This window comes from Staurois parvus, unplaced genomic scaffold, assembly GCF_062004578.1.
Source record: "Staurois parvus isolate SC_StPar_1 unplaced genomic scaffold, SC_StPar_1.0 ptg000566l, whole genome shotgun sequence".
NCBI lineage: Eukaryota > Metazoa > Chordata > Amphibia > Anura > Ranidae > Staurois > Staurois parvus.
Window position 1 is genome coordinate 4,589,373 of NW_028318362.1, and position 1,073,128 is coordinate 5,662,500.

Here is a 1,073,128-nt window from a genome sequence, read left to right on the forward strand (position 1 = left end):
CTTTATTTTAAAAGCCCTGCACCTGCAATCCTCTACACCCACCTGGCCAGGGCTGGGGGAAAGAGTCCATTGTTCTTATCAACATGGGAACAAGGTGCTTTGCTAATTCCTTCCTAGCATGGTTCATGAGGGAGAGCCACACACTCAGCTCATCTTTCATATATTGCCAGGCTGCATGCTCAAATAAGGGTCAAGTATAGATTTTGAAGGAACCTCACGCTTTTTTCTTTTTGCTTTTTGTGCGGGTCCTCCTTGACCTCTATACCCTTGGCAAAAAAAACAGCATCCTCCAGGAATTTTGTTTATGAATGAACTTTTAAGGCTATCCTTCATGTTTTGTTTAAATTGTTTCTCCCTGCCAAATGGAATTTTTAAAAAATTAGCTTTTTGCTTTGGTTCATGGTCACAAGGGCAGTGCCCACCCCTCATGCCATTTATTTGACACTCCCTTGCCTATTAGCCTGTCTGTGTGGCAAACAAATTGCCAATGATCTCGGTATACAAGATAAAGAGACCAAAAGACAGAAGTCTAGCATAGAAATCATTTGCTGACCTATGTCAAGTCAGCAATAAAAATTGCTCAGATAACACTTCAGAATGAAATCTCTAGCTCAACATCACTCTATCTTCCTAGAGAGCTCCTGGACCCTGAATCTCCAGAGTTTGTGCTTCAATTAGTGAGCACATCTAGTTAGGGACCCAGTCCTTGTACACAGCCATTGCTATCCATTTCCATGACTTGTAATCATAGTTCAGTCCCAAAAGTATTGCCTCAAAGAGAAGTTCTGTACCTGCCCTGTATTTTTTTGTACATGTCTGTGCTGCTTAATGTTCACAGAGTTGTTTGTGTACAACACTTCTTGTCTCTATGGGGTTTATTTACTAAAGCTGGAGAGTCCAAAATCAGACTCCCTTCTGCATAGAAACCAATCAGCTTCTAACCTCAGCTTGTTCAATGAAGCTTTGGCAATGAAACCTGGAAGCTGATTGGTTTCTGTGCAGAAGGGAGTCTGATTTTGGACTCTCCAGCTTTAGTAAATAAACCCCTATGTGTCTAGGTTGAACCCCCCAGAGGAAGGAAGTAAATTGAGAGAGAGAAAGTCTAAGACCAAATATTCTGTTTATGGAAAAGCTGCTGCTATTCCCAAACCAGAAGGGATTAAAGTGGTAGTAAACTCTAGTAAAAAAAAAAAGTTTTCCCCTGCCAGACAAAGGCATAATGTGCTAGTATGCATCACCATTTCTGGTAGTTAGAGGTCTGGTTGCATGTCAGATTAGACATTACTAGGCACAAAGTAGATAGGTTGACTCTGAGTTCCAATGCCATACTTTGGTTTCTGCTGGTGAAAAGCTGTGTTCCTGGCTGGGGGGGGAGTTTCTTCATCACTGCAGATCTTGTCTTCAGGTCTCCAACACCAAGATGAATGTTGCATTGTGAACATCCTCAGGGGTCCTCATAACTGGACTTTGGTGCAACATTCATCTGGAGGTATCTCTGTTAATAACGATATATTCCCAGGTATATATGCACAATTCCACAGGGACTCTTGTTGAGCCTTTTGCTGATAATACCTGCTTCTACATTGGATGTATGTACTATTAGTAATCTTTTCTTATATAAAGCTTATATTATTTCCATACTGCTGTGCGTCAATATACTTATGGCTTACTGATAGTTGCAATAAGCCATCTGCTTCAAATTACGTTGATCAGATCACTTGTTAATTTAATTGTTAATTTCTCAGGAAGGTAATCCCCTATACTCACAGAGGCCCTGTCCTGGGGCAGTGGCAACTTTATTATCAACCCTTCTCTACCACTTAGTGAAGATTCTGGTTCTCTTATTTAGCTACAAGTTTATTGTAATCCTGTTTGGGGAGGACCATTTGTCATAACCCCCCAGATGAGGGCTACAATATATACTGTATATATATATATATATATATATATATATATATATATATATATATTATGCAGGTATAATTTATTAATTTTAGTACAGTACAGTGCTTCTGTCTGTTTTTTTTCCTGTATGGAGAGATTGACATTACTTTCTGTTCAGATGTGTAGTGTTTCCAGAATCATAAGTGAGGACAGAATTTCCCAAGTGTGATCATAGAAAATATAAAATTGAGGTTCTAACCATTGCCCACCCTGTCAAAAAGTTTACCAGAAGCCTATTTTCCTCTTTAACTAATAGTCAAAAAACAAAATTCTATTTTATTTTCACTAGACGAAGCTGTTCTTTATAAAAAAATATATATATTATTAATGCAGCATTTGCTGTTTATTTAAGCTATGAACACAAGCAACGTTCAGCCCTTCAGCACAATGCATATTACCATGTCCCGCAAGAATGAATAACATTTAGCTGATCTCCAAGAATAACCTTTCTGCTTTTGTTTACCATGATACTACAGGGAATGTTGTGAAATCCTGAACCCTAGAACTTTCTGCTCCTTTGCCGCTAAAAAGAAAAGCAGTGTTTATTACACACACTTTGAAATGTTAGAAAAGCAGCTCATCAAAGCATGTGATTTAAATAAGCAAGTAATAATGCATCAGCATCCCGCTTAGATCTTTCAGCTGTTCAAATGACATAAAATTAGGAGGATTTGGTTTCTATTTTGTGATTTGCCTTAAAGTTAATGCACATTGAAGTTGCCAGACCAGGGATTGGCACATACGATTTCTAGATAATAAATTAACAAAGAAATTATAGTATTGTAATGGTTGTGATTACTTGGCATGAATAGCTTGGTGTAGCTGCCATTTTGTTAACATCACAAGTCTCCCATGCCATTTTGCCATAAGGACTCCCCCCCCCTTCGGTTAATACACAAATGTTCAGTTGATGCCAGAATCTCCTTATCAGATCCTTGAGGGGAAAGAGACAGACCATCTCACACCTATTAGTCTACTAAGTCATAAACAGCTCTGATAGACTGGTTATCAGCCAAACTCTAAAACTTCAATATATTTCATAACTCATGAAATAATGACAGCACAGCCAGAATATAGACATTTTTACTTCCCTTGGTTATTTTCTGTAGCATTTTAACCCAAACACCACTACCCTAGGAGCACTGGGAGAAAAACCAGCCCAATTCCTTTCCTAGGCAAACTGGGCATCTTAAACCTGTCATGTTTATATTTATTTCAAAGCTAAATTCAGGCTGGGCAAAAATATGCATGTTAGCAGACTGTACCTGATAGAGATATAAATACCTATAGAAAACTGTATCTGAGACATAGTCATCAACATAGTGTCATCCCAGAAACCACTCCTCAGATGCTTAGTTGGTCAGATGGCCTCTGTCAACACCCCTTTGATACCACAGAAAATGCCAGGCCATTTTGACAGCTCTCATTTAACACCAAACAGGAACAACTGTCAAGTCATATGAGAACCAAAGTACAGTCTTGCCTGATTGATTGGACTATGATTGGCTAAAACCAGAACTTGTAGGTATTCTTCATTTGTTTACCTCTTTATCTTTCTGTTGCTTATTGCCTCTTTGTTTCTTGGTAACATTTTAATTGCACCATTTTACCCTTTTCATTAAACTATATTTTGAAAATGTGCTAAAGCTGTCTCTAGTTCTCTAATGCAAACTAAAAGAATCCCTGTTTCTTGAAGAGCGTCACTGTAGTATAAAACTCTGAATATACATGCCTGCGTTGACAGTGTGTGTACAGGTGTCTATTTTAAAATCCTAAGTGTTATTGCTAATCTTTTTTTTGTTTACAAACGATTTTATTGTACATAAGTAGACAGTAAAACAACAGCACAGTATGAAAGTGATATTGTCAACAAAAATATGGCACATTTGAAATGTACAATACAAAGTATATTAACATAAAAAAGAAGATAGAGGAAGAAAGAAAGTTATGAGTGCATGAGATACATAAATGATAAATAGATTGAGTGATACATCTATCAACAATATATGTCAGCCATTCTCTACCGGGGATGTTGTCAATCATGCAATAAATGTCTACAATCCTTCCATGACTCCCATTTTTTATCGTATAAGTGCATCTTATCCAGTAGTGTATAATGAATACGTTCCATAAGCATTACAGCGTCAATTCTGTGTAAAACGGAGTCCAAGGGTACAACATTAGACCGCCAATGCAGGGCAATGGACCATAAAGTGGCAATACATAATGTATGTAGCAATCTCAGAGTGGCATCAGGGACCCCTGGGATATGAACCCCCAATAAACAGGTCTGTATGGACAATTGCGTCGGGTTGCCCGATAGTGAGGTAGCCACCTCAGATATCTTACGCCAGATCAAAGATATGTTCGGGCAATCCCAAAACAGATGGACCAAAGTACCTGTACGGCCACAGCCCCGGAAACATAAAGGGGATGTTTGTGGAAACATTGTATGTAGTCTGGACGGAGTATAATACCATCTGGTTAAAACTTTAAGGGCCGTCTCACAAACCGAAAGAGATCTAGAGCTCTTGCATATATTATCCACCATGGAGTCCCAATCCTCATCCGAAAAAGTGATACCACAATCCTCCTCCCACCTCTGCCTGTACATAGGGGGAGCATGAAAAAGACAGATCAAAAATTGGTGATAAAGATCTGAAATAAGACCCTTACCTCTAGGAGAGTCACGGCTGACACGCTCAAAAAAAGAGATCGGAGAAGACGGGGTAAGGCCAAAGTGCGCATTAAAAAAGTGCCTAATCTGTCTATAACGGAGGTACTCACGAAGAGGAACATCAAATAACACGCGCAGCATATCGAAGGTAATATAAGATCCTCCTCTTTGGAAATCAGATAATCTGATAAAGGATCGATCATACCACCAACGAAACATGTGAGGGGAGGAAAAGGCTATAACAAAAGTAGGATCACCAAAAAATGAAACACCTGGGGGAATATGAGAGACTAAACTCAGCTTAGCCTTGTATTTGGACCAAAGTGTCAGCGAGTGGGTCACTATAGAGTTATGAAAAGTAAGCGATCGGGGGGAGATTTTAGACCATAAAATTCCCGGTAAATAAAAAGGACGTATCGACTGAGACTCAAACTTGATCCACAGGATTTGAGAGTTAATAGTAGCCCATTGTGATAATTGCGCAAAACGAGCCGAGAGGTAATATAGCCAAAAGTTAGGAAGACCAAGACCTCCCGTCCGTTGTGAACGATACAAAATGGATGAGGCAAAACGTGGATGCTTATTTCCCCAAATAAAATTGTTAATAATCCGCTGAAAATGATCCAAAAACGTTTTTGAAACCGGAATTGGAAGTGCTCTAAAAAGATAAAGCAGTTTGGGCAAGATATTCATTTTAACCGCCGTGACTCTACCCAGAAAGGAGATATGATAACCATGCCAAATCTTCAGTAGAGTAGAGAGACGTGACACACATGATGGATAATTAGCCGTAAACATATCCGAGTATCTGGGAGTAAGATTAATCCCCAAATAGGATATCCTGTCCTTGACCCAGCGAAATGGAAAAGAACTACGGAGAGATGCACTTAGGGAGTCAGGAACATTAACAGGCATAATTACCGATTTGGTAAAATTAACGGTGAGACCTGACACTTTAGCAAAATCATTCAATACTACACACAAATTAGGCAAAGAAGTCAACGGGTTAGTAATAAAAAGCATAACATCATCAGCATACATGCTCAGCTTAAAGTGTGAAACTAATAACGAATAGCCAGAAATATCCGAATGTGATTTGATCGCCAATGCCAAAGGTTCCAACACCAGCGCAAACAAAAGGGGCGAAAGAGGACAACCCTGACGGGTACCTCTACCCAATGTAAAAAAGTCAGAGTTACAGCCAGGAAGCCTTATTCTTGTTTTAGGAGAGTCGTATAGGGCATGTATGCCAGCCAAAAACCCATCACTGAAGCCCATTCTCTGTAGCAAAGAGAACAAGTAGGGCCAAAGAACACTGTCAAAGGCCTTGTTTATGTCTAAACTCATCAACAGAACCTCTTTGGAATGTAAATTGGCATCTTGAATAACGTTTAGAGTGAGACGGATGTTATCAGTAATAAATCTGTCGGGAATAAAACCCGACTGGTCTGGAGATACCAAAGAGGAGATAATAGGAGCCAACCTGTTTGCCAAAATTCGGCTAAATATCTTCAGATCGTTATTCATTACTGAGATTGGTCTATAGTTTTGCGGCAAACAGTGGTCTTTCTGTGGCTTGGGTATTAGAGACATGTTAGCTAACAACATCTCCTCGGGGAACTTACCCCCCTGTAAAACATCATTAAATAGTGTTATCAAGTATGGAGCCAATATAGAGGTAAAATGTTTATAATAGCCAGCAGTAAATCCATCAGGACCCGGTGCAGTAGAGCGTTTCAGCGTTCCTATTGCACATGTTATTTCCTCTAAAGTACATGGGGCATTAAGAGAGGCAATCTGAGAAGGTGTGAGAGCAGGAAGGGGTATAGAATCCAGCCATGAATCTGATAGAGAAACAGAATCCGACTGTGGAGAAGCCAGTAGTTTAGAATAAAAATTTTCAAAAATACCCAAAACTTCCTGAGGTAAAGATGAGATAGCACCTGAATTAGTACGCAATTTATACACATGTGGGGGGCGCAAAGAATGGTTCAATTTCCTTGCAAACATGGTAGATGCTGAGTTGCTATGTAATAGGAACGAGGCCTTCGACCAGCGGAGGGCCTTTTCAGTTTTTTGGGAAAGTAGGGCATTCAGTTCCAAGCGTTTTTGGGACAATAGCTGTTTATTGAGCAAAGATGGATCAGCTACATGGCTTCTATAGTGTGCTTCTAATTCTCGGGTTAAAAGTAGTATCTGCTGCCAACGTTTTTTATTTCTGGCCGAAGCCATAGAGATAAGTCGGCCCCGTAGGACCGCCTTGTGGGCTACCCAGAGTGTGGCTGGGGAAATATCAGGGGTTGAATTAGATTGAAAGTATTCCTTAAGAGATGTAACCACCTCCTGCCGAGAGTCAGTATCAGTTAACATAGAATCATTAAGTCTCCATGAAAAGGGAGTAGGTGCCAATCCCACAAACGTGATAGATAAGGCCATAATACTGTGATCCGACCAGGTGCTCAAATGAATACTAGCTATCCTAGAATTAGCTAGCAAAATAGGGGTACAAAAGATATAGTCTAGTCTAGCATAAGAGTCACGTGGGTGGGAATAAAATGTGTAATCCCTGGCTCCCGTGTTGTGCGCTCTCCAAGCATCCACCAACTGGAGGGCATCTAGTTTCTTAGTAAGGGATTTTGGGAAAGCTTGGGAAGTGTGCGAGGCGGAGCTACGGTCCAAAAGAGGATTTGCCACCAGATTAAAATCCCCACCCACCAATAGATGGGGGGACAAAAATTTATCCAGAGCACCAAAAAATTTAAAAAAAAAGGTAGCCTGTGCCGAATTTGGTGCATAGACATTAGCAATTGTAAGTTCTCGACCTGAAAGGGTGCCCTTAAGAATAATAAACCTACTGTCTGGATCACGATACACATGTTGAACCTCAAAGGGAAATGAGTTATGTAGAAAAATGGCCACTCCCCTACTCTTGGAGGAATGTAGGGTATAATACCCCTGTCTATAGGATCTATGAAAAAAGGTTGGGTGTTTTGCGGCTGCAAAATGCGTTTCCTGTAATAAGATGATTTTTGCTCCTAATCTTTTATATTGAAGAAAGGCTGTTTTGCGCTTATTTGGCGAATTGAAACCCTGGACATTATGCGAAATACATTGAATTGCCATAATAAACAGAGCTTGCCACTATCATCATAAAAGTACACATTACAAAGATATCCCCTAAAGTTATTTGACTAGACATAAAAACCCGCAGGTCCGTATCAGACAGACATACAGGTGGCAGATCCAGCCTTGGGGACCTCCAGACCCCAACATAGGGGTCGTGATGTCCACAGACCGACACAATACCATCCTCATACACTAAAGTTTTGAGAGAAGAGAAAACGGAAAACAATGGAGAAGAAGCTTTAATATCTTCTATATTTGAAAGGGTAACTGAAGAACATGGATCAGGCAGAAAAATCGTCATACCTGATAAAACAAAAAGTTCAAACATTAAGGGGCCACATGGGCCCAAACCCTGTCTCCTTAGAACATGGAAAACAGAGCTGCCACCCCGCAATCGGGCGGCGACACCTCCGGCCATGTCAGGAGGCAGGGTGGGGTAACGTGTCAAAGAGTAGTACAACCATGAATTAATGGGCGCAATTAGGAGGGTCCAATGACCCTTGTTATACCTTAACTCATCCAGTTATCAATGCAAGGCATACAAAATATTCAGTATTGCAAAAATATCACAGCAGCAACCACAGAAATATACAACCTGACAATGTAAGAAATAGAGAGCAAAATCCCTGTGTCCCAAATCTTAGTAAAGTCATAAAAAACAATAGATCAGACCAAAGACTATCAAGACAGTGAGTATTAGGCAAGTGAGAATGGGCCTGTCAACCCGGTTCTTGCCTGACTCTCCTTCTATCCCTCCGTGGGGAAGGGGTATGCCAAATGGGAGAGATACGAGGGGTGGGGGGTGGGCGTTGAGGTGATGGGGCATCCGCCAAGCCTAATTTGGCCAAGATTGCTCTACCTTCGGGAGGGGATGTAGCGATATATGTGCTCCCATTGTGTGGAACTATCAGCTTAAAAGGGAAGCCCCACTTGTAGCGGATACGAGCAGAGAACAGGGCAGTTGTAACTTCTTTCATTTTTCTACGCCTCTCCAACGTGGCCGGAGAAACATCAGGATAGATTTGTAAAACCGAGCCTTCAAAGGAGATCGTTGGAGTATTGCGAGCAGCTCTGAGTATTTCTTCCTTGGTCAGAAAATCCTTCATGCACAGGACAATATCCCTAGGCGGCTTGTCAGCAGGAGGTTTAGGGCGTAGGGCTCTGTGGATGCGGTCACAAGCAAAAGATCCAGGGTCACGATCTGGAAGGAGTGACTTGAATAACTTGATTATAATTAATGAAAGATCCGACATAGACTCCGGGATTCCCCTGATTCGCAGATTATTCCTGCGATTGCGATTATCAAGATCCTCAACCTGCGCCTGCAGTTGTGAAAAGGCCGTTTGTAAATGGTCATGCTCTCTGGAAAGTTCACCATAGGCCAGGCTAAGTTCATCGTGTTTGGTTTCCAAGCGGTCTGTCCTAGAGCCCAGCGTGGCTATTTCCTGAGAGAGAACATTAGTGCTTTTATGCAATTCTGATTGAAATTTGGCGGCTAGTTTGGCGTACATAGATTCCAAGCCGGACTCCAAGTCCCCTTTTGTGAGTTGTTGTGTATTTTCGCTGATCAAGGCCGATAAGGGAACGGTGGTGTCCCGTGCTGGATCGGACAGGGATGCTTGCTCTGTATTGACTGGAGACATGCCGCAAATCTCGTGAGCCTTAAGGAGGTATGTCGTGAGGGACTTCTGAGCTTGTCCCTTTTTTTTCTTGGTGGACGGCATACAAAGAATCTCCCGGGGGTGATCAACTGAAAATTGGAAAGTGAATGGAGATTATAACCCCAGGGGACCTATAGCGCCCAATATAGGTTCAGGGTTGTAGTTACATGGATGCTGTCAAACCCATCTGCGATAACATTATATTGTAAAAATATTCAGCAAGCCTTGAAAGGGTAGATAGAACATAAGTCACAGCAACCAGCAAAAATTTCACTCCGGGCAGGATGATAGCACCAGATCCCAACTCAGGACACGAGAGGGATGGGTGGGAAGCAGGAAGCAGAGGACCTCTGATTCTGAGCACAGGGCCCCGCAGGGAGACACCCCCTGGGGCAGTATCAAGGCCCCAGTAGGCCTCTGAGCCCAGCAAGGGCCACAGACAGAGAAGATGATGGGCTCTGGGGCTATTAATGTGAGGCCCACTCCCCAAATCACTGTGGGGAGATCATAATATCAGGATGCCACCTGTACCCCCCACTCACTGTGATCAGGCAAAAGGAGGCCTCTGGCAGATGGTGTAGGCCGTAATCGTCGCCGCCGCCGCGGGGAGCAGCAACACTCAGCGACGTCCTTCTCTCAGCCTCTGTTATGCAGAGGACGCTGCAGACATCCTCGGGTGATCCCCCACAGCCCGGATGGCAGCGGATGCGGATAGGAGGTGCCGGAGCCCCGGCCCATGCGGCCGCACCAGGCCGCGAACGTCCGCCGCCACGAAGGGCGGAAATATCGCCCGGATTCTACCTCCCAGGTATCCGGGATGATACCAGGGCCCTCCGCTGCTCCACTGTGGTCCGCTGCTGTACGGATGGCAGCGGATTCCGGAATATGGTGCCGGAGCTCCGGATTATGCGGCCGCTCCGGTCGCCATCTTGGACACGCCCCCGTGTTATTGCTAATCTTGTGGAAGTTTCCAGCTAGTAAAAGTCAATGGTGGAAGCTTAAAGTTAATTGTTTTGTTAACTAAACCCAGTAACAATCTCTCTCAGTCTGTTGATGCCTAGATGTTGGCCCTGCAAGCTAGAAAATCTTTGTACAGTGTGTGGGACTGAGAGTGCCATTGTTGTATAAGTGACAGTGTGGTGTGAGACTGACCAGTCTTTTGTCAGAAATCGGTGAAGAGGGTGGTGGTTGGACACCCACTTTCGTCACAAGTATGTCAAAAGCCATTTACAGAAAAAAATGCACCACACACACACATACACACACTGCAAGGTTAAAATGTTCAGTTAGAATAGAGACATATTACATAGTTAGTCTGGCTGAAAAAAGACAATAGTCCATCTAGTTCAACAGAGACAGAGAATTAAAGTGTAAATCAGAGTTTCTCAACCAGGGCTCCATGGAACACTAGGGTTCCTCCAGAGGTTGTTGGAGGTTCTTTGAGCAATAAGCAATTTCTGTCTCTCAGATAAGTTCTCACTGACGCTATTGATCTTTTTTAGCTATCTGTAAAGGAATAGTTCTTCCCAATGACCATAACTGTAGGGAACATTCTTACCACTAATCACACTGTTCAACAGGTAAAAAGTTTTGGGCATAAAATTAGCTAATCTTACATAATTTTGGGGTGCTGAAAACGAAAATGACCCTAAAAAATGTTGATTGGCTCTAGTTTCCATGATATATTCCCCCATCTAATGACGTAAGCCATTCAAAATTATGATGCAACTTCAGCTTCATATTGCGCAATTGATACTGGTGACCAATAGAAAATTGCATGTATACTGAGATGATGCAATATTAGCCTTTAATTGCATCACTTCACTGCATAAAAGCTGCAGTATCTGTAGCTGATTGTAGTTCGACAGCGTCTTTACATTTCGTTTTATGCTTATATAGGCTACTCAGTAATGCCTCGAACTTGTGTGAATAAAGCAGATAATTTCTGCTATATCTGCGGTGAAATAACTTTTATCTCACAAAAAAGGAGGATAACAGGAATGATTAAGAAAGCCTACAACTTGTATTTTGGCTGCAAGATAGGAGACCAGGACAAGAGCTGGGCACCACATATATGCTGCAATTCTTGTGGGACGGCACTGGAGCAATGGTTGAATGGAAAAAAGGCATCTATGCCTTTCGTTGTGCCAATGATTTGGAGAGAGCCAACAGATCATGTTAGTAATTGTTACTTTTGTATGGTGTCTCCAATTGTAAAAGGGCTAAATAAGAAGAAAAAGTTATCTGTGCACTATCCAAATATTCCATCGGCAATACGTCCAGTTCCTCATGGAGAGGGGCTACCAATTCCTAAAGCACCAGAATCCTTCGTGGTTGAGTCAAGTGAGGAAGAACCTGAAGCGTGTAGTCATCAACCGTCAACCTCACATGACCCAGACTTTCTTCCATCCACACCCACTGATGAGTTTCTTTCTCTGTTGCGTGGAAAGGAAAAGGCTGCCTGGACAGCATTTGTATCAGTGACATCAAATTTTCTTGGAAACAATAAAACACCAGACTACAAGAAAGTGGTAGAAAAACTCATCCAGACTTACAGAAATCTGGGTTGCAACATGTCTCTAAAAATTCATTTTCTACATTCGAATCTGGATTTTTTCCCACCAAACTGTGGAGCAGTGAGTGATGAACACGGAGTGCGCTTCCATCAAGACATTGCAGCTATGGAAAGAAGATATCAAGGTAAATGGAGCCCATCAATGCTTGCTGACTATTGCTGGACAGTTGTAAGAGATAGCCCTTTCCTCGAATACAAGAGAAAAGCCAAGAGAAGCAAAACCGACACAAACTGAAGACAAAACTAGTGAGAATCCTAAGTATTAAAATGATTCAACTTAGCTTATGGCTATAATTTTTCTTGGTAATCCTATGCAATATATTATGCCATTTAGGCTTTGTTATGTAGTCAATATCACTTGCTTTATATTTGTGGAAAGACATCTATCTATATAATTATTGTGCATTATGTAGTCATTACGCCTATAGTAGAAAACTTTCCGTTTACAGAAAAACTAGAGCCAATTGACAAATTTCATTGTTATATTTGAACTCAGAATGTGAAATTCATTAAGAAATGGATCCTTTTGTTTCCAAAACTGGCAAAAAATAAAAAATTTGTTGAACAGTGTCATTACTCTAATGTATGATGAGTAGTAGATATAGTAATCTTCAGCAGGGGGGTCCTTGAGACTGGAAAGTTAATTTAAGGGTTCCTCTGTGTTGAAAAAAAAGCCTGGTGTAAATACTAATAGTGTTTCATCTGCTCCCACACATTTGCTCCAACCATATATGGTCCAGCCTCTTCGGGGTTCATGACCCTGTATGATATATGGTGACATTAAGCCTCTGTCCACAGAATCGATCTTTGATTATAAGAGAGCCCTTGATCCGGCCTAGTGAGGAATCAGGTAAGAAGAAAAGACTGCTCTAAATATCCTAGACATAATGAGCAATTAACCCTCACAGCATGGGGGGGCGGTGCACTGAAAGCATGGCTTTTTAAAATTTTCAGGAGTTGGACTGTTATCAAGTATGTAATAGATTTATGAAAAGAAGGTAGCCATTCTAAAAATGTATGTGTGAGAGATACTACATTGTAAATACTGCTCTCCCAGCAGCCCTTTGTCATCGTGCTGGCGTTTGTATGGGTGGGGAACACCTGACAGTTCTTTTAGGTTGCTAGTGTTGTGTGCTACTACAGAGGTATACAGTCGTATTATATACAGTACTATTGTCAGTGCTGTATGCTGCTGCTGATGTATTGCATAGAATTTCCATTTGTGGGGCTAGGAATAGGGGAGTGTAAGCCCAACTGCATTCATTATAATTTGATAAGTCCCAACACTACTTTTTTCTTTTAGGTTCTTTATTTTCTTCAGGTTCTTTTACTATGTTGGTGCCATTCCCCCTCTTTTTGTTCTCTTTGGGTTTCATAGCTTTTATTTTTTTCTACTTTGTGTTGTCCTTTTTTCTTTTTAGGTTTATTTTAAAAAAAAAGGGGGGGGGGTATTTTTCTAGTTTGGTCCTTGAGCTCTTTAATTTGTGTTTTTATTTTGTATATGGGGTCAGCAGCAGCAGCAGGGTGAAGTTGTTAGTGACACTGCAAAAGCTGTACGTTATTCACAGAGGAGCACTGCATACTATTAGGGTGCAGTTTATTCTTCTAAAGAGCCACAGTGTCAAGCACAATCAAAACACATCTCCCACACAGCTCTTGCCATAGCTTTTAATAAAGCTAGGCAAAAACCCACATTAACATCATGTACTGTATGTGATGCCTATAGGGAGAGAGCAGGGATTCACATGCAGCTTTTCTATTTATGAGCCAAAGCAGTTTCAAGGTGCATGCCTTTCTTTTTGGGATGTGTATGTGCTATGCATCCAGAGCACATGGAAGAAGTGGTGAAGTGGCTAACCAAGTCTTCATTCTTCTTCATCCTCTCTCAGATGCAGAGTATCTTGAATTTATTGTCAACTGCAAAAGAACCCATCCACGGGTACTCTTGCCCCTCAAACTGGCACTGAGAATTCAGATGAATTATTTTAGTCCACCATCTGTCACATGCTGCCAGGGGATGCGCAGTAATAAACGGCATCTGAGGTTGCAAGGAGAGCAATGGTGCATAGAGAGAAGGAACAACGGGCAGAGGGAACTAGTTGTCATGTTCCTGCAGCCGCAGCTTACTGTTAAGATGGCTCTAGCAATGGGGGGTGATGATGAGGTGTCAGACCTTGTCTGAGTGCCAGATACTGTAAAAGAGGAAAGTAAGGGGGAGGCACAACACCAGCAAGGCAGGATGTCATCCAAGAGCAGCTCACAGAGTAGTGGAGGGAGAAGCTGCCCTATTCCACAAGAAAGCAGAGCTTAACAGCTACAGGGCACTGTTATTCTCAACCCACTTTCCAGAGTTCAGCTATGTGAGCCTTTTTTTTAAAATGCCCTGCAGACTACACAAAATTAATTTACAGCCTCTGTCAGCAGTTTCTCAAGTGTAGAAACACCATGTGGGTACCACATGTATAAAAAGACACATAAGCGTTCACCACATAGCTTGGTGGGAGCAGTACCTGACCACTAGTGGTAGGCAGCAGAAAGGCTGACATTTTTCTCCTCCTTCCAGCTTCTCCCGTCCCACCTCCCCACTATACAAGATTCCCCATCAGCAGTTTCAATCAACAGGGATAAAAGTGTTTTAAGGAGTTTAGTTCACGCCAACCAATGCTATATAGCAAACACTCCTCTATTAACCCATCAGTGTATGTTCAGTATTCCAGACTCTTACCAGATTTATTGACCCATATACATAAATGGGTCCAATAAAGCTTTTATTCTCCAAACTGTCCCAGTGTCTTCTCTAGTTGTTTCATTCATACATCCTCACACACATTCCCAAAAAAGAAAAAACTCCTTCAAATCACATAGAAAATATTCTTTCAAAATATGCTTTTATGTGTATGGGATAACATGTCATTTAGAACCTCGAACCTGCATGCATTCTCCATTCCCCTATTGGGTGTATCCTTACCAAAAACACAATTTCCAATCTCACGTCAATCCACAACAGTGTGGCACTCCAAAGACGCTCCTCTAAATCTTGCCAACCTCATCGAACAATTTTTTTTTAAAAACAAAACAACAATAGTGTACCGTATTTTCCGGTGTATAAGACAACTGGGCGTATAAGACAACCCCCTACTTTTCCTGATAAAATGTAGTGTTTGGGCTATACTCACCGTATAAGACTACCCCTCTAGCAATGCACACCAGTGGGAGGAATAGTGTCCCATCATTGGTATTAGTGGGAGGAATAGTGCCTCATCATTGGTATTAGTGGGAGGAATAGTGCCCCATCATTGGTGTCAGTGGGAGGAATAGTGTCCCATCATTGGTATTAGTGGGAGGAATAGTGCCTCATCATTGGTATCAGTGGGAGGAATAGTGCCTCATCATTGGTATTAGTGGAAGGAATAGCGCCTCATCATTGGTATTAGTGGGAGGAATAGTGCCCCATCATTGGTATTAGTGGGAGGAATAGTGCCCCATCATTGGTGTCAGAGCGACGCATTGTGCCTCATCATTGGTGTCAGTGGGAGGAATAGCACCCCATCATTGGTGTCAGTGGGAGGAATAGAACCCCATCATTGGTGTCAGTGAGAGGAATCATGCCCCATCATTGGTATCAGTGGCAGGAATAGTGCCCCATCATTAGTATTAGTGGAGGGAATAGTGCCCCATCATTAGTATCAGTGGGGGGAATAGTGCCCCATCATTAGTATCAGTGGGGGGAATAGTGCCCCATCATTGGTGTCAGTGGGAGGAATAGTGCCCCATCATTGGTGTCAGTGGGAGGAATAGTGCCCCATCATTAGTATCAGTGGGAGGAATAGTGCCCCATCTTTGGTATCAGTGGCAGGAATAGTGACCCATCATTGGTATCAGTGGCAGGAATAGTGCCCCATAATTAGTATCAGTGGGAGGAATAGTGCCCCATCATTGGTATCAGTGGGGGGAATAGTGCCCCATCATTGGTATCAGTGGGAGGAATAGTGTCCCAACATTGGTGTCAGTGGGAGGAATAGTGTCCCATCATTGGTGTCAGTGGGGGGTGAAATAGTGCCCCATCATTGGTGTCAGTGGGGGGGGGAGGAATAGTGCCCCATTGTTGGTGTCAGTGGGGGGGAGGAGTAGTGCCCCATCGTTGGTGTCAGTGGGAGGAATAGTGCTCCATCATTGGTATCAGTGACACCAATGATGGGGCACTATTCCTCCCACTGACACCAATTACACTTGCTGACCTCTGTTCTACTATGGTGCTGCTGCAGCCAGCATATGTGGTTGCAGCAGCACCTCTACACGGCACACTTACCGGCCGCTCCTTCACTCGATTTTCATGGGGCCGCTCGGCTCCGCCCCCTCGTCGGTGATTGGCCGCCTGTGTGCCTTTCCTGAGCTACAGTTCTGGCGGCCAATCACCGGTGAGGAGGCGGAGCCGAGCAACCGCGCGAACATCTAGTGGCCGAACTGAAGGAGCAGCCGCGCTTCCTGGATCGGATCATCATGGGACCGGAGCCAGGTAAGAAACAGCAGCCCTTGCCCACCCCTGTACTTAGTGTCCCTTCCATTGGAAGGGGGGGCGGCGGCGGCACCGCGCCACCCCCCTAAAAAGTGTCAGTATGCCGTATACTGGCGTATAAGACGACCCCCGACTTTTGAGAAGATTTTCAAGGGGTAAAAAGTCGTCTTATACGCTGGAAAATACGGTAATATGCTTACACATAAATTTCCTTATCTAATTTAGTGTGCCATACACTGGACTCAGATGTTTACCTTAAAGTGCTTCCAGCGAAAAAGAGGGTCAGCATGGAAAAATGCAGAGTAGGGGCAAGTGTAGCCATGCTCTGATTCTGCCAATTCCACCCTGCTATCTTCAACTTTAGAACCGAGCAGGGTGTTTTTTTTTGCCCCAGCTGCTGGAACTAAGGAAAAAGTACACCCCAGCCACCCCCATGTCCAGTGTTTCAATGCAATTACAGCTGGCAGAGTCTCCCCTTCCATGAATGTGTCCTATGCTGTACTGCAGTGCAGACTCCCAGCAACTATTTTGCACTCACAAGATCATCCCTGCACTTCTCATGGGGAAGGTAATGTTTTCATGTTGCTGGACCATGGGTTCTGTATAATGTTTAGATTTGGTGTCAGAAATATAACATTGTGATGTGTTTTCCTATGTATGATGTTCTGGGGATATAACGACTATTACCAGGTCATCAATTAGAAAAAAGTGTATATGTAATATAATTATTAGGACCATGTTAACCTGCTGATGGCACTGTGGTTCTCTAGGCTAATAGCTGCAGTCCAAGTGACCACCAGCGGGTGTCTCCCAGCAGCCAGCATGTTCCTGCAGTCAGTTCCACCTGGCCCCACCCAAAAGGGGCAATTCCGCTTTAAGGCTCTGTTCCCCAAATCCCATTAAGGATTGGCACCTTTGGGGAGCAGGGAAGGATTGACAGGTACCCGCTCCAACTTCCGGTGTGATCGCCTAAAGCGATTGGAAGCGGAAATTATCCTACCCCCTCCCTCCCCGTAGTCATCTGGGGCATGTGGCACATTTCAGAAAACTAGGGGACCATTCACAAAGCGCAGCGCTACTTGCACATGTAGATAGATCTGTGTCTGAAAAAATACAGTTTCACAAAATATTTCTAATTAAACTATGCCTATCCCCAGCCTAAAGATTTGCCCCAATAATGATGACATTCTCTTCAGCAAATCATTGTTATATTCTGTTTCTGCAAAACTACAGTTTAATATCTTGTTTACTGATGAAATCTTTCTGCTCTCTCCCTCGGGAAATAGCAGACTATCCAAATAGGTTTAATGCTATTAGCAAAATTAGTTTGTCTAAAATTAAAAAAAAAAACAAGAAAAAAAAAATTGCCCAGATGCAATCTGCCTGCTCAGTCCATCAGAATTTTCAGATTATCCAAAAAGCCTTAAAGCCTTAAGCCCGTGTGTTTGAAATCACTAACATTTTTCTATATTACATAATTATTACTGCATTTAAAATAAAAATATATATTTTTTATTTCCAGATGCCATTGGCTGAGAGTGCTGATTGGGAGCCTTACATAGCCGAATGTCAATAGAAACTGGCCTATTCCACCCAACATTCAGCTATGTACTAGGCTTTACACATATCAAACTTTTCACCTTGTATCTTGCTAGAAAGTCTGGAGCTTGAGTATTACTCAATTAATTGTTTCTGTATAATTTAGAATTTCAGAAATGTACTCTTTCTGACTTGTAAATTACTGAAAGACTAGATAGAAAATAAGCATTTTTCAATGATCTCTGCATCAGAACTGAAAGGATTAAATGGAATATAACTGAATCCATTTTGTATACTCTAATACAAGATGCTAGTTTAACATATATATGAAATTTGTACACACTAAACAAAACTGTCTATGCCAGCTTCATGTAGAAATAAGTGTTTTTGCAAACTTTACAAAAAAGCAGATAAGGTTTACTCTCATTTCTGAAAAGTTTTAACCACAACTTGGGCATTGGGTCAGATTACAGCCATGGTCTTGGGCATTGGGTCAGATTACAGCCATGGTCTTGGGCATTGAGTCAGATTACAGCCATGGTCTTGGGCATTGGGTCAGATTACAGCCATGGTCTGGGTGTTAGACCAGATATGGCGTGACAGATAAAGCAGAAGAGTGAAAATGCAAACCTCATACAAATAATTGTTGAGTTAAGGTAAAAAAATGTACATGTATTTGATTGGATGGTCTGAGGGTGTGTTTGCCCAAAGACTATAGTATAATAACTGATGTTATGCCAATAAAACTGAAGTGTTTGCAATCGCAACTGAGGTGACTTGAGTGCATTCACTTTCCGAGATCTCGTAGCCGTGTCCAGGTGTGACCGTTGGTATCTTGAGGGGGCCCCCAAGGAACAGGAAAAAGACCACCTACCTACTTTCAAGAACTGATAGCACCAATGATTTGTATGTACTAGTTGAAGAAAACTGGGTATGTAACTCCTGTCATATGAATCTTTCCTGCTTTCACTGAAGACATTATCTGGGATGAGAACCACATCTCTGATCCCTGTAGGAAAAATGCTTTATTTTTAGCCTAGGATCACACTACAGCGGTGCGGTAAATCCCATGTGATTCACACAGGAACTGCACCTCATTCCAGTACAAATCACATGCGATTTGTGTGTGGTGCGATTAGAACCATACATTTTGTATGCCTCTATTCTCACCACACCCGCACCAAAAACATGCAGGATCCTTTTTTGGTCCGCACTAGAATCAGATCGCATAGTTATTCACACCTATGTGATCCGATTCTGCACATTGCACCATGTATTGTGGACCGATGTCGGGGTGTTGTTAACTTATCATACACACCCGCATCAGTTCGTATGAACAGGGTGCGATTGTGATGTGGTGCGGAATTCGCACTGAAAACGCCGCAAAATCCGCACCTCATCAGTGTGCGCCAGGGCTTAAAGTAGTAAAACTCTTTATTATTGTTATTATTTGTTGAAACAGAAATGTACATTGTGCCACTTTTTTTTTTAATTGATGCAATTTTTGTTAAATCTATTTAATGAAAACAAACATGCTGGTTTTGTTCCTCAAAAAGATTATTATTTTGCTTAAATAAAAAAAGAATTAAAAATACAAAGCGGCATTTGAATCACAACTGACTGTTTTTTTGCATTCAAAATTCTTACATTTATTAAGAAGCATTGTTTAAAAGACAAATAAGATTATAGTGTCATTAGGAAGATATTATATTCATCTGTATTACATCTGACTGATGGGTTTAGTGGACCTGTTTTTCATTATTTTCAGCTGATACACATTTCACTAAGGCAGTGCTAGAATCTAATAAACAAAAACAATAGAAAGTATACATCTTAAAGAGTATTAGTGTCAGTATTTAGAGTGATTTGTTGACAGTCCTGGCAGTAGTTGGGGGCGCGGACCCCTATGACTAGAGATAAATTGGCCTGGAATGATACCGAAGGGGAGCATACAGTCTGTGGAATTTTTTCTGAGCTGTCAGAAAGTGCACCAAATGCACAATACACAATGTAAACAGAGCTAACCTGCTCCAAACACACGGTTAAGCTATGCTGCACCTGCTGTGTGGGAAAAGCGCACCACAGTAGTGTGAAAGCTGGCTTAACCTCCCTAGCGGTATGATTATGTCCATATTTCTGTGCTGAAAGCGGTACATTTTTTTGCATGGAATTATGTCGTTCTTTTAATTGTAGGCCTGCAATTTTTAGGAATAACTCACTGAAATCTGTCCTAACAAGAGTCTAGTAAACATTCCGGATATGATAAAATTTGAAACACGAAATCATAAATTATAATATAATAAATAATCATAAAAAATAATAATATAATAATAATACATTTAATTCAATAATATAATCAAACCAAAAACACTGAAATTTGAAATATAACGCAAAGTTTGCACATCACTGAGCTTAATCGCAAAATCGTTTTCAGTGTCTGATGACGAATTTCCCCACAAATCATTATCACTCAATTCTGCAAGTGGTTCTGATTTACTATCACTGTATTCTAGCTGGTCTAAAACCACTTTTGACCTAAAGGGACGCTTTTTGGACGCCATGGACTTTTCTAAGTTTCCAGGCAGAAAGAACAGTAAAAATGCAGGCAGGGCACAGGACAAAGCACTAGGGACAAAATGTATGTGAAATGCTTTGATACAGTAATGTTTTACTATGTGATTTTAGTGTATTAGTGAATGTCACTTTTTAAAATTTTGAAATTTCCCACCTGTTCAGGCCCCCGTACGTCCAGTCCCTGCGTACGTGCGCTCGCAGGGACTGGAACCCGGAAGACGGATGCTGGCATCGGCCGTAGGAGATGGCCGGAGATGCTGCAGGGGACACATTGCGGGAGCGCAGGACAAGGTAAGTGATCGAGGGAATCCCAGAGCAACGCTGCAGGGTAATCCCGAGTGTAGCTTGGGGTTACCACTTTTGGCACTGATAACCCTGAGCTACACTCGGGAATACCGCCAGGGAGGTTAATGTCAGTTCTGCCGTTGTAGGTTGTATACATTGTACAGATGCCGCACTTCTCAGGCACAGTTAAGGGCATCCCTCAAGCACAAATATTTAAATGAATTTAGCATTTTTATTGGCGCCCTTTAAGAATTATTAAAATTCACTCCATGCCAAATTAAATAGAATTTTTTAAAGAATCAGCTCCTATTGATTTAAATGGGGTTTAGATTTGTTATCCAAAAGGGAAGATTTGGGTTGCATTCACACTTGGTGATTTTAAATCGCTGGCAGAAGCGCTGAGATTCTGCCCATGATTCTAAATCACACTACAATTGTGGCAAAATCCACCACAGGTGTTTGGATGCCATTCATGCCTAATGGCACCTCAAACATGGTACAAGTTTTGGCACGATTGTTACATGACAAAAACATGTGGCAATCATGGCAAAATGTATTGCGCAAAGCCTGTCACACAAAAAGGAGCAGGAGCTTATTTTGGACAACAGCTTTCTGTGATGCTTTTTGTCACATGATTCTGTTGCACCCAAACGTGTGGTGTGCTTTGACACGATTGTAGTGATATTTGGTATTACGGGTAGAATTACGGCATTTCTGACATATTCAAAATTGCCAAGCACGAATGCAGCCTTACTAAAACTGGAGCACTCAGAATCTGGGGCAGCTGTGCATGGTAGTCAATCAGCTTCTAACTTCAGCTTGTTCAATTAAGCTTTGACAATAAAACCTGGAAGCTGATTGGTTTCTATGCAGAGCTACATGAGATTTTGCAAACTTCTGTTTCATTAAATTTTTTCAAAGTTTTCTTTAACCACTTGAGTACCAGCCTGCAATATCCATTCATTAAAAGGACTTGTATATAAGCTAAAATATATCAATATCAATTTATCAGTAATACATTGACAAATTAGTAAATTAATAAATTAGTAGCTTATATCACCACGCCAAAAAAATGTGAAATAATTATAATGAAATAACTATTAATCAAATGTGATTAGAGCTGCTGTTTTAAACTAATTAAAAAACATACAAATAAATGGAAATACCATAAACAGCGCTCTCAAATACACCCTTAAATAATGTATAAATAAGTATGAATAAATAAATATAAATACTCTAATTATTTATACTTGTTTATACATTATTTAAGGGGTTATTTGAGAGCGCTATTTATAGTATTTCCATTTATTAATATCCATTCATTACCAGGCCATTTTTTAGTTTTCAGTGCTGTGATAGTTTGACCAGCAACTACTCTGTCATGTAAGGCTGTAACAAATAAATGTTATATAATTTATTGAGAGAAAGTTTTCCTTTGGTGGTATTTAAGAACTGTAACTATAAGACTGAAAAAATGAGGCATTGGAGATCATATCCATCAAGATCATGTCAGATTCCAGTTCCTGGAAAGGATTCACTATCTTTATACCTTTACAGGCCACTTATGTAAAATACTCAGACTTTAAATTGTCTTCCTTCCCAAAGGTACACGACAGTGATGCCCATTATACCTCCTTTTATTTGCTAAAATTATAGATCCTCTTGCACAAACCATCCCTAAATCTCATGACATAACAGGTCTGCAGATCAGCTTTCATCATCAAAAATTTAGCTTATTTGTGAATTATTTTATTCTAATTATTCTGAACCTGCTTATTCCACTACCCAATTGACATGCCCTCCTAACACATTTAGGCACAATCTCTGGACTTAAGTCAACCCAGTAAAATCTATAGCCTTGAATTTTTTTCTAGCCTTACCACGCTACAAAATCTTCAACTATCCCTCCAGTATCAATACGAAACTTATAAACTGCCGTTTTTAGGTGTTTTCCTTACTAAGGACTATTTCTGCATGTATGATGCTAATTATCTGCTGCTCCTTTGCAAATTACATACCCTTCTGGACACTTGGACACCTACCATCTTTCCTGCATAGGTTGTATAGCGGCTATAAAAACAACATGTTTATCTAAACTGTCATATCTTTTCAGGGTATCACCAGTAAATTTTAGCACTGAACTATAAAAGTGCAAAAGTAGTCTTAGTTAACAGAGTTGTCATTGGTGAGATGGCACCCTAGACATAAACAATATAACAGGGTACAAGATAGCTGTCAGGAATGGACTTGCCAGTAATGGTGGGACTCACCTGCCTTGTGGGCTTCAGTACCAGGGCTGGCCAGCAGGTGCTCCCGGCAATCAGAGACTCAACCCTGCAGCCAGCCAAACACCTGAAGCTGATCATGCAGGTGTATTTAAGGGATGGCCAGACCTGCAGTCTCTGCCTTGGTGTGTGTTTTTCCTGGGCCCTGTATCTTGTTACCTGCATCCCTGTTCCTGTTCCTGTTCCTGTCTGACTGGTTCATTGCTGACCCTGCCTGATCCGGACCTCTGCTGACTTCTCCTGTTTCATCCCTGGCTTGTGACCCCAACCATTCTCTGCCTGATCCCCTGTACCTACCTGCCCGATTGCTATTGACCCGGCCTGCCTGACGATGCTTGCACTGTATGTATTGTTATCTGTGGGTGGTTTGGTTTGGTTCGTTTGCACTGTGTTATGTTTTAGTATTGCACTGCGTTTATGTTTGTATTGTTAGTCTTTAATAAATTATATTGTTTATAACTTATCTGAAGCCTGCGTTTCCCTGCGTCAGTCACATACCTCTGGTCACACCCCGGAGCCCTGACAATAGCCTTTAACTGATTCCATTACTTTCTTAAAATACTGTATGTCCATTGTCATAAAAAATCTACATTGTTTTTCAATGCCCTGTACCTGTTTCATGATACAGAAAGAACCAGTTAGAATTATCTATCAGGCCTACAAGAGCCTTAAATACAGAGGTTCCATTTTAAATCATTGGTAAGTGGAGAGATGTTCATATAAAATGATCATAAAAGTTATTTCTTTCTCTATAATAGAGTACCTACAGTATACTGAATCTATGTCAATACAACAATGTTGGACAATTCAAGGAAGCCATCATACATTTTTTTACATAGCTATTCATAGTAATGCTCCTGGCTGTTTTTTAGCACAATATTGACGTGTCTAAAAAAGCAGGACATCTTCAGCAACGCTACATTCTTTGGTATTTTTTTGGTTCATTAGTTTTACAGTTAAGCTTATTAGAAACAAAAATGATTGCATGCAATTAATATATTGTTTTTACAAATATATATATATATATATATCAAAACATGTTTTATTTTTGTAGTCCATTTTGCTTTTTTTTAAGCTAAATGTTCATGTATTACGAAAAGATAGTTCCACTCTGAGCATATTACTAGAAGTGATGGTTTGGAAACTAAAACAGACAGTCTATTATCTAGCACACCTGTATCTGCTCCTCTCTTCAGTAGAAGTGTGTACTTCTGAAAACGTACATATAGGTGTATTGGAAGTATCCTATACTCTCAGCCCCTCCTGCTGTTCACTGAGTTTATACTGAAGCAGCATGTGTGCATTCAATTACACACACCACATTAGCTCAGTAATGATGTAGGGTGAGATCTTCAATTCATTCAATGTGTTTACCCAACAAAGAACACATAGAGGTTTCTCTAGTATGGTGTACTGAATAGGGAATATAAAACAAAAATGAAGACAAATGTAAAATTATTTCAGAGTAAAACCACAACGATTTCCAGGTATTGTGAGTTTTTATTGCCTCACCCACCATGCTCTGGAGTAACAAATTTAAAAATTCCTGTTAGTGAAGTTGATTAAAACAATGTGCATTGAAAAAATGAAAGACTTGCTCGCTTACTTAATTTATTTGCTTATTTATTTCCATTATTAATTATACAACTTAATAGTATCAGTAACTTATACTTCAAAAAGACATTCTGATATACTGTAGTAGGTGGCCCAAAGGAGACAAAGGCATCCAACTAATAAATTCATATTTCACCACTTAAAAATCCAAAAAATAGAGAGATCAATCATTTGAAAATGTTGGAAAACCTAAAGGAGAAGTCATTAATCTCCATTAAAGAGTTCCCTCTGGGACTTTCTGTGATTGGTGGGCTTTCCAAAGTTACCAGAAAGCACACAAGTGTGCTTATCACATGGCAGTGTAATGATAACTAGAGAAGTAAGAGGTTGTGATTGACAATGATCTGCATCATTGTACTGCATGATTGAGGAAAGATTTACATCATAGGACTTTAAAAACAAATTGAATTAAAGCTTTTTTTTTTTTTTACTGTTTCCTTTTTTTGTGAAGGAGTAGCGATTTGATGTACCTAACAGCTCTCCTAACAGCTCAAGTTCCACACCTTTGTAAGAATACAGTACTTGTCTATTCCTAATCCTATCCTGTATTGTGAAAAATGTTGCCAAAGATAATGTATCTCTAAAGATATTTGTGAAAAACTAAAATATTCCTACTGCATATGACATATGTTCTACTAAGGGATTAGACCATTGTGATATGCATGTACATTGTATTATGTTTGGAGTGATTGTGAGGTTTATGCAGCAACTGATGTATATACTTGTATATACACATAAAAGTCTGAAAAACTGGTGAAATCACAAAAGAAAATAAATATATTTCACCACATGTAACATTTCTGTGTTGTTAACCATATTTTGGCTTCTTTGCATTACTGTTCAGGGACTACTGATTCAAAAAGGTAGAGACTACTCCAAATTGGCTATTATATTTTTACATTCTTTCAATATCGCATGCCTGGACCACTATGCATTTAACACAAGCATTTATTTATTTCCCTTAGTGAAATGAATTTAAAGCCGTTTATGCGGTATTTACCAAGCATTTTTGGAGTTTGAGGTACATACTACATAAAGGTATAGCGCATTGACATTGTCAGCATTGCATGCTATTTTTTGGAAAAATTTGTCAGATTACCTAAATTGGCATGCAATGTGCTTTATTGAATGGAGCCCTTTAAAAGAGAGAGCATTAGATTTGATCTTATTCCTTTGAGGGACAATAGAAGTGGATTGAGAGTCTTGGATGACAGTGGATTGGTGTTGTTTGTGCTGACCCGCATGGCTGGAAGTGTATGCCAATATCCTCATCAGTTTTACCATTGTGCTTGTTCAGACCTCTTATAACTTGGAGGTCAATACTAAGGTGAGCAGATGCAATTACACAAATGGTGTGGTAGTGTTGGAAGGAAGCCTTCAATGGTTCACCAGAAGAAGATTGCATTGGAAAAGAACTGGACAGCACTGGATTTTTGTTATTAACAGAGCTATTGATTCACATGGATTGAAGACACATGAACATTATTTTACTTTATTTAATCTTTATGCATTGATTTTTTAAGAGACCCACTTTTTTACTACACAATATAATTATTTGTGGCCACGATATAAAGCTTGATATATGCATTTATTATAAATAGCGCTGCACAAATTTTAACATCTATTCCTTTTTGTTTCACCTAAATACATTTATAATTAAATATGAGGAAACATAAAGCAAACTTTTACAACTTTTGAACTTGGGTTCTTAAATGTATTTGTAGAAACATAGATTCAAACACGTTTACAATTCAAAAATAGCAGCAAGTGGCTTTTAGAATATAACATAAAGGTTTAATACTGTACTAAGGAATAAACAGCACATAACAATATATAAAAGAAGCTTTAAGATGAGATGTTTACTGAATGTTTATGAAAATGCAACAGATGTTATAAAATTGCTGCCATCTGTGGTCCAGCTAATAATCTGACTTCAAGTAGTTTAAGAGCATGGTTTTCAAAAACAAAACTATAGATTCATTTGTTCTAATCCATTTACTAATCAATTTGCACTTTCAGAGTTGTCTTCACAAAATATGCAAATTTAAGCACTTTCACATTAAAGCTAAACTCTAAGCTAATGACCAAACACAAAGATTAAATACGCACATAAGCATTGTTTACATGCCATAGGATTTGTATTTGAATTCATTGCAGAGATTTAGGATAGGTGAATATAAGTACATTTTATAGATAAATTATTAATAGTAGTGATCGATTGCTACACATTTGAAAATGGAAACAAATAACTCTCTATGGAGTGAGGCATATGAGTAGCATGTAGTAGCAAATAATCATTAAAAAATAAGTTCACCCTTGGGAACCTGTTTTTAGGGTGGAACATATAACATGTTCCCACTCCTGCAGCCTCTCACCAGTTGCCCTCTCATTGCGACAGCAGCCAGGGATCTTCTCCCCATACCAGCTGTCAGAAATTTGAAAAGAACATAGCCATGAGGGGCTCCACCCACATAGCCATGTCATTCATTCATAAAGATATGTGAATGAATTAAATATAAGTACCAACATCCTTTGCAGCTAACAGCTTTTATTTCTGAATGAATCAGGGTGCTGTTCAGAGCTAGCTCTAGGTAGTTCATTGAGCCTTTCTGTCATTGTGTAACTACCTGCCCATATGAGCAGACAGATACACTGACAGTCTGCAGGACCCTGCATTGCACCCGTGATCTGTCTGCTTTCCAGGCTTAGTAAATGCACATTTTTTTAACAGCAAAAGAGTGCTTTTTTTTTTAAAGGTTAACTTATCCTTTAATGAGTGCATATAGCTTAAAATGTATACAATAATCACTACTGAAAGCTACTTTTGTGCTTTATGCCATTGGGAACCAATTGTACCAAATGTGCAGCAATTGATCACTACTACTAGTGATTGATCGTTAGTGATTTTAGTAGCCTACCTAAAATCACTTGCGTGCACCTACCCCTACACAGGGGGGAACCTGACTTTTCTCTACTGATGTTAAGTAATACAATTAGGTCTTGTCCCTGGCCCCAGCCTATGACTGGACAGTAATGAAGAAACAGCAGACTGATGAACTCATCTCTCTATCTGTCATTCTGTTCTCTCCTTCTGTCATCATGTTTCTTGTTATGAGTTGAGTGCTGCAGCACAACCAGGGGCGGACTGACAACTCATGGGGCCCCCGGGCAATAGGGGATCATGGGGCCCCTGTGTCCTTGCCCAAACTCAAAAAAGCCCATGAAAAAGGTACCAGGGGCATCTCATGGGGCCCCATACTGACCTCGGGCCGTCGGGCAGTGCCCGAGTTTCCAAATGGTGGTGTTCCACAGTTTAAATATTACAGGCTTAAGTTTAGCAAGGTATTGTTGAACTTGTATGTTAAAGGCAGGAATGTTGTGCATGGACATACTGGAAGCGAATTACATTTCCCAGGGGAGCTGGCAAAGGGCCAGGAGCCTATATACAGTAGCTAAAAGCCCGGGAACTTCCTGGAGGGAAGAAAGACACTGTGTGAGAAGGAGGACATGTGCTGAACACTAGTGCTAGGTTTGATGGGCCAAGATTGGGTTGCTTTGGAGAGCTGTATGGAAGGATAACAGATAGCTGGCATTGCTGAAAAGCAGGAGAGCTGACTCTGTAAGCCTACAGATCATGGAATTGTGCCCGGTATTGTTCCGTCCTCTGAGAGACCATGAGGACCAGGCCCCCCCCCCCCCCCAACCAAGAGACTGTTCTTCACTCCGCCCAGATTACAGACTTGGTGAGAGAGTTTCATGACCCAAACTGTGTTCAGTTACCAGATATACTGTTCTTTTCTCAGCGATATCAGTGCAGCACATTTTGCATCACAGTTTACCACCTGCAACATAGACTTCTTAGCCCAATTCAGTACTGAGGCCTACAGCTTCTGTGCTCCCTCCGATTACTCTGATCGCAGGACTCGTCCTGCAGCACTGTTAATACCTTGTCTCCAACATATTTTATCCATAAATAAGCTTGCTTCATCAAGTCAATTCCCCATTTATTGTAATACCAATTCTTCTGGAGTCCACTTCCATCCCTTCTTCATCTATACTGATCCTTGCCTTCACCCACTTCCACTAAGAGACCCTTTCTCATACTTTGCCACCATCAGTCAGGGAAGGCAAATTTTCCTACTACTGTGTTTTCCTTCGTCAATAAATCTTGCTCTCAAACCAAAAGTACCTCGACCTTAATGTGACTAACTAGGGCCCCAATAAGTGCTCAGAAAAGTTGTATTCTTTTTTTTTATTTTGGGGTGATATCTAAGGAGACATTAACATCTATATTATCATCTCCTAGTTAGACCCTGTTCCCAGACAACTGAGAATACAAAAGCGAGCTAGCCCACATTCTTGATAGCCTACTACAGCTAATTTTTGGGAAAGATATCTCAGTGTGGGTATTGGCATTTAAACTTGGGTCCGGCAGGACATTTTGCATTTGTTTCAAAGGGATACTGTGTTTGATCACTTGACTGAGCCTTGCAGAGTGTCTAGCAGCTATACACAATTGCTGTTATTTCTTTTGTGTTTGCACCATTTCTTTGATCTCGATGCAAACAAAATATTGGTTCACCTTAAACTATGTGATTAGATTGTGTTCCAGGGCCTGGGGATTCTCCTACTCAAGGTTTTACAGTGGTGTCAGCAGGGGTTGTGCTTCCAAATTGCCCTCAGAACAGACAGGGAATCCAAAAACACTCAAAGGATCTTAAGAGGGTAGCGTTATATCTATTATGTGTGGTTCTTATATTGTCAGCACCATCAAATGACCACAATATGTTTTTGTTTCCTGATTGGGGTATTTCTAGAAAAAAATTGCCATTATGTGGAGCTGGAGATAAAGAAACTACACATATTAGAGAAAATATGGCAACGTTAACTTTGTGGGTGCTGATGTTTGCAATATCCTCACAGTGAACATTTTATTCATAGACAACTTAATTGTTTTTTTTTTAATGGCCATATACCGGCAGGCAATGGTATTTTTTTAACATGTCTGGACATTTAAGTATCACTGAACAATTTTCTGAAAACATGAGCCAAGTCCTGTAAAAATTAGCAGTGAATGTATAAAACAGGTTAGGTGCACATAATTGGTCAAATTTCACTTTACTGAAGCCAGAAAAATATTAAATGTATTTTGTTTTGATGCTCTGTACTTTACTTCCTGAGATTTGCCGTTTGTATTGCTTCATTGCATAAGTCTACACTGAAGTAAAACATTCCCAGTATGATTTAAATCCATTCCAAGCAATTTACAGCAGTTCCCACTAATCTTGTAAGGGTTGGCAGAAGGAACCACAGAGCACAGTGTGGGAACCAGACTTCAACCATACCAAGAAGTCTGCTGGATGCTTAAGAATATTCACACAGCAGTATCCCTGAATACAAAGGAGAATAGTGGACCAGAAATCCAACAGAAAAGTATTTAAACTTTTTTTTTTCTTAGAGCATTTTTTCCATTTTGTATGACATGACTGTCACTGTCACTGGTGGAGATCAACCTGGATAAGGGCACATCTTGCACCTCTTGTCCAACACCCCTGGTAGTGATGACAGGAGGTGTTGAGAACGCAGAGTGGCATGAGGGTCAGTATAACAGGGTGTTTGCAGGAAACAGATGCCTGTAAATCACCAGGCAGGAACTGGAACACGGAGACACTATATCGTCAGACAGAAGCGTAGCCAGTACACGAATCAAAAGGTCATCAACAGCCAGGTCCATGAACATCTGGGAGAAGCATGATACAAGCCAGGATCAGTACGCGGCCAGGTACAGGAGTGCAAGAAATGAACAGAGTCAGAGTACAAGCTGAGGTCACAGCAGGCAGAAATCTAGAGACAGGTCAGGGGCAAGCCATGTCATTTGCAGGAAAGCAGTTATAGAAGGTCAAGTTGCAGGTAAGCAGGAGTTAGCTGAAGACCACTCAGCAATCTCTTCATGTCATAGTCCAGTTTAAATAGGCTATTTAGTACCAGTGCCAATACCAGATGTGCGTGTGTTTGTCCGTGTTGCCATGTGCATTTCATTTTGCACTCACGCTAATATGTTTGTGTGTACGTACCAATGCCTGTCTTGCAGTGAGACTTTGCTCAGAATTCTGAACATGCGCATAAAAATGAGCATGTACTAGCCTTCTAGTTCCAATTCGTACCGAGCTTCCCATTCAGTCATTACTGTGTCTCTCTAAGCTAAGCACTGAAGTGTGATCTCTATAACTTATCCAGCTGAGGTATGAGAAAGCTATAACTTATAGTCTTAGTAGAACTGGCAGACAGTGGATTCAAATGACATCTTGCAGATCATAGAAAGCTGTCAGGACCTGTGTCATTACTTGGGTCACCTTCTGGTTGTTCCCAAAGTCGAAGGCACAGCGGGTGTCTCCCAGCAGTTGGGCTTTCCAAGTGATTAGGCTGCACTTGACGTGGGCTGCTGGAAGATATATAATCTCACCCTTGACTGAAGTTCAGTGCTTCAGTGATCTTCCTGTAAGCTGTGTCCCTGCCTGAGCCTGATCTTTGTTCCTGTATCTGTACCTGACCCTGAGACCTGTTCCTGCTCCCTGTACCCTGTTCCCTGCATCCAGCTCTCCCAGTACCTTGCTCCCTGCTCCTCTTGTTTCCTCTCTTAGTCCTGACCTTGCCCTGTTTATGTGTACTCCCTCCATTTGTATATAGTTAGTTAGGTTATCATTTGGGTTTCTGCACTTTCACGTTTATTTTGTCACTTTTTCAATGTTCATGGTTTATTGGTGTTGGTGTTGTAGGAGTGATATTTATGTTAATAAACTTCATTTGACCGTACTCAGCCTGGTTCCTGATTTCTTAAGGTACAGGCCACTGATCTGGTCATCCTTGCTGGATACCTGCTTTTGGTATCCCTGACAAAAGCTTTAATTGAGAACTTGTGCAGATCCTCACAAATGAACATCAGATAGGTAAAAACAAACAGGGGTTGAATTACTTAAACTGAAGTGTGAAAAATCTGGTGCATCTCTGCATACAAACCAATCAGCTTCCAGTTTTTTTTGTCAAAGTTTAATTAAACAAGCTGAAGTTAGAAACTGATTGGCTACCATCCACAGCTGCGCCAGAGTTTGCACTCTCCAGTTTTAGCAAATAAACCCCATAGTATGTCTTTTTCCAGCACTTACATGTGCTCAGACCAGAAACTAAAGACACACTGAAAAGAGGCTAGCTATACAGAGCGTCTCCTAGCTACAGAGTGAGGAAGAGCCGAAATGATTGTAAAGGTAAACAAACAACAATACATATGTAGCATGATAGTTCCATTGAGAGATTTGCACTTTTGTTTGTTTTTTGTTTTGTTTTTTGGGGGGTTTTTTGTTTGTTTGAAAAACTTTTATAAAAAATTGATATTGCTCTACACCTGAACCCTAATCAACATAACTGTAATAATGTTGATTTGGGTTGAGGTGTAGAGCAATATCATTTTTTTATACAAGTTTTTTGAGCATATTACTTTTGTGGTGTGCCCACTTGGTATAGGAAGTACAAATATAGGACCTGGTAAGATCTGTACTTTTTATTTTTCCTTTTTTTTGTTTGTTTGGTTTTTTGTTTTCTTTTTTTCTTTTTTAACCACTTGCCTACCGGGCACTTATACCCCCTTCTTTACCAGGCCAATTTTCAGCTTTCAGCACTGTCACACTTTGATTGACAATTGCGCGGTCATGCAAGATTGTACTCATATGAAATTTTTATCATTTTTTTCTCACAAATAGAGCTTTCTTTTGGTGGTATTTAATCACTGCTGGGCACTTTACTTTTTGTGCTTTAAACAAAAAAATTGCAAACAATTTGAAAAAAAAAAGTTTCTTTGTTTCTATTATAACATTTTTCAAACAGGTAATATTTCTCCTTCACTGATGTGTGTTGATGAGTCAGCACTGATCGGCACTAATAGGCAGCACTGATAGGCGGCACTGATTGGCAGCACTAATGAGGTTGCACAGATAGGCGGCACTAATGAGGTGTCACGGATAGGCAGCACTGATAGACAGCACTGATAGGTGGCACTGACTGGCATCACTGCTGGGCACTGACTGGCGGCACTGCTAGGCATTGACTGGCGCAACTGCTGGGCACTGACTGGCACAACCGCTGGGAACTGACTGGCGCAACTGCTGGGCACTGACTGGCACAACCGCTGGGAACTGACCGGTGGCACTGACTGGCAGCACTGCTAGGCTGCACTGATGGGCACTGGTGGGTGGCACTGGTGGGCACAGGTGGGTGGCACTGGTGGACACAGGTGTTTGGCACTGCTGGGTGACACAGGTGGGTGCACTGCTGGACACAGGGGGGTGCACTGCTAGGCACAGGGGGCACACTGCTGGGCACAGGTGGGTGGCACTGCTGGGCACAGGTGGACTGAACTGGTGGGTGGCACTGCTGGGCACCGATCATCAGGGTACTAATCATCAGGGCACTGCAATGTATGCCATTTTTTTGCTATACAGCGCTGCACTAGTTTAACAGACAATTGCGCGGTCATGCAATTTGTTACATAAATGAAATTTACCTCCTTTTTTTCCCACAAATTGAGATTTCTTTCGGTGGTATTTGATCGCCTGTGCATTTTTTATTTTTTGCGCTATAAAAAAAAAGTCTGACAATTTTGAGGAAAAAAAACTATATTTTGGACTTTTTGCTATAAAACATGTCCAGTAAAAAAAAAATTAAAAATCAAATTTAGTCATAAATTTCTGCCAAAATGTATTCTGCAACATGTCTTTGCTAAAAAAAAAACCCCAATACATGTAAATTAAATGGTTTACATGAAAGTTATAGCGTTTACAAATGGCGGGAAAGATACTGGTATTTTTAATTTTTTTTTATACTAATAATGGCGGCAATCAGCGACTTATGGCGGCGATCAGTGACTTATGGCGGCGATCAGCGACTTATGGCGGGACTGCGGGACTATGGTGGACATTCTGACACTGGAGGGAACTGACTTGGGGTCACTGACATCCCCAGTGACACCAACACAGTGATCAGTGCAAAAAAAAACACTGACACTGTACTAATGGCACTAAGGAGGAAGGGGTTAACTTTATTATTCACTGAAAGGGCCCCCGTACCGACTCCTCATGCTGCTGCCAGGCCCGTAATCTGCCATGGGCCCCTGTACCACCTCCTCATGCTGCTGCCAGGTCCAGAGTGTGTCATGGGTCCCTGTACGGCCTCCCATTGCTGCTGTCTCCATCGCCACACTCTGCCATGTGCCACTTTCAGGTCTTCTCACACTGCTGGTGGGTTCCATTTTGTCATAGGGTGCTGTATGGCCTCCCATTGCTGCTGCCTCCACCGCCACACAGTGGCTCCACACTCTGGTTTTGGCCCCGTGACTGCCCAAATGAGTGAAGTGTGCGGTGATTCTAAGATCGACGGCACTCATCTGCATGTCATACTGACTGACAATATTATTTCTCTTCCCCAGCAGACTCCAAGGGCATTTAAATTAAAGGTACAGTGTTCTGCACTAATATAAAGGCTCTCTGAAGCCTAGAAACCCTTTTAATAAGTTAAATTCGCAGCGAATAAATTCGCATCGAATCGAATTTATTCCGCAAATTCGGCGAATCAGCCGAATCGAATTTTTGAATAATTCACTCATCTCTAGTCAGGAGCTGTCAGGGAACTGACAGAAAGCACAGCTACTGCAGCTGTGCTCTCTGTCAGTGATTGCCGCTAATCGCCGGGACATAGCCGGTAACGACCGGCTGTGACCCGGCGACTGACATCCGCGCCCGTGATCGGCGGGATAGGTAGGGCGGCGGCGCGCCTCACGCGTGCCCCCTACCTGTTTTGAAAACATAGTGTCATAACATTCATGTATATGCTATTAAAAAAATTTAAATATACAATTATTTATAAAGACGTGAGGAGAAAAAATGTCAAGAATATGTAACTGGTGCCCATAGTTCCAGTCTAATACGTGATTGGTCACTCTGAGCAACAACTTCACTTTTGTTCTTAAATTTTTTCAGATTTTTGATCCATTGCCTCTGTAAGATTAATTACACAAGAAGAACCCATTTGTAATTGTCTGAGAAAAAGACTTCTCTGTTCTTTCTGTGAACCTTTCTAAAGCAATAAAAGTCACCCACCTAAGATGCCCTACCGAACTATGAATTATGATACAGCTCATGTTTAGTACATAACCAGTGAATTAATTTAATGCTAATTAAAAATTATAGTGAAAGGCAAAGTGGAAGGAGAAGATACAGGTGAAAAGAAGGGAGGATGATAAGAAGAATATATAAGACAGGTGGAGAGCCAAAAGAAATATTTAATTCTAGATAATTCTACTTATTATAACATGTACATAACTCACAGTCTGTTATCACACATCATTATCACATTCAATGTTTTTTGTCTTGTGGGCTTTAAATCCAAATACAAAGTGCACATAGTGAAAGGCAATTTAAAGCAGAACTCTATTAGTCTGTGTCAATCTATTTTTTTTATACTTCCCACTGTCTGCTATGCAGCTTTCTTACCCTATTTAAACATTCATTTATATTGTTACTAAACCCATGTCCCTGTTTTCACTATATCTGGTCTCCCACATTACACAGAACATGAAAATTTAATTATTTTAGTAAACATAAACTGCTAAATACCTATTCTCATCAGCTGTATTTAGCATTCTTATGACTTCTGTCAGTGTCCAGCTGAGCACTGGTTAAACCTTGTAGGAGTAGTTTTCATTCTGCTCTGACTGTCCTATGAGGCTGCATAACCCCTGATCCTCTCTCTGGACAGTGCTGATTGGCCCTGTGCTAATCGCATGCATCCTCCCAAAGAAATAAAAACTCTCTAGCAATACACTCTAAACTGAGCATGCGCAGAGTGTCTCCTAGAGCTCTGTACTGTGAGCAGATGGATTGGGGACAGTAGAAGAATGCAGAGGATTAACCCCTTAGGTTCCACAGTGAGTATAACAAACATGCTTTACTGCATATACAGACTGATTTTACCGTTGTGGATTTAGTAACACTTTTATTTAAGGGTTTCTAAAAAGAGGTCACGTGATCATCCTTGTTCTCTTTGTCTTGCTCTACACTGGCCTATAGCAAACATAATGCCTATTTGAACCAATACATGCCGCTTTTCCTAAATGTGACCAGTAGAAGACAGTTAACCAGATGCTGTTTGTTGCATGTGTTTGCATTTCAGATCACAATGCACATCATACAACATTAGTTTGAGCTACCCTTCCATACTTCTTGCTGCTTCTATATAAATACATGCTAATACTGTATAGCAAACATTATCACCTAACACAGGAAGGAAAAAATCAAGTCCATTTTACTGACTGATACAAAAAACACTGTATTCACACCTAGAGAGGTAAGACTGGAGTTCTGCTTTTCACAAGAGTAATCATTATTTTGCATCTCAGGTCATCAAAGTATCATTTTGCATAACCCATTCCATGAAAGCTGTGAGGCTGGGAGCAATGGGCCTTGATGAATTTTAAGGTGTATTTCCAGTGATTTGTTTAAATATTAGTTTAAAATTTTAGAATGAGGTAGGATTAAACCTCTAAATAAACCATAAAAACCCAGCGCAACCAATACTGTGTTCAAAATTAACTCCTTGTGACATAGATGTTGTTACTGTTCCCACACTTTATGTGTTCCCACACAGTGCCACAGAGTAATTCATTAAAATTATTGCAATAAGATATTCAATAAACCAGGGCTTGAAAAAGCTGCTCGCCCGCTCGCCAAATGCGAGGAGAAATTCCTCTGTGGTGAGCGGCAAGCAGCGAGCACAGATGAAGCATGGAGCGACTGCACCTGTGCTCCAAGCCTCATTGTGAAGCCGATTTCTGGTTTACAACTTCCGGTTTCCGGCTTCTTCAGCTTCGCTGAGAGGAGACACCCTCTCCACCGCTGCAGGGGACTCGGAGGGTCTAGGAGTTAGTACTGTATACAACATGTCATATCACTATAATGGAGTACAGGGGAGCTGGGATATACATTACTGTATACATGTCATATCACTATAATGGAGTACAGGGGAGCTGGGATATACACACTGTATACATGTCATATCACTATAATGGAGTACAGGGGAGCTGGGATATACATTACTGTCTACATGTCATATAACTATAATGGAGTACAGGGGAGCTGGGATATACATTACTGTCTACATGTCATATAACTATAATGGAGTACAGGGGAGCTGGGATATACATTACTGTATACATGTCATATCACTATAATGGAGTACAGGGGAGCTGGGATATACATTACTGTATACATGCAATATCACTATAATGGAGTACAGGGGAGCTGGGATATACATTACTGTATACATGTCATATCACTATAATGGAGTACAGGGGAGCTGGGATATACATTACTGTATACATGTCATATCACTATAATGGAGTACAGGGGAGGGGGGATATACATTACTGTATACATGTCATATCACTATAATGGAGTACAGGGGAGCTGGGATATACATTACTGTATACATGTCATATCACTATAATGGAGTACAGGGGAGCTGGGATATACATTTTTGTCTACATATCATATCACTATAATGGAGTACAGGGGAGCTGGGATATACATTACTGTATACATGTCATATCACTGTAATTTACAGGGGAGCTGGGATATACATTACTGTATACATGTCATATCACTATAATGGAGTACAGGGGAGCTGGGATATACATTACTGTATACATGTCATATCACTATAATGGAGTACAGGGGAGATGGGATATACATTACTGTGTACATGTCATATCACTATAACGGAGTACAGGGGAGCTGGGATATACATTACTGTATACATGTTATATCACTATAATGGAGTACAGGGGAGGGGGGATATACATTACTGTATACATGTCATATCACTATAATGGAGTACAGGGGAGCTGGGATATACATTACCGTATACATGTCATATCACTATAATGGAGTACAGGGGAGCTGGGATATACATTACTGTGTTCATGTCATATCACTATAATGGAGTACAGGGGAGGGGGGATATACATTACTGTATACATGTCATATCACTATAATGGAGTACAGGGGAGCTGGGATATATATTACTGTATACATGTCATATCACTGTAATTTACAGGGGAGCTGGGATATACATTACTGTGTACAGTTTTATATTTTGGACTCTTTATTCTAAAGAAAAATGTAATTTCATAAGCTTTAAGGGGGCGTGGTTGGGGTGGGCCAGGGGTGGGCCAGGGGTGGGCTGGGGATGGAGTTGGGGGCGGACCTGGGCAAGGTTTGGTGGGGCAACTGGTGGAGAGTAAGTTTTGTAGTAGGTGTGGACTTGAAATTTTAACCCCTGCAAACAATACTGTCCCAAATTATGTTTTGGTGGTGTATTTATCACAGTACATTTTAAATGCACATGTGAAATTGAGAGTATAATGAACACTGTATTTTTTATATAATTTGGGACAGTATTGTTTATTGAATATATCATTGTGATAATTTTATTGAATTACTGTGTGGCACTGATTACTCTATTACTATACTTAGGATTAAACCTAATTTTGACTTTTTACTACTATCTGTAAATGTGTCCTCATTATCTCTCATGGTGACAATAGTGTCATCAAAAAGGAAGTGAAGGAAACTCGCAGCAATACAGTTGGAAACAAAAATATATTTTATTTAACCACTTGCCCTCCTGAAGATTTACCCCCCTTAATGACCAGGCCTCTTTTTGCTACTCGGCGGCACTAATTCAACTGATAATTGCACGGTCATGCAATGCTGCTTCCAAACAAAATTTACGTCCTTTTTTTCACACAAATAGAACTTTCTTTCGGTGGTATTTGATCACCTGTGCGCTTTTTATTTTTCACACTATAAACAAAAAAAGACCAAAAATTTTGAAGAAAAACAATATTTTTTATTTTCAGCTATAAAAAATATATAGTAAACTTAAAGTTAGTTATAAATTTAGGCCAAAATGTATTCTGCTACATGTTTTTGGTAAAAAAAATCCCAATAAGTGTATATTGATTGCTTTGTGTGAAAGTTATAGCATCTACAAACTATGGTATAGATACTGCAATTCACGCCATTTTTTTGCTATACAGCGCTGCATTAGTTTAATGGACAATTGCGCGGTCATGCAATACGGTACATAAATGAAATTTACATCCTTTTTTTCCCCACAAATTGAGCTTTGTTTCGGTAGTATTTGATCGCCTGTGCATTTTTTATTTCTTGCGCTATAAAAAAAAAGGCTGACAATTTTGAGGAAAAAAAACAATATTTTGGACTTTTTGCTATACAACATGTCCAGTAAAAAAAATTTAAAAATTAAATTTAGTCATAAATTTCTGCCAAAATGCATTCTGCGACATGTCTTTGCTACAAAAAACCCCAATACGTGTAAATTAATTTGTTTACGTGAAAGTTATAGCATTTACAAATGGCGGGAAAGATACTGGGATTTTTAATTTTTTTTTTATACTAATAATGGCGGCGATCAGCGACTTATGGCGGCGATCAGCGACTTATGGCGGGACTGCGGCGGACATTCTGACACTGGGGGGGAACTGACTTGGGGTCACTGACATCCCCAGTGACACCAATACAGTGATCAGTGCAAAAAAAAAACACTGACACTTAACTTTGTTATTCAGTGAAAGGGTTAACTGTGTGAGGGGAGTGTTTTACTAAGGGGCGTGGGTGTGTACTGTACAGAGAAACACTGATCCGGACAGATAAACTCTTCTGTCCCGATCAGCATGTCAGGAGCTGTCAGGGAACTGACAGAAAGCACAGCTACTGCAGCTGTGCTCTCTGTCACTGATTGCCGCTAATCGCCGGGACATAGCCGGTAACGACCGACTGTGACCCGGCGCCGTGATCGGCGGGACAGGTAGGGTGGTGGCGCGCCTCTTGCGCACCCCCTACCTGTTTTAAAAACACACGTTTTAAAATGTGGTTTTGCCCAGCCGTGCCGCCCTGCCGCCATATTTCTACAGTGGCTGGGTGGCATGTGGTTAATTACCATTACATGTTTTTATTGATGTGTCGTTCCATTTTATTGAAAAACACAATATGATAAAATTCACATTGTCTTTCAGATGACACATTTCTGTTATTCTGCCCAAAAAGTCTCAAGGGGGTTATTGTTCTAGTTTTTGTAATTGGAACGTTTGGATGTTGACAGGACACTATACAAAGATATATCACTCAATTTTTTTTATTGCCATATTTTATAAAAGTTATTTGAGCACACTCTGCCCACATAGAGAATTTTATACTTTGGTAGTTCTGAATATGTCTGACATAATACCAATGACAATGATGTACAATTAATATGTTTCTAAATAAGAAGAATAGATATTTAGATCCTAAATTAGAATCAGCTGGAACATAGAAGGAGTAGGAGTAAGATGAACAAAGCAATCAAAAATGCCTAGCAGACAAACATTGGGAGATTGTGGGGCCTGAAATCTGTTCCAGGAGGTACCCATACATGGACATGACCAAACATGTGTAACTTGTCAGCTGGAGAGTCACTACATCTAGAACTATTGGCAGGAGATGCAAAGCCTATTCACTGCAACTTATCTGGTGTACATTATAAATGATGAATAATCCTGAACTGTATGAGCTTATCCGCTTTACTGATCACATCCTTAAACCATGTATCTGTAACCTCCTCCTACCTTTAACCAGTTAAGCTCCACCCTATAGCAGATTTCCTGCTACAGGGCGGACTCCCTGAGTCTGCTGACCTGGCAGTGCTGTGATTTGGTGCAACACTGATCAATCAGCAGATTCAGGCCAGTGATATTCAGCCTAGATCTGCTGTGTGATCACTGCCCTATCACAGAATGTGCTCCAGGGAGAGAAGATTGCATCATTTCCTGTGCCTGTGCAATGTAAACACAGGCACAGGAAATGATGCAATCTCCTCTCCCTGGAGCACATTGCATTCCAGAGAGAGTAGAAAGCAGATCTACGTGAGTCAAAGCACTACACTTTTACAGTAAAAGCACTGATAGGTCACATTTAAGCCCCTGATTGCCCCCCAGTTAAACCCTTCACTGCCTTGTCACCAGTGTCATTAGTGCAGTGTACAGATTTTTTTTACTGATCACTTTATTAGTGTCACAGGTGACTTCAGATAGCATTAGCGTCAGTTAGCATCAGCTAGCGTCCCTCCCAGATAGCAACAGATTGCCTGCCACTACATCAGTCATCACATTTAACTCCTTTGATTGCCAGGAACATGCTCATGTACACAATAAACCTCCATTTTTAGTATGGTGTCTGAATGGATCAATATCTTTGATCAGGTTATCACTATACCAGTGTTCACAATAGTATAGTGTCCCCAAAAACACAGCATTAGTGGGATCAGTCACGTCACCTGACAGCACCTGCGTTTGGTCCCTACACTTAACCCCCCCTTCTACCCCAGCAAATGCAGTGTCAGTAGATCACTGTCACTTGAACACAAAACTGCAGCGTTAGCAAGATCAGGCCTGATCTCTGCTAGCACTAGCAGGTAAAGTTTTTGTAGCAGTTCAAGCAGTCCCTGACAGCCAGGTGCTATTTTTCCCATGTGTCACACTAGATACCTATTCATTTAGTGACCAAAATGTCCAACAAAAGGTACTGTAGTAAAGAGGACTACAGAATTCTGAGCATGTCAGCTGAAAGTGATGGTGAGGCCTCGCTGACAGAATCAGGCTCAGAATACAAACCTGTAGACAGCAGCAGCACAGATAGCTCTGATGAGTAGAGGTCCCTGCTAAGGTCAGGCATACCCAACCCTCTTCCCAGGTTGCTGAGGTGTTACAATTGCATGATGATTCTTATATGCAGCAGATTGCCAGTACTAGTGTCGCTCTTCCCTTTGGTGAACTGGCGAGCACCAGCGGCCTAGTACATCCTGGTCCAGGGGCGGACTGACCATTTGGAAACTCGGGCACTGCCTGAGGGCCCGGGGTCAGTAGGGGGCCCCATGAGATGCCTCTGGTACCTTTTTCATAGGCTTTTTTGAATTTGGGCAAGGACATAGGGGCCCCATGATCCGCTATTGCCTGGGGGCCCCATGAGTTGTCAGTCCGCCCCTGTCCTGGTCTTTTTCATATCAGCACTTCAGTACCACTTGGTGACGTGGAGAGTCCCATAAGTGCAGTACAAGCTGATGTGGTGGATAGCACAAGTAGTGTCACGCAGCCATTCGAGAATTCGAACACAGGCTCATAGAGATCATCGTGTCCTTCTGGATGTGCTTGCAAATCCTGATTGGCAGCCCACAAATTCTATAGCACCTGTACTTCCCCCATTCACTGCCCAACCCGGAATTCAGGTGGAAACAGCAAATTTAACTACTTCCCTTGATTTTTTGGAGCTGTTTTTCACTGAAGATCTGTAAGGATTGATTATGGATCAAAGCAATTTATACACACAACAATTTATCGCTACCAACCCAAAATTCAAACCTTGCCAGACCATTTGCATGAAAATCTATTACCGTTTCTGAATTTAAAGTTTTTTTGGGCCTAACCCTCAACATGGGTATTATTTAAAAACATTAATTACGGTTGTATTGGTCCACAGACCCGATTCATCATATGCCCGTATTCTCTGCTGTATGGCCAGGCATATATATGAGAATGTAATGCGATTTATGCATTTCAATGACAATACACTCGTGGTTGGGGTGACCCTGAATTTGACTGGCTCCACAAAATCCAGCCTCTCGTTAATCACCTTAACCAGAAACTTGCAGATGTGTATACTCCCCAGCAAAACTTCTGCGTTGATGAGTAAGTCCCTCATTAATTTTACTTGCATTCAAACAATTTTTCCTGAGAAAGTGTGCCAGATATGAGGTTAAAATGTTTACGACCTGTGAGAGGGCAACAGGCTATACATGCAATTTCCAGATTTTTGAGGGAAAGGATAGTCACATGAAGCCCTCTGGATGCCCAGACTACATGTAGCACCATGCGACCTAAACCAATGACTTGTAAATACCTGCCTTAGAAAGGGGGAGAAAACCTGCTTGAAAAATGAAAAATTGCTTGCTTTGAAGTAAAAGGACATGACCATACAAATTTCAATGGTAGCTGGTGTTGTTGAGAAGCCCCTCTGTGTCCACAACTATAACCTTAACATGGGAGGGGTGAATTTCAACGACCAGATGATGAAGCCATAGTTAATTTCCCGTAAAGTCAGCTTTTGTGCTTTACAAAGCAACTGGAAGAAGTGGATCCTTCCTAAAATTCCAGGAAGAGATCATCACGGCCCTTTTGTACCCAGAAGGTGCTGTGGCCCAAACCTCCAACCCAGATGCAGTGAGCTGGCTGCATGGGTGGCATTTTCCTAATGCCATTCCTGGTACCCCAACCCAGAAGTCACCCCAAAAAAGATGTCGTGTCTGTAGCAGACATGGAATTAAGCGTGACAATCGCTTTTTTTGTCCCTCCTGTCCTGGCCAACCTGGTCTCTGCCTCAAGTACTGCTTCCGCCACTACCATACACTAGTGAAGTTTAAGTATAGGGTACAGCACGACAAAGTCACGACACAGTTAAAAAAAGGAAAAAAACATACAAAATAAAAAGGAAAATGTGAAAAAAAAATAGTTGTTTTATTTAGTAACTGTTTTATTGTTAACCATTGCTGGTTGTTTTGGTGGGTGGATCGCCCCTATGCGTTGGCATGTATATTTCACAATATTTCTTGGCACAGATTTCAATAAAAAAGTTGTTTTATTCAGTTACTGTTATATTATTATTGTTTTATTGTTAACCATTGCTGATTTCTTTGCAGGAATATGTAAGTAAGTGTGTGCAACTGCAGGCATCAACGTGGTATGGTTTTTTTCAGTCGGCAATTGGCTTTCATGTAAAAGCAATCCTAGTGGCTAATTAACTGCAGGATTGCTTTTACAAGCAGGAGAAGATGACCCCCTCTGCCTTCCAGAACTGTCTCGGGCAGTCCCGTGCCATCAGGGAACCTGAGAATGCAGCCGGAATTTCAGCCAGCTGACCATAGAGTTTATTGGAGACCGGAATGGGGCCAATGATCCCTATAGTCTAAGAAACCAGAAGCTACGAGCATTTCATGACCTCGGTTTCGCCGGATATAAAAAGCGCCATTTTTAAATTGGGAAAGCATTTGATCACACCGATCTTGGTGAAATCACATTATTTAAGGGCAGAGGAGATATCTAGAGTCTAAGAGACCCCATATTTCTCAGAAAAGAATACCTGTCACTGCCTATTGTTATCACAGGAGATATTTACATTCCCTGTGATAACAATAAAAGTGATAAAAAAAATTAAAGGGACAGTGTAAAAATAATTTAAAAAATCAAAATAAAATTTAGGAAAAAAAGCACCCTCATCCCCTTGCGCATACGTGCAACGGTGTATGCAAGCGTAGGCCCCGTGTCGGTACATAAACAGTGGTTACACCATGTATGTGAGGTATCGTGGCAAACGTCAGATTGAGGGCAGTAATTCTACCACTAGATCTCCTGTGTAAATCTAAAATGGTTGCCTGTAAGGGCTTTTAAAGCATTGCCTATGGATATTAAAAATGTATGTAGTTTGTCGCCATTGCATGGGTTGTGCACAGTTTTAAAGCATGTCATGTTTGTTATATATTTACTCGACATACCATCATCTTTTATATTTTACCAAACAATTGGCAAACATATTGTGTTTTTGCGCATTAAAATTAAAAAAAGTGCATTTTTTCAAAACATTTGCATTTAAAAAAAACGCTGCGCAAGTACTATGTACACCCACCATTTTATTCTATATGGTATCTGATTTAAAAAAATATATAACATTTGTGGATTTGAAGTAATTTTCTAGCAAAAAATACAGATTTTGTCATGAGAACAAAAAGTGTCAGAAAAGGCTTGGTCTTCAAATGGTTAGAAGAGTGAGTGACGTGTGACATAATGCCAAGAGTGGCATAATCACCCCCTCCCCCAAATGACCCCTTTTTGAAAGGCAGACACCCCAAATTATTTGCTGAAAAGCATGTTGAGTCAATAGAAGAATTTATTTTTTACCACAAGTTTTTGGAAAATGACAAAAAAAAATTTTTTAGACAAAATTGTCACTTAAATGATTTATTACTCACACATGCCATGGGTATATATGGAATTACTCCCCAAAATACATTCTGCTACTTCACCCGTGTGTGGGGATACCCTATATGAGAGACTTTTTGGCAATATAGCCATGTACAAGACCTCAAAATCCAATAAGCACCTTCAGGCTTTTAAAGGGCTTTATTTCCTCATTACACTTCCTGACTACCTATCACAGTTTTGGAGGCCCTGAAATGCCAGAATAGTACAAAACCCCCCAAATAGCCCCTTCGTGGAAAGTAGACACCCCAAGGAATTTGAAAGAAGCATGGTGAGTATTTTGCAGATCTTGTTTGTTGCCACAAATTTTTGGAAAATGAAGAGAGAAAACAAAAACATCTTTTTTCTTCTGTTTTTTTCTTTTTCAAAACCTTGCGAGAAAAAAATAAATAAACAAAATGCTCACCATGCCTCTTATTAAATTCCTTGGCGTGTTTGCTTTCCAAAAAGGGGTTACTTGGGGGAAGGGGGTTGTGCTATTCTGGAATTTCAGGGCCTCCTAAACTGTGATTGGTAGTGAGGAAGTGAAATTAAATTACGCACCTTCAGGCTTTCAAACTGGCAAGTGTGTGGAGTGGAGGACATCTGTTCCAGAGCTGGAAAGGAGAGCAGAGTGGACTAGACTGAAATTGTTTGATTTGCCAGCTAAGAGAAGAACCCCTAATTCCTATATGCCCTGTAGTTTCATTCACTTATGGGGGTCCCAGAGTGGAGGAGATGAAGTGGAATGTGACACTTTCTGAGTGGAGTTTATACTGCTGATGGAGGAGATTTACAGTGGGACCAGTTGCTTCCATCTAGAGTCCATATATGAAAATACAACTAAGCACATGTGACCTGTATTTAATTATATAGGTCCTGGTGTCTAGGTGAGCGGCCATCCTTACATGGGGTGGTGGTGGTGTTTATCACACAATTGATTCCAGATCACTGGAGTATATTTGTCATGTGAAGCACAGAATTAACTATTTGGATCACTTACACATTATAGATATGAAATATTTGATGGACACATTGATTTTTTGATTGTTTTAGTAATATTCAGTTTATGCATGTATTTGAGATGTTTTATTGAGTAGTGAAACACTTTATTATTACATCATATTTGAGTTACTGTTGCCTTTCTATCATTTCAAATCAGTCTGACCATCCTTTTATGATCTCTGACATCAACAAGGCATTTTCGCCCACACAACTGCTGCTCACTGGATATTTTCTCTTTTTTGGCCTATTCTCTGTAAACCCTAGAGATGGTTGTGCATGAAAATCCCAGTAGATCAGCAGTTTTTGAAATACTCAGACCAGCCTGTCTTGCACCAACAACCATGCTATGTTCAATGTCACTTAAATACCCTTTCTTCCCCATTCTGATGCTCAATTTGAACTTCAGCAAGTCGTCTGCACCACGTCTACATTGCCTAAATGCATTCATTTGCTACCATGTGATTGGTTGATTAGCAATTTGTGTTACCAAGCAATTGAACAAGTGTACCTAATGAAGAGGCTGGTGAGTGTTTATATATATTGTTACATGACGAGACTCTATGGAGTATAGCTGTTGAGTGGAAAAAACTGTTTTTGCAGCTTTCTCCAGGTTTTGGTATTCCTGTGTCTTGGGTGGGATGGAATCTCCAACCAAAGGTCTGGGTTTTGTGGAGGAACAGCAGGGTGTGTGTCCAGGTGCACACAGGCCTTATAATGGAGGTTTAGGAATACCTCAGGGCTCCACCCAAGAGAGACAGGAGGTCTCCTACAGGAGTCAGAGAGGCTGCAGGTGGCAGTCGGAGTATGAAGGTCTGCAAGAGACAGTTATCGGCCTGAGGAGCTGTGTATGTCTGAGTTAATGGCCTGAGGACTTGGCCAGAGGAGTCGTGTGCAGCTCTAAGCTGTGTGCCCGAAAGAGCAGGTGATCAGAAGGACCAGTAACTATAGAAGCAATGCTGCTGAAGGGTAGCCAGGTGGGCTAGTATTTTCATTTGCATTGTGTATATTTTGCTGGAGAAGAACCCTTGCATGGGAAACATTGTGTTTTGGACTTTTTTTTCCTTTTAAGGAAAGTGGGCTACCAAGCCCTGAAAAATAGTTCCTGACTGATGTGGACTCACTTGCAAATGCATCTACCACTGAGCTAAACATCCCCAAATATTACTATATATATATATATATATATATATATATAATTTCTGCAAAGTTAATTAAATATCTCACTCAATGTGCCTACAGGGCATTTAGTCATTTTTTTCTTTGAAGTGGGAATTCAAAGTATCAGTTAAATTAATCCTACACATTGATTCTAATGAGATGGGGTAATTGAACAGACATTTAATGATGCTATCTACAGAGTAATACATAGGAGCAAAAATAATGTATCTCAATATTGCTCTTGTCAGCTGGTTTATCTTAATCACAGTTAGTTCTGGTCTTATCTTTGCAAACCTTCGGAATAGCTACTAATTATTTATTTAACAAAACACATTGATAATACAGTAATACCTCGGTTTAAGAATTTAATTCTTTCTGCAGGACTTTTCTTATAGCGAAAAATTCTTAAACCGAAATACCGTTTCCCATAGGAATGCATTGAAAACCAATTAATCTGTTTCGGAAATCAGTAAAAAGTAAACACTAATAAATACCGCATGAGTTATTTTATCAAGTCATGCGCACATTAGTAGTGACAACCATGTGTTAATATTTCAGCTGTCAGCGGGGTTCCCCACTGACAGGTGAATGTAAAAAAATTGCCGGCAATTAAAAAAATAATTTAAAAAACTGCGTGGAGTCCCCCTTCCCATCCATACCAAGCCCTTCGTGTCTGGTATGGATTTTGAGGGGAACTCCCACGCTAAAATTTAAAACAAAATGGAGTGGGGGTCCTCCCCAAAATCCATACCAGACCCTTTTCAGAGCATGCAGCCTGGCAGGTCAGGAAAGGGGGGGGCAAACAATGTTTCTTTTTAGTTTCTTAAAAGAAACAACATTTCAGTTAACTTTGTGGAAAGTGACAGCTAATTCTGTGAGGTATAGTGAATTTACAAATCAGCACTGACATACACTTTGTATTGCGAAAAAAATTCATACAAAATTTGTAAACAGAGGCATTATTTTCAGTGGATTTTCATTTGTAAACCGAAAATTACTTTAACCGAGGCATTCTTAAACCGAGGTATTACTGTATTGGTGTAGCATTTTTCCTAACTAGGGATGATTGAATCTGCCCAGGTTCAATTCACAGATGCCAAACCTGAACTTAGTTGTACGCCCTATTAAAGTCTATGAGGGGCGAATCTTGACTTGTCCAGAGAGTTGGACAATTCAAGAGGAGACATTCAGCAAAGCAAAAAAACTGTTGCTCAGTGGGGAGACAACCCTTCTAATACAAAGTTGAAGGCAATGTTAAAAAAAAGCAATTCTTTAAATGACATGCTTGGGACATGCCTTTAACCACTTCAACTTCATAGTCAGGTCATTTTTGTTATTCTGCACTGCTCTACTTTAACTGGTAATTGCTCGGTCATGCAACACTGTGCCCAAACAAAATATATATTGTTTATTTTCACACAAATAGAGCTTTCTTTTGGTGGTATTTGATCACCACTTGGCTTTTAATTTTTATTTTATAAATGAAAAAAATGTGAGAATTTTGAAAAACAAATATTTTTTACTTTCTGCTGTAAATCATATCCAATAAAAAAAAGTTAAAAATCTAATTTCTTCATAAATTTAGTTCAACATGTATTCTGCTACCTATTTGATAAAAAAAAGTCCAATAAGTGTATATTGACTGGTTTGTGTGAAAGTTGCAGCATCTACAAACTATGGTGTATATACTGGAATTTTAATTTATTTTTTTTCTTACTAGTTATGGCGGTGATCAGCGGATTATAGTGGGACTGTGATAGTGCAGGGGGCAATCTAACACTAACTGACATTGGGTGAAACCTGCCTAACTGCCAGTGACATCACCAGTGACATTAATACAGTGAGCAGTATTAATGTCACTGTACTAATGACACTAGCTGTGAAGGAGTTAACATTTCAGGTAATCAAGGGGTTATATGTGTGCATAAAACTGTGTAATGTGTGTATTATGTTCTGCTTTAAAGAGATCATTCCCTCTGTACAGAGCCCTATGTTGATCCTCAACACGGGGCTCTGGGCTATGATTGGACACAGCCAATCAGCAGGCCCTAGCCATGAATCATTGACCTGGACCTGCTGACTTACTTGCGCTGTGTGCAATCATGGAGGGAGTCATCAAGTGGGGGTGTGCACAGCCCTGTACCCGGAAGAGGCCAGCGAAGTACATATATCTGGTGTTATTGAGCAGTGCAATTTTCAAGAACACCATCATTGATACCATTTTTGATATTTTCACATTTACATTTAGCCTGACCTTAATACAGCAGCAGAACCTCAATCTGATTCATTTCAGCTTGGAAAATAGGCTTTTTAAGACAGATTCATTTTATTAGAAGTTTGCTGGTTCACAATATCAGCAAACGGGCAGGTTTGCCTTTCCATAACAATACCTCCTGCTGTCATGAAGTCCCCATGTGACAGCACAGTGGCTAATGGGATAGACAGAAGTGTATACTGTGCAAGCTCTGGTGTTGTTCACCTGGACATCCAGTAGTCCATGGAGTCCTCACTTATAAGACTGTCCAAATCAGCCCTTAACCCAATGTAACCAGCAATCATGTGATTCAGGTGTTGCCTATAAATGTTGCCTACAGCTCAATGATAGGAAGCATGTTGCTTATTAGAGGGGATCTTGCCATCATCAGAAAATGTGGCAAAGATATTCTTAAAAAGTACCTCCTCAAAGTTCTGCTTTTTGGGCTCTCCCTGGGATGGTAGCAGGAGATCCTGTAGCATGGATAAACATGAGATAAAAGAAAAGAAACAATAATACAAACAAAAAAGAGACTGAAATGGATAGCCCAGAAGCTAAACAGCAACTATGGTTGTTGCTGATTCCAAATGGGTAGTTCCTGTTGGGTCTCCGAACTGTAAACACAAGCAGGATACATATGGAGCCCACCACACTGCAATCTACATTGGACAACTAACTGAAAGTGTCACACAGACTTTCATTACAAGAAGAAAGACTTCACAGGAAGAAAACAGGAGAAGAAGGGATAAAGCCATCTACAGTCAGGTCCATAAATATTGGGACATCGACACAATTCTAACATTTTTGGTTCTATACACCACCACAATGGATTTGACATGAAACGAACAAGATGTGCTTTAACTGCAGACTGTCAGCTTTAATTTGAGGGTATTTACATCCAAACCAGGTGAACAGTGTAGGAATTACAACAGTTTGCATTTGTGCCTCCCACTTGTTAGGGGACCAAAAGTAATGGGACAGAATAATAATCATAAATCAAAACTTTCACTTTTTAATTCTTGGTTGCAAATCCTTTGCAGTCAATTACAGCCTGAAGTCTGGAACGCATAGACATCACCAGACGCTGGGTTTCATCCCTGGTGATGCTCTGCCAGGCCTCTACTGCAACTGTCTTCAGTTCCTGCTTGTTCTTGGGGTATTTTCCTTCAGTTTTGTCTTCAGCAAGTGAAATGCATGCTCAATCGGATTCAGGTCAGGTGATTGACTTGGCCATTGCATAACATTCCACTTCTTTCCCTTAAAAAACTCTTTGGTTGCTTTTGCAGTATGCTTTGGGTCATTGTCCATCTGCACTGTGAAGCGGCGTCCAATGAGTTCTGAAGCATTTGGCTGAATATGAGCAGATAATATTGCCCGAAACACTTCATAATTCATCCTGCTGCTTTTGTCAGCAGTCACATCATCAATAAATACAAGAGAACCAGTTCCATTGGCAGCCATACATGCCCACACCATCACACTACCACCACCATGCTTCACTGATGAGGTGGTATACTTAGGATCATGAGCAGTTCCTTTCCTTTTCCATACTCTTCTCTTCCCATCACTCTGGTACAAGTTGATCTTGGTCTCATCTGTCCATAGGATGTTGTTCCAGAACTGTGAAGGCTTTTTTAGATGTCGTTTGGCAAACTCTAATCTGGCCTTCCTGTTTTTGAGGCTCACCAATGGTGTACATCTTGTGGTGAACCCTCTGTATTCACTCTGGTGAAGTCTTCCCTTGATTGTTGACTTTGACACACATACACCTACCTCCTGGAGAGTGTTCTTGATCTGGCCAACTGTGGTGAAGGGTGTTTTCTTCACCAGGGAAAGAATTCTTCGGTCATCCACCACAGTTGTTTTCCGTGGTCTTCCGGGTCTTTTGGTGTTGCTGAGCTCACTGGTGCGTTCCTTCTTTTTAAGAATGTTCCAAACAGTTGTTTTGGCCACGCCTAATGTTTTTGCTATCTCTCTGATGGGTTTGTTTTGTTTTTTCAGCCTAATGATGGCTTGCTTCACTGATAGTGACAGCTCTTTGGATCTCATCTTGAGAGTTGACAGCAACAGATTCCAAATGCAAACAGCACACTTGAAATGAACTCTGGACCTTTTATGTGCTCATTGTAATTGGGATAATGAGGGAATAACACACACCTGGCCATGGAACAGCTGAGAAGCCAATTGTCCCATTACTTTTGGTCCCTTAACAAGTGGGAGGCACATATGCAAACTGTTGTAATTCCTACACCGTTCACCTGATTTGGATGTAAATACCCTCAAATTAAAGCTGACAGTCTGCAGTTAAAGCACATCTTGTTTGTTCAAATCCATTGTGATGGTGTATAGAGCCAAAAATGTTAGAAAAGTGTCAATGTCCCAATATTTATGGACCTGACTGTATATCACATGCCCACATATTCAGGTGAATGGAATGAGCATTTAATTTTTGTTTTTTCATGATAATGATTAGTTAGAGTCAAGACAGTGCCAGTGTCCTAGAAAAGGGCTTTAAGTTTGAGTCTTCACTAGTTTTTGGGAAAATGGGAAAGGCTTTTAACATTTTGTCTGTTTTTTAAATTGTTTATTGTGTTTCTGTTCCAGTGACATTGCAGCACTGGGAAGAAAAGATTACAAGAACTCCATAATGTAAAATGACCAGGTTAATTTATTACTAAAAGGAATATACTAACAGGATGATCATAATAATGGTAAGAACAGAATATGCCACTGGCAGGTCAGGCGGTAGGATGATGTCAACGTATGCTGTCACTTCTTCCTTGTGCCAAGCCATCTTTTCCTGCTGGTGAGCTCTGTGGTTCCTATTCATCCATCTGCACAGTGGATCAATTTTGAGTAGTGTGACTTGAGTGTGGTAGAATTAACTCTTGATGTACCAAATGCTCTTGAGACCTCTTATGCTTTGGAGTCTGAAATTTTGGTTAGAAGCTGAAACATCTTGTGAATGATGTTAGAACACACTGGGAGCATGTGAATCGTAGTTCTGTAATTGTGGATACTTCAGTGGTGGATTTTATGTATATATGGACTCACAATTTATTTTTATGTTTAATTTTATTTTTCGATGACACAATGAGAATGCAAACTTATTTAAAGTCACAGTTAGAGATGAGCGAATCGAAGTATCCGAAGTGGAATTCGAGTCGAATATCGGAAAAATTTCGATTCGTGCCGAATCCGAAAAATAGCCTAATTCGGACGCGCGAATCGAAATTTTTCAGAAAATGGCGGCTGACATGTGCGGCGACGGAGCGGGGATGTCTGGGAAGGCGCGCAGACAAGGCGTGCTGACCCATAATGCATTCCTCAACTACATGTGATCGCATCAGCCTATCAGCAGCCAGCCAGCCAGCACTGTGTAATGGTCGAGCTATAAATAGCGGCCATTTTGGAATTCTTCATTTGCCTGCAGTTATTGAACAGAGGCAGACCGCTCTGTACTAGGGACAGGGACAGAGTTAGGGCCACAGAAACGATAATTGGGGACAGAGAAAAGTTACTTAGGGACAGAGAACCATTACTCAGGGACACAGACTTGTTAATGAGGGCCACAGAATCGTTATTTAGGGACAAAGAAACGCTAGTTAGGGCCACAGAATTCATAATCAGGGACAGACAGAATTGTTACTCAGTGCCAGAGAATTGTTACTTAGGGCCACAGAAACGTTATTAGGGCCACAGAATTGTTACTCAGGGACAGACAGAATTGTTACTGAGTGCCAGAGAATTGTTACTCAGGGACAGACAGAATTGTTACTGAGTGCTAGAGAATTGTTACTTAGGGCCACAGAAACTTTAATTAGGGCCACAGAATTTTTACTCAGGGACAGACAGAATTGTTACTGAGTGCCAGAGAATTGTTACTCAGGGACAGACAGAATTGTTACTGAGTGCCAGAGAATTGTTACTTAGGGCCACAGAAACTTTACTTAGGGCCACAGAATTGTTACTCGCACAGACACAGAATTGTTACTCGCACAGACACAGAATTGTTACTGAAGGCCACAGAACTGTTACTTAGGGCCACAGAATTGTTACTCGCACAGACACAGAATTGTTACTCGCACAGACACAGAACTGTTACTGAGGGCCACAGAACTGTTACTTAGGGCCACAGAATTGTTACTCGCACAGACACAGAATTGTTACTCAGGGCCACAGAACTGTTACTTAGGGACAAAGAAACGCTAGTTAGGACCACAGAATTCATACTCAGGGACAGACAGAATTGTTACTGAGTGCCAGAGAATTGTTACTCAGGGACAGACAGAATTGTTACGGAGTGCCAGAGAATTGTTACTCAGGGCCACAGAAACTTTACTTAGGGCCACAGAATTTTTACTCAGGGACAGACAGAATTGTTACTGAGTGCCAGAGAATTGTTACTCAGGGACAGACAGAATTGTTACGGAGTGCCAGAGAATTGTTACTTAGGGCCACAGAAACTTTACTTAGGGCCACAGAATTGTTACTCGCACAGACACAGAATTGTTACTCGCACAGACACAGAACTGTTACTGAGGGCCACAGAAACTTTACTTAGGGACAAAGAAACGCTAGTTAGGGCCACGGAATTCATACTCAGGGACAGACAGAATTGTTACGGAGTGCCAGAGAATTGTTACTTAGGGCCACAGAAACTTTAATTAGGGCCACAGAATTTTTACTCAGGGACAGACAGAATTGTTACTCAGTGCCAGAGAATTGTTACTCAGGGACAGACAGAATTGTTACTGAGTGCCAGAGAATTGTTACTCAGGGCCCCAGAAACTTTACTTAGGGCCACAGAATTTTTACTCAGGGACAGACAGAATTGTTACTGAGTGCCAGAGAATTGTTACTCAGGGACAGACAGAATTGTTACTGAGTGCCAGAGAATTGTTACTTAGGGCCACAGAAACTTTACTTAGGGCCACAGAATTGTTACTCGCACAGACACAGAATTGTTACTCGCACAGACACAGAACTGTTACTGAGGGCCACAGAAACTTTACTTAGGGACAAAGAAACGCTAGTTAGGGCCACGGAATTCATACTCAGGGACAGACAGAATTGTTACGGAGTGCCAGAGAATTGTTACTCAGGGCCACAGAAACTTTACTTAGGGCCACAGAATTTTTACTCAGGGACAGACAGAATTGTTACGGAGTGCCAGAGAATTGTTACTCAGGGACAGACAGAATTGTTACTGAGTGCCAGAGAATTGTTACTTAGGGCCACAGAAACTTTAATTAGGGCCACAGAATTTTTACTCAGGGACAGACAGAATTGTTACTGAGTGCCAGAGAATTGTTACTCAGGGACAGACAGAATTGTTACCGAGTGCCAGAGAATTCATACTCAGGGACAGACAGAATTGTTACTGAGTGCCAGAGAATTGTTACTCAGGGACAGACAGAATTGTTACGGAGTGCCAGAGAATTGTTACTCAGGGCCACAGAAACTTTACTTAGGGCCACAGAATTTTTACTCAGGGACAGACAGAATTGTTACTGAGTGCCAGAGAATTGTTACTCAGGGACAGACAGAATTGTTACGGAGTGCCAGAGAATTGTTACTTAGGGCCACAGAAACTTTACTTAGGGCCACAGAATTGTTACTCGCACAGACACAGAATTGTTACTCGCACAGACACAGAACTGTTACTGAGGGCCACAGAAACTTTACTTAGGGACAAAGAAACGCTAGTTAGGGCCACGGAATTCATACTCAGGGACAGACAGAATTGTTACGGAGTGCCAGAGAATTGTTACTCAGGGCCACAGAAACTTTACTTAGGGCCACAGAATTTTTACTCAGGGACAGACAGAATTGTTACTGAGTGCCAGAGAATTGTTACTCAGGGACAGACAGAATTGTTACGGAGTGTCAGAGAATTGTTACTCAGGGACAGACAGAATTGTTACTGAGTGCCAGAGAATTGTTACTTAGGGCCACAGAAACTTTAATTAGGGCCACAGAATTTTTACTCAGGGACAGACAGAATTGTTACTGAGTGCCAGAGAATTGTTACTCAGGGACAGACAGAATTGTTACTGAGTGCCAGAGAATTGTTACTTAGGGCCACAGAAACTTTACTTAGGGCCACAGAATTTTTACTCAGGGACAGACAGAATTGTTACTCAGTGCCAGAGAATTGTTACTCAGGGACAGACAGAATTGTTACTGAGTGCCAGAGAATTGTTACTCAGGGCCCCAGAAACTTTACTTAGGGCCACAGAATTTTTACTCAGGGACAGACAGAATTGTTACTGAGTGCCAGAGAATTGTTACTCAAGGACAGACAGAATTGTTACTGAGTGCCAGAGAATTGTTACTTAGGGCCACAGAAACTTTACTTAGGGCCACAGAATTGTTACTCGCACAGACACAGAATTGTTACTCGCACAGACACAGAACTGTTACTGAGGGCCACAGAAACTTTACTTAGGGACAAAGAAACGCTAGTTAGGGCCACGGAATTCATACTCAGGGACAGACAGAATTGTTACGGAGTGCCAGAGAATTGTTACTCAGGGCCACAGAAACTTTACTTAGGGCCACAGAATTTTTACTCAGGGACAGACAGAATTGTTACTGAGTGCCAGAGAATTGTTACTCAGGGACAGACAGAATTGTTACTGAGTGCCAGATAATTGTTACTCAGGGCCCCAGAAACTTTACTTAGGGCCACAGAATTTTTACTCAGGGACAGACAGAATTGTTACTGAGTGCCAGAGAATTGTTACTCAGGGACAGACAGAATTGTTACTGAGTGCCAGAGAATTGTTACTTAGGGCCACAGAAACTTTACTTAGGGCCACAGAATTGTTACTCGCACAGACACAGAATTGTTACTGAGGGCCACAGAACTGTTACTTGGGGCCACAGAAACGTTAATCAGGGACACAGAATTGTTACTGAGGGCCACAGAACTGTTACTTAGGGCCACAGAATTGTTACTCGCACAGACACAGAATTGTTACTCAGGGACACAGAATTGTTACTCAGGGACACATAATCGTTTAATTAAAGAGTATGTCAGACAACATGCAGAGGAGTGGCAGAGGAGGCAATGTTTTAGGAGCGAGCAGACGTGGCAGCAGAGGAAGGGGTCGAGGCAGCACTATTCGCAGCCAGAGGCCAGTGCTCCCGGTGTCATCCAGCGGTCGTGTCTCCACCGACAACCCTGCCGTCGTCGATTGGTTGGCTCGGTCGTCTTCCTCTTCCCAGGTCACCTCTGACACCTACAGCCAACGGTCGGTGGGTACGTCAGACACAACCGTTAGTTGGCATGGCCCGGGACCTAGCCCACTGAAATCACGTGTCCTCTACCTGCCCCTGTCCTTTGGTGTTCCCTCACCAAGCGAAGTATCGCATGCTGTGGGCTCAGCCCCACTGTACAGTGAGGAAGAGCTAACAGAGGGCGGTCAGGAACGGGGGGAGACATCCGCCTTTTCAGCAGCTAGGCGAAGAAGTAGTGGCGAGGAGAGTGGCCTGGTAGCCGGTCTAGAGACAGGTCTGTCTCCTGACCCAGACGCAGCCGAGGGGGCTAGTAGTGAGGCGGAGACCCTACTTGATGATGAGGAGGTTGATCGCACTTGGCAGCCTCGTCGTCATCAGGCAATTTCTTCCGCATCATCAGGAGAAGAGGGTGGCAGCTTGGCAGTGAGCGAAACAGTCGGTGGGTTGCCCAGGAGACAGCAGGAGGGTCGCAGCAGTGTCAGTGGAAGCAGTGTCAGTGGAGCCAAACGGCCACGGAGTAGAGCACCAGCTCCACTGCAGCCTACCACCACGGCCAGTAGTGGTGCCGGTGTGCACGGAGGAAGCAGCAGTCAGCCAGTGAGGAGTATCGGGGGCAAAGTTTCCTACTCGGCGGTGTGGCAATTTTTCGTCAAGCCGCCCGAGGAAGTAAACGTAGCCGTATGTCGACTATGTGGCCAGAAAGTCAAGCGTGGCCAGGGGGCCCATGTTGGGACTATTTGGGCCATGTTGGGACAATGGGAGACCTCCCATTGCTGCTGTCTCCATCGCCACACTCTGCCATGTGCCACTTTCAGGTCTCCTCACACACTGCTGGTGTGTTCAGTTTTTTGACATAGGGTGCTGGCAGATTACGGGCCTCCCATAGCTGCTGCCAGGCCCCTAATCTGCCATAGGCCCCTATATACCGCCTCCTCATGCTGCTGCCAGGTCCAGAGTCTCTCATGGGTCCCTGTACGGCCTCCCATTGCTGCTGTCTCCATCGCCACACTCTGCCATGTGCCACTTTCAGGTCTCCTCACACTGCTGGTGTGTAGAATTTTTTGACATAGGGTGCTGGCAGATTAAGGGCCTCCCATAGCTGCTGCCAGGCCCCTAATCTGCCATAGGCCCCTATATACCGCCTCCTCATGCTGCTGCCAGGTCCAGAGTCTGTCATGGGTCCCTGTACGGCCTCCCATTGCTGCTGTCTCCATCGCCACACTCTGCCATGTGCCACTTTCAGGTCTCCTCACACACTGCTGGTGTGTAGAATTTTTTGACATAGGGTGCTGGCAGATTAAGGGCCTCCCATAGCTGCTGCCAGGCCCCTAATCTGCCATAGGCCCCTATATACCGCCTCCTCATGCTGCTGCCAGGTCCAGAGTCTCTCATGGGTCCCTGTACGGCCTCCCATTGCTGCTGTCTCCATCGCCACACTCTGCCATGTGCCACTTTCCGGTCTCCTCACACTGCTGGTGTGTAGAATTTTTTTGACATAGGGTGCTGGCAGATTACGGGCCTCCCATAGCTGCTGCCAGGCCCCTAATCTGCCATGGGCCCCTATACCGACTCCTCATGCTGTGACGTTGCAACAAGGTGGAATTCAACCCTACATATGTTAGACCGCCTTTACGAACAGCAAAAGGCCATCACAGATTTCCTGATGTTAAAAGCGGATAAAGGTATTCCCTGTGTAACTTAGATGTCAGCCATTGGCAGCTCATGCGTGACACCTGCGCTTGCTCAGGCCCTTTGAGGAGGCCACGCTATTCGTGAGTCGGCAGGACTATGGGATGAACGACGTCATTCCTCTGTTGCACGTCCTGGAACAAATGCTGTTAACAATGGCTGGTCAGGGTGCGGTAGACGTGGCGCACAGATCTCAACGCCACATGACCCCTGTGGGGGCAGGACAGGAAGAAGAGGAGGAGGTAGAGGAGGACATTGGTGCTCAGGAATTATTGAGTGAAATGGGTGGTTTTTCCACTCAGCGGACAGGAGTGGAGGAGCAGGAGCATCTGGTAGAGGAGGAGGAGGAGGAGGAGACAGAGGACCCAGACGCACCGTGGCAGTATGCTGTGGAGATGGAGGCAGGGAGTCCCTCGCATTCCTTGGCACAAATGGCCCATAGCATGCTCGCTTGCTTGCGTAGCGACAGCCGAATAATAACCATCAGACAGAGGGATGACTTTTGGCTGTCCACCTTGTTGGACCCTCGCTACCGTTCAAAAATGGTGGCCTTTTTCACACCTGCTGAGAGGGAGGCCAAAATAACGTACTATAAAAACCACCTATGTAGTCAGCTGGTCTCTGCCTGTCTGCGCCAACGTCCATCCTCAGACACTGTGGGCCCTGTGCGCTCGCGTTCCGCTGCCATGGCAGCAGGGGAGGGGTGGGGTGGTAGGAGCAGTGGCAGCTCCACCAGCAGCGGCTGCCTCAGTCTGCAGTCGATGATGAGTAGCTTTCTTCACCAGCGCAGTGAGGAAACTAATAACCAGCCGCAGCAGCAGCAGCAGCAGCAGCATCAGGTGGACCTGGAGCAGGACCTCAAACAACAGGCTTAGGCCTACTTGGACAGCACCCTGCCAACCGAGGTAGACAATCCCCTTGACTACAGGGCAACGAAACTTGACCTTTGGCCCCAACTAGCTGAATTTGCCCTTGAAAGGCTGTCATGCCCGGCCAGTAGCGTGGCATCGGAGCGCGTGTTTAGTGCGGCAGGAGGTATTGCAACTCCGCGGAGGACACGACTGTCCACCCAAAGTGTGGAGAGACTGACGTTTGTGAAAATGAATCAGGCGTGGATTAGTCTGGATTTCAAACCACCAGTTCCTGACACAACTGACTAAATCCGCCATGAATCATGCCCCAAACATGTGCCACTTTCAGGTCTCCTCACACTGCTGGTGTGTTCCATTTTTTGTCATAGGGTGCTGGCAGATTACGGGCCTCCCATAGCTGCTGCCAGGCCCCTAATCTGCCATGGGCCCCTATACCGCCTCCTCATGCTGCTGCCAAGTCCAGAGTCTCTCATGGGTCCCTGTACGGCCTCCCATTGCTGCTGTCTCCATCGCCACACTCTGCCATGTGCCACTTTCAGGTCTCACACACTGCTGGTGTGTAGAATTTTTTGACATAGGGTGCTGGCAGATTACGGGCCTCCCATAGCTGCTGCCAGGCCCCTAATCTGCCATAGGCCCCTATATACCGCCTCCTCATGCTGCTGCCAGGTCCAGAGTGTGTCATGGGTCCCTGTACGGCCTCCCATTGCTGCTGTCTCCATCGCCACACTCTGCCATGTGCCACTTTCAGGTCTCCTCACACTGCTGGTGGGTTCCATTTTTTGTCATAGGGTGCTGGCAGATTACGGGCCTCCCATAGCTGCTGCCAGGCCCCTAATCTGCCATGGGCCCCTGTTGTCGCTTGTTGGCATATTCCGCTCGTTCAGATGCTCCTTCTCCTGCTACTCCTCTTCACGGATTCCGTCAGCAGTCTTTCTTGGAATCCGTTTCCAAGAGACAACAGTTTGCGAGCACGCACCAGACGGTGCAGAAACTGAACGTCCTCCTGTCCAAGTTGCTGCTGCCAGGCTCGTAATCTGTCATGCGCCCCTGTACCGCCTCCTCATGCTGCTGCCAGGTCCAGAGTGTGTCATGGGCCCCCGTACCGACTCCAAATGCTGCTGCCAGGCCCGTAATCTGTCATGGGCCCCTGTACCGCCTCCCCATGCTGCTGCCACGTCCAGATTGTGTCATGGGTCCCTGTACGGCCTCCCATTGCTGCTGCCAGGCCTGTAATCTGCCATGGGCCCCCGTACCGACTCCTCATGCTGCTGCCAGGCCCGTAATCTGCCATGGGCCCCTGTACCGCCTCCTCATGCTGCTGCCAGGTCCAGAGTGTGTCATGGGTCCCTGTACGGCCTCCCATTGCTGCTGTCTCTATCGCCACACTCTGCCATGTGCCACTTTCAGGTCTCCTCACACTGCTGGTGGTTTCCATTTTTGTCATAGGGTGCTGTATGGCCTCCCATTGCTGCTGCCTCCACCGCCACACTGTGGCTCCACACTCTGGTTTTGGCCCCGTGACTGCCCAAATGAGTGAAGTGTGCGGTGATTCTAAGATCGACGGCACTCATCTGCATGTCATACTGCCTGACAGTATTATTTCTCTTCCCCAGCAGACTCCAAGGGCATTTAAATTAAAGGTACAGTGTTCAGCACTAATATTAAGTCTCTCTGAAGCCTAGAAACACCCTTTTTTAAGTTAAATTCACAGCGAATATATTCGACTCGAATCGAAATTTTTCTACGAATTCGCCGAATCAGTCGAATCAAATTTTTGAATACTTCGCTCATCTCTAGTCACAGTAGACTGAATTTTATTTATGATTTATTGTTTGTGCACTATATTTGTTCACATATTGATTGGTTTATACAGCTCAACATATACAGTTTACTGTAAGTATTCTGATACACATTTGTGTTTGGGTGTGTTTTTGAGTGCAGCTGTATAGGGTATTTATTGATTTTTGTTTCCTTTTTTGCACCAAGCACAGCTTTAGGGACAAATTCATGAGCAGTTTGCAGATATAGGCAAAATGGGCCTATAGAAGCTAGTAGCAACAGCCATAATCAGTGCATGCATCAAGAAAACCAATTATTGTGGTAAGTCCCCCAAACTTAATGTGTTTACAATGAAAGGTGCAGTCTTTGATAGGGCAGTAGAAGTCAACATTTTAGGCACTCAATTAGTCTTTTAATGTTGAGGTCAAGGAGGGGAAGGGGGAAGGTATTCCAGAATTTTATGTGAAAAACTTAGCTGTTCTTTAAAAGTAAGTATATAGATCAGCAGGCTTGTGAATTGTTATAACATATAACAACAGAATAACGATCCCAATGCCGTGAATCGTATATATATGGTGCAAAAATGTAGAATTGTCTTGAACTAATTCGTAGAAATTGTCTTTTATTACTGGAACCCAAACAGTACTATATACTATATATTCAACAGACAATAAATTAGAGAGAAATACTGGGGTGATTTAGGGGATTGAAGCAAATTCACAGGGTTGACAATGTATTCCTTTCATTAACTGGCACGCATGATTTGCACAGTGCCTGTGGTTTTTTTTTAAATACAGGTAAGGCACAGAGAGCTGCAAAATTAAAATATAAACTGTTAAAATACTGAAATATCCATACTAAAATAGAAATGTTTACATGGATTACTAGTACCATGGTACTGTTATAAGAAAATGATGAATGTATTGTACATAGAAACCAGAACTTAGAGTGAAGTGACACTTTTGTGTTTATGTTTAATCTGTTTTTATTAACATTTTTGCATATACAAACAGAACAGCATAAAGCATATCCAAGGAAAAAAAATTCTGCATGAGGTACATATTAACAAATATATAAGACAACTGAAGAAATCAAAAGACGAGGTATGCATATGTGGTATGCAACATCTCCATTTGACAATGCAATTATATTTTATATATTTTACCAGAGAAGTAGGAATATGGTAATACAGGTACATCCAATGAATAGAAACATTCTGTATATCAGGATCGGATAAAACCTGTCCCATAGTGCATAGCATCAGTTTTATGCTTAATCTCTTTTTATTAGAAAGTATGAAGGATTTGCACACAATAAAGAAGTACAATATCTTTGAAAACAAAACAGAAGAATAACTGTGCAAAAGTAAATCATCCTCATATACAAATTCCAATATAATGTACATTAAAACTATGGCAGAGGGGAGTAATGCACAAACCATAGGTCATCAAATATAACCAACTTCTTGATATTAATTTTGGTATTATTTCCAAAACTAGTGTGGAAAATAATTTTCAGAAAGTACATGAAGCATCAAAGCGTCCCGTAAATAAGTAGTGTCAGAGCACCAAGAAGCTACGGTTGGAAAGAACAAAAATGTAGAGAACAGAGAAAAAAGAAAGAGAAGAAAAGGAGAAAAAAAAGGGGGGGGGGGGACAAGGGAGAAAAGTCAATCAATAAAAGTAATGTAGACCTAAGCTGAAATAAAGGAGTCAAAACCCGCTGACAAACTGAATTGAGACCATACTGTCCACATGAGTTTGAAGGATTCGGATTTATTCTCGTCCCAAGCAAGCATCCATTCCATATACTCAACCCTTTCAACCTCACAAATCCATTCAGCCATAGAGGGAGCCTCAGTCTGACGCCAATGCCTTGCAATTACAGAACGAGCTAATAAAGTGTTGCACCAGACTTCTTTTAATTTGTCTATGCGAACCTGGAAACATAGACAATATAGTAATCCTAGGCTCATTCGGAATGTAGTCACCCACTAATATAGTAAACAAATGAAGAATCTTCTTCCAGAAAGGAAGAATTTCTGGGCAGGTGCCCCAAATATGGGTCATATTACCAGGTGCACCTAAGCATCTCCAGCATAATTCAGGGACAGAATGGTCAATTTTATGCAAAATGTTAGGGCCTCGATACCATCTAATTAGGATTTTGTAATTGAGTTCATGAGCATAAGAAGAAACAGATAATTTGTATGATAAAGCCAGCATCTTGTCCCAGTCCAACTCCTCCAAGGATAAATTTAATTCCTGCTCCCATTTAGAAAGAAATGGAGGAGGATTCAGGAAAAGTCTCTCACAGTAAAATTTGGTAAACCTGCGAAAGTGCATGTTCGGGTATTGAGACTGGGACAGAAGAGATTCAAAAGCTGAGGAAGAACGTGTCAGGAGATTCGCACAGTGCTGCTTACTCACATAATGTTTCCGTTGAGTGTATTCCAACCATGCTAATGACTTGCTATGACAAGAGGGAAGAATTTGGGAAAGAGGCATAAGGGTCCGACCACACAACTTGTGATGTAATAGAGGCCCATCCTGGAGCCTCCAACATAGGAACCTAGAATACCGTTCCATGGAAGGGAGTGAAGGTAATCCAAACAATAGGGTCAAAGGGCTCAGCCTAGAGGACACAAGGCTCTTGTGTATGTAAATATCTCAAATTTGTAAAGTTGTGTGAACCATAAGGGGTACTAACTCACCCTGAGGTCTTTGCCCAGGTTCCAACCACAGCAAAGATGTAAGGTCAGGTGTCAAAAAATAATTCTCCAACTGAGTCCATAGCTTAGTGGATTGGCCATGATACCAGTCAAGCACTCTAAGTAGGGAGGCCGCATGACAGTAAAGTTGTGTAAGTTGGGTAAGGCCACACCACCCCTACATTTTGGTATTGATAGAATAGCAAGATGCATTCTAGGTCTCTTCTAGCCCCACAGAATATCCGCGTATCGCCCTGTTCAAAGACCAAAAGAAGTCCGAAGTCTGTGGAAGCAGGACAGCCTGAAAAGTGTATAACAATTTCGGAAAGATGTCCATCTTGATAGCATTCACTTGACCAAACCAGGAGATATGTGGTTTATCATATGTTTGGAGACAGGTGCTGATCGTTTCGAGAAGAGGTGTATAATTAAGATCTACCATAGTGGGCAATACAGATGGAATATTAATGCCAAGATATTTAATAGCTGTCTGTTACCATTTGAAGCTGGGATGCCAAAGATGGGGGCAACGATATGTTTAAAGCTTCTGTTTTATCATAGTTCGCTTTAAAATTGCTTAATACCCTGAACTCTCCAAATGCCTGCATCAAAGAAGGAATGGATACAAAAGGGTTAGTAACATAGAGAAGGAGATCATCAGCATACAAAGAAAGCTTATAGTCACGGCAGCCAACAGAAATGCCATGGATATCCGGATGTTGACGTTTAGCCACAGCAAGATGTTCCATGGTAAGAATATATAGTAACAGGGATAGAGGGCAGCCCTGGTGAGTGCCATTGCGAATCCATATATGATCAGATAAGAGACCATTGGACATAATCCGTGCAGAAGGGCAGGTAAAAAGACATGATTTTAGTCAATAACGTAGGGCCAATGCCAATCTGTTGGAGTGTTTGGCAAAGGAAAGACCAGTGGACCCTATCGAATGCTTTTCAGCATCCACCAAGATAAGACACGCCAGAACATGGCATTTTTGAGCATATTCCATCAAGATAATTGTTTTAAGGGTATTGTCTCTAGCCTCTCTGTCCAGGGTGAAGCCGACCTTATTAAGATGTATCAACTCTAGCAGTAAGGGTGTGAGCCTGTTAGCAATAATTTTAGAGTACAGCCTAATATCCACATTCGTCAGTAAAATGGGATGGTGACTGCCACTTAAAGTAGGGTCTTTACCCGGTCTGGGCAATACTGCGATGTGACCCTCTGGGGCCTGGGTCTGGAAAGGAGAATCTACGGAAACCGAGTTAAATATTCCGGTTAGAAAGAGAGTCAACAGATCACTAAATGTTTTATAAAAGCGAATAGTGTCACCGTCTGAACCAGGGCTCTTGTTAGGTTTGAAAGAAGAGAGTGCACAAGCAAGTTCTTTTGCCTTAAAAGGTTGATCCAGATCTTGTATCACAGTTGGAGATAAAGTTGGAAGAGCAGTATTAGCAATATATTCCCCTATTTTGGAATCATGGGTTTCAGAGGAAGGCAAAAAATATAGTCCTTCATAGAAAGATCTGAGGATGTCATTAATTTATTTTGGAAGATGCGTAAGTCGACCATCAAGGTGCTTAAGCCTAGTAATAGAAGCAATGCTATTCTTGGCATGTAACGTCCTGGCGAGCATCCTTCCCGACTTGTTAGCCTCGACATAAAAAAGTTTGTGCATCCTGTCCCTGATAGCCATAGTCCCCTGGTCCAACAGCTCCAAAATCTGAAGTCTAGCAGCAGACAGCTCAGTCATAAGAACAGGGCACTTAGTCAGTTTATGAGATTTTTCAAGAGTGCAAACATGAGTCAATAGATCCGCTATTTGGGCCAAACGATCATTTTTAATTCTAGAGCCATGTTTAATGAAGACACCCTGAAATACGCATTTCAACGCCTCTCACTGTAGAGGAACAGGTGTATTATCATGCTGGTGGTCAGTAATAAAGTTAGCTTTGGTTTGACGAATGTCAGTGGAATATAGATCATCTTGTAAAAGCGAGTCATTCAGGCACCATGTCCATTCATGTTGCAACATTTCCGGTAAGGAAAGGAACAAGAATACTGTTGCATGGTCAGACCAAAGAATATTGCCAATACTACTCTGTGGGTGGAGGGTCAAGGCGAAATGACTCACTAAAAAAAAATCTATCCGTTAATAAGATTTGTGAGCCACCGAATAATACCAGTAATCTCTATCTGTTGGATGGGAAAGACTCCACACATCCATCAGGTTATGTTGTTGGAGAGGTTTGTTCAGTGTGTTAAGACATTATTATTTATTATTATTATTATACAGTATTTATAAAGCGCCAACAGTTCACTCAGCGCTGTACATTACAAAGGGAGACAGAACATGCGACAGTACAATAACAATACAATGTGATACACGAAGGGTTCGAGGGCCCTGCTCCTTCGAGCTTACAATCTAGGAGGGAGGGGATAGTGGTACAGGAGGAGATAGCTGTGGGGGATGGAGTGGTAGGAAGAGTGGAGGAGGTCGGCAATTAGCAGGGGGTGGGGTAGGCTTCCCTGAAGAGGTGGGTTTTCAGGGTGCGCCTAAAGGAGAGGAGAGTAGGTGATAGTCTGATGGGTTGGGGTAGGGAGTTCCAGAGGATGGGTGACACCCTGGAGAAATCCTGGAGGCGGGTATGGGAGGAGGAGACCAGGGAACTAGAGAGAAGGAGGTCTTGTGAGGAGCGGAGTGTGCGTTTTGGGTGGTACTTGGATATTAGGTCTGTGATGTAATTTGGGGCAGTATGGTGGGCAGCTTTGTAAGTCAGTGTTAGGATTTTGAATTTGATCCGTTGTGCAATTGAAAGCCAGTGGAGGGATTGGCAGAGGGGGGTGGCATAAACGGAGTGGTTGGTAAGGTGAATTAGTCTGGCTGCCGTATTCAGGATCAACTGAAGCGGGGATAGCCTGTGGCGAGGCAGGCCAGTGAGGAGGGAGTTGCAGTAATCGAGTCGTGATATGATGAGGGAGTGGATGAGCTGTTTAGTGGTTTCTGGGGTTAGGAAAGTGCGGATTTTGGCGATGTTGCGGAGGTGGAGTCTGCATGAGTTTGTTAGTGATTGGACTTGGGGCTGGAAGGATAGGTTGGAGTCCAGAATGGCACCAAGTACTCTGGCCTGCGGGGCGGGCCTGATAGTGGCATTGTTGGACGTGATGGAGAAGTCAATGGAGGGTGGTGTGCGAGCTGGGGGGAAGACTAGGAGCTTGGTTTTGGAGAGGTTCAGTTTAAGGAAGTGGAGCGACATCCAGTCTGATATGTCGTTTAGTAGTTTTGTAATTCGGGCGGAGACTGAGGGGGTGAGGCGAGGGGTTGAGAGATAGATTTGTGTGTTGTCGGCATAAAGGTGGTAGTTGAAGCCGTGAGAGTGTATGAGTTGGCCAAGGGAGGAGGTGTAGATGGAGAAGAGAAGGGGCCCGAGGACGGAGCCTTGAGGGACCCCAACAGAGAGGGGGAGTGAGGGGGAGGTGGTAGCGTTATAGGTAACGCTGAAAGAGCATTAGTATGGAATAGAACCTCAACCCCAGAGTGATCAGCTGAGGGATTCAGTACACAATTAAAATCTCCCACTAAAAGAATAACACCTTCAACGAATTCCAATAGTTTATGGAGATACCGGAGTATATGGGTGATTTGGTCCTGATTGGGGATATACATATTCTCCAAGGTAAACATCCTGCCAGATATGAGAAGTTTCACAAACAAGTATTTACCATCAGCATCCTTACAAACATTCGACAACGTGTATGGGATTGATTTATGACTGACAATCGCTACCCTCCAAAGATTTTGAATGAGCATAGGTACTATGAAACCAAGATGTGTAGTACTTATTGCATAAGGTAGGGACATGATCAGTGCAGAAATAGGTTTCCTGAAAAAAGGCCAATCCTACATTGGGTTTGTGAAAGTTATACAGGATCTGGGAACGTTTAGAGGGTTCACTCAAAGCACGAGCATTAAAAGAACAGAGCTTCAGAGAGGTTGCAGAGCGGAGACTCCCCATGACAAAAAAAAGGGGGGGAGAAAAGGGAGAAAGAGAAGAACAGAAGCCAACAGAGACCTGTCTGACCCCAAACACTCAGGTGACACACAGGGGTCATAAAACCTATATGGGGTTAGACCCACAGAACTTCTCAGGAATAAGATGATAAAGAAATAACTGAAGTGAGCAGATTCTAAATATAGATGAGAATTAATGTTGATCATCAATAAAAGGCATAAGCAGAATACAAGAAAAAACATCAGAGATATGCAGATTTACATACATATCAGTGTAGAAGATCTGAAATATAAACAGAACAGATGTCAAATAAAAAGTTCTGCCCTGATCACTTGTGATATCAAATACAAAAGGAAAACATTTTAGACATACATATAGCTACAGTAAGCTGTGCCCACTAAGGCCTCCTTACACCACCCGGTTTCTCCCCACCTTCACCATAATACCCAGATAGTGCTACCAAAAACCCATTAGAACACACAAGCTAGGGTATCTCAACATAAAAAACCTTATACATACCTAGTCCAAGTGTGTGGAGCTGCCACTGCACTGGAGTAGTCCGGGAGAGGACCATAGATAAATGATCAAATCCAGTCCGCCATTCTCAGGAAGGCCCATACATCCAGGTCATGATGAAGAACACATCCGGAGTGAAGAAGAGTAGATGCAGTCAATGATAATAAAAAATAAAAAAAATATAGATAAAAAAAAGGAGTGGACCACATGAAAGTTCGCTCAGCCTAGGATCCATGGGAGATGGCTCAGGCCTGATGCCGCCAGGAGGTGCCCGGCGCTTATGTTGTGGAAGTGGGGCTCCAGCAGGAACAAAGTCAGAGACAAGCCAGTCCAGGACTGCCACCGGAGCAGTGTTGAGAAATCGGAAAGCCTCAGGGAGTTGATCTGGGTCATTCAAGAAGAAGCTTTCATTGTGCAAACAGATAGTGATGCCGAACAAATAGCTCCAGACATATGTGCCAGCACAATCTCTGATGGCATCCTGTAGAGGGCACAATAGACAGCACATAAAGAGAGTTCTGTGAGAAAGGTCTTGGAGTATTTGAATAAGCATACCATCAAATTGCATTGGCCCCCTATTCCAGGCCTTTCTCATGATCTCTTCTTTGACAGTGAAAAAATGTACTCGGCAAAGTACATCTCTGGGCAGATTGCGCTCAGTTCCCCCAGGGGAGTTGAACCAGTAAATCCTGTTGATTTCTATGGGAGAAGCAGCAGGTTTGCCTAAGAGATCATTAAAAAATCCCAAGCACGGTGGCCCCAAGGTCCACCGGACTTGTCGCCTCAGGCAGCCCACGAATCTTAATGTTGTTTCTCCTATGGTGATTTTCCAGATCATCATGCTGCAAGTGAATACTGCTCATAGTAGAGGAATGCTGTCTAGTAAGTGATTCAAGGGCCTGTAACTGTTGTAAGATGGAGTCCCTGTCAGTCGACAAAGTATTCACAGTCTGTTCCAGATCTGACACACTTTGTTTCACATTGCTGAGGTCTTGTCTCAGGGAAGATTCAATCCTAACCGCAATATTATCTATATCCTGCTTTGTATGGAGAGAGAGCAGGATAGTGGACATCTCTGCTGTGGAGAGTACAGAGCATATGGCAGGCCACAGGGTTAGGCCATCCCCCATGCACGCATCCTGGTCCCCAGGGCTAAAGGAGCAGGCGGGCCAATCCGTGCTTAACAAGGCTGGGAAGCCTGACATGCTGGGGGGGGGGGGAGAACCAGCCCTGGAGGGAGCCTCAGAGAGGTGGATGGTGTGACCTACCCAAGGCTGAGAAGCTGAGGGAGTCACACTGTTCTTAAGAGTGGATGCCTGTGCCATGCTGTCCCCAGAGGTCGAGCGGGGAGGAAATGGTGGATATCACCTGCTGTCTGTATCTCTCCGCTGTTGTCTTCTAGGCATGGATTGGGTAAGGTAGTGTCCTGCAATCCTCTCACTTTACTAATTTGGGTCCAGAGCTCCTGTGTCCAGCATCCTCACACCACCATTGCTTGGCTATGCCCCCACTTTTGTGTTTATATGAACAGTGTCAGTTGCATTAGTAAAAGTATTCAGAAGACTTCATGGAAGGTGATTTCTAACATCAATGTTCCATTGACACTTTACCCTTTGCATTTACTGACACTTGATTAACTTAAACCTTCACCCAAGTTAGAAATCCACTACAGTAATGCAGCTGCTATACTGTAACAAGTTCTGTTATGTACAGTATAACTTCAGTGTGTTGTATAAAATTAGTCTGTACAGAAGTGGTATAGGAACAGACCTTAACAAGAGTTTTCAAAGCACTCATATCAGAAAAAAAACAGTATACTGAGTTGTCATATTTAAAAATACATCATTGAGTAAATAAAATATGTGTTTGAATTGAATGGTACCAATCTAATTTTTGCATTTAAAGTGGTTTTACACTTAAATGTAGGAAATGAAAAAGAAATAGATATACAGTTGTATTATTTTTACAAGATGTGAGTACTAATGTCTCAGACAGAATCAATATACCGTAATTAACATAAACTGAAACATCCTTGAGATCAGCTAATGCAAGGATGCCTTGTATGTCAAGTTTGTCTAGTTGTGTCATGTATAACCCTTGTACCTAGCTTTATTGTAAGGCTATATTCTGGCTGTAATCATAATGGCTTCTCTTGTGTGTTCCAAGACATACTGTAAATGACTCCTTGTCCTTGGATGTCTAACACATCAATAGCAAATATATTCTACATGAATAGAGATGAGAATGACAGGTCCATTTCAAACTCAGTTAAGATCTATGTTTTAAAACACCTAAGCTATAAATGTAGGCTTGCCTGAGCCAGTTAGGCTGGTATTAGAGAAGGTAGTAGGTGCATTGAAGCCAGTGTATATATACCTGAGGTGATTGTAGCCGTATACAAGTTTTGTCAGATATGGAGGATTTCTTCAGGAGACTAAGGCTCAAAGAATATTTCCACAATAATGAAAGGAATCCTAGGACAATGGAGTGCTACACAAAGAAAAAGAACAGCTGCTTCACACCTCCACAAGGACGCAACCCCAAACTGGACACCTATATTGATAGCTTCAGATTGCGAGCTACATCCCTGATATCCACCCAGCAAAAGAAAATTCTGTACAATCTTTCACCACTAGAGCGAAGGGCTATACACGATTTGCGCAACAATCAGGCCATCACCATCAAACCAGCGGACAAAGGGGGAGCAGTTGTTGTGATGGATACAAACAAATACATACAAGAAGGCCAGAGGCAGCTGGAAAATGCCATCTACTATAAAAAACTGGATTATGATCCAACCCAGGACTTTACAAAGCAATTAAAAGGTCTCATTAAAACACTTCCAGCCCACCTACATTCAGAACTTATAAATGCGATTCCGGATCATCCAGAAATCGGGGACTTCTACATGCTGCCCAAAGTCCACAAGCCAGGAAATCCAGGCAGACCCATCATAACAGGTATGAATACACTCACCGAACAAATCTCAGGCTTTGTAGAAAAAATTTTAAAACCGTTAGTCATGAATACTGCTAGTTTCCTGCAAGACACAACTGACTTTCTGAACAAGATCAACAACATCCAGCAATTACCATCTAATACACTTCTAGTGACTATGGATGTAGTATCCCTGTATAGTAATATCCCTCACAAGGATGGATTAGCTGCATGTCACAGATCCTTATCATCCTCACCAAACAACAAATACACTGCTGAGGATGTTACACAGCTCATTGAATTCATACTTACACACAACTACTTTGCTTTCAATAAGGACATCTATCTTCAATGTATGGGCACTGCGATGGGAAGTAAAATGGCACCCCAATATGCAAATTAATTTATGGCTGACATGGAGGAACAATTCCTGAACAGCATGGAACAAAAACCATACAGATACTTTCGCTATATTGATGATATTTTCATCATATGGACGGAAGGTGAAGAAAATCTAAAACAATTTTACTCATTGATGAACACTTTTCATCCATCAATCAAACTAAAAATGGAATACTCAAACACACAGGTCAACTTCCTAGACACCACAGTATACATCAGGGATGATACGCTTCACACCTCAATATACAGGAAACCCACCGACAGATGCAACTACCTCCACAGTTCCAGCTTCCACCCCCAACACACGAAACGTGCCATCATACACAGTCAGGCCATCAGATACCACCGAATATGTTCTGACCCAAGAGACAGAGATACACATCTCGGGACACTAGCAGACGCCTTCCATAAGAAAGGTTACAAGGACAAAACTATCAACACCAGCATAACCACAGCCTTGAGAACCCGAAGGGAAAATCTGCTTCAGTACAAAGAGAAAAAAACAAACAACCGTGTACCTCTAGTAACCACATACAACCCGGCACTAGAAGGGATAAGAAAAATAATCAAAGATTTACAACCCATCATAACAGAGGATGGAACTCTGAAAGAAATATTCCAGCAACCCCCAATACTGGCTTTCAGACAACCCCCCAACCTCAGAAATAAACTAATCAGTAGGAAACTTCCTTCTGATTATGATGCCACAAATAATGGAAGCAAACCCTGCAATAAGAAACGCTGCAAGCTGTGCAACCAAATCAATCCATCAAAAAGTGTCAGACACTCAAAAGGGATCTTCAATATCTCCGGATCATACAGCTGCACCTCCAGTAATGTTGTATACCTTATCCAGTGCAGAAAATGCAGCAAAGGATCTTATGTTGGTGAAACAGGACAGAGGTTGCAAACACGGATGAATTTACACAGACATACCATCAAGGAACATAAAGAAGATGACCTCTGCACACCTGTAGGACACCATTTCTCACAACCAGGCCACAATATGGAAGACCTCAATATTTTAGTTCTGAAAGGAAAATTTAAATCCATCCAGGAAAGAAAAACATTTGAACTAAGAATGATAATTCTATTTGACACTAAAGATAACGGTCTTAATTTGGACATGGGATTCCTCAACCACTATCCGACAGCTTTATGACTATCTATTAGCTAAAACTTGACCCCCTCTGTGTGAGTGTTGTATCCCCCCTCCCCCCCTCACTTTTGATGTATCTTATCTGTAGCCCTTTTTTTTTTTTTTTTTTTCTCTCAATCCATTCTAACATTCTGCTTAAACTTTGTGATTTTTAATAGTACTGCTTAGACCTTGAAGAAGGGGACATACCCCGAAAGCTTGTCCTCAAAATTGTATGTTAGTGCAAATAAAAAAAGTATCACGGACAGTACTCAATTATATATACCTGAAAACCTTAATAAGCAGATCCTGCAGCAGTCTGGCTTGGGTCATGTGACCTGAAATCTCCGTAGCTGTGCATTGGGGTGTAAAAGCCTACCTTGTGTAAACATCCAATAGCACTGAGCCTGCTGCTGGGCATCGCCAACTTGGCTGTGATGTCAGCAATCTCAGCAGTCTCAGAGCTGTCCTCAAGTGACGTTCTACAGTATTCACCATCACTACTTCCTGGGAGCTAAGTAAAAGTATATGTAGGGAAGGGAAAGGAAGTGAAGAAGAGCTGGACCAGCACAGAAAGTAATTAGACACTCCCAGAAGAGTAGAGGGCAAGGACATGAAAGGAGGGGGGAGGGGGGCTGTCCTAGGAAATTGTCTCTCCTGGCACAGTCCAAGTTCAAAGGCACATTGCAAAATAATTTATGAATAGGGAAAACACTACACGTAATCACTTAAAAGACTTGAGTTTAATGTACTATTTTAGGTTGGTGACAGGGTCTCTTTTTACAACTGGCCTAATTGCTATTTGCGTCTAAACTTTGCACATGACACAATTTATAGGTGAACCACACCTCTTAAGCTGTCCATAGATGGATCAAAATTCAGATGGTTCAGCAGAGACCTGCCAAATGTTGATCCATCTATGGCCATTCCACTTCATGAACAGACTTGTTGCAAAATTTCAATCAACCCTGCAGCATACCAGTCCCTGGTGGTTGCATTTAAGTTCTTTTTAAGGTTAAAATGTTTTCAGTAAGTGCAGAAAAAAACCTGTTGATCTTGCCTGGAATGAAATGACCTTTTCACTTACACTAAACTGAAAAGAAAGCATGAACATCTGTATCTTTATTATGTAAGCTACTAGTTCCATTAATCTACTATGTAATGGAGATGAAGATGGATGTTTGAAGACCAACCTGTGTAACCACCATAGCTCATCCATAGATACATTGTAAATTAGTGCATCCACTAAAAGATGGAAAGCGTGTATTTGCAGCATTGCAAGGTGAAAACTTAAGTGAAAAGGCCAAAAAAAGGAATATAATAAAGCTACAACATATAAGGACTAGTAAGTTGGAATATATTAGTATTGAAAGCTATTCATTTTTTTGTTTAGTTTTGGGCTTAAATACACAATATTTTAATGTTGATAGAATATGTTGTTCATGCTTTCTTAGATTCATTTTAGTAAAGTCAAGCTATTATGTATCTTAATAAGTTAAAGAGAATATAAAAACAAAATTGTCAAATTGGTTGTTGACATAAAGATATGAAAAAAATCCACATTGGCATACATGGGTTTTTTTTTCACATTACTGAGAGTAACCAACCATAAAACGTCACATGGTTATTGATGTGTTATCCATATGCCTGTCTGTAATATAAACAAATGAGACACTCATCTAAGACTTGCTATGCGTACATGACCATAAATGTATTAGAACATACTTGTCATTTGTAAAATAGCAGGCTTGAAGTTTGTTGACTGGGGGATAATTAAATTTCACTGTTTAGCTAGATGATCCCTTTTATTTGCTATAATAATTTCTGTCAAGAGATCTCATAATTTCCAATAACCCTGCTGTGACCAACCAACAGGAAATCAAAGGGATGAGTGGGCAAGTGCTGAGAAAATGTAGAGAGGAAGAGGAGCAGCTGAAGAAGGCTTCTAATGGTATTTCTTTGTGTGCGTCACTTAAAGCTGCTCTCAGCTATGTAATTTCACTGACATTGAAATGCCTGCAGTGATAGTAATTATTACTATGTCCCTTGTTGTGTTTCTAAATCAGTTATTATTCAGTCCTTGAAGAGGGGGTTTGAGCAAACTAGCACATCCACATGTTACTTTTGTAGACCATTAAATTGAAAATATAATCGTTTTTTGGTCTTTTTTTAGCTTTTGATAACTTTCAGACATTTGTACACTTTTGTTTCACATTTTTATGTATTATATATGCACATTTCTAGTTTTACAAATAAGTATTTAATTAATGAAAAGTGATTCCAAAAACACTATGGGTTAACTAAAGAGATATTGTAATTTACAACTGCACCCCATGTTAATCTCATTTAGCAGTTAATTATAGAAATGTTCTTAGTTTTTAGTTTCCTGCCGTTTACACAGTATGGGCTCAAGATCAACACCTTTTGCCACCAGGTTTACAAACAGGCTACACAATACCAAAATAAACATGCAAAACTTCACTATTTTGGCTTTTATATTATTATATTGCAATAACAATCTATTTCTTGTTCTTCAGTACTGGGATACTTTTGATTTCTCTGTTCTCTTACTCTGCCAATTGATTCTCCTGGTAAAACACCCATGTGACTCTTTGTTTGTCAGTCTATGCCAGCCTTTTTCAATCAGGGGTGCCTTTGCAAAATGTCTAAAAATTGGCCAAAACTTGTATGCAAGCCAGCGGGAGGAACACGCCTGCCTTTTAGTTACACAAAGCGTCCTGACAACCAATGACATCATCAGTTGATAAAGAGGATGTCAGTTGCCTGCGCAGCATCCTTGGTTGACCCTCCCCTGCCCTTCTCCATCAGTGCTGGGGTCACATTAGCTCAGTGCTGGAGAAAAACGGAGGGAGAAGAGAAACATTGGAATACTAGTCACTACCAGTGTGGAAAAGTGTGTTTGCTTTGGAAGAATAAATCACCTCTATTTCAGGGTGCCCTATGTGTGTGGATGTTGCTGCTTTTTTTAAAATTATTAGAATAGTTTTTTACATTTAGAATGATGTGGCTCAAGACTGTCCATAATTTTAGAGGGTGCCTCGTGACTGTTCATAATTTTAGAGGGTGCCTTGGGACTGTTCAAAATTTTAGAGGGTGCCTCGGGACTGTTCATAATTTTAGAGGGTACCTTGACATGGTCCATAATTTTAAAAGGTGCTTCGACTGAAAAAAGGTTGAGAAACACTGGTCTATGTAGTAAAGTTCATATTCCAAATAGATTAACTGGAGTCCAAATATAGGTATCCAAATGCATATTATATATTTTACGAATGTTCTTCAAAATGTTTCCACACCTTTTTTAACTCTATTTATCAAGAATTTCAAAAACAACATGACAACTCTTATGCTAAACTGCAAGGTCAGCTGGCTTGCCAGACAGACTAGCCACATGACACTCTCAGACACAACCAATTACTACTCCTCCTGCCCTCACTGTTTCCAGCGAAAATAGAAAAGTTCAGAAACTTTTTGAGGACCCCTTGTATTATAAAGCATAATACTGATGATCTTCCCAGTCACAAGGAATTGATTGAGTTAGGTGATATCAAGTGCTAAGGGTTATTATAATCTAGAGTTAGTAATGGCTCTATATATAGAGGAGTAGGAGGATCACCAATCCTATTCACAGAATGGTATCAAAGATCACCTTGGTGGGAAGCCCGGTATAGCCGAAAATCAAGTCCTAGCCAATGGATAACAACCAGTTGTGCTGCTATGTACACCATCATTAATCTGCAGTAAATAACCAAAACAGCTTGCATTTCTGATATACATGTCTACCAGAGACTGTATCTTTTGTTTTAGGAGTGCATGTAAAAAATGTTCATTACAGTTCAACCATTTGGATTAATAAATGCTCAAATGTTGTTTCATGCAAAAGACATACCGTTTGGAACCTAGTCTGTATGGACAACCTGGCAACATGCTGACTCAGCAAAAACCACCAGCACTGTCAACTCATGAAGAAAAGTCAGACGTTAAACCCAATGTAGTTTTTTCCAGCTCAGTGTTATGAAGGATGCATTTATTGTATCAGCATTAAAAATGATGAATTGACTCTGTAGGTGAAAAGACAGTGCAACCAAAAGCCTCCTGACTATGTAAAAGCCTCATACTCCGCACAGGTAAACCAATTGGAGAGCATGGGAAACTAGGATAAACAAACATGGAACAAGAGCATAGGTAGGGGAATATATCGCAATACTATAAATGAACTAAATAGATTGGCTGCTGTAGCAGTATAGTACTTATGACCCTGTCATTGGTATTGTTACAGTAGGTGTGACAACAAATCGCCTTATTTTCACAAGAAAATATAAATTAATATGTGATCTAGTGAGCCACAATAAATATTTTAAGCTCAAGAGTGAAATGAATATATATATGAGTTTTCTTGATTTTTCACCTTACTGTGTTTTACATCACACATTACTTCTCATATTCAGCCATAATAAGTCAGTGTTATCTCAATATTATTAATACACATAATGTTTTGTATTACCCGCATGCAATACATATTATATTTGCATTACTACAAAGTTTAAAATTCTATTGTCATTCTGCTACTTTCCTGTAACAGATTTTGAATGCCTAAGCTGGACACTGTACCGTCTAAACATTTTCCCTTTGATGAACAGTATAATATCCCAAACTGTTTTTCCTGCCTTCTGGCAACTCTGTGCATCAAGCTGTGATCTGACTTTTGCAGTTGCAAACAGGAAACTACAAACTAGTACAGCTATCTGGATGTACTACATATTACCTAGTTTGCTATTCATATATGTATATATTATAAATGACTAAGTTGATTCAACTTTGTTTTTGAATAATGTATGAATAATAGGAACCATTACATTTTAAGAGGGTTGCCTGATTTCATTGGATAAAGATTTGTATTAAAACATTTTACTTTATTGTTATTGAAAAAGTATATTGAAGAGATTTCTTCTTCCTATAATAGGTTTTGCTCCTGGGGTTGGAAATTGAGGTCATGGAGTAATAAAACTAAAATGCATTAAATCTTCAATGTGATTACACAGGAATGAACTCCATGGAACTGGTTTACAGTTTACACAGATATGAGTTAATTTAATAAACAGTGCAAAAAAGGAAGTGCAAGGAACAATATCCCATAGCAACCTTGCAGAATTACGTTTGCTGGTTGGGTGGTCAATCCAGATTGGTTTGCTGTTAATACTACATTTTTGTACTATAATTCTTGCTTTGTTTAATTAAATAAATCTCTTAATAGCTGCCAAACACCTGGGTATAGTTAATTGATTATAGAATATGGTTTACTTATATATAACAAGAAAGGGTCCCCAATGTTGCAACATGATAAATGTATACACTAAAGCAGTTTAAGAGTATCTAAACCCATATATGTAATATCATTTTCATATAGACTGTGCTTAGGTTGTGCAAACAATCAACTTAATGACAATATGAAAATAATGGTGATAACTAGAGATGAGCGAATCGAACATGACGAAATGGAATTCATTTCGAAGATTAGGAAATATTCGATTCGCGCCGAATCCGAAAATTAGCAAACTTAGGATGCACGAATCGAATTTTCCCAAAAATGGCGGCGACATGTGTGGCGACGGAGCGGGGATCTCTGGGAAGGCGCGCAGACAAGGCGCGCGGACCCATAATGCATTCATTCATGACATGTGATCGCATTAGCCAATCAGCAGCCAGCCAGCCAGCACTGTGTAATGGTGGAGCTATAAATCGCGGCCATCTTAGAATTCTCTATTAGCCTCCGGTCATTCAAGAGAGACAGACCTCTGTGTATTAGGGACAGAGTTAGGGCCAAAGAGACTTTAGGGCCACAGAATCGTTACTTAGGGACACAGAATCGTTACTTAGGGACACAGAATCGTTACTCAGGGACACAGAATTGTTACTCAGGGACACAGAATTGTTACTCAGAAACACAGAATCATTACTCAGGGACAGACACAGAATTGTTACTCAGGGACACAGAATTGTTACTGAGGGACACAGAATCGTTACTCAGGGACACAGAATTGTTACTCAGGGACACAGAATCGTTACTCGGGGACAAAGAATTGTTACTCAGGGACACAGAATTGTTACTCAGGGACACAGAATTGTTACTCAGGGACAGACACAGAATTGTTACTCAGGGACACAGAATTGTTACTGAGGGACACAGAATCGTTACTCAGGGACACAGAATTGTTACTCAGGGACACAGAATTGTTACTCAGGGACAGACACAGAATTGTTACTCAGGGACACAGAATTGTTACTGAGGGACACAGAATCGTTACTCAGGGACATAGAATTGTTACTCAGGGACACAGAATTGTTACTCAGGGACACAGAATTGTTACTCAGGGACACAGAATCGTTACTGAGGGACACAGAATCGTTACTCAGGGACACAGAATTGTTACTCAGGGACACAGAATCGTTACTCAGGGACACAGAATTGTTACTCAGGGACACAGAATTGTTACTCAAGTACACAGAATTGTTACTCAGGGACACAGAATTGTTACTGAGGGACACAGAATCGTTACTGAGGGACACAGAATTGTTACTCAGGGACACAGAATTGTTACTCAGGGACACAGAATTGTTACTCAGGGACAGACACAGAATTGTTACTCAGGGACACAGAATTGTTACTGAGGGACACAGAATCGTTACTGAGGAACACAGAATTGTTACTCAGGGACACAGAATTGTTACTCAGGGACCCAGAATTGTTACTCAGGGACACAGAATTGTTACTCAGGGACAGACACAGAATTGTTACTCAGGGACACAGAATTGTTACTCAGGGACACAGAATTGTTACTGAGGGACACAGAATCGTTACTCAGGGACACAGAATTGTTACTCAGGGACAGACACAGAATTGTTACTCAGGGACACAGAATTGTTACTCAGGGACACAGAATTGTTACTCAGGGACACAAAATTGTTACTCAGGGACACAGAATTGTTACTCAGGGACACAGAATCGTTACTGAGGGACACAGAATTGTTACTCAGGGACACAGAATTGTTACTCAGGGACACAGAATCGTTACTGAGGGACACAGAAACGTTAATGAGGGACACAGAATCGTTACTCAGGGACACAGAATTGTTACTCAGGGACACAGAATTGTTACTCAGGGACACAGAATTGTTACTCAGGGACAGACACAGAATTGTTACTCAGGGACACATAATTGTTACTCAGGGACACAGAATCGTTACTGAGGGACACAGAATCGTTACTCAGGGACACAGAATCGTTACTCAGGGACACAGAATTGTTACTCAGGGACACAGAATTGTTACTGAGGGACACAGAATCGTTACTCAGGGACACAGAATCGTTACTCAGGGACACAGAATTGTTACTGAGGGACACAGAATCGTTACTGAGGGACACAGAATCGTTACTCAGGGACACAGAATCGTTACTCAGGGACACAGAATCGTTACTCAGGACACAGAATTGTTACTCAGGGACACAGAATTGTTACTCAGGGACACAGAATTGTTACTCAGGGACACAGAATCATTACTGAGGGACACAGAATCGTTACTGAGGGACACAGAATCGTTACTCAGGGACACAGAATCGTTACTCAGGGACACAGAATTGTTACTCAGGGACACAGAATTGTTACTGAGGGACACTGAATCGTTACTGAGGGACACAGAATTGTTACTCAGGGACACAGAATTGTTACTCAGGGACACAGAATTGTTACTCAGGGACACAGAATCGTTACTCAGGGACACAGAATTGTTACTCAGGGACACAGAATCGTTACTCAGGGACACAGAATCGTTACTGAGGGACACAGAATCGTTACTCAGGGACACAGAATCGTTACTCAGGGACACAGAATTGTTACTCAGGGACACAGAATTGTTACTGAGGGACACAGAATCGTTACTCAGGGACACAGAATCGTTACTCAGGGACACAGAATTGTTACTGAGGGACACAGAATCGTTACTGAGGGACACAGAATCGTTACTCAGGGACACAGAATCGTTACTCAGGGACACAGAATCGTTACTCAGGACACAGAATTGTTACTCAGGGACACAGAATTGTTACTCAGGGACACAGAATTGTTACTCAGGGACACAGAATCATTACTGAGGGACACAGAATCGTTACTGAGGGACACAGAATCGTTACTCAGGGACACAGAATCGTTACTCAGGGACACAGAATTGTTACTCAGGGACACAGAATTGTTACTGAGGGACACTGAATCGTTACTGAGGGACACAGAATTGTTACTCAGGGACACAGAATTGTTACTCAGGGACACAGAATTGTTACTCAGGGACACAGAATCGTTACTCAGGGACACAGAATTGTTACTCAGGGACACAGAATCGTTACTCAGGGACACAGAATCGTTGAATTAAAGAGTATGTCAGACAACACGCAGAGGAGTGGCAGAGGAGGCAATGTTTCAGGAGCGAGCAGACGTGGCAGCAGAGGAAGGGGTCGAGGCAGCACTAGTCGCAGCCAGAGGCCAGTGCTCCCGGTGTCATCCAGCGGTCGTGTCTCCACCGACAACCCTGCCGTCATCGATTGGTTGGCTCGGTCGTCTTCCTCTTCCCAGGTCACCTCTGACACCTACAGCCAACGGTCGGTGGGTATGTCAGACACAACCGTTAGTTGGCATGGCCCGGGAGCAAGCCCACTGAAATCACGTGTCCTCTACCTGCCCCTGTCCTTTGGTGTTCCCTCACCAAGTGAAGTATCGCATGCTGTGGGCTCAGCCCCACTGTACAGTGAGGAAGAGCTAACAGAGGACGGTCAGGAACGGGGGGAGACATCCGCCTCTTCAGCAGCCAGGCGAAGAAGTACTGGCGAGGAGAGTGGCTCGGTAGCCGGTCTAGAGACTGGTCTGTCTCCTGACCCACACGCAGCCGAGGGGGCTAGTAGTGAGGCGGAGACCCTAATTGATGATGATGAGGCTGATCGCACTTGGCAGCCTCGTCGTCATCAGGCTTTTGCTTCCGCATCATCAGGAGAAGAGGGTGCCAGCTTGGCAGCGAGCAAAACAGTCGGTGGGTTGCCCAGGAGGCAGCAGGGTCGCAGCAGTGTCAGTGGAGGCAAACGGCCACGGAGCAGAGCACCAGCTCCACTGCAGCCTACCACCACGGCCAGTAGTGGTGCCGGTGTGCACGGAGGAAGTAGCAGTCAGCCAGTGAGGAGTAGCGGGGGCAAAGTTTCCTACTCGGCGGTGTGGCAATTTTTCGTCAAGCCGCCCGAGGAAGTAAACGTAGCCGTATGTCGACTATGTGGCCAGAAAGTCAAGCGTGGCCAGGGGGCCCATGTTGGGACTACAGCGTTGCGTCAGCATATGCAGCGTCGCCATTCGGTGGCCTGGGAAAACCGTGATAAAGATACGGCGGTTCTGCCTGCCCCAGCCCCCGCTCCATCACCCGCTCCGTTACTTGCTCCGTCACCCGACGTCAATCGCCCTCTATCAGCCAGTCAAGGCTCCAACACCTCTGCTGAGGGGAGTTGTCGCTCGTTGGCATCTTCCGCTCGTTCAGATGCTCCTTCTCCTGCTACTCCTCTTCACGGATTCCGTCAGCAGTCTTTCTTGGAATCCGTTTCCAAGAGACAACAGTTTGCGAGCACGCACCCGACGGTGCAGAAGCTGAACGTCCTCCTGTCCAAGTTGCTGGTGCTGCAGTCCCTCCCTTTCCAAGTGGTGGACTCAGCACCTTTCCGAGAAATGATGGCTTGTGCCGCGCCACGGTGGAGAGTGCCAAGCCGGCATTTCTTCGCCAAAAAGGCAGTGCCAGCCCTGCATTCACATGTAGAAGAGATGGTGGGCCAGTCTTTGAGCATGTCGGTCTCTGCTAAAGTGCACGGCAGCGCCGATGTGTGGAGCTGTAACTACGGTCAGGGACAGTACATGTCATTTACGGCCCACTGGATGAACGTGGTGCCGGCACAGCCGCACCAGCAACTTGGACAGGTCACGCCGCTTTTGCCTCCACGTTTGCACGTCCTTGGTCCAGCAAAGATGTCCGCCTCTACCACCTCTTCTTCCGCCGTGTACTCAGCCGCCACCCCCGTGCCAAGTCCCATTACCCGACCGGCATATCACATGTGCAGGGCGCAACGGTGTCACGCTGTGCTGCACCTGGTATGCCTTGGCGAACGTAGTCACACAAGGGAGGAACTTCTGAGTGTAATGAACAGAGAAATCGACAGATGGCTGTCTCCGCGCAAACTGAAAATCGGAACCATGTTGACCGACAACGGAAAGAACATGGTGTCTGCTCTGCGTCAAGGAAGGTTGTGCCATGCGCCATGCATGGCTCACGTGTTCAATCTGGTTGTCAAGCGGTTCCTAAAATCCACCATCCCACTGCAAGACATCCTTAAAATGTCACGTAAACTTTGCATGCATTTCAGCCATTCCTACACCGCAAAGCACACCCTCCTTGAGCTGCAGCGGCAGAATGGAATTCCACAGCATCGCCTGATCTGCGACGTTGCAACAAGGTGGAATTCAACCCTACATATGTTAGACCGCCTTTACGAACAGCGAAAGGCCATCACCGATTTCCTGATGTTACAAGCGGATAAAGGTACTCCCCTGTGTAACTTAGATGTCAGCCATTGGCAGCTCATGCGTGACACCTGCCGCTTGCTCAGGCCCTTTGAGGAGGCCACGCTATTCGTGAGTCGGCAGGACTATGGGATGAACGACGTCATTCCTCTGTTGCACGTCCTGGAACAAGTGCTGTTAACAATGGCTGGTCAGGGTGCGGTAGACGTGGCGCACAGATCTCAACGCCACATGACCCCTGTGGGGGCAGGACAGGAAGAAGAGGAGGAGGTAGAGGAGGACATTGGTGCTCAGGAATTATTGAGTGAAATGGGTGGTTTTTCCACTCAGCGGACAGGAGTAGAGGAGCAGGAGCATCTGGTAGAGGAGGAGGAGGAGACAGAGGACCCAGACGCACCGTGGCAGTATGCTGTGGAGATGGAGGCAGGGAGTCCCTCGCATTCCTTGGCACAAATGGCCCATAGCATGCTCGCTTGCTTGCGTAGCGACAGCCGAATAATAACCATCAGACAGAGGGATGACTTTTGGCTGTCCACCTTGTTGGACCCTCGCTACCGTTCAAAAATGGTGGCCTTTTTCACACCTGCTGAGAGGGAGGCCAAAATAACGTACTATAAAAACCACCTATGTAGTCAGTTGGTCTCTGCCTTTCTGCGCCAACGTCCATCCTCAGACACTGTGGGCCCTGTGCGCTCGTGTTCCGCTGCCATGGCAGCAGGGGAGGGGTGGGGTGGTAGGAGCAGTGGCAGCTCCACCAGCAGCAGCTGCCTCAGTCTGCAGTCGATGATGAGTAGCTTTCTTCACCAGCGCAGTGAGGAAACTACTAACCAGCCGCAGCAGCAGCAGCATCAGGTGGACCTGGAGCAGGACCTCAAACAACAGGCTTGGGCCTACTTGGACAGCACCCTGCCAACCGAGGTAGACAATCCCCTTGACTACTGGGCAACGAAACTTGACCTTTGGCCCCAACTAGCTGAATTTGCCCTTGAAAGGCTGTCATGCCCGGCCAGTAGCGTGGCATCGGAGCGCGTGTTTAGTGCGGCAGGAGGTATTGTAACTCCGCGGAGGACACGACTGTCCACCCAAAGTGTGGAGAGACTCACGTTTGTGAAAATGAATCAGGCGTGGATTAGTCTGGATTTCAAACCACCAGTTCCTGACACAACTGACTAAATCCGCCATGAATCATGCCCCAAACATGTTATTATTTTTAACATAGGCCTCTGTATGGCCTTCAATTTAAGCTGCTTACGCTTCGCCACTCTGCCATGGGCCCCTGTACCGCCTCCTCTTGCTGCTGCCAGGTCCAGAGTGTGTCATGGGTCCCTGTACGGCCTCCCATTGCTGCTGTCTCCATCGCCACACTCTGCCATGTGCCACTTTCAGGTCTCCTCACACTGCTGGTGGGTTCCATTTTGTCATAGGGTGCTGTATGGCCTCCCATTGCTGCTGCCAGGCCCGTAATCTGCCATGGGCCCCCGTACCGACTCCTCATGCTGCTGCCAGGCCCGTAATCTGTCATGGGCCCCTGTACCGCCTCCTCATGCTGCTGCCAGGTCCAGAGTGTGTCATGGGTCCCTGTACGGCCTCCCATTGCTGCTGTCTCCATCGCCACACTCTGCCATGTGCCACTTTCAGGTCTCCTCACACTGCTGGTGGGTTCCATTTTTTCATAGGGTGCTGTATGGCCTCCCATTGCTGCTGCCTCCACCGCCACACTGTGGCTCCACACTCTGGTTTTGGCCCCGTGACTGCCCAAATGAGTGAAGTGTGCGGTGATTCTAAGATCGACGGCACTCATCTGCATGTCATACTGACTGACAGTATTTTTTCTCTAGAAACACCCTTTTTATAAGTTAAATTCGCAGCGAATATATTCGACTCGAAACGAATTTATTCCGCGAATTCGCCGAATCAGCCAAATCGAATTTTTGAATAATTCGCTCATCTCTAGTGATAACAATAAACAAATGTGTCAGATATTGGTATTCAGTCCCATTATGTGAATATGGTGCAATGATGCTGTATCCTTAAAGGTCAACACCGTTATCACCATTATGTGCATATTGTCATTAAGTTGATTGTTTGCACAACCTAAGCGTGGTCTATTTGAAAATTATATAAGATTTTGTGTATATGAGTTCACAATTAGGACTGCTGCTATATAGATATTTTTTTTTTGTTTTTTTTCCTTAGCGCAACAGCATTCCCTCTTTTGTGTATGTAATAAATTGCAGCTTACCAGTCCTTAGATATTGTGGCCAAGTTAGACTTCTTTTTTAGGCTTTTTTCCAAGGATGACAACGTTTATTCTATGCACTGTATCTAGAGAAGCAATGCTGTCACCCTAGGACAGGAAGGGAGTTATTTATTAAGGCTGGAGAGTGCAAAATTTGGTTCACCTCTGCAAAGAAACCATTCAGCTTCCATGTTTTATTGCCAAAGCTTAATTGAACAAGCTGAAGGTAGAAGTTGGTGGGCTACCATGCACCGCTGCACCAGATTTTGAGTGCACCACTTTTAGTAAATCTACCTTACAGCATGTTAGGACTGCAGAAGAGCTCCTTCTCTCTTCATCTCTATAACATGGGAGAAGGGTTCTTTGGATCACAAAAGGTACCCTGTTCAGGAATATAAGACTGCTTGAGATAACACCGAATAGTGTAGATGACAGCAATGACTTTCTGGAAGACAGGATCAACAGCTTGTTTTACATTTTTTGAACAGATATATAAAATGTTTTTATGGTTACATTTAACAGACCAAAAGTAGAGCAGATAAGGGAAGTTTATAGTGAAGGTTTACATACACTTTAGCTTTCAACAGTTCTTAAAAAAAGAACATTTCAAGTCAATGTATATAAAGTTGCAAAGCAAAAGGACATGGTAAAAGGCCACAATATGTTTGTGGGTTACACAATTTTTTAAATTGCCAGTTGATGTGCATGTCTTGGAGAGCAAAATACAGATAAAACTTCTCCGCAAAGTGCTAAAAATGCTGATTCATATGCAAAACACATTAGTAATTTCATGAATAATTCATTTTATTAATAATTTTATTCAGTGTAATAAATCTTATGACACATTAGCTACTAAGAAACTAATGGTAATGAGTTAATCTAGGTAACATGTACCAGGTCAATGAGCTATAGAATTTATCTAATAAAAACTGAAAATGTGCAAAAGTTAAAAAGTCCACCATGTTTACCGTAAAGTAGAAAAGCAAGTTTTGCTAGATCACTTCAATCTTGCCCCTTTTGAAGGTATAGCTATGTAAAAATGTAAAATGCATGCCTATTCTGTTTATAATCCAGTAAAACATAGTCACCCTGCTCTGCACATGCTGAGTTGCTCTCTGTTTTTTTGGCATTGTGCCAAACATTTAGAGACCAATCTGCTGACAGCCTAAAGATTTACTGCTGCTTAGGGGCTCTGGACTTCAGCAAAATAGCAGTCTCCGGCAAGAAAGAATGGGAATAATGCTGGAGGCAATTTACAGCACGCAATACTTTGGTAGCATAATTATTACTGTGGAATATATGTTTCTTGCTAAAGAACACAATGTTATGGGTAAAGTTCCACTTTATTCTGGACTGAATATAAACTTAATGCAGGCAGACTTAAGTTTCTTGCATATGCAACCTTTCTAGTTTGAACTACAAGGAGTAGGATCAACATATTACCAACTAAAAACACATTTCCTTGCAATAAGGGCAATTCACATGCAAAATTGCCTGGTACATTTACCAATGTTGGAATGTGAAGAAATGCCCTGGTTACAGACTGTGATTGGTTTAAATGCCAATGCTTGATTCTGAGTTTTTATTGCAGTCAGATTTTGATTAATTAATATAGTAAGGTGCTTGAAAAGTGTGAAAATGTGAGTAGCCAATTTTGTAAGACTTCAGAACTCTGAACAACAATGCTGAGCAGACGTGAACATTGGCATGAGCCAATGATTTGATCCAAACTGCATTATGTGGATACCATAATTTATTAGTATTGGAGTGAATTTTCTAATTGCCTGTGTTCACTGCTATCTGCCAACTATTCTTCATATGTATAAATTGCAAAAGTAAGGCAGGCTATACATGAATCAAATCCTCCATCCACACCTTGGAAGTGGATGGGGGAATCTCTCCCACAGACTGATTGTACTCTGACAGTGGGGAGGCTTCCCCGCAGTCAGAATCCACTGATCATTGCTGACGGTTATAGTGGCACTGATCTAGGGAAAATATTTCAACAGGTTGGTTTCTCATCCTCTTTGCAATTTCCATTACTCCTTTTTTGGACAATCTCACACTGCAGACTGCAGACTTCTCTCACTAGTCCACATGCCTAAAACATCCCATGTATTGGCTCAGAAGTCATATTCACCTACAGCAGGCATCAGTTTGAGTCCTGGTTAGCCCAGTAATCTTTTTAAGGATATAAGTGCATCAGCAACACCCTAATATGCTTCATTAAAGCTCAAGAAAATAGTTTTCAGATAGTTTTGACTGCAATACCTGATTTTTTTATCCAATGGTAATGGGCCTAAATTGATTGATGGAAATAGGAGCCACAACAGATCTAAAAGCTATAGGAAAGTTTACTTTTATAAAGAGAAATTCCTGTCTCCATACTGCCAAACAGACCAATTTTATCACTCTCATTAATGCAGGCCATAGATGGGGAGAAAAACTGCAGATTTTTCTTTTAAAAAACGAAAAATCGGTTGTTCAAGTGGCCGACGTTACCATCAATGGTAAAAAAAATCGGCCGATTTTCTACCCGTCTAGAGCCGGCAAAAAGTGTCCCTGCAGAGAGCTCTGCTATTTCTTTGACAGTTCTCTGACAGTTCCTTGACATTTATAGAAGTTGCAACAATGTATCTATTTGTTTCCATTTAGGATACAGATGTTTTTATTCGGAAACAAATAGATACAATGTTTCAACCGCTGTAAATGTCAAGGAACTGTCAGAGAACTGTCAGAAATAGCGGAGCTCTCTGCAGAGACACTTTATGCTGGACTGGAATTCTTCTTATTTTCATCCTACTTCTTCTTCTTCTTCTTCTTCTTCATCCTCATCCTCATCCTCTTCTTCTTCTTCTTCTTCTTCTTCTTCTTCATCTTCATCCTCTTCTTCTTCTTCTTCATCCTCATCCTCTTCTTCTTCTTCTTCATCATCCTCATCCTCATCCTCTTCTTCTTCATCCTCATCCTCATCCTCTTCTTCTTCTTCTTCTTCATCCTCATCCTCACCCTCTTCTTCTTCTTTTTCTTCTTCTTCATCCTCATCCTCTTATTCTTCTTCTTCTTCTTCTTCTTCATCCTCATCCTCTTCTTCTTCTTCTGCATCCTCATCCTATTCTTCTTCTTCATCATCATCCTCATCCTCTTCTTCTTCTTCATCATCCTCATCCTCCTCTTCTTCTTCTTCTTCTTCTTCTTCTTCTTCATCCTCATCCTCTTCTTCATCCTCATCCTTTTCTTCTTCATCATCATCATCCTCATCCTCTTCTTCATCCTCATCCTCTTCTTCTTCTTCATCATCATCATCCTCATCCTCTTCTTCTTCTTCTTCTTCTTCTTCTTCCTCTTCTTCATCCTCATCCTCTTCTTCATCTTCTTCTTCTTCATCATCCTCATCCTCTTCTTCTTCCTCATCCTCATCCTCTTCTTCTTCATCATCCTCATCCTCTTCTTCATCATCATCCTCATCCTCTTCTTCTTCCTCATCCTCATCCTCCTCTTCTTCTTCTTCTTCATCCTCATCCTCTTCTTCATCCTCATCCTCTTCTTCTTCATCCTCTTCTTCTTCCTCTTCTTCTTCTTCATCCTCTTCTTCATCGTCTTCCTCTTCTTCTTTTTCTTCTTTTTGTCTTCCTCTTGCAGGTCACTGCTCATGGGCAGATTTTTTATCGGTAAAAAATCGGCCGATTTGCCCACTAATTGCCGCGAAAATCGGCCGATCGGCAAAATCGTCCGATTTTTTTCCAACTTTACCGAAAAACAAAAACGGCCAAAATACCGAAAAACGGCCAACCAAATCGCCCACTAACGATCCGAAAATCGGTCGATTTTATTTTCGGCCGAAAAATCGGCCGATTTTCGACCCGTCTATGGCCTGCATAACACCCTCTCACGCAATCCCCATCAACTCTTTTCTACCTTTAACTCTCTACTTCATGCTTCTTTATCTCCACCCACTTACTGCCCAGGAGATTGCTAATCACTTCAAAAATAAGATTAATACAATTCGTGATGAGATCTCCCTCATCCTACACTCCTTGTCCACCTGCACAATCTATACTTCCCTTGTTTAACCCAGCTACTATAGAGGAGGTCGATAAACTTTTTTCTAAAGCCCCACTAGCCACTTGTCCCCTGGACCCTGTTCCCTAACAAATGCTGCGGTCACCCTCTGGTTCTATCCTTCATTCTTTAACTCATATCATCAATCTCTCCCTTTCTACTGGCATCTTCCCCAACTCTCTAAAACATGCACTAGTCACCCACATACTTAAAAAGGCCTCACTGGACCCCACCATTCTTAGACCCATCTCCTTACTCCCTTTTGCCTCCAAACTCTTTGAATGTCTAGTCTTCAACCGGCTGAGTTGCCACCTTATTGAGAATAACCTTCTCAATCCCCTTCAGTCTGGATTTCGCCCACAACACTCCAAAAAAATGCTCTCCTAAAACTCACAAATTACATACTAACCACTAAAACCAATGGTTACTATTCTGTACTCTTAATCTTGAACCTCTCCGCTGCCTTTGACACAGTTGACCTCCCCCTCCTGCTAAAAAAACTCTGTTTACCTGGTCTCCGTGACTGTACTCTCCATTGGTTCAAATCTTACCTACTGTATCTCACCGCACCTTCAGTGTCACTTACAACTCAACTTCCTCCTCTCCTCCTCTTACTGTCGGGGTCCCCCAAGATTCTGTCCTTGGACCTCTCCTATTCTGGGCCTACATTTCTTCCTTGGGTCAGGAGATAGCTTCCCATGGTTTCCAATACCATTTCTATGCTGATGACACACAAATCTATCTCTCTACTCCTCAGCTCACCCCACTAGTTCCCTCACATATAACCAATTTACTAACAGACATATCAGACTGCATGTCACACCACTTCCTAAAACTCAATCTATCCAAAACTGAGCTCATAATTTTTCCTTCCCCATGTGCCTCTTCCCCGGATATCTCGGTCAGGATCAATAGCACCACTATCAACCCATCCTCGCATGCCAGGGTGCTAGGGGTAACACTGGATTCTGAACTATCCTTTCAGGCCCACATCCAATCCCTGTCCTAATCATGCCACCTCAACCTCCGCAACATCTCCAGATTACGCCCCTTTTTAACCATTGATACCACAAAGCTCCTAATTCACTTCATGGTTATCTCTCACCTTGACTACTGAAACTCCCTACTCATTGGTTTACCTTTACATAAGCTATCCATCAGGCTCCAGTCCATCATGAATACTGCTGTCAGGCTCATCCACCTTACCAACCATTCAGTGTCCGCTACCCCTCTCTGCCAATCCCTTTACTTGATTCCACTCACCCAACGAATAAAATTCATCACCAATCTGGTCTCAAAATAACAACCAAATTGCTCTCTTCAATCCTCCCAAGACCTCCTGCTATCTAGTTTCTGTGTCACCTCCTCCCATGCTTGCCTCCAGGACTTCTCCCGAGCTTCTCCCATCCTATGGAACTTTCTACTCCAATCTGTACGGTTATCTCCTAATCTATCCACCTTTAGACAATCCCTGAAAACCTTTCCCTTTAAATAAGCCTATCCTGCTTCTAACTAGTAAACTGCCTATTATTTCCTCCATCAGCTCATCCCCCATAGCTATTACCTTTTGTATCACTCAACCCTTCCTCCTAAATTGTAAGTTCTAAGGCGCAGGGCCCTCTGTTTCCTCTTATACCAAATTGTATTGTAACTGTAATGTCTACCTTCATTTTGTAAAGCACTTCACAAACTGTTGGCGCTATATAAATCCTGTATAATAATAATAATAATAATTTAAAAAAAAAAACCTTTGCACATGGTGTGAACAAGCGCAAAATATTATTCACAAGTTAAATCTGCAAATTTTTTTCACTTTTTATGCATGTATGGTGCAAACAAGACCTAAAACCACAACCCCACATTCCCTGAAACCCCTACGATCCCTGTATCCCAATAATTTTCAACATATTTGAAATATAGACTTCTTGTATGTGTATGGTAGAAATTGTCTAGTGTCAGGAAGGTAAGTGAACATGTGAATAGGCAAACTGAAAATAGGCAAATTGAAAGAGCTCGGCAGTGTGGACCTTTTGCAGTGTATCTGCTGTGGTAAGCGTATCAGCCATTTAGCTGTATAGGTGGAAACACATGATTCACAGAGCTCAATGAAACAAGCCAGCAGTCAAATGCTCACACTCCTCCTCCTTAAGATTGGAAAGCAGCTACTTTCTCTTCTCCTCAAGGGCACAAAGAAGCCATTTTTTTATTTGTCTAAGATAGAAAAACATATCTCCAAATCAACCCCATGCCCAACATCTTCATACCAGCTTTTGAAAAGCACAGCATTTGTGGTAGTTTGTGGCCTGAGATACAGTACACTACAGATTCAGGTATCCAGCTGGCATTATTTTGCCCAAAAGGTCATATGTCAGCTGTCATTACTTTGCACAGAAGGCCTCCTTGCCCTTCACCAACTTGTGGAATGCCAGGATGCAGCAGGAGGCAGAGGGACATGATTAGCTGGAGGGTTGGGGTGCTAGTGAAGAAGGAGAGTGTTGAAGTGCTGGTGGTGAGGAGGAGGGTTGGAGTACTGGTGGTGAGGAGGAAAAGGAAATTGGTGGGAGGCTTCAGAGGGACATTTTACGTCTCTCTGATACAAGGGGAAGATTTGGGGGATCCATCAGCACCATCACAGAATGGGCACATCATGCCCCACTTTGGGAGTGTGATCTACTACTACATTTTTGCATTTCCTGATGATGCAAGAATCCATTGCACTGGAGGCATAGATGCAAGTAAAAAAAATGATATAGGCAGCACACCTTTTTCTTTATTTAACCACTTACCAGGCAATTTCACCCCTTTCTTTCCCAGGCCAATTTTCAGCTTTCAGTGCTGTTGCAATTTGAATGACAATTGACTGGCCATGCAACACTGTGTCCAAACCAAGTTTTTATAAATTTTTTTTTAGACAAATAGAGTTTTCTTTTGGTGGTATTTAATCACCACTGGGGTTTTTAATTTTTTGCTAAACAAACTAAAAAAGACAACATTTTAAAAAAAAAAAGTTTTTCTTAGTTTCTGTTATAAAATGTTGTAAATAAGTAATTTTTATCCTTCGCTGATGTGTACTGATGAGGCTGCTCAGATGTGAAAAATGAAGACTTGGACTTCATCGGTTTCTGTGGATGAATATCAATCCTTAAAAGGATTTTTGGGTGTATAGATCCATGTACAAAGGCCAGACACATAAGAAAATGTAATCCCACTATTGAAAGACATCAAGCAGAGTTTGTCATAGCAGATGTAAACCCGCCCCCTAAAATGTCATTTACAACTTAACAGCCGGCGATTCTGATATAAAAGCCCATTTTTAGGCACTTTGTGTTATGATGGACAGCATTCTGCACCTCTAACCCACAGTCACCTGCCTTCAAATGATCTTCTGTTATGATGCACTTTGCCCAGGAATATTACACTATTTTTACAACCAAATGCCTTTATAACAAAAGTTTCAACCAGCAACAAATTGGAAATATACTCCCACATGCAGTTGAATAACAGTGTAGTGCATGTGATCTCACAAACAAGCTTTAAAAAAATAAGTTGTGGTCGAGGTAAAAAAATATATGTGTCAGGAGCATCTAGCGCTCCTTATCCATTACAGCTGCTGGTATCATTCCAGAATGCTGGTTTTGGCTATGAGGCATCTCTGTCTGTTTGTCCACCTGCAAGGTTATTGATGTGGCCAGTCTTTGGGTGGATACCAAACCTGATTTAAACCAGCCAAGCCTGTAGTCTCATGCTTGTGATATTGCAGGTTACATGTGCTCAAGCTCCCTGTTTGTCTGCCCTGCTCTACTAGTTTGAATTCCCTCGTTGACAAACTCAGATTGGATATCGACTACTCTCTGTTCTCTGCCTGACTTTGACTATGGTTCTGACTCTGACTATCTTATATAGCATTTTAGCATTGTGTATTAGTACTAGGATCAAATGAGTACCAGGGAAAGGGAAAGGGGCTGCTATAGGTGAATAAATCATAAGCTAGTTAAACTACATCCCCCAGAGGAAGCTACGAGTCCCTGTAGCGTAACGCATAGGGGAGGGCTGGTGACGTCATCACGCATCCACAGAGGAACGGCGAGTATACACACTGAAGGCAGACACACCTATAAGGCTGACCAAAATACAATTTGGATACATTTTATGTAAAGCGCTACTTTATATTTCACAATGTGAGTGAGAAATCAAAGCACATTAAACAACTGAAATCCCGGATAAGGCACTATGTTTCTTTTCCCTTCTTTTCATGTCTCACATATGGAGGATTAAATCAAGCAGCCAGCGGAGGAAGATTGACTGAGAAGGCTGAGCTGAGGAGAGAGAGGTTCACGCAGTGGACACAGATCCTTAATACAGCCCAGTCAGAATAATACCATCTCTATTCATTTAAAGGAGAACTATCATTCCCACTATATTTTTTTATTTTTTATTTATTAATTAATTTTTTGTTTTTGTTTTTTACATTTATAGAAATTTAATTTTATATTTACACAAATTATGGATTTAAGTATTATTGATTGATGAAATTGTTTGGTAATTGGTGGCAAACACAGGTATTCAATATATCACAAGAGGTAGAACCTATTAGAGCGCGGTACAATATTGGATTATATAGTTATAGTGTCTGACCACCTGCATTAGGTGTAAGAGTGAAAGTATGTCCTTTAAAAAACACACACATTTAGCTTGTTATAACTGTAGACAGTGCATGTGGAAAGGCTGTAAAGAGGCTGCAGGATACACATCAGCAGCATTAACATATAAAGAACTACTGTCAGAAATTCTAAAATATGTGAATTTTCCCTAATTAAGGAAAACAAGCCACTGTCCACCAGCTTGCTTTAAGAACCCATTTTCCATCTGGAAGTCATCTTATAGATCAAATTATTTCTTGCATTTTTGTGTGAAAAACAGTTAGTAATGAGCAAGAAATGTGTTTAATTATCTTCTGTAACATAAGCCAAATTCTAATGGTGTTTGATTACATAAAGCCACAAAAATGTCAACCACATTTCCATTTAGAGTGCTTGCTTAAAGAGCCATGCAAATGGGGAATATCCGGATATCAGAAGGCATCATGACAGTTTTCATCTTCCTTATGGTACGTGCTGGTTTCAATCCCCTATCTTCCTCTCACACTTCCTAATGTAACATAATCTAATGCATAACATCATTTTCCTAAATGGGTATGAGAACGCTGCAGATTGACTCGCAAGGACTATTAATAAAGTCAGTCTATTTCCCACAGTTCCTCTCATTTGGAAGGTGTTATCCTAGAGGGTGCATTAGCAATGAGAACATTGCTCCTCTCCATTCGCTGAGACAATTCCGTATTGTAGCTCTTTCCAAGCACATGAACGCCAAGCTTCAGAATAAATGATAGTACACTTCTTTCTAGAACAAAACATTATTTATTTCATGCTAAACGGCTGGTTAAGTTTAACATATTTTCTTCCAGTAGATTACACCTCTTATAATCTTGCCAAGCAGCTATGCTTTATGTTAATGCTACATAGCAACAGTCGTCTGTTTTGCTCTCCTTCAATTCAATTTCAGATGCATTGTTTTATGTTATGTGTTGGCACAGGACCAGGCGGATGAGTAGAAAACTCTTGGGTTTACAAATATGCTATAAAATTTATCACAAATATGAAAATTTAAACATATTTACCCTTTATTGTGTTGTGGGATATAATGCCAACGCCAAAGTAGAAGGTACAATAATAAAAATGTAAAGGAGAATTTTGGTATCAGCATTACTACTGAACTGCATAAACCATTTTAATAGTTCAGTTACAAGTTGAATGTTAACAGAGGAAACTGAACAGCAGCATGTATTCTTTGTTCATGGTACAGAGAACTTCAAAATGTTATAGAAAATTTAAAACAGACCTATAAGTATTTTACAAGTCATCATGAATAAATTCATAACAAGGTTTAAAACAATGGACTAATGTTCAAAAAAAGAAAAGGCTGTAGCTTTTGTCATTAAAAAGCACCATTCAAGTGACTGTTCCTATGCACAATCTGTCAAGGTCAGACTGAAAGGAAGATAGAGAATGCTACCTCAAAGTTTTGTCATGTGTCCACTGCAAACAGAGGGAAAATTGTTCTTAGCTCTTCCTCAATGATCACTGAAGTCTTTGGTAAGTCTCAGGGTAAGAGATGGTAGTAGAAGCATGCAACACAGCCAAGAACATAAAGGCTACTGCTTAGACATTGAGACTGGGCCATTTTCTGCAGTAAGTCAGTAAGTCAAGTCTTAGCCTGGATGATTCCTGAACAATGGTGGCACTGGCTTACAAATAAATCTTTACAATTCCGCACTATGGTATATGCAATTAGAAAAATATAACCCACACAAGCAGCCACCACAATATTGCAGGCAACAAAATAAACATAAAACTGGTAAAATAAGTGCGGCGCTTCAAATATTCATTAAATAAGCTTAAAAGTCTAATCCACAAGGATAGAAATATAGGGAATAAGCCCCTCTCCCCTGGATTCACAGAACTGCTATAGATGTCTCAAAACGGCCGGTAGGAGAAGATAGAAAAAGTCCTTCACCATCACCAAACACACTGCCTCTTACTGGATCATGTTGACCCCCAGTTACAGATGGGTCAAAATGCGCTGTATGAAACCCAAAAAGCAAGCCGTGGATCTGAGTACTCTTTGATTCCAAATCTTCACATCAAAATGAGCTCGAGGGTAAACCTACAAAAGAATTATCCTCATAGAAGACAACCCAATTCAAAATGTAGAAATAATCCTCATAGTGTAGTATTATAAATTAAATTTATTGCCTCAAACATAGTAAAAAATGTACATGAAGATAAAACAGCATGTCACCATGTAATTGAATGATAAATTTCAAACCAACAAGATGGCCGCCACGTTCCAGTGCACAATCATGTCACACACTCTGACTCCTCCGATTTTCCCTATTTTCCCAATTTTATTTTGCCACTGGTCTACAAATAACAAACATTTACTCTCTTAACATGAAAAAATATATCTGAAACTAGGTGCATGGCTCTTTTGTATTTTGTAGTGAAACCCATTGCTTTGTTAGACATGTGACGTATGGGTCATGATGTTCATTCAGTCATTTATTACATCCAGTTGATGGATGCTTGGAGGGTTAAACACCCAAAGGAAAGAGACTATAGCTTCTTCTCTGCAGCGCATAGGATGTATTCAAGATTGGATTATATATTGATTGAACATAAGCTCTTGGAGTCTCTGATGAAAACTAATATAGAAGTAGTGTCTATATCAAACCATGCCCTTTCACAATGAGACTACAATTTGGAAAGGAACAGAACAGAATAAATTTGTGGAGTTTAAATGAGTCCATATTACAAAATCTGGAAGCAGAAATAAGAGTAAAACAGGGAATAAATCAGTACCTTGAGCTAAACGAATCTGAGGAGGTTTCTATTGCCATGATATGGGAAGCACATAAAGCCTATATTAGGGGTATACTGATCGCAATAGGGGCGGAGATAAAAAAGAATGGGAAAAAAGAATTAGGACATTAACGGAAGAACTATACCAGCTCGAACAACTACATAAAAAGAAAATAAGTATAGAATTACAACAAGAGATAATATTAAAAAGAGAGGAGTTGACGGAATCTCTGGAACAAGAAACAAGGAAGATTTGTAATGGGGTTTCGTAGGAAAGATATCAGTGGGGAAATAAACCAGGGAAATATCTGATGAAGAAGTTGAAAGAAAAGAAATTAAGAAATTTTATAGATAAAATAAAAAATGAAAAAGGTGAAATGGTGTATTCAACCACTGATATTGCTTACACATTCCAGAGGTATAGCAGTTTATATGGAGTAGAAGGGAAGAACGAGAAAGACTTTGAGGAGGAGAGGAAGAAAAGGAGGCAGACTTATCTGAACAAAGCCAGTTTACCTAGATTAGATAAAACTAGACTAGTAGCATTGGATTACCCAATATTAACCACTTCAAGTCTGGACACTTTCACTCCCTTCCTGTCCAGGTCAATTTTCAGCTTTCAGTGCTATCACACTTTGAATGACAATTGCGCGGTCATGCAACACTGTATCCATATGAAATTTTTAGCATTTTTTGAGACAAATAAAACTTTATTTTGGTGGCATTTATTCACTACTGGGATTTTTATTTTTTTTGCTATAAACAGGTGAAACTCAAAAAATTAGAATACTGTGCAAAAGATCATTTATTTCAATAATGCAACTTAAAAGGTGAAACTAATATATGAGGTAGACTCATTACATCCAAACCAAGATAGTTCAAGTCGTGATTTGTCATAATTGTGATGATTATCGGTTACAGCTCATGAAAACCCCAAATCCGCAATCTTAGAAAATTAGAATATTACATGCAATCAATAAAACAAGGATTGTACATAGAACAATATCGGACCTCTGAAAAGAATAAGCATGCATTTGTTCTCAGTACTTGGTTTGGGCCCCTTTTGCAGCAATTACTGCCTCAATGCGGCGTGGCATGGAAGCTATCAGACTGTGGCACTGCTGAGGTGTTATGGAAGACCAGGATGCTTCAATAGCGGCCTTCAGCTCTTCTGCATTGTTCAGTCTCATGTCTCTCATCTTTCTCTTGGCAATGCCCCATAGATTCTCTATGGGGTTCAGGTCAGGTGAGTTTGCTAGAAAATCAAGCACAGTAATCCCACGGTCATTGAACCAGGTTTTGGTGCTTTTGGCAGTGTGAGCGGCTTGACAAGAGGACTATGACATTTGAAGTCCGTCTGTGTGTGGAGGCTCTTAATGCACTGACTCCAGCCTCAGTCCACTCTTTGTGAAAGTCCCCAACACTTTTGAATGGCCTTTTCCTGACAACCCTCTCCAGGCTGCGGTCATCCCTGCTGCTTGTGCACCTTTTTCTTCCACACTTTTCCCTTCCACATAACTTTCTATTAATGTGCTTTGATACAGCACTTTGGGAACATCCAACTTCTTTTGCAATTACCTTTTGAGGCTTTCCCTCCTTATGGAGGGTGTCAGTGATGGTTTTCTGCACAACTGGCAGACCAGCTGTCTTTTCCATGACTGTGATTCCTACTGAACCAGACCGAGAGAGCATTTAAAGGCTCAGGAACCCTTTGCAGGTGTTATGACTTAATTAGCTGATTAGAGTGGGACACTTTGAGACTAGAATATTGCACCTTTTCACAATATTCTAATTTTCTGAGATTTTGGATTTGGGGTTTTTATGAGCTGTAAGCCATAATCATCACAATTATGACAAATCACGGCTGGAACTATCTTGCTTTGCATGTAATGGGTCTATCTCATATATTAGTTTCACCTTTTAAGTTGCATTACTGAAATAAATGAACTTTTGCACAATATTCAAATTATTTCGAGTTTCACCTGTAGCTGAAAAAGTCCAAACATTTTGAAAAAAAGTGTTTTTCTTATAACATTTTGCAAATAAGTAATCTTTCTTCATAAATCTTGGCCAAAATGTATTAAGTTATCTTTTTAGTAAAAAAAATAACCCAAATTAGTTTATAACCAAAAATTATACATTTTCAAAAATGTTTTTCACATTTTTATTTGATTTTTTTAAAATTATTGTTCATGTTTTTTTTTTTTTTCTCTCTTATGCTCTGATATAGATATATATATATTTCTTTATATTTATTCCTTTTATTTTTATCTAATTTTAAATTTTATTATTTATTTTTTATTTATTTATTTTTTATTTTATTATATATTTACAATTATTTCCTTTTCCTTTTACTGTCTATGTATTTATGTATATTATATATACTCTTATTCATACATATTAATTTGCCCAAGTATTTATTTATTTTGCCCAACATTGTTTTTTTTAGTCCATCTCTTTCCTTTCTTTTCCTTCTATTCTTTTTATTTTTCACTTGTTCTACAGAAAGCAGCTGCTCACCTTTCATTTCTTATGTTTTCCACCACTGCTTGTTAAGCCTGTATGCATTATACATTTTTTCTAATTCACTACCCCGCCCCTCAGTTGCCCCACCCCTTCCTCCTCTCCTTATTTATTGGCTCATCCCACTAGCCAATCAGGTCTGATGAAAAGGCAGGTTGCCTAGAAACGCATCACCGCCCCCTTGGAGGATTCCCAGCAACGTCCTGACGTCATTTCCTGCCTGGCGGCCATCTTGGATGTACCTCAAGCTGGCTCCTATACCCATGATGTGAGAGATCAGCAGTGCCTGCCCTGGATCCCAGTTCTTATGTGCGCCGCGACTCCCGGTTACTGCGCCTGCCACCCTCGCTTCCACCTGTGGGACGTGCCTAGAGCGCCAGCCGTGCAACACCTTGGCATTGCAGCCATCCATTTGTGAGGTGCAGCACAGATGACATCCTCCTCCTTATATATTGTTGCCTGATATCTACCCACTTCTTGTGAGTTTTTATAATCTTGTGTGCAATAAACTGTTATATTCCTACTGCACTTAGTCTGGCGCTCTTCTCTTTTTTTTCTCTATTTACCACAGAGTCCGGTTTACTCTAGAAAGTGCAAGCCTCATGACGGTGTCTACATTGCAGCTTTGTATATATATGTATACATATATATATATACAGTATATATACCATCTATCTCAATCCAGTACTGTTTGCATTACAAGTCTTTTTTCCCCTCCTTTCCCTCCCCCCCTCCCTTTCCTCACCACTAAAGCTGCATCATTTACTTGTTGTCCTTTTATTACTAGCATATATAATTACTGTATATATCTTAATTTCTGTTTACTGGATTATTTTGTTTAAGATTTACTGAGTTAACGTTATATCTAATACAAATTCTCTTGCGCCAATTGCATTTTTATTTATGTTTTTTTTTACATACTATCACCCTAGCAGTACAGTGTCACCATACTGACACTGTACTACTTGTGGGGGGTGATGAAGATTTTTTTTTTTTACACTGGTTGCTTTTACACCCATAAAGGCTGTAAAAGCAATCGTTTCTCCTTCTCTCTGGCTGCATTCTTGCAGCCATTGCGAAATACTGTGAGAGTTGTGATTGGTCACAGTTTGTCACGTGGTACAAGGCTGTTGTGAATAGCCTTGTACCATGTGACCTCTGGAATCATTCACAGATTTCACTAGTAGTAAGCAATGATGTCAGAAGTGACATCTTGCTTACTCCTATTCATGTGATCACTGATTGGCCAATCAGTGATTACATGATCGGGACCTCACACAGAGGTCCCGTACAGCGATTGGTGTTCCACTGTGCCCAGAGCGGGCACAGAGTCATGGAGCTGCGCACTGCCAGGGAGTTTGTACAGGCAGGGAAGCAGGGAGGACATTCATAAATGGCCACCCACTCCTACACTGCTCCCATCTGGCCATTTATATACATAGGCTGGATGGGAAGTGGTTAATAGAAGAAGTTAACTTAGCATTAAAAAGTACAGAAAATTTAGCCCCTAAACTGTGTTCATATATGAACGCACTAGGTGAGGAGACAAAGATGAGGGAGGAATCGATACAGGCATACAGTGGGGCAAAAAAGTATTTAGTCAGCCACCAATTGTGCAAGTTCTCCCACTTAAAAAGATGAGAGAGGCCTGTAATTGGCATCATAGGTAGACCTCAACTATGAGAGACAAAATGAGAAAAATAATCCAGACAATCACATTGGCTGATTTGGAAAGAATTTATTTGCAAATTATGGTGGAAAATAAGTAGTTCGTCAATATCAAAAGTTCATCTCAATACTTTGTTATATATCCTTTGTTGGTAATGACAGAGGTCAAACGTTTCCTGTAAGTCTTCACAAGTTTTGCACACGCTGTTGCTGGTATGTTGGCCCATTCCTCCATGCAGATCTCCTCTAGAGCAGTGATGTTTTGGGGCTGTCGCTGGGCAACACGGACTTTCAACTCCCTCCAAAGGTTTTCTATGGGGTTGAGATCTGGAGACTGGCTGGGCCACTCCAGGACCTTGAAATGCTTCTTACGAAGCCACTCCTTCGTTGCCCGGGCGGTATGTTTGGGATCATTGTCATGTTGGAAGACCCAGCCACGTTTCATCTTCAATGCCCTTGCTGATGGAAGGAGGTTTGCACTCAAAATCTCACAATACATGGCCCCATTCATTCTGTCCTGTACATAGATCAGTCGTCCTGGTCCCTTTGCGGAGAAACAGCCCCAAAGCATGATGTTGCCACCCCCATGCTTCACAGTAGGTATGGTGCTCTTTGGATGCAACTCAGCATTCTCTCTCCTCCAAACATGACGAGTTGTGTTTCTACTAAACAGTTCTATTTTGGTTTCATCTGACCATATGACATTCTCCCAATCCTCTTCTGGATCATCCAAATGCTCTCTAGCAAACTTCAGATGGGCCCGGACATGTACTGGCTTAAGCAGGGAGACACGTCTGGCAGTGCAGGATCTGAGTCCCTGGCGGCGTAGTGTGTTACTGATGGTAGCCTTTGTTACGTTGGTCCCAGCTCTCTGCAGGTCATTCACTAGGTCCCCCCATGTGGTCCTGGGATTTTTGCTCACCGTTCTTGTGATCATTTAGACCCCACGGGGTGAGATCTTGCGTGGAGCCCCAGATCGAGGGAGATTATCAGTAGTCTTGTATGTCTTCCATTTTTTAATTATTGCTCCCACAGTTGATTTGTTCACACCAAGCTGCTTGCCTATTGCAGATTCAGTATTCCCAGCCTGGTGCAGGTCTACAATTTTGTTTCTGGTGTCCTTCGACAGCTCTTTAGTCTTCACCATAGTGGAGTTTGGAGTGTGACTGTTTGAGGTTGTGGACAGGTGTCTGTTATACTGATAACATGTTCAAACAGGTGCCATTGATACAGGTAATGAGTGCAGGACAGAGTAGCCTCTTAAAGAAGAAGGTACAGGTCTGTGAGAGCCAGAAATCTTGCTTGTTTGTAGGTGACCAAATACTTATTTTCCACCATAATTTGCAAATAAATTCTTTCCAAATCAGCCAATGTGATTGTCTGGATTTTTTTCTCATTTTGTCTCTCATAGTTGAGGTCTACCTATGATGCCAATTAAAGGCCTCTCTCATCTTTTTAAGTGGGAGAACTTGCACAATTGATGGCTGACTAAATACTTTTTTGCCCCACTGTATATCACAGTAATACCCAAGGAAGGGAAAGATTGGTCTTAGTGTCCCAGCTATAGACTCATATTTTTGCTGAACACTGATACAAATTGTATACAAAGGTACTAGCTACCAGGATGAAAGCGTTAATGTCTGACTGGATACACTTAGACCAAGTGGGATTTATCCCAGGCAGGGAGGAAAGGATAATGGTTTAGGATCATTGCTTATCCTACAAAAGAATGAAAGTGGAGAGGAACCGGGAATTTTTCTGGCAGTAGATGGTGAAAAAGCTTTTAATAGAGTTGACTGGGGATTTATGTTCAATACGCTGAGAGCACTAGGAATGGGAGCTAGAATGATACAGTGGATTAAAGAGTTATATGGAAACCCTTCACCTGCAGTGAAGGTAAATGATTCACTATCAAAAATTTTTAAGATGTATAACGGCACAAGACACAATTGCATATAAAAAATCTGTATCAGGCAAATTATATCCCACTAATAAATTAGATAAAAGATGAATTGAGGAAAATGTCTATGGGAAAGCTGTCTTGGATAGGTCAGATAAACATAGTTAAGATGATCATAGTACCAAAAGTTTTGTATAAATTTAATATGATTCCAATATACCTTCCGGGTCTTTCTTCAGGGTTCTCAAAAAAATGATACTTAGATATGTGTGGACTAGCAAAACACCAAGAGTCAAGTATGAAATTCCGTGTTGCAATAAAAAAAACGGGGATTAAATATGCCAGATTTTAGGAGGTATATAATATTATATTAATTCAAAGAAATCCCAGGTGTGAGTAAGTATTATTTAGCTCCACGTCCTACCCCCTGGATCCACATAAACAAGGGCAAAGCTTCTCTGACTGTTGAGACACCTTATTACCAGCTTCTGGGGGGGCCTGAGCTCAACAATATATGGGGTCATACAAAGGGGAAATGATAAGGGACATTTGAGACTTGAGACAAGTAAATACTACCTGTTCCTTGGTACTGCCTTTCCCCACCATCAACTACCCCGATGTAATGTCTGTCTCCACTATTGAATTCCCCCTCTGGACTGCCTATTCCTACCATCAAATGTTCCCTTTGTATAGGCTGTTCCTTCCACCAACTCCCCCCTTCTGTATTTATTTCCTCTCCTACCTTTGTACTGTTTGATTTTTTTATCTACCGCTGACACAGCAGTTTAGCAATCATATGCACAGAGATGGACACAGTTCAACCATTTTGGCTCCAACCTCCATCTTGGCAAAGGATCATCCATCTTGTACAAACATATCTCCCCTCATTCTCCCCCTCCCTCTCTGAGAGTCACAGTGACATTTGGTCGATGTGTGTGTTGGAAGTGTCACAGGCCGGCCAGGGCACAGCAGGAAGCTCTGAGCTATAAACCCTCTTTGAGCTAGGTGCCGGGCTGGCTGGGAAGCTGAGCAATCTGGCACCTCGTACAAAGATAACCCAAGCCTTCCCCTGAGTTCAAAGATATTCCAGTTGAGTAAGAAACTAGATAACACTTTTAAAATCCATTTTTCCCCTATGTCTTATATCTTGGAATATGAGAGACTTACATAAAAAAACAGGCATATCTTCAGACTGGCCACGAGAAGACAAACAGTTTGATATGTCACTCTCCTTGGCTGGAATACATAGGAAAGCAGAAAATTACATCTCTTGAACCACTCAAGTATGTATTTCATATCGCATATCTAACCGTTCCTCAGATGTGTCTGCATATTAATCTACCCATGGGTAGATTAATGAGCCAAAATATGAGCCAAAATATGAGCTCGGAGAGATTTTGGTTCTAGTTTGGGTCTCCGCCCAGACAATCCCTCCCCAAATGAGGCATTGGTCCTTGGCTTCAGAGACACCCCCTGCTGGGGGACTACAAAATAGGCTGTCAGGCCTAAGAGTGGAAGTTGAAGAATTCTCCCGTTTAACATCAGAACCAACTTGGGAGCCCTTTTGCTCTGAAACTTGATCTGCTTAACCCAAGGCTGATTGGCAAGTACTTTAACCCTTTAACCTCCTTTCTGTTACTTCTTTGCTGTGTTATTGTTCTCTGTATATTTATATATATATATTGGTTACATCTTTTTTCTGTAAATATTTTTATTTCACCCTTTTGACCTTTTAGTAATAAATCTTTCTTTCTGAAAGTGTTGAACTGTTTCTATAGCTCGTTAATGCAACTTACGAATTCCTGCCTCTAAAAGAGCGCTACTGTGTTTGTTTAACCCTCTGTATAACCTGTCTGCGGTGACAGTGCTACACAGACGATTATCTCAACCATCATAGTGTTATTGCTGATATTGCCGAGTTTCCTCTTTCTCTGTACAAAAAGGAGATGGTGGCAGTGTGAAGGGTTAATTGCGTAATTAACCTGACCCAGTAACAATCGCATTCAGGCTGCCGGTACATCGATTTGTGGTCCATTAGCTGGAAAATCATTGTGCAGGGTGCAGCTGGGCATGGCATTGTTACGCATGTGACATCGCGGCTTCAGACTGGCTAGTCCTTCGGTCACGAGTTTGGTGAGAAGGTCAGGGGTCTGACGTGCGATCGTCACAAGCAGCATTTTTTTCTCCCACTGACACTGACATTTTTTTTTCTCCCACTGACATTTCTTTGTTTTTTATATATATCACTGAAACAGCAGCATTTTTTCCTCCCACTAACAATGATGCAGCTGCATTTTTTTCTCCCAATGACACCAATGCAGTAGCAATTAATCCTTCCACGTACACAACTAAGTTTTTTTCCTTACACTAACACTGATGCAGTGGTATTTTTTTTTACAATCACTGACACCTATGCAGTGGCTATTTTTCCTTCCACTGACACCAGTGGAATTTTTTTCTTCCACATGAATAGCTGAACCCAAGTGCTGCAATTAAGAAGTGCTAAAAGCTAAGCCACTCTGCTGCCACACAGCATATCATTTATGTACTTAGAAAATATGGATTTAGATTGGGAGGCATAATTGTGTGGGCATGTTTAAAAGTGGGCATGGTCAGTAGGGTTTACTAGTCTAGGTGTGCGGGAGGAAACTGGAGAAAACCCATGCAAGCAAAGGGAGTCCATGCAAACCCTATGCAGTTATTGTCCTGGTTAGCATTCCTACTGAGAAACCAAGTGCTGCAAGTAAATGCTAAAAGCTAAGCCACTCTGTTGCCACACAGCATATCATTTATGTACTTAGAAAATATTGATTTAGACTGGGGGGCATAACTTTGTGGGCATGTTTAAAAGTGGGCATGGTCAGTAGGGTGTCCCCAGATTTCATTTTGAAAGTCTGGTCATCTTAGGTTAAAAGAAATATGTCTGGTTGCTGATTTATGCTTGGATATGTTGTTTTAACGTTAATTAGGAAGGTACAGTATATCTAAAGGGTTCCAAATTGCTAGCACATCTTTTTTTCTGATATCAACTTGCTCATTTGTTGCAAAAAAACCTCAGAGGCAACAATGTTCTTTATGATTTGTCTTCTTGAAAGTAATGTATACAAAGTCTAGTACATTTTCCAGCTGTAAATAGAAACTGAAGCCATGACCTTGTAAAGGTAGTGAGAGAGCTTGTAATGAGGGATGTTCGGTTAATGTTACTTGATCTAAGCTATCCAGGTCAAAGGTCAGACCTCCATGCACTGGGAATAGGTGCAACATTGGTGGTCACATCTATTTTTCATCACTTGAGTAGCAAGTAATATAACAGCTATAAGTTCTGGTCATGTGTCTATAATGCTAATTAGATTAAGATCTACAGAATGTCATTATCTAACTGACTTATTGATTGTAAAGTCATGAATGACATATCACCCTCTAATACGGGGCAGCACTACTGTGGAGAAAGTCAAGGAGACTGTCCCTGAAACACCCCCCTGTAAACCACCACGGTGCTGCTGGCTATCAATCACAATCCAATAACCACTGTAACATGCAGCTAATTAAAAACAATGATATATATGCAACATGTGTTTAGATTATACTATGCTATATATAGTATACACTGTAACAAAAAGTTTATATATATATATATATATATATATATATATATATGAAACAGGGTGAGTGAGCGCAAATCACAAAACAGCAGCTAGCACACAAGGCAATCCTCAACACCAAAAAAACAAAATATACAAATGTTATGCAGCGCTAAATAGTATACCAACCATCAATGTAAAGATGGATGAGACAGTAAATTAACAGTCAAAATATGAATAGTTCCATGTAGATGAAGATATAAATATATAAATGTTAAAATCCAATCCAACTTGTGGACAAATCCAGTAAATGATTGCGCTTACCACAAAAACATACAAACAGGGCGTTGTATGTATAAGATGGACATCAGGGCCTGGTCAGCAACTAGGACAGCATCCGGTCACCATATGAGACTTCCAGGAATGGTGGAAACCCCCCACGGTCATCTCCGGTTTTACCAGCAGGTCCAACGAAGTCCTCTCCACGCACTGCTCATCTGGATCGCTCCACCTTGATAGCGCTCATGAATAATGAGCCAGAGCAAAATGGGCAATGATAGTGAAGTTTGTTTTAATGGGTGAACAGTAGAATATAAAGTAAAGAACTCACAAAATCGGAAAAACACAGCCCAGGTCAAACGAAGAGGTTCCCTGGTGATCTGTGGTTCCCTGGTAATCTAATGGCGTCTGTTGGGTGGATCCCCTAACATGTTTCGAGCCACGCTCATTGTCAAAGGGGTAAATCCTATCCCAAGGATCGCGGTCGCGGTGTTTTTAAATGCTGGCGTCCTTGGGATAGGATTTACCCCTTTGACAACGAGCGTGGCTCGAAACATGTTAGGGGATCCACCCAACAGACGCCATTAGATTACCAGGGAACCACAGATCACCAGGGAACCTCTTCGTTTGACCTGGGCTGTGTTTTTCCGATTTTGTGAGTTCTTTACTTTATATTCTACTGTTCACCCATTAAAACAAACTTCACTATCATTGCCCATTTTGCTCTGGCTCATTATTCATGAGCGCTATCAAGGTGGAGCGATCCAGATGAGCAGTGCGTGGAGAGGACTTCGTTGGACCTGCTGGTAAAACCGGAGATGACCGTGGGGGGTTTCCACCATTCCTGGAAGTCTCATATGGTGACCGGATGCTGTCCTAGTTGCTGACCAGGCCCTGATGTCCATCTTATACATACAACGCCCTGTTTGTATGTTTTTGTGGTAAGCGCAATCATTTACTGGATTTGTCCACAAGTCGGATTGGATTTTAACATTTATATATTTATATCTTCATCTACATGGAACTATTCATATTTTGACTGTTAATTTACTGTCTCATCCATCTTTACATTGATGGTTGGTATACTATTTAGCGCTGCATACCATTTGTATATATATATATATGTGTATATATATATATATATATATATATATCATGAACTTATTTACTATGTAATTCCTGTATTTGCAATTGTGTAGGCTAAATATGTAAATATGTATATTTTTGTCTATCACACATGCACTCACATACGCTCCGGTTCTCATTTAGGCTAAACTAATTAATCTTCTGCAATGTATTTTAATTGTAGAAGGAAAGTGGAACACCTGGAATGGGAAAAACAAAAAAAACCACAGAAAAACAGTGTATGTAAAACCTGGAAGGTGTGGCAGCAGCCATATTTAAGAGCAACAATTATTCCCTGGTTATGTAGATACCCCTAGGTACACCCTAGGGAGCTGTTGGATAAATGGGTACTCTTGTCCACCCTGAACTGACCCAGAACTTTCCAACACACTGGTTGTGTAAAATGGGCTTTATTAAAATAAACAATAAACCCTGCTGAAAAAAGGTATATCAAGATAAATGGAAGGAATAGAGCATCAAAAGATACAATCTCAGGAATAAACATGGTGTTAAAAAAGCAGGAATAATGATTGCTTGCCCTGTCTATGAAACAAGAGGTCCTGCCTATGCTACTGGCTAGTGGGATTAACTGCTAAGTCCTGCCAGAATTGGGGCCCAGTAACTTTTTGGACTACTCTTTTCTCTCTCTTTTAACCATTTACCTACCAGGCACTTTTACCCCCTTCCTGCCCAGGTCAATTTTCAGCTTTCAGCACTGTTTTACCTTGAATGACAGTTGCACAGTCATGCAACACTGTACCCAAACTAAATTGGTATCTTTTTTTTTAAAGGGTTTTCTTAGTTTCTGTTATAACGTTTTGTAAATAAGTGATTTTTCTCATTCACTGATGTGTTCTGATGTGGCTGCATTACTGGGCACTGACCGACTGCACTGATGGGCACTGATGAGGAGGCATTGATGAGGCTGCACCAATATGCGGCATGGAAGGGCATGAATAAGTGACGCTAATGGGCATTGACAGGCAGAACATATGGGCACTGATAGGCAGCAATGATGGGTATTGATAGGTGGTACTGGTGGGCACTGATAGGGGGCACTGATGGGCACTGACAGCAAGCACTGAGGGACACTAATAGCCAGTACTCATGGGCACTGATAGCCAGCAATGGGGAGGCACTGATAGCCAGAACTGACGGCACTGATACTAAGAACTTATGGGCACTGATACTAAGCACTTATGGGCACTGATGGGGCTGCACTGATCATCAGTGTCCTGATGATCAGTGTAGATGTCCCCTCTGAGATATGCCACTTACTGGCTCTCCTCTCCACACGCGCTGTCAGCTTGAGGAGAGGACTGCCAATATCCAGCATTTTCTATTTACGCTGTGATCAGCTGTGATTGGACACCACTGATCACATGGTAAAAGGTGGCTCTGATTGGCCCCTTACCTGGACACGTGATCAGCTGGACACAATGATCACAGTGCATGCAAGGAGAGCACCCCAGGGGCCCAAAGGGCTATAGCTTGGTTGGGAAGTGGTTAAAGAGCTTTTATTATCCCAAAAGGAGAGAGGGAGAGATGCTCCAAAAGTCCTATGCCATCCCTGAGTGGCAACAAGTTTTCTAAAGGCAACTAAGTTTAAAAAAGCAGCAAAGTTAAAGTAGACCTTGATGGCCAAAAAGGCCTTCTACTACAGAAGAACATTCTGATCTGATCATCTGGAAGCCTGGTAAAGGCTCACCCCAGACATATAGTGGTCACCCACAAGCTGGAATAGATGGAAGTGAACCCTCTTCCTTCCCTGGAAACCTTCCTCTCCATAAAGCAGTCATCAGAAGCAGTTAGCTCCCACAGTCTTCTTAGTTTCTCCTTTCCTTGTAGCTCTGGGTACAGGAGTACCACTGCCTACAGCTCAGCCAGTGGCTCAGTTCTCAGCAATTCTTCATGGGGGGCACACAGCACACTGAAGCAGTCAGGCCACTACAGCTCTGTACCTCATGCAGCAGTGCAACACAGTTTCCAGGACTGTACCAGAGATCAATATCCACAGCAACACCTGTGCCCACTCTGCTCCATCTACCAGTGGATGGGGATATGGGTATGGCCAGCAGCCTATGGGAGTCCTTCTCTTTTCTTTACTGCTAGGGACAGTCTTTGAGTCAGGCTGCAGCTCCAGTCAACTATTGTTCTCCCTTGCTATTTTCCTCTCCCTGTGCTCTTAATCATAAAGGAGGGAGAAAAGAGCAGTGCGAAAAGGGAGAAATGTTCTGTGGGTTGGCTTAAAGGGATCATTGTCTGGTGCTACATAAACTTCTGTAAACCCTCGATCATGTCTGCAAGCTATAGGTATTGAGCTACAGCCACATGATTAACTGTGGGCTATTTGTGTTACAAGCAGGCATACCTAGTAGAGAGATCACTTGATAAACTTTAAATCTTTTTTTTTATATACAGTAGCTGTTTAACTGTTGTCTTGCTACCTGTATTTTATGTCATTAATAAATGAATGTGTGTTTAAAAAATATAGTATATCATAATCTTATCTCATTGTAAGCATAATTTATTTCATAAATAAAATGTAATGTTATTTATTTTTTTCTAGAGGAATAATTTATAGGGTAAAGTGAACAAATGTTCTCATGAAGTCTGCATTGTACAATAGTTTGTATTTGTCAAACATGCTGTGTATTCATTCTATTGTTATGCTGGGTTCACTGTTATCCTGATCTCTAGGGACAGGCTATTATTCTTCTACAAAAAGGATAAGGAAGATATTACAGCTAATTGTACTGAAACTACAGCAAAGGGAGAACATATGTTCAGTGCAACAATACTGTGTTTATGAATTGCAAACTATCCAAGAGACAACCTCTAAAGGAAGGGCACCTACTTGGAAAGAGAAAAACCCAGATCCAAATATGATGTGCTACTGGTATTTGTGCTAACAGTATGAAAGACCTACCTGTAACTAAAAACATTTTATTGTAAAGTTGTGCCTTAACAGACAATCAAAACAAATTGATTTGATTTCATGGCTACATTTAAAGTGTTCATAGTTCAGATATACTGCTGTGGAAATTTCTCTTGTAGTAGCTGTTGTATTAAAACAGAACTTCAAGCAGATATTGAAAGAAAGTTCTGCACCCCCTAAACCATTATTAACCGTGATTTAAATGCAAATAGCTTAAGTAACTGAATTCCTTTATACATTTAGAGTCTCCACTTCTAGATGGCACCAGTCTTCTGAGTTGAATGATGGCCAGCATCTTTCAGCCCAATTTCTGATAGTCTACTCTGTCAGTTACTGGCCTCCTGAGGGCTCATTATCATAACAGCCTGCTCTCATAGGAGAATGCCACAGAGAGCATCACCACATCAATAGAGTCACCATCGCAAATTGCCCCGCATCTTTAAAACTGTTCCTAGGAAGGATTCTCCATCAGCTGGCAGGTGGAATGTGAATAGGTTGTGTTTCTTTTTGGAGGTACAGGACTTTGTGTAAGTGCACAGCATGCCTCTATCTTCTGTAGTGTGCTTTTTGGATTTATTAAAGATCAAAGGATGATCTGATTGTACATATACGGTATATATTGGGTGGAGGCTTCACAACTGATGTAAGTTTATCAAGTATTATGCATACTGTAGTAAATACAGGAAATTTCAGGCAAAAGCATGTTACATTATCCATTTTCTGTACATGTAACATTGCTGTAACGTTTACATGCATACAGCCTACAGTATACAGCGTTAATGGAGTCAGCATTAATTAGTCATTCTTGCAAATGTTTCTGAATGACTGAAGGTTAGTGTTCATTCAGTGAACCTTTATGGGTGAGCAGATTAATTTGCTCCCATTTGTCTTCAACTAACTGGAGGTTACTTTCCCATTCCACTCATGCTTTCCTGGATTTGGGGTGAATGTAGTAAAGAACAGGGAGTATAGGTCAGAGAGTATAGGGAGTATAGGTCAGGGAGTATAGGTCAAATGTCATTGGGGAGCGGATCTGGTGCAAATTGCCTCAACAGGGGTCCGGTCTCTACCGAACACCTGTCTATGTTCTGGGCCTTTGAGGAAATGTAAAATTTGCATGTAAGTCCAAAAGGGAACATTCAACTGGGGAACTAGAATTTCCATGGACTCCCAATCAATAAACTTCCCTCTGTGGAAGAATTGCTAAGCCCATGGGAGAGCTTGTGGCCAATTAGACTGTAAAAAGGAGCTGCTCATACCAGGAGCAAATTCTTTGTTAAATCCAAGTCGAGTCAAAGGCCCAGGGACTGAGAAAAGCTGACATAAATTACATACAAGCCTAAAGTTCCTGAAAGTGACTGAAATCAACAGATGGAAGGTATCCTGTACCAGTTTCCAGTGTGTAGCAGGTAACCAAGGCATACATGCCAATGACTTGTCCATGAAAGCCTGTTCCAGCTGTATCAAATCTTTGTGGGCCCCGTGGTTGACCCTGTCCACTACCCTGCTCAGCTGTCCTGCCCAGTACTATTTTTGGAGATCGGGAAGCCTGATCCCTTCCTTGGTCTTTAAGTGAGAAAGGAAGGGCAAGCTAATTCTCAACGGCTTTTTGTGCCACAGAAACATTCAGAACATGTGGCAGACTGATTGAAAAAAGGTCTTAGACAGAAAAATTGGAACTGCCCACATCACATCAAGTTAGGACATTCATCTTTAAGGTCGCCGCATACCAAACCATGGGAGCAGTTTGAGATCCCAAGCTTTTAAATTTTCCTGAATGCAGCTAACTAGAGGGGTAAAATTCCTCTTCACCTCCACAGGAGAAAGGCCTAGGTTGAATATCAGTGACTTGCTATAGTTTATACAGAGATTTGACAGATAAAAATAAGCTCTCCAGTGCTTCTAAGAAGGTTGGGTAGCAAATGTGGTTCTGTTAGAAACAACAACATATATTCCTCATATGTGGCTAGTTTGTAATCCCTACCCATTATGCAAATCCTTTGATGTCTGGGTGTGCCTGTAAAATGCAGAGAAAATGTTCCAAAGTCAAGATATAGATCAGTGGTGACAGCCCTGTCTGGTACCATTATGTATCAACAGCTTCTCAGACAAGAACCCAATCACCTTGACCTGAGCCAACGGATTATAGTATAGGGCCATAACATATTTACAAAATCAACAAAATCGACCTACCAACTGTAACACTGCAGCTAGGTAGTCCCAGGCCACCCTGTCAAAGACCTTCTCTGCTTTGAGCAGCAGGAGAAGGCCTCTCATGCCAGAATGCTGTGCTCATAGTTGAATGTTGATTGCCTTTGTAGTGTTGTCTGTCACCTCTCGCCCCAGAACAAAGCCCACTTTTCTTGGCGAGATGAGAGCAAGAATCAGTGGCAACAGGCGATTTGCCAGCACTTTAGCATACAATTTAATGTCCACATTGAGAAGGGAAATGGGACAGTAATTTGAGACCTGACAGAGGTGGTTTTCCCTCTATTGGTATCACCGCTATATGCACAGATAAAAGGTGCATCAGGACCGGGTCTTTCACAAGAGAATTGAACACCTGTACGAGGTGAGAGGCTAGAATGGACTCAAAATGTTTATAATATTGCACAGTCAGGCCACCTGGACCCAGGCTTTTGCCTTTTTTCATTTGGTTTAAGGCCACATGTAATTCCTCTGTATTTAACGGAGCGTCTAGACATGCAGCATCAGCTTTAGCAATCAAAGGCGAAGTGTAGAGAGCCAGGAAGTCTTTAAGTTGCAGCTGCCTAGAGTCAGACAAGCCTTCTGATTGGACAGGGCCCAGGAAATTATACAGTTACCAATAATAAAGCTAAAATTGTTCAGCAATCACTTTGGTAGTGGCATATTGGTTGCCCTGACCATCTCTAAGCTGTTCCACATAAGGGCCGTTCTTGTTTGCATTAAGCATCCTGGCCAAAAGGTGACCACTTTTATTATTGAATTCGTAGAACTTTTGAATAAGCGCCAACCTCCTATGAGTTCACCTACCTAATTATTCCAGTAATTCCTGCCACAGATTACCCAGGTCAAGATAGGTATGTTAAGCTTGGGTCCTTTTGTGTGCCAGTTCAAGCTTTTCTATGGTGGCAAAAAAGATCTGCAATCTGTTGTCGGTGCTCACACTTCCTCTGGGTCGACAAGGCTAGAAACTGACCCCTGATCACACTTTTGTGTGCCTCCCATTGCATAATGGGTGACACATCTGCTGTGGTAAACAATAATGGAATTACCTGTGAGCCACTTGGAATTAGAATATGAGATTAGAGAATAAGTTTGCAGGCTCCTCACCACATCCTCAATATATGTACATTAGTGACAAACAAAGAAATAAAGAATGGTGCCGCACCCTTATATTGAACATCTGTTTGGATATAATGCAATAAGAGTGATTAATTACCTAATTTAATTTAATTTAATTAATTACATCACTGTGGTGTTATTTACAAAGTATTCTTTCAGCTTCCCCATAAGCTGTTGGGAATCCAAGGGGTCTTTAAGCAGCACCGAGTCCAAGTGCCAAATTCTGGTGCTTTCCATTGGGAGTGTGAGAGTCATTGTCATGGGGTGATGGTTGGAGAGGACCATTGGCTTGATGGTCACCTTGGACAAGAGGTGAAGATCCCGTTGAGATACAAAGAGAAAATTGATCCTTGGATATCTATTGAAGTGGGGAAAAAAAGCGAAGTCCTTCATGGAAGGATGCCGAAAGCGCTAGGTATCATGTAGATTTAGGTTCGTTAAACATTGTTTTCTTCCTTGAAGAGCTTGAAAAGGAAGAGTCAATATACTTGATGAAGTATCTAGAATGGGATTAAGGGGGGGGGCGTTAAAATCCCTGCCAACTACCAAAATACCATGAGAAAAGGAGAAAACTAACTCGTCAGAGGAAGGGCACATGCCCTGTATTTGGGCAATATATATTTGCCAGGTTCAAAGGTTTTCCATGCACAGTGCTTTTCAGGAACAAATACCGGCCATTGGCATCTACGCATTGATCAAGCTTCTGGAATGGGGCATGTTTTGAGAAATGGATAGCTACCCCTTTGGTTTTTCCATGAGCACACGATAGGTTTACGGAAATCTGTGGTTCGACAACTTTGGGATTTGGCCTGTATGAAAATGTGTTGTAAGAACACAACATTCGCCCTTTGCTTGTGTAGGTGTTGAAGGAGCAGGGGATGCTTTTCAGGTGTGTTGAGCCTCTTCATATTGACAGAGAGGAATTTCTACTCCAAGGAGTGCATTGACTTAAGGGGGTTCACCATGTGAGAAGCCCACAAATTACCACCCCACTAGGTTCACGACAACTGGACACTGGACACAGCACTTCAGTACTCCCTAGGAGAGAAGCACAGTAGTCCTAGATAGGTGACTGATCAATAGGCCCAGCCCCAGGAAGAAGAAGAAAGAGAGGGGTAAGGCCAAGGGAAGAAGGGGGGAGAGGGGAAAAAGTAAGCACACAAGCATGCAGCCAAGTGTGTGTCAGCAACCCTGTGTGTACCCCCAAAATAATATGAGTTTCACAAGGAGCGAGAATTATCTCCTCTCAAAAAAGGAAACAAAAATGAGAGGTCAGATTCTCATAGAGAGGAAGATCAGCTGGGAAGACATAATGAAAGTTAGTGTTATGCTGCGTATGTGTGACAGTCATACAAGTGCATTATTCAGTGCCAGCATTTTAACAGTGCAGTCACTGTTGATATCGCCAATGGCTACACATTGTTGATATTTAGATGTCAGCCATGTACTATGACAATGGCCAATAGGGTTCCTGTACACTGTACACCAAATTATGTGTGTAACAAGTGACATGTTCCTAAAGTTGAACTTATCTTTTAATTACTGTGTCATAAGCAAGAGTTTCACAGGCATTTATGAACCTCAACACACTACAATACATATATGCATTTCTGCACACAGCCTATTTTAAAGAAGAACTTCAATAATATGAAAAATAGTTCTTCGACAGGCTATGTACAGTGACTACTTAGCAACCAGCAACTGTTGAAATGATAAACACATTGGGCAGAAGCATGTTATGTATAATATAGAATAATGAATGCATCAGAATTGATCAGGATAATGTAATTTACAGCCCAGCATGCAGAATGCAGAGAACAAGAGTGTGAAATGTACAATATAGTGTATATAGCCCAGGGTTCAGGAGTGCATAACACACAGGATAAAGGATTCAGGGTTGGGTTTTGCACAGAGTGCCAAGCACATGAGTGCATAACACACAGATTGCTGGAGATTGTTAATCTCACAGAGTGCATGGTTCAGGAGGGATTAACACACAATGCGCATTGCACAAGAGTGCATAGAACAGAGAGTCCAGGGCTCAAAAGTGAGAATTACATGAAGTGAAGATCAGAAGTGTGTATCCCACAGAGTGTAGGGGTTCTGAATGAGTATCTCACAGAATGTAGGAGTTATGAATGAGTACAACACACAGTGCAAGGGTTGGGAATGCATTTTGCAAACCGTGCAAGGGTAAGAAGTGCATAACTCACAGAGCGCAGGGGCAAAAAGTGGTTAATGCACACAGCGCAGAGGTCTGAACTGCATATCACATAGACTCCAGGGATCAGAAATGATTACCACAAAGCCCAAGAGTTAGTAGTGGGCATCACACAAAGTACAGGGTCAGGCATGCATCTGACAAAATGTGCAGAGGTCAGGAGTATGTAAAGCAGAGAGTGCACCAGTCAGGAGTATGTAACACATTGAGTGGAGGACTCAGAAGTTTGTCACATACAGGCAAGTATACAGAGTGCTACCAAAGACTACCCCTCATACCAGTACAAATTGCCCCTAACCCCAAATATCCTTTCATTACAAATGACCCCCAGCCCTAAATATCCCCCAGCCTAGACCATCCCTCTTCCCAAGTACAGAAACCCCTTTGCTCAGCCCACCACCAAACATAAACCCCTAGTTTCAGTTCCCCCAGATAAATCAGTGAGGGGACATCTTCAGTTCAACTGTGCCATGTGGTCAAAGCTGAGTAGGAGTTAAAGGGAGCCTCCCATGGCTCTGAATTGCCACTGACAAGCAGGCAGAAGTAGCATTGTATTGTAAGTGCCACAGCCACTGCTATGCCACCCAAAGCAATAAAAATTGCCATGGCCATGGCCCAGAAATTCAGGGCACCCAATGAGAGATGTGTAATGTGCCTCAGGTGCCTGCACTGGTAATTGCACCCACACTGGAGGACAAGTCAGTGGACTACAAGTGCAGTTATCAGCACCTCCGCAGTCCATTGAAGCTACTAGTGACCTGTAAACAAACTGAGAGAGCTGCTCAAAGTTGAGGAAAAAATTAATCCCCAACACAGCCACTGCTTTTAAAAAATAATGTCATAGGGAGAGTGGCAGGAGCTAGAGCATGTAACATGTTCCAAAGTTAAACATATCTTTGAAATGTATTTGGTTTTACTGCAAGTCTCCTCTTTAAAAAAAAGTGAGAATTTCCTTTAGGGATGAACATTTGGAATTGTCACCTCTTTTGTGGGAGTGCTTAAAGTGGAGGATTCAGTTGTTACTGACCATCTGTACTTTAACAGTGTCCCATCCACCATATAAGGAAATGACGGGCGGGGCAGCGTCTCTCTCATTCTGGGAGGATGTCATATGATGTCCTCCCACCAAACTGATCGCATGTAAACAGCTGATCGCATGTAAACAGGAAGAGCCAGTAAGCGGCATTCCTCAAAATGGACATCTACAATGATCAACAGGGCACTGATGATCAGTGTAGCTCCACCTATCAGTGCCCATCAATGCCAAATACCAGTGCCCATCAGTGCACATCAATGCCAAATATCAGTGCTTACCAGTGCACATCAATGCCACATATTAGTGTCCATCAGAGCTGCCTTTCAGTGTCAACTATCAGTGTCAGTCAGTGCCACCTACTAGTGCCATCTATCAATGCCCATCAGTGCCGCCTATCAGTGCCCATCAGTGCCGCCTAACTGTTCCAATCAGTGCTGCCTAACAGTTCCAATCAGTGCCGCTTATCAGTGCCAGTCAGTGCCACCTATCAGTGCCCATCAGTGCCGCCTATCAGTGCCATATATGAGTGCTGCCTTTCAATGCCAATCAGTGATGCCTGTCAATGCCCACCAGTGCTGTCTGTCAATGTCCATCAGTTCCACCTATCAGTGCTGCCTATCAGTGCCCATCAGTGCAGCCTATCAGTGCCTATCACTGCAGCCTCATTAGCGCACATCAGTGAAAGAGAAAAATTACTTATTTACAAAGTTTATAACAGAAACTAAGAAAAAAACTTTTTTTTTCAAAATTTTTAGTCTTTTTTAGTTTGCTTAGCAAAAAATAAAAAAAACAGTGGTGCTTACATACCACCAAAAGAAAGCTCTATCTGTCTCAAAAAAATGATAACAATTTTGTTTGAGTGCAGTGTTACATGATCATGCAATTGTCATTCAAAGTGTGATAGCGCTGAAAGCTGAAAAGTAGCCTGGGCAGGAAGGGGGCAAAAGTACCCAGTAGGCTTGTGGTTAAACTGCCTTTTGTGTGCAGCACACCATTGCATCATGAAAGATTAAAACAAGTGCATGAACATCAGCCAAACCATCTTACAATATACTGTATCTGTAGCACAAACTCTGTAAATGGTATTTCACACAGTTAGCAGGCAGATAGAGTCTTTTTGTGTTTTTTATTGCTTGTAGAACTGGGATAGGGATTATGGCAAGCCTTGGGGAACCTAGAACTAAGACAAACTTGTAAACAAGTTTTTGTTTACATTCTGATGACAATGGGGAATCCCTCTAACAGTACATGAGTTATGGTTGTTAAGGATGTGGCGTTCGGCAGACTACCCGCTCCTTAACAATTAGAGATGAGCGAAGTATTCAAAAATTCGATTCGACTGATTCGGCGAATTCGTAGAAAAAATTCGATTCGAGTCGAATATATTCGCTGTGAATTTAACTTAAAAAAGGGTGTTTCTAGGCTTCAGAGAGACTTAATATTAGTGCAGAACACTGTACCTTTAATTTAAATGCCCTTGGAGTCTGCTGGGGAAGAGAAATAATACTGTCAGGCAGTATGACATGCAGATGAGTGCCGTCGATCTTAGAATCACCGCACACTTCACTCATTTGGCCAGTCACGGGGCCAAAACCAGAGTGTGGAGCCACAGTGTGGCGGTGGAGGCAGCAGCAATGGGAGGCCATGCAGCACCCTATGACAAAAATGGAAACCACCAGCAGTGTGAGGAGACCTGAAAGTGGCACATGGCAGAGTGTGGCGATAGAGACAGCAGCAATGGGAGGCCGTACAGGGACCCATGACACACTCTGGACCTGGCAGCAGCATGAGGAGGCGGTACAGGGGCCCATGGCAGATTACGGGCCTGGCAGCAGCATGAGGAGTCGGTAGGGGGGCCCATGGCAGATTACAGGCCTGGCAGCAGCAATGGGAGGCCGTACAGGGACCCATGACACAATCTGGACCTGGCAGCAGCATGGGGAGGTGGTACAGGGGCCCATGACAGATTACGGGCCTGGCAGCAGCATTTGGAGTCGGTACGGGGGCCCATGACACACTCTGGACCTGGCAGCAGCATGAGGAGGCGGTACAGGGGCGCATGACAGATTACAAGCCTGGCAGCAGCAACTTGGACAGGAGGACGTTCAGTTTCTGCACCGTCTGGTGCGTGCTCGCAAACTGTTGTCTCTTGGAAACGGATTCCAAGAAAGACTGCTGACGGAATCCGTGAAGAGGAGTAGCAGGAGAAGGAGCATCTGAACGAGCGGAATATGCCAACAAGTGACAACAGGGGCCCATGACAGATTACGGGCCTGGCAGCAGCATGAGGAGTCGGTACGGGGGCCCATGGCAGATTAGGGGCCTGGCAGCAGCTATGGGAGGCCCGTAATCTGCCAGCACCCTATGACAAAAAATGGAACCCACCAGCAGTGTGAGGAGACCTGAAAGTGGCACATGGCAGAGTGTGGCGATGGAGACAGCAGCAATGGGAGGCCGTACAGGGACCCATGAGAGACTCTGGACCTGGCAGCAGCATGAGGAGGCGGTATAGGGGCCCATGGCAGATTAGGGGCCTGGCAGCAGCTATGGGAGGCCCGTAATCTGCCAGCACCCTATGACAAAAAATGGAATACACCAGCAGTGTGAGGAGACCTGAAAGTGGCACATGGCAGAGTGTGGCGATGGAGACAGCAGCAATGGGAGGCCGTACAGGGACCCATGAGAGACTCTGGACTTGGCAGCAGCATGAGGAGGCGGTATAGGGGCCCATGGCAGATTAGGGGCCTGGCAGCAGCTATGGGAGGCCCGTAATCTGCCAGCACCCTATGACAAAAAATGGAACACACCAGCAGTGTGAGGAGACCTGAAAGTGGCACATGTTTGGGGCATGATTCATGGCGGATTTAGTCAGTTGTGTCAGGAACTGGTGGTTTGAAATCCAGACTAATCCACGCCTGATTCATTTTCACAAACGTCAGTCTCTCCACACTTTGGGTGGACAGTCGTGTCCTCCGCGGAGTTGCAATACCTCCTGCCGCACTAAACACGCGCTCCGATGCCACGCTACTGGCCGGGCATGACAGCCTTTCAAGGGCAAATTCAGCTAGTTGGGGCCAAAGGTCAAGTTTCGTTGCCCAGTAGTCAAGGGGATTGTCTACCTCGGTTGGCAGGGTGCTGTCCAAGTAGGCCTAAGCCTGTTGTTTGAGGTCCTGCTCCAGGTCCACCTGATGCTGCTGCTGCTGCTGCTGCTGCGGCTGGTTAGTAGTTTCCTCACTGCGCTGGTGAAGAAAGCTACTCATCATCGACTGCAGACTGAGGCAGCCGCTGCTGGTGGAGCTGCCACTGCTCCTACCACCCCACCCCTCCCCTGCTGCCATGGCAGCGGAACGCGAGCGCACAGGGCCCACAGTGTCTGAGGATGGACGTTGGCGCAGACAGGCAGAGACCAGCTGACTACATAGGTGGTTTTTATAGTACGTTATTTTGGCCTCCCTCTCAGCAGGTGTGAAAAAGGCCACCATTTTGGAACGGTAGCGAGGGTCCAACAAGGTGGACAGCCAAAAGTCATCCCTCTGTCTGATGGTTATTATTCGGCTGTCGCTACGCAAGCAAGCGAGCATGCTATGGGCCATTTGTGCCAAGGAATGCGAGGGACTCCCTGCCTCCATCTCCACAGCATACTGCCACGGTGCGTCTGGGTCCTCTGTCTCCTCCTCCTCCTCCTCTACCAGATGCTCCTGCTCCTCCACTCCTGTCCGCTGAGTGGAAAAACCACCCATTTCACTCAATAATTCCTGAGCACCAATGTCCTCCTCTACCTCCTCCTCTTCTTCCTGTCCTGCCCCCACAGGGGTCATGTGGCGTTGAGATCTGTGCGCCACGTCTACCGCACCCTGACCAGCCATTGTTAACAGCATTTGTTCCAGGACGTGCAACAGAGGAATGACGTCGTTCATCCCATAGTCCTGCCGACTCACGAATAGCGTGGCCTCCTCAAAGGGCCTGAGCAAGCGCAGGTGTCACGCATGAGCTGCCAATGGCTGACATCTAAGTTACACAGGGAATACCTTTATCCGCTTTTAACATCAGGAAATCTGTGATGGCCTTTTGCTGTTCGTAAAGGCGGTCTAACATATGTAGGGTTGAATTCCACCTTGTTGCAACGTCACAGCATGAGGAGTCGGTATAGGGGCCCATGGCAGATTAGGGGCCTGGCAGCAGCTATGGGAGGCCCGTAATCTGCCAGCACCCTATGTCAAAAAATTATACACACCAGCAGTGTGTGAGGAGACCTGAAAGTGGCACATGGCAGAGTGTGGCGATGGAGACAGCAGCAATGGGAGGCCGTACAGGGACCCATGACAGACTCTGGACCTGGCAGCAGCATGAGGAGGCGGTATATAGGGGCCTATGGCAGATTAGGGGCCTGGCAGCAGCTATAGGAGGCCCATAATCTGCCAGCACCCTATGTCAAAAAAATTCTACACACCAGCAGTGTGAGGAGACCTGAAAGTGGCACATGGCATGAGAGACTCTGGACCTGGCAGCAGCATGAGGAAGCGGTATATAGGGGCCTATGGCAGATTAGGGGCCTGGCAGCAGCAATGGGAGGCCCGTAATCTGCCAGCACCCTATGTCAAAAAATTCTACACACCAGCAGTGTGTGAGGAGACCTGAAAGTGGCACATGGCAGAGTGTGGCGATGGAGACAGCAGCAATGGCAGGCCGTACAGGGACCCATGAGAGACTCTGGACCTGGCAGCAGCATGAGGAGGCGGTATATAGGGGCCTATGGCAGATTAGGGGCCTGGCAGCAGCAATGGGAGGCCCATAATCTGCCAGCACCCTATGTCAAAAAATTCAACACACCAGCAGTGTGAGGAGACCTGAAAGTGGCACATGGCAGAGTGTGGCGATGGAGACAGCAGCAATGGCAGGCCGTACAGGGACCCATGAGAGACTCTGGACCTGGCAGCAGCATGAGGAGGCGGTATATAGGGGCCTATGGCAGATTAGGGGCCTGGCAGCAGCTATGGGAGGCCCTTAATCTGCCAGCACCCTATGTCAAAAAATTCAACACACCAGCAGTGTGAGGAGACCTGAAAGTGGCACATGGCAGAGTGTGGCGATGGAGACAGCAGCAATGGCAGGCCGTACAGGGACCCATGACAGACTCTGGACCTGGCAGCAGCATGAGGAGGCGGTATATAGGGGCCTATGGCAGATTAGGGGCCTGGCAGCAGCTATGGGAGGCCCTTAATCTGCCAGCACCCTATGTCAAAAAATTCAACACACCAGCAGTGTGAGGAGACCTGAAAGTGGCACATGGCAGAGTGTGGCGATGGAGACAGCAGCAATGGCAGGCCGTACAGGGACCCATGACAGACTCTGGACCTGGCAGCAGCATGAGGAGGCGGTATATAGGGGCCTATGGCAGATTAGGGGCCTGGCAGCAGCTAGGGGAGGCCCTTAATCTGCCAGCACCCTATGTCAAAAAATTCAACACACCAGCAGTGTGAGGAGACCTGAAAGTGGCACATGGCAGAGTGTGGCGATGGAGACAGCAGCAATGGCAGGCCGTACAGGGACCCATGAGAGACTCTGGACCTGGCAGCAGCATGAGGAGGCGGTATATAGGGGCCTATGGCAGATTAGGGGCCTGGCAGCAGCTATGGGAGGCCCGTAATCTGCCAGCACCCTATGACAAAAAATGGAACCCACCAGCAGTGTGAGGAGACCTGAAAGTGGCACATGGCAGAGTGTGGCGATGGAGACAGCAGCAATGGGAGGCCGTACAGGGACCCATGAGAGACTCTGGACCTGGCAGCAGCATGAGGAGGCGGTATAGGGGCCCATGGCAGATTAGGGGCCTGGCAGCAGCTATGGGAGGCCCGTAATCTGCCAGCACCCTATGACAAAAAATGGAATACACCAGCAGTGTGAGGAGACCTGAAAGTGGCACATGGCAGAGTGTGGCGATGGAGACAGCAGCAATGGGAGGCCGTACAGGGACCCATGAGAGACTCTGGACTTGGCAGCAGCATGAGGAGGCGGTATAGGGGCCCATGGCAGATTAGGGGCCTGGCAGCAGCTATGGGAGGCCCGTAATCTGCCAGCACCCTATGACAAAAAATGGAACACACCAGCAGTGTGAGGAGACCTGAAAGTGGCACATGTTTGGGGCATGATTCATGGCGGATTTAGTCAGTTGTGTCAGGAACTGGTGGTTTGAAATCCAGACTAATCCACGCCTGATTCATTTTCACAAACGTCAGTCTCTCCACACTTTGGGTGGACAGTCGTGTCCTCCGCGGAGTTGCAATACCTCCTGCCGCACTAAACACGCGCTCCGATGCCACGCTACTGGCCGGGCATGACAGCCTTTCAAGGGCAAATTCAGCTAGTTGGGGCCAAAGGTCAAGTTTCGTTGCCCAGTAGTCAAGGGGATTGTCTACCTCGGTTGGCAGGGTGCTGTCCAAGTAGGCCTAAGCCTGTTGTTTGAGGTCCTGCTCCAGGTCCACCTGATGCTGCTGCTGCTGCTGCTGCTGCTGCTGCTGCGGCTGGTTAGTAGTTTCCTCACTGCGCTGGTGAAGAAAGCTACTCATCATCGACTGCAGACTGAGGCAGCCGCTGCTGGTGGAGCTGCCACTGCTCCTACCACCCCACCCCTCCCCTGCTGCCATGGCAGCGGAACGCGAGCGCACAGGGCCCACAGTGTCTGAGGATGGACGTTGGCGCAGACAGGCAGAGACCAGCTGACTACATAGGTGGTTTTTATAGTACGTTATTTTGGCCTCCCTCTCAGCAGGTGTGAAAAAGGCCACCATTTTTGAACGGTAGCGAGGGTCCAACAAGGTGGACAGCCAAAAGTCATCCCTCTGTCTGATGGTTATTATTCGGCTGTCGCTACGCAAGCAACCGAGCATGCTATGGGCCATTTGTGCCAAGGAATGTGAGGGACTCCCTGCCTCCATCTCCACAGCATACTGCCACGGTGCGTCTGGGTCCTCTGTCTCCTCCTCCTCCTCCTCTACCAGATGCTCCTGCTCCTCCACTCCTGTCCGCTGAGTGGAAAAACCACCCATTTCACTCAATAATTCCTGAGCACCAATGTCCTCCTCTACCTCCTCCTCTTCTTCCTGTCCTGCCCCCACAGGGGTCATGTGGCGTTGAGATCTGTGCGCCACGTCTACCGCACCCTGACCAGCCATTGTTAACAGCATTTGTTCCAGGACGTGCAACAGAGGAATGACGTCGTTCATCCCATAGTCCTGCCGACTCACGAATAGCGTGGCCTCCTCAAAGGGCCTGAGCAAGCGCAGGTGTCACGCATGAGCTGCCAATGGCTGACATCTAAGTTACACAGGGAATACCTTTATCCGCTTTTAACAACAGGAAATCTGTGATGGCCTTTTGCTGTTCGTAAAGGCGGTCTAACATATGTAGGGTTGAATTCCACCTTGTTGCAACGTCACAGCATGAGGAGTCGGTATAGGGGCCCATGGCAGATTAGGGGCCTGGCAGCAGCTATGGGAGGCCCGTAATCTGCCAGCACCCTATGTCAAAAAATTATACACACCAGCAGTGTGTGAGGAGACCTGAAAGTGGCACATGGCAGAGTGTGGCGATGGAGACAGCAGCAATGGGAGGCCGTACAGGGACCCATGACAGACTCTGGACCTGGCAGCAGCATGAGGAGGCGGTATATAGGGGCCTATGGCAGATTAGGGGCCTGGCAGCAGCTATAGGAGGCCCATAATCTGCCAGCACCCTATGTCAAAAAAATTCTACACACCAGCAGTGTGAGGAGACCTGAAAGTGGCACATGGCATGAGAGACTCTGGACCTGGCAGCAGCATGAGGAAGCGGTATATAGGGGCCTATGGCAGATTAGGGGCCTGGCAGCAGCAATGGGAGGCCCGTAATCTGCCAGCACCCTATGTCAAAAAATTCTACACACCAGCAGTGTGTGAGGAGACCTGAAAGTGGCACATGGCAGAGTGTGGCGATGGAGACAGCAGGAATGGCAGGCCGTACAGGGACCCATGAGAGACTCTGGACCTGGCAGCAGCATGAGGAGGCGGTATATAGGGGCCTATGGCAGATTAGGGGCCTGGCAGCAGCAATGGGAGGCCCATAATCTGCCAGCACCCTATGTCAAAAAATTCAACACACCAGCAGTGTGAGGAGACCTGAAAGTGGCACATGGCAGAGTGTGGCGATGGAGACAGCAGCAATGGCAGGCCGTACAGGGACCCATGAGAGACTCTGGACCTGGCAGCAGCATGAGGAGGCGGTATATAGGGGCCTATGGCAGATTAGGGGCCTGGCAGCAGCTATGGGAGGCCCTTAATCTGCCAGCACCCTATGTCAAAAAATTCAACACACCAGCAGTGTGAGGAGACCTGAAAGTGGCACATGGCAGAGTGTGGCGATGGAGACAGCAGCAATGGCAGGCCGTACAGGGACCCATGAGAGACTCTGGACCTGGCAGCAGCATGAGGAGGCGGTATATAGGGGCCTATGGCAGATTAGGGGCCTGGCAGCAGCTATGGGAGGCCCTTAATCTGCCAGCACCCTATGTCAAAAAATTCAACACACCAGCAGTGTGAGGAGACCTGAAAGTGGCACATGGCAGAGTGTGGCGATGGAGACAGCAGCAATGGCAGGCCGTACAGGGACCCATGACAGACTCTGGACCTGGCAGCAGCATGAGGAGGCGGTATATAGGGGCCTATGGCAGATTAGGGGCCTGGCAGCAGCTAGGGGAGGCCCTTAATCTGCCAGCACCCTATGTCAAAAAATTCAACACACCAGCAGTGTGAGGAGACCTGAAAGTGGCACATGGCAGAGTGTGGCGATGGAGACAGCAGCAATGGCAGGCCGTACAGGGACCCATGAGAGACTCTGGACCTGGCAGCAGCATGAGGAGGCGGTATATAGGGGCCTATGGCAGATTAGGGGCCTGGCAGCAGCTATGGGAGGCCCTTAATCTGCCAGCACCCTATGTCAAAAAATTCAACACACCAGCAGTGTGAGGAGACCTGAAAGTGGCACATGGCAGAGTGTGGCGATGGAGACAGCAGCAATGGGAGGCCGTACAGGGACCCATGACAGACTCTGGACCTGGCAGCAGCATGAGGAGGCGGTATATAGGGGCCTATGGCAGATTAGGGGCCTGGCAGCAGCTATAGGAGGCCCATAATCTGCCAGCACCCTATGTCAAAAAAATTCTACACACCAGCAGTGTGAGGAGACCTGAAAGTGGCACATGGCATGAGAGACTCTGGACCTGGCAGCAGCATGAGGAAGCGGTATATAGGGGCCTATGGCAGATTAGGGGCCTGGCAGCAGCTATAGGAGGCCCATAATCTGCCAGCACCCTATGTCAAAAAATTCAACACACCAGCAGTGTGAGGAGACCTGAAAGTGGCACATGGCAGAGTGTGGCGATGGAGACAGCAGCAATGGGAGGCCGTACAGGGACCCATGACAGACTCTGGACCTGGCAGCAGCATGAGGAGGCGGTATATAGGGGCCTATGGCAGATTAGGGGCCTGGCAGCAGCTATGGGAGGCCCTTAATCTGCCAGCACCCTATGTCAAAAAATTCAACACACCAGCAGTGTGAGGAGACCTGAAAGTGGCACATGGCAGAGTGTGGCGATGGAGACAGCAGCAATGGGAGGCCGTACAGGGACCCATGACAGACTCTGGACCTGGCAGCAGCATGAGGAGGCGGTATATAGGGGCCTATGGCAGATTAGGGGCCTGGCAGCAGCAATGGGAGGCCCGTAATCTGCCAGCACCCTATGTCAAAAAATTCTACACACCAGCAGTGTGTGAGGAGACCTGAAAGTGGCACATGGCAGAGTGTGGCGATGGAGACAGCAGCAATGGGAGGCCGTACAGGGACCCATGACAGACTCTGGACCTGGCAGCAGCATGAGGAGGCGGTATATAGGGGCCTATGGCAGATTAGGGGCCTGGCAGCAGCTATGGGAGGCCCTTAATCTGCCAGCACCCTATGTCAAAAAATTCAACACACCAGCAGTGTGTGAGGAGACCTGAAAGTGGCACATGGCAGAGTGTGGCGATGGAGACAGCAGCAATGGCAGGCCGTACAGGGACCCATGACAGACTCTGGACCTGGCAGCAGCATGAGGAGGCGGTATATAGGGGCCTATGGCAGATTAGGGGCCTGGCAGCAGCTATGGGAGGCCCTTAATCTGCCAGCACCCTATGTCAAAAAAATTCTACACACCAGCAGTGTGAGGAGACCTGAAAGTGGCACATGGCATGAGAGACTCTGGACCTGGCAGCAGCATGAGGAAGCGGTATATAGGGGCCTATGGCAGATTAGGGGCCTGGCAGCAGCTATAGGAGGCCCATAATCTGCCAGCACCCTATGTCAAAAAATTCAACACACCAGCAGTGTGAGGAGACCTGAAAGTGGCACATGGCAGAGTGTGGCGATGGAGACAGCAGCAATGGGAGGCCGTACAGGGACCCATGACAGACTCTGGACCTGGCAGCAGCATGAGGAGGCGGTATATAGGGGCCTATGGCAGATTAGGGGCCTGGCAGCAGCTATGGGAGGCCCTTAATCTGCCAGCACCCTATGTCAAAAAATTCTACACACCAGCAGTGTGTGAGGAGACCTGAAAGTGGCACATGGCAGAGTGTGGCGATGGAGACAGCAGCAATGGGAGGCCGTACAGGGACCCATGACAGACTCTGGACCTGGCAGCAGCATGAGGAGGCGGTATATAGGGGCCTATGGCAGATTAGGGGCCTGGCAGCAGCTATAGGAGGCCCATAATCTGCCAGCACCCTATGTCAAAAAAATTCTACACACCAGCAGTGTGAGGAGACCTGAAAGTGGCACATGGCATGAGAGACTCTGGACCTGGCAGCAGCATGAGGAAGCGGTATATAGGGGCCTATGGCAGATTAGGGGCCTGGCAGCAGCAATGGGAGGCCCGTAATCTGCCAGCACCCTATGTCAAAAAATTCTACACACCAGCAGTGTGTGAGGAGACCTGAAAGTGGCACATGGCAGAGTGTGGCGATGGAGACAGCAGCAATGGGAGGCCGTACAGGGACCCATGACAGACTCTGGACCTGGCAGCAGCATGAGGAGGCGGTATATAGGGGCCTATGGCAGATTAGGGGCCTGGCAGCAGCTATGGGAGGCCCTTAATCTGCCAGCACCCTATGTCAAAAAATTCAACACACCAGCAGTGTGAGGAGACCTGAAAGTGGCACATGGCAGAGTGTGGCGATGGAGACAGCAGCAATGGGAGGCCGTACAGGGACCCATGACAGACTCTGGACCTGGCAGCAGCATGAGGAGGCGGTATATAGGGGCCTATGGCAGATTAGGGGCCTGGCAGCAGCTATGGGAGGCCCTTAATCTGCCAGCACCCTATGTCAAAAAATTCTACACACCAGCAGTGTGAGGAGACCTGAAAGTGGCACATGGCAGAGTGTGGCGATGGAGACAGCAGCAATGGGAGGCCGTACAGGGACCCATGACAGACTCTGGACCTGGCAGCAGCATGAGGAGGCGGTATATAGGGGCCTATGGCAGATTAGGGGCCTGGCAGCAGCTATGGGAGGCCCTTAATCTGCCAGCACCCTATGTCAAAAAATTCAACACACCAGCAGTGTGAGGAGACCTGAAAGTGGCACATGGCAGAGTGTGGCGATGGAGACAGCAGCAATGGGAGGCCGTACAGGGACCCATGACAGACTCTGGACCTGGCAGCAGCATGAGGAGGCGGTATATAGGGGCCTATGGCAGATTAGGGGCCTGGCAGCAGCTATGGGAGGCCCTTAATCTGCCAGCACCCTATGTCAAAAAATTCTACACACCAGCAGTGTGAGGAGACCTGAAAGTGGCACATGGCAGAGTGTGGCGATGGAGACAGCAGCAATGGGAGGCCGTACAGGGACCCATGACAGACTCTGGACCTGGCAGCAGCATGAGGAGGCGGTATATAGGGGCCTATGGCAGATTAGGGGCCTGGCAGCAGCTATGGGAGGCCCTTAATCTGCCAGCACCCTATGTCAAAAAATTCTACACACCAGCAGTGTGTGAGGAGACCTGAAAGTGGCACATGGCAGAGTGTGGCGATGGAGACAGCAGCAATGGGAGGCCGTACAGGGACCCATGACAGACTCTGGACCTGGCAGCAGCATGAGGAGGCGGTATATAGGGGCCTATGGCAGATTAGGGGCCTGGCAGCAGCTATAGGAGGCCCATAATCTGCCAGCACCCTATGTCAAAAAAATTCTACACACCAGCAGTGTGAGGAGACCTGAAAGTGGCACATGGCATGAGAGACTCTGGACCTGGCAGCAGCATGAGGAAGCGGTATATAGGGGCCTATGGCAGATTAGGGGCCTGGCAGCAGCTATAGGAGGCCCATAATCTGCCAGCACCCTATGTCAAAAAATTCAACACACCAGCAGTGTGAGGAGACCTGAAAGTGGCACATGGCAGAGTGTGGCGATGGAGACAGCAGCAATGGGAGGCCGTACAGGGACCCATGACAGACTCTGGACCTGGCAGCAGCATGAGGAGGCGGTATATAGGGGCCTATGGCAGATTAGGGGCCTGGCAGCAGCTATAGGAGGCCCATAATCTGCCAGCACCCTATGTCAAAAAAATTCTACACACCAGCAGTGTGAGGAGACCTGAAAGTGGCACATGGCATGAGAGACTCTGGACCTGGCAGCAGCATGAGGAAGCGGTATATAGGGGCCTATGGCAGATTAGGGGCCTGGCAGCAGCAATGGGAGGCCCATAATCTGCCAGCACCCTATGTCAAAAAATTCAACACACCAGCAGTGTGAGGAGACCTGAAAGTGGCACATGGCAGAGTGTGGCGATGGAGACAGCAGCAATGGGAGGCCGTACAGGGACCCATGACAGACTCTGGACCTGGCAGCAGCATGAGGAGGCGGTATATAGGGGCCTATGGCAGATTAGGGGCCTGGCAGCAGCTATGGGAGGCCCTTAATCTGCCAGCACCCTATGTCAAAAAATTCTACACACCAGCAGTGTGAGGAGACCTGAAAGTGGCACATGGCAGAGTTTGGCGATGGAGACAGCAGCAATGGGAGGCCGTACAGGGACCCATGACAGACTCTGGACCTGGCAGCAGCATGAGGAGGCGGTATATAGGGGCCTATGGCAGATTAGGGGCCTGGCAGCAGCTGTAGGAGGCCCATAATCTGCCAGCACCCTATGTCAAAAAAATCTACACACCAGCAGTGTGTGAGGAGACCTCAAAGTGGCACATGTTTGAGGCATGATTCATGGCGGATTTAGTCAGTTGTGTCAGGAACTGGTGGTTTGAAATCCAGACTAATCCACGCCTGATTCATTTTCACAAACGTGAGTCTCTCCACACTTTGGGTGGACAGTCGTGTCCTCCGCGGAGTTACAATACCTCCTGCCGCACTAAACACGCGCTCCGATGCCACGCTACTGGCTGGGCATGACAGCCTTTCAAGGGCAAATTCAGCTAGTTGGGGCCAAAGGTCAAGTTTCGTTGCCCAGTAGTCAAGGGGATTGTCTACCTCGGTTGGCAGGGTGCTGTCCAAGTAGGCCCAAGCCTGTTGTTTGAGGTCCTGCTCCAGGTCCACCTGATGCTGCTGCTGCTGCTGCGGCTGGTTAGTAGTTTCCTCACTGCGCTGGTGAAGAAAGCTACTCATCATCGACTGCAGACTGAGGCAGCTGCTGCTGGTGGAGCTGCCACTGCTCCTACCACCCCACCCCTCCCCTGCTGCCATGGCAGCGGAACGCGAGCGCACAGGGCCCACAGTGTCTGAGGATGGACGTTGGCGCACAAAGGCAGAGACCAACTGACTACATAGGTGGTTTTTATAGTACGTTATTTTGGCCTCCCTCTCAGCAGGTGTGAAAAAGGCCACCATTTTGGAACGGTAGCGAGGGTCCAACAAGGTGGACAGCCAAAAGTCATCCCTCTGTCTGATGGTTATTATTCGGCTGTCGCTACGCAAGCAAGCGAGCATGCTATGGGCCATTTGTGCCAAGGAATGCGAGGGACTCCCTGCCTCCATCTCCACAGCATACTGCCACGGTGCGTCTGGGTCCTCTGTCTCCTCCTCCTCCTCCTCCTCTACCAGATGCTCCTGCTCCTCCACTCCTGTCCGCTGAGTGGAAAAACCACCCATTTCACTCAATAATTCCTGAGCACAAATGTCCTCCTCTACCTCCTCCTCTTCTTCCTGTCCTGCCCCCACAGGGGTCATGTGGCGTTGAGATCTGTGCGCCACGTCTACCGCACCCTGACCAGCCATTGTTAACAGCATTTGTTCAAGGACGTGCAACAGAGGAATGACGTCGTTCATCCCATAGTCCTGCCGACTCACGAATAGCGTGGCCTCCTCAAAGGGCCTGAGCAAGCGGCAGGTGTCACGCATGAGCTGCCAATGGCTGACATCTAAGTTACACAGGGGAGTACCTTTATCCGCTTGTAACATCAGGAAATCGGTGATGGCCTTTCGCTGTTCGTAAAGGCGGTCTAACATGTGTAGTGTTGAATTCCACCTTGTTGCAACGTCGCAGATCAGGCGATGCTGTGGAATTCCGTTCTGCCGCTGCAGCTCAAGGAGGGTGTGCTTTGCGGTGTAGGAATGGCTGAAATGCATGCAAAGTTTACGTGACATTTTAAGGATGTCTTGCAGTGGGATGGTGGATTTTAAGAACCGCTTGACAACCAGATTGAACACGTGAGCCATGCATGGCGCATGGCACAACCTTCCTTGACGCAGAGCAGACACCATGTTCTTTCCGTTGTCGGTCAACATGGTTCCGATTTTGAGTTTGCGCGGAGACAGCCATCTGTCGATTTCTCTGTTCATTACACTCAGAAGTTCCTCCCCTGTGTGACTACGTTCGCCAAGGCATACCAGGTGCAGAACAGCGTGACACCGTTGCGCCCTGCACATGTGATATGCCGGTCGGGTAATGGGACTTGGCACGGGGGTGGCGGCTGAGGACACGGCGGAAGAAGAGGTGGTAGAGGCGGACATCTTTGCCGGACCAAGGACGTGCAAACGTGGAGGCAAAAGCGGCGTGACCTGTCCAAGTTGCTGGTGCGGCTGTGACGGCACCACGTTCACCCAGTGGGCCGTAAATGACATGTACTGTCCCTGACCGTAGTTACAGCTCCACACGTCGGCGCTGCCGTGCACTTTGGCAGAGACCGACATGCTCAAAGACTGGCCCACCATGTCTTCTACATGTGAATGCAGGGCTGGCACTGCCTTTTTGGCGAAGAAATGACGGCTTGGCACTCTCCACCGAGGCGCGGCACAAGCCATCATTTCTCTGAAAGGTGCTGAGTCCACCACTTGGAAAGGGAGGGACTGCAGCACCAGCAACTTGGACAGGAGGACGTTCAGCTTTTGCACCGTCGGGTGCGTGCTCGCAAACTGTTGTCTCTTGGAAACGGATTCCAAGAAAGACTGCTGACGGAATCCGTGAAGAGGAGTAGCAGGAGAAGGAGCATCTGAACGAGCGGAAGATGCCAACGAGCGACAACTCCCCTCAGCAGAGGTGTTGGAGCCTTGACTGGCTGATGGAGGGCGATTGACGTCGGGTGACGGAGCAAGTAACGGAGCGGGTAATGGAGCGGGGGCTGGGGCGGGCAGAACCGCCGTATCTTTATCACGGTTTTCCCAGGCCACCAAATGGCGACGCTGCATATGCTGCCGCAACGCTGTAGTCCCAACATGGGCCCCCTGGCCACGCTTGACTTTCTGGCCACATAGTCGACATACGGCTACGTTTACTTCCTCGGGCGGCTTGACGAAAAATTGCCACACCGCCGAGTAGGAAACTTTGCCCCCGATACTCCTCACTGGCTGACTGCTGCTTCCTCCGTGCACACCGGCACCACTACTGGCCGTGGTGGTAGGCTGCAGTGGAGCTGGTGCTCTACTCCGTGGCCGTTTGGCTCCACTGACACTGCTGCGACCCTGCTGCTGTCTCCTGGGCAACCCACCGACTGTTTTGCTCGCTGCCAAGCTGCCACCCTCTTCTCCTGATGATGCGGAAGAAATTGCCTGATGACGACGAGGCTGCCAAGTGCGATCAACCTCCTCATCATCAAGTAGGGTCTCCGCCTCACTACTAGCCCCCTCGGCTGCGTCTGGGTCAGGAGACAGACCTGTCTCTAGACCGGCTACCGAGCCACTCTCCTCGCCACTACTTCTTCGCCTGGCTGCTGAAAAGGCGGATGTCTCCCCCCGTTCCTCTGTTAGCTCTTCCTCACTGTACAGTGGGGCTGAGCCCACAGCATGCGATACCTCGCTTGGTGAGGGAACACCAAAGGACAGGGGCAGGTAGAGGACACGTGATTTCAGTGGGCTTGGTCCCGGGCCATGCCAACTAACGGTTGTGTCTGACGTACCCACCGACCGTTGGCTGTAGGTGTCAGAGGTGACCTGGGAAGAGGAAGATGACCGAGCCAACCAATCGACGACGGCAGGGTTGTCGGTGGAGACACGACCGCTGGATGACACCGGGAGCACTGGCCTCTGGCTGCGAATAGTGCTGCCTCGACCCCTTCCTCTGCTGCCACGTCTGCTCGCTCCTAAAACATTGCCTCCTCTGCCACTCCTCTGCATGTTGTCTGACATACTCTTTAATTAAACGATTATGTGTCCCTGAGTAACAATTCTGTGTCCCTGAGTAACAATTCTGTGTCTGTGCGAGTAACAATTCTGTGGCCCTAAGTAACAGTTCTGTGGCCCTCAGTAACAATTCTGTGTCCCTGATTAACGTTTCTGTGGCCCCAAGTAACAGTTCTGTGGCCCTCAGTAACAATTCTGTGTCTGTGCGAGTAACAATTCTGTGTCTGTGCGAGAAACAATTCTGTGGCCCTAAGTAAAGTTTCTGTGGCCCTAAGTAACAATTCTCTGGCACTCAGTAACAATTCTGTCTGTCCCTGAGTAACAATTCTCTGGCACTCAGTAACAATTCTGTCTGTCCCTGAGTAAAAATTCTGTGGCCCTAAGTAAAGTTTCTGGGGCCCTGAGTAACAATTATCTGGCACTCCGTAACAATTCTGTCTGTCCCTGAGTAACAATTCTCTGGCACTCAGTAACAATTCTGTCTGTCCCTGAGTAAAAATTCTCTGACCCTAAGTAAAGTTTCTGTGGCCCTGAGTAACAATTCTCTGGCACTCGGTAACAATTCTGTCTGTCCCTGAGTAACAATTCTCTGGCACTCAGTAACAATTCTGTCTGTCCCTGAGTAAAAATTCTGTGGCCCTAATTAAAGTTTCTGTGGCCCTAAGTAACAATTCTCTGGCACTCCGTAACAATTCTGTCTGTCCCTGAGTAACAATTCTCTGGCACTCAGTAACAATTCTGTCTGTCCCTGAGTAAAAATTCTCTGGCCCTAAGTAAAGTTTCTGTGGCCCTGAGTAACAATTCTCTGGCACTCCGTAACAATTCTGTCTGTCCCTGAGTAACAATTCTCTGGCACTCAGTAACAATTCTGTCTGTCCCTGAGTAAAAATTCTGTGGCCCTAATTAAAGTTTCTGTGGCCCTAAGTAACAATTCTCTGGCACTCAGTAACAATTCTGTCTGTCCCTGAGTAACAATTCTCTGGCACTCCGTAACAATTCTGTCTGTCCCTGAGTAACAATTCTCTGGCACTCAGTAACAATTCTGTCTGTCCCTGAGTAAAAATTCTGTGGCCCTAATTAAAGTTTCTGTGGCCCTAAGTAACAATTCTCTGGCACTCAGTAACAATTCTGTCTGTCCCTGAGTAACAATTCTCTGGCACTCCGTAACAATTCTGTCTGTCCCTGAGTAACAATTCTCTGGCACTCAGTAACAATTCTGTCTGTCCCTGAGTAAAAATTCTGTGGCCCTAATTAAAGTTTCTGTGGCCCTAAGTAACAATTATCTGGCACTCAGTAACAATTCTGTCTGTCCCTGAGTAACAATTCTCTGGCACTCCGTAACAATTCTGTCTGTCCCTGAGTAACAATTCTCTGGCACTCAGTAACAATTCTGTCTGTCCCTGAGTAAAAATTCTGTGGCCCTAAGTAAAGTTTCTGTGGCCCTGAGTAACAATTCTCTGGCACTCCGTAACAATTCTGTCTGTCCCTGAGTAACAATTCTCTGGCACTCCGTAACAATTCTGTCTGTCCCTGAGTAAAAATTCTGTGGCCCTAATTAAAGTTTCTGTGGCCCTAAGTAACAATTCTCTGGCACTCAGTAACAATTCTGTCTGTCCCTGAGTAACAATTCTCTGGCACTCCGTAACAATTCTGTCTGTCCCTGAGTAACAATTCTCTGGCACTCAGTAACAATTCTGTCTGTCCCTGAGTAAAAATTCTGTGGCCCTAATTCAAGTTTCTGTGGCCCTAAGTAACAATTCTCTGGCACTCAGTAACAATTCTGTCTGTCCCTGAGTAACAATTCTCTGGCACTCAGTAACAATTCTGTCTGTCCCTGAGTAAAAATTCTGTGGCCCTAAGTAAAGTTTCTGGGGCCCTGAGTAACAATTATCTGGCACTCAGTAACAATTCTGTCTGTCCCTGAGTAACAATTCTCTGGCACTCAGTAACAATTCTGTCTGTCCCTGAGTAAAAATTCTCTGGCCCTAAGTAAAGTTTCTGTGGCCCTGAGTAACAATTCTCTGGCACTCCGTAACAATTCTGTCTGTCCCTGAGTAACAATTCTCTGGCACTCAGTAACAATTCTGTCTGTCCCTGAGTAAAAATTCTGTGGCCCTAATTAAAGTTTCTGTGGCCCTAAGTAACAATTCTCTGGCACTCAGTAACAATTCTGTCTGTCCCTGAGTAACAATTCTCTGGCACTCTGTAACAATTCTGTCTGTCCCTGAGTAACAATTCTCTGGCACTCAGTAACAATTCTGTCTGTCCCTGAGTAAAAATTCTGTGGCCCTAATTAAAGTTTCTGTGGCCCTAAGTAACAATTATCTGGCACTCAGTAACAATTCTGTCTGTCCCTGAGTAACAATTCTCTGGCACTCCGTAACAATTCTGTCTGTCCCTGAGTAACAATTCTCTGGCACTCAGTAACAATTCTGTCTGTCCCTGAGTAAAAATTCTGTGGCCCTAAGTAAAGTTTCTGTGGCCCTGAGTAACAATTCTCTGGCACTCCGTAACAATTCTGTCTGTCCCTGAGTAACAATTCTCTGGCACTCCGTAACAATTCTGTCTGTCCCTGAGTAAAAATTCTGTGGCCCTAATTAAAGTTTCTGTGGCCCTAAGTAACAATTCTCTGGCACTCAGTAACAATTCTGTCTGTCCCTGAGTAACAATTCTCTGGCACTCGGTAACAATTCTGTCTGTCCCTGAGTAACAATTCTCTGGCACTCAGTAACAATTCTGTCTGTCCCTGAGTAAAAATTCTGTGGCCCTAATTCAAGTTTCTGTGGCCCTAAGTAACAATTCTCTGGCACTCAGTAACAATTCTCTCTGTCCCTGAGTAACAATTCTCTGGCACTCAGTAACAATTCTGTCTGTCCCTGAGTAAAAATTCTGTGGGCCTAATTAAAGTTTCTGTGGCCCTAAGTAACAATTCTCTGGCACTCAGTAACAATTCTCTCTGTCCCTGAGTAACAATTCTCTGGCACTCAGTAACAATTCTGTCTGTCCCTGAGTAAAAATTCTGTGGCCCTAATGAAAGTTTCTGTGGCCCTAAGTAACAATTCTCTGGCACTCAGTAACAATTCTGTCTGTCCCTGAGTAACAATTCTCTGGCACTCCGTAACAATTCTGTCTGTCCCTGAGTAACAATTCTCTGGCACTCAGTAACAATTCTGTCTGTCCCTGAGTAAAAATTCTGTGGCCCTAATTAAAGTTTCTGTGGCCCTAAGTAACAATTCTCTGGCACTCATTAACAATTCTGTCTGTCCCTGAGTAACAATTCTCTGGCACTCGGTAACAATTCTGTCTGTCCCTGAGTAACAATTCTCTGGCACTCAGTAACAATTCTGTCTGTCCCTGAGTAACAATTCTCTGGCACTGAGTAACAATTCTGTCTGTCCCTGAGTAAAAATTCTGTGGCCCTAATTAAAGTTTCTGTGGCCCTAAGTAACAATTCTCTGGCACTCAGTAACAATTCTGTCTGTCCCTGAGTAACAATTCTCTGGCACTCCGTAACAATTCTGTCTGTCCCTGAGTAACAATTCTCTGGCACTCAGTAACAATTCTGTCTGTCTCTGAGTAAAAATTCTGTGGCCCTAATGAAAGTTTCTGTGGCCCTAAGTAACAATTCTCTGGCACTCAGTAACAATTCTGTCTGTCCCTGAGTAACAATTCTCTGGCACTCCGTAACAATTCTGTCTGTCCCTGAGTAACAATTCTCTGGCACTCAGTAACAATTCTGTCTGTCCCTGAGTAAAAATTCTGTGGCCCTAATTAAAGTTTCTGTGGCCCTAAGTAACAATTCTCTGGCACTCATTAACAATTCTGTCTGTCCCTGAGTAACAATTCTCTGGCACTCGGTAACAATTCTGTCTGTCCCTGAGTAACAATTCTCTGGCACTCAGTAACAATTCTGTCTGTCCCTGAGTAAAAATTCTGTGGCCCTAATTAAAGTTTCTGTGGCCCTAAGTAACAATTCTCTGGCACTCAGTAACAATTCTGTCTGTCCCTGAGTAACAATTCTCTGGCACTCCGTAACAATTCTGTCTGTCCCTGAGTAACAATTCTCTGGCACTCCGTAACAATTCTGTCTGTCCCTGAGTATGAATTCTGTGGCCCTAACTAGCGTTTCTTTGTCCCTAAGTAACAGTTCTGTGGCCCTCAGTAACAGTTCTGTGTCTGTGCGAGTAACAATTCTGTGTCTGTGCGAGTAACAATTCTGTGGCCCTAAGTAAAGTTTCTGTGGCCCTAAGTAACAATTCTCTGGCACTCAGTAACAATTCTGTCTGTCCCTGAGTAACAATTCTCTGGCACTCAGTAACAATTCTGTCTGTCCCTGAGTAAAAATTCTGTGGCCCTAAGTAAAGTTTCTGTGGCCCTGAGTAACAATTCTCTGGCACTCAGTAACAATTCTGTCTGTCCCTGAGTAACAATTCTCTGGCACTGAGTAACAATTCTGTCTGTCCCTGAGTAAAAATTCTGTGGCCCTAATTAAAGTTTCTGTGGCCCTAAGTAACAATTCTCTGGCACTCAGTAACAATTCTGTCTGTCCCTGAGTAACAATTCTCTGGCACTCAGTAACAATTCTGTCTGTCCCTGAGTAACAATTCTGTGGCCCTAATAACGTTTCTGTGGCCCTAAGTAACAATTCTCTGGCACTGAGTAACAATTCTGTCTGTCCCTGATTATGAATTCTGTGGCCCTAACTAGCGTTTCTTTGTCCCTAAATAACGATTCTGTGGCCCTCATTAACAAGTCTGTGTCCCTGAGTAATGGTTCTCTGTCCCTAAGTAACTTTTCTCTGTCCCCAATTATCGTTTCTGTGGCCCTAACTCTGTCCCTGTCCCTAGTACAGAGCGGTCTGCCTCTGTTCAATAACTGCAGGCAAATGAAGAATTCCAAAATGGCCGCTATTTATAGCTCGACCATTACACAGTGCTGGCTGGCTGGCTGCTGATAGGCTGATGCGATCACATGTAGTTGAGGCATGCATTATGGGTCAGCGCGCCTTGTCTGCGCGCCTTCCCAGACATCCCCGCTCCGTCGCCGCACATGTCAGCCGCCATTTTCTGAAAAATTTCGATTCGCGCGTCCGAATTAGGCTATTTTTCGGATTCGGCACGAATCGAAATTTTTCAGATATTCGACTCGAATTCCACTTCGGATACTTCGATTCGCTCATCTCTATTAACAATGAATCAATGAATCACTTTGGATCATTCATTATTTCAGATGCTTCAGACATCCAAATGAAACAAATATTTTGTGATAACTTATTTTGGGTTTATTGAAATTCATTACTGTTGTTATTTGGAGATCGTATACATCCGAATCTCTGAACAACAGAAATTTTGTCAGAATTTAGATATATAATGAAATTAATGAGATATGTCTACTGTCAAACAACAATGGTATGGAGAGCTGAGCATTTCTGGCACAGACATGTATTAGTGCAAAAATAATTAAAAAAAAATATACCATTCAGTGAGGAGCACCTGTAAGGGACCGCCTGGCGGTACCACTAGCACTCCACTGAATAGGCGTCCCCAGCGCACGGAGTCTAAGTCACAGGGTGCTTGTTCACCAGGGCCCCTGATGGTGGGGATGGACTTGGAGCCCCCCGAGACCAGGTCGTGGCTACTGGGTGCGTCCGTCAGTGGTAGTGGTATGCGCCAAGGGCTCCCACGGGGAAGAGTCTGGTATGAGGAGGTCAGAAGACCCCACTGCAAGGGATGGATGGATGAGCAAGGTCAGACGGGCCGGGTCGGTAACAGAGAGGACGGCAAGGTACAAAGCAGCGGGCATAGGATGGTCGGGTCACACGCCAGGTCAGCAACAGCAGGTCAAATCCAATAGGGGGCATTCAGGAGAGAGGTCAGGCAAAGCAAGGGTCAGAATAGGAGAAAGCAGCAAGGTCAGGTACAATCCGGGTCAAAAACTTACAGGGTACAGGCTCACAGGATACAGGATGCAGGAAAGACCAGAAGGCACTGAATGACAGCTCAGGGCCATTTAAATATCCCGCCCTGCGCTGCCATTGGTGCCCAGCAGGCGGCCGCGGCTTCTACTGCGCATGTGCGAACTCGAACGCCGCGGCCAGCCTGGACCTAGTGCCCGTGTCCCTGCACTGCGCCTGCGCCGGGACCATCGTGGCGGGGATCGAGGAGATCCCTGACATTGCCCCCCCCCTACGGGCTACCTCCGGATGCCCACCCGATCTCTCCACCACGGGTGATCGCGAAAAAACCTCCGGACAAGTCTGGGTGCATGGACATTATGGGCTGGCTCCCAAGAATTGTCCTCAGGGCCATAGCCCTTCCATTTGATAAGGAATTCGGTCTGGCCTCCCCTCCTTCGGCACTTCAGGATTGTTTCTACCTCAAATTCTTCTTCTCCCTCGACCGTTATGGCTTCAGGGGGTCTAGATTCTCGGTCAGGGAAGGCATCTGGGATTACTGGCTTCAGCAGGGACACATGGAAGACTGGGTGGATCTTGAGCGTGTCAGGAAGGACGAGTTCGTAGGCCACTTCGTTAACCATCCGTTTAATGCAGAAGGGGCCTATAAATTTGGGTCCCAATTTCTTCGACGGGCAAAGCATCTTTAAATTGGACGTCGCTAGCCAAACCTTCTCCCCAGGCTGCAACACCAGATCTCCCCTCCGTTTCCTGTTGAATGCCTTCCTGTAGTCTTCCTGGGCCCGACTGATGGCCTCTTGAAGCTTCTTATTGTTCGCGGAGAAGAACGTTACCACATCTTGCGTTGCTGGTACTGGGCATTCCGAGACCAAATCCGGGAGGAAGACTGGGTGAAAACCATAGTTGGCAAAGAACGGGGACTGTCCCGTTGTTGAGTGGCGGGCGTTGTTGTACGCGAATTCCGCTAGGGGTAGAAGTGGCATCCAGTCATCTTGAGTAAACGAAGTGTAGCATCTTAAGTATTGCTCCAGGGTCTGATTGGTCCTTTCGGTTTGACCGTTAGTTTGAGGGTGGAACGCAGAGGAGAGGGACAATTTGATGTCCAGGGCTTTGCACAGTGCTCTCCAAAATCTTGACGTGAACTGGACCCCCCGGTCCGAGACAATGTCTTCGGGGACCCCATGCAGCCTTACTACCTCACGAATGAAGACTCGCGCAGTCTCGGCCGCCGAGGGGGTTTTCTTCAACGGGATGAAGTGGGCCATCTTGGACAAGCGATCCACGACCACCAGGATTGCCGTGTGGTCTAGTGATGGCGGAAGCTCGACTATAAAGTCTAACGAGATCTTTTGCCAAGGCCGTTCAGGAATCGGTAAGGGTCGCAGCAGACCCCAAACTTTGTTTCTTGATGGCTTGTTCTTCTGGCAGGTGATACAGGACCTTACATAGCCCTTACAATCTTTAGCCATGTCCGGCCACCAGAAAGAGCGTCGGAGAAGTTCCAGGGTCTTTTCTGGGCCAAAGTACCCCGCCATCGGGTGGTCATGGCAATGCCCCAAGACCAGGGTTCGGGCTTCCTCCAGCACCACAATTCGATCTTCCCTCCATAGGTGTCCCCCCTTGTTCTGGAGGGGCCCTCTGCCTGGGGTAGAGACGGTTGTGGATGCCTCCATTATCTTGGAACGAAGGTCCGACTGAAGGGCCAAGAAGTTACCTGAGGACAGGATGGTGTCGGGTACTGGGATCTCCTTGGCGTCCTCGTACTTACGTGATAACGCATCTGGCTTAGTGTTCTTTGATCCAGGCCGGTACGTAATGTGGAAGTTGAATCTTGAAAATAATAGTGCCCATCTTGCCTGTCGTGGGCGTAGACGCTTGGCGGTTCTCAGATATTCCAGGTTTTTGTGGTCAGTAAATATTAAGATGGAGTGCACCGCACCTTCCTGCAGGTACCTCCATTCCTCTAACGCCGTTTTGATCGCCAGTAGCTCTCGATCACCGATATCATAATTCTTCTCCGCTGGGGTAAGCTTCCGTGAGAAGAATGCTACAGGATGGAGCAATTCCTTGGTGCCTTTCCGCTGAGAGAGGATGGAACCTACCGCATTCTCCGATGCATCCACCTCCAAGATATAGGGCAGGGCGGCGTCTGGGTGACCCAAAATGGGTGCCGAGGTGAACAGCTTCTTCAAGGCTTCAAAAGCTTCCTGCGCCTCTGGTGTCCATCTGAATCGGGTTCCCAGCTTGGTTAGCTGAGTAATGGGGGAGACCAGACCCGAGAAGTTCTTGATGAACTTCCGGTAAAAATTAGCAAAACTGATAAATCGTTGGACGCCTTTCCTGTCCGTGGGTTCAGGCCAATCCAGTATTGCAGCGACTTTCTGAGGATCCATCGCGACCCCCGCGGTGGAGATAATCAGGCCCAAGAAAGTAATGCTGGATTGTTCGAAACAACATTTCTCTGCCTTGGCGTACAACCCATGCTGCCGCAATCGCCCCAATACCCTTGCTACATGTATTCTGTGTTCCCCCAAAGAAGGGGAGAAAATCAAAATGTCGTCTAAATAGACGATAACAAAGACATCCAGAAAGTCCCTAAAAATATCATTCACAAAGTGTTGAAAAGTGGCCGGAGCATTGCACAACCCGAACGGCATGACCAAATATTCAAAATGGCTGAAGCGGGTGCGGAAGGCCGTCTTCCACTCGTCCCCCTCCCTTATGCGAACCAAGTTGTACGCTCCCCTCAAATCCAGCTTTGTAAAAACCACTGCTGTCTTTAAACTTTGGAATAGCTCCGGTACTAACGGCAGTGGGTAACGGTTCTTTATCGTGACCCTGTTCAATTCCCGGTAATCGATACACGGCCTTAAGGTTTTGTCCTTCTTTTCAACAAAGAAAATTCCCGCCCCCGCCGGTGAAGTGGAGGGGCGGATGAACCCCTTCTGGAGGCTGTCCTCGATATATTCCTTCAGGGCCCCCAATTCGAGCTCTGAAAGGGGGAAGATTCGCCCAAAAGGAATTTCTGAACCGGGTAACAGGTCAACGGGACAGTCATAAGGGCGGTGGGGGGGTAGAGTATCAGCACCCCGTTTGCTGAACACATCTAGAAACTCATGGTAGGCTGCAGGGATTACTTGTTTTAATTCGGCTTCCCCCTCAGAGCACAGGAGGATTTGGGGGACCCCCGGGCCCGAAGTGCGGCAGTATACCCGACAGTATGGGGAAGAGAACGAGATTACTCCGGTCTCCCAGTCAATTTGGGGGTTATGGGCCCGTAACCATGGGAGCCCCAAAATGATTGGGAAGAGGGGTGTAGCTATAGAATCCAGGCGGAGGAGTTCCTGGTGCTGGCCGGCAATGACAGTGGCGATGGAGGGGGTTTCCTGGTTCACTACCCCGATTTTATTCGGGAACCTTCGGCCAAATAAATATTGAACCCCTTCTGTTTCAATTGGAGAGGAATACCCTGCTGGTGAGCAAAATTAATGTCCAAGAAGCAGCTGCATGCCCCCAAATCAACTATGGCCGATACTTCCACAGTCCTTTCTGGAAGCTGAAAGGAAAGGGGCACCACTAAGTATTGGGATGGACCAACATTGCCAATGGATAAGGAAGAAGAGGTGCACTTACTCAGTTTCTGCGGGCAGGATCGTACCATATGACCAGCTTCACCACAGTAGAGGCACAGGTTCTGGGATCGTCTGCGCTGGTGTTCCTCTGGAGATAGTTTAGGTAGTGCCAGGCCGAGTTGCATGGGTTCAGGGATATCTCCAGGTGGCCGGTTCTGGACGTTTGGCCTAGGTGCTTGACTGGGACCTTGAAATGACCCCCAGGGATTTCCATGACCCTGGCCGGACCTCTCAAACCTGCGTTCCCGCAGTCTACAGTCAATCTTAATGGTCAGCGCAATTAAGTCCTCTAAAGTCTCAGGCACCTCCACCCTGGCGAGCTCATCTTTCAGGCCTTCTGATAGGCCTATACGGAACTGATGCAGGAGTGCGAACTCGTTCCAGCGTGTGTCCCCCATCCAGCCCCTAAACTCAGACGCGTACTCCTCCACCGCCCGGCGGCCTTGCCGGAGCGTGTACAAAGTAGCTTCAGCAGAAGCTGCCCGCTGTGGCTCATCGTATAGGATGGCCATTGCGTCAAAAAAATTGTCAACCGAACTAAGGTGAGTGTCATATTTTCCCCGCAGTCGGTGGGCCCAGTCTTGGGGTTCACCCTGCAGGAGGGAGATGACGAACCCCACCTTCACGGATTCAGTCACGAAGGTCCGGGGTTGTAACTCAAAGTAGAGAAGACAGGACTCACGGAATGACCTGAAGCGTGTGCGGTCCCCGTGAAAACGTTCCGGTAAGGGTACTCGGGGTTCGGCCGCCGGGAGTGGTGCGGACGCCCCAGAAACCGGCACAGGGGCTGCTACAGCCGGGGGTGCGGGGACCGCGGCCTGTGGGGCAGGAACGGATATAGTGCAGGTCTGGAATTGATTTTCAATCTGCTGACATCTGTCCTGCAGGGCCAATACGGCCTGTGTCAAATTAGACAGGTGCCTGCAGATCTCCTCAAGCAGCGAGGGCCCTCCTCTAGACTCAGTTATGGCCTTCTGGTACTGTAAGGGACCGCCTGGCGGTACCACTAGCGCTCCACTGAATAGGCGTCCCCAGCGCACAGAGTCTAAGTCACAGGGTGCTTGTTCACCAGTGCCCCTGATGGTGGGGATGGACTTGGAGCCCCCCGAGACCAGGTCGTGGCTACTGGGTGCGTCCGTCAGTGGTAGTGGTATGCGCCAAGGGCTCCCACGGGGAAGAGTCTGGTATGAGGAGGTCAGAAGACCCCACTGCAAGGGATGGATGGATGGATGAGCAAGGTCAGACGGGCCGGGTCGGTAACAGAGAGGACGGCAAGGTACAAAGCAGCGGGCATAGGATGGTCGGGTCACACGCCAGGTCAGCAAAAGCAGGTCAAATCCAATAGGGGGCATTCAGGAGAGAGGTCAGGCAAAGCAAGGGTCAGAATAGGAGAAAGCAGCAAGGTCAGGTACAATCCGGGTCAAAAACTTACAGGGTACAGGCTCACAGGATACAGGATGCAGGAAAGACCAGAAGGCACTGAATAACACCTCAGTGCCATTTAAATATCCCGCCCTGCGCTGCCATTGGTGCCCAGCGGGCGGCCGCGGCTTCTACTGCGCATGCGCGAACTCGAACGCCGCGGCCGGCCCGGACCTAGTGCCCGTGGCCCTGCACAGGGCGGTGCACTGCGCCTGCGCGGGGACAATCGCGGTGGGGATCGAGGAGATCCCTGACAGCACCTCTTTCAATAAAGCTGAAAGGGTAGCATTAAAGCTAAAGCTAATGTGAAGCATTGCAAATGCACAATTTCTTTAAATATCATGCCTGGGGGATGTCTTTAACCTGCCTGTGAAATGTCAAACCCTTATCCTATATGAGGGTCTGGTAGAGATTTTAAGGGGGACACTACAAAAATAACAAACAAAAAACACCAACTGCATGCATCCTAGCAACATAAGATGCTGTGTAGACCAGATACATGCCAATTTCTGACATCATTGGATGTTAGAACACTTGCGGCCACATGGTTATTGGTTACTATGATGCACCATAACAATAATGGTTTTGAAAAAAAAAACAGCATCAGGTCCCCCCAAAATCAACACCAGACCCTTATCTTTGATAGTGATTTGGTATGGATATAAGGGGGATCCCACACGAAAATAAAACAAACAAAAAAAGTATGGGGTCCCCCTAAAATCTACATTAGACCCTTGTCTAAATATGTAGTCTGACTTGCCAGGAAACGTGGGCCCAGAGACCCTTGTATAAGCATGTAGCCTGGCTTGCCAGAAAATTTGGGCCCCCAGATCCACATATGGTCATGTCCAAATGTGACTAATGATGTTGTCCAGGATGCCCCACCTGTTTATTTACATTAGGCCCAGGAGCTGTTTTTCATAGTGAGTAGTTGTGAGGGGTGCTTCTAGATTCAGATAAGTCCACCTCCCACAGAACCTCATAACCAACAAGCTAGGGTTGTGTGGAAGAGACCCTTGTCCTCATCAAGCTTGTACAATGGACACTCCCCAAGTTGAGGGCATGTGGCCTGGTATGGTTCAAGAAGGTGTGGCACAGCCTTTTTCCTGGCCAGCCAAGCTTCATTCTCAGATAAAGGTCTAGTTTGAAATTTGAGGGGCACCATGTTTTTTTTTCACATAGTTCTCCCTTAAAATCCATACCAGACCCATGTTGAGGGCTTCCTGCACAGCCAGAGGTTTGCTGCTGCAAGTGGACTCAACTTCTAATTCCTTTTGTAAACTGACAACATACAGTATTTTGGGGGACTGAGTTGTATTAGCCCTGTCCAGTTGTCTTTTGCTAAACCACTCAAACCCTCCCACTTTTCCATCTCTACAACACAAGATCAAACAGATACAACAAAATGCTTTCATTATTATATTTAACAGACCAAAAGGTGGCAAATAAGATAAAGTCATGGTTTTGGTTTACACATACTTGATGTCAGTCCATTTATACTGCTTGCACACAAATCAGAGACCTCTACAAACCAAATAAACATGCAGCAGTGGTTCCAATAATAACTGAAAGATATAAAGAATATAGTGTAACACAGCGCACCTCCTGACAGTGTACACAGTGGCACCAGAAGCAAATGACCATAAAATAAACTACTTCCCAGTTTTAAGGAAATTCAGCAGTAAATTATCAAAATCTGCCAATGAACATGAAGCGTATAAATGCAACAGCAGAACATTGTGTAATGTATTGTAATGAAGATTTATTCACTGGCAAAGTCAGATCACATCTACATGGTGATTTCTTAGATTTCATTAGTTAAAGACATAAAACAGCCTGTCTATGAGAGGAGGAACAGTGGGAAGTCCACATAAATTACAATAGCTCAATTGGGTGCAGACAGTTTACGCAGTGTTTATTACCAGTAAAAAGGAAGGTTTTCTAATTAGATTAAAAGGTTTGGAAAACAACAGTGGCCCTGTAATTTAAGCCTATTGCGAGAATAATACACTGTAAGAAGCTGCATTGATTAAAAGTAAACTGATAAGTTATTTGTGCTAGTTCATTGTTTATTGACGGAACTCCCGCTGCCGAGCTGCAATTTACCGCATAAGATCAATGAGAGGATTTGGCTAATTTTCTCCATGGCCATGAGATTTATAACTATGCAAAGGGCAGTGGAGACTCTGCTGGAAATACCAGCCATGATCCATTTGGTGTAATAATCATCAAGGATGCAGAGATGTATAAATCAGCAAGAATGTACATTAAAGAGGGCATCCCTGTTGTAAAATGTGATATTAAAAGTGCCAATTCCCCAGAGAACATTCACAGTCTGTGACAATGTACTCTGTTACAGAATAAAAAAAAGGGAAGTCAATAGAAAAATAAAAGCTAGAGTGCTTTTATTCAAGGACAGCAGTCAATCAGTGTCTCCGGCAATTGATTTAAGGGTTCAAAGTCGGAGGCTGTGATACATATATTTTGGTTTCCTACGGTGATGAGTGCCATTTCCAACAGTGCTGAGCAAGCTGAATTTCAGGGTTGCTTTGCCAAGGGTTTTTGGGTGGCAGGTTATAAAAGGCAGGGGGTCGTTCCCCTTTGCCTGTAAATGATTGTTTTTCCTGTGTGTATTGGAAGAAACAGACGAGAGAGTAAATTAATGATATTTCAATCTGTTTTTGTCCTACTGTGCCCTTCAGACCACATGGAAGTGTACAGCTGCCTGTAATCCCTGGCTCCCTGTATTGTTTATCACTGTGTCTGGAGTCAGTTAGAAGTCCCAATAATATCCTTATACTCCTGTGTCTCTATTAAAAATTGCTGAAATATTAACCCATTCCACAGCTTCAGTAAATGTAAAAGCACCAGGCAGATATTAAACTCATTTATTCACACTAAATACATAACACATATGCATGCATTTATAACATTGTATTCATAGTCATAATGACAGTTGCTATAGTTGATAAAGAAAATATCCAGTAACTGGAATTTATTTTTCTGTATGGTGCATTGAAAAATATTCATACCCTTCCCCAGCTTCCAGGTTTTGTTTTAATTGGAGCTGCATTTAAGGAATATTTGCACACTACATGCTAGTAAATTGTATTGCAACACAATTGTACTCAATGGTCTTCTCTGTGTCTGATTGGTCCAAAACTTCAGTCTGATAAGAATTGTCTTGCTGCTGAAAGTGCAACCATTATGATTTTAAGTAAGAATGAGCTCAGGGTTCATTCCAAACACAGGTTTGGACATATCATTGGCTGCTCGGGCATTCATCCAAACGCTGGACTTTTACTGTGTTAAGCAGTGGCCAAATATCCTATATATTAGCGTTTTTTCTAACACTACTATATATGACAGCTTCCTTCCTGTCAATGGTTGCTAAGGAAATGGCAGATGCAGGCATGCTTACCAACTAGTGAAGTCACTTGGTCCCATTGATTTATAGGCCAGGGACCACCAGCCATAAAAACAAATGGTTAGCGATAGCGTGACATCACTGACAGATACAGCCATTGCCATATTTGAGCAAACATGACACTCATGAGACCCCGTCCCATTACTTACTTTTAACAATGGGGCCCTGAGAAATGTCATTCACGGCCAGACAGTAAAGGGGTTGGATGTGTTCATCATTTGGCAGGATTTATTTCCTTCAGCATTGGGCATCATTTATTGTAACTGATGTGTATCTGCATCACATGTACACAGTGTCGCAAACTTGCTCTCAGAGATGGACGCAGTGCAACCATTTTGTTAGGTACATCCATTTTGATAAGAGCATACATTTCTCCCTCAATCCTTTATTCTCCTTCCCCCTCCCTTCCTGAGAGGCACAGTGACAGATGTGTGTGTGTTAAAAGTTGCTGGCAGGCTAGAGCAGCAGGGGGCCCAGAGCTACAAAGGCCCCCCCAGAGATACAGAGCCTGGCTGTTCTCAATGTGTGTAAACTCTCACCTCGTAACCTAGATAAGGTAGTTTTTCCCTGGACTTGAAAGAGATTGTAACCTCATAAAACCTACCAGCTAGGTGACAGAATTAAATGAACGTCCACCCGACGATCCCTCCCTAAACAGAGTATTGGTCAGTTACTCAGAGCCACCCCCCTGCTGGCGGACCTTAAAAAACAGGCTAGCAGGCCTAAAGAGTGAGTTGAAGACATCTCCTATCTTTCTATCGTAACAGCGGGAGATCAAAGACCCTTTCGCTCTGCAACTTGGATCTGCTTACCTCAAAGGCTTCAATGGCAAGTAACTTAACCCTCTAACTTCTCCCTGTTATCTCCTTGCTGTGCTATGATTCTTTGTGTGTATATATATATATATATATATATATATCTTTGTTACATATTTTTTCTGTAAAAATTTTTATTGCACCTGTTTGACTCTTTTAGTAATAAACCTTTCCTTCTGAAAGTGTTAAACTGTTTCTAAGTGCTTACTTGCAATTTATGAATTCCTGCCTTTTGAAGAGACGCTGCTGTGTTTGTTTAATCCTCTGCCCAATCGGCCTGCGGTGACCGTATTGGACAGATGACTTTTCAACCATTACAGTGAATATTTGAAGAGAGTTTCCCCTTTCTCTGTACAAAAAGGGGTGGTGGCAGTGTAAGGGTTAGTGACATAATTAACCTGACCCAGTAACAAGCGCATCCAGGCTGCAGACACAGATCGAAATCCATTAGCTGGAAAATCAGTGTGTAGGGTGCAGCTGGGTGTGGCATTGTTACGCACGTCACATCGCAGTTTTAGATCGGCCGGTCCTTCGGTCACGAGTTTGGTGAGAAGTTCTGGGGTCTGACGCTGTGATCGTGACGTATTGGTGGTCGTGAGATTGTCGCAATCATGACACACAGTGTTCTTTTTTAAATAAACAACTTGTCAAAAACTGTATAAATGTCCTAATTTTACATATATACAAAAAGAAGCTCACCAGTAACTGCCTAAACACTTAGGCCATACACAATGGGCTGCATAAACAGAAAAATATTTTTTCCTTCCCTTACCACAACAGAAAAGGTGATTCTGCATTCTGCATTCATGAGCTTCCATTTGCTTGCCCTTCCTGTGATTGCTACAACATAAAAGTGTCCTATTGCTTTGGCATCCACATACAATCTCTTGAGATCAAGAGTTCCATTTGGTTTCAGTGGAATATCTTTGTTACCAAAATATTGCCATATCAAGACCATGCTATCAGTAAACACACCTGTAGCAGCAGAAAAGGGCAGTCCTGCCTTTAAGTCAAGATATTTGTTCACTTGACATCCTTGTCATGCCAGCCAGCTGTGTTTCAATAAATAGGACAGTGATGGCCTTACAAGAAAATAAAATATAATATAATAAAATTAAAAAGATTTTAAAAATTAAAAATGCTAATTTTCATATAGTATAAAAAATAAATTATTTAGAAAAAGTAATGGAGGGTGGAAAAATGGCTTGGTCTGTAGGAATGTCCTTGATGTTCAAGTTGAACATAAGTTTGACTCGAACATGGGGTGTTCGTGTGTTGTGCAAACACATGAACGGTTAAGGCCCCACAATGCACTGGCCACAGGTCGGGTGCAATTCTTTGGCCAATTATAGCACAATGCACTGTGGGAGCCATGATTGGCCAAAGTTTCTGGGCTAAGTCTATGCTGCTATAAAAATCTGCTTACACAGCAGCCTTGCGTAGTGTTTTGGTGTTAATAATGAAATTAGTAAGTGGTGTGTTAGGAATCAGTATAGTGTAGTCAGTGGCCATGTAGTGCAGTGTTGAGAAGAGTACTGGTGTCATTGAAATGTCAGTGTTTTTATAGTACTGTTCCCATTTTTTTTCTTTGTTCATTTCTTTCTTTTAATTTTTTTTTTTTGCTTTTTTCTGTTGCTACTTCATTACTGTTCCCCCTTTTGTATCGCAGGTGTTCCTCCTTCTGGATCAGTAGTGGTTTCCTGTTTTTTTTTTGCTTTTTTCCTTATTAAAAACAATAAATAAATAAAACGGTTTATAGTGCACCAAGCACAAAATTATGACACCCAAGCACCAAATTCCCATCCCACACTCCTAAATAAAAAGTTATACAAATTCCCCAAAAAAATCCCCATCATGTCAAAAGGCTAACAAGGAGAGGTAGACGCTCACAGGCAGTTAAAAGAGGGCAAGCATCTTTGTGTTCACAGTGAAAAGTGGTGGTAGTCGACATAGTGTATCCTCTGCAGGCAGGACACTCTTGTCTTGCTGGCCATGTTATTGAGCCACAATATGCAGAAGAGATAGTGGCGTGGATAGCTAAGCCATCCTCATCATCCTCTGTCACCCAGGCTCATACTAGTTCGCCTTCCACCACAGCTGCCAAAGCTGTCTGCTCCACAGGCTCCTTGTCCACAGCTACTCCTTCCGTAGCCCTGCCATCACGCATGGAGGAGTCACCTGAATTATTCAATCATAGTGTCAGTTACATGCTGCTGGAGGAGGCTCAGCAATCTGAATGCTTTCAGGTTGAGGAAGAGAGTGATGTGAGCCTAGAGAGAGGGGGTGCTGGACAAGAAATTGGCAGTCATGTTCCTCCAGCCACAGCATACTACCAAGCAGGGGCGGACTGACCAATTGAGCACTCGGGCATTGCCCGGGGTCAGTAGGGGGCCCCATGAAATGCCCCTGGTACCTTTTATAAGCTTTTTTGAGTGTGCTTTGAGCCTGGCAGGGACACAGGGGCCATGAAGGACACTTCTGATTCCCAGCTGACTTCCAAAAGTTTATTGGTGTGGACTTTTTACAACACATGTGCAGCAGTATTGCTGTTTGAAGTCTCTGTCTGAATTGGATCAAACATGGCCAAAACACCAGCCACTTGGGCACCACATGCTTGACAAGACATATGACGACCTGCCATGCAGCCCGTTGGCAACAGCACCTGAAAGACGCACATCCTAAAAAAGTGCAGACTTCTCCTTACTCCTCATCTGGGATCTCCTAAAATAATACCTCAAGTAGCGATGGGCTGAACACCCCCCTGTTCGTTTAGCAGTCAAACATTCGGACCTACCAAAAGTTTGACCGAGAACTTCAAACAGGAACAATTTACTGAGAGGTATCTGACCGCATCTGAGTATGCAGTAAGATACCGCTCAGTTACTAAAATACCGCATGACTTTTATTATTAAGTCATGCGGTATTTTAGAAGTGAAACATTCATTCATGTTTCAGCTGTCAGCGGATTTCCCCACTGACAGCTGAATGTCAAAAGAATTGTTGGCATTGCCAGACAATTAAAAAATGTAAACAAATGGTGTGGGGTTCCTCCCCTCATCCATACCAAGCCCTTTGGGTCTGGTGTGGATTTTGAGGAGAACCCCCACGACAACATTTTTTAAAAAAATGGCGAGGGGGTCCCTCCCAAAAATCCATACCAGGTCCTTTTCCAAGCATGCAGCCCAGCTGGTCAGAAAAGGGGGGGGGAATAGCAAGTGCCGCCCCCTCCTGAACCATACCAGGCACATGCCCTCCACATGGGGGTTGCTTTGGGGCAGACGAGGCTCCCCCCCAAAGCACCTTGTCCCCATGTTGATAGGGACAAGGGCCTCTTTGCCACAACCCTGGATGGTGGTTGTGGGTATCTGCGGGTGGGTTGCTTATTAGAATCTGCAAGCCCACTTTAACAAGGGGGCCCCCCGGGTCCCGTCCCCCCATGTGAATGAGTATACGGTACATGGTACTGCTACACATTTACAAAAAAAAGTGTTGTGTAAAAAAAGGCAGGAGACAGTCTTGACAAGTCCTTTATTAAAAATAAAAATAAAAAAAATGTCCACTGAAGTAGATCCAACGTCAATCACGATGCCCGCCACTACCGTCAACCTGAAAAAAAATCCGCTCTACTCTTGACCACTGGCTCCTGACGTCTGACAGCTGTGCCATGATGACAGTTCTTAAATAGGGTGATGATGTCACAAGGGGGTGGGATTCATTTGTTCAACAAACACATGAATGACCCTTGTTCGAGTCCAACTTACGTTCGACTCAAACATGCATCCCATCATTAACCTCAAGTATTCTCAACAGCCTCCACTGAGAGGGGTGATGTTATAGCAATGGGTGCCACAGGTCTTTGCACCCAGTCTGCTAGCAGCACACCACCTGTTGATTTCACCAGGTAAATTTCACTGTTCCACCCACCCACATGCTCAGTGTCTAATTGCTAGCTTGGCCAAATTGCTAGTGTTACAACTGCTGCCTATCCATCTGGTGGGCTCTGCCCCTTCCAAGAATTTGCGTAATGTGCTGTACCACAGTGGCAGGTTTTTCAAAGACATTTATTTTCATGTAAGGCCATTCCAGCTCTTTATCATTATGTAGAAGGAAATGTTTTGGCCTCGTCAGACAGGGCAGTCTGCAGCAAGATCCACATTACTGCTGACATGTGGTCCAGCAGGCATGGTCAAGGACGGCACATTTCCTTCACGGTGCACTGGGTAGCTCTGCTGGCAGCTGGGAAGGATGCAGGACAGGGTTCAGTGCTGGAGCTTGTTCAACCACCACGCTTCCAAAAAGGTGGTTCTGCCACATCTGTCTGCTCCACCCCCTTCTCTTCCTCTATGACCTATTCTGCTGAATTGTCCTCTGAACCAGCAGTGCTCCATAAGTGTTCAAGGGGCTACAAAAGCAGTCCAGCTAAAAGATGCCATGCAGTGCTTCAGCTGGTCTGTCTAGGGGACAGGAGCCCCACCGGGCCAGAGATTCTGTCAGCTCTGCAGGGGCTGGCTCAGAGGTGGTTGACTCCAAGGCAGCTTAAGCCAGGAATGGTTGTATGCGACAATGGCACCAACCTTCTCTCCACCCTCCGACAGGGACATTTGACACATGTTCCATGCTTAGCACACATCCTGAATTTTGTGGTGCAGCCTTTCTTGAACAGGTACCCAGGCTTACAAGATCTTCTGAGGCAGGCCAGAAAAGTTTGTAATTATTTCCGACAGTCATACAAGTTCAGTGTTTGGCTGTGTCAGAGGCTAAAGATCAAGAAAAAGATGGACACTGTCACCAATATCCAGCATGGCCACAGGTTGCGCGCCCGCCGGTGCTTGAATCGGTGGATGTACATGTGCGGTTGCACTCGCAGGACACCATAGTTTCTGGTGCCCATTCGCCTTTAATAGGACAGCAGCTCTGACCACTAGTTGCCGGATGATCATCAGCCCCTATGTTCCTGTGCCTTTGCCTTGTGATTATCTGATTTCCCGTTGCCGACCCAGATTGGCTTTGACCAGTCTAATCTTCTCTCCTGGCTCTGACCCCTGGCTTGTTCTACTGACTCTGCTGCCACCTGATCACCTGTGTATGACCTCAGGTTATTCTCCTGACCTCAATCCTGCATGATCTCTTCTGTTTGACCCTTGGCCTGCACCTGACCTTGCTTTTGCTTCTTGTTTCAGCTATTGATTGATCTCCTGTGCTTGACCTCTGGCCTGACTTTGACTCTGATTCCTGCCTGCTGCCAAGTTCTGCCTGTAGCAATCGTGCACACAGAGCCGGAGGCAGCCCTCCATTTTGTTAAGAATTCTCCATGTTGTCCCATCATCCCCCCTCCCTCTCTGTTCATCCACAGTGACATGTGGCCTGTGTGTTGGCCAAGGTCATAGGCAGCCAAAGCACAGCAGGGAGCTCCGAGCTATAAAACCCCCCAGGGAGCTGGGTGCCTGGCTGTCTAAGAAACTGTGCAATCTGGCATATCGTAAAAGTATAACCCAAGCCTTTCCCTGAGTTCAAAGACATTCCAGAGGAGTAATAAACTAGATACCACATTCAAAATCCAGAGACAAGAAATACTTTTTGGCTCATGAGACTTGAAGCTGCTGAACCCAAGGCTTTTTGGCAAGTACTTATTTACCTAAACTTCTTTCTGTTATCTTTTTGCTGTGTTATTGCTCTCTGTATATTTATATATATATTGGTTTCTGTAAATATTTTTATTGCACCCTTTTGACCTTTTAGTAATAAATCTTTCTTTCTGAAAGTGTTGAACTGTTTCTAAAGCTCTTTAATGCAACTTACGAATTCCTGCCGCTGAAGAGCGCTACTATGTGTGTTTAACCCTCTGCATAACCTGTCTACGGTGACAGTAGTATACAGACGATTATCCAATCTTCCTAGTGTTATTGCTGATATTGCCGAGTTTCCTCTTTCTCTGTACAAAAAAAAGGTGGTGGCAGTGTGAAAGGTTAATTGCATAATTAACCTGACCCAGTAACAATCGCGCTCAGGCTGCCGGTACATCAATTTGTGGTCCAGTGAGCTGGAAAATCTTTGTGCAGGGTTCAGCTGGGCGTAACATTGTTACGCACGTGACATCGTGGTTTTAGATTGGCTAGTCCTTCGGTCACGATTTTGGTGAGAAGGGCAGGGGTCTGACGCCATGATCGTCACACTGCCTGCCATGCCTGGGAAACATATGCCTGCTGCCAAGTTCTGCCTGTCACATCTGGGGAACATCAGCTCTGCAGCTCATCATCCCAGCTCTTCAGGCTCCAGACTGCTGGCAAGACGTGCTTCTCTGGGCTGAGCATCCCCTGTTCCTACCTTCAGGAGTGTTCTGCATAAAGCAGCAAGGGAAGCCCTCTCAGCACTCTGGCCTCTGATCAGTTACGTGACAGTATCATCCAGCCAGTATGTCTGAGGCTGACAGAGGTGCTTTCCTGATTGAGGCTCTGTGCCAACAAGTTGTTGCCCTTACCCAGGCAGTGAAGAGTCTTCAGGAAGGGTACTTCCAGCTGGAGGGTTGTCTGCAAAACCTAACTGTGTCCACTACTCCTTCAGGTCAAGGATGATATTGGTTGCTACTAGAGCAACCACTCCACCAGCCCAGGAATGTACAGCCTCTGCTCCCACTGTGGTGGTTCCACTTCCAGAACCATGGGTGCAAGTTCCTGAACATTTCTCCAGTAATCTAAGGAAATTCAGAGTTTTCAGGAATGCCTGCTTATTATAGCTTACCCTTCAACCAAGAACTTTTTCTGTAGATACTGTAAAAGTGGGGTTCATTATTTCACTATTATTACCTGATGAACCTTAGTCCTGGGCCCATCACTTGCTGGAACAAAAGAGCCCCATTCTTAACTCTGTGACTGCATTCTTTGAAGCCATGGCACTATTCTACAATGACCCACAACACATGGCTACCACAGAAGCCACTCTTCATACCTTGCAGCAGGGCAGGATAACATCAGAGGATAACATATGGCAGTCTTAAAGGAATGGGTTTCAGTCCCCAGAAACCCAGCCAGGAATAGTACGTGGCTGGGAGAAGGTGTTCAGGCACCGCCAACACCCAAGGCCCAATGTTTCTTCATCTGTTTTACAGGTGCATGTAATTTCAATTTTTTTATAATTTTTTCTAATTTTTAACAATTTTTAACAGCAGGGCTCATTCCTGCACCCATGAAAAGTAACTGTGAGGGGTTACAGTGTTCAGACACCACCAACACCCAAGGCCCAATTTTTCTTCACCTGTTTAACAGGTGCACGTAATTAACATTTTTTACAATCTTTTTTCTAATTTTTAACAATTTTTAACAGCAGGACCCATTCTTGCACCCAGCAAGAGTAATTATGAGGAGTTACAGTGTTCAGGCACTACCAACACCCAAGGCCCAATGTTTCTGCACCTGTGTGACAGGTGCATATCATTTCATTATTTTAGAGCAGTGCCAATTCCTGCACTCATCAAGAGTAACTGTAAGGGTTACAGTGCAGAGGCACCAACACCCAAGGCCCATTTTTTCAACACACTGCGTGACAGATGCATATAATTTAAAATTTTAAAGCAGGATCTGAAGCAGGGGCCAATCCTGCATTCATCAAGAATAACTCAAGAAGGTTTACGATGTGAAGGCCCCACCAACTGTTCACCCGGCAAACACCTAACAATGTACTGCGCTTTCACAATGCACAGTCCCCATTCCACACTATATAAGATAGAGGGTAGAATACTCTTCCCCCCCCAAAAAAAACATAAATAATAATAATAAAAAAAATATAAAAATAAATTTAAAAAACAGGGTGGAGTCCCCCCAAATCCTTACCAGGTCCTGTAATTCTGGTAGGAAGGCTAAGATGGACCCCACAGTAACACATTTAATAAAACGTGCATGGGGTTCCCCCTAAAAGGACTTTAGGACTTTTAAGGAAAAGTCCACCTTTGTAAAATGGGGGAAAATGAGTGAGGTTCCCTCTAAAAGCCATACTGGACCTTTTAGGCCTGGAAGGATTTTTAACGGGAACCCCACCTTCAAAACATGGGGGGGAAGCATGGGGTCCCCCCTAAATTCCTTTCAGATCCTTGATCCAAGCACAGGCCTTGCAGGCAGGAAAGCGGGGGGAACAAGCGCCCCCCCGACCCTTACCAGACCCCGTGCCCTGCACTGCAATGCAATGGCATGCCGATGGGGACAAAGGCCTCTTCCCCACAACCCTTGCATGGTGGTTGTGGGGGTCTGCGGGAAGGGGGGCTAAATAAGGTGGCACCCTGATGCTGCCTCCCGCTTGTGAATGAGTAAGGGGTACTTGTACCCCTACCCATGCACTAAAGGGGTAAATTGAATAAAAAATAAAGAGATAAGTCAGTTGAAAAAATCCTTTATTGAACAAAAACAAAACAGCAGTTTTCGACAAGTACTTTATTAAAAAACGAAAAAGCCCAAAAAAATGGTTCCATCAATCACAGCGTCCAGCATTGTCACAACTACGCTGACTCGCCAAAATAAAAAAAGGATGCCTGCCAACCTATCCGTACCTGTCAAGCAGTTGCCACAATCTGACATTTGCGGATCAGATGTAAACAATCGGATGCAGTTTGTGGTTACGGCACCGCTAGCTCCACCCAATTGCTTACGTCTGACCAGCAGCTGTTAGAACTGTCACTAACATATGGGCAGAGCTAGCAGTGACATCGGCGGTGATGTCACCGCTAGCTCCGCTAGCTAAAACCTGCTGTGTTTTTATTCACATTTTATAGTTTTTTGGTGAATGGGTAGTACTCATACTCATTCACAATGGGGGGGCGGGGATAAGTCACCCCCGCAGACTCCCACAACCACAGCCCAGGATTGTGGGAAAGAGGCCCTTGTCCCCATCAACATGGGAACAAGGTGCTTTGGGGGGGAGCCCCCCTACTCCAAAGCACCCCCCCATGTTAAGAGCATGTGGCTTGGTATGGTTTGGGAGGGGCTTGTTCACCCCCCTTTCCTGGCCTGCCAGGTCTGTGCTTAGATCAAGGGTCTGGTATGGAATTTAGGAGGGTTCCCATATTTTTTGAGGGTGGGTGCCTCTTAAAATTCCTACCAGGCCTAAAGGACAAGGTATGGTTTTTAGGGGGAACCCCATGCACTTCCCCATCCCCATGTTTGGGAGGTGGGGTTCCCCTTTAAAGTCCGACTAGGCCTAAAGGGCCTGGTATGGCTTTTAGGTGTACAAGGCCTATGTCAGTGCCAGTTCTACTGCAGCATGTTCTATACATTGTACAGATATGCAACTTTGCAGGTAGTTTAAGGGGACCCCCCCAGACATGATATTTAAAGGAATTTTTCAAATGACTGCCCCTTTAGAAATGGTACTTTTGAACATAATTTTCACTGATTCATGTTCCTCAGGGCAGTACCCAAGTCCCCATACCCTTTTTATGGGCAATAACATGAATATAAGCCTTCAAAATTGGCACTTTGGAATTTACAAGTTCGAGTCCCACAGACTTGCATTATGATCAAAGGTTGCGGTCAAACTTTTGTAAGGTTCGAATGTTCAACCGCGAACCGAACAGAGGGGTGTTTGGCCCATCACTGGTAAGGATTTATTTATTTTTCTTAGTTAATTTGTAACATTTCAAACCCAAACACCCCTGTGTCAGACCATAATGGGAACCAATGGAACCCCTTAGCCTCCTAGGTAAAGTAGACATCTGAAACCTGTCATATCTATATTCATTACAAAGCTAATTTCACACTGCACAAAAATATGCATGGTAACAGACTGTAATCTGTAGGTATTCAGAGATATTACTACTTATAGAAAACTGTATCTGGGACATGGTCATAAACATAGTGACGACCTATCCCGTGATCCAACAGCTCCTTAGACTGGATGATTGGTCAGATGGTCTCCTTCAACACCCACTTGATGTGAAGAAAAGTGGAATGCAACCACATTTTGGGATCACTCGCGTACCATCAAGCAAATGAAGACCTCTTAAGTTATTAAAGCTAATATAATACCTTGCTCATGCACTGAAATCTGCTGAAACAGAACTTGCAAATATTCTTCAGTTTTCACCCATTTGTCTTTCTATTGTTTGTCATCTCTTTGTTACTTCGTAATATCTTTGTGTTTTTTTTTCAAATATTTATTATTTGCACCATTTTTACCTTTTCATTATTAAACTATATTTTGAAAAATGTTAAAACTGTCTCTAAATGCACTAACACAAACTCAAAGAATTCTTGTCCCTTGGAGAGTGCTATTGTAGTAACACCCTCTGAATATAACTGTCTGTGATGACAGTGTGTGTACAGACATTTATTTTTCCTTGTTCAAATATTTTGTTGGAAAAAAGTGATAAAACTGACCCAATATAAGTCTACATATAGAATGTGAATAATAGCAAATGGGTGTCCCAAAGATAACAAGCAAGGAGTACAATCAGGATCCATTTAATGAGAAATATGCATACATTACAAGCAGAGATGCATTTAAATCTACACAATGAACCAAGTTAGAGGTTAAAATGGAGTGGAATGAGAGTTAGCAAGGGTCAGGTTAGAAGAGGCTGCTATCATTGTGGCAGCACTGGGCTTATTGTTTGGAGAGTAGGAGACAGACGTTTATTTTTCATAATTATTATTTCTAATATTGTGAAAGTTTCCAACTTTTCAATAAAAGTCAGTGGCAGTTTAAAGAGTTAATTGTTTAGTTAACTTAACGTGTTACTAAACCCACAACAGTAAAATCAGTCTGTATATGCAGTAAAGCATGCTTTTTATACTCAATGTGGAACCTAAGGGGTTAATCCTCTGCATTGTGTAAAAAGACTGTTTTATCCTTTCTTCTCTGTTCTTCCCCTTTTTCAAGCGACCACCTCTTATTTCCAGACTGAACCAAAGGTATGCACATGCTCAGTTTGGTGTGTATAGCTAGAGAGGTTTTTTATTTTCTTGGGTGAGTGCATGTGATTAGAACAGGGCCAATCAGCACTGTCCAGACAGAGGTCAGGGGATTTCCATCTTCCTAGTGCAAAAAGAAAACTACAAGCTCTAGTTAGTGATGGTCTGGACACTGATAGAAGTCACAAGACTGCTCTAACTGCTGTTGAGAAAAGGTATTTAGCAGTTTACATTTAGTGAAATAATTGCACTTCCATGTACTGTGTACTGTGGGAGATCAGATATAGTGGATGCAGGGTCCTGGGTTTAGTAACACTTTAACCCAGTGACAATCACTCTCAGGCCGCTGGCACCAACATCATGGTGCTACGAGCTGGAGACTCTTTGTGGAGGGTAAGGCACAATACATCCGCAGAAGGGATTCACCCATAAACACTGAAAGTGTCATGGTTGCAGAAAAGAAAATCTCATAATCTATGGCTTGCCTTACTCTCAACAACAGTCATGGTTCTGCCCTTTCTATCTTGTTTTAAGGACTGCCTTCCTCTCACTGCTTTCAATGACACCTAATCTGTGTCACTGATCTGCAAGAAAGCAGATATGCTACTTGAATTTGTTATTAGCTGGTGGTCTCTACTTCTTTTCTTAAGCATGCTTTCTTCCAGGATTGGGCAGTCTAGGTGTCATTGCTGCTTGGCTGCTGATTTATATAGTACCTACAAGATATGTCCCCACTCAGTCTGTTAATCAAGTTCACTGTTTAGCTTTGCTAAGACCAACACCTGTTGCCTAAGCACTAGGTTAATTTCCCAATCCCAGTCCATGTTATATCCTGAGTTCTTGATTCTTCTTTTCCTGACTTTTGCTTTTATCTGACATGTTCAATGCCCGCCCAGATTGTCTGCCTGTCCCTCTTTCTGGTATTGCCAGAAGTATATCTATCCCCTCGTTATATCACATGCACTATACCAGTTAGCTCTAGTCTGTGATACAAAGTGCATGTGTAGTAGTCACCTTACTGTATGTTAGTAGTTTATTATGTTTATTATGTTTATTGCAATAGAGTTTATATGCAGCTCCTGTAATTCTAGCTAACCCTGCCCCTTCTCTTCTGGGATTGTATAACTAGTATAACTAGTTTTAACTCTGGGCTCAATAACCAGCATAGACTAGAGCCAGATTAGGTATCCAACGGCTCACAGGTAGTTGGAAGTCTGGTTGCATGGCAGATTAGAAGCTACTAGGGACCAAGACGCATAATGGATAAGCTGACTTTAAGTTCCAGCTGCATTACTGGATGGTTGGACAATGGTTGGAGGATCTCCCTGTCATTGCTGATCTTGTCCCCAGGTCTTCAGAACCAAGATGGATGCCACATCATGATCATCTTCAGTGGCCCTGTAACTGGACTTTGCTGCAACATTCATGTGGAGGTGTCTTTTTACGACTAAACATACCATAACATACAACAATTCCACTAGGACTCTTTTTGGGCCTTTGCTAATGATATCTGTTTGTACATTGAATGTATGTACTATTAATAATCTTTTCTTATATAAAGCTTGTATTATTTCTATACTGGTGTACATCTATTGTAAATACTAATAGTTAATGTTATATGACTGTTGAATTAGTTCCTCTGCTCCCAATTACTTTGATTAATTTACTTGTTCATTTCTCAAGAAGAGAGTTCTCTCTGCTCTGCCCTATCCTGGGTCGTGGCACTGCCAACTTTATTTTCAAACCCACTTAGCAAAGGTTCTGACTCTTTTATTCACCTACAGTTTTAACATAATATTCTGTTTGGAGAGAGCAATTTCTAATAACCCCCCCTCAAAAGAGGGCTACACCTGTCAACTGTGTACCATGTTCTGGTTCCATTTCTTGTCAGCTGTACATCTGCACAGGTGTGTCTGAGGGCCACATGCTGGTACAGCCCAGGGGCGGACTGACCAATTGGAAACTCGGGCACATAACACAATAGAAGAACATCATTTTGCTTAATTAAATTCAAATCTTCGTTTCACAAGGGCAGAGGTATAAAAGAAAGTTTTCTTGTGGAAAAGCACTCTGCTGTGTATGGGCCCGTGGTCAGTAGGAGGCCCCATGAGATGCCCCTGATACCTTTTTCATAGGCTTTTTTGAGTTTGGGCAAGGACACAGGGGCCCCATGATCCCCTATTGCCCGGGGGCCCCATGAGTTGTCAGTCCGCCCCTGGTACAGCCATCAATAAAGTCTATCACTCCTCACGGCATGCTCTGGTGAGGATGTGGCATGTGCTATGGAGCACATGGAGCAAATGGCTTGCTATGGGGACACAAGAAGAAGAGGAGGATCCAAGATATAGGGATCCGAGAAGAGCAAAATCGGGGCTGCTCTGTGCAGTACCACTGCACAAAGCAGGTGCGTATAACATGTTTGTTATTATAAATACTTTTTTTCTTTTACTGTAGTAACACTTTAATATCACTGATCTGATGTGGAACCGAATGGGCTCTAAGTTTTTATATTTGAAAAAAGTAGTACAGATGTTTTGGAAAAAAAAATTACTATATACGTATGTATCCCTTTAACTGCACATCATTCTCATTATTTTTCAAAGTCAATCAGAATAGGTTATTAAGGCTGAAGGAAAGTTGGAGATGTGCTTTAAATGTGTAACAATGTTAAAAAAAGACATCTTAGCATAATTGTCTTATTCTATTCAATATAAGCCTAGCACTATATGGTATATACTGTATGTTCCAAGATGATCAAAACTGTAAAGTCCTCACAGTCACAAGCAAAAATGGAAAAAATCTGAAGATTTTGAATTATTATCAATTTGAGAAACATTGAGGGAAGCACATTTAAACTAATCATTTGTAAAAAAAGTATTATTTGAAAATGATTCCAATAACTTTGAGTATTAGTACTCATTAAAAATTATTAGTCATGACCATAGCATAATTCTCGCTTATTTTACAAATTCTCAATATATTGCTGTCTCAGTATCAAGTAGAATACCGGTAGTTTGGATGTAGTAAAATTTGGATGTAAATAAAGTAAACTATGTAGAACGTTAAATGTTCTACTGCTGGTTTTAGTGCATTAAAACTAATTCAGCCGAGTCAGAGTAAAAATGATCATGCTTTGTGGCTTGGTACCAAATTGTGACAGAAAGAACTTTTATTTTGATTTATGAATGCACAGAGGCCTTGCATAACACATTAGAAGAACATCATTTTGCTTAATTAAATTCAAATCTTCGTTTCACAAGGGCAGAGGTATAAAAGAAAGTTTTCTTGTGGAAAAGCACTCTGGTGTGTATGGTACATCACAGTCATTTTATATATGCTGCCTCAGTGTTTTTACTGACAGATAAAATGTATTAAGCAGTGCTTAAAATGAGCTTAAAAGATATTGGCACTAAATCTGATCTGAACAGCTGGATCACGTCTCAGTTTCCACTTAATGGTTTGTAAAAATGAATTTTTAGGCATACTGTATATATGTTTCCTATTGTTCAATTTGTAACTCACTTCTTAAATTCTTGCAAAAAACTTGTAACTTAAGTCACCTTAAGTTCTTGCAAAAAGTTTAAAATACACGCCATTAAATATACATAAATAAAGATACAGTATGATGAGTGAGTGTTGTCATTATAGGACAGGTAGTGGTTTAGTAGTAGAAACATCAACTGAAAACAAAGTAAAAAATTCTGAAAACAAGAACATAAATGTACTTGCCACATAAGGATTGGTAAGCTGCAGTTTATAATATTTTTGTTCTTGGGTTTTAAATGTTTAACCACTTCAGGTCCGGACACTAGTACCTCCTTCCTGTCCAGGCCAGTTTTCAGCTTTCAGTGCTATCACACTTTGAATGACAATTGCGAGGTCATGCAAAACTGTACCCATATGAATTTTTCAGCATTTTTTTTGAGGCAGATAAAACTTTAATTTGGTGGTATTTATTTACCAATGGGATTTTTATTTTTTTTGCTATATAAATGAAAAAGTCCAAAAATTTAGAAAAAAAATGTTTTTCTTGTAAAAGTTTGCAAATAAATGTTTCTTCACAAATCTTGGCCAAAATGTATTCAGTTATCTTTTTAGTAAAAAAAAAACCCAAATTAGTTTATAACCAAAAAATTCTATTTTTTTTTAAAAAAAATTATATTTATATATTTTTTTATATTATTATTTTTTGTTTTAACACGCTGTCACCCTAGTGACACTGTGGGGGGTGATGAAGATTTTTTTTTTTTTTTTTACACTAATTGCTTTTACACCCATAAAGGCTGTAAAAGAAATTGTTTCTCCTTCTCTCTGGTTGCATTCCTGCAGCCACTGAGAAATACTGTGAGAGCTGTGATTGGTGACAGCTTGTCACATGGTACAAGGCTGTTGTGAATAGCTTTGTACCATGTGACCTCTGTGATCATTCACAGATTTCACTAGTAGTCACAATGTGACATCTTACTTACTACTATTCATGTGATCCAATCACATAAATAGGCCAATCAGTGATCATATATTAGGGACCTCACACAGAGGTCCCGTACAGTGATCGGTCATCCGGACACAGCAGGCACCGAATCGTGGTGCCGCACACTCCCAGTGAGCGCGCACAGGCTGTAAATGCGGGTGCCATATATGAACGTAACCCGCTCCTGCACTGCTCCCGTCCAGCCCATCTACATAAACATGAACGTGGTTAAAATATTTTCCCTACCATAAACTATTTTAGAATTATTCAAGCAGTAATCAATTTCTATTACCATAAAGATACAATAATTCACCTAGCCATATAAGTATTAATCCAAATATGAGGGGTCTTCAAAACATTTCTGCACTTTTATATATATAATAGAGTTTAAAAAGTATGGAAACGTTTTGAAGAACCCTCATATATTTGATACATTTTTTGTGGGAAGTATTCTTAACCACTTCAATACTGGGCACTTTCACTCCCTTCCTGCCCTTCCTGCCCAGGCCAATTTTCAACTTTCAGCGCTGTCACACTTATTTCCACATAAATAGAGCTATCTTTTGGTGGTATTAATCACCACTGGGTTTTTAAAGTTTTTTTGCAAAAGAAATAAAAAAGACCATAAATCTTGAAAAAAATGCATTTTTCTGCATTTTCTGTTATAAATCAGTGTTTATTATTTAGTCTGTAGAAAAGTTATGGAGTCCACAAACTATGCTATATATATATAAAAACTGATTGTTCCAGATGTACTGACATCTCATTTCTTGAGGCCTGAAAATGCCAAGATAATACAAATAGTCCCAAAATGACCCCTTTTTGAAAAGTAGACAGTCGAAGGCTTTTAGTAAGAGATATGGTGAGTTTTTTGAAGTCGTAATTTTTTAGTCACAATTTTTTGGAAAATTAACCAGTGCAGTATAGCGTCATCAAATAACTGGTGTGACACTGATCAGGGACAGTGACTGGTGATAGCATGTAGAACAAAAATCTCAATTTTTTTTTGTTAATTTTTTTCTTTTTTTATGATTTTTTTTAACATACTGTGAGCATAGCAATACAGTGTTATCATAGTCATTACTCTGAGGAAGTGATCAGGATTTGTTTCACACACTATGCATGCTTATAGCAGTGAATTTCACTGTTAGAAGCAACCATTTTTACTGAATGAAATCGATTTATTCAATGTTTACTATTGTGGTTAGCTGTGATTGGCCACAGCTAATCACATGGTACAGATGGGTTGTGATTGGCCCTGTCTGTAGCATGTGATCACTGTGCCCAGTGAGAGATCAGCACAACAGTACACAGTGGATGTCATGAGAGAACACCAACCATTGTGTACAATTGTCATGTGATCTGCTGTGAGTGGTCACAGTGATCACATGGTGCCAGCAGCTGCCATTACACTGATCAGTCACCCGCTGTGTCCGGTGGACACAGCAGGTGACAGATTGTGCCACGCTGCGGACCATGGGGCATGCGCGAGGCATGTTTCTGGGAGAACGTCATTTGTCTATAGGTCAGGTGGGAATTGGTTAATAATACAAGAGGACTCAACCTTCAACTGGCTGACATATGGTAAGGGACAAAGATAAGAAAGGGTAGGACTGGCATGTAGACCTTGATGAACACAACCAACCAATGGACAGGTATTGACAGAGGGAAAGTGACTGCAATTACTCAAGATTTAAAAAAAAAGATTTATGTAAATGATATTCCTGTAATTATCTATAATTAGATTGCTATATACACATACCTGTGATAAAGGAATAGAAGCATTGCTAGATATTGCACTATGTTATCTCAGGAGAAACTAATAGATCTCCTGAGAAGGGTTTGGTTTCTGGAGAGGTTAGTGAGAGAGTATAGATGTGATCTCTTAGGGACCGTACTGTAGTAACATTGCAGTGCCATTGATTATTATGAATGGTACTGCATTGCATCTCCAAAACACATGTGCTCTGCACAACACAATGCATGGTGTCCTGTGCTTTTGGCTGCTACAAAAGTGCAACCTGCCAATTCCACATGCATTGCTGTGTGTTTCAGGATATTCACTTTAAATTAGCTGTTTACTGTACCTTAAGGCAACACATGACAACACATATGTTGCGGCACACAGCTTTGTTGTATGAGTGCCCTTAGTGAGCCAACTGTGTCCGGACAGATAAGGCCCAGGTTATCATTTCTCTGTTGCCATTTTTAGGCTCCATTGACATCTGAGCATAGCGTTTTTCAGCGTTTTTTGCATATTTTTTTGTGCATATTTTATGTGATTTTTGCACATTTTTGTGCATTTTCATGCAGCATTTTTGCACATTTTTGAGCTTTGCCATTTTTATTTATTAGCCAACAGAGAAATATACCATCTTTTGCATCATTTGTTGCTACATTTTTCTGCTTCAGCTTTTCCATCAGCTCTTATTTCTTATTATTATTATTAAGGTGAGCTTATCCATTAACAATGCATTACGTCACTTTAGACCTGCAGAGTTTTAAAAAAAAGAAAGCCTAGATTAGGCTGTTACATTCATTTCCTCTCAATTGCTCTTGTGTCTCTGGGATGGGAAGTGAAGGGAATTCTGTCTAAATTTCTCTCTTCACAGACAAAAAAAAAATCAGGAGTATACCTTCTCTACTCTCTACTACTAATACAGTAAATTGAATTCACTATGTATCCATGTACAGCAAATAAAATTGAAATGTATTACTTATCAAAACATGATGCTCCTATGTACTCATGTGCCACAGAGTAAACCTCCCACACCCGTAACCACCTGAAGCCGCATCCAGTTTCTCTTGAGAGACGCATTAGTGTGAACCAGAGACCCTGTGATTGACAGCCAAGGCCACCTCTTACCCAGAAATGCAAAATCACGTATATATACGTGATTTTGCACACCTTTGCCACCCTGTAGCAGTATTTCTGCTATAGGGAGGCGGGAAACCAGTTAAAGCAAAAAAAAAAAAAAAACATAAAAAAATACTTACTGAACTTTCTGTACCTGTGGCCATATCATGATCCTATCTACATTCTGAGCTTTTTTGGTGTTTTATGCTTTATAAATTGAGAACAGAACCTTTTAGTAACTCAGAACCCAGGAATGCTCCTGTTATGAAGAAAATGTTAAGTTTTATATGAAAAAGTCATTGATAGTATGCAAGAAGCTTTCCACCTAATCTCATAGCTCGCTTAATGCCCTTCTCTAGAATGGGATCCGAGGAAATTGCAGTAACACTAAACTGCCTTCCCATGCTTTGTTCATGGTGTCCATATTAGCAAAAGACATGATCATAATTGAGGTGCGCCTATAATGCAAGCTGCAATTTAAGTGCAGACCACATAAAGCCCAGTATCTACCAACATAGGAAGACACAGGATAAGAAAAGCCAATCAGAAGCCCCATCATATTAATGTCTATTCCTCATAGACCAAGGCCTTTAGGTACGCAATGTGTAAAACAAGACTACTTTTTCTTGTTTTTTTTTTTCACGGACATTTTATTTATGATTACTAGAAAAAATTTACATTTCCAAATTCCAACCATGTTATAAAATGCCTAAGCAGTGTTTGTGATGCTTGAAAACCCCTAGGCCACCATTTACATATTACTTTGCATGAACCAGCTTCTGGGATTATTAAAGTTTTTTTAAATGAAACATATCTTTTTTTTCTAATTCTTACATAAAATGTTCCAATAGAAAATTATATCTACCAACTGAAATATGACTTTACATAAATGGTGAAGTTCATATAATGGTTTTGAGCAATTAAACGGTCATTCAGATTAAATATCTGCTATTATCACAGCAATATCTATAAGTGTCTCCTCTAGCTTTACATAATCATTTATTATCAAAGGCTTACAGCTTGGCAGGCTTTTACAGGGTGACTAAGCAGGTGTGTGTCACTACCACCATCTGTTGCCAAGTAGCAGTTCTTCCAGTGCACAAGAAAAATACCTTGCTAAAATCTATGATCCAAAGTTTTAACCCTGTATGTAATATATATATGTATATTTAATCTAATTCACTTTGACAAATTTATTTACTTAATTCTGAACTATCAGTTAAGGTATTCTGTATAACACCTTCAAAAAGAATGACTGGAATTAGGACTAAAACAAATCAAAACATATTAACAACTTGTATTAAAACAAGTCTTGAACTTGACACCAATTGCAGCAAATGGGCACAAACGAACCAAATGCTAATAAAGGATGAGATATATCTGCTACCAAAACTGTGGCTTATTTTAATAAAAGGCTTCAAAAAGAGACAGAGTTGGACAGACAGAAAGGCGGATTTCTGTCTAGTTTGAACTCTACAACCTAGGCAGAGAAAGAGTTAATGGGCTTCCCAGCCACCACTTTACTTTGAAGGTTATTGAAAGCCTACATGTTTGGATAAAGGTGGGGGTGATTTTTTTCTTGTTGGCATTGTGCTTAATACAACCCCTTCAAGGTAAGGTATTATGTTATTTTTTTTTCAAAGAATAAATTGATAAACTTTTAATCTATAGTGGCCAGGAGGGAGCTTCATAGATTCGAGAAGGCATAATAAAACATCCTTTTTTACCCATGCCTGGTGCACATCCTAGCAGTGTAGCAGCTTGTCCTGTGGTCCCTGTATCAATCAGATCATAGAGAAGTAAACACATGCTTATTGCAGGTTTTTAGCTGTTTCCTCTTGCAGCGATCAGCTGGGAGAAGAAACTGACTACTCTGTATCAGTGCAGCCAGCCATTGTCTCTGATCACCACCACAGCAGTACAATGTCTTGAGACTAGTGCTGCTAGTCACAGTGTCCCCAATCATCACCACACCAGTCACAGTGTCACCATAAGGCCTTGTTCACATGTGCAGTGCTCTCTGAAGGGTGATCCATTTTTGGATCACTCTCTGAAGAGTATTTGCAGGCAGTAAGGAGGCACTGTATTGCCTTTTCACCATCGTGTTTTAACCCTTCAGGCCCCACACAAGCACACCCCATTCACTGGAATGGGTTACGTTCTGCAGAGGTCTTGAAGCCACTGCATCTGCAGCTAAAGGGGATAGTGGCTGGGGGCTTTAAAACTACTGCTCAACTGTGAAGTATTACCCACCCATCTCATTTGTGAACAAGCCCTTATAGTGCAGCCATACACAGTGTCTTCAATAACCACCACACCAGTCACAGTGTTGCTAGACTGGTGTAGCTAGTAACAGTTTTCCTGATCACCACCACACCAGCTCTAGTGTTACCACACCAGCGTATTCCAGCAACAGTTTTCCTTATCATGCCACGCCAGTCTCAATGTCACTAGACCAGTGTATACAAGCAACAGTTTTTCTTTTTCATGCCACGCCAGTCTCAATGTAACCGGACTAGTGTATGCCAGCAACAGTGTTCCTGATCACCGCCACACAAGTTCCAGTGTCAACAGACCAGTGTGGCAACAGTGTTCCTAATCACTGCCACACAAGTCCCAATGTCAACAGACCAGTGTGGCAACAGTGTTCCTAATCACTGCCACACCAGTCTCATCTGTGCCAGTGTTACCAAACCAGTGAAAACCAGCAACAGTGTCCCTGATCACCTCCACACCAGTCCCAGTGAAATAAGACCATTGTAAGCCAGCAACAGTGTTTCTCATTAGCATCACACCAGTCCCAGTTTCACCAGATCAGTGTTATCCAGCAACAGTGTTCCTCATTGCTGCCATACTAGTCCCCAGTGTTACAAAACCAGTGTAAGCCATCAACAGTGTTCCAGATTGCTGTCACTCCAGTCTCAGTGTCAACAGACCAGTGTAAGCCATCAATAGTGTTCTTGATCTCTGCCATACCAGTGACAATGTCACCAGACCAGCACAGTCAGCAACAATGTCATTGACTACCACCATATCAGTACAGTGTCACTAGAGTCAGTGCAGCCAGCAATAGTGTTCCTGATCAGTACCACGGCAGTGCAGTGTTGCCAATGCCTGTCGCCTGTACTGACTTAGGCTTGTTTTGGTTCAAAGAAAAACCCACAGGTAACCTCAAGAGAAATACAGGCTGCTCAGGAAAAAGATGGTGTGTTTTTTTAAGGAGGACAATACAATGAACCTTCAGTTGCTATTTTAACATGTGTGTGTCACCTTGTGTATCTGTATCAAGGCCAAACATTCCAGGGCATGTAAACTTTTGATCAGGGCTATTTGGATGATTTCTGTTATCATTATGATTTAAAAGGGAGCCAAACAACTATGTGATAATAAAGGGCTTCATATGATCACTATCCTTAAATAAAAGACAGCTTTTTGGCATGGTTTGTCAGATTATCAATATAAATGTCAAAATTTCACGATTTCTGCCATGATATTCAAACTTTTGAGCACAACTGTAGGCATAGGCAAAATCCAAGGTACACCTTCAGGCTATCTAGAAATTACATATCTAATATCCTGACTGTTTCCTGCTTCTCCTGTCCTGGTATTCAGGGGCTCAAGAAATGTTATAGGTAGTCAGGAAATAAGACCTGTAATATATGATGCTTAAAAGCCCAAAAGTGTTTCTTGGATTTTGATCCCCTTTATGCGTATAGCCTGTGAAAAAGTCTCACACGTGGTATTGCCATACTTGGGAGGAGTAGCAGAATGTGTTTTATGGTGTATTTATAAGTATGCTTATATTGTGTGTGAGAAACAACTTGTTATATTTCTTCAGTTTCCAAAAAACCGTGACAAAATTACAACTTCAAAAAACTTGCCATGCCTTTTACTAAAAACCTTGGATTGTCTACTTTCCAAAAAGGGGTCATTTTGAGGTTAGTTGTACTGTTCTGGCATTTTAGGGCCTCAAGAATTTAGATACATCAGGACAGATCAATTATCAAATTTACTGTGTATACCGTGATTGTAAACTCTTTCAAACAGACTAAATAATATACACCTATTTGTTTTTTGTCCACCAAGGAAATGTGGCAGAATAAATTTTAGCCTATATTTATGAAGAAAGTTTATTTGCAAAGTTTTTAACAAAAACTAAGAAATACTTTTTTTTAAATTTTCTGTGTTTTTTCCTTTATAGAGCAAAAACATAAAAACCTAGTGGTGATTAAATATCATCAAAAGAAAGCTCTGTCTCAAAAAATCATATACTGTATTGTGGGTTAGTGTTGCGTGACTGAGTAATTTTCATTCCACAGCACTGAAACTGAAAAATGGCTGGGGCAGGAAGGGGGTGAAACAGTCCAGTCTTCATATGTTTAAACGTAATATGATTGTGGATGTGCCTTTCCCCATGTAAACTGTGTTCCGGAAATGCGTCTGTGTGGACCCTGGCTATGTTTTCCTTTCCATTTGATGCTGATTTTTCACACTATACATTAATTAGGGATGTTCAGTATGTGAAGGACTTTGTACATTTCCCCTCAGAGCAGCTTAAGTCTAGTTGGCAATAAAGGACAACTGATAATTGACAATTCAGTTAAAAATAACACATAATTAAAAGTGATCTGCAGTCACACTAGTTGTCAGATGTATTTTTTTTTATGCCCACTTATGTTTTTAAATGAAATTATTATCTGTGAATTTCGATGTTATATATTTTAAATGACCTGCATGTTCGCAAATTGATACCCCTTTCGGGGCAACAGAGGGGCTTGTCCATCTCCCATCAATGGCAACATTACTGATCATACAGTTGAGGTTAATGACAGGGTGAAGCATGTTTTCTTGAAATGTTATCTTCTAACATTAAGTAAGCTTCATATGTATCCAAATGCATGCACGAAAACTGCATTTGTTAATAGTACATTATAACTAAAAAAAGCTAGGTTAATCAATATGTTGTAAAATTGTTGCATATGGACTGGCATTTTACTACATGTGAGGACATTTTAGTGTTCTAAAGCTGATTTTACTAACAAATTCATACTATCTCTGCACATTGCATATAATATATATGCTGTAATCCATTCTCTACCTCATTTAAAGTATAAGTTCAAATAAAAAAAAAAAAATTAATGCACTTCACTTTGCAGGTTAAAAAATGTGCATTTATTATTTTTGTCTGCAGAAGCCTGTAAACCATTGCATCAGTGTTCAGCAGATCGCTGGTGCCATGCAGGTCTCCTGCAGATCTGTCAGTTTATCTGCTTGCCCGTATGGGATGTACGAGCAAGCAGATATACTGACAGAAAGAATGATTGAACTAACACGGCTCTTCACAGTGCCGTGGTAGTTCATTGAGGACTACAAGCTTATAGCCGCTAAGGCTGTCGAGACTTGTAGTCTCTCATTCACAGACGACTGTGAATGAGTGACATGGCAGTGTGGGTGGAGCTCCGCGTGGCGTTTTTTTTTTTTCTAATTTGACAGCTAGCAAGGAAGGAGAAGATCAGGGGGGAGTGGGGGCCAGCCGGATCGTAACATGTTACACATTATGGGTATAACATGTAACATGTTAAGAAAGGTGAACTTATCTTTTTATACTTATAACTAAAGACAAAACTTTTTCCTTGTGCCTCCATGGCAGCACACCTATGGTGGTTGCTCTGCCCACAACCAACCCACAGAACCATGTTAACGCTCTAAAAGAAAGACCGGGGTCCCCCCACAACATTCTTCTTTCTGTCCTCAAGCCTGCAGAATCAGTTGTATCAGCCCTTTCCACACCATCTCGGTGCAGCCATTACAGGTTCATACTCTCCTGTACTGAGGCCCTGCTAATTCTTTACATTATGGCATTCATAAACACGTGGCATTGGTCCCCCAGCAGAGTGGCTCCTGGCCATACCATGTCTTGAAATCTGTGGTGAAGTGGACCCGCTGGCTGGGAGGGCACACGAGGTCCTGTGAACATGCCTCCCTCCTCCTAGGTCTGGCAGCACTTCGTGCTCCAGCTCGCCTTTTCCGGTGGTGGGGGGGGGGCTGGTCCAGGAAAGACATGATAATGTCATTACACATGCACGGTAATGCAAGGAGGCCTTCTGGTCCTAAGATGAAGGAACCCAGCCAAGGTGTTTTGTGCTTAGTGAACAGTGCTTGTCTTAGAGGGACCAAAAAAATGTTTCTCTATCAGATTATGTGTGCAGATTTGTTTTCTATTACTTGTCTTTCAGTATTGAAGGGAGTTTTTATGTTATACTGGCTCTTCGTCTTTACAATCCCTTTTGGTTCCCACAGCCGCCTCCTGCAGTTTATCACTACGCAGAAAGGATCCTCAACATGCCACTAGGTACGAGGCTGCATCGCATCAGGTAAGTTTAAAAGAAAGAGCACCAGGCGTGCCTGTCGGAGCATTGTTTCATTTCCTATTTTTTTGCAGCCTGCCCCATGATCTATCCCAGTGAAGATCGAGCAGTCGCAGCAGACCAAGACACGCACAAGAGCAGTTCTCCTCTTCTCACTCATTCCGCAGATCTCAGACATCATCTCACCATATTCCTAAACCCCCACAGTCTGCCACACAGTGCCTTTCCACCAGGTGATAAAGTTTGTTGGGTCTTTGGAAAGAAATCACTTTCAGATAAGTTGGTGTGTGAGTTGTGTCTCATAGAAGACACCAGGAATAAGGAAAAAGAAAAACAAGAATCCATAGACACCATGAAAAAACTGATCAAGGACTCAATTAGAGAATTAGCATTGTTTCAGGACATAGCGGGCTCCTCTTCAAGTGGAAAGCCCATTGATATGCCCACATACCAAGTAGACTCTGACACTAGCTCTGAGGGAGAGGGCAGCATCTCAGAAGACAGCCCAGCTTCCTTTGACTTCGCAGTGATTTAGCCTTTCATAGTTGCCATGAAGGAGGCAACCCAATGGGAGAAGACCTCGGAACCCCCTTCCAAGTCAAGAAGGTATTTATATAAAGAAGAAGTCTCCACCATTTCCTCTTATGGAAGAAATTGAAGACTGGATGAGTGGAAGAAAGTGGAGCAGAGACCAATTGCTCATAATCATTTTCACAAGCTATACCCCTTAATGGAGGCAGGTGCCCAGCTGTTTGATGCAATGCCACATTGGATGCTTTGGGCATGAGGTTGGCCCAAAACACAATCCTACCTTTAGAAGAAGCAGTCTCCTTCAGAGACGTTCTTGATGGCAGAATCGTTTGGGACCTAAAGAAAGTGTATCAGGTGAGGGGTGGAGCCTTCAAACCAGCCATGGCACTGACCAGGGCAACCAGAGCTTGGACTGATAACATAGAGCTGGCCCTCAGTCAGGGGTTATATCTGGATCAGATCATCAAGGCCTTGGATGAACTAAACCTAGTCTCAGATTTTGTCACAGAAACTACCATAGAAATTCTGAAGTGCTCTGCTAGATCAGCCTTTCTCAACCAGGGTGCCCAGGCATCCTGGGGTGCCTTGAGGTTTCTTCAGGGGTACCTTGGCAAAATGTCTAAAAATTGCTCAAAACTTGCATGCAAGCCAGCGGGTGGAACAAGCCACAGGTTTGTGCGCCAATACCGCCTTCTAGCCACTGGTGTCCTGACAACCAATGACATCATCAATTGATAAGGAGAATGTCAGCTGCCTGTACAGCACCCTAGTTTGACCCTCCCCTTCCCCTCTCCGTCAGTGCTGGGGTCACATTACTAGTCAGTACCAGTGTGCAAAAGTGTATTTGCTTTGGAAGAATAAATCACTTCTAATGTTGGGTATCCTATATGTGTGGATGTTGCTGCATTATATAAAGCTATTAGAATAGTTTCCACATTTTAGAATGGGTGCCCTTTTAAAATTATGGACAGTCTTGAGTCACCCCATTTTAGAATGTGGTGCTTCAAGACTGTTCATAATCTTAAAGGGTGCCTCGGGACTGTCCATAACTTTAAAGGGTACCTTGACTGAAAAAAGATTGAGAAACACTGTACTAGATCAATGTTATACTCTATTACAGTGAGAACTATAGCTCCAGCCTTGGACGGAAGACCCCTTATCCAAAAAAATATGACAGCAAAGCCCTGTTTGGAAAAAGGCTGAACACTGCAATCAATAGAGTCACTGGGAGGAAAAAGTGGACTTATACCCCAGGACAGAAATAGAAGGAGAAAGTTTGAGACAAGAACTACATTCCAGAAGTAGCCCTGATCTTGCTGTGGGCAGAGAAGAACCTGGCCAGTCTCAGGGTCTCCTATATTCCAGCTTTCCAGAATCAGCTAGTGGACTTGTTGCTGAGGAACTTTGCTGACAACAACAAATGGTCTCTAGACCAAGGAGCATTCCAGTGGATCTGTCAGAAGTGGGTTTCCCCTCAGGTAGATCTTTTTGAGTCCCTGCTGAATGCCAAGACACCCCTGTTTTTTATGAGGTATGCATCCCAGGAGTCCACAGGGGTGGATGCTCTAACCCAATCATAGAATTTCGAGAAGGGTATGCTTTCCTCAGTCCCTGTCAGGTTTTATTGTTGTCTGTTTCCTTGTTAGGGTGATTGACTCTATGGGGTTTATTTACTAAAGCTGGAGAGTCCAAAATCAGACTCCCTTCTGCATAGAAACCAATCAGCTTCTAACCTCAGCTTGTTCAATGAAGCTTTGCCAATGAAACCTGGAAGCTGATTGTTTTCTATGCAGAAGGGAGTCTGATTTTGGACTCTCCCGCTTTAGTAAATAAACCCCTATTTGTCCTGTTTAACTTTATCACCAAGAGTGAAAGTAAAAATTCCAAATTTTGGACTGTCACCAGAACACAAACAGAGGGGAACTTTTCCAATGGGGACACTAGTTCTGGTGACAGCCAGGGATTCCTTCACTTTGCAGAACTTTCATCTTACTTCATATTTTGGCTATGGGACAGAAGGTGAAGGGAAATCTGAAATAGCACAAATATGGCAAAAGAAAACTTGACAGGAGTTATAACCCTCCATTACACGTTCCAACAAGAAAAAACAATGTTTTGCCTTTAGTTCTACTTTAAATGTGCAGATTGCTTCAAAATTTGCAAAAATAATTCTGATATTACATAGATATAATAGCAGTCAGCAGCAGACATGAGAACAGAACTCCTCCTACAGATTCTGCACCTCTCTGTGCAGCCACCGCTTCCCCTTGTTCCTGCCTCCTGTGGTCTCATCATTCAGCAGACTCTGGCATCTGACTCCAGTCCTCATTCAGACCCTTCACGTTTTGCTTGATGTAAGGGAGGCTGGGGGGCTCTTGACATCTGATGTAAAGGTGGTGCTCTGGACATCTGCTTTTAATTATTATGAGAATAATACAATTTTATGCCAGTTGAAAAGGAGGGTCACACACCACATACACAATAAACTTTATTGGAAACTGCTTAGGCAGAACCACATGGCAGAACCATGTTCTGTCTGAGCAGTCTCCAATACATTTTCCTGAGGATGATACCAGCTGTGCGACTCTGCTTTTCAGACTTGCATCATTTGCTACATGAGTGTGAGTGGGATCCATGCTGCCTTGTGCCTGCCCTTTACAGCTTAAGTCTTAAAGTGATTCTAAAGGCCTACATTTTTTTAAAATCATAAACATGACATACTTACATGCTGTGTGCATTGGTTTTGCACAGAGAAGCCTGGATATCCTTTTTTCAGGTCCTTGCTAGCTCTCTTGGCCCCTCCCTCCTGTCAATACCCCCACAGCAAGCAGCTTGCAATGGGAGCACCCAGGCCTGGGCACTCCCCAGTCGCTTCTCCGTGTGTCCATTCACACATGGAGATGCGGCCCGGCTCCTCCCCCTATCTCTTCTCAGTAGCTCACTGGCTGTGATTGACAGCAGCGGGAGCCAATTTCTCAGCTAATAAGGAGAGGGAATCCCGGGATAGCTGAGACTCCAGTGCACATCGCTGGATTGAGAGGGGGGCTTAGGTGAGTATTAGGGGGGATGCTGCACAGAGAAGGTTTTTTTACCTTCATGCATAGAATGCAAGAAGGTAAATAACCTTGAGCCTTTACAACCACTTTAAATTATTGCAAATCAGTAATAATCAAATGTAGAGAATTATTTAATATGATAAAAAGTATATACATTTACTGTATATAGTCTTACAGATACAACCCATGTTTGACAGGCAACCATAATGCCAATCCATCCTGTGATGAGTTTGACACCCCTGCTGTGATGCTGTTCTTATGACACACTTTTAATGCACATAAACACAATTTAATCCCCATTTCCTGGTGCATCATGGCTGCATACACTGGGTTGTGTCTCTGCCCCACAACCTGAAAGGATTGGTTTACTATAAATTGCTATAAATTACTATAAATTTTCCTCTAGGCCCCAGCACAGAATTCTCTTTTTTTTCCTCACCTGATTGGGACTAGATAGACTGTGTACTACCCCTTACCACATTTACCACATTTGCCCCATCCAGGTTCAGCCTCTCCTGGGTGGAATTCCCTGTTCTGTACAGCTTCTAAGCAAACTCTATGAAGGGAACCCCAGTCTGGTTGTCTCAGTAGTGTGCTGACCAGCATTGCAAAGTGCTTTGAACAAGCCTGGTGCTCTGCAGCAGTTCTCCTTTACGTCTTTCCTTTATTTAAGTTTCTGCTGTTGTTCTCCTAAGCCCTTTAGACCTCCTGTGTTTCTCTGCCCTTTTCCAAGATGGTGGCTGTGCTTCAGGGCTCCTGAGTATGCCAGTAGGAAGTGACAACAGCGGGGCATCTCCTTTGCCAGTTTCCAAGCTGGCGCCGAAGTTTGTAGGTCGCGTCTTAGCATGCTCGGCAATGAAATTGCTCCACTTTTAAAAACAATTCCTGTCTTTATGACTTTGCTGCACTGTTTTGCGTCACATAGGCTGGGACCTTGTTTGACAGACCCAACTGGAACAAGGACTTTTGGAGGAGACTAGGGGCTAGCCTTCTACCCACTGATTATGGCCTATGGAGGAGACCAGGGATTTTGTCTGCTTCATCCAGTCATAGCATGGAAAAGAATTCCGTTCAGCCTCTGATCACATGTAGAGAGCAGATCAGTCTGTGATGTTGGATAATAATATGATGAATGCTGAGAGTGAGGGTTGGATTAATTCTCTGCATAAAGACAAATCTTCCCTTCTGGAGTGGATGGAAAGATGTAATGTGGTGGCCCTCATGCAGACTGGGTTGAAGAAGCCCCTCTATTTGGGATATAAATATTATCAACAATCTCCCTTAAGAAATCTATGAAGATAAATACATTTATTCCACTTTTCAGACTGTTGGAATATTGTATGAGTTTTGTCTGATGATGGACAGATTATACAAGTGAAAGCAAACACCTGAAAGACAGCATGTGTAATATACTTTGTGTATTCAGGGGTGGGTTTGTTGCTAGTCTGTTTGCGGTGGGCTCCCATATAAATCAAAGCATTGTTTAGGTGCTTGGCTGTTGATTAGCTTACTGTTAATTAGACCACTGTTAGTTGTTGGCTGTACTGTTTAACATTTGCACGGTTTAGGATACTGTGCTCGAGCTCTTACCTAATCAGTATGGGATATTTATCCCAATGTGTAATATGTGTTCTGTTGTTCATGTGGGGACACGTCCCTATTTCTGGAGTGTATAAAAACTGTATTTCTGTTTAATAAAGGAGTTCCTGTTTGGAATCTAAGCTAGTCTCTTCTAGTCTTGGGTGCAATACTCAGCTATAATACCTTGGTCCTATGTCCCATGGTGAGGAAATGGTTCTCTGATGGAGTCACTCAATCGAGGTGACAGGCGTTCCGTCATACCCTGCTTCTCTTCTGGTCTGTACCTTTGTATCATTCTTGCTGGCACATTGCATGTATGTGTTTGGGCTATGTTAGCCTGCCACTTTTCTGGGTTTTGCTTGTATTGTCTGTCTATTCATGAGCTATATTCTTTAGGCAGACCACTCTCAACTTACAAGTAAAGGGTTGGGTAAGTAGTGAATATAGATCAAAAGAGAGCCACATGACTGATGCTGTCTTATGTTGACAGCCCTCCCAGGTCATCTAGATCCTCCTCTTCAAAACATAGAGAACCCTCCGGGCATGCCTCCCTCTCAAAAAGCAGATGGCCCAGGTATTCCTCCCATCATCATTGCTTCTGGCAAGCAGTATCATCCTTCCCTTACTGCTGTCTGGCCTCTTGGGGTCACCACTCAAACCAAGAGGATAATGCATGCTAAGTTTGTGGGGCTTCGGCTCTATCAGATAAGCTGGCTTGCCACTCCTGCATGGAAGAGGCAACTAGATGTCAGAGAGGAATCTACTGTGATCATGGAATTGCTATATGCAGGTCATACATGCAGAATCAGAGAATCTGTCAGGGAGTCAATTTTGGAAGCATCTGCTCCTGACTTAGAGTACCATTGCTTCAGCTCCATGAGCTTCTCTGAAAATGAGGAAATTGAAGGGGTATCTGGATTTTATTATTCTCTGGTGGAACATTTTGACAGTTCAGTCAAGGAAGCTGGCAGGCAGGATGTGGAAGAAGCACTGCGCAAAGTCAGAAGAAATTTTCCCAACCTTAAAAGGATACCAGAAACCTTCCCCTTTATCATTGAACTCAATTAACTTATCTAGGACAAATGGCAAAAACCTGACAAAAAGACAGGTATCAAAGGGAGGCTCGCAAGATTATACTTAGTGAAAGAACCCAGGGTAAACCTTCTGATCACAGCTCCAATTGGTGAAAAAATGCCCTATGATGGTGTCAACCTATTCAGTCCTAAGCTGGACTAAGCCATTTCCAAAGTAACTAGCAGTAAGTCAGGTCTAATTCATCAGAGAGGAAACCCAAAACCCAGATGGGTCCCTCCTACAGATGCAATCTTCCGAATAAGTACATAGAGGCCAGATCCTACAGGCCAGGTAGGGAATTCAAGAGGAACTCAAAGAAGGGCCAATTTTCTCTATTAGACCTCCAGAAATCCAAGTCTTCTCGGGGGGCTGAGCAGCTAAAGACTTTTTAGGGCATGCCTGTGCAGCCTATTGTGGTAGGGGTCAGGCTCCGACACTACACACAGGTGTAGGTTGAACTTGTCTCAGATCCTTGGGTGGTGTCCTCTGTTTCATTTGACCATTGGTGGTTGTTCAAGGGGAAAGCCCCAAGCGATCATCTACAAACAACCAGGCTTCCCTCAGATCAGAGGAGAAGGAAGATAATGGTCAAATAAATCATGGACAATCTTCAGAAATCTTGAAAGTGACAATATCTCAGCAGGGCAAAGGATTTTACTCCCCTTTGTTCCTAGTAAGGAAAAAAACAGGGGCCTAAAAGGCCTCAGCTGGAACTTGCTCAACTCCTGCAAGATTGAGAGCCTTCAATCAATACTGCTGGCAATAAATCTCAGAGATTTGATGCTGTCTGCAGACTTATCTGAGGCATATCTCCATCATGCTGATTCATCCTGCCTTTCAGAGGTACTTGTGATTTCGCCATCAATCAGTGAGCCCAATGGCACATGAGAACCTTCCAGTGTTCCTTTCTTGCACAGTGGGATGGAGTCTCAATGCACCAATCAATCATCATTCCCTGCAGTATGAAACAATCTCTTCGGTGGTGGATTTGGGTCTTCAACCTTCTGAAACATTGCCCGATCATTCCCACACACACCTAGAGGTGCACATTACAACAAAAGGCAACCAGAGGCACTGGGTGTTCAACCCCCAAGGGATAGTTTCTAATACCCTGGAACTCAGCTATGCAACTCTGTAACTCAGCTCTGCAACCCTGGAAAGGCAGCTATACAAGCCCTGCTAACTTTTGGTCCTTTGGTCCTTTATTGGAGGGCAAAAGGGTACTTCTATGTCTGGAAAACAAGGTCATGGTAGCCTACATTTAGAGACAAGGGGGTATCAGGTGCCACACTTTACTGGTAGAAGTCTGCCCTATCCTGGACTAGACCCATACACACCTAATATATCTAATTTCAAGATATGTTACAGCAGTGGAAAACCTAAAAGCTGATTAATTGAGCCGAAATTTCCTGTCCAACAAGTGATCTTTGAGCCCCCAGGCCTTTTCCTTTCTAACCCAGGGATGGGGCGTCCCAAAAATAGACTTGGCAGCAACTCCAGAGAACACCAAATGCTTTTTGTCAACAGCTCCTTGTCCCTCGGCAGAGGGCATAGACTGCCTTCACCATCCTTGGATATTCAGCCTGGGTTACATATTCCCTCCAATTCCTCTAATTGTAAGGTTTTTGGCGAGGTTCAGGTGGTCCTCAAACACAGTCATAGTGCTGATTCCATTTTGCCCGAGTTGCCATGGTTGCGGACGCTGCTGTGACTCAGCTTGGAAGATTCAATACCATTTGTAGTAACCCCAGACCTTCTGTTCAAGGGGAAGTTGCTGCATCCAGGTCCACAGAGCCTGCACCTGATGGCCTGGAAAATGAGAGGCAAAGGTTCACAGAGTCCAGTTGCTCTAACCAAGTGGTAGCAGCCCTTCTTCAGGCCAGAAAACAAGCTCCATAAACATTACATATCAAAACTGTACAGCCACCTAATCGCTTTCATACAAAAGCCAAGAGGCAGCAACACAAAACAAAAGCAAGCTTACGGCGCCTACTGAAGCCATGAGCGTATTTTAACCCCTTGAGCTCTGGATGTACCAAACAGGTTCAAAAGGGCTCAGATTGGTCAATACATATATTTCACATAAAAGAGAAAAGTAGATGTTTTGTTAAAGTTGACATTCAAGCAACACATATACAAGTTAAACTTTATTATTCTCTGATGTTTAGGAACAGTAAAACCTTCCATTATATATCCCAAAAATAAGAGGATAAGTCCTCATTCCTAGACAGTGGGCGTAACCATGCAGTTCATTCCCTTACATCCCATTGGCCAGATGCACATCAAGAATATTATAGAGCCATGTATTCCAAAATGCACACAGCTGTTTCAGGCTATTTAGCTATCTCTCTGGCTTGGGTGCAATAACAATGTGCAGTATGACCATACTATGACTGTATATCAGAGAGACAGTATAAACATGGTTGTACTGTCTCTCTGATGTTTAAGAAATATTAATTGCCAAGAAAATACCTATTTTAATGGTTTTCTCTGTTGTTATGACTGCTACATCACTGTGCTGGTCCTTTCCTCTGATAGCAGTGGGCAGAGTTTTCAGAAACTGACATCAGGACTGGAAGTGAGGGAAAATGGAGGGTATGAGCTGCATGTCCCTGTCAGTGTTTCTCGGGCCGGGAGCAAGAATAAGAGAGGGGTGTAAGTCACCACTCTGACTTATTTAATTGTCTTATTAAATTAAAACTTGAAATATTGAGCTCTGTAAACACTATTTCTTCTTAAAACAGTGAACATGTGAAAAGGAGCCTAAAGCTGCACCTGCAGGATGGATATTTACCTGGCTAAATAAACAAATGTGCATATATGTACTATGGTATCTGGCATCAAGCTGTCGGTAGCAAATCCATTAAGTCCTGTAAGTTGTGATGTGGGACCATGAATCAGACTTGTCTTTCAAATACATCTCACAGATGCTCAATTGGATTGAAATCTTGAGAATTTGGAGGCCAAGTCAACACCTCAAACTTGTTCTGTTCCTTGAACCATTCTTGAAACATTTGTCCAGTGTGGCAGGGCGCAATAACCTGCTGAAAGAAGTCTCTGCCAGAAGGGAGTACTGTTTCCATGAAGGGGTGCACTTGATCAGCAACAATGTTTAGGTAGGTGGTAGATGTCAAGTTACATCCACAGGAACAGCAGGACCCAAGGTTTCCCAGTAGAACATTTCCAAAAGCACCACACTGCCTCTGCCGGCTTGCCTTCTTCCTATAATGCATAATTCTGGTGCCATCTCTTCTGCAGGTAAGTGAAGCACACTCACTTGTCCATCCACATGATGTAAAAGAATACATGGTACATCAGACTAGGCCACCTTTTTCAATTGCTCCATGGTCCAGTAATGATGCTCACATGACCATTGTTGGTGCTTTTGGTTGTAGACATGGGTCAGCACGGCCATCCTGACCAGGCAGCCCTATACACAACAAATTGCAATGAAAATTGGAAAGTTGTGTTGAAATATAACAGAGCTAAGCTGCTAGTACCAAAAAATAACTCCCCTTTAATAAATCCAGAAGCATATAATTAATCAGGAAGATTAACTTTTATTAAAATGATTTTTTTTGAATGTAAGAAATTTGATAAAATATAGTAATACAGTACATGCAAAATTAGACACCCATATGGAAATGTTAGCAATAATATTTCTTTTGTCATTTTTTTCAGTTTAAGCACAGTCCAGTGAATAATATGTAGGTATTTCATAAGAATGGTGAGGAATATATGTAGAGCTTCTGGTTTCAGCCTAGGGAGGCTTAGCTGTAGCAAAACAAATAAAATAATTATGAAAATGATATGCAATATTTTCATTAAGTTGGGTACAATTCTATGCATAATTGTAGAAACACATTTTACTTTTTACTATTGGTGTCACAGATCAGTGGTCACCTTCTAGTTAATTTACCTGGATGCTTGCCAATAATGCAAAGATGCAGGTGCCAGTCTATGGTACAGCTACTTACACAATCAGCATACAATACTTCTAAATGACCAAAAGGCAAAATACACCACATTCAGTCCCTACCTAAATACTCTATGCTGACACTACTTCTAGACAGCAAGACACCCAATACTTCTGACACTGGTAGTCAGTAAACTCTGCTCTACTGCAATAAATAATGTAACTAACCAAGAACAAAACTACAACAGCCAAACTAGCAAACACACTTCTTGGGCTTGTCAAAATGTTAGACTCTTGAACACTGACTACCAGGTCCAAAAGTATTGGTTTGGAGTCCCTGGCACTCGAATGATTAGAATAATAAGCTAAAAAGACAGCCTGTAAAACAAACTTTAAAAACAAAAAAAAATACACCTGTAGTTAGGATAATTCAAGAAACTGCTTCTCACTCCCCAGATAAAATTTTGTTTGTACAAAAGAACACAAAAGTTTAAAAAATGTGGTATATCCCCATAAAATTCCCTGTCCCTCTACACTTCCAGTAAACCAGCATATATACTATACTGTATATTGATGTACATTGTACAACTATTACCCTAATAAACTGATGTTTTTAAGTAAATAGGGTGGGTTTAAATGCTCCTGGCTACCTGTAGTGTTTTTCACATGATGGGTCACCCAGCTGCATTATATCTTTCCAAATTGTAGGAGCCACTTGCATTGCGACTTATATTGAAAACGCAGTCACTTGAGAGTCCAGGCTCCTGGTTGAAGTAGAAGATGAAAGAGCTACATAATTTAGACAATTTCACCAGCCATTGTAATGCAGGTGAAGAACTGCTGCAATCATGAGGATTTTCCTCATTTATACTGAGCTAGCTGCCTGCTCCATGCATCTCACAGGCACTCAGACAGAAAGTGATGGGGAATCCAAATTTTTAAAACCAGTATTCAACCACAAAAAAACTGAACAGCTGGGGGGGGGGGATATACTAAAGCTAGAGCATGCAAATGTGGTTGCAGCTCTGCATATAAACCAGTCAGCTTCCAAGTTATTGTCAAAGCTTAATTAAACAAGCTGATGTTAGAAGCTAATTAGCTGCCATGCACCAGATTCTGAGTGTTCCAGTTTTAGTAACTCTCCCCCTCTGAGGTAAGTCCAATTCGGTGCATGTCCCCTCTTGAACTTATCTCTATTACTTATATGTATGGAGGATACACTCCAGCTGTGAGAGGAGAGAAGCACACAGAGCAGCTATGTCCACCCCTCCCCACTGCTGCTCATTCACAGAAGCCTTTATATTTTGTGAATGAGTTCACATAATACAAAGACTTATGTGAATGGGCAGAAAGAGGGGTGGGGGCATAGCAGTTCTATTGACTCTGCTCTTGGAGAAACTGAAACCACAGTGAGCAGCGTCGGAGCTCTGGAAGTTATCTCCCTGGAGCACAATCAACTGGTCAGATGAGAATAATAAAAATAAGTCTAGGATAGACGTAGACTTAACTCATGGTATGTCTGCAGGTTTTACAAAGTAGCTGAATTCCTCAAATTCAGCTTTAAAAGTGTTGGTGGTCAGTTATCTTGATCTGTTTTGCATGTTGGTGGTAAGTTATCTTGATCTGTTTTGCAATCAAAAGCTGTTTAAGGTCATATGCTATATGTACCTGGCCATATGCCATAAAATTGGAGTGCATAACTGCTGCATATACCCAAATTCAGCTGTATCCTATCATTAAGTGAAAAGGCTCACACTCGTGCACTGCTACACCCTGAATAAAAATAAACAAAGGAAGATTGCAGCACACACTCACTAACTGTACTCTCACTTAAAATTTATGTAAACCAAGACATAATCCAGACATATAAATGAAATAAAAAAAAAATATCCTCCAGTAATCCCATGCAAGATAAATCCACACTCCAATACAAGTCCAACTCCCAAATTACAGAATGTCCAAATTAGTGCATTTAACAATTACTTTCTGGAAGACATTCTTGTACTCAAGATACTCTCCCTGCTCACCTTTAAGTTTGACCTACAAATTATAATAGGTCAAATGCATTTTTACAGAAGTGAATCCTTTCATGTCGCAATGAATCCAAAATTTCTTCACCCAATCACGACTCCGAATATGTGTATATAAAATACAAAAATATATATCGTAGTGCAACACTGTTTAAGTTAAAACTAATGGTTGAGTGCACAAAACCTATACGCTCACATTACAGCAAGACACACTGTGCTCCACAACAATGTTGTAAAGTGTTCACTTCATCCAACATATACAGAAGTGCTTCCCATCACCATTGAGTGTGCCATGCACTCACCTTCTTCCTTGACCCATATATCATATAGGCCATAAGCACTATAAACGTTGGTAAATCTTTTGCTTGTTCACCGCTATCCCTTAGTAGCTATTTCCTTGCTACTAGCCCTTTAAGAGACCGGATTTCAGCTTCCCAATGGGATGGTAAATGCTCAGTGGAAAAGAGGACAAATCATAGTGCAACCCCATAAAAAATATTTCCTATATTAAGCTATTAAAAGCCCCCCACAAAGTGAAAACAGTGAAGGCATGTAATTCCAATGACAAAAATGGTTCCTTTCACCACACTTCCTGGTTTGCACAATGCCAGAAGTGATATCACTAGGCTCCACCCACATGTTCCATCACTGGTCACGTGACTTCCTCAGGGACGTTCTGTGATTTGGGAGTTGGGCTTTTATTGGAGTGTGGATTTATCTAGCATGGGATTACTGGAGGATTTTTTTTTTTAATTTCATTTATATGTCTGGATGAGGAGTTAGCGCACTACACATTCTTGGTTTGTATGCTATCATTGATTTCTATGAGTGGCTCTACATGGGTATACATTGGTACTTGCATAACCACACACATGCGTATGGACATACAACTCTGGATACAGACTGTATATAAGGGTTGTATTTCCAAACACATGCATGTGGTTACACAGGTAACAGTGTATACCTGAATATAGCCACTGTAATTGATTTCTATGGGCAGTATGCAGCAACTGTTTCTTCTAGGCAGGGGAATACACAACATTTTACAACATATGCCCCAGACAGAATATGCATGAGGCCTAAAAGTGGATGAAACCTCTAAAAAGAGTGTCTACCATATGACCATTATTGAACTAACTGAAATTCCAATGTTCTGGCCTATGAGTGCTTTCAGACCAAGAATTAGCAAATTCATGTGTTTTTCAGATTATCAACTTTCTGTGTTCTTGGGAAACAAAGGGAATGCATACTTTTAAATGGCCATAGTTATCTGATTCAAGGTAGGAGGAGCATGTACACCAAAGTGCATTGTAGTATGTAGCCTATATGTCTTTTGGTTTTGCTAGATCTTACTACACAGTTTAGGGAGGAGGAGGAGGGGTTGTTTCATATTTTTATGGGGTAAGAGCATATAGACTTCCATGCAAGGTGACCCCTAAGCATGTTGTTTGTTAGGGTGCAGTGCAGTTGTCTGAGGTTACCTTCTCTAATAACAGGGAATGTTGACTAAAGCACAATTACCCAATTTACTTATAATGCTCATTTTATTTCTAAATCAAGAAAAAGTCAGTTAAAAAGTTAGTAAATTCAGTAAAATCATTTCTTATAGGGCAATTTCAAACAAAATAAACTTTTACAAGTGTGCTTTTGTTTAACCACTATATTGGATGTTTTAAATATCACAATGTGTATTACATGCATAAAAATGTCTACTTTGTGTGTTTGATGCAAAAACCTGCCATCTATTCCTCAACATCTGTGGTAAATTCCCCTGTCCATATTTTGAAATATACTAGAGAGCTTTCGTTGGATACAAACCAACAGTGCTGATATGGTTCTGTCAATTCCACAGATGTCCAGCAGTTACATTTTAAATCAGCATAAGAGTCGCAAAATAAAATGTTATGTTTCAGAAACGTATTTCCTTACAGGTGGTTTAATAAATGCTGCAGGCTTTCCAACTGTGGGGAAAACCTAAGTAGCAGATACTAATTTTATCTTTTTAACAATTCTTTTGTTATTGTGTGCAACAGATTTAAAAAATTACATACAATCTCTGGTAAAAGAATATAGAGCTCACAGAAGTCACAGAACATTTGCTAGAAATACTGTATAAACACAGTATAAATAAACAATGCATTTTAATGTGTGCCCGGGGGGTGTTGACAGAGGCCATCTGACTTATTACCTGGTTTAAGGGCTGGTGGCTGGGAGGTCACCACATGTATGACTGTATCGTGGACCTCCCTTATACACAGTTTTATTCTAATACCTTCCACTATGTACAGGTTGCATTCTGGAAACTGGTAAATTATTGTTCAGCATTATATTTTGTGACCAGAGATACCAAATACAGAGTATTTTGGATGGGGCTTTCACCCAGGAGGTAGGAGACTGCTATCTCCCCTTTTGTATGTGATGTGTATGACCTTGATTTGTTCAGTATGATATTCCGCATTCAAATATACTTTATACTTAATATTAATGTGTCTTGGTCCTGTTGAATTTAGGTGCAGAGATCCAATTACTAGATTCCCCAAGACATCTGTGAATCAAAACATAATCAACCCAGCGTTATGTCCTAATCAAAATAATTATTTTGGTGGACTGACCCATTATGGTTAGCAAAGTACGCATTTACTTTGCAAATAACATACATTGACATCTATTAATTATACACTCACCATGTATTTATATGCCATGGGTTTGCACTCCCCAATCATTTAACATGTATTTGTATGGAGGAAACAAAATAAAGCAACAAACAAGAGAGCCTTCACTGCTTCCAAACCAAATGCTCTGATATCATTATGTTGACTCTACTGATATCCAGCAGTTAAATTTTGAATCAGTAATTGAATTTAAAACTAAAATGTTGTGTTTCAAATGGTTTTTTTCTTACAAGTGGTTTAATAAAAACTGCATTTACATTACTGTGCATTTACCTTGCATTCACATTGACGTCAATAAAGGAATAGAAGCAAAGTACAAATTGATCTCAGGCTGACATTAAAGTATATATGATCCCTTACCATGCAAAACAACCCATTTTGATTAAAATAGAAATGAAAGGCAAACCGTTTGTATGTGTGTATATATATATATATATATATATATATATATATATATATATATATTTGTTTTCTTTTATTTATAACTGATCACATAATCTCTGTTGCAAATTTACAAAAAAAAACCACGCCTAAAGAAATAGATAATGCTAAGCAGTAGACACACACACATGAAGATATCCCTTCTCATATAAATGACAAAGTAATAATGTGTTGCACTCACAAATATGATAATAATGAAAAACAAACAATTTTAAAGTAACACAATGTATAAATCAATATATATCCGTGTGCAAAAAGCAGAAACATGAATTAATAATAAAATGAATTATAAATAAGTGTCCAAATAAAGTCCCATCAAGTGAAAGAATAAGTGCTTCAAATATTTTTCAGTAATGGTGTAAGACGATGTGCATGACATGCAACTTCACCCAGAGTAATAATCAGATGTCTGCTTACCAGCTAATATTTACCATTTTAAGATAAGAATGGTCAGACAGAGCTCTAGGATTGCCTCTTGGATGTCAATAAACTTGTACTACTTCTAAACGCAGCCAATTCCCTAATGTCAATATTCAACTGAAATACTCATGCAACATAAAGGCCTCACCATGGTGTAGTATCATCTTAAAAGCATTTATTCATAGATAGAAATACATTCACATTGCAATAAAATCAATCTAATTCATAATCACCAAGCCGGCTTGCTATAAGCAGTTCTGGGAGCACGATGATGTCAGTAGGAGGCTCTGACTGACGTGTTTTATCATCAAAAGACTCCTGTAGCATTACCGCATTTTGGGATCATCTCATCTCATTTCTACAGTGTTACAGTTTTCTGTTGCATTATACACATTAAATATTATGTGCTGTCTTCTGTATCAGGTAAATTGACAATCACTGCATTAAAAGTTGGGACAATCAATCGAAATTATATTAAGAAATTAGGTCTTACACCCCATGACTAGGACACTTGTCTCTTACTGAATAACAGTGTGTCTATACTCATGCATGTTTGCAAAAATTAGTCATTACTACTCAAATGTACTTGTAGTATTGGTTAGCTTGTGGCATAGTTTATGACTCTTTGCATTATGAACATTTAATCCAAACATAGTCAACTTTTACTTACCAGTGATTTACACAGTGTTAGACACTTAGGGAAAATGGTTGTTTATCTGCTATGTCCTTCCGTGAAGGACCTTCCACTTGATTCAGCAATGGGTTTGGTAGGCTTGCATTAAATGTTCCTTTAAGCACTGTGTCTTTAAATACTGGGCTCAACTATAAACACAAATAATAAAAACACATTATTTTAATACGTAATTAGGTATGATTTTTGCAATTAAACTAAATGAATATTTATTTAGTTTATTTATTTTGTGGTACCAAATGCTGAAGCACTTTAAAAGGAACTGTTTATTATTATTAGTTTCTTTCACCAAAAGGCATAAACTGTAATGTCCCTTTCAGAGTCATAGAGATTATCACAAGATTAAGCCCAGTTCTTGATGGAAATAACCCATCAGAAAGTTTGTGTTGGTGTTTTGAAACCAGAACACTTGGAAGAAAAGCAAACTAATATGGAAAGAAGACATTCCATACAGATAGTGCTCCTGGAAAACAAACACAGGATCCCCCATGTCACATGTACGAAATCTACAAAAGATTTTTTATCAAATTCATATGGCATAACACGACTCATAAAAAGCAAACTCAGTCCTGTTATACTTAAGATCTGGTAGGGGGGGCCTAGTAGCCCAAGATCTGGTTAAATATTGTTATGCTTCGAATTAACATCTTATTCTCACCTGGTACTTCCAGCATGCACCCAAGTGCTGTACGGAAATCGAATCAGGGCAAATATACCCAGTGCACTTACATTCGCCAATATGGTGTAACATAAAATCTGCTTAGAAGTCAATGAAACATTTACTTTTTGGCCCAATGCTTTTTGCTACATAGATTTGGAATGTGTTCACTAGGAAAAATTCCCTAGTCTCCTCCTGCCCGTTGTAGTCACTAGCTAGTGCTGATATTTATTTGTATGTGTGTGTGTGTGTGTGTGTTTATTGAAAAGCACAGGGGTATGCACTTTATTGGAAGATGGTTAGGTTGTAAAATGCAGCTTTCATAAATAAATCTATATTCAATGGATAGTACAATAAAAGTAAAGGTTTACATTTGAACAGCTGCTTGCTTGTCTATATATACTAAAAAAAAAAAAAAAGAAAAAACTAAAGGTATTTTAACTGCCTCCTGCCCGCCATATAAGGATATGATGGACCCTCGGACACAGCGGATCACCGATCAACAGAAAGAGCCGAAGATGTTGGCTCGGTCATGTGATCAGCTGTGTCCAATCACAGCTGATTGCATGTAAATAAGGAAATGCCGGTTATCATCATTTCTCTCCTCACAAGCTGTCGCTCTGACAGAGGAGAGGAGAGCCGGTAATCGGCATTCCTCGGAGGGGACATGTACACTGATCATCAGGGCACTGATGATCAGTGTGCCCTGGTGATCAGTGTAGCCCCAGCAGTGCCACTTGTCAGTGCTCATCAATGCCACCTGCCAGTGCCCATCAGTGCCTGATCAATGCCACATATCAGTGCCTACCAGTGCACATCAATGCCACATATCAGTGTCCATCTGAGCTTCCTTTCAGTACCACCTATCAATGCCAGTCAATGCCTCCTATCAGTGCTGCCTATCAGTGCCAGTCAGTGCTGCCTATCAGTGCCGCGTATCAGTGCCAGTCAGTGCCACCTATCAGTGCCCGTCAGTGTTGCATATCAGTGCCAGTCAGTGCCACCTATCAGTGCCACCCATCAGTGTCATATATGAGTGCTGCCTTTCACTGCCCATCAGTGATGCCTGTCAATGCTCATCAGTGCCACCTACCAGTGCCTCCTCATCAGTGCCCATCAGTGCAGCCTATCAGTGCACATCAGTGAAGGAGAAAAATCACTTATTTCTAAAATTCAAAATTTTCAGTAGTTTTTGGTTTGTTTAGCAAAATATAAAAAACCCAGGGGTGATTAAATACTACCAAAAGAAAGCTCTATCTGTCTCTAAAAAATGATAAAAATTGTATATGGGTACAGTGTTGCATGACCGCGTAATTTTAATTCAAAGTGTGACAGCGCTGAAAGCTGAAAATTGGCCTGGGCAGGAAGGGGGTATAAGTGTCCTGTATGCAAGTGGTTAAACGTACGTATTAGTTAATTCCTTCTTATGAAAATACCATACAGATAAAACGATTTACAATTCTGAATTCTACAGTATATGTGCCTTTCTAATTTGTGAGAACAATACAACTTTTCAAATGATAATCTCCTGCACATGTGGCAAATATGAATTATATACATGTAAGCCAGCAAACCAAGCTTAGTGCAACAATTTAAAGTAAACATCAGGAAAAGTCATGCTATCACTTCTAAACCAGAAATAGCCCATTATAATTGCAATAATATAGTGTGCTGTCATAGCTCTATACTTCCTTTGCTCTAAGCCTTCTACATTTTCCTTGTAAACCAGCATTTTTTCTGAAGGTTGGTGAACCATGCCACTGAAATGAACAATTATCTTCTCTAACGTAGTTCACAAAATAGTCATGTGTCATAGTTCATAAAGGAGTGATTTACACATCTCCACCACTATCTTGATATGAAGAATTAACATGCACCAAAGGTCAAAATGTAAAATCATATATTCATTTCTGCATTGATTTTTCTTAGTTCTAGTCTACTTGTATTAATCAGAATGATCATAAAGACTGTAAACTTACTTTGTGAAGAATTCCGCACATGTAAATCCTTTATTTCAGTAACACATTTTCATTATGCCCTGTGAATATGTACTCCTGTGTGTCACAGAGGAGTTTTCCGGAGGCATAGTTAGCTCTAAGAAACAGGTGTCAAACTGGTGGCCCTTCAGCTGTTGCCAAACTACAAGTCCCATGAGGCATTGCAAGAGTGACAGTTACAAGCATGACTCCCAAAGGCAGAGGCATGCTGGGACTTGTAGTATTGCAACAGCTGGAGGGCCACCAGTTTGACACCCCTGATCTAGGAGCTGACCATAGTTCAGAGCTCCACCCTTCCAAGGAGTCCGAGTGTGGTTGCAAGTAAGCGATCAAAGAGGTGTGCATGTTTGCATGGTGCTGTCAGGGACAAGACAGTCAAACTGAGAGATTGAGAAGCAGGGAGCTGCAGGAAAGAGACAGGGAGCTGACAGAGATACAGCCTTTATATAGAGTGCAGGGATGCTGTGTTGGAAGATCAGGAGGACCAAGGCACGGGGCAGTAGGGCAGCCAAAGAGAGTCAGCAGGCTGAATATTGTTAATTTCGTATTGATGGTGGAAACCTTCTGCAAGGGAAGCTGTTTGTTGGACTTTTTCTTTCTGTTTAACCTCCCTGGCGGTATTCCCGAGTGTAGCTCGGGGTAAAGTTTCAGTACCACAAGTGGTAACCCCGAGCTACACTCGGGCTTACCATGCGGCGCTGCTCTGGGATCCCTCGATCACTTACCTTGTCCTGAGCTCCCGCGATGTCCCTCCTGCAGTGTCCCCAGCAATGTAATCCGGCGGATGCCGGCATCTGTCATCTGGGTTCCGTCCCCTGCGAGCGTCGGGACGTACGGGGGACAGAACGGCGGGAAATTTGAAAATGACAAAAAGTGACATTCACTAAAATCACTAAAATCACATAGTAAAACATTACTGTATCAAACCATTTCACATATATTTTGTCCCTAGTGCTTTGTCCTGTGCCCTGCCTGCATTTTTACTGTTCTTTCTGCCTGGAAACTGAGAAACGTCCATGGCGTCCCTTTAGATCAAAAGCAGTTTTAGATCAGCTATAGAACAGTGATAGTAAATTAAAACCACTTGCAGAATTGATTGATAATGATTTGTGATTTGTGGGGAAATTTGTCATCAGACACTGAAAATGATTTTGCGACTTTGCTCAGTGATGTGTGAACTTGGCGCTATATTTCAAATTTCAGTGTTTTTGGTTTGATTATTTTATTGAATTAAATTTATTATTATTATATTATTATTTTTTTATGATTATTTATTAAATTATAATTTATGATTTCGTGTTTCCTGGGATATTTACTAGACTCTTGTTCAGACAGATTTCATTGAGTTATTCCTAAAAATTACAGGCCTACAATAAAAAAAATACATATTTCCATGGAAAAAAATGTACCTTTTTGAGCAGAGAAATATGGACATAATCAGACCGCTAGGGAGGTTAAATAAAAGTGGGCCAACAAACCCTTAAATGGCATACCTTATATGGACTGAACTCACTGCAAAGCACTACCAATGAGCTAAACAATCCCTTAATCGCCACAGCTTAAATTTGATCGTCAGAAATATTTATTGTTTATATTACTATTTCAATGTTGATGTTATACACTTGTACACTTTAACGCAAAATATATGTTGTACTTTTTTATCTCCTTTAAAGTGTATCAATTTTTTAACAGTTTAGGAACAGTGAGGAAGGATTAGAACCCATGTTAAGTTTCTATTGTTTTGTCTTCACTATGTGGATTCATCCTCTCTATTTGTTCTCATGACCATTGTCACTGGGACAGCAAGGGATGAAAATTTCAAAATTTTCAGCTGTTACCAAAAGAGGAATAGAGGAGAAAGTTTCCAATGGGTACACCTGTTCTGGTGACATCTGTCTATGAGAAGAATTCCCTAGACTTTTTAGAGGGTTTTAAGCCTTTGCAACTCTATCCAAAACTAAAAAGAAAAGTTTTGGCTATGTATGCATTTTAAAATCCTATGTTTAGGATTTATAATGGAAGTAAATTATCTCAATACCTTCTGTTTTATGATGGTTCTATTGTGTGTACAAAACTCCAGGGTTGGGTCCTGAATGACAGGTAAGTTTATCCACTATTTGGGTTGTAGTCCCTTTAAGGGTGGCAGTTTGAATGTATGTGGGTTCTCACCCACATGACGACCCCTCCCAGTAAGGAGAATCAAGCCACCCATAAACCCAGGAACCAGAACTCAGGAGAACCAGGGAGCACCTACTGTATTGTCCTATAGCTCCACTCCAGCACAAAGGAAAGGGAACATGCCATGCTGGTGATGCCATTCCCAGGGCTATGTCCAAACTCCTTGTCCCCTGCAGGAGGAGTCCATAGGGTGTGGAACTGTGCAGCAAATATCCCTATTTGCCCAGAGGGTCTGCACTGCCCCCCTGGATCTAGCTAAAGAGAATTTTGAGTGTAACCTCTGGGTGAACCAGCTCCACACCCGAGTGCTGCTGGATTCTAGGAGCACAGCAACATTTTTTCATACCAGGCCAGCTGGAAAAGTGGGCCTCGTAACAAGAACCTTGAGGGCAGTGTGCATACATGGTGATACCAAGGAGTATCCATTGGTGCCATTGACAATTGCCACATTGTGTGGAACAATTACCCAGGAGGTCGGGGTGGTACCCTACCTTATACGCAATTTTATTGTACAAATGGACTACCCTTTGCTCATTGAACTTTGGGACTGTGAGCAGAGAACTGCTGGGACAGTGCGACCTTCCTGTTCCCTTTGAAGACCTAGACACTTGAACTTCAGAAAAGATTGCCTCACCAGCTCCAAGCTTGTAATACTTGCCCTTGTCTCCCTTCTTAGTAAGTCATTGACCTGACTTGCAGACCAGGTGTTCTAAAACCTTTTTTTTTTTGCACATTTATTAAGGAACCCATTAAGCAGCATAGTAAGGATAGGGATGCTGGTCCCAGAGCTTTCACTTTTAAAAACAAGCAGCAGCCATGGCAGTTTACTTATGTCTAGCCTAACATAATTTTTAAAAGCCAAACATACCCTACAGACACAACGTGCATAGCAACTAAACACCACACTTCATGCAGACTGATGTTTTCATCTGAATAAATATGAGGAGAATTTGCCATTAGACACAATGTTTTGAAAACCTCTGCTCTCGGCTGTGATTTGGTGTTGATATTAATTTCCCTGCAGTCTCTGTATCAGTGTGAGCTGTCACAGATAAGATAATCACATATGTAAGAGATGGTAACGGTAATGATTCACCTTTAGCATGAAGGTTGTGATCTCCATTCCCTGGGCTAGATAAAGGAGTGTTTATATTAAAGTGTATAAAAAACAACTTGACAACTGGCACATCTATTAAAAAGATTGCTTATGCAACTAAAGGCTTGAAAGATTTTGTACTGCAATAAGTGCAGCTGTGACTATGCTACATCTTCTAAGATATAGGGGAATAAACATTACTACTGAACAATGGAATAACACATCAGACAACAGGAACTTAGGAACAGCACATTCACTAATTTGAAAGTAGGATTCCAGTAATAAAAAGTGACTAGTGACAGAGAAAAGGTTCTTTGGCACTTGATGTGCAGGTAATGATACTGGAATTTTTTAATTTAATGAGATGCAAGAAATCCACACTACCTTGCATTATAATTAAGTATCTCTCTTGTGACTATTAACTTTAAACTGCGTATATTATCAGTACTTCATAGTAGTATATTAATTTTACAAGCAAAAGAAAAAAAACACAAAACACAATATAATCGTTATATATAAAAAATAAACATTTGAATTGTTTGACTGTCAGGAATTTTGAGGTGCTTTAAATGTGAGGATAATTTTAAAATGCATGCATGAATATATTTAAGGATAACAGTATCAAATTTAAACCTATGGATGGCATAGACTATTAAAGAAATCCTAATTTAATTTCAACACACTAGGTTATTTGTAAAGTGCAAAATGATCATAAAGAAGGGGGAAAAGTAGTTGTGAAGAGTGTTGTGAAGAAAACTAGGACATACCAATATATGGACTTCTAACCCTGAGCCTGGGTTCACATATATGCTGTTCGGCATATTGCATGTGATTTGCACAGGAACCGCACCACATTCCTGTGCAAATCACATGCGCTTTGTGTGCGGTGCGATTGAAGCCATACATTTTGTATGGCACTAATCGCACTGCACCCAGACCAAAAAGGTGCAGGACCTTTTTTTGGGTCCGCACTAGAATCAGATCACATGGGTATTTACACCTATGCAATCCGATTCTGCACATTGCACCGCATTTTGCAGACCGCTTTTGGGATGTTGTTAACTTAACATACACACACTCAGCGGTTCGCACGAATGGTGTGAGATTCTGATGCGGTGCGGAATTTGCACAGAAAATGCTGCAAATTCCGCACCGCATCAGTGTGAACCACGGCTTAAAGCAGGGGTTCTTATTAGAGATGAGCGAAGAAATGAAAAATTCGATTCGACTGATTCGGCGAATTCGTGGACAATATTCGATTCGAGTCGAATAAATTCGCTGTGAATTTAACTTAAAAAAGGGTGTTTCTAGGCTTCAGAGAGACTTAATATTAGTGCAGAACACTGTACCTTTAATTTAAATGCCCTTGGAGTCTGCTGGGGAAGAGAAATAATACTGTCAGTCAGTATGACATGCAGATGAGTGCCGTCGATCTTAGAATCACCGCACACTTCACTCATTTGGGCAGTCACGGGGCCAAAACCAGAGTGTGGAGCCACAGTGTGGCGGTGGAGGCAGCAGCAATGGGAGGCCATACAGCACCCTATGACAAAAATGGAAACCACCAGCAGTGTGAGGAGACCTGAAAGTGGCACATGGCAGAGTGTGGCGATAGAGACAGCAGCAATGGGAGGCCGTACAGGGACCCATGACACACTCTGGACCTGGCAGCAGCATGAGGAGGCGGTACAGGGGCCCATGACAGATTACGGGCCTGGCAGCAGCATGAGGAGTCGGTACAGGGGCCCATGGCAGATTACGGGCCTGGCAGCAGCAATGGGAGGCCGTACAGGGACCCATGACACACTCTGGACCTGGCAGCAGCATGGGGAGGCGGTACAGGGGCCCATGACAGATTACGGGCCTGGCAGCAGCATGAGGAGTCGGTACGGGGGCCCATGACACACTCTGGACCTGGCAGCAGCATGAGGAGGCGGTACAGGGGCGCATGACAGATTACGAGCCTGGCAGCAGCAACTTGGACAGGAGGACGTTCAGCTTCTGCACCGTCGGGTGCGTGCTCGCAAACTGTTGTCTCTTGGAAACGGATTCCAAGAAAGACTGCTGACGGAATCCGTGAAGAGGAGTAGCAGGAGAAGGAGCATCTGAACGAGCGGAATATGCCAACAAGCGACAACAGTGGCCCATGACAGATTACGGGCCTGGCAGCAGCATGAGGAGTCGGTACGGGGGCCCATGGCAGATTACGGGCCTGGCAGCAGCTATGGGAGGCCCGTAATCTGCCAGCACCCTATGACAAAAAATGGAACCCACCAGCAGTGTGAGGAGACCTGAAAGTGGCACATGGCAGAGTGTGGCGATGGAGACAGCAGCAATGGGAGGCCGTACAGGGACCCATGAGAGACTCTGGACCTGGCAGCAGCATGAGGAGGCGGTATAGGGGCCCATGGCAGATTAGGGGCCTGGCAGCAGCTATGGGAGGCCCGTAATCTGCCAGCACCCTATGACAAAAAATGGAACACACCAGCAGTGTGAGGAGACCTGAAAGTGGCACATGGCAGAGTGTGGCGATGGAGGCAGCAGCAATGGGAGGCCGTACAGGGACCCATGAGAGACTCTGGACTTGGCAGCAGCATGAGGAGGCGGTATAGGGGCCCATGGCAGATTAGGGGCCTGGCAGCAGCTATGGGAGGCCCGTAATCTGCCAGCACCCTATGACAAAAAATGGAACACACCAGCAGTGTGAGGAGACCTGAAAGTGGCACATGTTTGGGGCATGATTCATGGCGGATTTAGTCAGTTGTGTCAGGAACTGGTGGTTTGAAATCCAGACTAATCCACGCCTGATTCATTTTCACAAACGTGAGTCTCTCCACACTTTGGGTGGACAGTCGTGTCCTCCGCGGAGTTGCAATACCTCCTGCCGCACTAAACACGCGCTCCGATGCCACGCTACTGGCCGGGCATGACAGCCTTTCAAGGGCAAATTCAGCTAGTTGGGGCCAAAGGTCAAGTTTCGTTGCCCAGTAGTCAAGGGGATTGTCTACCTCGGTTGGCAGGGTGCTGTCCAAGTAGGCCTAAGCCTGTTGTTTGAGGTCCTGCTCCAGGTCCACCTGATGCTGCTGCTGCTGCTGCGGCTGGTTAGTAGTTTCCTCACTGCGCTGGTGAAGAAAGCTACTCATCATCGACTGCAGACTGAGGCAGCCGCTGCTGGTGGAGCTGCCACTGCTCCTACCACCCCACCCCTCCCCTGCTGCCATGGCAGCGGAACACGAGCGCACAGGGCCCACAGTGTCTGAGGATGGACGTTGGCGCAGACAGGCAGAGACCAGCTGACTACATAGGTGTTTTTTATAGTACGTTATTTTGGCCTCCCTCTCAGCAGGTGTGAAAAAGGCCACCATTTTTGAACGGTAGCGAGGGTCCAACAAGGTGGACAGCCAAAAGTCATCCCTCTGTCTGATGGTTATTATTCGGCTGTCGCTACGCAAGCAACCGAGCATGCTATGGGCCATTTGTGCCAAGGAATGCGAGGGACTCCCTGCCTCCATCTCCACAGCATACTGCCACGGTGCGTCTAGGTCCTCTGTCTCCTCTTCCTCCTCCTCTACCAGATGCTCCTGCTCCTCCACTCCTGTCCGCTGAGTGGAAAAACCACCCATTTCACTCAATAATTCCTGAGCACCAATGTCCTCCTCTACCTCCTCCTCTTCTTCCAGTCCTGCCCCCACAGGGGCCATGTGGCGTTGAGATCTGTGCGCCACGTCTACCGCACCCTGACCAGCCATTGTTAACAGCATTTGTTCCAGGACGTGCAACAGAGGAATGACGTCGTTCATCCCATAGTCCTGCCGACTCACGAATAGCGTGGCCTCCTCAAAGGGCCTGAGCAAGCGCAGGTGTCACGCATGAGCTGCCAATGGCTGACATCTAAGTTACACAGGGAGTACCTTTATCTGCTTTTAACATCAGGAAATCTGTGATGGCCTTTTGCTGTTCGTAAAGGCGGTCTAACATATGTAGGGTTGAATTCCACCTTGTTGCAACGTCACAGCATGAGGAGTCGGTATAGGGGCCCATGGCAGATTAGGGGCCTGGCAGCAGTTATGGGAGGCCCATAATCTGCCAGCACCCTATGACAAAAAATGGAACACACCAGCAGTGTGAGGAGACCTGAAAGTGGCACATGGCAGAGTGTGGCGATGGAGACAGCAGCAATGGGAGGCCGTACAGGGACCCATGAGAGACTCTGGACCTGGCAGCAGCATGAGGAGGCGGTATATAGGGGCCTACGGCAGATTAGGGGCCTGGCAGCAGCTATAGGAGGCCCGTAATCTGCCAGCACCCTATGTCAAAAAATTCAACACACCAGCAGTGTGTGAGGAGACCTGAAAGTGGCACATGGCAGAGTGTGGCGATGGAGACAGCAGCAATGGGAGGCCGTACAGGGACCCATGACAGACTCTGGACTTGCAGCAGCATGAGGAGGCGGTATATAGGGGCTTATGGCAGATTAGGGGCCTGGCAGCAGCTATAGGAGGCCCGTAATCTGCCAGCACCCTATGTCAAAAAATTCAACACACCAGCAGTGTGAGGAGACCTGAAAGTGGCACATGGCAGAGTGTGGCGATGGAGACAGCAGCAATGGGAGGCCGTACAGGGACCCATGACAGACTCTGAACTTGGCAGCAGCATGAGGAGGCGGTATATAGGGGCCCATGGCAGATTAGGGGCCTGGCAGCAGCTATAGGAGGCCCGTAATCTGCCAGCACCCTATGTCAAAAAATTCTACACACCAGCAGTGTGTGAGGAGACCTGAAAGTGGCACATGGCAGAGTGTGGCGATGGAGACAGCAGCAATGGGAGGCCGTACAGGGACCCATGACAGACTCTGGACTTGGCAGCAGCATGAGGAGGCGGTATATAGGGGCCCATGGCAGATTAGGGGCCTGGCAGCAGCTATGGGAGGCCCGTAATCTGCCAGCACCCTATGTCAAAAAATTCAACACACCAGCAGTGTGTGAGGAGACCTGAAAGTGGCACATGGCAGAGTGTGGCGATGGAGAAAGCAGCAATGGGAGGCCGTACAGGGACCCATGAGAGACTCTGGACCTGGCAGCAGCATGAGGAGGCGGTATATAGGGGCCTATGGCAGATTAGGGGCCTGGCAGCAGCTATGTGAGGCCCGTAATCTGCCTGCACCCTATGTCAAAAAATTAAACACACCAGCAGTGTGAAGAGACCTGAAAGTGGCACATGGCAGAGTGTGGCGATGGAGACAGCAGCAATGGGAGGCCGTACAGGGACCATGACAGACTCTGGACTTGGCAGCAGCATGAGGAGGCGGTATATAGGGGCCCATGGCAGATTAGGGGCCTGGCAGCAGCTATGTGAGGCCCGTAATCTGCCTGCACCCTATGTCAAAAAATTTAACACACCAGCAGTGTGAAGAGACCTGAAAGTGGCACATGGCAGCAGAGTGTGGCGATGGAGACAGCAGCAATGGGAGGCCGTACAGGGACCATGACAGACTCTGGACTTGGCAGCAGCATGAGGAGGCGGTATATAGGGGCCCATGGCAGATTAGGGGCCTGGCAGCAGCTATGTGAGGCCCGTAATCTGCCTGCACCCTATGTCAAAAAATTTAACACACCAGCAGTGTGAAGAGACCTGAAAGTGGCACATGGCATGAGAGACTCTGGACCTGGCAGCAGCAGGAGGAGGCGGTATAGGGGCCCATGGCTGATTAGGGGCCTGGCAGCAGCTATGTGAGGCCCGTTATCTTGCAGCACCCTATGTCAAAAAATTTAACACACCAGCAGTGTGAAGAGACCTGAAAGTGGCACATGGCAGCAGAGTGTGGCGATGGAGACAGCAGCAATGGGAGGCCGTACAGGGACCCATGAGAGACTCTGGACCTGGCAGCAGCAGGAGGAGGTGGTATATAGGGGCCCATGGCAGATTAGGGGCCTGGCAGCAGCTATGTGAGGCCCGTAATCTGCCTGCACCCTATGTCAAAAAATTAAACACACCAGCAGTGTGAAGAGACCTGAAAGTGGCACATGGCAGAGTGTGGCGATGGAGACAGCAGCAATGGGAGGCCGTACAGGGACCATGACAGACTCTGGACTTGGCAGCAGCATGAGGAGGCGGTATATAGGGGCCCATGGCAGATTAGGGGCCTGGCAGCAGCTATGTGAGGCCCGTAATCTGCCTGCACCCTATGTCAAAAAATTTAACACACCAGCAGTGTGAAGAGACCTGAAAGTGGCACATGGCAGCAGAGTGTGGCGATGGAGACAGCAGCAATGGGAGGCCGTACAGGGACCATGACAGACTCTGGACTTGGCAGCAGCATGAGGAGGCGGTATATAGGGGCCCATGGCAGATTAGGGGCCTGGCAGCAGCTATGTGAGGCCCGTAATCTGCCTGCACCCTATGTCAAAAAATTAAACACACCAGCAGTGTGAAGAGACCTGAAAGTGGCACATGGCATGAGAGACTCTGGACCTGGCAGCAGCAGGAGGAGGCGGTATAGGGGCCCATGGCTGATTAGGGGCCTGGCAGCAGCTATGTGAGGCCCGTTATCTTGCAGCACCCTATGTCAAAAAATTTAACACACCAGCAGTGTGAAGAGACCTGAAAGTGGCACATGGCAGCAGAGTGTGGCGATGGAGACAGCAGCAATGGGAGGCCGTACAGGGACCCATGAGAGACTCTGGACCTGGCAGCAGCAGGAGGAGGTGGTATATAGGGGCCCATGGCAGATTAGGGGCCTGGCAGCAGCTATGTGAGGCCCGTAATCTGCCTGCACCCTATGTCAAAAAATTTAACACACCAGCAGTGTGAAGAGACCTGAAAGTGGCACATGGCAGCAGAGTGTGGCGATGGAGACAGCAGCAATGGGAGGCCGTACAGGGACCATGACAGACTCTGGACTTGGCAGCAGCATGAGGAGGCGGTATATAGGGGCCTATGGCAGATTAGGGGCCTGGCAGCAGCTATGTGAGGCCCGTAATCTGCCTGCACCCTATGTCAAAAAATTTAACACACCAGCAGTGTGAAGAGACCTGAAAGTGGCACATGGCAGCAGAGTGTGGCGATGGAGACAGCAGCAATGGGAGGCCGTACAGGGACCATGACAGACTCTGGACTTGGCAGCAGCATGAGGAGGCGGTATATAGGGGCCCATGGCAGATTAGGGGCCTGGCAGCAGCTATGTGAGGCCCGTAATCTGCCTGCACCCTATGTCAAAAAATTTAACACACCAGCAGTGTGAAGAGACCTGAAAGTGGCACATGGCAGCAGAGTGTGGCGATGGAGACAGCAGCAATGGGAGGCCGTACAGGGACCATGACAGACTCTGGACTTGGCAGCAGCATGAGGAGGCGGTATATAGGGGCCCATGGCAGATTAGGGGCCTGGCAGCAGCTATGTGAGGCCCGTAATCTGCCTGCACCCTATGTCAAAAAATTAAACACACCAGCAGTGTGAAGAGACCTGAAAGTGGCACATGGCATGAGAGACTCTGGACCTGGCAGCAGCAGGAGGAGGCGGTATAGGGGCCCATGGCTGATTAGGGGCCTGGCAGCAGCTATGTGAGGCCCGTTATCTTGCAGCACCCTATGTCAAAAAATTTAACACACCAGCAGTGTGAAGAGACCTGAAAGTGGCACATGGCAGCAGAGTGTGGCGATGGAGACAGCAGCAATGGGAGGCCGTACAGGGACCCATGAGAGACTCTGGACCTGGCAGCAGCAGGAGGAGGTGGTATATAGGGGCCCATGGCAGATTAGGGGCCTGGCAGCAGCTATGTGAGGCCCGTAATCTGCCTGCACCCTATGTCAAAAAATTAAACACACCAGCAGTGTGAAGAGACCTGAAAGTGGCACATGGCAGAGTGTGGCGATGGAGACAGCAGCAATGGGAGGCCGTACAGGGACCATGACAGACTCTGGACTTGGCAGCAGCATGAGGAGGCGGTATATAGGGGCCCATGGCAGATTAGGGGCCTGGCAGCAGCTATGTGAGGCCCGTAATCTGCCTGCACCCTATGTCAAAAAATTTAACACACCAGCAGTGTGAAGAGACCTGAAAGTGGCACATGGCAGCAGAGTGTGGCGATGGAGACAGCAGCAATGGGAGGCCGTACAGGGACCATGACAGACTCTGGACTTGGCAGCAGCATGAGGAGGCGGTATATAGGGGCCCATGGCAGATTAGGGGCCTGGCAGCAGCTATGTGAGGCCCGTAATCTGCCTGCACCCTATGTCAAAAAATTTAACACACCAGCAGTGTGAAGAGACCTGAAAGTGGCACATGGCAGCAGAGTGTGGCGATGGAGACAGCAGCAATGGGAGGCCGTACAGGGACCCATGAGAGACTCTGGACCTGGCAGCAGCAGGAGGAGGTGGTATATAGGGGCCTATGGCAGATTAGGGGCCTGGCAGCAGCTATAGGAGGCCCGTAATCTGCCAGCACCCTATGTCAAAAAATTCAACACACCAGCAGTGTGAGGAGACCTGAAAGTGGCACATGTTTGAGGCATGATTCATGGCGGATTTAGTCAGTTGTGTCAGGAACTGGTGGTTTGAAATCCAGACTAATCCACGCCTGATTCATTTTCACAAACGTGAGTCTCTCCACACTTTGGGTGGACAGTCGTGTCCTCCGCGGAGTTACAATACCTCCTGCCGCACTAAACACGCGCTCCGATGCCACGCTACTGGCCGGGCATGACAGCCTTTCAAGGGCAAATTCAGCTAGTTGGGGCCAAAGGTCAAGTTTCGTTGCCCAGTAGTCAAGGGGATTGTCTACCTCGGTTGGCAGGGTGCTGTCCAAGTAGGCCCAAGCCTGTTGTTTGAGCTCCTGCTCCAGGTCCACCTGATGCTGCTGCTGCTGCTGCGGCTGGTTAGTAGTTTCCTCACTGCGCTGGTGAAGAAAGCTACTCATCATCGACTGCAGACTGAGGCAGCCGCTGCTGGTGGAGCTGCCACTGCTCCTACCACCCCACCCCTCCCCTGCTGCCATGCCAGCGGAACGCGAGCGCACAGGGCCCACAGTGTCTGAGGATGGACGATGGCGCACAAAGGCAGAGACCAACTGACTACATAGGTGGTTTTTATAGTACGTAATTTTGGCCTCCCTCTCAGCAGGTGTGAAAAAGGCCACCATTTTGGACCGGTAGCGAGGGTCCAACAAGGTGGACAGCCAAAAGTCATCCCTCTGTCTGATGGTTATTATTCGGCTGTCGCTACGCAAGCAACCGAGCATGCTATGGGCCATTTGTGCCAAGGAATGCGAGGGACTCCCTGCCTCCATCTCCACAGCATACTGCCACGGTGCGTCTGGGTCCTCTGTCTCCTCCTCCTCCTCCTCTACCAGATGCTCCTGCTCCTCCACTCCTGTCCGCTGAGTGGAAAAACCACCCATTTCACTCAATAATTCCTGAGCACAAATGTCCTCCTCTACCTCCTCCTCTTCTTCCTGTCCTGCCCCCACAGGGGTCATGTGGCGTTGAGATCTGTGCGCCACGTCTACCGCACCCTGACCAGCCATTGTTAACAGCATTTGTTCCAGGACGTGCAACAGAGGAATGACGTCGTTCATCCCATAGTCCTGCCGACTCACGAATAGCGTGGCCTCCTCAAAGGGCCTGAGCAAGCGGCAGGTGTCACGCATGAGCTGCCAATGGCTGACATCTAAGTTACACAGGGGAGTACCTTTATCCGCTTGTAACATCAGGAAATCGGTGATGGCCTTTCGCTGCTCGTAAAGGCGGTCTAACATGTGTAGGGTTGAATTCCACCTTGTTGCAACGTCGCAGATCAGGCGATGCTGTGGAATTCCGTTCTGCCGCTGCAGCTCAATGAGGGTGTTCTTTGCGGTGTAGGAATGGCTGAAATGCATGCACAGTTTACGTGACATTTTAAGGATGTCTTGCAGTGGGATGGTGGATTTTAGGAACCGCTTGACAACCAGATTGAACACGTGAGCCATGCATGGCGCATGGCACAACCTTCCTTGACGCAGAGCAGACACCATGTTCTTTCCGTTGTCAGTCAACATGGTTCCGATTTTTAGTTTGCGCGGAGACAGCCATCTGTCGATTTCTCTGTTCATTACACTCAGCAGTTCCTCCCCTGTGTGACTACGTTCGCCAAGGCATACCAGGTGCAGCACAGCGTGACACCGTTGCGCCCTGCACATGTGATATGCCGGTCGGGTAATGGGACTTGGCACGGGGGTGGCGGCTGAGGACACGGCGGAAAAAGAGGTGGTAGAGGCGGACATGCTTGCTGGACCAAGGACGTGCAAACGTGGAGGCAAAAGCGTCGTGACCTGTCCAAGTTGCTGGTGCGGCTGTGCCGGCACCACGTTCACCCAGTGGGCCGTAAATGACATGTACTGTCCCTGACCGTAGTTACAGCTCCACACGTCGGCGCTGCCGTGCACTTTGGCAGAGACCGACATGCTCAAAGACTGGCCCACCATCTCTTCTACATGTGAATGCAGGGCTGGCACTGCCTTTTGGGCAAAGAAATGACGGCTTGGCACTCTCCACCGCGGCGCGGCACAAGCCATCATTTCTCGGAAAGGTGCTGAGTCCACCAGTTGGAAAGGGAGGGACTGCAGCACCAGCAACTTGGACAGGAGGACGTTCAGCTTTTGCACCGTCGGGTGCGTGCTCGCAAACTGTTGTCTCTTGGATACGGATTCCAAGAAAGACTGTTGACGGAATCCGAGAAGAGGAGTAGCAGGAGAAGGAGCATCTGAACGAGCGGAAGATGCCAATGAGCGACAACTCCCCTCAGCAGAGGTGTTGGAGCCTTGACTGGCTGATAGAGGGCGATTGACGACGTCGGGTGACGGAGCAAGTAACGGAGCGGGTGATGGAGCGGGGGCTGGGGCAGGCAGAACCGCCGTATGTTTATCACGGTTTTCCCAGGCCACCGAATGGTGACGCTGCATATGCTGACGCAACGCTGTAGTCCCAACATGGGCCCCCTGGCCACGCTTGCATTTCTGGCCACATAGTCGACATACGGCTACATTTACTTCCTCGGGCGGCTTGAGGAAAAATTGCCACACCACCGAGTAGGAAACTTTGCCCCCGCTACTCTTCACTGGCTGACTGCTACTTCCTCCGTGCGCACCGGCACCACTACTGGCCGTGGTGGTAGGCTGCAGTGGAGCTGGTGCTCTACTCCGTGGACGTTTGGCTCCACTGACACTGATGCGACCCTGCTGCTGTCTCCTGGGCAACCCACCGACTGTTTTGCTCGCTGCCAAGCTGCCACCCTCTTCTCCTGATGATGCGGAAGAAATTGCCTGATGACGACGAGGCTGCCAAGTGCGATCAACCTCCTCATCATCAAGTAGGGTCTCCGCCTCACTACTAGCCCCCTCGGCTGCGTCTGGGTCAGGAGACAGACCTGTCTCTAGACCGGCTACCGAGCCACTCTCCTCGCCAGTACTTGTTCGCTTGGCTGCTGAAAAGGCCGATGTCTCCCCCCGTTCCTGACCGCCCTCTGTTAGCTCTTCCTCACTGTACAGTGGGGCTGAGCCCACAGCATGCGATACTTCGCTTGGTGAGGGAACAGCAAAGGACAGGGGCAGGTAGAGGACACGTGATTTCAGTGGGCTTGGTCCCGGGCCATGCCAACTAACGGTTGTGTCTGACGTACCCACCGACCGTTGGCTGTAGGTGTCAGAGGTGACCTGGGAAGAGGAAGACGACCGAGCCAACCAATCAATGACGGCAGGGTTGTCGGTGGAGACACGACCGCTGGATGACACCGGGAGCACTGGCCTCTGGCTGCGAATACTGCTGCCTCGACCCCTTCCTCTGCTGCCACGTCTGCTCGCTCCTAAAACATTGCCTCCTCTGCCACTCCTCTGCATGTTGTCTGACATACTATTTAATTCAACGATTAGGTGTCCCTGAGTAACAATTCTCTGGCACTCAGTAACAATTCTGTCTGTCCCTGAGTATGAATTCTGTGGCCCTGAGTAACAATTCTGTGTCTGTGCGAGTAACAATTCTGTGTCTGTGCGAGTAACAATTCTGTGTCTGTGCAAGTAACAATTTTGTGTCTGTGCGAGTAACAATTCTCTGGCACTCAGTAACAATTCTGTCTGTCCCTGAGTAACAATTCTCTGGCACTCAGTAACAATTCTGTCTGTCCCTGAGTAACAATTCTCTGGCACTCAGTAACAATTCTGTCTGTCCCTGAGTAACAATTCTCTGGCACTCAGTAACAATTCTGTCTGTCCCTGAGTATGAATTCTGTGGCCCTGAGTAACAATTCTGTGTCTGCGCGAGTAACAATTCTGTGTCTGTGCAAGTAACAATTTTGTGTCTGTGCAAGTAACAATTTTGTGTCTGTGCGAGTAACAATTCTCTGGCACTCAGTAACAATTCTGTCTGTCCCTGAGTAACAATTCTCTGGCACTCAGTAACAATTCTGTCTGTCCCTGAGTAACAATTCTCTGGCACTCAGTAACAATTCTGTCTGTCCCTGAGTAACAATTCTCTGGCACTCAGTAACAATTGTGTGTCTGTGCAAGTAACAATTCTGTGTCTGTGCAAGTAACAATTTTGTGTCTGTGAGAGTAACAATTCTCTGGCACTCAGTAACAATTCTGTCTGTCCCTGAGTAACAATTCTCTGGCACTCAGTAACAATTCTGTCTGTCCCTGAGTATGAATTCTGTGGCCCTGAGTAACAATTCTGTCTCTGTGCGAGTAACAATTCTGTGTCTGTGCAAGTAACAATTTTGTGTCTGTGAGAGTAACAATTCTCTGGCACTCAGTAACAATTCTGTCTGTCCCTGAGTAACAATTCTCTGGCACTCAGTAACAATTCTGTCTTCCCTGAGTAACAATTCTCTGGCACTCAGTAACAATTCTGTCTGTCCCTGAGTATGAATTCTGTGGCCCTGAGTAACAATTCTGTCTCTGTGCGAGTAACAATTCTGTGTCTGTGCAAGTAACAATTTTGTGTCTGTGAGAGTAACAATTCTCTGGCACTCAGTAACAATTCTGTCTGTCCCTGAGTAACAATTCTCTGGCACTCAGTAACAATTCTGTCTGTCCCTGAGTATGAATTCTGTGGCCCTGAGTAACAATTGTGTGTCTGTGCAAGTAACAATTCTGTGTCTGTGCAAGTAACAATTTTGTGTCTGTGAGAGTAACAATTCTCTGGCACTCAGTAACAATTCTGTCTGTCCCTGAGTAACAATTCTCTGGCACTCAGTAACAATTCTGTCTGTCCCTGAGTAACAATTCTGTCTGTCCCTGAGTATGAATTCTGTGGCCCTGAGTAAGAATTCTCTGGCACTCAGTAACAATTCTGTCTGTCCCTGAGTATGAATTCTGTGGCCCTGAGTAACAATTGTGTGTCTGTGCAAGTAACAATTCTGTGTCTGTGCAAGTAACAATTTTGTGTCTGTGAGAGTAACAATTCTCTGGCACTCAGTAACAATTCTGTCTGTCCCTGAGTAACAATTCTCTGGCACTCAGTAACAATTCTGTCTGTCCCTGAGTATGAATTCTGTGGCCCTGAGTAACAATTCTGTCTCTGTGCGAGTAACAATTCTGTGTCTGTGCAAGTAACAATTTTGTGTCTGTGAGAGTAACAATTCTCTGGCACTCAGTAACAATTCTGTCTGTCCCTGAGTAAGAATTCTCTGGCACTCAGTAACAATTCTGTCTGTCCCTGAGTAACAATTCTCTGGCACTCAGTAACAATTCTGTCTGTCCCTGAGTAACAATTCTGTCTGTCCCTGAGTATGAATTCTGTGGCCCTGAGTAAGAATTCTCTGGCACTCAGTAACAATTCTGTCTGTCCCTGAGTATGAATTCTGTGGCCCTGAGTAACAATTGTGTGTCTGTGCAAGTAACAATTCTGTGTCTGTGCAAGTAACAATTTTGTGTCTGTGAGAGTAACAATTCTCTGGCACTCAGTAACAATTCTGTCTGTCCCTGAGTAACAATTCTCTGGCACTCAGTAACAATTCTGTCTGTCCCTGAGTAACAATTCTCTGGCACTCAGTAACAATTCTGTCTGTCCCTGAGTAACAATTCTCTGGCACTCAGTAACAATTCTGTCTGTCCCTGAGTAACAATTCTGTCTGTCCCTGAGAATGAATTCTGTGGCCCTGAGTAAGAATTCTCTGGCACTCAGTAACAATTCTGTCTGTCCCTGAGTAACAATTCTCTGGCACTCAGTAACAATTCTGTCTGTCCCTGAGTATGAATTCTGTGGCCCTGAGTAACAATTGTGTGTCTGTGCAAGTAACAATTCTGTGTCTGTGCAAGTAACAATTTTGTGTCTGTGAGAGTAACAATTCTCTGGCACTCAGTAACAATTCTGTCTGTCCCTGAGTAACAATTCTCTGGCACTCAGTAACAATTCTGTCTGTCCCTGAGTAACAATTCTGTCTGTCCCTGAGTATGAATTCTGTGGCCCTGAGTAAGAATTCTCTGGCACTCAGTAACAATTCTGTCTGTCCCTGAGTATGAATTCTGTGGCCCTGAGTAACAATTGTGTGTCTGTGCAAGTAACAATTCTGTGTCTGTGCAAGTAACAATTTTGTGTCTGTGAGAGTAACAATTCTCTGGCACTCAGTAACAATTCTGTCTGTCCCTGAGTAACAATTCTCTGGCACTCAGTAACAATTCTGTCTGTCCCTGAGTATGAATTCTGTGGCCCTGAGTAACAATTCTGTCTCTGTGCGAGTAACAATTCTGTGTCTGTGCAAGTAACAATTTTGTGTCTGTGAGAGTAACAATTCTCTGGCACTCAGTAACAATTCTGTCTGTCCCTGAGTAAGAATTCTCTGGCACTCAGTAACAATTCTGTCTGTCCCTGAGTAACAATTCTCTGGCACTCAGTAACAATTCTGTCTGTCCCTGAGTAACAATTCTGTCTGTCCCTGAGTATGAATTCTGTGGCCCTGAGTAAGAATTCTCTGGCACTCAGTAACAATTCTGTCTGTCCCTGAGTATGAATTCTGTGGCCCTGAGTAACAATTGTGTGTCTGTGCAAGTAACAATTCTGTGTCTGTGCAAGTAACAATTTTGTGTCTGTGAGAGTAACAATTCTCTGGCACTCAGTAACAATTCTGTCTGTCCCTGAGTAACAATTCTCTGGCACTCAGTAACAATTCTGTCTGTCCCTGAGTAACAATTCTCTGGCACTCAGTAACAATTCTGTCTGTCCCTGAGTAACAATTCTCTGGCACTCAGTAACAATTCTGTCTGTCCCTGAGTAACAATTCTGTCTGTCCCTGAGAATGAATTCTGTGGCCCTGAGTAAGAATTCTCTGGCACTCAGTAACAATTCTGTCTGTCCCTGAGTAACAATTCTCTGGCACTCAGTAACAATTCTGTCTGTCCCTGAGTATGAATTCTGTGGCCCTGAGTAACAATTGTGTGTCTGTGCAAGTAACAATTCTGTGTCTGTGCAAGTAACAATTTTGTGTCTGTGAGAGTAACAATTCTCTGGCACTCAGTAACAATTCTGTCTGTCCCTGAGTAACAATTCTCTGGCACTCAGTAACAATTCTGTCTGTCCCTGAGTATGAATTCTGTGGCCCTGAGTAAGAATTCTCTGGCACTCAGTAACAATTCTGTCTGTCCCTGAGTATGAATTCTGTGGCCCTGAGTAACAATTGTGTGTCTGTGCAAGTAACAATTCTGTGTCTGTGCAAGTAACAATTTTGTGTCTGTGAGAGTAACAATTCTCTGGCACTCAGTAACAATTCTGTCTGTCCCTGAGTAACAATTCTCTGGCACTCAGTAACAATTCTGTCTGTCCCTGAGTAACAATTCTCTGGCACTCAGTAACAATTCTGTCTGTCCCTGAGTAACAATTCTGTCTGTCCCTGAGTATGAATTCTGTGGCCCTGAGTAAGAATTCTCTGGCACTCAGTAACAATTCTGTCTGTCCCTGAGTATGAATTCAGTGGCCCTGAGTAACAATTGTGTGTCTGTGCAAGTAACAATTCTGTGTCTGTGCAAGTAACAATTTTGTGTCTGTGAGAGTAACAATTCTCTGGCACTCAGTAACAATTCTGTCTGTCCCTGAGTAACAATTCTCTGGCACTCAGTAACAATTCTGTCTGTCCCTGAGTAACAATTCTCTGGCACTCAGTAACAATTCTGTCTGTCCCTGAGTAACAATTCTCTGGCACTCAGTAACAATTCTGTCTGTCCCTGAGTAACAATTCTGTCTGTCCCTGAGAATGAATTCTGTGGCCCTGAGTAAGAATTCTCTGGCACTCAGTAACAATTCTGTCTGTCCCTGAGTAACAATTCTCTGGCACTCAGTAACAATTCTGTCTGTCCCTGAGTAAAAATTCTGTGGCCCTAATAACGTTTCTGTGGCCCTAAGTAACAATTCTCTGGCACTGAGTAACAATTCTGTCTGTCCCTGAGTATGAATTCTGTGGCCCTAACTAGCGTTTCTTTGTCCCTAAATAACGATTCTGTGGCCCTCATTAACAAGTCTGTGTCCCTGAGTAATGGTTCTCTGTCCCTAAGTAACTTCTCTCTGTCCCCAATTCTCGTTTCTGTGGCCCTAACTCTGTCCCTGTCCCTAGTACAGAGCGGTCTGCCTCTGTTCAATGACTGCAGGCAAATGAAGATTTCCAAAATGGCCGCTATATATACCTCGACCATTACACAGTGCTGGCTGGCTGGCTGCTGATTGGCTGATGCGATCACATGTCGTTGAGGAATGCATTATGGGGCAGCGCGCCTTGTCTGCGCGCCTTCCCCGACATCCCCGCTCCGTCGCCGCACATGTCAGCCGCCATTTTCGGAAAAATTTCGATTCGCGCGTCCGAATTAGGCTGTTTTTCGGATTCGGCACGAATCGAAATTTTTCCGATATTCGACTCGAATTCCACTTCGGATACTTCGATTCGCTCATCTCTAGTTCTTATATATATATGTAATATATACATTATCTGCGGAGAATCAAGGATTACCAAAAAATCTACAAAGCTTTAATTATTTGAAATAACTAACCTATTGTATCTGGCCTGGGACACATTACTCAGCCACTTGTCAAATTCCTGGACTTTCAATTTCAACCATCTGCCATCACCTTACCCTTGTATATGCAAGCCACCAATGACTTTCTATACAAATTACGTGGGGTAGAACTTCTGACTATTCTATGATTATCATGAACATCAGTTCTTTTTACACCAATATCCCCAACCAAGGAGGACTTACTGCTGTCAAATATTTTTTGACTAGACAGCCTACCACAATGCCCATGGCATGGAACTCAAAAACAACTCAGATTCAAGCATCAATCTGGGCCACAGCAATAGAGAGCTCCATGGGTCCAGTTTTTGCCAAATGTTTTGTTGGATTATTAGTAGAGGAGCACATTTTACTCTTCACCTATGTACCAGAACCATGTAAAAGCCTGGAACCGGTACATTGATAATATTTTTTTCTTTTCATTTGAAGGAGTTACTCCATTGGATTTGACTTCATTCATTCATTTTATGAATTCTCTACATTCTAATATTGAGTTCAATCCAGTTTTCCCTAAATGTTCTGTCAATTTTCCAGAACAATTGCAGTGTCATACATGTGACCTTCAACCTTCATACTCTTAATACTCCTAATAATTGTGACAAAAAAGCTGTGAATTCTGTGGAAGCACCCCATTGGATGCTCCAAAGAGAGTCTTTTTGGATACATACATAACAGACTGTGAGGCCTAGGGGACTTAACAATAATTTGTTGCTAAAGTGTTTTTTGCTCAAACAATAATGTTCCTCTATTTGTGGCCCTTACTAATGACTTATTGTTTCTCTTTATTTTTGCCTTGCGTATTTACATGAATATTTTGTTTACTCACATTAACATTTTGTTTACCATGACTCAACAAACTAGGTTGCTTGCTTAGTTGTTTGCAGTGTCTCACATCAGTTCAACATGTTTAACTCCCACCATCCTCTCAATATTTTTCAAAGATATAATGATCCTTCTTCATCAGGGGAGTTAAACACCAAAGATAAGACATCAATTGGAAATGTGTTTGGAATGTCGGCCTCAGACAGGCAAAACTAATGGGGGTCTGCCCCTTTAAATTCTTGTGACACCACTGCAGTTGTGAGTAGCTGCTTTTTTAATTCATAAAACGTGATTATTTTATTATACAAGAAGGAGTGCTCTTTTTCTGTCTTGATTTGCAAGGATGATGGTAACCCCAGAGTGAGGACAGATGAGCTCAAGAGTAAACCATAGACTGGAGTGATCTCTGGGCAGAAGAAGCATAGGCGGATTACAACCAACAATGCAAGATTGAGGCTTGTAATAGACTCAGACATTCAAACATGCTTGGGATTAACATAGGTCTATACTATTACTAAAAAAATTTTTAAGTGTGTGTGCGTGCGTGCGTGCGTGCGTGCGTGCGTGTGGTGGGGCAGACTTGATGGACTACTTGGTCTTTTTTCTGCCATCATTCTTCTATGTTTCTATTTTTCTATTCAGAGCAAGGCATGGAATATAATAGAGCAGTGTGTGCAGCAACAGCAAAGCAGGAGGTTGATGTGTGCAGGATACAGTGTTGAACATAAGACAAACTTTGCAGGTGTTACATTCCATAACAGAAGCTTACAGAGTGTCCTGCACAGGATGAACTTGTATTGTCTAAGAGGCAATAAATTGTGTGAATTAGGGAGGGAGCTGGATGAAGGATGTGTCCTATTTATAGAGTGGAATAAGAGGTGAAATTATATTTGGCATCAGATTGTGATTAAGGCTAGGTTCACACCTATAGAAGTTGCGTTCAGTCCGTTTCTGCATTGCGTTTTGCATTTTTGTACTGTGTTTTTGACACGTTTTTGATTCATTTTTGCTGCGTTTTGCGGGGGGGGGGGGGGGTTCTTTTTTTTTTCTTGTTGCTAGGCAGATTTAAACTGCAAAACACATCAAAAACACGGCAAAAATGCTTCATAAATGAAATGCATGCCTTTTTGCAGCATTTTCATTGAAGTCTATAGAACCAAAAATGCTACTTTTTGCATTCAAAAAAGTCCCTGACCCTTTCCAAAAAATGCACCGGGTGAAAACACTCAGATGTGAACATGTCCCATAGAAAATCATGTTAAATGGACTGTACTGCGTTACTGCAAAATGCAAAACACTGCAGAAAAAGCTTAGGTGTGAACCTAGGGTAATAATTATCTCAAGTGATTGTGTGTAACTCTGATGAGCACTACCACTGAAGTTGTTAATCAAAAAAGGTGGAAAGGATTTTTTTTCCCCCATAAAGGGTCCTCTAGTTTAGCCCAAAAGCGTTGGCATTCAGTATTCTATTAATTTTCTGAACTTCAAAGGGTTCAGAGTCTTTCCAGAATGTCAAGGAAGGTTAACTTATTTGATCAGTTTCATCATTCTAACAGGTGATAATTTGCATGTTGTTTAGATACCAATGTGGGAGAGATTGGGGCCAATTACTTGAGTATATACTGTGCTGCATATTGCAGACACATAGATGACAACAGCACATAATGCTAAGCAGTTAAAATGGCTTTAAGAGAAAGTCTTTTACTTTTTCTTAGTTTAGCTTGCTATAGGGCTATGTTCATTTATTTATATTTGTCATTAACATGTTTACATTAAAATGTGCTTAAGTCAACAGAGAATAAACAAACTTCAGTGCTCTTCTGTGAACTTTCATGACAAGCTATTTCACCTTCAAAGGATGAGTTCCTTTCATCTGCTGGCTTCTGCCTTTCTTTATGGTTGACAACTAAGAATTCAAAGTCTCACTCAGATCCTGTTGCTCATAAATATGTAAATATAGAGCGAATCACTTCACCTTGTATTACATGTGTATTTACAGAATGTAACTAATAAACTTTAATAAGTTCCAAACTTTGAAATATAAATTATCAGTTATGTAAATTTTCATCAAGCACAGAACAAAAATATACATAGAAGACAGGGACTGTGGTGCGATAGTTTGTATGAATGTCTTGCATCACTGAGGTCCTCGGACTATCAGCCCACACAAACTGTTTTTGCTAGGTTTCCTCTGCTCTGGTTTTTTTATATGCAAAGTTACCAGTCAATTGTCTTCTGCTGAATCTGAGTGTGTGTTTATGTGACTGTATTAACCACTTGCCGCAACGCCACAGTACCTTTACCGTGGCAGGGTGGCATGTGCAGGCTCAGTCACTTATACAGTCATGGCCGAAATTGTTGGCACCCTTGATATTTCTCCAGGAAATCATGTATTTCTCACGAAACGTATTGCATTAACACATGTTTTGCTATACACATGTTTATTCCCTTTGTGTGTATTGGGACAAAACAAAAAAAGGGAGGAAAGAAAGCAAATTCGACATAATGTCACACAAACCTCCAAAAATGGGCTGGACAAAAGTATTGGCACCCTTTCACAACTGCGGATAAATAAGAATGTTACAAGCATGTGATGCTCCTGTAAACTCACCTGGGGCAAGTAACAGGTGTGGGCAATATAGAAATCACACCTGAAAGCAGATAAAAAGGAGAGACGTTCACTTAACCTTTGCATTGTGTGTCTGTCTGTGCCACACTAAGCATGGACAACAGAAAGAGGAGACGAGAACTGTCTGAGGACCTGAGAACCAAAATTGTGGCAAAATATCAACAATCTCAAGGTTACAAGTCCATCTCCAGAGAACTAGATTTGCCTTTGTCCACAGTGCGCAACATTATCAAGAAGTTTGCAACCCATGGCACTGTAGCTAATCTCCCTGGTCGTGGACGGATGAGGAAAATTGATGAAAGATTGCAACGCAGAATAGTCCGGATGGTGGATAAGCAGCCCCAAACATGTTCCAAAGACATTCAAGCTGTCCTGCAGGCTCAGGGAGCATCAGTGTCAGCGCGAACTATCCGTCGACATTTAAATGAAATGAAACGCTATGGCAGGAGACCCAGGAGGACCCCACTGCTGACACAGAGACATAAAAAAGCAAGACTACAGTTTGCCAAAATGTACTTGAGTAAGCCAAAAGCCTTCTGGGAAAACGTCTTGTGGACAGATGAGACCAAGATAGAGCTTTTCGGTAAAGCACATCATTCTACTGTTTACCGAAAACGGAATGAGGCCTACAAAGAACAAAACACAGTACCTACGGTAAAATATGGTGGAGGTTCAATGATGTTTTGGGGTTGTTTTGCTGCCTCTGGCACTGGGTGCCTTGACTGTGTGCAAGGCATCATGAAATCTGAGGATTACCAAAGGATTTTGGGTCGCACTGTAGGGCCCAGTGTCAGAAAGCTGGGTTTGCGTCCAAGATCCTGGGTCTTCCAGCAGGACAATGACCCCAAACATACGTCAAAAAGCACTCAGAAATGGATGGCAAAGAAGCGCTGGAGAGTTCTGAAGTGGCCAGCAATGAGCCCAGATCTAAATCCCATTGAACACCTGTGGAGAGATCTTAAAATTGCTGTTGGGAAAAGGTGTCCTTCCAATAAGAGAGACCTGGAGCTGTTTGCAAAGGAAGAGTGGTCCAAAATTCCGGGTGAGAGGTGTCAGAAGCTTATTGATGGTTATAGGAAGCGACTGATTTCAGTTATGTTTTCCAAAGGGTGTGCAACCAAATATTAAGTTAAGGGTGCCAATACTTTTGTCCAGCCCATTTTTGGGGTTTTGTGTGACATTATGTCATATTTGCTTTTCTGCCTCTGTTTTATATTTGTTCCAATACATACAAAGGGAATAAACATGTGTATAGCAAAACATGTGTTAATGCAATACCTTTTTTGTGTGAAATACTTGATTTTCAGGAAAAATATCAAGGGTGCCAACAATTTCGGCCATGACTGTATATATGTGATTGTGCCTGTTTTGGTTTTGAAACACGCAGTTTGCCCCCTCCTATGTGTCTGGTGACTGGGTATCATGTGATTGCTTTCCATTCATGAACAGCTTGCTTACTGTTGTGATCTGTGATTGGCCAACAGCAATCACATGGTACCTGACTACCTGTATTATGTGATGAGCTGTAGCCAATCACAGATCACAATCAAAAGTAAACTGTTCATGAATGATAAACTCATTCATGACAGTTAAAACTATTGCTTACACGGTGCTCATCACTGTATAAGCAATAACAGTGTACAAAAATCCCTAATCAATCCCCAGAGTAGTAAGTAGTGTCCCTATGGTCAGGGGTGTATTTACCACAAGGCAAACAAGGCATTTGCCTAGGGTGGCATTTTACAGGGGGGCAGCAGCATTTTACAGGTGGGCAGCGCTGCCCCCGAAAGAAGGGATAGAAGAAGGGACACACGCAGCACAGGCACCAAGTGAGATCTGAAAGAGGTTGCAAGCTGCTTGATGATGTATGCAGAGCCTGACTCTTGTTCCCGGGGATGTCCTGAGCTGTGAAGGTGAGTGTCTTATCTCTTGCTGGGGAGGGGGGAAGGTTGTCAGTGTATGAGGGGCTGGGTTGTTGTTGGTCAATGTCAGGCTCTCTTTGTGGGGGAGGCAGGTGTTGGTCGTTGTCAGGGTCTCTCCGTGGGGGAGGGAGCAAATTTTTGTGTTGCCTAGGGCAGCACAAAGCTTAAATACACCACTGCCTACTGTGACACTGTGCTAATCTGAAGACAGAATGTAAAAAAAAAAAAAAGAAAAAAAATGGTTTAAAAATGTAATAAAAAATGATTTAACTTTACACACCACAGCAGTGATGACATTGTACTGTACTGTTAACAGTATGGAAAAAAAATGTTAAAAAAAAACACATTTTCTTTTCCAATAATTTTTCTGAATTTTGTACCAGAGGTAACAATATCATAATGATGTGTGGAAGAATACAATCCATGTCAAAACAAGAACAACATAAGTGGTATATAAGAATCATGAAACATAAAGGTCACATATCAAGCAGGTGAGCAGCTTCTTCAAGGCAAATAAAAGTTTCCAAATACAATATGCCAAGCCTAATTGCCAGGTGTTTTAGGTGTCATAGTAGACATAGCAAGATGCATATTGGCAGTAGTGAAAAAAAAACTAATTTTATTTAATTTCTTAATGTTCAAAAAAAAAGTGACAAAAAATTACAACTTCAAAAAACTTGCCATGCTTCTTACTAAATACTACTTACTAAAAGACTGTGTAATTTCCAAAAAGGGGTAATTTGAGGGGAATTTGTATTGTACTGGCACTTTAGGGGCTCAAGAAATCAGTATATTTACTTTGTAGATGTTATAATGTTTACACAAACCAATTAATATATACGCCTATTGGAATATTTTTATATCAAAGATATGCACCAAAATACATTTTTGCCTAACTTTATGAAAATTTCTTTTTTTTTTTTTTTTTACTGGATATGTTTTATAACAGAAAGTCGAAAATATGTTTTTTACAAATATTCAGTCTTTTTTTGTTTAGCTAATAAAAAATAAAAAAGTGGTGATCAAATACCAACAAAATAAATCTCTATCTGTGTGAAAAAAATGATAAAAATAAAAAAAAATTATTCCATCTTAGATTGTAAGCTGCAAGGAGCAGGGCCACTGTATCATTGCTGTATTGTCTCTTCTTATATTGTAAAGCACTGAAAACAGTTGGCGCTGTATAAATTCTGTATAATAATAATAATATTAATAATAATAATTTGTGTACAGTGTTGTATGACTGCGTAGTTGCCAGTTAAAATAGTGCAGTGCTGAAAAGCAAAAAATGGCCTGATCATGAAGGGGGTAAAATCATTCTGGAGCTCAAGTGGTTAACATGTCATACTGTATGTCATCCTTCCATGAATATGGATAAAAAGTTTGCCATTTTGTGTAAAGACCCACTTTTTGCATGGCAACTGGACAAATTACGTTGCAATCACAAAGATGAAAAAGATGCCTTTAAAGAACAATGAATTAAATCAAGGCAAAATTATATTTGTTTCATTTATCCTTCAGGAACATTTCTAACTTGTGGATACCGCATATGCGTATAGAGGATTTCCCCTATAATTGCTGCTCTGTTACATCAAAGGCTTTGACAAGATTTAGAGAACGTTTTGACTAGTTATCGGTAGTGTGGTGTCGTAAAGTATAGCTTGTAAAACAACTTTTGTATATTTAAATTATACATGGAAACCTTATTCCAATTTGCTTTTGCAACATCCATGTTCTCAAATGTTTTCTTTTTTTATATATTGCTTTGAAAAGCCTGAGTAACCTAAATATGCTCTTTACAGACTGACACATGGCTCTGCTCTTGAAACCATTCTAGTTTTTAGACTATGACTTCTTTAATGAATTCAGAGGATTCATGTGTTGTCCTGATTTCCAAGAAGTTATCCTACAGAAACCACTCTCACCCAAGGGTCAATGCAATAACAGTTATTGCATGTTGTATTTGTGTCATGTAACCATTTTCTAAAAAATATTGCATGCAATAATTAAAAAGCCAATTAATTTAATTAAAATATCAAATTTGCAGTAAATATCACAAAACCTGTAAATACAGTTAGGTCCATACATAACTGGACACAGGCACAATTTTAGATTTTTTCAGGTATTTACCAAAACATATTCAAGCTATAGTTATATAATGGATATGGGATGAAAGTGCACACTCAGGTTTAATTTGAGGGTATGTACATGCAACTTGGAGGAAGGGTTTAGGAATTACAGCTCTTAAGAGTAGCCACCCCCCCTTTTAAAGGGACCAAAAGTAATTGGACAATTGAATGAAAAGCTGTTTCATGGCTAGGTGTGGGCTACTCCTTCATTGTTTCTTCATTAATCCATTGACACCAACAAAAGGCTTACTTTATCTGGCCCTTGAGGCACTATTCCATCCACACCATTAAAAGGACATAATTCCTCCCACTCACCCCAGGAAAGAAACACAATTATTCCCAATGATACCAACAATAAGACCAAATTTCTCCCAATAACACCAGTGAGGGGGCACTATTGCTCCCATGAACACCAACGATGCTGCATTGTTTGCTCCCACATATGCCAGGCCACTTTTTACTCTCTTTTTACTCCCACTGACCAAATTCTGGCCCCCTTAAGTCTGAAGGACAGTAAACTGGCCCCATATTTAAAATGATGAGGCACTATTCCTCCCACTGACACCAACTATGGCGTCTTGTGTGCTTCCACTTACACCAGGCTACTTTGTACTCCCACTGACCACAGTCCAGCCCCCCTTAAGTCTGAAGGACAGAAAACCGTCCCTTTGTTTAGAAAGTTTGGAAAACTCCTGATCTAGTCCACTGATTCTTCCAATACCATACTAATATATAGTGTTTCTGTCAGGGATCCCCTCGATCCCCGCCGCGATGGTCCCGGCGCAGGCGCACTGCACCGCCCTGTGCAGGGACACGGGCACTAGGTCCGGGCCGGCCGCAGCGTTCGAGTTCACGCATGCGCAGTAGAAGCCGCGGCTGCCCGCTGGGCACCAAAGGCAGCGCAGGGCGGGATATTTAAATGTCCCTGAGCTGTCATTTCAGTGCCTTCTGGTCTTACCTGTTTCCTGTGAATCTGAACCTGTGCCTTGTGAGTTATTTGACCCGGATGGCTCTTGACCTGCTGATTTCTCCTGCCCAGACCCTTGCTTTGCCTGACCTCTCTTCCTGAATGCCCCTCATTAGATCTGACCTACTGTTGCTGACCTGGCGTGTGACCCGACGATTCTCTGCCCGCTCCCTTGTACCTTACCATCCTCTACGATACCAACTCGGCCTGTCTGACTTCGCACTTGCTCAGCCATCCATCCATCCCATCGGGGTCACCCGACCTCCTCACATCTGGCTCTCCCTGGTTGGAGCCCCTGGCGAACACCCCTACCACTGACAGGTGTGCTCAGTAGTGGCGACCTGGTCCCGGGGTACTACAAATCCATCCCCACCATCAGGGGCCCTGGTGAACAAGTACCCTGGGGCTTAGACTCCGCGCTCTGGGCACGCCTGACCAGTGGAGTGCTAGTAATGCCGCTCGGCGGTCCCTCACAGTACCAGAAGGCCATGACTGAGCCTCGAGGAGGACCCTCCCCAATGGAGGAGGTTTTCAGGCACCTGGCTACCCTGACGCAAGCAGTAAACATGTTACAGGACAGATGTTTGCAGATTGAGAATCGGTTTCAGGCCTGCACCATATCTGCTCCTGTTTCACAGGCCCCGGCTCCTGCACCCCCGGTGGCAGCAGCCCACGATCCGGCTCCTGGGCCTTCTGCATCACTCCCTATGGCGGAACCCCGAGTACCCTTACCCGAGCGCTTCCACGGGGATCGCACACGCTTCCGGTCATTCCGTGACTCCTGTCTGCTCTATTTTGAACTGCAACTACGGTCTTTTTTGACAGAATCGGTGAAAGTGGGGTTTGTTATCTCCCTGTTGCAGGGTGAACCCCAAGACTGGGCCCACCGACTAAGGGGAAATAATGACCCCCATCTGGTTACGGTTGACAACTTTTTTAATGCTATGGCCATCTTATACGATGACCCACAACGGGCGGCCTCGGCCGAGGCCACATTATACGCACTCCGACAAGGTAGGCGAGCGGCTGAGGAATACGCCTCTGACTTTAGGCGTTGGATGGGAGACACTCGCTGGAACGAGTTTGCGCTTTTGCACCAGTTCCGTATGGGCCTATCAGAGGCTCTGAAAGACGAGCTCGCCCGGGTGGAGGTGCCCGAGACATTAGAGGACTTGATTGCACTCACCATTAAAATTGACCGTAGGCTACGGGAGCGCAGATTGGAGAGGTCTGGTCAGGGTCGCGGAAATACCTGGGGGTCATTCCAAGGATCCAGTCAAAATACTAGGCCAAACATCCTGAACCTGCCATCTGAAGATGCTCCCGAACCCATGCAGCTAGGCCTGGCATGGCCTAAACTACTGCCAGAGGAACGCCAGCGCAGACGCTTCCAGAACCTGTGTCTCTACTGCGGTGAAGCTGGTCACATGGTACGTTCCTGCCCGCAGAAACTGAGTAAGTTCACCTCATCTTCTTTATCTATTGGCAATATGAGTCCGTCCCAATACTTAGTTGTGCCCCTCTCCTTCCAGCTTTCAGAAAGGACCGTGGAGGTGACGGCCATAGTTGATTCGGGGGCATGCAGCTGTTTTGTGGATATCAATTTTGCTCACCGGCAGGGTATCCCCCTCCGTCCAAAGGAGAAGGGGTTTCACATCTTTTTGGCTGATGGTTCCTGGATAAAATCAGGGGTGGTTAACCAGGAGACCCCTTCCATTGTTACTTCCATTGCCGGTCAGCACCGGGAGCTCCTCCGCCTGGATGCTATTGCATCACCCCTTTTCCCAGTCATTCTGGGGCTCCCATGGTTGCGGGCCCATAACCCCCAAATTGACTGGGAGACTGGGGTTGTCTCGTTCCCTTCCCCATACTGTCGGGAACTGTGCCAAACTTCAGGCCCGGAGGTCCCCCAGGTCCTCCAGTGCTCCGAAGGGGATGCCAGCCTAAAACAAGTGATTCCTGCAGCCTATCATAAGTTTCTTGATGTATTCAGTGAACGGGGAGCAGATACTCTACCCCCCCACCGCCCATATGACTGTCCTATTGATCTGTTACCCGGTTCTGAAATTCCCTTCGGGCGAATTTTTCCCCTTTCTGAGCTAGAATTAGGGGCCCTGAAGGATTATATTGAGGACAGCCTCCAGAAGGGATTCATCCATCCCTCCACTTCCCCAGCAGGTTCAGGGATCTTTTTTGTAGAAAAAAAAGACAAGACCTTGAGGCCATGTATCGACTATCGGGAACTGAATAGGGTCACAATCAAGCATCGTTACCCATTACCACTGGTACCAGAATTATTGCAGAGCTTAAAGGCTGCAGTAGTATTTACCAAGCTGGACTTAAGGGGAGCTTACAACTTGGTCCGTATAAGAGAGGGGGATGAGTGGAAAACGGCCTTCCGCACCCGTTTCGGCCATTTCGAATACCTGGTCATGCCTTTCGGGTTGTGCAATTCGCCGGCCACCTTCCAGCACTTTGTAAATGACATCTTTAGGGACTTCCTGGATATCTTTGTCATCGTCTACTTAGACGACATTTTGATTTTCTCATCCTCCCTGGGGGAGCACAGGGTACATGTAACAAAGGTGTTGGGGCGGTTGCAGCAGCATGGGTTGTACTCTAAAGCAGAGAAATGTTGCTTTGAACAGGCTAGCATTACATTTCTGGGCCTGATTATCTCCACCGCGGGGGTCGCAATGGAACCTCAGAAGGTCTCTGCGATCCTAGATTGGCCTGAACCCACGGACAGGAAAAGCGTCCAACGTTTTATCAGGTTCGCAAACTTCTACCGGAAGTTCATCAAGAACTTGTCGGGTCTGGTCTCCCCCATCGCTCAGTTAACCAAGCTTGGGACGCGATTCAGATGGACGCCAGAGGCACAGGAAGCTTTTGAAGCATTAAAGAAGTTATTTACCTCGGCACCCATTCTGGGTCATCCTGACGCCTCCCTGCCCTACATCTTAGAAGTAGATGCGTCAGAGAATGCGGTTGGCTCCATTCTTTCCCAGCGAAAGGGCGCCAAGGAATTACTTCACCCAGTAGCATTCTTCTCACGGAAACTTACCCCTGCGGAGAAGAATTACGACATTGGGGATCGAGAACTACTGGCTATCAAGACCGCATTAGAAGAATGGAGGTACCTGCTGGAAGGTGCCTCACACCCCATCCTGATATTCACGGACCCCAAGAACCTGGAATATCTTAGGACCGCCAAACGTTTGCGCCCACGACAAGCAAGATGGGCATTGTTTTTCTCGAGGTTCCAGTTCCACATCACATACAGGCCGGGATCAAAAAACACGAAGCCAGACGCGTTGTCACGCATGTACGAGGACGCCAAGGAGATCCCAGTACCTGACACTCTTCTGCCTGCAGGAAACTTCTTGGCCCTCCAGACGAACCTTCGCTCCGAGATAATGAGAGCGTCCACAGCCATGTCTACCTCCGATGAGGCGCCCCTCCAGAACAAGGGGGGACTCCTATGGAGGGAGGATCGGATTGTGGTGCCGGAGGAAGCCCGAACCCTAGTCTTGGGACATTGCCATGACCACCCGATGGCAGGACATTTTGGCCCGGTCAAGACCCTGGAACTTCTCCGACGTTCCTTCTGGTGGCCAGACATGGCCAAGGATTGTAAGAGTTACGTGGGCTCCTGTGTCATCTGCCAGCGGAACAAGCCTTCAAGAAATAAGGTGTGGGGCCTGCTACGTCCATTACCCATCCCTGAACGGCCCTGGCAGAAGATCTCTATGGACTTCATAGTCGAGCTTCCACCTTCACTGGACCACACAGCAATTCTCGTGGTCGTGGACCGTTTATCCAAGATGGCCCATTTCATACCTTTACGGAGGACTCCATCGGCAGCTGAGACGGCGCAAGTTTTTATTCGAGAGGTTGTTAGACTGCATGGGGTCCCCGAAGACATCGTCTCGGACCGAGGGTTGCAGTTTACCTCGAGATTTTGGAGGGCATTGTGCAAAGCCCTGGATATCAAGCTATCCCTTTCCTCGGCATTTCACCCTCAGACCAATGGTCAGACCGAAAGGACCAATCAGACCCTAGAGCAATACTTGCGATGCTACGCATCATTCTCTCAGGACGACTGGGTGCCACTTCTCCCTTTGGCGGAATTCGCGTATAACAACGCTTGCCATTCAGCAACAGGGCAGTCCCCGTTCTTCTCCAACTATGGGTTTCACCCTGTCTTCCTCCCAATGCCCAATTCCAGCAACACAGGATGCACTAACCTTTTTCGCTTCAAACAATAAAAAACTACAGGAAGCCATCAGTCAGGCCCAAGAAGATTACAAGAGGGCTTTTAATAGGAAACGAAGAGGGGATCTGGTGTTGCGGCCCGGAGAGAAGGTTTGGCTGGCTACATCTAACTTGAAGATGCTCTGCCCGTCAAAAAAGTTGGGACCTAAATTTATAGGCCCTTTTTGCATTAAGCGGATGGTCAATGAAGTGGCCTATGAACTTGTTCTCCCTGAGACACTCAAGATCCACCCTGTCTTCCAAGTGTCCCTGCTGAAGCCGGTAGTCCCTGATGCCTTCCCGGAACGGAAATCCAGGCCCCCGGAGGCCATAACAGTCGAAGAGGAAGAAGAATTTGAGGTGGAGACAATCCTGAAGTGCCGACGAAGGGGGGGCCAGACCCAATTTCTCATCAAGTGGAAGGGCTACGGCCCTGAGGACAATTCATGGGAACCAGCCTATAATGTCCATGCACCCAGACTTGTCCAGAGGTTCCTTTGTGATCACCCGTGGTGGAGAGATCGGGTGGGCATCCGGAGGTTGCCCGTAGGGGGGGGCAATGTCAGGGATCCCCTCGATCCCCGCCACGATGGTCCCGGCGCAGGCGCACTGCACCGCCCTGTGCAGGGACACGGGCACTAGGTCCGGGCCGGCCGCGGCGTTCGAGTTCGCGCATGCGCAGTAGAAGCCGCGGCTGCCCGCTGGGCACCAAAGGCAGCGCAGGGCGGGATATTTAAATGTCCCTGAGCTGTCATTTCAGTGCCTTCTGGTCTTACCTGTTTCCTGTGAATCTGAACCTGTGCCTTGTAAGTTATTTGACCCGGATGGCTCTTGACCTGCTGATTTCTCCTGCCCAGACCTTTGCTTTGCCTGACCTCTCTTCCTGAATGCCCCTCATTAGATCTGACCTACTGTTGCTGACCTGGCGTGTGACCCGACGATTCTCTGCCCGCTCCCTTGTACCTTACCATCCTCTACGATACCAACTCGGCCTGTCTGACTTCGCACTTGCTCAGCCATCCATCCATCCATCCCATCGGGGTCACCCGACCTCCTCACATCTGGCTCTCCCTGGTTGGAGCCCCTGGCGAACACCCCTACCACTGACAGGTGTGCTCAGTAGTGGCGACCTGGTCCCGGGGTACTACAAGTCCATCCCCACCATCAAGGGCCCTGGTGAACAAGTACCCTGGGGCTTAGACTCCGCGCTCTGGGCACGCCTGACCAGCGGAGTGCTAGTGGTGCCGCTCGGCGGTCCCTCACAGTTTCACCATACTGCATAACTCAATGTTTGGTAGAAAGCATTATAGAGGAACTCCAAGCAGATATAAAAGACAAATTAATTCAGGTAATTAGTTATTATTAGCTTTCTTTATCAACTGTGTGTTGTTACTGGCCTCATTTACCAGCATGCTTTGTGTTGTGTGTCCACGACTTTCCCTTTCCCCCTCTGGGAAAAATATACACAAGTGTTCACTGTAGCAATCATGCACACAGAGATGGACGCGGTCATCCATTTTGCTCCAAACCCCTCCATCTTGTATCTCTCTCTCCCAAATCATATTCCTCCGATATCCCCCCTCCCTCTCTGTTGAGTGACATGTGGTCTGGATGATGACAGAGATCACAGGCAGCAAACTCATTGGGAGGGCGTCATGGCTATAAACCCCACTAGCTGGTGCCCCTATGTCTGCAAGACTCTTGCTGGAGAAGGGATCGTAAAACCATAAACCAAGCCCTCACTGAGCTTCAAAGACATTCCAGGTAGTTGTAAAAACAGACTTACATTTAAAACTCACTTTTCCATATAATTTTATATCTTCAAATAGGACATAATTACATAAACATGGAGCACATATTCAGACAGCTCACTTTAATACAAGTCGCCTGATATATTACATCCCCTAGCTGGCATATACAAGAGAGCAAAAAATTATATCTCCTTAACCATCCAAGCAGATGCATCTGCATATTAATCTACTAGTGGCAAGGCTGCTAAATGCACCGAGAATAAGTTATGAACCATGACATCAAATGTGAGGGTTTTTGGTCATAGCTTGGGTCTCCGCCTGCAACACCCGCCGATATGAGGTGATTGGTTCTCTGCTTCAGGGTGACACCCTGCTGAGTTCCTAGAAAAAGCTGAGCTAAGCTGAGTTAAGTTAGGTTGAAGATTCTCCCTTTTAACATCGGAACTAGCTTTAAGAGACAAGGCATCCTTTTGGCTCAGGAAACCTGATCTGCTTAAACCAAGGACGTTTGGCAAGTACTTTATCCCTCTAAACTTCTTTCTGTTATCTCTTTGCTGTGTTATTGCTCTTTGTATATTTATTTATATATATATATTGGCTACATCTTTTTCTGTAAATATTTTTATTGCACCCTTTTGACCTTTTAGTAATAAATCTTACTTTCTGAATGTGTTGAACTGTTTCTAAAGCTCTTTAATGCAAACTAAGAATCCCTGCCTCTGAAGAGCGCTACTGTGTGTGTGTTTTAAACTTCGGTATATCTATGCCTGCGGTGACAGTGGTATAACAACGATTATTCAAACATCATAGTGTTATTGCTGATATTGCCGTGTTTCCTCTTTCTCTGTACAAAAAGGAGGTGGTGGAAGTGTGAAGGGTTAATTGCGTAATTAACCTGACCCAGTAACAATCACTCCCAGGCTGCAGATACACAGATTGTGGTCCATTAGCTGGAAAATCGTTGTGCAGAGTGCAGCTGAGCGTGGCATTGTTACACACGTGACAGCACGGTTTTACATTGGCTAGTCCTTCGGTCTCGAGTTTGGTGAGAAGGGCTGGGGTCTGACGCCACAATCGTCACATTCACTTCTTAAGTGTTCTCTACCACCTCAAACTTGGTTGGAGAGCCCTTAAGCTCACCCACATCAAACTCCATTGGAGAGCTAGGGAGTACAGATTGTCATAGGAGTTGTGCCAATAACTGATTGTTGTGCATTTACTAGCATTGAAATAACCACAAAGGACAGTTTTATTTAAATGTTTTTCATATTATAAATGTTCATGAAGGAACTGATGAGCTAAAGAGTTTGGTGACCCCTGCATTTCTATCATTAAACTGAAAGTTAACATAGATTTCAGATGCAGAGCAGACCCAGGTTGAACAGTCTTGACATATACCACTCTGGGCACTGCTACCATCATCATTGAAGCCAAGTGCCTCTATTGTAGTGTTCAGTCATAAAGATAAAAAGAAGACATATCCACCTGCTGAGTAATAACTGTTAAATCAATTCAAGAATATTTAAATATAACTTTTAAAGGACTTATATGTCCTTCAAATCTCGAAAATACTTTACAATTAGATTGGTAAGTACAGTCTGTATCTAGAAGAGGTTATCATTGTGCGAAGTCTCTCACAATAAGACATTGAATGAAAGAGCTCTAACATGAATACACTGAAAGTCAAGAAGATTATTTAAAATAAAATAATCCATCATATTAGGTTTTTGGTTAATAATTCTGTTAATAAATGCTGATAGCTAAAACTCTGGTTTAAGCAATGAGAGTAATGATAAACCCTTTACATGATCCTATGTGAGACACTTAATCAGTTTATAAATAATTAAGGTTATTAAGCTGCTATTAAAGTAATTACATACTTGAAAAGCTACTACATGTTACAGTAACAGCTGCATCCATCGTGCTGAAGTTTAATTGCACTTTTTTTTATAACTTTCACACTTTTTCACATTTAGAATCATAATTTTATTCAACATTACACAGGACAAAAATTATGTTTATTAATTTTGCTTACATTAAGCTAAATAAAAAATTCAGCTGAGATTGTTCTGCATATCCTCTACAGTGACATTCACAAGGAAGCATGTCAGTGAATGTAGAGCCAGACATTACCAATCTGACTACATCAAACAATGAAAATGACCCTGTCAGCACAGGTTCACTTGTATACAAAAGCAAACTAGCTAAAAGAGTGAATATACTTACCTTTCTGGTGACTTGTGCCTTTGCTGCTCTCCAACTGCCTCTTGTATTCTGCACTTTTGAATGTGTAGAATACTTGCTCCCCCATCACATGCTCTGTTTTCTCTTACTGTATTGTACATCACTATATGATGTATGTGCCAGCAGGAGAACCCATAGTGTGTGTTGGGGGAATCAGGTGTTATGATCCACTTGAAAGGCTGATTATTGGCAGCTGCTAGGAAGCAGCAAAAGTAAGTACATTTGCTCTTCTTTTTTTTTTTAATAAATTCTTTTTTACTTGCATATACAAGTCAAAGAGAAATAGACATAGTATCCATTATAAAGAAATTACCTACAGCTGAAGCCACAAGACAATACAATATGAAACGCAGTACATATTAATCGTTTTTCTTAATCAGACTAGCATCAAGTCAGAATGAGTAATTTTAATGAATAGAATACTTATAGATATATTAAGTGATGGAAAGAAAGGAATACTATAGTCCTTGTGTAATTCTAATAACAGTTTTGCATGCTGATAAAAACTGTTTATTACTGATAAATATAATTGGATATGAAAATGGGAAAATAAAGGTTCATGACCAGAAACTATAGCCAAAGAAATTCAGTGTAATAGAGTAATTTAGGGGGCCAGAAGGGGAGGGAATAATATCCAGAATAGGGAACATGAAAGAGAAGCTCAGGGGGATATAGACAAGAAACAACACAGTAAAAGAATATAAGGGACACAAAACATTTCTTTTGGGTACACAGGACAAAAAGGAAAGAAGGTACCTAACTAATAGAAGCCTCACCAACAGAGATTTGCCCTCAGAACACAGGAATGCATTTCAATAAAACTAAATCTTGGAGTGCATATTAGGCTTGTTTTGAAAATGTAGCCCCCCTGCTCTAGAAGCTCGGAGAAGCTTCTAGACGTCAGTAGTTGAAAGCTAGGAGGAGTTGATTTGCATATTCATGAGAGTATGCAGGCTGGCCCATAAATATGAGAGAGCCTAGCTAGCCAGGGGGAGTCGGGTGGAAGGTGGATGGTTGAGGTGCTGCTGTGTAGCCTGTGAGGGGGCCCCGGAGAAGAGGGTTCTGCCTCCAGGCTGAAGGTTGGAGGGAGGGGGAAAGCTCAAAGTGGAAGCTCCAGCACCCTGTAGTCCACCGGGGAAGGTCAACCTGCATAGTCTGGAAAAGAACCAGCCCAACAGAAGGCCTGAAAGAACCTATAGAACTATCCATAGCTGCAGGACAAGGATGATGTGAGTACCTCTACACCCCCAGGGCCTATGTGGGAGAGGTCTGCTAGATGCAAGTTCTTGGCAAGTCTTCAAGAGACAGTTTATTGCTTACCCAATCCCTTGCCTTGGTATAAGATACCGTGGCCAGGTGGTCTGGTATTTGTTTTTTCACTAAGGAGACCAATAGCTCTTACAAGTTGGAACTAAAAATCCACTTGGGGGGACACCAGAGTCCTAGGAGGGGATTACTTTACTAAAGACTGTTGCTGATCTAGGGAGAATACAGTCAAGTGTTTCTTGTTGCCGTGTACCAGAGAAGGAAGTTGTCCTCTTTTGTGTTGTTCTGCCAGTCATGTTGGGCATCCCATGAACGGCATTTACTATCCAAGTTGAAATCCCTAATGAATACAAAAAAACAAGCCCATGGATTGTTTTCCTGTTTCTGGATACAAGTTGGAAAATTAGTGTTGCCTGGCTGTGCAGAAAAATAGGGGGAACCAAAACCAGCAGCTCTCAAGGGGGTTGAGCTACAGTACATAAAGAATTGACAAGATCTTCCATTTACATTAACTCCTCCACTCTCATTATATGTATGAAAGTGACCCTGTGCCGACAGTTTCACATCAAGATACTCCAACCAACAGTTATTTTTAAATATAATGAAGAAGGGATAGAAACAAATATTCTTTCTGTCCTTGTCCCTGTTGGAGAGGTTGGAAAGATTTCCTATTATTTTTTTGTGTCACCAGAACTGGACATGAGAATCTCTCCAAACAGAACACAAATCACAATAAATACAATTTTCTGTGGGAAAAAATTAAAACCTCTGAAATTTTTTTATTAATTTCAGTTTGAGAAATCTCCCCAACTGCATCAGTAATAACACTTTCTCTATCCAAAATAGAACAAAAAGAAATCATTTGTCAAATATTGTTCTAAAATACATCAAAGTGTGCTTTTTTCCCATGCAGGGCAAAGGTGCACTTTTAAGACCAGCATAAGGTTCTCTTTAAAGATTGATGATAACCTCAATCTTATGATCTAATGACAAGCCTGAGAAAAATTGCTTATTGCTTTAATGTTGTTTTAAAATACAATGAATGATTGGATCTTTTCAGTAGAAAATATTCTCTACTGTTTCAATTTATATGTTTTATTTCATTTTCAGAGACAGGTCTTCTTTCCTAAGTCCCTTTTCTCTCAAAAATACTGTTAGAAAGAAGTGCATCTTCCTGAGTATGGGAAGTAATTATGGTTCTATTACAGGGGACACAGCTAATTCTGTTGGACAATAAATGAGGGTTTGAAAAAGAGAATTGCTATGTACCAGCTGAAAGAAGCACTTGTTGTTCACAGAAACCAATTACTGGAGAAGAAATTACAACTTTAAGAAAGACTCTACATTTTTATAAAACTGCAGGAATATTGGCCTGGTTTTTTCTGATATGTCAATAGTAGAAAACTGAGTGACTGAGATACAGCGAACAATAGATAAAAGAAAGAAAAAATTCCCCTTTATTTGATTTGTTTTTTAAGTGTATACAGTTTGTATCATTGCCTTCTTCTTCCATTCTCAATCTTCATATGATCTTTACATTACAATAGAACATAGAGAATACATTGATGAATATAATTTATATTTTCAAAAATTATGTAATAAGAAAACCTAATCTAATCAGATTGTTATATAGCCACTTCAGTACTAGTATGCATAAACCCAATAATTACCAGGCCACTTTTCAGTTTCTAGATCTGTGATATTTGGACTGGTCTTTTTTTTAAAGAGGGATTCCTTTTGGTGCCATTTAATAACCACTGTGATTTTTAATTTTGTTATTATATAGGTAAAAAGACCAAGAATTTGATTAAAAAAAAAGGAAAATTGTTTTCCTTACTTCCCATTGCCTTGATTTTTCAGTTGCCAGGAGAGTGTTAAAACCTCAAACATGAGCCCTTTTTGGAACATTGACACCTCAAAGAGATTTAATTTTTTTGCCACGTCTTTTTGGAAATTAAGAAACATTATTTGAGTGGTTTACAACATGGAAATTGGTAATGATGCACTAAATACAGATCATACATAGATGAAGAAGATGGCGAATGAATTAAAGTACAGGTCACATACAGTGGGGATTGGGGGGTGAAGGGGTTCTTGTGCAGATGTGCAGGGAACTGAAAGTGTTTATATACAGGTCACACAGAGAGGGCCTATGGAGATAAGATGTTTAAAGAAGAGGAAAATGAAAGACCTAAAGACTACTGGCAGCTACTAATGCAGCTACTGAGAATGTGCAGGAACAAATGCCTGTCTAATTCATTAATTAGTTCCTAATTCCTCCCCTTCCTCCATTGTAACCTTGTGCCATTTAATGGCAGCACTGAGTAAATATCCATCCACCACTTTGACATTTAAAGGCATAAAATGGTAGTGAAGTGTATGTAAAGGCATTTTGCTTTCAGTTTTGGGTAGAAGGGCTGAAGGGCTGTCAGGCTATTGTTGTCTGTGTCCCACTGTCAAACTTTCTGTCCTGGAACAGTAATATGAAATAAGAGTAAATCTCCCCAAAGTGAGTGGAGTTCCCAACTTAGACAATTGTTTCCCGAACACTTGTCCCCTTTGAATGGTTTACCTTAACTCATTGATGTGTTGACTTAAAAATCCTGGATTTCCCCCCACTTTCTGTCTCAATTAAAATGGCCTCCAAGATAAATCAAGAGGCCAATCTTTCCACTGGGGATACAAACATAAGCAACTGATGAAGTGTATAATCCTTCACCAGTCTATCCAAAAATTAAAAGATTACTTTACATACTGTACACTTTAAAGTGCATTCAATGATGAATCAATAGGTGCAGCAGAGGTAGCAACTACTACCTGTCCTGTGACTATGGAGTCAAGCATTCTTTTTTTTATTTTTCATTATACAGTGATAGTAACATATTCAAGATTTTTAAATGCAGCTATGATAATGAAGCACTTATTTTAATAATAGCAGATATTATATAAATAATATAGTAATATGTCTAAGGCCCCATGTACATGGGACACTTCTGAATAATGGAAACTGATTGCTGGAAAATGTAGGTTAAAAAATGTCTGTTTAGCCGCATTTGCATAGCGCGTTTATGTGAGTTTGCATTTAGAAGTGTTTTTTTAAAGATAAGCACAGCAGAACCTCCCAAATGTCCAGAATGCACTGAAAAGTGGTAAATTATTTACTATTTCAGACTGTTTCAGAGAAATACAGAGTAGAAGTAGAGCAGCAGTATGTGTTGAAATTAGCTTAGGTGTGAGTTGCTCATTAACATTTCTTTTGTTTCCAAGGGTGGGAAAGGTGTCTGGTGGAGTGAGTCATTAAGGCCACCTGGTAGGGGATCTTCATGGGGAAATTGAGGTGTGAATGGTCATTAACATATCTTTTGTTTCCAAGGTTCGGAGAGGTCTGAGGTGTGAATTGGTCATTACAATGTGTGACAAGCTTGGTAGGAACATCCTGTGTTAAGTGTTTTGTCCATCTGAGCACCTTGAAAACGCTGTGCATGCATTTTTCATGATGAAAAAAGGCATGTCCTCTGTAATGATTAGAAAATAAATAACTAATCGCCAATTCACTATATGGACTACTTATGTATTTATACAAGGTGATTATATGCCCCCTTAATTGCCTCTTCTCATGAGAAAATTAATTCAGTTTATCTAATCTTTCCTCATAGCTGAGCTCCTCCATGCCTCTTTTCATTTTAGTTGCCCTTCTCTGCATTTTCTCTAGTTCTATAATAGTTACATAGTTACATATTTCATCTGGTTGAAGTCCATCTAGTTCAACCAATAAAAAGGAGAAAAAAAATATGCAGTCCTATATACAAAATCCTATACCCACAGTTGATCCAGAAAAAGACAAAAAAAAAAACGCAGCAAAACATCATCCAATTTGCTTCAGCAGGGGAATAAATTCCTTCCTTATCCCCCAAGAGGCAATTGGATATTCCTTGGATCAACTTTACCTATAAGAACCCTAGACCATTCAGAGTATGAATCATTAATCACTACTCTCTGAATACAATCTGAGGCTGCGGATCGGAGCCCGGCTCATTCATCAGGATCCCCGACGAGGCCCCTTCTTCCAAGCCGCATCTGGGAGCGGTCGTCCAATAAGAAGCGGGCCCTCCCCCAGACCTCTTCAAGATCAAGTCCTTCCTGTTCTTCTCCGGGCTGAAGATGTGTCTTGGACTTCCCATGTATCATCTCACCGATGGACTTCCTTGACGGGACCGTGAGTTTGGCCCTTAGGGCTCCCCCAGTTTGTCAGCATTACGGGTTAGGACTGATCCAGTTTGCCCCCTTGGGTTCCTTCCCTGGTTGGGGGGGTCTCCTCATGGACTCGAGAATTATGACTTTCTGCTGCCGCAGCCTATTTTGGGCCTGGGTGATGGTATTCCGGTTTTTGTTGGTAGCATGGAGTGAGGGTTCCCTCCGGCTTCGGGGTGGGAGGTTGATCTGATAGGCGCGGCTGGGTGGGAGGGGGTTGGCCCCATGGTTCTCCGGGTTTCTATGGGGAGGTCATCACAGTGGCCTCGCTCCTGGGACCTTTAGTTTTATTGCTTTGGTACCCCATTCTATTATGTTTATTGCCCTTTTGCCCCCTGGGGGCTTATGTTTCTGATGTTTCCATTTGCAGCCATGTGTCCGATGGTAGAGCCACCCCTAACTGGTATCCTTCATTTGTAGGATGCACGTCACCATTGGCGTGACACGATTGCACTATTGTATATTCTTTTTGTGTCCTTTTCCTTCTTTCTTTGTTTTTTTTTTCTTCTTTGGTCTTTTTTTGTTCTTATTTTCTGCAGGGTTCCGGGACGCCACGGTCCGATCGCTATTGGGAGCGGAAATTGCTAGCTGCTTTATGTTTTTTTCTGCTGAGCGTGTTGCGAGGATGTTGCCATGGCCTCGCCCCTTTTGAAAATTCATTCGCAAAATGTTCAAGGCTTCAATTTGCCTCAGAAGCGGGCTAAAGTTTTTCATCACCTCAAATCGCAACAAATTGACGTGGTATGTTTACAAGAGACCAGGTTTTCTCAGTCCTCCGCCCCGCGTTATCTTTCACCTCACTATCCCACCTTTTACACGGCCTCGGCTCCTGAGAAGCGTTGGGGTGTCCTGATAGCTTTTAAACGCAATCTCCCCTTTGTCTGTGCTAGGAAAATAGCGGACCCCACGGGCAGGTATCTGCTTCTGCAAGGCACCCTCTGGGACCAGGAGGTTACTTTTGTCTCTTACTACGCGCCTAATCATTTTCAGGATAAATTCTTTTCACATCTTTGCACCATTGTTTCCCGACACTCCAAGGGCCTCCTTCTTGTTTTGGGGGATTCAAATGTTTGGACTTTGGATTCCGCATTGGATAGGCGCTGCGCACAGGGGGCGGCCCCTTCTCATGACTTGGTGCTGGAGGACCGTATGCGCTCTCTCCTGCGGACAGCGGGGCTGGTGGACGTCTGGAGGGAGCTTCACCCAACGGAACGCGACTTTACATTCTATTCCAGTCCTCATGATAGTTTTTGTAGAATTGATCATATATTTATGCAGGTTCAGCAGCTTCATTGGTCAGGCGGATAACTATTCCCTCCTCGTCTTGGTTGGATCACGATCCCTTGGTACTTCTCCTTGCCCTCTCTGGTTCGGAACGGCGCCCTTTTCATTGGCGCATCAATGATTCTTTATTGACCACTCGGGCTACCTGCCAACAAATAGAATTTTTTTTATGAACATACTTCACGGAAAACGCGGGATCGGTCTCCTCAGCAGTGCCCCTATGGGAGGCGCATAAGGCCACGGTGCGGCTTCATGTTATACAGCTGGCGGCAGTCCGGAAGCGGGAGCGCTGACTTTTGGAGCTTCTTTCTCTCCTGGCCTCTGCGGATGCGCGTTGGAAGTCATCTCCATCCACGGCCCATAAACGCGCTCGGGACGCTCTGGCAGCAGAGTTGGACCTACTTGCTTCTTCGGAGGCGGAACGGGCCCTGCGTTGGACCAAACACAAATTTTATTCCTGTGCCAATATGCCGGGCCCGATGCTGGCCAGGAAACTCAATTCTATGGGAAAACCCCATAAACCGATTCGAATGCGACTTCCTACAGGTGGCTGTACTTCTAATCCCCAGCAGATTGTTGCCCGTTTCTCAGACTTCCTTTCGCGCCTCTATGCTAAACCAGATCCCTTCCCCGTGGCTCAAGCAGAGGCATTCTTTCAAGATCTCCGACTTCCTGGGTTATCCGAGGCAGCACAGGTGGCACTCAACGCCGGTGTCACTGTACTAGAAGTGCTCCAAGCTATCAAATCTTTACGGTCCACCGCGGCTCCAGGTCCCGACGGCTTTTCCGGTCTTTATTATAAGAAATTCTCAGCCTTGTTGGCGCCCTTTTTGGCTGACTATTTTAATGCGTTACGACAGGGCTCCTTGCCCTCTCCAGATGCGCTTAGAGCGCATATCGCCATGATTCCTAAGACGACCGATGATGTACAGGAACCGCAAGCCTTCCGGCCTATTTCTCTTCTTAATGAAGACCTGAAGATATTGGGCAAGATCCTTAGTTTTCGCATCAATAAATATTTGCGTAGCCTGGTCCACAGGGACCAGGTAGGGTTCGTCCCCGGGAGGCATGTGGGTGATAACGTTCGTAAGGTGGTCCATCTTATACATTTTCTGCAACAGCGGAAAATCCAGGGATTCTTACTGTCTTTAGACATATATAAAGCCTTTGATTCTCTATCCTGGGAATATCTGCGGTTTGTGCTGTCTCGTTGGGGTTTTGGGGATTCAATTCTTTCTTGGATTCAGGCCTTGTATTCTTCTCCTTCGGCCTCCGTTAAATACGCTGGGTATTTTTCAGATCCCTTTCCTATTGGGCGAGGGACGAGACACGGTTGCCCCCTGTCCCCAGCGCTCTTTGTCCTGGCACTTGAGCCGCTGGCTTTAGCGCTTCAGACCGATTGCAATGTATCGGGGGTTCCTTACGCGGGACAGGAGTTCAAACTGAACCTTTTTGCGGACGATGCCCTCCTGACTCTTACTAACCCCCTGACGACGCTTCCTAATTTGCAACAGGTTCTTGCGTGCTTCTCCTTCATTTTGGGTCTCCATATCAACTTGGATAAGACTGTCGCCCTCAATATTACTTTGGCTTCAGATTTGGTTTCGCGCCTACAATCCCATTTCCCTTACAAATGGGCTTCCTCTTCTCTTGAATACTTTGCTTGACCCCCACTTATGACTGCTTGTTTGCTGCTAATTATTATCCATTGCTTAGCTCTCTATCCTCTCTTATGCATTCTTGGCAATTTCCGCACCTGTCTTGGATAGGACGGGTTAATTCGGTGAAAATGACCATCTTGCCGAAATTGTTGTATTATTTTCGCACACTACCAGTGCGGGTTCCCCCTCATTTTCTTCGGTTGCTTCAGGCGAAGTTAATGCATTTTATCTGGGCCGATAAGCACCCCATAGTATCCAAAAGTACGCTTTTTGCCCATAGACTTCAGGGTGGTCTTGGGGTGCCTAATGTGACTAAGTATTATCAAGCGAGCCAGATTGCTCCGCTGTCTATGTTGCACTACTCTTCCGACGTCTCCCTCTGGGTCCTGTTGGAACTACCTAATCGTGCCCCTATCGCACTGTCGACGCTTCTATGGCTTCCCCCTGCCCTGCGCCCTATGGCACTGAGTCCGATGTTACTTCATGGCCTACAAGTTTGGGACTCGGGACGTTATTCTGGTGGCCTGATGTCACCTTTTCTGCCTTTGCTCCCAATTATTAACAACCCTCTTTTCCCACCGGGTTTAGATCACCCAGGGGCGTTTTCTTGGTGGGTGACTAATGGTTTTTTGCAGGTGCGACACTTTTTGATTTTTCGGTTCTTTCCCACCTGGAACTCTCTTTGGGAATCCCGGAATATCCCCCCGACGGAATTCTTTCGATATCTTCAATTGCGACACTGGCTGCTCTCGCTGCGGGGTACTTCTGCTTTCCCGTACCAGAAATATGCCTTTGAACAGCTTTGCCAACAGTGTCCGGGCGCTCCGGGCCTTATATCCCTTCTGAACAGACTCGCATACTTCTCTTTCATATGTTGTTCAGTGGGAGCGCGACCTGGGAGTGGCTGTGGATCCGGAAGACTGGAATAAGGCCTGGTCACTCATACCTAAATGCTCATTTAATACGACCACACTGGAGGCAGCCTATAAGGTATTGTTTCGTTGGTACTGGGTTCCGGCTCGGTTGGCCCGGGCTAACCCTGCCTGTAGTGATCAATGTTTTGGGTTGTGGCCATCGTGGTGATGTATTGCATATCTGGTGGTCATGCCCGAGACTGTTTCATTTTTGGTCTCGTGTGTTTGGCCTCCTTTTCACCTTGTTCCATCTCTCCATACGCCGGGATGCTCGGTATGCTTTGCTTCATTGCCCCATACCGGGCCTCTTGGCTCACCAGCAGAAGTTGGCTTCCTATCTGTTTTTAACCGCCACTAGAACAATTGCTCAGGCCTGGAGGAGTCCGTTTGTTCCTCTTCAGGGGGTGCGTGATCGTATGACCACTATGATGCTCGACAAACAGATGTCGAGTATCCGCAATGACTCCCAATGTAAATTTTTGAAAATATGGGAGCCGTGGTTGCAATATGCCTTTCCCTCACTCCCCCGGCTAGTCTGGGGATGTAATGGCGTTCGGTATTGGCGCTCTTGGACCCCTGCTCTTTGCCCCCCCCCCTTTTTTTTTCTTTCTCCTCTTTCTTCCTTTTTCTCTCTCTCTCTGTTTTTGGTGTGACTGGACAGCTGTATTTAGTTGTTATAGTCAGTTACATTAATGTTTTGTAACTTATGTGCCATTGATAGCCCCTGCGTGGGCGTACCTTTTGCCCTGTTGGCGTTAGAGCACTGTTTTTCCTTTTTTTTTATTTTGCATTTTATTTATCTGTGCAATTGATAGCCCCTGCGTGGGCGTGTTTTATTGCCTCTGTTTTATACTGTTTAAAAAATGTATAAAAACCATTGAAATAGAAAATATTTTTTTACAGCAAGAACCCATCTATGTGGTCTTTAATTAAACTCTCCAGTATCTTCCCAACTATAGAAGTTAAACTAACAGGTCTATAGTTACTGGGTAAAGACTTTGACCCGTTTTTAAATATAGATACCACATTGGCCTTATGCCAATCCAGTGGTACTATTAAAGAGTCCCTAAAAATGAGAATCAATGGCTTTGAATTTACAGAGCTCAATTGTTTTAGGACCTGTGGATGTATGCCATCTGGTCCAGGTGCTTTATTCGCCTTTATACTGTCTAAATATTTCTGGACCATATCAATTTTGAGCTATTGTGCATCATTTAGAACAGTGTCAATACCATCCCCATTATGGACATGAGATCCCCTATGCTCCTTTGTATACACAGAGCTGAAGAGCTATTTAATACATTTATCTCCTCTTTGTCCCCGGTCACCCACTCTAGATTATTTTGTAAAGACCCTTCATGCTCAGACCTGACCTTTTTAATATTAATATACTTGGGGGGGGGGGGGGGTTGTCCTACAATGTTTTGCAATCTGTAGCTTATTTAAATTTTTTGCAGCCCTGATTTCCTTTTTACATGTTTTTTTATATTCCTTGTAACAATTAAATGATGATAGTGTTCCTTTATTTTTAGATTTTGTAAAAGCTCTTTTCTGATAATTTATAGCTTTTTTAACTTTGGCCGTGAGCCACATAGGTTTTATTTTTTTCTTTTAAACATTTTGCTCATGGGAATTTATTTGCAGTGTGTTCAATATGGTCTTTTTGAAGAATTCCCATTTCTGTGTTAATCAATGCCAATTTCCCTCCCAGTCAAAATCTTGGGAAACTTGCTCTTTTAAAGTTTGTGAGTAAAGAGTGTTTTTATCTTTCTAGTATGTTGTTTACAGCTAACATTAAGTTAAATCATGTTATGGTCACTACTACCCAGATGTTCCTTTATATTAACTTTAGTAATAAGCTCTACATGGTTTGAGATTACCAGCTCCAGCAGAGCATCATTTCTAGTCATGGTCTCTATGAACTGTACCATAAAATTGTCTTGTAATAGGTTTATAAATGTTTGCACTTAAACTGTTCCTGCAATTCCATTACCCCAGTCAATTTCCGGGTAGTTAAAATCCCTTATTATTACTGTGCCAGCCCTTGCAGCCCTTTCTATCTGTGCAAGATGAGTCTCAACTAACACTGTGTAGCCCTTAACACTTCAGCGTCATCACACTCTCCATCAACTAGGTCCTCTTTCACACTCGGTTTGAGATCACTTCTCACATAGAGACAGACACCACCACCTTTCCTTTTTACTCTGTCTCTTCAAAAGAGAGCATAGCCAGGAACATCACCCCACCTTATAGGTATCAGCTCACGTTAATTGTTGGAGACTCACTGATAAAAGGAGGTCAACTGCACTTTGTTTACATGTGTACAAACGTAACTTCTCTCCAGTCTTCCTTTTTCCTCACAGACCGTCTCCCAATAATATGTGGGAAGCAAAAAAACACTGATATTGCAGATCGTTCTCACAATTTTTATTAAGAATGGTAAAAAAACACTCACATTTCAGCATGTAAAACAAGGCATGTCACATCCATCTTCCAATATATGACATCCAGACTCTGCTCTTTATGATGACCTCACCGCTAGCCTCACATGTTGCACCATTAATGCTTTCTCAAAGGCTACAACTGGTGACTGCCATCACTATATAGATAGATAGATAGATAGATAGATAGATAGATAGATAGATAGATAGATAGATAGATATAGTATATGTATATATTTATTTATTTTTTAATTTTTTTTATCATATATTTTAATTCCACTGCATAGCTTGGGTTCATTTGCAAACTCTGAAATGGTATTTTTAATCCCAAATGCTATATCATTTAAAAATAGGTTAAAACGTAAGGGTCCCAACACTGAAGCCAGTTTTCTATCCATTTACAAACTGCATTTTATAAGCCTGTAGACTTGTTAGCCATGTGTGGGGAGCTGTGTTAAACATTTTTGCAAAATCCAAGTATACTATATCTACAGCTACTTCTTTGTCTAAGTTTTTGCTTATGTCCTCAGAAAAAGAAATTCGATATGTTTAACAACTTCAGACATTCGTGAATTCATGCTGACTATTTCTTAAAATATTATTTTCTAGCGCAAATCCTCTATGTGGTCCTTTATTATATTGCCTGACCATAAAAGTTACTCTTTGAGAACCCATGGGTTTAAGCCACTTGGTCCAGGTGCTTTATTCACCTTTATTTTGTCTAAGTGTTTCTAGACCATATCAATTTCGATCCATTGTGGATCATTCAGGGCTATGTCATATCTCCATTAAGATTCTGAGTTCCCCAGTTTTACTAAACACAAAGCTGTAGAAGGTATTTATACACTTGCCTTCTCTTGCCCCAGTCATCAACTCAAAACTACTGTATCTTGCAAACAGCCTACATCACATGTGTCAAAAACAAGGCCTGTGGGCCGAACCTGGCCCACCAGGCATTTTCATATGAGCCTTGCACCTCTCCTGCAGCTGCAGCACTCCCTTGTCTCTGCCCCCACCTTGTCTCAGCAGTTGGCAACACAGAGGAGTACAGGAAACCACCAGATCCTGCATCTCTGGGCAGCTGCAGCACTCCCTCCTTTCCGCCTCCCCTGGTCTCAGCTTTCAGCAGACTGGAGCAGCTGGCTCCAGCCCTACTATGGTTCTCTTCCAAACCCTGCACTTTCTGCGTCACAGCTTTGCCCACAGCTTCTCCCCAGCAGTAGCACAAGGTAAGGGGAATGCACTGTAATGTATGGGAGGGTGGGGGACTCTTGACTTCTGTTGGTGGGGGGGTTCTTGACATCTGATGTAAGGCGGGGGGTGCTCTGGACATTTAGTTACAACCAGCCCTTTGAGAGCAACCATAAAGCTGATGCAACCACACAATGAAATTGAGTTTGAACCCCTGGCCTACATGCTTTTACCTAACCTTTTTACTAGTAATATATTTGAAGAATGTTAGGGTTTTGTCCTACCCTCTTTTGCGGCCTTGAGCTCTTTTATACATATTCTGTTATATTCTTTGCAACTTTTAAATGATGATAAGGTTCCTTTCATTTTTTTAAATTTTCTTACTCATTATTCACAGATATTTTAACTTTGGACATGAGCCACAAACGTTTTATTTTTAGCCTTTTAAACTCATTGCCCATTGGAATATGTTTAGCAGTGTTCTTGCAAACATTTGATTTGAAGCAATCCCATTTCTGCCCTGTGTTCTTTAATGACAACATTTCCTCCCAGTCTAAATCATAGAGAGCAGCCCTCTGCCTTGGAAAAGTTGCTCTTTTAAAATTACATGTTTTTATCTTTCCAATATGTGCTTGTTGTTTGCAGCTAACAATAAATGAAATTGTGTTATAGTCACTGCTATGCAGATGTTTTTTTATATGAACATGAATTATAAGCCCTGCAATGTTTGAGATTAGTAGGTCCAGCAGAGCATACATAGTTGCATAGTTACATAGCTACATAGTTGGTAAGGTTGAATAAAGACACCAGTCCATCCAGTTCAACTTGTGTTGATGTTTGCTTGTGTGTTCATGTTAAAACTCATATCCCTGTATAATGTGTTCTCTAAGAAGCCCATCCAAGAGTTTTTTTTAAACTATCAATACTTTCTGCTGACGCCACCGATTGTGGAAGTGAGTTCCACATCCTTACTGCTCTGACAGTGAAAAAACCCCTGTGCAGTTTAAGGTTAAACCATTTCTCTTCCAATTTAATTGAGTGGCCCTACGCCTTCTTATATTCCCTGAAACTGAAAAGTGTGTTCCTTATGCCAGAATCACCATTGAGGTATTTTTACATCGCTATGATATCTCCCCTTAAGCATCTTTTCTTTAGGGAGAATAGGTTTAATGTGTGTAGTTGTATCTAATAACTGAGGTCCTCCACTCCCCTTATTAACTTTGTTGCCCTTCTCTGGACACTCTCCAGTTCCAGCACATTTTTCCTGAGGACTGGTGACCAGAACTGGACGGCACACTCCTGATGTGGCCTAACCAAAATTTTATAAAGTGGCAGGATTATAGTTCTATCTCTTGAGAAAATACCCTTTTTAATGCATGCTATTAATCTGCTAGTGTTGCTTGATGCAGCTTGCCATTGCTAAGTCTGTCATCTATTTGTACCCCCAGTTCTTTTTTCCATCCTGGACTTCCCCAGAGGTTGTCCCCCTAGTGTGTAAGTTACATTCATATATTTAGCCCCCAAGTGTATTACTTTACATTTATCAACATTAAACTTCATTTGCCATGTATCTGCCTACCCCTTAATTTCATACTGAATTTTGTATCATCTGCAAACACTGAGATTGAGCTACACATACCAATCACTAAATCATTTATGAATAAATTAAACAGAATTGGTCCTACTACAGAACCTTGGGGTACCCCACTTACTATTCCAGCCTAGTCTGAGTATATGCTATTTATAACCACCCTTTGTACACACCCCTGTAACCAGTTCTCTATTCACATACAAACCCTATGGTCCATGCCTACAGATGTCAATTTGTAAATTAAGCATCTATGGGGGACTGTGTTGAATGCTTTTGAAAAATCCAGATACGCCACATCCACTGGCCTCCCTTTATCTAGATGGCAGCTCACTTCCTCATAGAATGTTAACAGATTGGTTTGGCAAGAACAACCCTTCATAAAGCCATGCTGATCCTCAGCAAATTTTTGGATATGGTCCCTTATCATCCCCTCCAAAAGTTTTCATACTATCGATGTTAGATTGACTGGCCTATAGTTCCCAGGTATATATTGCTGTCCTTTTTTAAATATTGGAACCACGTTGGCCCTTTGCCAATCACCTGGGACCATTTCTGTCAGTATGCTGTCCATAAAAATTAGGAAAAGTTGTCTGTCTATCACCTGGCCAGAGTTCTTTAACCACTTGCTCTCCTGAGGATTTACTCTCCTTCTTGACGAGGCCATTTTTTGCTGTTTGGCACACCGCTATTTCAACTGGTAATTGCACTGTCGTGCAATGCTGTACCCAAAAAAAATTTATGTCCTTTTTTCACACAAATAGAGCTTACTTTTGGTGGTATTTGATCACGTCTGTGATAAAAAAAAGACAGCAAATTTAACAAAAAAAAAAAAGATATTTTTCACTTTTGGTTATAAAAAATATCCAATAAACTCAAAGTTAGTCATAAATTTAGGCTAAACTGTATTCTGCTACATGTCTTTGGTAAACAAAATCTCAGTAAATGTATATTAATTGGTTTGTGTGGATATTATAGCGTCTACAAACTATGGTATATATATTTACGTAGCTTTTACTTTCTGACTGCCTATCACATTTCTTGAGGTGCTAAAATGCCAGGGTAGTACAACCCCCCCCCCCCCCAAATGACCCCTTTTTGGAAAGTAGACATCCCAAGGATTTTGAAGAGAGGCATGTTGAGTCCATGGAACATTGTATTTTTTGCCACAAATTTTTTGAATATGACATTTTTTTTCTTTACACATAGTTGTCATTTTAATAATATATTGTGCATACATGCCATGGGTATATGTGGAATAACACCCCAAAACACATTCTCCTACCTCTTCCAAGTATGGGGATACCACATGTGAGAGACTTTTTGGCAGCCTAGCTAAATACAAGCCCCCAAAATCCAATGACCACCTTCCAGGCTTTCAAAGGGTAAATTTCCTCATATCACTTCCCCACTACCTATCACAGTTTCGGAGGCTCTAAAATGCCAGGATAGAACAAACACCCCCCCCCCCCCAAATGACCCCTTTTTTGAAAGTAGACATCCCAAGGAATTTGATAAGAGGCATGATGAGTATTTTACAGTTATAATTTTTGCCTCAGGGTTTTGAAAAAGAAAATAAATAATTTTTTTCCAAAAACATGTGGCAACAAATGAGATCTGCAAAACACTCACCATGCCTCTTAGCAAATACCTTGGAGTGTCTATTTTCCAAAAAGGGGTCATTTGGAGGGGTTGCTTCTACTATCCTGGCATTTCAGAAGCTTACACCACACATCACCCACTCTTGAAGACCAAGCCTTTTCTGACACTTTTTGTTCACATGAAAAAACTTTTTTTTTGCTAGAAAATTACTTTGAACCCCCAAACATTATATTTTTTTTAAAGCAGAGGTCACACGGTATTTGCGCAGCAATTTTTCAAATGGAAATCTTTTGGGAAAAATACACTTTTTAGAATGTTAATGCAAAACACAATATATTGCCCAATTGTTTGATAAAATATAAAAGAGGATGTTATGCTGAGTAAATAGATACCAAACATGACATGCTTTAAAATTGCAGATGCCCTCGCAATGGCAGCAAAGTACATACATTTTTATTATTGATAGGCGACGCTTTAAAAGCCTTGCATATGCAGGTACGCATGCGCAGGGAGGCAAAGGCTCCTTTTTTTTTTTTTAGCCATTTTGATTTTTTTTATTATTTTTACACTGTCCCTTTAATTTTTTTTTTTTTTTTGATCGCTTTTACTGTTATCACAGGGAATGCAAATATCCCCTATAGCTTCAATGGGCATTGTCATATACTCTTTTTTGAGAAATATAGGGTCTATTAGACTCTATATATCTCCTCTGCCCTTACATTATCTAATCTCACCAAGATCGGTGTGATCAGATGCTTTCCCAATTTACAAATGGTGCTGTTTATTTCCTGCGAAACTGAAGTGATAAAATGCTTATAGCTTCCAGTCTCTTAAACTATAGAGATTAATCCACTAGGATTGCTTTTACATGAAAGTTGACCACCACCTGAAAAAAAAAACGTACCAGAATGATGCCTGTAGCTGCAGGCATCATCCCGGTATAACCACTCAAAGTCCAGCGATGTACCAGTACGTTGCTGGTCCATATTGGGCATATTTGTAACAACAGAGAACATGGGCATACGATGAATTGGCTCTGTGGATCAACATGACTGCAATTCATTCTTTTCTGTAATGTCCATGTTGAGGGTTAGTCCCAAAAGAATTTTCAATTCAAAACCGTGATAGGTTTCCATGCAAATTGTCTGGAAAGAGCTGAATTTGGGTGGGTGGCCATGTATTGTTGTGCGCATAAATTGCCTTAGCCCACAATCAACTGGTACAAATCTTTCCTGAAAAACAGCGGAGTGGAAAAAACGCTAGTACTGGCAGCAAACGGGGTCGATCCTGCTAACTCTGCGTTTTTGTGGACACTATACAAAGGAGGCACTAGTATAGTTCTGTACGTGATCAATATCTTGATCCATACAAACACTATACTAGTATTGGCGGTGATCAGCGACCTATAGCGTGAGTGCGATAGTGTGCGGGCAATCTAACGCTAGCTGACTCTGGCTGTTAACCCTGACGTTAACTGATGTCGCTACTGGCAGGAATACAGTGATCAGTGAAAACTTCTATATACTGACACTGTACTAATGGCACAGGCTGGGTGACGGGGTGATCAAAGGGTTAATAGGGGTGATCAAAGGGTTAAATGTGCTAATCTACTGTGTGTGTGTAAAATGTAGTGCTTTTACTCGGTGCGGTGTTCTCACTTCTCTCCCTGGACCGACAGGGGGAGGGGGGGCAGGGGGGGCGCAGGTGCATTCACACCTCAAAATAGGAAGTGACGAAAGATTACGTTGCTTTGCCAAGAGCTGTGCTCGCCCTAAAAATGCAGGTAAGTGGTTGGCAAGTAGTTAAAAATGATATGGTTTTTTGTATTTTTTTTACATTTTTTTTTAATACTTTTATCAGAATAGTACAATGTTACCATAGTAACATTGTACTACTGTGGGGGGTGATCATGTTTTTTTTTTCACACTTTGCTTTGCAGGAGAAATAAAAATAATTTCTCCTGCAATACAAAGCTTGCTGTCAGAGCCTAACTCATTCATGAACTGTCATAAATGAGTTAAGTTATGACAGCTCAGGATAGTGATCTGTAATTGGCTGGAGCTGAGCACATGGTACATAGTGCTGTGATTGACCCAGGGGCGGACTGACAACTCATGGGGTCCCCGGGCAATAGGGGATCATGGGGCCCCTGTGTCCTTGCCCAAACTCAAAAAAGCCTATGAAAAAGGTACCAGGGGCATCTCATGGGGCCCCCTACTGACCCCGGGCCCTCGGGCAGTGCCCGAGTTTCCAAATGGTCAGTCCGCCCCTGGATTGACCCCATGTATCATGTGACAGCTGTGGGCCAATCACAGCTCACTATGAAGAGAAGCAGAGCTGTTATGAATTAGACTGATTCATAACAGCTTTGCTAACATTGTGATCATGTGATCGCTATACGATCACATGATCACCATGTCCCTTTCACCAGGATCTTCATTCCACTGTGTCCGCCGGACACAGCAGTCGCGAGGGGCTAACGCTGCTTGCCTGCTTGGGCGCTCTGCACCCCCCTGTGTTAATACAGCCAGAGCGACGTACGGGTACATCGCTTTGCCTGTAGCTGCCGCTCTGCCGCAGTACATTGCAGGCGGGCGGTCGGGAAGCGGTTAAGGACTTTCAGGCGTAAGTCATTTGGTCCCAGTAATTTATTTACGTTAAGCTTTTCAAGACTTTTATAGACACTGGCTTCTGTTAGCCACAAGGCTACATTCTGGGATGTGTTACTAATCATTCAGTCTTAACCAGGGGCGGACTGACAACTCATGGGGCCCCGGGCAATAGGGGATCATGGGGCCCCTGTGTCCTTGCCAACACTCAAAAAACCCTATAAAAAGGTATCGGGCATTTCATGGGGCCCCCTACTGACCCCGAGCCCTCGGGCAGTGCCCGAGTGCTCTAATGGTCAGTCCGCCCCTGGTCGTAACTATTCCCTTTATTTTCCTTTGTAAAAACTGAGGAGAAGAATGTATTTAATACAGCTGCCTTTTCCTTATCATTTGTAACCAATGTTCCTTTGTCATCTTTTATGGAGGTCAATATGTTCTGACCTCACTTTTTTACTGTTAATATATTTAAAAATTTTCTTCTGATTTTTTTAATACTCTCTTCACTATGTGTCTCTCATGGTGTATTTTAGCTGCCCTGATTGCACTCTTACACATCTTATTGCATTCCTTGTAGTGTTGGAATGCTGACAATACCCCTCTGCCTTATACTTTTTAAATGCCATTTTTTTTCTCTTTAATATCTCTTTTTACATTACAGTTTAGCCACCCAATTTACAGTTACAGTTTAGCCTAACCTTTGCTCTTTTACATTTATTGCCCATTGGAATACAATATATATTTTTTATGCTGGACTATTATGTATTTAATATTTATTTATTCACACTTTTTATTATTGCAATTGGTAGTGGAGCGCGACACTATTTTTGATTTTACACTTGATGATATCTTTATTTATTATGTTCCTAAAGCACTCTGATTTTTCATCCATGTTCAATGTATCTAGGATTTGATCCCTTTAATATCTTGTAGTATTGTGCACAGTTTACAAAAGGTGGCTCTTCTGAGAGATCTTTTGCTCTTTTGTATCATTTGCATTTGCATAATTTCTAGTTTGGGATTCTTTAAACTGTATCAGAAAATTGTCTTGTAATAGGTTTATAAATGTCTGCCCTTTTACTGTTCTAGCAGCGCCATTACTCCAATCAATTTCAGGGTAGTTAAAAACTCTCATTATTATCACCATCTCAGTCCTGGCAGGCATTTCTGTCTGTGCAAGAAGCTGAGTTTCAACCTTCTTGTTAATACAGGGTTGCCTATAACAAACTCCAGTAATTTACTTTGAAGTATGAACACCCATATCCAGCTCAGCTCATAATGCTTCAGAGCCATCAACAAAGTCCTCTGCCTTATACTTTTTAAATGCCATTTGAGACCACTTCTCAAATAAGGGTAGATTTACTAAAACTGGTGCATTCAGGATCTAGTGCAGCTGTGCATGGTAGCCAATCAGCTTCTAATTTCAGCTTGTTCAATTAAGCTTTGGCAATACAACGTAGGTGCTGACTGGTTTTTAGCAGAGTTGCACCAGAATTTGCACTCTCCAGCTTTAATAAATAACCCCCAGTGAGACAAACACTGCTATATTTTTGTTTAACCTGTCTTTCCAAAAGAAAAAACATGAGATGATATTAATAGTTGCAGTTTGGCGATTCCCAGGATTTGGGGTACTCTGAAATTAACTCAAGGTATGTGCAGGCCAGCATTGAAGTTTTTGTGCTCAGTTTAAATACTTAGACTTGAATACACTTTAAACAGTACATATAGCAACAATATTGTGGATTCCCATCTCACATAATGTCATGCAATGTCATACCTTACTGCACAATATTACAGTGTCACTTGAGCTCAAATTTTATATCTGTTATTTCCACGGCTGAAAAATGTTAGTTAACCTAAATTATAACATATAACAAAAGCTGAAATTCTGAAATGAAAGTAGCATATTTTAAAATAACCTTTGTCCTGCTGTCCACACAATGCATATAAAGCATGGTAGAAACTTTATAAAGGAATTGACATCTGTTATACTGCTGGAAAATTGCCAGAGATATGTGACCTATATGTGTATAGATGTAATGTTGACCCTTGTTATTCTGCAAATGTTATGCCACTATTGATTTTATTATTTTACCAGGTGTATAGATACGTAGCTTTTATATGCTATTTTATTTAAGCGGAACTGTGAGTGGCACAAGCTCTATTTATTTCACCGAATACCTGTAAGGCAATGTGCCTTCTGCCGTGAAAAGGGTAAGCTGCATATATTTCTGAATGCTAATCTTCATTCAAATATCCTCGTAGTGAAAAGGTCACAATGAATGATTAATGTATTATGTTGTAACCATATACCACAAGAAAAGCTTTTTGAGCTGCTTGTCATCTTCTTGCAGAATGACCACACCAAAAGAATAAAAATACTGTTTTTCTTTTGTACACAAAAAATTATTGTACATACTTTATTAGCCTACTGACCACTGAATGGCTGTCATTTACTAAATCCATTTTTTAAATAATTCATATTAAATGTATTTTTAGCTAAATGTTATGCTGCTCAATAAAAAGTGTTAAGTACAAACCATCATTATGTATTTAAAGAGCCTGTATTGATTTAGAATATTAGAAAATTCACTGCCGTGAATCTTTCTGGCAAATTTGATACTATAATTTAGAAAAGTGCATTGGGATCTTGTATTCTTTATAAAGAGCTGTGGGTGTGTTGGAATGCTGACTCTAAACATTCCATTATCATTTGCAGATCAGCAGCATTGTGGCTTAGTGGTTGGAACTCTGACCATGCAGTTCTTGGGTCCTGGATTTTAAATTGATTGTAATTTTGTATAGGCGATGGTTCTCTTCTTGTGTAATGTATTTCTACTTATTTTAGGAGTCTGACATTTGCTAAATGTCATTACCTATTTTTATATTGTTATATAACATAGTTGCAAGGTTGAATAAAAACACCAGTCCATCCAGTTCAACATGTGTGGGTGTAGGTGCATTTTTGTCTATACCATTCCCCATATCCCTGTATATTACATTTGCTAAGATGCCCATCTAAGAGTTTTTTTTAATTATCAACACTCCCTGCTAACACCACCAAAAATGTAAGGGTGTTCCACATCCTTATCACTCTGACAATAAAGAACCCCCGTATGCAGTTTAAGGTAAACTACTTCTCATCCAACTTCATTGAGTGGCTGCATGTCCTCTTAAGCAATCTGACAATGAATAGTTTGCTCCATATGCTGGAATCACCATTGAGTTATTTGTATATTACTATCATATCTCCTCTTAAGTGTTTCTTCCCCAAGGATAATACGTTTAATGCTTGTACTCATTCCTCATAACTGACGTCCTCCAGTTCCCTTGTTAGCTTTGTTGCCTTTCTCTGGACTCTCTCCAGTTCCAGCACATCCTTCCTGAGGACTGGTGACCAGAACTGAATGGCATACTCAAGATGTGGTTGGAACATAGTTTTGTAAAGTGGTAGAACATATGGCATAAATAAATAAACTAATAAAAATAGACATCAATTGCGTTCCTCCAAGAGACACTATTTGTAAGGGCAAGGGTTTTACATTTTACTCTGTTAAAATAACATCAAGGTAAAGAGTAGACATATTCATAATTGTAAGCCATGTATAATACATAAAGGTGCTGAAGGTGAAACAATCTCTAAGCAATCACAGCAAAAATTGAAGGAACAGGCAACTAGAGAAGGTTATGCCATCTTTTGGTGATGACTTAGTGCAAGAGACTGGGACCAGAGAATGCCTGGTCTCTGCCAGAGGTCTTGGTGGTGGAGTTGGGCTGCTGGCACTCTGTGGTCCATGATGGTGACAAAACTGAGACAAACAGCAAGAAAGAGGAACACCTTTGGTTAATAGAAAGTGCTGTAGCAGAGCAAATACGCCACACAGAGCTGACAATAGAATGAGTAGTGAAGCAGGACACATAAGCCAAGACACATGAATCACAAACTATGAGCTAAGGACATAGTAATTGGTCAAAAATCAGATGAATAGGTTTCAACATGAGCCAAATGCAAACACACTTAAATAGTAATTGATTGACCAGAAACATGACACAGGTTGGAATGTGGAGAATGATGGACTGGAAATAACTGAGAACAGGGGGGAAAGAGAAATGGATTCAGTAAAGATGTTGCCATCTCATTGAAGGTCATATATAGAGGCTATCGTGTTTGAAGAAGGATTTGCATATCATTTCAGCTATTCTCCCTAAAGGAATATCACACACACCTCATGAAAACAAATGTTCATTGAGAACCAGGTCAATATCACATGACAGAGTTAAGAAATCTGGTAAATAGATACAAATCACTTTCACTAAATTATGGCTTTAGTATGTCTCTATTAATCTGTAAAATAAATGTCAGTCACCTGGAAGTGAGATTGCTGTAAAAATGCAATGATAAAAATGCATGTGATAGACAGTATGTGGTTTCATTAATCCTTAAACTCAAAGTGGTGTTACATCAATATATTGGCATCACCCTTTCTCCATATGCCTGCCTTGTTCTTTCCAGTAACCTACTTGATGCTTACTCAAACATGGTCACTGAAGGTTGCTTTCCCTTTTAAATGATGTAAATCCATGGCTTTGTGCCTTCATTAGGTAACAGGATTCTTAGGTTCTCACATTTCTTCATAGTAGGATTGCCATCCATGTAATGGACGTGATAGGGTAAAAGTGGGTGTTTGAAGATAGTATGACAGGTGGATAAATTGATCTGGGGTTAGAATAGCACAGACATCTGAGCCTAATTAAGCAATATACTGTATGGCAACGTTTATGATGTATTTTGATTAGCAAACTTTCTGATTCATTTTTCTCATTTTTTTCTATAAGGACCTGAATAATCTTATAAAAATACTTATAAAGCTGAAATAAAAAAAAACACTATCTATACTTCAACTTATTATTAGAGATGAGCGAATCGAAGTAGGCGAAGTGGAATTCGTTTCGAATATTAGGAAAATTTTGCGTCGAATCCGAAAATAAGCAGACTTCGGATGCGCGAATCAAAATTTTTCCTAAAATGGCGGCGACATGTGCGGCGACGGAGCGGGGATGTCTGGGAAGGCGCGCAGACAAGGCGCGCTGACCCATAATGCATTCATTCATGACATGTGATCGCATTAGCCAATCAGCAGCCAGCCAGCCAGCACAGTGTAATGGTCGAGCTATAAATAGCGGCCATTTTAGAATTCTCCATTTGCCTCCAGTCATTCAACAGAGGCAGACCTGGCTGTATGCAGGGAGAGAGTTAGGGACAGAGAAATGTTACTTAGGGACAGAGAAACGTTAGTTAGGGCCACAGAATCGTTACTTAGGGCCATAGAAACGTTACATAGGGCCACAGAAACGTTTACTTAGGGCCACAGAATTGTTAGTTAGGGCCACAGAAACGTTACTTAGGGACACAGAATTGTTACTCAGGGACAGACAGAATTGTTACTGAGGGATACAGAATTGTTACTGAGGGCCACAGAATCGTTATTTAGGGCCACAGAAACGTTACTTAGGGCCACAGAATTGTTACTTAGGGACAGACACAGAATTGTTACTGAGGGACACAGATTTGTTACTGAGGGCCACAGAATCGTTACTTAGGGCCACAGAATTGTTACTTAGGGACAGACACAGAATTGTTACTGAGGGCCACAGATTTGTTACTGAGGGCCACAGAATCGTTACTTAGGGCCACAGAAACGTTACTTAGGGCCAAAGAATTGTTACTTAGGGACAGACACAGAATTGTTACTGAGGGCCACAGAATCGTTACTTAGGGCCACAGAATTGTTACTTAGGGACAATCACAGAATTGTTAGTGAGGGACACAGATTTGTTACTGAGGGCCACAGAATCGTTACTTAGGGCCACAGAAACGTTACTTAGGGCCACAGAATTGTTACTTAGGGACAGACACAGAATTGTTATTGAGGGACAGAGAATTGTTACTGAGGGCCACAGAACCGTTACTTAGGGCCACAGAAACGTTACTTAGGGCCACAGAATTGTTACTTAGGGACAGACACAGAATTGTTACTGAGGGACACAGATTTGTTACTGAGGGCCACAGAAAAGTTACTTAGGGCCACAGAAAAGTTACTTAGGGACAGACACAGAATTGTTATTGAGGGACACAGAATTGTTACTGAGGGCCACAGAAACGTTACTTAGGGCCACAGAAACGTTACTTAGGGCCACAGAATTGTTACTTAGGGACAGACACAGAATTGTTATTGAGGGACACAGAATTGTTACTAAGGGACACAGAAACGTTACTTAGGGCCACAGAAACGTTACTTAGGGCCATAGAATCGTTACTTAGGGCCACAGAAACGTTACTTAGGGCCACAGAAACGTTACTTAGGGACACAGAATTGTTACTCAGGGACAGACAGAATTGTTACTGAGGGATACAGAATTGTTACTGAGGGCCACAGAATCGTTACTTAGGGCCACAGAAACGTTACTTAGGGCCACAGAATTGTTACTTAGGGACAGACACAGAATTGTTACTGAGGGACACAGATTTGTTACTGAGGGCCACAGAATCGTTACTTAGGGCCACAGAAACGTTACTTAGGGCCACAGAATTGTTACTTAGGGACAGACACAGAATTGTTATTGAGGGACACAGAATTGTTACTGAGGGCCACAGAAACGTTACTTAGGGCCACAGAATCGTTACTTAAGGCCACAGAATCGTTACTTAGGGCCACAGAAATGTTACTTAGGGACACAGAATTGTTACTCAGGGACAGACAGAATTGTTACTGAGGGATACAGAATTGTTACTGAGGGCCACAGAATCGTTACTTAGGGCCACAGAAACATTACTTAGGGCCACAGAATTGTTACATAGGGACAGACAGAATTGTTACTGAGGGACACAGATTTGTTACTGAGGGCCACAGAATCGTTACTTAGGGCCACAGAATTGTTACTTAGGGACAGACACAGAATTGTTACTGAGGGACACAGATTTGTTACTGAGGGCCACAGAATCGTTACTTAGGGCCACAGAAACATTACTTAGGGCCACAGAATTGTTACTTAGGGACAGACACAGAATTGTTATTGAGGGACACAGAATTGTTACTGAGGGCCACAGAACCGTTACTTAGGGCCACAGAAACGTTACTTAGGGCCACAGAATTGTTACTTAGGGACAGACACAGAATTGTTACTGAGGGACACAGATTTGTTACTGAGGGCCACAGAATCGTTACTTAGGGCCACAGAATTGTTACTTAGGGACAGACACAGAATTGTTACTGAGGGACACAGATTTGTTACTGAGGGCCACAGAATCGTTACTTAGGGCCACAGAAACGTTACTTAGGGCCACAGAATTGTTACTTAGGGACAGACACAGAATTGTTATTGAGGGACACAGAATTGTTACTGAGGGCCACAGAACCGTTACTTAGGGCCACAGAAACGTTACTTAGGGCCACAGAATTGTTACTTAGGGACAGACACAGAATTGTTACTGAGGGACACAGATTTGTTACTGAGGGCCACAGAATCGTTACTTAGGGCCACAGAATTGTTACTTAGGGACAGACACAGTATTGTTACTGAGGGACACAGATTTGTTACTGAGGGCCACAGAAACGTTACTTAGGGCCACAGAAACGTTACTTAGGGCCACAGAATCGTTACTTAGGGCCACAGAAACGTTACTTAGGGCCACAGAAACTTTACTTAGGGCCACAGAATTGTTACTTAGGGACACAGAATTGTTACTCAGGGACAGACACAGAATTGTTACTGAGGGATACAGAATTGTTACTGAGGGCCACAGAAACGTTACTTAGGGCCACAGAAACGATACTTAGGGCCACAGAAACGTTATTTAGGGCCACAGAATTGTTACTTAGGGACAGACACAGAATTGTTACTGAGGGACACAGAATTGTTACTGAGGGCCACAGAACCGTTACTTAGGGCCACAGAAACGTTACTTAGGGACACAGAATTGTTACTCAGGGACAGACACAGAATTGTTACTGAGGGACACAGAATTGTTACTGAGGGCCACAGAACTGTTACTGAGGGCCACAGAACTGTTACTTAGGGCCACAGAAACGTTACTTAGGGCCACAGAAACGTTACTTAGGGCCACAGAAACGTTACTTAGGGCTACAGAAACGTTACTTAGGGCCACAGAATCGTTACTTAGGGCCACAGAAACGTTACTTAGGGCCACAGAAACGTTACTTAGGGACACAGAACCGTTACTTAGGGACACAGAATTGTTACTCAGGGACAGACACAGAATTGTTACTGAGGGACACAGATTTGTTACTGAGGGCCACAGAACTGTTACTTAGGGCCACAGAAACGTTACTTAGGGCCACAGAATTGTTACTCAGGGACAGACACAGAATTGTTACTCAGGGACACAGAATTGTTACTGAGGGACACAGAATTGTTACTGAGGGACACAGAATTGTTACTCAGGGACACAGAATTGTTACTCAGGGACAGACACAGAATTGTTACTCAGGGACAGACACAGAATTGTTACTGAGGGACACAGAATTGTTACTGAGGGACACAGATTTGTTACTGAGGGACACAGAACCGTTACTTAGGGCCACAGAACCGTTACTTAGGGCCACAGAAATGTTACTTAGGGACACAGAATTGTTACTCAGGGACACAGAATTGTTACTGAGGGACACAGAATTGTTACTGAGGGACACAGAATTGTTACTGAGGGACACAGAATTGTTACTCAGGGACACAGAATTGTTACTGAGGGACACAGAATTGTTACTCAGGGACACAGAATTGTTACTCAGGGACAGACACAGAATTGTTACTGAGGGACACAGAATTGTTACTGAGGGACACAGAATTGTTACTGAGGGCCACAGAACTGTTACTTAGGGCCACAGAAACGTTACTCAGGGACACAGAATTGTTACTCAGGGACAGACACAGAATTGTTACTCAGGGACACAGAATTGTTACTGAGGGACACAGAATTGTTACTGAGGGACACAGAATTGTTACTCAGGGACACAGAATTGTTACTCAGGGACAGACACAGAATTGTTACTGAGGGACACAGAATTGTTACTGAGGGCCACAGAACTGTTACTTAGGGCCACAGAAACGTTACTCAGGGACACTGTCAGGGCAGGAGCTGAGGAACGGACAGGCAGGCCTAACAATGTAACGCACTGGCTGACGACAACCACCACCCACAGACCAAAGTCCCTCAGGGCGCGGAGTCTAAGTCCCAGGCTGCCCTTCACCAGGGCCCCTGATGGTGGGGATGGACTTGACGCAGCCAGGAACCAGGTCGCGGCCCCCGAGACACCTCAGCTGCGGTAATGGCCGCCGCCAATGGCGTGTAGCTGGTGGAAGAGACAAAAGAGTAGTCAGACAAGCCGAGGTCAACAACAACAGGACAGAACAGTACAGGACAGCAGACGAGAATCACAGGTCACGAGCCGGGTTCAGCAACAGAGGGTCAGATCAAAGGAGGATACAAAGAATAGTCAAGACAAGCCGAATCAGATACCAGGAGAGTCACGAGAGTCAGAACAGAGTAACAGCAACACAAAGACACAAGACACAAGTGCAAAGAGCATGTGCGGGCCACAGGCTTATATGTCATCAGCCACACCCCTCTGGAGGATGGACCACAGAAACCTGAAGGCATAAAAGGGCTTCCATCATGCACAGCAGAATCCAAGATGGACACCAGCACATGAAGTAACAACCACAGGAAAAAGGTAGGACCTTGACAGACACAGAATTGTTACTCAGGGACAGACACAGAATTGTTACTCAGGGACACAGAATCGTTTAATTAAAGAGTATGTCAGACAACATGCAGAGGAGTGGCAGAGGAGGCAATGTTTTAGGAGCGAGCAGACGTGGCAGCAGAGGAAGGGGTCGAGGCAGCACTATTCGCAGCCAGAGGCCAGTGCTCCCGGTGTCATCCAGCGGTCGTGTCTCCACCGACAACCCTGCCGTCATTGATTGGTTGGCTCGGTCGTCTTCCTCTTCCCAGGTCACCTCTGACACCTACAGCCAACGGTCGGTGGGTACGTCAGACACAACCGTTAGTTGGCATGGCCCGGGACCAAGCCCACTGAAATCACGTGTCCTCTACCTGCCCCTGTCCTTTGGTGTTCCCTCACCAAGCGAAGTATCGCATGCTGTGGGCTCAGCCCCACTGTACAGTGAGGAAGAGCAAACAGAGGGCGGTCAGGAACGGGGGGAGACATCCGCCTCTTCAGCAGCCAGGCGAAGAAGTAGTGGCGAGGAGAGTGGCTCGGTAGCCGGTCTAGAGACAGGTCTGTCTCCTGACCCACACGCAGCCGAGGGGGCTAGTAGTGAGGCGGAGACCCTAATTGATGATGAGGAGGCTGATCGCACTTGGCAGCCTCGTCGTCATCAGGCTATTGCTTCCGCATCATCAGGAGAAGAGGGTGGCAGCTTGGCAGCGAGCAAAACAGTCGGTGGGTTGCCCAGGAGGCAGCAGGGTCGCAGCAGTGTCAATGGAGGCAAACGGCCACGGAGTACAGCACCAGCTCCACTGCAGCCTACCACCACGGCCAGTAGTGGTGCCGGTGTGCACGGAGGAAGCAGCAGTCAGCCAGTGAGGAGTATCGGGGGCAAAGTTTCCTACTCGGCGGTGTGGCAATTTTTTGTCAAGCCGCCCGAGGAAGTAAACGTAGCCGTATGTCGACTATGTGGCCAGAAAGTCAAGCGTGGCCAGGGGGCCCATGTTGGGACTACAGCGTTGCGGCAGCATATGCAGCGTCGCCATTTGGTGGCCTGGGAAAACCGTGATAAAGATACGGCGGTTCTGCCCGCCCCAGCCCCCGCTCCATCACCCGCTCCGTTACTTGCTCCGTCACCCGACGTCAATCGCCCTCTATCAGCCAGTCAAGGCTCCAACACCTCTGCTGAGGGGAGTTGTCGCTCGTTGCCATCTTCCGCTCGTTCAGATGCTCCTTCTCCTGCTACTCCTGTTCACGGATTCCGTCAGCAGTCTTTCTTGGAATCCGTTTCCAAGAGACAACAGTTTGCGAGCACGCACCCGACGGTGCAAAAGCTGAACGTCCTCCTGTCCAAGTTGCTGGTGCTGCAGTCCCTCCCTTTCCAAGTGGTGGACTCAGCACCTTTCCGAGAAATGATGGCTTGAGCCGCGCCGCGGTGGAGAGTGCCAAGCCGGCATTTCTTCGCCAAAAAGCCAGTGCCAGCCCTGCATTCACATGTAGAAGAGATGGTGGGCCAGTCTTTAAGCATGTCGGTCTCTGCCAAAGTGCACGGCAGCGCCGACGTGTGGAGCTGTAACTACGGTCAGGGACAGTACATGTCATTTACGGCCCACTGGGTGAACGTGGTGCCGTCACAGCCGCACCAGCAACTTGGACAGGTCACGCCGCTTTTGCCTCCACGTTTGCACGTCCTTGGTCCACAAAACATGTCCGCCTCTACCACCTCTTCTTCCTTCGTGTCCTCAGCCGCCACCCCCGTGCCAAGTCCCATTACCTGACCGGCATATCACATGTGCAGGGCGCAACGGTGTCACGCTGTGCTGCACCTGGTATGCCTTGGCGAACGTAGTCACACAGGGGAGGAACTTCTCAGTGTAATGAACAGAGAAATCGACAGATGGCTGTCTCCGCGCAAACTGAAAATCGGAACCATGTTGACCGACAACGGAAAGAACATGGTGTCTGCTCTGCGTCAAGGAAGGTTGTGCCATGCGCCATGCATGGCTCACGTGTTCAATCTGGTTGTCAAGCGGTTCCTAAAATCCACCATCCCACTGCAAGACATCCTTAAAATGTCACGTAAACTTTGCATGCATTTCAGCCATTCCTACACCGCAAAGCACACCCTCCTTGAGCTGCAGCGGCAGAACGGAATTCCACAGCATCGCCTGATCTGCGACGTTGCAACAAGGTGGAATTCAACCCTACACATGTTAGACCGCCTTTACGAACAGCAAAAGGCCATCACCGATTTCCTGATAGTACAAGCGGATAAAGGTACTCCCCTGTGTAACTTCGATGTCAGCCATTGGCAGCTCATGCGTGACACCTGCCGCTTGCTCAGGCCCTTTGAGGAGGCCACGCTATTCGTGAGTCGCCAGGACTATGGGATGAACGACGTCATTCCTCTGTTGCACGTCCTGGAACAAATGCTGTTAACAATGGCTGGTCAGGGTGCGGTAGACGTGGCGCACAGATCTCAACGCCACATGACCCCTGTGGGGGCAGGACAGGAAGAAGAGGAGGAGGTAGAGGAGGACATTTGTGCTCAGGAATTATTGAGTGAAATGGGTGGTTTTTCCACTCAGCGGACAGGAGTGGAGGAGCAGGAGCATGTGGTAGAGGAGGAGGAGGAGGAGACAGAGGACCCAGACGCACCGTGGCAGTATGCTGTGGAGATGGAGGCAGGGAGTCCCTTGCATTCCTTGGCACAAATGGCCCATAGCATGCTCGGTTGCTTGCGTAGCGACAGCCGAATAATAACCATCAGACAGAGGGATGACTTTTGGTTGCCTTTGTGCGCCAACGTCCATCCTCAGACACTGTGGGCCCTGTGCGCTCGCGTTCCGCTGCCATGGCAGCAGGGGAGGGGTGGGGTGGTAGGAGCAGTGGTAGCTCCACCAGCAGCGGCTGCCTCAGTCTGCAGTCGATGATGAGTAGCTTTCTTCACCAGCGCAGTGAGGAAACAACTAAGCAGCCGCAGCAGCAGCAGCATCAGGTGGACCTGGAGCAGGACCTCAAACAACAGGCTTGGGCCTACTTGGACAGCACCCTGCCAACCGAGGTAGACAATCCCCTTGACTACTGGGCAACGAAACTTGACCTTTGGCCCCAACTAGCTGAATTTGCCCTTGAAAGGCTGTCATGCCCGGCCAGTAGCGTGGCATCGGAGCGCGTGTTTAGTGTGGCAGGAGGTATTGTAACTCCGCGGAGGACACGACTGTCCACCCAAAGTGTGGAGAGACTCACGTTTGTGAAAATGAATCAGGAGTGGATTAGTCTGGATTTCAAACCACCAGTTCCTGACACAACTGATTAAATCCGCCATGAATCATGCCCCTGCCATGTGCCACTTTCAGGTCTACTCACACTGCTGGTGTGTTCCATTTTTTGTCATAGGGTGCTGGCAGATTACGGGCCTCCCATAGCTGCTGCCAGGCCCCTAATCTGACATGGGCCCCTATACCGCCTCCTCATGCTGCTGCCAGGTCCAGAGTCTCTCATGGGTCCCTGTACGGCCTCCCATTGCTGCTGTCTCCATCGCCACACTCTGCCATGTGCCACTTTCAGGTCTCCTCACACTGCTGGTGTGTTCCATTTTTTGTCATAGGGTGCTGGCAGATTACGGGCCTCCTATAGCTGCTGCCAGGCCCCTAATCTGCCATGGGCCCCTGTACCGCCTCCTCATGCTGCTGCCAGGTCCACAGTGTCTCATGCCATGTGCCACTTTCAGGTCTCCTCACACTGCTGGTGTGTTGAATTTTTTGACATAGGGTGCTGGCAGATTACGGGCCTCCTATAGCTGCTGCCAGGCCCCTAATCTGCCATGGGCCCCTATACCGCCTCCTCATGCTGCTGTCAGGTCCAGAGTCTCTCATGGGTCCCTGTACGGCCTCCCATTGCTGCTGTCTCCATCGCCACACTCTGCCATGTGCCACTTTCAGGTCTCCTCACACACTGCTGGTGTGTTCAATTTTTTGACATAGGGTGCTGGCAGATTACGGGCCTCCCATAGCTGCTGCCAGGCCCCTAATCTGCCATGGGCCCCTGTACCGCCTCCTCATGCTGCTGCCAGGTCCACAGTGTCTCATGCCATGTGCCACTTTCAGGTCTCCTCACACTGCTGGTGTGTTGAATTTTTTGACATAGGGTGCTGGCAGATTACGGGCCTCCCATAGCTGCTGCCAGGCCCCTAATATGCCAGGGGCCCCTATACCGCCTCCTCATGCTGCTGCCAGGTCCAGAGTCTGTCATGGGTCCCTGTACGGCCTCCCATTGCTGCTGTCTCCATTGCCACACTCTGCCATGTGCAACTTTCAGGTCTCCTCACACACTGCTGGTGTGTTCAATTTTTTGACATAGGGTGCTGGCAGATTACGGGCCTCCTATAGCTGCTGCCAGGCCCCTAATCTGCCATGGGCCCCTGTACCACCTCCTCATGCTGCTGCCAGGTCCACAGTGTCTCATGCCATGTGCCACTTTCAGGTCTCCTCACACTGCTGGTGTGTTGAATTTTTTGACATAGGGTGCTGGCAGATTACGGGCCTCCTATAGCTGCTGCCAGGCCCCTAATCTGCCATGGGCCCCTATACCGCCTCCTCATGCTGCTGCCAGGTCCAGAGTCTCTCATGGGTCCCTGTACGGCCTCCCATTGCTGCTGTCTCCATCGCCACACTCTGCCATGTGCCACTTTCAGGTCTCCTCACACACTGCTGGTGTGTTCAATTTTTTGACATAGGGTGCTGGCAGATTACGGGCCTCCCATAGCTGCTGCCAGGCCCCTAATCTGCCATGGGCCCCTGTACCGCCTCCTCATGCTGCTGCCAGGTCCACAGTGTCTCATGCCATGTGCCACTTTCAGGTCTCCTCACACTGCTGGTGTGTTGAATTTTTTGACATAGGGTGCTGGCAGATTACGGGCCTCCCATAGCTGCTGCCAGGCCCCTAATCTGCCATGGGCCCCTTTACCGCCTCCTCATGCTGCTGCCAAGTCCAGAGTCTGTCATGGGTCCCTGTACGGCCTCCCATTGCTGCTGTCTCCATCGCCACACTCTGCCATGTGCCACTTTCAGGTCTCCTCACACACTGCTGGTGTGTTCAATTTTTTGACATAGGGTGCTGGCAGATTACGAGCCTCCCATAGCTGCTGCCAGGCCCCTAATCTGCCATGGGCCCCTCTACCGCCTCCTCATGCTGCTGCCAGGTCCACAGTGTCTCATGCCATGTGCCACTTTCAGGTCTCCTCACACTGCTGGTGTGTTGAATTTTTTGACATAGGGTGCTGGCAGATTACGGGCCTCCTATAGCTGCTGCCAGGCCCCTAATCTGCCATGGGCCCCTATACCGCCTCCTCATGCTGCTGCCAGGTCCAGAGTCTCTCATGGGTCCCTGTACGGCCTCCCATTGCTGCTGTCTCCATCGCCACACTCTGCCATGTGCCACTTTCAGGTCTCCTCACACACTGCTGGTGTGTTCAATTTTTTGACATAGGGTGCTGGCAGATTACGGGCCTCCCATAGCTGCTGCCAGGCCCCTAATCTGCCATGGGCCCCTGTACCGCCTCCTCATGCTGCTGCCAGGTCCACAGTGTCTCATGCAATGTACCACTTTCAGGTCTCCTCACACTGCTGGTGTGTTGAATTTTTTGACATAGGGTGCTGGCAGATTACGGGCCTCCCATAGCTGCTGCCAGGCCCCTAATCTGCCATGGGCCCCTATACCACCTCCTCATGCTGCTGCCAGGTCCAGAGTCTGTCATGGGTCCCTGTACGGCCTCCCATTGCTGCTGTCTCCATCGCCACACTCTGCCATGTGCCACTTTCAGGTCTCCTCACACACTGCTGGTGTGTTCAATTTTTTGACATAGGGTGCTGGCAGATTACGGGCCTCCCATAGCTGCTGCCAGGCCCCTAATCTGCCATGGGCCCCTGTACCGCCTCCTCATGCTGCTGCCAGGTCCACAGTGTCTCATGCCATGTGCCACTTTCAGGTCTCCTCACACTGCTGGTGTGTTGAATTTTTTGACATAGGGTGCTGGCAGATTACGGGCCTCCTATAGCTGCTGCCAGGCCCCTAATCTGCCATGGGCCCCTATACCGCCTCCTCATGCTGCTGCCAGGTCCAGAGTCTCTCATGGGTCCCTGTACGGCCTCCCATTGCTGCTGTCTCCATCGCCACACTCTGCCATGTGCCACTTTCAGGTCTCCTCACACACTGCTGGTGTGTTCAATTTTTTGACATAGGGTGCTGGCAGATTACGGGCCTCCCATAGCTGCTGCCAGGCCCCTAATCTGCCATGGGCCCCTGTACCGCCTCCTCATGCTGCTGCCAGGTCCACAGTGTCTCATGCCATGTACCACTTTCAGGTCTCCTCACACTGCTGGTGTGTTGAATTTTTTGACATAGGGTGCTGGCAGATTACGGGCATCCCATAGCTGCTGCCAGGCCCCTAATCTGCCATGGGCCCCTATACCGCCTCCTCATGCTGCTGCCAGGACCAGAGTCTCTCATGGGTCCCTGTACGGCCTCCCATTGCTGCTGTCTCCATCGCCACACTCTGCCATGTGCCACTTTCAGGTCTCCTCACACTGCTGGTGTGTTCCATTTTTTTCATAGGGTGCTGGCAGATTACGGGCCTCCTATAGCTGCTGCCTGGCCCCTAATCTGCCATGGGCCCCTGTACCGCCTCCTCATGCTGCTGCCAGGTCCACAGTGTCTCATGCCATGTGCCACTTTCAGGTCTCCTTACACTGCTGGTGTGTTGAATTTTTTGACATAGGGTGCTGGCAGATTACGGGCCTCCCATAGCTGCTGCCAGGCCCCTAATCTGCCATGGGCCCCTATACCGCCTCCTCATGCTGCTGCCAAGTCCAGAGTCTGTCATGGGTCCCTGTACGGCCTCCCATTGCTGCTGTCTCCATCGCCACACTCTGCCATGTGCCACTTTCAGGTCTCCTCACGCTGCTGGTGTGTTCCATTTTTTGTCATAGGGTGCTGGCAGATTACGGGCCTCCCATAGCTGCTGCCAGGCCCCTAATCTGCCATGGGCCCCTGTACCGCCTCCTCATGCTGCTGCCAGGTCCAGAGTGTCTCATGGGTCCCTGTACGGCCTCCCATTGCTGCAGTCTCCATCGCCACACTCTGCCATGTGCCACTTTCAGGTCTCCTCACACTGCTGGTGTGTTCCATTTTTTGTCATAGAGTGCTGGCAGATTACGGGCCTCCTATAGCTGCTGCCAGGCCCCTAATCTGCCATGGGCCCCTGTACCGTCTCCTCATGCTGCTGCCAGGTCCACAGTGTCTCATACCATGTGCCACTTTCAGGTCTCCTCACACTGCTGGTGTGTTCCATTTTTTGTCATAGGGAGGCCGTACAGGGACCCATGAGAGACTCTGGACCTGGCAGCAGCATGAGGAGGCGGTATAGGGGCCCATGGCAGATTAGGGGCCTGGCAGCAGCTATGGGAGGCCCGTGTTCTGCCAGCACCCTATGACAAAAAATGGAACACACCAGCAGTGTGAGGAGACCTGAAAGTGGCACATGGCATGAGACACTGTGGACCTGGCAGCAGCATGAGGAGGCGGTACAGGGGCCCATGGCAGATTAGGGGCCTGGCAGCAGCTATGGGAGGCCCGTATTCTGCCAGCACCCATTGCTGCTGTCTCCATCGCCACACTCTGCCATGTGCCACTTTCAGGTCTCCTCACACACTGCTGGTGTGTTCAATTTTTTGACATAGGGTGCTGGCAGATTACAGGCCTCCCATAGCTGCTGCCAGGCCCCTAATCTGCCATGGGCCCCTATACCGCCTCCTCATGCTGCTGCCAGGTCCAGAGTCTCTCATGGGTCCCTGTACGGCCTCCCATTGCTGCTGTCTCCATCGCCACACTCTGCCATGTGCCACTTTCAGGTCTCCTCACACACTGCTGGTGTGTTGAATTTTTTTACATAGGGTGCTGGCAGATTACGGGCCTCCCATTGCTGCTGCCAGGCCCGTAATCTGCCATGGGCCCCCGTACCGACTCCTCATGCTGTGACGTTGCAACAAGGTGGAATTCAACCCTACATATGTTAGACCGCCTTTACGAACAGCAAAAGGCCATCACAGATTTCCTGATGTTAAAAGCGGATAAAGGTACTCCCTGTGTAACTTAGATGTCAGCCATTGGCAGCTCATGCGTGACACTTGCGCTTGCTCAGGCCCTTTGAGGAGGCCACGCTATTCGTGAGTCGGCAGGACTATGGGATGAACGACGTCATTCCTCTGTTGCACGTCATGGAACAAATGCTGTTAACAATGGCTGGTCAGGGTGCGGTAGACGTGGCGCACAGATCTCAACGCCACATGACCCCTGTGGGGGCAGGACAGGAAGAAGAGGAGGAGGTAGAGGAGGACATTGGTGCTCAGGAATTATTGAGTGAAATGGGTGGTTTTTCCACTCAGCGGACAGGAATGGAGGAGCAGGAGCATCTGGTAGAGGAGGAGGAAGAGGAGACAGAGGACCCAGACGCACCATGGCAGTATGCTGTGGAGATGGAGGCAGGGAGTCCCTCGCATTCCTTGGCACAAATGGCCCATAGCATGTTCGCTTGCTTGCGTACCGACAGCCGAATAATAACCATCAGACAGAGGGATGACTTTTGGCTGTCCACCTTGTTGGACCCTCGCTACCATTCAAAAATGGTGGCCTTTTTCACACCTGCTGAGAGGGAGGCCAAAATAACGTACTATAAAAACCACCTATGTAGTCAGCTGGTCTCTGCCTTTGTGCGCCAACGTCCATCCTCAGACACTGTGGGCCCTGTGCGCTCGCGTTCCGCTGCCATGGCAGCAAGGGAGGGGTGGGGTGGTAGGAGCAGTGGCAGCTCCACCAGCAGCAGCTGCCTCAATCTGCAGTCGATGATGAGTAGCTTTCTTCACCAGCGCAGTGAGGAAACTACTAACCAGCCGCAGCAGCAGCAGCATCAGGTGGACCTGGAGCAGGACCTCAAACAACAGGCTTAGGCCTACTTGGACAGCACCCTGCCAACCGAGGTAGACAATCCCCTTGACTACTGGGCAACGAAACTTGACCTTTGGCCCCAACTAGCTGAATTTGCCCTTGAAAGGCTGTCATGCCCGGCCAGTAGCGTGGCATCGGAGCGCGTGTTTAGTGCGGCAGGAGGTATTGCAACTCCGCGGAGGACACGACTGTCCACCCAAAGTGTGGAGAGACTCACGTTTGTGAAAATGAATCAGGCGTGGATTAGTCTGGATTTCAAACCTCCAGTTCCTGACACAACTGACTAAATCCGCCATGAATCATGCCCCTGCCATGTGCCACTTTCAGGTCTCCTCACACTGCTGGTGTGTTCCATTTTTTGTCATAGGGTGCTGGCAGATTACGGGCCTCCCATAGCTGCTGCCAGGCCCCTAATCTGCCATGGGCCCCTATACCGCCTCCTCATGCTGCTGCCAAGTCCAGAGTCTCTCATGGGTCCCTGTACGGCCTCCCATTGCTGCTGTCTCCATCGCCACTCTCTGCCATGTGCCACTTTCAGGTCTCCTCACACTGCTGGTGGGTTCCATTTTTTGTCATAGGGTGCTGGCAGATTACGGGCCTCCCATAGCTGCTGCCAGGCCCCTAATCTGCCATGGGCCCCTATACCGCCTCCTCATGCTGCTGCCAGGTCCAGAGTCTCTCATGGGTCCCTGTACGGCCTCCCATTGCTGCTGTCTCCATCGCCACACATTGCCATGTGCCACTTTCAGGTCTCCTCACACTGCTGGTGTGTTCCATTTTTTGTCATAGGGTGCTGGCAGATTACGGGCCTCCCATAGCTGCTGCCAGGCCCCTAATCTGCCATGGGCCCCCGTACCGACTCCTCATGCTGCTGCCAGGCCCGTAATCTGTCATGGGCCCCTGTTGTCGCTTGTTGGCATATTCCGCTCGTTCAGATGCTCTTTCTCCTGCTACTCCTCTTCACGGATTCCGTCAGCAGTCTTTCTTGGAATCCGTTTCCAAGAGACAACAGTTTGCGAGCACGCACCCAACGGTGCAGAAGCTGAACGTCCTCCTGTCCAAGTTGCTGCTGCCAGGCTCGTAATCTGTCATGCGCCCCTGTACCGCCTCCTCATGCTGCTGCCAGGTCCAGAGTGTGTCATGGGCCCCCGTACCGACTCCTCATAGCTGCTGCCAGGCCCGTAATCTGTCATGGGCCCCTGTACCGCCTCCCCATGCTGCTGCCAGGTCCAGAGTGTGTCATGGGTCCCTGTACGGCCTCCCATTGCTGCTGCCAGGCCCGTAATCTGCCATGGGCCCCCGTACCGACTCCTCATGCTGCTGCCAGGCCCGTAATCTGTCATGGTCCCCTGTACCGCCTCCTCATGCTGCTGCCAGGTCCAGAGTGTGTCATGGGTCCCTGTACGGCCTCCCATTGCTGCTGTCTCCATCGCCACACTCTGCCATGTGCCACTTTCAGGTCTCCTCACACTGCTGGTGGTTTCCATTTTTGTCATAGGGTGCTGTATGGCCTCCCATTGCTGCTGCCTCCACCGCCACACTGTGGCTCCACACTCTGGTTTTTGCCCCGTGACTGCCCAAATGAGTGAAGTGTGCGGTGATTCTAAGCTCGACGGCACTCATCTGCATGTCATACTGACTGTCAGTATTATTTCTCTTCCCCAGCAGACTCCAAGGGCATTTAAATTAAAGGTACAGTGTTCTGCACTAATATAAAGTCTCTCTGAAGCCTAGAAACACCCTTTTATAAGTTAAATTCGCAGCGAATATATTCGACTCGAATCAAAATTTTTCCACGAATTCGCCGAATCAGTCGAATCGAATTTTTGAATACTTCGCTCATCTCTACTTATTATGTTAGAACCAGTATCTGAAAGTGAAGGATATTTAAGGGCAAACCATCTAATCTTAATGCTATACAATGTCAAAGCTGAACTTACTCTGGCTGGCATTGCAAACACACAATTAGATTAACAGAACTCACATTCCTAAGTATTGTGGTCCAGTCTGAAACCATGCAGTCAAGTTTAATTTATAGATGTTCTCTGTCATGAATGACTTACTGTAAAATTGAAAAGACTTTGTACATTAATGGTTACCAAAAGGACACTTGTTGCTTTTCAGAAATGCAGAACAGTTTTGTAGTATCACACAATGGAATAAATCAATTAAAAATACATGGTATTTGTTTGGAAGCTGCAAAGCTCTTATACGTTTTTGTTAAGCAGCTAAATTGATTTTATTTAGCTGCATTAATTGAACAGATTACTTTAAGAATAGCATTCACTTTATTTAAAAATGTATTATAGAGCATAATGTCCCCTCAAGTGCTATGATACATATTTGCTCATCATTCAATTTTGTCTAAATTAAATTTGAAGAAAACAAATATTTACTAAGTAAATCTCTAAGTTGATGACAAATAAACTATTCTTTTAAAGCAATAAAAGAAACATGTATTTGTGAAAACGATTTCATAAGAACAGAAAGCATTCATTCATTTTATAAACAAGACTGTTAGGCATTTTATTAAAGGAGAAATATGATCATATCTATGATTTATAAAAACACATATCCCCTGAAACATTTTGTAAATATCTGTTAATCCTTCCACTAGTACCATGGGGAAGGTGCTATGTTTGTAAGGGTGACAAGGCATGCCCTTCTACAGTGAAATTACTACAGCCCTGTCAACCTTGCTTCTGCTGTAGCTGCTTAGGTGTTAGCACTAGGGATGAACTTAGGGCTGTCCAGGTGATTTTCTGAATGCCAGGCTTTTAGCTCATTTGGCAGATGCAAACATCCTATATAGTAGTGATTTTTCTACTGCTCTCTTCTGTGACAGCTATGCATCTGTCCATAGTCACTAAGGAAGTGGTGTACGTCAGAACCTTCTGTGTCCTTAGCTAACAGTGACACCACCCAGCTCCATTCATTTACTGGCCAGGAATCTCTGGCCATGTAAACAAAGTTCTGGAAATAACATGACATCACTGACTAAATATGGCCACATGGCCATATTTGCACAACAACATTAAAAAAAATGGTTGTGGCCATATATGGTCAAGGACATCACCTTGAAGAGCTTTGCCTCTCATTTACTATTACTGGTGGGGCCCAGGAGAAGTAATTTGTGCTATTCAGCGAAAGGGTCAAACACATCTATCAGTTGGTAGGAACATTCATCAAGATTGACCTACATCTGAACTGCTGTTTACATTTCTTTTGTAAATCAGAAGGGGTACTAATGTATGTACTACTATTCACCACTTAGGCTGGTTATACATAAGTAATTTTCTTTTGTTCAACCTGCTTGCTGAATGAATGAAAGTGACTCAATTCCCCCATCCACACACTCAATATGGGGGAATCCCTTCCACTGAGCTATTCTATTCTATAGCTATAGTCAGTGGTACTGATCGATAGAAAAAGTTCCAACTGGGTGTTTCTACACAAGTCGATTGATAGATTGACTTTTGTACAACCAGCCTGCCCATACATGGATTGAAATTCAGCTGGTTGTTACTCATTCACATAGGGAAGAGGCATAATCTGGGTCACCCTTATTGTTAAAGGGGACTTCCAGATTCTGCTAGGCCCCTGCACACAGACACCCACAACCACCAGCCTAGGATTGTGGGGAAGAGGCCCTTGTCCTCATTAACATGAGTACAAGGTGTATTGCAGTACTTTGCCAGGAGAACCCCTTATGTTGAGGAAATGTGGCCTGGTATGGTTTAGGAGAGACAGGGGACCTTGAAGCATTATTAGGATCGTTCCTCCCTGTCAAACACAATTTTTAAACTTATTTTTGTTTTGGTACATGTCCCCCAGGGCAGTGCTCAGCCTCTACCTTTGTTTGACAGTGCCTTGTCTATTAGCCTAGATAAGGGCCATTACTGGTTTTTAATATTTAGCTCCCATTAACTTCAATGGGGTTTGGACTTGGCGCCCAAACTTTAGTCACATTTTGCAAACCTGCCCAAACTGAACCCAGCTATATTCAGATTATGCTTAATTAGCACTATTGATAATCCTTTTAGTAAATACCCATGCCTAGCTTTGCCCACAGCCATTTCTACTCAAATTATGTCCAAACACTGCTCAGTTTCCATTCCCTCTTCCAATGCTGTCTACCAGAATGCAGTTCAAATCCAAAGTCTCAGCGTAATGTACTATTAAAAAGAGCTAAATTACATTTCCTTTAAGAAATTTGACATGCCAGTTTGCTTTAAGAATGAATGTGTATCACTCTGAAAAAAAAGATGCTTTAGATGGACTTTAAAGCGAAGCTCCACCCAAAACGGGAAGTTCTGCTTTAAGCCTTTGTCCCCCGCTCCCCATTAAGGATTGGCACCTTTGGGAAGAGGGGGGGAGTAAGTACCTGAATTTGGCAGGTACCTGCTCCCGCTTCCACTGCGATCGCCTAAGGCAATCAGAAGCGGAAGTTGTCCTCCCACCACCCTTCCCATAGTCTTCTGGGACAGGTCCCAGAAGACTATGGGGCTATTCATAAAACACAGGGCCACTCGCAGACGCGCAATGGGCACCCGGCTGTGAAGCCACAAGCTGTAACAGCTGGGTGCTCACACTGAAGATAGCGGCGCCAGGGAGTGAAGACAACTGGTGAAACCAGCCATGGTGAGGACACCGCTGGACCGAGGGACAGGTAAGTGTCTGTATTTTAAAAGTCAGCAGCTACAGTTTTTGTAGCTGCCGACTTTTATTTTTTTTTATTCAACTGGAACTCCAGTTTAAATTTAATTTATTTACTTACAACCTAAATATAAATGTACAATGTTTACATTAACATTTTATTGGGGGGGGTCATTTTATAGCAGTGGTTGCCCCAGGCATCAAGAATTTAAGTGCTAACAAAAATATCTTACTCCATAAATAGACTTTAAACATAAGGAACATCTGATATATAAAGCATAACTATACCTTTTTCTGCCCAACCCAACTTTTGTTATGACTAGAAGCACACAAAAGTCTAGGTGCTGTCATCATTTAATCATAGAATGTATATTGATTACAGTTAACGAGGCAGCTTAAAGGTAAACATTTCAAAGGAGCTCAAACCAGCCGAAAAACACTGTGCAAATGCAGAAACAAAAAACATTAAAATGTATCCTTTCCTAAAATCTTTTCAATGGCTCACTTTCTGTATATGGTGGACCTGTAAGCACTGGTTCAGTGCAGCTGAATACAAAAAGTTAAAAACTGCATTAAACTGAATCTGTAAGCCATTTCTAAACATATAAAAAGTTTTATCTTGGGAATGAGTTTCCTTATCTTTAGAGTTAAGCACCATCCTAACCAATCACCATCCCCCTGCCCAATTGGAGCATCCTAATTAGCCAATGGGACACTCTCATTAGACCAGCGTTTCTCAACGCCAGTCCTCATGGACCCCCAACAGGTCATGTTTTCAGGATTTCCCTCAGATGAAACAGCTGTGGTAATTACTAAGGCAGTGAAACTGATCAAATCACCTGTGCAAAATAATGGAAATCCTGAAAACATGACCTGTTGGGGGTCCATGAGGACTGGAGTTGAGAAACACTGCATTAGACAAAGTGTGGCAAGTAGGAATGGTTTAGCTCTAGCAGCAGCCTTAAAATAGACAATGAGGTTGTTTATTTCTTTACAGAAGAGGCCATAATAGGATAAATCTGCATAACTGCAAGCCTTGTTCTTTTGACTACACCAAGCAGTGCCCATTCAGGGCACAATGACAGTGTCATTGTAAAGGACTCTTCCCATAAAACTACTCAACTTGCCAGCACTCTTCCCACTGTGTCTTCCATTGCAGCCAACACTAAAATACAGCATCGGCTGACATTAAATGCTAAGGAGGTGGTGATATCACTCCCTCTGTCATGTGATAGTGTTCATAACTAGCAATTAGCCGCTAGGCAGGAGGTTACATGCTACCCCATACCCAGCATCATCAGATATGTTGCACTTCAGCAACACTAACAAGAAGTTACCAGTGAGTAAGGGATGCCTTTTTGCCAAGCCACCTTGACTGGAAAATGTGATAGTGTATTTTTAACCAAAATGTAAATGTATTATACAGTATACAGGTGAAACTCAAAAAATTGGAATATCGTGCAAAAGTTAATTTATTTCAGTAATGCAACTTAAAAGGTGAAACTAATACTGTATATGAGATAGACTCATTACATGCAAAGTAAGATAGTGCAAGCCGTGATTTGTCATAATTGTGATGATTATGGCTTACAGCTCATGAAAACCCCAAATCCACAATCTCAGAAAATTAGAATATTGTGAAAAGGTGCAATATTCTAGGCTCAAAGTGTCCCACTCTAATCAGATAATTAAGCCATAACACCTGCAAAGGGTTCCTGAGCCTTTAAATGGTCTCTCAGTCTGGTTCAGTAGGAATCAAAATCATGGGAAAGACTGCTGACCTGACAGTTGTGCAGAAAACCATCATTGACACCCTCCATGAAATAGGAAAGCATCAAAAGGTAATTGCAAAAGAAGTTGGATGTTCCCAAAGTTCTGTATCAAAGCACATTAATAGAAAGTTATGTGGAAGGGAAAAGTGTGGAAGAAAAAGGTGCACAAGCAGCAGGGATGACCGCAGCCTGGAGAGGATTGTCAGGAAAGGGCCATTCAAAAGTGTTGGGGACTTTCACAAGGAGTGGACTGAGGCTGGAGTCAGTGCATCAATAGCCACCACACAGACGGATCCTGGACATGGACTTCAAATGTCGTATTCCTCTTGTCAAGCCGCTCCTGAACAACAAACAACATCAGAAGCGTCTTACCTGAGCTAAAGAAAAACAGACCTGGTCTGTTTCTCAGTGGTCCAAAATCCTCTTTTCTGATGAAAGCAACGTTTGCATCTCATTTGGAAACCAAGGACCCAGAGTATGGAGGAAGAATGGAGAGGCACACACTGCAAGATGCTTGAAGTCCAGTGTGAAGTTTCCACAGTCTGTGTTGATTTGGGGAGGCATCTCATCTGCTGGTGTTGGTCCATTGTGCTTCATTAAGTCCAGGGTCAACGCAGCCATCTACCAGGAGATTTTGGAGCACTTCATGCTTCCTTCTGCAGATGAGCTGTATGGGGATGCTGACTTCATTTTCCAGCAGGACTTGGCACCTGCCCACACTGCCAAAAGCACCAAAACCTGGTTCAATGACAGTGGGATTGCTGTGCTTGATTGGTCAGCAAACTCGCCTGACCTGAACCCCATAGAGAATCTATGGGGCATTGCCAAGAGAAAGATGAGAGACATGAGACCGAACAATGCAGAAGAGCTGAAGGCCGCTATTGAAGCATACTGGTCTTCCATAACACCTCAGCAGTGCCACAGGCTGATAGCTTCCATGATACGCTGCATTGAGGCAGTAATTGCTGCAAAAGGGGCCCAAACCAAGTACTGAGTACATATGCATGCTTATACTTTTCAGATATTGTTCTATGTACAATCCTTGTTTTATTGATTGCATGTAATATTCCAATTTTCTGAGATTATGGATTTGGGGTTTTCATGAGCTGTAAGCCATAATCATCAAAATCATGACAAATCATGGCTTGAACTATCTTCCTTTGCATGTAATGAGTCTATCTCATATATTAGTTTCACCTTTTAAGTTGCATTACTGAAATAAATGAACTTTTGCACGATATTCTAATTTTTTGAGTTTCACCTGTATGTTTTGGTGTCAGAGCTATTACAATTATGTACAGACTAAGAGATTAAACAGTTTGAAGTAAACTGGTAGTAAATAAACCTAAATTGCGAGAGTTAGGTTTTTAGAAAACATGCCAAATTCAAATATATTATGCTGCATCTGCCATTTTTTTTTTAATTTTACAGAATGTGTTATCAGGTAATTTTTGGTGCTGTCTGGATTAGAAGTAGTCACATTTGAACTCAGCAGGAGACATTTTCAAAGCTTGTAGGGCACACAGACATAAATCCTCTTACTTTTTTAACTGGATTTTTTTTATTTGCCATGGCCTGCTTTGAAAATGTACTTAGCTCAGCATCAGCATGCTTGAAAACTCAGGCGGATATTTTTAAGATGTAAGGACGCTGCGTACCACGGATTGCTGATGTGTTTTAGTATTTCAAACTTTTATTCCAGTAGCTTGATATTTTTGTTTTTAATGTATTTTCACTAGTATAATGCATTTTCAATACTGAAAACAGAACATGGAAAAATGGGGAACAGAAATTCACTCTAACTCATAGTTACTAAGAATGGTCTAACCAGTAAGTCTCCATAATTTTAAAATTAAAGTATATGCTCAGGGTTCAATTTTAATACATATGTAATAAAACAAAATTATGGAGCTTTCAAGTTACACAGACTCCTATGTCATAACATCAATAATATATTTATACAGTAAGTTAAATTCATCCACATACCAAAATGTAAAAAACTATAATATAGCCTATTTCCTTACTTATTACAAATGTCTTTGATAAATGCATTACAACTTTCATAAATATATGAAAATTCTCTAAGCTATTCTTGAACGTTTTCTGAATGCTTCCACCTGCCTGCAGAATGATGAATCCTAGGAAAAGCTACTGAACTAGAGCTTGAGTACTGATTTATAATAAGAAAAAATATGTATATATCTATATATATATATCTATATATATATACCATATGTATTCACACTGTTGTATATCGTGACATGTCAACAATTTATTTGGATAGACTTGTAGACTTAATAACAAGATTAATGAAAAGTCCTGGTGAAAATTCCTGGTGTGCTTAAAAACACAGTGTGTGTTGTTCAAGAACACATAACGTGTTTTGATGCATTTTTAATGTGCTGAATTAAAATTTAATGCATCACATACATGTTTTAGATGCGTTTTGCATCCCTTTTTATCCCTGGTCACTTCAGAAAAAAACGATATGTGATTCAAAAAATGATCTTGATGCATTCCTATTGATTTCAAAGGGAGGTGCATTTATGGTGTGTTTATGAAAGGGCACCAAAGATGCAGCATGCATCAAAAAATGCTGAGTGCTTGCAGCACAGTGATGTGAACAGTTGCAGAGGATTTAAAGAGAACAATTTTTTAATGTGCTTTTTTTGCACTGGAAAGGTGCATTTTAGTGCAAACAGGGCCTTAACTGCCTCCAGCCCGCCATATAAGGAAATGGCAGGTGCAAGGCGGTTCTCTCGTTCTGGAAGGACATCATATGACATCCTCCCACTCTAACCACGTGTGCGCAACTCTGGGAGCGTGCAGCACGGAAAACAGTGGTGCGTTGTGTCCCTCAAACACAGCAGATCATCAATCAATGGAAAGAGCCGAAGATGTCGGCTCGGTCATGTGATCAACAGTGTCCAATCACAGCTGATCGCATGTAAATAAGGAAATGCATGTTATCAGCATTTCACTCCTCACAAGCTGTCACTCTGACAGCTCGAGAGGAGAGGAGAGGAGAGGCAATAATCGGCATTCCTCGGAGGGGACATGTACATTGATCATCAGGGCACTGATGATCGGTGTGCCCTGATGATCAGTGTAGCCCCAGCAGTGCCACCTGTCAGTGTCCATCAATGCCAGCTGTTAGTGCTCATCAATGCCACCTGCCAGTGCCCATCAGTGCCTCATCCATGCCACATATCAGTGCCTACCAGTGCACATCAATGCCACATATCAGTGCCCATCTGAGCTGCCTTTCAGTGCCACCTATCAATGCCAGTCAGAGCCACCTATCAGTGCTGCCAATCAGTGCCACCTATCAGTGCTGCCAATCAGTGCCACCTATCAGTGCCAGTCAGTGCCGCCTATCAGTGCCAGTCAGTGCCGCCTATCATTGCACATCATTGTCGCCTATCAGTGCCTGTCAGTGCTGCCTATCAGTGCCGCCTAACAGTGCCACCTAATAGTGCCAGTCAGTGCCACCTATCAGTACCAGTCAGTGCTGTAACAGCGTATACCCAGAGATGGACGCGGTTCAACCATTTTCGCTTCAACCTCCATCTTGGCAAAGGTATTAACCATCCTGACAAATATATTTTTCCCTCATTCTTCCCCCCTCCCTCCCTAGAGAAGCCCAGGGACATTTGGCCAGTATCTGTGTGAGTTGGGAATGTCACAGGAAGGATATAGGAGGTATAAAGCCCCCCTAGGGAGCCGGGGCTTCCCTGTCCAAAGAACCTGCAAATTGTAACACCTCGTAAGAGATAAGGCAAGCTTTCCCAGGAGTTGAAAGAGATTCCAACCTAATAAACCTAACTCAGCGTAGGTGACAGAATCAGATAAACACTTTTCAAAATCCATTTCTCCCCTATGTCTCATATCTTGGAATATGAGAGACTTACATAAAAACCGGACCTATCATCAGATTGGCCACGAGAAGGCGAACAGTTTGATAGGTCACTCGCATTTTCTCAGATACATAGGAACACAGAAAAGTAGATCTCGAGAACCGTACAGTGTATAATTTCATAATTCATATCTAATCAATCATCAGACGTGTGTGCATAATGATCTACCCACGGGTGGAATGTCACTTGTGCAGCTGGAAAGTTATGGGCCAAAATATGAATTACGGGAGATTTTGGTTCTAGTTGAGGTATCTTTTCAAATCCTTTTGCTTTGAAACTTGGATCTGCTAACCCAGGACTTTGGCAAGTACCTTAACCCTTTCACCTCTCTCTGATATCTCTTTGCTGTGCTGTTGGTCTCTGTATGTTTAAATATATATATCTTAGTTACATCTTTTCTGTAAATATTTTTATTGCACCCGTTTGACCTTTTAGTAATACATTTTTCCTTCTGAAAGCAATATACGAATTCCGGAAGCAATTTACGAATTCCTGCCTCTAAAGAGAACGCTACTGTGTTTGTTTAACTCTCTGCATAATTGGCCTGCAGTGACCGTATTATGCAGACGATTATCTCAACCATTATAGTGTTTTAGCTGATATTGCAGAGTTTCCTCTTTCTCTGTACTAAAAGGAGGTGGTGGCAGTGTGAAGGATTAATTGCGTAATTAACCTGACCCAGTAACAATCGCTCAGGCTGCCAGTACATCGATTGTGGTCTAATTAGCTGGAAAATCATTGTGCAGGGTGCAGCTGGGTGTGGCATTGTTACGCATGTGACATCACGGTTTTAGACTGGCTAGTCCTTCGGTCACGAGTTTGGTGAGAAGGGCTGGGGTCTGACGCCACGATCGTGACAAGTGCTGCTGATCAGTGCCACCTATCAGTGCCATATATGAGTGCTGCCTTTCAGTGCCCATCAGTGATACCTGTCTATACCCATCATTGCCACCTATCAGTGCCTCCTCATCAGTGCCCATCAGTGCAGCCTATCAGTGCCTATCACTGCAAACATGTTTTTTTTTCTAAATTTTCAGCTGTTTTTGGTTTGCTTAGCAAAAAATAAAAAACCCAGAGGTAATTAAATACTACCAAAAGACAGCTCTATCTGTCTCAAAAAAATGATAAAAATCATATGGGTACAGTGTTGCATGACCGCGCAATTGTCATTCAAAGTGCGACAGCGCTGAATGCTGAAAATTGGCCTGGGCAGGAAAGGGGTATAAGTGCCCTGTAGGGTAGTGGTTAATGTGTAACTTCTAATCCATAAATGTATATTACCCAGTTTCTAATAACATAAGAGCATAAAAAAATGCAATGTTTATGTGCATTCCAGAAAAAACAGATATCTATCATTTTATAAATGAAAACCTTTACTGGTTACTGGTTAGCCAGTTGCTAACACAGACATGACATTCAAACAGTCTCTTTCCCACTATCACATAAAAACCCTGTACAAACACCTAATTATGAACACTAAGCTTTATAAAAGATCCTTGATATAATTTACTCAGTCTGCGAGCAAATAAAGCACTTTAAAATGCCAATTGGTAGAAAATCATATTAAATTGTACTAAACAGACAATGTTCTAAGATGTGTTCACCATCTGGTCAATCAACGATTCTAATTTAAACTATTTATGATTGCCAACTTCTAATGAGAGGGACAAATATAATACAGTTAACATCTGTTTCTACATTAGCCAAGTAAGGTTGGCCTGTGCTGTTCTATACAATCAACATATTTGAATTCCACAGTTGTTGAGTAAAATTCATTTCAGATGACATCAAAAAGGGCAGCAAGGCCCTGGAACAGTTCAGATAAATTGAGTCCACCTGCACCAGGCAATCATCTAAATGATGGGATGGCTGTCTGAATGCAAAGAAAAATGTCTGAAACAGGGAAAACGAGCTCCGTGAAAATTATCTGTACAATTACCAGGGAGGGAATGAAAAACTCACAGAAGAATAACACTGATAAGAATGTACTTGCAAACGTGCATTGAACAGGCAAAAGGATTGACTATAATTTCAATGGAAAAGGACTGATGAAAATTGGCACAAAGTTTTGAGCCAAGTCAAAATAACTGAAACTACCCAAATGCAGCATTTGAGCTCTGTGTTTTTTTTTGGTGATATGTAGAATACAGTTCTGCCCTATGTGAACTGTAATGGTCCTGAAGAGGAAAAAAATAAAACACAGAGTTAGGTTTTTGGGCTCTTGACTCTTCTTTACAATCACCTAACATGCGTAGTAACATGGAATGACAAGAATTAAATTATTAACTATGTATACGTTTTAGCTAAGCAAGATATAAAGATATATATATATATATATATATATATAAATATAAAATGTTTTATTAGCTTTAGATGGGATAGGAATTGCTTAGATCCCTTGTCAGGTTTTATTCCTTCTGTGTCCTTGCTCAGTATATTTATCCATTCTATTTGTCCTTGCCACTGAGACAGAAAATGATAAGAAGATCTTAAATTTTTGAGAACATTTGATGGACTTTACACATTGTAGTCTATTTTGGACTTTTTCACCATTTTTCACATCATTTTGACATTTTAGTTTTTTATGTTTATGCTTTGTTTCACTGATATTTCATTTTGCACTGATATATATCACATTGGTTTTTGAATGAATATCATTTTATTGGTTCATTCCTTGTTTTTCATATTTGTTCACATCATTATATATTATATATTTTTTTTCTTTTATTTTATGCACGGTTCACTTATGGCACATGTCTTGAGTATAGGATGTGCTTTTCACTTATTTTGTTTCACTGATGCCAGTGCATTTGTGCCATTTATGATTCACATGTGTCAAGTTTCTGTGGGATATTTAATTTTCTCTTAATTTATTTTTATATATTAAAGCACCATTCTTGTTTATTGCATCCTCACTATCTGGTATATAGTCAGGTGTTAGCCGCTTCGTACAGACCATTAAAGTAACATGAGAGTGGCAGCGCAGGAAGTCTTTCTCTATTTTATATATTAGAGTTGTCACCAGAACAAGAACAGAGGGTAAATCAGATGTTCCTGTGGCACACTAAGCATTTCCCTAACTATTAAGAGATTTTCTCTTGCTTCCTGTTGTGTTTCTAGTACAGGAAATAAAGGGAAATCTCCCAATAGGACATAGATAGGATGGGAACAGTTTCACCTTAAAGTGGGTGTAAAGGCAAATCATAACTAACTCTAAACCTACTCTCAGCCACATTCTAAGCCTAATCTATCTAGCTCTGTAAAGGAAAAATCTATATACTTACTTGTTTTGCAGATGCTCTGAGCCGGTCCCATGCTGAGCTGTCAGCGGTGGTTTCAACGTGTAAGAATGTGTAGGAGAGGCAGCTGACAACGGAAGCCCCATAGTAACTCTATGAGTGACATTACTTCCCAGGAATTTTCCAGCCATTGTTGGCTGTCTCCAGTGTACAGAGTGCACTGCTGGAGCCCAGACCAAATTGTCTGCAGAACAGGTAAGTATACTGATTTTTCTACAGTGCTAGAATGTGACTGGCAGTAGGTTTAGAGTTAGTTAGGATTTGCCTTTACTTCCACTTTACACTGTGTTTGGATTTATTTACTGTTTGAAAGATGTGGAACTCTCTTCAATGGTGTCAGTAGGAAGTGTTAACAATTTAAAAAAACTCTTAGATAGGCACCTTAGCGTAATAAATATATAGGGATATGGGAACAGAAATGCATACACACACCCACACAGGTTGAACTGATGTCTTTGTTCAGCCTCATCTACTACACTATATTACCAAAAGTATTGGGACGCCTGCCTTTACAAGCACATGAACTTTAATGGCATCTCAGTCTTAGTCCGTAGGGTTCAATATTGAGTTGGCCCACCCTTTGCAGCTTTAACAGCTTCAACTCTTCTGGGAAGGATGTCCACAAGGTTTAGGAGTGTGTCTATGGGAATGTTTGACCATTCTTCCAGAAATGCATTTGTGAGGTCAGGCAATAATGTCAGATGAGAAGGCCTGGCTCACAGTCTCTGCTCTAATTCATCCCAAAGGTGTTCTGTCGGGTTGAGGTCAGGAGTCTGTGCAGACCAGTCAAGTTTCTCCACCCCAAAGTTGCTCATCCATGTGTTTATGGACCTTGCTTTGTGCACTGGTATGCAGTCATGTTGGAACAGGAATGGGCCATCCCCAAACTGTTCCCACAAAGTTGGGAGCATGAAATTGTCCAGAATGTCTTGGTATGCTGACCCCTTAAGAGTTACCTTTACTGGAACTATGGAACCAAGCCCAACTCCTGAAAAACAACTCCACATCATAATCCCCCCTCTACCAAACTTTACACTTGGCACAATGCAGTCAGGCAAGTACCATTCTTCTGGCAACTTTCAAACCCAGACATGTCCATCGTATTGCCGGACAGAGAAGCATGATTTATCACTCCAGAGAACACGTCTCCACTGCTCTAGAGCCCAAAAATAGCATGCTTTACACCACTGCATCCAATGCTTTCATTTGCACTTGGTGATGTAAGGTTTGGATGCAACTGCTCGGCCATGGAAACCCATTCCATGAAGTTCTCTATGCATTATTATTGTGCTAATCTGAAGGCCACACCAAATTTGGAGGTCTTTAGCTATTGACTCTGCAGACAGTTGGTGACTTCTGCGCACTGTGCACTTTAACATGTGCTGACCCCGCTCTGTCATTTAATGTGGCCTACTAAGTCATGGTTGAGTTGCTGTTGTTCCAAGTTGCTTCCACTTTGGTATAATACCGCTAACTGTTGATTATGGAATATTTAGTAGCAAGGAAATTTCACAAATGGACTTATTGAACAGGTGGAAACCTATCACAGAACCACGCCTGAATTCACTGAGCTCCTGAGAGAGAACCATTCTTTCACAAATATTTGCAGAAGCAGTCTGCATGCCTAGGTGCTTGATTTTATACACCTGTGGCCATGGAGGTGATTAGAACACCTGAATCCAATAATTTGGAGTGGTGTCCCAATACTTTTGGCATTATAGTGTATGTAAAACAAAGTGGAAAACTCATTCTAATACAAACAAAAAGGTTTATTTATACAAATAATTAGAGCTAAACTCCAGACTTAAAAAAAAATCATTACATGTATTTATATGCAACTAGTTAAGTACCTAAATGTGTCTTGAGGTCAGCTTTTTTATAATCCCCTGTACAGCAGTATGCAGACAGCAAAGGCCAGTACTAGGTGTCAATCAGGCTCTGCTAAAGTGCATGTTTTGATGAGGAACATGCTAAATGAAGGCTATACTGGAGGAATAACCTCATCAGCATGATGCTGTTTCTTTGTTGCTCAATCATTATACTGGGAGTGTGTTCTTCACCAAGCTGAGCTGCCGCAGTAGAGTTTGAGGATCTGGCTGTGCTGTCTGACAGGGATACCTGTACCACAAAAATGCAGCACAAACTGATAGATAATTTGTCATTTAAAACAGTTTCCACATATGATTTTACACTGTGTATTCAACTGTTTGTCTGATTTTGCTTCAAATACCACACTTAATTAGTAGAAATGGTATTAACATTATATTGAGATGCATTAGAGTAAGTGAAGTAAGCTTTTTCCTGTGTTCTTCCATTGACTTTCAAAAACATCCATTCTTCCAATATACTTGACGTACTTTCTGTACATTTATGTGCAATTCCTTTGCAATTAGCTTACATTCATTCATAATGAGCATGAAGTTTGGCTCTCAGCATATTTTCCCAGATTGTTTCATATAATTTTGGATGCATCGTTAGGATATACTGTATTATTATCAATACTTTAATACAGGATTTATATAACGCTAACAGTTTACACAGTGCTGTAAAATATACAATTAGTACGATGCAGAAGAAATAGGAGGGCCCTGCTCATGGAGCTTACCATCTAAAGGGAGGGGGAGGTGGTAAAAAAAAAAATAATTGCAGCACGGGATGTTCTGAGGTGTTCTAGGTGGAGGTGAGTGTCAAGGTCCTACCTTTTCCCTGAGGTTATGTTACTCCATGTGCTGGCGTCCATCTTGGATTCTGCTGTGCATGATGGGAGTCCTTTTATGCCTTCAGGTCTCTGAGGTCCACCCCCCAGAGGGGCGTGGCTGATGACATATAAGCCTGTGGCCCGCACATGCTCTTTGCACTTGTGTCTTGTGTCTTTGTGTTACTATTACTCTGTTCTGACTCTCGTGACTCTCCTGGTATTCTGATTCGGCTTGTGACTTGACTATTCTTTGTATTCTCCTTTGATCTGACCCTCTGTTGCTGAACCCGGCTTGTGACCTGTGATTCTCGTCTGCTGTTCTGTACTGTTTTGTCCTGTTGTTGTTGACCCCGGCTTGTCTGACTACTCTTTTGTTTCTTCCACCAGCTACACGCCATTGGCGGCGGCCATTACCGCAGCTGAGGTGTCTTGGGGGCCGCGACCTGGTTCCTGGCTGCGTCAAGTCCATCCCCACCATCAGGGGCCCTGGTGAAGGGCAGCCTGGGACTTAGACTCCGCGCCCTGAGGGACTCCGGTCTGTGGGTGGCGGTTGTCGTCAGCCAGTGCGTTACATTGTTAGGCCTGCCTGTCCGTTCCTCGGCTCCTGCCCTGACATTACACAAGTGCCATGAACCCTGACGGTGCAGGCACGCCTTCGCTCCCAACGCTAGTCGCCAGACTCGATCAACAGGATCACCTGTTGGATCAGTTCGCTCAGGCGTTGCAAACTCTGCTTGCGCGCACTGCACACCTTGCTCCTGGTGCTATTAGGCCGGTAGTCACTCCGGTGGTCTCTCCCGCTGCTTCTCCGCCTATTGCGTCCACCACCTCGGTGGCTGCATCAGCGGCACCCAGAGGTATGACTGGCTTTGCCCTCTTCCACAGCGCTTTGGGGGTGAGCCGAGTCAGTGTCGTGGGTTCCTCAACCAGGTGGGTATTTATTTTGAATTAATACCCCACGCCTTCCCGTCTGAGAGGTCAAAGGTTGGGTTCCTAATTTCACTACTCTCAGACAAGGCCTTGGCCTGGGCAAATCCCTTATGGGAGAGGAACGACCCGGTGATTCAAGGTTTTTCCGGTTTTGTCGATGCCTTCCGTAGGGTATTCGACGTACCGGCTCGTTCCGCCTCGGCGGCCAAGCTGCTCATGACCATGCATCAGGGTTCACGGACCGTGGCCGAGTACGCCATAGAGTTTCGTACCCTGGCGGCAGAGGTCGGTTGGAACAATGAGGCTCTGGTGGCTGCGTTTTCCCATGGTCTTTCTGACACACTGAAGGACGAGATTGCAGCCAAGGAACTGCCGGTGGTGTTGGAGGAGCTCATCTCTTTCCTGATCCTGATTGACACCAGGCTCAGGGAGAGGCCTTCACTCAAGGAACGCCTGCGGAGGCCTTCCAATCGACTGGCACCTGCGTTTTCTGTCCCACCCGTTCCTCCCTCTCCTCCCACGCCTCCTGGGGATGGATTGTCTGGTGGTGAGCCCATGCAGCTGGGGTTTGCTCGCCTTTCTGAGGGGGAGCGGGCCGCTCGGCGTCGGGAGGGTCGCTGCCTGTACTGTGGTCTTGGTGGGCACTTTCGGCAGTCCTGTCCGGTCCGTCCGGGAAACGCTCGCACCTGAGATCCTGTCGGGGACAGATCTTGGGTGGAGCCTCCTCGTCCCCGGCTTTCCACAGAGATAAGCCACTGATCACCGTTGTCCTCTCTTGGGCGGAGGGCTCGGTGACGGCCCAGGCGTTGGTAGATTCTGGGGCCAGCGGGTTGTTTATGGACAGCTCGTTTGCTGCCCAGCACTCCATTCCCCTGCAGGCTCGAGTTACCCCATTGGTTCTCGAGGCGATAGATGGCAGGCCCCTGCAACCACCGCAGGTTACCCACGAGACTGTGCCAGTGGAAGTAGCTATTGGGGCTGTTCACAGGGAGTTGGCCTGTTTCCAGGTGATTTCTTCTCCGCACTATTCGGTGGTTTTGGGGTATCCCTGGCTTCAGATGCACAATCCAACCTTCAATTGGCAAACAGCCGAGATTCTCTCGTGGTCTCCACAGTGTGGGGCCGGGTGCATCCGTGGGCCGGTTAAGGTGTTGTGTGCCTCCTCGGACTCTGCGTTGCCCTCTGATTATGGGGAGTACCAGGACGTGTTTGATAAGGTACGCGCTGGTGCCTTACCTGCTCATCGTCCTTACGACTGCGCCATATCCTTGCAACCCGGTGCCACTCCTCCATGTGGCAGGGTGTATCCTCTCTCGGTTGCGGAGAATAAGGCCATGGAGGAATACGTTGCGGATGCGCTTTCCCGGGGGCACATTCGTAAGTCTACTTCCCCAGCAGGAGCGGGCTTTTTCTTTGTAAAGAAGAAGGGTGGTGAATTGAGGCCTTGCATCGATTATAGGGGTCTTAATCGAATCACCACTAAGAATGCCTACCCGATTCCCTTGATTACTGAGTTATTCGACCGCCTTAAGGGGGCAACAGTCTTTACCAAACTTGACCTTAGGGCGGCGTACAACCTCGTACGGATCAAACAGGGGGATGAGTGGAAGACCGCGTTTAACACCAGAACCGGTCACTACGAATACCTGGTGATGCCCTTCGGGTTGTGTAACGCGCCCGCAGTTTTTCAGGAATTCATAAACGATGTCCTTCGTGATTTGTTGCAGCAGTGCGTGGTAGTTTACTTGGATGACATCCTGGTTTACTCTGCCTCCATGGAGTCCCATATCCAGGATGTCAAGCAGGTGCTGCAACGATTACGTGAGAACGAACTTTTTGTAAACTTGAGAAGTGCGAATTCCATCGATCCCAAGTTGCCTTTTTAGGCTACATCATTTCTGAGGAGGGATTCTCCATGGACCCTCAGAAGGTTTCGGCGGTTCTGCAGTGGCCTCGTCCCAATGGTCTTCGGCCCATTCAGCGCTTTTTGGGTTTTGCCAACTACTATCGGAAGTTCATCCGGAACTTCTCCACGCTGGCAAAGCCTCTCTCAGACCTAACCAAGAAGGGCAGTAATCCTCACGAGTGGCCACCTGAGGCCATCGTAGCGTTCGAGGCTCTGAAATCCGCCTTTGCGTCGGCTCCGATACTATCTCATCCCAATCCTGGATTGCCCTTTGTCCTTGAGGTTGATGCATCCGAGACGGGAGTAGGCGCTCTCCTGTCTCAACGTCGGTCGCCCGATGGACCCCTACTTCCCTGTGGGTTCTACTCCAGGAAGCTTTCCTCTGCAGAGTGCAACTACCAGATTGGAGATCGGGAGTTGTTGGCGATCATTCTGGCTCTCAAGGAATGGAGGCACATGCTCGAGGGCTCCGCGGTTCCGGTCCTCATTCTTACCGATCATAAGAACCTGACTTATCTTTCGGAGGCCAAAAGATTGACACCCCGCCAGGCCAGATGGGCTCTGTTCTTGTCACGCTTCAACTATGTGGTTTCATATTTGCCTGGTTCCAAGAATGTCAGGGCTGATGCGTTATCACGGCAATACTCTGAGTTGTCCAGGGAAGACTCTGAGCCAATCTCGGTTATTCCTCCAGATCAGATCCTGGCTGCCATTCGCACCAGTCTGATCTCTCCTCTTGGGGAGCAGATTTTGGCGGCCCAATCTGATGCTCCCCCCGGGAGGCCGGAGGGTAGATGTTTTGTACCCGAGGGATTGCGCACCCGCCTGCTGCGTACCTACCATAACGCCAAAACTGCCGGGCATCCGGGGAAGAACCAGCTGTGTTGGGTCGTCTCTCGCTTATTCTGGTGGCCAACCCTCCGTGCCGACATTGCCTCTTATGTAGTGGCATGTTCGATCTGTGCCCAGAATAAGTCTCCACGGCATCTCCCTTTGGGTCTTCTGCAACCCATTCCCAATGGGGAGCATCCTTGGTCACATCTAGGGATGGACTTTATTGTAGACCACCCGGTGTCTCGGGGTCATACGGTCATCCTCATGATCGTCGATCGGTTTTCCAAGATGTGCCATTGAATTCCACTCAGGAAATTACCCACAGCGCAAGAACTGGCCACGGTCTTTTCCAGGGAGATTTTTCGCCTGCATGGGTTGCCTAAGGTGATTGTCTCGGACCGCGGGAGTCAGTTCGTGTCCAGATTCTGGCGCGCCTTCTGCTCCCAGTTGGGTATTAGTCTCTCCTTTTCCTCAGCCTGCCACCCGCAGTCCAATGGGGCTGCGGAGCGTTCCAATCAGGCCTTAGAACAATTCCTTCGATGTTATATTTCAGACCATCAGGACGATTGGGCCGATCTCCTGCCTTGGGCAGAGTTTGCCAGGAACTCGGCGGTCAACTCCTCCTCCGGGATGTCGCCCTTCATGGCCAACTATGGGTTCCAACCCGCAGTATTACCTGAGAGGTTCTCACCACAGGACATTCCGGCAGTGGAGAACCATCTTGCTGCCCTGCGTTCTTCATGGGGGCAGATCCAGAGGGCCTTGAGGGACTCAGCTCAGCGCCAAAAGTTCCAGGCTGATCGCAGACGGTTGCCCGCTCCTTCATACCAGGTCGGCGATCGTGTGTGGTTGTCTACTCGCAACCTCAATCTTCGGGTGCCCACACCCAAACTAGCTCCCCGTTTTGTCGGTCCTTTCCGCATTCTCCGCAAAGTGAATCCGGTGGCCTATGCCCTTGCCCTTCCATCTGGGATGCGGATCTCCAATATCTTTCATGTTTCCCTGTTGAAACCTCTGATCTGCAATCACTTCACTACCTCTCTGCCTCGGCCCCGTCCTGTCCGGGTTGATGGTCATGAGGAGTATGATGTGAGCCGGATCCTGGACTCTCGATTGGTGCGCGGTCGATTACAGTTCCTGGTTCATTGGCTCGGTTATGGTCCTGAGGAGCGTTCCTGGGTTCCTTCCGCGGATGTCCATGCTCCTGCCCTCCTCCGCGCTTTTCATACCCGCTTTCCTCAGAAACCTTTTGTTGAGCCGCGGAGGGGGAGGGGTCCTTGAGGAGGAGGTACTGTCAAGGTCCTACCTTTTCCCTGAGGTTATGTTACTCCATGTGCTGGCGTCCATCTTGGATTCTGCTGTGCATGATGGGAGTCCTTTTTATGCCTTCAGGTCTCTGAGGTCCACCCCCCAGAGGGGCGTGGCTGATGACATATAAGCCTGTGGCCCGCACATGCTCTTTGCACTTGTGTCTTGTGTCTTTGTGTTACTATTACTCTGTTCTGACTCTCGTGACTCTCCTGGTATTCTGATTTGGCTTGTGACTTGACTATTCTTTGTATTCTCCTTTGATCTGACCCTCTGTTGCTGAACCCGGCTTGTGACCTGTGATTCTCGTCTGCTGTCCTGTACTGTTTTGTCCTGTTGTTGTTGACCCCGGCTTGTCTGACTACTCTTTTGTTTCTTCCACCAGCTACACGCCATTGGCGGCGGCCATTACCGCAGCTGAGGTGTCTTGGGGGCCGTGACCTGGTTCCTGGCTGCGTCAAGTCCATCCCCACCATCAGGGGCCCTGGTGAAGGGCAGCCTGGGACTTAGACTCCGCGCCCTGAGGGACTCCGGTCTGTGGGTGGCGGTTGTCGTCAGCCAGTGCGTTACATTGTTAGGCCTGCCTGTCCGTTCCTCGGCTCCTGCCCTGACAGTGAGCTAGGCTTTCCCAAATAAATGAGTTTACAAGGATTGCCTGAAGGCGGACAGGGTAGGAGCTGACCGGACATTCTGGGACAGGGTATTATAGAGGATGGGAGAGGCTCTGGAGAAGTCCTGGAGGCAAGCATGGGAGGAGGTAACAAAGGAGCTAGAGAGCAAGATGTCTTTGGTACATTGTGAATGCTTGATCTGCATTTTGTTTTGTGTACATTAACAGAAAGTTTCTGCCCACCTTAGTTTATGAACAATTTAGCACTGCCTATTGTGTCCTGAAACTGATCAGAAATCTCTCCAAATCTCTCCATATGCCCTTTAGACTACTGTGAGTGGAACAGATGTCCCTACTGGCAGATTCCCCCTAATGTCCTGTTATAGTGAGAACCATAGAATTTGGGATTTTACATCTTTTTATGTCCCAGTGAGCATGGTCACCAGGGAAAGAGGTTCAATGTCTCCAATATGGACACAGACAGCAACAACAAGGGTTCATGGGTTCTATCACTTAATTATTCTATCCAAAAAAAAAAAGAATTTGATTGCAGATCCACAATTTGTTTATCTACATGGAATGTTATCACTTATACATTGCAGCAATCCCTGTACAGCTTATAGCACTGTGTTGCTATCTCATTCTCTTTTACTACAAACTTAAACTAAGTTTTCACTTTATCTTCAGTGATTCAGTTATGCATGCCTTGAAACTCAATAAAAGCAAAAAGAGAATGGATCCCTTCCTCCACAACACAAAATAAAGGAGGCTTACTGAAATATTAAATATTCCAAACTAGGCCTGTAGTACATTTAGAACTTAACAGCATGTCTTCTGTCAAAAATGAAATCTCAGGTTTGCCTTTCATTTATAAACTTCCTGCAGCTGGTGAAATCTAAGCTGTGCTTCATAAAAAGCTCCAGCCTAAGAATCATAGCTATGCCATAGTTACAAGAGAAAGATATACCGCACACTCCAGGGGCTGGGAATAAAAACATACTTTCTTAACAGGCAAAATGAATTCCTGTATTTGAATTCCCTTACATGACCTTATGCACTTGAACATGTTTTCATCTGCAACATTTAATATAGGCATGCCTACAGAGGTCTAGCCTACATGCAGTGCACTGTGTCGGTCCAACCCTTTGTGACATGTTACCGCAGTGAAGGAAGCCAGCTCTTATTGTATTTAGGCTTTTATGAGATTCTTAAATGACTGGAGTCTTTCATTCAGTTCTGTATACTCAACAATAGCCATCAATACAAGAATTCAATGGTGATGCACAACTGATGGTTATAAGAACTACGTAATGTTCCTTTCAGACTTAAAGAATTAAAGTCCATGATGCACCTTATGCTCTGACTCCATTTTATTACCTTACTTGAGTGGATCTATAACAAACCATTGCAAGCTGTTGTGTTTCTTATTATCATCTTTGTAAGTTTTTTTTATGCCACCACTATCGCTAGAGTTACAGTCTATTATGTCAGTTGATATGGAACCATAAGCAGTTAGTCATAAAATCTGTTAATGAAGTTTCTTAATAATACCCTTGGCAAGGTATCATTTTTATGACACCGTTATATTACCGCATATAACAATTTTGTGGGCTACAAATAAGTTCTTACATGCATCAGGAACACACTTAAAGCTATCTCACATAAGGGAATACTTTCAAATAATAAACATAATATGACATAAATAATACAGGGTGACTCTTTGGTTAGGGATTATGGTGTTAATTGTGACAATACTTACTGTGGCTTCTAGCTAGCTAGACTAATTAGATTAAAATATTATATATATATATATATATATATATATATATATTTAGAGTGAGCAAACAGTGATAGGCAGAGATGTAGATTCCACAATTTTTATTGAGTAGTGCTACTATAAATATACTGCAAATGTATCAGGCATAAGAACAGTCTGCTTATATTTAGCAAGTCTATGTTTCCATTGAAGACGTAGTCAATATACTCAAATGATAACACAGGCTAATTTACTGTATGAAAATCCTAATTGCTCATGACTGGCATAGAGAAAAAGTCCTCTCAATAGAGCAATGAAGTTAGTGGTCCATAGCTGTCAAAGATATATAGGATCATAGATCAAAATAGACAGCACAGCTAATCCAGTACTGCTGAGATCTAAATATAAAAAAGGTTAGAGGTCATAACAATTTCACTTGCAATAAATAAATAAATATATATATATATATATATATATATTGCTCAGCATAAATGATCACCCCTCTTTTGAAAGAATTTTAATCAATATCTCAAAGAACACAAGAACAGTTTCCACAAGTTGACAAAACTGAGCTTTATAGAACATTTGTTTAGCTCATTATATGAAGGTAAGGTTAATAATATAACTTAGATTGCAAAATCTTCAGTTTTACTTACATTAGTTGATGTAAAAATGAATACACCCCATAACAAAAACTACTACATCTAGTATTTTGTGTGACCTCCATGATTTGTAAGGAGAGCACCATGTCTTCTAGGCATGGAATGAACAAGTTGGTGACATTTTGCAACATCTATCTTTTTCCATTCTTCAAGAACGACCTCTTTTATAGTTCAATATTTTTTATTAAAGGGTTTTTGCATAACAGAGTAATTCACTACGGTCCATAGTAGGCTTAACAATACATATTATTTTGCTGTAGAATCCCCACCAATTGGCTGGGGATTGTAAACAGTTATGATGCATAGTCATGAGAGGTATGTTATACTAAATCTGAACCGTGTTACGGTGAGTAGGTTACAATGTGGGGGGTTGGGGGGGTGAGGGAAAGGAGTGTAAGTAGTAGTAGTAAGTAGTGATAGGGAGGAAGAAGGGGGAGGGGAAGAGAAAAAAAAAAAGGAAAGTGCACCAGTCTAGGGGTAGGGGTCTAAATCTTAGACAAAAAAAATTATGTATCAGGAGTTTACAGTGCAGTTTAGATTTTGTAGCCAACGGGACCATTGAAATTTGAATGAATGATATGTGGAGTTATTCAGGGCTGATCTTCTTTCCATGTCACATTGGAAATTGAGGTCTGTCAGTAATGATTTGATAGCGGGAGTTTTAGTGGTGTTCCATAGTTTGGTAATATTAATTTTGGCAGCTGCTAAGGTGTGGATAATGACGGTACGAGAGTCTTTTGGAAAGTCAGCTATTCCAATGTGGAGAAAGCAGGGTTTGGATTTATTGAAGTTCCCGTAATTATTGAGATCAATTGAAAGATCTTATTCCAATAGGATCTGAGTGATTTACACATCCATAATATGTGGAATGTGGATCCTGGTTCACCACAAAGTCTCCAACAAGTGTGGGAATGCTGTGGATAATATAGTGAGAGTTTCGTGGGTGTCAAGTACCTTTGGTGTAAGATTTTCATGTAAGATTCCCAATGTGAGCTACATTTGGACGCTTTGTATGTAATTATAAAGGTTTTTTCCCAATTCTGTGATGTTAATGGGTGCGATAAAATTTTTTCCAATTGGTTAGGGATGTAGTGTATAGGGTAAATTTTATATTTGTTGTGTGCGCGTAAAAAATTGAGATGCCTTTTTTTGGGTATTTTGGTTTGTTGAAAAAATTGTATGCGGTAGAGAGGATTTTTGAAAGGAGCGGGATTTTTACTGCTTGTAGAGAATGTGTTATTCTCAAGTAGGTAAAGTATTCAGTGTTGGGAAGGATAATATTTATTTTGTAGAGTCGAAAAAGTATTTAGTGTATGGTCTGTGTATAGGTCTTGTATACGAGTTATGCCACAATTGTCCCATTGTTGGAGGTTTAGAGAGGATGTAGTGAGGAGTAGCGTATTGAGTGGGGAATGTACTAGTTTGGTTTCTAAAGAGTTAGACGATTGGATATCATACCATGCTTTAAGGGAGGCCTTGATACATGGGTGTTTAAGTAATGGTTTGGGTGGAGGTATTTGTGGGAGGAGGAGTAGGTTATATGGTGTGAGAGGAAAGAGAAAAAGTGTTTCCATGAAGGACCACGATTTTTCTTTAGTTGGATTCCACCAGAAATAAAGTTGGTCGATAAGAGAGGCAATATAATACGACTTTAGATGTGGTAGACCTGCTCCTCCCCTGGATGTAGGGCATATTAAAAAATTTGTGGTGCATCTAGGTTTCTTAGAGTTCCATAGAAATTTGGAAAAGGTTGCTTGTAATTTAGTGAAGAAAGTATTGGGAATGGGGAGTGTACGGAATATGTAGAGGATTTTGGGTAGTATATACATTTTTAAGGTTGCTACTCGTCCCAATTTGGATAGTGATTCTGTGCGGAGGTTAGTGAGTTCTTTTGGTATGTCATCAAGTAGAGGTTTATGGTTTGTAGAATATAATTGGTCTGTCGTAGCAGTGAGTTTGATTCCTAGATAAGGGATATTGTGTTGTTCCCATGAGAAGGGGAATTGTTTGGCAAGCATTGTTTGGGCCTGGATTGGTGTATGGAGGTTAACCTCCTCGGCGGTATGATTCTTTCCGATTTTTTGTGCTGAAAGTGGTACCATTTTTTTGCATGGAAATATGTAGTTTTTTATTGTAGGCTGTAATTTTTAGGAATAACTCACTGAAATCTGTACAAACAAGAGTCTAGTAAACATCCCGGGTAGGATAAAATTTGAAACACAAAATCATAAATTATAATTTAATATTGCTGGGAGGATATTTAGTTATTCTTGTGCTACTCTCCTATGCCTTGGTGCTTTGTCCATGTGCCCCTGATCGTATACCTGTACTCTGTTCCTGTACTCTGATCCTGTTCCTGATCCTCCGCCTGCTTGCTTGTTCCTGTTCCTGTGTACCCTCTCCCTGTCCAGGTTTGCTCCCTGCTTCCTCTGCCTGATCTCTTGTGCACGACATTTACTTTGAAATTGACCATGCTTCTCAGCCATATCCTCCTGCCTGTAAATAGTTATTTGTTGGCTTAGGTAGTTTTTTCACTGCTAGCACCTTCACTCAGATTCACTGGCTTTGGTTTATGGGGTTTGGTATACTAGATGAGTGTTTCTATTGTTTTATTTACTTTATCTTAAATAAATCACATTATTTATAGTATGCTTTTGCCTGGAATTCTTTGTGCAAGTCCACACATTTTTGGTCACACCCGGTTCACAGGGAATTAGCATTCGGTATCGTTGACAAAAGGCCCATGGGATCCACACAGTGGCACACACTGTCACACAGCCTCTATGGACTTCATTAGTAAACCACTTACCTGCCGCCGTGTAGCAGAGATAATGCTACACAACGGCACAAGTGCGCAAAATCAAGTATATATATGTGATTTTGCATTTCTGGGTAGGGGTTGCGAGCAAGCTGCATGCGCGCCCTACCCGTGCCTCCATTTGCGGCCGTGGATGTGAATCATTAGGTCTAGGCCGGTGATTACCCGCTGGTGCCTGGCGATTACGACAATCACCGATGAGGAGGAAGACTGTTTTGTTTACAAACAGTCTTCCTCCCTGTCAGCTTGTGCACACTGCTCGGGATGGCTGTGCAAGGCACAGCCATCCCGAGCAGTGTGCTTACAGTGAAGCACACACCACGCCCCCTAGTAAAACATTCCTAGCACATAGTTAACTCTTTGATCGCCCCTCACATTAACCCCTTCCTGCCCAGTGTCATTAGTACAGTGTCAGTGCTGTTTTTTTAGCACTGATCACTGTATTGGCGTCACTAGGGATGTCAGTGATACCAAGCTAGTTCCCCCCCAGTGTCAGAATACCAGCCACAGTCCTGCAGTCCCGCTAAAAGTCGCTGATTCCTGCCATTACTAGTAGCATATAAAAAATACCAGTATATATACCGCCATATGTAAACACTATAACTTTCACGTAAACCAATTAATTTACACATATTGGGATTTAGCAGAATACATTTTGGCCTAAATTTATGACTAAATTTTTTTACTGGACATGTTTAATAGCAAAAAGTCAAAAATATAGTTTTTTTCTCAAAATTGTCTCTATTTCTTTGCTTATAGCGCAAAAAATAAAAACCGCACATGTGATCAAATACCACCAAAAGAAAGCTCAATTCGTGCGGAAAAAAAGGATGTAAATTTCACTTGGGTGCAGTGTTGCATGACCATGCAATTGTCAGTTAAAATAACGCAGCACCGTAATGCAAAAAATGGCCTGGTCAGGAAGGGGGGTAAATCCTCAGGAGGGCAAGTGGTTAATAAACCTTATTGTGTGTAAAGACTGGTTAACACAATGCAAAAATAAAATTGAAATGGTAGTAAATGCTAATTTTTATTTTTACCTACAAGTAAGCTTGTAATAAAGCTTACCTGTAGGTAAAATAAATATCTCCTAAATGTACACCGTTTAGGAGATATTCTACAGAACAGCAGCCGGTGACATACAGTTGCAAGAAAAAGTATGTGAACCCCTTGGGATTACGTGGAGTTTTGCATGAATTGGGCATAAAATGTGCTCTGAATGTCATCTAAGTCACAACAATAGAAGAACACAGTCTGATGAACATAATACCACACAAACATTAGATGTTGCCATGGTTTAATTGCACATAACATGTAAACATTCACAGTGCAGGGAGGAAAAAGTATGTGAACCTTTGGACTTAATAAGTGGTTGACCCTCCTTTGGCAGCAATAACCTCAACCAAATGTTTCCTGTAGTTGCAGATCAGACCTGCACAACGATCTGGAGTAATTTTGGACCACTCCTCTTCACAAAACTGTTTCAGTGTAGCAATATTCTTGGGATGTCTGGTGTGAATTGCTCTCTTAAGGTCATGCCACAGCATTTCAATCGGGTTGAGGTCAGGACTCTGACTGGGCCACTCCAGAAGGCGTATTCTGTGCTGTTGCAGCCATTGTTTTGTTGAATTAATTGTATGCTTTGGGTCATTGTCCTGTTGCATCACCCATCCTCTGCGGAGCTTCAGTTGGCGGACAGATGGTCGTACGTTTTCCTGCAAAATGTCTTGATAAACTCTGGAATGCATTTTCCCATCAATGACAACAATCCAGGCCCTGAGGCAGCAAAGCAGCTCCAAACCATGATGCTCCCTCCGCCATGTTTTACAGTGGGGATGAGGTTTTGATGTTGGTGTGCTGTGTCTTTTTTTCTCCACACATAGTGTTGTGTGTTCTTCCCAAACAACTCAATCTTGGTTTCATCTGTCCACAGTATATTTTGCCACTAGTGCTGTGGAACATCCAGGTGCTCTTTTGCAAACTTCAAACGTGCTGCAAAATTCTTTTTGGACAGCAATGGCTTCATCCGTGGTGTCCTCTAATGTACTCCATTCTTGTTTAATGTTTTCCTTATTGTAGATGTGTCAATAAAAATGTTAGCATGTGCCAGAGATTTCTGTAGGTCTTTAGCTGACACTCTGGGATTTTTCTTTACCTCATGCAGCATTCTGCGCTATGCTCTTGCAGTCATTTTTACAGGACGACCACGCCTAGGGAGAGTAGCAACAATGCTAAACTTTCTCCATTTGTAGACAGTCTGTCTTACCGTGGACACATGAACATCAAGGCTTTTGGAGATACTTTTGTAACCCTTTCCAGCTTCATGCAAGTCAACAATTCTTGATCGTAGGTCTTCTGAGAGCTCTTTTCTGCGAGGCATGGTTCACATCAGACAGTGCTTCTCGAAACCAGTCAACCCAAAACAGGTGTGTGTCTTTTAAGGGCAGGACAGCTGTCAGCAACACATCCAATATCATCACACTGATTGGAGTCAAGGTTGGCTCACTCCTGGCTCCAATTAGCTCTGGGAGAAGTCATTAAGCTAGGGCCTCACATACGTTTTCCTCCCTGCACTGTGAATGTTTACATGTTATGTGCAATTAAACCATGGCAAAGTCTAATGTTTGTGTAGTATTATGTTCAGCAGACTGTGTTCTTCTATTGTTGTGACTTAGATGACGTTCAGAGCACATTTTATGCCCAATTCATGCAAAACTCCACGTAATCCCAAGGGGTTCACATACTTTTTCTTGCAACTGTAGCCGGCGCATGCACTCTGAAGGAATGGCATGCCCATGCTGTTCCTTCAGAGCTTTGTGCTGTGGCTGAAACTCCTGTGCACATGTACGGGAGTCACGTCATTGGCAGCTCAGCTATTCAAGCAGCCACAGCCCAGGAACTTGGGAAGAAGAATGGGTGAAGATGGAAGCCCTGTCAGCAGTGACAGCGCTCTGCTGAAGGGCTTCGTTTTAAGGCAAGTTTCCCATAATGTGCTGGTATGTGAAGCAGTACATTATGAAATTACCTTGCAGGAGGAAATGTTTTTTTTTAAACAAGTTTACTACCGCTTTAATAGGCTATTTAAAACATAAATAAAAATTACATATTTTATGAAAATGAAACATTTAGGTATGTCATTAAAGTATACGCAACACAGACTTTACAGAGACTGTGGCGAAATGTACCATAAATAGCAAATCAATTACTATTTTTTTGGAAGAGAATGTGTTCAATCTAGTTGTTATCCCATTAGTACAATCAATAAGCTAATTACACATTTACAAGGCAGTTCCTCGGGCTGCTTCATTGGACACATTATCCAATTGCGTCTTATTTCAGAGGAAACTTAGATTGAATATAATGATTTAATATAGTTCTGTGGCTTCTGTGGATTAAAAGACATATATATTTGACCACTACAATAACGCCCTTATTGCTTTAGTATTGGTACACAATGCAGCATGGCTTGTGATTATGGTGTACATGTAACTATCACAGATATTTCAAATGACAATAGTGGGATGCACATATTGATGCCCCATCCAGTGGTGTATTCAGGTTTTGTGCTGCCCTAGTCAACACAAAAATTGCCCCCCCCCACACACAGAGACCTTGAGACCCTGACACTAACCAACACCCCACGAAAAGAGCCTGACGTTGACCAACAACACCCCAGCCCCCACTCACACTCACTCGAGAGAGCCTTCCACTACCACTGCCCCCATACACTGTCAACTCCCCCCCCCACCCTGACAAGAGATAAGACACTCAACTTCACAGCTCCGGACATCCCCAGAAACAAGATACAGACTCTGCATACACAATCAAGCAGCCCGCAGCCTCTCTCAGATCCCACCTGGTCCCCGTGCTGCATGTGTCCCTTCTTTCTTTCCTTCTTTCGGGGGACAGCGCTGCCCCCCTGAAAAATGCTGCTGCCCCCCTGAAAAATGCTGCCCTAGGCAAATGCCTTGTTTGCCTTGTGGTAAATACACCCCCCATATATCCCTCCCTCTATATTCCAGGAATTTTCAGAAACAATATCTATTGCAGGCATACTGTACATGCTGCCATATTTAAATATGGTATTGGGTATTGAGAAGCTGGCTGAATATGTTAAATGTGAACATATTGCTAAAGGGCTTTGTGTTTGAGAACAGTCATATCAGAATACAACATAGGCAATGAGGTTTATTTACTAACATAATATAGGCTTTTCACTTAGTAAATGGTATGTGTGCATTGCAAAGTGAATTTTAGTGAATAAATTGAAGCCAATCATGTGCTATCAAAAGTAATTTTTATTCCTTCTCACATTCAATTGGGTTTTCAGGTTCAGCTTAGTTAGCAAAATTCACTTTTCAAAGTGAATATTAATTTTGTTACAGTATATGAACAGTCTATTCCTTTGGTAAAACTCTAATGAGTTTGGGAAATCAACACTGCTATTTCTCAATGGTGCCTGTGCACAATCAAATTTCAACACTCCAAATGCAGATTTTCTTGCCTGTCCAGCAGAGTAGCAGCAAAGTCATCCAAATGAAGCACCATTCAGGTAGATAAAATGGATATTTTCCATGAAAAGTCACTTAAGTACGTTGTATGTAGCTTTTAAAAATTGCAGCGTATACCAAATTTTCCCCTGGTGTGGGTATCGCTTTATATAAGTGCGTTTATTTTATAGTCATATTACATTTTTATGCAATCATTAGATTAAATATTTTCATATATGATTTGATTTTTGTAAAATGCTAAACGGTTGTGATCAGGGGCGGACTGACAACTCATCTTGACCCCTGGGCAATAGGGGATCATGGGGCCCTTGTGTCCTTGCCCAAACTCAAAAAAGCCTATGAAAAAGGTGCCAGGGGCATCTCATGGGTCCCCCTACTGACCCCGGGCCCTCGGGCAGTGCCCGAGTTTCCAAATGCTCAGTCCGCCCCTGTTTGTGATACAATTAGTTTGTTGCGGTTTTAGCAAAATAACTCCTAAGAATGAGATATGATTTATTTAGGATAAAAGCATGACAATTCATATAGTATGTTGTGCACCTCTATAAGGAACAAAGTGAAGCATTTATTAAAAATGACATAGCTGGGCAGCACAGTGGCTAAATGGTTAGCACTTCTGCCTGGCAGTATTAGGGTCGTTGGTTCAAATCCCAACCACGGCACCACCTGCCTGGAGTTTGCATGTTCTCCCTGTGCCTGCGTGGATTTCCTCCGGGTACTCTGGTTTCCTCCCACCCTCCAAAGACATGCTGGTAGGTGAATTGGCTCCTGTCTAAATTGGCCCTAGTATGTGTATGTATGAATGTGAGTTAGGGACCTTAGATTGTACACCCCTTGAGGGTTAGGGACTGATGTGAATGTACAATATATATGTAAAGCGCTGCGCTATACAAGTACCTGTAATAAATATATAATAATACATAAATAAATACATAGCTACCAGAAGCAATCAAATTTTTTCAGCTTTCATTATCCAATATAAGTTACAAAATAGGAGCTCTTGGCCTACTGTAGCCCAAAACTATGAAAAAAGTAGCACTCGAATGCCCCCCAAACCTGTGACAGTCAGACCAGTATGTGAATAGACTGGTGCAAGACAGACAGGATCAGCTTGTCAGACCCTAGTACACTTCAACAAAATGATGGCTGTCTGCACATAGACATCAAATCCCTGTTGCATAAATATGAATGAGATGAGTAAAAGATGGCTTTAGCCCCTGTTCTTCACCTGTAGAGAACTCCTCTACATCTACATCAACAATTAAGACCTGAAAAGTGTAAAACACGGCTGAGTTCTTTACAGCTGGAGAACAGGAGTGGAAGCCATCTTTTACCCTTGCCTAATGGTTATTTTGGGCAGTAATCAGTCTATGGATGACCATACACATTAAGCAATCAGACAGGATAGAGTATTGCTTGTAAATGCTAATTATAAGACAATTGGCACTTTTAAGCAACATGTTGAATTAATAATGTTCCCTTTCTCCACAGTAAAGAAGTGTTTATTTCACTAACTATCTGCTGCATCATTAGGAAGAGAAAGAGTAGGACCTTATGACATGTGATTCAAGTGAGAAATGGAAGATATCTCAATTGTCATCATTATCACATTAAAAATAACAATGTGCACGATATTGTTTCTGGAAGTCTATATTTTTAAACAGAAACACAATTGTGTTTTGCACTCCCAATACTTCTGAGGGAAGCAGGTAGACTGGAAATGTTGACAGAAGTGTAAACTCTCCAGCCAGGGAATCAGTTGTATGACTAGCCAATGGATAACGTTCCGGAGATGCAGCCCTCCTCAGATGGGGAGATCAGCAAACTGGAAGAAAGCATACAAGTGGAGGAAACACCTAGTGCATTATCCAAGGTTTATTAACCTCCCTAGCGGTCTGATTATGTCCATATTTCTGTGCTCAAAGCGGTATATTTTTTTGCATGGAAATATGTTGTTTTTTTATTGTAGGCCTGTAATTCTTAGGAAAAACTCACTGAAATCTGTCCGAACAAGAGTCTAGTAAACATCCCGGGTATGATAAAATTTGAAACACTAAATCATAAATTATAATATAATAAATAATCATAAAAAATAATAATATAATAATAATACATTGAATTCAATAATGTAATTAAACCAAAAACACTGACATTTGAAATATAGTTCGCACATCACTGAGCAAAGTCGCAAAATTGTTTTCAGTGTCTGATGACGAATTTCCCCACAAATCATTATCACTCAATTCTGCAAGTGGTTCTAATTTACTATCGCTGTTCTCTAGCTGGTCTAAAACCGCTTTTGACCTAACGGGACTCTTTTTGGACGCCATGGACTTTTCTCAGTTTCCAGGCAGAAAGAACAGTAAAAATGCAAGCAGGGCACAGGACAAAACACTAGGGACAAAATGTATGTGAAATGGTTTGATACAGTAATGTTTTACTATGTCTATGTGATTTTAGTGTATTGAGTGAATGTCACATTTTAAAATTTTTGAATTTCCCACAGGTTCCATCCTCCGTACGTCCCGTACGTCCCAACGCTCGCAGGGAACAGAACCCAGAAGACAGATGCCAGCATCAGCCGGAGGAGATGGTCGGGGACGCTGCAGGGGGGACATCGCGGAAGCGCAGGACAAGGTAAGTGCTGGAGGGAATCCCTGAGCAATGCTGCAGGGTAATCCCGAGTGTACCTTGGTGTTACCGCTTCTGGTACTGAAAGTTAACCTCGAGCTACACTGGGGAATACCACCAGGGGGGTTAAAAGTATAAAAAAAAACAAGAAATACAGTATATTCACAAACATTGCATGTATGTGAAGCCTATAAGGCCATGGAGATGGCCACTCAGAGCTGTCTGAGGAAAGGGATTTGTCCCCGAAACGCATCAGCAGGCAGACCGCACCATCAGTCGGACACTCTGCCATCCTTGTGGCCATCTCCATGGCCTTATAGACTTTATATACATGCTATATCTGTGAGTATATTTCTTTTTTTTTTTAGACTTTTAATAAACCTTGGATAATGCACTAGGTGTTTGTGCCACCTGTAGGCTTTCTTCCGGACTGGAAATGTTATCCCAATATGGAATGCCACTAGCGATTACCCACATGCTGTCAATTTCTTCATAGAAGCATCCCAGAGTTCATTCCTACAAGGAATCCATGCCTAAGCCTCCAGGCTCCTTTTTTCTAGATTTGTTCTTGTATTTATACATCTGTTTTATTTTATAGACATATTCAATTATAGGCCTATCTAAATACAAAACCTTTTTTTCTATTTTATATAGGAATGGTTAGAGAATGTTAAGCTAGGATTAGATTTTGAATTAGGAATGATTAACACCTTTCATTTTTATTTCCATCTTTGTCCCATTCTAGAGATTTCCATTTCTTGTCCTGCTGACACAACAGAAAGTCAGAGGAAATCTCTCAGGGAGGTTAATCTAAAACAGATTTTAATTTTGGATAGTGAATGGTTAGAGAATGTTAAGTTAGGACTAGATTTTGGATAGGAAATGATTAAACCCCCTTTCAATTTTTGTTGCCATCTCTTTCCCATTCAAGAGATTTCCATTTCTTTTCCCTAAGGCACAACAGAAAGTCTCTCCAAAGTGAGGTTAATATGAGACACATTTTTGCTCTATAACTATTCTGGTGACAACTCAAACTTTTGGATTTTCCTTCGCTTTTAATTCCATTGACAGTGGACCCCTAGGCAAACAAATAGAATGAATCTCAGTTATGGCAACACAGACAGCAATAAAGACCTGCCATGGAGTTAAAGCCTTCACCACATTATCCAATTATTAAAAAAAAAGGTTTGGGTTTTAGATATACTCTCAGTATCAGAAATACATTTACATCTTTCCTTCCAGCACCCCCAAAGGGAACATCAATAAGATTAATTCATGTTTTCTGAGAAAAGATCATTCTGAGATTACACTTAGACAAGGAATTCAATCACAGAGCCTTTTACTTCTTTATTATCAAAACCGAGGAATTCTTTTGACAACGCTGCCATCATTATAAGTGACTATCTCTTCGTTGTTCTGAGATTTGACAGTATGCACAGTAGACAGTCATTATCTTGAAACTTTTCTAGCTTGTTAATTACGCTCTGTCACTGAAATAGGTATGTAAAAAATATTTGAGTATTTACGTGTTCTTTGTCACCTTTTAACTTTAAGTGTCTCATGTTAAAGTCCCAGTAATTACTGTTTAGTACTTTATTGGAGTTATGTCAGCTTACAGATACCATTAATGCATTAATGTGTCAAAACAGTACTGAATGATACAGTTCGAATCAGACTAAAAAGCTGTTAGTGGTAGACCAACTCCACAGAGCTTATTTGCAAGCTGGAGGAATGCTATATAACTATTTTATATATAGCCCTCGAAAAGTTTCTTATGTTATCAGTTTTATTTGTAGAAAATGAATGAGAAGCATTTAAACAGTGGAAAAAAAATGCTGCTACAAGTATTAAAAAAACTGCTAAGACATCTTAGGGGGGGTGGAGCCTGAACATGGCGGTGCAGGAGAGCACGATGTGAGTGCTCTCCGACAACCTCCATCCCAGCCACCCTAAGAGCCCTCCTAGGAACAGTGAGCGGAGCCCTACCTAGGTGAGGAGGTCCTCTGGTCTGAGATGCCGGAGCCGTGAAAGGGGACTGAGAGTGAGTGGGCCCCGAGCTTCAGGAGACGTGCCTGCGCTGAGTCGAGAAGGAGCAGCAGGGTTGCCGGGGAGTGATGCGGCGTGACCACGTGGTCAGCCGCGAAGGAGTACTGGGAAGGGGAGAAGCCGGCCGGCGTGTAGAGAAGAGAGGGAGATGCCGGTCTAATCCCTAATCCCTAACCCGACGTTCATCCGGATTAGCAGTCGGTCATCATTCTACAGAGGGCCACACAAGACAAGAAGAGACCCTGAAGGAATCCCCCTAAGACACAGATTGGGAGAGAAAAGCGGACAACTGCAGACTGGGGCCAGCTCACAGGAGAATCGATTGAAGGAGGGTGAGTGAGAATGGCCCAGGCTAACTGCATAGTGGTTTGGACTGTGGGATGTAAGTTAAAACATTCTGCATAGGAGAAAGGGAGGATTGCCAGGGGGATGTGAAGGGGTGGAAGAAGAAAAGGGGTTAAGTGGCCCTAGAAGAAGAGGAAAGGAAAGTGTTAACTGATAAAAAACAGATCAATACTGGCTTCCTAATATATATTCTAAAATCTCCCCCTGGTTTGGTAAAAAAGAATAAGCTACACAGAAGATATGAAGAATTAAGCGTGGGCTTAAAGGGACCCAAACGGGTACGATTAAAAAATACACGTCCCAGGGAAATGTGACTCCAGAAAGGTCCCAAGGTGGAAGTGAAAAAGAGGAAATGGAAATTAGCCTGGAAAACAACCCTAGACTATCATTGGGACTGAACAGTACTAGCCAACAAATGATAGAAAACATAGATAGGAAAGATTTGGAAAGTGATTTACAAGTACCAAATAAAAAAGAAATGGCAGAAAAATCTGGAAAAAGCTATAAAGCAAGAAATAACAACTATACGGAAGGATTTGGAGCATTTGTTACTGAGAATGGAAGATACGGAGGGAAAAGTTAAAAATCAGGCCCAAATTATTTCAGATTTAGAAAAAAGGATAATTACTATACAGAAAACTCAGAAAAAATTGCTGTATAAGATGGAAGTACAAGAGAACAGGGATAGGAGAAGCAACCTTAGGATACGAGGAATCCCAGAAATCTTTAAAGGGGAAGAACTGCAAGAATTAGTTTGTAAAATTTTAAACTCCATAATGGACAGACTTGAAACAGAGTTAGTTAAATTGGATAGAGTTGGATCACTTAATTAATATTTTGTTGTATAAGCACTGTTTCTGAGAACTGCTGTACATCTGTGTTGCATGGAGTCAACTAACGTCTGGCACCTGTGAACAGGTATTCCAGCCCAGGATGATTGGACTACATTCCACAGTTCTTCTCTATTTCTTGGTTTTGCCTCAGAAACTGCATTTTTGATGTCACCCCACAAGTTTTCTATTGGATTAAGATCCGGGGATTGGGCTGGCCACTCCATAACGTCAATCTTGTTGGTCTGGAACCAAGATGTTGCACATTTACTGGTGTGTTTGGGGTCGTTGTCTTGTTGGAACACCCATTTCAAGGGCATTTCCTCTTCAGCATAAGTCAGCATGACCTCTTCAAGTATTCTGATGTAGTCAAACTGATCCATGATCCCTGGTATGCGATAAATAGGCCCAACACCGTAGTATGAGAAACATCCCCATATCATGATGCTTGCGCAACCATGCTTCACTGTCTTCACAGTGTACTGTGGCTTGAATTCAGTGTTTGGGGGTCGTCTGACAAACTGTCTCCGGCCACTAGACCCAAAAAGAACAATCTTACTTTCATCAGTCCACAAAATGTTGCGCCATTTCTCTTTAGGCCAGTCAATGTGCTCTTTGGCAAATTGTAACCTCTTCAGCACATGTCTTTTTTTCAACAGTGGGACTTTGCGGGGGCTTCTTGCAGATAGTTTGGCTTCACATAGGCGTCTTCTAATTGTACCAGTACTCACAGGTAACTTTAGACCTTCTTTGATCTTCCTGGAGCTGATTGTTGGCTGAGTCCTTGCCATTTTGGCTATTCTTCTATCCATTTGAATGGTAGTTTTTCGTTTTCTTCCATGTCTTTCAGGTTTTGCTTGCCATCTTAAAGCATTTGCGATCATTTTAGCTGAGCAACCTATCATTTTCTGCACTTCTTTATATGTTTTCCCCTCTCCAATCAACTTTTTAATCAAAGTACGCTGTTCTTCTGAACAATGTCTGGAACAACCCATTTTCCTCAGAATTTCAGAGAGAAATGCACTGTAACCAGCATGTACAACATTTGCTGCCTTCCTTCCTTAAATAAGAGCAATAATTGCCACCTGTTTTTCAAAGAATGAATTACCTCACTAATAGAACTCCACACTGCTATTATTTTGAACATGCCCCTTTCAATTAGTGATTCAATTACACAGAATCAGCAGCATGCATGTCATGACTGTTGGGTCTGTTGGATTTCTATTACTCTACTACACCTACTGATGTCTGACTACTATTATTTTGAACACAACTGTATATAACAGGAAGTAAGTAAATTTACACCTAAATGTCTGTTGCCTGTTTAAAAAAATTCCACTAAACAGCATATAGTATATATTTAAAATACCAATTTAAAAAAGAATTCTAATTTAGGATATGCCTGAATTCTTTCATCTCTCATCATTATCACTATCAGAAGCTTTTCAAAATTACTTACTTGTTGGTTTGAACTTCAAACATCAAGGAAATAAACACTTTAAATGTACCAATAAAATTGTGTGACAGCCATAGTTCTAATAAAGCACAGAGCTTTATAAAATTCATAGCTTGGAATCCAGCCAAGCTGTAATGACCATGGTATTAAAAATTTACTTTGCATTTGATTTGCAAATAAGCAGGGCGGGAATTCACTTAATATAAGGACAAGAACCCAAGGACAGAGTGAATTAAGAAATTAAACATAAGAATTAAATATTAGAAAAGGTTACAAAAATATGGAAGTCTTTGATTTTTTATTAAGTTGCCAAAGCCCAATGTGTATAAATTGAATCAAGAATCCCAGTTAACTAAATCAGACTAGAGTTGCTAAAGATTACTCCAAATCACACTACCAATTTCCCAGAATGCTTATACAGTCTCTTGTGAATGAAACGCAAATGTAATTTATGCAAATAAATAATTATACAGCTTAGCCAAATCAAAGCAAACATGATATTTAAAAATGTATATTTAAATAAAAAAAATGTTGGTCTAAATGTTTGATATTAGGTTATGACATATCTTTAGCAATTATTATTTTTACTTGTTTTAACACCAGGATGCATTATTTTGATCTGGTAGCTATAATAATGCTTTCTCAATAAAACTTTGCAGGGAGTAAAATGAAGTGTAGCCTCATACCAGCCAATCAGAATTCATCTTGCTTTGGTCTGAACCATTTGAAGTGGCTTGTGCTTAACTGCTATGGGTTACAGTTTTTCAGTAAAATCTAAAGAGAACCAGAAAATAAGGCACTTCATGATTCTCCATATAATCTGCATGGGTCAGGATGGTCACGGATTCCCCGCTGGCACCCAGGGATCACTGTGGAACAGTGACAGCGGAGAGGTGTGTATGTCAACAATACAGATCTCTCCCCTGTCAGCTCCAGCACGCTGCTTTGTCTTGCTCCGCATTACACAGTAAAGCACACACAGACAACACAGTAAAACAGCACATAGCACACAGTTAACCCTTTGATCGCCCCAGATGTTAACCCCTTCCTGCCCAGTGTCATTAGTACAGTGTCAGTGCTTTTTATGAGCACTGATCACTGTATTAGTGTCAGTGGGCATGTCCATGGCAGTTAGTCAGTTCCCCCCAGTGTCAGAATGCCCCCTGCAGTCCCACTATAAGTCACTGATTGCCTCCATCACTAGTATTAAAAAAAAATATTCCTTACGTGCAATTGATAGCCCCTGCGTGGGCATGATATGTTGCTCCTGTGTTAAACTGTTTAAAAATTAATAAAAACCATTGAAATACAAAAAAGAAATATTCCAGTGTATATACTGCCATTTGTAAATGCTATAACTTTCACATAAACCAATTAATTTACACATACTGGCATTTTTTTTAGCAAAGACATGAAGCAGAATATATTTTGGGCTAAATTTACAATGACATTTTATTTTGTAATTCTTTTTTTTTTTTTTGCTGGATATGTTTTATAGCAAAAAGTAAAAAATATTGTTTTTTTTTTCAAAATTTAGTTTTTTTTTGTGTATAGTGCATACAATAAACAACGCACAGGCGATCAAATACCACCGAAAGAAAGCTCCATAAATTTAATTTGGCTTCAGCATTGCGTGACTGTGCAATTGTCAGTTAAAGTAACGCAGAGCCGTAATGCAAAAGATGGCCTGGTCAGGAAAGGGGGTAAATCCTCTGGAGGGCAAGCGGTTAAGGCTAGTAGGCTGGTGCAGTGACACAAGTCCTAATCATTGTCAAAATTTTCATATTGAAAAATGCTAACTCTGTCAACCAAGTTCTTTTTAGTGAATTAAGATAGTGTTGGTAAGCCTTTTAGTGTCCAGCAGGGAATACTCATAATTTATTGGTTATTACAAGTTTGTTGCAAAAAATGTATACATACTTTATTGGTGTTATTTTATATATTATCAGTGTGACAAAACTGGTATTTTGTTGTGGTAAGGGTAGGATTTTCTTAGTATGGCTACTGGACATTTGACTACAGTTCCCAAAAGAAGTTATGATGTCTCAGGAATAAGGCTTTGCTCACTATGCAGAAATTATGGATCAGTAAGCTCCATGTTTACTTTGTCTAGCCAGGATGATATTCTCAGCAGCTTAGTTTCATTGCATACTGCTGGTACAATAATGATAATCACTTTATTGATTGATAACAAATGTCCTTGAACTGAGAAGGGCATTAGTGTAAGATTTCCCTAGACATCAATATGCAGATTTTTTAGAAATGCGGATTCTCCTGTATGTAATAACTTAGAATGTAAAATAACACTTGACATGGAGCAACATTATCTGACTTCATTACTGGAATTCACTGTGAAAATATCTAGAATTAAGGCTAACATTCAGTGTGATCAAAGAGGAAAAAGTCAAATGTCAATATTCAGAATTGATTTTCAGCTTGCACGTGTGAAACACTTCTAGCTTTTGCAAATGAAATATATTTGCAAATTAAACTAGTATTAGGCCATAAGCTCCAAATACCTGTTTTCCGCTAGATATTTTTAATAGCTGCACTTTTTTTTTTAATATTATTTTTTATTTAGCAACCCTATGTGATGCCCTATTCTGGAAAGCCGGTAACGAGCCAGTACAAAAAGCTAGTATTCCTGGGACAGATCCAGCAAGTTCCCTGCCTTCCTCCACCACTGTGTCCTAGGCCAGGATGATGTGTCATGGAGGTAAATGACCCCTCAACTCCACACACTGAAAGTGGTATGGCATAATCAGTAAGGAATACCTATCCCAATCCCTCCAAATATCCTTTGGTGAATATATTGGCATTTTCACATCACTCTTCCTGGCTATACAACTATGAAGTGTGGGTGATGGAGACCATGTTTGGAGGAACCTCTATAGAATATCCTGGCTTATAAAACACAATGCGATATATGACCACCAGTATTGGGTCATATAGGTCTGGTGAGTGAGCCATTCGTTTGCCTTTGCACCGAGGGTGGATACATGGATCTTCTTGTCACCATTATTGAGTTCTAAAAAGGACTGTTACACTTTATGTTTATTCAACACATGGTGGAAGCACAAAGACTTTTCATGGCAATAGGATTATATGGTTATTGATTTATTGTTTGATGAATTGTTTGGTGAATAGTATACCAACGGGTTGTCCACCCACAAATAACCAATATTCAGCAATCATATTGGGTTCACTTGGGTGAACTCTTGTTTATTTTAAGCACAGCGCCTACCTATTCACTATTAGTTCAAATATTATTTTTACCCCTAGCTTTTTTATCTTATGAAAATGTGACCACCACTGCATGTCCCTATGCTAGGCTTCCCCAAGCTTTCAGTCGGGGAGTGAAAAATGTGCACATCCCATGTGTAGAAGTGAACCCATTCCTGCAGTCTACACAGGAAGCTAACAAGCAAGGGAATGGTGCATCTACATTTTATTTATTAATACAAAGGTTCAATAACACTTAAATTCATCTGAATCTTTTAATAGCTTGTGTAAAATCTCAGAATAGCTATGCTTTGTCAAATTTTTAACTATGGGTTTAAAAGGTAATCATTCTTTCCCTGAAACATGCACTTGGGAAGAGTGTACTACTCCAAAAAAGGCATTATGAAAATCCATCTCTAGTGCCTACCTGTGTCCCCTTTAAGCCACTTGGCCGACTATTTCACCCTGGTTGCACAAAGCATTCCTCCCTCCCTCCCTGCCTGAAGGAAGAGTGCAGGGAAAAGGAGGCCGAATAGGAAAGCTTGCCACTGCAGCAAAGGGACAATGCCTGCCACTAGCAATGTGACAGAGATGTAAGACGATTGGTCACTGATGTTGGAAGAGTATAAGCCCACCCCTAACAATCAGAAGAGGAATTCTATTGGCCTTAATAATATTAAAAATGAGAAGTGTACACACACACTTATAGAGCAAAGTAAGTATCCCTGTACTTCCAGGCATCAGAGAGTCTATGATTAACCCCCCCCCTTTCTCCCCCAATGCAGTCTGGGTGTCTAGTCAACCAATCAATAAGTTGACACACTGTCACAAGGTTGCAAGTAAGTCTTTTCTCCTGAGTAAGCCCCAACCAGAATTGACTTAGAGCTTACATAGGGCTTTATCTCTTTGCACTTCTAGGCAAATAGGGTGGCATGGGAGTGAAGACAAAGTGAATAAACTCATAGTAAAGGGGGTTGCAATTGACTGGACCTGTTGCAAAGCAATGCTAAAGTGTACATAAAACTCCCTGTGTTACAGTATTATATTTTCCAACTAATAAACTTTATTTTAACTTTGCTTAATTTTCACTAACATAAGTTATATTTTTTGGAGTAAATTTTCAAACATCAAAGTTGAAACAAAGTCAGATGTTGCAAGGTGAACTAAGAAACAACTTAAACATGTGTATACTGTATGCATGTATATATTCATTATAGGCTTATTTGGATTGAATGTACAGGTAGTTTGTGAATTCATACTTCTAACACATAATATATTAAAACATACTGTTTATGTATATATATATACAGTTGTGTTCAAAATAATAGCAGTCAGACATCACTAACCTGATCAATCACTGTTTTTGGTAGAAATGATATTTCTACATGGCAAATCATTTACTAGCAGGTGTAGTAGAGTAATAGAAATCCAACAGACCCAACAGTCCTGACATGCATGCTGCTGATTCTGTGTAATTGAATCACTAATTGAAAGGGGCATGTTCAAAATAATAGCAGTGTGGAGTTCTATTAGTGAGGTCATTCATTCTTTGAAAAACAGGTGGCAATTATTGCCCCTATTGAAGGAAGGCAGCAAATGTTGTACATGCTGGTTACAATGCATTTCTCTCTGAAATTATGAGGAAAATGGGTCGTTCGAGACATTGTTCAGAAGAACAGCGTACCTTGATTAAAAAGTTGATTGGAGAGGGGAAAACATATAAAGAAGTGCAGAAAATGATAGGCTGCTCAGCTAAAATGATCGCAAATGCTTTAAAATGGCAACCAAAACCTGAAAGACGTGGAAGAAAGCGAAAAACTACCATTCGAATGGATAGAAGAATAGCTAAAATGGCAAAGACTCAGCCAACAATCAGCTCCAGGAAGATCAAAGAAGGTCTAAAGTTACCTGTAAGTACTGTTACAATTAGAAGATGCCTATGTAAAGACAAGCTATCTGCAAGAAGCCCCCGCAAAGTCCCACTGTTGAAAAAAAGACATGTGCTGAAGAGGTTACAGTTTACCAAAGAGCAACCAAAGACCAAACTGGCCTAAAGAGAAATGGCGCAATATTTTGTGGACTGATGAAAGTAAGATTGTTCTTTTTGGGTCTAGTGGCCGGAGACAGTTTGTCAGACGACCCCCAAACACTGAATTCAAGCCACAGTACACTGTGAAGACAGTGAAGCATGGTTGCGCAAGCATCATGATATGGGGATGTTTCTCATACTACGGTGTTGGACCTATTTATCGCATACAAGGGATCATGGATCAATTTGAATACATCAGAATACTTGAAGAGGTCATGCTGACTTATGCTGAAGAGGAAATGCTCTTGAAATGGGTGTTCCAACAAGACAACGACCCCAAACACACCAGTAAATGTGCAACATCTTGGTTCCAGACCAACAAGATTGATGTTATGGAGTGGCCAGCCCAATCCCCGGATCTTAATCCAATAGAAAACTTGTGGGGTGACATCAAAAATGCAGTTTCTGAGACAAAACCAAGAAATAGAGAAGAACTGTGGAATGTAGTCCAATCATCCTGGGCTGGAATACCTGTTCACAGGTGCCAGAAGTTAGTTGACTCCATGCAACACAGATGTACAGCAGTTCTCAGAAACAGTGCTTATACAACTAAATATTAATTAAGTGATTCAAAGGAAAGCAAAATCTTCAAACATTTTTCAGTTTATATAGTGAATGTTTGAGTTTGTAAAGAAGAATACAAACACTGCTATTTTTTTGAACATTCTAATATCCACTTTTCTTCAATTTATTTAGAGGAACAACAAAAATTTGATATATTTTTCTTCATGTTTTGATTTGGAATAGAATGTGTAGTGTTCCCAATGCATTTGTGTATATGGAAATAAAAGCTATTAGATGGATTTTGAGCTTTATTCACTTTTTTCAACACACTGTTATTATTTTGAACACAACTGTATATATATATATAGATATGTACATATCTATATATCTATATATATATATATATATATCTATATATATATATATATATATAGATAGAGAGTGTGTGTGTGCCAACTTATAGGACAAAATTCCTTAAAAAATCTTTTTTTTAAAAGATTCAATGTTTATATAAGATATACAGTGCTTAGCATAAATGAGTACACCCAACATGTTTGTCAGAAAACCTTTACTTTCCTTTGAGAATCAACATTTTCTATTGGACACTATACTACAAAATAATCCAACAAATGCAGACCATTGATTGCAAACAAGATTTGTTCATTTGCACACAAAAAATTATTTTTCCCAACAAATTCATTCAAGACCATGTTGCAAAAATGAATACCCCCCAATGAAAGTCTTAGGAGCAAAGCTAAAGTTTAGACAACAAAATCCTAATTAACAAGAATTCAACTACAGGTGAGTCTAATTATTCATTAAACATGTGTCTAGCAGACAGTTGATTATAAAAGGGCATTGTTTAACAAAGAAAACCTCTTCCCATTTCATGCTGTCAGCAATGGCACCACATGGAAGAGAAATGTCACAAGGCCTGAGAAAGAAAATCGTTTCTATACACAAGAAAGGTGAAGGCTACAAGAAGTTCAGCAAAGCTTTACTTATCAGTCAGAATACTGTAGCAAACGTGATGCAAAAATGGAACTGCTACCATCTCAAGAAGATGTCCAGGCCATCCATGGAAGTTAACACCTCAACAGGAGCATCTTCTGATGAGAAGGTCGAAGAAAATTTCCATGCACGTTCACTGCAATTAACTAAAGAAGTAGAAAGCCAAACTGGGGTGATTGTTTTCTGTAACACAATACAGTATACACTGCAAAGGAATGGCATGCATGGGTGTTGTCCATGAAGGAAGCCTCTCCTAAAGCCCATACATAAAAAATCCTGCTTAAAATTTGCCAGGGCCCATGCTGAAAAAGATGACTACTGGGACTCTGTACTCTGGAGTGATGAGACCAGGATAAATGTTTTTGGAACTGATGGCCTCAAACTGTATGTCATTGCCAAGGTGAGAAGTAAAAAGAAAAATGTATGGTGCCTACCATGAGATATGGTAGTGGCAGTATCCTTCTGTGGGGCTGCATGAGTGCTGCTGATGTTGGGGAGCTGAATTTCATTGAAGGTATCATGAATTCACAGATGTACTGCTGTGTATTGAAAGTGAAGATGCTACCATCACTCCGTGCCCTTGGTTGTCATGCACTTTTCCAACATGACGATGATCCAAAACACACATTTAAGGCCACTGTTGCATTTCTGAAGAAGAACAGGGTTAAAGTTATTCAGTAGTTCTCCTGATCTGAACCCAATCGAACACCTATGGGGAATTCTTAAGAGACAAGTTGAGCATCACTCTCCATACAGCATCCAGGCCCTAAAAGAGGTCATTATTGAAGAATGGAAAAAGATAGATGTTACAATATGTTGCCAACTTGTCCATTCCATTTTTACCGCACACTCACCCCCTAAGAGGAAGAGGTATACGCTTGCCACGGCTGCGATTCTTTGCATCGTAGCTTGGATATAATAATTCCTGGTATATTCGGTGGGCAATACTACCTGCAGAATTTAAAATATTAAAGTGACTGAGGACACCCCAAAACCGTGTTAATTGTGTGGTTGCAGCACGGTGGTAGATGCTTTTAGGGGTTAAAACAGGCGGTGAGGAGGTGATATAATGCCTCCTCACCTTAGGAATAATACACTTTACTTATAACACCCCTCACCCTTAGCATAATTCTGTGAAATATGTGTGTATTTTGGGTGGTTAGCTCTGACATTTTATAGATGAGCGATGGAGACTGTCCTTACTTTTTGCATTGCTGTTTGGCATGAAAAATGGTATGTTGCAGACAGACAGGCACTGCAGTGGGTGGTAAAGACAGCCCAGAGGATTACTGGTATTTTAATGCTGTGAGATTAATACATTCTGCATCACCCTGTATTATTTCTGCTATATACAGTACTAGTATTGGTATTTTCTAGGCATTGCTGCAAATTGAGATTGAAAACATTGCACTTTATGATTGGTAATAATTGTGATAATATTTTATGTATTTATGTTTGTGTTTACATACTTATTACATTTTTTTTCTTTATTTGTCTTGGCTTTACTATTGTTCACTGGAACCTGAGAACATTATTCCATTCCTTTCATGTATAACATGTTGGAATGACACCAAAAAATATCCGTATCCTTATTATCCTCCTTGAAGCAGCATGACTTACAGTAATGATAGAATTCAACACATTTCATTCTACCAAAAGCAGCAGCACTTCTTGTGCAAGAAAGAAAACTAAAGGCTAAAATGTTAAGCAGGTGAAAGAAGGCAAGCTGTTTAGAATAAGGTGATTGAAAAATCACCCAGAGTCATCAAGAAACCAAACTTCTGATTTATCTAAACAAAAGGACAGGCTGTTAAAGTACACATGTTATTGGGATAAATCATCTATTGTTTACATTTTTATGGCTATTTTTTAATCCAAAAGAGTTCTGATTAATGTTGAAATGAAAATAAAGTAACTACATTGATGCTGATAAAGACATGCACCTATGTATTACATGTTCAGCCAAAGAAATAGAGAAGAAAAGGTTTCTGCAATAAAGCATATAGTACACAGAAGGAATGTTTTATATTCCTTTGATGAAGAAAAATGAAATGAGAAACCTAATAACAGACCGTTTGCAGGGATAAGTGAAAAAAAACATATAGCTCATATAAGCCCATATAATTATAAAATATAATAAGTTAAGACACTATTAAAACCAAAACAAAAAGTGTAGTATACTATCTCGATTACAGGGATAGTTGGAACTTAGTAGTACCCTTAGACATAACAGAGTACAAATTAGTATATTGTACTGCAGCCTGAGTACACCGAATCTACACACATGAGAGTCACTGTTCAAAATCCAGTAGGAACCAGGGCTTTTTTTTCTCAGGAAACAGGTGCAGGAACTCAACAGACCCTCCAAAACCCCTTCCCCCAAAAACACACTCTCCAAACCGCATCAAATAATGGGTATGGTCAAATTTCACTAATAGTGGGTGGCATTAAATACCAGGAGTGCATTAGATATAGAGTGCAGAGTTCAGTGGGGTTCCGCACAAGGTGCAGAGTTCAGGTATGTGCTATGTGCAGAGTAAGAGGGTGCGCTGCATACAAAGTGCAGAGTTCAGGGATGTGCTACAAATAGAGTTCAGAATTAAGCCTTCCTCCACAGCTGCTTACCTCTGCATCTCCCATCCACATCTCACTTTCACCCCTCTTCTTCTTTAATACTTCCACCACTGTAGGTGGCTCCACTTTTTTCACTTGCAGGGGAATCATCCAGTATGGGTGTCAGCATCGGCACTGTACCCTGGGCACCTGCATCTTCTTTGTCCCCATCCTGCACTCAGGAGATCAGATCTGTTGGAGCTCTTAGGAGACATGCTGTCACTTGTAAACACAGAAGCTGGACTTTTTCAAGTGATAGTGGTGACCAGGGAGCAGAGTGCCTGAGCCAGAGGTACCAGCTGAAAAAAAAGCTCTGGTAGGAACTGTACGTACTGGACAGCAAGTAGAGGAATCTGCCACGTACTCCAAATTTCCTCATTGTTTGGGGGGGGGGGGCAACCTCTGTGGATTCATAGTTCAATTTTTCTCCTGCTAATTTAAAAAAAATAACCTCACATTCAACCAAAAAAACCCATACATCTGCATTTTCATGCTGTAATACAAGGAAATATGTTGTAGAATCTGTAAATGTCTTACTAAGTATGCAGGTTCCTAGGCAAACCAACCAGTCAGAACATAGACCTGGAGTGTAAAGGTGCTGTAATGAAAGACTGGCTAGACACACTGGTGCCAAGTAGCAGGTGGTTGTGAGAACAGTGGGAGACACATTGGTGACAATAGTACACGGGGTCACTGGAGAAGGATGCAGACTGGGGAAGATGAAAATCACAGGAACAGACGTCACACGTACAAGCCATAGTACATAGAGATTACAATACTGGAATAATTGATGTCATTGGGAAATGTTGGGAAACACAGGTGGTCTGGTTGCTAGTGTGTGGATGCATTTCTTGAATACTGAGCAAGCTGCATGCTATCCCTTTGATCCCATGATCGGCTGTGGTACTGGCTGAGGCAGGATGCCAGTGGGCACACACACAGGGAAAGACCTGATGCTGGAGCATGGAACAGTTGAGTATGACACCCTGGTCAACCACTAGGAAGTTAATTGCCGGTGTTACATGCTGGAGTGGGATTTAAATATTTGAGGTGACCTTGAAAATCTCTCTTGCAACTCATGCTCTGCCTGGAGAGGAGATGTGTGCTGTGGTGGATTTTTTTTTCTTGCTGTCTGGGTAGGATGCACTGTGCTACAGAAAGGCCCAAGCCTGGGGCCTGAAGCTTTTTACTGTGCTGCTGAAGTGAAACAGGAAGGTGATTATCTGGTTTGAAGCACCATGGGTGAAACTTTGTCTGCTGAAGAGTGTCTTGGAGAGCTGGGTTGAAGCTACTATCAGTAAATATTGCAGACGTTCTGATGATATATCAAAAGAACATGCACAATGCATAGATGTTGCCCAAAATCCTGCATAGTACAGACTGACAGTCTGGCCTAAAGGTCCTTTTTATGTATTGACTTTAAAGTGGAACTTCACTCTCTCAATCAGCATTGACTACTTTTAATCCTTATGCTGCTAGCATTAATAAATAGATAGGAAAGTATATCATATTTACTTGTTTTAAACTTTTTTTTACATGTATTCAGTTATTTCCTGGTTTCCATGCCTAGGCAAATGATGTCACACATCCCAGGAGTGTTCAGAAGGGGACTCAGCTAAGCCAATGCCTGAGCTAAGGGCAGATGGATTCCAGGAAATAAATTCTACATGAAACATCTACCCTTACTCAAGATGGCAACTGGCAGACATACCAGGGGGGTCTTTTTCAAAATAATTCTCAGCAAAATAAAGCACGAGACATGGATGGATGTGTGAATTTGATTTGAATATTAACAATGAATTAAATAGAATTTTTGGTTTGTAGTACACAGATGCAGTGCAGTTCCACTTTAAGTAGATACCAATTATGTGTCCTAAACTATGTCTCCTTGAGTTTAATAGTCCTGTAATAAAATATGTTAAACTTCTTCAAGAGACAACAGTCCAATTTCTTTCACTCCACAGAGAGTCAAAGATTCCACCCTGAAATGAAATGTTAGCCTACCAAACCACCTGGAGGGCTTTAACCAACTTCATAAGGGAAAAGGTGCTATACTACATTTCAGGTAGGATGTTTTATACTATTTGTGTGAGATCATCATATTAAATTTAAGATAATAATAAAATATATTTGGTTTGTGTGAATGAAAACTTCAATTATGGTAATATGTACTTTCAAGCCCGGTTGGTGAATAAATCTAAAGTCTGCATTTTTTAGTAACAGGTGATTAGATAGAGGACTAGGGACAATGCAACCCACCAGTAGGATCATATGCAATATGCTCATATTTACTGATATCATATTGGTCCTATTTTTTTTTTCTATGAAGAAACAGTTAATATGTTTTTAGCACCAGTCAGATCCCAGCAGCCTGGTTTGTACCAGTTACCTATTCCCTCTGAAATACTGTTCACTCTGCTTGATTAAACAGGAATTTCAAGAAGTATTGATTTTTTCTACACTATGGGAGAGATTAACCAAGACTGGAGATTGCAAAATCTGGTGTAGCTCTGTTTAGAAACCAATCAGCTTCCAAGTTTTATTGTCAAAACTTAATTGAACAAGCTGAAGTTATAAGCTGATTGGCTACCGTGCACAGTTACACCAGATTCTGAGTGCTTCAGTTTTAAGGGTGTATGTCACTCCAACATTTAGAGATCCAGAAAAATGTAAAAATTCAGTTTGCCTGTATAGTGTTGTAAAAGGATCAATCGTCAGCCGAATGATCAGAGAGTAACCAGAATTTGCTGTTTACTAAACAGGTGCAAAGTAGAATCAATAATGTACAACAGGGTCAGAATGGCAAATATCATGCCTACACTGCAATAAAAAAAAAAATCAGATTATAAACGCTGCACAAACATGGTCTCTTCACAGCAATGTCTCTATGGCTCGACCAGGGTAATATGACTGAATAGCATAGTCTGCATAAGAATTAACAGCAACAGACAGTCTAGCTGAGAATCACTACTTTAGTAAAACAGTTCAGAACACAAACATTTACTTGTGATTATCCTCATAAATAGCATTCCTCTCAGTGAAATCCACGGTGGCATATAAATAGCTGGAGGGATTCAAGGCACAAGGGCAAAGCACCACCCCACTGGAATTAGAGTAGTTTGGTAGGAATTGTGGAGGTTCTCCTCTTGGTAGCTGGATCACTTGGGGAAACTATTAGCAGGGGCGGACTGACCATTTGGAAACTCGGGCACTGCCCGAGGGTGCAGGGTCAGTAGGGGGCCCCATGAGATGCCCCTGGTACCTTTTTCATAGGCTTTTTTGAGTTTGGGCAAGGACACAGGGGCCCCATGATCCCCTATTGCTCGGGGGCCCCATGAGCTGTCAGTCTGCCCCTGGTTATTAGACTTTGATCTACATGTTCACAAGCAGTAATGACAGTAGATCTGACTGTAGATCACTTAGTTACCTCTGCCTCTTTAGGTGTGGCTTTCTGGACTGCTAAGGGAGGAAGGCAGAATATTATATCTTCCCTGGGCATGCCCAGTAACCTAGTGACTTGTGGGAGAAGTAGTTAAAATAGCTTGTGTATCTTTCATACATTAAGTTGGCAAAGCAGATGCTACCAGGTAAATGGCATTTTCTTTTTAATAGGCTACTTAATTTGCTATTTTTGTCCAAATATACACTCACTGGCCACTTTATTAGGTACACCTTGCTAATACCAGGTTGAACCCCCTTTTGCCTTCAGAACTGCCTTAATTCTTCATGGCATAGCTTCAACAAGGTGTTGGAAACAGTCTTTAGATATTTTGGTCCATATTGATATGATAACATCATGCAGTTGCTACAGATTTGTCAGCTGCACATCCATGAACCATTGATACACGGCAGGATGGATCCACATGCTTTCACTATGGCAAAAGTATTGGGACAACCCTCCAAATCATTGGATTTGGGTGTTCCAATCACCTCCATGGCAACAGGTGGATAAAATCAAGCACCTAGGCATGCAGACTGCTTCTACAAACATTTGTGAAAGAATGGGTTGCCACCTGTGCAATAAGTCCATCCGTGAAATTTCCTTGCTACTAAATATTACACCACAAATGTTAGTGGTATTATAACAAAGTGGAAGCAACTGGGAACAACAGCAACTCAGCCACCAAATGGTAGGCCATGTAAAATGACAAAGTGGGGTCAGTGCATGCTGAAGCACACAGTGCGCAGAAGTCACCAACTGTCTGCAGAGTCAATAGCTAAAGGCCTCCAAACTTTATGTGGTCTTCAGTTTAGCACAACAGTGCATAGAGAGCTTCATGGATTGGGTTTCCATGGCCGAGCAGCTGCATCCTAGCCATACATCACCAAGTGCAATGCAAAGCAACAAATGCAGTGGTGTATTCTCTAGAGCAGTGGAGACATGTTCTCTGGAGTGACAAATCATGCTTCTCTATCTGGCAATCCAATGACTGCATTATGCCAAGTGAAATTTTTGTGAAGGGGGGAATATGGTGTGGGGTTGGGCTTGATCACTTAGTTCCGGTGAAGGGAACTCTAAAGGTGTCAGCTTTCCAAGACATTTTGGACAATTTTCCCAACTTTGTGAGAACAGTTTGGGGATGGCCCCTTCCTGTTCCAACATAACTGCGCACCAGTGCACAAAGCAAAGTCCATAGAGACACGGATGAGCAAGTTTGGGGTGGAAGAACTTGACTGGCCTGCACAGAGTCCTGACCCTAACCCGATAGAAAATCTTTGGGGTGAATTAGAGCAGAGACTGCAAAGCAGGCCTTCTCGTACGACATCAGTGCCTGACCTCATAAATGCGCTTCTGGAAGAATGGTCAAACATCCCCATGGACACACTCCTTAACCTTGTAGACAGCCTTCCCAGAAGAGTTGAAGCTGTTATAGCTGCAAAGGGTGGGCCACTCAATATTGAACCCTATGGACTAAGACTGGGATGCCATTAAAGTTCATGTGGGTGTAAAGGCAGGAGTCCCAATACTTTAGGCAATATAGGGTATTCAATGAAGCATTGCACAGTGCACAACTGAAAGGAATGGTGTAGTGATCCTCAAAAATTGGCTTTTTTTTTTAATGAATTCTTACAGAAAGTACTAACCTCCCATTTCCAGCACACATACTGTATAGTCTGCCCACTCCTTCTCAGTTGGTGACTACCCAGGGCTCTTCCCAAGCCACACAATATTCAGCATATAAAGATGGTATCTGTACATGGAATACAATATTTATTGACCTGAATACAGACCACACACGCTCTTTCTTCTGATGCATTTCACCCTTAAGGGATTAACCAGACAGTCATGTTACTAAAAGATAAAATTTAATTAATTCTTTTGGGTTACTGTACTTGGTCTTTGACACATACCTTGATTAATAATATTATTTTCTTTCTCATGTGTGAGCTACTTATAATTTTTTCAACAAAGGTTCATCTGCTATTTATGAATTTAAATGTCTGAGTTAAAAACCTGCTGCCAATATTCACCAATTAAACTACACAAATGAAACAAGCAATCTTACTGGTTACCTATTGCCACAAGTGATTTTTTTTTTCCTATTTTCATAAGTCAGTTCAAGAACATTAAAACAAATGTATAGGAAGAAAGAGAGCTTTTTTAAGTATGCCTCAAAATGTCTTAACATTTTGGGCTGATACTGCCTATCAGAGAGACAATCTATACAGAAAAAAAAAACAAGTGTACATACATTTTTGAATTATGATTAAACTGCTTTAATATGAATGCAAAAAGTCAATATGAGATGAAAACTTCAATATAAAGCAAACAGAACATAAAAAAATGATAGTTTCAGGCTACCAGTAAAATGAATTTTGTTTCCACATTGTGCAGATCATTAAAATAGGACAAGCTTGCAAATGTGATGCCAAAATAATAATTTCATAAACAACCTCATACAAATTGCCTGTAAGGCATACATATCAGTTTTCCTTCAAGCTTGTAAAGTAGCCTATGTTAAAAAAACAAAAACTTTTTTTTTAAATTAGTCAAGTCTAGACAATTGTCTGCACTAATTGCAAAATGTATTGTTTTTTTCTCAGACTTTTGTCATCCTTGCCATAGAATTTGAAGGGATAGCAAAACACTCACTGTTATTAAACTTACACTAGAAAACATAGAAAACAACCTGATTCTACTTAACTAATAGAAAACTCCAAATACATCCAAATGCCAAATTAACTGTGACAGTAATATACATGCTCTTTTTAAAAATGTTGCATACAATCCAGAAGACATCTAAAAAAATGATAAAGAAGAATGCACTGTGGGGTAAGAAGGGTAACTATGGAGCAGGGGAGAATGAGGGTTGTTAGAACTGGGTTTCAACACCATATAGTTTACAGCAAGAATATTTGTAAAACCTCATGCAGTTTTTTTCAGAATATCCATTGATGTGGATTCTGCTTAGTCACAGCAAGAGACATTGAGACTATGATATGAAGTAAGTTCTCCTACATAAAGCATAACTGCATAAATTAAAAAAAAACTAAAATAGCATTAGGCAGCCCTAACTGGTGTTGTGAATAGTAAATAATTGGCAGTTTCGGACTCATTTCCTACAGGAGTGTTGACAGTCATGTTCAGGGTCTGCCTCATGCTACCCCATACAAAATCATGACCAGCCCAATCAAGACCTTGCCAGTGTGTCTATAACTTTTGAACACAGCCCAAAACTGGCTTTAGCAGCAGTGCAAAAATACAATTCTGTACAGCCAAATATTTACTACTTATAAGTTAACCAACAGCACAGCCTTTGAATTTCCTTGTAATTGCCAGGTACATCAACCTTATAATAGCCATAAAAACCTTGAAAAACTGACATTTCTATGGGGTAAATATGACCCCATTATTCCCTCCTGACAAAGTTCCCGCTACTGGGTAGCTTTACATACAGTATTTCAGCAAAAATGCTAAAGTACCCCCTCCCCCCAAAAAAGCAACGCCAGCCATATTTATTGATCATGCTGTTTGATACTGACACACGCTGACTGTATAATATGTAAACATTTTTACTTATTACCACTTCATTATACAGTATATGTACTAGATTCAGGCTGTATAATACACCTTACATATGTAATGTGTCTTTGTAACTGACTCCTCCCTTTTTTTTCTATAAAATCTGTTTTAAAAATAAAAAGGTCATACTGTATGAGCCTGTAAAATACATCAGGCCCATTATAGTAACCGCATGTTATAGTATAGGTGGTGTGTGCCAACTTTCTCGAGCTAAATGTTTAAAATCTTCATATATATACAGTGCCCATCATAAATGAGTACACCCCTTTTGAAAAGTAAGAACAATTTCCACAATTTTGACAAAACTGAGTTTTATAGAACATTTGTTCAGCTCATTACATGAAAGTAAGGTTAATAATATAACTTGGATTACAATATATTCAGTTTTACTCAAATTAGTTGATGCAAAAATGAATAAGACCCACAAAATACCCACATGGAGTATTTTGTATGACCTCCATGATTTGTAAGGACAGCACCAAGTCTCCTAGGCATGGAATGAACAAGTTGAAGACATATTGCAACATCTATCTTTTTCAATTCTTTAGGAACGACCTTTTTTAGAGTCTGGATGCTGGATGGAGAGTGATGCTCAACTTGTCTCTTTAGAATTCCCCATAGGTGATCGATTTGGTTCAGATCAGGAGACATACTTGGCCACTGAATCACATTCACCCTGTTCTTCTTCAGAAATGATACAGTGGCCTTAGATGTGTGTTTTGAATCATTGTTATGATGGAAAAGTTCACAACGACCAAGGGCACGGAGTGATGGTAGCATCTTCTCTTTCAATATAGAGCAGTACATCTGTGAATTCATGGTACCATCAATGAAGCGCAGCTCCCTGACACCAGCAGCAATCATGCAGCCCCACAGAAGGACATTGCCACCATGCTTCACTGTAGGCACCATGCATTTTTCTTTTTACTCCTCAGCTTTGCAACGTCATACAGTTTTGAAGCCATCAGTTCCAAAAACATTTATCTTGGTCTCATCACTCCAGAGTACAGAGTCCCAGTACTCTTCTTCTTTTTCAGCATGGGCCCTGGCAAATTCTAGGTGGGCTTTTTTGTGCATCAGTTTTAGGAGAGGCTTCCTTTGTGGATGACACCCATGCATGCCATTGATCTGCAGTGTTTCTGATTCTGAAAGGAATGTAAAGGTTTTCTGACAAATCTGTTGGGGTTTACTCATTTATCCTGAGCACTATATGTCTTATATAAACATTGAATCCTTAAAAAAAAAAGATTTTAAAGGAATTGTGTTCTACAATTTGGCACACACCATATATATATATATATATATACTGTATAAACAGTATGTTTTATTATATTATGTGTTAGAAGTGTGAATTCACAAACTACTTGTACATTCAATCCACATGAGCCTATAATAAAGCAAATTTTTCAGAACCATTTCTGAGTATAAAAATTTACTAAAAACTTTTTTTAAATTCAAATGACAGATTCATGTTTTTATATATCTACAGCCTTCATTGTTATCAGCACTGTGCAGTCACACAGTTTGATGCATTGTGAAGTCAGTTCAAATTGAGAAAACAAAATTTGCTTTTGCTTCTTAGCATACACCTCACAAAACTGACTGTATTCTTGGAACAATTTTCTATTGTGAGAAGTGTACTCTATAAATTAAAACTGTGGATCCAAAACAAAGAGACTAGACAGCTGCAAAATGCATGTATGTTGTAAGTTAATATAGAACAAACAATCTTTGTTGCTTAAATGTTCAAGTGCTATGATTATTATACAAATGTATAGCGCATAACATACTGTTTTCTACTAATATGCAATAAACTATGTGCTTAAATTATGAAGGTCCTCTAACATTGCAAGATGTAGCTCCAGAGGTCTGTAATACCAATATCTTTGGAAAGTAATCCCAATTAACCTTTAGAGATTTACTAAAAATGTTCTCAGGGAAATTTGTTACTGAGAAATAAAGAGGATTATACTTAATTTCATAGAGAGTCACTCTTGGTAACTGAAAACACATCCTGGGATTGTTTCCAAAGTTGCTGAAACAAATATCACATATGTCTGTACAGTTGCAGTGAACACAGGAAATGTATGATTGTAGCTTGCAAAAGAGTGTGCTAAGTACAGATATTTGCAAATGGCAGTTCACTATTTTCATTTGCTGATGGGGATCCTAAAAAGAAATGTCTTATAAGAACAGTGACAAAGAATTTGGAATCCCACTCAAAAATACTTTCCTAGTAAATCAATATTCTATATACAGTATACAGTGTATTAACGTTTGCTGGCAAAGAAGTGAACTAACAGAGCGGTCCACCCTCACTGGCAATAGATGAGTTGGCCATTAAGGACTAGTTATAAAGATATAGAGATGTGATGTGATGGTATATTGGTTGAATAGAACCAATATACCTATATACACATATACAGTATGTCTGCTTTGACATAAGCAAAAATATTAACCAACAAAAAATCCCACTATGGGAAATATTTGCAGATCATTCAAGCATCATAGGAAGGCAAATCAGGCAAATTCAAACCCCTACATTTTGAATAATGGTGTCGTGAACTACAGCTTACTAAGGATATCTTATAAAATTTTATCTTAGCAAAACCTGAATAATTAGGGGCATTTTGGAAATGCGGCATTTAAGTGAAAGCAAATGTCAACAACTTTCCAGATGCTCTTTCACAGATGTCAATAAACAGAGCTGTTAAAGCAGTTGAAACCAGAATCAGCATCTTTCTGGATATTTCTTTTAATAAAGTCTTGTCCCTGTAAGAAACTTATTTTCTGCTTTTCAAAACATATTTCAAAAATTCCTGGTGAAATGTGGCAGAATGTATTTACAAAGAATTTAGCGCAGACACAGTATGCACTAATGTGATATGGGAAAATGACATTTCGACTATTATTGTGGCTACTTCATTTTTTATCGTACACTTTACATATTATTGCATTCCATCTATTGTGAATAGTACATACACTATGGTACAGCATAATGTTACCAGGATATTGGTCTCTCCTGTCTCACTCCATATTATTATTCTTGTTATGAGCCACTTAATAGACGATCTCAAATTCTCAAAGAAACAAGGACAATGATATTGGCAGATATTTTAAAATGTTGTAGGTCTTAGCACTGGCTATTAAAAGGTAAGTTAAATAAATGTTTTGCCTGTAGCCACATTCTTTCTATGGCCCCTATAAAGAGCATTTTTGTAAATGCTATCTCACATAATTTTATGTATCTTCCTTAGTCTCCTTGCTTTGTCCTCATTTTTCAGCTTTTTTTTTTTCAATAACAATCCTCCCCTCTATTTTGCTTATTCCTTTATTCCACCCCTTCTTCCTACATTGTCTTTTCCTAGTATATCCTTTTTTGCTTCCTCTATACCTTTTTTTTAATTAACGGTCAATTATTCTGTATGCTGATCTATTTGATTAGTACATGTCTAATTGTTTTACTTACCAAGTCAAATTCTACTTCCCATCTTTATTTTGCTGATGTTATGATGCTATCCTGCACCTCTGTATTTTCAGTACAGCGCTAGTGGGTATTCTATATTAATGACCTCCATTATTTTTTTTCTGAAATGTTGCTGTTATATATTTCACTTGGATGTTATAAGTTGCACTGAGTAAATACGGTTGGATTAAACAAAAACCATGTCTGTTTTCATTTCAGGCTGCAAAGCAACAAAATGTAATTAATTTATAGGGGGTGATTCTTTTCCATACCCACTGTACAGGTTGGAACATGTAACATGTTCCAGCTCCTGTCACCAGTTCCCCCTCACCCCCTCCTCGGTGTGACAGCAGGCGGAGGATTTTCTCCCTGCACCCACTGTCACGATTCAAAAACAGCACAGCCATGCAGTGCTCTGCCCACGTGGCTGTGTCATTCACTCACAGTTTCCTGATGGCATGTAGTTCTGAATGAACTACATGGTCCCTCTTGTAGTTCATTCACAAGCCCTGCAGCTTTCAACTGACAGCCCGTACAAAGGTATACGCAGAAAGCTGCAGGGCTTATCGGCATAAGCCTGACCATTGCACCCCTGATCCACTGATCACAAGTGCAATGCTTTCCAGGCTCCTGCAGAAAAAAAAGAAATGCACATTTTTTCTTTCACTTCAAAAATATGTGCATTTATTATTGTTTTTCTTGAAAGGCGAACTTATCCTTTAATTTCTACAATTCCTTAAACCTTTTGTGCCCAGCAGTCCTTGTAAATGTAGATGTCTAGGCCAAATTAACATCAATATTCACTGGTTAACTTGACATTAACTCTGTATGACTAATTTGCCTATCCGTTTTTTTTCTTTTTTTACATTTTTTAAGGAAATATAAGGCTTTTGATTTGGTGCACTGTTTTTTTCCGTTAAAAGTTGAAAAATAGGGAAAACATTTAAATAAAATTAATTTTAAAATATTAGATTCTTGTTTAATATTGTCCATCTTTCAACCAGGAAGGATCGGAGAGCAGCATCCAGGTGGGAGGTGGATTTTAAAAAATGATGGAGTTATGCATTAAAGTATATTACTTCCTTTCTGTTCAGGAGATGTGAATATATATATTTTTTACATATTTTGTATGTATATAAAATACTTGTATATTTTGTATACTATAATACGTGCATAAACATTTCAAGTGCTCTGTGCAGTTCTATGTTAGAACTGTAGGCACAATTGAGAACAGTTATCCACAAAATGCTAGTATAGACAGAGCATCACAGTTTTGTACAGTTCCACCAAGACAGTATGCAGAAAAAGAACATTTTCCTCTGGGTACAAATGCATACTTCAAGAGCCAGCACAAATAAAACAGAACAAGGACATTTATGGATAATTTTTACAAAGCTGGGTATCTTTAAGCAGTGTGTTAAACAACCAGTGAGAAGGGAAGAGTTGGACTGAATGGGAAATGGGATCTTCAGAAGAAGAATAATTAAAAGTCTGTAATACTTTGGAACATGGACCACAATAGTGCATGTTTTTTATAACATAATCAACATATAAAACACTTTAGTTATCTCACAGTATTACATTTCATTTTTATATTTCATTTAATATAATACATATGCAGGTATGGGTTCTTAGCCAAAGTATGGTTAAGTAAAAGATAAAGATATTTACTTAAAAATTATTTCCCTAATTTTTTAGTTGTTGGCCCTAACTAAATGTTTATGGCAGCAGAGAATGTAAAACATGTTTAAAGTTCAATATAATACAACCCTACATAAAACATGTAACATACTTTAGCCAACACCAAATGGCACAATTACAGATTGTGTACAATCTTAAAATGTATATTTATTACAAGAACAAATCTGTAATACATACGGTATATTGCAGCTTAATAGACCTAGGATGAGAATTCTCAAGAACCAGAATTATGAAAAATGCCTCCCTCTGTTTATACTTCTCCATAATAGACCAGGGAGGTGTTCTGTAGTCAACTGAATGAACCAAGAACAGCAATAACTTATAAAAGCAGAGGCAGAAACCAAAGGAAGTTATAAGCTTACAACATTTCTAGTATTTTTAACAGACCTAAAAGGAGAAAATAACAGAAATTTAATGATAGGGTTTCTACTTTAATGATTGTAGTTGTTTGTTTAGAGCATTGGTCAGAAACCACTGAGGGCACATAAAGGCAATAGCTGTAACTGACAGCTCCCTAGGCTGTTAATCAAAAAGCTTGTCCCAACTGTCTCCTGACTTCAGTCAAGCAGCTTTTGACTGAGGATATGTCCATGCTGCACTGAGGAAACCTGTCCACCAGCCTTCACTCATGCATACCTACAAACAGCATTACTCTCATGTATAAAAAGGTAATGAGACAAAAGGATTATTATTTTACACTGTTTATGTATTTTAACTGCTTGTCTACCAAAGTATGTTTATTACATTCTGGTATTCATGGGAGTGAACCTTTACGATATTGGTTGCTTGGTAGCCTCCTTGTGAGAACAGTAAAGGTGAATTAAAAAAATGTTTAAAAAGTGCTAAAAAATTATAATAAAATACATAAAAATTAATAAAAAATTCAAATTGACCCTGAACACACTTGAAAACAAACACAATCATAGTCTGCAAAAGTGTAAGTAAACATAAACTGCACCACACATGTAAGGTAAACCTGTGAATGTGGGTATGAAATGAATATGTATTCAAGTGCACATGTACAGTATATTGGGGTTGATCTGAGGTCTGAAGGCAATGTGTGCCTTGGTGCTGATCTGAGATTTTAAGTGCAGGCATACTTAGGAGCTTCTCTGAGGTCTTAAGTGCATGTGTTCTCTCGATTTGATCTGAGATCTGAAGGCCATGCATAGGGCTGATTTGAGGTCTAAAGGTGAAGAATTGGGGCTGATCTGTGCAGAAATCAGGATCGATCAGAAGGACATGCTTTCGGCTGATCTGAGGTCTAAAGGTGCAGAAACTGGGATTGATCTGTGATAAGAAGGTACATGTATTTAAGCTAATCTGAGGCCTGAAACTTCAGAAATAGGGCCAATCTGAGATTTTTATGTGATGTTGTAGGGTTGTTTATAATAAATTACGAGTTTAACGTGATGTTAGCAAAGGGGTTTATTTACCAAAGGCAAATAGACTGTTCATTTTGCAAGGGAATTTTCCCCAGAGCTTGATGAATGATGTCAAGCTCTGCTTGCTTTTGACATTCATCGTGTGCAAGTAAAAATGCTGTTTTTTATTTTAATTTGGATGTGATTGTGCAACTTCACCACATTGACTAACTTTTACGCCTAATTAGCTAGCAAAAGTCCACTTTGTTTGCAAAGTGAACAGCCTATGTGCCTTTAGTAAATCAACTCAAATGAAAGCACAATTTTAAAACTAGCTGAGATAAGAGCCCTCTATTGTTTACTGGCTCACCGGTTGTCCGATGCTTTTAACCACCACCCGCCCACCATATAATACAATGACGGACGCAAGGTGGTTCTCTCGTTCTGGGAGGACGTCATATGACGTCCTCCCATTCTCACCACACATGCGCGGCTCAGGGAGCGCGCAGTGCGGTGATCAGCGGTGCGCTGTGTCCCTCGGACACAGGGGATCACCGATCACGCAAAGAGCCGAAGATGTCAGCTCGGTCATGTGATCAGCTGTGTCCAATCACAGCTGATCACATGTAAACAGGGAAATGCCGGTTATCGGCATTTCTCTCCTCTCGAGCTGTCACGCTGACAGCTCGAGAGGAGAGGAGAGACGGTAATCGGCTTTCCGCGTAGGGGACATGTACACTGATCATCAGGGCACTGATGATCAGTGTGCCCTGATGATCAGTGTAGCCCCAGCAGTGCCACCTGTCAGTGTCTATCAGTGCCTTGTGTCAGTACACATCAGTGCCTCGTGCCAGTGCCCATCAGTGCCACATCAATGCCACATATCAGTGCCTACCAGTGCACATCAATGCCACATATTAGTGCCCATCTGAGCTGCCTTTCAGTGTCACCTATCAGTGCCAGTCAGTGCCACCTATCAGTGCTGCCAATCAGTGCCACCTATCAGTGCCAGTCAGTGCCGCCAGTCAGTGCCGCCTATCAGTGCCTTTCAGTGCCGCCTATCAGTGCCAGTCAGTGCCGCCTATCAGTGCCAGCCAGTGCCGCCTATCAGTGCAGCCTATTAGTGCCATATATCAGTGCCATGTATCAGTGCTGCCTTTCAGTGCCCATCAGTGATGCCAGTGATGGAAATTGGCCTGGGCAGGAAGGGGGTATAAGTGCCCGGTAGGCGACGGGTTAAAAATGGGATTGACATGAAAAAGGTTGCTGACCCCTATTTTAGAGCGTGACTTTGTGGTAATTCCTGTTAAACATTGAATATGTTTTGATGCAGAAAGTATACCATCAGAGTTTCCCAATGCCAGCACAATGCCAATGGAACATTACATGCTACCAGAGGATGAAGAACTGTATTCGAAAGCAAATGGACTTTCTGCTCTTACACGTTCTGCTCTATATGCATGCTATAAGTATGCTGCAATATTATGTGTATAATCCTTTTCATTTTACAGCTGCAAGTAATCAGCATATAAATGTAACATAATTTATACAATGGAATCTTTTCCATTTTATAACTAGTGCAGAACTAGCCAAAAGGAGACCAGTTTGGCATGGTTGGTTAGTTTATCGTGTATTGCAATATGTGGTAATACAGTGTTAATTATGCATGAATGTATGGTGTGCAGAGCCTGACCTGATAATGTCTGTTACATATGCTGACTCCTCTCCACAGTACATTAGACTTCTGAAAATGTGCTTGCTTGCTTTAGAAGAAGTTTAGGTACCACAAACTAAAGTGGTTAAAGGCTAAAGGCTTTAGTTTTTTTACCTTCATGCATTCTATGCTTGAAGGTAAAAAAAACAATCTGTGTGAAGCAGCCCCCCAATACTTACCTGAGCCCAATCCCAATATTGCAATGTGCACAAGAGCAGTGGCTCTCCAGGGTCTCTCCTTCTTCACTGGCTGAGACAGCAGCAGGAGCAATTGGCTCTCACTATTGTCAATCACAGTCAATGAGTCAATGAGCAGGAGAATGGGGGCGGGGCCGAGCCACGCTCTGTATCTGAATGGACAGACATAGCAGCAGCTTGGTATCGAGCCTGTTCAGGTGCCCCATAGCAAGCTGCTTGCTATGAGGGCACTAGGCAGGATGGAGGGGCTAGGAGCACCAACAGTGGACCTAAGAAGAGGAGGACCCGGGCATCTCTGTGCAATATCACTTTAAAACACAGAAATATTAAGTAAAAAAACATTTCACCTGATTGATTATGAATGTTCACACTAGCAACAGACATTCGGGCTCATTCTCACAAGCCTGGTCTGTTAAAATGTGTTGCATTAAGGCAGCCCATTTAACTGAATCCCCACAATGGACCAAATCCCTGCATACCTGCTTTTTGTCAGCGCAGGTCACTGCAACTCATGGTGCAACAGTGCCCTGTGGTTCCATTCAGAATGAACAACATCACAGTACACCAAAACATGTGGTTTGCAGTAATGTACGCTTTATTATGGAGCACTGGGGTGAATGCCCTCTTACTGTACTACTCTTATACTAGAGTAACCTTTATTCTTAAGTCTTAACTCTTCACCTTAAACCTAACGCCTAAACACAACACTGGAATCTAACCACTGTCACCATTGTTAAACCTCAAGGAGAATTTTTACAGGTAATAACTATTATCATGATTAGAGATGAGCAAATTATTCAAAAATTTGATTCGGCTGATTCGCCGAATTCGCGGAATAAATTCGATTCGAGGCGAATATATTCGCTGCGAATTTAACTTATAAAAAGGGTGTTTCTAGGCTTCAGAGAGCCTTTATATTAGTGCAGAACACTGTACCTTTAATTTAAGTGCCCTTGGAGTCTGCTGGGGAAGAGAACTAATACTGTCAGTCAGTTTGACATGCAGATGAGTGCCGTCGATCTTAGAATCACCGCACACTTCACTCATTTGGGCAGTCACGGGGCCAAAACCAGAGTGTGGAGCCACAGTGTGGCGGTGGAGGCAGCAGCAATGGGAGGCCATACAGCACCCTATGACAAAATGGAACCCACCAGCAGTGTGAGGAGACCTGAAAGTGGCACATGGCAGAGTGTGGCGATGGAGACAGCAGCAATGGGAGGCCGTACAGGGACCCATGACACACTCTGGACCTGGCAGCAGCATGAGGAGGCGGTACAGGGGCCCATGACAGATTACGGGCCTGGCAGCAGCAGTGGGCGGGCGGTGGATGCAGCAGTATTCGGAAGCCAAACACAGGCCTCGGTTAAAAAGCGGAAGCCGTCAGCAGCGTGAGCAGACGACAGAGACACATGGCGCAGGGTGGCGGTGGATTCAGCAGTATTCGGAAGCCATACACAGGCCTAGGTTAAAAAGCGGAAGCCGTCAGCAGCGTTAGCAGACGACAGAGACACATGGCGCAGGGTGGCGGTGGATGCAGCAGTATTCGGAAGCCATACACAGGCCTAGGTTAAAAAGCGGAAGCCGTCAGCAGCGTGAGCAGACGACAGAGACACATGGCGCAGGGTGGTGGTGGAGGCAGCAGTATTCGGAAGCCAAACACAGGCCTCGGTTAAAAAGCGGAAGCCGTCAGCAGCGTGAGCAGACGACAGAGGCACATGGCGCAGGGTGGCGGTGGAGGCAGCAGCAATGGAAGGCCATACAGCACCCTATCACAAAATGGAACCCACCAACAGTGTAAGGAGACCTGAAAGTGGCACATGGCGCAGGGTGGCGGTGGAGGCAGCAGTATTTGGAAGACATACACAGGACTAGGTTAAAAAGCGGAAGCCGTCAGCAGCGTGAGCAGACGACAGAGGCACATGGTGCAGGGTGGCGGTGGATGCAGCAGTATTCGGAAGCCAAACACAGGCCTCGGTTAAAAAGCGGAAGCCGTCAGCAGCGTGAGCAGACGACAGGCACATGGCGCAGGGTGGCGGTGGAGGCAGCAGCAATGGGAGGCCATACAGCACCCTATGACAAAATGGAACCCACCAGCAGTGTGAGGAGACCTGAAAGTGGCACATGGCAGAGTGTGGCGATGGAGACAGCAGCAATGGGAGGCCGTACAGGGACCCATGACACACTCTGGACCTGGCAGCAGCATGAGGAGGCGGTACAGGGGCCCATGACAGATTACGGGCCTGGCAGCAGCATGAGGAGTCGGTACGGGGGCCCATGGCAGATTACGAGCCTGGCAGCAGCATGAGGAGGCGGTACAGGGGCCCATGGCAGAGTGGCGGAGCGTAAGCAGCTAAAATTGAAGGCCATACAGAGGCCTATATTAAAAAGTCCCCCCAGCAGCAGCGTGGGGAGACGACTAATAGTCGTCTCCCCACGCTGCTGCTGGGGGGACTTTTTAACATAGGCCTCTGTATGGCCTTCAATGTAAGCTGCTTACGCTTCGCCACTCTGCCATGGGCCCCTGTACCGCCTCCTCTTGCTGCTGCCAGGTCCAGAGTGTGTCATGGGTCCCTGTACGGCCTCCCATTGCTGCTGACTTCATCGCCAGACTCTGCCATGTGCCACTTTCAGGTCTCCTTACACTGTTGGTGGGTTCCATTTTGTGATAGGGTGCTGTATGGCCTTCCATTGCTGCTGCCTCCACCGCCACCCTGCGCCATGTGCCTCTGTCGTCTGCTCACGCTGCTGACGGCTTCCGCTTTTTAACCGAGGCCTGTGTTTGGCTTCCGAATACTGCTGCATCCACCGCCACCCTGCGCCATGTGTCTCTGTCGTCTGCTCACGCTGCTGACGGCTTCCGCTTTTTAACCTAGGCCTGTGTATGGCTTCAGAATAATGCTGTCTACACCGCCACCCTGCGCCATGTGCCTCTGTCGTCTGCTCACGCTGCTGCCAGGTCCATACTGATTCATGGCCCCCTGTACCGGCTCCTCATGAACGTGGTTCAGCGGGTTTGCATCACTTAACGGCAAATCGTTGACAAACGCTGGGACGTTCAGTGTTGTGCGCATTAAGCCAGACACCAAAGGGCAGCACAGACCTGTTATTACTCGCTCAAGCATGGCTGAAAAAAACCAGTCTCTACCACAAATTGGACCCAGACCTGCCCAGGGTCTCGTAAGTAGATTGCACGGAGGAGTAGAGTTCGTTATTGGAATTAACTGTGAGGGACTTTTAAACCTAGGCCTGTGTATGGCCTTCAATTGAAGCTGCTTCTGCTCCGCCACTCTGCCATTGGACTCTTGATAGTCATCGACTATCTGTCATACTGTCAGTGTAAGCTGTCTGCCCATACATTGTACGAGCAGGCAGTCTCACACTGACAGGAAGAATCAATGAACTACCAGAGCACTCAACAGCACCACGGTAGTTCATGGCGAACTACAAGCTGACATCAGCAAAGGATGTCAGTACTTGTATTTGATTCATTCTCAGAACTCTTTGAATGAATGATGCGGTGGTGAGGGGGGAGCATTTCAAAAAGTGCTTTTCAAAAAGTGACAGCTGGTACATGCAACTTCTCCCTGTACTGCTGTCACACAGAGAGCTTGGGTGGAATGGGTGGCATATGCAGCTTGTTACCAAAGGTGAACTTATCCTTTCATCTTTACAGGGACAGAAATTGAGGCTGCATGGACATTTTAGGCATGGGATTCAGGGGGTCTGCAAAGGTACACAGGGACTGATCCATACAGGAACTCAAATAAAGGTAGGCATGGACACCACATGCAACTGCATTTTAGTACTATTGCTAATGCCAGGTCAGGTTCCTTTTAATAAGCTTTAATAGTTAATAAGGAATACATAGTTAAAATAGTTAACGCTACTAGCCATAATAACAACTTAGTTTTAAGATAGTACCATACTATACGCATCCAGCATTATAGAAATGTAGCAATTAGTTGATATCTTCCAGGCAGGTTTATTAAATAAGAATTGTTAGGATAGCTGTATGTCAGTGTGTGACACATGTTATCACAGGGGCATCTCTGATATGGAGCTCCAGCTGAGAATCATATTCTACTGCATAAAACTTTGCTTTTTGTAAGTGCCATTAAACAACTCAGCCAGAGGTCAGACAGCATCCTGGATGGTAACATTTTATTACTTTTCACTGAAAATCGTATCCTCTTTATTGCGCTGTTACCACGATCCATCAAATTTCATATTCTGTTCATATGGCATTTCATTAAAATAAAACAGAAAGAAAAATCTTTAACATCCATTATGTTGACAACCAGTGACATTTTTGTTAAATACATTTAATCTACTCGAAGGAAAATTATATAAAACAAAGTCGACCTTAAGAGCTATGAGCCTATGGCCAGCTCAGACATAATTTAAGATGGAAAAAAAAGCACAAGGATATATATTGCCAAAACAGGAAACTATGGATTTCAGTATGTTTGATTATACTAGCAGCAGATCAAAGAAAGTTGGCTGGGTTTAATAGTTTTCATTCTTTGGAGCAATACAATTATATATAATTAAAGCACTGTGGGGTTTTTGTCATCGCTAAATTTCATCAGCTTCATCTACACTAATGAGATATTGTAAAAATAGATCTTTTTTGTGTAAACAGAACAATAAGAACTTAATATGCGAGGTTACTTGGTAAAGTGTCATTCACCTTTTTATCACATATGTGTTTCTTTTTAAAGAACTGTCAAGGTCCAAGCTTAAGCGCTCAGCTAATTATGCTGGAAGGAGATCACATTTTGACAGTTGGTACTTGTGGTGCTTTGAAACTTTTCTCGAATGCCATGGTATTTGATAACTTGTTCCTTGGTTTGTTCAACCACCGGTAAAGATTCATGTCTACCGTGTTTCCTGTCACAGCATAAGTCTAATACAAGGACGTTACATTTCACTGGTTGAATCATACCCAGCATACAACTCAAGTGGATAATTATTTCCAGGGTTGACATCCTGCCACCTGGCCTCATTTACATTGCAGTAAAAGAGTTCTGCTAGTAAAAGGCAGAGACTAAGGGGAAATATTTTAAGAGACAGGAGCTAAACTTTTTCTCTAAATATCAATGTCATATGGCAAACTTAAACAACGCTGCTTAATATAATTTATAATTATAGGCAAAAAAAGATTGTAAAATTACTTTATGAGCTTTTATGCAATTATTTAAGTACCAACTATATCTCACAGGTCCTGTTGTTTAATAAAACCTGTTTTCATGATTTGCCCTATTGTCATCACTGGGTATCTTGGATTCTCTAGGAAATGTAAGCACATTGCGCCTGATGGGAGGGAGCAGCAGGGTACTGTTCATAGCTTCCTGGAAACATCACTGCGCCCTGTCTTAGTATTTCTCTCGGGAGCCCTCAGCCCTGATGCAAGTAGTGGAAACAAACACAAATGCTCCTGCGCTTGGGGATGGACTCGATGCAGGCTACAACCACATTAAGAATGTCCTGGAACATGCACACCTTGCTGCCCTCAATAGACCAGGGAAATCCAAATATACTGAATGAGGAAAGAACAAACAGCCAGAGCTCTGAGGAAGAGGCAAATCCTCGAAACGCGTCAGCCTATTGGATGTCTACACTCCCTATTGCGGACTGTTACTCAGCGCGGTGTTGACCCAGCTGTTCTTTTATTATGTGCCTTGACTTTATTGTCGTTTGTGAGTACAACGCCTATTTTATTTCTTATCAAACATTTTTTATGCTAATGCACTAGGCCTGTGCGCCCTCTGTTTGTTATTTCCTGATGCAAGTAGTGGGCTGGCAATTGGAAGGAGTTATGCAAATATCAAAATTCATTGATGAGTGGATGCCATTTTGGAGAAATGGGAATTCCTAAATAGACTGCCATAGTTAATGCACACATGTGGTCATGTACTACCATAAGTGAAAGATATTAAATCTAAGGAATGAACAGGCAGAAAATGGTTAGATCAGGGGTATCCAAACTATGACCCTCCAGGTGTTGAGGAACTGCAAGACCCATGAGGCCTTGCATGACTCTGACATCCACAGGCAAGACTCCCAGAGACATGATGGGATTTGTAGTACTTCAACAGCTGGAGGGCCATAGTTTGGACACCCCTGGGTTAGATGATTCTGGATGCCCTCCAGCCAGGAGATGAGGCAGACTCTATCTAATGTGTTACAACCTTTATTGCACACTGTGGGAAGCTCACAGTGTTCTGAGAAATTAGAATAAGCTATTTCCTTACATGTAAGGAGCTTGAACAACTGTGCAAGACCATAGATAAGACTTTAGGAGCTGAGTGCATTTCTGGCAGATCAACATGTATTGTTCTGTACTTGCAGGGTCTTTAAAGGTGTAAAACACAGGAAAATGTGCATGTTTTGTACTTACTGTATGTACTAGATATTTTATCTTTAAATTTTTCTTGACATAACTTTAAGGGCTCATGTACACTGCAGCTGATAAACTCACATTTAGGAGCTGTTCAGCATTTTTTTCAGCAGCCCCTGAAATCACCCTAATGTTTTACTATGTGTCCATGTACACATCTTAATTTACAGTCGTTTACAGGCATTTGAGTTTACAGTCGTTTTTTTGAACACGGAAAACTTACATTCAGCAGTCGCTTTTATCAGCGTTTCAAACGAAAAACGCTTGTAAATGTGGCTAAACACGGCAAATAGCGTTTATAAGGGTTTGCGTTTGAATTTTTTTTTAACTCTTCCAGTTCCCGATGCTGTCCAGAGCCTTTTTTCATCATGAAAAATGCATGGAAAGCGTTTTCAAGGTGCTCAGATGGACAAAACACTGAACACAGCATGTTCCCACCAAGCTTGTCACACATTGTAATGACCAATTCACACCTGAGAACTCTCCCACCCTTGGAAACAAAAGATATGTTAATGACCATTCACACCTCAAATTCCTCATGAAGACCCCCTGCCAGGTGGCCTTAATGACTCACTCCAGCAGACACCTATCCCACCCTTGGAAACAAAAGAAATGCTAATCAGCAACTCACACCTAAGCTAATCTCAACACATACTGCTGCCTCTACTTCTACTGCGTGTATTTATCTAAAACAGTCTGAAATAGTTAAAACTGTACCACTTTTCAGCGCATTCTGGGCATTTGGGAGGTCTCCTGTGCTTATCTTTAAAAAATGCTTCTAAACGCAAACGCGGCTAAACGCGCATAAACACATTATGCAAACGTGGCAAAACTAACATTTTTTAACCTACATTTTCCAGCAGTCAGTTTCCATCATTCAGAAGTGTCCCGTGTACATGGGCCTAAGTCTACTAGATAACGAAACAGAATAGAGGAAGAAATATGGAGGAAATATAAATAGGAAATGAGTTAACCTTGAAACTTTTTATGCCCAGTTACAAATGTATCTTCTCAAAGCAATATAATTATTCTGTGCCTTTTAGTAACGTAACAAAGCGGTATCAACAATGTTATCAGCTGAATGAACAAGAGGGAAAAATAGATCATTAGAGAGAAAAAATATGCCCCATTCATCACTTAAATTTGAACCCCAAATGTTCATGAGAACCGTAACTTTGAATGCCACCCCCTATCCTAATGTACTCTCATGTCTGCATCTTTACAACATATTTATCATCTTGGCATTTTGGTTCTTACTCTGACAGAAGCCAGTAAAAAAAGAATATGTAAATCAATATGAAACATTCCTGTATGATTAGATGCTCACACATCTAAGATGAAGAACCATTGTCCTGAGTGTCTAATTATATTGGGCCCCCTGTCACTTACTCTATTTATTTCACTGACAGCAGCAACCTTTACTTCGTCTGTTCTTATGTCATTCAAGGAAAATTATAATGTAAACCTGTGCTTGCCTTAACATAGTAAACCAACAGTAGAACTGTAAAAAAAAGAAACAAGGCACCCGCAGCCACCCGCATGCACCTGAACGTACCTTTAAAGTGAACCTGTGGCTATGCTATGGACATTTAAGTATTTATATATTACAATAGGCAGTAAATACACTTACTGACCTCTGTAGCTGCATACTCTGTAGAACAATTATTCCTCAAATGTCACAACAGAAACTCTGATGTGATTCAAGTCATTTTGTCAGCAGTTCAGCTCATCCTGATCATCTCTCCCACCCTGAGATCTGCATTTACATTCAGAGCTTCTGCTGTGAACTTTGAGGATGAATTTTTCAACATTTCCTTTAGCTACAGAGATCAGTGAGAACCTGTGTTAACCACTTGCCCTCCTGAGGATTTACCCCCCTTCCTGACCAGGCCATTTTTTGCATTAAGGCACTGTGTTACTTTAATGGACAATTGCGCTGTCATGCAATGCTGCACTCAAATGAATTTTACGTCCTTTTTTTCCACGAATTGAGATTTCTTTTGGTGGTATTTTATTGCCTGTGCATTTTCTATTTTTTGCGCTATAAAAAAAATAAAGAGGCAATTTTGAGAAAAAAACAATATTTTTGACTTTTTGCTATTAAACATATCCACTATAAAAATAAAAAAAATCTAATTTCATCATACATTTTGGCCAAAATGTATTCTGCTACATGTATTTGCTAAAAAAAAATCCTAACATGTGTAAATTAAATGGTTTACGTGAAATTTATAGCGATTACAAATGGCAGTATAGAAACTGGAATTTTGTTTTTCATTTTTACTAGCAATGGAGAGATCAGTGACCTATAGTGGGACAGAAGCAGGCATTCTGACACTGGGGGGAACTGACTTGGTGTCACTGACATCCCCAGTGACACCAATACAGTGATCAGTGCCAAAACAAAGTACTGACACTGTACTAATGAAACTGCGCAAGAAAGGGTTAACATGAGGGGCAATCAAAGGGTTAACTGTGTGCTGGGAGTGTTTTACATAGAGGGCCATTTCAGTGTGTTTCACTGCAAGCACAGTTTTGGATGGCTGTGCTGTGCACAGACATCCAAAACAGTGTGCCTCAGCTGACAGGGAGGAGAACTGTTAGCAAACAAACAGTTCTCCTCCCTGTCGGAGATCGTCGGAAATCACTGGGCGTCGGCGAGTAATCACTGTCCGGGACACTGTGATTGACTGCCGTGGCCACAAATGGCGGTGCAGGTATATATACGTCATTTTGCACACTTGTGCCACCCTGTAGCAGTAAGCTATTAAGCTACAGTTAAATATCCTTTACAGCCTCTTAAGAATATGTAAATAATCACATTTTCATAGCTCACATTTTCATAGCTTAGTCGTAGGTTCACTTAAAAATCCTTGAAATTCTAGGTGCTTTATTTTGCAAATGCTAGCTATACCCTGTCCCTTGCAACTCACTATTGATCAGCAAAGCTGTGCATCATATTAAGGGACCAACAATGGGGTGTTGGGTGTGGACGTTAGGAGATGGTGGGCCAGAGCTCATCTTTTTATGCTGGCATTTGTATAAGAGAACTACATACAGATACCTGCTTTATAGCCCTGCTGCCAGTTCATTAAACCTAAAGGCAAGCACATGTTTAGTGTACACAGAAATAGGAAAATGAAATGAAACTATCTTTTCCATATCTTTTCCATAAGGGTGGATAGAGTATTGCTAGAAGAAAGATTAATGGCGGGAGTATACTTTGTGATTATAGCATGACTATACATAAAGGCATTGCAAGGTTTATTATGAATGAATTATTTAGGTTGTTAAAGACTGCTATGTTTAAAAAAACTATTGTTCATTCTGCCATCATTGCTAAAAGCGTAAGTTATGTTTGTGCTTATATGATATGGTTAGCAAGTTTAACCCTTTCCCGCCCAGCCTATAGTAACATTGACAGCCTCCTGGATCGCTACCTTGCATGTGCTGCAGTGAGATCTGTCACCAGCTGTGTCCATTGGACGCAGCCAATGACTGATCTGTGTACTGGACCGTTGCCGGTACCATGTGACTGCTGTAACCAATCACAGCAGGTCACATGACAATTGTAAACAATAGATGGCTTCCTTTCATGCCATCCATTGTATACAATTGTGTTACTAGCTGTGATTGGTCACAGTCTATCTGTGTCATGTGATTAGCTGTGGCCAATCACAGCTAATCACATCAAAACAAACTGAATGAATCAAGTTCATTCAGTAAAATGCTTGTTTATAGCAATGATATTCATTGCTATATGCAATCATAATGTGTAAAAAAAAATACTGATCAATGTTACTATGGTAACATTATATTACTCTGGTCACAGTATGTTAGAAAAAAAAGTCATTAAAAAAAGAAAAAAATTTAACAAAAACATTTTAAAAAAAATAAAAAATTAGTTTTTTTTTGTACTGTCACCAGTCAGTGTCCCTGATCACCACCACACCAATAATATGATGATGCTGTACTTCACTGGTGAAAGTATGTAAAACAAAAAAATTTATTTACTTTTTTAGTTTCTTAATATTCCACAAAATTATGACAGTAAAAATGACAACTTCAAAAAACTTGAAATGCCTCCTACTAAATACCTCTCACTGTCTACTTTCCAAAAAGGGGTAATTTGGGGGATATCTGTACCGTCCTGACATTTTTGGGCCTCAAAAAATGAGATAGGCCGTCACTAAAGTAGGATTGATCAATTTTCGGATATACAGGTGAAACTCGAAAAATTAGAATATCGTGCAAAAGTTCATTTATTTCAGTAATGCAACTTAAAAGGTGAAACTAATATATGAGATAGACTCATTACATGCAAAGCAAGATAGTTCAAGCCGTGATTTGTCATAATTGTGATGATTATAGCTTACAGCTCAAGAAAACACCAAATCCACAATCTCAGAAAATTAGAATATTGTGAAAAGGTGCAATATTCTTGGCTCAAAGTGTCCCACTCTAATCAGCTAATTAAGCCATAACACCTGCAAAGGGTTCCTGAGCCTTTAAATGGTCTCTCAGTCTGGTTCATTGGAATCACAATCATGGGAAAGACTGCTGACCTGACAGTTGTGCAGAAAACCATCATTGACACCCTTCATAAGGAGGGAAAGCCTCAAAAGGAAATTGCAAAAGAAGTTGGATGTTCCCAAAGTGCTGTATCAAAGCACATTAATGTGTGGAAGGGAAAAGTGTGGAAGAAAAAGGTGCACAAGCAGCAGGGATGACCGCAGCCTGGAGAGGATTGTCAGGAACAGGCCATTCAAAAGTGTTGGGGACTTTCACAAGGAATGGACTGAGGCTGGAGTCAGTGCATCAAGAGCCACCACACACAGATGGATCCTGGACATGGACTTCAAATGTCGTATTCCTCTTGTCAAGCCGCTCCTGAACAACAAACAACGTCAGAAGCGTCTTACCTGGGCTAAAGAAAAACAGACCTGGTCTGTTTCTCAGTGGTCCAAAGTCCTCTTTTCTGATGAGAGCAACTTTTGCATCTCATTTGGAAACCAAGGACCCAGAGTATGGAGGAAGAATGGAGAGGCACACACTGCAAGATGCTTGAAGTCCAGTGTGAAGTTTCCACAGTCTGTGTTGATTTGGGGAGCCATGTCATCTGCTGGTGTTGGTCCACTGTGCTTCATTAAGTCCAGGGTCAACGCAGCCATCTACCAGGAGATTTTGGAGCACTTCATGCTTCCTTCCGCAGACGAGCTTTATGGGGATGCTGACTTTATTTTCCAGCAGGACTTGGCACCTGCCCACACTGCCAAAAGCACCAAAACCTGGTTCAATGACCGTGGGATTACTGTGCTTGATTGGCCAGCAAACTCGCCTGACCTGAACCCCATAGAGAATCTATGGGGCATTGCCAAGAGAAAGATGGGGGACATGAGACCGAACAATGCAGAAGAGCTGAAGGCCGCTATTGAAGCATCCTGGTATTCCATAACACCTCAGCAGTGCCACAGGCTGATAGCTTCCATGCCACACCGCATTGAGGCAGTAATTGCTGCAAAAGGGGCCCAAACCAAGTACTGAGTACATATGCATGCTTATACTTTTCAGAGGTCCGATATTGTTCTATGTACAATCCTTGTTTTATTGATTGCATGTAATATTCTAATTTTCTGAGATTGTGGATTTGGAGTTTTCATGAGCTGTAAGCCATAATCATCACAATTATGACAAATCACGGCTTGAACTATCTTGCTTTGCATGTAATGAGTCTATCTCATATATTTGTTTCACCTTTTAAGTTGCATTACTGAAATAAATGAACTTTTGCACGATATTCTAATTTTTCGAGTTTCACCTGTATACAATAGTTTGTGGCCTCTATACCTTTCCTACAGACTAAATAATATACACTGATTTGGGTATTTTCAACAAAGAAATGTAGCAGTATACATTTTGGTCTAAATTAATGCAGAACAATTATTTATTTGCAGAATGTTTTAACAAAAACAAAGAAAAACTTGTTTGTTTGTTGTTTTTTTTAAGTTTTGGTCTTTTTTGGTTTATTTAGCAAAACATAAAAAACACAGTGGTGATCAAATACCACCAACAAAATGATAACATTTAGTTTTGGGTTCAGTGTTGCAAGACTGCACAATTTTCATTCAAAGTGTGACATTGCTGAAAGCTGAAAATTGTACTGGGCAAGAAGGAGGTAAAAGTGCCCAGTATTGGAGTGGTTCGGACATTTGTATACATCTAAAATTGCTCTTCAGTGAAGCAAAAAAGTATGTTTTTTTTAACATCATATATGTTTTAAAGTGTATCTCAAGGAAAAACATTTTTCTGCTTGGTTTGGATACAGTGGGGAAGAGATGGAACCACTGTCATGTTTTTATTGAGGTCTGTGTTGCCACGGGAGAGATTAACCCCCCTTACTAACCCCTGTGACCATTGTCACCAAGAAGGACAGTGAGGGAAATTAAACATTTTAGAGTTGCCCCCAGAACAAAAGGTGAGGGGAAATTCTCCAAAAAAGATACATATTCTGGGGACAGCTGTCTAAGAAAAGAATTTCCTTCACTTTGAAAGATTTCTTCTAACTTCCTGCTGTGTTTCTGGGACAGGATGTGAAGGCAAATATCCCCAATGATATATTGACAACAAAAAATAACCTGGCATGGATTTTAATCTATTTAATTCAAGAGAAAATAAAATGTTTCAGTTATACTTAAAGCTACAGTATATGCACATGGCTGATTTTATTTTGTCTCCCTTTATAGTTGTACTAGAAACTATAGAAAAAATTAAGAAGATATGCAAAACATAGTGGGGAGAACATTTGCACTGAATATAGAGCAGAGTTCTGGCATTTGCCAAAAGGGCTGATCTGTAGTGGAGTATCTGTATAGTTCATCTTAAAAAAAGACTATTCATATTTAATTTCCTAATTCACTATAGATTAATTCCAATACTTAATCAATGAGCTATGAACTACCATACTTGCTGTTACCTAGTGACATAGGTATTAGGTTAATAAATGGTACATCCATTGAGTTCAATCAACATTAGCTGAATTAAAGTGTATCAAAACCCATTGAAAACAGTGTGCAGAGCTGACAGGGAGGAGAACTGTTTTGTTTACTAACAGTCGGAGATCCTCAGCAATCACCGGGTGCCAGCGAGTAATCACCGGCCGGGACCTGGTGATTGGCAACCATGAATGGTGGCGCTGGTAGAGCGCACGTTGAAATGCAAAATCACGTATATATACGTGATTTTGCTCACAGGTGCCGCCCTGTATACAAAGCAAAGCATTGTGCAGAGCTGACAGGGAGGAGAACTGTTTTGTTTACTAACAGTTCTCCCCCCCCGTCGGAGATCCTCGGCAATCACCGTGTGCCAGGGAGTAATCACTGGCTGGGACCTGGTGATTGTACGTGCGCCCCTACCCAGAAATGCGAAATCACATATATATACATGATTTTGCACGCAGGTGCCGCCTGGTAGCAGTATATCTGCTATGGGGCAGCGCTAAAGCGGTTAATCTGCTCCTGCAAATTGTGTTGCTTTCAAACAGACAATCAACAATAAAAAATGCTAAAATAATAAACACTCCACTGAAACAGACATAGGGGAGACTTTCTAAAACTAGAGGGTGAAAAATCTAGTTCAGCTGTGCATGATAGCCAATCAGCTTCTAACGTTAGGCTTTTCAATTAAGCTTTGACAATAAAACCTGGAAGCTGATTGGTTTCTCTGCAGAGCTGCACCAGATTTTGCACGCTCCAATTTTAGTAAATCTCCGCCTGGATTTCTTAGTAAAATTGGTGCTCTGAATCTCAACTACTTCTTGAAAAGGTCATTTCAATCAGATATTTCAGTTTTTAGTGGAAGTTGAAAGGTTAAATCACTGAGTGGTTTCTGTTATATCACCCAGGCCCTCAACTGGGGAGATGTCTATACTTTCACAGTTTGTGTGTGTTTTACTAGGGAAACATACAGCTGTGTATTTCTCTGCTGTGCGAGAAATACACAGCAACTTGTCCTTGCTGGCAGGAGAAAGACCTGTGTTGTTTACACACAGGTCTCTCCCCAGTCAGCTTTACTCGGTGATCGCCAGGTGCCAGCGGGGAATCTCTGGCCAGGACCTGGTGATTGACATCCCTAGTCACCAATGATGGCATGGGTAGGACGGCATGTGCGCGCCCCCTACTCGTATATGCAAATCACACACACACACACACACACACATATATATATATATATATATATATATATATATATATAGATATATATATACACACATGATATTGCGCAGCCCTGCTGCCCTGTAGCAGTAGTTCTTCTATAGGGCGGTGGGAAAGTGGTTACACTGCATGCAAGCAAGGCTTATATACTGAGGCTCATGTTTACTTAGCTTGGACCCCAAGCACATGCTCTCTATGAAATGTTCAATTCTCAATATTCAAGTCTACTACACCCAATACACTGTATATTACAGCTGGGAGAGAACTATAGGACATGCGGTATGTTATTTTTATACTGATGTTTTGGTGCTGCTACTGATGCCACTGTTTTATGTATAATCTATAGGAAGGATTAGGTTCCTCAATCTTGTACAAGTATAACATGCAACAGTGCCAACATTTCTGATGCCTTTTTTTCTAAATAAAATAATAGTATAATTACCGTTGTCTGAAATCGTCTGCAATCAAATACATACTATATACAGTATATACAGTATGTATTAAATATATGTCTGTTAGTACATAACTAAGCTATCTGCCTCTGTAGCATTGTACATGTCTTTTAAAGTCCCATTTTCATGAAATTAAAGGTCATGACTACAATCATAATCATAGCTTTTAATTTTTCAGTTCACAGGTAAGGCTAATAACATTTCCGAGTGAAAAAGCTGCGTTTTATGAAAGAGTTAACCAAAAGTTGATGTTCATTAATGTCTGTCCTAATTGAAAGCTTGAAGAAAATACTTCCTGTTTCACTTGGCATATCATTTGCAAAGTTTAATTGGTATAACACATATCCAAAACAATTACTTTATTGCATTAGGGTAATTTACATGAAATGCACTAGAGAAAATTGGCTCATTTAATTTTCTAAGTCATTTAGTAGTATGCACTAAGATAAAGTTGCATAGTAACAATACCAAAGTTTAAAGGAGAAAAGCAATTTTGTAGAGGGCAATAGCCTAGACATACTGTTTGTTCAAAGCAATCGCACTAGTTTCTTATCTGACTGCAATTTCTTTGGCATCTGTATAAAGACTAAAATGAGCAGATTAATATTACTCTTCCTCATTAAGCATGCAAATCTCTAAAACTGTGATCCAAATATTTAGTCCTTGAGGACCAAATAAAACTAAGCTATTTCTTAATCATTTGTGATAGAGCTATGTAATTGCTGGCATATATTTAGGCATAGTTTTTATGTATAACTTCTTTATTTTTAATTTTAAGAATCCATTTAATTAATGCTACTGAACATTTTACTAAGTAACCCTGAAAGCCACCATAAATGTAATTAGGTGTTTATGTGTGCAACATAACTCATTTATCTCAGCATAACACATAGTTGTACTTATTTAATCAAATCTACCTTGTAATCCCAGTATTACTGTACTGCACACCAAAAGGTAGGGGAGAAAACTTTTATTACTTTGTAAAGTGTTCATATTTTAGTTTTGAATAGCATGAGGAAGAGATGGAGCCTTTGTAATGTTTACTTTACTGCCTGCGTCTATGCTAATCAGATTCCCCCTCTCTGTTTGTCCAACTAGAGCTTTCTTTTGGTGGTATTTAATCACCACTGGGGTTTTTATTTTTTGCTAAATTAACAAAAAAAGACCAAACATTTTGAAAATAAAATAATTTTTTCTTTGTTTCCAATATAAAAGTTTGCAAATAAATAATTGTTCTTTATAAATTTAGGCTACTGCTACATGTCTTTGGTGAAAATAACCCAAATCGGTATTTATTATTTAGTCTGTAGGAAAGTTATAGAGTCCACAAACTATGGGATATATCTGAAAATTGATCAATCCTGAAGTACTGACAGCCAATCTAATTTCTTGAGGCCCAAAAATGTCAGAACAGTACAGATATCCCCCAAATGACCCCTTTTTGCAAAGTAGATAGCCCAACGAATTTCATAAGAGGCATGGCAAGTTTTTTGAAGTTATAATTTTTTTGTCATAATTTTTCGGAAAAAGAAGAAATTAAAAAAAAGTTTTCACATTTTTTTTACGTACTGTCACCAGTGCAGTACAGCATCAGCATATAACTGGTGTGACGGTGATCAGGGACACTGACAGGTACAGTACGAAAAAAAAATTATAATTTTTTTCAATTTCTTTTTTAATTTTTTTATAATTTTTTTATTTTTTATTAAATGTTATCTTTTTTTAAGATTTGTTTTCCATATTGCACTATGATCAAAGTAGTATAATGTTACCATAGTAACACTGTACTAGTTTGGGGAAGTGATCAGTGTTTTTTGGGGGGGTTTTTTTTACACAATTTGATTGATTATAGCAAAAAATTTCTTTGCTATAAGCAAACATTTAGCTGAATGACATTGATTCATTCAGGTTTCTTTTTCTTGTGATTAGCTGTGATTGACCACGGCTAATCACATGACACAGATGGGCTGTGATTGGCCCAGCCTGTGCATGTGATCATTCACAGCTAGACACACTTGTAAACAATGGATTGCATGAAAGGACGCAATCCATTGTATACAACTGTCATGTGACCTGCTGTGATTGGTCAGTAGGAGTAGGAAAGTTATAAAGTCCACAAACTATGGGATATATCTGAAAATCAATCAATCCTGAAGTACTGACAGCCAATCTAATTTCTTGAGGCCCAAAAATGTCAAAACAGTACAGATATCCCCCAAATTACCCCTTTTTGAAAAGTAGACAGTCCAAGGTATTTAGTAAGAGGCATGGCGAGTTTTTTGAAGTTGTAATTTTTTGTCATAATTTTTTTGAAAATGGTCACAGCAGTCACATGGTACTGGCAATGGAACAGTACACAGATCTGTCATGAGCTGTGTCTGAGGGATACAGCCGGTGACAGATCTCACCACAGCAAATTTCCGCAGGTACGATCATATGGCATATGACGCTGATCCGGATCAAAGGAGTCCTGCTGAGACGTAATTTTGCTATTGGCCAGGCAGGAACTAGTTACTTTTTTCCAACTTATGTCTTTGTTTCCAACATATGCACTTCCTGATGCCTTTATGTGCTAGAGCTTACCCATTGCTTCCTGACTCCTGCATTTCCCTATTGCCCAGTATGAAAACTCAGTGATGAGCCAATAGGATAGTGAGTGGAGAGTGGGAGGTTTGTTTGCTGAGTGCTTTCGGATTATAGTTGCATCAGTTTATTTTTATTATTTTACAGAATCCCTTTAAATATAAATTTAAATGGTTCCTTAATCTGACTGCATAGCAGCACAGAATTGGGAGGATGTATAGGCTAACCTCCCCCAGGTGAACACAGCACAACACTTCATCTAGAAGAGGTTAGCCCACATGCTCTCATTTGTCAGCAGCACTTTATTCAAGTCTAATTCTCTATAACATGATATTTGGGCTCTTAGTTCCTATTGGAGAGGGTTACCCTAGTCCAAGATTCTATAAATGAGGCATATATCTGTCTTAGCCTGCTATATATTTCACTTTACATTGGGCCCCCCATACAGTTTTCTGAGTAGGGCAATCTCTATTCCAACCAGGGGCAGACAGACAACTCATGGGGCCCCCGGGCAATAGGGGATCATGGGGCCCCTGTGTCCTTGTCCAAATTCCACAAAGAATATGAAAAAGGTGCCAGGGGCATCTCATGGGGCCCCCTACTGACCTCGGGCCCTCGGGCAGTGCCCGAGTTTCCAAATGGTCAGTCCTCCCCTGATTCCAACATTCTTGTAATAAGATTGGCACATGTGGACCTTGCTGAGTGAGAAATTCCGAGTCCCACCGGGGAGTGATGGTGATGCACCCCTTCAGTATGATGTGTCTTTATCAGTTGTATGTCATGTTGCCGATTGGATTATTTCTATATCTTCTCATTCCTCTTGAAAAAGAGAATATCTCAAAACATGAATATGATAAGTTGTTACTCAAGTTTTACTGTGATCACTAGATGTTTTAATAATTTTATATAATTAAAATTTTTTTTTGCATCACTTGACAAATACAACTTATATTTTACGTGAAAAGCCTGCAAAGTCCTAAATCACTGTTGCGTTGTATCTCTTTGCTGCTGTTTTGTCACAATCCAGTCATGAACAGGGTCCTTGATCAAGCTGTACTACTTTAACTGCAGTAGAGAAAAGTGAAACTAGAGAACTAGATATTCTGTTTAGCAAGACAAATGTCTAGAAAATTTAACAAAATTACAAACTTTTTGACAGGTAAGGCAGTTCACACAAATTGATTTAAACTGTTTATTTAGCAGTTAGTTTGGTTGTTTGAAGTTCTTCTTTATTCAATTTTTATTATCTAGATCAATGATACAATATGTAACATATAAAGTACACTGTAGCCCAACACAATAAACTCATGGGGTTTGTTCATCTTTACAAAAAAAGCTGCATGTACAGCGAAATGATGCTGACAGGTAAAAACAAACTGTGCTGCTATGAATAATGGCAATGTCCTGACGTGTTGCTAGGACATTGCTATGATGCTTCAGCCTGCTCATTAGTCACTAATGCTCACCTCCACCATGACAAGAGCATGTTCTCACTTGTATTAAAAACCCAATGCATGTGCTCTTTTTCATCTGTCATAATAGCTTTGAACTCAGTGCTGCAATGGCAGGGTAGATAGCATACCCCACATGCATGATGTTTGAATCCAAAAAATACCGTGCTCTTGCGATGGCTGCAGAATCTGCTGAAGTGTCATAGCAAAGTCCTAGCAACAGGGTAGGGTGGGAGAACACCAGCTATGAAAGTTTTTAGGGAAGGCCTCTGCAGGGGTGAAAATGACCCACTACTTATTTACTGGCACCCCTTAATTTCATAGGCAGTTTTTTTGTAAAGGTAAATTAACCTTTTAAATCTAATCACAAACATTTTATTCCTAAGCAATGGCCATACACCATTTTAAATAAGTATAAAATTGTCAAATTAACTGCATTTAACTGGTGAATATATTGCTGAAATTAAAAGAAATTATAAGTTACTGTACTGTAACGAACAAATGTGTGGGTGTTGTATTGCGAGATATGACTGCATATTTGAAAAGCTGTGAACATGTAAACAAGGAAATGTCATAGAAGTGTAAGTTTTTAATAAGGTACAATCTCTTCTAAAATGATCTCAAGAAAAATATTGTATATTCATAATCTCTAATTATCACTGCATTTGTCATAATTAAAAAGGAATGTAGACAACACAATTACAAATTAGTAAAAAATTGGAGCATTTTAAACTTTGGAACTCTTTCAAATATTGTAACACAATATGGCTCCTAAAATGGATATCAACATTTAGTGTACTTTAAATTGGGTAAATGTTCAAAATTATCCGTTATATAGAGTATTGTATTAACAAGAAAAAAGGAAACATTTTATTTGCTAGAAAAAGCCCTTTACATCAATGCAGATGCAGTAACGGTCACATCTTTTTATACACATTAATGTGCACCTTTTATTTATTTCTCTAAGCATTTTAAAGGTATGTAATCGTTTATGAGCTACTGTATGTAGAATGACAGGTGAAATGTTTAAAATAGAGATGATGCGGATGTTCTATAAATATACAAAACACAAGGTACAAGGTCTATTTTTGTGCTTTTACCTTCGATACAATGGGCCACCTTAATGAACACAAAAATGCTTCTAAAGATGAGAGAATAATGGAAAATTGTGCCCAGCCAGTGATTCATCTGAGTGAATCTCATTATTTGCTCCACTTGGGCTAATATTTACTTTGTTCAAGGTAATAGGAAATTGGTAACAAACGGACACAACCTAATAACAAAAAGTGGTGAACCATGTTAAGCATGCATAGTAGCAGGAACATGAAAATATAGGTAATTCCTTTAGTTTGCTTAATATTTTTTAATTTACCTACAAAAAAGGTTTTGCTTATGTTTTCTGCTAAAACCTTGGGCAGACCTAAATTCTTTTAATGAAACATTGCTGGCAGGTAAGCATTAATTGCAGAACATACTTGGTGTGTTTCATGTAATAAAGGCTCCTCTTCTATCTGCCAGGAATGTTTTTTCTTAGTTTTGCTTAATATATAGTCTTGGCATGCCTTGGTGTGGGATGAGTTAACTCCTGTGCATGTGTGAGGAAGTTATGACAACCCAGGACAGCCAGGTAAAATGGCCAAAAAAGAGCCCAGAAAAAGACTGAATAAAGTTTTCAGTGAGTGTTTTGGCATAACTTCTGAGTACTCTCAGCAGACTTTAGATCCACTTCAAGCCACAGTAGCCTTAACAGCAGATCCCTTTTGTATTCTGCCAGGTCTTTTTTTGAGGGAACCCACTGCTACTTTACAGGCTGAAAGTGAACTGTTTAGTGGTCTTTTGGACCAGTTCACCATGTCGGCTGAGCCAATCAGGTCCTTGCCAAAAAGAAATTGCTAATGTCTCAGAAATCCCCAGGTCATAGTAACATGGACAGTTTGCTGTGACTTTCACAAATCAGTTGAATCACACCCAACTGCTGCATGTCATTCATTTAATTAAAATCACAATGCTGTAGCATAAATGGTATGTGTTTTACCACATGGTAATGAACAGGATTTTTCCTTGAAAAGCATTTTCATTAAGTGAAATAGCTGCACTTTATTGCAGGAAAATAGTCAAGTGTCCTCATTCCTAAATCCTAGTTTCCTTATGTATAAGGATAATATTACTAATTAATATTTTATTTATGAAATGCCAGACAGATTTTAAATCCCTGTACAAATTGTTAGCAATAAGGATTATTTCTACCCAAGAATATGTTCACACCAGGGGCAGACTGACCATTCAAGCACTCGGGCACCACCCGAGGGCCTGGGGTCAGTAGGGGGCCCCATAAAATGCCCCTGGTACCTTTTTTATAGGCTTTTTTGAGTGTGTCAAGGACAAAGGGGCCCCATGATCCACTATTGCCCGGAGGCCCCATGAGTTGTCAGTCCACCCCTGGTTCAAACATTTCTGTTTCCATAATAATACTTACTTTCATACGTTAGGCCTAAACTTTGCCCCAAAATACATGTAGAACAATAGATAGAATGGCAAAGGCACCTGCACACCAACTTTCTTGACCTTGAGAAAGCTTTTGACTGTGCATATAAATACACTATATTGCCAAAAGTATTGGGCCAGCCCTCTGAATCATTGGAGGCGGGTGTTCCAATCATCTCCATAGAAACAGGTGTATCAAATCAAGCACCTCGGCATGCAGACTGCTTCTACAAACATTTGTGAAAGAATGGGTCGCTCTCAGGAGCTAAGTGAATTCAAGTGGTACCTTGATAGGTTGCCACCTGTGCAATAAGTCCATCCTTGAAATTTCCTTGTTACTAAATATTCCATGGTCAACTGTTAGTGGTATTATAACAAAGTGGAAGCAACTGGGAACAACAGAAACTCCGCCACAAAGTGGTAGGCCACGTAAAATGACAAAGCGGGGTCAGTGCATGCTGAAACACACAGTGCGCAGAAGTCACCAACTGTCTGCAAAGTCAATAGCTAAAGACCTCCAAACCTTATGTGACCATCAGATTAGCACAATAACAGTGTGTAGAGAGCTTCATGGAATGTGTTTCCATGGCCGAGCAACTGCATCCAAGCCTTACATCACCAAGTGCAATGCAAAGCGTCGGATGCAGTGGTGTAAAGCACGCTGCCACTGGACTCTAGAGCAGTGGAGACATGTTCTCTGGAGTGACCAATCATGCGTCTCTGTTTGGAAATTCGGTGGACATATGTGTCTGGGTTTGGAGGTTACCAGGAGAATGTTACTTGACTGACTGCATTGTGCCAAGTGTAAAGTTTGTTGGAGGGGGATTATGGTGTGGGGTTGTTTTTCAGGGGTTGGGCTTGGCCCCTTAGTCCACTGAAGGGACCTCTTAAGGCATCAGCATACCAAGACATTTTGAACAATATTATTCTCCCAACCTTTTGGGAACAGTTTGGGGATGGCACCTTCCTGTTTCAACATGACTGCACACCAGTGCACAAAGCGAGGTCCATAAAGACATGGGTGAGTAAGTTTGGGGTGGAGGAACTTGACTGACCTGCACAGAGTCCTGAGCTCAACATGACAGAACACATTTGTGAAAAAGTGTGGAGACTGTGAGCCAGGCCTTCTAGTCCGACATCAGTGCCTGACCTCACAAATGCACTACTGGAAGAATGGTCAAACATTCTCATAGACCAGGGGTGGGCAACTGTGGCCTTCCAGCTATTGCAGAACTACAAGTCCCATGAGGCATTGCAAAGCTGACAGTTACAAGCATGACTCCCAAAGGCAGAGGCATAATGGGACTTGTAGTTCACCAACAGCTGGAGGGCCACAGTTGCCCACCCCTGCCCTAGACACACTCCTAAACCTTGTAGACAGCCTTCCCAGAAGAGTTGAAGCTGTTATCATTGCAAAGGGTGGGCCAACTCAATATTGAACCGTACACACTAAGACTGGGATGCCATTAAAGTTCATGTGCGAATAAAGGCATCCCAATACTTTTGGCAATATAGTGTATTTTCTTTGGCACAACATTAGAGTTTTATGTATTTAACAACATATGCACCAGAATATTTGAACCTTCTAACAGTATAGGCTACAGAGATTTTCAGATTACTGTAAAACAGGATTATGTGATATTCACAGACATTTTTACATTTTTCATTGATTTGTTTATGCAGAAGACTACTAATTACGCAAAGGTATCAGTGTACTCTTCATATAATATTAATAGATCTTAACTTTGCAGATGTTGTATGTATACTGTTCCATAATCGCTGCCATATGCATGAGAAAACAGACTATACACTTTAGCCAGGTGTGTGGGATTCATGGCCATCCAACAGAAAACAGAGATTATGATTTAAATCCTGATACACAAGAACCAGTGAAGAATAACAGTCAAGATCTGGCACCTGAACCTGCTTTGACCTACCATGGTAGAACTGTGCAAAATCATATCAAAAGTAAGCTGAGCAAATTAAAAATGTCACGGAAACTATAAGCAATATTGAACGGCAAAACAAAAAAATATTTACACCAAACTACATGCGTGGCAGAGCAGTATTGTAAACACTGTTATATGGCTCAGAAAGCAAGATAATGGCAAAAAGTGATCCAGTTCACCTGTTTTTACCTTAGGATGTGCCTCAGACATGTACTAAAACATGATACTGGTTCATCCATCAATACTACTCTTTATTGTATACTAACAGGGAAAAGCTCAAAGCTAGCTCTAAATGGTGGTATGTCAGAATGTAAAAGCTTAGAATGAACAGGGATAGAGTCATTACATCATTCAAACACACGCATAAATTACCTTTGCTGCTGCCCTTTACAGCAGTGTGTAAAAAAAATGATAATGAAGTATAAAAAAATGATTATGAAGTGTATGCTAATGGTCTACTCTGGACACAAATGCCACCCCTGAAGCCAATAAGCCAATAGAAAAAAATATTCCTTTCCAGTTCAATTTTAAAGATTTAAAAGTAAAAATTATGCCTAAGAGCAGTAGATCCTAAGAAAAAAAACCCTCTTTACCTTACTGAGGTCAGACTTTTTCTGGCTAATCATGGAAATAGCAGGTACTTGCGGTTTTCACTATTAGGCAAAAAAAAGAAAACAGGTGGCCTATTGACTTTGCCCCTTTTTGTTTTGTTTTCGGCACTAACTGCTTTGTCTGAATGTAGTCCCTGTATCCAGGACTTTTATTTGTAAAGGGTCATATATAGTGTTGGTTATTTATAAATTATAATCTAGGATAATTAGCTCAGAAAATTTTTTCGAAGAGGTAGGGAAGGCAGGAAATGCACTTTAGTTTAGTCAGTTTTGAAGACTTAAGTAAATTTTGGAAGGGTTACCATGATTTCCACTACTATAAAAACTAGTATTTGTCCACTTCCTGTACAAATTAAGCTCTTAATATTGCAGCTGTAATGAGGTTAGTTTTGTTTAAGAGTCTGGTTTCCTTAAAGTAATGCAATTAGATGTTACACGTAGCAATCCAGTCAATTTTAACCTCTTTTGAAACATCAAGAATTGCAAATAGGGTCTACCACTTGCCAGCTTGATCGACTACCAGAATTTGGTCAATTGTAATTTTTAAATTGAGCAATAAATTGTTGGTTTTAACACAGTTTGTAATATAATTACAATGGATGGACAGGAAAAAAATGGTTGCAATTTCATTGTGATAGTTTAGATTTTTCTGATGACACCTAACAACTAGTGTAAATCCTTAAGTCCACAGAAGAAGTTATGATAAAAAAAATCACTTCCTAAAATGATTTTGGTCATAAACCACACAAACCAACTAATTTAACCTTTAGGTTCAGCACAGGAGTAAGGGCACAGAGGGAAAGCCGACTCAGACTCAAACAAAATTATTACAAATATGTTGTAGACAGGATCTCTGATGTAGACAGGATCTCTGATGGGGATTAAACTCAAAACCCCAAGTGTTGCAAGATCATAATGCTAACTACTGGATCACTACTGCTGTCACTTCCAAAAACAGAAAACATGTCTTCCATTAAATGTAAATCCTTTTTCAATTCATTTTTATAGTTCAATCTGCCTAAATAATAAAGCAGTACAAAAAGAATGTGCTTGCATAAATGAGCATCCCTTTTAGATTGTTCTTACATTAATTTTGCCTTTTGTTATGGTTGTCTATTTGTAAAGTACAAGTTCCTGTCAAAACACAAGAAAACATTAACTTAGAACAATTTTATCTTTGTGTAATAGAGCAATTTACAGCTCTGACCTTAGAGTCACGTTTTCTTAAATCCCCCATGTCATGACTTGACATAATTTTTAATTTGACTTTTATAATGAAGGTCATAATCCTTTCATTGGAAATAAAAATCTCAAATGGAAGAAATGCTGCTAGTCAAATATATGCATTGAGGAAATGTTTTAATTATATAAGACTATGCTCAGTTTCACAGACTGGAAATTAGCTTTCATTTTATTTTATTTTTCACTCCATTGTTTTTTATTTCTTCAGTTTGCTATTCCTAGTTTGATTAGAACATTTACTCATATATACTTTAAAGACTTTGAGTGAAACAGCCTAAAATTACAACTCATTTAAATAAATCTGCACCTCGTAAAATGAGTGAAGTGGTGCCGCACAGTAAGCTTTAAATGGAATTGGAATGTAACAACATGAAACTCTTTTGTTATGGCTGAATTCATATTATTATGGTACTAAATAATGCTGGCATGTATTTTAAAGACCTGCATACCTACAGTAAGCACTCACCCAACGCACATTTGCATTAAATACAGTGAAAGCATCTCTTGAGAGGATTCTGTTAAGAGTAATATATGGTCATTGCCAAACTGTGTTGCTTTTGATCTTGTAGGCTCACTCACTTCTATACATTTTTGAATTTGAAACTAACAAACCACTTCCAGACTAATAAAAGATTCTGATCTGAGATGTAAAGAATACACACAGCTTTGACTTTAGTGCTTTAGTGAGACACTTTCACTTTTCCCATTAAGTGCAATGACAGCATCTGCTGATACTCCACATCGCCCTCACTCAGGAGATAGTAAACTCCCCCATCCCCAAACCTTTGCCATCTCCATGCATGAGTAAAAAATCAGTGTCAGGTGGTGCTGAAGCTTACCACTGTCACTGCCCCTCTCCATATAACATTGTTAAAGACTAGTGATTGACTGCTTAACCTCCCTGGTGGTATGATTATTTCCGATTTTTGGTGCTGAAAGCGGTACCATTTTTTTGCATGGAAATATGTAATTTTTTATTGTAGGCTGTAATTTTTAGGAATAACTCACTGAAATCTGTCCGAACAAGAGTCTAGTAAACATTCCGGATATGATAAAACTTGACACACGAAATCATAAATTATAATTTAATTAATAATCATAAAAAATATTAATATAATAATAATAATAAAAAATTTAATTCAATAATATAATTAAACCAAAAACACTGAAATTTGAAATACAGAGGCAAATTCGCACATCGCTGATCAAAGTCGCAAAATCGTTTTCAGTGTCTGATGACGAATTTCCCCACAAATCATTATCACTCAATTCTGCAAGTGGTTCTAATTTACTATTGCTGTTCTCTAGCCGGTCTAAAACCGCTTTTGACATAAAGGGACGCTTTTTGGACGCCATGGACTTTTCTCAGTTTCCAGGCAGAAAGAACAGTCAAAATGTAGGCAGGGCACAGGACAAAGCACTAGGGACAAAATATATGTGAAATACATTGAAACAGCAATGTTTTACTATATAATAATAATTTTTTAAAAAATTAAATTTTTTTAAAATTTCAAATTTGCCGCCGGTTCTGACGTCACAGGGACCGAAACATGGAAGCCGGATGCCGGCATCGGCCAGGGGAGATGGCCGGGGACGCTGCAGGGGACACATCGCCGGAGCGAAGGACAAGGTAAGCACTGCAGGGACTCCCTGAGCAACACCGCATGGTAAGCCCGAGTGTAGCTCGGGGTTACCGCTCATGGTACTGAAATTTTACCCCGAGCTACAGTCGGGAATACCGCCAGGGAGGTTAAGCAAGTTTGTTCATTGTAGGTCACATGCTCCTCCATACTTGGGAGGTCCTCCCTCTTTGAGAAAAAGGGGTTTATTTACTAAAGGCAAATAGACTGCTCACTTTGCAAAGTTAGTTGCACTTTACAAGAGATTTTCCCCAGAGCTTAGTGAATGAAGTGAAGTTCTGCTTACTTCCATCATCCAGTCATGTTGAAGCAAAATGTAATGCAAGGAAAAGGAATTTACACCACATTTACTAAGCTCTGGGAAAATTTGTTTGTGAAGTGCAACTCTCCTTCAAAAGTGAACAGTGTATTTGCCTTTAATAAATCAACCCCATGAAGTGAGGGTTCTGACTGATTGAGGTGGCTGGGAAGCACATGCTGGTGAATATAGCTTCCTGGGAGGTGGACGATCAGTACACGCTGTGACTTTGCCTATGCAGCTATCTTTTAAAACCAATTATTGTCTATCAAGATAGTGATTTCTAAATGGGCCAGTCCAATCAAAATTGATATTTCAGGTTTATAGCAGTCTGGTGAGCTGAGTCACAAGGTGGCTAGTCGCTGTCACAAACACAAGGAAAAAAAAATCTCCCCACCATTCTGTATTCCTTTGAATATCTGAGTAAAACAAAGGATGTTCCAATTCTTCTTTCTGCATTCTCCATAATATAAAAGACATTGCAAAACTGACAGTGAGAATGGGAGCCCAAGATGCATGTCATAACCAGTGTTCAAACTATGAAAGTACAGACATCTCCCCAGTTGAGGGCCTGGATGATAAAACAGAAACCACTCAGTGATTTAACCTTTCAACTTCCACTAAAAACTGAAATATCTGATTGAAATGACCTTTTCAAGAAGTAGTTGAGATCCAGAGCACCTAATTTTACTAAGAAATCCAGGAGGAGATTTACTAAAATTGGAGCATGAAAAATCTGGTGCAGCTCTGCAGAGAAACCAATCAGCACCGGGCAGCACCTGTGTGCAAAATCATGTATATATATGTGATTTTGCATTTCTGGGTAGGGGGCACGCGCACAATCATCAGGTCCCGGCCAGTGATTACTCACTGGCACCCGGTGATTGCCGAGGATCTCTGATGGGGGGGGAGAACTGTTAGTAAACAAAACAGTTCTCCTCCCTGTCAGCTCTGCACAAGGCTTTGCATGGCTGTGCACAGCAAAGCCATGCAAAGCCTTGTGCAGAGCTGACAGGGAGGAGAACTGTTTGCATACAGCTGTGTGCATACAGTGAAGCACAAACACAGAACATCATGTAAAATGGCACACAGCACACAGTTAACCATTTGATCGCCCCAGATGTAAACCCCTTCATGCCCAGTGCTATTAGTACAGTGTCATTGCTTTTTTCTAGCACTGATCACTGTATTGGTGTCACTGGGGATGTCAACGACACCGAGGCCGTTCCCACAAGTGTCAGAATTCCCGCCGCAGTCCCGGTATAAGTCGCTGATCGCTGCCATTACTAGTTAAAAAAAAAAATTGTAAATGCTATAACTTTCACCAATTAATTTACACATATTGGGATTGTTTTTAGCAAAGACATGTAGCAGAATACATTTTGGCCTAAATTTATGCCGAAATTTGATTTTTAAATTTTTTTTTCACTAGACGTGTTTAACAGCAAAAAGTAAAAAATATTGTTTTTTTTTCTCAAAATTGTCAGGCTTTTTTTTATAGGCAACCAAATACCCCTGAAAGAAAGCTCTATTTGTGGGGAAAAAAGTCTGTAAATTTCATTTGGGTGCAGCGTTGCATGACTGCGCAATTGTCAGTTAAAGTAACGCAGCACCATAACGCAAAAAATGGCTTGGTCAGGAAGGGGAGTAAATCCTCTGGAGGTCAAGTGGTTAAATGACATACTCAAATCACCACGAGAATTGTCTCTATAATAAACAAAAGGCGATTCTCATACATTTTATTTACCAGCTGTACATACACAGAAATAGTGTTTGCGCTTCTTGAAGCATGTCTCATGTGCTTAAAAGCAGGCCTAATGTAGTAAAGCTAAATGTTAATTTACAGATGATTAGACTCTGAATTGATTAATCAATTTTCACCCAAAATGTTCATCCAAAGGCTAAGCAATGTCCCCTTAGATCTGTCCATAAGGAGAATAAATAGATGTGACCAATTTAAAGGGGACTCAATAGATTTTTTTCAACTTTTTTTACAACAAAATAGATTAACCTTAGGGAAGGCTCACATCTGTGTTTCTGAACTTACATGCAATTTTTGTGCACTTTTTATTTATTTTGGATATATTTTTATGCACTTTCCAAAAACACTCGGGGTGGATTTACTAAAAATGGAGAATACAAAATCTGCTTCAGCTGTGCATGATAGCCAATCAACTTTTAGGTTCAGCTTGTTCAATTAAGTACTGACAAAAAAAACTGGAAGCTTATCGGTGTCTATGCAGAGCTGCATCGGATTTTGCACTCTCTAGTTTTAGCAAATCAACCCCACTATCTTGCACCCACAGAAGCACAGGCACCTTTTTCCAACCTGAGCAGAAGCATGTTACATGGGTGTCAGTGGGCCCCATGAACAATAGTGGGATTCCTCTTGTGCATTCTCGTGCAATGGCCAAAGTGCAACAAATCACACAGTTGTAAACGAGAGTACACAGGCAATGATTTGCCAAGTTTTTTTGTAAGACAAAGATTGTATATTCAAAGTAAAAAACAAATACAAAACTGCAGTTTTAGGCCTCATGCGCACTGCAGTCTAAAAAAGCTGCTTGAGCTGTTTAGAGCTTGTATTTTTCTCTGCTCATTAACTCCCCTCCATGTTAGCCTATGTGTCCATGCACACTATAGGCCTTTTCAGGAATTTAATGGCAATGGAGTTTGCAGGTAAAAAAAAAAAATATATATATATATATATATATATTTTTTTTTTTTTTGCCATTGCCATTAAATTCCTGAAAAGGCAATATATATAACTTGTGCATTCAGGAGAGGAGCTTTTGAGCATAAAAAATGCTCAAAAGTGACAAAAAATTAGAGTTAATGCCATCTAATAGCCAGAATTCTGGCCAATAGAATGCTTTAATGCCAGACTCAGGAACACACATGACAGCGCATTAATGTGCATGCAAAAAAAGGCTTTTTACCACGTTTTTTATTCTGAAAACTCTTCTAGCTTAAAAAAATAATTCTTGAGCTTCTCAGTGTGCATGAGGCTTAAAACTGTAAAATCAGGAAAAAAAGGAAAAAAAAGAACAACTAGAACAAAATTGACCAAAAACAACTATAGTTTTCCTATATGAAGAGGGATTCCTCTTGCTGTACATTCTCATGTGACAGCCAAAGTGCAACAAATCACACAGGTTTGAATGAGAACTTAGTGCACAGGCACTGCTTTGCCAAGTTTTTTGTGCAAAACAAAAATTGTATATTCAAAGTGAAAAAGCAAATATAAAACCGTAGTTTAAAACTGTATAACCTTTAAAAAAAAGAACTGGAACATAATTGATCAAAAACAATTATAGTTCCCATATAAGAGGGTCAAAAGTATCAGTTGTTTTTTGAAGCTAATATAATGATCATTCGCCTTTTATCTCGTGTATGCTGCACTAATCAAAACTTCATACACGTAACACAAAATAAGATCTATATCCAGTAGCCCCAGACTGCAACTGAAGGGTGCTATAAGGGCCTTCAAGAAAAACTCTCAATGCTTATAGCCGAAAGACAGCTACAAAGCGGCTGTCCAGTTCTGGGAGGGCGTAGTAAGGCTTCCTCTCAGAATGCGCCCTCCCACGCGCCCCTAGCAGCTCGCACCCTACACTGTCCATGATCGCTGTGTCTGTAGGACACAGCTAATCACATGATGAGGTAAAAGGCCAATAACAGCGGCCTTTTACCCCGTGTTAGCTGTGTCTAATGACACAGCAGATCCTTGAGTAAATACAGTTCCCGGTTATCGGCAGCACTTTCCTCACGCTGTGACAGCATGAGGAAAGTACTGCCGATAACCAGCAAATGTCACAAGGGACATCTGCACTGATCATCAGAGCCCTGATGATCAGTGCCCAGCAGTGCCGCCTAGCTGTGCCACCCACTAGTGCCCAGCAGTGCCACCCACCAGTGCTCAGCAGTGTCCAGCCCAGCAGTTGCACCCATCAGTGCCCAGCAGTGCCGCCCAGCAGTGTCACCAATCAGTGCCATCAGTCAGTGCTGCCAGTTAGTGGCACCAGTCAGTGTCGCCCATCAGTGCCTCCTATCAGTGCCCATCAGTGCCGCCTATCAGTGGCCATCATTGCTGCATTTCAGTGCAGCATCATCAGTGCCTCCTCATCAATGCCCACCAGTGCCGCCTCATCAGTGCAGCCTATCAGTGCTGCCTATCTGTGGCACCTTGTCAGTGCCCATCAGTGCTGCCTATCAGTGCCCATCAATGCTGCCTATCAGTGTAGTTTCACCAACGCACATCAGAGAAGGAGAAAAATTACCTGTTTGCAAAATGTTATAGTAAAAACAAAGAAAAACCTTTTTTTTTAAATTTCTTGCTATTTTTGGTTTCTAGTGCAGAAAATAAAACACCCAGTGGTGATTAAATACCACTCAAAGAAAGCTCTATTTGTGTGAAAAAAATTATAAAAATTTCATATGGGTACAATGTTGCATGACCTGGGCACGAAGGAGGTAAAAGTGCTCGGTAGGCTAGAGGGACACTGTGAAAGATTATGGAGGCTGCCTTTTATGAATTCTGCTTTGGAAATGCTAGTTCCCAGCTGTCACATTGACACTTTGGCTTCTGTGCTGTCTCGTTGACCTGCAACAAGTATAGAAGTAAGGAGGCCTGACATCTGTTCTGAGTCTGTGATTCAATGGTGCATAAGTCAGACCGCCAGGCAACTAGCATTTTCAGAAGAAGACCAGCCAATTTCCGCCCTTAAACTTGTCCCATGAAAAACCAACTTTACATGCCTTGTAACCAATTGCTAAATGTGATGCTTGTGAAGTGTGGAAATTGTGACAGCAACAGGCAGGTCTTCCATCTTCTCTATACTGATAAAAGATTAAATGTGTATGGGCAGATATGATGGTTGCATGTGTATCACATGATCATATTATTTGCCAATGATTACTGACAAAATTCTTATTTTTTTGTCTTCTTTATATACAGTGAGTATACTTTAATTTGCAGGAGTTTGGGGAACTTAAACAAACCTCCAATTGTAATCAGCAGCACAACAGTTTCCTTCTGCATATGTTTTTAAACATGTGAACTTGCTATTAAAATAAATCACATTTTATTGTTTTATTTGGGCAGATTGTTTTTGATGTAAACAGATGGGTGCTATTTCTGTTGATGTTACTGGCCTGTTCACCATTCCCCTCATCGCTGTGTTTACTTAGGCATAAACACATACAGTATACAGACACAGATGAACACATTGTTAATTATGACCAAAATACATGCTTCTGTTATTTATTTTATTATGTGTGAATAATTAAGTAATACTTGCAGAAGAAATCAGATTTATAAGATTCTTATAGAACGATGCTAGGCAACAACTGAAATCAGTAAGCAAACTGCTAATCCTATCTGGCAAACACTGTAACTGCTAAAATCGGGTCTCCATTTGTTATATTGGGACTGGTGGCTAGTATCTAGGACCTTAGGGTACAAAAGGGCAGCACAAAGTTTCAAAAAGTACACACTGACACATTATGGGGCCCAAAGCAAGATAAACAAAAGTTATCAATGGTTTATTGCTTTATTTCCCTCTTTTGGCCACCTTTGGATCTTTGTGGAAAAAATTGAGCAATAGAACCCACATGGAAGAAAAATATATTTGAAATATATTTTAAAAATATTATTCCAGAATATATTGCCATATATTTGAAATGCCACAATTTTGGCCATATGCAATATATTTCAAAATATATTTTATATATATATATATATATATATATATATATATATATATATATATACAGCGAAGGAAATAAGTATTTGATCCCCTGCTGATTTTGAATGTTTTCCCACTCACAAAGAAATGATCAGTCTGAAAATCGAATGGTAGGTGTAGTGTAACACTGAGAGACAGTATAGCAACAAAAAATTCAAAAGAGATGCATGTCTAACAAATTATGCACCGATTTGCATGTTCATGAGGGAATAAAGAATTTGATCCCCTTCACAAAACATGACTTATAACTTGGTGGCAAATCCCTTGCTGGCAATCACAGAGGTCAGACGTTTCCTGTAGTTGGCCATCAGGTTTGCACACATCTCAGGAGGGATTTTGGCCCACTCCTCTTGGCAGATCCTCTCCAAGTAATTAAGGTTTGGTGGGTGACATTTGACAACTCGAACTTTCAGCTCCCTCCATAGATTGTCAATGGGATAAAGGTCTGGGGACTGGCTAGGCCACTCCAGGACCTTAATGTGCTTCTTCTTGAGCCACTCCTTTGTTGCATTGGCCGTGTGTTTTGGGTCATTGTCATGCTGGAACACCCATCCACGACCCATTTCCAATGCCCTGGCTGAGGGAAGAAGGTTCTCACCCAAGATTTATCCCTCGTCCCTTTGATGCGGTGCAGTTGTCCTGTCCCCTTAGCAGAAAAAACACCCCCAAAGCAGAATGTTTCCACCATCATATTTGACAGTTGGGATGGTGTTCTTGGGGTCATAGGCAGCATTCCTCCTCCAAACACGGCAAGTTGAGTTAATGCCAAAGAGCTCTGTTTTGGTCTCATCTGACCACAACACTTTCAACCAGTCCTCCTCTGCATCATTCAGATGTTCAGTGGCAAGCTTCAGACGGTCCATCTCCAAATGTTGCGCTCCTAATTATCAAAAAATATAATTCGTGACTTCAATTAAATAATCAAATTAATAAAATCATATATAAATAAAGTGAACGTGATAACAAAAAAATGATGGTCCCATTAATCGAATATTAGTCCAATATTGGTGATGAAGTGATCAAAACATATTATAGTGACTTTCCGTGAATCCTTCAATCAATTTAGATGTACGCTCACCTCCTTCTATTCCTAATAAATAGGCGTAATGTGCTTTTGGTTCACATATCCTGGAACCTGCTAAGTTTGCTGCAGTATAGGATGGATGTTGGGTACTTCTTGCGGACACTACAATGCTTTACCCTTTTAATTGACGTTGGATATCCTTGCAGGGATTTCTCCTTCCTTCAGCTGCTCAAAGATCCCCTGCTCACTCCTCCTTAACCGTTCCTCAGTATCAAAGGAAAAAATGAAGACATAGTGCTTTATCCTTTAAAAAGACTTTATTCCACCACTCTCAATCAATGCACTCACATTTGATATGAAAAAAAACTGCTTTGAGTGTATTAAGCCATCATATGTACTTGCCGTCTGCTCTCTCTGGTGCCAAGTGACGTTGTAGCCTCACCCCTATGCGTTACGCCATAGGTCACGTGGCTTCATCAGGGAGTTATGATTCATGTTGACATGTGCTTTCTTGAGCTGGACATGTGCTTTCTTGAGCAGAGGGACATTGCAGGCACTGCAGGATTTCAATCCTTGTCGGCGTACTGTGTTACCAATTGTTTTCTTGGTGACTGTGGTCCCAGCTGCCTGGATATCATTGACAAGATCCTCATGTGTAGTTCTGGGATGATTCCTCACTGTTCTCATGATCATTGACACTCCACAAGGTGATATATTGCATGATGCACCAGACCTAGGGAGACTGACAGTTGTTTTGTGTTTCTTCCATTTGCGAATGATTGCACCAACTGTTGTTACCTTCTCACCAAGCTGCTTGGCAATAGTCTATTAGTCCAGTCTAGCTTTGTGTAGGTCTACAATCTTGTCCCTGACATCCTTGGACAGCTCTTTGGTCTTTGCCATGGTGGAGAGTTTGGGATCTGATTGTTTGATTGCTCCTGTGGACAGATTTCTTTTATACAGGTAACAAAATTAGATTAGCAGCACTCCCTTTAAGATACTGCTTCTAATCTCAGCTTGTTACCTTTATGAAAGACACCTGGTAGCCAGAAATCCTGCTGAATGATAGGGGATCAATACTTATTTCCCTCATGAACATGCAAAGCAGTGCATAATTTGTTAGACATGCATTTCCTTTGCATTTTTGTTGTCTTTAAAAATACAAATCTACATTTTTGGAATGCATTTGCAAATATATGTAAACATATATGTTAAAATTACTTTTTTATATGTTAAAAAAATCTGAATAATATATTTAAAAATATATATATTTTTTAAATATATTCTTCAAATTTAAAAAAAAATATATTTTTTTAAATATATTCTTCAGATTTTTTTAACTGAAGGAGGAAGGGAGTGCAGGGGAGGAAAGAGTTAGCAGAAGACTGTTCGTGGTTCAGGAAACATGAACCAATCACTTTTTTCTCACAGAAAAGTGTTCCTGTATATAAAGCAGACAGTATGCTGCTTCTGGTAGTAAATTGCACATTCTAGCAATTGTTTTCACTATGTGCACTTTAACAAAGCCATTAATTGGATTGTATGCCTAAAAAATAATCCTAAAGGCCAGTCTACTGCAAGAGAAGCGCTCTTAGATTAACCTCTCCCTGGTGGCTTGGGCCACCAACCAGAGCTTCTTTTCAGGGCTGCGGCTCCATCAGTTTCTTTCACATTTGATACTTTAAGGACTCTCAGATGAGTCTGTCCCCCATCATATGCCTTGATTTCTTCCTCCGACCCCAAATCACTTTAGTTCACAGCAGTGAAGAGGTCAAAGGAAGGAACCACACTAAGCAGTGAGAGACACAGGCATCTGGCACTCCCAAAAGTTTGGGATCGTAAGAGATTGATGGAGGTTGCAGGGTTCAATTAGAAGGAATATAAGGAACATGGGTGATTGACGAGGTCAGGAGAAGTGCTCTTCTATTGCAGGTGAATGTCTTTTTGAATTGTCTTTTACCTGACAAGGTTACTTTAAAGACATTATAAACCTTCCTAGCTTCACCTTGTGGTTTTCAGATGTGCATTGATCCTGTAGTTTCGTGGTGTCATTGCACAGCCTATAGTAGAGTAAATCATCACATTACTTTGTTAACAGTATGAAGCATGGCACTGCACAGATGAATGAATGGCCTCTGTTTGTAATGTAAGAATCGAAACGTCCTCTACAGAAACTACATATTTCACAATCCTTGGTAGTCTCAGTCTAGTGCTGGCACAGGTGAGGCTAGTAATCTGACAGCCACAAGCTAGAAGATGTTTCTTTTTTTTATTACATTAGTACTCCCCAGGGGCAGACTGACCATTTGGAAACTCGGGCACCGCCCGAGGGCCCGGGGTCAGTAGGGGGCCCCATGAGATGCCCCTGGAACCTTTTTCATAGGCTTTTTTGAGTTTGGGCAAGGACACAGGGGCCCCATGATCCCCTATTGCCCGGGGGCCCCATGAGTTGTCTGTCCGCCCGTGGTACTCCCACATTTGTGAGGTGACACAGAAAGGATGGAAGTTGGGTGACCTGGAACAGGAAGTTGCCTTGTCATGTTGGTGAATAGGGACAAGCTAGGTGAATGAATACCTGAACACAGGGGAATTAGATCAGCCATGACACTACAAACTGCATCTACAAATCTACAGGGAATATAACTACACTAACCTACACTAAACTACCTAGGTAAAACAATGAAAACATTTGAAAGTGCACAATACCTTTAAGCATTTTGAAGGCTTTCAGCTGTTCTAGTATTTAATCAGCAGTACCAGTAAAGAAGGATTTACTTAATATGGAATTAGGTTGATTTACTAAAACTGGAGAGTGCAAATTCTGGTGCAGCTCTACATGGAAGCCAATCCATTTCTAACTTCAGCTTGTTCAATTAAGCTTTGACAAAAAAAAATGGGAAGCTGATTGGTTTCTATGCAGAGCTGCACAAGATTTTGCACTCTCCAGTTTTAGTAAATCACATCCAATATTTTATATACCAGAGCTGCTTTTTTATTTCCAGTCTATTTTTTGTAGGCTATAATGAGCAGGGACCTCTGATTCCTACTATATTAAATTGTATTGTAATTGTACTGTCTGCCCTTGTACAGTGCTGCAAAAACTGTTGGCACTATATAAATCCTGTATGATAATAACAATATTTTTCCAAAAACTACAAAGTTGGAGTCAGGGCCTTCCAATATAATATACAATAACAACACAGCTGGCATTTTAGAGGTTGTGGCCAGAGTTCTGATAATTATATTACTTTCATTAAATATTGTACATCAGATTCGACTTGACAGTTGCCTACTCAGTGGTACTCAGGTTAATAGATATGTAATTTAGCAAAATTAAACAGTCCAGCTTCTTCAAAGAAATTTACACTCTCTTTGGCATTTATGAAGTCTTAACTTATATTAACATACTGTATTTATAAGGTGACTTTACTATTTTGAAATTATATGAATAACTCTTGAATTTAGATATCTAGGACTATAAGCATGGAAGTATACAATGAGCAAATTATCATTTGGCATAAATAACCGAGGTTGCATTTTAATACACTTTATTTAAAGTAAATTTGTCACTTATTTTGATGATTTTATGTCCTGCCCAACAGCAGCCCATAAGGAAGAAAAATATATTTGAAATCTATTTTAAAAATATCCTTTCCAAATATATTGCCGTATATTTGAAATGCTACAATTTTGGCCATATTCAATATATTATATTTAAATAAATATATATATATATATATATATATATACTGCATGTTGAAATGTGTTTTTATTACAACATATATGAAAAATATTTTGTAAAAATAAATTTCAAATATACTGTATGTCTTTTTTGGAATGCATTTACAAATATATGTAAAAATATATGTTAAAATTACTTTTTTATAATTTAAAAAAAATCTGAAGAATATATTTAAAATATATATATATATATTTTTAAATATATTCTTCAGATTTTTTTTAACATATAAAAAAGTCATTGTAACATATATTTTTGCATGTATTTGTAAATGCAATCCAAAAATGTAGATTTGTATTTTTAAAGACATACAGTATATTTGAAATTTATATTTAAAAATACTTTTCATATATTTTGTAATAAAAACTCATTTCAACATGCAGTGTGTATATATATATATATATATATATATATATATATATATTAAAATATATTGAATATGACCAAAATTTTAGCATTTCAAATATATGGCAATATATTTGGGAAGAATATTTTTAAAATATATTTCAAATATATTTTTCTTCCATGTGGGATGTACCACAAGGTGCATACTATTGTCTTTATTATCAAGAAAACCCTTCTTTATGCATCTCTTTGATTTTAGTGTCAATTTATCAGTAGTTCAACTAGTATTAAGACTAGTACTGGTTTGACTTCCCTCACTTCTAGGCCAAAACCATTCAGGCTGTCATTCTGCTCTAAAAAGAGAACATTTTAGTGACAGTTAAATGTACTCTCATTGTACAGAGAGTAGCCAAAAAGGAAGGACTTTGGCCAATTGAAGTCACACCCACAATAACAAAGTATAGCTAAAGCAAAAAGGCACACAATGAAGTGCTTTTTAGCTAACAAAGTCAAAAACAGGCAGCTTCTAGTATCTGCTCTTTGGCAGGATGTATATATTTAAAGGTTCAAGTGGCCAACAGATTTAGACATGTGTGATTCATATCATTAACAACTGAAATTCGGATGAAATTTTTGTTATTCAGAAATTCAGATGTATCCGAAATTCCAAATCACAATAGTAATGAATTTCAACAAATCTGAAAATAAATTATAACAAAACTAAATAATGAATTATCAGAGTCAGAATTTGAAAACCAATGTGAAGAGTTCCATAGAATGTAAAGGAATTTTTCTTGCATTTTTCTTCCACTTTTTTTTAACTGGAAAAAAATGATTTAAAAAAATGATCTGTGTGAAAGGGACCTTATTGTGTTTGGGTGGATGAAGGTGGATCAATCAGAATCTCCAAATCATAACATAAAAAGTGAATCCAAAATTAATTTTGTTTTATTCGTTATATTATGATTCGGAGAGCTTGATGAGTCCACCTCAGGGGCGGACATACCATGTGGAAACTCGGGCACTGCCCGAGGGCCCGGGGTCAGTAGGGGGCCCCATGAGATGCCCCTGGAACCTTTTTCATAGGCGTTTTTGAGTTTGGGCAAGGACACAGGGGCCCCATGATCCCCTATTGCCCAGGGGCCCCATGAGTTGTCAGTCCGCCCCTGGTCCACCTCCATCAAACCCAAATAGTGCATAAGTATTATCTTCCAAAATAACAAATTAACATGTTAAGTTGAACATAGCCATCTTCCAAAATTCGAAATTCAATAGGATAGAATAAAATAGTAATAGAATAAAAAAGAAAGAAAAACACAGAATTACAATGTATCAAGTTACACAACTTACTGATACATCTGCAGCAATAAATATGGTGCAGGAGGGAGCAGAAAGTACCCAATAAAGGTATGTACATAGAGATAACAGTATCTGCAAACCATATGAAACAATGTTACAGAGACTAATTGCCATCCACAGGTTATTGTCTGTACTGGCTGGGAGCAGAGGATTACAGCACTTTACCGAGTTAAGCCATTAATATCTCTCCAGTAATGGTGTTCCATGTTTCAGGACCCTATTCCAGTGCTGAGTGCAGCCTTGCCAGGATGGCTTGTGGTCAGCAAAGTCACATGTCTGGAAGGAAGTCCTGCACATGTGCATATGTCTTGGTAACAGAGAACTAATCTGTCATTCAAGCATTTCTCTCCCTCAAGATTCAGCTTACCATAGTTTCCTGTCCTCTCGCAGGATTCATGTACAGAGGAGAATAGGATAGAATAGAATAGAACAGAATAGTATAGGATTGAATAGAAAAGCATAGAATAGAAAGCAATAGCATAGAATAGAAAAGAATGAAATAGAATAGAATAGAAAAAAAGAAGAAAAGAAAATTCTAATCGTTTTCAAATCTATTTGAAAATAACTACTGAATCCAAATATACAAAACAAATCCGAATATCTGAAATGAATTCCGAATATGAATCATTCTTACAAAATGGATATGATGAAATTAAGTATTTAAGTTAATGAGCGAATCTGAAATTAAATGAATTTTTCTGTCCTGCACATCTCTAAACAGAATGCATTTAACAGATAAAAACATTATATGTAGACATCATTTTATGCTATGTGTGGTTTATTTTTGTGAGCTGTAGATATACTGTATATACAGTATATATATATATATATATATATATATATATATATTGAAAGATAAAAATCAGCCCCAGTTATATACAGATATACAATCGCAGCAAGACATAGGTAGAGCCCATTGGTTCAGATTAGACTGGTAGCATCACAGATCCAGATGAACTTCTGTTTCCTGACAGCTTCATGGGTAAGGGCTCAGCTGCGCCAACATAGAGCTCATCAGGAAAGGAAAATTATGGTAAATATCTGTCATTCACTTTTACATTTTCCTGACAGCTCCATGTTAGCACAGCCCGTTAGGGCCCAGCTGTGCTGACATGGAACTCGCCAGGAAAGGAAAATTACGGTAAATATCTGTCCATCAATTCTCCGTTTTCTGCTGAAAACCCAATACAGTTTTATAGAAAATGATGAGCATTAATACATCGTTATATTTCCTTTCTAATGAAAACAGTGTATGTACCTTAATTGGATTTCATGTCTGCCTTTTGCAGTACCTATACAGGTCAGACTTGTAGACGAAGCAGCTCAAGATGCCAGTGAGTTGCCATGTATACCTCCCTAGGGGACCATAAGGCCACATGTTATGGTGATGGGCTAATAAGAACATGCGGGAGGCAGTGATTCATACACAGTAACCAGCCAGGAAAACCAATCTACCCCATATGGAAGAAAAATATATTTGAAATATATTTTAAAAATATTCTTCCCAAATATATCGCCATTATTTTGAAATGCTACAATTTTGGCCATATTCAGTATATTTAAAAATATATTTCAATAAAAAGTTTATATATATATATATATATATATATATATATATATATATATATATATATATATAAAAACTGAAAAATATATTTAAAAAAATATATATTTTTTTAAAAATATATATTTTTTTAAATACATTCTTTAGATTTTCTTTAACGTATAAAAAAGTAATTTTGTCATATATTTTTACATATATTTGTAAATGCATTCCAAAAATGTAGATTTGTATTTGTAAAGACACACAGTGTATTTGAAATGTATTTTTAAAAATATTTTTCAAATATTTTGCAATAAAAACGCATTTCAACAGGCAGTATATATATTGAAATATATTTGGAAATATATTGAATATGGCCAAAATTGTAGCATTTCAAATATATGGAAATATATTTGGGAAGAATATTTTTAAAATATATTTCAAATATATTTTTCTTCCATGTGGGACGGCTTACTGTTTTTACTGTCTTTGCTACTTCCTGGGTCACTTCCCTGCTCATTTGGGATTATCTTGAGTCACTATGCACTGAGCAGGCTGGAGGCATTCAGAATTGACTTAGGAAGCTGCAATGTTCTGCTGAGCAGAAATTCTTTGGATGTAAGATCACAGAAGTTCACATGAAGATGTTCACATGTATACATACTGTATTTTAATGGTGTATTTAGCTTTTCATCCTTGAGTTCTTCTTTTGAAAGTGTACGTCTCAGCAAAATGTAAAGAACATTATATTCAGTACATCTCTACATTACAGCCCTTGCTTGTTTCCCTATGTTTTATAATTTTTATAATGTTGTAGGTACAGAAGAACCTACATACTGTCAGCCCTGGCAGTTCTGTCCAAATGGATTACAGAACTCCTCCCGCTCACATTCTCTCCATAACATAGGGGTAATGTATGTAGTTGTTCAGAAGAAGAGAAATGGGCAGGGCTGAAAAAAAAGGTTGGGATTTCTCAGAAGAAGGTATTATTATTATTATTATTATTACATCGAGTTTATATAGCGCCAAAGGGTTTGCTCAGCGCTGTACAATATAGGGGGGGACAATACATGGCACAGTACAACAATAGCAAACAACGTACGAAGGGTAAGAGGGCCCTGCTCTTTCGAGCTTACAATCTAGGAGGGAGGGGGTAGTGGTACAGTAGGAAGTGGCTGAGGGGAATGGAGTGGTGGGAGGAATGAGGGAGAATGGCCGTTAGGTGAGGGTGGGGTAGGCTTCCCTGAAGAGATGGGTTTTGAGGGAGCGCCTGAATGTGAGGAGGGAAGGCGACAGTCTGATGGATTGGGGCAGTGAGTTCCAGAGGATGGGGGAGGACCTGGAGAAGTCTTGCAGTCGTGTATGGGAGGAGAAGACCAGGGAGCAGGATAGAAGGAGGTCCTGTGAGGAGCGAAGGGTACGGGTAGGGCGGTACTTGGGGATCAGGTTGGTGAGGTAGTTAGGGACAGTGTTGTGAACAGCTTTGTAGGTCAGGGTTAGAAGTTTAAATTTGATGCGTTGGGCAATCGGGAGCCAGTGGAGGGAGAGGCAGAGGGGGGTGGCAGAGGTGGAGCGGTTGGTGAGGTAGATGAGTCTAGCCGCTGAGTTCAGGGTATCCAAGGTATCCAAAAAACAAAACCAGCACTCAAATCTTCATGCTGACTAGGGATACTGTAAATGTCACTCACTGAGGTGCAGCCCTTAGAAGATTGGGAAACCTTGGTGCTGGTGAAGAAAAGCAAAAACAGGGTGCACTCTCTTCGTACACTACCATGGTGAAACACGAGTTTATTAAAAAGCATAAAAGTGCATATTCACAAACCAAAGGGAATTAAAACAGAGATAAAGAGTCAGTGGTGATGGTCCCAAGTGACAGGAGACCCTTAATGAGGTCGCCTGACACGTTTCGGGAGACGTACTCCCCTATGGTTTGTGAGTATGCACTTTTATCCTTTCTCAGCAGAAGGCCCTGTGTTGTCAGCTCAATACAGAATTTTGGGAGCTCACTGCATTTATGGCACATTTTTAAAGAAAAAAAAAACATGGGGAAATGTGCATGCATTACAGAGATGTACTGAACATGTTTTTTTTGCATTTTGCCCATATATACACTTGAAAAGGGCTATAGTCTTCTTAACTACTTTCCACCCACAGTAGTTATACTGTGGGCAAGCGGCACAACCCCTCCAAATCACGTACCTGTACCTCAGCAGGTGACTTCCAGGTTTGCACATGCGTGCTCGCTGCTGACTGCTTTTGTCAGCAGGTCCCAGCCAATGATCCATGGTTGAGAACTGCTAATCAGCCATGTCCAATCACAAACACACAGGGCTCTGTACACTGATCTGGTTGTTTTTTTTCCTGCAAAGCAGGGAGAAAAAACAGCCCGACAGAAAAATAAAAGCAGCACACAATTCACACACTAACACATCGTTAGGCACATATTTAACAACTTCATTGCCTAGATGTTAACCCCTTCCCAGCCAGTGTCTTTAGTACAGTGTCAGTGTACAGTATTATTTATTTATTTCAGGTACTTATATAGTGCTGTCAATTTACGCAGCGCTTTACATATATATTGTACATTCACATCAGTCCCTAACCCTCAAGGGCCATACAATCTAAGGTCCCTAACTCACATTCATATACAAGGGCCAATTTAGACAGGATCCAATTAACCTAACAGCATGTCTTTGAAGTGTGGGAGGAAAGCGGAGTATGCAGAGGAAACCCACACAGGCACAGAGAGAACATGCAAACTCTAGGCAGGTGGTACCGTGGTTGGGATTGAAACCAATGACCCTAGTACTGCCAGGCGGAAGTGCTAACCATTTAGCCACTGTGCTACCCCAGTATTATCACTGATGACTGTATTAGTGTTACTAGTGATGTCAGTGTCAGTTAGGGACGCTCCCAGATGGTGTCTGTTAGTGACAGATTGCCTGCCACCCCATCACAGTCACACTATAAGTTGCTGATCACCGCCATTACAATATAACATCTATAGCTGCGTAAATTCCAGTATATACTGTATATCATAGTTTGCAGATGCTATAACTTTCACACAAACCAATTAATATACACTTATTGGGATTTTTTTACCAGGGAAATGTAGCAGAATACATTTTGGCCTAAATTTGTGAAAATATTAGATTTTTTTTTATTGGATTTTTTTTTTAACAGAAAGTAGGAAATATTATTTTCTAAATTTTCAGTCTTTTTTCATTTATATTGCAAAAAATTTAAAACCCAGTGATGATCAAATGCCACCAAAACAAAGCTCTGTTTGTGTGAAAAAAATTTAAAAAATTCCATTTGCATAGTGTTGCATGACCGCGCAATGGGGTGTGCATTTTTGATCCTTTGATCTCCCTGCTAAATGCAAACAATAGACTCTTTGAATTGATGACTAGGAGACAGAGACTATGTGCTCTAGTCTGTCTAGACTGGAAACTGGGGAACAGCAGTTTTTTATCTTCACTAACTGCATGAAAACAAAACTAGTTATGGACTCAACCAGTATATTGGGTTTGTTTGTATGTATTCATATTGAAAAGCAATAGTTAAGGGGCTGGTGCTAAATGTCACACAATGGTTTCTTTATTAAACATAAACATTTCTAAAAACAGTTTTTAGAAATGTTTTAGAAATGTGTATGTTTAATATAGAAACCATTGTGTGCCATTTACCAACAGCCACTTAATTATTGCTTTTCAATATGAATACATACAAACAAACCCAATATACTGGTTGAGTCCATAACTAGTTTTGTTTTTATGCAGTTTGTCATTATGTTGGCAACAAGGGACTCCCGGTTTACTTATCGTTGATATGTAGGACCTTGAGGCTTTTGTTTGGTGGTTTGGCAGTTCTTTATCTTCACATAAAAGAAGTACTATATAATAAAATGGTTTCACACCTCCTAATTTACTTAATATAAGTGGGATACATTCGGGAACAAGATAAAAAGGCAAAAAACAAACAGCAACAACTCTCTCCAGTTAGGCCCCATGTACACGGGACACTTCTGAATGATGGAAACTGCAGGAAAACATAGGTAAAAAAAAGTCTGTTTAACCGCGTTTGCATAACGCGTTTATGCGTGTTTGCGTTTAGAATCGTTTTTTTAAAGATAAGCACAGGAGAACCTCCCAAATGCCCAGAATGCACTGAAAAGTGGTAAATTATTAACATTTCAGACTGTTTCAGAGAAATACACAGAGTAGAAGCAGAGACAGCAGTATGTGTTGACATTAGCTAGGTGTGAGTTTCTCATTAACATTTCTTTTGTTTCCAAGGGTGGGACAGGTGTCCGTTGGAGTGAGTCATTAAGGTCACCTGGCAGGGGGTCTTCATGAGGAATTTGAGGTGTGAATGGTCATGGATATATCTTTTGTTTCCAAGGGTGGGAGAGGTCTGAGGTGTGAATTGGTCATTACAATGTGTGACAAGCTTGGTAGGAACATCCTGTGGCAGTGTTTTCTCCATCTGGGCACCTTGAAAATGCTTTGCATACATTTTTCATGATGGAAAAATGTTCTGGACAGCATCAGGAACTGGAAGAGTTAAAAAAAAATTTCAAATGCAAACACTTATAAACACGATTTGCTGCGTTTAGCCGCGTTTAAAAGTGTTTTGCGTTTGAAACACTGATAAAATCGACGTCTGAATGCAAGTTTGTTGCATTAAAAAAAACTACTGTAAACTCAACTGCCTGTAAACGACTATAAACGAAGATGTGTACATGGACACATAGGAAAACATCAGGGTGAGTTCAGGGGCTGCTAAAAAAATACTCTGAACAGCTCCTAAACGTGAGTTTATCAGCTGCAGTGTACATGAACCCTTAGACAACAAGGAATTTATATGCAGTGATGTCAGGTCACCTGGAAAATTTGGAATTTACCTGATATTTTGGGGTTCTTTGACCAGAGGCGCACTAAACGTTTCCTTTTTTTTTTTATACTTGCCTCTGATGTCCATCATTTGTTGCCAGGTCCACATTACGAAGACTACAGATGTCTCCTCTGTAGACATAGGGGACATGATCACCTCCACTCTGTCACCTGGCACCACACTGACACAGAACCCAGCACTTCTAGGTTCAACCACAGACAAGCAGTTAGGTGAACATTAGACCTCTGTTCACAAATATCATGGTCTGCCATATTAAATATGAAAGCCATCTCCTTTTACAGAAAGCTTGTAATTTACACTTTTAGGCTAACTACAATGGTCACTTTAAGATTTCTATAGAATCCTGTCTTTCAGATTGTATAGTTCTATTTTCTGTCCTTATGTAAGAGCTGTGCTAGCCATACACATATCTTATGGGATGCAGTCACTCTTTGGCTGGTAATTTTACACCAGGCCTACAATTTTTCAATCAGGGTAAGTTGTCAGTAACTATAGGCAAATTAGAACATGATAAGAGAATGCCACAATAGCAGATACAGTAAAAGTAAATATTGCCTAAAACTCTCTCACCCAAAACCAAAAGCAGAATTTTCAGAACCCAAAACTAACACATCTTTCAGTTCAGCACTGTATAACATCTGTCACATCACTTTAACTAGGAATACCCCTAGCTGACAATTTATGTATAAAAGTTTACATAAGCATTCATTTTATAATTAAAGGGAGTACATATTGCATTTGCCTTAGTTTCAATAATTTTTATTGAAGATTTTAAGACATAACAGGGTAATGGTATACGGTTCAACAGAAAATGCTGTAATACAGTATAGAAATGAGTATTTTACCCCACCAGAAATTGGAGGGGTGTTGTAAAGGTCTCTAAGACAATGTCATCAGAGGTATTCTAGGTAGTGTGTTGAACTTGGTGAAGTGTATGGGGTATTGGGGGAGTATTAAAGAGGAGAAGGTAGGCGGAGGAAAGAAGGGATGGGGGGGATATGTTCCTTGGTAGGGGAGGAAGTACCAGTCTGGGATTAGTTAATGGTGTCAATTGTGAGCTATTTATCAAAGTTGTATGGAGCAATTTGGATTGCATAGCCATCGAGCCCATTAAGGATTAAATTTATGTTGAGAAGAATTATTTAATGCTAATTTCTTTTCCATGTCACATTGGAAATTGAGAACGTGGATCAGGGATGTGAGAGAGGGAGCGTTGGTGGTGTTCCATAGTCTAGTGATGTTAACTTTGGCTGCAAAAAGTGTATGGGTAATGATGGTGCGGGAATTAGGTGCAAAATTGTTAGATTCCGATGTGTAAAAGTGCTAAAGAAGGATTTGGGGTAATGGGGGTACCAGATATTTCAGAAATTAAATTGAAAACTCTATTCCAATAGGATCTAATTGTTTTGCAGGACCAGAGGATGTGCAGTGTTGAACCGATTTCACCACATTGTCTCCAGCAAGAAGGGGGATGGTTTGGATAGTAGGTAGAGAGCTTGATGGGAGTTAGGTACCATTGGTGAAGGATTTTTAGGTACGCCTCCCAGTGTGAGGTGCACCAGGTGGATTCCATTTGCCTTAAAGTCAGGTTTAATGTACAGTGAAGGAAATAAGTATTTGATCCCCTGCTGATTTTGAATGTTTGCCCACTCACAAAGAAATGATCAGTCTAAAAATCGAATGGTAGGTGTATTGTAACACTGAGAGACAGAATAGCAACAAAAAATTCAAAAGAAATGTATGTCTAACAAGTTATGCACTGATTTGCATGTTCATGAGGGAAATAAGCATTTGATCCCCTTCACAAAACATGACTTAGTACTTGGTGGCAAATCCCTTGTTGGCAATCACAGAGGTCAGACGTTTCCTGTAGTTGGCCACCAGGTTTGCACACATCTCAGGAGGGATTTTGGCCCATTCCTCTTGGCAGATCCTCTCCAAGTCATTAAGGTTTGGTGGCTGACATTTGGCAACTCGAACTTTCAGCTCCCTCCATAGATTTTCAATCGGATTAAGGTATGGAGACTGGCTAGGCCACTCCAATCTTGACCCTGACATCCTTGGACAGCTCTCTGGTCTTTGCCATGGTGGAGAGTTTGAAATCTGATTGTTTGATTGCTCATGTGGACAGGTGTCTGTTATACATGTAACAAAATGAGATAAGCAGCACTCCCTTTAAGAGACTGCTTCTAATCTCAGCTTGTTACCTGTATGAAATCCACCTGGTAGCCAGAAATCCTGCTGAATGACAGGGGATCAAACACTTATTTCCTCATGAACATGCAAATCAGTGCATAATTTGGTAGGCATGCATTTCTTTAGAATTTTTTGTTGCTATTCTGTCTCTGTGTTACAATACACCTACCATTTCGATTTTTAGACTGATAATTTTTTTGTGAGTGGGCAAACATTCAAAATCAGCAGGGGATCAAATACTTATTTCCTTCACTATAACTTTTACAAGAGCTTCTTGTTTTTGTTCTTTTAAATGTGGAGATTTGTAATTTGGCAACTGGATGTAAGGTAGATTGGCTTCTACTATTCTTAATTGCTTAAAAGAATTGCAGTGGGGACTCCTCTCTGCTAGGGTTAAAAGCTTGTCAGGTTTAGGAATAGAAGAATAAGATGTAAAAATGATTCCTTGCTCACCTGGCAAAAAGTGCTCTCTTGTTCTCTCTGATGCTCTAGAATGAGGTGGGCCCTCATCATCCTCAATACAATGCAGGACTGCTGGAAAATCCTCAAATACAATGCGCAAAATTTGCAAACTGGTGGAACAGCGGAGGGAGACAGTTTTTTGGGCAGCAATCGCACAGCATGGTATAAGCCTGCTGGAGTGAGGACCAAGGTAAGTATGAAGTAAAGTATTTCATTTTGAATGAGCTGAAATCACACCACACCGCACAAAAAGTAGTGCATGCACTACTTTTGGAAATGCACCGCAACCTGATCACATGGTACTTTTATACCATGCAATCTTGTGCAGGAAAACACACTACATTTGGAACCTGCATTTGGGGTGACGTTAATATTGCGATCCCCATTAACCGCTTCCACACCACCCTATAGCAGAAATACTGCTACAGGGCGGCACGGGTGCGCAAAATCATGTATATATACTGTACATTATTTTGCAGTTCCGGGTAGGAACCCGGCCTCGGCTGTCAATCACTGGGTCCCGGCCTGTGATTTTCGAGTATTACCGATGGGGGAGAGACCTGTATGTAAATAATACAGATCTCTCACCTGTCAGCTCCTGCACACTACTTTATATGGCTGTGCATAGCAGAGCCATAAAAAGCAATGTGCTTACAGTGAAACACACACACAGCCCACATAGTAAAACAGCACACATAGTAAAACAGCACACAGTTAACCCTTTGATCACCCCACATGTTAACCCCTTCCTTCCCAGTGCCATTAGTGCAGTGTCAATGTTTTTTATTAGCACTGATCACTGTACTGGTGTCACTGGGGATGTCAGTGACACCAAGTCAGTTCCCTCCAGTGTCAGAATGCCCACTGCAGTCCCACTAAAATTCCATTATATGTAACGCTGTTTGTAAACGCTAAAACTTTCACGTAAACCAATTTTTTTTAGTGTAGCAGAATACATTTTGGCCTAAATTTATGACAAAAGTTGATTTTTTTAAATTTTTTTTACTGGACATGTTTAATAGCAAAAAGCTAAAAATATAGGTTTTTTTTTTCAAATTGTCGGTCTTTTTTTTTATAGTGCAACAAATATAAAACACACAGTCGATCAAATACCACCGAAAGAAAGCTCTATTTGTAGGAAAAAAGGATGTAAATTTCATTTGGGTGCAGTGTTGCATGACCGCGCAATTGTAAGTAATACAGAGCTGTATCTCAAAAAATGACCTGGTCAGGAAGGGGGGTAAATCCTCTGAAGGGCAAGTGGTTAAAGTGGGTGTAAAGGCTGAAAGTTTTTTTCCTTCATACACTCTATGCAGTAAAATAAAAAAACCTTCTGTGTGCTTCTCCCCCCACAGCCCTCCTAATACTCACTGGAGACCAGGAGCGGACTGACCATTTGGAAACTTGGGCACTGCCCGAGGGCCCGGGGTCAGTAGGGGGCCCCATGAGATGCCCCTGGTACCTTTTTCATAGGCTTTTTTGAGTTTGGGCAAGGACACAGGGGCCCCATGATCCCCTATTGCCCGGGGGCCCCATGAGTTGTCAGTCCGCCCCTGCTTGAGACCCCTCTTGATGCAGCAGGAGCCTCAGATGTCCCGGGTCTCTCTCTCTCCTCACTGGCTGCAACACAGCAGAGGGAGCCATTGGCTCCCACTGCTGTCAATCACAGCCAGTGATCCAATGAGGAGAGAGTGGGGGGGAGGTAAAGCCGCAGCTCTATGTCTTTTATGGACACATACAGTGGGGCTCAGGAGCGAGCATGCCGCAGTGCCCCATATCATGCCACTTGCTCTTGGGGGCACTAGTCAAGGGGAAGGAGCCAGGAGTGCTGGCAGGGGACCCGAGAAGAAGAGGAGCAGCCAAGTATGATATTGACATAACAGTTTGTTTTCTTTTTCTTTTCTTTTTTTTTATTGAAGCTTTAATATCATTTTATTGATTGAGCACACAATTCCCACAATTTTCATTTTGGAAATAAGCTGTTAAATGATCCAAAAAGCAGCTTGGTCACCCGTAGCAAAACATTGCTTACTGCAGATAGCCCTAAGTTAGTGTGAATCCCAGTTTGGTTAAACCATTCCACTCACCTTTATCTGTCCTATAATAATTCACCATCTTTACCACCCACCCAGACAGCCAAAGTCAATTCACAAGGTTATGCTTTCCTGAATGGTCACTGAAGCCTTAAAGTGGTTGTAAACCCTTATATATAGCCTCAGGTGATACACAGAGATTAAACAAATCCTCTTTCAGTTACAGCAAAAAGTTGTACCTATTTATCTGCAGCCTTCTGTCCTGTACAGCCTTCTACAACACACCGATGAAAGGATTTTTCTTAGCAGCAGTAGGCAAGGGGAAGGGATATGACATCATACAGCTAGAACACAGAGCCGAGTGTAATCTGACCGGAGGAAAATGACACACACCCCTCTTCACAGCTTCAAACAAACATAGAGCTGAGGATATGAGTCACCTGCTGTGTGCTGGAATGGGGGGAGGCAGTTTAACTGAGGTGTCAGTTTAATCGATTAGAAATTAGTCATGCAAATAGCAGAGAGGGGAGAAATCAGAGAGAATTCAGATTCTGTGCTTTGTATTCAGGTTAGTACACACTATAGTGGGATGTGCTTTGTTCATTTTTTTTTTATGTCTGAGGTCTACAGTCCCTTTTATGGTCTAGCCCTCTGATAAAACTAATTTTAATGTCTGCCATTGACTGCCATGACTATAAGTGAGCATGTTTTGTCACAAGGTGGTGCTGCATATATATATATATATTGAAGCACCACCTAGGATGGGATTAAGTGCTATAAGTGCTACCCATAGCTGGGAAACACTAAATTAAGGGGGCACTGATGGTTTCTGGTTCTATTCTCTCAGGTGCATTTTCATATATTTAGAAGAAACTGCTAGTAGACAGATACTCTTTCAGAAGTGCATTACTTGCAATATCCTACAGGAAATCCACTAGAGGGTCAGTTATATCACAATGTAAACAGGATTTAAGGTGAGGAGACATCTTCACATTGGGGTCTTAGACAACAATAAAGACCCAGTGGGTAATTTACTTGCAGTCAATATTTGTGTAAATTCAGAAGGCAAAAACTAGACTATGAGCGCTCACACATACAGCTTTATTTTGGAACAAACCAGTTGTCACCTTTTAGAAAAAAACATTCTGCAATACATGTATGCTACATAAAAACATCAGATGAATCAGGAAGCAATGTTATAGAGATTGCAAACAAGGAGGGCAGAGTTGGTCTCAGCTGTCATTCTTTATTAGAGAACTATTCATCCGCACTATTTATCCTCATATTCACATGTACTTGCTGTTAATACTCAAAATATTTTGCAGGGCGGCACGTGCAGGCTCAGTGACGTATATATATACGTGACTGAGACTGCACCTGTTTAGGAGCATGCAAAGCTCCCCTGCAGGAAAGCCATTCCCTACTCTTTCCAGTAACTGGTGCCTGGGTATCATGTGATCGCTATGATTGGTCATAGTGATCACATGATAACAATGATAACAATATAAACAACCTAGCTACCTGTCCCATGTGATCAGCTTAGCCAATCACAGATCACAATCAAATGCAACCCATTCAAGAAAGCTAAATCTATTGCTTATACAGTGATCTACACTAAATAAGCAATAACAGTGTAAACAAAATCCCTGATCACTCGATCCCCCCCTCCCTGACCCCAAGTAGTACAATGTCACTATGGTGACACTGAGCTACTCTGATGACAGGCAATAAATATAAAGAAATCTAAAAAATATTTTGCAAAATGGTAAAAAAAAAAAATTAAACAATTAGAGAAATTATGTGAACCTTTTTATACATACTGTCATCATTCAGTATACCTCATCAATGCCACACCAGTTAAATGATGACGCTGTACTGCACTGGTGAATAATTATTTTTAAAAAAATTATTTTAATATCTTAATCTTCAAGACAATTGTGACAAAAAATTCCAACTTCAAAAAAACTCGCCATGTATCTTACTAAATACTTAAAACTTGGACTGTTTACTTTCCAAAAAGGGGTCATTTGGGTGGTAATTGTATTGTTCTGGTGCTTTAGGGCCTCAAAAAATGAGATAGGCCATCAGTACATCAGGACTGATCAGTTTTTTAAATATATATACCATAGTTCGTAGATTCTATAACTTTCACAAAAAACAATCAACATACACTTACTGGGATTTTTTTTTTTTACCAAAGACATTTTGGCCTAAATTTATTTGAATTAAAAAAAATGTATTGGACATGTCTTATAACAGAAAGTAGGACATATTGTTTGTTTGTGTTTTAATTTTTTGGTCTTTTTTCGTGTATATAATAAAAACCCAGCGGTGATCAAATATCACCAAAAGAAAGCTCTATTTGTGTGAAAAAATTTTTTTTTTAAATTGCATGACCACGCAATTGCCAGCTAAATTAGCGCAGTGCCAAATAGCAAAAAAAAAGGCAAACCAGAGCTGCTAGCATCACTACTGGACACATGACCTACCTTATCTATGAATAATCTGTAATGTGGAGCTGTCATACTTGGTTATGCTCTGATAGCATAGTAGGACATTAATGACCTTTTATATGGAATAAAAGAATTTGCTAACTTCACATATAACTTGACCAGTAAGGAACACTGTCACCACTGGGAAGTTTTAATACTTCGGCATCCCCAATGCCACAACATGAAACAGGTGGTACAAGGTTCTAATTGAATCCTGCAATAATAGAACAATAAAGGTTGCCTTTGGTGACCATTCCTTCTGAAAATACTAGTTTCTCAACTGTCATACTGATGCATTGGCTGCATGTTCCTGGTCTATGACTCAAAAAGTACTGATGCCAGACACAGCCAGGCAGCAAGCCTATTTAAATGAAGGCCAACAATGGCAGCCCTTGCACGTCTCTCAGAACAAAACACAAGTAATGTTTTGACCCATGTCATTAATTTTACAAAGCTCAGCGGGCAATGAAGATAAATATTCTGTTTTTCATGTAACATCCATTTTAACCAATCGCAAATTGACTCATCAGGTGCCAACTGTGAAAAAAGCAATGAGCATCACTGATAAAGAGCACATAAAGATATTATATTTTCCCTACTGTCTTTTTCACTGCTCATTTGAATAATTTAATTTACTTTGACATAGTTTTTCAATCACTTCCAGCACTGAGCTAAATCCATGTGCCAACTGGGACTGAACGAAATGAACATGGTTTCAGGAACATTATTAAATGCTGCATATACACAACTGGCCCACCCTGTTTGCTAGTTAGGAAGATGTACCACAAAGCACCATGTGTCCTTATTCATTTATACTGCTTAGCAAATATCAAAAGACATAGTCGCCTGTTTAAAAGATGAAAGGCAATTTTATAACTTTCAAAAGGCTGCAAAATAAAAGCATTTTGTTTTCCCCTCTGCCTTTGGCAATGTTTGACTGTAATCGGTACTTGCCAGGTCTTGATTGATGTGCAGAGATGCCCCTAACAGCTTCAACCCAGAGTGATTTATTAGCATCATAGTTTGTACAGAACAAGGTTTGTGGCATCTGTACTTTAGCTGTGTGTTTTTCTATCATAGTTATTTTCTATAATGTTCTGTACTATATAGCCATTTGTTCCAGCAGTCCCTAGCGTGAGCAATTTAGCACATCAACACATGACATGTTGTATTAATTAACTACTGCTTGTGAGCAGATCTTTCAAATTAATTTTGTAAATCTGATATCAGAAAATGTGCCATTTCTCAGAGGAAAAACATCATTTTTCAACTACTTTGTTTTCCCTTGCACAAATCATTACACTATAGCTGAAATCATTCACTATAATGAAACTTGCTTGCTCTTGCAAGAGCTGGTTTATGAAGTGCTTTAAATATGTTTAACTGTTTTAATTAAGCGGTCTAGGCAAATTATGCAACATAATTTTGTGTACAGCACAATAAAAGCAAATTGTTGTAGAGGCCACAAGATGTAAATTGAACTAAACACCAATGTCTACCAGAAAAAAAATACTCTGTTCAGCATAAAACTGGTGCTCATATCCCCAGTGTGTAGTCTCTATTGTAAAATGAAGTACAGGCTAATGTATCATTCATTCCCATAAAATTAATTTTGTCCTTCACCTTGACAATAGACAACAAAGGAGCCTTCTAATTGGCCTACCTTCTGTACAGCCTTTTTCTAGACTTTTAAAAACAAATTCAATTTTATACTGGAAACTTGTTATCCTAATAGAAATATCTTCTTATAAACTTGACCCTAACTGCTAAATTAAATTTTAAGCTCCCCCCCATACACATTAAATGAGGTCAGTGTCCTCATATCTTATACCCTACTGTGTAGACCTTTGGATACTGAGTCAGTCAAAACTTTATATGAGTTTCTGAATTGGTTTGTCTAAGAATGATATGCATTGCCACCTGAAGTGGTTTAATAACCTCAATAATGGGTTACTGATCTTTAAAACAACTGAATATGTTATTTAGGCCACCACAAGAGCACCACAGGGCAAATCTTATAGAAATGTAGACAAATCTCCTCTTATTGTTTGTTTTTTTTAGCCTACCTTCTCTGTGCCATTGCCCCCACCCTTTGCCCCCATGGCCATGTTATTAAAAAAATCTTGTTCAAATGGGTCTGCACTTGTATTTCTTAGATTTAAGAGCAGTGTGTACAGTTTGGTTTAACAGAGCATATCTAAAGTCTTCAGCCAGCTTCAAGCAGATTTCTTGAAGCAACTGATGCACTATTTTACTTCAGGTTGGGAATGTTAGCCAGAGATCTTAATGGAAGTGCTGTCACTTTAAATAAATTATAGCAAAAAAGCTTTAAGTAGTGCTAAAGCTTGCTATAAACTGTAAGCAGTTTGTTTAACTAGTTCTATACTTTGGGAATGCTGTATATGCCCAAAAAAGTAATTATTGTACACAGGACATGTGTAGCACATCTATTCTCTGTGCCCTGCTTCTGGGGCCCCCCTCTCCCAATATACAGTAATTTCTGGCTTTGATGAAAGTCCGGATCACTCTATACTCAGAGAAGGTGCTGGCAGTTTCAGCTGTCAAAAAATCAGTCTGAATCAGTGTCTATAAATAACACTTGCTCAGATACATAGAAAAATACAATGTAAAATAATGTTACTTTCTGTTTGATCATCTGCTGATCAAAGGAATGAACTTAAATCTGCAAGTGATATCAGTTAAAGCAACCTGACAATTAAAAAAAAAGTTGTTTTATTTTTAAATAAACCCCTGGTTTACTTTAGTCAGCCCTAATTAACATTCTCCTTCTACCTTCAACTATTATTTTCCTGTTTATTTTTTTGTTGTTATTTTTATGTTATTACCTATTCATATTTTAACTTTTTTTTTGTTTGGTGATATTTTTACACATTTAACATATATTTGCACATGTTCCTTTTAAGAAAAAGTGCAAAATTGAAAAAAAAAAAAAACTATACAAATTGTATGTATATTTTGTATAATTTGTATTTATATTTGTATTTAAATAACTTTGAAATTCTTTGTACCTGAATTGTAATTTTTGTATCATTTTAAACAAGACAAATTACAAAATACAATGCACAATTTTTATTTGCAGTAACATTATTTGTTTTTAAATTAAAACTGTTTAAAAAAAAAGAAAACATTTGTTTAGTTTAGTTCTGTTGTGTTTTATTATCTAAAGATTGAAAACAAAGAAAAGAAAAAAATAAATGCTGCAAGACAATATCATAAAAAGAAAGCCTTGTTTGATCTTAGAAAACAATATAAGTATTACTTTGTTATCTTACATAATGACAAATTTATTGTCAAATGAACAGGTTCATAGCTGAAATTGCTCTGGTCCATAGGAGGCGAGCTTGTGAGAGAGGCGAAGTGGTTAAAGAATGGACTCAGCAACTGATGTGTAAAAATCTGCAACCTATCAGTATGGGAACAAAAGTGATTCGGACAAGTATTTTAATTTGTCCAGTTACTGCTTCCCCTGACATTAACCAGCCAGCAGGATCTCTGGCAACACAAGACATGAGATCGTCACTGAGCCATCTTGTTTTTAGCATCCTCTGTACCTCAGAAGTATAAAATACATTTATCTATGTAAGGATGGGCATGGAAGATGACTCCACTTGTCCAAGAGAAACACCATCAGAAGATGATCTATGGGAACATTTGCCAGCCTCTGTGGACACCACTTAAAATATATTTTTGTAAACTAAATCTGTTCTGTTTGGAAATAGAGGGCAGGATGTGGATAGCCCTCATATAAATCCAAGACTACATCAAACTACTGGCTTAAACTCCAAACAAGTAAACAGCCCTTGAATTCATGTGACAGTGCAATATTAGGGAAGAGGTATATGTAGGTTAATTGTTGTTTACCTAAATATATTACATTGACATATTATTACTAATGACTAGCTTACCTAGCTATTAAAGCCTTGCCATTACTCATTTTGTCTTGTTACATAAAAATATCCTACAAGTCTTTCTGTTAGAAGAGACAATATGTGTAAGTGCAACAAAATATGATTACTAAACAACTAGTAACCTCCATTAGCCGTCTCACGTGTTATCTTGGCATTATCTTTTAAGTGTGCCCTTTTACAACCCTTAGTTTGTCATAGTTTTCTCTTTTCCCTCTCTGTCATATCTTCTTAATCTAATCTCAAGATACAGTGGGATCACTAGGCTGCCAACATCTTTACACACCAGTGATTTGATTGATTGTTGCTACTTCTGTAGAGTTGTGAGGTTTTTTTTTCTTAAGAGAGAAATGTGTGCCAGTGTACAGCGATGGAGCAATCCTGCCATCCTTTGATTTCAGAAGTGTGTCTGTAAACCTCTACTGATTAAAGATTATCATGTGATAACCAAAAAGCTAACAAAATCTTTAAAGCACAGTAATTAAACTAGGAATCTGAGTCCTAACAAACTTACAAATAAATATAAACAGAGCTGAGGCAGAATAAGTCAAAAACTGCACTAAACTGCTTTACATTGCATTATTTACATGTGTTAGAAATCTATTGTAGATCTAATAATAGTAAATATTATTGTGCCTGTTTTATGCATGCTTTATATCATTAGGTATCTGTAGACACGATTGCCATTAGAAAACAATTGGTCTACCTATGGGTAGTGACATAACATCTACCCTCAATATTGGATATCATTAGAGGAAGGATATTAGGTTGTAACCAGGGGCGGACTGACCATTTCACTGCCCGAGGGCCCAGGGTCAGTAGGGGGCCCCATGAGATGCCCCTGGTACCTTTTTCATAGGCTTTTTTGAGTTTGGGCAAGGACACAGGGGCCCCGTAATCCCCTATTGCCCGGGGGCCCCATGAGTTGTCAGTCCGCTCCTGGTTTTAACAGATAATAACCTTCAATGACACCAAGTCCAATATACTTTCTAGAAGCAAAAATACAGGTGCTACTTTGCAAACCTTTTTGCCTAAGCTATTGCCTATGGGACATTGTGTATTTTGCATTAAATCCTGAGGAAATCTGTTTCAGAACTAATATCTATCAACTGGCATAACATTGTTTGCCACATATTCTGAGGTTCATTGAGCTATCTTAGTTCTGTTATTTGTTAACATTGTTTAGAAAGCAGATAAAGATATTTCTTAATCTGCCTGGTGCAAACGGTAAAATCACTTGAACCTCTGCCTCTAATGCATTTCACTCTGCAATGAGTTTAATTGTTAGATGTTGATTACAGAGTTTTAGAGTTTTGATACAGCCAGTATGTCTCCTGGGTCATGTCAACGCCAGGACACACAACTAAATCTTTACACAGTAATGTAATGTAACAGCAATGTCTAAAATGCACCTGTACATAATTATTTGAATCCTGAGAGCATTAGGGAGAAAAAAATGCATTGTTTAGTAGTCAGATCTTTTCACATTTCAGATTTTCTATCTATGGCTGCCAGTTTAAAATATAATCTATACTAAAAATTAGTAGGTCTTAACATTTGTAGACAACCATGTAATTTGTATGTGTTGGTATAAATGTATTTATTTATTTTTAAAATTTTGACTTTGGTCTCCATATTATGGTTATGTTTATGTTATGTTTTCAATATACAAAAATGTTTTTTGTAGGTACAGTGAAGAGAAACAGATTGGCCTTGGGCTAATGGAGGCTAGGATTGTAAGACTAGGATAAGAGACACTATCTTATGTATGTAATATAGCACACGTTCAGTCTATAGGCTGGAGGATACTTGTTGTAGTCAAACAGACCTTTGGGAGGTCATGCAAAATTGGAAGGAAAAGAGCAAAATGACATTTGGGAGTAGATATGAAAATTTGGAAAGTATTCACATAATCATCACCTGGGCAGAGTCTCAAAAATATTATTATTATTTTTATTATACAGGATTTATATAGCACCAACAGTTTGCGCAGCGCTTTACAAAATGAAGGTAGACATTACAGTTACAATACTATTTGGTACATGAGGAAACAGAGGGCCCTGCTCGTTACAGCTTACAATCTAGGAGGAAGTGTTGAGTGATACAAAAGGTAATAGCTGTGGTGGGATGAGCTGATGGAGGAAATAAATGGCAGTTTACTAGGTAGAAGCAGGATAGACTTCTTTAAAGAGAAAGGTTTTCAGGGATTGTCTAAAGATGGATAGATTAGGAGACAGCTGGACAGATTGGGGTAGAGAATTCCATAGGATGGGATAAGCTCGGGAGAAGTCCTGGAGGCGAGCATGGGAGGAGGTGACAAGGGAACTAGAGAGCAGAAGGTTTTGGGAGGATCGAAGAGAGCGGTTTGGTTGATATTTTGATACCAGGTTGGTGTTGTAGCTGGGGGCAGAGTTGTGGAGATATTCTGTAATGATCATACAGACGTAAATAATCTAATATTAAATCAAAGATAGAAAAATATGAAAACAAATGAGTTGTTAACCGTGCATTAAGTGTGTGATCTAACTAGACATAACCATCTCTAGGCATGGATATCCAACTTTATGCTGAGACTTTGTTTTGGTATATGAATGACCAAAACCTTGGAATGTGTCATTCATTCAGCCTCTTATTAATTCTACTATCTTTTGTGTCTTTTCATTTTTTATTTGAACACATTTAAATGGAAAGCGCAGCATTTGAAAAGAAAAGGCTGTGTGACCTGCTTTTGCCTGCAACTTAAATGTACCTTAATAAGACATGCTGTGTTCAAATAAACACAAAGCAAAGCAAGTCAAACACAGCCTTTAAACTGCCATGTGTAATGCTCAGTGTATTCTGTCCTGCATTTGAAGTGCCAAAGACAGTTACGGGCATAGTGTACTAACTTTACTTTACTAGCTTTACTAAATACATCAGTGAGACTCTGGTTCCTAGGGGGTAAAGGATTTAAAAAATACCCTCTACAGTCTTTTTAGAACAGTTTGTGGTGGAATGGAACCAGATTTTGACTAACTGCTTATCAGATGAGAGTAGGGATGACCAGGCTTGGCTCAAAGCCAGGGAAAACTGTCACATGACAGCAGGCTGTTGGCCCAGTCAGCTGTGGCAGTGGAATTCCCATCTTCACAGCTCCATGTAACAAAGGGACGGAGATGACATCATTGGGACAACATGACCACCTGTAACTGACCAAATATGGTCGTGTAGCCATATTAGATCAATAATGTAACAAGAAACCCTGTCCCTTTCTTACATGCAACTGTGTGGAGGGGAATTCCACAGAACCAGGTGATTCGCCCCATGGCTTGCTATCATGTGACAATTTCTCATTGGAACTCAGTTCAGCCCGAATCTAAGCTTAGTTGAGAGTTGAAATTATTTCTGAAGTATGAGGAGTCTGCTTTGAATAAGATTCAAGCTGATATTAAGGTATTTGTACTTACATTAAAGGGTTACACAAAATCACCTTCTTTTCAAGAGTTCAAGAACAAACTGCAAGCCGCCTTGGGTCAATCGGAATTAGAGATCATGGAGAATAAACATACTAAATACCTAAGAGAGCTCAAAGATTATGAAGATGGTACAGTGTATGAGCATGGAGTGGTTCTACTCATTGGATTTATATAGGTCCAACAATTTGTGCAGCGCTTTGCAAAAATAAAAGAGAGACAGCACAGTTACAACACAATACAGTTAGGAAGACCCTGCTTGTGAGAGCTCTGCTCATTCAAACATGTCATAATAAGTGAGTTGAGATCTACCTCTTCAAGGAATTATGTAAATTTGTTTTTTATAAGGATTCATTACCACAAGAGGCTACAAAAAGCAGAGGCAGGCCAACATGCTACAAACATCACAAAGAGAAAGTAAAAACAAGTGTAAAGTACAAAAAAAAGAGGACGGTGGAGAGGCATAAAATATAAAACAGGATCAAAAATATTCATAATGTAAAAGGGAGAACAATAAATAAACTTTTTGAAATATCTAGTTTTGTTTTGAATGAAAAAGAAGTTTCTGTTCTTTTGAAAGGCTCATCTTTTTTCCCAACATTTCACTTTGATGTATTTATTACTATCTGAGATATTACTAGGCTTATTTGTAATATGGGTTCACAAATGCATTTTTTAAACATTTAGACTCCTGAACAGTGTATAAAAGGCTGTGATTAAGTGTCTAGCTTTGATTTTGGAGAGCTGCTGGCTCTCCTTACTCCAGCTATACTGTGATACTGTCACAAAATTTGACGTGTTATCATTTCACAAACCTAAGGTGAGGGATAGGTATTTTTCAACTAGGAGCACAGCAGATGATGCATTTCAATAGGAACTATTGCAATTTACAGTGGTTGTAAAGGCATGAAGGTAAAAGAACCTTCTGTGTGCTGTTCCCCCACAGCCCCCCCATACTCACCTGATTCACCTTTCAATCCAGCAACGATGTGTAAGCCATGTACCGGGGTGGGCTTCCCAGGATACAGTGAAGTCACGTATGAGGAAAGCAACCCCAACACCAGCTTTTGCCACAACAGAATTTTACTTAGATGTGTCAAATAAGCACAACCAAAAATGCTGGAAACATTCAATAAATTTACATACACCCAGCCCAAAGGCTGAGACCCTTCTGCTGCACTGCACGGCACCTCCTAATGGATGAAGGTAGAAAGTGAGGTAATTTAGCTACTGGCGGGCACAAATAAGCTGCCACACCTTACCTGTTATTACCCTAAAAGAGCAAGAATCAGTGTATGGGTGTACGGTATGGGCTAGCCTGCGGTGCAGCACAACAGCTTACAATCTTACACAAATCTACAGTATTCCCCTTCCCATAACTGGTCCTATAGCACGTGCCTGAGTATTCCTTCTGAGCAAAACACCAGTCTGGCTTGAGTTTGTAGGATTTTATCAGCTCTCCAATGTGAAATGTCACTTTAAGTTGTGGAGTTCTTCCAATAATCAGTAACAACACTTGTGGCCTGACACAAACAGAGACCCTAACTAACTAAATATAGGCCTGGACTCAGTCTGAAGGCACCAACATTGAAATGAGGTGCGTGCACGATCTTACCGACCCGGGTCTGCTTTTCAGCCGCTGGTGACTCTGAACAGAACAAATGTCTCTCCAACAAGCATGCGGTCTTGCTGTATATGTTGCTTAGTTCCTCTGCTCTCATCAGCCTTCCTGGCAGCAATCTCATCAGCATTCCTGGCAGCAATCTCATCAGCTTCCTGGCAGCAATCTCATCAGCATTCCTGGCAGCCATCTCTGGTTACTGAGGGATGCTTTCACACCTGGATGTCATCAGATTCTCAGCTCACACGGCCCCTTATTAACCCTGCTCCAAAACATGGCTTCTCTCTCTCCTTCCTGTTCTCTCCAACTCTGTGTGCAACACCACACCTCTTCATGAATATACAAATATCTATGCAGTCTGAGGCTGTGTTAGAAAAACAGTGACATCTTGTGGCTAAACCGCAGAATGTCAGTCAAAAAATTCATTTACTTCCAGACAAACAGTGTTCAAACAATGAGAGCTGTTTCCCCATCTCACAGATGCACAAGAGCCTCAGCTGGTCCTGGACTCCCACAGCTATCCCGGGAGAGAGTAGGGGGCAGGGCTGAGCCACAGCTCTATGTATCGCATGGGCGCATAGAGCCAGGCTTAAGAGTGAGCATGCACCAGTGCCCCCATAGCAAGCAGCTTGCTATTGGGGGCACTGATGAAGATAGAGCAGCCAGGAGCACTGGCGGGAGACAGAGCAGGTAAGTATGACATGTTTGTTACTTATTAAAAACCACTTTAAATTTGACCCTATCCCTCCTAAAGCCTCATACACCCAATGAGAATATTGAATGAATGATTGTCTGTTTTGTTTTTGCACGCTAGTCTCGTATTGAAAATGACGAAGTTACTAAGGTTCAAAAGCGGTATATGTCATCTGATTTTTTGATTGTTTGTACTAGGTATTAGTCTAAGCTTGCTGAAACAGAGCATGTTGCTATGTATACACTCAGAGGAAGGAGATTACAGTCAGGAATGCAGACAAAGGTGGATCAGTGGTCATCATAAATGCCAGTAATTATAAAGCTGAAGCAGCCTGACAATTAAATGACTACACAACCTACAGCATCCCAAACTATGATCCTAGTGCCCCATGTTCTCTCTGTGCTTGTGTGGGTTTCCTATGGCACACTGGTTTCCTCCAACACTTCCAAGACTCCATGCTGATAGGGTAATTGGCTCCTGTTAAAGAGCAGAAACCAATGTGATCGTATAGTATGTATAGCAATGGATAAATTGTCAGTACTATTAGGATGCCCGTAATTAATATGAGGTGTGTCAATTTTATCCCCAGAATGCCTGCAGTGTAGCACTATTGTGGTGAGTCAAACAGCCATTCACACTTGAGCGTGTTCAGATATGTTCCAAATGTTCCAACTTTCACTCGCCAGACAGAGTTCACTTGTATACTCAGATCGAGGACTGAGTGTGTGAATGATGGCAGAAGAATTGAACATTAATAAGGAACCAGTGTGGCAGATTCTGGGAGGATTTGGGAATGAGAAAGATTTCTGCAAAGATGATGCTTTAAATTTTCACAGAAGATCAAAAAGAATGTCGTCTTCAATTTTCATCAAATCTTTTGAAGAATGCAGAGGTGTTTGATAGGGTTATTACCAGTCCATTCCAGAAATATAATTGTCACACCTTGTATATTAGCAACAGCTGGATTTTTGGTAGTGTTTTCCCACTGTCCTAGTCTTCCATCATCTCCCAAAAGTGCATAAATCAGATACTTTTCCTGATGGTTGCTCTATTATGATGGGGATCATTTAGGAGAAACAGGGCTACTCTGAGCCATTAGTGCAATGCTTGCCTGGTTATAGTAAAGACATAAATCAATTCTGGGTGCTCTAAGCAAACTGCATTGGGCTAAACATTATTTTTGGGTGACCTCAGCTTTAAAAGCTCTTTATTTTTTCTCTGCTCCTGTTATCTGGCTTTAAGAGCCTTACAATGTCATCTGAAAATAATTATTCTATATTAAAGCCTAATTTTAGTCAAAAAGAAAAAAACAAAAATTAGCACACTCATCAAGAGTGCCTGACTATGCCCATCCTTTCCTCCCAGCACCTTCATTTAATGACACAGGGTCAAAGAATAAAGGAGGTGGACCTTTTATTCATTCACCCATCCTCCATTGTTTCATGTTTTGAGCTATAGTATGACGTCTATGAATGGAGGAGCTGGGTGGAAAGGGTGAACTTGGAAGGATACCCTTGATGCGTGCCTGTCACAGCTCCCTTGGCTCTATAAGGATGCATTCATACCTTCGAATGCACCCTGACTTCTATTATATGTGAGAACCCCAGTGGGGGATTCCTGCAATTAGCTGCAAGAGGTAGCCCCATTGAGGACAATGGGAGGCTGCCAACTCCCAGAGCTATACAACTCGCCAACTAGTAAAAACTAATGATAGTTTGCAGCTACCTTGAATTCAAAGGTAATCCTGCTGGTTCTAAATTCTTGTTCCTAGTGAATTTATATGTAGATTCACATGGGAGACTATTTTGCAAGCCATAATGCACTGCATGGTGTTGAACTATGGGCATCAGGTTTAGAAAAACCAAGCTTTTGGATACATCAATCTCATCACTATATAAGGAGGCTTATTATTTTATACTACTATTTTGCCTAATTTATTTTGTGGTTGATTTGAGGTCAATGATCAATTTTAGCTTCTGTCCTGTCCATAGCAAATGTTTTTGTTATTGCTGCAAGCTTTCCCTTGTAAAATAAAGTGGGCTTTTGGTTCAAATGATATTATTTTGGGGTTTTCATTTATTTTGGGGTATAGCTTTTTATATGTTGTTAGGGAATTTTGTAGGTTAAACTGCTTTGTTTGCAAGCCATTTCCCCAAACAAGTGGGCCTTTATTTCAGGGCCAGTATTCTGAGAGTTTATTTCCTTCAAGGGAATCTAGATTTTTGTTTCATATGGGTTGCTCAAAGAACAGCTTTCACTTTCTGCTAATTATATTTTCTTGGAACCTGTTGCTGCATTGTTTGAAAGAAAAAAATGCAGTATCTTAATTGTAGTAAAACCTAGCCTTTCTCATTAAAATTGTCCTCTGCAGGGCTTTTACAAAGCTGTATTGTCTGCAGTATTTTATTTTTGTTAGTCTTCACTAAATGTGGGTCTTGTCTTGCTCATTAAGATTCTACTCTTTGGGCTTGATTTACTAAAGGCAAATAGATTGTTCACTTTCCAAAAGAAGAAGCGTTAGAAGAAAATTTGTGCCAAAGACTTCCATCAGCTAATCATGTGCAAGCAAAAATGCAGGTTATTTTTTAATATTTAAGTGTTTGGGTATTCTTTGCAAAGTGAAGTTTCATCACATTCACTGGGAAAATGCCCTTTCAAAGTGCAAAGTGAACAGTCTATTTGCCTTTAGTAAACCAACCTCTTTGTCTCCAATATTCATTAAAAATGTACTGCTGCTGGCGAATTTCAGAGCTGTATGATCTGAGGTATATTAATCATTGTAATTAAATATATGTTATCCTCTGTGGGATTTTAATTCTTACAGTGTATGTCACCCCAACATTTCATATTTCAGATATGTGTATGTTGTATCATGTACTTGTGTAAAAGTATCCTGTTTTCTTTATATTTCTTCCTTTTCATTAAATTCCTGGTAATCCTGCCAGGCCCCCTGCTTTCCTATTTTAAACTGACCACTCTAGGCATAGAAGCACATCCTTCTCAGCATGGTCATTTTTCTACCTGTCCTCCAAAGGCCAAGATTTGTGCTGACACACCCCCTGCACAACTCTTCACTGGGAAGAATACTGTATTGCTCTTTCTTTGCCTCCTGCTGACACACCCCCTGCAGTCTCCATCCCCATCTCTCCAAGCCCCTAATACAGCTGAGAATAGATGTTTTGTAATCACTTCTAAAAAAGAAAAAGGATATTTATAAGAATGGATTGTTTTACAAGGTGAGGGTTCACATTTACTTTAATGACCATTTGGCAGACATTGGCCAGAGACAGGACAGTTTTGCATCAGCAAGAACTGGGAAAACCTCAGTGAAAGCTCTTTCCTGATATCCCTGCCATCTCATAATTGTGACTAGAATATGATTTCCTTTGATCCCCAGTCCAATATTATTATTATTATTAGTAATAATAAATATAGTAGTATAATATAGAGAGGGGTTTATCATGATTTAGATGCGCCAGGTCTTGGTTTGGGGGAGGACAGCATACGCCTACCAACACGTTTAAGCCCACAATAAACAAAATATACCACAATACCCTGCAAGAGGAGCTCTGTTGGTTCCTTTCTGTCCAAACTTACGATTAATTATCCCTAAATCAAATATTGTATTAAAGCAACAGTATCTAAAAAAATAGGAATTTGGAACCCATAAATTACTTGTTTGATGCAAATGTTTGCAAACCAACATGTGGAGCAGTTCTTGTGCATTTACAGTGATTCCTTTCCTCTACTACTCAGAGGGTACAATAAATCTTTCCATACCATTTTCCACCTTTTCCAACAGTTGTTTCTTACGTAAACTAGATTACTCCCTTGTAAAAATCCTAAATAAAAGGAACATACAGGGGAGAATAGCAGTGCATACGCATAGCATATCAGTCCCAGTAAGTAGTTTTCTAATAGGTAAATGTTAGCAACAATGATAAATATATATGTTCTAGGTATTCTGGGAAAAGATGATATCATTAATTATATGTATATGAACAAGACAGTTGTGCCTGACCAGCTGTTGATATAGCCTCTTAGTCAATTAACATATCAACAAATGTCTTTATTTCAAGAGTCATGCTAGTTTCAATAGGTGGACATCTGTGAGGGAGAACAATCTCCCTTCTATTTAAATAACTTGGTCATTCCAGCAAAGGATTGCCTATTAATAAACAGGAAAGTTCTTCTGAGAATAAAACCGTTTGAGAAAAACATCTGTTCTAGACGAAGCTTGTTTATGGTCCTAGTAAGTGTATTACAGTAAAGGAATTGCATAAAGAAGAGCAAAGAATCATCATTAAAATTACTTTCTCTACAGAAAGCTATTTGCATAGAAGAGATCCCAGAGAAATGAATGGGGTATTGTTTGAGAAACATGTGTAAGTGTAGCTCTGTGCCTTGGATGTATGATATAGACAAAAAAAAACCTAAAAACAGTGAAGACTTTTTTTTTGTGCATGTATGTTTTATGTACATAATAAATACATTCCATAAAATAATGTAAAAACAATATCCAACAAAATAGTACTTACTTAAGAGTGATAAAAGCACATCTAAAAAAATTAAAGGAAGATCCCAGTAAGGTCCTAAATAATTTGTTTAAGAATTTAATAGATTTAGGTAGTAAAAAGAAATTCTAAATAAAAGGGAAAGTAAGTACATAGCGCCGGATGCACCCAAGATGCCCATCCTGTACCAGGGACCTAGAATACATAAAAATACTGAGCACCCACCAGAGAGGCCCATCTTGAGTGGTATTGACTCCCTCTTCTCAAGATTGAAAGAATATCTAGATGTGTATCTCCAGCACATGGTAAACAAAAGACCTTCCTACCTAAAAGACAGCAAAGATGTAATAGTATAAAAATAGATGGATCAAGTTTATTGATCACAATATTGATCACAAGTTTATTGACAACAATTGATATGGAATTGTTGTATACCAATTTACGACAAAAAGATGCTTTAGATGCAATAAAATTGACCCTCAACAAACACACAGATCTAAAAAATAAACAAAAAGAGTTTATACTGGAGGGTTTGGATCTAGCTATGACCAACAACTTTTTTTGGAATAATGCACAGTATTATAATCAAATCTAGGGAGTGTCGATGGGGGATAAGTATGCCCCCAGCATTGTGGACATATTTTTTTGTAATAAATGGGAAGAATTGGAGATTCATGGCAAAAGGTGGCTTAACCTGTACATGTACCAAAGATATATTGATGATATTCTGGTCATGTGGCAGGGTACCAAAAATGCCTTAGCTAAATGTATTCAACATATAATATCATACAAAAATGCAGTGCAATACTATATTCTCAAATAATATATATGATGAATAAAAAACATAAATCTTGCTGTGTGAAAATGTGGTTGCCAGAGGAAAAGATGAGGAAGCCCGGGCAAATCCACCAATACGCAATATGGCCACGCCAATTCACACAAAGAAGTACACATAGGCAGGCGACACATAATAATGCATTCCTGTGCACGAAAACGCACCAGCACACGTAGGGTGCACTACTTGCTGATACTCAGTGGCCTTTATAAGGACTGCAGCTCTGTTCAGTGGTTGCTGGATTATCGTCAGCCCCTCCCGTTCCTGTGTTCCTGAGTTTACTGCTGATTACCCATTACCGACCCTGCTTGATCCTGATCTTGTTCTTGTCTGCTGCTCTGTGTATGACCCCAGCTTGCTCCTGACCTTGTTCCTGTCTGCTGCTACTCTGTGTATGAAAGAACAGAATGGCAGTTGACTAGTGCAAAACCACCTGAATGATGGCTGGTTAAATCTTATGAGGAGTAATATATCACTACAGGAGTGAATGCAATAGTGTATTTATTAGATCACATGGATCATGAAAAAGGTAGACATTGACGTGGTGAACATGTTGCAATCATATTAAAATCTTTCAGGCGGTTTTGCACTAGTCAACTGCCATTCTGTTCTTTCAAGTATTACTGGGTTTACAATCCACACTTTAGTATAAGTGAGTCGGAGATATTATAAGGATACAGTTCTGAATCAATTAGTATGGCAATCTTTTCTTATTTTTATGTTATATACTCTGTGTATGACCCTGGCTTGATCCTGACCTTGTTTTTGTCTGCTGCTACTCTGTGTATTACCCTGGCTTGATCCTGACGTTGTTCTTGCCTGCTGTTCCATATTGATCCTGACTCTGGCTGCTGACTACTCTACCCATCCTCCGGGATCCACATGTTCTCTGGAGAAACTCATCCTGCAACTGGAGCACCCACGGGTTCCATCTCATCAGGCATTTCCAAGCAGCAACACCACTGGCAACCCATGCTTCTTTGGGCACTGCACCTCCTGTTTCCACCTCCAGGGGCACACTGCACTTAGCCGTAAGGGGAGCCCTCTCTCTATTGCAGCCTCCGGTCAGGTACGTGACAGTGGTATGCTTAAATGACCATATCTGTGAATAATCTATGCTCCATATATATAACGTATCACAATATAATATCAATGACGCACCATTCTCATATTGCTGCCCATATTAACAATGCGTTATATGAACCATATCCACTGTGCGTCTAATATCTACTATCAGTATATTATAATAACAATCCTTGGTGAACCATCCCTTTAAGACTCAGTGCTCCAAGTGCTTATGTGCAATCCCTCCACTGCGTATATTCATCCAGTGATTTCATGTGGCCCCCAGTGCTTATTCCACCTCTGACACACTTATGCGCTCACCTTGTGGATTGACCTGGACCGTCAGGTCAAACCACGCCTTTCCCTTTAACCCGGGCGGGTATGCTGGTATACAAATCTCCAACTCCTCCTGCACCTCCAAACTCCAAAATGCACCACTTGAGGATTGACCCGAACCATCAGGTCAAAGCACGCTTTTCCCTTTAACCCCGGTGGGTAATCTGGTAATCTCTAACTTGGCTCATGGTTCAATAAAAGATTGGTTAAAGTTCAGGGAGAGGTAATTGTCAACCCAAGGTTGCCAGATTTTGAGATGTTTAGGGCTAAAATTTAATACAGTGGCCCCTATCTTGCTGTGGATTATACTTTGCATCACCTGCTCTTTCACTTCGAGAATGGAAAGACTGGGCTTCTTCCAAGCTTTCCAAATGGATTGTTTGGAAGATGCGGTGACATACAGAAGGAGTTTAAATTGAGCTTTGGATAGGTCCAGATGACACTGGTTTGATAGAGCCCATTCTTAACCTCGGAAACTACTAAGCAAATGATTCACTCCCTTGTTATCTCTCGCCTTGACTACTGAAACTCCATCCTCATTGGCCAATCTCATCGCAGGCTATCCCCTCTTCAGTCTATCATGAATGCCACCAGACTCATCCAACTTACTAACCATTCCGTATCTGCCACCCCTCTCTGCTAATCCCTTCACTGGCTTCCCATTGCCCAACGGATACAATTCAAAACATTAACAATAACATATAAAGCCATTTATAACTCTGCCCCAAATTACATCACCAATCTTGTCTCCAAATATCACCCAAACTGTACTCTCCGCCCCTCGCATAACCTCCTGCTCTCTAGCTCCCTTGTATCCTCCTCCAATGCTCGTCTCCATAACTTCTCCAGAGCTTCCCCCATCCTCTGGAACTCTCTACCCCAATTTATCAGACTATCGCCTACTCTGCCCACTTTTAGGTGATCTCTGAAAACCTATATCTTCAGGGAAGCCTATCCTGCCTTCAGCTAATAATGGAATCTTCTATTCCTCTTACCAGTCCATCCCCCACAGTTACTACCTTTTGTACCATTAGCCCCTCCCTCTTAGATTGTAAGCTCCAAGGAGCAGGGCCCTCCTAAACCTCTTGTATTGAACTGTATTGTTGGTGTATTGTCTCCCATTATATTGTGAAAGCGATGAGCAAACTGTTGGCGCTATATAAACTCTGTATAATAATAATAATAGAGCTACTGTGGGATCTGGGGAAGGCGGGTGCTGCGTTAACATGGAGAGCATTTGAAATACCTCAGCCCAAGTAATTACATTTTCTTCTTATATTTTTTCTGCACTTTATCCAAGCAGCTTTAACCTCCATTGCATGCAGTGATACCATTAAACAATAATGGGCCCAGGGGCTGACCATTTGGAAACTTGGGCACTGCCCGAGGGCCCGGGGTCAGTAGGGGGCCCCATGAGATGCCCCTGGTACCTTTTTCACAGGCTTTTTTGAGTTTGGGCAAGGACACAGGGGCCCCATGATCCCCTATTGCCCGGGGGGGCCCATGAGTTGTCAGTCCGCCCCTGAATGGGCCAGTACATGAAGAGGGCATAAAAGAGGGTGACATAACATAAACTATTGTTTTCTTCTTTTTTTATTTCATTTGTCTGGTCACCTCTTGACATTGGTGTGTAAATCCAGTTACAGAATACTTGTGCTGCCCTGAGAATGTCTAAACAGTCAATATTTTAAAAGATCCTTGGTAAGGGCAGTGTATCACTATTCACGGCCATAGATATTGTCATTATTGCAACTTTCTAGATGTATTTAGGATGAAACAGTTTTACGATGGGATTTTTCTATGATGATGAAGCATTTAAGGGAAGCCTTTCCCGACAGAAAATAGAGGCTGTCATTTCAGAGTTCTTATTCTTCGAATGTTTGTTGTCTGACTGTCATGCTTACCCTTCAGTATGCTGAATCACAAACTTAGAAAAGGCATGAAAATGAAGCCTCCTAACTTTACTTTAACTTTCGGAATCACCTGTCATATGAAAAACATGTAAGCTTTTCCTGGTTTCCCCCTAAAAATGATACTGGCCTGGCTGTTTTTGACCTCGGCAAAACTTAGAATAACCAAGCAGCGAATGAAAATCTTAAAAAGTTAAAAAACCCTTATCCCTATGTTAATTCTTGGTCAGTGACCCAAAGTGTATTGAAATTATAGCATCAATATAACTGCCCACACCTAGCATTTTCAGAAGGAGCTCAGCATTGGCAGCAAACATATTTTACTTTAGAATGGTTTATTCTTATATGTTGCCAAAAGCTTAGAGACATTAGAAATAGGATATCCATAGAAAATCTAATTCCCAGGTCCATTACATCCCTGAAATACATATTTAAAATATCCTTCCATCAACTGGAATAGATGAGATGCTGAATAAAACATTTTTTCCTTTTCATATCTGTAATATGTAAAATGATGATGTATTTGACCTTCCTTTCTCATTTACCTACAAATGATTCATGTACACTGACAGAGAAAAGAAGTGTAGAACAACTTTCTTTTTAAAGTGTACAATTCTGTTTCCATAACTCTGAAGCCCCCTTGTCTGTTGATAGAGTATTTGATGTTTTAGCTTCCATTAATGCTGAGCGATGCAATAGTGCTTATAACTGAATGTCAATCAGATTCGGGATTAAACCAAAACACTTCTTGAGCACATATAAAGAACAAGAGGAAAGGGTAACATATTAAAGCAGAGGACATTTTACTGCATATGTGATTGTATGGCTAGCATGCTAAAATGAAAGTTGGCTGTCAAGTGTGAAATACTAAATCTGTGTGGAAACACTGTAATTAAAACCTGGAAGGTTGGAATTGCTTCATAAGTAGCAATCATATCACATCTATCCAAGAGAAGGTTTACTCCTCTCTAAAATAATTTGTACTGTTCCAAAAAAAAACTTGCAGGTTATTATTGCAAGAAATAGAAATGGTTACAATGAGGTTACACTGACGTTAATAATAAATACTTTATAATACTTATGTATATAAAGTCTTACTATTTTGGCTTTACAGACTTCAAGGACTTAAGACCATGCTGTCTATCAGAATTCAGTATTGCAGTGATGATCTCTATATGTTTGTGCATACTTATTGGAGCTTAGACATGGTTTTGTCCTGTGAAGAAGAGACTCATTAATAAAGCGCTGAGCAAACTGTTGGCGCTATATAAATCCTGTATAATAATAATAATAACAATAATACATCTATAATATGGATACTGTATAAAGATACTGTACTGTTAAAAAGCATGCAATCAACACAGAAACACCAATTTAACAGAAATACAACAGCCATGATATCAGTGTGATTATAAATATGCATAGGTAGAGTAAATGATAGTTACTGTAGATAGATTGGCCCTAGCTCCAAGCAGGCTAAAACCATGCAGCAGACTAGATCTGGCCTATAGCCTGTAGTTTCCAGACCCCTTTCCTACACAACAATAATGTTAAATTGGTTGTAAAGGTAGGTGTTTCCTTTACTGCATTCTCTCCATTAAAACCTTCTGTGCGCAGCTCCCCCCCAGCCCCCCTACTTATACTTACCTAAGCCCGATCATAATCCAATGCTGTGCCCAAGAGCAGCAGCCCCCTCCTCTCACAATATGTTACTTTGTATCTTTGGATAGTCACATCTTAAGCAGTGTTCTTTATAAACACTGATTCAGACTGCTTTTTTGATGGCTACAGCTGCTGACATCTTCTGAGTATACAGTAATGCCTTCCACCCCTCCCTTCCTTCCTTCCTTCTTTCCATCCACCCCCCCTTCCTTCCTTCCACCCCTGCCTCCCTTCCTTCCTGCCTTCCACCCACCCTGCCTTCCTTCCTACTTTCCTTTCACTCACCCCTCCCTTCCTTCGTTTCCCCCAACCCTTTCCTCCCTTCCTTCCTGCCTAGCACCCACCCCTCCCTTCCTTCCTGCCTTCCACCCCTCCCTTCCTTCCTTCCTTCCTTCTTTACACCCCTACCTTCCTTGCTTCCTTTCTGCCCACCCATCCCTTCCTTCCACCCCTCCCTCCCTTCCTTCCTGCCTTCCACCCACTCCTCCCTTCCTTCCTTCCCTCCACCCAACCCTCTCTTCCTTCCACCCCTCCCTCCCTTCCTTCTTTCCATCCTACCCCCCTTCCTTCCTTCCACCCCTGCCTCGGTTCCTTCCTTCCTTCCTGCCTTCCACCCACCCTCCCTTCTTTCCTTCTACCCACCCCTCCCTTCCTTCCTTTCCCCCAACCCTTCCCTCCCTCCCTTCCTTCCTCCCACCCCTCTCTTCCTTCCTGCCTTCCACCCACCCCTGCCTTCCACCTACTCCTCCCTTCCTTCCTTCCACCCAGCCCTCCCTTCCTTCCTTCCTTCCCTCCACCCAGCCCCTCCTTTCCTTCCACCCCTCCCTCCCTTCCTTCCACCCACCCCTCCCTTCCTTCCTTCCTTCCTTCCATTGACTTCTGCCTTCCTTCCACCCACCCCTCCCTTCCTTCCTTTCCTCCACCCAGCCCCTCCCTTCCTTCCACCCTCCCCTCCCTTCCTTCCTTCCACCCACCCCTCCCTTCCTTCCTTCCATTGACTTCTGCCTCCCTTACACCCACCCCTCCCTTCCTTCCTGTCTTCCACCCACCCCTTCCTTCCACCTACCCCTCCCTTCCTTCCACTCCTCCCTTCCTTCCTTCCACTCACCCAGCCCTCCCTTCCTTCCATTCCAGATCTCCCTTCCTTCCTTCCTCCCACCCAGCCCTCCCTTCCTTCCTTCCCTCCACCCTCCCCCTCCCTTCCTTCCACCCCTCCCTCCCTTCCTTCCTGATTTTCACCCACCCCTCCCTTAATTCCTTCCACCCACCCCTCCCTTCCTTCCTCTGACCCCTGCCTTCCTTCCACCCACCCCTCCCTTCCTTCCTTGCTTCCTTCCTTCCACTCACCCCTGCCTTCCTTCCACCCACCTCTCCCTTTCTTTCTTCCTTCCTTCCACCCACACCTCCCTTCCTTCCTTCCACCCATCCCTTCCACCCCTTCCTTCCTTTCTTCCACAACTTCCTCCCTTCGACACCCCTCCCTTCATTTCAACCCTTTCTTCCTACCCTTTCTTCCACCCCTCTTTTCCTCCCTTCCTTTCACCCCTCCCTTCCTTCTGCCCCCCTTTCCCTCCCTTCCATCTACTCCTCTTCCCCCCCCCTTCCTTCTTTTCTCCCCTTCCTTCCTTCCATTCCTTCCTTCTACCCCTCCCTTCCTTCAACCCCTCCCTCCCCCCTTCTTTTCTTTCTTCCTTCCACCCCTCCCTTCCTTTCTTTCTTCCTTCTACCCCTCCCTTACTTTCACCCCTCCCTCCATTCATCCTTCCCTTCCTTACACCCTTCCCTCCCTTCCTTCTACCCCTCACTCCCTTTCTTCCTTCCACCCCTCAATCCCTTCCTCACTTCCTTCCACCTCTCCCTCTCTTCATTCCACCCCTCCCTTCCACTCCTCCATCCCTTCCTTCTACCTCTCACTCTCTTTTTTCCTTCCACCCCTCCATCCCTTCCTCCCTTCCTTTCACCCCTCCCTCCCTTCCTTCCATCCCTCTTTCTCTTACTTCCACTCCTCTTTCCCTACCTCCCTTCCTTCCATCCCTCCCTTCCTTCTTTCCACTCATCTTTCCCTCCCTCCCTTCCACCCCTACCTTCCTTTCTTCCTTCCACCCCTCCCTTCCTTTCTTCCTTCCTTCCCCCCTTTCTCCATTCCTTCCACTCCTCCCTTCCTTTCACCCCTTCCTCCCTTCCTTCCACCCCTCCCATACTTCCTTCTACCCCTCACTCCCTTTCTTCCTTCCACCCCTCCATCCCTTCCTCACTTCCTTCCACCCCTCCCTCCCTTCCATTCAACTCTTTCTCCCTTCCTTCCTTCCACCCCATCCTCTCACCCTCCCTTCCACCCTTCCCTCCCTTCCTTCCACTCCTCTTTCCTTCCCTTCTTTCTTTTCACCCCTTACTCCCTTCCCTTCCTTCCTCCCTTCCACCCCTCCCTTCTTTCCTTTCTTCCTTCCTTCCTTCTACCCCTCCCTTCCTTTTTTCCTTCCTTCCACCCCTCCTTCACTCCCCCCCTCCTTCCCTTTCCCCCTCCCTTCCTCCTACCCCTCACTCCCTTTCTTCCATCCACCCCTCCCTCCTTTTTTTCCTTCCTCCCTTCCATTTCTGTTCTTCCATCCTTCCCTTCCCTTTCCTTCCCTCATTCTGCATAAAACGTTTAATAGTGCCAATACATGAGATTATTTACGAGTGCATGTTTAGGGGTGGAATTAGGGGTGGGGCAGGGTAAGGGTTGGTTGGGGCAACTGGTGGCTAGTAACTCCTAAGTCTTGGCTAGTAACTCAGGACTTTACATTTTGAGCCCTTCTTTAAGGAATACTTTTTTTTCTTGGCTGATAAAGTTTAAACTCTGAATCTGCATACTTGTACAAGGTCAGCAACTGAGAAAACAGTGAAGCCATATCCGCGTGGAAGCAATCATTTTTCAAAGGGGTTGAAAATAGCAGTAAAAGCATATATCTCATGATAGGTTCTAATTCTCTTTAATCAGAATAACATTTTGTAAAATAGCCACACCTGAAAATGCTTGAGCAAAGTTATCAGCATAATTTTTTTAAGGGAAGCTGTTAGAACATACAATTTAGCCCGGGCTTTAGCACCTAGTGATTTACTGAACTAGAACAAGTATACAGGGTGGGAGTGTGTAACTTTTCAACAGGGTTTATGCTTGTTCTGGGTGAGCAACACACCAGGTAGTAAAGTCAGAATGCTAGCTCTAGAGGCTGTACCTTTATGAACCAAATCAGCAATAGCAGGTCAATATTTATGTCCTCACCGGTTCTCTTTAGTCTGTCTGCAAACTTATATGCTATGTTTTGAATGCTGGCATTGCTTGCCAAAGAACAGGATCTGTCTGTATGGAAAGTTTTCATCAGTGTTACCAAAAATCTTTACAGAAAATACTTTAACATCCTTTGTCAATGGTATCAGTTTGACATCAGATCATTCAGAAATAATTGACCTGTGTTAGGCAGATTTTGCATTCCCCTAGACTCGTTTGGGAATTCAAAACCCTTGCGATCCAAACAAAAGTTCATCGACTCTAAACCATTTGTCATAATCTCATTTGCTATCCACAATTTTTTAAGGGAATTGCAAAAAAGAGTGTTATTATCAGATTTTTATATGAGTAATTTTCAATTTGATCTATTCATCCTTAGTAATCATTCCTTAATACTTTATGCAGAATTGTGCTGCTTTTATATAATAATTAGCTTTTCACCAACCAAAGGCAACTGGCTTCTGTTCATGTTTGTATACTTTTATTTTTTAAATGTTTGTTTGATTTTTGATTCGAGTCTCTAACTTTCCTACTCCCTCTGCCTCTCTCAAGCCTCAATGGAAACAATATTCATGATAGTACAGTATATCTTCACATAATACTTGAAATCACTGCCAGATTAAAGAAAAACAGTGCCATAGACAGGATAAATACTTTGGGCCCCCTTGCATAGATCTCTGGTCCCAATAGTACATGTTAGGCAAAACCTGTAATACTTCACTTGATATTTTGATCAGTAATTAACCAGAATGCTAGAAGATTTGCATGACTAAAGCTGGCCATACCTTTATACATTTTTCTTGATCAATTGCCTTTAGATTTACCTTCAAGTATGTAGTGCAAGGGCCTACCTGATTGCATCCAAATTGAAAGTGTTAGATTTGACCTCACATTATATGATTTTGTTACATTATAAGGAAAATTGTACAAGAACAATGTATAATATATGGCCAGCCTAATACAGCTTATCTATGGTGGTCCAAATTTTAGATTCATTTCCACATCTAGTGTCAATATTTATGTAGGATATAAAACACACAGACTGGTACTGTATGTGCATGGAGCTGTACAGGCATTACCTCCTGAACAAGAATCAGTACTGGTGAGTGCCAGAACACCACTGATTACTGTGTGTAGATACTGTATTTTCTTTTCCAATATGTTTATTAAAGGTTTTGACAAGACCAAGGTACAAACAAAAAAAAGGGAATGCAAAAGTACTACAATGAGCACTAAAGTAACAGAACTTATAGGCTGTATAAGACAACAGGTATGTGCTACATTCCAATAATGTATGCAAACAGAAATTAGTTTCCTGAGTTTTTTTCAAATACATACTGAATGAATGGTAAGCAGCTGAGTGGATGGGCCCAACCGGGGAGTCCCCAAACAAACTAATAGTGATATATTCTTGCTGCTGTGAAAAGGAACATTATTAGGTGCTGTGTGGGCCTAGGAGCTCCCTCTGCAGGATGACCAAGCAGTGCCTGTGTGGATGACGTAGGTTGATTCCAGTGAGGGAATGGATAAAAATTATAAATACTAATTCAGAAACGGGGGTCCTTCAGGCAAGTCTACCAAATATGATATGCCATTCCTGCTTGTCCAAATCCTCTGAAACAAAGGGAGGATGTCCCAGGTACCAAACAAGCCACCCTGGCTGGGACTAGATACCACCTGAGCAACAGTTTATAATTAACTTCAATTAGGGAAGTATTAATTATTGATGCAGAGTTTCTCCTGGCCGCTTTGTGTCATTCTGTAACATCATATGTTTCGCACATGTCCTGTTCCCCTCTTTCCATGTATGGCAATTTGGTGTCACTGGAGGACAGGATACTATAGATCTGTGAAATATAACCAGATTGGATGTGGAAAGTTCTGAGACCTTTTTCAGGGAGTGGATTTAATGTGAGATTTCAGCATAATGGAAATTTTCCTTGGTGGCATATCATAAATGTCTGCTATACGTAGAAGGCCTTATTAGCCCACTATATAAAATTATGGGGCATGAGATCTGGGGTGAAGTTCGAGTTCTGCAGTAGCAGGACAAGGGAGTATGAGCCGATCTGAAGTTGTGTTTCCAGGTCAGCCTGTTCCACAGGCCAAGTGGTAGATATTTATTTATTTATCGAGTTTATATAGCGCCAAAGGGTTTGCTCAGCGCTGTACAATAGAGGGGGGGACAATACATGAAACAGAACAGTAACATCAAACAGCACATGAGGGGTTAGAGGGCCCTACTCTTTCGAGCTTACAATCTAGGAGGGAGGGGGTAGAGGCACAGGAGGAAACGGCTGTGGGGGATGGAGTGGTAGGAGGAGGGAAGGGCAGCGGCTGTTAGGTGAGGGTGGGGTAGGCTTCCCTGAAGAGGTGGGTTTTCAGGGAGCGCCTGAAGGTGAGGAGGGAAGGTGACAGTCTGATGGATTGGGGTAGTGAGTTCCAGAGGATGGGGGAGGACCTGGAGAAGTCTTGCAGTCGTGCATGGGAGGAGGAGACCAGGGAGCAAGATAGAAGGAGGTCCTGTGAAGAGCGAAAGGTACGGGTAGGGTGGTACCTGGGAATCAGGTCGGTGAGGTAGTTAGGGGCAGTGTTGTGAATGGCCTTATAGGTCAGGGTGAGCAATTTGAATTTAATGCGTTGGGCAATGGGGAGCCAGTGGAGGGAGAGGCAGAGGGGGGTGGCAGAGGTGGAGCGGCTGGTGAGGTGGATGAGTCTGGCCGCTGAGTTCAGGATGGTCTGGAGCGGGGAGAGTTTGCACTGGGGTAGGCCGGTGAGGAGGGAGTTGCAGTAGTCAAGGCGTGAGATAATCAGGGAGTGTACGAGTAGTTTAGTGGTGTCTGGGGTAAGGAAGGAGCGTATCTTGGCGATGTTCCGGAGGTGGAGCCTGCATGTGTTTGTAAGTGATTTGATATGAGGTTGAAAGGAAAGGTTTGAGTCCAGAATGACGCCAAGGACCTTGGCTTGCTGGGCGGGATTGATGGTGGTGTTGTTGGTAGTGATGGAAAGGATGGGGGGGGCGCGGGCTGGGGGGAAGATGAGAAGCTCGGTTTTGGAGAGGTTGAGCTTGAGGAAATGGAGCGACATCCAGTCAGAGATGTCGTTTAGGAGGTGAGTGATGCGGGTGGAGAATGTGGGGGTGAGGTGAGGGGTGGATAGGTAGATTTGAGTATCATCAGCGTAGAGGTGGCAATTGAAGCCGTGGGAGTGTATGAGTTTGCCAAGGGAGGAGGTGTAGATGGAGAAGAGAAGGGGTCCAAGGACAGAGCCCTGGGGGACCCCAACAGAGAGGGGGAGGGAAGAGGAGGTGGCATCATTGTAGGAAACGCTGAAGGAGCGTTGGGATAGATAGGACGAGAACCAAGAGAGAGCGGTGTCTGTGATGCCAAGGGAGAGTAGTTTATTAAGGAGGAGGGGGTGGTCGACTGTGTCAAAGGCCGCGGAGAGGTCTAGGAGGAGGAGGACAGAGTAGTCGCCTTTGGCTTTGGCGGTTAGTAGATCGTTGGTGATTTTGAGGAGGGCAGTTTCGGTGGAGTGTAGGGGACGGAAGCCGGACTGTAGTGGGTCAAGGAGGTTGCTGTATTTTAAACATATTTGAACATTTTCTGATTAACGGTCATTCCACTTTCTCTACAGAGAAAGGGAACCTTCGTTTTATCAAGCAAAAATCAATCTGCATATCAGTTGAGCTAAATAAAAAAATAATTCTAGTTCCCAACCAAGCAGGTTTGGTTAGAGATCAGCTGCATTAATCAGTCAAAGTGACACTCAAACGCTAATTGCCAATGGAATATTAACTCATCTTTACACACAGTAGCACTACAATTGCCGAACATCATGTCTGATTTGGTCAAATACTCATTTATCTGTACTACAAAAGTGATCTTGAGTTTCTGCTCCATTAAAATTGCCTGCAGTTAATCACAAAAGATTGACAGTCATTAACTGATAGATCGCATAACTCCCTGTAGGGTAAGCTGCACTGTAGCATGTAACCTTGTTTGAATATGTACTGTATGTGTGCACACTGCTCTAATTGTGTATAAATAATCATGGCTATGTGTTATTTTCTCCAGTAGCTACTGATCGCTATTCTTTCATGATGATTTGCAGGCAATTTTATTACTGTAGATAAGTTGTTAACATTTTTGACTGGGGATGTGCGGCATTACGAGGCATGTGAGGGGATGCATCTCAGAAAGATCCCACCTGATTTCCCTCATTGATCCCTTTCTCTGGTTCCCATAAGCTTTATAATTTCCCAACATCTTGGCACTGGTGACCCTTCCTCCACATACACTGCTTTTTTACCCTGATCTGTCAAGATGATTAAGTAGGACACGGATGAATCTGGCCAGTCCATTAAGCAAGATGGATTCACTATAAAAAAAGCTATAAAAAATGTGCAGCACAACACTTTCTATGGTTTTTATAGAACACCAAGGAAAAATGCAGTGAACTCCAAACTTCTAGGCAATAGGTGTCCCAACATACATTCTCACTAAGAGACCATCAATGAGTAGGAGTATGTAGCTGTGAGTACTGATGACACAGATAGACAGTATCTGATGAATTACTAAGTTATCAACTGAATGCAGCGTTGATTATATGGAAGTCCTGACTTTCAGAAAATAAGAGAACATACAGAGGCCCTACAGGGTAGAATTAGCATGGCCTGACCATTTACCCATTTTTGACAAGTAAATTTATTTGATTACGTTTGTTTCTTTTTCATTGTTGGACACTTTGATTATCAGCAGAAACTACAGGACTCCCTAATTTAATTCATATTCAGGTAAAAGCAATAATTCACTGTTTCTACTTACCTGCAGAGAGATGTCTTTCCATCTTACGTAGGGTGGATAAAATTTACCAGCGTAAACATTGCTGTGAGTAGCCACACCACCTCTGATCTCTTTCATGTTAGTCATACCGTTGGACTACTCAAATGAACATAATGCTTCAAGTGGAAAAAATATACTGTAAATACTTGCATAGAGGTAATATCAAAATATTTGATAATATGTGGAGTAACTGGATAAACACCCCTGGAACTCCAACTGCATATCTTATTAGATATCTGAAAACTTTTCCAATACTTTATTCTTGCTCTGATATAAGCATTTTTTGTATGGTTGAATTTTTTTCCACACCTATCAAATTATATGCAGTTCTTGGATATCAACACTAATGCGTTTGAAATTTCACATCAATGTATCGCTTTTCCTGTCTGTTTAAAGTTGACCTTCTGTACACTAACTAAGGTGTGTCTGTCATCACATGTCAAATCCCAGAACAAACTACACTGAGAAGACCTGCAGTGTTCCTGCCAGTATGGGCATCACACTCATGAAACTATAGGTAGTGTCCATGTCTTTGTAAATAGTGTACAGCACTGTGTGCGCTTGGCTGGGAGACATTATCTTTGTGTTTCATGTGTCACCTCCCCACAAGCAAGCATCCATGATTCCCTTGGTGACCAGTGTTATTTTAAGTTAGACCATGTAATTTAAACACAATGGCTGATCTGACATATGGTGTTTTTTTCAAATCATTGTAAATTAAACATGTGTAAAATGAGAACACACCCCCTCCTCCCTGATGACTTCTTTGCTCATTAAAACAATGAAAATGAAATTAGTCCACATTTTCAGTCTTTATAAGGATGGGCAAAATAAATGTGCAATTATCGGGAGCAGTGATTCCCCTAGTATCTGCTACACTTGCTTTCCTCCCTCCTCTTACCCTTCTACCACATGTCATTATGTATTGCATTCATGTCTCCATTTCTCTGTATCCTGACAAGTGATTTATTGGACACCATGGTGAGCTTAGCCATGCATAAAGCCACCCGATGTTTTAGTCTATCACATATTACAACCGCACATATTTAAATGATCTGAAATGCATAAAATATCTTCCACACCTAAATCCCAGATCCAGCAGATGTACTCATATTATACTTTCAGAATAGATAGAAGTCCACTAATTCTGATTTCTTTCAAATGACCCAGGGAGGAATCCATTATGGTTAGTTTAACCTATGACCGATACAAATTGTGTTACAAATTAAATCAGCCTCTGAAATAAAACCAAGTGCCACAAACCAGTCTATTTAACTTTAATAAATAATTAATCTCACATAATATAAAAAGTGCATGAATTAAAAATGCTAGCACAGCAAAGTCAAGCAGCCATATTTATGAGTCACTGACCCATTTAATGTTAAATGCTATATTGGATTCTCTTATGGCCTAAAGCTGCCATGCCATTTACTCAGGAACAGTAAATTAATTTTCCAATTATGGAAGACTGCTGCAGGCACCTGAAACATAAGTATTTGTATTCCAGGATTATCTAGATTTAGAAAAACAGTTATCTAGCAATTGGAAATATGAGAATATGATAGACCGACCTTTTTTTTTTTCACCGTGACAAAGGGGTATGGATAAGTAATATCTTTACCAATGGACCTTGTTGGCTCAGTCAACTTACCAGGCATTTTGATAAGACAGTGAATTTGAGCAAAGAATTCCAATTATATGGTTTACAGCAAGTAGCACATGTACAGCAAGTTTCTTTTTCCCCTACTAACCATATTACTATACATTGTGAGAGCAATCTTGATAAGTATTTTGAATACCAGAAAATGATATATCCTCATTTCCAAAATGTCATGCATGCTATGCATAAAGTGCTTCACTTCATGCAAAAGAGACTTCTAAAGAAAATAGTGTAAGATTCAAATTAAAATATAACAGGTACATATTCAATAGTGCAGTGCTTCAATTACTTATATCAGTGTTGTCAAACTTCTAAGCACAACGGTCAAATGTGCTTTGTTATTATCCTATCAAAGTGCATAGTGACATGGCATAAACTGTGTGTGAACAGGCAGGATCTTTATTGTAGAAGAAACATACTTTGTTTCTTCCGCAATAAAATAAAGTTAACAGTCTGTTCACGGTCTTGTTCATAAAGGAAAATTGAGCTGAGAATGTGTGGCTCAGGGTACATGGTCAATATGGTACCATGGTGTTCAGATAAATGAACTCACATGTATGAAAGTAACATCATCTATCAACAGCCAATCAAGGCTGCTGAAGACCCAGCACCTTAAAAAAAGAGAAGATGCCAGCGAGGGACATCGAGGGTGATGGGTTATTGGAGTGGAGATAAGTGTTACACTGCTTAGCTCCACTTTATTAGGATATTTATGGCAAAGATAATATCAACAATTAAAGCCCAACTCCAGATTGGAAAAAAAAAGCTTTTGCAGTGCTCCTATCCCCCTTTCCCCCCACTACAGATATTAAGTGTTTGTTAACTTTTGAGGGTAGATGAAAGGCTCTGTTACTTGCTCCTTCCTCCAACAGGCTCTGGCACTCCCTGATGCTCTGGACTGTGGGCAGTCACTTGTCCTCATCATGTGCAATGTAGGACTATTAGTCCTACATTGCATATGTGGAGGTAAGTGTGCAACCATAGGCAGGAGCCACGTAGAGAGTCAGGCCTCCAAGGACTGGCCACACATATGGAGGGAGCCAGGAAAATGGTAACGATTATCCCTCTACCCTTAGACTTAACAAGCATATAACCTTTACAGTGTGGGTGGGAGCACTGCATAGTAATTTTTTTCTTGTGCCCAGAGTTGGACTTTAAGTAAATTATTTTCTAATTTGTATAACAAATGTAAAATATTAGTGCTATGTGTTGCAATGACCTACACCTCATATCAATAAAATACCACCATTTTTAAATGGTACACATGGCACCTAGTTCATTAATACTTACATATGGTCGATGTCACTTCATGCAGTGTCAGTTTATCTATGCACAATCCATGTCACCACATCCATGTTATTTTGCCAATATAAAATACTGTAAATATGTTGTTTCCTTTTCTTTGCTGCTAGTTGTAAAGCAGAGTCACTGTCACCATGTGTTAATATTCCCACTCACTCACATATACAGCACATTCTCTTGGTAACCTGATAACCTACCACAGCTTCCAATACCATCTCTATATCGATGACACACAAATCTATCTCTCTACTCCTCACCTCACTTCTTTAGTCTCCTCTCGCATTACTAACTTACTAACTGGCATACCAGCATGGATGTCACACCACTTCCTTAAACTAAATCTCTCTAAAACCGAGCTGATAATATTGCCCCCCTGCTTGTGCCCCCCTCCATGACTTTTCCATCAAACTGAATAATGCAACTTTCAGTCCCTCCCCTCAAGGCAGGGTACTAGGTGTAAATGTAGACTCTGGCCTATCCTTTCGGCCCCAAATCCAATCACTGTCAAAAGCTTGTAGACTTCACCTCCGTACCATTTCTAAAATTCACCCCTTTTTAACTAATGAAACCACCAAGCTACTTATTCACTTCCTTGTTATCTTTTGCCTTGACTATTGCAACTCCCTTCTCATAGGTCTACCTCTTCGTAGGCTATCCCCTCTTCAGTCTATCATGAATGCTGCTGCCAGACTCATCTACTTTACCACCCAATCAGTGTCTGTCACCCCTCTCTGCCAATCCCTCCACTGGCTTCCGATCGCCCGCTAATTAAATTCAAAATACTGAAAACAACATACAAAGCAATTCACAGCTCTGCCCAGAGCTACATCACCAATCTTGTCTTCAAATATAACCTAAACCATCCTCTTTACTCCTCTCATGATCTTCTGCTCCCTTGTCTCCTCCTCCCATGCTCATCTCCAAGACTTTGCCAGAGCCTCTCCTATCCTCTGGAATGCTCTACCTCAATCTGTCCAGCTATCCCCTACGCTGGCTGCCTTTAGGTGATCCGTGAAAACTCATCTCTTCAGGGAAGCATATCATGCCTCTGAATAGACATTTATCACTTTCATCAGCTCACCCCCAGAGTTATAGCCTTTTGTACCACTTGCCCACTATTAGATTGTAAGCTTTTATGAGCACGGCCCTCTTAATCCTCTTGTTTTTTATTGTATTGTAACTGTACTGTCTCCCTTTATATTGTAAAGTGCTGTGCAAACTGTTGGCACTATATAAATTCTGTATAATAATAATAATAAAAATGCAGATACACAAAGAGTACACACTCCAATTATTTACCACTTTAAGGAGCCAAGTCACTTAAATGAAGAGGAAAGAGGCAGCTTGTTTGTGGACAGCAAGATATGGCTACAAATATTTTTTTTCTTATGAATAATGGGCCACTGTGGCAATTTTATATGGGTATATATTTTTTTGCTAAAATATTCATCCCCAATTTATGACTAGTTTTTTTTTTTCTTTACTTGTGTCAAATAATAAATAAATAATAGTAATAATATGTTTATTAATATATTTACATAAAAATACACTGTCATCATTTTTTTCCAGCAGGAAGGTCCATCTAATTTTTTTACAGTCTTATCTTGTCATGCCCATATCCCCAAACACATAACCTTTTCAGCCTCGCTGTTTCACTGGTTTCCATTGCTGGCTGCTGCTATCCTGCCTGTCACAGTAGCTGCAGAGCCATCATTCTTGTGACGCTCTGCCAAGTCCCTGTACATGTCACTATGTGAGTGCAATTTACAGTATATCCAAAGGGAACAAAGGGGTTCTGAAAAACCTCAAAACCTTGAACTTTTTTGCTGTGATGTGAACATTTGAATAAACTTTTGGACATTATTTCAAAGGTCTCTGGTGTGCTGGCAATATACATTTTGACTATGTGAGTGCACATGTGCTCCCAAAAGCATGCTCTACACTGTCTTGGCAGATCACATCAGAGACATGAAATAAATATGGAGTCTGCCAAAGCCAGTGATGGACCTCTAAAAAAATATGGAGGTGAGGAAAGTCAAAGGAGAAGTAGGGCTGACTCCTTCAAAACTCTTTTGGCCCCACTTCTCTTGGGGATCACAGGAGTACATGTTGTTCTGCACTCCAGTGACTCATGCTCAGCCAAGTCCACTGTTGGCTGAAATTACAGAGCCAGTCCAGACTCCGGAGAGATATCTGGACCACCAGCTAGCTAAGCCCTTTCAGTGAGCTGCTGAGAGCCTGAGCCATCCTCTCCTGTCCACTTCACAGTATGGTACTCCAGTGAGCACTTGAGGGGCAGAGCAGAAAGCAGCGACTGACAGTCACTGGCTCTCTGCTCATTGAAGACCAAGAACTGAGTGGTCAGCTGTCTGTAATCGCTCAGTTCTCGGTCTTAGAAGTGGCAAGGACACATGTATCATCAGAACGATGCTGCATCCACCTAGGTGAGTATGAAAGTTTGTGTTTTTACAATCCTGAACTTCTCTTTCAAATAGACATTTTAATGTCCTATCTGGATACACAATGTAGGTCAGTAACCCAAGGGACTGAAGCAGCAGGGTAGGCATTCTAGCCGGACAACTAACATTTCCATATTTATTATTTAACTTGCTAATTTGGTAATATAGTAATTTATGTAGTATTTCTTTTCACTACTTTTTCTGCATTTTGTATACCAAACACAAACTTTCAAAGCCATAAAAAAGTTAGCATTTATACTTTTAAATATCAAAGGTATTGTGTACTGTACGCTTTGCTCTGTGCTTACATCCAAAACTATTTTTAATGTCTTTTGGGGCGAACAGTTTGCAGAGGAAAGGGGCCAGGACTGTCACCTGGTCCAGAAAAAAATGTTGTTACATTGTGTTAGGCTGGGTGAGCTGTCACAGTAAGATAAATGGAGCTGAGCTGTGCCATTAACCTGTGACACTTCTGACAGTTCAAGGCTGTGTTCTATGGGAAAAGCAGAATATGTACTCACTGACTTTGCCTTTCCTTAGCAGTGTGAAGGAGGAAAAAGAGACCACACAAAACTTACTGCCACAATGTGAAAGCTAGGCAACTGATTTGCTGGCAACAACCATACAGTGAATTATAATAAAAATGAAGTAAATTCATAATACATTTCCTAACCTTCCATAAATCATTATCTACTGTATTAGAAACAAAAACATGACAATCCCATCAGTCAGCCATTGATTTATGTTCTTGTCATATTAGGTTAACTAACTGGCAAGAGATTGTACCCTGAACAATTGTTATTGGCAGCCATACTGGCTGCAATATATAAGAAATTGTTTTTAACTGCATTTATAGTGCTCAAAAGCAAAACTCTAGTAGCTTCTCCAATGTGCCCCTCCTAAATAATTAAATTAAAATAATTTTTATATAATTTATATTTACTAAATGCATAAATATTGCCAATAGACTATCAAAACAGTGGTGTTGCTTTATACAGGGTATATGTAAATCACATTGATGTCTAGATAGCAGCTTCTCTAATATATTGAAGTATACCTAAACCCAAAACTTTTTCTTTTAGCTTTGGATAGAGTTGGAAGAGTTAGAGCCTCTATTCGGTTTTCACTGCAGTTTGTGCCTTTGCTGGGGAGATTTACTCTCTTTTTTTTATAATTAGCTAATATTGTTTTTAGTAGCTTACAAAGAATTTAGTAATTTCTATTTAAATAGACTAATCTATATCAAGTGAAATGGCCACTGGAATGCAAACTGGAGCAAGTGCAGCTGCAGCCCACAGAAAGGAGATAAAACACAACTTCAAAGGACATTCAGAGATAAACTCAAAAAAAAAAAAAAACCAAGACATACTTGTCTTGGCCCCACATGTAACTTTTAGTGCCACTCTAAGCAGAAGAATGGTGTGTTATCCCGCCGGTGCTCAGGAATAGGGGTGCTGGCTTCAAATGTCACTATCCAGTAGAGTGTATCATAGAAGCAAAAACCAATGCACCCCCGGCCTAATCTGTATCGGTATATACACTATATTGTCAAAAGTATTGGGACACCTCTCCAAATCATTGGATTCAGGAGTTCCAATCACCTCTATGGCCACAAGTGTGAACATTTGTGAAAGAATGGGTCACTCTCAGAAGCTCAGTGAATTCAAGTGTGGTACAGTGATAGGTTGCCACCTGTGCAATAAGTTCATCCATGAAATTTCCTTGCTACTAAATATTCCATGGTCAAGTGTTTGAGGTATTGTAACAAAATGGAAGCAACTGGGAACAGCAACAAACGTAAAATGACAGAGTGGGGTCAGCACATGCTAAAGTGCAGAGTGCACAGTGCACAGAAGTCGCCAACTGTCTTCAGAGTCAATAGCTAAAGACCAACAAACTTCATGTGGCCTTCAGATTAGCACAACAACAGTGCGTAGAGAGCTTCATAGAATGGGTTTCCATGGCCAAGCAGCTGCACTCAAGCCTTACATCACCAAGTACAATACAAAGTGTCGGATGCAGTGGTGTAAAGCACTCTGCCACTGGACTCAGTGGAGCAATGGAGATGTGTTCTCTGGAGTGATGAATCACACTTTTCTGCCTGAAAATCCGATGGGCCTGTTTGGGTTTGGCAGTTGCCAGGAGAATGGTACTTGCCTGACTGCATTGTGCCAAGTGTAAAGCTTGGTGGAGGGGGGATTATAGTGTGGGGTTGTTTTTCAGGGGTTGGGCTTGGCCCCTTTGTTCTAGTGAAGGGAATTCTTAAGGTGTCAGCAAACCAAGACATTTTGGATAATTTCATGCTCCCAACTTTGTGGGAACAGTTTGGGGATGGCCCCTTCCTGTTCCAACATGACTGTGCACCAATGCACAAAGCAAAGTCCATAAAGACATGGATGAGCAAGTTTGGGGTGGAAGAACCTGACTGGTTTGTCCTGACCTTAACCTGATAGAACACATTTGGGATGAATTAGAGCGAAGACTGCCTTCTTGTCCGACATCAGTGCCTTACCTCACAAATGTACTTCTGGAAGAATGGTCAAACATTCCCATAGACATACTGCTAAACCTTGTGCACAGCCTTCCCAGAGGAATTGAAGCTGTTATAGCTGCAAAGGGCGGGCCAACTCAATATTGAACCCTACAGACTAAGACTGGGATGCCATTAAAGTTCATGTGCTCCTAGATTGTAAGCTCGAAAGAGCAGGGCCCTCGATCCCCTCATGTTTTGCATTGTATTGGTATTGTTCTGTCACATGTTCTGTCCCCCTTTGTAATGTACAGCGCTGAGCGAACTATTGGTGCTTTATAAATACTGTATAATAATAATAATAATAATAATGTGCCTATCAAAGCAGGCGTCTCAATACTTTTGGCAATATAGTGTATGTGTAACATCCTCAGCTTGCACCGCTCCACAAACCATTCCCTCTGACACATTACAATCTGTCCAGGGAGGCTTAGTCTTGGAAATGCAGTGTCACAGCTTCATGGATCCACTCACTTCTTGGGAGGAAGGCTCCAGAGTAGGAGATCACTTCTGAGGATGATAGCCTTGGCTGCTTTGCTGTATGTAGGACTATTTAGACCCAATTTTTAACCCCAAAATATCCACAGAAGGGCTGAACCTGTGCAGACAACCAAGGGTGGCAGGTGGGGTTTCTTCTCTTCACACTGGTTGTGAATTCAATGACAGCAAAAAAGGTAACGGGCCATGGGTGTCAGTACTTTATAGCTATGCACTAGTCTTGTGAATAGCTATGTGGAGCTACTACCACATGTATGCTGTCATGTTGGTGCTAGAAAAAAAGCTTAAAGTGGTTCTAAAGCCTAAACATTTTTTTACCTTAAAGCATTCCATGCATTAAAGTAAAAAAATGTCCCACTGGTTGTTGTGACCCCCATTCTTAAACGTTTACCTGACTCCTACACTGATCCAGTGCTGGCTTGTCTATAGCAGTGCTGCTCAGTCTTCCTGCTACATAGGACAAACTGAGAGGGAGTGGGGGCATGGCCAAGCCACACTGTATGTGTTTGTTAATGCATACAGCCCCACTTGGGAGTGCACCTGCATGGGTGCCCCCCATAGACAGCGCCAGCAGAGGACTCCATAAAAGAATGTAAGAAACTGCTATGTGCAATACCATTGCAAAGACTAGTAAGTATAAACTTTTTTTTTTTATTTTAATGAAAAAAATGCACCAACCTTGAAAACTGCAAGTAGGAAAATCAAATGTTTGCAGTGTTTTTCCTTTCCATGCATGATTTTTTATTTGCTTGCAATGTGCCTTTAAACTTTCAAAACATATTATCTCTATGTTGGCCTAACTCTTCTGACTCTCCTCTAACCTGTCTATATAATTCTTTACGTGTGTGTGTGGGGGGGGGGTCAGAAAAGGAATACTGCAGGGTGGTAATTCACTGTTCAGTGACAGTTCTGAGTTTACTGGGCCTGCTGACATCACATTGAAGATAGAAGTGCCCACCAGCAGTCTCAATGCTTTAGGATGTCTTCACAAGGGAGGCTTTGTACAGTTAAATAACATGCATAAAATATGTAAAATACTGCAATGTATCTTTAACAAGAAGTAAAAGAGATGTAAAATAAGCTATCTCTAACCACTTTTAATGTGAAGTTATTCATTTTCAAAGATCGCAATAAAGACTACAGAGTCTGGTTTTAATCAGTTTGTAACAACATAACAACTTCAGCTCCAGACGATTTTACCCTTTTCATGACTAGGCCATTTTTTTGCTATTCAGCACTTTGTTACTTTAGCTGGAAATTGCACAGTCATGTAATGCTGTATACAAATGAAACTGATATAATGTTTTCCACACAATCATTTCTTTTGGTGGTATTTGATCACCACTGGGTTTTTTTTTCATTACACAAACGAAAAAAGACTGAAATTTTAGAAAGAAAAATATTTTCTATTTTCTGTTATAAAAACATATCCAATTAAAAAAAAATCTAATATAAAATGTCTTTGGAAAAAAAAAATCCCAATCAGTGTATATTATTTAATCTCTAGGAAATAACATCCACAATCTATGGTATATATTTGAAAACTGATCGATCCTGATGGCCTATCTCATTTTTTAAGGCCCTTAAAATGTCAGGAAAGTACAAATACAAAAAAGTAGACAGTCTGAGGTATGGCAAGTTTTTTGAACTTGAAATTTTTTTGTCACAATTGTTTGGAAAATGAAGACATTAACCTCCCTGGCGGTATTCCCGAGTGTAGCTCGGGGTAACATTTCAGTACCAAAAGCGGTAACCCCGAGCTACACTCGGGAATACCATGCGGCGCTGCTCCGGCATGTGTTCTTCACTTACCTTACCCTGCGCTCCCACGATGTGTCCCCTGCAGCGTCCCCGGCCATCTCCTCCGGCCGATGCCGGCATCCGGCTTCTGTGTCCTGTCCCTGTGACGTCGGGACATACGGGCACCGCCGCCGCCGGCGGCGGGAAATTTAAAAATTTTAAAAAATGTCATTTTTTTTTTTTTTCATTTTACACAGTAAAACATTGCTGTTTCAACCTATTTCACATACATATTGTCCCTAGTGCTTTGTCCTGCGCCCTGCCTGCATTTTGTCTGTTCTTTCTGCCTGGAAACTGAGAAATGTCCATGGCGTCCAAAAAGTGTCCCTTTAGGTCAAAAGCGGTTTAGATCAGCTAGAGAACAGCGATAGTAAATCAGAACCACTTACAGAATTGAGTGATAATGATTCGTGGGGGAAATTCGTCATCAGAAACTGAAAACGATTTTGCGACTGAGCTCAGCAATGTGCGAACTTGGCGCTCTATTTCACATTTCAGTGTTTTTGGTTTGATTATATTATTGAATTAAATTTTTTATTATTTTTATATTATTTTTATGATTATTTATTAAATTATAATTTATGATTTTGTGTTTCAAGTTTTATCATACCCGGGATGTTTACTAGACTCTTGTTCGGACAGATTTCAGTGAGTTTTTCCTAAAAATTACAGCCTACAATAAAAAAAATACATATTTCCATGCAAAAAAATGGTACCGCTTTCAGCACCAAAAATCTGAAATAATCATACCGCCAGGGAGGTTAAATATAAATTAGGTTTTTTTCCACAATTTTTTTTCATACCATCACCAGTGCAATACAGTGTTATGATATGACTGGGGTGGCAGTGATCAGGGACACTGTCTAGTGACAGCATGTTAAAAAAAAAATAATAATAATTTTAAATTTAAATATTTTTAATTTAATATATGTTTTTTAACATTATTTTAATTTTTTTTAAATACTTTCATCAGAGTAGTTCAATGTTTCCATAGTAACATGTACTACTCTGGGGGGTGATCAGGGATTTTAGTTTTTTTTTTTACACTTTGATTGCTGGTACAATGAAGATTATTGTACCAGCAATGCTTTGAATTGTCATGAATGGGTTAAGCTCATGAGAGCTCTGAACACTAGTGATCTGTGATTTACTACAGCTAATCACATGGTATCCAGTGCCAATTACAGCTCACTAGTATCAGAATTCATTCATAAGACAATTGTTGACATTCTAATCATGTTATTGCAATGCAAGAGTTGTTGTAGTAACTAATCTACTGTGCCTCTGGAGGTTAATCTACAAATTGCACATTTTAATATTATAGCAATAAGAAAGGAAGAGGAAGCATGTAAAAACATGAAAGACCTCATAAATGACTTAAAGATACATATTTCAGTGATAACCTAAAGTGACATTAAAACTTTTTTTTTTTATTAAAACAAAAAACATGGTATACTTACCTGCTCTGCGCAATGGTTTTTCACAGAGAAGCGCCGATCCTCCTCCTCTGGGGTCCCCCACAGATGTTCCAGCCCCTCCTGTTTGGTGCATGCCCCTATGGAATGTCAGTTTCCATGGGGGTACCCATGTGGGCTTGCTGCTGAACTACCCTGTCTGCTTCTATTGACACAGATCGAGTGGCTCAGCCCTGGCCCCTGCTCCCTCGTCACATCATGTGATTGACAGCAGCGGGAGCCATTGGCTGCACAATGAGGAGGTACACAGCTGCTCTCATGCACATCACTGGATCAGACCGGGCTTAGGTAAGAAAAAGGGGGGGAGGGGCTAGGGGGATCCTGCAGCACAGAAGGTTTTTCATCTTAATGCCCATGTATACAAGTCCTTACTCTGGTTCTTCTAGATCAGCTGAATACCCAGGGAGTTGCTGGCCGATTGTAGCTAAAGAACCTTCACTACCATCACTAACTCCTGATGCCAGGAGATCATCATGTTTACTCACTGTCCTTCAGTGATCCTGTTTTATTACAAGGATGAGCACAAATGTGATCACCTTTCTTGTATAAATGTTCTATAGCTTGATGAACCACAAAAATATCAAATAGAGTTTTAAAAATCTGAACTAACATCATGCAGAAAACTAAGACTTCTTGATTTTTCCAAGCCCAGGCACTGTGCAACTAGAAGGGTAAATCACTCAACAGAAGAAGATTGATCAAATTGTCCAATATGGAGTTAGGTACAAGCAGGGGTGGACTGACAACTCATGGGGTCCCCAGGGAATCATGGGGCCCCTGTGTCCTTGCCCAAACGTAAAAAAGCCTATGAAAAAGGTACCAGGGGCATCTCATGGGGCCCCCTACTGACCCCGGGCCCTCGGGCAGTGACTGAGTTTCCAAATGGTCAGTCCGCCCCTGGGTACAAGATTCCCAAGTCCCAAGTTCAGTGATAAAATGGAGTGGAAATTATTAATATATGTAGTGACTAGACTGTAATCAAAGCACAATATTAGCAAGTACTGATATGTATATATATTGTAATGTACAGCGCTGAGCGAACTATTGGCGTTTTATAAATACTGTATAATAATAATATATGCTTATAATATGTAGAGCCTAGGAAGAGTAAGGTACATCATCCATTAGACCAATCAGTGTGGACCTTAAAAGTGAGGCAGTTAGTTATTTAGGAGATCACAAGGCAGGAATTGGGAAAACGGTTGTCTTATGTGGACTTCAAACCTATAGTTTGTCTTCTATCACTCCTCCAATAAATATACTCATTCATTGTTATTATGGATGTTGTTTTTTCAATGAAAATACATTCTACGATGTGCAGAAATACTGTAGAATGGATATATGAAAAGCATTGAGTAGAAAACATTTCCTGTTGCCCATAGGAACCAGTGGGTTTTGCAGTCAATGTTTAAAAATAATAACTGCTTGCTTTGTGCAACTGTGAATTTTTCCTTTAGCAATTTGGTCATAATCCTCAGTGTGAGCAAGCAGCATAATTTTCTGATTGCTAGAATGCTAAGGAAAAAAAAAATCAAATAAAAATGCAGGCAATTTACAAAGCCACTTGGTAAGCTAGAGTTAACATGCCATGCCTGATTTAATACTGGTTTGATATTATGAAGAAATATAGCAGGGGATTAAGTCAGATGATTAGGCACAAGAATGACAGAAAAAAACTAATAATGATCTTAATTTTCTCTTGATACAGATTTCCTGGCGGTGCGTAAATGAACAAGCTAGAAGTAAACCCTATAGTGGCTGCAAAGAAACTCTCCAGCCAACCAATCATTTCTACCGAGACATACTTTAGGAGAGCAATTAAGTAACCAATTTATTTTTTTAATGCTGCAGAATATTTCAGGACATGGCTGCTGACTTTCTGTCTTTTTAAAGCTGCTGGGAGTGAAAGATTAAAAAAAAAATCTGAAATTTAAAGCATATTGGATACTTGGAAAGAACTGTATATTCAACAAGGGACTTATAACCATCACTGGCCAAAAATACTAATCTAAAACCTCAGAATTAAGTGCATTTGTTGCAGCTATAATGGTTAAGACCCTGACAAATGGATGGCAGGATGAAAAATATATATTTTGTAAATGTTACTTTAAAAAATAAATTGATGCAATAACAGAGGTTAATTTTTGTTATTTCACCTGAAAATATATTGTTTCGGGAAGGGCCATATTTCAGAGATATGCCACACTAAAGAATGCTTACCCTATTTCAGTTCAGCAGAGCACACTGGAAGCCGATTCCTTCATCCAAGCAGCAGGTGGAGTAGAAATATAGTGATGAAAAATCTGCACTGCTCAGCTCTAAGGCTGCATTCACACCTGAGCGATGCTTTTTTTGGCTTGTTTTTTGTTGTGTTTGACACTCAACAGCTTAGGGCAGTCCATTCACTTGAATGGGCTGCCTTAGGTGCGATACATGCACAAGAGTAGTTAATATGCCATTTTTTTGGGCACTGAACCAAGCATGTTTTGCAATGCACATTTTGTCATTTTGTCATTGTACCTGCGCTTGGGGTGCCATTAAAAAATAATGGCACTGTAAGCATGATACATGTTTTGCTGCATTTTTCATGTGTTTCTGGAATCACCGGCAAAAACTTGCATCTCTGTCACCATTCCTGAAATGCTTAAAGTATATGTAAACCCTCCCTTTGTAAAACTGCCCATGTTTTGCAAACCATGTATGTATAGATATAAAAAAACATTATAAATACCTTTTCTCTATTTTTTTAAATGTTACATAGTTAGTCTGGCTGAAAAAAGACAAAAGTCCATCCAGTTCAACCATTAAAAAAAAAGTGATTACTCACACTCTGTTCTCAGCTGCATAAGGAGCTCAGGGAGAAGAAACTGTGGCACACTGATCTCAGTGAATGGCTGTATAGGAAAGGGGCGGGGGGCACCGCAAACCTGATCAGTAGATTAGCTCCAAGAACAGCCAGAAAACTGACCACACGGTGCTCTCATTCTTAGTGTGGTCAGTTTTTTTAAAAAAAGGAAAGCAGAGGGACTGGCAGAAACACTAGGGATTTCACAAGAAGGAAACAATAGAAAGAGAACAAGATAATGTTTCATATAAGTACATGCTACAGCAGGCACATATCATGACTATGAAATGATGGGTTTACATATTCTTTAAGTGTGAATGCAGCCTTTCTGTCATGACTTTCTTGCAAGGCTGTTGTTAGCTTTTTATAGATAGAGCAGGTGTGCTCCTGTCTAGCAGCACAGAGTGGAATGTGCATGTCAAGACAGCTAATATAAACATTGGAAATGGCTTCATGGTCCTCTGAGTGGACTGACCTTGGCCAGCACCTCTATACAGGTTTGGAGTGTGAAATGTTTGCAGCTGAACTCCAGGCTGATATAAAAAAAACACATATTAATGCAATTATACGTGCAATTAAAAATCATTAAGTGTATTTTAAAGTAGTTAGTGAAAGTACCAGCATTTAAGTTGCTATCAACCTGTAATCCCTTCTACAGTTCAGTGGGAGGTGAACCACTAGGAGTCAATTAGGTATATTGCAGTGCTTTGGTTCTGAGAAGAAACATGATGACAGGAAGAGTGAGCAGAAAAAGCAGAGAGATGGTTGCATCTGTCTTCTGCTTCTCCATTTTCCAATTACAGTCTGGGGGCGGCAAGAAGACCTATTGGCATTACTTGACTACAGTAGAAAAAAGTCAGGTCTCAAGGCTGGTGGTACTTTACTAATGTGTAAATCTCAGGAATAAATGGAGAAAAATGCAAATCATTTGGCAAGTACAACAACTCCAATATATGGGTTTCATCTGTGTAATTGGCTGTTTGCCTGGAGTTCAGCTTTAGAAAGCAGGAAGGGGGAGTGCAGTGCTGATTTAATACAGCAGGTATCGTTTCCTATATCCTGAGAACATAGAGATGATCCGAACACATCTGAGTTTGGTTCGTGGTGCATTGGACAAAAATGTCGCAGTTTTGATATCAAATTCAAACCAAATCAAGTATGTCAATCAAGGTTCCTCATTTTTAAGGTTAATAGCCATGGGATTGGCAAAAATATGTGCATGGGGGCTGCTGGGGGTGGGGTATGGTAGTATAACAATAGTGACATTTACAAAGGAAAAAAATACTGTGTACAATTCTGTTAATTCACAATTACTTGCAATCTTCTTTTATTTTTTTCAAATGTCCTCAACATGGGGGAGGGGAATGGGGGATATGCTGATGAGGACAAGGACCTTTTCCCCACAATCCTGGCCCACAGTTCGGGGGAGTAGGGGAACTAATTAGAATCTGTAAGCCACTTTTAAGATAAAAAAAATCCAACATTATCAATCCAGTGTCTTTCATGATGAACTTTGCCCAGCAATTGTTGAAAGAAAAAAAAACATTGAAACTCTAACTTGTCTGCTTATTCCATGCATGACAATTCTCTGGAGCTATCATTAGATATATATATACAAAAGGGGTGGGGATGTGGTAATCACTGACAAAATTTGGACATATTTATCAGTGATGTCACTACCATCCCAACTCTTTGCCTACATGCCCAGGGATTGCCGGCCATGTAATTGAACGGGGCTGGTGACATACAGTACATACACCCGCTGGCATTGTTTATTTATTTTATTTATTATAGGCACTTATATAGCGCTGTCAATTTATGCAATGCTTTACAGTATATATTGTACATTGACATGAGTCCCTAACCCTCAAGGGGCGTACAATCTAAGGTCACTAACTTACATTCAAACATTCACATACAAGTCCCAATTTATACAGGATCCAACCAACCTACAAGCATGTCTGTGGCATGTGGGAGGAAACTGGAGTACCTGGAGAAAACCCGTGCAGGCACAGGGAGAACATGCAAACTCCAGGCAGATGGTGCCATGGTTGGGATTCAAACCAGTGACCCTAGTACTGTCAGGCAGAAATGCTAACCATTTGGCCACTGTGCTGCCCATCCTTATCAACCATTGACAGTGGGAAGTTATCACATATCAAAGCAGTAATGATACAGCTATTTTACATGATGTTCAGCTCCGACCTAAAAGGTAAATGATTTGGCATTCGTCTGATTGCCCAAACAGCCAAGGTTCATTCCAAACTTGAGCTCAAACCAAACTTTAAACTCATCCCTCGTCACTGATAGCTTTCTCAAGCATAGCAGCAATGTGCAGGGATTATAACCCCCTCAGGCTGGATGCAGCTACACTTTCTCAGACTTGCACTGTATATTTCCACCGTTAGCATCTTAGTTTGGGGACAGCAGCCAAGCAATGTCAGATACTTTGTCCATTTGTATGAGCATACCAATAAAGGATTCTATGCAAACTTTCCTGCTGGCCCAGTGTCAGCATGGCATTTTCTAGCTGACTGAAACAAGTAATGTACAATGAAAATTAGAGAGGAGGGAATAATAGAAGTCCAACATCAAACTATGGTTAAGCCTCCTTTGTGGTCTGGATTTAAAATGCTCCTTCTGACACTAAGGTATAAGCTGCGGATAGCGGTCTCCTTTAAGAGAACATTTTCCCTCTATTTAAACTGCAGTCTGAATTACAAAAAGGATAGTATCACAGTAACATTTTTTTTATCAAGTAAAAATAAAATGTATAATGTTGACTCTATATAGTAGGATCCACATTCTCATCTAGGAATATTGTGAGCCTTATTTTTAGTTTATAACTCTTTATTGATAATAATTTATGAGCTATACACCTAGTATTACATTCTGTAGAACTGCAGAGTTTGCAAATCCAGGATTATACCTTTGAAATTCTTACATGCATAATGTTAGAATATGATATCTGTTTTATAGTTTAAGTGGAACATTAAATTAACAGTATCTATACAGTTTCTGTGACCTGGTCTGTACACATTTTCAGCTGTACTGCTTTGTATTGGGTTTCGCTGGTTCTCAGTTATACTAAATAATTATATTACATATGGTTCTATTTTATCCTAGATCATGCATATGGTTCTAGTTTATATGTTTCCCTTTAGATTTGCATTTATTTTGGATATGCAGCTGTGAGTTTTACAAAAGATATCCTTGGCCTACACTAAATCCAAATGCCTCAGGATGTTGGCCTTCACTGTCACTTGTCAGTGGTAGCACCATATGCTGTACTGATTAGATACATTCTACAGCCAATAGAGGAGAGGGCCATCTGCAATATTAATCTGAATTTCCAATCAGCAATGAAAGCTTTATGTCACACCTTAAATTAGAAAAACAATTTATTCATCGGTTTTATTTTAGACACGTTACTGAACAGTATGCCATTTATTAATGCTCTGCCAACAGTGTACGTGCACAAACCACAATATATATTTCAACTGCTGTCTTAAATCTTAACATATATAATATATAAAAATCTTTAAAAGAAAGTTATGAATTAGGCATTGTTTATGCCTGCAGGCACACGATATGCTCAGGTATAGCTTGCGCCCATTGATGTACATTGTGTAAAGTTGCGCGCTGAGATGTTTAAACATATTCCATCATTTTATTTTTTTTACCTTACTGAAATGTTCCAAAATTACATTTCATTCAACTCAATGCACCTCAGTTGGAAATGATACCTATACCAATATAATGCTCAAATGCAATAAAGTTGGTTACAACCAGTTTAAATATGAACTGCGGCGGTGACTCTTAGGCCCCCCTGCTCGCTAAGGCCTCTACCTGCTGTGCTTGCCTCCAAGTATTTTAGTGTAGCCAGAATTCACAGGTGCAGTATCCAGCCCCACTGCCTTCAGCCTGTCAACGTCTATGGCTGGATGGAGCTGTACGCTGTACTAAGTGATACTATGTTTAGGGCCATATGTGTTCAGGGACAAATGCCTGGAATGCTGCCTCTGGACGCAGCTGCACTCTGTGTTATGGCCGCATACAAACTGGCCAATTAGCTGCATCCAGTTTGTGTACCACCAGAAACTACGCAGAAACACTATCCCTAGACACATAGGGGGAGATTTTCTAAAACTGGTGCACTCAGCATATGGTGCAGTTGTGTATCCTATCCAATCAGCTTCTAACTTCAGCTTGTTCAATTAAGCTTTGAAAAAATATTGGAAGATGATTGGTTTCTATGCACAGCTGCACCAGATTTTGCACCATGAAGTTTTAGTAAATAACCCCCATACTGTCTGATGAGTGACTACATGTGCATAGAGGCAGCACCGGCCATTGGTTTGTACAAAGTACACACCTGACTGCCAACACTGACAACTGCTACTGTTGCATACACAGGGTGTGGAACCACCAGTCAGAATCTACTGATTCTCACTGGTAGACCCCCCTGACTGGCCATGTGACTGTAGCCTTAGAAAGGGGTTTTCCATGGTCACTGGTTAATAAATAGATTTACATCTAATTCAACCGAACACACACTCAATGATATTTCGTACTGTGGAAACTCTCACTTTTGGGTATTTTACTAAAGGTCCAATAATCAGTGTAACCTTTTTGAGCAGCGAAGCCAATCAGATGGAAAAGAATTGAAAGCAAATAACCCTTATAAAAGGATAGTACCAGTCACTATGGTGAAAAAACAATGTCCCTGGTGAGAGGTGAAGAGACACATGAATGAATTTTTCCTTGGGTATTCTGCAAGTTACTTGATCTTTTCATATTTTATTCAAAGTTTTGTGACTAAAATATCCTTTAGTGTCCTTGAAATATGTACAATGCTCCATGAATATTGTATCTAATAGCATGCTTTTTTCTGGAAAAAAAAAACATATACTGCTAACAGCCATTCGTTCTTTTTGTCAAGCGGGCAAGATCACATTAGAAAATAATACACATTGAGGATTTAATTAGAGTTTGAAGCACATCCTTACTAGAAGTATAGAATTGCATCAATATGAATGTCAAGCTGTTGACAGAAAGTCAATGTCTTTGGTATGTCCAGAGGGTGATACTGTCTGCTATCGTTTGCTGGACCCTCTGTGCCGTTTGCCTGAGGTGTCTTCAGATACACAGAGTACACAGCTAAGTTTAAAGAAAAGAAATAAAAAATGAAGTGAGGAGAAAAACGCACAGAGTAGAAGAGTGGAAAATATTTGCAGTTGTATGGCCCCCTGATAGAATCTTCTGTATAAGTTTAGCACAAGCAGTATGTTTACTGTTCAGCGTATTAGGAGGAAGCATTTTTATAGAATACAATAAAAGAGAACTTTGGAGCACATTTTTTGGGGGGTATGATAGGACATCACGTAGGAAAAAAATTATTGAAAGCCAGACAGCTGAAGCAAGAATAACTGTGTCTAGTCTGTATATTCCCTGTATACCCACTCAAGGGTTTTAAAAGCATTGTACGAGCTCCAAAAGAACAAGGTGAACTGTCAAGATCAAATACAGAACATTTCTAGATTTGACCTACATAATACAATAACACAACGTAAATCAACGCCCAAAGAAAGCCCAAGCCTAAAAGTTTAAAAGAATGATCAGATGCGCTTGGATAAAGGTGTAGGTATGCTGCAGGACAATACTTAAAATGATACCATAGTTAAAGCAGTTTCAAGAAGACAGTTCACAGAAAAATAAACAAAATACAAAGTACATACAAAAGGAAAATTTCAGCTCATACTATTTTGTTTTTAAACACTCTGAAGATAATAAAAATTCAACTCTAAGGATGTACCAGCTAAATTACATACCGAGAATCCCTTTAAAACTCTTTGTTGGAACATGGACTAATGAACCATGTTCCTACGGACCCCTCTAACCAGTTTAGCTCCAGAGCAATTTTTTTTTTATCTTTCGCATACATGTAAAAATCTTAATTTTTGACAATAAATTTACTTAAAACCCCCAGAACTTATATATTTTTTGAAAGCAGAGGCCCTGTAGAATAAAAAGATTATAGTTTCAAATGTCACATAATATTGGTGCAAATGTTTATTAAACGCAAATTTTCAGGAAAAAATATAATAAAATGAATTTTAGTGCAAAAACACACAATATTATACTCATTTTTAGCTAAAATATAAAAGATGAGGTTGCATCAAGTAAACAGATACCAAACATTCTATGTCTTAAAATTGCGTACACCTGTGATATTCATCATAGGTGATGCTTTAAAAGCCCTTACAGCTCATCAGTTTAGAGTTAACTAGGAGCTCTTGTGCTAGAATTATTGTTCTCACTTTGACTTTGTAGTGATATGTCATGCGTGTGCTACTACCGTGATTTACATGTGCATGCACAACCTGGGCTTGCATTTGCGGAGGTGTGCTGGGCAACAGGGGTTACGGCATTTTTTTAAGAAAATTTTAACATACTTTATTATAATTTCATTTTTGTAAACTTTTTTCTTTCATTTTGTATTTATTTTTACTTGATTGCTATCACAAGAGATTAATAAACCCCTATGCAATAGCATTGAACAGGTGACAGGTATTCTTTATGGAGACATTAGGGGTCCCCAGTGTGTCCCCTGCCCTTCACACTATCTAACCAAGCACAGATTGGCTTGGTTAGATGTGTCCCCTGGCTGTACTGGCCAGGAAATGACATCACTTCTGGTTTCATTATTTGCATGTGAGATCGTGGCATGAATTTGCTTTGGTCATAAAAATGCTAAAAAATTTTGAAAAATTATAATTATTTTTTATAAACTGATTTGGGTTTTTTTATACCAAAAAGATAGCTGCATAAATTTTGGCCAAGATTTATGAAGAAAGATTATTTATTTGCAAAATTTTATAAGAAAAACACTTTTTTTTCAAAATGTTTGGTATTTGTTCATTTATATAGCAAAAAATAAAAATCCCAGTGGTGAATAAATACAACCAAAAGAAAGTTTGTCATTCAAAGTGTGACAGCGCTGAAAGCTGAAAATTGGCCTGCACTGGATGGGGGTGAAAGTGTCCAGACTTGAAGTGGTTAAGGAACAGTGTATCAAAGAACTACATTTCCCAGAGGAGCTGGTATGTTGGGGGGGGGTGTATTTATGAAAGGAAATGGCACAGGAAGTGGGGAGAGGGCAAAGATCTGGAGAGAGGAGTGGACAGACTGTGGGAGGATCAGATCAATTATTATAAAGGACAGGGAACACTGACACCTGCTCTACCTTTGCTATTTTCCTACACACAGTTGCGGACATTACACATAGTTATTAGAAGTTGTGGCCTAGCTATTTTAGCTGCTATTGTCTGACTACATTTAGCACAGCCTTATCATCAGAACTGATAGCAGGACAGTCGGTCAAAGCCAAACCACCGCTGTGTCATCATCATCAGCAATTCACTCTGCTAAGGAAGCCTTTTCCCTATTGTATCAAAAGTCTTGTAGCCTAAAGAAAAGTTTATCTGTGAAAACAACTACTTTTACCAGATTAGCCACTGGTTGATTTAGACTTGCTAGTGGCTGCTTCCTTAAAGGAACATTACATCTGTAAAATAGTTGCTGACAGGGAGAGTGTTATTCTTCCCTCTCTCTATTACACTGTTCCTCAGAGAGTCACAGTCCACCCTTCCCTTCACTGTGCACCAACTGGGCCCCATCACGCATGCAGAAGACTTTTCTTTGCCTTTATATAACATTGGTTGTTTTGGGATAAAGACTTCTTTTCCTTATTTCAGGCTATCTCCTTGCCATCCGGTCTTGAGGGCCCAATGTGAGGTAGTCTACCTGTTTGATAGTCCTAGCTGCTCACTGGGGACTGTAAGATCACCTCAGGTTGAAGGTAGTGGGCTAGTTTCTGAAAAGCAAACTAACATTCTGTGATAAATGTTGTCTTTTCTTAAGTACAAACTGACACAAGTAACAATTGATTTTACACATGTCAATTCTGTTTATGCTGTGTAACCAAGTCATATTGAAATTTGCTATAAACCTCTTACTAATTTACTTCAATCCATGTGTGAATTTACTTTCTGGTGGTGATTTATTCCAGTTCAGAGTGTACTGTGGTGTCGGCAGGGTTTGGGCTTTCAGAGAGGGGTCCAGCTTCACAGGGAACCCAAAAACAATTTAGCAACTCCAGGGGTTAGTGCTACATGAGAATTAGAAACCTTTCTATGCTCAGAAAACTTTGCTGTCTGCTGCAGAAATTTGTAGTTCTGTTAGATGCACTACACAAGCACAGATGTAAATATGTTGTTATTTGCCAAGTGTCATTCAACCTAAAAGATTAAGGACATGGAGAGCACAGTGTCATGGACCTGTTTCCCAAGGGGCATCACCATGACACCGTTATCTCACAGTCTCATAATGCAGAGAGCAGCACTGTCTCTATGTCATTACGTCAACTGTCTTCATCCCCAAGGACCTCCCACTGACTGACCATTTGGGAACTCGGGCACTGCCCGAGGGCCCTGGGTCAGTAGGGGGCCCCATGAGCTGCCCCTGGTACCTTTTCACAGGCTTTTTTGGGTGTGGTTTGATTGTGGGTGAGGACACAGGGGCCCCATGATCCCCTATTGCCCAGGGGCCCCATGAGTTGTCAGTCCACCCCTGCTCCCACCACCGAAGAACATCCAAACAGGATGAGGATCCTGTGTCTCATGTGCCTCACTGGCCTGAAGATCCCTGGCTAGAACTTTAAAATATATACACCCGGGAAGCCTCCAGGGGACAAGGGGGAGTAACTGGGGGGGTTGAGCCAGGAGTTGGGATTTAACACAACACTACACAGTACGATATAAAAGTTACCTATACAGTTCAATGTAAAGCTTTTGCACTAAGCACCATGAAGAAGTCAAAGAGTTCAAGCAACCCATACTATGGGCTCTCTTGCCACAAATGTAAAAAACAAAAGCTGCCAATTTACTCACAAATTTAGCATGTGGCACAATAAAGTGTTTGTACTGAACAGCAGCTAGCAAGATCATCTGAAAGTTGGTTCTATTGCTAATTTCATACTAACACATTCCTGCCAACTACAAACTTATGAAGAACACATTAACAAAGCTTACTGAACTGTGATTTTTGCTAAATCAGTATAACTGAATTAGAACTGCTCACTCTGCTAAAATGCATTATTAACTATTAATCCTTCCCATAATGTCCATAATGTCCATGGTCCAACAGCTGTACATATGCAGGTGGTGTGTGACTATGGGGCTGATGCATGAAAAGAGTGCTAATAAGAAAGTTTATAAGAAAGTTGATCATAAAAACAGAGCAGAATCCTTTTTTCTTTTCACACTTTTCACACTCAGATTGAAAACATTACAAATGCAGGATGGTTGTTCACCATAGGTACCAAGAAATGTTCCTGCTAGAACACATCTTGTATTAGCCCTTATAAGAACATCATTTAAGGTAGGAGTGCCCATGTTTGATCTGGGATAGGAAAACTTGTGTAGCGCCCTCTGGTGTACATAGTTTGTAGTGTAGTTAGAGGCTTGTTAGAAGCCTGGGCGTGAATCAGTGGCAGAACTACCAGGGTCACAAAGGTTGCACTTGTGACCTGGTCCAGAGGTTCCACCACTGTCAGGGGGGCCACAGCAAGATTGCTGGCCGCAGGGCACTGAGCTAACAGCATCTCTGTAGTACAGCCCAGAGTCTGCACTGATGGTTCCACTTCCTTCACACAAATTGGAGAGGAGAGAGATGATCTGTTCCTCCTCCTCTCGCCCCCTCCTCCTGTGTGTGCACTGTGGGTAGAGCTGCTGGGCTTCACACTTCCCCCTGATTATCAGTGTAAATAATTTACTGATAGTCTTGCCAGTTAACGGCTCTCCTTTCCTCACACAGACACAGCATGGGAGGAAAGAACTGCCTATAACCAGCATGTCTGTTTACATGTGATCAGCTGATCACATGGTAAAGGGTCGCTGTGATTGGCCCTTTACCATGATCTGTGATCAACTGTGGTTGAAGGACACAGCAGTCACAAAGAGTGCCGGATACATGCCCTAGGGGGGCATGAGGGAAGTGGGGTTCTGGAAGGATGTCCATGGATACCCTCCCAGAACTGGAAGCCCGCACTGTAGCCTTCTTTAAGTTATAGTGCAGGCAGGAAGAAGATAAATCTGGGTTCACAGAGCACACTTTACATCAGAGTTCCCCTTTACATCCCAGAGTCCACAGAGATCCCCCTTACAGTGTAAGTGGAAATGCTGTGGACTCTAATGTTAGGGAGAACTCTGCAGACTTTGATGTGGACTCAGATGTTAGGGGGGCTCTGTGGACTCTAATGTTAGGGGGCACTGTGGACTCTGATGTAAGGGGGTCCCTGTGGACTCTGATGTAAAGGGGACTCTGATGACTCTGATGTAAGGAGGGTTCTGTGGACTCTGATGTAAGGAGGATTCTGTGGACTCTGATATTAGGGAGGCTCTGCGGACTCTGATGTTGGGGGGGGGGGGGGGCTCTGCAGACTCTGATGTAAGGGGGGCTTTGGGAACCCTGATTAATGGGAATGCTTGGGCCTCTGATGTAAGTGTGAGCCCTGGTTACCAGAGTCTGCAGCATTTCCCCTTACATTAGAGTTACATCAGAGTTCTCAGTGTTCCCCTTAAATTATACACCCCAGAGTTCTCCCTTATATTAGAGTTTGCAGAGTCTCCTTTCGCAGTGTAAGGGAACTCTGTGAGTTCTGATGTAAAGGGGAAGTCTGCATGTTCAGATGTAAAGGGGGAACTCAGTGGATTCTGATGTAAGGGGGATTTAAATCCATATGATTAGAAATGTTATGTAATTACAATATATGTATAATGTATGCTACAAAAAAAATTGCACCGTTAAAGTGTTTGGGTTTGACTTGAAGTAAAGGTGGCAACCCTATCCAAGACAGCCCGCAGCGGAACATGTGAAAGGGTCCCAATGCAGAACCATAATAAAGGGCCTTGTGGTGAGAGTAAAGGGCTCAGAGGGAATGGGGGAGGCCTTCATGGTTTCTTGCACCAGGGCCCTGAAGTTTCTAGTTACAACTCTGGTGTGAATAAATGAGTTTACTTTAGGTCAGGCTGGAATGCTCTGCAGGTCAGGCCTCTTGTACCTCTTCCTGGTTCTAGAAGCTGGGAGAAGTTTCTAGAAGCTAGTGGGTCCAGTCTGGAAGGTACTGATCTGTACAGTATATTGATGGAAATCTGGCCAATCCCCAGGCAGGAGGCGTGGCATGATGACTAGGGCATGCCTTAAATATGAGAGAGCCTGGCCAGCATGGGGAGTCAGGTAGAAGATGGAGTGCTGAGGTGTGCTTCTGTGTAGTATTAGAGGGGACCCTGGAGAAGGGGGATTCTGCCTCCAGGCTGGAGGTTGGAAGAATGAGAGAAGGATGTTGACAGAGGGAGCTCCAATGACCTACAGTCCACTGAGGAAGAACAGGCTTCAAGCTTGAAAAGAAACTAGCCCAGCAAAAAGCCTGAAAGCAATATACCCAAAGCTACAGGACACAAGGACAATGTGAGTACCTCTACAACCCCAGGGCCTACAAGAGAGAGAGCTTCTAGATGCTATACCCAATCAGTTCTCCCTGGGACAGTGCTACAAGTTTGTTTTAGAATCTCTTGCTCCAGGATACACTTTAAAGACAGCCAGGAGGATGGGCAGTTTCTAGCTGGATTCTGAAGAAATTTACTTAGAGGGAACCAAGTGCTCCTTATAGAGACTATGTTACTGACAAGAGACTGATGCCACTCCAGAGAGAGTAGAAAGTCCAGGATACATCATTTTTGTACAGAATTAAGGAAGCTGTCCTCAGAGTTACCATTTCAAATCAAGTTGGGGATCCCATATACCCCTAGACCCTATCAAGGTTGTTTACCCCTAAATAAAACAAAAAAAAATAAGCCCATGGGCTGGTTACTGACTCTGTATAGAAGTTGGAAAATTCATGTTGTCTGGCCATACAAGAAGTTGGGGAGCCCAAAAACAGCAGCTCTCAAGGGGGTAGCACTACACTCAGTTCCCATACGCACAGTTATTTAACCATTTTCATGTGGCCCGCAATGTACTGCAGATGGGCTGCAGCTACAGGACCAGCAACATACCCCTAGCATTTAGCCCTTCCGCTGTTTTTCATGGAAGATTTGTATCAATTCATTGTGGGACAAAGCAATTTACATACACAACAATACATCACCGCCCACCCAAATTCAGCTCTTGCTAGACAATCCAAATGGAAACCTATCATGGTTTCTCAATTTAAAACTTTTTTGGGCCTAACCTTCAACATGGGCAAAAGAATGGTCCACAGACCCAATTTATCATATGTCCATGTTCTCTCCTGTTACATATATGCCCAACATGGACCAGCAACGTACTGGTATGTTGCTGGACTTTGAGTTGCTATATGCAGCTACAGGCATCATCCTGGTACAGGTTTTTTCAACTGGCGGTTGCCTTTCATGTAAAAACAATCCTAGCCTCTAATTAGCCACTGGATTGCTATTACAAGCAGTAGGAAGGGACTACCCCCCCCCCCCCCCCCGCTGCCTTCCAATGTTTACTTGGGCTTTCCCGTCCCACCAGGGAATCCACAATGCAGCCGGCAGTTCCACTGACTGACAATAGAGCTGCTTGGAGACTGGAATGCCTCCTATCATCTCTATGGTCTATGAGACCAGTAGCTACGTGCATTTCATCATTTTTGTTTCGCCAGATATAAACAGCGCCATTTTAAAATTAGGAAACCATCTGATCACTCTGGTCTTGGTGTGATCAGATGCTTTAAGGGTAGAATAGAGTACCTGTCACTGCCTATTGCTATCACAGTGGGTGATGTCTGGCATAAACTTCTAATGTTGGCCCTGAAATCCCAGAACAGTAGAAGCATCCCACCCCAATAACACCTTTTTGGAAAGTAGGCACACTAAGGTATTTGGAAAACAAAAAAATAAAACAAAACTGTATTTTTTCTTTTCTTTTATTCTTTTCAAAGCCATGTGACAAAAATAATATCTGCAAAATACTCACCATGCCTCTTATCAAATTCCTTGGGGTGTCTACTTTCCAAAAAAGGGTCATTTGGGGGGCTGTTTGTACTATCCTGGCATTTTAGGACCTCCGAAACTGTGATAGGTAGTGAGGAAGTGATATGAGGAAATACTGTATGCTTTTTGAAAGCCTGGAGGTCGTCACTGGATTTTGAGGGTGTGTAGGTGGCTAGGCTGCCAAAACGTCTCTCACATGTCCTATCCCCATACTTGGGAGAAGTAGCAGAATGTGTTTTGGGGTTTTATTCCACATATACCCATGGCATGCGTGAGCAATATATCATTTAACCGTCAACTTTGTGTAAAAAAAAGGAAAACAAATGTAATTTTCCACAATTTTGTGGCAAAACATATTCCATGGACTCCACATGCCTCTCAGCAAATTCCTTGGTGTGTCTACTTTAAAAAAAAGGTAATTTGGTTCTTGTACTGCCCTGGCATTTTAGCACCTCGAAAAATGTGATAGGCAGTCAGAAAGTAAAAGCTGTGTAGATTCCAATATATATATACACTAGTTTGTAGATGCTATAACCTTTACACAAACCAATTAATATACATCCATTGGGATATTTTTTACCAAAGACATGTAGCAGAATACATTTTGTCCTAAATTTATGACTTTGAGTTTACTATATATTTTTTATAACCGAAAGTAAAAAATATTGTTTTTTTCAACATTTTCAATCTTTTTTCTTTTATATCACAAAAAAATTAAAAACTCATTGGTGATCAAATACCACCAAAAAAAAGCTCTATTTGTGGGAAAATAAAGACATAGATTTTGTTTGGGTCCAGCATTGCATGTCCGCGTAATTATATAATAAAATAAGTTATGGCACTAAACAGGGGCGGACTGACAACTCATGGGGCCCCCGGGCAATAGGGGATCATGGGCCCCCTGTGTCCTTGCCCAAACTTAAAAAAGCCTATGAAAAAGGTACCAGGGGCATCTCATGGGGCCCCCTACTGACCCCGGGCCCTCAGGCAGTGCCCGAGTTTCCAAATGGTCAGTCCGCCCCTGGCGCTAAACATATATATTGGATGAGCAATATCAAAACTGTGATAGAAACGTGAAAGAAACAAGTCAAGAACAAAAACAAAAATCAAAAGTCCCATACCAGGTTGCAGATAAAAAATAATGGTGCATAATCTTGTGGTGCCAAATAAATTGCTCCATGCAGATCGTTTGTGCTCCACCACAAGACAATATATTGCACTCACCAACCATCCATGACCTCTTATTTAAAAGAAGGTCTAATGCGCTTTGTGTCCCCAAGAGGTTTGAACATCAGTGTATATCTTCTCAATGGTCTCCCAATTTACTCCATAGCCAAGGTTAGCAAGAATCAGAAGGAGAAATGTCTCATAGTATAGTAGGTTTATTAAAAAAATGAATAAAATCAACCAAATATGCACTCACATTAGTTGGTGCCCAATCCTTGGCACTAATACACTGAGCTCAGGATGCTAGCACAGTTCGAAAGGGAAGTCGGTGTGTGTTCCATAAATCAGAAGAGGATATGAATTCATCGGACCCAGATGTGGCTGGACACGATTCTGCCTCTACATGACCGCGTAATTATAAGTTGAAATAGCTCAGTGCCGAATAGCAAAAAATAGCCTGGTCATTAAGGGGAGCAAATCATCCAGAGGGCAAGTGGTTAAGCATAAATGTAGGAATACTTTAGCCTCGCTCCTTAGAATCTCCTGAAGAACAATTCTGTTTAAAACATTATTATTATATTATTATTATTATACAGCATTTATATAGCGCCAGCAGTTTGCTCAGCGCTTTACAATAAAACGGGAAACAATACAGCAACAATACAGTTCAATACAAGAGGGAAAAGAGGGCCCTGCTCCTTGGAGCTTACAATCTAGGAGGGAGGGGCTAGTGGTACAAAAGGTAGTAACTGTGGGGGATGGACTGGTTGGAAGAGTAGAAGATTCCTATATTAGCTGAGGGCAGGATAGGCTTCCCTGAAGAGATAGGTTTTCAGAGCTCGCCCAAAAGTGAGCAGAGTAGGTGATAGTCTGATACATTGGGGTAGAGAGTCCCAGAGGATGGGAAGCTCTGGAAAAGTCCTGGAGATGAGCATGGGAGAAAGAGACAAGGGAGCTAGAAAGCAGGAGGTCTTGCGAGAAGCGGAGAGTACGGTTTGGGTGATATTTAGAGACAAGATCATTGATGTAATTTGGGGAAGAGTTATAAATTGCTTTATACATTATTGGTAATGTTTTGAATTTTATCCATTGTGCAATGGAAGCCAGTGGAGGGATTGGCAGAGATAAAACATATGATTAGGGGATACTAACCCACAGTAAAAATGTCTGCAGCTAAGCCTTGAATACATGTGGACGCTTCAAGTTTTTCTAAACTAAAAAAAATTATTATACTGTAGCTAACTCATTAGATGTGGCAACTGCACTAGTTTTCTTTTTTCAGACTTTTCTTCACCTTGTAATTTACCAGCAATAGACTTTCTGTCCAAGAATGACCAGCAATAGACTTTCTGTCCAAGAATGACAACATTTCCACATTAGAACTGGACTACAAACATCTCCCCTGATGACAAGTGTTCTGGCAAAATTAAAATGTATTTTTTGTACTTATTACTCAAAATTCTTACACTGGTATAGTTAACAGACCCCAAAGGGACTGTATAGGAGAAGTCCACAGGGTTTACACACCCTTTCAGTGTACTAAGAAGATTGGGGTCTTGCACTGCAGTCTTTTATATATACAGTATACATTATATATACTGTTTATATATATATATTTATATACTGTATGTATATACTATATACATATACTATATATATATATATATATACACACCAGCCACTTTATAAGGTACACCTTGCAAGTGCCAAGAAAATAAAGTCAGGTCCATAAATATTGGGACATTGACACAATTCTAACATTTTTGGCTCTCTACACCACCCCCAATGGATTTGAAATGAAACGAACAAGATGTGCTTTAACTGCAGACTGTCAGCTTTAATTTGAGGGTATTTACATCCAAATCAGGTGAACGGTGTAGGAATTACAACAGTTTGCATATGTGCCTCCCACTTGTTAAGGGACAAAAAGTAATGGGGCAATTGGCTTCTCAGCTGTTCCATGGCCAGGTGTGTGTTATTCCCTCATTATCCCAATTACAATGAGCAGATAAAAGGTCCAGAGTTCATTTCAAGTGTGCTATTTGCATTTGGAATCTGTTGCTGTCAAGATGAGATCCAAAGAGCTGTCACTATCAGTGAAGCAAGCCATCATTAGGCTGAAAAAACAAAACAAACCCATCAGAGAGATAGCAAAAACATTAGGCGTGGCCAAAACAACTGTTTGGAACATTCTTAAAAAGAAGGAACGCACCGGTGAGCTCAGCAACACCAAAAGACCCGGAAGACCATGGAAAACAATAGTGGTGGATGACCGAAGAATTCTTTCCCTGGTGAAGAAAACACCCTTCACAACAGTTGGCCAGATCAAGAACACTCTCCAGGAGGTAAGTGTATGTGTATCAAAGTCAACAATCAAGAGAAGACTTCACCAGAGTGAATACAGAGGGTTCACCACAAGATGTAAATAATTGGTGAGCCTCAAAAACAGGAAGGCCAGATTAGAGTTTGCCAAACGACATCTAAAAAAGCCTTCACAGTTCTGGAACTGTCCCAATAATTATGGACCTGACTGTATCCCCGCACCATTACACCACCACCACCAGCCTGAACCATTGATACAAGGTAGGATGGATTCATGCTTTGATGTTGTTTACAAAAATTCTGACCCTACTATCTGAATGTCGCAGCAACCAGTCTGGCCATTCTCCTCTGACCTCTGACTTCAACAAGGCATTTTGGTCCACACAACTGCCACTTGCTAAAAATATTTTCTCTTTTTCCAACCATTCTCTGTAAACCCTAGAGATGGTTGTGTGTGCAAATACCAATAGATCATCAATGTTTGAAATACTCAGATGAGCCTGTCTGGCACCAACAACCATGCCACGATCAAAGTTACTTAAATCCTCTTTCTTCCCCATTCTGATGCTCGATTTGAACTTCAGCAAGTCACTTTCACCATGTCTAAATGCACTGAGTTGCTGTTATGTGATTGGATGACTAGCAATTTGTGTTACCGAGCAATTGAACAGGTGTACCTAATAAAGTGGACGGTGAGTGTATATATATATATATATATATATACACATTAGTAGTACCAAAAAACTTTGATAAATGCAAACATAAAAGGCAACTTACTAATCAGGTGCCACAAGAGCTAAAAATATGTACAAGGAAGGAAAGGATTAGGAGAAGAGATTTAGCTTGATGAAAAGGACAGCAAGAGAACATTGTTGTAGCTTTATCTGATTCCATATATCAAGTAATTTCAAAGTCATTTAAATGACATAATTACAATCCTGTAACTATAATTACTCTGAAGAATATGAGAGATGTGTAGAACATGGCAGTATAAAGAATAACTAGGGCAGGCACAGAGTAAAAAGATAAGACGTTGGCATACCAGTAAAATAAAAGAAGGAACTACTGTCCTTGTCTCTTTGAAGTACAGTATACTCCTGACTATAACAGCAAGAGACTATCAGTCATATTGTGCACAACCAACATGCACTCGCCTACGTTGATTTCAAAGTCAGAAACTAGTTGATACGATGTGCACATAAACCAAATAATGTATCACTTCTATGCTCAAACTACACAAGGAATTTTCAACATATAGCTTCATACTTACTAGCAACAAACTACATTCTGCTAAATGAAGTAAAGGTGACCAGACATAACAACCTCAATCCATCAATTCCATCTCCACTGATCAGATGTTTGGAAGATTATTTTGTTGTCCTCTTGATTAGAACATAAAAGGACAATGGATACCAGATGAGATCCATAAACAGCTGTAGAAGTAGCCAAAGCTTCTCTATCTGAGGAGACCAAGGACACTGGGCCAAACTGTCCTAAACTTTCCAACCCATTCAGTCAATAATGTGACCATTTGGTTGTTGATAAGTTTGTCTTTATATACAGTCTAATTATCACATAATTGTGTTATGTTTCCTAATCCTTTCAAGACCAGAAGTCATTGATGTCTAGATGTTCAATTCATACTGAGCCGCATTTTGGTTAACTTGACAATAGTTTAACTAATTGTTATATTTTTAAGAACATATAAGATTTTTATTTTGGACACAGTTAAAAAAAAACATTTTTATGAACAAATGTGTGAAAAAAAGTAAAAAAGTCTTCTATTTTTCTTTTTTTATACTGTAATTGTGCCTGATAATGACAGAATTTAACAAATGCACTCTGCTGAAGTGTAATCTGCAAGCTGACTGCTTATATTGTCAATGAAACCTCAAGCCTGAATGTGATTGCTATATCAAAGCTGACATAGTGATCACATACTAAAGAACCACTCTGGTTCCCAATCATTATTAGTAGAGATGAGCGAATTATTCAAAAATTCGATTCGGCTGATTCGCCGAATTCGCGGAATAAATTCGATTCGAGGCGAATATATTCGCTGCGAATTTAACTTATAAAAAGGGTGTTTCTAGGCTTCAGAGAGCCTTTATATTAGTGCAGAACACTGTACCTTTAATTTAAATGCCCTTGGAGTCTGCTGGGGAAGAGAACTAATACTGTCAGTCAGTATGACATGCAGATGAGTGCCGTCGATCTTAGAATCACCGCACACTTCACTCATTTGGGCAGTCACGGGGCCAAAACCAGAGTGTGGAGCCACAGTGTGGCGGTGGAGGCAGCAGCAATGGGAGGCCATACAGCACCCTATGACAAAATGGAACCCACCAGCAGTGTGAGGAGACCTGAAAGTGGCACATGGCAGAGTGTGGCGATGGAGACAGCAGCAATGGGAGGCCGTACAGGGACCCATGACACACTCTGGACCTGGCAGCAGCATAAGGAGGCGGTACAGGGGCCCATGACAGATTACGGGCCTGGCAGCAGCAGTGGGCGGGCGGTGGATGCAGCAGTATTCGGAAGCCAAACACAGGCCTCGGTTAAAAAGCGGAAGCCGTCAGCAGCGTGAGCAGACGACAGAGGCACATGGCGCAGGGTGGCGGTGGAGGCAGCAGTATTCGGAAGCCATACACAGGCCTAGGTTAAAAAGCGGAAGCCGTCAGCAGCGTGAACAGACGACAGAGACACATGGCGCAGGGTGGCGGTGGATGCAGCAGTATTCGGAAGCCAAACACAGGCCTCGGTTAAAAAGCGGAAGCCGTCAGCAGCGTGAGCAGACGACAGAGGCACATGGCGCAGGGTGGCGGTGGAGGCAGCAGTATTCGGAAGCCATACATAGGCCTAGGTTAAAAAGCGGAAGCCGTCAGCAGCGTGAGCAGACGACAGAGACACATGGCGCAGGGTGGCGGTGGATGCAGCAGTATTCGGAAGCCAAACACAGGCCTCGGTTAAAAAGCGGAAGCCGTCAGCAGCGTGAGCAGACGACAGAGGCACATGGCGCAGGGTGGCGGTGGAGGCAGCAGCAATGGAAGGCCATACAGCACCCTATCACAAAATGGAACCCACCAACAGTGTAAGGAGACCTGAAAGTGGCACATGGCGCAGGGTGGCGGTGGAGGCAGCAGTATTCGGAAGACATACACAGGACTAGTTTAAAAAGCGGAAGCCGTCAGCAGCGTGAGCAGACGACAGAGGCACATGGCGCAGGGTGGCGGTGGAGGCAGCAGTATTCGGAAGCCATACACAGGCCTAGGTTAAAAAGCGGAAGCCGTCAGCAGCGTGAGCAGACGACAGAGACACATGGCGCAGGGTGGCGGTGGAGGCAGCAGTATTCGGAAGCCATACACAGGCCTAGGTTAAAAAGCGGAAGCCGTCAGCAGAGTGAGCAGACGACAGAGACACATGGCGCAGGGTGGCGGTGGAGGCAGCAGTATTCGGAAGCCATACACAGGCCTAGGTTAAAAAGCGGAAGCCGTCAGCAGCGTGAGCAGACGACAGAGACACATGGCGCAGGGTGGCGGTGGAGGCAACAGTATTCGGAAGCCATACACAGGCCTAGGTTAAAAAGCGGAAGCCGTCAGCAGCGTGAGCAGACGACAGAGACACATGGCGCAGGGTGGCGGTGGAGGCAGCAGTATTCGGAAGCCATACACAGGCCTAGGTTAAAAAGCGGAAGCCGTCAGCAGCGTGAGCAGACGACAGAGACACATGGCGCAGGGTGGCGGTGGAGGCAGCAGTATTCGGAAGCCATACACAGGCCTAGGTTAAAAAGCGGAAGCCGTCAGCAGCGTGAGCAGACGACAGAGACACATGGCGCAGGGTGGCGGTGGATGCAGCAGTATTCGGAAGCCAAACACAGGCCTCGGTTAAAAAGCGGAAGCCGTCAGCAGCGTGAGCAGACGACAGAGGCACATGGCGCAGGGTGGCGGTGGAGGCAGCAGTATTCGGAAGCCATACACAGGCCTAGGTTAAAAAGCGGAAGCCGTCAGCAGCGTGAGCAGACGACAGAGACACATGGCGCAGGGTGGCGGTGGAGGCAGCAGTATTCGGAAGCCATACACAGGCCTAGGTTAAAAAGCGGAAGCCGTCAGCAGCGTGAGCAGACGACAGAGACACATGGCGCAGGGTGGCGGTGGATGCAGCAGTATTCGGAAGCCAAACACAGGCCTCGGTTAAAAAGCGGAAGCCGTCAGCAGCGTGAGCAGACGACAGAGACACATGGCGCAGGGTGGCGGTGGAGGCAGCAGTATTCGGAAGCCATACACAGGCCTAGGTTAAAAAGCGGAAGCCGTCAGCAGAGTGAGCAGACGACAGAGACACATGGCGCAGGGTGGCGGTGGAGGCAGCAGTATTCGGAAGCCATACACAGGCCTAGGTTAAAAAGCGGAAGCCGTCAGCAGCGTGAGCAGACGACAGAGACACATGGCGCAGGGTGGCGGTGGAGGCAGCAGTATTCGGAAGCCATACACAGGCCTAGGTTAAAAAGCGGAAGCCGTCAGCAGCGTGAGCAGACGACAGAGACACATGGCGCAGGGTGGCGGTGGAGGCAGCAGTATTCGGAAGCCATACACAGGCCTAGGTTAAAAAGCGGAAGCCGTCAGCAGCGTGAGCAGACGACAGAGACACATGGCGCAGGGTGGCGGTGGAGGCAGCAGTATTCGGAAGCCATACACAGGCCTAGGTTAAAAAGCGGAAGCCGTCAGCAGCGTGAGCAGACGACAGAGACACATGGCGCAGGGTGGCGGTGGAGGCAGCAGTATTCGGAAGCCATACACAGGCCTAGGTTAAAAAGCGGAAGCCGTCAGCAGCGTGAGCAGACGACAGAGACACATGGCGCAGGGTGGCGGTGGATGCAGCAGTATTCGGAAGCCAAACACAGGCCTCGGTTAAAAAGCGGAAGCCGTCAGCAGCGTGAGCAGACAACAGAGGCACATGGCGCAGGGTGGCGGTGGAGGCAGCAGTATTCGGAAGCCAAACACAGGCCTAGGTTAAAAAGCGGAAGCCGTCAGCAGCGTGAGCAGACGACAGAGACACATGGCGCAGGGTGGCGGTGGAGGCAGCAGTATTCGGAAGCCATACACAGGCCTAGGTTAAAAAGCGGAAGCCGTCAGCAGCGTGAGCAGACGACAGAGACACATGGCGCAGGGTGGCGGTGGATGCAGCAGTATTCGGAAGCCAAACACAGGCCTCGGTTAAAAAGCGGAAGCCGTCAGCAGCGTGAGCAGACGACAGAGACACATGGCGCAGGGTGGCGGTGGAGGCAGCAGTATTCGGAAGCCATACACAGGCCTAGGTTAAAAAGCGGAAGCCGTCAGCAGCGTGAGCAGACGACAGAGACACATGGCGCAGGGTGGCAGTGGAGGCAGCAGTATTCGGAAGCCATACACAGGCCTAGGTTAAAAAGCGGAAGCCGTCAGCAGAGTGAGCAGACGACAGAGACACATGGCGCAGGGTGGCGGTGGAGGCAGCAGTATTCGGAAGCCATACACAGGCCTAGGTTAAAAAGCGGAAGCCGTCAGCAGCGTGAGCAGACGACAGAGACACATGGCGCAGGGTGGCGGTGGAGGCAGCAGTATTCGGAAGCCATACACAGGCCTAGGTTAAAAAGCGGAAGCCGTCAGCAGCGTGAGCAGACGACAGAGACACATGGCGCAGGGTGGCGGTGGAGGCAGCAGTATTCGGAAGCCATACACAGGCCTAGGTTAAAAAGCGGAAGCCGTCAGCAGCGTGAGCAGACGACAGAGACACATGGCGCAGGGTGGCGGTGGAGGCAGCAGTATTCGGAAGCCATACACAGGCCTAGGTTAAAAAGCGGAAGCCGTCAGCAGCGTGAGCAGACGACAGAGACACATGGCGCAGGGTGGCGGTGGATGCAGCAGTATTCGGAAGCCAACCACAAGCCTCGGTTAAAAAGCGGAAGCCGTCAGCAGCGTGAGCAGACAACAGAGGCACATGGCGCAGGGTGGCGGTGGAGGCAGCAGTATTCGGAAGCCATACACAGGCCTAGGTTAAAAAGCGGAAGCCGTCAGCAGCGTGAGCAGACGACAGAGACACATGGCGCAGGGTGGCGGTGGAGGCAGCAGTATTCGGAAGCCATACACAGGCCTAGGTTAAAAAGCGGAAGCCGTCAGCAGCGTGAGCAGACGACAGAGACACGTGGCGCAGGGTGCAGGTGGATGCAGCAGTATTCGGAAGCCAAACACAGGCCTCGGTTAAAAAGCGGAAGCCGTCAGCAGCGTGAGCAGACGACAGAGACACATGGCGCAGGGTGGCGGTGGAGGCAGCAGTATTCGGAAGCCATACACAGGCCTAGGTTAAAAAGCGGAAGCCGTCAGCAGCGTGAGCAGACGACAGAGACACATGGCGCAGGGTGGCGGTGGAGGCAGCAGTATTCGGAAGCCATACACAGGCCTAGGTTAAAAAGCGGAAGCCGTCAGCAGAGTGAGCAGACGACAGAGACACATGGCGCAGGGTGGCGGTGGAGGCAGCAGTATTCGGAAGCCATACACAGGCCTAGGTTAAAAAGCGGAAGCCGTCAGCAGCGTGAGCAGACGACAGAGACACATGGCGCAGGGTGGCGGTGGAGGCAGCAGTATTCGGAAGCCATACACAGGCCTAGGTTAAAAAGCGGAAGCCGTCAGCAGCGTGAGCAGACGACAGAGACACATGGCGCAGGGTGGCGGTGGAGGCAGCAGTATTCGGAAGCCATACACAGGCCTAGGTTAAAAAGCGGAAGCCGTCAGCAGCGTGAGCAGACGACAGAGACACATGGCGCAGGGTGGCGGTGGAGGCAGCAGTATTCGGAAGCCATACACAGGCCTAGGTTAAAAAGCGGAAGCCGTCAGCAGCGTGAGCAGACGACAGAGACACATGGCGCAGGGTGGCGGTGGAGGCAGCAGTATTCGGAAGCCATACACAGGCCTAGGTTAAAAAGCGGAAGCCGTCAGCAGCGTGAGCAGACGACAGAGACACATGGCGCAGGGTGGCGGTGGATGCAGCAGTATTCGGAAGCCAAACACAGGCCTCGGTTAAAAAGCGGAAGCCGTCAGCAGCGTGAGCAGACGACAGAGGCACATGGCGCAGGGTGGCGGTGGAGGCAGCAGTATTCGGAAGCCAAACACAGGCCTAGGTTAAAAAGCGGAAGCCGTCAGCAGCGTGAGCAGACGACAGAGACACATGGCGCAGGGTGGCGGTGGAGGCAGCAGTATTCGGAAGCCATACACAGGCCTAGGTTAAAAAGCGGAAGCCGTCAGCAGCGTGAGCAGACGACAGAGACACATGGCGCAGGGTGGCAGTGGAGGCAGCAGTATTCGGAAGCCATACACAGGCCTAGGTTAAAAAGCGTAAGCCGTCAGCAGAGTGAGCAGACGACAGAGACACATGGCGCAGGGTGGCGGTGGAGGCAGCAGTATTCGGAAGCCATACACAGGCCTAGGTTAAAAAGCGGAAGCCGTCAGCAGCGTGAGCAGACGACAGAGACACATGGCGCAGGGTGGCGGTGGAGGCAGCAGTATTCGGAAGCCATACACAGGCCTAGGTTAAAAAGCGGAAGCCGTCAGCAGCGTGAGCAGACGACAGAGACACATGGCGCAGGGTGGCGGTGGAGGCAGCAGTATTCGGAAGCCATACACAGGCCTAGGTTAAAAAGCGGAAGCCGTCAGCAGCGTGAGCAGACGACAGAGACACATGGCGCAGGGTGGCGGTGGAGGCAGCAGTATTCGGAAGCCATACACAGGCCTAGGTTAAAAATCGGAAGCCGTCAGCAGCGTGAGCAGACGACAGAGACACATGGCGCAGGGTGGCGGTGGATGCAGCAGTATTCGGAAGCCAACCACAGGCCTCGGTTAAAAAGCGGAAGCCGTCAGCAGCGTGAGCAGACGACAGAGGCACATGGCGCAGGGTGGCGGTGGAGGCAGCAGTATTCGGAAGCCATACACAGGCCTAGGTTAAAAAGCGGAAGCCATCAGCAGCGTGAGCAGACGACAGAGACACATGGCGCAGGGTGGCGGTGGAGGCAGCAGTATTCGGAAGCCATACACAGGCCTAGGTTAAAAAGCGGAAGCCGTCAGCAGCGTGAGCAGACGACAGAGACACATGGCGCAGGGTGGCGGTGGATGCAGCAGTATTCGGAAGCCAAACACAGGCCTCGGTTAAAAAGCGGAAGCCGTCAGCAGCGTGAGCAGACGACAGAGGCACATGGCGCAGGGTGGCGGTGGAGGCAGCAGTACTCGGAAGCCATACACAGGCCTAGGTTAAAAAGCGGAAGCCGTCAGCAGCGTGAGCAGACGACAGAGACACATGGCGCAGGGTGGCGCCATGTGATATGCCGGTCGGGTAATGGGACTTGGCACGGGGGTGGCGGCTGAGGACACGGCGGAAGAAGAGGTGGTAGAGGCGGACATCTTTGCTGGACCAAGGACGTGCAAACGTGGAGGCAAAAGCGGCGTGACCTGTCCAAGTTGCTGGTGCGGCTGTGCCGGCACCACGTTCACCCAGTGGGCCGTAAATGACATGTACTGTCCCTGACCATAGTTACAGCTCCACACGTCGGCGCTGCCGTGCACTTTGGCAGAGACCGACATGCTCAAAGACTAGCCCACCATCTCTTCTACATGTGAATGCAGGGCTGGCACTGCCTTTTTGGCGAAGAAATGCCGGCTTGGCACTCTCCACCGCGGCTCGGCACAAGCCATCATTTCTCGGAAAGGTGCTGAGTCCACCACTTGGAAAGGGAGGGACTGCAGCACCAGCAACTTGGACAGGAGGACGTTCAGCTTCTGCACCGTCGGGTGCGTGCTCGCAAACTGTTGTCTCTTGGAAACGGATTCCAAGAAAGACTGCTGACGGAATCCGTGAAGAGGAGTAGCAGGAGAAGGAGCATCTGAACGAGTGGAAGATGCCAACGAGCGACAACTCCCCTCAGCAGAGGTGTTGGAGCCTTGACTGGCTGATAGAGGGCGATTGACGTCGGGTGACGGAGCAAGTAACGGAGCGGGTGATGGAGCGGGGGCTGGGGCAGGCAGAACTGCCGTATCTTTATCACGGTTTTCCCAGGCCACCGAATGGCGACGCTGCATATGCTGATGCAACGCTGTAGTCCCAACATGGGCCCCCTGGCCACGCTTGACTTTCTGACCACATAGTCGACATACGGCTACGTTTACTTCCACGGGCGGCTTGACGAAAAATTGCCACACCGCCGAGTAGGAAACTTTGCCCCCGCTACTCCTCACTGGCTGACTGCTACTTCCTCCGTGCACACCGGCACCACTACTGGCCGTGGTGGTAGGCTGCAGTGGAGCTGGTGCTCTACTCCGTGGCCGTTTGCCTCCACTGACACTGCTGCGACCCTGCTGCCTCCTGGGCAACCCACCGACTGTTTTGCTCGCTGGCAAGCTGGCACCCTCTTCTCCTGATGATGCGGAAGCAATAGCCTGATGACGACGAGGCTGCCAAGTGCGATCAGCCTCATCATCATCAATTAGGGTCTCCGCCTCACTACTAGCCCCCTCGGCTGCGTGTGGGTCAGCAGACAGACCTGTCTCTAGACCGGCTACCGAGCCACTCTCCTCGCCAGTACTTCTTCGCCTGGCTGCTGAAGAGGCGGATGTCTCCCCCCGTTCCTGACCGCACTCTGTTAGCTCTTCCTCACTGTACAGTGGGGCTGAGCCCACAGCATGCGATACTTCGCTTGGTGAGGGAACACCAAAGGACAGGGGCAGGTCGAGGACACATGATTTCAGTGGGCTTGCTCCCGGGCCATGCCAACTAACGGTTGTGTCTGACGTACCCACCGACCGTTGGCTGTAGGTGTCAGAGGTGACCTGGGAAGAGGAAGACGACCGAGTCAACCAATCAATGACGGCAGGGTTGTCGGTGGAGACACGACCGCTGGATGACACCGGGAGCACTGGCCTCTGGCTGCGACTAGTGCTGCCTCGACCCCTTCCTCTGCTGCCACGTCTGCTCGCTCCTGAAACATTGCCTCCTCTGCCACTCCTCTGCGTGTTGTCTGACATACTCTTTAATTCAATAGTGGTTGTGAAGCAGAAAGTAACGATTCTGTGTCCCCGAGTAACAATTCTGTGTCCCCGAGTAACGATTCTGTGTCCCCAAGTAACAATTCTGTGTCCCCGAGTAACGATTCTGTGTCCCCGAGTAACGATTCTGTGTCCCTGAGTAACGATTCTGTGTCCCTCAGTAACGATTCTGTGTCCCTGAGTAACGATTCTGTGTCCCTGAGTAACGATTCTGTGTCCCTGAGTAACGATTCTGTGTCCCCGAGTAACGATTCTGTGTCCCTGAGTAACGATTCTGTGTCCCCGAGTAACGATTCTGTGTCCCCGAGTAACAATTCTGTGTCCCTCAGTAACGATTCTGTGTCCCTGAGTAACAATTCTGTGTCCCTGAGTAACAATTCTGTGTCCCTGAGTAACGATTCTGTGTCCCTGAGTAACAATTCTGTGTCCCTGAGTAACAATTCTGTGTCTGTCCCTGAGTAACGATTCTGTGTCCCTGAGTAACAATTCTGTGTCCCTGAGTAACGATTCTGTGTCCCTGAGTAACGATTCTGTGTCCCTGAGTAACAATTCTGTGTCCCTGAGTAACAATTCTGTGTCCCTCAGTAACGATTCTGTGTCCCTCAGTAACAATTCTGTGTCCCTGAGTAACGATTCTGTGTCCCTGAGTAACAATTCTGTGTCTGTCCCTGAGTAACGATTCTGTGTCCCTGAGTAACAATTCTGTGTCCCTGAGTAACAATTCTGTGTCCCGAGTAACGATTCTGTGTCCCTGAGTAACGATTCTGTGTCCCTGAGTAACGATTCTGTGGCCCTAAAGTCTCTGTGGCCCTAACTCTGTCCCTAATACAGACAGGTCTGTCTCTCTTGAATGACCGGAGGCTAATGGAGAATTCTAAGATGGCCGCGATTTATAGCTCCACCATTACACAGTGCTGGCTGACTGGCTGCTGATTGGCTAATGCGATCACATGTCATGAATGAATGCATTATGGGTCAGCGCGCCTTGTCTGCGCGCCTTCCCAGAGATCCCCGCTCCGTCGCCACACATGTCGCCGCCATTTTTGGGAAAATTCGATTCGTGCATCCGAAGTTTGCTAATTTTCGGATTCGGCGCGAATCAAATTTTTCCTAATCTTCGAAACGAATTCCACTTCGCCATGTTCGATTCGCTCATCTCTAATTATTAGAGATCAAAACTGTCAGAAACATCCAATTTTGAGACCTATTAGCCATGCAAAGTGTTATCTGGTTGCTCTCAAAGGAAGGATTTTTATTAACATATTCACAGTTCAGGGCATTGTGCTGAGGGACGGTAACATAGGGATTGTGGGCTGAAAGCACTATCAGTCCACCCAAAACAGATAGTTCAATACTATGGATAGTTTAACCATCTGACAGTCTCTGGCACCTGTTGTAGACTGTTGGAGTATCAAAAATGCATAAGAATCTCAGACTGTTTTCTCCACAGAATCTAATCAGAACTTCATTGTTCTTTTACTGCCTTATTCACAGGGACATACACTAATAAACCATAACTTTATGACCACCTGTCTAATATTGAGTAGGTCTCCAGATTGCCACCAAAACAGCCCTGACCCATGGACACCACTAGACCTCTGAAGGTATGCTGTGGTATCTGGAACCAAGCTGCCACTAGCAGATCCTTTAAATCCTGTAAGTTGTGTGGTTGGGCCTCAAAGGATCAGACTTGTTTTTCAAGCACATTATTATTATTATAAAGGATACAGTTGCAAGAAAAAGTATGTGAACCCCTTGGGATTACGTGGAATTTTGCATGAATTGGGCATAAAATGTGCTCTGAACGTCATCTAAGTCACAACAATAGAAGAACACAGCCTGCTGAACATAATACTACACAAACATTAGATGTTGCACATAACATGTAAACATTCACAGTGCAGGGAGGAAAAAGTATGTGAGGCCCTAGCTTAATGACTTCTCCCAGAGCTAATTGGAGCCAGGAGTGAGCCAACCTTGACTCCAATCAGTGTGATGATATTGGATGTCTTGCTGATAGCTGTCCTGCCCTTAAGAAACACACACCTGTTTTGGGTTTACTGGTTTCAAGAAGCACTGTCTGATGTGAACCATGCCTCGCAGAAAAGAGCTCTCAGAAGACCTACGATCAAGAATTGTTGACTTGCATGAAGCTGGAAAGGGTTACAAAAGTATCTCCAAAAGCCTTGATGTTCATGTGTCCACGGTAAGACAGACTGTCTACAAATGGAGAAAGTTTAGCACTGTTGCTACTCTCCCTAGGCGTGGTCATCCTGTAAAAATGACTGCAAGAGCACAGCGCAGAATGCTGCATGAGGTAAAGAAGAATCCCAGAGTGTCAGCTAAAGACCTACAGAAATCTCTGGCACATGCTAACATTTTTGTTGACACATCTACAATAAGGAAAACATTAAACAAGAATGGAGTACATGGGAGGACACCACGGAGGAAGCCATTGCTGTCCAAAAAGAATATTGCAGCACGTTTGAAGTTTGCAAAAGAGCACCTGGATGTTCCACAGCACTACTGGCAAAATATACTGTGGACAGATGAAACCAAGATTGAGTTGTTTGGGAAGAACACACAACACTATGTGTGGAGAAAAAAAGGCACAGCACACCAACATCAAAACCTCATCCCCACTGTAAAACATGGCGGAGGGAGCATCATGGTTTGGGGCTGCTTTGCTGCCTCAGGGCCTGGACGGATTGTTGTCATTGATGGGAAAATGAATTCCAGAGTTTATCAAGACATTTTGCAGGAAAACGAACGACCATCTGTCCGCCAACTGAAGCTCCGCAGAGGATGGGTGATGCAACAGGACAATGACCCAAAGCATACAAGTAATTCAACAAAACAATGGCTGCAACAGCACAGAATATGCCTTCTGGAGTGGCCCAGTCAGAGTCCTGACCTCAACCCGATTGAAATGCCGTGGCATGACCTTAAGAGAGCGATTCACACCAGACATCCCAAGAATATTGCTACATTGAAACAGTTTTGTGAAGAGGAGTGGTCCAAAATTACTCCAGATCGTTGTGCAGGTCTGATCTGCAACTGCAGGAAATGTTGGGTTGAGGTTATTGCTGCCAAAGGAGGGTCAACCAGTTATTAAGTCCAAAGGTTCACATACTTTTTCCTCCCTGCACTGTGAATGTTTACATGTTATGTCCAATTAAACCATGGCAACATCAAATGTTTGTGTAGTATTATGTTCAGCAGACTGTGTTCTTCTATTGTTGTGACTTAGATGACGTTCAGAGCACATTTTATGCCCAATTCATGCAAAACTCCACGTAATCTCAAGGGGTTCACATACTTTTTCTTGCAACTGTATATACAGTGCCAACAGTTTGCGATAGCACTTTCCAACATGAGACCTCCTATAGATCTTCGATGGTATTGAGATCTGGAGAATTTGGAGGCCAAGTCAACATCTCAAACTCATTATTGTGTTCCTCAAACCATTCTTGAACCATTTTTGCAGTGTTGCAGGACACATTATCCTGCTGAAAGAGGCCATTGCCATCAGAGAATATTGTTTCCATGAAGGGGTGGCCTTGGTCAGCAACAATATTTAGGTATGTGGCATATGTCTAGTCACATCCACATGAATGGCAGGGCCCAAGTTTCCCAGCAGAACATTCACCAAAGCATCACTCTGCATCCTCTGACTTGCCTTTTTCCCGTACTGCATTCATCTCTTCCCCACGTAAGCGACACACATGCACCCAGCCATCCACATGATGTAAAAGGAAACGTGATTCATCAGACCAGGCCACCTTCTTCCATTGCCCTGTGGTCCAGTTCTAATGCTCATCTGCCCATTGTAGCTGCCTTTGGCTGTGGACACAGGCCACCATGGGCACCTTGATTGGTCAGCCTTATAGACAACAAACCGTGATGACAATTTTGTCTGCTTTCAACGCATCAGCTTCAGAGACACCATACTGTAGTTACTTGCTGCCTAATATAACTCACTGACTTTTAAATGCCATTGTAACAGGATAATGAATGTTATTCACTTAACCTGTCATTGGTCATAAAGTTATGGCTGATCGGTATGTAGAACGACAGAAAAAAATTTAGTAATAGAATTAATTGCGTGAAATCATTGACTGCTATTTACATTCATTTGTGCACTTTTCCCATGACAAACAAGACTGCAGATTGTTTAAAAATGCCATTAGATTGAAAAAAATAAGATCCTCCATATAGTGTTTGAATGGCTCAATATTTTACAGCAATTATTTGAACGTAATTCAGATCGGGTGTGCATAATCTGAATGTCAAGTTATACATTTCTGGAGCCAATCTCATTTGTTTAGTACGCAGTGATAATCTTTGACAGCGCAGGAACATTACAAAAAGATAACTGGTCTCATCTCCTTGGCTTGACAGCGCAAACAAAGCATCTGCACAAAATAACAAGTTTAAAAATGCAAACGGTGTTTACAAAACAGACTGGGCTAAATAAAATGGCATTACATTGTCCATAAAAATACCTCTAATCCTGACCTTAACGATAAACACAAAGATGGAATGTTCCAAGATTTTTCTGCTAATGAAGCTATCAAGTGTGAGTATTTATTTATTTTGTATTTTTGTATTATTAGGTTTAGGACACAAGAAGAAATGCTGTACAGTATATAACTATCTCCACAGCACTTAAAAGGTACAGAAAACCAGGAGTGAAAGTTCACATTCATTCTCATGTCAACTCATCAGTTATAGATGTGTCATACTAATGACTGAGCAGGAGCAGAGACGCAGTGACATTATGCACATTTATCTTGCCATTTTTTCTGAAAAAAGGTGTATCTGCAACCCGATCCACTCCGTCTCCTGCTGTAGTCATGATGAGTGCCCTCGCTGACAGTAGAGCGGATAGACAGAATGCTACCTATCCGTCATCGTCCCCGCTGAAAGGCACCTTGGCTGCAGTTGGGAGGGCAAGGAAGGGAAAAAAGTATTTCCTGCACGGTTGCAGATAGCTATACTTTTAATATTATTATTGTTAGCACGTAGATAAATGTGCAACTATCAGACATGATTATCTTCAAATATGTCTGAGATTTAATTATGAAATGAGTAAATGGATTTTAGGAAACCGGTGGGACCAGGTGCATGAAGCCCATTATCCTGATAGAGAAGCCTACTGTGCTCGCTTTTACTTAAAGCAGTAATAATTAATTGAAAATCTGTTTAGATCCTTGTTTCATTTTAAATATTGCTAGCTCTTTACATTCAGATTGAATCTTCTGTCACTTGCATGGTTCAGCATGACAGTAACCATGGAAATGATATATACAGTGCTGCTGTTCCTGACTGTGGCATTTACCTGCAGTCATTATATCAATACATATTAAATCAAATTACTGTCTCATGACTTGACTGTTATTACCGACTGCAATGGTTATTTTTATTTTCTGTCTTTGAAAACGGAATGGTTGAGGTGACATGACATTGATAAGAAACATGGTAAGAATGTACATTAACAAACTGATATGTATATATAAATGTAATAGAATGAGATATATGTATATATTACTAATACCATATGTAGCCCACTTTTGGAAAGTTATTATTTTTTGTTAGAAGATTGCTGTAATATATGTATATCAGTGTTTTAAAGGAAACGTGTGCAGGACTAAAAATGCAGCAATTAATTGACTAGGTATTCATTAGAAAATTAACAAACTGATATGTATATAAATGTAGTAGAATGAGATATATGTGTATATTACTAATACCATATGTAGCCCACTTTTGGAAAGTTATTATTTTTTGTTAGAAGATTGCTGTAATATATGTATGTCAGTGTTTCAAAGGAAATGTGCGCAGGACTAAAAATACAGCAATTAATTGGTTAGGTATGCATTAGAAAATGTGTGTTTTAAATGCTAGAATGAAATTATGTGATGTTACCATTTATTACTGCAATGTCCCATCAGTCAGCTAAGCCAATGCTTTTGGGCCACGCAGGTTCTCTTCCTTAAAAAATATGTAAGCCCAACATTTCATATTCCTGATATTTGCCTGCTGTACCATGTGCTTGTATGAAAAAGTATCCTCTTCTCTTTGTATTGTTTCCTTTGTGTGAAATTCCTGATATTCCTGCCAGTACCTCTGTTTTTCTATAAACCCCTTCCCACTGCAGCCTTCCAGCCCTGTAAGAGGTTCTAAATTCCAGGAGGCAGGCTTTCTGATCATTTCACCACTGTGATTGACAGTCACTGTGTTCACGTGATCTAAAAGCTCCTATTTGCAAGTAGGGAGCTTTCCGGTACCTGCCGGTAACTGTACTGGGAGCACACAATGTGCATACTCTCAGCACGGGAATATGTTCACATAGGGCTGCATATATGCAACCTCTTGGCGTTAAAGTGCACCCACCGAGAGGCCGTATATATATGTGCAAGGCCATCAGGAAGAGGTTAAAAACTGACTACACTAGGCAGGAGAACACACCATGGTCAGTTTTCTAGCTGCACTGGGAACTCTCTACTCCAATGATCAGACTTGTCCTGACAAGCACCTCATTGCACAGTCTTTCACTTGGAAGATCAGTATGCTGCTGTTTCTCCTCCCCCAGCTCTTATGAAGCTGAGAACGTAAAAAAGGGGAAAAAAGGTATTTATAATGTTTTTATATCTATTTACAAATGTTTTACCTTTCATTTCTATTTTAAACTTAAAGGGTTGTTTTACAAGATGAGGGTTTCCATATACTTTAAGGCGACATAGTGACAACTCATAATACAATATTGCACATATATATATATATATATATATATATATATATATATATATATATATATATGCCTCAAAATTTCCTCTCGCCTGCTTGCATTTGGCGATTGCAAATAGTGTGGGGGTGAGTCACTGACAGAGCCGATGCCACCATAAGGTAGCACAGGCAGCTGGGTAGACAGACCCCAGCGCTCCATGACCCGGACCTGTGCACCAATCACCCCCTCCATTCCCCCATTCCTCTCCCCGCTCACTCGCAGTGTTTTGCTCTCCTTTCTCAGCCTCGGTTTCCAGTGTCTGGATCTCTCACTAGGGGATTGTGCGGGCTGGTACTGTGTACAGGGTGCCACCGCATCAACCTCCACTCCCTGACATGCTGGTTTTAATCTGACAGATTAGTGATCTCTATGCTCCAGCTGCAGCTGCACTTTCTTCCCCAACAATCTCTCCCCTCCTCTCCAGTCCTCTCCTCTCCTTCCCACCAACCGGGTCCAGCCACACCTGTTCTCTGCTTTCCTCCTCTCCTTCCCTGCCATACACAGTTCCAGTCCCGCTGGAGGGCTCATTTTGTAAGTGCGGACTCTGATTGTACACAGGGGGGCTCTGATGGTAAAGGGAAACTTTGAAGGTACAGGGGGGCTGTGATGCTAAAGGGGGGCATCTGATGGTACAGGGGGACTTTGATGGTAAAAGGGGGGATCTGTTGGTAAAAGGGGACTCTGATGGTACAGGAGGGCTCTGATGGTACCGGGGGACATTGATGGTACAGGGGGATTCTGATGGTAAATGCAAACTCTGATGGTATAGGGGGACTGGTAGAGGAGGATATGAAATGGGGGAGATAGGACTGGAGAAGGAGGAAGACATGGGATAGAGGAGGTGTTTACATTGTTTTATGTTAATATTGTTAAATTAGTCCTTGTTAATATTTATTCTGCATAAGACATTTGACAGCATCATTTCATGAGATAATTTACGAGGACGTGTTTAGTGGCGGAGCAGAGTAGAGGTTGGGGGGGCAACTGGTGGTGAGTAAATCTTAAGGCCTGGCTAGTAGCTCAGGACTTGAACATTTGAGCCCTGTATATATATATATATATATATATATATATATATATATATACACATACTGTACATATACACTATATTGCCAAACGTATTGGGACACCCATCCAAGTCATTGAATTCAGGTGTTCCAATCACCTATATGACCACAAGTGTATAAAATCAAGCACCTAGGCATGCAGACTGCTTCTACAAACATTTGTGAAAGAATGTGTCGATCCCAGGAGCTCAGTGAATTCAAGTGTGGTACCGTGATAGGTTGCCACCTGTGCAATAAGTCCATCCGTGAAATTTTCTTGCTACTAAATATTCCACGGCAACTGTTAGTGGTATTATAACAAAGTGGAAGCAACTGGGAACAACAGCAACTCAGCCATGAAGTAGTTGGCCATGTAAAATGACAGAGCAGGGTTAGCTGAAGCGCACAGTGCGTAGACGTCACCAACTGTCTGCACAGTCAATAGCTAAAGACCTCCAAACTTTGTGTGGCCTTCAGATTAGCACAACAGTGCATAGAGAGCTTCGTGGAATGGGTTTCCATATCTGAGCAGCTGCATCCAAGTCTTACATCATCAAGTGCAATGCAAAGCAACGGATGCAGTGGTGTAAAGCGTGCCACCACTGGACTCTAGAGCAGTGGAGACATGTACTCTGGAGTGATGAATCACTCTTCTATGAATGTGTATGGGTTTGGCAGTTTCCAGGAGAACGGCACTTGCCTGACTGCATTTTGCCAAGTATAAAGTTTGGTGGAGGAGGGATTATGGTGTGGGGCTGTTTTTCATGGGTAGTCTTGGCCCCTTAGTTCCAGTGAAGGGAACTCTTAAGGCATCAGCATACCAAGACATTTTAGACAATTTCATGCTCCCAACTTTGTGGGAAGAGTTTGGGGATGGCCCCTTCTTGTTCCAACATGACTGCACACCAGTGCACAAAGCAAGGTCCATAAAGACATGAATGAGTGAGTTTGGGGTGAAGGAACTAGACAGGCATGACTTCAACCTGATTGAACACCTTTGGGATCAATTAGAGCGGAGACTTCAAGCCAGGACTTCTCGTCCGACATCAGTGCCTGACCTCAGAAATGCTCTTCTGGAAGAATGGTCAAACATTCCCATAGACACTCTCCTAAACCTTGTGGACAGCCTTCCCAGAAGAGTTGAAGCTGTTATAGCTGCAAAGGGCGGGCCAACTCAATATTGAACCCTATGGACTAAGACTGGGATGCCTTTAAAGCTCATGTGCATGTCAAGGCAGGTGTCCCAATACTTTTGGCAATATCGTGTATATATGTGCAAATACCCATCCTGTGACATCATAATGATGTAAAATCCCCCTAAGAAACAACACTTTAATATTTTGTTTAAATAAAAAAAAATTCACAAAGAAATAGTGCACATAAAAAACAAATAACTTTAAAGAATTCTTCAGTACCTGAAAATGCCATGGGTGGGTGATATGGCAAACCAAGACATTCTCTAGCTGCCCTGTGTGGCTCAATGCCCATCTCACTGTGGAACCAGGGGATCCTGCCAATATGTTGACAGGCTGGTATATGCACAGTATGTAATTGGTGCACACACAAAATGCAGTATATGCATGCGCAATGTGCATTATAATAGCAAAATCATAATGTGTATGGGGTCTGCTAAAATTTGTCGATAACTGACAATGTCAAAACCTACCAAGTACAAGTACACACCATGCAGAGAACATGAGTTAGGCAAACTGCAGGACCAAAAAAAGGATAAAAAAGAAACTAAGCAAAATAAGGTATATACATATGCAGTATGGGCAACATAATGAAAATTAATCCAAAAACAGCAAAAAGGCTGCATATAAGAAATGCTAAATATCACAGTCCATGAAACATTTTCATCATATAGTGTGCTATACTATATCAGCACACAAATATAGTTGCAGCATGAGCAAAATGATAAAACACGTTATAGTAGAACAGTCTGGAAAAACACACCCATAAGAGAAACCATACACAAAAAACCTACCAGAGTTCGTACTTGCTAAATGGATGTGGGAGTGCCGGCTAGCGATCATCAAGAAAACACAGGGGACTTATAGGAATCTGAAAGTCCCCTTTATAATAAAGGGGGCCCCTTTATAACCTGCCCTGCCACAGGGGAAATGAGTACAGGGGTATTGCTGAATGACATGATTGACAACGGATCTACATCACTGGACTTTTATCCTGTATTTTAATTAAGGGATATTTTTACGGTGTGTGTGTCTTTATTCACTTTTTAATTTATTTTGATATAAGGTACTGAGGGGTACTGATTTACCCTTGCAGTCATTCTCCTGGGGGTAGGCAGGCAGCCTGGGTGCCCAGAAAGGAAGGGCAATGAGTGTGCACCCTTCCACTTTGTGAACCACACAAGGCCACAAGCCTTTCAACACTAAGGTAGTACCTTGCAATGGGGTGCAGGTTTTTCCCCTTGCAATGCACCTTGTTCCAGTATTGAGGGACATGGACTTCTTTCCCACATCATGTCCACCAAAAAGAAATGTGATAATTTATGTGGGAGACTTGTAAGAATCTAAAAGCAAAAGCATCATGAAATTTATATATGGGGAATAGTGTCCTTAGGTATTACGAAATCGTTGCTTTGTCTGCATGCTGCTTGAAAGAAATGTTGCTCGCACTTTTTCTTTATTTTTTTCAGGAACCAACACACCTTTTCCAAGCTGAAAGGATGATTTTCTCTTCTGATTTACTGTACATAACCTTTCAGATTTAGTTTAATGCTTACTGTTTATTTTGCAGCCATATGAGCTAGATTTCAGTGTTAAGCAGCCTTGCATTGGCGTCATCACCTTATGTTGTCATGCAAATAACAATAGATGTCCATGCAGTCATAACTTCCATGAGAAACATAAGTATAAAATCCACCAATAATATATTTATATAAGGTTTTTTGGGGAGTAACTCCCCTATAATTAATTTTTTATTATCTTCCAAACTCCCATGCAAAATAAATTAGGTATGAAAAAATAACAAGTAACAAATAAATAGTATTGTCATTGAACTAAGTAACTTGTTATGGTACATGGTACTCACCTTGATGATTTCTTTATTTTAAGGTAATGTATAAATAAATTCATTGTAAGTATGGGACAACCTAGCCACAGTTATTCCAATGACGAAGGCTGAGAACTCTACAGAATTTTAAAGTTTGAAAGTGAGAGATCCAACACAAAAATATGCTTGCTAACTATATACCAAAATTAGTAACAAAAAACAGAGCCCAACTTTACCTGACTTCATGACTGCACTTTGCCAAATACAATTCAAGATGTCAGGAGCATATAAGACTCCTGTTCTATGGCAGTAGCTGGTCTAATTCCAGCATCCCAGTTTTGGCAGAGCTGCACTCTCCTTTTTTGACCATTCAACTGCAGGGTGATTGAGGGTGACTCTAGGTGGAGTCCAAACCTGTTTTCAGCCTGCCAAGCCCTTAGTGTCATGCTTACGATAGTCTTTGCCAGACGTGCTTCAAGCTCTGTTTACCTGCCTTGTTCCCGAGCCTTGACCTTTTACCTGCACCTGATCCTCGCCCTGCCAGCTATTTTGAATTTCCTTGGTATTGACCTCAGATTGGACTTTGGACTACTCTGTAAACTCAGTCTGGTTTTGACCAGGGATTTGACCCTGACTACTCTCTGTAGTGCCTGCCCTGAACCAAGATGCCATTAGACCACTCTACCTGTCTACCAACCTCAAGTACCTGTTTGCTGTGCTTAGCATGCACCTGCCCAGCATGGTAGTCAGGCACTATAGAATAGCTAGGGGCAACCAAGTACCAGTAGGCCTGCTTGCCTTATGGGAAAGGGGTCTGCTATAGGTGAAGAAAACAGAGCCAGCTATAGTGCCTGACCACCAATGCTAGGGGTAGGCTTAACAAAAACAATCTATAAAACAACAGAAGTATATAATAAAAGAGGTGCGAGCGCCTTAAAAACAAAACAAAAACAAAGCTGCTGTACACAAAAGGTAACCAATAGCACCCTAAAACATTGATAATAAACAAGAAAGTGCAGCGCTAGAATGAATACAATGTCCAAATGGCGTGTAAAATCACTGAAACCACAGAATAAAAATTCAATTTAAAATCAAAAAATGGTAAAATCAAAAAAAGTTCCAATATGAACAATATATAAAGTGACTCTCGTGCTTAATGACTCTGGATCCGGTATCAGTGCAGTAGTGGTAAAGGTAATGCGCACTCACCGGACGCGCATAGTTATTGCGCCTTATATTAAAATCCAGATGTCATCAAACAGGTATTGGGTTGATGGACTTCCCTCTCAGAGATGGTGGGTCATCATTTATCATTCTTATTTAGCATTTTTATAGTGTGTGAATGATATGGTAATGGCTCCCAGTTAAACCAACGGAAAATGGCGCCGAAGCACTCATGCGTGCGCAGTAGATAAACAGAGCTGAGACAGTCATTCGTGTGCCCTGTTACTCACATAACGGGAACTAACAAAAAATGACGCCTGAATGTGCGCGCCTGCGCTTCGCCAATATGGCCTTGGCTTAATGCGCATGTGCCGATTTTCCCCTCTGAGGACATGTTTGTACACGATACGCGTCAGGAGGAGCCACATCACGCCGTGACGTCATGTCACCGGAGCAACGTGCAGCTCCGGTGGCCATCTTTAATACCAGATGGTTAGTCCTGTCTGTTTTTACCTATTGATGCATCACAATAAAGTTGTCTAATTACTACACTATGGGAGTTTCCTTGTCCTTACCCCCTGGGGGAGCTCTTTAACCAGCAGACCCACTACTCTAGGAGGCATTGCCGTACCCTGAGGGATAATCTGCATATCCAGAGAGTTACTTCTGTTTGAATACAAAGGAGCTTTAAAGAACCAGGACCATCTTCACCAACCCCATAACATCTATTCTGATAACCCACCATCTCTGAGAGGGAAGTCCATCAACCCAATACCTGTTTGATGACATCTGGATTTTAATAGAAGGCACAATAACTATGCGCGTCCGGTGAGTGCGCATTACCTTTACCACTACTGCACTGATACCGGATCCAGAGTCATTAAGCACGAGAGTCACTTTATATATTGTTCATATTGGAACTTTTTTTGATTTTACCATTTTTTGATTTTAAATTGAATTTTTATTCTGTGGTTTCAGTGATTTTACAAGCAGAGTCATTTGGACATTGTATTCATTCTAGCGCTGCACTTTCTTGTTTATAATCTATAAAACAAAACCTAAAGCCTAACTGAACTCTCCTGTATTATTACTGTAAGGCATTCAGAATGCATAAATACTAATCAATGTGGACTTTTTTTTCTTTTTTTAACACTACTATTTCCTGCAGGTTTGAAAACCCTGTGTTGACAGCATACTGGACAGTCATACCTCTGCCCAACACAGAGCTCTGTGGTACTGTTGACTGGGGCATGGGCAGAGAGTGCATCCAACCACTGGAGATCTGGACCTCTGCCCTCTGTGCTCAGCAGAGTTTGGGCTCTCCAGCAAGTTTCTAGTGCTAGGTATTTGAACACTTTCTGCAGTAAAAGTAGAGATAAAAATATTACTATTCATGCATCCTGACATTATTACAGTAATAATAAAGGAATGTTTAATTTAGCTTTAAGGGCAAAAAGAGGAAGAAGGCTCTGGGACATAATTGGTTAAATAAAAGCACAGCTGGATTATTAAGAATAGCATGGAACCAAAATAATAGCTTTTCATTGGCACACATATATGAAACTAAAGCATCCATCACAACACACAGTGCTCTTAAATACTGTATTAAACTGTTGTTAGAGGGGGTTTTCTCTCATATCTCTAATTTGTTTCCATATGTATACACATGAATGTCTCTAAATTGAAAGTTTTTTTGTCATCATTAAAATTCTGCAGAGGGGAGATCAGATCAATTATTTTAACATCTGCTGGTTCTGAATAAAGATGAGACTTCTGCTATGCTACCATAATTGCAGTACATGAAATTTCTATACCTACAAGTACAATAAGTTACATTACATAAAATGCCTCTTTTGGCTTTTCACTTCCCCATGTGATTTGTATGCAGAGCAACTTCAATTTATTTCTCTGCTTAGGAATTCACAGGCTAATAGCATTTGACATCTTTACAAACCCTTAAACCGGCAAATAAAACTCTAATGTTACATCTTGGTTTATTTTGATTTAAAAGACATCCAAATGGTTCCTACCAAAGAGTTGAAATTTACAGCCATGTAGGTTATAAATAATGGACTGTTTAGGCATCATATTTAATTACTATTTCTGTCTTACATGGTTTAACCCCTCGCCTACAGGGCACTTATACCCCCTTCCTGCCCAGGCCAATTTCCAGCTCTCAGCGCTGTCACACTTTGAATGACAATTGCGTGGTCTTGCAAACACTGTACCCATATGAAATTTTTATCATTTTTTTGTGACAGATAGAGCTTTATTTTGGTGGTATTTAATCACCTCTGGGTTTTTTATTTTTTCTTAAACAAACCAAAAACCACTGAAAATTTTGAAAAAAAAAAATTTTTTCTTAGTTTTTGTTATAAAATTTTGTAAATAAGTGATTTTTCTCCTTCACTGATGTACGCTAATGAGGCTGTAGTGATGGGCACTGATAAGATGCACTGATGGACACTGACAGGTGGCACTGATGGGCACTGATGAGGAGGCACTGGTAGGTGGCACTGATGGGCATTGACAGGCATCACTGATGGGCACTGAAAGGCAGCACTGATATATAGCACTGATAGGCGGCACTGATAGGCGGCACTGACTGGTACTGTTAGGCGTCACTGACTGGCGCTGTTAGGTGGCACTGACTGGTACTGATAGATGGCACTGATTGGCACTGATAGGCGGCACTGATGCGCACTGATAGGCGGCACTGACTGGCACTGATTAGCGGCACTGACTGGCACAGATATATGGCACTGATAGGCAGCACTGATAGGTGGCACTAATTGGCATTGATAGGTGGCACTGACTGGCACTGATGGGTGACACTGAAGGGCAGCTCAGATGGGCACTGATTTGTGACATTGATGTGCACTTGTAGGCACTGATATGTGGCATTGTGGCACTGATGGGCACTGGCACGTAGCATTGTTCAGCTGGCACTGATGGACTCTGACAGGTGGCACTTCTAGGGCCACACTGATCATCAGTGCCCTGATGATCAGTGTACATGTCCCCACCGCGGAATGCCGATTACCAGCTCTCCTCTCCTCTCCTCTCGAGCTGTCCGCGTGACAGCTCGAGAGGAGAGAAATGCCGATAACCGGCATTTCCTATTTACATGCGATCAGCTGTGATTGGACACAGCTGATCACATGACCGAGCCGACATGTTCGGCTCTTTCCATGGATCGGTGATCCGCTGTGTCCGAGGGACACAGAGAACCGCCGATCACCGCGCTGCACATTCCCTGAGCCACGCATGCATGGTGAGAATGGCAGGACGTCATATGACGTCCTATCAGAACGAGAGAACCACCTTGCGCCAGTCATTGGACTATATGGTGGGCAGGAGGTGGTTAAAGGAAACTTGTGCCAAGACAAATATGGAGGCTTCCATTGCTGTGCTCCTCCTGAAAATGCTGATCCATTGACTTCAACTAGAACAACCATGCATCCAGTGAAGCTATAGTTTGGAAAAAAAAACTTTTACTTGTTTTCATGGTAGTGATTCACGGGTTATCAAAGCCTTTAGATCAGTACTCCAACCAGGCAATAGAGATTTTCAAAATTAGATCAGTAATGCCTTCATCCATATTTCTCTTTAAAAGGATCTATATACATTGGAGTCCACCATTTTGCTGACCGAACTTATAGTGATACTAAACCCACAACTGTAAAATCAGTCTGTGCTGTATATGCAGTAAAGCATGCTTGTTATACTCACTGTGGAACCTAAGGGGTTAATTCTCCACTTTGTGTAAAAATGATGTTTGATCCTGTCTACTCTGATACTCCCCTTCTTTCATTGTTCCCTAAATAACTCTTGCTAGAACAGAGGTTTGGAGTCACTCTGCACGTGCTCAGTTTGCTGTGTATTGCTAGAGAGGTTTTCTTGGGAGGGTGCATGTGATCAGCACATGGCCAATCAGCACTGTCTAGACAGGGGTCAGGCATCCTGCATCCTCGTACAGGAGAGTTAAAACTCCTCCTACAAGCTTTAAGCAGTGCACTGCTGGTCACTGATAGAAGCCCTGAAACTGCTATATACTGCTGATTAGAAAAGGTATTTAGCAGTTTATATTTACTAAAATAATTGCATTTCCATGTTCTGTGTACTGTGGGAGACCAGATATAGTGATTGCAAGGTCTAATAACACTTTAATATAATAGAAAGTACAGCAATGCTTTGGCTGGATGACTCTAAAAAGAGTGAATCACAATTTTTCCAAATGTGTCCAGGGCCAGTGTAGGTGGAAGGTGTGAATAAATCCCTGCTTCTACCTCCATACACCATCCAGATACTTGTGTGCAATACCTGCACTGTCTTCCAGATAACGGTAGGGCTGGGCTAAGGATGCTTTCCATTGATGTGTGTTTATGATGTGAGATGGAACCTAAGTAAACAAATCCTGCACTGTTTAAGACTGTATAATGAGGTGGTTGGAGCAAAACTGTCAGGGAAGGCTTGCCAATAGTGCAGATGGAGTTTCCAGGCACATACATGTACACAGACATGAGCACGCATGCACTGTCATCAATATTGGCACCAAACAGGCTATTTAAACAGGGTTATAGCACTGGCTCATTGCTGTTTGCTCTACAGCATTCTGCTTTTTTCCTGATTCCTGTGCCTGACCCTGATTCTGCTTCTGCCTCCTTATCTTGCTTGATCTGCTTCACCACTGTTGACACTGGCCTGCGACCCGACTTCTCTCTTGCCTGACATTTATACCTGATCTGCTTATCTGTTACCAGCCCGGATTGTCTGACCCTGAATCCTGCTCATCTAGCCTGCTACAGTTCCTCCAGTCCAGCACACTCTCATCTGGCTTATGCTTCTTGGTGCCAAGCACCAGCCTGTATGTCACTGGCCTGTCCTGCCTGCTGTCAGCTGCTCCTGTTTCCTGGGGACCCCTATGAAGTTTAAGCTACTACCAATGCAGATTATTGGACTGATCACAGGCATTCATACCTTGCCTTGTTCTTGCAGTTACTGTTTCATTATCAGTGGCCCCTAAGCCATAGCTGTATGAAAGGCCTTCCTGTTCATGTCAGGCTCACTAACCAAGCATGTTACAAAAACCATTTTGTTTTTTTATTTTTTTATTTCTTTTGTGCCCTTCATTTCCTTGGCCAGTTCAGTTGGTGCAAGAAAATGTCATGGCCCATATTAAAATGTAACTTATTGCCTGGAACTGCCTGTCTGCACTTAATCCCAGCAGACTGTGGTGTCATACATGCTTAAGCTTTCTACAGCTCAGAAGAAAAATCATATACAGCTTTTATTACAGAACAGCCCTATACATTGGACATGAATGATAAGAGATCCAGTCTTTTCTCCATATGCGTAGCTAAAAAGGCAATGTCAACTTGAAATTATGTTCCACGCATACAGTCTGGATGGGGTTCAGATATATCAGCAGAATATTTAGCTTTTGAAACATGTATTTAGTACATATTTGCTATACATTTAATTTAATATAGCAGTCTTAACACATATTGGTGATAATGAGTTCATAAATATTAACCATAGACTCCACACCAATGTATTCTATCAATTAATTCACAAAAACAGAGAGGAATCAATTTCATGTTTGACATTTGCTCTACTTATTTTAAGTGTCCTGCTGAAATGTGTGCAGTAATAATTCCTAGATATTACCAATTACAGCTGATGAAGAGATACAACAAACTGTACTGATATATTATTGATATACTTTAATTACATCAGAGCATTGTTCTAAACGTGACAATATTATTGTTAAATGAAATTTTATTTAATGGAAGGAGAAAATAGAGCAAGACATTACACTATTCATATATACCAAAGATGAACATTTCCAGCTCACCTAAAATACATCAGATAGCTCATGTAAGTGACTGGAGCCATTACGACCAAGATTTGTTCTGTCAGACTGAAATGATTGTTTTTTAAAAAACATTCAGTTCTTTGCATATTGACACTGAATGCTGCCAATCTAGTGAAATGTTTTTCTCCAGATATGACATTTACCAATTTAAATGCAAACAGCATTGGAAGAGCTGGGAGATATTTCTAAGGAAAAGGGGCCGAACTGTAACATTCATACAGAAGCAAAGATCATAGCGAGGGATGACTATTATATGCCTTGAACCATCATTTTATTAGGTGCATCTGGCTAACAGTGATTAGCTCTTTCATTTGGCCTAAGAACAACCTTTATTTATTGGAGCAATGGCTTACTGAGTGTTGGAAGCTCAACACAGAAATAATGGTCTTAGGCCACTGAAATGTGACCAGGAGTCACTGTAAATTAGTTGCTAGGGAATCTATAAGCTAAATGGTTTATTTTGTTCAATGAAACAGATGCAGGGATGTGCTGGAATGGAATATGCATGGATTAGAAAGATATATTTACTCATATGTACTTTACTGCAAGCCTGTTCCAGCCTTGTGGCAAAAGAAATTATCATGCCTTAGAAGCCTTTACATATACAGTTATACTAATGTCATGAACATATATAATGTGCAGCTACACTCTATCATTCACATATACGGTACCTGATTTAAATATGTATTGATAAGGTTCCTAGGCTATTGGTCAGTCTCACTGCCAGCTTTACACTTTAATGATCATAACCCTTTTTACAAAGAAATGGCTCAAAGATATCACCTTTGACAGTGTGGATTTTTACTACTGGACAAGGTCTTGTAACAGAAACAACAATCACTGCCCAAGGCAAAAGCAGATCAAACATGCATAGCTATGCCTTGCATTGCTATGTTGATATGGAGAAATATCTGCTATGGAGAAATCCAATTAACAAAGCTGGATGCACACATACTGAAAGTTGGCAGCTTAAGCAGGAACCAACCAGCTTTTTTGTTACTCTTCTTTGTTCAACAGAAGCCAGTCTAACAACTGGCTTCTGTCAAACTGTCTTTCTGGAAAAAACAGCATTAAATCAGCACTTGCAGCCAATGGCTACATGCGCCAATCTGTTTATAATGGCAGGGGAATCCCCCCTGTCAGAATACAATAGCACAGCAGGAGAGATTCTTGTATCACACATCGTTGTGACGATGTGGGGATATCCCACTTTTTTCGCTCAACCCACTAGTATACAGTATATTGAACTTAAGTGCCACTGGAAAACAACTGACTTACAACTTGGTCACTAAGCTGCACACACAGTCCATCCTGAGAAGGAAAACTCTGATCAACAAAACATGAATAATACTTTTTCACCAGTATGCGGTAGTCCACTGTAATCGGCATTGACACAACTCATGCACTTTCTACTCCAGGTGGTGTAAATAAGCCACACTTTAGGTACAGTGAGGCCCAATATGAGAGCATAGCCCCACCCATGCACTTTCAAAGGCCTTTGTTCAACAATTGTTTGATTGTGCAAGCATATTGTTTGAATGAGCCTATTTTCCACATATGGTAACAACTGCCCTTTTATTGCCTGTGTATTGTCATGATTGCCCATTTCTGGCTTGTGTATTGTCATGATTAGAGATGAGCGAATCGAACATGATGAAGTGGAATTCGTTCCGAAGATTTGGAAAAATTCTATTCGCGACGAATCTGAAGATTAGCAAACTTCGGATGCACGAATCGAATTTTCCCAAAAATGGCGGCGACATGTGTGGCGACGGAGAAAATGGACAGAGAAGATGGGGCGGGGATCTCTGGGAAGGCGCGCAGACAAGGTGCGCTGACCCATAATGCATTCATGACATGTGATCGCATTAGCCAATCAGCAGCCAGCCAGCACTGTGTAATGGTGGAGCTATAAATCGCGGCCATCTTAGAATTCTCCATTAGCCTCCGGTCATTCAAGAGAGACAGACCTGTGTGTATTAAGGGACAGAGTTAGGGCCACAGAGACTTTAGGGCCACAGAATCGTTACTCAGGGACACAGAATCGTTACTCAGGGACACAGAATCGTTACTCAGGGACACAGAATCGTTACTTAGGGCCACAGCTATCAAAGAATCGAAAATTTAAAGTGACATAAACCCTTTTTTTTTTTGGTGGCTGTCGTGCACAGTTGGTGCTGCAGTTTGCTGATTGTGCAAAATAAACTGACTTTCTGCTTCACAACCACTATTGTACGTTCAAAGAGTTAAATCCATTTACACGCCGGCTGGCGGTAATATTTTTTGGGTGATTAGTGCATTCCAGTGACACAAACGTACAGTTTCCAGCCAACGGCAAGGTGCAATTGACCGATTGTGTACAATAAACTGACTTTCTGCTTCACAACCACTATTGTACGTTCAAAGAGTTAGATCCATTTACACGCCGGGTGGCGGTAATATTTTTTGGGTGATAAGTGCATTCCAGTGACATAAACGTACAGTTTCCAGCCAACGGCAAGCTGCAATTGACCGATTGTGCTAAATAAACTGACTTTCTGCTTCACAACCACTATTGTACGTTCAAAGAGTTAAATCCATTTACACGCCGGCTGGCGGTAATATTTTTTGGGTGATTAGTGCATTCCAGTGACAGAAACGTACAGTTTCCAGCCAACGGCAAGCTGCAATTGACCGATTGTGTACAATAAACTGACTTTCTGCTTCACAACCACTATTGTACGTTCAAAGAGTTAGATCCATTTACACGCCGGGTGGTGGTAATATTTTTTGGGTGATTAGTGCATTCCAGTGACATAAACGAACAGTTTCCAGCCAACAGCAAGCTGCAATTGACTGATTGGGCTAAATAAACTGACTTTCTGCTTCACAACCACTATTGTACGTTCAAAGAGTTAGATCCATTTACACGCCGGGTGGCGGTAATATTTTTTGGGTGATTAGTGCATTCCAGTGACATAAACGAACAGTTTACAGCCAACGGCAAGCTGCAATTGACCGATTGTGCTAAATAAACTGACTTTCTGCTTCACAACCACTATTGTACGTTCAAAGAGTTAAATCCATATACACGCCGGGTGGCGGTAATATTTTTTGGGTGATTAGTGCATTCCAGTGACATAAACGTACAGTTTCCAGCCAACGGCAAGCTGCAATTGACCGATTGTGCTAAATAAACTGACTTTCTGCTTCACAACCACTATTGTACGTTCAAAGAGTTAGATCCATTTACACGCCGGCTGGTGGTAATATTTTTTGGGTGATTAGTGCATTCCAGTGACATAAACGTACAGTTTCCAGCCAACGGCAAGCTGCAATTGACCGATTGTGCTAAATAAACTGACTTTCTGCTTCACAACCACTATTGTACGTTCAAAGAGTTAAATCCATTTACACGCCGGCTGGCGGTAATATTTTTTGGGTGATTAGTGCATTCCAGTGACATAAACGTACAGTTTCCAGCCAACGGCAAGCTGCAATTGACCGATTGTGCTAAATAAACTGACTTTCTGCTTCACAACCACTATTGTATGTTCAAAGAGTTAAATCCATTTACACGCCGGCTGGCGGTAATATTTTTTGGGTGATTAGTGCATTCCAGTGACAGAAACGTACAGTTTCCAGCCAACGGCAAGCTGCAATTGACCGATTGTGTACAATAAACTGACTTTCTGCTTCACAACCACTATTGTACGTTCAAAGAGTTAGATCCATTTACACGCCGGGTGGTGGTAATATTTTTTGGGTGATTAGTGCATTCCAGTGACATAAACGAACAGTTTCCAGCCAACAGCAAGCTGCAATTGACCGATTGGGCTAAATAAACTGACTTTCTGCTTCACAACCACTATTGTACGTTCAAAGAGTTAAATCCATTTACACGCCGGCTGGCGGTAATATTTTTTGGGTGATTAGTGCATTCCAATGACAGAAACGTACAGCTTCCAGCCAACGGCAAGCTGCAATTGACCGATTGTGTACAATAAACTGACTTTCTGCTTCACAACCACTATTGTACGTTCAAAGAGTTAGATCCATATACACGCCGGGTGGCGGTAATATTTTTTGGGTGATTAGTGCATTCCAGTGACATAAACGTACAGTTTCCAGCCAACAGCAAGCTGCAATTGACCGATTGTGCTAAATAAACAGACTTTCTGCTTCACAACCACTATTGTACGTTCAAAGAGTTAGATCCATTTACACGCCGGGTGGCGGTAATATTTTTTGGGTGATTAGTGCATTCCAGTGACATAAACGAACAGTTTACAGCCAACGGCAAGCTGCAATTGACCGATTGTGCTAAATAAACTGACTTTCTGCTTCACAACCACTATTGTACGTTCAAAGAGTTAAATCCATATACAAGCCGGGTGGCGGTAATATTTTTTGGGTGATTAGTGCATTCCAGTGACATAAACGTACAGTTTCCAGCCAACGGCAAGCTGCAATTGACCGATTGTGCTAAATAAACTGACTTTCTGCTTCACAACCACTATTGTACGTTCAAAGAGTTAGATCCATTTACACGCCGGGTGGCGGTAATATTTTTTGGGTGATTAGTGCATTCCAGTGACATAAACGTACAGTTTCCAGCCAACGGCAAGCTGCAATTGACCGATTGTGCTAAATAAACTGACTTTCTGCTTCACAACCACTATTGTACGTTCAAAGAGTTAAATCCATTTACACGCCGGCTGGCGGTAATATTTTTTGGGTGATTAGTGCATTCCAGTGACATAAACGTACAGTTTCCAGCCAACGGCAAGCTGCAATTGACCGATTGTGCTAAATAAACTGACTTTCTGCTTCACAACCACTATTGTACGTTCAAAGAGTTAAATCCATTTACACGCCGGCTGGCGGTAATATTTTTTGGGTGATTAGTGCATTCCAGTGACAGAAACGTACAGTTTCCAGCCAACGGCAAGCTGCAATTGATCGATTGTGTACAATAAACTGACTTTCTGCTTCACAACCACTATTGTACGTTCAAAGAGTTAGATCCATTTACACGCCGGGTGGCGGTAATATTTTTTGGGTGATTAGTGCATTCCAGTGACATAAACGTACAGTTTCCAGCCAACGGCAAGCTGCAATTGACCGATTGTGCTAAATAAACTGACTTTCTGCTTCACAACCACTATTGTACGTTCAAAGAGTTAAATCCATTTACACGCCGGCTGGCGGTAATATTTTTTGGGTGATTAGTGCATTCCAGTGACATAAACGTACAGTTTCCAGCCAACGGCAAGCTGCAATTGACCGATTGTGCTAAATAAACTGACTTTCTGCTTCACAACCACTATTGTACGTTCAAAGAGTTAAATCCATTTACACGCCGGCTGGCGGTAATATTTTTTGGGTGATTAGTGCATTCCAGTGACAGAAACGTACAGTTTCCAGCCAACGGCAAGCTGCAATTGACCGATTGTGTACAATAAACTGACTTTCTGCTTCACAACCACTATTGTACGTTCAAAGAGTTAGATCCATATACACGCCGGGTGGCGGTAATATTTTTTGGGTGATTAGTGCATTCCAGTGACATAAACGTACAGTTTCCAGCCAACAGCAAGCTGCAATTGACCGATTGTGCTAAATAAACAGACTTTCTGCTTCACAACCACTATTGTACGTTCAAAGAGTTAGATCCATTTACACGCCGGGTGGCGGTAATATTTTTTGGGTGATTAGTGCATTCCAGTGACATAAACGAACAGTTTACAGCCAACGGCAAGCTGCAATTGACCGATTGTGCTAAATAAACTGACTTTCTGCTTCACAACCACTATTGTACGTTCAAAGAGTTAAATCCATATACAAGCCGGGTGGCGGTAATATTTTTTGGGTGATTAGTGCATTCCAGTGACATAAACGTACAGTTTCCAGCCAACGGCAAGCTGCAATTGACCGATTGTGCTAAATAAACTGACTTTCTGCTTCACAGCCACTATTGTACGTTCAAAGAGTTAGATCCATTTACACGCCGGGTGGCGGTAATATTTTTTGGGTGATTAGTGCATTCCAGTGACAGAAACGTACAGTTTCCAGCCAACGGCAAGCTGCAATTGACCGATTGTGCTAAATAAACTGACTTTCTGCTTCACAACCACTATTGTACGTTCAAAGAGTTAGATCCATTTACACGCCGGGTGGCGGTAATATTTTTTGGGTGATTAGTGCATTCCAGTGACATAAACGTACAGTTTCCAGCCAACGGCAAGCTGCAATTGACCGATTGTGCTAAATAAACTGACTTTCTGCTTCACAACCACTATTGTATGTTCAAAGAGTTAAATCCATTTACACGCCGGCTGGCGGTAATATTTTTTGGGTGATTAGTGCATTCCAGTGACATAAACGTACAGTTTCCAGCCAACGGCAAGCTGCAATTGACCGATTGTGCTAAATAAACTGACTTTCTGCTTCACAACCACTATTGTACGTTCAAAGAGTTAAATCCATTTACACGCCGGCTGGCGGTAATATTTTTTGGGTGATTAGTGCATTCCAGTGACAGAAACGTACAGTTTCCAGCCAACGGCAAGCTGCAATTGACCGATTGTGTACAATAAACTGACTTTCTGCTTCACAACCACTATTGTACGTTCAAAGAGTTAGATCCATTTACACGCCGGGTGGCGGTAATATTTTTTGGGTGATTAGTGCATTCCAGTGACATAAACGTACAGTTTCCAGCCAACGGCAAGCTGCAATTGACCGATTGTGCTAAATAAACTGACTTTCTGCTTCACAACCACTATTGTACGTTCAAAGAGTTAAATCCATTTACACGCCGGCTGGCGGTAATATTTTTTGGGTGATTAGTGCATTCCAGTGACATAAACGTACAGTTTCCAGCCAACGGCAAGCTGCAATTGACCGATTGTGCTAAATAAACTGACTTTCTGCTTCACAACCACTATTGTACGTTCAAAGAGTTAAATCCATTTACACGCCGGCTGGCGGTAATATTTTTTGGGTGATTAGTGCATTCCAGTGACAGAAACGTACAGTTTCCAGCCAACGGCAAGCTGCAATTGACCGATTGTGTACAATAAACTGACTTTCTGCTTCACAACCACTATTGTACGTTCAAAGAGTTAGATCCATATACACGCCGGGTGGCGGTAATATTTTTTGGGTGATTAGTGCATTCCAGTGACATAAACGTACAGTTTCCAGCCAACAGCAAGCTGCAATTGACCGATTGTGCTAAATAAACAGACTTTCTGCTTCACAACCACTATTGTACGTTCAAAGAGTTAGATCCATTTACACGCCGGGTGGCGGTAATATTTTTTGGGTGATTAGTGCATTCCAGTGACATAAACGAACAGTTTACAGCCAACGGCAAGCTGCAATTGACCGATTGTGCTAAATAAACTGACTTTCTGCTTCACAACCACTATTGTACGTTCAAAGAGTTAAATCCATATACAAGCCGGGTGGCGGTAATATTTTTTGGGTGATTAGTGCATTCCAGTGACATAAACGTACAGTTTCCAGCCAACGGCAAGCTGCAATTGACCGATTGTGCTAAATAAACTGACTTTCTGCTTCACAACCACTATTGTACGTTCAAAGAGTTAGATCCATTTACACGCCGGCTGGCGGTAATATTTTTTGGGTGATTAGTGCATTCCAGTGACATAAACGTACAGTTTCCAGCCAACGGCAAGCTGCAATTGACCGATTGTGCTAAATAAACTGACTTTCTGCTTCACAACCACTATTGTACGTTCAAAGAGTTAAATCCATTTACACGCCGGCTGGCGGTAATATTTTTTGGGTGATTAGTGCATTCCAGTGACATAAACGTACAGTTTCCAGCCAACGGCAAGCTGCAATTGACCGATTGTGCTAAATAAACTGACTTTCTGCTTCACAACCACTATTGTACGTTCAAAGAGTTAAATCCATTTACACGCCGGCTGGCGGTAATATTTTTTGGGTGATTAGTGCATTCCAGTGACAGAAACGTACAGTTTCCAGCCAACGGCAAGCTGCAATTGATCGATTGTGTACAATAAACTGACTTTCTGCTTCACAACCACTATTGTACGTTCAAAGAGTTAGATCCATTTACACGCCGGGTGGCGGTAATATTTTTTGGGTGATTAGTGCATTCCAGTGACATAAACGTACAGTTTCCAGCCAACGGCAAGCTGCAATTGACCGATTGTGCTAAATAAACTGACTTTCTGCTTCACAACCACTATTGTACGTTCAAAGAGTTAAATCCATTTACACGCCGGCTGGCGGTAATATTTTTTGGGTGATTAGTGCATTCCAGTGACAGAAACGTACAGTTTCCAGCCAACGGCAAGCTGCAATTGACCGATTGTGCTAAATAAACTGACTTTCTGCTTCACAACCACTATTGTACGTTCAAAGAGTTAAATCCATTTACACGCCGGCTGGCGGTAATATTTTTTGGGTGATTAGTGCATTCCAGTGACAGAAACGTACAGTTTCCAGCCAACGGCAAGCTGCAATTGACCGATTGTGTACAATAAACTGACTTTCTGCTTCACAACCACTATTGTACGTTCAAAGAGTTAGATCCATATACACGCCGGGTGGCGGTAATATTTTTTGGGTGATTAGTGCATTCCAGTGACATAAACGTACAGTTTCCAGCCAACAGCAAGCTGCAATTGACCGATTGTGCTAAATAAACAGACTTTCTGCTTCACAACCACTATTGTACGTTCAAAGAGTTAGATCCATTTACACGCCGGGTGGCGGTAATATTTTTTGGGTGATTAGTGCATTCCAGTGACATAAACGAACAGTTTACAGCCAACGGCAAGCTGCAATTGACCGATTGTGCTAAATAAACTGACTTTCTGCTTCACAACCACTATTGTACGTTCAAAGAGTTAAATCCATATACAAGCCGGGTGGCGGTAATATTTTTTGGGTGATTAGTGCATTCCAGTGACATAAACGTACAGTTTCCAGCCAACGGCAAGCTGCAATTGACCGATTGTGCTAAATAAACTGACTTTCTGCTTCACAGCCACTATTGTACGTTCAAAGAGTTAGATCCATTTACACGCCGGGTGGCGGTAATATTTTTTGGGTGATTAGTGCATTCCAGTGACATAAACGAACAGTTTCCAGCCAACGGCAAGCTGCAATTGACCGATTGTGCTAAATAAACTGACTTTCTGCTTCACAACCACTATTGTACGTTCAAAGAGTTAAATCCATTTACACGCCGGCTGGCGGTAATATTTTTTGGGTGATTAGTGCATTCCAGTGACATAAACGTACAGTTTCCAGCCAACGGCAAGCTGCAATTGACCGATTGTGCTAAATAAACTGACTTTCTGCTTCACAACCACTATTGTACGTTCAAAGAGTTAAATCCATATACACGCCGGGTGGCGGTAATATTTTTTGGGTGATTAGTGCATTCCAGTGACATAAACGTACAGTTTCCAGCCAACGGCAAGCTGCAATTGACCGATTGTGCTAAATAAACTGACTTTCTGCTTCACAACCACTATTGTACGTTCAAAGAGTTAGATCCATTTACACGCCGGCTGGCGGTAATATTTTTTTGGGTGATTAGTGCATTCCAGTGACAGAAACGTACAGTTTCCAGCCAACGGCAAGCTGCAATTGACCGATTGTGCTAAATAAACGGACTTTCTGCTTCACAACCACTATTGTACGTTCAAAGAGTTAGATCCATTTACACGCCGGGTGGCGGTAATATTTTTTGGGTGATTAGTGCATTCCAGTGACATAAACGTACAGTTTCCAGCCAACGGCAAGCTGCAATTGACCGATTGTGCTAAATAAACTGACTTTCTGCTTCACAACCACTATTGTACGTTCAAAGAGTTAAATCCATTTACACGCCGGCTGGCGGTAATATTTTTTGGGTGATTAGTGCATTCCAGTGACATAAACGTACAGTTTCCAGCCAACGGCAAGCTGCAATTGACCGATTGTGCTAAATAAACTGACTTTCTGCTTCACAACCACTATTGTACGTTCAAAGAGTTAGATCCATTTACACGCCGGCTGGCGGTAATATTTTTTGGGTGATTAGTGCATTCCAGTGACAGAAACGTACAGTTTCCAGCCAACGGCAAGCTGCAATTGACCGATTGTGTACAATAAACTGACTTTCTGCTTCACAACCACTATTGTACGTTCAAAGAGTTAAATCCATTTACACGCCGGCTGGCGGTAATATTTTTTGGGTGATTAGTGCATTCCAGTGACATAAACGTACAGTTTACAGCCAACAGCAAGCTGCAATTGACCGATTGTGCTAAATAAACAGACTTTCTGCTTCACAACCACTATTGTACGTTCAAAGAGTTAGATCCATTTACACGCCGGGTGGCGGTAATATTTTTTGGGTGATTAGTGCATTCCAGTGACATAAACGAACAGTTTACAGCCAACGGCAAGCTGCAATTGACCGATTGTGCTAAATAAACTGACTTTCTGCTTCACAACCACTATTGTACGTTCAAAGAGTTAAATCCATTTACACGCCGGCTGGCGGTAATATTTTTTGGGTGATTAGTGCATTCCAGTGACCTAAACGTACAGTTTCCAGCCAACGGCAAGCTGCAATTGACCGATTGTGTACAATAAACTGACTTTCTGCTTCACAACCACTATTGTACGTTCAAAGAGTTAAATCCATATACACGCCGGGTGGCGGTAATATTTTTTGGGTGATTAGTGCATTCCAGTGACATAAACGTACAGTTTACAGCCAACGGCAAGCTGCAATTGACCGATTGTGCTAAATAAACTGACTTTCTGCTTCACAACCACTATTGTACGTTCAAAGAGTTAAATCCGGTTTTATTTTTGGGGTGCTTATTGAATTAAAGAGTATGTCAGACAACACGCAGAGGAGTGGCAGAGGAGGCAATGTTTCAGGAGCGAGCAGACGTGGCAGCAGAGGAAGGGGTCGAGGCAGCACTAGTCGCAGCCAGAGGCCAGTGCTCCCGGTGTCATCCAGCGGTCATGTCTCCACCGACAACCCTGCCGTCATCGATTGGTTGACTCGGTCGTCTTCCTCTTCCCAGGTCACCTCTGACACCTACAGCCAACGGTCAGTGGGTACGTCAGACACAACCGTTAGTTGGCATGGCCCGGGAGCAAGCCCACTGAAATCACGTGTCCTCGACCTGCCCCTGTCCTTTGGTGTTCCCTCACCAAGCGAAGTATCGCATGCTGTGGGCTCAGCCCCACTGTCCATACTGATTCATGGCCCCCTGTACCGGCTCCTCATGAACGTGGTTCAGCGGGTTTGCATCACTTAACGGCAAATCGTTGACAAATGCTGGGACGTTCAGTGTTGTGCGCATTAAGCCAGACACCAAAGGGCAGCACAGACCTGTTATTACTCGCTCAAGCATGGCTGAACAAAACCAGTCTCTACCACAAATTGGACCCAGACCTGCCCAGGGTCTCGTAACTAGATTGCACGGAGGAGTAGAGTCCGTTATCGGAATTAAATAGACAAAACGCCACACCAAAAAGAGTGGCCATTTCCAACACTTATTCCAGAAAGAGGAACAACCCGTTTCATATACGGCCCGTAGACGTTTCACGTCTGCCACATTCAGTCGATTTAAGACGCAAGCTCCACTTCCTGTGGTCTCTGACCGTCGATATACCTTTAAGTGTCAGCTTTGAAGCTATATTCCCTCCGGAGCACTGACACTGGTGCCCTTCCGTCAACATGCCTTTAAGTTTCAGTTTTCAACCATTCCCCACAGAAGCCAAACTCTTGGGTATCCCAGAAGCTGCTCAGCGGGTCAGGGCAATAAAGCTCCCGGTTCGCAGGTTGTTCCGTCTTATGGATGGAAGTACGACGGTATATGATCTTCTTCGCACCCACGGCATTACCTCATAAAATTTCTGCATTGCATCTGCAATCACAACGCTGACTTCCCGGATCGCCACTCAGCCATTGGACTCTTGATAGTCGTCTCCCCACACTGCTGCTGGGGGGACTCTTTAACCTAGGCCTGTGTATGGCCTTCAATTGAAGCTGCTTCCGCTCTGCCACTCTGCCATTGGACTCTTGATAGTCGTCTCCCCACGCTGCTGCTGGGGGGACTTTTTAACATAGGCCTCTGTATGGCCTTTAATTGAAGCTGCTTACGCTCCGCCACTCTGCCATGGTCCTCTTGGGTATCCCAGAAGCTGCTCAGCGGGTCAGGGCAATAAAGCTCCCGGTTCGCAGGTTGTTCCGTCTTATGAATGGAAGTACGACGGTATATGATCTTCTTCGCACCCACGGCATCACCTCATAGAATCTCTGCGTTGCATCTGCAATCACAACGCTGACTTCCCGGATCGCCACTCAGCCATTGGACTCTTGATAGTCGTCTCCCCACACTGCTGCTGGGGGGACTTTTTACCTAGGCCTGTGTATGGCCTTCAATTGAAGCTGCTTCCGCTCCGCCACTCTGCCATTGGACTCTTGATAGTCGTCTCCCCACGCTGCTGCTGGGGGGACTTTTTAACCTAGGCCTGTGTATGGCCTTCAATTGAAGCTGCTTCTGCTCCGCCACTCTGCCTTTGGACTCTTGATAGTCGTCTCCCCACATTGCTGCTAAGGGGACTTTTTAACATAGGCCTCTGTATGGCCTTCAATTTAAGCTGCTTACGCTTCGCCACTCTGCCATGGGCCCCTGTACCGCCTCCTCTTGCTGCTGCCAGGTCCAGAGTGTGTCATGGGTCCCTGTACGGCCTCCCAATGCTGCTGACTTCATCGCCAGACTCTGCCATGTGCCACTTTCAGGTCTCCTTTCACTGTTGGTGGGTTCCATTTTGTGATAGGGTGCTGTATGGCCTTCCATTGCTGCTGCCTCCACCGCCACCCTGCGCCATGTGCCTCTGTCGTCTGCTCACGCTGCTGACGGCTTCCGCTTTTTAACCGAGGCCTGTGTTTGGCTTCCGAATACTGCTGCATCCACCGCCACCCTGCGCCATGTGTCTCTGTCATCTGCTCACGCTGCTGACGGCTTCCGCTTTTTAACCTAGGCCTGTGTATGGCTTCAGAATAATGCTGCCTACACCGCCACCCTGCGCCATGTGCCTCTGTCGTCTGCTCACGCTGCTGCCAGGACCATACTGATTCATGGCCCCCTGTACCGGCTCCTCATGAACGTGGTTCAGCGGGTTTGCATCACTAAACGGCAAATCGTTGACAAACGCTGGGACGTTCAGTGTTGTGCGCATTAAGCCAGACACCAAAGGGCAGCACAGACCTGTTATTACTCGCTCAAGCATGGCTGAACAAAACCAGTCTCTACCACAAATTGGACCCAGACCTGCCCAGGGTCTTGTAAGTAGATTGCACGGAGGAGTAGAGTTCGTTATTGGAATTAACTGTGAGGGACTTTTAAACCTAGGCCTGTGTATGGCCTTCAATTGAAGCTGCTTCTGCTCCGCCACTCTGCCATTGGACTCTTGATAGTCGTCTCCCTACGCTGCTGCTGGGGGGACTTTTTAACATAGGCCTCTGTATGCCTTCAATTTTAGCTGCTTACGCTCCGCCACTCTGCCATGGGCCCCTGTACCGCCTCCTCATGCTGCTGCCAGGCCCGTAATCTGTCATGGGCCCCTGTACCGCCTCCTCATGCTGCTGCCAGGTCCAGAGTGTGTCATGGGTCCCTGTACGGCCTCCCATTGCTGCTGTCTCCATCGCCACACTCTGCCATGTGCCACTTTCAGGTCTCCTCACACTGCTGGTGGGTTCCATTTTGTCATAGGGTGCTGTATGGCCTCCCATTGCTGCTGCCTCCACCGCCACACTGTGGCTCCACACTCTGGTTTTGGCCCCGTGACTGCCCAAATGAGTGAAGTGTGCGGTGATTCTAAGATCGACGGCACTCATCTGCATGTCATACTGACTGACAGTATTATTTCTCTTCCCCAGCAGACTCCAAGGGCATTTAAATTAAAGGTACAGTGTTCTGCACTAATATAAAGGCTCTCTGAAGCCTAGAAACACCCTTTTTATAAGTTAAATTCGCAGCGAATATATTCGGCTCGAAGCGAATTTATTCGGCGAATTCAGCGAATCAGCCGAACCGAATTTTTGAATAATTCGCTCATCTCTAGTCATGATCACCAATTTTTTGCCAACATACTGTAATAATTTCCCATTTTTTGCCAGAATATAAACACAATTAATTAACTTACAGATGTGTCACTATCAAACCATGCCACTATTATCTTAATGTTTCACCGTGGCACACTATACCCTGTTCCAAATTATTATGCAAATTCTATTTAAGTGTCACAAAGATTAAATATTTTCAGTTTAACTCATGGATGGCATTGTGTGTCAGGGCTCTTTTGATCACTGAAAACAATCTCGGACACCTGTGATAATTAGATTGGCAGGTGAGCCCAATTTAAAAAAAAAACTACTAAAGGAGGGTGTTCCACATTATTAAGCAGAGCACTATTTTCAAACAATATAGGGAAGAAAAAGGATCTCTCTGCTGCCGAAAAGAGTGAAATAGTTCAATGCCTTGGACGAGGTATGAAAACATTAGATATTTCACGAAAACTTAAGCGTGATCATCGCATTATTAAGAAATTTGTGGCTGATTCAGAGCACAGACGGGTTTGTGCATATAAAGGCACATTGAGGAAGATTTCTGCCAGATCCATGCATCGGATCAAGAGAGCAGCTGGTAAAATACCATTACATAGCAGCAAACAGATATTTGAAGCTGCTGGTGCCTCTGGAGTCCCACGGACATCAAGGTGTAGAGTCCTCCAGAGTCTTGCAACTGTGCATAAACCTTCTATTCGGCCACCAATAACCAATGCTCACAAGCAGAAATGGCTGCATTGGGCAGAAAAATACATGAAGACTAATTTTCAAACAGTCCTGTTCACTGATGAGTGCTGTGCAACCCTGGATGGTCCAGATGAATGGAGTAGTGGATGGTTGGTGGACGGCCACCCTGTTCCAATAAGGCTGCGACGTCAGCAAGGCGGTGGTGGAGTCATGTTTTGGGCCGGAATCATGGGAGCTGGTTGGCCCCTTTAGGGTCCCTGAAGGTGTAAAGATGACCTCTGCAAAGTATGTGGAGTTTATGACTGACCACTTTCTTCCCTGGTACAGAAGGAAGAACTATGCTTTCCGTAATAAAATCATCTTCATACATGACAATGCACCATCTCATGCTGCAAAGAATACATCTGCATCAATGGCTGCTATGGGGATAAAAGGAGAGAAAGTCATGGTGTGGCCTCCATCCTCCCCTGACCTCAAACCTATTGAGAACCTTTGGAGCATCCTCAAGCAAAAGATCTATGAGGGTGGGAGGCAGTTTACATCCAAACAGCAGCTCTGGGAGGCTATTCTGACATCTTGCAAACAAATTCAAGCAGAAACTGTCCAAAAACTCACAAGTTCAATGGATGCAAGACTTGTGAAGCTGCTATCAAATAAGGGGTCCTATGTTAAAATGTAACATGACCTGTTAAAATGTTTAAAAAGTTAAAATGTTGTTAAAAGTTTGATTGAAATAGCTTTTGATTTCAGTAAATATGCTGCAAACACAACAAATGACAATTTTCAGTTCTTTACAACCTATAAAGTGTTTTGAAACTTACTGTGCGTAATAATTTGGAACAGTGCATTGTAAGTTTTTTATGTTTAAAAAAAATACTGTTATCATTAGGAGGTTTGTTCAATAAAATTTGAATTGTACTCTTAATAGTTGATAACATGAGAATTATGCTGACTGTTATTTACATCAATTATTTAGGGAAATGAGAAAAATATAATTTGCATAATAATTTGGAACAGGGTATAAATGTGCTACTATAAACCTTTTAATGTGTAGCAACACACCATTTGCTGATCGGTTGAAATACAGGAATATTTTCTCAAAAATCATTTTTATTTTAAATAAAGGTGTCTGCTATTTACCTTGCCAGCCAATTTCCCTTCTATCCAAAAAACGGTTGTGGGTAGTATTCCACCAGATTGCACAAATCTATAAATTACACAGTGTGTATCTGAAAGCCGGATTTTATATTAAGTATGTGCCTGCTGGTTGTCTGTGTACAGGATGTGGATGGCCTCAAGTGCCTTCATACCCAGTCACCATTCATAGTACATACTGGACTTCCCCAACTGTGTTTTATGTTCAGTATGAATACAACAATTGTAATATTTTTTTTCAGCTACAATTGGTAAGTTCAATGTAACTTATAATATCTCTGTCTTTATTTCAGTGCATGTGCTGGATTATGATACTATTAGCTATAATAGTTCTGCATCCTAACCATGGCAAATACTCCAGGCTTTGTAATCAAAATTAAGGTTGAGCGAATCACAGGCTAAACTGTAATCCTTTAAAATGGAACTAGCTGTCCCTGTTCACATTTAGTGGCTGATTTATACAAACACAGCATTCCCACTGCTAAGTAGAGAACAAGAGGAACATGCAGAAGGTAGAGATCAATGATCTCAGTATAGTTGTTTTTTTTGTTTTTTTTTTACTTTAGATATACAGTGGGGTTAATTTATTAACCTCCCTAGTGGTCTGATTATGTCCATATTTCTGTGCTCAAAGCAGTAAATTTTTTTGCATGTAAATATGTATTTTTTTTATTGTAGGCCTGTAATTTTTAGAAAATAACTCACTGAAATCTGTCCGAACAAGAGTCTAGTAAACATCCCGGGTATGATAAAACTTGAAACACGAAATCATAAATTATAATTTAATAAATAATCATAAAAAATAATAATATAATAATAATACATTTAGTTCAATAATATAATCAAACCAAAAACACTGAAATTTGAAATATAGCGCCAAGTTCGCACATCACTGAGCAAAGTCGCAAAATCGTTTTTTCGACGAATTTCTCCACGAATCATTATCACTCAATTCTGCAAGTAGTTCTAATTTACTATCACTGTTCTCTAGCTGGTCTAAAACCGATTTTGACCTAAAGGGACGCTTTTTGGACGCCATGGACATTTCTCAGTTTCCAGGCAGAAAGAACAGTAAAAATGCAGGCAGGGCACAGGACAAAGCACTAGGGACAATATGTATGTGAAATGGTTTGATACAGTAATGTTTTACTATGTGATGTTAGTGATTTTAGTGAATGTCACTTTTTGCCATTTTCAAATTTCCCGCCGTTTCGTCCCCCGTACGTCTCGACGCTCGCAGGGGACAGAACCCAGATGACATTACATTGCCGGTGACACTGCAGGAGGGACATCGTGGGAGTGCAGGACAAGGTAAGTGATCGAGGGATCGCAGAGCAGCACCGCATGGTAAGCCCGAGTGTAGCTCGGGGTTACCGCTTGTGGTACTGAAACTTTACCCCGAGCTACACTCGGGAATACCGCCAGGGAGGTTAAAGAAACAAAGTGAATGTTGACATTACAAAGTGTATGTTCACTTTGTAAAGTGAAGGTTCACTTAGCTTAGATGGTAACATAATGCTGTGTTGACTTCAATCATCTGATCATATACTGTACTGTGTAAAGGTTTAAGGCAAATGTGAAAATGTTGTAAAGTAAGAATGTTTTACAAAATATATGTATTTTAGTTGTTTACTTTTATCAGTTTACAAAATGCAAAGTTAGTGAACAGAAGAAAAATCTAAATCAAATCAATATTTGTGTGACTACCCTTTGGTTTCAAACCAGCATAAATTCTTACACTTGCACAAAAAATAACAAACATGTTATACTTACCTGCTCTGTGCAATGGTTTTGCACAGAGCAGCCCTGGTCCTCTTCTTTTTGGGTCCCCTGTCAGTGGTTCTGGCTCCTTCCCCCTCCTGAGTGCCCCCAATATCAAGCCTCTTGTTATAGGGGCACTCAAGCAGGCTCGGTCTTGAGTCATGCTCCTGTGAATGGACATTGTCCATACACACACATTCATCCCTGCCCCTCACTCTCTCACTAGCTGTGATTAACAGCAGCAGAAGCCAATGGATCCCACTGCTGTGTGAACCAATGAGGGAAGAGAGCTCCAGGGGAGCCATGGCTCTCATGCACATCGCTGGATCCAGATGGAGCTTAGGTAAGTATAAGGGGGGAGCTTCGCCCAGAAGGTTTTTTTTACCTAAATGCATAAAATGCCTTAAGGTAAGAAAAACTTTTGAACCACTGTAATGCAGCTGATGAAAGACACACCATGCATACTTCCCTTTGACATCAGAAGATGTCCATCAGTGCCATCAGCACAGAACTGGTGGAAAACAGTGGGACCCAGGTACACCCATCTAGTGTCCAGAGAAGTCTGGCTAGAAGTGGTCTTCATAGAAGAATTGTGACCAAAAGACCATAACTCTGATTTGGGAACAAGGCTATGCAACTCAACTATGTACAAAAACATAGGAACTGGGGTGCAGAAAAATGGCAGCAGGTGCTGTGAACTGATGAGTCAAAATTTTAAATGTTTGGCTGAATCAGAAGGCAGTTTGTTCACTGAAGGGCTGGAAAGCAGTATAATTATGAGTGTCTGCAGGTAACAGTGAAACATGATGGAAGTTCTGTGCAAGTTTGGGGCTGCATTTCTGCAAATGGAGTTGGAGGTTTGGTCAGGATCAATGGGCAGATAATTATCCATCATGTCATACTATCAGGGAGACATGTTATTGGCCCCAAATTTATTCTGCAGTAGGACAATGACCCCAAACATTCAGCCAATGTCATTAAAAACTATCTTCAGTGTAAAGAACAACAATTGATTGTTTGGCACCCACAGAGCCCTGATCTCAACGTCATTGAGCCTGTCTGGGATTACATGAAGAGAAAGAAGGATTAGAGTCAGCCTACATCCAGATATGATCTGTGGTTAGTTCTTTAAGATGTTTGGAACAACCTACCTGCCGATTTCTTTCAAAAACTGTGTTCAAATATTCATCAAGTATTAAAGGTGGTTACACCAAATATTGATTTGATTTGAATTTCTCCTCTGTTAATTTACTTTACATTTTGTAAATTGATCAAAAATAAACTATTAACACTTCTATTTCTGAAAGCATTTTTAAATTACAGCATTTTCACCCCTTCCCTAAAACGTTTTGCACAGTAGTATATATGCCAAAAAATCTTGTTTTTTTTTTAAATGGGCATATCTAGCATTGCCTTATTCACTAACCTAAGTGAATATTCACTTTTCAAAGTGTACATATTTTTAAACTGTATGTTTAGATCTAATGTTAAAGACCTGCAAGGTGTCTGTATTCCTTTTAAAAACTATAAAAAAAAGCTTAGACTTGCTAACATCTGAGGTTAATGCCTTAAAGGATTTCACTTTTCCCGGGGAAGCTAAAATGCACTTTAAGTTATTGCTACCCAAACACCTTACTGAAATGATTCTGAAATAATATCACAGATCTGTTCACAGCTTTGTATTAATATATCAAAGCTCTAAGACAGTATCTCAGAGTTCTTTTGTTTTACTTGGCCCGAGTGCTCTTCCACAGTACAAGACCACTATACTTAACAAAAGAAAGCTGTTACATCATTGAAAAAGTCTCACCCACTATACAGATGCAATAAAAAGTTAAGTGATTTTTGAAGTCTCAAATGCCTCTATTAGCATAATTATCCATAACCTGCTAGTGCATTTTTATTAGGTGGGAATGACATTTATAATCACTGCAGATTCTGCACAAAGGTTGATATTTTTTCTTTATCGATTCTGGAGGCTTGTTAAATAGCTAATTACATACCTCAGGGTGAACTTTTAAAGAAAGTAAAACTAAACATTTGGAAAACGCAATAAAAATTGCAAACATTCTTTGAAATGCTAAAGATAACAAAAGGTAAATAAGAATTCTATGGTATCAGAGCAGTGCCCTCTGTTTCCTCTTGTACCAAATTGTATTGTAACTGTAACGTCTGCCTTCATTTTTAAAGCACTGAGCAAACTGATGGCGCTATATAAATCCTATATAATAATATCATTCTTCTACTGTCAGCTTGCTAAAAGGAAAGCTTTACTGAGAAAATATGTAGACTGCCATTGCTGACGTATAAATATAGACAAGTTTTGTACTTCCCCTTGACCAAAACATATCTAGCTGCAAGCACTAAGTGAAAGAATACAACCACCGTATGCCAATTTGTATTGTATTGCATTTCAACTAAAATGTAAACTCTGACTTCACAGGTCTGCGACTAAAAAGCTGTTTGATTATTTTCATCTAATTTCCATGTATTTTGGTGTGCTGAAAACAAATAAAATATTGAAAAAACTCCTAGATATCATGATTTGCCACAAAATGCAAAATTGTCTTCAAATTTATCAAATTTTTTTGATTTTAGTTTTTTTTTATATTATGGGTTTTTAACCAAATTTAAAGTCCAAATTTCTATTAATTAATTCACATTAGTGCATTTAAGATATAAAATGCCAAAAAAACCTTAAAGGGGTTGTCCGAGTTATGTAAAAAAAAATATAGCACTGTAAATCTGATGGTCAGCAATATATACATAAGCTAAGCAAGTTTTAGGGGAAAAAAAATCTATTTCCTCATTTCCCTAGTTCTCTTCTGGCCCTTTGTTGTTATTTGCGGGTAAAAATCTCTGCCCCTCCCCCCCGCAAAGGAGGTGAATACAAGTGCTGCTCTGAGTGACATGTCTGACTACTGGGATACCCAGCAGCATGCTGTATGTGTAAGCCTCAGCCCTGAGTCTGTGCTTCTAATGGTAGAAGGGGTTAATCTTTCCTGAAGAATCCAGTGGGTGGGATACCAAATACCCTTGTTTTTTGTGTCCATGGGACAGTCGAGACCAACAAAATCACTGGACCAAGAAGAGTTGGCAGCCGAGGGTGCTAACAGTTGGTGAAAACAATGTCCTCCGAGAAACTTTGGTACCTTCCCATAAAGTTTTTCTACCACCTCTCCACATAAAATTGGGATTGATGAAGCAATTCGTAAAATCACTTCCAAGAGATGGAGAATGCTCCAAATACTTGGTCACCAAGTTTCCAGGCCTGTCGGAAGAAAAATTGAAGGAAGGTGTGTTCGTCGGACCAGACATTAGAAGGCTTATAGTTGGTCAAGAGTTTGTCAATACCATGACGGATCCTCAAAAAGAAGAAGTCAAACAGAAATTTTTAGGCAATAACAAAGATCCTCACTACAAAAATATCGTCGGACGAATGCTGAAAGCATTTCAAGCTTTAGGTTGCCTGATGAGTTTGAAAGTGCATTTCTTCCAGTCCCACCTTGACTACTTTCCTGAAAATTTGGGAGCTGTGAGTGAGGAACAAGGTGAACGATTCCACCAAGACATTAAAGAGATGGAAAGGAGATACCAGGGAAAATGGAGCATTACAATGATGGCAGACTACTGTTGGATGCTTCAAAGAGACATTCCAGATGCTACTCACAAGCGTAAATGCACCAAGAGGAGCCTCACAGGGAAGAAGAATCAAGTTTAGTCTGTGTAGGTGAGCTCATTTCAGTTCAAAAAAGGATTTTCATGAAAAAATTGTAATAAAACTTTAATTTTATACATCTATTTCCATTAATATTGAGGTATTGCCTTATTTAACATAGTTACCTAAATTGTCAGGAAACGTGATGTCTTATGACTAAATGGAGGTCATTTTCGGATTCAGCGCACCAAAAAACATAAAGATTACATGGAATAACCAAACAGCTCTTGAAAAACTTTTTTTTGCAGACCTGTGCTTTCTACATAACATATATAAGCAATAACATAAAAAGAATTATGTGATACATAAATATGAATAGGTACACCTTGCTAGTGCAAAGAAAATATCCCCCCCCCCCACCGTTACACCACCACCAGCCTGAATCATTGATACAAGGCAGGATCGATCCATGCTTTCATGTTGTTTTATGCCAAATTCTGACCCTACCATCTAAATGTCGCAGCAACCAGTCTGTCCATTCTCCTCTGACCTCTGACATCAACAAGGCATTTTTGTCCACACAACTGCCTCTCACTGGCTATGGGTTTTTTTTTTTTTGGACCATTCTCTATAAACCTTAGAGATGGTTGTTCGTGAAAATTCCAGTAGATCGCCAATTTTTTAAATATTCAGACCAGCCCGTCTAGCACCAACAACTATGCTAAGTTCAAAGTCACTTAAATCCTTTTTCTTCCCCATTCTGATGCTCAGTTTGAACTTCAGTAAGTGGTCTTCACCACATCTAGATGCCTAAATGCATTGAGTTGTCACTTTGCCATAGGGTGACCAGCAATTTGTGTTACCAAGCAATTGAACAGGTGTACCTAATAAAGTGGCCGGTGAGTGTATATCCACATTTCTTAAAAACTATGAAAAATATGTGGTAAGTGAGACCCAAGCACCAGTGCTGTAAATTCATATATTTCCAAGTTAATGAACAAATAATGACCCCCGTATATTAGGTGTTTTATTTAAAATAATTATTAGCACTGAAAAGTCCCATACAAGTTGTTCATGAATAAACAATAATAAAGTGCTAAAATGCCAAAATCAGTGCTGGAACATCCCATTTGGATCTTCATTAAAAAAAAAAGATGTCAGTGATCCGATCCACTTCACTCTGGATAAAGTGCCAACAGAACACCACAGTGAACACAATCTCACCTATTTTGCTTGCCTTTTAAGTTCTGAAAGGTCTAAATGCACCTTTCAGCCACCCCAATGGGTTAGTCAATATACAGTAATTGGCTCAAGGGAGATCTCCTTTGCTATTCAACAGCAGTAGGGAGGCTCAGGTGTAAAAATATATTGAATTTAATAGTGCTTACAGTTAAAGTGGTTGTAAAGCCTCACATATATCCAGTGAAGTGACTAGCTTTAGTTGATACACAGAGATAAAACAAATCCCCCTACAAAAGTTATATCTGTTTATCTCCAGACATCTGTCCTGTACATCCATTCATAGTGCAGAATTTACACAAGATTTCCCAACTCTGAAAATCAAGGGCCAGAGAGCTGGAGTTGCACTCTATAGAGCTTAGGGAGAGCTAACTGGAGGGAAGGGATACACCCTTCTTCACACGGCACACATGAACAGAGCTGAGGCTGCCAATCACAGGCTGTGTGTTTGTGGTCTCTTAACTGTCACCTTTTCCTTTAAGTGTCGGGAAACCTTGTCATAAGTCACTCGTGCAGATAGCAAAGGAACAAGGCAACAGACAGAAATGACACCTAGTGCTCTGGATTGAGACAAGTACATACTGTAGAGGGATATGCTTTGTTCATATTCCATATCTTGAGGTTTACAACGACTTTATTTATTTTACTTATTACAGGTACTTACATAGCACCATCAATTTATGCAGTGCTCTATATATATATATATATATATATATATATATATATATATAGTACATTCACATCAGTCCCTGCCCTCAAGGAGCTTACAATCTAAAGCAGTGTTTGTCAACCTTTTTTTAGTCAAGGCATCCCTTAAAATTATGGACAGTCTCGAGGCACCCTTTAAAGTTATAGACAGTCTCAAGACACCCTTTAAAATTATGGACAGTCTTAAGGCACCCCATTATAAAATGTAAAAAACTGTTCTAATAGTTTTATATAATGTAGCAACACCCACACATGTAGGATACCCAGCATTAGATGTGATTTATTCTTCCAAAGCAAATACACTTTTGCACACTCGTACTTCTCTCTCAGTTTTTCTTCCTCCCTCAGCTAATGTGACCCCAGAACTGATGGAGAGGGGCAGGGGAGGGTCAAACAAGGATGCTGTGCAGGCAACCCACATCCTCCTTATCAACTGATGATGTCCTTGGTTGTCAGGACACCAGCGGCCAGAAGGTTTTAATGGTGCACAATGAAAACCTCTGGCTTTGTGTAACTAAAAGGCAGACTTTTTCCTCCCACTGGCTTGTATACAAATTGCTATTTGTAGACATTTTACCAAGGCACCCCTGAAGTAACCTTAAGGCACCCCAGCGCTGGTTGAAAAAGGCTGATCTAAGATCTCTAACTCACATTCATACATACACATACTAGGGTCAATAAGACAGGAGCCAATTAACCTACCAGCCTGTCTGTGGACTGTAAGAGGAAACTGGATTATCCAGAGGAAACCCACACAGGCACAGGGAGAATATGCAAACTCCAGGCAGGTAGTGCCATGGTTGGGATTCACATAGAAATCTTTATTAAAACAAAACAAATCTCGTATTCATTGGTGCACATTAGACCATGCACGGAGTATAGAGTGGAGCAGCAGGTAGCAATGTACCTTACATTGTATAGACAGGAGCAGTCTGTAGTATGTAAGGTAAAATATGGCATAAAGAGCAGAATAGTCAGAAGTGTGTAATGTTTAGTACAGAGTGAACTAGTAGGGAGTAACAAATATTATATTGTGCAGAGTGGAGTAATTTGGAGTATGTAATATACAGTACAGTATACAGAATGGAGTGGAAGGAAATACGTAAGGTACCTTACAGTGTATAGCCTGGAGCAGTCCTTAGTTTGTAGGGTAAAACATGGCATGACAAGTAGAACAATAAGGAATGTGTAATGTACAGTACAGAGCAGGGGTGGACTGACAACTCATGGGGTCCCCGGGCAATAGGGGATCATGGGGCCCCTGTGTCCTTGCCCACACTCAAAAAAGCCTATAAAAAAGGTACCAGGGGCATTTCATGGGGCCCCCTACTGACCCCGGGCCCTGGGCAGTGCCCGAGTGTTCGAATGGTCAGTCCGCCCCTGAAAGTGACTCAATTCCCCCATCCACACACTCAGTATGGATGGTGGAATCCCTTCCACTGAGCTATTCTATTCTATTCTGTCCGCCCCGGTATAGAGTGCACTAGTAGGGATTAACATATATTACATTGTACAGAAGAATGATGCCATCAGGCGTATGTAATATACAGTACAATGCACAGAGTGGAGCAGTAGGGAGCACATAATGTACAGTGTATACAGTGTGCATAATGGATCAGTAAAGAGTAAAGTACCTTATACTGTATAGACTGAAGCACTACAGAGTGCACTAGTAGGGAGTAACATCCAGTATGTTACATTGCACAGAAGAAAAGAATAGAGTCATTAGGAGTATATACCATGCAGTACAGTGTACAGAATGAAGCGGTACTGTACCAAACAGTACAGTGTGCAAAGTGGAGCAGTAGCTAGTTATGTACCTTACAGTGTATAGATTGGAGCAGTACTTATATGTAATTTAAAACATGGCATGAAGAGTAGAACAGTCAGGAAAATGTAATGTACAGTTCAATGGACAGAGTGAAGCAGCCTGGTGTATGTAATGTACAGCTAACATGTATGAATAGAAGGGTCAGGAGCAGGGGTGGACTGACAACTCATGGGGCCCCCGGGCAATAGGGGATCATGGGGCCCCTTTGTCTTTGCCCAAACTCAAAAAAGCCTATGAAAAAGGTACCAGGGGCATCTCATGGAGCCCCCTACTGACTCCGGGCCCTCAGGCAGTGCCCGAGTTTCCAAATGGTCAATCCGCCCCTGGTCAGGAGCATGTAATGTACAGAACAGCAAACAGAAAGTAACCATGCCCCTTTCAGCCACATCCAACATACAGCATACCATAGTCATGGTTACTTTTCACAAATCTTCACAACAAGCTGTCCTCCTTGTTCCAGTTCTAAAGTTATATTATTACATGCTTATTTAAACACTGCCAATATTTTAAGCCAGGATAATATCAGCAAAACAAGAACATATTTTGTATAAAAGGGATGATCATATCAGATGAGCTGTTTACATTGGGCATTCAAGGTTGTACACCTACAGGTTCCATTGATGATAATGCAGTCCTGTAGATATCTGCCATAAGTTTCATTTGACTGCATCAATGCATAATCATGTGGCATGTTTGTTAGCTTTGTAGACATTGTATCCTGGTAACCAGGGGCGGACTGACAACTCATGGGGCCCCCAGGCAATAGGGGATCATGGGGCCCCTGTGTCCTTGCCCAAACTCAAAAAAGCCTATGAAAAAGGTACCAGGGGCATCTCACAGGGCCCCCTACTGACCCTGGGCCCTCGGGCAGTGCCCGAGTTTCCAAATGGTCAGTCCGTCCCTGCTGGTAACACTATAACAACACAGGGGTTTTACGCTGTAGTCTTGTATTTATGGTTGACTTTCAAATCATTTTTCTCCTAGGATGTGGCATACATGCTCTTTTTGGGAAAGAAACAACTGTCCTCATATGTCTGCCCTCTGTAGTGATGGACAATGCAGTGGATTATGACAGAATTGAGTTGACTACTAATTTTTTTTGCTATTGCCACCATCCACCTTATGAAGATGGATGACTCTTCACATGCAATTTTCATGGAGTTCACTGGTCTTTTCAAAGATATAATATTACAAGATAATGTCCGTGCAACCTGTGTAATAAGTCTGTGCACAGTCCGTGGAAACATTAATCAAGCAAAGTTTTGTACTGCATGTGTGTGACTCTAGAATATAACACTGTTTTCAAGTTTTTTTTTCTATAAGAAGAAACAGTATTTTCATTCCAGACACTGAAAAAAATAGTATATAAATCTATATATAATGGATGCATAGCTATATACTAAGAAACAGCTGCAGGCAGAAACATGTAAGAATAATGCTAAAAAAAAAGAAAAAAAAAAGAGAAGTTGTATATGACCAAAGGCTTGCTTACATACTTTCATAGACACCTTGCAAACCAATGAAATCACCTGAAGTTCTACAAAATAAATTTTTTTAGGTACATACAGTTTTCAGCTAAGCCTGCCTGTAAGACCTACATTATATTGCAGTTAGAAATCAAAGGGCTCCGTACAGCCTACCTGACAACAACCCCCCCTCCCAATTACATAAATTCATTAATTTTTCAAAACTTCAAAAATGTTTTTTTTTTTACAATTGTACACATTAATTCACAATTTACTTTTTACATTTTTTAAATGAGCTTGTACTTTTTTTTTACAACAATGTTGGAGGGAGGGGGGCTTGGATGGAATATCAGGAGTCTAAACACACCCCTGACATCTCACCTCCAGAGAACTGATTTGAGGACACAGATTCTTAAATACCTTTCTCTGTAACCTCAGCTGCACTGAAGGTGAATGACAGAGGCTCCCATTCATTCATAAACTGAAGCATAGTAAACACAGTTTATCAATGGACACAACGGAGTGATCGGTAACAATCAGATCAGTGTCCAATTCAGAAAAAGAAGGGGCCAGTAAATGAAATATTTACTGGCCCCTTCCCCTCTCCATTTGCCTGTGCACCCGCAGCAGCCAGCGGGAGAGGAGAGTCGGCAGCACAGGGGGAATAAGATGTGGGCAGCACAGGTAGGGGGATCAGTGCGGTGGTATGGGAGGACAATAACAGTATGATGCACTGTATCTGTGTCTCTCCCTCCAGCAGCTGAAACCTGGTGGGATGGAGTGAAGGAGAAACCAGATTTCAGCTGCTGGAGGGAAAGACACAATGCATCGTTTTGTAATTATCCTCCTGTCCAGCCACATTGATCCCCCTGCTGTCCATGCCCCCCTGTGTTCCCAGGCCCTCTACAGGGGGCTCGGTAGTAACCCCCTATCAGCAGCCTGATTGGGATTGTGTTGGGTATGTGGCATGAATTTGCCTTAAACTGGAATGAGAAACCAGTATTTACTGTTGAAAGGAAGGATATCTAGGAAGATACTTGTACATACTGAGCAAAGAAGCTGCTGAACATGAGTACATTTTTAGAGGGTGGATAATGTGGCATATTCTTTCAGCAAGATCCATAATACATCATAAAACGCAATTGCAGCTCTAATTATATTTTATAATTTGTTTATGTGGGAGTTACCATTCCCTATAACAGCAGGCTTTACTTCTTGAACTAGTGCAGACAATTATTTTTGTTGTATGCTGTTTCAAGATTAATAATAAGCTTCTTAGACAAGATAAAAAACATATACTGTACCTGTAATATACTGTGGTAATACTATAGTATTCTGTAGTAATTACTGTGTTCCAAAATAAAGGCATCTATCTATAGCTTTAATGCTCAATGGTAACCTTCATCTTTCTGTCCTATGCTATATAGTTTTGTTACATCAATCTCTCTGCACACCTAAGGCTCATAACAGAAGCAATAAAAGAAGATATTCCTACATTATCATCTTTCACATCTTCTTTGATGTAAGACAATAACAAGCATATCTTCGGAGAGACTAGGGCAAATGACAAATCATTTTAATATGCAGACTAGGCAAGATATACTCCTTCTCAATGGTCCTACAGGCTCCAAAGCAATACATTTGATTGTTCTTGCAATATGACACTGGGCAGATGTGCCTGTTCATTGAGTGTATACAAATTGCTCAAGAAATAAACTGATTTTTGTTCCATTGACTAGCTCCACCTCACATATCTATAAACAAATTTATTTACAGGATCATTTTATTTACAACGTATGTATAGGAATAGGTGAGTTTGGTTTGACTTCTTACAGCAGTGACATCTCCACACTGGAGTCCCTTTCCTTGCCACAGAATCTCATTCTTCCTGCTACACTGAGAAGATTCTCATGTCTCCATCTGCATTCTATAAAACGTAAAACAAAGAATCCAACTGGAAGTATGAAAAGGCCTTGTGATGGCCACTACAGGAAACTGTTGGGTTAAACTGCTGATATTTACCAAATGTTTTTACTAGTATTTACCCAAAGTTTTCATGTCCATGTTGGACATACTGGGGTTGATTTACTAAAGGCAAATAGAATGTTGATTTTACAAGAAAAGTTGCACTTTGCAAAGCAAATGGGCAGGGCTACAGAGACATGGAGTTCCCCACCTCCGAGAGAAGTCAGGTTAGAAACCACAAGTCATTAAGTAATTCTCTTTGGTTCTTAAAGCATTATCCACCACATGCCAGGAACCAATGGACACTACAGTCATGACCTCATGCTCTAAATTAATTAGCGTTACAAGAAGATAATGCAGAAAATGTCCCATTCTTCACCAGCCCCTCGTGTCTTCCCTAGACACACAAATGTTGATATTAGTATTGTGTATATCAAATTCACTTAGCCTTATACTGTAGGAGCACACCATAGGAAGCTACCGCACTTCTGTTGGTGCAAAGCCTTGTTCTCATTACTCCCCAGACCAGGTCCATAGGCTAACCCTGCATCACAGCAGTTTCCAAAATAAAGACCAAGCCATGAGATGAAGGACATAAAGCGTACCTGTCCTCCCACCAAGTAGGGCTGTAATCACCCATCACAGTTACGCATTTCCTCCTCCAACTGGCCAGTATCTCCTAAAAGAACATCCTAGCACAAAAGGTTAAAATGTGTGTTCTCCCAAACGTATTTAACCACAAGAGTTAACCTGGTACAAATGTTCTTTAACAGCAGAAGGCTTTTTAACACAGATGGTTGCATGGTTTTAATTCCCAAAGCTAATGTTCTTTTGATACAAAAGGGCCACACTTGTATTGACTATGGACATCTTTCAGTAATTTATACCGACAACAATTTTACTGACAAACTTGAGGTTCACATGTACATCTTACAACATTATTCACAACTCTTAGTCTTCCAGATGTATTCCCACATGACTTTCTTATTGGGGTCTGTCCTCTGCAGATATTCATACCCCAAGACACAGGATATGACACATCTGCAGAGAAAGAAGCCATAGACGGCCCAACCCCTCCAGCAATCAGCCAGAATATTTAAAGTAACACAGTACCAAAATCACAACACAATGTCAAACAAAATAAAATAGAATAACAGTATACATAGACACCTGCCCACAAACAATTTCCTCTAAAACTTAGTGAAAGAAGTGAAGCTCAGCTGACTTCCATCATCCAATCACATGCAAGCAAAAATACTGTTTTTTTCCTTTTATGTGACTGGATATACTTTGCAAAATGAAATTCCACCACATTCGCTAACCTCTGGGGATAATTCCCTTGCAATATGCAACTCCCTTGCAAAGTGAACAGCCTATTTGCCTTTAGTAAGTCAACCCCAATTACTTTATCAAACCTAAAAAAAAAAGTCCAACAACTTTGTTTAGGTTTTATAGCTTGAATTTTTCTTAAAAAATGGTAAAATGTTCATCTAAAATGCATAATTAATCAGTTTTACATTGTGTGGTACCTCATATGATCCAGGACCAGGTGTAACTTCTTTTGGATCTTTAAAACGTTCTTCTCTGGGAACAGAAGATGGAGTTTGAATGACTGGTTTCATGACTGGATTATAGGCTCCAGGCCCTAAAGGCAAGAATAGTAATTATATATTGATGAATGAATAAATAATGCACATTAGAGGTACAAGCTATTTGTGAAAGGCAGTAGAATCAGATGTGTTAGTAATGTGCTTCTGAATGTTTAGGTTGAGAGTAATGGTCTTTTCACACCAGTGAAGTGCGGTTCTCATTACTAATGAACGTGCAAACAGCATTACAGGTGAAAATAAATGAAAGCAAATAGGACCTGTTAACAAAGCAGGATTAGCAATGAGCATTCCATTAAGATCAGTGAATCAGTGTCTAGTAAGTGTACTGCACATATTACATGTACTTTTATGCCTATTCCAACAGTCATAAGAGAAACGTGGTAAATGTGATTACTGGCCTCTCCTTCCGATATGCTAGTTGCCTGTCAAGCTGCCCCTCTGGCATCAATGCTCTGATTTACTGACCCAGAACAAATATGCTGATAAGGACTTCTGACTTTCTTAAGCCTCATACACACAATGAGAATACCGGACGAATGATCATGCGTTTTTTCTTTGATGCTAGTCTCAAAAATCAATAGGTTACTAAAGTTCCGAAAATAGTCATACCACAGAATACAACTTTGGAAATGATGTAATGTGTTGTATTGTATTGTAATGCATTCTTTCGTTGCTCAGCATTCATGATCTTGGTCTTCCAAATTTTTTCGGGCAAATACTGTCCTGAGTAAAGGAAAATTGTTTGTTCTGTTATCATATCAGAAAAAATTTTGTGTTTGTCCCTTCGGATAATTTCATATGAAATGTCATGATTTCCTCCCAAAAGCTGTGTACTAACGATCAGATTATCATACGATTGCTTTGAAAACTATTTTTGGTCCAATATTTTGATCGTGTATTAGGCATTAGTCTGCATGCATGATCCAGATCACTGATCCAGAAAGTGCTGAAGACAGTGAGGTTGATTTACTAAAGCCAAGTAGATTGTTCATTTTGCAAGGGAAGTTGCACTTTGGAAATTTTCCCCAGAGCTTAGTGAATAGAGTGAAGCTCTGCTGCCTTCCATCATTCAATCATGTGCAGACAAACATGCTGTTTTTTTATTTTACTTGCACATAATTGGTTACTCATTGTAAATTGAAAGTAAGCCATGTTCAGTGAATATAGAAAATTTATTTGCAAAGTGAACAGTTTATTTGCCTTTGTAAATCAATGCCAGTGAGTCTACATAATATCCAGTTAATGAGATCAAATATAGTAGATTCAAACTATCTCTTATGTCAGGTTTAATTTAAAGTTTAAAGTTCAAAGTTTGTGTCCTGGTGGAGAAATTTCCCTTTACATTCGCTTCAGAAAACACAACAGGAAGCGGGTAGAAATCTCTCTAAGTAAGTAAGTGGAAAACCCCTCTTAAACAGATGACACTGGAACAGGTGATAACTGTGAAGGTTTGAATATTCTATCCCTGCCTGTCTTGGTGACAATAGTCACTAGGCCAAATCAAAAACCTGGCAAAAGGTTTTATTAATTCTTACTCTATCCAAAACTAAAAAAATGTTTCGGACTTAGATATACTTTAAATTCTGTTAAGACACACTTTGCACGCTTGCATTTTCTAAATGTCAGGACCATAGAAGTCACAGGGAAAAGGATAGAATGGGTCCAACAACTGTCTCCAAGCTGGCTTCAATGCAGACATTTCTTTCAGTGGAATGGTTTATAGGGAACACTAAGAAATCCCTTAAATATACATTGCAATAGCCAAGGAATAAGTGGGAAATAGGTTGGTTCTGCACCTTTTACTTATATTTCAACTATTTTGCAGAAACTATCTGTCTTCTGCTGGATTGAAAGATGATCCCATGACTTTCAGGGACCCTCAATTTCACCTGGCCAGCCTTCTGTCAGGGGTGATAGGAGGCACCAGACGCATCTGCCACATCATTTACCTCCTTTCTACAGACATAAACAAGAATGTTCATCAAAGCAAAATGTTTCTGTATATAGTCCTACTGGCCAATCCTAATGCCTACATGTTGTCACATTGTATATACATAGTTACATAGTTAGTCTGGGTGAAAAAAAACAAAAGTCCATCCAGTTCAACCATAAAAAAAAAAAGTTATAATCCTACACCCACAGTTGATCCAGAGGAAAGCAAAAAACACAGCAAAGAATGGACCAGTTTGCTCCTGCAGGGGAAAAAAATCCTTCTTGATCCCCCAAGAGGCAATTTGATATTCCCTGGATCAACTTTATCTATAAATAGTAACCAGTTACATTCTGTGTATCCAAGAAAGAATCCAGGCATTTTTTAAAGCAATCCACTGAGCTGGCCAGAACCAACTCTTGAGGGAGTCTATTCCACATTTTCACAGCTCTTACTGTGAAGAAACCTTTCCGTGTTTCGCGATTAAATTTCTTTTCCTCCAGACGTAAACAGTGCTCCCTTGTTCTCTGTGATGACCTTAGGGTGAATAACTCTACAATGAGTTCAATTTTAATAGAATAGTTTTTTGTGAGCCACCAGGAGTTAACTTACTCTATTATTAGTGTTAATTGTCTGCTTAAGTGAATATATATTAAATATTAGATCGCTAGGCACTAATTACACCCTCTCTAGGTGTATAAATATAAACTATGAATTCTTATACTGTACCGCGCTCCAAAATTATCAACCTTTTGTGATTGACCTTTTTTGATTGTGTGAATTACTTAATATACCACCTATAATCCAATCATTACTTACTTCTATGATGCTTAAATATACAATTAACATAAATTAATTTATAAATGTGAATTAAAAAATTATATGTGATTATAACAAATATTAATAAAAAATTAATGAAAAGTTGGAATGTCAATTCTATGTGAATAAAATTAATAAAAAATTAATAAAACATTAATAAAAAATGGGAATGTCAATTATTTTCTTTGAATTTGAGATGGTGTTGTTATTCAATATAGTTAATGTGATGAGTCTGTGTTCGCAGCTTGAACCTCTCCCTCCTGTCTCCTCTCCTCTCTCCTCAGCTCAGCCTTCTCAATTGTGCTTTCTTCACTGGCTGCTTTGTTTATTCCTCCATATACGGAACATGCAGAGAAGGGAAAAGAAACATAGTGTCTTATCCGGGATATAAGTGATTTATTGCTCTTTGATCTCCCACTCACATTGTGTAAATGTAAATAGCGCTTTGCATACAATGTATCCAGATCGTGCTTCAGACAGCCTGGCTGGTGTGTTTGCTTTCAGTAAATATACTCGCCATTCCTCTGTGGATGCGTGATAACATCACCGCCCCTCCCCTACGCGTTACGCTACAGGGACTCATAGCTTCCTCTGGGGCATGTGGATAATCCACATCCCCCAGAGGCAGCTACGAGTCCCTGTAGCGTAACGCGTAGGGGAGGGGCGGTGACGTTATCACGCATCCACAGAGGAACTTAACCATGCAGCTCATTTTTGTTCAAGTATCGTCGTATTGTGCTCCTTGAAACAACCACACCAGCTTTTTCCAGAGCAGCCTGCATTTCTCCCGAGACTACCTGTTGTTTTTTCTTTGTATCCCGAACAATTCTTCTGGCAGTTGTGGCTGCAATCTTTCTTGATCTACCTGATCTACCTGGCTTAGTATCAAGAGATTCCCAAACTTTCCACTTCTTATTAAGTAATTGAACAGTACTGACATATTCAAGGCTTTGGATATCTTTTTATATCATATTCCATCTTTATAAAGTTCCATTACCTTGTTATGCAGGTCTTTTGATGGTTCTTTTCTGGTCCTCATGGCTCAGTATCTAGCCTACTCAGTGCATCCACATAAGAGCTAACAAACTCATTGACTATTCATATACAGGCACGTATTGCAATTTAAACAGCCACAGATGTGGGAAATTAATCTTTAATTGCAATTTTAACCTGGGTGTGTCACCTTTTTTGTCTGTACCAAAGCCAAACTTTCTAGGGTATGTAAACCTTTGAACAGGGCCATGTGGATGATTTCTGTTATTATTATGGTTTAAAAAGAAGCCAAACAACTATCTGATAATATGATCACTATCCTTAAATAAAAGACAGTTTATTGTCATGATCAGTCATATTTTCAATATCAATGCCAAAAGTTCACAATTTCTGCCAGGGTACATATCGTACATTAGATATAGGAATAGGAAAATGGGATAAGGTAATATGGAGATGGACAGGTGAAAAAAGAGGTCTTCTCTAGTCTAACACACATTTATTCTTCTTGAATCTCTCACACCAGGGCCTTTTTGTCCAGACTTAGGACACACCCTCAAATTGGTGTTGATAATCACAGCCTTGATCCTTTGTGGAATATATTTTAAACCAGAGGTCACAAAAGTTAATATATGTCTTAGGCTCAGATTCTAATTTTTGAGCAGATGATTACACAGGAATTCATTTGCAATTTCATGTCCAAGCTGCATCAGTAATAATGTTTATCTAATATTACATGGGGCCAGTGAAAATTACTTGGAAAGCATTCAAGGGAGTCAATAGGCATTTGTTTGACAAATATAAAGCACCAAACTCCTTTCAGTGGGTTGAAAAACTAGTTACAACATACAAGACCATGAAGTGCAACGTGTCATCAAAGATTAATTTGCTGCATTCAAACTTAGCTTTCTTTCCTGAAAATCTAGTCGCATTCAGTAATGAACACGGTGAAAGGTTTCACCAGAACATTGCCACAATGGAAAAGTGGTATTGGGGCAACTAGAATCTATGAATACTGGCTGAACTTTGTTGGACATTGCATCAAGATGCCCTTGACACCTAGTGCAAATGAAAATCAGAAGCAAAACACTTTTACATCTAGTGAACTCATACAGTATATCAGAAACATTATGTGATTTAATACATTATATTCATTAAAGTTAATGATTAAAAGTTAAGATTCCAATGTGATACAGTCATTCTGAAATTATATTTGTGTTCAATTTGAAGAGTTCTATCACAATCCCCAAGTTTTTCAGGAAGCAAAAATTTTGAAAAATGTTGCCCTGTGTCATTATCATTATATCTACAGCATACAAGACATTAGCATAAACAGTAGGTCATAGATCTAGGAATACATAAAAATAGGGAATGCTTCATACTTTGCATATTTGACACCCAGGGCTGCTCTATACAACAATATTATTTTAGTAAAAATATTGAAATTAATATTGAAATTAAATAATAATAATAATGGTCAGAAAAGTAACACAGAGAGGAAGAATTGTAGTGCTTCCTAACATTAAAGGACAATATGAAATTGACTCTATACACTGGTGATCAGTGAATACCTCTCTTACATTAATGGTCAGTAGGTAGAATACTCCCCATATTGGCATTAGCAGTCATTTGTCTGTGAGGCAGAAACTGCTCATTTCTCAAGGAATCCAAGGTTTCTATTTAAGAAAGGGTGGTGGTATATAGTATAGGAGGTAAAGGCCAATATGTTTGAATCTCATGAGATTGCGGCAGTAGCAGCATTTACAGCTCCTTTATTATACAAGTATACAGAATGTCATTTATTTATTTGTTTGTTTGTTTTGTTTATATGGATATATAGATAAGTATGCAGTACATACTGTATACACACCCACACTATAAAAAAAACTATTAAAAGGCCAAAGTAATGAATATAAAGGGATTTGATAATTTTTTTATTTTAAATTGATCCATTTTTAAAACCACTTATTTCATCATCTAGCACCTTCAGCATTATGTTGTCATATATCACGCATTTCATTTCCTGTCACAGGGAGGGTGAGATATAAAATGTATAGCTAAAGACTGACACTTATTTTCAGGCCATTAAAGCTATGCTCTATTTCTTAAATGAAACATTATAAAACTGTTAATATTAGCAAAATTAATGAAAATGAGTACAATTGACTGCAAGTGAAAACAAACATGTTAGCTGTGATATATATCAAGTGGGAAAACATATACATCATATGGCTGTAATGTAATTAATTAGAACTAATTAACACAAATGTATATGTGTACTTGCTATTCTTTTTTAATTAAATAAATACATGTTAACATCATACTTCATTAGTTATGATGAATTAAATTTGCACACAGAACTGCAAGACATATCACAATTTTTGCTGAAAGAGTTTAATTAGGCACGACCAACATGCTTTGTTTGACTTTTTAAGAAATTTCATGTAATCCAAAGGGCAATTCTAACCTGCACAGAATGGAGGATACACAGGGTACCAAGTGGAGTGTCTAGGTTTCAATTGTCTCTGTGTTCCTTCCTATCCATTTTACTGCTTAAAAACACCGGATCCAATAGTGGTCTAAAGTCAGCTCTCACCTAACTCCCCACCCTAACATCACCTTCAGTGTGACTGACATCTTCCTAAGGCTGGTCTTTTTTTTTTTGTTCAATTAGCGGGTTGAATGAAAGGAAATAAAAATGACTTGATTACCCATCCACAATCTCAATGTAGATTGGGGAATTTCTCCCGTGTTATTGTATTCTGACAGAGGGGAAATTACCCAGCCATCAGATCAGCACTGTTGGCAATAGGCAGTTGTGCTGATCGAGATAAAATTTTCCAACAGGCAGGTTGTACATTAGAAAGCAAGAAAGCAATTTCTGAAGATTTCTATGTGCCTGTATTATTTTTAAATGGGGGGTGGAGGGGTGACAAGCTTTGCAAGACCTTGCAGGCAAGATTCAGAATGTAAATTGTGGCAAACATGCTGTGTGCACTAGACTATTCACTATTCATGTAAGAAACAGGAATTTGTAAAGCTTTATTACTGCAAAGCAAATGTCCATTTTAGCTTGTGTAAAAAGAGGTATTAGTTTAAAAAAAACGTTTTTATTACTGTATACTCCTGCTTGATTGTGTTACAGTAATAAATATTAAGGGTTAAATCAGGCTTAATGCTTTTGCATGTTAAAATTCATATTTTGTAAATAAAATTACATGCCAAACCCCAGAAAGTTACATGTTTTCTGATAGCAAAGAACCTGTAGAATTAAATGGTGCTAAATTGCTATTTTTTAAGCCACATGATATTTGCGCTAGGTTGTGTACAATAACTAGACAGCAAATATGTAAAATCCCAAAACTGCATGTGCCCCTAAAACGGTGAAAAACTAGGGTACACAAAATTTCAATAAGCTTTTATAACTTATGTAGAGTTAATAGTGAGCAATAATCCTAGAATTATTGCTCTCAATTCTGGGGTGCATGACAATACCTCATATATGCGGTGCAATCATCGTTTCATTCCAGTGTACATAGGGGTGGAGGCCATTAAAATATATTATTTTACTATTTTATGAAACTTTTATTTTTAATGTTTTTTTTTTTTAAATGAGCAGCCTTCTATGTGACAGCATACTGCAGGTGGCAGGTTCTGTTTAGGGGGTTTATTAGACCTTTATTGTCACCTCTCCACCAATCAAACCAAGACTGAGTTCACAGTAATTGCACCAAGGTGTTAAACCTGTGAATACAATGTTCAACTTGTCCCAATAGTCCTGCTGCCAAGAATTCCTACATTAGGATGGATAGGAGAAACGTAAACAAGCAACACATTATACCCAGCACAAGGACAGTGGGGGGTATGATAAGTGTTGGTAGCAATGTCCTTGTGAAATAAACTGCTTGACTGCGTTAGCCTATATTGAACTTGAGCCAGTGTCATTTAATCCACTGTCACATAAAGTGCTCATCTGCATGCCTGAGCCATGAGTACATTGTAGTGGTGGTAATATATTAATGTGACAAAATGTCTGGATTCAAGAAATGTCCAAAAATGGACTTAATTAAATCAGAATAATTAGATTAAATTTAAAAAAGTTCATGAAAAACTCCCCTCTGTATAACAATGTTATATGAATGTTAACGCTAGGGTTCCCGCCTCATCCCTTTAAACCCGAACACATATTAATTACACAGGTTCTGTTGCTGATTAAGGTGGTAATTAAACTCACTTGGTGCATTATCTGCATTAAATTAGCCTCAGAACCTGTGTAATTAATATGTGTTCGGGTTTAAAGGGATGAGGTGGCAACCCTAGTTAACACACGCACTATGGTACTGCGGTGTGCAGCAATTGTGCAGCATCTCTACCACAGTAAATGGGACAGTAAATGGAAAACACTCCAGTAAATAACCCGACCAGTGGGTATGGCAAGGTCCGCAATTCAAACTAAGAATGGATGTGATGGAAGGAAGTGGCTGCAAACAACCCAGCAAGGACACTGGAAGTGCAGTCTTGGACAGGAAGTGTGTGACTGATAGACAGGAAGTGCGTACCCAATGGACAGGAAGTCCTCAGGTCGGTCATTTTGCCGAAGTCCTCAGTGCCAGTAAACGTGGGGTCTCCAAGATGACATGTGCAGTCAGCTCCTATCCTGGCCAAAACGTCAGGGGTTTGGGAGCTCTGAACCCTTAAGCAGGGGTGGACTGACCATTTGGAAACTCGGGCACTGCCTGAGGGCCCGGGGTCAGTAGAGGGCCCCATGAGATGCCCCTGGTACCTTTTTCATAGGCTTTTTTGAGTTTGGGCAAGGACACAGGGGCCCCATGATCCCCTATTGCCCGGGGGCCCCATGAGTTGTCAGTCCACCCCTGCCCTTAAGTACTCAGAGCTGGAAGCTTCTGTATTCATACTTCACAGGGAACAGCAAATAGATGTTCACTGGTCTCCCATTACTCTCCTTCCTGACATTAACCATAGAGGTCCCAGGCAACCAGGAGGGACAAGTAACTTGTGACATATGGCAGGGGTTGGGTCATGCGGGTGGATTGGCATGTTTCCCACCATATAGAAATATTGCTGCCCAAATCACTTCACTAATGCATAGCCAGTGCTGCCAGACCCATAATAGTTAATGCAGCAGTAAAAGAGTTCATGCTTAGCAGCTGTTGAGATAATAGATCACCCACACTGTAAAAGTATTGTTTCAAGGAGTCAAATGACTCATACATTTACATTGTGAGAAAGAGCACTAAAGCACAACCACCCTGTAACACTGGAAGCTGAGTCTGCATATGTAATAAGCAAATATGACTGCAGTCATGTACATATAAAGCAAAGATTTTTTTTTTTAATAATGCATACAGTTAAGATTATGCACATCAAGATACAATGCACTTTATACCCTCTATAGAGAAAATAAACACTTGAATATGAGGTCTACCTTACTGCAAAACCCAACAGCATTAAACGTTTATGTTTTATATGCATAGTGACAAAATATTTTTCATTTACTACAGTTCATTGACTTCCATTTCACACAGCTATCTAATTATTTATGTGAAGAGTATCAAGTCATTTGTTTGGCATACATAAACTGATTTTAATAGTGTCTTGCTCATTTCTATTCACATTTAATCAGTGTATTGTAAAAGAGAAGGAGAAATGCATATTTGCATGTGAGAAAGTATCCGATGAGGAAATAGGGATAAGAAATGTAATAAGCAACAATCCACACATCTCAGTTCTGTTTCAGTACCCCTTAATGTGCAAATCCCTTATCAGTCTTGTCTGTAAAATGAATGCATGTCACCTTGCTGTGCTGTGTTGGGTCGCTGTTATGTTTTAATTGCAAATGTAGAGGACTGATGTGGTACGGAAACTGCCACCTGAGGCTCTACAGTAAAAACAACACACTGATTGTATGAAGAACTTTAATATTGTGTAGATGCTTCATCCACCAGCATCCTCTGCTTGTGTAGTGAAATATAAATAAAAGCATAGGAAAAAAATCTCTGAATCAAGGCAGTATGAACTGGAAGAATAAAGGACCTGCAAATGCATGGGATCAGACTTAAAAGCCCATCTCCAGAATATTGATAACCTCTCCCTTCTGCCCCTTGACTAACCTCTGGTAAAAAGAAAAAAACTATCCAAATGCCCATTTTACTTACCTGAAGCCACAGTTTAGTGACAATCCATCCTGCTTGTTCTATTTACTTCCTGGGGTCCCTCTTTGGGTGTCCCCATTACTGTCTGTGGACACCTCCTATTGGTGGTGGCGACACTTCCAGCAGCCCGGTCCTCTCCCATAGGCTCCAGAGGCAGAAGTATTCACAGGAGTGGTGAGGGGTCCGGTGTGCAAGAAGATAACAAACAAGGAAATATGTCTGGTCCTCAGGATAGGAAATTAGCATGGCTTATAGAGGAAACTGTGACTTTGAACCATTACACTGCAGGGTGGCTTAGGAAGAGGTGTTTGGAATCAAGACTGAGGAGTAAGGTAAATGATGCACAAGGCATATTTAATTTTTGCCTGGAGTTTGGCTAAAGAAGTAAACTCACTGCCTCTAATAGTGCAATCTCATTGGTATATAATGTATATATAGGCATAAGAATATATAAAAATATTTCACCCACTGACACCAAAGATGGGACACTGTTCCTCCCACTAAACTGATAAAGGGGCACTATTCCTCCCACTGATACAATAAGTGAGGTACTATTTCTTCACCAACACCAACAATGAAGAACTATTCCTCTCACCAATACCAATAAAGGAGAACGTTTCCTACCACCAACCCCAATGTTGAGGAAGTATTCCTCCCAATGATACCAACAATGGGACATTATTCCTCCCAATAATACTAATGATGGGACACTATTCCTTTCATTGACACCAAGGTAGGGGCACTTTTTACTCCCATTGACCACCTACCTTGGGGCATTTTTTACTCAATCTCACCACAAATTCAGAGAAATTATTTATGGCCACTGACCATTAATGTAGGGGAATGTTCTATTCCCAATTACCATAATCTGTCCCTTTCTACTTCCACTGACCATTGTTTGAAAGGCAGTGAACTGGTTCTTTGTTTAAAAAGTTTTGTGACCCTCATATTATTACCACTTTTGTGGCCAGAGTTCACTGATGCTTAGATGTCCAGAGCCCCAGTTAATGTGAAAATATATAACTAAATTGCCTTCCCAATTTTTCATTTTCACTTTCAGACCCTAGTGGCAATGACTGGACAAGCAGAGATAGTGATGTAGCGCCCTACACTAGATGGGATAAATACATTTTTTGGATCTGCTGTACCCAGCTAAGCAAAAACATTTTTTTAGACCTAGTCAGATCTCCCTAATCCTGGTGGTTGATTGTTCCTGCCTGCCTCTAGAGCAGTGGTTCTCAACCTTTCTAATGCCGCGACCCCTTAATACAGTTCCTCATGTTGTGGTGACCCCTAACCATAAAATTATTTTCGTTGCTACTTCAGAACTGTAATTTTGCAGTGGGAGGAATAGTGCCCCATCATTGGTATCAGTGGGAGGACTAGCGCCCCATCATTGGTATCAGTGGGAGGAATAGTGTCCCATCGTTGGTATCAGTGGGAGGAATAGTGCCCCATCACTGATGTCAGTGGGAGGAATAGTGTCCCATCGTTGGTATCAGTGGGAGGAATAGTGTCCCGCCATTGGTGTCAGTGGGAGGAATAGTGCCCCATCATTGGTATCAGTGGGAGGAATAGTGCCCCATCATTGGTATCAGTGGGAGGACTAGCGCCCCATCACTGATGTCAGTGGGAGGAATAGTGTCCCATCGTTGGTATCAGTGGGAGGAATAGTGCCCCATCGTTGGTGTCAGTGGGAGGAATAGTGCCCCATCATTGGTATCAGTGGGAGGAATAGTGCCCCATCATTGGTGTCAGTGGGAGGAATAGTGCCCCATCATTGGTGTCAGTGGGGGGAATAGTGCTCCATCATTGGTGTCAGTGGGAGGAATAGTGTCCCATCATTGGTGTCAGTGGGAGGAATAGTGCCCCATCATTGGTATCAGTGGGAGGAATAGTGTCCCATCATTGGTGTCAGTGGGAGGAATAGTGCCCCATCATTGGTGTCAGTGGGAGGAATAGTGCCCCATCATTGGTGTCAGTGGGAGGAATAGTGCCCCATCATTGGTGTCAGTGGGAGGAATAGTGCCCCATCATTGGTATCAGTGGGAGGAATAGTGCCCCATCATTGGTGTCAGTGGGAGGAATAGTGCCCCATCATTGGTATCAGTGGGAGGAATAGTGCCCCATCATTGGTATCAGTGGGAGGAATAGTGCCCCATCATTGGTGTCAGTGGGAGGAATAGTGCCTATCATTGGTGTCAGTGGGGTGAGGAATAGTGCCCCATCGTTGGTGTCAGTGGGGGGAGGAATAGTGCCTATCATTGGTGTCAGTGGGGGGAGGAATAGTGCCCCATCGTTGGTGTCAGTGGAGGGAGGAATAGTGCCCCATCGTTGGTGTCAGTGGGGGGAGGAATAGTGCCCCATCGTTGGTGTCAGTGGGGGAGGAATAGTGCCCCATCGTTGGTGTCAGTGGGGGGAGGAATAGTGCCCCATCGTTGGTGTCAGTGGGGGGAGGAATAGTGCCCCATCGTTGGTGTCAGTGGGGGGAGGAATAGTGCCCCATCGTTGGTGTCAGTGGGGGGAGGAATAGTGCCTATCGTTGGTGTCAGTGGGGGGAGGAATAGTGCCTATCATTGGTGTCAGTGGGGGGAGGAATAGTGCCTATCATTGGTGTCAGTGGGGGGAGGAATAGTGCCTATCATTGGTGCCAGTGGGAGGAATAGTGCCCCATCGTTGGTGTCAGTGGGAGGAATAGTGCCGCATCGTTGGTGTCAGTGGGGGGAGGAATAGTGCCCCATCGTTGGTGTCAGTGGGGGGAGGAATAGTGCCCCATCGTTGGTGTCAGTGGGGGGAGGAATAGTGCCCCATCGTTGGTGTCAGTGGGGGGAGGAATAATGCCCCATCGTTGGTGTCAGTGGGGGGAGGAATAGTGCCCCATCGTTGGTGTCAGTGGGGGGGGAGGAATAGTGCCCCATCGTTGGTGTCAGTGGGGGGAGGAATAGTGCCCCATCGTTGGTGTCAGTGGGGGGAGGAATAGTGCCCCATCATTGGTGTCAGTGGGAGGAATAGTGCCCCATCGTTGGTGTCAGTGGGAGGAATAGTGCCCCATCGTTGGTGTCAGTGGGAGGAATAGTGCCCCATCGTTGGTGTCAGTGGGAGGAATAGTGCCCCATCGTTGGTGTCAGTGGGGGGAGGAATAGTGCCTATCATTGGTGTCAGTGGGGGGAGGAATAGTGCCCCATCGTTGGTGTCAGTGGGGGGAGGAATAGTGCCCCATCGTTGGTATTAGTGACACAAATGATGGGGCACTTTTCCTCCCACTGACACCAATGATACTTACCTTGCTGACCCCTGCTCCAGCCTGGGCTCGCTCTCTCCCTCTCCCATCTACAGCCTGCAGAAGCAAAATTTGCACTTACCTGTCAGCTGTCTTCCTTCTCTGGCCTCTCTCCTCTTCACTCGGTCCTGCAGCTCCCTCGATCTTCTTCGATCTGCGCGCTCTGCCGCTCGGCTCCTCCTCTCCAAGCTCCACCTCCTCGCCGGTGATTGGCCGCCTGTGTGCCTCTCCTGAGCTACAGTTCCGGTGGCCAATCAGCGGCGAGGAGGCGGAGCTGTTGAGTGATCCCGGAGGTGTGGCCAGGTTACAGGGGCAGCATATCATCCCGCCCACAGACCGCGAGACAGAGCAGCGGTGTCTCGGTTCCTAAGACCATCGGAAATATGTGTTTTCCGATGGTCTTAGGCGACCCCTGGGAAATGGTCGTTTGACCCCCAAAGGGGTCGCGACCCCCAGGTTGAGAACCGCTGCTCTAGAGAAAGCTTTCAAAAATAGGAAGAGAGGAGTAGAAGGGTGAGCTGCTAGGTTATGAATATTCATCTGACCTCCCCTGAGAGGCAGTGCTCAGAAAGTGTGGCTGTGGACAAGACAATTGTTTAGTAGGCCTGTTCAAAGTATTCTTTTCCTGAGGGGTCTGCTCATGAGAGGCAGCTTGTGCTACTAAAAGTCTGTTGCTGTTCAACCTCAACCTGTGCTTAGCTGATGGCCCAAAATATATCTGCTGGAGGATATTACCTTATGAAGCTAAGCTAGAGAAGGACCCTTTTCACTGAAGAGTGTCACATTGAAACTGGTTGGAGAGCTATCTCTGGACATTGTGAGTTGTACCCTTTGTCTAGACCCCCAGGTGTGCATGTGCTTTGAGGGTTAGATTCCAGAGATTGCTGCAAGAACTGTGACTGCTCTTACAGAGTCTCAGACTAGATGGCTGTTCCTGCCACTTTCAGCAATAATTAAAGTAGTTCTAAAGCCTTAAGGTTTCTGTATTCTTTGCATTAAGGTAATAAACCTGCTGTGCAGATGATTTCCTGCTAGACCCCCGTTTTACTTACTTGAGCCCAATCACAATCCAATACTGTGCCTAAGAGCAGGGGCTCTCTGCTCTCTCCTTTTTCACAGGGCAGACTGATAGCAGCAAGAACCATTGGCGAGCCTATGTTTGTCAGTGTGCTTTGGAACTGGTACCTGGGCCTGGCCACCTCTGAACAGGTAAGGGAGAACTAGGTTATTTTAAGCGGCCCCTCCAGGGCTGAGTGCTGCAGTGAATTTCCCCAAGGGTGACACAGACAGCAGCATAAATCTAATAGGGTTACTAACCCTTCCCTACTTAATTGTACCATATAACAAACTACAGTAAGCCCCACCTACGTTTTTTTCACTTTTTACAGCTCATATGATGCCCACCTGCCCATTGGACAATAAATCAACATTAGGGTCTGTTTTGACAGGATTTTATTTGCATTGGATGTCCTGTCTGCATAAATGCAAAATCCATTTAAAGAAGGTTAAATGCAGGTAAGAAGGAGGTCAACTTCAGGTCAAATGCAGCAATCTCTAAATTCTGAATGGTCTCAGAAGTGTTTCAAACTGATGTCAAACTCATGCCGAAGCCTTTCCACACAGACCCTTAGGCTAAGCTTACACTATCCATGCTTAAAAAGTGATGTTTAGTCAAATATCACTTTACAATGGGACTAATGCACCATAATGGGGAGCCAAGTATTTGGCTCATGGTTTTGGCATGGCCCCATTAACTTGAATGGCTCAGTTTGTGAGGTGGGGTTGCCTGTCAACTCAACATGTCATGTTAGATTTGCATGGTGGTCAAAGCATGTGAAAATCCCCCTCCGGCTGTATTTTAGATTTTTGGTGGGCAATCAATTGCCTAGTTTTACTGCCCCTAGTCCACCCATGTAAAAAAGGACTTACAGAGATGCTGTCATAGTTCAGTGAGCAGGCATGAGAAATACGAAGGTGCATAATTGAAATAAAAAGCAGTGATGTTATCTGGCTAGTTTTGCATGTAACATACATGTATGGATGTCTTAACAGAATTAAACATTAAGCAAAAACTTCATAGATGTATTTCAATGTTGTATCTATAGCTACTTGCTTTGCAGCTAACATTTCAAATTATTTTTCAAGGTAATACATATATTTTATTAGGACTATTGCTTTCTTTATTCCAATTAAGGTCTTTCTCTTGCAGCATTAATATCTATGCTATATATCCACCCACTCTTTATATCCAGTGACCCAAGTAGCAGTGTTTTCTGAGAAGCGTTCATGTTCTGATTCTACGTTTGCACTCAGCAAGCTACCTGCATTGTAAGGTCACAGTATATGTGTCCTTTTTATGAATATTTCAGTGCTGACGGGAACCTTTGTGATATGAATTGGCATCAAAGCCAATGAGACAAGTGGAGTGAGCCAAACTTCTGCATACATATCAGTTGCATTAGTCAAACCTCTTTGTGCTTTAGTCATTGCAATACGTTTTATCCTCATGAGTGTTGCGAACAGATCAGCAATAAAGTCAATTTGAAAAATGTTAAAGTACATTAGGATGGCTCATATTATGCAAATATTAAGTGCTGCTTTCATCCTTTCCTTAATTCAGCATGAGGCCGTCAATATAAATTAGGCATTGCTTGTTTCTAGACATCTCTTGGAAAAGACTCAGCTGCCATAATTTTCAGGGCTCGCATACTCTATATTATTTTTTATGCAATAGAAAGTTTACTAGCCTGGGGTATTTACTGAAGGAAGAGACATTTAGCTGTTATTGTAAAACCTGAATTATGCAAAAGTCTGTTTATTTACTAAAACGGCAGAGTTTTAATCACAGGTCAGTGAAGAATGAAACTTATAATTCCAAGTTAAACACCCCTGTCTGCTTCATGAAGAGTATGAAATGGGAAAATCACAAGCAGGCGCTTCTGATAATTATATATTTTACGCCCCTATGCTAGTTCACTCTCTATGAAATGTCAGCCAGTGCTACAGGGCAAAAATGGCAGAGACTGGAAGAGATGGATAATTTAAAAACAGCACATGTGTTTCAGTGCAGAAGAACACAGTCCAATATGACTAACTGATAAGATAATATAGCGATGCTCCTGTATGTACACTAGATCACAGCTGCATGACGATGTGAATACAAGCTTTGATAATAGGGCATACTATTTTATATGGCTTAATCTCAGAAGGCCAGCTGTTGGCACACTTATCGAAAAGATAGAGCTTCATTAAAGATTTTCAATAAGAAAATTTGGAGCCAATTACACAATACGATAAAAAACAAACCTGCATTATAAAGATGTAATAGACATATTTTATATCAGTTATGTTATATATTATCGGTTACATTTAATATTTATTCATTTTAAAGTATCAGTCTAACTTAAAGCGGTATTAAACCTAAAACCAAAAATGTATTATATTGCAGTTTACCCATCAGTAGGTGTGGTGGCTGCATTAGTTTTCTTTTTAGGCTTTTTTTCCTTGTGTTTTCAGCTGGTGATCTGGCCAGTGGCATACCTCCAGTATTAGTGAGACACCACTCTGGAGAAATGAGCCAGGAAACAAGCAGACAGCAGCATTGTCAGTCTGGGGGGATGGGAGTGGTAAATGTAATAGCAGATTTGAATGCAATAACAAATTGAAGCCAAACTCCAGCTCACACTTTATAATCAATTACAGCAAACCGTTTTTTTCCTTTTGGGATAAAGGTTTTACATGATTAAATAAGTTGATAATTTTAATCACCTCTACCACTGGTAAATGGATTGTCTCGTTCGTTCTCCTGGAGGGTTTAAACTTCTGAAAAAACAGCAGACTTGCTGGATAAATCACCAGATGAAAATAGAAGAATGAAAGCCTAAAAAGGAAACTAATACAGCCTTCAAATCTAAGCATGGTAAGCTGCAATAAAACAAATATTTGCTTTTAGGTTGAATACTGCTTTAAATTTAAATCCCAGGTAGGAATAAAAAATGCTAATGAATGTGGTTATGTGTTTACAAAAAACACAATGTATTACAAATGTAATTACTGTAAGTACCTGTATTTGAATTTGTATTGGGCTCTTGAAATATTCCTGTACATTAACCTTCAGGCTGGGGGAGGAAGGCAGTACTTGGGTCAAATCAACTTCTGCTTCATTCACATGCTGTAACAAGGAGCATGGTAACAGGAGGACAGAGCAGAGTAATCAGAAGGATGAACCTGTCAATATGCTGCTTATTCAATGTCCAATAAAAGGCTATGGGTAGAGTTATGCTGTAATCTATCTTTGCTGTTAAAATGCAGAAGAGAAATGTCAGGCTCTGCTGTCTGCCAGGGTTTTGTAAATCTCAGGACTGGATGGACAGAAACACAAATCCTTTGACAATTAAGTCATATATCAATATGTATATTCCAACTCTGTAGCTGCTTGTTTTAGTTTGTTCATGCAAGCCAAATTAGTCATCAGCTTCACAAGGAATCCACAAACTAATCCAACCAACAGTATCTACAGTATATCTATACTAAATATTAGCATTGAGTGGATCCTCTCATTCACATTACATACAATAGATACACATTTTTAGATACATAAGTTGTCTATTTTTAATTTTTATTACAAAACTTTAAAACCTGTAATGAGAGACATAGGGGGCTGCTGCCACTGAACTCTCCTAAAAGTGCTAGTTGCTTGGCTGCAATGATGGAACTCTTGCTTCAGTTATTTGAGTCACTGGACTAAAAAAAGTATGCAGATAAGGACTTCTGTCTTTTCTCTGACCATCCTGATCTGCATACCATTTCCATCTCATTGAATCCAAAAGGATTTGAAGCCAAATGGTTAACATAAAAGCTGGGGAACTACCTTTTTAAGAAGGTCAGGAATGGCATCCCCCATATTTTGCTCATGACAACCATCGCCAAAACTTCAACATGCATTGTAGTGAAACCCATCTTTAAGAATGGGTTTTGTTGAAAACAATGCTTTTTCTCCTTTTCATGTATTTTACCCTCACTGGAAAATGCATTGTACTGCATTTGGTATAAATATGTCCCTTCAATTCTCATTTGAGAAATAGAGTAGTAGAATAATTAGCCAATATTTGGCAACCTCTAATAGGTAAAAATTGGGCTGTCTTGCCAAAACTGATACCAATGATAAGCTTGTTTATCATAGCTAGAAAAGTCAGTTTTTACTATGTCTGTGAGTCGGACAGGGAATAATTTTTGTAATTTCAACTGGAACAGACACTAACAATAACTTGAAACCCAACTCCAGGCAAATAAAAAAGTATCCCTGGGGGGATACTGTGCCTGCACTGCGAAGGGTTAATTTATCATTTTGTCTAAAGAAGAGGAGAAACCATTTCATTTATCTGATTCTCTGTTCCCCAGGCAGGCGGAGCTCCCCCCTGTCCTTCGGTGCCCTCACATCCAGGGCTATAGACCTTTTTCTGGTGTTCATGACATCAGGACTCTAGACCAGTGGAGCATGGGAATGCAGACACTGTGAGGACCAGTCTAGCTGCAGGCAAAAGCAGAGGATCAGGTGAGTAAATCTTTTTTTTCTTTCCTTAGGCATGAACGTGCAATAAACCCTTGCAGTGTGGGCACAGCAAAGAATATTTTTTTATTTTCCCAGAGTTCGGCTTTAAAGTCTGTCAGTGTCAGAAAATATGTTACAATGCAATAGTAAATTCCTTGTGGATACAGACACTCTAAGAAATTATCTTCAGTGTCTGGAAATGCAGCAATATTGTGAGTTCCAGATTTACACAGCCATTCACAGCTTGATAGCCAACCTCTATACTGCTAATATTTACTTTCCCTGCAGTCTCTAGCCACCCAATTTGTCCACCAACCTCCTGAAAAAAGTCATGTGTTGGTTCTAAGGCTGGCCATAGATGACCAATTGAGATGGATTGATTTCTTTGCAGCGCTGCACCAGATTTTGCACTCTCCAATTTTAGTAAATCAACCCCATTGTATTCTGACAGCAGTAACTCTGAATACACTGATCAGCAGCTGCAGACTATTTAATGCAGCCACTGATCGTGAACAATTCTCTAAGCCAGTTCGAGAGTAGCCAATCATTAGATCAGATAGTCAGAGGTTACACTTAGCTAAAGATCTGCCCCCAGGTGACAGCACCAGAGCCCAGTGTGATGCTGCGTTATTAGACAAAGAGAAGAGCATCTTACTGTATGCTGCTCCATATCCAAAAGTACTGGGTATTTCATTGGGCACTGACAGATAAACAGGGGCATACAGCAAAGTACAGATTCACTTGATAGAGAAACATTATTTTTAACAACTAATTGCAAACTCAACCATGCATTGTATAGAAAATAATTTTGTATTTTAATTTTGTTACCTATGTGTGATTTGGTGTCATCTTATGAGATGGCCTTCAGTGGCATATTTTCAAAAACTGCTTCAGCAACCCTTATTCTGCCCTGGAATACTGGCTGCTTAATGGTTCTTTAGGAAATATTTTGTTTGATTATAAATACCTGAAAGTCACTGTCACAGTAAGAGCAGTGAATATCATGCATCAATCCATCAGCGCAACACCTTTGAGGCTGGATAAAAAGACAGCCATAGAGAATACCCTGTCTCTTGTGACTTTTCTCTGCTTCTCCAGTCATTTTGATGATGTTACAAATGTCATGTCCTGGACTGTCAAAACATTCAAAGTTTTGCTATGTCACCTTTATATTTCAGTAGCTTGATAGCACAGGAACAGGGCTGTACCCTGTTGCCCACTGCTGGTCTGGAAGTTAAACTGATTAGACTGTTCTTTTTAGTTTTGTTCTATAGGGATCCCTATAAGTATAATTCACCCATAAGCCAAAGAAATTTGACAAAGTGAGCAACTTAAGAAAGACAGAACAAAGTAAAGTACTGTCAAAAAATCAACTGAACATAAGCGAAAAAGTGAAGAATCTGCATCAAACATTTTACAGCAAATGCCAAACTTAGAAAAAATGTTCAGACCCTGAACTTTCTCTGGACCAAAAAGGCAGATTAAACAAAATCTTGAAAAATTCCATTCCTTCTAAGTTTTCAAGTTTGCCCAGCGGCTCTGTGTTGCCATTAGTTATCCATTCTTTTGAAATGTCTGTTCAGTACTGAAAGAGATTGATGTGGGAGGTAGTTGAGACTGAATCAGTCCTAATGGCAAAAGCCTGAACAATGGCTACAGTAAAGACGAGCGTTTTTCATAGCGACATTAATAAATCCTCAGTGTGTGCTCCAAATTGACACCATTTCACTAAGGATCAAATAGAGAAGCGAAGCTTATTAAAAAATAGACACTGAGAAAATTAGGCATAATTATAATCAATCAAAGACAAAACAAGTGCATTTTGCAAACAGACGGCCAATTGTGTGCTCCCCAAAAACCTTTTGCACTGCATGTGTTACCATGCCTATAATTTAGTGTGATACAAAATAATTCCCTGTATCCCACTTGAAAGACTTTTTCATATAAGCAAATTTACATTCATGAGCAGATTATTTTTCCCTTTTAATTGTTCTCCAACTTAGTTTAACAAGTACAGATAATTGCAGATGTTGATTAATGATTCATAGATTTCATTATGTGTAAAAAATGCTAACAGTAGCTCCCACTTCACTAGTTTTGTCTGATTTCAGTTGCCTAGCAATGCTTATTAAACAATACAATACCATGTATTTTAATTGTGCATATCAAAGCTAGCTAGCAATACATCATTAAGTAAATTTAGGTTAAACACTATAGAACACCTTACGGTCATAGGACTGATGCTGCTTAAATCACCAATAAAGTGTTTCGCACTGACTGATGGGTTATGTCACAAACAGGAATTACATCTTTACCAGTAGCTGTAACATGAGACCATTTAGCTTTAATATGGCATTCATTATCTCATTTCCTTTGTAATAATTTCCCTGCATGTTTTTGTAGATAGATTTTTCCTGTAACCAAACCCCTATCTGCACAAAGGCCTGGAAAGTAGATCAGCACTAATCTAGTGAAGGGGCTATGCATACACAACCTGAAAATATTATGTTTTGCTTTTATGGGGTCATAGAACTCAGAAATTCTTGTGGACTTCTACTCATCTAAGCTTAACCTCCCTGGTGGTATGATTATTTCAGATTTTTGGTGCTGAAAGCGGTACCATTATTTTGCATGGAAATATGTAGGTTTTTTTTTGTAGGCTGTAATATTTAGGAATAACTCACTGAAATCTGTCCGAAAAGAGTCTATTAAACATCCCGGGTATGATAAAATTTGAAACACAAAATCATAAATTATAATTTAATAAATAATCATAAAAAATAATAATATAATAATAATACATTTAATTCAATAATATAATCAAACCAAAAACACTGAAATTTGCAATATAGCGCCACGTTCGCACATCGCTGAGCAAAGTCGCAAAATTGTTTTCAGTGTCTGATGACAAATTTCTCCACGAATCATTATCACTCAATTCTGCAAGTGGTTCTGATTTACTATCGCTGTTCTCTAGCCGGTCTAAAACCACTTTTGACCTAAAGGGACGCTTTTTGAACACCATGGACTTTTCTAAGTTTCCAGGCAGAAAGAACAGTCAAAATGCAGACAGGGGACAGGACAAAGCACTAGGGACAAAATGTATGTGAAATGGTTTGAAACAGCAATGTTTTACAATATAAAATTTGTTTTGAAAAAAATGAAATTTTTTTTAAATTTTCAAATTTCCCGCCGCCGCCGGCGGCAGCTCCCGTACGTCCCGACGTCACAGGGACCAGAACACAGAAGCCGGATGCCGGCATCAGCCAGAGGAGATGGCCGGGGACGCTGCAGGGGACACATCACGGGAGCGCAGGACAAGGTAAGCTCTGCAGGGACTCCCTATGCAGCGCCGCATGGTAAGCCCGAGTGTAGCTCGGGGTTACCGCTTTTGGTACAGAAACTTTACCCCGAGCTACACTCTGGAATACCGCTAGGGAGGTTAAATTGTTACTAAACCCATAACAGTAAAATCAGTTTGTGTATGCAGCAAAGCATGACTAGAGTAGGTCAGATCCCACCTGTTTGCCTCTGCTCACCAAAACTACCCCCATCTCCACCCCCTTTTCGTTAAATAATGACACAAAATCCAGAGTGGAGTAAATACTTTTACTAAACCAAACCATAAATAACAGCAAAACCATGCACAGTTATAAACAATCCAGTTCAAAGAATGGTTGTGGATCCTTGACAACACCACGTCCCACAATTTTGGAATCTGTGGTACCATTAAGCTAGGTTCTATCCCTCGTCGCCAAGCACCACCTCGGGGACTATCCTAACTGACCACAGACCCCTAACAACCTTACCTCCCTGGTCAGTCTAAATTGAACCAGACCAACGGTGGGACTCCATACTTGAGATGGGTCCCACGGTTTTACCAATATACCATGTTTTAGACTCCTGTCAAGGACCCCAACTGCACCGTACCTCATCAAAAACAATGAAAAACATTCATCAGGGTGGGAGGGAGGGACGTTTAACTCATGATTTCCAGCCTGCAAATGACATCTCCTCACTCCTCCCAAGTCCCCACCAACAAATCTCTCTTCAGCTCCTCCCCATAATTGCATTTCCATGTTGTATGTACTGTGGAAGACTGGATATAGTGAATGCAGGGTCCTGGGTTTAGTAACACTTATGTAACAAAGGGTACATACAAATGAAGATCATGTGACTACTCTGGATGAATATTGGAGGGGATATTTACACCTCTGTCTAATGGAGTGGTGGATAGGACTAAACAATTTATAGACTGCCAAACGAAAGGCGTCATTTACATTATGTTATGCAAATGAGGGGCATGTTGGAGAGACTATAAGAAATTTTTGGAAGAGAATATATTACCACATTTACTATATTAGATAAACTTGTTATATACACCTATTAGCAGGCATGTAGCTTTGAAGCATGCCCACAATACTGACATTATCCGCTTTTCAGCCTGAGAAAGGATATTTGAGGACCCCCGAAGAGGTAATTTTGACAGGAAAGTGTTACAGAATGAGGTGGATGGATATACATTCAAAATGCAACATCTCCTCCAGGCCTAAGTAAGGCATTAATCTTTGCACCATTTCAGTAAAGGTGGTGGAGGGGTTCCTCTTATATGTCCTGTATAGAGTTATCTCATTTGTGCTAGTGTTGCATGTTTAGTGATGATGGGGCCTGTAGGGTTAAATTGTCTAGATGTTATTTAAGTGCATGTATTGGAAACTGTTCTTTGCAAAGTATCTCTCAGTAACATGTTGCAGACGGGGGTGCGTGTGCCCTGGCATGTGGGGAGCTGGTTGGTTTAGGTGGGCTTTTACCTGGTGCTTCTTTGATTTACACAATGGGTGGTTAATGTACTGGATGTCCGGCTTCGGCTGGGCATAGGGAACGGTGGTCCACCAGGCCTTTTGGCCAGGAGGACCAATTGGGAACCTTGTCCCCGTCAGGAGCTTCGTGCCCCGGGGGATCAGGGTAAGCGGTCCAAGCCCCTTTAGGGGTAGGACACAGCACACCCCTAAGTGCACTTTTTCGTGTGGTGTTTTGCACTTGCACTTTTTTTTGTGAACACTTACGGGTTTTTTCGTTATAGTTGCAAGTTTGCGGACTTAAAAAAAAAAATTAAAAAAAAAATGGGTGGTTAATGTATGGATTTAATGTATAATATGGTTGTTTCCCTGGACCAAGGGATTAAGAGTATTGGCAACTGTTTGCCATGGATACTAGCTGAGAGACTGGTTTGATTCCATCTAGGTTCTCCTGAGGAGGTGAAACTGAGGTGCTGGTGGTCAATAGAGCTCCCGTATGCCACTGCTGGCATGAGAAGCACCGTGGAGCGTATGTGCAGGCCAAAGTGTGGGCATGCATGCACAGCTGAAGCTACTGGTTGGGCAAGTGATTCACTTCTGCCCTATGTTGGATTAGCGTGGATGTGAAGTAGAGTGCAGGATGATGCAAGCCCGGCGGGGGATGCTATCTCGAGCACCCCACCGAATGTTTTGGTGCCACATTAGCTATTTTTCTAGTTAGAACAATTGGTTCTCTGTCTTCAAGTTCTATGGTCCTGAGGAAACTGGAAAAGGGAAACGCATAGACCTTTTGGTGGACATAATGCCATAGAGAACATTGTTGCTATATTAGGGTTGTTCAGCCATGTATTGTTTTTAAAAACATATTTTTATGGCTTATGTAATAAAATTTGTACTTTTATAAATATGAGTTTGTCCTATACTGTACCAGTAAAGTCCCATAGTATTCTTATGGTTCCTTTAGATTGGTTTTGTAACACTTTAAATCTGTGTACGAGGTGTGACAATTTAAGTACCGTATGGACTGTATTTAAAAAAAAAAAAATCAAAGACTTCTGCATTCTTTAAAAGATCAGATGAAACTTGAAGACAACGTTCTTCCTTATCTTCTGTAAAGATCCAAGTTACCTCTTTGTGGAAATGTATCTCTTTCCAAAATCCTTCTTTAGAATCTACTGTATTGTTTTCCTGTTCATGTTCAATTCTTCTGCCAGTATTCACACACTCAATCTTTAATCTAAGCATACAAGGGTTTGCACTCTGTCCACATTTGCATCTGTCCTTTGCATTTTCCTTTCCATCTTCCCTTCTCTCCGTAAACTACCTATGCCATTCAAAAACACTTGTTTTCTTCATCGAATGTTCTCCATAAGCCTGTTGTAACACAGCTAAAATTTCACTTGTTCTTTTGCCAATTTTCACACAAAATTTGATGTTAATCCACTGCTCCAGTTTCCTTGCACTCAATTTTCGGCAACAGATCAATGCACACACATATTATTTCTTCTACTACTCTACAAAGACTAAGTCAACTGGTCTGCGACTCAGATGAGTGCAAGTTAGCAAGTTAAAACATGTCAGAACACGTTCAAGTGCGAATGGCTATGTAACTCACCACCATAGTGCTAAGCCGCAGGCTTAAATTAAATTGTCACACCTCATACTATAGAAAATCTCCACTATGGTATGTAGATAAGGAAAGTTGGAGCTAGTCTGTAGTCTAATACAGGAGTGAGCAGCCTAGGATGTCATTGCTCCTCCATAGATACAGAACTCTGAGATAGCATAGTCATCCTAGAACAGGAAGTGTTTTACTGACAAGATCAGCAGCTGAATAAAAAAAAGCCTGAGAAAAGGAAAGGAATGCAACTGCCACTTCCAAGGCCTGGTATGCTGCAATATGTTACATTTTGGTTTTGGGGTTAGATTCTTTGGTCCATTGCTTTATCCCACTTCCTGCATACACAAAATAACAAAAAAAAACTCTTTAAAGCACTACCACACCAAATGTGATTCAATTGATCACCATAAAATAACACATTGAATGGATGTAATGCCTATGAAATGTGCTGGCCTTGCGCCCTTGGTTTCCTTGGGGATTTTTACAGTAAAGCATCGCTGCCCATATGCCAGAAGCATGGGAAATTACATAATGTCATTCCCTAGGCTAAGGGAAACTTACAGAGTCACAAGATATAGCCACTTGTATTAGATAAGACTTGTTTGTGCAGTTAGAAATGTTTAGAAATTCGGTTACTTTATCTAGCCCCCAGCTGGCAGGCATATTGCCAGAAGGTTTAAACATCTTGAACCTACTGAAAACTTAGATGGCAGTATGCAGATAAGAGTTTGATCATGTGTTTATTAGGCCTGCTAGATGGCATGATAGTGATAAGTGTCTGGGTGTGACTCTGTTACCTCACAGAACCTTTCAGTGTTATCTGAAACAGAGCACCTTGGAGCAGGTGAAGCGCCGCCCAATCTGGGATTGTGGTCAGAAGCACTGAACAAGGGGTATTTAGGAGAGGCCCAGAGACGATGCAATTGGAAGCCATCCCACGCATGAGGGGACACTCTGACACTGGGATTTTTGCTGAAGCTGCATGGACTCATTACTTGGTCATGCTCCAGGCTTCTCAATGATCTCCTGTGCACTGAGGTTCAATGAGGTCTCTTCCTTCCCTTCTTCCCATAGCTTTGGTAATGTATTAATTCTATGCTGTGACGCTCTCAAAAGATGTGTTTATTTTATTACTATTGATGTGTGTTATTATGCAGATTGTGATGACCAGAAGAAATATCCTCTTGTGTGTTGTGTGATAATAAAAGTGGAGGTTTTGACAGTGCAAGAACACTGCAGTTGGATTCTGTTATTTCTTGGGGTGCTGAGTGAATGTTGCATAATGTGCCACAGCAGTTTTACACTCGGTAGTGTTTCACTCACAAGCTTAGAAACTATAGTGTGAGTGCTGGTTTTGATTGTACCTGTTCAGTGTGTGTGACTTGCTCTTGGTTTTTGTTTCCAGCCTTTCATTACAATGAAAAAAACAGAAAAAAACATATATAGCTGCTGCAAACACCAAATATGTGTTCCCACAACCAATCAATGAGTACAATTATGTAAAAACAGAGTTACACTGCCAACACATCTCATTCAAACATACATAAATGTAATAAACCTAAAAGACATATAAATCAACTCCGTGAAGTAAAAAATTTTCGATTCCTTGGTCCATTGCTAATTCCACTTCCTACATACACAACTGCCAGCATAACCTGATAATAATATGTGCTGCTTTATATTGCCATGGAACTCAGAAATTGTTGTGGACTTGTACTCATCTAAGTTCAAATCTCTGTACTACAGAACACTTCACCCTATGTTAAAGAACTAAGGAGAGGTGGAGATACAGAGCTCTGAGGTACAGAGCTCTGAGGTACCTTAATCACCTTAGAAAAGGAAGTGTTTTACTGGCAGGATCAGCAGCTTTTATGCGATCATGGAACATAGAACTTCTTGTGGACTACTCATCTAAGTTCAAATCTGTATAGCACGTTTAAGATCTGATATGCGGCAATATGTTATTTGTTTGTTTTTAGGTTTAAATACAATTTAAAGTTAAAGTCATTTTTAAATCTGTAGCTTTCATTAAAGATCATAGTTTAGGCATTTAAAATTATAGGGTATACTATATTTATATATATAATAGTATAGGGTGACAATGCTCTGTCCCTGTTTCCTAAATGTGCTTCGGCAATCTCTCTATGGGGTCTACAAGTAGCCTGTAGTGACTAACATTGTACAGGCATGATCCACTTTTGTCACTAACAGAAAATCTGTCTTTAGAATTGTCATGCAGTCACCAATGGAGTACCTGTAGATATAAAGTGGCTGCAAACAGGCTTAAGGTCAGCAGTTGTGATTTGTAACAAAGGATAAAAAAAGTTAAATAAAATACATTTTATTAATATTTAAAAAAAAAAACGGGATTGCCTGCTGAATTGTTTATGACTCACAGTGCTTTAGCAGTCTAAATATCAAGAGTTTACATTTACTTTAACTACTATCTTTAATACTATCTTTAATTGAACTACTACTTAATCATTAAAGCTTAGCAATATAATGGTTTGTTACACATTTTAAGTAAAACCAGTGTTATGTTGAATGTTCAGTAATAGCTGCTTCCCCATGTCTGCTGCATAAGTAAAGTTATTTGTTTTTTATTATTTGAATGTTTTATGTATTACCGTATTTTTCGCTCCATAAGACGCACCTGACCATAAGACGCACCTAGGTTTTAGAGGTGAAAAACAAGAAAAAAAAAATATTCTGAACCAATGGACTGCAGACACAGTACAGGGGATGACCAGAGACTGCGGACACAGTACAGGGGATGACCAGAGACTGCGGACACAGTACAGGAGATGACCAGAGACTGCGGACACAGTACAGGAGATTACCAGAGACTGCGGACACAGTGCAGGAGATGACCAGAGACTGCGGACACAGTGCAGGAGATGACCAGAGACTGCAGACACAGTGCAGGAGATGACCAGAGACTGCGGACACAGTACAGGAGATGACCAGAGACTGCGGACACAGTACAGGAGATGACCAGAGACTGCGGACACAGTGCAGGAGATGACCAGAGACTGCGGACACAGTGCAGGAGATGACCAGAGACTGCGGACACAGTGCAGGAGATGACCAGAGACTGCGGACACAGTGCAGGAGATGACCAGAGACTGCGGACACAGTGCAGGAGATGACCAGAGACTGCGGACACAGTGCAGGGGATGACCAGAGACCGCGGACAGTCCAGGGAATGACCAGAGACTGCGGACAGTGCAGGGAATGACCAGAGACTGCGGACAGTGCAGGGAATGACCAGAGACTGCAGACAGTGCAGGGAATGACCAGAGACTGCAGACAGTGCAGGGAATGACCAAAGACTGCAGATAGTGAAGGGAATGACCAGAGACTGCTGACCTTTGGGGAGGGAGGGGGAGCGGGTACCTGAATTTGACAGGTACCCGCTCCCACTTCCGCGGAGTTGTCATTCCCTCTTCTTCCCGGGCCGGCTTCTGTGACAGCCGGGTGCCCACTGCGCGTGTGCGAGAAGCGCTGTGCTTTGTGAATGGCCCAGCGCCTTCTGGGACCTTTCATGTGTCCCAGAAGACACCGGATCATTCACAAAGCGCAGCACATGCGCAGTGGGCACCCGGCTGTCACAGAAGCCAGAGCGGGAAGACTGTGCAGCGCTGGAGCGAGGAACAGGTAAAGCCCTGCAGGGGAGAACAGCTGAGCGGCCGGCCCGGTATTCTGACATGGTGGCCGCAAAAATACCGGACCGGCCGCTTTATATTCGCTCCATAAGACGCACTGACATTTTCCCCCCTTTTTTTGGGGGAAAAAAGTGCGTCTCATGGAGCGAAAAATACGGTATATACCACAATATATTGTATTATTTTATATATATATATATATATATATATATATATACACACACACAGGTGAAACTCGAAAAATTAGAATATCGTGCAAAAGTTCATTTATATCAGTAATGCAACTTAAAAAGTGAAACTAATATATGAGATAGACTCATTATATGCAAAGCAAGATAGTTCAAGCTGTGATTTGTCATAATTGTGATGATTATGGCTTACAGCTCATGAAAACCCCAAATCCACAATCTTAGAAAATTAGAATATTTTGAAAAGGTGCAATATTCTCCGCTCAAAGTGTCCCACTCTAATCAGCTAATTAAGCCATAACACCTGCAAAGGGTTCCTGAGCCTTTAAATGGTCTCTCAGTCTGGTTCAGTAGGAATCACAATCATGGGAAAGACTGCTGATTTGACAGTTGTGCAGAAAACCATCATTGACACCCTCCATAAGGAGGAAAAGCCTCAAAAGGTAATTGCAAAAGAAGTTGGATGTTCCCAAAGTGCTGTATCAAAGCACATTAATAGAAAGTTATGTGGAAGGGAAAAGTGTGGAAGAAAAGGTGCACAAGCAGCAGGGATGACCGCAGCCTGGAGAGGATTGTCAGGAAAAGGCCATTCAAAAGTGTTGGGGACTTTCACAAGGAGTGGACTGAGGCTGGAGTCAGTGCATCAAGAGCCACCACACACAGACGGATCCTGGACATGGGCTTCAATCAAATGTCAAGCCACTCCTGAACAACAAACAACGTCAGAAACGTCTTACCTGGGCTAAAGAAAAACAGACCTGGTCTGTTGCTCAGTGGTCCAAAGTCCTCTTTTCTGATGAGAGCAACTTTTGCATCTCATTTTGAAACCAAGGACCCAGAGTATGGAGGAAGAATGGAGAGGCACACACTGCAAGATGCTTGAAGTCCAGTGTGAAGTTTCCACAGTCTGTGTTGATTTGGGGAGCCATGTCATCTGCTGGTGTTGGTCCACTGTGCTTCATTAAGTCCAGGCTCAACGCAGCCGTCTACCAGGAGATTTTGGAGCACTTCATGCTTCCTTCCGCGGATGAGCTTTATGGGGATGCTGACTTCATTTTCCTGCAGGATTGGCACCTGCCCACACTGCCAAAAGCACCAAAACCTGGTTCAATGACCGTGGGATTACTGTGCTTGATTGGCCAGCAAACTCGCCTGACCTGAACCCCATAGAGAATCTATGGGGCATTGCCAAGAGAAAGATGAGAGACATGAGACCGAACAGTGCAGAAGAGCTGAAGGCCACTATTGAAGCACCCTGCTCTTCCATAACACCTCAGCAGTGCCATAGGCTGATAGCTTCCATGCCACGCCGCATTGAAACAGTAATTGCTGCAAAAGGGGTCCAAACCAAGTACTGAGTACATATGCTTGCTTATACTTTTCAGAGGTCCGATATTGTTCTATGTACAATCCTTGTTTTATTGATTGCAGGTAATATTCTAATTTTCTGAGATTGTGGATTTGGGGTTTTCATGAACTGTAAGCCATAATCATCACAATTATGACAAATCACGGCTTGAACTATCTTGATTTGCATGTAACGAGTCTATCTCATATATTAGTTTCACCTTTTAAGTTGCATTACTGAAATAAATGAACTTTTGCACGATATTCTAATGTTTTGAGTTTCACCTGTATATATACACAGTTGTGTTCAAAACAATAGCAGTCAGACATCACTAACCTGATCAATCACTGTTTTTTGTAGAAATGATATTTCTACATGGCAAATAATTTATTAGCAGGTGTAGTAGGGTAATAGAAATCCAACAGATCCAACAGTCATGACACGCATGCTGCTGATTCTGTGTAATTGAATCACTAATTGAAAGGGGCATGTTCAAAATAATAGCAGTGTGGAGTTCTATTAGTGAAGTCATTCATTCTTTGAAAAACAGGTGGCAATTATTGCCCTTATTTAAGGAAGGAAGGCAGAAAATGTTGTACATGCTGGTTACAGTGCATTTCTCTCTGAAATTCTGAGGAAAATGGGTTGTTCCAGACATTCAGAAGAACAGCGTACCTTGATTAAAAAGTTGATTGGAGAGGGGAAAACATATAAAGAAGTGCAGAAAATGATAGGCTGCTCAGCTAAAATAATCGCAAATGCTTTAAAATGGCAACCAAAACCTGAAAGACGTGGAAGAAAGCGAAAAACTACCATTCAAATGTACAGAAGAATAGCCAAAATGGCAAGGACTTAGCCAACAATCAGCTCCAGGAAGATAAAAGAAGGTCTAAAGTTACCTGTGAGTACTGTTACAATTAGAAGACGCCTATGTGAAGCCAAGCTATCTGCAAGAAGCCCCCGCAAAGTCCCACTGTTGAACAAAAGACGTGCTGAAGAGGTTACAATTTGCCAAAGAGCACATTGACTGGCCTAAAGAGAAATAGCACCACATTTTGTGGACTGATGAAAGTAAGATTGTTCTTGTTGGGTCTAGTGACCAGAGAGTTTGTCAGACGACCCCCAAACACTGAATTCAAGCCACAGTACACTGTGAAGACAGTGAAGCATGGTTGTGCAAGCATCATGATATGGGGATGTTTCTCATACTACGGTGTTGGGCCTATTTATCGCATACCAGGGATCATGGATCAGTTTGAATACATCAGAATACTTGAAGAGGTCATGCTGCCTCATGCTAAAGAGGAAAGGCCCTTGAAATGGGTGTTCCAACAAGACAATGACCCCAAACACACCAGTAAACGTGCAACATCTTGGTTCCAGACCAACAAGATTGACGTTATGGAGTGGCCAGCCCAATCTCCGGATCTTAATCCAATAGAAAACGTGTGGGGTGACATCAAAAATGCAGTTTCCTGAGGCAAAACCAGGAAATAGAGGAGAACTGTGGAATGTAGTCCAATCATCCTGGGCTGGAATACCTGTTCACAGGTGCCAGAAGTTGGTTGACTGCATGCAACACAGATGTACAGCAGTTCTCAGAAACAGTGCTTATACAACTAAATATTAATTAAGTGATTCAAAGGAAAGCAAAACCTTCAAACATTTTTCAGTTTATATAGTGAATGTTTGAGTTTGTAAAGAAGAATACAAACACTGCTATTTTTTTGAACAATCTAATATTCACTTTTCTTCAATTTGTTTAGAGGAACAACACAATTGTGAAATATTTTTCTTCATGTTTTGATTTTGAATAGAATGTGTAGTGTTCCCAATGCATTTGTGTGTATGGAAATAAAAGCTATTAGAAGGATTTTGAGCTTTATTCACTTTTTTCAACACACTGCTATTATTTTGAACACAACTGTATATATCAAGCTACTGCTCATACATTCATACATGTCTAGATAGATGTCTAGATAGATAGATAGACAGACAGACAGACATATAAATAAATAGATAGATAGATAGATAGATAGATAGATAGATAGATAGATAGATAGATAGATAGATAAATCCTTTTCCAAGGCAAGTATACTTAAATTGAACATCCACGCTTGTACGTGTTGTTAGTTACTCCCTTCACCAACATGAATGCAGTGATGCAAAATCAAAATGGCATAATGCATTTCCATATATATCATCTTCCCATCACGTTTAAGTAAGCTGTCTTCATTAGTTGAAATGTCAAAATTCATTTTGGATGTGTGATAAGTTCATAGTTCTGGAAATTCATATCAGAATAATATTGGATGCCTTTATGTTTGACCTCCTGGGGCTTAATGCTTAATAGGCTGAAGGGCGCTACTGGTGTCAGAATGATTAATATACATGTGTCTTGAAGCATTTCTACTATACATAACACATGCATACAAAGGTGATGTAGATCTCAGTTGTATCAGAGTCTAAAGAGAACAACCTAGCAGTTGTCACAAATTTCTTAACACTATACAGTCTCATTTCAATAAATTCTCTTATAGCCCCCATCACTCTTTTCACTGCTGACCAGAACAGTGCTATTACATGTCCCCTGTGCAATGCTGTAGAAGAAACCCAGTGCTGCAGTTCCCCAGCTGCAGTATAATGAATAGGGGGATGTAAAGAGAACCTGTTAAGTTATAATGTATACAAATCACCAAAGTTCTCATACAGCTGGCATTTTGTGGTATCTGCAACTATCTTTTATTTCTTTTTGAACCCAGTTTGCCAATTACCAACAGTTACTTTAAAATTATGCCATTTTTTTCAATTCTTCTGTGCTGTAGTGAACAGGTAAATGGCCAAATTGACTCTTTTACCAGTTTACTGGTAGGGAGGTAGCAAGCGACAGATAAGCTGCTCCCAATACTCATCTTTTATCAAAGTATTCAACTGCGGATGCATGTCACATGGGCTACAATTAGCAAGGCATGTGATTTACACACTCCATGTGCCAGAGCAATTATAAAAAGCAGGTACACAACACAACAAATTTGACGAGAAGAGCAAATCAAGCAAATTACTGTTGTGTATGGCCAGAATACGAAGATCAGACATGAAGATGTTTATATACTTACTGAGGGTGTAAAGCTAAATTGGTGCAGGCAGCTTTATTTTCTTTTGTGTTTATACAAAATACAGTTCATTAGTTTAGGGGGCCATATCACTTCTAGTATAAGGTATTAGGGGTAGGAGAGAATACATACGAAAGGATATGGTGGGGTGGGATCTTAGTGGACAAAATCCCCCATGTAATAGTGACAACCTTATTATTATATATAGCCAATTTATAAATGCATACTCTTTGAAAAGAAAAAAAATTACCAAATACCACTATAGTTTCCCTTTAAATTAATTCCCTGGCCATTACAGATTGAGGAGCATGGGTGAGGGAATCTGTACTTTCTACATCTTGCTATCATCTACATTGCATTAGGGATTACCATACCAAAGTGTTATACGTAGGTAGAGCCTAGTATAGTCCATCAGTGCTAGAAGTACACATTCTAGGGGTCACAGGAAGCCTAGTCTTCTATGGAAGTTTATCAAAGTAACCTCAATGAGGTCAGCAGGAGCACAGCTCAAATCCCTTGGGCCCAATTCAGGCCTCTAGACCTAGTGGCAGGTGTGACCCCACTGATATCCATAGTTACATCACTGACAAATGGAAAAATTGAGTTGCCTAGAGGGAAAAGAGCCTGTAATATTGGGACCAAGTCATTATGACGGGAAGCTGCTTGAGGACACTGACATGGAGCTATGTCAATGTCATCACTGTTCAGTTTTCGGGTGGATAGGGATCTAATTTACTGTGAACATAAACGCCGCAGGGCTTATATTACAAACTATAACAAATAAAAAGTGAGTATATTTCATTCTCTAACCTACAATGAAAAATGTGGTTGGGTACATACTCAACACCCCGTTTGTGATTTGTTCAAGTGAGTAACATATAAATAGTACTACAGTTCTTTGCTAATGTTAAGAAAACACTTTTTTGTGTTTTGGGCAGATCATTTCAGTGATGCATTTTTCACTTATGTTATTATTAAAGATCAAAGAGAAACCATGCTGCTTATAAGAGCTACTAAAAAAAAAAGTACATTTTAAACAAGAAACTTAGTTATAAGCTTAGATCTATTTTTCCAATATTTGCAAGTTAGTTAACTAAAGCAAGAAGACATTAAACATCTGAGAATAAATAATGCACGGCAACTATCTTGTTTTCACTCTGGTCTCTCTATTATTCATAGAAAATGACAAGAAAACAAATAACTATAAGTAAAGTCTCCCGAATTATGCAATAAGTGAGTAGACAAAAAACACAAACCAGTTTATACACAAATAAACAAGGACACATTTCTTTGGAATAATTTCCACATGCAAAGATTCTATTTTCTATAATGGTTTCATTACAGTGGGGATCGAAAGTTTGGGCACCCCAGCTAAAAATTTGTATTAATGTGCATAAAGAAGCCAAGGAAAGATGGAAAAATCTCCAAAAGGCATCAAATTACAGATTAGATATTCTTATAATATGTCAACAAAAGTTAGATTTTATTTTTATTTCCATCATTTACACTTTCAAAATAACAGAAAACCAAAAAATGGCGTCTGCAAAAGTTTGGGCACCCTGCAGAATTTATAGCATGCACTGCCCCCTTTGCCAAGCTGAGACCTGCCAGTGTCATGGATTGTTCTCAATCATCGTCTGGGAAGACCAGGTGATGTCAATCTCAAAGGTTTTAAATGCCCAGACTCATCTGACCTTGCCCCAACGATCAGCACCATGGGTTCTTCTAAGCAGTTGTCTAGAAAACTGAAACTGAAAATAGTTGACGCTCACAAAGCTGGAGAAGGCTATAAGAAGATAGCAAAGCGTTTTCAGATGTCAATATCCTCTGTTCAGAATGTAATTAAGAAATGGCAGTCATCAGGAACAGTGGAAGTTAAAGCAAGATCTGGAAGACCAAGAAAAATATCAGACAGAACAGCTCGCAGGATTGTGAGAAAAACAATTCAAAACCCACGTTTGACTGCACGATCCCTCCAGAAAGATCTGGCTGACACTGGAGTTGTGGTACACTATTCCACTATAAAGAGATACTTGTACAAATATGGTCTTCATGGAAGAGTCATCAGAAGAAAACCTCTTCTACGTCCTCACCACAAAAATCATCGTTTGAACTTTGCAAATGAACATATAGACAAGCCTGATGCATTTTGGAAACAAGTTCTGTGGACCGATGAGGTTAAAATTGAACTTTTTGGCCGGAATGAGCAAAGGTACGTTTGGAGAAGAAGGGGCACAGAATTTAATGAAAAGAACCTCTGTCCAACTGTTAAGCATGGGGTTGGATCAATCATGCTTTGGGGTTGTGTTGCAGCCAGTGGCACAGGGAACATCTCACGAGTAGAAGGAAAAATGGATTCAATAAAATTTCAGCAAATTTTGGATGGTAACTTGATGCCATCTGTGAAAAAGCTGAAGTTAAAGAGAGGATGGCTTCTACAAATGGATAATGATCCTAAACACACCTCGAAATCCACGGGGGATTACATCAAGAGGCGTACACTGAAGGTTTTGCCATGGCCTTCACAATCTCCTGACCTCAACATAATTGAAAATCTATGGATAGACCTTAAAAGAGCAGTGCGTGACAGACAGCCCAGAAATCTCAAAGAACTGGAAGACTTTTGTAAGGAAGAATGGGCAAAGATACCTCAAACAAGAATTGAAAGACTCTTGGCTGGCTACAAAAAGCGTTTACAAGCTGTGATACTTGCCAAAGGGGGCAGTACAAGATATTAACTCTGCAGGGTGCCCAAACTTTTGCAGACGCCATTTTTTGGTTTTCTGTTATTTTGAAAGTGTAAATGATGGAAATAAAATCTAACTTTTGTTGACATATTATAAGAATGTCTAATCTGTAATTTGATGCCTTTTGGAGATTTTTCCATCTTTCCTTGGCTTCTTTATGCACATTAATACAAATTTTTAGCTGGGGTGCCCAAACTTTCGATCCCCACTGTATGTGAATTTGCTCTTGCTGCTGCTCTCTCAGATCAGAAGTTTGTCCATTTTTTCTATGTTATTGTCAATGTGTGTGGTGGAAGGTGCTTGGAAAGAACAGAGCTAGGAAGAAACTTTATAGCTGTCCTATGCTCTGCAATGGATTACCATGAAATAAATTGTTGACAATCTGGAATCATTTTGTTTAATCTTTTTAAAGCTTGTAACTGAAACTGATCTTTATACTTTTACTATTTGCATAAAATATTTACTGTATAAAATTAAGTGTTCCCATGACACCAATGACACTAAGTATTAATGGTTTTCCAAAGAGAGAGCACAGCAGAAAGTGTTTTCTTTCCGTGTCTTTAATTTAATCTCTATACGGTCTTGCCCTGTCTGAACAGGTAGGCAGACAGGGGGAGGGGAAGGGATGGGTCACAACTCTGATTAACTCAGTTGTATGGAGTTCGTGCCATTGAGCTTTGTAAACTGTTTTTTATCAGCAAAGCCAATAATGTGACTGACATTAGACCTAAGTTTAGTCTATCCTATATTACCATTATGTTATGGTATCTGACTTTATTTTATTTGATTATTTTATGGTAATTAGAAAAGAATGGCCTATCGAGGCATGCTGGGGAATGTAAGGGTTATTTAAAGGTATCTTCTGTGAGGGAGAGCTGGCTCTGATGAAGAGGTGCACCCTTGAAACATGTACAGTAAGTCAGGATGTACATATATGAGACAGTGATTATTTTGGTTCTGAGGGTTCAGTAGTTGGATAACTGTACCATTTGGGCAAATACTTTCCACATTCTGTTGAAGGTATGGTACATGCGCTTATAACAAGTGCTTTTTTAATTATTAGATATTTTATAAAATAAATATTTTGTAGAGTATTTTACACTGTGCCGATGCACCATCTGTTCATGTTACAGTGTTGTTTATAGATTTCTCAGTTTGGGGAAAGTGGAAAGGTATTAAATCTTAGTCCATAGGATTTCCAAAGAGAACTTTAAACTGAAGTTTGGACAGTTTGTACTCTACTAGTTTGTATTCTTTATCACTTGAGAGTTGATGGTTACAAGTCGAATTAATCATTAATAAATATTCAATCAGGGGCAATGGTGCACGTTTGCCTGACTAGTAAAAAGAATATTTTTTGGGGTATGTATTATTCCTTAACATAATAAAGAAAATTCACACAAACCACCATACATTCTCCTTTCAGGGAGCAACAGACATTTTACAAAATTTAAACGCAGTGTTTAACAAATAGGTGATCGTATCTAGACACTGTTGTATGCATCATGAGATAGTTTTGGGAGATGTGGATTTCTGCTTGTATCAGAAGCTATAACCCAATTTTATCTGAACTAACCCATAGATATTACCAGGAATTTCCTTATTTAAATTGTATAGTGTATGGGCATAATGACTCACATAGTAAATTACCGTTTGTATGGACAGTTTTTGCATAGGGTTATCTGAGCACCCAAGCTCCGCCTATTACCAGCAATGAGAACCAGGGTCAGAGCAACTATTCCGATTCCCTTGGGTAGGTTGGACATAATAAGCAGCACTCCTGAAGTGTACACTTACCCCTGATTGTTTTTCCAAGAACTGTGGAAAACATTGAAAAGGGACATGTTTCTATTTTGATGTCTTATAGTGCAGAAAACAAAACAGTCAAGCACCACTATCCACTTCAAGGAGCACAATGATTTACTATATTCCCTAAAGCAGACCATAAGTTTAGTAATAGTCACTTGATTACTGCTTTTGCATTTTCTGTAGTCTCCTTGGTCTGACCCCTGTTCACATATGAAAAGGCCTGTAATTAAAAAAAAAAAAAGTAATTGGTTGCCAGCTTCCCCTTTCTGTTTTGGCCCCACGATTATATCTGTGCTTGATTTTGCTCATACCTTATATTAGGTCTGGAGTGGATTGTTTTTGTTCAATAGCCACACAATATATGCCACAGTTTGTTATTGAACAGCTATTATGGGGTGGACTGGTTCATTATTGAACAATAACACAATACCCCAGTGCTCTATGGTGCATGTGCAAGATCTGCCTGGAAGGTGCTGGTGACATAGACCTCCCAGTGGGCACCTGTTAGGCCCTAGCTATGTCGCTAGTGCCTTATGGAAGCCAGGAATTATGGCTTTTTGGCTTGGAGGAAGAGGTTCTCTTTAATGCAGCAGGTAATGGCCCACTCCAGCTTTAGTTTGAGCTGTGCTGCTTTGAAAAGTCTATGTACACCCATTAAAAAATTGGAAGCGAAAAGCTTACCTCTCCCTGTGCTTTTTATTGCAATGTTCTGATTGAAGTAGTCCAATTAAGTAGTAGGGCTTCAATTCCCAGTTCTGGGTGCATTTGAATAAGGTAATCATGGTCACACTATACATTAAATCTCTAAGAAATTATATTGTACTTATAATCAGATTTGCAGACATTTGTATTTGTTATTATGGTTTATGCTTGTATAGATGTTTAACTGTACCCAAAATGTAATGTGATATAGATATACTTGTATATGTTCAATATGATATAAGATAGATAGATAGATAGATAGATAGATAGATAGATAGATAGATAGATAGATAGTCTGTCTAGTGAGGAATAGATTTATGCACCATCGCCATTGAAATGTTAGCAGAGACTCAGTTGAGCTGATTTACTAAATGAGTTCAGAATCTACATACAGTAAAGTGTGTGAATTGTCACTTCAATTATCCAATTATCTGATAAGCAAATTCTAGTTCACTTTGAATACCCAATCATATGCAGATAAAATAAGTGAACTGGAATGTGCTTTTGATATGATTGGATAATTGAAATGAATATTCCCGTGATTTACAAATCACATTTCTTTAGTAAATCTGTTTCAATGGGGAGAATTAATAAAAAGTGTCAGAGAAAAACTTTTTCTCCACTTTGTCTCAGCTGGAGCGCAGCCAATCAGCTTTTCAATTTTCATTTTCTAACCTACAGTCAGGTCCATAAATATTGGGACATGGACACAATTCTAACATTTTTGTCTCTATAAACCGTCACAATGGATTTGAAATGAAACGAACAAGATGTGCTTTAACTGCAGACTGTCAGCTTTAATTTGAGGGTATTTACATCCAAATCAGGTGAACGGCGTAGGAATTACAACAGTTTGCATATGTGCCTCCCACTTGTTAAGGAACCAAAAGTAATGGGACAGAATAATAATCATAAATCAAACTTTCACTTTTTAATACTTGGTTACAAATCCTTTGCAGTCAATTACAGCCTGAAGTCTGGAACTCATAGACATCACCAGACGCTGGGTTTCATTCCTGGTGATGCTCTGCCAGGCCTCTACTGCAACTGTCTTCAGTTCCTGCTTGTTCTTGGGGCATTTTCCCTTCAGTTTTGTCTTCAGCAAGTGAAATGCATGATCAATCGGATTCAGGTCAGGTGATTGACTTGGCCATTGCATAACATTCCACTTCCTTCCCTTAAAAAACTCTTTGGTTGCTTTTGCAGTCTGCTTTGGGTCATTGTCCATCTGCACTGTGAAGCGGCGTCCAATGAGTTGTGAAGCATTTGGCTGAATATGAGCAGATAATATTGCCCGAAACACTTCAGAATTCATTCTGCTGCTTTTGTCAGCAGTCACATCATCAATAAATACAAGAGAACCAGTTCCATTGGCAGCCATACATGCCCACGCCATGACACTACCACCACCATGCTTCACTGATGAGGTGGTATGCTTAGTATGAGCAGTTCCTTTCCTTCTCCATACTCTTCTCTTCCCATCACTCTGGTACAAGTTGATCTTGGTCTCATCTGTCCATAGGATGTTGTTCCAGAACTGTGAAGGCTTTTTTAGATGTCGTTTGGCAAACTCTAATCTGGCCTTCCTGTTTTTGAGGCTCACCAATGGTTTACATCTTGTGGTGAACCCTCTGTATTCACTCTGGTGAAGTCTTCTCTTGATTGTTAACTTTGACACACATACACCTACCTCCTGGAGAGTGTTCTTGATCTGGCCAACTGTTGTGAAGGGTGTTTTCTTCACCAGAGAAAGAATTCTTCGGTCATCCACCACAGTTGTTTTCCGTGGTCTTCCGGGTCTTTTGGTGTTGCTGAGCTCACCAGTGCGTTCCTTCTTTTTAAGAATGTTCCAAACAGTTGATTTGGCCAAGCCTAATGTTTTTGCTATCTCTCTGATGGGTTTGTTTTGTTTTTTCAGCCTAATGATGGCTTGCTTCACTGATAGTGACAGCTCTTTGGATCTCATCTTGAGAGTTGACAGCAACAGATTCCAAATGCAAATAGCACACTTGAAATGAACTCTGGACCTTTTATCTGCTCATTGTAATTGGGATAATGAGGGAATAACACACACCTGGCCATGGAACAGCTGAGAAGCCAATTGTCCCATTACTTTTGGTCCCTTAACAAGTGGGTGGCACATATGCAAACTGTTGTAATTCCTACACCGTTCACCTGATTTGGATGTAAATACCCTCAAATTAAAGCTGACAGTCTGCTGTTAAAGCACATCTTGTTCGTTTCATTTCAAATCTATTGTGACGGTTTATAGAGACAAAAATGTTAGAATTGTGTCCATGTCCCAATATTTATGGACCTGACTGTATGTGGAAAAAATGTAAGACATAAACTGATTGATAACTATGGGCAATGGCACCAGTTTAGATAGAACATGTCTACACACTAAACCTGTAACATTTTTGAACAGCATTTGCAACCATAATGGAATTAATTTGGCATTAAAAACCTGCTTGCAATGCTGATTAGCTTACTTATGTGTATTATAGAAGACTAATCTGTCCTAAATAATAGAGAAAGGTAGAGAGAAGTAAGGCAGGGAGGAGCTGTACAAGGCTCAGCAAGGATCCCAACAATATTGTCGGGATCCACCCAGCTGTCTGATTGACAAGTGGTTCTGTCTTTCAGTGCACTATACCCTCCCCTGTCTGGCACTCCAGTGAGCACTGGAGGAGCAGACCGAAGAGCAGTGAGTGACACTCTCTGTTCCCCACTTGGAGCAGACTGAGAGCTGAGCAATCAGCAGTCATGTGATTGCTCAGTTCTCCATCTTAGGGCCAATGTGGGACAACTGCAGTGATACACTGATGCTGCAGCAGGGAGGTGAATATGTATTTTTTTTTTATAATTCATAATTCTTAAAAGTTGAAATACAGGTATGATCTTTATTGCATACTTATGGTCCAGTTTGGATCAATGTAAGTATGTATATTTCATACCTAAGGAGATGCTGTGGTATTTGTAATGTATTTGTATTTTTACAATGAATACAATGTATTCTCTGATTAGACGAGGTGAAGAGGAGGGGAAATGATGTCACAATCTTTACCCCATCCAATCAGAGTACACTTTGTATTCACTGAAAAAATACAAGGCATTCTGTAAATGGCAGTTGTACCATGCAAGCCACAACCTGGGATCACTGTGCAGGGGGGCAGTTTCTTGACACAGAACCCGAAAGATCACAGCAATTACTGTAGTACCGCCAGCTACTACAGTGATTGTCAGTTTCCTCGGGTATGAGAGATGTATACTTACATTGTGCCAAATTGAACCAATGTAACTATGCAAATAAGATTATACCAGGAGTTCAGCTTTCAGCTATCCTTCGCCAACTACAACCTTTGCAATTACTTACCTTCAAAGCCTACTGTGGCTTACAGTGACACTAGAAGAATATCTTTATTCTCCAAAAATAATATGTACACTGCTCTATGCACACTATGGTCCATAGTTCCTAGACCACCTCAGAGGTGAGCAAAAGAGAGGGTGGCTATATGTTTACATACATTAGGACCATGGAGAATGAATGTAGCCACCCTCTAAAAGGAAGTAAGATCACACTTGGAGGAGGCTGGGAAAAATTGAAGGTACTTTTTCATGTTAAGAATACATTCTTAGATAGATTTTTTAAAACTAAAGTTTAGCTTCACTTCAAACACACTGTAAAAAAAAAAAAAAAGACCAGATCAATAACACATTTCTTGTCCTGGATGGGAAGTGTACAGAATTTTCATTGAAAGTCTATTGTGGGCATCACCAGATGTTCTCAGAAAAATGTACTGTAATGCTGTTGCCCTATGTAAAGGAGTTTACCCTAATCTTCTAGTCACGAATGCTAGTTGTACTGAGGAAGAGTGGGTAGACAGATTTCCTTAGTTGTCCATGTTGACCTAGCTGGTTAGTGGAGCCAGATGGGACAGTAAGATGTGAAAATTGACCTGGGTGGGCAAGTGGTATAAATCTGGTCCTCATTACAGTATGTCTGTTGAGGAGATTTATCCTCACATTGGGGTGGATTAACAAAAACAACAGGCAGGGCTTTTTTTCAGCCAGAGAATGGCTGAGCTCCATTCACCATCCCCGGCTCTCATCCTCCACTCCCTGCTTACTACTGTTATTTGTAAGCACACAGAAGCCTAGCTTCTGTGCTTACAAGGAGAGCTTGTCTCTCCTGGTGGCTCCCACAGATCTCTCCCTGCCCTGCACTCACGACCAGGACAAGGGAGATGGGGGGAAGGGCACCCTCTGTAATCCTCATCTGTTCCCAGGTTCATGGATGCCAACATGAATGGTTGATCTCGCTGCATGTGAGAGAGGTGAAACCATCTAAAGTGTGAGGAGGTACTAGAGCCGTCCTGGGTGTTTTTGAAAAAAAAAAGATGCATAGAAGTTTTAGGAAAAGGAAGGGGGGGGGGTGAGGACAGTGGAGAGGTGTGTGTGCAGAGGTGGGGGATGTACAGAGGTCAGAGCTGAGGAGGGGTAGAAGTTAGATGTGGATGGGGGATGCAGAAGAAAGGGCCTGTGAAAGTAAGCTGAACTCTGCACAATGTATGCAGCACACTCCTAAACCCTACATTCTGTTTGTAGCAAACCCTTGAACCCTGTACTCTGTACATAGCACACCTCTGATCTTTACACTTTGTATGGAGCACACCCCTGAACTCTGCACTCTGTTCATAGCACAACCCTGAAACCTGCACACTGTACGTAGTGCATTCCAGATCTCTGCACTCTGTGCACAACACACTCCTGAACCCTGTACTCTGTACGTAGTACGCCCCTGAGCTCTGCACTCTGTACTTAGCACACCCCTGAGCCCTGCAAGCTATATGTAGCATACTCCTGACTCTGTAGATAGCACACCCCTAAAACCCACACTCTGTTCATGGTTGAGTTCCAGTACCTTTTCTGTAAGAAAAAAGCCCTGCAAATAGACCACCCACTTTACAAAATAAGTTGCACTTAGCAAGTGAATTTGCCCCAGAGCTCAGTGAATATAGTGACATTTTACTTTGCAAAGAATATCTATTTATATACAAGGAAAAAAAAAAAGAAACTGCTTTTTGCTTGCACATGAATGCATGATGGAAGTCAGCAGAGCTTATCCTCATTCACCAAGTTTTGGGGAAATTTTCCTTTCAAAGTGAGTAGCCTATTTATTTTGGGTACATCAATCTCATTATGTGGTCACTATAGGTAAAAATAAAAATCATACAGTAAAAAAGAAAAGTCAAATTTTTTTGTATAAAAGGGTTGTAATGTGCTGTGCCTCAGTTGCAAAGATCCTCCCTCATTTCCTGTATAGTCATTGGGACATAAAGTAGGAAAATATAAAAAGAGACACAGACAGGAATTAAAACACTTATATTTCCAATTGTTACCCTCTCTATGCACATTTTAAAAAAAGGTTTTGGTTTGGGTTCCACCTTAAAATGCTTGCTGTGGCATAGGAAAAAGGAACACTAAGCTAGGTGTAATAATTTGTAGCTGAGCAACAGGCCAAAAGGTACAAGCTTTGTAATTCAGTTGTCAGTTAAGCAGAAAATGATTTGCTTCCCCGTTCACCTGCATTTCTAATCCTGTTTATTAATTGCTCACACATCAGCCAAAATGAGGTCTCAGTTGAAATGTGAACAAATACTGCTAGATGATTGTTTATAAAGAGCATGGGAAGATGAGAGGCAGCCTGTCATTTCATAAAAAGAGTGTCTCATACTATATGGGGTTGCTGCCGAATACAGCACACGCTTCTATAGATGAAAATGCCAGATGTAAACACACAAATCTGAATGTCAAATTTCACTTGGTTGTAAGTTCTAAAGCGTTTTAATTGGACTGCTTTCATATATGCAGCGCAAAAGCAAAATTATACACAAGGTTCTCTTTTATACATTGTATTACACTGAAGATTTCTTCCCACAGTAGTTTTTGCTGTTCATGTCATCAACAATGTAATTGCCATTTTGCCTTTGGCAAATGTCCCCAGTGGCACTGTGAGAACCAGAGCTGAATTCTAAACAGGTATAAATGCCTCAATCACTATTGGCATATTATACATGACCCAGTTGGTTCATGCAATTAGTAAAGTATACACATGGTGACCTCTGCTGGATAGTCAAAGAATTATCCTGGCTCTGCTGCACAGCAATGTTTCCCACTTTATTCTTCATTAAGTTAATTTAAATATTATATATCATACTAGCTAAATTTGTACAACAGATTCATATTCATATGATTAATTTACAGATACTTACATATTACTAATTCTACTAATAGTAAAGTTAAAGAAAAAAAAAAAATAAGAGACAAAAAGTTTATTCGATGTTGCTGTCTTAATAGCATTGACTTGGAAGAAAGCAAAACAAATCTGAAGTTGCCAGATTTTCATTGCTATCAAATGTAAATGTTATTTATCATAAAAATGTTATGACTTTAAATGGCAAACAGCTAGCAGGCTTAAAAGTAGGTATCTATGGGTTCTGCCCTATATTCTCAGATATCTGGGAATATACGCTAGAACCAAGGGTTCTTAAAGTGACACTAAATAATATCCTTATTTTCCAAAAAATAATCCACAAACATCCACTTTTAATGGTTCTTAAGTCTACCTTGTTCAACCAATGAAAGGGGGAAAAAAATTATACAATACTATATACACAATCCTATCCCCACAGTTGATCTAGAAGAAGGCATAACACCCAATAAAGCTTGACATAATTTTCTCCAGCAGGGGAAAAAAATCCCTTCCTGATCCCCAAAGAGGCAATCAGATATTCCTTGGATCAACTTCACCTATAAATATTAGTATCCAGTTATATTGTGTAGATTTAGGAAGGAATCCAGGCCTTTTTTAAAACAATACAATGAGCTGGCCAGAACCTGCTCCTGAGGGAATCTATTCCATGCTCTCACTGCTCTTACTGTGAAGAAGCCTTTCTGTATTTGGAGATTAAATCTCTTTTACTCCAGACGTAAAGAGTGTCCCCTTGTCCTCTGTGATGGCCTTAAAGTGAATAACTCTGAGTTCACTTTATGAACAATTTATGTATGTATACATGTTGATCATATCCCCCCTTAATCTCCTCTTCTCAAAAGAAAATAAATTTAGTTCCTCTAATCTTTCCTCATAGCTGAGCTCCTCCATGCCTCTTGTTGGTTTGATCACCGTTCTCTGCACTTTTTCCAGTTCCACAATATAATTTTAGTGAATTGGTGCCCAAAACTGAACTGCATATTTCAGATGAGGTGTTACTAATGATTTGTACAGGGGTAATATGATATCTCTCTCTGGAGTCTATACCTCTTTCAATACAAGAGAGGATTTTGCTCACTTTAGAAACCACAGCTTGGCATTGCATGTCATTATTAAGCTTGTGATCTACCAGAACTCCCAGATCCTTCTCCCCCATTGATTCCCCCAGTTGTACCCCCCCTAGTATGTATGATGCATGCATATTCTTAGCCCCCAAGTGCATAACCTTACATTTATCAACATTTAACCTCATTTTTGGGAACATAATTGCCCAATTAAACAGTGCATTGAGGTCAGTTTCTAAGTTGGAGACATCCTGTAAGGTTGTTATTCCACTGCACAGCTTGGTGTCATCTGCAAACACTGGAATAGTACTTTTATTCCCAGATTTTATATAACTTAATTCCAGACCCTGTAATCCATCTTTCATGAAAGCATTTCTTACTGTAATTTTCTACCTTCTAAAAATGTTCTATGTGAGCTCCTCAACCTCCCTTTTTCATCTCACTTCTGTTTGTTTGGAATGTGCAGTGCACATTAGTTTCAGTTACATCCACTGCTGTATGCACAATACAAATCCCATAGCTTGTAGCCTCTAGTCCATCTGGTGAGCATGCAAGAGAGGACAGCTACCTTCCTACATACAGTAGGACCATGGAGACTAAAAGTAGCCACCCTATAACTGAAAATAAGATCACAGCAGACAGGCTCACACATGGAACTACTGGAGAGGCTCACACATGGGACTACTAGAAAGGCTCAAAAATTTAACTGGCAGAGAAGCCCCACAATGCAAATGCTGGAGCAGGAGCGGACTGACCATTTGGAAACTCGGGCACTGCCCGAGGGCCCGGGGTGAGTAGGGGGCCTCATAAGATGCCTGTCAGGGATGCGGGTGTGACCAGAAGTGTGTGTACTGACACAGGGAAACGTAGGCTTCAGATATAGTAAATAATATAATTTATTAAGACTAACAATACAAACGCAGTGCAAAACTAAACATAACACAGTGCAAACAAACTGAACCAAACCTCCAACAGATAACAAACATACGATACAAGAGTAGTCAGGCAGGCCGGGTCGGTAGCAAACGGGCAAACGGAGTACCAGGAGCAGGCGGGAGAGTGGTCAGGACTAGCCGAGGTCAGTACAGGCAGAGTTCAGGCAGCGTCAGGACAGCAGAAACAGGATCAGGAAACCAGGGCCAAGCAAACAGTACAACAAGGCACAGACTGCAGGCCTGGCCATCTCTTAAATACACCACCTGCAATCAGCCCCAGGTGATGGCTAATTGCCGAAGTGAGCCTCTGGTTGTTGAGAGCACCCGCTGGCCAGCCCTGGTACTGCAAACCACAAGGCAGGTGAGTCCCACCACTATTGGCAAGTCCATTCCTGACAATGCCTCTGGTACCTTTTTCATAGGCTTTTTTGAGTTTGGGCAAGGACACAGGGGCCCCATGATCCCCTATTGCCTGGGGGCCCCATGAGTTGTCAGTCTGCCCCTGTGCTGGAGAAGCTTCCACATGGAACTGTTGGAGGGACTTACTTATGGAAAGGCTCGAAAATTAACTGGTGGAAAGGCCCCACAATACAATTGCTGGTGAGGCTTATACATGGAACTGCTGAATAGTCCCACATACTGAAGTCCTGGACAGGCTCACACATGGAAATACTGGAGGGACTCATTAATGAAACTGCTTGAATGGTTTAAAAATTGAACTGGTGAATAGGCCCCACAGTATAATTGTTGATGAGGCTCACACATGGAACTGCTGAAGAGGCTTACACGGGAAACTGTTGGGGAGGCTAACTCATGGAACATCTGGAGAGGCCCACACAAGAAACTGCTGGAGAGTCCCACATGTGAAAGTTCTGATGAGGCTCACACATGAAAACTGCTGGAGAGGCTCGCACTTCTTAAAAGGTCTACACATGGAACTGTTAAAAATGTTCAGATTTGACAACTGCTGACAAGGCTCACACATGGAACTACTGGAGAGTCCCACATATTGAACTTCTGGAAAGGCTCAACTGAACTGGTAGAGAAACCCCACAATACAATTACTGGAGAGGGTTACACTTGGAACTGTTAGTGAGGCTCACACAAGAAAACTGGTGGAGAGGCTCACGCATAGACCTTCTGGAGAGGCTCTCACATAAGAAAAAACTGCTAGAGAGGCTCACACATAAGAACTGCTCGATAAGCCCATTCATAAGAACAGCTAGAGAGGCTCACAAATGGAACTGCTGCAGAGACTCTCAAATAAGAACTGCTGGAGAAGTCACTTGTGAGAACTGCTGAAGAAGCTCATTCAGGAGAATAAATGGCTAACTAACCATAAAGTCTTTCCAACAGAATGACCACCTTGACACTTGTGAGCAGATCTCCTCATCCGTGGCTGCAAGCACCTGACAGAAAAACAAATATCTGCTGCATTCCAAAATCTAAGTGGTAGTTCCAAAATGTTTTACAGATGAACCTAGAAACATTTGCAGAGCTAAAGGATATTAATTCAACGCAGGGTATATACACTGCTCAAAAAATTAAAGGAACACTTTGAAAACACATCAGATCTCAATGGGGAAAAATATCATGCTGGGTTTTTATACTGATATGGACTGGGTATTGTGTTAAGAATGCAAGGATGCCCCATCGTTTGATGGAAATTAAAATTATCAACCTACAGAGGACTGAATTCAAAGACACCCCGAAAATCAAAGTGAAAAAATGATGCAGCGGGCTAGTCCATTTTATTGAAATTTTATTGCAGCCACTCAAAATGGTGCTCAGCAGTTTGTATGGCCCCCATGTGCTTGTATGCATGCCTGATAACATTGAAGCATGCCCCATAATGAGACGACGAATGGTGTCCTGGGGTATTTCCTTGCAAATCTAGACCAGGGCATCACTGAGCTCCTGGACAGTCTGAGGTGCAACCTGGCGGCGTTGGATGGCCCGAAACATGATATCCCAGAGTGTTCTATTGGGTTTAGGTCAGGCGAGATTGGGGCCCATTCAATGGTATCAATTCCTTTATTCTCCAAGAACTGCCTGCATACTCTCACCATATGAGGCCGGGCATTGTCGTGCACCAGGAGGAACCCAAACCCCACTGCAACAGCATAGGGTCTGACAATGGGTCCAAGGATTTCATTCCAATACCCAATGGAAGTCAGGATACCACTGTCTAGCCTGTAGAGGTCTGTGCGTCTCTCCATGGATATGCTTCCCCAGATCATTACTGACCCACCACCAAAATGGTCATGCTGAACGATGTTACAGGCAGCATAATGTTCTCCACAGCTTCTCCAGACCCTTTCTTGTCTGTCACATGTGCTCAGGGTGAACCTGCTGTCATCTGTGAAAAGCACAGGGCGCCAGTGGCAGACCTGCCAATTCTGGTGTTCAATGGCAGATGCCAATCGAGCCCTATGGTGCTGGGCAGTGAGCACAGGACCCACTAGAGGATGTCGGGCCCTCAGGCCACCCTCATGAAGTCTGTTTCTGATTGTTTGGTCAGAGACATTCACATCAGTGGCCTGCTGGAGGTTATTTTGTAGGGCTCTGGTAGTGCTCATCCTGTTCCTCCTTGCACAAAGGAGCAGATACCGGTCATGCTGATGGGTTAAGGACCTTCTATGGCCCTGTCCAGCTCTCCTAGAGTAACTGCCTGTCTCCTGTAATCTCCTCCATGCTTTTGAGATTGTGCTGGGAGACACAGCAAACCTTCTGGAAATGGCACGTATTGATGTGTCATCCTGGAGTAGTTGGACTGCCTGTGCATCCTCTGTAGGGTCTAGATATTGCCTCATGCTACCAGTAGTGACACTGACCCTAGCCAAATGCAAAAATAGTGAAAAACAGTCTGAAAAGATGAGTCTGGGAAAAAAAGTCAGTGGCCTCCACCTGTAAAGCCATTCCTGTTTTGGGGGTCGTCTCATTAGTGCAGCTGTTTCAATTTCATTAACACCAAAGCAGCTGAAACTGATTAACAACCCCCTCTGCTACTGACCAGATCAATATTCCAGGAGTTTAATTGACTTGATGCTATACTCTGATTAAAAAGTGTTCCTTTAATTTTTTTGAGCAGTGTAGTTAACAATCTGGTTCTTTTTATGTACAATTAACTAAACTCACTCATTTAATTGTTCCATATAACACTAACATTCATAACATGCCCTGGACAGTAACTTAGGCCCCTTTTACACCTGCAACATGCGTCACGCTTGAGGTGCCATTTACATTTAACAGCACTCCAGATATGGCTAGCAGATGCACTTTTTTGTTGTGCGCAGGGGCGGACTGACCATTTGGAAACTCGGGCACTGCCCGAGGGCCCGGGGTCAGTAAGGGGCCCCATGAGATGCCCCTGGTACCTTTTTCGTAGGCTTTTTTAAGTTTGGGCAAGGACACAGGGGCCTCAGCCCGGGGGCTCCATAAGTTGTCAGTCCGCCTCTGGTTGTGCGACAAACAAGCTATAAACTTACCATAAATAACACGCAAAACTTGATGCCCAAAAAGGTGCAGAATCTTCTTTAGTGCATTTGTTGCTCATAGGGCAGCCCATTCAAGTGACTAGGCTGTCCTGTGCGTGATGAGGGTGTGGAGTTCTTTCTACGACTAGTGTGATTGGGTCCTTAGGCAGCCCATAGATAAGTTGGTTTTTATGTTTAACCAGCTGGTTTACGAAAAAAAATTGATTAAATTCTCTCATCCACACACTCAAAGTGGATGGGAGAATCCTTTTCACTTACAGTAGCTATTGTATTCTGACATTAGGGAGACTTCCTCACTGCCAGAATACACTGTTCAGCATTACAGGCTATAGACTGCAGCACTGACTGGGCAGTAGACATGTGCAAAATAAAAAAAAAAGTTTTGTTTTGTTTCTTTTCGATTCGATTTGTTATTTGACTAATTTCATTTCAATCGATTACTTAAATTCAGTTAATTAGTTTTTCGGAATTTGTTTTGTTTAATCGAATTCGACTGAATTTGAAATTTGAACGGATCCAAAATAATCCTAATGGATTTGAAAACAATTCTAATGTTACAATCCATAATTCACAATTTTTGATGGTATATGGGCTATATGAAGAGTTGCGTGACCATACTGGAAATTTCTATTTTAGCAAAATTTTCACAGTGCCTTTGTTGATCACTACCATAGCGCAGCTCAAAATTTTTTGTAAAGTATTTTAGTCTTTTCTAATCTATTCTTTTCTAATATTTTATATTCTATTCTAATGTATTCTGTTCAAATTCAAATTTATTCTATTCAAAATTTAAATTTCGGAAGGCAGTTATATTCTATTTTATTCTATTTTATTGTTTTTCTATACTATTCTATTCTATGCTTTGATTCTCTATTGTAATCTTTTCTATTCTATTATTTGATTTTGCATTCTACTCTAATCTATTCTATTCTAATTGTTTCTATTCTATTCCTTTATTTTCTGTTCTATATTTCTTTTTTTTACTCTATTTTCTATTCTAGTCTTTGATTTTTTTTATTCTAATATTTTCTATTCTATTCTAATTGATTCTACTCTTTTCAACTCTATGCTTTGATTTTCTATTCTAATCTTCTGTATTCTTTTCTATTCTATTCTTTGATTTTCTATTCTAATCGATTCTATTCTATTCTGATGAATTATATTCTTTTCTATTCCTTTATTTTCTATTCTATTTTGCTCTGTTTTATTCTATTCATTACTACTGTATTCTGTTCTATTCTTTTATTCTCTATTATGTTCTTTGTTCCTCTATTCTATTCTTTTATTTTTCTCTTCTCTTTTATTCTTTTCTATTTCTTTATTTTATGTTCTTTTGTATTCTATTCTTGTTTTCAAATTCAAATTGGTTTTCGAATTCAAATTTTTTTTTAATGTGTTTTAAAGTTTGAATAGATTCGAATGTTAGCCGAATTTCGTTTCGTAATTTCAGATTTGTTTAAATTCATTACTATTGTTATTCGGAATTCGATACATCCGAATCTTCGAATAATGCAAAATTCGTCCGAATTTCGCTTCGGAACGAAACAAACTGAACATATCTACTGGGCAGCAAAAATCCAACAGGGCAGTTGTGCAGAACTCAATTAGTAGAGCCTCCTTGCCCATGCATGGAATGCATCAAGGTAAAAAACATTCTGCCTTTAGAACCACTTTACATGTCTAACAGATTTTTGCCTGCCAAATCTGACTTATGTCTGGTTGCAAAGCAGTTTGACTGAGCTACTGCACCAGCTACACGACTTAGAATATGCTCACAGTATGTCAGACATGAAATATCATTTGTTTTCCCAATTGAAGCAGCATTATCTAAAAGAACATACAAAATTGCAGAACACCAAAAGATATCAATAATCAGTTTTCAGTATACATTTAACAAAACAAAGTATTTTTAAATAATATGCAATGTATACTGTATATCTTTAGATTTTATGTCACAGAACAATCAAGATCACAGAGTGTTCTGAGACTGAACTGAAATTGTTTGTACTTTCAATTTATGCTGCCATGACAACCAGCTGTAGAAAATGAGAATTTCTGATGCCTTCTCTTAGACTCTGTGGTCCTGATTTACTAACAGTCTGGAAAGAAAGCAGTACTGAGCCTGTAAGCTTAACTGTAAGCATCCTTATTCCCAGTAAGCATCGTTATTATGATTTAACCACTTGCAGTCCGCCTGCCCGCAATGTGCTGCAGCCCATACAAGCACAGCGACATATCTGAATGTCACTGGTCTCTTCTAGGTACAGGCAGGGGTGTATCTGCCATTAGGCAAACAAGGCATTTGCCTTGGGCAGCATTTTATGGGGTGGGGGGGGGCAGCACCACCTCCAGGCAGAAGGGACATCATGGGTATGAGCAGCAGGGCTGCCATTAGGAGGGGGGGGGGCAGCCGAGCCGACACACAAGTAAGGACCAGGGGATTGGCTGCAGAGGAGGGGGGAGTGGTGGGCGGTTCCCCTGGGGTGTTCAGGGAGCAGTCAATGGCTGGGACCCGCTGTCAGTGTGCACTGCACTGGGCTGTGCGAGTTGAGTGAATCCAGGAGGTGACAGCAGAGGGCCTGTGGAGGAGGAAGAAGAAGAGGACAAGGTCAGGGTGGAGGAGTCCCCTGCTCTTTGTTGCAGCTGCTGCCAGAGATCCTGGTGGAGATGTGACACAGGCTCCGCTCCTGGCCTCATCGGGAGTAGCCGCTGCTTGGAGGATTGGTGCTTCCCCACTCCTGTCATGCTGCCCCCTGTCACACTGCCCCTCACCTGTCCCGCTGCCCCCCATAACACTGTCCACACCTGTCTCGTTGCCCCCACCCATCCTGATGCCCCCGTCACACTGCCCCCTCCTTTCCCACTACTCCCACTTTTTCTTCTGTCCCTCTCCTGTCCCACTGCCCCCCCCATTCCATTGCCCTCCTCCAGGCCTGTTGTCCCCCACATGTCCTGCTGCCCCCCTCCTGTCCCATGACCCCTGTCATGCTGCCCCTCCCCTGTCATGCTGCGCTCTGTCAAGCTGCTCCCTTCCTGTCCCATTGGCCATCCCATCATGCTGCCCCCTTCCTGTCCCTCACTGCACCCCCCTGTCAAGCTGCCTCCCATCTTGCCACCCCCCCATCATGCTGCCCCCCCTGTCATGCTGTCCGCTTTTCATGCTGCCCCCCTCCTGTCAAGGGCATTGATCTTAAACAGGATGGGGTTGGACAAATTTAGATTGGGGGGGGGCGATTTTAGTCTCGCCTAGGATAGCACGAAACCAAAATACACCAATGTTTTCCGGGCGCACATGCACCACCCTGCCCGCCAACTCCCGCTGTGATTGCACACAGTAGGATTTAATCAGCAGGTTCTGGCCACTGATTCATGGCCAGGACCTGCTGATCGGCTTGTTTCCAATCACAGCCCAGAGCCGTGTTGACAATCAACAAAGGTCTTTGTACAGAAGGAAATGAGAAAACCCAGTGGTGATCAAATACCACCAGAAGAAATCTTTGTGTGAAAAAAAAGATATACATTTTGTTTGGGTACAAGTTTGCAGGACCGCTCAGTTACCAGTTAAAGTAACGCAGTGCTGAATAGCAAAAACATGGCCTGGTCATGCTTTATCTATAAGAGTTACCAACACTGTTTGATTTGTCAATGCTTTTTTAGACAGTTTTATTTGTTTGCATTTATGTATTATGGATTTGGAAGTATTCTACTTTTGTGCTGCATTACAGCATTTTTTTTTTATTTAGATTTTCCAAACAATTTGCAGAACATGCTTGTTGGCAGCATGTGTGAACTGTCTATCTAGGCCAGTCTTTCAGCTGTGGTATCTCTCTGAGTATCTTGAACAGTTCTTAGCCCCTTCGCACCTAAGGGTAAAACAAATCTTAACACCTAAGCGCAATTGTGCAACTTTGACACATGTTAGCAAAACCGTACATATCATCAACTACTTTGTGCATCCAGGTGGATTATACTTTGTATTTTTCAAGCCACTTGGGCTTTCATTTGGTGGTAAATGGTAATGAAGAGAATTTATAATCCTGGACATGTTCATAGTTGCCAGGAAATTGTCCTCAGCTTGCTTTTTCCTGGGCATTCCATATACGCCGTACCCTATCCAGATTCATTACCCTTAATGGGACCTAAAAACCAAGTTCAAGGACTGTTTACTGTCTCCGGAGTGCAGGTTTGAGAAGGTGCGTGTTGCCTGGCTGTGCAGGACCAGAGGGGCACTAAAAATCTCTAGCGACTCCTAAGGGAGTAGTGCTACAAATATAACATGACTTTTCCCACCAAGGCTTCTTTTTTTGCTTACAAAAATATAGTACATTTTACAAATTTCTTTCACGACATATCGTTGATCTTCCCACCCTTCTGTACACCCCTTGTCTCCTTTTTTAATAATAGGATTGAGTAGCTTGTAGATTCAGGAAAACTCTGATTATCACAACACATTTTGTGGGTACCAGATATCCACTTCTTCAAGTTCTGCAAAATTATATAAAAAAAGCTGTTAATCTTCACAAGGTTAACTGAAACATCAATATATATATATATATATATATATTTCTTAATTATATATACCTTTAGTGTACTATCACCAATATTAGGGTCAGGATCCTGGGGGGGTGGGGGGGGCTGCATAATGTTTCTTATCTGCAGCAAAAATATTAAGTACAGTAACCTGTATTAATCCCCTTGGAATGACCCCTTTACCTTTCTCTCATGCCCTTCCTTTTTCTTTTTTCTCTCCAGATGGGAGACAGGTAGACAGTCTATTGGGCTAATGCACTAAAAGAGTTAAGACTCTTCACATGATAAATTGTATGAATGTTAATTTCAATAATCCAGTCGTGTGCAGATGAATAAAAAAAACTGGAATTTGCTTTTCATAAGATTGGATAGTTAAATATTCACACAATTTATTGTATAAAGATTCTCAACTGCTTTATTAAGCACTTCCCATCCGGCCCATGTACATAAACGTCCAGAAGGGAGCACTGCTGGACATTTCTAAACGTCCCCCCGCATCCATTGCCTTTGCGTGCTCCCTGGAAGCACGTGGCACCGCGAACGCTGTACGGGACCTCTGTGTGAGGTCCCGATCATGTGATCCCTGAATGGCCCATCAGTGATCACATGAATAGTAGTAAACAAGATGTCACTTCCTGATATCATTGCTTACTACTTGTGAAATCTGTGAATGATCACAGAGGTCACATGGTATAAGGCTATTCACAACAGCCTTGTACCATGTGACAACCTGTGACCAATCACAGCTCTCACAGTATTTCTCAATGGCTGCAAGAATGCAGCCAGAGAGAAGGAGAAATGAGTACTTTTACAGCCTTTATGGGTGTAAAAGCAGGCAGTGTAAAAAAAGAAAAAAAAATCGTCATCACCCCGCACAAGTATTACAGTGTATGGTGACACTGTGCTGCTAGGGTGACAGTATGTTAAAAAAACATAAACAAAAATATTAAAAAAAAAATAAAAAGGTAAGACAAAATTTTGAAAAATGATTATTTTGGGTTATAAACTAGTTTGTTTGTTTGTTTGTTTTCTAAAAAGATAGATGAATACATTTTGGCCAAGATTTATGAAGAAAGATTATTTATTTGCAACATTTTATAAGAAAAACACTTTTTTTAAAAACGTTTTGGACTTTTTCATTTATATAGCAAAAAAATAAAAATCCCAGTGGTGAATAAATACCACCAAAATAAAGTTTTATCTGTCTCAAAAAAATGCTAAAAAAAACTCTTATGGGTACAGTGTTGCATGACTGCAAAATTGTCATTCAAAGTGTGATAGCAGTGAAAGCTGAAAATTTGCCTGGACTGGAAGGGGGTGAAAGTACCTGGACTTAAAGTGGTTATATCAGCCTCTGTGTGTCAGGCTTGCAATGCAGATTGAATTTTATCCATTTCCTGTTTAATCTCCCCATTTCAGTCCATCGGTGGTTTTGCTGGCACCGACCAGTTCAACGCACTTCTATCTGAAGTTTGAAGTGGTTGGAAGGAAATTTTTCAGCTGAACAATGACTGCAGTAAACCAGCTACAACCACTATACTGGTATTCTGACAGCCATGGGTGCTGGCTGTCAGAGTACAATGGCCACCAGAGTTTAGCATTGATGGAGGAAAGACAAATGATAAATATTACAGAGGACTACTAGTCCGGCTTGCTTTAAAATAGGTATAGTATGTTCTATAAATAAAGTCAGGCATTAGTACACATCTGCAGGCAATGTATTTCAGTTATAAACACATCATTTGTTTGTTTCTTTTGAGGATCAAGTAGTACTTTATCATGCTCTTTCAGGCAGTATTACATTTTATTGGTAAATTTTATTGAAACTTTGTGTACAAATAGTTCCTTTTTATCTATTATAGACCCATTAGTGTGCACTGATGTGTGTGTGTGCTGCTGAATTGAAATGCCATGATTAGTTATTTTCTTACCTTATTTGGCAGTAAGATTGCCTCAACTCCACTCATTCCCATTGTGGTAACTGGGCTCCACTGTCAGCCAAATATGGACTAAGAAACCAGTCATCTACTCATCCCCTTGAAGCCCCTGCATCTCCAAGAGTGCTATGACAATTGAGCGGAGAGTCAACTCTAGATATAAAATTGGAGAGCTACTATACCTGAAAATCCTCGCCTCTTGTGTTGATAAACAGTGCAGTATAAAATTCTTAGATGGATGCATTACCCTGCTCCAACAAGTGATGACAGGGGGATACTTCCCTTCTCATTTCACCAGCAATACCACCTAAATGCACATCGCAAAACCAACCCAAATGATGGCAATATCCAAACCCCCTGCTGCTGCCAGTAAGTGTATATTGCTTATAGCCAACTACATCACCAGACTCATACTTAGCACTATTAATATAACCCGCTCCTAGGTCAGAAACATTCAAACACTCATGGAGCCACAATGGAGCACTGGGCCACCTTAAATAAGGGGAAAAAATATCTTTTCAAGTAGAAGAAAAATAAATATAAACAAACAAAACCAGCGCTCCAATCCTCATGCAAACTTGAAAAATATCAGGATGCCAAATGAAGAGGTGCTGAGCTTCAAAGATCGGGAAATCTGACCACTGGTAAAAAAGAACAGACAAGGGCACACTCTCATCGTGCATTACTGTGGTATACCACGTGGATGTATACTCACAAACCAACGATATTAAAAGCAGTGTATGTGGTCCACAAAAACAGTTGCAAAAGTGCTTTGTCTTTGATGCAGATAAGCTAATCTTATCAAAGACACAGCACTTTTGCGACTGTTTTTGTGGACCACATACACTGCTTTTAATATCGTTGGTTTGTGAGTATACAACCATTTGTCTATTGTCTATTCAATAAACACGTGGTATGCCACGGTAATGCACAATGAGAGTGCACCCTTGTCTGTTCTTTTTTAGAAGAAAAATAAATATTTTACATTCATTTATAACAATGAAGTGGAAGATCCTGAGAACTATTTAAAAGAGATGCAGTGAAGTCCTTCAAATTGGGTGTCACTTGGCACTCTGCTCTCCCCCTCATCCTGTATACCTGCTTTATGCTTACCTTACAGAGTACAAGCCTAGTAGGCTGTCAAGTTTTTGCTAAAAGAGTGGAAAAGGGGAAACTGGGTTGTTGAAATAATAAGTAAAAGTTTTTCTACTGTTAATTTGAGGATGAATTATTTCACATTGTGTATACTGTACACTATATTGCCAAAAGTATTGGGACTTAACATGCACATGACTTTTAATGGTATCCCAATCTTAGTCTGTAAAGTTCATTACTGAGCTGGCCCACCCTTTGTAACTATAACAGCTTCAATTCTCCTGGGAAGGCTGTCCACAAGGTTTAGGAGTGTATCTATGGGAATGTTTTACCATTATCCCAGAAGTGCATTTGTGAGGTCAGGCACTGATGTCGGACGAGAAGGCTTGTCTCGCAGTCTTTGCTCTAATTCATCCCAAAGGTGTTCTATTGGGTTGAGGTCAAGACTCTGTGTAGGAAAGTCAAGTTCCTCCACCCATGAAATTGTCCAAAATGTCTTGGTATGCTGACACCTTAAGAGTTCCTTTCACTGGAACTAAGGGGACAAGCCCAATCCCTGAAAAACAACCCCACACCATAATCCCCCCTCCACCAAACTTTACACTTGGCACAATGCAGTCAGACAATTACCGTTCTCCTGGCAACCACCAAACCCAAACACGTCCATTGGATTGCCAGACAGAAAAGCATGATTCATCACTGCAGAGAACACATCTCTACTGCGCTAGAGTCCAGTGGTGGCATGCTTTACACCACTGCATCCGACGATTTACATTGTACTTGATGATGTAAGGCTTGGATGTAGCTGCTCGGCCATGGAAACCCATTCCATGAAGATCTCTACACAATGTTGTTGTGCTAATCTGAAGGCCACATGAAGTTTGAAGGTCTTTAGCTATTGGCTCGGCAGAAAGTTGGCAACTTCTGTGCACTGTGCTCTTCAGCATGCACTGACCCCGCTCTGTCATTTTATGTAGCCTACAACTTTATTGCTAAGTTGCTGTTGTTCCCAGTTGCTTCCACTTTGTTATAATACCACAGTTGATCATGGAATATTTAGGAGCAAGGAAATTTTACAGATGGATTTTTGCACAGGTGGCAACCTATCACAGTACCATGCTTGAATTCACTAAGATCCTGAGAGCAACCTATTCTTTCACAAATGTTTGTAGAAACAGTCTGCAAGCCTAGGTGATTGATTGTATACAACTGTGGCCATGGAGGTGATTGGAACACCTGAATCCAATGATTTGGAGGGGTGTCCCAATACTTTTGACAATATAGTGTAGCTGCAGAAGGCAGTGAGTTGGTTTTAAAGCTCCTTTACTTCTTATTAAATATATGTAAATAACTGTATATGAATGTGCATAACTTAGCTACACTTCTTATGTTTAGTAGTAGAAAGCTATATAGAGGTGGAGACTCTTGATACTGCTCTGTACCTGTACACTGCTGATCATATTAAAAAAATAGGACATACCTACTTAAAAGTGTATGCTACCTCAAAACTGAATATTTCTGTTATGGGTTGGGCTATATCTATACAGTAGTTTGGTAAAAATATTGCTAGAAAAAAATGACTTATTTCTTGCTATTTCCATGGTGATTCTGCCAATTCCTCTTGATTCCATTATAAAACTGACCACACCAAGCACAAAAGCAGATCTGTGTTGGTGTGGTCAGTTTGCATCCTTGGGATCACTGCTTGGAGATACAAGCATGCTGTGCCTCCTCACGTCATGCCTGTAGTCTGCCCTGCCATTGTTTGTAATATCACACTATGCCTGCCTGCCTGATGTGGACATGCCCCTTGCTTTGGGGAAGGTGGACACCAAGGAGGTTGTGTGACCATGTGACTGCAAGATCAAAGAATATAAAAAGGCACATAATATTTTTTTTTTAATTTACAGTAAATGCAAGTTCAGCAAAGGATCTGGGTGCCCTGTATTATTCCTGTCTTTAAAACTACAAGTGTAAATGATTTCAAGTGTGGAGTCAAATCATATTAACATATTTTTTCCTTTATGTCACACCATATTATATAATTTTATGTTTGCCAGTATGGGGTCAGGAAGGATTTCTGCACCTTCCATGCTCTACAGGAAATCATCTGAGCTTTTTACTATGAACTTGATAGGGAATTACATTTTTCTATCTAAGAAACTACATAGTAATTAACTATTATACTATTTTTTTTTCTTAATAGACAACCTTTATTTTAAATCTTGTTAACATCTGAAATTATGATAGAAATATATTAAAAAATACAAATACGATTGTAGCTGCGTGACACTCAAAGCAACTGTACTGAAGCAGAGTAAGCCAAAACCCCTTAAATAGTGAACATAAAGGTACCATGTTAATTCTTTTTGTAGATGAATGAGTCAATATATATATATATATATATATATACACACACACACACCGGTATGTATATATATATATATATATATATATACACACACACACACAGAGTATGTATAGAATACATAGAGAGACAGATATATAGAGCTATAGATAATATACTATGATATTATTAGGATTATTTATCTCATATATCCAATGCTCAAAAAAATTAAAGGAACGCTATCAAACACATCAGATCTCAATGGGGAAAATATCATGCTGGATAACTATACTGATATGAACTGGGTAATGTGTTAGGAATGTAAGGATACCCAGCGTGTGATGGAAATGAAAATGATCAACCTACAGAGGACTGAATTCAAAGACAACCCGAAAATTAAAGTGAAAAAATTATGCAGCAGGCTAGTCCATTTTGCTGAAATTTCATTGCAGCAACTCAGAATGGTACTCAGCAGTTTGTATGGCCCCCACGTGCTTGTATGTATGCCTGATAACGTCGGCGCATGCTCCATAATGAGACAATGGATGGTGTCCTGGGGTATTTCCTGCCAGATCTGGACCAGGGCATCACTGAGCTCCTGGACAATCCTCCAGAAACTGCTTGGATACTCTCGACACATGAGTCCGGGCATTGTCGTGCACCAGGAGGAACCCAAGACCCACTGCACCAGTGTAGGATCTGACAATGGCTCCAAGGATTTCATCCTGCTACCTAATGGCAGTCAGGGTGCCATTGTCCAGCCTATAGAGGTCTGTGTGCCCCTCCATAAATATGCCTCCCCAGACCATCATTGATCCACCACCAAAATGGTCATGCTGAACAACGTTACAGGCAGCATGACACTCTCCATAGTTTCTCCAGACCCTTTCATATCTGTCACATGTGCTCAGGGTGAACCTGCTCTCATCTGTGAAAAGCACAGGGCGTCAGTGGAAGACCTGCCAATTCTGGTGTTCAATGAAAATGCCAATCAAGCTCTATGATGCCGGGCAGTGAGCACAAGGCCCACTAGAGGATGGCGGGCCCTCAGGCCACCCTCATGAAGTCTGTTTCTGATTGTTTGGTTAGAGACATTCACACCAGTAGCCTGCTGGAGGTCATTTTGAAGGGCTATGGCAGTGCTTGTCCTGTTCCTTCTTGCACAAAGGAGCAGATATTGGTCTTGCTGATGGGTTAAAGACCTTCTATGGCCCTATACAGCTCTTCTAGAGTAACCTCTTGTCTCTTGGAATCTCCTCCATGCTCTTGAGACTGTGCTGGAAGATACAGCAAACCTGTGAGGAGTTGGACTGCCTGTAGGATCCAGGTATCACCTCATGCTACCAGTAGTGACACTGGCCCCAGCCAAATGCAAAATTAGTGAAAAACAGTCAGAAAGGATGAGTAGGGAAAAAATGTCAGTTGTCTCCACCTGTAAAACCATTCCTGTTTTGGGGGTCATCTCATTGTTGCCCATCTAGTGCACCTGTTGTTATTTTCATTAACACCAAAGCAGCTGAAACTGATTAACAACCCCCTCTGCTACTTAAACCCCCAGATCAATATCCCAGGAGTTTAAATGACTTGATGCTATACGCTGATTAAAAAGTGTTCCTTTAATTTTTTTGAGCAGTGTATTTACTTTTGGAAGCACAATAGTCACAATGTGTAATATTTTAGAGGTGTACAGTATTTGTATTGTGTTTTTGCTCTGTAAGTGTGGGGAAGATAAAGTATATGTTGTTGAATGTGTCAAACTCTATTTAGCGCTGTGTTTACCTGCAGTTTCTGAGTTAATGTCTCAGCACTAGATGCAGTGGACTAATTAACCAGGCTGCTAACCCCAATCAGGGTGAAGAAGAGAGCTGAAAGCAAGCTCTCTGCTTGGTTGCTTGTTTTAATGTCCTTTTATGGCATGTTGTGAGCTCATGACCCTGACTGCTGTCAAGCTGTCCAATGATAATGAAAGAAATCAGATGATAGGTGGAGGATTCTTCAAGTCGCCCTACTTGTTCTTGTTTATGTAACCTAAGCCTATACCGAGTCTAATGATGCAAATAAAGTGCTGTGAATTAGAAAATGCTCTTTGCCATCTTCATGTTGGCTTGCCCTGTATAATTCTTATATAACATATTTTATCCACATGTGTAGATGTTATACTTTGGAAATTGTACAAAACTACAAAAAGAAGCTGATTTCCTGTATTTAAACTTGTGTCATTTGGGCCATTAGTATCTACAGGGCTAACGTCTATAGTAGCATTTAAGGCTCATGCACATCCGTGCCTGTAAGCTGCATTTAATAAAGCATTTAATGTAAACGCCTGGTAGAATAGTCTGTCTCAGCAGTACTGTACTGATTGCTAATTGACAACGGATCGTATTTATGAAAGTGCCTGAAGGAGAATGGTCACATATGGTGCCTACCATATTCTCCCTTTGCATGAAATGTTAGATGCGACTGGTTGTTTTAGGGCATCACATTTTCTAAGTAAATTGATTCAGGTTTCTATAAATAATAATTCTTGAAATTGGATGTCACTTGGCTCTCTTCTCTCCCCCTGATCCTGTGCACTTGCTTTGTGTTTACTTAACAGAATACAAACCTAGTAGGCTGCCAGGTTTCTGCTAAAAGAGTGGAAAAGGGGAAACTGGGATGTTGAAATAAAAAGTGAAAGTTTTTCTCCTTATAATTTGAGGATGAATTGTTCCACATTATATATATAGATGCAGAGGTTAGTGAGTTTGTTTTACATCTCCTTTACTTCTTATTAAGTGTATTTTAAATATATAAATGTACATTGCCTGGCTACACTTTTTAAGTAGTAGAAAGCTGTATGGAGGGGGAGACTCTTGATACTGTGGACACTTGATACTTAAAAAAGAACTATTTTACTTAAAGTGTATTAAAGCCTTTTTTTTTGCACTGGATAGAATGTGGAAGGGTTAGAACCTTTGTCCAGTTTCCTATCTGTGGAGATTCAAGCTATTCTTCTGGTGATTACTGTCACTAGGATTAAAAGTGAGGGAAAAAATCTAATATTTTGAGTGGTCAGTGGATCAGGAGGAGAGATGAAATCTTCAAAAGGGAATGCTTGCTCCAACAATTGCTTGGACAGCTGTATAAGAGATTTAGAGATATATCCTCTCACTTAATATGTCTCAAGACAGGAAGTGAAAAAAAATCTTCTGAATGGGACACAAACTGAAAAAAAAACAAAAACTTGGGAATGGCTCACTGTCTGCTAGGCATTGGTGATGTAGGAAACTAGATAACTATATGGAGTCTCCAGCTACAGATCAATGGACCCCTTAGCATTATTTTTTGGACCCTCTTACACTACTGATATTACTGACAGCAAGGAATGACTCTAGGGTGCATCAGTTCATTACACGTTGCTTAACTGGTTGGAGTTGGCATTTTTTTTTGGGGGGGGGAGTGGGCACCTGGTTTTGACAGGTACACACTCCCATTTCTATTCTGACCATCTAGGTGATCGGAGCAGAAGTTTGCCTTCCCCCTCCTCTTCCCACAGCCTTTTGGGACACGTCAAAGGTCCCAAAAGACTGCAGGACCATTAACAAGGCGCAGCGCAACTCGCACATGGGCAGTGGGCAGCCAGCTGTGAAGCCGCAAGCAGTTACAGTTGGCTGCCCACAGTTAAGATGCCAGTGCTGGGGACAAAAGAACAGTGAAGAAACCAACTCGGGTGAGCACAGGGCTGGATCTCTGGACAAGTGGGTGGCTGTTTTTAAAAGTCAGCAACTACAGTTTTTCAGTAATTTTCAAAACACTGTGTGCAAGTGTACCTAGAAGAATTGATGCTGTTTTGAAGGCAAAGGGCAGTCACACCAAATATTAATTTGATTTGGATTTCTCTTCTGCTCATTTACTTTCCAGTTTGTAAACTGCTAAAAATAAAATATTAACACTTCTATTTTTAAAACCATCCCTAATTTTCAGCATTTTTTTACACCTGCCTAAAACTTTTGCACAATACTGTATATACCCAATTTAAAACCAAAATATCACCTCATGGGCTGATTTTGACCCTAAATTGTTATATTAGATATAATCAGTTATAGGTACATTTCTTTTACCCCTGGCATGTCATACCCAACAGTTTGTCTCAAGTGCATCCATTCTTGAATTGTTACTTTTACTTAGCTATGTTTTTTTGGACTAATAAACAGATGCAAATAAAGATACATACACTCTTCAGAATAATCTACGGTACATTATACATTTAAAAACAAAAGTGATTGCAATTCATAACTACTGATCAGTGCTGAGCCCTTTTATTTAACAATGTCCATGAAACAAGAAAACAGATTAGGTCTGTACTTCAGCAAATACTAAAATCTATTTATATGCAAATAAGCTATCCATTATTATTAGTGGGAGATGAGATTTAGCCACAAAGAAATAAATTATCACTGGAAACCATTATCAAATTCCGTTTCGAAACATCACATTTTACAAGAGCCTGCTCTCATGTAGTTTTTGATTTAGTTTAAAGGAGAATTAGTAAATCCCACACAAAGGTGATTAGGAACCTTGTCCCCTGTCAAAACATTTGGCTTTCTAATACATGCAGGTTGTTGTCAACGCTACTTCATTAAACCGTTATGGGGCACAGATTTCATGTATAAGCTGTTTCAGTGTCAAGGAACAGCAGCCAAAAAATAGCTAAACACTTGGTAAATAAAAAGTCCATCCTAAAATAATCTCAGCTTGATCTCTTATAAACATGAACAAAAGCCTAAATAAAAAGAAACATAGATTTTAGTTTCCTTTAAAGGCAACACTAAAAATAGCTGCCATATTTGCTCAGGAAATGCTTTGGCCAGTTGGGGGAAGGAACTATTACGCACAGGACTAATCTTTAAAACCTGATTTTTTTTGGGGGGGGGGAGGGGCACCACCATACACATTGGGTATGTGCAATGGTGTGCCTCCCATGTTCTGCAGGTGGCTTCTGCTAAAAGTCATTCCTGCAAGTGTCTATTTCACAGCCTTCAGGTACTGTAGCTGTCTTCTGAAGCTGTGAACGTTAACAGCAGCAGCTGCTACAGAGAAAAGTTACACTACTCGCCTGCGCCCTTCTGCCCTCTGCCCTTATCACAGAATTCCTACTATTATTGTTCCACAATGTATTGCATTCTGCGAATAGAAGAGGAGCAGATGAATGACAGGATCTCCCCTGCACTGTCATAGAACACCACCTATCATGGGACAGTAATACTAGCAGTCCTGTGAATTGCAGAGAGGGCAGGAGGGGGCAGGTAACCCCTTCTCTAAGGAAGAAGGGACTCCCTACGAAACACGTCAGCCTGACTCTGAGAATCTTCCCTCATGGTTAGACTTGCGCTGGTCTCTGACTGTTTAAGTCTCGTTAAGGACTTTACACGCTTGTTTTACTTCTCTGTTTGTGAATATTTTTTCACATTCAATAAAATTACATTTTGTAATGCGCAAGGTTGGTGCGCTCTCTTTTTGTTTCGTTTTGTTTCGTTTTACAGCTGGTGCAAGACATGGGGTACACACCAGTGCACATATCTAATGTGTATGGTGCTGTATCACGAGTAAATCAGCCACAGCCTAAGTAGGAAATCCTCTGCTAGTATCTATAGTAGGACCCTTGCTGTCTTTCTTTGCTGCAGAAGGACCAATGCTTTTATGCGTCAAGCAAGGGTCCTCCTCTACAGCATGCTGGCAGGGGACAAGCTTTTCTACTTAGGCTGTAGCTGTTTGTAAGGAAAACAAACTGTAGGCCTTTGCAAACCTTTTGTTTTGATTCACCTGGGATGCATTTAGCTTACTCATTTGATGGCTATGATTAGTTCTCAGAGTGGTCACATGATTGGAAGCTTATCCCGCTGGTTCCCAATCAGGAGCCATGAGCATGCTCCCAGCACACACATACATGCATTGTAAAGTCAGCAAGCAATTAAACTGGACTTTAATGCTCCATGATTTTATTGTAACTGTTTTTTTTTATTAGTTTATGTTTTTAAGCTATTGTAGTGTAAACTGTTTTGAAATTAATCATACTCATTTTTTGTTTGGTTTTGAGTTTTTTTTCCAAATACTCTATAAATACATAAAAAAGACTGTCCAGGACACTGTGATTTAGATGTTTTGAGAAAACCTGCTTTGCAGCTCCATTTGTCTGAGTTAAACCCCTGAAACAGCCACCTGACAAAGAATGAATGACTGCTCTGATAAATATTTTGGGTACTGCAAACAATGGGAAAAGCTATTAATTATCTAAAAAGACTAGAACGCCATCTGCTGGCTGGATATAAGACTACATAATGTGAATATACATTTTAATATTTATTAATATTAATACGCATTTTTATATTTATCTAAAAAAATTACTTATTTTCCCTGAATTCGTTAAAATACAGCATTTGATCAACAGATCAACCAAAACAAGTGGTTTATAGTGCTGGTGTTGGTAACAGTTTGCAAACTAATTAAATAGTGGAATATAATACTAAACTTTAACACATTTTACTACTGTTACTACTCTAGGCTTTTTACTTCTTCAGTATTCTGTATTTTTTATTTAACAGTTACCCCTGTAGTCTTCACAGAATCAGCACTTTCACTAGAATCTCTGCTTCCTGCAAAGGTGCTAAATCTCTAGCAAATGTGAAATATAGCTCACCCCATGCAACTTAATGAACCTAATTATTGGCAAGAAAAGCTGTACACTACATTAAGTAGCCAACAAGAAGGAGGCAAAAGGAGGTGACCAGAAAATTTAGAGATGCTGTTGCTGTTTAAATATTTAAGCTACTTGAGATTCAGAAATCATTGTGCACTCTGTCGGCTATAAAGGTACATGTATGTACCTATAGGCCCTGTTTTATGACAGATCTGTCATTTTTAATTGCAAGGTTTTGGATATAGACACCTTAATGTATTTTTCTGTTACCAAATGATTTAATTGATGAGTAAACAGAAGAATACAACATGAGCTTGGGGCTCCATATACAACTGTATTCCATTAAGTCAGGATACATACAAGTTTCTAATTGTGAACTAAATGTCAGGAACAGAAACATTTGATGATCAAACATGACATCAAGATACTCAAGAGGCAAGATGCCACAATTTGAGCAGAGACATAAAAATATAATTAAACGCAAAATACAATTTGAACAAACATGCCACATAATAGATGTTGGTGGGCTAGTTCAAATTGATAAAGGGTTAAGAAAATTGGGCTTTACCTACAAAATCAGAGTGGCAAAGGCCATAAGCAGGAAGAAAGGAGCAGAGAAACTAGAATAAAAAGAGAAGAAAGGACTGAAAGAGAGAGCTAAGGTGGGATGAGAGGAGGATAAAAGTATGTATTCAGAAAAAGAAGGACAGGGAGGCCTCAAGGATTGCCATTTCTGCTATAGGAAGTCTACCAATAGAAAAGAACAACGGTTCTTTCAATGTGGAGGGGCTATTTTGGGGTTTAAGAGAAGGTGTGAGGTCTGCTTCTTTTTAGTGTACCATATTTGTTAGGGCTCATGTACACAGGATGTTTGGAAAACTCTTCTGAACTATGGAAACTGACTGCTGGAAAATGTAGGTTAAAAAATGTCTGTTTAGGCACGTTTGCATACCGCGTTTATGCGCGTTTATGAGCGTTTGCGTTTAGAAGTGTTTTTTTAATATAACCTTAGAAGATCTTCCAAAATGCCCAGAATGCACTGAAAAACAGTAAAAAATTAACTATTTCAGACATTTTGAGAGAAATAGAGAGAGCAGAAGCAGAGAGATCAGTATGTGTTTAGATGACCAGTCTTTTCTGGTTGTATTCACTATGGATCCCATCATGAGTATAATACGGCATGTTGTACCATTTTTTCCTTCGCGCAAAACCTGGAACTGACTGCACTGGTGTACTGGGTCCATTTGAATACATGGAAAACACTTTGCATGCATTTCTGATGATGAAAAAAGGCTCTGGACAGCATCTGGATATGGAACAGTTATAAAATACTTCTAAACACAAACGCTTATAAATGCGGTTAGCCACGTTTACACGCGTTTACAAGCGTTTGAAACACTGATAAAATCTACTTCTGAACACAAGTTTGGTGCATTCAAAAAAACGACTGTAAACTCAACTGCCTGTAAATGATTATGTGTACATGGACACATAGGAAAACATTAGGGAGAGTTCAGGGGCTGCTAACAAAAAAAAAACACAAAAGCTCCTGAACATGAGTTTATCAGCTGCAATGTACATGAGCCCTTAAGTGTATTTATATACAGTATTTATAATGTAAAATTACATTTTATGGAAGAAGATGACACCATATTACAAAATAATGCATGAAAATGAAAAGTATCTAAAGTAGTGGGATGTAGCAGTGTTTACTTTTTTTTTAAGAATTTTGTCTAAATGCACTTCTAAGTACCTGCATTCCATTCCTGTTATCAGTTTATTACCTACCACTGGGAAGATAGTAGGGGTTAAGTGACATACAAAAGGACGCTCTACTTCTTGTTTGAAATAGTTCTACCTCCTGATGACAACGTCTATTCCATCCTATGTCCCCCATCTAATGTCTACAAACCATTGCCGCATAACCTTTAGTTAACCCTTCACACTCTCCTTTTGAGTTTGTACAAACATTTCCGCTTTTCTAAAATTCCTTCCCATGTGCTATGAGGTAATCTACAACTCACAAAACCTTCAGTGTACATGAATTTGAACTATAGTCAGCCTCGTTCAGTCCCTGTACAACAGAGCTTGGAATGGGCAGGAAGGAAGCAGCAAAGGAGGTTAATCAAAATCAGTCTGTATATGCAATAAAGTATACTTGTTATACTCACTGTAGAACCTAAAGGGTTAATCTTCTGCATTGTGTAAAAACGTTGTCTGATACTGACTTCTCTGGTCCTCCCCTTCTTCCAGTGTCCCCCTCTTATCTCCTGATAAGACATATCGTGTGGAGTCACTCTGCACATGCTCAGTTTGGTGTGTATTGTTAGAGAGGTTTTTTTTTTCTTGGGAGAGTGAATATGATCAGCACAGGGCCAATCAGCACTGTCCAGACAGAGGTCAGAGGTTCTGTATCCTCAAAGAGCAAAATGAAAATTCCTCCTACCAACTTTAACCAGTGCTCAGCTGCACACTGATAGAAGTCACAAGACTGGTCTAACTGGTAATGAGCAGGGGCGGACTGACCATTTGGAAACTCGGGCACTACCTGAGCGCCCGGGGTCAGTAGGGGGCCCCATGAGATGTCCCTGGTACCTTTTTCATAGGCTTTTTTGAGTTTGGGCAAGGACACAGGGGCCCCATGATCCCCTAGTGCCCGGGGGCCCCATGAGTTGTCAGTCCGCCCCTGGTAATGAGAAAAGGTATTTAGCAGTTTATATTTACTAAAATAATTGCACTTCCATGTTCTGTGTACTGTGGGAGACCAGATATAGCGTATGCAGTGTCCTGGGTTTAGTAACACTTTAAGCTTTGACAAAAAAAAACCTGGAAGCTGATTGGTTTCTATGCAAAGCTGCACAAGATTTTGCACTCTTCGGTTTTAGTAAATCAACCCCAATGCCTTCTTTTCAACTACTGACCAGGCACTTTATTTCAATAATCATTTATTAATGCACAGACTGTCACTCTGTACCTCATTTACACATACTGTTTCTTTACCCCTTGTTTCTATTTCAGGTAGCAATGACTGAATTAGGAAAATGTCTACTATACAATTTTTATTTGTTGGGATAGGTTTGTGCAGAATGGCCAAATCTGCAAATAAGCATGCAATCTAGGAATCTAAAGGACTGTAATTCATAAATAGTGGTGTGGGCCCTGATACAGCGGGAAGTGGATCTTTTTCGACTGTGCCTCCAATGCGGATCTCTTACACTATGCATTGTGTGCTCCAGCAGGGTAGCACATACAAGGCCACACTCTGCTCTCCTTCAGGCTAAAAGCAATGCTACTGTTCAATTTTCAGCATGGCTCTATGATTAAGCTCCACTTGAAATGCATCAGTGGAAGGAGTGGGTTGGAGTATCAGGGTTCATGCTGGAACTTGAACAATAAAGTTGTTTCTAGCCTGAATAAGAGCAGAGTGCAGCCCCTGCAGCTAATAGGGGAGTGCATGCATGTACACAACCTGCAAAGAGGCTGCAGAAGATCAGGAGCATTGAGGTGCAAGAAATTGTGACCCAGAGAAGAGAGAATGGACTGAGGGTAGGCATGACTAAACGGAGTAGCAGGTCAGAAAAGGGTTAAACTTGGTAGTTTAGTGGGAAAGGGACGTAGATTGTACCGGATTGGAGGCTGACGTTTGGATAGGCAGGGCGGAGCCACAAGGGTGGTTCTTACAAGGGATTCTGGGTGTTCATTCTTAAATTTTTACAAAAATGGGGGGCCCATCTAGGGTATGATGCTTCCACTTGGCTGGTTATTGGCGGTTATCCTAGGAGCTAGGTCCCCTGGGGGTAAATGTAAGAATGTGTGAGGTTGTAACGTCTTTGAAACAGTTGGGCTGCGGCTGAGGACAAGGGCGATTATAGTTTTAAAGTGTCTTAAGGACACCCAAAGACCCCCTCCTGGTTGCATTGCTGAATTTGTATTGCTGAAATTGTTTTAATTGATGTTATTTATTCATTTGTTGATAAAATGGTTACTGTGGCCCTTTAAAACTCATACCAAGCAGTTTGTGTCTTTATTGAAAAAGGTCAAGGACAGAGGTTGACGAATCCTTTAGTCAAGAATGGAAAAGGTAAAAGCAAGTATTTTATTTTTTAAAATGGCAATTGTTTATGATGCATAGTGTATTAGCCAACTAAATGTCATCTAGTTTTCATCTACTTTAAGCATCTGGGTTGCTTTAAAGTTGGTGGGGTTTGTATTAAATACAAAGAATACATACTGTATATTGAACTACTGAGAAAAACCAAACTCTAGTGATCAAAGAAAGAAAAAAGTTGGGTTGTATTTTGTATTTTTCCTTTGACATTTCTGATGTTCAGTTGGGCCAATTTCATGTTCTGTTCTCAAAGTAGAAAGACTCTGATTAAAAGATAGGGAAGAAAAATTTTTAAACACTATATTCAGGACACATTCTGTTCCTGTATGACGAATTGCACAAGGATGTAAGTGTTGATCAAACGTGGACACAAAACTAAAATTAAAGGTATTTCTTTTTGGTTGCCTTGGCTGCAAAGCAATTTTTTTTCTTCTCTTTAGCAACACTTTAAATGTGCTATTGTCAGATGCCTGTGGTTATACTCTAATGCATATTTAGCAAAACAAGTCTAATTACCCAGTGATGATGTACTTGTCATTAATCTAACTATTGAAAGTGATCAGAATCCTGCAAGGATATAATTATTTTTATTATTACAGTTTATTTATGCAGCGTCTGCACATTCAATCAGGCATGGAGGTTCAGAAGATACAGAGAAACACATTGACAATTATATACACTAAGGATCATCATAATTTTATTCACTTTTTATATGACATAATTTTGTTGCAAGTAAGTTTTAAGAAAACTGGTTTTGAGCGAAATAGGGAATTCAATAGTTGTCTGTCTATCTTGCTTACCTCTATCTTGGGTGCTTTGCAAGTCACTGACCTGGGGATCAGTCCGTGTCAGTGACAGTACTGAAGCCAAGAACGTCAGCATGTCAGGCAGAGAGAACTATCCTTGACATAGGGTATTTGTTGCAAAGATTGACCCACCCAAAAATTACTAGCTCACAATTCTGATACAATTCAGAGGCAAATGTACATGAATGCCAGGTTCTTGCAGACTCCTTCTCCAGCTCAATGTACGTATGGGGTACGGAATTTCAGTTAGGTTGCTGAAGGAAGTGTCAATGGACTATGAGCGAGGTAATCACCACACTTGTGTTTCATCAAGTACTACTGTGGCGATAGGCAGGACTTGTAGTTCATTCATTCATAGATTTTGGGGGGTGAATGACACAGCTGTGCAAGCAGAGTCCCGTACAGCCATACAAATTTTACAGCTGTTCCCACGGAAGGAAGGCAGTTTCGGTGGTGGTGGGGACTGATTTGTACCATGTTACACCCTAAATATGAGTGTAGCATGTAACTTGGTCCAAAAAGTGGAGTCAACCTTTAAATCTGCTCTATTTATGTTCCCTTCTAATTAATCCTTTGATTGTTTCCTTTGTTTAATCTGGTAAATAAAAATTAGTAAGTAGGGTAGCCCAGTTTGGAGCTCTGTTCAGGGGTAAAATTACACACCAGCAACTAAAAAGAGAATGATTTAGCAAGGGAAAGTGCCTTCCCTTCCCATATTTATAACATCATGATGAATAGCAAGAGAAGCTATTGTCGTTAACGGTCACCTGCCTCCTGCTGCCCACAGACACTAGTCATAGTACACCTTACAAGAGTAATGGAAGAAGGCTAAGGACCAGAGCAATGGAAGAGGGCTAAGGACCACTAAGTACACAGCTAGTACCCACATGGTGCACAGTTTAACAAACAAACACTATATAGAAAGCAGTAGTTCTACATCCAAGAATGAATCTCCTGGTAAGTCAGGAGCGTTGTACCCTTCCAATCAAAGTGCAAACTGAATAGAGACCTCAACTTCCCAAAAAGCTAGAAGTAAAACTATAGGCAAAAGGTTCTTTTTTCCATTTTGGATAGAGTAAGGGAGGGTTATAACCCCCTGATGTGCCTTCACTTCCCATAGCCAAACAGAAAGTGAGCAGAAATCTCTGCAAATTAAGTGAATCTCTTGGGGACCCCCAGATCATGAGAACTAGTGTCCCCATTGGAGAAATTCCCCTCTATTACTTTTCTGGGGACAACCCAAAATATGGGATTTTCTTTTACTTTCACTTTCAATGATAAGGGTAAACAGGACAAGGTGAATCTCCTTAACGGGGGCCCAGACCACAATAAAAAAAACTGACAGGTGTTCTAATCCCTCTGCACTCTATCCAAAGCTAAAAAAAAAAAAGTTTTGCCTTTAGGTATACTTTAACCTTTGCATCAACCTTGTATAGTAGTATTGATTATTAATATAAATGATGGGAAGTAACTTTCCTAAGCCATTTGAAGCTATTTTATGTTTTGTTTGTTTATATATAGTTATATGCAGTGGAGAATTGCACTTCTGGCTCCCCACTGCATTAGAACAATGTTTACAAAATGACACACGTTCATGTGTTGTGCCTCTGCCCCCACCCAGTCTGCTACATCTTTCACAAAGAACAGTACAGTGATGACATTTGCGTATGGCGCAGTAGACTGAGTGGGGTGAAGGTACAACAGTAAATCTAGTGTCATACAAAGATACTGTTCCATTGCATCAGGAAGCAAGAAGTCAAGAATAACTTTTAGCTGAAGGGTCTTTAAGACTCTGCTACTTATTGAATAGCTACCTCTGCTGTTGCCCTGCAGCCCAACCAAATTATCACTGAATCTCTCTGCTGTGTGCTCAGAATTTGTTTCCCTCCACAGCTGCTTTGAGACTCAGTTGGTGAGTCTTTCCACCTTCTAAAGCTCCACTGGGAATTTTAATAATGCTGGTAACATAAGCTGTGTAAAGTCACGTTAAAAACATGAGTTTTTTTAGCATTAGAGTTTTTTGTGGGTTTTTTTGTTCAAAAAAAGTCCAAAATTGCTGGTTTGATGTGTTTTACCAAGTTTTTCAGCATTAGAGCAGTTTTACAGCTAAAAAAACTCCTCTAGGAACCCACTAGTTCTGGGTGTTTTTCCAACCAAAAAACACCCCTGCCAAAATACGCTGATTAGTCTATGTGTGTATGGATACATAGGATAACATGCTGGGGAGTTTACTGGCTGTAGAAAAAAATACCAAAAGCCAAAAACAGCCACTGTAAAAATGTCCAGTGTGCATGAGGACTAATAGAGTATTTCAGGGTGTGCCTACCAGCTGAGGTAAATTTTTAGTGCCCACATTCTGCCTAGGCATGCCCTAATCCTTTGGCCTTCTTCACCTGCAGTGGCAGCTCTCTAGTCTGCATTTTATTTTATATCATGAAATTTAAAACAGGAGAAAATGCAAATGTGGGTAGGAACACCTAGAATTCCCGGGTATAAAGGAACCGAGCCTGAGATTGTGATAGGAATATTTTGTTGCTGGAGTATCCAGGGTATTCAAGGAAGCTGAGACTCCATCATGCTCCAACTGTAACTAAAATCTAACATTTTGGTTGGACTGACGCTTTCTTTTCTTTGGAATCTAGAAAATCAGTATTTGTACAACTGTCCCTTGTCAAAAGTATATCCTGGAGTGCATGTTGATAAATTTCATTGAATAACTGAGCAGTATACTGTAAGTGCCAGATTTAGTTAAATTAGCAAATTGATGCCAAACTCCAGCTCACATTTTATAAGCAGTTAAGCAAACAGTTTTTTTTCTCTTGGGATAAAGATTTTACATGAAAATATAAAACTGGACAGTTTTAAGCACCCCTGCCAGTAGTAAATGGTTTGTCTCAACCCTCTAACTGCTACATCTGCAGGACATATTGTTCTGTTGAAAAACAACAGACCTACTGGCCTGATTGTAGACCGTGAAGTGGTGAGGGGTAGAAGATGGGTGAACTTCTCCCGTTAACGCATTTGACTCCAAGTCTGGGTGAGATGAGAAGACTACCCCTGGAGTGGGTTCTTCTGGGCTATGCTAGGCACCTGTAACAGGATCACTCTACTTTACACATGGGATATCTTTACTCTATGCTATTTTTATCAATGCCCTGGGAGAAGGCTGAGACCGCCATGGGGGAATACTCTTAGAGATGAATGTACACTGAACTATAGGTGTCCTGTCCTCCAGTTAACTATCGGGTCCCTGTGACAATGTACACATTCACAGTTGACTTGCAATTTGGAGGGTCAAGCTTAGCCCTGTCCACATCCACCCGTCCAGCGTTTCCACTACCTTTCTCGGTAGCAGAACTAGGCCCTGCTCTGCACTTAGCAGAGGCTCTGAAATAGTATCTTATATAGACCTTGGGCTTCCGCACCTGTGTACAGGATGGGGACATCTGCAATGCCAATCTACTCCCATTGCAATGGAAGACAGACAAAACAGTTACATGCTAACAACAGGCTTGACTGGCTGTTGGCTTCCATTACCCTTGGTAACCACTTAATTGACTTCACACCAGGATGACTATTCATACCCCAATGTGTCTGGTGACCCAAGCTGTAGACTATGTGTGACATTTGCTGGTTAATTGCAACACATTCCTTTCATAACTTCACACCAGGCAAAAAACAAAGTTTCAAGGCTTTATTTATAAAAAGTGTGAAACATGAGAAAGTCCACAAGCACAAGAACAGATCTTTCCTACATCCCTAAACCCTAACTCAGGCTTGTGTACTAGCCCGGTATACCTCCAAAGGTAGAGTCCATCAAAGTCCATGGTTATCAGCAGAGTCCAGCAGCTGGTGTTAGAAGTGAACTTCAGGTTTCTGCATCATGGCAGCAAGGACTGATGGCAAAACAGGCAAGGGCAAGACTCAAGACTTTCCAGCTCCAGACCACTGTCCACTTTTCTAGCGCACAGGAGCAATGGGTTAGACCCAAAAAAGCCCGCCAAGAGGAAAACCCAGGAACTAAGGTTAACCCTAACCCTCCTGTCCAGGGAAGCAATAGCTGAATTGCATTCCCAGGAACATCAGGTGAAAACAAAGGAAAGTCTAAAAAGAAATCTAATGTAGCCATCACATCTAAGAACTGGTAAGCTGCAGTATTCTAAATGCTTGTCTTTGGTTTTAATGCCGCTTTAACCTACTATGAATGCCAGCTAAGGCATAATTTCCAATGTGCAATAAATGCTCATGACAGCTGAAAGTGAATTGAAGGAATACACATTTGATTTATGTAGGATTTGTAAGCAAACTAACAAAAGTCTCATGTATAGGCAGCTCTAAGTAAATGGCAACCTTGCACTGTAGATACATGCAAGATTTACTACAAAAGCAGTGGAAATGGTGGGTCAAACAGTAGCCCTTTGAAAACAATGTGATTGAGCTGCTTGAATATATGAATCCTTAATAAAAAATGCTAATTTTGTTCTTCTTTTCCCATCTTGTACTTCCCACAAATTATTTTACAACCTGTTGAAATATCAGCATGGGAATCATTACTTTACCATTTTCTTGTAATTGGTGTGACCAACTTAGTCAGGATAACACTGCTCAAACACAATGCACCATGAAACATGTTGGAAGGAAATATTAGGAATGACGAATTTAATCCCAGAAGGCAGGTTTTAATTAGAAAATGCCATTAATTGAATGCTAGGGTCTATTATTTAAAATGGCATATTGATTGTACTTGATTAATTTGATTGCTGGTGACATTTCAGTGAAATATGAATAAATCAGAAAGGATTATTTTAAATGTACACTTTCAGGAGCCTTACTTCAAGCTGCTAACTGTCACAATTCAACTAGAGACTATTGTAAACTTTCAGCAATGTCTGCTGCAAATGTTTTTCTTTTCAAAATTAGGTGGTTAGGTTGTACTGCAATGCATTATTTGATGATTCACTAGGAGAGCAATGATGAAATTATAAATATGTCTATGTGTTACTTCTGAGTAAGATGTATGCATCAAACAAACAAAAAAAAGGACCAATAATGAACTGGAATGGCTGGAATCCAAGATTCTTTTTCTAATAACCCTGTATACCTCTTCTGCATCAAAAGCATATTTTCTGCCGGAAATGTACTTTTCTCAATCATACATCACAGGACACAGGGGAGCTGACCACTGGCCACAAAAGTCAGGGTTCCTCACCCAGCCATAACCCCTCCCAGCACAGAAAAGCTTCCATTTTCAGCTAGTTTCCTTAGGAGATGGATGCGTCTGTGTCTGAAGTTTCTCTAAATGTGTCTTAAGTCGCCTGAGTCTCTATGAAGACGTCTTTCATGAGCTTTGCTTCTCACATATTATGGTCTATTACTAACCCATCTCATGGGGCTGGGGTTGGCTTTATCTGAATCATTACTATGGCCAACAGGCCAAGAGGCTATACCTGGACCCTGCAGACAAATGCTGGTTGGTACAATGTATCTGGTAAAGCTGCTGGCAGTGTGCTTTACAGGAGAAACAGAAACAGAGCTCTGATGAAGAAAGGTCCCCCTTCGAAACACGTCAGCCTCACTTTGAAAGTCTACTCTCATGATGTGACTCACATTGGCTCTACACTTCAATTTCCTTTGATGATCTGTTTATGCTTGTTATACTTTCTTGTTTGTGAGTATATATATTTTATATTTTTTATTCAATAAAATCATAGTTTACTGAGGTAATGCACAAGGATGGTGTGCTCTCTTTTTGCTTCACTTCACAAAGTACTTTACAGGTCCAGGGTAGTGAACACCCTTCTGAAGAAGAATGGATCTGCTGGCCCTAGAGGTAGACTGGTAACTGTGTAATGGATACAGAGTGCATGTAGCCAGGGGCAGCAGGGATGACCAGTTCAGTGTAGCTGTACTTAGGAGACTGGAATCAGACTGAGTAAGATTAAAATAAAGTTTATTAATGCAAAAGTGAAAAATAAATGAGACAGTGAAGCAAAACCATACAAACAACCGAACTATAATACACTATATACACATGGAGGGAAGCTGACATTAACGGGGCATGACCAGGACTGACACACCTAGTGCATTATCCAAGGTTTATTGTGAGGAATGAAATAATAAAAACATACTCACAGACAAAGCATGTATCTAAAAAGCATAGAAAAATGACGATGGCCACAACGGCAGGCAAGGTGTTCTCACTATCAGTGCGGTCAAATGGCTGATAAGTTTCGGGGGCGAATCCCTTTCCTCAAAGCTAATGACCAGCCTGTATGAAGGTCAAGTAGTAAATAACCAGGGCTAGAAGCCTTGGGAGCAAAGCTCCACCTCCTCTACTTGTTATAAGATGAGGGGTTGGAGGAGGTTATTTAAAGTGCAGTCTTTTGTAGTTTTTATAAACGCAAATACATACATATATACACATGCATATACACATATACAAAGATACATACATGCACTAAGAGACAAAGCAAATAAAAAATAAAAAATACATGAATATTTCATCTGCAAATGTAGATAAATAAAACATTTTTTAACATAAAATGTATAAAAATAATCGTAGTAATAACACTGGCAATGATGATAAAAATAATAATATTAGTAAACATCATAAAAATAAAAGTAATAAGACTAGTGGATAGCGGATGATTATCAGTTCAAAGTAACAAGTGTGACTGTAGACCATATATATCTATTCAAACGTAAAGCGCTGAGCAAACTGTCGGCACTATGTAAGTGCTGTGTAGTGATATTGTACTGTTGTTGGGAGAAAAAAAAAAATAAATAAATAAAAAATTGGGGACATTAGAAGACATGAAATAAAAAGTATGTCTATGGGTAAATGAATGACCTTTAGGAGGCAATGGTAACCAGATGATATATTCATGTATTTTTTATTTTTTTATTTGCTTTGTCTCTTAGTGCATGTATTTATCTTTGTATATGTGTATATGCATGTGTATATATGTATGTATATGCGTTTATAAAAACTACAAAAGATTGCACTTTAAATAACCCCCTCCAACCCCTCATCTAATAACAAGTAGTGCAAATCTACTGTGGGAATGTTATACATGTAGCACCCTCCTAGGTAGGTGCTAGGATTTGTATAGTTAGGGTAAGCATAGCTGTGTTTAACAGAGAGGCAGTTAGGAAAATCTAGTTGGACTCTCTGCTTAAGAGAGTACTGTGAATGAATAGTCAGGTCTGCTCATGATGCTCTGGGGCTGGTGAGTTTGCCTAAAGTTCTGCCTGCCTTCAAGAAGCTATGATAGCCTTCCAGAACCTGGGAGGGAACTAGGCAAATGAGCAGCATGGCAAATTGAAGGGAAGGGCAGTCTTGTTGCATGCTGAGGGTGGTATTTATGTTCTGTTAGCAAATGGGTTCAGTGTCTTTCCCTGGAGAGGATTGAACCAAGCTGGGCTGGAGACTAGATCATCTTCTGAGGCAGGCTTGCCTCACCTGGCACATGCTGGCATGTGGCCTCAGGTGGGCTGACCTGAGGGCCTGAAGTTAGAGAACGTGACCCTGGTTCTACAGTAAGCTAAATGAGGGGAGGTGTCTGCCAAAGCTCTGTCTGGTATCACTGGAGGGTTTTGCTTGGAAGATTGGAAAGAGGCAACCATTCTGTCCTTGGGCTTTGTGAGTATAGACTTCGAGAAATTTTGTGTGCTTGCTGCCTCCCCTGGTGCTTGATAGTCAGCGTGGGTCAATAGTTGCTACTGCAAAGGACTTTGCTCAGCCATGTTATCTTTGGGCTGTCATAGTCTGTTGTAACTGGTTTATACCTGAGGAGCCCAGCCCTGTAACTACTACTACTGCAAAAAAGGGACTTATCTCTCTCTTAAAACTACTCGTTGCTACACTTTAAAGAGAAGTCTGCTATCTGATTTCAGCCAGGACTTTAATAGTGCTCAGATAAGTTCAGATGTCCTCAGTGTGAATAGTTCTAATTTTGGACTATCTTACTGAATTCCTCATCCCTATCCCCAATTCTAAAATAAAACTCTAAAAACAAACATCCCCTAGACTGGTTATTGAAGACAGCGAGCAAAGTATGTGTGTACCTGGCTGTGGAAAAATACCTTGTGTCTGGCTGTGGGACAAAAAAGGGGGAAACCTGGGCAAAAATACAAGCAGTCCTTATGAGGTTGGCACTACATACATTTGGCAAAAGTCCACCCACCATGTAGGAGGTTTAGATTGTTTTATTGATTGGGATGGGGGGGGGTGGTAAAGAGGACTTAGATACCTGCAGAAGAAAGAAACACGTAGCCTCCCTGACGGTATTCCCGAGTGTAGCTCGGGGTAAAGTTTCAGTCCCAAAAGCGGTAACCCCGAGCTACACTCTGGCTTACCATGCGGTGCTGCTCCGGCATCTGTTCTTCACTTACCTTGTCCTGCGCTCCCGCAATGTCCCTCCTGCAGTGTCCCCAGCACTGTAATCCGGCGTATGCCGGCATCTGTTATCTGGGTTCCATCCCCTGCGACGTCGGGACGTACGGGGGACGGAACTGGCGGGAAATTTGAAAATGACAAAAAGTGACATTCACTAAATACACTACAATCACATAGTAAAACATTACTGTATCAAACCATTTCACATACATTTTGTCCCTACTGCTTTGTCCTGTGCCCTGCCTGCATTTTTACTGTTCTTATTGCCTGGAAACTGAGAAACGTCCATGGCGTCCAAAAAGCATCCTTTTAGGTCAAAATCAGCTTTAGACCGGCTAGAGAACAGCGATAGTAAATCAGAACCACTTGCAGAATTGAGTGATAATGATTTGTGGGGAAATTCATCAGACGATTTTGCGACTTTGCTCAGTGATGTGCGAACTTGGCGCTCTATTTCAAATTTCAGTGTTTTTGGTTTGATTATATTATTGAATTAAATTTATTATTATTATATTATTATTTTTTATGATTATTTATTAAATTATAATTTATGATTTCGTGTTTCAAATTTTATCATACCCATGATGTTTACTAGACTCTTGTTCGGACAGATTTCAGTGAGTTATTCCTAAAAATTACAGGTCTACAATAAAAAAAATACATATTTCCATGCAAAAAAATGTACCGCTTTGAGCACAGAAATATGGACATAATCAGACCGCTAGGGAGGTTAAGGGAGGATAGTTGCCAATGTGGTGATTATACCACAGAGCAGTCAGGGGTTAAAGCACTGCCACAGCATCTGAAGGTGTCGCCCACCTTATACAGCATATCAGAGGTGATGGATTTACTGTCTATGCTCCTTCAATAAATTCTATGAAATTTGGGCCACACTTTAGATACACTTCACCTCTACTGGCGACCAGATGCACATAAACATGACAACATCTTACACACGGAAAAGTTAAGAAGCTTGACATTGTAAACCCTGTGCTTTGCCTTATGGAAATAAAGTGGTATTTTTTAACTGCTTGTAGGCTAAAGTGTATCCATGCCCAAAGCTTTTTGTTCTAAAGGGGGAAGGATTAGAACTCTGGTAAAATTTTATATTGTTTACTTCCTGTCTGTGAAGAAGTGGTGGCACAGAAAAGTCATGCTCTACTAATAAGTTAGTCGCTGAAGTAAGTTCAGTATAAAACATCTTACTCAATGGCAAGACTAAGCACAGCAACAAGACACAGGGAGGGCTTACTGCATCAACAAGGTCCTCCATAGGCAGAAATTTCAGGAAAGACAGTTGTTTCAAGATGTGCTGTCCAAGCTATTTCACAGAAGCAGAGGAAACAGGCAATGTTGAGGCCAAAAATGCATTTTTTGACCCAAGAAACTTGATTCGGGAGATGAAAGACATGCCATGCTAAATTCTGTTTGCAATCAGAAAATGTCCTGTAGAACAATCAGTTCACACTTGGCACAAATCAATGGGACCCTGGTATACTTATCAACTGTCCAGAGAAGGTCAGAAGTGGTCTTTGTGAAAGACTTGTGGCTAAAAAGCTATACTTTTGACACTGAAACAAGTCAAAGTGATTAACCTATGCACAGAAACACAAGAACTGGTTGCAGAAAAATGTCAGTAGGTGCTCTGGACTGCTGAATCCAAATATTTGACTGCAGCAAAATCAGTTTGTTCAAGGCATGAAGGGTGGTACAAGGGCAAATGTCTACTGGCAACAGTGAAGTATGGTGGAGGTTCATTGCAGGTTTGAGCTTGCATTTCTGCTTATGGAGTTGGTTTTCTAGTCAGAATTAACAGTCTCCTTAATGCAATGATGAAAAGTACAAATACTTATCTATCATGCAGTACCAGCAGGAAGGCATCTGATCCATTCCAAGTTTATTCTGCAGTAGTACAATCACCCCAAACATACACCAAAAAATCACTATCTTCAGTGAAAAGAAGAACAAGGAGCCCTAGAAAAGATGTTATGGGCCCACAGAGCCCAGATCTTAACATGACTGAGTCTGTCTGGTATTACATAAAGAAACAAAAGAAATGGAGACAGTCTAAATCCACAGAAGAACTGTAGTTAGTTCTAGAAGTTTGGAACAACCTACCTGCAGAATGCTTTACAGTGTGAAAGTGTACGTAGAGGTTTAATGCCATTTTAAAGGCAAAAGGTTGACATACTAAATATTGATCTGATTTTGTTTAAATAAGTATTGGCAAAGTTATGGTTGAATCAACAGGCCCATAGGAAATGTAACTATTACCCAGGTCCATAAGTAGTGTACACGTAAAAAGACTAATAAACACATCTATTTATTTTATTTTTTAATTACATGCATTATACACCACATTTGCATAGGTATAAAAGCACTGACTGTAACTAGCCTTTTAGAAGGAGAGGTATACAGCAACAGTGTCAGTTTAGAGAAGTCCATAGTAATATAAGGAGGTAACTGAGACTTCCAGTATACGCTATACAAGTGAAACTCGAAAAATTAGAATATCGTGCAAATGTCCATTTATTTCAGTAATGCAACTTAAAAGGTGAAACTAATATATGAGATAGACTCATTACATGCAAAGCAAGATAGTTCAAGCCGTGATTTGTCATAATTGTGATGATTATAGCTTACAGCTCATGAAAACACCAAATCCCCAATCTCAGAAAATTAGAATATTACATGCAATCAATAAAACAAGGATTGTACATAGAAAAATATCGGACCTCTGAAAATGCATATGTACTCAGTACTTGGTTTGGGCCCCTTTTGCAGCAATTACTGCCTCAATGGAAGCTATCAGCCTGTGGCACTGCTGAGGTGTTATGGAAGACAAGGATGCTTCAATAGCGGCCTTCAACTCTTCTGCATTGTTCGGTCTCATGTCTCTCATCTTTCTCTTGGCAATGCCCCATAGATTCTATATGGGGTTCAGGTCAGGCGAGTTTGCTGGCCAATCAAGCACAGTAATCCCACGGTCATTGAACCAGGTTTTGGTGCTTTTGGCAGTGTGGGCGGGTGCCAAGTCCTGCAGGAAAATGAAGTCAGCATCCCCATAAAGCTCATCTGCGGAAGGAAGCATGAAGTGCTCCAAAATCTCCTGGTAGATGGCTGCGTTGAACCTGGACTTAATGAAGCACAGTGGACCAACACCAGCAGATGACATGGCTCCTCAAATCAACACAGACTGTGGAAACTTCACATTGGACTTCAAGCATCTTGCAGTGAGTGCCTCTCCATTCTTCCTCCATACTCTGGGACCTTGGTTTCCAAATGAGATGTAAAAGTTGCTCTCATCAGAAAAGAGGACTTTGGACCACTGAGCAACAGACCAGGTCTGTTTTTCTTTAGCCCAGGTAAGACGCTTCTAAGTTTGTTGTTCAGGAGCGGCTTGACAAGAGGAATACGACATTTGAAGCCCATGTCCAGGATCCGTCTGTGTGTGGTGGCTCTTGATGCACTGACTCCAGCCTCAGTTCACTCCTTGTGAAAGTCCTCAACACTTTTGAATGGCCTTTTCCTGACAATCCTCTCCAGGCTGTGGTCATCCCTGCTGCTTGTGCACCTTTTTCTTCCACACTTTTCCCTTCCACATAACTTTCTATTAATGTGCTTTGATACAGCACTTTGAGAACATCTGACTTCTTTTGCAATTACCTTTTGAGGCTTTCCCTCCTTATGGAGCGTGTCAATGATGGTTTTCTGCACAACTGTCAGATCAGCAGTGTTTCCTGTGATTGTGATTCCTACTGAACCAGACTGAGAGACCATTTAAAGGCTCAGGAACCGTTTGTAGGTGTTATGGCCTAATTAGCTGATTAGAGTGGGACACTTTGAGCTGAGAATATTGCACCTTTTCACAATATTCTAATTTTCTGAGATTGTGGATTTTTGTGGTTTTCATGAGCTGTAAGCCATAATCATCACAATTATGACAAATCACGGCTTGAACTATCTTGCTTTGCATGTAATGAGTTTATTTCATATATTAGTTTCACCTTTTAAGTTGCATTACTGAAATAAATGAACTTTTGCATGATATTCTAATTTTTCGAGTTTCACCTGTATATGAATTATTCAAAATATTGGTATAGTTTACCTTTTAATAGTAACTATGACCAACAACCACTGCCTTGCAAGACTTTTTTTTTTCAGATAATGATCCATAATGAACTTTTCTTTTGAGAATACAATTCCTAACAGTAAAAGGGCTTATAAATTCTATGGTTATCCTGGTTCTGCATACACTGTCATGATTTTGACAAAAAAGTAACTTGTATAGAATAAATACCAGAAATGCTTGATGACTGACTTTCAAAGCAGGATTTATTTTCAGCAATTTACCAGCATTCTGTTTGAAACCCCCATAGCGATGTTCACAATCCATCAGGGAAATTAACAGTATACACTATTACTAACAAAAGAAATTAAAAATTCATTTAAATCCCGCAATTCATATAGTGTTGCATGTTGAATGTCAGTGAAAGTCACATACGAGTGATAGACAAATCAGAGTACTATGTTCAAAGCATGCACTCAGTGAGCCATACAATTTATAATTTTATATATATATATATATATATATATATATATATATATATATATATATATATCTTCCTGCCTTACATCCATGATGGTACAAGTTAATATAAGAAATACTGATTAGTAGTAAGTGTTGCAGTCACTGTCAGCCAGGGGAGAGCCTGTCCACTGTGCCCCTGGTTGCAGACATTGTGATTGGCCTGAGAGAAAAAAAGAGGGCTGCTGGGAAACACCTGGGACTGTGGGAAATGTAGTTCCCAGGTGACACCTTGCTATTAAGCCAAGGATTGGACATGACTACAAGCCCCAGGAGACCAGAGTGCTGCAGCAGGAAAGGAAATGGAAAGAATCCTGGGGCTCAGGGCTCTCTCATGGAAAGCAGAGGGAGAGGGGGGGAGGGACTGGGAGAGGGGGAGGGGGAGAGAGATTTTGACACTTGTTTGCCACCTAAGGTATTTTAGCCAGCTTTGGAGCGACATTACTCTTTTTGGTAGCCAATAAACCTGGGGAATATAACATTTTCCTTCATCTGCCCCTTTTGCACTCTGCTTACCTATATTGTATCAGAAGCGCTCCCCTTCTTATTCCATCACCCCTTGTATGCACCAAACCAAAGGATATACTGTGTTAGCTGGTCTGCTGTCCCCCTGCCTAATATATGTCCTGACTAAGTACCTTATAGGCTATGAATTCACTTTAGCACTCAGTCACTTACAGGTAGGTGTATCTTCAATCTGCTTTCCCTCCTCCTATTTTAGATCCTTCCTTGCCAAACACTCACAATTCTGGGGGGAAATACAAAATTATACACCTACTCATGCCTTGGTACCTTCAGGCAACCTGTCTCTATGCCCTGCTCTTTCTGGATTCACCAAATCGCTTATTTACCTTTTCAGACTATGTTCTAAAGCATGTTGACCTAAGCTAGCTGTTTGCCCAGTACAAAGGGCACCCTAAATGTATTAAGCTTGAGGGAGTCTCCTTATTGACAGTGTATACACAATCCTCTGAATACCTTGCTGTAGACTCCTCCCTCTGCTGGCTCCAGACATGAGCCCAATGATTACCTCCTGTAAACTTCTCTATCTATCTCCATACTAGGGTACCCATGGCTTCCTTCCCTTCCCCCTTATTTCTCTCTCTTGCCTTCCAACCCCGGCCTCCCTTGCTCTCCCTCCACCCTTTCCAAAGCTCCTCCTTGTCCTTACCCCCCTGTTCCCAGCCTGCTTTCATTAACCCTTCTCACTCCTTACCCTCCCCTCCCTGGCCCTAACCATGCAGGTATACTGATATGTGCTTTCCCAGGTCAAATGTAGCTTTACTGAAATTTGAACTATTGAACCCAGCTGGGCCTATATGGTGTTTGTGCACTTATAGTTCTCGCCTCCAACAGCAGTTATTGCTCTCACTCCCTAGATTAAATGCAGGAAGACATGAGGCCACAATTTTCCCTCTTCCTGAGCCCACCTACAACATTGGATAATTCCCCTTTCATATACATTGCTTTGGCAAGGTCATAGTATCACTATTGGATGCCCACTTCCTTTTACCCAGCTGGTTCAATCCTCATCATCTGGTTTGATTGTACTATTGGATGTATAACAGACTGGGCACATGGACTGACCACTAGAAACCTTCCTTTGGTGCTCTGTGCCTGGCACTCATGACTGCCTGCATAACTCTTGTATTTAACATACTCATTCAAGCTAAGTCTGGCCATTGTTAATATATTGTTGTACTCATTTTCATAGATTGCTGGACCTACATCTCCATGAATATATATTCACAGCTATGTCTACACAAAAGAATATTCCCAATACCCATCAGTATTCTGTCAGTAGCCTCTCAGCAAGTTTTCACTTTCCTATTGTCCCCCTATATTACTTATTTTTTTTTATGATCAAGTCTCCTCCTTTTTTTGTCCAATGTGTCATGCGCAATTATCTCCAACTAGTAGAATACCGGTCTATTGGTCTCCTCCTACTTCACACCCACACAGCGGACTCTTTGAGTACCCACTAACCTTCCCAGACCCCTTTTTTTCTCTTCTTTTTCCATGCCATACTAGGTGGTCTGGTAATCCAGCCCCACCTCTGGATCTCCTTTCTTCCCTTTTTTTTTTGTTTTTCTTTCTGTTCTCCACCCCCCCCCCCCCTCTCTTGCCTCCTTCACAACTCCATTGACCTCCAGCCCACAGGGTATACCCTACTTACAAGCCTTATCCATCTAATCCAATCATGTCTCCTCATCCTACACACTTCGCCTCTCTGTCACTTCAATTGACTTCCCTTAATGCCAAGGATTTGAATATCCCTGAAAAGCGATCACAATTCCTACATCTACTTCCGTCAGCTGAAAGCACACATTATTCTACTCCAGGAAACATTTTAAAACTGGTGCAATTCCCAAACTATCAGATAAAGTCTTCAAAACACGCTTCCATGCCTCAACTACAGATTCAAAAATGAAAGGTGTCTCCATCCTACTGTCTAAAGTGTTGCCATTCCAGTTACTGGATAATCCTTGTGGATGTTACTTGTTTCTTAAGGGCACCCTTGAAGCACGACCAATCATGATAGTGAATGTTTATGCCCCGAATTCCAAACAAGTTGCACTCTTCCGACACATCGGAGACCTCTTGTCAGTCTTTGCCTCAGGGATTCTCCTTTTGGGAGTCGACTTCAATGTCCCACTTAATCCTCTTCTCTATTCAGAGCTTCAGAGCACTCCAACAAATTAGATTATAACTTCATGGACTCAAATTACATGATACATGGTGCATGTTACATCCTCAAGAAAGAGTCTACACTTACTTTTCCGCTTTACATTGTAAGCACTCTAGGATTGACTATTTCTTCCTTTCCCAGGCTGATCTCCGCTCTCTCCTGCAAGCCATAATAGAGCCCATGGTGCTCTCTGACCCCAACCCAATAACACTAACACTAGCATTCCCAGAGGTATCCACAACACCCAAAACATGGAGACTCAATGCTACCCTGCTAAAAGACCCCATCAAAATACAACAACTCAACTTCTGTATTCACGACTTCTTCTTGCACAAAGACAATGCCGACACCTCCCCACTTATTCAGTGGGAGGTGCACAAATGCGTTTTTCAGGGGGAATTCCTAGCACTAGCAGCTAAAAGGAAAAGGGAACGCCAAGCCCTGATTTCCTCTTTAACTTCTCAAATTCACTCCCTAGAAGCCCTCCAGAAACAAATCAGGGCTACCACCACTTACCAGGAGATAATTCAGGTTAGGATGCAACTACTTGAGGAATTGGGGAAAAAAACAAAATGGCAGTTTCTCTCGAGCAGTACAGTATTTTATGAATATGGCAATAAATGTGGGAGACTCTTAGCTAGAGCAGTACAGGCAAAGAAATCCACCAGACCAATTAATCACATACGGAACGCTAAAGGTGGGCTCCGTTCGTTGTACGAAGCAATTGCCACACAGAACAATTTTATAAAGAACTGTACAATCTCCCGTCCTCCTCCACTACCTCTTAAGCTAAGGCTAAGTGAGAAAACTTCATCACTGACTTCCTCCAACAATACAGCCCAAAATTGCTTTCCCAGGAGAAATCGTGCAAACTTGAGACCCCACTTGCGCCAGAAGAATTTAATAAGGCTCTGAAAGACATGAAATTGGGCAAAAGCCCTGGCCCGGACAGGCTGACCCTGCAATATTTTAAAACCTTTGCATCTCTTAAACTCCGCTTTTTAACAGCCTTTAAATCTCTGTCGAACATGCCAACCACCCACCCCGACTCCTAGAGGCACACATTGTTATACTGAAAGAGGGCAAGGATGAAAACAATAGTTTTCAACTACTGTCCAATCTCCTTATTAAATGTAGATTTTACATTTTTGGTGAAAATCCTGGCAAATAGTTTACTTCCCCTCTTCATATCAATAAACTCAATGGATCAAGTTGGCTTCATCCCAGGTAGGGAGGGTCGATACAATACAACAAAGGCCCTAAATTTGCACCACTGGCTGACTTCTCATGCTCAGCAGGGATTCTTTTTTTCTCTTGATGCTGAGAAGGCATTCAACAGGGTGGCCTGGAACTATATGGAAGCAGTCTTATGCTCCATTGGACTATAACCGCACATGTGTGCATACATACAAACATTATGCTGTTGCCCCATGACATGGGTTTGAATCAAAGACCACCTGTCAGACGCCTTCAACTTGACAGGGTTGCCCACTTTCTCCCTTGCTTTTTGTGTTAACATTGGAACCTTTTCTGAACAGAATCTGCCAGAATTCTGATATAAAGGGTGTAGAAGTCCAGGACCAAACATATAAGTTATCAGCATTTGCTGTTGACATCCTACTTTACCTGACTGAACTCCATATTTCCTTACCCAATATACTCCAAGATTTGTAGCACTGTCATCAAATTTTTAACTTGAGGATTAACTAAATCATTTGTGCTCAATGTTTCACTGCCCATGAACTTAGTCTCCCTCTGCAAATCTAACTTCCCCTTCACTTGGGCGAAAGGAGCAATTACCTATTTAGGTATTCAATTACCTGTGACTCTTTGGGATTATACTCACAGAACGTCCTGGTAGCGTTGGAACATACAGTTGTGTTCAAAATAATAGCAGTCAGACATCACTAACTTGATCAATCACTGTTTTTGGTAGAAATGATATTTCTACATAGCAAATAATTTACTAGCAGGTGTAGAAGAGTAATAGAAATCCAACAGACCCAACAATCATGACATGCATGCTGCTGATTTTGTGTAATTGAATCACTAATTGAAAGGGGCATGTTCAAAATAATAGCAGTGTGGAGTTCTATTAGTGAGGTCATTCATTCTTTGAAAAACAGGTGGCAATTATTGCCCTTATTTAAGGAAAGAAGGCATCAAATGTTGTACATGCTGGTTACAGTGCATTTCTCTCTGAAATTCTGAGGAAAATTGGTCGTTCCAGACATTGTTCAGAAGAACAGCGTACCTTGATTAAAAAGTTGATTGGAGAGGGGAAAACATATAAAGAAGTGCAGAAAATTATAGGCTGCTCAGCTAAAATTATCGCAAATGCTTTAAAATGGCAACCAAAACCTGAAAGATGTGGAAGAAAGCGAAAAACTACCATTCGAATGGATAGAAGAATAGCCAAAATGGCAAGGACTCAGCCAACAATCAGCTCCAGGAAGATCAAAGAAGGTGTAAAGTTACCTGTGAGTACTGTTACAATTAGAAGACGCCTATGTGAAGCCAAGCTATCTTGAATACATCAGAATACTTGAAGAAGTCATGCTGCGTTATGCTGAAGAGGAAATGCCCTTGAAATGGGTGTTCCAACAAGACAACGACCCCAAACACACCAGTAAACATGCAACATCTTGGTTCCAGACCAACAACATTGATGTTATGGAGTAGCCAGCTCAATCCTCGGATCTTAATCCAATAGAAAACTTGTGGGGTGACATCAAAAATGCAGTTTCAGAGGCAAAACCAAGAAATAAAGAAGAACTGTGGAATGTAGTCCAATCATCCTGGGCTGGAATACCTGTTCACAGGTGCCAGAAGTTGGTTGACTCCATGCAACACAGATGTACACCAGTTCTCAGAAACAGTGCTTATACAACTAAATATTAATTAAGTGATTCAAAGGAAAGCAAAATCTTCAAACATTTTTCAGTTCATATAGTGAATGTTTGAGTTTGTAAAGAAGAATACAAACACTGCTATTTTTTTGAACAGTCTAATATTCACTTTTCTTCAATTTTTTTTAGAGGAACAACACAAATTTAGAAGGATTTTGTGCTTTATTCATTTTTTTCAACACACTGCTATTATTTTGAACACAACTGTATGTGCCAAGACCTGCAGAATTAGGCGAACCTACCTGTGTCTTGGTTTGGCAGAGCCACTCTGGTCAAAATGACCATTCTCCCCTGCTTTCTCTACGTTATGTAAACGATCCCAATACAGCTCCCTTCGTCTTTCTTTGGAACTTTCAAACAGATATGCTCAACATTTATGTGGCAAGGCAAACCCCTGAGAGTACAAGTCTCACGCCTCACCTTGCCCAAACACAGAGGAGGTATTGGTCTCCCTCACCTCCAACCACTACCACTGGGCTTGTCTACTCGCCTGTATTGTAGACTGGCACATCCACATCAAGATAAAAGGGTGGGTCCCTCTAGAACAGGGGTGGGCAAACTTTTTGACTTGAGGGCCGCAGTGGGTTCATATATTGGACCCGGGGGCCGGACAAAGAGTAGATAGTAATTCATCCCCCATAGTAATTCATCCCCCATAGTAATTAATCCCCCATATAGTAATTCATCCCCCATATAGTAATTCATCCCCCATAGTAATTCATCCCCCATAGTAATTAATCCCCCATATAGTAATTCATCCCCCATAGTAATTCATCCCCCATAGTAATTCATCCCCATATAGTAATTTATCCCCCATAGTAATTCATCCCCCATATAGTAATTCATCCCCCATAGTAATTCATCCCCCATAGTAATTCATCCCCCATATAGTAATTCATCCCCCATAGTAAGTCATCCCCCCCATAGTAATTCATCCCCCCTATAGTAATTAATTCCCCATATTAATTCATCCCCCATATTAATTCATCCCTCATATAGTATTTCATCCCCCACAGTACTATTCCCCCCCAAGTAGTAAGCCAAGTCCCCCCTGTGCCAATTCACTTACCTTTGCTCCGCGCGTTCCTCTCGCCGTGTTCCCGCGCCGTTCCAGTCGTCAGGGCAACTGTGAGAGGAGCCTAGCTCCCTTCACTTTCGTCACGCTGCCCCGCCTACACACATCCTGACAGCCAATGTTTGCCTGCCCTGGCTGTTTTTTTTTTTAGCACGCTCCGCGGGCCGGATTATATGGTCCGCCGGGCCATAGTTTGCCCATTGCTGCTCTAGAACAAGCAATAACTTAAAAATCTTCCATAGCTCCTGTGACAACACCTTCCATCAGAGATTAAAATGCACCCCTTCATACGCTTAGTGCCTGTCACAACACCAGCTCAGCCCTGGTTGTCCTAATGCAGGGGGCAGGAGAATGAAAAGAGTCTGTTCCCCCCTCCCTGAACTCTTCTCCGCTCTGCTTCTTTATTCTTTTTTCCTATCTCCTTCTCACCCACCTTTCTTCCCCCTCCTTTTTTTCTTTCTTTCTTTCACTCCCTCCGTATTTTATTCTACTACTGGTACTTTCCTGTGATAATACCATATGCCCCGGTTCTGCATGTTCCTGACAGAATATGCCTACTTTGTTAGAATGCTTAGATACAATGAGGCACCTTTTTGTGTTTGATACTGTTTCCCTAATGAGCATAATTTACCCTTGAGCTTCTAGATCATTAAGGTTACTCCTTTTTGTATGTTTTTATAACATATACCATTTATGCATTCACGTGTTTTCTGACATTGTAAATCTGTCGATTTGCTCTTTTCTGTTGTCTCAATAAAATCCTTATGGAAAAAAAAGACAGTTAATCTATTAGTCATTCCTGTGCAATGGTCATTGATATGGAAGCTTATAGTTATCATCATACCCAGTGTCATGTACCTGATAGAAGTCTGAATTGATGAGGTCAGCCTCTCTTGTATCTCCAGCTCAGGCCCCACTGAAGATGGAACAGATGGTGCCGGGGGACAGGAGAAACACGAGTGCCTGTGGGTATTGATTGTATAACGTGCAGCTGGAGGTGTAGCCTCTGTAAATCAAGCAGGGCATCCAGTCAGGAACAGAGGAGATGCCAGAATGGCCAGCTGCGATTAAGGAGGCACTCCACTGGAACTGCAAGATCTGGGTGCGTGGCTTGCCAGAACATCTGATAAGCGTGAGGCCGGAACACACTGTGACAACCGGAGATGATATAATGGGTAGCTGGGACAAGCACTCAGCAGAACTAGAGTCAAACTGGAGCCAGAAGAGTGGTCAGAGTAATAGCCAGTGTCAGCAACGAGCAGGCAATGAGGTACCGGAACATCAGACAAGGACAAGGTCAGGAGGAAGCCAGGATCAGAAACTAATGAGCAGAAGCATAAACAGAATCCAAGAGCAGGTCAATGGCAAGCCAGGTCAGTAACGGATACACACAGGATACAGCAGGACACAGGGAATTAGCTGAAGACCAGTCAGCACTGACAGAGAGTAAGAGTCTCCTTTAAATAGTCCGTCTGGCACCAGAAACTGTGGGCACGCTCCCGCGTGCATGCTCCCACGTGAGTGCATTTTTGTGCGCCTGAGCGAGCCTTTGCTCAGTTCTATTACCAATGCACCCATGCTCATTTCTAAGCTCGATGTTGCACGCATGCGCATTTCTATGTGCCAGTCGCCGTACAGGAATTCCCTTACACCCAGAATGAAATGATGAGAAGGAATGCAGAGCCAGACCCTGGTGAAAAGAGAGGAGGAGCCCAATGTTTCGGGGATGTAGAAACCCCCTTTCTCAAGAACCCCCTTTCCTCCTATTCTGGATTCCGAATGCCTGTATGAATTTCTGAACATCAGCTGCTATATGACTAAGCAGTGCTCATTTTTCCTATGTACATATATTTCTTTTGGTTATAGACTGGAATTACCAGTGGAGCAAATACTTTATTCTTGATGTGATATGATGAAATACTTATATGCTAAATACAATTTTATTGCAAAATCATTTTTGTTATGCGGCGTGCTTACTCTGTATATTTAAAATTATTGTACTAGCAGGTTGATATACCATGGATGGGTTTAAGCACCCTAAAAATCTTTTATTTTTGGTTGCAAAACACTGCAGATAACAGTGGTTTATTGCTAACTACATGTGTTTGTACCATAAACCAGCAGTTCTAGATGTTAATTTGGCCACATGGGAATAAATGAATTATTTCCCTGCTGTTACCACTATCCCAAAGTGATTTAGATCTCTGATAGAGGTATAACAAGCAAATACTTTCTGTTTTAAGAAGACTCTACTGTGTAGCTGTGTATAGAACCTTTTACACAGCATGCATATTTCTAAATGATAAGAATAGGTATTTTAGATAAGTATAACGCGCATTTTAGGTTTTTCAAACTATGACTACCTTCATCACACACCACACGTAGAATTTCTATAATCATTAAATTGTTCAGCCATACAATGATAAAGCCCACATCTGACCTTCTGACACCTCTATGGAGAAAAGTCCATGTATGTTTACAAAAATACAGAAAATTGGTTTTCTTGCCTGGAAATATCTTAGGACATTGGTTACAAATACAGGTTTCTAGGGTAACAAAATGAAATACAATATTGATCGTCTATAAACCATAAAAAAACTGCACCATAAAAAATTATGTTCACTAACAGTATTTGAGTGAGCTAATATCTTCTGAATGGCCTTGTTTATTAGATTTCATCTACAGTTTTACAATGGAACACTACTAAAGGGAACATTCCATCCTTACATACAGTGAAACAACCAGGCTCCACAACGAATGGAATTTCCATGTGTTCTGCACAACAGGGGAAGTCTGACTACCTGACATATTTAGATTTTATATGGGATCATAAACATGACTTAATTATCAGACATTAAATATATACTTGCTCACAAGTCTGGGCTTCTCGGAGGCTGTAAAATAAACCATGGGTGAAGTGAACAATAGGGAATTTAAGTTAGTGCTGATTCCTGATCTCACTTATAAGTGCACTAATATTTCATTTTGTTCATTCTGCAATAAACTAAAGAGAATCTAATTTTTTAACTCAGTGGAGCTGCATAGTAACTCTTGGAGATTTGCTGTGCCTCATTACTTTTAATTCGAAAATAGTGCACTGTTTCCTAAGAATCATAAAACAACTAAAACAAATACTGTTTAATTAATACAGAACAGGATTTCTCAGCTTCGATCCTGAATTAACTCCAACAGTTCATGTGGGAAAAAGTGCTAAAAATGCTGTACAGATTAATTCATTTGTTCATGTATTTGATATAACAATTGTACCCCTTCCTACATTTTCAAATCCCGGAAACTGAAATCCACTGAATTCCAAGGATCTATACTTTTTTTTCACCTAAGATTCATATAACTTTACCGCAGGACTCACACATTTTCCAATTCAATCAAATGTTGTGTAAATCCTGGGTGAAAGTTGTGTGCATCTTGTGTGAACACATTTAGAAATAGCCGAAGTGTACACATATTTTCAGACCATAGTAAAAGAAATTATTGTGTATTTCCAGTAAGAACATATTTTGAGTTGTCATTGTAGTATTTACTTTAAAATAATTTTATGTGACTTTTACATGTTTTAATACATGCTCTCCCATGTTATGGTTATGTATTAAAGTGGTTGTAAAAGCCGAAACATTTTTTACCTTAATGCCTTCTCTTAAGGTAAAAAATGTTTCAGTATGTGTATGGCCTCATCACCCCCCCTTTTCCCCTCTTATACTTACCTGAGCCTGATCTTGATCCAGCAGTGTGACCGTCTGCAGTGGCTCTCTCCTCTTCTCCCAGGCTTGGTGAGAGCAGGGGAGCCATTGGCTCCTGTTGCTGTCAGTCAAATCCTGTAATGAGGAAGCAGCGGGACGGGGCTGAACATGGTTGTCTGTGTCAATAGATAATAAATACTTTTAAACCTTACTACACTATGGGCACTCTTTGTTTGGCTCCCCTGTGAAGCAATTGATTTCCAGAGCCCATCAAAGTTTAAGATCCATCCCAGTATCCAGAGAGGGGAGTCCTTGTAAATCCAGGCTGCAACACCCATCCATCCCTTAAAGGGGACGTCTGGATGTTTGGATTGTCGTATTGCCCAGGAGTATTTGTTGTGCTGCCCGCCACTTAGAGGGAGGATAATCCGGTACCCAGCTTACCTTGCATTCCTTAAGAGGACCTCTGGTTATTTATCTATATGCACATTTCCATTGCGCATCTGGTGAGTGCGTAACTTTATTAAACCTACAAACACAAGCACTGAAGTATCGTTGGAGTTGGCACTTTAAAGCACAGATTGTTACCTTATTTAGTTTTATTATATACTTATTATCACTTTATGAACTTTTATCATTTATTTTATTTAATTCATTCTATCATATTACTGGGTCATTTAAACAGACACTTTTATGATCATTTTAGCGCTACACTTTGATTTATGAGGTTTTTAAGGTTTTATCTGGTTACCTTTTGTGCATAGCTGCTTTTACCAAGATCGCTCACTGATCTACACCCCTTTTTTTTGTGTCAATAGACTCAAGCAGCATGGCTCAGGAGCAAGCCTGTAGGTGTGCCTCAATATGAAACACCTTCCTATGGTGGCACACCGAGAAGAGGGGGAGCCAGGAATGCCAGTGGGGTCCCCAGAAAAGGAGCATTGGGGCCTCTCTGTGCAATACATTGTCGCTCTGTGTAAAACACTGTCAGCAGAAAAGGAAGTCAAGGTAAATCTCTCTAGCAGAGTCCTGGATAGCAGTAAAAACCCAACAGGGGATCTATCCCACTCTATTCAAAACTTAAAAATATGTAAGAATTTTTGGCTGGAAATCTACTTGTCTGGATCAGATGGCAGTAGATTTATGTTGCCGATATACACTCATCAACCACTTTATTAGGTATGCTTGTTCAATTGCTTGGTAACACAAATTACTAATCAGCCAAACACATGGCACCAACTTGTAGGGGTTGATTTACTAAAGATAAATATACTGTGCACTGCAAGTGCACCGCAAGTGCATCTGTGAGTGCACTTCAAGTGCACTGCAAGTGCAGTTACTTTATATCCGAGGGGAAGCTCAGAAATGAGGCAAAGCTCTGCTAATTTCTCTCATCCAATCAATCACGTGCAAGCAAAAATGCAGTTTTTTTTATTTTCCTTTCATGTTCACCTCAGATCTAGAGCAACTGCACTTTCAGTGCACTTGCAGTGCACTTCCACATGTACTTGGAGTGCATTTGCAGTGCACAGCCTATTTGCCTTTAGTAAATCAACCCCAAGGCATTTAGGCATGTAGACGTGGTGAAGACGACTTGCTGAAGTTTAAACAAAGCATCAGAATGGGGAAAAAAGGGGATTTAAAGACTTTTAATGCGGCATGGTTGTCGGTGCCAGACGGGCTGGTCTGACTATTTCAAAATCTACTGGGATTTTCACGCACAACCATCTATGGGGTTTACAAATAATGGTCCAAAAAAGAGAAAATATCCAGTAAACTGCAGTTGTGTGGAGGAGCATGGGCAGACTGGTTGCTGTGACATTAGGATGGTAGGGTCAGAATATGGTGTAATGAAAGCATGGATCCATGAAAGCATGGATCCATCCAGTCTGTTCAGGCTGGTGGTGGTGTAATGGTGTAGGGGATATTTTCTTGGCACTAGCAACATGTAATAAACTGTCTGGTGAGTGTATGTAGTTTGTTTGAATATCTACTCTGAGTGCACAATGATAGAGCTTCTGTACAGTTAATCATTAGACACCACCATGACACTAGTGTCAGATGACCATATATACTGTATAATTATCAGTTCTTGTTGATCATTAGTCTGTGGTTGTTTATGAACCACACTAAGTGTATCCCATTGTAAACTATGATTACAATATGTGTACCATTTTGATACTGGCTGACTTGACAAACAAAAATGTAACATACCTGTCACTTTAAGGTTCAGCATATACTTTATTTATTTATTCCTTAGTATTTCTGCTTGGTAATGAGGATTGTCAGCATTACATTTATTACAGAAGCTTGGACATACAGGTGAAACTCGAAAAAAATTAGAATATCATGCAAAAGTTAATTTATTTCAGTAATGCAACTTAAAAGGTGAAACTAATATATGAGATAGACTCATTACATGCAAAACAAGATAGTTCAAGCCATGATTTGTCATAATTGTGATGATTATGGCTTACAGCTCATGAAAACCCCAAATCCACAATCTCAGAAAATGAGAATATTACATGCAATCAATAAAACAAGGATTGTACATAGAACAATATCGGACCTCTGAAACGTATAAGCATGCATATGTACTCAGTACTTGGTTTGGGCCCCTTTTGCAGCAATTACTGCCTCAATGCGGCGTGGCATGGAAGCTATCAGCCTGTGGCACTGCTGAGGTGTTATGGAAGACCAGGATGCTTTAATAGTGGCCTTCAGCTCTTCTGCATTGTTTGGTCTCATGTCTCTCATCTTTCTCTCGGCAATGCCCCATGGATTCTCTATGGGGTTCAGGTCAGACGAGTTTGCTGGCCAATCAAGCACAGTAATCCCACGGTCAATAAACCAGGTTTTGGTGCTTTTGGCAGTGTGGGCAGGGGCCAAGTCCTGCTGGAAAATGAAGTCAGCATTATTCAAACTTCACACTGGACTTCAAGCATCTTTCAGTGTGTGCCTCTCCATTCTTCCTCCATATTCTGGGTCCTTAGTTTCCAAATGAGATGCAAAAGTTGCTCTCATCAGAAAAGAGGACTTTGGACCACTGAGCAACAGACCAGGTCTGTTTTTCTTTAGCCCAGGTAAGACGCTTCTGACGTTGTTTGTTTTTCAGGACTGGCTTGACAAGAGAAATATGGCATTTGAAGCCCATGTCCAGGATCCATCTGTGTGGTGGCTCTTGATGCACTGACTCCAGCCTCAGTCCACTCCTTGTGAAAGTCCCCAATACTTTTGAATGGCCTTTTCCTGACAATCCTCTCCAGGCTGCGGTCATCCCTGCTGCTTGTGCACCTTTTTCTTCCACACTTTTCCCTTCCACATAACTTTCTATTAATGTGCTTTGATACAGCACTTTGGGAACATCCAGCTTCTTTTGCAATTACCTTTTGATGCTTTCCTATTTCATGGAGGGTGTCAATGATGGTTTTCTGCACAACTGTCAGGTCAGCAGTCTTTCCCATGATTGTGATTCCTACTGAACTAGACTAAGAGACCATTTAAAGGCTCAGGAACCCTTTGCAGGTGTTATGGCTTAATTAGCTGATTAGAGTGGGACACTTTGAGCCTAGAATATTGCACCTTTTCACAATATTCTAATGTTATGAGATTGTGGATTTGGGGTTTTCATGAGCTGTAAGCCATAATCATCACAATTATGACAAATTACGGCTTGAACTATCTTGCTTTGCATGTAATAAGTCTATCTCATATATTAGTTTCACCTTTTAAGTTGCATTACTGAAATAAATGAACTATTGCACGATATTCTAATTTTTTAAGTTTCACCTGTATAATGGTGCAAAGTGGGGAACCTCTTCATATTATGGATTGCTGAACACCAGGGCTGATTTACTACTGTGCTAGTGACTTGCTAGCTCCCAAAATCCAAAATAAACATTATCCTGGTTTTGTAAAGCTGTGGTAGACTGTAGCTAAATTGCTAGAGCAAGTGGCATGCTAAGGTTTGAAATCAATTTAGCATGCACACCCACGAATCAAACATAATGTACAAGGTGGCTTAACCTTGAAAATTATCCTAAATAAATATAAGTGAAAACATGAATACCCTGCCACTATGAAAATATAGGAGAATGGGACACAGGGTTTGCACATATGCAGAGTGCAGAGCTCCAGAATGTCAATTCACAGTGGAGAAAGGTGTTTTTAACTTTCTCCTGGTTCTGTCATTCCTAAATCAGAGGGTCGGGGTTGGAAACCCCAAAGTGCTTTACGACGGAAGGAATCTCTAACCCAGTATCTGGCTCTTGTCAGTAACTTGCAGGCTGATGGGCAGGTGTTCATAGCCCTTATATTCTAGGACTTGGAAATAATTCAGGGCTCCTCCAGAGAGCTAGGAGGTCCCTGTGTAGGAATCAGGAGGACCCCAATCCTTCCCCAGGAGTTAGAGAAGCTGCAGGGGCAGAAGGTGACAGAGCAGCAAGGAGCTGGAAGAAAGTGCCTTGTTTGATAGTTTGGAGGACCACGCCACAAGGCTGAAGTCGTTTGTGTTAATGGTGTGAAATATTTGTGTTAATCGGTGGAAACCCCTGCATGGAGAACTGATTTTCTGAACTCATTGTGAATCACTACTATTGAGCGAAAAACCCCAAGTCATAACACATGCCTGAAAAAAAGTGGTCATTGAAAAGAAGAGAAGATGTTAACTTCAAACAGGCATAGTAGCTGGTCAGCACGTTTATACTGCATTTTGGCTTGCTAATGCTACATTGAATGGATCCTGTGTAGTATCCTCCCTCTGGACAAGAGTGCATTTTTATTTGAGGCTATTGGTGGAGGTGCACACTGTCAAAAGCCAATACTACACACTTTAAGTATTGCATTATTCGTTATCCAAAGCTTGATTAGCATTTATTTGTATGCTTTGGCATCAACGCTGTACAATTAGTTATATGCACTACTTGGAACCAACTTAACGAGACGAGCAATTGCAGCACCCATTTTTGTGGGTTTTTTAAAATGCTAATTTTTTTTTTCATTTTTATTTCCCCCCAAATAATTTCAGCTAAGTCATATCTCAAAAATATTTAACCCCTAAAGTTTTGATTTTTTCAACACTGCTATTGTCAGGGAATGGGAAGATCGCCGCAGCGATCGAATCTGCACATGCGTAGAATCCTGACAAAACGTACAGGCAGGCGGGCACTAGGACCCAGGCGCGCCTGTCACAAATGACGGCGCTGGGCAAGCACTAGGACCCAGGAGCGCCTGTCAGGAGTCGGGCTGGCTATTTAAACCCGGCTCTTGCAATGCTCAAGTGCCGTATGGTCTTATCTGTGTTCCTGTGAGTAGATTGTTTGTTGCCGACCCTGCCTGATCCTGATTTGCTGTCTGTCTCCTGCTCTGATCCCTGGCTTTGTCTTACCATTCTCCTGCTTAACCCCATACATTCTGACCTCCTGTTGACGAACCTGGCTTGTGACCTGTTTATCCCTCTGCCTGCTGATTCTGTACTATACCGCCACCACTGTTACCGACCCGGCCTGCCCGACGCTGCTTCAGTTACCTCCTCACATCAGGGTCTTACCCGCTATACACCTTCAACGGTGCCTCTATCACAGCTGGGTGAACCCAGGGGCCGCGACCTGGTCTCGGCCTGCTCCACGTCCATCCCCACCATCAGGGGCTCTGGTGAACAAGCAGGTCGGAGCTTAGATTCCGCGCCTTGGGGGATTCCGGTCTGTGGAGTGCTAGAGGCTACCACTGCAGGATCCCTGACAGCTATCTTCATAAAATGTTTAAATTGACATGCTTGGTATCTATTTACTTATATTTGTTTTAAAAAATGGGTGTTATATTGTGTCTGTATGCACGAAAGTTAACTTTTGTGCTAACACCATCAGGGTCCCTGCTTTCAGAAAACATATTATATGAGGGGGGTTAGCTATCTTAAGGCCTAAAATGTGCATTATAATACGTGTAGAAAAAAGAAACGGAAAAATAGCTCTGGGTTAAGTAGTTAACTGCCTGCATACTCTTGCCACATGAGGCCAGGCATTGTCGTGCACCAGGACGCACTGCACTAGTGTAGAGTCTGGCAATGGGTCCAAGGATTTCATCCCGATACCTAATGGCAGTCAGGGTGCCATTGTCTAGGCTGTAGAGGTCTGTGCATCCCTTTATGGACATACCTCCCCAGATTATCACTGACCCACAAAAACAGCAAACCCAAATCCTGTGCTTGGGGATGGACTCAATATGGGCTATGACCACATCTCAGATGTCCTGCAATGTGCACCTCTTGCTGCCCTCAGAGGACCGGGGAAGTCCAAATGTATTGGATATAAAGAAAACAAACAGAGTGCACACCAGCCTAGTGCATTACCTTAAAAAAAAAATTATTAAAGCAATACAAATAGGTATTGTACTCACAAACGACAATAATGTCAAAGGCATATCATGAAAGAACAGCACTGTCCAATCCACACTACGTGTCTGTCCACAATGGGAACCCTGGACTTCCATCAGGCAACGCATTTCGAGGACTTACCTCTACCTCAGAGCCAATAAACCAAACATCTGTACCCTCTCTTATAGGTGACTCATGGCTTTCCCAAAGGTTACATATGGGCCATCATTCACTTGCTCGGAGGCGGAGATAAGTTTCACATGGGCTGTGATTCCAAAATCATAAGTGTAAACACAAACACACAATATCAAAATCCAAAGATGCATCACTGACCCACAACCAAAACGGTCATGCTGAATGATGTTACAGGCAGCATACATTCTCCACAGCTTCTCCAGACCCTTTCACATCTGTCACATGTGCTCAGGGTGACCCTGCTCTTATTTGTGAAAAGCAAAGGGAGCCAGTGGTGGACCTGCCAATTTTGCTATTCAAAGGCAAATGGTGCTCTATGGTGCTGGGCAGTGACATCAGGCCCTCAGGAAACCCTCCAGAAGCCTGTTTTTGATTGTTTGGTCAGAGACATTCACACCAGTGGCCTACTGGAGGTAATTTTGTAGGGCTCTGGCTCATCCTGTTCCTCCTTGCACAAAGGAGCAGATACCGATCCTGCTGATGGGTTAAGGACCTTCTACGTCCCTGTCCAGCTCTCCCAGAGTAACCACTTGCTTTCATGGAATGTCCTCCATTCTCTTGAGACTGTGCTGGGAGACACAGCAAACCTTCTGGCAATGGCATGCATTGATTTGCCATCCTGGAGGAGTTAAACTGCCAGTGCAACCTCTGTAGGGTCCAGATATCGCCTTATGCTACCAGTAGGGACACTGACCCTAGCCAAATGCAAAACTAGTGATACAGTCAGAAAAGATGAGTAAGGAAAAAAATGTCAGTTGTCTCCACCTGTTAAACCATTCCTGTTTTGGGGGTCGTCTCATTGATGTCCATCTAGTGCACTTGTTGTTAATTTCATTAACAAAGCAGCTGACACTGATTAACAACCCCCTATGCTACTTAACTGACCAGATCAATATCCCAGGAGTTTGACTTGATGCTATACTCTGATAAAAAGTGTTCCTTTAATTTTTTTGAGCAGTATAGTTTCAGGAGACAGACCATCAATTTCTAAATATAAAAGTGAGGTGTTCTACAAGGTTGAATATAAATATTGAGGATATATGATATGTTTCTACAGGCCACAATTAAATAAAAAAAATTACTGCTGAAAAAATAATCATACACATGTGAATGTGTTAATTCTATGAAAAGCAACTACCATTAATTATGGTAACTCCATAATTAATGTTACTCTATTCCACAACGTTGGATATCTCTTCTCCAAGTAGTCCCTATTGAGTGTGCAGTCAATATTATATACAAAAAGGCAGGTTCATGATTGTTCAACTTTTTTTGCATAAAATCAGATAGTTATTGAAAGTTGGAGACCATGTTAGTTATTTTATTTTTATATGAAGGTTGGATGTGTCACGGTTCCCTCTCCCCTGCTCCCTCTCTTCCCCCCTTTCTGGATCCCTGCCCCCCTTCCCCATTGCATGTCCCTGCACCCGCACGTAGCCCACATAAATTGGTGTGCTGGGCACCAGGGATCTGCCTCCTTCTGAGAGTCCCTACACCTCTCCTTGGCTGGGCGCCGAGGAGTCTGCTGCCCCACTGTGCCTGCTTGTGGATTCTCCACATGCAGGCCACCTAGATGTCTCCGCACACCCCCTCCCCATGTCTTGGGCACAGCGCGGCCCCGAGGTTCCCACTCTCTCACCCACCGGAGACAAAGGCAGCGCTCCCAGTGCATGGCCGAAGTGAGGGGCAGGGCTTGTTGCCACAGCAACCAGACGCCAGGGTGGCCATTGCCTGCCAACCTGGGAGCGTCCTGCTCCAGTGATAAAAGATCGGAGCAGGACCTGGGCAGGGATATCTTTCCCTGCTCGTAACCCAGGGTGCTGTGACAGGTCTTGAGCTGCGGCCAGACCCTACAGCCAAGCGGACTTAACCCTTCCCTGCCAGAGCTGCCTTCTGCTGTGTGCCCGGACTTAACCCTTCCCTGCCAGTGCTGTCTTCTGCTGTGTGCCCCATGGACTTAACCCTTGCCTGCCAGAGTCTGCCCTGCTGTTGTGTGCCCCTGGACTTAAACTTTGCCTGCCAGAACTGCCCCTCTGCTGTGTGCCCCTTGGACTTAACCATTCTCTGCCAGAACTGCCCCTCTGCTGTGTGCCCCCTGGACCTAACCATTGTCTGCAAGAACTGCTCCTCTGCTGTGTGCCCCTGGACTTAACCCTTGCTATATCTATCACGAACCCTCCAAATCACTCAATATAAGCCTTGTGTGCCCCACTGCTCTCCGTGTTCTGTCCCACCTGCAACTCTGTAACAGATGGGGACTCTGTTTTTATGCATTTTAAAACAAAAATTGGAAGGGAATAAAAGTCAATAATAAGATCTATGTGATCTTTGATAACCTCTCTTCCGCTACTCGAATACCAATTTTTGGAGCATTTATTGAGCCAACAGATAACTGTTCTCCAGGTTTTATCAGGATATGTGAAGAAGAGCAAATGGAAATGAGCATTACATATATTCAGCTATTCACTCATTTTTGTATATGAAATATATTATGAGGCATGAGCAAGGTGCTCAAACAATAAAAGCTCCTGCGTTACTGCTCCGCTTTTTCACTTAGACCACATACAACTAAAACATTAAGAAGATATCTCTTACAAAGAGAAAAAAATCCTCAGGAAATCCAATACATTCAAGTGTGGAAAATTACAATTAATTGAGTTGAATAAGGTTTTTCATTTGAAAAGAGATTTTCTTACTAAACCAGCAGAGCAATACAAATTATTTTTTGCCAACACTTCTAAATTTTAGATTTGAATTGCCAATATGACTGAGAATGCTTGAATTATATGGACACTATTATCACATGGTCAGTACACTAGTATAGTTGCATATTGATGCAGATAGTGCACCATGACCTTTCCAACCCCACTTATTAATGTTTCAAGCTCTATTCATTTGATTTGGAAAAAGAGTCACTTTACAGGTGGTCTGGAGCCCAGGATCAGCACACAAATGACCATAAATGATTGTTATTTAGATGTCAAATGTTATTTAAAGCATTTGGGTGCCAGTAAGACCTTGTTAGCTGATTTAGTACAACCTACATTTCTCCACCAGCTGCCCCCAGAAGAGGGATTGGAATAGAGGTAGTCCAAATATTTGGGTAATTTGATTTCATCATTTCTACCTCTTTTGCCGATTACGCATAATCCTTTATTTCTGCCAGGCCTAGAACATCCCCCTTCTTTCTCTTGGTGGACCTCCCATGACTTTGTTATTGTACATGATTTTCTGAGCGCTCGTACGTTTCCATCATGGGAGTCTTTTCGAGAATCAAGGAGGGTCCCGCCACGGGAATATTATCGGTATTTGCAATTGCGCCACTGGGTCCTATCCCTCCGTCGTACCTCTACATGCCCTTACCGCAAAACGCCCTTTGAGCATGTTTGTCAGCATTCCCCAGGGTCCCCTGGTCACATTTCTGTAATTTATGCCTCCCTTAACAGTAGGTCCTCCTCACCACCCCTGTCTTATGTCTCTCAATGGGAGCGAGATCTGGGTGTCTTGATTGCAGCAAAGGATTGGTGTAGGGCCTGGGGGATGGTGGTGAAATGTTCATTCAATACAGTCACTCTTGAGGCAGCCTACAAAGTTCTCCTGCGGTGGTACTGGGTCCCAGCTCGGACTGTTCACTTTAATCCGACTGGCAGAGATAGTAATTTTCGGAACTGTGGTCTATGCGAGGACGTCTTTCACATTTGGTGGTCATGCCCGCATTTGATAGGCTTCTGGTCTAAGGTTTTTGGTTTGTTACAAACGCTATTTCATATTACAGTCCATAGGGATGCAAGGGTGGCCCTTTTGCATTGCCCAATTTTGGGTCTGTCTAGGTCTCAGCAGAAATGGGCATCCTACCTATTTATTTCAGCCAAACTTGCTATAGCTCAAGCTTGGAGAACCCCTTTGGTTGTCTTCCTGGGGGTGAAGACCCGGATGAATGCTATGTTAATCAATGAACAGATGTCTAGCATTCTCCATGATTCTCATCCGAGATTCCTTAAGGTTTGGGAACCTTAGATACGTTATTCCTTGCCATCCCTGCCTCCAACTAGTTATGGCCTCCTATAGTAGCTGCCTGTGCTAGCTCTGGATCCATGATTCTTCTAGTTTCCCTTTCTTCCATGTTTTCTTTCTGATTCCTTTTTTTTTTTTTTTCTTGTTGTCGTTTTATGTTTTTTTTCCTTTCTTCTAACCTTTTTTCTTTTCTCTTTTATTTTCCAGTAATATGTTGGATTACTGGTGCTATTATTTGGTTCGGCTTTTTGCCATCCCTCCTTGATGTCCTTGGACATTTTGTTATTTGGCTAATACAAGTCAGCAGGATGTATCTGTTTATGTGTTATTGTTTTGCTCTGCCCCTGCGTGTGCATATTTTGAGCTTGTTGTAGTTTTAAAACAAAACCTTTCTTAATAAAAATATTGAAACAGGAATAGAGGTAGTCCACACTCCAAAACATGGATGCTGGATGCTCTTCTGTATCCAAAAAAACTTTCATCCATTGTATGTAAAACCAGTGAATGCTGATGCTGCAGCAGGCTGATATCCAGATAGGTTCAGGTATTATTCAGATTACATTTAAGCAGTTAATAAATCCATAATTAGAATAAATGAGGTTCTTTTTTATGTTCTTTGCTTCTAACATAAAGAAGAATTCTTGGGAGTGCATACTTTACATAGCTACATTGGTCTTGCTTGGACCAATGCAAGTATGCATATACCATACCTGCTGGATCCCTCTAGAAGCTGGAAATCACTGTAGTAGACACTGCTACTTAAGTGATCTCCACTAACTTCCAGATCCCATGCCAAGCAGCTACCCTGCTGCATTGTGAACAAATAAGTTCGGCCACTTGGTACAGGTGCTACGTAGAGAATGCTTTGCAATTTCTCAGTGAATGCAAAAAATTATCTAATGGATAAATTGGTAAGCATGACTCCACTGACACACCTCTCCACCTCATCCATTTAGAAAATGCTTTGCAATCATTTAGAAAAGGCAGAGTATTCTCTTAATAGTACCATGCTGAGTTGCCAACCTCCTGTGTTCAGAATGTAGCAGGCCAGCCACTCAGCATGGGATTTGCAATCAAGTGGCGATCACTGGAGTAACAGTATCTAATTCAATGATTTCCAGCTTCCAGAGGTATATGCCAGGTAGAGTTTATGCCTAATTACATTGGTCCAAGTTGCACCACTGTACCTATGTATAATATATCCATATCTGGAATTTTTCTTTAATGTATTTTCCCCTTATTCTTCAAATGTTGAGTAATTGTGGAAGAGACTTTTCTGTTAGTGAAGCACATGTGTTTATATCATTAACACGTACAAATTCTTCCAGAATGTAACATCAAATCAGTGTTTCTAGTGTTTGGCACACAAGATTTCATAGTTCAGTGAGAAGTCACCAGACATTTTGCGATACCTGCAGAAGAGGTCAGCAGTGCAATACAGTTAATGTTTTTAACTCATCTATGTATCAATTTCACATAAACTCATTGCTATGCACTTCCATCATGCATATCTGTATAAAATAAATGATTAACAAGAAACAGGTGCTGACCTCTTGGCCTGCTTGGCATTCTCATATTACAGAAACAACAACGAACAGTTCAGATTTATTAAACTGCAGCTTAACAGCAAGCGGAAATTCAGCCCAATCTTACATTATCATTCATCTCCTTACCACGTGGTTAAAATATTATGACCTTTATTAAATTAACTCAGCTATAGAACTTAACAAACAGAATAGAAACAGTATGTGTGTTTTGTAAATAGTAACTTTCCACTTTTATTATGTGCTATGTAAGTAGAAAAAAAGGGGGGGGGATTGCTGTTTCTGCATAATAAACACCCTTTATTGCAACAATAATTATCACATAGCAACTGATCTGCCCCCATCCAAAAAACGCACAGTGAAAAAATGAAAAATAAAGTGGCAACATTGACAATGACCATACTCCATGCACCCTTGAGTGCTTCAAATACATCAAGACAAGTACCAATACCAAAACTAACAATAAAGTGATAAATGGAATATGTGCAAACTGTCTGTGCTTTGTAAAAATGGCCATACAAATGCCTTCTTTATTGCCTTATTTAATGTAGACCATTTTAACGCTACAAAATGTCTTGCTTCCAAATTATTTTATTACCTAATTTCTGACCATAAAACTTTGTCTGAATTAAAAAATAGATGAGAAAAATTGATTTGTTGCTAATTATTATTATTATTATTATTATTATAGAGGATTTATATAGTGCCAACAGTTTGCTCAGCGCTTTACAATATAATGGGAGACAATACAGCAATGATATAGTTCAATACAAGAGGGTTAGGAGGGCCCTTCTCCTTGGAGCTTACAATCTAAGAGGGAGGGGCTGGTGGTACAAAAGATAATAAATGTTGGGGATGAACTGATAGTAGAAATAGAAGATTCTGTTATTAGCTAAAGGCGGGATAGGCTTCCCTGAAGAGATAGGTTTGTAGAGATTGCCTAAAAGAGGGCAGAGTAGGCGATAGTCAAATAAATTGGAGCAGAGAGTGCCAGAGGATGAGGGAGGCTCTGGAGAAGTCCTGGAGACAAGCATGGGAGGAGGAGACAAGGGAGTTTTAGAGCAGGAGGTCGTGCGAGGAGCGGAGAGAGCACAGTTTGGGTGATATTTGGAGACAAGATTGGTGATGTAATTTGGGGCAGAGTTACAAATGGCTTTATATGTTGTTAATGTTTTGAATTTTATTAATTGGGCAATTGGAAGCCAGTGGAGGGATTGGCAGAGAGGGAAGGCAGATATGGAACGGTTAATAAGATGGATGAGTCTGGCAGCAGCATTCATGATAGACTGAAGAGGGAATAGCCTGCGATTACGTAGGCCAATGAGGAGGGAGTTAAATAGTCAAGGCAAAAGATAACAAGGGAATAAGTTGCTTAGTGGTTTCAGAGTTTAAGAACAGGCATATCTTGGAGATGTTGAGAAGGTGAAGTCTACAAGATTTGTACAGTGATTGGATTTGGGGTTGAAAGGACAGATGAAGTCCAGGATGAGGGGAGGGACTAATGGTTGTATTATTGATCTTGATGCAGAAGTCAGGGGAGGGGGCGCAGGCTGGAGGGAATAGTATGAGCTCCGTTTTGGAAAGATTTAGTTTGAGGAAGTGGAGTGACATCCATGGTGATATGTCACTTAGTAGGTTAGTAATGCTAGAGGAGACTGAAGGGGCGAGGTGAGGAGTAGAAAGATAGATTTGTGTGTCATCAGCATAGAGATGGTACTTAAAGTCATGGGAGTTTATCAAGTGACCAAGGGAGGAGGTGTAGAAGGAGAAGAGAAGAGGTCCAAGGACAGAACCTTGAGGGACCCCTACAGAAAGAGGAAGTGGAGAGGAGGAGAGAGAGTTATAGGTAATGCTGAAGGAGTGCTGCGATAGGTAGGAGAATCAGGAGACAGCAGAGTCTCGGAAGCCAAGAGAGTGGAGTTTTTGGAGGAGGAGGGGATGGTCAACAGTATCAAAAGCCACAGAGAGGTCAAGTAGTAAGAGTATGGAATAGTGGCCATTAGTTTTAGCATTTAGTAAATCATTAGTGTGTTTTAGTAGGGCAGTTTCAGTGGAGTGAGCGAAAGCCAGACTGTAAAGGGTCAAGAAGGTTGTTGTCAGTTAGGCAGGAGCTCAGGCGATTGTAGACTAAGCTTTTTAAGAGTTTAGAGGTAAACGGGAGCAGGGAGATGGGTCTTAAGTTGTTCAGGTTGGTGGGGTCCAGTGAGGGCTTTTTAAGTATGTGATCTGTGCATGCTTTAGAGTGGTGGGAAAGGCACCATTGCAAAGGGAGAGATTGAAGATGTGAGTGAGGGAGCATTGGACAGAAGAAGAGGGTGACCGTAGAAGTTGAGAGGGAACAAGTGGTGAGGCGGGCTTCTGAGAAAACTTTAGTGACCTCTTCAGCAGTAGCAAGGTCAAAAGAGGCAAGTGTTGAGGGAGGTTTAGTACAAGGTGTGCTAAGTGGGATAGATGTCTGTGTAGTGGAGATGCCCCTATGAATTGCATCAATTGAAAGGACTTGCTATCTCATAAGCAGTGAGTGAGTTACTGGGTGGAGGTGGAGAAAGTAGAGAGTTAAAAGTAGAGAAGAGACAATGAGGACTGGATGACAAGGTATTAATAAGAGTGACAAAGTAGGCTTGTTTAGCAGCATGGAGCGAGGAATTGTATGTTAATCAATTAACCAAGCCCAGAGTGCCCAACATTTTTTACAAATACTATTAATGATGGATGTTTTACACACTTCTAGGAAAAAAAATATCTGTATAAATTCGAATAATTTTTCAAACTACACGATTTCACCTGTGATCCTGTGACGAGAGTTGGAAAACCTAATTTATCAGTCCACCTAAAAATAATAGTTTATTTATAGGTGCAATCTGGGGACCTGAATCATATGTCTTGGATATCTCATCAGCAGGATTTCACTGAAGTAAATCTTGACTTCCTGTTTGTTTTGGACCAGCCCCTGCTCTTTTATTCTGGAACTCAAGTGGAGACATCTTACCAATAATGGTTCTTCAGAAAAGGTTTGGTAAACAGTGTACTGGGCCTATGGAACTCCATTATAGGAATATGAAGATGGGAAAACTACCTTATAATGGATCCATAGCTTCATGTAAGCATGAAGCCATGTTAACAGCTTAGCTGGGATGAACAATTAAAGTGTTACTAAACCCACAACAGTAAAATCAGTCTGTATATGCAGTAAAGTATGCTTGTTATACTCACTGTGGAACCTAAGGGGTTAATCCTCTGCATTGTGTAAAAAAGCTGTTGGATTCTTTTTCTCTGCCCCTCTTCTTATTGAACTGACCACCTGATACAGATTGAACCCGTAGCCATTCTGCACATACTCAGTTTGGTTTGCATTGCTAAAGAGTTTTTTTTTCTCTTGGGAGGGTGCATGTGATCAGCACAGGGCCAGTCAGCACTGTCCAGACAGAGGGTCAAGGGTTTCACATCCTCCTAAAGCAGAAAGAAAACTCCTCCTACAAGCTTTAACCAGTGCTCTGCTGAAGTCACAAGACTGCTCTAACTGCCAATGAGAAAAGGTATTTAGCAGTTTATATTTACTAAAATAATTGCATTTCCATATTTTGCTTACTGTGGGAGACCATGTATAGTGAATGCAGGGTCCTGGGTTTAGTATCACGGTAATAAGTAGCAGAAGGGCTACATATCTTTTCTTAAGAAAACACTGCTCCGGGATCTTTCTTTTTTTCTGATGGTAAAAAGACAAAGCATCTGTTCACATGGTCTCTGTTAAAGGAAATATGAGTTCAGAAAAAATCAATAGGCCAAATGTTATGCTTTTGATCATATGGCCAGCAAAGGAAGGAACCTAAAGCAGGATTTTCTACAAAAATGGCAAACATTAGGATCTCATTTACACCTGTTTGATTTAACACACATTGCCCAACGCTCATTAATGCACACTAAAATGTGTGGTTTTAATAGAAGTGTACAAAAAATCATTAAAAAAGCACATGAAAAAAGAAGCATAAAAAAGGTGCAAAGTAACCCTTAAATTTTTTTCTTCAGTTACTCTATACAAATCCATCCAATCAAAACTGTTCATAGCTTTATGGTACCATCTGAATATCACTCCACTTTAAATTACTTTTCTAAATTCAGTAATAAAGCATTAAAATACATTTAATATTACAAACAAATAATGCTTTAGTTTCCTTTTCTCAAACTTTTTTCCCTTTATTTTCATTTGCTGATCCTGTCACTAATACACTTTTTGTCCTTGGGTGACACTGTAAAGTCTTTGCGCTGCATCTCTTGAAAAGCATTGTTGTCATCCTAGGACAAGACTATTGAACACTTCCCCTCTCTAGGCAAACTACTATAAAAAGCATAGGAAGCTGGTCACTGCCATGAGGGATATGCACCAATTTAAAAAATTTTTTTAAATACTGCACAGCAGGAAGCAGCTTCAAGGGCAACATTAAAATACACACATCCCTTAATAACATGCTTGGTGGTGCTTTAAAGCTGAACTTGGTGATATGAAATAGTACAGTTTCATAGACATTTCTCAGAGACTACACACACTTTCAGCACATATTTGGGTATCGAAAATTAATTTTTATTTACAATTTACTTGCCTTACAAACAGTTGTCAGATTCAGTTTGAAAAAGGTTTTTTTTTTCAGCTAGTTTTAGCAGGACATATGCTTTTTACCCAGAGTTATAGGACTGCTCAGACTGACAGATGCAAATTTATTAGTAGTTTGCTGTGGCTGTCAATGTTCTTGCTAATGCACAACTGTCTTACCACTGGCCAAAACTGTCTTCTATTCTCTATCTCCTATTTCACTATACTTCTATCAAACTCTCATCAAGATTTAGGGACTGCAGATGACACAGCAATGTGGAAATTGGCCAACAGCAGGCCATTTTTAATGAGATTTGGCTTAAAGTGTTACTAAACCCAGGAACGTGCATTCACTATATCTGGTCGCCCACAGGACAAGGAAGGGTAATCATTTTCTTTTCTTTTAATCAGAAATAAAATTTATTGAGGTACATCCAATAAACATAAATAAGTACAAACATTAAACAAGTGAATGAAATGCATTCCAAAGCACTGATGCGACACAAAGAATTGAAAACAATACCTGTAAAAAATTAAATCAACAAGCCTGTCCATAGCCAACTCAGTAGACGCAAGGCCTGGAACAGCTAACCAGTCCTCCCATACTTTATTCAATTTTTCTGGGCAGCCTCTGTGTTGAAAAATGATTTTCTCTAATCTGAGAGTATCACTCGCATACGTGACCCATTCTTTGTGAGTGGGGGCTCGGTCAGACTTTCAATGTTGAAGAATAAGCCTACGAGCCTGAAACAGGGCCCTATTAACTGCGGCCTTTTGGAATTTTGTTAATGGGAGGTCGTTTAGTATACCCAAAGTGCATCAGGTAGGTTCAGTAAGGACTGTGATGTGGAAAACTGTGTTTGTGGTGGCAACAATATCTGCCCAGTACATATAAAGTTTATAACAGCATCATAGAAGATGAATAAGGTCTCCCTGAGCAATTGCACATCTAGTATAAAGATGAGACTGGAGGAGACCCATGCGATGGAGTCTGAGAGGGGTGTAATGGGCACGGTGCAGTATGTAAAGCTGCAAGAGTCTTTCACTGGTGTTGAGGGAGCTAAGAAAGACAGATTCCAAGGCATTATCCCACAACTCCTCATCCAAAGGCCCTACCTCCTGCTCCCATTGTTCCTTAGCTTTACAGGTGTGATCTTCTAGGTATGGGAAAAGTAGCATATTATATCACCTGGATATGAAGCCCTTTGTATCCTTTACCGATTGAACATAGCAAAAGATGGGTGTGAGAGATAAAGACCAGTTGGTTAGAGGGCCCTGCGCTCTGATAGTATGGTGGAGCTGAAGATAGGAAAACTGCAGTGTGGAAGGGAGGTGGAATGCAGCACTTAGGTCAGTAAAGGAAAGGAGTGATCCATTTCTGAAGATCTGCTTCAGGTGAGTAATGCCATATCGCTTCCACATCCTGCACACTGAAGTTTTTCTAGTTCCCCATAGGTTGTATTGTGCCAGATGGGGCTATATTCAGTGAATCCTTCTACTCCCTGATAAGCTCTTACCCTGAGCCAGACCTTCTAGATTAGTGAGTAAGTGGGAAATGCCTCATGAGATGACTGAATAGAAGACAGGAATATCTAAGGTTTTCATGTGTTGTCGCATGATAAAGTGGACAGAGGACGTCTGCTGGGTAGTAACACCCTCCCCCGCCAGAAATGCCCCAATGAAATGCTGCAGTTGAGCAGCCAGATAGTATAGCCACCGGTTGGGCAGAGCTACCCCACCCCTGTCTTTAGGACGCTGAAGCTGCTCAAGTTTGATTCTGGGTGATTTGTCCTTCCATAGTAAAGTCAAAAAATAGGCTTAACCAGTGTAAAAATATATAAGGGGATCACTACAGGGGAGTTATGGAAAGTAAATGGGGCATAGAAATCATTTTAATAAGTTTGGCCCTACCAATCAAGTAGAGCCAAAGCCTGTTCCAAATCTTAATTTAGCCTTGAAGCGATGGAGGAGGGGTATGATATTAAGTGCACAATAATCTGTAATGGTTGTATGTATGTACTCTAAGATACTGCAGATAAGATGACTGCACCACTGGGACAGGGCAAAAAGTGGACAGAGACAGGGAAATCACCCTATCCAGTGGTAAGAGGGCAGATTTCACCCAAATAATTGTCAACCCGGAGTAGAGGCCAAAAGAGGTTATTACTGAAGTGCAATCATTTTAGCACATATAAACTGCTAAATACCTTTTCTCATCAGCAGTTAGAGTAGCCTAGTGACTTCTATCAGTGTCCAGCACTGGTTAAAGATTGTAGGAGGAGTTTTCATTTTGCTCTAGGAGGATGCAGAAACCCTGACCTCTGTCTGGACAGTATTGATTGGTCCAGCACAGGGCCTGATCACATGCACTCTTCCAAGAAAAAAAATAACCTCTATAGCAATACACACCAAACTGATCATGTGCAGAGCGACTCCACACAATATGTCTTATCAGGAGATAAGAGGGGGACACTGGAAGAAGCGGAGAATCAGAGAAGTCAGGATCAAACAGCATTTTTATACAATGCAGAGGATTGTGTAAAAATGATGTTTGATCCTGACTTCTTTGATCCTCCCCTTCTTCCAGTGTCCCCCTCTTATCTCCTAATAAGACATATCATGTGGAGTCACTCTGCACATGCTCAGTTTGGTGTATATTACTAGAGAGGTTGTTTTTTTTTTCTTGGGAGAGTGCATGTGATCAGGCCCTATGCTGGGCCAATCAACACTGTCCAGACAGAGTTCAGGGGTCCTGCATCTTCCTAGAGCAGAAAGAAAACTCCTCCTACAAGCTTTAATATGTACTCGGCTGGACACTGATAGACACGCTTGGTAATACTGTAAGTGCAAGGACTAATGAAAAGCACACACTTAAAACACAGAGATCAGCTTTACTGTAAAACATCTATGGAAAGTAATAAAGATTAACAACAGGTATACGTTAGGTGAATCAAGAGAACAGCAAAAACGGAGACCGAAAGCAATATAGCTCACTTTTACACTCAGGCTGCTTTCAGGGGATTCCAACCATGAATAACTTCAAGAGCAGAGGCAAACACTTAAATGGCAACCTCAAAGTGGGTCTAAACCCCTTTACATAAATTTGACTCTATGATGTCCAAGCAGGAGGAGAGCAGAAGAATGACTCTCTGTTGTGTTAGACTTCTCCCTTCTAACACCCGACACCCAAGCCCAATAGGCAAACACTGTACCCAACTGATGCTTAACAGATACTTTCCAAGGTAAAGCTATTCCCTCACACACCATGCAATATAGAGGCCTGAATACGCATGCGCATGCCCATATGGCACCAGTAACTTCAGTCTCTTGGTAACAGGATGAATCTTGGGATCTTCAGCTAGCCATTTCCATTGGTGCACTTAAACTCCTATGGTAAAGTATAATTGTAATCCCGTGGCAGTATTTGTATAGCAAAGTGAATACTGTGTCTGTTTAGCAGGGCCATCTACACATTTTGGTCTCTGTAGTTCCATTCCTCATATAAGCCTATCAGGCCATTTCTGTTCAAGACTGCAAATTCCACAATGCTTTGCAGCTACACCTCCTGCTTGAGAAAAGCCCTGTCATTGACTCCTTTAATGGCTCTTCTGATTAAAAATGATGAAATGAAAAAAAGAAAGAAAAATGAAAAAAAAAATTAAAAAAAAATTCATGAAATGAAAAATGACATTAATAAAAGATTTTTGAACAGCTGAAAATCGAAGAAGCTATGTAAAAAAAGTTGATGGGGGTAATAAGAAAGAAAAAAAAATGTATGTATGTATACATGTATATATGTTATAATTATTATGAAGCTCCTGTAGAGCCATAACCATATCCCACCTTGCAATCATGCTGTATTACCACTAAATATCTGCTCACTACTGTTACATAATTGATGTGCCAGTGCTGCAAGGTGAACATTTTACCCCACTAATCTCCCAGAATATAATTTTTTTTTTTTTTATTATTATTACCCCCATCAACTTTTTTCACATAGCTTCTTCGATTTTCAGCTGTTCAAAAATCTTTTATTAATGTCATTTTTCATTTCATTAATTTTTTTTTTTTTCCATTTTTCTTTCTTTTTTTCATTTCATCATTTTTCTTTTGTCTTCTGTTTTCTTATTTATTACATCCTTTCTTTTTTCCATTTGGTTTCCTTTACCCCCCATTTAACATCCATGACATTACACTATTCACCTGACAGCAATGGTCAATCACTGGTTAATTGATCAATTAGACTCACGTTCCCTATATATTCACCTCTGTTCATCCACCTCCTCCTGCTTGAAAAAGGAGTGCACTTCCACCTTCCACGGCCAGTGCATGCTCCGAAATGCGTCGCAGTGCACCCTGGGATCTGACGTCATCACGGCCACGCCTCCGCTACGTTGCAGCGTGTGTTCCATCCGGCTCTGAGGGAGGACGTGCATGCCTGCCGGCCTCACCGCTGTTCCCCTCCAGCCACCATGCTGTTCCAGCTAAGACCTGACCTCCCCACATCGCAGTAAGATGACGGCTCTTCACCCGGGTTACCACCCCACCGTTAACTATTGGAAGCCTTGTCCTCAGTGCCACACGGAATCCTACGCTCTTCATACAGTAGCCACTAATATCACGATCACCCCATACTACCATTTCCCAGGACTTTGCAGTGTTTGCACTGTTACAACCCTTCCTCGTTTTTTCTGAATCCTTTCTGTACAGAGAAAGCGGAAACTCGGCAATATCAGCAATAACACTATGATGTTTGAATAATCGTCGGTATACCACTGTCACCGCAGGCAGAGATATACCACAGTTTAAAACACACACACAGTAGTGCTTTTCAGAGGCAGGGATTCTTCGTTTGCATTAAAGAGCTTTAGAAACAGTTCAACACTTTCAGAAAGTAAGATTTATTACTAAAAGGTCAAAAGGGTGCAATAAAAATATTTACAGAAAAAGATGTAGCCTATATATCCAAATATACAGAGAACAATAGCACAGCAAAGAGATAACACAAAGAAGTTTAGAGGGATAAAGTACTTGCCGTCAGCCTTGGGTTAAGCAGATCAGGTTTCAGAGACAAAAGGGTCTTATCTCCCAAAGTTAGTTTCCGATGTTAAAAAGGAAGATTCTTCAACTTTGCTCAACTCGGCTCAGCTCTACTTCAAGCACCACAGCCTTTATCTAGGAACTCAGCAGGGTGTCTCCCTGAAGCAGAGAACCAATCGCCTCATTTGGGGAGGGGGTTGTGTAGGCAGGGAGCTCAGGCTATGACCAAAGCCTTCATAAATTATACTATGGCCAATAACTTTTCCTAGGTACAAATAACATTCTATCCATGAGTAGATTAATACCCAGAATCTTCTGTGAAACGTCTACATATGAAATATGAGATACCTGTTTGGATGGTTAAAGAGATATAATTTTCTGCTCTCCTGTATATGCCAGCTAGGGGCTGTAATATACCAGGTGACTTGTCTTTAAGTGAGCCATCCGAATATGTGCTCCATGTTTGTGTAATTATTTCCTATTTGGAGATATAAAATTATATGGAAAACTGGGTTTTAAAATGTAAGTCTGTTTTACGACTACCTGGCATGTCTTTTGAAGCTCCGTGAGGGCTTGGTTCATGGTCTTACGATATCCCAGATTGTGAGCTAACAGGCATCTAGGCACCAGCTCGGCTGGGGGTTTTATAGCCATGACGCCCTCCCAATGAGTTTGCTGCCTGTGATCTTTGCAACAGACCACATGTCAATCAACAGAGAGGGAGGGGGGATGTCGGAGGAATCTAATTTGGGAGAGAGAGATACAATATGGAGGGGTTTGCAGCAAAATGGATGACTGTGTCCTTCTCTGTGTACATGATTGCTACAGCAAGTTTTTCCTCTGATCACAGGGTCAGGAACTGCACTGATATTCGCTCAAGGTCCTGAGGCAACAGGCTGCATTTAAGCAAACTGCCCAGCTTTGACTCACATGTCCAACATGCAGCTGGAGCTTCACTTACAGACAGGGCTTCCAAGGTTACTCCTATAGTAATCATTGCCCAAACCCACACAGACACCACCTGTATGGATGCTGATCTTAGACCACCTTCCCACATTCCCGGATCATAGTCCAAATTAACCACTTTCCCCTGGAGTACTCCTTATGCAGGCCTGCAATTTAACACGGTCCATATTAGGGCTCTGGGATTCCAAATGAACACTCAGGGCTCATATCACCTGGCATGTGTCAGGGCCCTGGGTCACCTGGCACATATTCCATGAGTTACTTAACACCAAATGACATAAGGGTGGCTCGTTTTCTCTAATCATCACCTGCTCCTGAGAAAATCAAGTTTGCACAAGTAATTACATTTACTCTTCTTCTCAAATCAAGCTGGCTGAGGTGGAGAGTGTGACACCAGTGCCCTGACTTCTCATCTACTCCAATCAGAGAATGCTGTGCATTCTTTCAGTAAAAGTAAATGCAAAGCATGCTCTTAATGACACCCATGCTGAGAGGCCAACCTCCTGCATTCAGAATGCAGTAGCGGTGATTACTTCAGTGATTTCCAGCTTCCAGGTAGATCGATCGAGTATGGTATATACACATAGGTGTTGATTTACTATAACTGTAGAGTGCAAAACCTGCTGAACCTGTTCATGCTTGTAACTTCAGCTTGTTCACTTAAATTTTCCCCCCAAAAAATGGAAGCTGATTGGTTTCTATACAGAGCTGCACCAGATTTTGCACTCTCCAATTTTTGTAAAACAGCCCCATAGTTGCATTGATTCAAGCTGGACCAATGTAACTTTGTAAAGATATACCACGCCTAGAACTCATCTTTAAGTTATATAATGATTACAAACATGTCTCTACAATGGTGTTGCACTCCATTACACGTGCCCTAAATTTTCCCCTCCTAAACATTGCGATAATGGTGCATACCATGAATTGGTCCATATCCTGCCTGTACTAATGTAACCGCCCCATTGTCTACACAGGAGGGGGTGCTGTGGTGCTACTCACTAAGCAGAGTTCCCCCAGTTTTCTCTCCAACTACATGGTTTCCCTTCCTCGAGCCCCCAGAGGGTGTGTTTCCTCTTATCACTCAATACTCTTGTCTTGCTGAAGACCAATTACCTCAATTAGCTCTTCCCACTATATTTACAGAGCTGACTAGAATAGGACACACTTCCTAAGGGTAGTGGTCACACTTTAAAGGGCAACACTTGCCTACATGCAGTTGAATGTCCCTACTGGGGCATTAAGTTATAGTACAGCAGGAACTAACAATTCCCTGCTGCAGGAAACATTCTGGGTAAACATGTGGGCATCAAGAGGTTAACATCATGCTGATGATTTGCTGAGTGGTCAGAGGATAAAAAAGAAGACATTGAAAAAAATATTTTGATCTCTAATGCTTAGGGTAATAAATCTATTAGTTTATAGTCTTTCATAAACTTTATGAGGCATTGTAATTCTGATATTTCATTTTTATGGCAAACAGTGTAATGAAAAAAGAAGAGTCATGTATGAGACATTAATCAAAGCTTATGACAAACACCACACAATGAATAGGTTCTGGCTCAATGTAAAGCAGTTCTCATTTAATTACACATCTAATTTAATTGCATTCATCAAATCTAGGGGATGTGATTATGTTTAACTAAACATCACCCACATATTAAGTAGATATGTAGAGAAAACGGCTCTGCTGAATTAATAATTTAACAACAGCCTTAGTTTACACAACAAAGTAATCTCACATTCCCTTTACAAATTGAACCTGCGAACAACCTCAAGTCATACAACAATAAAAACCAAATTTGTACTCAGCAAATATATTCTGAAATTAAAACAAGTATCAGCAACACAGGGCTTCGTTTTAAGGAATGTCTTAAATAAGAATTGTCTGTGTTGCTCTCTACAGGTTTGCAGGATGTAAGTTTTTTTTCTCTTTAAGCTATGATCCAGCAAAGAGCCAGAAAAACCCAAAACCTATCCTTTTTTTTCAAGCAGGAATGTTGATCAGTCTGGACATCATACAAAGTTCTGATTTGATAAGAACCAGTCACAACTTGGATTATGCAAAAATTCTGAATAATCAGTCTTTATTACAACTCTAGACTTACTGTTGAAAGATTCAAATTTGCTCAGTTATTTAGTATATTTATTTATTTACTTTGCCTACGACGACTCCACAGCATAAGTCAAGAAGTGAAAGGTCCATAGAAATCGTATCCTGGGCATACACTGTTAGAATTTAATTTAAACATTTTTGTTTTAAGAACAATAATTCATTTTAAAAATGGTTAGTGGTCACTTCAAAGTTTGTTTTTAATTACAGTTTCAAAAGGAGCAGGATGAAACATGTTGAACAAACAACTTTCTAACAGTGAATGTGGTTTTTGTTCAGGAAAGTCCATTCACACCGAAATCGAATGTCAAAGAAAATTTTGTTTGAAGTACTTTTGAACAACATTCAACAAGTCATTCAATGTACTGGAAAATTTTGTTTGAACGGTCGTACAAACATTTGTTCGAAAATCTAATAGTATACTCCAGCTTTAGAGTTGCCACCCAATGAATTGCTTGATCTCATAATTAATGAGGGGCTGTAAGTTCAACTTGAGCATTGCCCCGCACGCCCCACAATGCACTGCGCCCTGACAATGCTTTGGCCAATCACAGGGCATGATGACGTTACAAGAATTGTCATTTCAGCACAGCTGTCAGATCGCGGGATCCAGTGTCGAGCTCGCAGTGTTTTTTTGGGGGGTCGAGTAAGCAGTGGCGGCGGGCATCATAATTGACGTTGGATTTACTTCGGGGACATTTTTATTTTTAATAAAGGACTTGTCAAAGACTGTCTACTGTCATCTTTTACACTACACTTTTTTTTTTGTGAATGGATAACAGTACCATGTATCGCATACTCTTTCACATAGGGAGAGGCCGGGACCCTTCCAGATTCTGATAAGCCCCCCCGCCCGCAGACCCCCACAACCACCGGCCAGGGTTGTGGGGAAAAGGCCATTGTCCCAATCAACATGGGGACAAGGTGCTTTGGGGGAGCCCCCCTGCCCCAAAGCACCCCCCATGTTGAGGGCATGTGGCCTTGTATGTTTCAGGAGGGAGGGTGGTGCTCGCTCAACCCCCCCCCCCCTTCCTGACCTGCCAGGCTGCATGCTCGGATACGGGTTTGGTATGGATTTTGGGAGGGACACTCATGACATTTTTTTTTTAATTTTGGCATGGAGGGTTACCTTCAAAATCCATACCAGACTCGAAGGGCTTGGTATGGATGGGAGGGGGGGGACCACATGCCATTTTTTTTTTTAGTTGTCGGGCAATGTTGACAATTCTTTTGACATTCAGCTGTCATCAGGAAAACCCGCTGACAACTGAAACAATAATGAATGTTTCACTACTAAAATATTGCATGACTTAATAATAAAAGTCATACGGTATTTTAGTAACTGAGCGGTATCTTACCGCATACTCAGATGCAGTAAGATATCACTCAGTAAACTGTCCCTGTTCAAAGTTTGCGATCAAACTTTTGGTATGTTAGAATGTTCGACCGCGAATCAAACAGGGGGGTGTTCAACCCATCACTACAATCTCATATGCTGGTTGATGGATGCTGAATGAGTGAACAAATGAGTGTAAGGTCAAGTTATGCATGGCTTAGGTAACAGTCTGAATACACAGTCTTCAATTATGCTACATTTAAAGACTTACATATGAAAGATTAATATTTTCTCATGTTCAAGCTCACTCTAATTTGTACACATATTCAAAAAGGCTGAAAATAGCTGACTAATGAGGGTTGCCTAGGGTGAATAATGGTGAGGCTAAAGAGTCCCTGTTACACATTTTGGCCTGCGTCCTGATCTTGATCCCCCCCTTTACTGGGTCTACTCTTTTCATCCTTTCTTTACTGCCCTCCACAAAGACCTCTTTTTTTAATGCAGATCATACCAAGCAGGCAGATCCTGGTCCCATCCTTCACAACAGAGCTATACAGGAAACTATTGATGTTTAGTGTAGACTGCAGTGAAACTTTCCCATACATGCCATTTATTGGTTCTGTGATCTATGATGTCACATGAACAAGTACAGGGTATGCATGGGAAGCATCAATGCCTGCATTTAACCGACATTTGGCCACCTTCTGACCTGCATTTGACCTCCTTCAATGGGAAGAAAAGCAAGTTTCGACAAAAAAAGCCATAAGACACATTGGGGTAGATTTACTAAAACTGGTGCATTCAGTATCTGGTGCAGCTGTGCATGGTAGCCAATCAGTTTATAACTTCAGACATTAAAACATGAAAGTTTATTGGTTTTTATGCAAAGTTGCAACGGAGTGTACTCTTCCATTTTAGTAAATAACCCCAATTTTGTAACTAGAGCAAGATAATTTTAAAGCCATCAGGGGAAAATACCTATATAACAAAGGCAAATAAAAAACCCCCATAAATGACTATGATAATAACTAATAATAACTAAAAATCATCAAAGGAAAATAGCCACGTTAACAAACAAGGCCCTCTGCTTTTTTAGTTATAATGCTTTCAAACAATTTCTCCTGATTCATCTTCACTAAGTAGGTTACATTTTTTTTTCTATAATAATTCCTTTTCCTTTACCCCAGAAAGCAAGCATTGTTATCCACGTGTATTTCCACATTGTTCAGTTGTAGGACCAAAGCTTAAACCTGTTTTAAGCCTTTGTCCACAACAAAGGATAAATGCTCCAGGTCATGGTGGTTTTCCTGTATAGCACATAGGGAAGATTATTGTATGTGTGTACTGCATACAACAGAATGTACAATGAATGCACTTGTAAAAAAAAAAAAAGTCTCTACAGAAAATTATATAATTGGATTCATTATTTCCAATGTAATAGCGCATTTATTCTTTTACTATAGTCGCGGCTACTATGTGGCTTGATTCCACTGCTTTGACTAATTGTAGATGAAATAAGGTGCCTGTTGTTTTTATTTCTCTCCACAGCTGCGTATATGAAAGCAATTTCGCTGTAGATGACACGGAGGGGACTTTGGCATATGGAAAAAAGGCATTATTTGGATATAACGTTTCCTGAGAAACTCACTGAAATATCCCCTGTGGAGCTTCTGTTTGTAAGAAGTCTCAAAGGTTGGGAAGATAAGAAAGAATTACTTTTATAAAGATGGTGTGCTTAGCTCTGCTACTTTACATACACTGCAAATCTGAATTTTCCATAACAAAACTTGTCTAACTAAGCCCATAAAAACCTGCTGAATATAAATATCAACCCAGAAATATAACCAAACTAGTATAACACTGTTCAACAAATTTTTATTTTTTGCCAGTTTTGGAAACAAAAGGATCCATTTCTTAATGAATTTCACATTCTGAGTTCAAATATAACAATGAAATTTGTCAATTGGCTCTAGTTTTTCTGTAAACGGAAAGTTTTCTACTATAGGCGTAATGACTACATAATGCACAATAATTATATAGATAGATGTCTTTCCACAAATATAAAGCAAGTGATATTGACTACATAACAAAGCCTAAATGGCATAATATATTGCATAGGATTACCAAGAAAAATTATAGCCATAAGCTAAGTTGAATCATTTTAATACTTAGGATTCTCACTAGTTTTGTCTTCAGTTTGTGTCGGTTTTGCTTCTCTTGGCTTTTCTCTTATATTCGAGGAAAGGGCTATCTCTTACAACTGTCCAGCAATAGTCAGCAAGCATTGATGGGCTCCATTTACCTTGATATCTTCTTTCCATAGCTGCAATGTCTTGATGGAAGCGCTCTCCGTGTTCATCACTCACTGCTCCACAGTTTGGTGGGAAAAAATCCAGATGCGAATGTAGAAAATGAATTTTTAGAGACATGTTGCAACCCAGATTTCTGTAAGTCTGGATGAGTTTTTCTACCACTTTCTTGTAGTCTGGTGTTTTATTGTTTCCAAGAAAATTTGATGTCACTGATACAAATGCTGTCCAGGCAGCCTTTTCCTTTCCACGCAACAGAGAAAGAAACTCATCATCATGAATAAGTTTACAAATCTGTGGCCCAACAAAGACTCCTTCATTGATTTTTGCAGCACTAATTCAGCAGCTTTATTCACACAAGTTCGAGGCATTACTGAGTAGCCTATATAAGCATAAAACGAAATGTAAAGACGCTGTCGAACTACAATCAGCTACAGATACTGCAGCTTTTATGCAGTGAAGTGATGCAATTAAAGGCTAATATTGCATCATCTCAGTATACATGCAATTTTCTATTGGTGACCAGTATCAATTGCACAATATGCAGCTGAAGTTGCATCATAATTTTGAATGGCTTACGTCATTAGATGGGTGAATATATCATGGAAACTAGAGCCAATCAACATTTTTTAGGGTCATTTTCGTTTTCAGCACCCCAAAATTATGTAAGATTAGCTAATTTTATACCCAAAACTTTTTACCTGTTGAACAGTGTAATCAACTACAATTATAGCAATGTATATAAAAGTTCCCTATAAAGCCAAGTGCAGGCGACAGTTGTATGTTATCAGTCAGGTCACAGTAAGGACAGGCTAGGGCAGAGGCCATCTGAGTTGTCTAACAATTTTTGGAAATATAACAGGAAGTGATCCATCTATAGTAAAATAATGCCTTTATTTGCTGCTAAATATCTTCAGTTTTAACACATTCCTGAATTCAAATGTTTATGTGTTAACACACTCTTTTTATTGTGACAGACTCTGAGTTCCTGGAACTCCAACCTAATGCATTTGTGTTACATTGGTTTGGTAGACTTGAATGGTTCCTTTTGCTTTCACCATTACATTAGCTTTCAGAATGTAGATATCAATATTTAGGGTATTTTTGGGCATGTAAAACTTGCAAATTACTGTCAGGAAACTTTCTCGCAGTGCTTTACACTTGCAAGAATACCCCATAGATTCCTGATACTCTAATGTAAAAGCTCTTCCCATGGTTTTTCATAAAGAAAGAAGGAGGAAAATTTTACTACAAGTGATCACAAACTTAATTAATAATTAAAATCTCATAGTATTGTTGTAGAAATCACTGAAACACAAAAAGCTTCTTTTTTTACCCTAATGCCAATGTAAAGACTTATGTGATATCTCTTGATGCGTACATGTTCTACCTTCCACTGGATTTATACTGTCCCCTAAGCACAGATGCCACTGTCCACTACTTTGATGTCTTCTTCCTACAATGTGCTCTCCTGGCATGCATCCATTTCTTGACTTTGTCTAGAGTAGCAAGACACTGCTTCTCTACATTCTGCATCCTTCAGTAAGCATGTTCCCCTGCCTTCACTGTATAATCAGTGCGTGCCCTATCCAGATGTTCAGGGGAATGGCACTCCTGGCCAGGAGTGAGCAGTTGTGATAGGGGATTTAAAGTGAGTAAAGAACCAGCAAACACAAATGCTCCTGCGCTTGGGGATGGACTCGATGCTACAACCACATTAAGAATGTCCTGGAACATGCACACCTTGCTGCCCTCAAATGGACCGGGGGAATCCAAATATACTGAATGGGGAAAGAACAAAAAGAGGGCGCACAGGCCTAGTGCATTACCATAAAAAATGTTTAATAAAAAATAATAAAGTAGGTGTTGTACTCACAAACGACAATATAGTCAAGGCACATCATAAAAGAACAGCTGGATCAACACCGCGCTGAGTAACAGTCCGCAATAGGGAGTTTAGACATCCAAAACCATGACGCGTTTCGAGGACTTGCCTCTTCCTCAGAGCCCTGAGGAAGGCTCTGAGGAAGAGGCAAGTCCTCGAAACGCGTCAGAGTTTTGGATGTCTAAACTCCCTATTGCGGACTGTTACTCAGCGCGGTGTTGATCCAGCTGTTCTTTTATGATGTGCCTTGACTATATTGTCGTTTGTGAGTACAACACCTACTTTATTATTTTTTATTAAACATTTTTTATGGTAATGCACTAGGCCTGTGCGCCCTCTTTTTGTTCTTTCCCGATTTAAAGTGAGTGTTTGGCCACATTGGAGCATGTACATACAGTATATTTGTGGCATGTTACATTACTTGATAGCAGTGAATTTACTAAAAGAAAACAAAAAAAAAATACATACTACATAGACTTAAGAGGTTTTGGAGGTCAAGCATAACTGCTACTTTCCCTGTTTACCAGCTGAGTGCTGATGTTGTATTCTTTAGAAAAAAAACAGCATTTTGTTTTCACTACATCTATTCTTTTTGGTTTTCTTTATTTGCAGTTTTAGCTTGTGGAAGATTTATTAGCTTTGCAGAAAAGAAATACAATACCTATCATTTGGGTCTTTTTCTAGGGCCCTTTTCCTATTTAAACTATAACCCTGTTAATTTTAGTTCCACCAAACAGTGTAAAACTTTAGGAACATTAAAGTGTTACTAAACCCAGGAGCATTCAGTCACTCTATCTGGTCTCCCACAGTAAACAGAACATTGAAGTGCAATTATTTTAGTAAATATAAACTGCTAAATACCTTTTCTCATCAGCAGTTAGAGCAGTCTTGTGACTTCTATCAGTGTTCAGCAGAGCACTGGTTAAAGCTTGTAGGAGAAGTGTTCTTTCTGCTCTAGGAGGATGCAGAACCCCTGACCTCTGTCTGGACAGTGCTGGTTGGTCCTGTGCTGATCACATTCAGTCTACCATGGATAGTTTTACATTGCTGTATCGTCTGCAATATTTTAATCTGGGTAGTAAATCATTTGCCTGTGCTCTTTCTCTCTAGTAAATTTGACCTAGCTTTGTGTCATCTGCAGACACTTAGAGTGTTACTGAATTCAGGACCCTGCATTCACAATATCTGGTCTGGAACACATGGAAATGCAATTTCTTTAGTAAATACAAACTGCTAAATACCTTTTAATCAGTATTTAGAGCAGCCTTGTGACTTCTATCAGTGTCCAGCCGAGCACATGTTAAAGCTTGTAGTAGTTTTCATTCGGCTCTAGGAATATGTAGGACCCCTGACCTCTGTCTGGACAGTAATGATTGGCCCAGCACTTGGCCTGATCACATGCACTCTCCCAAGAAAAAAAAACAACCTCTCTAGTAATATACACCAAACTGAGCATGTGCAGAGTGACTCCACACAATATGTCTTATCAGGAGACAAGAGGGGTGCACTGGAAGAAAGGGAGGATCAAAGAAGTCATGATCAAACAGCATTTGTACACAATGACGGGGATATCTATATACAGACTTATTTTACTGTTGTGGGTTTAGTAACACTTTAACTATGACTTACCCCATGAAAAATACACATCCCTACACAGCAACATTTATTCACAGGAATCTGTAAATACAAACCTATGAGCTATATCTGTCACTGTGGCAAAAGACTGCAGTTTGCAATGGTAAATAAGTGCTCTTGACACTGCTGCACCTGTAGCCCATTGACACTTCCTCAACCTTTTCTCAAAGGTCCATACCTTAGTATGGAACATCAGCTGCAGGAATAGTCTGCAGGTATCAGAGAATTCAACCCATGATCTAGTGATCACAGTTGCAATGCTTTCCTTGACCCTTTAAAAAAAAATTATAAAAGGCAGACTTAGCCTTTGAGTTCAAGCTCTTACAGCTCCTGGAGTTTTGGTTCAAATGAAGGCAAAAAAAGACATGCAACTGTTGCTACTTATACCACACAAGACAGAAAAAATGTTTTTTTTTTGTTACTTCTCAGAACAGCCAGATCAATTCAGTGTGTCAGAATAATGCTATATTGATCTTTGGATACTGTTAGTTACAAGAAAATCTGCTAGTCCTTTTTTAAATTCTATTATTATTTTTGCAAATACTACAACATACAGTAAAGCATTCTACTGTTCTTACTGTAAAAAAAACCCTTTCCAAAACTGATGGAAAAATCTTCTTTCTTCCAAATGCAACTGATGATTTTTATGTTTGTTCCCTGCAAAGCTACATGTTCTCTGGCATGATTGGTAGTAAAGGTTGTAGGTGATGTTTCAATAGATTTCTAAAGTGATGCAATTTTTTTTTTATCAAGGCAGGCTATAAGTACCTTAGATATCCCATCCATCATAGAATTGGTGTTGATGGCTGGAAGAGCAGTTTCACGGTTGTGAATATTCGTTATAATGTTCCAAAGGAGATTCAGTAAGGTAAATGAGAGGGTGAGATGAACATACCACAGTCCTCCCCAATCTTTTGCTTAGTTGTTGTGTTGGAAGTGACCATAGATACCTGACCTTTAAGAACCAGAGCCTTAAGTGCTTAGGATATACAGCCAGATTGGGTAGAAAAATCAGTGAACTTTTTTAGCAGCAGACAAGGGCTTCCAGAAAGATTTGCAGCTCAGTTCTCTGTGTAATATACAAAAAGTGCCCTTAGATTAGAAGCAACATGTGTCAAGCAGGAGTGTAGCTATTGCTGTTCCTGATTCAGTGCTCATAGAAATCAATAGGGTGCATATAGTAATGTAGTAATACATTTACAGTGTCAGGTTGTGCAGTCTTGCTTCAAGATGTAGAGAATGGAGAGCCCTGGCTGCCTTCAGAACCTGTCTATAACCAGCATGTATCTCTTACCAGTCTCCCAAGTTAGCTGCTCAACTAACAGCACAACATGTAGGTAGGAGCAGGAAAGCTGTGTGCGATGGTAAGCTCTGGTGTAGTAGAGGTCAAGGCAAAGTCAGGGTAACATGGTTCTGGCCTACTCCTCGTGGTGTCCTGATGGATGTTCTCCTGGTGATATGGCGGCTGGGATGCAGCCACCTGGGATGCAGCTACCCTGCTTCCAAGAGCGGTGGTTGTAAGCAGGCAGTGTTTGGGGGATCTGCTGCATGATTAGGTCTGAACGGGGCCCAGCTAAAATCTAGCAACACAAGTAGCCTTGCTGCCAGCAAGATTCTATAAAATATTGTCCCCACACTGTATATCTTATGCTCTGGGTGCATGGATCCTTGAACTGTTCGATGGCATATGGATAAAAAATGTACACAAAATGCTGTCGGTTTGAAACAGAAGCTTAGTTTATGATACTTGTCTTTTATTTACAATGACAAGTGTAAGATCAGCCATAGATGAGCAGATGTTACAAGAGTAACGGCTCAGAAAGTTTTCCTTTTCCTTTCCTGCATTGGTAAAGCACTGGGGCTTTCATTCCCTTTTCACCCCGTAGTGAACTTCTACAAAGCTGAATGGTCTCCCAGAAATCACAAGCAATGTTTAAATCTGTTTATTTGTTAGCAAATATTGGGACTCTCAGGCATAATATTATCTTACCTGGTATGTGAAAATCATCCTGCAATTCAATGTTTCTGGGAACTCCACTAAGAAAAGAAGATTGCTTTCTCTTGGCTCGGACTGTCCTGGGTGGCCTATATTTGCCCTTGGCATGCAGATTTTCAAATGATTCACTCACATTGTAGGAACCAGGAGGTGGTGCATCCTAAAATAGAGTCCAATGAAAAAAATGTAAATAAAAATGATGTTATGTGTTCTGATTAATAAATCTATAAAGCACATTGTTAATAGACCTTTCATGGTGATCTGGCTGCTCTAGCATATGCCAATGAAATTCATGTGTCATAGTAGTTGTTGGCATGTCTGCTTATCTTTAGTCAGTATTTATTTGATTTGATAGGATGAAACTAAAGGCAGCTGATACCCATTTTTGCAATAGTCAGTGACAGAATATTTGTCAGTATTAACAATGCAAACCCTTTTATTCAGAAGGCTCTAACAGAGTGGTGGGGATGCAGACAAAACGTGAGAATGTCACGTTGTCCTTCATACCCAGAAGCACTCAATATTTAATGGTGGCTGCAATGGAGTGGCTAAGGAGTAGCCAAAACATGAGTTTCAGTAGGTGGTGAATTTTTCTTACAAGAGAACCTGTCACTTTGCCCTGCTTGAACTATTTTTTCCATCATTTACTGCCCTAAAGACAACAAGGATATTGCTGCAATATGATTTGTACTTCCTTTGTTGAGTGTCCTCTTCAAAAATTAATGTGGGGACTCCGCTAGTGCCTGGTAATACTATTACTGCCTCTCCAGTGCATATATATATATATTATACATATACATATTTCAGAAAGAGGAAGCAAGAATTCAGTTTACAAAAAAGGCTTGGTGGCCAGTTGAGCAGGAAGTGAAGGGAAATGTCCCCAAATTTCACAAGAGACCTAACTTATGCCTAATGTATCTAAAATTACTTAAAGTGCCATGGCAGGAAATTCCAAATGAAAAGGATGTTCTCTGCTAGAACATCTGTACTACCTTCACAGCTAAGCAAAATGCCAGACTAACTGATAAATATACAGATTACCTGTATTTATGTGAACTGTTTTATCTATCAGACTTAGGATTCACACACCTCAGCCAAACCGTTTAACCAGTAGGTTGATTTCTGGTTTAGCTTTACAGCTTCCTGTATTGACTTCAGCAATTATACCATTCAATGATCAGGTACAATCCTCCACCACAACTTGTGAAGAACATTTTCTTTTATAGTGCTGGTGAGTTTTTTTGTTGATATTCCTGTATTGACTGACTGCTCAATGGACAATCAATCAACAGTATGATGATGGTAATTTGCTTTCTAGTAAGTAGACTAGAGGCGTAGAGGTGTCACAAGCTGAAAAGCTAAAGGAAACGGGGGAGAACAAGCATGTTAAAGGGAACTTGTCATCAGAAAAATGTAAAGGTTGTCATATGAACTTCATCTGGAGAAAAGACATTCATGCTGATCTTCTACTTTCTTGAGTAAAAAGTCCAGAACCGGATGACATTAACCACTTCCCATCCAGCCGCTGGCAGGTCAGGTTGCCGTTCATAAATGGGGCCTGCCATTTTGGATTGTGCGCGCTCCCTTGGAGTGCGTGGCACTGCGATCCGGTGCCCGCTGTGTCAGGAGGACACAGTGGAACACCGATCGCTGTACGGGACCTCTATGTGAGGTCCCGATCATGTGATCACTGACTAGCCAATCAGTGCTCACATGAATAGGTGTAAGCAAAATGTCAGTTCTGACATCATTGCTTACTACGTGTGAAATCTGTGAATGAATATTCACAAAAGCCTTGTACCATGTGACAACCTGTGACCAATCACAGCTCTCACAGTATTTCTCAATGGCTGCAAGAAGTGTAAAAAAAAAAACAATCTTCATCACCCCCCACAAGTAGTACAGTGTCACTATGGTGACATTGTACTGCTAGGGTGTCAGTATGTGACAGTAAAAAAAAAACCCATAAATAATAATATAAAAAATTAAATAAAAATAAAAAAAAAAATATTTTGAAAAATTATAATTTTTGGTTATAATCTAATTTGGTTTATTTTTTTTTTTACTAAAAAGATAACTGAATAAATGTCAGCCAAGATTTATGAAGAAATATTATTTATTTGCAAAATTTTATAAGAAAAAAACTTTTTTTCGACATTTTTGGACTTTTTCATTTATATAGCAAAAAAAATAAAAATCCCAGTGGTGAATAAATACCACCAAAATAAAGTTTTATCTGTCTCAAAAAAAATACTAAAAAATTAATCTGGGTGCAGTGTTGCATGGCCGTGCAATTGTCATTCAAAGTGTGACAGCGCTGAAAGCTGAAAATTGGCCTGGCCAGGAAGGGGGTGAAAGTGTCCAGACATGAAGTGGTTAAGTGAAGTCAGAACTCCTGATAAGCATACTTGTTCCATGTCAGTAACTAAAGTACTGAAGACAATGGGTCAGCATGACAGTCAAGATACTGAGCATTTTTAGATACAAGCTAGTAATGGCAAACTCCATATTTCTCTCATGATTGCTTCCTTTAACCATTGCACATATCATTCTAGGACTGGAACTATCACTATTATAATTAATTCAGCACCATGAGGCACATTCATTTCATTAGTTAATTTCAATGTGAGAAAGTAAAAAATCCAGAATTCCTAAATTATGTATCACAGACACTGACTGGAAGTCAGATAGACATACAATGTAATCTGGGCATTTCATTACATTAGTGTCACTATTTTGACATAATTCTTAATAATCAGAAAGAAAATGTTTCAGATTTCAACCCTAATGGCTGAAATGTCTGTATGAGTTGTCATTTTATTACTTAAATACATGAGGTCACATTATGGGATGGCAGTATTCAATGAGATACACTGACTAAAAAATACTCATGTTCAATTTGCCCACAGCGCGAATGAACAATGCAATATTAATATTTTAATCACAATTCATAAGCCACTCAGCATTTACTGTTCTCAATAGCAGTCTTTGTCTATTATATCTTTATAGATTAGCAATACACTGAAGTTTATTATTAGATACTTCTTATCAGTCTTTAACGCTCAAAGTGAATCTTATACAGTTGCAAGAAAAAGTATGTGAACCCCTTGGGATTACGTGGAGTTTTGCATGAATTGGGCATAAAATGTGCTCTGAACGTCATCTAAGTCACAACAATAGAAGAACACAGTCTGCTGAACATCACAGTACACAAACATTAGATGTCGCCATGGTTTAATTGCACATAACATGTAAACATTCACAGTGCAGGGAGGAAAAAGTATGTGAGGCCCGAACTTAATGACTTCTCCCAGAGCTAATTGGAGCCAGGAGTGAGCCAACCTTGACTCCAATCAGTGTCATGATATTGGATGTGTTGCTGACAGCTGTCCTGCCCTTAAAAAACACACACCTGTTTGGGGTTTACTGGTTTCAAGAAGCACTGTCTGATGTGAACCATGCCTCGCAGAAAAGTGCTCTCAGAAGACCTACGATCAAGAATTGTTGACTTGCATGAAGCTGCAAAGGGTTACAAAAGTATGTCCAAAAGCCTTGATGTTCATGTGTCCTCAGTAGGACAGACTGTCTACAAATGGAGAAAGTTTAGCACTGTTGCTACTCTCCCTAGGCGTGGTCGTCCTGTAAAAATGACTGCAAGAGCACAGCGCAGAATGCTGCATGAGGTAAAGAAGAATCCCAGAGTGTCAGCTAAAGACCTACAGAAATCTCTGGCACATGCTAACATTTTTGTTGACACATCTACAATAAGGAAAACATTAAACAAGAATGGAGTACATGGGAGGACACCACGGAGGAAGCCATTGCTGTCCAAATAGAATATTGCAGCACGTTTGAAGTTTGCAAAAGAGCACCTGGATGTTCCACAGCACTACTGGCAGAATATACTGTGGAAAGATGAAACCAAGATTGAGTTGTTTGGGAAGAACACACAGCACTATGTGTGGAGAAAAAAAGGCACAGCACACCAACATCAAAACCTCATCCCCACTGTGAAACATGGCGGAGGGAGCATCATGGTTTGGGGCTGCTTTGCTGCCTCAGGGCCTGGACGGATTGTTGTCATTGATGGGAAAATGAATTCCAGAGTTTATCAAGACATTTTGAAGGAAAACGTACGACCATCTGTCCGCCAACTGAAGCTCCGCAGAGGATGGGTGATGCAACAGGACAATGACCCAAAGCATACAAGTCATTCAACAAAACAATGGCTGCAACAGCACAGAATACGCCTTCTGGAGTGGCCCAGTCAGAGTCCTGACCTCAACCCCATTGAAATGCTGTGGCATGACCTTAAGAGAGCGATTCACACCAGACATCCCAAGAATATTGGTACACTGAAACAGTTTTGTGAAGAGGAGTGGTCCAAAATGACTCCAGATCGTTGTGCAGGTCTGATCTGCAACTACAGGAAACGTTTGGTTGAGGTTATTGCTGCCAAAGGAGGGTCAACCAGTTATTAAGTCCAAAGGTTCACATACTTTTTCCTCCCTGCACTGTGAATGTTTACATGTTATGTGCAATTAAACCATGGCAACATCTAATGTTTGTGTAGCATTATGTTCAGCAGACTGTGTTCTTCTATTGTTGTGACTTAGATGACGTTCAGAGCACATTTTATGCCCAATTCATGCAAAACTCCACGGAATCCCAAGGGGTTCACATACTTTTTCTTGCAACTGTATTTTGCCTTCACTAAATGCACTTGCCACGCACATATCATACTCTCATCATTGTGCCCTCCTCTCTTCAAGAACTACAGCTGTGGCATTAAAGTGATATTAAAGCTTCCAGTTGTTTTTTTGTATTTTTTTTTCTAATTAAATAACAAACATGCTATACTTACCTGCTCCGTGCAATGGTTTTGTACAAAGCAGCCCTGGTCTTCCTCTTTTAGGGTCTCCTGCCAGAGCTCTTGGCTCCTCCTCTTCTTTCTGTGCCACCATAGGAAACCACTTCTCAAAATGTCACATCGCAGGCCAATTTTCAGCTTTCAGCGCTGTCGCACTTTGAATGACAATTGAGCAGTCATGCAACACTGTACCCATATGAACTTTTTATAATTTTTTCCACACAAATAGAGCTTTCCTTTGGTGGTGTTTAATCAGCACTGAGTTTTTTATTTTTTGCTAAATAAAACAAAAACCACCTGAAACATTTGAAAAAAACGCCCTTTCCTTCGTTTCTGTTATAAAATTTTGCAAATAAATAACATTTCTTCATAAATTTAGGTCAAAATGTATTCTGCTACATTTCTTTGGTGAACATAATAATAATAATTGAATTTATATATTTTTTTCAAATGTTTCTATTGTTTTTTTTATTACTTTTTTTTTTTTTTACTATTTTATTTTTCATTACACTGTGACCAAAGCAATACAATGTTACCATAGTAACATTGAACTACTCTGGGCAAGTGATCAGTATTTTTTTTTTCTTTGACACATTATGATTGCTAATACCAATGTATTTCATTGATATTTGCAATCATTACTGAATGAAACTGATTAATTCAGTCTTTTGTTGTGATTAGCTGTGATTGGGCAAAGCTGATCACATGATACAGATGGGTTGTGAATGGCCCTGTCTGTATCATGTGACTGCCTTGACCAGTCACAGCTAACAACATAATTGTATACAATGAATGGCATGACAGGAAACCATCCATTGTACACAATTGACATGTGATCTGCTGTGATTGGTCACAGCGGTCACATGACACTGGCAAAGGGCTGATGTAGTGATATGTCATTGGCTGTGTCCCATGGACACAGCCGGTGACAGATCGCACCGCTGCGTGGCCCCGCGGCCACGTGAGCGGCTCATTTTGACAGGACGTCATATGACACCCAGTCACAACGGCGAGTGTCCCGCCTGCCTGTCAATCTGCTATAGGCTGGGTGGGAAGGTGTTAAGCTTAGGCCTCTGCCTCAGACTACCTAACAGCACCTCTGTGCTTACATGCACACTCTCTTCCTCTCATGGCTCTATCTGCACACTCACAGCTCCTTGCTGCTCTGGTCCTCAGACATGGAGCCTCTGTCTATTCCTTTCCAGGCCTGTATGGTGCAGACATGCACATTTCTGATGGCTCCCTTGCAGCCTCACAGAGGTCTGCTGCCAGGCATTTTAATTTAAAGGGTATATATACCTGCACACACACAGCCTGCTGGTTTCTGGTAAAATCTGGACACAGGTTTGAGGTTTCATCCCACCCAAGACTCTTTGTAATCTTTGGACTCCAGAACCCAATCAGTAATTACAAAACCCAAGAGAGAAAACTGAAAAGCCAACTTTCTCCTCTCAGCACAGATATTCTGGAACTCCTCAAACTGTATCCATGAGAACCCTGTGTGATCTTTGCCTCTCACACAGTGGCAGGGTCTAGCACTGTCACAATATATATATATATATATATATGTGTGTGTATATATATGCAATTACAAAGTGAGAAAAGTGGAAAAGTGTTCAAATACAACTTTTTCTTAAATATATAACTGAAATAGTTCTTCCTTTCTGTGAAAAAGGCTGTCATATTTGCTTAAATACGACATGTGCTTTCAAGTGCTGATACTGCATTACTATGATTTTAGTCATTGAAAGTGATTTTAAAAGAAAAAGTCTAGACTTGTGATAAAAAATACAATAGGGTTTTATTTTCAATGCAGTGTCAAAGTTTTAAAAGTGCTATTTCTTTTATTATAGCAGCAAAGCAATTATCTACAACAGGATTCATAGTTACTAGGATTTCGATGTGACATTTATAGTCATAAAAGTGTTTCGATGATATTGAATAAATACCCAAGTGCGAAATGAAAGAAAGAAAAAGTTCAGACAGATTTACACAGAAGGCAGTATAAATTAATAAATCTGGAATATGGGAAATGATTAAAAAAAATCCACTGAGAAAGCTCTGTGTTACTATTCTTTTCAATTGAATGTCATCATAAAATAATACAAATAGCAATTGTAGAAAGATGAGTATATTGATGAGGGCACTATATTTGTTACACCAACATTTTATATTTCTTTAGTAAAATTCAGGTAGTATGAAGGACTCTTTTACATATGGGATTGCTAATTATTTGTTAAACCAAAGTTAAAGTGTATGTATAGCCAAAACTCAAAAGTTTTTTTTTTTCAAAAACCTGTCTGGTTTTCTGCTGTCCATGGCTCATTTGGAGACATTTATCCTTTCTCATTCTCCGAGGAGCAATCTTTACCAGACAGCAAGTAAAGGAACTTCTCTACTAGCAACTCAGACCAAAGTAAAAATGTTTTTTATTTTTAGTTATGTAGGGGAAAATTAGAATCCCTATGAGCTTATTAGGCCCTGTTCAGACATGGCGATTAGTTGCGTGACCCATGCAGGGCTGTGTGCTACCGGCACAGGGATGCACAGGTGATGTGTGAATCCCTGTGCCGAAAATCCCATAGCATAGATAGCAGTAAAACTTGACAAGTCGGGCTAACCCTTCCTGCACTTTTCAAAACTACAAATGAAAAACAAATTGTCTATAGAGCCTATAGAAACATTTTAATATTTTGTTACTAAGCATATACAAATCTTCTGGAATCATGCACCTCCAAAATATAAGTAATAAACATGTGTATTAAAATTCAATCACATTAATATAGACACACACATTTCCTTATTAGGTGAAAAACTAGAACTTAGTCAAACAAAATTAAAAACAAAAACTAATTTTCAACCCAGATCAGATAACAGATTTCTCTATATACGGTAATAATGAACAATTTTATCAACAAAAAAGTAAAAAAAAAAAAAAAAAAAAGAAATATGAAACATACTCCAGTCCTAGGAATAAAAAATCCATATGGGAATTCTCATAACATATGAAATTTTAAAGTGGTCCTAAACCTAAACCATTTTTTTTCTTAAGGCATTCCGTACCTGTACTTGCCTCCTCCCCCCAAACGCATACCCGAGTCCTCTATCAGTCCAAAGCTGAGCCCGGCTGCAGCTCTCTCTCTCATCTGCCTGCTCTCACAGCTATTGGATCTGCTGCTGTCAGTCAAATTCTTTGAGGAGGGGGCGGGGCAAGGCGAGCCATGTTGTGTTGTCTATAGACTCATGCACCCCGGCTCAAGAGCGCACTCACACGTGTGTCCCCATAGCACACAGCTTGCTATGGAGGGCACATGCAGAAGAGGTGGGGTGGAGGCAGAGGACACCAGAACAGGAAGAAAGTCACTTTAAGCTTTATAATTCATCAAAAAATATTATTATTAAGGCTCAATAAGCCACAAAAGTGTCTTATGTCACAATATAAGCTTTAGATTGTAAGCTCCACGAGCAGGGCCCTCCTATTCCTTCTGTACTGAAATGTATTGTAATTATACTGTCTCCCTTATATTTTAAAGCGCTGCGCAAACTGTTGGCGTTATATAAATCCTGTATAATAATAATAATATACCAAAACCAATAACACAAAATAGAAAAAAACACTGCTTATAACACCATGTTACCCAATTTATTACACATACAATTGTTATATATAACAACTGGCCAAGATATTAACCACTTGCCCTCCTGAGGATTTACCCCCTTTCCTGACCAGGCCATTTTTTGCAATACGGCGCTGCGTTACTTTAACTGACAAATTGTGCGGTCATGCAATGCTGCACCCAAATGAAATGTATGTCTTTTTTCCCACAAATAGAGCTTTATTTTGGTGGTATTTGATCGCCTCTGCGGTTTTCATTTTTTGCGCTATAAACAAAGATCGACAATTTTTTTTAAAAAGCAATATTTTTTACTTTCTGCTATAAAACATATATCCAGTAAAAAAATTTAAAAAAATCAAATTTCTTCATAAATTTAGGTCAAAAATGTATTCTGCTACATGTCTTTGCTAAAAAAAATCCCAATACATGTAAATTAATTTTTTTTTATGTGAAAGTTATAGCATCTACAAATGGTGGCGTATATACTGGAATTTTTTTTTATACTAGTAATGGCGGTGATCAGTGACTTATAGCAGGACTGCGGCGGGCATTCTGACACTGAGGGGGAACTGATTAACTGCCACTGACATCCCCAGTGACACTAATACAGTGATCAGTGCTAATAAAAACACTCGCCCCCCCTACCTGGAAATGCCAGAGCATGTATATATACGTGATTTTGCACAGCCCTGCCTCCCTGTAGCAGTAGTTTTGCTATAGGGGCCGGGGAACCAATTAAAATACCTCTCCTACATCTGCTCCCATATTTATATACTGTATAATATACTGGATTTAAAAACACCATATATCTACTGTAGATCCACTCATATCTGCAAACAAATATTTTTTTTTTATGTATAAAGATCCAGGGTGTTAGAGGGCCAAAATACTTAATTGAGTTAGCTATAAATAGATGCCCCACTGTGCAGCTGTGTCCACCATAATCATTCAAAGCCTTAATGTTATAATGATCTGGAATACATGAAGTCATTACCAGCTGACAAGCTCATGTAAAGGTAACTTTAGTGTAGAAAAACATGGAAAGAAGGTGCCTTCTTTCCATGTTTTTCTACACTAGAGCTTTGCTTCCAACTCTTTGAGGAGCTGCATCAGTGTCTTTTTGGCTTTCCAATCTCTGATATCCATTCTGGCACTACCTTAATAGCAACAGAGAGCTTGTGCCAGCAGGCGCGCCCTATGAACTATACACTTTGTAAAGATAACTTGTACAACCTAAAAATAGCTGCTGGTCATGTATGCCCCTTGCAGGACTTTACAGTAACATTGGTAGAATATAGAAATTCCATGATCCATTGCAAAAAAAATCACACCAGATAGTTCTTAGAAACTTCATCTGTAATGGTGGATCAAGATGAAAATGTAATGAAACAATCTGCCACTGTGCAAAGCAATTCTCAGCAATGCATGAAAGATAAGGTAGGCATACTCACAGCATAGACCAGCATTTGCCAAGGAGTGTCTCAATTATATACATCATGCTACAAGTTCAATGCGGTGCAATTTTGTCAGCATAGTCCAGTTCAGATGTTACAACTGGAAAGTAATCAGTCCCAGGGAGTTCAAATCAAATCACCCCTGGCAAAAAGTATGGAATCACCACTCTTGGAAAATGTTCATTCAATTGTTTGATTGTGTAAAAAAATAACTAATCACAGACAAAACTATTTTAATTTAACATTCCAGACTTCTGACTTTAAGAAACACTTAAAAAAAAGAAAAAAGAAAACTGTAGTTAGTTGCATCTGTTTTTGCAGATCAAGCAGAGGAAAAAAATATGGAATCACTCAAATCTAAGGAAGGTATTTTATTTATTTCAGGTACTTATATAGCACCGTCAATTTACGCAGCGCTTTACATATATATTGAACATTCACATCAGTCCCTAACCCTCAAGGAGTGTACAATCTAAGGTCCCTAACTCACATTCATACATACACATACTAGGGCCAATTTAGACAGGAGCCAATTAACCTACCAGCATGTCTTTGGAGTGTGGGAGGAAACCGGAGTACCCAGAGAAAACCCACACAAGCACAGGGAGAACATGCAAACTCCATGCAGGAGGTGCCATGTTCAGGAATTGAACCCATCACCCATTTACTGCAAGGCAGACATGCTAACCATTAAGCCACTGTGCCGCCCAAATATTATGGAATCATGAAAAAAACGCTACAGTGCACCACTAGTACTTTGTTTCCCCACCTCCCCACATGGAAGAAAAATATATTTAAAATATATTTTAGAAATATCCTTCCCAAATATATTGACATTTATTTGAAATGCTACAATTTTGACCATATTCAATATATTTCAAAATATATTTCAATAAATATATATATATATATATATATATATATATATATATACACATACATATATATATATACTGTATGTTGAGATGCGTTTTTATTACAAAATATATGAGAAAGATTTTTAAAAATACATTTCAAATATACTGCATGTCTTTAAAAATACAAATCTACATTTTTGGAATGCATTTACAAATATATGTAAAAATATATGTTAAAATTACATCTGAAGAATATTTTTAAAAAAAATATTTTTGGAGAATATTTTTAAATATATTTCAAATATATTTTTCTTCCATATGGGTCTAGCTTTTAAAACAGCTTGAATTGGCTTTTAAAACAGCTCTGAAGAATATATTTAAAAACATATATATTTGGGGAGAATATTTTTAAAATATATTTCAAATATATTTTTCTTCCATATAGGTATGGCTTTTAAAACAGCTTGAATTCTCTGAGGCTTGGATTTAACTATCGACAAACAGTATTCTTCATCAATCCGACTCCAAGTTTCTCTTATTGCAGTTGCCAGATCAGCTTTCCAGGTTGGAGCCTTGTCATGGACCATTTTCTTTAATTTCCACTATAGATTTAGAATTGGATTGAGGTCCAGACTATATGCAGGCCATGCCATTGACATATGTCTTTCTTGAAAGAAAATTTACATGGCTTTTGCCCTATGACAAGATGCATTATCATCCTGAAAAATGATGTCATCATTTGATGATGGAATATGAAAAGTGTCCAAAATCTCAATATAAACTTGTGCATTTATTGAAGAATTTATGACCGTCATCTGCCCCGTACCTTTATTGACATACAACCCCATATCATCAATGATTGTGGGAATTTGCATGTTTTCTTGAGGCAGTCGTCTTTATACATTTCATTGGAATAAAAGTTCACCAAAGTTTCACCAAATAACAGTTCCAGCATCATCACCCTGCCCAATGCAGATTCGTGATTCATCACTGAATATCACTTTCATCCAGTCATCCACAGTCCATGATTGCTTTTCTTTAGCCCACTGTAACCTTGTTTGTTTTCTGTTTAGGTGTTAAAGATGGTTCTCATTTGACCTTTTCTGTGTGTACAGTGCATCCAGAAAATATTCACAGTGCTTAGCTTTTGCCACGTTTTGCTATGTTACAGCCTTATTCCAAAATGGATTAAATTCATTTTCCTATGCAACATTCTACAAACAATACCCCAAATGACAATGTGAAAGAAGTTTGTTTTGAAATCTTTGCAATTTATTAAAAATAAAAAATGAAAATAACCACATGTACATACCGTATTTTTCACTCCATAAGACGCACCTAGATTTTGGAGGAGGAAAACAAGAAAAAAAATATTCTAAATCAATGGACTGCAGACATAGTACAGGAGATGACCAGAGACTGCGGACATAGTACAGGAGATGACCAGAGACTTCAGACCTTTGGGGAGCGGGGGGGGACGGGTACCCAAATTTGACAGGTACGGAGTTGTCCTCCACCCTCCCTGTGCTTCTTGTGCATGTGCAGTGGGCACCCAGCTGTGAAGCCACAAGGTGCCCACACTGCAAGATGCTGGCAAAAGCAGGACACGCTGGACCAAGGAACAGGTAGGACCGAGAAGCAGGTTCTTCTGCACAGCAGAGCCGAGTGGCCGGCCCAGTATTCTAACATGGCGGGAGCGATGGGGGGAATTCCAGGCTGGCCACGCCATATCCGCTCCATAAGATGCACAGACATTTTCCCCCATTTTTTTGGAGAGGGAGTGCATCTTATGAAGTGAAAAATATGGTAAGTATTCACAGCTTTTGCCAGGACACTCAAAATTGAGTTCTGGTGCAACCTGTTCCCATGTTCATCCTTGAGATGTTTCCACTACTTGGAGTCCACCTGTGGGAAATTCAGTTGATTGGACATGATTAGGAAAGGCCTGTCTATATAAGGTCCCACAGTTAACAGTGCATGTCAGAGCACAAACCAAGCCATGAACTCCAAGGAATTGTCCGTAGACAGGATTGTATCAAGGCACAGATCTGGGGAAGGGTACAGAAAAATGTTTGCAGCATTGAAGGTCCCAATAAGCACAGTGGCCTCCATCATCCATAAATGGAAGAGGTTTGGAACCACCAGGAATCTTCCTAGAGCAGGCCGCCCGGCCAAAATGAGCGATCAAGGGAGAAGGTCCTTAGCCAGGGAGGTAACCAAGTACCAGATGGTCACTCTGAAAGAGCTCCAGCATTTCTCTGTGGAAAGAGGAGAACCCTCCAGAAGAACAACCATCTCTGAAGCACTCCACCAATCAGGCCTGTATGGTAGAGTGGCCATATGGAAGCCACTCCTCAGTAAAAGGCAAATGGCAGCCCGCCTGGAGTTTGCCAAAAGGCACTTGAGGGACTCTCAGACCATGAGAAACGAAACTCTCTGGTCTGATGAAACAATGATTGAACTCTTTGGCCTGAATGCCAAGCATCATGTCAGGATGAAACCAGGCACCGCTCCCCACCTGGCCAATACCATCCCTACAGTGAAGCATGGTGGTAGCAGCATCATGCTGTGCGGATGTTTTTCAGTGGCAGGAACTGGGAGACTAGTCAGGATTGAAGGAAAGATGAATGCAGCAATGTACAGAGACATCCTTGATGAAAACCTAACAGTGTATTGTGATTGGTCAAAGCAATGCCCTTGACCATAGGTCAGGTACAATGCTTTGGCCAATCACAGTATAGAATGATGTCATAAGGGGCGGGGTGAACCCCGCTCCCTTGTGACATCATGACATTATTTAAGAACTATCATTGCGGTGCAGCTGTCAGACAGCCGTGAGCCAGCGTCTAGAGAGTGGAGCGGGTCTTTTTTCGGGTAGTGGTGGTGGCGGGCAACATGACTGACATTTAATCTACTTCAGGGGACTTTTTTTTTTTTTTAATACAGGACTTGTCAAAGACTATCTCCTGTCATTTTTACACTACACTTTTTTTGTGGATGGGTAGTGGTACTATGTACCCCATACTCATTCACATGGGGGGCAGGATATGGGGGCCCCCTTGTTAAAAGGGGCTTCCAGATTTCCATAGGCCCCCTACCTGCAGACCCCCACAACCACTGGCCACGGTTGTGGGGAAGAGGCCCTTTCCCCATCAACATGGGGACAAGGTGATTCGGGGGAGAGCCCACTCTGCCCAAAGCACCCCTTCATGTTGAGGGCATGTGGCCTGGTATGGTTCAGGAGTGGGGGAGGGCCATTCACTCGTCCCCCCCACCTCTTTCCTGACCTGCCGGGCTGCATGCTCAGATGGAGGCAAACCTTATTTATGGAATTATTATTACAATATTTGTTTGAGACAATGCTGGCCTATAACAATAATTCACATAAGTCTTTTAATTATTAATGACTCATGCTAAGGTTAAATTTTGTCAATAATATATATATTTTCCTTTCACTTTTTAAATTTCTCATTCTCTCATAACTATGTAATATATAATTATATAATATGTATTTTATCATTAATATCAACAATTATTTATTTTGTCTATTTTCACTTTTACTATTTCCTCTTTGTTAAAGTTATTTTGTTCTTTAATTAACCCCTTCCCACCACTGCTCCCCGGTCCTTTGATAGGCTCTAAATGCTGGGAGGAGGAGGTGGGCATTCGCCGAGGGGCCACATATATGCATACGTCCAACAGAAAGTGGTTAAAAGTAATTATATAACTTATTGTACATACATTCATGCATTTTCTGTTTATTTTTATAAACTCCTCTGTGATTCCTTCCCCTCTCATGCTGCCTGTGTGGCACTCTGAACATCTGCATGTATAGCTGTAGTTCCAAGCAGAAGCATGGTTTAGTGGTGACTCCTATAGGACTGCACAGGTCCTGGCAGCACAGGGGGCACAATTATAACTGGAGTGTGGCAGCCTAGATAGGGGAGCATTTTAAAATAAAGCTCAGAGGTGAAAAAAAAAAGATTAAATAGACAAATAAAATAAAAGATTACTCCACTCCAACCAAGAAGGACAGCAATGGTACAATGTGGCCTTCAGATGGAGTACCATGACTCAAATCTTCCTTGAAGTGGATGCTTTTGCTATGGAAGCAGCAGCAGTCTTGTCTCATTATATATCATTTATAAATACTGGCAAGCTTTGCTTTGTGGAACTTACCTGGACAATGATATCAGTGAGACTACGTTAGTGAGTCAGGAAATTCCCCTGCAAGTGAAACAGGGGAAAAACCACTGGTGTTGATTTACTAAAACAAGAGAGTGCAAAATCTGGTGCAACTCTGCACAGGAACCAGATCAGCTTCCATGGTTTTTTTTTTTGAAAGCTGAAGTTAGAAGCTGATTTGCTGTCATGCACAGCTGCACTAGATCTTACACTCTTTAGTTTTAGTAAATCAACCCCAATGTGTCCTTGGTCTTAAAACAGTTTTTGTGAAACAGAGACTATTGTGGAAGTGGCTTTACTACAACTTAACAATTTCCTAGAGACTTTATGGGATAAGGGTTCATAGAGTAAACATACATAAACACTTTTGCATGGAAGCACTAGGGTTGTCGTTCCGAATCCCGACCATGACACTACCTGCCTGGAGTTTGCATGTTCTCCCTGTCCCTGCATGGGTTTTCTCCCACACTCTAAACACATGCTGGCAGGTTAAATGGATCTTGTCTAAATTGGTCCTAATATACACTATATTGCCAAAAGTATTGGGACACCCCTAAAAATCATTGGATTCAGGTGTTCCAATCTCCTCCATGGCCACAAGTATAAAATCAAGAACCTAGGCATGCAGACTGCTTCTACAAACATTTGTGAAAGAATGGGTACTCTCATGAGCTCAGTGAATTCAAGCGTGGTACCGTGATAGGTTGCCACCTGTGCAATAAGTCCATCCGTGAAATATTCTCACGTTTCTCTTTCTGGCAATCCGATGGATGTATGGGTGTGGTGGTTGCCAGGAGAATGGTACTTGCCAAACTGCACTGTGTGCCAAGTGTAAGTATAAGAGTATTTAAACTAGGATTGAGGGGGGGAGGGAGAATTAGATTATATTGGGGCAGATCAAACAGGGGTCAGTCCTTATTCATGGGTGAAATGGAGAAAGATGGGGGGAGGGCTATGGCAGGTGATAAGAAGTTTCCCACATTACAAACAACCATTGGAATTGGTATCATTTGTACAACAATAAAAAAATATGCAAAATAAGTGTGCACAAGCTGTCAATGAATTAGTGTTTGTTCACCAATGCCAGAAGTCTGCCAAGTAAAATATATGAGTTGGAAGCGTTGGTGCATGAAGAGAACTATGATTTAATTGGTATTGCTAAACCGTGGCTTCAGTCTTCACATGACTGGGCTAATAATATTCCTGGCTATGTTCTCTTTCAGAGAGACAGGGTAAAAAGGAAAGGTGTTGGTATCTGTCTCTATATGAGAAGTGATCTCAGAGAAAATGTGAAAGAGGAACTAGTTGATGGAGAGTGTGATGAGGCTGCAGCATTATGAGTGGAACTGCACATGAGGGTGCATACTACAAAGGTAATCTTTGGAATTTGTTATGACCACCCAGTGTTAATGAGGATCTGGAGACTTGGCTCCTTGCACAGATTGAAAGGGCTGCAAGGGCTGGGACAGTGATAATAATGGGGGATTTTAACTACCTGGAAATTGACTGGAGTATTGGCACTGCAGGAACAGTTAAAGGGCAAAAATGTATAAACTTACTACAGGACAATGTTATGACACAGTTCATAGAGCCCCCAGCTAGGAATGATGCTCTGCTGGACCTGGTAGTCTCAAACCATGCAGAGCTTATTACTAATGTCAATATAAAAGAACATCTGGATAGCAGTGACCATAACATGATTTCATTTATTGTTAGCTGTAAACAACAAGTATATACGGGAAAAATAAAAACGCTCAACTTAAAGAGAGATAATTTTCCAAGGCTGAGAGCTGCTCTCCAAGACTTAGACTGGGTGGGAATATTGGCATCAATGAATACAACACAGAAATGGGAGTTATTTAACCACTTCCAGTCCGGACACTTTCACCCCCTTCCTGTCCAGGGCAATTTTCAGCTTTCAGCGCTATCACACTTGGAATGACAATTGCGCAGTCATGCCACACTGTACCCATATGAATTTTTAAAATTTTTTTTAGACAGATAAAGCTTTATTTTGGTGGTATTTATTCACCGCTGGGATTTAAATTTTTTTTGCTATGTAAATGAAAACGTCCAAAAATTTTGAAAAAAAGTGTTTTTCTTATAACATTTTGCAAATAAATAATCTTTCATCATAAATCTTGGCCGAAATGTATTCTGTTATCTTTTTAGTAAAAAAAATAAATAAGTCAAATTAGTTTATAACCAAAAATTATAATTTTTAAACTTTTTTTTACATTTTTATTTTATTTCTTTATATTATTATTTATGTTTTTGTTTTGTTTTTTACATACTGTCACCCTAGCAGTACAGTGTCACCATGGTGACACTGTACTACTTGTGGGGGGTGATGAAGATTTTTTTTTTTCTTACAGTGATTGCTTTTACACCCATATAGGATGTAAAAGCAATCATTTCTCCTTCTTTCTAGCTGCATTCTTGCAGCCATTGAGAACTACCGAGTGAGCTGTGATTGGTCACAGCTTGTCACATGGTACAAGGCTGTTGTGAATAGCCTTGAACCATGTGACCTCTGTGATCATTCACAGATTTCACATGTAGTAAGCAATGATATCACAAGTGACATCTTGTTTACTACTTTGCATGTGATCACTGATTGGCCAATCAGCGATCACATGATCGGGACCTCGTACAGAGGTACCGTCCGACGATCGGTGTTTCACTGTGTCCAGGGCACACAGCGGGCACCGGGTCGCGGTGCTCCGTGCTCCCAGGGAGCGCGCACAGCTAGAATTGGTGGGTGCCGTTTATGAACGGCAACCCGCCCCTGGAGTGCCACCGTCCTGCCATTTATAAACAGCAGGTGGACGGCAAGTGGTTAAAAAGACTGTATGTGAACACACTGCAAAATATATTCCTATGGGCAACAAGTTTAAAAGGCTAAAATTCAAACCTATGCGGCTTACGGCCAAAGTTAAAACAGCTATAAATAATAAAAGATCTTTTATCATATATAAAAATAAAGGAACGCTATCATCATTTAAACATTACAAAGAATATAACAAAATATGTAAAAGGAAATCAAGGCCGCAAAAATTGAAAACGAACGACAGATTGCAAAAGATAGCAGGACAAACCCTAAAAAATTCTTCAAATATATTAATAGTAAAAAGGTCAGGTCCCAGCATATAGGCCTTTTACAAAATAATCTAGAGTGGGTGACTGGGGACAAAGAGAAGGCAAATTTATTAAATACGTTTTTCAGCTGTGTGTATACAAAGGAGCGTGGGGGAGCTCTTGTCCATAATGAGCATGGTATTGACACAGCTCCAGATGATCCACATTGGCTCACCACTGATGTGATCCAAAAATATTTAGACAGAATAAAGGTGAATAAAGCACCTGGACTGGATGGCATACACCCACGGGTCCTTAAAGAATTGAGCTCTGTCATTTCAAAGCCATTGTTCCTCATTTCTAGGGACTCTTTAATGACTGGCATAGTACCACTGGATAGGTGTAAGGCCAATGTGGAGCCTACAGTTGTGTCCAAAATTATTCAACCCCCAATGCTGTAAAGGGGTTTAGGGACTATAGTGTACATTTGGAATTGTATTCAGAATCAAATCCTACAAGGACGTTGTAACTACCCAAATGCAACTAAAATGACATCAATTGTTTATGTAATACAGTAGTAAATGGTTCTTATGTGGTTTCTTCATTGCCACAATTATTCAACCCCTTAAAGACTACCACTCTGAAGAACAGAGGTTCATACAGGTGCTTTCCATCAGGTATTGAAAACACCTGTGGATGTCACCGAGCAGCAATCAAGCATAATAAGCACCAATTAGGCAGCTTTAAAATGACTGTGATACTCAGCTCCTTCTAGACATTTACTGGTGTGGTTACAAACATGGTGAAGGCAAGAGAATGGTCCAGGAAGACAAGAGAAGAGGTGATTTCTCTTCACAGGAAGGGCAATGGCTATAAGAAGATTGCAAAGATGTTAAACATACCAAGAGACACCTTAGGAAGCATCATTCGCAAATTCAAGGCAAAGGGCACTGTTGAAACGCTACCTGGTCGTGGCAGAAAGAAGATGCTGACTTCGACTGCTGTGCGCTACCTGAAGCGTAGAGTGGAGAGAAGTCCCCGTGTGACTGCTGAGGAACTGAGAAAAGATTTGTCAGATGTGGGTACAGAAGTTTCAGCCCAGACAATAAGACGCACACTGCGTAATGAAGGCCTCCGTGCCAGAACTCCCAGGCGTACCCCCTTGCTGTCTCCAAAGAATAAGAAGAGTCGACTGCAGTATGCCAAAAGCCATGTGGACAAACCACAAAAGTTGTGGGATAGTGTTCTGTGGACTGATGAAACAAAATTAGAACTGTTTGGGCCCATGGATCAACGCTATGTTTGGAGGAGGAAGAACAAGGCCTATGATGAAAAGAACACCTTGCCTACTGTGAAGCATGGTGGAGGGTCAATCATGCTTTGGGGCTGTTTTGCTTCTGCAGGTACAGGGAAGCTTCAGCGTGTGCAAGGTACCATGAATTCTCTTCAGTACCAGGAGATATTGGATGGAAACGTGATGCAGTCCGTCACACACCTGAGGCTTGGGAGACGTTGGACCTTTCAACAGGACAATGATCCCAAGCATACCTCCAAGTCCACTAGAGCATGGTTGCAGAGGAAAGGCTGGAACATTTTGGAGTGGCCATCGCAGTCACCAGACTTAAATCCGATTGAGAACCTCTGGTGGGACTTAAAGAAAGCAGTTGCAGTGCGCAAGCCTAAGAATGTGACTGAACTGGAGGCCTTTGCCCATGAAGAATGGGCGAAGATACCCGTAGATCGCTGCAAGACACTTGTGTCAAGCTATGCTTCACGTTTAAAAGCTGTTATAACTGTAAAAGGATGCTGTACTAAGTACTAAGATTGAATGTCACTTGGGGGTTGAATAAAACTGATAATGCTGTGAGCACAGAAAAGACATTTGTGGTTATTTCATTATAACTGTTATGTTATATTTGTCTGACCTACAAGTGCCTCTTTAATGTAAATGTAAGCAAGATGACTGAATGATCAAAAGCAATGTCAAACTGGCCAAAACACTCAATTTCAGTGGGGGTTGAATAATTTTGGACACAACTGTATATTTAAAAAAGGATCAAACTCTTTACCAAGTAATTATAGACCTGTTAGTTTAACTGCTATAGTTGGGAAGATACTGGAGAGTTTAATAAAAGACCACATAGATGAGTTCTTGCTGAAAAAAACATTTTAAGCAACAGACAGCATGGATTCATGAAAGACAGAAGTTCTCAAACAAATCCTTTCTTTTTATGAGGAGGTGAGCAAAACCTTGAACAGAGGGGTGGCTGTGGATGTGGTATACTTGGATTACGTCAACCTAATTTCTGGTTCCTGTCTGACCTTTGTGACATCACGTCCGGTGAGTGGAGTACACACTGTGATCAGTGCTCCAGAGCCATTCCCTTGCCCATTAACAGTATATTGATGCGGGGATCATGGAATATTGTTCAGTTCAAAGCTTTTAATTTTTTGGATACATATGAGTGTAATATATATATGAATATCGCTAAATAAAGGAGTGTTACGGAGTTACACTATGTGTGTCCCTCTTGTTTCTTATATTCTTCCTGCATGCATGAGAATCATGTCTAAGTACTGAAGAAGTATATTGAATCCGATGTCTGCCTTTCTGTATCTTATGACCGAGAACACACTTCACCAGTTTAAGCCTGTATGACTCTTAAGCCATATAAGTTAGGAGTCCATCAAATCCGGTGAGTGTAGAGTGTATTAGAAGGTGATCGTGGAGCACAGTGGGGTGACATCTCTTATAGAACGCTTCTTGTTTGGACACAAAATAATTTTTTTTTAATTGAAGCACTGTTTGTTTGGGACTTTGGATTTTGTCACATTTAATATAATTTGTTTGACCTGTATTTTTGATTATTCATTTTTAAGGTGTTTTCATGGTCTTTATGAACAGCAGCAACATATATTTCCTGATTGTATATATGAGTATTGTTTTGATTGTATACATGCGTTTTTTTATTTTATATGATTTATCACGTTAGCGAGGGCTTTTAAGTTTTCGTTCCAATACCTTTGGCAATATAGTGTATGTATGAATGTGAGTTAGGGGCTCCAAGCTGGCCAATACATTATACAATCTTCTCATTCAATTTCCATTAGATTTACCTTGTAGTGCAAGGGTCTGTCTGACTGCACACAAACTGAAAGTGTTTAGGTTTGACCTCATAGTATATGGTTTTGGTAAATCTAAAGGAGAATTTTACTAGAAAAATTGTAAAATGTATTTCAGCTTTAGATTGTAAGCTCTAAGGGCAGCGACTGATGTGAATGTACAATATATATTTAAAGTGCTGTGTAAATTGGTGGTGCTTTACACGCACTAATAATAATTATTTCTTATTAATTTTTGGTGGATATAATTGATAAAAGATTTAGTTTGTTCAGGGGGAGTTACAGGTAAGAGAAGAAATATCACACTAATGGGTGATTGAAAAACATCCTAATACACAGTGATCAGGATAATCTTTATTAATATTCTAGCAATGCTGACAAATATTACACGGAAACTTTGGATGGTTTAAATGGAAAATGCCAAAAGAGCATAGCAACCAATACTTCCAATAAAATCAAATGGGAGACCTTAGCACAGAAGCCCTTAAGGGGTAAGGTAACTTAAACACAGTTTCCTTACCATTTTGCCCCTACCCCCCTGAATAGCCCTTGACCCAATGCCTGTACAAGAGCAGTTCTATACTCTATAGACGTCTATAGGACCAGACTATGATTAAGGGCTAATCCATCTCCCAGTATCATAGACGTCTATGGGGCCAAACTGTGCATGAGCAGACTTCGGGTCAAGAAGTCAGTGTAAAAATTTAAACAATTCTACAGGCCTTGGTGGTGAAAACCAGGTAAGGGGGGAGAGTGGACTACATATGTTTTGCGGCAAAATGGTAATAAAACTTTATGTGAAAGTTTCCCTATCCATTAATAGTGGAAGTTGTAGCTAAAACATGGCTTTGTAGACATCATTTAAAGCTGTGATGCAGTGGTCCTGTGCTAATAAGAAGTATGCCAATAGGAGGAGAGAGCAGAATCAAGGAGCTCATCAGTCTGCTACTTATCCTGTAAATGTTCAATCTCAGGCTCGGGGCAGGAACAAGACCTCCAAATGTTGCTTATCTTTCTGACAGGGCTGTAATATATTGCAGAGCTGTGTAAATCTCAGAACTGGATGTCCAAAATACAAATAGAAATCTTTGTCAGATAAAGCAGTCCCATATATTTATTTAATCTGTGTGTTTAGCTGTTTATCCAAAGTTCAACATTAAACTGTTAACGTTTACCTGCAATGGTTGTATCCTATCATGACACCTAGACCATTGTTGGTCTGTAAAATATAATAAATCTATACTGCATTGTGCAAAAATTTCAACCTGTGTGACATTCAACTCAACTATAAAAATTAGATGTTTTGTATTTTTTTAAACTTGATGTATATGTTGTGACCATTCATATCTATGTAATGTTCACTATGACAGTCAGTAGTATTATACCATTTTAATGAATAATCATTATTGTATTGTACACTTTCTTAACATCGTGTGGCACTGCAGAATGAAAATATCAGAAAATTAGATTGTCAAAAAAATGACAGCGTGGGTTTGGTGCGGTTATATAATAGGCATCAAGATAACCTGTTATCTCCATAACCGTGATATCACTAGCACATAATGAAGAGTCAGAAAGAATATTGTGTTTGAATGTCAGCACAATTAATACAGCCTTTTTTGTTATCTGAAGGCTTTCAGAGTGAAAAGCACAATGAGCTAATTTTTATTATGCATTTATTATTCAGTGTAATCTGTATATTAATACATTTTAGTATGCCTTACATTATTTTAGACTTCAAAAGACTACTAAAGCTATACATTACAAAGTCTATTACTGTCTGATGGTCTATAAATTTTAAAAATGCCTATTTGAGGCTAAAGATTTGATGCCATGTAAAGACACTATTAGTCATTTATAACATGACTGAATTGTCAGAATGAATCGTTAGTTCAGATGAATGCCATGTATTTTTAAAGATTAAATTAAATTATTCCTGCATTATTTAATATAAAATATCCAGACTGAACCATTAGAATCCATCTTACTCTTAATCTACAGATACATGGTACAAGAGGAGAAGAAACTACTTTTGCATATTAACATTGTATGTACAGTATGTACAGTAGATGAAGGCATTTAATAAAGAATAATATAATGTAGCTTACAAGCACAAAATATGGTTGCACATTGCAGTACCGAACCAGCATCCATATTTCCTTCTAGTTCCTTATGATTTCGCTGGGAGCAGACTCCCTTTGAACACTTTTTTTTTAAGTATCTTCATCATTTTACAATGTCATTTCTTAATGAAATTTTGCAGCAGTAGTTGTAGTGTATTCAGATCAAATCAGGATTGGTAATGATTGTAGCAAATTTGCAAGTTGTTCTTCATTCAGACATTTCAAAGAAGGGTTGGCCTCACTGTAAGAGTGGTTGGCCTCATTGTAAGAGGGCCTTTGCAGCTCTGATTATGTAGTGTAGGATTGTCAATCACAAAAGGTCTAAAGATAGAATGTATAGAGTTTTGGGTTAAATTTTGTTGGCTGTATTCTCTTGGAGAATTTCCCCTCCACTCCTTGTGCTGGAAATATCACAGGAAAACTCTCCAAAGTTAAGGGAATTATCTTCATAGACATTTGTAACCCAAACAGGTGCCCCCATTAGAATATTTCCACTCACCTCCTGCTCTGTTGACAACTGTAAAATTTTGGATTTTCCATTACTTTCTTTGTGACCATCATCACCAAGACAAATATAGAAGGTGAACCTACCCGTCGGAGACACAGACAGCAATAATAACTTGGCAAAGATTCCAACCATTCCTAACTCTATCCCAAATTAGACTAAATGTTTTGGCTACAGATAAAATTTAAGAAATCTTATACCTGAGCTGTATATGCAGCTGTCCGGTGTTTTAGCAGTGTGACCTGACTGACACCATACGGCAACTCTTCAAAGTCTTCAGAGTTTGGCATCTGGCCCCAGAAGAAGTGTAACCCTAATTCAGTTCTCATTAACAGAAAGCCTACCTGCAGCCCACTGAATAGAGTGCAGGACTCGACTGTGCTGGAGCAAAGTACTAGACTAGAAAGATTTTGAACACAACCTGGATGACCATGCATTAAAGATCAAAAGTGAGTTGCACTGTAAGTAGGGACATTCAAGTTAAACGTTTGAGCTTATATAAGAAAACAACAAATTTCAAGGAGTGGAAACTGCATTTATTATTCTACATATTCCCCTGCTATATTTATATACTTATTCCAGAGTTTAACTAATGCTTTGAATGCTTTGGCATAGAAAGATTTCCGAGGAAATTGTTTAGGGGTCCAAACCAGTGGAAATCACTCGGATCGAGGTCTGGGCTGTAAAGGGGATGTGGCAATACCTCTCATCCTAGTTGCTGTAATGTGCATTTACTTCAGTGAGCAGCATGAGCTTGTGAGTTGTCCCGGAGAAACAGGACACCATTAGTGATCAAACCAGGTTATTTTTTCCACAGACGTGCATGCACATCACTCAGAGCATGACAGTAATATTCACTGTTGATAGTGGCACCACGGGGTAGAAATTTCTGGGAACCTCCATATACGGGATCATCATTGATGGACGTACGGCAATCTTCAAAACTCTTACACCATTCAAATGTCTTACTGAGCATCTCATGACTGTACTGTGCTTGAAGTCTTCTGTAGACATCCATGGGTTTTAAGCCTTCATTCACAAAAAACGTCCTCACCACAAGCTGTTCCATGCACGCACTAATACTGTTGCCATCTTGATTACCGGTCTCTGGACTGGCCCGCGACAGGTGCGTCTCCTATCAGTAATAGGACACACTTGCCACTTACTACTGTGTGTAATACCATCACACTAGCATCCATTTTTATACCTGTAATATAAAAGTCCCGGTTTGACTTGAATATCCCTCGTATATTACAAAAACATTTTTTCACAAAGCAGACTTGCTTATTGTGGAGGAAGCAGTGTCCAAAATACTTTAATCCATGGCAGCAATCATAATTTTCATTACTTTCCTATTGTAAAATTGAAATCTAATTGGTTTTTGAAGTTGCTGCACCTTATTATTGTACTTTGTGCTTTATAATGTAAGCCTGTCGAGTCTCAAAAGCAAGCAAAGCCTACATATCTTATTTAGTTTGAGAATGTTGGGAAATCTGAGATTTACTTTGTCATTTATCTGACAACAGCTAAGAGGTTCCCTAAAGCATTCTTCTTGCTTATTAATGTATGTCTATGTTTGTCTTGAAATATTTTGGAGTTCTGTGCATGTAAGGGCTCTGGATGACTACACAGTGTACATTGACATGCTTCAGTAAAGAAAACTATAGTTCTAACTCAATTTTCCAGAAACTTCCCTCTAAAATTTCCAACATTGTTTTACTATAAAATGTTAGTCTTTTGCAAAGTTACAGATCCCTTTTTACAGTGTGTCTCAGAGCTAACTATCTCTACTTTAAAAGTAAAGTTTGTAGCATTAAAAGTAAATATTACACGTGAAATCCAGTGGAACTAAGCTGTATTAAAGCACAGTGCTTCCTCATTAGGGCAATAACTTCACAGGGATGTTCCTCTTAAAGGAAATACAGTACCTGCTTATAGGAGTAGCACCTAACAAGCAAATATACCATTAACTTGTTGAGTCTCTCATATCACAGGCTGCAAGGATAATCAGCCTATAACACAGCATTAAATTATCTCTAAACATACAAACAAAAATATAATACAGTGCATTTATAAAGTACCCCTTCACTTTTTCAATTTTGTTATTTTGCAGTCTGATACTACTGTTGTTTAAAATCTACACACAGTATCCCATTTTCACAAAGTGAAAACAGAATTTTAGAAATGTCTGAATTTATTAAAAAGAAAAAAACTGAAATACACCTGTACTTAAGTATTCAGAACCTTTACTCAGTACTTTGTTGAATCACTTTTGGCTGCAATTACAGCCTTGTGTCTTTTTGGGTATGATGTGACAAGCTTTGCACATCTGGATTGGGGGATTTTCTGCCATTCTTGTTTGCAAATCCTCTCAAGCTCAGTCAGGTTGGATGGTGGCCACCGGAGAAGAACCATTTTCAAGTCTCTTTAAAGATGTTCAGTAGGGTTCAAGTCAAGGTTCTGGCTGGGGGCCACTCTAGGAAATTTACAGAGCTGTCCCTAAGCCACCCTTGTGTTTTCTTGGCTGTATACTTAGGATTGTTGACAGGTTAGAAGGTTAACCTTCGTCCCAGTCTGAGGTACTGAGAACTGTAGAACAGATTTTCTTTGAGGATATCTCTGTACTGGGATGGTATTGGGCAGATGATGAGCAATGCCTGGTTTCTTCCAGACATAATATTTAGAATTGAGGCCAAACAGTTCAACTTTGGTTTATTCAGACCAGAAAATCTTGCTCCTCATTGTCTGAGAGTCCTTCAGGTGCTTTTTTGCAAACTCCAAGCGGGTTTCATGTGTTTTGCACTGAGTAGAGGCTTCCATCTAGCCACTCTGCCATAAAGTCCAGATTGGTAGAGGGCTACAGTGATTGTTGTCTTTCTGAAACTGTGTCCCATCTCCACACAGGATCTATCGTGCTCAGTCAGAGTAACTATCAGGTTTTTGGCCACCTCTCTCATTAAGTCCCTTCTCCCCCGATTGCTCAGTTTGGCCGGGCAACCGGCTCTTGGAAGAGCCCTGGTTGTGCCAAACGTCTTCCATTTGAGAATTATGGAGACCACTGTGCTCTTGAGGACCTTTAGTGCCGCAGAAATTTTTTGTAGCCTTCCCCAGATCTGTGCCTTGCAATAATCCTGTCTCCGTGCTCTGCAGGCAGTTCCTTTGACCTCATGGCTTTTCTTTTGATACAGTATGTATTGTCAGCTGCAAGGCCTTTTATAGAGACGTGTGTGCCTTTCCATATCATGTCCAATTAATTTAATTTACCGCAGGTGAATTCCAATCAAGGTGTAGAAATATCTCAGCAATGATCAAGAGAAATGGGAGGCACCTGAGCTAAATTTCAAGTGTTTTTGCAAAAGTCTGAATACTTATGCCAATGTGATATTTCAGTTTTTTTCTTTTTCATTCATTTGCAAACATTCGTGTTTTCACTTTGTCATTATGAGGTACTGAGTGTAGATTAATGAGAAAACAATGAAGTAACCAGAGAGATCCTTGAAGTTCAGGCTTCCTGCTTAAAAGGGGTCTTGCTGCAACTTTACTTAATCCCTTTCAGACTGCGTTATAATAAATCATTGTCCTTCTGACATGGGGCCTAAGGTTAACCTACTATGGTGTTGTTAGTAAGGGACTTAAGCAGGTTAGCAGACTTTTTTCTCCCCTGCAGTGTTATCCTCTATTTACAGCTCTGATATTGAGGAGCAGGGTGCACAGTATACAAAATATCACAGCTCATTAGGCATATGCAATTATGGCCTCTTGTAGGCTTCCAACCAGCAACTTACTGCTGTGCGTGGTCTATGCAGCTACCTATTTATTTTTTTTATAAATATTTATTAATTTTCTTCCAAATACAAATTACAAACACCTGTTCCTATAAAAAAAACATCAAATCGAAATATTCTTATTGACATAACTTATCTATATCCCACTTCCCCTACCCTCCCCCCCCCCCCCCCCACTCTGCAATTCACTTCCCTAAAACCATTTCTAAAATCCACTTTTATTTCGAGGGGTATAAATCATCATCATATATTTCACTTTTTCTCTATATTCCTCCCATTTTTTCCACTTTATATTATACTTCTCCATCATATCCATATAATATAATCTTTCCGTCGCACAAATCTGATTCATTCTGATCATCCAATCTTCCTCTGTCGGCACCTCCCTTTTTTTCCAGAACCTGGGTATAAGACTCTTAGCTGCGCTCAAGAAATATCCTAATCCTGAATCCTTATATGATCTCACTGAAAGCTCTGTGACATGGAGAAGACATAGCTCTGGATCCAATCTAATGTCAATCTCAGTAATTTTTCTTATTAAGTATACAATTTTCCTCCAAAACCCCTGTATTTTTAAACACTCCCACCATATATGATATAACGTACCCACTTCTCCACATCCTCTCCAACACAATGGTGAAATCTCCCTGTTCAATTTGTGTTCCACATTTGGTGTGATGTGCCATCTTACTAAACACTTATAGTTCAACTCCACTTCCCGCATGCTAGTGTTTTCATGAATGAATCTAAGCATTTTCCTCTGCTGCTCCTCATCTATTTCCCTTCCCATGTCTTTTCCCCACTTCTCTATATATATTAATTTTGTGCTTGTGTCTAATTCCGTTAATATTCTATACATTTTTGCAACTGCGTGTTTCCCATCTCCCCGTGCTTCTAATCATTTTTCAAATGCATTCCACTCCTTTCTGGTTCTCACAGGTTTTGGGAGACTCACAAAGAAATATTTCAATTGATGATATCGTAACTTGTCCATTCTGCTGAAAACTTCTCCCTTTTTCTTCTCCAACTCCCTATATGTTCCTATTTCCTCACCCACCATTATATCTCTCAATTGGGCATCCTTTTTTATGATCCATTTCCCTGTGATATCTTCCTTCCCAGGAGCAAAATATTCTGAATTCCTTAGTGGCATTAACTGTGAATTAAAAACCCATCCATTCTGTCTATGTAACATTTCCCAAACTTTTAAAACAATAAAATTGTGTTAACATCTAGTCTAAAATTGTGTTAACATCTAGTCCTCTATATTGTGCAGGTAACCATATAACCCTACTTAAATTTGTCCCACTCAGTGTATTTTCAATTCTGACCCAACTTTTCCCTGGGTTATGGGTCCAGTCAAAAATTCTCGCAATTATCACCGCTTTATAATATCTCTTAAAATCTGGGAGTCCTAAACCACCTCTCTCTTTAATTCTAGTCAGAGTATCATAACATATTCTTGGTTTTTTATTCCTCCATATAAACCCCAACAGCATTTTTCTAAGTGTTTTAAAAAAGACCTCTGGGAGTTTAATTGGAATCATTTGGAATTTATATAAAACTTTGGGCACAATTATCATTTTAATCAGATTTATACGACCGATCCAAGATGGATTTCCACTCCCCAATCTCTTCAACTCTTCCTTAATCTCATTTAAAAGTGAAATATAGTTAGTTATATACATATTTTTAATTGAAGCAGACAGTTTTATCCCAAGATACTTTAATTCTTTCTCTCTCCAAACAAAGGGGAATTCTTTTTGTATTATTTCTTTTTCACTATTTTTAAGGTTGATATTTAAAATTTCAGTTTTAGTTGGATTCATTTTCAAATTTGATAATTCCCCATATTCCTTCAAAATTTTCATTAAATTTGGAAGTGATATCCGAGGATTTCCAACATAGAACATCAAATCATCCGCGTAGGCCGCTACCTTATGTTCTCTATCTCCTATCTTTATTCCCTTTATATTTATGTTCTTTCTTATCATAGACAGAAGTGGCTCCAACGATAGGACATACAACAATGGAGATAAAGGGCATCCCTGTCTTGTTCCATTTGACATTCTGAGAATCTCCGATCTTCTTCCATTAACCATAATAGCGGCTGTAGGCCCTCTATATAAGTTACCAATCCACTTCCTCATTCTATCCCCCAGCCCCATTGCCTCCAGGGTGTCCATCATAAATCCCCAGCTCACTCTATCAAATGCCTTCTCAGCATCGATCGACAGTAGTACTACTGGGGTTTTCCCCTTTTTACCTTCCTGTATGAGCAACAATGATCTCAATCCGTTATCTCTGCCCTCTCTTCCCAGTACAAACCCCACCTGATCTCCATGTATCCATTCTGGCATCAAGAAATTAAGTCTATTTGCCAAAACCTTTGCATACAGTTTAGTATCACAGTATACAAAATATCACAGCTCATTAGGCATATGCAATTATGGCCTCTTTTAGGCTTCCAACCAGCAACTTACTGCTGTGCGTGGTCTATGCAGCTACCTATTTTAACCTTACTAAGACTGTACACAGCCAAGCTGGGAGCATGTGAATTGCTGTTGTCAATTGAGTAGTAAGCTGCCAGCATAAAGCTAAACATATTATATACCCATTAGCCATTACATTATAACAATTGACAGATAAAGTGAATAAAATAGATTACCATGTTACAATGGCATTTGAAAGTGCAGGAAGTAAACACACTGTCGCTGGAGTTGATGCATTGACAAGGGAAATAATGGGCAAGCATAGGGATTTGAGTAACTTTGACAAGGGCAAAATTGTAATGGCAAGACAATTGGGTCAGAGCAACTTAAAAAAATGCACCTCTTGTGGAATGTTACCAGTCTGCAGTGGTCAGTACCTACCAAAAGTGGTCAAAGGAAGGAAAACTGTGAACTGGTAACAGGGTCACATATAAAGTGCAGCGCTCAATGGATATTATAGTGGAAGGCTCCTTGTGAGATAAAATATATCAATAAATTTCAACCGCTGTAGTTTCCTATGAGGCAGTTATCCCAATGGAAATTGTGACTGGAATAGCAGAAGTGCGCACTCACCAGAAGTGCATAAATAATGCGCATGTAGTAATAATAATCCTAGATGATCTGTAGTCAGCAGGTGGTGGGCATCCTTCTGTGGTCTGGTCAGTCAGCCTGGTTATGGTATGAGATACTGCTGGGTCCAGAGGTCCCCTTAAGGGTAGATGGGCGCTCAGTCTGCATACAGGGCTCCCTCCTCTGGATACTGGATGGCATAGGACTTGGTTCTGTCCCGTCTCCTCCCAGCACTCACCTCCACTAAGAGCTCCTCTTCTGGTGAGTGCACACTTCTGCTATTCCAGTCACAATTTCCATTGGGATAATTTTCACACAGGCAACTACAGCTGTTGAACTTTATTGATATATTTTATCTCACAAGGAGCCTTCCACTATAATATCCATTGAGAGCTGCACTTTATTTATTTTTACTGTTATTAGTGGTTACCTTAAGTGTTCAGCTGCTGTTTATCTAAGAGCGCTCACTATATCCTCTATTATTTGGTAACAGGGTCATGGATGGCCAAGGCTCACTGATTCACAAGGGGAGCGAAGACTGGCCCATGTAGTCCAATCCAACTAAAAAGCTACTGTAGCTCAAATTGCTGAAAATGTTCATGCGGGTTCTGATAGAAAGGTGTCAGAACACAGGTTGCAGGTTGCCAGCTGAAGTTACACTCATAAATATGGATTTATTGTTCAACAATGTTTTTAATATAATTTGGATCCAATAAAATATTTTTTTTAAATATTTGTTTAACACAGACTGCACAGTGCAACCAGGGGAACCCAGAAGCATGATCAGTAACCTCTAAGAGTGGTTGTTAAGGTAATCTTCCTTTCTAGTTGAGTTTAAGCTGTGAACCATCCTAGTGCCAAATCCAACCTTCTGTTGTTCAACTGTCCAGTCTCAAAAGCTAGCAGGTAGTAGAGCTTTTGGCAAAGGCCCTGGATCCAAGGAGGTACAATAGATTGATTAGAAAACTAGCAAAGTCACTAGTCGGCACCACAAGCTGCCTGCGCTTTAATACTATTGTCAAGCAATATTAGGCCCACTCAGATTTATTTTGATTTTTAACTTTGATTAAAATGTAATGGAACAATCTGGCCACAATTTTCAGCAATTTTACCATTTCTTCTTGTTTCATTATATTTGAAAACTACAAATTAATTAAACAACATAACATTGGATTGCTTAAGAGCACAGAATAATTGGTGTATTTATATCATCCTATCTAGAGTTAATAGTTATTCAAAGGCATAATAACCATATTATACTCAAATGTGATAAATTAACCCCAGGGATTTTTTTTCTTGTTATATACATCACCCCAAGAAATCCCCTTTAACGCATTCAAGTGTTGATAAGAACAGATGACATATGGCATTTATATGCTCAGTGATTGCACCAGGGAACCATCCATTCAGATTAATATATTGTCACAAATCCAGTCAATTGTTTTCAGCCCCAACTGAATAAGGTAAACTGTGCTTTGACACCTTTAATAATAAACCTGCAAATAAACCTGTTATTTGTTTTTTTCCATGAAATCATTGACAAGTGAATGGGGATCACCATCTAAGGGGAACTTGAATAGGCACTGAGTGAGCCTGTCATTTTTGTCACACATGAAAGATGTTAAGCAGTTAATGCTAGGCTATTAGTCACAATTTTAATAATTCCCACTATGAAGCATAAGGAGATAGTAAGGAAATCCAATACTGACTGCCACAACACCATGCTGATTTTCATTAAATTTGTTCAAAGGGGACCCAGCATGGAATTTCTAAACTACTTTCATAGGCAGATGACTAAAGAGACTTGTCTATTTATGGAGATCACACTCAATCTTTATTCCCTATACACATGGGTGACAGGCAGAATTGAAATTCACCAACTCTTTACCCATTTTCTAAGCCCTGATAAACATAAAATTGTGACTGCAGCAGAATGATGAGAAGAAGGTGACATTATATTTTTATAAAATGCCACTTTTGTCTTTGATGTTTCTGTTTTGAGTTTGCATTTTTAATACAAGATCATGAATTTTACTTTCTAATTTCCTGCACATGATCCAAAAATAACTGGGTGAAACTTTAATTATACAGTTAGCAGTAGCTATCTACAGCATAAAAAGGAAAACTATAGGCTTTATGACTTTTTTAGACTGGAGGTCAACTAATTTTCTGCAATGTGCATTTACAGCTATCAAAATGATTTTTCTGTATATTTATTATAATTGCGTTATTATATTGTATTGTGTTTATCTTATTTCCAGTTATATTGAATTAAAGTGGGTTTAAAGGCTTATGTTTTTTTTCTATTAACATAACAAACATGGTATACTTGCCTGCTCTGTGCAACAGTATTGCACAGAGTGGCCCTGAACCTCCTCTTCTGGGGTCCCCAATCGGCACTCTTGGCTCCTCCTCCTCCTCAGCGTCTGCCACCATAGCAAGCCGCTTGCTATGGGAGCAGAGGTACAGGCTTAGTCCTAAGCTGTGCTCTGTGTCTATAGACACACAGCCCGGTTCAGCCCCGCCCCCTACTCTCCGCACACAGAAATTAGAGCAGCAAGAGTCAATTAAGTTGATTTACTAAAACTGGAGATTGAAAATCTGGTGCAGCAGTGCATTGTAGCCAATCAGCTTCTAACTTCAGCTTGTTCAATTAAGCTTTGACCAAAAAAATAAAAATGGAAGTTGATTGGTTTCTATGCAGAGCTGCACCATATTTTGCATTCTCCAGTCTTAGTAAATCTCCCCCAATGGCTCCTGCTGCTGCCTATGAGAGAGGGGATAGCTGCTGCAAAGAGGCAAAGTGCTGAATCGAAACAAGACTCAGGTAAGTATTAGGGGGGATGGGCATACTACTACTAGGACAGGGAATACATCAAGGTAAAAATGCTTTGCCTTTAGAACCACTTTAAATGGAAATGTAAAAATGTATAATTTTAAATAAAAAAAAAAAAAAGAGTTACATAAATGTACAATATCTATCTATCTATCTATCTATCTATCTATCCATCTATATATATATTTTACAATATTTATATAGCGCCAATAGTTTATGCAGTGCTTTACAACATTAGGGCAGACAGTACAATTACAATATGGTTTAATACAGGAGGAATCAGAGGGCTCTGACCGTTGGAGCTTACAATCTAAGAGGGAGGGTCAAGAGATAATAAATGTGGGGGGGTGGGCATGTTAGGTTGTTAGGTGGAGGCAGGATATGCCTCTCTGAATAAATTAGTTTTCAGTGAGCATCTAAAAGTGGACAGAGTAGGAGATAGTTAGATACAGTAATAGGAGTAATGAGTTCCAGAGGATGGGAGAGGCTCTGGATAAGTTCTGGTGGTGAGCATTGGAGGAGGTGACAAGAGTGCTAGAGAGCAGAGGTCTTGGGAGGAACAAAGAGAATGATTTGGTTGGTATTTTGAGACATAGTGATGTAGCTGGGGGCCATGTTGTGGATGGTTTAATAAGTTGTTGTTAGTATCTTGAATTTAATTTGTTGGGTGAGCAGAAGTCAGTAGAGGAGTCGATAGAGAGGGATACCAGCCACTGAGTGGTTGGGGAGGTGGATGAGTCTGATGGCAGCATTCATGATGGACTGAAGAGGGGATAGCCTATGTAAAGTTAAGACAGTGAGGAGGGAGTTGCAGTAGTCAAGGCGGGAGATGACCAGGGAGAGAGTTAGAAGCTTTGTGGTGTCATTGGTGTAGGAAAGAACTTATCTTGGAGATGTTGCGGAGGTTGAGGTGGCAAGCTTTGGACAGTGATTGGAAGTTGGGCCTAAAGGATAGCTCAGAGTCCAGGATTACACCTAGAACCTTGGCAAGTAGGGAAGGGTTGATAGTTGAGCCATTGATTTTGATGGAGAAGAAATTAGAGAGGTTAGGATGGAGAGAGCTGGGTAGAGAGAAAGAGTTGGGTGTCATCAGCATAGAAATGGTATTGAAAGCCATGGGAGAAAATCAACTGACCCAGGGAGAAGGTGTAGATCGAGAATAGGAGAGGTCGAAGAACAGAACCTTGGGGAACCCCAAAGGAGAAAGGAATAGGAGAAGAGGAAGTAGAATTGTAAGTGAGACTGAAGGTGTGGCGGGATAGATAGGACAAGAACCAGCAAAGAGCACAGTCATGAAGATCAAAGGAGCTGTAGAGAGGTCCAAGGGTAGGAGTACAGAATAGTGTCCATTTATTTTAGCCATTAGTAGATTGTGAATTTAAGGAGACAAGTTTCCATTGAGTGTTGAGGGCACTCCGGACTAAAGGGGATCAAGAAGGTTGGTCTCAGTGAGATGGTCACTCAGTTGGTTGCAGACCAGGATTTCAAGGAGTTTGAAGGAAAAGGGGAGTAAGGAGAGAGGGTGTAGGTTGTTAATATTGGTGGGGTATAGTGAGGGCTTTTTAAGTATGGGGGTGACTAGTGCATGTTTTAGAGAGTTGGGGAAGAGTATAGGATAGAGCCAGAGTGTTACCGTAGCATTTGCGAGGGAACAGGGTCCAGGAGACAGGTGGTTAAGTGGGTGTTAGAAAAAAGTTTAGCAACCTTGTCTATGGTAGTGGGGTTGAATGAGGGAAGTTGTGATTGTACTTGTGGACATGGAGTGTTAAGTGGGGGAGGTACAGTGAAGGAAATAAGTATTTGATCCCCTGCTGATTTTGAATGTTTGCCCACTCACAAAGAAATGATCAGTCTAAAAATCGAATGGCAGGTGTATTGTAACACTGAGAGACAGAATAGCAACAAAAAATTCAAAAGAAATGCATGTCTAACAAATTATGCACTGATTTGCATGTTCATGAGGACGTGTTCACAAAACATGACTTAGTACTTGGTGGCAAATCCCTTGTTGGCAATCACAGAGGTCAGACATTTCCTGTAGTTGGCCACCAGGTTTGCACACATCTCAGGAGGGATTTTGGCCCACTCCTCTTGGCAGATCCTCTCCAAGTCATTAAGGTTTGGTGGCTGACGTTTGACAACTCGAACTTTCAACTCCCTCCACAGATTTTCAATCAGATTAAGGTCTGGAGATTGTCTAGGCCACTCCAGGACCTTAATGTGCTTCTTCTTGAGCCACTCTTTTGATGCCTTGGCCATGTGTTTTTGGTCATTGTCAAGCTGGAACACCCATCCACGACCCATTTTCAATGCCCTGGCTGAGGGAAGAAGGTTCTCACCCAAGATTTGATGGTACATTGCCCCGTCCATTGTCTCTTTGATGCGGAGCAGTTGTCCTGTCCCCTTAGCAGAAAACCACCCCAAAGCAGAATGTTTCCTCCACCATGTGTAGGTCTACAATCTTGTCCCTGACATCCTTGGATAGCTCTTTAGTCTTTGCCATGGTGGAGAGTTTGGAATCTGATTGTTTGACTGCTCCTGTGGACAGGTGTCTTTTATACAGGTAACAAAATGAGATTAGCAGTACCCCCTTTAAGAGACTGCTTCTAATCTCAGCTTGTTACCTGTATGAAAGACACCTCGTAGCCAGAAATCCTGCTGAATGATGGGGGATCAATACTTATTTCCCTCATGAACATACAAATCAGTGCATAATTTGTTAGACATGCATTTCTTTTGAATGTTTTGTTGCTATTCTGTCTCTCAGTGTTACAATACACCTACCATTTGATTTTTAGACTGATCAGTTCTTTGTGAGTGGGCAAACATTCAAAATCAGCAGGGGATCAAATACTTATTTCCTTCACTGTATATAGTCTTTTTTTTTTCTGAATAAACGTAGTATTATAAAACGTAGTTACCATCACATTTACATTTCACAGAGAATGTCAGCAGTAATAAAATATTGTATACTTTCCTGTATAAAATATAATGTATGACCTACTGGACTTAATGGTGTGCCTATTTCAAGTGGGTCTGAGTACATGTTGTGAAATTTTCCAGTACCTGTTCCAGATTGTCAGAAGCAGTTTAACCATGTTTATACCAAATTGAACTATTCATAAACAGCCTTACACAGAACCTTACAGCCTCACCAATATAACCGCTGCAATTGCTGACATTAGAACTCATGTTGATGTGCGTCTGAAGTGCTTGTCAAATCCAGGTCAGTCGATTCTCACTATTTTCATGGAGTAATGTAAATGACAGTTGAGACTGTGTTTGATCTGCTTTATGCTGCATTTCTTTGTATGTAGCAAGTCCTACTGAGATGCATTTGCATTGCAGGGAAAGCAAGTCAAATGCAGCCCACTGCCGTGTTATACATTGAAGTGCATGCATTTGAGCAGTGCTGCATTCAAATGTAAAAGGCAGTGTGTGACAACACTTTAAATTTAAAGAGTAAAGAGTAGTGGAGTGCAAAGTGATGACACTATATAAAAGATAGTTTTGCCATGAAAATTTCCCAGTATGCCTGTTGTATAGTTCACTTATGATCAGTTCATCATCCAATTTTGCTGATGGCAGGTGGGTGATGGTAAATGCTTGGCTCCTATAAACTTCCACCTTCAACAGACCCCATCACCAGAGGTCGGCCTGCTGTGACATACCTACCATCCATAGATGTCGCTGGCAGGCCAGTGCCCCCCAGCACTGCCCAGCACAAGCCAGCTGATGTCCTGGAGATGCCAGCCTAGTCCTCCAGCCCTGCACAATCCGTCTGAAAGGAGCCAATCAGTGAGGACAGGTGGAGTGGTTGGTCCCCTTTGGCAAAATTTGGGCCGTTAGAGGTGGAAGAGCAGGAAGACTGGTCCCCAAAGGAATCTGGGGAAGAAGGGGATTGGGGGACACTACTGAGGACTATGAGTCCTTGACAGGGCCATCAGGGAGCGCATACACTCCAGATCCTGATGAACCTCCACACAGGTCTGAGCCTGTTTGGATGCCCCCTCAGCCAAGGCCTGAATTCACTGCACCCTGGCCTAGGACCAGAGCCAGGAACTATGAATTTAAAATGCTGATTCACAGGGCCCCAAACCCCTGTGTTTACATGGTAGCAGCATGTAAGGACAAGTTACCCTGGTTCTCTAGCTTTCAGAAAGCCATACAAAAGCGAGTGGCTCTAGAGTGGGGACGGGACTACCCCTACATCCCCCAGTACATCATGGATATTATCGATGACTCCAGGTAAGAATGGGAGGATGATCTTGTCTGGGATTGCATGTTCCTAAACCCTTGAGAGGACCTTATCTCACTAAGGCTTGGGGCTGATTGCTGGACATAAAAGAAGAGTGGAGCAGGGGTTGGCCAATTTATAAGGACAGAGTGGTGGTCATGGAGGCAGGACCTAATCCATTTCGGCCCGCAGGACTGATGGCTCTGTTGTTAAATTGCCTATCCCCAAACAATACTGCTAAGGATGGACGCGGGATTCCCATCTCAGTAGGTCCTGAATATTAGTTCTCTTTACGGACTAAGCTGGACTTTATTTTGCCGCCCCAAATAGGCTAATCTGGGAACATCTCAGAAGACCACTTAGTTTGTTTGATTACTTCTTTAGGATTGGGTCCTCCCTAGATTATGCTAAATTGTCCTACTGGTTAGCTAGTAATTTAGTGTTAAGGGTGTATTGTGTCCCCTACATGATTTTGCCCACTGCTCTGCAGTTCCCAGGATGGCTGTCTTCCTGCTACAGGACAAGAAGAAGAATACCTCATGCCATGGAGGATTTCTCTCAAGGGGGAGATACTTCATACATTTTGCTTCCACATTTTTTGTACAGATGTTACTGTGTATGTTATTGGTTCCTGCTGTTAGTGGTACTTAACTAGTAACTGTAAAACCTTTATCCAAAGAAGGAAAAAGAAACTGTTTGCTGTAAATACTTATAAAGTGTTAGCTGGAGTTTGGTTTCAATTTGTAAGTGTATTTAAATTTGCTAGTACATTTAACAACCCCTCCCCATAGACTGGCATTGCTGCCATCCAAAGGTGTCTCTGTTGCTCCTTCATCCAGAGTGGGGGCATTGTAATACAGGAGTGTGCTACTGGCCAGATGCTGAAGTGAAGTGAAGTGAAAGTGAAGTGAAAACAGAGGCAAAGAAGCCTCGAAAAATAGAACTAAGGTAGCCACCACATCTAATGATTTGTAATCTGCAATATATTACATTATTGGTTTTGGGTTTGGAAACGCATTAAAGTGGAGCTCCACCCAAAAGGGGAAGTTCCGCTTTAAAGACTGGTCCCCCGCTCCCCATTAAGGATTGGCACCTTTGGGGGGTGGGGGGAAGCGGGTACCCAAATTTCAAATAATCATAAGAGAAACAATAATTTCTCTTATGATTAAGTCCCGGATGTGACGAAACGCGTCAAGAGGAAGTGACGTCATACGCAAGAAACAGGAACCGGAAGTGTTACAGCGGCCATCTTTGTTGGGGAATCGCTGGATACCTGTGTATGAACTGCCTGGAAAACTGTGGGAACTGCCTGGTAATCCCCAGAAAGTGGGGTTTTGTCTCAATCGCATATTTTAATGTAAGCAGACTTATTAAAATGTTATTTTGAATACATGGAGGTACGTCATGGCTAATTTCTATTATACTGGAGCCTGGTAAACCCATGATTATAGACTTGGGAAAGTGGATGGCATTACAACATCACCCTAACAATAAGTGAAGGAGGAGAGGAGGAGAAAGTTCCTTTGGAGGATTTCTACTAATTATACTATAAAGGCGTGGTTTTTCTCTACTGTTGGTAAGGGTACATTTGCCTTACTCACTAGAAGTGTGACGTGTGGATAGTAGTTTCACTGAGTGTTTCACTTCAGGATTTCAGAATTTTTTGAGCACGAGTATTTTACTATTTGTTTGGAAGGTTTTCACAAGTGTTTCACTATCACTTAGTGTTGCACAACTTTATGATACACATTTGTGTGTGCATGTAAGCGTATATATATATATAATTTTTTTTTTTGTTTTTTTGTTTTTTTTTTGTTTTGATTATATTATGGTAATGCACTATTGTGAGTTTTTTTATCTTTGAGGTTTTTCACATAAATCACCGAACACAATCAACGCTGCAAGATACACATCCTTTTTTTTCGGTTCTACTATTTTGATTATCGACACACTGGACTTTTATGATTTAGTTTTGATCATTGGGACACTGGACTTTATGATTTTTTGTTAGTTCACGTATAGAACTATATGGGGAAACTTTTGTTGTTGTACATATAGGTAGATTATTTGATAAAAGAGGGAAGATTCTCTTTTGGACTAATTTATTTGATTTTAAACTTTCAGGGGTTGGAAGTTTTTTTTCCAATTTGGAATTAGTTTAGGTTTAAGGGGTTATTGATCTGATATCACATTCACATTGTATTTATGGGTACCCAAATTTGACAGGTACCTGCTCCCACTTCCGCTCCGATCGCCTAGGCAATCGGAAGTGGAAGATATCTTCCCTTCCTCCCTCCCCGCAGTCTTTTGGGACATGTTATAGGTCCCAGAAGACTACAGGACCATTCATGAAGCGCAGCGCTACTCGCGCATGCATAGTGGGTACCCGGCTGTGAAGCCGCAAGCTGTCATAGCCGGGTGCCCACACTGAAGATGCCGGCGCCAGGGAAAGAAGATGGTCGGTAAAACGGGCTGCAGGGGACACACCGTGGGACCGAGGGACATGTGAGTGCGTGTTTTTTAAAAGTCAGCAGCTACCGTTTTTGTAGCTGCTGACTTTTGTTTTTTGACAGCGTGAGTGGAACTCCACTTTAAGTGAGGTTTTTTTACTGTACTCACTGCAAATCATTTCTTCTTTCACTAGTGTAAATGTATCAGCTGTGGTCAGTTTAAAATAGGAAGCCAGAAGAGCTGGCAGGCTCACCAGGTTTTTAAATTGAAAGTATAACTCCAGTTAGCTGGAGTTTGGCTTCAATTTGTTAGTGTGTCTAAATCTGCTAATGCATCTTACACTCCCCTCCCCCCAGACTAACAAACCTGCTGTCATTACACATGCAGGTTTATTGCATCCCCTTAGCTTGCTGTCAAAGGAAATTAGTGTTTTTCATGTTGCTCTTTAAGCCTTATAAAAAGATCTGCTCCCTGCTAAATGATATTTTTTTTCTTCCATTGGTACACGTCCCCAGGGCATTGCCCAGCTTCCAACACCCTTTGATTGATTTGGGGGGGGGGGGTCCTGTGCCATAAAAAACGAGTAGGAAGGGAAATGTCATTTAGTGGCAAATATGTATTTTTCTTCTTTCTAAGGCTTCGTTCACAGGTGCATACATAAGCATATGCCCATGTGAGGGCCATGTTTACCCGCAAAGGGATGCACAGGGGTGTTCTGTGTGTCCCCGTGCAGGCAGTCCCATTCATGTCAACAGGGATGCAGCAACTGCACAGATACAGCCGCGCCTCGCAATTTGACAGCCATGTGTGGGTGTGTTTCCCCGAATACAGACAGTGTGCATTACAGAAATTACAGGAAGTCATTTCAAAATTCCATAATAATTCTGTAAGCTATTACAGATCACTTTGACCACCACTTATCCTGGAAAATCTATGTTTTTCTACTGATGTTTGTGATTTATTTTTAGAAAGCCTGGTAAATTGATGTTTTAATTAGCAACTTCTGCCTTATTGATACTCTGTATTTCAGGACATATTTGAGACAATAAATTTGGCATTTAAATAAATAATCAAGCATTCACGTTTCATAATATTAAACTCTGAGCTGATATAAAACAAAGAACCTAATTGTCACTAGATATTTTATTGGCTCCAATAATGTTAGAACAATTCACAGTCAAAACATGATGCAAAACATTTCTACAATAAATTTGCAGAAGTGACTTCCTGATTGCTAGATCTGTTATTTACACCACCTGGCAAAATGATATGGCACTGTGAGCAAGGTAAATTGTCCCATTTGCAGACAGTCTTTTCATAGCTCCCAATGTAATACTGCATTGGGCAACTAATGGCTGTAGGAAGCAACACCTAAATCACTCATAGAAGCAAACATGACAGACAGCCTATATAAACATGCCATGGAGCTGATGCCTGCCAGCTGGAATGCCAAATCAGCACCATTCAAATGCTTTGAATAAGAAGCTGGTAATTTCACAAAACACTGAGCAGAGGCGAGTGGACAAAGCAACCTGAAATTGATGTTAGTCCATGCAAGATGTTGAAATCGGTGCTTTGTGTGTATCACAATGCATGATGTATAATTAAACTGAAAAAGACAAATTGTCAGTGGGAAGCATTTATACGAGATTCTACTAACAGCAGATATAATAACATAGCATATGCAGAGGTACTTCTCAATATAAGGAAAAGCAGTAAAAATGAGCCTTTCCATTCTCTATTTTGCTGTTTAGTATGTATAAATCTGATTTCAGTATATTCATAAAAATAGTTAGAGAAAAAGGTAACACAAAACTGCTGTCCTAGCAGTACAGGAGGACCAGTACTCGCTGGCCTCCTTAATGCTTTATCCAGACAGCCTGTATGGAGGTTACATGTGTGTGCTCTCTCCTATCTTGTGTGTGTATATATATATATATATATATATATATATATATATATATATATATATATATTGTGGGGGTTGTGGGGGTTAGCTCAGGTTGGGGATCTCCTTCCCTGGGACAAAGGTAGACTGCACAGCAGGCTTTCGGCAAAATCTGACTGGTTGTCAGTTTTATTAAAAAGGTTTGCAAGAAATATCAAAATAAACAAAACATCAAAATAAACCCTTGCCATCCAGGCACTAACTAAACAAAAGGCGTTTCCTCTCTCAGAGGTGAAGGGCTTCTCCCTGTCACCAAAACAAAATAACAGCAAACCTTTTCTTGTAGGTATAGTCCATACACACACAGCTCTCTCTGAATACCTCTCTGAGTCCCAGGCCACGAGCGACTCCTTGCTCCAGCCCTGCCCTTTTTGTATCACCTGTTGGTGGTCATCAGTGGAGCCCAAACTCTGGTCCGGACCCACCTGCTTAACTGTGGCCCCGAAAACCCGGAGTGGACTCCACCTAAACTGTCAGGTATGAGCATATGCGAGGTGACACATAGCGTCCCTCTATCACCTCGCCGTTCATCCTGTCACATATCCCCCCCCTCTGCTCAAGCCCCTGTGGCTGAGCAACTGTCCCAACCAGGCAATGGACCCGGGAAAGGGCATCTACATTACTTTGCAGTTTCCCCGCTCTGTGTTCCACTGGGAATTTGAACACTTGTAGCGCGAGAAACCACCTTGTCACTCGACTGTTTTTCTCCTTATTATCACACATCCATTTGAGCGGGGCATGATCAGTAACCAACTTGAATGGTCTTCCTAAGAGGTAATATTTCAGGGCCTCCAAGGCCCATTTGATGGCCAAACATTCCTTCTCCACAATGGCACAGTTTCTCTCATGTTTGTTGAGTTTTCTACTTAGGAAGACCACAGGGTGCTCCTCCCCTTCTCTGACTTGGGACAGTACAGCACCTAGTCCCACGTCAGAGGCATCAGTCTGTACCACAAACTCTGTTGTGAAATCTGGGGTCACAAGCACAGGTTGAGCACAGAGAGCTTGTTTCAGCCTTTGAAATGCGGTCTCCGCCTCAGGATTCCACTTAATCATGACCGACCCCCTACCTTTTGTCAGATCTGTCAGTGGGGCTGCAATGGTGGCAAAATTGGGGATAAACCGCCTGTAGTATCCCGTGATTCCAAGAAATGCCTGGACTTGCTTTTTATTTACAGGTTGGGGCCACTTTTGAATTGCCTCAATTTTATTGATCTGAGGCCTAATAAGACCTCGACCAATGATGTAGCCAAGATATTTGGCCTCCTCTAAGCCTATGGCACACTTTCTGGGGTTGGCGGTAAGACCTGCTTCCCGCAGCGAATCTACGACCGCTTGCAAGCGGGACAAATGAGATTCCCAGTCTGGACTGTGGATGACGACATCATCCAAATAGGCAGCTGCATATTGGCGATGTGGTCTCAACGTTTTGTCCATCATCCTTTGGAATGATGCAGGAGCCCCATGCAAACCAAATGGCATCCGCTTATACTGAAAGGACCCCTCGGGGGTGGAGAATGCCGTCTTTTCTTTTGCAGCTTCTGTTAAAGGAATCTGCCAATAGCCTTTGGTTAAATCTAAGGTGGTTATGTACCGAGCCGTTCCCAACCTGTCAATGAGCTCATCCACCCGAGGCATCGGGTACGCATCAAACTTAGACACACTGTTCAGTTTCCTGAAATCATTACAGAAACGAATTGTTCCATCTGGTTTTGGGACCAACACTATGGGACTCGACCACTCACTGTGAGATTCCTCAATCACTCCCAACTCTAACATGTCCTTTATTTCCTTTGCCACCGCCTCCCGCCTGGCTTCGGGTATTCTATAGGGCTTGACATTTACGCGGACCCCGGGCTGGGTAACTATGTCATGCTGTATGACCGTCGTCAGTCCAGGTAGGTGAGAGAAGAAATCTCCGTTTTTCCTCACAAACTCCTTAACATCATTTTGTTGGGCTACTGACAAGGTTTCCGTTATAGGTACCTGAGGGGCCACAGGAAGCACGTCCTTTTGGGGGCTTGGTACTGCCAACAAACTTTCCCTGTCTTTCCAAGGTTTTAAGAGATTAACATGATAGATTTGTTCGGGTTTCCTTTTTCCTGGCTGGTAAACTTTATAATTTACTTCCCCCACTTTCTCCCTAATTTCAAAGGGACGTTGCCACTTTGCGAGGAATTTGCTTTCCACGGTGGGGACTAGCACCAGCACTCTATCCCCAGGGTTGAAGGTACGGATCCTGGCACCCCGGTTATAAACCCTTCTCTGGACCTCCTGGGCTTGCTCCATGTGTTCCCGAACAAGGGGCATGACAGCTGCGATTCTATCCTGCATCTGTGAGATATGCTCAATGACATTCTATAGGGCGTGGACTCTGTCTCCCAGGTTTCTTTGGCCACATCTAGCAATCCCCTGGGATGTCTACCATACAGTAATTCAAAAGGTGAATATCCTGTGGATGCCTGAGGTACTTCCCGTATAGCAAACATGAGATATGGTAGCAAAAAATCCCAATTTCTCCCATCTTTGTCCACCACCTTTTTTAACATATTCTTAAGGGTCTTGTTAAACCTTTCCACAAGCCCATCGGTTTGGGGGTGGTAGACCGAGGTACGGAGATGGGAGATTTTGAACAATTTGCATAACTCTTTCATAACTCTAGACATAAATGGCGTGCCCTGATCCGTTAATATCTCCTTTGGAATACCTACACGACTAAACACCCGGACAAGCTCTTTGGCGATATTTTTAGCGGAGGTATTACGCAAGGGGATGGCTTCAGGATACCGGGTGGCATAATCAAGTATCACTAGTATGTGCTGATGGCCCCGGGCGGACTTTACTACTGGACCCACTAGGTCCATGCCCACTCTTTCAAACGGTACTTCAATTATGGGTAGAGGTACTAGCGGACTGCGAAAATGGGGTGAGGGCGCAGAATATTGACATTCCGGGCATGACTCACAATGCGCTTTGACATCTCCATGTAAGCCTGGCCAAAAGAATCTCTGGGTTATTCTCTCCTTTGTTTTCTCTACCCCCAGGTGTCCACCCATTATATGCCCATGGGCTAAATCTAGTACCATCCGGCGAAAGGGTTTGGGGACCACTAACTATTCTACCACCTCCTCCCCTTGCTTTACCACTTGGTATAGCAAGTTATTTTTGAGAGCCATGTAGGGAAAAGACACCACTACATCATTGTCAACTGGTTCCCCATCAACCATTTTAATATTTTCTCTGGCTCTATTAAGAGTGGAATCTTTCAGCTGTTCTGTACAGAAATCCTCCTTTCTGACCTCCAGGTCAGGCACGACATTCTGTCCACTCCCACTAGAACCCGAGATAATTTCTTGTTCCGTATCCTCCATGTCTGGGGTTGGATCCAACTCCTCCTGCTCCCCAGCCATTACAGAGAAAGGGAAAAGGTCTAAACCTTTCTTGGACACACCAACAGTTTCCCCTTCCACCTTGCCGTCCAAGGGGTCAGGAGTGAGTTCAGGAGTTTTCAGTGTTTCCCCAGCAGGGGGAGCTCGGTCCTCCTGACTCCCCTCCTTATCCCAAAACTTCCAGAAATGGGGAAAATCTCTCCCCAATATGGCTTCATGAAGCAGGGAGGGCACCACTCCCACTGAATGTGTCACAGGGCCCCAGGGAGTATCAATCTCCACCAGAACAGTCTGGTAATTACGTGTATCACCATGAATACAAATAACCCCAATCGTGCTAGGGTGTAAGCTTGCAGGGTTTACCAAATCACTCTTAACCAAGGTCACAACACTACCCGAGTCTAGCAGAGCAGTTACTGGCTTTTCATCAATGGCAATCACACACATTTGCTTTTCCATGCGTTTCTGACATGCTGCAGTACATACCACCTGTGCAAAAAGAGACATGCTTTTTCCTAGACAAGCATTTTCACATTGCATAGGTTCATCATTTAAAGGACAGTTTGCAGCAATATGACCTAAAGCATGACAACGATAACATATTATATGTTCAGTGCTTAGACCTCTAAACGGCTTTGGGGACCTTCCTGACCTATTTGGCCAGTCTCTAGGTCCTAAGCCTACAGTCTCATTATCTGACACAATGGTCTTATCATTTTTTTCTGAGCCTTTGGCCCATGGAACAGTCTTACCGGATCCTCCGGATAGTTTTCCACCCCTAGTGACCTTGGGGTAAGGCCCAGGTGAATGAAAAAGTCCTCAGCGGCTGCATATCTCTCCACCAGGTCCACCAGCTCGTTTGCAGATTTAGGGTCTCCACGGCCGACCCACTTCCTCAAAGTGGCAGGGAGTGCACGCAAATATTGGTCCATGACCACACGCTCCACAATCTGAGGGCCTGACAATACCTCTGGCTGGAGCCACTTTTTGGAGAGATGTATCAAATCAAACATCTGGGATCTGGGTGGTTTGTCAGCCCTGTAATGCCACTGATGCACCCGCTGAGCCCAGACTGCAATGGTGACGCCCAGGCGTGCAAGGACCTCAGCCTTCAGTTTCTCATAGTCCTGGGCATCCCCTGGTTCCAGGTCATAATAGGCTTTTTGGGATTCACCTGTCAAAAATGGTGCAAGCAGTCCTGCCCATTGCTCCTTTTTCCATCCTTCCCGAACAGCAACCCTTTCAAAAGTTGTGAGGTAGGCCTCCACATCATCCGCAGGTGTCATCTTCTGCAAAACATAGCTGGCCCGCGCCATTTTCTGCTCCACTGGCAGCGGATCTGCAGATTCCTTCTTTAATTCTAATAGGTGTTGGGCCACCTGCTTAAGGAGCTCTCGGTCTGCTTGTTGGGCTTCATGTTGTGCCTGTTGGGCTTCCGCAACCTGGCGATGTGTCTCCCGTTGTACTGCATTGGCCTGCAGTAAGGCTCTTATTATTTCCTCCATCTTCCCACTTGCTCAGGAAGTTGCCCGCATCCTCCACCATATGTGGGGGTTAGCTCAGGTGGGGGATCTCCTTCCCTGGGACAAAGGTAGACCGCACAGCAGGCTTTCGGCAAAATCTGACTGGTTGTCAGTTTTATTAAAAAGGTTTGCAAGAAATATCAAAATAAACAAAACATAAAAATAAACCCTTGCCATCCAGGCACTAACTAAACAGAAGATGTTTCCTCTCTCAGAGGTGAAGGGCTTCTCCCTGTCACCAAAACAAAATAACAGCAAACCTTTTCTTGTAGGTATAGTCCATACACACAGCTCTCTCAGAATACCTCTCTGAGTCCCAGGCCACGAGCGACTCCTTGCTCCAGCCCTGCCCTTTTTGTATCACCTGTTGGTGGTCATCAGTGGAGCCCAAACTCTGGTCCGGACCCACCTGCTTAATTGTGGCCCCGAAAACCCGGAGTGGACTCCACCTAAACTGTCAGGTATGAGCATATGCGAGGTGACACATAGCGTCCCTCTATCACCTCGCCGTTCATCCTGTCACAATATATATATATGTATCAGTTTATTTTTCAAAGCTGGATGGTGGTAGGACCCTTCCTTACTTCCACAGAGAAGGAAGGCTATGTTCCAAGGAAATGCAGGCTCCCTGGGTGATAACATAGTGTATCCTGCTAGGAGACATGGGGTGACCCATGGGAAGAAAATTTATGCTGTCTTTCAACACGGGCTTCCCCTTTAGGGGCCCCACTGCATATTCTGTTTTTAGTAAACTGGTAAGTGGCTCTTTGAACCCTTTTTTCAAACTGTTGTACTGGAGTTGGAGTCAGAATACACTCACCGGCCACATTTTGTTAGGTAAACCTTGCTAGGGCTAGAAAATATCCCCCGCACCATTACAACACCACCAGCAGCCTGAACCATTGATAGATGGCAGGATGGATCCATGCTTTCATGTTGTTTATGCCAAATATTTACCCTACCATCTGAATGTTGTAGCAACCAGTCTGCCCATTCTCCTCTAACCTTAAGAAGGCATTTTTGTCCACATAAGTGTCTCTCACTGGATATTTTCTCTTTTTCAGACTATTCTCTGTAAACCCTAGAGATTGTTGTGCATGAAAATACCCGTAGACCAGCAGTTTTTGAAATACTCAGACCAGCCCGTCTGGCACTAACAACAATGCCATGTTCAAAGTCACTTAAATCCCCATTCTTCCCCATTCTGATGCTCGGTTTGACCTTCAGCAAGCTGTCCTCACCATGTCTACATGCCTAAATGCATTGGGGTTGATTAACTAAAGGCAAATAGGATGCACAGTGCAAGTGCACTCCAAGTACACTTGGAAGTGCACTGAAAGTACATTTGCTGTAGATCTGAGGGGAACATGCAAGGAAAATAAAAAAATTGCATTTTAGATTAGAGAAATTAGCAGAGCTTCTCATTTCAGAGCTTCCCCTTGGATATAAAGTAACTGAACTTGCAGTGCACTTGAAGTGCACTTACAGATGCACTTGTGATGCACTTGAAGTGCACAGTATATTTACCTTTAGCAAATAAACCCCTACGAGTTGGTGCCATGTATTCGGCTGATTAGTAATTTGTGTTACCAAGCAATTTGAACAATTGTACCTAATAAAGTGGCCGGTGAGTGTAGGTTTTCCTTTACTTGCTCATCTATGCTGTTCATTGACACAATCAATAGGTAAGGTCAGTTATTCGCTTCCAATTTTATCATCATGACCACAACTGCCATTAGTTTGGGTCTAGGTGATGCAAAGTAAGTTAATCAATTACATCTGTATCATTGACAAATGCCAACTGTCAGCAGAGTCAATAGCTAAAGACCTCCAAACTTCATGTGGCCTTCCAATTAGCATAACAGTGCGTAGAGAGTTTCATAGAATGGGTTCCATGATCGAGCACCTGCATCTAAGCCTTACATTACCAAGTGCAATGCAAAGCGTCAGATGCAGTGGTGTAAAGCACGTCACCAATGGACTCTAGAGCAGTGAAGACGTGTTCTCTGGAGTGATGAATCACGCTTCTCTGTCTGGCAATCCCATGGACATGTCTGGGTTTGACAGTTGCCAGGAGAATGGTGCTTGTCTGACTGCATTGTGCCAAGTGTAAAGTTTGGTGGAGGGGGGATTGTGGTGTGGGGTTGTTTTTCAGGGATTGGGCTTGGCTCCTTAGTTCCAGTAAAGGGAACTCCTAAGGCGTCAACATTCCAAGACATTTTGGACAGTTTCATGCTCCCAACTTTGTGGGAACAGTTTGGGGATGGCCCCTTCCTGTTCCAACATGACTGCACACCAGTGCACAAAACCAGATCCATAATGGATGAGCGAGGTTGGGATGGAGGAACTTGACTGGCCTGCACAGAGTCCTGACCTCAACCCGATAGAACACCTTTGAGATGAATTAGAGCAGAGACTGTGAGCCAGGCCTTCTTGCCTGACATCAGTGCCTGACCTTACAAATGTGCTTCTGGAGGAATGGTCAAACATTCCCATAGACACACTCCTAAACCTTGTAGACAGCCTTCCCAGAAGTCTTGAAGCTGTTATAGCTGCAAAGGGTGGGACAACTCAATATTGAACCCTATGGACTAATTACTGGGAAGCCATTAAAGTTCATGTGCATGTAAAGGCAGGCGTCCCAATACTTTTGCCTCCTGGTGAACAAGAAGTCTAGACCTTAATAAAGACAATACCTGTAAATGCACTACATATTTTCAGAAGAAGAGTTCATTACATCTGTAGTTTTAGGCTTTCATTCCAATACAATTAAATATTGTTGGAATATAGCGTTCATGTATTTTGCAACAACTACCTCAGTTTTCAATAGAGATATATTCTTCAGCCAGTAGATGGCAGTTTTTATAAGCTTGTAGCTGCGTGTATGATAAACTATATTTCTGTTCTCTGAATAAAGTTCCTGTTTGCAGAGAAGCAGCAGATAAACACATGTGGACTGTGCACTGTCTGGTCTGTAGGGCAACAAATATCAATAGAGATTCACTGTGACAACTATGTTGTAGAAAGTGGATTCTGGGAGATTCCCACTTTCCAGTTCCCATGCTGTTATTTATAATTAGTTTATTAGTGACTACAATGTTAAAACCAGGGACTTTCTAGGATGACACTCAGGGATACAGATTCAACACATAAATATAAAAATATTTCCAAATAATGGGTTAATCATGCTGCTTCTCTTTTCAATGCCCAGTCACAGGGTGGGGAGGAGCCGTGCAAGTGAAGGTAAAACGTTAACTGAGAACGATCAGGTCCTCTTCCCTGCAGGCAGTACTGAGCTTTGTGATACAGAAACATAAACCTCAGTACAGAATGAACAACAGGAATATATATTTCTCCTAAGGATAAAATTAGTATTAGTTGGGAAGGGGTGGGAAGGGATTGTTTTGCTTTCCCAGGACCAAAACTTAAAGAGCTATGAAAGGCTAGTCTTGACAGATATCAGTCATTTTTAGCCCTAGTAACTAAAGTACTTTAGATGTTACATAAAACTAGAACAGAATGGAAAGTGCATAGCAGCTGTTCTTGCTGTTTAAAAGATGTGTGTTAATAAAAGGATGACAAGGATCATGAAACAGGAGTTAAATTCTAGGACCAAAAATTTACTTTTTTTAACAACCAGTCAACTGATGATCACAGAACACATTCCCCATCTGTGTAGTTGATAGGATTAAGGACACTTTCCCACCATACTGTTCAAAAAATTAAATGAATCAAAAATGCACACGTGTTGCATGCATTTAACATGCATTTTCATGTGCATTGACTTGTATTACACTGCAGTTTAATGCGTATTTACAAGAGTTTTCATGTCATTCATTGTGAAAGGAGAGGTCTCTGGAATACTAGCAATTGATTTTGTATATTTCTACTTTTTTTTGCGTTGTATTTACATGCATTCATGTCTCTTGCATTAAAATGCAGACAGGTTAAATATTAATGCACCACACATGCACACAACATTGTGGTGTGAATGGGGCACATAGAAAATTACTGTGTGACCAGCACTGATCCAGCGCAGAATGTAGCGCTACCCTCATAGATGCCACTGGATAGAATGGGTCCTCTGTTCTTTTCCTTGACCTTCTCAGGAACTTCAGCCCCTCTGACACACTAGTTTTAGGTACCAACATACAGTATCACAGGAAATCCCTTAAAGTATTACTTAGTAAAGAATAGTAGTGCTACTGTATATCAAAGAAAACAGGCACCAAACCAGGTAGTAAAGGCAAACTTAATATATATTGTCACCTAATATAGTTGGTAACTAGGCAAGCATGAAATGGATTATCAATGTTAATAACACAATTTAGCATGCAAAATGATTACAGTAAGGACTAGGCATAAGGTGACATTTGGTGTCCAGATCAGCATGAACAGCAGCAGGGCTACCTCAAGTGCAGCAGTGAGCAGTAGTAAAATTTAATCTATCTATACTGTTAGAGTGCATTTGCTAGTTCTGGACTAACTGGGTATGTACTGTTCAATAGAAGAGAAGGATGGTAGTGAAGGGGGAAGGGGAACAAAGTAGCCTTGCAGAATAATTATTATGGGAGGGGCAGTCCTTTAATATATTCTTTGCCAGCTATCGTTGGGGCCCTTTAACAGCATTGGTGCACTTAGTGAAAGTCCCAGTTAACCTGCATGCAGTATAGGTATAGTATAGGTGTGCTATAGTCTTGGCACAGGTACAAGGAAGATGTGGTTTACATGCAGTAATAGTCCGGTATAATACCGTATAGGGTTGTATAGCTGCAGTCTAGGTTTGGAATAAGTGCGATATAGAGCGCAGTATGGGTAAAGTATGGATCAGGTACACTTGATGTCCTGCTGTCTGTGGCTCAGTCACTGATAGCACTTTTAGCAATAGGTTAATAGCCCTCTCACCAGTCTCAAGCTTTGATCGCCGCTGATATGGTCTCCAGATGGCAGACAAATATTCAGAGATACTCTCTCTAACTCCCTTGGTGCCAAGAGGAGGAATTTTCCCTGAACAGTTTAATAAAAATCCTCTCTCCACTCCTCCTACTGCACAATGCATATTGGAATTTGTAGTGTAAGCATTATAGTGAAGCCATTACATGGCTGCCATCTCTCCCCCTACTAGTGGGAGGAGCATGGTAGAGCATTACATCAGTATCCCAGTAGAGACAGAGAAAAATAAAGGGCAATGTCTCCATCTCCATATTACATGTAGCCCAGCACCTGGCTACAAGAAAAATGCAAAGCACCACAGATAATGTGAACGAGCTGTAATGATCAATAAAATGTTCACACACAGTAGTCCTTTTTCTGAACTACCTCCCAGTAAACACTGCCCCATTCCAGTAATTTACATTCCATAGGAAGACCCCCTGTGAGGGGGACAGGAACCTTTTTAAAATATTTAGGCCTCATAGAAATCTATCCCTGGCCAGGAAACAAATCATGATAGCAAAGTTTCTTCAGAACACTGCAAAGGCCTCAACAACACTGCACAATACACAATACAAAATCCTTAATAAAAAAACATGCACCATGACAATAGAATTATGTGAATTTTTTTTTGTTATAGTGCAATTACAAATAATGTAAGATGATGCCTGCTAAAAAATAGTTGATGGCAGCATGAAGGCAAAATGTGAGATAACATAACAAGTTTTAATGGGGCATCCTCAAGGTAAATGATAAACAGAATACACCATGAATCAGCTGTGCTGCACTGTAGCCTGTCAGTTTAAATGATCTGAGTTGGTTTTATACAGGTGCTCTTCCTAATTAAGAGACTTATACTCTAACTGTCAGTTATGTTTAACTTTTAATAAATTGGGACCACAGCGACTATCATAAGTCATGTATGTTAATTTGTATACAGGCCAATTACTGGCAGCTGACTGCTGAGCTTAAATTAATTACTGTGACTCAATTTATGATTGTCTAGACTGTATTCATATAGAAACATAAGTTCTAAATAAAAACGAATTGTCTTTCTGAACAGCAAGATGTGTGGTACCCAAGCAGCTGGATGCTGGCGGCTCTTGCCAACTTGTTTAACTAAATCTGCTGCAGTAGATCTTTTGCATGGGAAGTGGCATGTGTTTCGGTGTGGCTCCAGATGACTGTTGTTCGGCATTATGGTAATATGTTGGCATTTAGTGTATATCACAGACACACTATATTTAAGCATTCATGGGAGCATGGATGGAGACAACAGAACACTACAGAAAATATCACACTAAGCATTTAAAGGTAATCTGTAGTGTTTTGCATATATTTTTTTTCCTTCTTTATAATATTCAGGACTAAAATACTGTTTGTTGCATAAATGTAAAATATTGCATATAAGGCCCCATTCACACTTCGTGCAGCAGAAATGCATGTTTCTGTTTGCTTTTTTTGCATGATTCCAGCTCATTTCTACACGTTGCATATGGTGCAGCTATGCAAATGACTGACTTGCCTACACAAATGTACCTACCAGGGGCAGACTGACAACTCATGGGGCCCCCGGTAATAGGGGATCATGGGGCCCGTGTCCTTGCCCAAACTCAAAAAAGCCTATGAAAAAGGTACCAGGGGCATCTCTGCCTTTCAGTGTCACCTATCAGTGCCAGTCAGTGCCACTTATCAATGCCAGTCAGTGCCACCTATCAGTGCTGCCAGTCAGTGCCACCTATCAGTGCCAGTCAGTGCTGCCTATAAGTGCACATCAGTGCCACCTATAAGTGCCCTTCAGTGTTGCCTATTAGTGCCACCTAACAGTGCCAGTCAGTGCCACCTAACAGTGCCACCTATGGGTGCCATATATGAGTGCTACTTTTCAGTGCCTATCAGTAATGCCTGTCAATGCCCATCAGTGCCACCTACTAGTGCCTCCTCATCAGTGCCCATCGGTGCTGCCTATCAGTGTGCATCAGTGCCTCCTATCAGTGCCCGTCAGTGCTGCCTATCTGTGCTGCCTAACAGTGCCACCTATCAGTGCCGCCTAACAGTGCCACTTATCAGTGCCGCCTATCAGTGCCATATATGAGTGCTGCCTTTCAGTGCCCATCAGTGATGCCTGTCAATGCCCATCAGTGCCACCTACTAGTGCCTCCTCATCAGTGCCCATCAGTGTCACCTATCAGTGCCCATCAGTGCAGCAGCATATCAGTGCCCATCTCTGCAGCCTCATTAGCGCACATTAGTGAAGGAGAAAAATCCCTTATTTACAAAATTTTATAACAAAAACTAAGAAAAAAATTTTTTTTTTCAAAATTTTCAGTTGTTTTTGGTTTGTTTAGCAAAAAATAAAAAACCCAGAGTTGATTAAATACCACCAAAAGAAAGCTCTATCTCTCTCAAAAACAATTATTAAAATTGCATTTGGGTACAGTGTTGCATGACCGTGCAATTGTCATTCAAAATGTGACAGCGCTGAAAGCTGAAAACTGAAAACTGGCCTGGGCAGGAAGGGGGTATAAGTGCCCTGTAGGCAAGTGGTTAAAAGAAAGCGCTATCTAAGAAAAAAAGATAAAAATATAATTTGTGTACAGTGTTGTATGACTTATGCAGGCCATAGATGGGTCGAAAATCGGCAGATTTTTCGGCCGAAAATAAAATCGGCCGATTTTCGGATCGTTAGTGGGCTATTTGTTTGGCCGTTTTTCGGTATTTTGGCCGTTTTTTTTATCGGTAAAGTTGGAAAAAAAATCGGCCGATTTTGCCGATCGGCCGATTTTCGCGGCAACAATGGGCAAATCGGCCGATTTTTTTACCGATAAAAAATCTGCGCATGAGCAGTGACCTGCAAGAGGAAGACAAAAAGAAGAAAAAGAAGAAGAGGAAGAAGAAGAGGATGATGATGAAGAAGAGGAAGAAGAAGAAGAGGATGATGATGAAGAAGAAGAAGAGGATGATGATGATGATGATGATGATGATGAAGAAGTAGAAGAAGAAGAAGAGGAGGATGATGATGATGAAGAAGATGAGGATGATGATGATGATGAAGAAGAAGAAGAAGAGGATGATGATGATGATGATGATGATGAAGAAGAAGAAGAGGATGATGATGAAGAAGAAGAAGAGGATGATGATGAAGAAGGAGAAGAAGAAGAAGGATGAAAAATAAGAGGAATTCCAGTCCGGCAAAAAGTGTCCCTGCAGAGAGCTCTGCTATTTCTTTGACAGTTCTTTGACAGTTCCTTGACATTTACAGCGGTTGCAACATTGTATCTGTTTGTTTCCGAATAAAAACATCTGTATCCTAAATGGATACAAATACATACATTGTTGCAACCTCTGTAAATGTCAAGGAACTGTCAAAGAAATAGCAGAGCTCTCTGCAGGGACACTTTTTGCCGGCTGTAGACGGGATGAAAATAGGCCGATTTTTTATACCATTGGTGGTAACGTCGGCCGCTTGAACGACCGATTTTTCGTTTTTTAAAAGAAAAATCGGCCGTTTTTCTCCCCGTCTATGGCCTGCATTAGTAATTGTCATTCAAAGTGTGATAACTGAAAATTGGCTTGGGCAGGAAGGGGGTGAAAGTATTGAGGTGGTTAAACAGCATTTTTCTCTTGGCAAAGGTCAATTTTGCTGTTATACATGGTATATATCATACGGATGCACTACTTCACAGACAAGTTAAGGGTATCCCCAGGCATGTTATTTAAAGGAATTGTGAATTTTAATGCCTCGTTCATATGTGCAGAAAAACTGATGGAAAGAACACACAGATTGCACTTACAGAGACACAAGTTTACATCAGTTTTCATGCGCATATCAGTGAGTTTTATACACATTGCACATTCTTGCGCAGCAAAAATTTGCACATGATAATAGTGAACTCTTTTTTTTTGTGCCTTTGCAGAGCGTGTGCAGAAGAACTGATGTATTGCACCTTGGTGTGAAAGAGGCCTTAAAGTTTAACTTTTTTGCATTTTTTAAAATCGCTGCTACCCATCAAACTGAATTTTTAATTTTTTTTTTTGCTTTAGTATATGTTCCCCCGCCCCCATACCATTTGTTTCACAATCCCTTGCCTATTAGCCTTAAAAAAATTCTATTACTGATTTCTAAGATTTGGCTCCAAATGACTTCAGTGGGGTATGGATTTTGCACCTGGTCTTCAATAATGTTCAGCAAACGCACCCCTAAGGAAACCCAAGTGCATTTAGCTCATCTCTACTAATGAGGAGATAAGGAATGGATCCAGAATAGGATCCTGGATAATACTCTCCACGCATAGTGTTCTTTCTATTCCATCTAGCTTTAGGTAGTTAGGACAGCACTTACTGGAAATGTAAAATATGCACAAAGGATCATAGAAAATTATTCTTCTACACACCCCTTCTGTCAGATGTGTCTGCTCTGTTCTTAGAAATAAAGTACCTGCAGTACACAGATGCTTATACACCAGCAATGTATTTGCTGTTGCAGAGGTAATAAATTTAACTTTTGAACTTGTACCAACAGGTAAGCCTATAATAAAGCTTACCTGTAGGTACAGTGAATATCTCCAAAACTTGTGGTGTTTGGGAGATATTCACACTGGGAGCATCCGGTGACGTCACCGGCACATGCACGCTATGCTCTGAATTGACAGTGCCATCAACTGTCGGCCGTGGCTACCATGCGCATGTGCGGGAGTGACTTCATCACGGCTCGGCCATGCAAATGACCCAGAAGAAAGAAGATGGAAGTCCTGTCAGTGGTGATGAAAGTCCTGTCATTGGTGACAGCTCACCGCTAGAGGGCTTTGTTTTTAGGTAAGTCTGTCAACCGCATACTAGCACATTATGGCTTAAACCACCCGTGGGACTACTTATATTTTCTTCAAAGAGCTTACTACCACTTTAAAGCATGTAAAAGGGTGAATAAGAACAGCAGATAGTGACACAATCATACTCAGAACAGTAGATCCTAGCAATTCAGTATTATAAAAATGTGTACCCTACAGTGCCATAATAGTTCTAAGCAGCCCAAAAACTGCCAACTCCATCTCTTTATGTCTATAATCTACATATAAATATGTGAAATTACTAAATGTTCAGCCAAGGAAACTTTGGCTCGTTTATAAATGAAGGTCCGTCTGTAAGCTTGACAATAATATATTTTCACTCTGATCTCTTAAGAATATAAATATTTAATTTAATATAAGAGCAGCCAAACACTGTGATTAGGATAATTGGGTAAGTTTAGTTACTCACTTGTTTGGCTCCAGCAGATCCCCTAACAAAGTTTGATGGACACTCTGCTCAGGAGAGTGAACTGTAGGAACAGGCTGGCAACACAACTGAAGAGAACAAGACAGCACCAGTGGAAGGCGTTCTCATCTGTTGCTTTTTAAAACTGTATGATCAATTACACAATTACATTTATCATAAGACAACATTAATCACACAATACACTGCTTTTTACAGCTAGCGTTGTTTGTTTGGATATTCTGAAAGTGCTTAATTGCTCCTCTGAGCTAAGTACAAAAGCTGGTTTTGTTATTGCTTTTCTCCAATTGTACTATGTAATCTTTCACTGCAAAAACAAAGTCAGAATATGTAAGCAGTACAATAATGTATACATGTATGTAACTTTATAAGGGATGAAACATTTTTGCTTTCCTATAAACAATACCTCTATTTATGCTTTTCAAAAGGACCTGCTGCATACAGAATGTCACTTGCCACATAGGCTATTGAGCACCTTTGCATTAAGGATTAACATGAAAACCCCAAAAAACACACTGAATATTCATTTTAATCCTACATCACATTTATCATAGCCAAAGCAGGTTCTGCAAAGTGTTCCACTTTCCTATAATGTTCAACCTCATAACCTAGCAAGGCATGGAGCGGTGCTTCAATGAAAAAAAAGACTGGTCCTCTTTTATATATATATATATATATATATATATATATATGTACCATCCTACTATATAGGTGCTAGGTTTGGATAAATAAGATTTAGTATATGTTTTGATGGGTAATCTAAGTTGTCACACTGTAATCACTGTTGTTATGTTCTACTAGTTAGGTCTGCTCAGTGTGTTCAACTGTTGCCAGCCTATAGCTCCCTCTGCATCCAGAAAGCTTGAGAAGCTTCTGGATGATAGGTGTGGCGCTATGCAGATGGCAGCATGAATATTGATACAGCCCTGGCCTATCCCAGAGAGAGAGGCTCTGATGGCATTCTGGGATACTGTATATATTCAATGAGCACACTGGGCTCGGGTCTTTTCCTGTATAGGATTGGTCCAACCTGCATCTGCTGCCATAGGCCTCAGGTGGCCAACTTGGGGGCCTAAATACTAGAGCTGACTGGGTGGCCATCTACTGAAGATCTGGTCTTATATCATGGAGGAAAGCAAACAGCTGTCCTTGGGCCTTGTGAGTATAGACTCCCCTGAAAGAATCTTAAAGACTTTGTGGTGCTAAAACACCTCTGGTACTAGTAAGACAGCTGCGAGTCCAGCTAAAGGGGCTTTGTCCACTTAATCTCCTGCTTCAAGGGACTCTGCTCTAGTTTGCTGATACTACTACTACTACTGCTACTACTATAGCTGGTTTAAAGCTAAAGTCTACTGTTTGTTTCAAGCATGGACTTCGTCATAGCTTCTCAAAGAGAATATCTAAGTCCTCAATTATATAGTTCTTGTTTTTGGAGTATCCCACTCAATTCCCTCAACCCTGTCTAAGTTAAAAAAAAAAAAAAACAACTCCCTTAGACTGGTCATTGAGAAAACGTGTGAATGAGGAAGACCTGGACAGTATTCCTGTCGCTCATATATATATATATATATATATATATATATATATATATACAGTCATGGCCGAAATTGTTGGCACCCTTGATATTTTTCCTGAAAATCAAGTATTTCACACAAAAAAGGTATTGCATTAACACATGTTTTGCTATACACATGTTTATTCCCTTTGTATGTATTGGAACAAATATAAAACAGAGGCAGAAAAGCAAATATGACATAATGTCACACAAAACCCCAAAAATGGGCTGGACAAAAGTATTGGCACCCTTAACTTAATATTTGGTTGCACACCCTTTGGAAAACATAACTGAAATCAGTCGCTTCCTATAACCATCAATAAGCTTCTGACACCTCTCACCCGGAATTTTGGACCACTCTTCCTTTGCAAACAGCTCCAGGTCTCTCTTATTGGAAGGACACCTTTTCCCAACAGCAATTTTAAGATCTCTCCACAGGTGTTCAATGGGATTTAGATCTGGGCTCATTGCTGGCCACTTCAGAACTCTCCAGCGCTTCTTTGCCATCCATTTCTGAGTGCTTTTTGACGTATGTTTGGGGTCATTGTCCTGCTGGAAGACCCAGGATCTTGGACGCAAACCCAGCTTTCTGACACTGGGCCCTACAGTGCGACCCAAAATCCTTTGGTAATCCTCAGATTTCATGATGCCTTGCACACAGTCAAGGCACCCAGTGCCAGAGGCAGCAAAACAACCCCAAAACATCATTGAACCTCCACCATATTTTACCGTAGGTACTGTGTTTTGTTCTTTGTAGGCCTCATTCCGTTTTCGGTAAACAGTAGAATGATGTGCTTTACCGAAAAGCTCTATCTTGGTCTCATCTGTCCACAAGACGTTTTCCCAGAAGGCTTTTGGCTTACTCAAGTACATTTTGGCAAACTGTAGTCTTGCTTTTTTATGTCTCTGTGTCAGCAGTGGGGTCCTCCTGGGTCTCCTGCCATAGCGTTTCATTTCATTTAAATGTCGACGGATAGTTCGCGCTGACACTGATGCTCCCTGAGCCTGCAGGACAGCTTGAATGTCTTTGGAACATGTTTGGGGCTGCTTATCCACCATCCGGACTATTCTGCGTTGCAATCTTTCATCAATTTTCCTCATCCGTCCACGACCAGGGAGATTAGCTACAGTGCCATGGGTTGCAAACTTCTTGATAATGTTGCGCACTGTGGACAAAGGCAAATCTAGTTCTCTGGAGATGGACTTGTAACCTTGAGATTGTTGATATTTTGCCACAATTTTGGTTCTCAGGTCCTCAGACAGTTCTCGTCTCCTCTTTCTGTTGTCCATGCTTAGTGTGGCACAGACAGACACACAATGCAAAGGTTAAGTGAACGTCTCTCCTTTTTATCTGCTTTCAGGTGTGATTTCTATATTGCCCACACCTGTTACTTGCCCCAGGTGAGTTTACAGGAGCATCACATGCTTGTAACATTCTTATTTATCCGCAGTTGTGAAAGGGTGCCAATACTTTTGTCCAGCCCATTTTTGGAGGTTTGTGTGACATTATGTCGAATTTGCTTTCTTTCCTCCCTTTTTTTGTTTTGTCCCAATACACACAAAGGGAATAAACATGTGTATAGCAAAACATGTGTTAATGCAATACGTTTCGTGAGAAATACATGATTTCCTGGAGAAATATCAAGGGTGCCAACAATTTCGGCCATGACTGTATATATATATATATATGGGTTTATTTCATATAAACAGTGCAATGACCAAGGAGCAGTAAAGAAACTCTTAACATGCAATCAGAATTCACTTTACTGATGTTGTAGCAGTTTATTCTTACTCATTGCTATAGGCGCTGCATTTTATTAATTGAACTTTGCTCCTTACACTATTATATTGAATAATCTGGAATATGTTAAGTGTTCTCCAAGTCCAATAAGTAGTTACAGTAGTTGTTTATCAATTTATAGGCATAAAAACAATGTGGCTAAGGAGTGCAACTGGACAAAATGTTGGTGTTTTGTTAATGAATGTATCCAAGGAAGCAACACTTTATAGCTGTACCATTGTATAGATGTTCTAGAAATTGTAGTGATTGTAGTAACTGAAAACCAGGAGTAAGGTACTGGCTAAGTACTCTCATGTGGTCATAGAACTGTAGCCCATGGACAATGCTTACAACAACAGCAAAGCAGGATTGGATGAGAGGATGCAAACTAAGAACAAAGTAAGGTTGTTCTAGTTTTGATTTCTATAAATCCAGTTTTTTATTTCCCTTGCACATGGTTTGATTCTTTGCAAAGTGAAATTCCACCTTATTTACTAAGCCAAGAGAAAATTCCCATGAAAAGTGTAAGTCCCCAAAGTGAACATGCTCAACCCCACTGACTCTATTTGTCCTGATGACATTGAGGGGTTGATTTACTAAAACTGGACTGCACAAAATCTGGTGCAGCTTGTAACATAAATGTAAGATTAGGGTAGTTGAGATGTGATGTGATCAGTAGAAATATGTAATCATAGATCTAGTTTCATTCCATGTTATTACAGATAAGTGTTCAATATTCAGTCAGAGACATATGTTCACCAATTAGCGTCTGAAAGGACAGAGCAGCTTCTAGGCTAGAGGTGACACATAGATGCCAATAAAATGTTCTCACCTATGTAGCCAGAGTTTGCCACCTTCTTGAAATCTAAAAGAAGAGCTCTAGCCATTTCAGATTCAAGAGACCAGCAGACGGCTCCGAAAGGTCTGCCAGCTCTGATTTATATCCAAAGATCACAGGAATCTATTTCATCTCTCATAAAAGCTAAAATATTAGTTACAGAGAGATGGAAATAATTCCTTCTGATTGGACACACTTTAGGCTCCATGTCCATGTAAAAGTGTATTTGTAGCCTCTGTAGAATCCCAGAGAAATGTACAAAATGGTTATATGGCACCTGATTGTGACAACTGAACAGTGATTGGTACTATTGCAATCAGACTGATGCGCTGGTGTCAGAAATTTTATACCTGACCTGGTTATCTGAACCGTTGCTGACCCATTCAAGATTGGGCACTTCAGAACACAGAATTTCCTGTGGGCTGGTACAAGAACACCCCCCAGGGCTGATTGGCCAAGGGCTAAAGTCCAGCATACATCCATATTTCAATAAATTGAGGACCCTGAGATATGGGTGGGGTGATTCGTATGGAGCCAGTTCCATATAACTGGCAAATCATGGACTTTCTTTGACTTGCTCCAGTCGCAGGATAAATCTTGGTAAAGGTTTTATTTCTGTTTTTATTCTCTTTTTATTCCATAGTGAATAGCCAATTGTGTGTCTTTTTGTCTATTCTGTAAATCTTTTTTCTTTGTTTATAATTTATACACTGCCCACTTTCGGGATATTAAATCATAAAATTAATAAGTGACTTTTGTGTACTAAGCTTGGACTCATATCTCTGGAGAGACTGGTGTATTGTAGTGACTATGTCCTTGGTCTAAGTTCATTGCCAATCTGTATGCAATTGCACTGCATGTTGGCAGATTGCATAAAGATTGTAAAGTAGCAGATCTGCCAGATGGAAATCTGTGTGTGTGGTGGCCCAACAAACTGTTGGATGGTGGCAAGCTACCTTTTGTTGTGTGTCTGGTGTGGGGGTGTGTGGACAATGGAAGCATGATTAACACCGGGGTTCTATCTTTTAGGATAGCTGGAGGAATCCTAGAAGGGTGTGCCAATTGCTAGACTGTTCCCCAACCCTTAGAGTGCACCAGATTGTATATGATTTGTATCTGCCTGTGTGTAGTCAGCCAGCTGGATAGGAGTGGTGGCCAGAGGTAGTGCGGGCTCTGAAAGTGTATCACGGCCAGACTTATATGCTCAAAGTAAGTCCCCCTCATTCTCTTTTTACCCCCTGCCACGGATGGACCAAGCCTTGGTTAGCTAGTCGCCGTGGGTGTGTGTCGGTGACCCATGACACAGCTCTGCACAGAAACCAATCAGCTTCCAGGTTTTTTGGTCAAAGCTTAATTGAACAAGTTGAAGTTAGAAGCTGATTGGCTACCATGCACATCTGCACTAGATTTTGCACTCTCCAGTTGTAGTAATTCAACCCCAGAATGTTAGTGGAGAAAAAAGACAAAATTTCAATTTGTTGCAAGTCCCTTTCTTTGTTAGCTTCTTCTTATATTTGGATCAGACAACAGCCTCTTCATTTCAGCAATATAATAATTTTTTTATAGTTAAATTTTGTGATAAATGTAAGGAGTGTAATATTAAGGGATTTCCTCATCTACAGTATGCATCTTCCAGACAATGTAATCAGATCCTTGACCTGCACTGCACCAATAGCACTGCTTGGTCAAAATCACTGGTCAAAAGACACCTACAATCTGCTGACTGGACAATGGAGCTGTCCCAGAATACTGTAAAGTTACACCTCTACTCACTTTGTTCACTTTTGGCATTTGTGAATCTAGCTGATGTTGACCGGCTTCTAGTGCTGGCACTATCTGTCCAAGTCTAAGTACTACTGCACAGATGATTACAAGAGATTTATTTCAAGACAAATATAAGTACTTAGGCAGGCCATAGACGAGTTGAAAACTAAACAAAAATTCGTAGTCATTTGTTTTTCGTATCATTAGTGTTCCATCTGTGACAACCGATGTTCTTGTTGCTATAAAAAATCACTGATTAAACAAATGATGGCACAATTGAAGGCATCATTTTTGTTTTTCGATCGACAGAACATTTGGTTTTTTACTAGTTTCATTAAAAATTACAGCTATTCTATTATATTGCTACATATGTGCATTATTTGGTATTTTATTTTATATGTGTCTTGAGCTTAGGGTATCTGAACTCAAAGTTTCCTATTATCCCGCTAATTCCATTCTCCATTGAGCCAAGAGGTGACCACAGTATGTCTGCTTATTTTTAAATATTCTCCTGAGCATTGAGTACAGAGGCATCTTACACTAATTGAATTTTTGTTCTGTATTTCATGTCAGTGATTTACAAATATTGATAAACCATAGGAATTATCTATAAGTTTATCCTTTGCATAGTAAAACACAAAAAGAAAGGAGTCTGGTTGTCTTTTAAAGGTATTGATCAGTTTGCTTCTCTGGGGAGATGAATACTGAAGATAATTTTTAACAGCTGAGCAACAGAGGAGAATATCAAAGCGTTAATGTGACATTAATGTGAACTCCAGCCAAAGAAACATTTTATCCATTTGCATTGTAAAAATAAACTAGAAAAGCTACAATTTCTGGGGAAATTGTGTGAAGTGTTCTTGCCTCCACCAGTAGTCTACAACTGGAGTGGGCGGAGTAACTGGGTGGAGTGGGCGGAGTAACTTGTGTGGTTGGAGTGGCTGGAGTAACTGTAAAAAGGTTGGACTGGGCAGAGTAACTTTATGCAGTGTTTGGAGTGAGTAAAGATAGTAAACATTACACTAACCAATTGATTGATCAAATTTAAAACGTGCACATGGCAAGCTTGATAGTGAAAAATGCATTTCAATTTTTAATTATTTATATAGCATATTGCAATGTTGTTGTCCAAAGTGCTTCACAGTTACATTAAAACATACAGTTATAAAAAACATTAGCAGCATTATCACCTCAAATACTCTCTACTGTAGAAAACTTATTTCCAAACCTTTCACCAGAAGCCAGCCAAACTGTCACAAATTCAAAATTAGATTTCAAATAGGGCAGAGAAGAGCGGTTAAAAACAAACTGCTTCAAATTGCTCACTTCACTGGCGTCTTCAAATGGTCGTAGTTTTAAAAACTATAAATCCTACAGCGAAGAGCTTTATATTGTGAGAATCACAAGACCCAGACCTACATTTTGATGCATAGTATGTCTCTGAAATATTAAAAATGAAGGCACAGTCGCAGTTTAGAAATTGCCCTTCAAATTTGAGGTGGCTAGAGTGGAGTTTCAATGAATGTCAATGGGCGGCGTGAGTTGCAAACAAATGGTCATATTGTGAAAACTGTCAGGACTATAGCTTAGCCGTGGACATTTTTAGTGGCAGCAGGGATAGCTGAACGTTTTGATATACAACAATTTGTGTAGGTGGGCTTGAAAATGAGGGAGTGATGGCAGTGTAGAAATCATGTCCTGAATTTTCAGCTCACACTCTAGCTTTTGTCAGCTCCCACTCTAGTTTTGAACATTCCGCCATTCAATCCTATGGGACCAATTTCACCACAAAACCGCCGATATTTCGTGAACCATTCGGTGAAAAGTTCCACAAAGTAATAGCACACCAATCGGGAACAATCCATACATTTCGGTATATTACTGTCTATGTAGAGTAAAAACTGTAGGAGGAGTTAGGGTGGTAAATTTGGCTATAATAATAAGAATATATATATGAGATAACAGTAAGTGGTCTTGCCATACAAGAACATTTAATGAACACTACAGAAGTGTGCTCAATGTGCAGCTGCTGCTGTGGTATATGAGGGGCGTTCAAGTCAAACCGGGATTTTTGAGTTTATAGAATAAAAGAACAAATTTCAAGGAGTGGAAACTGCATTTATTTTTCAACATACTCTCCTGGTACATTTATACAATTATCCCAGCTTTTAACTAATGCCGGGGAAGCTTCTGCATAGAAAGATTTGCCAGTATGCAAGAACCATCCTAGGACAGCTTGCTTCACTTCATTATCATTGTGTTCACCGTTACCATAGAAAGCTTTGTCTCTTGTGCAATTTCACATCAGGTTATGCATCAATTATCCAGGATTAGCAGTGGTGTATTTACATTTTGTGCTGCCCTAGGCAACACAAAAATCAGCTTCCCCCCCCCACAGAGAGACCCTGACACCAACCAACACCCCTCTCCCCTACGAAGAGAGACTGACATTGACCAACAACACCCCAGCCCCCCCCCACCCGGGAAAGCCTTCCACTACCACTGCCCCCCATACACTGGCAACCCTCCACCTCAGCCCAGGAAGAGAAAAGACACTCACCTTCACAGTTCCAGACATCCCCAGGAATAGGTGTCAGGCTTTGCATACACCATCAAGCAGCCCACAGCCTCTCTCAGATTCCACTTGGTCCCCATGCTGCATGTGTCCGTTCTTTAATCCCTTCTTATAAGGGGGCGGTACTGCTCCCTGAAAAATGCCGCTGCCCCCCTGAAAAATTCCACCCTAGGCAAATGCCTTGTTTGCCTTGTGCTAAATATGCCCCTGAGGAACAGGCGTTCGATGTGCTGAATGTTCACAGGAATGACTGCTGTGGGCTTGGAACCAACACGGGCTGGATCATCAGTGATGGATCTATGGCCATCTTTGAAATGTGTACACTATTCAAATGGCTTACTCCAGCTGAGTGTCTCATCCCCATACTGTGCTTGAAGCCTTCTGTAGACATCCACGAGTTTTGAATCTTCATTCTCAACAAACTTCATCACCACACGCTTTTCCATGCACACACTAACACTATTGTCTGCCATCTTAATTAATGGTCTCTGGCCGTTGACATGTGCGTTGCCTATCAGTAATAGGACACACTTGCCACTTACTGCTGCATGTAGTATCACCATGCTAGCATCATTTTTTATATCTGTAAAATTAAAAGTCCTGGCTTGACTTGAATGCCCCTAGTATAATTCTCTTACTTTCAATTCCTACAGCACCGAATGTGTTCTAGTTACAGTTCTAGCTGGAGTACATAGATTACAGCTGGCCATTTGCTTTGCAGCTCATCCATTCAGAAAGCATCCTGCATTCCTTTCAGTGAATGCAAGGCATGCTGTGATTGGAAAAGAGGAGCTCCTGACATTCATCTGCACCTATTCCAATCACAGAATGCTTTGCAGCCACTAAAAAGAATACAATTACATTTTTAGAAATGGATGAGCTACAGAGCAAACAATTTGCTGTGATCTGTGCATTTAAGCCAGACAGTAAGTTTTAGCACCTGTCGTTTGCCGTTGGCTGTACTTTTTGGGGGAAGAAAAGGAAGAGTGAGTATTACGTTACAGGTTAAAGGTTGGGATGGTTGCCATTTTTTTGTGCAGTTGGCTAATTTGGATGCAGGGACGCACTGGATACCTTTGCTGTCATTTTGCTATAGCTGGGTGTCACGTGCGTCCCTGTACCACTAAGGAGGGATGGGCTCCTCCAGGCACATCTGCTCTTAACCTATCCATTGATATATATGCTCCTACTATGGAGACTCTGGAAATTTTAGAGTTAGGTCCACAGAACATGTCGCTTGATGCGGGACTGTGGCTTACGCTTGTATTTGCAAATGTGTGCAAACAAAACCCTCTGTTTTTAACGCAAACTGTTGGACAGAGCCAAATTGGTTGTTTTGCAGGCTCACTGGTAGGTGTTGCTGGGAAATCCTTTGTTTGTTTGTTTGTGATGTGCATTGTCATTCCATGTGCACCTTACTGCTAATGCTGGACCTATGTTGGAACAGTTGCCATTTTTTTGAGTATTACATTATACAGCAGCCACACATTACACACTCATTTCTTTTTACAGTGCAAATGGCCAAAAAAATGATAGTTCAGTTTTAAAGGTCCTATGTACTAAATATAGTGACTGGTCCTCCACTGAGTGATGTGAATTGGTGGACTTGGCACATTTTAAGATTCAGTTTAAAGACTATTCATCACTTGATTTAAAATGCTCTTGCTTTTCCTCTGTTTGAAAGCTGTCCACCTGTCTATTTATAGTATCTCAATTAGACATTATATTAGTGAAGATGCAGAACATTGTTTTTAGCACCTTTTTTTGAAGTTTTATATCATGTTAAAATGTCTTCAAATAACTGCCTTTATGTTCCATAGGTCCTCTGTCATCTGTAAGCTCATTTCGGTGAAGCATGTATGGATAGATCACACTACACCTCACCCCATTGCCCGATATTGTCCATGAAAAAGTCAGAAGATACTGCTGCTGTGCTACAACAGCCCAAAAACATTTATTTAAATGAATGTAACTGTAATCTAATAAAAATGTTTCTAATCCTGCAATGTCATACATAACACATTTTTCCTATGTTGATGTTTATTCTGATTGAAAGGAGTGTCATGTTTGGGAACTGAGTAGAAAGTTTTGTTTTTTTTTCATAAAAAAATTGATCATATGAAATCTTCTATGAAATCAACATACCAAGACATCCTATATCGTATATGAACTCAACATGCTAATGACATCTTTAAATAAAACGTTCATTATTCATTAAATACCTTATTTTAGACCCAGTGACATTACTAGGTCTCTATGCTTCTCTATGCAGTGCAATACAGGTGAATCATGGCTGGTAGGGAGGGCCAGCAGGGTTCTGTACATAGAATTACAAAAACATCCCAACACTCTGCTTAGTTCTCCTCTCAGGAGCCCTATGTCCTTGATGAAAGCAGTGGTCTTGCTCTTCGAGAAGTTACGCAAATATCAATATGCCTTAATGGGTGGATATCAGTCAGGAAGAGTGGGCATTTCTAGACAATAGCAATGGGCCGAACACCCCCATTTGGTTTTAACGAAAGTTCAACCGCGAACTTCAGACAGGGACAATTCATTAAGCGGAATCTTACCGCATCTGAGTATGCAGTGAGACACCGCACAGCTACTAAAATCCCTTATGAGTTAAATTATTAAGTCATGTGGTATTTAAGTAGTGAAAACATTCTTTAATGTTTCACCTGTCAGCAGGGTTCCCCGCTGACAGCTGAATGTAGAAAGAATTGCTGGCAATGAAACCATTTTCTAAAGAAACAGCATGGGGTCCCCCCCCATCCATACTAAACCCTTCGGGATGAGTGAGTGCCCCCCCCCTCCTGAACCATACCAGGCCACATGCCCTCAACATGGGGGGCGCTTTTGGGCAAGGGAGGCCCCCCAAAGCATCTTGTCCCCATGTTGATAGGGACAGGGGGATAGGGCCTCTTCCCCACAACTGTTGCCGATAGTTGTGGGGTCTGCGGGTGGGAGGCTTATTGGACTCTGGAAGCCCCCTGTAACAAGGGGACCCCCAGATCCCAGCCCCCCCCCCATGTGAATGAGTATAGGATACATGGTACCGCTACTCATTCACAGAAAAAAAAGCGTAATGTAAAAAATGACAGAAGATAGTCTTTAACAAGTCCTTTATTACCCTCCCTGGCGGTATTCCCGAGTGTAGCTCGGGGTAAAGTTTCAGCACCACAAGCGATAACCCCGAGCTACACTCGGGCTTACCATGCGGCGCTGCTCCACGATTCCTTGATCGCTTACTTGTCCTGCGCTCCCGCGATGTCCCTTCTGCAGTGTCCCAGGCAACGTAATCCGGCGGATGCCGGCATCTGTCATCTGGGTTCCGTCCCCTGCGAGCGTCGGGACGTAAGGGGGACGGAACAGCGGGAAATTTGAAAATGACAAAAAGTGACATTCACTAAAATCACATAGTATAACATTACTGTATCAAACCATTTCACATACATTTTGTCCCTACTGCTTTGTCCTGTGCCCTGCCTGCATTTTTACTGTTCTTTCTGCCTGGAAACTGAGAAACGTCCATGGCGTCCAAAAAGCGTCCTGTTAGGTCAAAAGCAGTTTTAGACAGTGAACAGCTAGAGAACAATGATAGTAAATCAGAACCACTTGCAGTATTTAGTGATAATGATTGGTGGGGAAATTCGTCATCAGACACTGAAAACGATTTTGCGACTTTGCTCAGTGATGTGCGAACTTGGCGCTATATTTCAAATTTCAGTGTTTTTGGTTTGATTATATTATTGAATAAAATTTATTATTATTATATTATTATTTTTTATGATTATTTATTAAATTATAATTTATGATTTCGTGTTTCAAGTTTTATCATACCCGGGATGTTTACTAGACTCTTGTTCGGACAGATTTCAGTGAGCTATTCCTAAAAATTACAGGCCTACAATAAAAAAATACATATTTCCATGCAAAAAAACGTACCACTTTGAGCACAGAAATATGGACATAATCAGACCGCTAGGGAGGTTAAGAACAAAAATAAAAAAAATGTCCCCCATAGTAGTTCCAATGTCAATCACGATGCCCGCTGCCACCGCTGACCCGAAAAAAGAAAAAAAAAAACACCACTCTGCTCTCGACACTGGCTCCCACCATCTGACAGCTGGCCTAACAGTAAATAATGTAATGACATCACAATGGGGCGGGGTCACTGGTTAATGTCAGTGGGTGGCCCCCCTTGTGACATCATCATGTGCTGTAATTGGCCAAAGCAATGCACCTGACCTGTGTTCAATCACAATGCACTGTCTGGGTGCAGTGCATTGTGGGGCGTCGAACGTCATTACCGTTCATGTGTTCACCAAACACACAAGCAGATGATGTTTGAGTTGAACTTATGTTCGACTGAAACATCAAGCCCAACCCTACTAGATAGGCTGTATTTGCTTGCAGACTGACCTAGCTAATGCCCACATGTGATGCTAAGCCTCCATGATTGAAAGAACTGAAATCCAATGAATAAATTGGGTGGTTAGGCTGGCAACAATGTAGGTAGATGATGCTGGACATCTTCCAGCCAGGAAATAAAATGGGCTCCATCTGATTTTTTGCAGCTTCTAATGCACACAGTGAGAAGCTCACAGTGTTCAGTGGAATCGCAGTTAGCAATTTGAATACAAGAGAGGAGCCTGTACAACTGTGCAAGATTTAAGGTTCAGCTTTAGGAAGAAATCGGCCCATTTGGAAAAGACAGCAATTAAAACATGAGAGAAGTTCTAACCTTCCCCACTCTATCCAAAACTAGAAACAAATAAGTTATGGCAAATTTTTCACTTCAACTTAGTAAATTCCAAATTCTAATATGATAGAAGATAATAAGTGCCATAGCTCAATTCTATATATGACCACAGATACACGTTAATTAATGTCACAATCTGTCATGCTGTCAAATATTAAACATTACATTGGAACTCCACTCAAAACATTTTTTCCTTCTTCTGAGCAAGGGTTTACATTTGTAAGAGGTTTTACTGCTGTCTGAGCTTCCACTGTGGGAGACTTCTCTCATTTCCAGTGACAAATGGGAAGTGGGTGCAGATATTTTCAATGGAGACTTTTAGAAGGATCAATGCCAGGAAAAGAGTGGTAATCTGTATCAGGTTTTTCTGCTGTCTGTTTTTTCTAAGACTTCTCTCAGTTACTATCCCAGTGACCGAAACAGAAAGAGAATTCAGATCTTTCCAATTAAGATTTTTTTTTAAAGCAATAAAAATAAGTAGGGCGGGGGAGGGTTATAAGATCTAACAATATTTTTTTTCTTTTTGTGTTTGCACTAGAGAGGTTTTTTTTTCCGTTTTCTTGTTCTAGTGACAAAAACAGAAATTGAAATACGTTCCTTTACTGCTGGATCAGGCTTATAATAGGTATTTTGATCTGTTGATATTTTACTTAGAAGGCTGTTCTCTATGTGTCATTAGAGTAAAAATGATATCCAATGTGTTCTGGGGCTTAATTGATCCCCCTTCATCAGGGCTTGTGCGGGTGTTAGATAATGAGTTGATGTAAATCTCCATTAACAGATGTAAATAATATTGTAATTATAAATACTGTAGTTAGATGGGTATATACAGTATTTAAATAATTGACTGCATTTCAACATTATGCCACTCCTAACTTCCCAGTTGATGGTATTGTAAACATGTTTCTACTTCAAAGGTCTGGCCAATGCTTTTTTCTTATCACATCTCACATGGGCTGTAAACAGCTGCCGTCTTTGAATCTGCCAGTTAGGCTGTGCCCAATATACATTTGCTCAGGGCTTTTCTTCTTGGAGAGTAGGTGCAGGAACGCAATCCTGCCCCACAACCTCCTCCCTCCACACACACACACAACTGCCAAACTGCATCAAATAGTAGGTGTGACCAAATATCACTAACAGTGAATGGTTATTAAATACCAGGAGTTCATTACATACAGAGTGCAAAGTGCAAGGGTGCACTACTCGTAAAGTGCAGAGTTCAGGGGTGTTCTACACACAGAGTGCAGCATTCAGGGGTGCACTATACACACAGAGCAAAGTTCAGGGGTGCGCTACACATAAAGTGCAGAGTTCAGGGGTGTTCTACACACAGAGTGCAGCATTCAGGGGTGCACTATACACCACAGAGAGCAAAGTTCAGGGGTGCGCTACACATAAAGTGCAGAGTTCAGGGGTGTGCTACATACAGAGTGCAGCATTCAGGAGTGCACTATACACAGAGTGTAAAGTTCAGGGGTGCGCTACACATAAAGTGCAGAGTTCAGGGGTGTGTTACACACAGAGCACAGCGTTCAAGGATGCACTATACACAGAGTGCAAAGTTCAGGGGTGCGCTACACATAAAGTGCAGAGTTCAGGGGTGTGCTACATACAGAGTGCAGAGTTCAAGGGTGTGACACATACAGGGTGTATATTTCAGGAGTCAGCTACACACAGAGTGCAGCTTTCAGCCCTCTTCCACAGCTGCTAACCTCTGCATCTCCCATCCACATCTCAATGGCACCCCTCCTCAGCATGACCTCTGAATACAACCCTCTTCCACTGCCCTCATCTTCTCCCCCCTGCTTAAAATCTCCACCATCTTCCATGTGTCTTACTTTTGTTGCTGTATTAAACTGAAGCACCCGGCCAACTCTAGTTCCTCCCCAAACACTGTAGGCGACTCCACCTCTCTCACTTGCAGGGAGATCATCCAGCAGGGGCATCAGCATCTGGGCACAAGGATAAAAATGGAGATCACAGAGGGTGCAAACCATACAATGTCCCCCTCCTGCACATGACCGCAATGCACCCAGGGCTCTTGCATCTCACTTGTCCTCCTCCTGCACTCAGTGGGAACCACTCAGGATATCAGCTCTGTCAGAGGCACTGGGAGACAAGCTGTAACTTGTAAACACAAAAGCCGGACAAGTGATAGTGGTGAGCTGAGGGCCTGAGCCGGAGGTGGTGGAACTGAGTTCCACCGAGTTCCAGCTGAAAAAAAGCCCTGCATTCGCTAGGTAGAGTGACCACCAATTATATTGGCATTATATTAGCCACCATACAATAAGGCGAGAGGGATATGATGAATTGTTACCAAACTGTGGGCTCTCTTTTGTCCTTGGAAACACAGCAGTCAGAATGACCAGACCTAAAGTTGTAAACTAACTTCATATTTGTATTGCACATTGTATTGTAAACATGGTTTTGTGCGTAAGTTGTGAATATATAAGTCAGGGACTTATACTGTACATTGTATTGTAAATATGGTTTTGTGCGTAAGTTGTGAATATATGTCAGGGACTTATACTGTACATTGTATTGTAAATATGGTTTTGTGCATAAGTTGTGAATATATAAGTCAGGGACTTATACTGTACATTGTATTGTAAATATGGTTTTGTGCGTAAGTTGTGAATATATAAGTCAGGGACTTATACTGTACATTGTATTGTAAATATGGTTTTGTGCGTAAATTGTGAATATATAAATCAGGGACTTATACTGTACATTGTATTGAAAATACTGTTTAGTGTGTAATGAATATATATTATGTAACCCAAACAATAGATTAATATTGAACTACCTCTTTTGTGTAAGAACTCTCAGATCTAGCTGTATATATTTAAATACTCCTATAGTGATTGGAGTGTATTCACATATACACTTAACCTAGGTAACAGCAGGAGAGTCTGAAAGTCCACCGGCCCCTAATCCATACTGCACAAATCTACTCCAGTATACCTGCTCTATTTTCAGCTTTCTTCAAACCTTCACTTGCACAAGCTCTGATTAAAAAACCTTCAGTGTGCAGCTCCCTCCTCAGCCCCCTCGCCCATTATACTTACCTGAGCCCAATCCTGATCCAGCTATGTGCATGGTCTTTGCCTCCTCATTGGCTGAGACTCAGCAGTAGGATCCATTGGCTCCCGCTGCTGTCAATCACAGCCAGTGAGGAGGGAGTGGAGAGGGGCAGGGCCGAGGCTCGCTCTATGTTTCTCATAGGCACACAGGGGTGGCTCGTAAGTGAGCATGCACAAGTGCCCTCAGAACAATAATCTTGCTCTGAGAGCACTCAGCAGGGGGGAGAGGCCTGGAGTACTGGTTGAGGACCAAGGTACCAAAGGTAAGTATGACGTGGTTGTTATTAAAAAAAAAATCTGAACCTAAATAATCACTTTAAGGGGTATCAACTAAGCCCCCCAACACGCTGGCTAACATTCATTTAACTACAGTGACTACAGATCTAAATACTTATCAAAATCGTAATGATAAAAAAATGACCGAAAAAATGTAATTGGTCTCTCAACTATACGTCTAGCACTCTTTTACCTGTACAAAACTTACTAGCGTTAGAGACAGAACTCCAAGAGGAGGTATAATATATCCAATTGAGAAACATGAGCAACAAAAAAAGGAATATGTAGAGGGAGGAAGGATGTCCTTTTAGTTTTTGTTGCTTCTACCCCCAAAAGGGAGATTACTCTGACTATCTGTTCCAGTGACAGTGATCACCAGCCAAGTAGTGAAGGCATATTTCCTCAACAGTGGCTAAAATCCAATACAACAATAATGGAGGTTCTGACACGCTATGCAAAACTAAAAAGTGCATGTTTTGGCTTGATTTATACTTGAATACACATGAGGGTTGATTTACTACTGGAGTGTGCAAAATCTGGTACAGCTCTGCATAGAAAAAATTAGCTTCCAGTTTTTTTTTTTTGTCAAAGCTTAACTGAACAAGCAGAAGTCAAAAGCTGATTGGCTACCATGCAGGGCTCCACCTGATTTCACACTCTCCGATTTTAGTAAATCAGCCCCATGGCACTGCAAATATTCATACAATATGTGAAAACCAGAAGATAGTCTAGTCACACAGCAATTTTAGTTCAAAGCAGACTCCACATACACTTCTAGACTACCCTTTTTATTCCCCATTATAATAGAAGAGATATTTAGCTCCACAAAATTTGCAACAGCAAAAATTTAACCTGTACAAAAATGTGTTAATAAGAATCTCTTACGGACAATGGATTTTGTTTTTTCCTTAAAACATGTGGCTGGCCATGTAGAATATTCTATTTTTTCAAGATCACACGGCAGATAAAATGACTGATAATGATAAGAGTATAGAGTCTTCTAAAGAGCCTTGAGTTTGATGTCATGTGGCACATAAGTCGCAGACCTTGAGAATGCAGTATGTAACTATATATGCTTAGACAAGGCAGCCTTGACATATCTTGTACATTATTTTATTTTTAAATTGCTGTTTTTAAACTTCAATCACAAACTCTTCCTGCCTGTGTTATACTGATATCTCACGTCACGTAGAAGGTCTTTCATAAGAATTGTCATTTGTCATGATATATATGTGACAAAGAGACACAAAACGTCTTTCACCAAGGTAAAGAATACATAGCATTTTGATGCATTGTCAATTAACCTGCATAAGCACTAGACATTTGAAACCTCTAGCTGTGACTGGTACCGTTATACAAATATGTAAAACTTGAGCCATCTAAGTTAGAAATAAAACTGAAAACTTTGTCTTTAATCTCCATCTTACCTGTCAGTCTCAAATCTAAAAAGATCTGCAGAGTTTTTTTTTTTTATTATTTATAACAGAAGAAGTTCTATCAAACTACCATAGCTAAAAATGTCATATACTAGTTGTATTATTGCTACTACCATTGTAGATTCCATGCAATTCAGTAGAAAACGCAAAAAAAACAAGACTTATGTAATAATAAAAAATATTTTTTTGGTTAATAAGGTGTCAATAGCAGATTGCGCAAACAACCCTGATATATAAATCTCACAATACATTCATTAATTTACAAATAGGGATATATCCAGAACACGGACATCACAGATTATGGTCTGAATGCAAAAGCCTTCAAATCTGCTGTCAATTCTGATCTAACATTGTCCCAGTTCATGCAGTTCAGCCAAGTATAAGCATGTCCAAAGAATTACTGGATAGGACAAAATCTAAAAATTATAATAATTTCCTACATATTAATTTTAAAATAGTTCACAAAAAGGACTAAATACAATAGTAATTAAAATAAAATAAGGAAAGTATTACAAACTGTACTATCTGCGTTTTTAGATGTACAGATTAGAAATAAGACAAGATGACAAGGGAAGACAGCACAGCAATGTCCTCAATGAAAAGCTCAGTATGAAAAGACTTTTCTAGAGTGACAACAAGTAGACAGGTAAAATTTCAAGTAGGAAAGTAAAATTCAACCACTGTATGACTGGGTCACTTAATGGCATGAACACCCTATTACATGAAGCTAAGGGTGTTACACAAGGCAAGATAAATACAGTGAGTATAATGTCACAGATTTTTTTGAATGCCGTCTTATTAACAGGGCTGTAGTCAGTGCCTAGTGTAAGAAGGGCAACACCAAGACACAAGATTTACAAACTATTTTTCTCTTTTGGACACCTTTGAACATTTCTGCTGAATTCAGCAAATGAATCATGGACTGGGAGGTGTGAAGGAGATATTTAGAGGAGTCAGAGGTCTTACTATGGTTTATTTACTGTATATAGTGACACCAATTTACGCAGCAGTTTGCATATATATGAATATACTGTGTATATTTTAGATATATATATATATAGTATATACTGTATATAAATAAAATACATTTGTATGAGCGCCTGTCCTCAAGGAGCTTACATTCTAAGATCCCTAACTCACATTCATACATACTAGGGCCAATTTAGACAAGCGACAATTAACCTACCAGCATGTCTTTGAAGTATGGGGGGAAACTGGAGTACCCGGAGGAAGCCCACCCATTATGGCTGGAATTCAAACTGATGACTGTAGTGCTGCCAGGCAAAAGTACTAACCACTAAGCCACTGTGCTGCAGAAACATGAAACTAGCTCCTTTTTTATTCATGCCTATACAGGTAAAAGGTAAGTTTTTCATTCTACAAATGATGGCATTTATCTAGAAGATCATCATAACTCGCCTTGAGCATCATAATGTAATATATATATATACTTTCTTTAAATTGAGGCCATCACTTACTATTGACATTTGTATTGGTAGATGTTCAGTGACTTACCTATATGGCACGTACTAAGACAAAGGTTCAAAAATGATCAGCCAATTAAAACAATACATCAGTGTCAGAAGATAGGTTGTATGTAGGCCAACTGGATTCATAGTTTCTAACCCTACAGCCAGTCTACAAATAAGAAGGGCAATAAAAGTGAAGGTGCTGTTTTGAAAAGTGGCACACTTGTTAGCAATATATAAAAAGTCCCATAAAATAGCGGTGAACGTCCCCACAACTGATCTACAAGCCTACCATGGATAGTAAAATAAACTCTTGATTTATCACAGGGTATGTACACATAAATCTCAATTTAGAAAGCACTTCCAGCAAAAGCCATCTCTTTGTAGAGTCTTTCTCTACCAAGTCAACCAGACCAGCATGTTAAAGAAAGCAAACCCATTTTTCTTTTACTCATAAATAAATGCTGCCATTTGCATTTCAAGAATCAGCATCCACCACATAGACGGCTGTAACCAGAACCATCTGTTTGTCATTGGTTGCTTTGGTTATAAATAAAGCAAGTGGCTTCAACGTTGTCTACATTTACACCAACCTGCTGTCACTGGCATAGTTAATCCACTCAACCATTTCACACCACCAGAAGCCTACATTTCTGAGCATCTGGTCATCATTACATTGTAAAGTTATCTCTAACGATCCTTCTGTTGAGAGTTTTAGATAAAACACAAATTTAACAGGCAGTGTACCAGAATAAAAATAGATTACTTATGCAACGTCAATACAAAATGGAACAACTCAAACAAACTCTAGCTCAAGTGAAAATGGAACATAAAAAGACTAATATAGTTAATATAATACTACAGCAATGTTCTTCTGTATCTCTTATAAAGATTCTTATTTTATTTTAGTGCTTTAACATGCCTCATAAAACATTTGCAATAACAGAGAGAAAGAGTAAATTCTGCACTAAAACTGAAACCGGGAGAATGGTGATATTGCCAGTTTGCAGACAGTCTACGGCAAAAACTAATGATCATGTTAATGTAAAAGATATTATTCCAAAACAACAAACTTCTATAGAAGATGCCTTGAATTATTCAAAAATAGGTAATGTATATGGAACAAAAAAGTCAGTTTTTTATTGTTTGGTGCAGATGATAGCATATTTGAGAAAGATATGTTTTTATTCATAAGCCTAGTGCTATGTCAGATAAAGGCCAATTAAAGAACCCTTGCCTTACGGGAGAGTTATGTAATAATTTTAAAAGCATAATGCAAAATCATAATCTACTAAACTTACTAATTACAGCTGGTTGGTACTCTTACTATCTAATAAGAAAATCCAATATTCAACACCCAAATACACTATTTGCTTGTGGTCATTTCCTCTACTATATGCATAGATTATGCAAATGCTAACTAGAAAACCAACATATGCTTTATGAAAGTTACATTGTATTTCTGATTAAAGCCTATTCAGCTATAAATTACTTAAGAGGAGTACTGGTCATGCACAGGGGCTACCGTTCAATAATTTGCATATTTTCTTTGCATTGAAAGTAAGTGGGACATAACAATATTTTTTTTTTTGGCTTGCAATGAGATTATGTTGTGTGGCCATTTTACATATAATACTGCTTATTGAAGGTCTATACTGTGATATGGTGCTGAGCATAATTGCATAGATTCACTTTACCAGTCATATTTGAGCTGCCATTGAGAAAGGGATCAGTGGATCATTCATTTCTGGTTTGCATACGATTGGATTACTTTAATAAAGGAATTACAATGTTCACTTTGAAAGTGAAGTTACACTCTGCAAGGGAGAGCTTATCGAATATAATAGATCTTTACAAAGAGTATCTCATCATGTGTAAAAAAAAAATGTTTGCTTATGATTACTGAAGATCATGTGATTTGTTCATGATTGGATGATGGAAGTCAGCAGAGCTTCACCTCATTCACTAAGCTCTGGGAACATTTCCTTGCAGAGTACCACTGCACTTGCAAAGTGAACTGTCTATTTGTCTTTAGTAAATCAACCCTTATCTCATGGCAACATTTCCAACCCCTTATCTCATGTCAACATTTTTCCTTTCCTATATAATGATATACAATCCTAGTAATTCTCTGTAGATATATGTATTACAATTGTGTACATATATGAATGTTTACTGAGCATAATAATTAGTCTATATTTTTTATTTGTACCTGTGTATATCTATTGTATATCCTGCTTATATCTATTATGTCTCACTAGTTTCATTAGAAACATAGAGCATCATGTTAATAAGTAAAATAATTTGGAAGAGGATACATATAAATATAAAAAAGATGCATACCGGTAAAGAATAAGGTATGGTTGATGGTCCCCTGGATACTGACCCTAATATTGGTGATATTGGTACACTAAACGTATCTATAATTAAGGAAAATATATATATTAATGTTTCAGTTAACCTTGTGAAGATTAACAGCTTTTTTTATATAATTTTGCAGAACTTAAAGAAGTGGGTATCTGGCAGGGGCGGACTGACCATTTGGAGACTCGGGCACTGCCCGAGGGCCCGGGGTCAGTAGGGGGCCCCATGAGATGCCCCTGGTACCTTTTTCATAGGCTTTTTTGAGTTTTGGCAAGGACACAGGGGCCCCATGATCTCCTATTGCCCAGGGGCCCCATGAGTTGTCAGTCCGCACCTGGTATCTGGTACCCACAAAATGTGTTGTGATAATCAGAGTTATCCTGAATCTACAAACTACTCAATCCTAATATTAAAAAAGGAGACAAGGGGTGTACAGAAGGGTGGGAACATCAACGATAGTTCGTGAAAGAAATTTGTAAAATGTACTATATTTTTGTAAGCAAAAAAAGAAGCCTTGGTGGGAAAAGTCATGTTATATTTGTAGCGCTACTCCCTTAGGAGTCGCTAGAGATTTTGGGTCCCTCTATAGTCCTGCACAGCCAGGCAACATGCACTTCCTTCACTCAGACTTGCATTAGGAGTCAGTAACCAGTCCTTGAGCTTGTTTTTGAGATTTTATTAGGGGATTTAAACTTGGATGGGGTAAGGGGTGTATGGGATTCCTGAGGGTAATGGCAACAGAGGACAAACTCCTTAGCAACTATATACAAGTCTTTACAGCAAACAGTTTCTTCTGGAGAGCTAGCCAGCATCTCCTGCAGTACCACCCCAGACCCCAGATGAATCCTCTTCTCATCCAGCCCTCGGAGGGAAATCCCTGAGCAGGGGATTTAGTGCCTGTCACATTAGAGTAAGACAGTCCTGAATAATTGCTAATCTGGTTTCCCACCAGAGTGCTCCTTCCCCTATCTGGCCCAGGGGGTGAACATCTACTCACTTAGTCCTTCTCCTGTGTTACTGGTGGGTTGATGGCTGCTATCAGACCTTCTAGCAGGGTCGCTCTTTCCCTGCCACACAGGTGGTCCTCTCTCAGGGGGCTCGTGAAGTTCCAAGCTTTCCTCCTTCCAAGGTTCCTGCCTGGAGGTGAGCCCCTCTCCCATCTGGGCCCCCTCCCAGGCTCCTGCTCTCCAGTCTCACTTCTTCTCCATCTTCCATCTGAACTCTCTTCCAAATCTCCTGCCACTGAGAAGGATCAGTTACTCTTAAAGGCTGCCCTGGCCCCTTTTTAAGCCTCCTGTTGGAGTTTGGCCAGGATCCTCAAAGAGTACAGACCAGCCACTTCTCCTCTCTACCCACTGCTCCTAGAACATTCTCCAAAGTCCTAGAGCAGGGGGAAATTCCAGAGAGCTGATCTGCAGAGCCTCTCAGCACTGAACCGAATTTGACCCACCTGGCTATCACACCCAGGCTGCTACTCGGCCCCTATCTAGCAATTAAAGCTAGAGCTCCCCCTAGCTGACTAGGAGGGTGCTACATATTTTTAATGTTTTTGTATGAATTGAATACGTTGAATAATACATTTTAACTATGATGACTACGCATTGTATTATTAGGCACCTTTAGGACACATTCACACCTGAGAGTTTTGTAGCTTGCAGCTCAAAGCTCATAAATGCTCAACACGCAAAAGCCCATTGTATTCAATAGCCCTTGTTCACAAATGAGCATCCTGTCACTTGTAGCTAAATAGTTTTTGCTCCAAAAAGTGCATGAGCTACTTTTCAGGCAGAATTGTGTGTTTTTGGCTACATAGACCTCAATGGAAACACCTGAAAATATGCAACATGAGCATCTTTGAGCATTTTGTAGCACATTTTCTGCTCAAATATCAGCTTTCCACCCCTTTTTGTAGTAGCACTCCACACCTTCATAAACACATATCTGGTGTGCAAAATAAAGAAGAGCACACCTATTTAAAATACCATGTTTGCTGGATTGTTTGTAGTTTTTGGGATGGTAGTGTCCATTCGGGTAATCCTGGCAATATACAGTACATACAGTATATATGGATTGAAAAAAAAATAACAAACATGTGATACTTACCTGCTGTGTGCAATGGTTTTGCACAGAGCAGCCCTGATCCTCCTCTTCTCAGGTCCCCCACTGGCACGCCTGGCAACTCCCTCCTGCCAGGTTACCCCAGATAAAGCAGCTTGATTTGAAGGCACCCAAGCAGGCTTGCTCCCAAGCCGCTGTTCTGCATGTCCATTTACACACACAGAGCTGTGGCTTGGCCCCACCTCCTCTCTCTCCTCATTGGCTTACTGGCTGTGATTGACAGCAGCAAGAGCCACTGGCAGCCAATAAGGAGGGAGAGTCTCTAGTGAACCGAGGATCCGTGCACATCTCCGGAACACAATGGGGCTTAGGTAAGTATGAGGGAGGGCTGAGGTATTGGTGCACATAGAAGTTTTTTACCTTCATGCAGAGAATGCATGAAGGTAAAAACCTCAAGCCTTTCCAAGTACTTTAAGGTAAATTTTTACCCTTACAACTGATGATCCTCCAAACACTGCCCCCCAGGTAGAAATCATTCCTAATGTTGCATGGGAAATGAATTGAAACTTCTGCGAGTGTTGAACTTCTGGGTCCTTCACAGGTCTCTCTGATTCTCACCTCTGACCCTATGTCACTACTCTATTCTAATATCCATTTCCCAGCAGATATTAGGGGACCATTTCTATGAATCAGAGTGGTATTTAGTAACACAAGCAGTAGGAAATGTTTTTACTTTCTTTTTTTACAAGTATGCCTTTTTGACAGACAGTCTAACTTAAAGCGGTTCTTCTGCCTTTTTGCAAAAAAAAATAGAAATCAGCAACTACAAATAATATATCAACTACTGACTTTTAAAAAAAGGACACTCACCTGTCCAGGGGTCCAGAGCCGTGCTCACTTGAACCTCCAGCATGTTTACAGTGGACAGCCAGCTGTGATTCCTTGCAGCTTCAAAGCCAGCTGCCCACTGTGTATGCGCAAGTCATGCTGCGGTTTGTGAATGGTCCCACAGCCTTCTGGGACCTGTGACATGTCCCATAAAGTTGGAGGGGGGGGGGACTTCAGGTGGCTTGCCACTGATATCTGACTGGAAGTGGAAGTGGCAGTCTAAACCAGTTACTCCCCCAAGGGCAGACCGACAACTCATGGGGCCCCCCGGGCAATAGGGGATCATGGATCCCCTGTGTTCTTGCCCAAACTATAAAAAGCCTATGAAAAAAGGTACCAGGGGCATCTCATGGGGCCCCCTACTGACCCCGGGCCCTCGGGCAGTGCCCGAGTTTCCAAATGGTCAGTCCGCCCCTGCCCCCCATAATAACAGAAGAGGGGACAAGAGCGCATAAAGCGGAACTTCCCCTTTAGGGTGCTTTAATGACAGTATAATACTAAAGATTTTTAACAATTATGTTTTAACAACTTAAATAAATACCATGATTTTGTTGTACATCTAATCATTCAAATATTTCATAAAGCTACTAGCAGTTGTTGTGTGCTTCATTTTAGTGTTATTAGCTTAGTTTTTTTTTTCTATATATTAAAGGTAACCTGACCTAAATCATTTCTAAGGTAAAAACAGTCCTGAAGAACTGATATTACGTGGTAACTGCAAGCACCTTTGTTAGTTCTCAGATTAATCACTGTGGCCCAGGCTATACACTCACTGGTCTCTTTATTAAGTACAACTGATTGGTAACACAAATTGCTACTCAGCCAAGCATAGGGCAGCAACTCAATGCATTTTGGCATGTATACTTGGTGAAGACGACTTGCTGAAGTTCAAACTGAGCATCAGAATGGGGAAGAAAGGGGATTTAAGTGACTTTGAACATGGCATGGTTGTTGGTGCCAGATGGGCTGGTCTGAATATTTCAAAAACTGCTGATCTACTGAGATTTTCACACACAACTATCTCTAGGGTTTAGAGAGAATGGTCCAAAAAAGAGAAAATATCCAGTGAGGGGCACTTGTGTGGCCAAAAATGCCTTGTTGAGGTCAGAGTAGAATGGGCAGACTGGTTGCTGCGACATTCAGATGGTAGGGTCAGAATTTGATGTAAACAACATAAAAGCATGGATCTATCCTGCCTTGTATCAACGGTTCAGGCTGCTGGTGGTGGTGTAATGGTGTGGGGGATATTTTCTTTGCACTAGCAAGGTGCACCTAATAAAGTGGCCAGTGAGTGTACATGAAGCATTAAGGACTTTCAAGCACCACAAAATGCCTGTACTATACTGCTGTTGTTAAACAAAATTAGGTTAGGTCAGGTTCATGTTTAGGTTGAACCAATACAGTAACACCCATATAGCTGCAAATGATGTATGATAATACATATTGCCATTGGTAAGCATGTAATTTTCCAATGAGGTCTAAAATATTTTTTTGGCCAGTTCATCTGGGAGATCTCACTTTGGAAGATTGGTCATTTGCTCAACTCTTGTTCATCACTGATCAGTCCTATTAGTGATCCACATATGGGGGTTTAATTTATTGCATTGCTTCATGCTGATGGTTTCAGCATAGTTCACCAGGTCTTAAACAGGCTCCGTACAACATCTGAGTGCTGCCATTGAGAAAAATCCAAGACCTACAGGTACCTAGGAAGCCACCACTGGCTGCAAACTACTGTTCTAAAATTTCAAACAGAAAATGAATATAACATACTTGAATATAGGCTTTATTCATTTTAATGATATCCTGAGAGATTCATTAAAACAATAGAAAGGAGTTCATCTTTAAAATTCCGTTCTGTGCTCATTCAGTGTCCTGTGGGAATTTGATGAAGAGGCCATACTTACAGCCCGCTTTCCTACAATATCATTGTCTACTATGCAAATAATGATACACTATTATGCTAATCATTATGAAACTAATACAACTTTTTATGGTAAATCAAATACTTATTTATAAAAAATAAAGCAATAATAAAAAAAATTTTCACGACTAAGTGCTTCCAGCACTTCTTTTACTTACAGAAATAATAGCACTAATGCTATTGGTGTGTTTGGTCTAACAAAGGCATTCTACTGCCAAACTTTTTAACTTGTGAAATTCGGCAGTATGATACATTGTTAACTGCCAGTCCATATGTGTTATATGCAAAGGGGTTGATTCACTAAAGGCAAATAAACTGTTCACTTTGCAAGCATAGTTGCACTTTGCAAGTACATTTTCCCCAGAGCTTAGTGAATGAAGTGAAGCTCTGCTGACTTCCATCATCCAATCATGTGCAAGTCATGGGGAAAATTTCCTTGTAAAATGCAACTTCACCTTCAAAGTGAAAAGTCTATCTCTATGTGCTCATAAAGCCTTACACGTAAGGCAGTGCCATGGGCAATTATAAAATTAAGGGGCTTATTTCTAAATCATCTGACATTGATTGATTGACCACCAGTGAATGTTTAATGAAAGACACATTCACTGCATTAAAAATATACCACTATATACAGTATATGGAAATATTTTAAACCGGAATGGATTTCCTCTTTAATAATGGCATAGAGATACTACCTTCTTTTTATAATTTACAAATATATCTGGAATCTTGAAGAACTGGCATACAAAGATAACATCTAAGCAGTAGAGTTATTTTACAGTGAAGAAACAATTGTACATTTGGCCCACTATAACCAAAGATAGATTACACTCTATTTCATCCAAGCACTTTGTGACTTTTGGGAGGTTTAGTGACAGTGTGTTAGTGGTTGCCCAACAAATAGCCCTGGGGAATGCGGCACCTGGCAACATTTCTTCTAGCTCACTTGTGTAAACCACTGATAGCATCCTGCCTGCTAAGTAAGAAATCGATTATCAGTTCTGTTAATCTGCTAAAATTAATCTTTCATTCTCCCCTTCCCTCACATAGGATGATATGGATCATAGAATTGATGTGTGCATCAACTCTGATCAATGTACTCCTCATTAGCCAAACGATTGGCTATCAGCATTAACAGAAATACAACCTCCAAGGGAGACAGAGAAGAGTATAGCTCAAAGTTTTACAGTATGCATTACGGCAGCATCTAGCTCTCTTTTACATTGAAAGTTTGACAATTTTTTGAAAATATATCACTGCACGCAGGGTCAGTGCTTCTACTAGGCAAACGTTGCAGCAGCCTAGGGAATACTGACACCTAGGGGCACCTGGGCGCAGCACAGGCCGGTACTCTCTTTGTGTGGCCTATGGACCTCTTGTATGAATTCTTCATTTCTCTGCAGAGTTCCCCTCTCCTCATACACAGGGAATAATGAGGGAATGATGGTATCTTTACTCTGCACAATTGTCTCACAGCCTGTCCACATACATGATCATTTAGTACATATATATATATATATATATATATATACTGTATATATATATATATATATATACTATATATATATATATATATATATATATATATATATGTGTGTGTGTGTGTGTGTGTGACAGTATTCCATGAGGCAGTGAAGTGTCTGCATTAGTCCAGGACGGTCAGCAGTCTTTGATTGGAGGATTGGTCCATACATCTCCGTTACACATACTGGCACACACGATCCTCTAGCTGTAACAGGGAGCAGGCTAGTGACCAAACAGGGTGTGTCCAGTGCTGGTCCTATCTTCTTCTACACAACTGGAGCCAATCAATAGGCAGGGGTGAGCTCTGGTTGCAGGGATAACCCTATAGTGTTGGAAGGCCACCTGTCCTCACTGAGAGTCACAGCCTGGACTTCGCACAGAGCCATTAATGGTGAGCCAAGCCTAGGAGGATGGGGGGTCATGGAGATGACAGGAGGAGGGGGGCAGACAATGGTCGAGGTAAGTTTACTGCATTCTGATTGATCGTGTGGGAGATCGCCACATCATGAATGATCCTTCAGCTGAGGGGAGGGGCGGCAGAGGAGGAGGAAGAAAGGACAGAGGAAGATGCCAGGTGTCTGGGGCAAGTGTAGCAGCTGAGCTGCCACTCCTTCCAGTGTTCCTCTCAGACTCTGTTCCTTACTGCAAATTGGCTGGCGGCTGCTGATCACTGTGGAGTTACTCTGTATCTTTTTTTTTTGTTCTCTGTCTGATTGGTTAATACATTTACTTTATATTTGGTTTATATATATGTATATACTGTATATATATATATATATATATATATATATATATATATATATATATTCTTTAATATTGGTGCTGGTGGCATCTTATGACACTTATTCTTGCAAATTAAAAGAAATCTAGCAGTTTCATGTTTTGTTGATATAATATTTTTGATGTTAGTTTTTTTTATTGGGTGGGGAGGGGGCGCAAGTAACTGGTCTTGCCTAGGGCACAAAATAATGACTGACTGCACGTGCCTACTCTCTTCCAGTCTTCTGTCTGTCTAACAGTTGACATTTATCTGCAACCAATGAGGAATGAGGAGCCAAAAGAGGTTCTCTTAATAACAGTTCATATAACTTTATTATGTGGCAAAAAAGGCTGTATGACATTGTTAGTTATTACAGGAAGTTCAGAACAGTTTTAAGAGCTCAAGGCTGACCTTATTAATTAGAAAAAATGCACTGTGGAACATCACCAATGATAAGTTAAAGACTTATTAGCTTAGATACCCAGAAACAATCTTCTTGTGTCTACTTACGATCTAATTAGTAAAGCAATTATATTATGCTTAAAAAATATTTATATTGGCAATTTTTTTCTTGGCCCTGCAAATCTGTAATAATATGATCCCCTGTGTTAAAGGGCAACTGCACTTTCATGGGAAAAAATTGTGCACAAAAAAATGTAGCATATTTAATTGCGATACAAGCCATATTGTAATATAACGTTATTAAAAAAACATCTTTCTTTTTCAATCTGCAGCACCATCATTTTCTGTCAAATGAAATGCAATATGGCAACCTGGAAGTGTTCTATACACAGATGGTGTACAGAATGGACTGAAAAATGTAATTTCCTCCTTGTGTGATTGGCTCACTGATTTTCCCAAAAGTCTGCACTATGATGCAAATCAAATTATGGCATCCTTGCATCTGCTGCAACAAACAATTCAGTTTTGGTGAGTTCCTCCCAAGGGGGTAATCACATCTAAAAGGGATTCAAACCCTGCCACTTTCCTCATTAGTACCCCAAAAGTGCAGAAGATGACCACTAATGTAAAAGTCACTGTCATTCACATTCCCTTTGCACATGGACACAGACAAACAAATAGCTATTTCTTTAAAATTCCCCAGAGGTGAACCAAAGTTGGGTTACTCTATAAGGGATTAAATAAGGCAGCTCCAGCAGTAGGAATGTGGCACTGGCCCTCTGGGCCTCTGCTCCTTGCTCACCACTGTAACTTGTACACACAAAAACCTGCAGCTTGCCAGTGGCTCCTACAGATCTAATTTCCTAAGCGGCTCCCACTGAGTGCAGGGTGGGGATAAGGCAGATGCAGGTGCAGTGCGATCGTGGGCAGAAGGGAGGGTGGGGAGGTAGACTGCATTCCTGAGATCCTAATCTGATGCCCGGGCTGGACGCCAACGCCCCCGCTAGATGATCTCCCTGCATGTGAAAGAGTTGGAGCCGCCTACTGTGTGTGGGGTGGTACTAAGGCCAGTCAGAGGGTTCAGATTAACAGCAATAAAGGTAAGACATGTGGAAGATGACAAAGCTTTAAAGGGGTGGCGAGAAGATGAGAGCAGTAAAAAGAGGAGGGGGTCGGTGTGCAGAGGTTAGAGCTGAAGAGGAGTGGAAGTGAGATGTGGATGGATGGTGGGTACAGGGGAAGGAACCGTGGTAGAGAGCTGAGCTCTGCATCCTGGGCGTTTTGCATTTCTGAACTCTGCAACCTGCATGTAGGGTGTCCCTGAACTCTACACTTTGTACATAGAGCACTCCTGAACACTGCATTATATGTATAGTATGCCCCTGAAGTCTGCACTCTGAATGAAATGCACCCCTCAACTCAGAACTCTGTATGAAGCAGATTCCTTAACTCTGCACTCTGTATGAAGCAGATTCCTTAACTCTGCACTCTGTATGAAGCAGATTCCTTAACTCTGCACTCTGTGTAGCACACCCTTGGACTCTATGCTCTGTGTGTAGCAAATCCTAAACTTTGCGTTCAGTTTGTAGTACACCACTGAACTCTGGACTCTGTTTACAGCACATCCCTGAACTCTGCACTTTGTACATAGTACACCCCTAAACTATGCACTCTGAGCATGAGGCACTCTTGAATGCTGCACTGTGCATGTATCACACCCCTGAACTCTATGCTTCATACAGGGTGTAAAGTTTGGGGTTGAACTTTGTAAAGAATGCAGAGTTCAGGGGTGCGCTTCATACAGAGTGCAGAGTTCAGGATTGTGCTTTGCACAGAGTGCAGAGTTCAGGGGTGCTCTACGTACAGGGTACAGGTTTCAGGAGTGCCCTGTGTAAAAAGTGCAGAGATCAGGAGACTGCCACACTACGTACCTCTGAAATCTGTTCTCTGTACACAACCCACTTCTGAACCCTACACTCTGTAGGTAGTGCACTCTTAAATCCCTGTACTCTGTACATAGCGCCCTCCTGAACTCTACACTCTGCGTGCAGCGCACCCCTGAACTCTGCATTGTGTGCAAAGTGCACCCCTGAGCTCTGTACTCTGTATGAAGCACACCCCTGAACTCTGCACTCAGTGTGTAGTGCACCCCTGAACTCTGCGCTTTGTTTGTAGCACACCCCTGAGCATGGCACTCTGTACAAAGCACACCCCTGAACTCTGCACTCTGTGTGTAGCACACTCTGAACTCTGCACTCTGTGTGTAGCACACTCTGAACTCTGCACTCTCTTTTTTTGCTAGAAAATTACTTAGAACCCCCAAACATTTTATATATATATATATATATATATATATATATATATATACATATATTGCAATTTTTTATGTCACACAGTATTTACACAGCTGTTTTTCCAATTTTTTTTTTTTATTTACTTTAACAAAATTTATTACACACAAACATTATATAATACCTAATTTTTGTTAAAATATAAATGATGATGTTATGCCAAGTAAACAGATACCTAATATGTCACACTTTAAAACTGTGTATGCCTGTGGAAAGGCGCCAGACTCTGATACCGAAAAACCTCCATAGGCAACATTTTGAAAGCCTTTACAGATTCCCAGTTTAGAGTTACACAGGAGGTCTGAAGCTAATACTATTGTTCTTGCTCTGACGTTTGCAATGATACCTCACAAGTGTGGTGCGATCACAGTTTACATATGTGTGCAGGACTTATGTATGTGTTCACATTTGTACGTAAGCATGAGGGGAGGGCGCACTTTAATTTTTTTCATTATTTTTATTATTTATTTGATTTGAAACTTTTATTTTTACACTGTCTTTTCACTTTTTTAATCAACTTTATTGCTTTCACAAGGGATTAATAACATCCGTTGTGAAACCATAGGTAATGGCAGGTCACCTTTATGGAGACTTGGGGTCTATTAGACCCCAAATCTCTCCTATTTGAGGGGGGGGCCCAAGCCATTTTTTTTTAATTTCATTTCAAAAACACATGCCAGACCCGAAGATACTGTTTTTTTAAATTTTTTTTAAATTATTTTTTTAATTGCTTCTATTCTTCTATTAGACCCCAAATCTCTCCTATTGTCTACTATGTAGCCAACCAGACACAGATCAGTTTTATCGGCTGCTTACCTGGTCAGGTAAACAAAGAGCCAAAACTGGAAGTGATGAGGGCACAATTCGCTAAAGCTTATCGCATGAGTTAAGTCAGTCACATGACCACATATCGCATGTGATACTGAAAATGTCAATTCACTATTGCTAGTATGCGATATTTACCGAAAATAGCGAAAACACTCGATAAATACTGCATAAAGAGACCTTAAAGTCCATTCACAAAAGGAAAGAAATAATTAAATGCATTCGGTAATTAAGTAGTGGTCCAGGCATGCAGTATGTACTGGTATCTGTCAGTACTGTCATGGGTTATTAAGGAATGGATGGCCGCGAGTCCTTAACAACCTTAACAACCTATGAGTCATCAGCTGTCAGGCCCTTGTCCCCATCAAAATGGGGACAAGGTGTTTTGGGGCAGGAGCCCCCCTGCCCCAAAGCACCCCCCCCATGCTGAGGGCATGTGGCCTGGTAAGGTTCAGAGGGTGGCGTTCGCTCATCCTCCCCCCCTTTCCTGACCTGCTGGGCTGCATGCTCAGATAAGGGTTTGGTATGGATTGGGGGGGGGCCCATGCCATGTTTTTTTAAATTTTGGTGTGGGGGTTACCCTCAAGATCCATACCAGACCCAAAGATGCTGTTTTTTCAATTATTTTTTTAATTGCTGGCAATTCTCTCTTTTACATTCAGCTGTCAGTTGGGAGCCCCGCTGACAGCTGAAACATTAACACATGGTTTTCACTACTAAAATACCACATGACTTGATAAAATAACTCATGCAGCATAGTGAATTGTGCCCGAAATCCTTGTCACTTCTCGTTTCGGGGGTGACAGAGAGGAAGCGACAACATCACTTCCTTTCTCTCTCTGTGTAGTATGACTGGACAGGACAGCCTGGGAAAGGCAGTGGTGATGGGAAGGGGGGGACACCATTCCACCACCCGCAGAAGTGATCGAGTGGCTATGCAGAGAATTGCGGCCGAAAATGTTGATGCCGGTGCAGGCATCATATCGGTATAAGCATTTCAACCCGAGGATGTCACAAGATTAATGTGTCGCTGCAGTGACATATTAAACATTCATGAACATTTCCCATGTAATATCCATTTAAAGATCTTACACGTACATCAAATACCTGTTGATCTGTCAGAAATGCACTCAGTCCTGTTATGAGCTTACAATGCAGCATTTTTGGGAATTGAGTTATATCAGGTCTACTCAGTGTTTTTTTAGTAACCAACTCACTCTGTAGTCCAAGATAATAACTAGGAGGACTAAATACTATCTTTAAGACAACATGGGCAGTGTATACAGAACACAGGACAGCTCTGAATTTCTGACATGATCAATAGGTATTTTCTGCAATTATCAACAGACATAACAAAATACTTCAGATTTTATATTTAACAGACTAAAAGAAAGTAAATAAGAGACATTCGTTGTTAGGGTTTACATAGTAAGTGTATGCTATAAATAAATAGAAAAAAACACACTGAGGTTTGATGGTGTGCAAACTTTGCAACTAAACATAATTAGTCAGATTCAATTTCTTATGCTTTTGGATTAGCTAAAAGTCACAACAATTAAATAAAAATGAAAAGAGACGAATGCAAATTTCAGTTCATTACTGTGATTTGGAGATTCATCTGCACTTCTATTTATTAAACATGCAAGCATCCCTAAGACTCAGCGGTCCAGTTTTAGCATATCAACTACAGATACAGTATGATGGAGTAAGATTTCTTAGTCATTCCAATACTTAGTAACATAAGCTCATACCTATAGTCCAACATTAATCAAATGTCCACATGTAATCTAGTATGTAAATTTTTATTGTCTTATCATACTTCAATTGTTTGAACGTGAAAGCAATATACCTCTTGCTGTAACAAGCATATCCAAGGCAAAGTAACAATGAAGATACCCTTGTTAGAGGGTACCCTGCTATGCCATCATACTTTTACAATGTTCCCCATAATAGGATATTGGTGTCTCCTGAAGATTTTTGCAAATGCAGAATATGCTATTTACATAAAGCTAAGCATGCCCCTAGGCCCCGGTGCTCTGGGTTGGTGTTAGGCTGTTCATAGATGCAGGAAGGAGCATGCCAGTTTGCTTTATGCCAGGAAGATTAAAAAAGAACTGAAGTCAAAACATTTTATTTTCATTCTGGATAGGGCAAGGGAGGGTTATAATCCCTATTTGTTTTTTTTGGCCATCTGTGGCCCATAGATTTCCCTTCATGTCCTGTCCCATACCCAAAACAAGAAATGAAAGGAAATCCCTCCAAAGCAAAGGAATCACTGGTTGTCACCTTCATTTTTTTCTGTTCTGGTGATAGCCCAAAACCTGGGATTTTCTTTTGCTTTCATTCTTGGTGATAATGATATATAGGACAAATAGAAAGGTGAATCTCCCTAATGGGGGGCAATCAGCAATACAAATCTGACAGGTGTTCTAATCTCTCTCTACTCTATCCAAAACTAAAAAAAGTTTTTCCTTATAATTTAGGATTTTTTTTAGGGGTCTGCAGCAACACACCAGGAGGAAGGCAAGCATTGTTAAAGGTGACATGGTGTAGCAAGGTGCCTGCTAGCTATCTGCAGGGTAACTTGGCTTTGCATCACCTTGTTACAATTTTACTTTAAGCAGAAAAAGAACATAGCATATGTAGACTTATAAGGCTGTTACAAAGTTTTACCTGTAAAAGAAAAAGCAGCCGTCTTTCCATTAGAGATTGACGTTGCAGCAGCAGGTCAAATAACACTCTACGCAATGATCAAGAATGGCAGCCAAAATAATATATAACTGTTAGTCTGCTACCCATAACTGAGTCAGAAAGACAGAAAGCAAGGAACAAAGCAATGAAAAACAGCTTCAAAGGAAAACTTACAAATGTGTTCTTGCTTCCACAAAATCATATTTTTATCCACAAAAAAAAAAAGTTTGACAGTGTTTCAAGGGAAATAACCTCCCTATTGAAATGCTAAATGTTTTTACATAAGCCAGCTACTTCTGAAGTGCAAAAAGTTGGTTTGAATATAGTTTTATAAAATGTTGAACTATATTTATTCATACTAGTCTGTACAGTTTACCTTTATTTGAAAAACTAAAAGCAGAGAGAGGCCCCTTTTGATTGCAAAATGACCCATATACATTTAGAAAACAGGAATTGCTTCAAAACAGAAACTAAAGAAAACACAGCATACGGTCTACATTTTGCTTGGTGTTCAAAAGTTGAATTGTATACTAAAGGTGGGGATGCACTCAGAAAAACAGGTTCCACCATTCAATCTATATAGCAAGGCTGGACACATCTCCCACTGTTCCAACTGTATCTTGATAGCCAGCCCCTCCAGTTGTTAAAATACCCAGACAACCTCTGCAACTGACAAGATGCATGCCTTTTTTATCCAACAATTTTCTGCCGAGTTCCTTCAATTTTCCAATCTAGGCATAGCAGGTGGGAAGCTAGCAAAATTATAAACTTTTATCAACAGAGCTGGAAAAAGGCCTCCAATCTTCTGGGACAGGGTATATGGGGATGACTTCAACATAGTTTTGTTTGACAGTGTCCCAAACTTCTGTAGACAGCACTGTAACCTGGCTGGGGTTCTGCTTTAAGATCCAATGTGATAAGCTGGGAGACCTTTACAACTTTTTTATTACAGTCCCACTGAGGGAACTAAAACTAATATGTTGGCTTAATGGATTTAAGAACTTTTTTTTTACCAGGATATGGATGGAAAATACTGTGATAAAAAAGCATTTCACTACCACCATAAAGTCATGAGATTTTGTAAATAGCACTGGGTCTTTGAAAACTATCAATAGACTTTTGATATTTTCACTTCTTTATATCTTACATATATCTTATAGATCACATATACTCTTTCTGGTGAAAGGGATTATTAACAATAGCTATAAAAAACAGAAGAGTTGTGTTCTGAAGAATCCAGCAGCGGATGTAGCTCTGCAAAATAACAAAGATCGGCTACAATGGAGTCCGTACTGGTAAGTATTATAAATGTATTTTAAAAGGCTACCTACAGTATGTTACTTTTAAGTAAGACTCCAGCCAACACAGTTTGCTCTTTAAGTTTTAGGCAAATTGTTGTTCCCAGAAGGAAGATCTTCACCCCAACCTCAATGTAACATTAGCTCTGTTGTGAGATGAACATCCTGATTTTTTTCTCAGTGCATTCTTCATTTTTACTATAGAAGAAACTAGCATTGTCACTGACTCCCTAATTGATTATTTGCAGTAATATACATATATATATATATATATATATATATATATATATATACATATACATACACATGAGGGACGTTCAAGTCAAACTGGGACTTTTCATTTTACAGGTATAAAAAGGGATGCTAGCCTGGAAGTATGCATTAGTAAGTGGCAAGTGTGTCCTATTACTGATAGGCGGCACACATGTTGCAGGCCAGTCCAGAGACTGTTAATCAAGATGACAGACAACAATGTTAGTGTGTGCATGGAACAGCATGTGGTGATGAAGTTTCTTGTGTACAAAGACGAAGTATGGGATGAGATGCTCAACTGGAGTAAGACATTTGAATAGTGTAAACATTTCAAAGATGAGCATACATACATACATCCGTCACTGATGATCCAGGCCGTGTTGGTTCCAAGCCCACAGCAGTCATTCCTGTGAACATTCAGCACATGGAAGCCTGATCCTGGATAATTGATGCATAACCTGACGTGAAATTGCACAAGAGACAAAGCTTTCTGTGGGAATGGTGATGAGATGCTCAGTTGCAGTAAGACATTTGAATGGTGTAAATGTTTAAAAAATGGCCATACATTCGTCAGTGACGATCCCGGCCATGGTGGTTCCCAACCCACAGTAGTCATTCCTGTGAATATTCAGCACATTGAACACCTGATCCTGAATCATCAACACATAACCTGTCGTAAAATTGCACAAGAGACAAATCTTTCTATGGGAATGTTGAACCTAATCATAGACGAATTGAAACAGGCTGTCCTAGAATGGTTCAGGCATTCTGACAAATCTTTCTATGCTGAAGCTTTCCAGGCATTGGTTAAATGCTGTGATAAGTGTATAAATGTAGCAGGGGAGTATGTAAAAAAAAAATAAATGCAGTTTCCACTCCTTTAAAATTGTTCTTTTAGTATATGAACTCAAAAGTCCTGGTTTGACTTGAATGCCCCTCATGTAAAACAACACTCCATAGATGTAAAACATTAAATTCAGCTCATAAAACCTATGGCTATCATAATAAGATCAGAGGCAGGGTTATCACATGTGTTATAATTTCTCATTCTCTCCCAAACTACGAGAAAAAAATAATTTGAGTTTGGTTCCACTTGAAACTACAATCAAAACAACCAGTGTCTGAGGGTTGATTCTTTATGTCTTGTACTGCCATTTTTGGCCAAAGTATTGTATCTACTTAAAGTTTAAATTCTCTTTTTATAAAAATTCCATACAGTTGCTAGTGTAGTTAAATGTATTTTGGCTCTTCTGTAGGCAGAGGAGCATGTGTTAATTGTGTTTAGGAGACTGGCCAGTGCTTCAAAGGCTGTGGCCCTGGTACCTCCCCCTATCCTCTGGAATTTATTGGAAGTTTCCATAACATAGTGGGCAGAGGGACAGAGACTGCAGCCGGAATATTCATGGATCTTCCACCAATTCCTGGGAAGGCAGGCCTAGAAGGTGGGGAAGCGGCTTGTAAATATTCTGAAGCCTGGCAGAGTCCAGAGTCCTTTTGTCTGGAAGGACCTCCTGTGCTGGGAGCTCTGCCCCTGGGGCATAGAGGAGGAGAGGAGGAAGAGAGCTCCAGGACCTCACCCTGCTTAGGTCTCAGTTAGGCTTAGCTACAGATTCCTAGCCAGCAGCCACTCTAGATCCTGTGAGCTTATTAAAAGGGAGTACAGACCAGCCTTCACACCCTAAGGGGAGAAGAGGACAGTGAAGTGCAATACTTAACATGTCTGGGACCAAGTGTAGGTCAAGTGCAGTGCAAGACAGCCAGAAGCATGCTATTTATCTAACCTTGGGACTAGAGCAGCAGGTGCCTTGCAATACAGCCACGTGCTGTGTCTTTAACATTTAGAACTGTTATTCTTTATTGTCTGCACTACTACTCCCACAGCTGTGCAGAAACAGTTTGCAGTTTGGATTAGAGCAGCCAGAGACTTAGCAGGTCTTCAATTGCTTGTATATAGTGCTACAGTGTTTTTTCAGTTCGGGGTATCCCATGCACCCCCATTCCCCATCCAAGTTCATCTGTCCTAAAACAAACAGAAAAAAACAAAACCCCTAGTGCATGTGAATTACCTAGGGCAAGGGCTTCCCCTCCCAGACGTACAGCTAATGCAGTGATTAAACTTTTATGTAGAAAGAGAAATATAACATAACAACCAAAACAGTCTATCAGGCCCAGCATTATTTAAGTAGAATAATTGTTCTTTCAGGAAAAATAACACAATTAAAATGAGTTTACAGAAGTAGAACTAAAATGTCCTTTCTGATTTTCCTGAGAAATCCTAAAATAGGATTAACTTGTAAAGCTATGTGTAGCTCCAGGCCAATTTAAAGAACTGTTATCAATTGTTGCATATGGCTGCGCCAGAGATAATTTCAGCAATATTTATTTTATTACTTTTTCAGAGTAATGGTTTTTGCTTGGATGTACATTGTGGTTTCTTTAGTTACAATGGAAAAAAGAAGTAAATGCCATTTTGTTTAATCTTAAATAATAAAGCTTTTTTCTTTAAAGTTCAACCCCAGGAAAAACTTTTACTTGAAGTTCTCAATGGACTGTAAAAGGGTACAAACCTTGGTTTGATTTCTACTGCAGTCTGTATCCCTGTTGCAGTGATTTCTTTTTGTTTCCTGTCCCCCTGTCACAAGAGAGGGAATTGATGGGAAGTCGCTCCAACAGAGACACTGGCAGCAGGAAATAATAAGATTTTTGTAATTTTGTCCATTGAGGGACACAGAAATATAGTAATTATTAGACATTTTAGATGTATTACTATCTACGGGAGGTTGGGACACTGGCAAACAAAAAGCTATTATGCCAGCCCCTGTATAACCTACTACCCAAAATAAGGCCAATGACACAGGCCTGTGTCTCAATGGACAAAAGTATAAAAATAAAAGTAGTACAACTGAAGGGTGGGTAATAACCAGAGTGACTGAACAGATTTGTAAATCATATAACAAAGATTATCTAAAGCAATCAACACAGGAATGAAGGAAAGATGAATCAAGGTCAATCAGATACAGAAATTAGCACAACCCAGGGGGCTGGCATCAATTATCAATCTAGTGCTCCAAACCAGGACAGGTAATCGCCAGTAAAAGGGAAAGTGCTACCTGATGAGTGATGGGCCTAAATTAGCAATATAAAGGACAACAAATAATGCACCATAAAGAAAACTGATAGAATAACAAACTACCCAAACAGGAAATGAAAACCTGGACTAAAAACAAGGGTGGTCAACAAAAGGAACTAGGATAAATGCCTAAGCCTATCAACCTAACATTTGACTTCAGGGAAAGGAAGCTTGGACAGACAAGACATGTCCATAAAAAGAGCTATCAGGATTACACTGAACATCCTAAACCCTTTATTTAAGGGAGAGGGAGTTCCATAATAAGGAACTAGGGGTACTAGTACTAAAACTAGGAATATTAGCTTAATAAAAAAAATAGGAGCAAGAAAGGAATGTAAGGAGACTTCCACAGAAGACCACAGTTTAGTCACAGAAGAGGATCTATCTAATAAACAAGTCCCATGAGGGCCTCTGGTCTTATACTATGACACTTAGGAGAATTCAGCACCAGGGTAAGTGTTCTGATTATTGACCCTCCAGGAAACCTAGCAATGGACATTTCCTTACAAGGAAGAAAGGAGGCACACTCACTTACAGAACTCCCACTCTTCACAGTAGGAAACAGCAGATGCAGGAATCCACAAACCAATGCCTTGACTCCAGGAAGAAAGCACAGTGAAACACAAGTAACACACCAAACCCTGTCTAATGTAGAGAACAGGCCACCCAGTCAGATACAGGGGGAGTGTCAGGGTGCTTAACGTGGTTTGCATGTTGAGCACACAGACAGGAGAATCCTGCCAGTAACTGACTCGCAAGCTGACACAGCTATGCATGTACACAGTTTGCGTATGTGTCGGCATACATGCCTGCATACACCCAATCTCAGGAATGGCACCAAGTGCCCTATTTAAGGGAAGGACTATTAACTGGAAATCACTCTTCAGCTACCTTGCGACTTGTGTTTCTGCGTTCCTGTTTCCTGAATACCTGTTGCTGAAAAGGCTTGCTCCTAGACCAAACTCTTCTGACCTCAGCTTATCTTGACAACGCTCTACTGTTCTCCTGATCCTGACCTTGGCTTGTTGCTTGACCACACTTTTTGTTGCTCCTCAGTGTATGGCTCTGGCCTGGCCACTGACTTTGTTCCTGCTGTTTGCGCATGTTGATGTCAGCTTGCCTCCTTAACATGTCCCTGATCCTTATGGCCACCTGCCTCTGATGGGACTCCTGCATAGTCTTCATACCACTGCATCCAAGCTCCATCTTATGGGTGCACCCTGCACCACTATGGGTCCACTGGCTGTTGACCACAGTTTCCTCCTGGTGTGTCTCCCACACTGCTGGCTCCAGTCCGAATACCATTTCTCCCTGCTACCTTTTACATTGGCATCCGTGCTATTTTGTGCCTTGCAACTCTGATTCCATATTCAGGAGGGCTCAGCCCAAAAGAAATAAGGGAAGCCCTCTTGTCACTTCAGCCTCCAACCAAGGTGTGTGACAGGGAGTTCTCAATTTTTTGCAAAGGTAATGATATAGCAACCACTACATGAGATTCAGACTTGGGAAACTGTCTTTTCTGTAAAGACCAGATATAGGCAGTAGGCAGTAAGAGAAACCTCTTGAGATGGGGGATACATCACACCCTGCACAGAAATTGGCAAATAGTCAGCCGGACTGCTTGGTGACTATCCTTAATCAAGATCCTCTAATTCAGAGGCAGAAACTGAAAAAGGATTGAGGGATAGTACAGTAAAAAGGACCATGGTAAATGGATTTCCTCAACAATCCCATAAATTGCTGAAAGGTAAGGGACAAAGAACCACAATGCATGTAGGCAATAGAACCCTTGGCTTAAGCTGGCCATAGACCACTGAAAAATCTGATCAGTGTTTGGAAGTCTATGCTCGTTTGGTCGACTTCTGTTGAAGAGACATGCTGTAAAACTTTTATCGATATGAGGCTGCAACCAATCAGCAACAGCTGTTGATCAGTGTATTCTGACAACGGTGGGTCCGGCTGTCAGAATACAATGTCTCAGCGGGAGGATTCCTCTATTCACCTCATTTGCATGGATGGAAGAAGCTATTAGGTTTTATTTGTTTGTTTACCTACTAGCTGAGTGAAAAAAAATCACCCATCTACGGCCATCTTTAGCATGAAGTGCAAGCCACTATAACACTGACTCTCTTAATAAAGGTCCCTTTTGCACTCCACAATGGTAAGGACAGAAAAAGAGAGGTCATACTGTATAGGTCAGTGTTGTGGGTAGCATTCAGAACATTTGGCACTGAAGAATCAGATACCTACAAGATAAAGCAGTAGTAGGAACTGATCTCTGTTAATTTTATGGGCCATGAGATCCCTTAGGAGAGGGACAGAGTTGAGAAAAAAAGTCAAGCAGCAACCAGAGTATAATCATCTCTGATTGATTCCCAAGTGTAAGGTGCTATCAGAGGAATCAGAGATTCCAAAGTGTGGGAAACCCAAACACACCTAGGATAAAGCACAGTGGGATGCATTAATACCAGAAATGGCAGCTAAATTGAAGTGTATGATTCAAGGCTCAAGAGTAGAACAACAAGAGGAACCCTAAGCATCCACAATGTGAGGAAGTAAACCAGCTAGATGAGCAGATAGTCCCTTGCCTACAAAAATTAGGGTGTACCTTTACACCGAGAGCTGAGCAGATGAGATATAAGATTCTGGTCTTGAGATCTGCAGCTTGAGTTGGAGGTAGACTGTGATTGTCCATGAGGTACCATTGTATTAGCAAATGGTGTTCCATTACCCCATCCCATTATTTCCTGAGATGTTCTGATGTTGCTACTGTACTGCTCACTGTTCTCTGAAGGGGTCCTCAAAAAGCTATACTGTAGCATCTGCAGTTCAATGCTCTGCTTGTTTACACAAAATGTATTCTTTTGATATGTACTTCCCTCTTCTTGCTTGTTCACCCACCATCCATCAGGAGAGTAGCTCTATCATGGGGAAGCAAGCCCTGCCGGTACCAAGATGGCCACCTCCACACACAGACACAGTGTGGAAAAAGACACGGTGGGGTTGATTTACTACTGACAAAGGGATTATGTACTCTGCAAGTGCAGTTGCTCCTGAGATTAGTAGATGAGGTAAAGCTTCACTTTTCAAAGAATACCCACCCAATCATTTGCTTACACATGGTTGGCTGTTGGAAGCCAGTAACGCATTTACTAAGCTATAGAGCAAGTCCCTTTGTCATTAGTAAATGTACTCCAGTAAGTCAGTGAAAAGGAACAGATCAACTGTAGAAAGGCAGGACTGGATTCGAAGTATTTTTCCTTTGCTTTCTCTTTCAAATAGAACATCTGAGCAGAAGCATGTTGTGAGTGTGGTATTCATTATCTGCTTCAGGTATTGCTAGCAGCACATACTGTACTTGCACCTGCACCTTGCATTTATGGATTTCTGCTGTGGACTTTACACAATTTTAAGAGGGCATGATATATCATATGAGTGTTTAGGCACAGTGGGGTTTATTTACTAAAACTGGAGAGTGCAAAATCTGGTGCAACTATGTATAGAAACCAATCAGCTTCCAGATTTAATTGATTGCCAAAGCTTAAAGGATAAGTTCACCTTTTGGACAAAAATAATAAATGCACATTTTTTGCAGGTAAAAAATGTGCATTTATTATGTTTGTCTACAGGAGCTTGGAATGCACTGCACCAGCAATCAGTAGATCGCTGATGCCATGCAGGTCTCCTGCAGACCTGGCAGAATATCTGCTAGCCATATGGGATGTACGGTCAAGCAGATATTCTGACAGGAAGCTTGAATGAACTACCACGGCGCTCCACAGCACCATGGTAGTTTATTGAAAACTACAAACCCACAGCTGCTAAGGCTGCTGGGACTTGTAGGCACTCATTCACAGAACTCTGTGAATGAGTGACATGGCTGTGCGGGCGGAGTTCCCCCATGATATCTGTCAAAGGGAGGGGGGGTGCAGTGGACGCTGCTGCGGTTAAGGGAACATGTTACATGTTACACCCTAAAAACAGGTGTATCATGCTCCAAAGGTGAATTTACCCTTTAACAGAACAAACTGAAGTTAGAAGCTGATTGGCTACCATGCACAGCTGCACATGATTCTGAGTGCACCTGTTTTAGTAAATATATTCCAAAGTATTTTTAACTATTATTAGCAGGCTTTTACAAATACATATTATATGCAAGAAGTACTACATAAAGAGAATAGTTATCATTTAGGAATTAGGCCTACCATTGGACCCATTTGAATGCTAAGTCTTTCTGTTCCAGATGAAAATACAGAAGACGTGTGATGCTTGTATGGTTCTTCATTTCGGTCTTTCACCTATGATAACAAAAAGAAAATGCATGAAAAAGTGTAATAAAAAAAGATGCAGACATTGCCACTTAGGTTGGGGTAAGGTATGTCAAAAGGAAAACTTTGCTTAAAATATTGGAATGCACTAAAGTGCATTTTTAAAAGAAGTAAGTATTTGCTTGTCATCGCTAGCATTGCCAATTTAGTAAACAAAGGGTTATTCCTTATTCAGAAAGGCAACATTGTACTCCATTGTACTAGAGCAGATAGGCTACAACTGGTTACATTGATAATTGCATTACTTCCCAAGCCTTCCTAGAAACCATCCTTATCTTCCATCAATGACCACTAGCAAACAATTGAGAACTTTTTGTATCTGTGTTGAAAATAGCAGATCTTCCACATTCTCCACATTTGGCAGAAATGTAGAAAAAAAAATAATTTGGATGGTTCTACCCACGTATTACTTATTCCATGTGTAAATGTGTGTGTTTTATATAATACAAATGTATAAATCTGGACCTAAAAGATTGATGATTAACACAATACAAGACTCTACTAACGCTAAAAAGAACTGGGAAACGCATTATTAAAATGTAAAAAAATATCAGTAAACTAATCTTTTCTAAAAGTACAGAGTACCTGAGTAGGGATGAGGGGATCTGCTTGAGTTCTATTTGCCAAGGGTTCGGCAAAACCTGTTTGAAATTTAGAGAACCCATTGAGGTCTATTGGAGGTAAATCTTGTTGCTAAATTCTGGACATTTTATGACATTTTATGACTAATAAGAAACGATTGTCAAAAAAGTTAGAAAAATAGCATACAGAGGGGAGACATTGGAAATACACAAATCTTTTAAATTGCATGCGTGAGGCATGCCTTACAGCTGTATGTGGTGTCCAAGAACAGTACAATTTACATGGACAGCTTCAGTGATGGCATAAACTCGCAGAGTATGTTTGGTTGTAAGTCTGATGTTTTTCTTTTACAGTTAGCTTGGCTTACATATGGCAGTAGCACCCCAAGGGGAAAGGTCACCTTAAGACATGGTAGCCTCTAGGGAAAACTTTCATGAGTAGGTCCCTCATCTTTTTAATGTACAATACAGCACATCATGCAAAGAAAGATGTTCTGGAGTATGTAGTGTATAGACAGTGGTTGTCAGGAGTATGCAATGTAAAGCACAGCATACAAAGTTGGGTGGTCAGGAGTATGTAATTTTTTAATGTTTGAAGCATCTGAAATAACATACCAACATAACGAATTATCTGAATTGATTCAGATCCTTTTTTTATTCGGATGACAACAGCTTGGTAGTGTAACGGAAGCGTAGGCAGGACAGAACACACAAAGAATATGGGGAACACACAAAGCTTTATTGAACTCTGAAAGACACTCAATCAGGACAGTTCATGGCACTCTGCGACATGCGGCTTGTAGGGACACCCACGGTAAGCGGGCTCACGGGGACTCAACAGGACCTTGGCTGTGGAGTCTGGCTTCAACACAGCTCCCACACCACGTACTAGGGACAACAGGCTCACGGGGACCCAATGGGCCTTTGGCTGTGGAGTCTGACCTCAACACAGCATACTAGGGACAACAGGCTCACGGGGATCAAACGGAACTTTGGCTGGGGAGTCTGGCCTCAACACAGCTCCCACACAGCATACTAGGGACAACGGGCTCACGGGAACCCAACGGGACTTTGGCTGTGGAGTCTGGCCTAAACGCAGCTCCCACACAGCATACTAGGGACAATGGGCTCACGGGGACCCAATGGGACTTTGGCTGGGGAGTCTGGCCTCAACACAGCTCCCATACAGCATACTAGGGACAACAGGCTCACGGGAACTCAACGGGACTTTGGCTGTGGAGTCTAGCCTCAACACAGCTTCCACACAGCATACTAGGGACAACGGGCTCACGGGGACCCAACGGGACTTTGGCTGTGGAGTCTAGCCTCAACACAGCTCCCACACATCATACTAGGGACAACAGGCCTCACGGGGACCCAACGGGACTTTGGCTGTGGAGTCTGGCCTCAACGCAGCTCCCAAACAGCATACTAGGGACAACAGGCTCACGGGGACCCAACGGGACTTTGGCTGGGGAGTCTGGCCTCAACACAGCTCCCACACAGCATACTAGGGACAACAGGCTCACGGGGACCCAAGGGACTTTGGATGTGAAGCCTGGCTTCAATGCAGCTCCCACACTGCGTACTAGGGACAACATGCTCACGGGAACCCAACAGGACTTTGGCTGTTGAGTCTGGCCTCAACACAGCATACTAGGGACAACGAGCTCACAGGGACCCAACTGGACTTTGGCTGGGGAGTCTGGCCTCGACACAGCATACTAGGGACAATTCAGGACACGGGTGGTCTGAGCGTGCAATAGGGACAGTTCATGACACGGGTGGTCGGAGTGCACCATAGGGACAGTTCAGGACACGGGTGGTTTGGGCGCACAATAGGGACAGTCCTTGACACGAGTGGTCTGAGCGCACCATAGGGACAGTTCAGGACATGGGTGGTTTGTGCGCACACTAGAGACAGTTCATGACACGGGTGGTCTGTGCACACCATAGAGACAGTTTAGGACACGGGTGGTTTGATCGCACACTAGGGACAGTTCATGACACGGGTGGTCTGTGCGCACACTAGGGACAGTTCAGGCAAAACAGGGGAAGCATACACTCACGGATCCGACAGGGTGCGGTCTCCTCCTTGGATGGGGTCTCGAGCAGAGCTGGCATGTGGTCTCCCCCTAGGCTGGGGTCTCAGGCAGAGATGGCGTGCGGTCTCCCCTTTGGCTGGGGTCTCAGGCAGAGGTGGCATGCAGTCTCCCCTTTGGCTGAGGTCTCAGGCAGAGCTGGCATGCAGACTCCCCTTTGGCTGGGACCTCGGGCAGAGCTGGCGTGCGGTCTCCCCCTTGGCTGGGGTCTCAGGCAGAGGTTGTTTGCAGTCTCCCCCTTGGCTGGGGTCTCAGGCAGAGCTGGCATGCGGCCTCCCCCTTGGCTGGGGTCTCAGGCAGAGCTTGTGTGCAGTCTACCCCGTGGCTGGGGTCTCAGGCAGAGCTGGCATGCCGCCTCCCCCTTGGCTGGGGTCTCAGGCAGAGCTGGCATCGGGGATGGCTGAGGAGGCTCCCAACCTGGGGTAATCAGCAGCTTCCAAGGAGGTGATTCCAGCAGCGTGCACAGGGACAAAGAGACCGGCCTGGTCCCGCACCGGCCTTTTAAAGCCGTGCGGGACGCTTCCAGGTTGCCTCGGCAACGGCCGGCCCAGCACAGCATTGCCGGGGCAACGAGGCACGCCCCCCTCACTCCAGGAGTGTGGCCTTTGTCTCCAGCAGCTTTTCCAGAGGAGAGGTGCTAACCGCACCACAGGGGGCGTTTCCTCCCATCCTGCACAGCCCTGGCAGGACGGAGGGATCTGCAAGGGGGGAGGGAGGGGTGGAGGCATACGGCAGGGGGACAGCAGGCAAAGGGGGGTGGGGAAGGCACGGGCACTCCGTGACAGGTAGTCTTTGACTCTTGGATAACCAAGTGATTCTTTTTGCATTAACATTTTTCATTCTAAAAAATGCACTACATATGAAATTGAAACATTCTGAAATCAATACAGTAAGGTATAAAAGTGAAAAAAAATGATTCCTACTTATTGTGTTTGGGTTGGATGGAGGTGGGTCCATCAGCATTTCTGAATCATAACATAACGAATGAATCCGAAATTAATTTTGCTCCATTTGGATGCACGCAACTCCAGTTGATATCTTCCAGTCAGCTCATTCCATTACTATTTGTGGGTTGGACTAGCATGGATGACTCAAAGGGGTTGATTTACTAAAACTGGAGCGTGCAAAATTTGGTGTAGCTGTTCATGATAGCCAATCAGCATCTAATTTCAGCTTGTTCAGTTAACAGCTTCCCGACCACCCTATAGCAGAAATACTGCTACAGGTTGGAAGGGCTGCACAAAATCACATATATATATATATATATATATATATATATATATATATATATATATATATGTGTGATTTTGTATTTCCGGGTAGGGGGCATGTGCGCACAACGCCCTACTCGCACCGCCATTGGTGGCTAAAGCTGTCGATCACCAGGTCCCGGACGGAGATTCCCCACCAGCACCTGGCGATTACTGAGGAAAACTGACAGGGGAGAGGTCTGTATGCAAACAATACAGATCTCTCCCCTGTCAGCACCAGCATGCTGCTTTATATACAAAGCAGCATGCTTACATAGTAAAGCACACACAGACAACACAGTAAAACAGCACACAGCACACACTTAACCCTTTGATTGCCCCAGATGTTAACCCCTTACTGCCCAGTATCATTAGTACAGTGTTAGTGCTTTTTATTAGCACTGATCATTGTATTAGTGTCAATAGGGATGTCAGTGGCAGTTAGTCAGTTCCCCCAGTGTCAGAATGCCCACCACAGTCCCGCTATAAGTCACTGATCGCCACCATTACTAGTATAAAGGAAAATAAAAAAAAAAATCCCAGTATATATACACTGACATTTGTAAACGCTATAACTTTCATTTAAACCAATTCATTTATATGTATTGGGATTTATTTTTAGCAAAGAAATGTAGCAGAGTACATTTTTGCATAAATGTGTGATGAAATTTGATTTTAAAATTTTTTTTACTGGATATATTGTATAGCAAAAAGTCAAAAATATATATTTTATTAAATTGTCTTTTTTTGTTTATAGCGCAAAAAATAAAAACGCAGAGCCGATCAACTACCACCGAAAGAAAGCTCCATTTGTGGGAAAAAAGGACTTACATTTCATTTGGGTGAAGCGTTGCATGACCGCGCAATTGTCAGTTAAAGTAACAGCATATCGTAAAAAATGGCCTGGTCAGGGAGGGGGTAAATCCTCTGAAGGGCAAGTGGTTAAGCTTTGATAAAAAAAAACCTGGAAGCTGATTGGTTTTAGAGTGTATAAGTAATAACAAATTAACACATTAAAATGAATATAGCCAACCTTCTGAAATAACTTCTGAAAATATTAATCAATCCGGAACGATGAATATACAAAACTAATCCGAACATACAAAACAAATTCCAAAAACAAATCATTCTAACATAACGAATATGACAAAACAAAAAGATTTACTTAAGGACTAAATCCAAAGTGAAACAAATGTTCCCATTGTGCAGATCTCTAGTGAAAACACGGACTGGGTGTTTTGGAGTATACAGTTTACAGTACAAGGTACACAGTTGAGTGGTGAGAAATATTTAATGTGCAGTACAAGATGCACAGTGTAGAGGTCAGGAATATGTACAACACAACATACAGAAAGGAGCGGTTTAGGAGTTTGTAATGTACAGTGTAGTGAACAGGATCTGGTGGTCAGGAGTATATGATGGAGGGGTCAGGCGTATATGAAATATACAACACATTGGGATGAGTGAGTTGGGTCTTCTGGAATATGTAATAAAGTGTAAAAAAGTGGTCTTTTGTTTCTAATGTAAAGCACAATGACAGAATGGTGTATGTAATGGACAGCATTGTACATGACATAAGCAGTGCACACAAGATCATTAGCTTCACAGTTACAGCAAAGTCCCCATCCTGCTCAACCATCGGCACCATGTGCTTCAGCTCAGCTAGGTATGTCAGCTCAGCTAAGTGCGTCACTTCCGGTAATGACGGTCCTATGGAAGTGGTGAACATGCCCAACAGCCGCAATGCATAACTAAAGCCTGAGACTTTGCGGTCACCTGACAGGCGTATTTTTTATGCAAAATAAGGTAGAAAAAAGCATATTTTTAATCTTTAAACTATACAGATGTAATAATATTGTGGCTTCTGATTGTACGGAAGTGAATTAAAGGAAAGCCTTTCCTTCCACTTTAATAGCAAAATCATTAACAGTTCTTTAATGAAAGCTGCATAGTTATATTGAATGAAAAACAACATCTGGAATTATATTAACAGGTTAAGGCTTATATGAGATTTAGCGATTACATTTGGATATCCTTTAATAAATGGATTTCAGTAGGATGAAAATTAATATTTCTGCTGTACATGCAATGCCATTTTATTAAAAAAATATCAGATTCTGCTGCATTCAAACTACATGACTTACGATAATGTATTCTTTGCATCAGTCCTATCTCTTTTAGTTCAAATACAGCTTTACTATAAGGACTCTATCCACACCTGTAATATGATTTCTCTTTATGTGCATTTTTTAGTAATTGAAACATGTTAGTTCTTTAAGGAAGAAAGGTAGGTATATCTGCAAAAGGAATCAAATTTTTATGAAAATTTCATTTGCAGTCTCTGTTTTGACAAGTCACTTAGGGGATTACCTTTGAATCCTTAAATGTGATACATGTATTGCTTCTAAACCTGGTTTTGATCACACATCTAAACAAAATACCGTAACTTTCTCATGCCAATATCACTCATTATCTAACTATTATTGTTCTCGCTTGGGCAGCAATCAAGCTTAGGGTATGCAGACTTCAGACCCATGTGGATAATACAGTCAAAATAATGTAAAACAGGGTTTTCATAGTTTAATAAAGCATCTTTTATACAATAAGATATACATATTATATGTTTATCCTTTGTGCAATGAGTTGAATTCACTTACAGATCTCTCCAAATGAATTCTCATATTGTAATTTATACAGGGGTTTTTTTTCTTGATTTTTTTGCGATTGTCAATGTCCATTAAAGTTCCTTTACACATCTTAATGTATGCATTATGAAATATCAGAACTCCAGTTATAAAAGTTTAGATTTGTGTGCAATTAGGTTGCACTTTTTTTTTTATTTTGGATTTAAATAGAATAGGGAACAGCTAGAATTTCTGTCAGGTTTTTATTGCTATATCTCTATTTATGCTGAGGAGAATTCTCCTCTCTATTGGTCCTGGTGATAATTGCCATTGGGACAGAAAGTGGTGGGAAATCCAAAACTTTATAATATATAAATAAATACATTTATATAATTGGGACACCCATTCTGGTGACAATTACTTCTCTTTGGGGGGATTTCTACTCATTTCCTGTTATATCTCTTCAATGAGACACAAAAAAAAGGGGGGGGGGTAAACATTTTCTTACTTTAATACATGTTTATGTTTTATCTGTAAATACACTTTAAATCCAAAAATTACACTTTAAGTCTCAAAAAGATGCTTCTACCTAGGGGACCTTGTTTCTAGTTAAGATACTGTGTGTTTCTGTGAGCTTCATGCAAATAAAAAAGACACAAACAATTGTATCTCTGTATTCATTCAACAAGTCATTAGGACTGGGACCCGAGTTAATGGCACTTAAAAAATTATTAATACATATTTAAATGTATTTTTTTAAACCCCAGCTCTGGAACTTTTGGAATTTGACATAAACCCATAAAGTCAAAATTTGTAGCACAGACAAGGATGAGGCATCTGCAACTGCTTGTGTTTGCCTTGACATGTAATGGAAATGATCTCTGTGTTGACTCAATTCTTAGAAATATCTTCTTTTAGCTTTCAAGATAAATAAGCTATAGTTCTTTCAAAAGTTTTTCTGCTATATTTATCTATGGATTTTCCCAGAGTGAGCAGTCAATCAAACTTACTACATAGTGACTGGGTCCTGGAGTCCACACTGCATCGCTGTTGGAGATGGACAAGGCACGTACTGCAGAAGATCCAAATGCTCCCCTTTTTGAGCACTCCAAGTTTGCTCTCTTTAGACTTTCACTTGCAATGCCTTCACTAAATATGTTGTAAGTGCCTGGCCCTAAAAAAAAAAAAAATAATAATAATTTAAAATTTCTTTTATTAGTATTAAGATCAATATTATTGTTTCTGCAGCAACATTAGACAACCTGCCATGAGAGTAATACATGCTGTGGTAAATAAATATGAATGATATATTGCAATGTGGCATATAAATAAATTTTAATAAAATGTAAACAGTGCACTTTACATGCAAAAGGCACCACCGGCCAGAATGGCAGCCACAATAGACACTTTGAGCATGGTAAAATGCAGTGTTTAATCTTGCACAAAGTATGAACAAGCCTATGCTTTTCAATGGGATTTATTTGCTGCAAGCCGGTTTTGCAATTCTATACCAGTCAATAGGAATGCAAAACCCACTTGAAGCAGGTCAACTGCAGGTCAAATACACCTATAAATAGATTCTAAATTATCTTAGAAGCATCTTAAACAGATGATATCAACAAGCAAGCCCAAAGCCCATTGACACATACCTTAAAGTGGTTGTAAAGGCTCAAGGTTTTTATCTTCATGCATTCTGCCCCCCCCAATACTTACCTGAGTCCAACCCAAATCCAGCAATGTGCACGAGAGACTCAGCTCTCCAGAGACTCTCCCTCCTCATTGGTTGAGACAGTTTGCAGGAGCCATTGGCCACTGGCTCCACTGCTGTCAATTGCATCCAGTGAGCCAATAAGGAGAGGGGGCAGAGCAGAGCCGCGGCTCTGTGTGTGAATGGACACACAGATAAGTGGCTCAGGAGTGAGCCTGCTTGAGTGCCTCCATAGCAAGCTGCTTGTTCAGGGGGCACTAGCCAGAAGCACCAGTGAGGGACCCAAGAAAAGCAGCATCAGGGCTACTCTGTGCAAAACCACTGCACAGAGCAGGTAGGTATAACATTTTGTTTTTGGTCAATGGGTTTCATTGCCTTTAATATTACTTTAAGAGTGCTGTTTGTAAGGTCATATTTACAGGCTGCATACTTTTTCCAGATCACAAAAACCAATGTATCAGCATTATTGCTGGACGGCTAGCATTTTGTGAAGTGGGGCAGTAATGACAATACAACTTTTAATACTTTGTAGAAAAAACTAAGCTAGATATGGTCTATTTTGTCAAATGCTATTTGGGGACTGACTCTCCTGTTTGAGACCATCAGTTTCTTTAGGACTGAACACTGTGTAATCCATCCAAAACTGAGCAATCAATATTGGATGGGGTTACAGTTTAGGGTTCTTCCAGCAAATAAAAACAGTAGAAAAGGAGATGCAAAGGACCTAAAAGAGTCATTATTTGTCCATCATAGAAATATCGGAGAGGGAAAGACAGTGTTATTTTAAATAGAATATAATGTTCTTGTAGAGAGGCTTAAAAAAAGCAGAATACAATTATGAAATATCTAATACAGCCTATTTATACTTGTGCACTTCAGGCAAGCTTTATTGCAACTACAACTACACTCTAAACACATGGAGAGTTCTGTACCCGGATTTTGTTAATGTGTTTGCACCAGGGGTGGACTGACAACTCATGGGGCCCCCGGGCAATAGGAAATCATGGGACCCCTGTGTCCTCACCCACACACAAACCACACAAAGCGTATGAAAGGTATCAGGGGCATCTCATGGGGCCCCCTACTAACCCCAGACCCTCGGATAGTGCATGAGTGCCTAAATGGTCAGTTCACCCCTGGTTTACACATGATCCACTAAAAAGTCCCCCTTGCTGCAGTTTACTTGCTATTTTCCATAGGAATAAAATATATATTTCTATTTTGTGCATTTATACAGTGGTGGAATAATATCATTCCATGTTCTCTAAAGGAAATAACAACTTGAAATCCTTACCACACAAATATACACACTAAGGCATATTTGTAAAGGAGTAAACCAGCCTACCAGTATGTGTTGGGACCCACCACAGCACCTGGAGGAAACCCTTGTAACACAGGGAGAACATACAAACTCCATACAGATAGTATCCTAGGTGAGATCCAAAACTTTGGACCAAGAGCTGCAAAGCAAAATGCTAACCATGCTTCACTTAATTTGTGTTATAGCACATGCCACTGCTAAGTAAATGAATGCAGTGCCCTTACAATATGTACAACACATAAAGAAAATACGTGTTAATATGTGATCAATATGCATAAAAACCATAATACACGCTGTAGCACATTGCATGTGTATTTTAAGTAGATATATGTTAATAGGCCCCCAGTCCTGTTCCCAGTTTAATTGCTTACCTGGTGATTTCTGCAATCTTGAGTCTTGTATAAAGCGCACTGACTTATAACCGAATGGTATTTGTGCCATGCTTGATGTTTTCTTCAAAGACTCAAATGCTGTTCGCTGTTCATTATAGGCACCTGGGGCTGGGGTGATTGATTTCACAGGTAGAAATCGCTAGTGTAGCACACAAGAAAATTATATTAAATATTCTGAAATTACTGGCAGCTGCATAGGCTGTAAAATGTTTAGTGACTTGAATTAATTTGAGCTTATCCAAAAAACGATAGAACACTCTTAAAGCAAACCTGTGTCAAGACCATTGAAACACAGAAGCTTCCCCAGTGTTAGTGATTGTACATAAGGATAACATTGCACAGCTCCAGATTCTCTTCTCTGGGAACTCTGCATACTACTGTAACAAATTGGGGTAAATTTAACAAAAGTAAACAGACTGTTCATTTTATAAGGGAAGTTGCACTTTGCAAAGCTGTCCATGCATTTGGGTGATCTTTGCAAAGTGAATTTCACCGCATTCACTAAGCTTTGGGGCAAATTCCCTTGCAAAGTAAACAGCCAATTTGTATTTAGTAATTGAACCCTAGTGACCAGGGCCGGTGCTTCCACTAGGCAAACTAGGCGTCTGCCTAGGGCGCACTGCCACTTAGGAGTGTCAGGGCACAGCACAGGCTGACACTCTCTCTGTGTGTGACACCGCCACATCATGAATGATCCTCCAACTGAGAGGAGGGGTGGCAGAGGGGAAGAAGAAAGGACAGAGGAAGATGCCCGGAGTCTGGGGCCAGTGTAGCTGCTGAGCTTCTAGTGTTCCTCTCAGATGCAGTCCTTTACTGCAAGCTAGCTGGTGGCTGCTGATCACTGTGGAGTTCCAGCTCTTCTCTTCCCATTCATCAGCAGAGGCGGAGCTGCGCCTGCAGAGGAAGGTAATGTCTGATGTCTTGTATCTGTGTGAGTGTGACCCGGTCAGCCATCCATCACATGTGCAATGTGTCAGTGAGTGATGAAATCATCACGATCCCAAAGTGCTTTTCTAGTGCCTGCTGGGCCTGCTGATCTGTGTCTGTGTTGATGGTGGTCTGTTGTGTTGGATCTGTCACTGTGTAGGACTGCTCAGTTCAGGTGTTCTCTGTGTGTGTGGGCTGGGCTGCCTGCTGTCACAGCGTTTTATCTCCCCCCATTGCCTGGGGAATTCCAGCCTGTGATCTGTCAGAGTGTGGATCCATCATCCTCCACTCACTGCAGCTGTCACTCCGCCAATGCCAGCCACAGACACAGTCCATCCATGACACTGATCTAGTCTTTAATATTGCTGTTGGTGGCATCTTATGGCTCTTATTTTTGCAAATTAAAAGAAATTTAGCAGTTTCATGTTTTTTTGATTTAATATTTCCTGCTGTTTTAAAAATATTTTAATTTATTTATCTTTTGTTTTGGGGGGGGGGGCCTAAGTAGCTGGTCTAGCACCGATCCTGCCATTGACTCATGTTGGATTGCTCTGAGAGATCTAACCTTGGTGTATCATAACAAACCAGTAGGCACACTGCAGGTACTAATCAACGTACATGTTGGCAGCATCTCTATAATTTACATAGGTTGTCAGGGAGTTTGCAGGAGATTAGAAAAATGCTATGAAGAAATTTTAAAGGGACATAATTAAAAACTAACTAGGAAATAGCTTAGCATGAGCTCTAGAAAGACTCTTGGTGGCACTGAACAATCATGGCAGTTTATATCTGCTAAACATGAAATACAAAAAATGGAGTCTGCAAAAGAATTACCTTAATTACCATATGCAGACATATTTAATTTAAATTCTGTATCGATGCTGTCACCCACACAGTTCAATGTACAAAACTAAATTTTAATTATTTTAAAAATACATATATAATTTTATTTTTATCTCAGAGTCCTAGCAACAACATTTTGCAAGTCTGTGTTTTGCTGCTTTTAAATATTATCTAAATTAGTGCTTGAATATTGAATACATTAAGCAAGGCAAAAAAAATGTCTATATATCATTATATTCATTATATAATTTTGGGGTACACAGCAAACTGTATTACTAATCATTAAAAAAAAAACATTTTAAAAGACAAACACTTTCTCCACCTTACATTTCCCACTGCGGGTTACTGTAGAATACCTGAACAGAGCCTGTATCTGATTGGATGTAGGCACTGTTCAGCCAACAATTTTCCACCCAGCTTTGACAAATTTGTTTGAAGCATCAACTTTTTTTGATTTGGGTGTTCCCAACGGAGTCACCGGTGGAGGAAATTTGTTCCAATTTAGTAGCAATTGGCTGTAATTTGATGTGTGTCAGACAGCTTTACTTTCATTTTCTTCATACAGAGGTGCACGGTATGACTACACAGACCAACCAGCATCAGAGTTAGACCTGGTGCACTCAGTAATCAGAGTTGAGAACACAACAGTTACCCAGATATGAAGCCATTCTGATGACTTGAACTTGGCAAAGTGTCTAGGGATATTGTGTTTCACACTACCTTCCTCCCCAAACCTTCCATGTTTCCGAAACCTCATACAGACCATTCTAATAACACAAACTCTATTTACACCAACTGGTTCATAGGTGGCCTTGATCAGACCCTTTCCCAAATCCCAAACAATAGATTTTGTGAAAATATGAGCTAGGTAAAGTGTATGAATCAAACATCTGTTCTGCAGCACCCTAAAATCCATTTCATGATCTTAAATAAGAATTCCGCCATAAGTTTAAAAATTCTATCACTTTATCACTTAGTTTAAGCTCACTTTTTGAAAAAAGGACCCCAGTAGATAAAATTTCACTGTGCAGTTTTGAAAAATAATGCTTAATGCAATTGCCAAATCTGTAAGTCATTTGGGGCATGGCCAAAGCCTCGCAGAAATATTCTAAGCATTACCCCATCCTGGCTAGATGCTAGGATGTAGCATGTGTTAACGTGTTACTAAACCCAGGACCTTGCATTCACCAAATCTGGTCTCCCACAGTACACAGAACATGGAAGTGCAATTATTTTAGTAAATATAAACTGTTAAATACCTTTTCTCTTCAGCAGTTAGTGCAGTCTTATGACTTCTATCAGTGTCCAGCAAAGCACATGTTAAAGCTTGTAGGAGTAGTTTTCATTCTGTTCTAGGAGGATGCAGAACCCCTGACTTCTGTCTGGACAGTGTTGATTGGCACTGTGCTGATCACATGCACCTTCCCAAGAAGAAAAAAAACCTCTCTAGCAATACTACCCAAACTGAGCATGTGCAGAGTGACTCCTCACCATATATCTTATCAGGAGATAAGAGGGGGACACTGGAAGAAGAGGAGAATTAGAGAAGTCAGGATCAAACCTTTTTACACAATGCAGAGGATTAACCCCTAAGTTTCCACAGTGAGTATAGCAAGAATGCTTTACTGCACATAGAGACTGATTTTACTGTTGTTGGTTTAGTAACACTTTAAGTGCTCACCCCAGCACCACAAAAGTGAGTGCTGAGCTCAGCAGCTGCTGCTAAAGATGGAGAGTGAGCTGCACATATGCAGCTTTTGAAGAAGAAAAATTGCTTACTCCTGTGATGCTGGGGGCAAGTCTTCTGCATATGTTACATTCTAGAAACTATCCAGGATGCCCTCGTCTTTGCTAACAATATTGCAATTTTTCTGCCTGGCTTCAGGAACACTTAAAATGGTCTAAAAGTATGGCAATTATATTAATCAATATTTTTGAAAACTCTGGAGTATATTTTTACCTACTGGAGCCTCTGGATTGCATAGTCCATTCTATTCAAATTGTGACTATAGCCTTTAACTCTTTATAAGATTATTTGCCTTTCCTTCACTTTGGAGAGATTTCTCTAGCACATGAAATGAGCGCAAACCTCCTCTATGGGACACAGACAGCCAAAACAAAAAAATAAATAAAATAAATATTGTTATACTTCGGAAAAAGGGTGTGGCTTCAAATATTCTTTGTTATCTTCAGCCTTAACATAACAGGGATAATTCATTCACAAGTACTAAAAGTGATTAAAATTGCTTGCAAGAAAAATTCTCCTGGGAAAATCAGAAATCAGAATCTTCCCAATTCACTTGGACCATACTGTATGGTCCTATTTCAGATGCTAATCGGAGTTCACTACGCATTTTGACTGAGAGCCTCTTTGATACTGACCCTCTCATGGGTCAGGTCTCCTCCGCCTTCATGGCATCATTGCCTTGATGTGGGCTCCCCCCTTTCCCCCCTAACCCCTCCCCTCCCTTTTTTTTTCTTTCCAGCTTTTTTATATCTAATTTTATACTTCTCTTTACTATACTTTATGTACCCTGGACAACTACCTGGGTTTTTGCTGTCACCATAATACTTTGCAGTACCCATATTTATGGTCAGGATAGAGAAAAGTGGGTTATCTATAGACAGTAGATGTCTAACACTATGAACTCTACCCACTTGGGCTTCAAGATAACCTTTGTGTGAGTTCTATTTTCCATACGTGTGTCTTTGTAATTTTCCATACATGTGTCTTTGTAATTTTCCATACGTGTTTTTTGTAATTGCATACAGACTTATTGTAGTAATGTTATCACATATGTTGATGTCTTTAATGCCATGTGGTACTTTAGATAGCGAAGTATAGACAGATTTCCACAATGCAATTTTTTCTGAAAAGTTTCTTTTTAGTTTCTGTATGTGTTCCATTGGAACTTTCTCTATGTTCATACTTCTCTGTAAGCAAGAGTTAATCAAATCAGATTAAACTAAATTTCTTGCAAGATTTTCCAGCAGATTTCACCACACGTGCACCTCTTGAGTTAAAGTACAAAGCGGCTTTAAATGACAGGTGGATCTCTTATTACCAGATATACTAAAAGACACACATGGTTGTCTATGGGCATGTTTGTTTCACAATATTTTATCGTAAGTACTCTTAGTGTTGCTGGAGGTGTGGAAGGCTTTGGTTTTCCAAATTTCACGTTATGATTATGAAGAGTTCCTAGTAATGACACAAAAGTCATCATAGCAAATAAGAAGTACTACTGTTACTGTTGGCAGTATTTCTGTCCAAAATTAAAAATGCCAAGCAGCTTTTTCACTTTTCGAGAACAAAATTTTGAGACAAAAACTGAAAATGATAAAGGCATATATAATGTTCATTACTCCACTTTTGGTCTTTTCCTACCTGTGCCAAAGAAAGAAATGGAGGTCGAGAATTATCAGCAGACTTGATCAGCCTGTTTGATACATCAAATCCTCGTGTAATCTCATACTTTCCTGGTCCTGGGACACCCTAATGAGAAAAAAAATTATATATAAATGCATAAACAAATAAATAGGCAAGCTAATGCAAATATTTCATACATACATGTCTGGTGTAGACTGATTGCAGTATTAGTGCATGCACACGTACAACATTTGCAGATCATAGTAGGGTACCAAAAATACTATGTTGCTTTACTACTAAAAACCCTAAGGCTGCATTCATATCTGATCAGAGCAATTTTCTTGTGTTTTTATTATAGGGATTTTGCAAGAATATACAAGTGTTTTAGAAATGTATTTCAAGTGGTTTACAAGTGTATTCACGCTTCAGGTGCTATTATTTTAACCAATGGAAAGCACTAGGTGGAGAAGACCAGTTCTTACAGGCTCGAAAATGCCTGAAATAGGTCTGCAAAGACATTTTGAAAAACTCTATTCATGTGTTTTCAGGCATTCTTGTTAGAGTCTATGGGGCCAACATTGCTGCCTCAAAAGTACCCAATGTAGGTTTTGGAGCTTAGAGTCTGGTACACACGGTAAGTTTTTTTCTGTTCAGCACAGCACGCAAGGAAGTCTCTGTACTAACAGTGTGACATTAGTACAGCGATCTCCCCACTGAGCTATTGTGTTCTGACAGGAGGACCGCCCCCCCGCCAGGACACACTTGTCAACGCTCACAGCCATTGGCTGTTAGATGCCAATCGGCTGCTGGCTTTCCAGCAAGCTCATTCCACAGAAGCCGGGCACGAGATCGGCTTCTGTCAAACAAGGACCTCTACACACTAGCTGAATGTTGGCTGGTATCTACTACAGCGGCTGATTTTGTCCTATATTTGGCCCATGTATACAGAGTTTAAGGCTTTGAGCTACAGGCGTCAAAGTGCTCTTATGTGAATAGTTACCATTGAGATTGGATTTTGGATATTTAGCTTTTTGGAGCTTTGAGCTACAAAATGCTCAGGTGTGAATGGGGCCTAAGAATAAAACTAGCACAGAACAACTAGTACAGAATAAAACTACTACAGAACAACACATATGAACCAGCATGAATAAGCTTGCCACTAATATGTTGGGGGGTTGCAGTCTTAAAGGTGTAGATTACCACCAAAACGTAAAGAATATGTATATATGCTCAGACCGCGCATCTAAATTATACATTACATATGTGCATAATCACTACACAATCTCAAAATCCACAACATAGTTTGCCAACAATTAAAGTCCCAAAACTGTGAATAACTGCCATGCTCATGTTCCAACTTGGTTACAGTGCTTCACTTATTCAACTTATTTACAGTGCTACATACATCAGTGCTCAGAGTGCCCCACTAAAACTCACCCTCTGTAGATGACCATCTATTTCTAGAGTGATCTACAGCGCTTGTGGGGAAGTTTCCAATGAAGCTAATTAGTGTCTTCAGGTCCCGCACTCTTGTGCTAGATGCATCACAAAAAGAATAGGAACGGGAATCCCATAGTGTAAAACCATAATATATTTTATTTTGTTTAAAATAAATACAAAAAATACACTCACAAAAAAATGACTCTATCCAGCACATGGTGTACTCAGCTTTATTTTGTGAAGATGGAAGCCAATAAGCTAAGTGCTCCTCAGAGTGGCATGCGTTCAATACGCCGGAAGTGACGTGAGCGTAAGTTGCGTCATCAAACCTCGACACGTTTTGATCACAGATCGTCTTCAGGAAGTGAATAAGTGAAACACTGTGTCACAAACACTGATGGCGACCTCTAGTGGCCCACTGGCCGGAGTCCCCCAGGGTGCGGAGTCTAAGCCCAAGTCTGCTTGTTCACCAGAGCCCCTGATGGTGGGGATGGACTTGAAGCAGACCAGGACCAGGTCACGACCCCTGAGTGACACCAATCGTTGTAAAGGCAACTGCCAATGGCGTGTAGTGGGTAGGAGCCAGATGTGAAGAGGTGTGACGTGGTCAGGCAAGCCGGGTAGGTAACAGCGAGGCAGACGGTACAGATCGGTAGACAAATAGTAACTGGGTCACAAGCCAGGTTCAGTAACAGGAGGTCAAACAAAAGGAGCAGGCAGAGGATGGTCAGGGTGAGCCAAAGGTCAGGGCAGGAGAAGACAGCAGTATCAGGTCCAGGCAGGGTCAGCAACAAGGCAATCAGCAAACAGGAAGAGCAGGAACACAGGAACAGAGAGAAGACCATCAGGCAACTTGTGTCTGTGCAGGGCTGGTTTAAGTAGCCCGCCCGACGCTGACAGGTGCGCCTGGGTCCTAGTGCCTGCCCAGCGCCGTCATAGGTGACAGGCGCGCCTGGGTCCTAGTGCCCGCCTGCCTGCATGTCTTGTCGGACACCTACGCATGTGCAGACTCATGCATCGCGGTGGTCCCTGACACACTGGAATCAAGCTGGAACACGAGCACGGGCACTTATTCACAGATTTGGGACTTTAATTATTGGAAAATTATGTTGTGGATTATGAGATTGTCTAGTGATTATGCACATATGTAACGTTTAATTTAGATGCGCAGTCTGAGCATATATACATATTCCTTACATTTTAGTGGGTACACATGCTTGTGTAACAGTGTGTCCAGAATGTAGTTCTCATTTTTCACCACTAGGTGCTCCCACCTGTGTTTAGTTCCTTTGAATAATTTTACAGGGCAAGTTATTCACTTTTATGCTATTTAGGGGGAGCCAAGCATGGCACCGGTGTGTCTGCTGCTATGGACTCCAAACAAAATTTTGGGAGGGCCTGTGTCTAATTGTGTCTAATTCACTTGACGTATGGAAAGCCATCTTTGGCTCAAAAGGGTTATACATAGTCCCTCCTGTGTCATTTTGGTGTGGTGTTGCGTGGAAAGTTTCAAGTAGTGATGGAGATCCATTTGTGAGGGAAGGCTTAGTATTAGGCACAGGTTTCTGGCAAGGAGGGACAGTTAAGGGACAATTACCAAATATTACAATTACCAGTGTCCCCACTAATCTGGCGCATTTCTACGCACCATTTTTAGGACAACAACCCTGTGTGAAGGTTGCCCCCAAGAAGCCTCATCAGTTCATATTTAAATAAGTCTGTCTTGAGCAACCTCCTGTATGTAAGCCCTGCAATACTTACTTAGTTATGACTGATATATATAAAGTAGGTGCCTTCTTGTACAGAACTGAATTTACAATTGCAACTGCTGATTACTCTGCACAAAAGTGCTTAAAGAAGAAGCTGTATTGCCTGTTCTTTTTCAAGCTCTGCATCACAGGTAGCCCCATCCACACACACCCATATCACATAAGTATCTGTGAACTGAACAAGCTGGATGAAGAAATTCAGTCTAGGTGGCATCTTTTCTATTAATCAGGACTGGCTGCTAGCACTGATGATAACAGATAGTGGGAAAAGGATTTTAACAGGCCTTTGATTTTTTTTGTATTTAAAGTCACTTCTATGGACATTTATTTCCCCATAGCAACAGGACATTTAATGTACTTGCTTTTTAAAAAACAAGTGTGAAGTGTAGCAGTCAGCAGCAATCAAATAATTTAGCTTTCACAGATCTCTACACAACTGCATTTTGCACTGAAAAAAACCTGGTTATGCTCCAGAAGCCTCTGCTGGATGCTGCAATTTCCTCACAAGTGTCTTGTTCCCAAATAATGAAGCTGTGAGAATACACCGTTCTGAGCTTCTCTGCCTTAAATTATATTGGCAGTTATAGGAGCTTGCTCATTAATCAGGTTTAAAGTTCAACTGTAGGCCATAAGCTAAATACGTAGTTTAAATACATACATGGGAGTGTTTCTATTTGCCAAAGGATTTCTTTTTCTGTCTATTAGGTCCTGAGATTTACACAACCTGCCAAACTATACAGCCAGGTTGATAAGCTGCCCTTTTTCTATTGCAGTTAAGTGATACAGCCTTGTCCTCTCATTGTCCCCAGCCTGTAATCAATCAATGAAGCTGTACATAGCAATCGGGACCTTTCCGTGAGGACCCGGTAAATGTGATGGGGGAGCGCAGGGCACGTGCTCTTGAAACATCTTTTGTTTACATTGGGTATGCAGCCCCCTTGACCTTTTTTGAGAATATTGTGTCCTTTTTAGCAATGCAATATGCACTGGACACTGTCTTTTATAAGGTGGAATTTGTACGGTGTTGTGTGCATGCCTGAAACTGTATTGGCCCAGCTCATGCTCTACTGCAGTGCATGGGCCACAATGGCATGAAAAAGCATGAAAGTCACAAAAATTGTGAGCTTACTGGAAATATAACGTATATTTCCTTTTAAAACCAAATCAATTGCAAGAATGTGCAAGTGCTAAAGCAGTTTACTTCACCAAAGCTGCAAGCATACTTATTTGTGTGGACCTCAAGCATGCAAATATTAGCATAAGCAACTATCCTTGAGTTTCAGATGGCATCTTGTACAAGCCCCTTTTACATTTCAGGCAAGGTGAGAAAACAAAAACAAGCATTTATACACCATGTTGTGTTAACTACTAGTTTCATCATACCATCATTAATGGAGACAAACAAAGCCAGGCATGTTTAAAGTCCCAGTGTGGCTACAATGGTTCCTTTACAGAGGAAGTAAATGTAGCCACCTAGAGACAGGAAATGTGCTTTTCACAGGAATACCAGGTGACAATAAAAGGAAATACGCCTTAAAAAAGAAAACGAATGCAGCAACAGGATTTAATGATTGGTAAACTGCAATATACAACATTTTTGTTATTGGGTTTAGATGCACTTTAATTGTGTGATGCCTTCTCTACAGGTGTAAATCGATAGATTTCTCAATAAACAGGTATAGCACTTTTTATAATGACAAATATGGTACACTATTTTGTGTAATGTTTTGGTACTTCCATTACATAATAGTGATTTACAGATATACAATTTATTATTATTATTATTATACAGGATTTATATAGTGCCAACAGTTTGCTCAGCGCTTTACACTATAACAGGAGAAAATACAGCACCAATACAGTTCAATACAAGAGGGATTTGAGGGCCCTGCTCTTTGGAGCTTACAATTTATTAGAATAAATAATAGTTAGTTGAACGCTTAAATACAACACAAATTTTACAATTCAGAACAAAATAGGGTTACATTTGTACACCATGTTCCAAATTATTATGCAAATGATATTTTTCTCATTTCCCTAAATAATTGATGTAAATAACAGTCAGCATAATTCTCATGTTATCAACTATTAAGAGTACAATTCAAATTTTATTGAACAAACCTCCTAATGATAACAGGATTTTTTTTAAACATAAAACACTTACAATGCACTGTTCCAAATTATTACGCACAGTAAGTTTCAAAACACTTTATAGGTTGTAAAGAACTGAAAATTGTCATTTGTTGTGTTTGCAGTATATTTACTGAAAGCAAAAGCTATTTCAATCAAACTTTTCACAACATTTTAACTTTTTAAACATTTGAACATGTCATGTTACATTGTAACATAGGACCCCTTATTTGATAGCAGCTTCACAAGTCTTGCATACATTGAACTTGTGAGTTTTTGGACAGTTTCTGCTTGAATTTGTTTGCAAGATGTCAGAATAGCCTCCCAGAGCTGCTGTTTGGATGTAAACTTCCTCCCACCCTCATAGATCTTTTGCTTGAGGATGCTCCAAAGGTTCTCAATAGAATTGAGGTCAGGGGAGGATGGAGGCCACACCATGACTTTCTCTCCTTTTATCCCCATAACAGCCATTGATGCAGAGGTATTCTTTGCAGCATGAGATGGTGCATTGTCATGCATGAAGATGATTTTATTACAGAAAGCATAGTTCTTCCTTCTGTACCAGGGAAGAAAGTGGTCAGTCATAAACTCCACATACTTTGCAGAGGTCATTTTTACACCTTCTGGGGTTCTAAAGGGGCCGACCCGCTCTGTTCCCATGATTCCGGCCAAAAACAAGACTCCACCACTGCCTTGCTGACATCGCAGCCTTGTTGGAACAGGGTGGCCGTCCACCAACCATCCACTACTCTATCCATCTGGACCATCCAGGGTTGCACAGCACTCATCAGTGAACAGGACTGTTTGAAAATTATTCTTCATGTATTTTTCTGCCCAATGCAGCCGTTACTGCTTGTGAGCATTGGTTAGTGGTGGCCTAATAGAAGGTTTATGCACAGTTGCAAGACTCTGGAGGACTCTACACCTTGATATCCGTGGGACTCCAGAGGCACCAGCAGCTCCAAATATCTGTTTGCTGCTATGTAATGGTATTTTAGCAGCTGCTCTCTTGATCCGATGCATGGATCTGGCAGAAATCTTCCTCAATGTGCCTTTATCTGCACGAACCCGTCTGTGCTCTGAATCAGCCACAAATCTCTTAATAGTGCGATGATCACGCTTACGTTTTCATGAAATATCTAATGTTTTCATACCTCCTCCAAGGCATTGAACTATTTCACTCTTTTCAGCAGCAAAGAGTTCCTTTTTCTTCCCCATATTGCTTGAAAATGGTGCTCTGCTTAATAATGTGGAAAACCGTCCTTTAGTAGTTTTTCCTTAAATTGGGCTCACCAGCCAATCTAATTATCACAGGTGTCCGAGATTGTTTTCAGTGATCAAAAGAGCCCTGACACACAATGCCATCCATGAGTTAAATTGAAAAACAAAATATTTCATCTTTGTGACACTTAAATAGAATTTGCATAATAATTTGGAACGCGGTGTAAATGGATAGGTTTTGATGCAGTTTTAGAAATAATAAGTTAACGCAAGCAAACGATTACAGAACACATGAATTTGCTATCAGGAGACTGCAGCACCTTAGTATTTAGGCCTCAGTGAGCAGCTGGCAGCACTAGTATATGCACAAAGCACTGCTGCTGGCAAATGTCCTTAACAAAGGGCTAGCTGCTTTAACACTGTACTAGTTTTGTGTCTTGGGAAAAAAACATAAAGAAAAATATACAACAGAAATGGATTTTAATAAAACAAATGTTCCTCTGTTCCACAAATGAGCAAAACGCAAACAATAGAAAAGACTTTCCAAATAATCCCAGTATTAATAATACCTCTCTATTTAAAAATGCTAACACAGCATACACTGTATACTAGGAGGCGATGAATCACTCAAACAGACAGGAAATTGTTTATTAGCACTGCTAGTTCAGGAAGACAAATATATTTCCTTTCCATACTGTTCAGCATTGATCATCTGTTTTATTGCTTTCTCTTTCTTGTAAACACATCTTGGTGACCACTGACAGTTATGCAGTCAGAAGGCTCTTACTTTCTAGGAGGTGGGCTTAGCACTGTAATGGACCGATATTTGGAGTTCTAAATTAAGAAAAACATTATGTCAGGAGAATTAGAATATATTTTCTATTAAAAAAACCCCCACTGTTTTTAGGAAATGCATAAATTGCATGGTAAAACTGAAACTCTAAAAACAAAAGTAAACCCTGCATAGCTGAAAAGCTTGCATGTATCTATCAAGTGATGACTGTTATAAATGTTTAACCAGTCATTCAGAATAGTACACTGCTTAAAAATGTACAGTACTGCCAACTCAAGCTGTATACTCTCTACTATTCCCACCACATTCTTTTTCTTGCAACACATCAAGAGAAGATTTCGGAGCTGAGAAACAAAGAGTACGTTATGGTTCTATGCAGGGGCGGACTGGCAACTCATGGGGCCCCCGGGCAATAGGGGATCATGGGGCCCCTGTGTCCTCGCTTACACTCAAACCACACCCAAAAAAGCCTATGAAAGGTACCAGGCGCATCTCGTGGGACCCCCTACTGACCCTGGGCCCTCGGGCAGTGCCCAAGTGCCGGAATGGTCAATCCGCCCCTGGTTCTATGTAAGCTTAAAGTGAGTCTATAACCAGGCTGTGGATATTTATTCTTTTAAATATTCTTAACAAACAGTACACAAGCTTTAAAACTTACCTCTGTAGGTACAATAACTGCGAAGTAATTCACTTTTAAAGATCACAGCAGAGACTCTGAAATCAGGATGCAGTTTCTGAACAGTTTAGACAACCTGCTGTATGTTTACAGAAAAAGTATGGTAGGTTTGCAAGTCACTGCTGCCAGAGGAAAAAGGGGAGATGAGCTGTTATTGCATTTCCTCTGTTGTGATCTTTTAACCTATATTGCTCCACAGTTCTTTCACCTACAGAGGTCAGTGAGAGATGGTTATAAAGCTAATTACTGGCTGTTAGGAATATGTATGGATATAGGTTCACATTATTCCATGTTTTCCATAATTGTTCATACAGGGTTTAACTCAATACCAAATACCAAGCAATTTTCCCTGCTTTCCTACTTCCCTACTGCATTTTTTCCTTTTTCCCCAATTATTTCAAACTTTCCTTCTCTGCTCTGTTTTGTTTCTCTTTTTCAGCCATGCATTATGGTCCCTGAACATTTGCAATATGGCAACATTATAACACATAGGCAACCAGAAAATTACATATCCTCTTTTTTACAAGGTGGCTTTAAATGAAATTGATGATACTAAAACAGTGTCATTTTAAGGGGTTTCCGGTTTGGCATGGTGAAAATTGCCAGGAGAGAGTGAACATTGGCATGCATGATACTGTGACCTTGGAGACCTGGAAGATGGAAGGTTGTGTCCTGGATCTTCACTGTATGGCCGGTGAATGAGAAGGCATGATGTAGTTGGGCTGTGGGCTCCCCCAGCTCAGGGGTATTGTACCACAGGTTTTTCTCTCCACAAAGCTCATCAAGTACTCCTCCTTTATAAAATTAAAGTGAGGAGAAAGAGTCATTAATACTCCATGTGAAGAAAAGGGCCTGACAAGAAGTGCTCCTATTAAAACTTTGTTTGTGGTCCATGCTAGAACTTTTGAAATGAGGAATTACTGTTGTTCCTTCTGCCTAGCATAACATTTCAGTAGGTAAAGTTCTAAAACTGACTACAGATTTTGAAACATTAATCAGTTGCACACTAAGAACAGCACCAAGTCTGAAGGGATACTGTTACTCTAGTAGGGAAAAGAAGGTTGACTAAGACTATAATGAGTTTAGAAATAGCCAGGACCACTGAAAAACATCAAAGGCTAAAGAAGCTGAACGTAGTCATTTGGATGTGAATGCATTTCTTTTGGGAAATTAGATGTTCTCCTCAGGAAAGCACATAAAGAAATAGATGAGAGATGCAATGTTCGCATGGGAGAAGCACTAAAGAGCATTAATATACACTCACTAGCCACTTTATTAGGTACACCTTGCCAAATAGATCTGCAAAATACTTACCATGCTTCTTATCAAATTCCTTGGGGCGTCTACTTTCCAATAAGGGGTCATTTGGGAGGGTTAGGTGCTATCCTGGCATTTCAGGGCCTCCGAAACTGTGATAGGTAGTCTGGAAGTGTAAGGAGGAAATAAAGTCCTTTAAAAGCCTGAAGGTGCTTATTGGATTTCGGGGTCCTGTACTTGGCTAGACTGCCAAAACGTCTCACATGTGGTACCCCCATACTTGGGAGAAGTAGCAGAATGCATTTTTCGGAGTAGTTCCACATATACCCATTGCTTGTGTGAGCAGTAAATAATTTAAGTGACAATTTTGTGTAAAAAAAATTTTTTTTTGTCATTTTCCAAAAACTTGTGGTAAAAAAAATAAATTATTCTATTGATTCAACATGCCTCTCAGCAAATAGTTTGGGGTGTCTACTTCCAAAAAGGGGTCATTTTGGGGGGTGGGGTCGTTTTATGCCCAGCATTAGAAGTTTATGCCACACATCACTCATTCTTCTAAACACCTGAAGATCAAGTCTTTTATGACACTTTTTGTTCACATTAAAAAAATCTGTATTTTTTGCTAGGAAATTAATTTAACCCCCCAAACATTATATATATTTTTTAAAGCAGACACCCTAGTGAATAAAATGGTGGGTACTACAATTTTTTCTGGCACATAGTACTCGCGCAGCGATTTTTCAAAAGCAATTTTTTAAAAAGAAAAAACACTTTTTTTACTTTTTACAATATATTGGCCAATTATTTGGTAAGATATAAAAGATGATGGTATGCCGAGTAAATAGATACCAAACATGACATGCTTTAAAACTGCGCATGCCCTGTGCAATGGCGACAAACTGCATCAATGGGCATTGTCATATATTCTTTTTTGAGAAATCTGGGTTCTATCAGACTCTAGATATCTCCTCTGCCCTTACATTATCTAATCAAACCAAAATTGGTGTGATCAGATGCTTTCCCAATTTACAAATGGCGTTGTTTATATCCTGCGAAACTGAAGTGATGAAATGCTCATAGCTTCCGAATTCTTAAACTATAGAGATGATTGGCACCATTTTGGTCTACAATCAGCTCTATGGTCAGCTGGCAGAAACACCGGCTGCATTCTCAGGTTCCCCCGATGGCACGGGACTACCCGAGAAGGCCGTGGAAGGCAGGGGAGGGGGGGCATCAAATCCCGCTGCTTGTAAAATCAATCCTGCAGCTAATTAGCCACTAGGATTGCTTTTACATGAAAGCCAATTGCCGGGTGAAAAAAACAATACCAGGATGATGCCTGCTGCTGTAGGCATCATCCTAGTATAACCATTCAAAGTCCAGTGATGTACTAGTACGTTGCTGATCCTTGTTGGGTGTATATGCTATGTTCTTTTTTTTTTGTATGCAGCCTGAATGGACTGAATGAAAAAAAGAGAAGAAATCTCTGCCAGAAAAAGTGTGTGGTATGCCCACCATTGGAATACACCGCCCTTCATCCACCCACTTAATGGTGGGCACATATTAGGTCACACTTTGCCACATGCACCAGTTCCAAGATTGTACAAATGTCTAAATAGTGGCACGCTTGAATAAAAATTGTCCACGTATAAGTGGTACCCCATATGGAAAAAGGATGACGCCAAGTCCCAAACTATCTTGCCACTGCTCCCCATGTAGTCTGGGCATCCGGGGGGCACCACGTGACTATCTATTCCCTTGTAAATCCGAAACTTATAAGTATAGCCTGTTGCCCTCTCACAGGTCTTCTACATCTTGAACCCATATCTGGCACGTTTGCTGGGGAGAAATTGTTTGAATGCAAGGCGGCCAGAAAAATTAATGAGGGACTCATCAACGCAGATGTTTTGCTGGGGAGTATAGACATCTGCAAATTTTTGGTTAAGGTGATTTGCGAGGGGCTGAATTTTGTGGAGCCAATCAAATTCAGGGTCACCCCGAGGATGACAGAGTGTATTGTCATTGAAATGCATAAAACACATTATACTCTCATATCTATGCCTGGCCATGGCAGCAGAGAACACGGCATATGATGAATCAGGTCTGCAGACCAATAAAACCGCAATTCATTTCTTTTAGTAATGCCCATGTTGAGGGTTAGGCCCTAAAAAATGTAAATTTGGAAACCGTAATGAGTTTCCATGCGACTGGTCTGGCAAGGTTTGAATTTGGGTTGGTGGCGATAAATTGTTGTGCATATAAATTGCTTTGATCCACAATCAACGCATACAGATATTCCGTGAAAAACAGCTCCAAAAATCAAGAAGGTATGTGAAAGACCAAGATGTACTAGACCGCTGGTACTCGCCAGTTCACCAAAAGGTAGCGTGGCACTAGTACTGGCACTCTGCTGCATATGAAAGTCATTAAAATTTACCGGCAAGTGCTAACAGAGATCAGGCCTGATTCTGCGAACACTGCGGTTTTGTGTGCAATGTATCAAGTGACAGTGACCTACTGACTCTGCACTTGCTGGGGGAGAAGAGGGGGTAAGCGTAGGGGCTAAATGCAGGTGCTGGCAGGTGCCGGGGCTGATCCCGCTAATGCTGCGTTTTTGGGGACGCTATACTAATGTGAACGCTGGTATAGTGTTGATCTGATCAAAGATATTGATCCGTTCAGACACTATGCTAGCAATGGAGGTTTATTGTACTGACGGGCAATCTGACGCTATCTGGGAGGGGCGTGAAAACCATGGGAGCGCAAATCATATATATATATATATATATATGTATGTGTGATTTTGCGCACCCATGCCGCCCTGTAGCAGTACTTTAATTGACAAATGCGTGTTCATGCAACACTGCAACCAAATTTAATTTACATCCTTTTTTTCCCACAAGTTGAGCTTTCTGTTGGTGGTATTTGATCGCCTGTGCGTTTTTTATTTTTTGCGCTATAAAAAAAAAGGCTGAAAATTTTGAGAAAAAAAAACAATATTTTGGACATTTTGCTATAAAACATGTCCAGTAAAAAAAATTTAAAAATCAAATTTAGTCATAAATTTCAGCCAGAATGTATTCTGCGACATGTCTTTGCTAAAAAAAAAATCCCAATACGTGTAAATTATTTGGTTTACATGAAAGTTATAGCGTCTACAAATGGCTGGAAAGATACTGGGATTTTTTATTTTTATACTAATAATGGCGGTGATCAGCGACTTATGACAGTGATCAGTGACTTATGGCGGGACTGCAGGACTGCGGGACTGCAGCCGACATTTTGACACTGGGAGGGAACTGACTTGGGGTCACTGACATCCCCAGTGACACTAATACAGTGATCAGTGCAAAAAAAAACACTGACACTGTACTAATGGCACTGGGGAGGAATGGGTTAACTTTTTTAGGCAATCAAATGGTTAACTGTTTGAGGGGAGTGTTTTACTAGTGGGTGGGGGGTGTACTTCACAGGAACACGCTGATACGGAGAGATAAACTCTTCTCTCAGGATCAGCATTTTAGGAGCTGACAGGGAGCAGAGTGGCTGGTCGGCAAGTGGTTAAATAATACCAAACCATATTTTTCATTATTGTGCCCTATGTGTACCGATTCATAAAACATCCATTATACCAGATAGATAGATAGATAGATAGATAGATAGATAGATAGATAGATAGATAGATAGATAGATAGATTTAGAAGAATGCCTTTCAGATATTCAATGAATTTCCTGGTACTGCTCTTGTCTCTGCTCCAATATTGCAGAATATCAAACTATCAAATGGAAAATTCCAACTAAAATAAAGTGGTTTTTTTTCAGTAAATTTTGATGAAATTTGATTTGTGGTTAAGCTGCAAAGGTTTCCGGTTAGTGATGGAAAAACATGGTTCTTACATGCTGCTGTGGTTTGAACTGACTACTTATTTGAATAAGCCTAATTTTTAAGAGGTAGTGCAAATGGACTGGAAAAAGAATTGCTATCAACCATTTCCAGGCTAATAAACCTGTATGTAACCAGCACACCAACAAGCTTGTTTCAAAATGAAAAGCTATTACAGATGACAAAATTAGCATTGTTTCAGGATCTTCATCAGGCATGTTATAAAGATACAACAAGTGCACTGTTTGCTGTTTGTCACATGCCTGATGAAAGGCCCCTGTGAAGTCCCAAACATTTCTTGCAATAAAGAGAACTTTTAATTTTTAATCAAGCTTGATAGTGTGTTGGTGACAAGCTGTGTACCGTTAACAGTCGACACCCATATAACCATGTCCCGATGTTGGTAACAATGCCTCATCATTGGTGTCAGTGAGAGGAACAGTATCCTATCATTTGTGTCAGTTGGAGAAATAGTGCCCCATCTTTGGTGTCAGTGAGAGGAAAATTCCCTTAACATTGGAGTCAGTGAGAGGAACAGTGTCCCATCATTGGTGTAAGTGGAAGGAATAGTACCCTATCATTGGTGTCAGTTGGAGGAATAGTGACTCACTGTTGGTGTCAGTGGCAGGAATTATGCCCCATTGTTAATGTTAGTGGGAGGAATAGTGCCCCAAAGGCCGGATAAAGGCAAGGAAAGAACCGCATCCAGGCCCCTGGGCTGCATTTTGGAGACCACTGATCTAGGGGGTATAGTATGCAGCCAATAGTGTGGAGTACACTAGGTACAATAGATACAGTCAATCAGTATGGAGAATTTAATGTTCAAAATACTGCCCACAACTGGCCGGAGTGGACAGTAAAATGTAAATAAGACTGCATACAGTCAAACAGTGTACAGCATATAGTTGTACAGTACAATGTATAGCTCAGATATATGTAATATATGTGATACAGCATAGCCAAACACCCCCGTGCTTGGTTCGCAGTCAAATGTTCGAACCCAATGAATGTTCGACTGCGAACTTCAAACTCAATGCAAGTCTATGGGACTCCAACTTGTAAATTCAAAAGTGCCCAGTTTGAAGGCATATATGCAAGCTATTGGCCATAAAAGGAGTACTGCCCTGAGGGACATGAATCAGTGAAAATTTTTTTTTCAAAAAGTACAGTTTTTAAAGGGGCAGTCATTATTCACTGCCTAAAGTAATAAGAAAAAAAAATGAAAAATTCCTTTAAATATCATGACTGGGGAGCCCCCTTAACCAACTCTTCCCTGCCATATAAGGAAATGACGAATGGGCAGTGGTTCTCTCATTCTGGGAGGAGGTCATATGACGTCCTCCCATTCTAACTGTGCATGCACCCCTGGGGACACGCAGCAATCGGTGGTGCGCTGTGTCCCTGGGACACAGCGGATCACCAATCAGAGTAAAGAGCCAATGACGTCGGCTCTGTCATGTGATCAGCTGTGTCCAATCACAGCTGATCGCATGTAAACAAGGATATGCTGGTAATCCGCAGTCCTCTCCCCATGCTGACAGCGAGTGAGGAGAGCCGGTAAGCAGCATTCCTCAGAGGGGACATCTACACTGATCATCAATGCCACCTGTCAGCGCCCATCAATGCCACATACCAGTGCCCATCAGTGCACATCAATGCCACATATCAGTGCCTACCAGTGCACATCAATGTCACATATTAGTACCCATCAGAACTACCTTTCAGTGCCAGCTATCAGTTCCAGTCAGTGCCGCCTATCAGTGCCAGTCAGTGTTGCCTATCAGTGCCGTTAATCAGTGCCACCTGTCAGTGCCGCCTATCAGTGCCAGTCAGTGCCGCCTAACAGATCCAATCAGTGCTGCCTAACAGTTCCAGTCAGTGCCGCCTATCAGTGCCATATATGCGTGCTGCCTTTCAGTGCCCATCAGTGATGACTGTCAATGCTCACAAGTAATGCCTGTCAATGCCCATCAGTGCCTCATCATCAGTGCCGCCTATCAGTGCCCATCAGTGAAGCCTATCAGTGCCCATTACTGCAGCCTCATTAGTGCACATCAGTGAAGGAGAAAAATTACTTATTGATAACAGAAACTAAGAAAAACCTTTTTTTTGTGAATTTTCAGGCTTAGTTTGTTTAGCAAAAAATAAAAAAAAAAACCAGTGGTGATTAAATAGCTATATATGTCTCAAAAATGATACAAATTTTGCTTGGGTACAGTGTTGCATGACCGTGCAATTGTTATTCAAAGTGCAAAGCTGACAATTTGCCTGGGCAGGAAAGGGGTAAAAGTGCCCAGTAGGCAAGTGGTTAAACTACCTGCAAAGTTACACATTTGTACAATGTATAGAACCTGCTGCAGCAGGACTGACATTTTTTTCTAAAAGTGACATTTTTATAAAAAGAAAAAGAAACAGCGTGGGGTCCCCTTCCCCAATCCCCACAAGGCCCTTTAGGTCTGGTAAGATTAGGAGGCACCCCACAGTAAAAAAAAACAAATTTTAAAGTGCATGTGCTTCCCCCTAAAAGCCACGCTAGGCCCTTTAAGACTGGTAGGACTTTTAACCTCCCTAGCGGTATTCCCGAGTGTAGCTCGGGGTAAAATGTCAGTGCCAAAAGCGGTAACCCCGAGCTACACTCGGGCTTACCATGCAGCGCTGCATAGGGAGTCCCTGCAGAGCTTACCTTGTCCTTCGCTCCAGCGATGTGTCCCCTGCAGCCGTCCCGGCCATCTCCTCCGGCCGATGCCGGCATCCAGCTTCTGTGTTCCGGTCCCTGTGACGTCGGGACGTACGGGCACCGGAACCGGCGGGAAATTTGAAAATTTTAAATGTCATATTTTTCAAAACACATTTTTCATAGTAAAACATTGCTGTTTCAACCCATTTCACATACATATTGTCCCTAGTGCTTTGTCCTGTGCCCTGCCTGCATTTTGTCTGTTCTTTCTGCCTAGAAACTGAGAAGCGTCCATGGCGTCCAAAAAGCGTCCCTTTATGTCAAAAGCGGGTTTAGATCAGCTAGAGAACAGCGATAGTAAATCAGAACCACTTGCAGAATTGAGTGATAATGATTCATGGGGGAAATTCGTCATCAGACACTGAAAACAATTTTGCGGCTTTGCTCAGCGATGTATGAACTTGGCGCTATATTTCAAATTTTAGTGTTTTTGGTTTGATTATATTATTGAATTAAATTTATTATTATATTATTATTTTTTATGATTATTAAATTATAATTTATGATTTCGGGTTTCAAATTTTATCATACCCGGGATGTTTAATAGACTCTTGTTCAGACAGATTTCAGTGAGTTATTCCTAAAAATTACAGCCTACAATAAAAAAACGACATATTTACATGCAAAATAATGGTACCGCTTTCAGCACCAAAAATCTGAAGTAATCATACCGCCAGGGAGGTTAAGGGGAACCCCACTCCCAAAAAATGGGGGGGGGGCAAATCTCCTAAACTCCTACCAAACCCTTGATCCAAGTACAGGCCTGGCAGGGCAGAAAAGGGGGGGATCGAGCACCCCCCTCCCTGCTGCTTACAAGGCCATGTACCCTTGGCATTGGGACAAAAAACTGTCCCAATGACAAGGGCATGTGGCCTGGTAAGCCCTCTCCTGCCCTGCCAGGCCTGTGCTCAGATCAAGGGTTTGGTATGAGTTTAGGCGGGACCCCAAGCTTTTTTTCCCCGCTTTTTTTTTTTTTATTTTTTTACTGTTGTGTCCCTCCTAACCTTCCTACCAGACCTAAAGGGCCTGGTATGGATTGGGGAGGGGGGGCCCACGCTGTTCCTTTTTTTAATATATTTTTAGTTTTTTCTTTTTGTTTTTTATTTATATTATTTGCCGAAGGCACGTGGCCTGGTAAGCTGCAGGTAAGCCCTTTTTTATTATTCTTTTTTTTTTTCCCCTCGGTCTTTGGCAGTGTCCAGCAACACACACTGCATTAGGCTGCAGTATAAGCAGCCTTATATAGTGTGGGGCGTGGACTTTGCCGTGAGCCATGATTGGCCAAAGTCACCGTGACTTTGGCCAATCATGGCTCTCACAGTGCATTGTGCTGTGAATAGCCAAAACATTGCACCTGACCTGTGGTCAGGTGCATTGTTTTGGTCAATCATGGCTCTCACAATGCACTTTGAGAGTGCAGTCAACCGTGGGGCGCTTGGCGGGTGAAAAAGCCCGCCGAACGCCCTTCATGTGTTCGGCGAACATATAAGCGGTCGATGTTCGAGTCGAACTTACGTTCGACTTCAATATCGAGCTCAACACCATATATTACATATACAACCAACAGTAACGGGTATACTATAATATTATTACTATATACTGTATATAGCATTTTTACAAATTAATTTTTCTTAGTCTGCATAACTAAGGGCATAGCAAGGGTTATTCTTTTATTTAAATAACATATTTTTTGGTAGAATGGGCCCTTTTGCTGATCTCAGAAAGTTGGGAGCTATTGGCTCCTCTCATTACAAATCTTTTTAATGAAATGTTTATCCAAATGTTTATATGGAACGACGAGTATTTAGCATTCCACAACCTAGTTTACTGCTTCCACCAAAGATAACTTTACATACCTATAGTAACAATGAAACAATATACATCTGGGGTATATTAATCTTATTGGGTCGCTGTAAAACGTGTAGAAAATCTGCTTTTAACTGCTCATACAAGAATAGTAATCTTGACTTATATGTTTGAAACATAACTTATTTATATTTTACAGTCAAGAATATTGGCAGAATGAAAAATATAGACAATAAAAGAGCTCAGGAGCTGTAAAGGTATAATAAAAGCATGTGTTTTTAATGAATCCAGTAAGCACAGACAGCTCTGTAGTACAAGTAAAATATTTACTTGACTTAAATGAAATTTTTTTTTCCAGTGGTAATCTTTGTGTTTATCCTTTGTAGTCTTTTTGTGAAGACACAGAATACTTCTGCTTTACTTCTTCTTAAAGAAGACTTTGTACAAAATTCTGATTTTACCTTTGGATTGAATTTTAAGGTTCAGCCAGAGCAAAAACCAACACTAATGCAGGCCATAGATGGGACGTTTATCGGCCGAATTGTCGGCCGATAAATGAAAAATCGGTCGTTGCTGCCACCAATGCTTATGAAAAACAGCCGTTTTTCGTAGATTTTCCAGCATGACCGATAAAAAGAAACGAGAAATCGGCCGACGACATTGCCCCACTAAAGGTGTGAATATCGGCCGATTTTTTGTTGAGACGAAAATTTGGCCGATAAACGACCCGTCTATGGCCTGCAAAAGCTTAGGTATTATCAGGTTGTATCCAGTCAATATTTTGTTTATTTTAATTGTGACCTTGGAAGAAGCTGCACTAAAGATAAAGGCTCAGTACTATGTACCTGGCCTGTACTGAATGTTTACTCATCTCACAGCCTAGGCTGCCAATCTCACTGTCTGGCACTTGCAAAGATTCTGAGGTTCCTGCTGCTGCAGTCCCTACATCACTATAGTCACATGAGGGTGGTGGGAGAAACCACAGAATGGGACCAGGCATCTGGCAGAGCTAGTGGTGTTAGATGCATAGTAATATTCTTCAGGCAATAAAGTGAAGGTACATGGCTTGGGCAGCAACATTGTCACTTTAAATGACATGGTCAAAGGCCTAAACTTTAACCACTTCCTGTCCGGACACTTTTACCCCCTTCCTGACCAGGGCAATTTTCAGCTTTCAGCGCTATCACACTTTGAATGACAATTGCACGGTCATGCAACACTGTACCCAAATTAATTTTTTACCATTTTTTTGCGACAGATAAAGCTTTATTTTGGTGGTATTTATTCACTGCTGGGATTTTTATTTTTTTTTGCTATGTAAATGAAAAAGTCCAAAAATTTTGAACAAAAGTGTTTTTTTTATAAAATTTTGCAAATAAATAATATTTCATCATAAATCTTTGCCAAAATGTATTTCGTTATCTTTTTAGTAAAAAAAAACAAAAACAAATTAGTTTATAACCAAAAATTATAATTTTTAAACATTTTTTTTTACATTTTTATTTTATTTTTTTATATTATTTATTTTTTTTATTTTTTTTACATACTGTCACCCTAGCAGTACAGTGTCACCATGGTGACACTGTACTACTTGTGGAGGGTGATGAAGATTTTTTTTTTTTTTTTTACAATGATTGCTTTTACACCCATATAGGATGTAAAAGCAATCATTTCTCTTTCTCTCTGTGTGCATTCCTGCACTCATTGAGAAATACAGAGTGAGCTGTGATTGGTCACAGCTTGTCACATGGTACAAGGCTGTTGTGAATAGCCTTGTACCATGTGACCTCTGTGATCATTCACAGATTTCACACGTAGTAAGCAATGATGTCACAAGTGACATCTTGCTTACAACTTTGCATGTGATCACTGATTGGCTAATCAGTGATCACATGATCGGGACCTCGTACAGAGGTCCCGTCCGACAATCAGTGTTTCACTGTGTCCGGAGGACACAGCGGGCACCGGATCGCGGTGCTGCGCGCTCCCAGGGAGCACGCACAAGCAGGGTGCAGGGAGGCCGTTCATAAACGGCCACCCGACCCTGTACTGCCACCGTCCGGCCGTTTATATGCAATGGCCGGTTGGGAAGTGGTTAAAAAACTATGATGCATGTTACTTACTGTTCTCCGCACTTTATACACTGTGTTGTACATTACATAGTCCTGACCTTGGCATTGGTTCTGATTAAACATTCCCCTTAAAGATACTCCCAATGAAAGATGCAACCAGACCATGCTCACCTTTTTCTACAGCAGAGTTAAGTTAGCCAATGTGCTCCAGGAAGTCCCAGTTCTTTCACAATCCTAGCAATATCCCTGGTCAGAAGAATCCCTGGAGTGGAACTACACTGCATGTGAACATCACAAAGCAAAAATGCTATTTAATTCATTTTTAATATTCAAGACAAACTCCCCCATCCATCCATGTCTCCATACTTTATTTTTCTGAGAAATCACTTTGAAAAACAACCCCCTAGCATTTCTGGCCATGGCCATCTTGAGTAAGGGCAGATGATCCATGTAACATTGACTTCCTGGTATCCAGGCAAATAAACAGGAGGGCGTATTTAGCTGAGCAAATCCCTCCTCCCCTTCAGAAGACTCCTGGGATTTATGACATCATTTGCCTAGGCAAAAAACCAGGAAGAAACTGAAGAGACATTAAAAAATGTTTAAAGCAAGTAAATATAATATACATTCCTATCTATTTACTAATGCTAATAGCAACAGGATTAAAAATAGCTAATGTTAATTGAGAGAATGAATTTCCATTTTAAGGAACATGCAGGAATCGCTGGGCCTTGTTCCTGGGGTTATTGGTTAAATGGGTTTATACAGATCTAACAATATCAAATTGAGAGACTGATGAGCTATCAGTACTCATGCAGCTAGTGTAGCAGTCCAGGGATTTGAGATCCCCACTGTTATCCTTCTTCTTTCTGCAGGGTTTCTAGGATGGCTGAGAGCAATGCTGATTGGCCAGCAACGGCACAGAGCATCACTCTGATCTTTCCCAGAAGAGCTGTAGAAAGAAGAAAATATCCAAGAATTTCCAAAAGTTTCAAAGAGAAAAGAATGTACAATCCCCAGACTGCTATCCCGGCTGCATGTGCACTCACAACTCTTCACCCATGGAGGTACAGTAAGTACAGTGTTAGTTCACATTTTCATTTATAGCACCCCTCTAATTAGCCAGGGGGAGCTAGCTAAGGTTTTAGGCAGAGGCTGAATAACATCCTGAGCATAACTTAGCCTGTGTATGAGTCAGTCAGGTCACCTTGGGTCAGGGCTGAGGGCTGCCTGCCTGGTGTTTGCCATGTACTAGTGCAGCCATCTTGTGAGTATTCATGACCTGCTTTGTTTGTTCCACTTTTTTGCAATTTGTCATTTTAGGGGATGTTGTTGGTGGGTGGGGCTTTGGGTTTATTAGTCTGTTCACTTCTATGCTATAGTATCTTGAGAAAGATGGACTGAGCTTCATCAAAACGTTAACAATAAAAACACTGCTGTTTTTGATCTTCCTTCTCTTCAAGATCCGTGAGTGCCTATAAACCAGTTTTGGATTTATATGGATTTTTTTGTGATTGAGTACCTGGGCATTTACCTTAAACATAGAGTGCCATGGCTACCTTTGGAAATATATATATATATACAGTCATGGCCGAAATTGTTGGCACCCTTGATATTTTTCCTGAAAATCATGTATTTCTCACGAAACGTATTGCATTAACACATGTTTTGCTATACACATGTTTATTCCCTTTGTGTGTATTGGGACAAAACAAAAAAAGGGAGGAAAGAAAGCAAATTCGACATAATGTCACACAAACCTCCAAAAATGGGCTGGACAAAAGTATTGGCACCCTTTCACAACTGCGGATAAATAAGAATGTTACAAGCATGTGATGCTCCTGTAAACTCACCTGGGGCAAGTAACAGGTGTGGGCAATATAGAAATCACACCTGAAAGCAGATAAAAAGGAGAGACGTTCACTTAACCTTTGCATTGTGTGTCTGTCTGTGCCACACTAAGCATGGACAACAGAAAGAGGAGACGAGAACTGTCTGAGGACCTGAGAACCAAAATTGTGGCAAAATATCAACAATCTCAAGGTTACAAGTCCATCTCCAGAGAACTAGATTTGCCTTTGTCCACAGTGCGCAACATTATCAAGAAGTTTGCAACCCATGGCACTGTAGCTAATCTCCCTGGTCGTGGACGGATGAGGAAAATTGATGAAAGATTGCAACGCAGAATAGTCCGGATGGTGGATAAGCAGCCCCAAACATGTTCCAAAGACATTCAAGCTGTCCTGCAGGCTCAGGGAGCATCAGTGTCAGCGCGAACTATCCGTCGACATTTAAATGAAATGAAACGCTATGGCAGGAGACCCAGGAGGACCCCACTGCTGACACAGAGACATAAAAAAGCAAGACTACAGTTTGCCAAAATGTACTTGAGTAAGCCAAAAGCCTTCTGGGAAAACGTCTTGTGGACAGATGAGACCAAGATAGAGCTTTTCGGTAAAGCACATCATTCTACTGTTTACCGAAAACGGAATGAGGCCTACAAAGAACAAAACACAGTACCTACGGTAAAATATGGTGGAGGTTCAATGATGTTTTGGGGTTGTTTTGCTGCCTCTGGCACTGGGTGCCTTGACTGTGTGCAAGGCATCATGAAATCTGAGGATTACCAAAGGATTTTGGGTCGCACTGTAGGGCCCAGTGTCAGAAAGCTGGGTTTGCGTCCAAGATCCTGGGTCTTCCAGCAGGACAATGACCCCAAACATACGTCAAAAAGCACTCAGAAATGGATGGCAAAGAAGCGCTGGAGAGTTCTGAAGTGGCCAGCAATGAGCCCAGATCTAAATCCCATTGAACACCTGTGGAGAGATCTTAAAATTGCTGTTGGGAAAAGGTGTCCTTCCAATAAGAGAGACCTGGAGCTGTTTGCAAAGGAAGAGTGGTCCAAAATTCCGGGTGAGAGGTGTCAGAAGCTTATTGATGGTTATAGGAAGCGACTGATTTCAGTTATGTTTTCCAAAGGGTGTGCAACCAAATATTAAGTTAAGGGTGCCAATACTTTTGTCCAGCCCATTTTTGGGGTTTTGTGTGACATTATGTCATATTTGCTTTTCTGCCTCTGTTTTATATTTGTTCCAATACATACAAAGGGAATAAACATGTGTATAGCAAAACATGTGTTAATGCAATACCTTTTTTGTGTGAAATACTTGATTTTCAGGAAAAATATCAAGGGTGCCAACAATTTCGGCCATGACTGTATATATATATATATATATATATATATATAGTTAGGTCCATATATATTTGGACACAGGCACAATTTTAGTTTTTTTCACGTATTTACCAAAACATATTCAAGCTTTAGTTATATAATGGATATGGGCTGGATAAGTGCACACTCTCAGGTTTAATTTGAGGGTTTAGGAATTACAGCTCTTAAGAGTAGCCATCCCCCCTTTTTCAAGGGACCATAAGTAATTGGACAATTGTATCAAAAGCTGTTTCATGGCCAGGTGTGGGCTACTCCTTCATTATTTCTTCATAAATTAAGCAGGTAAAAGGTCTGGAGTCGATCCTAAGTGTGTTATTTGCATTTGAAATCTATTGCTGTGAAGAGCTGTAATTCATAAACCCTCCCTCCAATTTGGATGTACATATCCTCAAATTAAACCTGAGAGTGTGCACTTTCAGCCCATATCCATTATATAACTATAGCTTGAATATGTTTTGGTAAATGCCTGAATAAATCTACAATTGTGTCCGTGTCCAAATATAATTAGGAGGTTACGCATCTAAAATCTAGAATCTCTGAAATCTCTGAAAGTATGTGTTTGGCAGGGGACAGCAAAGCAGTAGTCACATTTCATTTTTGTTGTTTTTCTTTTGCAGAATTCCCCTTTAATGTATTGAACTATTTTTATGATCTACAACACCATTCAACATCTACAGCACTTTGGGAAAGTCAAACACACATTTCATTGAGATCACAAACTAACCAACACCAGTTAAAAAAACTGATAACTCAATAAACTGAACAAAATTCCATTTTAATTGTCAAAATTTATGGTTAACATTTTCACTGTCTTTCTGCTGTGAGTGTAGACCCATCATTCATACAAGGAGAAAATGAGTAAAACAGAAAGTGTCCACATATTCTGCAAGGGTTGTAATAAATAGTAAATAGTTGGCGGAAACATTTTTCAATTTCAGGTAAAAAGGTCATTATTAAGAGATCTATCCCCATACAGTCAGCAGAGGCACCATACAGAAATCCTTGAGCAGCTAACATTAAATTTAGCCATATAAATGTCAACTGCCCCAGAATTACATTTCTTGCCTGGGCAATTTTTCTCTCTGAAAAACTACAATAAAAATGACTGAAAAATCCCTTTTGAGGAATAAAGAAGTGAATCTGGTCTAATATTACATCATCTATTTCTTTTACAACTCAACTTAGCATTATAAACTGTACAAACAAAATGCTTAACTACGCAGATTATTGTATGGCAATGCTTTTTCAAATAATATATTTTCTAATTATTGAAAAGGGGCAAGAATTCATGATTAGTGAATAAAAAAAACTGACAGGCAAAAAGTCATAGTTGTGTTCCAATAAGATTAAAGATAATTGCAGTAAATAAGCAAAATGGTGGAAAATGCATCTACAACCAGGTCTATGCCTTTGGTGGCCGCAGGGCCACCTGCCTCAAAACATGGTGTGACTTTTCAATGATCTGAAAAGTGTCTCCAAAGTCAAAATAACTGAAAGTGGAGGGAAAACATTTCAACAGAAGCATTTGTTCCAGTAACAGTGGAGTTTACTTAGTTTGAAGAAATCCCTTCTCACTTTCTGTTTTAGGACAAGACAGGAATTAAAGTGGAAGTCCAGCCTATTCCTAACTGAGCTTAAATCTGCTCCCCCCCCCCTTCTAAACCCTATTCTATTTACCCTGTGAAAGGAAGATGTGTATACTTACTTATCCTGAGAGTGGTGCGGTCAAGTGATTTCCCCAGCAGCTGGTTTCAGAAATAAGGAGAGATTATTGACAACAGATGCAGAGCCTATACGGTGACGTTACCCATAGGCTTGATATGGGGCATCCATTGTCAGCTGTCCCTCCTCTACAATGAAGCCACCACTGATGGCTGATCATGTGGTCAGGCTCTCAGAATAGATAAGTATACACATCTTCATAGTTTCCTTTCACACGGTAGATAGCATAGGGTTTAGAGGAGGGGTGGGAGCAAGTTTAAGCTTAGTCTGGAATAGACTGGACTTCCACAGAAAATCTCCCCCACAGAAAACAAATTGCAAACACAAACAGAAAAAAAATTAAAATGGTAAAACTTGAGGGGTTAACCATTCACTACTCTATCCAAAGCAAAAAACATATATACTTTAATGAAAATTGTATCACTTTGATGCAATGATGTCAATGGAATCAGTAACTCTTACATCATTATTTTATTGCTTTTATTTTACTTAGTTAAACCAAGGCACCCTGATTATTGATAGCTGAAAGTTTGCTTGAATTTACAATATATGGACACTAAGGGGCATCTTTATACAACAGTGAATGTGCCGTTCACCAAACATTGACTGCAGCTATATCCTGCATATGATTAAATAACAGTAATAGATTCACTGAACATGTGAAAGTCACTTTCACTGCTTTACAATTAAACTCCTAACTATTCACTCCTTTGAGCATATCAAAAAGATTTATAAAATACAAGATGATACTGCTGTTCTCAGTGGAGGTTTACTCATAGTAGAAAAATCAAGTAGCCTAAGACTACAAAACTGGCTAATTCTTAGGCTGATTTACTAGGCCAAAATCTTCGCTAAAAATGTTTGAATATTCATTTCAATTATCCAATCATGTGAAAAGCATCTGCACATGATTGGGTATTCAAAGCTACCAGGATTTTGCCTTTCAGATAATTAAATAGTTTAAGTGAATATCAACACATTTTGTTTGTGAAAATTCTCAACTTCCGTAGGGCTTATGCATTGCATTTGCAGCATGGCCCCAATCAGATGAATGGGCTGCGTCCAGTCGGTGATATTGCCTGCCAGTTGGGATCATTATTGCCACACCGCATGTGTAAATCCCAGTCCACTGAAAGGGGAAGGGATAATGGGGCTGTAAAAAACATAGCTCAATCGGAAGTTTATAGCATCCCCCAACAGCAAGTGTAAACAAGGCCTTGGTAATTCAGCCCAGCTGTCTCCAAGAGTGCCAGTAAGGTTGAGAGGTTATATTTTATTTAAAGATTTGTGTGCTATTTTTTTGTGCATTCACAGTTATTTACATACGGGTGATAATTCGTTTTTTGCTTTGTATTCTCTTTTCGTGAAACACACTTTTGCCATGTTGCTGATATCAGTCTTTTCTTCCCCCCTCTCCCGAGATACCTGATATTGGATTGCTTTCAGTAGACCTGTTGGTAGGGGACAGATCTTTTTCTTCTAAAACTATTCATAATGGGTTATGTTACATGTCCATGGACCATTTGACATACACATAGAGATTTGTGGCTGAATTATCTGCTGTGGCATTTTGGCCTGGTACAACACTAGTAGCATACCAACAATCATTGGTTTCAATATGGAGTAGTATCGGGCATTAAATTGCAATTAATAGCCAGAGCAGAATGATGACTCAGTCTTAGTCATCACACAATGGTGTACTTGAAAAGTACCAGCCAGCCCAGCGTCCAGGAGGCACTCTGTGACATGTTGCTTCTGCAATTCCTTCACATTAGACTCAATAAATGACAACTATTAAGAGCAGCCAAGGAAATATCACTCTAATGGAAATAAACAGCCCTGAGGTGATAGCAGCCAGAACTATAGACTAAGGGGGAGATTTCATAAAACTGTAGCACTCAGAAACTGGTGCAGCTGTGCATGGTAGCCAATTGGCTTCTAACTTCAGCTTGTTCAATTAAGCTTTGGCAATAGAACCTGGAAGCTGATTGGTTTTTCTGCAGAGTTGCACCAGATTTTTCACTCTTCAGTTTTAGTAAATAACCCCCTAAGCATCAGGAGCTTCAAGAGTATTCTGCAGACCTCACAGTTCAGTCCCTGGCTACTAATGCTGCTCTAACTTTTTAGCTAGGATTGTGGTAAACCGTTAAATGCAGGCCTTCTCTATGGAGGATGTTGGTTGGGGGTGCTAGGAGAGTTATTGGGGGTGCTTTAAAACACCCCCCTGGTGCAGCCATAGCAATGAATCATCTTTTTAAACTGCAGTAAGAGAAATTATTTTTTTAGCTGAAGATCCTATAGACATAAGTTGATTGTCACACAACCTTGCACATTTGGAGATGGCTGTATGTCTACAGACACACTAGGGACAACATAAGAACACCTGATTGAGCAATCTCAGGGAAAGAACTGATTGTCCTAGTTTGGTTTCCCCGGTTGGTAATTATAATTTTCCAGAGATAAGAATCTAGTACCAGGGGAGTCTGCTCCATCTACACACATACACACTCAAATAGATGAGCAAGTCTCTTGATGCAGAAATTGTTTTAAAGAAATAACATGTGGCAACTGGATCTTTCTTTCAGTGTCAAGTCAATGAACACTTTTATTGTTCTATGCTCTTTGCATTTTTTTATACGAAGTAAGCTTGTATTTCATATAAGCAAACATCTTGATAACATATAGATAGATAGATAGATAGATAGATAGATAGATAGATAGATATATAGATAGATAGACAGACCTGCTAGTGGCAAAGAGAACGTATAGTAAATTACAACAGCTATAAGGCGTACAATGACATTAATTATGCTATAAATGGGAATATTACTACTATTGTTATACATTTTAAAGACAATTTGCATGCAGCAATACATTTTGACATCCAGCTTCTGGGAGATCAGTAGGAACAATCCAAGCGCTTGATGATATAATTGAAACAGGAGGCTGATAAGTATAATTATTTTCAAATTATCTTTTTTATTCTAAATGTGTAGTCAGAAAATTGTAACCAATAATTAATAATGGCATTGAACACATCAAGAAATGTCCATTACACTGGCACTTTCTAGTTCTTTCAAAATGATAAAAGCTTGCAGCTCCAGACTTAATAATGGTTTGCCATATTAAATGCTGAAAATCCTTTGAATCAGAATGTCTGTCTTAAATAGAGACAAATGAAAAGTGATGATAATGCTTGTCATCTGCCCCTTACATTATTCTGGTTCACAGCAAACAGCATTGGTAGGAAATAATAAGAAACTATACCAGCAACAGGAATGCCTTGCCCCTCGATGCAAAATAATATTTTTTTTCTCTCTAAAAGTAGCCAGCCGCAACAAGTTCTAATATACGCGTTTTATGCTAGGTGCAACACCTTCTTTAGGAATGACAAAATAATCACCCACACACCATTATATATAAACATAATTATTATCATGATATATATATATATATATATATATATATATATATATATATATATATATATATTGTGGCAGTGCAGTATCCTGCCACTGTGGAAATCGCAGTGATGACCCAGGATTCTCAACCATACAGGTTGAGGGGCTCCAGGCAGTTCTCACAATGCAGAGGAAACTAGTTTATAAGTTTCCTCTTTGGTTTGTAAAGCCTGTTTTGGGACCTGTAGCCTGGAGATTTCTAAGAGATTTGGGAGGGATGAAATCTCCAATCCTGGGCCCATGTTTTGAGAGCAGCCAGTGATTGCACAGGTGTGTGCAGGCCTTTTTTTGGAGGCCAGGCCATGATTCTGGGCTCCACCCTGGCAGACGGAGTCAAGAGGGCTCCACCCTGGCAGACAGGAGGTCTCTGCCATGGAGTCAGGTGGGCTTCACCTAGTAGAGGTGGAAGCCAGAATAGCTGTGTGCTAGAGGTTTGCTGTGTGCAAAAATAACCTTGTGGAAGGAGTCTGTAGGAGACAGATATAAAGCGGTATAGCTGAAAGAGCCAGAAGGCTGACTTGGTTTGATGGTGGATACCCTTGCGTGGGAAGCATTGTGTTTATGGACCTTTTTCTTTTAAATAAAATTGGGCAAAAAGGCCCTTAAGGAAGCGAGTTGCTGTGTGCTTTAACAAGAAAAGCTCTACCATTTGAAGCGAGTTCCCACTATATATACAGTCAGGTCCATAAATATTGGGACATCGACACAATTCTAACATTTTTGGCTCTATACACCACCACAATGGATTTGAAATGAAACGAACAAGATGTGCTTTAACTGCAGACTGTCAGCTTTAATTTGAGGGTATTTACATCCAAATCAGGTGAACGCTGTAGGAATTACAACAGTTTGCATATGTGCCTCCCACTTGTTAAGGGACCAAAAGTAATGGGACAGAATAATAATCATAAATCAAACTTTCACTTTTTAATACTTGGTTGCAAATCCTTTGCAGTCACTTACAGTCTGAAGTCTGGAACGCATAGACATCACCAGGTGATGCTCTGCCAGGCCTCTACTGCAACTGTCTTCAGTTCCTGCTTGTTCTTGGGGCATTTTCCCTTCAGTTTTGTCTTCAGCAAGTGAAATGCATGCTCAATCGGATTCAGGTCAGGTGATTGACTTGGCCATTGCATGACATTCCACTTCTTTCCCTTAAAAAACTCTTTGGTTGCTTTTGCAGTATGCTTTTGGTCATTGTCCATCTGCACTGTGAAGCGGCGTCCAATGAGTTCTGACGCATTTGGCTGAATATGAGCAGATAATATTGCCCGAAACACTTCAGAATTCATCCTGCTGCTTTTGTCAGCAGTCACATCATCAATAAATACAAGAGAACCAGTTCCATTGGCAGCCATACATGCCCACGCCATGACACTACCACCACCATGCTTCAATGATGAGGTGGTATGCTTAGGATCATGAGCAGTTCCTTTCCTTCTCCATACTCTTCCCTTCCCATCACTCTGGTACAAGTTGGTCTTGGTCTCATCCATAGGATGTTGTTCCAGAACTGTGAAGGCTTTTTTAGATGTCATTTGGCAAACTCTAATCTGGCCTTCCTGTTTTTGAGGCTCACCAATGGTTTACATCATGTGGTGAACCCTTTGTATTCACTCTGGTGAAGTCTTCTCTTGATTGTTGACTTTGACACACATACACCTACCTCCTGGAGAGTGTTCTTGATCTGGCCAACTGTTGTGAAGGGTGTTTTCTTCACCAGGGAAAGAATTCCGTGGTGATCCACCACAGTTGTTTTCCATGGTCTTTCGGGTCTTTTGGTGTTGCTGAGCTCAGCGGTGCATTCCTTCTTTTTAAGAATGTTCCAAACAGTTGTTTTGGCCACGCCTAATGTTTTTGCTATCTCTCTGATGGGTTTGTTTTGTTTTTTCAGCCTATTGATGGCTTGCTTCACTGATATTGACAGCTCTTTGGATCTCATCTTGAGAGTTGACAGCAACAGATTCCAAATGCAAATAGCACACTTGAAATTAACTCTGGACCTTTTATCTGCTCATTGTAATTGAGATAATGAGGGAATAACACACACCTGGCCATGGAACAACTGAGAAGCCAATTGTCCCATTACTTTTGGTCCCTTAACAAGTGGGAGGCACATATGCAAACTGTTGTAATTCCTACACCGTTCACCTGATTTGGATGTAAATACCCTCAAATTAAAGCTGGCAGTCTGCAGTTAAAGCACATCTTGTTTGTTTCATATCAAATCATATCAAATCCATTGTGGTGGTGTATAGAGCCAAAAATGTTATAATTGTGTCGCTGTCCCAATATTTATGGACCTGACTGTATATATATATATATATATATATATATATATATATATATACACTATATTTCCAAAAGTATTGGGACACCCCTCCAAATCATTTGATTCCGGTGTTCCAATCCCCTCCATCTCAGGAGCTCAGTGAATTCTAGCGTGGTACTGTGATAGGTTACCACCTGTGCAATAAGTCCATCCGTGAAATTTCCTTGCTACAAAATATTCCACAGTCAACAGTTAGTGGTATTATAACAAAGTGGAAGCAACTGGGAACAACAGCAACTGAAGCACACAGTACGCAGAAGTCGCCAACTGTCTGCAAGAGTCAATAGCTAAAGACCTCCAAACTTCGTGTGGCCTTCAGATTAGCACAACAACAGTACATAGAGAGCTTCATGGAATGGGTTTCCCTGACCGAGCAGCTGCATCCAAGCCTTACATCACCAAGTGCAATGCAAAGCATCAGATGCAGTGGTGTAAAGCACATCACCAATGGACTCTAGATCAGTGAAGACATGTTCTCTGGAGTGATGAATCACGCTTCTCTGTCTGGCAATCCCATGGACATGTCTGGGTTTGACAGTTGCCAGGAGAATGGTGCTTGTCTGACTGCATTGTGCCAAGTGTAAAGTTTGGTGGAGGGGGGATTGTGGTGTGGGGTTGTTTTTCAGGGGTTGGGCTTGGCTCATTAGTTCCAGTAAAGGGAACTCCTAAGGCGTCAACATTCCAAGACATTTTGGACAGTTTCATGCTCCCAACTTTGTGGGAACAGTTTGGGGATGGCCCCTTCCTGTTCCAACATGACTGCACACCAGTGCTCAAACTAAGGCATCGATGAGCAAGTTTGGGGTGGAGGAACTTGACTGGCTTGTCCCTGGCAATGTCCCTGCGATCTGCTGTGGGGGTCAATTAAAAGTTAATAACACCCCAAGCACAGGTAGCAAACGCATTGTGTTTGCCTGCACTGGCAAGCACCAAATAGCATTGTAGAAAGTATCATGCGATGCGGTTGATGTGCATTTCAAAAAGTAGTGCATGAGCTGCTTTTGGTGCAGTGCAGTTTGGGCTTGAAATTGCACCACACAGAGCCACAGACTAATCCCACAGGAATGCACATCATGTTCCTGTGCGATTCAGCTCAGGGCATGGTGTGAACCAGCCATTAGAGGGTTGACAGCACTAACATGTAAAGATAGCAATCTATGTACTTAACCGGGTGTGTCCCAAAAAACACCAAAATAAATACACAAAATTCAAGGGGGTTATAGCACAGAAAGCAAAATTATTTGTTCTAACAAAGCAACTTCAGGCTTCAGAAATCCCATATGTCTAAAAAATATTAACCATTTAGAATTATAAATATAAATATTTATCAAAATACCTGCACTAGAACTTGTATCATGATACATAGCAAATAATCAAAAAAATCTAACGGTCAATGTAACCAGAGAAAAGATACATGTAACAAATGCAAATACTCAGTTTCACAGCACGCCATCTAGTGGCAGAACTGATTGATTACAACCTGACACAATATCCTTTTTTAAACCGAAAGAACTCCATCATTATTACTAAAAGATTACTAGAGATTACAGCTAAATGTAAAAATGCAATTTATAGAGAGATATTATCTTCAAAGATCTAAACAGGGTCTAAAAAAGCTTTAATTAAATAAGACAGGGAAAGACATTTTCAGCACACAGTTCTCAAATTCCAATTGTGCGAGAGGGAATAACCTCATCTATAGGACTGGGTAACATCCCATTTCAAATTTATACCAGCTGCAACCCTGGTGTTTAAAGCAAAAAAAAAAAAAACTCCTATCTACCCAGCTTAAAGTGGTTGTAAAGGTAAAAGGTTGTTTACCTTAATGCATTACCTTTTTAATAGCAGCTCCCCCCCACCCCCAACTCACCAAAATACTCACCTGTGCCTGATCTTGATCCAGCGCTGTGCACATCTACAGCAGCTTCTCTCCCCTCCCCTGGCTCTCATAGGCTTGGCTTACAGCAGCGGGAACTCATGATCCAATGGTATGTATACTATTTTTTTCTTTTCACAGTACAGCATTTGGTGTCTTTAACAGTTTTCAAAACACAAAACAAATTATTGTAATACGGTCTGTAGGCATTCTTATTAAATTCTTTTTAACTTCCTACACTATATTACACAGTTGGTATTTGTATTCTTTATCTGTGTCTGAAGACTTTAAGGCCCTGTTCAGACCTTGCATAGCAGGAACATGCATTTCCACTCATGATTTTTAAAGCGTGATTTACACATGAAAATGTGTTTTGCGCATAAGGCAGCCTTCAATGGGCTTCCCTATGCACGTTTGTTGCTCAAAGGAAGCTCCTGCTCCTTTTTGGACAACAAGCTTAGCTTGATTTTTAAACATGTGTTTTGTCATGGCTGTCAAGTGATTCTGATGTGCGACAATCGCAGCAGAATCACAACACATTTGGCGTGGCACATCTAGCTGTGATTTGGAATCGCCTAATGTGAACAGGGCCTTAGGGCTGTCTTATGATGTATTTATTAAACAGCACAATGGGCAAATCCTATGTTCAAACAGCAGTAAGCTTATCACGTTATTCTGATTCTCATCTTCCTATACTCTGAGGGTTTTTCTTCTGTTTGGCTGCCATAGGTAGTTCATGAGCACTTAGCAGTTTGCTCTGTTAGCTGATTTATTATTATATTCATAGATCCCTTATTAAACCTAAGGTACCTATAACAACATTTTATACATTCTCATAGAGATAAAAGGCATTCAAAAATAAAAATGTGCTATTTACATAGGTACAAAGGATGCAATATACTACAACACTGGCAGTATTTGCTGAATAGCATTCCCAGTTCACAGAGTAATTTTATAAAGTATGATTAAAGGCAAAACTTCTTTTGGTGTCAGATAGAGTGAAAATGGGTTAGAACACCTATTAGTATTGCTGTCTGTGTCCCTGTTAGGGAGAGTCACCCTCTCTATTTGTCCTGTTTGCCATTATCACCGACAGAGAAATCAAAAGAAAATCCCAAATTTTGGGTTGTCACCCACAACAGGAATAGAAGGGAAATCTTCCAATGGGATGTTGGATCTGATGACAACCAGGGATTCCCTCACTTTGGAGGGATTTCCCTTCACTTCCTGTTTTGACTATAGGACAGGAGGCGAAGATAAATCTCCCTAATGGGACACAGCTGGCAAAAAAAAACCTGAAAGGGGGTATAACCTTCCTTTACTCTATCCAAAAATGAAAAAAAAAAAGTTTTGCCTTTAGTTTTATATGAAAGCAGTAGTTGGGCTGTGTGAAGACTTACCTTATTTCTCCTCAAAAAGTCCATACAATTTAAGAACAAACATTTTCTAACACAAAATATTTGCTAAATATTTTCACACTTTAATGATCATGTAAATAAAAATATTTCATTGCCTATGCTTCATATCAGATAATCCAAACTTGTTTACCCATCTTAAACTGGCTACATACTTCTGATTTGTGGAGGAAAAAACAAAGTAGTGGGACTTTAAATACCCCTCCAATGGTCAAATATGCACATGACACATTTATTAAAATAATTTTTACATATATTTATTCCAATGATTTAAAAAACACATTGTTTTCATTAAGAATATTTCTAAAATGGGATGTTGGTTCTACCACTTGTCTTCCACATGTATTAGTGGAAGGGCTATAGCACTGAAGTCCACAGAGATCTTTGTATGTAGGTTGATGCGTTTCGCAGGATGACCTGCTTCTTCAGGACCTCAGATCTCATAAATATAGGTACAGTAATTACTAAAATAATATAAACAAAATATATAACTTAACCAAACATTCAAAATGATAGAGACACAATAACCCTCACTAAATCACATATCTAATCCCCAAGAAAGGAAGCAAGAGAGAAGAAAATAAAATATATATATATATACACAGAAATAAGCATTCTATTAGTGAGTCAGTGAAGAACCTTGTCTTGGTATGTCTTGCTGGCCCATTTTGATGCTGTAGTGGAGGTTAACTTATGATACTTAATTAATGGCATAACTTTGTAATTTATTAGATGGGCAATAAGAAAGATTTATACACATATAAACTTTTTTAGATGAAGGATAGTCCCTATATCTTACTACCTGGATAGACTATCATTATAGATACAGTATATTTAATCCTGAAGTAGGTCTCCTACTAGCGATATAGGTATTCTCTATAAAAAAATATATATATATATACATATATATATATATATATATATATATATATACACACACATAAATGCCCCTTTTTTTCTTTATAGTTGATCATATCTCCCTGGTGGTGGTCTGTTCATGGACTGGCAAGACATACTCACCAATAGAGAATGCTTATTTCTAAGTGCTATTGAACCCTGACTGTGCAGGGCATATATGGCACATATATGTATATAATTATTTTTTTCCTCTCTCTCTCTCTTTCTTCCTTCCTTTGGGATTAGACGTGTTGTTTAGTGAGGGTTTTTGTGTCTCTAACGTATGGAATGTTTGGTTGGTTTATATATTTTTAAATATTATTTTAGTGATTACTGTACCTATATTTCTGAGATCTGAGGTCCTGAGGAAGCAGGTCATCTTGCGAAACGTGTCAACCTACATACAAAGATCTCTGTGGACTTCAGTGCTACAGTCCCTCCACTATAAATGTGGAAGACAAGTGGTAGAACCAACGTCCCATTTTATAAATGTTCTTAATGAAACAATGTCCTTTTTAAATCACTGAAATAAAGATATGTAAAAAAATGTTTTAGTAAATGTGTCATGTGCATATTTGACCATCGGAGAGGTATGTAAAGTCCTACCACTTTGTTTTTTCCTCTGTAATGTTTTTGATGGGGATGACACCCTCCAATGGCATAACCCACGAGTAGCACCACCTCCCTAGATACATATTGGTTTTTACACTTCTGATTTGCAGTATCTGTACAATCTCCTTTTGAATGACCAAAATCTATGTAGTGGTGGGGCCTTCCTAAGAAACCCAGACAGGTAGACCCTTACATTACATCTCAATTAGTAGATTCAAACAAGATCGTACAATCAGATGGAAATCTGTATAGCTAATTTTAGGCTACAATCACACTTCTGGATTTTTCATGTAGTGCATTCGTATGAATGTTGTAGTTGTAATGTGCTCACATAGGTCAGGGATAGATTTAGGGGGAGAGGTAATTGTTAGGGTAAGCAGTAATTCTTAGGGTTGAAACGCTAACGCTAACAACTACTGCTAACCCTAATGAGTACTGCAATTCCTAACCCTAATATGAGACTGACATAAAGGTTCCTGTACTACTTTGGTCACATAAAGCTTCCTGTACTACTTTGATGTGACTTTAATGCTACTTGAGTGCCAGAGAGTGTAAAGTTGCATCAAAGTCGCATCAAAGTTGCATTGCATGAACAGAACTGTCATACTTTTATATTAGCAAAAAAAAATGCATGTTCAAAAATGCAACCCGTGCCATAAAAAGGCATCAACCTCACCCTGCATACATATGAACCTAGCCTTAAGGTGCATTTTGCTAAAATCTCCATCCAACATGAAACAAGCAGGAATTTTTCTAACACACCACAATAAAGAGATGTGGCTATATCCTTAGTATCTTACACCATTAATCAGGATCAGGATTATGATGTCCCTAAACCTTACCACAAATATTGGTGAGGTCAGGCATTTACCATCAGTAAGCACTGGAAAATTCTTGTACCCATAGCCTCTGGATTACATCACATCTACAACTTTCAAAAAGGTATCTATTATCACAATTAAGCTCCCAAAAGAAGTTAAAGTAAACCTTTCTGCCATTTTAAACATTAAGAAAATCCTTTTTAGTTCCTGAGGACCCCTTTAAAATATTGCATTTTAATACATGCTTTCCAATGCACTAAAACACGTGTCATGGTCAACCATAACAAAGATGGTGTCTTTTCCTATCTGAAGGCTACAACTGCAGTGCATTTTAGCGTGTTTTTTAGAAGTAAATGGTGGTGTATCAAAAAGCATACAACCTGCATTTAATACATTGGCAACAGGTATTAACAGGACTTGCAAAAAAAAAACCAAAATAGTCGCATGATTGTCCCGCACCATGGGACAAGTGGTTAATATGACAGCAAACAGGGCTTGTATCACACTGTATGATGTAAAAAATAATTTATTTATTAATGGCTAAAAAAATGTTTGCAGTATAGCAGAATGGAAATAACGTCAATAACCACAACATATACAGTACATGGACATACAAACAAAAAACAGGACTTGATCAATGGTTGTTAAAGAGGTTTTAAACCCAAAAACAAAAAAAGTAATGTATTGCAGCTTACAAATTATTAGATGTGGTGGCTGAATTAGCTTTCTTTTTTTTAGGCTTTTTTTTTCTCTGTTTTCACCTGGTGATCTGACCAGTAATGTCCCTCCTTTATTAGTGATACACAACTCTGGATGAATGAGCACAGGGGGCACAGCAGATAGCAGCATTGTCAGTCTTGGGCGGAGGGTAGTGTTAAGGCCTCAAGCACACAGGGTGTTTATGCAGCCCCTTTTAGGGGCATCTGATGGTTTTTTTTTTAATGCTTGTAAATGTTCCATGCACACATAGAATATTAGGAGCTTTTAGGGGCAGGAGTATTTACAGGCAGGAAAAAAAACCAGGGTCAGTGCTTTCAGGAGCAGCAGTGTTTAGACAGAAAAAACGCTTGACGCATGTAAATATGTCCAAACACGCTTAAACACAAGTTAACATTTTTTTTAGTGCTTGTAAATGGCCCTCCATTTTATCCTATGTGTCCATGCACACATGGACTTTTAGGAGCTTTTAGTGGCAGGAGCATTTACAGACAGGAGAAAAAAACCAGAGCCAGTGCATCCAGGAGCAGCAGCGTTTTGGGAGACAAAACACTTGACGTGCCTAAACGCATGTTAACACTAGGTGCATTTAGCGCTCAAGCTTTAACTCATTTCAATGGCCAGAATAAATTTTTATTCTAGCCAATTAAATGAGTTAACACCAAAGCGAGTGACACTTGTAAATGCGCCTAAACGCTTGTAAAAGCATTAGATATTTTTACAAGCGTCAGAAGTTTTTTCTTCAAAACGCTGCTGCCAGGAGGAATGCTTCTAGGAGAGTTTTTTTTTTAATGTCCTTTGTGCATAAGGCCTTAATGTATTAGCTGAATAAGTACACTAACAAATTGAAGTCAAGCTCCACCTCACACTTTATAATAAGTTATAGCAAACAGTTGTTTTCCTTTTAGAATACAGGTTTTACATGAATAAATAAAAGCTCATCATTGTAAGTACCCCTGCCAGTAGTAAGTGGTTTGTCATCTCTGTAAACTGATACATTTTGCAAGAGAGCTTGTTCTGTTCAAAACAACAGATGATCACCAAATGAAAATAGAAGAAAGCCTTAAAAAGAAAATGAATGGAGCAATTACATCTAAGAATTGGTAAGCTGCAATATCATACACATTTGCTTTTGGGTTTTATACTATTTTAACCCTATCCACTCCAAATTCTAATTTCGAAAGCAAACTGAAAATTTGCGTCAATGCCTGTTCACACACAAAGTAAACACGTTGATACATGAGAATGCACCATATAACATTGCTAAAAAAAATGCACCTCTATGCACACACATAAGATCTATTTGAGCCCCAAGTCATTGTTATTTAAGAATGTATTCTCTCACTGAGTTTACATTACCACTTGATTAATATTCTTGTGAGGTCCATCCTAAATTAGCTCCTTACATCCCAGGAAAATTGTCTATATGTGGGAGAGGTGGATTCCTCCTTATCACAAGACAAGGGAGCAGAATAAGCAAACTACAGTTTGGTCTAGAAAGCCCATTTAAACTGCAAACTATAAAAGGTTACTTGCTATATTCAAGCATTTCGAAAAGCAATTGTAAATAACACAGAGATATAATCCCTGAACTAGATCCAGAAGAAAAAATCTGCTGTAAATTGTGAGAATTTCATCAAGTGAATTGACCACTGGAAAACAGGAATATTGTAGCAAACACCTTTGTCATGCTCAGAGGTAAAATGAATCTCCATCAAAAATGTTGTAACTTAAATGACAGCAATACAGCAAATACGTTCCACCAGCTAACAGACCAATCAGAATGATGCGTCTCATGCTCCTGGACCAAAAATAGTCATAAATCTTCTCTACCTCAACAGAGGAGACAGTGTTACCATTTGATTAATTCCCTGTACCTGCAGATCTTCTATCTGAAAATTCACAAATGACTGCTTTATTCATTTTCAAGAAAATCATTTCTGACAACCATCCAAAGATAATGCATTTTGTCAAATCACTTGAGCTGTCACACAGATTGACTTGATTTCATTTTTATCACCATTTCAGTGTTCCGAAATACTAGGAATTACAGTAAGTTATAGCACACAGGTTATGTATAAGGAGACATTGCTACTATAATTTGTTTTTGTCATATATTACAGATGCGGTACTACTGTCATCTCAACAGAACTTCACAAACCATGATTATAGCATGAACTTAACAATCGATAGTTTGGTTTCATCTTTGTTAGCAAGGGTTGCACTAGGCAAGCCCAACACATACACTATATTGCCAAAAGTATTGGGACACCCCTCCAAATTATTGGATTCAGGTGTCCGTTTATGAACCAGCGGTAATAGATCGCTGTTCAGTTCTCTGGCATTCTCGGAGAACACAGTTCTCCCGTGAATGCAGTTTATGAAGCAGTTCTCTGAACGAAGGGAGAACGGTCTCCAAACACTGGAGAACGGTCTACAAACTCTGGAAAACGGCTGATTTTACTATAATCTCGCGAGATTACAGTAAAAGATCAGTTTACTAAGCAGAGGTAAATTATCTCTGCTTAGTTTGCGGTCCCTCCGATTCTCCAGCTCTGGACTGGAGAATCTGGAGGGAGAACACAGATCTCCACTGAAGGGTTGACATGATCTCCTGAGTGTTATAAACTGTGAATGACCAGAGAATAGCTGAGATCCGTTGAATTGCAGCTATTCTCTGTGTCATAAAAGGACACCTTAGTTGTTCCAATCACCTCCATGGCCACAGGTGTATAAAATCAAGCACCTAGGCATGCAGACTGCTTCTATAAACATTTGTGAAAGAATGGGTTGCTCTCAGGGGCTCAGTGAGTTCAAGCATTGTACCGGGATATGTTGCCACCTGTGCAATAAGTCCATCCATGAAATTTCCTTGCTATTAAATATTCCACAGTCAACTGTTAGTGATATGATAACAAGATGGAACAAACTGGGAACAACAGCAACTCAGCCACGAAGTGGTAGGCCACGTAAAATGACAGAGTGGGGTCAGCGCATGCTGAAGTGCACAGTGAGCAGGAGTTGCCAACTGTCTGCAGAGTCAATAGCTAAAGACCTCCAAATTTCATGTCGTCTTTAGATTAACACAACAACAGTGCATAGAGAGGTTTCCATGGCTAAGCAGCTGCATCCAAGTGCACTGCAATGCGTCAGATGCAGTGGTGTAAAGCACACTGCCACTGGACTCTAGAGCAGTGGAGACGTGTTCTCTGGAGTGACAAATCATGCTTCTCTGTCTGGGAATCCAATGGACATATCTGGGTTTGGCGGTTGCCTGGAGAAGGGTACTTGCCTGACTGCACTGTGCAAAGTGTAAAGTTTGGTGGAGGGGGGATTATGGTGTGGGGTTGTTTTTCAGGGGTTGGGCTTGGCCCCTTAGTTCCAGTGAAGGGAACTCTTAAGGCGTCAGCATACCAAGACATTGTGGACAATTTCATGCTCTCAACTTTGTGGGAACAGTTTGGGGATGACCCCTTCCTGTTCCAACATGACTGTGCACTAGTGCACAAAGCAAGGTCCACAAAGACACGGATGAGGAACTTGACTGGTCTGCACAGAGTCCTGACCTCAACCCGATAGAACACCTTTGGGATGAATTAGAGCGGAGACTACAAGCCAGGCCTTCTCATCCGACATCAGTACCTGACCTCACAAATACTCTTCTGGAAGAATGGTCAAACATTCCCATAGACACACTCCTAAACCTTGTGGAAAGCCTTCCCAGAAGAGATGAAGCTGTTATAGCTGCACAGGGTGGGCCAACTCAGTATTGAACCCTATGGACTAAAACTGGGATGCCATTAAAGTTCCTGTGTGTGTAAAAAAAGGCAGGTGTCCCAATACATTGGCAATATAATGTACGTATGACCAACCCTCTCTCCGTTCATATTCAGTGGAATAGGTCTTAAAGAACAGCTTTGGCTAAAAATTGTTTAAATGATGAAAAAGTAAGCTTTTATAGTATGAAGATTTTAAAGGGGAACTCCATGTTGGGGAAAAAGTTACACTTGATGTGGGTCCCCTTCCATGCTCCAAGGGTTAAAATATTTGTAAACCTTTTTTTTTTTTTTTTTTTTTTTTTTACAACAAGCATGTTATGCTTACCTGATCTGTGCCATGGTTTTGGACAGAACAGCCCTGACCCTCCTCTTCTCGGGTCCCCCACCAGAGCTCCTGGATCCTCCCCAAGCCGCTTGCTATGTCAGCTGTCATGCAGGCTTCCTCCTGAACTGGCTCTGTGTTTCCACTGACACACAGAGTGTCACTTGGCTCCACCCTCAGCTCCCTCCTCACTGGCTACGATAGACAGCAGCGAGAGCCTATGGTTGCTGCCTCTGAGCTAGTGAGGAAGGAGAGAGCCTCTGCTCTTGTGCACACTGCTGGATCAAGATCGGGCTCAGGCAAGTATAAAGGGGGGCTGAGGGGGAGCTGAGTGTTGACAGTTTTTTACCTTAACACAGTGAATGCATTAAGGTAAAAAACCTTCAGCCTTTACATCCACTTTCAATGCTTGTTTTTCAACTTTGGTGAATCTGGGTTCCCCTGTTAGTACTATGAACACAAGATGCAGTTTGCCCTGAATCAGCATCATGCATTGCCATGGTGCAGGTGGGCTGACCACTAGCACCATAACAATCAATAAGGTTCTATGGCCATTTCTATGGTGCTGGTGGCTGGCTCATCCACATCATGGTAACTCATGACGATGATGCAGGGCATGCAGGATCACCCTCAGCATTCAAGGATAGAAGTGTGCCTCTGTCCAGATCTTCAATGCCCCACCCCCCCGCCATGCTGCTGGAACTATAAGGTAGGGCTCTGAAGGGAAGAGAGGTCTCTCTAATGAGAGGCCTCTCTGATGAGGGAACTCTGTGAAAGGGGGACTGATGTGACGGGGATCTTCATTGTGAAGGGGGAACTTTGATTTGAATGGGGGGACTTTTGATGGGAAGTTAATATTCTGGGCGTTGTGTGTTCCAGGATCATGTTTCCCATGAATGGTTAACATTTTTGTTTTTTAGACTGGATTGCTTTGAGATTTTGCATATAGTTGCAGGGTGATGTAAGCGAAAAAATGTTAAGAAACACTGGTCTAGGGGATAGTGACTAAGGCATATTTCTTAGTAAATAAATTATTCCTCACTCCCCCAGCTATCAATGCGCTCCACTGCTGTCCAAAACTCCCAGGATATTGGAGGGCGCCCTGTATTCTCACATACAACACAAAACCACTGCTCCTGCATTATACTTGGTAAAGTCAAAGAGTTGTGACCTTTCAAGAAATGAAAACAGCAGCTTTATGTGGCTAGTATTACAAAGAGGAGGAAGCTTGCAGTGGTAAAGAATAAAGTAAGTATTTAATTTTATTTGTCATCTCCCAGCATCATCCCAAGAATTTAAATCTTGCAGTGCAGGAGAAGACCCAATGCATGGTTAGCTTTTTCTCCAATCCAACTGTTCAGCTTTAATACAGATTATTACTGAGATTTCAAATAGAATGCCAAGTAGACATTTTGTTTTAGTTTCTTCTCAATTTCTGTCAATTTGACTACTGTCTCTGGGACATAAGGTAAAATCTCCCAAAAATAATATCTGAAAATCATTCCTCTATAAAAAGGCAGTGTCCTTAAAACCTAAAACTCACATTTCAGAGATGGTTCTCCAGAGAGGGGGGGGGGGTGAGGCTAGTAGATGGAGTAATGGGGATTCACCCTCTCTACTCTCCTGTTTCTCCTAAAAATCCAAAATGTTGGATCTTCCTCATAGCAGTAATGGAGGGAAAATCTTCCAATGGGGACCCTGGTTCTGATCATAACCAGGGATTCCCTTATGTTAAGGGATTTCCTCTCACTTCCTCTTTCGGCTATGGGAAAATCTCCGCAATGGGACAAAGATGACTACACTGGACAGGGTTTATAACCCTTCCGTAGACTACATTCACACTGGCAATAATTGCCATGGTGAATTGTAGCAGCAGGAATCAGAGATTCCTACTGTGGCTCTTAGCAGCTAGGTGTGGCCACTGACCCCATTCACTGTAATGACAGCTGTTCTCAGGTGTCTTCACAGCAAGCAATTACACACATAATGTGTCCAGCAGTGATCACCACATGTAATCTCTGCCTATGCAGTAGCTATCCACTGAGGGATGCAGCAGGAATCTTTGATTTCTGATGCTACAATTACCACTGACCCTAAATGCCAGTGTGAATGCAGCCTTACTCTCTCCAAAATAAAAAAAAATTGCCTTTAGATCTACTTTAAGGAGAAACAATTTAGGTGTCACATTACTAAATATTTTTTATCCACAAGTTTGCTTTAAGAAACCCTACTTTATAACAGTTACATATTTACCTACAGTAACTAAGAATGACAGTTCTACAATGCCAACACAGTTTAATTAAGTTGAATTTTAACTGTTATTGGCTAATTCATGTAATTATGAAGGCATTTCAAAGCCGTAATTAATACTGAATGCAGCTGAAATTTTGTTGTGCTCACTAAACTAAAACTTTTTGTATTAAAACTCTAAATTAATAATTTCAGGAGCTTAATTTTCAAGTGTGATTCAGAGAAAAAAAAATAATAAACATACTTCTCATTATAATAATTTTCCTGTCACATACCCATTTCAAATTGCAATAAATTGCACATTAATGCATTTCTGTCTTTTCTGAGAGAGAAAGGGTTCAGATCTCGTTCTCAGAATATAAATAGGAATGTTTCATCATGTTGTGCTATTCAGAATAAAAGACAGTATTTTGCTACTCTCATAAGTGAATGAAAGGATGTTAATAAGAAGAAAACACAGCATAGTTCATAAAAGACTGCGCTATTTTATTATTTTTTTGTCAAGCTGACCTGCCAAGCTGCAGGGAACTTCTTCTGTTGTGTCTAAGCTTTTGCAACCCTTCTTCTATTTGTTGTATTTAATGTCTGTTAAAAAAGGTGGTATGTGAAAGTCAGTGAAGAATATGCAATGTTGTTATAGCGCAGATTGTCAGTCACATCTCCCTATAACACTGAAGGCACTACTGATTGGTTCCAGGGCTATGTGCTTTTAATCAAACCACAGAGTAACAACACAGTAACCAATAATTAATCAATGGTCAGTAATGTTTCATTCTTCGAAACACCATGTCACACTAGAGATCCTGTCACTGTTGACAACTCATCAGTGACCACATCACTAAAAATTACTGAGAAAATACTCAGCTGCTTTCATGCCTTGCTCCCTTGTTGGCTAGATGACATTTTGCTCAACTAGTCAGCAAGGGAACAGCACATGTAAAAATGTAAGTATTGTTCTAATCCATTTAGCCCTGAACAGCGATCCTTTCTTTGGCAAGTTCTCTGTGTCAGGATCACTAGTGTGACATGGCTTCATTAAGACTTTTTTGCATAGTTTTCAGACTTTTGCTGAGTATGTTGGGCCAGTTTTGACAAAGGCTCTTTCAACACACTGGTGGACTAAGGGCAAACATTCCTGGTTGGACTCCATCTCATTCTATCCCATATGGCTTGTTATTACCAAATCAAAGAACAGAGAAGGGTCACTATCAGCTTTGCATAAGTACAAATGGCATCATGCATGCTGAGACTTGACATTTACCATGTGCCATGTTCAAAAGAGGAAAATAATCTGACCCAGTGTTTTTTAAAGTGTATGTAACAATTGCAAAATTTAGCAGACTTCAGTTTCATATAGTACCCGCTGTAATTACAAGAGAGCACTCTTGCTGTTTTTGAGTGAGAAATTTACATTATTTCTTATTCTCAAAGGAGCCACCAAGAATGCTTGTATGAGTGACCAGGGTGTCAAGATCTAAGATCTGGTGACAGGAGTTTTTTTTACGGGACTAGAAATGGCTCCGGGTCTGGTGGGCCACCTTGCTCACATAGATAAAGCAGAAAATTGCATATTTACCTGCCGGTAATTTTCATTTCATGGTGCTAAAGCATGACAGCACATACACAAGGGTATAGGCTCTGCCCCCATCCCAATCACAGGACCAGTTATACTCTAAAATGAAACACCCACCACAAGGCAGCATTCTCGTAACAAGACTTAATACAAAGCCCTGGGAGGAATTTGTATGCTGTCATGCTTTAGTGGCAGGAAAGGAAAATTACCAGCAGGTAAGTATACAATTTTCTGTTTTCCTGACAAATGCATAACAGCATACACACATGGGACAAAGCTCAAAAAAAAGAAAAACAAGGGAGGGTAATGCTGAAGTATTTTAATCAACAAATCATTATATTCATTTAGAACTGCAGCAAAACTCTCTCATTGTAAATGTTGGGTGACCAACTTTTTAAAGGCTAGAATGGTTCATAAAAGGCTAGAAACGCATCATACATGGACCAGGTTGCTGCACTGCAGAAAAACCCTTGGCATCTGAATTCTGTCTTAGGACACAATTAGTCTGATAAAGTGGGCTGTGAGATCAATGGATATATTCATCTTCTGCATCAGATAAGCCCAACTTGACCAGTGAAAATGCAATTGTCCTAGTGGACCAGCTACAATGCAATTGTCCTAGTGGATACTGCAAGCCCTCTTCTGACACGACCACGTCTGAAGAGCCAACTTCTGAAAGAAGACAAGAGGTCACCTCCATGTATTTCTTCAATGCTGCATCCACGTCCAATGCTTGTGGTGACTCAGATGATCACTTGGACAAGCTGGAAGGACAATGTCCTGACTCAGCTGGAAAGATATGCAAATCTCTGGATGATGCTGAGGAAGAGATCTAATAACTACCCTGTTTTGTCAAATGGTAGCAATAAGAATGTATACAGTTTGATGGATATCTGATATCCTCCTCTTGGACATGATAGGTGCAAAAAATACTGGCCAATTGACTGTCTGGAAGTGTGATGTAGAAGGAATGGAGGGTGAAAAAAATCTGTCCAGCACTATTTGTAAATCTCAAGAGGAAATTACCAATGTTCTGGTAAGGTTTGTGTGTGATGCCTGCTTCCAGCCAGGAAGGACATAACAGCTTATATCTGAAGGAAACGCCTAACAGAGTATAACAGCAGCTGAGTAATATGGTTTTGTGCACCAAGTTATGCCTTACCGTCTGAATGCTTCATAGCCAGCAGGATGTCCAATGGATGTCCAAATGTGGAGCCATGATGAAGGAGGCACTTGTGCAATCCCTAGAGAACAGCAGCCTACAACCCCAGGATCCTGGATGTGGAGGAGTCTTCCCTCATATAGGTGCATTGCTGCCTGTACAGAGAGAACTTCATCACAGGGGAGGCTGTACCTAAAGGCTTGCCAGATGGACCCAGAAAGGTGAGGGTAAAAATATAAATGATTCTTAACCATAGTATAACCAGCTGAGCACTGAGGAAAAAAAGGAGGATGGCACCTTGTGGTGGGTGTTTCTTTATATAGTACTGTATAAGCGGTCCTATGATTGATTGGGTGGTGGACAGAGCCTATACCCATGTGTGTGTGCTTTCATGCTTGTTACAGCAAAGGCAGCTGCTCCTTTTACCTATATGGTAAAGCAACTTAGCTGACTTGTGTGCATTAAAGTATACCTATCAAAAAAAAAAAAAAAAAAGAAATATTGCCATTGCCAGATGGTAGTTTTACAGCATCACATACATTCAGCAGCTTCAAAGGCACCCTCATCAAAGCTTTGATATTTCCGAGTAGTGCCAAGACTTGCCCTGCATCCCTCCTGCCTCATCCACATTTATATTGTTGGTGAGGCAGACCATTGTAGCAATGCACCAATGGGACTTGCGGGGGTGAGAGGAAGTAAGAAAACCTGGACCCCACCAGAAGGTGACAGAGCTTTGCCCCATTAGAAGTCACCAGCAGAGCAATGAAGGCTGCTACACTTTGTGAAGACAGCTCTAGCTGTGGTCTTCATGACTGTCAAGAGTTTGTTTAATTCTTAATGGGTTGCCCTCTGTGTTTCCATTGTGGATATTTTCCCTCAATTCCTCTCCCAATGACAACTGCAGAGGATGGACACGAAGTAATGGAAGTCTCACCAACAGACACACAGAAAGAAATGACAGTGTGACAAACATTCCAATACTGACCATACATGTATTGCTAAGCAAACAATCAATCATCGATTCAATAATTTCAAATTGATTTTTCAAAACAGTCATTCCACAAACAATAAAAGGCCATTCTGGCTGGAAATAAAATCTGTTGTACAGTAAATGTTAACAAGTTAAAGGGTAACTCCACTTTCAAGGCAACAAAAATTGCAAATAAAAAAGAAAATAATATAGCATGTATAAAAGTCATATTGTAATTTACTAGTATTAAAAATTACCATTCCTTTTCATTCTGCAATGCTATAATATTCTGTAAAATTCAATGCAATATGGCTACCTGGAGGTGTTCTGCACACAGATGGAAAGCCCCCAGAAATGTAATTTGCTGCTTGTGTTATTGGCTCACTGATTTTCCCAAAAGTCTACACTAAGATACAAGTCAGATTTTTGGCATCCCCTGCTATAAAATATCAGATTTTTGAGATACTCTCAAAGGTAAATTACATCCAAAGGGATGCAGACCCGGCAATTTTCCTTATTAGAGGCTTGCAAGTGCCAAAGCTGATTGATAATTATGAAATCATTCCCATTAGATTCACTTTGCACATGGACATAGACAAACAAACATCTATTTATTCAGAATAACAAAAGGTAGGAATCTGCAACAAAGTTTGCTAACATCCCTGCAATATACATAGATCCCCTAGAGAGGAATGTTTTTATCTGAACAAAAGTTACTCTTTAAAATTGCAGGGGCCTGTTATTTTTATAATACAGAGACCCCAGCTCAGGAGGTACATGCCCCCTTGCCCAGTCCACACCTGCTATATTCCTTTTCTAAAAATGCTTTGATCCATTAAATGCAATGGGGGTTATTTACAAAAACTGCATGGTGCAAAATCTGGTGCAGCACTTCATAGAAACCACTCAGCTTCCAGGTTTTGTTGTCAAAGCTTAACTGAACAAGCTGAAGTTAGAAACTGATTGGCTATCATGCACAGCTGCACCAGACATTTTGCTTTTGGTAAATTAGCCATCCAGTTTTCTGTTTTTGCTGGCTGTCACAGTAATATTATGGGTACACAAGGGCCACCTTGAAAGACAAACATGAATGCTACCCCTGCAAAGCTTAATTTATTAATTGCAATGTAAGGTAACTGTTTTTTTTGTAATCTAATTAAATATATGGCCATAAATATATTGTTCTGTGTGCATTATTTAGTTTTGCTTTACCTATAATAGTTTCAACTCAAACACAAGCAGCAAGGTTTTCTGCTGACACATTGCCATATGGCGCTATATAGTGTGGATAATGATTTTAAGCAGAATAATCCCCAATCTGTAGTGGTTTGAAAGTACACTATATTGCCAAAAGTATTAGGACCCCCCTCCAAATCATTGGATTCAGGTGTTCCATAAAGATATGGATGAGTGAGTATGGGGTGGAGGACCTTGACTGGCCTGCACCTCAACCCCATAGAACACCTTTGGGACTTGAGCAGAGACTGCGAGCCAGGTCTTCTCATTCGACATCAGTGCCTGACCTCACAAATGTGCTTCTGGAAGAATGGCCAAACGTTCCCATAGACACACTCCTAAACCTTATGGACATCCTACCCTGAAGAGTTGAAGCTGTTATAGCTGCAAAGGGTGGGCCAATTCAATATTGAACCCTACAGGTTAAGACTGGGATGCCATTAAAGTTCATGTGTGTGTAAAGGCATGCGTCCCAATACTTTTGACAATATAGTGTAGCTTTACTATGGTCAGAGTGAGCTCCTCATATTAATAGAAACTTCCTTCACCTCCTGCTAAGCTACAAACATGATATTTGCTTCTTAAAGGGGAACTATAGTACTTTAAATGTTTTTAGATTTAAAGCAGATCTGAGGAAATTATTTTAAAAGTTTACTATGAATAGCAGTCATCTCTTAGTTCCTACAATCCACATCAGATGCCTTCAGCCTTGAAAGCACAGATGCATATAAAACATCTGCACAGGATGGGATAGCATGCCAGAGTTCTAGGCATACAGGAACTCTTTGAAGAAGTGCTAGACTTCTCCTTAGTTCCCAATATTTGAATTAATAACTGAATGATACTAGCAGCTCTTAAATGTAATCTACACGTTATGTGTCGAACAACTGGAAAAATAAGTAATATGCCTCAATAATAACAATCCCCAGGCTATCATTTTGTAGGAACTTGTAGTGCCAGCATGCTGTGTGTTTGATCTGCCCATGCATTAAACAATCACTGTTATCCCTGTTGCAAGGCATCAGGGAAGATTTGTGATGTCAAGTGTGTGACTTTGGGTCATTCCTGGGAGTAAGGAGGCATGAATTGCATCTACTAATATCAGCAGCAGATTTACTGTAAACGTCCAGCTATCTGGCTACCTGGGTGTCTATTGGTTATATACTTTCCTAAAAAAAACACTTGTTCATTTTTAATATTTATACATCTAACTCACCTGCTCTGTACTAGATTAGATTAGATGTAATAATACTCCTGTATGAGCAAACAATTCTGTAGCTTCTTAGGAAGACTGTTATTAAAGATCTACACTGTAAATGAAAAAAAAAGTAGAAAGTACTGCCAATCTGGATATTCTCAAACCATCCATCATACATCATCTTGAAAGAGTAGCTTGGTATTTAAAGATGTTCCTGCCACGGGCAGCAACCAGACAAAGAGCCTTGTTTTTCTAAAACCTCCACTAGATGCTTAGTGACCATGATTTCAATAACAGGTAAATGGCAAGAGGCCCTACTGGCAAAACATACAAAATGTTGCTGAAAAAGGCATATAATAAGCTTCCAGAAAAAAAAGATGTTCAAGGTCGACTAATGTAAAATCAAACTTAGAATAAGTAAGAAATGTGGTTTCTTTGCTATTCCATCCACATTCATAAGCATTTAACTGAAGTTGTAGTTAACAAAGCCAGCTGCAAATTCAACAAATACCGTATATACTCGAGTATAAGCCAACCCGAATATAAGCCGAGGTACCTAATTTTACCACAAAAAACTGGGAAAAACTATTGACTCGAGTATAAGCCGAGGGTGGGAAATGAGGCACCTATAAGTCAATGTAAAAAATAAAGATAGAGACCAATAAAATCACATGAATATTTATTTAAACGAAAAAGAGTAAAATAGCTCTGTAAGTGGAAAATGGGGTCAACAAAAACAATATGGTATCAAAAATACCGTATCTTGTGGGAGGAATAGTGCCCCATCATTAGTATCAGTGGGAGGAATAGTGCTCCATCATTAGTATCAGTGGGAGGAATAGTGCCCCATCATTGGTGTCAGTGGGAGGAATAGTGTCCCATCATTGGTATCAGTGGGAGGAATAGTGCCCCATCATTGGTGTCAGTGGGAGGAATAGTGCCCCATCATTGGTATCAGTGGGAGGAATAGTGCCCCATCATTGGTGTCAGTGGGAGGAATAGTGCCCCATCATTGGTATCACTGGGAGGAATAGTGCCCCATCATTGGTGTCAGTGGGAGGAATAGTGCCCCATCATTGGTGTCAGTGGGAGGAATAGTGCCCCATCATTGGTATCACTGGGAGGAATAGTGCCCCATCGTTGGTGTCAGTGGGAGGAATAATGCCCCATGATTAGTATCAGTGGGAGGAATAGTGCCCCATCATTGGTGTCAGTGGGAAGAATAGTGCCCCATCGTTGGTGTCAGTGGGAGGAATAATGCCCCATCATTAGTATCAGTGACACCAATGATGCGGCACTATTCCTCCCACTGACACCAATGACACTTGCTGACCCCTGTTGCAGTATGGTGCTGCTGCAGCCAGCATATGTGGTTGCAGCAGCACCATACTGCACTGCACACTTACCGGCTTTTCCCTCACTCGATTTTCACGGGTCCGCTCGGCTCCTGTGTACCTTTCCTGAGCTACAGTTCTGGCGGCCAATCACCGGTAAGGAGGCGGAGCCGAGCGGCAGGAGTGAGGGAGTGGCCGGAGTGACAGAAGGAGCAGCGCTTCCTGGATGGATCATCGTGGGAGCCAGGTAAGAGACAGCAGCCCTCTGCCCACCCCTGTACGCGCCCCCCTTGACGGAGCCTCGCGCCCCCCCAGACGTTGACTCGAGTATAAGCCGAGGGGGCCGTTTTTCAGCACAAAAAATGTGCTGAAAAACTCGGCTTATACTCGAGTATATACGGTATGTTTAGAAAAATATGTTCAAATTATTTCATATAACTTCATAGTATATATACTATATATATATTAGCAAAAATTGTGTTAACAAGCTCTTAAGCACTGCTCTCATTGTCTTCCTTCATTTGGGGGTTTTGGCAAATAATAAAACTGGAAGGTGCCCTTTCAATGATTCATTTATATTTACGTGGTTTTAAGGGACCCTGGGCATCATTCACAAAGTGGTATCTACCGCTTTAATATCCTCGGTAAAATACCTAAGTGTTTTTTTAAAAATTTTCCCCTCTCATCTTTCAGGACAGCACCTTGAGAGACCTCGGCTCCTCCCCACCTGAGGAAACACCTCCACCCTAAATAAAAACACTGTCACTCCCCTCCGACATCAGTTTTTGTGTGTTTCCTCCGGTGGGGAGACATCTTTTGGAGGCCTCTCCAGGTGCAGTCAGGGGACAGCGATACCTGGGTTGATGGGCTTGGAGACAGGGCAGCGTGGGGTGAAGGCCAGAGAAACGCTGCATGGGCAGAGCTGCAGCATCAGGGGGACAGAGGAAAGGCGGCACTAACCTGTTGGCCACCCCCGACCCCCTCCGGAGAGTTGCGGGAGCCGGGGCATCCTCATGTGAGGTCTGGAGAGATCGGGGGAAGAGTCCCGCTCCTCCCATATGTGCCGGCATTGGAGCACGCCGGGCCGGATGACAGGAGATGTCATTTCCGGCGGAGGGGGCGGGGCTTCTCCCGGGGTCACGGCTTCCGCTTCCGGCCATGGCCCTATACACATGAGGACGGCGGCAAGATGGTGGTGCGATATGATGGTAGCCTGTGGAGACAGGCGATACCGCGGAAGAGGCGACCACCCTCCTGAGCAAATGTCCAGAGCAGAGGCACCAGGACCAGATGAGGCCAGCACCAGCCAGGCACAAGTAGGTGACTCAGTGGAGTCTTTCCCCTACATATGGGCCCCTAGCTCCAAGGGGTGTTCCCGGCCCTCTTTGTGGTCAGAGAGGCCAGGGCAGGGAGGGGGGCGGTCTATGCAAGGTCAGGCCCTTGTTCCCTGCCAGGGAGGAGAAGGGGGGGTGGCTGGGCAGGCAGCTTGGTTAAGGGGTAATAGGTTCCCTAGTTCTCCTCTTCTTGTTTTTTCAGGGTAAAGCCCGTGAAAAACTCAAGCACCAGGTGCCTAAGCGGAAATGCCCGTCATGTAAGGTGACCCTCAAAGAATCGTGGAAAAAGGTGCTATGTGGGCCCTGTATAGAGGGGTAAGTGAGGGAGGAGAGTCCCGTACAGGGAGACTTGGTTAAATCAGGGAAGGAACTGACCAACACCTTTGACTCCTTCAAAACGCTGGTTGAGAGTTTAGCGTTACCCCAGGCCACACCCCATCCCCCCCAGCAGGTACTTCCATCAACTAGTCGAGGAAAGGTAGGCCAGGAGGCTGCGGAAGGTGAGCCATCCATGGACTCCCAGCCCAAAGAGGATTCAGAAGGGGAGGGCCCCTCAGATGATCCCAGAGGCCCCCTCGAGATACAAACTGTCCCTGGAGGAGGTAGATGATTTGTTGGGGGCAATTTATGCAATACTCGACATTAAGGAGGATAAAAAACCCCTTTCTCTGCATGATCAGATGTATCAGGGCATGGAGGAACAAAAGCAGAGAGTTTTTCCCGTTCACAAAGTTTTGGTGGATACGATAAAGAAGGAGTGGCAGGATCTTGAGAGGAAGCCCTTTTTTTCTAACTCCCTCAAACTCAGATTTACGTTTGATGAGGATCCGTCTGCCTTGTGGAACAAAAATCCCAAGCTGGATGCGGCATTTTCCCAAATTGCTAGAAAGATGCATTTAGCTTTTGACGACATGGGGGTTTTCCGGATCTTATGGATAGGAGGGCTGATTCCCTCCTTATAAAATCGTGGGACTCGACCTTGTCCAATTTGAAGCCCGCCATGGCCACCACGGTAGTGGCCAGGAATATGGAGTACTGGCTCACGCAGTTACAGGCGCACATCGTGGCCGATTCCCCTAAGGATAGGATCCTAGCGTCTTTTGAGATGTTATTGCAGGGGGTGGGGTACATTGCGGATGCTTCAGCAGAGTCGGTAAGGTTGTCAGCAAGATCGGTGGCCCTTACCAATTTAGCCCGTAGGGCCCTTTGGCTAAAAACACAGCAGGGAGATATTGCTTCTAAAGTGAAGTTATGTGGCATTCCCTTTTCAGGTGATCTCCTGTTTGGGCCAGGGTTAGAAACGGTTTTAGACCGCACGGCGGACAGGAAGAAGTCCTTTCCCCTGAAGCGGAAAATACAGGATCAAGGGGGAAGAAAGTTTTGTCTCCCAAAGAGACAGGTCCTTAGGCCAGAAGTTCAGAAGAGGGCATGGGGACAGAGAGGTAGGGGCAAAGGAGGAGCGATATTCTGTCCTCCTGAGCAGCCCCAAAAGCCGCGGTGACTTGATTCCCCCGGAGGGAGGAAGATTGGGGGGTCTTCCTCCCACGGTGGGAAGCGGAGGTCTCCAGCCCCTTCGCACTGGACATCGTGAGAAGGGGGTACCGCCTGGAGTTCTCGAGGCCACCGCCACAAAGGTTATTTGTAACAAGCCTGCCCAGATGTCCACAAAAGGCTTCGGCCTTACTAGTGCCTCTAAGGGAGTTAGAGGAGCAAAAGGTCATAGTGAGAGTTTCCAATGCAGAGATAGCAGAGGTTTTCTACTCACATGTTTGTGGTCGTGGTCCAGAAACCTTCAGGGGCGTACAGATTGATTCTAAATTTTAAACCCCTGAATGAGACCATCCGATACAAAAAGTTTCAGATGGACTCAATTTTCTCAGTCAAAGCCCTGCTTGCATCGGGGGCTTTCCTAGCCTCAATTGATTTGAAGGATACCTATCGCGGAGGCATTTCAAAAGTTTCTCAGGCTAGCAGTTCAGAGTCCAGGAGGGACGTATCACCTACAGATTCCGGCCTTGCCCTTTGGGCTCTCCTCCTCTCCAAGGATCTTCACAAAAGTTATGTCCGAGGCGCTGGTTCCACTTCGGATGAAGGGAATTTCAGTGGTAGCCTATTTAGACGATCTCCTTTTGTTCAGAAGCTCGGAGGATGACTTATCTGGGATTTATACTGGACTCCGTCTGTCAAAAGCCTGTCAAAAGACCTTTCTAACTCCGGAGAAGCTCACCAAGTTAAACGGGGGGATCAGGCGGCTACTGGAGAGCCAGGGAATATCGTTGAGGCAAGCTATGTCGGTTTTAGGGCTGTTAAAATCGTCCATTCCGGCGGTACAGTGGGCGGGGTTGCATCTACGTCCCCTGCAGCTGTTCATTTTGAACGTTTGGGACCGGCAGCAGTGGTCATTAGATTCCCGGGTACGGATTCCCACCAATGTAAAGAGATCCCGTTAGTGGTGGAGGAAGACAGACAATGTAACTCAGGGGTTACTGTGGAATTTTGCTGTGGTCAGGGAGATCACAACAGACGCGAGCGCCCAGGGATGGGGGGCGCACCTGGAGGAGTCTGTGGTACAGGGCGCGTAGTCTCGACAAGAAAGAGGGGAATCCTCAAACTGGAAGGAACTAAGGGTAGTTTGGAAGGCACTTCGTTCCTTCCAGGGTCTGATTGGGGGCCATCATGTTCGCATCCTTTCGGACAATGTGGCCTATGTGAACAAACAAGGAGGAACAAGAAGCAGGTCCCTCTGGGGTCTGACGGCGGTGCTATTGTCATGGGCAGAGGAGAATCTAGCCTCCTTATTGGCCGTCCACCTAAAAGGGGAATTAAATCAGGTGGCCGATTTTCTAAGCAGATGGCAATTGAGAGAGTCAGAGTGGGTTCTCAATGGGGAGGTTTACCAATCCATTGTAAGGAAATGGGGGTCCCCAGCCATAGACCTATTTGCATCGGGTCGGAACAGCAAAGTCCCAATGTTCTTCTGACTAAATCGGTGGGACGGGGCTCGGGTGGTGGATGCGCTGGCGCAGAAGTGGGATTTTCCCCTATGTTACACTTTTCCCCCCGGTCGCCTTACTGTCGGCAGTGTTGAGAAAGTTCAGAACGGAGAGAACCTCTCTGATCTTAATAGCTCCGTATTGGCCCTTTCGAGCGTGATTCTCAACGTTGAGGACCTTAGCTATTCGGCCACCTTGGGTATTACCTCTACAGAAAGACTTGCTATTGCAGGGCCCGGTCCTATGTCCCAGGGTGTAGAGATGAAAATTGGCAGCATGGTTTCTGAGGAACAACTCCTGCTAGCAAAGGGATTCGCAGCCAGGGTAGTGTCCACACTCCTAGCTAGTAGGAAGAAGGAAACCCAAGCCATCTATAGGAAGGTCTGCAGGTGTTTTAATGAGGGGTGCTCCAGGGCCTCAGTAGATACCCATAGCCTGGTGTCGGTGCTAGAATTTTTGCAGGCGGGGGCCGATAAAGGGCTAGGGATCCCCTTTAGCAAAGGAGGCATTGGTCATTAGGTTTTTTAGGGCTCTGTCAAGACCGAGACTGGCAGGAAATAGACCTTTTCCAAATTGGGATTTGTCGATGGTACTTAGAGTGTTAATGGAGCCGCCGTTTGAGCCCTTAGGTTCCAGTTCCCTTAGGGCCCTCACGTTTAAAACAGTATTTTTGGTAGCAATCACCACGGCAAGAAGGGTGAGTGAGCTGGAAGCCCTGTCTATCAGAGCATCTTATTTTTAGATTTTTTCAGATAGGGTTGTGTTCAGGACGGATCCAGCCTTTGTTCCCAAAGTGGCCTTAGATTTTCACAGGGGACAGGATATTGTTTTACCCTTATTTTACCCTAATCCTTTGGGTGAAAGAGAAGTAAAATTTCACAGGTTGGATGTAAGAAGGTGTGTGCTCCTTTACCTTGATAGGACAAAGGAATTTTGTAGAACCGATTCATTTTTTATTTCTTTTGCGGGGGCTAGAAAAGGTCAAAAAGGTCAAAAAGCCTCCAGGCGCACGGTGGCTAGATGGTTGAGACTAGCAATAGAGCAGGCATATTGGGCAGAGGGTCTAGAGGTCCCAGAGGGAATCAGGGCGCATTCTATGCGTGCCATGGCGGCCACAAAAGTGGAACAGGCAGGGGCCTCCCCGGGACAGATCTGTAGGGCTGCAATTTGACCAAGTTATGGGACCTTCATTAGGCATTACAGACTTGACCTGGTCTCGGTGCAAGAGCAGACCTTCGGACCTAAGGTGCTGCAAGCAATGGGCCCACCCTAGGGGTGAGTACTCGCTTATCCTCTCAAGGTGCTGTCCTGAAAGACGAGAGGGGAAAATCAAAGTTTCTACTTTCCAGTAGTCTTTCAGGACAGCACCAGTTACCCACCCTCTGTTGTATAATATTTATGAGAGATGTCTTATTGTGTTTTGGTGTCTTATGTTATGTCTCCCCAGGTGTCCGGAGGTACTATGCCAAGAACTGAGGTCGGAGGGGAGTGACAGTGTTTTTATTTAGGGTGGAGGTGTTTCCTCAGGTGGGGAGGAGCCGAGGTCTCTCAAGGTGCTGTCCTGAAAGACTACTGGAAAAGGTGTTTGATTTTTTTGCAATTCACTAAATGTTCATAAAATACAACATGAGCTATTTTATGAAGTGATGCTGTATTTCAGTAGTGAAAGCTAGGTTATTTTTATGCCAGTGTCCTTAACAACCAGGAAACAGCTGGTTGTTAAGGAGCAGGTGATCGCTGTGTTCTTAAGCCCTGGTTCACACTAATGCAGCGCGGGAAACACAGGAAATCCTGCGCGTTTCCCACACTGCATTGCACTTGCATGGTGTCCGTGCGACCTGGTACAATAAATTAACAACATTTCAAAACAATTCGCAAAATGCAGTGCGATTACTAGAATCCGCATTGCATGGGTGTGAACACCCACGCGATGTGAATCAGGTGTGGGAAAACAAAAGGATCCTTCACCTTTTTGGTGCGGATGTGATTTGATTTGAGCCACACAAAATGTATGGCTCAAACAGACATTGCACGTGATTTGCACAGGAATGCGGTACAGTTCCTGTGCGAATTACAAGCGATGTGCTGCACCGCATTAGTGTGAACCAGGGCTAACAACCATGACTCACCTGCTGTCAATGGGATTTTTTATATATTTCAAAAATGGACCGCGCTAAGGTCACAAATAGACAAATTAAACTGTGCAATCTTTAACCACCTCCCGCAAGGTGGTTCTCTCATTCTGGGAGGACGTCATATGAAGTCCTCCCATTCTCACTGTGCATGCGCGGCTCAGGGAGCGCGCAGCGCGGCGATCGGCGGTGCGCTGTGTCCCTTGGACACAGCGGATCACCGATCACGGAAAGAGCCGAAGATGTCAGCTCGGTCATGTGATCAGCTGTGTCCAATCACAGCTGATCACATGTAAACAGGGAAATGCTGGTTATTGGCATTTCTCTCCTCTCGAGCTGTCACGCTGACAGCTCGAGAGGAGAGCCGGTAATCGGCTTTCCGCGGAGGGGACATGTAAACTGATCATCAGGGCACTGATGATTAGTGTGCCCTGATGATCAGTGTAGCCCCAGCAGTGCCACCTGTGCCTTATGTCAGTGCTCTTCAGTGCCTCGTGCCAGTGTCCATCAGTGCCACATCAGTGCCACATATCAGTGCCTACCAGTGCACATCAATTCCACATATCAGTGCCCATCTGAGCTGCCTTTCAATGTCACCCATCAGCGCCAGTCAGTGCCAATCAGTGCCACCTATCAGTGCCGCCTAACAGTGCCAGTCAGTGCTGCCTATCAGTGTGCATCAGTGCCGCCTATCAATGCCTGTCATTGCCGCCTAACAGTGCCAGTCAGTGCCACGTAACAGTGCCAGTCAGTGCTGCCTATTAGTGTCAGTCAGTGCTCCCTATGTGTGCTGCCTGTCAGTGCCATATATCAGTGCCATGTATCAGTGCTGCCTTTCAGTGCCCATCAGTGATGCCTGTCAATGCCCATCAGTGCCACCTACCAGTGCCTCCTTATCAGTGCCCATCAGTGCCACCTATCAGTGTCCATCACTGCAGCCTATCAGTTCCCATCAGTGCAGCCTCATTAGCGCACATCAGTGAAGGAGAAAAATCACTTATTTACAACATTTTATAACAAAAACTAAGAAAATTTTTTTTTTCAAAATTTTCTGTGGTTTTTGGTTTGTTTAAGAAAAAATAAAAACCCAGAGGTGATTAAATACCAACAAAATAAAGCTCTGTCACAAAAAAATGATAAAGATTTCATATGGGTACAGTGTTGTTTGACCATGCAATTGTCATTCAAAGTGAAAGTGCTGAAAGCTGGAAATTGGCCTGGGCAGGAAGGGGGTATAAGTGCCCTAGCAGTTAAAGTGATAACAAAGAGCAAAATACAAATACAATATTAATATTCAGTCCCAACATGTGAATAATTTGTGCAACGGTGCTGTATCTTTAACGGTGTTACTCCATACTGAAATGACAAGCGCTTCACTGTGTTCACACTGGTGCCCCACATAGATGTAAACTCGCTGTCATTCCATGACCACCTATCTCTAGGTAAGTCACACTCGCTTTTTCGGACTATCCCAGTTTGCAATCCAGTCCTGATGGCCAATATTCCTTCGCCCTTATAACTGTTGTTGCTGGTAGTAACCAATAACTTTCCACTAGATCTGCATCAATGTTAGGCAACTCCTCTACTCCACAGCCAGTATTTCATATTTTCAGCATAAATCAAAACAAAACCAGACATCCCACAGTGTAAAACTGTATAAAACTTTAATACGGGGTCAAACAATAGAAATGTCACTCACAAAAAATTGCCTTTCCTGGCACTAGGTGTATTCAGCTTCGTATATTATGAATGGTAATTAAGATGGCCGCCGCATTCCAGCATTTGTTCCAAATCCCAGAAGTGACGTCAGCGGAAGTTGTGTCATAAGCCCTCGACTAGTTTCGACCAATAGATCGTCCTCATTTGGTACTTCCTGAGGACCATCTATTGGTCAAACCTAGTCGAGGGCTTATGACACAACTTCCGCTGATGACACTTCTGGGATTTGGAACACATGCTGGAATGCGGCGGCCATCTTAATTCCAATTTATAATATACAAAGCTGAATACACCTAGTGCCAGGAAAGGCACTTTTTTTGTGAGTGACATTTCTATTGTTTGACCACATATTAAAGTTTTATACAGTTTTACACTGTGGGATGTCTGGTTTTGTTTTGATTTATGCTGAAAATATGAAATACTGCCTGTGGAGGAGAGGAGTTGCCTAACATTGTTGCAGATCTAGTGGAAAGTTATTGGTAACTACCAGCAACCACGGTTATAAGGGCGAAGGAATATTGCCCATCAGGACCGGATTGCAAACTGGGATAGTCCGAAAAGGCAAGTGTAACTTACCTAGAGATAGGTGGTCATGAAATGACGGTGAGTTTACATCTATGTGGGGCACCAGTGTGAAGGTATTTTATATATAGTTAAATTCTTTCACATATATGTTAACTAATTTGTTTCCTAAGTGCAACCGCACCCCTTTTTTCTTTCAAACATATTTGCACAAATGGGATTTTTTAACTGCATGCCCTTCCTCCCAATCTGTACCAGGCCTTTCCGGTATGGTATGGAACTCCACACCAAAATTAAAAAACAAATGGCTTGGGGTCCCCAAAATCCATACCAGACCCTTATCTAAGCAGGCCAGGAAAGGGGTGACGAGTCAGTTCCTCCTCCCCCCTCGAACCATATCAAGCCACATGCCTTCAACATGGAGGCATGATGGATCGATGATGTCTTAGGGGGTGAGGTCACTTATTGATGTCATCGGGTGGTCCTGCCCCTTAGTTTAATTAGCAGTGGGAGCTGTCATTCAGCGGGAGCCAAGCGTTGGGGCAGGTCAGGTTTTTGTTTTTTTCATTTGGGTCAGCGGCTGAAATTCACCCCTCCCCCAAAGCACCCCCTTCATGTTGAGGGCATGTGGCCTAGTATTTTTTCAGGAAAGGGGAGGCACTCATCCACCCCCCTTTTCCTGGCCTTTCAGGCTGCAGGATCTGTTATGGATTTGAGGGGGGGAGCAAGCCATTTTTTTTCTTTAAATTTGGTGTGGGGTTCCCCTCAAAATCCATGCCTGAAGGGCCTGGTATGGTTTGGAGCGGCCTCCAGACTGATTTTATTTTTATTTTTTAATGCTGGCAATTCTTTTGCTTACATTCTACTGTCAGCAGGGTATCCCGCTGACAGCAGATGAGTCATGATTGTTAAGGACAGCTGTTTACTGGTTGTTAAGGATGCCAGCAACAACCAGCTAAAATAAAACAGATTCCTTAACTATTGCATGCCTGGACCACTACTTTTTTTACCACATGCATTTATTTATTTACTTTAGTGAATTGATTTTAATGCTGTTTTATGCGGTGTTTACTGAGAGTTTTTGCTTTTTTGAGGTAAATACCATATTGCATCTGATATTTGGGAAAAACGTGTCAGGTCACCTAAATACCGCATGCAATCTGCTTTAGTGAATGGAACCCTCTATTACTGGAGGGAAGAGCATAAACATCTACAAGTATGAACAGGGGCGGACTGACAACTCATGGGGCCCCTGGGCAATAGGGGATCATGGGGCCCCTGTGTCCTTGCCCACACTCAAAAAAGCCTATGAAAAAGGTACCAGGGCATCTCATGGGGCTCCCTACTGACCCCGGGCCCTCAGGCAGTGCCTGAGTTTCCAATTGGTCAGTCCGCCCCTGGGTATGAAGAATAGGCATCTAGAAGCATCCCAAACATTCATGTCAAGGCCAAGTACTGGCCCATTCTGACAGGCAAAGCTTCAACACTTCCAGGTAGGGTCAGAACTTGCTATTAAGCCTCACACATTACTCCTGGCTCATTAGTATGATGGCCAGCCTCAATGGTCAATAGGAACACACAGAAGGCAAAAAAAGTTGGGCAACTTTCAGCAATAAAACAAAAAAACTAAGCCTTGTCTATTAGAATGGCTTGAGACCCAACTGAGAAATGAAGTTTTAGGAGGCTGCTGCAGGTGTTTGTTTCTCTACGTCCCTGCACTTAATACTTGCAGCAGTTTGCCTCACTTCCCACCACATGGCCACCTGACACTGAATCTAGCAATGTGACAGCTGCTTTCCTAGAAAGAGCTTGTCTCCAGCTACCAACATTTGCCTAACACAAGCATCGGCATGAGGAGCACAGAGGAAGGTGAGGCTAACACAAATCAATTCCCTCTGCATTCTGAGGTGTGTACCTCAACCAAGTGCTGGGACCCTGAGACAGGTGCTTGCTAGCAAAGACTGTGAAGACTTTGATGTTGGGTGGTCATGCACCAAGGAAGTGGGGTGTCCTGCCCGTCATTGCAACTAGCATTAAAGAGCACCTAGAATGTTGTGAAAACATACAACATGTACGTTGTCCCTTCAGGAAATCTGTAAAAATATATAAAGTTTGCGCAAAACCCTCTGTCAATTTTGCTCAACAGATTAGTCTACATGTTAATATAAATAAACATAATGGCAAATAAAAAATATAATTCATATACTTAATACTATCATTACTTATATTATTCTCACATTTTATGGCAGTGGTCATAAAAAGTCCATATGTGCATAATGCTTAGCTTCACTTCCTAAAGTGGAACTCCAGGCAAACAGTTAAATACAAGGTTAAAATAAATATGTTAACTGTTTTCCCTATCAAAGCATTAGTAATTTTGGCCTGTTGATTTTGTGACCACACACCTCTGGCAGTCAGGACAATCACCGCACCATCCCTCATTGTAGCATTATTGCTTCCTGAGTCAGGTGTCTAGTTATTGGAAAGATATGATGAATCTGTTTCACTCACCAATGAAGAGGTTGAAGGCAAAGGTGTGACATAGAAAAATTATTTGATAAATAAGCAATATGAATTGATTAAAATTCATGTTAGATGACCTCCTCCCTCACTGTCCTTTAACTCCTGTTCCCCTCTAACTTATATCTGGGTTTATAAATTTACCTAAAAGCCCCTTTTACTTACCGGAATCTGTAGTCACATGGCAGAGTGGAAGGATCCTTCTTCAAGTGCCCCCATCACTGCCTGGATGACAAAGGACACTTTTGTTTGGCTGTCCAATGGCAGAGTCCTCCTACCTCTCAGAAGACTTTAGCAGTGTGATAACATCATAACAGGGTGGCAAGAGACTGGTATGCAGCAGGCTTTGGCTGTGGTGCCTACTCACTGGTCTGCACCCAGAAAGAGGCATCATGGAAAGTCATAACAGCATACTTAGGTATGAAAAAAAATTAGAGTGTTTTTTTCTTACACACTGTGGTGGGGGTAAGGAAAATGGGACAGCATAAAATTTTCTTCAAGATGAGCTTTAATAAGGGACTATTCGTGTCCCCTGTCTGGCTGTGCAGTGTGAAAAGTGTGTCTAAATCACCAGACTGGCTATACAGGATTACAAATCCTTTGGCTATTAAAACAGTAAACAGAAATACATTATTGCGGTTCTTCAGTCATTCTGTAAAAAATAAAAGGCAGCAGCTACAAATACTATAGCTGCTGACTTTTAATAAAAAGACACACTCCTGACCAGGAATCCAGCATTGTCCTCACCCATGCCAGTTTCTTCACTGGTCTTCGGTGCCTGGCACCGATATGTTAACTGTGGGCAGCCAGCTGTGACTCCTTGCAGCTTCACAGCTGGCTGTCCACTGTGCATGGACAAGCTTTGTGAATGGTCCTGCAGCTTTCTGAGACCTGTGACATGTCCCAAAAGGATGTGGGCCTGGAGGGGAGAGGAGAACTTGCGCTTGGATTGCCTAGACAATATGAGTGAAAGTAGTAGAGAGTACCTGTGAAACCGCTCCCCCCTTCCCCCCAAAAATATGTGCCAAATATGTCAGAGGAGAGGAAGAGGAGGAGGAAGAGCAGAATTTCCCTTTTTTTGGGTGAGGTTTCACTTTAACTAGTATTTAGATGTCTACCTGGGGAATTGCTTTAAGCATCTTCTGCTTCCTACAAGATATCACCTTGTACCTTTTTGAAGCCTGTTCCATATAGTTTTATAAATGTAGGGTACACCAGAATTGGAGACTACATTTTATGTTATAGATGATAGGTAAAAAAGCTTTTGATATGCTTTAATTGAGTGTATTATTGAAATTTCTGAATACTAACATGCCTGTACTTAAAAGAGTACAAAACCTGTAGACAATTGCATGACATTTTATGCTATTTACTCACTACTTTCTATTGTTGTCACAGTTTCTTTCATTCTATTTATTTCCATACAATTTTTTTTATGTCCTCCACCCAAGGACACTTTTGCAAGGACAGTCCAGCACAGTGACAAAGCACGTTATTAATTTAAACGTGTGTTTTACTCAGCATGAAGTATCTTATACATGTGTATCCTACACAGGATGACTTTGCCTGTCCTCTAGGTAGGCCCAGAGGGCAATGTAGGCAATAATGACCCATCTGTTCACTACTTGCAGATAGGAACCTTCTAATGAAGACAGATGTGGGTCACCCTGTGCTGCCAGTCTACAGAGTGTTAATGAAAGGACCTAATGGTCACTTCTTTGTCACCTCTGACTGATTGATAACCAAAAGAGTTTATCCTGAAATAAAGAAGGGGCAATTTTACGTATCATCTGTCTTCCTGGGATATCTTTTTCACTTTCTAACACTCTCATTCTTCACAAGCATTCTTTTTCTATTCCTAGAGAATATGCCAGAGTCACTTTCTAGCTCAGTGATGTACTATGACTTTACTGTAACATGTCAGAAATTAATTCTTCTGAAACACCCCTGTCCACTGGAATGAATGATCACACAGCTGCTGGAGATAAGGTCAAAAACACAATGCAACTGGAATGAAATCTTTCCATGGAACGCACAACACTTTGCCAGATAAAATGAAACAGTCATTTTTTCCTCAATATTTCACACTAGTTATCTCTATCCGTGTTCTATGCATCATGATATGGAAGTGGCTGGTGGCTACAAAATGTCAGTTGACGTCCAACTATTAGTCACTTTCGGCAAATCATTTTATTTCCTTATGACTCATGCATAGGGATTAAGAAAAGCAACTTGTCATCCTCTATGCAAGGGAACTAGAGATTTTACATTATAAAAATCCCAGGATAAAAATGACAAACTGACATACAAAAATATGTTAACAACCATTTAGGGATTTTATATAACCATAGGCATATCCAGTAAAGCTACTAATATGTAATATGTGTTTAATTCAGGATTTATCTACTTCAAATCCCACAGGAGTATCAGTGATAGCGCATGTTAATTATTTAACCTGTAATTGTGTAGAGGCCTAAAAATAGGTGAACTTTTAATGTTAAATCAATGGCCATTTCACATACCATATTTTTCTTAATCGCATCAAGTGGACCTGTCACTAAAAAACACATATGCCTAGAAGCATGCCCTGGGATTCCAGAGCTCAGGGTACTCTGTATGCAAATTTCAGCTAGATGTTGGTATGCTAGAGGAATAATCAGAGATGCATAGCATTGTGGGAAGTGTTTGAGTTAAAATTTGCATATCTACTGTACCTATGCATGGGGTGGGGGAAAGCAAAGAAGCCTCAGAGGTATGTTCTGGAAATGATCTGGGCCTTCCATTAGATGAATACAATAAGTTAGGTGAAACCGTACTTTTAATAAAGTTCTATGAAGCAAATTGACACCAGAAGTTATTTTCAGGCACCTGGAACTGCTCGCATACCTGTCTATATGTTTTTAATTCATGTATTACTTTGCTTATGGTACACTAACACACACACACACACACACACATATATATATATATGCATTCCATCTGGTAATATGACTAACTGTAGAAAACTCCTGACCTGGCCTTTCTAAAAAGAAAACAGTTTTCAGTGAATTATTCCAAGATCCATCAGGGACTGTGCAGCATTTCATCCAGATGTTTAGCAGCTGCAAAGGTTCAAAAGAACCTAGTGGTATAGAAACAAGATGGAGACTAAGATGTGCAAGAAGAACATAACTGAGAGAACATACTTATTGATTGCAAGGCCAGTTTTTCCCAGTTTTGAACCACTTCCTATTGCAAAAATGTTCATTAGGCACTGTCTTCTCACTCTCATATGACCATTTTGCTACTTTAGTAATGTAAGTGATATTAAGATTTCTGTTTAGGGTTAACAACACCCCACAACCCCACTTACCTTTACATAATGGCACCCGTAACTGAAAAAAAAAATATTTTTCTTTTATTTCACTTTCAGTCTTTATTTCCCTCTCTCTGCCCTATTTCTCTCTCACCTCGCTTATACTGGTGGAACTTTAGTATTCAGTGGAAATCCAAAAATCCAAACTTTCTCATGTGGTGATGAAGATATCCAAATCCTGATCACCTTATGCACCTCCACCAAATTACAATCGCACAAACCAATAGTTGTGACTTCCAAATTAAAAGTATCAAACATAATTTGTTCACATACAATAAGAAGACAATCACATCACCTCCTTCAATATCATAATAGGCCCCATAATGTATAAGGAAGCTCAAAAATAGAACCCCCACATAGCTTAATACTGTTTATTGTTAAAAAGGGAATAAAACCATTTGCCAAATGAACATTCACATGTGCCAAGTGTATGAGCTGCACTAAACTATCACAGGCATCATTATATGGCTAACAAAACAATGCTTCTAAATCAGACAGGAATAATTTTGGGTATCTATGCAAGAGGCAATCATCAGCAGAAAACAAGCCACCTCCTTAATGAATATGCAGCTGTATGGGCACCTTTGATGTGACAAATAGGAAATGCACTTTTTGTGTGAGATATGTTGTAATTTGTATGAGATAAATACCCTTGTGTAACATATCTGCTGGCATGAAATGACAGGTATACAATGATCTGAAAACAGGAAGAGAATACTACCTCACTCAGTGGAAGGGACACAATGCCAGAATGGAAATTAGACGAAGAAGAGAGGCGTACTACAGCCACAATGACTTTCTAAATAACCTTCAGTTACACATAACTACAATTAAACGTTTACAGAAAAAAGTAAGAACATGGACTGATGCCTCTGGCCTTCAAAGAAATATTTTAGCATAAAAATATTCACACTTTGAACTTTGCAAGTGTATTTTTATTCCACCAATAAATCCTATGAAAGAATCGTAAAGTGTGGGCTATTAAAGTGTGAGTTCACCTTTTGCAGCTGAAAAAGTGAAAAAATTAGAGATGAGTCATGTGTTGACATGTTTAATTCAGGCATTTTCTAAGTTTCTAATGTATCTTTCAAATTTTCAAATAATTAATGTTTAGGCTCTACTTGCAATGTTCTTTGATTCAGTTATTTTATGTATGGACTTAAAGTATATGCAAAGCCAAAAAACAAAATGAAGAATGCTTCAGTGTTTGTTTACTGAAGATAATAATTTTTTGGAATGTTTTGATATGACTAATATCTGATGATCCTGCCACAATTAACAGCAATGATGGCAGTCTCATCCACTGGGACTACAGGACCCTGTGCCAGCACCAGGGGTGGACTGACAACTCATGGGGCCCCCGGGCAATAGGGGATCATGGGGCCCCTGTGTCCTTGCCCAAACTCAAAAAAGCCTATGAAAAAGCTACCAGGGGCATCTCATGGGGCCCCCTACTGACCTCAGGCCCTCGGGCAGTGCCCAGGTTTCCAAATGGTCAGTCCGCAACTGGCCAGCACCCAATGTTTCTGTATTGAGCTCACATGAGCCTACCCATATATTTTAGCCATGCCTCTTGCACCACCCTCTCAAGCTCATTTGGTGAAATCAGACACATATGACAGAATAAGGACATTTAAAAAACAATTATTTTATTGCCTAACGCAACAATCTAAAAGTTATGACCAAAAACGAACATACAAGGCTGATATCAACATTTTTTAAAAAATGGGTTAGTAAGTTGTACCTGTATTCCGAAAAAAGTCTATGTATTGACCTTAAACATTTGTAATAGACATCATTGTTAGTAGGCCTCTAAATTACCTCCAATCAATCCCAGGAGCTCCAAGAAGAGCTATATACTGTAAGTTTAGAAGGCCGGATAATGGCATATGTTTCATTGCACCTCTACATGCTATGCCAATGCTCCAGTTGTTCAGCGAAAGCACTTCAAATTGTTAATTGTCCTCTGCAAGCCAAAGATGGTGCCTACTACTAACTCATAATGTCAGTGTTATAGTTTGTTTCTACATACAGGGTTCCTTTAAATATATCTAAGAAAATGAAAGGCACAGAACGTATATTATGTTTTAAAGCTGCAAGTTTGGTATCTTATTTCATAATTTCCAATTTGACTGAGCTAATCTACATATTTTACTGATTCTATAAACGAAAGGCTTACCAGCGCCACAAACCAATGTCAACACAGCACCTCACATTACCACCCTGTGCGATACATCATTCAGCAATAAGCTTCCCTTCTGTGCAATGTCAGTGGTTTTCTTCTGGATGAAAAAGACTGATAGAGATTTGAAGTAACTGATCTTGAAAAGCGTTCCATTGCCTAAAGCTACAAATGAGGTTTCTTAATCATTTCAGAGCTGGGAAGTAAAATAAATCATCTGTGATTTTTCAAATCCACTTGAGTCGTTACTTTAAATGTTTTTGGCTCCTGTACTAGAGAAACTGTAGGTCAGGACCAATAGTTTCTAAGGAACATTCTATGTGGCAAGCTTAATATACAGTGTTCAAAGTGACCCTTTGATGTATATTGGAAATGTATGCAGGAGGTTCTCGTCACAGTCAATCTGCATCTGCAATATGTGGGTTCAACATTCCCAGTCCATTAGAGGAGTCATAAATATAGTCACTTTACTGTAATGGTACCAATAAATCTACACAGAACAGTGTTATATAAAACAAAATGTCTCATCGCAGCATTTGTAGGCCTAAAGTCTGATGTTCTGATTTAGAAGAACAGAACAATCAATGCAGGGTTAATTCACAGGAGTCCTTCAAGAATATTCATGAGTATATTTTGCAGGTACTATATAGAATTTACTTAGAGATCATTGACAGGTTAAGAAAAATGGCTCCAGACAAACCTAGATTAAAATATATATCTATATTAATAAAATAGCTTCATGGTGGATATTCACATTCCAGGAAGGGTGCCACCATTAATGTTTCAAATTGCAATATACTAGGATTCTGTTGGACCCCAATAAAGATCTACAAGGTAATTTCAATTAAAAAAAGTATACTATAATTAATTAAAGCCTAAATTTTTTTTTTTGTGACTGATTGGCATTATTGTAGAATTTTCTATGTTCCCTGTATTGTTCTTTAAATTCTTTTTCATTAAAGACTAATATTAAAAAAAAATTAAAATAAAACATTTCATATGCATAGACAAATTAAACTATATAGGCCATATACTGTGCAACACAAAAATAAGACATCTTCAGCCCACAGTTCTCAGTCAAGTCTTATTTACCATAATGTATATGCTAAGTGCAATGTGTATCATAATGGGATTGTCTACAAAAAAAAACAACTTCAGCCCACAATCCTATGTCATTCTCGATCATTTATGCTTAGTGCAATGTGTTATAATAGGACTGTGCTCTTTTTATGTGTTTTGTGAAAATCTACTCACTTCTTCAGGAGAATACAGATGAAGGTTATATTTAAGTTACTTGAACATTAGACGTACAATGTTATAAAAAAGCTTCTTTTAGTATGGCAAAACAATACGATGCAACTAGCAGCAGAATTATCTTGGGGACATACTAAAGAGGATATAACAACATAGGACCGCAATCATACCCCGTTGAATGAATCCACAATCCGTGGATGACCCTGCAGTCCCTTTCCTATACAGAGAGGAGCTGCTGGGTTATGATTGTGGTCCTATGTTGTTACAGTCAGGTCCATAAATATTGGGACATCGACACAATTCTAACGTTTTTGGCTCTATACACCACCACAATGGATTTGAAATGAAACAAACAAGATGTGCTTTAACTGCAGACTGTCAGCTTTAATTTGAGGGTATTTACATCCAAATCAGGTGAACGGTGTAGGAATTACAACAGTTTGCATATCTGCCTCCTACTTGTTAAGGGACCAAACGTAATGGGACAATTGGCTTCTCAGCTGTTCTATGGCCAGGTATGTGTTATTCCCTCATTGTCCCAATTACAATAAGCAGATAAAAGGTCCAGAGTTCATTTCAAGTGTGCTATTTGCATTTGGAATCTGTTGCTGTCAACTCTCAAGATGAGATCCAAAGAGCTGTCACTATCAGTGAAGCAAGCCATCATTAGGCTGAAAAAACAAAACCAACCCATCAGAGAGATAGCAAAAACATTAGGCGTGGCCAAAACAACTGTTTGGAACATTCTTAAAAAGAAGGAAGTGAGCTCAGCAACACCAAAAGACCCGGAAGACCACGGAAAACAACTGTGGTGGATGACCGAAGAATTCTTTCCCTGGTGAAGAAAACACCCTTCACAACAGTTGGCCAGATCAAGAACACTCTCCAGGAGGTAGGTGTATGTGTGTCAAAGTCAACAATCAAGAGAAGACTTCACCAGAGTGAATACAGAGGGTTCACCACAAGATGTAAACCATTGATGAGTCTCAAAAACAGGAAGGCCAGATTAGAGTTTGCCAGACGACATCTAAAAAAGCCTTCACAGTTCTGGAACAACATCCTATGGACAGATGAGACCAAGATCAACTTGTACCAGAGTGATGGGAAGAGAAGAGTATGGAGAAGGAAAGGAACTGCTCATGATCCTAAGCATACCACCTCATCAGTGAAGCATGGTGGTGGTAGTGTCATGGCATGGGCATGTATGGCTGCCAAAGGAACTGGTTCTCTTGTATTTATTGATGATGTGACTGCTGACAAAAGCAGCAGGATGAATTCTGAAGTGTTTCGAGTAATATTATCTGCTCATATTCAGCCAAATGCTTCAGAACTCATTGGACGCCGCTTCACAGTGCAGATGGACAATGACCCAAAGCATACTGCAAAAGCAACCAAAGAGTATTTTAAGGGAAAGAAGTGGAATGTTATGCAATGGCCAAGTCAATCACCTGACCTGAATCCGATTGAGCATGCATTTCACTTGCTGAAGACAAAACTGAAGGGAAAATGCCCCAAGAACAAGCAGGAACTGAAGACAGTTGCAGTAGAGGCCTGGCAGAGCATCACCAGGGATGAAACCCAGCATCTGCTGATGTCTGTGCGTTCCAGACTTCAGGCTGTAATTGACTGCAAAGGATTTGCAACCAAGTATTAAAAAGTGAAAGTTTGATTTATGATTATTATTCTATCCCATTACTTTTGGTCCCTTAATAAGTTGGAGGCACATATGCAAACTGTTGTAATTCCTACACCGTTCACCTGATTTGGATGTAAATACCCTCAAATTAAAGCTGACAGTCTGCAGTTAAAGTACATCTTGTTTGTTTCATTTCAAATCCTATGTGGTGGTGTATAGAGCCAAAAATGTTAGAATTGTGTCCATGTCCCAATATTTATGGACCTGACTGTATATCCTCTGCGATTCTCCCCCAAGATAAATTTGCTGCTGGATGCTTCATACTGTTTTGCAGCACTAAAGGAAGCATGTATACAACACTGTAGGTCTAAAGTTCAAATAGCATAAATATAACCTTCATCAGTATCTTCTGAAGAAGTGAATGGATTTTCAAGAAAGTTTACTTTTTTAATGGAAATTGACAGAACAAGACACGGGAGGATACTACATTTACATCTGGTCTTGTGGATTTCACAGGCACATACTCTTGATATGTGTCTGCAGTACCATGTACTTGTATGAAAAAGTATCCTATTTTATTTGTACTGCTTCCTTTGTTTGAAATCTGTGGTTTTCCTGCCAGTCCTTCTGCTTTCCTTTTAAAAACTAACAACACTAGGCAGCAGAGCAAAGCGTTGTCAGTTTTCTAGCTGAGCTGAGAACTCAGCCTGCTCTCTTGATCAGACTTGTGCTCACACACTTCCCTTGCAAAGCCATTTACTGGGAAGACCAGAGTGCTGTTGTTTCTTCTCCCCCAGTTCTATGAGCTCCTTATACAGTTGAGAACAAAAGGTATGTGATCAGTTATAAAAAAGGGGGGAAAATGTATGTATAATGTTTTTATATGTATACATAAATGTTTTGTCTTTTGTTTCTAGTTTCAATTGAATGGCTTATTTAACAAGGGTATACATATACTTTTAAGTGTATGCAAATCGAACTATATACTCTTTTCTGTATGTTGTTTGGTTTTTTTTTGTCTGTTAGATATACAGTTGAAAGTTTTTTTGTTATATCTAATTCATAAATGCAAAAGATATCCATGGATCCTGACAGAAATCCTATCAGCTGATAATCTCCTTTTCTCTCTGTCTCTGCTGCCTGCTATCAGTTAGCACTATTACCAGCTCTCTGTGTGAACTATAGAATACATCCCTTCTAATACTATGGAGAAGAGGAGATGGACAGAGGTGTTCTGCAATCCTGTCCTAGGGTGGCAAGACTGTTCCTTCATAGATACAGTACACTGAGTGAGCTTTGTCACCCTAGGAAAAGAAACCAGTTACTGGTAGGATCACCAAGTAAAAAAAAGGTAAAAAAGAGCCTGGAAAAACGAATGTAACCACCATGTCTAAGGACTGGTAAGCTGCAGTAAATTATATTTTTGTTTTGGATTTAGGTACCAATTGTGCCTTTTCCAGCTCTGCTGCAAAACATCACATATTTTCAGATAATCATCTGTCCAAAAATTGTTTGCATTTCTGAAGCTGCGCATGATTTGTTCTACCAAGTGTGTCAACCTAGAGCTATGGTATGACTGTCTAGATCAGGGGTGGACTGACAACTCATGGGGGCCCCAGGCAATATGAAATCATGAGGCCCATGTCCTTGCCTACACTCACACCACACCCAAAAAAGCCTATGAAAGGTACTAGGGGCATCTCTTGGGGCCCCCTACTGACCCCGTGCCCTCGGGCAGTGCCCAAGTGCCCAAATGGTCAGTCCGCCCCTGGTCTAGATTTATGTCCACAGCAGTGGAACTCCTTGGTGAATCCTGGTATCCTTATAAATGGTAGAAGAGTATATATTATTATTATACAGGATTTATATAGCGCCAACAGTTTGCTCAGCGCTTTACAATATAATGGGAAACAATACAGCAAATACAGTTCAATACAAGAGGGATAGGAGGGCCCTGCTCCTCAGAGCTTTCAATCTAGGATATAGTATATTATTTTATTAAATATGTCATTACCTTTTATTTACATTCTTTAAGAACAGCTGGTCTTCACATGCATTGTAGTACAACTCATAAACACTATACAAGTGCTGGTTCCATGTTGATATTAGTATTAAAATGTCACAGCTCTGTTTACTTCGCACATAATTGTGTCACCCTTTATCAGCCTCTTATGGTGATAGGCTTTTAGCAAAACGCAACTCCTTGTATATTGTAATTAGTATTTGTCAGTTTCCCTTTAAAAATAGATTTTTAGTCTTCCTCTGAAAAAAAATGACTACTTTGTCTACAGAACAGGAATAAAAAATGAAGTCTGCTTTATTAATACCAAAGTAGAAATCTGCTACCACCTAGTGGTATGTTAAGAAAGTTCACAACTAAATACTTCTACAATGAAAAACACCTGAGAGCCTTACATTTTGGCAGTTATATTGCACAGTTACATATATAAACGTATTTCAGAATACATGGCAAATAGCAATTATCATATCAAATCCATAACCTATAGCAATTACTGTGTATTATAGTCAGATCAGTAAAAGGGGAAATTGGTTGCTGTGGTTTGCTGCCACTTACACTTTGCTTTATCATTTATTGAATAAAGGTGAATGCTATTTGAAACCACTCCGGTTATAAATAAGAGACTCTGCTGATCTTCTGAAAATGGTTGTACACCTCAGACATGAAATATGAACTAAGCATATTCCTCAGTTACTTCTGAAGAGTTTTCCTAAAACTCCTGAAAAGAGAAAAATGGTGACAGGAGAGGGCACAGTCTTTTATTAAAAGTCTCAGCTTTGTTCCTGTGTGCTGTGTGAAAGGGGAGGGGGCTGTCCCTTCCCTCCAATCAGCTCTCAGAGCTCTCCTCACTGACTGTAGTTTCAGCTCCCTGCCCCCTGCTTTTCAGAGTTGAGAGATCCTGTGTAAATTCTGCACTTTGAAGGGGAAAGATGGCTGCAGAGGAACAGGTACAACTTACAGTAAAGGAAATAAGTATTTGATCCCCTGCTGATTTTGAATGTTTGCCCACTCACAAAGAAACGATCAGTCTAATAATTCAATGGTAGGTGTATAGTAACATAGAGACAGAATAGCAACAAAAAATTCAAAAGAAATGCATGTCTAATAAATTATGCACTGATTTGCATGTTCATGAGGGAAATAAGTATTTGATCCCCTTCACAAAACATGACTTAGTACTTGGTGGCAAATCCCTTGTTGGCAATCAAAGAGGTCAGATGTTTCCTGTAGCTGGCCACCAGGTTTGCACACATCTCAGGAGGGATTTTGGCCCACTCCTCTTGGCAGATCCTCTTCAAGTCATTAAGGTTTGGTGGCTGATGTTTGGAAACTCAAACTTTCAGCTCCCTCTACAGATTTTCAATCGGATTAAGGTCTGGAGACTGGCTAGGCCACTCCAGGACCTTAATGTGCTTCTTCTTAAGCCACTCCTTTGTTGCCTTGGCCGTGTGTTTTGGGTCATTGTCATGCTGGAACACCCATCCATGACCCATTTTCAATGTCCTGGCTGAGGGAAGAAGGTTCTCACCCAAGATTTGATGGTACATTTCTCCGCCCATCGTCCCTTTGATGCAATGCAGTTGTTCTGTCCCCTTAGCAGAAAAACACCCCTAAAGCAGAATGTTTCCACCACCATGTTTGACAGTTGGAATGGTGTTCTTGGGGTCTTAGGCAGCATTCCTTCTCCTCTAAACACGGCGAGTTGAGTTGATGCCAAAAAGTTCGATTTTGGTCTCATCTGACCACAACACTTTCAACCAGTCCTCCTCTGCATCATTCAGATGTTCAGTGGCAAACTTCAGATGGGCCTGGACATGTGCTTTCTTGAGCAGAGGGACCTTGCAGGCACTGCAGGATTTCAATCTTTGTCTGTGTAATGTGTTACCAATTGTTTGCTTGGTAACTGTGGTCCCAGCTGCCTGGAGATCATTGACAAGTTCTGGGATGATTCCTCACTGTTCTCATGATCATTGACACTCCACAAGGTGAGACCTTGCATGGTGCACCAGACCTAGGGAGACTGACAGTTGTTTGTTCTTTCTTCCATTTGCGAATGATTGCACCAACTGTTGTCGCCTTCTCACCAAGCTGCTTGCGATAGTTTGGTAGCCCAGTCCAGCTTTGTGTAGGTCTACAATCTTGTCCCTGACATCCTTGGACAGCTCTTTGGTCTTTGCCATGGTGGAGAGTTTGGAATCTGACTGTTTGATTGCTCCTGTGGACAGGTGTCTTTTATACAGGTAACAAAATGAGATTAGCAGCACTCCCTTTAAGAGACTGCTTATAATCTCAGCTTGTTACCTGTATGAAAGACACATGGTAGCCAGAAATCCTGCTGAATGATAGCGGATCAAATACTTATTTCCCTCATGAACATGCAAATCAGTGCATAATTTGTTAAACATGCATTTCTTGTTGCTATTCTGTCTCTCAGTGTTACAATACACCTACCATTCGATTCTTAGACTGATCATTTCTTTGTGAGTGGGCAAACATTTAAAATCAGCAGGGGATCAAATACTTATTTCCTTCACTGTATGTAGGAGGATTTGTTTCAACTCTGTGCATCACCTGATGCCAATCACTTCACTGGGTGTATGTGAGGGTTTACAACCGCTTTAAAGTGGAATTCTGGGATAACCCTAACTACTCTTAAAACTGTCCACTCCCCTCTCCTAACACCTAAGCTTTATAACCTGTCTAAGAAAGATCTGTGTATTTAACTAATTTCAGACTGCTCTGGTCACGTGATCTCCCATGTGTCCGTCAGCACTGGCTGCAGAGGAGAGGAGAGAGTGCTCCAACAACGGCTGGTATTGCCTGGGAGTGGTGATGTCACCCATAGGCTTCAATGGACAATCTTTTTTCATTGCTCCCTGCTCTCCCCTGCAGCGGTGCTAGCTTAAACAGGGGAGCGAGACCACATGACCAAAGATATGCATATGCATATTTCTAAGGTTACACCGAGTACATAGATACCAAACATGTCAAACCTTAAAAATGTGTGCGTCCATGAAATGACAACAAACTTCAGTACCCCATATTTTGTATAGGTAACACTTCAAAAGCAGGTCATCAGTTTACTGTTACAAGGAGGTCTTGTGCTAGAATTATTTCTCTCACTCTGATGTACACGGTGATATGTAACATGTGTACAGCAAGAGATGTTTTCACGCATAGGCACGCCAACGCATGCATTTACATTCGTACATGTGTATATTGTGGGGGCTCTAAATTTCTTTAGGGGCTATGTTATATGCTTGGGTGTATCATTTTTTTTTTTTGCAATTAAAAAAATACATATTTTTTGCTTATGTTTTTTTCATCACATTGGGGACACAAAGTCCCCTATGTGATGATTTTTAGGTGACAGGTTCTCTTTAATTAGATATGCAGGGTCTAAAAGAACCTGCATGTCTCCTCTGTGCTCCAACAAATGTATTGCAATGCAGATAGCATTGCAATACATTCCTCCCAGGCTATTCTAGCCAGGGAAAGTGACAGGCTGACCTGGAAGCGTCATACACTTTGCTGTCTGGGTCACAGCAAGAAGGGGAGAAGAGCAGACATGTGTCCACTCTGCTCTCTCCCCTCCACCCGCCGGCACCTGCCATGTCAGCCATGGGCCTGCACAGTGGTGTATTCAGGTTTTGTGCTGCCCTAGACAATACAAAAATCAGACCCCCCCCCTCCCCGGCGGAGAGAGCCTGACACCGACCAACACCAGCCCCCCCCCCGCAGAGAGAGCCTGACAGTAACTAACAACACCCCTGCCCCATCCCCCCACTCGAGAGAGCCTTCCACTAATATCCCCCCTGGCGAAATAGAGAGAAAGACACTCACCTTCACACCTCTGGACATCCCTAGGAACGATAATCGGGCTCTGCATACACCATCAACCAGCCCGCAGCCTCGCTCGGATCCCACCTGGTCCCCATGCCGCATATGTCCCTTCTTCCAGGGGGCAGTACTGCCCCCCTAAAAAATGCCTCCCTAGGCAAATGCCTTGTTTGCCTTGTGGTAAATACATCACTGGGCCCGCAGATGGGGGCACGCATGCGGAGAGGCGCCACTACTAGCGTGTGTGGAAGCAATCAGGTGACAGCGCAGCTATCCGACTGCTTCAGCCTGACAGGAGTCTGCCTGTCAGTTTTATACACAATCCCAGTGGTTGCAGCCACCGGATTGTGTATAAAACCCCCCCGCTGTCAGGTCTGTACAACATATGGACCTGGCAGCGAAAGGGTTAAAGCTAAATCTCCTTTTCAGAATAAGCATTCATTTCAAAATGAGGGAAAGTCTTCCCATGTTACCCTTTAGCTCTGTTTTATGTGCTGAAAGGTAAGAGTGGGAAGTCTTTCTTTTATCCCCAATCTGTATTTTCCTTTTTTTTTTGCAAAAAATTATTTAAATTGAAAGAAAAACGAAGAATGCAGACAAATGCAGCGTATTACAGACATATAGAACAGTACAACATAAGGTGCCATTACAGAGCATGGTATATGTGACACAAATGTAGATGTATCTTTCCTCTCAACTACAGTAAGTTTTTTCATATTGCACCAGCTTATTTGGACACACCCTCTGTCTACTGTTTTGAACAATTTAAGGCTAGCTATACATGCATATAAAATGCCGCATGGATGGAGGAATCCCCTCTGCCTACTATTGTATTCTGACAGCCACAGTGCCTGCAGCTGTCTGAATACCCAAACAGGGATAGCATCTCATAGGATGCCATCATTGTTCAGCTGGCAATTTACCTGCTGGCTCCCTCAATATTAATCAAGGTTTGTCAAGGTATGTGATTCGGACAGGCCCACCCACAACTCGAATTTCAGCTCAGCCAAAATTTGGGCTGTGTATGATAGGCTTGCGTCTCCTACAATTCTACCAGTGCCCTTGGGGTTACACAATTTAAATGAATTTCTAATTACTGGTAACAGTATAGTATAAAACTGTGAACCTACCACATCGTTGGCTGTTACTATAGCGTCTTTCTTAAAGTGGAACTTTAGTCAGAAAATGAAGACCTGACAAATCACTTCAGGCTGGTCATTTCTGCAGGTATAGCTACAGTATGTAAAACATTAAAAAAAGACCTATACTGTTTAGAATCCAGTAATGCACTGTCTCACCCTACTCTGCACAGCCTCAGTTGATCTATATTCTTGGCACTGTGTCAATAATCAGTGAGTCACTAGAGGCCAATCTGCTAACAGCCTCAAGATTTACTGCTGCTGAGGGGGGAGGAAGCAACAGGAATAACACAGACTGTGCCGGGGAATGACAGATTGGAGAGAGAGAACAGAAAAGCAGGAAAGGTAATAGGACAAACTCTGCTGCCAGGGAGACATAAAAGAGTTAAACTTACAAGGATAGCACCTTATCTCCCTGATAAGAGGAGAAAAATGTCACCAGCACACTGAGGATCACCAATATGGGTCCAAACCTTTAATAAGCTATCAAATAGTTACAGCAAGAACAACTTTCGGTGCCTTGCAGGACCCCTTCATCAGACATGTTATTGATATTCTCTCTTTTCTCCATCAGCAGTGGCAGTGCTATGAACTTCACCACTGTATAGCAGCTTTTCTCTCTATCTGAACCATGACATACATTCAACGCTGGAAATGCACACATTTTATTTAGAGAATATGACATATAGTTTTTGATCCCAAGGAGATGGGGAGAGTTCTTGGTATGGAAGTTGTAGCAATCGTGCACCCAGAGGTGGATACAAACCTCCATTTTGTTAAGAATTTTCCATGTTGTACCATTTCTCACTCCCAAAGCAGGCCTCCTCCAATCATTTCCCCCCTTCCCTCGCTGTGGAGTGACATGTGGGCTGAGTGATGACAGGGGTCACAGGCAGCCTAAGCACAGCAGGAGAGCTCCGAGCTATAGAACCCCCAACGGAGCTGGGGCCTTGCTGTCTGTTAATTGTGCAATCTGGGATATCGTAAAAGCGTAAACCAAGCCCTTCACTGAGTTCAAAGACATTCCAGAGAAGTAATAAACTAGACACCACATTCAACATCCATTTTCCCCTATGATTTCATATTTGGAATATGAGGAACTTACATAAAATCCAGGCATATATTCCGATTGGTCACTTTGATACAAGAATCCTGATAGGTTACACCCCTTAGCTGGCATATATAGAAAAGCAGAACATTATATCTCCTGAACCATTCATGCGAATATTTCATATCTTACCATTCCGCAGATGCGTCTGCATATTATTTATTAATCTACTAGTGGCACGGCTGCTAAATGCCCCGAGCAAAAGTTAAGGGCCATAATATAAGCTAGGAGGGATTTTTGTTCTAGCTTGGGTCTCGGCCCCAACACCCCTCCCCAAATGAGGCAATTGGCAAGGAGACACCCTGCTGAGATCCTAGAAAAAAAACTGGTATGCTTGGAGTGGTGTGTGTGAGAGAGAAAAGAAGAGTCTCCTGTTTTAACATCGAAACTTGACAGTAGAGACAAGAAATCCTTTTGACTTATGAAACTTGAAGCTGCTTAAACCAAAGCTGACTGGCAAGTACTTTAACCCTTTAAACTCCTTTCTGTTATCTCTTTGCTGTGCTATTGTTCTCTGTATATTTATATATATATATATTGGCTACATCTTTTTCTGTAAATATTTTTATTGCACCCTTTTGACCTTTTAGTAATAAATCTTACTTTCTGAAAGTGTTGAACTGTTTCTAAAGCTCTTTAATGCAAACATGAATTCATGCCGCTGAAGAGCGCTACTGTGTGTGTTTAACCCTCTGTATAACCTGCCTGCGGTGACAGTGGTATACAGACGATTATTTCAACCATCATAGTGTTATTGCTGATATTTCTGAGTTTCCTCTTTCTCTGTATTAAAAGGAGGTGGTGGCAGTGTGAAGGGTTAATTGCGTAATTAACCTGACCCAGTAACAATCGCGCTCAGGCTAGCGGTACATCGATTGTAGTCCATTAGCTGGAAAATCGTTGTGCTGGGTGCAGCTGGGCGTGGCATTGTTACACACGTGACATTGCGGTTTTAGATTGGCTAGTCCTTTGGTCACAAGTTTGGTCAGAAGGGCTGGGGGTCTGACGCCACGATCATCACAGAAGTGACTGCTTTGGGCTTCAACAAAATGGTGGCCTCCTAGCAAGCCAGCAAGAAGAAACAGAAGCATTGCCGGAGGCAATTTACAGCACACACTAATTTCGGTAGCATAATTATTAATGTGGAATGTACTGTATGTTCTTTTATGAAACTATTATGGGTAGAGTTCAGCTTTAACTTCCACAGAATGTGTGCACACTTGTCATATACTATATATTAGTACATGACTGGTGCATCCAAATGTGACAAACACTGCAAAAAATACAGAATGCAAATTAGAACTCTTCTGACATAGAACAGATAGAATACTCCCTTGATGTAGTGAGTACCTTGTTGCTTACACACATTTAAAGCATTAAGCACAATAGCAGTTAATGAGTATTAATGTTTCAAACATTTGTTTTAATACTAAAAGTCATTTAATATACACTTAAAGAAGAACTCTGGGATAGGCAAAAAAAATCACCCATTATTACACCCCCCTACATAAAACACTAGCCACTTAATAACATTTTAAAAATCCTTACCATTTAGGGGAAAAGTCTAATTGAATTTTTAAGACCTCATCTCTGTAATTCAAAAGATAACAGCATCTCCTCTGCCAAGGGGAAGGTGTAACAGCAGGGATTACATCTACATCGGGAGTCTAATGATGTCATTGCAATTCCTGTCTTTACAGAGGATCAGGCAGAGCTTTTGAGCCTCAGCCAGATATACACTATATTGCCAAAAGTAATGGGACACTCCTCCAAATCACTGGATTTGGTTGTTCCAATCACCTTCATGGCCACAGGTGTAAAAAATCAAGCATCTAGGCATGCAGACTGCTTCTACAAACATTTGTGAAAGAACGGGTCGCTCTCAGGAGCTCAGTGAATTCAAGCGTGGTACCGTGATAAGTTGCCACCTGCGCAATAAGTACATCTGTGAAATTTCTTTGCTACTAAATATTCCATGGTAAACTTTTAGTGGTATTGTAACAAAGTAGAAGAAACTGGGAACAACAGCAACTCAGCCATGAAGTGGTAGGCCACGTAAAATGACAGAGCGGGGTCAGCGCATTCTGAAGCGCATAGTGTACAGAAGTCGCCAACTGTCTGCAAAGTCAATAGCTAAAGAGCTCCAAACTTCATGTGGCCTTCAGACTAGCACAACGACATTGCATAGAGAGCTTCATGGTATGGGTTTCCATGGCTGAGCAGCTGCATCCAAGCCTTACATACATCACCAAGTGCAATGCAAAGCGTATTGCCTTTTGGCAATACTGTGTGTGTGTGTGTGTGTGTGTGTGTATATATATATATATATATATATATATATATATATATATATATATACATATATACAGTATATACACATACACAGAGTATATACATTATATATACACATTTCTACCAATAAAAAATCCCTATCTATTTCAGAAAAAATGATGTATAATACGCTGGAGAAAGCTGAAAAAGCTAAAAGTTATAATGTGTGAAACCGAGACACAGCCAAAACAAAAAAATGCTCTGGGACTCAAGGGGATTTAGGGGGACAAATTCCTGGGGGCTCGAGTGGTTAAGCTGCAGAAACGTAGGTCTGTCAAAATTACAGAATCTGCCTATTTTTTGATGATGGCATGAAAAAGTGTTATATTTCAGATAATGCATAATCTATATTCCAAATTGTCCCAGTAAAATTGGCTCCCACAGAGCACCCTTATATCTCTGGAGACAAGATAAGGAATAGATAAGATTCCTATGTGTCCTAACTACTATATATGTCAAACTTATTGAAGCCTTTCCATGTTTTCTTATAAAATATACTGCAATAAAAGATGATTTTTTTTTTAATGAATGCACACATTTGGTAGATTACTGGCTTAGATTATTGTATGCCTCTATCTAGCAGAATAAATGTTAAAGCAGATGCTGGCCTAGTTCATTTGTACAAACTCAGTGTTCTGCATATTCTACAAATCAGTGAATATTACTGGGATAATTAAGAATGAATGCATTTCAAGTAAACTACAGATTGATATTTTTCTTTTTAAAAACTTTTCGACTTGCGTTGTGCTTTCCTTGTTGCAGTTATTTAAGTTTATTTCTAATAATATGGGCCTGGAATTCACAAGTTCCACTCTCGTAGTTAATGATTGTATTTCAGTACCATGAACAGCCAAATTGACTTTACCTTCTTCTCTTCCTGTAATACGATTACTTCGTGATAGCGTGGAATGAATGGCTCATATTTTTTCTTGTCTTCCTTCTTGGAGTTGACATTCTCATAATGCAGTGCACTTTCCCTTTAGAAAGTTCAAAGAAAGATTTATGAGTCTGCAGTTCAGATTGCACAGACATCTAAACAAGTACAGAGAGAAAGCCTTTCCCCCTTATGTTTACAGGCTCTAATGGGGGCCAGATCACTCACTAATGGAGACTTGCGCACTTATACTAAAGGATGCAGTCACTGAGGTCTACTGTAAATGAATTTGCTGATACATGCGAATTGTAATGCTACTTCTATTAAAGGCACATCATGCTTAAAATATAAGAAAATCAAAAAAGTAACAAATAGGGCAACATCAACCCAAATCTTTTTTGCTTTCTAAAATGATGCAGGTTGCATTTAGCCTTGGTTCATCTGTTCATGTGTGCAGCTGCATGCCTCGTGTAGGACAGCCCATTTATTTCAATTGACTGCCCTTCCCATAAGAAACACAGGTGAAACAAGTCCCCAACACATTTTTTTTAATTGCGCCGCACTGAACTACAAGATGTTGTGGCACCATGTGGTTTGGCAAGTGCAAAAACACACATATTTGCTGATGGGTGGGGGTGCCATCAAGAATTAATGGCATCACCACGTGTCTGCTACAGAGCAGTGTGTTTCTCTGCGTGTTGGGAACGCATACAATCCCAACATGTAGTAATGTGAACCTAACTTTTTTAGTTTTTTTAAGATATGTTTTATAAGATTATGGGATTATAAGATTTATAAGACCTATTTTATAAGATTAATACATCATATATATACATTATATTATACGGTATGATATGATATATAATTTAAAATTTATAAGACCTAGTTTACAATTTTATAAGATCTTCAACTTTGTACAGGTTCTTAGAGTGGTTGCAAAGGCTGAAGGTTTTTCACCTTTATGCATTCTATGCATGAAGGTAAAAAACCTCCTGTGTGCTGCTCCCCACACAGCCCAGCTAATGCTCACCGGAGCCCCCTCTCAATCCAGCGATGTGCATATGAGCACGATTGGAAGTACCTATTTTTATTATTACAAGGGGTGTTCACGTCAAACCGGGTTTTGTGCATTTGAGTTTATATAATAAAAGAAAAAATTTCAAGAAGTGGAAACTGCATTTATTTTTCTACATACTCCCCTGCTACAATTATACATTTATGCCAGCATTTAACTAAAGCCTAGAAAGCTTTGGCATACAAAGATTTGTCAGTACAACTGAACCATCCTAGGATAGCCTACTTTGCTTCGTCATCAGTGCTGAAATGCTAACCTCTGAGGATCTGTTTTAGGGGACTAAACAGGTGGAAATCACTTGGAGCGAGAACCAGGCTGGGGGGTATTGCCACATCCCCCTTACAGCCGAGTTGCTGTAATGTGCACGTAGTGCAGTGAGCAGTATGAGCTTATGTATTGTCCTGGAGACAGAAGATGCTCTCAGTGATCAACCCAGGCCATTTTTTTCCACAGATTCATATGCATATCACTCAGAACACGACAGTAACATTCACTGTTGATAGTGGCACCACGGGGTAGAAAATCCACATGAATAAAGCCATGTTTGTCCCAGAAAACACTTGCCATCACATTACCTGGAGACGCAATTGTTCGACATTTTTTTGGTGGTGGTAAGTCAATGTGCTTCCACTACTTTGATGATCATTTTGATTCCGGAGTGAAATGATGAAAGGAATGACTGCTGTGGGCTGGGAACCACCACTGCTGGGATCATCCCTGACAGATGGATGGCCTGTTTTGAAATGTTTACACCACTCATACCTCTTACTGTGGCTGAGCGTCTCATGACCGTACTGTGCCTGAAGTCTTCTGTAGATATCTGCAGGTTTTACTCCTTTGTTCACAAGAAACTTCATCACCACACGCTGTTCCATGCACACACTAACACTCTTGTCTGCCATCTTGATTAATGGTCTCTGGACTGGCCAGCTACATGTGCGCTGCCTATCAGTAATAAGTCACTTACTAATGTGAATAGTACTGCCACACCAGCATCCCTTTTTATACCTGTAAAATGAAAAGTCCCGGTTTGACTTGAACACCCCCCATAGTACCTAGTGTTATTACTTAATAACAATGCAGAATACAATGTCATTTAGTGTTTGAAATCCTTTAAAAGGACTTTGAGTGTACATTCACTTGACCTGCATGTGTTGTCAGGACTTTTTATTAGGGTAGTCAACATTCATAGCTGCATGAACATGTTTTCTCAATCTGATACAGTTTACAGAGCTACGTAGCTATGGTATTTCACCAAAATAGAAATGCAGAACACTGCCTGCACTATAAAACACACACACATATATATATATATATATGCGCGCACACATTAAATATCCAAAACACTAGCAGATACCTATCAAAAATGTACAGTTAATATGGCAGTAAGCTAAAGATAACTGCAAAATACATAATCTGTACTTGAATTTGCAATTAGTACATGACTAGACAATGCATTTTTTTTAAAGAAGATTTGCTTAAAATGTTGTATATATTGCAATCTACCAGTGCTTCCAGGTTTTATTGTTACAGCTTAATTGAACACGCTGAAGTTAGAAGCTGATTGGCTACCATGCAAAGCTGCACCAGACTCTGAGTGCACCAGTCTTAGTAAATCTTCCCCACTAATTCTGTCCTAGGATGACAACACTCACTCAACATATTCTAGCTATAGAGGACAAGTGTTGTTAGATATGGACTACACAACACTTCCCCCTCTCCTTATCTACATAATATATAAAGGAGGTGTGCTGTAGTTTACATGGGTAAGCAGGGCAATGCTGATAAGACTTTGGGGGATTTGAGTGCAGCAGAGACTCTGGGTTTCATTTACTAAAACTGGAGAGTGCAAAATCTGGTGCAGCTGTGCTTGTTAGCCAATCAGCTTCTAACTTCAGCTTGTTCAATTAAGCTTTGACAAAAAAAAACCTGGAAGCTGATTGGTTTCTATGCAGAGCTGCACCAGATTTTGCACTCTCCAATTTTAGTAAATCAACCCCATTGTGTTGGCAATTCATCATAGTTATGGGCTCACTGGATTTATGGCACTTTTCACCTATAAAACAGAGTCAGTACAGGAATCACAGCTTGCAGGCAGCAAGGTATCATGACCATTTGGAAAACTCGGGCACTGCCCGAGGGCCCGGGGTCAGTAGGGGGCTCCATGAAATGCCCCTGGTACCTTTTTCATAGGCTCTTTTGAGTTTGGGCAAGGACACAGGGGCCCTATGATCCCCTATTGCCTGGGGGCCCCATGAGTTGTCAGTCCACCCCTGCATGAGATATGTAGCCCTTAACACCTTCCCGTCCGGCCTATAGTAAATTGACATCTGGGTGAGACACTCGCCGTTGTGACTGGGCGTCATACGACGTCCTGTTAAAACTAGCCACTCACACAGGCCGTGCAGCGGCGTGATCTGTCACCAGCTGTGTCCACGGGACACAGCCGATGACATATCACTACACCGCCCCCTTGCCAGTGTCATGTGACCGCTGTGACCAATCACATCAGATCACATGTCAATTGTATACAATGGATGGCTTCCTGCCATGCCATTCATTGTATACAATTATGTTGTTAGCTGTGACTGGTCAAGGCAGTCACATGATACAGACAGGGCCAATCACAGCCCATCTGTATCATGTGATCAGCTTTGCCCAATCACAGCTAATCACAACAAAACACTGAATGAATCAGTTTCATTCAGTAACAATGATTGCAAATAGAAATTAAAATACATTGGTATTAGCAATCATAATGTGTTAAGAAAAAAATCCTGATCACTTTCTCAGATGTTACTATGGTAACATTGTATTGCTTTGGTCACAGTGTGCTGAAAAAAAAAATAGTAAAAAAAAAAAATTTATAAAAAATAAAAAAATAATAGAAACATTAAAAACATAAAAAAATACAAATTCAATTATTATCATTATTTTCACCAAAGAAATGTAGCATTACATTAATACATTTTGACCTAAATTTATGAAGAAATGTTATTTATTTGCAAAATTTTACAATAGATACGAAGAAAAGTGTGTTTTTTTTCAAATGTTTCAGGTGTTTTTTGTTTTATTTAGCAAAAAATTAAAAACTCAGTGGTGATTAAATACCACCAAAAGAAAGCTCTATTTGTGTGAAAAAAATGCTAAAAACGTCATATGGGTACAGTGTTGCATGACCACGCAATTGTCATTCAAAGTGCGACAGCGCTGACAGCTAAAAATTGCCCTGGGCAGGAAAAGGGTATAAGTGCCCGGTGTTGAAGTGGTTAAAAGTCAAAAACCAAATGAATGAGCAGAGGAGAAGCTGCAAAGCATGCAAAGAATCCAAGAAGTTGTTGAAAGAGATGTCCAGCAGACAGGCAAAACTTACAACATGAAAGGAGAATTTTCAAGTAAGCTTATATTATATTAGATTGTCAAAAATAACTTTTTTTTTACAATGCTGATGTTATAAAATAAAAAAACGAAAGTGTATGCTATGACCATAGACCATCTTTAACAGAACTAATAGCACTCACAAAAACACAGGACAAGCTGTTTAACCTGTAAGTGAAATGAAAATGCGAAGCTGCAAAGATTTTTTGAACACTTTGAAAACCTTTGAACACTAGCTAGTTATGTGTATTATCAAATGTATGTTTCTACATAGAAATTTCCCATCTTACAATTGCAAATGCCTTTATGTTTCCATTAGTGAAATGAAGGCCAAAATGAGAAGACAATATATGAATAATTAATTTCTAATGAACAGAATTAAATATTTAATTGAACCAATACAAAACTATAATGTTGCTGCACGGTGTGTTAGCAATGCTCCTGAAAAAAGGCTGGTACTGTGAAATGAGCAAAAAAAAAAATTACTGCATTTTCAAATATTGTAATCCTTACCGTGAAAACATTGATACTGTTAATTTAATCCTTCTTAAAACAAAATGTTACTTATCTGTTAAATATGCCTCTTTTGTTATTATTACAAAATGTGCACTTTTTATCTTCACAGTTGCTTAGTTGTTTATTGGACCAAATCCAACTTACAGCAAGAGTTTCATCTTAAAGGGAACCACCTATCCATTTGGACTGTCATATCTTTAGCGCAAGTTTATTCGTTTTTTTAGATTTTTTTTTTGTCCTGTTGAGGAGACCTCCCTTCACCTCCTGTCTCAGAGATACTATGCGAAGTGAGTGGAAATGTCTTCAAAGTAAAAGTGTCATCTCATGTTCCAGTGACAGCTGTAAAAAAATTTAAAAATCTTTTTTTTTTCATCATTTTCAGTTACAAAGACGGAGAAGGTTAATCTCCCCAGAGGATACAAAGACAGCACTAAAAACCTAATAGAGCTTCTAACACTGCCCCACTGTATCCAAAATAAAAAGAAATGTTTTGGCTATGGATAGACTTTACAAAAAAGCCATACTTTTGTTTGAAACGTAAGCCTTTTATGACTTACAGAAAAAAAAACATTACGATACAGGATTGTGGTTTTGACTACTGCTTTATTTTCAAATTCATACCAGCTTAATTTTATCTGATTTTCTGGCTATCAAGTGAGAGGACACAATCCCAGGGCATAGTTTGGCTTCAGTTTCTGGCTCTGATCCCTTACTATACTCTTTTTATGAAGGCTATATTATCCATTATGCATTATATGAAAACTGGTTTTGACAGTTCCTATTACAACACTAGCAGTTAAATGCTAGAATATAATTCACAATGCAATAAAATCTGCCACCGCTACAAGCTGGAGCATAAATACCCATCTAAGCGCCTCTTTAGAAAATCAAGCAGCTTTGAATTACTTATTGGAGAAACACAGCAGTAAGTGTCATGTAAGAGTTAATAAAAAGCCTGGGAAAAATGTCATACATACTGATCTATATCGTATTCCCCTGGGCCAGGTCCATCATGCTTTTGAAATTCAGTACGTTTTCCTGAGTACTTTCCAAAGTGTACACCACGGTATTTTAGAGTTGCATATGGTTCATTCTGAAGCAAAAAAACAGAACCAAATGTATCGTTAAGCTTTATGTGATGGAAGAAATCTGTCCTTGAAAGTGTAAGATGTTATGGACAGATCATTGTTAACAAAATCCATACAAAATTCTTCATAAATGGGTAATGGACACAATAAACACAATATGAAATAGTTTAGGTCAGAATTACATGTATCGCAGTTACAACTAAAGAGTCACATTAGATGCAGTATGAAAGGCAGAGGTTTAAATAGACAAATGATGCCAAAACTACATGTGCATTGTTCTAAAAAAAAGTATAAATATTTGATTTATCAAGGGAAAAAGTCTCAAAAATAATAGTAATGTATGTTAAATAGGAACAACAGTAAAGAGGATTAGTGGTCCCAAATTGAAATTCACTAATAGGTATAAACAGGCATTTAACAGGATACTATAAAACTATAAAAGAACGGAATTAGCACCTTTGTGATCCAGTATAACTCAACTCTGTCAAGCAATTCGCCTTCCTTTATTTGAAAAGCTGTCCAAAGAGATGGATAGATGGTCTTGTAATAATCTTTCTTGGACATGTTGAATTAACTTAGTCAAAATGACTCTCTTACCAAAGGTAACCTATTATTTCAGATCCCTCCAAATCCATGTGGATAGCAAAGATCTTCAGAAATTCTTGTTGAAAGTGATCAAATTTATTTTGGCCAAAAAAAAGTTTAAGGATTATACAAGTAAACTAGGTCTAGGAGTTCCTAACCATTCTAAGCACAACCAAGTATCTCAATTCACTCAATTCTCAGCAATTTATTTACAGCGTGATAAAACTTACTGGATCACCATGGAATACTTAGCAATCCATTCAACTTGTCCTTTTCATGTGGCTTTTCTCTAAACAGAAACATTATCCCATTCTATTGCACTTTGGAATAGTTTACGCACAAAAAACTATTTAACAATTCCACATTCGCACCAGGGTCCAATCCACATGTATTTCAATGGTGGACAAACTAAGGATCTTTTGTATAGGCCACTTTTTTCGATCAAAACGCATATTAACTATGATACATTGCCTGGAAAACCTTAAAATGTCTACGAGAGAAATATTTAAAATTGCACCAAATTCAATGTTTTCTTTATAATCTTCACACACCTTTGGAAGATAATACACATGGCTTTTTTTTCAGCAGGAATGCGGGGGAACGCAGCTGAATGTATGGAATGGCAAGTGGTGCTGGGTTGTCCTGGAAGGTGTAGTGATGCTGGCTGCTGGGGGATCTACTATATTGTCACTGATGGGGATCTATTATTATTATTGTGTGGTGGTCTATTGTTGCTAGGGAGGCCAATTGTTGCTGAGGGGGTACTTATTGCTGCTGGAGGTAAATTGTTGCTGGAAGGGATCTACTGTTGAGTTAGGGGTCTATCATTGCTGGCTTCTAGGAGATCTGTTTTTACTGTGGGGTTCTATTGTTGCTGGGGTAGTATTTTGTTGGGGGAGTCCATTGTTGCTAGGGGAAGGAGTTTATTGCTGCTGGGGATCTGTTCAGCTACTTTTCTTGTTATCATCAACATATTCCATGCAAATTACTTAGCACCACAAAATGATACTTGGCTCTGTACTCTCTAAAAGGAGCAGTGTCGGAAGTGGGTGGGGGGCGGAACCAAGGGACAGTGCGAAGAGATGGGAGGGGAGACAAGAAGTGACTCAGAAGGGGGGAGTTCCTGCACCTACTCTCTGAGAAAAAATAACCTTGGTAATACATACATTCATACAATACAAAATGTGATGCCTGCAAGCCTCAGGTCAGTTAGGAAGAATCACTGTGATCTACTTGCTTCTGTTAGGACCCCCAACTAAGCTTTCTTACATGACAACTTGGGAGTTTGACATTGGTAAACTGACTGATGTAGACATGTGGCACAAAAGACGCTTCCACACTTTTCAAGTCATTATAAGAGTCTCTCTCACTCTATGAAGCAAATTTTAAAGTTCTCTCAAGATGGTGCTCAGTTCTGTCTTGCCTGTCAATAATGTTCTCTGGTTCCTCTTCCCTACATTTTCAGAAATACAGACATTAGGGCACTGCTTTTTTTTCATACATAACAGCAAAGCCCCAAAATCAAATACATTTGGAATGGGTTCTTTATACAAACCTATCCCTGGTATCCCACAATGCTCTCAGGCATTAATATTTTTTATGCTCTTAGATTACATAATCTCAGTAGCCAAATCCTGAAAAACATGGAAAAGATAAGGTCTCATGGATCATGGCACATGAGAAACTTGCTAAGATTTATTTTCCAATCAATCTCTCTCAGTAGGATTAATCAATCTATAGTCAACAACCCAATCAATCGACATGCAACACAGAGGGAAACTGGATTTTGATCAATAGTTGGAAGATGTGATCATAAGTTATCAGTTGCATCCAGGGGCGGACTGACAACTCATGGGGCCCCGGGCAATAGGGGATCATGGGGCCCCTGTGTCCTTGCCCAAACTCAAAAAAGCCTATGAAAAAGGTACCAGGGGCATCTCATGGGGCCACCTACTGACCCCGGGCCCTCGGGCAGTGCCCGAGTTTCCAAATGGTCAGTCCACCCCTGGATGCATCTCTGTTTTCACCATACAATCTCATAATCTGAATGAAGAAATGTGATCAGATTCATAACCAAAGTATTTCAGTGCTGCTGATTGATAAAGCCAATTTAATTGTTTTGATCAAATTACATCGATCAGATAATAAATTCAAAGTGTGTATGGCCACCATAAGGAACAAACACCAGAGATTTGAGAGCACCTTGGATGCATGAATAAAAAAATATACAAAAGAAGCACAAGCATGAAAATTCACTCCCATTTTGAAAAATCTCCTGTCCTCCCTATACCCTTCTTTCCTTCCTTTTCAACTTTTCTATCTTAAAGTGGAATTAAGCCCAAAAGCAAACATTTAATATAGTGCAGCTTACCAATTCTTCGATGTGATGGCTGCATTAGGCATTATTTCTTTTATTTTCATCTGGTGATCTGGCCAGCATGTTTGTTGTTTAACAGAACAATCTCTCATGCCAATGTATTAAGTTAGAGGGTTGAGACAAACCATTTACCACTGACAGGGGCGTTTACAATGATCAGCTGTTGGTTATTCATATAAAACTTGTATCCCAAGGGTAACAACTGCAGCGTGAGTTGGAGTTTAGCTTCAATTTGTCAGTGTATTTAAATTTTCTAATACAGTCAGGTCCATAAATATTGGGACATCAACACAATTCTAACATTTTTGGCTCTATACACCACCACAATGGATTTGAAATGAACCAAACAAGATGTGCTTTAACTGCAAACTGTCAGTTTTAATTTGAGGGTACTATATCCAAATCAGGTGAACGGTGTAGGAATTACAACAGTTTGCATATGTGCCTCCTACTTGTTAAGGGACCAAAAGTAATGGGACAGAATAATAATCATAAATCAAACTTTCACTTTTTAATACTTGGTTGCAAATCCTCTGCAGTCAATTACAGCCTGGAAATTAAGTCTGGAACGCATAGACATCACCAGACGCTGGGTTTCATCCATGGTGATGCTCTGCCAGGCCTCTACTGCAACTGTCTTCAGTTCCTGCTTGTTCTTGGGGCATTTTCCCTTCAGTTTTGTCTTCAGGAAGTGAAATGCATGCTCAATCGGATTCAGGTCAGGTGATTTATTTGGCCATTGCATAACATTCCACTTCTTTCCCTTAAAAAACTCTTTGGTTGCTTTTGCAGTATGCTTTGGGTCATTGTCCATCTGCACTGTGAAGCGACGTCCAATGAGTTCTGAAGCATTTGGCTGAATATGAGCAGATAATATTGCCTGAAACACTTCACAATTCATCCTGCTGCTTTTGTCAGCAGTCACATCATCAATAAATACAAGAGAACCAGTTCCATTGGCAGCCATACATGCCCACGCTATGACACTACCACCACCATGCTTCACTGATGAGGTGGTATGCTTAGGATCATGAGCAGTTCCTTTCCTTCTCCATACTCTTCCCATCACTCTGGTACAAGTTGATCTTGGTCTCATCTGTCCATAGGATGTTGTTCCAGAACTGTGAAGGCTTTTTTAGATGTCGTTTGGCAAACTCTAATCTGGCCTTCCTGTTTTTGAGGCTCACCAATGGTTTACATCTTGTGGTGAACCCTCTGTATTCACTCTGGTGAAGTCTTCTCTTGATTGTTGACTTTGACACACATACACCTACCTTCTGGAGAGTGTTCTTGATCTGGCCAACTGTTGTGAAGGGTGTTTTCTTCACCAGGGAAAGAATTCTTCGGTCATCCACCACAGTTGTTTTCCGTGGTCTTCCGGGTCTTTTGGTGTTGCTGAGCTCACCGGTGCGTTCCTTCTTTTTAAGAATGTTCCAAACAGTTGTTTTGGCCACGCCTAATGTTTTTGCTATCTCTCTGATGGGTTTGTTTTGTTTTTTCAGCCTAATGATGGCTTGCTTCACTGATAGTGACAGCTCTTTGGATCTCATCTTGAGAGTTGACAGCAACAGTTTCCAAATGCAAATAGCACACTTGAAATGAACTCTGGACCTTTTATCTGCTCATTGTAATTGGGATAATGAGGGAATAACACACACCTGGCCATGGAACAGCTGAAAAGCCAATTGTCCCATTACTTTTGGTCCCTTAACAACTGGGAGGCACATATGTAAACTGTTGTAATTCCTACACCGTTCACCTGATTTGGATGTAAATACCCTCAAATTAAAGCTGACAGTCTGCAGTTAAAGCACATCTTGTTCATTTCATTTCAAATCCATTGTGGTGGTGTATAGAGCCAAAAATGTTAGAATTGTGTCGATGTCCCAATATTAATGGACTTGACTGTACATCTAATAGTCCCATCTTCCCCAGATTAATAATGCTGCTGTCCAAAGGTTTTGCTCATTCATATAGGAGGTGTGTTATGGGCCAGATCACCAGATGAAAACAGAGGGAAAAAAGCCTAAAAAAGATAACTAATGCAGCTACCACATGTAAAGTTTGCTACATCCTATTACATTTTTTATTTTGGGTTTAATATTGCTTTAATGTTAATTCCAAAAACGTATCTATCTACCCACTCTATCTACCCACTAAGATCTCTATGAAACACTGTACACTTTTTAGGTTCAAGTGAGCTCTTATACTGTTGTAATTCAAAGATAAATAACATTTTGTTACTTTTTGTACAAATTTACTGCAAAAACAACAATACAAATTAATAAAAGAAACAAATTCAATTTTGGCAGGACTGGTATTCAGAAACTGCCTGTGTTCAGAGACACAAAGATGTGTAACCTAGTAACACAAAACCTGGTTCCCTGAGCATCGAAAAAATGTAATTTGGCATGATGATAGTCATTTCAAACACTATTACCTATAACCAGACCACTTTATGTTTGAGTCATTGAACATCTGCATGTTTACACCTTGTACAGACACTTCCAGTGCCAGCCTTATGTCTGGGGAATAATAACAAATCCCCCAAGAGAATCCATCCCAAATGATCAACATACTAAACAAAGAACATAACCATATGTATAGGGAGGAAGGATTAGTGACAGTCAGGGGCAGGATGTGCACTCAAAGAATCAATCACTGCAAATTTTTGAGAGGTGTGTTGTGGCACTGAGAAAAGGCTGTAGGGCAGTATAGACCAGCCTTTCTCAACCTTTTCAACACAGAACCCTTAAAATAACTTTTCAGTCTAATGCCTGTTAAAAATTACTATATCTTCAACTCATGTGTGTGATGGTCAGTAGGAAGAATGATCCTTACCATTGTGGTCATTGGAAAGAGTTACCACCTTACATATAGCTAAAAAGATCAATGGTGTCCATGGGAACTCATCTGAGAGGAAGAAATTGCTCATTACTCAAGGAACCCGTAGCAGATTCTGGAGGAACCCTAGGGTTCCATGGAACCCTGGCTGAGAAACCCTGGTGTAGACAGTGATGGACCTATTTGATTCAGGGGCCTGGAACTTCTGCTCTGGTGTAGGGCAAAGCAGCAATACACCATGACCTGCCAAATTTCAAGGAACAAAAAAGGCACAGCTTGCTCAGCATGACCCCTCCTTATACTATTAGACTTCAGGCATAGAAAACATTTGATGGGTAAACAAAAATTAACAAAAATTAAAAGTTGATAATGTTTCTAATAGAACATTTATTTTAAACCAAATTCTTGTTCTTTTCCCAATTGCAGGCTTCCTTCATGCAGGATCATCTACCACCTGTCAGTTTAACAGATGAATCCTGTAGATAATAGGTGCCAGTACTGTAATTTATACCCTGGGGACTACTGCGAACAGTTGTAAGGTCTGAAATTCCACTTACCTAAATTAGTTATTAAAGGATAAGTTCACCTTTTGATGAAAAATAATAAATGCACATTTTTTTGCAGGTAAAGAAAAATGTACATTTATAATTTTTAGTTGCAGGAGCCTGTAAGGTATTGCACCAGCAATCAGCAGACCACTGATGCCATGCAGGTCTCCTGCAGACCTGTCAGTATAGCTGTGTGCCCGTACGGGATGTATGGACAAGCATATACTCACTTACAGGAAGAATCAATGAACTACTATGGTGTTCCACAGCAGGAGACGTAAGACTAAGTGTCACGAAGACTTCAACCAATAAAAATCTGCCCTGCAAATGTATAATTTGTCTCCACAATGCCAAGTAGACCTATTTTATTTTTCTTCCCCAACTCTCTAAAACACGCACTAGTCACCCCCATACTTAGAAAGTCTTCCTTGGACTGCGAACAATCTGTGCCCCATCTTGTTGCTCCTGTTTTCCTCCAAACTCCTTGAACCCCTGATCTACAATCAACTGAGTGACCACCTCATTAGGAATAACCTTGATCCCCTTCAGTCTGGATTTTGCCCTCAACACTCCACAGAAACTGCTCTCCTAAAACTCACAAACAACTTACTAACAGCAAAAGCCAATGGACACTATTCTGTACTCCTACTTCTGGATCTTTCACCTGCCTTTGATATGATTGGCCACCCCTTCCTCCTCAAAAACATTACTCCTTCGGTCTCCATGACTGCGATCTTCATTGGTTCTCAACCTACCTATCCCATCACACCTTCAGTGTCACCTACAATTCAATTTCCACCTCTTCTCTTCCTTTCTCATTTGGGGTCCCCCAAGGTTCTGTTCTTGGACCTCTCCTATTCTCAATCTATACCTGCTCCCTAGGTCAGCCTCCCATGGCTTTCAACATAATATCTATGCTGACGACACCCAAAGCTATCTCTCTACCCCTCAGCTCACAACACATAAGTCTCCTAATTAGCATCACTAATTTGCTGACCGACATATCAGTCTGGATGTCGCACCACTTCCTCAAACTCAATCTATCCAAAACTGCGCTCTTAATATTTCCTCCTCCATATGCCCCTTCCCCTGACTTCACTGTCAACAACAATGGTTCATAGCTTAAGGAATCCTCCAGAAGGAACAGACAGCATGGTGAGCAGTTTGGCTCAACCTCTTGATAAACTTGAAAAAAAAACAAAGACTGAAAAAAAGCTTCCCTCCACTGAAGATCATTAGGAGCAAGCAGCCAACCCACCAGCAAGTTTTCGTAATAGATCACTCATTTTCAGTGAGGGAGCAACATCTTGATGATTTGGCCAGCAAAGGAACAATGCCGTAGGAGGACTATGCTGAGTGGAGGAGGAAGGATTAAAAATATTGATAAGGAAAAAGAGAACAGGAGATGGAGACCCACAATAAGGTCTCCCCCCTTCCTAGTAGGATTTATTGATGCCACACCCCTTAATTATAAGACACTGAAAAATACATAGCCCTAACAGAAAAAACTAATGGAGTTTTAAAGGCATCATACCACAAAAGTGAATACTCGAAGGATATAACAACTACAGCTTTATTGTTAAAATTCAAACCACAGTTGTGGTAATGAAAGTTGAGCAAATAACACATTAATTTAAAAAAAAGCATGTATTGCTTGTAACAGACAAAACAAATGTATAACCTTGAAAACTATGGCTGTTGATAGCATGAATGTCATAGTTGGCATAATTGTTTTAACTTGATACTTTGTTTGTTTCACTGACGCATTTCACAGGACACAGCCCAGTGAGACAAAGTATCCCTCAATCAACAATGTAGATGTCCGCCAATTGGAAAGAATTACAAATCCACAGTGGGAAGCCGAAAAATTATCAAAGGGTCAAAATGTTTGAAGTGTCCCAGGGCATTTCAAGCTATACCACTACTCCCCAATTGGGATCCCACTGTGGATTTGTAATTCTATCCAATTGGCGAACATCTACATTGTTGATTGAGGGACCTTTTCCACTGCTGGCTGGACCCAGTGCTCATGTTTCCCATTGGCCTCCTATGGAATCAATGATGTTACTAATGGGTGAATGCTAATAGAGCGTTTGTTAGATTCATTATCACTTTTTTCAATATGCTATATATTTATCTTTATTTCTTTGGCCTATTTTTGTATAATTTTAGAACTATATACTTTGTCTCCCTGAAGAAAAAGGCTGTGTCCTGTGAAACGTGTGGGAGAAACAAAGTATCAACTTGGAACAATTATGGCAACTATGACATTAGTGCTATCAAAGACCATATTTTGCAATGTTATACATTGATTTTGTCTGTTACAAGCAATACATGTTTTTTTCAAATTAATGTGTTATTTGCTCAACTTTCATTACCACAACTCTTGTTTAAATTGTAACAATAAAGCTGCAGTTGTTATATCCTTCGAGTATTCAATTTTTGTGGTATGTGGTAAAACCCCATTAGTTTTTTCTGTTAGGGTTAGGTATTTTTCAGAGGAAGGATTAAAGGGACCAGTCACCACAGGAGAAAGACTCTATATACAAGATATGCCCACCATTATATGTCCACTTCAAGGGACACAAGCATTTTTTACCTAACTTTATGTGAGGTCAAAAACTCCAGGTGAGGGCACATCTGGTGTTTGTGGTGGTGGACTAAAGTTTTAAGAAGATCTAGAGCTATGGAGTTTTTTTGAAGCTGAAGAAGCAACACTAATAAGAGACTTTGCTACTAGAATTGTTCAGTATATTTCACTTCACAAAGCTTGCTACCACAACCTCTGCGACATCTCTAAAATATGCCCCTTCTTAACCAATTACATTACAAAGCTCCTAGTCCACTCCCCGGTCATCTTTCACCTCGACTACTGCAACTCCCTCCCCATTGGATTACCTTTATATAGGCTGTCCTGCCTTCAGTCCAACATGAATGCTGCTGCCAGATTCATCCACCTTATCAACTATTCAATGTCTGCCACCCCTCTCTGCCAATCCCTCCATTGGATGCAACTCACCCAGTGAATTAAATTCAAAATAGTAACAATATCCATTCACAAGCTGGCCCCCCAGCTACATCACTAACCTTGTCTCAAAATACCAACCAAATTGTTCTCTTCGTTCCTCCCAAGACCATCCTCAGGAACTCCCTACCCCAATATCTCCGGCTATCTCCTACTCTGTCCACTTTTAGGCAATCCCTGAAAACTGTTCTCCTCAGAGAAGCCAAACCTGCCTCCACCTAACAATTGTAGTTTTTATTTTCTCCATCAGCACATCCCCCACAGGTATTACCGTTTATATCACTTGACCCTCCTTTTTTTGATTGTAAGCTCTAATGAGCAGGGCCCTCTACTTCCTCATGTATTGAATTGTATTGCAACCGTACTGTTTGCCCTCACATTATAAAGAACTGCGCAAACTGTTGGCGCTATATAAATCCTGTATGATAATAATAAATAATAAGAATAATTCTTTTGCAATGTGACAACTGTAGACATGTGGTATACAGTATGTAATATTTTCAGGCACCAATACCTGTAAACATATCTTCGTGGTAAAGACCAAGGACACATCAACAATCCGTTCCAGAAACATAAGATCTGATAAAATGTTGAAGCAATCACTTGTAGCATACAGAGACACATGCTGAGGGGGCTGCTTGGCTAGTCTGGCAGGCTAATGGCAGGAAGTCTGAGCTGTATGAGTTTTATATACTAAATGCTGTTATTACAGGAATGCATGTGAAATCCTATGAGTAATAAAACTCATTAAAGTTACAACACGGAAACTAAGGATAATAAGCATGACAGATACACATAACTGAAATCTTAAAAGCATATCATACATATTAGTAATTTTTTTTAAAGAAACATTAATGATTGTACATTTACAATAATAAAAGTGAATATAATGGGTTTTTTGTAATTTGTTTTAGATACACATGTATTATACATCACCATGATAGATATAAACATATCAATTTGAGTTTTGTTATTTGTTCCTAAGAGTTCATACAGACGTGCAGCCAGGGGGCGGTAAAAGCAGGTGGTTGAGCTATAATTTTACCACTCCCAAATCACCCACCTGAACAAAGACATGCAGCTGCTCAAGGCTGTACACATGCCGTGGGCGTAGAGCTTTGCTTTGTGGCTCTGACAAAAATTAATCTCACCATGTTTGGTAGGCAGTACCACAACCAAATGCAACCCATTTATTGGGGCCGTGGCACAACTGCCCTGCAACTGAGTGCAATGTACATGGCTGCATATTCACCACTTGGCTTTTTATTTTTTGCTAAACAAACGATAACTTTGAAAAAAGAAAAAAGTTTTTCTTAGTTTAGTTGTAAATAAATAATTTTTTTCTTCACTGATGAGCAGTGATAGGCTGAACTGATGGGCACTGATGAGGAGGCACTGTGGAGGCTGCACTGATGTGCGGCACTGATAGCACTGATGTGCACTAATAGGCAGCATTGATGGGCACAAATAGGCAGCATTGATGGGCACTGAGAGGCATCACTGATGGGTATTGAAAGGCAGCACCAATGGGCACTGAAGAGGAGGCACTGGGGAGGCTACACTGATGTGCGGCACTGATGTGCACTAATAGGCAGCATTGATGGGCACTGAGAGGCATCACTGATGGGTATTGAAAGGCAGCACCGATGGGTTCTGAGGAGGAGGCACTGATGTGCACTAATAGGCAGCATTAACGGGCACTGATAGGCAGCATTGATGGGCACTGAGAGGCATCACTGATGGGTATTGAAAGGCAGCACCGATGGGCACTGAGGAGGAGGCACTGATGTGCACTAATAGGCAGCATTGATGGGCACTGATAGGCAGCATTGATGGGCACTGAGAGGCATCACTGATGGGAACTGAAAGGCAGCACCAATGGGCACTGATGGGGCTGCACTAATAATCAGGGCACTTGCTGCTTGACCACTCTCCTCTCCTCACGTGCTGTCAGTGTGAGGAAAGAACTGCCGAAAACCGGCAAGTCCTGTTTACAATGTGATCAGCTGTGATTGGACACACACGGTAAAGGGCCTCTTTGATTGGCCCTTTATCTTGATCTGTGATCAGCTGTGCCCAAAGGACACAACGATCACACAGCATGCCTGATGTGCGCTATGGTGGGTGCATGTGGGGGGCAGGGTTCTGGGAGGATTTTAATAGACGCCCTCCCAACACTGGACAACCATGCTGTAGCCCTCATCCAGCTATAGCACGGTCACATGAGGTTAATTTAAAGCCTAACTTGGGGCTCTGCCTCCAGCCGCCCTCCCCTTTTTCCTCGCATGTATGTTACTTTTAATTTTTAATACTTACCTTTTCCAGTATGTCCTATATTGTAAGGCCTGGTTCACACCTATGCATTTTTCAGTGCGTTTTCATTTTTTTGCAGAAACTCACTACAGTCCATTTAACATGGTTTCCTATGGGTCACGTTCGCATACTGCATGTGTGTGTTCTGCCAGTGCGTTTTTTGGAAAGGGTCAGGGACTTTTTTTTCCCGCAGCAGGTTGAGTTTTTGGTTTAATTGGCTTCAATGGAAACGCAGCAGAAATGCATTAATACAAATCAAAATAGCAGTGCTTGCATTTTGTATGCATTTCTGCTAAAATTTTTGCTGGTTTCTCCTCAACAGACAACTCCCAGAAAAGCAAAACACATTAAAAACACTAGTGTGAATAAATGCAAAACACACCGAGAAAATGCATCAACCAAAACCTGCATAGGTGTGAACCAGGCCTCAAGGTTGAACAGCAATGGCAGGGGCAGACTGACCATCCGGAAACTCGGGCACTGTCCAAGGGCTCGGGGTCAGTAGGGGGCCCCATGAGATGCCCCTGGTAACTTTTTCATAGGCTTTTTTGAGTTCGGGCAAGGACACAGGGGCCCCATGATCCCCTATTGCCCGGGGGCCCCATGAATTGTCAGCCCACGCCTGCATGGGATATGTAGCCCTTAACACCTTCCCGCCTGGCCTATAGTAAATTGACATCCGGGTGGGACACTCGCCGTTGTGCTGGGCGTCATGTGACGTCCTGTTAAAACTAGCCACTCATGTCCACGGGACACAGCCGATGATATATCACTACACCGGCCCGTTGCCAGTGTCATGTGACCGCTGTGACCAATCACATCAGATCACATGTCAATTGTATACAATGGATGGCTTCCTGTCATGCCATTCATTGTATACAATTATGTTGTTAGCTGTGACTGGTCAAGGCAGTCACATGATACAGACAGGGCCAATCACAGCCCATCTGTATCATGTGATCAGCTTTGCCCAATCACAGCTAATCACAACAAAAGACTGAATGAATCAGTTTCAATCAGTAACAATGATTGCAAATAGCAATTAAATTAAAAGTGATGTCATGTATTGTATTGTATTTGTATTGTATTTTCGGATGACTATTGTACTGATTAAAGAAAAATCGTACGATCTGGTATCGTATGAGAAAAATTTTTGCTCTTGTCCCTTCGGATATTGTCGCACAAATTGTCGTGATCGGCTCTCAAAAGCTGTGTACTAACGATCCGATTATCTTATAGTGTGTACAGAGTATTAGACTGGGTCTTGTGATAGAAGGAATTACTGTGGAGCAGAAAAGGAGAGGAAGCACATATCGCAGCCTCAGTTGTTTTTACGTTTATGTGGCAGCTTTGAAAAAAAATACCTGGAGTATAATGTACATAATGAAATAATAGCTCAAAAGATGTGCGTTAGCTGGAAATGCCTTCCCTGTAAAAAGAAAAGAGCTGAGAAACATGCATTGCAAGCCATCTCTGAGCTTTGCAGAATAATGCTGTGAGGGATATAACTTTCATACTAGGCTTGCTAAGAATTAAATAGTAGCCCAACAACCATGTCCATGGGAGATATCAAGGTTCTACAGAATCGAGTAAAAGTGTCTGATGAATCAACTGTTTGTGATGCCCGTAGCAATTCATCTCCCTTTGTTTTCTAACCTGTCCCACAAACAGCTTTTTCAGAACAAAAGACCAGATATAAAACTAGAAATACAATAATATGAAAAAAATGTTCCTTGTAGAGAAAGAAAATAATAATTTCTAAAACCCAGATTGTGATGCTTAATGGTGTACAGATCATAAACATGAGAATTGTAAAGTCTCTACACTGTGACATCTGCTTCATTAGAGCCTAAGTCCTCATGCACACTGGTCACTTTTACAGCCACTGTTTCTGGCTTTTGATGTTTTTTTCTACAGCCAGTAAACTCCCCAGTATGTTATCCTATGTGTCCGTGCACACATAGGCATTAATCAGCGTTTTTTGGCAGGTGCGTTTTTTGGCTGGAAAAAAAACCCAGGACTAGTGGGTTTCTAGAGGAGTTTTTTAGCTGTAAAAACGCTCTGACGCTGAAAAACGCGGCATAAGGCGTTAAAATGCGGCAAACCGGTGTTTTGGACCTTTTTTTTAGCAAAACTTTTTTTCAGCAAAACTTTTTTTCATGTAAAAAAAAGCTCCAAAACGCTGAAAAACTTGCATTTTTAACGTGACTTTACACAGCTAATGCTACCAGCGTTATTAAAACGCCCAGTGTGCATGGAGCCTAATAAGTCCAGTATAAAGTTTTAAAGTATAACTAAAGGCAAAACTTTTTTTTTTCGTTTTGGATAAAGTAGAGAGGTATTAGTACACGTCAGCTTTTATTGCTGTCTGTGTCCCCGTAAAGGAAATTCACCCATCTCTGTTTGTCCTGTTTACCATTATCATTGAAAGTGAAAGTAAAAGAAAATCGCTCATTTTGGGTTGTCCTCAGAACAGTAAGAGAGGAGAAATCTTACACTGAGGACACTAGTTCTACTGATTTTGGGGTCCCCAAGTAATTCTCTTAACCTGCAGGGATTTCCTCTCACTTCCTGTTTGGCTATAGGACAAGGAGTGAAGGGAAATCTCCGTAATGGGACACAGATGGCGAAAAAAAATCTGACTGGGGTTATAACCCTTCATTAGCCCCGGTTCAATTATATGCGGCTGTCCGGGCCGCGTTTTGCATGGGCACAAGAGCCCCTTCATTTGAATGGACTCCCGTGCCCCATGACACACAGAGACGAAGTCCCTGCACTTCTTCTGAAAACGCAGCCCACGCGGGAACCTCGGTTCCCAGTACAGTTGCATTTTCCAGTGCGGGCGGCGTGGCGTTAGAACTAATGACACTCACCCGCGGGTCTGCATTTCTCTGTGCAGGTGGTGCGGCTGCACGGATTTTTGTACAGATCCGCAGTGGCACCACCTAGCCTTACTACTCTATACAAAATAAAAAAAATAAGTTTTGCCTACAGTTCTACTTCAATCACAAGTCGGTTAACAGAGATAAAGCACGTTTAGACACATGGGTGAAACTGTTACAACAAGTATCATGCTCTGCACTGCAATTTGTGAAAAAAGAACAATTAAAGTGGTTGTAAGCAAACCCTTACATATACCCAGTGATGTAATCGGCCTCATGTGATACACGGACATGAAACAAATCCTCCTACATAAGTTTTGCCTGTTTATCTGCAGTCTTCTCTTCGCTACATCCATTCTAAGTGCTGAATTTATAAAGCTTGTCTGAGCTGTCAGAAAAAAGGGGTCGGAGAGCTGAAATTACACTCTGCAGAGCTTAGTGAGGAGAGCTAATTGGAGGGAAGGGACACATCCCTTTCACACAGCACAGTGACTAATGCTGATATCAGAGGAACAAAGAGGCAGAAAGAAATACACTTAATGCTCTGGCTTGAGACAAGTACACACTATAGGGGGATATGCTTTGTTTTATGTTTAAGGTTACAACCACTTTAAAGTAAAGCAAGAGATAAAACTATTATTTTTTTTACATATATTGGAGACAAATATGAGGATAAGGTTATTGTTGTACCAGCCAGTTATAAAGCAGTATAATTGGGCAAGCAACAGACTTACCTCTGACAACCTGAAAGTACTAAACAACTGAATGACAGATATATATATATATATATATATATATATATATATATATTTTGTGACAGTGTGGCGATCTGTCACCCAGGATTCTCAGCAAGGCAGGTTGAGGGACTCCAGGGTAAGTGTTTGATACGGAGGAAAGTGGCTTTTCACTGTCCTCCTTTGTTTGTAAGGTCTGTTTTGGGATCTGGAGCCTGGAGATTTCAAAGAGATCTGGGAGGGATGAAATCTCCAATCCTGGGACCAGGTTTTGGGAATGGCCAGGAGACTGATTGCACAGGTGTGTGCAGGCCTTTTCATAGAGTCAGGACCAGGGTTCTGGGCTCCACCCCGGCAGATAGGAGTCAGGAGGGCTCCACCTGGAAGACAGGAGTCAGGAGGGCTCCACCAAGGAGAGGTGGAAGCCAATAGCAGCAAGGGGCTGCTAGAGACTAGCTGTGTGCTAGTGGCCAGCTGTGTGCGAGAGCCATATTTTTGAAAGAGTCTGCAGGAGACAGACGTAAGCCTGAATAGGAAGGCCAGCAGAAGATTGTGTATATCTGAGAGAGCCAGGAGGCTGAATTTTGTTTATGTGGATGATAGATACCCCTGTGTGGGAAACTTTTGATGTTTTGAACTTTCATTTAAATAAAATGGGCTAAAAAGGCCCTGAAAAATAGGCGAGTTGCTGTGTGCGTTTAACCAAGCTCTACCATTTGAATCGAGTTCCCACAATATATACACAGTGCTCAGCATCAATGAGTACACCCCTTTTGAAAATTAAGATTTTAATCAATATCTCAATGGATACAAGAACAATTTCCATAATTTTGACAAAACTGAGTTTTATAGAACATTTGTTTAGTTCATTACATGAAAGTAAGGTTAATAATATAACTTAGATTACAAAATCTTCAGTATTACTCAAATTAGTTGATGCAAAAATGAATACACCCCACAACAAAAACTACTCTATCTAGTATTTTGTATGACCTCCATGAATTGTAAGGACAGCACCAAGTCTTCTAGGCATGGAATTAACAAGTTGGCGACATATTGCAACATATATCTTTTTCCATTCTTCAAGAACTACCTCTTTTAGAGTATGAATGCTAGATGGAGAGTGATGCTCAACTTGTCTCAGAACTTGTTTCAGAATTCCCCATTGGTGTTCGTTTGGGTTCAGATCAGGAGACATACATGGCCACTGAATCACTTTCACCTTGTTCTTCTTCAGAAATGCAACAGTTGTGTTAGATGTGTGTTTTGGATCATTGTCATGTCAGAAAAGTGCACAACGACCAAGGGCACGGAGTGATGATAGCATCTTTTGTTTCAATAGAGAGCAGTACATCTGTGAATTTATGATATCATCAATTAAATGCAGCTCCCCGACACCAGCAGCACTCATGCAGCCCCACAGAAGGACACTGTCACCACCATGTTTCACTGTAGGCACCATGCATTTTTCTTTGTACTTCTCACCTTTGCAACACCATACAGTTTTGAAGCCATCAGTTCCAAAAACATTTATCTTGGTCTCATCATTCTAGATTATAGAGTCCCAATAGTCGTCTTCTTTTTCAGCATGGGCCCTGGTAAATTCTGGGTGGGCTTTTTTATGCATGGGCTTTAGGAGAGGGTTCCTTCGTGGATAACACCCATGCATGCCATTCCTCTGTGGTGTATGTCGTATTGTGTCACGGGAAACAATCACCCCAGTTTGGCTTTCTATTTCTTTAGCTAACTGCAGTGAACTTGCATGGTGATTATCTTTGACCCTTCTCGTCAGAGGACACTCCTGTCGAGGTGTTAACTTCCATGGATGGCCTGGACGTCTCAGTGAGATGGTTGCAGTTCCATCTTTGTTAAATTTTTGTATCACTTTTGCTGCAGTATTCTGACTGATAAGTAAAGCTTTGCTGATCTTCTTGTAGTCTTCACCTTTCTTGTGTAAAGAAATTGTTTTCTTTCTTAGGCCTTGTGACATTTCTCTTTCATGTGGTACCATTGCTAACAGCATGACATGGGAAGGGGTTTTCTTTGTTAAGTAACGCCCTTTTATAAACAACTGTCTGCTGGACACCTGTTTAATGAATAATTAGACTCACCTGTAGTTGAATTCTTGTTAATTAGGATTTTGTTGTCTAAAATGTAGCTTTGCTCCTAAGACCTACTTTGGGTTGTATACATTTTTTCAACATGGTATTGAATGAATTTGGTAAGAAAAATACTTCTTTGTATGTGCAAATTAACAAATCTTGTTTGCAATCAATGGCCCACATATGTGGTACTATTTTGTAGTATAGTGTCCAATAGAAAATGTTGATTCTGAAAGTAAAGGTTTGTTGACAAATCTGTTGGAGTGTACTCATATATGCTGAGCACTGTATATATATATATATATATATATATATATATATATATATATATATATATATATATATATATATACTGTATATGTATTTATTTATTACAGGTACTTATATAGTGCTGTCAATTTATGGTCCCTAACTCACATTTAGGCATACATATATTAGGGCCAATTTAGACAGGAGCCAATTAACCTACCAGCATGTCTTTGGAGTGTGGGAGGAAGCCAGAGTACCTGGAGGAAACCCACACAGGGTCAGGGAGAACATGCAAACTCCAGGCAGGTGGTGCTGTGGTTGGGATTTGAACCAATGACCCTAGTACTGCCAGGTGGAAGTGCTAACCATTTAGCCACTGTCCTGCCCTATATACAGGTGAAACTTGAAAAATTAGAATATCGTGCAAAAATTCATTTATTTCAGTAATCCAACTTCTTTTGCAATTACCTTTTGAGGCTTTGCCTCCTTATGGAGGGTGTCAATGGTGATTTTTTGCACAACTGTCAGGTCAGCAGTCTTTCCCATGATTGTGACTCCTACTGAACCAGACTGAGAGACGATTTAAAGGCTCAGGAACCCTTTCCAGGTGTTATGGCTTAATTAGCTGATTAGAGTGGGACACTTTGAGCCGAGAATATTGCACCTTTTCACAATATTCTAATTTTCTGAGATTGTGGATTTGGGGTTTTCATGAGCTGTAAGCCATATAATCATCACAATTATGACAAATCACAGCTTGAACTATCTTGCTTTGCATATAATGAGTCTATCTCATATATTAGTTTCACTTTTTAAGTTGCATTACTGATATAAATGAACTTTTGCACGATATTCTAATTTTTCGAGTTTCACCTGTATGTACATACACATACAAGTTATACAACTACCATATTATGCATGCAGGCAGCTTATCTGAGTGAATGGGAACACAGTGGCTGCATGGACGCAGCCACTTGTCCCAATTTGACAGGTGTGCAGGTGTGGATGAGTGGCCCCTAAAACACATTGTCTTTATTTGGGGGTACTCCCCAGGACCTCTACACCTATCAAATTGGGACAGAAGGTTATGTCTAATCACAGTCTACAGGCTTCAGCGCCCATGCTGATAAGATTTATACTCTTGCAGATAGAAATATGATATACACTAAAACTGTATTATGCCCTGGTACCCAACCTGTGGCCCGAGGGCAGCACGCAGCACCTGGGTATATAATGTGTGGCCCTTGGATCTCAGCAGTCTGTAGTGGGAACATTGATTAGGGTTCTACCATTGATCTCTAGTAGCCTCATGTAACACCTTTCCAGTTTTGTATTGTCTTCTGCAGCATATCCCCAGCCCACAAATTTTGCATTTCCACACTCTCTGACCCTCATTTCCTCTCTCAGGTCGGCAGTCCCAAACATTACATATATTGAACATTATGTGTGGCTCTTTGGTGATGTCAGGGACCACACATTTGAGGTCTCCTTTAGCTGATCAGATGACAACCACAGGTATACAGCTATAGATAGTGTATGTAGTATACATCGTTATACAGCATTACATGCCTAACATTTTTTTTTCTATTATAAAACCTAAAAGTCTAAAATATTTAATCATTTAAATAAAGCAAACAACGATCAGACAAAGAACATCCCCCGGATTAATCAGGTAATTTTCGATAATTGCCATTAAAGCCAATGACAAACAAGACAAATTCCTAGCTATTAAAGCAATAATAATTTAGCTACAAAAATAAAACTGCTTAGCCGGTTCCTTTACATTTTCGGAATATAAAGCTGAGTCTTTTACAACAAGATCTTATCTACATATAGCTCATATTGATCTGCGAGTAGGGTCAGTGCCCATTTATCGTAATTATAAGAACAGGAGATCAAATGTATTTCCCTTTCCAAAGTGGTTTGACGAGAGCTTATTCTTTTGTAAGTGAACACATTAAAAAAATCTATGTCATCATATGAAAGCTGAAATCACTGCATTAAAATAATATAAATTGACTACTACTTAACTGAGAAGCCTAAGCAATAAGTATTACTCAGGTACCAAAAAAATCACATTTGTAATTGAATTAAATAGCCTTTTAAAAACTCTGACGTGGACAGAAGAATAAATTGATGTTCTATTAATAACTTTAAATCACCATGTGCATTGTGCCAAGAAGTGTTGACAATATCCACTTCAAGGTCACTGTCAGCTTGGTAAGTCATTACCAAATAAAATATGGCTTAATTGAAGCAAACTCAGCAAGGAGCTGCATTATTTTAAGTGAACATTGTAATATAACTCCAAGAAGAATTACTAATCGCCACTCCCGGTGACAACAAAATGGATGAAAAGGTGCTTTGCAACTTTTTCCTTAGACTTGCCACAATTAAATATGGAAATAGATTCAGTAAAAAATTAAAAGTCTTGGAGTGCATTCATTTAGGCACTAATGGACTGCGTTCCAGTATGGCTGCGCACAGGTAGTTCACAGTGTGTTTCCAGGGCTAGCTCATATGTCATTGTCGAGGCTAGCAGCAGAAAGCAATTCCGCGTCTTGCCTGGAAAATTGCACAGTTTAGCGGTACATGAAGAAAGTCTATTATCCAAATTCTGCAGGACAGTATTGCCAGTTGAAGCATAAGCAGTATTTTTTCATCATTTAATATTTTACAGTTGTTTGCTCCTACAGGCATACAAAAAGGACTACTTCATTGTTACCCAAAGCATATCTGTCACAAAATTCTATGCGGCGTATGTATAGGACAACTATTGATAAATTGATCTTTTTTTTAAAAAAATGGATAATTAAATATATAACAATGGTAATACATTTGGCTTAGAATGAGATATTTAAGTAGAGTTCATGCGTGATCAGCAATGTGTTAGGCTCCATGCACCTTGGGCATTTTAATAACACTGGTAGCGTTAGCTGTGTAAAGTTGCATTAAAAACGCAAGTTTTTCAGTGTTTTTTAGCGTTTAGCCGCATTTTTCCACGTTTGCATTTTTTACCCAAAAAAATTATTTTTGGTAAAAAAATGTGCAAAACACCAGTTTGCCATATGTTACCGTGTTTTACTGCGTTTACCAGTGATTGGCTGCCACAGGGGTCACATGAGGGAAGCCCATTGCACCAGCTCCGAATTATAAAAAGAGACCAGAAGCCCCGCAGATGCATATATGTGGCATGAAGGGTTTAAGGTCCACTCATCCTGCTGCCACACTTACGTGTTATGTGGGGGGTACAAGGTTAAAGACTCTACAAGTATAGAAAAATAAAAGTTGATATGCCAGAAATGCACTCAGCTCTTAAAGCTGATAGTTTTCAATTTGGCCCATTACTTCCTGCCTATTTGTACATTACTAATGTAATTTCTTTAACTAGTCTTTGATTAACGTACCTCTTTAAACTCTGTGACATCATTGCTTGCAAAAGAAGTAGCGGCTATCCCTGGGCACAAGGATGTAGTATTACAGAAGCCACTGATCAAACTATAATTCCCATCATGCAATGGCAACTAAATGGTAATGGTTACTAAACCCAGGACTCTGCATTTACTATATCTGGTCTCCCACAGTACACAGAGCATGAAATTTAATTATTTTAGTAAATATAAACTGCTATATAGCTTTCCTCCTCAGCAGTTAGAGCTTGCAGGAGGAGTTTTCATTCTGCTCTAGGAAGATGCAGGACCCCTGACCTCTGGACAGTGCTGATTGTCCCTGTGCTGATCACATGTACTCTCCCAAGAAAACAAAAAAACTCTTGCAATACACACCAAACTGAGCATGTGCAGAGTGACTCCGCACAATATGTCTTATCAGAATATAAGAGGGGGACACTGGAATAAGGAGGGGATCAGAGAAGACAGGATCAAACAGTGTTTTTACACAATGCAGAGGATTGAACAGAGGCTTGTAGACAAGCTGCACATGCTCAATTTGGTGTGTATTGCTGAAGAGTTTTTTTTTCTTTCTTGGGAGAGTGCATGTGATCAGCACAGTCCAGACAGTGGGTCAGGGATCCTGCAACTTCATGGGGGAGAATGGAAACTCCTCCTACAAGCTTTAACCAGTATTCTTCTGTACACTGATAGAAGTCATAAGACTGCTCTAACTGCTGATGAGAAAAGGTATTTAGCAGTTTATATTTAGTACAAATAATTGCATTTCCATGTTCTGTGTACTGAGGGAGACCAGATAGAGTGATGCAGGGTCCTGGGTTTAGTAGCACTTTATTAAAGGCTGAAATGTAAGCTTTCCATAAAATTGTTAAATTAGACAAAACTTTCCAACCTGATGTATTTTCTTTAAAACCAGAAATCCTGACCCTTTTCTCCACTGTTACATATTTATACTAATATGTTTTGCATCATGCAATATCTGCACCTTGCACTGCAAGTAGAACAAATTGAAGTGACAAGCTCTTTCCTTCGCAGAGTCTGCAAAAACCACCAAAGCTGGCCATGTGTTTTAAGATTTCCCTTGTTTAGTCCCAAGGGCTGAATGACAAACATCACTAGATTCCTCTATCTATGCTGAACAGTCTAGAGTCAACAGACAAATCTCTCCTATCGGCTATTGTATTTAGACAGCCGGCACTCACAGCTCTTAGAGTACCTAAACAGTGGTTGCATCTGATTGGTTGCAGCCGCTGTTTGGCTGTCAATTTTGTGCCTGTCTCCTTCAATTTTCAGACCAGAGGAAGCCAACATTGCCACCCATGGCTCAAATTTCAGCTGGTAAATAAGGAACTAGATGAAATTTGTTCCATGGTTTCATGTATGGCCAGTATAAGAGCATTCTGGGAGAGGGGAGGAGCAGGGAGGAGAAGGGGAGTGCCTTGCCATCCTAGGCTTAGGGATTGTGTGTTTATATTGATACACACAGTGTAGAGAGACACAGCTCTAGTTCCTTCATGCAAAGGTGGCTACAGAGGATGCTACAAGAAAAAGGAGCCACCCTGAAACAGGAAACCTGGGGCAGCCATCATGGCACCAGCTTCATCAAGAATATAGGCAAGGATTAAAAGACTAAAAAAAAACTGCATACATAGTAAGCAATTAAAAGAGAAGTGGGGGAATCCTGAAAAAAAAAAAAAAAAAAAAAATACCATGTACATACAGCCTACCTACTGCAGCATCAGTACGATGCTGCAGCTATCCCCCACCAGCTCTACACCAAGAACTGAGCAAACAAAGACTGCTGATAACTTTGTTTTCAGGTCCAATCTAAGCACAGAGCAGTGACTGTCAGTCACCGCTCTATGCTCTACCCTCCAGCGCTCAATGGAGTGACGAGCTGTGAAGGGATGCAGGAACAGTTGGCTCAGCTCACAGTGGCGCACTGAGAAGCTGAGGCAGCTGCCGGTCAGACATCTGGGTAGACCCAGACATTAACGTCGGGATCCCTCCAGAGTCTGGATCAGCTCAGTGATGTCAGCTGACAGCAGACTTTAGCCTGCTGTCAACTGTATCTAGGTCACGGTAGTGCAAAACTAAGTGCAGGAGACAGGAGCAGTAGGAGCAAAAGAGCTTTGGCTATGCTTCTCCTTTAAAGTGCTGAAAGTGTTTAAAACTGAGGGTTTAATATCACTTTAAAAAGGTCTTTTTTTTCTCAAAAAATAGGTACAGGAACTCAACCATAACCCCCCTCCCCCTACATGCACATACTTCCTCCAAGCCCCATCAAATAGTGGATACAGTCAAATTTGAAAGTGGGAGGGTCTTAAAGGAGCACTAAATACCAGAAGTGCATTACGTACATGCAGTAGTTCCGGGGGGGTTACACAAAGAGTGCAGAGTTTGAGGGTGCACTACGTACATAATACAAAGTTCAGGGGTGAGCTACACACAGACTGCAGAGTTCAGCCTTCTTCCGCAGCTGCTTACCTCTGAATTCCCCATCCACATCTCACTTTCACCCCTCTTCAGCTCTAACCTCTGCATGCAACCCCCTCCACTGCCCCATCTTCTCCCTCATTTCTTAAAAGGTCCACCATCTTCCACATGTCTAACTTGTGTTCCTGTATTAAGCTGAAGCACCCAGCCAGCTGTAGTACCTCTCCCACACTGTAGGTGGCTCCTGCAGGGAGATCATCCAGTGGCGGTGTCAGCATAAGCACTGTACCCTGGGCACCTGCATCTCGCTTGTCCCCATCCTGCACTCAATGGGAGCCTCTCACAAGATCAGATCTGTGGAAGCTGTTGGGAGGCAAGCTTTCACTTGTAAGCACAGAATTCCAGCTTCTGTGTTTACAGATGATAGTGATGAGCAGGAAGCAGAGGGCCTGAGCCAGAGGTGGTGGAACAGAGTTTCTCCAAGTTCCAGTTGAAAAAAGTCCTAACTTTAAGTACGTAACTACAAAACTCATCTTACAGAATTCTGGTGTTGTACATTCCATAGGCTTGCGTTTTAAAATTTTGGTTCAGGGCAACATAGAGTCATAAGTACAATTTATTTTAAAATACCACATCATAAAGTTACATGTGATTGCTGAGACATATATTATCCAACCAAAATGCTCTTGTATATTTTATCACAAAATGTGCATTCATTTTCTTTAAATTTCTAAAAAATATCCCATGCAATATATTCACACAGATACATGATTTACGCCTTAAAACCTTTTCAAGAAATGTAATATTATATGCCTTAACTCACTAATTAATAGTCTATTTCATGCTCTCAGCATTGCCAGTCATTAAATCAAGTGAGGAAGCTGAACAGTAACATACCCCATAGTATTCATTTTCACATGTGAATTATATATGAGTGTCATTGGAAAAGGTGATAAATGTGGTTATGAGCTAAGCTTGGTTTTTTTTATATTTTGACAAGAATATCCACATGGAGTATTGTATTCGCCAAAAAATGCAGACTCGGATTTCCTGCATATTTATTGTAAGCAATTAAGAAACAGATTTGAATTGTGTCATGCTTGAATAATACCCTTCTCTATATTTATGCATTAGAATTATAAGTACAAATCTATATGAATATGTATACTATGTATTCATTTCATTATTGTTTTATTGGAGAAAAAAATAAAATATTTAGCAAACGGGTTAAAAATTGCAGTTATAAGTATAGAAGCATATTTCAGCATACTACTTTTTCTTCTCTTCATTTCAATCATTCTGACAAGTGTAGGTAGTATAACAGTGAGATTCAGAACAGTAAATATGTAAAGTATGTTTCAGATTTTTAATTAATGCAAGGTGCTATTCAATAGCAAAAGTTCTGAAAAGATTTACTGAGTTATTTCCCAGTTCCCATAGCTATTTCATGAACTAAATAGCCGTGTAGATCTTTATATGATTAAACAGCAAGGGTGATCATAAGCATGCTTAATGTGAGCCTCTGTTTTGCCTATCGAGGGTAAGAACAAATCTGTTATTCAGCTAGAGATGAGTTCTCGGCTTGATTTGGACTGAACTTTGCTTGTTCAGACATTATTCCGAATGCCAGAACGTTTAGCTGGTTCAGCTGCAGCCAATCGTCATATATAGTAGCGGCTTTTCTACCGCTACTATGAATGTTAATTTCCTTTGTCTGCTGTCAATGCGTGTAATGGAAGAAGTGGGTGCTGGCACATGTCGTGTCCTTAGCAACCAGAGACATCACCTGGCCCCATTCATTTGTTGGCTCGAAATCCTCGGCCATGTAAACAAAGAAGCAAGTAAAATGGCTGACATCATTGGCCAAATATAGCCACATGGATATATTTGGGCTATTACATGACTGGGTATTCTCCACCACTTTGTTTACATTTAACACCAGGGACCAGACCCATCATTCAGAGCGAGTGTAGAAATGGGATTGGACATGCACATCGGCTGGACAGTATTTATTTTTTTTTGCAAGTCCACAGGCAACGTTTATTGTTGATTGACAATGATCCGCATCACTGGATGACGATAGACATTTAAATTATATTGTGGAGTATTTTCTGAGTTTTTTTCTATTTTTGTTAATAATGGACTTGTCAAAAATGTGTGTGTTTATTTACAACATACTTTTTTATGAATGAGTTGGAGTACTATTTACCCCTTACATGGGATGACGGTGGTCTCTAGGGTCCTCCTTATTTCTAATGGGGCTTCCAGATTCCCATAAACCCACCACCTACAGACCCCCCACAACCCTGGTCATTCTCTTCATTATTATGGGGATAAAATGCTTTGCCTGGGGGTCCCCTCCCCTTCCTGGCCAGGTACCACCCATGCTGAGAGCATGTAGACTGGTATGGTTCAAAGATGGGCAGCCTGCTCTGCTCCATGGGCAGTCGGATGTAAATGGACCAGCTTTACACCCGACTGCCCTCCGATCCAATCAGCCCAGAAGGAGGGAAATGGATCCCCTTCTGTTTGTTTTTGCTGGATCGGATCAGGTTGAAGGTAGGCGGACCTGTGTCCTTTTGCATCTGCCATTCTATAGAGAAGAATGGAGGGTCTGATCAGGTCTCCCTGAAAATTGGAAAGTCAGACCCAAATGGACTGCTGGTGTCCTAAGGGACCTAAGCATTATTACAATCACTGCTCCCTGCCAAAAAAAATGTGAGGAACCTGTGAGGATGGAAATGTGGGAGAAAACACTGTTGAGTTGATTTTATAAAGGTACCATTAAGGAAAATGTCCATGTGTGTTGCAGCCCCCTAATAAGCAAGGACTCAGTGAGACCTATAAGTGGATTATACTTCTTGAAATCCAGATACTCCTGCCAGACTGCATAGCCAGGTCCTGTACTCCCTGATACCTCTTTGCAGACAATACAGTTGTTGAGTAATACAGTCCAGGCTTCTGCTGCCATGACTGGACAATGAAGGAGCAGAGATACACTGACAACATCATCTCTTTATAAAGCTCCTGCAAAGCAGTAGAGCCTAGTTGGCTTCCAGTGCTTCCTCCCAGAATGAATACTGCTCTTCAGGGGCAGTACAGATTGCAGATATTATTACAGAGTGTAGATAAAACTCACCTATGTATTTTTTAATGAATCAATAACTAAATAAAATTCTGGGCTTTAAAATCACTGTGCATTTAAAAATTAAAGTGTTAATAAACCCACAACAGTAAAATCAGTCTGTATATGCAGTAAAGCATGCTTGTTATTCTCACTGTGGAACCTAAGGGGTTAATCCTCTGCATTGTATAAAAAGGCCATTTGATCCCGTCTTCTCTGCTTCTCCTCTTGTTCAAATGTCCATGTCTTATCTCCTGATAAGACAGCCTGAACCATAGCCATTCTGCACATGCTCAGTTTAGCATGTATTGCTAGTGAGGTTTTTTTTTTCTTGGGAGAGTGCATGTGAGCAGCACAGGGCCAATCATCACTGTCCAGGCAGAGGTCAGGGGTTTTGCATTCTTCTAGAGCAGAAATAAAAATCCTCCTACAAGCTTTAACCAGTGCTCTGCTGAATACTAATAGAAGTTACAGGACTGCTCTAACTGCTGATGAGAAAAGGTATTTAGCAGTTTATATTTAGTAAAATCATTGCTTTTCTATGTTCTGTGTACTGTGGGAGATCAGATATAGTGAATGCAGGGTCCTGGGTTTAGTAACACTTTAGGAAAACCAGTGTGGACTCCTTGAGGAAAATATTGCCTTGTAATTGTCAGCTGCCTGTGTACCTCTGGCTTCTATACTCTTTGAATCATTAATCCAAGCATGCAGCAAGTGAAGTTGGAACCTCCTGATCTCAATGACAGTTTTATGTCATTCACATAAGCATGAATGAGACCCTGTCACCAATCTTCCTGTAAGATTATATGTGCATTTAACATATTAAATACATGTTATTTATCTGTAAAAGCCTCCCTTATGTAGACATCCAAAAGCTTGGTAACTGCTGATGAGTGCTGCCATCTTGAATGGCAGTAGCCCCAGCAGACTCAAGGCTGTCACTCAAGAGAAACTCTATAGCATATCTACTTGCTTCTCCCCTTTGAGCTACATGAAAGGTTATGGAAGGAGGTGAGAGGAGAGACAGATGACCTTGGACATCATAGAGAGTAATTAGAAACTCCCAAGGTAAAGATTGTGATGTCATTGCCCCTTCTCATTTGGGATCCCTAATGAAGTCACGTGATATGTGACGAAACTCATAGGGCGTAAGCATGGTGGTGTCATTTCCTGGGAGGTGGCCGGAAGCAATCTTGGTACACCCAGTCTCTGTGCTACATGCTTTGTATGGGCCATTGGTACCCTTTTTATATCTGAGTGCAATTCTATTGTTTTTGTCCGTGTTATTAAAAATTCTACACTATGGGAAGCTTCTTGCATTTTATTCTTTGAGCACTTATCTGCTTGAGTGAGATACTGAAGGAGACATTCATCTCATGTTTATGGGAACATGCCTAATCTAATAGAGTAATCGTGGAGGTTGACTGAGCGCATATTGACCTGTATAACACATAGGCCAGATGAGGAGGTGAGTGTGCATGCCTGGGAGTCAAACACTGTGGTGGAATTATTTAAAAATTCACTGGTGTTTCTGATCAAGTGGAGTGGGACTGTTACACCTTTCTACACTATTGGGTTGGAATTTCAATATCATATACTTACCTTTATTGCAGTTTTACTCTTTTGACATGACTGTGTTAGAAGGTCAGCTAGGTTTTCACTTTGGAATTTTTATCACATTTATGTATGTTCTATTGGCATTTTGTTGTTTATTTCTATTTATTTATATGGATCTGGATTTCTTTGGCACATCATTTTTGCAGATCACTTATTTCACTTCAAGTGTATTGGAGAGGCTGGTAGATGTTTATTTACTAATTTAATGGAATTTACACTTATCTGTTTAATTTATTATTGATGTGTTTTATCACTTACATATTATGGATTTTTATTATATATGTGTACTAGATAGGCTATTGGGTGTTTACTGTCCTGTTTATTCAATTATTTATTTATTCATTCATTTGATTTCTAGTACATATTTTTTATCACATAAGAACATTGATTAGTTACATAGGTAATTTCAGCAGTGCAACACTATTCTTTGATTGTATTTTGTTGGATGTGGGAACACATTAGGGTGTTTACAGCAGCTCCGGCTGTTTGTGGAGTGTTTGTGGCAGCGCAGGAGATATTACCCCCCTTTTAGTATTCACATAATATAATCTACTGTTCATGGTGTTATGTATGATTTACACATGTACTTGTACATATTACTGTATGTGCAAAAAATACTGACGAGTAACACAGATGTTTGGTTTTCTTTACTGACCTAAAACGTGACACTGGTTTACTGATATTTACGCACCTTTGTGTGCAAATCTTTCTTCTACAGCATACAAAATTCAGTTTACAAAAATCTTTCTGCTCCAGTATACTTCCTATTCACTTCTGACATTATACAGGCACAGACAAAGCTTTCGTTTTCCGCCCAGCGAAATCTCTAACATTTATATCTAAATGAGGAATGTAACCTCTCTTCCCTTACGTTCACCTTTAAAGTCATCCCTATAAGATTCTCATTTTATTAGCAGCCAACTCTGAAAAAGATGCACTCGGTTATTCTGATTCAGCATCTTACCTTTCTGCATCCCTTTATCACAATCAAGCATACGCAGAGCACAGTAACAATTATAAATTGCCTCGGCTCCCAATTATCAAATATATGTCAAATAAATATCTACAATTTCGGCATATTCAGCAGATGTAGGGACCATTAGTATAAAGTAGGTTAAAGCCCGAGGAAAACTTACACTTTTAAATTTCAAACCATATTGTTGAAAATGTATCATAAGCAATAAGTTCGAGAGAATTATTAGATAAATGTACCATGCATAAAAATCACTAACATTGTAACTTGTATGGTTTATTATTAGCTTTATTCAGCTAATAATAGAAAAGACAAGTGGCAATTGGTGAAATACATGCTGCCAAGTACAGGCCCTACTTGTCTACATCTTCCAACTGCTCAAAGAAATGTTTTATACAGAAGGCAGGACTTTAGAGATATCACATGCACAACAAAAAAAAATATTTTTTTAAATTCCATTTTATTTATACAAAGAGTAAAAATCAGTAATAAAATAATTCTTCATTATACATCAAAAGTGTAAATAGACCTCAATTTTTAATTTTTCTGCCACCCATCTACTTGGAGCAATACTTTGCACTTAATAGCCAAAGAGGAACAAAACAAAGATCAATCCCCTAATGTTCAGATGTCATACTCCTTTAGTGGTTGAAACAGGTGTCATAAGCTCAACACGTTTCTTGAGATATATAGTCCACTTCATCAGCATACAAGGTCATTTTTACTATAGGAAAACTACTATTTGATACAGTGCAATGACATGCTATATTACATACTGTCCGATATGTGTCACTCCAGCATATAAATCTTACCTAATACACAAATCTCATATTTCTGAAACTCTCTTGCAGGTATTATTTTTTAGAACCCTTAGAAGATTTTTATGAAGGCAATTGTACATACAAACATTATCAAAATAGCCCTCTGGTGCAGTGAATACTTCTTTTGGGGGTTTCCCCACTCTTCCTTTCTCCCTTTACATTGAATCCTTTCCATGTCCACACGAAAATTGGATTTGTATATTAGGTAAGATTTATAGGCTGGGGTGACATATATAGAAGAGTATGTAATATAGCATTGTACTGTATTAATATATCAAATAAATATATTAATATTGGATTTTTCTTATAGTGAAAATAACCTTGTATGCTCCTGATGAAGCGAACTATATATCCCATTGTGTTTATGAAACCTCTTACAACCACTAAAAGAGTATGACAGTTGAGTATGTTCTTTGTTTTGTTCCTACTATTAGGCACATAGTATTGCTCCAAGTAGATGGGTAACAGAAATTTACACTTTTGATGTAAAATGGAGAATGATTTTATCATTGATTTTTACTCTTTGTATAAATAAAATAGTATTTAAAAAAAATTTTGTGACTCCTCAAAAGTCCTGCCTGTATTAAAAATGTCTTTGAGTATGATAAATAAGGATGTGTTACCTGAGAAAGAGCCCTTTATATTGTGGTAATCTTCCAGCTGCTACCAAATGACAGCTAAAACAGCGGCAATATGTAAAAACAGTTTTTTTCCTCAGGGAATAGGGGCAGGAATTTCCCCAACCTGGGGTCACCCTTGTCTTGGTCTTCGAACCACCTCCCAGCACTGCCCATTATCTCAGTTTCAACCCACCTCTCAAGCACCACCCCCTTTTAAACTCTACAGCATGGCATGTGAAATGAGGCAGTGTGAATTTGTCAAACATAAAGCATTGGATATGATGTGTACTAGCAGAAATATTTTTGTACCTTAATAGAATGATCACAGCCTGTTCAGACCTTCATCAGCACAGGTTGCCATTGATTGCAGTGATAGCTTGACCTGTTGGTCCAGGATAAGGGGAGTTATTTGCCCCTTTAGTTAGGCTGTGCCCCATTCAGACCTCCTGTTAGAATAGACCTGCAATGACTGCAGTGAAAGATAGCTCAAATGAACACGGCTGTCACATATAAACAAGCAGCCAGGGCAGAGGAATACTTCTACTACCCACTCCCTCTGTGTGACTCTGCATTGGATCATCAGTCAGAGCCCAGCAAAGGAAATGAGGTCTGAATGGGGTCTGGTTTAACTGGGGCAAACACCAAAAGGCAATGTGTAAAGGTTTATGTCTGCCTTGGATAGAGTGGGGAAGGGTTAGTAGCTCTATTATGTTTTTACTGCTGTCTGTGATCTTCTGATGTAAAGATTTATCCTCTTCATTTGCACTGGCTGGGTACTACTGTCACCAAGACAAAAAGTTATGGAACAAAATGTACAGCTGTCAAAGAACAGGAATAGAGAGATTATGTTCCAAAGGAGATACCTGTTCTGCTGCCGGCTGCTTAGAGGAGATTTCTGCTCACTTTGGAGAGATTTTCTCATTGTACAGGAAATTAAGGGAATTCTCCCCAATGGGACACAAGCAGCAAAGAAAATCTGATGGGGTTTTAACCATTTCCTACTCATTTTTCACATTTCTTTCATAAACCAACCCATTTAGCAAAAGTGCCATTTAAAGGGTTGAGAAACACCATTTACTGTGGCATTGATAGAAACTGTTTTGGTAACCGCCTAAAAAGTGTTACCTGGAGTGAGGCTTTGCTATTAAGTTATGTTCAATTCATCTACATGGGCTAGCCCATTTAACACTACACTCTCCAGACAATGCTGCTGTCCAAGAGTTTCATCATTGCTCTTCCATATATAGAAAAGACAACCTAAAGCTGCCCATAGATGACATAAAAAATTAGCATGCCCCTTATTTTATATTAAGGGACACTCTGATGGGCACATTTTTTGTTAAGCCCAATAGAACAGCGCTGTGAAGTCCATGATTAAAATCAATGTATATCCTCCCATGGAGGTGTACTTTTATTGATCCAATAATAAAACCATTGTGAATTTCAACATGCAATATAGTCTATCCCAGGACCATGTGGTGGAACATCCGCTCACCTGCGTCCCCAGACCGGGAAGGGATGCTGTTTCTCAGTGTGTGCCAGAGCCAGTCGGAGATCGTGGCACTACGGAAGTGACGTCACCGCGACCGGGGCGGAGGCGGAAGTGGAGTCCTGGACATGAGACGCAAGCTAGGCTGGTAACGATGACCACATTTTATGTTATGGGGCACTCTGATGGGCACAACATAGAATGTGCCCATCAGAGTGTCCCTTAACATAAAATGTATCCATCAGAGTGCCCCTTAATATAAATGTGCCCATCATATTAAGGGGCACTCTGATGGGCACATTTTATGTTAAGGGACACTGCGATGGGCACATTTTATGTTAATGGGCACTCTGATGAGCACATTTTTTGTTAAGGGGCACTCTGATGAGCACATTTTATGTTACGGGGCACTCTGATGACCACATTTTATGTTAAGGGCACTCTGATGGGCACATTTTATGTTAAGGGGCACTCTGATGGGCACATTTTATGTTAAGGGGAACAAATAAGCACATACTCTGGAAAGGGGCACTTTGATGGGCACATGTGATGGAAAGGGGCACTCTGATGGGGAATATGATTTAAAGGGGCACTCTGATGGGGAAATATGATAGAAAGGGGTACTTTGAGTGCAAGGAGGCACTCTGATGGGAATACCTGATGTAAGGTGGCAATGTGATGTGGATACCTGATGTAAAGGGGCACTCTGATGGGGACAATTGATGTAAGGGAGCATACTGATGGGCACACCTTTTTCAGACCTTGGCCAGATGAAACCTTTTGTGACCAGACCTCCTTGAATTTTAATTCAATACCCCTATCATAAAGGATAATTATTTTCCTTTATATAACAGCAACACACAGTTACTTTAGATGCATCTACATTGAATTAGTATGCAATGCACAAAAACTGGTAACACCCACTGAAATCACTCAGTATGGAAGATATTTATCAGTGAAGTAAATGAACCCTCTATCTCTAGCAGACTATGAATGAATGTATGTATTATGTTCTGTTCCTCCTACATGTATACTATAATAAAAAAAAAATTCATTAAATCACTATTGTAGTTTATGCTCTGTGGATTTACATTAAAAATGCAAATGCTTAGCTAATAAACCCAAAATGGAAAGAGGCAGGCCGTATTGGTTCATGATGGATGATTTAAGCTTTACCTCATTAATCAAAGAGAAACTGGTATCATATGGTGCAGTATAAAAGGTGATAATACCTGTCAATGCTAGTGTGCAGAATTATACTTTTCTTGTTACAAAATATTCAAAGCATTCATTCAAGTAATACAACACAGAAGACATATCCAACCACTGATAAATGATGTATAACCCAATTAAATCCTAATCTTCTATAATTTTAAGAGCAATCAGTAGAATTGCTAGATTGATTGAGCTAACAATAAATATCATATAATATGTATAAAATTGTAAAAATTCCATTACTCTTGTACTACTTATTATTATAAAATATCAACAGCTACAACCAGAATGGGGCTGATTATAGTAAAATATAGCCTAAGTAAATTTTGCATATTATTTGGCAGAGCAAAGAACAGAAAGCTAAGTAATAGATTGCTTGCTATTTTCATGCTTCAGTTTAATAAACGAGTCTCCATTTTTTAATTTGTGTGTATTTTGATTATACTTGCCTTACTTCAGTGAACCTCTACAGATTAAACTATAAAATGTTGACTTAAAATGATTGTGATGGGCAGGGTTTACAGCGAGTAAAATAAGTATTGAACACATAACCATTTTTCTCAGTAAATACATTTCTAAGGTGCTATTGACATGAAATTTTCACCACATGTCGGTAACAACCCATGCAATCCATACATACAAAGAAATTAAAACAAATAAGTTCAGAAATGAGGTTATGTGTAATAAAATGGAATGACAGAGGGAAAAAGTATTGAACACGCTAACTGGAATTTATTTAATACTAGTCACATTCATTACTCAGGTGTGATTTTGACCCATTCTTCCACACAGTCTTCAAATCTTGAAGGTTCTGTGGGCCTCTTCTATGAACTCTGATCTTTAGTTCTTTCCATAGATTTTCTATTGGATTCAAGTCAGGTGATTGGCTGGGCCATTCTAGCAGCTTTATTTTTATTTTCTTTGAAACCAATAGAGAGTTTCCTTGGCTTTGTGTTTGGGATCATTGTCATGCTGAAATGTCCACCCTCGTTTCATCTTCATCATTGTGGTAGATGGCAACAGATTTTTATCAAGAATGTCTTGGCACATTTTTCCACTTCCTTCATGATATGAAGTTTCACAGCTGAAAAACAGCCCCACACCATTATGTTTCCACCTTCAAACTTCACTGTTGGTATGGTGTTTCTGGGGTGATGTGCAGTGCCATTTGACCTCCAAACATGGTATGTATTATGGCATCCAAAGAGTTCAATTTTGGTCTCATCTGACCAGACTATATTCTCCCAGTATTTCACAGGCTTGTCTAAATGTTGTGCAGCAAACATTAAACAAGCGTCAGCATGCTTTTCCTTCAAAACTTGCGAGGAGCACTTAGTTGTGGCTGGTTTAAGGTTGAAATGATGTTCTTTCCACTTCCAGATTATGGCCCCAACAGTGCTCAGTGGAACATTCAGAAGTTTAGAAATCCCTTTGTAACTAATGCCATCAGTATGTTTTGCAACAATAAGGTTGTGAAGGTCGAGAGAGCTCTTTGCTTCTACCCATCATGAGATGTTTTCTTGTGTAACACCTTGGTAACGAGACACCTTTTTATAGGCCATCAGTTGAGATTGAACCAGTTGATATTAATTTGCACTGACAAGGGGCAGGATTGCTTTCTAACTACTGATAGATTTCAGCTGGTGTCTTGGTTTTTCCTTGACTTTTTGCACTTCCCTTTTGTCATGTGTTCAATACTTTTTCCCTGTGTCATTCCATTTTATTACACATAACTTAATTTCTGAACTTATTTGTTTTGGTTTCTTTGTATGTATGGATTGCATGGGTTGTTACCAACATGTGGTGAAAATTTAATGTCAGTAGCACCTTTAGAAATATATTTACTGAGAAAAATGGTGACATGTTCAATACTTATCTTACCCCTTCTATGTGTATTAATAGCCCCAATGGGAGCTGAAGCAATATTTTTAGTCCAAGAATAATGATGTCTTAGTCATTCTGAAGGACTTTCATGAGGGGAGGACAAAGGATTGGCCACTTTGTACAATCCGCCATGTCCCTAAAGTGATATTAAAGCTAAAAACGTTTTTTTACCTTCATTGCATTAAGTTAATAAACATTTTCTTTTTCCCTGTCCTTCCCCTCCCTTGTGTGATGGAGAAGAGAGGAGAAAATAAATCCAGCGCTGTGCATGGCTGCATCTATTTTTACCTCTCTTCTTCTTTACACAGCACTCGAGCAGTAGCAGGAGCCATTGACTCCTGCTGCTGTCAATCAAATGCAGTGAGGAGGAAGAAGGGGGCAGGGCTAAGTCCCGCTGTGTAAGCAGGGTCGGATATAGGGGGTGCTGGAGTGGGCTGTGCCCCCCCAGATTTTAGTTGTGCACCCCCAGGTCTCAGAGTGCATTCACTAATCCATGAGCCACTCTGATGTGGACAGTTCATGTACGCAGGCACACTGATGGGGACAACTGATGTAAGGAAGTACTCTGGTGGGGATTCCATAGACACATAGCTCAGGAGCACACAGACACTGTGTGCCTCCATAGCAATCGGCTTGCTATGGAGACACACAAAGAAGAGAAGGAGTGCCATTGGGTCCCGAGAAGGGGAGGAATTTTAATTAATTTTTTTTTTTACTTTAGTAACACTTTAACTAGAGGAGTCCATCAATAATCTTCCCCCTACTGACTGATTTCCCAAAACAGCAAAGCAGTGGAACAAGAGCAAAGTTGTTTGGTCTATAAAGTCACAAAGCTGCATCAAGTATGGTGTGTGACAAACGTGGGTCAGACCACTGCCCTTTTCACCAACATGAGACAAATGACTGGTCAACTTCACACTGCGCTCGAGAAATGGCAGGTCTGCCAGAGGCTCCATCTCCATGATGCGTTGTAGTGCTTCCTGCATTTGAGGAGAGTCTAAGCTGGTTGCAGGCAATCTGGTGCTGGCATGCTCATGTTGTGGATTGGAGGTTGTATTCTTTGATGCCCCAGTGTCAGTCATCATGTGAGTCTATGTTTGAACCACTTATCTCCAAGGTAGTGGGAACCCCTTCAGTTCCAGTTTCCCCCCTGGGTTCTGTTCTGCACCGAATATCATTCTCCTGTAGGGCATAGATCAAGCCTTTGTGTATCTGCCGATAGACGTTAATTCCTCTTGTTTCACACTCAGCACACAGGTCATCTTTGCTTATTTTCTTGTAGTCTGCCAAACCAGGCATGTTTGCAAAAATTAAATATAGGACAGAAAACAGAGATAGGGAGGGGCTGTTGCTGGGTGTGTGTGTGTCTCTCTCTCTCTTTCTCTCTCTCTCTCTCAGCTGTTTTACAAACGTGTGACAAATGACTGGTGAAGCTCATACTGCGCTGTCAGTGATATGCAACCTTGATACTCTCAGCCTCACCCTGAGCAAAGATTTTCCACCTTGCGGGACCACAATCTAGGTGCCAAAAGTAATTTGTTCAGTATTTTCTTCTCCATTCAAAAATATAATTAATTTTAATGTGTCTTGGTCCTGTCTGATTTTATGAATGATGAGTAGATTTTGAAATTCCTGAATGGCTTTTATAATATCCATTAGCCCTGGGTACAACATTTTAAGGCACACTATGTATTCCTAATGGTTTTCATTACCCTACAAACAGTGGGTGACAGAACTGAAGGACTTTGTTATAGTTTATGATAGTTCATTCCCAATTCCCTCACCAGGAAAGGGATAACCTTCTTAATGTTTATCGTGAGTAGACAGGGAGATAAGTAAACTGACATACTGCAGTGTTCTGTTACAGATTCCTTGCTACAGAATACTATTAGGTATTTACGGCTTACAAATGGCTATTTATTATTGACTTACTAAGTCATGGCCTGCAGAATGGTTTATGGTTAAGCCTCACTTCTTTTGACGTATCCAGACTCATAGCCCCTTGCTTACTTAAAGTGGAGCTCCACCCAAAAGGGGAAGTTCTGCTTTACAGACTGCTCCCTCACTCACCATTAAGGATTGGCACCTTTGGGGGGCGGGATACCTGAATGTGACAGGTACCCACTCTCACTTCCAGTTCGATCGCCTAGGCGATCTGAAGTGGAAGGTGTCCTCCCTCCCTTCCTGTAGTCTTTTGGGACACGTGACAGGTCCCAGAAGACTACAGGACCATTCATGAAGTACAGCGCTACTCGCTCATGCGCAGTGGGTACCCGGCTGTGAAGCCGCAAGCTATCACAGCTGGGTGCCCACACTGAAGATGCCGGCCTCCTGGAATACAGGACGGCCGGTGAAACGGGCTGCAGGGGACACACCGCGGGACCAAGGGACAGGTAAGTGTTTTTTAAAAGTCAGCAGCTACAGTTTTTGTAGCTGCTGACTTTTATTTTTTGACAGGGTGAGTGGAACTCTGCTTTATGCCAAATGCCTATGGAGATGCAATTCTGGAATGTTAGCTATATTCTGGAAGGGAGGGAGGGAGGTCAGAGCTGATCCATATTTGTTCAAACCAGAAAAAAAATAGCACAGAAAATGTCATGGCTGACTTTGGATTCCTGAACAACATGGCTGCCACACACAGGTTTTCCTGTGTCCAATGCTCAATATCATTACATGGTGGTCCACAGAACTGGAGGTAGACATTTCACATGTGAAAATTTCACTGACCAGACACCTAGAAGACCCTATGCAGAACCAGGGTAAGTAAAATGAGTGCATTGAATGTAGTATGCATACAGTATGCATGGAATAAAAAAATATATACATTTAAAGTGTAGTGCCTGTCTTAAATTAGCCCACTGAGCAGGCATAAAGAGATGCCTACATTTGCTTGCAGGCACTTAACATTCAGTAATGTAAATCTGATCTTCATGTCAAGCCAAGCTTAGGCATGCCCCCTTATACACCGTGGTGGTGTTTTGGTGAAGCCACATAATAATAGTTATAGACTTCTAGTGAGATCCTGGGGGGTGAGCTTGAGGTCAACATCAAGAACTGAACCCAAGATCCTTACAATAAAATGCCCTAGATTTTGAGTCTCTATGGGTATGCTATGCAGAGGCACATCTAAGTCTCTGGTCTGCAATTGCTCTAGTGCAGGGGTCCTCAAACTACAGCCCACAGGCCACATGCGGCCCGCCGAGGACATTTATCCGGCCCGCCAGCAGGGGCGTATTTGCCGCGAGGAAGGGACACTAAGTACAGGGGCGGGCAGGGGGCTGCTGTATCTTACCTGGCTCTAGTCCCAGTCCCACGACGATCCAGTCCAGGAAGCGCTGCTCCTTCATTCATTCCGGCCACTCCCTCACTCGATGTTCGCGCTGCTGCTCGGCTCCGCCTCCTCATTGGGCGCCAGAACTGTAGCTCAGGAAAGGCACACAGGCGGCCAATCACCTGCGAGGAGGCGGAGCCGAGCAGCCCCACGAACATCGAGTGAGGGAGAGGTCGGAGTGAAGAAAGACAGCTGACAGGCAAGTGTGCCGTGCAGATGGTGCTGCTGCAACCAGGTATGCTGGCTGCAGCAGCACCATGCTGGAACAGGGGTCAGCAAGTTAAGTGTCATTGGTGTCAGTGGGAGGAATAGTGCCCCATCATTGGTGTCACTGATACTAATGATGGGGCATTATTCCTCCCACTGACACCAATGATGGGGCACTATTCCTCCCCCCACTGACACCAACGATGGGGCACTATTCCTCCCCCCACTGACACCAACGATGGGGCACTATTCCTCCCCCCCACTGACACCAATGACGTACTATTCCTCCCACTGACACCAAAGATGGGGCACTATTCTTCCCACTGACACGAATGATGGGACACTATTCCTCCCACTGACACCAATGATGGGACACTATTCCTCCCACTGACACCAATGTTGGGACACTATTCCCTTCCGCCACTGACACCAATGACAGGGCACTATTCCCCCCCCACACTGACGCCAACGATGGGGCACTATTCCTCCCCCCACTGACACCAACAATGGGGCACTATTCCTCCCCCCACAGACACTAATGTTGGGGCACTATTCCTCCCACTGACACCAATGATGGGGCACTATTCCTCCCACTGACACCAATGATGGGGCACGATTCTTCCCACTGATACCAATCATGGGGCATGTTTCTTCCCACTGACACCAATGATGGGGCACTATTCCTCCCACTGACACTAATGATGGGGCACAATTCTTCCCACTGACACCAATGATGGGGCACTATTCCTCCCACTGACACCAATGATGGGGCACTATTTCGCTCCATAAGACACACTTGGGGGGAAATGTCTGTGCGTCTTATGGAGCGTCCGGCCCAGTATTCCTGCCGCTGTTGTATGTTCACAGTCTCTGGTCATCTCCTGTACTGTGTCCGTATTTGTTCATAGTTTTTCTTTTTAAACTATAGTCTGGCCCTCCAACGGTTTGAGGGACAGTGAACTGGCCCCCTGTTTAAAAAGTTTGAGGACCCCTGCTCTAGTGCCTGTCTGAAACTGACTGCATGCATTGACCATGTTCTGTCTGCAGGGGGTAAAGCATTTTGCAGTACAAAGTGCAGGGGGTGAACACTAAAATATGAAAATGAGAAATTTGTGTTCTACATCCACCACTAGACTAGATGTGTTTTGCTCCTATGCTTTTCCAGGGATGGGGAAGTCTAGCACACTCATCATGCGGTAACACTTTACAGTGTTTTCATGCTATTCAAACAGAAATCCAGCCTGCCCAAACCATAAGACAACTTGCTGGTTGAACAATTCAGCGATCCTCCAAACCAATTCTTCTGCCTGTGGTTTGCATACATAATTATTGCACCTGACCCCTCTTACTCTTCTCTTGGATATTCCATAGCTATTTATCTTCTGGCACAGATTTGGCCTGAATTCTCACTTAAACCTGAGTAGCTTTGTCAAACCAATTCCCCTGATTATTATCTAGATCCTGGTTTTGCATCTGTCTTTCTAACTAACCTTACCTTACCTTACCAAGCACAATTTGTTCCTGTTTCTTCTCCTCGGTTTACCTGTATCACTGTCATTGAGACAAACCTGGGAACAGCTTAAAAAAAGCTACAAGAGAAGTAATAAGGCTTGTTGAATCCCCTCGAGGACCTTGTGCAAATAGTACTTCTCCCCATCAAATTGGGAGCTGTGGTTTCTAAGCATCCTTGTCAGATAAATAGTCCCTCCCAAAGGAGACAGGCTTCTGACTGCACAGAGAAGAGGGTAGGTACAGACGCAGAGTACACAGAGCCAACACAGCCCCCCAAAAACTGCAGACACAACATCTATAGCCCTTCTCGTTCAACCACCTAAAGCTCCCTCTCCATGTTACATCTATGCCTCATTTGCTCCTGCTAAAATACCTGAAGTCACCAGCTTGTTCAGAGGAGATTGCTACAATAGTAACTAGCGGCGTGTATTGTGTGAATGACAGACAACCACACATGCCAAAGGTTACTACATTTGTCAAAGAGAGAACAGGGTAGTAGCTGTCAGAGTGTGCTGTTGTAGGCTTGTGTTTTTATAAATGCTGTCAGGATCCGGGTGTTCTGCGGCATCGCGTCGGGCGGCGCATGCGCAGAACACCCACTCTCTCTACCCGGCGGGCGGTAGGACCTGGCCGCGCATGGCAGCGGCGGGGTTCGCGCATGCGCACTCGGGATCACGGACGCGCGCCTGGCACCAATGACAGCGGGAGGCGGGCTATTTAAACGCAGGAACAGGTATGTTAGTTGCCGTTTGGTCTTGTATCCTGTGTCCTGTATCCTGTTCCTGTGTTGCTGTATACTCCGTTGCCGACCTCTGCTTGTTCCTGATCCTGCTCTCTCCTGTTTGACCCCTGGCTTGCCTGACTACTCTTCTGTCTGATCCCTGGTACTGTATTTGCCCGCACCCTGCTGAACCTGGCTTGTGACCTGACCATTCTTAGCTCGCTCCTCTGTACCTTGTTGCCCGCATAATACCGACCGGCCTGTCTGACCACGCATACCGTATCCATCCATCCATCCATCCATCCATCCGGTTTGGGTCAGACCTGTGTATCTGTCTGCCTCTTCCAAGTAGATTCCGTTCCTGCACTCCCCTGTCAGTATTCTCTACCACCGCAGGACGCATTCGGGGGTCGCGACCTGGTTTCAGTCTGCACCAAGTCCATCCCCACCATCAGGGGCCCTGGTGAACAGCAGGCTGGGACTTAGACCCCGCGCCCTGGGAGCGTCCGTGCGGTGGGCTGCTAGAGACTCTGCCAGGCGGCATAACAGTACCAAACGGCCAAAAGATGACGGAACCTGGAAGAGGACCTTCCCCCCTGGAAAATATGTGCCAGCATCTGGCGGCTCTTACTCAGGCGGTAAGGGCGCTGGAGGAGGGCTATAATCACCTGGATGGTCGGATCCAGACCCTAACCACCACTATTTCGGCCCCCCAAGATCATAGTCCCTCAGCTCCGGCCAGTGGTACCACTGAAACCCTGGCCGGACCAGCAGCACCTACACCTACACTTATGCCAGAACCTCATGTTCCTGTCCCAGAACGATTCAGTGGGAATCGCACCAAGTTCAGAGCATTTCGTAATGCCTGCCTGTTGTACTTTAGGCTCCAGCCATGTACGTTCGCGACAGAAACCGTGAAGGTGGGGTTTATTATTTCTTTGCTACTGGATGAACCCCAAGAATGGGCGCATCGACTATTAGAGATCCAGCAACCACCTCAGCTGGAATCTGTGGCAGCATTTTTTGAAGCGATGGGCCTCCTTTACGATGACCCCGAGCGAGCAGCATCAGCTGAATCGGCCCTTCAGTCTCTCAGGCAAGGTCGTAGGCCTGCAGAGGAGTATGCGGGTGAGTTCAGGCGGTGGATGGGAGACACGCAATGGAACGACGCTGCCTTGCGCAACCAGTTCCGCATAGGCCTGTCTGAGTCCCTGAAAGACGAACTAGCCAGGGTAGGCATACCAGCCACACTAGAAAATCTTATGACCCTGGCTATTCAGATCGACCGACGCTTGCGGGAACGCAGGATGGAGAGGTCAGGCCAGGGCCTGAGGCCTGCTTGGATGTTTCCCCATGCTCCAGGACCAGTCAGTAGCACTGCTGGGAATCGCAATCCAGAACCCCTGGATACGCCGGAACCAATGCAAGTTGGGCTAGCTCGTCCCTCCCTAACACCTGAAGAGCGTCAAAGACGCCGCCGCAACAACCTGTGCCTCTACTGTGGGGAAGCTGGCCACATGGTACGTTCCTGTCCGGTGAAGGCTGGTAAGTGCACTTCTGTTTACTCTGCCACACCTACCACAGCCAGTCACAATGTCAATTATTTAGCGGTACCCATTTCATTCCAGCTCCCCGGAAGGGTCGTGACGGCAACAGCGATCATTGATTCCGGGGCCTGTAGCTGTTTTGTGGATCTGGACTTCGCGGCTCGATTCCAGATTCCCTTGCAGGTTAAAGAATGTGGGTTTAATATTTTCCTAGCCGATGGATCTCGGATCAAGTCTGGGGTGGTGGATCGGGAGACCCCGCCTCTCTGTGTGACTGTATCCGAGACTCACCGGGAATTCCTGTGTTTGAATGCTATCTCCTCCCCTCTGTTTCCAATTATTCTGGGGCTTCCGTGGCTGTGGGCCCACGACCCCCAGATTAATTGGAAAGCCGGTACCCTCCGGTTCGGCTCTCCATACTGCCAAGAGCATTGTTGTCCACATGAGCCGGAGGCCCCACGCACACTATTCTGCGTAGATACTGACATGGAGCTGACACAACTCGTCCCTTCAGTTTACCATCAGTACCTTGACGTATTTAGTAAGCGGGGAGCTGACAATCTTCCTCCGCATAGGGCCTACGACTGTCCAATCGATCTGCTCCCGGGATCTGAGGTACCCTTCGGGCGGATCTTTCCTCTGTCAGAAAAAGAACTAGGGGTACTAAAGGAATATATTGAGGAAAATCTTCAGAAGGGGTTCATACGCCCCTCCACATCCCCGGCCGGGGCGGGTATTTTCTTTGTTGAGAAGAAGGATAAATCCTTAAGGCCCTGTGTGGACTATAGGGAGCTTAACAAGATCACGGTAAAGAACCGTTACCCACTTCCTTTAGTACCAGAACTGTTTCAGCGACTCAGGACTGCATCTGTTTTTACGAAGTTGGATTTGAGGGGGGCTTACAATCTGGTCCGTATTCGGGAGGGAGATGAGTGGAAGACTGCCTTCCGTACTAGGTTCGGGCACTTTGAGTACCTGGTAATGCCCTTCGGTCTGTGTAACGCCCCCGCCACCTTCCAGCACTTCATTAACGATGTGTTCAGGGACTTCTTGGATATTTTTGTGGTCATCTATCTTGATGATATCTTAATTTTTTCTGCATCTCTGGAGGAGCATAGGGGTCACGTCAGGGTAGTGCTGGAAAGGCTCCGTTTGCATGGGTTATACGCAAAGGCAGATAAATGCAGTTTTGAGCAGCACAGTATCCCCTTCTTAGGCTTAATTATTTCTACTACTGGAATAGCGATAGATCCACAGAAGATCTCCGCAGTTCTGGAATGGCCGGTGCCGTTAGATAAAAAAGGGGTTCAGCGGTTCATTGGCTTTGCTAATTTTTACCGGAAATTCATTAGGAACTTTTCAGGCCTAGTATCCCCCATCACGCAACTTACCAAGCAGGGAGTGCGTTTCAAGTGGACATCTGAGGCGCAGGAAGCCTTTGAGTCCCTAAAGAGGTTATTCACCGAGGCCCCAGTATTGAGCCATCCTGATTCTTCACTACCCTACATCTTGGAGGTGGATGCTTCCGAAAACGCGGTTGGGGCTGTGCTTTCCCAAAGGAAGGGCATCAAGGAACTGATGCATCCCGTGGCATTTTTGTCCAGGAAACTATCTTCGGCCGAAAAGAACTATGACATAGGGGACCGAGAACTCCTGGCCATCAAGGCAGCGCTGGAGGAGTGGAGGTACTTGCTGGAAGGAGCCGTGCACCCGATCTTGATTTTTACGGATCACAAGAACCTTGAATATTTGAGAACGGCGAAGCGCTTGAGACCAAGACAGGCTAGGTGGGCACTTTTTTTCTCTCGGTTTGTGTTTCATATCACTTATAGGCCTGGATCAAAGAACACGAAACCAGATGCTCTTTCGCGGATGTTCGAAGACCCAAAGGAGGCCCACAAACCTGACACCATCCTGTCGTCTGGTAATTTTTTGGCATTACAGACTGAGCTACGTTCCCAACTACAGGCAGCATCCATAGGGGCTCCAAAGGTTCCAGGGGTGCCACTACAGAATAGAGACGGATTATGGTGGAAAGGAGAACGAATCTTGGTACCTGACGAATCTCGCACCACGGTCTTGGGCCATTGCCATGACCATCCCCTGGCTGGGCACTTCGGGACCCGGAAGACGTTGGAACTTCTACAACGTATGTTCTGGTGGCCCAGCATGTCCAAAGATTGCGAGGCTTACGTAAAGACCTGCGCGGTCTGTCAAAGGAATAAGCCTTCCAGGAACAAGGCTTGGGGGCTCTTGCGACCCTTACCCATACCCAACAGACCGTGGGAAATGATTTCGATGGATTTCATTGTGGAACTTCCTCCATCTCAAGACCATACCACCATTTTCGTGATTGTGGACCGCCTATCCAAGATGGCCCACTTCTTGCCTCTCAAAGACACACCATCCGCTGCGGAGACGGCGCAAATCTTTGTGAGAGAGGTGGTGAGACTCCATGGAATTCCTAAGGATATAGTTTCGGATAGGGGTGCCCAGTTCACCTCCAAATTTTGGAAAGCACTATGCGAGACCTTGGAAATCAAGTTATCTCTCTCCTCGGCATATCACCCACAGACCAATGGACAGACCGAACGTACAAACCAGACCTTGGAACAATATCTCCGATGTTACACATCATTTCTTCAGGACGATTGGCTAACTCTTTTACCACTGGCCGAATTTGCTTACAACAATGCTAGCCACTCGACTACTCAGCAATCCCCATTTTTTGCCAACTACGGCTTCCACCCGACCTTTTTACCTGACACAATTCCTGAAAGTTCGGTGCCAGCTACACAGGACATGTTGCACTTCCTTTCTGCAAACAATAAGGTCTTACAAGAAGCAATCCTGAAGGCCCAGGAGGGCAGTAAGAAAGCCTTTGACAAAAGGAGAAGAGGGGAGCTTATGTTACACCCAGGGGACCAGGTCTGGTTGGCCACGACAAACCTTAAGATGATATGCCCATCGCGGAAATTGGGACCGAGATTTATGGGCCCATTCCAGGTAAAGAGGAAGGTTAACAAAGTGGCGTACGAGCTCGTACTCCCGGAATCCTTTAGAATACACCCGGTATTTCATGTATCGCTGTTGAGACCCGCGGCACCGGACCCATTCCCGAACCGGAGATCTAGGCCTCCTGACGCCATAAACGTTGATGGGGAGGAGGAATTCGAAATTGAGACAATTCTAGACTGTAGGAAGAGGGGGGGTCAGACCCAGTTTCTCATTAAGTGGAAAGGGTATGGTCCAGAGGAGAACTCATGGGAACCCTCCCAGAACATTCATGCCTCTAGATTGATTCGGGATTTTTTTGACAACCACCCACGCAAGAGAGAACTGTTGGGCATCCGGCGGCTGCCCGTAGGGGGGGGGCAATGTCAGGATCCGGGTGTTCTGCGGCATCGCGTCGGGCGGCGCATGCGCAGAACACCCACTCTCTCTACCCGGCGGGCGGTAGGACCTGGCCGCGCATGGCAGCGGCGGGGTTCGCGCATGCGCACTCGGGATCACGGACGCGCGCCTGGCACCAATGACAGCGGGAGGCGGGCTATTTAAACGCAGGAACAGGTATGTTAGTTGCCGTTTGGTCTTGTATCCTGTGTCCTGTATCCTGTTCCTGTGTTGCTGTATACTCCGTTGCCGACCTCTGCTTGTTCCTGATCCTGCTCTCTCCTGTTTGACCCCTGGCTTGCCTGACTACTCTTCTGTCTGATCCCTGGTACTGTATTTGCCCGCACCCTGCTGAACCTGGCTTGTGACCTGACCATTCTTAGCTCGCTCCTCTGTACCTTGTTGCCCGCATAATACCGACCGGCCTGTCTGACCACGCATACCGTATCCATCCATCCATCCATCCATCCATCCGGTTTGGGTCAGACCTGTGTATCTGTCTGCCTCTTCCAAGTAGATTCCGTTCCTGCACTCCCCTGTCAGTATTCTCTACCACCGCAGGACGCATTCGGGGGTCGCGACCTGGTTTCAGTCTGCACCAAGTCCATCCCCACCATCAGGGGCCCTGGTGAACAGCAGGCTGGGACTTAGACCCCGCGCCCTGGGAGCGTCCGTGCGGTGGGCTGCTAGAGACTCTGCCAGGCGGCATAACAAATGCCTGGAGCTGCTCCCCAGCTAATGTCATTTACAAAACACAAGCTATTAGCTACTACTGAAGCGATCTCCTCTGAACTAGCAGGCAGCTGTGGGAAATTGCAGGCTCAGTCTTTTAATGGTAGAAGAAGAGAAATGGCTGCAGAATGAAGAGGAAACTGTATGAGGTCAAGAGCTCAACCTTTTATTTATTACATGAATGGAGCAAAGGTGGCATAGGGATGCAAGGCAAGGAGGGCTGCAGAACAGAGAGGGGGCTGCGACTTCAGTTCTGCCTGTACCTCCCCCATAGGAACCCCCGGTTTTCTGCCTGGGGTGGAGCTACATTCAACACCACCAATATTAACTACAGCATTTTATTTCCAAACCATAGTGCAGAATTTAAAAAAAACAACTGCTGTGTGCACAGCCACCTGGGGATTTAACAAACCTAACAACGTGTGATATTTCTGACTTATACTACCACTGACCAAATATGGCTTGCTAAATTGGCACTTTTACATAGAACTCCACTCCAATAGTCCCCACAGCGACTATCGCTGTAAACACTGGCTCCCAATTGTAAAAACTGCAATGTAGACCACAGGTATCTGAAGGTGAAAAGCTTGATCTGGGTCTGCTATTTATGTTGCAAAGGAGGGTGATAAGGGAAATAGCTTATACTGCAAAGGTGCACTGATATTAATTCTTTTTCCGTAATTGTATTTAATTGTTTTCGTGATAGGTTTATACATTTGATTTAATGATCTACTTTACTTGTGTGTTTTTAGCTATTACATAGTTATTATAAAGCAAATTTGTGCCATATCTCTGGTTATTAACTACAGTCATATAACCTGACATTCAAGTGATTTGCACGATCTATCAACAGAGCTACTGAGCTACAGAGATTGAAAATGCATTACAACTGACTATATACTTAATCTTTTCTGCTTTTTGTATTTTTTTGCTTTCTCACCATACCATCTAATACCATTAAGCAAGTATGTGTTATAAAAAGGTTTTTTTTAAGTTAGTACTATTCATGCACCTAAAATGGAAGAAAAGGCTAATATAAGTATGCTTAAAATTTTGCCTCCCCCTTTCTCCTACCTATACTGCATACCATTTGTACAGCGTAAATAACTTTTTTATTTAGTCAGAAGCAGCAGCTCCCCCGTGTCAGGGATTACTCAATAATGGGTCTGATTTGGCTTCCATTGCCCCTCCATTGCCCCTCCCATCTCTTGCAGCAGCAGCTCACTGACACAGGGGAGCATCTGCTTCTGAATCACATGACTGTACACAGGCTAATTTAAAAAAGGTATTTAATTTGCTCAATTTTAAAAACACTATGCAAAATAGGTAGGAGGAGGAGGAAGGCAACATTTTTAGGTAAACATATTACCCTTTTTATTTACTTTAAGATATTTTACTTGAAAGCTGCTGTATTGTAACTATTTTTCTTCTTGGTATTATAGTTTGAATATCATTTCTGGGGTATGACATTGCCAGAGTATTTGCTTTGTCTTGTACCAGTGAGCAAAGACAAATTTTAGACGGTGCAGCTTGGGAGCTAATTATGTAAAGTAATCATTCATAAAAACTGGACACTGTCCAAAAACACACAGGACATTAAGCACTATTTTACTCCAAAGACAAAAAAACAAGATACATATACACCTATCTCTTAACCAAAGCCCAATCCTTCCCTCCTCCTAGTGCCATAAGCTGTGCTGGAAGCAATCATTTCTAGCTTTTGATATTTTTTTACAGTTTATCTGAATAAATTAAATGTACACCAAGGCTCCATGCACAATAGTAGCTGAAGAAACCGTTGGAAAAAATGCTGTATAAAAAACGCTTAATTCCATTTTGTTTTTTCAGCATTTAGCTGTTTAGCTGGTTGTTAAGGAGCAGGCTGGCAACCTGGCTGCTGCCTCCTAACAACAGATGACTCATCAGCTGTCATTGCAGTTCAATGCAAACAAAAGAATTGCAGGTAATTAAAATTTGAGAATAAAAACAAGTGCCCCCCCCCCCAATCAATATCAGGCCCTTCAAGTCTAGTATAGATTTTAAGTGGAACCTTATGCCAAAATTTACAAAAAAATGGTGTGGGGTCCCCTCAAATGCATACCAGGTCCTTAGATCTGGTATGGATTTTGAGGGGAACCCCACACCAAAATTAAAACATTTTCCATACCAAACCCTTATTTGAACATGCAGCCTGGCAGGCCAGGAAAGGGTGGACTAGCACCCCCCCTTCCCCCCTAACCAAACCAGATCACATGCCCTCAACAAGGGGGGTGCTTTGGGGTAGGGGGGCTCCCCATCCAAAGCCCCTTGTCCCCATGTTGATGGGGATAAGGGTGTGTTCCCCACAACCCTGGGCAGTGGTTGTGGGGGTCTGCAGGCCAGGGGCTTATTGGAGTTTGAAAGTCTCTTTTAACATAGAGGTGCCCAACTCCTAACCCCCCCTAATGTACATTGTACCCCTAATAATTCAACAATAATGTGTTAAAAGTGAGTAAAAACACAGAACTGGTTTTTAGAAGTCCTTTTTTCAAAAAATGAAAAACAAAATGTCCTCTGAAGTAGATCCAACATCAATCATCAACAAGGAGGCTTGCCAGCCTGCTTCTTGGCAACCAGTTATTCACTGGTTGTTAAGGACACCAGCGGCAAACAAAACCCCCACAGAAACCAGCTATAAGCAGCGGTTAGCAGCTTTTATGAGCATTCAACGTTTTTATCTGCTAGCAAATCACTCCCAAAAACTAAAAAAAAGAGCGCTTTTTTCTGCTTCTAGAAGCTGAAGCTTGAAAAATGCTTCTAGCATACAATAGTTTACATGGACACTGGATAACACTATTTGCTTCTAGGGGCAGAAAAAAAAGCTCATAAGTAGCTGCTAGGAGATTAAGAATAAGCTAGTGTGCATGGAGCACAAAACTTTAAAAATACCAAAACCCATCTGAACTTTTAGTATTTAGTGAGCTAAATGCATTCAACTGCATCAAAAATAAAAGGTGTTCAAAGTATTGGGTTTCTTTAGAAAGCAGCCAATGTAGAAAAGATTGTCCACTGTTAGCATGATACAGGGAAGGACCCTTTCTCTTTGTGTGGAAACAAAACCCTTTCCAGAGTGAGAGCTAGAGCTTTTCATTCAACAGGGAGCATGATCTTTCCAGATTGCAGTGCTGTAGGTCTGACTCAGCAAAGGGCATGTTACTCTAGATGTCTGCAAGGAGACCATTGCTTCCACACAGACAGCAAGAGTCCTTCTCTGCATCATCACCTTCTTAAAAAATTTTTTTTTTTTACCTCGTATGATAATCTGATAAATTTTTGTTCAACATTGTGTTGTGCATTTTTAGAACTTTTTATATATTTTTTTCTAGAAAAGAATCCAATCTTTTGTATGAAATAATTTATTATGCACTAAAACTAGTTCTCCTGAAAGACTATCCCATTCTTTCATATATCTTACAGTAAAGAACCTGTTCCACACAGAGCTCACCACCCTTCTCATTCAGTCCTATGCAGTGAATTCCTCCCTCAGAAACCCCTTAGGTCAGTTTTTCACAATGAATAGAGGGGTTTCCCAAATAAGAGAGTAAATTGGGCTAAAACAGTATGTGCTTAAACACATATTGCAAAACAGAAGTTATTAGGTATATATTTACCTTCAAATGTAGAAAATGGTTGCAGGCTGCTCCACAAGAATTAGAAACACAATTGTAAGTCAAAATGAAAAATGTCAGTTTAAAGGTTTAACTCTCTTAAATCTTCAAAAAAACATTTCAGCTGGGGTACAAAAAACAGACATAGGATTCCTAGGCTACAATCAATCCCAAGTAGTTATGAGCCCAAATTCATCAAAACCGAGAAGTTAGCTGTCATTGCTGGGCCAATGAGCTGTGGGTAGGATTTTACCTACACCGCAGCTGATGTCCACGAAGCGGATGGGATGCCCTGACCACAACTCATTGGTCAATCAATGACTGTGGCAGAGGAGACCTAGCACACCTGTAGCTAAACAGTGGAAGGAGAAGCAGAAGACAGCTGAGCTTATCCCTCTGCTACTCTGCTCTTTCCTTATACCAGCATACTCCTTGCTCTGCAGCACACCTAACTGCCTCCTTGTCCTGCTTTCACCCCAACCCCGCTTGGGGCCATTTGGCATATTTTGTATGAATGTATAAAAAAAGGGTATATATATATATATATATATACAGTTGCAAGAAAAAGTATGTGAACCCCTTGGGATTACGTGGAGTTTTGCATGAATTTGGCCTAAAATGTGCTCTGAACATCATCTAAGTCACAACAATAGAAGAACACAGTCTGCTGAACATAATACTACACAAACATTAGATGTTGCCATGGTTTAATTGCACATAACATGTAAACATTCATAGTGTAGGGAGGAAAAAGTATGTGAGGCCCTAGCTTAATGTCTTCTCCCAGAGCTAATTGGAGCCAGGAGTGAGCCAACCTTGACTCCAATCAGTGTGATGATACTGGATGTGTTGCTGACAGCTGTCCTGCCCTTAAAAAACACACACCTGTTTTGGGTTTACTGGTTTCAAGAAGCACTGTCTGATGTGAACCATGCCTCGCAGAAAAGAGCTCTCAGAAGACCTACCATCAAGAATTGTTGACTTGCATGAAGCTGGAAAGGGTTACAAAAGTATCTCCAAAAGCCTTGATGTTCATGTGTCCACGGTAAGACAGACTGTCTACAAATGGAGAAAGTTTAGCACTGTTGCTACTCTCCCTAGGCGTGGTCGTCCTGTAAAAATGACTGCAAGAACACAGCGCAGAATGCTGCATGAGGTAAAGAAGAATCCCAGAGTGTCAGCTAAAGACCTACAGAAATCTCTGGCACATGCTAACATTTTTGTTGACACATCTACAATAAGGAAAACATTAAACAAGAATGGAGTACATGGGAGGACACCACGGAGGAAGCCATTGCTGTCCAAAAAGAAGATTGCAGCACGTTTGAAGTTTGCAAAAGAGCACCTGGATGTTCCACAGCACTACTGGCAAAATATACTGTGGACAGATGAAACCAAGATTGAGTTGTTTGGGAAGAACACACAACACTATGTGTGGAGAAAAAAAGGCACAGCACACCAACATCAAAACCTCATCCCCACTGTAAAACATGGCGGAGGGAGCATCATGGTTTGGGGCTGCTTTGCTGCCTCAGGGCCTGGACGGATTGTTGTCATTGATGGGAAAATGAATTCCAGAGTTTATCAAGACATTTTGCAGGAAAACGTACGACCATCTGTCCGCCAACTGAAGCTCCGCAGAGGATGGGTGATGCAACAGGACAATGACCCAAAGCATACAAGTAATTCAACAAAACAATGGCTGCAACAGCACAGAATACACCTTCTGGAGTGGCCCAGTCAGAGTCCTGACCTCAACCCGATTGAAATGCTGTGGCATGACCTTAAGAGAGCGATTCACACCAGACATCCCAAGAATATTGCTACACTGAAACAGTTTTGTGAAGAGGAGTGGTCCAAAATGACTCCAGATCGTTGTGCAGGTCTGATCTGCAACTACAGGAAACGTTTGGTTGAGGTTATTGCTGCGAAAGGAGGGTCAACCAGTTATTAAGTCCAAAGGTTCACATACTTTTTCCTCCCTGCACTGTGAATGTTTACATGTTATGTGCAATTAAACCATGGCAACATCTAATGTTTGTGTAGTATTATGTTCAGCAGACTGTGTTCTTCTATTGTTGTGACTTAGATGACGTTCAGAGCACATTTTATGCCCAATTCATGCAAAACTCCACGTAATCCCAAGGGGTTCACATACTTTTTCTTGCAACTGTATATATATTCCAAATGACAGGTCAGTGATCTAAAATGTCAGCATGGTAACCAAAATAGATCAGATTCCAGATGCCAGCTGTGGTAATAGTAAATAAATTCAATGCATATGTATCAGCCAGTTATAAAGCATATATGTCAGCAGTTCAATGGCATATGTATATGAGGAAGATCGATGTCCAAAGATGGCCTGAACATGCGGCCTCAGCGGAATGACGTCAGTGCGGCAGGCTCCTCCCCGCCGCCCCCTGTCCCTTTATATAGCCCCTTGTGCATGCGCGATACAGGTGCCATTTTAGAGGAGACCGGCGGTTCGGCCGCATTGCTGCAGGGACCTGGGTCAATATAGGCTGGATTTTAATATCAACAGATTGAAATTAAAGAAAATTATGGAATCATTTATGATTACTTACACAACAGGGGCCGGATCAAGTAGAAGAGGGAAAAAAAATGTATAAAAGAAAACTCGAAAAATTATATAAATCGCTGCCGCCATTTTGATGTGGACCATGCAAAATGATGCTAATTACTGCCACCATTTTCAAGTAGAGCTGTGGGACTACCCAAAAAACAATGAATGTAAAAAATAAACAGGGATAAAACCTTTATTGAGAACAATTGCACAATAGTAAAAATGAAAACATAAAAGTTAAGAAAAAAGAGGGTTAAAAGTAAACTTATGAATCAAATAAAATCGGTCAATAATATCAATACGTTTATAAAGTGCAAAACCATTATATAATATTTAGATAACGTTGCCAAAGTAAAAAGTAAAAATACAAAAGGTATAAAAAATTTAAAAATATATTATATTAAAAATATATGATGAATGAGAGATAAAAATCATTAAAGGTCACTGCAGTTATGGGCGATCCGCCGTCTTTACAAAGTGAAGTATACACATAAATTACTCAATAATCATAACAGATATATGTAGGTCTCATAAAGATATTAGAATTGTGATGACAATCAACTCATAAAAAATTGATACAAATAACTAGAATCAAATACCACAAAATAAAATAAAATAGGTATGAATATGCTAAAAAGAACTAAAATGGGGAAAAATACATAACTGAGATATGACGGAGCTCTATATTTAACTGTTATCTACAGTTAATACCAACTTCTATATTATGGCCTAGGGGGGATAAGGATTTGAATTCATATATCCACTTAGTTTCCAACATAGAGACTGCCCTTCTTTTGTGGTTACCCCTCCAGCAATGGCAAATTAAATCTATGGCCACAAATTTGAGGCCAGTTGGGTTTCTTTGGTGGTAGCATCTAAAATGTTTAGATAAAGAGCGATCTTTAAGCCCAATTTTGAAGTAATAGACGTGTTTCCTTAATCTGTCACATAACCTTCTGGTAGTTCCACCGACATACTGCTTTTTACAGGGCACTCCAGTAAATAGACCACGTGGGTACTGTTACAGGTAATGAGTGATTCGATCTCATAGTTTTTATTGTTAACATTAGATGGAAAGTTATTAATTTTTCTTTTTAAAGCACCATTGCATGTGCAAATCACACATTTGTTGCATGGATAAAAACCCTTTACACCACATGAAAATGATATTCTAGTGGGTGTGTTAACCACATTCGGTGCTAGATGGTGCCTAAGGGATGGGGCTTTATGGAAAGCAATCTCTGGTTTATCAGGAAGAGCATCCCCTAGAACTGGGTCGTTTTTTAGAAACCCAAAAATTATTTTTAAAAATTTTAGTAATGTCCTTATACTGTATGGAAAAGTTTGTTACAAATGGACACACCCGCATAGGTTTAACTTCATTCCTAGAGGTAAAGAGACCGGCTCTATCTAATTTAGCAACCTCCTTTATATTTTGATTTAAGTGAGAGATATATCCTTTTTCGATAAATCTGTTCTTTAGAATAGTAACTTGTGAGTAAAAGTCATTTAAATTATCACAATTTCTTCTTAATCTAAGGAATTTCCCTTTAGGAATATTCTTAAGCCATGCCGGATGGTGACAGCTATCCATAGGAATGTAGCTGTTGCAATCAGTAGCTTTAAAAAACGTTTTTGTAACAATCTTAGAATCTTCATTAATGAGGGTCAAGTCTAAAAAATTTATTTGCATGCGATATGTAAGATTAATGTTAAAATTATTAAAATTCAGGGTGTTAAAAAAATTATTTCAAGTAAATTCTCTACCATTCCAGAGTAAAAAAATATCATCTATACACCTCCTATAAAATGTCAGTTCTGGCCAGTCTCAGGAGTAAATTATGTCCTCCTCCCAGTAAGACATAAATAGGTTGGCCAGACTGGGTGCGAATTTTGCACCCATTGCAACTCTCGTAGTTTGTAGATAATAGTTATTACTGAACCAAAAATAGTTGTGGTTCATAGCAAAGTTCAATAATTCTAAAATAAATATTTTTTGTCGTTGGGGAATATCATCCTCCTTATCAAGATAAAATTTAACAGCTATGATACCATCATTATGTTTAATGCTACTGTACAGAGACGCAACGTCCACTGTTATTAAAAAGTAGATGTATCAGTAGTGGTATCCTTAAGGTCTGTTAATACCTGCTTGGTATCTTTCAAGTAGGCTGGAGTGGAGGTAACAAGAGGCTGGAGAAAAAAACCTATGCTTGAACAGAGAGAGCCAATTCCGCTGACAATTGGTCTACCAGGGGGGTGTACAGGGTCTTTGTGTATCTTTGGTAAACAATACAGAACTTGAAGGCTGCTGGACAGAGGAATTCCCTTTCTTTATTATTAAAAACACCTTTATCATATCTTCTCTTGATCAAACCCTTCAGATCCTTTTTATAAGGTAACAGCGGGTTTTTAGACAATCGTTTTTTATTTGAAGAGCATCCAGATCCTTAATCACCATATTTCTAAAAATATTAATATGCGAATGTGAGGGAGATTAAAAAGGGAGCCATTCTTAAGATGTGATGATTTAATTTCACTAAGACGGGTACATTCCCTAGTTATTGGGTTATTAATGAAATGTCTCTTGATAGCTAATTTCCTAGTAAATTTATGTGCATCTATAAAGGTCTGAAATTTGTTTAATTTAGACTTCAGAGCATATTTCAGGCCTTTTTTTAATAGGATGAGTTCCTTATCCGTCAACACTGTCTGGCTTAAATTAAAAATGCCATGGTTATTTACGTTCTCCTTTTCTTGGGGTCTGTTAATCCTCTTTCCCCCTTGTTTTCCTCTAATCTTATGTTTCTTTTTCGAGAATTGCCTCCTCCTAAAAAATTGTCCTGTTGATTGGATTGTGGGGCTGGATTTTGATATTGATTCTGATGTGGATTGTTATAACTATCATTATAATTGTTACAGTCGTCCTCATAGTTATTAGGGTTATGGGACTGGTTAGTGGAGTAATAATGATACGGTCTAGAATTATTTCCTTGTGGGCGAGGAGAATAGTAGGAGTAATTATTATTATTAGAGATGAGCGAATCGAACCAGGCGAAGTGGAATTCGTTTCGAATTTCAGGAAAAATTCGATTCGCGGCGAATACTTCGGGTGCGCGAATCGGATTTTTCCCGATCAGCCGGCAAAAGTGTCCCTGCAGAGAGCTCCGCTATTTCTGACAGTTCTCTGAAAGTTCCTTCACATGTACAGCGGTTGAAACATTGTATCTATTTGTTTCCATTTAGGATACAGATGTTTTTATTCGGAAATAGATACAATGTTTCAACCGCTGTAAATGTGAAGGAACTGTCAGAGAACTGTCAGAAATAGCGGAGCTCTCTGCAGATACACTTTTTGCTGTACTGGAATACTTCTTCTTTTCATTCTTCTTTTCATTCTTCTCATTCTTCTTTTCATTCTTCTTCTCATTCTTCTTTTCATTCTTCTTCTTCTTTTCATTCTTCTTTTCATTCTTCTCATTCTTCTTTTCTTCTTCATGAAAAGAAGAATGAGAAGAAGAATGAAAAGAAGAATGAAAAGAAGAATGAGAAGAATGAAAAGAAGAATGAAAAGAAGAAGAAGAATGAAAAGAAGAATGAGAAGAAGAATGAAAAGAAGAATGAGAAGAAGAATGAGAAGAATGAAAAGAAGAATGAGAAGAATGAAAGGAAGAATGAAAAGAAGAAGAAGAAGAATGAAAAGAAGAAGAAGAAGAATGAAAAGAAGAATGAAAAGAAGAAGAAGAATGAAAAGAAGAATGAGAAGAAGAATGAAAAGAAGAATGAGAAGAATGAAAAGAAGAATGAAAAGAAGAATGAGAAGAAGAATGAAAAGAAGAATGAGAAGAAGAATGAGAAGAATGAAAAGAAGAATGAGAAGAATGAAAAGAAGAATGAAAAGAAGAAGAAGAATGAAAAGAAGAAGAAGAATCTTTTCATTCTTCTCATTCTTCTTTTCATTCTTCTTTTCATTCTTCTTCTTCTTCTTTTCATTCTTCTTCTTCTTTTCATTCTTCTTTTCATTCTTCTTCTTTTCATTCTTCTTCTTCTTTTCATTCTTCTTTTCATTCTGCTTTTCATTCTTCTTCTTCTTCTTTTCATTCTTCTCATTCTTCTTTTCATTCTTCTTCTTCTTCTTTTCATTCTTCTTCTTTTCATTCTTCTTTTCATTCTTCTTCTTCTTCTTTTCATTCTTCTTTTCATTCTTCTCATTCTTCTTTTCATTCTTCTCATTCTTCTTTTCATTCTTCTTTTCATTCTTCTTCTCATTCTTCTTTTCATTCTTCTTCTTTTCATTCTTCTTTTCATTCTTCTCATTCTTCTTTTCTTCTTCATGAAAAGAAGAATGAGAAGAAGAATGAAAAGAAGAATGAAAAGAAGAAGAAGAATGAAAAGAAGAATGAGAAGAAGAATGAAAAGAAGAATGAGAAGAATGAAAAGAAGAATGAAAAGAAGAAGAAGAATGAAAAGAAGAATGAGAAGAAGAATGAAAAGAAGAATGAGAAGAAGAATGAGAAGAATGAAAAGAAGAATGAGAAGAATGAAAAGAAGAATGAAAAGAAGAAGAAGAAGAATGAAAAGAAGAATAAGAATGAAAAGAAGAATGAAAAGAAGAAGAAGAAGAATCTTTTCATTCTTCTCATTCTTCTTTTCATTCTTCTTCTTCTTCTTTTCATTCTTCTTCTTCTTTTCATTCTTCTTTTCATTCTTCTTCTTCTTCTTTTCATTCTTCTTCTTCTTTTCATTCTTCTTTTCATTCTTCTTCTTCTTCTTTTCATTCTTCTCATTCTTCTTTTCATTCTTCTTCTTCTTCTTCTTTTCATTCTTCTTCTTCTTTTCATTCTTCTTCTTCTTTTCATTCTTCTTTTCATTCTTCTTCTTCTTCTTTTCATTCTTCTTCTTCTTTTCATTCTTCTTTTCATTCTTCTTCTTCTTTTCATTCTTCTTCTTCTTCTTTTCATTCTTCTTTTCCTTCTTCTTTTCATTCTTCTCATTCTTCTTTTCATTCTTCTTTTCATTCTTCTTCTCATTCTTCTTCTTCTTCTTTTCATTCTTCTTTTCATTCTTCTTTTCTTCTTCATGAAAAGAAGAATGAGAAGAAGAATGAAAACAAGAATGAAAACAAGAATGAGAAGAATGAAAAGAAGAATGAAAAGAAGAAGAAGAATGAAAAGAAGAATGAGAAGAAGAATGAAAAGAAGAATGAGAAGAATGAAAAGAAGAATGAGAAGAATGAAAAGAAGAATGAAAAGAAGAAGAATGAAAAGAAGAAGAAGAATGAAAAGAAGAATGAGAAGAAGAATGAAAAGAAGAATGATAAGAATGAAAAGAAGAATGAAAAGAAGAAGAATGAAAAGAAGAATGAGAAGAAGAATGAAAAGAAGAATGAGAAGAATGAAAAGAAGAATGAGAAGAATGAAAAGAAGAATGAAAAGAAGAAGAAGAAGAATGAAAAGAAGAAGAAGAATGAAAAGAAGAATGAAAAGAAGAAGAAGAAGAATCTTTTCATTCTTCTCATTCTTCTTTTCATTCTTCTTCTTCTTCTTTTCATTCTTCTTCTTCTTTTCATTCTTCTTTTCATTCTTCTTCTTCTTTTCATTCTTCTTCTTCTTCTGAGGATGAGGATGAAGAAGAAGAAGAAGAAGAAGAAGAAGAAGAAGTAGGATGAAAATAAGAAGAATTCCAAGCCGGCAAAAAATGTATCTGCAGAGCTCCTCTATTTCTGACAGTTCTCTGACATTCACATTTACAGCGGTTGAAACATTGTATCTATTTGTTTCCATAAATGGAAACAAATAGATACAATGTTTCAACCGCTGTAAATGTGAATGTCAGAGAACTGTCAGAAATAGCGGAGCTCTGCAGATACACTTAGCGGAGCTCTGCAGATACACTTTTTGCCGGCTTGGAATTCTGCTTATTTTCATCCTACTTCTTCTTCTTCTTCTTCATCCTCATCCTCAGAAGAAGAAGAAGAGGATGAGGATGAGGATGAAGAAGAAGAAGAAGAAGAAGTAGGATGAAAATAAGAAGAATTCCAAGCCGGCAAAAAGTGTATCTGCAGAGCTCCGCTATTTCTGACAGTTCTCTGACATTCACTCCATACAGCGGTTGAAACATTGTATCTATTTGTTTCCATTTATGGAAACAAATAGATACAATGTTTCAACCGCTGTATGGAGTGAATGTCAGAGAACTGTCAGAAATAGCGGAGCTCTGCAGATACACTTAGCGGAGCTCTGCAGATACACTTTTTGCCGGCTTGGAATTCTTCTTATTTTCATCCTACTTCTTCTTCATCCTCATCCTCAGAAGAAGAAGAAGAGGATGAGGATGATGAAGAAGAAGAAGAAGTAGGATGAAAATAAGAAGAATTCCAAGCCGGCAAAAAGTGTATCTGCAGAGCTCCGCTAAGTGTATCTGCAGAGCTCCGCTAAGAAATAGCGGAGCTCTGCAGATATACTTTTTGCCGGCTTGGAATTCTCCTTCTTCTCATCCTTCTTCTTCTTCTCATCCTTCTTCTTCTTCTCATCCTTCTCCTTCTTCTCATCCTTCTTCTTCTTCTTCTTCTTCTCATCCTTCTCCTTCTTCTCATCCTTCTTCTCATCCTTCTCCTTCTCATCTTTCTCCTTCTTCTCATCCTTCTCCTTCTCCTCCTTCTCATCCTTCTCCTTCTTCTCATCCTTCTCCTTCTTCTCATCCTTCTCCTTCTTCTCATCCTTCTCCTTCTCCTTCTTCTCATCCTTCTCCTTCTTCTCATCCTTCTCCTTCTCCTTCTTCTCATCCTTCTCCTTCTTCTCATCCTTCTCCTTCTTCTCATCCTTCTCCTTCTTCTCATCCTTCTCCTTCTCCTTCTTCTCATCCTTCTCCTTCTCCTTCTTCTCATCCTTCTCCTTCTCCTTCTCCTTCTCCTTCCTCATCTCCAAGGGCATTTAAATTAAAGGTACAGTGTTCTGCACTAATATAAAGGCTCTCTGAAGCCTAGAAACCCTTTTTATAAGTTGAATTCGTAGCGAATAAATTCGCATCGAATCGAATTTCTTCCTCAAATTCGGCGAATCAGCCGAATCGAATTTTTGAATAATTCGCTCATCTCTAATTATTATAATAGGGTATATTATTACCCCTACTATCAGGATTCTGTCGTGAAGAATGGTATTGCTGACCTTTGTTCCTGGACCCTTTCCATGAAGTGATTTGTGGCCTAAATTGCCCTGTCCTTGTTTTATTTATCTCAGTATCAATGTATATAAGTTTTTCCTTTTTTCTAATAATCAAAAATTTCAGTAAATCTAACCCAGGGGTGGGCAAACTTTTTGACTTGAGGGCCGCAATGGGTTCATATATTGGACCCGGGGGCCGGACCAAGAGTAGATGAATGATGTGTATGTGTCATCCATAGTAAGTATAGTAATATTCCCCCATAGTAAGCATAGTAATTAATCCCCCATATAGTAATTCATCCCCCATAGTAATTCATTCCCCATAGTAATTCATCCCCCATATAGTAATTCATCCCCCATATAGTAATTCATCCCCCATATAGTAATTCATCCCCCATAGTAATTCATCCCCCATATAGTAATTCATCCCCCATATAGTAATTCATCCCCCATATAGTAATTCATCCCCCATAGTAATTCATCCCCCATATAGTAATTCATCCCCCATAGTAATTCATCCCCCATATAGTAATTCATCCCCCATATAGTAATTCATCCCCCATAGTAATTCATCCCCCATATAGTAATTCATCCTCCATAGTAATCCATCCCCCATATAGTAATTCATCCCCCATATAGTAATTCATCCCCCATAGTAATTCATCCCCCATATAGTAATTCATCCCCCATATAGTAATTCATTCCCCATATAGTAATTCATCCCCCATATAGTAATTCATCCCCCCCATAGTAATTCATCCCCCATAGTAATTCATCCCCCATATAGTAATTCATCCCCCATAGTAATTCATCCCCCATATAGTAATTCATCCCCCATAGTAATTCATCCCCCCTATAGTAATTCATCCCCCATATAGTAATTCATCCCCCATATAGTAATTCATCCCTCATATAGTAATTCATCCCCCATATAGTAATTCATCCCCCATAGTAATTCATCCCCCATATAGTAATTCATCCCCCATATAGTAATTCATCCCCCATATAGTAATTCATCCCCCATAGTAATTCATCCCCCATATAGTAATTCATCCCCCATATAGTAATTCATTCCCCATATTAAGTCCCCAAGTCCCCCCTGTCAATTCACTTACCTTTGCTCCGCGCGTTCCTCTCGCCGTTCCGGTGTAGCATGAAAATCTGTCTCCTATGAGGATCTGTCCCCCTCGACGTATCTGCGCATGTGCCAGTTTCAGGCATTAGCAGCCGATCGGCGATCTCCGGCACATGCGCAGATACGTCGAGGGGGACAGATCCTCATAGGAGACAGATTTTCATGCTACACCGGTCTTCAGGGCGGACTGTGAGAGGAGCCTAGCTCTCCTCACGTTCGTCACGCTGCCCCGCCTACACACATCCTGACAGCCATCCTGACAGTATCACGCTCCGCGGGCCGGATTAAAAGGTCCGCCGGGCCGTATACGGCCCGCGGGCCGTAGTTTGCCCATTGCTGATCTAACCCCATATTGTAAAAAAATGTATACCATTCGGTGTCACTATTGATATCATCTGTTTCTGGTGGGATATCGCATCTTAATGATCTAGGGACCATTCCTTCCTTTACATATTTTTCTAAGAATGAAACGGGCGGACTGACAACTCATGGGGCCCCAGGGCAACAGGGGATCATGGGGCCCCTGTGTCTTTGCCCACACTCAAAAAAGCCTATAAAAAAGGTACCAGGGGCATTTCATGGGGCCCCCTAACTGACCCCGGGCCCTCGGGCAATGCCCGAGTGCTCGAATGGATAATTGACTGGATAAATGGAGACCATGCAAATTAACCATTTCTTCTTCATAAGTGAAGACTTCATCAGTAATGCTGGACCTTTTGGATCTTAATTCAAACACATCCATATTGAGTATAAAAATAAATATATAAATATAATGTCTAATGGCAGATCAGTGAATCCGAGAAATTGTAGTAAAACAATGGAATAAGATTAAATCAAAAAGTGTAAAATACAGTATGCAGCTCAGCTAAAAGAGGCATAAAAACAATCTAAAATCAATAATAAGTGAGTGCTCTGTGTATCAGCAGCTTGCATAAGGATGAACCCCTTGATGCTCAAGTAAACATATAATATTAAATGCAGCGCTAAGAAATACAGTATATTAATAAAGTGACAAAGTGGTAGAATTATGCGCCTAAAAGGTGCTAAATATTGTGATTAGAAGTGTCGTCAGTTGATGACGTGAGAATCAGTGAATGGATGATCACCACAATAATATATTCTATATTCGTGAGATGATAAATGGTGCTAAGGCAAAAACAGTATAATAATAATGATATCATTAGGCTAATAGTCCATAGAAGAAATTCATCAGGAGATAGTGCTTGTGACTTCCGTGATAGGGAATGAAATGTGCTTGCACTCACCGGAAGCGCAATTTAATTGCGCATGTATAGTAATTATCCAGACTGGTACTGGTGGTCATCAAGGCACTGGCCGGGGTAGGGGGTACCACTGGCACACACTGCACACAGGAAAGGCACTCCAGACCTCACAGCTCGGTCCCTCTCAGCATGCAGGGACAGCTCCTTCTATGTACTTTCACCTGGAATAGCCAGAGCGACAAGCATCTACCTTAGATGGCTCAAAAAAGCCACCAGACAAAAGTGCTTGGATAGTGTAGTATTTTAATATGTAATAAGCAGCTTGACTACAAAAAATCAGCTCAGTATTACAGATGTCAGCTCAGTAACAAAAATTATGTCAGATTACAAATGACAGCAAAGTGATCTAAATTGTCAGCATGGTAACCAAAATAGATCAAATTCCAGATGCCAGCTGTAGTAATAGTAAATAAGTTCAATGCATATGTATTAGCCAGTTATAAAGCATATATGTCAGCAGTTCAATGGCATATGTATATGGGGAAGATCAATGTCCAAAGATGGCCTCCGGCCTGAACATGCAGCCTTGGCGGAATGACGTCAGCGTGGCAGGCTCCTCCCTGACGCGTTTCCTGCGAAAGCGCATTTTCAAAGGGATGGCCTGCCGCCGACATCTGTCCCTTTATATAGCCCCTTGTGCATGCGCGATACGGGCACCATTTTAGAGGAGACCGGCAGTTCGGCCGCATTGCTGCAGGGACCTGGTTCTATATAGGCTGGATTTTAATATCAACCGATTGAAATTAAAGAAAATTATGGAATCATTTCTGATTAATAACACAACAGGGGCAGGATCAAGTAGAAGAGGGAACTTGACTGGCCGGCACCTCAACTCGATAGAACACTTTTGGGATGAATTAGAGTGGAGACTGCAAGCCAGGCATTCTCGTCCAACATCAGTGCCTGACCTCACAAATGTGCTTCTGGAATAATGGTCAAACATTCCTATAGACACATTCCTAAACCTTGTGGACAGCCTTCCCAGAAGAGTTGAAGCTGTTAAAGCTGCAAAGGGTGGGCCAACTCAATATTGAACCCTATGGACTAATACTGGGATGCCATTAAAGTTCATGTGCATGTAAAGGCAGGCATCCCAATATTTTTGTCAATATAGTATATGTCTGAACCCAGAGTGTCAGAGGTGTCAGGAGGCTTGCAAGGTCAGGGCAACCACTGGGACAAGCATTATCAAGCCTACCCTGCGGGGGTAGCACTACACAAGCATTACAGTACTCATGGCACAGTGAGTACCAGCCAAGAGAATACTAGAGACTCTCTCCGCCACTTTTGGGAGATCATTACAGTTTGTTTAGGACTATACTCCTGTTGAGGAGTTCCTGTTTTGAAGTTCCATTAACCCTTCATGATCAAGAAGGTGATTACACACCAAAGGAGCAGATCAGTGTTAGAGTCCTCAATTACAGTTGTGTTAAAAGTTTTCAGAGTATCCCAAAGCTTACCCCCACCCTATCTCAGTTCTTTCAGCAAATAAACTGCAAAAAGGCATTCAGTTTGTTGAATTGAGTGACTGTAAAATGTTGTGTGCCTGGCTGCCATGTGCCTATCAGGGAATAGAACCTGGGACCAAACAGCCAGCCCAGTCAGGAGTTTGTGCCACATACAGTATATGTATATTTTATTTTATCTATGCATACATAATGTAATAAAATTGTAGCAATAGTAGTAGCAAAGCAAGCTAAGTTCTCTGACATAAAAAATATGCCTAGTAATCTCATTTGCGTAAAATATAACAAGCTGTCAATTTACGGAAAGTACATTTTGGTTGTATTCCAGAAACTAAAAAAGAAATTGCTATGTAGCAAGTCAGACCAAGATTCATCCTGAGAGCAGCATTAATTGAACATTATCTATTACACATTATGTTAAAAATCAACCACTGAAACTGATCAAATATGAGCAATAAAAATAATCAGATTTCTAAAAACCACTAAGCTCTAACCTTTACAACTATTTCCCCACATTTATAGATGTTAAAGCATTACACAATCCCTCAGTATGGGTTTTTTTATTATTATTTTTTTTTAGAGATAACTAAAATACAGTTTCCAGAAAAAATTATGTTTTTCATTTTTTGGTAGACCGCCCTGTATTTAATCAATTACCTGTTAAAAAATATTGCTATGAGCATGTATTTCATCTTTTTTTTGTATTATTGTTTAGGTTGTTATGTTACCTTAAGCCTGGTACACATGGGAAGTTTTTTTTCGTTCACCCCAGTAGGCTGAATGAAAAGAAACCTGCCAGACAGAAGCTCTGAACAAGTAGCTGTACACTGAAAGTTGGCCGATTTCTACTGTAACATCTAATTGTGGCTGATATTTGGCCCGTGTGTATGGGGCTTTATGTTGACTCTTCCATCTTGCAGCAAAATAAGTTGTGTATTATCATAAGTCCACTGTGCACATTTGAAGTAAAGGAACTTGGAAGTACTCAGTGGGGGAGTTTATACCCATACACCCCAACAGACTACCAGAAAATCGATGGTATTAAACCCAAAACCAAAAATGTAATATATTGCAACTTACCAATCATTAGATGTGGTGGCTGCATTAGTTTTCATTTTTTTGCCTTTTTTACTTGGTGATCTGGCCAGTAACACACTCCTGTATCAGAGTGTTCACACACTGGATGAAAGAGCACATGGGTACCTTTGGACAGTAGCATTGTCAGTCTGGGGGGAAGGGAGTATTAAATGTACTTGCAGATTTAGATACACTAACAAATTGAAGCAAACCTCAAGCAATCATTTACAGCAACAGTTTTTTTTTCTCTCTGGAATATAGATTTTACATAAATAAAAAAAAAGCTGACCATTGTAAGCTCCCCTGTCACTGGTAAATGGTTTGTCTCATCCCTCTAACTGCTACACCTCCAAAACAGCTTGTTCATTTGAAAAACAACAGACTTACTGGCCAGATCACCAGGTGAAAATAAAAGAAAGAAGGCCTTAAAAAGAAAACTAATGTAGCCATCACATAAAAAATTGGTAAGCTGCAACATAATAAATGTTTGCTTTTGAGCTTTATACCACTTTATTCTCTCTATCTATCTACTGTCTATCTGTATTTGTCTGTATACTATCTACAGTGAAGGAAATAAGTATTTTATCCCCTGCTGATTTTGAATGTTTGCCCACTCACAAAGAAATGATCAGTCTAAAAATCAAATGGCAGATGTATTGTAACACTGAGAGACAGAATAGCAACAAAAAATTCAAAAGAAATGAATGTTTAACAAATTATGCACTGATTTGCATGTTCATGAGGGAAATCAGTATTTGATCCTCTTCACAAAACATGACTTAGTACTTGGTGGCAAATCCCTTGTTGGCAATCACAGAGGTCAGACGTTTCCTATAGTTGGCCACCAGGTTTGCACACAACTCAGGAGGGATTTTGGCCCACTGCTCTTGGCAGATCCTCTCCAAGTCTTTAAGGTTTGGTAGCTGACATTTGGCAACTCGAACTTGCAGCTCCCTCCACAAATTTTCAATCAGATTAAGGTCTGGAGACTGGCTAGGGCACTCCAGGACCTTAATGTGCTTCTTCTTGAGCCACTCCTTTGTTGCCTTTCCTGTGTGTTTGGGGTCATTGTCATGCTGGAACACCCATCCACAACCCATTTTCAATGCCCTGACTGAGGCAAGAAGGTTCTCACCCAAGATTTGATGGTACATTGCCCTGTCCATCGTTCCTCTGATGCGGTGCAGTTGTCCTGTCCCCTTAGCAGAAACCGCCCCCCCCCCCCAAGGCAGAATATTTCCACCACCATGTTTGACAGTTGGGATGGTGTTCTTGGGGTCATAGGCAGCATTCCTCCTCCTCCAAACACGGCGAGTTGAGTTGATACCAAAGAGCTCGATTTTGGTCTCATCTGACCACAACACTTACAACCAGTCCTCCTCTGCATCATTCAGATGTTCAGTGGCAAACTTCAGACAAGCCTGGACATGTGCTTTCTTGAGCAGAGGGACCTTGCAGGCACTGCAGGATTTCAATCCTTGTCGGCGTAGTGTGTTACCAATTGTTTTCTTGGTGACTGTGGTCCCAGCTGCCTGGAGATCATTGACAAGATCCTCATGTGTAGTCCTGGGATGATTTCTCACTGTTCTCATGATCATTGACACTCCACGAGGTGAGATCTTGCATGGGGCACCGGAACTAGGGAGACTGACAGTTGTTTTGTGTTTCTTCCATTTGCAAATGATTGCACCAACTGTTGTCACCTTCTCACCAAGCTGCTTGGCGATAGTTTGGTAGCCCAGTCCACACTTGTGTAGGTCTACAATCTGTCCCTGACATCCTTGGACAGCTCTTTGGTCTTTGCCACGTTGGAGAGTTTGGAATCTGATTGTTTGATTGCTCCTGTGGACAGGTGTCTTTTATACAGGTAACAAAATGAGATTAGCACCACTCCCTTTAAGAGATTGCTTCTAATCCCAGTTTGTTACCTGTATGAAAGACACTTGGTAGTCAGAAATCCTGCTGAATGATAGGGGATCAAATACTTATTTCCCTCCTGAACTTGCAAATCAGTGCATAATTTGTTAGATATGCATTTCTTTTAAATCTTTTGTTGCTATTCTGTCTCTCAGTGTTACAATATACCTACCATTTGATTTTAGACAAATAATTTCATTGTGAGTGGGCAAACATTCAAAATCAGCAGGGGATCAAATATTTATTTCCTTCACTGTATCTATACAGCATGTATAGAAAGGAATCCCCCCCCCCCTTTAAAATAATCACATTGTGTTGCTTTGCAACCTGAAATGAAGACACACAGTTTTTGTTTTATCCAGTTGTATTTACTCAGTGATGCCTAAAACATCCAAGTGAAAGATATAACACCAACATGTCAGAAAAATAAAAAAAAGAATCATGGAGTTGAAAAAAGGATCACCACCCTCCTAAAAATGAATTGTAAACTCAATCAGGTGTAGCCAATCACCTTTTCAATGGCACACAAAGCCATCTGACTTACAACTGTGATCAGCTGTGGTTATTTTGATCAGCTCAGCATGAAAAGAGCTTTCCTGGAGAATTTCAGTCCCCGGTAGTGCAACTGAAGCAAACAATCAACTATGGGTGGCAAGGCACTGGCAAAAGGTCTTCAGGATAAAGTTGTGGACAGGCACAAGTCAGGAGATATATCCAAAAAAATGTCAAAGGCTTTATCAATGCCTAGAAGCACAGTAAAATCTGTTATTAATAAATGGAATTTATTTGGTACAACACAGACCCTCCCTGTATCAGGATGTTGCTCCAAACTGGATGAAAGATCCAGGAAGAAACTGGTCAGAGAGGATACCAAGAGGCCTACAGAAACTCTGAAGCAATTGCAGGAATTTATGACAAAGAGCGGTCATTGTGTGCATGTGACAACAATATCACAAATTCTCCACAAATGTGGCTTGTATGGGAGGGTTGCAAGAAAAAAGCCACTCATCAAGAAAGGCCACATTCAGTCACAATTGAGCTTTGCCAAAATTCACCTTGAAGATTCTGAGGCCACATGTAAAAAACACCAGATGAGACTAAAATTGAATGATTTGGCCTCAATACTAAACATAATATCTGGCAAAAATCCAATACAGCTCACCGTCCAAACAACACCATTCCTACAGTACAGCATGAAGATGGTAATATCCTGTTATGGGGATGTCAGGATAGAAGGAAAAATGGATGCAGCAAAATACCGTCAAATTCTTGAGAAAAATCTACTGCCCTCTTGCAGAAAGTTGTCAATGGGAAGAAGGTTTACCTTCCAACATGACAATGAACACAGCAAAAATGACCACACAGTGGTTGAAGGAGAAAAGGGTAAATGTCTTTGCATACCCTAGTCAGAGCCCAGACTTAAACCCCATTGAAAATGTGGTCACCATCAAATTTTACTGAACTTGAGCAGCTCTGCAAAGAAGAGTGGGCAAATATTGCAAAGTCTAGATGTGCGAAGTTAGTAGAGACATATCCTAACAGACTAAAGGCTGTAATTAAAGCAAAAAGTGGTTCAACAAAATACTGACAAAAGGGGGTGATTCTGTTTTTAAATTTTTTTTCTGACATGTTGGTGTTATGTCTTTCACTTGGATATTATAAGTTACACTCATATAATATATACAGCTGGATAAAACAAAAAATGGTGTCTATCTTCATTTCAGGCTGCAAAGAAACAAAATGTGATTATTTTAAAAAGGGAGGTAATTCTTTTCTATACCTACTGTGTGTGTGTTTATATATATATATATATATCCTTAAAATATCCCTAAATTCCCTCTTATTTGTCACTAGCATACAGAGAGTTTGAATACCCTAACGGAAACACAAACAGGAATAACAACCTGACTTTAGCAACACAGTCAGTTTACTGAATACAAATATGATTTAACCCTTAAGAAGCCATGGCAGCTAAAGAGGGTCAGCTCATAGATTTTGGAGAGCTTCCCGATGTACAAACTAGATAAACACAGGACTAAGCATTTTTGGGTTCTATGACTGCCTCCTCGGATATGGCTGCTGAACCTATAATTGTACATCTGAGTATAATGTCCAGAATGCTTCCAAAACCATAATTTAATACATATGCCATTGCCTGTGCTTGAAAGGCCAACCCAGAGTATTATGGAGTTTTTTAAAAGAGAACAGCAGACGTTCTTCCCTTTCAGACACAGTGGGGTTAATTTAAGGAGTAGAGGCTATTCACTTTGCAAAGTAAATAACAGTATATATTATGAATCTGTATTCAATATGATTACATAATAATGTGTAAAGGAAATTAGGGAAAAGGATTTTTTTCTGGCTCATGTGCCCCTTTAGCTAATCAACCCTACTGTTTCTAATTAGCATGTTCACTTGTTTGCTAATCTGTGCTTGAACTATTGAGCTCTGTAAACACTAGGCTTCTTCATCAAAGCAGTTACCATAACTTGTACTGAGAGGACATGGAGGCTACCATTGCTGGCAACAGTTCCAAAACAAGGACTTTATACTTACCTGTCCTGCCACCAGTCTTCTCTCTCTTGCAGAGCTGTGGTGGTTAAGCAATCTTCAGCATCCAGTACAGTTCCATGTTTGTTGGATGCCTGGTCCCCTACTGTAGTGATGTTGGGGCCAGCGGATTGACACACCCGAAACTGTCAGATGTTGAACTGTCTTTAGAAAGCTTTAGCTCTTGAAGAGAAAACTGGCTGCATGGGCAAGTGGAAGCACGGGTAAGAACTAAACTTTTTCTTCATAGGGACTCTTTATTTTTAGGTTTTTATGCAAGGGAAAATGTCACTTTAAAGTGTAGCTAAACCGAGACTATACACATTACAGTATCAGATATTCTAAACAATCAATAAAAGTACTTTAAAATAAGCCCTCACTGATCTTTATAGCTGCAGGCACTGTAAAGAAATTATTCTTCAAAGTCCACAAGACAGGCACTGAAACTGAAGCTCCTCTTACCTTATTTTTTGTTGCAGCAGAAACTTGGCAGTTTGCCAGTTTCCTGATAAACATATAGTAGTTTCTAAGATATTAGAAATGGAAAAAACAGATTTCAGTGTAGCTGTCTTTAAGAGTGAATTACTTCACAGTACAAGTAGCTAGAGGGGATGACTTGTGATTATGCATTCAGACTAAAATAGGCATTTTGTTTGCTTAGAGTAAATATCCCAGCACTTTCCCACACCCAGGGAGCTGCTCACACTGCGTACCACCTGCCATACAAGTGAATGACTACGCGGCCATACTCTTCTTTTTTTTGGACCATTCTCTGTAAACCCTAGAGATGGTTGTGCATGAAAATCCCAGTAGATCAGCAGTTTTTGAAATACTCAGACCAGCCTTTCTGGCACCAACAACTATGCCACATTCAAAGTCACTTAAATCCCCTTTCTTTCCCATTCTAATGCTTGGTTTGAACTTCAGCAAGTTGTCTTCACCACGTCTAGATGTCTAAATGCATTGAGCTGCCGCCATGTGTTTGGCTGATTAGCAATTTGTGTTACTGGCAATTGAACAAGTGTACCTAATAAAGTGGCTGGTGAGGGTACATCTAATCTGATTCCACTTCCTGGTATGTATTTCCAGTGGTGACATAGCCCTGGTCTCACAGCTGCACCCTTGGGAAGGCCACGTTACCAGTTCCTTGCTGTGAAATTCTGTGTATACACAGCGAGATCTTGTGAGAGTTCATGAAATCTTGTGAGATCTCCGGCAAAGCCATTTTTACTTTCCTAAGTGTGACTGTTGAAAAAAAGTAATTTTTTGTTCCTTTTGGTTAACCTAATCCCTCTTCAAGGTCTCTAAGGCTACTGGTAACAAAACCCTGGCTTCAGAGGTGCACCTTGGGAAGGACAAATCACTGGTACCTTCCTGTGTATACACAGTGAGATATCACAGGATTTTGCAAAATATTTAGGGATTTCCAGGCAAAGCCTTTTTTTCTTTCTTCAGATGGTTTCCAGTCAGTGGTCTAAATTCAAAGCCATGGGATGTTATTGCACCTCATCATGAGGGGTCGGCAGGGGCGGACTGACCATTCGGGCACTCGGGCACTGCCCGAGGGCCCGGGGTCAGTAGGAGGCCCCATGAGATGCCCCTGGTACCTTTCATAGGCTTTTTTGGGTGTGGCTTGAGTGTGGGTGAGGACACAGGGGCCCCATGATCCCCTATTGCCTGGGGGCCCCATGAGTTGTCAGTCCACCCCTGGGAGTGGTTTAGAAGTCTAGGACGTAAGGAGAGAAAGAACCTTTTGCTCTTTGTTAAAATTGCATTGGAGGGGGTGGAGGGGGAGTGCTGGAGAGAACAGAAGAGAGCAATTCTCAGATAGAAAAGCCTGCCAATAACAGTAAATATGTCTTTTGATATGTCTTTTAACAAGCATTTGCATGGTGGGTTTGCTTTGTTTCTAACAGCTCAGGGGAAGATCGATTTTAGGGCTCATTCAGCCAACCGGCATGCAGAGCTACTGGCAGATGTGTGTGCATCCACTGTGGAGCCTTGTGCATGTAGCCCATAAAAACAGATGCACACACAGTGCCAGCACAGACACAATCGCCTATCAAAGTTTGACATACGGGCAAGAGCGTGTACAGGGATCCAAACACAGATGGCTTTAATGTCCATAGTCTAGGCACAAGTGTACTTTAAAGTATAACTAAAGGCACAACTTGCTTTGAGTAGAATGAAGAGGTATTAGAACAGCTGTTAGTTTTGTCTTTAACTGTCTATGCCCCCGTTAGGGAGATTCAAGATCTCTATTTGTCCTGTTTACGAAAATCGCAGAGAGTGAAAATGAAAGAAAATATAAAATTTTGGCTTTTCACCAGAACAAGAATAGTGGAAATCTTCCAATGGTGAAAATTGTTCTGGTGACCCTGGTGTCAACCAGGGATTCCCTCATTTAGGGATTTCCTTTCACTTCCTGTTAATCTACCCAATGAGGCACAGGTGGAAAAAGGATTGACCAGAACTATAACTCAACCTTTTGCTATCTAAAATGAATAAAAAGGTTTAACCTTCAGCTCTACTTTAAAGAAACAGTCCAGAGTTCTACTTGCTGTAATACTCATGTGCAAAATTTCATATCTAGCTAACAAAAAGCACAATGTTTATAATCATTTTCATACATAAATAATGTCATACATTGTTATACATTATTCATAGAATGTATGATCAGACAGACAGGAAAATCAATAATATGTTTAATGACATTATTGCGTGGCTTTATTAAAGGCAAAAATACAGACAATAAAATGCTCTGTAGAAATTAAAACATCATGTGCTAAGAAACAGGCCAAAGACATTAAAAATGTCCAAAAAGACAATCATGTGGCTAAAAGGATGCTGCGATCAGCTCCCAAATGACAGCCACTTTGAGTATTGGCATTCTCTTCTGTCCCAAGGTTCCTGCCATAGAGAGATGGTCTTGTTCTTCTCATAATAATTCCACAATCCGGCTTGTGCTCAGTAAGTGGACTTTATAGCTATATGTATATCTTCATGCCCCCAGGGCCCTGCATGTGCAGCAATAATAAGTTTGCCCATTTATTCCCTTTGCTTTTAGCAGGTTAATAGAATAAATGGAAATGACATGTCCTTTTATTTACTGAAATCTATTGAGTTAATATTCAGTACTATAATTGGAAAAGACATGACCCTTTATTCCCTTTGGGATAGTGGGTTAATATACAGTATTACAACTGGAAATTAGGTGTTGCTTTATTTCCTGGTGTCTAGTGTGTCATTAGCATCCATGGAAATTATATGATCCATTTATTTCTAGTGGTTAATAAACTTATAATAATATGAAATCTGCCCTGTACCTTCAGTCTACAGACCCCTTTTATTCTCCTGCTAGAGCACAGATCTGTTTTCCATTCCAATGCAACGCCCTCTGATTTGAAGATTGTCATCAGCATTTTTGCATATGAAGAGCAGGCTAAAAGTATGTGTCCAGAAAAAATATATAATTTAAAAAAAAAATGAATAATTTATATATATATATATATATATATATATATATATAAAAAGAGAGAGAGAGAGAGAGAGAGAGAGAGAGAGAGACCATTTAAAGGCCCAGGAACCCTTTGCAGTTGTTATGGATTAATTAGCTGATTAGAGTGGGACACTTTGAGCCTAGAATATTGCACATTTTCACAATATTCTAATTTTGAGATTGTGGATTTGGGGTTTTCATGAGCTGTAAGCCATAATCACCACAATTATGACAAATCACGTCTTGAGCTATCTTGCTTTGCATGTAATGAGTCTATCTCATATATTAGTTTCACCTTTTAAGTTGCATTACTGAAATACATGAACTTTTGCACAATATTCTAATTTTTTGAGTTTCACCTGTATATATATATATATATATATATATATATATATATATATATATACACACATACACACTATATTGCCAAAAGTATTGGGCCGCCTGCCTTTACACGCTTATGAACTTTAATGGCATCCCAGTCTTAGTCCGTAAGGTTCAATATTGAGCTGGCCCACCCTTTGCAGCTATAACAGTTTCAGCTCTTCTGGGAAGGTTGTCCACAAGGTTTAGGAGTGTGTCTATGGGAATGTTTGACCATTCTTCCAGAAGCACATTTGTGAGGTCAGACTCTGGTGTCGGACGAGAAGGTCTGCTCGCAGTCTCCACTCGAATTCATCCCAAAGGTGTTCTATCTGGTTGAGGTCAGGACTATGTGCAGACAAGTCAAGTTCCTCCACCCCAAACTTGCTCATCCAGGTCTTGATGGACCTTGCTTTGTGCACTGGTGTGCAGTCGTGTTGGAACAAAGTTGAGAATATGAAATTGTCCAAAATGTCTTGGTTCCCTTCACTGGAACTAAGAGGCCAAGCCCAGCCCCTGAAAAACAACCCCACACTATAAACCTCCTTCCACCAAAATTTACACTTGGCACAATGCAGTCAGGCAAGTACTGTTCTCCTGCCAACCGCCAAACCCAGACATATCCATCGGATTGCCAGACAGAGAAACATGACTCCTCACTCCAGAGAACACGTCTCCACTGCTCTAGGGTCCAGTGGCGGCGTGCTTTACACCATTGCATCTGACGCTTTGCGTTGCACTTGGTGATTTAAGGCTTGGAAGCAGCTGCTTGCCCATGGAAACCCATTCCATGAAACTCTCTACAAACAAAGTTTGGCCTCAAACTATGCCTCAGCTCACCTCATCAGTCTCCTCTCCTCATGCATCATGGCTAGAGATGAGCGAAGAAATGAAAAATTCGATTCGACTGATTCGGCGAATTCGTGGACAATATTCGATTCGAGTCGAATAAATTCGCTGTGAATTTAACTTAAAAAAGGGTGTTTCTAGGCTTCAGAGAGACTTAATATTAGTGCAGAACACTGTACCTTTAATTTAAATGCCCTTGGAGTCTGCTGGGGAAGAGAAATAATACTGTCAGTCAGTATGACATGCAGATGAGTGCCGTCGATCTTAGAATCACCGCACACTTCACTCATTTGGGCAGTCACGGGGCCAAAACCAGAGTGTGGAGCCACAGTGTGGCGGTGGAGGCAGCAGCAATGGGAGGCCATACAGCACCCTATGACAAAAATGGAAACCACCAGCAGTGTGAGGAGACCTGAAAGTGGCACATGGCAGAGTGTGGCGATAGAGACAGCAGCAATGGGAGGCCGTACAGGGACCCATGACACACTCTGGACCTGGCAGCAGCATGAGGAGGCGGTACAGGGGCCCATGACAGATTACGGGCCTGGCAGCAGCATGAGGAGTCGGTACAGGGGCCCATGGCAGATTACGGGCCTGGCAGCAGCAATGGGAGGCCGTACAGGGACCCATGACACACTCTGGACCTGGCAGCAGCATGGGGAGGCGGTACAGGGGCCCATGACAGATTACGGGCCTGGCAGCAGCATGAGGAGTCGGTACGGGGGCCCATGACACACTCTGGACCTGGCAGCAGCATGAGGAGGCGGTACAGGGGCGCATGACAGATTACGAGCCTGGCAGCAGCAACTTGGACAGGAGGACGTTCAGCTTCTGCACCGTCGGGTGCGTGCTCGCAAACTGTTGTCTCTTGGAAACGGATTCCAAGAAAGACTGCTGACGGAATCCGTGAAGAGGAGTAGCAGGAGAAGGAGCATCTGAACGAGCGGAATATGCCAACAAGCGACAACAGTGGCCCATGACAGATTACGGGCCTGGCAGCAGCATGAGGAGTCGGTACGGGGGCCCATGGCAGATTACGGGCCTGGCAGCAGCTATGGGAGGCCCGTAATCTGCCAGCACCCTATGACAAAAAATGGAACCCACCAGCAGTGTGAGGAGACCTGAAAGTGGCACATGGCAGAGTGTGGCGATGGAGACAGCAGCAATGGGAGGCCGTACAGGGACCCATGAGAGACTCTGGACCTGGCAGCAGCATGAGGAGGCGGTATAGGGGCCCATGGCAGATTAGGGGCCTGGCAGCAGCTATGGGAGGCCCGTAATCTGCCAGCACCCTATGACAAAAAATGGAACACACCAGCAGTGTGAGGAGACCTGAAAGTGGCACATGGCAGAGTGTGGCGATGGAGGCAGCAGCAATGGGAGGCCGTACAGGGACCCATGAGAGACTCTGGACTTGGCAGCAGCATGAGGAGGCGGTATAGGGGCCCATGGCAGATTAGGGGCCTGGCAGCAGCTATGGGAGGCCCGTAATCTGCCAGCACCCTATGACAAAAAATGGAACACACCAGCAGTGTGAGGAGACCTGAAAGTGGCACATGTTTGGGGCATGATTCATGGCGGATTTAGTCAGTTGTGTCAGGAACTGGTGGTTTGAAATCCAGACTAATCCACGCCTGATTCATTTTCACAAACGTGAGTCTCTCCACACTTTGGGTGGACAGTCGTGTCCTCCGCGGAGTTGCAATACCTCCTGCCGCACTAAACACGCGCTCCGATGCCACGCTACTGGCCGGGCATGACAGCCTTTCAAGGGCAAATTCAGCTAGTTGGGGCCAAAGGTCAAGTTTCGTTGCCCAGTAGTCAAGGGGATTGTCTACCTCGGTTGGCAGGGTGCTGTCCAAGTAGGCCTAAGCCTGTTGTTTGAGGTCCTGCTCCAGGTCCACCTGATGCTGCTGCTGCTGCTGCGGCTGGTTAGTAGTTTCCTCACTGCGCTGGTGAAGAAAGCTACTCATCATCGACTGCAGACTGAGGCAGCCGCTGCTGGTGGAGCTGCCACTGCTCCTACCACCCCACCCCTCCCCTGCTGCCATGGCAGCGGAACACGAGCGCACAGGGCCCACAGTGTCTGAGGATGGACGTTGGCGCAGACAGGCAGAGACCAGCTGACTACATAGGTGTTTTTTATAGTACGTTATTTTGGCCTCCCTCTCAGCAGGTGTGAAAAAGGCCACCATTTTTGAACGGTAGCGAGGGTCCAACAAGGTGGACAGCCAAAAGTCATCCCTCTGTCTGATGGTTATTATTCGGCTGTCGCTACGCAAGCAACCGAGCATGCTATGGGCCATTTGTGCCAAGGAATGCGAGGGACTCCCTGCCTCCATCTCCACAGCATACTGCCACGGTGCGTCTAGGTCCTCTGTCTCCTCTTCCTCCTCCTCTACCAGATGCTCCTGCTCCTCCACTCCTGTCCGCTGAGTGGAAAAACCACCCATTTCACTCAATAATTCCTGAGCACCAATGTCCTCCTCTACCTCCTCCTCTTCTTCCAGTCCTGCCCCCACAGGGGCCATGTGGCGTTGAGATCTGTGCGCCACGTCTACCGCACCCTGACCAGCCATTGTTAACAGCATTTGTTCCAGGACGTGCAACAGAGGAATGACGTCGTTCATCCCATAGTCCTGCCGACTCACGAATAGCGTGGCCTCCTCAAAGGGCCTGAGCAAGCGCAGGTGTCACGCATGAGCTGCCAATGGCTGACATCTAAGTTACACAGGGAGTACCTTTATCTGCTTTTAACATCAGGAAATCTGTGATGGCCTTTTGCTGTTCGTAAAGGCGGTCTAACATATGTAGGGTTGAATTCCACCTTGTTGCAACGTCACAGCATGAGGAGTCGGTATAGGGGCCCATGGCAGATTAGGGGCCTGGCAGCAGTTATGGGAGGCCCATAATCTGCCAGCACCCTATGACAAAAAATGGAACACACCAGCAGTGTGAGGAGACCTGAAAGTGGCACATGGCAGAGTGTGGCGATGGAGACAGCAGCAATGGGAGGCCGTACAGGGACCCATGAGAGACTCTGGACCTGGCAGCAGCATGAGGAGGCGGTATATAGGGGCCTACGGCAGATTAGGGGCCTGGCAGCAGCTATAGGAGGCCCGTAATCTGCCAGCACCCTATGTCAAAAAATTCAACACACCAGCAGTGTGTGAGGAGACCTGAAAGTGGCACATGGCAGAGTGTGGCGATGGAGACAGCAGCAATGGGAGGCCGTACAGGGACCCATGACAGACTCTGGACTTGGCAGCAGCATGAGGAGGCGGTATATAGGGGCTTATGGCAGATTAGGGGCCTGGCAGCAGCTATAGGAGGCCCGTAATCTGCCAGCACCCTATGTCAAAAAATTCAACACACCAGCAGTGTGAGGAGACCTGAAAGTGGCACATGGCAGAGTGTGGCGATGGAGACAGCAGCAATGGGAGGCCGTACAGGGACCCATGACAGACTCTGAACTTGGCAGCAGCATGAGGAGGCGGTATATAGGGGCCCATGGCAGATTAGGGGCCTGGCAGCAGCTATAGGAGGCCCGTAATCTGCCAGCACCCTATGTCAAAAAATTCAACACACCAGCAGTGTGAGGAGACCTGAAAGTGGCACATGGCAGAGTGTGGCGATGGAGACAGCAGCAATGGGAGGCCGTACAGGGACCCATGACAGACTCTGGACTTGGCAGCAGCATGAGGAGGCGGTATATAGGGGCCCATGGCAGATTAGGGGCCTGGCAGCAGCTATGGGAGGCCCGTAATCTGCCAGCACCCTATGTCAAAAAATTCTACACACCAGCAGTGTGTGAGGAGACCTGAAAGTGGCACATGGCAGAGTGTGGCGATGGAGACAGCAGCAATGGGAGGCCGTACAGGGACCCATGACAGACTCTGGACTTGGCAGCAGCATGAGGAGGCGGTATATAGGGGCCCATGGCAGATTAGGGGCCTGGCAGCAGCTATGGGAGGCCCGTAATCTGCCAGCACCCTATGTCAAAAAATTCAACACACCAGCAGTGTGTGAGGAGACCTGAAAGTGGCACATGGCAGAGTGTGGCGATGGAGAAAGCAGCAATGGGAGGCCGTACAGGGACCCATGAGAGACTCTGGACCTGGCAGCAGCATGAGGAGGCGGTATATAGGGGCCCATGGCAGATTAGGGGCCTGGCAGCAGCTATGTGAGGCCCGTAATCTGCCTGCACCCTATGTCAAAAAATTAAACACACCAGCAGTGTGAAGAGACCTGAAAGTGGCACATGGCATGAGAGACTCTGGACCTGGCAGCAGCAGGAGGAGGCGGTATAGGGGCCCATGGCTGATTAGGGGCCTGGCAGCAGCTATGTGAGGCCCGTTATCTTGCAGCACCCTATGTCAAAAAATTTAACACACCAGCAGTGTGAAGAGACCTGAAAGTGGCACATGGCAGCAGAGTGTGGCGATGGAGACAGCAGCAATGGGAGGCCGTACAGGGACCCATGAGAGACTCTGGACCTGGCAGCAGCAGGAGGAGGCGGTATAGGGGCCCATGGCTGATTAGGGGCCTGGCAGCAGCTATGTGAGGCCCGTTATCTTGCAGCACCCTATGTCAAAAAATTTAACACACCAGCAGTGTGAAGAGACCTGAAAGTGGCACATGGCAGCAGAGTGTGGCGATGGAGACAGCAGCAATGGGAGGCCGTACAGGGACCATGACAGACTCTGGACTTGGCAGCAGCATGAGGAGGCGGTATATAGGGGCCCATGGCAGATTAGGGGCCTGGCAGCAGCTATGGGAGGCCCGTAATCTGCCAGCACCCTATGTCAAAAAATTCTACACACCAGCAGTGTGTGAGGAGACCTGAAAGTGGCACATGGCAGAGTGTGGCGATGGAGACAGCAGCAATGGGAGGCCGTACAGGGACCCATGACAGACTCTGGACTTGGCAGCAGCATGAGGAGGCGGTATATAGGGGCCCATGGCAGATTAGGGGCCTGGCAGCAGCTATGGGAGGCCCGTAATCTGCCAGCACCCTATGTCAAAAAATTCAACACACCAGCAGTGTGTGAGGAGACCTGAAAGTGGCACATGGCAGAGTGTGGCGATGGAGAAAGCAGCAATGGGAGGCCGTACAGGGACCCATGAGAGACTCTGGACCTGGCAGCAGCATGAGGAGGCGGTATATAGGGGCCCATGGCAGATTAGGGGCCTGGCAGCAGCTATGTGAGGCCCGTAATCTGCCTGCACCCTATGTCAAAAAATTAAACACACCAGCAGTGTGAAGAGACCTGAAAGTGGCACATGGCATGAGAGACTCTGGACCTGGCAGCAGCAGGAGGAGGCGGTATAGGGGCCCATGGCTGATTAGGGGCCTGGCAGCAGCTATGTGAGGCCCGTTATCTTGCAGCACCCTATGTCAAAAAATTTAACACACCAGCAGTGTGAAGAGACCTGAAAGTGGCACATGGCAGCAGAGTGTGGCGATGGAGACAGCAGCAATGGGAGGCCGTACAGGGACCCATGAGAGACTCTGGACCTGGCAGCAGCAGGAGGAGGCGGTATAGGGGCCCATGGCTGATTAGGGGCCTGGCAGCAGCTATGTGAGGCCCGTTATCTTGCAGCACCCTATGTCAAAAAATTTAACACACCAGCAGTGTGAAGAGACCTGAAAGTGGCACATGGCAGCAGAGTGTGGCGATGGAGACAGCAGCAATGGGAGGCCGTACAGGGACCATGACAGACTCTGGACTTGGCAGCAGCATGAGGAGGCGGTATATAGGGGCCCATGGCAGATTAGGGGCCTGGCAGCAGCTATGGGAGGCCCGTAATCTGCCAGCACCCTATGTCAAAAAATTCTACACACCAGCAGTGTGTGAGGAGACCTGAAAGTGGCACATGGCAGAGTGTGGCGATGGAGACAGCAGCAATGGGAGGCCGTACAGGGACCCATGACAGACTCTGGACTTGGCAGCAGCATGAGGAGGCGGTATATAGGGGCCCATGGCAGATTAGGGGCCTGGCAGCAGCTATGGGAGGCCCGTAATCTGCCAGCACCCTATGTCAAAAAATTCAACACACCAGCAGTGTGTGAGGAGACCTGAAAGTGGCACATGGCAGAGTGTGGCGATGGAGAAAGCAGCAATGGGAGGCCGTACAGGGACCCATGAGAGACTCTGGACCTGGCAGCAGCATGAGGAGGCGGTATATAGGGGCCCATGGCAGATTAGGGGCCTGGCAGCAGCTATGTGAGGCCCGTAATCTGCCTGCACCCTATGTCAAAAAATTAAACACACCAGCAGTGTGAAGAGACCTGAAAGTGGCACATGGCATGAGAGACTCTGGACCTGGCAGCAGCAGGAGGAGGCGGTATAGGGGCCCATGGCTGATTAGGGGCCTGGCAGCAGCTATGTGAGGCCCGTTATCTTGCAGCACCCTATGTCAAAAAATTTAACACACCAGCAGTGTGAAGAGACCTGAAAGTGGCACATGGCAGCAGAGTGTGGCGATGGAGACAGCAGCAATGGGAGGCCGTACAGGGACCCATGAGAGACTCTGGACCTGGCAGCAGCAGGAGGAGGTGGTATATAGGGGCCCATGGCAGATTAGGGGCCTGGCAGCAGCTATGTGAGGCCCGTAATCTGCCTGCACCCTATGTCAAAAAATTTAACACACCAGCAGTGTGAAGAGACCTGAAAGTGGCACATGGCAGCAGAGTGTGGCGATGGAGACAGCAGCAATGGGAGGCCGTACAGGGACCCATGAGAGACTCTGGACCTGGCAGCAGCAGGAGGAGGCGGTATAGGGGCCCATGGCTGATTAGGGGCCTGGCAGCAGCTATGTGAGGCCCGTTATCTTGCAGCACCCTATGTCAAAAAATTTAACACACCAGCAGTGTGAAGAGACCTGAAAGTGGCACATGGCAGCAGAGTGTGGCGATGGAGACAGCAGCAATGGGAGGCCGTACAGGGACCCATGAGAGACTCTGGACCTGGCAGCAGCAGGAGGAGGTGGTATATAGGGGCCCATGGCAGATTAGGGGCCTGGCAGCAGCTATGTGAGGCCCGTAATCTGCCTGCACCCTATGTCAAAAAATTTAACACACCAGCAGTGTGAAGAGACCTGAAAGTGGCACATGGCATGAGAGACTCTGGACCTGGCAGCAGCAGGAGGAGGCGGTATAGGGGCCCATGGCTGATTAGGGGCCTGGCAGCAGCTATGTGAGGCCCGTTATCTTGCAGCACCCTATGTCAAAAAATTTAACACACCAGCAGTGTGAAGAGACCTGAAAGTGGCACATGGCAGCAGAGTGTGGCGATGGAGACAGCAGCAATGGGAGGCCGTACAGGGACCATGACAGACTCTGGACTTGGCAGCAGCATGAGGAGGCGGTATATAGGGGCCCATGGCAGATTAGGGGCCTGGCAGCAGCTATGTGAGGCCCGTAATCTGCCTGCACCCTATGTCAAAAAATTTAACACACCAGCAGTGTGAAGAGACCTGAAAGTGGCACATGGCAGCAGAGTGTGGCGATGGAGACAGCAGCAATGGGAGGCCGTACAGGGACCATGACAGACTATGGACTTGGCAGCAGCATGAGGAGGCGGTATATAGGGGCCCATGGCAGATTAGGGGCCTGGCAGCAGCTATGTGAGGCCCGTAATCTGCCTGCACCCTATGTCAAAAAATTTAACACACCAGCAGTGTGAAGAGACCTGAAAGTGGCACATGGCAGCAGAGTGTGGCGATGGAGACAGCAGCAATGGGAGGCCGTACAGGGACCATGACAGACTCTGGACTTGGCAGCAGCATGAGGAGGCGGTATATAGGGGCCCATGGCAGATTAGGGGCCTGGCAGCAGCTATGGGAGGCCCGTAATCTGCCAGCACCCTATGTCAAAAAATTCTACACACCAGCAGTGTGTGAGGAGACCTGAAAGTGGCACATGGCAGAGTGTGGCGATGGAGACAGCAGCAATGGGAGGCCGTACAGGGACCCATGACAGACTCTGGACTTGGCAGCAGCATGAGGAGGCGGTATATAGGGGCCCATGGCAGATTAGGGGCCTGGCAGCAGCTATGGGAGGCCCGTAATCTGCCAGCACCCTATGTCAAAAAATTCAACACACCAGCAGTGTGTGAGGAGACCTGAAAGTGGCACATGGCAGAGTGTGGCGATGGAGAAAGCAGCAATGGGAGGCCGTACAGGGACCCATGAGAGACTCTGGACCTGGCAGCAGCATGAGGAGGCGGTATATAGGGGCCCATGGCAGATTAGGGGCCTGGCAGCAGCTATGTGAGGCCCGTAATCTGCCTGCACCCTATGTCAAAAAATTTAACACACCAGCAGTGTGAAGAGACCTGAAAGTGGCACATGGCAGCAGAGTGTGGCGATGGAGACAGCAGCAATGGGAGGCCGTACAGGGACCATGACAGACTATGGACTTGGCAGCAGCATGAGGAGGCGGTATATAGGGGCCCATGGCAGATTAGGGGCCTGGCAGCAGCTATGTGAGGCCCGTAATCTGCCTGCACCCTATGTCAAAAAATTTAACACACCAGCAGTGTGAAGAGACCTGAAAGTGGCACATGGCAGCAGAGTGTGGCGATGGAGACAGCAGCAATGGGAGGCCGTACAGGGACCATGACAGACTCTGGACTTGGCAGCAGCATGAGGAGGCGGTATATAGGGGCCCATGGCAGATTAGGGGCCTGGCAGCAGCTATGTGAGGCCCGTAATCTGCCTGCACCCTATGTCAAAAAATTTAACACACCAGCAGTGTGAAGAGACCTGAAAGTGGCACATGGCAGCAGAGTGTGGCGATGGAGACAGCAGCAATGGGAGGCCGTACAGGGACCATGACAGACTCTGGACTTGGCAGCAGCATGAGGAGGCGGTATATAGGGGCCCATGGCAGATTAGGGGCCTGGCAGCAGCTATGTGAGGCCCGTAATCTGCCTGCACCCTATGTCAAAAAATTTAACACACCAGCAGTGTGAAGAGACCTGAAAGTGGCACATGGCAGCAGAGTGTGGCGATGGAGACAGCAGCAATGGGAGGCCGTACAGGGACCATGACAGACTCTGGACTTGGCAGCAGCATGAGGAGGCGGTATATAGGGGCCTATGGCAGATTAGGGGCCTGGCAGCAGCTATGTGAGGCCCGTAATCTGCCTGCACCCTATGTCAAAAAATTTAACACACCAGCAGTGTGAAGAGACCTGAAAGTGGCACATGGCAGCAGAGTGTGGCGATGGAGACAGCAGCAATGGGAGGCCGTACAGGGACCATGACAGACTCTGGACTTGGCAGCAGCATGAGGAGGCGGTATATAGGGGCCTATGGCAGATTAGGGGCCTGGCAGCAGCTATGTGAGTCAAGTGCCAAGTGCGATCAACCTCCTCATCATCAAGTAGGGTCTCCGCCTCACTACTAGCCCCCTCGGCTGCGTCTGGGTCAGGAGACAGACCTGTCTCTAGACCGGCTACCGAGCCACTCTCCTCGCCAGTACTTGTTCGCTTGGCTGCTGAAAAGGCCGATGTCTCCCCCCGTTCCTGACCGCCCTCTGTTAGCTCTTCCTCACTGTACAGTGGGGCTGAGCCCACAGCATGCGATACTTCGCTTGGTGAGGGAACAGCAAAGGACAGGGGCAGGTAGAGGACACGTGATTTCAGTGGGCTTGGTCCCGGGCCATGCCAACTAACGGTTGTGTCTGACGTACCCACCGACCGTTGGCTGTAGGTGTCAGAGGTGACCTGGGAAGAGGAAGACGACCGAGCCAACCAATCAATGACGGCAGGGTTGTCGGTGGAGACACGACCGCTGGATGACACCGGGAGCACTGGCCTCTGGCTGCGAATACTGCTGCCTCGACCCCTTCCTCTGCTGCCACGTCTGCTCGCTCCTAAAACATTGCCTCCTCTGCCACTCCTCTGCATGTTGTCTGACATACTATTTAATTCAACGATTAGGTGTCCCTGAGTAACAATTCTCTGGCACTCAGTAACAATTCTGTCTGTCCCTGAGTATGAATTCTGTGGCCCTGAGTAACAATTCTGTGTCTGTGCGAGTAACAATTCTGTGTCTGTGCGAGTAACAATTCTGTGTCTGTGCAAGTAACAATTTTGTGTCTGTGCGAGTAACAATTCTCTGGCACTCAGTAACAATTCTGTCTGTCCCTGAGTAACAATTCTCTGGCACTCAGTAACAATTCTGTCTGTCCCTGAGTAACAATTCTCTGGCACTCAGTAACAATTCTGTCTGTCCCTGAGTAACAATTCTCTGGCACTCAGTAACAATTCTGTCTGTCCCTGAGTATGAATTCTGTGGCCCTGAGTAACAATTCTGTGTCTGCGCGAGTAACAATTCTGTGTCTGTGCAAGTAACAATTTTGTGTCTGTGCAAGTAACAATTTTGTGTCTGTGCGAGTAACAATTCTCTGGCACTCAGTAACAATTCTGTCTGTCCCTGAGTAACAATTCTCTGGCACTCAGTAACAATTCTGTCTGTCCCTGAGTAACAATTCTCTGGCACTCAGTAACAATTCTGTCTGTCCCTGAGTAACAATTCTCTGGCACTCAGTAACAATTGTGTGTCTGTGCAAGTAACAATTCTGTGTCTGTGCAAGTAACAATTTTGTGTCTGTGAGAGTAACAATTCTCTGGCACTCAGTAACAATTCTGTCTGTCCCTGAGTAACAATTCTCTGGCACTCAGTAACAATTCTGTCTGTCCCTGAGTATGAATTCTGTGGCCCTGAGTAACAATTCTGTCTCTGTGCGAGTAACAATTCTGTGTCTGTGCAAGTAACAATTTTGTGTCTGTGAGAGTAACAATTCTCTGGCACTCAGTAACAATTCTGTCTGTCCCTGAGTAACAATTCTCTGGCACTCAGTAACAATTCTGTCTTCCCTGAGTAACAATTCTCTGGCACTCAGTAACAATTCTGTCTGTCCCTGAGTATGAATTCTGTGGCCCTGAGTAACAATTCTGTCTCTGTGCGAGTAACAATTCTGTGTCTGTGCAAGTAACAATTTTGTGTCTGTGAGAGTAACAATTCTCTGGCACTCAGTAACAATTCTGTCTGTCCCTGAGTAACAATTCTCTGGCACTCAGTAACAATTCTGTCTGTCCCTGAGTATGAATTCTGTGGCCCTGAGTAACAATTGTGTGTCTGTGCAAGTAACAATTCTGTGTCTGTGCAAGTAACAATTTTGTGTCTGTGAGAGTAACAATTCTCTGGCACTCAGTAACAATTCTGTCTGTCCCTGAGTAACAATTCTCTGGCACTCAGTAACAATTCTGTCTGTCCCTGAGTAACAATTCTGTCTGTCCCTGAGTATGAATTCTGTGGCCCTGAGTAAGAATTCTCTGGCACTCAGTAACAATTCTGTCTGTCCCTGAGTATGAATTCTGTGGCCCTGAGTAACAATTGTGTGTCTGTGCAAGTAACAATTCTGTGTCTGTGCAAGTAACAATTTTGTGTCTGTGAGAGTAACAATTCTCTGGCACTCAGTAACAATTCTGTCTGTCCCTGAGTAACAATTCTCTGGCACTCAGTAACAATTCTGTCTGTCCCTGAGTATGAATTCTGTGGCCCTGAGTAACAATTCTGTCTCTGTGCGAGTAACAATTCTGTCTCTGTGCGAGTAACAATTCTGTGTCTGTGCAAGTAACAATTTTGTGTCTGTGAGAGTAACAATTCTCTGGCACTCAGTAACAATTCTGTCTGTCCCTGAGTAAGAATTCTCTGGCACTCAGTAACAATTCTGTCTGTCCCTGAGTAACAATTCTCTGGCACTCAGTAACAATTCTGTCTGTCCCTGAGTAACAATTCTGTCTGTCCCTGAGTATGAATTCTGTGGCCCTGAGTAAGAATTCTCTGGCACTCAGTAACAATTCTGTCTGTCCCTGAGTATGAATTCTGTGGCCCTGAGTAACAATTGTGTGTCTGTGCAAGTAACAATTCTGTGTCTGTGCAAGTAACAATTTTGTGTCTGTGAGAGTAACAATTCTCTGGCACTCAGTAACAATTCTGTCTGTCCCTGAGTAACAATTCTCTGGCACTCAGTAACAATTCTGTCTGTCCCTGAGTAACAATTCTCTGGCACTCAGTAACAATTCTGTCTGTCCCTGAGTAACAATTCTCTGGCACTCAGTAACAATTCTGTCTGTCCCTGAGTAACAATTCTGTCTGTCCCTGAGAATGAATTCTGTGGCCCTGAGTAAGAATTCTCTGGCACTCAGTAACAATTCTGTCTGTCCCTGAGTAACAATTCTCTGGCACTCAGTAACAATTCTGTCTGTCCCTGAGTATGAATTCTGTGGCCCTGAGTAACAATTGTGTGTCTGTGCAAGTAACAATTCTGTGTCTGTGCAAGTAACAATTTTGTGTCTGTGAGAGTAACAATTCTCTGGCACTCAGTAACAATTCTGTCTGTCCCTGAGTAACAATTCTCTGGCACTCAGTAACAATTCTGTCTGTCCCTGAGTAACAATTCTGTCTGTCCCTGAGTATGAATTCTGTGGCCCTGAGTAAGAATTCTCTGGCACTCAGTAACAATTCTGTCTGTCCCTGAGTATGAATTCTGTGGCCCTGAGTAACAATTGTGTGTCTGTGCAAGTAACAATTCTGTGTCTGTGCAAGTAACAATTTTGTGTCTGTGAGAGTAACAATTCTCTGGCACTCAGTAACAATTCTGTCTGTCCCTGAGTAACAATTCTCTGGCACTCAGTAACAATTCTGTCTGTCCCTGAGTAACAATTCTCTGGCACTCAGTAACAATTCTGTCTGTCCCTGAGTAACAATTCTCTGGCACTCAGTAACAATTCTGTCTGTCCCTGAGTAACAATTCTGTCTGTCCCTGAGAATGAATTCTGTGGCCCTGAGTAAGAATTCTCTGGCACTCAGTAACAATTCTGTCTGTCCCTGAGTAACAATTCTCTGGCACTCAGTAACAATTCTGTCTGTCCCTGAGTAAAAATTCTGTGGCCCTAATAACGTTTCTGTGGCCCTAAGTAACAATTCTCTGGCACTGAGTAACAATTCTGTCTGTCCCTGAGTATGAATTCTGTGGCCCTAACTAGCGTTTCTTTGTCCCTAAATAACGATTCTGTGGCCCTCATTAACAAGTCTGTGTCCCTGAGTAATGGTTCTCTGTCCCTAAGTAACTTCTCTCTGTCCCCAATTCTCGTTTCTGTGGCCCTAACTCTGTCCCTGTCCCTAGTACAGAGCGGTCTGCCTCTGTTCAATGACTGCAGGCAAATGAAGATTTCCAAAATGGCCGCTATATATACCTCGACCATTACACAGTGCTGGCTGGCTGGCTGCTGATTGGCTGATGCGATCACATGTCGTTGAGGAATGCATTATGGGGCAGCGCGCCTTGTCTGCGCGCCTTCCCCGACATCCCCGCTCCGTCGCCGCACATGTCAGCCGCCATTTTCGGAAAAATTTCGATTCGCGCGTCCGAATTAGGCTGTTTTTCGGATTCGGCACGAATCGAAATTTTTCCGATATTCGACTCGAATTCCACTTCGGATACTTCGATTCGCTCATCTCTAATCATGGCTATTGACAGTTAGCAACTTCTGCGCATTGTGCGCTTCAGCATGTGCTGAACCAGCTCTGTCATGTGGCTGAGCACTTCATGGATGAGTTGCTGAGTTGTTGTAGAAGCAGTCTGCATGCCTAAATGCTTGATTTTATACACCTGTGACCATGGAGGTGATTGAAACACCTGAATCCAATGATTTAGAGGGGTGTCCCAATACGTTTGGTAATGTAGTGTATGTGTATAGTAAAAAAAATAATTTATATATATATATATATATATATATAATATACATATATATATGAATATATTACATTTATATTATATTATATTATACTATATTATAAAATATAAACATATACACATACTTTAAAAGAAAATAATAAAACAGGAAAACTTCACAAGTTAATCTCACTGAATACAGATTTTTCTAATAGCAGACATGTGTTTGTGTACTAAGTCCTGCCCAGATGTTTTGCTATTTATTGGGTAGTTAATATTGATGCAGTCTAATCTTTGTATCTATAGACATAAATAATACACAGACTGTTACTTTTTTATGAATTTAATTATCAATGGCATTTTTAAAGCAAAATATGTTTCATAATCTGTGTGTCTGAGAAATGTTCATTTAATAAATCACCCAGTAAGAACAAGTGCACATGTAACCCAATACAGTAGTATTAACGGAAATTCCCCATATTTATTATAAATAAAAAAACAAAGTTGTTCCTTTCAAGCCCTTTGAGCTCCTGTGACTTTTTGCCAGTAGAGCTTTGCCTCCCCCTGCTGACCAAACTAAAGTAAGATCCATACAAATCAGATTACAGAAAAACATTTTAGAACTCATACCCCTTGTTTCAAGAATAACATGGGTGTATATATGTCATTTTAGTGTATAGTTTAAATTTTGGTGAATAATATTTACTTTACCAAAATATATGCCACATATGAATATTATATTAATCAGGCTGTCGTAATCTGCCATAGTTATGCTATAAGCATTGCTCTTTCTCTGAACACATCCATCCTTATATCCATACACCCAATCAGGGGAGTTCTGGTACATAAATACTGCATGCAAGTGTACTGCATGTCTATCCAAGACTAGCACGTTTAGCTTTGGATAGTGTGAGGAAGGATCAGGACACCTGTCAGATTTTACTGCTATTCATGGCTCTATTAGAGAGATTTATTGCTCATTTACTGTCATGTTGGCAGTAATGGGGATACTAGCCTTCCCAATCTCTGCTGATAAAGCACACTTTCATTTCTTTTCTCTGTCTATTGCAGATTTTCTGTCACTTCCCTTTGGTATCACTCTGACAGTTAGTCTTGGTTCACAATCCCATGTGGAACAAAAGATACAGGTGGTTATTCTGCCTTTTTACTGCCCCTCGACTGCCCAACTCCAAATTTACATGGCAGCTGGAGGGGCGAGTTTACATTTCCATGCCTGTGATGCTTTGCTTCGCAGTATGAAAAAGTTAATCGGAATGTCAAGTTTGACAGGCGACACCTCCTGTCAAACTCGCCCTTGAAGTCAATCATTCCGCAACTGTCTGCCAAATGCAAATGTTCCAGTTGTGGCGTGGTAGTTTAATGTAAAATCCCAATTGGGGGTGACATTGTCACCTCCTAAATGCCTTTACCTGTGGTGATCACTGTTGGATGCACACAAAGACAAGCTTACTGGCATAATTTACATGTATACGCACATAAAGTGTTTAAATACACGTATATACATGCATATTAATTCCACTGGAATAAGTTCATTTTCCAGCCAATAAAATGAGTTTAAGCATATATGCTTCTAAATTTGAAATGCCTGTAAAATAAAAGTATTTTAAAATGCCAATGTGCATGAAGCCTTAGTGCCAAGTATGTGTATGGAGCTGCAGGCATGCAGAGAGACCGTATAGCACCTAAAAGTAGACCCATTACATGGTCATTCATGTTTTTTAAGTTCACAAATAAAAGGTAGACTGGGTTGGGATATATTCTAGGTACTGGTACTTTTTCAGCTAATAAATGCTGCTATACAAAATGTTTTAGATCCCTTCCATAGTAGCTGCTGCTGGTACTTCTCAAAAAATAAAATTGTGGTTTACCTTCTACTCCTACTAATGCAACTCCAATGCTGCTGCTCCTCACAAAAAAATGAAAACTGCTTTTACTGTCTTTTTATTACATGAACAATGACCCCAATGTAAACCTGCAATGTAAACCTGCTAAAACATGTTACAATCAGAATTGGAATTGTTCTGTCGCAGAACCATGCTAACTTATATTGTGTCTGCAGGCATTCAGTGTACCAGATAAGTAAATCTTTGATAATATATGATCTGTACAAACACATAATTTATCTTTCTATGCACACTAATACTGTTGTGCTTATTAATGTCAGCAATGGAAGCAACCACTGGTTATGACATCCCTAAGCTTTGTCAGGTCTTTACAGAAGAGTGCTGCTTGATTTACCATGCTGAGATACAGACATGGGCTCTTTTAACTCCTGTTCCCACAACTATTTTGCCCTTCAGTTCCTGGACAAGCCCAGGTAATATAAGTGTAGCACTACCCCCTTAGGAGTCGCCTGGCTGTGCAGAACTATAGGGGGACCCAAAACTCGGCAACACGCACTTCACACTTGGACACTGGGGTCAGTAAACAGTCCTTGTGCTTGTTTTTTTTTTTTTTTATTTCATTAAGGGGTATTGAACCTGGATGGGGTTGAGCGGCACATGGGATGCCCAAGGAAACAGCAAACACGAGGACAAACTCCTCAGCAACTATGTACAAGTCCATAGACAACAAAGTCTCTTCTTGAAGAGTTATACAGCCATCCTGGTGCACCACCTCAGACCCCAGATTAATTCTCCTCCACACCCAGCTACCTGAGGGAATCCCTGGACAAGGAGACCCAGAAACTGCTGCTACAGCAAAGCAGCCTCAGCTAAGGAGCTAATTGGATTGGTCATCTGACTGCCCTCTCCCCTTATCCAGCCCAGGAGGTGTAGGATTACTCACTCTGCCTCTCCTGTAAGCTTGTTGGGATGGTGGATGCCTTCAGGGTGTACGCTGGGTTGGCTTCTTCCCTGCTTCCCAGGCTGTCCTCTATCAAGGGATGGTTGAGATAGATACATCCTCCTTTCCAGCACCTGCCTGTAGGTAGGCCCCTCCCTGGACCCCCTCCCAGGCTCCACACTGCAGTCTCTCACTCCATCTTCCACCCAACACTGACCCTGCCACTCCCCAGCTTTGTGATTCTTAAGGGTTGCCTCCTGCCAAGGGACTGGCCAAGGTCCCTCAAGCATGCAGATTCTAGTTTCCTCTCCTCCTCCATCCCTCCTTCAGAAAACTCTCAGTTTTCTAGAGAGGTGGGAGGGCTCCAGAAGCTCTGAACTTCAGAACTTCCCAAGCCTATCCTGAGGTGAACTCCTGCCTCACTCACAAGTTGAATCATCCCTAGTCTGCCACCTAGAAAAATAAAACAATAAGCTAGAGGGCGTTACAACAGCTTCCCTGTTTACCACCCTCTGTCCTTCAGAGAAACTGCACCTGATAAGGCAGAGATGGCTGGGCATGTGATCTGAAGCCATATGTATGGTTCTCCACCATTAGTCCCAGTGTGCGGACAGCCAGGTGGGAGTTCAATAGCATGCAGCTTCTACAGAAGACTCAGTGGCCACCCTCATCATCTCTAGCTCCACTAAAAGGTACCAGACAAACCTGTTTCACTAGACTAACTGACCTATAGGGAGCTCAGACAACCAGTTGAGCAGCCATGCCTGGCTCCACTGTACAGCACATATGCACACTAGCTTTGTTGTATCTAGCAGCTCCCTTACAGACAGGCTAAATGCCACTCTTGATGAGTTTTTGATCCCCATATAAGTCAATGAGAATGCCAAGGCTGCTTGAAGCAGGTCAATGGGAACTTCAAAGGCTTTTTGAAGCAGGTTTCCAGATCATAACCAAGTCAACTTCATCTGCGAATGATCTTAGAAACACCTGAACATGATTTCAAATGAAAGCTAAAAACACCTGAAAGCAAGCTGAATTTGCCAATCAACACAATTCCTTACTTAACTGAGCTTGGGTGCCTACATATGTAGGCACTATAAAAGCAAGCCAGACAGAGCTAATCAAGCAGTTAACTTAATTTAGTTTTGTTGTTGTTTAAAGTCCTTTCTCTTGGTTAGAAGCTGAAAAAAAACACTTACTAGGCTGGCAGATCATCTGTGCGCTTGGAAGACTTTTGTATCAAAAGATCAGGGCTGAGCACTCCATGCCAATACACTGAATCTCACTGATAAACACATATCCATCGCTATCACTTTTTGGCTAAAACCCCACTGACATCTCTGAATGTACGTATTGCGTAATAGTCACATATATTTCACATGACCCAAACAAATTATGCATTTTCTTTGAAAAATGAAAGAATAGACATATCTATTTTTTCAATCACAGCAACATAAATCGAAGCATGTAACAGATAACTCTTGCCAATTCATATTAGTCTCTGTCCTAGGAAAACGTACACATTAATATAACTCTTTTAGTCAAACGAACCATATACATGCTAACAATTGAAAGATAAATTGCCAGAATGTAGGAGAGAGCCTACACAAGAAGAAGTTTTTACATACAGTAGGACCATGTAGAATGAAAGTAACCACCCTCTAACAGGAACTCAAATATATGCAGGGAAAAAAAAGGAATCTGGGGGAGACTGAGAGAAATAAAAGATACCTTTCTGAGTAATGCTGACCATGGTTCAAATGGTTCAAATTTTGGCAGGTTCAGCAGGGATTGTCTTAGATTCAAACCATGTATGGGCAGGCTGATTGTACCCAAGTCAATTGTACGACTTGGGTACAACCAGCATATTGGATTTTCACCTGTGATTATTAGCCGCTGGCAATAATCACTGTGCTCTCCTGGCAGTGATACCACCCCCTCCCCAGGGAGAACACAATAGCTTCACGGGAGGGATTCCCCCATCAACAGTGACAGAGTTTTGCACCATCTATGGCCTGTCTTAAAAATACTGTTACTTTAATGCCTAAAGTTTACTAGCTACTAGGTAGGCCATAGATTATGCAATTTTCTTTCCTTCAACCCAAAGAAAATCGCTTAATGCCCCCATCAACACAGTCAATGTTGATGGGGCATCCCTCCCACAGAGCAATTGTGTTCTCCTGGAGGGGTGGCACGGGGGGCAGCCGTCCCTGTCAGGGGAACACAGTGATTATTGCTAGTGGCTATAGCCTCTGGCAATAATTACATGTAGAAATCCAACATGACTTGGGTATAATTAGCCTGCCCATAGATGGTTTGAATCTAGGCGGGTTCCTGCTGAACTGGCTGAGATTCCAACCATCTATGGCTAGCTTTATTGGCAAGTATTGAACTTAGGATAATTGTTCTTCTATGTTATATTAGCTGGACCATTGCCTGGGTACTGTATCAATAGTCATACGCGTTGAAACAAACATTAAAATAAAAAAATACATTTTTTGAACAAAAATAAAAATTTTATCACATTGGGCACTGATAACAATTCCAAAGAGAGGAAAAGATATAGGCAAAGTCTGTCCTAAATAAATAACTAAAAGGTAAGTCTTTTTTCAGGGAAAGGTTGGGAAGCCCCACTGGGACATATTGAGGAATAAAGAGAACCAGTATTCAAGGTCAGATTGTATTCATGCAGAAGTTTTTATAAATGTTCAGTAACATGCACACAAATAAATTATTCTACAGATATATGCCAGTGCATATCTAGAAATATTTCTGTGAATTTATGCTACAATATAACTCAAGCTTATTATGTCAAATTACAGTTATATGTACATATATACACTCACGAGAGCACTCAAGTGAAACCGGAACTGAGTTTATATAATAAAAAAACAAATTTCAAGGAGTGAAAACTACATATTTTTTTACATACTTCCTTGCTATATATATATATACACTTATCTTAGCATTTAACTAATGCCTAGAAAGCTTCAGCATAGAAAGGTTTGCCAATACACCTGAACCATCCTAGGACAGCCTGCTTCAACTCATCATCATTATGTTCATCATTCCCACAGAAAGATTAGTCTCTTGTTCAATTTCACAACAGGTTATTCATCAATTATCCAGGATCAGGAATTCCACGCCCCATATATATATATATGTGTATATATATATATACACACAGTACACACACACACACACACACACACAAACGTTATGCCTTTTATTTCTATTTTAAACTGAATAGCCTTTTTTACAAGGACAGGGTTCACGTATACTTTAACTGATAAATATCATTGACTACAGCCAGAATATAATCATGTACACATTGTATTCACTACACTAAAGCTGGCCACACACCAGTAGAATTGCATTTACCTTCGTACAAAAAATAAGCAAAATCATTTCTCAGAGCATTCCATGGTACCATCATTGACTCAACAAACTTCGGATATTCCATTCTATTGCAATGCCAATCTTTGCAGTATTGGTTCCTTTTAATGAAAGTTCTACTTCCAGAATGTAAAACAATAATCTCCTTCTTATGGAGGTGGTCATCATTGCTTAGCATAGTGTAGAACAAATGGATAGGATATAAAGTAGGGTAGGAATTGTTCCAATTGACAAAGATTCAGACAAAGTCTGATATGGTGGGAAGGGAAGTAGATGTATGGAGGGTGAGTTGAGGGTTCACTCTTGGGAGGGGGCGAGGAAGAGTACTGATCCCAGAGAGTTCCCAGGAGAGGTGACTAGTGTCACCAGAACATAGAGCTCTAGATGTTGAGCTAAGAAATTGTACTTCAGCAAATGGACTGTGTCTTTTGGGTCAAAGGTAAGTAGGCTTGCACATTTTGAGTTAAGTCCTCCATTTGGAAGATGGCATTGATTTCTGAGTACCACATTTGTATGATCCACAAAAGTGGAATACAGGTTCCTATTGCGTTCAGTAGATAAACTGTAAAAGATACCTTATATTTAGAGGGATGCCTTTTTGTGGTGTGGAGTAGACAAGCTGCTGTTTAAATCCAACTTGTTCAGTTGTTTAATTGTGTCTGTTAAGTGGTTAAGGATGTTGATTATATGGATATTTTAACATTATTAGTATACAGATTGCGCACCTTGTCAGACATATTTTCTGAATTCCACAAATATTTTGGTATTTTTTTCCAGGCCAGTTCTTGCTGAATGGGTAAAAGGAATCCTCAGAATCCTTTTGGTACCATAAAACACTGCCAACCACCACTGCAGAGCCTGCATTCTTTCACAATGCAATGAGAATCCCCATCACCATTATTCAGTAAGCTCCAGTCACTAAGTGAATTAACTAAGCAGCATCATGTATTTATTAAGATGGTGCAGCACACATCCATATGCCAGCAACGATGGAATGAATTTCTGTGTTCCCAACTGTGCTCTATGCTCTACACTTCTATGAACATTTTCCTTGTGTGAGATAGGAGTTAGCAGCATGGTGTTTTACAGACTGACTCAACAGATTGTCAGAAGAATTATCAATATACATATTTCTTAAAATAGTCACGATTTTTACTCCACAATATGCATTTTTGCTCACATGATGGGTACTGTTATGCTGAAATACAGCACATGTATACAGATTAGAATGGTGCAGATTTACAACTGCTTACATACTGTTATACATTATGATCCAATGATCTTTCTGAAAAGTTAACTTTCTGAAATTGACGGACTACAAATAATTTACTTAACAAAGTCAACTTTTGAGAAAAAGCACTGCCCCATATCATAAAAATGTGCAGACCATGAAGCTTCTGTTATACAACTTATTTAATGTAGGGAATAATCAACTGTGTCATAGTCCTCTCCTCTTCTGGCAGTGTCTAAATACTGCCTGTGCAGGCCCAGCTCTGTGACCCCTCACCGCCCTTCATAACCTTTATGTAGCTGTCGGGGAAGGAACGAAGGGTAATACTATTGAGTGACTAATTGTAAGTCTTCTGAGACTACTGACATTACATCCAAGATGGTGGTGACCAGCCGCAGTTTCAGGGCTTTTAGATGTCTGGGAGGTTTCCCAGGTAAATAACATGCTTAAAATATATCAAACATACATATAAACTTATTGTAAGACTGTTGCTTAAATTAAATGAATGAATGGTCTGGCTACAGAGTCTCTTTAAAAAACACTGCTTTAAAATGTTTTGGGTCCAAGAAAGAAAATAACATTTTATCAAAAGTGAATTCATCAAGGACTGCAGCATCTCATCAACATAGGTTTTCACAAAATGTCAATACCTGACCTTTCCTTCTAGGATTATTTCAGGAGAACATCATTAGGGGAACAGTCAATTATGTGACCACTTCACCCCATAATGGGATGTTGGCCACCAATAGACATTACATCTTTTTTCTGTTATTTTCATTTTGGTAGTTGAGGAACACAATCCTGGCCTACAAAAAAAAGCCATTCTTTGAAAGCAATGATATGTAAACAAAAAAATTACATGCACATATGCATAGTTAATTCAAAACTTTGCAACATATCACAGTTTTGAATGTAGTACCCTGCTCCAGACAGGTTAAATTTAGTTTTTGGCTTGATTGTACAGGGCAGAGCAGTAATTTGCTTTTTTGTGTGGTCAGGTCTCCCTAAGCTTGGTGGTTAATTGATCCTGCCTGCCTCTGGAAGAAGCTTCCAGAACTAAAGTAGGGGGATCAATCACTGAATTAGGAAAATGTATCTGACCCCATTCAATCCGTGGGAAGGGGCACCCAGAAGGTAGCTGGGGAGAAGATAAATGTTTGGGAAGGCTTGTTTAGCGCTCTTTTGGTCCTGGGCCTCTGGCATGGGAGGCAGCTGTGATGCTGCGGAGCTATTGCGGCTAGGCCTCATCATGTGCTTGGCTGAGGGCCTGGAGGAACCTGGATTTAAATACATTTTCTTGAAGACACTACTTGAGTGAGCTGAGCTGGTGTCACATAGAACCTGGTTGGCTACAATTGTCTTTGGACATTGTGAGTAGGACCTTTTAGTCTAGGACTCCAAGTATGCCTGTTCTTTGAGGGTTGGCTGCCAGAGGTTGCTACAAAAGACTGTGACTGCTTACAGAGTCTCAGATGGACTGGTTATCCCCTCTAACTCCAGCAATAATGAAGGCTGCTCCTAAAGGATTTTTGCTTAAGAATCCGTCCTCCTGTACTTGCTAGTCTTTGGAGAATCCTGCACCCTTATTCATCTCTTCTGTTCAATTACTGCAATAAATCTACATAAAGACATCCCACAAACCTTGTCTGTGTGCTCTGGAACTGCTACTTGGGCCTGGCAGCCTCTGGACAGGTAAGGAAGACCAGGGCTATTTTGTTCAGCAACCCCTTTGGGGGTAATTGCTACACAAGACTGAAAAACTACTGCTCACATTAGATTAATGAGCACAAAGCATGAGGATGGGGATGATGTATTAAATGTGGCAAACCCATGACAAGCAAGGATGTTGTTTCAACATGCTGAAAACTGAAATTAAAAAATAAAAAGATGAGCTTGGATCATTTCTTAGGGATTACCATACTGTGCACATTTCTGTTCACCTTATTAAATAAGCTTTTATTATACTTTTTTCTATTCAGATATTTCAATAAGTTCAATTGTTTTCTACTTACATTTGAGAGATCATAGTAGGCAGGGCCCAGAGTATTGTCCGTGGTAGGTGGACTCTGTCTGACAAGGGTGCCACTTGCAGTCTCTTCAAAACCAAAGGCTTGCCCTGGTGTAGGGATGGATGGGGCACCAGTGTTCAGCGGCTTTTTGGAATGGCTGTGAACTTTCTGTATGAAAAAACAGATTTAATACATACTTAAAGTTTGCAGTCCTGTACCCTATCCTACTAGCCTTCAATTTCAGCACCAAGGACAGCACTTACTTGAATGATGAGTGTCCCATGTGCTGATATTATGTAGCTTCAAGTCTTTATCTGCCATTCCTGATCTATCGGTGCTGCAGGGGTTAATACAAGCAGCTTCACCTGTCACAAGCACTCTTCAAAAATGCTGACTATACCCGCCTTTTCCATCCCCCAGCTCTATTCATAGAAGTTGTATTATCAGTAAACACAATGGGAAACACTCTATGAATGGAGACCTGACATAAAGGTCCACATCCTTCATTCACAATGCACCTTTCATTGCCAGAACTAGTAGTACAGCTTTTATGAATAAAGCAGAGGAGCTTAAAGGAAGGTCATAGTCCATGCTTTTGACAAGAGCTTGTGGCAGGTGAAGGTGCTCATATTAACCCTCACAGCACCAAGGTATATATCGAAGGGATTGGGAGGGGGGATGAATGCTGATTTAATTGAACAGAGCAGCCACCAGCATTTGGGACACTCATCATACATATGAGTGCCTTCCCTGCTGCTGAAAAAAAAAACAATCACTAAACTTCAGCTTTAAAAGAACATTATCAGAGTATTATACTTTCCCAGTAATTTACAGACACTGAAAAGGCATGACCTAACATCATCAATAAAGGATTAACAATTCAAAATAATTAAGCAACCTCTGCCAGATTTTGTTGACAGTGTCTCTTCAACCACTTGAGCACTAGTCTGTATATACCCCATTCATCAGCAGGCCATCTTTAAGTTTTCAATGCTGTGATAATTTGACTGGCAATTACTCTCTCATGAAACACTGTATCCAAAATAATTTTATATTCATTTTTGAGACAGATAGAGCTTTCTTTTGGTGGTATTTACTAACCACCATTTTTTTTAATGTTTTACGTGACTACAAGGGGTGTTTAAGTCAAATCGTAACTTTTCATTTTACAGGTATAAAAAAGGATGCTAGAGTGGCAGTACTATAAGTGGAAAAGTGTCCTATTACGGATAGGCAGCGCACATGTTGTGGGCCAGTCCAGAGACTGTTAATCGAGATGGCAGACAACAGTGTTAGTGTGTGCATGAAACAACGTGTGGTGCAGAAGTTGCTTGTGAACAAAGGCGTAAAACTCGCAGATATCTGCAGAAGATTTCAAGCACAGTACGGTGATGAGACACTCAGCCACAGTAAGGGATTTGATTGGTGTAAACGTTTCAAAGATGGCCGTACGTCCGTCATTGATGATCCCGGCCATGGTTGTTTCCAGTCCACAGCAGTCATTCCTGTGAACATTTAGCATGTGGAACACCTGATCCTGGATAATCAACACATAACCTGTCATGAAAAAAGTCTGCACTGTGTTGAAGGAGCGTTTTGACAGGGAAGACCAGGATTTTTTGGATCGCATCATTACATATGAGGAAACCTAGGCACATCATTTCATTCTGGAATCAAAATGAGTATCAAAGCAGCGGAAGCATGCAGACTCCCCATCACCAAAATTTTGAACAATTGCATCTGCAGGTAAAGTGATGGCAAGTGTTTTCTGGGACAAACCTATCTTTATTCATGTTGATTTTCTACCCCATGGTGCCAATATCAACAGTGAATATTACTGTCATGTTCTGAGTGATGTGTATACACACGTCTATGGAAAAAATGGCCTGGTTTAATCACTAAGGGTGTCCTATTTCTCAAGGACAACACACAAGCTCATACTGCTCACTGCACTACGTGCACATTGCATGGCTGGGAGGTAGTGCTACATCCCCCTTACAGTCGGGACCTAGCTCCAAGTGATTTGCACCTGTTTGCACCATTAATGAGTTCCTCATAGGTCAACATTTAAGCACTGATGACGAAGTGAAGAAGGCTGTCCTAGGATGGTTCGGGCATACTGACAAGCTTTCCAGGCATTAGTTAAACTCAGCGGCTAGACTCATCCACCTCACCAACCGCTCCACATCTGCCTCCCCCCTCTGCCAATCCCTTCATTGGCTCCCGATTGCCCAACACATCAAATTCAAACTGCTAACTCTGACCTACAAAGCCATTCACAACGCCGCCCCAAACTACATAACTGACCTGGTACCCAAATACTACCCTACCCGTGCCCTCCGCTCCTCACAGGACCTCCTACTCTCTAGCTCCCTGGTCTCCTCCTCCCACGCCCGATTGCAGGACTTTTCTAGGACTTCCCCCAACCTCTGGAACTCCCTACCCAAATCCATCAGACTGTCACCTACCCTCCTCACCTTTAGGCGCACCCTGAAAACCCTCCTATTCAGGGAAGCCTACCCCGACCTCACCTAACATCTGACCTCACCTAACAACTAACCTCCTCCACTCCTCCCACCACTCCATCCCCCACAGCCATTTCCTCCTGTACCACCTTCCCCTCCCTCCTAGATTGTAAGCTCGAAAGAGCAGGGCCCTCGAACCCTCGTGTATTGTATTGTTACTGTCTTGTCTCATGTTCTGTCCCCCTTGCTACTGTACAGCACTGAGCAAACCCTTTGGCGCTATATAAATACTGTATAATAATAATAAGTGTATAAATGTATCAGGAGAGTATGTTGAAAAATAAATGCAGTTTCCACTTCTTGAAATTTGTTCTTTTATTGTATAAACTCAAAAGTCCCAGTTTCACTTGAATGCCCCTGATATATAATAGAATAAAAAAGTCAATTTTACATTTCTATACCTTTACAAAAAACAGTTCCACAATTATTGGTGGTTAGTGGCACTTTGACCTCCCACCTCCACCTTTAAAAAAATTCCCACAATCATTGGTGGTCAGTGGCACTTTAACCTCCCACCTGCACCTTTAAAAACAATTTGATCTCACAATCATTGATGGCTGGTGGCCCTTGAATACCCCACCTTTAAAAAAAAAAACAATCCCATATTTTTTTGTTGGTGATCTGATGCACTTCAAACCCCCACCTTCACTTTCTCTTCCATCCTTCTGTGTCTACAATCATTCAGCGCTCCCCTTCCTCCTTTGTATATAGGCTAAATGTTTGAAAAACAATAGCAGTACTTACATCATTATGGCTTTGATTGGTTCACAGAGATCACGGGGTACAGAGCCAATCTGATTGGCTTTGTAGATTGCGACTATGCTCAATGACACCTGTGTGTGTTTCCTGCTGTGCCATTTATTACTAATACCCACCTCTTCACCACTTTTTTACAATATAGTGTTGAGGTGGTTAAGCTCTTCTAACACCTATGATTTTATTACATCAGCGACCATTAGTGTACAAAGTATAAAGGTTTGGGTGAAGGCTGTTAACAATAACAGACATAAAATATCACTTGAGGTTCTTTTCAATCTGTTTTATTTAAAAATAAATTATTTAATTAATTTTAAAAAATCCTCTTTCTTATTTATGGATAAATGACCTAATTTGTCAAAAGAGTCATTTTGTTTGTACGGTAGATGCTCACTAGTTTTTGGCAATCCACTGCAGCTTATTTTGCTGCCACGTGTGTTGGTTGTGATACTGGCAGGTCTTTCCATCATCCATAGCATTCACTTTGACCCAGGTCACAGATTTCTCACCATCTGCAGCAAGGGAACTGGCATTCCCCCAAGTAAAGTGACAGCAGAAATGGGCTGTGTTAGGGACTTTCTGTAATTCAGCATTAGTTACAGTTAGAGGGATGACAGAATGCTGCTGCAGTGCTGTGCTTTCATTTATATCTTGAATACTGTACAGGTCTAGGCAAAAATGCCACTGGCATTCTGCATACAAGACTCACATTAATCAATGCACGGCAAGTACATTTGCCAATATGCCAACAGAGGATACTACCACCTTGTATTTTTGTTACTTGGCAGTAACACAGATGCTTGTTACATTGGTGACTTTTTTTTAGCCGTTATGCTGTGAAATACTTTACCAAATTAGGAATTAATTACAAAAACAACCATGGAATATAAAAGGACTGGGTGGTTATCTAGTAACAAATAAAAAAGTTACTGTTCCCTCCTTATATGCGTCTTAGGTGCAGTGCATTAAAAAAAAGTCAGGTATTCTGCATCTTTGAAATGCTTTTATCAAAACCTACATTTATTTATTATTTATTTATTTCAGGTACTTATATAGCGCTGTCAATTTACGCAGCCCTTCTACAGAGTTCAAAGGTAATGTGCACAAAACACAAGTAAAGGCACCTAAAATGCAATGCACCAAAAACGCACTGTACAGATGTGAACTGGCCCTAATACAGTACTGTTTTGATCTTAAGCCAGCCATAGACGAATCAAAAATCGAACAAAATGTTTGAAACGTTCGTTTTTCACATCATTAGTATGCCAGCTGCAATGCATGATTTTCGTGCCAAAATCGACAGCGCCTGATCCAACATGCTGGATTTTTTTTAGAAAACTGAAAGAAATTATGGCATAATTTTAAGAGTTATTTTCGATTGACGGAACGTTTGGTTTTTGCATCGTTTATGGCCTTTCTTAGCTGCTCCTTTACTGTCCAGTCACAGGCTGGGATCAGGGACCAGAAGTAGTTGCCCCTTCAACTAGGCTATGTGGTCTGCAACAACAAACAAGGTGGCTGTGCTGTGTGGTAGGACTAATCCTTGGCAGGTATAACACCCCCCATCCGTGTATTTCATCTGTGTATTTAAAGCTGAACTCCAGGTATATTTGATTTTTAGAAGTTAGATTTGACCAGTGTGGTTACTTCTAATGATTGCTATGAAATATTCAGAAGACTGCTGGGGTTGCCCAAATTGGTAGCCAGTTCCACATACAGTCTAAGCTGTAATCATTTGGGTAGCACTACAGCCACATCCCATCTTTTACAATGAGTACAACGGGTCACTCACTCAGCACCTCCTCCATTAAAATGTCTTGTGTTGTTTTCCTTAACTACAAAATGTTCTGTGATTGAACAAGGTGTAGAGGGAGGGCAGGTGAACGTCACGCTCTACCCTTGCCCAATCACAGAACATCTTGTATTCAAGGTACAGAATACAAGACAATATTTGAATGGAGGATTTGCCGAGCATGAAATCTGCTATACTACAGCTCAGACTGCATGCGGAAAAGACTAAAACTGACAATTTGAGCATCACCTGCAATCCTCCAGTTGTTAGCAATCATTAGAGGTAACCCCACTGACCCAGTCTATTTTTTAAAAATCTATTTTTCCTGGAGTTCAGCTTTAAACTGTAAAACTGGAATCCAGTTTTAATTCACCAATTTAATTTCACCCGTGTAGCAAAATTGACAACGGTCACCCAAGAGATTTTATTTTATCTTCTTCAGAGCCAAAATTACAGGAGCTGTGAAAGGCTGAACTTCATATCAGTCTATTTTCAGCCTTGTTAGACATGAAACTATCGGTTTTGGATGCATTGACCCTTTGACACTGTAAGTAAGGTGAACGGTGTTCAATGCAAGTATACTAGGGTTCAGTTAATGCTCTTTCTTGTGAAATCCATTATATAGGTCAACCTCATCCAACTCGTACAATAGAGCCATATTTACTTTTCCAGACTTTGAAGATGTCTTTTTCCTTTCATCCATCTCCAGCCCAACCTGCAGGTCATAGGCACCAGGTCCAGGTGAAAAGGATGTAGTCTCTCGAAAACGCTTCTCTTTGTTCTGAACAGTCTGTCCTCCTTTCACCTTTTCCTGCAGAAAAGATACCCAGGAAAAACATTACTCCACACACCAGCTGGTACAGCTGCACGAAGGCATCCAAATGAATCTGGAGATTTAATAGCAAGATGCAACCATGCTTGTAATTGTTAAAATAAATTTGCCACCCAATATAATAGTATGAAACACTTTGAAGAACTTGCTACTAGACTAATAGCCTCATTTGTAACTGTAATAACTACAATAAATGTAAATATACTTCCCAAGCAAATATTTTTTTCTGCCTAAAAGAAGCAATAACGGCACAGTTTAATAGTGCTACGTATATCAATATGCAAAGTTGGACTGCATTTTCTTGTAGAATGTTTTACGTTACCATCAAAGCAAGAAGTTTCTAAAATTAAAATGTAAGTTAGGGAAGAAACAGAGGAGTGCTAAGTGCAACAATGAGATGTAACAGTCAAATGTGTTTCTGTTTTCTATAGCCAGACAAGTGAAAGGTGACAAGATGCTATTTCATTGTACACTTTGGGGGTTATTTGCTAAAACTGGAGAGTGCAAAATCTAGTGCAGCTCTTTATAGAAACCAATCAGCTTCAAAGGTTTTTTGCCAGAGCTTAATTGAACTGGCTGATGTTAGACGTTGATTGGTTACCATGCACAGCTGCACCAGATTCCGAGTGCACACGTTTTAGTAAATCTACCCCTTTGCTACATTTCTTTTCTGTCTTGCGAATAAGTCCAAGTATTTATAGCACAGGGTTTAAGATACATATGACTTACAAACAATAGCACATTACATAATTATTGGCCTGATTACATAATTATGGGCTTACAATTTTAAAAATATGATAAAGGTAAACATTTGTTTTGCAAGGTAACCAGATTTTGAAAATATAACCTGGGGACACCCTACACCCATTTTTATTAGGGTGGGACAAGGACATGGAGTGAGAATAATAGCGGCATGCAAAACACGCCCATAATTATATTTTTTACATTCTTTCACCAGAGAGGTATAGCGTCTGACATATGACTGGCGTGGCGGTGATCAGGTATACTGCCTAGTGACAGTATGTAAAAAAAAAGTTTTAATTTTTTTTTTAACAATTTACCGTATATTTTTTTACATACTGTGATTAGGGCAGTGCAGTATTACCATAGTGACACTGGGCACAATTCACTAAAGCTTATTGCATGAGTTAAGTCAGTCACATGACCACATATCGCATGCGATACAGAAAATTTCAATTCACTATTGCTAGTATGCGGTATTTACTGAAAACAGCAAAAACACTCGATAAATACCACATAAAAAAAACCTCAAAGTCAATTCACAAAAGGAAATAAATAATTAAATGCATGTGGTAATTAAGTAGTGGTCCAGGCATGCTGTATGTACTGGTATCTGTCAGTACTGTCATGGGTTGTTAAGGAATGGGTGGCCGTGGAGACCATAACAACCCCTTAACCATACCAGGCCACATGCCCTCAACATGGGGGAGCTTCTTTGGGGCGGGGTGATTCCCACCCCCAAAGCACCTTATCCCCATGTCGATGAGGACAAGGGCCTCTTCCCCACAGCAACGGGCTGTGCTTGTGGGGGTCCGTGGGTGGGGGGCTTATCGGAATCTGGAAGCCCCCTTTAGCAAGGGGACCCCCATATCCCAACCCCACCCTATATGAATGTGTATGGGGTACATGGTACCACTACCCATTCACAAAAAAAAACTGTAGTGTGAAAAAAGACAGGAGGCAGTCTTTGACAAGTGCTTGATTAAAAGAATTAAAATAAAAGAATGTCCCCCGAAGTAGATCCAACGTCAGTCACGATGCCTGCCGCCACCGCCACCCAGAAGAAAAAAAAAAGGCTCCGCTCCCAACATTGGCTCCCAGTCTTCTGACTGTTCCACTGGCTTGACAGTTCTTAAATATGTAAGCGACGGGGCCACCCAGTGACGTCATGTTTGTGACCCCGCCCTGGGTGACTTCATTGACCCAGCATGCCCGATCGATGATCATTGTGTACTATTGTGAAGCTGTGATTGGCCACAGCTATCACATGGTACAGATAATTATTATTATTATTACAGTATCATAATACAGGATTTATATACCACCAACAGTTTATGCAGTTTATGCAGTGCTTTACAACATAAAGACAGACAGTACAATTACAATACAAATTAATACAGGAGGGATCAGAGGGCCCTGCTCATTAGAGTTTACAATCTAAGATGCACTGTTATGGGCCCTGTCTGTACTATGTAATCACTGTGACCAATCACAAAGATCCATACAATAGTACACAATGAATGGATATGAATGAAGCTATTTATTGTGTTCTATTAAGTGATCACTGTGATTGGTAACAGCAGTTACATGGTACTGACACTGGCCTGGTTCAGCAATCTGTCATCCTCTGTTTCTGGTGGACACAGCAGCTGACAGATCGCACCGCAACGCAGCCCCTAGGGTGATCGTAGAGTGTGTGACTGGGAGGATGTCATATGATGTCCACCCAGGATGGGAGAGCTTCCTCTTGGCTGTCATTTGACAATAAGCCTGGCAGGAAGCAGTTAACACCTGAGCCTACATTGTTCTTAAAGTGGAGTTCCAGTCTCCTAGCCAACATTGCATTAATAGCATTGCAGGGATCATTGTAATTCCTCAAAAGCAGAATGGATAATGTTTCCCATGTACACATTGTAACTACTTACAAACTGCTTATTTTTCTTTTGTCCCCCTCAATTCTGGCTGCGGCCATGCAGGATTTGGGCAGCAGAATTTCCTGAATTTCCTGCAGCTGGCTACCCAGCATGCACCCCGGGATCTCGCGCATGAGCAGTAATGACACTATGAGGCGTGCTTTGTTTACCCGCATTAAATGCACAAAGACTCCTGGGATCGATGATGTAGATATCCCAAGATTCAACGGGCAAGGCTAATGACGCAATTGCCTAGGCGGCCCCAACCGGAAGTTACGGGGAATATTACTAAAAAAGTACTTTCTGCGAGAAATTTCTACATTTTAGTATCCATATCTTGATTCACTAGCGGTGTACATTACAATGTGGGTAATTCCAAAAAATGACTGGAACTCCTCTTTAACAAGAGCACAGTCCCAGGTGCACTGCAGATCACCACCACAAGCAAGGGCAAGGTGGAAAAATAATCCACATCCTTACCTCCTGCAACAAAGTCTACATAAGTTTAGAGGGGAGGGACTGGGAAGACCACATAATACCAGCATGTGAAATCATTAATAACCCTGAACACCCGGAAGCAGGCAAACCTCTCTCCTCCCGCCTCTTGCTCCAGGCCAATCACAGAAATGTTGCTAAAATGGATTACATTGCAGCCGCCAGGGTCGGAGATGCTATTATTAAAGGCAGAAAAAAATTGAGGACACAGTTGTTTAGAAGAAAAATGAAAGCCGCACTACTAAAAAATCACCTTTACTAGAAAAATCACAAACAAGGTAAAAACATCTAGAAAAACAGCAGTTGAGGATTTTTCTAATAAAGGTGATTTTTTTGTAGTGCAGCTCTTCCCACTTCCTTTTGCTTCTCATCAGCAGCTGTGAGCTGGTGTCAGTGCTATCACGACATAGTGTGCCTCACTGACCTGGAGCAGTGTCTTCTTCTTTGTTCAGCTATTTTGACTTATTCTTTAAACTGGGGATGAAATAAGATATGTCTTTTCCAAGGGACAGCCCTTAAAATTGGGGACTGTCCCCTGAAACCAGGAGCATCTGTTCACTCTAGTGTATTGTCCACAGAAACCTATCAGCTTGCTTGATACAGTTTTAAACAAGTTCAGAAAGAAAAACAATTGAAACTTGAAAATTTAAAGCTCCAAAACAGTCAACATCCAAAATCCCACTGCTTTCAGTTGTGACTGTTTACACGTAAGTGTCACTTGAAGCTTGAAGCTTGAAACTGTACAGAAGCTTCTTTTGAGCTATGGACAAATTTTTTTGGCTGCAATAGACTTCAATGGAAGTGCCTCAAAAACGCATAAATACATGTCGCATTGGCGCAGTAAAGGCTTCTTAGTGGCAACTCTACCATGCAGCTCATTTTTTTTAAGCATTGTCGTATTGTGCTCCTTCAAAACAACCACACTGTCTTTTACCAGAGCAGCCTGTACTTCTCCTGAGGTTACCTGTGGGTTTTTCTTTGTATTAGAAACAATTTTTCTGGCAGGTATGGCTGCAATCTTTCTTGGTCTACCTGACCTTGACTTAGTATCAAGAGATCCCTGAATTTTCCACTTCTTAATAGAATATTGAACAGTACTGTCTGGCATATGCAAGGCTTTTGATATCTTTTTATACCTGTTTCCATCTTTATAAAGTTCCATTACCTTGTTACACAGATCTTTTGACAGTTCTTTTCTGCTCTTCATGGTTCAATATCTAGCCTGCTCAGTGCACGCACATGGGAGCTAACAAACTCATTGACTAATTATACACAGACATAATTGCAATTTAAAAAGCCAGATTTGTGGAAAATTAACCTTTAATTGCCATTTTAACCTGTGTGTGTCACCTTGTGTGTTTGTACCAAGGCCCAACATTCCAGGGTATGTAAACTTTTGATCATGGCCATTTGGGTGATTTCTTTTATCATTAGGATTCAAAAAGGAGCCAAACAAATATAAGAATGTAATAATAAATGGCTTCATATGCTCACTATCCTTAAAGAAAAGACAATTTTCTGGCATGATCAGTCATATTTTCAATATCAATGCCAAAATCTCATCATTTCTGCCAGGGAATGCAAACCATTGAGCACATCAGTATATCCTAGCATGTCTAGCATGGTAGTCATTTGAAGTGTTTGCTGTCTGTGAAACAAGTACATGCCTATTTATTTATTCATAATACCCTCATTTGAAAGGATTTAAATAGAATTTACAAGCTGGTTTAAAGTGCACACTTGAAGAACTTTGGCCAATCCTCAAGCAGGAGGCTTGGCATGGGGCCAATGCAGCCTTTAAGTGTGATTGAGCCTGCTCAGATGAAGGAGAGTTCGGGTGGAATATGTGAGGAAGGCTGAGATGCAGGAGCCTGGGAGAGGGCCTATTGGGAAGAGTCCTACCTATAGGCTGGGACATGGAAAGGAGGATTACTCAGCCCCACTGGTCCCCTGAGGGAGGACCAACTGTTGAGCCAGGGAAGAAGCCAGCCCAGCAGAAGGCCTGAAGGCAGCCACCAACCCAACCAGCTCACAGGAAAGAGCATTCTAGTGCGAAACCTGACTAGCTCCTTACCCGGGACTGTTTAACTTAACGTGGCAGGCACTAGATCCCCTTGCCCAGGGATTCACCCAATATAGCTGGATGAGGAGAGGATTAATTTAGGGTCTGAGGTCATATGCTAGGAGAGGCTGGAGAGCTCTCCAAGAAGAGAATTTTCTGTCTTTGGACTTGTACATAGTTGTTAAGGAGTTGTCCTCAGTTTACTGTTCCTTGGGCATCCCATACATCCCTCAACCTCATTCAAGCTCAATACCCCCTAATATAATAACAAAAAAACAAGCTCAAGGGCTGTTTAGTGTCTCCAGAATGCAAGTCTGTGGGAAATGAGTGTTGCCCAGTTGTGCAGGACTATAGGGGGACCCAAATCTTCAGCAACTCCTAAGGGGGTAGTACTACATTAAAAAGTATGTAAACCCAACATTTCATTTTCCTGATATGTGCCTGCTATACCATGTACTTGTATGAAAAAGTATCTTGTTCTCTTTGTACTGCTCACTTTGTGTAAACTCCCTGGTGTTCCTGCCAATCCCTCTGCTATCCTATGAAAAAACTGACCACACTAAGCAGGAGAACATACCGTGGTCACTGGGTCTGCTCTCCTCCAATGATCAAACTGGTCCTGACACCACAAACCCCCCCCCCCAACAGCCTTTCACTGGAAAGATCAGTGTCCTGCTGTTTCTCCTCATCCCATGCTCTGCATCTGAGAACAGAGGGAATGTGATCACTTATAGAGATGGGGAAAAAAGGTATTTTTAATGTTTTTTTTATACCTATACCTTGTGCACACATGTGCCATTCAGAAATAATGCCACCCCAACACATTAACATGCACACGGTGCAGAATGTGCGCATTAACGCAACTCAAGGGAATTACATCTGCCTTAAAAAAACAAATGTCCAATTTCACGAAACAATAAACCAACATACATTGTCAATTACTCACACCGGTGAAAAATTAAGCAAATTAAGTAGCAGCTTCCTTTTAGATCCCATAGGCTTAATTCGCGACAATTTAGCAATTGTTTTTTTCCATAATGACTGTTATTTTCAGCAATGAGAACCAATGACAGCTGAAGATAAAAGTCACATGACAGAACATAACAATCGTTATGGCAAAAAATACTTACACTCTATCCTAGTTTTAGAGGTTAAAAAAAATGAAAGTTAGAACCCATGCTTTATAACGCTGTCAATTTTTCTTTTATCCAGTTTTCATTAATCAGCCCCAATGTGCTATCATTATTTTACAGATTAAGTAAAAGCTAGTTATGGTTTCAGGAAATAACAGTTTTTGGATGACATTTTCATTCCATTAAGGAAAGTGTTATTGTGTAAAAAATGACAACTTCCAAAGCAATTAGAATGAAATTAGCGGGAGCAGATGGTTTACAAGCCGTGCTCCAGCTCTCAGAAGGCTTTAACAGGCAGGAGGCCTATGACACAGGCTTGTGCTCCCATTGTATTCCTGCTTCGCATTTATATCTGTCCTCATTTGAATAATGTCTGTTTCATTATTAATTTCACCTTTAGACTGGAGATTTCATATTGTCCTGGTCCAGGAGCAACAGAGAGAGTCTGTGGCGCGTTGAAGACAAAATCCCGCTTTGACATTGACAGAAATGGGGCATATCCACCTAGGATAGGTACAGAGTAAAAATAAAACAGCAAAAACACTGGTATAGGCAAAAATCATTACCATATATTAAAAATAAACCGCTAATAATCATGCTCAGTTAAAGAGGAAATTCACTCCCCCCCCAGATTAATATGTGAAAACCTACAGCGCAATATATAATCCAAACCAATATTAAACAAACATTGCAGCTAACATGTAAATGTGTTCCCACATACAAATGATTCTATCCAAAAATGCAGCGCAATACTATATACTCAAAAAATGAATATATACCGGATTATATATATGATAAATAAATTAACATAAATCTTGCTGTGTGACAATGTGGTATGCTTAAATGACCATATCTGTGCTCCAAACGTATCACCATATATTATGGCACGCCTTTCTCATATACTGCCCATATTAACCATGCGTTGCATGAACCATATCCACTGTGTGTTAAATATATACTATCAGTGTCCCGATATATATTGATAACAATCCTTGGTTAACCGTCCCTTTAAGACTCAGTGCTCCAAGTGCTACTGTGCAATCTCTCCACTGCATATGTTCATCTAGTGATTTTGTGTGACCCCCAGTGTTTGATCCACCTCTGACACACTTATGCTCTCACCTTGTGGATTGACCCGAATCGTCAGGTCAAACCGCGCCTTTCCTTTTAACCCGGACAGGTATGCTGGTGTATCAATCCCCAACCCCTCTTGCACCTCCAAACTCCAAAACATGCCACTTGGGAAATGACCCAAATTTTCAGGTCAAAAGCGCGCCTTTCCCTTTAACCCAGGCGGGTATGCTGGTATACATATTTCCAACTCCTCCTGCACCTCCAAACTCCAAAACGCACCCACAGACAAATGGAAAAAATGCTCCAAATGGTGAAGTATATCAAACAAGTATAAACTTTATTAAAATGCTTAAAATCTTCTACTCACATTTATTTCTGTCCGCCTGGGACACTACAGGATCAAGGACTCTTTGTATATTACTTTTTGTGAATGAAACTGCATGGATCTCCTATCCAAGATGGCGGTACGTACACTTCCAGTTAGGGCTTGACATCATCGGCCTACCCTACGCGTTACATCACGACATGTGACTTCATCAGGAAATTGTTTTTTTAATCTCCTTGGGCTACTTTCACACTGATCCATAGTAAAAACGCATTAAATACACATATGCATTTTTGCTGTGTTTTTGCCACATTTTTACCATGTTTGCAGAGCATTTTACATGGGACATGGGACTCAAAAATTGCATCAAAAATGCAATGTGTGTTTTTTGCTGTGTTTTCCATGCATTTCCACAGGAAGGTACATTTTTGGTGTGTTTTTTTTTTACTGTGCCAAAACTGCAGCAAGCAGGATTTTACTAAACGCAGCGGACCAGCAATGGATCAGTTCCAAGGGATTACAGGGTCACATGTTTTTCTTCCGCTTTTTCACACACAGATCAGTGTGAAAGTGGCCTTACCTGTTATGATATTCTATTCACAATCTCACCTGCCCAGCAATTTCTGTGTTGTCCTGCTGTGATCAGCTGGTTAGGTGTCACAGTCCGGGTCCCATGGCACCATCTTGGTCCTCCTTAGTGATCATGAGCAAGCTACCTCTTCCAAGTTAATGCAGCCTTCCCACAATGATGTGTGCCAGCTCTGCCCACAGTCCATGTGTGCAACTACTCATGGAGCCTGCTGGCATATGTAATGGGAATATCCCAGAAGGCTGCCAGAGAAAAGACATGTCTCACCTAGGCAAGAATAGCAGAAAAATGCATTGGAGGGTTACTGGATGTTTTTAACGTGGCTGTTGGGGGCATCTGGCTTTTTTTTCTGTCTCTAAATGCCCCTGTATCTTAGCTTATGTCTCCATGCACACATAGGCATTTAGAGGAGTTTAGAGGCAAAAAAAAAAACCACTGTTAGAACGTCCAGGAGCAGCAGCGAAAAATTATTGACACATGTAAACACATGTAAATGTGCGTTAACACTAGGTACTTTTATTGCTTGAGAGTGCCTTCATTTCTATGGCCAGAATTATTATTATTATCATATTATTCTGACCAATGAAATTATTTAACGCCCAAGCGATTGACGTGCTTAACGCTAGGTTCACACCTATGCAGGTTGCGTTTGAGCCGTTTCTGCATTGTGTTGCGTTTTTGCACCTGTGTTTTTTTTTTTGTTTTGTTTTTTCATTTTTTTTTCTTGTTGCTAGGCAGATTTAACATGCAGAAAAAATGCAGCAAAAACGCACTACATGCTTTTCTGCAGCATTTCTATTGAAGTCTATAGAACCAAAAATGCAACTTTTGTGTTCAAAAAAGTCCCTGACCCTTTCCAAAAAACACGCCGGGTGAAAATGTGTAGATGTGAACATGTCCCATAGGAAATCCTGTTAAATGGACTGTACTGCGTTTCTATAAAATGCTGCAGAAAACACTTAGGTGTGAACCTAGGGTAAGGCCTTGTTCACACTTGACTCAAAATGTTAACTCATAACAAACGCACATACAGCGTTAATGCGTGTTAATAGGTGTGTTTGACTCACATTTAATGTCCATTAAAAACACTCCCCAAATGCCCTATATGCATTTCTGACGCATTTGACACGCGTTAAAACTGCATCACAAAAAGCTATAATAAAATGTTATTAACGCACCGCAACCACACTGCAACTGCAATGCAGACACCTGCCAGGACGCTTGTGGAGCGCTACCATAGACTTGAATGGGAGGTGTTGAAAGGCTTCAGACTCGACATGAGGCATCAATTTTGAAGTAAATTGACGCTAGCGCTTCATGTTTTGATCATGTGAACAGTACTAGCTTTAAAAATGCCCCTCAAACACCTGCTTTCAATGCCAATATGAACTAGGCCTCAATGTGTTAAACACTTTTACAAGCATCAGGCTTCTGCCAAATGCTGCTGCCAGGAGGAAAAGCGTCCAGGAGGGATTAGCAAAACATTTGGTGTGCATGAGGCCTAATATTGTGGGAGGAGGGAAGGAATGAAGTTCCACTTTTAAAGTTTAGGTAAAACTTCAACTTTTTTATAGTATGTTGCTATCTTGCTGTATACAGTTTTTTAAGCAAATAATTTTTTGAGAGTCTGTTGTACTGTTTCTAACCTGGGGATCCTGCCAGACACAGCACTTCCTAAGCCACTGCCTTGCATTTAACAATAGCATTGTTAGCCTTGCATGTAGACTTTTGGGCTCTTTCACCTGGTCGGCCAGGGATGGTAAAAACAGGCAGCTGAGCTATGGTTTTCTGCCCCTCTCCCCGGCACCCACAAACATTACAGCCTGGAGTTTTTTTCGTTTTTTTTTTATTCTTTTTATTGTTTTTCAAAGAGGCGTAAAAATAGGACAAGTACACTCAACAGCAGCAGACATTGTTATTCAACAGCACTAGTAGTCCGCATGGGATGTGCAAATAAAATACAGTATTTATACAAAGAGCCCATCAACCTAGTCAAAGAGGTTTACCTCTCAATCTGATCCAGTAGACATTTTGTTCACCCAGCTCCCCCATACTTTGTCAAACTTAGCTGGCATACCTCTACTGGCATATGTAGCTTTATAAAGAGGTAAGGCTTTATTGATTACTGCTTTCCAGGCCGTGATAGTCAGGGCAGTGGATTTTTTCCAAGAGAGGATAATAAGTTTACTGGCATAGTAAAACAATAAGGTGAGGAGAGTACGGATCACTATGAGGGCCATGGGGTAATCCCAACAAACAAACCTCCACAGAAGGGCGAACACTCATCGTCGTAACTGCCTGTACACTTTTCACGACAGGCAACCAGAAGTGTTGGATGGCTGTGCAATCCCAAAATACATGAATGAAGTCAGCGTGAGGGGAGGTACATTGACGACATCCAAAACATTACAGCGTGTTTGCTTTGCGGCCACAGCACTTTGAACACGGGTTGTAGAGTTTGACGGACGGCACTGCCTGTAAAACTCAACTATTGAGATCAATGGGGCCACAATGCAACCGTAAGTTAAATGCTTGGCTTGCAGTTGCGGTGAGTTTCGAAATGTAAAACTGCCATTCAGCAATTAAGAAAAGTGAAAAAAAACAAACAACAGGAGACAGCTGTAGTGCCTCCTGAACACCTGTCAGCTGCTGCTGTTGCAGATCGCTTTTCAGAGGGTGGCAAGCACTGCTGTCTGTCTGAAAGATGCCTTTCAGTTGGTTATTGGTCACATGTAGGGGTGTATCTTCCATGAGGCAAACAAGGCATTTGCATTGAGTGGCATTTTACAGGGGGGTGGCGCTGCGTAAAGGCAGGAGGGACACCGTGGGTGTGAGGGGCAAGGCCGCTATGGGGGGGTGGACAGTTGAGCCGACACACAAGTAGGGGTCAGGAGACTGACTGCAGAGGAGGACGGAGTGTTGAGTGGATTCTCGGTGTGTGCAGGGAGCAGTTAAGGGCTGGGACCCGCTGTCAGTGTGCGCCAGGCTGTGCGTGGTGGGTGAGGCCAGGAGGTGCCAGCAGTGGGCCTGTGGAGGAGGAAGAAGAAGAGGATGAGGTCAGGGTGGAGGAGTCCCCCCGTTCTTTGCTGTAGTTGCCACCAGAGATCCTGGTGGAGTTGGGACACAGGCTCAGCTACCGCTCCTGGCATCATCTGGAGGAGCCGCTGCTGGACAGGTATCAGCTTAGAGGACTGGTGCTTCCCCACTCCTGTCATACTGCACCCCCCATCACACTGCCCCCCCACCTGTCCCGCTGCTCCCTGTCATGCTGCCCCTTCCTGTCCCTCTGCCCCCCTCTTGTCCCTCTGCTGCCCCCATCATGCTGCTCATTCCTGTTCTGCTGCCCCCTTCCTGTCCTGCTACCCCCCACCTGTCCCACTGCCCCCCTCCTGTATTGCAACCCTTCCCATCATGATGCCCCCTTCCTGTCCTGCTGTCCCCTTCCTGTCCAGTTGCCATCTTCCTGTACTACTGCCCCCTTCCTCTCCCACTGCCCCCCACCTGTCCCACTGCCTCCCTCCTGTCATGCTGCCCCCTCGTGTCACACTGCCCCCCCCCGTCACACTGCCCCCCTCCTGTCCTGTCCTGAAGGGGTGGATCTTAAACAGGAAGGGGCAGGACAAATTTAGATGGGGGGGGTGCCCGATTTTAGTCTTGCAGCACAAAACCAAAATACACCATTGGTTACATGTCAGGTCTGCACATACCTCCTGCAGATATGATGGGCAGCACAATGTCCAACTGAGGGACCACACACAGCAGGCTGACAAATTGCTAACTGCAAAGCAGTGGCTTAATGTTGTCAATACAAAAGGGATAAGAGGCGCATGGTGTGGCAGTCCATGTATGTTTGATAAGTTCCAAATGGGCAGGGGTGAAGGTAGTCCAGTAGGCACTAAGGGCAAGCTGAGTAGGAGCGAAACATAACTCTGCAGAAGGGAAACAAAGAAACACAGCACCTCTAAGTGTGTACTGTGAAAGTATTTTATAGAAAGATAAGTAGTAACTAACATCTTAGAATTTAAGAACACGTTCATGGGTAAGAGGGTGAGACATCTGTAGCCAGATGTTGTTGTCTGTCTGATCCAGAAAGGAGATCGATTGAGTCCGCTAGCAGGTGGTACTGTGCATGTGCAACATGGATGGTAAGCCTGATGGAATCTCCAAGGTGTCTGCCAGCAGATGGTGCTGTGCCTGTGCAGCATAGATGGTGAAGCCTGGCAGAGTCTCCAAGATGTCTGGGATCAGCACATGTGGCGTCTGAAGTCATCAAAATGCGACGCATTTCTGAGCATCTGCAGGACGAGATGAGTCCAGACATGCTCTTTGATCAGGCAGGGAGGAGCTGGGGGTGAAGGAGTCTTTTGTAGAGCAAGGGCAGATGATGGGCAGGGAAAGAAGGAGGATACTGTCACAGAGCAGCAGACAAAATGTCTGTGAACAGGAAGATTAATGACTCTGGTGGAGGGATAATATACTTACATAAACATATCATAAAACGTGGGTTTAACATAAAAGCAAGATCAGCACAATATAAAATGAATTAAATAGTGAATGTTGTTAAAAATATGAGACACTTAGAGGTATTGTTCAAAAGCATGGCAAAAAAAAGTCTGAAGAAATCAAGAAAAAAAAAGAGAATCAGAACAAAATCAGAACAAAATTGGAAAAAAAAACAACAGAAAAAAAAAAAAATTATGTTGTCAGCCTGCAACAGAACCTGCTGTTACTAGCAGGATCTCCAGGTAAGAAACTTTGCAACAAATTAATCAGAAATGATTTGCCCCAGCACAGTCAGTCTTTAGCGTTGTCACAAAAACGATTGGCCTAGCCAATCACCTGACTTGAATCCAATAGAAAATCTATGGGAAGAACAAAAGATCAGAGTCCATAGAAAAGGCCCATGGAACTTTCAAGATTTGAAGACTGTTTGTGTAGAAGAATGGGCCAAAATCTGAAAACCTGAGCAATGCATGCAACTAGTTTCTCACACAGGAGGTGTCTTGAAGCTGTCATTATCAATAAAGCATTTTGTACGAAGTATTAAATACATTTCAGTTAGCGTGTTCAATGCTTTTTCCCTGTGACAATCCATTTTATTACACATAAGTTAATTTCTGAACTTTTTTGTTATGGTTTCTTTGTACGTATGGATTGCATGGTTTGTTACTGACGTGAAAATTTCATGTCAATAGCACCTTTAGAAATATATTTACCTAGAAAAATGGTGACATGTTCAATACTTGTTTTACCTGCTGTACGTGTAATTTCCTACAACAAATACTGTACTATGAATGAAGAGGTTAAATTCCATGGAGAAGTGTGTACTTAAAGCGGAGCTCCACCCAAAAGGGGAAGTTCCGCTTTAAGCCTTTGTCCCCTGCTCCCCATTAAGGATTGGCACCTTTGGGGGGGCGGGGGGGGAGCAGGTACCCGGATTTGACAGGTACCCGATTCCACTTCCGCTGCGATCGCCTTGGCGATCGGAAGCGAACGTTGATCTCCCTCCCTCCCCGTGTTCTCTGGGACACATGACAGGTCCCAGAAGACTACGGGCCATTCACAAAGCACAGCACTTCTAGCTCGCAGTGGGCACCCAGCTGTGAAGCCGCAAGCTGTCACAGCCGGGTGCCCACACTAAGGATGCCGGCGCCCAGGGAGAGAAGACGGTCAGTGAAACCAGCAGTGGTGAGGACACCACTAGACCGAAGGACAGGTAAGTGTCTGTATTTTAAAAGTCAGTAGCTACAGTTTTTGTAGCTGCTGACATTTATTTTTTTTTTTCAGGTGGAACTCTGCTTTAAAATCTATGCTTGTCCTGGGGATTTTCATCTCTTTGAGAAAGTCCTAAGTGACAAAAGGCATTGGGGGGGAGTGACCAGAGCCCATACCAACCAGGGTTTAGAAGCATGATGTTGTGAGGAGATCTTTAGGGAATTAGAGCTAACATCAGGCCCAGTGGGTGAGAGGCGAACACGCTTGAATTTCGGGAGTCAAATCTGAACCCCACTGAGAGCAGAACGCTAAAAAACAGTAATGGCCATTTTCTAGAGTACTAGTCAAGGGATGGTCAAACAACATGCCTCGGTGATTCTCAGTAGCGCTGAGGTTTTATATGTTCATGTGTTACAGATTACATTATATGTGAATGGAATGTTTTATGGATTTTAATGAAATTTGGGAGTCTCTACTTTTTCACGCTATGTGGATATTTGCTTTTCATTTTGCATTTCTTCAGGTATAAGGGATAAAGACAATGGTAGAAGGAGGACTTGGAAAGAAACAAAGGGAAACTCTATTGTAAAGCACTTTTTGAACTGAATGTTGAGTAAGATCTGTAGTTCCGGTAGTATGGGGAGAGCACTGAGTATATTCATTTTGTTGATTCACAAAGGTGAATGGAAAAAAAGATACTATGTTGCATCTGTTCTAAAAAGATTTGTGTACTTTGAAAAATGGCTACACATATAATACATGTAGAAAAAAATGGTTAATTAATAATACACAGAAGTATGAGCACAAAGACTTTGTTTTTTCTTTGTTATTTGTAAAGATGGGATTTAAATAAGGTTTTTATTCACACTGAAATATATTTTTTGCTGGTGGATTGAATGAAATATACCATAAACTACCTCCTACCATTGGTGGGTGCTTGTTCCAGGACTACGACAGAGGTATCAATCCCACACACAGTCATGGAAGAAGGCTTTTCAGACCAGCAATGATAACCCTCATATTTTCTGAGAGGTCTCAGTATGCAGTAGCTGTAGCCCCCAACTAACCTGGCTTGTGGGTCTTGTTTGCAGACAGGTCATATGTTCCTGGACCCACGTTTTCTTGAGTACTGCCCAAAATAACAGCAAGTGTTCGCGGTGCACGGTCATACATGGCAGTCTGGATGTACAAAACAATATTCCTAAAAGGAAAAAACAACATTGATGAGCTCATGCTGTACAATACTATCTATCTGCATATCAAGCATGATTCAGCTGCTACCGGGAGAAAAACAAGGACTGATCCACTTTAAATGCTGGTGGCCAAGCTCTCATACTGGTCCTCTGGTTCCAACACTTTCTGGGCCACTAACCTTAAACCAGCATTCAGCTGGTGTAATCTGAATTTCTGGTTGGCCCACTTCTCCCCAATTTTTGTTTGGGGAAACAATGAAGCCAATAGCCAAGCATGACAGCCAGGCAACTAGCATTTTCCATAGAGGGCACCTGCTGTGTCCACCCACCTATTTCTCCCAACAATGGTTCAAAGTGCAGTATTTTTGAAAACGTAATTAAAAATCATCCTAATACAAACGTTTCACATAGCAGCGTAACTATGTTTGATGGGGCCCCATAGCAAAACCACTAATGGGTCCTCCATTGTCTCTAGTTTTCATATCAATGAAGTTCCTCAAAGGGCAGAATCCAATCCTTTTTATAGCAGCATGTAGCTGTCCCCAAACTATATACAGCATATAAACATTAATTGTATCCAAAATATATCAAATACATGCTAGTTCTACTTGCACATTATGTAGCTGAACATCACTGGGTCCCCTGCGCTTCTGGGCCCCACAAACTGCTGAAATTCTAATAATCTGGTCAGCTTTTATTAAAGAGGGCTTTGCACCAAAATGTGAGGTCTGCTTAATAAATAGTGTCCCATTCCCTCATTAACCCCTTCCCACCCAGCCCTGGCACCCTTTAAATGAGTCTTTACACCTTGGGGCAGGACAGACCACTCTAAGTGGCCGTCACAGGGGTCACATGATCAGGAGCACAACCTGATGAGCTACGGATTGCATCAAGAGACCGAAAGCTGTCTATGACAAGTCAGTCATTGTGTTGAGAGCACAGAACAGCACAGATTCCTGGGCCATCCATGGATGCATATGGGTGGCATTTGGGTGTTAAAGCCCACCCCCTCTGCTACCACATATATGCATTATATGGGTGGCAAGAGGTTAAAAATGCTGCTTTCCACCATGTGGAGAAATATTAAAAAATATGCTCACCTTACATCCAGATTTCCCACAGGAGATGGTGATATCATGGTCCTTCCAGTGAGATCCAGGAGAAATTTTGAAAGAAAACATCCCAGCACAAGCCAGGAGTGTTCCCATGATTTCCAACGGAAAGGCTGTGACATCAACCTCATCTACAGCTGGTAAAATAAGTACTGAACACCATTTTTCTAGGTAAATATATTTCCAAAGGTGCTATTGATATGAAATTTTCACCACATGTCAGTAACAACCCATGCAATCAATAAATACAAAGAAACCATAACAAATAAGTTCAGAAATTAAGTTATATGTAAAAAAAATGAAATGACAGAGGTAAAAAGTATTGAACACGCTAACTGAAATATATTTAATATTTTGTATAAAATCTTTTGATGGTAATGACAGCTTTAAGACACCTCCTGTATGGAGAAAAACTAGTCACATGTATTGCTCAGGTGTGATTGTGGCCCATTCTTCCACACAAACAGTCTTCAAATCTTGAAGGTTCCATGGGACTCTTCTATGAACTCTGATCTTTAGTTCTTTCTGTAAATTTTCTATTGTATCCAAGTCAGGTGATTGGCTGGGCCATTCTAGTAGCTTTATCTTCTGTCTTTGAAACCTATTGAGAGTTTCCTTGGCTTTGTGTTTGGGATCATTGTCTTGCTGAAATGTCCACCCTCATTTCATCTTCATCATCCTGGTAGATGGCAGCAGATTTTTATCAAGAATGTCTTGGTATATTTTTCCATTCATCCTTTGTTCAATGACATGCAGTTTGCCAATACCGTATGCTGAAAAACAGCCCCACACCATGATGTTCCCACCTCCGAACTTCACTGTTGGTATGGTGTTTTTGGGGTGATGTGTAGTGCCATTTGACCTCCAAACATGGTGTGTATTATGGCATCAAAGAGTTCAGTTTAGGCCTTATCTGACTATATGCGCCCAGTATTTCACAGGCTTGTCTAAATGTTGTGCAGCAAACTTCAACATGCTTTTCTTCAGCAATGGAGTCTTACGTGGTGAGTGTGCATACAGGCCATGGCAGTTGAGTGTATTAGTTATTGTTTTCTTTGAAACAATTGTGCTTGCTACTTCCAGGTCTTTCTGAAACTCTTCACAGGTGGTTCTTGGCTCTTGGACAACTCTTCTGATAATTCTTTTTCACTCCTCTGTCAGAAATCTTGTGAGTAGCACCTGATTGTGGCTGCTTTATGGTGAAATGATGTTCTTTCCACTTCCAGATTATGGCCCCAACAGTGCTCACTGGAACATTCAGAAGTTTAGAAAATCTTCTGTAACCAATACCATCAGTATGTTTTGCAACAATAAGGTTGCAAAGGTCTTGAGATCGCTCTTTGCTTTTACCCATCATGAGATATTTTTTGTGTGACACCTTGGTAATGAGAAGCCTTTTTATAGGCCATCAGTTGAGACTGAACCAGCTGATAATAATTTGCACTGACAAGGGGCTAGATTGCTTTCTAATTACTGACAGATTTCAGCTGGTGTCTTGGCTTTCCATGCCTTTTTGCACCTCCCTTTCTTCATGTGTTCAATACTTTTTCCTGTGTCATTCCATTTTATTACACATAACTTAATTTCTGATTTGTTTTGGTTTCTTTGTATGTATGGATTCATATGGGTTGATACTGACATGTGGGGAAAGTTTCATGTCAATAGTACCTTTAGAAATATATTTACTGAGAAAAATGGTGACGTGTTCGATACCTATTTTACCCACTGTAGGTGCTCCTAGCAGAAACTGGATATAAGGTAAGTATATTTTCTAGTTTATCTACACAGATATTTATGGTGGAAAGCATCTTTTTTAGATGAGGGGGTGGACCACTACTTATGAGGAACATCACCCAGTTTTCTAAAAACTATAAGTTAAAGCCTACAAGTACTGTAATTGCTGGCTTTAAAAAAATATGTACTCACCAAGCCAAGAAGTCCAGTGCTGTCTTCCTATAATCCAAAATCCTAACTGCTATTTTAGCTTATGTGCCACCATCTTGGACTCAGGAGCCAGCTGAGACTTCCTCATCACTCACAGCAGGCCCCTACTGCGCATGCAGGGGAACTGCCGACTGCAGAAAACTGTCTTGAAGCCTCTTGTGACATGTAATGTGTATCTCAGGAGGCTGTATGCAGGAGAAGGAGGCAAGCCAAGTCTATGTCATCCTCACCTAGGCACTTGCTACCCAGAACAAATTTCAACAATGTTTAATTGAGAGGGGGAAGGTTAGAACTGTGTAATATATTAAATGTGAGTAAAGGTCCACTTTAGGCCTACCTTGAATTTCGGTGCAAGACCTGCTTTAAAGTATACCTAAAGCCACAATATTTTTTTTTTTCATTTTTGATAGAGAAACAGAGAGTAAAAGCAGAACTTTACCTATAAGAACTTATTAAAAAATAATGTTCCTTAGCAAGGAACATACATTTCACATTAATAATTATGCTACCAAAATTTGTGTGTGCTGTAAATTGTCTCTAATATCATTCCTGTTTCTTCTTGAGAGGCTGCCATTTTGCTGAAACCCAGAGCCCCTGAGCAGCAGTAAATCTTTAGGCTGTCAGCAGATAGGCCACTACATTTACATAGGGAGCAACTGAGCATGTGCAAAGAAGGGTGAGACAGTGTATTACTTCATTACTGTATTTTAAATTGGAAAATGTTCCTGCTGTTCCAGTTCTGATGGCAACTCAAATTTTAATTTGCCCTCCCTTTCATTGACAGTGACATTAATAGTCAGGACTGTTAGGTCATTTGCATGGGCACAGAGGCCAATACATCATGCAGAAGTGTCAGATTTTATATATCGTAAAGGCACAGGCATCCTTTACAGCCATGGCCAGCAGCCTGTTAATAATCAATGACAGGCTGACAGAGGCAGAGGCTGTAAAGATCTTCCTGCACATCCAAGTCTTTACATCCATACAGGAATATAAGGCACTTGATGCAATCTGCCTGCCCAGGGCTGCGCATCTGTCCTTGTATTGTATAGTGTATGGCAAGCATAACAGGGACACAGAAAGCAATGAAAATTTGACAGTGGCTTCAACCTTTCAGCACTACATCCAAATTTATTTTTTTCTCCTTTACAATATACACTCTAAAAAATAACTCAAGCGACCTGTTACCACCACTTAATTAAATGTGTATTTCCAAGATAAAAATCCTAATTTATTGGTTTAAATAAACTTTTTCATTTAAAAACCTACTTTCATGAGTTGTGTTGAAATGATAATGTTGGAAATTACATCAACTTAATATTGTGTGTCATGTACAGTTACATTTCTGCATTCATTGTTGTACAATGAAATTTAAGTTAAGGTACCTTAATAAATTTGACTTGGTAACTTAATTTTGCTCTACATTGAGAGCTGCATTGCAAGTCTCCACCCCCATTCACTTAACACAAATCAAGTCTCAGTTGTTTCAAAAACTGTTCCTTGAACTTGATGGACTGAAAGCCAGTGCTAAAGTAATGGGTCTCAAGTACAGTATTCTCTGAAGAACGTATGTGTTCCATAGCACAGTCATACTCAGATGACATTTTTCACTTTTATTTCAGTTCACAAAATGGTTGTCGCAGGGTAATGTGGAAAGAATATAGCAAATTGTAAGAAAGCTCACAAAATATCAACTTTCAATACCCTCCAATAGCTTCACTATATTGCCACAATTTGTTGCACAATATAGCAAAGGTCTTGTAGAGAAACAGTTTCTGCACCAGACAGACAATATTAAAAAAATCTTAATGCAAAGTGCTTACTCATTCATCAGTACAACTTTAAGGATTTGATTTTGGTGTGCAAAAAATGTCAATTGTTTAACAATTGGATTGTTGGTCCTTGGTTCACACAATGAAGTGCATGTGAATCACAAAGGAACTGCAACACATTCCTGTGCAATTCACATGTGGTTCAGTGTAATGCAATTTGAGCCCATTCATTTTGAATGAGCTCAAATCACACCACATCGCACCAAAGACATGCATGCACCAATTTTTGAACCACAGTGCAACCAGATTGCATGTTTTGCTTTGTACCATGCAATCTGGTGCCGGCAAATGCACTGTGTTTCCAACACTGACATCCACTGCAGACTGCAAGGGTAGTGCGATTTGAATGCGGTGCGCGAAAAGCACACAGATTGCGGGGTTTCTGCAACACATTCTAGTGTAAGCCTAAACTGATTAATTCATTTTTGAAAGCTAGTATAAAAAAAAAAGCTAAAAACTAATACAATTTGGATCAACTTGATTTTTAACTGCTTTTTAACTTTAAAAAACTTGCTCATAATTGTAGCAATTAAGTACACGTGACTTGAAGGTTTCTTATAAAAACTGGAAAAACTATTTGAATTAACTTAATATGTTTAAGTACTCAACTTAAAAACATGTGTTTATAATGCCAGTAATTAAGTTGGCGGTAAATAAAAATGCATTCATTTCTATCAGAAAAGCTAATTACCTCAATGCAATGTAGTTTGTTGCTTCAACTTAATTTCACCAGACATTGTCATAACTTAAAAAGCTTGATGCAAACTGTTGCGTTAATTTTTTTTGTTGAACCAAAACATTATTTTTTAGAGTGTACAGTACCTAGAGAATATATAAACCCAACATTTCATATTTGTGATTTGTGCCTGCTGTACCATGTACTTGTATGAAAAAGTATCCCGTTCTCTGTGTATTGCTTCCTTTGTGTGAAATACCTGGTGTTCCTGCCAGTCCCTCTGTTTTCCTATGAAAAACTGACCACACTAACCAGGAAAGCACAGCATGGCCAATTCTCTATCTGTGCTGGGAACTCAACCTGCTCTCCTCCAATGATCCAGAGCTGTGAATGAGAGCATTGGCTCTGCAGGGACTCTCCCTCCTCACTGGCTGGGACAGCAGCGGGAGATATTGGCAATAACAGCCAGTGAACCGGTGAGGCGGAGACATGGGTCTGTGTGTGAATGTACATGCAGAGTAGTGGCTCAGGAGCAAGCCTGCTTGGGTTCCCCCCATAGCAAGCTGCTTGCTGTAGGGGCAGTCAGCAAGAGGGAGGGGCCAGGAGCACCGGTGGGGTACTCGAGAAGAGAAGGATCAGGGCTGCTCAGTGCAAAATCATTACACGCAGCAAGTAAGTATAACGTTTGCTATTTTTTTTTTTAAATGCCTTAAATATCACTTTAAGGGCCAGTTCACACTGCATGCATTTCAGTTTCTTTTTTTATGCATCCAAGACTCACAGAAAGTAGGTTATATGGTTGTCAATGTCATAATTCACATCAGTGCTTGCAGTTCCAGTGGATTACGGTTGCAAAAAAAAAAGTAGAACATGCTTTATTTTTTTCTGCACAGAACTGTACTGAAACGCAGTAAACCGCATCAAACACGCACCGGAAAACACCTAAAATGCACTGGAATGCAAATGTCCCTAATTCAATTGAAAAAAAAAGAGGGGAAAAATTAACTGGAATGCATAAAAAACGCACTGGAACCTGTCAGCAACACATCAAAAACGCACCTGAACACGTCAAAAACATGCATGCAAAAACGCATCCAGAACACATCTGGACTGCGTTTCTATAGTGTGAACCGACCCTAAATGTATAATTATGTAACTGCTTATAACGTGTGAGCTGGAGTTTGGCTTTACATTGTTATTAAACCCAAAACCAAAAATATAATATATTGCAGCCTACAAATTATTAGATGTAGTGGCTGCATCAGTTTTCTTTTTTAGACTTTTACTCTCTGTATTCACCTGGAGATCTGGCCAGTAACACAAATACTGTATTAGAGTAACTACACTCTGGATGAAGGGGCACCGCAGACAGCAGCATTATCAGTCGGGGGGGGGTATGTACTAGCAGATTTATAAACACTAACAAACTGAAGCCAAACTCCAGCTCACACTTTAGAAAGTAGTTACAGCAAACAGCTTTTTTTCCTTTTGGGATAGAGGTTTTACATGAATAAATAAAAGCTGATTGTAAGCAAATGGTTTGTATCATCCATGTAAACGATACATTCTACTGGAGAGCTCGAGCTTTTGAAAAAAAAAACAGACTTACTGGCTGGATGAAAATAGAAAAAAGCAAGCCTAAAAAGGTTTGGTAAATTGGTAAGCTGCAATATAAAAAATATTTGCTTTTGGGTTTAATGCTGCTTTAATTTGTTAAGTCCATCTAAATCTGCTAGTAAACCTAACACTCCCCTCCCCCCAGATTGCCAATGCTGCAGTCAAAGGGTGTCTATATTGGAGAAGTCCATAGAGAGGAGACACTCTAAGGCAGATGGTGTGTTATTGGCCATAACACCAGGTGAAAAATAAAGGAAAACAAACCCCTAAAAAATTAAAGTGATTCTAAAGGTTCATTTTTTATTTCTGGAAATTAACAAACATGTCTACACTTACCTGCTGTGTGCAGTGGTTTGCACAGAGAAGTCTGGATCCTCCTCTTCTCGGGTTCCCCCATAGGCTCTGCTGGCCACTCTCTCTTGTTGGATGCCCCCACATCAAGCAGCTTGCTATGGGGGCACCTAATGCTCCAGGTGGCCCCGCCCCTCTCTCTCCTCCTTGGCTGACTGACTGTGATTGACAGCAGTGGGAGCCAAGGACTTCTGCTTGCTGTCTCAGCCAATGAGGAGGCAGAGACCCGGGACACCCAAGGGTGTCATGCACATAGCTGGATCATGATGGGGCTCAGGTAAGTATTGAAGGGGCTGGGGGCACATAGAATGCATGAAGGTAAAAAACCTTGAGTCTTTACAACCACTTTAAACTAATTCAGCCACCATGTTTACAGCTTGGTAAGCTGCAATATATTAAAGCAGACCTTCACCCAGTAAACAAAGTTTCTGCATGGCTCCATCCCTTTCCCTCTAGTACAATTAGATGAGCCTTCCACACATACAGTATGTACAGTATTTGCTTGGATCAGCCCTGCATACATATCCATTGGTTTAGATCAACCTCATGTAGCCCACTTTTTATTGGCCCTTCCCAAATAGGCTATTGCATGATACCTGTAGGTAAATAGGAGAATCAGAACCTTCACTAAATGGAAGAGTGGGTTTGATTACACTCACCGGCCACTTTATTAGGTACACCTTGCTACTGCCAAGAAAATATCCTGCACACCTTTACACCACCAGCACTAGCCTGAACCATTGATACAAGGCAGGATGAATCCATGTTTTCATGTTGTTTACACTAACTTCTGACCCTACCATCTGAATGTCGCATCAACCAGTCTGCCCATTGTCCTCTGACATCAACAAGGCATTTTTGTCCACACAAGTGCCTCTCACTGGATATCTTCTTCAGACCATTCTCTGAAAAACCCTAGAGATGGTTGTGCGTGAAATTCCCAGTAGATCAGCACTTAAATCCCCTTTCTTCCCCATTCTGATGCTCGATTTAAACTTCATCTTCACCACGTCTAGATGCTAAATGCATTGAGTTGCTGCTGTGTGATTGGCTGATTGGCAATTTGTGTTACCAAGCACTTGAACAGGTGTACCTAAAAAAGAGGCCAGTGAGTGTATAAAGTTGGCAGTGCCTCCACCCAGGTGCTTCTGAGTTTCAGAGACGAGAATGACGTTGCGCTCCCTGTAGCTCATTATGGCACCCAATTCAAGACATGAGCAGATTTGCCGCAGGGCTTGGGAACATGTGTAGACTTTCGCACACATGCACAAAGCCGCTAAACAGATGCAGGCCCTGAATATTGGCATCTCTGCCAGGTCCTGTAGGCTAGGTAGAGCCCTTCGCCACATCTGGACACATGCCATATTTTTTAACCACTTGCCATTCATCCTATAGCAGAAGTACTGCTACAGGGCGGCACGACTGCGCAAGATAACGTGTGTGTATATATATATATATATATATATATATATATATATATATGTGATTTGCTTTTCCAGGTAGGGGGCGCACACGCTGCCCTACCCGCACCACCCTACCCACATCACTATCGGTGGCTGGGGATGTCAATCACCGAGTCATGGCCGATGATTCCTGGCTGGGACTCGGTGATCGTCAGCAAAGCAGACAGGGGAGAGACTTGTGTGTAAACAACACAGGTCTCTCTCCTGTCAGCATGGACATGCTGCTTTGTATCGCTATGCACAGCAGAGAAATACAAAGCAGCATGTCTTCCAAGTAAAACAGCACACAGCACACAATGTAAAGCACACACAGTACACTGTTAACCCTTTGTTCGCCCCAGATGTTACCCCTTCCTGTCCAGTGTGATTAGTACAGTCAGTGGTGCATTTAGGTTTTCTGCTGCCCTAGGCATCAGAAAAATAAGACAACCCCCCCCCCCCCCCCCCCCGAGAGGAGAGAGCCTGACATTGACCAAGAACACCCCTGCCCCTCCACCTGAGGGAACCTTCCACTAACAGACAATCCGGACATTCCTGGGAACAAGAGTTGGGCTCTGTATACACCATCAAGCAGCCCGCAGCCTCTCTCGGATCCCACCTGGTCCCTTGTCGCATGTCCCTTCTTCTGCCCTTTCTTCTCGGGGGCAGTGCTGCCCTAGGAAAATGCTTTATTTGCCTTGTGGTAAATACACCCTGAATACAGTGTTAGTGCTTTTTATTAGCACTGATCACTGTATTAGTGTCACTGGAGATGTCAGTAGCAGTTAGTCAGTTCCCACCCAGCATCAGAATGCCCACTGTAGTCCCACAGTCCTACTATAAGTCGCTGATCACCACCATTACTAGTATAAAAAAATAAAAATTCCAGTATATATACCGCTATCTGTAGACGATATAACTTTCAGGTAAACCAATTAATATACAATTATTGAGATTTTTTTTTTTTGCAAAGACATGTAGCAGAATACATTTTGGCTTAAATTTGTGATTTTTAAAAAAATTTTTATTGGATATGCTTTATAGCAAAAAGCCAAAAATATTGTTATTTATTTTCAAACTTGTCAATCTTTTTTTGTTTATAGCGCAAAAAAATAAAAACCGCAGAGGTGATCAAATACCACTAAAAGAAATCTCTATTTGTGGGCAAAAAAGGACATAAATTTCATTTGGGTTCAGTGTTGCATGACCGCGCAATTGTCAGTTAAAGTAACGCAGCGCCGTATTGCGAAAAATGGTCTGGTCAGGAAGGGGGGTAAATCCTATGTAGGGCAAGTGGTTAAAGATGGTGGAGCTGTGATTGGGGGCAGAACAAAAAGGGAGGGGGGGTGAAGTTCCTTTGGAAATGTTTGTGTTTAGCACTTTAAGTAGGACGCTCTAGGAGCAGGATTCCCATAGAGTTCATTAATGATACAAGATATACGAAGAAATGACAGGAGACGGGGAGCTGGATCTCAGGGTGCTGTACCCTGCACACATATAGGACATAGAATGACTTACAAGTCGGGGTGCTGGCTGTGTGTCCGGGCTCCGGCGATGGCCTCCTCTGTGCTGATCACACGCTGCTACCTGTCAGTGCACACAGAGACGCGTCTCCATGGAGACGGGGGGAGTCACCGCTCACAGCACAGTGCACACACCAGCGATCATCGCGACTCCAGTACAGGGGACATTCCAACACCGAGCACACCTCCAGCATTGCTCTACACCACATCCCTGTGCACACATCTCAACACATCGGTCCCCTGTACACAAGTCTTCTGAGCAGGATGGTGTGTATACAGTATATATACAAATATATTGTTTCCCTATCTACTGACCACCTGATTTTTAAGGGGAGCATCTATATAAAAATATGTATTTTTATTAAAATATATCCTGCTGGGAAGCAAGATTTTAAAGACTAAATTCATCCATTATTTGTGGGATTTCATTAAGACTTTCTCTATAGTTACCAATTCCACATGCCTGTCCTAAACATGATGGGGAGGGAGGGTGGCAGCAGAAAAAGAGCAGGAGAGTCTGCCTGAGAGATCTCTGTGCAGTAATTATACCCACATAGCAGTAAATAATTCATCCTGAAACTCAAATCCACACAATGAAGAAACACCAACTCAATATATCCAAATAAATTGTGTGGTTAGGAGGGCAGCAGAGGGAGCTGTTTGCTCAAAAATGGAAGACTCCATCACTAACACAGATACTTTAGTTATATGCAGTACACAGTATGCATTTCTTTAGATGGGCCTACACTAATACAGTATGTGTAGTATTTGGATAAGCCTCATATACCGCAGGTTTTGTTTTTTTAGATCAATCTAATTTAGTTCCTTTTTTTGGGGGGGGGGGGATTGCCCTCCCCAAACAGAATATTGAGCTAAACCTGTAGGTCAAAAAGAAAACCAGAACCTCTGTTAAAGTATTACTAAACCCAGGACCCTGCATTCACTAAATCTGGTCTCCCACAGTACACAGAGCAAAATGCAAATATTTTAGTAAATATGAACTGCTAAATAAATTTTCTTATCAGCAGTATATGGCAGTCTTCTGACTTCTATCAGTGTCCAGCAGAGCATGGTTAAAGCTTGTAGAAGGAGTTTTCATTCTGCTCTGACTGTCCTATGAAGCTGCATAACCCCTGACCCTCTGTCTGGACAGCGCTGATTGGCCATATGCTGATCACATGCACCCTCACAAAGAAAAAAATCTCTAGCAATAAACACAAAACTGAACATGTGGATAGTGACCCCAAGGCTCTGTACTATCAGCAGATGGATTGGGGACAGTAGAAAAAGGGGAGGATCAGAGAAGACAGGATCACACAGCCTTTACACATAATGCGGAGAATTAACCCCTTAGGTTCCACAGTGAGTATAACAAGCATGCTTTACTGCATATACAGACTGATTTTACTGTTGTGGGTTTAGTAACACTTTAAGTGGAAGAGAGGAATTGATAATAAAGTTGATAGTGCCTCCACCCAAGGCAGGGACTCTGTGAACAAAAGAGATTCCCTTCCTGGGAAATGAAAGCAGTAATAATCCCAAAAGCAAGCATTTATTATATTGCTGCTTACCAATTCTTAGTTGTAATGGCTGTATTGGTTTTCTTTTTTTAGGGTTTCTTTCCTATATTTTTGTCTGATGATCCAATCAGTAAGTCTGCTGTTTTTTTTAAAGCTCTCTTCCAGATGTATCAGTTTACAGGGTTGAGACAAACCATTTAACACTAACAGGGATGCTTATGATCAGCTTGTGTTTATTTATATTCACCTTTATCCCAAAATAGTAAGAAAACAGTTTTCTGTAATTGATCTGAGCCTGGGTTCACACTGATGAGGTGCGGAATTCACAGCGGTTTCTGTGCGAATTCCATACCGCATTAAATTGTACCCCGTTCATGTGAAACGCTGCGGGTGTGTATGTTAAGTTAACAACACCCTAAAATCGGTTCACAAAACGTGGTAAGATGTGCAGAATCGGATCACATGAGTGTGAATACCCATGCAATCCGATTCTAGTGCAGACCAAAAAAAAGGGTCCTGCACTATTTTGGTGTGAATGCAATGTGATCTGAGCCATACAAAATGTATGGCTCAAATTTCACCGCACAGAATTCGCATGTGATTTGCATAGAAATGCAGTGCGATTCCTGTGCAAATCACATATGATATGCCGCACCGCACAAGTGTGAACCCAGGCTTAAAGTGTAAGCTGGAGTTTGGCTTCAATTTGTTATTGTATTCAGATCTCATAGTACATTTAACACTCCCCTCCCCCTCAGTTTGACAGTCTGCTGCGCCCTCTGTGCTCCTTCATCCAGAGTGGGGGCACTCTAATACAGGAGGTGTGTTACTGGCCAGATCATCAGATGAAAACAGAGGGGGAAAAGCCTAAAAAAGAAAACTAATGCAGCCACCACGCCTAATGATTTGGTAATCTGCAATATGAACTACTAACTGCTAAAGCCAATGGCCACTACTCTGTACTCTTACTACTTGACCTCTCTGCGGCTTTTGATACGGTTGACCATCCCCTCCTCCTCAAAAAACTCAACTCTCTTGGTCTCTGAGACTCTGCTCTCTCCTGGTTCTCCTCCTACCTATCGCAGTGCTCCTTCAGCATTACCTATAACTCTGCCTCCTCCTCTTCACTCCTCTTTCTGTAGGGGTCCCTCAAGGTTCCGTCCTTGGACCCCTTCTCTTCTCCATCTACAGCTCCTCCCTTGGTCACTTGATAAACTCTCATGGCTTTAAGTACCATCTCTATGCTGATGACACACAAATATATCTTTCTACCCCTCACCTCACCCCCTCAGTCTCCTCTCGCATTACTAACCTACTAAGCGACATAATGGCATGGATGTCACTCCACTTCCTCAAACTCAATCTTTCCAAAACTGAGCTCTTAGTATTCCCCCCCAGCCCGTGCCCCCTCCCCTGAGTTCTCCATCAAGATCAATAATACAGCCATCATTCCCTCCCCTCATGCCAGGGTACTAAGTGTAATCCTAGACTCAAAAAAGGAAAAGTGCCATCCAAGTTGATACTGTAACCTTTTCCATGATCTATGTGATTGAATAAATACAATATCGCATCCACTCTTGTAGTGATATATTACTCCGCATAGGATTTCAATTAACCACTTTCCAGGTGGTTTTGCACTAGTCAACTGCCATTTTTTCTATGTAATCCTAGACTCCCATCTGTCCTTTCAGTCCCAAATCCATTCACTGTCCAAATCTTGTAGACTTCACCTCCGCAACATCTCCAAGATATGCCCGTTCCTAACCTCTAAGCAACTTATTCACTCCCTTGTTATATCTCGCCTTGAATATTGCAACTCCCTCCTCATTGGTCTACCTCATCGCAGGCTATCCTCTCTCCAGTCTATCATGAATGCCAGACTCATCCACCTTACTAACCGTTCTGTATCTGCCATCCCTCTCTGCCAATCCCTCCACTGGCTTCCCATTGCCCAACGGATAATATTCAAACCATTAACAATAACATATAAAACCATATATAACCCCAAATTACATCACCGATCTTGTCTTCAAATATCACCCAAACCGTATTCTCTGCTCCTCGCACGACCTCCTGCTCTCTAGCTCCCGTGTCTCCTCCTCCCATGCTCATCTCCAGGACTTCTCCAGAGCTTCCCCAATCCTCTGGAACTTTCTACCCCAATTTATCAGACTGTCGCCTACTCTGCTCACTTTTAGGCGATCTCTGAAAACCTATCTCTTCAGAGAATCCTATCTTGCCCTCAGCTAATAATGGAATCTTCTACTCCTCCTACCAGTCCATCCCCCACAGTTACTAACTTTTGTACCACTAGCCCCTCCCTCTTAGATTGTAAGCTTCAAGGAGCAGGGCCTTCCTAACTTTCTTGTATTGATCTGTATTGTCTCCTGTTATATTGTAAAGCACTGAGAAAACTATTGGCGCTATATAAATCCTTTTATATAACAACCACCTCCCAAATAATTATTTACTTTTTATATATAATTCCCCCACACTCCAATCAACACCTTCCCCTGAAGATGTGTAAACCATATAATAGTGAATAAGTGTTACATCCAAAATTAATCAAAAGTCCCTCAAAGTCATTATCACCAATAGTAATCAATGTCCACTACAAAAATTGCATTCAAAAATAATAATCCACTCCAAGAAGAAGAACAGCACTTCTTTCAACGCATCCACCTCAAAAAAAGAAAATTCATATAGTGCATTACCCTTTTTTTTATATAAATAAATACACTTTCTATAGATTATATATAAATCATACAGTGACTCAGTGAACCAAGTGAAAAATAAGTGAAAAAAAGTGAAAAACCGTGGGCAACCAGTGAATATAAATATATAACATTCCTTTGTGCCACAGCAAAATCCAAAACACCTCAGGATGGTGTACACTTCTATTTAAGTCAGGGTACCCTTACCAACCATCCACATAACATATGCCTATCTCAGTCCAGGAACTGTACAGGGCCAGATCTCCTGTGGATCAAAGGTATATCCTGATAACACGACACCCTCTAGAATCCTCAGGTACTCTGCTCTCAATATCTCCAAGAAAGCAAATAGACCAACATAGTGTAATACCGCCAGACCAATTTACAATATGTACTTTATTCTCAAACTGCTCACATTGTAAAACTATAAAACTCGCTCTCAAACAGTGGAAGGAACCTCACAGCCATCCGGAACAGCGTCCAGGAACTCCTACACGTTCGTTTCCCTTCTCCAAAATGGCCGCCGGTCGACTTCCGGTTTCGGTAAACGTCCTGACGCTATAAAAATCCTGTATAATAATATAATAATAATAATATACTATATTTTTGGCTTTGGGCTTAGTACTACTTTAATCAGTCATCTAAACAAAGTAATTGGAAGCAGAAAAACAACAGCAACCAGCATATAACATTAACCATAAGCATACAGATGCACACAAATATGGAAATAATACAAACTTTGTTTAGGAAGAGATTAAAAATAGTACGTACAGTACGTTCAATGTACAAACAGGTATTATCAGTGAAGAGCCTGATAGGGGTGGTCCTGGTGGAATTGTGCACATGCATTGGGGCATATATAGTTATTAAGAGATAACCCTAGATGAATGTCATAGCAAAGTCCAGTTGCAAGGGCCCCTGAGGATGATGTGGTGTCTGTCTTTGTGTTGGAGACCTGAATACAAGACCAACAGTCACAGGAGTATCCACCAAAGGTTGCCTGGCCAACCTGAAATGGATCTTCCACTTGCAGGAACTGTTGTATTTCTCTAGAATTCAGAGTCAGCCTATCTACTCTGTGCTTTAATCCCTCCCTAGTAGTTTATAATAGTCTCTTCTGGTCTGAGTGAAAATACAACAGCAGCAACTCCATTGATAGAACATGCCACTTACTTCATCTCAGTCTACTTCCTGGAAACTCTCCTTTATAAAGTTATGAAAGTCCTCCAGTATGGGGTTTCTGACCCAGATAGCAGGAACAGGAACTGATGTACATAAATAAATCTATGACAGCCACTTACAATTACATACAGTAGAGGGCAACAGATCCCTACACATACAGTACATAGGTATTTGTTTAGATTGGTCTTTCTCAAACAGGGTTCCTCCAAAGGTTGCTAGGGGTTCTTTGAGCCATTGCTTATTATCAGATCCCTACACATGCAATCAATATGCCACACACAGGGAAGGGGATTTGAAGCGACAGTTAAGATATGACCGTAGGTTATTGATTGCATCTCTGTTTCTACCATGTACGTAATCTCATAATCTGATCAATCAAAATATAATCGTAGTCATGTACAAAATTTCTCTTTGCTGCCGATCAATGCAAAGAGATCAATCATTTTCCTCCCCAACTCAATTTGATCAAATCTGATAAAGATCCTAAAGTGAATATAAATTGATTGGAAGGAAGTTATGGCTATTCAACCATTTGCAGATTCAATTGTTTTGATCCCACACAATTGTACACAATTGCACACAAATCAGGTAATACAACTGAACTGTGTGTGGCCACCTTAAGGAGGCTCATTCTTTGGACTGCCACTAATGTAAGAGGCATTCTTCCCAATTTATTTGTTTCAGCAGGGTTCCCCCAAAATAATTCCAGTTCTAATTCCTTTAGAGCAGTGGTCTCCAAACTGTGGTCCAAGGGCAAGATGCGGCACTTTGTTTGCTTTTCTCCTGCCCTTGGGGTACTTTTTTCATCCACTGATACCAAGAGTGGAAAATAATTCCCCCCACTGACACCAATGAAGGGCACAATTCCTCCCAATGACACTAATGATGGGGCCCAATGACATCAATGATGGGGCACAATTCATCCCAATGACACCAACAATGGGTCCCAATGACACCAATGAGGAGGCACAATTCATCCCAATGACACCAACAATGGGTCCTAATGACACCAATGACGGGGTGCTATTCTTCCTACTGACACCAACAATGAGGCATTGTTTATCTCCACTGATGTTGGGACCTTTTCTACTGCCAATGGCCACAGTCTTGCCCCATTTAAGTCTAAAGGACAGCAAGCTGGACCTTTGTTTAAAAAGCTTGGAGACCCCTGCTCTAGAGGAAGAAGGTTGAAAAAGGCTGGGTTAGACTATTTAAAGCATTTTACATTCACCCATTTCACATCACCAATAGGCTCCTATAGCCTAGCTTTTGTCGGCATTCCCTTCTCTCCCCTGCAGCAGCTGCTCACAGGGAAGCCAGAGCTGCAGGATCATGTAGTAGGAGTACTCGTCTGAAAGGTAGATGTTTCAGAAGAAACCCTTAGAAACCTCTGGAGGAACTTTGGGTTCCACAGAATCCTGGTTGAAAAAAGACTGGGATAAAATATCTGCCAATCTTGAATTGCACTTTGCGTCCCATAGATTCTGTAAGGGACCGCCCGGCGGTACCACTAGCACTCCACTAAATAGGTGTTTCCAGAGCACGGAGTCTAAGTCCCAGGGGGCTTGTTCACCAGGGCCCCTGATGGTGGGGATGGACTTGGAGCCCCCCGAGACCAGGTCGTGGCTACTGGGCAAACCCGTTAGTGGTAGTGGTATTCGCCGAGGGCTCCTGCGGGGAAGAGCCTGATATGAGGAGGTCAGGAGACCCCACTGGGAGGGATGGACGGATGGATGGATGGATGGCTGAGCAGGTGCAGGGTCAGACAAGCCGGGTCGGTAACAGGGAGGACGGTATGGTACAAGGCAGCGGGCAGAGAATAGTCGGGTCACACGCCAGGTCAGCAACAGGAGGTCAGATCCAATAGGGGGCATTCAAGAGAGAGGTCAGGCAAAGCAAGGGTCAGGGCAGGAGAAATACAGCAAGGTCAAGCACAATCCGGGTCAGCAACTTACTATTCACAGGTTCGCAGATACAGGATACAGGTAAGACCAGAAGGCACTGAATGACAGCTCAGGGCCATTTAAATATCCCGCCCTGCGCTGCCATTGGTGCCCAGCGGGCGGCCGCGGCTTCTACTGCGCATGCGCGAACTCGAACGCCGCGGCCGGCCCGGACCTAATGCTCGAGTCCCAGCACAGGGCGGCACACTGCGCCTGCGCCGGGACCAACGCGGCGGAGACCGAGAGGATCCCTGACATTGCCCCCCCCCTACGGGCAACCTCCGGATGCCCACCCGATCTCTCCACCACGGGTGATCGCGAAAGAACCTCCGGACAAGTCTAGGTGCATGGACATTATGGGCAGGTTCCCAAGAATTATCCTCAGGGCCATAGCCCTTCCATTTGATTAGGAATTGGGTCTGGCCCCCCCTCCTTCGGCACTTCAAGATTGATTCCACCTCAAATTCCTCTTCCCCTTCTACCGATATGGCCTGCGGAGGCCCAGATTCACGTTCAGGGAAGGTATCCGGGACTACTGGCTTCAGCAGGGACACATGGAAGACTGGGTGGATCTTGAGTGTGTCAGGGAGGACAAGTTCGTAGGCCACCTCGTTGACCATCCGCTTAACGCAAAAGGGTCCTATAAATTTAGGGCCTAATTTCTTTGAGGGGCAAAGCATCCTTAAGTTAGAAGTAGACAACCAAACCTTCTCACCGGGTCGCAACACCAGATCTCCCCTTCGTCTCTTGTTGAATGCCCTCTTGTAGTCATCTTGGGCCCGAATTAGGGCTTCCTGTAGCTTCTTGTTGTTCGAGGAGAAGAACGTCAATGTATCCTGCGTTGCCGGAATTGGGCATTCAGGGACCAAGTCCGGGAGGAAGGTAGGGTGAAACCCACAATTGGAGAAGAACGGGGACTGCCCCGTTGCCGAATGGCACGCGTTGTTGTACGCGAATTCCGCCAAGGGTAGAAGTGGTATCCAGTCATCCTGGGCAAAAGATGTATAGCAGCGCAGGTACTGCTCCAGAGTCTGGTTGGTTCTCTCGGTCTGTCCGTTGGACTGAGGGTGAAATGCAGAAGAGAGGGACAGTTGGATGTTCAGAGCTTTACACAGAGCCCTCCAAAATCTTGAGGTAAACTGAACCCCTCGGTCAGAGACGATGTCTTCAGGGACCCCGTGCAGTCTTACAATCTCCCGAATGAATACTCGCGCAGTTTCGGCTGCCGACGGAGTCTTCCTTAATGGTATAAAGTGGGCCATCTTAGATAAACGGTCCACGGCCACAAGAATTGCTGTGTGGTCCCGTGAAGGTGGGAGCTCGACTATGAAATCCATCAAAATTTTCTGCCAAGGCCGTTCGGGAATTGGTAAAGGCCGCAGAAGACCCCAAGCCTTGCACCTTGATGGTTTGTTCCTCTGGCAGGTGATGCAGGAGTTGACGTAGTGTTTGCAGTCTTTTGCCATGTCCGGCCACCAGAAGGAGCGTCGGAGGAGCTCTAAGGTCTTGGCCGACCCAAAGTGCCCTGCCATCGGGTGGTCATGGCAATGGCCCAAGACCAGAGTTCGGATTCCCTCTGGCACCACAATCCGATCTTCCTTCCACAGGAGTCCCCCCTTGTTCTGGAGGGGCACCCCGGCTGGGATGGATAAGGCCGTGGACGCCTCCATTATCTTGGAACGAAGGTCCGTCTGGAGCGCCAAGAAGTTCCCTGAAGACAGGATAGTGTCGGGCGCTGGGGCCTCCTTGGCATCCTCGTACATTCGTGACAACGCATCTGGCTTCGTATTCTTTGATCCCGGCCTGTATGTAATGTGGAAATTGAATCTTGAGAAGAACAGTGCCCATCTTGCCTGTCGTGGGCGTAAGCGTTTGGCGGTCCTCAGGTACTCCAGATTCTTATGATCCGTAAATATTAAGATGGGGTGTGAGGCACCTTCCAGCAGGTACCTCCATTCCTCTAACGCTGTCTTAATCGCCAGAAGTTCACGATCGCCGATATCGTAGTTCCTTTCCGCGGGGGTGAGTTTCCGTGAGAAGAATGCCACAGGGTGGAGCAATTCCCTGGTGCCCTTCCGCTGGGACAGGATGGAACCTACCGCATTCTCTGACGCATCTACCTCCAAGATGTAGGGTAAGGCGGCATCGGGGTGACCCAGGATGGGTGCCGAAGTGAATAGTTTCTTCAAAGCTTCAAAAGCTTCCTGCGCCTCTGGCGTCCACCTGAATCGAGTTCCAAGCTTGGTTAGCTGAGTAATGGGGGAGACCAGACCCGAGAAGTTCTTGATGAACTTGCGGTAAAAGTTTGCGAACCCGACAAACTGTTGGACGCCCTTCCTGTCTGTGGGTTCAGGCCAATCCAATATTGCAGAGAATTTCTGAGGGTCCATCGCGACCCCCGCGGTGGAGATAATCAGACCCAGAAAAGTAATACTAGACTGTTCAAAGCAACATTTGTCAGCTTTGGCGTATAAGCCATGCTGCCGCAACCGCCCTAATACCTTTGCTACGTGAACCCTGTGCTCCCCCAGAGAAGGTGAAAAAATCAAAATATCGTCTAAGTAGACTATAACAAAGACATCCAGGAAATCCCTAAAAATGTCGTTCACAAAGTGTTGGAAGGTGGCGGGTGCATTGCACAGACCGAACGGCATGACCAGATACTCGAAGTGGCCGAAGCGGGTGCGGAATGCCGTTTTCCACTCGTCCCCCTCCCTTATGCGAACCAGGTTGTACGCTCCCCTTAAGTCCAGTTTTGTGAACACCACTGCCGCCTTTAAACTCTGGAATAATTCTGGTACCAACGGCAGGGGGTAACGGTTTTTGATTGTAACTCTATTCAATTCCCGGTAATCAATACACGGTCTCAAGGTCTTGTCCTTTTTTTCTACAAAGAAAATCCCTGCCCCTGCTGGAGAGGTAGAGGGGCGGATGAATCCCTTCTGCAGGCTGTCCTCAATGTATTCCCTAAGGGCCCCCAATTCGAGCTCCGAAAGGGGGAAGATCCGCCCGAAAGGGATCTCTGAGCCAGGTAACAGGTCGATGGGACAGTCATACGGGCGGTGGAGGGGTAGAGTATCTGCTCCCCGTTTACTGAATACATCAAGGAATTCATGGTAGGCTGCCGGAATGACCTGCCTTAAGTCGGCATCCCCCTCTGAGCACACAAGGACCTGGGGAACCCCCGGGCCCGAAGTGCGGCAGTGTTCCCGACAGTATGAGGAAGGGAACGAGACTACCCTGGTTTCCCAGTCAATCTGGGGGTTATGAGCCCGTAACCACGGAAGCCCCAGAATGACTGGAAAAAGGGGTGATGCAATGGCATCCAAGCGGAGGAGTTCCTGGTGTTGGCTGGCAATGGAGGTAGAAATGGAAGGGGTCTCCTGGTTAACCACCCCTGATCTTATCCGGGACCCATCGGCCAGAAATATGTTGAACCCCTTTTCTTTTGGTTGGAGGGGAATACCCTGCTGGTGAGCAAAATTAATATCTACAAAACAGCTGCATGCCCCCGAGTCAATAATGGCTGTCACTTCCACGGTCCTTTCTGGCAGCTGAAAGGAGAGGGGTACAACTAAGTATTGGGAAGAATGAACATTGCCAACAGATAAGGAAGAAGAGGTGCACTTACTCAGTTTCTGCGGGCAGGATCGTACCATGTGACCAGCTTCACCACAGTAGAGGCATAGGTTCTGGGAGCGTCTGCGCTGGCGTTCCTCTGGAGATAGCTTAGGTCGTGCCAGGCCTAGCTGCATGGGTTCAGGAGCATCCTCCGGTGGTGGGTTCAGGAACTGTGGCCTAGTGGATTGGCTGTGACCCTGGAAAGACCCCCAGGAACCTCTTCGACCCTGACCGGACCTCTCAAACCTGCGTTCCCGCAGTCTTCGGTCAATCTTGATGGTTAGTGCAATTAAGTCTTCAAGCGCCTCAGGCATTTCTACCCGGGCGAGCTCGTCTTTCAGGGCCTCTGACAGGCCCATGCGGAACTGGTGCACAAGGGCAAACTCGTTCCAGCGTGTGTCCCCCATCCAACGCCTAAAGTCAGAGGCGTACTCCTCCGCCGCCCGTCGGCCCTGCCGGAGCGTGTAAATGGTAGCTTCGGCCGAAGCTGCCCGCTGTGGATCATCATATAAGATGGCCATTGCGTCAAAAAAAATGTTAACTGAGCCTAGGTGGGGGTCATTGTTCCCTCTCAGTCGGTGGGCCCAGTCTTGGGGTTCACCCTGCAGGAGGGAGATGACAAACCCCACCTTTACCGATTCCGTCAAAAAAGTACGAGGTTGCAACTCAAAATAGAGAAGGCAGGATTCACGGAACGACCTGAAGCGTGTGCGGTCCCCGTGAAAACGCTCCGGTAGGGGTACCCGGGGTTCGGTCATAGGAAGTGATGCGGGAACCCCTGAAGCAGGCCCAGGGGCCGCTACGGGCGGAGGTGCAGGGGTCGGAGCCTGTGGTGCAGGGGCAGATATCGTGCAGGCCTGGAACCGATTTTCAATCTGCAAACACCTGTCCTGTAAAACGTTTACCGCTTGCGTCAAGGAAGCCAGGTGCCTACAAACTTCCTCCAGCGGGGAGGGTCCTCCTCGAGGCTCCGTCATGGCCTTCTGGTACTGTAAGGGACCGCCCGGCGGTACCACTAGCACTCCACTAAATAGGTGTTTCCAGAGCACGGAGTCTAAGTCCCAGGGGGCTTGTTCACCAGGGCCCCTGATGGTGGGGATGGACTTGGAGCCCCCCGAGACCAGGTCGTGGCTACTGGGCAAACCCGTTAGTGGTAGTGGTATTCGCCGAGGGCTCCTGCGGGGAAGAGCCTGATATGAGGAGGTCAGGAGACCCCACTGGGAGGGATGGACGGATTGATGGATGGCTGAGCAGGTGCAGGGTCAGACAAGCCGGGTCGGTAACAGGGAGGACGGTATGGTACAAGGCAGCGGGCAGAGAATAGTCGGGTCACACGCCAGGTCAGCAACAGCAGGTCAGATCCAATAGGGGGCATTCAAGAGAGAGGTCAGGCAAAGCAAGGGTCAGGGCAGGAGAAATACAGCAAGGTCAAGCACAATCCGGGTCAGCAACTTACTATTCACAGGTTCGCAGATACAGGATACAGGTAAGACCAGAAGGCACTGAATGACAGCTCAGGGCCATTTAAATATCCCGCCCTGCGCTGCCATTGGTGCCCAGCGGGCGGCCGCGGCTTCTACTGCGCATGCGCGAACTCGAACGCCGCGGCCGGCCCGGACCTAATGCTCGAGTCCCAGCACAGGGCGGCACACTGCGCCTGCGCCGGGACCAACGCGGCGGAGACCGAGAGGATCCCTGACAGATTCACCTTTGTTTTTGGTCCTGTTGACCACTGTCACAGGACAGGAAGTGATGGAAATCTAAACAGTTATCAATGGAACAAGAGATGAGAGGAAAGTTTGCAACAGGGACACCTGCTTTGGTGACAACGCTCAAGAGTGCCATTTGTGCTGCCCCTTGGCACTGAGAAAGGATGGGCAACAAAGCATCATTATGTCACTATGCCCCCAGGGGTGGACTTACCATTCAAGCACTCTGGCACTGCCCGAGGGCCCGGGGTCAGTAGGGGGCCCCATGCGATGACCCTGGTACCTTTCATTGGCTTTTTCATAGGCTTTTTTGGGTGTGGGCATGAACACAGGGGCCCCATGATCCCCTATTGCCCGGGGGCCCCATGAGTTGTCAGTCAGTATGCCCCTCTTCATTCCCTCAGAACACACCACTCACAGCTGTCACTCAAAGAAACTGGGATCAGGATTGTTTGGCTTTTAAAAAGGAGGTTAAGAATAACATTTTTTAAAAAAACACATACAAGTAGCACAAGTTAGTATCTGACTAAAAATAATAAATAGCAGTCCTTCATGCGGACAATCTTCCTATTAGAAATCCAAACATAAGGGCAGGGAGCTCTAGATGAATATATTTCATTGGGAACATGACAGATGGTGTACACATGGACCCAACGGCTCTAGGGCTGGATGAGCAAAGACACGGTGCGAACGCACTAGTGCATTACCAACAAACAACACTTTATTAAAATAATCCAGTTACAGCTAAAAAAAGGAAATATACTCAGCTATCACTAGTCTTAGACAGGTGTCCCTGATATCTCCTGCTGCACTCTGTGGCCTGCCGATGCTAGGGGATAACATAGTAGCTGTCTGTAGCTACTAGTGTGGAGGCCTGCTTATAGCTGGAATAGTGGGAGCCCTCGTAGCTAGATAGTGACCTTGCTGGCATGCAAGACCTCCATTTCCGGATACTATCATTGCTTACCTTTTTTTTGGAGGCACTCCCCCTTTCTCAAGTCTATCTACAAAGAGGTGTACTTAGGGTATTAATAGCCATAATGGTGGGTGCAGCTCCCTCCTCAAGTTAGGCTGCTAGGCTAAAGTTAGTTTTTGGCCTCATTGTAATCAGTGGAGCAGTGATCAATTGCTTTTTTGCTATTGCCTAGCTGGGTATTTGATTTATACCACCTGCTTCTTGAAGAAGTTCTCCAGAATATAGTGCAGGGAGAGTCAAATGACCAGTATGAATATTTATCATGATCCAGCCAATTCCTAGAAGGAGGCATCCAGAAGGTGGCTGGGGAGCTGATAAATGTTTGGAAGGCCTTTCCAGTGGGTTCTTTCCTCTCCAGGGAGGTATTTAATTCTCTTGGGGCTGTTCCTAGATGAAGCTTTACCGAGTATAGGATTGCAGAGGATTTCTGAAGATGAAGATTGGAAAGAGGATTTTTGCTACAGTCTGGGCCTCAGCAGGAGCTCGGCTCAGGGCCTGTAGAAGATTGCAAAGAGGATTTTTGGAGACGAAGATTGGAAAGAGGATTTTTGCTACAGTCTGCACTTCAGCAGGAGATGGACTGAGGGCCTGTAGAAGAGTGCAAAGAGGATTTTTGGAGATGAAGATTGGAAAGAGGATTTTTGGTACAGTCTGTACTTCAGCAGGAGGTGGACTGAGGGCCTGTAGAAGATTGCAAAGAGGATTTTTTTCTACAGTACATGCTTCAGCAGGAGGTGGACTGAGGGCCTATGGAAGACTGGTAAAGGATCAGTACTGGAGGCACTGCCAGGAGTTTTGGTTTGGAGAAAGATCTGTTATCTCCTTCACTGATGTTCTTTTTGTGGAAGTTGGATGGCGGTCAGCTCCTGGGACACTGAGTAGGACCTAATTTGGGACTTTCGTGTGTGACTGCAGTTATGAGGATTTAGTGTGAAGATTGTCCTCCTATTGATTGCTATTATCATTTTTGAGTATCCTGTGATCCCTGAACCTCTCTCCTGTTCAAGTTGTTCAGCAATAAATTCTAAAAAGACATCCCCTAGACAGCCTGTATTGTCGGTGTGCATGGAACTGTTCTTGTGACTGGCTGCCTCTGTACTAGCAAGGGAGACCTGGGCATAATTTCAGCAGCTCCTTCAGGGGTAAGTGCTGAATGGGGAAAAGGACTTTCAATATTAATCAACATTAACTACACAGACCTACAGTTGCAAGAAAAAGTATGTGAACCCCTTGGGATTACGTGGAGTTTTGCATGAATTGGGCATAAAATGTGCTCTGAACATCATCGAAGTCACAACAATAGAAGAACACAGTCTGCTGAACATAATACTACACAAACATTAGATGTTGCCATGGTTTAATTGCACATAACATGTAAACATTCACAGTGCAGGGAGGAAAAAGTATGTGAGGCCCTAGCTTAATGACTTCTCCCAGAGCTAATTGGAGCCAGGAGTGAGCCAACCTTGACTCCAATCAGTGTGATGATATTGGATGTGTTGCTGACAGCTGTCCTGCCCTTAAAAAACACACACCTGTTTTGGGTTTACTGGTTTCAAGAAGCACTGTCTGATGTGAACCATGCCTCGCAGAAAAGAGCTCTCAGAAGACCTACGATCAAGAATTGTTGACTTGCATGAAGCTGGAAAGGGTTACAAAAGTATCTCCAAAAGCCCTGATGTTCATGTGTCCATGGTAAGACAGACTGTCTACAAATGGAGAAAGTTTAGCACTGTTGCTACTCTCCCTAGGCGTGGTCATCCTGTATAAATGACTGCAAGAGCACAGCGCAGAATGCTGCATGAGGTAAAGAAGAATCCCAGAGTGTCAGCTAAAGAACTACAGAAATCTCTGGCACATGCTAACATTTTTGTTGACACATCTACAATAAGGAAAACATTAAACAAGAATGGAGTACATGGGAGGACACCACGGAGGAAGCCATTGCTGTCCAAAAAGAATATTGCAGCACGTTTGAAGTTTGCAAAAGAGCACCTGGATGTTCCACAGCACTACTGGCAAAATATACTGTGGATAGATGAAACCAAGATTGAGTTGTTTGGGAAGAACACACAACACTATGTGTGGAGAAAAAAAGGCACAGCACACCAACATCAAAACCTCATCCCCACTGTGAAACATGGCGGAGGGAGCATCATGGTTTGGGGCTGCTTTGTTGCCTCAGGGCCTGGATGGATTGTTGCCATTGATGGGAAAATGAATTCCAGAGTTTATCAAGACATTTTGCAGGAAAATGTACGACCATCTGTCCACCAACTGAAGCTCCGCAGAAGATGGGTGATGCAACAGGACAATGACCCAAAGCATACAAGTAATTCAAGAAAACAATGGCTGCAACAGCACAGAATATGCCTTCTGGAGTGGCCCAGTCAGAGTTCTGACCTCAACCCGATTGAAATGCTGTGGCATGACCTTAAGAGAGCGATTCACACCAGATATCCCAAGAATATTGCTACACTGAAACAGTTTTGTGAAGAGGAGTGGTCCAGATCATTGTGCAGGTCTGATCTGCAACTACAGGAAATGTTTGGTTGAGGTTATTGCTCCCAAAGGAGGGTCAACCAGTTATTAAGTCCAAAGGTTCACATACTTTTTCCTCCCTGCACTGTGAATGTTTGCATGTTATGTGCAATTAAACCATGGCAACATCTAATGTTTGTGTAGTATTATGTTCAGCAGACTGTGTTCTTCTATTGTTGTGACTTAGATGACGTTCAGAACACATTTTATGCCCAATTCATGTAAAACTCCACGTAATCCCAAGGGGTTCACAAACTTTTTCTTGCAACTGTATGTGCATGGTAGTTACACTGCTCTTGAAATCGAATATATCACAAACTAGTGAATATACGATTTCACTCAATGAAACATCAATAGTAATACAGATGTTTCCAGACTATATACATTTGGCACATTACTAGACTCATCATCCTTAACCACTTCAATACAATGGGCAGAGGGAGGGGCCAATCGCACCAAAGGCAGACCGTGGTGATGTCACATCCGGCCATTGGAACGCACAGCGGTGCTTAACTTCTTAGCCCGGCATTTTATGTCTGTTAATACTGGATCTATGTGAGTGGAATATACACATATCTTTTCTAATTTTAATAAATGGTATTACACTAACTGGATGCCTTCCTCCATTCCTTATTTGTGTGAACATCTTACTCCAATCGACACACTGAGCTGACTTATGGTGACAAGCACAACTGACCTTAGGAGGACTACAAGACTCAGCAGAACCAGATTTGTCCCACCAAAGCAAGTTAGACTCTTGTTTAAACATAAGAGTCCACAGTAGTGAGTGGGACCACTGGTGGGGAGCACAGAGCATGAAGCACAGAGTTTATATGGAAGTTACATGTGCACGATTTAAGAAATAGGTTTGGCACTAAGGACTTTATTTACCGCTTTCGCGCCACCCTATAGCAGAAATACTAAAGCGGAAATCACATATATATATATTGCATTTCCGGGTAGGGGGCGTGCGCTCCCTACCCAAGCCGCCATTAGCGGCCTCGGTCGGTGATTCCTTGCCGGCACCCGGTGACCACCGAGCATTACCATTGGGGGAGAGACCTGTGTATAAACAACACAGATCTCTCCCCTGTCAGCTCCTGCACACTGCTTTGTATGGCTCTGCATAGCAGAGCCATGCAAAACAGTGTGCTTACCGTGTAAAGAACACACACAGCCCCACAGTAAAACAGCACACAGTTAACCCTTTGATCACCCCACATGCTAACCCCTTCCTGCCCAGTGCCATTAGTACAGTGTCAGTGCTTTTTATTAGCACTGATCACTGTATTGGTGTCACTGGGGATGTCTGTGACACCAAGTAAGTTCCCCCCCAGTGTTAGAAGGCCTGCCGCAGTCCCGCAGTCGCTGATCGCTGCCATTACTAGTAAAAACAATTAAAAAAAAAAATTCCAGTATATATACCGCCATTTTTAAACGCTATAACTTTCACATAAACCAATTAATTTATGCGTATTGGGATTTTTTTTTTTTTAGCAAAGACTTAAATTTATGACGAAATTTGATTTTTTTAAAAATTTTTACTGGACATGTTTAATAGCAAAAAATATAGTTTTTTTTCTCAAAATTGTCTGTATTTTTTTGTTTATAGCATAAAAAATAAAAATGCACAAGCAACCAAATACCGCTGAAAGAAAGCTCTATTTGTGGGGAAAAAAAGGACGTAAATTTCATTTGGGTGCAGTGTTGCATGACCACGCAATTGTTAGTTAAAGTAACGCAGCGCCGTATCGCAAAAAATGGCCTGGTCAGGAAGGGGGGTAAATCCTCTGGAGGGCAAGTGGTTAATATAATCACATGCATGATATGTGTTTTGTTTTGGTTTCAAATGTCACATAAGACAGCACTCTTAAATGTATGGTTGTTTATTGTTTGTTACCCAGATAATTGGAAGAAAAATCACTGTCCTTTGGAAGTGACATCTTTCCCACCAGCTACCCCAAAACTTGGGAAAAAGTATTCTAAACCTGTATCCTTACATGGCTCCAAGGTCTGAGTTGAGAGTCTAGGCACACAGAGGTGGAGCACCTGGTTATATGGTCATCATGAATGAAAATAAAGAACTCTTTATTTTCACATACTCTATGTGCACACAGATTTATATATACGTGTATATATATATATATATATATATATACAGTGAGGAACAGAAGTATTTGAACACCCTGCGATTTTGCAAGTTCTCCCACTTAGAAATCATGGAGGTGTCTGAAATTCACATTGTAGGTGCATTCCCACTCTGAGAGACATAATTTAAAAAAGAATTCAGGAAATCACATTGTATGATTTTTAAAGAATGTATTTGTCTTGCACTACTGAACATAAGTATTTGAACACCTAAGAAACAGCAAGAATTCTGCCACTCAAAGACCTGTTACTGTGCCTTTAAAAAGTCCACCTCTACTCCACTCATTAATCTAACTTAGCTGCACTTGTCTGAGCTCTTTAAAGACACCTGTCCACCCCACAGTCAGTCAGACGCCAACTACTACCATGGGCAAGACCAAAGAGCTGTAAAAAGACACCAGAGACAAAATTGTGGACCTCCACAATGCTGGAAAGGGCTACGGGGCAATTGCCAAGCAGCTTGGTGAAAATAGATCAACTGTTGGAGCAATTGTTAGAAAATGGAAGAGGCTAAAGACGACTGTCAGTCTCCCTCGCACTGGGGCTCCATGCAAGATCTCACCTCGTGGGGTATCACTGATGATAAGAAAGGTGAGGAATCAGCCCAGAACTACAAGGGAGGAGCTGGTCAATGACATGAAGAGAGCTGGGACCACAGTTTCAAAGGTCACTGTCGGTAGAACACTACACCGTCATGGTTTCAAATCATACATTGCACGGAAGGTTCCCCTGCTCAAGTCATCACATGTCCAGGCCCGTCTGAAGTTTGCCAATAACCATCTGGATGATCCAGAGGAGGCATGGGAGAAAGTCATATGGTCAGATGAGACCAAAGTAGAACTTTTTGGTCTAAACTTCACTCGTCGTGTTTGGAGGAAAAAGAAGGACGAGTTGCATCCCAAAAACACCATCCCTACTGTGAAGCATAGGGGTGGTAACATCATGCTTTGGGGGTGCTTTTCTGCGAAGGGGACAGGACGACTGCACTGTATTAAGGAGAGGATGAATGGGGCCATTTATTGTGAGATTTTGAGCAACAACCTCCTTCCCTCAGTCAGAGCATTGAAGATGGGTCGTGGCTGGGTCTTCCAACATGACAAGGACCCGAAGCACACAGCCAGGATAACCAAGGAGTGGCTCCGTAAGAAGCATATCAAGGTTCTGGAGTGGCCTAGCCAGTCTCCAGACCTAAATCCAATAGAACATCTTTGGAGGGAGCTGAAACTCTGTGTTGCTCAGCGACAGCCCCGAAACCTGACAGATCTAGAGGAGATCTGTGTGGAGGAGTGGGCCAAAATCACTGTTGCAGTGTGTGCAAACCTGGTCAAGAACTACAGGAAACGTTTGACCTCTGTAATTGCAAACAAAGGCTTCTGTACCAAATATTAACACTGATTTTCTCAGGTGTTAAAATACTTATGTTCAGCAGTGCAAGACAAATACATTCTTAAAAATCATACAATGTGATTTCCTGAATTTTTTTTTTAATTCTGTCTCTCAGAGTGGGAATGCACCTACAATGTGAATTTCAGACCCCTCAATGATTTCTAAGTGGGAGAACTTGCAAAATCGCAGGGTGTCCAAATACTTCTGTTCCTCACTGTATATATATATATATATATATATATATATATATATATATTGCTGTTGAAAGCTGCTGCAGTGCTGGAGGTGTGGCATTACTTACTTTCATTTATATATACATATTGGTGCCAGGTTACTTCCTTGAAACACAGGTATTGTGGTATTAGTTACTCTATAACATATTTATTTTCACAATTGTGTATAGTTGTTTCTTTATATGCATATTGTTGTTAAGAATTTCTGGGGCTCTGGATTTATGGTAGCACTTACCTTATCACAATTTTATTTTTTCATATTGGTGTCGATATAATTGTTTTAGCCTCTGTATCACTCACAAATGTTTGTGCCAACATTTTGTTGAAAGTTTTTTCTGTATTTATATTGTTTACACTTTTAGAGCAGTGCCATACCAGTAAATTTTAAAAGCTATATAAGGTTTGATGTGGGAACACTTTTAAAGTGCTACAAAACCCAGGACCCTGCATTTACTATATCTGGTCTTCCACAGTACTCACAACATGGAAAACGCAATTATTTTATTAAATATATACTGCTAAATACTTTTTCTCATCAGCAGTCAGAGCAGTCTTGTGACTTCTATCAGTTTCCAGCAGAACACTGGTTAAAGCTTGTAGGAGGAGTTTTCATTCTCACCTGATTGTCCTTTGAGGCTGCATAATCCCAGATTGTCTGTCTGGACAGTGCTGATTGGCCCTGTTCTGATCACATGCACTCTCCCAAGGAAAAAAAAACCTTTCTAGCAATACACGCCAAACTGAGCATGTGCAGCTTGCCCCCAAGGCTCTGTTCTATCAGCAGATGGATTGGGAACACTAGAAGAAGAATCAGAGAAGACGCGATCAAATATCCTTTTTACACAACGCGGAGGATTAACCCCTTAGGTTCCACAGTGAGTATAACAAGCATGCTTTACTGCATATAAAGACTGATTTAACTATTGTGAGTTTTGTAACACTTCAAGGTTTTAGCAGCAACTTGGTTAGTTGATGAGTGAGGATAGTGATCTTACAAGTGGCAGCACAGGAGTACTATCCATACATCACTTTACACTAACAACTTGAAATGTATAACTGCTGCAAATACAAGATAATCCCATAAGGATGTGAGGACATAGCCCTTACAGAGTATACAATAAGGATTGATTTAGAATAAATACAGGGTACTAAAGCAGGTCTACTTTTATTTATTCCATTACCACTGAATGTTTATATTCCAGGATGTTAGCTCTCAGGAAACCTTGAGGTCTGTCTGAAAAAAACATAGGAGACATCAATGCAAAGTCAAATGTTTGTAAATTATTTCCTTTTTCACTTGATTGCAAAATGCGTTGCTTAGAAACGGTCTGCTTAGAACATGAGCCAAGGAAACTTCACCTGATAATGCACAGATCATTTCTTAGCACTGTTCAGGCAAATTATAAAGAAAATGTAAAACCTTCTCAGGCATATCTGACAATAGAAGTCAGGGAAGGAATATAATCAAATCTGTTGACAATAGGCTGTGCATCTGCTGGGCCCAGAGGCACACAATCACATTTTACCTGCGGCGACTGAGCAATTGCAGACACATGGGATGTTGTGTCTAAGCAATCATTCAACAGCTGTGACCTCCTCGGCAACAAGCAAAGCGAGCCCCAGCAGTTTTTCGGTGGCCATACTGGACAATGAAACTGCCTGTATAAGATTAACCACTTGCCCTCCAGAGGATTTACTCCCCTTCCTGACCAGGCCATTGCAACGCTGCACCCAAATGAAATTTACGTCCTTTTCCCCCATTTTGCCCCATTTTACCCCATTTTGGGGTAGCTGGAGGGGAAGATGTCACTTCCAAAGGACAGTGATTTTTCTTCCATTTATCTGGGTAACAAACAATATACAATATACAGTCATACAGTTAAGAGTGCTGCCTTATGTGCAGGGGCGGACTGACCATTTGGAAATTTGGGCACTGCCCGAGGGCCAGGGGTCAGTAGGGGGCCCCATGAGATGCCCCTGGTACCTTTTTCATAGGCTTTTTTGAGTTTGGGCAAGGACACAGGGGCCCCATGATCCCCTATTACCCGGGGGCCCCATGAGTTGTCAGTCCGCCCCTGCTTATGTGACATTTGAAACCAAAGCAAAAAACAAAACACATATCATGCATGTGATTATATTAACCACTTGCCCTCCAGAGGATTTACCTCCCTCCTGACCAGGTCATTTTTTGCGATACGGCGCTGCGTTACTTTAACTGACAATTGCGCGGTCATGCAACACTGCACCCAAATTAAATTTAGGTAATTTTTCCCCCACAAACAGTGCTTTCTTTTGCTGGTATTTGATTGCCTGTGCGGTTTTTATTTTTTTGTGCTATAAACAAAAAAAAACGACAATTTTGAAAGAAAAACAATATTTTTGACTTTTTGCTATTAAACATGTCCAAAAAAAAAAACTTTAAAAATCAAATTTCATCATAAATGTAGGCCAAAATGTATTCTGCTACATGTCTTTGCTAAAAAAAAAATCCCAATACATGTGTAAATTAATTGGTTTACGTGAAAGTCATAGCATTTACAAGTGGCGGTATATATACTGGATTTTTTTTTTTGCGAGTAATAGTGCCGATCAGTGATTTATAGCGCGACTGCGGCGGGCATTCTGACACTGGGGGGAACTGACTTGGTGTCACTGACATCCTCAGTGACACCAATACAGTGATCAGTGCTAATAAAAAGCACTGACACTGTACTAATGGCACTGGACAGGAAGGGGTTAACATGAGGGGTGATCAAAGGGTTAACTGTGTGCTGGGTGTGTTTTACTATGTGGGCTGTGTGTGTGTTTCATTGCAAGTACATAGCAAGTTTCACTGCTATCCAGAGCCATACAAAGTAGTGTGCAGGAGCAGACAGGAGAGAGATCTGTATGGTTTACATACAGGTCTCTCCCCCATTGGAAACCCTCGGAGATCGCCGGGTGCCGGCGGGGAATTACTGACAGGGACCCAGTGATTGACAGCCGAGGCCGTAAATGGCAGCATGTATATATACGTGATTTTGCGCACCCGTGCCACCCTGTAACAGTGGTTCTGCTATAGGGCAGCACGGAAGCAGTTAATTGAAAACATTAGTAAATACAGTGCCTTGAAAAAGTATTCATACCACTTGAAATTTTCCTCATTTTGTCATGTTATAACCAAAAATATAAATGTATTTTATGGGGATTTTATGTGATAGACCAACACAAAGTAGCACATACAGTATGCTTTATAAGGCTTGGTTCACACTTCTGTGCGTACGCTGGAGTGCATGTTTCCATGGGGGTGCCATTAAAGAAGTAATGGTACTGCTGTGCATCTGCTAAAGGGCAGTGCGCTTCTGTGCTCGTTGTAAAATGCTCACAATTTGCGCACGCTCTCAACCCACACTAGTGTGAACCTAGCTTAAGATAACAACTGACTATATATGCTGTATATACTGCATATACCTGCATACAGTATTTGCAATACCATTGCACAGAACAGGTAAGTATAATATGTTTTTTATTTTCCCCAAAATTTTTTAAAAAAGCCTTTACTACCACTTTAATGCCCCTGTGAGCCCTTATGTGTCACAGGCCTAGGCAAGGGGCCCCTTGATGGCAACAAAACATCACTTTTTTGTGTCAAATAAAAGCTCATAATGAGCATCAAAATGTGCTCGTGACACCTGTAGTTTATTGGACATTGACAATGGTAAGACACTACATCAGCTATTCGTGAAAGACATTGGGTACATAATGTTTCCCAAATACTGAACAGCAGAGAAACAAATCTCATAAGAGCTATGTGACAGACCTTTGACAGGCATAGAAAACTTTTAGCCAATTTGCTGTTTGCTCTGGGGGCATTTGTGTGTGCTCACTCCCGAGCCACCTCTGTGTCCATTAAACTCACAGAGCGTGGCTCGGCCCTGCTCCCTCCCTCCCTGTAATTGATAGCAGAGGGAGCCAATGAAGAGAGAGAGACCCAGGAGATCTTCAGCTCTCATGCACATCACTGGATTGGAATGGGGCTCAAGTAAGTATAAGGGGGGGGCTTGGGGGGAAGATGCACTCATACACACATAGAATGCGTAAAGGTAAAAAACCTGCTGCCCTTACAACGACTTTAATGGAAATTTAATAGGAAAATGTCACTGCAGTATCATTCACCCTAGGGTGCCCCATCCTTCCAGAAAGAACCAGCCTGCCATGCAGGCAGGGATCACCTTAGCAAAGGAGCTATCATATTTTAAAGTAATAGGAACACACACAGAATGAATGCATTGTACCAGATTATCCAGGAGAAAGCACCACAGGAAAAGAGGAGGGTTGTATTCTACCCCATATATGATGTAGAGCTACCCCGTAAGGGGCCACTGTAATTTATTCAGTTTGTTCCCAAGATTAGTTCAGAGGCAGCCAGGCAAACAGCAACATTTCACTCATTCTGGCTCAATGATCAGTCTAGGGGATGTCTTATTGCTGTTCCATTGTTGAGGAACTTTGATAGGGTGTAGGTTAGTATGGGATTCACTAAATATTTATAGGACAACATTTCACGTTCCCAAATCTCTCTGGGCAGTCTTTATACAGGAACAAGTGGGGATAGCAGACAATGAGCACCTTCTTAGAAGCTGTTCCAAGCAGGAATACTATTGATTTATCCACCCAGGGGATACCGCCCACAGTCACAAAAGCCCTGGTCTCAGGTCAGTACTCACAATGTCACAAGATCACCGGATGCCTCCTTCCAGTATTCACTGGACACCCTTCAGCAAGAGAGGTTAGGTGGATCCCTTTGAGAACGTGTGTGCGCAGGAAACACATCAGAGAGGAGCCTACGTGCTGGCGTCACGCCGCCGTGTCCACGTGATGTTCCAGCGGCCATCTTTGTAAGTGCTTTTTATCCATTGATGATTTTATGCTCCATGTAGTTGATATCTTTTTAATAAAACATACTACACTAGATGATACTGTCTCCGAGCTCGGTCTATGAGCGTGCCCTCTAGGAGGAATCCCTTTCCTTGGTTCACCATGGGCTGGAGATGGAGACTTAGCTACTCTACTTGTGATTGTTCATTTAGTGTATCACTGGCTTCTGGAGAGATCCCACCTTCAACTGGGTCACCGGCAGGAGGAACAAGCAGGAACACCCCTTAGTGTCATTCTACTCTGGGCTTGCTTGCTTCTTACTTCTGATGAGTGCATGATGATGGAGGTGCAGTGCGGAAGTCACAGAAGTCACTACATTTTGTTGATTTGATCACATCACTATTTTTGGGACTATTATGATATTTAGAGGACTTATATAGTTTAATTTGTTATTTGTTATACCATTTATTTTGTTTCTTCATTGGAGTATTCACTATTCTCTGTTTCTTTTTTATGATATTTCCTTTCTCTTTTATTATCACACTGGTCATCATTGATTATAACACATATGTTTATTAGTGCTGCACATTGATATTATAGTGTTTTGTTTTGGTGGAGACAGATCGTTTGCCACGTTGTGCTAGCTGCTTTACTTTTTTCTTTTTTGTCTTGTGCTCACCATTTATTCTTTGATTAAGAGAGGTTAGTGCTCACAATGCCACAGAATCACCGGATACTTCCTACCAGTACCCATTTCAGTGAGCTCTCCAGACCAGGTTCCAGGTAAAGATTCCCTGACTAGCTCCAAACATGTATCCTCGTAAATAGGCCCCCAGCTAGGATGAAGAAAGAAGGCTAAACTCAGATTAGCTGCTGCTGCAGGTGGGGGTGGATTCCCTTATGCTTCTTTAGCCACCTTCTAGGCACACCTACCCAGAGATAGGCTGGAGCAATAATTATTGGGCTCCATGCACACTGGGCGTTTTAATAACGCTGGTAACGTTAGCTGTGTAAAGTCACATTAAAAATTTGAGTTTTTCAGCATTTTTTAGCATCTTTGTATTAGTGTTTAGCAGCGTTTTGCCACATTTTTTCGCATTTGCGTTTTTAGAGGTTTTTGTGACCAGAAAACATTTTTTTGGATCAAAAAAAGTCCAAAAACACTGGTTTGCCGCAATTTACCGCATTTTGCTCCGTTTTTTAAGTGTTAGAGTTTTTCCAGTTAAATAATTCCTATAGAAACCCACTAGTCCTGTTTTTTTTTTTCCAGCCAAAAAATGCCCCTGCCAAAAAACGTTGATTACAGTCTATGTGCGCATGGACACATAGGATAACATGCTGGGGGGGGGTTACTGGCTGTAGAAAAAAATGTCAAAAGCCAAAAACAGCCACTGTAAAAACATCCAGTGTGAATGAGGACTTCAGGCTGCCCGTTTGATTGCACAACCTTCAACGTTACAGAAGCCTCTGGAAGGCAGGGGATAGCAATCAAATCTGCAGCCTGTGAGATCCAGAGCAGACAAAACTGATCAACAACTGCTCCAATGAGCACAGAACTTAATTTGCCTAACAGACTAAATAGGAGGGTGCTGCAATGATTTCCTCTGAACCTGCAGATAGGCATCAACAGCAGACACACAAGTTATCCATTTCAGTATGTAGACTTTTTATTGCGTATTTTACATTGTATCATCAGGTAAAGCAGCAGATCAATACAAGTAAACACAAATGGCGATAGCTTGTACAACTGGCCAAAATCAAGTTTTGTACGAACAGAAAAAAATAATTCTATAGCACATATGATATCATATATGCATGTAGTAATGTTAGAAATGTGGTATTGTAGCAGAAATTCCTCATGGTAGTATGGGCTATTTATAATAACAGCAAAAAAGGAGCACAATATACAGTATAAAAATGACAAGCCTTGGTGTCTCTTTTTATTACTGCTCCCTTTATTACACAGAGTCTCAAAGGCAGCTTTTGTACAGTCAATTCTTGGTTGCAATACCTTCACCCATATATATTATATAGCTAACTTATGTCCTTTGTGGTTTGTAGCTGCCTTGTGACACATGCCTGAACTTGATGATTTGCTAAACATATCTAGCACTTCTTTCAGTCATTAAGAAGTGAGACTTTAAGAGATGCTCTTTATTAAAGGCCCATTTACGCCTATGCATTTTATCTCACATAAGTGCATAGACAGAGGTTTGCAATTTTTTTATGTTTTTTGTTCACATGCTGTATATACGTTGCATTGACATGCCTTGGCCAAAACAGCTCATGTCCATTTTCCCATCTGCTGACACATTGAAGCCAGCCTATGGGCCTATGCCTACTTATTTATTTTTGCACAGGTAAAAACATGAATTTTACGGCATGAAAATGCATTGTAAGTAGGGATCTTCTTCTCTGCAAGGTGACTGGTTCACCACTAGTGCTGCAGTTAGGTATGGTTTAAAAAGGAAACTGTAAGAGCCCCTTCACATCCTTAAGTGTGCCCATTGGTCGACTGACCATTTTGAAACTCGGGCACTGCCCGAGGGCCCGGGGTCAGTAGGGGGCCCCATGAGATGCCCCTGGTACCTTTTTCATAGGCTTTTTTGAGTTTGGGCAAGGACACAGGGGCCCCATGATCCCCTATTGCCCGGGGGCCCCATGAGTTGTCAGTCCGCCCCTGAGTGTGCCTTAGGCTCCATTCACACTTGACAATGGGTCTGTTTGCGTTAGCAATGGGAGACCTAGTGGGGGGTTCCCTGTTATTGGCTGTGGACAGGAAGCCCCATTTAAAGCAATAGAGGGTGACAGCTACAACAGCTACTCACAGCCAATTGCATGTAATCACTCCTGCAGGGATTGCCTGCGGATGATTGTCCTTTGGATGCAGACAGTATGCACAGACTTGCAATTGGCCATAAATACCTGCAGAAGTTGTCAGCCTCCCATTGCACCCCAGCTGGATCTCCCACAGCTAACAGCAAATGGCACCATGTGCAAATGTGAATGGGGCCTAACAAACACACACTGTAATGCTCTAAGCCTGGGTTCACATATATGCGGTGCAGTATATCGCATGTGATTCCCACAGGAACCGCACCACATTAGTGTGCGGTGCAATTGGAGACATACATTTTGTATGGTTCTAATCGCACCGCACATGCACCAAAAAGGTGCAGTATCCTTTTTCGGGTCCGCACTAGAATCGGATTGCATGGGTATTCACACATATGTGATCTGCTTCTGCACATTGCACCGCGTTTTGCGGACCGCTTTTGGGGTATTGTTAACATACACACCCGCAACGGTTCGAAAGAACGGGGTGCAATTCTGATGCTGTGTGGAATTCGCACTGAAAACACTGCGAATTCCGTATCAGTGTGAACCAATGCTAAGGGTCCATGCACACAATGCTGCTTCTACAGGAGTTTTGCATTTTTTTTCTCCTGCCTGTAGAAGCAGCTTGATGTTATGCTTCTATGCACATTAGGTTCTTTAGTGGCCTATTTCAAGAGGAGAGTTTAAAGGTAGAAAAAGAAACGTCAAGTGTGTTTCTGAGAGGGTCTTCAGGCAGAAAAAACGCTCAGTTTAGAAGCATTTTTGCCAAAGGTTCTGGTATTTTTTTTTTCTGCCCCTAGTGTGGATGGACCCTAAATATCCAAGGAGACTCCAGATTTCATTTTGTGTTACATTTTCATCTGTTCACTCATTTCAATCATCATCCTAGTATAAAAGTTCAGCTGGTGTGGAGGAGCACATCATTTTTACATAGCGCAAAGGATAGATAGATAGATAGATAGATAGATAGATAGATAGATAGATAGATAGATAGATAGATAGATACTAAATTTATTTTTTGTCTTTGCTACATTTGCATAGATATTTTTAAACATAGCCTCTACAATATAGCAATGTCTATGAATTCATGTCTAAGCTTTGGATAGAACATACACCATTTCATCTTGCCACTCATGTTAAGCAAGTAGCACAAAATACAATGGTTCTCTTGTAGTACAGTGTGCTTTTAGTTGAAAGGATCACAGTATGAAAAAGAAAATGTTCAAGTTGGCAGAATTCTTAACTGTTTTGACAAAGCTGATCTGTTCAGTTTCGACAAGTGAGGGTGTATCATATTAATCAAGTCCATTTTTTCAGTTCAGTGGTGCAGTGTCCATAACAAGGCAATCTGACATACAGAAGGGTCTATAAAAAAACTCAGAGAAATATGGGTAATTAATTAATTTATTTATTTATTACAGGTACTTAAATGGCCCTGCCAGATTACGCACAGCTTATCATCTTTGCCATCATGTGTCATGGAGGTGAAACATCTGTACCATCATGTGCCATGGAGGTGGAACAAAATGAATAAGTGCACTCCACTCCATCAAGGAAGACAGCACTTGTGTCCAAAGGAGTGCTGTATCACAAACATCATCACCATCAAGGAAGACAGCACTTGTGTCCAAAGGAGTTCTGTATCACAAAACATCTGTACCATCATGTGCCATGGAGGTGGAAAAAAATGAATAAGTGCACTCCACTCCATCAAGGAAGACAGCACTTGTGTCCAAAGGAGTGCTCTATCATTATAGAGTAAGAATATTTATTTTAAGGTATTTCTAGTATCTACAGTGGGGAAAAAAGGTATTTAGTCAGCCACCAATTGTGCAAGTTCTCCCACTTAAAAAGATGAGAGAGGCCTGTAATTGGCATCATAGGTAGACCTCAACTATGAGAGACAAAATGAGAAAAAAAATCCAGACAATCACATTGGCTGATTTGGAAAGAATTTATTTGCAAATTATGGTGGAAAATAAGTATTTGGTCACCTACAAACAAGCAAGATTTCTGGCTCTCACAGACCTGTACCTTCTTCTTTAAGAGGCTCCTCTGCCTGCACTCATTACCTGTATCAATGGCACCTGTTTGAATTTGTTATCAATATAAAAGACACCTGTCCACAAACTCAAACAGTCACACTCCAAACTCCACTATGGTGAAGACCAAAGAGCTGTCGAAGGACACCAGAAACAAAATTGTAGACCTGCACCAGGCTGGGAAGACTTTATGTCTTTATGAACCTTTATGTCTTTATGGACCTTGCTTTGTGCACTGGTGCGCAGTCATGTTGGAACAGAAAGGGACCATCCCTAAACTGTTCCCACAAAGTTTTGAGCATGAAATTGTCCAAAATGTCTTGGTATTCTGACACCTTAAGAGTTCCCTTCACTAGAACGAAGGGGCCAAGCCCAACCCCAGAAAAACAACCCCACACCATAATCCCCCCTCCACCAAACTTTACGATTGGCACAATGCAGTCAAGCAAGTACCATTCTCCTGGCAAAAGCAAAACCCAGACACATCCATCGGATTGCCAGACAGAGAAGTGTGATTTGTCACTCCAAAGAACAAATCTCCACTGCTCTAGAGTCCAGTGGTTGCATGCTTTACACCACTGCATCTAACGCTTTGCATTGCACTTGGTGATGTAAGGCTTGAAGCTCTCTACGCACCGTTGTGCTAACCTTTTTCTGAGATTGTGGATTTGGGGTTTTCATGAGCTGTAAGCCATAATCATCACAATTATGACAAATCACGTCTTGAGCTATCTTGCTTTGCATGTAATGAGTCTATCTCATATATTAGTTTCACCTTTTAAGTTGCATTACTGAAATAAATGAACTTTTGCACGATATTCTAATTTTTTGAGTTTCACCTATATATATATATATATACACATACACACTATATTGCCAAAAGTATTGGGCCGCCTGCCTTTACACGCTTATGAACTTTAATGGCATCCCAGTCTGAAGGCCTCATGAAGTTTGGAGGCCTTAAGCTATTGACTCTGCAGGCAGTTGATGACTTCTGCTCACTGTGCGCTTCAGCATGCACTGATTTCACTCTGTCATTTTACATGGCCTACCACTTTGTGGCTGAGTTGCTGTTGTTCCCAGTTGCATCCACGTTGTTATAATACCACTAACAGTTGACTGTGGAATATTTAGTAGCAAGGAAATATCACAGATGGACTTATTGCACAGGAGGCAACTTATCACGGTACCAAGCTTGAATTCACTGAACTCCTGAGAGCGACCCATTCTTTCACAAAGGGTTGTAGAAGCAGTCTGCATGCCTAGGTGCTTGATTTTATACAAAAAAAGGGGGATTTGTGAAAAGGAATTCACAAAGAAAGCGGCTACATTATGAACAGAACGTGACACTCAGAAAAAATTTCCAAAAATTATGCTTTATTACACATATATAAATATGACATATGGGCGTTCGCCCTGGTTTACCATCACCTCAGTATGAGACAATACACACAGACCTAAAACCATATAAAATGACATCAAGACCGGTCTAAATGCATGTGCAACAGAAAAAATGACTGCAGGAGTCTAATGTCCCTGTAGCACAAACACATAGGTGAACACTTCCCAAAAGAGGTGTATCCAAAAATTATACCATAGGCATACCATAATGTTAAATATTATATGTAGAACAGTACCATTATGGTGAATCCCAATCAGGGAATCCAAAAATTGTACTATGGAAAAATATCACATATATACAATGCAGCAAGCACAATAGGCGTCAAGAAGAGAACAACAAGCCTTAGGCCTGTATGGGGGGAGACATAAATGTCAAATATATGATGCAATTCATTCCTGTGCCGGCACAAGTGGTTGGGGCCCATTCATCTGTAATATAAACAGCTGTATCCTAGAGCTCTTGAATGAAATAATGCCCCATTTATTCCCAGGGTGGAAGAAAAGATGCAAAAAGATTCCCCCAGATGGTAGCAAGAAGAGCACCAAATCTTGGTGACCTCCTTATTCATTCAGACTATCAACCATTAAAACAAACAACATGGTTAAAATCACGTACCAAGGGGATGTTTAAATGTGGAAAATGTCAAATCTGCAAATATGTGGATCGTACGGATTCCTTTTATGACTCAGGAAATAATACTCATTATAGGATTCAGAGTCTCATAAACTGCTCCACAGTGAGAGTATTATATATCCTAACCTGTCCCTGTAAAAAGATGTATGTTGGTAAGACTAAAAGACAACTTAAAGTACGAATAGGTGAACATCTTAGAGACATTAGATCAAATGACCCTGACAGTAATCTTGCCCAACATTACGCTAAATATCATGGAGGTAAACTGGACGGTACAAAAGTAAAAGGTTTCTATGCACTGCACTTCCCACAAAGAAGAGGTGATTTTGATAGAGAACTGCTTAAAAAGGAGAAGCATTGGATATATAAACTTGATACACTGTACCCTAAGGGGTTAAATGTGGAATGTGACCTCCAAGTGTTTTTGGAAAAATAGGTTTATAGGACTATGTACCTGTTTATTGCCATGCGGTGGGCAATCTACGGCATTTTTTTGCCTTTATAAAGGGTTGGACTTCAGATTAAATAACCCCAAAATAAACCTATATATATTGGGAATATTAACAAAAGTATGGATGATCTTATGGTATGAGCTTCAATATAGCTCTAAAAAATGTAAAAGGATTGATTGTCTGGTTAATTGTCCCTTAGTACCTCCGCTTTTTGAATAATAACCACACCATAGGATGGTTGCCTGAGAATTGGGGTATTTTTGTTGTAATGACCCTTATGAGAATTCCCAGGTTATATTGCCATCTTGTGGTGTCCTTTGGTAATTTACATTGTCTCCTAAAAAACCTGTCTCAATGAATAGAATTGGTGATTCTCTGATTTATATCGCCATCTACTGGTTAAAATGTGATAAAAGCGTTAATTGACTGGTATATTTAATTCATGATCTTTTGATCAATATATGCATTGTTAAAATTGCTAAGCCTCTCTCCTCTCTGTTGTCTCCAGCCGTTTGTCTTTTTAATTATATTCAACAAAGACCAGCAGTTGTGCTAAGTATTTAGCCCCCTTCTTTTCTTCCATTTGGAACAATTGCAGGTTAGCTTTTTTGCATAAATGGGTGGGTCTTTACCCACTATAAATAGGAAATTGAAATGCAGTTGTTTCATTGGTCCTGACGAAGCTGAGTGAGATACGCCCATCGGCGAAACGCGTTGACGTCATACGTCAGATACGTCACTTCCGGTCATGCGCATTAGGAGGAACGCACGCTGACCCATAAGGAGGAAGCCATCTTTATATGCCATGAGGCAAGTGTGAGCAGCACAAGCGCCAAGAAGGGGCTGGAACCCGCGGTATATCGGCGGATGTCAGCGGTGGTTCCTAGGCCTCTGTGGCCGTGTATGGCAGTATCCATGAAGGACATCTTTTTCATTCCTAATACCCACAGCACAGGTGGTGAGTGGACTGTTACAGGACATTAGATATATGGTCCTCTGTGATCTATATGACCTATATATCTTATTGAGTGTATACTCTGTCAGTGACCTCCCACATATCATTTATCTCACTACAGGATGGGGACATCATGGTGCTTTGTATAGAATACAGGATATACCATATATATCTCAACGGGCAGAAGATCTTTTGGGATATGTCCTGTTTTCCCTACGAAAGGTGGTGTGTAGTCCACATATAGTGGTGAAGATACCATTTCTAGCAGAGTGCTGCTTTTTGCATCTTTTCTTCCACCCTGGGAATAAATGGGGCATTATTTCATTCAAGAGCTCTAGGATACAGCTGTTTATATTACAGATGAATGGGCCCCAACCACTTGTGCCGGCACAGGAATGAATTGCATCATATATTTGACATTTATGTCTCCCCCCATACAGGCCTAAGGCTTGTTGTTCTCTTCTTGACGCCTATTGTGCTTGCTGCATTGTATATATGTGATATTTTTCCATAGTACAATTTTTGGATTCCCTGATTGGGATTCACCATAATGGTACTGTTCTACATATAATATTTAACATTATGGTATGCCTATGGTATAATTTTTGGATACACCTCTTTTGGGAAGTGTTCACCTATGTGTTTGTGCTACAGGGACATTAGACTCCTGCAGTCATTTTTTCTGTTGCACATGCATTTAGACCGGTCTTGATGTCATTTTATATGGTTTTAGGTCTGTGTGTATTGTCTCATACTGAGGTGATGGTAAACCAGGGCGAACGCCCATATGTCATATTTATATATGTGTAATAAAGCATAATTTTTGGAAATTTTTTCTGAGTGTCACGTTCTGTTCATAATGTAGCCGCTTTCTTTGTGAATTCCTTTTCACAAATCCCCCTTTTTTTGAATGCCTCTTTTGGCTACTGAATGGAGACCAAATATTGGGTGACATGATAAATCACTTTATAATCTCTTAATAACTATCTTTTATGCTTGATTTTATACACCTGTGGCCATGGAGGGGATTGAAACACCTGAATTCAAAGATTTGGAGGGGTGTCCCAATACGTTTGGCAATATAGTGTGTCATACACACACACACCTTAAAAAAATTACATCAATACACGAAAAAAAAACATGTTGGGACTAAATAATGCTAAATGTTAACATTGAAAAAAACTATTTAATTATTTACTAGTGAATATCTAATTATTGTATAATATTTTGATGATATATACTATAAATAAAATAAGATAAATACTATTTAATATTTACCATATAATATTATGTATATGTGTATATAATATATATATATATAATTTTTTCTTCATATATATTAACTCATATAACATATATATGGGCAGCACAGTGGCTAAATGGTTAGCACTTCCGCCTGGCAGTACTAGGGTCGTGGGTTTGAATCCCAACCATGGCACCACCTGCCTGGAGTTTGCATGATCTCCCTGTGCCTGCGTGGGTTTCCTCCGGGTACTCCGATTTCCTCGCACATTCCAAAGACACGCTGGTAGGTGAATTGGCTCCTGTCTAAATTGGCCCTAGTATGTGTATGTATGAATGTAAGTTAGGGACCTTAGATTGTATGCCCCTTGAGTGATAGGGACTGATGTGAATGTACAATATATATGTAATGTAAAGCGCTGCATAAATTGATGGTGCTATACAAGTACCTGAAATAAATAAACATAACATGGTGGTAATATCTCTACATTGTCAAGTATGCTACTATTTCTACTCTATGGCCAGCACCCTTAAGCACATAATTTCTTCTACTATATACTGTATCTTGTGTCAGTGGAGAGAAAAAAAGAAGAAACTGTACATGGTATAGATACAACACCCAAATAACTCTAACGCTAACAAATAATGTATAAAATAGTTGAACTGGAAAAATGTGAGACCCATGGCTATTTGTTTCACTTGCTATCATTTGCACTCTCTCATGATGTACACAAGATAGTAGAGAATTTGAAATTTTATGGAGCTGCCGGAGTGTAGGAATGTCATACATCTGCAATGTCACTGCTTGAAGAATGCCAAAAGGGTAAAAGAATGGTTCTGGTTTTTTTTGGTAGCTTGCAAGGCTTATGACCTAGTGCAGCTGCTACAGGCAGTACAGACAAGCAGCAGAACAACTGCACAGATATCATGTTAACAGTGGTATCCGGAAAATGCTGCAAAAATTTGCAGTGCCATAGCTGGTTACTGTAATATACTGTGGTCCAGCACATGACTCTTATCTTTTACTTCTCTGCTGTGATTTTGCAAAAAATAATAAATGCATCCATTATTGAATAATTTCAACCACTCATTAAAGCGGAATGAAACTTGATGTAAGCACGGAAAAAAACACAATTTTATTCATATTTCTTTTTACTCTTTATTTATAGACTTGAACAAGGTTACAGAGAAGTATCTTACAGCACTCAAGTCTTACATAGAATTACACATTTCTGAAAAGAAAATCACAAGTACAAAACATTAAATTAACCTCTATTTAGACCTTAGCGATAGTTTCTTTTAAAATAAAATTGCTTTTGGAAATAATCCCCAGCGTTCCTGCCTGCGTCCATCTTCAGTAAGGGCAGCTGATTCAGGTAACATTTACTTCCTTGAATCGATCCCCCTTACTGTGATGACCTGCTGTAAGATCCAGCACATGCACAGTAGAGCGAATTCGGACTTCCATTTTAGTTTTCATGTTGTTATTGTACTGGCAATGTAGACAGAAGTTAGCTTACATTGCCACTATTGCATCATGTAAATACAATCAGCACAAGAGTGCTTTTCCCCCTGCATAATGTGCATGCTCCAATTCATGCTCCGATGCTGACCTGATTTTAGGGGGTGCTGAGCTTGAAAAGTTACTCCTCCACTTTGCCCCTCCTGCACTCTGCAGAAAAATCTCCAGAGATTAAGAAAAAGCACAAGAAGACTCTTGGGATCAGTGGCGAAAATATCCCAGCAGTCAGAGGATGGGACTGACAACATCATTCTGGCCTAGGCCAGGAATGAAGAAGTGGAGACAGAAAATTAAAAAAAAAGGGGGGAGAAAAGCCCCAAACTTTAAAATAAAAGTGAATTTATTATTTTTTTGCATTGGAGCCTGCAAAGCATTGTAATCTCAATCAATGGCTCAAGCTCCTGTAGACTCTTCTTCCATACGGAGGTCCTTACTGAAGTATGGGCCTTCAGTTACATGGCTGGAGGAGGTATCAATGGACCAGGCCCGGACTGGGACAAAAAATAGGCCTGTGCATTTTTTCTACTGAGCAGTCAACTTCTCCAGCGAGGGGGGGGGAGGGGGGAGCAATAGTGGTTGGGCCTTTGTGGGGGAGATTGGTAGTGGAAAATTCACGGAGTCAGTCCTCTGCACTGTAATGTAAAGGGGCACTGTGATGTAAAGGGGACTACACTGTAAAGGGGCACTGTGATGTAAAGGGGACTACACTGTAAAGGGGCACTGTATTGATTACAGTGCCCCTTTAAAGTGAAGTTCTCTTTATATCACAGTGCTGCTTTACATTACAGTGTCCCTAGCAACCACAGCCCCCTATGAAAGTGCCACTTGCAGTCATACCTACCTTTCTTTCTAATCCCAGTGCCTCCTATATATTCAACAAAGAGATGACTCACTCAAGCAAAGAAAAATCCCCATTCAGCAAAGAGGCATCCCCAATTAGCAAAGAGATATCTCCATATAGCAAAGAGACATCCCCATCCAGCAAAGAGACTTCACAATCCAGCAAAGAGACAGCCCAGTCCAGCAAAGACACATGCCCAATCCAGCATAGAGACAAGCCCTATCCAGCAAAGAGACAGCCCAGTCCAGCAAAGAGACAGTCTAATCCAGAAAAGAGACATTCCCATAAATCAAAGAGATATCCCCATATAGCATAGAGACAGCCCAACCCAGCAAATAGATATCCCCATCCAGCAAAGAGACAGCCCAGTCCAGCAAAGAGACATCCCCATCCAGCAAAGAGACTTCACAATCCAGCAAAAAAGACAGCCCAGTCCAGCAAAGACACATGCCCAATCCAGCATAGAGACAGCCCAGTCCAGCAAAGAGACAGTCTAATCTAGAAAAGAGACATTCCCATAAATCAAAGAGATATCCCCATATAGCAAAGAGACAGCCCAACCCAGCAAATAGATATCCCCATCCAGCAAAGAGACAGCCCAGTCCAGCAAAGAGACAGCCACATCCAGCAAAGAGACAAGCTCAAACCAGCAAAGAGACAGCCATCCAGCAAAGAGACAGCCCAGTCCAGCAAATATATATGCCCAATCCAGCAAAGAGACAGCCCAGTCCAGCAAAGAAACAAACCCAAGCCAGCAAAGAGACATCCCCATCCAGCAAAAAGACATCCCTATATATCAAAGAGACTACCCAGTCCAGCAAAGAAACAAACCCAAGCCAGCAAAGAGACAGCCCATCCAGCAAAGAGACAGCCCCATCCAGCAAAGAGACATGCCCAATCCAGAAAAGAGACAGCCTAATCAAGCAAAGAGACATCTTCATCCAGCACAGAGACATCCCCATATACCAAACAGACATTCCCATATAGCTAGGAGACAGCCCAACCAAGCAAAGAGACATCCCCATCCAGCAAAGAGACATCCCCATCCAGCAAAGAGACAGCCCAGTTGAGCAAAGAGGCATCCCAATTCAGCAAAGAGACATCCCAGTCAAGCAAAGAGACAGCCCAGTCCAGCAAGGAGACAGACAAAGAAACATCCCAGTCCAGCAAGGAGACAGCACAAACCAGCAAAGAGACAGCCCTATCTAGCAAAGATACAGCCCCACCCAGCAAAGAGACAGTACAATCCAGCAAAGAGACAGCCCCGTACAGCAAAGAGACAGCCTAATATAGCAAAGAGACAGCCAAATCCAGCAAAGAGACAGCCCAGTCCAGCAAAGAGACAGCCAAGTTAAGCAAAGAGACAGCCCCATCCTGCAAATAGACAGCGCAAACCAGCAAAGAGACAACACTATCCAGCAAAGATAAAGCCCAGTCCATCAAAGAGACAGCTCAATCCAGCAAAGAGACAGCCCAATATAGCAAAGAGAAAGCCGAGTCCAGCAAACAGACAGCCAAGTCAAACAAAGAGACAGCCCCATCCAGCAAAGAGACAGCCCAATCCAGCAAAGAGACAGTCCCATCCAGCAAAGAGACAGCCCCATCCAGCAAAAGAGACAGCGCAAACCAGCAAAGAGACAACCCTATCCAGCAAAGATACAGCCCAGTCCAGCAAAGAGACATCCCAATTCAGCAAAGAGACATCCTCATCCAGCAAAGAGACAGCCCCATCCAGCATAGAGACAGCCCAGTATAGCAAAGAGACAGCCCCGTCCAGCAAAGAGACATCCAAATCCAGCAAAAAGATAGCCCAATCCAGCAAAGAGAGCCCCATCTAGCAAAGAGTGAGCCTGTCAAGCAAAGAGAAAGCCCGTACAGCAAAGAGAGAGCCCTATTAAGCAAAGAGACAGCCCAGTTCAGCAAAGAGACAGCCCAGCAAAGAGACAGTCCAATATAGCAAAGAGAGCGCCCAGTCCAGCAAAGAGACAGCCCTATCCAGCAAAGAGACAGCCCAGTCCAGCAAAGAGACAGCCAAATATAGCAAAGAGACAGCCAAGTCAAGCAAATCTATACAAATTGTCTTAAAATTTGTTCTATCTGTAAGTGTTCACTGGCAGTGGCAGGTTGGCACTCACTCACATTTATTCGGTTTGGGCCGGCTCCCTGTAGTGTCTGTGGTGGCAGCAGTGACACCTATTTGGTATCGGATGATGGGGTCTCCTCCAGCTCCTCCCCCTTCATAGTCACGGGCGGCCCACGGGTCTTCTGTCCACTAGCTCCCGCCCCCTGCTCTGACAGCCATACAGGAGGGAACAAACTGGGTAGCAGTGGTGAGACCGAGGAGTAGTGCGGGCTTGAGACGAGGGGCAGCTCAGGTGCCGCATCTGCTTTGCGTTTCGTGGCTGCCCCACATTAAGAACATGTGGACCAGCGGCCCTGGTCCACCAAGCAAATGCCCAGTGTGCCCTATGGCCAGTCCAGGCCTGCAATAGACTACAATGCCCCTCAAATTAACCCCTTCCTGCCCAGTGCCATTAGTACAGTGTCAGTGCTTTTTTTAGCACTGATCACTGTATTGGCATCACTGGGGTGTCAGTAACACCAAGTTAGTTCCCCCCAGTGTCAGAATGTCCACCACAGCCCTGCAGTCCCACTAAAAGTTGCTGAACGCCGCTATTACTAGTAGAAAAAAAAATCCCATTATCTATACCGCCATTTGTAAACGCTATAACTTTCACGTAAACCAATTCATTTACATGTATTGGGATTTTTTTTTAGCAAAGACATGTTGCAGAATACATTTTGGCCTAAATTTATGACAAAATTAGATTTTTTAAATTTTTTTAGTGGACATGTTTAATAGAAAAAAGCTTATAGCGCAAAAAATAAAAACCGCACAGGTGATCAAATACCACTGAAAGAAAGCTCAATTTGTGGGAAAAAAAGGACATAAATTGCATTTGGGTGCATGTGCATTTTTCATTTTTAGGCCCCTTGCACACTAAACATCTCAAGGAGGCACAGGTGCAGAGTTTGGGCATTTGTCCCTGAACGCATGGGGCCTTAACATGAGTACCACATGGTACAGCGTTCACCCCTGTCAAGCTGCAGCATATTTCAACCTGCCATAGACTTTGAAAAGGTTGCACCCCGTTGAGCTGGACACTGCACCTGTGCCTCCCAAGATTTCAACCCCAGGGGCTAGACACCCCGCATGCAAGGGGCAGATAAGTATAGACCTTCCAAATACAGTACGTAAGTAGAGATGTGATTTGGTTATGTCACTGCTGAGATTTCCAGCCTCTAAATGGCAAATACATTCCTTTTCTGCTGCTCTATACAATTTAAAAAGCACAGTCAGGAAAATGAAAGTGTCAAGTCAACGGATCCATTCGTACATGCATCTAACTAGGTATACATTATTAAACACCATAAATCACTGCAGCACCGGGTAGCAGGTTCTTAGGAAATCTGATCAAAGGACAATGGAAGGAAAGAGGAGTTTAAAATTGGGAGTTGTAGTACTGTAAAACAAGGTGGGAAAGCACAATGAAATTTATATCAACTGCAGATACATAAAGAGCATTCTAGACTTCTGCTACAGTATAATCTACATAGAGTGACAGACCATGTATAATGTATACATATGCTTACGTATGTATAACGTATGCTCTAGAGACAATGCTTAAATAATTGATTAATATTCCATCAAAAGCATGCAACACCTTCAAGAGAATGTTCTAATTGCTACATTTGTAGCCTGCACAGACTGGGACAAACAGCTACAGTGGGGATCGAAAGTTTGGGCACCCCAGCTAAAAATGTATATTATTGTGCATAAAGAAGCCAAGGAAAGATGGAAAAATCTCCAAAAGGCATCAAATTACAGATTAGACATTCTTATAATATGTCAACAAAAGTTAGATTTTATTTCCATCATTTACACTTTCAAAATAACAGAAAACAAAAAAATGGCGTCTGCAAAAGTTTGGGCACCCTGCAGAGTTAATATCTTGTACTGCCCCCTTTGGCAAGTATCACAGCTTGTAAACGCTTTTTGTAGCCAGCCAAGAGTCTTTCAATTGTTGTTTGAGGTATCTTTGCCCATTCTTCCTTACAAAAGTCTTCCAGTTCTTTGAGATTTCTGGGCTGTCTGTCACGCACTGCTCTTTTAAGGTCTATCCATAGATTTTCAATTATGTTGAGGTCAGGAGATTGTGAAGGCCATGGCAAAACCTTCAGTTTACGCCTCTTGATGTAATCCCCCGTGGATTTCGAGGTGTGTTTAGGATCATTATCCATTTGTAGAAGCCATCCTCTCTTTAACTTCAGCTTTTTCACAGATGGCATCAAGTTACCATCCAAAATTTGCTGAAATTTTATTGAATCCATTTTTCCTTCTACTCGTGAGATGTTGAAAAAAGGAGAGAAGCACCTCTAAGTGCAATAAGTCTTTTAATTCAAGTCTAAATGTAGAAACACTCACATGTGTGAAGTAATCATAAGCATAAAAACCGTGGTTAACAATAGTTAACGGTGGGGTGGTAACCCGGGTGAAGAGCCGTCATCTCTCTGCGATGTGGGGAGGTCAGCTCTCGGCTGGAACAGCGTGGTGGCTGGAGGGGAACAGCGGTGAGGCCGGCCGGCGTGCACGTCCTCCCTCACAGCCGGATGGAACGCACGCTGGAATGTAGCGGCGGTGTGGCCGTGATGACGTCAGATCACAGGGTGTACTGCAACGCGTTTCAGAGCATGCACTGGCCGTGGGAGGCGGAAGTGCACTCCTTTTTCAAGCCTCGTGAGATGTTCCCTGTGCCACTGGCTGCAACACAACCCCAAAGCATGATTGATCCAACCCCATGCTTAACAGTTGGACAGAGGTTCTTTTCATTAAATTCTGTGCCCCTTCTTCTCCAAACGTACCTTTGCTCATTCCGGCCAAAAAGTTCACTTTTAACCTCATCAGTCCACAGAACTTGTTTCCAAAATGCATCAGGCTTGTCTATATGTTCATTTGCAAAGTTCAAACGATGATTTTTGTGGTGAGGACGTAGAAGAGGTTTTCTTCTGATGACTCTTCCATGAAGACCATATTTGTACAAGTATCTCTTTATAGTGGAATAGTGTACCACAACTCCAGTGTCTGCCAGATCTTTCTGGAGGGATCATGCAGTCAAACGTGGGTTTTGAATTGTTTTTCTCACAATCCTGCGAGCTGTTCTGTCTGATATTTTTCTTGGTCTTCCAGATCTTGCTTTAACTTCCACTGTTCCTGATGGCTGCCATTTCTTAATTACATTCCGAACAGAGGATATTGACATCTGAAAACGCTTTGCTATCTTCTTATAGCCTTCTCCAGCTTTGTGAGCGTCAACTATTTTCAGTTTCAGTTTTCTAGACAACTGCTTAGAAGAACCCATGGTGCTGATTGTTGGGGCAAGGTCAGATGAGTCCGGGCATTTAAAACCTTTGAGATTGACATCACCTGGTCTTCCCAGACGATGATTGAGAACAATCCATGACACAGGCAGGTCTCAGCTTTGCAAAGGGGGCAGTGCATGCTATAAATTCTGCAGGGTGCCCAAACTTTTGCAGACGCCATTTTTTTGTTTTCTGTTATTTTGAAAGTGTAAATGATGGAAATAAAATCTAACTTTTGTTGACATATTATAACAATGTCTAATCTGTAATTTGATGCCTTTTGGAGATTTTTCCATCTTTCCTTGGCTTCTTTATGCACATTAATACAAATTTTTAGCTGGGGTGCCCAAACTTTCGATCCCCACTGTACCTATATTATGTTGATTATCAATCAGTAACAATACTCTATATATTTGTATTCACATACACAATGCATTTGGCAAAAAAAAGTGTTTTTCAAAAACGATAATCACCCAATGCCTTTCTTTGTTGACATGTTTTAGGATGCTTTTCCTAACAGATATTTTATTTGGGGCTTAGAAATACTTGTAGCATAAGCGTCGTTTGGACAGCTGTAGAAGTGAACCGAGGTCAATGCAAATGTGTTCAGCCATACAAGGAAAAAGGAACAAACATTACAACCACAGCACAGGAAAGCAGTAAAACATAAAACAAAACATTGGCACATTAATGTAGACTAAAAAAAATAACTTCGTTTTAAAACTGAACTTAAAAAAAATCAACTTGTGTCCTAAAGATCTGCAGCACGTGTTGCTGCAGTTGTATCTTAGACATACTAGGGCCAATTATGACAGGAGCCAATCAGCATGTCTTTGGAGCGTGGGAGGAAACCAGAGTACCTGGAGGAAACCTACACAGGCACAGGGAAAACATGCAAACTCCAGGTAGGTGGTGCCATGGTTGGGATTCAAACCATTGACCCTAGTACCGTCAGGCAGAAGTGCTAACCATTTAACCACTGTGCTGCCGTTTTTCAGATGCTGAATTTTCAGCGAAAATATATTTTGAACATAACAGGGGTTAGACAAAAAATGGAAAAACTCCATGATTTGCAGTTGTGAAAGTGATGACAGGTTTTGCACTGAAAGTGGAAGTGATGTAACACTCTTTTGCTATCACTGTGTGATGAAAGACCTAGTTAACAGGTGGGGAGGCTCACTTTTGTCATTCACTGCATGTGCTGCTAGTAATACTAAGTCATGTCAGAGCTTACTGAGCTTCAAAGAAGGCAAATTGTTGGTGCCTCTGTGATTGAAGTTGCCAATTTATTTGCTGAGTCTCGAGGTACAGTATCAAAGGGTATGACGGCATATACAGTTTCTGGGAAAACGTCTGATAAACATAAGTGCAATCGACATGGTCAACTTACAGAAAGAAACTAAAGGACATTGTGCAGGATTGTGACCTGGAACAAGAAAGCAGATCTCAATCTCAGTTCCATGAAGACTGAGATTGAGCTCTGCAGTCACGTTTGCAGCAGTTGTTTTATTATTCCGGGTCACAATCCTGCACAATGTCCTTTTGTCTCTTTCAGTCAGTTGACCATGTGGCCAGCGCTTATGTTTATCAGATTACGTTTTTCTGGAAACTGTATATGCCGTCATAACCTTTGATACTGTACTTTGCGACACAGCAAACTGACAATTTCAGTTACAGAGGCGCCAACTAAGTGGACACCAACAATTTGCCCTCTTTGAAGCTCAGTAAGCTCTGACATGACCAGGGGTGTATTTACCACAAGGCAAGCAAGGCATTTGCCTAGGCATTTTTCATGGGGGGGCTGCACTGTCCCTCGGAAGAAGGGACGGAAGAAGGGACACACGCAGCATGGGGATTCCAAGAGAGGCTGCGGGTTTCGTGACTGTGTATATACAGCCCCACTCTTGTTCCCAGGGATGTCCAGAGCTGTGAAGGTGAGTGTCTTTCTCTGTCTCGCCGTGGTGGCTGGTGGCTGGTATATGGGGGGGGCAGTGGTAGTGGATGTCTGGTGTATGGGGGGGGGCAGAGGTGTTGTTGGTCAGTGTCAGGTTCTCTCTGCGGGGAGGTACCGATTTTTGTGTTGCTTAAGGCAGCACAAAATCTAAATACACCACTGGACATGACTCCGTATTGCTAGCAGAGCACATAGTGAATGACAAAAGTGAGACTTCCCACCTGTTAGCTAGGTGTCTCATCACACAGCAGAAGCAAAAGAGTGTTACATCACATCCACATTCCATGCAAAACATGTACTCACACCTGCAAATCATGGAGTGTCTCCATTTTTTTGTCTAACCCCTGTTATCTTGAGTTAATGCTTATCTTTTAGCAATTTCTACTGTAAATTTACACATTTTAAAAGCTTTATTCATATTCTATTAATTGTAAAGACCTTCAGATTTACCACCTTGGTTTTACTGCTCCTTCTCAGAATTGTATTGAAAGAAGAAACAGTAAGGTACAGTCATTGCATGCATAGCCGGTTGATAGTATCGTTTATTTATTACAGGTGTTTGTGCCAACAATTTATGCAGAGCATGGGCTGTAACTGAAGTACCTGGAGGAAACCCATACAAGTACTAAGAGAACATGCAAACTCTATGCAGATTGTGTCTAGGAAGGCAAACCAAGGAGCAAAGTGCTGCAATATGTATACATACAGTATATAATTTCATGGGATACACAGAAACAAGTGTTTCACATCTTATGACACATATATTTTCCATTGAAATAAATATGTATGAAAATGAGGAGCTTCTTAGTACAGTGTCTATTTGACTGAATATCGATATACGTGACCGCAACCAAATCACAAAAAAATCAAACAGTATCAACAGGTCAAAATAAAGAGAAAAGAGCCTGAAAAAGAAGAAAATAAATGCAGATACTACATTGAAAGACTGGTAGGCAGCAATACAATATATTTTGATTTTGGGTATAAATACGCTTTAACAATTACAATGGAAGCATACTGACTTATACTCGCATAAGGCTGTCCTCGTTTTATAACCTTAGTTCAGTATCTTATTAAATAATAATATTAAAGAAATAAAAACATATTTTATGCTCAGCAATCCTTCAAGCTGAAACAGAAATGGGCTTTCAGGCACATAAAAACAGTTATGGTTCAGTGAACAGGTATCTAGGCATAATTGTTATGCAACTTGTCTCTCCTGAGTCCATAAAGCTAGTCCTCCATCTTTCATGCTTTTTAAAATATTTTGTGAAAATGGCAACGCATGATACAATAACAATAATACCACAAAAAATAAATGAACTTATACTATATACAGATAAAAAGGTATTTTGATGCCCTAATCTGAAGAACTATATAACAGTAATAGAAGCCAGTAAAGCAAAAAGTATAATACAGAAAAGAAAAAACATCCTAAAGTGAAAATAAAAAATCAGTGATATAATAGACAGTACAGGTTGTGATGTTCCAATATTTATATCAATCAGTAGACGTAACATACAGAGACATTTCTGATACTCTGCTATGATACTGTAAATAAACTGTTATTAAAGGACAAATGCCACTTATATCAAGTTATTATCCTTTCAATAGTTATAAGACTTTCGGTAGATTTGTAAAGCAGTTCCTTAAAGGGAAACTATAATGGTTTTGGTAAAATGTATCCTAGACATTTTTTATACTGTTTTATATCTGTGGGGTTTTTTTTTAGAAAATACATGAAATTGTTGTGTTGCAAATAAACATTCAATAAGGATTTCCAGGACATGGGTTAGATAAGGGGACAGCTCAGAATATGTTGCTTACTTTGTAGCACTACTTGTCCGACTTTACCCTTGGACCCTTTTAAAAATGATTGGGGTGAAGCATCATCCAGTTCCGCCCACGCAGGGGCTCACACAATGACAAAGGGAGACAAAAATGAGGCACTAAAAAATAACCAAAAGCTGACACAGCAGCAGTAACTACTGTAAGCATAACTTGTGAGCCTTAAAGGTCAAAGGGTCCTGGAGAGGTTCTCCACAACAGTGGGGTGTCCCCTGGGCCAGCCAATACCCATGCGGAGTCACAATATGCAACCTGTGCAAATACAGAAGTGTAGGAGAATAGAGCAGAAACATGAGAGAAATTAGACAAGAAGGTGGCACTGCAGGAAAAGGAACTGGCACCCGTAAAGTGGAGAGTAAGAAGGAAGGCAAGGAGAAGGGGGGGAGACCAGGGGTCAGAGACCAGGAGGAAAGGGAGGAAGAAGTCTGGGGAGCATCAGGACTGCCCATTAGAGTAGGCCCAAGCTGGCTTGATGGAGGGTAGGGAAGGCATACATAAGCCATGGTTCCCAGATCTTAAGGAACTTAGCATGGGAGTCCTTGCAGATGCTGGACATCTGTTTGTTGAGCATCAACACGGTCATACGGTCTCTCTCCCTGGAAGGGGACTGACGTTTTTTTCCAGGCTTTGACAAGTATTCTTTTAGCTGACAGAAAAAGGTAGGAAGCAAGCTTCCACTGATGAGCAAACAAACCTTAAATGGGGCAGTTTAATAAGGCAAACTTGGCCTTCCTACATAGCTGCTGGTGGAACAGGGCAAATAGGAGGCCAAATACACCTGTCCCAAAACTGGTAAATCTAGGACACATCTACTCTGTGTGCAAAACAGCAAGCACCCCGATTGCCACAACCCCAGAAAGAGAGCTCACTGTAGGACAGATTTGCATGGGCAATACGAGCAGGGACCCAATACCAACACAAAAACACCTTATATGCTGCCTCCAAGGTGGCAGAGTTAAATGAGCATTTTGCTACAGAAGACAAGGCCCTGTTCCAGTCCACCAAGTCTATCTCAGTCCCAATGAGGGACATAATAGGAGAGAGGAGAAGAAGAGAAACTATTCAGAGAAGCATAGAGGGCTGAAATGAGGCCTGGGGATCCTGGGGAGTGTTGGCAAGTATCTTCAAATGCAGTTTTCCTAAACAGATACATAGAAGTTTAGTGTAGCGAGGTAAGCCAATGCTGAAGTTGGAGGTAACAAAAGAACTCGACTGTGGGATGTCATGGGTCTCTCAGAGCGAGGCCCACGTGGGGAATAACCAGGCAGCTAGGAAATATCAAAAATGTGTAAATCCGTTAGTGACCCACCAGGAAAACGCCTACGATTGGTCCAGGCCAGGGGGGAAAAGAGGGTTATTAGTGATTGGGAGCAAGGGCAGGAAGGGCGACATGAGGCAGCTTGAGTACAGCACAGAATCTCATACTTGTAGGCTATAATGCATAAGAGAACTCAGAGCCATAAGGCAAAGATTATGAGCAAGCCAAAGGCGTCTTCGCATGGTGATGGGAGCCAATTAGGGAGTTCCAAAAGTACCCACAGAGGAACATCTACTAAGGCATGAAGAAAGGACAACTGAGAAATCTGAGCGGCCAGATAATATTTGGCTATGTTAGGAACCCCCAAACCCCTCTGTAGCCTGTGCACAAAAAGAGTCGCTCTGGAGGTCCTAGGGTGTTTATTTGCCCAGGTGAAGTGTAGGATTCTGTTCTGGAGCAATCAAATGAAATGTGGCAGAACCCGCACTGGTAGGGTGTGAAAGCAGTATAAAAGTTTGGGCAGAATTGTCATTTTCATGGAGTTGGTAAGGCCTAACCAGGGCAAGTGCAGGAACTGTCAGGACTGCATAAGGAGCTAAATAAGGGAATTAAATAAACACAAATAAAGAGGAGTAGGAAGTAGGAATAGGTTAGGCGGGTTCCGAGGTAGTAGATAGAAGATGATGCCCACTGATAGGGGAAGTGGGACTGTAAATGGGTGACTAGATTGGGTGCTATGGTGACATTAAGGGCGACCGTTTTATCCAAGTTGATGCACAGGCCCAATATTGATGAGAATTGTGATCCACAAAGAGATAACGCTTGTGTTCGTGGCCTGCTTATGGGATTCCATTTTGGTCAGCCTGCAGGGCCATCGACCCATGACATCCCACATCGTTCTAGCTTTAAAAATGAAGAGAGCTGGGGACAGAGGGCACCCTTTTCTCATGCCTCTGTCAATGGCAGTCAGTGAGCAGCTAGCTGTGTGATGGCGATGGACCTTCTCCTCCAGGTGTGAGCAGTGGTGTATTTTGGTTTTGTGCTGCCCTAGACAAGACTAAAATCGGGCACACCCCGCATCTAAATTTGCCCCACCCTTTTCTGTTTAAGGCCCACCCCTTCATCTGTAAACTCCACCCTTTCCTCTTCAGGCTCCACCTCTTCCTATTAGATCTCCGCCCACTGACAGCAATGGGGTGCTATTCCTCTCACTAATAACAATGGTGGGGCGCTATTCCTCCCACTGGCAACAAGGGTGGGGCAGTATTCCTCCCAGTGACACCAATGATGGGGCACTATTCCTCCCACTGACAACAACGGTGGGGCACTATTCCTCCCACACTGACACCAATGATGGGGCACTATTCCTCCCACACTGACACCAATGATGGGACACTATTCCTCCCACTGACAACAACGGTGGGGCACTATTCCTCCCACACTGACACCAATGATGGGGCACTATTCCTCCCACACTGACACCAATGATGGGGCACTATTACTCACACTGACACCAATGATGGGGCATTATTCCTCCCACTGACACCAATGTTGGGATACGTGCCGTGCCGCCCCCCTGAAAAGTTTGCCCTAGGCAAACGCCTTGTTTGCCTCACAGCAAATATGCCCCTGGGTGTGAGCACAGCAATGTGTGTGTGTGTTTTTGTATGCGTGTGTAAAGTGTTTTTGTGTGTGTATGGTGTTTGTATGTGTATGATCTGGGCTGATCTTCCTGGGGATACAGGTGTGCACAATTCAGCATTTGGCTGCGCATCTGTTTTTTATTTACTTTTTTTTTACATTATTTAATTACATTTGTGTATTGTTTGATGTCAGGGCACCATACCGGGCTCACCACTGAGGTCTGATGTGGAAGACAATACTGCCATCAAATACCCGGGCCTATATTTTATCCCACTCTGGGTCTGATCAACCATATTGAAATCTTGAAAAACTCAGCATATAACATTACATTTTTCTTGCGCAACAAAAGATTTATTCACATTGGTTAATGATGTCATTGTGGTTGAGCTGTCCATAATATTTGGCATAGCTTTCTTTGTATTCACTGCTAAAGAGCCTGTTTTCACAAAGACAATTGTAAGTAGGACAGAAGTTGAGACAAACGTCCACTCCATTTATGAGCAACTAATCTCACCCTCCTCTCACTGCAATAAAACAGATTTAGACTTGGGCCAAACGCCAGCAGATATTTAATGTACTGATAATGGCCTGATTCAAAAAACGTTAATCCCTATGTGCAGTAACCACAGCAACCAAAGAGAATTCATTTAGCTGCAGTCAGAACAGCACTAAGGGATCCTTATATATTGCTAGGGGTTACTGCACTTTACATTAGTAGTCTTTATTTGGCAAGGCTATTTGATTCCTTTTACTCTACATACAGACCATTTATGGGCAAGTTATGACTCCATTCACATCTGAGCGTAGCGTTTTGCAGCATTTCTGCCTGTTTTTTTACACACGGTTTTTGCACATTTTTGTGCGTTTCCATACAGCGTTTTTAGCCGTTTTTGAGCTTTGGAATTTTTTTATTAGCCAATAGAGAAAAATATCATCTGTTGCATCATTTGTTACTAGGTTTTTCTGTTGTTGTTTTTTTAGTTTTTCCATCAGCTTTAGTTTTTTTTTAATTATTATTCATTTTTTATTATTTTGTTTTTTGTTAGGGTAAGCGGTTAGAGTTATGGTCAGGTTAGTGTTAAGATTAGGGTTTGGGTTAGTATTTTATTTATTACTTCCTTCTTATTTATGTAGTTATAGTATGTTATTTATAGTATTTTACTTATTATTTTCTCATTATTTATTTATTTATTTTCAAAATTTTTAATAATAACAATAAATAGATAAATAAATATAAAATAAATACACAAGTAAATAAAAATAATCATAAATAAATACTAGGTAATAATAAATAAATAAATCATAATTAACCACTAACCCTTTAAAATATAATAAATTATTATTATTATTATTACAAATTAATTTTTTGTTCGGGTGTTTAATACTAATAATAATAAGAAAAAGAAGAATATTTTTAATTTTAATTTTTATTAAGGTTAGGGGTTAATTATTTATGATTTATTTATCATGACTTATTATTTATATGTATATTTATTTTACATTTATTTATTCATATACTATTACTTATTTTTCTTTTACAGCTCCAAAACTTTTTTGAGCTTCAGGCGTTCTGCTTCAGGTGACTTGGAGTGGAGATGTGAACCATCTCCATAGAGTAATATTGATTTTTTTTCCCCCCTGAGCATTTTGGAGCTTCGAGCTTTGTACTACAAAACGCTCAGGTGTGAATGCAGCCTAAGGAATGCACATAGGAAAACTAGACCTAATCTGCCAGTGAACAGCTCATGTATGCATTGAAAAGAGCTTATTATTCAAGCAAGTTGGATAGGATATGAAAAATACAAAGACAATGCATTAGCTTCTTGTGTACAATGCAGCAGAATTTGAACACTTTCCGAATTTGAGCGGTTCTGGAACCTTATTTGGGCATCACACGCTCCACGATTTTGTTTGTGTGATTGCAGCACGTTTTATCACACTGGAAAATGTGCCACGATTGTGGCAAACAAATGGCACCTAATCACGCTAATGTGCATTTTCACAGCGTGTTTTCAAATCATGGGCCGAACCGTGGCTATTCCATGTGAATGGAGCCTTATAAAGCCAGACAGATCATTAGAGTTTTTTTAATGCTTTATTTTATTCCTTCTGGAGGAACCAGCCGAAATTCAATTAGTGGGTGGCCCTATTGGCTGCCACCGCTCTAATATCCTTAGACTGGCCATACACTATACAATTTTCTGTCCAATGTTTACCAAATTTCCTTTAGATTTACCTTCAACTATGTAATGCAAGGGCCCACCTAATTGGATACAATTGAAAGTGTTGTTTAGGTTTGACCTCGTATTATATGTTTTTTGGTAAATCTAAAGCAATTTTCTTAAGAACTTGTATAATGTATGGCCAGCCTTAGATTGAAAAATCAAAGATATCAGGTGGAAAATCGTCACCCAATCCAATCAAATGCAGCTGCTGTTCACGTATTTTGGCAGCCAGTGGGGCGAGCTGTCAAAATACAATGGCAGCAGTAGGCGATTCATTCATCAGTGCTCTTAGCCTGCAGACTTAACAAGAAAAAAACTAAAAAAATCAGTGTATGGCCAGCTTAACCCCCTCATTTCTGTTACAACAGTTGTACAAGGTTTTTGCATATGACTGTGCAATTCAATTAACCCCAGTGCACTCAATAATCAGCACTCAGTAAAAGAAATGGCCTGACACTTCCCCTATCACATCTGGGGAGAGGACATTTGTGATGAAGGATATGGCTGTTAGTCAGTTATGCCAACATAAGGATCCATTGACAGGGAGTGCTTGACTGCATGGCCCATGCAGGTCTGTGTTTTCCTGGCACGGGGATGCACAGGTGTTGTGTGCATCCAATGCAGGCAGTCCATAGAAGTCTACTGGGACACATGTATCAAGATATATTATATATACACCTGCACTAGGATGAATGCTCATATGCACAAGAGCAGCTGCAGTCAAAGTGCTCATGCACTCTAAATCAGTGGTCTCCAAATTGCAGCCTGGGGGCCGAATGAGGCCCTTTGCTGGCCCTTGGAGCACTGTTTGTCTTACTGATAAGACACATTATTCCTCCCACTGACACCAACAATAGGGCACCTTTCCTCCTGCTGACACCAACATTGGGGCACTATTTCTCCCACTGACACCAACAATGGGGCTTTATTTCTCCCACTGAAACCAATGATGGGGCACTGTTCCTCCCACTGACATGAGCACTGAGGCACTATTTTTCCCATTGACACCAACAACTGGGCACTATTTCTCCCATTCCGAATGATGGGGCACTATTCCTCCCACTGACACCAATGATGGGTCACAATTCCTCCCACTGACACCAATGATGGGGCACTATTCCTCCCACTGACACCAACGATGGGGCACTATTCCTCCTACTGACACCAACGATGGGGCATTATTCCTCCCACTGATGCCAATGATTGCGCACTATTATTAGATTGTAAGCTCCAAGGAGCAGGGCTCTCCTAACCCACTTGTATTGAACTGTATTGTTGCTTTATTGTCTCCCGTTACATTGTAAAGCGCGGAGCAAACTGTTGGCGCTAAATAAATCCTGTATAATAATAACAATAATAATTTCCGTCACTACCAATGATGGGGCACTATTCCTCCCACTGACACCAATGATTGGGCACCATTCCTCACACTGACACCAATAATGGGGCACTATTTCTCCCACTACCAATGATGGGGCACTATTCCTCCCACTGACACCAATGATGGGACACTATTCCTCCCACTGACACAATGATTGGGCACCATTCCTCACACTGACACCAATAATCAGGCACTATTTCTCCCACTACCAATGGTGGGTCACTATTCCTCCAACTGACACCAATGATGGGTCACTATTCCTCCCAATGACACCAACAATGGGGCACTATTCCTCCCATTACGAAGGATAGGGCACTATTCATCCCATTGACACCAACAATGGGGCACTATTCCTCCCACTGACACCAACAATGGGACACTATTCCTCCCATTACCAATGATAGGGCACTATTCCTCCCATTGAAACCACCAATAGAGCACTATTCCTCCCACTGACACCAACAATTGGGCACTAATCCTCCCACTACCAATAATGGGGCATCATTCCTCTCAATGACACCAATAATGGTGCAATAACCCCCCCCCCCCCCCCCACTAACACCAATGTTTTCCCCCCCTAAAGTCTGAAGGACAGTAAACAGGCCCTTTGTTCTAAATCAGACCCCTGGTCTAAATCATCAAAATCATCAAAAGAGTATTCAGTCTTGTGCATGTAGCGTGCAGGATAATGACGGGGTGGGCCAGGAAGTGTTGTCATCTTGCACGCTACACCCAAAAGTGATGCTATACACCCAGGACTGAATAGTCTTTGGAGTAGACAGTTGAGTGTTTGGATTTACATGCGTATTTACCCGGGATAGCACTAGATGTGTGAGTAGACTACATTGTTTTTAACTAATAAAAGTACTTTAAGGTTTTCCACTATAGTGGTCTCCCTTTACCTCCTCTTTTAGGTGGTATGATGCATATGGCTGGAGGATAAGTGGAACATCTAATCCCAAGATGTAGTGGATGGTGCCATATAAATACAACACGTGTGTTATGACTGACCTGTAGTGGGTAGTCATATCCATCTGATGAGTTCTCTGTGTAGCTGGTGGAGGAGCACTGGAGAACAGAACAAGAACACAGGGTTGGTTTTTGAAGCCTGCACAGAAACACACTTTTTTTTGTTTGTGTTTGATTCAACAGTTTATGTCACGTGGTTGTATATGATTCAGTGGACTTTATTTATGTATTTATTTATTTTTTGTTGGTTTATTATGCACAGTGATTTATGGCATTTGATTGTAGCACATAGCACTGTAAAGATTTCTTTTGATTACTGGGACTCATGGCAGCACAGACAGAGCCACTCTGTCGTTACCGACTATATCTGCTAGTGGACCCCGGCTTGCTCTCCTCCTGGTGGGGCGATCCTGAGGACCACAACCAATTAGTACCTAGAATCAAAAACAGATACAAACGTGTCCACTAATAGAATGAAATGTGAAATATACTACAAAGAATATATACATAAACAATACATAATTCAAATTAATTTTAAACTAATTTTAAATGACATACGTGAGTCCAGCTTTGGTATGAAATCCTACTGAAAATGCATGCTTATTTCCAGAACAATCCGTGACTTGTGTAGCGTCTTCCACTAGTGAAAAATATAAAAAAAAGTCCACAAAACTTTTACTTATGTGCTCCTTCACCAGTGTGCGCTCACCTGATTTATATGACCAAAACATTAAGTGAGGTCAAAAACAGCCTGTGTCCCTTTAAATGGACTTAGAGATGAATGTATATATATATCACTGTCCCAGATGGATGGATGGATGAGAGGAGTGTTTCCCTTTTTCCAGCAGGGTGTCTCGTCGTTTCCCAGAGACCTATTTTCCTGGACTTGGATGGATGGATGGATGGAGTTATCCCTCTCTCCTCTAGAGGGTCTCTTCACTCCTTTTTGATTTATTTCTCCATGTGTATGATTATCATGTAATTAAAGAATATAATATAGTGCCTTATCTCCTTTAAAAATTATTTATTAAGCCAAATATAGTGCACTCACATAATATAATTGATAAAATCGCTTTGTTGTGCAATAATATAGAATCCTCTGTGTTTGCCACACTCCTGATACTTGCTGTGTATTTTCCTTTAAGCGTCGTGATGTCAGAGCACCTCCCCTACGCGTTACGCCACCGGGTCACGTGGCTTCATCAGGGGGAAATGATGGTGTAGGTGACCCACTTACTTGATTTTCATATATTTATTTATTTAAATATTTTTTCACATCACACACACAAGCATATTTATTTAGCGCACAATTCATAGTGGTGTTTTCAATTATATTCATTGTTTATTTTTATTTTTCACTCACATTACAAAGAATCATGCTTTTACAATTAGTACTTATACCTTGCACATTTGGTGAGCCCTCGTCAGCTGCCAGGGTGACCTGCTTATATACCTATCCTGGTGGTTGGTGGGAATATCTCTACTGCTATAACGTCTGGTCTCTGAGCCTGACCCCTGACCATGACAGAAGCAGCCTTATAAGCAGTAATAGAGAGTGTACTTCTCTACTGATGTTTAACCACTTGGCCTCTCATACCAGTTCACACCCTAAGGACCAGAGCAATTTTTACATTTCTGCTATGTGCACGTTTATGCTGCAGTTGTCATTACTAAAGATAAAAGGTTAATACATATATTCTTTTATTCAAGCACAAGCAAGACAAAATACCAATTAGATGAAGAAGGAAGGACCCCCTAGGACTTGGCACTTTGAAGGCTTAAATAGTACCAAAAATATTTAAAAAAGTACAACATTTTTATTTGTGAAAAATTGTTGTGACACATAGACATACAATACAATACATCATACAGAGTCCTAGTACAGCATGGGAACCAGAATATGAATTTACATGATCAGGATACCCAGTATGACTATGTTTGACTGACCATAGAGGATATGAATTATGGTATTATCATTGATGTACAAAAACTGCAGAGATACTATTCTAATTTCCCAATGCGTTTTGGAGTGGTTCCACTCCTTCCTTAAACCCAAACTATGAACATTATATGTTGTACAATAGAGTGTGCAGACACACAAAGCCACTAAAGCATTTGTTTTGTGTATAGTGAAATATTCCTGGTTGATTCTGCCTTCAGCTGCCCCTTCCATCTTCCCTGTGTCCCCATTGCAGCCTAAGATTGTGAAGAACAGCTGGTGTCCTCTACTGAGCATGCTCAATTTTAGTTCAGTTCTAAGCTATTAATTTCCTCATTTTCTTATCTGTGCAGCTCATGTGACTACAGAATCACACGTGTGCTTATACATAGTGTTAAATGACACTCACCTCCCTCCCTCCTCCTCCCTGTCCTCCCATTGGTAAACACAATTAAGGTGAGATATAGCATGCTGATTGATTACATTCACTAAGAAACTCACAAAAGAAGTTTAGTTCAGCAGAGTAATAAAAGCTTCTCCTCAGAATCTTTTCTTGCAGATACCAAAGAATAGGGAAAGATCATGTGGCCACACAACAGCACTGCAGAAATACGTCACTTTGAGGATTTAATAAAGAAAACTACAGTGTGATGATATGCTGTATATGATTTATGTGAATGAAATGTGGTAAGCTACATTTCTCTGTTTAGTATTAAAAATAAATTGTGTTGCTGCAGAAGAAAGTCTGCAATTTATTCTGTAATTTGTCCTGTTTAAAATGACACCAATATTATGATTCTAGTACAGAGCATTGCAAAGTTATTTACAAATTAAATAAAGGGGGAATTTTACAAATATGCTAACTGTGTAAATATTTATATATATATATATATATATATATATATATATATATATATATATAAAGTTTAAATATTAATGGTTAATAAAAGAGAAACAAAAAAATGGACAATAATAATTAAATGGAAGAGGAGTTAGTTATGGCTCATTAGAGTAAACGGAGTTAATAAAGGGTTAAACTGAGGAACATTTTATTAAAAAAAAAAAACTTTTTTACTTGTCAGGTTGCTTTAACTGATGTTGTTTGCAGATCTAAGTTCATCCATTTTATCTGCAGATAAATTAAGAAAATGAAACAAAAGTAATTATGTTACTTTGTATCTTTCTATATTTGTATCTGGAGCACTGTGGTTTATATACACTGATTCTGACTGCTTTTTTGACTTCTGCAGATGCCCACACCTTCACTGAGTACACAATCCTGACTTTGATTAAAGTGTTACTAATCCAACAACAGTAAAATAAGCCATTATATGCAGTAAAGCGTGCATGTTATACTCACTGTGGAACCTAAGGGGTTAATCCTCTGCATTGTGTAAAAAGGCCTTTTGATCTTGTTATCTCTGTTCCTCCCTTTTTCAAGGGACCACCTCTTATCTCCTGATAAGACAGACTGAACCATAGGCATTTTGCACATGCTCAGTTTGGTGTGTATTGCTAGAGAGGGAGGGTTTTTTTGGGGGGAGAGTGCATGTGACCAGCATCAGGGCCAATCAGAGGTCAAGGGTTCTGCATTCTCCTAGAGAAGAAAGAAAACTCCTCCTACAAGCTTTAACCAGTGCTCTGCTGGACACTGATAGAACTGACAAGACTGCTATAACTTCTGATGATAAAAGGTATTTAGCAGTTTATATTTACTAAATAATTGCATTTCCATGTTCTGTGTACTGTGGGAGACCAGATATAGTGGATGCAAGGTCCTGGGTTTAGTAACACTTTAATCAAAGCTGCCAATTGCTGTATACTGGAGGGGGGGGCAGTTGCACGGTAGAGACAGTGGATGTGCTACACCCTTTTTTCTCAAAATTGTTGGTCTTTTTTTATAGCACAAAGAATAAAAAACAGACAGGCGATCAAATGCCACCAAAAGAAAGCTCCATTTGTGGGAAAGAATGGACATAAATTTCATTTAGGTGCAGTGAGTGTTGCATGACCACGGAATTGTCCATTAACGTAATGCAGCACCGTAACGCAAAAAATGGCCTGGTCAGGAAGGGGGGTAAATCCTCTGGAGGGCAAAATGGCTGCTGCATTTCTGCATTAATGAATATACAGTTTAACCCTGTTCGCACAGCAGAAGGATAATACAGCAGCAACAAAGAAAGAGGTTCTGCAGTAGTTACCAGCTACCGTCCAGGTTACAGTGGTAAAACAGCTTAGAAAGGTAGTGAACAACAGACTGGATTGTACATTGTACCAACAGCTTGCTGCAGATGGTAATTACAATAATATTGATATGCAATAATTCATGTTTACTTGACCAAAAATGCAAATAGTTGACATTTTTATTTTTTTAACAAGTTGGACATTTTTAATTTTGAGCCCTAAAAAATAATAAAGTAAGTGTATACCAAAACAATTTACTGTGCATTCCTTAAAGAAACCTCACAGATATTTAAAATGCCAAATTATATTTGCTGCAAAGTACCCTTGTTATTGTGATGTCTGATAAAAACTGCACTTTTTTTTAAAGTGGTCTGCTTATTTACATGTGAATTTATTTTATTGTTTCCCAGAGGAATGATACATTCACAAAAAATAGGAGAAGCATAAGAAAGCCAAATGATAGCTTTGATAACATAAGTCCCAGTGACATGTACAGCACCAAAAGTACAAACAAATCAATGTTGGGATCATTTAGATGAGTTTGTACAAGTGCTGGATGCTAATGCACATCTATTGTTCATATAAAAGCGCTTGCTTCAGGCTGAGTGTTCAACTCTCTCTATAATAAGGAGGGGGACCATTAAGGGGAGCTTTTTAGGCCTCCTTCACACAGATACAGAAGCACATTCAGCATCTGCATGACTTTGGAAGGTATTCCGCCTTGCTTTTAAAGGCTTTCTTGGCAAATGGTTCCAATGGAGGGTGCATGGTAAGTTAGTGGCCCACAATGTCTGGTATAGGTCTGACTAATATTTTGGAATTTGTCAAAAAGTAAAATAATCAGTTCCAACTTTCTTTTTTTTTTAATCCAAGCAACTTTTATTGTCAAGATAATAGAGAGAATAGAACAGTGCTTACAGAATCTACAATGACATTACTGCAACAGCAGGATTACACATAAATGGAAAAATGTGGATACGCAGATCTCGTAATAAACAGAATAACAGAAATGGTAGTCAAACAAAATTGAGACCACAAGGATCCAAAACTTTAGTTCCAACTTACTGAGATGGTAATGATAGCGTCATGTACAGAGGTAAAGGACACAATCCTTCTATACTCACTATTACAGGGACCACAAAGAATTATACATGCTTCCATATCCAGCTCCAACAGTCTGTGGATTTCTGGGGCTGGAATGGACAGGGGCAAAAAGCTGCAGCTTCTAAACCCATACAAAGCAATGACAGATTGTTGGCAGCCACATTTATTCCCAAATATACATGTAGGCAGCAATTACCTGCTGTGATCAGGGCTGGATGCACCAAAATGCAATGGTACAGCAATGCATTAACACAGCTTTGTGGTAACACATAGGTGTGAATAGGCCATGACACCCAGGTCGCACTGGCTGCGACTTGACAAGCGATTTGCATTTCGTATGCCAAGTCTCACCCTACTGTCCGCAATTACAGTGGTCATATATGGTGCTGTTCTGACTTGGTCAGAGCCACAACAATTTTTAAAGTAGTACATGCACTACTTTTGGTGCGATTTGTCAGATGCCTTGCAAATCGCACCTGAAATCGGCATGTCCTCCGACTTGAAACTTCACTGTAAGTTGTATGATTTCAAAGTTAGGCTTGATGTGACCATGGTGTTAGAGTTGTAAAACATTTGTGTTAGTTAAATAGAACATTTGTTTTATAGAGATCTATGCATCAGACCATAGAAGAAACAATCCTCTAAAATAAGTACCAGCTGGGGGGGCTATGCATATACTTGACTAAGGCTGGGGGTATTGGGGGGTTGGTTAGGGTTGGTGGGGTGGTTTGGGTCAGAAGTTGGGTCAGGTTAGTCCCAGTGGACCATCTCCATCCTTGGACAATCCCTGAGGGTTCCCTTTTGATATCTCTGGGGGTAGAGTCCTCTGTCATGCAGGATTATCAAGTCTCCGATGGCCTATTACTGTTTGCGGTGCATAATAAATTTCTTTTGAGGTTAGCATTTTAGGTGTGCAGCCTTTTTTCTTCTCCTTTTGATTTTTGCATATTGATTAGATAGCACCCTTCCAGACACTCTGGTGGCACCTCCACTTTTATACATTGTACGTGAATTCCCCAGTGTTTCCCAATTCCCTTTTACCTGATTTTTGGGCATACATTACACAATTTTCTTATTGAATTTCCTTTAGATTTTGTTTCAACTATGTAGTGCAAGGGCCAGCCTTACTGCATACAAATGGAAAGTGTTTAGGTTTGTCCTCATATTATATGGTTTTGGAAAATCTAAAGGAAAATTGTATAATGTATGGCCAGCTTTAGCATTAGTATGTCTTAAGTCTTTATTTTTAATGGAGAGCAGATAGTACTTTGTAAAGCAGAGCACAACACAGTAGGAAAAACTCTGGGGTCAGAGGAGAACCCTGTCACATGATCTGTCAATATCAATTACTGATAGTCAGAATACTGCAGGTGTTTAACCACTTGCCCTCCAGAGGATTTACCCCCCTACCTGACCAGCCCATTTTTTGTGATACAGCACTGCGTTACTTTGATAATTGCACGGTCATGCAACGCTGCACCCAAATGAAATTTATGTCCTTTTTTTCCCCACAAATGGAGCTTTCTTTCAGTGGTATTCTGATCACCTGTGTGGTTTTTATTTTTATTTATAAACAAAAAATGACCGACAATTTGGAAAAAAAAAAAACTTTTTGCTGTAAAACATATCCAGTGAAAAATTTGAAAAATCTAATTCTGTCATAAATTTAGTCCAAAATGTATTTTGCTACATGTCGTTGCTTAAAAAATTCCCAATACATGTAAATGAATTGGTTTATGTGAAAGTTATAGAGTCTATAAATGGCGGTATATATACTAGAATTTTTTTATTTATTTTTTTACACTAGTAATGGCTGTGATCAGCGACTTATAGTGGGACTGCGGCGGGCATTCTGACACGGGGGGGGACTGACTAACTGCCACTGACATCCCCAGTGACACTAATACAGTGATCGGTGCTAATAAAAGCACTGAGACTGTACTGATGACACTGGGCAGGAAGGGGTTAACATTTATGGGGATCAAAGGGTTAACTATATGCTGTTTTACTGTGTGTGCTGTGTTTGCTTTACTGTGTAAGCACGCTGCTTTGTATTGCTCTGCTATGCAGAGCAATATAAAGCAGAGTGCTGGAGCTGACAGGGGAGAGATCTGTATTGATTACATACAGACCTCTCCTCTGTCACTGTTCCTCTGTGATCGCCGGGTGGGACCTGGTGATCAACAGATGAAGCTGCCAATGGTGCCGTGGGCAGTATATATATGTGATTTTGTGCAGCCCTGCCGTCCTATAGCAGTAGTCCTGCTATAGGACGGTCGGGACAGTCATAGTACACACGATGAGAAAATTGGAAGAAAATAAATGCTTTCTGAGCAATCGTCCGATATTGATTTGATCATTAGTACACAGCTTTCAAAGGCGATCACAACAGTTCATGCAAAATTATTCGAAGGGACAAGTGCAAAAAATGTTCTCGTACATTACCAGAATGAATGATTTTCATTTAATCAGTACAGTATTCGTCTGAAAAAAGCTGGGTGACCAAGACTGTGCATGCTCAGAAACAAAGGAATATAATACATGACAATACAAAACATTACATCACTTCCAAAGTTGTTTTCTGTCATATGAGAATTTTCATAACTTTAGTGCCCTCATTTTTGATGAGACTAGCATGCGAAAAAAAACCAGATGATCATTCGTCCAATATTCTCATTTTGTGGATGAGGCTTTAGGTTTCCTTATGATAACACTTTTCCCCCTCTCATTTATTAGATAAATAGGGTTTTGCTTGCTTCAGAATCTTAAAGCAAATTATAAATAATAAAGGGTGTGTTCAGAAATGGCCATTCCAGTATAGCTGCCAGGCATTCAAGAGGTGATACTGCCACCACCTGAATGCCTGTTTTTTTTGACAGCTGAATATAGATTTTATACTGTATATGAATACTGCACCACACCAGCCAAGCATTTCGGTGATGGTTGCAACACAGGCATATTAACTGCCCGCTGAATGTGCCAGAGTATACTGTATCATTTTTGCCATGGCATGTGCAGGGGCGGACTGACCATTCAAGCACTCGGGCACTGCCCGAGGGCCCAGGGTCAGCAGGGGGGCCCATGAGATGCCCCTGGTACCTTTTTCATAGGCTTTTTTGGGTGTGGGCGAGGACACAGGGGCCCCATGATCCCTTATTGCCCAGGGGCCCCATGAGTTGTCAGTCCGCCCCTGGGCATGTGTACAACCCTGAGCTGCTGTAAGCTATCCTTTGGTTTGGTATCCAGCCTGGATTCACACTGATGCAGTGTGGCACATCGCATGTGATTCTCACAGGAACCGCACCGCATTCCTTTGCAAATCACATGCAATTTCTATGCGGTGCAATTCAAACCATACATTTTGTATGGCTCAGCTCGCACTGCAGCCGCACGAAAATAGTGCAGGACCCTTTTTTTGTCTGTACCAGAATCAAATCACATGGGTATTCACACCCATGCAATTCGATTTTGCACATCACACCGTGTTTTGCAAACCAGTTTCGGGGGGGTTGTTAACTTAACATACACACCTGCAGCGGTTCACATGAATGGGGTGCAATCATGATGCAGTGCGGAAATTGCACCGAAACCAGTGTGAATTCTGCACCGCATCAGTGTGAACCCGGGCTCAGGGTGGTAGTCAAACCACGGCTCAACCATCTGTTTCTACTGCCTCCTGGCTGCCCATGTGAACAGGGCCTGAAGCTCAACACTGTGTTTTTTTAAATGGGCTGGGTATTTATTCTTTTGATATTGCTTTGGTTAGGGCATGCCATTGCTTTTTAAACTGGACCCTTAGTGTCATTATTTATGCACCCTGTAGTAAGCAAGCATTACTGATGAGTAAATGAGGACTATTATGCAATGCAACTGAGCACTGCAGTCGGTATGCATTTAGCCCTGGTTCACATATGTGCATTCCTGCGGGCCGCGTTTTGCATGGGCACAAGAGCCAATTCATTTGAATGGACTCCCATGCCCCAGGACACGCAGGGAAGAAGTCCCTGCACTTCTTTGGAAACTGCAGCAAGCAAGGGAACCTCGGTTCCCAGTGCAGTTGCAGTTTCCAGTGCAGGCGGCGTGCCATTAGAATTAATGGCATTCACCCGCGGGTCCGCATTCTTCTGTGTGGGTGGTGCGGTTGCATGGATTTTTGTGCGGATGTGAACCTAGCCTTATCCCTGGTTCACATCTGTGTGGGTGGTGCCTCTGCGGATCTGCACAAAAATGTGTGCAGCAGCAGCACCCACACAGAGGAATACACGCCGCCCGCACTGGAAATCGCAACCGTACTGGGGACCGAGGTTCCCGTGTGAGCTGCCTTTTTCGAAGAAGTGCAGGGAGCATGTCCCTGCATGTCCTGGGGCACAGGAGTCCATTCAAATAAATGGGCTCTCATGCCCACGCAAAACACAGCCTGCAGGAACGCGGAGATGCAGAGCTATCAAAGGCAATGCTTTGCTCCATGCTATTAATTGTATGGATCAATAGCCTTGTATTCCAGCAGCACTCAGTAGAACCACACCATTTAATGACATTTGTTTCTTATGTGCATGAGCTGAAATTCTAATATGTATGTCTCACATACCACTGGTATGCAATGGTAATCTTGGGGATACTAGCTCAGCACAAATTATCAGCTGTCCTGGCATTAAGTGTACTGACAACCAATTTCCTGAAATACATCCAAAGAATAATGTGTTTTATTTCACATATACGTTTTCAGAATTATTAGACCTTCTAGAAGGAACTAGGTTACCGTTTCTTAAAGTGTCAATATCAAATGTTAAAGCGGTAGTAAAGTCATTTCATATATTAAAAAAATCTAGTCCCCCTGCAGGTTTAATTCATAATGTACTAGTAAGCATCGCATACAAGCCCATCTGCACAGCACTGTCACGGCTCCCCCAGTGCTTCCATCTTTGTCTTCCTTCCGGGTTTCATATCTTCCACCTCTTAAATGGCCAGGCTGCCACCTCATCCTTTTAAACCCAAATACATATTAACCACTTCAAGTCTGGACACTTTCGCCCCCTTCCTGTCCAGGCCAATTTTCAGCTTTCAGTGCCATCACACTTTGAATGACAATTGCGCAACACTGTACACATATGAATTTTTTAGCTTTTTTTTTTAGACAGATAAAACTTTATTTTGGTGATATTTATTCACCACTGAGATTTTTATTTTTTTTGCTATATAAATGAAAACGTCCAAACATTTTTTTAAAAAAGTGTTTTTCTTATAAAAGTTTGCAAATAAATAATCTTTCTTCAGAAATCTTGGCCAAAATTTATTCAACTACCTTTTTGGTAAAAGAAAAAAAAACCAAATTAATTTATAACCAAAAATTATAATTTTTCTAAAAATGTTTTTACATTTATTTATTTTTTATATTATTATTTATATATTTTTGTTAACATACTGTCACCCTAGCAGTACAGTGTCCCCATAGTGACACTGTACTACTTGTGGGGGGTGATGAAGTTTTTTTTTTTTTTTTACACTGATTTCTTGTACACCAATAAAGGCTGGAAAAACAATAATTTCTCCTCTCTGGCTGCATTCTTGCAGCTATTGACGAATACTGTGGAGCTGTGATTGGTCACAGCTTGTCACATGGTACAAGGCTGTTGTGAATAGCCTTGTACCATGTGACCTCTGTGATCATTCACAGTTACACTAGTAGTAAGCAATAATGTCAGGAAGTGACATCTTGCTTACTACTATTCATGTGATCACTGATTGGCCAATCAGTGGTCACAAGATCGGGACCTCACACAGAGGTCCCATACAGCGATTGGTGTTCTGCTGTGTCCTCCGGACACAGTGGGCACTGCATTGCGGTGCCACATGCTCCCAGGGAGCGCGCACAGGCAGGGAATGTGGAGGCCATTTATAAATGACCACCCGATCCCTCACTGCTCCTGTCTGGTCGTTTATGTACATGGGCCAGACAGGAAGTTAATTACACAGGTTCTGTGGCTGATTAAGGTGGTAATTAAACTCACTTAGTGCCTTATTTACATTAAATTAGCCTCAGAACCTGTGTAATTAATATGTGTTTGGGTTTAAAGGGATGAGGTGGCAACTCTAGCGGTGACACATGCACATGGGAGTCACATTGTCATGGAGTACAGACTGGGCTGTAAATGTGATCTGAATTGCGCATGTATGGCTCAGGTCACATTACCCGCTGAAAGGCAGGGGGGATATTTATGATAGAAGAGACCCCAAGGGCCTCTTCTGTTAGAAAAAAAACCCTGACTGTCAGCGGATTTTAAGCATAAGGACTTTACTACAACTTTAATTCTAAATTGGACAACAGATATGGATCATTTTAAGCAGTGTCCCTAAAGGAAGTAAGAGCACATTTGAATTAAACCGAAATTTTAAGTCATTTTTGAATGAAAAGTCCTCCTCAAGGGATTTGTGTTTTGGAAAGGTGCACCTGGAAAAAGTCCTGCTTGCTGCATTTTTGGTGTGTTTTCCAGCAAAACACCTATTTTAGAGATGAGTGTTAATATACGACCCTTAAAGAGAGGCCATGGATGGTTCGAATCCCGGCTGGTTCAGCAGGGACTGGCCAAAATTTGAACCATTTTTGGGCAGGCTCAGGGGTGGACTGACAACTCATGGGGCCCCCGGGCAATAGGGGATCATGGGGCACCTGTGTCCTTGCCCAAACTCAAAAAAGGTACCAGGGGCATCTCATGGGGCCCCCTACTGACCCCGGGCCCTCGGGCAGTGCCCGAGTTTCCAAACGGTCAGTCCGCCCCTGGGCAGGCTAATTGTACCCAATTTGATTGTTGTATGTCTTTGGTACAACCAGCCTGTTGGATTTTTCATGCAAGTATTGCCAGCAGCTGTAGCCACTAGCACAAATCACTTTGTTCTCCCAGCAGAGATATCTTCCCCTAGCAGAGAGAATGCAATAAGGCTAGGTTCACACCTATGCAGGTTGCGTTTGAGCCGTTTCTGTATTGCGTTTGGCATTTTTGCACCTGTTTTCCTTGACGTGTTTTTGCCACATTTTTGATGTGTTTTGTTTTTTATTTTTTTATTTTTATTTTTGCTAAGCAGATTTAGAAAGCAAAACGCCGCAAAAACACAGCAAAATGCATAAAATGCAGCAAAAACACACTACATGCTTTTCTGCATTACATTATTACATTATATTGAGTTTATATAGCGCCAAAGGGTTTGCTCAGCGCTGTACAATAGAGGGGGGGACAATACATGAAACATTACAGCAGCTACGAACAGCACACGAGGGGTAAGAGGGCCCTACTCTTTCGAGCGTACAATCTGGGATTCTGCATCGTGTCCGTTGAAGTCTATAGAATCATAAACACAACTTTTTGCATTAAAAAAAGCCCCTGACCCTTTCCAAAAAATGCACCAGCTGAAAACATGTGTGAACATGTCCCATAGGAGACCATGTTAAATGAACTGTAAACACTGCAGAAAACACTTAGGTGTGAACCTAGGGTAACTAGCAGCCAGTCAGCAATTCTCTTTCATTGACATGTCTCCTCTAAATTAGAATTCTTCAACATGATCCTCATCATATGCATATATATTTAAAAATGATTTCCAAAAGATTAAGGCAACTTTCACCCAGGATTCACAAATTTTACCAGTTGTATCCAATTAGAAAAATGTGTGAATCTTGGGTAAAAGTTGTGCAGATTTTGTAGATCTTAGTGTTTGGTAAGTATCCAGGGTGTACAGTAAGTCAAGTATCCGTTGATATGTAGTAATTTCTGGCACTTTCTAATTATGCATGAATGTCCTTCTAACAATCTGTTACATTTTTTACTACAACATAAGTTACCCGTACACATGAGATACTGGCAGGCTGAGTTACCTGAGAGTGACCATCATGCCTTCACCTCTAACTGCACTTCTATGCCTTTGAACACCTTTAGCCCTGGTTCACACATATGCCATGCGGGAGATGCAGAAATCTCTGTGCATTTCCCGCACTGCTTCACAATCGCACTGTGTTCTGTGATCTGCTGAGGCTGTCAATTGAAAGTTAACGACACCCCAAAAATAGGTCACAAATGCAATTTGTTTGCCTGAACCACCTTGCATGAATATAAACAACCATGCAATCCAGTTCCACTGCGGCTAAAAAAAAAGGTGCCTCCACTATTTTGGTGCGATTTGAGCCATTTAAAATGAATAGGCTGAAATTGCACTGCACAGAATCATATGAGAATTGCACAGGAATGTAGTGTACTTCATGCACAATTCACATGCAATCTATAGTGTAAACCTAGGCTAAAACTGATGTTATAAGTTCACTGTAATTTCGACACTCCTTAAACATTTACAAACTCTTCTTCCCACTGAACAATAGACACCCCAAGATAGCTTTTTATAGTGCTATGTTACCAAAATGATGTAGACTACCTTGCTAGCCCAATACAGCAGAACTAAACCCTCCTATCCTTTACGGCCAAAGAAGCTGCCATTTTAACCTCAATTTGATCTGCAGTTGCCCCAGTGCAGCACATGAGATCAGTTATGACACTGGCCATATGATGACTTGACAGTTTGGTTGAGACCACAAGCAATGGCATACCTTAAATGAAACTGTTTTGGCAGAGAGTTAAATCAATTGAGTGAGTTCTGCTCTAACTTGGAGGATCTGTTATATAACTTTGGAGAAGCCTGACCATGAAGCACACAGTACGTCACCACATCCCGTAAAGTGTTACTAAACCCAGGACCCTGCATTCACTCTATCTGGTCTCCCACAGTAAACAGAACATGGAAGTGCAATTATTTTAGTAAATATAAACTGCTAAATATCTTTTCTCATCAGCAGTTAGAGAAGTCTTGTGACTTCTATCAGTGTTTAGCTGTCAGGGCTCCCAGGTGTGACCAGAGGTGTGTGACTGACGCAGGGAAACGCAGACTTCAGATATGTGATAAACAATATAATTTATTAACACTAACCATACAAACATAAAACGCAGTGCAATACTAAAACATAATACAGTGCAAACAAACCAAACCAACCACCCACAGATAACAGTACATACAAACAAGCGTCGTCAGGCAGGCCGGGTCAATATCAATAGGGCAGGTAAGTACAGGGGGAGCAAGCGGAGATGGGTCGGGGTCACAGGCCAGGTTCAGCAGGTAGCTAGCAGCGTAGTACAGAGGGTCAGGCAGAGGGATGGTCAGGGTCACAAGCCAGGGATCAGAACAGGTAGCAAGCAGCGTGGTACAGAGGGTCAGGCAGAGGGATGGTCAGGAGCGAGCCGGGATCAGAGCAGGAGAAGTCAGCAGCGGTTCAGATCAGGCAGGGTCAGCAAAGGACCAGAAACAGGATGCAGGACAGATACAGGGCCCAGGACAAACACAACACCAAGGCAGAGTCTGCAAGTCTGGCCATCCCTTAAATACACCAGTATCATCAGTTCCAGGTGTTAGCTGGCTGAAAGGTTGAGTCTCTGATTGCTGGGAGCACCCGCTGGCCAGCCCTGGTACTGCAGATCAAAAGGCAGGTGAGTCCCACCATTGCTGGCCAGTCCATTCCTGACAGTACCCCCCCCTCAAGGAGCGGCCTCAGGACGCTCCAAACAGTCCTAGCTGGGCAAAATGTTCCACCGCCCGGGTCTGGTAACTGGCGGGATATCAAAGACTGGCACACCGGGCAGGACTCCGGGCAGCGGCACACCGGGCTGGACTCCGGGCAGAGGCACATCGGGCTGGACTCCGGGCAGAGGCACATCGGGCTGGACTCCGGGCAGAGGCACATCGGGCAGAGGCACACCGGGCAGAGGCACATCGGGCAGAGGCACACCGGGCAGAGGCACACCGGGCAGAGGCACATCGGGCACAGGCACATCGGGCTAAACTCCGGGCAGAGGCACATCGGGCTGGACTCCGGGCAGAGGCACATCGGGCTGGACTCCGGGCAGAGGCACATCGGGCTGGACTCCGGGCAGAGGCACATCGGGCAGGACTCCGGGCAGAGGCACATTGGATTACCAGGCGAAGCAGCAGGCAGCGGGCCCCCGGGCGGAGCAGCAGGCACCGGGCCCCCGGGCGGGGCGACCGGCATCGGGCCCCCAGGCGGGGCGACAGGCATCGGGCCCCCGGGCGGGGCGACAGGCATCGGGCCCCCGGGCGGAGCGGCAGGCACCGGGGCCCCAGGCGGAGCGGCGGGCGCCGGACCCCCAGGCGGAGCGACAGGTCTCAGGCCCCAGGCGAAGCGGCGGGCACCGAGTCACCAGGCACGACAGTGAGCTCCGAGTCAACTGGCAGGACCGCTGGCACTGGGTCAGACATTGGATCGTCTGGCTGGACAGCGGGCATCGGGTCACCAGGCATCAGGTCATTTGGCTCGACAGCGGGCACCGCGTCATCTGGCAAGGCAGTGGGCTCCGAGTCAACTGGTATGACCGCGGGCACTGGGTCAGACATTGGATCGTCTGACTGGACAGCGGGCATCGGGTCACCAGGCATCAAGTCATTTGGCTCGACAGCGAGCACCGCGTCATCTGGCAAGGCAGTGGGCTCCGAGTCAACTGGCATGACCGCGGGCACTGGGGCAGACATTGAATCGTCTGGCCGGACAGCGGGCATCGGGTCACCAGGCATCAGGTCATTTGGCTCGACAGCGGGCACCGCGTCATCTGGCAAGGCAGTGGGCTCCGAGTCAACAGGCACGACAGTGGGCACCGGGTCATCAGTTACCGGATTGTCTGGCTCGATAGCGGGCATCGGGTCACCAGGTATGACAGCGGGCCCTGGGTCACCAGGCATCAGGTCATTTGGCTCGCCAGCGGGCACCGCGTCATCTGGCAAGGCAGTGGGCACCGAGTCACCAGGTACGACAGCGGGCTCTGAGTCAATTGGCACGATAGCGGGCACCGGATCAGGTACCGGATCATCTGGATCAACAGCGGGCATCGAGTCAACTGGCCTAATAGGATCGTCAGGCTGGATCAGTTCATCATGCTGGGTAGAGGCATCAGGCTGAATGCCGGCGTCCGGCTGAGTGGAGGCTTCAGGCCGAGTAGAGGCTTCAGGCCGAGTAGAGGCTCCAGGCCGAGTAGAGGCTCCAGGCCGAGTAGAGGCATCAGGCCGAGTAGAGGCATCAGGCCGAGTAGAGGCTTCAGGCCGAGTAGAGGCATCAGGCCGAGTAGAGGCTTCAGGCCGAGTAGAGGCATCAGGCCGAGTAGAGGCTTCAGGCAGAAGAGAGGCATCAGGCTGCGTACAGGCATCAGGCTGAGTACAGGCATCAGGCTGAGTACAGGCATCAGGCTGAGTAGAGGATTCAGGCTGAGTAGAGGCTTCAGGCTGAGTAGAGGCTTCAGGCTGAACCACGGAAGGCAGGTTCACCGGTTTGGATACTGGCAGGGTGGTATTGGTTGGAAAGAATTTTTGCTTTTTTCTGGTTTTAACTACTGGAGGAGATAGTGGGCGGATTGCAGTTCCTGGCAGAGGCGGTTGCAGAGCTGCGTGGAGCCGACTTCAGGTTTACGTCCGAGGACTCTGAGGAAGAAGCTGAAAGTGATGTCATCCCCCGCAAGCCGGCTAAGCCGGTGGTGAAGGAGCATGCTGCCTTTGTCATGCTGCAACGCATCCCCAAGGACGTGTTGGCAAAGGCAGGGGAGCCACTGGAAGGGGAGAAGGACTCTGCTGATTGTGTTGGTGAGATGGTTCTGGACACTGGGGTAGCGGGTATAATGCCTGCAAAATTGTCTGAGGTGCAGGTTAGCCCTACAGTCCTGGCTAAGGGTGTTTCCCCTCCGGTGGTGGTCCCACTGGGCCCCACCCCTTTGGGGGGCATGGTGGCCTCTGGTGTGCAACCAGCAGGTCCCCCGGTTTCTCCTCAGGGGGCTCCAGGTTCTCAGGTCCAGGCTCCTGCGGGTCCGGCTCAGGTGGGTTCTCCTGCTGGTATGGGTGGTCCCCAGCCCCGGGCTCCCCCAGGTCATGGCTCATCAGCATCTGCCCCTTCAGTTGCTGCTGCTGGTGTGGCGGCTTCCCCTGGTCATGCCCCCTTGATGTTGAGTGCCCCTGGGGCTAGATTGGAGCTCAGTTACTCTGCTGCAGTTAGGGGAGGTCAGGGGTCAGTGGGATCGGCCCGGGCAAGGGCAGGTAACCTACCCACTTCCGCCGCAAGGCGAAATGTTGTTCAGCTGAAATGGTCAGGGGAGGGCCCCCCCCTTAGCAGGAGAGAGGTCATAGACCGCATATTAGAAATGGGCTTCCGTGCTGCGGATATTTTTGCGTTTATTGCTCCAGTTGGTACTGGAGAATATGATGTGTCCTTCATGCGGCCAGAATTGTTGGACCTCTTTTGGCAGAGGTATGAGGCCACCTTTGTCACCAGCCCTAGGTGGGTGGGCCTAACCCCGAGGCTCGTCTCTCGCCAGTCCCTGATTAAAAAAATAACGGTGCTGGTGAGAAATGAATCCATCCCAGCATCAGATATTGTGGTCTGGCTAAGTAGATATGGGGATGTGATGGGGCCCCATGGGAAGATCAAGGATGAGAGGGGAATATGGACAGGTGGGTGGACGACCACCGTCCGCTTAAAGGTGGTTGGAAATGTGCTCCAGCACATTCCCTCTTCCGCTTTTCTAGGGAAGGACCGCCTGATAATTTTTTATGCGGGTCAGCCGAGGGTCTGCCACCGGTGTGGGGGCAAGGGGCATTTTGCGGCCACCTGCCCCGTCATTAGATGTTCCCTGTGTCAGGAAATAGGACACCTGGCCAGGGACTGCAATGTTGTCCGATGCAATCTCTGCGGGGAGCTCGGGCATTCATACAACCAGTGCCTGGAGGCCCTCCACAACCTTCCGGTGGGGGAGCTTGAAGCAGAGTTGGATCGGATAGATGCTGAAGAGGCGGAGGCGGCATTGGAGAGAGCGGCTTCGGTTGCTGTGGCGGCCCTTGTGAGGGAAGGGGAGGTTTCTGTGGCCCCTCCTGTCTCTGTCCCCCCTGTTTCGTCTACCCCTTTGGAGTCCCCTGTTGTTCCCCCTTGTGTGCCGGTTCCTCCTCCCAGGACTAAGAAACAGCTGAGGGAGGCTGCTAAAGGGGCCGGGATGGTTGAGGCTAGGTCTAGTCCCTCAGTGTCTGCTCCCCCCTTGTTCTTGCTGCTGCGGCGGAGTAGGAGGCCCGGTAGGGAGTTCCGGGAGTCCCAAGGTTCTGCTCCAGTAGGGGCTCAGGTGGAGGAGGGGTGGTCCCTGGTGGGTAGGCGGAGTAAGCCAGTTTTGTCCTCAGCAGGGTCGGTGTCCTCTTTAGAGGCGGGGGAGGTGGGCCCTGGGGAATAGGTTTGGGGCTTTGTCGGGGGAGGAGGAGGGGTCAGGTGATCCCGCTTCCCCGATGGAGGACGAGGATGCTGGGGGGTCTCTTAAGAGAGTGAGGGACCCTGCCAAGAAAGTCAAGAGGAGGATTAAGAAACGTCCCTCTCAATTATCTTAATGGCAGTTCCCGCTCCGATAAAGGTAGCAACCATTAATGTTGCCAGCCTGAAGTCTGTAAGTGCTAGAGAAACAGCCTTATTTTTGATCAGTGGGATGGAAGCTGATATTTTCTTTTTGCAGGAGACCAGGTTGCCCACCTTGGCTGATGTCCATCTGGCCAAGCGTGAGTGGAGGCGTGGGCCCTCCTACTGGTCTCTTGTGGCTGAGCTTTACAGCGGAGTTGCGGTGCTTTTTACCGGCATGGTAACGTGTCGGCGGATAATTGAGGTAGAGATCGGAAGATGTCTGATTCTGGATGTTCTCGTAAGGGGGCATGAGCTCCGTCTCAATAATATCTATGGCCCACAGTCCAAGTGGGACAGGAAGAACCTCTTTGCGAGGATTAAACCTTACCTCTTTACATCCCGGCTGGTAGTCTTTGGAGGTGATTTTAACACCATTACTAGGCCCAAGGACAGGAGAGGCTTCACTGACGGGCTGGGATATGATAGCAATTTTCTAAATGCTATAGTCAGGGAGGCAGGTCTGGTTGACGCTTGGATTCAAAGTGTCCCAGACGGCACGGGTTTCACCTTTAGGAGAGGTAATAGCCAGAGTAGGATAGACAGGTTTTTTTTGAGGGAGAACTCTGCCTTCTCGGCACCTGAGTGTCAGGCGGTGGAGTTTTCCGATCACCTTATGCTATCTGTCACCTTGAATATTTCAGACACGCCGCTGAGAGGAAAGGGCATCTGGAGGATGAATTCATCTCTGCTGGAGGACGAGGAGGTGAGACGATCTTTCGAGGAGTTCTTTCAGGCGCAGGAGACGGTGATGGATTTCTGCGGCAGTAAGTCTGAGTGGTGGGAGCTCACCAAAGTGCGGATCAGCAGGTTTTTCAAGGCCGTTGGTAAGAGACGGCAGTTTAAACAGTATAACACCTACCAGCGGTTGCGGAGGAAGCTCGACCGCCTTGTTTCTAGCGGTGGAGATTCGGGGGCAATCTCGGAGGTGAAGCTTCTCCTTAGGAAACTCCAGTATGATCGGCGTGCCTCTTTGGTTCTGGAGAGGGATTATGGGAAATACCACTCGCCTGACCCTTTCCAGAATTGCAAACAGAGTGCAGCAGTTAAGACAATCTCTGCTCTGAGGGATAGTACAGGGTCCCTGACTAAATCCAGGTCAGGGATTCTGGAGGTCTCCAGGTCCTTTTATGCGGATTTACTGAGTGAGAAACACCTTGACCGGACAGGGATGTCGAGCTTTTTGGAATCCACGCCTGGTCTGGACAGTGATGTCCCTCTGGCGAGTTTGACTGGGGAGATTACTGCAGAAGAGGTGTCCAGAGCGATTGATAGTCTGGCCATTAAAAAGACTCCTGGGCCAGACGGTCTGACTGCCGAATTTTTTAAGGCTTTTAAATCCCGCCTGGCACCTCGTCTCGCGGAAGTGTATAACAGCTGTCTGGATGAGGGATCTCTCCCTCCTTCCATGAGACAGTCTGCAGTTATTCTCCTGTCAAAGGGTAAAGATCCTTCGGCTATTGAGAACTGGCGCCCCATCAGCCTCCTCAATGTTGATAGAAAGGTTCTGGCGAAGATCTTGTTCTGGCGCTTGTCGTCAGTGGCAGACAGTTTGCTTTCTCGTCAGCAGCATTGCTCGGTCCAGGGCAGGAGTACCTTTACAGCGGTGTTAGCTGTCCGGGAGGCTCTGGAGCGATGTAAGGCTGAAGGATGGGGAAAGTACTTGCTGGCGGTGGATCAGGCAAAGGCCTTTGATCGAGTTGATCACAAGTACCTCTGGCATCTCCTGGACCGGTATGGTTTGGAGGGGAGGTTCATCGGCTGGTTGAAGACATTGTATCAAGGGGCGGAGAGCTTCATGTTGGTGAATGGTTGGGTTGGGCAGCCCTTTGAGGTTGGATCTGGGGTGCGCCAGGGGTGCCCGCTGAGTCCCTTGCTCTATGCCTTTGCCATCGACCCCTTCGTCAGGAGGCTAGATGGCGGGGCGGTGAGTGGGGTGCTGGTGGGTGCCACTGGAGATCCGCCTTTGAGAGTTGTGGCTTATGCTGATGACGTTTCTGTTTTCATTTCTGGACCGGAGGAGGCGCAGGAGGTGGTTTCAGTAATGGATCAGTATGCCGAGGCATCAGGTTCCAAGGTCAATCAGGACAAATGTGAAGTTCTCTGGATGGGTAGGGAGGGTGAGAGCTTCTCACTCCCGGACGCCTTCCCGGTGCCTCAGCCGAACATCAAAGTGTTGGGCATCAATTTTGGCTCTGCTGATTACAGCAACCAAAATTGGGAATCCAAGCTGTCGGATGCCGAGGTCAAAGTGAGATGCTGGAAGGGGTGGCGGCTCTCCTTGAGGGAAAGGGTTGATTTGATCAAGACTTTCCTGCTCCCAGTCTTTTTGTACGTCAGCTTCGTTTGCCTCTTGCCAGAATCGCTCTATACGAGGATCTATAGCTGTTTCTTCCAGATGTTATGGGGGAATCGGCTGAACCTCGTCAAGAGGGACGTGACTTACTCATCCAGGCGGGAGGGTGGCCTAGGTATGGTCAACCCGGTGGTCTTTTTCTCTCTGATGTTCTTGAAACATAACTTTGGTAACATGCTGGCAGAGAGACCGCCTGCATGGGTAGGACTGTTCCGGATCTGGTTTGGACCCTTTCTGCACAGTTGGGAGAGTGGCGGGCCAGTGAGAAGCCTGCGGGTCAAGCATGGTAAGCTCCCGGCTTATGTGGCCCCGTGCCTGAAGTTACTCCGGCGGTGGCATGTGACTGCGGAGGAGGTCCGGTCCCTCCCCAGGAGGCTCCTGGGTGAGAGGATTGTGGCATCTGCTTTCCATGCGCCGCTGGCCTTGAGAGATTGCCCGGGCCATGTTATGAGGGAGGGTTTGCGGTTGATAAATCTGGAGCGGATCCCCCTGAAGTTGCGGGACCAGGCCTGGCTCGCCTTCCATGGCAGGCTCTACGTGAGGGGTAACCTGAAGTACCGTCCTGCGGATGACCGTGGTTGTCCGAGGTCGGAGTGTGGGGGTGAAGTGGAGACTATGGACCACTTCTTGCTTCAGTGCCCCTTTAACGTAGAGGTGTATAAACAGGTGGGAGGGGCTCTGGGTGTTCCTTTCCTCCATCGCATGTCGTATGCGGAGTGGGTGTACGGAGCATTCGAGAGTCGCATGGGTTTTAATTTGGACACCCTGTTTTTAGTCAGCTTAGTTGTCCGTTATCACACTTGGATGGCACGGTGTCAGGTCTCCATTCGGCAGAAGGTCCTCCCAGGTGGTGGCGAGTGACATCCTTGGTGAGGTGGGGAAAATTCGGGGTCTTGAGAAAGACAGGCTGCGACGCAGAGCTTGGATGGAGGCGTGGAGGAACATCAAGCCTGTTGCTGCGGTCTGTTGATCTCGGGTGGTGGGATCTGTCCCTAGTTTCTGCCTTCAGCACTCCCTAGATTTTTGCGTTCGGATCTTTTTGGTAGCCTTTTGCATGGTAGGTTGTAGGGGTCAGACGTGGAAGATCTGCGGGTTCCTTAGCCCTCCCCTGTGGTGTATATAATGGTATGGTTAGGTCCTTTGTATATAGTTTAGGCCATATAGGCCGTAAGCAGCAGGTTTGAATATGGAAATTGCATATGGTTTATGTTTTTGTCTGAGCCATAATGGCTCTTAGTCATGTGGTCTCGGCCATAAAGGCCTTGTACTGTAAATATTGTATATAGTTTCCGTTTTTTCCTTTTAGGTTATGGACTTTTATTTATGAGCCGTTCAGGCTATGTTTGAGTTTTTTTTTTTTTTTTTTCCCCAGGGACTGTTGGGACATTTTAGTTTCCTTTCTGTTGAGTTTTGTATTTATTTATTTATATTTATACTTTTATACATAAGTCTGATGAATATGTATGACATCAATACATAATAAAAAATCTCCATTCCTGACATTAGCAGAGCACATGTTAAAGCTTGTAGGCGTTTTTTTTCTGGAGGATGCAGAGCCCTTGACCTCTGTCTGGACAGTGCTGACTGGCACTGTGCTGACCACATGCACTCTCCCAAGAAAAAAACAAACAAACACTAAATTGAGCATGTGCAGAGTTTCTCCACATGATATGTCTTATCAGGAGATAAGAGGGGGGCACTGGAAGAAGGGGAGGATCAGAGAAGTCAGGATCAACAGTGGCGTCCCTAGGGTTGGTGTCACCCAGTGCAGTAACACTTGGTGATACCCCCTCCGATGTTCCCCGCAGGATGGATCGGATCTGCGGATTGAGCATAATGGATTGAAGTCCGATCCATTATCCTCTCCAATCCGCAGATCCGATCCATCCTGCTGGGATTTTTGGCTTGCATCCTAACTGATCTCTCCATCAACTCCACAAAAATGTAGGTTTTTAAAGCAAGCCCCCCTCTCTCTCTCCCCTCTCTCTCTCTCTGCCCCCTTTCTCCCCCCTCTCTCTCTCTGCCCTCTTTCTCCCCCCCCTCTCTCTCTGCCCTCTTTCTCTCGCCCCCTCTCTCTCCCCCCTACTACATAAAGCTGCAGTGCTGTCACCAGGGTCCGGGGATTACACACTGACCTGCTGCATACTCTGCCCACCCCTCCAGCTCTCCGACTTCAGCACCCGTGGCAAGGATGTGGACCCACCCCTCTGCTGAAACTCCAAGGAGGAGAGGTTTCCGAAGTACCTGCCTCACTGTCCGTCCCCTCAATGCTTGCTCATTTCAGAAGCGGCACATATAGGGACAGACTGAGCCTCTCATGGGGCCCTGTAGTGACCCCGGCCCAAATGGTCAGTCCGTCCCTGGTGGAGAGGATCCAGTGTCCCATGGAAAAGGTGTCACCTGGTGTGGCGTGCACCCCCCACACCTGCTTAGGGACGCCCCTGAGGATCAAACATCCTTTTTGCACAATGCAGGGGATTAACCCCTAAGGTTCCACAGTGAATATAACAAGCATGCTTTACTGCATATACAGATTGATTTTACTGCTGTGGGTTTAGTAACACTTTAATGCATTGCAAAGCCTTTTTGACCTATCACACATTGTATTCTACTGTGAATTCTGGCACAAGAACATTTCTATAAGGGCTCGTTCACACTAGGCTGTTTTGCCAACGCTTGCCAAACGCCCCTATAGCGTTTGGCAAGCATTGGTCCGTTGTTTGCGGAGCGTTTTTAACGCTCCGCAAACGCTCCGCAAACGCCGCATGCGCGGTTTAGCGGCGGTTGCTAGGCATTTGCCGAGCGTTAATAACGCCCCACAAACGCCTATAATGCATTTGAGTGGTGTTACCGCTCCGCAAACACCCCGCAACCGCGTCGCAACCGCACCGCAAACGCCGGCCGGGCGTTTGCGGAGCGGCACCATAGACGAGAATAGGAGGCTTCAAAGCCTCCTGACTCGACCAGAGGCGTCCGTTTTGCCGCGACGCAACGCGACGCGACGCAAACGCTCCTGTTAGAACAGCACCATGTGCTGTAATGTGCAGAATTGGCAGAGGCGTTTGGGAAGCGGTAAAAACGCTTCCCAAACGCCTCTCTGCCGCCTGCACACAAGGCTAGTGTGAACGTAGCCTTACTCATACCTTGAGAAGAGAAGCCATGGATAAGAAATATACACTCACTGGCCACTTTATTAGTTACACCTGCTCAATTGCTTGGTAGCACAAATTGCTGATCAGCCAATCACATGGCAGCAACTCAATGCATTTAGGCATGTAGACGTGGTGAATACAACTTGCTGAAGACCAAACTGAGCACCAGAATGGATAAGAAAGGGGATTTAAATGACTTTGAACATGGCATGATTGTTGGTGCCAGATGGGCTGGTCTGTGTATTTAAAAAACTGCTGATCTACTGAGATTTTCACGCACAACCATCTCTAGGGTTTACAGAGAATGGTTCAAAGAAGAGAAAATATCCAGCGAGCGGCAGTTGTGTGGATGAAAATGCCTTGTTGATGTCAGAAGTCAGAGGATAATCAAAATCTCTGAGGAATGTTTCCAACAACTTGTTGAATCTATGCCACCAATAATTAAGGCAGTTCTGGAAGCAAAAGGGGGTCCAACCCAATACTAACAAGGTGTACGTAATAAAGTGGCCAGTGAATGTAAAAGGCTTTTTTGATTAAAATGACACTTAAGTCCCCTCTCACACTCATGAAAATTCTATACGGATCAGATGTGATCCAAAAGGCATAGATTCTCATGTCATCTGAAAAAAACATTGTTTTTAGTGAAGGCCATTCAAATCTTTGTGGTAGGATTCTGGTCCAGTTAAAAAAAAGGTCCTTTGTGAGTTTAGTGCAGTGCAAATTTCATCATAGACTTCCATGGAACCAGACTGAAATTGCAATCCTGTGTTCACATCAATGTAAAACCAGCTGTTTTTTTTTTACTGGTTTTTGACATATTTCCCTTCTTCTTTTGATTGACAGGTGTTATTGAAGTTAACAGGAGGCGTTTTTGCATTGAAGTCAATGGGAGGCAGTTGTGGAGAGGGAGACCTGGCAAAATCGCACCTGAGTGAAATTGCAAAGAAAGTAGAATGGTATTCACAAAGAATTGCATTGATTTTTGCATGCATATGTGTGAACCCAGGCTAAAGGGTTAATTCATTTTCATGCTGATTCCATACAAAATCATTTGTTGTACTTACAAAAATAAACTCAACTTCCCAATCAAAAATAAAAGGCTAATTCAGTGTCATCCAATCCCCAACATGCATGTCACACACATAGTCACCACACCAGTATCAATAACTAAGGCCCCTTTCAGACATGGCGGATTCTGTTCCCCTGATGAATGGATGACACATCCGTGTCTGCTCAGTTTCTGCATAGAGGACAGAGACTGCTCTGCTCTATGGGTATTCGGGAGTAAACTGACTCCACTGTCTGTTTACACCCAGCTACCCTCTGATCCAATCCGACTAAACAGAAAAGGATGGATCCCCTTCCATTTCTATTAGTAGACCAGACCAAGGGGTAGGCAGATGTAAACTGGCAAAAGTCCAGTTACCCCCACCTGTGCATAGAGATGCATGGACCTTCTGATCAGGTCCACCTGAGAAACTGACAGGCAGGTCTGATTAGGTTGCCCATGTAAAAGGGGCCTTATAGTATACTAAATAAAGTGTGCCTGATGACCTTAGGTCAAGGATGCCAAGGAACTGAACTGACAACATGTAATTATAAAGCTGAATGTAATGCAATTTCAAAGCTATATATTGCTAAACATAGCCCATAATCAGCAGCAAGGAGGCAGCAGGCTAATCATGTGCAAACAGTATAACAGACAGTGGCTTTATCAACAGACATACAGTGGATATAAAAAGTCTTCACACCTCTGTTACAATGTCAGGTTTCTGCAATGTAAAAAAAATTAGACAAAGATAAATTATTTCAGAACTTTTTCCACCTTTAATGTGCCCTATAAACTGTATGCAATTGCAAAACAAACTGAAATATTTTAGGGGGGGGGGGAGTAAACATAAAAAACTAAAATAATGTGGTTGCATAAGTATGCACACCCTCTTATAACTGGGGATGTAGCTGTGTTCAGAATTAAGCAATCACATTCAAAATCATGTTACGTAGGAGTCAGTACACACCTGCCATCATTTAAAGTGCCTCTGATTAACCCCAAAATAAAATTCAGCTGTTCTAGTAGGTCTTTCCTAACATTTTCTTAGTTGCATCCTACAGCAAAACTCATGGTCCGCAGAGACCTTCCAAAGCATCAGAGGGATCTCATTGTTAAAAGGTATCAATCAGGAGAAGGGTACAAATTTCCAAGGCATTAGATATACCATGGAACACAGTGAAGACAGTCATTATCAAGTGGAGAAAATATGGTGCAACAGTGACACTACCAAGAACTGGACGTCCCTCCAAAATTGATGAAAAGACGAGAAGAAAACTGGTCTGGGAGACTGCAATGAGGCCTACAGCAACATTAAAGGAGCTGCAGGAATATCTGACAAGTACTGGCTATGTGGTACATGTGACAACAATCTCCCGTATTCTTCATATGTCTGAGCTATGGGATAGAGTGGCAGGACGGAAGCCTTTTCTTATGAAGAAAAGCATGCAAGCCAAGCTAAATTTTGCAAAAACACATCTGAAGTCTCTCAAAAAATGTGGGAAAATGTGGTATGGTCTGATGAAACCAAGGTTGGACTTTTTGGTCATAATTCCAAAAGATATGTTTGGCACAAAAAAACAACACTGTACATCACCAAAAGAACACCATACCCACAGTGAAGCATGGTGCTGGCAGTATCATGCTTTGGGGCTGTTTTTCTTCAGCTGGAACTGGGGCCTTAGTCAAGGTAGAGGGAATTATGAATAGTTTGAAATGTCAGTCAATATTGGCACAAAACCTTTAGGCTTCTGCTAGAAAGTTGAACATGAAGAGGAACTTCATTTTTCAGCATGGCAACGACCCAAAGCATACAACCAAATCAACAAAGTAATGGCTTCACCAGAAGAAGTATAAAGTTTTGGAATGGCCCAGCCAGAGCCCAGACCTGAATCCGATCGAAAATCTGTGGGGTGATTTGAAGAGGGCTGTGCACAGGAGATGCCCTTGCAATCTGACAGATTTGGAGTGTTTTTGCAAGGAAGAGTGGGCAAGTATTGCCAAGTCAAGATGTGCCATGCTGATAGACTCATACCCAAAAACACTGAGTGCTGGAATCAAATCAAAAGGAGCTTCAACAAAGTATTAGTTTAAGGGTGTGCACACTTATGCAACCGTATTTTAGTTTTTTATTTTTACTTCCCTCCACCTAAAAGATTTCAGTTTGTTGTTCAACTGAGTTGTACAGTTTATAGGTCACACTAAAGGTGGAAAAAGTTCTGACATTATTTATCTTTGTCTAAATTTTACATCACAGAAACCTGACATTTTAACAGGGGTGTGTACACTTTTTCTATCCACTGTATAAGTAAAGTAACAATGTGTGCACAGTGGATACAATGGCACCATAAGGCTGAATAAATGTTCTGGGATGAATATTGACAAGACTGTTCTGCTGTACAGCCAGATGACGTCATGTTACTGTATAGCTTTGCCTGCTCTCATAGACCCGCATGGATAACTGGCTATAATAAGCCTTGTGTTTAGTGTAATGCAAAGATATTGCTTGAAACTGCAGTTTTAATAACTGATACATTGTTTCTTTGCTGTTGTCAGGCTCAGTGGCAAGGATAGTTTTTTTTTCATAGTGCTCAGTCTTTTTCCTTTATATAGTAAAAAAAAAATGATTTAATATCAACAAGAGAAAGCTTCAATCAAAATAAAAAATGATATAAAATTATTTTGTGTACAGTGTTGCATAACTGATTGTCTGTGAAAGTATCACAGTGCTGAAAAATGGCCTGGATGGGAAGAGGGTTTAACATGTTGGTCTTGAAGTGGTTAAAGTAGAACAAAAGGCATTTTTTTTTCCATTTTAGATAATGGAGGTTATAACCCTAACAGTTTTTAATTTTCTTTGTTGCCATCTGTGTCCCACTGGGGAGATTTTCCTTCACTTTTCAAACCGGAAGTGAGAGGAAATCTCTCCAAAGTTAGGGAATCCCTTGTGAACAGAACTAGTGTCCCCATTGGAAGGTTTCCTGTTTATTCCTGATCTAGCGACAACCCACAATTTTGGATTTTCTTTCACTTTCAGTGAATGGGACTAATGGAGAGTGGGAATCTCCCCAAAGGCAGCAGAGGCAGAAGCAGGGGCGGACTAACAACTCATGGGGCCCCTAGCAATAGGGGATCATGGGGCCCCTGTGTCCTTGCCCAAACTCAAAAAAGCCTATGAAAAAGGTACCAGGGGCATCTCCTGGGGCCCCCTACTGACCCGGGCCCTCGGGCAGTGCCTGAGTTTCCAAATGGTCAGTCCGCCCCTAGGCAGAAGTAAAAACTTGAAAGGTGTTCTAATCACTTTCCACTCCATCCAAATGCCTATGTGTTTACTTTAACCAGCTGCAGACTCTGGACATTCTACAAAAGCCAAAAAAAAGTCATCATGCCCTTTGCACGGCAATTCAGCTCTAAATAATGAGAGCTGCATTGCCGAATACACAGAGAATGTCCTGGCAACTAGAGCTGTAAAAAAAAAAAGCAGTCTGACAATGTTTATCAAGAACACTGCTCAACCACCAATAAAAAAAGATACAAAGAAACATTGTTTCATTTTTGTATCTTTCTGTTTATTCATTTACAGATCAAAGAGATGAACTTTGATCTATAGAGGAAGTCAGTTAATGCAACCTGGCAAGTTAAAAAAAAGTGTTTGTTTTTTTTGTATGTTTGTTTTTCAATTAAATGTTTCTCTGTTTAAATCCTTAATATCCATTAGTTTATTTTAAGCCCAATAAAAAGGAATTATCCTTCTCCATTCAAATATAATTTCTCTACTGATATATTTTTTTTAATTAACCAATAATATTTAATTTTTTTGTTTGCTTTGTTCATTAATATTTTTACACCTTTAACATATATATTTACACATAGACAACATTCATATGAAAGCGCTGCCCAAATACAATTGGTAAGAAATGGGATAAACTAGAAAACCATTATACGTAAATTCAATAAATAAATAAAGTCCTTGATGTGAAAATAATTAATAGATTTGTGCATATGCTTCCTCCACAAATAATGGGTGATTCGTGCTCTGTGCTCCCCACCTGTGTGCCCACTAACTCACCAGCTATAATGAAACAAGAGTCATTTACGCTTTGGTGGGGCATGTGGAGTTCTGCCGAGTCTTGTAGTCCGCCTGGTTTGAATGATGCTTGTCATCCTCAATCATCCCAACATGGTAACATTAGTGGAGTATGTGCATGAAAAGAATGGAAGAAGGCATCCAAATAGTGTGATTCTGTTAATTAAATAGAAGTAGATACACATATATTGTACATGTTTCCAGACTAAAAATAGCAGTAGCGCTGGCTTGGAAAGCAGTACACCACTTGTGCACTCCAAACACTGGTGGTGACGTCACCATGGTCTGTAGCTAACGCGTTTCGCCCCTCCCACTGTAAGTCCTCAGAGTCATGTCGAGTCTGGAGAAGTTTTAAGCCTTTCAACACCTCCCACTCAAGTCTATGGTGATGATCCACAAACGTGATGGCAGGTGTTTGTGGGGCATTTGCAGTGCATTATTACCATTAGAGTTTATTATAGGTGTTTGTGGTGCAGTTATAGCGCTTGTAAAACACCTAACAAACGTGCATAGGGCATTTAGGCAGCATTTTTAATGCTTGTAAAATGCCCTTACTAAAGCTCATTAACTTCCCTAGCGGTCTGATTATGTCAGTATTTCTGTGCTCAAAGTGGTACATTTTTTTTGCATGCAAATATGTTGTTTTTTTGTAGACCTGTAATTCTTAAGAATAACTCATTGAAATCAGACCAAATAAGAGTCTAATAAACATAACAGGTATGATAACATTTGAAACACAAACTCATAAATTATAATATAATAATCATAAAAAAATAATAATATAATAATACATTTAATTCAATAATGTAATCAAACCAAAAACACTGAAATTTGAAATAGAGCGCCAAGTTTGCACATCACTGAGCAAAGTCGCAAAATCGTTTTCAGTGTCTGATGACGAATTTCCCCACAAATCATTATCACTCACTTCTGCAAGTGGTTCTAATTTACTATCGCTGTTCTCTAGCTGGTCTAAAATCGCTTTTGACCTAAAGGGACGCTTTTTGGGCGCCATGGACGTTTCTCAGTTTCCAGGCAGAAAGAACAGTAAAAATGCAGGCAGGGCACAGGACAAAGCACTAGGGACAAAATGTATGTGAAATGGTTTGATACAGTAATATTTTACTATTTTGTAGTTTTTAGTGAATGTCACTTTTAAAATTTTTGAATTTCCCGCTGGTTCCATTCCCTGTACATCCCGACGCTTGCAGGGAACAGAACCCAGAAGACGGATGCTAGCATCAGCCAGAGGAGATGGCCAGGGACGCTGCAGGGGGGACATCGTGGGAGCGCAGGACAAGGTACTGTAAGTGCAGGAGGGATCCCAAAGCGACGCTGCAGGGTAATCCGGAGTGTAGCTCGGGGTTACTGCTTTTGGTACTGAAACTTTACCCCGAGCTACACTCGGGAATACCGCCAGGGGGGTTAATGCCTGTCTAATGCCCATACTAATGATATAGGGGCATTTTTGAAGAGTTAAAAATTTAGTCAAGTGTGAACAAGTCCTAAGGGTCCATGTACATTGGTCTTAAAAAATGTCAGTTCTTATGGCAGTAAAAAATGCATTTTTTGTACACGCGTTTAGGAGTGTTAAGTGTTGTTTCTGCCAGAAAACTGCTCTCAAATGCAAACCAGAAGTTTTTTTTCTGCCTCTCAATGTTGAAACATGCTTAAACCATGCCTGTAAACATCCTAATTAATACCTTCTCTTTGAGTCCTCGTTGGCTCTTCTCTACCTTTAACTCTCTACTTTCTCCACCCCCACCCAGCGCCTCACTCACTGCCCACAACATTGCACACCACTTTCAAAACAAGATTGACGCAATTTGTAGGGACATTGCCACTACACAGACACCCACCCCACTTAGCATTCCTCACACCATACCTCCCTCAACACTTTCCTCCTTTGACCTTGCTACCACCGAAGAGGTCTTTAAGGTCTTCTCAGAAGCCTGCCTCACCACCTGCCCCCTAGACCCTGTCCCCTCACAACTCCTTCGATCACCCTCCTCTTCCATCCTACACTCCCTCACTCACATCTTCAACCTCTCCCTCTCTACAGGTGCATTCCCCTCCCCTCTAAAGCACGCGCACATCACTCCCATACTTAAAAAACCCTCCCTAGACCCCACCAACCTGAACAACCTTAGACCCATCTCCCTGCTGCCATTTACCTCTAAACTCCTAGAATGCTTAGTCTACAATCGTCTGAGCTCCCACCTCACTGACAACAACCTTCTCGACCCCTTACAGTTTGGTTTTTGCCCCCTACACTCCACCGAAACTGCCCTACTAAAGCTCTCTAATGACCTACTAATTGCAAAAACCAACGGCCACTATTCAATACTCCTACTACTCGACCTCACCGTGGCTTTTGACATGGTTGACCATCCACTCCTCCTCAAAAAACTACACTCTTTTGGCCTCAGTGACTCCGCTCTCTCCTGGTTTTCCTCCTATCTATTGCAGCGCTCCTTCAGTGTTACCTATAACGCTGCCACCTCCTCCTCACTCCCTCTCTCTGTAGGGGTCCCCCAAGGTTCCATCCTTGGACCCCTTCTCTTCTCCATCTACACCTCCTCCCTTGGTCACTTGATAAACTCCCATGGCTTCAATTACCACCTCTATGCTGATGACACGCAAATCTGTCTACCCCTCACCTCACCCCTTCAGTTTCCACCCGCATCACTAGCCTACTAAGCGACATATCGGCTTGGATGTCACTCCACTTCCTCAAACTCAACCTTTCCAAAACTGAGCTCTTAGTATTCCCCCCTGCCTGCGCCACCCCCAAATGACTTCACCATAAATATTGCTAACGCCATCCTCAGTCCACCCCCTCATGCCAGGGTACTAGGTGTAATCCTAGACTCCCATCTGTTCTTCCAGCCCCAGATCCATTCGCTGACAAAATCATGTAGACTTCACCTCTGCAACATCTCCAAGATACGACCGTTCCTAACCCCGGAAACCACTAAGCAGCTTATTCACTCCCTTGTCATATCTCGCCTCGACTACTGTAACTCCCTCCTCATTGGCCTACCTCATCGCAGGCTATCCCCCCTCCAGTCTATCATGAACACTGCTGCCAGACTCATCCACCTCACTAACCGTTCCGTATCCGCCTCCCCTCTCTGCCATTCCCTCCACTGGCTCCCAGTTGCCCAACGGATAAAATTCAAAACTCTAACAATGACATATAAAGCCATCCACAACACTGCCCCAATTTACATAACCGATCTTATCTCTAAATATCACCCAAACCGTACACTCCGCTCCTCGCAAGACCTCTTACTCTCTAGCTCCCTTATCTCCTCCTCCCATGCTCGTCTCCAAGACTTCTCCAGGGCGCCACCCATCCTCTGGAACTCCCTACCCCAATCTATCCGACTATCACCTACTCTACTTGCCTTTAGGCGATCACTGAAAACCTTTCTCTTCAGGGAAGCCTATCCTGCCCTCTGATAATTCTGGAATCCTCTACTCTTCCAACCACTCCATCCCCCACAGTGACTACCTACTTTACCATTCACACCTCCCTCCTAGATTGTAAGCTCCAAGGAGCAGGGCCCTCAAATCCCTCTTGTATTGAACTGTATTGTTACTGTATTGTCTCCCACTATAATGTAAAGCGCTGAGCAAACCGTTTGCACTATATAAATCCTGTATAATAATAATAATCCTAATGAGCATGGACACATAAGAGAAAATTGAGCTGCTTGTACAGGCAAAACACATAACTCCTGTAGAAGCAGCGATTTTTAAACCCAGTGTGCAAAAAAATGTATATTTACTTTTTATATTTCTTCCCTTTGCTATGACTTCCTGTTCATGTATTCACATCCTTCATTCATGATGAGGGCCAACTCCAGCTAAGGGCTCGTGTACACCACAATTCTGTGTGTTGCAATTCACATGTCACTTGTGTTAAGCAGCTCATTCAATGTGAATGATTTGAAACACAAACAATGTTCACAAATATAAGGGGAAGCTGCATTTTCTAGCAAGGCACGAAATACCATGCATTGCACCACACACTTCCGTTTTGCAGGTCCGTTAGGGTGCCGGTCAAAAGGCATGGCAATGCAGTGCATACAATGCAATATTGGGCAAAGCAATGGAATGGTGTGAAGGCGCCCTAAAGCTAAATTCATACAGCATCACATTTCTAAGTGTTTTTTCAAGCATTTTTTCAAGTGTTTTTTAGCGTTTGGCTTTTTTTAGTAGAGTTGCACGTTTTTGGTGTTTTTTCAGGAGTTTTTCAACTAGGCATTTTTTATGTAGCCAATGGAAAGCTGAAAAAGGGGTGGAGAGTTACTGTCTGAGCTGAAAAAGCGCAACAAAATGCTCAAAAACACTCATGTCATGCTTTTCAGGCATTCCCATTGAAGCCTATAGAGAGAGAAAGCTGAACATGTTCTCCGCTAATCATCTCTGTTTCCTAAACCACTAATGACCTGAGATCAGCAATGATCCTCAGAATCTCCGCTGATCTCAGTTTCATAAAAAGACACCACAGTTACTAATAAATCTCAATGCAAACACATTTATTTTTTACTTTTTTCCAAGAAGTCATCTGACAACAACATTCTGGAAAGTGAGTCTGCCAGTGGGGCTGGCGGGCGTGAATTATTTTAGGACTGAACACACTTCAGAGCTAAGTGGGATGATGTCACTGCTTTGAGGATTAAAGCAGAGCTCTACCCAAAAGGGGAAAGTTCCGCTTTAAGTATTGGTCCTCTGCATTTCTTTTTCAATTACATTTCTCGCACAATTCTCCCATCACTGATTAGAAATTTGTTTGTTTTTCAAAAAATTTCCAACATGCCCAATCACTCAAATTCAATGGTCACTCAAAAATTGACCATAGCTGTGGCCCACTAGTATTTCAAACAAAAATTCTTAGGAAAGATTTTTGAAGGAAAATTCATTTGGAATTCGTTCCATGTATGGCCGGTTTAAGTCTCCCCCTATGTAGTGCTACCCTAGGCAGTGGCAGACTCAACAGGCTTGTCAGCTATATATGCGTGATTTTGCATTTCCAGGGAGGGGGCTTGTGCGAGGCTCACGCGCGCCCTACCCACGCCACCATTCACAGCTGCGACTGTCAATCACTGGGTCCCGGACGGTGATTGCCGAGCATCTCCGACAGGGAGGAGAACTGTATGTAAACAATATAGTTCTCCCTGTCAGCTCCTGCACACAGCTTTGGATGGCTGTGCAGTGTGATTACAGTGAAGCACAAACACAGAGCTTACTGTGAAACAGCACACAGTTAACCCTTTGATTGCCCCACATGTTAACCCCTTTCTGCACAGTGCCATTAGTACAGTGCCAGTGCTTTTTTTTTTTGCATTGATCACTGTATTGGTGTCACTGGGGATGTCAGTGACACCAAGTCAGTTCCTCCCAGTGTCAGAATGGCCGCTGCAGTCCCGCTATAAGTTGCTGATCGCCACCATTACTGGTAAAAATAAAAAAAAAAACCCAGTATCTATACAGACATTTGTAAATGCTAAAACTTTCACATAAACCAATTAATTTACACATATTGGGATTTTTTTTTTTAGCAATGATGGAGAAGAGTACATTTTGGCCTAAATGTATGCTGAAATTTGATTAAAATTTTTTTTACTGGACATATTTAATAGCAAAAAGTAAAAAATATTATTTTTTTTCTTAAAATTGTCAGTCTTTTTTTTTAGAGCGCAAAGAATAAAAAATGCACAGGTAAATCAAATACCACAAGAAAGCTCAATTCATGGGAAAAAAGGACATAAATTTGATTTGGGTGCAGCGCTGCATGACAGCGCAATTGTCAGTTAAAGTAACGCAGCAACATATCGCAAAAAAATGGCCTGGTCAGGAAGGGGGGTAAATCCTCTGGAGGGCAAGTGGTTAATTGCCCAGGTTCTGTGACTGATGAAAACGGAGCTCCAGTCAAAATAATAAAAAAAAGTCAGCAGCTACAAAAACTACAAAAAACAGACACTCGCTTGTCCCACGATCCAGCGGCGTCCTCACACTGGCCAGGTTTACTGGCACCCGGCTGTGACATCTTCACAGCCGGATGCCCACTGCACATGTGGGAGTAGCACTGCGCTTTGTGAATGGTCCTGTAGCCTTCTTGGACCTGTCATGTGTCCCAGAAAACTATGGAGGGGGGGGGGGGACAACTTCTGCTCCCAATTGCTTAGGCGGGAGTGGGTACTTTTCAAATTTGGGCACCCCCTCCTCCCGAACCCAATCCCCAAAGGGGCCACTCCTTAACAAGGAGCAGGGACGAAGACTTGAAGCGGAACTTCCCCTTTTGGATGGAGCTCTGCTTTAGCCCTGGTTCACACTAATGCAGTGCAGTGCAGGAAATGCAGTGAATCCTGTACGTTTCCCGCACGGAAATGCAATTGCACGGCGCCCATGTGATCTGGTACGGGCATCGATGTCAGGTATTAACGATACCGTGAAACAGATTGCAAAACGCAGTGCGATTGCCAGAATACACATTGCATGGGTGTGAACACCCATGTGATGCAACTCAGGTGCGGGGAGCAAAAAGGGTCCTGCACCTTTTGGGTGCGGATGCGATGCGATTTGAGTCATACAAATTGTACCGCACAGACATTGCATGTGATTTGCACAGGAATGTGGTGTGGTTTCTGTGATGAGCCGCACCACATTAGTGTGAACCAGGGCTTAAAGCGATTCTAAAAGTTAATTTTTTTTGTAAAATAACAAACATGTCTATACTTACCTGCTATGTGCAGTGGTTTTGCACAGAGCAGCCCAGTTCCTCCTCTTCTCAGGTTCCCCCGCAGGCTCTCCTGTGTGTCTGGTGCCCCCACAGCCAGCAGCTTGCTATGGGGCACCCGCTGCTCTGTATGTCCATTCACACACGGAGCTACGGCTTGGCCCAGCCCCCTCTCTCTCCTCATTGGCTTACTTGCTGTGATTGACAGCAGTGGGATCCAATGGCTAAATTTTGCTGTCTCAGCCAATGAGGAGGTAGAGACCCAGGACAGCCGAGGCTTTCATTCACATCACCAGATCACAATGAGGCTCAGGTAAGTATTTAGGGGGCTGGGGGAGAGAGGGTAAAAAACCTTCAGCCTTTACAACCACTTTAAGGTGGTAATTAACTCTCTCAGTGCCTTATCTGCGGTACAGTAGCCCCAGAACCTGTGTAATTAATATGTGTTCGGTTTTAAAGGGATGAGGTGGCAACCCTAGGTCACCCAAGGGCCCCTGTGCAGTTTGTGAGCTCCCATCTGAACTAGCAGGTAAAGACTGAAAGGAAAAGCATCTTCTCATGACTGGAAGCTAACAGTGCACCATGTATATTACAAACAGGCTGCCACAGGGTACACACACTACCCACAGCACTGACAGCACCGCACACCGTGCCAGCATCAGTCCAGCAGGGTGGGGCGCGACTCAACCACAGTGGCTGCCTAGTGCGCATGCGCCCCTTTAGTGAACCGAAACCCCTCCCTCCTCCCCCTGTGAGCCGGTGCCGGGGGTGCGCGCTCGCTCTCGCGGTGTCTGGAGAATCTGAGCTGGGTGTCGGACTGTCGCCTGTGTCCCCCTCTCTACCTGCGGCAGTACAGAGAGCGCCCCCACCCCCCTTTCCTGCCGGTCACGTGACCGGAGCGAGCGGCCAGAATCCAGGAGACAGAATCCAGGCACAGAGACCGGGGGAGTCAGCGGCAGCATGGGTGAGTGGAGGAGACGTACACTGAATGACATCCACACAACGCCCACATACGCCGCCGTGTAGTCCGGAGATGGCTGCCTGCAGTGTATTGATCATGTATTCAGGATGGCTCCTGTGTCACTGCTGGGAAGTTGGACAGGACACGGATCCTATGGCAGGGCTATGTCCTAGTTGTATCTGCTGCAGCCATGTCATTCATTCCTATGGGTCAGCTGGTGAATGGAGCTCAGGATTCTGCACCTCTGACAACCATTCCCAATAATCCATGACCTGTCATGCTGATTTATTGGAGATCGGACAAGCCCAGCCAATCCGGCGTTGGCTATTTTCCTTCGCCGCCCTTCCACACACATATCACCTACCATCAGGAGCCGGCGGTCTCTTCCACCTTTTCACAGCCGGCCCCCCTGACATTGCTGACTTGATCTCACCGCGGGTCTAATGGCAGCCAAACACGCTGCGATACATTTGAGCGATTTGGCAGAAGGGTCCAATCGGAAATTTGGTCGATCAAAAATGGCTTGGCCAAGTAACGCGTAATCGGTAGTGACAGTTGTGTTTTACCCAAGTCGATTGGTTGTGATGGAAAGAGATCTCCCTTGCGTCCAAAGTTCGATCGTGCTCCAGAGGTTGCAAGCGATGCAATGCTTCCTTGCCGCCTGTTTTAACCCCATTTTTGCTGATAAACGCACCAGAGCATTGCAGGGCTTCCCCAGTGGCTTGAATGTGTATGCCACCGGCAGATCGAGTTATAATTGCTGCAGGCGTCAAGTGCCGCGGCATGTAAACACCCCCATTTGCTGCCTATTGCAGCTTAACTCCTTGGTGCCGGCCTCTCGGCAGGTGGGCCTTAATGCCGATAGGCAACATATATCCATACCTAAAGGTAAGCAGACTTGCGCCCAGCACAGATACCAGCGGCTAACCAAGAGCCCCCAATCTCTACTTGCTTTCAGGAGATTTACGATTATGTGACCGCTGTGACTGTGATCATCACATGATCAGAAACCTTTCCCCTCCTCCCGATATCTAAAACTCCTTAAGGGGCTGAGAGGTGCCAAGGGGTTAAAAGTGGACGGGGGCAGTTGGCAGGCAGCAAAAACGTAGCTCAACTTTACATTTTTGCCACCCCCAACCACAAGTCTAGGGCTGGCCATACATTATACAATTCTCTTGAGATTTTTGGTTTAGATTTACCAAAAACCATATAATATGAGATCAAACCTAACAACACTTTCAATTGTATCCAATTAGGTAGGCCCTTGTACTACATAGTTGAAGGTAAATCTAAAGGAAATTGGGCAGAAATTGGACAGAAAATTGTATAGTGCATGGCCAGCCTTAGGCTAGGTTCGTACCTGTGCATTTTTAAATCTGCAGAAATACTACAGTCCATTTAACATGATTTCCTATGGGTCTGGTTCACATCTGTGCATTTTCAAACACTGCGTTGGAAAGGGTTCCAGCAGCAGGTTGCGTTTTTGGCTCCATAGACTTCAATAGAAGTGCATCAAAAATGCATGAAAAGCCCAAGTACAGGCGTTGTTGGTGCACTTTCCTGCATGGCAGTAGATACCTACCCCTGCAACATTAACACATCCCAAAAACACTTTCAAAAAGCATAAAAAAGTGTGAGAAAAACACTAACTGCACTGCAAATGCACCAGGAAAAATGCATCAACCACAACCTGCATAGGTGTGAACCTAGCCTAAATATGGCCTTAAAGTGGTTCTGAAGCCTTAGGCCTGGTTTACACCTATGTGCTTTTTTGGTGCATTTTGTCTTTTTGCAGAAACGCACTACTGTCCATTTAACATGGTTTCCTATGGGACACATTTACATCTCTGCTTTTTTTTTTTTTTTTTTCTGCTGTGTTTTTGTAAAGGGTTAAGGGACTTTTTTAAATGCAAATTGGTGCATTTTTGTTTTAATAGACTTCAATGGAGATGCTGCAAAAACTCATGTAGTATGTTTTTGACGTGTTTTGCTTTTTTAACTGCCCAACAAATTGGCCAAAAAAAAGCAGAAAAAACACAAAATGCACCAAAAATGCGTCAAAAATTCTAAGTGCATCGCAAAAAAGCACTGCAGAAACGGATAAACAGCCAACTGCATAGGTATGAACCAGGCCTTAAGGTTTTTGACCCTAATGAATTCTATGCAATAAGGTATAAAAAAAAAAAAAAACCTTCTGTGCTGCAGGATCCCAGCCCCCGTTTTATTCTTACCTGAGCCTGATCTGATCCAGCAATGTGCATGAGAGCAGCATCTCTCTCTATCTCCTTCCTCACTAGGCAGATTGATAGCAACGGTCCCACTGCTGTCAGTCAAATGCCGCGATAAGGGAGCTGGAGGGCGGGGCTGAGCCATCCGCTCTGTGTCAATAGATGCAGGCAGGGTGGCTCGACAGCGATCCTGCATGGGTGCCCCCATGGAAAGGGGCACTTGCAGAAGAGGGGCCTAGAGTACGGTGGGGGACCCCAGAAGGGGAGGATCAGGGTTGCTCTGTGCAAAACTATTGCACAGAGCAGGTTAGTATAACACGTTTGTTATTTTAATAAAAAAAAAAAATGAAGGTTTAATGTCAGTTTATTTGTACAGAGTCAGTCCACCAACTGAAAAATGTGTGTTTTCCACTCCCTAAACGATTTCTGCGGTTCACCACTTAGCTTAGGAGCTTAGGAGCACAAAAGGAGATCAGTGTTTCTGCACATGCTAATAGATACAATCCATTTCATGTACAGGATCAGCTGAAACCCAGGGCACATGTGTATGGAGCATTGGTCAAATTGTTTGCTATGTGGTCGATCGGTATAGATCAATCATTTTTATAGTTCCATATATGGCCAGCATTAAACAGCGCGCAGGAGCAAAATAATGTGACATTTGAACACCGCCTCCTGGGATGAGTATTGAATAGTTCTGTCATTCTCCTAGGTGGGCGATCTGCAGTGGGCTGCCACATTATATATAATGAAAAAAATGCTGTTGTGTAAGAGGTATGGGGGGTTACAGATGAAAGGAAGTTGCTCTCATGTAGGTCCACTAAACTGCATGATATTTAATATACTAAAGCATTGTGAATCATAAACAAATGCTGTTTGTTCTTTTTTTTTTGCTGCTGCCTTCTGGCGGCCCTTTAAGTGGGTGTTAATGCCAAAGGGGTAGAGCTGGCTTCCCAACTACGTGATCAGTGTGCTGGACTGTGTTAGTGGTCACACGATCAAGAGCCCATTCCAATCACAGTGCCCAGGAGCTGTCAATGACAGCTCGCTCATTGTGCAGAACCTCAGAGCTGCATGCATATGTGCACTAATCCCACCTGGCCTGCTGCTGCATATATGTATTATGCCAGGGGAAATGGTGAATTATTGAAATACTATGTTTTTTTCATGTCAGTTCTGTTGATCTCCAGCTGTTTTCAGCCACCTCCTTTTTAGAACATCAGTGGTCCATCATTGCATTGTCATGGCCTTCTGATAGTGATGACAATGGACCAATGTGTGTCAGCACGGTTATCTGTATTCTTTTAAAAGTGCATGTGAATGCATGTGACACAGGAGCACAGTTGTGTGATGCTATCACCCTGACAGGAGGTTCCTGAACGACTACCGTTGTGCCGGGAATACTGGGGATGTAAATTGATTGAAAACATCTTTGGAAATCACATTACCATGTTAAAGGGTATGTTCACCTTTGCAACACATTACATGTTCCAGCATCTGCACCTTCTCCCCCCCTCCCTGTGGCAGTGGTCGGGGGGATCTTCTCCTCACACCCGCTGTCACAATTTGAAAACGGTGCTGCGCTGTGGAGCTCTGTTCACACAGTCACGTAATTCATTCACAGTTTCCTGTGAAGTGCCCTCAATCATTGTGGTTGATGACTTGTAGTTTTCAGTGAACTACGAGGGTGCTGTGAGCTCTCTTGTAGTTCATTGATTCTTCCTTCTGTCAAGTAACTGCCTGCCTGTATGAGGTACAGGCAGACAGCTATCCTGAGAGTCTGCAGGAGCCTCACAAATTTACAATCCAAATGTGCATTTTTTTTTTTCTTCAAAAGGTGAATGTGGCCTTTAACCCCTTCACGCCTAAGGGTGAAACAAATCTAAATGCCTAAGCACAATTTTGCAACGTTGACATGTGACAGTAAAACCGTACATATCATCACAACTACTTTGTACATCCAGGTGAATTATACCGCGTTTTTTTCAGGACAAACTTGGCTTTCATTTGGTGGTAAATGGTAATGGATATCTCCTGATTTTTTTTTTTTTTTTTTTTTTTTTTTTTATTATCAAAGGAAAATTGGCCCAAAATAGTAAAAATTTATTTAGCTTCTTACTACCATAATTACCACTAAAGAACAACCCAGAATAAATTCTCCAGCTTTTGATGGTCGCAGCGATACCATATTTGTGTATGTTATTTGTACCCGTAGTACAGCCCAGAAGCAAGAGTGCGCATTTTGTTTTTTTTTACCTAAAACACTCTGACACCAATTTTTTTTTAAAATCCTGACCTTTGACCCTGACCCAAACAATAACCTCGACACTGAACTAGATCAAACCTTGATCTAGGTATTTTTTCTTTTCTTTTTTTTAATACTTATCCTTTTTTTTTTTTTTTACAAACTTTTTTTCTCTCTATGTCAGGAGTTAAGAGAGATACGATCTATCTCTCTTCTCCATTCATAGAGAGGGAAAAAAAAACAAGGGGGCCGGGCTGCACAGTGACTGATCACTGTGAAAGCCAATCAGAGTCTATCACAGCGATCATGTGACCCAGAATCGGGAGTCCCGGGTCCCGATCGTTAGAACGGGACTCGGGGCTCTCCGTGACACCGCGGTCTTTGTGCTGGGAGCGCGCGCGGTGCGCTCCCAGCACGAAGACAGGTACGCAGTTATGCGGCCCCACGGAAAAAAGCCCAGTTCCGTGAGGTCACATATTTGTGTGACTTCGGCGTCAAGGGATTAAGGTAAAAGATTTTTGAGAACATGTTTACATATACTTTAACCTCTTGCCAACTGCCTAGCGCAGATGTGCAGTGACAAGAAAGGTGGGCTTTATTGCCCAGCCTCCACACATTTGTGCCCACGGCGGCATGAGGTTTGTGTTGGGAGAGTGCGCTCACTGATCAAGCTGTCACAGACAGCTCTCGGTCAAGGCCTCTGATTTGGAGCTAGCGGGACAGGCTCCCTATCATGTGACTGCTGTGAGAGCCAGAAATTCTGAAAGGCCCTCTGCACACTGGTATATACCCTCTCAAGCAGACTATGCAATACATAGGGATATTTGGTTCACAGGTATTGCAGTACATGTTTAAGCTGCCCAACTGCGTCAAAGTAATCCCTCTATGCCCAGTCCTACTCTGCTTTGCCTACACAAATGCTACACAATGCCAACATAGCTGTGAGAGCCGATCACATTATGCAGAAAGGTTAAAAAAAAAAATGTACCCTTGCACCCCTTCTGCACTGTAGGGGGTTAACTGATTGTATTGCCTAGGGCAGTGGTCGGCAAGCCGATGCTCGCGAGCCACATGCGGCTCTTTACACACTTTAATGCGGCTCTTCTGTGTGCCGGGCGCCCGCTCCCCTCCCTCCTCTCGGGTGGCCGCCCCAAAAGTCAAGACTCTGCAGCTAGCCCAGCAATGGGCAAACTACGGCCCGGCGGACCTTTTAATCCGGCCCGCGGAGCGTGGCAAACATTGGCTGTCAGGATGTAGGCGGGGCAGCGTGACGAACTCCTCTCCTCTCACAGTCCGCCCTGAAGACCGGAACGGCGCGGGAACACGGCGAGAGGAACGCGCGGAGCAAAGGTAAGTGAATTGACACAATAGGGGGGATGAATTACTATATGGGGGATGAATTACTATATGGGGGATGAATTACTATATGGGGGATGAATTACTATGGGGGATGAATTACTATATGGGGGATGTATTTTCAGTTTTAAAAATGTGGCTCTCAAAATGAATTTCAATCGTGGTTTTGGCGAGATTTGGGTCAGTTGAAAAAAAAGGTTGCCCACCACTGGCCTAGGGGATGCTGATTTAGGTCATACACTTCATTATAATGCACTCTTCTTTGCTGCCCGGTGTCTTGGGCTGTGGGCAGGCCTTTGGTGACTTCAAGTGAGCCAGCCATACTACATGGATTGAAATTCAGCCGTTTCAGCATTGCTTGACCAAGTTCCAATCCATGTATGGTCAGGCTGGTTGTACAGAAGTTGATCTGTCAATCAGCTTCTGTAGAGCCATCCTGTGGCATTTTTCCCAATTGATCAGTGCTGCTGGATATAGCTGGTGGCACTGCTCAGTTTATTCTGATGGCAGGAAAGTCTCCCCAATGTCCTAATACAATCACTCAGTGGGAGTGACTATGGTAACTTTTTTTTTTTTTTCCTTTCATTCAACTCACTAGTTGAACAAAAAAAAAAATGAATAATGTTATAATAAATTACAAGGCAGGCTCTGCTAATACAAGAGAACAATGGAGAACTGCAACCAGTCGGGCAGAGAAAAGGATCAGCTTCAGGGGCCCAGTCTCAGAGGAATGGGGTAACATTATCATCTTATTCTTCATTCTGTAGGCAGAACAAGCAGTTCAACAGAGAAGTCAATTTTTATGACTGTTTCATGGTATACCCATATTTAGTTTGTAACATTAAACATTGTCACAGTCTTACCCTGGTGTTATTGGCTGATGCAGAATGATGTCGCTCCTGCTCATGTGCAGTTCATTCTTCCCGACACACGTGATCTATACTGGGGTTTACATTGAGCTTGTACTTGTGCAGCTCTGTGCACATTTCAGAGAAGACCACAGGCATGTCGTTTTTTTGTTATTGCAGAAGAACTGCTTGTGTTGATTTTTATGTCTCCTGCATGCAGACGGAGATAGTTTTTTTTTTTTTTGTTGCAGAAGAGCTGTTCGTGTTGATTTTAAGGCCTGTGCCTCCTTTGTACCCTAAAATGCTGTTTTTTTTAGGATGACAGTATGGCATTTTGTTAGCCTGGACCCTGGAAAATGCCACTGTTGTATGTGTTGATGTTCCTGGTTACCCAGCCATCACTAAAAATTTAAAGGATCTTCTACTTTTCCTATTTATGACATGATTAACATCACTTTTACTGCCATACATTTGCAAACAGCATTTCATTTATTTCTGCTGGTCTCAGGTAACTTCATTAGTGGTGGTAATGTGGAATTTAAGTAGATTATTTTGATGCCAAACTTCTGTTCTCTATCTCGGGTTTCCTAGTACTGTTTTCTGTTAAAGACAAAATGAATTAAAGTTGGGATTGTTTGGAAACGGGCTGTGCATTCTGTTATTTGTGTTAAGCCAAAGAACCCTCCCTGAGCTAGAGCCGATTATGCTGCGTTAGATGTTTTATTGCTAAGTCACTTCGTGGATCTAAGGACTCAGACGCCTTTTCTGAAATATCTTGTTGCCATGATTTTAATATTTTCTTTTTTCTATTTCATGATCGAGTGTGCAAAATTATAATGTTGGCAGTTAAATCAAGCCTGCTGCAGCACTTGAACTGTATTTCAGCACTGGGGGACTGGACAGAGTGGCAGTTTTAAATTGACGGCTTCCAGTACTGAGAACATGAATGCGCCATCTGATTGGCTGGATCCCATGGAATTGTTGCAGAAGGGAGTAATTATAGAGGAAGGCAAAGCTTTAAAATATGTACTGCTATATATATACAGCCAGCACTGTCAGATCTGTTCGCATACAGTTCTGGGGGTATATAGGCAAGCTGTAAGGAAATTTATGCAGTGAAGTATTTGAGAAATTTATGTAAATATATTGCAGTAAAGGTGCACATTTTATTGTGACTGTCCCTTTAAATATGTCTTTGAATATGATGTCTCTTCCAGTATTATATGTAATCATATCACTGTACGTTTTCTTAAAGAGAGAATTGTTTTCCCAAATATAGAATGGCATGAGTTATTATCATTTTGCACATGGTGTGTGTATATATATATATATATTATTTTTTTTTTAACTTTGCACGTTTCTAGCCCCCTCCTCCATACAATCATAAAAAAAATAATTTTGTGTATTTTGTTTTATTCACAATGCCTCCATTCTCGCCTAGGCGAGAATGACATGAAACCTTCTCCCATAGTCTTCTGGGATGTCAGCATCACATATCCCAGGAGACATTGGCTTCCCCACAACACATGAAGCTTTATCTGGTGCCACATCATTAGGGGGCCGGTGCTAAAAACTGGGAAGAGTCTGCAGGGTCCCGATAACTGGGATCAAGTGAAATTCTTCTTTAAATAAATAGGGTTTTGCACATGTTTTATTAAAATGATTGTAGATGCATTGCTACGTAATAAAAGAATAGGCTCTTCATGTTCTGCGAATGTAGTAGAGCAGTTGAATGACAGGATTCCACCACCTATTCAAAGAACACAATGCATTGTGGGAGTTCTGTGAATGGCAGAGAGAGCAGGTAAGGGTGGGCGGTGCAACTTTTCTGTGCAACCGAGGCTACAGTTACATTTTCCAGACAGCTATATCAGAAGTAAACACCTGCAAGCATAGGAATACACTTTTTACGCATACCTGCAAAAAAATGTATACTAATTTTTAGCATTTGCATTCACATATAAAATACATTATAAATACCTCCCCCCCTTTATTATAAGTGATCATATACCTTTTGTTAGCTGCATAAGAAGCTCAGAGTGCTGAGGGAGGGGAAACAGTAGTGCACTTATCTTTCCAGTGAATGTCAGTCCTGTAGAGGGGGGGAGTGGGCTGTCATCACATGTCTGCCAGAACACTGACCAACATCAGGGATTTCACACACACCAAGGAAGCAATACAAAGAGAACAGAATCATTTTTCATAAAAGTACATGGTATAGCAGGCACAAATCAGGAAAATGAAATGTTGGGTTTACATATTCTTTAATTGGATTTCAGTACTTTCAATAAATTAAGCTCTACATCCAATTTGGGTGTTACCTTGGTCAGTCTGCATGCAAATACAGCCTGCCTAGAAATACACACATCCAACCAAAAAAGGTATTTTGATATTCAGGAGGCAACTCACTACTTGCATCATGACTGACGGCTTCAGAAGAGTACTGAGGTTGGGCACTGTGATATTTTCAGGAAACCATGTAGAAGTCTCTGCTGGCCCCTCCTAGCAGCCCTGACCTGCCTGCATTGCGTAGAGAAGCACAGAGACCCAGCGATTACATCACGTGATTTAAACTTTTTATTTAAAAATGTTAGAGAAATTAGGAAAATTAAAATATAGGCAGATTCAAATTGATCTTTAAAACAAAACAGCTGATTTTACAATGTGTTCCCATTTCGTGTTCAAGTGAACCTATACTTTATAGTTAACTTGAACACAGAACAGGCATACAATGTAAAAACCCTTTCCTTTGTTTTAAAAATCAGGTTTATTCAGATCTGGGCAAAGGCCCATAATAAGGATATATGTTCACTAGTGTGTATGGAAATCCAGGTTACACACTAGGTTTTTTTTTTTTTTTCTTTTTTTTTTTTTCTTCATTCAACCAAGCAGGCTGAAAAAAAACCAAACAAACATGGGAGATCACTGTACTAACACAAGTGATGATCAGATGGGGGTTGGATGCTGGTTTTCCAGCATTCCCATTTGACAGAAGCCTGTCGTGTGATCAACTTCTGTAGAACAGACTGCCGTACACACAGGCTGAAAATTGGCTGGTTCCTGACGATTTTTAGCCCGTGTACAAGGCTTAAGTATTTGCGTCCCTGTGCCCTGCAGGGGTTCTGAGAAATACTTGGCGATTTTAGGTATTAGGTGGAACATGTGCTACTCCCTCTTTTGTCCCACTATACAGGTCTCGGTAGTAGCTGGGCTTTGCATCCTTATGTTGAAGCTACCTTACTGATGATAAACAATCCATTGACCAGTGGGTTAGTGATCAAAAAGCACCTGGAGAAGTGCAGAAGGCAAAGGTCCACAGAATTATTGAAGCAGAAGCAGGGAGTTTTATGAAGTACAGATCCTTCCCAGCAATGAGAACAGTGAGCAGCACATTGTCAAATCTCCTGAGGGGTACAGGCAGGGGTGCTCAACCTTTTGAAAAGTGAGGGCCACTTAAGGATTTGGTAACCGATCATGGACCACAACTAAATGAAATGGTTCCAATTTTCACTTTTTTAATTTTGAATAGCATAATGAACATTTTCCTCCTGCAGCCGCACAATGCTGGTGTGAGGGGCAGGAGGAAAATGGAGAGGATAATTTCCTATATATGCTGCCCCTCTTGTCAAAGTGTAAATCAGAATGTGATGGGGAGGCTGCATGGATCCCCTGGAGCATGAGGCGGAGTCGCCATTGCAACCCCTGATGTTACACCAGTGGTCAAGTTAAAAGCACGTTTCAACTAAGTGCTGTAACTCAAACTGCAAATGTAACGAGCCCTTACTGTCTTGAGACCCTATAAAGCTGCTTTCACACTGATATGCTGCGGTTTACCTGCACCGTGGGTGCAGTGCATCTATGGCTTTTCTGTGCATTTTGCTGTAGGCTTCTATTATATCTTGCAGGTGTGGTGCGCTTTCTAAAAGATCACCAAACCCACCGGGTATAATAGAAGTCTATGGCTCCGTGCAGCTAACCCACAGGTGCACTGCACAGCACCTGTGCATCAGTGTGTAAGCAGCCAAATAAACCTTTTTAAAAAGTGCTAATATGCCCATTGCAGAACTATGTGATGTTTAATAAACTGTCCTTTTTCCCTTCCAGCTTCTGCTGGCATCCACTGCAGCCACTGGCCAATTCAGACTTTCCTCTACTACATGTAAAAAATATTTTTTTTACTAGAAAATTCCTTCCAAACATTATATAGTTTTTAGCAGAGGACCTAGAGAATAAAATGACGAGTGTTGCAATTTTTTTTTACTTCTCAAGGTATTTGTGCGGTGGTTTTTAAAACATATTTAAAAAAACCCAAAACACTTTAATGAATTGTAATGCACAAAAACAAAATATAAAAAAAAAATCTAAAATAAACTACATAACACCCACAAAAATAATAAATATGATCCACACACAGTGCTCAGATACAATCTGTATCCAATCGTGACCAACCGTGTACAATAGTGAAAAACAGAAGGTCCTGTTATACAAAGTAACATGTGACTTCTAAACAAATGTAAACTATTAAAAAATCCCCCTCTTGTCCCAATCATGGGACTATATAAATAGTGTGTCAAGTGAATCCCTTTTTTGGGACAAATAATAAAGTGTTAAGTGACACAAACCCCCTTAAATGTGTATAAATCATCAACGTGCGCAAAAATTTTTTTTATAAAGAAACAATGTCCAAACAACATATAAATATAATTGTGATCTTCATATAATTCATGCAAGTGATGCCGTGAAATAACAGTGATCTTCACTCTGGTGTACAAACTCCTCAGAAATGGCCGAGATGGCCCCTCACCTCCACAACGTGACCACTAAGGACCAGCACGCTTTTAAGGATCACCTCCCGATCCTACTAGATGTAAACTGGTCCCAGGACATGAATGCCACACAAGCTCCTTTAAGTACCACCGCTCAGCTCCCTCCTGGCACAGGTACCGCAATATAGCTCACCCCCACTCAGGATCATAATAGTGAAACAAAAAAAAGATTCCTTCATGGTGCAGTAATGTTTTTAATCCATAAAGAATAAAGCAGAATTTACACTCACATGTAATCTCCAATACACAGACTCTTAACCTCATGCATATAGGTGCACTGCATGGGTTTGTAAGGTGTACCAAGATGGCCACCACGCCCGGAAGTGTGTCACCAACGCGTTGCGTCACGTTCACACGTGACTTCATCAGGGTATACCTAAACGTGATGCAACGCGTTGGTACGCAGCTTCCGGTGCTGTGGTGACATATCTGAGCACTGAGTGCTTGTATCTGAGCACTGTGTGTGGATCATATTTATTATTTGTGTGTGTGTTATGTAGTTTATTTTAGAGCGCTTCACCATTTTATATATTTTTCAATGTTTTCATACCTATTGGGTCAGGTTGGGTGAAAGCAGCTTTATTTAGGGCTTCCATATAAGCGCAAGTGGTATTCATATATTAAAAACAAAATATAATACCCAATTGTTTGGTAAAATATAAATGATGTTATGCTGAATAAACAGATACCAAACGTGATGCTTTATAAATGCACATGTTTGTGGAATGGCAACAAACTACAGTACTTAAAGTGCTTGAAAGGTTGAGGGTTCCCTTATATATATTTTTTTTAATTTTATTTTTTAACCTTCATGCATTCTATGCATGGTGGTAAAAAAAAAAAAACCAAAAAAACCTTCATTGTGCTGCTCCCTTCTCAGCCCCCCTCCCCCCCATACTTACCTGAGCCTGATCTGGATCCAGCAGTGTGGCCAAGAGTAGAGGCTCTCCCAGGTCTCTCCCTCCTCATTGGCTGAGATACAGCAGCGGGGGCCATTGGTCAGTCACAGCCAGCGGTGAGGGGGCAGGGCAGAGCCACATTCTGTGTTTTTCATAGATACACAGAGGCAGGAGCAAGCATGTTCGAGTGCTCCCAGAGCAAGCAGCTTGCTGTGGGGGTACTCAATAGATGGTATCTGAGAAGAGGAGGATCGGGACTGCACAGTGCAAAACCACTGCACAGAACAGGTAATTATTTGTTTTCCCTTTAAAAATCTCCATAGGCTAAACTTTGAAAGCCTTTACAGCTTTTCAGTTTAAAGTAACACAGGGGGTCTGGTGCTAGTTATTCCGCTCGCTATAATGCTCTTTTGGTGCGAAGATCGTTTACATATTCGTGCACTATCTACGAATGCATTCGCCTTTGCGTGTGAGCACAAGGGAATGGGAGCGCTTTCATATTTTTTTTTTGTACATTTACAATTGTTCTTTTTGATTTTTTTATTTTTTTTTTATTAATCACTTTTCTGGCTATCACAGCGCTGTGGTAGTTCATTGAGCCTCCCTGTCAGTAAGTATCGGATTGCCCTTGTGGGATGTACAAGCAATCGGATACAGTGACAGGTCAGAGGGAGACCTGCATGGCACCAACATTCTGCTGCTCGCTGGTGCAATGCTTTAGAGGCTCCAGAAACAAAAAATAATAAATGCACATTTTGTTTACCTGCAAAAAAAGTGAATTTATTATATTTTGTTAGTGAACTTATCCTTTAAGGACATCATGCATTCCATGAATACTTCGGGCAAAGTACTGGTTCACATTCACACCTGTTCACCCCCTATGGACCTCAGCAATTTTTACATTTATGATATGGGCCCGTTTATACGGTAGTAACTTTGCTAAAGATAGTAAGGTCATATTGTTTTTTTAAGAACAAACCAGGCTTTCTTTTAATTTTTAAATTAGATTGTCTTGCCACAATTATTTTTATTTTAATTTAATATTTTTTTTTATTAGCAATGTTTGCATTGTATTCTGTATTTTGTTATGTTTAAAATGGCACTGAAATTATGATTCTGAATTCAACATTGCAAACTTATTTACAAATTAAAATGTTTTGTTTTGGGGGGGGTTTTTCTCCATTTTGCACCTTTTTAAATGGAAAATGTGCAATATATATGTTAAATGTGTAAAAATATTAAACATAAAAATTTTAAATATTAATAGTGAATATAAGAGAAACAAGAAAAAACAGCAGGAAAATAATAGTTGAAGAGAGGAGAGTAAGGAGGTAATTAGGACTGATTAGCGTAAATGAAGGGTTAATAAGGGGTTAAACAGGAACATTTTATTACAAAAAAAAGCAACTTTTTTACTTGCCAGGCTGATTGACCTGCAGATGTAAGTTCATCCCTTTTGATATGCAGATGACCAAAGAAACTGATACAAAAGTAACAATATGTTACTTTGTATCTTTGTATATTCTCTGAGCAGTGTTGTTTATAAACACTGATGTAGGCTTCATGCACAGTAGAGTTTTTTTTTTCCTTTTAAAGGCTCAAAAAATGCTGGTAGTAGCATTTTTATTAGCTTTCAGGAGCATTAGCATGTTATTAGTGTTTGCAAAGTACATGCTGAGAGAAAAAGCTGGAAGAAAGCTGTTAGGAGCATTTTAGTAGCGTTTAGTGATTTTTTTTTTTTCTACTGGAAAAACGCTCCAAAAACACTGAGGCTCTATGCACACAAGTGTTTTTTTGCTCCTAGAAGCTAAATACTGTTATCATATGTGTTCATGCACACAACTTTAGGCTATTAGCATTTTTTGAGCTTCAATGTCTAGGAGCAGAAAAAAAAAAATTTGGAGCATTTTTTCAAGCAATAAAAAATGCTAAATGCTACAAAAACACTAACAGCTTTTTTTCTAGCTTTTTTTTCCTACATGTACTGTAAAAACGCTAATAAACCGCAAACGCTGCTAAACCCTATTAAAAACCACTTATATCAGCATTTTTTTTACCCAGCGTTTTTTTTTTTTAAATACATTTTTTACATTTTAAATACATACCACAGCAGACCAAACAATTGTATATCCCAATGGGCAATTTGTGACCTCCAAGTACCTCCAAAAAAGAATGAGTTGCAAGTGTTTCTGAGATCCCCAAGTCTCAGAGGAGGGGAGGGTACTCCATCTACAAATCCCATCGATCCTCTCCAGTGTAATTATTAGCATGGATCTCCATTTTCAAACCTTAAATAGAGGTACTGGCCACAAATTAGTGGTGTTACTACCCTATTGCGCATGCGCAACGAAGTCATTGACGTATGTCAGTGAGGACCCGGCGTCGATCTGTCACACGGCGTGATGTCAGGAGGTCACATGATTGCGGCTATCTTTAAGGAGTCCACACACAGGGAAATAAAACACTGGGTACACATAGATCGTCACCAAAAGGAGAGAACCAGATACGTACAAGGAGAAAACCCCCGGAACAAGTCCACCATCCAAATCCAATATCTCTACATCCGTTTGAAGCCACAATATCGAGGCACTCAAGAAACAGGTTCTGAGAACAGGCCCACTGTACCTGATCCAATATCTATACGTACATTTAAAGCCACAATTAAAGAACAGAAGTTCCGGATTCAAAAACCTTATAGAGTCCGTTTCAATCACCAACCAGTATTACATTATGCTAATTAGATAATCTCCATAATTGGATTCCAACTTACTCAATATATGAAAGAAAAACAACCAGATACAAAACTAATATACAACATACAAAGCTATACATAAATATCAATTAGATCAACTCAAAATATATACATAATAACATTCTTAACAGTATGGCTATATTATAGCTGCAAAAAAAAAAGAAAAATAGCACACATATAAGGAAAAAATTAAAATAAAAATCATAAACCAAAATAAATGAAAAATAAATAAAGATACAATTTCCTCAAATTCAGGGCCAAAATGGTTCAAAGCTCAATGAGTCATTCAAACCCGGAGGCTGTGTTGCCGTCAAATTATGTATCCATCTTAATTCTCTTTGAAGAATACGGCGGTCCCAATCACCACCTCTAGGGTCTAAATGAACTCTTTCAAGAGCAAAGAACTTCACACAATGTGAATTCTTGGAATGGTGCCAGGTACCATGTCTCCTTATAGGGGTTGAAATATATCCTGTTTGGATGGCTGAAACATGATCATAAATCCTTTCCCAGAATCTGTTTGGTTTTACCAATATAGAAACTACCACAATTGCATGTCCTCATATAAACCACGCCTACCGTTTAGCAGTTAACATAATGACGTGCTTTATGTATTTCCCCATTAGTCAGAACATGATTCCTGCCCTGGGAAATGTATTGGCAATATGCACAGCCCCCACAGACAAAAGTACCCTTATGACGACACAGGTCTGTTCTTCCAGCTCATCCCTAATAGACCTATTTCTACGATAGGTAATCTCAGGCTTCTCATTTACATATGTAGCTACACCTGGATCAGCTTTTAAAATATACCAGTACTTATTCACAATATGACAAATATGTTTTTTTTTTATTGTACCGCATAATCAATTTCGTGGTAGTTACCGTCCCCAAATCATGATCTGGTGCCTGAAAAATAAGATGTGTGTGTGATTGTTGGTGTACTCGAAAATATGCTGCTTTCAGGAGTAGGCACGTGCCAGAAGTCTTGTTCTTAATGCATCAGCCTCTCGCTTATAATCTTCTTGGTTGGAACAGTTATGTTTAAGATGTAAGTATTGACTATATGGTATGGACCCAATCAAACTACGTGGATGGCCACTATTGGCTCTTAATATGGTATTTCCAGCTGTGGCCTTGCGGTATGGAGTAGACCCAAGAGTTTGGTCATCTCTTATGAAAATCTCCACATCCTAAAAGGAGATACGTTTGAGGTTACAGGTCATTGTAAAAGACAAATTAAAGTCATTGTTGCCCAACTGTGTAATGAAAGTATCCAGTAGTTCCTTGGTGCCGTTCCAGAGGATGAGGATGTCATCAATGTACCTGTGCCAAGAGCCAATGTGGCATAGGTACATTGAGAGAAACTCATCCCCAAACAGCTGACGTTCCCCCCTTCCCCAGGTACAGATTGGCATAGGATGGGGCACAACAGGTCGCCATGCTCTGCACCTGGAGAAAGTGGGAACCATCATAGGAAAAATAGTTGCCAGGTTGGCTCTATGGGGCCCCTTGGTTTCTAATAGCAGTACTGCCCAAGTGTGAGCCTAGCCTAAGTGGGCTTGTGAAATGTTTGTAAAACATGGTATCATTAAAAATTTTGTAGTTTAGTAGTTTAGATAACTGATATCCCACTGAGGAAATAATTTGTCTTCAGTGTTGTTTAAAAAATGCAGCCGATGATATGCTGTAACAATCCTTTTTGCTTTTTTACTTTAACCTAATATTGAACCACAAACCTTTTTTTCCCAGTTTAATCAGTTTATATTTTTATTGCATGAGATCAACTACTGCAGTGCTACCATCCTAAAAAAAAAACATTGATAAACACAGATTACATCATTATCCCCTTAATCTCCTTTTTCAAGCTTGCAAGAGACTACATCAAACATCTGTTAAGCTGTCTTCAAAATGTTTTTCTTTTCCAGTGCAGTGATACATTAGTGTGTGATTAATAAATATCTAACAGTGTATAATGTATACAGTGTATGTATGTGTGTAAATATATATATGTGTGTGTGTGTGTGTATATATATATATATATATATATATATGAACTTTTCTTAGTTGCTGCCTTTTTACTTGTTTAATGTACTATTTTGTTATATCTGTTTTATAAATGCAAAATAAACCTGTTTGATGTTGACTAAAATTCAGAGCTATGCTGTGTCCTCTGCACACTTCCTGAAAAATGAGGGCTTTAATATATGAGCCCAAAAGCATGGGCATGTGGACACCATCCCTTAATAAAAAAAAAAAATAAAAAATGTCTCCTCAGGAATGGGTTAGGGCCCCTTTAAGAAATCTGACAGGGAAAAAAGCGGGAAGAGTTTAACCACGTGACCTTGAAAAAAGCGGGAAAAATCACGTGACATGGAACATTCTGGAATTTTTGGGGGCTCATTCTCTAAAGGGCACTTTGTGACAGAATTCTCACAGTTGGTTA

General features: G+C 42.0%; 2 protein-coding genes and 1 long non-coding RNA gene across 4 annotated transcripts in view; 2 read left to right on the forward strand and 1 right to left on the reverse strand.

Annotated features, from left to right (window-relative positions):
• Window positions 1-183,835: 183,835 nt before the first annotated feature.
• Window positions 183,836-965,181, reverse strand: STPG2 (sperm tail PG-rich repeat containing 2). The gene is made up of 15 exons (XM_089691642.1): window positions 964,972-965,181; window positions 954,354-954,487; window positions 945,978-946,087; window positions 939,072-939,218; window positions 933,338-933,502; window positions 835,807-835,922; window positions 829,852-829,963; window positions 748,227-748,334; window positions 743,048-743,207; window positions 740,658-740,821; window positions 732,968-733,060; window positions 631,506-631,671; window positions 502,079-502,194; window positions 190,445-190,596; window positions 183,836-184,069 (listed from the first exon to the last, which is right to left on the reverse strand). Exons 2-14 carry the CDS (start codon window positions 954,457-954,459, stop codon window positions 190,462-190,464), a joined length of 1,698 nt encoding a protein of 565 aa, XP_089547768.1. The 5' UTR covers window positions 954,460-954,487; window positions 964,972-965,181; the 3' UTR covers window positions 183,836-184,069; window positions 190,445-190,461.
• Window positions 965,182-1,023,226: 58,045 nt separating this feature from the next.
• On the forward strand, window positions 1,023,227-1,043,610 carry LOC149450665 (uncharacterized). The gene is made up of 3 exons (XR_016315227.1): window positions 1,023,227-1,023,325; window positions 1,037,821-1,037,943; window positions 1,043,528-1,043,610. It is a non-coding gene; the product is annotated as an uncharacterized LOC149450665 (long non-coding RNA).
• Window positions 1,043,611-1,055,303: 11,693 nt separating this feature from the next.
• Window positions 1,055,304-1,073,128, forward strand: part of RAP1GDS1 (Rap1 GTPase-GDP dissociation stimulator 1) — a 149,945-nt gene continuing 132,120 nt past the window's right edge. The window contains exon 1 of one of the 2 annotated variants that reach the window (XM_089691643.1): window positions 1,055,304-1,055,531. In XM_089691643.1, coding sequence (XP_089547769.1) covers window positions 1,055,528-1,055,531 — 4 coding nt within the window. In that variant the 5' untranslated portion in view covers window positions 1,055,304-1,055,527. The remainder of the gene's footprint in view (window positions 1,055,532-1,073,128) is intronic. The other variant, XM_089691644.1, reaches the window with a different exon arrangement.

Excerpts from the sequence above, each read along its gene's own strand:
- STPG2 (XM_089691642.1), bottom strand. The coding sequence starts at position 954,459 with ATGTATGACCGTGCACCGCGAACACTTGCTGTTATTTTGGGCAGTACT. Across the intron at positions 748,335-829,851 it reads TATTACAGGAAGAGAAGAAG|GGTGTCCCAGGACCAGGAAA; the intron begins GTAAAGTCAATT and ends TTTTCTCATTAG. Across the intron at positions 631,672-732,967 it reads GCATTCAAATGGGTCCAATG|GATGCACCACCTCCTGGTTC; the intron begins GTAGGCCTAATT and ends ACTCTATTTTAG.